The 1,042,809-nt window shown below is 38.1% G+C and overlaps 3 protein-coding genes and 1 long non-coding RNA gene across 8 annotated transcripts; 3 read left to right on the plus strand and 1 right to left on the minus strand.

Annotated features, from left to right (window-relative positions):
- Positions 1–21,039: 21,039 nt before the first annotated feature.
- Positions 21,040–91,989, plus strand: XIRP2 (xin actin binding repeat containing 2). Its single transcript, XM_046659383.1, has 9 exons — positions 21,040–21,177; positions 45,198–45,358; positions 50,496–50,633; positions 72,025–72,135; positions 72,527–72,599; positions 73,539–73,669; positions 74,349–83,730; positions 85,839–85,972; positions 91,854–91,989. The coding sequence occupies exons 2-8, from the start codon at positions 45,302–45,304 to the stop codon at positions 85,931–85,933; spliced, it is 9,987 nt and encodes a 3,328-aa protein (XP_046515339.1). The 5' UTR covers positions 21,040–21,177; positions 45,198–45,301; the 3' UTR covers positions 85,934–85,972; positions 91,854–91,989.
- A 32,131-nt stretch (positions 91,990–124,120) lies between these two features.
- B3GALT1 (beta-1,3-galactosyltransferase 1) lies at positions 124,121–609,122 on the plus strand. Of its 3 annotated transcripts, XM_046659205.1 has the most exons (5): positions 182,514–182,594; positions 222,101–222,161; positions 289,313–289,416; positions 568,550–568,686; positions 604,177–609,122. In XM_046659205.1, exon 5 carries the CDS (start codon positions 604,406–604,408, stop codon positions 605,384–605,386), a length of 981 nt encoding a protein of 326 aa, XP_046515161.1. In that variant the 5' UTR covers positions 182,514–182,594; positions 222,101–222,161; positions 289,313–289,416; positions 568,550–568,686; positions 604,177–604,405; the 3' UTR covers positions 605,387–609,122. The 3 variants fall into 3 exon arrangements, with proteins under 3 accessions (XP_046515162.1, XP_046515163.1, XP_046515161.1); XM_046659206.1 differs by lacking the exons at positions 182,514–182,594; positions 222,101–222,161 and adding an exon at positions 124,121–124,228; XM_046659207.1 differs by lacking the exon at positions 222,101–222,161 and having other exon boundaries at positions 182,497–182,594.
- An 85,326-nt stretch (positions 609,123–694,448) lies between these two features.
- Positions 694,449–972,553, minus strand: STK39 (serine/threonine kinase 39). Of its 3 annotated transcripts, none has more exons than XM_046659105.1 (18): positions 971,864–972,550; positions 916,852–916,964; positions 903,161–903,269; positions 899,900–900,041; positions 898,402–898,457; positions 875,918–876,027; positions 875,554–875,655; positions 873,092–873,225; positions 864,839–864,887; positions 864,670–864,735; positions 812,613–812,735; positions 812,487–812,516; positions 804,846–804,908; positions 803,001–803,068; positions 749,028–749,080; positions 744,729–744,797; positions 705,010–705,074; positions 694,449–695,986 (listed from the first exon to the last, which is right to left on the minus strand). In XM_046659105.1, exons 1-18 carry the CDS (start codon positions 972,060–972,062, stop codon positions 695,912–695,914), a joined length of 1,626 nt encoding a protein of 541 aa, XP_046515061.1. In that variant the 5' UTR covers positions 972,063–972,550; the 3' UTR covers positions 694,449–695,911. The 3 variants fall into 3 exon arrangements, with proteins under 3 accessions (XP_046515061.1, XP_046515064.1, XP_046515062.1); XM_046659108.1 differs by lacking the exon at positions 971,864–972,550 and adding an exon at positions 917,087–917,111; XM_046659106.1 differs by lacking the exon at positions 705,010–705,074 and having other exon boundaries at positions 971,864–972,553.
- Positions 873,830–877,713, plus strand: LOC124238306 (uncharacterized). The gene is made up of 3 exons (XR_006888277.1): positions 873,830–873,921; positions 874,087–874,579; positions 877,513–877,713. It is a non-coding gene; the product is annotated as an uncharacterized LOC124238306 (long non-coding RNA).
- Positions 972,554–1,042,809: the final 70,256 nt, after the last annotated feature.

Below are 1,042,809 nucleotides of genomic sequence, written 5' to 3' on the forward strand. Positions count from 1 at the left end.
CACATGCCACAACTAGAAGGACCCACATCGAAGAATATGCAACTATGGGACGGGGGGGTTTGGGGGAGAAAAGGGGGGGGGAAAAAAAGATTGCTTTCAAGAGCTAGTGACACTCTTCTCTGTAGTATTTCCTAGCGATAAAATTAAGAAAAAATAGTTTCACCTGTGCTCTCTTTTCAATGCATTAAAAAACAATGCTTTTATCATAGGAACAGAAATATCTACTGTGAGGCTGTGCATGTTTCCGTAGCATCTTTTCTAGAGCTTAACTCTCTTGGGAATATAAATCTCCTCAGGTCAGGAAGCAAACCATTCTCTCAATACCTAAGGTCAACAAAGTTAAATGAAATGTAATAACAGGATACTTCAAAATTAATAGAACCATTCCTTTAATAAAAAAAGGACTTTGTTTGGAAATTTATAAATCAATCAGACAATTAGTCACAGAGTAGCTCCAGTGAAGGCCATCAGCACCATTTGTTCTGCTCTGACTGATTCGTTCAGTCTAATGAGATGGGGAGGACAGGCTTTTAGACCTAGTCTCTGGACACGCCAAGGGGGCCCAAGATTTCCAACACCTACTTCTGCTTCCACACTTGCTTCCTTCCTCGTACCTCCTTTATGCCCAAGACAATCTCTCATATATCAGCCTTGTTATTTTAATTCACATAGGGGACATTTTATTAGCAAAAATATTGTCAACGAATCATCATTTCAAATAATCCTAAGGGAACGCCCTTTACGAAGTGAAGAATCCTTTTGTTGTGTCAAAAGGATTTGATGTATTTGATCTGTTTACTCAGTTTTGAGGTATTCTCTTCCTCTCTTTATTAAAATGAGTTTCACCTGCAGTTTTTCAATGACTCTCACATGTTGCTTTTATAGTCAGTGAGTCAAAACAAATTCCAGAGTTAAATCATGGGCTCTCCTGGAAGGGGCAGCTGGGAGTTTGCTATTCTGGGGAAATTGTAATGAAAGGTCTGTTCATGAGGTCTTTCACATGGCAGCTCTAAATCAGCACCTTGGAATGCTGGAAAATTTCCATTGATTAATAATCAAAATCCCAGGAACTCATTTTGAGCTTGTGCATAGTCATACTTAATTTTAAAACATGATGCCATCAAAGAAAGAGAACAACAAATATAAATATCCCTCTTGAAACCCTTTCATTCATTCATTTTACCTCCTTACAATTGAGAACTAAATATTATTTTTAAATATCCTGATAGCAGAATCAGAAATGTATATCTATTCCTAGAGAATATTTTTGATGTACTGTTTTTATTTGTCTATTTATTCATTCATTCAGCAAATATTTATTGAGTGCCTGTATGTGTCAGGCACTATTCTAGATGCTTGGGGATATCCATGAATAAAACAGAGAAAAAAGAAAAACGCTGCTCTTGTGTGGCTTGTAGTCTAACAGGGAGAAACATACCATAAACAATAAAAATACTGAAGTAAATTACATACAGATGGTAATAAGTGCACTAGAAAATATAGACAAGGATAGAGGAGATGGGGCATGATGGAGGTTTGCAGTTTTAATTAGGATGGTCATGATCAGCCACAGCAGCAAGAAGGCATTCAAGCAAAGACTTGAATAAAACATTTTCTCCATGCTTAAAAGCATACAAAGTCATATTTTTGATGTGTTCAAGACAAATATATCCAGGAATATTTGAGACGGAATCCTCCCTGGGTGATCCCAGGCCCCATGATTGGAGTGACTATATGGCTAATTTCTGTGCAGTGCTTGAAGCAGAGGAAAGATATATGTCAGTAAAACTCTTATATCTTCCAGCTGTCATCAGTGCAAAGTGTATGGAACTGCTCCTCCTCTTGTTCCGCAACATGTATCCTGTACGTTTGGGGTATTTATTGCTCTATTCATTCTCCAGAGGACAGGCCCAGAGAGGAGGCAAGAAGTTCAGGCAGAATCACAGGACTGGCCGAAGACTTGGCGCCCATACATGGGGGCCAAACCAGGAATTTGTTATTCTAGGGAAAGGGACATGAGAATTGCATTACCTAATAGGTTTGAAATTAGAACGTCAGTACAAAGGTGAAACATAAGAACTCCACATCTTAAACTGAGTTTACGATTCCATGTGTTTATCCAGGTTGGCACGGCTCATATGACCATCAGCGTTCCAAAATAAAGGTAACGTTAGAGGTTCATGAACGCCGTAGATTCACATGGGATAACTTTGATGACAGGTGTTGGTGATGCAATCCTAGCTGAGTTTAAGGAGAAAAAACCCAGTCACTAGAGATTAGTGCATGACTAAGGATATTCATTACTTTGAGGCAGTGATTTGGAATGAAAGGGAAGAAGGAAAGACGAAAGGAAGGAAGAGAGAGAGGAAGACAGAGGGAGGAAGAGAAATGGACAGAGAGAGGCAGAAACAGGAATGGAGGACAAAAGTCAGGAAGAGAAGGGCAAAAAATAATAAAGCAGTTCTATGAAGTTTTTGAGAAGTAGTTTGAATTCAGTTATTAAAGAACTGTTTTTTGGTATTAGAGACAAAAACAGAGGGTAAGCAGTAGCAACATCCATAAACTCAGCAAACATTTACTGAACACATGCTATGGACCTGCTTGTGTGCTTGGTATTAGGAAGCAGGGTTTTTGAAGACACAGATCCTGCTCCTGAGTAGCTTGCAGTTGAAGAAAGAACGCAGGTTCATGAAGAAGTATCAGCATTAGAAGATGAACAGTGCTACAGCATAAGGACAACAGGAAGCAACACCTGTCCCTGCACCCAGGGATGCTTCGTAGAAGTGTTAATATTCTTTTCTCCTTTTTAAAGCTGATTTTGCAGTACTATTGGGAGTTGACCGAGAAAGAAAGGATGTATGAGAGGGAGGAATAGGAGGAAGGGTGAAAATTCTAGGTAGATCCAGCAAAATCATGAAGCGTTATTGAAAGTAAGGAATTTGGAGGGAATAGGGCTGTGACCATGTGTTTAATGTTTAGCAGTTCATTTCAATAAATGTCCTTATATCCCCATGAGCTGAAGCCAGAGTGGGTTCTAGATTCTAAGCTGGAGGTGAAACAGTTCAGGCTGAGGTTAATTAGACTCAGTGGCCAGGTTAAGAAGGCTGGTTTGAATGAAAAGGGAAGACTTGATTTTTGTGCTTTCAGAGTTGATTACAATTTTCATTGACATATTTTAATTACGTTTACAAGATTGAAGGAGTGGAGTATTTGGCTATTTTTCACCACAATAAGAAACTAACTTTCTAGGGGCAATCTTAAGCTCTAGAAATCCCAGATATGGGGAGAGGAAAAACAGCCACTATGTGTATTATCTAATTAGCAATTTTTGAAAATTCAGCTTTCAAGGTAATATGAAGTTTTAATGTATTTGTATTTTCAGGTTTTGATCTAAATACTTTTATTAAACATGCGTATTTTCTCCATACAATTCATTATTGACGTTTAATATTAGAAATATCTTATTTGAAAACAAAATTAATTATATTTGATTTTTAAATATAATTTCCTATATCTGGCTAATCAGCTTCATATCCCCTTTAAAATATATAGTATCCGTGATGAATTGTAAGAATAATAGCTTAATAATAAATGTGAAAACACAAATAATATTCACACATGAACCTTTTTCTTTGTGAAGTCACATTTACACAGAGCTATGTGCTTCTATATTTGGTTCTTTTGCCACATCTATAAATATGGGAATGGGGCTAAAATAATGTTCTATGAATAAATTCTGCAGGTCACAGTTAGGATTCTTTATTTGCAACTTCCAAACCGGTGAAATAGTAGATGAGGCCTCAATTAGAAGAGTACACAAAGTCCTAGCCAGAGGGTCTCAGGGATTTTTGAAGAATACCACATAACTTTGTATTGCCTAAGACAAAAAGCCAGTTGTTTCATTTTGGAAGATCATCCGTTTATGAAAACAACCAATTCTTGCCAAACACAATCGGAAACTGATTCTGTTTAATAGTTTATTTGGTCTAATATTTCAGCACTTAACATTCTAGACAGCTCTAGATATTTTAGGGGCTATGTAATCATTCTCTAGTGACTTGGTAAGACCAATGCTTTTCATAAACATCAGGGATGAATTTGATACACCACTTCCAAACTTATTTTATATCATCACATCACAATACTTTTGATTCATTGCTTACTTAAATATCTTCCCTCTCCATCCCTAACAATGACATACGGCCTTCTGAGAAGATGGTGTCAGAATATGGAGCCCATCACTTTTGATTATGTTATAGACAGGAAACTATTAAGGAATTTTAATATTAATTTAAAATGGATCCAGGTTGGTAAATAGCTAGTAGAAGCAAAATATAAATCCTCCCTGGAGGATTACACCTTCAACTGGGGCCTCAATAAAGTCCCAGAGATAATGTTCCAAGGAACATGAGTTCATAATAAAAACTCACAATATAGACAAGAAACAAGGCTATATGGAAAGTATATAGACTTTATTATATAAGTAGAATAAAGCAGAGCTTTCCCTACGTGGACATCAGGTATGTATTAGAGATTCTAGAAAGGGAACTCTATACTAGGGAACTTAGTTTGTCACACAGTTAGCATACAAGTTCGTTGGAAATAGATGGATTAGTCAACCTAATATAAAATTGGGCAAAGTATATGAACTAAAGCAAAACTATAAATGGATAATAATCGGATGAAAATGTGAAGAACACTACTATTAATTGGGAAGATAAAATTTAACATCATATATAGGCATAATATTTTCCATCAGAATGAAAAACAGTTGTGTAATAGTTTGTGTTTGTAGGATGGATAAAGAAATAGACCCTCTCATGCACTGTCGGTGATAGTACAGAAATGGCATGATCCCTTAGAGAGACAATTTAACAGTGTTAATTAAAATTCAGACTATTGCTCAAAAAGTTCCATGTCAACTTTTATCTATTTATCTAAAAGAAACACTGCACATGAGTACAATCATCAGTGATGGAGGCTATTTATTGCAGTATTGATTTTATTAGAGAAAAATTAGATACAACTTATATACCTGTCAATAGGAGAATGATTAAATAAATTATGGTTCACCCACACCATGGAATATTACATAGAACAGGTGAAAATGAGATAGTTCAGTTTGTGCTGACATAGAAAGATTTTTAAGATGTATTGTTAGGTTGCTTTTGTGCTGTTTTAATGTTTTACATCAAGAAAGCAGTGTTCATGAATTACTAGTATAACTTAAAAAATGGAAACATCCATAGGAGTATGGCAACTTTTGGATTAAGTAAAGATGTTAAAATTTTTATAGTACAACGAGTGGCATACCTATATGCTTAAGAATTGTAAAACAGTTAAAGTTTAAATTTATAATAGCAATATAAACAAAATTATATTAAAATATGGTCATTTGGGCAGTGAAACTTGTCTTTTTTGGTTTATCTGATTCCACATTTTTTTAGAGACTACTGTTATTTCAATTTTTTTTCAATTTGGCAGAAGCTTTTAGAGATTTGAAAGTTAAAAAAAATGTTAGTGAATAAAGTATTTTAGAAGAGGTTAATATAAAATCATATAAATTGAAATAAAATCTACTTTTGGACATTTCAGTTTATGACATTTCATTATCTGTAGAACAAAGTCTAAATTCTTTTACAGGTTTACAAAGGAGTGAGTTCAATGTTTGGCTCATTTATCACAAAACAATCTGGATTGTCTCCCAGTGGCTATAGGATTTGCCTAAATTGTTTGCATTTCAACTGACTCTTAATAAACAATTCAGATATCGTAAGTGATATTGGAAGTTGTTAGTAGTATAAAGAAGGTTATCGTTAAATACAAACCCATAAGCTGAATTTCTATTGAGGTCAGGCCATAGCAAAGGATAAGAAATAATAGGAAATGAATTCTGGAGCAGAGAAAGGTTAACAAAAGAAGACAGATCATGAGGAAACAGATTCTCTAGGGAGCATAGACATGTACATTTTAAAGAAGGATGTTAACACCAATTAAGTGTCAGGCATGGGCACTGACAATGCAAGGATGCACAAAACATCCTCTTTGAACTCTCAAGTCTTATGATCTGGCCCAGAGTTTCTCAAAGCACCTTCTTAACATTATTATTAAACACAGATTTTTCAATGCAACCTACAGTTTAAAACAAAATGTAGATTAATCTCATTGATTTAGACTGTCTGAATATCAGTGCATTTTAATAAACTTCCCAAGAGATTTCTTTGCATTCTAGTCTGGTAAACTATATTATCTTGGATTTTTGTTTGCTAAGGGAAATATCACTGAATTCTAGCAGCTCGTCTGTACCAAGATCTAACCTGTGTTAGGAGAGAGGCTGGAGTTGGACTGGAGTGGGATCAAAGTTTTGAGTTTTGGGTACAGTTCAGTCAATATGAAAATAACTAACAATATAAGGCACAAGAACACAAACAAAAAGTCCTGTAAAACTTCAGATTAACACAAAATCTCTTTAGACAGAGAGAAATAGGGAAAACTATCCTGAAGTGGATTCTGGGATCCCCTCTCTCCCCATTATAGTCATTCAAGAAAATTATCTGTTGGGACCAGCCTGGTGGCGCAGCAGTTTTCTCACGTTCTGCTTCAGTGGCCTGGGGTTTGCTGGTTCAGATCCTGGGTGCAGACCTGCACACCACTTGTCAAGCCATGCTGTGGCAGGCGTCCCACATATAAAGTAGAGGAAGATGGGCATGGATGTTAGCTCAGGGCCAGTCTTCCTCAGCAAAGAAAGAGGAAGATTGGCAGCAGACGTTAGCTCACGGCTGATATTCCTCAAAAAAAGAAATGAAATTATATGTTGAAGTTGTTTGTGTGAGTGTAGCAATGTTGCAACATCTGGGTTGAATTAATTCATTTAACAAACAATGGTTGAGCACTCTTATAGACAAGGCTCAGAAGACACAAATATGAATGAAGACTGTAATCTTGCTCTCAAGGAGCACACAGTTTAGAGGAGAAGATGGATATGGATACAAAAATACTGAGATAAATACTAATAGAGCTCTAGAAATTACTCTTCATTTATTCAAACAACAAATTCACAGAATGACTACAGGGTACCAGGCACCAGATATACCATGGTGAACAAAAATGTGGTTTTTGCCCATATGGGAGTTTCATTCTTGTAAGGAAGGCAGACAATAAGTAGATAAATTCGTAACAACATAGGCAATTACAAATTGTGAGAGTGAAGGAGGAAAACTGGGTGCATGGAGTTGCTATGGGATTAATAATCACTAGGGATAAAGGAACCATTTAAATGTAATCTTTAAAATTCAATTTCTAACTAGATTTCAAAAGGATTAGCTCTTGAGTTTGGCAAGATATTTTCCGAATTGTTTATGTGCAGTTAGACAGTCAAATGATGATAGAGGTGATATCAACTCTCCTTTCCTGTTGTCATATTTGTAAATCAACTTACAACTCCTGGAGTAAGTTCCAGTGGCTGACTGTTCTTTCTGTGAGAGGAATGTTCCAACCATTTACTATTGTTTCATTCAGCTCAAGCTTACTTTTTTAGGCCAGTTAGGCACTATTGTTTATGTTTTTTACAGTCTTCATATATATATATATATAATTGTTTACTTCCTCACAGCAATAGATTTAATGTCTTCTATGCCCAACATAACTTGGACTTGAATAGCAAGAAAAGTCAAATTATAGTTAATCGGGACTAGAAAAACAATATAACAGAAATGTCAGCTCTAGATATGTGAATAGCCGTTTCAATAAGACAAAGCAGGCCTGTGGAGAATTCTTCACCACTTTGATGCCGCACTATATAATCACTTTGAGAAGTACAAGATTCTACAAAATAGAAAATGCTTAGATGGCTTAGGGGGAAGTTGGTGTTCTGAGCCAGAATAACAGATAAAATGATCCCAGGATGTCTTCAGATTCTCCCTCAAATGCAACCCCATCACCAACTGCACAGGCAACCTCTCTCTATATCGATATGATCATTTTGATGTATTCTACACTGGGTTATGATTGATTTGTATTATTCATAAATACATAGCAATGTGTGCCCTTTGTGGAGTATATTTTCAAAATGCTTCTTGAATGAATAGATGAATTAGTTTTGAAGTATTAAGAATCACTGAACACAGAGGTCATTTGTGAGCATATGAGAGTCTGCTTTTTCATATACAGACTCGTGATAAAATAGTTGAACACGGACTTTGGCGATAGGCAAGCCCAGGTTAAATCCCGGGTTTGCCACTTACAAATTATGCAACCTTGAGAAAGTTACTTAACTACTCTAAACTTTAGTTTCCTACCTTTAAAATAGTAAAGTTAATAACATCTATCTCTTAGGCATGTTATGGGTATTACCTAGACTATTACATGAAAGTAACCTAGTATGCTGCACAGCACTGAAGATGGCACTAGTTTTAATTGAAATTTAAAACAAAGAATTTCTGTGCCAGGTAGGGAAAGTGCATTCTGCAAAAGTTCTATAAGATGTATTTATAATTATGGTGAACTATTTTAGATAATCTCTGTAAGGTGTTTCCAAGTTCTTTGAATAGATAAACTGTAAGTGCATCAAGTACAAGGCAAGTTGTACTTGGCGCCTAGTAGACATTCAAGGAATGTTATTTGTGAGAACACGTGAGTTCTCAGTTTTTGACAAGGTGATCGGTTATGGATTGTACTTCTGAGGCACAAAGTTAAATGATAAGCTCGGAAAAAGCTTTGTGTCGAATAGAGTCTACTATATCCATATTTCTGTGAACTGATAATAGAACTTTTTTAATGACTGAGGCTTGAAGAGTACGAGAAACTGTCCTATCAACCCAAAACGACAATTAAAGCAAAACATGAATGGCTCTTTGGTTAGTCAATGAAAACGGATGAGGAAACAAGACACTTTTCAGCTAAAATTTCAAAGATGATGAAACTGACTGTTCTTGATTTTCCTCTTCCAAGCCCCATAGCATCATTTTTAGATTTTTACTTTCTTCTTGCTTAATTTTTTTCAATTCACAGTCTAAAAATGCCCATTCTAAACCCATTCTTATGCATTTTCCCAATTCCCAGTGTAAACAAATCAAATATTGCCTAGAAATGTTTACTGTGCTTTGCTACCTACAACAACAACACAATGCATTGAGTGCAATGAAGGCATGGAAATGAGCATTCTCAGCAGACACACAAAGCATGACGTTGAAATGACGTTCCTGAAAAAAGTGACAGATTCAGGAGAGAGCCCGATGTTCCTGGTTATGTATTGCTAAATCCGTCCCTCAAATCCTCTCAACATTCATTCATTTGTTTATTTATTCTGTATTTTGTAAAGCAAATATATGCTTTGGGTTTGCTTTTGACCTAATTCATTTTCTTGCTTGGGATAGCATTTGATTCTAGTATGTTCACTGGGATGTTCCCAAATCACAAGTCAGGATCTACTTTACACAGATGTTGTTCTTCATTTATATGAAGCAAAGGGAAGAAACCTACACATACACGTGCTGTATAAATATCTATGTATAATAGCTCAAAGGCTATACTTGGTCTCCATCTTTGTTAGAAACACCAAACAGGCACGCACATGCACACACAAGGAATGAAGTCCACTGAAAATAAGTGATTTTTCATTACTTTTAGAAAAAAGTACTGGGAATCCAGAATCCTTGCCTTTCTTTCCCCCCTACAATCAAAGCAGCTTGTGAAATGTTATTAATTCTAGGCTCTTAAGAAAGAAAATAATGAAATTCCTCAACAAATTATAAAAAACATTGCAACAGGCGAAGTAGTGTATGTGTATACAGCCCATGTACTGATGCAAGAAAGAAAACATTGTACAGCTTTGTCTTGGCCATAGTGACATAATTTAGCTTGATAACTGTCTAGGCTTTTTGGTGAAAATATTGTAGGAGAGCCTATTAAGAGTGAAAAAAACCCTATGAAATCTGTCTCTTTTCTCCATGAAAATAACGAGCATCAAATATGGAGTAATTTATCCACTTGATAAATTCTTTAAAAGTGTTCAAGTTATTCTGTAACATAAACAGTTTGCCATCAGAACCTATAATTTGCACTTAAAGATAACAAAAGAAGCATTGTAGTCAATTATATGAGTCTTATCAGGTTACAAAGAGTAAATATCCTTACAAAATGCAGCAGAAAATAGCTAATTAAACAACACACCGAAGTTTTAGTCTCTGAGACTATGGTTTTCTCCATATTTGCTATCATTGTTTATAACAACAAATGTGTTTGAGGCAAGATTCTAGAAGATTTTGGGGATGCAGTTGAAAGTACTAAGTAAATTTTTTATTGTACAATATTTGCTTTTGCAAAGTTGAAAGAACTATATTTATTTATGCAACATTTCTGAAACTCAATTCAATGGACTTAACAAGCATGAAATGGAGTAATACAGATGTGCTTATTCATCTTTTCCTCAAACCAACATTTATCAAGCACCCACAATGTACCAAGCCCTGTGAAGGGCACTGAGTATCCAGAAGGGCAGAATAGCAATGGGCCCACCCTCACAGAGTTTACTATATTGTAATAAGCACTTAATTTTTATGGTGCTTTCACAATACGTAAAACATTTTCACAAATGTTTGTGTTATCTACTCCTTATCCTCTGATAAAGGTGTTATTATTCCTAGCATATAAGTGAAATTATTGAAACTTGGACATTTTACAACTAGGAGGTTCAGAGATAACTACAAATATATATACAGGATATTCAACCACAAAAATAGCCATTTATATTTTATTACACTTAGTGGTTTTGTCAGTAAGATTTCAATTAGGAGACAAAACATGGTAATTTCAACAGGGAAAGTGTAAAATAAGGAATCATTAACTATGACAGGAGATAGAAGTAAGAAGGTTGGGTACAAAGGGGTAAAGAAAACTCTAAGTAATATATAAAGAATTCATACAACTCAACAACAAAAACAAACAATCTGATCAAAACATGGACAGAGGATATGAACATTTTTCCAAAGAAGATATACAGATGACCAACAGCCACATGAAAACATGTTTAGCATCACTAATTATTAGGGAAATGCAAATCAAAACTACAATGAGATTTCACCTTACACCCATCAGAATGGCTATAATTAACAAGACGAGAAATAACAAATGTTGGAGACGATGTGGAGAAAAACAACTCCTCATACACCGCTAGTGGGAATGCAAACTACTGCAGTCACAATGGAAAACATTATGGAGATCTCTCAAAACATTGAAAACAGAGATACCACAAGATCCATCTATGTTGTTGCAAATGGGACATCTTTCCTCTTTTATGGCTGAGTAGTATCCCATTTTATATATATATCACATCTTCTTTATCCATTCATCAGTTGAAAGGCACTTGGGTTGCCTCCACATCTTGGCTAAGGTGAATAATGTGATGAACATAGGGGTGTATAAATCTCTTTGAATTGTTGATTTCAAGCTCTTCGGATAAATATCCAGTAGTGGGATAGCAGGATTGTATGGTATTTCTCTTTTTAATTTTTTGGTCATCTCATTCTTAATAAATGCAAAGCATTCACTTTTCATCATTAAGTGTGTTGTTAGCTATGGATCTTCTGTACATGTTTATGAAGTTTTAAAAGTTTCCTTTTATTCTTAGTTTGTTGAAAGTTTTTAATCATGAATGGATATTGAATGTTGTCAAGTATGTTTGTTCAGTTATTGGAATGATAAGTAAATTTAAAAATTTTTAATCTATAATTATGGTGAATGACTTTATTTGCTTTGGAGATGGAAATGGATTTGCATCATTGTTCAGTAAAAACAGAAAAAGCAAATATAGAACATTGGGTATATAATCCTCCCATTTGTATGAAAATGAAAAGTATGGTTTCACATATATACATGTATGTATACCTGTGCTTTATGCAAATATAGAACATTGGGTATATAATCCTCCCATTTGTATGAAAATGAAAAGTATGGTTTCACATATATACATGTATGTATACCTGTGCTTTATGCATATGTAAACATATGTGTGTGTTTTCGTATACAGAGAACATTTCAGGATACATGACAAACTTGCCCATATTAAGAAGGACTGGGTATCTGGGCTAGGAGAAATGTTTTATTTTCTGCATACTATCCTGTGCTGTGTGAAGTGTTGACTGTATGTAACTTTTTAAAAAATGCAAACTTCAGGGCTGGCCCCGTGGACGAGTGGTTAAGTTCGCGTGCTCCACTGCAGGTGGCCCAGTGTTTCATTGGTTCAAATCCTGGGTGCAGACATGGCACTGCTCATCAGATCACGCTGAGGCAGCGTTGGGACGCTGTGGGCATGCCACAACTAGAAGGACCCACAACTAAGAATATATGGCTATGTAGTGGGGTCTTTGGGGAGAAAAAGGAAAAAAATAAAATCTTAAAAAAATGCATACTTCAATTTCTTATAGTTATTTATCGAATTTAGACTTGTTTTTTTTATTAGCTTGGAATAGATTTTGAAGTAAAGTATGAGTCCGTGAAATAATTTTTTTCTGATTACTTAGTTGAGTTTCCAGACTCTGAGAAATTTCTTCCATTTTATTGCATTCACTAAACACTGTTGTTTGATTCATAATGGTTATTTTTATTTCACTAAAGGAGTGTTGGTTTCTGTGCCAGTTTCAAAGTATTTGAGTTAATGTAGCTTTGTAAATTATAACTTTTTTGGGGGTGGTGCATTATATTGGTTTATCAAATTTTTTACCCCACTCTTTTTTTTCTTTTTGTCTTTATTCTTCTGATGAAATTTAAAATTTGGTCACCAGCTTAAGGTGCTTACCTTGCTCACTCAAATTAAAGTGTTTGCTTTTCTTTTTCATACCACTTGTTTTCTCCTTCATAAACTTATCCCACTTTATGTATAGCTATTTGTGTATTTACTAGGGCTCATGCATATTTTGTTCATCCTATAAATACTATATCCAGCATAGCACTAGTCATATAGGTTCTCCATAAATATTTGATGACTTACTCAATTAATGAATGTATGAGTGACTGAATAAATTCACCGAACTCAAAAGAAATCCAACTTGATTTTGTTTCCCCCACTTTTCTCCACTCTTGACATTTACTGTCACAGAATTTATTTTAATCTGTGATTAGAGCCCTGAATGATTAGATTGTTAAAGTAAGATAAGATGGGATAAGGCAAATAAAATCAGGTTGTGCATTCTACAAATGCATTCTTTTCCGAATACTTTTTTTGTGTTTACAATCAATTTTTTGTGTGTCTTTACTATCAATTTTATAACTGCATGTACAATATTTGTTTGGTTCTAATTCAAATAATGTCTTTTTACACAGTACATTTTGCCTTTCTTCTATTCTTGATTTTGAGTCATCTTTTGTAAGCTTGCAAATATATTTTAGTTGCTTCCCCAGTGAAGATATATTAATCATTTTCCTTGAGAAATTTTTATATATTAAAATATCTGTCTCTATATCCCTTATACATAAATAATAGAAACTTGTCTGTAAAGAGAGTTCTTCATTCAAATCTATATCTGTCAGAAAAACAAACAAAAGCAAAACATTTTGCACACACTATTCCACTCTATCATTGTATATAATGTGTTAGTGAAGAACTCTGAGATCAGCTTGTCTTTTTCCTTATTCATTTCCCACCTTTAAAATTCAAAAATTTATAAGGGCATAACCCAGGTGTCTTGATGAGCCTTTGGTTTTGTCCTCTCAGATCTTTCTTCAGCTCAAAAACTTTTTCTTTTCTTTCAAATTTAATTATTTATATCCTTGCTATTTTTCTCTTTTTTCCTCTGAAATAGTTATGTTTCTTTGATCAAATCTCTATTCTTCATATCCATCATTATCTAGGTCATCATTTTCATCTCTTTGATTTTGCTCCTGCATTATGGAAAAAATTCTGAAATTTTTCCCCACTTCATTGATTGATTTTGGTTGTTTCATATGTGCTCTTCACTATCTCAAATGCTATTTTCATTTTTCTATTGAATTTTGCATTTTCTTGCAACCTGTTTTAGCCTTCACTTTTTCCATTCATTCGTTTCTTCCTATTCTCTTCTTAATAATACCTAACGGTTTTGTAAAAGCTTCTCCTCCTGAATCTTTTTCAAGCACATCAAGAATATCACTTGCAAATTTTTCAGCAATTTCAGAATTTAAGAGCTATGTTATCAATTTGCCTCATCAAGTCAGTGCCCCATACCATCCTCCAGCAGCACTTCTTTGTGATGTCTTGACTTATTTCCTTTACTTGCTTTCTGTTGAGATTGATTCAGGTTTGGCATTTCCTTCGGATAGAGTGGGTGAATTTTTCTTATTTTACCATCACTGAACACTTGACTCTTATAATTTCTCCCATACTTTTTCCTTTTTCTCTCTGAACTACATCTGAAATCTTTATTTTTTGGTCCTATTCAAATTTGCTGAATACATGTTGAAACTTTTACTCCATACATTACAATATTAATTTAGATTATCAGATACAATATGTAAACTTTCCTTTGTATGGTGCAAAGCATGAAAAATTATACAAAGTTCCAACATGTACCCTCTGAAGTGTTTCCTTAGGAAACTAACAACCCCTCCCCTCTCCTCCCTTCTGTTCTGAGAGATGCAGTGTACCAATAGATATATATACTGAGAGGCGTAGGGCTGGAGATGAGTCAAGACTGTAGCTTGGGTTGGTCCAGATGGTATTTCACATGGTTTTGGGGAGAGACCTCCTGGTTTTGGTCATGGCTACATGTGATTGTGGACTGAATCAAAGTGTTTCTTTGTTATTGGGGAAAACTATGTGTCTCTCGATTCAGAGGGTCTTCTGGGCAATGTGCCATCCAAAGCCGTGATTCATGTTTGTTGCTCTCAATGATAACCACTACTGAAAATTTTGTATAAATCAGCATATTTTCTCCTCCTCCTCTTCCTCCTTCTGTTCTCATCTTCCTTGTCTCTTCCTTATTTTCTTCTTTGTGTTCATCTTCTCTCTCACACAAACATACACACACACACACAGACACACTCTCTCTCATTATTAGCAATTTGTGCTAATTTCTGCTGCTTTTTCTTTTTTCTTTCCTACTACTTTAATTGAAAGTTAATAAGAAACCTATCAGGAACATCTAGTCGTCTGTCATTTTTTAACCAGTTAGGTTCCTAATTATAACTTACTTATTTTTTTCTAGATTGAATTTCTTAGATTCCCTACAGTTCTTTTATTCATTCCAGTCTTTCTTATAAGAGACATGTCTAATCCAGATTATATTTAAAGCATAGGGATGATGCATACACTGAAGTACTTAGCAAAGAACACTTTTTTCCTTTTTTTTTGTATTGGGAGCCAAGTCACTAGAAATTCCCTGAGTGTACACCTCAATGGTGAGTCAAGGGTCCTCATTTGGCTTATTAGTCAGGTGGTTACACATCCCTATTTGTCCTTAACCCTGGACTGTCCCAGATTGTGCTGTTGTGTTAGTATAGTTATTAATAGTGTTTCTTTCACTCTCAAATCACCCTGGTTTTGCATGATAAATTACGTGATCACCCAACATAAGACTATGAAATAAAATTTAAATATGAGTCATATATGCCTGAAGGCCTTATTCATGCTTCCCTAGTATCGTGATGTAATTTTAATAGAATTAAACTTGAACAGGTGAAAATTATAGTTAATTAAATTCAGCTACAATTCAGTTACTAATACCCTAATCCTGCTCTCATGACAACTAAATGGGTCATGCCACCAACAATGTTCGGAGCAGACTGCTAAACCTTAACTGGTGGGCTAGTATTTCATGGATGCTGGGTAACAATGTCGAAGTTGAGTATTTATATAGTCAAGTTATTTAAGTCTAAAAATTCTAGAATTTTGGTTCTTCAATTCTAAAGATCTTAGACAGGCCCCATTGGCCCAGAGATTACCTATCAGATGACTGAAATATAGTTGTCCCAACTTTAAAGTCCTCACTCATCCACTTCCCGTGTCTCTAGAGTGGTCACTGATTGTTCATTTTGCTACCATGCACAAAGCGAGCCTTGCCAGAGCCTGCCTACACTGTGATTCACTAAGCCTCAATATTTATTAGTACGTGAAAGAGGTGATCCTTCACACAGCATATCAGTCAGCACATGTAATAGTGATTGGATGGATGGAACTTTTAGATTAGGATCAGGATAAATAATATTTCTCAAATAATCCAAATGTATAGAGTCAACAGAATTGAGTCCAGTCCTCAGTTTTGCTAATTATTGACTCTTGTCTTTGGAGAAGTTACTTAACTTCACTCATCCTTGGTTTCCTTCTATGAAATTGTGATAACACCAAAATCTCAGAGTTGCTGTGAGAATAAGATAAAATAAATGTGAATCACCTAATGAAATCCCTGGCACAATTTCTTTATAAAGTGTAGATGTTATGATTAAGAGAAAATTAAAGGAAGAAGAAAGATTCACTGCTTTTCTTGGAAACTTTTAATATTAATGAACAAGAAAAAAAAGTGGATCAAATGAATTCCTAGATGTGTCTGTTTTATGTCAAGGAGAATAGGCTTCAGCCAACAAACGGTAGTACCGGCAAAAATAGAAAGGGGAATAAATTCAAGATGACTGATGACCTAGTAAAGAAGCACATAGAATTTTGAAATCCCCTAACCAGATACACTCTATTTCAGGTTATCAAGAACACCTACAAATGCGCATTCATAGGTGGACTCAAATTCATATATGAGTTTCACCTTGGAGGAACGCCTTTAGCAATAGTATGACATTATGTATGTTAGTGTCTCTGTTCTGTTAAATATCCTTTATCATAGATAAGAAGTAGATTACAACTTGTTAAGAGAACAACTATAAGAGATGGCAGAAACAAGCTGGAATAATGGGGTGGTTCTATTGCCATTCACTTAGGCATAAACTGAATATAAGAGAATGTAGATGTGGCTTGTCAGTAGCATATGCAAAAAAGACAGATTTTAATTGACTGTCACTATATGATTCAACAATGTCATATTCCTGCTGAAAATCTAATAAGCACTTTTTGATATTCAATATAAAATATCCAAACCAAAGCTTCCTATTTCTTATCCACCTGTCTTCCAAGTTACTAATTTGTCTTTTTCTGCCTCCAATCTGTGGTTAAAACTTCCATTGAGTTCTTAATTTCTGATGCTGTATTTTTCAATTCTGGAATATCTATTTAATTATTATTATGTAATCTTAATTTTCTTGTGAAATTTTCCATATTTTCGTATACTTTGTTACCTTTTATATTTTCTTAAATATATCAGTCAGGATTATTTTAAAGTCTGTGTCTGCTAATTTAACTATCTACAACGTTTGCTTCTTTTCCCTGTTTTTTCCTCTTGGTTATCAGTGACAATGTTCCGTCTCTTTGCAAGCCAAGTATTTTTTTTAATTGAAAGTCAGGCATTGTGTTTTTAAAAACAAAGGTGAAAAAGCTCAAGATGATATTATTTTCATCAGAAAGGTTCAACCTTTCCTCTGCCAGGCAGACAGAGTGGAGACGGGAGAGAGAATGATCACCTTAATTTAGGGTTTCATGGAGAATCTGTCAGATCCTATTCTCCTCAGCACTGAGACTACAGGAATCTCTACTCTAATTTTCAGAAGTTTTCAGCTTGAAGATTTAGCCTTATACCCTGTTAAGCTTTAGAATTTGGCAAATGTAATGAGGAGGAGACTGATCGTATTTGAGTCTACTGAAGTCACCAATTATATCACCCCAAGGCTGATCAAGTTTTCACTGGTTCACCAAAATTTTCACTGGTTCATCTGTCTCCCATCTGCCAGGGGCCAAGACAGGATCCTTACTCAGTCTCTAACTCACTCCACACTATCCAGCACCTCCAGGGACAAAGCAGTTGTTGCAGATTAGTTTAGAGTCAATTCTCCTTTCCTTTGAGGACTTTTAACTGTTACCTGTCCTCCTCATGGATCTCTGTCTCCTAAGTGTCAGGAGAAAAACATAGGCTATTCCACTTTACTTTTCTGTGTTTGGGTTTATGATTGTAGCCTGCCATCCAGTGAAATTTTGGAACTGAGCAAATATCATGGGGAGAAAATCAAATTTGAGGTCCCACTACTCTCTAATTTTGTCACCTCAGTCCCATGTAACTGCCAAAATTTTGATGTTTTTCTGTCCCCCAGCAGCAGTGCCCTTCCTGGGCTGGGCCCAGAATTTCAGCCTTAGCTGCATCCAGAACTGACAGATCACCTCCAGGGACAGCCTCAACTCCTCAGCTCATGTTCGAAAGGTTCTTGCATTTCCTGAATTATACTCTCTCTAGTAGTTATTGTTTGGTTGATTTCTGATGCCTTACAGATTGTTTTTGTAATTGATCCAGGTTTTCTAATTGTTCTTAGTGGGACCATTGTTCTTCCTCTCACTAAAGCAATAGTCTTATGTAGATTCCAGTTGAGTACAATACAGGTTTTAATAAGTAGAGTCATCTAGGCATTGTGAAAACAATTTAGAGTTGGTTTATGGTTAGAGGGTAAAATTTTCCATTGGAACTTTCTAAGATTTTGATAAAAAGACTCACCTTATGGATCTTTCTACCTGTCTGTCTGTCTATCCATTTATCAATCATCTATCCATCCACCGTCCATCCATCCATCTATCCACCCATCCGTCCATCTTGCATTCATGGTAACCAATTAGATTGCTATAGAATGAAGAATGAAAATCAGTGTCTGAAACAAATGAAATAACAAATGGTAAGAATCCAGGTGCTGACGTTTTCATTGTCTTCATGACTAAAATGAATAAACCAAATTGTATGATAGCTATTTAATTCTACAACTGAAAAATTTTGCTTAATCTTAGGTTAGTTAATTTATGCATACTACTATAGATCTGACATTTATTACTTTTAATCCATTACCAACTATTTTATAACGTTCCCCTAAGATTTCTTTTACAATCCAGTATTTTTTCTTTCAACGATGTATAATTGTTGAGTTTTGGGACTATCATAACAATGGAAAATTTATCATGAGAAAAGTATGAAAAAAATAATTTATGTAGACATATTTAAATCAAACATTTCTTTTTTGAGGAGCAAAAACAGAACGTTTGAAGAAAGGTTATCTCGAATGGAATTTAAAAAACAAGTGAAGAAAACTATCACTGCAATGGGGTGAGAAAGCAGGTAGTTTTGAATAAAGAGAGAAAATGAAGAAGCTACAAGTCAGATCTTTGAGTAATTAACAATATTTTGAAAGAATAAAACCACCATAAGCATTATTAGCATCTATAGGCAAATGCAAGAGTAAAGTTGACCGTGCTTACATTGTAGGATCAATCTCCTCACACTTAAATCAAACTATTGTGAATTTAGATCTAGTGCCCATTTTCTTAAGTATATAGCAAGATAAAGTAATAACAATAATAATTTTAAGTAGATATTTTGTCCTACATTTAGACTGTAATGAGTATTTTATCCATAGTATGCCATTTAATCTTCATAACAATCATTTAAGTAGGTAAACCTAGTCCCGTTTAGTCACAGATGAGTAAAGTAAAGCTTAGACAATGCATTGAGACTTGACAGGTCACAGAGTTTAGTGTCCAAGCTGTGTTGAAAGCCTATGCTCCAAATCAGCATTGTCCAGCAGAACTTTCTGCAATCATGGAAGCGTTCCATATCCGAACAGACTAATACATAGCCACTAGCCACATGTGGAGATTGAGTGCTTGAAACATGGCTGGTGCAACTGAGAAACAGATATTTTAATTTAATTTAATTTTAGTCAATTAAAATTAAAATGGTCACATGTGTCCAGTAAATCCCACACTGGACAGCACAACTCTATATAATTAGACTATCCTGCCTCTGGCACTGAAAGATCTTGTAGAGGATACAAGAACACCATTTTAGGAACTTTTCTTAGAGTTAATCAGCTAGAATATCACTCCTTGACCTACTTTTAATAGAACTCAATAACGTATATGGAAAAAAATGTACATATTTGTCTTTGTTAGTAAATTTTATGGTAAATAGCTTACTCGTAAGCATTTTGTATGAAATTAACAGTGTATGTCAGGTGCTTTCCTTAAGTCAAAGGGCAATTTCCTCTTTCTTTATTTGAGTTTGCTGTGAGGCCATTTGGACACACACTTAACATCGCACTAGGAAAATAACGGAAGGGAGGAAATACAGGGGAAGCTAGTAGTTTTATATTTACTTAGAATGTATTAGAGGTTGGCATTATCGAGCTAAATGCAATTTTAGGAGAGATCTCCTTCTTCCTTCCGGGTCATGTCGGCAGGGTGTGCTGACTAAGCAGGGTGGCAGCAAAGGACGTTTAATATGATTCTCTCAGGAGTGTGTGAGGTGACTCCTTTCCCCTGCCTGCTCGTTCTTGTGCCAAGTGATTTCAAGCTAATGCTAATGTGCAGGAATCATAGGGTAGGTGTGCTCTGTTCTCTCAAGAATGTCTTCTCACCTCTTCTTCCCTCACTTTTTGAACCAATAGGGCACTTCCTTTACTTAGATAAACACTACAATAATGTTTTGCTTTTTATGTGAAGCCTCAAAAAGCAAACTAATGTTTTCCATTCCTAAGAACACTTTGTAGCATAAAAGCAATGTTTCTGTTTCTGAGAAACCAAATTCCACCGGAATAAATTGGGACTTTTCTACATGCTTTATATTCATATTCTTGACTCTTACAGATTAAAATTATTAAAACAAATGCAAGTAATTCACAGGCTTTAATCCCTCCTTTTCCTCATCAGTGCTGTTTACTTTTTTAGGCTTTGTCCAGAAGTTAAGAGTGGGCTTGATGGTCATGTCTGGAGAAGGGAGTTTGATTGACTGCACATGTGTTAGAGCCATGCATACATTACCAAGGACACTACAAGGCAGAGTGCCCTCAGACACTCACTTCTGAAAAGAGTGGTTGACTCAGGCCCCACCTATACAGAGCTCAGTTCCTAAAAATAGGTGCCAAGTTGCATCCTTTAGACGCAGGGCTAAAATAAATTCAGCCATCCCATCTACTTGCTTGATAGACCCTTCAGTGGAGCTGGCCTCCACTCCGATTGCTTTCAGGGGACTGGGAAATTTGCTGTAAGTGAATCAAGGGAGGAAACTAGTCTGTGAAGAACTGCAAAGATAGATGATACTTCCACAAACTTGGGGTTAAGTCTAAATACTACAAAAGGTATGTGTAATGTAATCGTTGATACGTGTCTGCTTTCAGAGTTGTAATATATTCTTGCTGCTTGCTTAAGATCAATGAAGACCATGGGTCAAATCATAATTGCTATAAAAAAATATTCAGTTGGATTTTTTTAAATGACAATACTTAGCATTACTTTATATTATTCAATTTAGGGCTTCCTATATTAATCTCTTTGCAAAATCATTAGCATTTTTCATATTTAGTATGGAAGAATAATGAGCCAAACCTGATAAACAGTCAGGAGTGAAAATTAGACTTCAACTTACAGCTAAAAGGGAAAACTGAAAAAAAATTAGTTTATCTTTTATGAGCGTAAATTGATAATATATACATTGAATACATTAAAAAAATAAACTATATTTCTTAGAATTTGTGAGGGAAAGGAAGAATTTAAAATATTTTCAGCTGTTGCAGCTTGGTCAGAGAAATGTATGAAAATTAATCTTTTTCCAGCCTTAGTTTGATTTTGTACTTCTTGAGCCAGCCACAGTCTCGTCTCCTCTGGGAGTATTGCGGGAGTAAGGATTAAAGAATCGGGTTCTTACATGTTTTGCAGAATTAAGAAAAGCACTGCCAGTTGGATCTGCCAGGCCTAATTATAGTAACTACAAACTTAAAGAGAGAAGACTGAGGTTTTACATTAAAGGTATTATGGCCTATATACTCTTTCAAATGGATTTTTTTCTGTCTTCAATTGCCTGGGAACACCTTAATTTGGTCCTGTTGTGCCTTAAGTGTTTAGATGTTACAGACTGAAGTGATTTGGGAGCGGCATTATACCAGAATCTCTTAAGACACCAACTAAAAGCAAGGACACTTTAAGATTACATAATTCAGGGTTTAAATTTAGCCAGCTGGTGCTGAACTGAAAGATATTTTATTTTTACCAGAGCTCTGTTTGGTCACTGATGAGCTGTAGGTTGTTTGAATTATTTTAAAATTTGATGTGGAGGATGCCAAAGGATGAGTAAAATATTTACCTCAGCTACCTTCACAGCCATGAATTTTAATATGAAAGAGCACCTGTTTTGAGTTTTGGAAGATATTGCTATTGAGTGGCAAAAATACTGGGTGAGAAATGAGAAAGTCTTGAAGTCTATGCTTAAATATTTCTCAACTTCTCTGCCTAATATTTGAATATTTTGCCTTCTTGCCATCAACATATAAATGAACAACTACATCCATTTTTGAAAGTCAGTCAGCATTTCAGATGTCTGCAATATGGCGAAGTGCCAGCAGTTTGGGAAAAATGTAGCCTGGCTTTTGGAGCAAATGTTTCTGCTTTCATCTGGTGTTGGGCATCTTTAAGGTACATCTTCCCTCAATCTCCTGGAAAATAAAAGTAGACATTCTGTCATGATCATGGAGGGTTTTCCTTCAGAAAATGTTCATGTAAAAATGTCAGCCTGGGGCCTCAAGTCCCGGTGATAACAGAGGAAGAGAGGTTTACTTTGGGTAAAAAGCTCACAGAGTTCGTGGATACTATTACCTTTACTATTGATAGCTGTCTGCTATCTAATCAGTTCCAGAATTCTGCCCCTCACTTACATTTACCACAGTTGAACAGCTTCTGAGCATCAGTATTCTTTTTACTTGTTTGGTAAAATATGACTTAGGACGGGGTTGGACTCCCTGGTAACCTCAGCGCTGGCAATTGCTACTTCCTCTGTTCTCTGTCTGTCTCTCTCATGCACAAACACAACTGCAGATATGAAGAGATCATTTTGTAAGGCCTGTTTGATAGCTAAGAGTCGTGACTAGATTCGCTAATTTATAGAGCAGAGCAGACACTGAAGTGGCTGGCAGTGTAATTCCAAGATTGTTGATTGAACAATCTGTGGGGGACAGAACTTAATTGACATGACATTGCCCTTTTTATTGGCTTCCCTTTTATGAAAGCATTTAAGTTACACTTTGAAATTTAAATTGTAATTTATTTTTTCCTGCTTCTGAAACAAACCCTTGCTCCAATTAAAATTACAGCTTCATCTCTCACAGAGTGGTGAGTAGCTTCAGACTTTTCTGATTCAGGAATGTGTCTTATAGAACACTTATTTATTCCATATAGGTGCATGGCCTTTATATGACTGTGTGCTATGTCATACTGTTTTTTTCCTGACATTACTTCTGACACTGAATATGTGGTGTTCTCTGACACCAACAAATTCTCCAATCCTCTAGTACCAACTGAGTGTATAACAATTCAATTCAATTCTCACACTAACTCCCGTAGTTAGAGAAGACCCCACAAGCAGCCCCCACTTCAGCAGCTAACTCAGGGTACAACTCAGGAACAGCCAAATGGAAGAGATACTGAGGGCAAGATGGGGTGGGGGTGAGAAGGAGTGGCACAGAGCTTCTGTGTCCTCTCTGGGCTCACCACCTATCAATGCATTCACCAGCCTGGAAACTCACCAAACCCTGTTACTCAGGGGTTTTTATGGAGGTTTCATTTCCATAGGATGATTTACTAAATCATTGGCTATTGGTGACTGAATTCAATTTCTAGCCCCTCTCCTCTTCTCAGAGGTAGGAAGTGGGGCTGAATGTTCTGACCCTCTAATCATTCAGTTTTTCTGGCTATCAGCCGCCATCCTGAAGCTGTCTCTGCTCCTCCCGACCCCCATCGGAGGCCAGGAGTTCTCATTAGCCTACCAAAGACACTATCACTCAGGAGATTCAGAGATTCCAAGAGTTTCTGTGGCAGGAACTGGGGATAAAGACTAAATATATTTTTTATTATACCACATATGCCCAAAATGTCTCTTTTCCTTTGAAATGCTACCCATGAACTCCAGAGTAAAAACTTCATACCATTTACTTTTCTAACCCCTGAAATCTCTCTCTTGCAAATTTAACTAACCCGAGTATTTTTCCATTTGTAAGATATATCAGTAAAAGCACAAAGAACAATGACAATTAGACAGTTAGGCAATGAAAAGAGCAAAGGTTTTGTTTTCTTAACAGAGTTGAAAATCAGCAAACTCAATGAATTATTTGTATGAGTTTGATGCTACAAATGACGGGGTAGCTATATTTAATGATTCTTGGGACTTTGTGGGTCTTAATGATGGCATAAAAATAATCTGCCAGGGAGCAGCACAATAGCTAATCCAAATTCCTGGTGGGGTAGCTGTACTTCTTAAACTGTCACCAAAGATAAAAGGAATTTATCACATGGACAATGCAAAGAACCTCAGTGACTACTTGTTTTTAACACTTTTAAATTCTAGATAGGAAAACTGGAGGCATGGGAACATTCAGTAGTAGTTCTTATAAGATTTAAGCAGAGAAACTAGAAGCCAACTCTCTTAACTTATATTTCAGTACTATATGTCATTCTGCAAATCTTTGTGCCACAACGTCAAGCCAACCCCACTCCACTCCCATGATTTGGGATACATTTCGAGGTAAACCTTGATAAAACCCTTTTTTTTTCAACAGTAGCTTTTTGCTGCATTTTAATTTGCACTTCGTGTTTTTCTCAAAATTAGAATAAATTGTGGAAAAAGAGACGACGCACATATTCAGTGAAAACCCAAAAAATGATGATTGCTTTATTTTTTAATTGTATTAAGCACTTAAGTTTTCTCATCTGCTGTTCGATGAGCTCTTTCTGCTGCCCCCACTGTCTTGTCATTGGACACATCATTTTTCACTGCTCTTTTTGGCAGACCTTCAAGTAGGTTTTTGTCTTCCACATTGTCCTAATTGTATGCAGGATATGTCCCGTTGCCTGGTGAACTGAATGCTTTAGATGTGTCCGACTGTTCAAAAGTAAATGATGGCCAAATTGCTCCAGGCATACATATGGCTAAAAATAAATGTAATGCTAAAAGAATTTATTTGAGAACTTTCTCTGTTAGTCAAAGATCCAATATCATCTTCCTCCAAAATATAAATATATCAGCATGTGTATTTCTAAATGCGTTAACTTGGTAGTTACCAACACTGAAAAGCTTTAAAAAAAATCACATCACCATTAATTTTAAAAGCAAAGTCCAGCATTATAAATGGTTGCAAAACATGTTTTCACTTAAAGTTCAATAAATGTGAACTGAATATAAAATAACATTTGAATAACAATTATATCATTTTATTTTTAATTCATAGGAACTTAATTGCATTGAAATAAATTGTAGGTAGAACAAACATAAAGTAGCTGGGTTTTTTAAAAAATTATATTAAATTTTGGTAAGTAGCATCACATTTCCCCGTCGAATTGCACTATAACTTCATGGGTCTTTATCAATATCTCTGTTGTTGTCAATTATTTTGTTTTTTAGTAAGCTTTGTCGTAATAAGAATTCAGCTTTACCTTATCTAACCAGTAAGCCTTTTTGTCAAATAATTAGAAGTTTTTAGGTAAGTGTAGTCCATAAGTGCTCCAGGGAAACAGCAAAAAAAATCTTTGTGTAAAACTAAGGATCACCTTTTATTTTTTTTATTTTTTTAAAGATTTTATTTTTTCCGTTTTCTCCCCAAAGCCCCCCAGTACATAGTTGTATATTTCTCGTTGTGGGTTCTTCTAGTTGTGGTATGTGGGACGCTGCCTCAGCGTGGTCTGACGAGCAGTGCCATGTCCGCACCCAGGATTCGAACCAATGAAACACTGGGCCGCCTGCAGCGGAGCGCGCGAACCTAACCACTCGGCCACGGGGCCAGCCCCCTAAGGATCACCTTTTAATTGATCTGTTTTGTATGTTAGAAGTTTTGACAATTGACACAGGGTTTGTATTGTCAAGTTGAAATATTCTGGGAAAGGCACGAGAATAAAGTGAGTTTGTTCAATGTTATTAAAGGAGGGTCAGGTCCAGCTACAAGCTTGATTCAAAATTCACTGCCTCTGCTTCTATTGGATCCCGAGCCATTTTTCTGAGCCGTGTACAGGGTAGAAGACTACTGTTTTCCTACAAGGGGCAAGTCCAGCAGCAGTTTCCAGTTGGAATGCAGAGGACAGAGCTGGGGTGCCAAAGGAAGAGCGACTGGAGTCAGTCAGCAGCTTGATTAGCTCCTTCTATCCTCTGTGCCATTGCAGGGTCCTCCGAGGGGGGACACAGCTCCATAGAGCCCTGACTTCCTTAGTAGAAATTATGCTAGCCCTCGGAGTCCCAGGGGACTCAAAAACAGTTATTTTTAGGACTGTAACTACATTAGTGCATGTCTGCTTCAGTCACTGACTCATTCTGGAATGGGAATAATTTCGGGATTCGTCATTCATCTATCATCCAGAGCGGGCCAACAGATACAACTTTTATTCTGCAAAATTTCAGAGAAATGAAATTTGAAAGGAAGGCATCTGTTTGTATTTAAGTTACAACTTTTTTTTCTTGAAAAGATCTAATCCAGCTATTGCAGTTATCAACTTAAAACTACTATTTATAGTTTCTAATACCCTACTTCAAACTTCAATTTTCATTTCTTTTCATTTATTTCACCATTTCAACCCAAATAGCCCCAGCTTCTTGACTATGTTATTATGTTATGGTATTACCATTTCTTTTAATTATCCACAAGGTGCTCATATATCTATACACATATATGTGTATGTGTATACGTATATATTATTTCTGCAAAGCATGGTATTGCCTGTCCTTCCATATTGCTTTCTATTTCTTTCATATTCTCAAAGTCCATTTAGATGGTCAAAGAAAGATGAGCAGTCCTCAAGCAATAACCAATAATCACAATATCATTCATAATGACACCTCTTTGTACCCTTTGTGTAACATTGTGTAGAGAGCCTGACATGGAATTTTGTAAACATTTGTATTGAGAAAATGTCAAGCTGTATTTTAATAACCATAATAATTTTCTACATGATTATTCTTCCAGGAATAGATCTATAAAAGGAATTCCAGGAGTTGTTACATAAAATTTTATTATTGATATTATCTTTACATTTTGATCAATCTGAATAGTTCTTGAAATTAGAAAGATTTCACAAATGGTGTGCTATGTTCTCTCTTTCCCTTTCTCTTTTCTTCCTTTTTGTCCCATTTCTATTAAAGATATCTGCAAAATATTGCCTAACACTAGATGTTAACTATCTATCCTTAAGATGTATGAATGTCCTCAATTTACCAGAATTAGAAAATCATCATCTCCCAGGGCCAGAAGAGGTTCCAAATGAACCTCACGTAATACTGTACTGGGAAAACAGAAAATACTGTCAGGTAAACCCTAATTGTTTGAACACAGACTTTGGAACCAGACTGGGTTTGAATTCTGGATCTTACGCTTACCTACTGGTTGACTTTGGCTAAATTATTTACTATCTCTGTGTCTATTTCCTCATCTGAAATTGGAGATACTAATAGTATCTATCTAAAAGAGTTGTTTTGAGTATTAGATAGATTCATATTTGTAAAGTGACTAAAGCAATAGTATCTGGTACATAGTAAGTGCTATGCTGTATAAGCTTCTTCTATTGTTTTCATTATTGTTATCATTTAATATATGAGGGTAATGTAACATAATAACCATTATCTTGTCCCAGAGAGCAAGATCTATAAAGTACCAAGTTATCCTAGGTGCTAAACATTCAAAATAACACCACAGTAAAAACTGTTTAAGGGAGAAAACTGTCTCCCTGATTTAATAGGTTGTTCTGTTGATAAAGGCATCCTCAAATTTCAGAGATGCACTCTTGAGCTCAAATTAAATTTCTATCCTCCCTGGAGTTTTAGAAAGCTATTAAGTGCCCTCTTTCTATTATAATCATCCCGACACTTGAAACTAAAAACATTTTGGTTATCCTTGGTCATGTCAACATCACATTACTTCAAGAAGCTAAATTCTTCAGTGACCTCAACCCAAGGACTCCATCTTCTTTCCGATGGAGCTGCTCCCAGCCATGCTTTGGACCTAGTCATTACTTTGACTTAGTTCTTGGACTCTCAAAATATTCTCTTAGATCACAATTTTGTTTCTTTTCAACTAAAACTGATCTTGACCCTCAGCATAGTCTTCCCATTCTCAACACATCCTGCCCATCAACCCCTCTGCCTTTATTTGCCTCCTCTCTCTGTAACTTGGATCCACTCACAATGTCTGAGTAAAGATGGAAAGAGAACTCTGAGGAGGGAGGGAGGCACTGAAAGATAGGGCTGTGGGGACTACGCTGTTTATCAAGGGAACCTAAAGCAGCAAAGGCACGGAAGAATCCAACAGTTGGAGAGAAAGCAAAAGATGATGAGTCCGTGAAATGGTACAATCCATCAGGTTTGAGAGATGAAGCTAAGATATAAACAGTAAAATAAATCACAAGGTCCGAAGTAAGGAGGACTAAAGACAAGATAGGATGGAGCCTGGAATGGACCAGGGCACATTTCAAAACTAAGACCAAGAACAATTCAAGAGTGTTGGAGGCCTGGTATTAAGGGCTCCTGACTCCAGGCTTCAGGGATAGGTCTAAGAGCTTAAAGGAACCATGCCAGACCTAATGCTCACTCAGCCTGGGCCCCAGTGTCATCTGGAACAGTGCAGTTTCCATTGACCCCCGTTTCATTTATCCCCACATTCTTGAGCTAACCACCTCACCAAAAGCCGATTCAGCATTGTCCCCATAACCTGCTATTTTTGCTCCCATTCCAGGCTGTGGAATATACATATATAGTTACAGTTATATATCACTAATATATAGGTATCAGCTTTTATACAGATAAACTATATATAACATTAAATGTATATAGTTAAAAATTCACGCTTTTGCACATATGCTAATATTCAGCAATCCTTTTATTTACTTTTAATTGACTCTTTAGCACATTCTCCATTATTCCTGACAATCCTAGATGTTCTCCATTGTAATATACAGCTGGAAAATTTGAGAATGGGAACAAGTTTATGGGTAATTTTTTTTTTTAAAGGCCATGTTGGGTTTTAAAAGGTTTGGCAACATAAAATTAGGGCTTAACTAGTTACTAGAGCTATACTTTGGGTGTAATACGAATGAAGCTGACATCTGATAGAATGTGTGTGGTAAGACAAATACAGAAGACTGCGGATGGAGCCCAGGATACTATACATGGCTGGGTGTCAGGAGTTGTGTGTGTTTCAGGAGACTGGTCAAGCTAGAGGAGTGGTATTTGTGTCTGGTCTAAGCCACCCACCAAATCCACACTCAAGTTTGAGATTTTATAAAGAGCAGCGCAGAAAGTGCTGCCAAGCACCAGCATTTTTAATTCTTCCTTCTAAGATACTTTCTGAAATGGCAAGTGTCAGGCTTGGTGAGGTTTATGACATTCTCCTCAGGCCGTGCACTGCTGGTGAGAGGGACCTAGGGCTTTCTACCACATCTGCTTTCCTGGGCAGCCTTCCAACTCAGAAGTGCACTGGGGCACCCTGAAAACCTACTGAGGTCTTCCTCCCAGATTTCACAAAAAAATAGCATACTACTTGTATTTAAATGGTCTTTGAAGGAAAAATGTGTGTGCGTGTGTGTGTGTGTTTGCATCTTCTATCTGTACTTCTGTACTTGGTCCCTGGGCTGGGGAGGCTAGTTATTTATTCTGGACAGAACTGTGATGGAGACGTGAATGTATTTGGAATTTTTTAGCTACCACACTTTTCTAATTGCTTTCTGCAAATATGTAATAACAGGAGAATTTCTGGCAGAAATTTAATTTGGCAGAAAGCCCAAAGTTGACTGGTTGCACTTTCCAAGCAAACATTTTTGTGCAGTTCTGATTTTCATCTGCTCCTGTGGTGTCCTGCTGAGCAGTTTTGGTGATGAGCTGGATTTCAATGTGGGAGACTCACAGGTTCACAGGCAAGAAGTTTATTTTTGCTTCCTCCTCGAAGCTCTAATCCCAATTTTCACATAACTTCTCTGTGCTGCTTAAATAACTTCTGTTGCAGAATTTAGAACTTGTTTTCTACTCTTTAAAAGGAGTCATAGAGAGAAGGTAACAAAATCTGTCAACAGGAACCATAAAAAGATGGGCATTGAATTTTATAATATTATTTCAAGGCAAATTCATTCAATAAATGTTTAATGGGCATCCACTGTGTATAAACCGTGATGTCAAATGCTAAATAGCTGTGAAGTTGGCCATGTTAATCTCAACTGTCAGTTTACTTTTTGGCAATCTAGGAATTTTAGTTCCAGGTAATACTAAAAATTTAATAATCAGTTCTGCATAAATGTTAGGAAAGGCTCTGGCACTCATTATTAGGGAAAGCACAAGCCTCTCATTCTTAGAAATGCTTTATATTTCTCCTACCCCCACAAAAGGGCCAATAAGGACCATTTCTGGCTGCTGAGTGACCGTCATCCTTCCACATTCACAATGTATGTGTTGCCATTTTGTAAACTGATGAAGTTAAGAGATTCTTTGACTGAAATCACGGTAGATAGGGTTATGCAGGCTGCTAGAAGACTTCAGAGGTGGAAACTGATGCTGAGTCCTGGCTAGAGGTTGATAACCTGTAGTAGTAGTTAAGTGTGTAAAATTTTTAAAATGATCGTTAAAGACAAACAAGGAAATGCTTAACTTTACAGCCTAAGTTTCCTTGCAGGTGAGTCGTCCTAACACAGTGGGAGGTCATACTAAGTTGAGATGACTTCTCGCTCTGCCCAATGCTTTTGGTGCTCAAAAGGATAGTCTAGGAAAGTGATTCTATTTTAAAATTGTGAAAGCCTAGCTTCGTATGTAATTTTACAAAGAGACCCAATACATAATTTTGTAATTCCTTTTTACATTTCATTCCCCCCACCTTCCCTCCTCTCATCTTCTACTAGATTTTAAATACCGTTGGTTTAGGAAAACTTTTGTTGCCAAGTTTTAATTAAATTCTTTGTTGCTCACAGATGTTACTGTCAATGTGCAAGGAAAAGGGCAACTTTCAATCTGAATAATATTTAAAGGCTGATTTTTACACTTCGCTCTTTAAAAACAGAAGTGAAATAAACAGCATAAATTGAGTTCCTCTACTTACAGGATTAGATTTTGAGTCTGAGGGAAAGGAAACAAACGCCAATGCCAAATTTTTAAAGAAAAATAGCTATAAATAACTTAAGGGACGATGAGACTGGCTAACTATGTACTCTGTGTATCTTAAGCAGGGGAAACTATTAGATTACGTGCACTCTTTGGACTTTTCCTAGTACCAGCATATCATTATGAATCTGACATCATCTCTTTCTTTTGAAATTACAGACTACATTTGTACACCAAGGGCATTTAGGGCATGGTAATGGTGACAGGGGAAATAACACAGCACCTGACTGATTCAAAGTTTTGATACAATAAAATTATTATAGCTTTAATTTATCAACATCACTGTTCTAAATGTAAAAGACTGTTCACATTATCCAGTGTCCTCTACCATGTGGGGGACAGTAATCAGAAAGCAGTGTGAGGATACAAACATTTGAACTAGATGCCAATGACCTTTCATCTTAGAGCACATTAGAAGAACCTGTACTTTGGTAAGAAAAACAGTATCCTACGTGGATTCTTAACATTTCTGCTTAATGTTAGCAGTTTTATCTTCTCACCCAAGATTAAATGAGTAAAGAACACATCGTTTTGAAAGTGCTCATTTCTTGAGGTAGAATCTTTCTTAGTCCATCACTGTTCTGTAGGAGTGAATTTACTTCCAGAGGAGTTGGTTACTCACCAAGCCGATGTGTTGCATTATTTAAACATTCGCACTTTTCTCCTTGATTGCTTAGCTCTCCCAAATAACGTTCTGTGAAGAAAGCATGTGGAATTAGCGTGGTTTCCCTTCTTTGATTGAGTCTATCAGCCACCAAATTCAAAAGAAAACATATCAAAGTAGGCTGCTGTCTGTGGACCTAGGCAGAGAAAGCAATTTAAACAAAGACTTTCTTAGGGTCGTTGAAAAGAACTTGTATAAATTCAGAGACTGAATTTCTCTAAGACTAAAGGTGGGTTGAATTAAATACATTTTAATATTCAAAGGAAAAAGATGATTAGTAGGAGAAAAGCTGCCACAGCATCAATTCTCTGAGTAAGTGACAGTCAGAATTTGATGATTTAGCTTTCTTCTAATCTCCTTTGCCAGAATAAATTTCAGATGCTAACGTTAACAGAGAGGTGAATCTCGGAAACAGGGTGAAGAATCAGTGAATTCTTGAGAAACAGATCCAGAAATCTCTGGCTATTCCAGAACACTAGCACAGAAATGGTTTAAGGTAATGGGAAGAAATTAATTTTCCTACCTCTGCTTTTGCTTGAACAACTTACAGGTGGACATGCCAGGAAGCTATTTTTCAAAGCTGCAGTTATTAAAGCTTCATCTCCATTATGTTCCTGTTGCTTATTTTTGATCTGTTGAGTGCCAACAGCACACTTGGAGCTAAACAAAACAGTTCAGTACACATGAACTAGCTTCATATGGGATTTTACAAAGCCAACGAGAGACAAAAGTGGATCATTTTAGGGAAAGACAGACTCTTACCTGGTTTGCATGAGTCATCTCCATCTACCAGCAAATTGCTTTGACCCCAGAATGAAATCACTTTCTGCATATTCTGAAGGCCCTGATGGACATTTTAACCAGTCTGTTTCTGTAATGCCTTTCAGAGGTGTGTACATTTCCTGCTAATCATGGACTGAGCTTGATAATTGTCTCTCTATAGCTGAAGGAGGGAGTACATTTGCTTGCCATTTCTCAAGTTCCAGCCTAGAAAAACAGGAAGAAGATGACGTTCTGACAAAGTCACTGCCCGCTAGAAACCGAGCCACATGTGACGGAGGATTGAGAGAGCTGGGAACTGCAGGGAAGTTTGGGAAAAGGAAAAGCAGAATTGAAGCAGAAGGAATGAAAAAAGGAGTACGTTAGGAAATAATGGGTGACAGAAAGAAGTTATATCAAAGAGGTAGCAACTCAGGGAGAGGTGGAATAATGTAAAATGATATGAAATTTGAGGATTTTCTAGAACAGAGACTTTAGGAAGAAAGGGATGGAAATCAATTTAAATAGAAGGAATACTCAAATTAAATAGAAAGAATACCTATATTCAAACCAACTCTTTGTCTAGAGGTGTTCCTCACAAGGTAGTTTCGCAGTGCATAAGTACTTAGTGGAGCAACAGAGGAATGAATCATAAATGAGGAATCCAGGATCCTTCTCTTTGTTTTTGGTGGGCAGCAGAGACTTAGGGAACGGCCCAGTCATCACCACGCAGCTGGTCCAGGCCAGGGTTCACTGTGCCAAGTCCACTGCTCAGAGGCACCTTAGGGAAATGAAAAAGGTGAGTAACTTTGAGTGATGGTTTCATGATTTAGCTAAAATATATACAGCAAGGGAAAATGTGAAGAACCATTAGTGGGTGAAAAGGAACAGATCTGTCCCTAAAGTGGGAGATACTAGGGTGACTTTCATGAACTTTACATTTTCAGAGGACTGCCATGTTGCTGGCTGGTGAACAATTGGTGGTTCATCAGCTAGTGTCAAAAACACAGATAAACCAATGCTTTGAATATCATATACATAAAGTTAGTAATTTCTTCTCTTATATTCTTTCTCCATCCCTGTGCCCATATGAGTAGGATGATGCCACCTTTCTTACCCCAATCTCATGGTGTAATCATCCATTCTTTCATGATTTATTGTGTTCTCCTTGTTTCAGGCAACATGGTGGATGCTTGGCTTATAAAGAGGATTCTTGGTTTGATAAGAGTCTCCTTACAGAAGGCTTTAGATTCAGGTGGACCATTTGGAAAAATTTCATAACTTTTCTTATTCTCAGACTTTTAGCATCTCAGATTATCTGGATGATAATACCGAGAGTCTATAATAATGCCTAGGGTGACTGGAAGCTAGTGAGTATTCATTATTTACTACATGCAAGATACTATGTAAAACTTTACTTTTATGAAATCTCCTTCAGTGCTCACAGGCAATCACAGGATATAGGCTACATTATCATTCTCATTATATAGGTAAGAAGGAAGCTTACAGAGGTTAAGCAATTTGCTTAAAGTCAAAAGTAATTATCAGAGATAGAAGCTTCTGGGTCCAAAGTTGATGGTTAATCTCTTTGGGGGTCTTCCTCATCCAGGATAAAGTGCCCAAGCCAGAACCTGGTGCAAAACAGGTTTACAAAATTAGTTTAGCTCTGCCCTGTGGTGGAGGATCTTGCATGTTGGTGGAGGGTGAGAGAAGTGGGGAGGACAGAGGGACTCAATGATATAATAAAAAGTAATAAGAAAAATAGAAGAATAACTTTAAAATTTTGGGAGAGCACAGCAGAGGGAGCTACTCACTGCCTGGGTTAAGTGGGAACAATCTGAAGAGAAATTGAGCTACTATGAGGCTATATGTAAGTGACTCTTCAGCCTCATCAAATCTGATTGGGCTTCATCCATTTTAATCTAATTTTGTCTCAGGATAAATAAACGTAGTTTTGGTGTTGGAGATGTGGTGTGTCTGCCACCAAGCTTCTCAAGACTCCTTACCTAAGGAGGGCTCCATTTGGTGTGTCTTCAGACAAGCCCACTTCCTTAGCGGGCCCAGCCATCTGGGAACTAGTTTTATTCAGAAGTCAGTATGTTGAAATGTTGCCACCTGTTGTGTTTCTGTTTTTAGAGAGAAGGCCAGATCAACACTTCTTAGAATACTGTATTTCTTGAGGATCTCTCTGATGTTTTTCTTTTCTTCTGTTTTCAAGTACGGCAGAACTGAATATAATGGTGATTAATTCATGCCCAGCCCTGAGCACTGTGCTTGGCCAACAGTAGAGGTTTATTGAATGTACAATTAAAGCTTTGAGAGGAAAGTTTATCAAATACCATCATTGTATACCTGGGATGCAGATTTAAACAAGAGGACACTTTGATGGAAGCATGACACCACCTCCCGTGCCCTGGGGCTGAATAGATTAACAGAAAATAAGAGAAATGGTCTTTGCTTTGCATTTTCCTTCCCTTATAGTAAAGTTCATCCCTCTCCCTGTTAGCTTGGATCAATACCTAACCCCATCTCAAGTTTGATCTCTATGGTGACTGAGGAACTATAACTGAATAATTTACTTTGACTTCTAACTATAAACTCAGCCTTATAAGGCAGAAAAAGGAGCCCCTTAGAGTTGCAGAAATTCAGCTTATTGGTTTCCCTTTGATTTATCCCTAAATTCACTGAAATAAATGTCTAGAAAGAATTTGTGTGTAGATATTTAAGAAGCAAAAGGGAAGATACATATCCTTAATTAAAAGTTATAATAAAATGTTATATTTTATGAAAAATATTTACATAAGGGACTGTAGAGAGTTCAATAGCCTTGTATTCAGAAATACCTAAACTCAGTTCCAGGCTCAGCCACTTACTGTATGACTTTATTTTTATTTTTATTTATTTTTAATTTTTTTGAGGAAGATTAGCCCTGAGCTAACATCTGCTACCAATCCTCCTCTTTTTTTTTTTTTTTTTTGCTGAGGAAGACTGGCCCTGAGCTAACTTCCATGCCCATCTTCCTCTACTTTATATGTGGGATGCCTACCACAACATGGCTTGCCAAGCGGTGCCATGTCTGCACCCAGGATCTGAACCAGCGAACCCCGGGTCACCAAAGTGAAACATGCGAACTTAACCACTGCGCCACTGGGCTGGCCCCTGACTTTATTTTTAGAATGTTACTTTCTTCATTAGTAAATGGAAATAATACCACCTATCAGATATGATTGTTGTACGAATTAGTGCGATAATACATGTAAAATGATTAACACATAATTGACATTCATTAACAGTAGTTATCATTCTTATAAAGCAATATAAATCTGTGCTAGGAAAATGTCTAATAAGAGACTTATGTTGTAAAAATACGCATCATCTACAGGCATTTAATGGTTCTAATTTATTTGACCATTTCAAAGAAATTTAAGTCATTTTATTCTATTACTGATTTTTTTAACTGGCCAATTCTTTAACTAAACTAAGTAATTAATTCAAACATTTAACAGCAATATGATTAAATTTCAAATATGCCCAAACTAGCAATATTAATGTACTGGTGATTATCTAATTTCTGACTAAATTCTGTTCATTCATAACTGCTCTAGTACCAGGAGCACTTCATGTGCGATGCTAGGAGCCGCAGAAAATGGAATTCAAGTTTATATTACAATAAGTTATTATAATTAGAAATGGCAATTCTGTTACCCAGAGAGATGACAATCTAAATGGGCATTTAAGCTGAGTCGGATCTATAAGTAGGTGGGCATTTCTTCAATGGCATGAAGAATAACTTCAAAGATGTTTCCATCACAGGGTGATTTGTGTATATAAGTCTTTGAGATTCAGGGGAGCTGGAACTGAAATATGCTTTAAAGAGAATCTACTGTGTAGTGATTCCTTACTCGTACAGGTGTACGTAGGTGTACAGTGGATGCTTGTGTTAGTTTCCTGTCGCTGCTGTAACAAACTACCACAAACAATAGTAGCTTACAATAGCACAAATCTATTACATTACAGTTTTGGAGGTCCAAAGTCCAAAATGAGTTTTACTGAGTCAAAATCAAGATGCTGGTTGGGCCATACTTCTTCCAGAAGCTCTAGGAGGATCTGTTTCTTTGTCCTTCTGAGCTTCTAGAACCACCTGCATTCTTTGACTCATGGACTTTTCCTCCACTTTCAAAGCTAGCAGTGTAGAATCTGCTTCTCTCTCATTCTCTCTCTCCTTCTGCATCTGTTATCACTTCTTTCTCACTCTGGCTCTCCTGCCTCTCTCTTTCACTTATGAGGACCCTTGTGATTACACTGAACCCAGCTGGATCATCCAAGATACTCTGCGCATTTCAAGATTCTCAACTCAATCACATCTGCAAAGTCCCTTGAGCCATGTAAAGTAGCATATTCACAGATTCTGGAGATGAGAATGTGAACATCCTTGTAAGACCAACATTTTTTCTATCACAACACTAAATCTTATCTTCTTCCTCTAACAGGCAACTGGATGTACAGGATCTCTGCCAGTATCTGGTTAACTAGGAGAATACTGGTTAGGGAAGAAGTTGGTAAGGGAGCAAGAACTAATCTTTTTTATTACACTTAGAAATCCATTTTTGTTAATGTATAAAGTATGGTAATCAGAGGAATGAATGGATTTTTGAGACAGTGACAAGTGTACATGCAATAGCAGGATGCGTTTGGAGGGGAAAAGGACTATAGGGAAGTTAGTTTAAAAAGTGGTACATGATTCACTATGTTCATATGCTGCATGAATGCCACAATATAGTATTTGTGCTGTCATGGCATACACTTCCATTCATTTCACTCTTTGCCCTTTTTCTCCGTGTTTTTAAGAACTGTAAATTAATGCAAGATTGTGCTACACACTTGCTCTTTCATTTTATTCTCCATTTATTTCTTGGTTTTATAATATTCAAATGAGGGTAAAGTATATAAAACTCAAATTGATTACAAATTTGACTTGGCAGCAGCATTCTGAATGTTTAAAAGAGATGAATTTTGTTATCAGCTGAGGGATATGCAAATATTAAGAATTATAGAAAATATATTCATGCTAATGGCTCTGAGCCTGTGATACGTCCATCGGCATGGCATCTTGTACACAAATCGGAGCTGGGTTATAGATCATATATTTAGATTTCATAGAATTTAGTTCATCACTCTCCCAATTTACTTTCAAATCAATTTTACAAGGACTAAGGAGTTGACTTCTTTATAATGCATCCAGAATATAAAAGCGAGGCTATGATGTGTCACCAAAAGTATGCTTGCCTTCTTGAAGCTGGTGTCTGTGTTTGTGTCAGCTTTGTGGGCTTCCATGTGACATGCCAGGTCACTCTCTGCCTAGCTCCTAGCTCAGACTAAATAAAGGCTTCTTGAATTGATTTTAGAAAATTTCAAAGAAAGATCACTGAATTCTCGTTTTTCTGCTCAAGGATTCAAATTACTATTAAACTTAGGATTTCTTTTGAGTCATAATCATACACTGGATTAGCTATCTAGGACTATTTTTGTATTTTTTTAAATTGCATATGCAATATGAGTCAGTTCACAACAGAAGAAGGCATGTCTTTGTTGTTTGAATTTTCCTGCATCTGTTTACTGGAGAAGGTGATTGGGTTTGGTTTTTGGTTTTTGGACACTTGTGCTTCATAATCAGTAGCATAGAATTGTAGTTAGTTCACAGAACCTGGAGCCAGACTGCCTGTCTTCCCTTTCCAGCTCCGAAGCTCACCAGCCACCTGACCTTGAGCAAGTTTTATAACCTTTCTGTGTCTCTGTTTCCTTATCTGTAAAATGGAGATAAAAAATAAAAATAGTCTCTACCTCATAGTGTGGTGGAGAGCATTAAATGGATTAATGTCTGACACATAGATAACACTTTATACATATTTACTTTTTTTTTTGCTTGTGAATCATTCTTTTGAGTCCTTTATCCATTTTTCAATAATGTTAGCAGGGTTTTTTTCTGACCTGTCAGCATTCTTCACTGAGAATTAACACTTTAGCCTATTTATTATAATGATCTGCCCCCCAGTTTTCCTTTTGTCTTGTACTTTTTTTTTTAAAGATTTTTTTCTTTGAATTTTTTATGCTTAGAAAGTCCAACTGAAATCATTTTATCAAGGACTTATTTTTCTCTGAATATTTTTCATCATTTTAGAAAACATTTAACTTTTTATTCCATCTATGACTTCATTTGCAACAGGCAGTGATGTTTTTCTCAAAATCATTACCCAAGTTTCCGAACGTGATTTGTTGGCAATGCTGCTGTTTCACCCTCTTTCTGCATCTTTCTCTCTTCCACATACTCACATGGCCAACTCCTTATGTTTCAGTGCAGATGTTCTACTTCTCACGATGCCTTCCCTGACACTGTCTCACTGACACACCCAGGTGGATGATGTCTTCCCCTGGAGGCTCCCAGCTCACCCGGTGCAAACCCATTAACTCCTAGGTTATAATTGCTTGCCTCTCTTTCCAACTAGACTGAAAGCTCAGGAGCGTAGTGAGTGTGTCTTACGCTCATTGTAGATAATCAGTATTTTTTTAATAATGAAAAAATATACTAAAGTAAACCTTATTGAGTATATAATTCAAATCACTAATTTTTGAAATTTCCTATGGCAAAGATGGAGGTAGATATGGTAATATCACCCACAGCAATTATATTCCTGTAGAGGTCTCATTTTTCTTGTTAGTGATGGTCTTTATACATTTCTGTCCTTTCCTAGTCAGCATGTGGAGGTCCACAGTTGTTGCAACTTCCTAGTGGGATGGTATTTTCGATCTATAGACTAGCCCTCTATCTCATTTAATAGACTTTGTCTTCAATGTTCTTTTGCATAAAAGGAGTATAGCCACAATTAATTTTCTTGATTTATATTTGCCTGGTAACTTTTTGCCTGATATTTTCTTTTTAAATTTTGTGTTTTGTTTTAGGCTTTTTTCTTGCAGGTGGCATCTGGTTGGATTTATTTGTCTTTGTCTCCCAAGTGTAAAGATCGACCCGAGCTTATTTTCACAACTCTGACATTTGATTTTATTTCTACTTTCTTGTTTAGGTATATTTTAGATATATATTCAGCAAATATACCTTGCTTAGGTATATACTTGTATCTGACTTTTGTCACATAGACTGTTTAACTTTTTGTTGCCTTCTCACATGAGCACCAACTTGGATTCGTTTGGACTAGTTCACAAAGCTAAAATTTCAGTAACCAGTACCCAATTCTCTAATACCTTTTAATATTCAATGTTATAAAGAAGGTATTTAAGGATGTCTGAATTTTGCTTCTTCATCACAGAAATTCTTCATGTGTCTGAAATTGTAGAATATTTTTTCCTTGAACTTGAAATGTTTTACCAGGATTTGCTGATATATTGGGGTTTTAAAATTAATTTTATTCCTGGATTATCTAGATTATAGTAAATATTTTTAATCTATGCCTAAATTTTATTTTCAGGAAATTTTTCTTGTATTATATCTTATTTATTCCGCCCACTCCCCCATCCTCTCATTGAAATGCTAATTGTCTTGTAGTTTGGATTTTACTCTCTGTTCTCTGTTTCTGTCATCTTTCACACTGTTTTTAATAGGTTAGTGATTTTCTTTTCTGAAGCATACATTATTCTATTTACTGCCTTCAATGTGTATTTTAATTCTTCTAAAAAACTTAATACGCTAGTTATTTTCTCATCTTTGACAACTTTCTTTTTCTGACTTCGCCTCAGCCAGATCTCTGCTGTAAAGCAGACACAACTAATACCAACTTCACAGCCCAGACCCTAGCAGGTGGTCTCTTAATGATATAAAGAGGTCAAAGCATTGACTTGATTCTATAGACTTTCACCTTATCCCTATTGATTAGGGAAAGGGAAAAGAAATAAGGTGACTCACAAAAATTTAAACTACATTTGTGTAAACCAGCTTTAAAGCACCTGGTATTTAATATCTATCTGTCATCCAATGACATCCATTGTATTGCTACACAGTCATCCTTTCCATAAAACTTTATCCACAACTACAGTTTGGGAAGGTGCCTCCAATATTTTGAAAGTAAGAAGAAATATTTACATTTAGAAAATGTGCTGAGATGGAATCTTGCTTAGAAATAAGATCGTGACAAAGCACTTGACTTTGTGAACCCTGCCACATTAGATATCTTCTGAAGAAACGTTTTCCTGACTTTGACGGTATTTTTGAGCAATGCACTGATTCTAGGACTATCTATCAAACCATTGACCTTTATCTCTACATTGTTACTCTATAAAGATCTTGGGATCATATTTATAACTTGTTATTTCAGATTTTTAGACAATTACTTGTTTAATGGAAAATGAGGATAGATTTGTCATTCCTTAGTGTTGTAAGAACATGTCATTTTTATAAACCACTGAATTCCATATTTGAAATTTCCTCAACAACTAGTTAGAAGAATGGTTCATAACAAATTCAGCAATGACACTTTTTAAATATCTCTTGATCCTAATCTTTGCATATTTCTAAAAATTCTTTCACTGATAATAGGATTTGTGAAATTAGGAGAAAATTCTGGGTTGTATTAATTACACTGACGATTCCTCCTTGTCTTCTATATCTGACTTCTTAAAGGTAGAAGGGTGACTATGGCGTGCCCTCTGTACTGACTACAGGCATGTGAATAATTCTTCAAGAATAGAAGAGTATTCTGCCTTTAATCATATTACTTTGCTTATTAGAAATGCTTTGAACATAGACCCTCCAGAGAAAGTAAAATTCAGGGAAGCATAATGAATTTTTTAAACTGGGCAAATTTTATTGATTGATTTAGTTTGTTACTTCATTTTTAAAAACTGCAGAAGGAAAGCACATGTTTGGGGCTGGAGAAAATAGATCTCTAGTCACACAATCTCTCATGATTTAAGAAAATAGAAAGTGGACATAAGTTGGACCTATCTGTAGCATACAACTTTTTATATTACAAAAAAATTATAGTATAAATCTTTTCCCAAAGAGCCTCAGAATTCTCATAAAAGACATTCTTGTCCTTGGTGTATCTAATAGTTTTCATGATAACAGCCTGTACCTTTTAGTGCTTTATTATCTGTCAAAGGGCTTCCCTATATGTTCTTTCTGCTTTACAGGATTTATCCTATTACACAAAGAATTAACGTTTATATGGCTTGGCAATTATTTTCTTATCAGCAAATAAAACATTCAATGTTTAGGGTGCAATGGATTCTAGGCCCAGTTATGCCATGAGTTCTGGAAATTTGAGAGAATTCACCAAACTTCTTTGGCTTTTTGTTTATTCATCAGCACAGTGAATTATAGTCGTCCCTCAGTATCCACAGGGGATTGGTTCCAGGACTCTTCCATGGACGCCAAATCTGTGGATGCTCAAATCCCTTACATAAAATGGCATAGTATTTGCATATAAGCTACACACATCCTCCCATATACTTTGTCTTTTCTAGATTACTTACAATACCTAGCACAATGTAAATGCTATGTAAATAGTTCTTATACTGTATTGTTTCGGGAATAGCGACAAGAAAGAAAAGTCTGTATGTGTTCAATACAGACGCAACCGTCATGGGTCTTTCCATCTGCAGTTGGTTGAATCCGTGCACTCGGAAACAGCTGATAAGGAGGGTCAACAGTACCCCTAAACCCCAGAGACAAGTAACTTCTAGTACAATGATGTTGTAATGTTAATATTTATAATGCTTTCTGACATAAATAGTCATCTGAAAATTTTACTTTTCCCTTCCTCTCTTTCACAGGCCACTTCAGCTTTATAGCATGTTCCTCCGCTGTCTGATTTGCATACTTGCAGGTTCCATCATTTCCTATTTTTCCAGCAGATTTTGTGACAATAGCATCTTTAGCTCTTCTTCTATGTCTCCTTTCTCTTTAAAGATACCCTGAACTCATTTCACACTGTTCTCCAATCTCAGTGGCATCCAGGTCTTTTGAAATAGCACATTACTAGGTCAGGTAACCAATGTTCCTATCTTCTTTCCCATGCCATCCTTAAGAAAGGAGCTGTCTTATCAACCCTAAAAATTTACATCAGGTACCATCAGCATCAAGAAAGGAGCAGATAGATGCACTATATTGTAGTAGACTGGGCAGGAAGCAATGCCTTGTTTGTCAGTTGAAGAAATTGACAGACATTGACTTAGGAAATTAGGAAACAGTATGGACACAGCTTGTCAGCTCAAGGTAAATTTTCTACTCCACAACCCTACCTGAATAGGCAAAGTTACTGATGGGGAAAAGAGAGAAAGAGAGAGAGAGAGAGGGAGATAAAGAAAGATTAAAATGTGGTGTCTTCTCTGTGATCCGAATAAAAGACCACAAGGCAATGGAATCCAAATCTGTTAATACTGAAGCCATTGATTTCCTGACCATTAATTTTGCTCATTTCCCAGTAGGATGAAAAATGATAAAAATCATATATTTGAAAAGTAAACACTATCTGTAAATTTTAGCAAAAATGAACTGCTGACTTTCTGTGAAGATTAATAAAAGAATGATATATTTTATGAATAATATACAAAATAAAATTTATATTTTAATGTGGAAAAACTTTAGGGGGTCATGTTCAATAAAATCTATGTAGTGATCGTTCACAACAAAGTAGGAAGAATACAGTTGAATATAAACTGAATTCATCTGTGCAGATAGATAATCTTCAGGGAAAAATGAAGATATATTTTCTTCAGCATGTGAAAGACTTCCAATGGTTTGTGGGAATTTCTTTGTATCAAAATCAACCGGAGGAGTGTACTTTTGTATGGATATGAGGTTTTGGATGACAGGTGAACTTCAAAAATAACTGACGTTTGTTGTGAACATATCAGTGTTGTACAATCACAGCTTTCATATGATACAACTTCCTATTCCTTTATATATTGTATTTTTTTGATATTTATAATTTTAATTAAATATATTTATAACTTTAATTAAAATATATGAAAATGTTTATTTGAATTAGAAGTCCCTATGGAAAACCAAATACTCAGGAAGTCAAAACACAAATGATTTTTCATTTTTTCTGGGTCCCAGAAGGTTTTCTCAATGGCTGTTGTGTACAAAAGCCTTAAAGAAACTAATAGAAAAAGCAAACAATTCAATAACATAGTTCACTGTGGGGGCTGGGAAAGGAGGTAGGAGGAACAAGGAAGGGAGGGAATGGCTTGGCTATCTGTTACCTGGCGTTGTTTGGGCCTTGCTTCACAGCAATTAAATCAAACCAATCCAAATAACAAGTACATCAAAGAGCCCTACTCTATGAGTCCCAGAAACTAGCAACCAACCCTAAGGTGAAAGGCAGATGGTGCATGAATGAGTGATGAATATACATAAATACGTATGTATATATATATACACACACACATAGATACATATATATAAATATATGTATTCACACACACACATCATATACTGATTGGTCCCAGAAAGAGCCCTTGAAATGATTTTGGAATTACAATTTTTTAAGAGTAAATAGTAAACCATCAAGCAGAGTGACAACAGCAAAGAATACAAGATTAAATAAGAAAGACTAGTTTTGAGGCCAGCTCTGGCACAGATAACTATTACCATGGAGAGTCACATAACCATGGTGGGCCCTTATGTTCCTTTCACATAAGGAAAAATTCAGACATGTTTCCTGATGCCTAAAAGGAGCTGGTTAGACTAGGTGAGCCTATATGATCTCGAAGACCTTTCTGTGTCCGACAGTTGTTATTCTGTGATTGTGCAATCAGTCTTTTGCTCTGTTTCCAAGTATGTAATTCCTACTACCCTGTATTTTTGTCAGGTAGATGGCTTAAATGGGGAAATATCAGACTACTTGGAATGGCCAACGGACAAAGCTTTTTCTAATCATACTATTACTTCTTGAATTCATAATATTATTTATTTCTTATGTAACACATGCCTCTGTGAATAAAAGAAAAAACCCACGGACTATAATTCTCATGGAATTCACATATTTTAGCTATATCTATCTCCTTGAGGTTTGAGGGGTGAGGAGAAAAGAAAAGATTAATTTTTAGACTTGCTAAAGATTTAGTCAAACCATCAAATCTGCCACTGATTAACTGTGTGATCATGGGAAAAATTTTTAACCACCATGACTCTTTGTTTTCTTATGCATAAATTTTAGAAAATAGTAGCACCTACCTCATGAGGTTCTTAGAGAGGTAAATGAGATAATGCTCATATAGCATTCAGCACAAATCCAACACACAGTCAGTGCTTCAGGAATGTTCATTATTAACAATATGTGTCTCTTAATAAGTAACTATTTATCATCAGAATAATTGCAGAAGCAGGGACAATATTATCTTTTGGTGTTTGCATAAGTACATGCTCCTATATAGGCATTTTGTAGCCAGTTTGAAAGCTTGAAAGAAAGAGTGACCATGAAACATCAAAAATACTGTGAAATGTGGCATTCTGTTTAATGAAACCAGACATTTTAAATGCCTTCACTGTTCATGAGGTGATGCTATTTTCTTTTCAAAGCCTGACACATATCTGAGCATGCTACATTTGTTTTCAGTGACTGCTGGCCCTAATAAGCCTGCAAGTGGACTTGCAGAAGACAGTGCTGCGCGGGGCGAGAGTGTGACAGACCTCCAGGAGGTGGTGTCCTTGAAGGAGCGGATGGCGATGTACCAGGCAGCTGTTTCCAGGGGTGACTGCCGCAGCTTCTCTGCCAATGTAAGCTGGTCCTGGTGGTTTTGCATTAGGCAATGTGCTTGTTGTCTGCCCTTCACATGCCCTCCTTACGTTGCTATATGAAAATACTACTGGACAGTGGGATAAGCAGAGAAAGCACAGAAATAGGGTGAATCAAATTCAGAGGCTCTGAATTTAAGCTTCAGCTCTGCTACTTATTAGCTGTGTGAAGTTGGGCTACTATCTTAAGCCCTCTCAGAGCTTCAGTTTCCTTAACTGAAAAACAGGAATAACCATCTACCACAGGGGGTCTTAGTGAGGAATCAAAGACATCATTTACGTGTAAGCCATAAGGCACTGTACAAATGTGTTATTATTGCCATCATTATTATTTAACCTATAGCTACTCTCCTTAGGAAGGCTGGGAATTAATTTCAAATTTTAATAACGTGGGTCTGCACACAGCCCTCCTTGGTCTCATGGATAGTTCATTTAAATTCACTGGCAGTGTAACTTCTTTAACTTTTCTCCTGTCTCTGGATGCACTAAATCCATTAGGAGTAGCTTAATCAACATAGAAATGAGGGAGATTAGCAATGTAGGCATTCTGCTAAACCAATTATGAGTACAGGAAACAGCAGGATTCAGTAAGACCACCAATTTTGAGAGCCAACGCACAATAAAGTCATATTCAAAAGAATTTGTTGGGTTCCATATTCTGTGGCCTTCAATCCACAGGATTTGATGAGTCATTTTATTAGTAGCAGCTTTATAGTTTAATGCAATATAAAGATATTCTTTTATAATTATAACCTCCAAATTAGCAAAGTTGTTCATTTAACCAAAAGAGAAAGAGAGAGAGAGAACAGTTGAAAAGGGTGGAATTCTAAAATAGCTAGTCTTAACATTCTTCTTTATAAATTAGAGATGAGGCTGACTGTGCCAAACTCATTAACAATATTCACTTCTAAATGACATTTAGGTGTTTACATAGTCATTAAAATACATTTTAGGCACAGCATAGATTTTGAATGAATGTACAAAAATGACATAAGTAGCTAGATCATTTTCAAAACAATAGCATCATTCCAGCTCCTTCTGCCAGTCTTCTTAGATAGCACCCCCTGCTGGATCATTAAGGAACTTTACTGAAAAATAGTGTTCTAAATTGGAGAAATGATTCTTGGGGAAACAAGTTGATTTTGAAAATACCTAGTTAAAGACTGGTTATTTAAAGACCTAGTTAAAGACTGGTTGTTTAGTAAACAATTTTTTATTTAGGAAGAAGTTTATTTTTCCAGGCACTGGGAGAGTATGCCATAAAACAAATTTGTATGAGGCATGACTTGTATTTATAACGTGCTAAAAAGAGAATATTTAAATTGGGCTAGTAAGGAAACAAAATTATCCCACTATTTAATGCAAAACTTCAAAAAATGTAATGCTATTCTGAAGATAGTCTACATATAAGAAATTTAATAATCCTTCTCTTTCCTGCTCATATACAGACAAAAAAACACAACCTGAGGGGAAGTGATTTATGGGAGATGCTGTAATTAGATAATGACAAAGCCATGCTAAATTCCTAGTCTCTTGACTCCAGTACTCTTGTAACTATATTCAACTACCTCCTCTCATACAAGAAAGCATCTTTGACCCAACAAATGCCCTACTACCTAGTTTTGCCCTAAGTAAATATTGTGAGAAATAAAAGCAAATATATTATCTCAGAGAAATCCTGGTAAATATCTAAAGAAAAGAAAAATAAATGCCTTATTTGGTCCAATACTTATTTGGTCAGTTGCATCAAACGCTTATTGAATTTTTTAAAAAATCATGGAAACTGCTGTGACTAAATTTCTCTCTACACAAATAAACCAAATATTTTATGTGCAAAATCTAGAAGTCAACGATTCGGCCCCAAACTGAATCTATTATATTTCAGTCACATTGAGACAGCTGACAATGATCAGTTTCTCATTGTCCTAGACTCAGCCAGGTGGCATTTGGTTGAACCTAAATGAAAGTCATGCCCTTGAAAAGGCAGCGGTCTGCAGAAGCTGCCCAGAAGAGAAGGGGGAGGCAACATTTGTTAAGAAATGAATTGAGATGCCAGATTCCGTGCTGTGCAATTTTATTTCCTTTATCTTTCTTAACACTGACAAGAAATCTGTGAGAAATGTACTGTTATTCCCAGTTTATAAGAAATAAAACTGAGGTTCAGGAACTCTAGTCCAAGATTTTAAGTGTCAGAACTGGGATTAGAATCAGTGTCTGTCCAACTCCCCAAATGATGTTATTTCTGTTGTGCACTAGAACTCAAGACCAGTTCTTTGTAAAGGAAATTGATAATTATGTAATGTATTTACTTGGGTTTAAGTGTTAGATATTTAAATTAACTTGCTAAAATAACTTAGTATTAGCGAGGTTCTGTGTTAGATATTTAAATTAATTTGTTAATAAAATTATTTTTGGCATACCTGTTAGACTCCAAATCTTATTTCTGAGTCTGAGAATAAGAAAACCAGAATAAGGATAAACATGAAAAAGTTCAACACAAAGCAATCTAAATTATGTGGTCACTTACAATAACATGAGTTAGCTGAGATGTCCAGTAGACAGTGCTAAACAAGGCAAAGTCATGGGAGCAATCTTCATCTAAGCAAGGAAACATCCCTTCAGCTCATGGCTACAGACTGCTCCTTGAGTAGGTCCTGCCATCTCACAGATCTTAAACCTTCATTTACAAGCTGAGCTGAACAAGGAAACCTATCACTACCACTAAACCACAGCTCAAAGGACTTGCCTCACTTAGAGGGCTGACAGTAGTGTAACTACAGTACCAGGGGTGTTAGGGTAGGGGCAGCACTGCTAGTAAGAATGATCAGTTGGATGCATTTCTGCGTGTGTGACATGGTCTGATTCCAAAGCACAAGGCTAAAGGAAAAGAATGGCGTATCTGTTTCTTAATCCATTCGGTAGATGAGAGGCAACCTGTTCAGTAGAAGAACTGACATTTTTGTGAAAATACACATACTAGGAAAGTATCCATTCATTAGCATAATTACTGAGGCTTACCAGATTAATTTGCACGATTTGGACATTGTTTATAGTGTATAGTTTGGAGATTATATAGAGTAAGGTTCTTCTTAACAATGATTACCAGGGCCAGCCCGGGGGCACAGCAGTTAAGTTTGTGCACTCTGCTTGGGTGGCCTGGGGTTCAACGGTTCGGATTCCAGGTGCGAGGACCTAGCACCACTTATCAAGCAATGCTGTGGCAGGTGTCCCACATATTAAATAGAGGAAGATAGGTACAGATGTTAGCTCAGGGCCAATCTTCCTCAGCAAAAAGAGGAGGACTGGCAGTGGATGTTAGCTCATGGCCAATCTTCCTCAAAAAAACAAAAACAAAAGTAATAATTATCAATTTTTATAATTTAATATTTATAGATTATCTATATATGATCAATTAAGGAAGGCCTTTTGTATAATTTAAATGGCAAAGGGGATAAAAGAAATATTGTAGCCTTAATTCACCCTTTCTCTTCTTTATCTTAAATTTCAAAGCGGCGCCATACTTTGGCATAACTTTCACATGTATCAAATGGCAGTAACTGACCAGGATTTACATTTGAAGTTTGCTGTAGAATCTGATAGAATATATATCTAGTACATATAAGAATACAATCTTATCCCTTCTTCCCAGAAGGCCTATGTGCCTATTCTTAAATATCTGACAGTCCATGTGATTGGGAAAGGCTATAAGTTGTATAAAGCAACCACTTGAGTACTTGCCAGTAATTCAGATAATCTACAGTATTAATTCAGTCTCCAATATTTTGAAATATGGGAAACCTCAAGATAGTAGTTGTGTTTTTAGCATCCATTTGAGAAACTACACGTTTGAGTAAAGATAACAGAGCACCGGGAGTCCACAGTCCATGGTATGAGAACCTCAGCTCGCAGGCATCCAGTTACTTTGAAGTCTCAAGGCTTCCAGGGTTAAGTCAGGACTGGGCTAGACCTCAGGAGACCTCCTGTGGATGAAGTGTCGCCGAGTCTCCTCCCTCCCTGTAGGAGAGCGGGTTGGCATGGGGCCTGTTTGCTTGACAGTTGTTATCCCATCTGGACTCTAGTGCCTGCCGGGCTGGGAGTGTGCTGAATCATCAAAACCAAAGCCCCTGAGTTACGGTGCTTCCCACAGGGGCGTCACATGTGAAAAGACTCCGCAATGTTGTTCAAGTTGCTCCAAGTGATACCAACTCAAATAGACTTGCTCATCTGTAAACTGCCAGTGATAGAATAGACGCTTTCTAAACTTAAATCCCCCCGATTCTCACCCTGAAGCTAAGAGCTGAGTCCTGGGGTATGCCAATCTGGGATTTACTGTTTTTCTGCCTGTTTTTTAAGGCTAGTGATTAAGAAAGACAGCTGTGATTAAGACAGACAGATATCATTCAGATTCCAGCTCTTACACTCACACCCCAGCTGTGAGAACTTAACCACCTGCCTTACTTCCCCAAACCTGGATTTCCTCATTTTAAAATGAGGATAATAGGTGTCCATATTTCACAGGATTCAGAGAAGCATCAAATGACAAAATATATGTAAATACAGAGAAAATCACCCAGCATTTTGTATTAAGTAGTTGTTATTACTACTGATGTTAATAATTTTGTATAAGAGATACTCCAAGGCAATTTTGTTTATCCCTAATGATATAAATACATTTTGGAATGAGTCAAATGTTTGTGATATTCTTAATAATGTGTTGCCTATAGAGGCATTTGGGATTTCAATGATAACCTCATTTTATGTTAAAATTGAATCAATTGTTCTAATTTCCAGTAGTCTTTTTATTATTTGAAAAATATATTCTAATAATAGGTCTAATCTCTATCTCTAGGCATCAAAATCTATCTGAGATAAGGAGAATTAACTCACTATTTTGAAGATCTTTCTGACATTATATCAAAAGATTAATAAATGAGAAAACAACATGGAGTGATTATTTTTATCAAGATTTTCTGTAAGGGTCTACTGAAATAATTGCGTATATTAATATCTTTTTCATATGCCACCGATTGATAATTGTCAACTATTTAAAAAAATAGTTTGAGAATTCCAACCTGAGTAAATGTAAAGCTGAATTTTCCATTTTCTTAAATTGTCTTAGATGATGGAGGAGTCAGAAATGTGCACGGTGCCTGGTGGTTTGGCCAGAGTGAGGAAACAGTTTGAGAAGGACAAAATTGCTTCTTCCTGTAATACCTTTTCTCAGTACCAATACCAGCACCAGAACAGATCTGAGCAGGTAATGCTACTACAGGTAACGGATACGTTGTGTGTAGTTGAAATGCTCATGTATGAGTTGAAATGCCAGTGTAAAACACACACACCTGCCCTCTTTGGTGGTATATTTATTTTCATTACTCATTAACAAAAATCGTAATTTCAAACCTTTTAGAAAATCATGTTTAAAGCATACCAATGTATTGTTTTACTCACTTGGAGCATTTTGCCGCATTTCTAGGGAACCATGCTGGAATAGCTTTCCTCTCAGCTTCTAATGTTTCAAACATAAATGAAAATTAAATAGCCTGGGTTAGTCAACAGGTAAATAGAAACGTTGAGAACAATGTTGATATTGAGCCTCTGCTTCTATGTTATAATTCATGATAAACTATCTGCTGGTTGTTTGCATAGATTAAATTTGAAGCATTATTTGGCTGTTTATTGTGGTATGTTTTCTGTTTTCTTTGAAATCATCAAAAGTTGAGTAGGAGAACCCAGATGTTACACAAAACTGCATAACACAACTTCTAAATCTTTTCTTATATAAAAGATTTTTTTCTCATTTCATTACTCCGTTATCATATATCACCAAGTATTGTCATGGGATATAATGATATTTAAATGCGAGAATCTAAGTAATAAAACTCATCAGACTGAGCCCGGCACTTTAAAAAATAGTAATTGCACTTTAAATGGCTGTACTTAGGCCCAGGTTTTCCATGAGAAAGAAAGTAACTAGAGTATTTCTGAAATTTTGTAGTGGAAGAGAAAAGAGAGATTTTTTTTTTAGAAAAATCCCTAGGATATTTAGAGATGCCTAAGTTTTAAAAAAATAAGGCAATTGGGTGCGTATTGTTGGGGGAGGAGTATATCAGATAGAATAATTAAAAATCTGGTGTGTGAAATAGTATTTGTTTCCTTTTTCTGGCTTTTTGTCTGAAAAGTAAAAAATGTGCAATATAGGTACCTCAATAAATTTATGTTAAAATTTCTTTTAATTTTGCCTAAAGGAAACATAATGTAAACAAGAAATTAAGATTGGATACACTTGTGATCTAATATATCACTGTTGCAACATTGTGTGTTTCCTTGAAATCGGTCAACAACATGAAATACTTACTATTAATAATTTAAATAAAAAATTTCACATAGACGTAGAGGTAACGTATTTGCAGATCCTTTATTTTACAGGAAAGCAGTGTGATGGAGTGTAAGGGGTATGAAAATTGTAGATCTGAGTTCACAGGCCACCTCTGCCACTTACAGAGCTGAGTAACATAGACCCAGGGACACCTTCACGAGTGTATGGCTTGGGCAATTGCACAGGGTTCCATGCTCAGAAGGCCTTGTACTTGGTTTCATGCTCTGTTGTCATCGTCTTGAAATTCTTAATAATTTTGAACAGCGGACCCCACATTTTCATTTTGCATTGGGTCTGGCAAGTTGTTTGGCCAGTATTACATGGACCAAATTCATAACTCCCTGAAGCCTCAGTTTCTAATGTGTTAGAATGGGGAACCTGATGAGTGATTTTTCTATCCCAGGAGGTTATTGTAAAGATCTAATATAACAGAGCAATTTCTGTGAAAATATTTCCTTATCCATGAAACTTGGTATCAGTTATGACTAGTTAATATTGCAAAAGACAAAACCCAGCCAAAAGTGGCTTAAACAAAAAGGAACATTATAAATTCACAAAAATGCATTCTTGCGGAAGGGAGGTTTGATGGAAGTTCCAGTGGTGTACTAGAGCAGCTGCGCTTGTACCAACTCTCCAATTATTAAAGTTTTAGTAATTTTGCAAACTAGATGACATTGTGTTAATAGCTTGAAATCAGCTATAGCAAGAATATTTATGCCAGGGATTTTCTTTCCGTCCTTCCTTCATTTCTCCCTTCCTTCCTTCCTTCTTTCCCTCCTCCCTTCATCCCTTCTTCCCTCCCTTCCTTCCTTCCTCCTTTCCAGTACCCACTGTTAAATATGTATTACTTCATCATTGATACAAGGGCTCAAAGTATGTTTAGGATAGCGGCCAAGAGCACAGAAATTGAAGCCAGATCACTTGGGTCCAAATCCCTGCTCTTTCACTTATCAGCTGTATGATGTTAGGCAAGTTTCTCAACTTCTCTGTGCCTCAGTTTCCTTGGTTATAAAGTCAAGATTAGAATAGCATCCACTTCTTAGATTTGTTAAGAGAATTAAACGAGTTGTTTATGTAAAGTGCTTAAGACTGTGCCTGGCCCATTGTAAGCACTACACAAATGATTGTTAAAAAAATAAAGTATCCCTTTGATCATATTCCTTCTTTTTTACTTCTCAGCCTCCTTTCCTCCAGGCTGGCCCCATTCTCATTCAGATTTGCCCCAGATAGTAGTAAAAAGTTGCAGACAAAGAGTATGAATCTTTTTTCCAGAAGTCCTGGGAAAAAATCCTTATGCACCTAATTGGCTCTAAACGGAACACATATGCTCCTCCTAGAAGTAATTGCTGTGGCCAGAGGATGCTGATCGCCTGAGGCCTGTGGACCTGTTTACCTAAGGGAAGTTCTCAGGATATGGTTATCAACAAAGAATAAATGAATACTTGGTAAAAACAAAAGCAACCAACCAAACCAAGCAAATGAACAAAAAAAGTATCTATCTATAAACTGCTTGCAAGTGTACTTTATTATTATAAGCTTCAGTCTCTGCTCTAAGGACAAAAAATACTAATGTGAGAGTAATCAAAAACCACCCACTAGAAGTCTGAATATCTGCATGACTCTGGGCCTGTAGTGACCTCTCTGAACTTGTTTTATTATCTACCTATAGACATGCTAATAATGCCCCATAATTTCATGCGGAATGACTAAATCTAAGTCATCATGCAATGCGATATAAATAAAATATAAAGGAAACATATGGAAGAATAAACTAGTAAATAAAATTTATACAACTGTATTTAGAAGTCTGTGGGAAAATGAAAGAAGAAATCATCTGCACTTTAGAAAATTAAATGACTAATTTATAATCCTTATTGGAAATTTCAGATACATGTCAAATTTGATTATAGAGAGGAAAATGTGGAAAAGTCACGTCTTAGATATTCATTTAAACTTTCAAAGCTATCTAAATACATTCTAAATATCGCTTCTCTCATCAGCAAGGATTGAGGAGGACAAGACGTTTACAAGTAGAGACGGACAGTTAATTCTCTTACCCAAACTGTTGTCAGCTCTGAGAGTGTTTTCAGTCTCTTTGCTTGTTGAAAGTACTTGAGATTTATGTCTCTGGCCCAAAAATATTTATTTTGTTGACATATGAAAATTAACATTTAAATTAATTAATTTAGGGAAATTAATATCAATTGGGAAATCAAGTTTAGTTAGAGGTAAAAGAAAGAACATTTATTTTGGATCTCTGACAATATTTAATGTCACAATTAGTAATAATTTCATAAGGTGTAATAATTAAGTCCAATCTGCCTCTTTCCTTCGTAATGTATTGAAGTCAGATGTTTTGGGGTAATCAGCTGACTATTTGGTAACAGTTTGTCTGGGAGATCAGCAATGGAGCTAAACAAATTTTGAAAATTAAGCTATCCCTTCTGTTTGCGATTGATCAGACTATTTTATACCTATTGAAATAGAGGTTCTTAAATAGAAGAAAGGAGGTATAAAATACAGGAACATTCATTTATACCAGAAATTTTAAAAGGGATGATGTCCTATTTATATCTTCTACACTTGTCATACTTGATGGTTCTGCCTGTTTAACAGCAGCATCACTGCTAGCCTGTGAATATCCTTATGTAAATTCGAAAAAAGAGTCACTCTGGATAATCAGGGCCCTTGGAGAGGGAAGAGAGGGGCAAGAGTTCGGCTTCTTAGAACAATGTGTTGGGGAAACTTTATTAGGTGGCTCTGGTAGTGCTAACCCTTTTTAGCACTGCCCACTTAGATTCTGTTTTTCAAAACAGCCATGACTGATTCGAGTAGAGATGAATGAAATCGAACCCTCCTTAAGGGATTATAAGCCACTTGACATGCCTCCTGTTGCTATTCAGGGTAGAAATATCACATCAGCATTGCCTCTGATTTTGTTTTAGGATTAAGTTCTCAGCGTTCTATACCAGTGAAAATCAGTAGGTCCTTAATGGGAGAATGGAAAGGACCACTTAAGAGGGACGTTTGCAATCCACTCACTACAACAGGCTCCAGTTGGGAAGAATGGTCTGAATAATCCATCCCCTCATCCTTAGAAGGGTGTCTTGAAGTATGCTGGAGCAGATATTAGAATAAATGGGTCATTGGCGGGGAACTGCCATTGGCTCTTTTCTGAGTTCATTTAAACTTTCCCATTCTGTGGTTTCTGGGTGTTTGTTTGTTTTCTTCTAAGACTTTCTTCCTCTTTTTGTTCCTTTTTCTTTGTTAACAATTATTGAGATATAATTTGCATACCATGAAAGTAGCCCTTCCTAAGTGTACAAGTCAATGGATTTTTAGTATATTTATAAAGATGTGCAGTGTCACCACAACCTCATTTTAGCACATTCTCACCCTCCCCAAACATAAAGCTCGGGCCCATTAGCAGTCTAAGATGTTCCTTCTTTGTGCCATAGTCTCACACTCAAGGTTTGAGTTTCATCTTCTCATATGAATTTCTTCTTCGTTTTCTTTCTCCCATATTTACGCAGTACTGAGTAGCTCTTTTTGTGTTATTGTGAAGTCCTGGAAGCCTCTTCTTTACTGGAGTTGCTTATTTTTTTTCTTTTTGAGTGGCTTAAGTAGGGAAGAGCAGATGCAGCTCTAAAAATTTTGGAAATCATCGGTGCAATACAGCGCTTAGGTAATTGCTTTTATTTGAAAATGGCTGCACTGAATCCATGTCAAGAGTCTCAAGTATTCCCGACCTTCACTCCCTGCTGCCAACTCTGATGTGGACCAGTAGGGAGCTGCAAGACAGTATGTATCTTTCTGCATACATCTGCCATTGCAAAAATCCTAGTGTAAACATTAGCACTCTGTAAGATTGTGTGGATTTGGAACAATCCTCGGACAATTTTTGGTTGATAGAAAACATTTCTGACAGCTTGTGACAGATATAATCTGACATCTGTGTGTTTTAGGCTCTTTAAAGGTGACCCACAATTATTTTCTAGCAAACTAAACATATTTTTATCAGCTAAATGTCCACATTGCAAAGCATTTCTCATATAAGTGCTTTAAACCTACCTTTAGCTTTCTATTACACAATGTTTCAAGGTCACGGCTTGCTGTTAACAGCCCCAACCTAACCTAGATGTCTATCGACACACAAGGTTGTGACCAAAAGTGTGTCTTGAATTGTAGTTTAATTGTGTGTACTATTTTAAAATGATTCTTATAACTTAAGGTAACCCCCCTCAAAATGAGACAGTTTAGAGGTCTGGTTAGGCCTGCCAGCTCCAAAGTCAGACGGCCCAGTTTATAATCCCTTTAGTTAGCCGCCTAATGTCTTCTGTAAAATGAGGATGAAGTAACAGGTGTGCTTTAAGAATAAAATGAGATGATCCATGTAAAACTCTTACTGTAATGCCTAGCATATATTCATTGTTCAATCAACGCCAGACATTACCATTAGTAGTATTGCCACTAAAGCCAAGAGAGCATATAATCAAATGGCAATTATTCTCAATGTGCAATATGATTCATAAACATCTTATGTATGTGTAAACTGACAAAGAAGGATGACATTGTTCTGTGCCTCATACCTTAGCTTTTTTTGGTTCTTTGGCCCTGGGAGAGAGAAGCATCTCCCAGGAGCTCATTAGGTAGGTAAAGATTTGTTTAAAATGAACATCCCTGTACATGCTTTGGGCTCATGTTGCTCTGGAGTACTCAGCAACTTTAGCATATAATTAAAAACTCATAATAGCATATCTTCTTTTGAGGAAAAAGTGCTTAAACCCAATTCAAGGAGGTGACAAGATGAGGGGACCTCTCAGAAGGCTGAGGACAGGAATAGGTACAAAACGTATGTTGGGCGGGTACGTTGCAGCCCTGGGATGCCACTAATGATAAAAGTTTGTTTTGTAAGTGGGAGCAAATGAATAACATAGCATTTGCTTTTGAAGACTGCTTTATTCAGTATTGTGACAAAATGTACTGAGAGGAAAATAATATAATTAATAAATAAATTGAATCAGGCAGGAAAGAAAAAGCTACATTGCCTGAATAAATGAGGAAAACAGGGAAAGTTGAGAGGGTTGATTTTTTTCCCATTTCTACCAGTGCTGTGGTTTCTTAACATGTTTTAGCTGATGTATGAAAGAGAAAGAAAAGTATCTGTAAGAGGTAGAAACAACCTCATGACGTTTTCTGGTTCATGCAATTGAAACAATGAAGATAAATATATTCCTACAATTGGCTTAATAAAATATAGCAAGGGTTTTTTCAACTTACAATGCTCATATGTACAAATACTAAGAAATGAGGGCTCCTATTTGCCAGAGAACTGTTTCTTTTCCTTTGACACAGGCCAGGGAATCAGCCCAACCTTTCTCCAGATAGGCCAGGGAACACACAAGAACATTCCATGGGCCTAGCGATCACTGTAGGGGCTCAGTGCATGCTGGATGCCAGCATGGTCTCAGGGAAACACGGACCAGAAATGATGTGCCATGTCCTCCAGAGGCTCACGAGTGAGGCTAATAGGCAGACTAAACTTAACAGGTGAAGTTCAAACAATGAACTTTCACTGCTTTTCTCTTCCAAATCCAGACCCTTTAAGCTCATTATCCTCTACAACTCTTTCTCAGCATCTGTGGCCAGTGGACTTTGGTGATGTAAAGAGCACAATAAGATTAACTTTTGAATGCTGATTCAGAATCAGAAGATCAAGGGTTTGCTAAATAAATCAAACAATAAAACAATGGCCTCAACCAATTATGGTCTATAATCCACATGCAGCCAGACCTGCACAAACTGGATTATGCAAAATTCAGTTGACTGGAGTTATCTGTTAATGAAAACATCCCAGCTCCTGACCATGCCCTGCAGCAAATTCAGCTTGGCTCTCCGCTGGTAACTCAGTTTTCCTTCCAATTCAGCAAGAGGTGGAAATGCAAGCTCTGATCCACTTGTGGGTTTGTAGATGCATATTTCATGAATTGACTCTTTTTCCTCTACTCTTGCATTCAAAGCTATCTCTGTTATGCTCATGATTGCTCAGTCATTACTGCTTTTCCCACCTGTGTCCTGGCCACAGCTGCTTTGCCACTTTGCAGCTGATGACCTCCTGCAAATCTCTGTCTGCCTGTGTCTCCTCTCTTCCTACCCATGCCTACCTTTCTAGAGCTCTGTGGGTCATGGCAGAATCCCATACGTTTTTCAGTAGAAATCGGATCGAAAAAAATTATATTTTGTGAAAAATTTCTTGCTCAAGTTGTGAAGTAAATTAACTGCATTTAGTACTGTTTGCGTCAGCTATGAGGAAAACAAAAGCAAACACAAACTAAATTCCATGAGAACTTGTATTTCTCAGGATGAAAGAAAGAGAGGCTTTCTCCACAAGCCCCAACAAACCACTAATTCTTCCCCTGCTTCCAAGAAGGGCTGCGTGGGCCTGATCTGTCTAGAAATGCACCCCACACTCCTTATGAAGCCCCTACGATCTGCCTCTACTCAGGCTTCCCTGGTTTGGGGGACAGGAAGGTAGTGGTGGTGGGTTTCAATGAATCCTCTCTCTTCTGGTTTCTACATCACTCTGGACCTGATGCAGGACATCTTTTCAGAGCCCCTGATACATCACTGCCTACCTCTTCTCTGTCTGGATAAAGATTTAGAATCAAATCACTCTCCCTGTTAGGCTGGGACATGGAATCTCCATGGGGGCTCTGGTCACCTCAGTCATCTAGGCTCTCAGTGAGGGGTTCCTCAACTCTGATAGTACACTGGAACTCCCCAGACAGTCCAGGTCATTCTGATCTAATTGTTCTGGCGTGTGATCAGGGATCAGGGAACTTATAGTCTCCAGGTGATCCTTTTTTTTTTTTTTTGAGGAAGATTAGCCCTGAGCTACCATCTGCTACCAATCCTCCTCTTTTTGCTCAGGAAGACTGGCCCTGAGCTATCATCCATGCCCATCTTCCTCTACTTTATATGTGGGACGCCTACCACAGAATGGCTTGCCAAGCAGGGCCATGTCCACACCTGGGATTAGAACCGGCGAACCCAAGGCCACCAAAGGGGAACATGCACATTTAACCGCTGCACCATGGGGCTGGCCCCTCTCCAGGTGATTCTAATGTGCAGCAATGACCAGGACAGTGCAAACCCGAGCCAGGATTTGTTATCCCAGAGGTGACCACTCCCTTCGTAGTTTCTCATCTGAGGCTTCTCCTCTGCCCACCACATTCTTCTTTACTCTGAGAGCAAGGCCCTTCTGTTTATTTGGCATTTCTCTCGAGATGCCTATAGCAGTCAAAGAATAGAACAAGGGACTGTGGAGGAAAGAGAAAGGAAGGGCTTCAACAAATCATCACGAATAAAATGTCAGTCAGCCAAACAACCGAGGTACTAGTTGCCCCAAACCCACTTAATTCCTTTGGTAATGGCGGACAGTATTGAAATAGTGTTATTTTTGCATATACAAAGATAAATTCAAATATTAAAAATAAGCTAAATAATAGAATGATATAAATGAACTAAAGAAAGATACATCAAAATGTTAAGATAAAACCAATTAGAATAAAAAAATTTTTAAACATTAATGAATTTGTTAGCTTAGGTCACACTGATACACCTATAATTAATTAAAACTGAAATTTAACTTATTAATTATTGGAATTTTTCAATAAAAAACTTTAATTTCATTGGACTATCTAATCTGTACACCCAATGTCTCTCGAGCTTGTACCTTTGATATTTCCATACAGATATTATTTTCTGAAAGACACAGGACTTAATTATGTAGTCATAAGTCTTATTAAATAATTCAGCAAACATGCTCATAGTCATTTGGCTCTTTACAAAGTTAAACCAATGTGTGGTCTCCCCCTGGGTTACAGGGTGCCCATAAAGGACAAGAAGACTGCCTTCTATGTTCTACTGACATCAATCACATTACTTTAGAGCCACACACTACAATTTTCAAACTCTGCTGTCCCCAGATGCCTCTACCCCAGATGAAGCTGATGGTAATTGCTGGCTATCTCCTGAGGCGTGCCCATGAAGTCTTAGTCACAGTCCCTTTGCAACTTCCAATTTCAGCTCCTGTCTGCAGAATCTGTTGGTATATGAGTTCTCCTTCTAGTGCGTAGAGGGATTCACTCCTCCCTTCTCTGTGGCAGCACTGCAGGCCATCCCAGTGTATCATTATAAAGGGAAATTCATTCCAACCCCATAGTGAAGACATGGGCAAAATGTTAGCCTTGGTCTCCTGTGGAAACTCTGCCTTCTTGGGGAAACGGTGCAGTGCATCCAGTACATGCGTTCAGCCTGGGTTCCTTTACTGTGCTGAAAATAATGAAATGAACTAATCTGCCCGGTGGCCTGGGGGTTTAGAAATATTACCATATGAACGGTGCCCTGGCACTGTTTCTCAGGCATTTGGGTCTCAGTGGATAGTACAAATACTCATAAGTAAGACTGAGTTACAAGCACAGATTCGACGCTTTCAAAAAATCCTGAATTGGTTGCTTTTTTTTCTACAATTCATCTTACTCATTCTCCAAAATAGAATTTGTAGAAGCAACGTTTACCCCAATTACGGCAGCACCACTACCACATCTTCTCTTCTTCTTAATGGTATTGTGGGTTTTCTGTTTCTGTTTCTATTTGTTCTTATGGAAGCCATTTTCAATTTCATTTACAGGAGACAAGTGCACTTACAGATATACCCTTCACTGCTTTAAAGTAAAATGAATTAGGATTCCAGTAGGAAAGAAGGAGCGGTATTGCTCTTATCACAGGGCCTGGAGTTGTTGAGAGAGTGTCACCTGGACCCTTTCCACAAAGACACAAAATCACAGCACAGTTTCATGTTCTTGGTTCTTGAATAGGTGACCTCAGAAACTGTTTGATGTTGATAAAGATGTAAAACACAGACATGTTGACAAAATGGAATTCTATACCTTCTTTTACGGGAAGGAGTAGACATTTAGGGCAAGTTGGGAAGAAGAAGACATTTGTGTGGCCCCGTTTTCAATCTGAAGTCTGGTATTAGTTTATAAATACAAATGTGCACTTTGTATAATTACTCAACAGAATTCTCAATATGTTATAACGTGTATAATACATACATATATGTATAACATGTGCAACATGTTATAATATACTAATTTAATTTACTTTATTTTTAATTTGTTATAATGTAATGGCAAGCTACAGAATTTTAACTTAGATTTTGCTACTTTGTGAAAAGCAAGGAAAATTATAACAAAAGAAACCATTAACATTACAGAATCATTATGCTTGTAGAACTTAGCAGAAATGGCAAAATGTTTTTTCCATCTAGTTACTTTTATGAAAATGGGTGTTTCTGTAAACACTTGACATAAGAAGATATTATTAGCTCTTTCTGCTTCTTCTGGGTCTGGTATTTCTTAAAATAAACCCATCCTCATGGGTTTTTGAAAATGATTGGATTGAGTCAAGCTTGTCTATTCTTTCAGATATGCGTTTATTTATTGGTTTGCATAATTACAAACGAATTATCATGCTAAAAAAAACTGGAAAAACACAAGGCCTAAGAAAAGGAAGAGACATGAAAATATCCTGTCCTTAGCACCATGCTATTGCAGAGATATGTTTGGGAAATTCTTCATTTTTTCCAGCTTCTATGCAAATCTCAACATCACAGAACATGGGGAAAGATTACATCTTCTTCTAACAGCCTTTTCTTGTGCTTGTTCTTTATCCCTCTCTGTCCTCTGTGTGTTTTCAATTTTGAGACATCTCTAACTTATGACATTGATTTTTATATTTGTTGAATCTTTGCACTTGATGACAATATTATATTGCTAGAAAAGGTGTTTAACTGAATCACCAACGCTGAAAGGAAGAAAGCAAAATGTATAGTTACCTGATATAGTTGTGAAAATGATATTATTTTGAAAGACCCAGTGACTTTTTAAGAATTAATACACAATAAAAATTGCCACACATGACTATTAATTTTGGGGTTCTTGAAAGGCATTTCAGAACTGTGTAGTTCTTCAGCATATTTAGCTGCTTGAGGATAATGGCTCTCTTTCTTTCTTGTCCCTACTTTAAACAGACTCTAAGTACATCATAAATGCATGTCAAATACATCACTTATTGCATTTAGGTGTTAAAAATATGCATTTTGGTTCAAAATAGCTGAGTGATGGAATTCTACTTGATACAATATGTTCACAGTATATGTTTGGTATTTTTAAAATCTTGCATAGCATTTTTCCTTTACCTCCTTTTACTAATTAAGTTCACATATAATCAACATGTAGAATTCAAGGACGGTAGAATTTTAAAGAATTAGATGTTAAAGCAGTGTAAAGGGCCTTGTACATTTCCTACCGCACACAACGCTCGGTCAGTGGTAGCCCCTCCTATGTCTCTCCCTGAGTGATTCCCTGCTCTGTCTCAGCGGATTACAGATGAGGATTCTAAGTGAGACTGATATTAGCTGTGACTTATTCACCTGATTTCTCACTTGAATTGATGACAAACTTCAGCCAAAACCCGACATGCCTGTCTGCTGCTTCAATCTCCTTCCATTCCCCACGTTGCTAGTAGATATATTCACCGGTGAAACTGCAGCTAATTACCCTTTTTTATTTTTCCCCTATTTTATCTTCTTTTGAAGAAACCCCATATGAGCAGAGTAATCCATCTGCAGTCACAATTAATAATTACCATGAAATTCCCTGTTTGCCCAGATAGTCTTGGAATTCTTATATCAGAGCCGAATCTGTTTTACTGTGCCTCTTCCCCTTCTTGTTTGGATTTTATATAAGGAGTTAAAATGTCATTCCTCCCAGTGAACAAGACTGATGGCCATAAAGACCCAGAGGGACAGTGAAAAAAGGAGGCAGGTTTGTATTACAAGAACTCTTCAGGATCCTCTTAGCAGGCAAATTGTAGCCGTCTCAAAGTCTTCCTGCATCTGCTTGTAATGTCACATGGAACAAATATTGCCAAGAAATGAACCCCAATCAGTTTCATTATAAGACATGAATAGTGTTTTCCACTGTTATCTATTGTCAAAAATGAGTGGTACTCATTTTCTTGTGTTTTTAACTGGTTTCCGTTTAGTTAAGAAGAACTTAGTGTTCATGAATACTTTCCGAGCAGGGGTAATGGGCACTTTCATTCTTTTTAAATCTGAACCACCTTCTTAACTTAGGCACTCCACCACCCACTGAGGAAGAACCAGCCTCCACTAGGAGAAGCTGCAAATACCGTACACTCATTCTCCTAGCCTTGCCGGTGTCTAGGATGCAGGCCAGTGAACCAGACTGTGTCAATCAGACACCTCCAACTCAGGCTTGCCTAAAGAAGTAATGAAATGACACGGGAAGCAGGGACTATGCAGAATCAATTTTGGTGATGGCTGGTGGCAGGAGATTAGCTACATTCAATTTCAAGAAGAAACTATTCCGGAAGCCACATCCGTTATATAGTAAGAGAGACTTCGGCAATGAATGTGTCTGGTGTCCAGTGTCAGCTGCAAGGGTGCATTCACCAGACAGTTCTGCGGCATTATCCAGCACTGTTACTGACTGCAAGACCTCCAAGGGTTATTCTCCGGACTCCTGGAGATTCCATGAGATATCCTCCACACCTCTGCCACGCAATGTCTCTTTAACAAATTACCTTTCCTGTTGAAATCAGTCAGACTCTGAGGCTTGAAATTGGAAGCTGTGACTGATAAAAAGATATATAATTTACAAATCTTAATGTTCTCAATTTATGTCTAAGTGAGAGTCATACAAGAGGACCTTTCAGGAAAGACCAAGTGTGGTAAGAACTGTGTAATAGTAGATTAAATCGCTGTGAACTGACTGTTCACTAGGTAACAGTTCATGAAAGAGGAACTGAAGAAAAACTGGATAGGTGATCACAAAGCCACTCTCTGGCAACGCCGCTATGTAAGACTTCCATGTCCTAGCCACCAGAATGATTTGGCAGAGTCATAATGTGCATAGTCACCTATCTCTTTTTCACCTATGTCTCTTTGAATAACCCCCCCCCCCAAATCCACTATTTCTCTGGTGGAAAACAAATGTCCATAGTATTGGAATTTGCTTTTTCTTTAGTTTCTGAGCTTAATTCTATAATGAAAATTTTCTGGCAATATTCAGTGGTGCGATTCATTGACATAGTCACAGACAATCTACTTCATTCAATCCCTTTTTTTTTTTTTTGGCCTTGTTTACTATGCATCCTGAATTACTGGGGGAATAGCTGACACAAAGTAAGTGTGCAATGGATATTTGTGAAGTGAAGATAGGAAACCATAATGTAGTACTTATGAGCCAGGTTTTCGCATACATTAACTTACTTCCTCCTCACAATAACCTTCTGAGATAGGCACTATATTTACCCCCCTCCCTTTTTGTTTTTTGACAAGCAATGGACACATGGAAGGTCTAAGTAACTTGCCCAAAGAAAGTGAGTAAATGTGATCCTAACTCAGGAAGGCTGACTCCAGAGTCTGTGCCTTATTTTTTTTATTCAGTGGATAATCATTAAGCACCCACCATATGTCAGGCACAAAAGAGTCAGTGATGAGTATGATATTATTTTGCCCTCAAGGAGCTCACTCTGTCAGAGAGACAGACACATGAAAAATAAGTACAAGTGCAATACGGTAGATTCTATGACAGAAAATATAAATGAAGTGTGTTGGGACACAAGGAGGAGGTGATAAACCTTACTCTGGATGAAGGATGGTCGAAGAGGAAATCTGAGGGTGGAGAATGCTTCAGCTGAAACCGGAAATAATTTCGTGAATATAGAACTGCATTCTAGGCAAAAGGAACAACTTATGCAAAAGGTAAAATAGCATGATATATTTGTGAATACAGTGAGGTATAATTGAGGCATGAAGCTGGAGATGTAGGCAAAGGCCAGATAATAGAGAAAATTATATACTATGCTAAAGAATTTTTACTTTATTCTAATGCAATCAGGAACCATTGAAAAAACTTAAACAGGGGATTAAAGATGAATAGACATGCATTTAAGAAAGATTTCTCTGGCTGTATATGATTGATATAGAGGGGTCAACGTTAGATGGAAGAAGATAAGTTAGGAGACTACTGAAATAGCGGATTAAATACATGAGGGCTTTATTGGGTCAGAAGTTCTAGGGTAAAGAGGACATTGACTCAAGAGATAGTTAAAGATAGAACTGGCAAGGCTTATAAATCAATTGGACATTGGTGGGGGAGGGGTGGTAATGAAGAGGTAGAATTCTCTGTTTCTTTTAGTTTGCATTCATTAACATAGGATACACGTTACCTCGGTTGTCTTTTTCTTTAGAATATTTTCATTCTTTTTGCAAGCTTTTTGTTTGCAGTTTGACTGCTCCTTGAGATTCTGAGTTTTAGCCTCTTTTATTGTGCTTTTATGTTTATTTATATCCTAGCGACTCTTTGGTTTTAAGATGCTTTATGTCTATGTTAAGATTGAAATATTGTATACATATATACATCTTTACCATACATCTACATAAAACTTCTAGAAAGTGTCTTTTACTGCAAATTGAGTGTTTTTATGGATCCTGCTTTTTTAGTTTGTCAAATAAATATTGTTATTTATATAACTAATACGTTTGATGGCCCAGATAAGAGTCCTTCTTTTATATGTTCTTTTTAGGAATCTTCAGCATTTTTGGACACTGGGATAAGGCTCTCTAAATAATACTTTTTGAAAAGAAGAGGACAGTGAGAGTTCTAGCAGTTAACACTGGCTTTGCTTAATCAGAAACCTTTCTTTTTGAAGTCAAATATTTCTACTTTTAAATTAAATATTTTTATTAAAAAATGATGTTTTGCTCTTTATAGCTAAATATGACCAAAGCATAGTCGTTTTGAGTCAAGAAAGAGTTGAAATTAATTGAATAACACTTCTTTTGGAGATTTATGCAATAAATCTGCATAACTTATGCATCTGTGTAGATAACAAACCTGTTCTCAAGATAATTTCAAACTAACAGCCTTTTTTATTCTGTCAAGTATATGTGTAGATATTTTTATATATTGCACGGATATAGAGATAAATAGATAGATGATTGATAGGCAGGTAGGTAGATAGATAAATAGATGATAGATAGATGAAGATACAATCATAGAAACTTTCATTAAAATAATACTGACAATGCCTAGCACAATGCTATAGAGATACTTGGTCCTCAATAGCTGTTGGTTGAATAAATAAATGCATAGGTGAAGCCTATATAAGATCACTCATGTTTAGCGATGCAGTGATTTCATAGGAAAAATTCGCTGCCTTTATTTTTTTCCAAATGTTTTGCATCATCAGTCTCTTACAATCCAACAATCCAACTAGTACTTGCTCATAGCTTTAGGCAAGACTGCTATGGAAAACCAAGTAGGACTGGAGGCTTCACTTCTGAGCATACTGAGTTATACGAAGAATCAGGACTTGGAATTGCCTTAAGTCTTCTTTCCTCTTGATATTTTCCCCCATTTGTATAAATTAAAATGAGGTAAAGTATTGTCTTTCATTGTCATAAATATCTCAACGCAATTTTTTGATGTCATAGTAATTCTGCCCAATGCATTCTACTGCTGTTTCTACATGATAGTCGAGGACACATCAGATTCATAAACTCAATAAATAATAACCCAGTAAAAAAAGAACATACAAACTAGTTTGTCTAGCACCACGGGGAAGATCTTTTTATGAAAAGGCTATTTGAAAATACATTTTCCTATTTGGAAAGGTTCTTTACCTTTGCGCATGCGTTTGTTGCCTCTGTATAGTTTGGTTTCTTGGTACAGGCTTCTCTTCTGTCTGATGATGCCAACTACTCTTTACAGCATCACAGCACTCCCCGTGTTCTTCCATAGATGTGCTGAGCACTTGCAATGTTATCAAGAGGCCTTTTTCTGAGTACAGTTTGTAAAGTGATTGACATGCTATTGTTAGAAACATCAGCTTCAGTAACTCCACCCACCAATTACGAAATGTTCAGTCTCAAAGACTGTCAGCCAAAATAGCAAAGAATAAAAGAAGATTATGTGGAAAATATTTAGAGTCTCAATTTTTAAACTAGACTTTTATAAAATCATAAAATGTTCACACTCCTAGGGAAAAAATGTGACTGTTTGCCCATGCATTCACTCCTTGATATTTTGGGGGCATCTACTGTCTACCAGGAAGCTAAAGGTTGAGATTTGAGGATGCATGAATTCAGTTGAAGGAAAGTGTCGTATTATCAAATAATGACTGTGAAATGTGATAGGCTGATAATAGAGATGTGCACTGGCAGCATGGCAGTACAAAAAAAGAAGCAAGAATAGGTAACTCTGTATGAAAAGTCGGGAAAACTTTCAAAGAGAACATAATTTCTGAGCCAAGACTTCAAATGTGTAGAGTGACCATGGAAAAGCCTTAACTCGAAGCTCAAACTCTAGGGATGTCAAATTTTATACCACAAATTTTTTAAGTAAATCAAAAAAAAAAATCAAGAGAGAAAACTCAGGGCAAAAGAAAACATGTTTGAATTTGAATATATCCAAATCTAGGCAAACACAATATATCAACCACAATGTTTTTTTTCTGCTTTTTCTCCCCAAATTCCCCCAGTACATAATTGTATATTTTAGCTGTGGGTCCTTCTAGTTGTGGTATGTGGGATGCCGCCTCAACATGGCTTAACTAGCAGTGTCATGTCCATGCCCAGGATCCAAAGTGGCAAAACCCTGGGCCGCCGAAGCAGAGTGCACGAACTTAACCACTTGGCCACGGAGCCGGCCCCTCAACCACAAATTTTTATGTTCATCATTTAAAAGAAAGAACTGATTATTCTATCAAACCTTGAATCCATTGACATTTTTGCTAACATAAATAGCACATTTTTCGTATTGTTTATGTCTGTTTGACAAAGATGCAAATAACATTAACGCATCCTAACCCTTTCTAGTTTTATTAAAAATGAGATTAGTGATGGGTAAAATTGCTGAATTACTGGCGTTGAGCATGAGCTCTTTCCCACTCTAGTGAAGCAGCTGTCATTTACTATTCTGCCAGTCTTTCATCACATTTTTTTCTATTGGGTATACTTCTAAGAGTCACAACAGCAGTGAGTCACCATAAAAAAGTCTGTCCTTTTCTTTCCTTACTCGTGCTAGAATGAGTTTGCATTTTTATTGATAGAAATGTGCAATATCTTTTCCTATAATGATAATAACAATAGCAAGTTGCGTAAGCAGAATGTGAACTGTTTCCTGTGCTGGAGAAATCTCCTTAGAAGTGTATAGCAAGGCTAGATTTTTATAATCTATTTGGCCAATATATGAGCTGTCATCAGATTGGTGTGAGTTATGCAAACATCATGATATTGTTTGCAATTGTGCCACAATTTCATCCTTTAGATTCCAAAATTAGAGCACATAGCATCTGTTTTTCTTGGGGTTTTTTGTTTGTTTGTTTGTTTTGGTGAAGAAGATTTGCTCTGAGATAATATCTGTTGCCAATCTTCCTCATTTTTTTTTTTTTTTAACTTGAGGAAGATTAGCCCTGGGCTAACATATATGCCAATCTTCCTCTACTCCACAGCACGGCTGATGAGTGAAGCAGGTCTGCACCCAGGATCTGGACCCACAAACCAGGGCCTCCCAAGCAGAGTACGCAGAACTTTAACCACTTGGCCACATCCTGGCCCCCTGTGTTTCTTGTTTTAATGGATAAACAAGATGTTTTTTTAAAAAGTTTAAGTGTGATTTAATGACTTAGCCAAGATTACAACATAGCTAGTAGAGGAGGGAATTAGGACTAATCGCCCACTTTTAACTTCTGGTTAATCTACCTGTGAACCAAACCACATTTTGTCTCTTGCAGCCTGATCTATATTGAATTTAATTTTGGAGAACCAATTTCATGAATTTTTTTGTGTGAATTTATGTATGGCGTTCTGGCCAGAATTCTTTGTTACATTTTACTTGTATAATTTGATTTATTCCTGAGCATTATGATGATCCATCTTTTTACCTAACCTTACACTCTATAGACACCAGCAACTGGGAAGAATGAAAGTCAAATTTAAAATCCAAGCTAAACTAGTTGCAAAATATGAAACACAGTAAGTGATGAAAACAAAATCTTGGAATATTTTAAGATAGATTTTATGTAAATTACAGCAACCAAGGGGCAGTAAAATTGATGCATTGACACTAACATACCAAAGTAGTGTAGCAATTACAGCTCTGTTTAGTAATAGCACATAAGTGCTGAAGTAGAAACTCACAACTCTAAACTAAATTTATGTATCCTTGTACTGTTTATGCTGTGTCATCTTCGACAAGTAAATATATTTAGAGATGAAAGGCATGGATTGTTCTTATTCAAGTAGATACACATTAAGTCCAGCGTTTGCCCAGAAAATGATAATTTTTAAAATATGTGTCAAAAATACATTTATTTACTGTTTTTCTACTCCCAATATTTTGCATCTGTCTTTCTCAACACACAGATTCACATCACTAATCCTATTCTTTCAGCCTGATGATTAATAGCAAGTTCCAGAAACTAAAATTTCTATGGGTTCCAGGCAGGTTTTTAAAAAATGTGAACCTGGTGTTAAATATCAGTGAGTGAGGGGAACAATGACCAACTGAAAAGTACATGCCCCAACTAAAAAGGTTGGCCACTACGTTGTTCCAGCAAGGCGCTGCCATGTTGGAATGTGAACTCAGTGTTGACAGATCTTCAAAATTTTCAAAAGCAGGCAGAAGTCTTGATTTTTCTGTGTCAACTAATTCGACACTTTGAAAACACTGAGTGAGCCAAATAAACATGTCTCTGAGCCACAGCTTGTCACATGGCCCTCTAGGTACACATGATTCTACAGTGATGGTCATGGTGCCCTTCAAGAAGGACCCTGGTATTGGTCAGATTCCTGCTGTCCTTTGCTCTTTCACTGTTTAATCAGTACTTCCTATTTCTCAGTTTGTCATAGGAATGCCATAGAATATTCCCATTATGTCCCTATTGATGGGAAGACTTGCACAGTTGTAAACAGCTGTCATGCAAAGAGCGGTTATTTGTGCTTATGCATTGTTTTTCTATCTGCAGTCTTCAGTGATTGTTATTGTTCCCTCCAGATTAATGTTATTGATAACCTTAAATAAAACTTGATTATGCAAATCTTCTTATTATATGGAATCATGAATCTTTAAACTTAAAGAATATGGATTATTTATTTTCGATGTTCCCTCTTGAGAAAGTAAAGTACACATTTTGTTTACTGTTCTATCCCCAGTTTCTAATAAGTTCTCTGGCAACTAAAAGGTTGAATGAAATTAGTTTATTAATCAAAGTTTGCTATTTTAGTTATTCATTCATTAAGCTTTTCCTTAGCACAAACTGTGTGCCAAACATTTTATTAAATATCATTTGATGTATGTGGATCATTAACTCAGGCTAGAAAACCATTGTGCTTGGGGAAAATATTACACTAGTCTTCAATATAATGAGATATAATCTACATTTTTTTCAGCCTTACTTAAATATAATTGACAAAATTATAAAATATTTAAAGTGTATATTGTGATGATTTGATATATATATATATTGTGAAAAGATAACTCCTATCTAGTTAACACATCCAATGAAATAGAATCTACATTTTAAAGTGTAAACTACATTTTGGCTTCAACTCTCTGTAGGACTTTTGGCAGAGTATCAACTAGTTTTCTTAATTTTCCTTTCTAGAAAAGTGTAATAAGGTCAGATCATGCTACAGATATCGAAGTAAATGTCTGACTGCCACTTCGTTAATTAGAGCTTTAACCCTGTACACCAAATGCCCTTGGGGGAAAAGAGCCACACACTACAAATCCACTAGCAAAAAAGAAAATCACACGTCAGGATCTCATGAATGGATTTTAAACTTATTCTTGGTTTAAAGGATTAGAGTTTGATAGTTTAAAACTATTTAACTCCATAAAAAAAAATTTTAGTTTCCTATTTGATTAATAGTAATAATGCACCTTTGCTCACTTGACTATCCTCTACTCACATTTTTAAAAATCAGATCTCAAAAATAATATTTTTCAGTCATGTAGAGATAAAGATAAAAGTGAACTTCCAACTTCAAAGAAATTCAAATACATGTATTCTTAGAGAGTCATCTATCCATATCCTTATTTTTTGATGTTAAGATTTTTAGCAGTATGCCAACCGCCTCATCATATCAATCAATCAATCAATTAATCAATCATTTACTCTGTCAGATCGCATTCTGTAGTAAGAGCAGGGTTGGATCACCAAAGTTAACAGGAGCTTCAAGTTTCCAATTCAGCCAGGTCACCTGTGCTAACTTAACCAAAATCAAAAGTAGCCCTGTGCGTGAAGAGAGAGACACACACCAGCATAATATGGTCTGTTTATACTGGCTATATTTCATGGTTATATTCTTCAACTGAACTCTGGATGCGTCATCAAACTTGATGGCCAGCTTGAAGACTGAAATGTCTTTCTGTAACACACAAATTTAGCTTATAAACAGCAAAAATATATTTCTTGTTCATTAAGAATTTCCATTTTCTTTTTGAAGTTCATCTTTCTCATATTGATTCAAGACGGCATCATTAACATTTGTTGCTTACTACAAGTAGCAGGCAGAATAATGGCTCCTGAAGATGTCTAGGTCCTGATCCCCAGAATGTGTGAATACTTAAGTTACATAGCAAAGCAGAATTAAGATCGCAGGAAATACTACTGCTAATCAGCTGACCTTTAGACAGCGAGATAATCCTAGAGTATCTGGATTGATCCAATCTACACACAAGGGTTTCTAAAAGTGGAAGAGGGGATGGGAAGAGAGAATCAAAGAGATGGCAGTGTGAGAAAATCTCAGCTTGATAGAGGAGGGGAGCCATGAGCCAAGTCAACGAGCAGCCTCTAGAACTGCAAAAAGCAAGGGACTGGATTCTCCCCTAGAGCCTGCAGAAAGGAAGGCATATCTTCTGAAACTGCCAACACTCAGGGAGACCCAGGCAGGGCTTCCAACCTACAGAACAGTAAGATGTTAAGTTTGCGCAGTTTTAAGCCACTAAGTTTGAGGTCATTCGTTATAGCAGCCATGAATGCACTGAGGAAACTTAATTTTTTTTAGAAGCTTCCGTCACTGAAATTGCATTAATAAAAAATGTTAAAATTTCCAGACTTTTCTTAAGGCATTGTCTATTCATTTATTCATTCATTTGTTCATTTTCAGGAGGTAACCCGTAGCAGCCAGGTCGACATTTCAAGAAGCAAGCAGGGAATGGAAAAAAATGAACAAGAAGCTTCCAAAGCACACAAAATTGATGTTCTTGGAACACAAATGGTAACTACTTAGAAAGACAATCCTTTGCAAACAGTTTCCAGAACTGTGTTGTTGTAATTCTGACCTTGTTGTAACCAATTGCTTTTATTGTCATTTATGTATTTAATATCAATACATATCAGTGTCTCTTTCCCCACTTTGGAGTTGACATTCTTTGAAAAATAAAATGAGGATTCTAAAAACATGAGGGCACTTTAGGTGTCAATTCATATAAGTTCTGTTATAGCATGAGCCCAAGCATTAAAATAACTGCTAGAAGTTTAATTCGCATCTCTCAGTGTGCACTGAAGTCTTAGATGAAAATCACTGTGAAACGAAGAATAGATGTGCAATACTGAAAAAACTGACTCCTTAAAAACAATTATTTATTTAAAATGATCTTTAAACACAGGTCTCTCATCTTGAAAAGCATACCGAGGAACTAAACCAAGCTTCTCAGTTCCACCAGTATGTTCAAGAAACAGGTAAGAATCTGGTATTATCTGACCCCAGTAACCTTTCTGCTATTGACGTGTCTATGTTTGAACGGAAGACTTTCAAAGCACAATTGCTCCCACTAAGAAAAGTTAGTAACTATGACTCATGGTCCCAGAGGGGGCAGGGTAGTATTTCTGTATATAATTAGGTTCTGTCTGTGGTAAAAGATGCAATAAGCTTCTAAAAATAGTTCATTGCCCATCAACCCTATGAGGTATTCATCCTAAAAGCCTAGAAGGTGATAAGCCAGCCACCTCTGAATTGCTTTTTGCCTCAGGGACCTAGAATAAAATTTGATATTTATCAAGCTCCCTGAGAAGAGAAATGTTATCTGGATTGTATTACTTTTAATAACAGATTTAAGCACTTTTAAGTCCAGCTCTCCAACCTACAGATATGAGATTAGACTACAGACAAATCTGTGCTAATTTGCATAAGATGCGAACAGACTGTCTTGCCTATAAAAGGGGAATGAGAAGTTTTGCTGTCCTGAAGAGCTAAAAGGGAAGATTTAAGCCAACTGTGACCCAAACGCTACTTGACTACAGCTGTTATTTTGGTTTTGCTTAAGGAAGTAGGTCTTCCTTTTGCTTTTCTTCTGTTCTTTTCTTTTTTTAGTAACTTTTATTATTTTTCCTGAGCATAAAAGTAAGACATACTTGTAGAAAACTTGGAAAATATACACAATTAAAATAAACAAAAGTTCCATCACTTATGACTTCTCATCCAGAGATCACCACCACCATTTTCTTCCTATGTTTCTTGACATATACTAACTTACATAATGAAATAGTGCCGTATGTATACATTTGTGCCTTGAATCTTTTTACTTATATTGTGAGAAGTTTCCCATAGCATTATAATTTCTTCTTAAACATCATGTTTATTAGTTACATAATATCCCTGGTGTTCTTTTCTGACTGTAGTCATTGACACACCTGAGGATGAAGAGATTCCAAAGGTTTCAACTAAGTTTTTAAAAGAGCAATTTGAAAAGTCTGCCCAGGAAAAGGTCCTTTATTCTGACAAAGAGGTGGCCCCAGCCAAGCAGATTAAGGTAAGATGGTATCTCTACACAGAAACATATTAAGAATAAAACCAGATGTAAATGTATAGCATTTTATTATTGACTGTTTGAGGTGGTTTTTCAACAAAGAAATATTCTGATCCAGTGCTCATTCTGTTTCATAAGGAGAATATCATTCTACATAAATAAAGTGGTAGAGTTAAAATTTTTCTCACTAGAGGAAATTAGGGAAGAAAAATTATGTATGCTCTAAAGTTTAATAACTAACATTAGATAAAGTAACACAGTCAATTCTAAATGTCTGATACTCACTCTGTTCTTTTTAAAATTCGAAGGAAAACAAAACAACCCTCAAAAGTACTTTGAGACTTTTATTGTTTCCCTCCAGATTACTCCACATAGCACATTAAATAAAGGAGGAAAAATAATCAAGACTATGTGTAAATGTTAAAATCAAGACTATGTGTAAAATGATAAAACTGAGTTGTTGATGTATGGGATGGGGAATATATCTCTAAAAGTGCAAACAGATTATAGGAAAGATAGTAACAAACATTGAATATGGCTCATAAGTAGGTCTCTAAATGGAATGTATCCCCTGTTGTTCCCAATGGAGATGTCAAAGCAGGTGGATAAGCGAAGGGCAGTGCCTAGGAAGTCTCTACCGTGACACCCATCTTTATAAGATTTGATTTTCTCTCCCTTAAAGATCAAAAATAAATATGAAGAGACTTTAAAGCCATCATCAATTGTGGGGACCTCTTCCACTTCTTGCACTTCAACCAGCCAGAGAAAGGAAACATCAACCACAAGATATAGTGACCACAGTGCCACTTCCTCAACTCTGGCACAAGTTAATGCCACTCCTTTAAGAAAGACAGAAGAATTTCCTCCTCCCCAACCTGATATACTTCAAACTCCAATAGATGTGACAGCATTTTCTCAGTCCCCTGAAGTCCCCAGCCCTCCTAGAATACCACCAGTTCCCAAAGAATTATATTCCAAGCAAAGAAATTTGTATGAATTAAATCGTTTATATAAACACATCCATCCTGAGTTAAGAAAAAACTTAGAAAAAGATTATATCAGTGAGGTTTCTGAGATTGTTTCCAGTCAAGTGAACCCAGGAAGCTCAGTTTCAGCAGATGTGCAACAAGCCCGGTATGTTTTTGAAAATTCAAATGACAGTTCTCAAAAACATCTGAACTCAGAAAGAGAACACTTGGAGTGGGATGAAATTCTGAAGGGGGAGGTGCAGTCCATGAGATGGATCTTTGAGAATCAGCCATTAGATTCCATCAACAATGGCTCTCCAGATGAAGATCACATCTCCAAGGGCATTGCTGATCAAGAAATCATTGCTGGTGGTGATGTGAAATATACCACATGGATGTTTGAAACCAAACCCATAGACACACTAGGGGATCATTCTTTTGCCACTGAAGAAAATGCTGAGAAAATTCCTGAGCTAGCCAGAGGAGATGTCCGCACAGCCCGGTGGATGTTTGAAACAAATCCGTTAGACTCAATGAATAAAATGCATCAAAGTCAAGAAGAATTAGTGGTACCTACCATAAAGGACATAACTGGGGGGGATGTCAAGGCTGTGAGATACATGTTTGAAACTCAACATCTGGATCAGCTTGGACAGCTTCATTCAGTGGATGAGGTTCACCTATTGCAACTCAGGTCTGAGCTCAAAGAAATTAAGGGAAATGTTAAGAGGAGTATAAAATGTTTTGAAACTCAACCATTATATGTTATTAGAGATGGTTTAGGCCAAATGCTAGAAATTAAAACTGTTCACAGGGAAGACATTGAAAAGGGGGATGTGAGAACAGCACGTTGGATGTTTGAAACACAGCCCTTGGACACAATTAACAAGGATATCACAGAAATTAAAGTCGTCCGAGGAATATCTATGGAAGAAAATGTGAAAGGTGGAGTGAGTAGGGCAAAGTGGTTATTTGAAACTCAACCTTTGGAGAAAATCAAAGAAGAGTCAGAAGAAGTCATCACTGAAAAGGAAACAATAATAGGTACAGATGTCTCCAGAAAGTGTTGGATGTTTGAAACGCAGCCATTGGACATTCTAAAAGAAGTTCCTGATGCAGATGCTGTAAGATCTGAAGAGATAATAGGGGGTGATGTACAAACTACTAAGCGTCTATTTGAAACACTTCCAATAGAGGCTTTAAAAGATAGCCCTGCTGTAGGAAAACTTCACAAAATTACTGCCTCTGAAGAAGAAAAGGGGGATGTTAGGCATCAAAAATGGATTTTCGAAACCCAACCTCTAGAAGAGATTAGAGAAGATAAAAAAGAGTACATACGAACAGTGAAACTTGAAGAAGTTGACAGAGGAGATGTAAGGAATTACACACATATCTTTGAATCAAACAATTTAATTAAATTTGATGCATCACATAAAATAGAGGTGGAAGGAGTCACGAGGGGTGCTGTAGAGTTAAATAAATCACTCTTTGAAACAACTCCACTATATGCCATTCAAGATCACCTTGGAAAATATCATCAAGTAAAGACAGTCCAGCAAGAAGAAATCTTAAGAGGTGATGTAAGAAGCTGTAGATGGCTTTTTGAAACAAGGCCCATTGACCAGTTTGATGAAAGCATTCATAAATTTCAGATAATCAGAGGAATATCTGCTCGAGAAATACAGACCGGAAATGTAAAATCTGCTAAATGGCTATTTGAAACCCAACCTCTTGATTCTATTAAGTATTTTAGTAATATGGAAGAAGTAGAAAGTAAAACCGAACAAGCTACAGATATTGTTAAAGGGGATGTCAAAACCTGTAGATGGCTTTTTGAAACCCAGCCAATGGAGTCTCTTTATGAAAAAGTTTCATTAATGACTGGCAGTGAAGAAATTCATAAGGGAGATGTCAAAGCCTGTACTTGGCTCTTTGAAACTCAGCCACTTGATACCATAAAAGATGACTCTGAAGCAACAGTCAAATTGCAAACGGTAAAACAGGAGGAGATCCAAGGAGGGGATGTTCGCACAGCATGTTTTCTTTTCGAGACAGAAAATTTGGACAGCATACAAGGAGAAGAAGGAAAGGAAATCAAGGCTGTGGAAATGGACATCCAAGCTGGGGATGTTTCCAGCATGCGGCATAAATTTGAAAGTCAGCCCTTAGATTCTATAAGTTCTAGTTCAGAGGAAGTTTTGAAGAAGATCAAAACTCTAAAGACTGAAGATATTCAGAAAGGCAATGTTTTAAATTGTAGGTGGCTTTTTGAAAACCAACCAATTGATATGATAAAAGAAAGGCAAGGAGGTGATGAATTAGTTAAGACAGTGACAGACATACAAGGTGGCGATGTAAGAAAGGGGTGCTTTATTTTTGAGACTTTTTCTTTAGATGAGATTAAAGAAGAATCTGACTATATCAGCACCAAGAAAATAACTGCTGAAGAAGTAATAAAGGGTGATGTAAAAAGCTACAGAATGCTCTTTGAAACCCAGCCACTTTATGCAATTCAAGACAGAGAAGGGTGTTACCATGAAGTGACAACAGTTAGAAAGGAAGAGGTAATTCATGGAGATGTACGAGGGACAAGGTGGCTTTTTGAAACAAAACCATTAGACTCAATTAATGAATCAGAGAATGTGTATGTTATTAAATCTGTCACACAAGAAGATATTCAGAAGGGAGATGTTAGTTCTGTCAGATACAGATTTGAAACACAGCCACTGGATCAGATTTCAGAAGAATCACGTGATATTGTGCCCACGGTTGACTATATTCAAGGTGGGAATGTGAAGACTAGTAAACAATTCTTTGAGTCTGAAAATTTTGGTAAGAATACTTATATAAGAACAGTAAGTGTCAATGAAATACAAAAGGGCAATGTTAAAACGTCTACTTGGCTATTTGAAACCCACACTATAGATGAACTGAGAGGAGAAGGGTCAGAATATGAAAATATCAAAACAGTCACCCGGGAAGATATGCAAAAAGGTGATGTTAAGCAGGCAGTATGGCTTTTTGAAAATCAGTCCTTGGATTCTATTAAGGGAGCAGATGAAAGCATCACAAAACTCACCAAGGAAGAAATCCCTCCTTCTGATGTCAAGACAACTACATGGCTCTTTGAAACTACACCCCTTCATGAATTTAATGAAAATAGGGTAGAAAAGGTGGAAATTATTGGCAAGAACATTAAAGAAACATTAGAAGAGCTCTACTCTCAAAAAGTTATTGAGGCTCCTGGAATCATCATTGAAGCTGATGAAGTTGGGGATGTTCGAATGGCAAAGTACAAGCTAATGAATCAGGAATCTCCTCAGATACAGAAAGAAGAAATCATCAGGGTTGATCTCAGAAATATAATTATGAACCTACTTTCCAAAAGAGACTGTACAAAAAGAGAGATTTTGGTTAGTGAAGAGGAGAAGGGAAATGTTAATTTGACCAAAACTCAATTATTAAACAGATCAACAGAATTTCATACTGAAAAAGAAGAGATAGTGAGTGGTGATGTACAACAAGCAATAAAAAGCCTGCTCTCTGAGGAAAGCTCTGTAAAGAAAGGAATTTTAATTCAGGAAGATGAAAGAGGAGACATTAACATGACTATTTATTGTCTTCTTCATGAAAATGCTGGTGACACAATTGAACGTGAAGAAGTAATAGGAGGTGATGTAAAACGTACCATTCATAATTTGCTATCTTCCATATCAAACAATAAAATATCTGCAAGGGCGAAAATTGATGCCTCTGAGAGGGGAAATGTTCAGTTTTTTACAACGTGCATAGAAACTGGAGCTTTAGACTATCTCAAACAACTCCAGACAGGGTCAAATGAAACACTAACAACTAGGAAGCAAGAAAGAGAGGAAGAAATAATTGGCGGTGATGTTGAGGGCACAAAACTGTTACTAAAGAAAAGGGAATCTCAGGTTGAACGTACTGTTAATGAAACTGACATCATCCCAGGTGATGTGCATAATACAGTCAAGGTTTTTATGACAGAGCCTCAGAATACATCTTGTAAGACACCCAAAGAAGAAATTATAAAAGGTGATTTGAAATTAACCCTAAATTCCCTCAGCCAGGCTATAAACCAGAAAATGGTAGCTAAAACGCAAGAAATTGTCAAAGGTGACATGCTGGCCACACTCAAGTCACTTAAGGAATCAAGCCACCAATGGAAAGAACCTAAACAGTCTGATGCCATCCCTGGTGATATTGAGAAAGCTATTGAATGCCTTGAAAAGACTGCAAACACAAGGACAGAAATCCTGAAAAAGGAGCTTATCCGAGATGACCTTGAAGCATCGTTAAAGAATCTGAAAAAAGCAGAAAGAGCTTTCAAAGAGGTAGATAAAAAGGGTATAATCAAAGAAGATGTGCAAGCGGTGATGGTAGGATCCTCAGAAGAGCAGAAAAAGCAGATTCATCAGGTGGCTGTTCAGAGTGACAAAAAAAGTCTTCTTCATCCAAGACCAGGACCATTTGAGCCAGCAGCCAGGTGGCAAGGGGAAACAGACACTCTCAATCAAACTACAGGCAAATCTCGTCACGGGAATTTAACAGAAGAAAGAACTGAGGTTAATCTTCCAAAAGCCCCAAAAGGCACTGTAAAAATTGTCATAGATCGTGAACAAAACAATGATGCTCTTGAGAAAAGCCTTAGAAGACTATCTAACCCACACCACAAAGTTATTAAAAATGTATTGGAATCGGGGGACAGAATGGGTGTCCAGATTGACACCACAACAGAGCAGCATCTTAGAGATAAACATGAGAGCGAACAATTGACTTCAACTGTGTTAGTTAAGAAAAATGTAAAAACTAAGGAATCAGAGACAGTGAGAGAACAAAAGAAGGATGCAGCCTTTAACTCTACCCAATCTATTGACAAAGCAGTTGGAAAGCAACAGACTCAAATTTATGAACTGATGAATGAACACCAGAAGACCGAGGCTTTCCCTGTAAAGAGACCCCAAAATATGAAAAACACTAAAATATCAACAGATACACAAAGCTTTAAGCCCAGTCCAACCCAGGGTCCAATCAACAAGACAGTTGGAGAAACTTGTAAAGTTTCAGGGGACTTTCAGAAGCAAATGTCATTAAAACAAGAAATGCAATATTCTAAGAAAGATATAAAGAAAAAGAATGTGAACCCTCCACCAAGGTGGCAGACTTTGCCTGTAGATCAAGACATATCAAATGTAACAGAAGCGAAAGTCTCCCAAAAAAGCCACAATAAATTTAAGGCAACAGACAAAAAGCAGACTGACGTTCATCTGAAGAGCCAGGACTTTCTAATGAAGACAAACACCTCCACAGACTTAAAAAAGGCAATGGAAATATCCTTTAATCCAATCAACTTTAACCCTGAAAATAATGTAAAAGAAAATGAGTGGCCTCTTCCACTTCCATCGCCACCTCCGCTTCCACCTTCCAATGCATCATCTGAAATAGAATTTCCTCTTCCTCCTCCACCTCCTTTAATGATGTTGCCTGAAAAAAATGGATTTCCTCCCTCACTGTCCACAGAGACAAGAAAGGCTGAATTTGAAAGTTTCCCAGGCTTCCCTCTTCCTCCACCACCGGAAGATGAGAAATCTGAAAGAGAATGTCTATCAATGTTTCCACCACCTCCCCCTCCTCCAACTCCATTACCAAAACCAGCACCTTGCCTTTCCTCCTCTGTTCCAGAAAAGCACAGTGGAGCATTCATGCAATATTCCCAAGAGGAAGCCTCAAGATCTCAGCAAACGCATTCTCAGGCTAAAATCATAACAGGAAAATCAGGAGTAGTTTTGCCACCTCCCACATTGCCCAAACCCAAATTTCCCAAGCAGATAGAAGACAAGAAGAATCATCGTTCCCCGAAAGTTGAATTGGATAATTCCCCATTTGATATGGAATATAAAATTACTCCCTCAAAGGATCAGAGAAGAGTAATGATGGCAACTAGCAGTGGACACACAGAGAGAAAGCAGAATATAGCTAGAAAAAGTCTTGATGAAAGAAAACAATTATCTGTGGACTCTACAAGGTCCCTCTCACAGACAGGTTCAGAAACTTCGCCACCCAAGGAAAAACTGACAGCACCTCTCCTAAAATCTCATTCATTTCCAGAGGGTTCAGGACAACAAAGTCCAAAACCTTATATGAGAAAATTTAAGACACCTTTAATGATTGCTGAAGAAAAATACAGACAACAAAGAGAAGAGCTTGAAAAACAGAAACATGCGAGTTCTTGCTACAACATAGTCAAAACGGAAAGCCAAAAACAAAACATATCAGAGTTGGAAAAGGAAGTGCTGTTGCAAAAAACAAATGAGGAGGTTCCTCTACCTGGAATGGATTCGGGGGTCTCTCTGGCCCACCCCAAGCCAGACTCTCAGAGGAATTCTCAGGTACTAGCAGTGCGTCCTGATAAGCAGCTTTCCACAACACCAGCAGTAACAGTCACTGCCAAGAGTCTCCAACATGTTACAGCAGCCTCAGAAGACAAAGATACTATGCAAAAGGAAGTTTTCCAGAGCTCAAGGGACATGATACAATCTAAATCAGCTTGTGAAATTAAACAGAGTCACCAAGAGTGCAGTACGCAACAAGCACAACAGAAGAAGTATCTGGAGCAGTTGCACTTGCCCCAAAGCAAACCATTTTCCCCAAGTTTCAAAGTTAAAACCATCAAACTTCCAACGCCGGATCATAAATTAAATGAAACAGACCACAGCTATGAAGGCCAGAAAAGGCAGTCCGAAATTGACGTTCAAACCATTACCAAACGACAGTACCAGGAAACCGAGAAAACTGAGGCAAGCACTGAATATAGTCAGAAGCAATCTGTGGCTGAAAAGTATTACCAATTACCTAAGCAGGAGAAAAGAGTAACAGTAACACTGCCTATGGAACCCACAGGGAAAAGTCATGAAAGTAAGCTCAACATAGTGCATGAGAAGCAAAGGGAATTTAGAGCATCTGAGAGTGGCAAACTTCCAGGAAATGAAGAAACAATTCGGGGACCACCAATGATTGGTCTAAAGCAAGACAGACTAAGGGTTGAAAGAAAACAAGAACATTTGAATAAATCAGCACAGAAGGTAGTCAAGCAAGAGGTTACGAATGCACATCTTGATTCACAGGCTCAGAATTTTCAGCAGACACAAATACAGACTTCTGAAAGTCAAGTTGAACATGAAAAATTGCCCCAGCTGTATAATAATCTGCAGGAAGAAAAATGTCTTGGAGTCAAGGGCATACAACAGAAACAAGTCTTCTCTAATACTAAAGATTCAAAGCAAGAGATTACACAGAACAAATCTTTATTTTCCTCTGCGAAAGAATCCCAGCAGGATGATGGAAAATGTGCTGTAAATATATTGGAATTCTTGAGAAAACGTGAAGAACTACAACATATTTTGTCTAGGGTAAAGCAGTTTGAAGCGGAGCCAGATAAAAATGGACTTAAAACATTTCAGACACTGTTAAATATCATTCCAGTATGGCTATTAAGTGAAGAAAAAAGAGAGTATGGAGTTCACATTGCTATGGAGAATAATGTAGAAAAAATCAAAGAAGAAATAACACATATTAAAACTCAAGCAGAGGATCTGCTTGCTGTCTGTGAAAATACAATTCAAACAGCCATGTCATCCTCCAAAGCAGGAAAGCAGAGAAATAAACCTACTAGTCTTAATGAAACATTATCTCAAGCGTCTGTTAGTGTCAGCTGCAATAAAAACACTGAACAGAAAGAAAATACAATTGTAGAAAAAACAGAGCACCACCAAATAGCAACCCATCACGAAGCAACTGCTCAAAATCGTGTGAAAATCCATCAGGAAGTTAAACTAGACGACAGCAAGATTTCTCCTTCCTCTTTAAAAACACGCCCACCATCACCAACTTTTATAACAATCGAGTCTACTGCCCGGCGAACGGAAACCTCTCCTAAGGATGAGCTTTCTCAGTCCCCTAAAAACGACAGTTCTGCCGAACCATCACCAGGAAGGCCCGTGTCGCAAACATCTAAAATTCACAGTGCAAATACCTCCCCTTCTCCACCAAGGAGTCGCTCTGAACAACTTGTCAAACTCAAAGACACCACTGCAAAGTTATCCAAGGGGACCATCCCACGTCCATCAGTCACCCCGGTCCCGATTGTAGAAAAGAGGTCTGAGATCATCACGTCTCCTGCAACACTTAGACGTCAAATTAAGATAGAAGCTCGTGGTAGGGACTCTCCACCCACAATCACAATACCTATCAGTGTCAATCATGTTGACAGTGGTTCCTTCAGAGAATCCATGGAAGCTCAAGAGGAAGTTAGGAAAGTAGAGAAAAAGGCGACTTATGTACACAAAGACGGAGGAAATGCCACCAAGCACATAGTGCCGGATACTGAAAGTTTTGACGCAGTCGAAATCATCCGCAAAGTGGAAGGGCCTCGCCTGTCAGAGCACACGCAGAGGTATGAAGCGGCCAACCGAACTGTTCAAATGGCTGAAAATTTTGTGAGTGACCATGAGAATGAAGTAAACAGATGGTTCAGGGAATTTGAGGATGGCCCAGTTTTTGAAGCCAAGTCAAATAGAAGAGTTTATGCAAATGGAGACTCAAACCATAATATAAAACAAGAAAGTCGTACATTTTGTAAGGAGGAATTTGGATTAACATCTTTAGAGAACACTAGTTTTAGAGACTTTTCTTGCAATCGTCCTGGAGCGCCGCAAGAAAAAAATCCTGTTAAGCAGCACAGCGTGCGCTCTGAAACAAGGTCTCTGAGTGAACATTTCTCAGGTGTGGATGCATTCGAGAGTCAAGTTGTTGGGTCGAAGACGTCAGTCTCTTCATCACGTAGCCCAGAAGCTGGCAAATCTGGCTTTGACTTCAAGCATGCCCCACCAACCTATGAAGATGTCATCGCAGGCCATATTTTAGATATTTCTGATTCGCCTCCAGACGTCAGGAGGAATTTCCAAGAGACGTGGCAGGAGAGTGAAAGAGTTTTTAAAAGCCTGGGCTATGCAACCTCAGATGCTTCCGCAGGTCAGATGAGAACTGCCTTCCAAGAGGAATCTGCTTTTATAAGTGGTAAATGAGCCTGCCAAGTGTGAAGTCAGATTAACCCATTTAAAGGCACGCGTTCCATAGCTAACTAAGATGATTTGCAGATGAAATAGTACGTGGAAATAACCAAATAATATAACCCAAAACTAACAGCTTTCCCTGGTTGTTGATATCCGTCTCTTTACAGTGCTTGCTTTTACTAATTTCTCTTTACAAAAGCATCTGATTCACCTGCACTGTGTGAGAATAACAAATCCTATTATAGAGGTTATTGAGACCTGTGTTTGTCAAGGTAAATAAGGCTTTGGATAAAGCAGCAGCTAAAATAATTGTTATTGCGATAGTATTAATGATTATATGTAACTAATTGTACACCCATAGCATATCATTAGTATTTCTTATTAAAAATTATTTCATCCACTTGATTAGGACAATATTAGATATTATCTGTTGCCCTACTATTGACGTATTTTTAACCACCAGACTTAAGTGGTGTTTGTGTTTGAATTCAATACAGCCTGGTAATAATCCAAGAAACAATTTACGCCCTTCATATGTGCTTTAAGGATTTTTATTGATTGGCATCTCTGACAAAAATATAGATGTAGAAATAGAGCTTTTGTATATTTTATCATTGTTATTGAGTTAGATGGAGTTAGGTTTTTGTAATGCCACTTGTTTTTTCTATAACTGATTTTTTCACCTTTCTTAAACCCCACATGACAGCTCAATTGGTCTCATTCACAGATAAACATGGATAATACATTTAAAAAATTTGATTATATTTCGAAAAAGAAAGATTTAAAATATATGAACTTGCTGCGTATTTTTTTACATTAGAGAACAGCTCATTTCTTTATATTTCCCTACTTTTTATTATTAATGAGGCTTCACAATAAAAGGATTTGACATAATTAATGTTCGTCATTAGTGTAGTCCATTCTTTTAGACAGATTGAAAGAAATAGCAAGCTTAAAAATAAAAACTGCTGAAACAAAAATTATGCCTCTATCATATTTGCAAAATATGTGTGTAGTTTATTGAGTTAATATGATTTCTTAATATGCTTGCTTTGGCATAATTAAGCAAAGCTGTCTAATTTCAAATGCTCTGTTTCTGTTAAAATAGCTAAAAACATAGAAAATACAGAGAAATTTGTGTTAAATATAGAAATTGTCCCCTCCTTGAACCAAATAGATAAAGGAAATCTCTCAGTAGCCCAAACTGAGCATCAAAACAGCCAAGTGTATATATTTATTTGTACAAAGAGCCCTGAGCATATATTCTCTTATGTATAACTAATATGAAAGCTTAGTTATCGTCACAGGATTGTTTGAGGATCAAAACAAGATAAGGGGAAAGTTCTGTGTCAGTTGAACCACGAAGCAAACACTGGTTAGTCATATAACTACTGTTATTCACAGGAGCTAACGTTCACAAGAGACCAGGAGTATTATGGCCATGGGTACTTTAGAGCAAGAGAAGAGATAGGAAAACCATAAAAGGCAGACATGAGTATCCCCAAAGCCCTAAAATCTAAAGCCATTTATGTTGAGGAAAAATGGCCCTGGACATTCAGTGTATCCAGGAGTCTCATTGTATTAAAGTTAAGAATTGGTGTCATAGAGTCAACACTAAGTCGTCAGGAAAATATTTAAACAGATACAATGTCCTCAGCTTAAAAAGATATATACTTATTTTAGAAAAATCTCTCTAGAATGCTTTAAAAAGTAAAAAGTTTGGACCAAGTTAGGTGTAAACCTTTATATATATACGAAAAGTGCAGTTATCTAGAATAAGGGCTCTCGGGGTTTCCCATGGCTGAGTTTGCTGTATGTTCTTTTTAATTAATACATTAAAAGTTAATGAACATATTTACTCATATATATTTTCTTAAATCATAAAAGTCAATTATACAATGTATAAATAGTAGAGACACTAAAGTTGATTGTATCGGAGCATCAAACCTGATGGTGGGATGCCCTATGTCCAGAGAAGCAATGTTAGGAAATCATCTTAACGCTTTCTGCTTTAACCGCACGGCCAGTTAATACTCTTTTGTTGTTTTGTTTTGTTTTTACAATGTGATTGAAGATAGCACTGTATAAACTTTTGTAAATTTTTATTTTTAGAAACTGTTACTCCAAGACAAGGAAATATGTATACTGTGTCAAAAGACAGTTTATCCAATGGAGTGCCTAGTAGCAGACAAGCAGAGTTTTCATAAGTCCTGCTTCCGATGCCACCATTGCAACAGTAAACTGAGGTAAAATGTTTTGTGGTCTGTGGCACAAATATTCAAGGAGGGTGCAGTGTACTTATAACATCATGTCTCTAAAAAGATGCAGATTTTTTCCAGATCTTGCTACCATCAGTTAACACAACCGAAAAAGGGGATATGGTCATATTCTGCTCTTTTTTCCTCCGGATTGCTGTGACCTTTTTCCTTTTGAAATTTTGCATTCTGGATCAAATCCAGAAGGATTCCTTTTGTCTCAACATGGAGATCACATAGATAAGAAAAATCAAGAATTAACTTGCAAATCAGGAATTTTAAGTTATTACTTTAGTCTAAAATCTAGACTCTAGATGAGGAGTCAGCAGACTTTTTCTGTAAAGGGCCAGAGAGTAAATATTTTCTACTTCGTAGGCCATGCTGTTTCTGTTGCTACCCACCTTACAGTGGGTAGCAACATCAGCCGTAGTTAACTAAACAGGTGTGCCTGGAAACTAATGAGCCTGGCTGTATTCCAATAAAACTTTATATACTAAAACAGGTGGTAGGCTGGAGTTTACTTATGTTTGGACATTTGCATCTAAATTAAAAAAAACAGAATTAGCATAATGTCAGTGTCAGGTCAGATAGATACTCTGTTTATTCTCTGATGCAACAGAAGCACCCTATCAATGCAGTTACAAATGCACTCATTTTCCAAAACTCTTGAAGTAAATGCATTTAGATGAATGTGGCATTTGCGTAACTGTAGTCTGAGATGCTGAAATGTAATTATTTTGCTAAATCCAATGTGCGTCTCCCACACTATATCCTTCTTGACTGTAACTGACAATGTCAAACTCCCCTCATTGCAACATTCCTTTCCCTTGGTTTCCATGACACCAGAGTATTAATGTTTTTCTTCCTACCTTCTGGCTGTTCCTTCTCAGACTCCTGGATGGGTGACTCTATCTCTGTCCATTACTGAGATGTTAGAGTACTTAGAATTACGTTATGCTCATTTGTTCTTCTTGCTCTTTGTATTTTTTTTGCTTTATCACATCCACTCTCATGACTTTAATCATCATTTATGTGGCAATGATTCTGAAATCTGTACCACCAGTCCAGCTCTCTCCTCTGTATACTGAACGCTTATATCTCAATGACTAGTATATATCTCCAATTAGATTTCTCATAAGTACAGCAAATTCAATGTGCCCCATTATCTTCTCTCCATCGAAATTCCTTCCTTGACTACATGGTCTGGGTGCTACTCTCTCAGTAAATGACATTAACATTAACTCAATGATTGCAACAAGAAGTTACTTGACTCCTTCCTCTCCTTCATTCCCTCCACCCAAGCATGACCAAGTCTTGTAATTTCTGTTGTATAAAAACCTCTTGAGCCGTACACTTTTCTCCATTCCCACAGCCGAGGTATCCTTCAAGCAAGTATCTATCATCTCTCACCTATACTGATGCAACAGCCGTTCTAGCTTGTTTGTCTCCCTGCCTCCAGTATCTCTCATCACCACTACTGCCCTAGTGCCATGCTCCACAATGTAGTGAGAATGTTCTTTCTAAAATGCAAATCTGATGTCACTTCCCTATTTAAAACATATAATGGCCCCCTTATGAAAAAAATTAACATCTTAATATGCATTAAAAGGCAATTCAGGATCCTGCCCCTGCTCCTCTCTCAATGCCCCTCCTACCTCTACTGCCCATTGCATGTTTCTTTTCATGAAGACTGGATTTCTTCCAGTTTCTCAACATCATTATTTTTCTTTCTCATATCTAGCTGGCCCCAAATGTTATTTCCATTCCTTGTAGGATTTTTCCCGTGCCCCTCCCCCAGCTCTCTACCGACTAATATCCACTCATTCTTCAGACCTCAATTGAGACTTTATGTCTTTGAAGAAACATGCTTTGACCCCCCTATATGGGTCAGGTGTCCTTCTTATGTGCTCTCAAGGCATCCTCCATGCTTGCTCCATTCTTAACACTATCTAATGTAATTGTTCCCAACTGTTGGAAACGTGTTAAGGTTTGTCTTGCCAACACCTAGTAAAGGCTAACATATAATAAGGACTCAAAAATATTCATTCAATGACTGATATTTTTTAAAAAATCATTGTACAAAAGCCCACAAATACAGAAAACCAAACAAAGCAAATGTGTGGCTCAATAATTTATTATATGGTGAACACTTTGTAACTACTACCAAGGTCAAGAAGTACAGCATTACCAGCCATTCCAGAAGCCCCTTCCATCTGCCTCACCCAAACACAATCCATTATCTCTCTTCCTGGAGTAAATAGTATGCTTTTTAATCATTGCTTCCCTGAATTTTTATGTTTTTTTTAATCTAAATATGCTTTCCTAGATGCTATATTTTAGTCTTGTCAATTTTTTTAAACTTTGATATGTCTTTTAAGTTTTTCTTAATGTGTAGGTTTTCCATCCATTCCTTTCATTCTTTATGTTTTATTTGTGAAGAAATCAGGATTTTGAACTATAGAGTTTTCCACAGTCTGGATTTGCTGATTGCATACTCATAGTACAGTTCAACATGCTCTTTTCTCCTCTGTATTTCTGACAAACTATCGGCTGGATCTGGATTTTGGTTTAAACTAAGATTTAATGCCTTTTACAAGAACATTGGAAGTGTTGGCAAGAGTATAGTAAGCACATAATGTCTGCTAGTCTTTCATTCTGTGTTCATAGAAGATAGTGAAGTTTAACACCTATATCCATTCATTGATGTTTGCAAGATATTGATATTCTAATTTTGTTCTTTCTTTTTCATTATTAGTTAGAATACTTTTGTAGGAGATGCTTCCCCTCATCTACTATTTGGTTACATGTGGTACAAGTGGTGGAGGAAAGGGAGAATAAATGTATAATTCTTCCCCTTTATTTACCAGTTCTCCCAATGTATCAATTATTTATTTAACAATATGATTAAATGGTTCCTTATCATCCCCTAGAAGTAACCAATTAAAAAAATTTAATATCTTTATAAATTCATGGATTTACACATATTTAATTGGTTTCAATCATATGCAATTATTATTGTTACTGAAGCTCAAATTATTCTATCCCTGACCAGTGGAAGCCTCCGCAAGTTGTCTCCTGTGTCCTTTTGACAAGACCTTAGCAGTCTTTGATAGTTTCTTCATTCTCTGATGGGACTAGATGTTCCATGCTCATCTTGTACACTTCCTGCCCCAAGCCTGGGATCAGCCACTTCTCTAAGTCCTGATTTCTTTTAGTGAAAAATGACATTCCAAGACTACAACCTCAGTGCTCTTTCTACTGGGTTTGTCACTATTTCTAAGCTTTGCCAGTGTTAAGAGCTGGTAAATATATATATAAAGAAAGTTATATCCTTAATTCGTAGTGATATTTCCAAATTGAATTTAAAACTCTGTTGCTTTTGCTTAGCTTTTTCTCTATTTCATCTTCTCCTTTCTTCCCTTTCAGGACTTCTGGTTCTCAAAGATAAGGGAGATCACAGAATTACAATATCCCCTATTCATTTGGATAACAGTTTAGGAATAAAAACTATCAGCATCACTAATTTTATTATCAAAACCTTAAAAATTGCATTTGCTCCCCATTCACCCATACTCCCTTTAAAAAACTCGTACTATATCTTCCGTGTCAGATCGTACAGCCATTGCATATCACATTATCTCCCTCTTTGCCCCCATTTCATCTTAGTTTACAGGTAACTATATTTAATCCTTACTATCAATCCTCATGTTGATGTTTCTCTACGCATTTTGGTTGTTCAAACTCATTGTCTAGTAAATTCCTCAGAAAAGGCTCGTGGAAACAATATTCCTTGAGTTCTTACAGGCTGATAACACTGTGTCTGTGATCTTTACAGTGGAAAGTCACTTTTGCTGAAAGTAAAATCATTGGCTTACACTTTCTTTCATTGAGTATCTTAAATGTATTATTTCATTTTCTTCTGGCATAAAGTGTTGGAAATATCTGATAACAGTCTAATTTTCTTTCCCTTATAATTCATATGCTCCTTTTTATTCTTTTTAGATACACAAAGGGTTCTTTTCTCTTTATTTGAAGTCCAGTAATTTTACTGGAATAGATTTTGGCATTGGGCATTCTGGGTCAGTAGTGTCAACTACCCAGTGTGCTCTTTCAATGTGTAGTTTCATACTTTTTATTTCAAGAAAGTTTCCTTAAATTATGAGGTTTAGTATTATGAGGTTTAGTATTTAACCTTTTTCATTGCTTGTTTTTCTTCTTCTTCAGGAACTCCTATTATATACATTGAATTTTTTTGCTTATCTTTACTATTTCTCTTTCCCTCAAATCCTTATCTCTTTTTTCATTTCTGATTATTAATTTTCATCTTTTTATTCTTCTATTTCTCTTAAAACACTTTCTATTGTGTTTATTCGCTCTCATTTTTCTTTTAGTTTAGTTTTTATTGCTGGCATGTTTTTCTCTCATTTCTATTTTTTCCTGATTTCTGGCCCCTCTTTTATGACTCTCTCTCATCATGATCTGTGCTATTCTTTCAGGTCTCTTATCATGTTCTTAAATGCCTTTTAGCTCATTTTGAAATGACAGGTTAAAATTTTGATGTTTTCAGAGCATATTTTTCTAGCATGTTGTCCTTGTCTACAGGAATATTGTAATGTTCTTTGCTCTTTTATTTTCTCATAATTACTTTTTATAATATTAGGCCTTGATGCTTTTCTGTGCCTCATTTTTATGTGAAACTAGTCTTCCCAGATCTTAGAAGGAGATGAAATTCAGAATGGCTTTCTAACCTCATGAGCTATTTCTTCTAGTTTTTCATATACTGTTCAAAAAACTCTAACAGCTTCTGGGACTTCCTGCCTAGGTTTCTCTCCCCCGTGTTGGTTGGAAACTTCTTTTTCCTTTCTGTCATCATTATCCTGCTCAATTTTGATCCCACTCCCATATATTTTTTTCTCAGTGTAGGGTCTTGGAAAGGGGACCCTAGTGGGTCAATTTGGACAGCTGGCTTCTCTGGCCTCTTCAGTCTTCCTTACTGCAGCACCCTTGCACTCACTGGCTATTGGAGGGGGCAAAACCCCTCCCAGTTTCATTTGCTGATCTCTGATTGGCATGTGATACTTTCCAGGAAATGTTGCTGGTTATTTTGTGGTCTCATATTTTGAGCCCCATCCAACACCTTCCTTGCTACCTCTGCTATCGCCCACACAGGTGTTGGTCTTATATCATGTTGGTCTTATAGCTGTTGGTGGTTTGTCCTTACCTCCTTGTATTTTGGGCTTGGTGGGATTATCTTGTGACTTGGTTTTGTTGTAAATGTTATCCATGGATTTTAAGTTTTGCTATCTAGCTGATGTATCTGTTTTTATGTGGAGATTCAGAGATAAAAAATGATGCTGCTGCCTTTGACTAAATTTGATTTTAATTTCAACAAACATTCTATTTGTTGATCTCCCCAAAGAGGCCAGATAAACAATTGCATAGTCAATATTTCCAATTTATTCAACATTCAGTTAACAAGGAAATTCAAATAGTTGATTTTTGTGTGTGTGCTATTCAGGATTTATTGAAAATTGCAACCCCTCACATAGATCACTGAGATAGCAAAGATTTAGTACCATCACTTTGCACCATCTATAACTACATATGCATTACACTATAATACCTATTATACCAATAGCTGACATACATCATGAAATTCTAAATGCTGAAAGACATGTATCATGTAGGGTATTGGTGGTAACTATTATCTAACAGGAATGTTCATTTAATAAGCACATTCCTATTGCCAGTAAGTTAATTGTACTGAATCTCTGACTCATTCTTAAAATAATGAATTCCCTAATTCCCTATAAATTTGCAGGGTATATATAGAATGTTAAAAATAAATTTTTCCTTTTTTTCTCTTTGGCAGTTTGGGAAATTATGCATCACTTCATGGACAAATATATTGTAAACCACACTTTAAACAACTTTTCAAATCTAAAGGAAATTATGATGAAGGTTTTGGACACAAACAGCATAAAGATCAATGGAATTGCAAAAATCAGAGCAATTCAGTGGACTTTATTCCTAATGAAGAACCAAATATGTGCAAAATCAGTGCAGAGAATACCCCTGTACTCGGAGATCTTAGACATTTAGCTGCTGGTAACCGTGAAGGTCAAAGGGATGATTTGAGAAAATTCGGAGAGAGGGGAAAATTAAAAATCATTTGGCCCCCTTCCAGGGAGATTCCTAAGAAAATCTTCCCCCTTGAGGAAGAGCTCAAAATGAGTAAACCTAAATGGCCACCTGAAATGACAACCTCGACATCCACTGAATTTAACAGTGAATCACTGATAGAACACATTGAAATTCCGGAAAATAAAGGACAAGAGCAAGATAACATTTCTTTCCTGCAGCCACATCTGCAGTCCATCCATCTGAGTCAGAAAGAGGATGTTATAGGAATCAAAGAATTGCAAATGGGCGAAACGAGAAAAGTCGAGAAGGAAGGAAATAGGAATGTGCAAGATAAGCTGAATGAGGCTGAGGATATAAAGAATAAGAGGAAAAGTGAAATGGATCTTAATGACAACAATAATGTGGTTGTGCAGAGTGCTGAGAAGGAGAAAAATGAAAAAACTAATGAACCTGATGGTGCAGAAGTTTTACAGGTTACTAACACTGATAATGAGGTGGTGCCAGAAAATCAGAAAAAGAATTTGAATAAGAATAATAATAACAATTATGTAGCAGTCTCATATCTGAATAATTGCAGGCAGAAGACATCTATTTTGGAATTTCCTAATCTATTACCACTGTCAAGTGAAGCAAACCCTACTGCAAGTGAATATCAAATTGAAAATTCAGAAAATACGTCTAGAATCTCAGAGTTACTCAATATATTTGAATCTGAAAAGACTCACTCGAGGAATCTTCTAGCTATGGCTCTCGATGAGCAGACTGACAGAGCTACTGCTGGCAGTCCTGTGCAGTCTGCCCCGAAATCAGGCCTCAATGGTGGGTTCATAGTAAAGGGGAAAAGTTCAGTAGTTACTTCTGATACGAATATGTTAAACATTAAAGAAAACCACTCAAATAACAAAAATCTACACTTCTTCTTTTCTAACACTGTGAAAATTGCTGCTTTTTCCAAGAAGAATGAGAACGTTTTTGAGCGTGATTTAATAGATTCCGTAGATCAAATGAAGCATCTACCATGTTTGTATTTAAGAGAATTTGGGAAGCACATCAAGCAATGGCATGATGAAGCAGTGGGAGCAGCCCACATCAATGGAAATGCAGGTGTTGATGCTCTGAGCAGTGAATGTGCAGCCACGCCTTCGTTTCCCAGAGTGGAGGTTCAGTCTGAACAACTCACCGTGGAAGAGCAAATTAAAAGGAATAGATGCTACAGTGACACTGAGTGAAACATCTGTGGCCACTTGCAGTCCACACTCAGGCACTGAGAAATATCGATGTCCTGAAATGAGACTTTAGGGACTTTGAAAACCTTTTGTTCAACTTGTAACGTTCAGAAATCTCATGTCTATGACACCAACATATTCCTTGTATTACACTATATGCTGTTTTTCATAATCGGTTTGAATCTACTTTTATTCTGGATGGAATGAAAAGATGAAACAATATCGCTATGTTTTTCTGTCAAATGACACTTAAATATATTGCTCTGTTTTTCAACATGCCAGATAACATCATTGATGAGATTCTATACTGCTGATATTTGTCACAATTCTTATACTTTCTCTATAATTTATGCTGAAATAAAATTAAATCACCTGGAGTATAAACCGAAATACTTTTGTAACTTTTTTCCATATATATTTTCATTCTAAGTATATATGTTTTCCGTAATTTAGGAAATATTTGTCTTGGGCAAGTATTTAATACACACACACACAAAATCCTGGAAAAAATAAAATGCTAAACCAAAGTCACAGTATTATTAGAAAATGTAAAATTTCATTCTCTCTTTTGCTCTGTAATTTAAAGATAAGAGGATTATTATGGTACTTTAAATAATTACCTATATTAAATATCATGGGATATGTCTAAACATTTAATGGAAAATATCAATTTCCTCCAAAATAATGCAGAGTCCATACTCAGAAATCAACCAAACTAGAAATATTTTAGCAGTTACTTAAATTATGAACATTGCATTTTTTATTACTTACCATATGCAATTGATAAATATACAAATCATATCACTACATTTTGTCAGGTATTTTTTTATCATATTTGATAGATATTAAGCTTTTCTGTTATAAAAATGTAGTCTATGGAAAATTAGTCTTCTGAATTTTCTGCTGACTTTACCTTTCTGCAAATACATTTGAGGATTCTGATAGAAAAAATAACATGAATACAAATGACTGGCTTCACATTAATTTGAAGTATTTATATATGAAAACTTATCCCATATTCTCCTACATGAACACAAACCATTGGCTTTCTGTTAAATATGAAACCAAAATGCAGTGTTGAAAGCTGTTTCTCTTTAGAACGTATGACAAATTCTCTCTTGCTAGCATGTTCTCAACCAACATCTAAGACCTACATTCTTAGTTTGCTGCTAATGAAGGCTACCATCACAAAATACCACAGACTGAGTGGCTTAAAGAACAGAAGTTCATCTTCTCACAGTCCTAGAGGCTGGAAGCGCAAGATCAAAAAATCAAGGTGCAGACAGGATTGGTTTCTCCTGAGGCCTCGCTCCCTGGCTTGTAGACAGCTGCCTTCTCGCTCTGTCCTCCCATGGCTTTTCCTCAGTGTGTGCGCATTCCTGATATCTCTTCCTCTTCTCCTGTGGACATCAGTCCTACTGGATTAGGGTCCCACCAGTATGACCTCATTTAATCTTAATTACCTTTTAAAGGCCCTATCTCCAAATACAGTCAAATTGGGAATAGGGCTTCCACATAGGAATTTTGTGGGGACACAACTCAGTTCATCACATGCATTTTTACCCAATTTAATTGAATGCTGTGAAAGTCTGCCAAGAAAATGGCAAGCTGTGGGGCTACCAAAGCAACTTTTTTACTGAAATTGAATTATTGCACTTTTTCACTTCTCTTCATGTATTCTTAATGAAACAGCATTATTTCTACAAGTATTTATGCTAAGATAACCCAACAGTTTCCATAGAGAAAGAAAGAATTTATGAACAATCATGATATAGTATCTTAATGTATGGTTTCTTAATGTCAGTTGTCCTTTTACAAAAGAGGGTCTTGCTTTACAAAATGTCTCCCTAAGGTCTTTGCCCACTTACTCTTGGTAGCCCAGTCCGCTGCTCAGTTATGTTAAAACTTGGGATCAAAATTAGCTATTATGCACATCAGGGAGAACAATGAAAAAATGTGAATTGTTTTTCTGTTTACCCTTCATTTAATCAACAAAGAACTGTTTTAAAATCTTCTTAATCAGAAATAGTATTGTATAATAATTGTTGGCTGAATCGCCTTCTTTGGATGATGCATAGGAGTTTAAAAAAATTCAAATATGCTTAAGAAATGCAAGTATCATTTTAGTTAGTAATGAGTATTGGTTCACTCTAATTATGACAAAATCTTCCAGCTAAATAAATAGCAAGCTTTAGGGAAAAAAAGTATATCTAAGCACATAAATGAAAAATTCAGTAAGTTTTCTTATTGTTGCAGACAGTGTTTTAGTTTGGTAGGGCTGCCATAACAAAGGACCACAGACTGGGTGGCTTAAACAACTAAAACTTATCTCACAATTCTAAAGGCTACAAGTCTGAGAACAAGATGTCAGCAAGCTGGTTTCTTCTGAGGCCTCTCTACATAGCTTATAGATGGACATCTCCCTGTACATGGTCTTCCTTTTGTACCAGTCTGTGTCCAAATTTTTTCCTCTTATAGTGACACCAGTCATATTGGGTTAAGGACCACTTTGATGACCTCATTTTACCGTAATTACCTCTTTACAGACCCTATCTCCCAATATAGTCACATTCTGAGATATTGGGGGTTAGGACTTCAACATATTAATTTTAGGGGAACACAATTCAGCCCATCACAGCAGGAATCATATTTCACCTTTAGTTTTTTTTAATACATGTCTATCAATATTATGAAAAAACTTCCCAATAATTTTTCAGTTGGGCTGTATATCTCAGAACTATGTCATATATAGCTTTATGCTGTAAAAATTATTTCCAGGAACACAATTCCCTTCCAAAGGAACCACAGTGGGCCCATGATAGACCAAATGATATACCAGAAGATGCTGGGTGATGGCAGAGCTTGGCATGTACGGGGTTTTGCATTATTTATTCAAGACTGGGCTTTCCAATGAATCTTGTAAGAGTGTTCTATTCCCCAGAAAATTGTGCTGAATTGTCTTTTGCAGCTTCCATTCAATCAATCCATATGACAGATTTGGGGCTCTGGGCAGCACGTTCTTTGGATTGGGACCGTGATTTTCCCCAGTGCAGCAAAATTGCAGAATGCAAACCTACCACCCATTTCCTAATGTACAACCAACATATGCATCTGGCATATTTTCCCCCAACTAACAATTTTCTATAAACATCTCTAGAGTAATTTCTAAAGGCACATTAATTTTTCAAGGAACTGGAAGATAGAAAAAGAATATTTTCTCTACTGTGTTTTTATAGCTACTGACTATTGGTTACTATCCAATTGAGGAGGAGAAAAGTTTTCCCATTGCCAAGAAAATGAAGTTATAGAAAGATAATCACAGATGTTGACATGAATGAGAAGTGCAATACATTTTTTCTCTCTGGAAATGTTATCAAGAACCAAGGGTGATTTCAAAATCTAATGTAAAAGTTTTGAAATCTGAAGGTATTAACAGTAATATGAAATCTCATTTTAGAAAAATTGAATTTACATGGAGATCAGAAATAAGCCACGGACATGATACTCAGATTCAAAATAACATCCCTGAGAGCATATAAGAGGTGCGAAGAGTGTAGAGCCTCAATCCCCTGGAAATTAACTCTAACAGAAGACAAGAAATATTTTTGGGTAAATATAATCTAAAAGTAATTTAATCTCAGTATTGCTGCAGTCCTTTAGAAAAGCTAATTGAAACTACCTAACAAGGTCCATTTAGTGTGGATGTTTTCCCCCTAAAATATTATGAGAAACTTTAAAACTTTAGGTATTTGTATGCAAATGAAGTGGTAGAGGAAAATACTAGTAGAATATCTACAGTGCGGTCATTATCTTTTAAAATAATATCTTTTAGTAGAAAGTAAACTGACGGATAAAAAACATGATAAATAAACACTGTGGTGTCACCCAGTCAGCATCCATTCCACAAACAGTATGGAGCCCTTGGCACGTGTTGGCAGAGTAATTTAAAAAAAAAGAAGGATAAATCATGATATCTTCCACCTAAGCTTTCAGACTACAAACAGAGGCATTAAAAAAAAAAAAAACTAATTACATTCGATGCTTATGGATGTAAAGGGAACCAATCCAGGAAAATGTATAACCACAAAGAGTTTTCTTAAATTGGAAGACTTCAGAAGAATAGTAAATAAACAGGTGGAAAAGTTTTTGGATTTGAAAGCTGAACTATCTTCATTTTGCCATAGTCATAATTTACTTACATGTAATTATGCAGTTGTGGATTCCATGATGCACAGCCAAGATCCTCCTTCAGAAATGAAGGATTTACTTCCCCAGATGCTGGAGGTGCTGCCCACAGAAAGTCCTCAACTTTTAGCCCCTATCAGGATTGCTTTAGCTGAAGAGAGCCACTTCCCCCAACATGGACTGTATTCAATAAGTGATCAATGAAAGAACAATTTGCCACAACTCTGAAGGGATGCTCCAGTATCAATTGCCTTGTAGGGTTGGTTGAGGCTACCATTGAGCCTGGATCACAACTCAACTTCTCCTTCTGTCCAATCTTGCTTCTTCCCGATCCCTCTCTTCCCTTGATACCAAGAGTTCACCTGATAAACCTCCTCCACATTAACCTCTGTCTTGGAATCTACTTTGAGAACTCAACCTGGACCAGCTGATCCTAGGAGTGGCCAAGAATGTGGACACTGGCTGATTATTTTGGAGTTGAATTATTTCCTGCCTGACTGACAATGGGCACAAGATGGCAGTGCAATTGTTAAAATTCTCAGCAGTGGTGAACCAGGATGGCTCCACTGGTTGAAGCAAATGCATAGCTGGTACCATGTATGAAGTATGTTAGACATGTAGGAGAAACAGCAATTACAGTGAAAAGGGGATTGAATGGCCATTGCTAAACCCTAACACCCTGAGGAAAAAATTAACAAAAATTTGAAAGTATTAATCAACAAGTAAAGGCTCAATGTAATTTAATTGTAAAAGTAGCTGAGCCCGATTGAAGGCTAAAGTTTTTGCCAAGGTTAGGGACTTGTCTGGAAGAGAATGAGATTCAGAACATGGGTAGAAATAAGGTGGCTGATACAACCAAAAATGTTGAAACCCAGATTCCTCTGAACCCTCTGAGCCTACAGAAGTGGCCCATTTCTCCCTATTAAGTGTTAGCATCTACACTCTTACTCAGCGATGATGCAGATGCCTCTCCCCAACTCAACTGGGTGCTTCTGCTGGTCTTGGCTGGCCTCACTCAATCATCATCAAGTCTACTGAGAACTGTGTTCTAGCCTGTGCTTGGTTGGGGCACCTTAGCTCAGTCAGCTCTGCACTAGGAGATTTTCACTCTCCTTCTGAGACCAGCTATCCTGAGCATGCCCTTCTCATGGCAATGGGAGAAGTAAAAGAGAAGAAGGGGAGACAGTGGCAAACTTCTCTTTCTAATGGCTGAGGCAAGTCTTATATTCAAAGAGTCAGAGTGAGAGCACTGCGAGGATCAAGTGATATAGTGTTTACTTACAGCAAGAGAAGAGAGAGAGTACACTAGATCCACTCACTTGCAATGCGTTGGTCTATCATGGCTGGTGGATCCACTCTATAGCCGACATGAGCAGTGTGGTTGCACATACCTCACTTCAAGCTGCAGTAGAAGAACTCTGACCTTGTGGAGCATGATCTACAGAAAGCTGGGGGCATTCCCAAGAGCTATTGAAGCACCACAAATAAGCAGTTCCAAGAAAAGTTTGTATGTGCCAGACACAGAGGGAACAGGGATGTGCGAACTGGCTGGGCCCTGAGCTCTTTGCATGCACTGCATTTTGTGAGTTTACCAGCAGGTCCTTTATCGAGCACAGGGGTCCTTTTTGAGAACAGAGGAGTGGTGTCTGACTGTGCTTGGACCCATCCCACACATTATCATTTTAACTTAACATCATATCTGATGAGTGAAGATTTAAAAGATTCAAAGAGAGAATAATTGTTAACAACCGCTACTGTATCTTCTCTCTAATTTATTGCATATTTTGTCAGATGGTGGGAGACGTTTATTTATTAATTTTATGGTATTCCTTTCATCTGCATTAAACCATTTCCTTAGGAGGAGGACAGAAAAGTTAAAGGATATTTCTGGTGAACACACCTTTCTACATTGTCTTTATTTCTTTGAGCGAATTAGTTAAAAAGCCAATTCCAAAATAATTCATTATTTCCTGAACTCTATCCAACCTACAATATTTATTGTTCAATAAAAGTTTCAATGATTTTATAACAGAGATGATATATAAAACACAATTAACACTGGCAATATCTAGGAACAAATAATGAAAAAGATTAAGTGTCATGCCCCAGCTCATTATCTGATCTCTTTTAACTCTTAATCCCTGAATTTCATACTGTAAGTATGTATGTTTGTGTGTGTGAATGTGAGTATATGAAGATATGTTTAATAGTTAATGTCCAAATTATGAAAACATCAATATCAGCAGTTTTCAATACTATTTAGGCTGTTTTTAGCAAGCCAACACATTCAATCTTAATGCCATCAAAATCACCAACTCTGAATGTGTTTGTTTTAAATTAATAACATTAGCTGGATAAATATTTATTATCAAATGGATAACATTTATGTTACTAGTTGTAATATTCAGATTATGCATTTTGCTCCTCTCAATTTTGTTAATATCTGCATCAGTTTGTTGTTGTTGATGTAGTTGTAATGCTTATAAACAAATGCATACAATTAGCATAATTTCTTATAATCATATTATGGTTACTTAAAGTGTTTTACTAATTTCTTTTATTTTCTCATCTGTACTATTCCCAGCAATTTTATCCATGCCCAAGGTTTCAAGTATCTCCTTAATACCAGCAACTCCCAAATGTGTGTGACCTTCCCTGAGCTCCCCTCTGAACACTAGAATCACATAGACAACTGCCTACTCGATAGTTTCTCTTGGGTATTTCAATGGCACTTTAAATCCCATGTGTCCAAATCAGAGCATCACACACTCCCCACCTCCAGCCTCAAACTTTGTCCTCTGCCAGTATTTCCCATCTCAGACACCATTATCCCTCCAGCTGCTAAAACCCGAAAACTACCAGTCATATCTTATACCTTTATTTCTTTCATCCATTCCCAATTAAAATCTCTCACCAAATCCAGTTGAATTTTACTACTTAAAAACTCTCATCTTTTCTCCCCAGCACATATCACATTTGTAATTTTACATGTTTTTGTCAATTATTTGATTAGTGCCAGTGACACTCCACCTCCCTGCCCCACAGTGACTGGAAGCTTTGCAAAGACAGAGACTGAGTCTGGTTTTACTGTCTATGTTTCCCCAACTCCCAGCAAAAAGGCTGGCATAAAGTAGGCATTTGATCAATTTTGTTGGGGGAAGAGCTCACCACCATATAAATCTAAAATATGAGCCACTGTACACTGTTTTAGAGTAACATATGGAAGTTGATAAAAATATCTTCTGGAATGATTTTTGGATTACATACTAAATATCAACCACAGACCATGTTGATAACATGTAAAAGCATTACTTCCAAGAGAACTGCACTTCTCCTCCCAGACTGCATATGTGGATGCCAATGGCACTCCTGGGTATATTTCTAGATGAATGGCTGGATGGGTAGATTTCATTACTGTGAATATGGCTAGGCAGATTTTACAAGAAAGCATGTTTATCATCTTAAATATTGTCAAAATTAATCCAGCACCCAAGGGTAGACAAAATCCTTCATATAAATACATAGTGCAGAAATATATATAATCTCTATTAATGTTAAAGCCTTAAAATGTACATTTTCCCATATATTAGAAGTTAACTTTCTCTGCACAATAACTTGTATAGAACATTTAGGTTGGATAGTTAAAGGTTGGATTGATCCTACATTGTTTATAAATCTTTACCTCATTTGATATGTGAGGAAACTGGGGCTCAGAGAGGTTAATTATATATCCCAAGATAACCCAGTGATTTAGAAATGGAGGAGATTTTTGTATCCCCAGTTTATATTTGAGAAAAGCAAGATTTAGAGATATTGAGTTGCCCAAGATCACATATTTAAGTACCATGACACAAAGACATGTAAAAGAGTTATTGTTTAAAGTTCCATATCCTTTCCTCCATGTAAGCAGTCTCTCTGAAGTATTGTCATTTTGCTATCAAGCATTTAATTTTTATTCCCTGGCTTTATTTTTATCCTCTTGCACTTATCATTGTATATAATTGTGCTGTATAGATATCTCACTTATGCTAATATGTACGTTAATGTTCTAGAACCAAGTAAAACATCTATTGCTTAATCAAGGTCCTACTCATGATTTGGCTGAAAAATATCATAATTTATTAGTTTTTATGCATACACACTCATAATTTCAATACATTTAGGAATTTAGCATGTTGATCGTTTTAATGAACTTAGATAACCTGTGGAGTACACTGGTTTGGGAAGATATTTCACAAAAATTGAAAAGAAAAAAAATATGTGGACTAACCACCATTTAACCAGAAATTACAGACGGGCAGGGTACCAAGTGCCATTAGAGAATGGCTATGCATGTCCATACAAAAATAATGTAAACTAGTAACAGATAGCATTCACCATTTTCTGTGCTCTAAGCTCACAGCAAGGGCATGCACTGTGGGCCTTGATCCCATTTAATCCTCACAAATATCCCATGAGTATGATATGAGGTAAAGTTTTCTATTCCTGAAGAAGTCTATGGATTAGGGAGGTTAAGTTACTTGACTGAGTTTGCCAAGTTAACCAGCTCGTAAGTACTGAGACACAGACTGATATTGGTCCTAACTGGCCAAAAAGTTCACTAAGATGTCTTTCATTAACATCCATCTAGCCTCTCAATACTTCAATGTAAGTATAAAAATACATACATGAAATGTTCACATATATACATATAAATACAAGTATGCATCAGTAATGTTCCTATGACTATATAAATTTATATATTATACTGAAGATATATATATATATAAATGTATACACACAATGCATTTTGTCTAAGTGTATCTATGTGCATATGTGTGTTTGTACACTCACGTATGTATATATTATACCATGAGTACAACCAGGCACCTATGCCTGTGCATCCCAGAGTCACATTTATAATGCAAAGTAGAGAATAAAAAAAGAAGATTACTTATTGAAAATGTCATCAACCGCAGGGAATGGAAGTGAAGGAAATACATCAATCCTCCCACCTACCTTAAAGGCAAGCAGAAAGCAGAACTGCTCTTTTTAAATTGACGAAATTAACAAGAGCAATTGAATGTGGCAGAGAGGAGATGTCAGGTAGGAATCAGCACATCTGGGACCTGAAGACTGTGAATAACTTAGAGAAAGACATCAATGTCTCTGCTGCTAGTGATTACCTCACTTTCCGTGTGGCTGTAAAACACGGCAGCATTTGTCCCTGTGCCCGGAAATGTTAGGACATTAAAAGTTCAGCACTGGTTTTGCAAAACAGGGCAGGAACTACTTGCCCTAAATACTAAACCTTTTAATTTTCAAACTTCTCAAATATTTGAGCTAGAAACACTTCCAACACTGGAAGATGTTTAAATGGCTACTTTATAAAGAAGAAAAGAAGAGCATGTGCCTATTTTTTAATTCATAGGAAAATTATTAAATCACTGACATTTCAGAGAGCCCGCTTTCAATTACCCATGAAGAAATCGCCTACAGAAAATATTAAATTTCAGGCTGGCGTCTCCACCTCCCCAGACCACTGTCTCCCTTCCGCCTTCACCTGTGTCCTCGGGGAATAAGAACGAACTTCAATATCAGCAGAAGTAAAACATAATGGCCACATTTACAGAATAATTTCTACCAATATTTTTATTCCAAGGCAGAAGGAAAAGAGTTGTGCGCACAAATGGCATACCCTGGATTTTTGCTGCTTCTACTTTCAATGGGAATCTTTTTACAAGATCCAGCTAAAGACTTTCCTTGGTCTTCCTTTCCATCTTTCTCCCACCCTCAGGGTATGAAGCCACTTGCTCTTCTACCAGCTTTTTAAATTAGTGATGGTACCCTGCCACTGTTTCCCTTAACACCAGTATATGATAAGTACTCAATGAATATCTGATGAATGAATGAATGAATGAATGAATGAATATCATAGGTTCCTGTGGGCTGCAAATGGCAGCAGTTTGCAAAAACATCTTCAGTCCTTTGTCCACAAACGTAGCTAGTCATAGAGGATAACAGGAAAAGGAAGAACGAAGGGAGGGAAGAAACTTATGTGGAATGTCTATATTTTGACAAAGTTCAAGGTTTTTCAAAATGAAGATCTATGAATAGCCACTTGATACTTACTTATATTTTAAAAATAGCCAAATTTTAGTATCAGGATTTTATAATTGGGGAAACTGACGTTCAACTGATGTTCAAATATGACGTTCAACATATTTCTGAGATAAGGTATTATTATCTCTGTGTAAAGAACTTGTGTCTTGAAGAGGTTTAACTACTTCCCCAACGTCACCCATCTAGAAAGTGGCAGATTTCAGCAAGTTGTGAGAGATCATGGGGACACTGGCCAAAAATTAGTGTGCCTAAATTAATCAGTGAGATCTGGGAATTAGAGATGCATGAGAAGTAGTAAGAGAAAATTATCCAGGGAAACGGCTTAAAAGGATGTTTTTGGTTTTGTTTTTCACTTAAATGAAGGTGGTAATGAAGAAATGAACGAAAAGTAATGGGTATCCCAGCGTAACTGGAGCTCCTTCAGTGAGGACGTGTAAGAACAGATTGGTTCAGACTCTAGGAGTAAAACCCCAGAAGCAAAGAAGGCAGTTAAATGTAACTCCAGGTATAACAAATAAATCCTGAAATCTCAGTGGCTTACGACAAGAAAATTTTAATTTTTGCTATATCACAACACACTGTGGGCTGGTGAGAAAGAGACTCTGCTCCACAAGTTTTTCAGGAACTCGATCCTTCCATGTTGTGGCTCTGCCCTCCTCAGTTCGCAGGCAGGGAGGGAGGAGAGAACGGGCTCACCCATGGGATGCTTCCATGGGCCAGGTGTGGAAGTAGGCATGTCACTTTTGTCTATGTTTCATTATCCAGAATTCAGACACATGACCATGTCTACCTTCTTTACAGGTAGGAGATGTAGTCAATCTGGAAAATGTGGTCAATCTCTGGCCCACAAAAAAAATAAAAACATGCATGTAACTGAACCTCTACCACAATGAGATAAAAAGAAGTCCAGACTTTCAGATGCCCAGTTGTCCCACCAGACGCCCAGCTGGGTGAGCAGTGCGGGATAGGTTGCCAAGAGAATGAAGAAAAGAGCTGGAGACAGCAAATGAGACTTATGGGTTTATTGGGGAGTTACTTACAGGGAAGGTACAGTGGCAGCAGGCTAGACAGAAAGGGACACTTCCCCCAAGAGAAGCTTGCTTAAGTAGGCAGTGCAACAAAGGGTGCATGCTTGCCAAGGGGCACTGTCTCTGTATGACCTGCATTCCAAGGACCAGAGCCTACCCCTCTCCCTCCAGAGGGCCTCAGTGTTGCCTCAGACTATGAGGTCTTTGGCTAACTCTTCCACGAGAAAACATCTGGGTTGGCCAAGCCCAGGAGTGTTATCACCATGAGTGCTGGCACGTAGCCCAGACAAGGAGCCTCAAGAACACATGGTTTAAAGTGCATGTAAGCTAGTGCCCCAACACCAATCACGTCTGTTTTTCAATACTTTTGCACTGGATATTATTCTTTAAAATTTGCAATTGTATGGTTTATAGACTTTCATTTACAAAGCCTCCATAGATGTTTTTTACATGTATGAATGAATCAAAGTCAAAGTAGACGTGTAGGCAAAAGCTGGGAGGTTGAGCAATCAACTCAAGGATATCCGAGAAGGGCAGCAGCACTCAGATTCAGGAGTTAGCAACATGGGAACTGGAGACCAGGCAGGCAGGCTCCTTACATCACAGAGCTTAAGGTGGGAATGCAGGCTAGGGGATTTCAATCAAACTTGAGTCTCTGGAAAACCTGAGAGTTCAAAGCAGCCCTCGACTGGAGAAGGGTTGGGAAGCTGCCCAGGTGAAAGACATGTGGCAGGAGAGAGGCTACAATAATGACCCGGCTATGAGAGCCAAGATCCAAAGGAGAGAATTGCTCACTTAGAACAAGCTGAGAGCCCAGGTATGAGCCCAGATGTGAGCCCTATGACTGATTTGGTTACTGTTCTCAGCCTCATTGACAGGAGTTTTTCAAGACCCCCTGCCAGATGCTGGAGAATTGCCGCTAAACCTACAAGAATATGGAAAGCAGAAAAAGGATAAGAACAGAGATTATGAATGGGTTGGCAAAGATATAACTCTAGATTCAAATTCTTTGGGAAATAGGGACAATTTCCAGTCAGTCATTAGTGTTTTTAGATAATGTGCTGGGGGAAAAGCATTCTGAATCTAAACACAAATGAGTCTGGCATTGGTATTATCTACTGCTTTGCATTATCTGTGACCTCTAACTTTTTACTGGAGTAGATTATGGGAAATTCCACATTTTTGGAGGCAGGCAATGGCATATGACACATTCATGGATCACATAACACGTTACTGCAGTTGCCACTCACTGTTACGGCTCTGTCTCCTCCTCCTTCTGCAAGAATACCTCTTGGTATTTGGCCAACTAAGACAATTTAATTTAGCCCTATAGTTTTCTCTCTGTTTTATCCATTCCCTTAGATTTTTGCTTGGCATTGTTCAAATTGGCTGCCTATTTGAGCTTATGGATGCAAAAATCTGGGAATACTTTGGCAGCTATGGTCTTTACTTTCAGTCTAGGTCTTCATGTGTGTCGAAAGAAGATTCATAATCTGTTCTTGTTAAGAGAACAAGAAAGTGGTCTTTTAGAGCCTGGGTGCATGGAGCAGAATATAGATATTGTTAATATATAAATGGATAAATTGGTTTTTTTCTTTCAGGTATTAAAATGCAGTTATATTTATAGAGATACCTGGCTTAGACACTTAATCAGACACACGTGTTTTCTAAAGCCTATTTGAATTCTAATTGTTAAAATACACTTCAAACATACTAACTAACAAGTTAATTCAATTCTATTGGATATAAAATTGCCAGAACCTACTATGAGTAATAGGTTGAAAGAGTTTAGGAAAAACAAAGGAACAAATTCTGCCTGTGAAAGAGGAGTTGTTTATTTTCCCCCGTCAAATAAATAGGTGACTTATGATGCACTAAATAGGAATATAATTAATAGATTCAGGTGTCACCTTATTATAGAATTGACTTTTCAATGCTGATTTTAAAAATAAATTGTTGATCTGTCACACTAAATGAGCTTAGATTTTTGAAAAATGTCTTGCACTGTATCTACAGGTATAAATGTATTGTGCGTAAACTTCTCTAAATGACGCAATTATGCTTTTAAGTTTTACTTAGTTTCATCATTATTATGGACAAAATAAAGGAAATGAAAGTTTCTCTTTCTCTCTTTTTCCCTATATCAAAAATATCAGAAGCTAAATTATGGTTAAACTTTCCTTCCCTCTTCTGGATTTCATCCTCCTACCTCTTCCAGGATCTTGTTTCATCAATTATACTTCCCATCTCTGGGAACTTTTACCTGTCACTTGTCCTAAGTTCCAATCACTTCTATCTTAAATGAAAACAGCACTTTGTAGATTATGCATCCTCCTTTAGCTACAGTGTGTCTCCTCACCTTCACAATGAAGCTGCCTGAAATGTATTTTTTTCAGTTGCAGTTGCTTCTTCCTCATTTTTCATGTTCAGCTCAACCAACCATAAACTGGAATCACCCAACCCTTACTAGTGATATCCTAGTTATGGAACCTAAGGACCACCTTTTAATCTGTTTGACTCTGGCCCTTTAAACTTCAATAGTGCTCTGTTTCCAGGTCCTGCAAATACTTGTTCTTGTCCTCCTGGTTCTATAACTGTATTTTCATACACTCTGTTGAACTCCCTGAGCCTGGTTTTTTTTTTTCATTCTTCTCTTTACATTTGGAAACTTTGTGCTTTTCATGGTCTTTGGCTTTACCTCCTCTTCCGGATTGAAGACCTTTCTTTCATGAAGAGATCACTGACTTGGTCCGTCAAACTGTGGAAATTCTTCCCAAAGCTGGTTACTTGGAAGTAGCCCATGAAATAGGAGGACTGGTTCAATTCACTTCAATTTTCTGCTGTATCTAACACTATTGACTACTCCCTCCTTGAAACCATCTTTTGCCTTAGCTCCTCTGGTATATATCTCTCCTGGTTCTGTTCCAACTCTCTAGTTGTTCATTCTCTGCCTTTTCCATATGCAGTTGCTCCTTTATCTCTTGCTGGAATGTGTATTCCCCAGACTTTTCTTTTCACTGCTGTCTCCTTCTGTCACTATACCTTCTGCCTAGGCAATTTTATCCACCTCCATGTTCACTTTGTATGGATAAATGCCACTGCTACGTCTCAAGCTTGAGGCTGGACCTTCCTTCTGAACTCTGGCTCTTTGTTTCTAACTGTTTGCTCTTCCCCAAAGACCTTAAACACAGCAAGTTGAAATGTTTTCCACAAGTATTGGCCTTTTGTTTATGCGTTTGTGGATCTGCATGTTATGGTGTGTTAACTGAGTGGAATGGCCACAGACTCAGCACTCAATTCAGCAAACTGGTGTTGATCTTTAATTTCCTCCTCTCTCCTTTCTCTCTCTTCCTCTCTCTCTGGCTCTCTATCTCTCTCTCCCTTCTTCATTCTGTCCTTTCTCCCTGAAGGCACTTTCTCTTGCTTTGATTGGTTAACTCATATGTGTCTCTCAAAATCAATTCAAGCATCACTTCATTTCGAAAACATTCTTCTCACCACCCTAGAATGACTTAGGTGCCTATCTTTTCTACTTCCTATTGTGTTTATGCATGGGGATTATGACAAATTGTCAAACATCTTGAGGTGAGAAAAATATGCCTTTACTGTGTCTGTATTTTCGTTACAGGAGTAAAGTAAGTAAAGGCTAGAAGACTAGTGGCATCAACTTGGGATTCATCCACACAAAATGGATATGGATGTGGATGAAACTGCCTAGATAGAATATATAAGGACTGATAAGTGGAAAATATCAGAATTGTGCATAGTATGACAATATGTTTGCAAAATAAATGATTGTACTTTGTATGTAGTACCTATGAGCTTAGGATTTAAGACAAACAACATTTGATCCTGACAAACTTATAAACAACACAGTCAAGTAAAACAAAAGCATGAAAATGCATGCTCAATGAGGACCATAAGTCAAAAAGAATAAGAGCTACCCAAAGGCTTTTAGAGCTTACTACTCTGGTTTCACTCTGACAAAATAAGAAGGACTTAAGGAAGTATTTAGATACCAAGAAGAGGAAAGTTGGATTAGATACTGGAGAGGAGAGATAATGCCAAGAATAGGACACTGATTATGAAAATTGGAGTAGGATAATCAGATAAAGAATAAATGTGCCTAAGGCATGTGGGACCAGGATTAAGACAACAGTAATCAAATTCCCAAATAATACAAGAAAGAAAATATTGTTTGTGACACATTTCCCTTTCATTTTTAATGTTTAGACCCTGAATGTTATGAGGATTTATTAGTTTTCTATTGTAGCTATAACAAATGACCACAAACTTAGTGGCTTAATACAACAAAAATTTATAATCTTACACTTCTGGAGGTCAGAAGTCCCCAAATCAAGATAGCCACAGGACTGTATTTCTTCTAGTGGCTCTAGGAGAGACTCACTTTCCTCGCCTTTTCCAGCTTCTAGGAGCCTCCTGCAATCCTTGACTCATGTGTGCCAACATAGTAGCAATCCAGAATAATCACACAATTTCAGTAGTTTTAACTTAATCCCATCTGCAAAGTCCCTTTAGCCGTGTAAGTAACATATTCGCAGGTTCTGAGGATGAGGATGTGTGCATCTTTGGGGAAGACATTATTCCATCTAACACAGAGTAAAAAAATAAGCAAATATCTGAATTTCACTTCCTCACTAACATTTGATAGTCTATTTTCTACTAAAAAACAATCCCATACATTAATACTTCATACTTTTTAAGGCATTTTCACACTCATAATCATACTTGAGCCTTAAACCAACCCTATGGAAGAGACAAGGGAGATATTATATCCATTTTATAGGTGAGTTTATCACATGTTAATAAGAGTTTAGTGGCTTGCCCAAAGGCACACAGCTAGTGAATACTAGATTTAAAATACAATACCATGTTTTCCAAGTATCAATCTAGCGTTCTTTCCACTATTTGACAACATTTCCTCATGAATAAAAAACAAATTCCTGGACTCATCAGACATTTCATAGCAGAAAGAAAAAAACCAAAATGGTAATTTAGATGTTGATCATCATTATATCTTTCCTAAATATATTTCTCATTTTGAATGAAAGTGAGAAAGTTGAACATATTTCTATCCCTTTCAAATTTTGGATTTAGGACTGAAGCACAGAATGGTCTATGAGGAACAGGACACAGAAACTGGTATAGACTTGGTACACTGCTTGTCTCTCCCCTTCGGGTTTGAAAATGCACAGTCAGGGGTAGCAAACAAATTCTCATGGAGCCATGCAGGGCTTCTAAATATGACAAGCAGGGTGGGTATAGAATAAAGTTCAATTACAAAGAGTAACAAATACCTTCCACGGCAGGAAACAAAGGGGAGTGGTGGAGCCAATGGCAAACTGGAGTGTGCTTAGTTCATCAGAAGGGGCAGCTTCTTTTCAGTACCAGACTATTGCTGCTTTGGAGAATTTGGACCCTGTGTTGATAGATAATCATCTTTAAAAAAGGGATAAGCCATAAACTTGAGTTTTTACATTAAATCTCCAAAATTTTAAGGGTTAGCATTTTGAATCATTTTAAAACACTGACTCATCAGAGAAAAGATGTATGAAGACCAGAAAGAGTCCACAGTGGGTTACCAATTTACGATTTCTAGCATAAGGACATTAATAGCACTAGACTTATCTGTCCAAAAAATGTTTGAAATTAAAGGCTTGAGAAGGCGTTGAGAGGTAGCCAAGGAGAGGCAGAGAATAAAATATTGTCATTCCAAAAAATGACATCCACTCCTTCATATCTCCTTTTTAAAATTTTATTGGTGGAAATCCTGATGGTAGCATTAATAATTATTTCCAAACAAAACAAATAAATAAAAGTAAGAGGATGTAGGTGCAGCAATAAGATAAGTTTTTTCTTGATATTTTTCTAAAACCACACTCAAAAAAACTGACAGAATTCTCAAAAAAGAGATTTTAGTCTTAAAGATGAGATGAACGATTCTGAAGCAACAGATCCCTCAGTACAGTAGGAGCATATTCTAGCATTTGAACCCAAAAATCTGCATGATTTTTAAGAGATAAGAGCAAAATAGAACAAAAACCAAGTGAATCCTATACACTGTAAATGAAGAGGACATTGAGGATCCTATCTGCCAAAAGCTGCCGGGCAGTCAGGACAGATCAGAGCAGGGAAACATGCAGCAACTCAGGTGCCTAGGAAAGCATGGATGACCTTGGCAACAGCTGTTTGTTGCTGTGCAGCAGAAGTAAGCTGGGGGCCTAGTAAGAATTTACTTGGTAGGTAAGGGACAGTGGCCTCAGGTGGCGAGAGTTGGCAACATATAGGAGGAAGACCATTTCCTGATTTGTAATTTTTGAAGATGTGGACAGAAACAAATGAGGTGTGCAGTGGCTCTGATTACGGAAACTCCTTTAGGGTATATTGGGCTTCTTGACGAGGAAGATGTTCATGGTGTTATACTTGAGTGTTCATAACATTGGGAAAAGTCTCCCCAAGCCTGAATTTTGAGTGGTAGAAGTTGTGTAAGCCAGGAAATGCCTCAAGCATGATTTGGAATTTTTATAATGGTGGCCATTCTTCCCATTCTGATATAATTAAAATAATTTTCTTTAAAAAGTTAAGGTTATTTCATAAGCCAGAGATAATCCTTTGCTATTTCTAGGTATGTACTTATATACCTTTCATTCCGAGATCTGCTGACCACTTAAATGATTTCTTTTTAGTTTCATATATTTAAGGTTCACTCATTCTGCTAAAAAGTTCTATGAGTTTTGAGAAATGCATCGTGTCATGTACCCATTACTGTAGTGTCACACAGAATAGTTTCGCCACTCAAAAAATCCCCTGTGTTTCACCTATTCTGCACTCCTCACCTTGAACCCCTGGCAACCACTGATCTGTCTAACATCTCTGTAGTTTTGCCTCTTCTAGAAGTCATACAAATGGAATAATACAGTATGTAACCTTTTCAGACTGACTTCTTTCACTTAGCATTATGCATGTAAGATTCATCCATGTCTTTGATAGCTCACTACTTTTACTTTTTCTCACTGAATAATATTCCATTGTATGGATTACTACCATTTATTTACCCATTCACCCATTGAAGGACATCTTGGTTGCTTTCAGTTTTTGTGATTATGGATAAAGTTACTTTCAACACTTGTGTGTGAGCATAAACGTTTTGTGTGGGAGCAAACCTTCAAATCAGTTGGGTAGATTTCAAGGAATGTAATGGCTTGACGGTATGGCTTACCATACCACATAACAAAGCCTAACAAGGTTTAGCTTTGTAAGAAGCTGCCAAACTGTCTTCCAAAGTGGCTGTACCATTTTGCATCCCACCAGTAACAAATGAGAGTTCCTCTTGTGCCACATCTTCACCAGAAGTTGTTTTTTTTAAATTTTAGTCATTGTAATATGTGTGTAGTGGCATCTCATCATTATTTTGACTTACAATTCCCTAATGACTTATGATTTGAACATGATTTCATATGCTTGTTTGCCATCTGTATATTTTCTTTGGTGAGGTATCTGTTCAGATCTTTTGTCCATTTTTAAATTGGATTGTTTGCTTATTTATTATTGAGTTTTAAGAGCTCTTTATAGATTTTGCATACAAACCCTTTATGTGTTTTACCAACATTTTCTGCCAGGGTATGGCTTTTCTCTTCATTCTCTTTACAGGGTCTGTCACAGAGCAGGGTTTTTAATTTTAATGAAGTCCAACATCAATTTTCTCTTTCATGGATTAAGTTTGTTGTTTTTAACCTGCTGTTTCCACTTAACAATATGTTTTGAACATTCCTTGTTAACAAATATATACTTATAGTGTCAAAAAACAGAAAAAATACTTTCAGACAGAGAAAATAAACAAGTGAGAAAGGACTGTTTTCTAAGTTCATTAAGCATAAAATTAGTGCAAAAAACTGTTTCTGGTCATATGAGTAAATGAGTTATTCAAAACACAACTTCTGTTATGTTCTCTGCATTTTTCTGACTATCTCTTCTTAATTTGATTTCTGTTCTGCTACTAGTACTGTTGCACTGTCAAGGTGGATGCATACAGATAATCAGAATGTCAACATGTCTTCTGTTATGCTATTTAAAATCTAAAATAGTTCTTTGTGATATAAAAAGCTTTAAAATCTAAGAATAGGTCTTCAGAGAGAAAAAAAAACTTAGCTGGAAGTGAACTTGAATCATAGAATCACTGAATTTAAAAATGAAATCTACAAGCAAGATCAAGATTATGGGTCCTTTGAGTCGTCCCTTGGATCACCTTTGATTGATAATAATCAGGACAAGGAGACATTATGAATTAAAGGCTTGCAATTAATATTCTATTCTAAAATTTATACACAAACTGCCTTTCAATTCTGATAATGTTAAACAAGTAAATCAGTATGTAACATGTACCCGGGGAAAAAGATACCTTACCTTATGCCATTATATCCTCTAGTTGTCACAATTTCCCTACAAAGTAGCTATTATTATTCTCATTTTATAAATGAGAAAACTCATGCTCTGGGAAGTACAGAAACCGTTTGGGTTGTAACAGCTAATTTGTGGTGGAGCTGGATTTTGAACTCAGGCCTGACTGATTCAAAAGCCTAAGATTTCTCAACCATCATTTCAGAAATAAGAACCAAGTGTATGCCATACATTGTACATAAACACTTCTCATTTGGATTGGAAATGAGGCAGAGGTGACACAAACATAGCTTCTGATATATGATAAAAAATAATATCCTAAGGTGTCACAATAAGTTTAACGAAAAGTTCAGAAGAACTGAAGTAAATAGGTGAGGAATTAATAAGCTGTTCAACACACACATTTCCCTTTCCGTCTGGACAACTAGCTTACATTTCTCAATCTACTTTACAGTTAGTCTGGCCTTGACTATATATCACTACCAGGCTTGGCCCATAGGAATCACCTACGTAATCTTCCTCTCTTTTTTCTCCTGGGCTTCTATCAGCCTGAATCCTTGAACGGTTGAGTGTAGTCAGTCCTGCTACCCCTGATTTGACTTTATGAGAGCAAGAAATAAACTTCCACTAATTTATGCCAATAATATTTCCAGATACATCTGTCACAGCAAGTAGTGTTACTCTGACTAACACACAGATTGGTACTAGAAGTAGAATGTTATAGAACAAAAACCTACAATATGTGGCACTAGCTTAATAGTCGGGCAGCAGGCTGCAAAAAAAAAAAATAACATTATGAGTTTGAAAGATGTAAAATGACGTCATGTGCAGGCAAAATATTTGGAAAAATTGTTGTCAGCAATAAAGTGAATAATTCCAAATATCCACTGAGCCTTTAGAACTAGGGGAAGAAGTTGGAAAATGCAACTGTAACAGTGAGCATTATTTGTTAATAGCTATATTTAGCTTGCTATTTAAAAAAAGAGAGATGAGGTCGGCCAGGCATTGGTCAGTTTATAAGCAGAAACGAAAGGGAACAGTGAAAGACCAAAAATTTGGAGACAAAGTGTTGACAAATTTGACTGATGCTGGTCCTCTCATATTAGGGAATGTGATTTAAAAATACACTGGGAGCCAGCCCTGATGGCCTGGTGGTTAAAGTTTGGCGTTTTCACAATTTTGGTAGCCTAGATTCCTTTCCCAGTTGCAGAACAACACCACCCATCAGTCACCATGCTGTGTCAGAGACTCACATAGAAGGACTAGAAGGACTTACTCCTGGGATATACAACCATACACTGGGGCTTTGTGGAGAAAAAACCCAAACAAACAAGGAACAAACCTGAGTAACTTGGTCCATTAAGTTGGTCTAAGAGTGTATCCACCCCACCCACTTCTGTTGATATCAAAGAAGCTTCCGTTGGGTTGAAGCTTAAGGGGAGGAAGTGCAAGAATAAAAACAAATAAATAAAGCTTGAGAATTATGTCTAAGAATCAATTTCAAGTGTGAACACTAACATACAGGACTGTCTGGAAACAAATAGGACAGAAGCCTAATAAATTTTTGATAATTGTATTATGAAAGAAATCAGAAGTTCAGGCTTTAAAAACAACTACAGGGGCTGGCCTGGTGGTGTAGTGGTTAAGTTCACGTGTTCTGCTTTGGTGGCCCAGAGTTCATGGGTTCTGATCCCAGGCCCGGACGTACACACTGCTCATCAAGCCATGCTCTGGAGGCATCCCACATACAAAATAGAGGAAGATTGACACAGATGTTAGCTCAGGGCCAATCTTCCTCTCAAAAAAGATAAAATAAAATAAAAATACGACTACATCAACAACAATGAAAATGACAACAAAACTTGAACTCTTTAGAGTTTGAAACAATCTTCAAGTTTCCAAACTTGCACCAGCAAGAAGCAGGCTGCAAAAGGAGAGCACGTCCCCCATCACCAGCTTCATATGGGATCACGGAGAAAAATTTACAAGGGAAAATTCTTCCTGCAGGTGGCAACAGGGCCATAGAGAAATGTGCACAGGAGAGTTCCTCCCAGAAATCAGGGCCTCACTAAGCAGCTTCTCCTCACCAAGACTGGGGGCTTTTACAAGTCCCATAATGAAGTTTTCTTGACTGCTATGGACCAGCGTCTCCTTAGTATCTCCCACTATTCTCATTTCTAAGAAGATAGGTTTTAATTGATACCATGTTTACCATTGTTCATTGGAAATAGGTAGATAACTAATCTTTTAGTTTACAGTTTATGAGAAAGTACATGAGATTCTGATGGAGAAGGATGTGCAGCACACAAACATCTTGGTTTTGAGCCTGATGCAGCAACTGGTTGGGAACCAGTTTATCTTTCTTAACATAGAGAGGGTTGATTGAAATTAAAAAAAGGGCAGCAGCCTGGGGCAGAAACTGATGAGCTGTTCACTAAATGCACTTCTCTTTCCTCTGGGTACACAGAGGGCCATTCCCAGACTCCCTTGCAGTTAATATGGCCATGTCATTGAGTTTTGGCCAATAAAATGTCAGTGGAAATGATGCACACCACACCTGAATAATCCTTCTTTCTCTCATATTCCGCCTTTCATCTGGATGTTGATTTCTGGAATCATTTTGAAAGCTATGTTGAAGATGGAAGAGCCTGAATGACTGTGTGGAGAAAATCCCTTTGTTTCTCCTCACAACACCAATAGAACAAGGAGTGAGAACTCAATTTTTATTGTGGTAAGCTATTGATATATTGGAATTTATCTGTTGCAGGGTAGCTATCCTAACAAACACTTTAGGAAAGATTTCCCAGAAAAAAGAGACAAAGAAATGGCCCCTGAAATTCACTTGCAATGAAGAAACATATCTGCATTAGGGGAAAATGCCTGAGCAAAAACTATAAGACTGGATTGAGCTTTGAAAGAGTGAATGAAAGTTAAAGCAATTCAACTACCTCGACTTTATGATTACTCTTGCTGTAATATATTGATTAATAATAGCGACAGTTACCTACATAGCTAATATATATTGGGCAGCTATCTTCAGATACTGAACTAAGTACTTAGAATATATCATCTCATTTAAATTTCAAAGTCCCTCTAAGAACTGGATAAAATTATCATCCTCATTTTACACAACTGAGGAAATTTAGGCACAGAAATATGAGTAACTTGGCTAGGTCACACATCTCATAAGAGGTAGACCTAGAATTTTAACTCAGGTTAGTCTGTCCCCAGAATCTCCATTCTTAATTACTTCATTCTATTGCTTAGAAAGTAAAATACTTTAAAACATCCCTGTCATTACCCACTTAATATAAATGAAAATGTGCATAGTATGGTTGAGGTTTTGTGGTGTGATCATTTCCAAAATGATGCAAACCATGCTTCTGTTAAACACATTTTCAGTTGATCACCAAAATTAGCACTCATTGTACTGTACCATTATTACTCAATGTCCAGAAAAACCTACCAAATATACGTCTCACTTGTGTTTATGTCATTGTATTCTAGCCACTCCGTTCCAGTGAACATAGACATAATATGTTCATGACTTAGTGGTTAATTTTCCTTAGATTCCCCTTAAATCAAAAAAGGATACTTGAACAATTTTTGGCATTTCTTTTATTTTCTTCTTTTGGCTGATCTGAAATTGGGCTTCATGCAATTATCCTATTACTCTTCCGAAAACTATGATGTTCTTGCCCCTAGACGCTAAAGCCAACAAAAAGGATCTATGTTCCAGTGCCAATACCAGCTGTTGGAAATTATCTTCCAGCTCAAATTCAATCTGCTGCTTTTAGATTCTAGGGTCTCCTGTTGGATTCCCAGAAATAACAATATTTTCAAAGATAAAAGGACACTAATTAGTTACAGTAACCTATCTGATTTGAATGTTCTGTTAAGGGATTTCCAAGTTGCTACAACTTCTTGAGACTTCATATAACACCTAATGTGTGTCCTGTCATGCCTTTGGCATACTTGACTAGCAGAGGTAAGTCTGGTGTGCTGTTAGAAGGGCTTGTGATGGCCTGTGGCTTAGCACTGGATTTATTCAGGGAGATTTACACTAAAGACTTAAAAACTACAGTGCCACGGCCTCATGCCTCCATCCAAGAGGCAGTGGGGGAGATAGTTAAATACAAGCAAAGTAAAAGACATTGTCATCTATCTTTCTTATATATATTAGCATTAATTCTAATATAACATATTTCTAGAATACATGAAGCCTGATAGAGATGCTGCAAATGTAGCACATTGGGACTCTGACTTATCTTACCCTATGCGGCCATGTTTTGCAATGTTCGTTTTATAAATATTTGTAATTAATGTCTCAGTTGAAAAGTGTTTTATAATAATCAGAATTGCCTTTCTAAGAATGAAGTATTTAAGTACTACATAGGTCTAACTTGTGCGTACAATTAAGAAAAATAAACTGAATGCAGTGTCTACACATCAAACCTCAATCAAAATACTGAAGAATCCAAAAATAGAAGCCATTATGATTACAAGTTTTTAAAATTAAATGAAATAATGATTTCTTGATTCAGAGACATTAGCATAAGCTCAAGAATTCACATCTGTTAGAAGAGAAAAGTCATCTATAGAGAAATAGAGTTGTAAGTATCTTAGAAAGGATTGTAAGCCTGGGACATAAAGATCTAGACCATAAGATTTCTAATATCCCAGTTTACATAAGCTAGCTTTTAAGGAAATTCTGAAATGTGAAACCAGATTTTCACTTTATGATTAAATGAATGCTAAAAGGGAAATTAGGTTTTTCTATCACTTTTTAAAAACTTGCTTCCACTACTTTCTTTTTCTAATCACATCCAAAAGTCCCTTCTGCTAGCAGCTAACAGCAAATGGCCATGACTGAGTCTATGTGCAAAGTAACTTACATCCTACAGTACTAAGCTCATAAACACATGCTCTCAACTTTCTGGTTTATTTTGAAGCCTCAAAAATTCTTGACACAGCAAGAGTATAAAATATCTTGTTGGGTAATTTTACTTCAGGCCTTCAACACTGAGATGTGCAAGTCTATTATATTTTTCCCTGTGAATGAGAAAGTGTTCACTAGTACTCACTGAGTCTCTGCGTCATCAGTATGCCACAAAAGAGAAGCGCCAATGGTGTGTATGCTGCACCTACCAACTAAACAACATGGTCCACCTCGTCCTAGCATCACCAGGTCAACAGCCAGTATACTAGCAAACCAAGTGCTGAAATATGCTTGTGACTTGGTGTTATAGACATTCAGAGAAGTGACTTCAAAATAGCAATCCTGTAATGAAATATCAGGCCACTGTTAAATAGGCACCAAGCGTTACTGAATATAGGCTATGCATACAGCCAACCTCCATGGTAACACAACATCAAAGAAAAAGATTGCTAAGGGAAAACTTGATAGGTGTATCTTGCACTATGGGTACAGTGACTGAGGCAGGCTTTCTGAACAGAGAATAATTTTTTTAAGGAAGAAAAAAGCTTTACAAACAATTTCCAGAAAGTAATTATCAAGCCGCATGGTAGCATAAAGCCCTATTGATCCAAATTTCTCTTGCTGTATGAACTGCACAGACTTGCATGACTTGGCATCAGTAAAAGCTAATGATGATTCATGCTATTAGCTTCAGCGATCCCAATCCCCAGGAACTCACTTTTGACCTTTTATTAGCACTTGTCTCCCAGGCAGGTAAGATCATTCTCTAGGCACACTTCCTAATCACCTTAAAACACCTGGAGAATTAGTTAAAAGCCTGACTGGGTGAGGGGCTGCGAAGCAAAGGGAAAATGAAAATTTAGTCTAAGGAGAACGGATCAATTCTGTGCTCTGGCCAACAATCGTGGGGAACCCTGGGAAATAAATTTACACGTTAAGATTTCATTTGTGTAAACAAAAGCATCATAATTACAAGAAGCTTGTTAAATGCTATCAGTCGGTTTCAACTTTTAGCAGCAGCCTTCTCCCTCCCCCACCAAAAAAAGCCCATGCAACATTCACACATTCATTCTTTCTTGATCAAACATTTATTGAGCTCCTAGCACTATGCTAGGCACATAGCATTCTGTTGTGGTAACATGGAAGACATTATTTTTTTAATTAATTTTTTAGTGTCCTCCGCTTTAAGTGACTTTTGAAAGAAGTATCGATTAATGAAGCCATGGAGAACTGCTACACAAATAACTTGAAAGCTCTGCTCGGTCTCGCCTTTTTACTCGCCCATCTCCCATTTCTTCTCCCTCACTCCCCCCTCCAGGTACACACACTCATGTGCATGCCCCTTCTCCATCTTCTAATTCATGCTGTACCAACATAGTATGCAGCTGTTCTTCAGTGATTAAGGCTAAAGGGGAAAAAAAAAACCCTCATTATTAAAAGAGGTTAGATTATCTTATTCAAGCAAAGAACTTAATTCTAAATTATAAAAACTGAAGATGGACTCTATAGAGTAGTTAAAGAAGTATCTTTTCTTTAATTTTGGTAATGGTTTGATTTCTATAACATTCACCCTCATTGAAGGATTGTACATCTTTGCGAATGATTTTGTTTTTATAATAATAACAATAAAGACAGTCAATAATGTAAGACTTTTTGAGACTTTATGTCAATTAAAGTTTTTTATATAGCCTTCTGCATAAATCATGACTCCAACTCTATGTCAAAATATTTAACTTAAAATAACATAACTCTTTTTCTAATACAATAGAAATGTAATCATTTGACTAATCCTTTCCCTATTCCGTGTGGATCAAATGGTTTTCACCCTAATCATCTTACCAAAACTGTCCTTTCAAAAGAAACCAAAGATCTCACTTAATCCATGATCTCTTGACAATACTTATAGCCAAGAGATGATATAATTCACCTTCCAGTCCTGCAACAACCTTCTCTTGCATTGGATTCCACAATACCATGTTACTTTTAATTGTCTTCCTAGATTTCAGATTAAGTTTTGCCTCCTCCCCTCCCCCCAAAACCCTACCATCCTTACTTTCTCTTAATTAAGGTGGCCTCCTAGGCTTGCTGCTCTCTTTAACCTTTGTCTTTGGATATCTTTTACATTCTCTTCATTTTAGAGATTCCCTTTCTATCGAGAACTCACAAATCTCAGGAGAAGAGTATGATGTGGGGCAAGAGAATAAGGCTAGGAGTCTGAACATTTGCTTGGTTTGGAGTCCTGTTTCCTACAAAATTTTGATGATTGACTTTATTCTGTTCACTCGTGTGTGTGTGTGTGTGTGTGTGTGTGTGAGAGAGAGAGAGAGAGAGAGAGAGAGAGAGAGAATACTGGTCTTGGTATAAAGTATATTTTTAAAAAGTACTAGTTAGGATAAACTGAATAGAATCCAATTCCCTTCTGGTGGCTTTCATTTTTATTTTTTTATCTTGATTTTGCTTCAATCTTTTAAAACAAAAGAGGTATATAGTAATCTTTTAACATGAGCATGAGTAATACCCACTGTTACAGGTGCTCTAGAGTTTAAATATGAAAATGAAGCTTTATGCATTTGAAGTTAAATTAATTATATTATTTGGGGAAATAGCTTCAGTCCAGGCACAAGTGACATCCAATATCAAACGAAATGGGTTGCCCTTCATTTAAATTAAGGTGCCAGACTTTAAACTTGCATATTTCAACCATAGTGGAAGTGGCATAGTGAAAGAACCATGGGAAAAATATTCTTGCTGGACAACATCAACAAATAAAGAGTGCCTGAAAGTCAACTTACAAAATTGGAAAAAGAATCTCTTTGGAACTTAAAATTTTCATCTGTAGAAATAGGTATTATGTGTCCATAATGAACAGGGCTACTGTGAGAATAAACTAAGTAGCATTCAAGAGAGAGTAGGAAATATTATCATTAAATTCCAGTGCTCTACCTTTTTGGAAGGGCTTTTCTGCAAAAAACCTATTGTAGCTTGCAGTTCCAATTATACATTAATCCTCACATCTGAGAAAGGCAGCTATAAGTTTGATTTTGTTTTTAATCTCTATTTTACAGATAAGGAATGCTGGGAAGGTTTAAGTGACTGACCTGTGATTACTCACTCAGTCATAACCAGAGCTGGAACGAGACAGATTTCCTTCCTTTTTTATTCAGCTTTCTGCCTGCTAAATGTAGGTTTTATCAGAACTGATGCCAACAAAGGACTCAGTTCTATTCCTAATAAATATAAATTTTTTGCATTGATTAATATGAAATTATTTTACATATTTTCAAGATTAGGCAAGTGGTTATTGATTTAGTAGTGCCTGAGCAAATTTCTTCCTCCACTAACAAGTTGAGTGAGTTCCTTTATTGTATGGGGAGAAAAATGTACATATCTAAGAAGGCAAAAAAAAAGGAAACATCAGTTATTTAATTAAATACAATTAACTCATTAGTCATATAATTAAATAACACTGGACCTTCTGCCCAATACATCCCATGAAGTTCATAGCAATGCATAAAACCTAACATCAGCATGCAATCTTTTCAGTTACTTTAATTTTCCATTTTCACTGATTTTAAATATTTCATGGTTTTCACTGTTAGTACGTTGTTAATTGTGCAGGTTTGTTTTGCTCACAGCTGTTTATGCATAGCACTAGCGATATGAGATGTTACTCTTATATCTGTATGCATGATGTTGATTTTCTTTAGTTTTTTTGCTTCTCTAAGATAGTCATTTGATTACCTTAATCGCTGAGGAATATGCTACACAGGACCCGTGTAGTTTCAGGATTGAGTGTTGCAAAATACCACACAACATGAAAAAACATTCTGAGATACTGAAAAATAGTATATTTGGCAGGGTATGGAGGAGTGGTTAGAATAATTATGTAGAGATTTGTGTGTGTACATGTCTGAAAGCTTCTAAATAGCTTACAATATTCTAAAGTTTGGTAACATTTTCATATCTTACATGCTTTCTTTAATCAAGATGAGTCTTTTGAAGATCATTCTAAATTTATCTTTTATCACAGATATTTCTAAATTGTCATTGCATTGAAATTGTCCAATTTTAAGATTCATTTCAATATGTCTACTTTTTGCAAATATCAACTCCCTTTTTCCTATGAAGTTTAAATAATATACTTATTTTTTTCTTTCTCTCCCAGACTTAAACTCCATTCCTCTATTGATCATCTCATGTAGTAAATGAGGGTATTGATTTTAAGTTACACAATAATAATAAAAAATAAATACTTTTTAAAAACTAAACAAAGAATAACAAAAACTTTCTCTAGATTAAAAATTGAAAGTGATGTGGTACATATCTCCGTTTTTAGCGTAAAAAATAAGTTTATCATCGTCTGTTTTAGCACAGTTGATTCTTTAAGAAGAGATGGTCTAGCTCCCAAAATAGGTCAGTCAAATGACTAAAAGGGGGGAGGGCACAAGAAAAAGGAAGACTGGGGGTGATATGCATACATTTCCTATAGCACTAAAAGATGGCAATTCACAAATCTACTCTGCAATCAAATTTTCCTTATAGTGCTCATAAAATTTAGGCAGGGTTTATTTTGGTGTCACGGGATACATGGAGTTATCATAAAAGTAAAGTAAAGGAAGAAAGGAGTGATTATTGCAAAAATAAAATGATTATTTAAAATGTAATTAGAAACAGCAGCAGCAGCATAGCTAACATATATGGATTTCCAACTATTCGTCAGACAACTATGTAGCTGATTTATGCACTTGGTTTTTGACCCTTGCAACGACCTTGTAAGATACAGATGACTAGCCCCATCAGAGAGAGAAAGTCACTCGAGGAAAGACCCACACATATTAAAACCTTCATGCAGAACTGAGTTTACTTTTCCCTGCAACTTGAGTTATAGACTTATTAGAACTCTGGACCTTTCAGACATATTTGCACAGAAGGGACTTAAAATGCTTCATAAGGAAAGATCATTACAGTGTTTGGGAGAGAGGGGTGCGGCAAGAGTTGGCCACTTTCGTTTTCTTTTGCTTTCCTAGCTAAATAACCTCACTTCTTCGGTGTTTGAGTCACACACACACACACACACACACCCCAACCAACAAAAAACCTATTGTATCGTTCAGCAGCGATTCTCCAAGGAAAAAGAAAAAGAGAAAAAAAGCAAACCAACTAGGTTGTCTGCTGAAACGATCTTTCTCCATCGCTTCTTGTGGTGTTTTGTTTTGTCTTGGGGGGTGTGAAGGTGGGGGAGCTTATTTGGAGGGAAGGAAGGGACGGTCCACTCTATCTACAACTTTGAGAACATTTCTCCATATGCCTCCTTCCTAGCTCGTGCACACTTCTGGGCTGATTACTGTTAGAAGGAGCTGTTCAGAGGTTCAGAAGTACCACTCTTTTCAGCTGCCAAAACTGCCAATGGGAGAAGGACGGGGGCGCTGTCTGGTGACTGTTCGCGTGATTCCTTCAAGGCGGCGACCACCTTCAGGGATTCTCTCTCCAGCAATGCCGTTCGTACTCGGGTCCCACGACCCTTACACAAGGATGCAAAGACGCTGAACCGCCGGGCCGAGGATCTGGGAACAGAGTCACCCCGAGGCGCCCTTTTCTTCCAAGCCGCGGGCTCTCAGCAGTCAGAAAGCGCCCCAGGCCTCCTCGGTGGGCCCGGCTGTGTCGCCGCACCTAAGGCCAAGAGTCCTCCACCCTGCGCCCCTCCCGCGCCTCCCCCATCCCAAACCACAGCAGCATCGCCGCCTCTCCCGGAAACAAGCCTGCTGAGCAAAGGCGGAGGAAAACCTTGGGCCTTCCGCTCTGATTGGTCTCCCCCAGACGCGCGAGGCGAGGCAGCGATTGGCTGCCGGGCGTTGTCAGTCGCGGAGGCCAGAGCCATCGCCGGGGAAGCGCAGCCGGGCTCGGGTGCTCCGGCTGCCGCCGCGGCTGCTCGAGCTGGTGCAGCTGGGCGAGCTCGCGCGGGCGCCGCCGCCGCCTCCGCTGCTGCCCACCCCGCCGCGCCGCCGGCGCTGCCCGTCCTGCAGGCGGCCGCCGGGGAGGGGCAGCCGAGAGAACAGAGCACGAGGAGGCGGAGGTGGTGGAGAAGTGATGCTGGCGCCGGGTATCCGGGCAGCGGCAGCGGAGCAGCAGCATCTCCGGGACCCCGGCTGCAGCGTCCCTGTGGCCCGCGGGCCAGCCGAGCGACGGGAGACCACGCGCCCCGCGGGTAAGGTCCGGCCCGGCAGCGCCCGCGCGGCCCCCGGGACCACCGGTGTGATCTTTGGGGCTTATGAGGCTTGTTATGCGCCGGGGCATCTTGACAAGGGTGTTTGGGACCCAAGAAGCGAGTCCGGACACACTGCTAGGCTGTGCCCGCGCCAGTGCCACTCCTGCTTGTGCGTTCTCCTCTTAGCGCTGACAGACTTTGACAGCACAGGATGGCATTGTGTCTGTGTGTGTGTATGTGTGTGTGTGTGTGTGTTTGTGTGTGTGTGGGCGCGCGGTTTGGGGCACTTTGCAGGGAGCGCGGTGAGTCCCATCTCGCGTGAACCGACGTCCTTCAGGGATCCAGGCTGGGATGGAGTGAATAGGATGCTCTTGGCTTAGTGGGAGGGAGAGCGCACGGACTGCACGGGAAAGTCCACCGTGGCTCATAAAGAACCGGACAAATTGAACTTTATTGCCTTAACGAAAAGAGGCAGCTGTGGATCCAGCGCATGAGGGGACAGGCGCATTCACCGAGGCTCCCCAAAGTCCCACTTTGCGCCGGGGACTTCGGAAGGGAAGGAAGGGGAGGGGAGGAGAAAGTAACGGTTGGTCCGCCTCACTGAAGAAAAGGAGGAAAGAGAAGGGGAGTGGAACGAGGGTTGGAGAGTGGCGACTTTTTTGTGTCTGACGCCCCTTGTAGAGGCTCGCTACACTTTTCGGGAGCACAGATTTGGGGATGAAGAGAGTTTCGCCTTGAAGGGCTGGCCGAGGCTGCTCATGGCCCGCGCGGGCGTGGGGCACGGGTGGCCGCGACCTGACCGCGCGGCCGAAGCGGGGCGGGGCTGGGGTGCGCGTCCAGGTGGAGCCTCTGCCTCCTGGGGCTGCCTTGGCCTGGGTGTCTTCCGGGCTTGGGACCCGGCCTGGCGCGCCCGGGGCAACTGCAGACTGCCTGGCGGCTCTGCCGTCCGAGAAAGTTCCCGCCCGCTGCCGAGTCGCAGACACCCGTGTCCACACGCCCGCGCGGGCCAGGAGCAGCCTCTGCCAGCCGCTCAAAGCGGAGTCTGGGTAATCAGACCTAGAGCACGTTAACCAAGTGTAACCAGTTTTACGTACCCAGCTTCCTCCAGTGCCTACGCTGTTTTTATTTTGTATTAAATTATTTTATTTTGTAAAGCCATTGGGAGTTCCACGGGCGCTGCGAACCGTTCTGCAGAAGGCGGATTTTAGGCACTGCTGCAAATGGATGGTGCTGCCGGGGTAAATCTGTACCTCCGTAGTTCGGTGCAGTGGTTTCTCCATTCCTCTTCAGGACGCGCAAACTTACTCCTGGTGATTGTTTTGTGTGTGGCGCATTGTCTGGGTGGGAGTCTCTGCTTGGGAAAGTTCTTAAAATACCTCGGCGCGAACGTCCTGTCCCCACCCTGACGCAGATGGAGAGGCGCTCTGGTCCTTTTCAGAGGAGGTGGGGTTGCAGCGGGGAAGGGAAGTGGAGAGGGCAGGTCTCTTGTTTTCTTAGGAAAATAAAAATTGGCTCATTAAAGGGAGCCAGATCTTGAACTGAGAACAGCACTTTCCTGTTGTGTAGCTCTATTCCTCTTTCACTGGAGGAATCTTTTGCCCCAAAACACAGCACAATGCAACAAAACTCAAACTCAAACCCAAACTGCAAAAATAACTTTAGTTGGGCTCGTTTCTGATTTGGTAAGGCAGAGAAAATGAAAGTAAGACACAACAGAAATAGTGCAGAAAAATCAGGAGGGAGCTGTCCAAAATGTCAGCAATTTTCGCCATTTTTTTTTTTTAAATTGTAAAGGTTCCATTTTTTCCCAATTTAGTAACGTAAATTATTCTGAAGCAGACGAATAACGTACTGGTAAACTAGCAGTGATGTTAGTTTTGTGTGAAGGATGGTTTCACGTTTTTTCATCACAATCCATGAACTGTAAATGGAATTTTTAGGACGATTTTAGTTCAACACTTACACGTTGCCTTTGAGTTAGCAGAAAATTGGCAGTAAGTATTTTCTCCTTAGTAGTCATCACATCTGGTTTAAAATTCTAGTTTTCTGATATAATTAAGGAGAGTACAGCTTGTGGTTTGTTACATTTCCATACAAAATTTACCTGCTTCCAGGTGATTATTTTAATATTGCAATATTTTAATTGTAACTTTCAGGATTTTATTAAGATTACTAAACACATTAAACAGTTGATTTTTGTTTTGTGTTTTATTTATACAGTGCTGTGAGCTGGTAAACTGGTTCCCCTATGGGTTGATATGGGGGAAATAAGATTAAAATGTGTTATGCATTATTAATTAATAATTTTAAAATAAGCTTAAATTAAAACTAAGTTATGAATAGCAGCCAATACTAAAAGTGGAACTTCTAGGGAAAATTTTAACTACTTGGCTGAGAAAGTGTTTTTTCACATTGCTATCAAGTAACCTCTTGTAACTGCACTGTATTATGTATTGGGGTGAGCCACAAGTCTTTAAACAGAAACAGAGCCTTTGTACTCATTTTAAGGCGTTTTTTTTAAGGCGGGGGGGACTTTTACTTTGGGAGATTGTTTTTTCAGATAATTAAATATATCTTCAAAACCACCAGGACAAAATGTAATCAAGTGCAGAGAAATGTATCAAGGAGCACAAATATTAGGGTAAAGCAGTACGGTCTATGTTTGACTCAAAGCTGAAATGATGCAGGGTATGTGTGCAGGGGGGCACAGGCTTAGGGGAGGTAATGGATAGTGCTAGCTACTCGGTTTATACACGCGATTCAAGTTCTGCTAGTTCTGCAAATTCACTTCGGTTTTGACTTGTTTTGCTCCAGGGCAGCCTGTGAGCTCATACTGCCATATTTTCTAAATGGATTTTACTAACTTAACTAAATGTCAACTTGTCAAGACTCTAGGCCACTAAATTCACTTTTGGACTATACCAGATTTTAATTTCAGTACTGCATAACTTTTCTAAAAAGATCGCATTTAATATGAATAGCAATGTGATAAATACAATGATCTTATGAAATAAAACATATTTAATTTGTCAAATAGTCATTATTAGAGTTTCCACATTGTTATGCAAAGTAGTGAGGTTTATTTTTTCTTACTTAACAGTAATTTGTTTTCATTTAATTAATCATGAAGTCATTTCTTTTTGGAAAGTAACATGTTTAAAGGAATTGAAAACTTCAACCAGTTCAGTAAATCAGAAATTCATTTGTATTCTCTCTATGTCTCTCTGTCTCTGTCTCTCTCTCTTTTTTTTTCTCTCTCTCTCTCTCTCACACACACACGCACACACACATATACATGTCTACTGGAAAGGATCTCAGGAGGCATATAACCACCCTGCATTTGAAACAAATTCACCAACCCATCCTGAATGAGGAATGTACTCCACAAGGCAAAATTCTCATCCTCTTAAGTAACTTATTACCAATTAATTATGGTACTGATTTATTCAAGTAAAATTCAACAAATTGTACTATGTTCCTACCATGTGCAAAACACCGTTCTATTTGCTTTGACTATATCAGAGAATAAATCAAAGACCCTTGCACTCATGAGGCTTGTATTTTATTGGAGTGAAATAGATCACAACAGAAAAGATAATAAGTAAATAACTTATGTAGAATATTTATCTCCTACCAACCTATTTTTTCTAACCTCCCCCATCCCATGGCCCAGTCTCTTTCTATTTCATTTACCCTCCAATTAACATACACATACTCAACCAAATATGTTCAAATATTAATCTAAGAACTGGAAAGTAATCATGGTGTTAATCTAATGCGTGTTACTCCTGAAGCTGTGTGTCCGAACAACAGCAACGCTGCATAGGATGAGGGTTTAAGGCACAAGAGGGATTCAAAGATGATCAAGCAATGAAAAGACCAGATAGCTGGTCTTTACACAATCTTTAAAAATCAAATCATAATATTTTTCAGAGGAACTAAAGTAGGAAACATTTATCAGTAACATGTTTGTTTCAAATTAACAACATTTTAAAAGGCATTTATGACTATCCAAGGTCAAATCTACATAACATAATTTAAAGAGAATGAGAAAATTGGAAGTAGTAAGGAAAGATCCAGAAGCATAATTTTAATGAGAAACATTCTACTTTTTCCACATTGAGGGTGACATATTCATATACCTCTGTGAAAGCTGATCAAAACCCCTATGTTTTGAAGTCAAAGTTTCCCTAAACTTTATGCATTAAAAAAAAACACTCATGCTCTGATTTTCTAATAAGAAAAGCCAAAACACTTCAAAAATTTCAAAATAAGTTTGTCTTTAATTCAAAGTTGATTTGGTTATCCAGTCAGACCAATTACGGGATAAAGTCTTGTGATATTTTCCAGGTTCTATTCTCTTGCATAAAACGATATGCAATTATGATTCCAATTTCTGTGCTTTCCATTTCATTATTTTCTTTAGGGTATTTAGCTTACATATCAAAAGAATTCTTGTGGGTTTCTTTTTCACCCTCCTGTGAAGAATGGAACCTAGCTTGACATTCAAAAATTGTTTTGTGAACAATATTTTCATGCAAGAGGAAAGCTGAAATTGTACTCCCAAGAAGCCATACCACATAATGAATTAATGCCAAGTTATTCACAAGTTCTATCGTGACAAGATATTAGTGCAGGACACACAATGCTAACAATCATTTCTGAATGGATTTCCATCATTCAAGAAAAGTCTTCAAGATTGCTGTTATATAATGCAGTTTTAAGAGATGGTGATAAGTCTTCTGATAATGCTATCTCAATATTTTATTTATCCAGATTCAAGAATGCATATACCATCCAATTAAACCTTTACCTTTTTTGCCCTGGTTTTTCTCCTTTCTGTCCCAAATTCAAAACTGTAGGAAAGCAGTGTCTTTCCTACGCTAAACCAACCAATGGTTACCATACCTAGCACACACAGTCAGCTCTGGCTGATTATGAAACTGTTAGATGAGAACTAAGCAGGAATCAGATATTCAGACCTGGAAAGAACCCAGGTCATTAGCCCAACCTCCCCTATGTATAAAGAACTTACTCCAGGAAGTTGATAATTGCCCAAAGTCACTTGAAAGTAGAGCCAGGTCTAGAAATATAGTTTGTCAACTACTAAATGTATAAATTAACTGCATACCCATTACCTGTTAAACAGCTTTACATTTTGTAAAACAGTAACATAAGAAGAAATGACTATATCTATCAATTTGTGCATCTAAGTATTTTAATATCTGACATAATATTGCATTGTATTGATATTATGTTGAGATCAAGAAAATGTTAAATTGGAATGCATTTAGAGATGTCATCTAAGATTTATAGGACTAGAGGTAAGTTTGCCTGTAAAATATTTGTACTTAATTCAGTCGTTATGTCTATAGAATTACTCTTAAATGTTGACTAATATCTTTAAAGCAGGATTTCTTATTTCCAGAGGTTTACGGGCTTCAAAGTGATTCATAGGTGAGCTTCAGGGACTCCCAGAAATAGCAAATTTGTTTGCAAGCTTTTTCCATTCTCGAATGTTTGAGAGTAAGGGAAAATGGTTAGGAAAAGCTTAAGAGCTGCTGCTCTAAGTTATCTTAAAAAAAGAAAAAAAACAGGCAGAAAGAGAGAAAGAGGGAAACTGACTGCACAGATAGGGAGAGAACGTCAAAGATATAGTACCTCTCTCTTAGCGCTCAGGGACAAGAAAGAAAAGCTGTTGTTGGATTCCATAGGAAAACAACCCCACAATGGTTTGAAGAAACAGTTCATTGTCCTAAAATGCAAATTTGCAATTGAAGTGATGGTTTATAACTGACTACTGCACTTGGTTCTGAGTTATTGTGGTTGGCATTTTATTTGGTCTTTGACTATGAAATATTTTCATAACATATATAGATGACATCAGGACTGAATCAATTTCTCACTGAAGAACAAAATTTGTGAATGACTTCCTCAGAGCCCTAGCACTAAGTCAAAGACAATTGCCAGAGGTAGAGTTTGGTTGTATACAACTAGTTATAAATTTAAAGGCTTCTAGACGAGAAGAATTGCACTAAGTATACGCAGATGCACCATGGTTTCATAAATAGAGCATATGAACTAATAGTTAGGCTTCCTCCATTCTGCATCCGTCTATGCCAGTTAGAGTGCTGGGGAGTTCCCACCATAGTCCATCACTACTTTAGTTCCTATGTCAGTAAAATGATGGTAGAATTACTGATTGCTTGAATTCCAATTTTTGAGAAATTAGATGACTTGAATATGAGTACTACATGTTGATTTCTCTGAGTGGACACAGCCATCTAGTTACAGACTGAAGAGGTGCTATATTTTGTAATAAGCAACAACTGAAAAATAATGGATTGCATCAACAAAGTTATTTTAATGGTTATTTTGGTCTAATTCCCTTTATTCAGAGAAATAAAAGATAATCTTTACATTCTAACCATGATAACTAAAACAAAAAATAGGCCAATCCTGAAATTTCTTGAAGGCAACTTAAAGTTGTTATTCATTCCCTGTTTCTTGGTTCCTTCTTTCTTGCTCTGTCCTTCTGTCTCTACCTCTCTGTCTTTCTCTCCCTCTCTGTCTCTTTATATATATATATACTTTATAGTTTAAATGTTATAAGGAGTTATTTCAATGCTGCCTGAAATTTTCTCCTGACTTTTTGTTGTAGTCAGTCAAGAATCAGAGGATTTCAAACCAAAATCTTAACGAATGGCTATTTATGATAAACATGAAAAAGTAGAGAAATTTCCAAAATAGAAATACTGAATATGTATGTATATGTATATGCATACATATACACATATAGACATATGTATATATATATAGGCAATCCAAATTAAAATCCAAAGATACTGTAAAATTTAGAGATTCTAAGTTTCATATGGAATAGCAAATAGGTTGTAATAGCAAAAAATGTTTAAAAAAAACATTGAGACAAAATTTCACTGTCAATGATTTAAAGATTTTAAAAATGGCAGCAATTAATACAGTGTATTAACATGCAGACAAACATGAAGAAGAAAGTAAAAGAACCTCAGACATGGACTCTAAGATATGTGAAAATAAAGCAGGGTATGCAATAATCACAAATCCGCAGGAAAATAAAAAATGATCAATAGATGGTTCTGGGAAAATGGAGCAATTATTTGTGAAAAGTGTGCACTCCCTCTCTCACATTACATTCCAAAAGAAATGTCAGATGAAGTGGAGACTTCATATAAAGACCCTCGAAATCCAGGTAGAAGAAAATAGTGACTTCACACACAACACAATGGGAAAAATATAAAGATTTGACCTTATAAAATTTGACAGTCTTAAGTCAAAAATAAATCAAGGAAATATTTTTAACACAAATTAGTACTAACGGTTTAATGTTCACTCTCACAAAAACCTTTCAGTGCTTTTTCCTATTGGAACTCTTATCTCAAAATACTGTGACTCCTAGTTTATATCCATCTCCTTCACTAGATTGAAAACTTCTTGGAGAGAGAGACTCATACTCATTATCACTAGTGCCTTGAACATAATTGGCAAGCACTAGGCCTTGTTATTGGCTACTAAAAAAATAAGTAATACCATAGAAAAATGGACAAAGAAATAAATTGATAATACTACAAAACCCAGAAATATGTAAGGCCAATAAGTATCTAAAATTTTAACTTATGATAAAAAGTAAAGGAAAAATTTTTATATTTTGGCATTTTTTAGTTTATCAAAGTAGCAAAGATTGTAAGTGAAGGTTGATTCATTTACAAAAGTTGATGGAGATGATGAAGATGAGATGAACTGCGGCATCTCCTAAACTTCTGGTAAGGGAATTCGTTGGTGTGTAGAGAATTCTTCTGCTGCATGATACAGAAATTAATTATGACTAACTTAAAGAATAAGACCCACAACCAGGGGAAGGTGTTTTGTAGCTTGCAGAATCAAAAGAAAAGGAGAAGAGACAGAACAGCTACAGAGATCATGGTAGAAATGACGAAATCTTTACCAGGTACCATCACTGGGTGAATCAGCATTAGCATCATGGACCTTTTCTGTCCATGTGTCAATTTTCTCCAGACCAAGATTCCTAGAATGAGAAGTAAGACTGACCTAGCTCAGGTTTTGTGCTCAGGCTTTAGTCAGTGGACCACTGGGCACCTTCACTGCCAATCCTATAAAGACCACATTCAAAGGAAAACCAAGGGATTGTTACTAGCAGAAGGGAAAATGAATGCTGGATGGATAAACACAACAGACAGCCACTGTGTGTATCAAAAGCCTTAAAAATGTTGCCGCTGTTTCAGTAATACCACTTCTAGGAACTGATTCCATTAATTAATCAGAAATACACTCAGATTAATTTAAATGCCATTTGTAGTAGTTTAATAGTAAAAACAATCTATTTGTCCAGTAATACGGGAATAATTGAATTATGATATATAGGATTAAATCATGATTTTGAAAGGTTGCTAATAACATTGGGAAATGCTGATGAAATAATAGCAAAAAGAGCAGAATACAAAATTTAATATGAAGGAGGAACTTAACATTCACATATAAGAGAATGCTTAAATACAAGATTAGCACTTGGTTTTGGGGGAAGTGGGATTATGGGGATTTTATTTCAAGTATATAAAAATATTTTTTACCAGGAGGAGGCTCTACCTTAATAATCATAGAAATCTGTACTAAAACAAACAAATAAAAAAATAATTGGAGAACCTATAGTGTCTTTGGGCATACAGACACCTATATTGGAAGCAAAACATTGGACTGCTACACTTAATTTTGGAAAGAAAGAAGCTAATTGAGGAATATTCCTTTTTGTACATTAAGTTAATTATTGTATATCAAGTGATATTTTGCTAATTTCCTACTTGGATAACTTCTCAGGAGTCATTTTGGACTTTGCTTTTCAAATCTTTCCCTCAGTGTAATTGAATTTAAAATACATTTGCATTTTATGGTTCAAATGAAGAATTCTTATTGCAATAGCAAGTTAAAAATATAAATATAATAAGAAGAATTACTTATATTGATATGGGTGTGTATCTCATCATCGCCCTGCTAATTCTTATTAACTCATGCTTAAATTGGGAGAATATGAACTATTATATCGTAAGAAGATAAATTATAGTCTGGCCCAGTTATTTATGAAATACATTGAAAGATTCTGTTAAATTTGATTATAATAAAACAGAAAACCACGCTTCCTTATATAAATCAGAAAGCAAATACTGTATAGCTGAATGTTTTGAATATTTTTTTCCTCTTGGTTCAGACCTACATCTCAGAGATTACGACTTCCGAAGAAGAACAAAGAGGTCTGGATATAGGAATGCGTGGAATTTTCCTAAAAGCATTAATGCATTATTATTGTAAAACATTTTGAGGAGCAGATTATTCTGGCATATTGGCTGAGCTCTGTATGGGATGATTTTGATGATCTCATGAATTATACTTGAACAAATAATGCAATTATTGGGAAAGAACAGAAGAGGAAAAAGAAAATTGATAGATCATTGGTTCCCTCTAATAGCCATTGCCTTCTTGTAGCTCATGAGGATGTGCCATCTGATGGCTAGTTCCAGGGTATAGGATAGGGCCAATTTTGTTGTTATTATTTTCTTTTGTTAAATTAATATACTTAATTTTTGAATGGATGATATATACATGGTTCAAATAATACACAGTAAAAATTCTCCTTCCCAAATTCCTCCCCCATACACCCAATATTCATTCCCTCAAATAGGTAACCACTCATTAGTTTCTTGGTATCTTTTCCGAGATTGCCCGCACATGCAAACACTAAACTTTTAAACTTTTTCTTCTTTTGTCTCTAATTTTTGTACAAATGGTCATTTTATGTGCATGTTTTTTTGTTTCCTCCTTTTTAAACTCAACAGTCTTGGAGGACTGTCAAAATTGGTACATAAAGAGTTTCCTCATTCATTTTTAAACTCCATAGTATTACAGTTGTTGAAAGTGTCATAATTTATTTATTACACACTATCCTCCTAATGAACAATTATATTTTTTCCAACCCCTTGGCTAACACAGCCAATGCTGTCATAATCTTGTACACATTATTTCATGTGTGCAAGAATCTGTAGGACCTGGAAATGGAGTCAATGGATTAAAATGTATGTGTGTTTGTTTACTTGGAAAATGTACTGTGTTTGTTTATTTTCGCATTTGATTATCTTGCTTTCTTTGTCTTCGATTGCATAATTAATAGTGCTGAATTGGACTGGACCAAAGAATTGGATCCATGACATTTCCCCAGAGATCCCTGCCCAGGTTTTCACTTCTCTCTCACCATGCTTTGTGTGTATGCAATTTGTTGTGAACTAATCTGGTTGGAGGCTCTCCCAGCATCGGTTTAATCATCTTCACCACAAAGATAGCCACTAGAATAGGGAGATTTTGTCAAATTGTTTCTTAATTTCAGATATTCTCCTTTCCTATCCTCTGGTATACTAGACTAAATAAATTATGTGAGCAATATGAGGACTTGTTATCCATCTACTAAATGACAATATTAAAAATAATCATGTCCCATGTTGGCAAGGATGCAGTGAATATGGTGCTTTCAGAAACTGTTTGTTGCAATTAAAATTGGCATAGCCCTTTTGAAAAGCAATTTGGCAGTATATAGGGAAAAAAACTATAAAAATTTTCATACTGTCTGATCTATTAATATTCCTTCTGGGAATCTATCCTAAGGAAATAGTACAAAATATGGGAAAGGCCATATATTTGAAGATGTTGATGGATGTGTCATGTAAAATAAAATATCAGAAGCAACTCAAGTGGCCAATAATACACTTTCAGGATAATATGCAACCATTAAAAGTAAATATGAGGATTATGGTCAAATAAAAATACATATGCTATAATGTTTCTTGGGGAAAGTGTGGTACAAAATTATATACAAGTCCTACTGTAGCTAGATAGAACCTACACATGTGAACAATGAAATTATAAATATGTTATAAAATAGTGGGAAAATAGGTGATTCTTTCCTTATTATTTTATCTCCAGTTTTCTAGAATATTTTACATTTTAAATGTAAAAAAATGAAAAGACACTAGATTTTCCCTTTTGTCTTTAATGTTTTGCACTGAATATGTCATAGCTTTTGATGGTTCTGACTTCTTTGCCACTATTCAGTGATGTGAGATTTTTCATCTTCTCTTTTTCATACAGGTGAGTTCCCCCTAGAGCTTGCAATGCAAAGCATGTTGTCTTCAAAAGTGCTCTCTCGGTCCCTTCTGTGTATCAGAAGACGTCTTAATCACTCAACTTCCTTTCAATCTCATTGCTCATGATAGATATTTTTTTCTCTTTGGAAGAACAAATTCAAGTATTTTAAAGTCCTGAACTTGCCTCTGGCCTACTTCTTAGACTTAATTTCCTAACATTCTTCCCTCTGCTCACTAAGCTCTTATCATACTGATTTTTCTCTTTCTCAAACATTCTAAGCCAAATAAGACTGTCTCCTAATTCTTTATTAAGCTCTACATATTTCATTAAAATAGACTCAGGGAAAGTTAGTAACAGAGCAAATATATCAGACATATAAATAGACTTACCACATGGAATAGATGCGAAAAATACCCTTTTTACATATGAGTTAATTTAACTTGAAGAGAAGTAGCAAGGAATAATGTGGAGTATGTTTTTTTCTCCAGTAAGCTCTTTGGAAAATGAATGCAGTAGCATTATCTCTTTATTGAAATGCATTTTATACCATAGACTATCTGGTTATCAATGCCCAGCTGATTATCACATTATCTTCAAAGTATTAAGCTCACAGTTAATTTCAAAAAGAGTGCAACGAGACAAAGAGTGCCATTTCATGTTTGAAGCACTGTGTTTTGCAGTTCTATCTACTCATCTTTCCTGTCAAGCGAACTGATTTTGAATTTCTCCATAGTAAAGATGTTATTTTCTTAGACGGTGCGCCAACGACTAGACACGATCATTTTGAAATCACAGTGGAAGGCAGTGGTGTGGCTGACTAAGGGACTTGCTTTGGACAATGCCCCATCTGTGGTCTGTCAGGACTGTCATCTGAGACTGGATCAAATTTTAAAGGCTCCATGTGTTTTGCTTTTGGAGTGCTTAAATTCCTCTTTCTCCCTCCACTGTACCCTTTAAGGGATATCACTGCCAAGATCATCCCTTCCCTTATCTTTTCCTAGTCAATCTCAGAGATTTCACTCTTGGCTATTCCAATGTCCCCACTAACACCAGTTGATAGTTGAAAAATTGGTGGGTATCTTCATTAAAAAGACCTTCAACAGCTTCTCAAACTCTAAAAACATATTCACTTAAAATTTCATTTATAGTTAAATATTCATACCATGATTAGGAGTAGGGATGACATAATGAAATTATCATTTTAGTGAATGGGACAATAGTTCCTATCTTATTAAGTTGTTTATTGATAATAATATTAATAATAACAGTAAATAACTTTTAGAGTGTTACTATGTGTTAGATATAGAGTTGCTAATCATTTTACAGGAATTATATGATTTAATACTTAGCAAAACATTAGGAGGTAGATGTTATTAATATCTCCATTTTATAGACATTGAAACTGAGAACAAGATATAAGTTAAGAAACATTTCCAAAATTCAAAAACTGAGTTTTTGGTAGAGGCAAGAACCCAACACCAGAGTCCCAAACAAAAAGTTTACTACTTTTGTTTATTGGCTTTTGGTATAGAGTGAGTTTTCAACTGTTCCCCCTCTGCTGAACAAACTCAATAAAGGAGGTGAAATTTCACATATAGATGCATACACACACACAAACAGGTAGGCGTGTGCACATATATGTGTACACGCATATGTATTTCTATCACTGAAAAGAGATTTCAAGTGAACAGGCCCACGGTAGTCAAATGCCTGGAAGAACAGCCCCCTCTTCCTTAGACATTGCCTATAATTTCTATCTGTATTATTCATATCCTCTGTCATATAGTTTACTGTGCTGTTTTATGATTTCACATTTCAATTTAAAGTTGGGAAATGCATGTGATATTTTAAAATAAAATTTGAAAAATCTTCCAATAAGATTCCCTCCATGTAGTCAGTTTAACAATGAAATTAAGAGATTTGCCTGCTAACTAAAGCTTTTTTGAGGGAGTGGAGATGGGAGTGAGGAGTTGAGTGCATTTCTACTATTAGATGTTTTTAAAGACTCGTTTTAAGTTGCTAGTTTATTTTCCTTTTTTAGCTGGTGATGGGAAAATGACATCCCATGCTTAATTTTACCCTAAAACTCAGATAGGATATGAAAACTATATTATGCTATTGGTGGCATGACAAATATTTATAGGTGATCTTTTTCATCTATATAAAGTCCTGAAAAAAGTAACCAAAAATATCTAAAGCAACAATTTTGGTATTCAGAAGCTCAGTGATTAACTCCTGTTTGAACTGGGGACTTAGGCCTCAAGGCTTGTTTCCCAGCTATTTTAATGTCATATTCATTGTCATATTTATATCCGCACCTTTACCAGTTGTAAAAGTAATTTACCCAGCAGTACCTGGCTTAATACCCAAGGGACCATGCATCGCAAACATGAGATTTTTCTTTTAGTAAATATATTAATGTTGTATTTCAAGAAACTGACTTCTTATAGCTTATGATTGAGGAAGACTATTAAAAGTAACTTGGTCTATATTTGATGCTAGGTGCTCCAGAGCAGAAAGGTTAGATTTGGCATTAATCATTTTTACTCGGTTTTTCTTTTCTCATATCCTCCTTTCCGTTACTTTTTATTCATCCAGTGCTAACTCAAAACTAAGTTAATGTGCTGTAAAATCTCAAATAAATGGCAAGATTTCAGAATTTCTGAAAATGAAGAAATGGATAATACGTGAACATAGGAAAGATAGAAACTTAGAGTTTATGTACCTTAAAATTATATACCCGCTTCTATGCTATTACTTTATATTTATGAACCACTTTTTTTTTGCACGGCAGAGTAGTGTATGTTGTGTGCAGAATTACGTGTTCTAGTAGGACTCCATAGCTACATTGACCTGCCTCTTAAAAATTATTTAGGCTGTTTCCTAATCTCAGCTACCAAATGGCTTAGAAAATACTTCACATCTGTATTCTCTAATGCTCGTCAGATCACATTATAACTCCAAGAACCCAATTCGTTAACAATGAAAAGTGAAATAAAAATAATTTGTAAAAAGAGAAACAGAGAGAGAATGGGCAATAGGAAAGGGGGAGGAGGTGGGAGAAGAGAAGGGTGAGAGAGGCAAAAAAACAGATAAACAGTAGAACATACAACTTGTCAGATAGTGTGAGTGCCATGAATGAAAACAAGGCAGAGGAAGGGCATTGAGACTGATGGAAGAGTGGGCAGGATGTTTTAGGTAGATCGTTATGAAAAGTTTGTCAGAAGATGTGATGTTTGAGTAGAGACCTGAATTAAATGAAGGACCATGCCCTGTGATTATCTGGGAAGAATCTTCTGGGCAGAGGTGCTGCAGAAGGAATGAACCTGGTGTATGAAGGACACTTCAAGCAGCCCAGTGCTACTGAAAAGGATGAGTGAGGAATAGGATAAAGGATGAGGTTGGAAAGGCAGGCAGAGCCTACCAATGAGCCCTTTGCAAGCTATAGTAAGGATTATAGAGTTTGTTTGAAGTGTTAAGAGTTGCAGGGTTTTGACTGAGAAAGTAGGGTGATGTGTTTTCTGGCTGCCAGTGTAGCATTGACAATTGGGAAAAAAAGAGAGCCCTCTAGGAAATGAGTTAGAGGTTATTTCAGAGATCGAGATGAAAGATAATATTGGCCTTGGAGGTATGGAATAGAAACTCCTCAGCTATGCTCAGTCACTTCCAAAAATGATTTGTTTGCTAACGTCTCACTTTTGATTCTACACATTATATAAGGATAATGGCAAAAACCAAGGTGCTGTGGACTCATTTGGGAGAAGTATTGTACACTTATCATGAATGTGCATTTTATTTTTCCTAAGGCAACTTATCAGTAATAAAAACACTAAAAGATTTGACTACATGAAAATTAAATGTGCTACTTAGCATTTCCATCTTCTCTCCTCTTTAGATTTAATTCCTACTACACTGTTTATCATTTTATATGCCTTCTCCTCCTCATTTGGTTATTGCTCGCTGACCTGCATGAGAGGAGAGATACTCTATAGTTATACGTGGATTTTATTGGGTACACAGATTTCAAAATTTTTTAATCAGTCTGGACACTGAGTTGTAAGAGACAGAAACCTAATTCAAAATAGCTTAGGAGAATGTATTGGCCTGCATAACTGAGCAATCCAAGGGGTGAACTCAGATACATCAGGATGAAAGATTTCATCCAATGTTGGGGAGATATTCTCTAAGCCAGCATCTTTCTTTTCTGGCTAGCTTCTGCTTGGCTTCGTTCTCAGGCAGTTTTTCTCTCTTCCTCTTTCTCCAGCCTCACCCTTCCTCTTACTTCATGCACCCCCAGCGCCAAACTGGCAATCTCCAAATTAAAGATGCCGGAAAGGAAGGGAGGTTCTTTTCTGATAACTCTGGAAAAGGGCACAGTTTAGGTCATGTGATCTAATCAGTGTGACCAGGAGAGGAGAGTGCCGACACACGTGTTTATACATTTCTTTTCTAGAACTTCAAATAAGGACTGATCATGACCCTAAGGAAAGTTGATGGGGAGACAAAAAGAAATTACGTTCACTTCAATTGACTTACTTCAAATAAGTTTCAGGCTTTCTGGATTTCTTGCAAACTGCCACTCTATATTTTTGGGTTAATTTATGTGAGAAGATGTTTTTGGACTCTGAGGTAACAAAACAAACTTAATTGTCATTTGAGTGAATGGAAAAATTGCCCAGTGGCCATTAGATAACAATGGATGGGTCATTTTCTGTTAAACATTGCTTCCAACAATGATACGCACATTAATTTGACCCACAGCTTCCGCCAAGAACAACAGGAAAAGTTATATGCAATTTAAAAGACAAATAAAACATTCTTAAAGGCAGCAAAGGTCACGTAGAATTATAGTACTAAAGTCTGGGAGAGGACAGAAGCTGTAGAAGTGAGTCCAGCATTCAAGGATATTTTTGTCAGGAAGAAATGTCTGAGAGGCTGAGGTGAACTTCTGGTGGTCTTGTGGATCAGGGTGGAATCGCAAACCTCTATAGGGGGAGTCACTAGCTAACTATCCTCCATTGGGACTGGCCTTCTAAAAAGTTGCATCTTAGAAGTAAGTTTGCTGGAAAAAAAACGTATCTTTGCATAGACTTGCAACCCTCCTCCATGTCACATGGGCCGCCTGGAAAATCATAAGCCTTGAAATCAGATTAAGGTGGTTCAAGGTAGTTAGCACCTCAAGTGCCTGGCAGAAGAAACTGAAAAGACTCTCTGGAAGAAATAGCATCGTCCTAGGCTCAAAATGCTTTAGCAAATAATTTTTCATATATAATATCCAGTATACATTCAAACCACATATACAGTGACCAAGTGATCAAAAGTAGCATTGCCAATGAAGAGCAGATAGTCATTATGTGCCTCCAGCTATGATGCCCTGAGAGGAAGACAATATCATTTATGGTATTATGGTTGAAAATATATAACCTGGAGCCAGCCCGTTGGCACAGTGGTTAAGTTCACACGTTCCTCTTCAGTGGCCCGGGGTTCACCGATTTGGATCCCGGGTGCAGACCTGTGCACTACTTATCAAGCCATGCTGTGGCAGGCATCCTACATATAAAGTAGAGGAAGATGGGCATGGATGTTAGCTCAGGGCCAGTCTTCCTCAGCAAAAAGAGGAGGATTGGTGGCAGATGTTAGCTCAGGGCTAATCTTCCTCAAAAAAAAAAAAAAAATTAGAAATGTGTAACTTGAATCTAATCAATGGTAAACAACAGATAAACCTCAATGAGATGATCCTATTTAAAAGAGGGAGAGCAAGATTATGTTGTTCAAATGTCAGTGTCATAAAAGGCAAAGAAAGGATGTAGAAATTTTCAAATTAAAGGAGACCGAAGAGACATGACAACTAAATTCTATCCATGGTCCTAAATTAGATTCTGTACTGGAGGAAAATACGCTAAAAAAAACGAGATGGCTCAATTCAGAAAATAGGATATTGAATGGAGGACTAGATAAAAGTATTTCTTTTAGTTTGGGCTGCTACAACAAACTACCATAGATTGAGCAGCTTATAGACAACAGAAATTTATTTCCCACAGTTCTGGAGGCTGGGAGTCTGCGATCAGGATGTCAATGTGGTCTGGTTCTGATGAGAGACCTCTTCCAGGTGGCAGACCGCTGACTTCTCCTTGTGTCCTTGTATGATGCAAAGAGCTAGCTAGCTCTCTGGCATCTTCTTATAAGGGCACTAATCTCATTCATGATGGCTCTACTCTCATGACCTACTTACCTCCCAAAGGCCCCATCTCCAAATGTCATCACATCAGGATTAGGGTTTTAACTCATGAATTTTGGGGAGAACACAAACATTCAGTCCATTGCAGTGTTATAACTGTTAAATTAACTGAAGTTGGTAACTGTCTTGTGATTATATAAGGTAATATTTTTATCTTAGAGACTAAACACTAAAGATTTTGTGAGTAAACAGTCATGCATGCAACTTATTCTCAAATGGTTCAGAGAAGAATTACGTATATATTAGATATATAGAAAGAATTATATATATAATATTTATGTGGAGAGAATTGTATATATTATATATATTTATAGATAAAATGATAAAACAATGGGGAAAATGTTAATATTTGAATCAAGAACAGGTTATATGGGTGTTCTATGTACTGCTTTTATTCTTACAAATTTCTTGTAATTTTGAAATTATTTCCAAATGAAAAGTTAAAAAGAAAAATTAAGGCCACCAGGACCTGAGATATTTAAGTTATCAGATGCAACTTGTAATACTACTAAATAATATGTGTGTGTATATATATATATACATATATATATATATATATAATTTTCATTGAGATAAAAAAGCCAAACTTGAAAATCTAAGCAAAGGTGACATAGCAGATTTGAAAAAGAATCATAGTGAAATTATGAATTGAAAATGCAATAATTGAAACTCAGAATTCACTGAATAAGTTTAACAGCAAATTAGACACAAGAGAAGAAGGATTTAGCAAGCTGGAAGATGGGGCAGAAGAAACAATCAGGATTATAATATGAAGATAAAAAAAGAAGAGAATAAGAAAAGAACAGTGGGAGGAACTTACATGCATTTGATTAGAGTTCTAGACGAAAAAAAATGAATGAAGCAGAAGCAATATTTGATGAGATAATTCCTAAAAAATTTCCAGAACTGATTAAAAATTTTAATCCAAAGATTTAAGGAGTCCAAGGAGTCCCTAGTAAGTTAAAAAATAAAAAGTAAACCATCCTTAGACATATCACGATGAAATGATAAAATCAGTAATGAAAGAGGAAAAAGACAGGTTTCCTTCAATAGTTATGTTAGAACAAGATCCAGACACCAGTGGAAGCCAGAAGACAGTGAAATATTATATTCAGTGTATTGAATGAAAATAACTGCTTATCTATAAATTTATACTCAGTGGAAATATGCTTAAAACAAATTAAAAAATGAAATAAAACTAGTTTTCAGACAAAAAAAAAAAAACAGCCAAACGAAAACTGAGTTTATCACCAGCAAACCTGCATTAAAAAGTTACTTTGTATATGAAGAAAATGACCCCACAGGTGCAGGAAACAATAGAGAGCAAAGAGAATGATAATGTGTAAATAAATCTAAGTGAAATTTGGCTTTATAAAATAATAATAAAATTGAATAAATTGAATTGAAAGAAGTAAAATACACAACAAAAATATCATATGAGTCAACGGGGAGTTAAATGAAATTAAATTGGTTCTTTTGGTCCTTGAACTCTGAGCAGGGACATAAGACTTTGATAAATTGAGGATTTATCTAAAGATCTAAGAAACTGAACTCATAAAAAAAGAAAGTGGAATGTTGATTACCAGGGGCTAGGGCTGGGGAAATGGGGGGATGTTGGTCAAAGGGTACAAATTTGTTGTTATAAAATTAATAAATTCTGGGGGATGTTAGTCAAAGGATACAAACTTCCAGTTATAAAATGAATAAGTTCTGGGGAAGCAATTACAGCATAGTGACTATGGTTAACAATACTGTATTACGCACTTGAAAGGTGCAAAGAGAGTAGATCTTAAATGTTCTCACCAGATTCATGTGCACATGCACAAAATGGTAATTATGTGAGCTAATGGAGGAGCTAACTAGACCTATTGTGGTAATCATTTTGCATTGTATACCTGTATCAAGTCATCACGTTGTACACCTTAAATTTACACAGTTAGACGTCAATTATACACCAATAAAGCTGAAAAAATTGCTCATGATAAGACACAAGATTTCATTCAGATAATATAGATAAACTTTAGTTTGAAAGTACTATAAAGAACAGACATAAAAATATACCATTAAACTATTATTACAGTTCTATTGTAGTTTCATTCTATTTGTCTGGGATTTTTTTTCTTTCGCCCTCACTCCCTCAAAGTATACTCAACTCCATTAAGCAATATCCAAATATAATAACCTGGTAGAGTAATTAACTTGCTAAATGTTGCAATATCTTGGATTTATTATGTCCTGATTTTCCTTTTCATTCGTGGAAAAGCCAGTGCACCATCACTTTTGCAGTTTTCTATGGGCATCTTGCTAAACTAACTCTCCCTACAGGATAACTTGCTATACATTTTTGCCTTCCTGTTCTCTACTATGTATAGAGAAAGGCATAGAGCATATTTTGACATCCATATCCCAATCTCTAAACCATCTTTTAGTAAATGACTCAGAATTATTTAAATGACCTTACCTAAAAATTTGACAGACTATTCTTAACCATGATCAATATGTTAAATGATTTAATGTAACAATTTTAATTTAAACATAAATAGATTGCCTGCATATAGAACGATTAAAGGTATTTTTAGGATCTAAATCCACACTGGCTCTCCCAATCCAAGGGGACTCTAAGACTCTGGTTCTTTGATGACCCCAGTGTAAGCGGTCAGATGAAGTTCCTTTCCAATGCAAACCATTCACTTTACTTTGTGAACAGAGTTTGGATGCTGTCACTTGGAATTGCTTGATTTGGGACTGTCTCTCTGTGGAAAGTGATATCTAGTCCTGTTTCTGTCAATCAGTTATGGAGAAAGTAATTGATTTCTTGATAATTATCAGATGCCAATAGAAATATTTATGCATCTTATGGATGCACAGCAAGTGAGTCTAGCTAACAAAATCCTTCTTTTGCAGACTTGTCAAAGCCCAGGTCACTTGTAGCCACTTGCATTGTCTTTTACTGTTCTTTCTTTTTGACCAAAGAAAAGTGTCCTTCTATCTTTTGATTGTATTTCTTAAGTCCTGAAGTATAATAAGTGTATCTCTTCTCATGCTGTACCCACTGAGAGTAACCTGGCTGTGTCATTAGATTAAAATCCTTGGTAAGATCATATCCCATTATGAGCATTGCTGGTTGGGAGATTGGAGGGTCTTAAACCTTCACAAAAAAACTACTATCAACAATATTGGTCTGATGTGCTTTTGAACTGAGCTTAGCAGTGAACATTTAAAAATACTCCCTACTCATATGTATAAATGCTGCTTGGCATTGGTTTTCAGCTTTAAAATGTGGAAGAATAAAAACTTTTTTAAATTTTTTAAATTTGGGGGCAAATTGGCCTAGATGCCAAGGAGTCTAAGAATCCCTTGGGAGAGAAGAGAAAATTGCTCCAACAATGTCTGTGCCCTATAATAATTTAACCTGCTTCCTACCAGCACCAAACTCAGCCTGTCATTGAGACTAGTATATACAATTTTACTTTCACTTGTATGAACTTTATAAGCCAATTGGTGTGTGCCAATGTGTGCTTTCACAAGTGTTCTTCTGGTCATATATGTTCACTAACTCCTCCAATAAAGACATAATTTGTGCCAGGCATTGATGTGTCATTTGTGGCTTTGCCAAATTAGTTGTTTTTGTGGAATCAAACTATAGATTTATTTTGTTGTTTTAAATGCCAAAATATTAAAAACTATGAAGTGTTATTTATTTCTCATTTTCAATTGTCATTTTTATTGAGTGCATGTTATATCTTGGCTTGCATGCAAATAGGACACATTTTTTTCTGAGTGTGATAACCTTGTTAAATTGGGCTGCTGAAATGCTTGGGTACGTTTATATTGACTAAAGTAATGCTTCTGTTTTGTATTTTAAGGCTGTTCAAGATTCTGAAACTCCCATTTCTCACAAATAAAGGTCATAAGAAATATTTTGCATTAATTATATGGATGTATAATCTCATATCCCAATAAAACTCTTAAATTTACATACATGGGTTGTTACATATCGACTATGCATTTCTAATTAGAGAGCTGTTTCATGACTCAGTTCAATGTATCCATTAGATTGCAAAATAACTCCAGAACAGGAATACTTAATAAATTGTATCTCTTAAACATTATTAAAATAAATCATGCATATTTAGTAAGAACTCAAAGTAGTAATAGTCATATACATCCATTGATTCTTGAAACCTACTTGAAATATTAGTTAAACCTTTTAAAAATGAAGAGCTTGTTCTACCTAATAAAATATAAGCCAAAGAGTAATAAACCATACTTTTTGCTCCATGTCAACCCATATTTAAAATCCCTGTTTCATATCATAGTGACTAAGTATCAATCCATCTACTAAAAGAGGCTCCTGAAATAGTTGCCAATCTAGTTACAAAATGAGATGAGAATTTTTTTCATATAAACTTATGTTCTGTTTATATGTCAACAGGAAACTCAGAACTTTTTCCATCTTGCATGGGATTCTTTCAGAATGCATTACCCAGCGGCCTGTGGCATGATATTTTGTTTTCTGTGACAATGGTAGGATGAGCAATAGCGACTACCACCAACTTCATCATCCTCTGCTTTCTAGTTCCTTTTTTTCAGGGCTGGCAGGACAACTTCACTGCTCTTCAAATTTTCTATCTGGAAAACAGAGGCAAGTGGCACCTTAGCTAGCTCAGAAAAGTTTTATGAGGATAAAATGAGATATTTGTACCTTGAAAGCTTAGATTGACATAATACTTTATAATTACTATGAAATTCAAAATATCTTTCCTCCTCCCTCTCATCCTCCCATTGCCAAGCACAATCCCATTTTAGTTCGGTAAGTTGAGCAGAATTAACTCCTCTCTGCTCACCTGACTTCACAGCCTTCCTGTTTACTTCTAAGGAAATAGGTTTATGCTGAGAGAAGATCTTTTGAAACTGTAGTGATAGGTTTGTTTCCTTACAGAGAGGGAAAATGTTCCACTTGGCTTGATATGATAGTATATGTTTTCAAGTGTTTCTATCCATTGTATCATATTTAAAAGTATGTTTTATAGATTTTTACCTATTAATAAAATGCAGATATTTTTCAACACCTGGTCCTTTACATATTTACATAATTCCACGTAGTATGAGAGGAAATGTAAGACAATTGACGAAGATTTTCTTTAACATTTAACCAGGGCGTGGAAATAAAAATAAAAAATCCTCCTGAATTTCCAGCACAGTGGTGCTTTTACCAAGATTGTGAGAACTAATAGAGATGGATGGGAGGGTGGGAGAGCTGGGGTATTTGGTGCAAAAGATGCCATACCAACCTCTTTAGAACATTTTTATGTCTTGGGAGGAAATGGTAAGGAATGTTTTTTGCATAAAATATGAAAATGCATGTATAATAAGAACAAAAACTAAATGAGGATGGGCATTTGATTCACAAAAACCTTTACCATAAGATTCTTGCATAGCAGCTTTCTGGCCCATAGTAGGCAATTGAAAAATAATTATTGCATAAATAGCAGTCTTGCTAATATCATTTAAAGTATGACAAAATATTTTGGCATCACACCTGCTATGTGAAGAAGAGTGGTGTCCACCCTTTATTTTTTTTCTGCTCATTACCTGCTCCTCGTTGGCCATACTGCCATATGTCATTGCTACAAGTCTTGTCATTCTCTAACTGAGGGCTTTCAGACGCCACGCAGGGCAGATTGGACATGCCCAGAGGTTACTTCCTGCAGGAACGTCCTTAGCTAGTAACATATTAAAGTCGGAGGCCAATACCCAGCTCCTCTGCTCCCCAGGTGGGATAAGTCTGAGGTATGTTCTATACTGTTTCCCAGCACTCCCTATCGAGACAGTTGCCTAAAGCAGTAATCTGCTCAGACACACCCTTTATTGGCTTCCACCTTTCTTTATCTCCCTTCTGCATTCTCCTATTGGTACTTCCTGAGATCAGCCCGCAAACAAACTCTTTGCACTCAACCCCTCTTTATAGAGTCCGATTCTTGGGAAATCCAAACTAACATAAGCACTTTCCCCAAAATTCTGAGGACATGAAGAAGGAAAAAATCATAGCACAGATATTGAAGGATAGACTAGTCAAGGTTTTTGTTTGTGCCAATTTTCAGTTTGTGTCAATCCTCTGCAATTTGGTAATACAACTATTCCATTTTCCAAGGCCACTAGGATTGGAGTGGGGTGGATATCTTAGGATGAAAGGAATAAAAAAAGAGAATAGCTCAAATTATTTCAGTGTGAAACACTGTAGGCTTTTAGAGGGCTCCATAAATAATGTGTGTTTGTCAGAAGATGGACTGAAACATGTGGGCCGTTCCAGCATCGATCAAAACGTAAATGAACATTGCAGACGATGTTAGAGTCCTGATAATCAGCTCTGCTACCAGGGCTGGCAGCTGAACAGACAAATGGGTGGACAAATCAAGCATTAATGGGAAGCATGTGCTAATAGGACTCAACCTGCCTCCAGTGCCCTCCAGGTGTGGAGAAGGAAAAGCCAGAATGCTGTAACTCCTCCAGCATAGCACAGCCACGTTGTTGCTGGGGGTGACTCGAAGACACATTTAAAAGCATGTGAAACTCCTGAGCACTCAGACCAAGGTGGTCTGGTGCACTTCTGCCTACCCTCTTATTTGAATTTCCAAAAAAAACTTTTATGTGCTCTGTGAGGAACATCATCACAATTTTGGGTGGATATATATTTTATATTTGAGGTACAGCTTATGTACGAATTTCTTTCAAATCCAGTTAATCAAGGATAACTTTCAGCACAGCAATTATAGTTCAAAAAATCAATACATCATATTATTTTTATGCAAAAGTTTACTACTTCTTGTGCATCACGAGAATAATAGGGTTTTCTTCCCTCAACAAGTTTCAGAATTTCAATCCTGAGATTATTTCATTTAAAAATGGGAAAACTTATCTCTAGAATTCTTGGAAGGTGAGTTTGCACATCGCAAACAGACTCAATTCCAACATAAAAACCTAAAATTCATTATTAGGAGAAGAATAAAACTTGATAAAAGTTTTGTGAGTATACCTAAAATCGGTTGATTAGTTATACCCAATACCAAGATTATTATGCTGTATTCAATTTTTTTTGCAACTTTAATATCCTGATGCTTACTTAAAAAAAAATACTGCTGAAACCAACACAGTAGCAGACATTTATCCAAGTTTCACTCCCCAAGCAAGTCTAGATATAGAATAGGATTTTCTTCTTATTTTTATGAGACAAATGAGTGAGTCAGGTTCCTACTATTGGTTACTCTCTCCAGTTAGGCCCTTATCCTTTTGAGAAATTTGATGTTTAGGAGAGGCAAAAAAATCTCACTTGTGTTTCCGCAGTTATTTTCTATAAAAGTTTGTTACTTAAAAGCAAGTTCATTAAGATTTCCTAATTATTTAAGTTTAACATTTGTTGATTTTCATTATCTAGTTTGGGTTCAGAAATGCAAGCCAACTGTACTCCTTGGCTAAGAGAGGAAAAAAAATTCCATCTCTAGCCTCCTGGAGTCCCTGAGGTGCCCAGGCTTTCAGCCAGCCTCCCTGGGAGACATGCTCAGCTGCTGTGACCCATAGACTCCTGTTTGCACAGAGGCTGAGCAAGTCTCTCTGATAAGCTGAGAATCAGGCAAAGAAAGCCAGCTGCAAAAGCGACAGTGGGGTCCCTGGGCAGCCGGGGGAAGTCTAGCCTTTTGGAGTCTTCAGGGTACCATTTGCTGTCAAGAACACCTTTTTCGTCACCTTTGCTTTCTGAGCCACTTCTATTTATAGCTGTGAAGGATGACTTTCAAAGGGACTTTTGATGGGTCAAACTGGCCTTAGAGAACTCAGCATTAGATGCCATTGCCTTGCTTTCTGATGGGTTTAGGACTCTTTTTTGTTGTTGTTGAGGAAGACTGTTCCTGAGCTTACATCTGTGACAATCTTCCTCAATTTTGTATGTGGGATGACACCACAGCATGGCTCGATGAGTGGTGTGTAGGTCTGTGCCAGAGATCTGAACCCACAAACCCCTGGCCCCTGAAGTGGAGCACGTGAAATTAACCACCACTCCACCGGGCCAGCCCCAGGTTTAGCACTCTTTGTGAGCAATAATTATGGTTAGGGCAAACTGAAGGTTGACCTCTTTTTGCTCATGATGGCTTTTTGGAGCACATTAGGGGCAAAGCTACCATTTATCTTCCTGCCCTTGGTCTCATGTCTACCATAGGCAGGTCTGCATGCAAACATCTGTAAACTTTTAAGAGGGCCCTTCTAAACCTTTCATCATTTCCTCACTTAGTTTACCTTTTGTAATTTTCACTCCTGAGAGCCAAAGTTCCATTCCAGGAAGCCTAGGCTGGTGTCTTCTGACCTAACGGTCTGGAGATGGTGCTTATGCACAAATGCAGCCAAAGTTGGAAGTGGTTTTCAGTCATCAAATACCTGTGAAAAAAAGGCAAGTGATGATAAAATTTCTATAAACTGCGTCCACGCAATTAGACAGAAAATAGAAAAGCATAGAGAATCTCTATAAGTCGCACATTGGACTTTGTAAGAATTCCCTTACGAGAATAACACCATGGGCCTAATTACTTTTTGACATGAAGGACAAAAAAAGAGCACATTCTCCTTAGTTGGAAATCTAATGAAGAAACGTCTTCTTATCATTTAAAAGAGGGGCATAAAAAGTCATAATACACTTGATGTTTGTAATTCCTCAGACATAGCTACTTAATCATACACAAAGAAAAGTCTATTGATGATTAATAATAATGGCTAATGCCAGTACTGAGTGTTTACTGTGTGCTAACACCCTGTGCTAAGCACTTTGTTATGGTTACCCATTGGATCCCGATAGACTAGGATATAGAGGCATTAGCTGCATTTTCAGATGAAAACGCTGTGGCTCAGTAGTTAAGTGACTTGGTTACTTACATACCTTAGGTTGCTTACCTCAGAAGTGATCATGTTGTTATTTGAATCCAGATCTCTTAGAATCCTATGTTGGCATGATTAATCTCTATCTTATATTGCTTGTCTTGTTCTTTTTTTTTTAAGTATATCATATGATGACTTAATATGTATATACATTGTGAAATAATTACCACAATCAAGGTAGTTAACACATCCATCACCTCACATCGATACCATTTTTGTGTGTGTGTGTGGTAAGAACCCTTAAGATGTATTCTTTAGCAAATTTCAAGCATATAATATGGTCTTATTAACTATATTCACCATGCTTTACATTAGAGCCCCAGAACTTATTCATCTTATAACTGAAAGTTTGTACCCTTTGGCTTGTCTTCTTTTCGAAACACAATAAAACTTACCTTTTTTGGTTAGGTTGAAGAATTTCTGCTTTTATGAATTTTTTAAGTGCTTTTCCATTTATGCAATTCCACATCCTGCTATATATATATATATATATGTATGTATGTATATATTTTAAGGAAGATCAGCGCTGAGCTGACATCTGCCACCAATCCTCCTCTTCTTGCCGAGGAAGACTGGTCTTGAGCTACCGTCTGTACCCATCTTCCTCTACTTTATGTGTGGGACACCTACCACAGCATGGCTTGACAAGCAGTCCATAGGTCCCCACCCGGGATCCAAAGCAGCGAGCCCCGGGCCGCTGAAGCAGAACGTGTGAACTTAACTGCTGTGCCAGCAGGCCGGCCCCCTGCACTATTTTTGAAGACTCTGCCTCTGATGCTTTAAGTCTAGGCTTCCAGGTCCATCGTAGAGCTGGAATTGTGATGCTTGTGTTAAACAGTGAAATCCACTATCCACTTTTTCTATTATCTCTTTGTTCTTCCTCTCTTCAAAATGCCCTCACCCCAAATACATATGAGCATAAAAACATTTTCAAGGCAATTTAAGCAATGTTTTCAGTATAGATTATAAATGGATGTTACTTGGCTATGTTTTTAGAAAACAATATGTTTTTAAAAAATCAGTTGAAAACATGTAATGAGTTGAAAACATGATAAATGAGAATCAAGCAGTTCAGGAGTGTGCATTGTAGCTGTATAATGGCTCTCAAAGAAAAAATGTTCGTCTAAGGTCTGCTTTTTAGGTTAAAAGGAAGATTTCCAAGTTTAAATCAATCAATCACCATAGGACAGAACCCCTACCCTCAAATATCCTAGACAACAAAAAGTATAAACTCATGTCTTTTTAATGAATTTTGGTAATTAAGGCAGAAAGGAAATCATTAAAAAGACTGAAAAAAAAAATGAACCTAGATTGAAAATTTGATATTCATTAAAAATAGAGAAAAAGCTAAAATAGAAGAATAAAGTTAAGCCAAGGCCTTTATGTCACTTTTTTTTTAAAGTCTTTAACTTCTTAGAGCATTTTTAGGTTTACAACAAAATTGACAGGATAGTAAAGAGATTTCCTGTAAATCCCCTGCCCCCAGACGTGCATAGCCTTCACCATTATCAACATCACTTGCCAAAATGGTACATTTTTTTTAGCCAGCAATGAACCTACATTGATACATCATAATCATCCAAAGTCCGTAGTTTGCGTAACAGTTCTCTCTTGGTGGTGTACATTCTATGGGTTTGGACAAACGTATGATGATGTATATCAATCATTATAATGTCATCCAGAATATTTTCACTGCCCTAAGAATCCTCTGTGCTCTGCCTGTTCATCTCTTACCACCCCTCCTCCCTCAACCACTGAACTTTTAATTGTCTTCATAGTTTTGCCTTTTCTGGAATGCCATATAGTTGAAATCATACAATCTAGAGCCTTTTCAGATTGGCTTCTTTCACTTAGTCATATGCAGTGAAGATTCCTGTATGTCTTTTCATGGCTTAATACCTCATTTCTTTTTAGTGCTGAAAAATATTCCATTGTATGGATGTACTACAGTTTATCCATTCACCCACTGGAGGACATCTTGATTTGCTTTCAAGTTTTGGCAATTATGAATAAATCTGCTATAAACACCCATGTGCAGGTTTTTGTATGGATGTAAGTTTTCAGCTCCTTTGGGTAAATACCAAGGAGCATGATTGCTGGAGCGTCTGGTAAGAGTATGTTTAGTTTTGTAAGAAACCGTCAAACTATCTTCCAAAGTGGCTGTATCATTTTGCATTTTCACTAGCAATGAGTGAGAGTTCCTGTTGCTCCACATCCTCACCAGCATTTGGTGTCAGTGTTCTTGATTTTGGCCATTTGAATGGGTTGTGTAGTGGGACCTCATTGTTTTAATTTGCATTTTCCTGATGACATATGGTATGGAGCATCTTTTCATATGCTCAGTTGCCATCTGTGTATCATCTTTGGTAAGGTGTCTGTTAAGGTCTTTGGCCCATTTTTTAATCAGGTTGTTTGTTTTCCTATTGTTGAGTTATAAGAGTTCTTTGTATGTTTTGGATAGCTGTCCTTTGTCAGATGTGTCTTTTGCCAACATTTTCTCCTATTTTTTGGCTTGTCTTCTAATTCACTTGGTCATTTTTTTTTTCTTTCCAACTTTATTGAGATATAATTGACATATAACATTGTATAACTTGAAAGTGTTCAATCTGTGATTTGATACACTTACGTATTTCAATATGATTACCATCAGAGTGTTAGCTACCACATCCATCATGTCACATGATTACCACTTCTTTTTTGTGATGAGAACATTTACAGTCTACTCTCTTGGCAACTTTCGTGTGTATAGCACAGTATTGTTATCTATAAGTGCAATGCTGTGCATTAGAGTTCCAGAACTTATTCATCGTGTAACTGAAAGTTTGTACACTTTGACCCACATCCCAGCTCCTGATAACCACTATTCTACTCTCGTTTCTATGAGTTTGGCTTTTTTAGATTTCGTATATAAGTGATCTCAAACAGTATTTGTCTTTTTCTGTCTGAAATTTTGTTTAGTATAATGCCCTCAAGGACCATCCATGTTGTTGCAAATGGCAGAATTTCCTTCATTCTCCTGGGTGAATAAGATTCCATTGTGTGTGTATACCACATCTTCTTTATCTGTTCATCCATTGACAGGCTCTTAGCTTGTTTTCAAATCTTGGCTATTGTTAATAACGCTGCAATAACCATGGGCATGCAGATATCTCTTTGATATCATACAAATATCCCTTGATATCCTCTTTTCATCTCCTTTGGATACATACCCAGAAGTGGGATTGCTGGATCATATGGTAGTTCTATTTTTAATTTGTTGAGGAACCTCCATACCGTGTTCCATAGTGGCTGCACCAATTTACGTTCCCACCAACAATGCACAAGGTTTCCCTTTTCTCCACATCCGTGGCAACACTTGTTATCTCTTATCTTTTTGATGACAGCCATTCTAACAGGTGTGAGGTGATAGCTCATTGTGGTTTTGAATTGCATTTCCCTGATGATTAGTGATGTTGAGCACCTTTTCATGTACCTGTTGGCCATCTGTATGTCTTCTTTGGAAAAACATCTATTCAGTTCCTATGCCCATTTTAAAATCAGATTGTTTGTTTTGTTATTATTGATTTGTATGAGTTTTTATATATTTTGGATATTAAACACCTATCAGATATATGGTTTGCAAATATTTCTCCCATTCCATAGGTTTCTGTTTCACTTTGTTGATTGTTTCTTTTGCTGTGCAGAGATTTGTGGTTTGATAAAATAAAATATTTATTTTTGCCTTTGTTGCTTGTGCTTTTGGTGTCATATCCAAAAAAATTATTGCCAAGACCTATGTCAGGAGCTTTTATCCTATATTTTTGTCTAACAGTTTTATGATATCAGGTCTCTCATTTAAGTCTTTACTCTGTTTTGAGTGGTGTAGGATAGAGATCTAATTTCATTTTTCTGTGTGTGGTTCTTGAGTTTTCCCAACACCATTTATTACAGAGAGTGTTCTTTCCCCATTGAATATTATAGATTCCCTTGTCAAATATTATTTGTCTGTATATGTAGGAGTTTATTTCTGGGTTCTCGATTCTGTCTATATGTCTATTTTTATGCCAGTACTGTACTGCTTTGATTATTATGGCTTTGTAATATATTTCAAAATCAGCAAGTGTGGTGCCTCCAGGATCTTTTGAGGTTCCTTACAAATTTTAAGATTGGGTCTTTCACATCCTTGGCTAAATTTATGCCTAAATATTTTATTATTTTTGATTCTTCCTTCCTTCCTTCCTTGCTCCCTCTTTCTCTCCTTCTCTCTCCCCCCTTCCTCCCTCTCTCTCTCTCTCCTTGTTTCTCCCTCTCTCTCTCTTTCTCTCTTTCTTCTTTCCTTTCTTTCTAGGGAGCAAGATTGTCCCTGAGCTAACATCTGTGCCAGTCTTCCTCTATTTTGTATGTGGGATGGCACCACTGCATGGCTTGATGAGCAAGGTGTAAATCCACTCCTGGGATCCAAACCTATGAACCCCAGGCCACCAAAGTGGAGCATGCAAACTTAACCACTATGCCACTGGCCAGCTCTGATGCATTCTTTCTTTCTTTTTGTTTTTTGGTTAGGAAGATTGGCCCTGAGTAACATCTGTTGCCAATCTTCTTCTTTTTGCTTGATGAAGATTATCGTTGAGCTAACATCTATGGCAATCTTCCTCCATTTTGTATGTGGGATGCCGCCACAGCATGGCTTGATGAGTGGTGTGTAGGTCTGCACCCAGCATCCGAACCTGCAAACCCCAGGCCTCTGAAGTGGAGTGCATGAACTTTACCACTGCGCTACCATGCTGTCCCCTTGATGCGTTCTTTTTTAGTATGAGATTTTCTGTGTTGGTTAGCATATGATAATGTGACCCTCAAAATCTATTGATATATACTTTGCTCATAAAGTTAAAGGGCAAAATCCTAAGAAAAGGTATTTATTGAAGTGAAGTGAATAAATGCTAAAAAACTAGTACTTATAAGCCTATTAGAGAAAATAAGTCTCTGAGCTTTTGCATTTATACAAAAAATAGTCTTCGGAAAAAAATCCCAGTATATATAAAGTTGTTGGTTTTAGCATACCAACTATCAGCTTAATTGTCTTAAACCATGAAGCCAATAATATGTCTTTTTTTCCCTTACATGTCTACCTATACAGCTTTGAATTTCATCTCCCCACCATTCTCAGCTTCTAGCATCTCCCGACAATGCACAGAGAAAATCAAAGTCAGGAACAGAGGATCCCCTTCAATATCCAAACACCAGATCTAGTGAGACAGCTGCATTCCCCCCAGTTCATTGATCCTTTAACGAGATCAAGGTGGCAGAAGCATCCCTCCACTTTGCTGGCAAGATTTTTCTTCATATTTTCTCAAGAATCTTACCTCCCTCTCTGTTGATGCCTCTCAATGTGCATTTAAAGATTTTCTTTCTATTTTGAAAACCAGAACAGAAACAAAGTTTCTGTCTATCCCATATCCCATTTTAACTGCCACCTTTTCTCTCTCCTTCCACTTGTACACTAGTTGAAGTGGTAATCTAAACTTGAGTTTATTTTCCCAATTCCTGTTCACATCTCAACCAATTCTAATCCAATTTCTGTAGTTACCACTCACTTGAAAATCTTTCAGTGAGGTCACCGTTAACATCCAAGGGGCTAAGTATACAGGGTACTTGTTGGTCCATTTCTTGCTTGACATCTCAGCATCATCCAATACCTTTGGCCACTCCTTCCTTGCTCAGAAACTCTTCCTTGGTGTTTAAGACACTGCAATATTCCTGATTTTCTTCCCAGAACGTCGTTGCTCAATCTCAGTCTCTTTTGTAGCTTCTCTTCTACTGTCAATTCTTTAACTGACAGAAATGATATTTTCATTTGTTTATTTATTCTTTCATTCTATTAGTATTTACGTACCTATTGCATAACCAGACACTTTTGCATGGCTGTGTGGTCTGTAAGTATCTCAAAGTATCAGGACAATATCTTCCTTTCTATTTTTTTGCCATGTCTTTCCTAGGTGATCTGACTCAAAATCTGGCATTCAAAGTGATTTCAATGCATCAGTGTGCTGTATTTTCCCTATAACATGATAGATAATTTCACAGCTTTTATATACACATTAACATTGACTAGGTGGCATAAGGTTGAAGAAATAACAGCCCAAAAGTGGGAAAACTAAAATTATATCCTTGTGCTTCTAAGGACATGGTGATTTTTTTTCTCTTTCCATATTTTTATGGCAAGCATTCATATTGTTAAAGGATGATAAAACGCCGTTTGATAAGATTGCATTTTCTGCGAGAGGACTGGCGTGTAAAGCTGTGAAGCTATTTTATTGTAATAGTCTTGGAAACAGTAAAAGAAACACACTGTTAGAATAAAATGTCAAGGAAATTGTTACTTCTATCATTCTTAGTTTCAAAAATTAAATTGAATTGTTTCTAATTAAATTTTTGTTATATGTCCTAAAAAAAATTATCTGTCTAATTATTATCTATCTCTTTCCCCCACCCATGAGCAGAATACACTCTACATGCAGAGATGTTTGCTCTGAAAGAGAGACGGATAAATAAAACAACCCATAAGAATTGGACATGTCTTTCAAAGACATCAATGTAACAAAGGCCTATAGTAAGTTTCATTAGATTGAGCTATCTGGGGATAACTTGATATATTTAACAAGCTCAAAAATAGGTGCTAATAGGGGCTGGCCCCGTGGCCAAGTGGTTAAGTTCGCGCGCTCCGCTGCAGGCGGCCCAGTGTTTCGTTAGTTCGAATCCTGGGCGCAGACATGGCACTGCTCATCAGACCACGCTGAGGCAGCGTCCCACATGCCACAACTAGAAGAACCCACAACGAGGAATACACAACTATGTACCGGGGGGCTTTGGGGAGAAAAAGGAAAAAATAAAATCTTTAAAAAAAAAAAAAATAGGTGCTAATATATGTATGTTTTTTAATAAAAAAGGGAACAATAATATTGAGTGAAAAATTACTAGGATATTTTATTTGAGAAACAAACTATTTCTGATCTAGGGAAGTCCAATTTTTAAAATATTAAAATTTCGAATGGTTTCAAGGATCCAGGCAATGACCTGGTTGTTCTTGGTGAAGAACTAAAGGTCAGATTTTCTCCTCTTGCATGTTACCTATGTGAAATAAAAATATATATTCTTAAAAGTTAGAATCCAGTTATTTTGAATATCTAAATAAATTTAATGGTTAAATTTATTACCTAGTTTCTATGAAGAGAAGTACTTATTAATATTACCAAATTTCTATGAAAAGTTCTTCCCCAACATATTTTTAAAGGGCTTATCTCGATACAAGCTGTTCCCTACCTTCCAATTAAAACATTCCTGGAAATATATTTAATAGTTGAATATCTGAAAGAAAAACAGTAGTATCTTACAAATGAGATTCAACTCCTAGAAAATTAAAAGGAGGTAAAATCCATGATGACTCTATAAGTCCTGAAATTTTATGATGTATAGTTTGTAACATTTTTAAAAATTAAAAACTGGATTAAACACTAAATATAGAGAAATTCACGTCTAAAATAATGGTTTACCTGATCCACTTCTCTAAATGCATGAACGTGCCGTATTTTTCCTATAATGTACTAGATAATTTCAGAGCTTACTTGAATGACATTTAGGAAAACTAAAATAAGTGATTTGGATATAGGGAAGTATTTGGTGATGATTTTGGAGGGGAGAGAGTAAGAGATTCTGCTGCTCACTTTGATGGCTTCTTATCAACTTCCTTGAAGAATTTGTCTAAAGAAACTGAACTCCGAGTTTTCTTTTCTTGGTAAAGGAGCCTGTAGCAACTGTACGGCTACGCTCTACGGGATTGGGAAGCCCTCTCTGAATCCAAATGACTGGCAAGCTTTTGAACCTTGATTTTTAAACTTATAATTTTAAATGTTTATTTATTTTGTGTATGACTAAATGGCGGCTTTCAGACAAAATCTTCAGTGATAGAAATCTGGTAGTTCTTTTTCACAACGTTGGATTGTGTTATTTTTCCTCACAATTGAAAACAGAGCCAATCAGCATAGGATTCATCACTTTTGGCATAACTAACCATTTCCATTTTGTCTCAATTGTATTATCTCCAAAACAATGCCTTCATTTCCTATTTTCTGGCCATTTTTTATGAAATAAAGGCAGAGTGCAATAAAACATTATGATTGCTCAAACAATCACTGCTGCATAGACAAAAGTGTGTTTTATGTGTGAACACAGCCATGCAAAGCAGGCAGACAGGTAGTCCCTCTGTTCAATAGCTTGAAATATTTGTTCACCAGCTGATGTCATAAAGGCCATAATTTATCAAATCAAAGAAAATTTAAGAGTGTGAGTATAGAAGGTGTAAAACTGTATGTGGCATGTGTGTTGGATATGTGAACGATTCATTTTAGATGGTAAAGTATATCCTAAATGCAAGTTGGTTTCTATACTAGAAAATCCTTGGTTAAGTCATCAATATTCTTATTTGTGCATACGACTGCATTTATTCTATCACTTTGAGTAGGTTGGTGTTCAGAAAATGTTTACTTAATGTATGTGTGATTCAATGAATGAATGACTACTTTGCTGAAATGCCAGGTTATTAGGAAACTCAATAACTGAGCAAGATAGAAAGCCACATTCAATTTAGAAAATGCAGAGGGGATGTTAATAGAGAGCCTATTTAGACAGGGGATGGAAGAGTAACAGAGCTTTTTTAGGAGAGCATGTGATGCAGCAGAAAGAGCACATTGCAGCAGTGAACACCCATGTTCAGATTCTGCTTATGACATTTCAAGCAGTGAGAATGTCGACCAATTACTTACACTCTATGTTTTCTCATTCATAAATCTGAGCCTTAGTTTTCTCATTCATAAAATGGGAACAATTATATTTTTCTCATCAGGCTAGTGTATAAAATGCTTACAGTGCTTGACATTTGGTAGGCATTCAAAAATTCTAGGTTTTTTCCTTCATTTGAGAAGTCGTATTTGTCCTTTGCTTATGACATCTGGGACCTAACGCTACAAATTTATACTTTGCGTCCGGAATTTAGCATTGGCCTAGTTGCCTGATTCCTTTTGGAAATACTGCCAATGATGTTGTCTTGCTAGTGGGAGCTTGATAGAAACAATGCAGGCCACCAACAAACCCCATGGTGCCTTATTGCTACATGGCCCACGTGAAACTGTGATTGATGAGTAAGGTTTCAGCAGGTGCAAGATTTGGCTACACTCTTCTGGCCAGAAATGCACTAGTACCTTGCTTCAGAGTGAACACTAACATTGATTCAAAACTCATTCAAGTTGTCACTACGGGTTTTGAAATTCCTACAGGATGTGGGCCAGAATTACCAAACGTATGATTCTCTTTCCTTTTTATTAGCTTAATTTCTGAAGCCGAAAACAGTAATTCTGTAAAAATATCCAGGAGTATAGATGGAAAATCTGTATCTCTGGACTTCTGCTTCAGTTCATGACATTCAATTCACAGTGCAGGGCACATTACTTTATGATAGATGATGGAGTGTCAGGATGATACTCGTGAGTAATCAATTATTTATAGCGTGTCCACATGGCACCAAAAAATGTGCTTAAGTTTGTTGCCTGGTGCTGTCTTGTATTCGTTATTGTTTCTAAAGTTTCTGTTTGTTTTGAGATTAACTAATGGCATGTTTTAATTTACTCATATCTGAGGCTTTTATTTTATTAGGGTCTGAAGCCAACAAGAATGCTTTTTATCTAGTAAATATAACACATTAATTTGTTGTGAAAAAATTACTGAAGCAGTATTATGAAAATGTAAAATTATGATTACCTATTGTGCTCACAGGGACGTTTAAATAGTGTTAGATTGCTGAAGAAGGGTCACAGGATCCAAAATGACAATGAATGCAAACCTGCAATTTATGGAAGGAAAAATGATGAAATATAGCAACAGCATTTAATTAAGGATGTACATCACATCCAAAGGCTGTTTCACAGCGAGGGGTCAGGAAAAGGCAGGTACCAGCTCCAATTGCTCTCCTTTATAAAGACCATACCAGATGAACTTTCTGTCTTATTGGTTTGCCATCTCAGGAGTTCCTTGGGTGAAACCTGAAACTAGCCCCTATACGCGAAGGGTAGGGAGAGACCAAAGAAAGAAGCAGATCACTCCAGATTGGTAGGTGGCAGGTTTAATAAGCAAGGGAACTTACATATGAGGCTTGTCCTTGGGTGGCCACAAGACGAGAAGCTGTAAGCACCTGCCTGCCAGAATCTTAAAGGTTTATATGGAGGCCTTAACTGTTTAGTCACGTATATAGTTCAGATGGTCTCAACAACACACGACTCTCTCATGGATGTGTCCTTGCAACCAGCTCTTAGTGTAGGAACAGTGAGTGGAATTCCAAGGACTGGGGAGGGGGAAAGGAGCCTCAGATTGCCCCAGCCACCTCATGGGACAACTGGCAGTCATGTCCTCTCAATGACCTCCTCCAACATCTCTCAGATCAAGATGCCTTGGGACCAGGGATTCCCAAATGCAGTCTCAGTCCGGATGACTCTGCTCGTCATGTAGGCAGATTTTTGCTACATAACCAGCTCCTACATCAGGCCCTCTCAGGGTCTCATGGAGACCAAATGCAAATCATCAATCTCACTGTTACCCATAAGTAATGCTGACAAGCTGGTACAACCCCCCCCCCCCCAAACTCTTTGGACCTATGGTTATAAAGCAATGCTATTAATCAGTACAGTTCATGCCTTAACCAGGGTCAGTGCTGTGCAGGCACATTTCTTATTTTAGTAACACGCTCAGGCCAATTCTGGGTCTGCCGGAATTAGCTCTCACAGCATACCTTTTCTGAAACAAGTTTAAGAAAACGTAATTCTAAGTAACGATGGCAAATTAGACATGTGCATTTACTTTTACTCTTTTCTGAAATCCTGTTAAAATGATAGTAAAGGTAACTTTTAAGAAGGCATGAACACACAAGGACAAAAACCAGAAGAGGAGAAAACAGCAACACAATTCTAGAAACCAAAAGGTGGATGCATGAGTGGTAGCTAACCTAGCAGCCCTAAAAAAGTTAAATCCTAAGGTAATTGCACAGAAAGGCAAGAAGCTACACAGCTCACCTCATAGATCTCCAGAAGGCTTCAATTGCTGTTAAGAGGGACCTCTGGAAATAAGTGGAAAGCAGGGCTAAAACCAGGAGAATTGGTCAAAATTCTGTTTAATAATAAGTTAAATCCTCAGATCTGCTATGCTTTCTGCCTGGCAAAGTACTGTACAGATGCAGAATTTTACAATCTGAGAGTCAACGTTAGATTGGTATTTGAATCATGAGCCTAAGGTGCCTCCTCAAACTCAGATAGCTAGTTAGTGACTGAAGCTTCATTTGAACTGGGTTCTGAATTTCCTTCTTCCTACACTGAAACCACTTGATAACCCAGAATGACTCTGCAAGGGAATGCTTTGGACCTACAGGTATATCCTATCAGGAACAGGATATGCAATGCAAGATTTGGAGCAGGACAATCTCATGAGATATAATTGGTTGGTTGTTTGTAGAAGGCACTAGATGAGATTTAGATAGTAAGAAGGGAAATCATGTAAGTTATTGCAATATTTCAGGGAGGAAGTGAACTAGGTTAGCCCAAACTATGGTGAAGTTCCTGGGAACAGACGGATAAAGACATATTTAAAAGACTTAGATATAACCTCTCTTCTTGGAGTTGTGTATGTGGCACTAGGAAACCTTCCTATTTAGCTTTAAGGAGGTTTTCTATCTTTGTAGTGTGAGACCATTGCACTTTTAGTCTTATCATTTTCTTACTTTCCAGATAACAGCTTACTGAGACCTTTTCAGGTGATTATCTTAATTTTATTACTTATGTCGATTAGCATCGTTATTATAACTGAAAACAGTTTAGCACATGACCCTATTTATATTGGAGAATAAATATAATACAATGCAGTTCAACAAGTATTTTAGCTACTTCTAGGATTAGTCTAGTAGTGACCCTCAAAAATGACTTATACATTATGCACAAAAGAAACTCAATGATAGTATGGATCATTTGACATTTGACTGCCTTTAATATTAGTATGGATGGACAACTAACCATCTGGTATCTCCTCCTAATCTTCCTCAAAGAGGAATAATAAGTTGGAAAGTAAAGGGACTCTATTCACTTTTAAATAGTCCCTGCAAGGTGATTTAACCATACTTTATAATTCATTACGTTAAAGACAGTTGATGAAGCATGAAGCAGTCATTTCTGAAGTTAGTTTTAAAGGAGGTCATGAGCTAATTCATTTAGATTTGTAATTCCCTCTGAAACCAGCTTTGAACCAAAGATGTTTTGGGCAATGTATATGTGGGCTGACATTGAAACATATTCTCTACTGTTACTTGGATACCTATTGAAGGAAGATGAAGGTGAAATGGGCAATAAAAAAAAGTTTGCCATCTTTAGATGAAAGATGATGATATAGCTTCTGTTCCTTAAGGAAAAGGATAGTATTTTAGGGTGACATTCTTTATGAGGAAATTAAAATTTTATTTACAAAAACAGATAAAATATGGTGAATACAGTGATATTTTAACAATTGAGAATGTTATAACATAACCAAAAGTTTATTTGTATAGACTATCTGGAATCATCTCTTAAGAATTATATGTTACAGTTATAAGATTGCTTTTGTTTGATTGTGGCAAAATAATTTTCCTAGCCTGTTTTCTTTCAAGTTCCAAGTGATTGTGTTCTGTAATTTTATTTTATTTTTTTAGTGTTCGTCCTTAGTTCATATTCTTGCTTAATTTCTCAGATGTTCTGCTGAAGCTCTACTACTGTTGCTGTCTTGCTAGGATGCTCAAGCTTTTTATTTCCTCTCTTATATTTCAACTTTAGGTATAATTCGTAGCTTTGCTTACTTGGCTGTGTCTCCAGGTTAAGCTCCATTCTCTTTAAAAGCCTAAAATACTTCTCTTTACCTCTTAGTTCTTGGTCTGTTTTCTCTAAAATCTTCTCAAAAAGAAAACAAAACAAAATAAAAATAGCAGCACAGCTTATTTGATTCTGAAAAGTGAGCTGCCTTATCTGTCTTTCTAATGACCGCAGGCATATTTTTGACCATCTATTAATTTAATATAGGTCTTATTTGTATACAGATAACCACTTCTTAATATACTACCTACCTTCCTCAGCTCGACATCTGAGAAATAACTATTGATAAACATTCTCTACTTAGGCTATAATTACTTACATTTTTAATAGATAAGCATAATACGAAACATGTAATTCCAGTTTATCTTCAAGAACCATAGAGTTTTAATGCTGCATTGATTTTTAGAAATTATCTAATAATTTAACACCTTCATTTTAGAAATGAGAAAATGAGGACCTAGGGAATTTTGGAATTTTAGCTAGAGTTCCCCAGCTAAATGGTAGCTGTTCTAATTTATTTTTTAGCTTATTGGTGAGTACATTGTTGGGAAAGAATAAAAAGTTTTGATTAAAAAAAAACTAGATAGTTTGCATGCATTAGTGCCTGTTCTTGCCATATCTCAATTCTCTTTGCCAGGCAGTGGACTGTTTGCTAATATATGGTTGGTGGGAATCCCAGAGGACAATCTGATGGAGTTCACACTATTTCCACAAATTTATGATTACAGTGACTCACAGACTGAAGTAGTTTTCTACATGTCAACCTGGATCTTACTGTTTTAGGCCATCTGCGATCGCTATTGAAGTCAGCTTCATGAAGTGGAGTCCTTACAAATCACACACATTTTCCCCGCCCTTTCAGAAGGTGGGCATTGTGATTCATGCTTGGTGAGTCTTTTGGTTTACCCATAAAGACAAATTTACCATCCAGAAGGCACTCACTCTAATGGTCATCAACAAAGATGATGATCAGACTAAATAATTAGCATTCAAATTCATCTCCGAAATATGTTGCTGCTGCGGTAGTGTGAGTACAGTGTCAGGTCAACTAAGCATTCTTACAGAAAAGCATGTTAGATTAGTCTACCAAGGCAGGCTGACTATTGTTCCCCATTCCATTCTTTTCTAGGTGCTTGACAATTGATTGGTGATTATTTTTTCTAGTCCTTTTTACAGATTTGGAAGTTAAATTAGATGTCTCCATCTCTTAGGTTCATCCTTTGTCTCCTTTAAAATATAGATGCTTAATAGTAATTGTTTCTTCTTTTTTGTTTTTAGCTTTTTACCAGTTACCATAAAGTCTCTAAACTGGTAGATGCAGGCTATGTAGGAATTTTAGATTTTCTCACGTCAATAAATGACCTACAATAATTTTGAAAGTTCTAAACCTTTCCCTTAAGGGCTTATATGCTGAAATTTGCCCTTAATTTGGCTTGAAAGGCTGAACCAGTTGTAACCTCAGTGTGTAGTCACAATTGAGCATAGAGTTCTACCTGGAAATCCCTTCCTCATCTGGTAGAGCTGGGTGATAACAACAGAACTTCCCAACTTCCCCTCTAGCTCTCCAAGGTTTACCCTCCCTTCTTACCTCTCTGCCTCTCTTCCGTGAGTAGGATTAAGACATGGAGAAGCCAAGGCTGATTAGATCAGAATCCAAATTAGGTGAGGGCTGGTTCAAACTGTAGTTGGAGGTGAACTTGTCATTTAATTTTAACGGAAAAATATACATCACTACAGGAGAGTCAAAGGATATCATTTTTGTGCTTCCTATAACAAGGTGCTTAGCAGGGGAAATAGGTAATATGCTATAAAGACTGCAGTATATAAAATAATTTCTGGAGAAAGAGTATCCATCTATCATCCATTCCTTTGTTACGTTCCTCAAACCTACACACACATGCACATATACTCACTCACACCATGCACACATATGCACACGTGCACACACACACACCCCCACAGTAAAACTTTTCCCGAAACACAATGCTTTGTGAAGAAATATCTGACCAGCTAGATTTCCTGTATAATTTATTTTCTAGCAATAACTTTAGCATTTGGGGTACATAATTAATTCTTTCAGGCTGCTGAAATAGATTTGAGTATTCATTAACTGTCATCCTAAGAATTTAAAAAATAACAAAGGATGTACCTCCTTTAGTTTCAAATGTCCTCTTTGTGAACAGTTTATTCCTAGAGACAATGTTGGTAGTTGCATAGTTGCTGCATGACATATCTGTAGTTAAATTCTGAACTTTAGGTACTTATGGCCATGTGAAAGTATTATGCCTTTGTATTCGATGGCTTTTCAGAACCTACTATGTAAAAAGCAGTAGTCTGTAAAAGAAGGAATCATTTGTATACATTTGTCTTCTCAAGTTACTACTAATAAAGAATAATCAGTGTTATTGCTCTCATTGAATCAATTCCTAGGATTCCCAGAAACCAGTTAGTGGAGGCTTCTCAAGTATATACTGCCTTCCTTTCACTGCCACATGGGAACAACTCTGAAACCCACGCAGACAATGGGTCTAGCCACTATATTGCTGCAGTCCCCTGTGTGAATAAGGGAAACCTAAATTTTATGGGCTGAAAAGTGATAAAATTGCATATTTCCAAGATATTTTTGAAGGAAGTTACCTAATTTCCCATTTTAAGAAAACTGAATAACACATCAAATGGTTACATACAGCAGACAGTATCTATCATTTCTTAGATCATATGTTAAAGTGTGCAAGAGTTATCACAAGTGTTAAACTAGAGTAAACAGACTTTTAATCATCTTAGTTTTTGGTCTTGGCCCACAGAGCTTGGCAGATACTAGATAGACTATCAAAATTTGTGGAGTGAATGCATAAATGTGCAAAATTAAATCCTCCCACCCTCAATGACTCTGTAGCTCTATAACCAGTTCCATTTCTCTGTAAGTGGGGTTTTTCCAAAGAGAACCTAAATAAATTAGGAGACATGCTGCATTTAAAAGCATAAATATTCAATATTAGAAAGATGTCAATTGTGTCCCCTTTCGCCACTCCTTTTCCATATCATATTGGAAGTTCTAGTTAATGCATTAAGACAAAAAAAAAAAAGAATATAAAAGGTATACAGATTGAGAAGGAAGAAATAAAACTGTTTTCACAGATTACATGATTTTCTGTCTGTAAAATCCAAAAGCATTGACGAAAAACTCCTAGAACTAATAAGCACTTATAGAAAGCTTTCAGGAGACAAGGTTAATACAAAAGTCAATCACTGTCCTATATACCATCAATGAACAAGTGAAGGTTGAAATTAAAAACAAAATATCATCTACATTAATACCCCCAAAAATGAAATACTTAGGTATAAATATAAAAAAATCTGTACAAGAGCTATATGAGGAAAACTACAAAATGCTGATGAATGAAATCAAAGAAGAATTAAATAAATAGAGATATTCCATGTTCATGGATAGGAAGATTCAATATGGTAAAGATGTCGGTTCTCCTAAGCTTGATCTATAGATTCAATGTGACTCCAAACACAATTCCAGCAAGTTATTTTGTGGATATCAACAAACTGACTGAAGTTTAAATGGAGAGACAAAAGATCCAGAACAGTCACTATAATACTGAAGGAGAACAAAGTCGGAGGACTGACACTACCTGACTTCAAGAAATACTACTGAGCTGTAATAATCAAGACAGTGTGGTGTTAGTGAAAGAATAGAAAAGTATATCAATGGAGCAAGATAGAAAGCCCAGAAATAGAACCACATAAATATAGTCACTGCTCTTTGACAAAGGAGTAGAGGCAACAAAATGGAGCTAAGGTAGTATTTTCAACAAATGGTGCTGGAGCAACTAGACATCCATATACAAAAAAATAAATCTAGATTCAGGCTTCTTTAACCTTCACAAAAATTAACTCAAAATGGAATACAGACCTAAATGTAAAACACAAAACTATAAAATTCCCAGAAGTTAACATAGGAGAAAACATAGATGACCTTGGGTATGGTGATGACTTTTTAGATACAATACCAAAGGCATGATTCATGAAAGGAATAATCAATCATCTGGACTTTGTTAAAAACGTCTGCTCTAAGAAAGACAACTTCAAAAGAATGAGAAAACAAGGCACAGACTGGGGGAAAATATTTGCAAAAGACACAACTGATAGAGGACAGTTATCTAAAATATATGAAGAATTCTTAACATTCAACACTAAGAAAATAAAAATCCTGATTAAAAAATGTCCCAAGGCCTTAATAGACACCTCACCAAAGAAAGTTTACAGATGGAAAATAAGCATATGAAAAGATACTCCACATCATATTTCATCAGGGAAATGTAAATTAAAACAACGGTGAGATAGCACTACACATCTATTAGAATGGCCAAAATTGGGAGAGGTTATGCATGTGTGGGGACGGAGGAGTATAAGGTAAATCTCTGTACCTTCCCCTCAGTTTTGCTGTGAACATAAAACTGCTCTAAAAAATTGAAGTCTTAATTAAAAATATTATCTTAAAATTTACCTATGAATTCAATGAAATAGAAATAAAATTACAATGTGTTTTGCATGAGTGTTTATAGGTAGCATAGCAGAAACGGTGCACCTCTACATTTCCCAGCGTCCTGTACAGATAGTTTGGCCAGATGACTAGCACTAGCCAATAGAATACGAGAGGACATGATATGCATCAAGGTGACCTTGAAGACCTGAGATGGCCGTGAGTCCACAAATGAAATAGCTTAGACCCCTGATTCACCACCTGGAAGAAAAGCCATTGTTTTTCAAGCCACTAAAATTGTGTGGGGATTTTTTGCTTAAAGAGCATAGCCTCACCTATTGAGATTAACAAAACTAGCACTCAATATTTATACAAAGCAGCAAAATGCCAAGAATAGGCAGCTAATTTTGAAGACAAATAAATATAAGGTGAGAGAACAAATAGATGAATGGAATTGAATAAGTATTCAAAAAACAGCACATGCATACCTGAAATCTTAGTAGAGGATATAGGAAGCATTACAAATTAGTGAAGGAGTGCTGAATCATTGGCTACACGTATGAAAAAAATAAAATTGGGCACTTACCTCATACTTTATGCAGATGTTAATTATAGATAGATTAAAAACCAAACTGTGTAAAGCAAGCATTTATAACATTGAGAAGAAAATGTAGAGAAAGGATTTCTTTCTTAATTGACAAAAAATATATAAGCCATAAAGAAAAAAAGTGCTAAAAATGAATACATTGAAGTCTTAAATGTCTGTGCATTAAAAGATCCCATAAACAATGTGAAAAGGAAAAATTGCAGACTGAGAAAATGTTTTGCATTAACCATAATCAATAAAGTATTAATATTTGGCATATATAAAAACTCCTTCAATAAATAACAAAATATAAATTTAAAAAATAATAAAATGAGATACCAGTTCATACCATGAGATTGGGAAAATTTTAAAAGCTAAATAATCTAAATATTAGTGAGGATTAGAGGAACAGAAACTCCCGTAAAATTGGGATGGCATTTAAATTAGTATTGTTACCTTGTGTAGCAATTTGCCCAATTTGAAGGCATGCATAACCTTTGACCAAGCAATTCTCCTTCTAGGTATATACTCTAGAGAAATTTTTACACCTGCAAAAGGACAGACTGCATAAGGATATTCAAACAGTGTTGGTTGCAATGGCAAAAGACAGAAAAAATTCAAATGTTCAGTGAAAGTATAAAACAAAAACTACATGTATCAACACAATTAAAATTTCAAAAATAAGAATGTTGAAATTTTGAAAAGCAAGTTGCACAAGGTAATACAATGTATCATACAATTTGTGTAAAGTTTAGAGATGTACAAAAAATACTAAGTAGTGAATTATTAATTTGAATGGGTATGTGTGAAGGCTTAGTGGTGTGTGGATGTCGGTGGGTGTAAATAAATGGCATTAAGATGTTTATAAGAATGATAAATATTGAATTCAAGATATAATAATTTGGGGGGAGCAAATTATACACAGAGACCTTCTATTGAATAATTTGGGGGGAGCAAATTATACACAGAGACCTTCTATTGAACTTGCGGTGGTTTATTTATGAAGTTAGGAAGTGGGTTGATTTGCAAACATTTACTTCTTAAGCTGGGGGGAGGATACACTGGTGTTTGGTGTGTTATTCTCTAGATATCTTTTACTCCTCTTAAAATACTTTATAGCAAATGAGGATTTCAATAGAGTAATGGAAATTCAAAACAATTAAAGCCTTCCATTTTGAAGAAGCATGAAATAGTTCATAGTAGGCCAAGACTTTCAACAAAAACAGAGAAGCCAATTAATCACAAAAATGATATATTTAAAGTCATTAGAAAGCAATGGAAGCAGTAGGAACTAAAAATAGTAAAATTCCAGACAGGGAGAACCTTTCAGAATTGAGCTGAGAATCTGCCGTGGTCCCTGGGGGCAGTTACTGAATCTACACACAGGCTACAAATTGCAAATATGGGCTAGGCTCAGACAGAAGGTCACTGCTAGAATGCTAGAAACAAAGAATCTATCAGAACTTTTTACAACCTCATCAGGCTGGAGTAACAAAAATGAAACTTGAAGAATCTTATATACATGTACAATTTCCAACTCTGACATTTGCTGACTTCTGAAGCTGTACAATCTTCGAGCAAAAATTTTGTGAAAGCAGAGTGAGTTCCTTGCATTCATGTGTGTTTGGAGAATACAGACCTGTCAAGGGTGGAGGCAAGGAGAGGTTCATGAGACCAACAGATGGGAACTGAAAGTACTTAAGGGAGTGGCACATTGGCTTTGATGATCTCCTCAACCTCTTTATTTCTAGAGTCACCTCAAAATCCTGACACAGTTAGAGGCTGATAATCCAGGGTTGACCCTTGAGGGAGGACCACCGCTATGGCACAGAAAAAAAAAACACAAAAAGCCCACAGAGCTTTTGACAATGGAGCAGGGCTGGTGCTGCATAATCAGGGACTTGAGGAACCTCAAAACAACATGCATTCTCCCCCCTAAGACGTTTGTCAAAATCTGAAGCTGTGCAAGCCAGGAGCTGAAAAGCTAGGTCATAAAGGTCTTTTAAAAGGTGGAATTTTTGCAGATTTTCACTGCTGAGGAGACAAAGATTCACAAGGATTTCTAAGGAGATTCGTGAAGGGCTACCTTGTAAGAGCAAAGGAAATACGAGGCAGCTTGAGTCTTACCAAAGCAGCCTCCTCACCTTGACATAATTCCTTCCATGACTGCATTTAGGTTGTTAGCATCACCCCACACCAACTCCACTCTATCTGCTGAGCAGAAGAAAGAAGAAACTTTCTCTGGTTGAAGATATCATCATCTAGGGCCTTTACCATTTTTTTAAAAATATGCAATGTCTAGCATTCAAACAAAAATTACTGGGCAGGGAAAGGAAAGATAGAACCATGAAATTGATCATAAAAAGAAACAGACAATAGATAAGTCAATTATTTGTATTGGCAGGTATTCACCTGAAAATAAGTATGCTTAACATGTGCAAGATAACAGAGGAAAATAGGGAGAAAATAAAAAATTATAATTCAAAACAGAAATTTATAAATAAAATCAAGCAGAAAGTCTACAACTGAAAACTGACATTACTAACTCAATGGATAGATTTAACAACAAACAACAGGAGATAGGCTCACAGAACTTGAAACAGGACATTAGAAAATATGCAAATTGAATAACAGATAAAATAACATGGGTAAATAGAAAAGACAATTCTGGAATATGTAGACAAACAAAAACCACCCAGAACAATTCAACAAGGGCAAAGAAATAGTGGGGTTTTTTTGGTTGAGTGCTTTACTCCATGGCCTCACTGAAATGTGAGGATGTTCTGATCAGACTGATGATTTGAAGACTGATGCACTTGAAATATTTTTCCATCATTTATTTAGAAGAGAGACCAATGTCAGAAAAAGGCAAAAATATAGGATCGCTGCTCAGCCTTTTCTCTCTTGTAGTGAACAATTCAGCTCGGGTTCCAAATATTCGTTCTTCATTCATCCCTATAAATGTCCTTCACCAGACTCACTTTCCTTAGAAGGATGTTCAGCAGACCCTGTTGTTACTTGAGCATGACTTTTATGATCTCCCTGTGTATCCAACGAGCTTCTCAAAATGTTCATTCCAATCACATGGAGTATTCTTCCAGAGAAGAGTTCCGAAAAACTAGAATCTTCTTCACCTTATTAAATTTCTAGTAAATGTGGGAGGTTTTTTAAAATAAATTGGTGACTGTTGCTTGCCTGGCTGGATTATCACCTCTTAGTCCAGTTTCTCTTGCACTTAGTGATATATGGTCAAGCCACATAAAAATGATATTGAACCTTAGAAGAAATAACTAAAATGATCAAAGAAAGTCTTTGAAGGCATCAGAAAGATATTGCTTTAAGCAATAGAGAATTGTAAGGTTTACAAATCCAAGGCTCCAGGTAGAAATAAAGTGAAAAACATTAAATAAGTATTAACAAGAAAGAGACTATCTGGAAAATGTCTAAGAAAAGACAAAAGGTCTTGGAATCAGCATTTCCTAATATGAGATGGAGTTTATCAACAGGAAAAAAACTTCTAAAATACTGCTGGGAAGGAGTGTATGTCACATTCTCTGGCCATTTAGTTTTCTTTTTGTTTTCCTCTCCTTGTAATCCCTTTTTGAGTTTTCTATTCTTTTATCCACAATTCTGATTCCAGTGTACCTAGCCTGGTATGTGTACTGAACAGAAAGGATTTGCTTGATCATGGGGATATCTTTTTCTGTGGCCATTTTCACAGTGTTTAACACCTGCTTTCTTTTTCTTTTTCTTGAAAATTACGCTTCTGGGCTCCTAAGAATTTGCCAAAAAGAGAAAGCATAAAAGCAAATGAACTCTTAAGGTGGTCCAAACACATGTCACCTCAAGGGGGCATTCAGGATTTATTTATTTTTCTTTCTTGAAAGAAGTTTCTTATCTTGCCCACTGGATTGAGTGTCTGTGAATATTATAAAATTGGAAAATCTGTAGTGGTAAGAAATAGCTTTATGTTTTGGTCAATCTTTTCTCTGATAATGGTTGAGTCATAACACTTTAAATGTAAAGCAGGTTGAGTGAAAAATGAAATCAGTATCCAGGGAAGGGGCAAAAGAGCAAGCTTGCATTATGACATTAGACAAGTTTGGGTCTAATATAGTCATGTTTTTGCACACATGCTAAGAATGATTTCCTCTGTTGAAACTCAAAAATTAGGAGGATTTTTATTCTAAAGCAGTAAAATGATACAATTGATGTTAAATAAAAATAAGTCATCAATTTGAATGTCTTTCTCTAAGTTTGGCAATTTGAAACACTTAGGGAATGTCTGCAGCTATAAACATCAGAAAAATAGTCAACAGGGGCTTAAATAAAAGCTCATTTTAAGCAATCCAGGCCTGGCATGATGGATCAACATTAGAAGGAACCAGGCTCCTTCTATCTCCCAATCAGCCATTTTTATGATTATGGGGAAAGAAAATCTTTTCTTTTCTTCTGTTTAGCATGGTACTCTGCTCCTCACCTATGCAGGTTCATGATTAATATACCCAAAGAAAGTTTGTCAATTGTTATCACATTCGTCTCCCCAGAACTCCAACTTTCATTTAATTTCAGGGCGTTTTATTAGTAATGAAAGGAGGGAGAAAAAAATGATGCAGATTATGAATATCTGGTCACCTTTATGGCCTTCATTCTTATGAATGCAAGATGACTTCTGTTTTTCCAGGTTTCAGTTCTCTTTTTCAGACTGTATTAGAAGAGGGAAGATGGAGGAAGCTAAAAGGCAAAAGATAAAAGAGGATATGCTTTTGAAAAAACCTTGCTCAAGTCCTCCTCTCACATACAGCCCATATTTTCTACTGACATAGCTTTGGCCGAAGCTGGATCACATTTCTAAATCTTGCCTCTATAGTAGAGGAGCTTAAGGGAGAAGAGAGTGTTAGCTGGCTTTTGGGTGGTCACTTGATAATGTCCACACAGTTATTTCCATCTCTTTCTTGATTTTTTAAAACTGTTATGAAAATAATACATTAAAATTACAGTTGGTGGGGCCGGCCCCATGGCCAAGTGGTTAAGTTCACGCGCTCGGCTTCAGCAGCCCAGGGTTTCCCCGGTTTGGCTCCGTGGCGGGGACATGGCACCGCTCATTAGGCCATATTGAGGTGGCGTCCCACATGGCACAACTAGAAGGACCCACAACTAAAAATATACAACTATGTACCGGGGGGCTTTGGGGAGAAAGAGGAAAAATAAAATCTTAAAAAAGATAATTACATTGGTGAGTGTGATGAATAAATAAATAAAATAATGTAACACGTAGAGAATGTGATCTGTGAATATAATTGAAATAAAACAAATAAGTATTTAACATATAAAAACAAAACCAGCTGTTGAGCCAGTTTGCTTCTACATCGTCAAAAAAAACATTGATAATCCTTTTGCAATTTATAAATGTCTCAAATCAACATGATGTACACCTTAAACTTACACAGCGCTATGTGTCAATTATATCTCAATAGAGCTGGGAAAAAATATAACCTTGACACACCCCCAAAACAAACTCACTTTCACTTCCAAAAGTGAAGAGACAGGGAAAGCAGCATGATTGAGGTACTATTTTGTGTCATTTAAATTTGTTTATCATCCTATTGTGCTGAGATTTTATTTTGATCACGTGCTTACAATCAACATCTCTTTCTCCCTCCTCATATTAATCAAACACTCTGAAATTCAATTAAACTTGGGGCTCTGGGTAGATGAGTGCCATGACAATTGACAAACTCACCCAGGGGATGTTTATCTAGGTGCAGAGTAACATGCTAAGTAGAAAAAAAAAGAAACATGTTTGATCCTCATGGATATTTTTAAAAATCTAAAAAAATGGGCCCTGATATTAAGTGACAGAAGACTTCTAGGTCAAGGTAAGTGCTTCAGTCCTTATCTGTGGTAGGTGGAATTATTATTTCCTTTTAAGTGGAATCAAATCGTACCAGATTAACTATGAGCTTTATAGTGAAACCTCAGTAAGGGACATAGAGATAGCATTGTCAAAGTTGACTGAAAAAATGCAGGATAAGTTAAAAATTTATTAAGGTACTTTAGAGAATTACCTCAAAAATTATATTTGAATGATAAATATGGGTAGAAAAGGAATAAGAACCTCAATATTTTACTTGGAGCAACTTAAAAAGATTAAGCTATAATATAAAGCTTAGCTTCAGTGAAATATTTACATCGACTTCAATAATAAGATAGTTGTCAATTTTAATAAGAAAGTAGTAATGTAACATAATTAAAATAATACAAAATTCCCATCATGCCTTAGGATTTAACCAAAAGACCTTTCCTGAAACGTTGAGACAGTTTAAAATGAACCTTTTAAGTACCTAAAATAATGTTCTAAATCACTTTCCTCTGTTATAAGAAAATACATTATAAAAAGGAGAATTGTTAACTATGGAATTTTTGCAGCAAAAATGCTGGTTGAGGTCTGTCTTCAATATTTAAACCACAGCCAGGAGTAGGTTGTTAAGTCAAAATTCTTTGGGATCCTCCAGTTGTAATTCAAACAATGTAACCGTTCTGATTGTGGTTTGTCCTATGTCTTGGTTTGTCTGGGCTGCTATAAACAAAAATGCCACAGGCTGAGAGGCTAATACACATCAGAAATTTATTTCTCACAGTTCTGGAGCCTGGAACGTCCAAGATCCAGGTGCCAACAGATTCAGTGTCTGGTGAGAGCCCGCTTCCTGGTTCATGGATAGCTGTTCTCTCTGTGTCCTCACAAGGTCAAAGGGATGAGGGAGCTACCTGGAGTCTCTTCTTCTAGGGGCACTAATCCCGTTTGTGAGAGCTCCACCCTCATAACCTAATCAACTCCCAGAGCCCCCACCTCCGGGTACCATTACTAATAGACTTAAGAACCTAGAGATGAAGAGGTGAAGAGGGTGAACCAGACTGGGTGAAACCAAAGGAAACCTCTTTTACTTTAATGACAATTGGGAATCCGTAAAGCGAATTCGGTTCTGCACGAAATGTCCTTTGCTAATGGGGCTTCTGACTAGTGTAGTCTCTCTGATTATCAGATCCTCTTCCCAACTGGTTCTACATCAGAATTGTATTTGAGGTTCTACATCAGCAGGCTTTTTTTTTTTAATATAGGAAAATTAAATTTTATGTGTACTGTATCACTCTTCAAGCTCTATGTGACTTAGGATTCACAAGAACTGATTATACTTGAAATTGGCTTGACATTTTTCAACATCGGTATCAGTGCCAGTAGAGTTTATATAAAAGTGTGGATAGAATGGGTTCTTATATTACAGATAGGAATTAGATTTCAGATAGGAATCTGTAATTCTGTCTTGTCTTTGCTTTAGTATCCGTGGGCTTGCTGCTTTCTCCTAAAGATATCATTTATTTCTATGACTAGATAAAAGAAGAAAATAGAAAACAATTCACTCATTTTTTCCTGGAAGAGTTGCATTAGTAGCTGGAAAACTCAAATGTATTAATATCTTTGGAAATCAGGTTTAACTACAGACACACTAGTTTGATGTTTAGTGTAGTAAAAAGAAGTGACCCTAGTTTTATAGCTTGGCTCACTTGGGTAATCATCCTATGTTCCAAACTTACTTTACTGTGTGACCTTGGGCATTTCTGAATCTTAATTTTGTCTTCTATAAATTAGTATTAGCAATTCACAAATCACAGAACTGCTGTGACGATCAAAGATAGTGTATGTAAACCCAAATTTTGCATAACACCTGGCATGTAATATGTATTCAGAAAAGGTTAACTGTTATTATTATTAGAAACTAATAGTTTCTTAAGAAAAAAATTTCAGTAAATTTAAAACAGGTTTTAAGTCACATTGGCATGCGCATACATTTAGCCAGTTTTTTTCCTGATGCCTTTTCACTAATTTTTATGTTGTTCCTTGTATATTCTATGAAACGTGAGATTGCATTTGAAACAATGTTTTGGCAATAAATTCATTTCTTTGTATTCTTAATGGACACTACTACCTTTAATTGCATAGAATAGCTTCGTGCTTAGATAGAATTCAGTAAGACAGGTTTTATTGATGAAGATCTTAGGGCTGAAAATTTGCCAGAAAATGGAAGCAATTGATAGAACCTGGTTTGCCTAACCACGTTAATTGACCTAATTCCAAACTGCTTTGTCTGTTGTTCAAAGTCTTCTATGAACTGGTTTCTTCCACTCCAAACTTATCTTCTACTAATCCATTTCTTCTTATGTAGCCTGAATGAACTTTCTGGCATCATAAATTATTTTTATTAGCTCAGGATATAAAGCATTTCCACCCCACTCAATACGTTCACATTTCATTTGTTCTAAAAGACTTTTCTCAGAGTCACCTGTCCCAGGAAGCCTTGCTCTTCCTTTCATTCCCATTGGTACTTTTCTGTAGAGGTTGTAGAGTATCTATCTTTCTGCATTGTAATATAACTCCATTCCCCATGTCACATCTTTCCTATTATATTAAAAGCCCCTTGAAAGTGGGATCCATGCTGGATTAATCTTTGTGCCCCTGCGGTACTGAGCAGAGGGCTTCATACCCGGTCGGCACCCCATATGTATTTGTTGAACTGGTCACAGTTCAGATTTTTCAGTTCTGGATATGGGTGTTGAAATATCACACTAAATGATGTGAGGAGATGGAGAACTATGTACTCAGTATTCTAGAAAGACATGGCCTCTAACTTCTTATATAAATTTTTAATGGAGCATACCCATATCTGTAACAGTTTATCTTTAAAACTAACTCTTCGTTTTCTTCTATGAGTAATAGTGAAGAACTGAAGTTTACAATTAAGCCTCACTTCCAATCAATGTGTTCCATAAATGGAATACAAAAATAGAACTTCATTTATAAAATGCTTTTATAAAATGTCTGATATCAAGGCAAAGAACTTTGAATGTATCTTCATACTCGTAATGGCCAATAAAGACTAATCAGCATTTTCACAGGGACAGCAAAACATTATTATTTGCAATCATTTAAGACTTAAGTAAAACACGGTAGTTGAAAAAGATTTAAATGCTTCTTAAACTGACCAGAACCATAATGCTAAATAATCCCACCTCTCATTTAAGGTGGGCTTCTTGGTAGATTCCTAAATCTCTGAGTTACAGTTCATTTGAAGATGAGGATAAGAGCAAATGGCCTGCCTGCTCTGTGAGTTGTTGAGAGAGAAGATCAACTATTATTAGATAAGTGAAGGAGCTCTTAATCTCTGAATTGCTTATAAAATATAACTACTATATTTGATTATAATACTTCTTTACAGTCTTTAAAAGAAAATGGTTTGTATCACTGTGGGAAGGGTCCAGGCACAGCTGGGCATCTCCTTTGTGTTGCCAAGAAGAACCTGTGCTCTGTAAAGGACATGCTGGCAAGCTCACAAATTGCATTGCATGCAAAGAGCTCAGAGCCCAGCTAGTACACACATCTCTGATCCCTCTGTATCTGGCACAAGCAGACTTTTCTTGAGACTGTTTAGCTCTGTGTGCTTCTGTGGCCCTTGCGTGCTCCACCAGCTTTCTGCATTCCAGACCCTGTGGGGTCAGAGGTGGAGTCCTTCTATGGTAGCACAAGGTGGGGCATGCGCAGCCACACTGCCCACATTGGCTGTGGAGTCAATCCTCCAGCCATGGAGGACCAATGCATTGAAAGGGGCTGGATCTTGTATTCGCTCTCTTTCCTTTTGCTGTAAATAAACATAATAGCGCTTGAGCCTGGTGTGCATATTGTCTGTCCTCATGGACCTCAAATCATGCACTGGTTTCTTCCCTGGGTGGCACTTACCTGCCTTTCAACTTTGGCCGCACTCATGTTATGTTCTATTCGGGGTTACAGCCTGACCACTTAATGAAACACTGTTATTTTAGTTTTATTGTCATACTGGAGGTGTTTTTGTACAATCTGTGTTACAACTTCTCCATGTTGTTGCAAATAAAGATGGTTTTGTAGTTTCTTCGAGAGAAAAATAAAATGAAATGTATCTCATGACAATAAAAATCAGCGTTTGCAGTTTTGCATTAATTCCTCTTTATGGCATGAAAAATAGAAAGCAATTTCACCTCAGAAAGCAGACGTGGCTTTGTGAAAAGAGATTTGTCGTGGCAAATCAAATATAGTACACAAGTCTGTGTGGAGGAATGTTCAAGATGGAAGATTTGTTTAATGTTCAGGAATTATTTTTATATTTCTGAATTTTGCATGTGTAATGAGCAACATACTAGTAAAAGAAAATAAGATGGAGGTCGTGGGGACTGAAAACTTTGAGGAATATGAAATGACCCACTTTGCTTTCTCTCTTCGTTTCCATGCCTCCCTCCACTGTTTAAAAGTGTTATCTGTGTTCACTAGCATGGGTACAAAGACACACACAACCACTACTCTATTTCATTTTCACGTTTGACACAGCTATAAGCTCATGTGAATATGTGTTAATGGCTGCGACTATAGGTGACTGGCAGAATCTTTCAATATTGGGAAATGAGAAGGCTCTTTTTGAATTTTTAAAAGCCCATTGGTATTTGCTTCTCTACATTACCAATTTATTAAGAGATATGTGAGTAATTTGTTTCTCTATTTGGCATAGACATGTCTCTAGAGTTTGTCTATGTAAGTAGATTGAGAGTATGTGAGATAATTCGAGAAATGTAGAAATTGTACCAAGAAGAGGAAGGACTAATGGAATAATAAAACACCAGTGGTCACACTCAATAACCTGCTATAGAAAGTCCAAAAGCATGTCTGAAAGTGATGGATTACCCAACAGTCTCAAAAGGAGAAGTGACTGTTAAGCAGACATCTCACATCTTCTGGGAGAGTGAATCTTAGGATAACGATAATTATAATATTCTTATAATGAGGTATAACACTGTAAATAGTAAACCCAGTGGGATTTGGGGTGCCAAGGGATTATTGATAATGGAGATTTAAAAAGGAAGCCCTGTGGGGAAAAGTTAGGGATGAAAAAGCAGAAATGAAAAGAATGTATCTCTGTATTGTAAATACGTCAGATTTTCACTGGTTTATTCAGTCTTGATCATGCTATGACAATAACTGGGTTTCTTTTAGAGACTGGGGTTTCACTCAATTGGTAGGAAGGTAAAAGTAGTTCTTTCTCCTTTATTTCCTCTCCTGATTGGGAAAAAAGCTGATTGTATATGAGATTACTGGGAAATAATTATTTACTAGAATTTTATTGGGGTCTGGTGATTTGAGGTCTTCAGGTGGTGTATTTTAGGTAAAAGATTATTGGCCAGGGTTCCAAGTATAGGGTCAACAATTTGTTCAATAATGTCCACTAAAACTCAAGCCATTCTGCAAGTTAGGTGACTTGTGGCTTACTGCTTCACAGCTTTCTCAAATATTACTTGAAGTTGAAAGAGTATCTTTTTCAGTGATCACTGTATTTCAGGTGGACAAGTGGCTGCTTTGTGATGTTCAGCTACTTCTATATAAGCATTGCTCAAATATTGCTAGATGGGATATTTTATAAGGTCTTGGGGTGCCTTATCCATTCAACATATGTATACAACTCAGCTAACAGAGCAAATACCAGTATCATGAGGCATAATTTTTTTTTTTTCGTGAGGAAGATTGTCCCTGAGCTAACATCTATGCGAATCTTCCTCTATTTTGTATATAGGCTGCCACCACAGCATGGCTTGATGAGCAGTGTATAGGTCCACACCCGGGATCTGAACTCATGAACCTTGGGCCACTGAAGTGGAGCATGGAAACTTAACTACTACACCACTGGGCCAGCCCTGGGATGATTTTTTTTTTTATTACTGTTGCATATATCATTGCAAAACCCAAGTATATCAGATAAACAATTATCTGAATAAAGTCTATATTAAATTCTGAAATCATATTGAAATATATCATTTTAGGAGCCTTGCATGATTTTTCAATTCCATGTTTTTTTGCTGTATGGTACCTGGCTGAGTCACTTGGAATACCCAATATCTGCCTAATAGGTGCTCTGTTTGTGGTTATCTGGTAATTCCTAGAAGTTTGGGGAGGGAATTTATTGTTGCAATTTTGAATGATGGAATGTCAAGCTTCCTCTTATTTCTTGTGATAACAGAGGATGATGTAATCATAAATATGTCCATCAATGATAATAGTGAAATCTTACACAGCTGATTCAGTTCATAAAAGCATGAAATGTGGACACTAATACAGTTTTCTGGTATTTTTCTTGTTCTGGAAAGATGCTACCATTTTGGCATACTGTCTCAGGATGCAGTAAGTTATGAGGAAGCTTCTACTACCCGTGTGTCGGCTCCTTTGTCTGGTGGGCACATTCTAGAACAGTGCCTTTCCCAAGTTGACAAGTTGTATAAAAGCTCTCAGTTTTGTACACATCTTTTCCTGACTTACCATTAAGCCATACTGCCATGCTCTCTCTAAAATAGCTAAAATCTCTTCTAGCTATTGCCAGCGTTTCTTATGTCCTTCTCTCTCAAAGTAATACATCCTCAAGGATAGTTGTTTTTCCCTTTGTTAAATCTTTTGAGTGTTTTCTTTCTACTTCCTTTGCCACTGCTTAGGCTAAGACCCTTGTAACCTACTACTCAGTTTATCAAGAGCCCATTAACAGGATTTTCTGCTCAGTCTATTACAACATTCCATGCAAGTTGTTCCCTGCATCACGGTCCTTCAGTTGTCTCCCAGTGCCTGTACCACATTTACTGTCTGCCTGCCCAGTCTAATTCTAACTTATTTTTCCATCTTTGTTGTTCATAATGTCGTTACACGAACCATCGATTACCAGTAAATTGGTTCACTAGAACATGCCATGCAGAGTCTAGACTGTCACCATGCTTTTGGTTATTCAATACCTCTTTCTAAAATATCTTAATTCTTCCCATCCTTCATGGCTAACCTCAAGCCTTATCTCCTCCATAAAGTCTTTCTAAATCCATCATTGCTGGCCTAACAAAAGCTGCATTCATAATAGGCTTTAAATAAAATAATGTGGGAGACTAACTGAATTTATAACATAGAAAGTGGTCAATACATTTGAGTTTCCTTACCTCTGCACTTTTCATTATATGTCTCAGGATGATGATGCATTTCTAGTTTAACCTTGTAGGTGACTATCTCAAGGACTTCTGAAGACTCTTAGAGCCCTACACGTAATGTGCGAATTACAGTTAGTCTAAAAGTGGAAACTGGATTGATTAAAATTGCATTACCTGGGTGAGGATGTGAGGGCTGAGTGGACTCAGTGCTCTCATGGAGTGTGGTGATTCTAACTCATAAAGTTGAATTTAATGAGTAACTATCAAACACGTACTTGTGTATTGTACTTAACAACTTTATAGGGTCAATAAATACAGAACATTATCTAGGAGTATCAGTCTTTTGCCTTCAAGCAATCTGAGCTATACATGACATTTAAACATAATATCATTGTATATACTCTCCTAGATTTATTGTTGAGTACTAGTCTACTACCATTTATCTTTCATGAAAAAATATTTATTGAAACTAGTCCCTGTCCTTGTTTTTTATATTTCTGAAATTCAGAATACCTTTTCTTTATAATTATTCTTTTGTCTATTGTGTTTTTTTATACCAAATATGTTTCTCAACCACTAAGTTTAAAATGTATGCAATTTGTTTGAACCTTTGTATTAAATCCCAGATATCAATGATGGATATTTTTAATGTAATAAAACGGAGAAAAATGAACATTCACAGCCTCCCTTTTCTTCAAAAAGGATGATTCCCGTAAATATACTGAGACATGCAGTTGGGGTGGTAAGGGTGGTGTTTTGTTTTCAGTGCGGAAGAAAGAGATCACAGCCTAGCACCGAGGATGATTCATACAGTGCAGTGTTTCCAAGAGCTCCACGGTCATGTTTATAGCAACTGAGTGTATCAAGGTTCTCAAGGAAAATGAGAAACTAAGCACAACTGGTGGAGTGTGAAGCCCAAGATTGGTTAAATCTCCTCCGGCCGGCAAGAGAGTTACTACCCCAGACTCTCTCCCCGGCTCACTGCGGGGATTGTTCTCGATTTGGTGGTAAGGTCGATACCTCATTTATAATATATTATGAGCAGTGGTGTTTGAAATGGAGATATTTGTGCACATGTCTCAGTACTTGTTGTTCCTTTGCTTTTATACTGACTACACCAACTAATGAAAGTGAAATACAGCCTCAATGCACACATATGTCCTTGGCCAAAATTTGCAGAATGAAGGATAGATGAGGATGTAGACTAGAGTGTTATATTTGATTTTTTAAAAGTATTGTTGTCTTGAAACTGTAGCATAAGGTGCACTATTTTTCATAATAGATAAAAATGTATTAATATAATTGTGCTAAATTATGTCTCTTGCTTCTATCATTCTAATTTTAAATTTCTGTGTCTGCAACACTGTGACTAGATAGTGATATATAAACAAACATTGCATACTATCGGGAGTTTTGTATTTAAAGAAAGCTAGTTGTGAATCTTTTTGTAAAGTGAAATTTTGGTAATCTAAAAAATATCATTTTATTAAACATAGTCAGAATTTCAGACCTTTCTGAGAGATTTGCTTAAACCTTGGCTCTAAGATAATCACTAAAGGTTGGTTTTAATAAAATTTATATAGTCATATATATATGCGTATATATTTATTTATTATTAAATATATATGCTTAACAACATATTGCTAATTTCCAAATAATAATTTATATGAATCAAGCATCATTAGGGCAGCATTTCAGTTCACTGATAGTCACACGAGACATAACTCTCAAATAGATTCGTAATTTACATGTAAGTAAGGAAACCATAAAAATATCAAACAAAAAAATAGATACACCATTAACCTTATGTTTAATATAACTGTTGCAAATAAGTTCCACAGTTTAAGTTCTGTGCATGTAAACATATGTATAACTGTAAACATATACCTGAGAATATATGCATACAGTTACTTTTCTAGAACTTTGCCTTGCAGACAAGTTCTATAAAAAGTGTACAATAAATATATACCATATCATATTTAATATCATTTTAAAAATTTCAATATTTATCTTGAGATGTCTTTGTATTTTCCAAGTTTCTTCAATGAACTTGCATTTCTTTTATAATAAAAACAATTTTTTTAAGGAGGATAGATGCAGAATGTTTAATTCACATTTCAAATCCAGAAGAAAATTTTGTGGTTAAGAAAACCCATTAAATTAACTTTTAAAAATATTTTTCTTTTGGAAATTCACTTCAGTATTGTTCTCATTATTATTTTTAAAATGCCAAAATATAATAGTGCTTTTATTTATCTTAGCTTCACTCTAAAATAGAACATTTGGTGTATTTAGTCACATTTGGATGCAATGTAGTTGTTATCAGGTAGTTTGTTAAAAAGGAATTTTCTTCCTTTTTTTTAATCTCTGCCACTACAATTTTGTGTCAAAAAGCCAATCAATTCTGTCAGGGACCAGGATGGTGCTTAAGAAATTGAAAACATTTCTGCTGGCAGCTTTGCTATTCATTTCTGACACTCGGCTGGTACAATATTGAGCACTTTAATTTATTGAAGTTGCTATTCGGAAAATACAAGCTATACGTTCTCCTACATGGAACCTATTTCAACATTTCTTTATACCTGTTTGGACACAGTTCATAGCTTTGTAATAAAACATTGCTCATTAATCCTTTTTAAAGTGCAATATTAATGATAGGTGAAACTATTAACTATTTTGAATCCAAGATTCACTTTTAACATTTGCATAAATCATGGGATACCAAACTAAGAAGATTTTGCATGTGTGAAAAACTGAACTTTTGTTTGATTTGGTTTTGTTACATTTTCAAAATTTGGATATTTTGAATAGAATTTAAAACGTAGATGCCTGCTTTTAAAAAGCCCACTTTACTTATTTGATATCAAAATTACGATCTACTTCTTTTTGCAAGGGATGAGGCAAAACCTATAGATATGCTAATCACTGGGATGAATGCTAAGAATGAGAAGGAAGATGGTCAGAAATTGAATCTGAGCCATTACTGTAGAAAGAGCCAAGGTCAAGGCAGGGGAACCAAGATAAGTCCATAAAGCTAGAGACAGAAGCATGTGGGAAGAGCAAGTACAACTTAAAAAAGGAGTGAAGGCGGCCAGTCCAGTGGTGTAGTGGTTAAGCTCGGGCTCTGCTTTGGCAGCCCGGGTGACCTTGGGCACAGACCTATGCGCTCCTCTTCAAACCATGCTGTGGTGGCATCCGGCATACAAAATAGAGGAAGATTGGCACAGATGTGAGCTCAGGGACAATTTTCCTCAAGCAAAAAGAGGAAGATTGGTAAGGGATGTTAGCTCAGGGCCAATCTTTCTCTCCAAAATAAACAAATAAATAAAAATAAAATAAAAAAGGAGTAGGGGAAGAAGGCTTCTGAGTGATTTTAATGAATGGCATTGAAGTTTAGGACTTACCTTTATGGCTATTCATTAGATATATATGGCAGATTAAGCTGGCATAAGGGCAAATCTTCAGGCATATTCTACTTGGTGGATTCTGGTTTGTTTTGTTGGAGACAGTATAAACAAACATTTTTTTCACTACAGTTTTCTAATTATGAATAAAGCTAAGAAAATCTATCCAATTTTGTAGAGCATGTTGGTGAATTTCTTTTCAGTACTAACTTGATTATTTTGTAAAAGGCTCAATTTGAAATTATAAAATCTTATACTCATTGCATCAGACATTAACAATCCTTTATTTGATGTGATATCTGAATCATTAACACTGTATACCATTATGTGACAGGATTTTATTAAATTTTACCTATGCAGGTTGCTGATTCCAACTAAATTAGACACTACAATTGTTATTCACTATGTAAGATAAAAACGAATTGCTTTAGAAACAATAATTTAATTGTAATCCATAATTTACATGCAGAGATCTGTTAAAAATATCACCCTTGTAAATGAAATAAAGTAGCTCAAAAATTTCTATTGTCGTTGCCATTAGTGTCATCTTTAAATGCAAACTGGGTATACATAGATTTTAGAGTATGTGAAGGCAAAAACTCAATGTGCTGAATCCAAAAATCCAAATTACTATTTTGTACCCATAGTTAATCTCCTCTGTCATTACCTACAACTGTAGTGATTCTGAAATTTTAGGGTGCAGACTTACAGGTACATAAAAATGTCCATTCCTGACACAGTATGCCTTATACATACATGTTGTTTACATACATGCTGGTGCAAGACATCCACAGACGACATTTTGAGAACTTCACAGTACGGACAACAGTCTCCAATTAAACTGTGGGTCATGAACAGTGTCTCCTGGTGGCTGACAAGAGGAAGAATTTAACCTAAGTTTGAACACATAGCACGTTTTTCTTTTTGCCCATTCAGAATGCCATTTGCACACTTCCAAGAGTGTGGCTAAATCCATCTTAAAAATACTTTCATTGCTTTGTACACTTTTGTCTTTCATCTTTTTCTACTGGTTTGCCTAGTTAAATCAGGAAAACATCACATTCTAATTTCACTGGTAAGAAAAGAAGCAACCCTTACCACAACTGAAAGCATAAGTAGTTTTAGTATTAAAATTTTATTAGGAAAAAATACAGCCTTACATTTTGAAATGAATTAAGGTATGATAATCAAGTGCTGCTGTAAAGAAGCACTCAAAATTCTCTTTCAATTTTCCATGAAAGTTTCTAGCTACCTCCTCCACATGTATCTGCTTTTCTTATAATTATAGGTAATAGAAAATGAGTTAAAACATCCAATGATTCATATTTAATTCATAAAATGTTTTTTATTTAAGCCCAAATCAACTGGAATAGTAGAAGGTTATATATGAGGAAATGTATTGGGAAGTGTACAACATTGATTTTTACATACTTTAATGTGCAGAATTTGTAATTTAGGAACTGTTTTATTTTGCCAGATACAAATAGTTATGTAGTAAGCAACTATTTTGCTATTAATGGTGGTGAGGAGTATTTAAAGCTTCTTTGTTTGATTAATGATATGAGCAGAGAACATCGTTGCTAATCAAGGGAACTTGAGATTGCTTGCTGTCATTCTAGATACAGACTAAGTTTTTTGAGAAAAATCTGTTTATTAGAAATGATCTATGTCAGTGGTTCCCAAAATGTGGTCCCCAGACCAGCAGCATCTACTTCATCTTGGAACTTCTTAGAAATGCAAGTTCCTGGGCCTCACTTCAGACCTACTGAATCAGGAACTGCAGGCGAGGCGTAATGATTCCAATGCATATTTAAGACTGAGAACCACTGATCTCCGTAAATGGAGATGTCACTTATGATGGGGAGTGTATGACCAGTTGTACCATAAGAAAGCAAGAAAATTCTCAATGAATCATCTCTCCTAAATGATACAGGGAAAATTCTTCATTAAGGAAAAAATCAAGGATCCAGCAGAAACCGGCAAGGCACAGGAGTGTGGAAACCACATGACGCAAATGGAACAGAGATTAAAGTCAGGTGTTAATCAGTCTTGGCGGTTGCCATGCTTCCGTACACACAGCCGATTGTGATCCATGAACAAAATCCAAAAGGACAAATAGAAAGAAAAAAATCTCTGCTTTCCTTTGTCAGAGTGTCTTACTGCTTAGCATTCTTGGTGACTATTCATCTGTTTCCGTCTTGTCAACATGCTGACAACCAGCACCAATCAACACTTATTCTTGTTTCCTTGCTTTTCTCCCTCCTTTGTTTTTCATTCTAAAACCTTCTTTGTCCCAAATCAGAGTTTTAGATTCTAAGAAAATTACCTGTCACTGTAGCAGAGATTTTTAAAAAATAAATATATATTCCACAATTCAAAGCTTCTAATATATTGTAAATCCTCCAAATAAACTATTATTTTTCCACTTTTGACTTTAAAAAGTCCTTAGACATTGCATGACTGGTGAAGATACAGTGATACATAAGAATATGAATAAAATGCAATTAGTGCCATGAAATGTGTCTATATTTTGCCCTTTTTCTATGCCTGCCTTTCTTTTCTTTTCTCACTTTCTTCATTTCTGCCTACCTACACACATTTACTTCTTGTGACTCTAGGATGTTATCTTTCATTTTCACTTCATTATCTCATATCCTTTGTTCCCCTCTTTTCCAACCTTCTGTTTTAAAATGAAATTTTTTTTCCCAAATGTCAAGTATTCTTGCACAAAATTGGGATTCTTTTGCCTGATATTCATTAGAAAATGCCCAATTATTACAGCATCAGCTTTTGGGAAAAGAAATCAACTTTATTCTGTGAGATCAATCTTCAGGGAGACAGAGGGCATGCACCCTCAGATCTGTCTCCTTCATTCAGGATTTGGGGTGAAATTTAAGTGGTTAGGGAGAATGCGCTGCCACGGGGAAAAGCTGGTGGGACAGGTTTTGATTGGTGGGCTTCAAGCGTTTATGGTGAGGTTTAAACATTTATGATGAGATTTTAAACATTTATGGTGAGTTTCTAAACATTTATGGTAATGTGGGGGAGGAATTTTAACGCCATATCTTCCTGAATGATTGACCCCTCAGTTCTGATGAGAGTCCAACTTCCAAATGATGGTCATCCTGATCCTTTGGTTCCATGGGGAGGAGAATCTTTAGTTCCATGGTCATTTCAGGTCAAGATTTCTTCTTCTGTGCATGCTCTGGCTACATGACTTTGCAAATTTTCTGAAGACAATTTCTTAATCACTCTGTTGATAAGAGATGGGGTCTGTTTGAACTGGCTCTAAATGTGCCTGTGGTTATACAAGTCTAAGATTCTTTTTTGATTCATTGTCTCATTTACTCATCCACACATTCATTTCTTATTTCTTCATGTTCATTCATTTGTGTCCCTGTTCTTTCATCCACATCCTCTTGTCTCTCCCTGCTGTGCTCTAGCCTCCTCTTTCTGCTGGGCCTTCCCTAATTATCTTTTCATCTTACCCTTCTGAGTGCCTTCTATATCTTAACTTTTTTCTCTTTTTTTTACTTTCTTCTCCTTTTCACTCTTTTTCAATAAAATAGTTAATGCTCTGAGCAAAACGCATATGGTATGCAAAGTTCTAAATGTATATTCATCATAGCAAGATGAATAAGGCATAATTCTCGCCCACAAAGAAGGCAATCTTGGCAATGACTTTTGACTCATGCCTCTAAAGTGTATCTTTTCCATTGTCAACTGGACCCTCAATATTTGATGATAATGATTTTACTCATTCTTAAAACACTTTCTCATTTGCCTCATTTTCTTTTCTCTCCTTGAGCCCTGTCTCAGTGTTCTCTACTGTTAGAAGGTGGCCTTACCTCCAGAGTCCCCCAAAATAGATGCCATTGGTCATATATTTTATCAATTTTTCTACTCCTTCCCCTCTCTCTCCTCAAGCCCAACACTTCACCAGGTAAACCTTCCAATATATGTCAAGTTGGATACATTCCTACTCCATTTTCTATTATTTCAGGGAGTGGCCCACTTTATTTCCTGGGTCAAACTTGTTTTGGTATGTCCAGTGCCTGGTTCACAAGAAGAATTTAATAAGTGTTTGTGGACCCACATTAAAGTATATTTTCCTCAAACTGTACTCTCCATACCATTTCCTCCCATCCTCTATGTCCCACGTGCTTATCCTTGCCAAGTTGCAGTTTACTTGACTCTTATTTTCCTTAGTTTTTGAGGGCAGGATTTCCATCTCTGACTCCCAACATCTTAGTATCTAGTACATAGCAGAAGTTCTCAAAAACAGTTTTGCTAAATGAAAGAATAAATATTGAGTGAATACACCATTTTTCCTGCTATAAAAACTGAAGGCATATCTACCTAACTCCACTTCTGGCACTCCTACCATTCTTTACATTTTTACCTGGGTGACTGGGAGTGATGCTGAGCTATAGTTTGTGTAGGCTAAAGACTGGAATCCATTTATAGCTAGGTGTTCTCTTACTGTCTTCATACACACACATACAGTTGGATAGCAGTTGTATTTATATTTTGTGTAAGTATTGATATCAGCTCATCTCTTCATTTTCTTTTCTTTGTCCTTTCCAGTTTTCATACCGTGTACATTGCTAGAATAAGTGGAATCAAAATATGTGTGTGACCCTCCTAAAATCCACTGTTGTTTCTGGGAGCATTGGGTATTATTTTGATGAACAATGTAGATGGCCTTAAAGTATTTTTTAAGAATGCCTCATAGGTGGTGGAAAATTTTCCCTGGAACTTCAAATGTCTGAAATGTAACAATAACAAAATAATGTGAGCTATAGGAATTTGCTTTTCTGATGAGCATTTCACTGTTTCTGATTTTTTATTTTAGCTCAATAACAGACTCCAAAACAGTTTTGGGATCTCTTGACTACAGATAGTTCCTGGGCTTCAGAGAATGAATTACAGTTCAGGAGTTAGAACCAGAGACTTGTATCTAGGATCTTTGCCCACTTCCCTTCCTAGATTAGGAGCTGCAGTCTAAGAACAGTCTTAGAGTGGGAAGAGATCAGAAAGAATTATGTTCTTCCTGCCCTTTCTGTTTGGAGCATTTGGTAAAGCTGCCTGGAAACCTGGCTTCAAAACTAGGCAAAAGATTTCAGTTATGTTTCATTTATTCTCACTAAAATATGAAGAGCTTATTCTACTGTGAAAAGATCAGAGACACTGGCTTTTGCATATCTGTTCTTGTTGTTATGGTCGCTGCTGCTGTAATAATGATGTTTCTCCTAATCACCCCTGGTTTACTAGATGCTAAACAGAAGATATAAGAATATCATATCTCTCAGGGAGCTCATATTCATAATATGAGATAAAAACATACACACACACATAAAATGCCTTTTGCTGAAATCTCAGAGAGAAAAAAATCTGCCTTGTCTTTGCTGTTTTTGAATCTCTTGTTTCTTTTATTTCTTCTCAGTGGGAGTATAAAAACAGATTGCCCAGAAATCTCTAAACCATAAAAATGAAGGCATACCTACTAATATGGCACACAAAAGAAATCAGGGTGATAATAGTGACAATAATTATCAACTACCATTTAGTGAATGACTTTGTGCCTCTAACAACATGTACTTACACAAAACAGCAAGACAGAGATAGTTATCCCTAATTTATATAGCTCAAACTGAATCTCAGAATGATGAAGGGACTGGCCGAAGGCTACACATATGTAAGATTCCTGTGTATCTTTTGTCTAGCAATTTGGAAAACATCAGAAGAAAGCAGAATTGCTTGCAGAGAACAATATTGGGAAATGTCTTATCAAAGACGCATTGTAAAGTTCGAGAAAAATTTTTGAGAGACTAATAATTTTGAAACACTATAATTCCTTCTCTAAAATGAAAATTGGCTCACTCTGTGTACAAGTATAGCAACATCTTATTTATGAAGTGTTCAAGTGCTGGCAGTGGTGGCTCACCAACTTGAGATCACATACAAAATCAAGTATACTGATGCGAAAATTTAAGTCACCTCTTTGGCTCCAAAACTTTACTTTTATACAGGTGACAATAGATAAGAAATTAGAATTGGGAGTTAAAGGTAATATGCTAACAGTGAGTAGATTCAGATGTATAGAGTAGTTTTGAAAGCGCTGTAATGTGTTTTATGTCACTCAATTATGTACAACAATCCTATGGGATAGTCAGGATTTATACATGCAGAAATTGAGAATATGAATAGCTAAGCAACCAGACTATAAATGGTGGACCTGGAACAAGAATCTAGATCTTCTGATGTCTACCGTGGGCTCTTCAAAAAATATATGACCATGAGTCATTAAGAAAAGATCAAGTACAGTGTTTTGGTTGTCTGTTATCCCAAAACATAGTGGTTTAGAAAAACAGCAATCGTTTATTTGCTCCTGTGTCTGTAACTTGGGCATGACTCTAGGGGCTAGCTCATCTCTGCTCCATGGGAGGTCAGCTGGCTCGGCTCAACTGGGACTGGAGGATGCACTTATAAGGTATCTTACTTATATGCCTGGCAAGTTGGTTTTGGCTGTTTACTGGAAGCTCACCAGGGGCTGCCAGCCAGGGATTTCAGACCTCCTCACTGTGGGTTCTCCGTGAAGCTCAGGGTAATTGGACTTCCTATAGAGTATCTGGCTTACTCAAGAGCCTCAAAGCGAAAGCTGACAGGCCTTCTGAATTCTTAGGTGTAGAACTGAGACAGTATCATGTTCGCCACCTTCTACTGGTTAAACTCGGTTACAGGGCTGGTACAGTCTCAAAGGGAAGAGACTACACAAGCGCATAAATAAATGTAGGTGTGGTCCTTTGGGGACCACTGATATAACTGACTATTACATCACATAGAGTTTAGAATATTCTGATTAAGAAGGTTAGGGACATAGCATACATTTTTTGAAAGATTTCCAATGTCAGGTATTTACAAAACTAAATTTTAGTTAATAGGATATAACCTATACTTCCTCCAATGAGCCAGGTAAAAGAATCCACTATAATTTGAAAAGGATTCTAAAATAATATGTCTTAATTATTATTTTTCCCTATTATCAATTTGGTCATCTGACTTCAAGTAGATCTTTTCAGTGGGGCTTTGATGGATTACCCATGGCTTAGTTTTGGATCTTCTTTGGGAGAGTGTCCAATATTTTCCAGCATTCTGTGCTAGATATAGAGCCAGGAGAATAGCCTCTTAGTCATATTACTGTGTTGCTTTGGAGAAATCACTTGTATTTCATCGAGGACACATTTTAGAGAATAAGCTAATAAAATATCTTAGAGATGTAGGTTTATGTGTTATGTATTTGGCTCTATTCAGCAAGAGGAAACTGCAATTCTATTAAGGATTGAAAAATCAACTATTGTCACCAACTTTATATCTGGCAAAGGCAATGAGGTTCTTTCCAGTTAAACATATAGACTGGCTATAGACTGGCCCTGAAGGAGTTTGACCAAGAATTTGAACATTTATTTGCCAACCAAATAAAAAACCACCTTGCTCTCCCCTGAGTAAGACTAGCGTTTTTCGTGGGATATTCATCAAATGCTATGTCTCCCTTGCTAACATTCCCTTACACTATTCTAGTCATTCTTTAAATCATAAATAAGAATCTCTGGAGTGTTGCAAGGCATAGCAAATCAAATATAACAGGACTTCAAAAACAAGAATTTTCCCATTTATTCTTCTACCAATCTTGTGAGCAGGAAAAAGAATTTTCTGTCAGTTAACACTAAACTGGAGTGCTTTGCTGTGAATGCTCCTTCTCTTAGCAGCCAGGCTGAACAGCAAGAGGACCCAATGGCTATAAGGAACACTTTTCTCCAAGAATGAGAAAAGTATGACACCTTCATCTCAAGTAATCTATAGACCAGAAAATGTGATGATTCTGGAAGCAGTTAAATAGGAGCCTGGAAAAAACTAATCTGAGAGAAAACTGTCTTCTGAAGTGTATGACCAGTGTGCTCAAGTTCACACAAGTTTCATCTTTGGGTGCCTTGAAGTTTTGTCCCAATTTTTTTCTTTTATGGCTTTGCTTAACAGTATAAGAGATGTGTAGTTTAAGTCCAGAAGCTATTAAGAAAAATTAAATTCTATCGAGTCATTATTGGTGCTGAAACGTAAATCCTGAGGGTTCTATTTAAATTTCAGAAGCCTTGAATCTGACCGTCTCACCCCGTGATTTCCATGTGCCTTCTCCCTATTCCCTTTACCCGGGTCCCTAGATGGCAGGAGTAGCTAAGGCTGTTATGCTCACATCATGGTCTTACACAAGCTATGTAAGCAAAATAAAATTCTCAGCCAGCATTTGCTGTACAAGGTTCAGACAACCCTCGTTTTCCAGTTCTGTGAGGGTCTGGCGCTTCTGTTGCTCCTATTTGAGTAGTTTGCAGAGAGCATCACGTTCACCTGAAACACCTGATTAGGAAGTGTTAATTAAGACTTTATATGATTTACAATTAAGTCTCTAAACTTAACCTTGTGTATGTCCAAATAAATGTTATCCTTACTGTCTTGCCTTGATAGGCCTGCTCTGAATCCATGCTCCTTTGAATCTTAAAAACCCTGCCTCTCCTCTGCCGCAATGCAAAATGCTGCAGTATTTTCATATGGCCATTACTTATTACTTCTCCCTCCCCCGTCAGTATTCTTAAGAGAGTAAATGGGATGTAGAGCAGCCAGTTTAAAATGAAGAAGCTAAACAATAAATCAATTATTTACAAGGAATTCACTTGACTTTTTTATCACAAAATTTACTTTTTCAACCCGAAGTAATAAGATATTATTGTATTGGATAGATACAACTCATATCTTCTGTGTGTGTGTGTCTGTGTATGTGTGTGTCCTCGGCGCCTTTCAACAGGAGAAAGACCAGTCTATTTTTGAATGAGCCTAGCTTTGCACACAGCGGGGCCTCTGGGTGCTGGTATGTCCATGACAGAATATACTATCTCCACAATCAGAATAGTGGGAAAGAGTGAGGAGTGGGATATTCTATGACTTGGAACCACAGTGTGGAGAAATCAAATCACAAGTTGCTAAGAATGATAGTGTTTGTATTATTTTATATTTACTCATTGTGTTACAGATGGAAGAGGTTTTAGCAGGAAAGGGTTGTAGCATAGGCATTTTATTTTCAATGATAATAAACAAGATTAGAGTTTGAAGTACTGCATGGAGTAAGCTAGAGATTGGAAAATCTTTGACATCAACTCACAACCACATCAACTGAGCTGTGAAATAGTTGAGTAAAAATATATACCTCACAAAGATAGTGATAGTAATACTCAATTTTGTTTTAACCATCCAAGCATAGATTGGAGTACATTAGTAGAGGAAATGAGGCTGGGGGATGTTGTAGATCTGGAACAGGATTGCTTTTAGTTTCAATGCTGTATGTGCAGCAGCCAACAAGAAAAGGACTATGTGATATTAAGTATAGTAGTGATTGTGATTAAATAAAAATCAATTTTTAGAGAGTATCTTAGCAGGATCATATTGGACCAAGGAGCAAAGTGAAATTCAGCATTGTGCAGATAAAAATATTATCCTTTATGGAAGTTTTTAAAATCTATTTATTTATTTTTAGAAGGTGCTAAAGAATTTTTTTATTGCACTAGTTCAATTAACAAAATAAACCAGAAGACTTAGTTCCATTACTGAGACTTGGTAATCCTCTATGGGTTTTTATTTGTTTGTTTTTTGTTTTTTTTTAAATAATGGAAGCAGTGATGGTTGAAATTAACTGTAATTAAATGCAAAGCAGGTTAGTGTTAGATTTTTTTTAAGCCAAAGTTTCTATTACTGTACAAATGTTAATGCATTCCCATTGCTTGTATTATGAGATTTTAATATAGTTTACAATGATTATGTGAACACCTCATTACTGTATATACATAGGAGTTTAGTTTCGATTCCAGTCTCTTAAAAGACCAAAATCGTATCCATTTAACTGCTGAGCCTGTGCACATGATAGTTCATTTTGTTAAGCATATTTCTTGCAGAAATATATTATACCTAATGGCAATGTCTGCAGGGACTGAATGACAGAACCAAGAGTTCCTATAATGCTTTCATTCAACAAACATTAACTAAACGCATACTCTGTACCAGCCCAGTGCTAGGCCCTGTGGGAAGAAAGTAGAGCATACACACACTCAGGCTCTGTTTTGGTGCCTCTAAGATGGGAAGTTTAATCTAACGGAGGAATTATAGAGTTAAAGGATGGCTACTTCTGGTAGAAGGACATTGAGGTGGGGTAAGGGAGTGGAAAACATAGGTAGATATAATGGATAATATTCTAATTATTTGGGTTGGGGATTTTATCTCCATGGCATTATTTTTTAAAATAAAAGAAAATACCTAATTGGTCAATTGCATGAAACAATAATGAAATTGTATCATCAACCCTGAATTACACAATTTCAATTTTATGCATCAAATATTGTCACTAGGAAGTGGGGCAGCAGAGATGTAGTAGAGATGGAAAGAAACAGAAAGCATAGCAATCGATGGAAAGGGTTATTGCAAAATTTCTACTACGAGTCAAGAACGTCCAAACTAATTCACTTGTCTCGTCCTTCTCATTTGCATTCATGAGAATATTCACTCTGTGTGGCCGGGGTTTTGTTGTATATTTTTGTTTACTGCTGTATCTTTGGTGCCTCACACATAGTATTTGCTCAAAAATATTTTTGAATGTTGACATAGTATGTCATAAATTTTTTAATCTTTATAAGTCAAGCATCTTTAATTTTTTTCAAAATTTAATAAATATGTTCCTCTACTAATATTTCTAAAAAGGCAAGACTTAGATCTTAAAGATCTTGTTTGGCTTTTAATAGCAATGCAATTAAGTAGATAATACTGACTCTCCCCTCCCTATATATGTTGATAAAGTCCACAATTGCCTAAGATGTTCTTGTGAAGTACTTTAGAAACTCTCAAAAATAGATTTAATTAAGATTATTGGCAAGCTAAATTTATTCAAACTTTAGGCAAAGCATTTAATACTTTATCTGAAGAATGTAATAGCATAACTTGGAATTAAGAGGCTATTATAGCTGTGTGAATTCTTAGAGATTATCTAATCCAATCCCTTCATTTCAAAAATTAGGAAACTGAAAAGAAGGGTAGAAATTATGAATTGCCAAATTACATGTATTCTTAAGAGGAGAAATAAATTAATGCTTTTCATAAGTTCTTATGGCTTAATTCTGAAGCTCTAATAAGAGAAGAAATATTTAAACAATATTTATGCCATATCAATTCTAAAATTTCTAATCAGAGATGAAATTTTTGGAAAACTAAAGACTTTAATACATTTGGTAACATAAAATAGATTTGATCATCTAACTTTTAGATATAAAGATTTTGCAATAATTTTTTCAAAATTGGTAGTCTACTATAAAAAGAGTTAAAAGATATGATTAAAATTATAAAGTAAAATTCGAAAAATATTGAATGCAACTTTATCTATTAAAGAAGTTAATTTTATAATAAAAAATATTCCCACAGAGTCTGGATAGTTTTATTGGTTAATTCTTTTTGCATTTAAAGAAGAAGTAATACCAGTTTTACACAAACTCTTTCATTCTTTTATGAGGACAGCATAAGTTTCATAACAAAACATGAATAAGTCATTAAAAGAAAGGAAAATTATAAACCAATATCCCTCATGAACATAGATGGAAAAACTCTTAACAAAATGTTAACAAATTGAATCCAGCAATGCATAAAAAGGTAAAACATCATGACCAAATGATATTTATCCCAGAAATGAAAAGCTAATTTAACATTCAAAAATAACTTGCTATAGTTTGCTATAATTTACAGAATAAAAGAGAAAAAAATATATAATCATTTCAATAAATGCAGAAAAAGCATTTGACCAAATTCAATACCCCGTTATGGTTAAAAAAAAGAAAACCTGTCAGAAAACAGAGACTAGATAGAAGTGTCCTCAATCTTTTGAAGGGAATCTATGAAAAACCTGAAACTAATATCATAGTAAATGGTGAAATATTAAACGATTTCTCTAAGATTGGGGACAAAGCAAAGGAGTTCATTCTTACTACTTCTACCTTTTGTGGCAACTCAAGCCAGTAAAATAAGGGAAGGAATAAAAGGCCTACAGATTGGAAACAAAGAAGGAGCAAAAACATGATGGTTTATTTAGAATGTCTTAAAGAGTCTAAAGAATAACTTCTAAAATTAATGCATGAATTTAGTAGGATCAGTTTAACCAGTAAATATACAAAAATCAATTATATTTCTATATATCAAAAGCAATTAGAAAATGAAATTTTAAAAAGTCACATACAATAATATCAAAGCAGAGGCATTCTTAAAAACAATTTAACAAAACGCATGAAAGGCCTATAAACTAGAAACTATAAAACATTGCTGAAAGGAATTATGAACTACCTAAATAAATGAAGAGTTGTATCATATCCATGGATTAGAAGACTCAATATTGTTAAGATGTCAATTCTCCCCAAATTATTTCACAGATTCAACACAATCCCAATTATAATCTCAGCAGACTTGTTGTAAAAATGTATGTCTAAAATTTACAAGGAAGTACAAATAACCTGATCTAAAATAGCCAAAACAATTTTGCAAAAGAAGAAAGTTATAAGACTCATACTACCTGATTTCAAACTTTAAAGTTACAATAATAAAGACAGTGTTGTATTAGCATAAAGATAGACAAATATATCCATGGAATACAATATAGAACCCAGAAATAGACCTACACATATATGGCCAATTGATATTTGAAGAAGGTTCCAAGGTAATTGCATTGAGGAAAGAACATCTTTTCAAGAAATAGTTTTGAAACAATTGGATAAGTTTATGGGAAAAAATGAGTCCCAACTCTGCTACACATCATATTCAAAAATTAACTCAAGATGGATAATACCTAAATTTAGAAGCCAACTAATTTGAAGCTTCTAGAAGAAAATATAGAAGAATATATTTAATCCTTAATATATTTAATCCTATTTATATCCTTTGCGATAGACAAGACACAAAGCACAAACCATACAGGAACATAATTAATAAATTGGATTTCATCTAAATGTAAAACATCCGCTCTTTGAAAGACACCATTAAGAAAAAAAGTGAAAAAGTAAGCCACAGGCTGGAAGAAAATATTCTCAATATATATATCAGGCAAAGAGCTCAATATATACATCCAAGAAAGGACTGTTATCCAGACTATATAAGTAATTCCTATAAATCACTAAGAAAAACAAAGATGAATCAAAGAAAAAAGGAAACAAAGGACTTAACAGACACTTCATAAAAGGAGCTTAATATCATCATGGTTTAAGGAAGCAAAATGAGGATAAAATTAGAATTCAGGTGTTGACTTATAAATGCTTTTGTTTTCATGTATTCTTTTCCAAATTATACTCTGATTTATCAGAAATATCTGAAATGATCTGAAATTTTCAGTGCTGGCTGCATATTGAAATCACTTTGGGAGCCTTTAAAAACACCAGCGCTCAGGCTCCATCCCTGACCAGAATTATTGATGGGAGTGTCCTGGGGACATCACCATTTGAAAGGTTGTTTGTGATTCTAATGGGCAGTAAGAGTTGAGAACCAATGCTCTAACTGATACTTACAGGATGTGTTACACTCTGCCTCTAGGTTTGAGGGAAGTTTACCTAAACCATGCTGAATTGGTACTGTGAAAATCTGATTTACCATTGCCAATTTTATGAAGATATATTAGGCATTATACTACAGGAACCTATGGGGAGCAAGTAACACCAGCTGTTCACCGGAGAGGGACTGTCCTTTTAAGGATCACATTAAAGCCTTTGCGGTGTTGAGGCTGCAAAATTGGCAACCAACGTATCATTTAATGGTTTATTTACCTACAATTTTGATCAATTTGTCTTTCTTACTCTGATGATGTAGACAGCAGGATCCTGTTTAAATTTGGATCAAATATGTTGGGCATAGTCTATTACCCCAGTAACCAGTGCTGCCAACTGTGTTTTATTGGAGGTTGATGGTGTGAGCCAAAGGTGGCCGGTTGTAACAACGGTAACAGGCATAAGTTATTGGGCTTAAATTGAAGCTATTCATTTTACAGTTGCAGGATGTCATTTTCCCATATCTCCATTTACAGACTTGTCAAGTCACCTTTAAGTGCCATTTATACAATGTCAGTGATTCCACCATTAAGTATTTTTTTCTCACATGGCCAAACTTCATTATTGTTGTTAGAGTCAGTGGTCCAATCCCAGTTTTGGCTCTAAAGCACTTCTTATTTCCATTCTACCCTGCTGCATGAGTTGTTTTCTCCCTTCTTTGTTTTCTTCCCTATAAATTTTTAATGAACCCTCTCTTAACCCCTTCACTACCTTTCTATTACTTTTTTCTATAATTAAGGATGTTTCTTTGGGTTAAAAATTGTATTTTAACTGGGTCCCTGCCTCTTTCTCTCTCCCTCTTTTTCTCCCTTCTTTCTTTCTTTCTTTCGTCCTCCCTCTGGCCCCTCATATATTTGTTAAGAGCTCCTTTAGGAAGATCATTCAAGATCTAATTGTGGTTTTATCTTGGAATGGAAATTAGTGGTTTTAAATCAATCAGTTAGAAATAGAATAAGTGGAAGGAACTGCAGTAAACTATATTCCTAGACGTTAAATTTGATGAGTATGGTACATGGAAATCTAGCCAACCTTCCTTGCAGGTGAAGTGAAGGAAGAGTGAGGGTGACAGGTAGAGAGGGGAGCAAGTCATGTCTGAGTTTTCATGTGTGCCAAATATTGCTAATACATCATCAGGGAGGATTGCATCTACCTAAATCTTAGATGCTGTACCCTATACCTATTTATCGCCACCTTCTGGAGTTCCTAGGTTCCTTATGTATACACTGAAAGGTTTGGATTCAATTCCCTTCCAACTCTAGCAATTTATAATCCTATGTGCAGTGCCTTATTTTGACCGGAATTCATTCAGTAACTTCTTTACCAAGCATTGCCACCGGGGGACAGGGGCACCTATGGTTCAATTCCGAGTAATTTCTAATCATAGGAGAAACAGCTGTTCAAGAAAGGAGCTCCAAAGTAAGTCAATATGATGGGTCCAAATCAGAGATCTGTCCAGGAAGTAGGAAGTTTCCAGAGAATGGGAAACAGGCCTTGACAGTTCCCACTGTTTAACAATATGCTTGCCCAGCTTTCATCCTGGTTAACTCCTACACATTTTTCAGAATCAGGTCACCTCCTCTGCAGGCCTCCCTTAGCTCCAGAGCCTAGGTTAGGAACCACTCCTCTGAATTTTCTCCGTCATCATGAGTAACACATGGTATTACAGTAATAATTTCTTGTGTACTTTTATGACTTCTCTGCTGGATTGGGATCAGAGATCATATTTTTCAGCTCTGAAGCACCAACATATAATGAAACACATTGTAAATGTACAATATGTTTTTTAAAACAAATGCATGAGTATCCAGGTATTCAGTCTGTCCACAGTTCCCTTCTTCTGGTGGTCACTTCAGTACTGGTGAGCCAAGCACTTCATAGCTGTTTGGTGTATAAACCTTCAGTCATTGATCATGGCAAAGTTTTTCTCCACAAGTTCCTAATGCAACGCTCTCAGGTTTCAGGTTTTATGATTAACGTTTTACATTGTATGGCTAAAGTTTTTATTGTGTTTTAAAATGTAGTATAACATTACTAAAACACTTTTTAAAGCAGATGTCATACTTCTAAAATGCAAAATATTTATATATGCATGTTCACATATATGCTAAATATGTAGTTATGGTTCGAAACAGTATGCATTAGTGTAAACAGCACCAGCTCCTTTGGTAATCAGCTATTTGGACTCAAGCAAACCTTTCCATTTTAGTTTTGCAATGCAGTCATGCATCACTTAACAACGGGAATACATCTAAGAAATATGTGTCATTAGATGATTTCCTTGTTGTCCGAATATCATAGAGTATACTGAAGGGGAACAAAATTTGCCATCCCAAAATGTACCTCTTTAACGTGGGGATTATTTTCAGCTGATTATTTTTACAAAACAAAACACTGAGAAAATTTGTCTTGTTACTGCCCCTTGAACTGCCTAAAAGAATTCAGATGAAAAAAACCCATCTCAGGAAGTGAGCTATCACCTTAGCATAACATGAACTAGGTGGTGGACAAGGAGGACCCTAGAAAAGCATGTTTGTTGGGCTCCCTTCTGTGTTCTTCTGTTCCAGTGTGGCCAAACACTTATTTTTCAAATGTTTGCCACTTTTACCTACCTGTGAATTGCCTTCCTTCCCTTTGAAGTCCCTGACTCTCCCCACCCCGAACGTCTTTTATCTTTAGTTCATGATGGTATTTAAGATGAGGGCTCTGGCCATTTTGGAAAGTTGCTCAGTTTTCCTGAGTTTCTCCCATGTGTGCATTTTATTAAACTTTCAGGGTTTTTTTTCCTGTTAATCTGTCTCATGTCAATTTAATTCTTAGACCAGCCAGAAGAGCCTAGAAGGGTAGAGGAAAATTTCTTCTTCCCCTACAGTACTTACACAAACCTAGATGGTACAGCCTACTCCACACCTAGGCTATATGGTACTAATCTTATGGGACCACCATTGTGTATGTGGGCTATCACTGACTGAAACATCATCATGCAGCATGTGACCATATTAGTGACAAAATCTGATCCTTTTAATGGATGGAATGTAGCAAAGCTTGGATGAGATAATGAATTTGGAAGAGTTTGAAAACAATGAAGACCACACAGTATTAGTGAAATGGCACTGTCTGATGATCTTTTCTGGATTCTTAAAGATTTGGAACAGTAGCAGAAAGCATCTGCTTCCCTGGATAGTACAAACACTTGCTTGGTAAACCTTGTTTACTGAGACACTACAGTTTCCCTTGAAGAAACTAACATATTATGTGGTGGACATGTGTGCTTTCTCAGGGGATGCTCAGGAGATCCCATAGGAAGCTTGGGCAGTTTAAATTCTAGACTATTATTTTCAAAATCCTCTCTTGAACCCCACCAACTCATTCCCTTGTACACACTCCTATGTTCCCTGATTTCCTTGTCAGAATTCATTATCCCAGTCAGCTTCCCAACCTAGAAACCTCTGATCTGTCTCCCCTCCCTCCTTATACCAGTCACTTGGTTCCTCCATAATGTCTATCTTATTATCTCACTCTCTCCATGTGCACTGCTGCTGCTCTACAGCCAGCTTTCCACATCCTCTTCCTGCACTATTGCCATAGGCCCTGCTCAGTCTTCCTATAAGCAACTGGCCTTTCCTTTCTCTCATCCATGCCATCAGACATACTTCACACCTCTCACCCATGTATAAAATCTCCATCTCACCAGTTTCTGTGAAATAAAATCCCAAACTTCATCTGGCCCAAAAGTTCCCAAAAGGAGGTGGTTGGTCTCCTTTTTAATTTTTCAGCCCCATCTTCCTCCAAATCATCAGCATTGATATTGATATCCTCAATATCATCGACATCATTCCCACCACCACCGCAGTAACAACTTAACCATGTGCCAAGCACTGTGCTCAGAACCAGAGTCATCTCATTTAATCTTTGCCATGGTCAGGTGCAGGGGTGGTGCAAGGAAGGAAACTGAGACTTGAGGAGGCTAAGTAAAATCTGGGAAGCAAGACCCCAGATGGGGACTACTGAGACCCCAGAGCCAGAGATTTAACACTGCTTCCTTGCCATTCTCCAAAAAGAGCAGGCACTCTTAACCCCACTCTGTTCATCCAAGCTGTCCCAAGTACTCTCTCCTCTTCTCTACCTGTCAACTTCCAACTCATCCCTGTAAGATATTGCCAAAATTCTACCTTCCTTGTGACAGGTTGTGGAAATTGCCAAAATCCACAGTGCTAGGAAATAACATTGGAACTGAAAATGAGACAATGTAACTATAGCTTTTTTTCATCAGAATAGTTGCTTTGATGGTTGCCACTAGCACAGGTTTGGAAATCTATCCAAGACAAATTGTGACTACTGTAGAATTCTACTTTGCAGTCTAATCTCAGATTTCTTGGAGGATGACCTTTATAAGAGCCATCTATCAACCCATCTCCCAAATTTTCCATCCTGCAAACACAGTAATGATTGGAAGGAGGGCTGTTTATAAATTTTCATTGACATTCTTGAGGAACATGTTCCAGGTAAAGCAAATGATATCCAGTTTCTTAGGTCTCTTTCCTTTCTTACTTGTCTTGCAGTATGCAGCTGTTAAGTCAAAACAGCTACAAGAGGACTCCAAGCCTTTAGTGGCTTTTGCTAATTGACATAGACTAGAATTGAGGTAGATGCACAGTGGGAAGTCCAGTTACCTTTTATTCAGCATAAAACTAACATTATTGTTCCTTAGAAGATACTAATAAAGTTCAGCTAGGTTTTGAGAGCTCTCTTGGTGCCTGGGCAGGCCATTTTGTGCAGGATTGCACTGCTCATTCTTTATGAAGGAAGTTCTTTAGTGTAAAATGAAAATTCTGCTTCCCAAACCTAGTTGAGTAGATTACTGCAGGTGGTGATATTAATTTAATGATGGGAAGTCAAATAAAAAACTAAGGAGTGAAAACACATACAACAATAATGCAAATAATGCTTCTTAATTGAAGCTGAGCAGCAGAATAATTTGGGAACATGTTTTCAAAATATATACCAACACAGCCATCTCTCCTTTCCTCCAGATTCTGACTCAGTACACCTGGGATGTTGCCAGGAATTGGAAATTTTTTTTCCAAAAGCTTTTAAAGTAATTCTTATATACTTATACTGTCTTATAAATGGGAATGATGGTTCTCAAACCATGTTACTAACCTTATACAGCCATAAGATTTCATCCTGTAATATCAAATTTCAATACAATATCACTGTGTGACATGCAAATTCAAATCTCCAGTCAGAGGTTTAGGACACAGGACCTAGGAGCTTAAATCCTATTGTAGAATGTCTCTCTACTTCGGGAATTGGACGAGACTTTGGTCCATCTTTATTTTAATGCTGTTTCAAATTAGTTAGAAACTGAAAACTTTTTTTTTTCCTAATAAATGCAGTCTTAACCATAAAATAGATGAAAGAGGAGATGAATTTGATGAAGTGGGGGCTGCATAACTACCCCTCCACTTCCTCTGGGCTTTGAGTGACCGTCTTGATTCCATTAGAGCTCCACAGTTTCAACCACTGGCAGGCTAACCATCCCATTTCAGAGGTGAGGAAACTAAGGCCCAGTGAAATGAAATGATTTGCCTTGGAAACCATTGTTAGAACATGAGAGTCCTCACTGCCAGTCTAATGCACTTTCCGTTATTGTATTTATTTACTTCTGCTAAGAGATGACATTAAGAGGTATAATGGGCTGCCTTGGTCCTCATTAACATTTTTGATCAACAATAAGCCATTCCCAAACTTGGGTTTATGATTGCTAAAATAAATGGAAAAATACATGTAAAATTAAATTAGTTTTATTATCCCATTAAAGGAACTATTTGATTTTGTCAGTTGGGAAAAATCTAATAAAATCAGATGTTAGATTAATTAAATAGAGTAATATAATGAAGCTTCAAAATTGTACAATTGGTTCTGGATAGGGCCCTGTAGAGGAGGCAATACGTTATGTCATCATATGAAATCTCGTGGGGGTTTCTCTCATACATATTCTACTGTGTAGAAATTAGTTAAGTCCCTTTCCCTCCAGTCAAAAAAGACTAAAGAAACATTACCAAAGGAAATTATGATGGTGGGGAAAACCAAACCATTTAATTCAGATTATGTCCTTACTTTAACAACTTCCAGGCTTACCTTAAAAACTGCCAGAGAGGCTGATTCAATTTAAGTTGCTACGAACTTGCACATTTCATTTTTAAATACACTTATTTGCTAGTTAAATCATAGAATGTGTCCATTTACATGCATTTAATTAAGATAGAATATGTCAAAACCTTATAATATTGTAGACGTATTTTATTTGGAAAAGGGAAAATGTAAATCTTGACTGCCAACCCTCTCCTAAAAGGCTAATAATGCTTTCTTTTCTGCAGGTGGCAGAATACAGAATATTACATTTCAAAATTCAATTTTCTTTATTTCATGAGAGCATTGAAGCATGCTTGAAAGGAACATATGTAACTTAATGGGATGCCACCTATTACATCACTAGTAGCGTTTCTTAAAGAGCAAAACTTGAATACAAATATGAAACAAATATCAAATATTTTTGAATAGCAGGTGGCATTGGACAGAAAGATACCTTTTCTGTCAGCAGCATTAAATATAATTTTTTAAAGAGAGCATTCTAGATGGAGGAGAGATTGTGAGGCATTAGAATGCTAAATCCTGCATTTATTGGGAGATGCAATATGACGAGATAAATAGATATCACAAAATAAAGGGAGAGTGGACTTGGTGCCATGTAATTCACTGAGGAGGGGAGAATACACTTTACATGGTAGGACTTGAGATTGCCTTGAAACTCACTGAAGGCTTCTTTGAAATCCGAGAGAAGAATCTGGCCTTAAATCATCAAACAAATTAAAAATAGCAAAATGTTTTGTGAAGACAATCCATCTGTTCCAAAGCATCAGAAGGAGAGAGACTGAGGAAATGTCCAGGAAGGCTCCTGGATTTAGGAATAAAATGACGGTCACAGTGCAGCTGATGCTCCTCTGGACCTTGCTCAAGTTCGTCATTGAGCTTAAGCTAGCCAGCCGTAAGGGGAATACCTGGCCATTAGAAGGTGAAAACACTTTAGGTCAATATTCTGTCCCGGTAACCAGGATTCCAGTGCTCAATTACAAAGAAAAACAGACACAAACTGACCCTGTAGCCATGGTTCTCAACCCTGGCTGCACAGTAGAATTGCCTGGGAAGCTTTGAAAAACAACCCACTGCCTGGGTGCCACCCCAGGTCATTTAAATCAAAGCCCCTGGAGGGTGACACATAGGCATTAGAAGCATTAGTTAAAGACTCTGCAGGTGATTTAATGTGCAGCCAGCCTTGAGAACTTCTGTTCTATAATAAGAATACAATAGCAACACATCCTGTAGAAACAGGAGAGCCGTCTCCCTAATAAAAACGTACACTGATATTTAGCAAATTTGACTTCTATAAAAATAAGAGAATGACAAAGAGGCCTTGTCCCTTAAGGGAGAATGCGTCTGTTTCTTTTGTGGACAAAATAATTTCCTAGAGTGTAAATTATCTTTTTTTCTTTTAATTCTGGAAGAGACATTTCCAAGAATATATCAGCTTTTTGGCTGGCAGGAAGAAGTCACAATCTGGTTACAGAGAGAGCCAGTATGTTATATAAGAAGAACATCTTGTTATAGACTTAATTCTGTCATTCTGGTGTGCCCATGAATATTTTTGATGGTAAGGACAAGTCTTAGATTATTTTTTCCCAGCACATAAGCTTTGGCTACAAGGAACTTGAGATTTTTCTGTGTTAAGCTTTCTAGTTCTGTTTGCAAGTCAGAAAATAAATTCAGATGTATAGACCTTAGTAATTTCATTCAGTAGAAAGCAGAGAAAACTGGAAAATGTCAATGAACCAAGCACTGATGAGACTCAGGTGGTTTTCAGTGAATTGGTGCCATTTTATTATAGTCACATGCTGCACAACTGTTTCAATCAAAAACAGACCACATATACGACGGTGGTCCCAAAAGATTAGTACCATATAGCTTAGGTATGTAGTAAGCTATACTATTTAGGTTTGTGTAAATACACTCTATGATGTTTGCACAATGACAAAATCGTCTAATGACACATTTCTAACAACATATCCCCATCATTAAGAAACACATGAGGGGCTGGCCAGTGGCATAATGGTTAAGTTTGTGCACTCCGCTTTGGTGGCCTGGGGTTCACAGGTTCAGATCCTGGGTGTGAACCTGCACACTGCTCATCAAGCCATGCTGTGGCAGCATCCCATATACAAAATAGAGGAAGATTGGCACAGATATTAGCTCAGTGACAATCTTCCTTAAGCAAAAAGAGGAAGATTGGCAATGGATGTTAGCTTAGAGCCAACCTTCCTCACCAAAAACAACAACAACAACAACAACACCTCCAAAAAAGGAAGAAATACATGACTGCATTCCAGTGTTAGTTTGAGTAACTGGCATGCCTGTTAACTACTCTAAGAGTAAGATGAGCCACATTCAAAAGCATCTGCTGAGGATTGTGCAAATTAATCCGCTGGTGATGCTACCTAAAGTGAGGTCAACCAAATAACTCAAGGCATAATAGAAGGCAGCATAGGAATATCCTATGCATGAACAGGACCCAGAAATGGGAAAGTCTGGGTGATTGTATGGTCAACTTCAATTGCATCATTGTTGTAGGAAATTTGCTTATTTGTAAAAGGAACCTAGTCAGAGACCAGTGGCATGAGAAGCAAATTCCTGCCACCTACCGGAAAAGGCAATGGACAGGTGAGTTATCCAGAGAACAACCCCATGAGAAGAGGTTCTGGAAATGGCCCCATTCTAAGAGAGACAGCAGCCATATTAAGGAGAGATCAAAGCAGAATCCCAGACCTATACATGGGACCATTGTGGAGGAAAGGATGAAATATCAATGAAGTAGAGCCCCAGGACTAAGGTTATCAATAGCCTCCAAGCTCCAGTAGAAGGTAAGACTAAGGCTATTCACATGCTTGCTGCTCCACTAGGATTTATCCTGCGGACTGGAACTAGACTTGTGTGCAGCTGGGGCTAAATAGTTGATTCAAGTCTGAGGGGGTATAGAGATACAGAGAAAATGAGGCAAGAGCTAATGGAGTTGCTCCCAGTGTACATGACCCTCATCTTGCCTCTTCCAGAAATTGCCAGCAGTGGTACACCACACTTCTTTGAAGAAAATGAGCTTGTTCTCTCCTGCCAAAATAATTTACTTTTTTCCTCTCCTGCTCTTCTGATTGCCAGTGGAGACGGAACATCAGGTATATTGAGAGAAGAAGGTTCTCTTTAAAGCTCTCAGGCTTTGACCCAGGCTCCAAGCAGAAACCATCATCAACTGGAGTGCACATAGTAGCATCACGTTTGGAGATTGTTCAAACTAAACATCACTACCTTCTCTTTATCACCATGTTTTTCTGGATATTCTGTTCTTATGTCCTTTTCTTCTATCCCTCAGCCCCCCATCCAGGTCCTGGACAAAATGGAAAAATCTTCTCTATTTAAGATCCTTTTTCTATGTAATTCATGGCACTGTAATTATGTATGTATATGTAATATATGTACAAATACATATATGTAATATATAGGTATATGTAATATGAAACTTGCTTTGAGACAAAATTTCTCACCTCTGTCATTGTGAATTACTGAAGGGAGAGGAATGTAAATACTATGTGAAGGAATCTGGTTTGTTGGCTTCCCAAAGATGGAGATTATTGTACTCAATCCTATCATCTACCATCATAGGCATGACTAAGTTCTATTGTATTGTAGAAATTCTGTCCCTCAGAATACAGCAATACTATGCAGATGAGTGAGCGAACTGGATAACAGTATATTTATGTGGCAGTTGTAATTATAGTTCCATGGTTACTGTATCATGATTATTTTTTAACTTTGTGAGCTCCCTGGAGCTTGTTTTTTGTTCCTTTATTACAGTTCACTTATTATTCAGAAACTTTTACATAACAGTTTCACTGCTTTGATAAGACTTAGAATTACCTTATAATACTGGGTTTTAGGCCTAATAAATCAGTTGATGAAGAACACTTGTATGAATCTTGGGAATAACTGATGAAAGAATAATGAATGTCTTACACTCACTGCTGGTTTCTTTAATGATAGCTTTCATTAGGTGGGTGTAATTTTGCTAAAGCTCAGTCTAGATTAACTGGATCTAATAGATTTTTATGGCAAATGTGAGCTTTCACAGTTTCCTGTTTTTATAGGATCAATACTGTAGAGCATTGTCCTCCCAACTACCATTACATTTTTTTGGTTCTTTGTCTATGAGAACTTAATCCCCATTTTTCCAATCCTAGTTGTGGTTTATTTTGCATCCTACTGTAAATGGACTGTAACTTCTATAGGGAGAGTGGGATCTACTTTGTCTCAACTTTTGATCTCTGGCACCTAAAGCAGACCTTGGACAGTGAAAGCATGCAGTAAATGCTTGTTGAATTGTTAAATGATGTAACCTTAACTATCATCCCACTTTGAATAAGGTGAGGGTGAATCTGATTAGCAAGTGTACACATTTTAAAAGTGACTAAATATCGACTCTATCCTACAAACTTATCAGACTTGATTTTTTGGTCTCTGTGGAACTCCATAGTCTTCAGTCTGTGCATGGAACATTCTTCTGTGGCGTTTGCACTGTGCAGCCAGACCACTGTTGTTACTGTGACCTTCTTATTCCTCTCTTCTTCCCCTAGGCCTGCAAGTAACCTAGATGAGAAATACCTTTTCCTCCCTGCTCTGCAATTGACAAAAGGGTCGGGAATATGGAAGAATCTGAAAAAGGCCAAGCAAAGAAAAAAAAAAAATCCCCCAAATATGGTGCTCTGTCACTTCACGGATATATACGTCTTTTCAGCGGGTTGATTTGCTTCTTTCATCTCTCTTGTTTAGAATGAAAGCTCATTGTGCACAAGAATGTCATCCATTATATCTCAAACTGCTCTGGGTAATTTTGATGCTCAACTCATGGTAAAAAAAAAAAAATAGTCTCAGTGGTTGTGGCTTTAATATTATCTATGGGAGGGAAAGGTCAGAGTTAAAAGAATCATTATAGATTTTAATTTTTGAAACATATCTTGAGATGTATTATCGCTGTTCTAAAGTTGAATTATTTTTAAAATCAAATGAGATGTAATTAAAATTGCTTGGTTAATAAATATTTTTAAATAGCTACTCTATCTTAGACAACTTTAGTTTTTTGGAAAACAACATAAAATAGCTCAAAAGAACATTAAAACTTAAAGATAACAGAGATGGTATTTTAATACATTTTTTGACTCAACATATTGCTTTTTATTTTAATTCAACATAAATCAGTCATGCCAAAAGTAATTTATAATCCATATGATATCAATGGATATCTCATAACATACTCTCCTTTAGAATGAACACTTCTAAAAAAGCCATAAATTTCTAGACTGGAAGCGAATCATTAAGAAATATTTCTATTGGTGGTGGTTTTTGTGTTTTGTTTGTTTGTTTGTTTTATAAACACATCTGTGATCTGGCAGAAACCCTCCTAAGCACCAAGGTTCATTAAGAGTGGTTTAGACAACACCAAGATGTTCAAGGGCAGGGAGAGTGTGGATGATTCTGGGTTGGAATTGGACATTGAAGTCAGCATGGATCTCTTTCACATTTTGTTTCTCTCCTGACAGAAACATACCATGAAACAAAGACATAGTAGAAAGCAAAACAACCACAGGTCAGTCTACATAGCCCTTACTTCTTTTCTTTAACATAAATGCCACTGTACAAGCCTTTTTAAAAAGGTAAATGATTATGAAAACAATTTAACTTCCTACATTCCTCCTTTTGAAATTAGGGATTATTCTGTCTCACTCAGTAAAGATGCTCTGCTTTCAACGAGACAAACCCACAGTGTAACCTTTTGGAGATCATCTCAACAAAATCTTCCGACATAATGTGGTATTTTTTTCAGCTGCAGGCCTATGTATAACGCCTGTTAATGCTCATTACATAGGATAGGAGTTTAAGGCAATAAATGGACTGGACATGTTTTAAAGCCCTTAGCCACTTCTTGACTTTGTTCTAATTTATTCTAAATTGGATATGGAGTGAACAATATTGTCCTTTATCATTATATTTAAATATAATAATTTATTTTTTACAACTTATTACTCTGCATATGTCATACGACCAAATTTCCCCTTCTATTACTGGAGCCAGCTTGTTGAATTAGAGGCAGAGATGGCTCCCATTCCACAGACGTCACAACTTTGTTCTAGTTACAATTCTTATCTAAAATAAACAAGCCGTTCTTCTTATTCAATTCTAGCTGTGAAATTAATCCAAAGTAAATAGCAAAATAAATTGCTACCTTAGTGTTTACCTTTGAACAACGAAGGCTCCATCTACCTCTGAATTTAAAAGATTTGCAATGAGGTTGTATCCCACAAATATTTGGGGTCAGAAAAAATTTTTAAACTAACTTCCTTCTCCTTTGATTTAAACATTCATAGTTTTAGGTCAAACATTTTGTTCTCTGTATCTATGCAGAAGAGTTTGGGCAGTTCTAAATTTCGTGTGTCATTACAAAAGCCAGAATCTCCCAATGTAATCATCTCATTTAGTTCAGAAATAAAACTGCCCTAACCAAATTTTTTATTACACGAGGTGTGCTCTGCTGTGTTTCTGAAATAGTATATAATTATAGCGACAGATTTTTAAAAAATGTATTACTCCAGATGTGTGCCTGATATTTTGCTACTGCAGCTCTGATGCAGCCCTATGGAAGCCGGGGTCTTTTTATTCGGGGGATGCTTTGAAGTGGTCTTTTTGCTAGGAGCAATTTGATCTGAGGACATTTTTATACGTTGTACATTTTTTTAAAAACCAAGCATTATTTTCAGCATTTTATTAGTATGTGGTAGGCAGAATAGGCATTTTCCCTTTATCCCTGAGGCACATGCCACCAAATACTCCCTACTCCCCCTCCCACCCTCATGGAAATTGGGAATGAGGTGGTTTAAGGGTGCAGTAAAGACCCAGAGGGCAGAACTGCAAACCACAGAGGATTATTCCCAGCCGCTGAAACCTAATGGAGTTTACCCAGTTGGATTTGACATTGCTTAGGACCAGTGATTCCTTTCTTTCTTCCATTTTCTTTTCTTTGGAATGAGGATGTCTAGAACTGTTATCCTGTGCTCTTCTACCATTGTATTATGGGAGAAGATCCTTTATTCTCTAATTTCACAAGTCCATAGTTAGAGAGGAACTTTGCCCCAGAATAGCTCATACCCAGAGTCTCATCAATACCTGATTTAGACGATTTAGATGATGAGATTTGGGACTTGTGAGCTGATGATATTTAGATGAGAGTTTTTACTTTGAGTTGATGCTGTAATAGTTGAGACTCTGTGGGATATTGGAATAGGAATAGAGGAGGAAGAAATTTTCCTCTACACTTCTAGGTTCTTCTGGCTGGTCTGAGAATTAAATTAACATAAGACAGAATAATAGGAGAAAATCAAACAAAGTTTAATAACATGTATACATGAGAGAAACCCAGGAAAACTGAATAACTTGCCAAAATAGCTGCAGCCCTCACCTTAAATATCATCTTTAGCTAAAGACAAAAGAAGATGTTAGGGGTAGTGATTTGGGCCTTCAAAGGAGAGGAAGGCAATTCACAAGGAGATGGAAAAGCAAATGTTTGGTAAACAAATGCTTGCCATGCCTTGCATGCAGAGACAAAGAGACATGGAGAGGACTTTGATCAAATGGGCCTTGCTAGGTTCCTCCCTGTCTACCACACCCAGTTCATATTATACTATAGTTATCTATGGTGATAGCTCCTTCCTGGAACAGGCCTTCTATTTCAAATTCTTTTAGGCAGTACGGGGAAGGTCAAAGTTTCTTCCTGAGTCTTTTATTCTTAAAAATAAGCCAAAGAGATACTTTTTGGGGTGACAAATTCTGCTGTCCTACAGGAGTGAATGTATTTGCGTGTAAGATGGATGTAAATCTTTGGGAGCCAGAGTGTGGACTATAATTGACTAAATAATGATGGATATATCTATGTCCCAGTCCCTGAAACTTGTGAAGATTACTTTATAAGGCAAAAGGAACTTTTGGAAGTAATCAAGTTAAGGATTTTGAGATTGAGATATTATCCTAGATTATCTGAGTGGGCCTGATATACTCACAAGGATCCATGTAAAAGGGACCTAAGAAGAGTCAGAGTTAGAGGAGAAAGTGATGTGATGATGGAGGCAGAGAGTGGCATAATATGTTTTGAAGATGAAGGAAGAGGCTACAAGCCAAGGAATACAACTGGCCACTAGAAGCTGGAAAACGCAAGGAAGCCAATTCCCCCTGGAGCCTGCAGAAGGAATGCAGCCCTGCGGACAGCTTAAATGCAGCCAGTGAAACTGATTTCAACTTCTGACATCCAGAATTCAAAGATAACAAATTCTTATTGTTTTAAGCCACTAAGTTTGTAGTAATCTGTTACAACAGCGATTGGAAACTAAGAGAGAGGGTCTACCTGAAGCTGCTTTATAATGACGGATTCTGGTAGAAAACTGATGATTCCCCGGATATTAACTTCATACTTCTTGAAAAACTTCAAATACAGAAAATAAAACCCTGTGTAATGGAGGTGGGAGCTGGAGATGAAGTAAAGGTCAGGGATGTCCACTGCATACATTATAGGGTAATAAAGAGGAGGAATTTTGCAACTTGACAAGGCTGATTTGACTAGTGTCCAAAAAATTGCATCAGCAACCATTTTCATCTTGGTTTTCCGGGATATCTTCTGTCCTGAGTCATCCACCCCCACTCCTCCAGAGCATTTCAGTTGGACCCGCAGAGACCCTTTTGAAAGTTAAATGAAGTTCAAGGGCTCAGCTCTTAGTTTCCCTGCTGAGACAAAAGATACACTAATTAGTGGTTTTTATGAAGATTTGGCTTTTACTGGAAATAAAACCAAATAATTCCTCTGAAGAGTTTATAACTAATTGCTATTTAGCATAATTTGATTTGAATTTCTCATAGAAAGCAGTTGAATGGAAACGGAGTTGATTATTATAAATCCAGCATTTTCTTCATCCTAAGATTAGTCATGCTATAAAACCAGTATGTCATTTATAAATTTTATTGCGCAATACATTTCCTGTTTTGCTGTACCCTACATGTGGGACTGCTTATTAAATAGAATGAGTCTTTGGAGGAACAAAGGACTTCCTTCATTAAATAGACTAAAACCTTTACTACCTGGAACTCTCAGAAAAATAAGTTGTTCCGGATTAAAACATTTTCTGGGTAGAATTTTTCCTTTTAATCAAAAGCCCTGTATATATATTTTTGTGTTTGCTTTTTGATTTTAAACATTTTGGAAGGAAACCCTTATAATATATAAATCATAGTTATTTGTGATTTTAGAATAAGATATGGAATATAAATTAACTTTTCTTCACTGATACCATATTAGCAATAAGACATATTTCCTTGGACCAAAGCACAAGAACATAAGAACAAGCCAGGTGAGATGGGTAAAACCTGAGCATACACGAGGTCTGGGACACGTCCAAGGAGAGCCACAGATAGGGCTGTGACCTTTCTAAAGTGTAGTACAAGGAAAAATGATATCATCATTGATATGATGTAGTATGTTTGAAGACAAAGGAGAAACACAACTTGTATTGTTACTACTTGGTGAAGAAATTCCTTCAGATGGGCCTCATAAAAATGTCACGCTCTAATGCAATGAACAAAATCCTCAATAGCATCCTTATGGTTATTATCACAAAGATTTTATAGGACTTTTTCAAATAAAGAGCCTTCATATTGGCTAATGGTTTAAAGCCAAAGTTTAAATAAAACAATCTTTTTTTTTTTAAAGATTTTATTTTTTTCCTTTTTCTCCCCAAAGCCCCCCGGTACATAGTTCTAAATTCTTAGTTGTGGGTCCTTCTAATTGTGGCATGTGGGACACCACCTCAGCGTGGTTTGATGAGCAGTGCCATGTCCGCACCCAGGATTCGAACCAATGAAACACTGGGCCGCCTGCAGCGGAACGCATGAACTTAACCACTCAGCCACAGGGCCAGCCCCCAAATAAAACAAACTTAATCAGCACCTCCCAAGTCTTCAAATCTAAGACTTCCTAAAAGACTTTGAAATTGTATCTTTTTAAAGGTAAAATGATATTTAGAATAAGATTTGTATTTGTTGCAATGAAATCTGAGTTTTGTATCCTTAGTCATCTTTTATTTAGATTGATGGTCCTGCCTTCCTTCATTCATCTCTTCCTCTTCCCTCTCTTCCTTTTTCCCTTTTCCCTCCTTCCCTCCACCCTCCCTTTTTCTTTTCCTCTTTGCCTTTGTCCTTCCCTCTCTTCCTTCCTTCCCTCCTTCCATCCTTTTTTTTCTTCCTTCCATCCCTCCTTCCTTTTACTATCTAACAGGACAAGTCAAAGTTGAATCTAAAATACTTAGCCCATTTTTCTGTGGCAAATATGAAGAAAACTTTTAAAATGATTCTGAAGTCATTGAAGAGGTGAAAAGAAAACCTTATTACTCTCAACTCAGAAAGCATTGTGTCAAAAATCTCATTAATATGGTTTGAAAACCTCTTGGAACGTCTTATTCTCACTGGCTCCCTAATTGCACTGACCAGCCCTCAGTGGAAACAGACTCTTAGACAGTTAAGAAAGGGAAAGGAGGAGAATTAAGGGGGAATGATCATTTTCTACTCAAATGTTTCATATTGCATATGAAATGAAAAAATTATTAAGAAATATATCAGTGTCTTGTCTTTTCTTGATATTATTGATTAATCACCTAAAGAATGAAAACTTGTTTTCCCCCCTGCATGCCTTTGTGTTCTCTGGTTCTGGATTTTTTTGTCCTGTGGGTGGATTGAGTTTACCCTTAATCCACCCAAGAACGTCTTCATCAATTAAAGACAGTAGATCAATGAGCAGAATGTCCTCTCCCCATTTTCCAGGCAGTGTAATCCTAGGTTCTGCCACAACCTAAGAAAGAAGGAAAGAAGCTCTGAGACTGGGCTTTTTATTAAACTAGATAAATAGCTTCAGTTCTAGCTTTGATTTGATTTTTACAAAGGCAAAGTACTGTGACATTTCTTGCACCTCAAGTGTTGTGGAGCAATTAATTCTTTGTTGCCCATACAAAATAATAACAGGGAACATTTTGATATACTCTTTCATTTGTGATCCAATTCACTGGCTTGTAACTATAAATAAATGTATTTTATTCACTAACTTGAGCAAAGTTTATGGTTCAGTCTTTGGGGATATAATCAAGGTCAGTTCTAGCTAATAGTAGTTATGCAATTGAATGGATTAGAGTCCAAGGAATGACCAAAAGTCTTGGCTCTTCACACTCTTAGTCTGGGCCTGGCAGTTACAAATTCCATTAGGTAATGAGAGAAATACTTGATTTGATTTTGCCTCTCTAGTCTCTCTCTTCTCTCTCCCTCTGTTACTAGTGCTATATCTCTCCATCTCTACCTCTATCTTTATTTCTATCTCTATCTCTCTGTTATTCTCAAACTCTTAAAAAATAATAATAAATAGCTAATCTTTATTGAGTGTTTAATGTGTGCCAGGTATAATTCTTACATGAATCTTATTTAAATTTGGAGGAATGGTAAAATGGAGAACAAAGCAATTGTTGTACTTTAAAGTGTTATGAAAAGTCAACGTCAATATATGTTTTAAGTGTTAACCATTCGTAAGAGGAATACCCAGTAAGAATATTGATGAGAGGAATACACACTAAGGTTATAGGTCTGACTAAACTAACTATCTAGAATATCGTTTGCTCAGTCACTCATTTAATTTATCCCTCCACCTCTTCATTCATCAAGCATATCTTAGGTGCCCACTATGTATCAGGAGTTAGACCAATACTTGTAGCTACAAAACAAAAGTAACGTAGTTTTCACCCACTACAATCTATGTCCTGTAGTGGGTGTTGCATTTCTATGCTAGAGCTCTGTCTTCAGAGATCTCTGTTCTGACACCAGTCTATCTAATGCCAAGGTGACATCTGCCAGCACAGACCTTCATGTGCTAAGACTTTAGTGACTGCAATCAATCAACAGGGTTCAGAGCTCCCAGCAGTTTGAGGCCCTCTAGATGTGGCAAACTGCCATAGCCATGTCTGGCAGAAGCATTTTTAACACCGTTACAGGACAGGCTTCTCATTTAATTGAGATGCCTTAGATAGCAAAGGTGCAGGTGGCTTCATTAGGTGTGTTATGGAAGGCAGTCAGCCACAGCCCTCTGAAATTCTAGAAACACGTGGGCCAGCAGGCACAGCCCACACTATTAATTGAGTTGAAAGCCCCCCATCAGGAATTATCTTCAAAACAAGTAACAAGTGTTCCTTAGAGTGAACCAAATATCTTCTGTTTCCTAGAGGTCCAAATAGTTGTTAATTTATAGCATAAATAGAAATGAATTGGATAAAACAAAGCTTAAAAACATTTTTTTCCCTCTAAAGTGTAAAGGAGGCCATGTAAGTCTAATGTAATAACACCTGTGCCACTTGAAAGTACATATTTCTAGCATGAAGGCCAGGAGGCTCATACTCATTCTTTTTCTCTCTCTCCTTCATTCTATTTTTTCTTTTACGTTCAATTGTTTAAAATCGTGATATGTTATAATTATTTCATATTTAAACACATTGCTTTGCTTTCAGTTTTTCCTGAGACTTTTTATTGCCATTGTCTTTTCTGATTCATACAAGCAATATATCCCTTTATTTATTCTTGAAGATTATTCATTTTCAATTCTCTTATGTAAGGAATTCTCGTTCCTCCCAGTGAGATCTCTTCGGTAGTCCTTGATCTCCTGCTCTACCATGATTTATTTGTTTTCTAGGCAAGCTGCACAGTTGTCATTATGAGGTTTCTCTTAGATTTATTTCTGTGTTAGAGGCACTGTTTCTGGGATTTTATACTTTCTTCTATCTTGTTTGGCCCTCATTTTGCTAGAATATATACTCAAGTTGGTTTCTCAGATGCAAGTACTGAGGAGTAAAGAAGTAAAAGTTTGATAGTTGCATGTCAGAAAATGTCCTTATTGTACCTTTATCCTTGACTAATAATTTCATTGGACATAAAATTATAAATCCAAAATCATTTTCCTTGATTCCTATTGATTGGAAATTCCTAATGACTTGGAATCATTTTCCAAATTCCTAAAGTTTGAACATGTAACTCCAATATTATCTAACATTTATTTTTGCTCATCAGAAGTCTGATACCAAAGTGATTCTTATTCTATTACAGGAAATCTGATTCTTAGTCTTTGTAAGTTTCGGGGATTTTCTATTTCTCCTGGGATTTGTGAAATTCATAAATATGTGTTACAATGGGACTGGCCTCATCATTTCCGCTTGGAAGTTGGTGAACCATTTCAGTCGAAGGATTTGCTTTTTTCAGTGCTGTGTAAAATTTTTTTCTCACATCTTTCATAATTTCTTCTCTATTTCTTCTGTCCTTCTTTTCTTGAAGTCTTTTTAGTGAGATCTCTGATCTCTTGAATGAACTCTTTCTTTCTTTTTGTATTTTGTTCACATTTTCTATCTCCTTTGACATTTGATATAAATTTTACCCTTATGTTTTATCCATCAGCACCTCTCTCTCTACTTCCTATCTGCTTTTCCTGCTGATTCTCTCTTAGGCTTTTTCAATTAAGGGTTGGGTGGGGGGCTATGGGTCCCAGTACTCTGACTAGACCCTGGAAATATACCACTTTCAGAAATTTGTTGTAAACTCATTCAGTGAAGATCTCCCTCTTAATTCTATTTTCCTCACTGTTGTAGGTTTATACTCTTCCTTGTGCATCTTTACTGTCAATTCAGTGGGATTTGGAAAGGGCTGGAGGGAAATCTTGTGTAGCAATTTGGCCATCTTGAACCAAATAGGCTGCATAGCTTCAATAGCTTAATTGGATGAAAAGCCTACTAGAAAATCTGGCTTTGTGTAGGAAATCTATCCCAAAAGATTGCCATCACAGACAGGAAATAGAAACTGCAACCTAAACTTTCACAGATCTGAATTAAATAGGAAATTCTCATACTCAATCCAATAGCTAGAACTTCTAGCAGATTTGCCAATGACTGATATAGAGTGAGAATTTTATTTTGCTTCAGTCTGTGTTTTTAGTTCCCCTTTTTTCATGCACACATATGTAATCAGTTTGCGTAGGCAGGTCTCATAGTATATAGTTAGAAATTATCGTTACTTTTGTCTTTCACTGTGTCCTTAAATCTCCTTAGTGAGTGACTATATGTTCCTGACACTGGAAAAGCCCAGGCCAAACCAGGAGTCACTTTAAATTACCAAGAGTCTCGATTAAATAAGTAAAATTACTTGGTCCTGGATAATATGGAAAATCCTAAACTTTATTTAAAATTACTCTTCCATCTTTTCTTGCTCCTCTTCTCTCAGGAGAATAACCTCAGTTTTCAACCGAGTGGGAGTTAGAAGAAAGCAAGGGAAGGATGATCTTGTATTCTCTGAGTTTGGCAGATATTTAAAACTGACTATCTCATGGAAACTCTTGTGATTCTGTGAAGAATCCCTTACTGGTTCTCTTTCCTTGAAACTGCCTTGAGGTGGGCATCGCTCCTCCTTTGCCCAGCTTCTCCTGAGCTCCCAGCTTTGATCCCTACAGGATAATCCACAGGCTCTTGCCATTGGGTCCTCTAGCCATGGCAGGCTGCCTTCTTTAGCCTGATCCTTTTAACAATGACCTTCTCACTAATCCACTGCCTCCACCTCTGCTGGGATGCACATCAGGTACTGTGAGTGATCCCTTAGAATTCTCTGTTACTTTTGCTTAGGGTTAGAAGATAACACCTCCTTGACCTCTGCCTCAGGGGATCAACTCCCAGCCCCTGTTCTCTTCAAATAAATTCTCTCAAATTTCAGCAGTTGTGGTGATTGCTCTCAAAGCTCTCTTTGGCCAGCATTGCCTATGGCCTTCACACCTCAGCCAAAACTGAGGGGAAAGTCACATTTTAACAGCATGTTACACCCCGGTCAATACTTCTTAGGATGCAGTATTGAGGACAAGTTTGAATTACTTTTGGAAAACTCTGTGAACTAAGGAAGATGACTTAGGCTTGAATTCTGTAACTGAAGTGGAATCTCATTAAAAGCAAGGAATTCAATGGAAATGAATGACTTGTTTCCAGTAAATGGTTTGAGATAGCCACTAATTTGGAAATAAAAGGTTCTGCATGAAAGTTGAGAATGGACTGGCTTTTAAGAAATTTAGACAGCAGATATTTGAGTAAGAATTCGCTCTGAGTTAAATTAAATTATAAAAATATAAACAATTTCATTAGGGGAGCTAAATGGAAGGAATTGTTAAAAATATCTACTAATTAACTTTATCATTAATATGATAAAATAATTTTAATTTCTAGAAAAAGTTCATAAAGAACTATGCTTGATTTTGATCTTTATAAATAAAGGAAAGTCATCAACTTAGAAAATTCAGAGCTGTAACAAAAAAATTTCTGTTGGCTTGTGTGCCTGTATATACTACTTAAAAAAAAAGTTAAAAGACCTAACAAATCAGCTGGAACCTGGAAATAGGCATTTGGTCAAGGTGATTCATAAGCATAATAAATTCTGAGAAAGGACGGTCTTACATAATACATAATTGGAGCAGTATTCTGATCTCAATTCTGACAAATTGGTTGCAAGTTAATAGCTAAACAGCTAAGGCTTGCTATGTACTAAATGCTTTCTCAGTAACTAATGTATTTTATTAAATGAATCCTCACAAAAAAACCCTATGAGGCAGATATTACTGTCATTTTCATTGTACAGATAAAGAAACAAGGCATGGAGCGTTTCGTTAAGTTCTCAACATCGTACAACTAACAAGCAGCAGAACTCGAATTAATGATCAGGCTGTCTGGTACCAGAGCTCTGATCTTAATCATTATGCTGATGGAAGTGACCAGACCCTGTGAGAAGTGGAAGTTAACATGACATTTGAGTTGGCCAACACATAGGGGTCATAAGTCAGATTTCTGAAGTTCCAGAGTTAGTCACATTTCCACGGCATGAGATTTTGGAAGATTATTGGAAGGTATTGGGAAGCACTTAGCAATGCAATTCTGAAAGTGCAATTAAAATTCGAAAGTTTCTAATAAGCGCAACATGGAATAGTAGGGAGACCTCCTACCATTGCATTTGCCTGTAAATAATGTGAGATTTGGCCAAATAGAAGCATTAAAAAAAAAAAAAAGACAGCACGTTTAAAAAAAAGCAACTCAAAGATTTGGTTGCAGGAATGTGACTTCAGTTGAGTCTTTGTGAAGCCAGAGAGTTGTGTGATCAATATTACGATGTGGCCAACATAGTCTGGTGATGGCTGTATGAAAGGAGCTAGAACCGGGTGACAGAGGGCCTGCTTGGTCTGCACTGGAATGCACCAGAGTGGAATACCGCACACAATTATGGACAAGCTGGACATAGTCATAAGGGAGACGACTCAATGTGGAAAGAACCTGAAACCACGTTGGTGAGGGATAGTTGACTATTATCTTGGAAAGAGCGGAAGGAAAGAGGAAGACATGATTTTTTGTTTTCATATGTAAAGGTTAAGGTCTGTTTATGAAGAAGGATTGGATTTTTTTTTTTTTTGCTTGATCCCAAGAGGCAAGGACAGATGAATATAAATTAAAAGTTTCCAGGCAATACAGGAGGTACTTTGTCACAGAGTTGACAAAAATAAAAGGGACTGCTTCGAGATTAGTGATTGTTCAAGTATTAAGCTGGAGAAAATTTTGGTTAATTAACAGGTTGTTCTGTTTTGTTGTTTTGTTTCTTCACTGTTCAGTACAACTTGTTTGCCTGGTATTTTTTGGCTGATATGCCCAACTTGACTAATTATTTTGAAATCGTGAAAATGCATCACAGACAATATAAGTATGTTCACTGTAATGTAAGTCCTCTTTTCATACTGAAAATTGATGTTAGGTGGCACAGTCATTCTTCACTCAGTGTAGTTTGCTCAAAGACATCTCCGTTAACGAGTGTCTTACCTGAGCGTAGATTTCAAATGCTTTGGTGATTTGTACTGTGCTTAAATAAAGCACATCCTGGCATGAAAATAAATGAATGCCTCCTGGCACTCTGTTCGTGTATTCCTCAGAGTTTATGATAATTAGGATGCTTGTTTAATTGCTGTCCTTTTATTTGCACTGTGTTGTGGCAGTTAAAGAGCAGCTTTCAAACAATGTGTGTTGCATACACAGGTAATTTATAAACTCGTTTTTGCTGTTATGAACACAGGAAAAAAAAATCCTGAATGTCAATAAGTCAATGTTTTAATCATTTTGTGTTCACTATTACTAATGGTACATTTGTTCTACTCCTTAGACAGGAAGGATGACCCTTTGAGTGACTGCATTTCACGACTGTGTCACTTCAGCCGTGATAAGTAAGCATCGTATTACTGCAATAATTTTTATAGAATAAAAGCTCTTGAGATTTCTTATAGTTGCAACCAGTTTACAAATGCAGTTATTTAAATATCTGTATGTATAAAGTAGCTTTCAATTACATAAGGAACAAATGTTCTGTTCTATATCAGTATTATTAAATAATTATCATCACTTAAAGGGACCATATTTTAATAATGCCTTTAATAATTCTAAATATATCCACTTTATTACATTAGACCAGCTTAAAAGGTACCAAATTTCTGAGTGTTGTTAATGTTAACTATTACAGTGCAATAATTATTTTGCAAATACTATTCTTATTATAGCAATTTTTTTTTATTATAATGAGCTCAGTTTCCTGTGGTGTTATTATTGGATCAGAATGGATTAAAGCTGGCGTGGTGTTGTTCCTTATAAGGAAATCATTTGCAAGTTCATATTAAAGGCAGGATGAGATCAAGATAAAGAGAATCTGACTGTCTTTGTTACATTATCAGACAAAGGGTTTTCATCATGTATATACATTTAGAGCTATAGAATTACTTAATGATTAGATTCCTCATGCCTTCTCTTTTTATGTGAAATATTAAATATATTGTGTCTTTTGATTCAGTGTCATTTTAAACTTTATTTTGCTTTTGGCTGTGATTTAAATTGAGTTTCCCCACAGAGAATCAAGAAATAAACAAAGCAGACTATGGAAAAGCTCAAGAAAGCCGTATTGAATTATACACTTTACAGACTCAAATAGTAGAATTCTATTAAAAATTATGGTTGAATAAATGAAATATGTAAACAAGTATGGATAAGTAAGTTGAAAGAAAGAAAGAAAAAGAGTGAGAGAAACAATGGGAAATGAAGCAGCTGCTGTGTATAGATGGTATTTGGGGAAATATTTTTATGTTAAGTTTTAGCAAAATTGAAATATTTTAAAGTAATCATTTAAAATGAATACTTAGTGCAATGTCTTGCCTTTAAAGAGGGTGGCATCAAAAGCTCAAGGAGGGAAAAGGTTAGAACTGGAAGGAAAGATCTTAGCAGGGACCTGGATCAAAACCCAAAGATGTCATGGCTGAGGACAGTGGTGTCCAGAAACTGATTTGCTTCAATTTTGACAGCTGTGGTAGATGAAGGATCACGTGATTTCAAGTCCAGCACACTATAGCATGTCCTTGTTCAAAGAATACTGAATTTTATGAGATGATTTCTAGGTTTATGCTATTTTTGTTACGGTATTTTATACTGATGGCACCATGCAGTATTTGCTTCAAAACTGAAAGTAATACTTAAAGCTATGCCCCAACTTCACAAAATTGTAAGTTTAAAAAAAAGGGGTATGTTGACTCTACCTTATACCATATACAAAAAGCAACTCCAGATTGTAGAAATAAATGTGAAAGGTAAAACATTAAGGCTTTAAAAAAATCATAAGGGAATCTTTTCATGACATGGTGTTGGCAAAGATTACTTAGTTTATGAAAAGCACTAACCACGTAGAAAAAAATGAACTAAACTGTTACATTTTAACTACAAATTTCTGTTCATCAAATGACAGAATTCAGTAGTGAAAAAAACAAGCCATAGAACTGGAGAATACATTCACAATACCTTTATCTAGAAAGGACTTTTATCTAGACTATGTAAAGAATTTCTACAAATCGATAATCAAAACACAGGCAAACACATAAGTGGGCAAAATCTTAAACAAGCACTTTGCAAAAAAGGATATCCAAATGACCAATAGAAATGTGAAAATGTACTCAACTTCATTATAGAAACAAAAATTGAATTTTTAACATAATACCGTCTATACTCACCAAGTGGCTACTACAGAAACGAAAAACCATACCAAGTGTTGGCAAGGATATGAAGCAACTGAAACTCTCGTACATTGGTAATGAGTGTGTAAACTGGCACAACCACTTTGGAAAACTGTTTAGTATTATTTACTAAAGTTTAACATGTGTATACCTTATAACCCAACAATTGCACACCTATATAAAGCCAAAAGAAATATGTATGTCTCCTTACAAAGTGGCATGTACAAAAATGTTTGTGGAGGCACTGGCACTGCCACTAGCTATAAAGAACTCAAATGTCCATAAATACCTTGTGGTATATTTAAATACCTTACAAAAATGAGAGTAAAATAAAAGGAAAAAAATGAGAAACGTACAAACTGGATGGATCTCACGAACATAATGTTGAACAAAAGACATCAAAAGCAAAAGAATACATATTATATGACTCCATCTATTCTATTAGAAATCAGGATATCCCTTGCAGAGGCATAACATCTAGAAGAGGATAAGAAAGGGGCTTCAGGGGCCAGCCCTGTGGCCGAGTGGTTAAGTTCACAAGCTCCACTTTGGTGGCCCAGGGTTTCTCCAGTTCGGATCCTGGGCGCAGACATGGCACCGCTCATCAGCCATGCTGAGGCGGCGCCCCACATAGCACAACCAGAAGGACTCGCAACTGAAAATACACAACTATGTACTGGGGGGGCTTTGGGGAGAAGAAGAAAAAAAAAATTTTGGCAACAGATGTCAGCTCAGGTGTCAATCTTTAAAAAAATAAGAGGCTTTGTGGATTCTGGTAATATTCTATTTCTTGTTTGGAAGACTGGTTACACTGATTTGTCCATTTTGTGAATACTAATTGAGTGTACAATTTATGATTTGTGTACTTTTCTATGTGTAGCTTGTGCTACAATGAAATTTACAGATAAAGGGAGTGAGGCAGGGAGCAAGGAAGGGAGAGGGAGAGAGACAGAGACAGAGGGACAGAAAGAAAGACAATAGATGGGAATGGAAAAAAATGGAGAACATAGCATTATACTGATCTTTCGTAATTTACTAAGGCTTTCTTTTTGACTTTATAAGTGGCCAATTTTGTAAATTTTTATGTGTGCTTAAACAGATTGTATATTCTGATTTGAAAGACAGAATTTCATATATGTTTAATGGCTCAAACCTAGCAAGAGTCATAAAGTTGTTTTGTTGAGGTTTTCTATATCACTGCATATTTTTTTTTGCACGATCTATGTTTTAGGAGAGGAGTATGATAAAATCTTCATTCCAAATTTTTAATTTGTCACTTCTTTCCTCTTATTTTGTCAGTAAATCCTTTACATGTTTTGAAGATACATTGTTGGAGGCATATGTATTTATGATGAATGTACCATGTTCTCTATTGCTCATTTTTCAAGTATATAACATCTTTCTTTGTACCGTATTTTTTGCCTTAAATTTTATGTTTTCAAATATTACTATTACTAGAGCTTTCTTTAGGTTCATATCTGCCTCATGTATCTTTTTTTCAATTTTATTAATATCAGTAGTTTCTATGTCTTTTTGTTTTATGTCATTTGCGTATATTGTAATCGCTGTTTTATTAGGACTCAGCTTTGCTTTCTTGGCCATATTTTCAACTTTTTTTACTATCATTTTGTTTCATTTTTACTAATTTTTGCTTCTTTAGAATAGCTCAAGTTGTTGGGGTTTTTTTCTGATGGTTTAAAAGTTATGCATTCTAATTTCGTTATAGTTGCCATAAACTTAAGAACCATAATCAGTTTATTTACCCCATTGTTGTATTTAACATGTCAATATCTTACTCCTAACAAGACAAGCACTTTAGTAGTTGAGGGAAAGTATTGTTTGGTGATTTGATATTGATGTGCATTTGTCTTGGATCAAGATGTGAGATCTATTTCTCATTGGGGCTGATGATCAAAAACTTTGAAAGCCACGAATCTCTTATATAGGCCGTTTTTAAAAGGTTGGTATATTTCTTCTGGATCTTTAGTTTATTTCTCTGCCTTGGTGCATTATCAAGATCATTTTTATTCAGATATTTACTGCAGCACACACGCAGCAGGGAGTGGTTCTCAGGATGATTGATGAGCATTCAAGTATAAAACTTACAATAAGAATGTCTCAACAATCAATCTGCTGTATTTCTTTAACAGAGCTCTAGACATTCCAAGTATAATGACAAATTATTCAAAAGAGACAAAGAAAAGCAAAAATTATTAAAAATTAAAATTGTTTTACTTCTTATGTTTCTTTTTAAAAAAAATCTGTATCAATGATCTGAAAGAGTAGGAAAGATATAGCCAACCTCCTTATGCGTAATCAGTAATGGTTAAGGGAAGCAAGATGACATTCAGGTTAGAGGGTGATTTTGATGAAAGAGGAATGAGAAAGACTTACTACTGATACCTAAGCATTATGTTTACATTGATTTCTCATTTTGCAACATCATTTTAAAATCTTATCTTTGTGTAATAAGTTATTGCACTACGTATAATTCAGTGACTTTAAGAATTGGTAACATTAATTAAAAATTGGAACAAGTAAAGTTTTATTTATAAGTAATAAACATGATTGTTATTCACTTACTAGGGAGACTGAAGAAAAAGGGAGAAATTCACATTTTCAAAAACAGTCCTATTTTTCTTATAGATAATACAGACAGTGAAGACAATTTCTTTTTGCCCAATCTTGGGTCAATGAGTTCTAGCAATTCCCATGAAAAGCCTGAATACCACTAGTTTCTTTTTCTACTTCTTAGAAGAACACAGCAAATAGAGTGAATATTAACTTCGAATTAAGAAAACTTGAGCTTAAATCTTGACTTGACAACTGGCTGACCATGTAATTGTGGCAAACCGATGTAACCACTCTGAGATGTAAAAATTTCCTTTTGCTAATTAGCTCTAATTTATAAGGTGCAAGTAACCAATTAGGTTATAACGTTCACTTTAAGAGTCATTTTTGTTCACTGTGTATTACATTTCTCCTAAAGTGGCACATAATTAACTATGTGTCCTCTTGTTGGTTGAGTGCTTTTTATAAGATCCACAATAAATTAAAGATGCCAAATTCTAGATTTCAGTGCAGAAAAGTAAAGTGGGCTTTCTCCCTAGAAGCCATTTATATGAACTGTGGGATCTTAAAAAGATAAGTTATGTTAAAGATTCGTTACATTTGAAATAAATGCGTACTCACTCTTACGAACCTAGGGTAATGCCCATTGTAAACACTGCTGGAAACCATCAATCGACAACTCCTTTGCATGCCACTAAGTTGACAGTGTTATGGGTTCATTCAAATATGCTTTCATCTTTCACCAGACTTTCAAAAATATTGTATAACAGTCTTGGCAGCCATAAGTGTGAGAAATATGAGGTATATTCCCTTAATGCACAGCCCAAATCTCTGTTTTAATTTTTTAACAGACATTTTTCAAAGTAATATACATTTAATGCTTTTCAAATGAGAATAAAATCCACCTTTACTGAGTGTTCATTACATGTCTTACATGCATTATCTCATTTAATTTTGTAGCAAATCAATGAGATAGACATATTTTATCCTACCTTTTGTAGATGAGAAACTGCATCTCAGAGTTATGTCACTTGGCCAGATTTACATGGTCAGTCAATTGCCAAGTCAAGATCTGTGGTCTCTTAAGCAGTAAAGGAAACTAGTATTATTAGAGTTTTCCTGGAAATTTCTAGAACTCATTGGGCCACCATGGGAGGTGGCTTCAGGAATAATGGTTAGTCTACAAGTGAATAGTTTCATAATTTTACTTAACCTGTTAGGCCCAATGAATCAACAAACTATCATAGTCATGGTTACTGAAAGTATTAAATACTCAAACAAATACTAAGTTCTCTGGCAAAACCACAGTTTTCCTGTTGCAGTGGTAACTCAGATGCTATAATTAGCATTGTGCAGATCTTGATCCAGTAATGATACAATATGAGTTTCATGGCATAATCAGTTCTGTGTATGGCAATAGTAATTCCTGATGCTTTTATGATGTTAAGCACTATTTACTCTGTTGCAAAAGTTCCAGTGTGTTCTGCAGTTTAAAAGAGTTTCTTAACTTTTGAAAATGGCAGATTTGGGTCATAGTTTAATATTCACTTAGACAGAGTTTGCATGCGACTTATTTCCATTTTGAACCTCCACCTTGTGGCCACTTGATGCTCCTTTGGTTGAAAGTAACTTCAGGATAATCACTTATATTTGTTTTCATCATGCCACTGATTCCCAAAGTGGCACACAGCTCTTGGTACTCCTGCTTTCCAAGCACCTCTGGAAAGCTCAGATCTCCAGAAATCTGTGAATTAACTCTCTGACTATTCCTACTTTCTTTCACTTTCTCTCGAGTGTGAGTATAAAAGCAGTGACTTACCTAGGGAAAACAGCTTGATGCAAAGTCTAATGTTGTCCTCAGTACATTGGGGGAATCAAAGGGCTATAGGGTATGAGTGTGGAGAAAGGGTGATGAAAAAGGAAAGCTAATGTTTTTTCTATGGTGGTTGAAGGGAACTTACCAGAAGAGAAGCCAATTGCCTCAGTGCCATAGAAAACCAACCTTCCATTATTTTCCAATACCTTAAATGGTATTGCAGAGCTTCCATAGACTCCAATGATCCTAAAAGCAACTGTAGAATGGAGTTTGTACTTAATAGTGCTTCCCCAACCTTCTCTCATACACAGGATTGTTATTTTACCAAAGGCTATAGATGAAGCCCCTTTCCCAATTTCTTCCTCCTCTCTCTTTTCCACCCATCTGAACAAGGAGACACAGGATGCTTGATTGAAGGGTGAAGTTGCTGTGGTGGCTCTCAGTCCATTGGAGAGTATTGTGTGTTTACTTTTGATAAGTGGCACAGATACCTGTTGGACACAGATAGTCCCTGGGTGCCAAGGTTGCCTCCATTAGTGTCCCACTGTAGGAATGGGATGGTTCTATGTGTTAAATAGTTTTCTTACTTTTCCAGAAAAAAAAAAAAAATCATTAGGAAAGTGACCCTGTGCTCTCTGCTTTAGGAATGCTACAATTAAATGAAAAAACAGGTTGACCAGAGCTCAGGAAAGTATCCCTAAATGAAAAGGAGATCCATAGTCTTATCAAATAAAGAACTAGTAAACAAGCCCCAGAATTTAACCTATTGTGAGCTTCTGTGCTTTCAAATATGATCACACAAAAAGACAATTGCAGTTATTTAAAGCAGAGTACCTTACATGAGTAAGTGAGGTGTTAGTGCTTAATCACTGCCCATAAAATACAATGACTTTTAAATCTAAGTTCTCTTTCCGCAAGATGGTTGTCATTATACTTAATACTGATAAAAAAGTATTTATTGGATGCCTTTTATTTGCCTAGCACCATGCTAAGCACTGTGAAAAATGTAGAAAATGTGTGAGGCATGTCCCCTATCCATAAGCAGAGTTCGTGTGTGAGCGGTGATAATAGAAGACATCATTAAATTGCCAAATTGTATAATAGCGACAAGTACCACAGGAATTTAGAAAATGTAGAAGGCTAATACAAGATGAAGCAGCTGGGACGGTCTTTCAGAAAAGCTGGGACAGAATGCCTTTATTCATATCATCATTCATACTCAAAGAATGAAAAATTTTAAATTATACCTGAGTTAATGTGCTATAATGCCCCAAGATGTGTCTGATACCTTCTTCAACTCTGAAAATACTCAGTGAGAATTGTGCTTGCTATCTTCAGTGGCTGTTGGCTTTTTCACCACCTTTAGTCTGAAACAGTCCTGTGGGCCTGATTGTGTCAAAAGCAGTGAGTCTGATAATAATGTTATTTCCCAGCAGATTCCACCAATACTGCATCATATAAGTTATCAGAATAGACTAACACTACTGCTATAATGAGAATACTCGGTGTTAAGAGAAACATTTTTTTTTCCCCTTTGGAACTTGTTCTGAGGATTTAAAAGACTATTAAATATCAACTTGATGGGATACCTCCTATAAGATTAGTCCCAGAAAATTGATATCTGGTTTCCCTCCATCCCTTACAGCATAACTCAAAAGTGAAGTTCTAGAACAAATTGAAGGTTTTTTTGCAGCAGTCTAAAGGGCTGTAAATATTGGAGATTTAGAAATGATTCAAAATTTGTATATGACTTCTGTGCATTGTCATCAGTATTACTTGTGTGTCATCCCTTCTTTCAAATGACAGAATTAGTAACCAACGAAATCCTGCAGAAAGCTTATAGCATATCCACTGAAGCTCATTGTCAATGACATTGTACTTAGACTGATGAATAATGAATAGAAGCTGGATGGTTTGGCAAACTAACAAACGGTAACTACAAAAAATAACAAGAAGCAGAAATACTGTACATTTGCTAGATGAGCTGAAAGTAATGTGAGGGGCTCCTAGTAAGCTTCAGGAGTAGCTAGTTCAACATAAAGTAGAGTTATCCGAAGTAGGACAGTTTTGTTTGTATGAAGATTAGGGAGCACTGTATGACTTAAGCATGTCCTTTGCATTTCTAGAGCGTTTTGAAATAGATATAAATTACTTCGTGCCCAACATGGCCATTGCAATCCATATCTGCCAATGGTGATTGGCCTTGGAAATCATATGAGCCGTTGTATCCTGGTCCATTCTACCAGTTGCACATACACTCCATCTCAAAATATATATAGTCATTCCTCGAAAGCTTCTTCTTTGAAAAATAAATGATGCACACTGTGTTAAGTCTTACCTTCCAAAATTACTTTATTGCATGACGTAGAAGAAAGACAGAGGCATAGTTAGGTAACAAAATAGAAAGGGACATCATTTGGTAGTGGAATATTATCAAAAGTAAGTGGCTTGTACTACTGTCATCAGCTATACATGTTTAAGTACTAATCTTTGCTAATGTGAAAATGATGAAATAATAGTCATTGAGTATTTACTGAGTAGAATAATATAATGCACTCTAAGGAGGACATCATTCTGGGTATTGCTGTACAAGGGAAAAGAATTAGAGATCAAGATCCCAGTCATTTGGTACTGCACTATCTGATATGGTAAATACTAAATATATGTGGCTATTTAAATTTAAAGTTAACTTCCTAATTTTATTTAATTTTAATTAATTTTAACTTAAATTTAATAAAAATTTAAATTAAATAAAAATAGAAATTCAGGTCTTTAATTGCACCAGCCACATTGCAAGTGCTTACTAGTCAAAAATGGATATTGGCTACCATGTTGGACAGGGGAGAACTTTCCATAATCACAAAAAGTTCTATTGGACAGATTGTTTACTCCAGAGCTAAATGATTTCTATATACATGAAAAAGACAGGGAACACAAAACAATAAAGCAAATGCAAACAGTTAATATCACATATAAAAATATTTAGGAAACTCTTAGCCTTTGCTAAGCTTATTGTGGTTGCTCTGTGTGTGGATTTTGTCTTGAAAGACTTCATAAAGGTGGAGATGGATATTGATATCTAAAAGAAAAGACAAAACTCTACAAATGTAAGGAGGTTAGTTTTTCAAATAGTCATACGTTTAAAAGGATGTTGAAATGTTATTCTTGTCTCAGCGTGTCAGAGGAATCCACAAAGCTGAGAAAAATGAATCTAAATACCTTCAACAAAAAGGGAGTTCCTAAAATGTACACGCCGTTTGAAGAACAAGCAGTTCTTCAAAAGCAGTGATCAAAAGATGGTTTTATGAGTGTTAGCACATCACCCTCTGCTACGGAATGAATTATGTTCCCCTAAAATTCACATGCTGAAGCCCTAACCCCCAGTCTGATGGTATTTGGAGATGGAGTCTTTGGAAGGTATTTAGGTCATGAAGGTGGAGCCCTCATGATGGGATTAGTGCCCTGAAAAGAAGAAACACAAGAGCTCTCTCTCTCTCTCTCTCTTTCTGTCTCTCTTCCATATGAGGACACAGCAAGAGGGCCACCATCTGCAAGCCAGGAAAATGCTCACCAAGAACCAAGTCTGCTGGCACCTTGATCTTGGACTTCCTAGCCTTTAGAACTGTGAGAAATGAATGTCTGTTTTTTAAGCCACTCAGTCGCTGGTATTTTGTTATGGCAGCCCGAGCTGACTAAGAATGCCTCCTTCTGGCTTGCAGGTTGGTGAAGCATGGTAAATAGTCAGAATTTCTTCTGAAACAAGCTAGATGTAATGCTGTGGCATTTCCCATCTTCAGTGTAGGGGAAAGGGTTCTTTCCTCTTTACTTCATGCCAAATGACGGAGAATCCCAAAGAAACCTTGGGCGTGCTTCACTTGAATCTCCTGGAGATTGGGGGATGAGGTTGTGGATATGTGATTCATGCCTACAAAAGTGTAAAGGTCAGTGGCTGGCAGCTGGCAGGGCAGCTCTGCTTTGACAGCAGAACCAAGAGCACCGCTTTGGGAATGGCCTCCCCTTTCAGAGATTGGCAGGGCAAAGGTGCATTTTTCCCATCAGCCTGATGTGGACTTCACAGAAGGGAGCCAAGCTGAGGCCACGTTGAGGTGGACACCAGCCCAAAATCATGGGGTGGGATCACCTATGAGGGTGAGGTGTTATACTGAGGAAGACATGTAGGGTAAACTACTGCAAAATATGGCCGAGGAAAGACACAGAAGCATTAGTCAGAGGAGACCCTTCCATGTCAGAGAATTGGAGCTAGAAGACCTCTAGAATATAAGTCTGAAAATCCCTCAAAAGCATCCAAGAAGAGAAAAAGCAGCATTTGGACATCAAAATCCATAGGACACCTGTACCAGTCAAGTGAGACCTATCGGCTTTTTGCTTCTCGTTTGTCTCCCCATACTAACCTGAGAGATTAAGAGGCAGCATTGTAAATGAGGGAAAAGCCTAGAAGGGCCAGAGGTGGGAATCAAGAAGTTAACTGCACCTCCTATCCATACGGGGGTGTTGAGTCCAGGCTTCACATGGGAGAGGGGAGAAATTTTCAATCGAATGGGCAATTACATTAAACTGGACTGATCTTTGAAATACCAGAGAGCTACTTAAAGAAGCAGAAGAAAGGAAGAAAGATGTTATAGAGGTTGTTGTAAGGGGACTTAGAAAGAATCTATTTGCTTTCTGCTCACAACCTACCAGGACCAGGTTATGCAATAAACCAGATACATATACCAAAAGCATTTCTCCCCAATACAATAAATACTTCTAGATTCTTTAGTGTAAAGAGCATTTAAAAATGCAATGACATATTGTCAAGCACATGCTGGGGGTTTCCATTCAAATTAGCAATACTGAATATTTCTTCTCAGAGTTTGTCATGATCATTCTCCGCAGCAATTAGCACCAATCCAAGACCGGTTGTGAGTAACCTGGGAACCAAGAGCAGGACCCAGAAGACCTGATAACTAGTCGTGTCGCTGCAACTGCTTACTAGGGGCCAACGTTTAATTCTCGGTGCTTCTGTTTCCACATTTGCAGATTGGCGATGGTAACCTCTAGAATATAATCCCCCTTTCTTAAAACAGGGAAGTTTCGTTTATGCATCTCTCTATTCCTAGTGCCAAGAACAGTGCCTGGCACCAAGGAGATACTCCATAAATATTGAATGAACGCCTTTCCTGCCTAGCTCACAAGAATACTGTGAAGATCAGATTAGGTAGTAGACATGACAACTTGTTTTCAGCAATATAGCAAAGCCAAAGGTATACACAAAGTATCGTTTCGCAGGATGGAAATGCTTTGAAATGTCCAGATGCCATCTTTCCCAGACACATTTGGCATCTCTAACCATTCAACTACAATTTATTGAATGCCTAACATGTTAAGTTTTTTGCTTTGATGTGTCTATTCCAGTCTTTCTTGAGTACTAAATGTGCCATAAGTGAAAGGGTCTTTAAAGGAACCAAAGAGGAAAAGAAAAAGAGATTTTGGAACAAAAAACGTCTCCCTAAGAATAAAATATGAGGGAACTTCAGATAATCCTCATGCTACAAAATGACGAAAGGTGCCAGAAGACCTGGTTTTTATAGGCATCTAAAAATGATGGTGACAATAATGTAATTCTAGATCAGTGGACTGGCAGACTAGCAAAATATACAAGGAAGCGCAGATGCCAGAGCTTCATTGATCACTGAAATGCCACCTGCTAAAATGCCAGAAGGAATACATAATGAAAATTATGTAATCTGAGGAAGAGCCTTTTTTTTTTTTCAACTTGAAACTTTCAGAGGCGTTCTCAAGAGTAATGTGTGTGTATGTGTGTGTCTGTGTGTAGTGATTTCCAAAATGATGAAGCAAAAATAGTTTGCAAGCCATATTTAGTTTGAGGCAAGTCTGTAAGTCTTAGGGCTCTCTCATCCCCTGCTCGTTTTTCTATAGTTGACAATGAGAATATACACTTTTGTAGCAGCCATTCCCTTTTATAGCCAGGGGGTTGTTATGAAGCGTTGTGGACTTACAGCAATAACAGAAGACTTCCGTATACTACATCTGATTTCTCACAGCAGACAGACGATGAAATTTGAAACTATCCTGTTTAGATTCTGTGCCTTGGGGTGGCATAGGAGAAGGAAGAGAATTCTTTTCCCATCATTTTGAAGTCAACATTGCATTTTAACCAAATGCACACACATATGCCTGCACTTCTTTCCCCAGCTGCTCCTTCTGGTTGATTTGTTTACTTCTACAAGCTACATCTTGCCAGTGGTTTTATCAGCTTCTCCTGCTGCAATAAATCTATCCTATTACTTAACATGCTGCAGTAAATAATTTGTATTTGTGACTGTGAACAGTGCTGCCAACATTTCTGAATGAGAAGCACTTGACGGAGCCTGCAGAGTCTTTATTTGTCCGTAGCAGACAGAACCCTGCTGTTTGTGCCCTGTATTGAGTGCAAATCCACAGATGTGAGGTTTATACATTTACCTTTCTAAACTAATTTTGAAGGCCACAACTGCTTTGGTTGTTATTTTGTATGCAACTCGTATTTTTTTCACATTTTTTGGAGTAATGCAGTGACAAGTTGCATGGAATAACCAAGAGATTGCATACAGGTTTAAATGTCCACCATGGAATATTAAAGAACAAATCTCACCAAAGGAAAGAAAACCCACCTATTTAAAAGAAGCATTTATCTCAAATAATATGTTTTAAACGATTAAGAACAGTGTGGCAATATAGTTAAGAAAAATCACTTTTTCGACCATCTCCAGATGATATATAATTCTCCAACTGCATGCTGTGCGGTCCACTGCCAGACTTGGGTTATTGGAATTAACTCCTCTGGCAAATTAGTATGGGAATAGGAGAATTGCTATGCTGCACAGTCTTTTACTTGATATTCAGTGCCAGATTTTCTCAGGTTCTTTTTTTTTCCTTTTCATTCTGCATTTAGACACACAAATGTATATTTGTATCTGAGTACCAAAGCTATAATGATCCAGTGCCTTTGTACGTGATTTATATGCACTAATTTTGCAATTATGAGCACAGTAGATGCATGCGCAAAAACACAGGCACTCAGAAAAGTGTGCCTATTGAATTTAAATGAAATCAGAATTCCTATTTAAAAGATGAAAGGATTAAATATTATTCTGACATGAAGCATAATATCCCATTCGTTGCTGCTTTGAGGCACCTTTTCTTCATTCCATCAGTAATTTGTCAAGCTAAGACATGTAACCTATAACCTCCAAAGCAATAATCCAGGAATTGTTTCCTGTGACATGAAAGAAAAATATTCCCCATATTAGATGCACATCTCAAGCAAATGGAAGTGAAGCTGCTGGAACTGCTGTTGATATGATCTCTAATCATTATCAGGACGACGCGTTAGACTCCTTACCTCCGCAGTAGGACTCTTTCCTGGAAAATCGTCTTCAAAGTTTATTGGCCCATTTGAGTGCGGGTAGAAATTTGAATCCTAAGGGGCATTCAGGATTTATCATTATTTCAGTTTATAATGGACACAGTAAAACAGTGTCTGTTGTACTCACCTTTTTTTTTTTTAAGATTTTTTTATTTTTTCCTTTTTTCTCCCCAAAGCCCCCCAGTACATAGCTGTACATTCTTCGTTGTGGGTCCCTCTAGCTGTGGCATGTGGGACGCCGCCCCAGCGTGGCACGATGAGCAGCGCCATGTCCACGCCCAGGACTCGAACCAACAAAACACTGGGCCGCCTGCAGCAGAGCGTGCGAACTCAACCACTCGGCCACGGGGCCAGCCCCTGTTGTACTCACCTTTTGTTCCCAGTGCCTAGCACACTGGCTGGGACATAGAAAGCCTTAAAAATTATTGAATGAATGGACAGATGGATGAGTGATTGAGTATAATAGCCTACGTAATCTGACAAATTTACACATCTAAGTAGTGACAGATTTTCAAGGATGTTCATGCACTGCTGATAAGTATATAAATTGGCAAAACCACTTTACAAAAGGGTGTAGCATTGTCTGGTTACCTTGATGATATGTATCTCCTGTGACCATGCATTCCACTCCTAGATATATTCCAAGAGCAATGCATGCTTACGTGCTGCAGAATACAAGGAAAAATATGTTCATGGCCGCATTGTTTAATATATCCCCAAGCTAGTTTCAACCTAAATGTTCCCCAGTACTGGAATGGATAAGTAATTGTGGTATAGGCACATAGTAAATTATTGTACAGCAATTAAAATGAAAGCTCTGCTATGGCCCAATTTTCCAAAAAAACCAAAATTCGGTTTTATGTTGAATAAAACTAAAAAACACAAAGGAACACAAAATACAATTACATTTATACAAAACTAAAAAATAAGCAAACTATATCATCTAGTTAAAGTATATGGGGGCAACACAAGCTAACGTGGATATTGAGCATCTTTTCATGTATCTATTGGCCACCTGAATATCTTCTTTGGAAATGTCTATTCAGATCTTCTGCCTGTTTTTTACTCGGATTATTTGTCTTTTTGCTATTGAGTTGTATGTGTGGAAGCCTCCCAAGGAGAATAAAAGCACCAAGACTTGAGTTGTACTTTCTTCATCTATGAAGAAGATAAATTAAAAAAAAATAAGAAAGTACTGTAAAGTCATGGTAGTGACTATCCCTACGGGAAAGAAAGAACTGCGATTGGAAAAGGATCCATGGGTTGAGGTGGGGATCTGAGTGTCAATGATGTTCTGTTTCTTGACCTGATTGGTTGTTACACTAGTGATCACTTTATAATTATTGACTAAACTCTCTATGAAGGTTTTATGTACTCTGTTATAAATATAACATATTTCACAGTAAAATATTCAATCCAACTTATATTTACCAAAATCTATTTAAAGCAATTGGAAAGTTATTGGTCATGAACTCCCCTGCAAGGAGTTGTTGGCAAAAAGCAGCAGTTTTTCATGGCTTTATTGAGTTGTGATTGATATATAACCTTGTATAAGTTTAAGGTATACAACACAATGATTAGATGTATGGGTATATTGCAAAATGATTACCCCAATAAGTTTAGTTAACACGTCCATCACCTCACGTGGTTATAGGTTTTTTGTGTGTGATGAGAACTTTTAAAATCTTATCTTAGCAACTTTCAAATATACAATACAGTATTGTTAACTATAGTAAATGACAGCAACAGATCACTAATAATTTTCTCTCAACTAACATTATACTAAAGTCATCGTGACCACTTTTAATGTTGGGACCGTAAAATAGTAATGTCAACAGTCAAATAATCCAATCCTTTATACCACTACTCAGATGAAGCCATTGAGACCAAAAGGAATTGGCTAAGTTTAGAAAAATCTGAGAAACAAGCCGCAGTCTTGTTTCTCTCTAACACTGTGGCATGTTATTCCTAAATTTCTCTCATCTCAATAAAGTTAAGTGAAAAATACTCATCCTTCCTTCCCAATCTGACTCCAAGTGTCTTCTCTTTGAGGCCATGTGGCTATTCATCTCATAATATTTCTTATTTTTCCAACATTTTTCCCTCTGTTGTCTATCTGCAGTAGGATAAATAGGATGAGGCCATGGTTTAATACTATTTACTGTTTCCGCTATAAGCTAAATTGTGTGCAAAATAAATCATTAGTGTTTTGGGGTAGAGAGGGGTTCAGGTGGAGATTTTGATAAAGATTGAGATTGGTGCAGAAGTTCTTGACCATCAAGAAGCCCATTAGACTAGGAACCTAAGGTTGGAATTAATAGTTTGAGAATTGACCCTATAATCCTCCTTCTTAACAAATGTCCACAGGATTCTGATGCTGTGGTCCAAGATAAACACAGATTGGGTTTAGTTGGCATGGAACACAGTGGGTTGAAGAACTCACCATCAACAAAAAGTTTCTTAGTCTCTGAGTTAGGGAAAATTTCTCTAGAAACTTTTATGAAGTTACAGATTGACCTTAACCTGAAGAGTTTAGCTTTTTAATTTTTAGTGTGAATTTCTACTTATTTTTGAATCTCAAAAAATATATAACATGACATTATAAATTTTAACATTTATAAAAGGCACAAACCATGGAAATGACAAATAAAAATGCCATTTTCTACTACAATAGCTCCTCTAGAGTTTCTATAAATAAATAAGAGAGTTTAGACCTAAAACTATAACCACTTTGAATGTTTTTAGAAAGTCTTTATGTAACATTAATTAATTTTTTAGCTTAGCTGTTTCATTAAAGAAAACTAAACTTTAAAATGACTCAATAAACTGCCTGAAAGCCAATTTATTCTGAGACTTTTTTAAACCGGAAATCAATATAGGATATTTTGGCAGCGCTGTACAAGACAATGGATCTCAATTTTCCTTGAAAAGAATTGTGGGCACAGGTAAGAGGACAGTACTGTGGTAACTACATTTTCCAGCCCCACATCCCTAAGAGAGATCAAGAAGCAAAGGCAGATTGTCCTAATAAAACCGGTGAGAAAAGCAGATTTTATCTGTGACCCTGCATTCAGGGAATGTGCTCTTCCTGCTTAACGGAAGTGATCTAGCTTTCAGACGTAACATTCCAGAATGATACTGAAAGTGGAGTTAGAAAGGTACTCAAAGGGCTATAATGAGCTTGCAAAGGTGTCTGTTCTACGCATACAGGAGACCAATGTTTATGTGACTGCTGTAATAGTAAAATGCATGTTAACATGGGATATCATGTGATCAATTAACCTAGGACATGATGTCATCGTTATTATTCAGTTCCTCATGTGCTGCAACCAGTCTGAAAATACATAATTAATAATAGTAACAACTATCTACCAAGGATTTAGATTAATAAAGTGGTTCACATTAAATTATTTGTTGTTCCTCACAACTGCATTAAGATGTATAATATATCTTGCAGGAAAGAGAAATTTGATAGAAGAGAGTTTAATTCAGCCTTCAGGGTACTCAATAGAATGTCATTTAGAGACTATACTTCAAACCTTCAAAATAAAATCCCTCTAACTCCAAATTTTTTATCTTCCACTTACATTGCTTTGTTTTCATGTTTTTTCGTGGTTTATGTGTTTATTTGTCATCGGGTTGATTGGTTGGTTTGGACTGTGCCTGGTTTCAAAAAGAACTTGTAGCAACTTACATATATGTAGGTCCACAAACACAGTTGTGCAAAAATGTGACTTTTTAAAAGATTATTTTCTCTGACTCAACTCAGTTTCTGAGCCTGAACCCCTAGGACCTGGTAGAACAATTAACCTCAGTGCTTCCCACATTCTCACTCATCCCTGGGATGATGGCACAGCTCCAGTGTCTTTCAGAGTGCCATAGCGGTTCTTGGCAGGTCATCTGAACAGTTGGCTGCAGGGAAGCTCCACTGCCCCTGCTGCGTACTCGCTCAAGTCCCCACTGCTTCTGGGTTTACCAGGGACCCTAGAGATTTTGGTGATGCTGCGTGATCTAGCCTGCCTCAAGCTCTCTGGGGTCTGGCTACCTTCCAGTGGGGCCACCAGAGGCAGGGCCCATTTCCGCTGTTCTGGGGCTCATTGGCTATTCTGCAGTTTCCCTCATTCCCCTCTTTTCATCCACAAAAGCCTCTCCTTTCCTTTTCTCTCTTCTACAAACCCGTCTGTGTTCTTTTGAGGATATAGACATCTGGAAAGAAAACAAAAGCAATACTTGCATACTATTTCTCTTTTCTGTTCTGCATGAAGTACAGAGTGTGCTACCTGCTAGGATGATGAAAGGGACACAAGAACACCTTGGGAGAAAAAAGTGAGGTTTTGGCTCTCACCTGGTTTACCCAGCCATAGCTAAATATGGATAATACTGTGGGATAAAAAAGAAAGTGAATGAAAGATCAAATTTATGGGAAAATAAGGATAGGCAAGCAATATGGAATTAGAAATAAAGTTAACGCTTTTAACAAGATCTTACATAACTGTTAGAGGTGAACAGGAAATTTAGCTTTGAATAAAGAGCAAAGCATACAGCTGTGACAGCCTGTGAGAGTAAAGTGTACCACTTACTTGGGAGGCTCTGCAACACATAAGAAATTTACCCTGGCACTCTTCATTCAACAGAATACTGGAATTAAGTGGACAAGGTGCTGTACGACATTTCCTGCATAAATCGAACATACACAAAGGTGCAGTTTACTACTTCTGTTGCTGTTGTTTGTTTATTTTTGTTTCATGGCTGCTCCTTCTAGTATCTCAGCCACAACAAAGCCAAGAAATAACACTAAAGGACAATCGAGGAATAAGCAGTTTCATAAGAGGTCAAAGCAATTTCATGCAAGAACACAACTGATTTCATTTATAAATAAATGTATTTCTTTCCATGTCATCTCATCCCAAAGGGGATTTGAGGAGTTTACACAAATACTGCACACTACAGAAGATAAAATACATAGTAAAGGAAATTGGAGTGTTTGTGAAAATGGGAGTTTTTAGAAGGTGTTATAAAGCCAAGGTTAAGATTGGCACCCAATATTACATGCTAAACCTTAGTGCAAAATTTCTCTCTGGGTTTCTTAGTGAAGAACCCAGATGGGAACACAAACATTTAGATACTTCAGAGGATCCAAAAGATAAAAATGAGCCAAGTATATAGAGAAACATAGCTTGTCTGTTCTTGAGACCTAAGAGAAATCTCTTCCATGGATCTACATGAAGGAGAGACTCTCAAATGGTGAACGATGTCCTCTACTTAAAACACACACACACACACACACGTCAGGTGTTGTATGAGTTTCTGATAAAATCAAGGACAATGCTGTGATTAAGAAAGTGGAGGCTGGGGCCAGCCCGGTGGTGCAGCAGTTAAGTGCACACGTTCCACTTTGGTGGCCCAGGGTTCCCTGGTTTGGATCCTGGGTGCAGACCTACGCACTGCTTGTCAAGCCATGCTGGGCAGGTGTCCCACATATAAAGTAGAGGAAGATGGGCACAGATGTTAGCTCAGGGCCAGTCTTCCTCAGCAAAAAGAGGAGGATTGGTGGCAGATGTTAGCTCAGGGCTAATCTTCCTCAAAAAAAAAAAAAAAAAGAAAGTGGAGACATGGGAGACAAAGAGACTACTTATGGATTTCATCTATGCCACTGCCACCTGGGTGACCTCAGTTAAGTTTTTCCTATGGAGAGCCTCATTTTGCTCCCAAGGAGACTAAATGTAGCACCTTTATAGGTTTGTGAGTGTAAATAATTCCTGTAAGAAATGATGTTTGGCCAATAGAAAAAGGCAACTTATATTAGCCTTTAATATTGTCAGTTTTTCATAGTCATTTATTCAACATATATTTATTGAATGCTTGCTATATGCAAGTCACCATAAGACACAGGGAATGTAACAGTGAACAAAACCGATCAAAATCTCTGCTTGTAGAAAGCTGAAATTAAACTAGGAGGAGGTAGACAACATTCAAAATATAGAAGTAGAATGCATAGTATGGTAGGGGATCCATAAAAGCATGGGGGGAAAAAGTAAGAATGAGGATAAGCAGTGCCAAGAGTGAGTGTGCGTGGTCTCAATTTTAAATAAGGTAGCTGGGGAGGACTCTCCTGAAAGGTTAGAGAGAAGGCATGAAGATATCTAGGGGGAGGCATGCTAGGCAGAGGGAGCAGGATGGCTGTTCATGAGTGTTTGAGGAATGACAAGGGGACCAGTTTCGCTGAAGCAATGGAATGAGAAGGAGAGTTACAGGAGATGAGCCAACAAGGGGCCAGACCCAGTAGGACCTTGGAAACCCCTGCTGCTTTCTGAATGCGATGGGGGCTACTGGAGAATTTGAGCAGAGGAGCAATATGATCTGATTTTAATGACTCATCTGATTCCTCTGTCAGGAGGCTCTTGATTTATGCAGGTGAGTAGCAATAGAAGTCTGCATCGTGATGGTGGCAGGGCAGGTGGTGAAAATTAGTCAGCATTTGTATTTTTTTTCTGAGGTTGGAGGCAACAAAATGTGATGAAGGATTACATGTGGGATATCAGAGGAAAAGAGGAGGCAATGATGGCTCCAAAATTTTTGGTCTGAGCAAATAGAAGGATGGAGTTGATACCAACTGGATAAAATCAGAGAGGTACTAGGGGAAGATTGTGGGAGTAGCCAATTTCAGGGACGATAATATCAGCATCAACATTATCGTTGTTATTGTTAATACTTTTACTATTTTTCTCAGAGCAAAGTGATGATGTATTTCCAAAATGTAATTCAGAAAAAGCGCTTCAGCGAGGATCTGAGAGAATGCAGTATAAGTGTGCAGCTTTTTGATGGTCTAACTAAAGTGAGGATAAAGTTTAGGATATTAGTTGGAATTTAACGAACTGCTTATCCTTCAGGCAGCCTTCCATGTTATTTCTTGCAACTGCGATGTTGATAATATTTGGACAACAGGGAATTCTTTGGAATGAAACTGTCTTGTTCTTTATGCTACTGCTAGGGAAAATCCATGTGCTTTGATAGTCAGTTGAGTGGACTGTGTAATTAATTATCTACAATGAAAATGAAAAAAGAGTTGCGGTTGAAGAGATAGTCATTCTACCTTCACATAGAGGAAAGTGAGGGAATGAGTGGTCAGGGTAAATATTTTCCTCATAAAACAACACTTAGATAAATGGAAAAATAAAGTCCCCCAAATTCTTTTCCATGGAACGTTGCTTTAATGACTTTGGCCTGGCAAAATTTCAAAGCAGTATTACCAACCCACCATAGAAGAATTTCATTAATGGACCCATGAGAATTTTAATTTTAAAGTAATGTAACTTCTTGATGAATTCTCTGGGACTAATTAAGTTGCAAAAATGCATCTCCGAGTAGCTAAGTGGCTTAACCTTCTATAAGATGTTATGTTTACAAGACAATTTAGTGTTGAAGGACATCTCTTTCAATAGAGATATTTTGCTTTGGAATATTAGTCCTTAAGTCATTTTTTTTGACAATAATTGGATATCATGTTCAGTTGTCTATTGGGATTTCTCTTACTTTGAGATAATAAAAATGCATCATTAGCCACTTTTTATTTACTGTAGTAGCAGGTCTGGGATTCAAATCAGCCAAAAATAGTTTCAAGTCATTAGGATACCTGTTAAGAAAAGATGGGCAAAGTGCATTGCTCTTTTAGACTACTTAAAATTATTATCTGATATTTGGTCAGTCTTTCTGGAAAAAATGATTGCTCGAGAATTTTTTGGGAGGAGTGTTTCCTTCTATTCTTAGAATAATATGTAGAAAATATAAAATTAGAGTGAAATCTACAGCAACCCTAAAAACTAGGGAATAAAACCATAAAACCGCCACTAACTTAAAGTGCTTTCTGCTAGAATCAGTGTAGATGGGGCATGAATAAAAAGAACCTACTTGTAAATCACTGGGCCCGAAAAGAAGGATTGTCTTGTAGGAAGTTTGCAATTGACATCCTGGAGGACATAAGCCTTCCTGGGCTTGGAAGAATGAACTGAGAGACTGACCAGGCAAACCCCAGGAGGGCCCTGTTGAATCACATGGGTCAACAGAAGTCCTTTACGTTATAGTGGCACTGGAGCTGAGAACTCAGAAAAGTAAAAAGAACAGAAAAGCTGCAGTAATGATGACTGCAGTGAGTTGGTTCAACATTCCAGTGGCTTCCAGATAAAATTGAATTGTCTCTCCAGAACCTCTTGATCTGGAATAGTGGTTTCCTGATACTGAGTGGGAGATTTTGTTAACTGGAAAGTTAGTAAGATTGGTCCAAAGAAGTAAGACTATTTGTGCACCTCAAAAAAAGCTAGATCTCGCCACATCTGGCTACTGACCCAGAGGCTTCTGCAAAGACAGAGGAGAAAGCATACAGAGATGAAGTTGGCCTGCTGGGATCGTTCATAGCCTTAGAGGCCCTACTCTTATGTACTATGTCAACACATTAGCAGCAAGCTCCCCCATCTGAGCTTTAAAAGAATTTCTCTAACGGCAGGCAAGTGGAAAATAAGGAAGCCTAGGAAGAATCCCCTTGCCCTGTTTTTTTGGGGAAATACCAGGCATAGATAGCCTTGCCATCTTTGAAAAATAAAAAAGTTCAAGGAGGGGCCTATAAAAAGATTTTATAGTAAAACGGAGCATAAAGCATTCAAAAGGCAGAAGAAAAACATTTTTTAAGAAGTAGACTTTATTTTTTAGAGCAGCAAAATTGAGCAGGATGTACAAACATTTCCCATATACCCCTGGTTCCCACTCATGCACAGCATCCCCCATTAACAACAACCCCCACCAGAGTGATACATTTGTCACACTTGATGAACCTACATTGACACATCATAGTCACCCAGTGTCCATAGTTTATATTATGATTCATTCTTGGTTTTATACATTCTGTGGGTTTGGAGAAATGTATAATGACGTATATCCATCATTATGGTATCATACAGAGTATTTCCACTGCCCTAAAAATCCTTTGAGCTCCGCCTACTCATCCCTCCCCGTACCTCCTACATCCTCTGGCAACCATTGATCTTTTCCACTGTCTCCATAATTTTTTCTTTTCCAGAATGTCATAAAGTTGGAATCAAATAGTATGTAAGCTCTTCAGATTGACTTCTTTCACTTGGTAATATGCATTTAAATTTTCCCCATGTATTTTTGTGACTTGATAGCTCATTTATTTTTAGCACTGCATAATATTCCATTATCTGGATGTACCACAGTTTATTTATCCATTCACCTACTGAAAGACATTCTTGGTTGATTCCAAGTTTTGGAATTATGAATAAAGCTGCTATAAGCATCCAAAAACATATTCTTGAAAAAGATTTCATACATGAGGAAGAAATTTCAGATTCCATTTGCTTTGTCATTTGACAAAGGAGGAAAACATAGACTGTAAGGCAAGAGATAAAAGCTAAAAGAAGAGAGACTGTTAAAATGGAGCTGTTTGCGAGGCAAATAAGTGTGAAGAAAGATCAGTAATATAGAGGAATAAGGTCATGATATTATGAAAAATTTTAAAACGTTTTAAAACTAAGAGCAGAAACTATACCACAGAAGATTGAATGTGTTATACATCTTAGAATGCAGATAATAGCAGCAAACATTTAACTGAGCAGAAATAAGCTAAGCCATGTGGAAAACAACATAGAATTGCCAAAGAAATCAGAACATATTAAAAATAATATTAAAATATAATAGAAGAAAACATTTCATAGCTGAAGGTATAATTTGATAATTAACAAAATTTATAGAATTAATTTTAAGAGACTAAGACATGGATGTAGTAGAGATATTGAAATTTAAGCAAAAGAAATCCAACAAGCATTACAGTATCAAGTCGTGAATACATAACTTCTTTCTTGCCAAGGCAGCTGTATTCTTAGATCTCTCTTCCATGATTGTAGAAAAGAATAAACAATAGCTAGCCTTTTTTTCTCTTCTTATGCCATTATGGAAATTTTCAAATATATACAAAAGTAGGAAAATTTGTATAATAAACCCATATGTACCCGTTCCTCAGTTCAAAATTTATCAATTCATGCCAACCTTGTTTCATCTGTATCTCCACTCACTCTCTCCCCAACCCCCAATATTGAAAGAAATTCCAAGACATTGTATTACTTCTTTCATAAATATGGCAATACATATCTCTAAAATAAAAGGACTCTTTTTAAAAATGTAACTAAAAACCATTGCCGTAAAAAAAAACCCTCTGTAATATCATTCTATAGCCAATCAATGTATAAATCTTCCACAATTTTGTATATTTACTTTTGGTATGTTCAAATCAGGATCCCAAATATATTCACAAATTGTTTGGTTGATTAAGTCTTTAAAGTGTAATTAAATCCATAAATGTCGCCTACCATTCTTTTTTCCTTAGAATTTATTTGTTGAGGAAATAGTTAGTTATTCATTCCACAGAGCTTGAGGGAAAACACTGTGATTTAAAAATTCTTAATTTAGTCAATTAGTCATTTATTTGTCCATGAGATTAGAAAATGTATCATCCATGTATCTTTCCTGAAGTGCAAGCAAACAGCAAAATCTTTGAAAATAAAGAATCTCAAGTTGGAAACATTGTGATATAGAACTGGCAATGGAAATAAGATTAAGTCTTAAAATTACAAGTGTACCTTACCAAATAAAATGAAAATATCACGACTGGTTCTTAAAAGCAAAGATACATAATGTATGAGTCTGCAATCCTAGATGATTTCAATAAAACCACATTAAACTGATTTTTTTCTTTCATAGTAGATAGTCAACACACTTCTTCGTGCTTGAAGTGGATAATTAGAAAAGCGAAGTTTAAGGAACTGAAAGCAGATTTTAGGAAATATATACTTTTTTTTAGTTTTTTCAATGACGTTTGCTTAACACAAGTACAAACATACTGAAAAGGATTTATCTAGTTGTTTATTACTAGTTTCCAAATTCTGGACTCAAGGTGTCTAAGAGTACCACATCTTTATCCTACATTTTTTTCAATACTAGGTCATTCAGCAAAAGTCAGAATTTTCTTCACACTTGAGTGATAAAGGTTTTTTTTTTTGAAATACTCGTTGGTAAGGAAGATTGGCCCTGAGCTAACATCTGTTGCCAATCTTCCTCTTTTTTTTCCCTCCCCAAAGCCCTAGTACATAGTTGTATATCCTAGTTGTACGCCATTCTAGTTCTTCTGTGTGGGATTTTGCCTCAGCATGGCTTGATTGTGTGTAGGTCCTTGCCCAGGATCTGAACCGGTGAATCACAGGCTGCTGAAGTGGAGTGCACGAACTTAACCACTATGCCACCAGGCTGGCCTCTAAAGGGTTTTTTAATTGAGTGTATTCCCAGTATAAATATTCTTATGTGAACTCCAAATGCACTTTTTCCCCTTGACTTTAGAATTGATATATCCTCAGTGTGAGATCTTTAGTGTTGACTAAGGAATGAGTGATCATCCAACCCATCCTTTCATTTATGACACAGAGAGCGTTTTGTAATGTGTGGATCCTCACATGCTCTACAAGTGATGCTCTGGGAGTAGTGAATTCCCAACGTTTACATCACTGAATTGCTTCTCCAGCATGAATTATATGGTGTTCCCCAAGACAATTCCCTCTCCTGATAAATAGAACTCACATAGGAGAGAGAGCCTATGTCTGTAAGAAATGTGGTAAAGCCTTCAGTAATCATTGATCCTTCAAGTGACATAAGTGAACTCATACTGAAGAGAAACCATACAAGTCTCTATGTAGGAAAGCATTTAAGGTGTGCTCTGTCCTTAGACAACATGAGAAACTTCACACTGGACAGAAACCTTATAAATGAATGTGGAAGAGCCTTCTTCCAGCATGAGCACCTACATAGACACCAGAGAATTCACATGGGGAAAAGTTATATAAATACCATGAATGTGCAGAAGATGTCAGCCAGACAGCTAATCTGTTTTCACACCAAGAACACATGGTAGAAAAACTATATCTGTAATCATTGTGGAAAGGCTTTCATTGATAATTTGTCTTTTAAAAGACATGAGCAGATTTGCACTGGAGAGCAGCCCCAGCCTGTCATCACTGTGGATAGGTCTTCAGTGGAGCTCAGACTTGGTGTGCATAAGAGAACTCTGAATCGGAATAACATGGAAAGTAGGAAAGAAGGAAGGGAAGTCTTTACCAAGAGATAGACACTTTAAAAATATATACTTACCAAAAAAAGAGATGTATACTTTTAAAAATACTCAGAGATAGAGTGTGGGGATAAATCACAAGAAGTCCTGGACTTGGGGGAAAAAATTGTACTGAGACACACACCTGAGAAATGTACGCCTCCCAGTTCTGCAGTCTTACTTGACACCTGGTGAACAAGAGGACTGGCCACATGGATCCTAGTTTAATAAGGACTGTCAGTCAAGTAATAACCTAAAACTTATACAGATGACTTATAAAAATTTTCCAGTGGGTTAGATTTGTCATCTAGTCTATCACTGTTAATACTGAATTTAGTTTCATTGTGATTGAAGAATGTTGCCTATTTTTATTCTATTTTTTAGAATTGATTTTTAATTGATATCCTAGTACATGGCTAATTTTTATTAATGTCTCCTAATTGCTTCAAAAAGGATGTGTAGTCTCTGCTTGATGAGTATGAATTGCTCCATCTTGGTCTCTGTCTTTCTCCATCTCTACCCTACACAGACACTCACACACATACACATGTGTGCTTGCACACGTGTGCATGGCTTAGTCCAGGTTACCATTGCATACCATCTTGACTACTGCAATAGCATTTAACCAATCTCCCTGCCTTATACTTGACCCCTGTAATATACAAGATCAGAATAATCCTTTTCAAAGTGGCTCATGTCATGTCACTTCTCTGCTCAAAACCTTCATCTCAAAATAAAATTCAAAGTGCTTACCAAGATCTAGAATGACATACACTATCTGGCGCCCGATGACCCCTTTGACCTCTCCTATTACTTTTCTCCTTTTGCTAGCTGCTCCACTCACACCCGCCTCCTTACCCTTCCTTCAGCCTGCCAACCTTCTCACCTCACTTATTTTGAATGTACCACTCCCTCTCTGCTACGCTCTTCCCAAGACATGTGTATGACTTGCTCTCTGATTGCTTTCAGGTCCCCACTAATGTGTGACCTTACTCAGGGGTCCTTTGACCAACCAAATAAGAATAACATCTATCCATTTCCTTACTCTGATTTAATTTTCTTCATTACTCTTAATCACCACTCGGAACACTGCATATTTATTTATTATCTTCATATTTTTTATTTAACATATTTGCTTATTTTCTGTCTCCTTCCACTGGAATATAAACTACATTGCTATATCACAGGTCCTATAACAATCATTTACTCAATAAATATTTGGTTATTGAATGTGACCCCTCTCATCTCTCACTTAGCATGCAGGTAAAATCTGCACCACCCTAATTGAGACATGCTGTGGGCTTCTAGTTGTCATTCATTTTGCTTTTACACTATAGTCCCCAATTCAGGAGCATTCACTCTAGTTTGATACCATGGTCAAGTAGCCCAACTTCTACATTGATACTTAGAGGTGTTATTTCTGAAATTTGCCCCTGAGGTTTCTTGTATCTAATTTCCATCACTCATACTGTACAGATAAATGGCAGCTGAGGTATGTTCTCCAAAATGAAAAACAGAGGTAAAACCAATGGCATAGTTCTGGTGGCATTATGGAGGAACACTCTGTATTGTATCCCCGAGATATTTAGTAGATTTTCATTAAATCTCTTTGGGGATGGAAGGTTCCAGATTTCTGAACTCCCACTAGGTGGAACACTTTCCACAGCAAGGGATTCTGGAACTCTTCCTCTATGAGTCAGAAGCTCATACAGTCTCCTAGGATAAATGAGCATCTGTTTGTGCCTTCTGATCTTTGGTGGGATAAATTGGCTCTAAAAGGTGAAGTGTTCAGCCACTGTAAATGTATTCCCTGGTTAAGCACAAGGGTCTATGCACACTAATTCCAAAGCTTCCTGTTTGAATGGTTTTCAAGTTAAGCTGCCTGTGTGGGTAGAGCATTCTGCTAGAAGCAGCAGGCGCAAGTTTTCCATTTGGATCTGATAACTTCTGTAATTGGGGAGTGGGGGGAATCACCGTGTAGATTATTTTTAAAATTTTTGTCCGCATTCAGATATCTAAAACCGTCATGTAATATTCTCAAAATCAGGGAGATACTTATGGAGTAAGGCCAACTCTATCCTCTGACCTTGAACTGAGAAAGGCACAGCTTATTTATGAATTCACTACTCAAGTAACATTTTAAGTTGTCCTGATCTATTTGTTCAAATAGTTTTTCTCTTCTGTTTATCACCTGACATGATGGAGGCAATGGAGATTTTCCCAGTGTCACATATTTCTCTGTCATAGTCAAATCTCCAAATGCTCAGCTATTCCTTCTTTAAGATTATCACATGCTACCATTGAGTCCTCGATTGCCTTGATTCTCATGGGAAACAACTTCCATGACCTGAGCTGGAGAAATTCACATTGTCATTGCTGCTGTCTGATCTACAGTAGACGCTGGAAAATTATAGTCTGCAGGAGTAGACCTGTTGCCGCCAGTACCTACTCATTCTTTAACAGGATGTTAAATGGAATGCTAGTCTTAGTTTCTAGTGAGGCCAAAATGACAGAGTAGAAAACTATAGGTGACAGTTTCTCCCATGGTCTAAAGTAAGGTGTTAGACCACTTAACCTTGCACTTGTCTTGCAAAGGAAGGTTTCAACTTCTAGCTAATTGACCACTTATAAAAGAGGATAGAAAGGATGAAAGGGGGTTGGAGATTGGAGAGAGAATTTCTTTGTAAAAAGTCATTGGAATGCTGTGGCATGTCCCCACATATAACATGATAGGAGTAGGGAGGCGCTCCTCCTCTAACCTCAAGTAGATTGTGGGAGGTTTAGAAACCGTTCAGGAAACATCATATTTCTCTGGAGGCTTGAGCAACACTGTTGACTGGTGCCTGACTTGCCTGAAGGAACCAAAGAGCAAGAAATGGAAGTCTCTTGATTTCCCATAGAAGGCTATGATTTGGAGAATGCTTTCTCAAAGATTGATTAAAAATGTATGTTTCTTATGAATATGCGCCCAGAGAGATTTGCCTGGGGTTCTCTTATTGGTATTATTTCCAAAAGGGCAACCTGGAGATTTGGTGGAATTCAGAAGGAGAGCCTTTTGAGTGAACTTAGACTATTGAGAACCAAAATATCTCAAGCTGGGGCAGTGGGTGGTGGGGGAGCGAGGTCAGCATAAGCAGCCAGCTGGAAAGTGCATCAAAGAATTTCAGTGAGAGATTCCAAAAAATGAATATTCTTCATGGAATCCACAAAGCACACTGAGGAGTGAAATTCAGTATTTAACAGATACCAAGCTAAGAGAGTACTGACTCTAGCTTACAACTCTTTCATTTTAGGAAACTATTCTCTGCTCTTTGCTTCTCCCCACCACCTTTCAAACTTCAAAGAGCATTGACAGTCTAGCAAGTTGATATAGGGGAGAGAGACAGTAGCTTCAGGTGGAGTCAATAGAGAAGTAACTATGCCCCCCTTTCCTTTTGAAGTGTTTATAGCACCCGGAAGGACTTTGTATTGTCAAAAAATGAACAAATGAGAGATGAAGTCTGCCTGAGATTTTATCCAAGGACAAGGAAAGACCTAGCCCCAACAAGTGAGTTTTCAGAGGTGAAAATTAAGTTGCTTTATTTTGCCCCTTTCTTCTGCCCTTTGAATATATCACATACATTATATATAATATATATATTATATATATATGGAATATACATATACACTATATATTATATATACATTATATGTTGTATATTAAACATTGTATATATACACTTTATGTATATATATACAGAGATAAATGGCAGCTGAGGTATGTTCTCATATATATATGTATCTCAACATTGTTCATTTTGTTATTCAAATACTTTATATCCTAAATAGGTTTTTGCCTTCATATTCTGATACCTGAGATAATGGTGTTAAGTTCAGTATAATTGTTGCTTTGTCAACTTTCTTCTACACTAACAGGTTTTGCTTTCTATACTTTAAAGCTATGTTGTTTGATTTATAAAGCTTGTAGTCATTAGATCTTCTTAGGCCACTTTAATTCCTTTGAATCCTAATTTTTATATCAATGTTATCAACTTCTTTTTTTCTATTAAGATTTTCCTAGTATATTATTTTGCGTTTACTCATTTTCAAATTTATATGTTATTTTGTTTTAGATTGCTGGATTTGGGTGTAAATGTATATACTTTCTCCAATCTGAGAATGAATATTTAAAATTGCAGATGTGTTTTGGTCTTATTTTTGCCATCTTATACGAGCTTATTTCTCTACTAGTAAAAATTACCCTTAATATTTTAATAGACACATTTAAACATACTTTTGGTTATCAATACCTATAACTTTGCCTATGAATGAGAGAAGATGTTTAGCAAAATTTTTACCTGTCTTTTTCTCCCTCTTTATTTACCTTTCAGATTTTGTAAGAATTGTTTACAATTTTAGTTCCAAAATTTGAATAGTTATACTGTGGTTTTCCATTATGCCTCTTTCATGAATTCTTATGTAATAAAAGCAGTATATTTCACAGATACAATGCAAATAATTATTTGGGATTAAATAAACATTTTCCTGAGCTCTTGGCTTACCTTTCTTTTGCCTCATATATTCTTGTATCTTGGATTTTTATTTTGTTATTTTTCTCAGAAATATTTTTCATCAACAAGAAAAAAACTTAAAGCCCCATAAATCATAACATTTTGAGGTGTTAAATGCATTATGAATATGAATATGAGTTCAGAATACTAACTTAACTAGGCACAATAGTTGAGGTTTAATTTTTTAGTTCTTGTGCCTAATAAACATTGTACTATGTTTTTCCTTAAATTTCAGGTTTTAGTTTACCTCTGGAAATAATATGTTTTTTAAATTTATATGGTTTTATGATGTTTTACTTTATTTTTTTGGTTCATAATTTAACTTAATTATGTTCAAGTGTTTTCTTTTTTTACTGTGGGCCTTTATTTTTTCTTTGATTATTTCTTCCTCTCTATTAGCTCTATCTCCTTCTGGGATGACCATTTTGCTAGTTATAAGATTTCTTCAATTGATCCTCCATACCTCATGGGTTTTCTTTCATAATTTTCTTTTTTTCTTTCCCTTTGCATTGTGTTCTGACAGAACTTCCTATTTAAGCTTTCCAGATCCCTAACTTGATTTTTTTTAACTTTAACTTTTTTTCTCTATTTATTTCTTTCCGACCATAGCCATTAGTTTATTCAACCTTCTTATTGGGTCTTTAAAAACAATAACCGTGATTAATTTTTGAGAATTCTAATTAAACATGATTGTCATTGATATTATAAAGGGTAGAGTCTAGATTGCTAGACTGGGTTTATTTATCACCAGTGGCCTAAGGGCAGTGGATCTAGACTCTGATTACAGGATCCCTGTCTGTCATGGGTTGGACTGGGCATATGTTTGGTCAGGTGGACTCTAGTATTATATGCTCTGAGAATAGAATTTCAAGGTTCATGAAGAGATCCAGAAGTTGCCTGGACCATGACTCCGCTTCTAGCTTTGGTCCTAACACCCACAGTCTGAATCTCTGGTGGCAGATGATTGTTTACTTTTGAGGCTGTTTCATCTTTATTTGGATCAAACTCTAGAGCAAGTAATTCTGACAGCAGGGGTATTAAACAGGTTTGTGTAGCCTTTTTATTAATGGGTCCACTGATTGCTCCCAGTTCTTGCTGCCCCATCTTGTGTTTGTTACGAGGGTCTTCTGAGAAAGCTCACTTTTTGGCAGTTTTGTTTTTACAGCATTGTGAGTTCTTAAATTTTGCATGGTTTTCCACCAATCTTTTATCACATATATGTTATCTTCCAGAAATTCTTCAAGATTTGATTTGATGGCACCCTTCTTTGTTAACCATTAGTATACTGGACTTATTCTTACTTTTATTTATATGTTAACATTTCAGTGGGGTTTGGGAAGAGCAAATATAATCAGATGCTCTTCTTGTTTTGATCATCCAGATTATTGGATTTAGACATCTGATTATTAAAAAGCAGATACATCTTTTGTTTAGTGTTAAGGAGTCTTGTATTATTTACAAAATAATCATTTGGAACAATTGTGATTCTGATATCTAGTTCATTAAACTATTTTACTTGTATTTAGTTGAAATAGGATGTTTTGCTATTTATGGCTTCTTTTTCTCACATTTGTTAACTTTTACTGGGGAATTACATTGAAAATCTGCCAGGATAACATATTCAGAAGCAGAGATACTCAGGAAGAATATCAGCTGTGTTGCCTTTGCTTCCTGAATTCAGATCAAAATAGTCAGTCAGATGCTTCCATCCTACTCAAACAACAGAGGTTGCCAGGGTATATAGAGTGGAGAGAATCATCCTTCTGTTGATTCTACTGGCAAATAACGGCAGTGACCCCTCCTCATAGCTGCATCTTATAATTCATTAAAACAACCAAACATTAAAGTTATGACAAGGTGGGAACTCTACAGGAAAATGGTCATGGCATGGCATCCTAAAGATAATTATTCTGTTATCAAGCAGTTGTGTTTCGGGGCATCATATCCACAAAGCTTGTTTTCAAATCATTCTCCAATGTAGCTCTTTCTTTCTGAGTCACTTCATGGGTCAAGTTCATGGACTCCTACTGATGACCAGGTGTTCCACCTTTAACTGTTCTCTTAAATGATGGGAGGATCTTTTATTCCCTTGCTCTACAAAAACATGAGCATTTAGGGACTTGTTATCTACTGCAGAAGAAAGAAAATGCATGAGCCCTGTGTAATTTCTGAAGTATATCATCCTTTTCCTGGGAGAAACTCCCAGCCATGCAACTTCCAGAATGTAAACAAAAATGAATGAATGATTTAGCAGTAATATTGTTTTCAATTTTGATGTGAGTTAAAAAGTGAAAGTTATTTAGAATATTCTTTCATTCAAATTAATCTTCCCTGGATCCCTCATACATTATTCAGAATGCTGTGGTAGAATGACCAATTCCATATGAATGCTGAATGGTTTATTTTCTTCTGAATAGAGCCTTTACCAGCTGCATGAATAACCATAACTCAATGACAAATTTTTTTTTATGTAAAATATATTTTTAAAAATATTTTTCCTATTCCTTTTTAGTAACTACTTTTATGGCCATGCTGGTTTCTAACTTGGTGAATAACAGCATGGATTCATCAAAGAGAGAATTACCACTCTTTCAGCATTTTTTAACTAGATGATTAATTTTAAAGTAGTTCATATTTTGTAAACAATTCATGATCATGATTATCTGTGTCTCTCAGGAGTATTTGAAATATTTATTGATGATGAAAGAGAAAGAGGTGACAAAGTAATCACAGTGGAAAGCTGCCTGGCTGCAGAGTCAAGGAGCTTATTGTGTTCAGTCTGGGTGGGGCTCAGGAATGTATATTTGTAGCATTATTCAGATATACAGGTGTAAGAATTGTACTTTGAGAAATATTAAAGCAGAGTGCTTTTCAAACTTAATGAGAAAACCAATCAATTAAATATCTTGTTAAAATACAGTTTCTGATTCAGTATGTCTTTTGTCTGCCCTGAGATTCTGAATTCTAAAAAGCTCCCAAATAATGCCAACACTGCTCATTCAGAAAACCACACTTTGAGTAGCAAAAGGTCTAGAGACTAATCTTCAACTCTGCAAATCCAAAATCTCAGTTTTACCAATTCATATAGAATTTGGTTATGAAAAGACAACACGCAACAACCAAAGAGACAAGAGGCTGATGTATAAGCCAAATGACCAGTTTAATTACGGCACTGGTGCTTAGCCATGAGTGCCATGAGAATCATGTATGGAATGTCAATGCTTAGACCCGGTTCCAGAGAATTCTGATTTAATTGGTCTGGAATGGTCCTGACATCCATATTTAAACATCCAGGTAATTCTAATATGCAGCCACATTGAGGATCACTGATTTACATTGAGAATTGTAACGTCAAGTAGATAAAATACCAATGTTAGTTGATCAGTACATTCTCTTTCCTGAGAAGACGTCTATATACGAAGCCAATATGAAGTTGGTGGCTTGCTTGAGGAATACAGAATCACAAGGGAAGGGGTTAAATAACCTGAGCAACAGCCTCATCAAGCCCAATAGGTACATCTTCACGAGAGGACACACTTCCCAGGGAGGCAGGTGTGCAGGGAGACCCTTCAGTGCCGGTCTCTAGCTGATAGATTCTTGCATCCTGAGCTCCCATTTTCTACACTAAGGCAGCCTATCCCACCCATGTTATTTTTCTCCATTCTTTAAAACATATTTTCAACATTTTACACACTTTCACTTTATTTACTTATTCCTGTTTACATAAATCATCTCTTTCCAGCTCCCTAAAATTCTTAGTCCCATTGATTTGAAAGTGGATGCTTTAGCATTTCCTCCATGGTTTGTTTCATAGTTCCTGACTTAGAGTGAATTTTCTTTATATATGTCTAGTATTTCCTGTTATATTTCCTACTTTTTAAGTTTTTTCCCTAGAGAGTGAGCCTTATTTCCAAATTGTTGGACAGCCCTGCTGACTTTATATTTCTTAAATCATTTCTTCACTGTCAGGTAGATGAGTGTATGAAAGGCAATATATATTCTGTTAATTTTCACAAAGTTAATGCAAGAGCTATAATATCTGAAGACAAAGCTGAAATGAGGTTGAGTAGAAGATTTTTTGGTTTAGGGTCATAGAACACTCCTACATTTCTCGGTCATTTAGGAAAAAGTGTTTAACATAAAATTGAAATTATATGTACAAAGGCACTTTCTTACAAAGGGACTTCAACCTGAAAACTGGATAATTGTCAGTGGAATGTTTAACTGACTTTCTATTTTAAGTGGGGTAATGTTTGACCAAGAATTATTCTCTTTTGAGGGGCAAACTTTTATTATCATTACACTCAATGGAAATTTTAACAACAGATCATTTTGGAAACATGTAAAAGGAAGGAGGTAGTAATCAGGATATCTTTGTGCAGTTCTGTCAGACTAATTGAATTTTCCTCTCTGTCAGAATGATAGGACTGATAGATCAGTTCAAGTAACAGCTGTAATTTACCTTGACTTTAAATGAACTTCAGCTTCTACTTGTTTGGCATACAAATTTTTAAAGAGTAGTCTAGACTAGAATCTTTCATGGTTAGAGTTTTATTTATCCACACCAGAGATTTATCCAAAATTATGTTAGATTTTTGTATCTGTGCACTGAATTTTGTTAATATCATAACCCTGCCTATGTTATATTTGTATATTCTTGACACATAAACTGGAAATGAACCACAGTTATCAGATACAGTAATAACAGAATATTGTGTGTGTGTGCGTATTTGTGTAAACCACAAAGCCAATGGTCTGTAAGTGAAATGTTAGCTTAGCTTGGGGTATCAGGACTGACCTTATGGAGAATACATAACATATGGTAATACAATAATATAGCCCATAATATAGCTCATAATGGACATATGTGTGTGTGTGTGTGTGTGTGTGTGTGTGTGTGTGTTAATCAGGTTTCTCTAGAGAACAGAGCCAATAGGATAGATATATGATGGAGCAATGGCATTGTTATTTTGCTTTCCTATCTTGAAGCCCACTCAAATCAACAAAGCTAAAATATATGGATGCTTGGGGGTGAGTGAAGCCTAAATATTGCCTGGAAAGTGGCAGGCATTCAATATATGGACGTTAAATTGATTAGTTTTAGTAGAGTAAAGATATATAAAGGAATTAGCTCATGCAATGATTATGGACGCTGAAAAGTCCCGCAATCTGCCATCTGCAAGCTGGAGATCCAGGACAGACAGTGGTGTACTTCAATCCAAGTTCAAAGACCTGAGAACCAGAGGCGCAGACGGCATAAGTCCCAGTCAGAGGGCAGGAGAAGACTGATGGCAAGGCTCAAGCAGTCAGGCTGAGAGCGAATTCTCCCTCCTCCACTTTTTGTTCTCTTCAGGCTCTCAGTGGATTGGATGATGCCCTCCCACATCAGGGAGGGCAATCTGCTTTACTCACTCCACGGATTCAAATGCTCATCTCATCTGAAATACACACATAGACACATCTAAAAATAATGTTTAGCCAAATATCTGGGCATCCCATGACCCAGTCAACTTGACACATAAAATTAACCGTTACAGATAGTTACTTCCCTCCCGGCTCTCCCCAATGTCCTTCCACTTCATTACCTGCTGGCCCTGGAAGACCTAAAATCAACCTCATCATTTCAGAAAAGAAAAAAGAACCTGGGGAGCTATATGGAAGGGAAAATGCTTTAAAAGTTCAGAGACCAATTTCTCAAATATCACTGACACAGCAGGAGAGATGTGGTTTGGACTTATGCCTCATGTAAATATCATCTGCTTATTTAAGTGTCAACCTTGTTCTCCTGGAAAATTGAATATGCTAAGAGAGGAAAGCAATGTTAGAAATAATAACCCCTTTAAATAGGATTTTATAGTAATAAACAAAACAAAACTCCCATCTGTTATCTCATTTGCTACTCAGAACATCCCTCTGAAGTGAGATGGCAGTTGTTACTGTGATACCAGGTTTTCATATGAGAAAATCAGGGTCAATAAATGTTAGTCTTTACCGTGCTAAAAACAATCAATTTAACGTGCATATACTGAATGCCTGCCTCTTTCCAAGCAATGTTCAAGCCTCATCTACCTCCAAGGATTGAGAGGCACATGCAGGTTGTGCATTCCTGTACCTAAGACCAAATAAAGAGCAGCAAAAGTCAGGGGAATCTCCCTGTGGAGAACATGTTTCAAGATGCCAAACCTTTATTTCAACTACTCTGTTTGCAAGAATTTCATGTACCTAAGTTCAACATTTCCAAAGTGAAACTTAGCCACACATGATGACATTTACTTTTAGGGAGAATTGTAACTGGATCACAGTTAGCTTTTAGTGTTTTCCCCGATTTAAATCCAAGTTTCACCAGATTTGGAAAAATATACCTAATATCATTTGCAGGATAAGGTGAGTGCCTTATTTCATTAAATATATATATATGTATATATATATAATATTATATGTAGGCTTTTTTAGTTTTGTTGATTTTGGTAGGCTTCAAGATAGGGGAGCAAAATAAAATTGCCATTGCTCCATCACCTTGAAGCAGAATTCAGTCCTTTACTCTTAATGAGTCACTCTAAATGCTGTACTCTTAGTAAATGTCTGTAGAATCATTGAGTACAGCATATCACATTCCCTTAAAAATGAGGTCCAACCAATATATGATATATGATCACCTGATTTATGGCAAAGAGACCACATAGTACAGTGGAGAAAAGATCATCTTTTCAATAAATAGTCAATTGGATATAGTAGTTCCCCCTTATCTGTGGTCTTGCTTTCTGCAGTTTTGGTTACCCATGGTCAACTGCCATCCAAAAATATTAAATGGAAAATTCCAGAAATAAACAATTCATAAGTTTTAAATTGCACACTGTTTGAGTAGTGTGATAAAATCCTGTGCTGTCCCACTCCATCCCGCCCACGACGTGAATCATCCCTTTGTTCAGCATATCCCTGCTGTATATGCTACCCACCCATTAGGCACTTTGTAGCCCTCTCAGTTATCAGATCAATTGCCACTGTATCACAGTGCTTGTGTTTAAGTAACCCTTATTTTACTTAATAACGGCCCCAAAGTACAAGAGTAGTGTTGCTGGCAATTTGCTTATGCCAAAGAGAAGCTGTAAAATGCTTCATTTAAGTGAAAAGGTAAAAGTTCTTTACTTAATAAAAAAAGAAAAAAATCATATGCTGAGTTTCCTAAGATCTACAGTAACTTTTATCACAGTATATTGTTATAATTGTTCTATTTTATTATTAAATTGTTAATCTCTTACTGTGCCTAATATATACATTAAACTTTATCATAGGTATGTATGTATAGGAAGAACATAATATATATATAGGGTTGGTACTATTTATGGTTTCAGGCATCCACTGGGGATCTTGGCTCATATGCCCTGCACAGAAGGGGGGACTACTGTATAAGATAAATAAATCTGACCCTTAACTCAAACCATACATGTAAATCAACTACAAATGATTTCAGATCTATATACGATAAGTAAAACAATGAAACTCTTAGAAGAAAACATACAAAACATCTTCCTGACCATGGAATAGGCAAGGATTTCTTAAATAGGAAACAAAAAGTGCTAATAATAGAGGAATTTTAAAAAGGTAAATGGGGAGTCTGTGTGGTGGTGCAGTGATTAAGTTCACACGTTCTGCTTCTGTGGCCCAGAGTTCACTGGTTCAGATCCCAGTCATGGACCTATGCACCACTTGTCAAGCCATGCTGTGGCAGGTGCCCCACATATAAAGTAGAGGAACATGGGCACAGATGTTAGCTCAGGGCCAGTCTTCCTCAGCAAAAATTGAGGAGTATTGGCAGCTGATGTTAGCTCAGGGCTAATCTTCCTCAAAAAAAATAAATAAATAAAGTAAATGGGACCATACTAAGGTTAAGAACTTTGGTTCATCAAAGTTCTTAAGTTCACTAAGAGAGTGAAAAGGCAAGGCACAGACAGAGAGAAGACTGTATATATAGTTGGCTTGTAGACTATGGTTTGCTGACCGTTGGTTTAGAAAATGGAAGGAAAGGAAAGGAAGACAGAGAGATAAAAGCATTTTGTCAAAGAAAGAAGATATTTCCTTCCTAAGCCGTTGGAAGAGAAAAAACTTGAGAAGGACTGGCTCTTCAAATATAAGCCCATCATGTGTCTCAATGGAGATAAAAAAAAACCCACAAAATTTCCAAGGTTACCAAATTTATAATCAGTCTGTTTATGGTGGAAGAGTAGCATTTTTTTTCCCTCAAATGAATATTATACCCACAAAGATCAAGACATATCTTCAGAAATCCACTTTACAAAAGTCAAGGGTTAAGTTCTTTTGTTAGAGTGTGTAATCCTTAAGTTTTCATTTATTTGGGCGACTTCTATTATTCAAAGTGATCTTGTTTTTTTTGTTTTTTCTTAGAATGCAAAATGTAGATTCACAGTTGGATTGTGATGTGCACACTTTTCCTTATTGGCAGCAAGACAGAATGTTAGTTTTGCATCCACTTATGAAGTATGAAAGGCCCCCACAGTAATATCTCAGTTTATAAAGATTATTGCAAAGAGCATAATGGTTTTAGATATATTTCAAGGGATTTTTAAATACTTTCCTTCATCAAGGATATAGGTATACAAGTTAAGATGGTTTTCACTATAAGGAAAAGAAAAGTCAACTCAAACCAGTTTAAACAATATTGAGAATGCTGGGGGTCTCTACTAACTGAATAAAGTCAGAAGCGGTTCAGGGAACAAGTTCATTTCTCTGTTCTACTATGGCTCTGCCTCTTCTGTGTGTCAGTTTCATCATCAGACTCTTTACAATGGCCACTGTACTCATCTTTCACATTTATAGTAGATCAAATGCAGAGAGAGTGACTTTCAAAATTTGGCCCATAGTTGAAGCTGCTTTCCCAGGAGCCATCATCAAACCTGCCCTTATATGTCTTTGTTCTGAAGTCTATCATACATCCTTTTCTTGAGCAAATCCTTGTTACCAGGGAACGGCGCTGGCTTAAGCTGTCCATCTTGAATGAATCCCTGGAGCAAGTGGCCTGGAGTTAACCTGAGTAACTTAGCCCAAGACTTCTCAAAGTGTGTGCTCCCTGAAGCAGCAGCGTCAGTAGCACCTGAGACTTTATTAGAAATGTAATTTCCTGGACCTCATTCTAGATCAACTGAATTAGAAACTCTGATGGAGGACCTGGGCAATCTGTATTTTGTCAAGCCTTCCAGGAGATTCTGTGTACACTAAAACTTGAGAACCACTGTTTTTGATTCATCAGAGGCTACATCTAGAGCTGGAATCCAACCCTCACACTACACAGCTACTGATTAATTGGGAAGGTGTGAAATGCATTATAGTAATAGCCATAGAGTCAACCGCACAGGAAGTATTTATGGTATATTTATTTGATAGTAAAAAATTTCTAAAAGCATTATGTTTAATCAATTAAAGTTGTAAAATATCATTTCTTGGAGGAGATTTTAAATGGGATAAATTCTTATCTATTTGGATTAGTTTATTTTTCATACTTTGGATTATGACCCATTTAGATGATTGTAGAAGTTACTTTATAATCGTGACCAGATATTTTCATTTATTAGATTCAGTATAGAGAATAGAATAGAAAATAGAGTGCAGCAATGTGAAATTTTGATTCAAATGTATATCTACATTTATAAATATGTATGTGCTAGTAGGTTGCAATATAAAATCCTTAACAACTAGCTGTCTGGGGGCCAAACGCTCTAGTTTATAGTTTGCCAACTTCTATGATGTAAATCCTACCCCCACCCCATAGCAGACGTCAAGCTACCAATGTGACACCATTGAAGGTGGAGTTGGGAAAGATGTACAATACACACCATTATATAGTATTTTAACCATGAAGGTATAATATATGTAAATAAATTCAAAATAAATTAGAAAATGGTACGTTTGGAGTGTTTATTACCTTTATTTTTAATATATTGTATTTTATTTAAAATCATATAATTTAATGTTTAATGATGGCCATCTTCAACAACGGTCTCACAACATTCCTGAAAATTTAACAATCATCTTTAATGAGCTGATGTGAGCCAGCTCAAATACACAATTAGACTGTGCCAGAAAGTTTGAAAGCTGCTGGTTTAGGCCACTCCCCATGCTTACTGCTGACTCAAAATGTGTGAGAAAAAGTGGCAAATGTAATAAGCCATTTCAAGACCTTTATCCTTTCTCTGGACTACCTAAGCATCTCTATTAAAAGAGGAAAATCTGATGTCTATCTACTCCTCTTTTCTATAATCAAATTATTTTCTCCCTAAAAATTGACAACTGTATCTGCCTTTATCCTAATATACCTGATGGATTGGATTTGGGTACCACAAGGAAGAGAGGAGTTGAAAACCATCTGATATGTAAAGGTTGGTGTAATTTGTCATTAACTTCAGTGAGGAATACTAATAATTTAAATGCAGTTAGCTTCTGTTGGCTGGATCGTGTTCACCATGCTGAGAATTCTTTCAATATAAACTTTATTCACAGTAATATTTAATTCATGATAGTATATTATAAAAAAATAAATACTAATTAAACCCATTCTGTCTACATATTGTCTCTAATATTTCATGTAAAGGATATCAAAGGAAGTTACCTTATTCAGGGAACAAAATTTCAACTATGACAACAGGAAATTGCCATATAAGTTTATTTTTTAGCACTTCTCCTTAGAATTTTTTAAGCATGTTAATTATGAGACAAATGCAAATTTATTTGTGAGTGAAATTCAGTTTCTACTTAAGCTTCTGGAAAATATCATAAGCCTTTCTCTCAGGACACAACTTAAGTCCTATCTTCTTTGCAAAATCTTTCCTAATGACTTGCGCTAGTTTATTTACTTTTTTCATTTTCTGACATCTAGTACACTTATTTTCTTTGTGGCAAAATTAGAACTCCATTGTTCTCTCATTACCATCTTACCTTCATTAAATTTTAAGATCCATAAGAGCAGAATCTTTTACTTTACTTTTGTCCCTCATAACCCCTAGCAGCATCAGGAACACAGCTTTACCCAATGCCTTTTAAAGTTTATTAGAAATAAGTGTAAGGTTCTGCACATGGGTCTCTATAGAAATCTCCCCAAATCATCTTAATAATGTATTAGTAGTATTATTTAGTGCTTATTAATGCTAAGCACTATTCTAAGTATTTTACATGGATTATTCACATAATTCTCACCACAAATTCTAGGTAGTAGGAAAAAAAATTATTCTTTGTTTGCATAGTTTAAGGACTGGCATCCAGGAAGTTTGACTCTAAAATATTCACCAATAATCGTTTACTATACCACTTCACATACAGATATGATTAATCAGTAGCAGCATGTTTCAAATGTCTGCCAACAAAAACTCCAACATTGATGGATTTCAATGCTTTTAAAATTATCTAAAAATGGAAAAAGGGAACTTGGAACTTTGGAAGTTCTCTAAGATAACCCAGTAAAAGATATGAAAATGGCAAGTATAAGACCAAATATAAGTGTAGATGTGAGAATAAACTATGAATAATACAGACATTTGATTTGAGCTCTTTAGAAAGTGAGAAATAAGAGATGTAGGGTACTTCATTGAAAATTTACTATAAAGACTGGAAGCATTTGTAAGATCAGACCTGACATTTTAAGAACTATAGTTTGTGTCTTTGGCAAGGCCTGTCTAACCCAGAGGATGTAAGCAAGCTGAGCTTTGGGCTGGGCTATCCTTTCAAAGCTCTGCCTTATTCAGGCCTGAGAAACTTAATTATTCCGTCTTTAATCTTTAATATGATTTCTAAAAAAAGTCAAACTGAAAGAGAGGGGCTTTCTGAAACATAATTAATTTAAGTGATTTATATGAGGATTTCATTACTAGAAACCAGGAGTCCTATGTGTTTTTTTTTTTTAAAAAGATCTCTTTTTATTTAAAATAAGGGCTTGGAAAACCCAAAACATCAAGAGAATAATCATATAATGCCCTTATTACACTGCTTCAGCTGTTACTTAAAGGAAATAACTTGAAAATAAAGACAATAGAAATGCAAGTTTTGTCCTCCAGAAAGTAATCATTCTTCTTTTCAGACAAGGATAGAATTTATAATGTTTAGAATGGGCTATTTTCTCCTTGTAAGAAGTTAAAATTGTGGTTTCATGCAGCAGATTTTATTTGGCCATCTGAAAGTTCTATGACTTTCCAAGTAAGAAGAAAAATGTAATCCAACCTCTTTCTAAAAAAACAGAAAACTTTGAGTGCTAATAGTGACCTGTCTTTATCTATTTTGTAGCAGGTGGGGGTAGGGGGTCAGTTGAAGTCAGATAATCTTAAATTAGAAATTCTGCGTTTCTAATTATTAGTTGAGTGACCTTAGGTAATTTTCTCTAACCTTCGCTTCTAAATCTTTGACTTGGATGTGAATGGAAATATTGACTCAAAGGATCATTGCGGGAAATAGATGATCTCATAGATATGAGGTGCTGAGTGCAATAAATGGAAGTTACAATGTTATAATATAAACTCAACACTCTACTTTTCATTCATGTATTATTCACAGCATAATTGATTACAAGAACATTTTTCAAATTTGTATTGGCATTGTAGTCCATTCTCAATTCTTTATGTGTTGACATAAATAGCATACTAAAGTGTTCAAATGGTTCTTGAGAGGGAAGTTCTTTTAAGCACAGATAGATAGATAGATATCTTGGTTTTCCATATAAAGCATTTCCTCAGTTTAGAGGTACCTACTAACTGCTCTATTTTAGTCCTTTGTATGAATCCAAGCTTTTCTTTCCATTCTGGAATGTGAAGAGGAAAATGTTTAAAAATATTTAAGTATTAAGAAAGAGGAAGGTATGTAAGAGAAAAACATCAGTCCATTCAACTTATTTGAATGTGTGTTTTTAATATGGCTTAAAGTGTTCATAACAGGATCAAAGATGTGTGTATTCAAATGTATTTCAAACAGAACTCCAAAAAGCAAATATACATTATTTTTAATTATCTAAAACATTGTCCAGTAATTGAGATTAAACTGTAAAACAGAATAGTGCCAAGTGATAAAACAAAAATAACTTCCTATCACCTAAAGGGACAGTGGACAACTTAATGAAGATGTCACTAGATTTTTTTTTTTCTCCCTCCTTTCAATAAGGTTATTTCTTTTCATCTCCAAGGGCCTTTCTCACAATGACCTTTGTGAAAGAGCTCAATGACATTGCCTGCAGAAAGCATCTGCTGTTTCTAAGTCAGTCACAGGTTTTGCTTCAAGGCAAGACAGCACCTTGCTCCCAGTCACTCCTCAGCATGCTGTCTTCAGAGAGCCTCACCCTCCTAAAAATGCAAGCCCATCACTCCCAGTCAGACTGAAATATTTCAGTGAATTCCTCAAAGGGAGTGTGACTTATGGCCTCGTTTCATTTGTATGTCTAGGGAGTTGTGGGGTTTTTTTTAAGAAAAGAAATAAGACACTAAAATATCAAAAAAGAAAACACTAAATTTGATAATCAAATATGGAGATATTCAGCATATATTAAGAAATATGTATGTTATTTATTAATATTTTAAGCAGGATGGTCTTGAAAGTTTTAAAAAGCTGCTAACTTGGTCTCAGTCAGCTTTGTACCTTATTTGTATAATTATTAACTACTATCATGTTCTTTTATATTACAAAACTGGTGCCATTATGCAGTAGCAGTAGGCCTTTGGTTGGATGCAAATTCATCTCCACTTCCCTTTAGTCAATCTAGTGACCAACATGAAGAGGACACATTCACATTCTGGAGATGAGAAGGCAGATTTGAAGGGAAGGGAGGCATGCTTAGCAAGGAAAAGGGCAAAGCTGCCTCACCCACTCAGGGCCTCATTAGTATCAAGCATCTTCATCTAAGCTAATCTATAACTATTCTTCGTTCTCCTAGGAAAAAGTAAAAAGAAAAGTACAGAAACCCAGGTATTCCCTTGGCTTATTACTTAATGTAGGGCCTCCCTCAGGCCTTGCTTTTGATAACTCATAAATAGTCCTCAGCAACCAAGTTGAGTTAATGTATTCCTTAGGAGAGCAAACAGTAAAGAACAAATATGTCACGTTAAGATTCTCAAAAGAAGATTGCCTTATTTCTTTGAATTATTATTCCCACCTGTTTGTAAACTCAATGTTATAAACTGTCGGCTGGTGGTCCTTTGCTTTGTCCTGTCAGCCAGTGCTCTGACATGATGACATATGCCAGGCAGAGTTGTGTTCCTTGTAGAGGATGAAAGCAGGCCATTCCATGGTAAACATAATGAAGAGATTAATAAATTGGTTTTTACCTCGAAATGCCATTTGTGTAGCGTTTGTATTTTGTTTGTCAGAAATATTTGTTTTCCACAACTGGAAAAAAGCAATCAAGTAAACAGATAATAACCACACACTTTATAAACTTGGTACAACATACGTGCATATATACAATCTAGAGGATACAGTATGAGATTAATGTATTTATTCAAAAAATATATATTAAGTGTCTAGTATGCCCCAGATGTATAAGGCATTGGGGTAAACCAAAGGCCCTACTTCATGTACCTTCTATTCCAGTGGAGGAAAATAGACAATAATCATCCAAACAAATACACATATAATATGTTAGTTGGTGATAAGTGCTTGGAAAAAGTATAAAGCATAGTCAGAGGGTAGAAAGGGACAGATTATTATTGTTCCCTGGGAGACTCCAGGGCCATGAAATTGTGGAAGCGTAAATCTTTCTGGAATAATGCCAATCTTGGGAAAATTCTATGGACTCCTGATTTTCACTATCTGAAGGACAGTAATATTATAGAAAAAAATTTTATCCCTTTAGGTCTATGATAAACAATTTTCAATATAAATTACTTTTGAGAATGGATTATAAAATGGTTTTTTAATCATATCTAATCAAAATCTGACAAGGACTTACAAGAAAAGATAATTACATACTACTCTTTCTCATAACATAAAAGCAAAAATCTTACCCAAAATATTAGCAAATCAAATTCCATGATATGCAAAAAGGATAATGCATAGTGATCAAGTTGGGTTTATTCCAATGATGCAAGATTCAAAAATTAACCTTTACAAGATTTACAAAATAAAATTTACACATTTATAAAATAAACAAGAAATGAGATGTTCATCTCAATAAATAGAGAAAAAGAATTTGATAAAATTCAACATTTCTGTTTAATAAAAAAACTGTTAAACTAGTAATAGAAAAGATTTTCTCAATCTGACAAAGTATTTCTGACATTATGCTTAATGACAAAATTGGTAGTGTTTACCCCATAAGATCAGGAACACGGCAAGGATACCACTACAGTCATGCATCACTTAATGACAGGGATATGTTCTGAGAAATGTGTCATGAGGCGATTTCGTCAGTGTGCAAGCATCATAAAGTATACTACAGGGGGAAAAAATTTGCCATCTTAAAATGGGTCTCTTTAACATGAGGATTATATTAGGATGATTATTTTTAAGCAACAAAAGACAGAAAGTTTGTCTTCATTACCTCCATCTTAACTGCCTACAAGAATTCAGATAAAAACATCTGTCTCAGGAAGTGAGCTATCACCTTAGCACAACATGAACTAGGTAGTAGTTAGGGAGGAACTTAGAAAAGCCTGTTTGTTGGACTCCCCTGTGTGTTCTTCTGTTTCTTTAAGATGTTTAAACATTTCAGATACAACAAATAATGTTGATGTGAATTGCATTAGTTTCCTGGGGCTACTTTAACAAAGTAACAAAAAGTAGGGGGCTTAAAACAGAAATTTGTTTATCACACAGTTCTGAAGGCTATGGTAGAGCCATGCTCCCTCTGAAAACTATAAGGGAATCTTTCCTTGCCTTTTCCTACCTCCTGGTGGTTTGTGGGCAATCGTTTGTGTTCTTTGGCTTGTGGATGCACCACTCCAGTCACATGGTCATCTTCTCCCTGTGTATATTCACATCATCTTCCTTCTGTGCATGTCTGTCTCTGTGTCCAAATTTCTCTTGTTTTTTTTCCTTTATTCTTCTCCCCAAAGCCCCCCAGTACATAGTTGTATATTCTAGTTGGGAGTGCCTCTAGTTGTGCCATGTGGGACGTCACCTCAGTATGGCCTGGTGAGCAGTGCCATGTCCATGCCCAGGATCCGAACCTGCGAAACCTGGGCCCCTGAAGCGGAGCACATGAACTTAACCTCTTTGCCATGGGGCTGGCCCCCAAATTTCTCCTTTTTATAAGAACACCAGTCATCTTGGATCAGGCCAACCCTAATGATCTCACTTTAACTTGATTACCTGTGTAAAGACCCTATTTCCAAATAAAATCACATTCTGAAGTGTTAAGGGTTATTGTTACTGGAACATTGGGTTCTTATTGTCCCCCATGGTGGAAATCAAGACAGACAACAACTGGGAGTAGAAAAGTAAAAGTTTATTAGCTTGTGCACAAGGGAGGCACAAGGGAGCTGGTGCAGAAAGGAAAGGGGCAGGTGACTGGCTCATTAGGGACCGGGATTGTGGAGCTTTTATTAGGCAAAGGTTGGAGAGGAGTGCCTTGTCATGGCAGGTAGAGGTGGGGTTGTGCTTGCACCTGCACTGTTGTTCAACATGCCACCACATGCATTGCATATATCATTAGCATGCTAGCTCTCCACCCCTGGGTGTGATTTTTACTATGCCAGTGGGGCTAGGGTCACCTGGTCAGTAGACTCCTGGGTACTAGGGTCCATGCATAAGCACAAGAAAGTCCAGAGGCTGTGGAATGTGTATCTTGGTGGCCTCTATCTGATTCTCCTAGCTTGTCGATTGATTAGGGGCCTTATCTTCTTGGGTCAGCAGCTTGTTCCTGTCTCATCAGAAGTTCAACATTTCTTTTTTATGGGACATAATTCAACCCATAACAAAATTCTTGTACATGTCACATATACGTCACACACACACACACATACACACATATATAGTTGGTGACCATCTTTTCAAATTCATTGCAATGTTATATAGAAATATAAACTTTTTTAGATGTTGACTTCAGGTCCAGAGATCCTGCTAAATTCACTTATTAATCTAATAATTTTTCTATCGATTCCTTTGTCTTGTCTTCTTATACAACCATGCCATCTTTTTTTTTTTCTAACCCCTTGACATTAGTTTCTTTTCATTTTATTCACTAGATACGTCCTCCAGTACAATGTTGGATATAAGTGGCTATACAGTCATGTACTGCATAACAACATTTCAATCAATGACAGATCACATATATGACAGTGGTCCCATAAGATTAATACCATATAGGGGCTGGCCCTATGGCCGAGAGGTTAAGTTCGCATGCTCTGCTTCACTGGCTCAGGATTTTGCCAGTTTGGATGCTGGGCGCAGACCTGGCACCACTCATCAAGCCACGCTGAGGCAGGTGTCCCACATACCATAACCAGAAGGATCTACAACTAGGATATACAACTACGTACTTGGGGCTTTGGGGAGAGGAAGAAAGAAAGAAAGAAAAAGGTTGGCAACAGATGTTAGCTCAGGGCCAATCTTTTTTTAAAAAAAGAAAACATTAATACTATATAGCCTAAGTGTGTAGTAGCCTGTACCATCTAGGTTTGTGTAAGTAATGTAGGGGAGGAAGACATTTTCTTCTACGCTTCTAGGCTCTTCTGGCTGGTCTAAGAATTAAATTGACATGAGACAGATTAACAGGAGAAAAACAAACGAAAGTTTAATAACAAGTATACAGGGGAGAAACCCAGGAAAACCAGGTAACTTGCCAAAATGGCTGAAACCCTCACCTTAAATATCATCCTCAGCTAAAGACAAAAGAAGATGGTGGTGGAGAAAGTCAGGGACTCCAAAGGGATGGAAGGCAATTCACAGGTAGGTGAAAAGGAGCAAACATTGGGAAACAAGAGTTTGTTTGGCCACATAGAAACAGAAGAACACAGAGGGGAGCCCAATAAACAGGCTTTTCTTGGTTCCTCTCTAACTACCACCTCATTCATGTTATGCTAAGGTGATAGCTTGCTTCCTGAGACAGGTTGTTTTTTTTTTAACCTGAGATTTTCTGGGCAGTTAAGTGGCAGGTAACAAGACAAACTTTCTGAGTCTTTTGTTTCTTAAAAATAATCAGCCTAAAACAATCTTCATGTTAAAGAAACACATTTTGGAGTGGCAAAATTTGTTCCCCTTCAGTACACTCCATGACATTAGCACAATGATGAAATCGTCTAACGAGGCATTTCTCAGAACATGTCCCAATTGTTAAATGACACATAATGACATATACTGCCTAAATATTTATTTAGTATATATTTATTAAACTAACATTTAATATGTATTTATGTCTAGTATATATTTATTATACATTTATTGTGTATTTGTTAAATAAATAATATCTTGGAAAAACAAAATTTCAACTATGAAATTTTGAGATTTTACATTTAGAATTAAATTGGTTTTCTCCATTTATCCAAAGTCTTTACCAACTAGTAAGCAGTACAGGGGTACACTTAAGCACTAAGCAGTACACATGAATAAATATGTCTATGATAAGAACACATTCTAAATCTTAATAAAATGTATCTTAAATCACTATTAATAATACTGAAAATGTGTTTTAACAGTTACTGGCAATTATTGTAAAATAAAACAGTTAAAAATATTATCTATATAGAGTAAAGAGTCTGATAACATGCTGTCAAATTATACTTGTCTTTCTAGAAACATGAAACTATACTGGAGTGCAGTTTCTAATTATCATTCATATTTTTAGATATCAACACTTGATTTTTTTAATTAATATGTGTGATCATTAAAAATTCATGGCAAGTAAGAAAAAACTATTGCTAGCATTAAAAAGTGACTAGCCTTTTATATCTCCAAAACCTACACAAATTGTCAAGTATTCTCTATTTCCTTATTAGTAACAAATTGTGTAAAATTATTTCTGTAGGATTTGCAACAGAAGACTGTCTTCCCACAGTGTAGATTCTCAAGAATAGAATTATTATTTTTTTCTGAGCACTCATTTTGTCCACTTTCAAAAATAAGCTCCCATCACAGTAGCTTTCCTCTGAACCATAATCCTGATATATATTCATGAGTTCCAGGACCAAGGGCTCAGCAGTACATCTCATCAACTTCAAACCCAATGTCTCTCTACTTGATTCCTGCTCTATCTCAAAGGGAGTTTATTTGGTGCCATTAATTTTATAGTGGCAAGAAGGTCCACTAAGTTCACTGGTATAATCATGTCCAGGAATGGGCCCATTAATCATTTTCTGCTGTCAGATCAATCCATGAAAAACTAAAAATCAGTTAACTCATTTTTATGGGTTCTAGCAATTACAAATTAAATAGAAATAGTAGTGTGAACATGTTTTGTCTTCCTTTTCTCTCATTAAGAAATAGATTTTGGTCTCAACATCATAACTTTAAATTGTAAATAATATATAGATATAGCTGTAATCTAATGAAATTTATTGGAATGTTGTAAAGATTTGGATTTTAGATAATACTTTATAGAGTGATATGAGATTGTTTTAATAACTACAATAGTTATTAAGTATTCTGGGTTTTTTTCTTTTTTAACGTTGATTTCTAAATTGCAGTTGGAAACATAAGGAGCTGGAGAGGGATTGGAACTCATCTTTATGAGTTGAGGTTGCCCCTACCCCCATAACCTCTACAGCCCACCCCCACTCTACGGACTGCACAGTATCACAATTCATTCAACTCATGTTGAAGATTTTACAGTGTTACTTAAGATTATATTCACTAGTATTTTAGTTTTACTTTGTGAGATATAGTAGACTGGTTTCTGGGAGCTTATTTCTATTTACTGAACTTTGAAAAGCATTGAGGAAATGTAAAATTAAAAATAAAATATGTACCTACTTTACCAACTAGCTTAATTAGTTTCGTTTAGCTATTGAAGGGAACATTCAGAGCCTCTGTCCCAAGGATTCATTATTCTACATAGAAAATAGGCTTCGTGGCTCTTGGCAGCTTGATATTTTGTTATCCTTTATGCAGGTAAGAAAGAGCGGGCTGATTGAAGAGATTCATTATAATGTAGTTTCAGCTCCTTGATCCCGTCCATTGGGGAAAAGTAAAGAGGAATCTGCTAAAAATAGATAAGCAGAATACTGGATAAACAAGATGAAGAAACTCTTTCTTGTTTAGGTTTTTCTCCTGAAAAAGCCTGTGGGAACTATTACGTCTGAATAGGACCTGCTAATTAATTAGAACACATTAAATACATGTGCATTTTGTAAATAAAAATCAACACTTGGTTCATTTATGTCACATAAATAGAACTAAGACTTAGTGGAAAGACACATTCTTATATACAAACTATCCTTTTATAGATAGAATAGTTTTATCCCTTCACAGTTAGCTGAGAAGGAAAAAAAAAATAATATACTAAATCCCATCTTCCAAATTACTCCCATTGAAAATGAAAGATGGGTTTTGGAGTTGAAGATTTAACAGAGCAGATGTAGAAACTGAGATTTTGGCAGCCTTTGTCAGAAACTAATGAGCATTGGGGAAATCCAGCTGATACGGAGTTTGGGTAGATTGCTATCAAAGCTATAGGGTGTCTAACACCTACAGTGAATTGGTTTCAAGGTGGCACATGGAAACTGACCAGAGGTAGCCTTTCCAAATAACTTATAGGATTATTGAACATTACAAAAAACTACCCAGTGTAGTATTATTCAATATATCTAGAATTAACATTCCTGTTAATATATACACCACACATACTCCTCTTGAAGCAGGAGTACAAGTTCCTAGTACTTTAAACTCTTGGTAAGTGCCCAAATGATCCATTAGTCACTGTAAAACTATGGATGACCTTTCATTCATGGTGGCTATCCAATTCCAGGGCTCTCAGTGAGAGGCCCAGAGTCTTCAGCCAGGGGTTAGAAGAGCAGAGGCATAGTATGAACCGCTGTAGTAGGAGAAAGTGCTAGCAGACCATGAAAGCTCAGGGTTCCTATACTCTATAGTAAGGAACTCCCTTTCTGTAATCGGCTCTTCTAGTGGTTTTGCTGTTCACTTTCTTGCTATGATTGGCTATATACTAACCAGCTAGTTTCAGCGTTTCAGTGTCTATTTCAATATGTTTTCACTGTGTAAATATAATTAGTGCATATTTAACTCTGCTATTCCTACGCATCTGGGTGTAGGTTTTACAGGATTTACAAATTAGCCAATCTTTATATGCTGATGCTGATAAGATGCTGTCATAGGACTTCAAGTCAGAATTCATACATATACATTTTTCAGTTACTCCTATCTCAGTGCATATGTTTGGAAGGCTGCAGAATAAAAGTGGAGTAGGAAATGTTTACAAGAATGAACCGGAATCTCTTTGCCAAAGGCTTAGCCTCTGAGTATATTGGACCTTTCCAAACCATCTCAGCACCCTCCCACTCATGAACTCCCAATTCATGAGTTTAATCCAGTCTTCCCCACAAAATCTAATCCTCCTACTTCTTGGGTCTGGTGGATCCAGCTTGGTGACTCACACCCTGCTGAAGGTTCAATGACTTCCCACGAAATTTTAGGATAAAGTTGAAATCCTGATCATAGCCTAAAAGATCCTACACAGATTAACCCATCCAGCAAACCCTCACTATTGTCTGGGAAACACTCAATTATCCTTTCTCTTCTCTGACCTTTCCAAGCTCCTCCTGTTTCAAAGCCTTCCCCTTGTTTTTCCCTCTGCTTGCTATGCTCTTCCTCACTCTTCATTTTTGTGACTGAAGTATAGTCTTTATTTGGCAGCATCAAAGGAACAGAGCTGCCATATACGTGTGGTCTAATTGTCCTTCCTATTTTTTGTGTGAAAAAAATGAAGGAATGTTAACTCATTTTCTGTGTGAAACATTAAAATTGCCAAAAGCAAATTTTGCCTGAATTTGACTACTTAATTATATCATTAATTAAGAAATCAGTATTGGGTACATTCTGTATTCAGAAATCTGCAATGAGTTCTACTTAGGGCCTTAAAGTCTATTTGCAGAGGTTAATTATCTGCAAGCTCAAATAGTATAAATTCATTCTTTCAATCAATAAATATTTATTGAGCAACTACTATATGCCTGCCTCTCTAAAAGTTAGCATAACACATTTCCAATTATCATATATATTCTAAAGAAACAAGACTCAAAGGAACTGACACATTGGGAATAAGCTGTGGAGATAACACTTTCTTACAAACAGTACCTGAGAAGGTATTGTGTGCCCATCACTATACTAGGCACTAAGAATATAGAGTCCCTGATTTCAAGAAGTTCACATACTTTGGCAGAAACAGACTTAAAAAAAATAAATTTCAATATATTATCAGCAGTGCAATAACATAAACATGTTAAAGGTACAGAGGTAGTAAAAAAAAAAAAAGGAAGGGAGAGTGATCAGTTAATGATGAGAGAGGCAGCAGTGGGTCATTAAGGAGGTTTTCCTGGAGTGTCTGAGAGTATTTGGGTTCTGCAAAGAGACGAAGCATGTATTATCAACATAGAGTGTCCCCAGCCTTTCCCTTCCACCTGGAGCTAAAGGGGGTGTTGTTAGTTTCTTTCCCTCCGCTGCCCTCCTCGAAAGGTTCTGCCTTTGGCTGATCAGTTCTTTGATTACGCAAATCAAGTGAAGGAGGAAGGGGAACGTATGAGAGAACCAAAGCTGGGGGAGGAGTTTGAGGATAATTTAGAAGGAAGATGACTAGGGATTGCTGCTGCATGTGAGGAGAATAAACAGGAAAGAAAGGTGGAGACTTTAAAGTGTCTCTTCTTAGACAATGTATCACATTTTATGGGTTCAAGAACATAACTATCCTGGAGTAATGTAGAGTAATGTAAAGAAATGGAAGCTCAACCCATTATTTTAAGGTCTGGGACTGAACCATATGGGAAAGGTAAGCAGACATTTACTGGGAAGACAAAGAGGAATGATAACCAAAAAGAGAAACTAGAAAGGACAGAGGCGTAAGCACATGAAATAGCACAGGTTGTTTAGCTGACCTTAAAAAGGCTCGGTACTGAATATTCTACAGAGGGAAAAGGACAGAATGGAGATGTTAGTATATGAACCTGTGTCCATGAGATACCCAACTGGAATATGGAGAATTTCTAATCAATCAGTTGTTTCATATTTCAATAGCTGTTTTGACTTACTGTTTGCTCTAAATTGCCAAACTGGACCACTAATTGATTTGGCTTCTCATCAACACAGTCTTACTCATTGTCTATAGAGCACAATTGCTTGTTGAGAAATGATGACGTGAGATTAGGCTGGATTGATCTGTCTAGAACTTTTGCAGTATCTTTTGGCATCATTGTCTGTCTTTTCCCTTGTGTTTCCACTTTTGTTTATTTCACAGTTATAGTCTAGCAAAATTGTCTTACATTACTGCATCCCTGTGAAACTGGTTGTGTGTCTCTGGACCGTGTTGTCACTGTCTTATCTCCAGAGATTGATTTAAGGTGAAGTTAATCAAGACTAAGCTTCAAGGACTATCACTACACGTGTCCATTCCATATGAATCTAACTTTTGACTTATAATCTTGTCTTTTTTTCTTAAGTAGAGATCCCAAAGTTGTATAAGATTCAGACCCCATAAAACCTGGATCCACTGCAGTTAGCTCAGATGCAAATGATGTGGCACAAATTGAACTAGCTGTCAATAATACTTTAATCGGTTCTTGAAGCTATCTTGTAGTTTCTTTCTATCACTATTTGGTAGACTCTTAAAATTTGATGGGATTTTGACCCAGATGTTAAAATGTAAATTATTCATGGTGTAATTTGTTCTCGAAAGGAAGTACATAAATGTGATTCTAAAAATTTTGGATTGCCAATTCAGTATAATTACTGGATGATTGAAGATTTTATTTCCTTGTAATAACAAATAAATATACATGCTATGCATTGTAACTATCACATCAGATTTTATATATCTTCTTACTAAATAACTATTAGCTTGCTAGGGCTGCCGTAACAAAGTACCACAAACTGGGTGGCTCGAACAACAGTAATTTATTGTCTCACAGTTCTTGGGTCTAGAAGTCTGAGATCAAAGTGTGGGCAGGGTTGGTTTTTTTGAAGGCTGTGAAGAAGAATCTGTTCCATGCCTGTCTCCTAGCTTTCGGGGGTTTGCTGGCAATCTCCATTGTTCCTTGGCTTCTGCTGCATCACCCCGATCCCTGCCTTCATCTTCACATGGCGTTCTCCCTGTGTATCTGTCTGTGTCCAGATTTCCTCATTTCACAAGAGCACAGTCATATTGGATTAGGGGCCCACCCTACTCCAGGATGACCTCATCTTAACTAATTACATGGGCAACAACCCTCTTTACAAGTAAGATCACATCCTACTGTACTGGGAATTAGGACTTCCACATATGAATTTTGGGGGAAAGCAATTCAAACCATAACAACTCATGATAATAAATGGATCAGAAAGAACACTATGGCATTCATGCAGTTGGCTTACTTCTATTGTGGACAGTGCTTAGAATTCAAATTAGCAGCTCTAGGTATTTATCTTGGATAAGCACAGCCAGAGTCAGGACAGCTAGAAGTATTGAGAATTTTTCTAATGTCAGTGGATGTGGTTATAAGTATTTATTATTTTTATGATCTGAAGTTCAGAAAATATTATATCTTGACCACATGGTTGTGGCCTCAAGTCACATTTCCCTTTTGGAGTCTGCAGCTTTACAAAAGCAACTGATGTTGAAAGATACAACACATGATTCTTTTTGTCCTGTTAAGCCTTGACAGCTTCTTGGGCTTTTCCTTTAAGCCAGGAATACTGTTGACAGATTTGAAATTCTATCAACTGTTTTAGGGTCTTAATATCTTAATAAAACATTCTATGAAAAAGTCTATTCCTTCATTTAAAAATATAGGTACTTATTAAAAATAAAATTTTGAAATTCCATCCTCTACATGTCTCACTGAGATAATAACTTCCTTAACTTTTTGAGCAAAGTTGAGCAACTTATTTTATCACTTACAATTCATATTTAATTTTAATTGATGAAATGGAATCATTAGCAAGAAGGAAATTAAAGAAGAGGAGGCAAAGAAGAAAAGAAAAAAGAGAAAGGGAGGGTGACCAAATATGAAGAAAAGCAGAGAAAAAAGTTTCTTCTGAATATTCAGAAAGCCTCTCTTCAGTAAGTATTGTAGTTTTGTAAATAATTCTGTCTGCAGAAGATAAAAGGAACAGATTGGCCAATTACTTTAAAACTGTTTGATCATATCCATGTTTTCATTAATTCTTCAAGCTTTAGGAGTCATCAAAGGATCTTAATGCTCAACTCAAAAGGAGGAGCAAAAGCTAAGACCTTGGCAAATGCTTTTCATGTTTAAGATTTCTCCACTTAGGAGTATATGTGCTTTTGAATGTTGGGCTGATTTAAACCCTGTACGTGGGAAGGAGGGTGACATGTTAGCCTTTCAGAAAAAGTGGAAGAAGGACATAAATTAAAAGTGCTTAAAAAGACATGTCGGCAAGTAGAACTAGAGGGCAGGATGAAATGACATCCTTGGTGTTATGTGACCCACTCTCAGATTGGCCGCACTGTGTTCACATCCTTGACTCGGCTGCACATTTGTTGCTCCAGGCTAAGCAGTGATTGACCATAAAAAATAACAGCACCGAAGTATTTAAACAAAAACTAGCTGCATGAACAGTTTAAGGATGATAAGAAGAATGAAATGAGATTAGACAGAAGAGGAAGGATGATACAGTGAAATCCTAAAATACTGTGAAAGTGAGTTCCAAAGAAACATTTTTACGAAGTCTGTAATATATTACTTTAGTTTTTTTTCCCAATTGTAAGTTATCAGACCATTTTATGGGCACTATAATGTCACTAGAAGTGCGTGTCTAACAAAATAATACAGTGCATTACCAATTCTTCAGTGATGACCACTGCAAAGAAACTATTAGACCCATTTGTCAATGTACCTTGGTGTCTAATAGTTTTAAAGAAAGGATGGTTGTAAAAACTATTCAACATTTTAGAGATATCATTTCTCCTCATACACATTTGGTTGAATCATCAGTTTTGAATACATCTATTTGTTCACCCTGCTTTTTGAGTAAGCTGATTGAAAATAAACAACAAAAACACATTTTGAATGACAGAATAGAAAACACCAACATGTGAGTGGCATGTGGAAGATCTATTTATTATTTCAAGCAGAATTGATCTTTTATTATATTTTAGGTATTGTGCAAGTTGACCCAGAACGTTAAAATAGAATATAAACAAAATAGATCTTCAAAATAGGAAAATCTGCTTTGCAATAAAATAGCCCAGAGGTCCAAGATAATAGTATTCCTGCTATATGAAGAATTCCTTTACGATGGATAGATTTGACAAGCTCTTTAAAAGCATAGCTTAAGATACTATTTTTAGTACTATATTTATGCAAAGGAGTTTGCTTTGCCAATTCTAACTTCAACCTTCATCGACTGATCTCTTGTTCTCAATCCTTCGCAATCCTAAACACCACTACTCTTCACCACTCCAACTCTTTTAACAATTAAAATGGGCAAGGAAAAAAGAGAAAATATTGAAGGAAAATAGATTAGCAAGAGGGTTTTTCCCTAAAGGAAGAACAATTAGTTTGTTCTGTGCCCTTGAGTGGGTCAATTCTATCAGTTGTTAACTAGGAGACTAAACCAGGTGATTTATATCTAGAGTCCCTCCCAGATCTGCCATGCTGTGATACTAACCGAGGGCACTAAAATAAAAACTGTGAAGACAAAAAAAAGCAAATGATAATGTGGTACCAACTTTCCAAAATTGCTTCAAATATTCAAAAACAACTTTTTTTTTTTTTTATCAAGAGTCACCTCTGTAGTATTTCAGATTGTGCACTCTTACATCCCACATATGCTACTTACTAGCTCTGGGATCTTGGGCAGGTCATTTAACCCCTATAAACCATATTTTCCTACTCTGTTAAATAACAATAACAATATTACTTACTATATAAGTAGGTGAGGATTAAATGAGGTGGTACAGACAAAAGTTTAGTACAACTAAGTGATCACTAATATTAGCATTTATTATTATTATCCAGATGTGTATTGGCAATGATTAATTTATTCTTCAATTACTTATTCAAAAATATTCATGTGTATTTTATGTCAAGCATTATGCTAAATACTGAGGATCCAGTAATTGCAGAACAATCTCTTCTGCTCTCTGTTAGTTACTATTTGATTATTTAAATGTGGATTATTATGTGTTTGTGGGAGAGCATATATTTTGTATGTATTAGCTTTTGTGTTAAAAAATATGTGTGACTGAGAAGGAAATGTAACAAGTCACAGATTCAAGTGTGTAACAAAACAACTTTCGTTTGTCTATTAGTAAGTGTAAATCAACTCTCTGGTCCTTTTTTGATTGGCAGGAGAAAATTTAATCTTGCCAGTTGAAAGTAACTTGGTCATCTCTTATTTCAAGCTTACTCACTTTTGATTTAATTCACAATTTTCCATCACCACTTTTTCCTACCCCTTCCTTCTTTTTCCTACTGAGTTTTTATATATTATCCTAGAATCAGGATGTCTGATCTGTGGTTGCATCTCTGTCATCTGTGGTTTTGGTTGTCATTTGACTTCTGTCGTATAGGCGTTGATAACATGGAAGATGTTCTGTGGGACCATGGAATTCTGCCCCTGCAGACCTAGGCTCTTGTTTGGCTTTTACTGGCTTTGTGGTACTCTGGGACTTAGCAGCACCTTCCGTCTGACCCCTAGCTAGAGCTACCCATCCTGCAAACTTTCTTCAGCTCTGGAATCCCCCCGCATCCAGTAAAGTAACACTTTAGGCTTAGTGATTCTCAACTCTTAACTATCTTTTGTTCCTCAGTCATGATCTTGAGAAATCTGTTGTTTTCTTCATACGTCTTGACAGCTGAAGGAAACTTGGGTAAGATAGGGGTCCTTCTCAGTTGCTCTCCTTCCCTAGATCTGCCTAGCTGGCATTTCTACCCTCTGCAGCTAACTAGTTCGATGAAGGGTAACTGGTAAGATTATTTTCTTCTCAAATTCCAGAGTAGATATGGGATGAGTCACCAGTGCAAAAGTTATTAAATATTTTGTGGAGTTTCTGTCACCGAACTCTCCAGAGTTTCAACCCAAAAGTAGATTCAGAGAATATGGCCATTCATACTATTATAGGAGGTCAGAATTGGTCATCCCAAAATGTGTCTCTGTGGCTTGAGGATTATTTTGGGCTGGTGACTTTTAAAAACTGCAGATGTGGAAGAAGCTCTGAAAATCAGAATTTGCCTTTTGTAAGAGATATTTACATTTGTAAGGGAAATCTCCATCTGTAAAGGTATCTTTCTCTAGGTATCAGGAAGAAGGCCACATGACCTTATCTCTAGAAACTCTCATCAATGCAGAAGGCAAGGACTTAAATCTGCATAATAACTTTACTTTTGCTTACTGTGCTTTTCTGGTAATCTCCCATAACTGACTTCCCCACCTCCAACATCCTCCTTTGTCTTTAGCTGAAGATGGTATTTAATATGAGAACCTCTGCCGTTTTGGTGAGTTGCTCAGTTTTCCTGAGTGTCTCCCATGTATATGTGTTATAAAGCTTTGTTTGATTTTCTTCTGGTATTCTGTCTCATGTCAATTTAATTTGTAGTGCATCCAGAAGGACCCAGAGAGTAGAGGATTTGTCTTCCTCCCCTACACTATCTATACTCATTTTGTTCTCCTTTCCCTATCTCTCTCTCTTTTCTAGTCCAGAAAGATTTTTATTTTTATCACCTCTCTGTTTTGTAGGAAAACTGTTCCTATGGCATCACTGATTTTTTTCCACCCTCTCTGTGGCCTAAACCCTTTGCTCCAAGTCCTCCAGGATTTGGCTCTTGACATTTAAGTCCAGGCTTTGGAATGTTTTTCCTCTCAAGCTGCTGGTGCTTGCAACTCAAAACCGTGGTCTTAAAGACTATTGTCTACATTTTTGACTTAAAAAGGTCAAATTAATTGCTCAATGACCAAAACTGTGATTCTTTTTTCTCTCTGAGGCAACCATACCCTGAAGCATAGAGAAAGTCCTCTCCGCTACTTAAATATAGTGGGAAAATAGAACTAAAAGAAACGGAAAAAATCAGCATTTAGTTTAATAGCAAAATACCCCACTACAGAAAGAAATACACAATTGAATAAAATGATAGGTGTGACTGTATATTTATCTATGTTTGCCTATCTTCACGCTAAAACAAAAACAAAACAATAAATGTGCCAGTTATATATCTTTATATTCTAACTTAAATAATGTTCTTCAATTAAAACACAATTAATGCTAAAATATTTTTGTTATAATAGAGCTGCACATGCTATCACTAAGTTTGTTTTTAAAAATCTTCTAACATGAGCATGCTGTCTTGGTCGAACCCTCCTAGTTGTAAACTGCATTGATTCATTTATTGAATGCCTACAATGTGCCAGGAACTAGGGATAACTAAGTACAAAAGAAAAATGGACATGTCTCTAATTAGCTAAATGCTGGGGATTCCTCAGTCACTGGGTAGATATCAAAAATCCTCAAGCTTACATTCCACATGGTATTATCTCCCAAACTCTACCTTTCCAAGAAGTTGAAAGCTACACCTGGAATCTTTACTTGTTCTGTCTGGTGTAAGATTTAACTAGGTATTTGGTATTTCCTTCTTCACCACTAGAGAGAACACTCTTTTAGATCCCCAAAAGAGTCAACTCAAGATATACAATTTTAAGACTGAGTTCTGTAAAAGCCTCTGTTAAGTGAAAAGTAGAAAGAAATGTATTTTTTAAATAACTAAAACATACTTCTCACCTAGTAGCTATCATTTCCCAAGAGGCAATTGGTTTTTAGAAGAGTAGAAACTGACTGTATTGGTTTAAACAACACAGATTGGTATGCAGTCATGTGCCACACAATGACGTTTTGGTCACTGAAGGACTGCATATACAATGGTGGTCCTATAAGATTAGTATTGTATAGCTTAAGTGTGTAGTAGGCTGTACCATCTAGGTTTGTACAAGTACTGTAGGGGAGGAAGAAATTTTCTTCTACCCTTCTAGGTTCTTCTGGCTAGTCTAAGAATTAAATTGACATGAGACAGATTAACAGGAGAAAAACAATCAAAAGTTTAATAGCATGCGTACATGGAAGAAAGCCAGGAAAACTGACTTGGAAAACAAATGTTGTTTGGCCACACAGAAACAGAAGAACAGAGGGGAGCCCAACAAACAGGCTTTTCTAGGTTCCTCCCTGTCTGGCACCTAGTTCATATTATGCTAAGGTGATAGCTTTGTTCCTGAGACAGAATTTTTTAACTAAATTGTGGTAGGCAGTTAAGGGGGAGGTAGCAAGAAAAACTTTCTGAGTCTTTTGTTTCTTAAAAATAATCAACTAAAAATAATCCTCGTGTTAAAGAGACACATTTTGGAGTGGCAAATTTTGTTCCCTTAAGTACACTCTGTGATGTTTTCACAATGACAAAATCGGCTAATGATGCATTTCTCAGGACGTATCTCTGTCGTTAAGATATGCATGATTATATTTCCTTTCTTCTTGGGTTTAAAATGGATACCACATCAGTCCATCTCTCCTTGCAGTTCTTTGCTAATAAAATAATCTCATACTCTAATTCTAATATTACTAAACTCAAATTAATAATATATCAAAATCTGAAGAGATGAATGATATTTTACAGCTACACAGGAGAGCTTTCAAAGCTCCATTATGACTAGATTTTTTAAAAATAGTGACATTTATTTTGGGCCTTCTTTGTTCTTATACTACATGATCTGATGGGTACTCAGGAAGAATCAAAAATGATCATGAGATTGAAATAAATTAACTCTTTCAGGACACCAGAGCTTAATCTCTTAGATGCTAAATTTCTGCAAATGTGAAATTTGGAATATACATTTTCCACAACCTTTCAAGCCAGTGTTTCCTAGACTTGTATAATATGTAGAGTCTTTTTAAGGGGGAAAAAAAAAACAAGGGCAAAAATCTTCTCTTCGAACTCCTGTATAAAATCACTTTTATTGTAATATTACTTAATAATATGCAAACATAAAACCAGGCATAAATGCCTTATGCTTCTGCCTCTTACAAAACATAATTACAAATAAAATACAAATAGATCTACAAATCTGAGCAATTCAATTTCACAATATTGGTTTTTAATGTAACAGGAGAAGTTGTACGGAAATGAAATATCTGTACAGCATGTGAATATGGCATTGTCTTTCTATGTACAGATTCTTGTATCCAGCATGGCAGTAGTGTACTGCATGGCGACAATTCTCCTAAAATTTTGTTTGTGGAAGTGCTCTTTGTACGGGGTTATCATTGACATTTTCCTATCTCTATTCTTATCAATACGTCTTGGTGCCAAAATGATTGTATCTACAAACATGAACACTGGGTTCATATGGCAGTACTTGGTTATAAGGTAGTAGTCTAGAAGACCCAGAAATCACTTAGAGATTTTTTTTTAATTATTAGGGGAAATCAAAACATGAATATAAAAAAATATGATTAAATGATAATTTTTTAAAAGCACCCTACCCTCAAGATCGTTACACAAATATGAAACAACTGTCAAAAATTTTATTTAACTCGGTTATTAATGAGGAAACTAATAAGATGTTGACTTGTACATACATAGTTGAGCCAGGAATGTTGAAATGAATCTACAAATAGATGCAAAAGTAGCTTTTCCCCCTAGGGTTGGAGCTGGGAGAGAAATCAACTTTCTTTTTACCAGAAGGAATTTGTGTGTCTTTGGATAAGTATCCTTTTAACTGCTATCAGTTATCTATAATGTACAGCTTTGCAAAACAGCTCAAATTGCCCTCCATAGAATCAAATAACTCAGAAGTGTGTGCTAGATAATGCTTCCTTTTCACTGAAGAATCCAGTCTTCTTTTGGTCCATTTCAAAGCCTTTCACAATTTGTCTATCCATTATATTTAAGAGGAATATACAGACCCCATAGAACCTATCCATGGATATCTGGAAACCTTGAAGACCTCCTCGGCTCAGCTATCTCCCCTGAGAACTGATCTCTAGCCACAAATGGCTCCATATGAGACTTTAGTGTTAGAGGAATATGTAGCTCTCCCCTCAGATATAGACACCAAACAACTTATTTGGACAAGTTGAATGTCTTCTGAGGAAAGAACTGTGATAACAAATCCCATATCTTTTACGCATGAAAATTTTGCCCAAGGGCAGACAGCTAGATTGACAAGCCAAATCTTCAATAAGTATGGCAATTACTACATATCAGGTATTGCACTAAATATTTTACAAATATTATTTCATTAAATATCACAATAACCCTATAGGTACTTACATTTTCTGGGTGAGAAAATTCTGCCTGAAGTAGCCACATGGTAAATATTAACGAAAATATTAAAGAAAAGATTATTGATTGAAAAACAGGGCAAAACCAAGTGTGTATGTGTCTAATGAGATATGCAGCTAATAATCAGGACAGTATCTTAAGGACTGGTTTAGGTGACACGTTATTGTCCCTAAGTTAGACACTCAATCAATATTTGTGGAACCCATCCTAGTGCTTCCCACCTCATCTGGGAAATTGAGTGTCCAACCTACATTTTTTTCTTAGTCCAGTGTCACACATTTGTCACAGCACTTGCCAAATGGCATTAAATTATCTTTTTATGTGTTTTTTTCTCCTTACCTTCATTGTCTTAGCTATGAGTTAGTTTAGAGGGAGGGCTATGTTTTATTCATGTGTCTGTAGTGCCTTGCACAGTGACTGGCACATGCTAGAAGCTAGATATATACTTTGAACTTATCTAACGTGTGCATATGCAGTAAAGCTCATTCCTAAAATTAAACCTGTGGAAAAATTCAGTCCTAAGTCACTAGTTCCAAAGATTTTAGTTCCACTTTCAAACTGTTTCAGTGATGTTAGATAGATTTTAGTGTTTAATAGATTTAACAAGTTTGGAGCTGCTTAAAATTTGCTCTAAGGACCAATGGAGAGAGCTTATCTTATTATTGGATGCAAGCCTTCAGACTAAATGTCATGATGTGACATCTTTGAGAGTTAGTGGGGAAGAAAGCTGTAACAATGTAAAAACCATTAAAAATCTTCTAGAATTTTGCACCAAAATAATGTATCCAGTGGATTGACATTGAGGAAGTCTTATGTGCCAGTACTTATGTGCCAGGGTTCTTCAAATCTCACAAATTCAATACCACATATTTCCTTAAAGTATTCCTTAAAATACCAGTAAATATCAAAAGATGACTAAGAAACTAAAAGCACAGGGAGCTGATATTCACATTGGCAGAAGGAAAGAATTGAAACCAAAACTATCTAAAATGGGGTTGGAAGAGTAAAAATTGGAGAAGTGGAAGGAAAGATTATATTAAAATGCTAGGAAATTGTTCCATTGTGTTAACCATTCTAATCATCAACTATTTGGTTAAAATAAAAATAAAACATGGGATTTTAAAAAGTGTATTACTTGGTCAAAATATAAACATTTCTTAAATATTAAATATGTTAAACCTACACAAACAGGAACCATAATTCCTAAACAGCAATAGAGGATTTCTTCTGAATTTATCACTGACCAGAGTAGGAAAGTAATTAGAGTGTCATTCTACAGTTTGGATTGCAATCTGACAATGTTTTCTGTGGGTATATAGAATGGTTCTCATATTAACTCTCTAGAGAGAGTTATTTAGAGTCCCAGTTACTTTAGGGTTTAGTGGCCATTTTCTGTCCTGCCAGTTGAATGCAGCCCACACCCTAAGTTGTCTGGTCAGAGACTGGGAAGGTCAGTAGAGAACAGTAAGAGGTAATGTTGTGGATGTTTGGTTAATTAAATACAAGGCATTCAATATCCGTTATGGTCTTGGTTTAAAGTAAGCGGCTCATTCCAAAGCTAATTTTTTAACTACTCACTGTTTCTAGCATGTTTCCTCTTAGAGCGATCTTTAACAGATCATGTTGGTTTTCTTCTAGACAGTTTTACAAAATAAATAGTAGCCTAGTCTTCCTTAGAAGGCTTGGAAATTCAATCATTTGATTATATGGTTCGTGTTTTATTTTTTTGCTTTTTAATTATGATCTTTCATTTATTTAATCTTATAAATTTCTCCTCCCATTTTGGAAAGAATTTTGGACTAGAAAGCCATAAAAAGGAACAAAATGATTTTTGATACCAGTTAGGCCAAGGAAAATGTTCATGTGCTTTAAAAATTGGATTTCCCACAGAAGGACTTTATTTAAAAGTGTGTTTGAGGGGTTGATGGTGAGGAAGATATATTTACCTGAAAGCATTTTATAGAGGAATGCTGCTCTGTTCATGGTTATGCTTTGTTTGTATATCAAATACTGCACCTGTCACAAGCTTGGATTTATCATGAGTACGCAAAATGCTTGTTGTTGGGAGAGGCAGCAAATCCTTCACTGGCAGCGGAGTCACCAGAAGTAAATGCACCTGTCTTCCCAGCTGGGATCTGCTCATGGGAAAGAGGGTCATTTAACACCATGTTATCCTTGTGGACAGCTGTGTATATAAGCTGCCTTAGGGTGTAGAAGACCTAAATTTTGTTTAAAAAAACTTCAATGTCCAAATGAAATTTGACATGAAAAGTATTGTGATGTTTTGATTCAGTAGATTTAGAGAATATGTAGGCTTGATTTAATAGAAAAAACATTATCTGGTTTGCTTTGGTCTGATCACTCTAACAGATTTTAAAGACTCAGTGAATACCAACGTTTTCAGCTCAGACTGGCATGGGGTTTAGGATAAAATAGTTCATTCTGTTTTGATGCAAGCCCTTGGTTAAAACATGGGCCTTCTCTCAATGCTGCAGCCATAACTCGTTGTCCAGTTTAATTGTCTATTTTCCCCAACAGATTCCAAGCTCCATAATAGGGGTGGTTTTTGTTTTGCCAACTATTGTTTTCTCTAGCACATTGCCACTGTGTTAACTCTGGATATATTTGTGCTTAATGAAGCTTTGTTAAGTGGATGCATGAATAAAAGAATGAAGAATTGTTTTTCACTGTCCAGGAAGAAGGTAAAGATGCCATCTTAAAAACTTCCTGATTCAAAATAATTCCAAAACTGACAGGTCTCTTTGAGTCCCATTGTTTGTTTTTATTGAGGTATAATATACTTATAATAAAAGGTACATTTTGAAGGCATAGTTCCATAGAGTTTTTTTCAAGTGTATGTACCCAGGTAACTACTATCCCCATCAAGATATAGAATTTTTCCATATTCCAGAAAGTTCCCTCTTGCCACTCTCCAGTTAATCCCTTGCAACACTGTTCTAATTATCACCATAGCCTTTTCTATGTTTTTGCTTTTCTAGAACTTATATAAATGTAACCATAAAATATGTACTTTGTTGTGTCTGGATAATTTCACACTACTTTATGGTTTTTAGATTTATTCATATTGTTCTCATTGGCATTTAATTGGGTTAATGGGAGTCAAAAAATTACCCAGGTTAAAAATAATAAGATTAATAAGGAAGGACTGCATATTTAAAAAACTACTGAATGCCTCTGCTGGGAGGATTTGTTGGTCCCACTTTCTCCAATCTCCAACTATTTGCTCTTAAGAATTCCAAATATATATAGAATATGATTCTTAGAAATAGAGTTCAGAAACACTGTCCGACCAGTATCATGAGCCTCCATAGGCAGATTATTTGACAAACCAAACCCATAAAGAGGGGCACATTTTAGTGACACAGCCCAGACTTCCCGACTTCTCTGGGCCTTACACAGCAATACACCACTGGTTTCCCTTAACCTTGAGACAGTTTTGTCGGTAAACACCATGTGCATAATAGGTTTCAGAGGTTAAGATGGATTTATCATGAGTACACAAGCTTGTGTACACAAGATCCAAAATTAGGTATTTCCACTAAAAGTCTTCTTTAAAATATATTTTCAATAGCGTATAACTCTAGGATGTAGAGGGAAGTGTTTGGGTAGGATTGCAAAGGAGGTTTGCAAAGAATCATAGTCAGTTCACAGGCAGTGGAAAGAGGCTTGCCAAGCAAAGCCTGTAGAAAACGGATTCATCGAATTAGAGTGGTCCGTGATCGACTGCCAAAGACAGCTTATTTTCTTTAGTAGTTCCAAAAAAGAATGCCTGAAACTTTGTGGTGAGGGAAGGCAATCCTATTGAACATGCAGGCAGAGCACCCTTTCTCACTGGCTCAGGTCAGTGTTATTATAGACTTGATGGGGTACTTAGAGTTCTGGGAGGGATTTTTAGGTCAGAAAAAAATTAGGCATAGGAGATTAGAGACCAAAATGTGTTCGTTTATTTTGTAGCAGAGTAAAGCAATAACACAGTTTTAGCGAAACCACTGACAGGACTGTTTAAGCCTACCAATTTTTGACTTCTCTTGCAAAATATTTGCTATTATTCAGACCAAAGAGTAAAATTGTAATTTAGGGAAAAGTAAGTAAATTGTGCAAAATAGTTAATATGACATTATAACAGGTAAAGAGTCCATTCATTCAAAGATGGATAAGGGGGGGTTCTAAGTGATTTAAAGAAAGAAAATTTCCTCTTCAAATTGTGTTCTTTAAATGCTGATTATTTTGTATGAAACAATTTGATGCGAGATATGTGGAAATTTCATGAAATGGCAAAAACAGAATCTGAACAACTTGAAACCGAGTGTTAATGTTAGCTGAAGCGTCTCAAGAGGGTTATTTATATATTTTTCTTTTTCCTTAGACCCAGTAGAGACGCTTCAAGAACTGCTCAGTCCTGGAGTGGAGGAATTGTGTGAAGACGCAGACGCTTTACCCTGAGACGAGGGCAGAAGTTTTCGTTACAGGGTAAGAGCTGATTCCTGCTTTTGGTTTTGTAATCTTTGAAAATTAAGGAAACTGTGAAGTAAAAATAGGCAGTATTATCAAAAGCATTAAGGGTGCTCTATATTTATTTATAGTTTCGTGGTAGTTCACGCTTTTTATCTTTCATGTGAAGATGTTTGGAAATAGTTCCTTGGCAAATATTCTTATGTTTGAAGTAGAATGATAGGTAGAAACAATGAGAATCGCAAAGCACCAATCTGGCCATTTTGGATTAAAATATCCTTAAGCACAGATACTCTCTGAAGATGGTTCTCCGCCCTTTTCTTCTTCAGCGCACATGGAAAGCACGGTATTCCCACAGTACACAGCAGAGGCTGAGCACAGCCAGAGACTCCTGGCACGGCTGCGCAGCTCCAGAGCAGCTCCGGGGCCGAAAGGATCAAATCTCACTACATCTGTTTGGGGGAGCTCTGCGGGGAGCAATAGAAGCTTTCCTTTTTGAAAATCCTAAAATGTTCCCTGCTTTTTATGCATCTCCGTGATTGGAGTCTGGGTTTAGAGGAGCTTTTCTTAGGGAAAAAAAAAAAAATGATACTTTGGGTCTTAAATTTTCATGTGAAGTTGATTTTACCTCAAGATTGAACAGTGTCCCTGATTTTATATCAAGAAACTTGAACTTAGACTGTTTTCCTCCTTCCCATCCATTAGCACAGTGACAAAGAAGCCCTCTGCTAGAGGATTCACGGAGGCATCTCAGTTCTGGCAGGACTCCTTGTTGTCCTTGGGCTCTGGGGAAGTTTCCATAAGACAAAATCTGCCACAAAGGTCACCAGGAGTCCCCATGGTCTGGGGTAATTGTATAGTTTAGGCCTTACCTCAATATTTGGTCTAGTCTAGGTAAGTCCTGTTTTTGTTATTATCTTAGTAATTATGCAAAAAATGATTGAAATTTTCACAGATTCGAGGCCTACCTAAAACTCAGACTTCATATTACAAAATCATAGGTTTCAGGCTAATGGGACCTGAATACTCTCTAGTGTTTCCTCTGTGCCTTATTCCAAATTTGTTTCAGGTACCACCACAGTGACCACCCAAGAAGGCGAGATAACAGCTGAGCTGCCCAGCAGCATCACCATGAAAGACTAGCATAAAATACCCTTTGGCCACAATTCTAGAAGCAGTTTTAGCTTGCCAGGATTTTTTTCTTTTGTTTTGATTTGGTTTGATTTATAACCTCTGTGTCTTAGGTTTTTCTTTTGTTTTGTTTTTCATCAACAGACATTCTTTAGAGAATTTTAGAATAACTGAAAAATTAATTGCAAGCTGCAAGTTCCTACATACTTCCCTCCCTCAAATGCACACAATTTCCCCCATTATTAACATCTTGTATTAGTGTCACGTGTTTGTTGTAATTGATGAACTAATATTGATACATTTTTATTAACTAAAGTCCATTATATAAAGGTTCACTCTTTGTATTGTACATTCTATGAGTTTTGAAAAATGTATAATGACATATTTCCATCCTTACTGTGTCGTGCAGAATAGTTTCACTGCCATGGAAATCCCATGTGCTCCTCTTTGTTTGCCCTTCGCTCTCTCGCTGAAACCCTGGTAACCTCTGATCTTTTTACTGCCTCCAGAGTTTTGCATTTTCAAGAATGTCATATAATTGAAATTGTATAGTATATAGTCTTTTCAGATTGGCTTCTTTCACTTAGCAATATGCTTTTAAACTTCCTCCATATCTTTTTGTGCCTGGACAGCTCATTTCTTTTTATTGCTAAATAATATTCCATTGTACAGATGTACCACAGTTTGTTTATTCATTTGCCTATTGAAGGACATCATGGTTGCTTCCAAGTGTGATAGTTATGAAAACAGTTCTCTGCATACTGTTGTGGAACATAGTCCTGAACTCATTTTGGTATATTCCAAGGAATGTAATTACTAGATCATGTGGTAAGAATATGTTTAGTTTTATAAGAAACTGCCAAATTGTATTTTGAAGTGGCTGTACCACTTTTGCATTTCCACCAGTAATGAGTGAGCGCTCCTGTTGCTCCATAGCCTCTCCAGCATTTGCTGTTGTCAGTGTTTTGGATTTTAGCATTCCAACAGGTTTTCTCATTATCTTAGGGTTTTTTTTTTTTTTTTTTGAGGAAGGTTAGCCCTGAGCTAACATCTGCTGCCAATCCTCCTCTTTTTGCTAAGGAAGACTGGCCTGAGCTCACATCTGTGCCCATCTTTGTCTACTTTATATGTGGGACGCCTGCCACAGCATAGCTTACCAAGCAGAGTGTAGGTCCACACTCGGATCTGAACCAGTGAACCCCAGGCTGCCAAAGCAGAACGTGCCAACTTAACCACTGCACCACTGGGCTAGCCCCAATCTTAGGTTTTTAATAAAATTAATTACAAAAGAGGTTGTTACTGCCCAGAAGACTCTAGAAATACTCTAGAACGTAGCCACTAGAAATTTCTTTAGTATTTACTTGGTAATGACATTGATTAAGAATCTGAGGGCCAGCTGTGGTGGCCTAGTAGTTGCATTCGGTGCACTCTGCTTCGGCAACACAGATTTGGTTCCTGAGTGTGGACCTACACCACTTGTCTTTCAGTGGTCATGCTGTGGCGGCACTCACATACAGAGAAAGGAATATTGGCAGTGGATGTTAGCTCAGGGCAAATCTTCCTCAGCAAAACAAAAAGAAGAGGAAGAAGAAGAATCTGAGCTTTCCCCTGGCAACATCCACTGTGGTAAGGCAAGTTTATGAGATAAGTGTGTGTGTGTACATAAGTGTGTATGTATGTATGTCTGTGTATACCTATTATTCTCTATTATAGGAAGAGGTTATAATAGGCAAAGGCTTTTCTAATAATACACCATTAAAGTGAAAACATGCAGAGTATATCAAAGATACTTTTGTTTGTTTCAAAAAAATGAAATATGCATGTTTTATAGATTCTGATATTAAAACAGGCCATGCTTGGTGTTATTTAAAGCTAGCTTTCAGCATGAACAACAGTGTTATATATAAGCCACATCAAATTAGGCATTTCTAATTTTTGTATTCAGTTAAATTCAGCCATGCAGATATAGTCATAGGAAGAGATTCTTCACAATCCTTTCAAGTTATAGTAATTTTTCTGTATGCTTGGTCTATGTTTCTGCTTTGGATTTGATTGTATTATTTTGTAAATGTTTCTGATAAGATAAACTTTCATACTAGAGAGTTATTCTTCAGGATAAGGACTGCTCCTTTTATCTTTCTATCTTCAAAATATAGCATAATGTCCGTGTTAAAGAAAAGATTTTCATGGCAGTTGTTAAAGGCAGAAATGAAGACTTTATTCAAGAGGGACTAGTGAAATGGAGTTTTCCAGTAGGGAAGAGAGATTGGGCTCACCTCCAAATACAACAAGGATGAGTGGAGATTTACAGCCAAGGAGCTGAGTGGGGATCAGTGCATGGAAAATTACTGAGAGACTAGGGGATCCTTGCTAGACTGACTAAACAAGATTCTTGCCGAAGGCAGACCAGGTGATAAGATATGGAGGGTGGGAATGGGGAATGTGATCAGATGTCAAGGGAAGAGAATTTTTGATAAATTGACTCAGCAGGATTCCTTGTTAACACTAAATTAGGCAGGCCAGAGAGAACCCAAGGTCAAGGCCTGGTCAAGAAGAGAATTCAGAGGCTGACCCAGATAAAATAGACATGTTCTCAACTTTCTAAAAAACATGCATTGTAGTGGAGGGGAGTTGAGAGAGAGAGGAAAAGGAATTGTGTTGTATTAGTAGTCACATTAAATACGTATACGTATACAGATTTTTATAGAGAAGTAGAATGGTAAGAGGTGTGTTGGCATTGGATGTACCTTAAATCTAGGTTCCTAATTCATTGCTATCATGGTATATGGAAGACTGGTTTTTCAAACAGCAATGTGCATAAAAATTACCTTGAGTCTTTGTTTAATTTTCATTCTCTTAGACCCCACACCTAGATGTCTGAGTAATTGGAAGTGTCCATGATTGTTCACTTTTAACAAGCACCTAGATTATTCTATTACAAGTGACCTGTAGGCTGCACTTTAAAAAACATTGATCTGTACCATTTACAATTCTCCCTACAGTGTGGTTGATGTTAGAAAGTACCCCTGAGAACTGGGTGAGAGGGAGATCAGGCCCAAATATAGGAGCCAAGAGAATGTGCTAACAAGATTGAGTAACTTCATGGCCCCTTACAGTGGAGTGGTTGATGGAGGACTGCCTTAAGAGTCTGAAAATGAAAAAACAAGCTAATTGGAGAAATCAGCACAAAAATTGTGTCCAAGATTACAAAGTTTAAAAAAAGAATGAAATGCATATTTTGTAAAGAGAATATCTTCTAAAAAGAAAAAATATAATAAATCATATTAATATTCAATGAAATGTTTATTTCATAGGTATCAATTATGATATTTACAATTACAGGGAAATGATAAATATCCAAAAATTCCAAAAGTGGAGAAATGATTAAGTTAATCATCCCAAAAGACTATTATTTTCACTGTTTTGAAGAATGATGACATTTAGAAAGTGTCTAACGTGATGTTACATCACAAGAAAAGTGAGAATCCACAACTATATGTTTGATAGGCTGTTTCCACATAAAATATGTATGTACATGTGATGAAATTTCAGATATTTTGAATTCTAAAATTTTAGAAATAAATTTCTAAAATTCATGCATCACTTAACAATGGGGATATGTTCTTAGAAATGCGTCATTAGGCGATTTCATTGTGTGAACATCATAGAATGTACTGAAGGGGAACAAAATTTGCCATCCAAAAGTGTGTCTCTTTAACATAAGGATTATTTTGGGTTGATTACTTTTAAGAAACAATAGACTCAGGAAGTTTGTCTTGTTACCTCCCCCTTAACTGCCTAAAAGAATTCAGATAAAAAAAAAAAAACCTGTCTCAGGAAGTGAGCGATCTCCTTAGCATGGCATGAACTAGGTAGTAGACAGGGAGGATCCTAAAAAAGCCTGTTTGTTGGGCTCCCTTCTGTGTTCTTCTGTTTCTATGTTGCCAAACACTTGTTTTCCAAACATTTGCTCCCTTTCACCTACCTGTGAATTGCTTTCCTTCCCTTTGAGTCCATGACTCTCCCCACTCCCAAAATCTCCTCTTGTATTTAGCTGAGGATGGTATTTAAGATGGTATTTAAGATGAAATGGCTTTGGCCATTTTGGTGATTTACTCAGTTTTCCTGTGTTTCTCCCATGTATACATGTTATTAAACTTTTGTTTATTTTTCTCCTGTTAGTCTGTCTCATGTCAATTTAATTCTTAGACAAGCCAGAAGAACCTAGAAGGATAGAGGAAAATTTCTTCCTCCCCTACACTACTTACACAAACCCAGATGGTGTAGCCTACCACACACCTAGGCTATATGGTGCTAATCTTATAGGACCACCGTCGTATATGCAGTCCGTCATTGACCAAAATGTTGTTATGTGGTGCTTGGCTGTATTATATGGTACTTACAAAATCAAATACTAGAATCTGAAACCTAGATGAGATGAATCAATAATATCCAGAATCACAAGCTTTGGTCATGAATTTTTAATAGTTAAAAGTAAATAATTTTTAAGTCAAAAGATGTTTTGAGATTACTCTACTATTGAGCCCCAGGTAAATTATCTAAAGCAATAATACCCACATCTGGCTGATGATCAGAATCATTTGGGGGCTTTTTGAAAATATGGATTCCATAGAAACTAGATAAGTGATCCAATTCGTGCAGGTCTGAGTATAGGGTCCCTCAAATCTGAATTTTTCAAATGCTCTACTGGTAGCTTTATTGATTACCAAGGGTTTGCAGCCATTGCTGTGGGGAAAAAAATTTACGTCTCTAAGAATTTCTGCAATGATCAACATGTGACAAAATAAAAAGATACGACAAAATAATGTGAAATTCTAGAGTGTTTAATGTATATAACATAGTAAATAAAGTTGAAGTTCAGAGGAAGGGAAGAGTAGCATGAAGAGGATTATTTGTGAAGGCCTTCTAGAAGAAGAACATTTTAAGCATTAGTGGCAGAGGTAGGGTAATGCTGCAGAAACCCAAAGCTTCATATCGTCTTAACAACGTCATGTTAAGACAAGAAGTGGTGAGAAAATGAGACCTTGAGACACTTAGAGATGGCAGTGAAAGAGTGGTACAATTAAGGGATGCCAGTTTTCTCACCAGTCCGAAGTGTAAGCCCTACATTCCTTCCCTAGAGGCCCAGGTCCCTTCTCAGCCTTTTCTTCCCAAGTGTGATGCTGGCTTTGGGCAAAAGATGCCTTCTGGGAGAAGAGGCTTCTTGGCATTTTTGGATGGAAAGGCATGTGTATTCTATAAATCAGTGTTTTTTAAGATGAAGGGAAGGAAACTAAGGAAAGGCACATTTGAATATTTGTGGGAGGACGAAACATTTATTATTTATGTTTATTAAAAGGAATTAACACTTTTGAAAGGCAGAGACTCAATCACGGAATAAGTTGAACTTGAACCTTTACAAATAGGTTTGGTTTGCTTTCCAAGAACTTGAAAGGTGGAGGGGAGAGGCATTTCAGTGATGGGGACCACAGGTAACTGAATAAGTCAGCCAAGTGTCTTTCTTCTCTGGGCTCAATTTCTTCTTTAATATAAATGCTGTTATTTAAACCTGCATTCCTCTAGATCATGTTGCCTAAACTGTCAGTAAATTAGTTTTATGCCACATATGACCTAGGAATAGGAGGTCAACAAATATTTCTTAAATGAAAAAAGCCAATGCTAGCTTGACTAGAGTTAATTGAGGAGTGGGTGTAGATGAGGTTGGATGTGATTGGTAGTCATACTGAGCTCGGCCTCAAGCCCCAGAATAAGGAATTTTGACTTGGCCTTATAGTGAAAGTCTCTGAGAAGGATGATGAGAAGATAAATGTAGGTTTTGGAGAAAATCAGCCAACAGTGAAGGAGATGGATTAAAGAGAGGGGGAACAGGAAATGAGATTAGCATGGTAATTAGCTAATTATCATGAGAGGAAACCTGGACTTGGCTGTTGGCAGTCAAAAGAAAAAGAAGGTAGTGGATAATAAAGGGAAGTTTTTTAGCTTAATTACAGTAATATTGATTAATCACCTGCTAAGTACCAGTCACTGTTCTAGGCCAGTGGGACGTGAGTGAACAAACTAGAGCATATATTCTATCAAGGGAAAAAAAAACATAAGGAGCAATAGCTAGTAAATAAAATAAATAATTTGTATAACATGTTGGAAGTTGAATATGTTGTAGAAAAATGCAAGTTTGAACAGAGTGTGGGGACTGGAATTGGCCACCCCAAGATATGGCTCTTTGGCATGATGATTATTTGAGGCTAGTTACTTTGCAGATGGGAAAGCAACTGAAAAGTAGAATTTACTTACCCTTTGTAAGAGACATTTACATTGTAAAGGAACTCTCCATCTATAAAGATATCTCCCTCTGTACAAGGAAGAAGGGCAGATGACCTTGTCTCTAGAAACTCTTAATCAATGCCAAAGGCAAGGACTTAAATCTGCATTTTGTTTACTGTACTTGTGTGGTAATCACCCATGATAGACTCCCCTTCCACCCCCAACATCCTCCTTTGTCTTTAGATATTTAAGTGGTGGTTTCGGCCATTTTGGCCAGTTGCTCAGCTTGCCTGACCTCTCCCATGTATACATGTTATAAAGCTTCGCTTAATTTTCTCTTAATTTGCTATTCTGTCTCATGTGAATTTAATTCATTCTCTGGCCAGACGAACACACATTAGGTAGAGGAAAAGTCTTCCTCCCCTACAAGAGTAAAGCAAATCAAGGAGAAAAAGGGCAGCAGTTTGCAGTATTACATAGGATGGTCCAGGCGGGGGGTGGTGGAGGGGAAGTGCTCATTGAGAAGGAGCAAAGATTTGAGGAATGTGTAAGAGGGAGTCAGTAACCTGAAGGAAGAGCATTCCAGGGATCAGGAAAAGGAAGCGCAAAGACCCTAAAGTGGGAGTGTGCTTAGAGTATTCCAAGAACAGCCACATTTTGAATTTAAAATCTATCTCAAGCCAAAATGCTGGATTATACAAATCACCAACTACTGAAATGGAGGATTTTGCTACTGGAAAGAGTCTTCCTCTGCAGTTCTGCTTCAGGCCAGATGGGATTAAATTTCTAAAGGACAAAATAGATGGAAAGAAGAGTGAATTAAAGAGTCAGACTTGGGCCATGCCATGGTTAAAGTCAGTTAGAGAAAGTGAAGGAGATTGGAGAAGTCAGAGAAAAACCAGGATCCTGTCTGTCCTTAAAGCTGTAGAAAGAGGGTTTGGCTAAGAAAAAGAGGCTCCCAGGTGCCAAATGCAGCAAAACAATTAAGGAGAATAAAGATAGCAGAAACACAAAACCAGTGGGGTTGAGAGAAGAGGCAGTGGGGTCACAAAAGCCAGTGACGACCCTAGAGAGAACAGTTTCAGTTGACTGAGAGCATGGGATTACTAAGTACCCAACTGGTCATGTTCCCTATACAGACACAATGAAAAATCTGTACTGTTAGGAATTAGTAGTCTCCTAGACAAGGAGTCTATTAGTTTTCCACTATGCATTAAAGATATTTTAGTAACATTTTGAAATCTGTCTTTGCTAAAAAGTGTTGACAAGTTTGAAAGACGAAAATTAAATGTGTTGGGCTTCAAACTGAAGTAGTATGCACGCGATTTCTCATCCCCTTTGCTCTCCTCGTCTGCTCTGATTTCATAACAAGGCGTAGAATTGACATGTTGAAGAACTGAGGTCCCCACATGCGTTGGTGGGGTGATGTTGCAGTACTGCTCAATTTGCAGAAAGCCTCGGGCCTGAAGAGTGGTTTTTTTCAGGTCATCACCAAAGCTTGTATTTTATTAATGCCTCGAGCATTTTTTTGTTAGGACACGTTGATGTTCTGGTTTCAAAAAGTTAGCAGAAATACATGGTTATCATAGCATTAAGAGTGGAGCCTGCCAATATTTGATAGTCTCTTCAATTGCTCCCCTACTGGATATTTTTAACAAGTTTGTAAGAATTAAAACATAGCAATAAGTAATAACTCAATATACTTCTGTCAGAATGTTAATAAAAAGGTATAGAGAAGTCAAGAATTTATAAAATTGGTACAGTCAGCTGTGGTGTCTGCTCTCTCTGCTATGACCTAGAATTCATTTTTTGAAATATCTTTTTATGTTATGTAGCGAGCCTGCTAGAAAAAGTGCTTTGAAAGCAGTGGGAGATTGGACATTTAAAGAACGGAAAAAATCTTAATATAAGAAAAGCGATGGGCTTGTTCCTCTGAGAAACCAATTGGGAGAGTGTGTTAAAGTTGATGTGATAGATGGCGGAAGTTATTTGGAATTTCAGGACCCGTTGTGAGGAACTTTCTGAAGGAGATCAGATTCACATTTAAGGCCAAGACTTTGCCCCTTATTCTCTTTTTTCCTCTTCCTTCCAGATTCCCATCATCCTGCCCCTATTAAAACTTGCCCCCAGGAAAGGATTCATTGTCCCTCTTTTAACTTCACATGAATTTAAATCACTATGATACTTCTCCCAAGTGTATTCACATCTTAAACAGGAAAGGAAGGTTGTGTCTCCATTTAAAATAATTACAAAACAACCTGCTCAGTTTGTTTGTAAGACCTGGGGAATTTATGGGTGGTTTTCTGACTTGGTGGTTACACTTTTACAGTAGTCCCCCCTTATCCATGGGAGATATGTTCCAAGACCCCCAGTGGATGCCTGAAGCCACAGATAGTACCAAACCCTATATATACTATGTTTTTTTCTATACGTACACACCTATGATAAACTTTAATTTTGAAATTAGGCACAGTAAGAGATTAACAACAATAACTAATAATAAAATAGAATAATTATAACAGTATACTGTAATAAAAGTCACCATAGATCTTAGCAACCTCAGCACACAGTTTTTTTCCTTTACTTATTAAGTGAAGAACTTTCACCTTTTCACTTTAAGGAAGCACTTTACCACTTCTCTTTGGCATATCTGAATTGCCAGCATTGCTACTCTTGTGCTTTGGGGCCATTATTAAGTAAAATAAAGGTTACTTGAACACAAACACTGCAATAGCTGTATGGTCAATCTGATAACCGAGACGGCTACTAAGTCACTAATGGGTGGGTAGTGTACACAGTGAGGATATGCTGGACATAGGGATGATACATGGACATAGGCAGGATGAAGCAGGACTGCACAAGATTTCATCACGCTACTCAGAACAATGTGCAGTGTAAAACATGAATTGTTTATTTCTGGAATTTTCCATTTAATATTTTTGTACTATGGTTGACCACGGGTAGGTGAAACTATGGAAAATAAAACCATGGATAATGGGGGACTACTTTATATTTATTTTTGGCATCCGTTTTATATTAAAGGAAATGGTAGTTCCCATAATAGTAACGTGATGATATTTTTGTTGCTTTTCATTTACCTGCCTTTTTCTTTCTCAACTCCACAATTAATCTGGTTAAATTTGTTAACAAAGGAAAAATTCTAACTGTATTAATTGTGTGTGCTTTTACTAGTTACTATTTGATACTTCATCATTATATTTCAAATGAGAAAAATTTTAAAATAAAATCTAGACTTTATATTCTGTGATAAAAATCGCCACTTTTTCCTTGAAGACATTGTCTCAGAATTTTTTTTTTCCTGAGGAAGATTCACCCTGAGCTAACATCTGTTGCCAATCTTCTTCTACTTTGTATGTGAGTCACCACCACAACACATCTGCTAATGAGTGGTGTAGGTCTGTACCTGGGAACTGAACCCAAGGTGCTGCCAAAGTGGAGCATGCCAGTCTTAACCACTAGGCCACAGGGCCAGCTCCAAGAAATGGTTTTTTAAAAGGTAGTGCTATTGGTTTCATTTTTTGGAAGGGGAAAGCATCAGTTAGAGTAGTAAGATAGTAATCTAGTATATTTGGCATTATGGAACTCAAGGATTTAGCAGTAAAAAGAAGCCTTTGCTAAAGAAAAAATTGACATATTTTGTTAAGAGGAAGAGAGTTGAATTGCTATATTTGACTGGAAATCTGCAACACTAGAAGTAGTTACTTAGAAATAAAAGCTTTTCTAAAACTTTTTATTTGAATTAGTCATTGTAATTGCATAAATAACAGAATTTTTTATTTTTATAAGCACAGAAGTATGCAGGTTTTTCTAAATCTTCAATATCCAAAAATGCCTAAGACATATGCTTTATAGAAACAGAATAAGAAAGAAAATAACATTTTATCAAAGTATCTCAAAGTTCTACATTAAAGAATGAAGGAAATTATGTTTTCCCTTCCCCAGCAAAGAGCAGCAAATGAACAATTTAGATGAAAGAAATAAGCAAACCAAGTAAGAATGTGTGGCTGGGCTGGAACCTGGAAATCCTATAATTAAATTAAATTGATTGTTCTGGTATTTCAGTAGTTTAAGTAAAATCTTGGGGATGAGGGATAGGGGTTAAGGAGTCTATGTGTGTGTGTGACAGAGAGAGAGAGGGAGAGAGAGAAACAGTCCAAGAGACGGACACTGAGAACAAGCTCAGAAGGAAGACTTCAAGTTCCAAGCAGAGGGAGATTTTTGATTATCTTTCAAGTTTACGATTTGACACTAGCGATGGCCTTTGTTGCTTTGGAAACATCATTTCACCTTCCTGCATCTGAATTTTTCTGAGAAAAACATCTCCTTAATGTCACAATAGCCTCACAGAAACAATTTAATAGTTCCTGCTAAAAGCCTATAAGAACTCTCAGGATAGGAGATGCAGTTTTGCAAAGGCATTCTCAGCCTCTGTCGATCTTAATTTAGCAGATTGAGAACATGATGGGTTTATTTACCAAACCATCAGTGGTAGAGAATAAGAGGCAAGAATAATTCTTTCAAAATTGTTAAAATGCTAGTTAAATAATGACCAGAAAATTACAAGTTGACCTTCTTCAGTGTGGCACTTCTAAAATATGGCTTCTAAACGCCCAGTTTTATTTTACCACTTTAAATGATAACTAATCAGGAAAAAACCCCATGGGGTGCCATTGATATGATCTTCGGAGAAAATTTTCTTCCCTATATATTTGTTTTATGAGTCTGGGGTCCTCTCTCGATTTGACCATATCTGGATGATCTGGCTATATCTGTCACTTATAAGAACTGCAAGCAACTAAGAAACTCTGTGCCACACTAGGACCCCAGGCAGAACTTCACTTAGGCGGGAAAAAAAATGCCCATATTGTGCTTGTTATAAAGATAAGAGTGTTTTCCCATAGCTACATTTTTTGTGAGCATCAGTCATTCTTGAACACATTGCTATTACATAAATCTAAAGATGGATAAGCTGACCATCTCTTGGCTAATGTTATTGGAATTTTTAATTCACTTGCTGATTCTACCATATTCCTGGGGTGAAGGTAGAAAACTCTTTTGAAGAATGATTTATAGGAAGATATTGATCCCAATGAGATATTTATAGGCTCTTTAATAATAGTTGATTGTTTGAACCACAATCATTTACTGATAGGTCTGTCATACAATCTAAGATGGTGAAACTATTAACTATCAATTGAATAATTAGATTATTTCATTGGTTTGCTGCTAAATTCCTAAACTAGAATAATAAGATACCCTTTGAAAATTGACATGTAAGGAACCACTGAGGTAAACAACTTCATGCTATTTTAATGAATTAAAGTGCAGCAACCATAAAATTATTGCCCTTTTAACTAACTTTATAAGATATTGTGTAGTGGAAGCAAACGAAAATGAGCCTTGAATTTACAAAACTGAAAAACTCAGGGCCAGCCCCATGGCTGAGTGGTGAAGTTTGCACGTTCTGTTTGATCGGCCCAGGGTTTTGACAGTTCGGATCCTGGGCACAGACTTAGCACTGCTCATGAAGCCATGCTGAGGTGGTGTCCCACGTAGCACAACCAGAAGGACCTCCAGCTAGAATATACAACTATGTACTGGGGGGCTTTGGGAGAAAAGAAAAAAAAAATGAAGATTGGCAACAGATGTTAGCTCAGGTTCCAATCTTAAAAAAAAAAGACAACTCCTTAAAGTGGATTTTTTGAACTAATTTGTTTTTCCCTTTTGACAATGTATCTGTTAAATGGTAAATAAAAGCAAATAGAAAAAGTTTATTAACTCAAAATTCAAAAATATTTATATTACTATCACTTTATAATTGTAATAAGATTGTAATGTTTTCGTCATACTAATATATAAGATATGCAATAACTATATCTAGTTTTCAAATCTCAACCTTTCAGGTTTTTACACTTACACTTTTAAATATGTTTTAAAGTTTTTTCTGATTTTAACTTCAAGTTCAAACTTCAAAGAGCAATCAACCAAAATGAAAAACACCAATACGTTTTAGTTACAAAACAAAACCAATGTTTTAAATGTTATGCAACAGTTTATAATTGCCTCTTAGTTGTAATGTAAATATGAAATCAATTAGATCTCTTCCAAGTTTGGAAACCTTTTTGCCCGTAAAGACAGCTCTCAGAAATATTTATTCACTCATCTGTAGCAGCAAAAAGAATATCAATGAGGTTGAGCCACCACTGGGCTGCTTTTGCAGTAATTAAATATCTTGGACTTTACCTTGAAGTGCCTGCTTATTTATTGGCATTTAGCCTTCAAAGTAGTGTTGAGTTTGAGACAAGTACGTGAATAAATTATGTGTAACATTTATGGTAAGGCTCTAGAGTCTCATTTCCGCTCTAAAATCTTCAAGTATTAATTCCTTTGAAGTTTTAAGCATCCTAGTGAAATAAACTTGTCTTGCATCACCTCTACATGCCATTTTTCTCTGTTACAATAGAAGGAAAAGACAAAGGACCACGAGTGCTTCATTCATTCATTCAAGGAACATTTACTAAAAGTCTCCTTTGTGTTAGGCGGTGAACAAGGTGGTGAAGGCTTATATTTTCATAGTGAAGATAGACTAAATGCAACATTTCACCTATCTTTGCATAGATACAATTATAAGAAATAATTATAAAGCAAAGAACAGGGTGAGAGAACATATAACAGAATGCCTTAACATAGTAAGAGGGGTCAGGAATCTCCGGGAGAAAGGTGAAGGTAAGGGGAACATCCCAGGAAAAGCAACAGAATGTTCCAAGGGTGTATTCATTAGGACGTTTCCTGGACAAAACTATAGGGCCACAAATATAATATTATAGGTTTTAATAAGTACTTTATAACATACAGATTGTTTCATGATACTTTTAGAGTTAAGGTTATTGACATACTGCCCACTAAAACTTCTTAAATTTCTCTTCATAATCTCTCTTCCTATCCAATCTCATGAATTGACTCAACTCTTAAGAAAGTGTTTACAAGCAGTGAATAGACCTGACGGGTGTTCACGTGTGATTATTTGTGAAAAATCCAGGGGATCCCTATACTTCAAATCGAGATCTGTAGAGTATCTGGCTGCCTCAACGCTTCCCTTCACTTTACTATCACCCAGGCTACTGCAGGATCCTGAACACTTGCAAAAAGTGAAAAAGCTTATTGTTAAGTTTTTATTATGTTAGACTCTTTAAAGCTTCCAATAGCTGATGCATTTTATGTGATAATGTCAAAATATAGTAGCTTGGTGCTAAAAACTCTCAACAGTCAATGTGATCTCCAACCTCCATTTCTAGCATCATCATCCACTACTTCCTGACACAAATTCTGTGCTTCAGCCAAAATAGTTCATTTACTTTCCTCCTAATGTACCTTAAGTTATCTTGCTTCTAAGAAGTTCACCCCATCTTAAATGCTTACCCAGTTTCTCTTCTTCAAAAATTTATTGTCTTCATAATAACGTCACTGACCACCTTACTCTAGAGTGCTTTTTTATCTGAATTTGAATTTTAGAAATCACATAAGCTCTCGAATACTGTTCCATATTCCTGGCTGCCCATCTGCTTGGTAACACTTATGAAATTGTCATTACTTTCCTTGTGTTAAAATTTCAAGTGCACTTTGTTATCTTTCTTTTATGCATAGGTTCCATTTACATAACAGATCTATATTGTCCTATATTCTAGGTATCGTTTTTATATTTCAAATCCATCTTTATTTTGTGCTTAGGTTCCATTTACGTAACAGATCTATATTTTGTTCTATATTCTAGATATACATTTTATGTTTCAAATCCATCTTTCTAGTTTATCTTTAAATCTTTAAAGTCAGGGTGCTTTTCCCATATTCAGTGTTTAATAAATGCATGTTTTTGGTTGACGAAAAAGAGCAAACTCTTAAGAATAATCACCAAGCAGAGGAACTGCTGTATCATCACCCAGAATTTTCTGGCTCCCTGAATTAATATGCAGTGGGTTCAATTCTATAACAGGTTAATTGCTACCAATCATGAGGAAGTTAAAATACTCTCAGAATTTAGAAGCCAAACTTGAATCATAATGAAGCTTCTTAATTCTGTGCCAAGCCCACAGATTGAATGTCTACTATTATTTAGCTGGCCTTATTTATTTAGTTGTAATCATTTCCTGAGACTGTGCAGAACATTGAATTGGAATGGATACAATTCTAGCCTAGAATCCATATTCTCGTATTAGTTATAAGTAGTTCACAATTGGATATTGTATGCAATTATATGTCAACCATGAAAAGAAGCACTAGCTAGTTTTCAGGATCTCAAAATAAATCATCTCAAATTTAAGGTATTGCTTTTTTCTGTTTTCATTGTGATTGGTTTTCATGGCAAGGCAGGTTATAAGACTATTTCCTACATAAAGATGCCTCTTTTCTCTTAAACTAGTGATAAAGAAACAACAGAAATAAAATGGCTCATCAGAAAGGAGTATCTTCCTTCAATTTCCATTGATAGCTGGCCGATTAATTAAATTATGATACATCTATGCAGCATACTATATACAGCCATAAAAAAGAATGAATATGTAATTCTCTATATACTGATATAGAGAAATCTCCAATATACATGAAGTGAACAAAGCAAGGTGCAGATCAGTGTGAAAAATATGCTACCATCTGTATAAATATAAATAAAAAAGAATATGGGTGGATCTACATGCATGAGCAAAGGATGTATCAGGAAGACGATACAATGAGATGATTATGCCACTGACTCTGGAGGAGAGAGGAGATGATTAAAATGAAGAAGTGAGAAGGAAACTTTTCACTGAATACACTTTGTATTTTCTAAATTTTGGACCATGTGAATGTATTAACTATTGAAAAATAAATAATATTTAAATTTTTAAAATAGAAATACAAGAAGAGAAACAAAGGAAAGGAATAATTTTCTTAAGTGTGAGGTAGCCAGTGAAAGTTTTCTGAAAACAGTAGGCTTATATCAAGCCTATAAGAATCTGAAAAACATCTTCAAAGCTCCTCTTTTTGATATTGTTAATACTCACAAATGCTTCAATGTCAGGTTCAAGAAATGTGATCAGAGATTCCTAGGAGAAGGGAAATGGAGCAGAATCTCATCACTCCCTATGGAAGAGCGTGGAAGTAGTCATCTATAAAGCCAGCATATTTGGTCATGAGATGTTCAGTCAGCTTGGAGTTTGACCATGTATTCAAGTCTGATGGAGAGCTACCCAGAACTCATCAACCCCTTCTCCCTTCATAAGAATGTACGTTAGATCCAAGTATATTGAGCACCTTCTATGTATCAACCGCTTCTCTGGAATCTGAAAATAACATTAAATGATATAGCAAACAACAAATAACAAAAACCTGCTTTCAAGAAGTTTACATTGTAGTGGGAGAGACAGATAATAAATATGATGTATAAGGAAATATATGGTATATTAAAGAGTGATGATTGCTAAGGAAAAATACGAAGCAGGGAAGGTGGATAGGAAATGTTGAAGGTACAATTGCAGTTTTATTAAGGTAGCCAGAGAAGACCTTTCTGAGAAGGAGACATTTAATTAAAGTCCTGAAGAAAATGAGACATTAAGCAAGCCATGCAGAAATCCAGCTAAGAGCATTAGCAAGTGCAAAGACCTTGACATGAGAGAATACCTGCTATGGTCAATGAACAGTAAATCCAGTGCAGCTGGAGCAGTGAGTTTGGGGAAGAGCAATAGAAAATGAGGTCAGAAAAGTGAAGGTGCAAGAGATTGGAAATCACATAGGCCTTTGTAGTTCTTTGAAAGGAACTTGGCTTTTACTCTGAGAGAGATGGGAAGCATTTGGGAAGTTTAGAGCAAAGGATTGACGTGATCCATTTACATTTTTTAAGGATTATGACTCTGCTGTGTAGAGAATGGAATGAAAGAGTTTGAGAGCAGAAGTAAGGATGCCACTTAGAAAACTACTAAAATAGTCCAGGAGACAGATGATGGATGGTCTGCTGGGAAGTGGAGAGAATTAAGAGAATAGCAGATACATTTTTAAGGTGGACCCAGTAGGAGGTACTGACTATCCGATGTGGAGAATGAGATAAAATTAGTGTCAGATTGTCAAAGCAGTCTCAAGATAAATTGTAGACCTTACCCCGTATCAAGTTTACTCATAATTCATGGATACAGACAGTAGCTAAACACAAGCCAAGCATTCTTCCTGTGGAAAGGTGTGGAACCATCAGTGCAGCTCTCCATAAAATGTCCTTTTCATGCATGGGGACATGCTCTGGTTCATATTTAACGTGAGAGGTTTAAATAATGTATGGGATGTATTGCTTGCACAGGAGTCACTTCAGTTGTGCAGCATCTTCATTTTATATCTCTTTAATTACGTAATGTAATCTTTTTCATGAAGCCATGCCTTACAGAGCGTGGAAACTCATAAATTCCAAGATGTTTTGTTCTGTTGTTGTGATAGTTTTCTCAACATAAACAATCCTAGACAGGCCAGATGCATCCTACTAAAATCATTCCATAAGTGAGGACTCTGCTACTAGTAAATACTATTTGTATATTTGCTATGATTGTCATTGGTGTGTTTACAAAGGTCAACTGGGCCATCTCTTTCTTTCCCAGATTGGTTAAAGGGGCAAACAGATTGCAAGCCTGATGCTACCTCTTGCCTTCCTAGAGAGTCAAAGATGATTTCCAGGGGTTTTCACATCAAAAGAAAGAAGGATGGAGTTGTCATTTACTGTGATGGGGAAGAGAGAAGAGCAGTCCCTGTGGAGTAAAACTGAAGAGCTCAATTTTGCACATTCTAAGATGTGAAGTAGGCATTCATGTAGAAATGTCAATGAGTCAGCTAGCTATATGAATCTGGAATTCAGAGAAAAATCTGGAATGTAGATACAATTTGGGAATCACTAGCTTATAGACAGTATTTAAAGCCATGAGATAATATGTGATCACCAGAAGAATGAAAATAGATAGAAAAGTAAAAATTAAAATAACAACATTATAATCTATAAAAAAGGGAAGGGTAAAATATTAATTAAGAGCCTTAAAAATAAGCATACCATTTCTTTCAGAACTTTCAGATAAGTACTTTAGCCTGTGGGATAATCATAGAAGTGCAGAGGGATGTTTATTGTAGAGTTATTTTAAAAAGAAGATATTGAGGGGGCCAACCCCATGGCTGAGTGGTTGAGTTCACATGCTCCACTTCAGGGGCCCGGGGTTTCACCAGTTCGGATCCTGGGGGCAGACATGGCACCGCTCATCAGGCCGTGCTGAGGCGGTATCCCACATAGCAGAACCAGAGGGACCTACAACTAGAATATACAGCTATGTACTGGGGGGCTTTGGGGAGAAGAAGGAAAAAAAAGAGATTGGCAACAGATGTTAGCTCAGGTGCCAATCTTAAAAAAAAAAAGAAAAGAAGACATTGAAAACCACAAGTGATGAATGATGGTTTCATGCATTAAAAATAATGGACACATGGAAAATGAAAAAAGTAAAATAGATAGGAATCTATATGACTTTAAATAGACCAAAAATATAGTTTTTCACCTAATTTTTTTTAGTCAGGAAATTCTTCCAAATGTTAGCAAACAATTATCACTGAATGGTATGTTTTCCTTTTGCTACTTTTCTGTATCTCCCAGATTTTCTACATAAATTACATATTCAGAAAAAAAGTCATCTGACAAGAAGGGAACAGTGAAAAACATAAGGACAACTAATCAGGTGGACTTGAATTTTGGTAAAAAGAGCATTTTTGATCTTAGTACCTTCACTCACTCAAAATGCATTTATTATTGAGCACCCACCATGGTCCAGCATGGGGAGTACAGCAGTAAACATAAAAGAAGATGTCCCTTTCCTCACGGAGCTCACAGTCTGAAAGTAGACAGAGAAATAAAGGTAAGATCTATTGGGAAATGATAGGTACTATGAAGAGAGCAAAGCAGGATAGAGGGCAAGTCGTCAGACTGATGATACACTTTGAATTAAAAGTACAATTTGAAATAGAAGCTGTGACAGCAAGCATCCTTTTCTCATTCCCCATATTAGGTGAAAAGATTTCAATATTTCACCATTAAATATGATGTTTGCTATAGATATTATTGTAGAAATTTTTGTTGATTATAGAGTATTCCTTATATTCCTAGTGTTTTGTGAATTATCATGAATGAATTTTGAATTTTATCAAATTCTCATGTATTTGTTGTAATAATCATATTTTTCTTCTTTATTCTGTCAATGTGATAAAATATATTACATAATTTTCAAATATTAAACCAACAATGCATTCCTGGAATAAAGCCACTTTGGTTTACATTTGTTATATAAATTTATATAATATGTATATGTATATTTATAATATAAATGCTAATTTATATTATATATATGTTATTTATTAAAATATATGTACTTATATTTTAATTTTTAAATATATTCATATTCAGTGGGAAAAGATTGAGTACAATTGCTGTTATTTCTTCCTTAAATATTTGGAAGAATTCACAGCACCATCTATGAAGTACTCTTGCCAAAACCCAGAAAAGTTAAGTGAAACCTCTTAAATCTCTAGATCTAACTACCAGTTAACAGAAAATTTAGGAGAGTCAGGAACAAGTTAAATGACACATGAAAAAGTAATCAGCTATTTATAAAATAGAAATATTGCAAGATAAATGAGCTGGTTTCTTCATCATATTTAATGTTGAAATATTAAAATTTTGCTATCACAGCTTCTATTTCAAATTGTACTTTCTACCCCCAAATACAAAGAGAAGGAAAGGCAAGGAGGAACAGCTACAAATGCAAGTGTAGACTACATATGGGATTTAATTTGAGCAAATCAACAGCCGAAGACATCTTGAGACAATGTAGAAACTTGAACATCAACTGGCTATTAGAAGACATTAAGAAATTATGATTAATTTTATTATGTATATTAAAGGTACTATAGTTTTTTAAAATGATTATCTTTTAGAGATACATATTGAAGGATTTCAAGTGAAATTATATAATTTCTGGAATAAGAAAACTTTAAAAAAAGTAAATAAAATAGAAGTGGAATAGATGAGCCAAAGTTAGCATCACACTATTCTTTTCTATTTTTGTGCATACTGAAAATGTTTATCATAAAAGGTAATTTTTTTATAAAAATGAATAAAAAGTCATTGTTAGCTTACAAATGTACAGTCTTTGCTTCAGTCTTATTTCTACTGCTGCTATAAACTAATACACCTTCTTCTTTCCTGTTATACATGGTTTATTCTAAACTTTGAGAAAATTTTCAAAATTGGTACATATTTTATTAGCTACTTTTTAAAGACATTTTAAACATATTTTACAGAGGATATCAGTCATCCCATTTTGTAAAAGAAAAACATAAATGTTTAGAACAAATGAGTAAAATCATGGCAGTTTTAAAAATATTTCTTTTTGAACGTTGGATGTCTGTCAACGAGCAATCCTCCCCTGCAGACACAGGAAGAAGGATTGTCCTTTCTCTCTTCTTTCTGCCCTCCAATCTTTCTTCAATGTCCCTATTGAAAGACTCTAATTGGAAGCCATGAGACAAAGGAGAAATAAAGTTCACAGAGCCCCAGTCCCAGCATCGCAGAGCCGAGGACAAAGGGGTGAATTTGCGATTGAGACTTAACAAGAACTGGCAAGCAGGGTACCTATTATTTTATGCACTAAAGTTTAGTCTAGTATTATTTTTTTGTTGTAGTCAAATGATGTAAACTATATAGAATAATGAATATTAATGTAGCCTTTTTCTCAAGCAGCTAAATCCTGGCTCCTATCTGTGGAAGTATAAGTGAATTGCTGAAACTCTCCAAGCCACAGTCTTTTCATCCATAACATGGGAATAATCAGCACACCTACTTCACACAGTTGTGAAGGAAAGGGGAAATATAAAATGAGTGGCCTGGTCGCATAGTACCTGGTTAATAAATGTAAACTGCTATAATTTTTTAATAATCATCATTTTGCTGTCATTATCATCATTGTGATTTGTATTTTTAAGTTAAAAATACACAGAAAGCTTAGAAAAAAATAAATGGGCACGAATATGTTGATAATTTAGTAACTAATTTGACTATTTTTAATATTGTCACTCACACATTCAATTTACAAGTTATTGCTTTGAATGATATTGTATTTAATAATCAAAATAGTACTGAGGACACAAAAATAATTGATATCTTCAGCTTGAACTAACCTAATATTGAGCTTGGAAAACCCAGAGATTCATGAGATTTTCCTCTGGAGGTAAGGGGATATGTAGATTTCAGCTAGGTATATCTAGATTTGATGTACGTATCTACTTCAAATGTTATTATTTCATTCAGGACGTTTAAGGTCAATCAAGCATCCTTCAAGAAACAAACTTGAGATAGAGAAGATGTTCACTTCAAATTGTACTCATATTTATGTTGGAGTTTACAAAACAATTCTTAGTGATGTGTGTTAATTAACATAGCCTTACTGATTAAGCATCAGCTGAGAAACCATAAAATTATAGTGAAGCATAAATCGAAATGCTGAAAAGTACCTCTGTGAACAGATTACTGTCTCAAGGATGATGCACAGCTATTCATTGCTCTGCCTTTATGCTGAGCGTAAAGCTACCTCCATTACTGTTTATTAGGATGGAATATTTGTGTTGTCTTTGTTTTTGATCTTACTACCTTCAGTTACTTTATTTTCCTAGGGTAGTTAACCTCATCATAAAGCAAGTTCATCTAAAAATTTTATTCTACAATGCATGATGTCAGGACTTAAAATTCACAACATATTTATATAGTGAATCTCCTTGTCCTTACTGGGCAATCAAGATATTTTTATTATAAAGTAAATTTTATGTTATATAGTTGAAGAATATTCTAGTCAAACAAGCGACTTTTAAAAACCAACTTTATTTGGTCACAAGACAAACTATATAAATTTTCCAGGCCTAGCTAGGTATAAACATATTGTCACAAGACCTATTCTGAAGCAAAGATTTGGCAGAATGGACTTTATCTTCTATTTGCCATTAATTTTGTGTTTTTTTTTAAGATTGGCACCTGAGCTAACATCTATTGGCAATCTTCTCTTTTTTTTTTTTTCTTTTTCTTCTCCCCAAAGCCCTCCAGCACATAGTTGTATATTCTAGTTGTAGGGCCTTCGAGTTCTGCTATGTGGGATGCTGCCTCTGCATGGCTTGATGAGCAGTGCTAAGTCCGTGCCCAGGATCCAAACTGGCAAAACCCCCGGCCACCACAAGCCCAACCACTCAGCCACAGGGCCGGGTCCTATTTACTCTTAATTTTAATCATATTTTCCCACTTATGGTTTTGTCTTTTGCCCCACTATGTCCTTTCTAGACACCCCTATTTAACTGCTGCGATACTATACATAGCTAGAAGATTCTGTTCAATATGCTGAAAAATTAAACGGAATTTTTTTTTCTGCCAAGGGACGTTTGTCATCTGCCATCAGGCCCTTATTATTTCTTATTTGGACTGATGCAAGAATGCCTTTAATAATTGCCCTGCCAGTGTCTTGCTTCCTTCCAAGCCATCCTCAACACTTCTGAGAGAGTTCTCTCAAGTATAAATCTGAATTCTTTCTTTTTTTTGCTTAAAATTTTTTAGTGGTGCCATATGACCCTCGGAATTAATTTCAAACTTTACTGTGATATATAAGGCCATGCTTCCCCTCTAATCTTGAACTCCGACCAAAGTGTCAAAGGGAGCTTAAATTACACTTCAGTAATTAGTTAGCAGAGTCACCTTTGGCAAATCATTCAATCTCTATGGACCTCTATTTCCTCATTTGTAAAATGTTGGAAATAATAGTACTGTTATTGACAAGGTGTTGTTGAAAAGAGTGAATGAGTTAATATATGTAAAATGCTTAGAACAGTGCCTGGTGTGAAATAGAAACTATATAACTTCAGCTATTGTTATTTTGTTGTTGCTGTTGTTGTTACTTTCTAAAATGTTTCCTGTCACGGCCCTATCAAGCCCTTGTACAAACACACATTACACTGCAGCCACGGTGATCTGACACACCCACTGAGCACTCTTTGTCTATCTCTATAACGTGACTTGCTCCTCAAGATTTGCCTGATTTTTCAATCCTGTGACCACTCCCCATGGAGTTACCTCCCTGTTCCAGATGCCATCTAAATATTTATTTTAAAAGATAAAATTTAATCTTCTTGATTATCTATACTACAAGATTGTAAATACTTTAAAGACAGAAATTGGTTGTTTTGGATTTTTAAAATCTCTGTATCTCTAATAGAACAGACACCAGCATATATTGGGTGCTTTATAAATATTTGAGGAATTGATTTTGGAAATGGAGGCAGATTCTCCTCGAAAGGATTTTCTTCTTTCTGTAATATAAAGGAAGTTATCACTTCCTACAGTGGGATGTTATTACTGATGGTTTTTTTTCTGTGCATTTAGAAAGAATAAAAGAACTTCATATACAGAAGCTGCCTTTCTCTTTAAGGCTGACAGATTAGTAGCAGGAAGCCTAGGTCATGCACAAAGCAAGCTTTTGTAGTTTTCTAATGGCGACATTATTTGTTTCTAGGAGTTATAAGAAAATCTTCTCAAAGCAAAATAGTTTTCAGTCTGAAAGAGTTAAAAATATAGCAAATATTATGCTGAAGTAATTTCTACTGTTAACCAATTCTAGCCAATTAGTAGTATACTGCCCAGATAATCAAAAATTGCTTTCCTGAAATTTTATATGCTCTTTTTGTTTCCTATTTCACAAGTAAGCCTCTTGCTTTTTCATTGATTTCCAATATAGTGAGAAGAGCAATGGTCCAGAAACAACCCGTGAATTACAATATCTAATTTAATTAAGGTGAACTAGATATTTCTCTAAAGATTGAACAGTCACCAGATAACTAAAAATGAAACTTTAAATTAGTCTTGTAGTGGACATAAGCTTGTTCCATTTACCATCATTGTCTACTCTTACATTCCTTGACAGGATTTTGTGAATAATTCCACAGACACCGCAATGCTGGATTTACATAAGCAAAGCAGATGTTTCCAAATGTTAGTCTACTGCTTGGTCCCAAACGATCCTAGGAAAAAATTGTTATCTCTAACTTTATGAACCATACCTCTGATTGTGTGGCGCTCAAGTCTGTAGAAACTATTTTATTATACCAATATAATTTCATTTGATCCGAGTATCTGTGAACTATCCTTGCCATAGGGTTTCCTGGTCAGAGGATGCAATGTGATTCCATCAATAGAACTTTGATCATAAGTGACTTTCTGGGAAAAGATAAGTTCCTGGGGCAAGGAGAAAGGTTAAGGCTGTAAGAAGAGAAAAGCTCAGCGTTAACTATTTTCTTTCAAGTGCATTCATTGTAGCAAGTTGGCACACCTGGGAAATCCTAACAAATGGAAAGTCAGAAGTTGACTGATCGACTGCAAATCATGAGATTTTGCTCTAGATTTTCATCTGAATATAACAGACACCCATCTTTCAGAGATAAAATATTGCAAAAACAGTTCCTAAATTGATGTTTATATTACCTACAGAATGCTGAATTCTTACCAATAATTTGCTTTCTGTTCCCTAGACAGAGCAAATATTCAATATCTAGTGTTTATTTGTTTTACCTCTCTCACATTTTACCCTAATATCCCAAGATTTTTCTTTTTTATTCAGTTATTCTTTAAATCAATTTTTACATTTATTTCTTGTAAGACTCCAAACTGCATGTGAAAGGGTCTAGTAAGTTCAATATCTTTCATTGTTGTAAGCCTTTTGCTGGAAAGAATAAAATGAGTAGTGTGAATTTATATTAAGCTTGAGAAAATAATTTTCCATTTGCTGGATTTTGAATAAGTAGACTAAAGTCAGCTAAGTTGGTTAATATATGGTGCTAATGAGATTAAAATTGCAGGTTTGATTCCTATATAGGGTAATTAATCTTATGTGGAAGAAAGCTATTCAGAGGCCATAATTTTGGTTCCCAATGGAATTCTTATGAAAGGAGGACCAAGATATGAGTTGTAAAGGGCTCGTAGCAAAGCAGGCTTTCCTCCTTGGGTAAAAAAAGACAGATACAAAAATTTAAAATAATTTAGAGCATGTAGCTTGTCACCTGGCCAATAGCATCATCATTTTATATGAGGCTAGATATCATGATTTAATTGAACACTTAGATGCAGCGTGGACTCAGCTCATTTCTCCTTTATCTCCACACCATTGGAAATAACTTAGAATCAGTAGGAAGACCAAGCACAGATCAGAGCTGCAGAATGCAAGGAATAATTAAGAAATGGCCCCCTGGTAGAAGAATTGTTAAGAATTATTCTTTAATTGCTGCCAATGTTCCATAGAACTGAGTAATACCAACTTGAAAAATGTATTTATATTGTCATTAGATACATATACTAAGATAAGAATTATATTAAATGTAATTTTACCTTGTTTGTTTCTGATACGGCAAATCTTAGCTAATCAACATGGATATTGTGAGTATAGTCTCTGTTTACCATATGTTTTCTGCATATTAGCCAGCTGTTGTGGTACTAAAAGTAAAATTGACAAACCCAACCTCATTTTAGGCTTGTTGAATATATTAAGTTACTTTTCAATTATTTGATAATTTAAATTAAAAACTCTATAGTTTTATTTTAAAAGAAATATGTGATCATTGTAAGGAATTTGGAAAATATATAAAAGTTCAAATAAAATGAACATATGAAATATTTATAATCCAAGCCAATAAACATAATCATGTCATTGTATTTCTGTTTGTTTCTTTTACTTTTAGAGGAAAAATGTATTAATGTGAAAAATGGAATCAAATATACATGCAAAATTGTAATCTGTTTTTTTCCCACTTTCCTATCAGTTGTTCTTCAAAAACACTACTTTAATGACTGTATATATTTCCTCTTAGGTATATACTATAATTTGTTTACTGTTATCCAAATCTTAGAATTTATGGTTGCTTATGTTTTTTCATCATTAGAAATAATGCTGCAGCAAACATCTTTGTCTACAAATCTGCCCAATTTGTATATAACATAGTCTGCATTGGTTTTTAGATAGTTTTAGGGCTGAGGTTGTTGGGTAAAAAGGTTTGAATGTTTTAAAGTCTTTTGTCACAAATTGGAAAATTTCTTCCCTCCCCCTCAGATTGTCCCAATTTGTTGTGCCACCATCAGAATACAACGAGACAGTTCTTCACAGTCTCACACATCTGCTATTATCATTTTTAAATTATAACTGCTACGATTTTATATAATTCCTAGAATTTGCTTTCCATAACCCGCTTTATTTCTAGGCCAATTTATGTTTTAAAAGACATATAATTTATGTATATTTATTTCATTGTACTAAAACCCTACAGGTATTATTTAAAAAGATCTAGCCACAAAGCAATATTGGTTTTTTGTAAATTGATGAACATAGACAAATTATCAACAGAAGATGTATATGTATCTACACGTTTTAAAAGGTAAGATTGTTTAAATGTTGGCCAAGATATAGGAATTATTAACATAGCCATTGTACCACAAAAATGACAGCTTGTAATGTGACTTCTGCCATAAGATTTCTAGAAAGCAAACGGCAATCTAACTTTTATGAGATAAGCTTTTGGTATTTGAGTAGAGTCATTAAAGACACAGCCTCTTGAAGAACAGGTCTGAGAAATCTACTAGGATTCTTTGAGGGGACAAACTAAATGTAAAATTCTTCTCCAAAGTTGGCCAATCACATATTCCTCAGTTTTGCCTCTTCCAGTTTTCTTCACTTGTGATTAAAAAGCATAGCTCATTATAAATGCTTCATTAGCAACAGATTGGCACATTTTCCAGATTTCTCTAGAATTTTTCACAGCTGCACCCCATGATGTTCACAAAAGTTTCAATGTTGGGCTAATTTTTTGATATCCAAAGATATATTTGATCAGAAGGAAGAAAGAATACCCAATAATGTTTTCCAGTGTTTCTTGTGTATTGAATTCACAAATTAAATTACCTTGCTAATTAGCAAGTTTTAAAATTTATTTCAAATGAAACGTAAACAATTTTTTAGAATCTGAAGTAGAAAAACATAGCATATGTTAAAAAGAACAGACCAAGTCCTTACATGATCTTCCTGAGTTGAAAATGGAATGTATTTCCATCAATTGTTATTAATGTGAGATTTTAAGCGGTTTCCAATGTTTTTCAAATTAAAGAATGAGTTTCCTTTCCCAAGAATAGGTTCACTGGAGTCCTTCAGGTGTGCCAATACATTCCTACTGGATGTAAAGTAAAAATACTGTAAAGCAGAACAGTAATATGTTTAAGTAGGAAGAACTCTGTAAGTGCTTTAAAGAGGATTTCGGTCTAGGATTAGCCCAGAGCATAATGGTAAACCAGGGTTGTTCACGTTGGTCATGTCTTGTCCCTTTTCCCTTTAAATGCCCTTGAATACCTGCAGCTCCCTGTCAGATGCGCCAGCTGTCCCATGGGCACCCATACACCACACTTCTTTTATTCCCCGTCTTAATCCTATCCCAATTTAATCTCATTCATAATTCCATACTGTTAAAACTGAGATATCTAAGATTTTTAGAATGAACATCTTAACCCCAAAAGAATGACTTCTATGATGGCAATTGTAATCTCATAGTCAAAGATATATTTTGGACCAGTGCTTCAAATCACACCAATTACAAAAGAGTATACAGGTGAAAAGTAATTCTCTCTCCCACTCTTGTCCCCTAATCATTCAGTCCCCCACCTCAAGAACAACCACTGTTAGAAGTCTCTTGTGTATCCTTCCAGAGACATCTCGTTCATTTGCAAGCATTTTTGTGAATTCCTTATAATTTTTACACAAAGGAGGCCAGTATATACATAGTATCCTATACTTTACTATTTAAAAATGTAACAATATCACGAATGTTTTTTATTTTATTACATATAGAGCTGCCTCATTCTTTTTAATGGCTTCATAGTCTATTGGATAGATTCAACATCATTTATTTAATCTATCATTATTAATGGCTTTTATAAACAATACTGCAATGACTGCTCTTGTATAAAGGTAGGATTTTCTTGATCATAAAATGTGAATATTTTTCAAACTTTTACTATATAATGTCAAATTGCCCTCCACTGAGATTGTTTCAATAGATCACCAATCAAAATTTGTCTTTACCCTCAACAACTCAGCACATCAAACATTTTGATGTTTGGCAATGAGAAGCAAAAATTACATGTTATATTTAAAGTATGAATTTCTTTTTGTGAGAGGTTGGACAAATTTTTGTCATTTTTTTCCCCTTCAAATCATACCTATTTTAAAACTGACCTTCTCCATGCACCCTTAAGGAGAAAATTTCATGATGTTTTTTGGAATTGAGGCAACCATTAACCACCATAGAAAGAATGCAGATCTATTGTGCATAACAGGGGAACCAACCACTGTTTAGTGACTTCTTTATAACATGAAAATACGTCTCAACATTTTCTTCTCCAGGATAAATAATTCCTTTCCTAGTGGTTGTAAGCTGCTACATTAATTCAGTTCATGGCTAATTAATTAGTTAAAGCTGTTAAAACATGTGACTGATATGTAAAAATGTGTACTCAATTATCTAACTTGTCAGAATACTAATCAAAACTTTATTCACTTTATTAAATAAATTGTGTGTTTTGAAGAGATTGTGTTGAGATTTTCAGTTTTTAAAATAGTTAATCCATGCACATTTTTCAAAATTCAAGTATGAAATAGTGTACAGTGAAAGGAACTCACCTATCCTTCTCAATGCCCCATTGGTCAGTTCTTCCAGAAGAGGAATACATTTAACCAGTTTCTTATAGAAGTGTGTGTGTGTATACTGTTATCAAGCCAGACAGACACACTATTAGCACCTTGCGTTTGTTCCTCTAGAAAATGTATTTTGGAGAAATTTTCTTTTCAGTATATATAAAATCATATCATTCTTTTTAACAGCTATGTAGTAGTATTCTATTGGTTTTATATACTCTAGTCCATAATCATGGGCATCAGGTTATTTGCAAACGTTGGATATTACCAAGATGCTGCCGTGAATTTTCATGTGCACATGCCATTTCCACATGTTATAAGGATCTCTCTAGGATAAATTATTAGAAGAATTCCTAGGTAAAATAGTAGGGGCATTTTCAGTTGATATATATTGCTGCATGTCCCTCCATAACACTTTATGCCAATTATACTTCACCCTCCCCATGTTTCTGTGAGAATTCCTGTTTCTTCATACCCTAAACAACTCAGGATTATCAATATTTTGACATTTGTCAGTCTTGGAAAAAGGAAATTGTGTTTTGTTGTAGTTTTTGTGTTTGTTTTGGCATATTTTCCTTGTCATTTTTTAAATTGGTATCGTATTGTTTATTCAGTTTTTCAGTCTACTTTCATTCATTTAACAAAGTATCCAGAGCATTTCTCATTTATTAAATATTCTTTATAAACATTGTTTTCATAAACATTACTTTGAAATAATTTTAAGTTTACAGAAACATTGCAAAGAAACATTTATCTTTTGTCTCTCTATTTATTCAGTCATTTATGTGTATCAGTATAGACAATTATATTTTATACTTTGGGGTATAATCCAATACTACATTATCTTTTTACTCAAATTCTTCCAGATTTAGCCATTGGGAGCTCTTTCAGGTTGCCCCTTTGTCCCTTTGACATAGCCCTCAACCTTTTGTTAGTTGACCACATCCTTATTCTCTGGTATAAGATGCTCCAAGCTCATCTTGCATTTTTCTTGCCCAGGCCTAGAATCAGCCATTTCTCCAAGGACTCTCAGTTCTTTCAGTGGAGAGCAGTATCTAGAAATGAAGATTGAGGTACTGAGTATGTTTGTTGCTACTGGAGTGTCAATGCTTCAAGGCCCTCTCAGTGGACAGAATTGGGTAATATATGTATATACATATATTTATAATTATTTCTCTATCTAGCCCTCCGTGTTTATATTAAGGTAAACATGAGTTTGTGTTTATGTCTCCAACTCTAATCCAGTGGAGAAGGGTTCACTCAAGTCTTCTTTTCTTGTTTATCTGTGGCTTCTCTCTCTGACGGTGTGAATAACCGGGCTCTCACCACCCGCCATCCATTTACTTATTTGTTCAACCCCAGAGTATACAGAAAGCAGTTTCAGAATTATTAACCTATATCCAGATGAGAAGCAAATTTACCAACTACAATTTTTGTTGTAGTTCTGATTTGCATTTTTCATATTATCCATGAGACTGAATATCTTTTCATATAAGAAACATTTGATTTTGCTTTTCTTTTGTTATACTTAGTGCATTTGAAAATTTTGAGATATTAACCTATTATTATTCATTTGTAAGTACTTTTACGTTAAAGTAGTTAACCGTTGATCAATGATGTGAGTTGCAAATGTTTTTGTAGTTTATCATTTGACGGTATTTATGTATATATTTTATTGATGTAAATACTTTTATTTTACAAAGTTAAATATAGCAATCTTTTCTTTTATGCCTCTGGATGAAACATTTTTTTCAACTTGACCTTTTTTTTCCATTTGGAGGATATGTTTATACACAATCTTCTGAATGATTGAGCAAAACAACTACATATACTATATTTTTTCAAGCCAAATTATATAAAGGGATGATTTCACCTCTTTTATATCCTCAAATCTTATACTTTCATGTATGTGTCCAAAAATCCCACTTATATAAGTGAAAACTGGTGTTTTCTTGATTTATACGTTTGTGCTTATTGACTCTGTTCCTAGCAGAATATATCCTAGTAAGAGCATAAATTATTGGAAAACTTTTTTGTTGAAACATTGAACCAACATTATAACTGATCCAACTCAAAGCATGAGATAGCTTCGTTTCTAGGGGGAGACACTGACAGTCTTCATTTGTAAGGTTTCCTTCTATGCATGATTACTTAATTCTCAGGGCCACCCACAGCATCTTCTGCAAATTAGTTGCTCCTCAATCACGTACTGCAGTTACTGTATTTTGCAGCACAGGTTCGACGCCTGTTATGGCTCTGAATTTTTATTACAACAGGACTAAGCAGTGGTTAACTATTAGGAGATTTCTTGTTTGACAGGCATCTTACTATCATGGATATATCTTCTATGTTAGCACTCCCATACCTTCAAGAGATTTTTAAGCTTAGCTTATATAAAATAAGGAAATCCCTACTCCTATACGTGAAGTATATAGGCTTTTTTACCTTAGGCAACGAAGCTATGCTCCTGTCAAGTGTTCATTTAAGGCCTAAATACTGAACTATGGGTTGTAGACAAATAATTAAAAAGTTAATTGCTGATCGTAAGTTATCTATTATCTTTCTTCCCCTTGGCTTCTTTTAAACATGAACTTATGCAGCATACAGTCCTTAAAGGGCTCCAGTACAGACGCTTCATTTAAATTTCCCTATTTCCCCTCAAGAATAAAACCTGTTAATAAACTAGCTAGCATGAAATCATTTAATTCTCTAAGCTAATTATTTAACATTCAGCTATTTCATTTTTCAGTCTATTCTTTAATTTCTAAAAATGAACTTTGCTTTTTAAATTTATGGGTATGCTACAAAATGGATCTTCTTGATGTTATATCTTGAATTTTATTTTTATAATGAATTTATTTAACATTTTCTCTATTGTGAAAGCTAAAGATATTCCTTACGACATATTTGAGAAAAATAACCTGAATTTGGAAAAAAAAAAAAAGAGAGAGGGACATCACTCATATTCCTACCTCTCAAAAATTAGCACTTAATATTTTGATGTATCTTATTTCAGTCTTTTTTTATTCATAGGATTATTATCTTTTGATTCAGTTATGTATACAATTTTATGTTAGCTTTTTAAACTTAATATTATCCTATAAATATTTCTCATGTTATTATAACTATTCATAACTTTATTTTAATACATATACAATAGAAATCATGTGAAAATATCTTTTTCAGCTAATTTAATATCATTAATTTTTACTTAGGGGGATATATTATAGATCAGGTATACTGTTAGACCAGGAGTTAAAATATACTTTTTGTAGGGGGCTGGCCCTGTGGCCAAAAGGTTAAGTTCCCGTGCTCCACTTCAGAGGCCCAGGGTTTCACTGGTTAGGATCCTTGGCGTGGACAGGGCACTGCTCATCAAGCCATGCTGAGGCAGCGTCCCACATAGCGGAACTAGAAGGACCTGCAACTAAAATATACAACTGTGTACTGGGGGGCCTTGGGGAGAAGAAAGAAAAGATTGGCAACAGTTGTTAGCTCAGGGCCAATCTTTAAAAATATATGTATATGTTTTTCATAAATGACCAGATAGTAAATATTTCGAGTATTGCAGACTATGAAGTTCTTTGTCACAACTGCTCACTCTGCTGTTCTAGTGCAAAAGCAAATATAGATAATGTATAAACAAGCCATTGGCCAGATTTAGCCCATGGGCCATCGTTTACCAACCCCCCTTATTTTCAAGCTATTAGAGAAACTTTACAGTAAACGGAAGTTGAGATATGCATGTCTATAAAAAATAGTTAAGCCTATTTTATGATTTAAATGCTATAAATATGTACTTATATTTATATAAATATATAAATATACACAAATATATATTTATACAAAAAATACAATATCTATATAAATACTACATATATAAATACTATATATAAAAATATACAAATATATTGACATGTGTGTGCACATACAAACATAATTTGCATTTCTATTTTTAGGGCTCCTTCAATGAAAGAATTCAATGTAGCCAGTTTCAGTCTTGAAACTGAGAATTTTGGCTACTTTACTTTAATAATTTGTAATCATACACCATTTTTTCCTACTGTTTAAAAAATAATTCATGGTCTTTGTTAATGTTTTAGAAAATAAAATAAAGATAATACAAATTACCAATATTTCTACCACCTACAGATAGTCATTAACATTTTATTGTATTTCCTTCTAAAACTTTTTCTGTGAATATACATTTTTAATGGATTTTACTGTAAAATCTGCCTCCAACTGTATATACAGCTTGTAAATACTATTTCTAATTGATGGTGAATACAAAACATTTCTCTATTTTCTTCAAATATATTTCTTTAATATTTGGATTTTACATCCTTTGAATTTATCAGAATTTATACAATCATTCCTATGATACAATGTTTACATTGCTTCCACTTTTTTTTCCATTTCTGATTTCTTTGGGGGAAATTCCTAAATGTGAAATTACTATGGTCAATTGTATGAAAGATTTATGTCCTTTGATATAGATTACAAGATTTTATTGCAAAAAAAATGTTTCATTTTGCAACATACCAATGGTTTTTAGGGTTGCCCATTTCACACGACCCTCTCAATATTGTAAACTTGGAAGAATCTATTATATCTTGTGCCTATCTTTTTCTACTAGGGCTTCAGTATTTGGTTGATTTGAATCCTTTTCCTTCTTATTAAGGATATTAAATCTCCATCCATTGTTTTTGTTTGTTTGTTTTTGGTTTTTTAAAGGATTGGCACCTGAGCTAACAACTGTTGCCAATCTTTTTTTCCTTTTTCTGCCTTTTCTCCCCAAATTCCCCCAGTACATAGTTGTGTATTTTAGTTGTGGGTCCTTCTAGTTGTGGCATGTAGGACACTGCCTCATTGTGGCCTGACGAGCGGTGCCATGTCTGTGCCCAGGATCTGGACCAGCGAAACCCTGAGAGGCAGACGCAGAGCACGTGAACTTAACCACTTGGCCATGGGCCGTTCCCCATCCATTGTTTTTGAATGAGTAAGTTTCCCCTTTTCGTGATTTACACCTTCATTTTATGGGAATGGAAAAAGGCTAATGAATTTATGATTACTTTTTCAGACTAAAATTGAAGATCATATTTTGTCATTTAGTTATAAAAGATTGATTTATTCAGATGACTTTGAATAGTAAATTAATTGACCTCCTTTTCACAAGATAACAAATAATAGAGCTTTATTTCCAACCACAAGTATACTCACCCAGGAAAATGTATTTGAATCCATATTACAGGATGCTTTATAGCACAATAATAATTATAATAGTGTACTTTTGTACATAATTTAAAAAACATTTTTCATTCATAATCTTATCCTACCTCCCTACAACCTTGTGCTTTTGATTCCTAAGAATTGAAGAAATGAAGGCACCATAAATTTAAGTAGCTTTCCAGATTAGCTGCTGATGTAGCGGCAATAGCAAATTTAGAAACCAGTCTGCCAACTCGATCCAGAAAAAGAATTTTTTAAAGATACCTGTTTGTAAGTTTTTCTCAGAATTGCTTTAAAAAAGGAGGCAATTCAAGGGTCTGGCCTAGTGGCATAGTCAAGTTTGTGCACTTGGTTTCAGCCCCCAGGGTTCGGATCCCAGGCACACACTTAGCACTGCTTATCAAGCCATGCTGTGATGGCATCCTACATGAAAAAGAGGAAGATTGGCACAGATGTTAGCTCAGGGACAATCTGCCTCAAGCAAAAAGAGGAAGATTGGCAACAGATGTTAGCTCAAGGCCAATCTTTCTCACCAAAAAAAAAAAGAAGGAAAACAATTCAAGAAATTGTTCTTTTTGGATTTTAAGTTAAGGAGAAAACTGGATGAGTATGAAAGATAAGATTAAATCTGATGTGAGGTTAGAAAAGAAAAAGCATGTTGCAAAATACTATATACCACAGAGAGATGGGCCGTCCTTTGTGTTTCCAGCTTTGTAGCAGCCAGCACAAAGAAGTAAACATGACCTTCCACCTGCGCTTAGAATAGAAGCCACTCTGCTTACTGTGGTCCATAGGGCAGATGTAGTCTAGCACCCCTCCATCTCTCTAAGCCCATTTGTTCCACTTTCTCACTGCACTTTCATTGTTCTTCAAGCTCCCTGAGCTGGCCTCTGCTCTTTTTCAAGAAAATGTCAGCTTTTTTCCTGTATTAGGGACTTTGCATTTGCAATTCTTCTATCTGGAGAACTCCACCCTCAAGCCCCTGCATATCTGGCCTCTTTCTATCCTTAGGTCTATTTTGTGCCTCTGGAGTCCCTCGCCCTCTATAAGGGAGCCTCTCCTCCACTTATTCACTATCACATTGCTTTGCTCATTTCCTTCACAAGGCTTTCCATGATCAGTTGGGGAAGGACCACATTCACTCCTTCAGGGAGACACTATTGATTAGTGTGAAGAGTGTATACTCTATAGGCAGGCAACCTGGATTTTAAATTCTACTCTGCTGCTTATGGTTGTAGGACATGAGGCAAGTCACTTTCTCTGTGCCTGAGTTTTCTCACATAAACTGTCCTGTCCTTTACTAAACACTCTTACATGAAAAAGAACTACATACTTGTATATGGTTCTTTTTGTTGTTGTTAATTCTTCTTTCATCAGTGCAGGTCTGTGAAATAACGGGAAAGTACAAAGGAGAAACTGTGTTCCATTTGACATCAAATAAGGCAGTAATTGTTGCAATAGCTTTTGTTTTGTTTTGTTTTGTTTTCTAAGCATGAAAATCCTAGGATTCCTAGGACCCTTGTTTTCTAGCTTTGTGCTCTTGTCTCTCAATCTGCTTCTCTCTTCTCTGACCCCTTTTCCAGTAAAACTCTTCCAAAGGGTTGTCTGTCCTCCCTAACATTTCCCTTTATGTCTTGATCCCATTTCAATTGGATTTTCTTTCCTACCACTCCATTAGAACTGCTTTAGTCAATGTCTCCAGCCATTTTAAGTACTTTAGGGTTTTTGTGATGAGACTTGTTTTTATTTATTTAATTATTTTTGTTGTTCAGCTTTATATATTCTCTGTTTCATTCTCCTACCAAAACAGAAACACCAAAATTCACATTGGCAAACGACCAACATTACCTTTAAGGTACCAATTGCAAGATCTCGCATATCAAAATAATAGTTCATTTCAATGTCATGTTATAATCTTAAATACTAGGTCTTCTGTTTGGCTCATGGAGGTGCTCAACATAAATCTGTTTGGGGAGGGGCTGGGGTGGAGATAGCAAGGGAAAGGAAAGGGAAGCAGAGCAGAAGAAAAGATAAGATGCATGTTTTGGTCTCATGAATTCCTCACAATTTTATTTTAAATTGCTAATTTGAATATATGAATTGATAATTGTCGGTCCCTTTCTATGTTTGTTACCTTGAAAAAAATTAAGGGGAGGGTAAGACCTCTTTATAATTCAGTCTTTTTTTTTTCATAATGTGTTAGACTAACCCAAATAGATGATCGGCCATCAGATAGGAAGATTTAAGCTGACAGTGTGAGTAGAGCTACCCTTTGGGGACTGCGTCACTAGAGCCAGTCGCAAAAGCATATTTCAAGGATAAGAAAGTCTAAGGCAATTATTTTTCATTTAAATAGTGCATGGCTTACTTCTGATAAATAAACACACTAAAATAAAAATAATACATGTTACAAAAAATTAAAGACAATTTTTTATTGAAGTAACGTTTGTTTATAACATTACATAATATATAATATTATATATATTATATAGTAGAATATATAAGTTTCAGGTATACAACATTATAATTCGGCGTCTGTATATACTACAGCATGCTCACCACCAAAAGTCTAGTTTCCATCCTTCACCATATAATTGACCCCCTTTACCCATTTCACCCACCCAGTAAACCCCTTCTGCTCTGGTAACCACCAATCTATTGTTTGTATCTATGAGTTTGTTTTTGTTTTGAAAAACATAAATTTTTGAAAAGAAAGTAAAACACTATGGTGTCACCACCTAGATAGAATCAATATTAATATTTTTGCACTTCCTTCCTGTCTTTCTCCTATGCATATTTTAACGTGTTAATGAGAGTACAGCACTAACTATACTCTATAATTATGTATCAGGACTTTTAATTAATATTGCAATACATGCCTTTTTCTTAAAAACCCCTAATTTTAATGGTCACTTAATAATATCATAATTTATCAAGGTATGTTAATTTACTTAGCCATTTACTTGTGAATATTTTGATTACTTCTAACATTTAATGTGATACCTTTTTGCACAAAATTTTAAAATTTTTTTTTGAGATAAGTTTCTTTAAAAAAAACAATGTGAGACAAACGTTCTGAAAACTTACCTTCATACTAGTAGTGGATGTTTTGCTCTCACGCATTTCTCACAATTTCATTTTAAACTGCTAATTTGAATATATAAGTTGCTAATTGAATCTGATGGTTACTTTAATTTGTATAGTTTTGCTTACTGCTGGAATTGAACATTTTCTCATGTTTGTTAGCCATTAGTCTTTCTTCTTTGAGGACTTTCTCATGTAATATCTCAATTTATCTATCTGTGTCCTAGTATTCACATTCTTCAGTAAATAGTTTCTGTAATCAGGACAAAACTATCTAGTCCACCATCTATTTCTTTTTTTTTTTTTTTGCTAATCAGTTTAACTTAGTATTATAGAATGGTAAAGAAATATTCAAGGCCATGTAGCACTTAATAGCTTAGAAAATATTCTTTTTTAAGGCCCTATTCAAACATTTTCTAAATAAAATATCAAGAATCATTTTATTTATAGGCAATACTGTTCTACCTAGATTTATTTTATAAGATAAATCTTTTTTTGTTTGTTGTTTCAGATTAAGTAAAATAATATGGTTCTCTGTCCACATTTTCATATATTTTCTTAATCCACTCTGTTCTCACCCACAGGCGCACATACAAATTATGCATTTATTTACTTCTCTTACTTTTAGGAAAAGAGGAAAAATAAAAATAACATTTATACTCACATATATATTGTGTTCATATATAAAATGTATATGTTTAGTGCTCTTTTTTGAATGAAGATATATGATGTTTGGGGAGGAAAAAGGGAATAAAGGATAAGATATTGAAATTTTGGAAGATTAGAGGATAGAAAGGAATTTGTTCAGAATCTGCCTTGTTTTTAGATGTTAAATATATTAGTTAGAAATATTTATGTGGGTGAGTATTTTTTTTTGTTTTGTTGAGGAAGATTAGCCCTGAGCTAACATCCACTGCCAATCCTCCTCTTTTTGCTAAGGAAGATAGGCCTTGAGCTAACATCTATGCCCATCTTCCTCTATTTTATATGTGGGATGCCTGCCACAGCATGGCTTGATAAGCAGTGCCTAGGTTCCAGGTCAGGGATTCAAACTGGCGAATCCCGGGCCGCTGAAGCAGAGCGTGCGAATTAACCGCTGCACTACTGGGCTGGCCCCTGTGGGTGAGTATTTTTAATGGAAGAACCTTTATAAGCCATGGTAAAATGAAAAATCTTTTCCAAATTGAGACAATAAATATGAGTATCATAGGGAATGGATCAAAGAGAGACCCCAAGATAGTAATCAAGCTGATTCATAAGCTACACTAGGACCTTCAATATCTCTGTCAGGCAATCTATGAACACAAACACACACACAATATATGTGTGTGTAGGTATGCATATTTGAGGATACAACTGCAGTTAAATTGGGTGGTCCTGGGGAAGTTTGTGAATTGTTATTAATATTTGTTTTCCTACAATTTTATTAATCCAATCTGGACTGGCAAATATGACAGAAAATGAAATCAATATTCATTAAGCATTTATGATGTCCTGCATTTGACACTATATAGATTTAACCTTTACAATGGTCCTGAGAAGATTCCGTTATCCTCATTTTACAGAAGAAGAAACTCAGCTTAGAGGACTATAGACACTGATGATTACAAAGCTAGCAATTGGCAGAACCAGATTCAAACCTAAGTCTGACTTTCACACAACCATAATGTTTTATCATTGGTTCTATTCCCGAAGTCATCAAGGAAACCAAAGAAAGAAAAAAAAAAGATTATCCTAGAAAAGTTAGCTGGAGAGTGTAAAGAATCAGAACAGTAAATCACGGAAATACAGATTTTTTTGTATTGGAAGAGACTTCCATTTATGGTAGAGATGAATTGGCAATAGGCCACAGACCACGGCTGCACAGGTAGAACTCTGTACTTATCTAGGGATGTGGTGAAAATGGTACTCCCTTGAGTGCTCCAGTCTACAACCGACACAGGGCAGCCGCCCATCATGGGAAAATCGTGACCATCTGGTCTGCCTAGCTCTGAGGTGCAACTTGCAATGTAATTTCAGGAGTGCACTAGAGGTGGGGATGCTGAGTCTCAGGGAAAACCAAGTTTGGTCCTCTGAGAGAGTTAATTTAGTGCTTCAGTGTTTTACTGTCTGGGCCTTACAGAAAGAGATAGCTTAATTCTTTGAATTTGTTCAGTCTGGGAAGAAGGCAAAAAGCACAGCAATATGAAGGAGAGGTATATCTCATCATCCCCCCAAATTTAACCAGGGCTGTGTTAATTCTCAGCAATAAATGGCTGCTATAAATGGTGTTTTCAAAGCAATTAGATTAGAGAACTTTTCTTCTATATTAAAAAAAAAGATGTTGTTTATATAATTTCTACTAGACAATTCTTATTATATAGAATACAATAATGAGAGCCATTATGAGTTAAAGTACATTTTGCATTTAAATAGTATGCAAGGTCAAAAAGTTCCAGTTTTAAAAGTGTCTTGCTCAACAAATTTTTCGATGTAGCAGCATTACAATTTTATACTGCAATTTGTCCTCGATATGCACTTTTTAAAATGTTAGGAAGGAAGGGAGAGAGGGAGGGAGAGAGGAAGGGAAGAAAGGAAAGAAGGAAGGAAGGAAGGAAAGCAAAAGGAAAAGAGGGGGAAAAAGAAAGAGTACAAGAGAGAGAACAGGAAAGATAGAGATTTGGGGAGAGGGAAGGAAGAAGGGAGGGAAAGAGAGATTAAGAGAAAAAGAAAGAGAGTGACATGATAAAGAATTCTTAAATGGCGTCAAATCAACTGAGGTATTTGTCGTTTAAAAAAATATAATTTCTTTTGTAAAGCAGACTGCAAAATATTTTATTTGCCCTAAAATGGTAAATGTGCAAAAAGAAAGATAAATATACCATCTCATCCATCATTGTTCTCTAAAGTCTTCCAACCTATGTTTGAATTGGCCTCAGGGTCACTTCCTGCCTCTCTGTCTCTTCAGCCCTTAAGGAAAGCAATTCTTGTGTTAGAGACAAAGATGTACTTGTGTATTGAGAGGAGGGTGAAGAGAATGGAGAATGTGGCAGAAAAACAAAGCATTTCTGGTCCCTTCTATAAAGGATATGTCCTCTGAAGACTCCAGGAGAGTCCTGTAGAAACCAGTACACCCAGGCCCTTTCTCCCCGTTATCCTAACCGTGTAGACTAAGGAACTGGAAACTGACCCAGGAAAGTTGCAGAAAAAATGAAAGTTTTAGCTACACTTTTACCTCAACATTATAACATCCTCTTTTGGAAGGCAGACTTCATTTGCCTACTTCTTGCCAAACTTGGGTGTGTAAAAGCCTGCAAAAAGTCCCAGATACCTGATGCAAGTAACTGGAGGCTGACACAGTGACCAAGAAGTCAGGGGAAAAAATCACAATACCTATATAGACAGTACATCTCCGAGAGAACGGAATGAAGATAGAGTGGGAAGGGGTACAATCAAGAAAAGGACTTAAATCTAGAGATGGTAGTTAACTATATATGTCCTTCCTTCAATTTCTCCATCCACTATTTCTGTAAATGGAACAAAGATCCACCGAGGGGCTGAAGCCAAAACATCAGTCATTCTCATCCTTCTCCTTCCCTGTCTTCAAGCCCCTCCCCCACCCCATTACCAAGCATTGGCAAATTCCCTCAATTCGACCTCAAAACCTTTCTGACCTCTTCTCACCACGTATCTAAACTGTTTCCCTGCTTCTTCTCCCATTGGCAGTCCAAAGTAATCCAAAATCTGTGATCTCTAGGATTCAGAAGCCTTTTCCAAACATTTTTTTTTTAATTCCTTGATGCTTGTTCTGAAGTCAGCTCTGCTCCCAGCTTCTTGCCTTTGTGAATGCGTCCTCTAATCCACATGATATTAACTCAGACATATTAAGACTTATGCTATATCTGGATAATAGAGAGCTAACAAACAAAAGATTTAAAAAACTGTACATAAAAAACTTGGTATAGCTGAGTAAACCACTACATGTATGCATACATATATGTACATATGTGTCTGTGTATGTTTTTAAGATGTGCATATCCATATACGTGTGTATATACGTATATATGTATATGCATAACATATATTTGCAAGACTTCAAAAACATATGGCAACATATATATGTGTGTGGATATAGATACATATGTTTTTAAAGTCTTGTGAATACTAAGTGATTGAGGATATAAAACCTGCAGTAATGGTGAGAACCTATTAAGGGTGTCATTGTTGTCTTCAACTGCTTAAGGCTTTAACACATTTGTGAGCATCTTTGCCTTGAGTCACCCTGCAGGGGGCAGCAATCTTCTCACACTGTTCACAGAAGACATCTTTGCATATTCTCCAAACTGAGTTTACTTTGCTCACCAAATAAAAAATTAAAAAAGAAAATAACTTCAGTTCATCCTGGTATAACCCGAATGGTATTTGAGAACATTGTGTAAAATAGAAACCGCTGAGTTAAATATGAAACTAAAGAGATTTTTAGCAGGAACTTCTTAAAAATACTTAACTGAGGCTTCTTCATTTTCATGAAAAAAATCTATACCTGCTTCCAGAGCACTGATAGATATTATAATTGATGTCAGACTAAATAATGTGGAAAAAAAGTAATTTATCCATTGGACCTAATTGTACCTCAAACTCTATGTGACAAATATTTTTTGTACTCCAAATTATTGCCTTATTACTGGTAAAAAGAATCCAAAGGCAACAGATCTGATTATACTTAATTTATAGCAGTTAATGTAAAAATGGTAAAAAAATAAATATACTTTTCTTTTAATTGTTTAAGACACTGTGCTAAAATTAATGAGAAATGAAAGCAGTCCAATAAAAGTAATGAAAGTAGGTTAAGCTCATATGAATTATGTCAGCCTCTATTCTTTCCACAATGGTATAAACATGATTAGGAATTCTCAAAAAGAGCTTAAGCAAAATATAGTCATTTCTTTTTCTATTTAAAAAAGATTTGGACCAGACCAGAGTTAGCTTTATCAATGAAAAAATCTTTGTGATTCAACACAAAGCAGACAAATGAGACCTCCAAGGACAAAAAAGAAATCCAAATATGCAAATATTTGCAATTTCCCAGAGTGGTACAGGTCTACACTTCAAGCAAAGGTTATACAAAAATTATTTATTATCCCAAATAAACCAGAACAATACATTACTTTGCAAAGACAAGTTGCCCTCTTTAAAAAAAGTGATGTATTTTGAACCTCAGCCTGATATGATTTATGGTACTGATATATTTTGTGAAAAGAGAGGATAGTTCTGATTATTCCTTGACATTAGAGAATAAACTGTAGGTCATATAAACATGTGGAAATTTAATTATAGTAAAATCACTTATAGAACTATACCCATTTTCTTCTCATATAACTCTGTTCATAGTTAACCCCCAAATAGCCTTCATTCTATTTTTACAGCTTTATTTTTGAGATGGTCAGAAGATAAGATGAAACAAAGATAATATAACTCTGTTTACACAAATATGAATGAAAATAGAATATCATCAGATATAATTTTAAATTGAATTTAAGTCAAACAATTTTTTGGGAAGCCTTTAATTATTTTCTGTTTTCCAAACCTTAGCTAATAATCAAATCAATAAAGAATTTCTCTTTCTCCAACTGTTAAAAAATAACTTTATTCCTTAAAGGAGAAAGGGCATATTGTATATGATTCAGATTTTTATTTATTAGGAACAAGTAGAACCCATTAAAACAGATTAGTCTAAAGCAATTACAAAATGGTCATTTCCCCACCCTTGTGGTTGGTAGAACACCAGTCATCTTTTCTCTTTCCAAAAGAACCCTGCTAACTCTAACCTTCTTTCCCCTCTGGACACTTAGTCACCCTAGGGCGATGCCAGTAAGAAAACCATTTAGGCCAGAAGTTGCCCAGATTGCCTCAATCCCAGGTTAGCTCATTCAAACCATGGACCAAAACAGCACCTGCACCTGTTCCTACTCCATGTCATAGCGCCCTGCTTCTCAAAAAGTGGTTTCCAGAGCAGCAGCATCCTTCTCTGGTGGAAGCTTGTTGGAGATACAAAAATCTCAGATCCCGCACCACCTATTGAATGCAAATATACGTTTTAACAAAATCCCTAGGTGATGAATATGCTCATTAATGTTTGAGAGGTGCTGCTCTAGGCTATTTATTTGGTACCTTATCACTCTTCCTGGTAATAACCCTAATGCTCATTGGTTTTCTTTTGAGCATTGAAGCAATGGATTATGCTTTTTAGATCCAAATTATGGCCAAAACTAGAGAATTACTTTCTGTTACATCTTAGAGATGCCAACTGGTGTTAAACTAGCCTATCTGGTTCTTGTGGTTGTTTTGTTATCCTAATACCATTGGCTATAAATGGTGGGCAAGTGTGTTTCACCTCACATATGTCTATTTCTAAAGTCACATTAAATCTACTTTTATATTTTATCTCATTCCCAATTAAATCTAGTTCTGAAGAATTAAATTATTTTCTGTATCACACCTTGAGAAAGAGGTTGCAGAGATATTGTGAATATGAAGCGACCTCATTCAAACAAGGCCACCAACCAAATGGCAACAATTGGTATTAATATACAATCATTGAAATGATCACTTTTCAATCTTGGCACATATAAATTAATCATTATAACAACCCAATATAAAAGCATGCTTTTATTTGGGTGAAATTCTGAAATTCCTTTGAAACAGAATTATTTGTTATTGCCAAGCAGTGGCATTTTTATAATTAATGGCTGGTTCTCTTTTTTTAATAGTCTCTTCATACATATGATTTTTTTACTGAAGAGTAAGTTCTGAGGCCTTAGTTTTCAAATATTCTATTTATTTTGCTTTCTTATCCTGCATCTTCCCTTTAAGGTAGAAAAAAAATTTATTCCCCTTTCTGATTTTATTCTGAATATATGATCAAGAGGATAGACTATTAGTTTTAGCTTTTCTGACTTATTTTGATTAAAGATGCTGCTTCTTACCCAAGCTATGTTTCTTTTATTTCTATTCTTCTCATCTTTAAGTACTAGTTTATTTTATAGCAGCCAACTTATATATAAACAATAGCAGATAAGAATTAAAAACTCTTTTTGGGTGACTTGACATTGTACAAGTTTTGTGGGTGGCCTTTTCCCTGTTTCACCTCTTTCTTGTAGATATTTAAAGTTGTCTTACAGGATTTAAACCATCTGCACGCAGTGAAGTAGATGAAGTAATTCAGGTTTTTCTAGAGTAATCTATATTTCAGTTTTCACTTTTGGAAAAGCCTGAAATATTTAAAAATCACTTCAATTCACTACTTCCTTTTTATCCCTACAGACAGGTTTTTTTTTTTTTTTTTTTCAAGCTCTGCAGTAGTCCTGCAGAACATTTATTGAAGTTCTATTAGATTTTTACATGTGATGATTATATCATCCTCCATGAATGTCTCCCAGTTGACCACACTTCTAGTTGTGGAGTTACACAATTACATCAGGCTGTAATTATTTAACTCATTATTCCTAATTAACCTATGCTTTGAATTTCCATAGTGGTTAATCTCTTTAATATGACCCATTTCCTTAAAAGACAAATCATCTAGTGGAAATACAATTGGGTTCAGAGGTCACAACACCAGGCTTTTGGTCCTAAATCTGCTATTTGCTGACTGATGTCCTAGAAGGAGCTACCTGAGCTCCCTTTTTTTATGGCAATGTGAACTGACGGTGAAATTAGAGGGATATTTTGAAAAGACATTAAGTGCATTTTTATAAGTTCTTCTGAACGAATGTTTAAATTAATCCAAGTTCTTAGCTGTTTTCTACTGCTTTTATTGATTCTCTACATTTCTCTCAGTATCCTTTTAAAATGTGAGACAAACATGTTTCACTTGCTATCTTGTATAAATGATGTAAAATGATTTTTCTACTCTGATAAAAGAGAAGAGGAAGGATCTACCCTTTCATAATTTATCTATAGTCTCTTCGTGTTAGCAACAATTTCGCTCAGTTGTATTCAATTTTCTTTTCTAAGTTTGAAGATTTAAAACAAGGCTTAAGGAGTGATTCTGCTGTGAGGTATCCTGTAAACCATGTAACTCTTTGTGCTGGGGAACCCAGATGGTGGTTTTGCTGTGTGCTTGTTCTGTTAGAATGTGGGCAAGTCAGGGTCTATCTTTTCCACCTGAAAATTTCCATATTTGGAAGAAGGAAAAAGCACTGGCACAGTTTCTTCCTTATGGACAAAACTATATATAGCGATTTAGAAGCTTTTACTTGTTTTTATGCCAATAAAATGAGATATAAATTCAGCAGAATGCTTTTACAAAGGAATGCAAGAGTATTTGGAAAGACTCTAGTGATCAGTGACTGGTCTACTTGTATAAACGTACTTTATTCTCAAAGATATAACCATGATGTTGATGGAAAATCAAGTCCACAAAGTGGAATTCTGCTTTCCCTGTCTTGTTTTTCAAATGCATGAGTTACATAGGTTAGGTGGAATCTTTTCAGTGCTGTAATGTTCTAGAGATCTGTGTATGATCTGGCATTAAGACCTTTTCTTTTGTAAGATGAAAAGAAAAAGTCAAGGAGATTCTAAAATTGACCGTGACATTTTTTACATGCATACAGTCTCTTAATTTTTACACTGCACGTTTAAAAAATACTCCAGAGTAGAACATTTTGAAGTGTGAATTTAAAGTTCTCGGTGTGGAAACATAGCTGTAAATAGTCTCATAGGAGGTTTCCTCATTAAACATTAATATTAAGAGATTAGAAAGACTGAAAACTGATTGATTTATTAGTTGTTATTTAGTTCAGACATTTTGGAAGAAAAATATATACTAATTATGCTCTCAGCTGGGTCAATCACAGAGAGAAATTTTAATTTATGGGATGTATTCTCTAGAAAAGGCGTGCCTGTTTTTGTAAATGAATAGAACATGGTCGAGGGAATCTATTTAGTAATTACTTAGAAATGCAGTGAATTTAATATTTATTTTAAATCAAATAAGAAACAAATTCATTTTGAGCAATGCTTTTAGGCTGCTGAGATCAGAATAATAAACTTTTTAAACTTCTTTGAAAGGGTTGATACTTTGGCGGATGGGATAAGATTTTAATACAAATGAATATAATGTGATTATACACATATGCCACATGTGAATCCATAAGGTATGATGGGATGAGAGCTGGTAAAAGTCAAGAGAAAAAGATGTATTAAAAAATTAAGAAAATAAAAATTACGAAAAAAGCAAATCGATCATTCAATTTAAATTGCTATTTTGAGGGTCTGGTAATGGAACATTGAGCTGTATATAATTTCAAATGTTTCGATAACTGGAAGGTTATTTCATTTACCATACAAAATAGTATGTAGAATATTAAGCTCGTTATGATCCGTAAGATAAGGGACAAAAGAAAAGAAGGAGCATTGGGAAAGGCATTGGGGTGGGAGTCAGGAAAACAGGGCCAAGTCTTGGTGCAACCTATGACTTCGAACTTGTTGCTTCACCGCGTTCTTCCTTCTGTGGCGATTTGTACCTGTTATATGTACATTTGGCTACAAATAATAGAAAACCAGATATACCAGCTACAAACAAATGCAAGTTTCTTCCTCTGGATTGCCCCAGGCTCAATCCAGCTCTCCTTAGCTTGTTGGCTTGTAGCCTTATGGTCTGCCCTCCAGGCATTATGTCACATTCAAGGCAGACAAACTAGCAACAGGAAAAAAACTGTGTACACCCTCTTATCAGGAAGGCAAAAACTTCCCCAAAATACGTGCACTCCCAGCAGAAATCTGGTTAGGGCTCAATGGCCAGAACTGGGTCTCATGGAGACACATAGGTTAAAGAGAGAGCAGGAAACAGAGTTGTTATGACTGACTTTGACCAAAGTTGATCCAACACCTGCCCACATAGGTATATTGGCTGCCCTTAAAAGTGTCAAGAATAGGACAATGAATTTTGAATGGGCAAATAACAGTGTCAACCACAATGATCCAGTGGACCCTAAAGAGAAAGGAGATTAGATGAGAGGTACCCAGAGTTATTCAAACTGAGTTAAGGGCACAGGCCTCCAGACTGCCCCATCGGCAGAAGACATCTGACACCAACTACAATGAGTTTGCAAAACAGCAACAGGGTACAATCCTCCGCAAAACTGCTCTCACTTCAGAAGCTGTCACAAGTTTGGAGGTCTCCAGGGCTACCCTCACTTCATACCAGCTGGCTACAAATTTGGGGTCCCCACAGACTCCCTTGGGTTAAATAATTCACTAGAATGACTCAACTAAAAGAAAGTGCTATAGTTAAAATTACAGTTTTATTATAGTGAAAGGATACAAATGAGAACCAGCCAAAGGAAGAGACAGGTAGGGCAAAGTCAGGGAGGAGTCCAAACACAGAGCTTCCACTCATCGTCTTCTCCCCATGGAGTACTGGATGGCATTACCTCCTCCCAGCTACTTGAGAGACTCAAGACTCAACTCAATGACTCAGAATACTGGCAACCAGGGAAGCTCACTTTAGCCATTGGCGCCCAGAATTTTTACTGAGGCTTAATCACACTCTACCCACTTGGCTGACTTTTAGTCTACAACCCCTCCTGGAGATTCTGGATACACCTTTAGTTTGTAGTTCCTCCAGAGGTCAAAACTGATATGTTACGTCTCCATCATATATCACACTGCTAGACTGTCTGGTGACCCCAGGCAAACAAAGACACTCCTAACAGGCAAGGACATTCCAGGGGCATAAAGATCACTTCCCAGTAGCCTAGGGCAAAGGCCAGACCTCTCTGTAGTAAAGGTAATCCTTCACTACACCTAGGAAATTGAAATGAAGGTCTGATGCAGCTCTCATACAATTCTGACATCTAAATGTACCACCAATTTACAGTGTTAAATTCCTGCTTAATTTAGAATGCCTGTCTCCACATCACTGCTATAATTATTTTGACCTTGAACTTTCTCTACCACTCACATTTCCCCTGTGGTGCAATCAAGCATCTTCCAACAACACTAGCCTGGAGGAGTATGAAGCATTCTTAGCACCAGAAAACAACTGTCATTTTACTAGAGTGTTTCTGCGTTGAGCCCAGCCTACTCAAGGTCAAGATGAATCTTCATCCATCACATTCCTTTGCCCCACCATGCCCCCTGTCAAGTCCCCAGCATTCAGCATCACATCCTGGACTCTGCTACTCAGCCTCCTGTGAGCTAGGCACACAGGCTGCTGGAAATGATTACTCACTAGCTCAGAAAGCTGAGCTCTTAGTTGTGCTGGCTCAGTTCCACCACTGCAGTGCATCCCTGGTCTTCTCAATGCCATACAGAGTTGCTCTGCCTCAGATGCCATCCTGCTATTGCTGCCACTGCTGTTACTACTACTGGAAGCTTCTACCTAAGGAGCAGCCACATGGTTCGCCAGATCATTCAGTAGTCATTTTGTTTCCCCATGGCCAGCCTGTCTGGTACATCTACACATTAAAATCTTTGTCAAATCCCTGAGTAGGAGGGAGCGAGACCTCTGGTTCTCTACACTATTTTGTTGGGATAACTACAAAAAATTTGCATTTAGTTAATCTGAGACCCAAAGAAGTTAAATGATTGAGTGAAAGTCCTGGAAGTGGTGAGTGGCCAAGCCAGGACAGGAATCAAGGTTCTCTGACTTCTTTCCCTGCTTTTCCTAGGCTGCCTGCCAAAGAGAATTAGATCCAGCACACTTTGCTGCATGAAATTTTCTGCTTGCCTAGGCTCATGAAGCATCAAATCAACAACCTCTTGATTGTTGTTGTCACTGCGGACAACAATTTCCACTGGCTGCATGTAATAGGACCAAGATCACTGAGGAAGGAGAACCACTTCCTTCATGACTCTGGGACTGTAAATGTTTCTCTAGAGCAATGGCCTAATCCAATCTTTTAAGTGTGAAACCTTTGAGCCTTTTCCCTTTTATAAAGTCCCTGGGTCCATCAGTGTGCTTTTCCCCATGATGGAATTATAGCGTTTCAGGTCAGTTAAACTATCTAGCTCTTGTTTTACAGCTGAGAAAAGGAAGTGGAGAGAGATGCAACAACCTTACATACTTAGCGAGAGAATGAGAATGGAAGCCCATGCCTTCTTTCTCTCTGCCCACTGTCTTCTAGGGGCATGTTTTAGTTTTCTGCCTCAAGAAGGAAAAACAAGATAGAAATCAAGCTTACCAGGAACTCACTATCCCTACTACCTCCTACTCTCCCACCCAATATCCATTCTTTTTTGCTCTCATAAATGCTTAAAGACTCCAGTTCCCAGAGGCTTTGCATCTCGATATTGGTCACAGGACTAAGTTCTGAAAATGAGAAGTAGATGGAAACATAGTTTATTTCTAGAATGTCTTCTTTAAAGAGGTAGTGTGGGCCCTTCTTCATCCTTTCCTCTTTCCTGCTGTCTGTACTGCAGATGTACAGCGGGAGCTCTAGCAGCCTTCAGGGCCGCAGAAGTGGAAGCATCAATATAGAAAGAACTTGGGGTCTGACAATGAGTAGAAGCCATACTAGCCCTGGATTGCCGATCCAGATGTGTGTGTGTGTGTGTGTGTGTCTGTGTGTGTCTGTGTGTGTGTGAAAGAGAGAGAGAAAAAAATTTTTGTCTTAAAGCAGAAATTAAATTACTCTTATTTGGGTCTTCTGTCACATGCAGCCATACCTATCCATCTAAATTTCTAGGATTGAGGTAAATCTAAAAGGACTTAACGTGAATGGGCTCCTTTTAAAATTTGTCTCTTGCTTCTTAATTAATATTTAATATCTCTTGTTCAGGAATATATTTCACCCAGTTCAAATCCTGCCTCTCATTTTGTGTTATTCGTGATCTACATCCCACATTCACTCTTGATAACATACGATATTCTATTAATACTTATTGCTTCCTGAGTATATCATGACTCCTCAAATAGTTGTCCTCTCCTTGAGACCAAGGCCCGCCTGCTTCTTAGAATCACTTATAGTTTCTAACTCGATACTGAGAACACATAAGCCTCTCAGTAAATACTGAGAGAATTGTGTTTAATCACTAACGTTTGCTGTCAGTGTAAGTTATTTGTACTAGTTAAAACCAGCAATGTGTGTGTGTGCGTAGTTCACAAAGTTATGAGGCAGATATTAGTATCCCTATTTTGCATAGAGGGAAACAGAATCAAAGAAGTACATAAGCTGTGTAATAAGCTTCCTCAGAAGCTCTTCTTAGAAGACAGAGAACTGGAACCAAACCCTGGCCTTCAGAACACGCATGGACTTTCCACTGCCCCCTGCTGCCTTCACTTCACAAATGACTGTTTATGTCCTTCACTTGGTGCAGCATACCTTGGATGGGGTCCCCGCCATCCAGGAGCTAACCATTAAAATCATTAATATGATAATTCCTTCATGTTATCAAATAACTATCCCTTTCCCTTGTCGTGTTCCACTCTCAGCCACATCCCTGGGGACAGCAGCAGAAGTGGCTTAGCCATAAACAGCAAGCATGCTTCCATGTCCCAGGTGTGGAGCTGTCACTGGAAGTTGGTAACCAGCTTCTCTCCTTGCTTGTGATGCCATCCAGTCACTAGGCTGCCATTTTTGAGCACCGAGTGGTCTGGGGTCCAAACGGTTTCCTGAACCTCACATAGACATAAGCGTCAATCAGTGAGTATTTTATATAATCAGAGACAATGAATCTATTGATTTAAAAACCTTACAGAAACTTGCTGCCTTCTCTCAACTTAATTTTAGTCTCAAGTATTATTACCTCTAAAAGTTTGTAATTTCATTTTCTCTTTTAGTGTTTGTATTAGGTTATTCCAAAACAGAAATAATTCCAAGGAAAAAATACTTCAAAAGCACTCTAAACTCTTAGTATTTGCTCTGATGAACAGCTGTGCCAGACCTACCTTGCAATTTGATATATTCTCCATAATATTTTTAAAGGTTTTTGGTTTTTAGGTCTCAATTTTCAACTCTAGTCTTTGATTATCTACAGTAGAATTTCCTTCCACTTTCTACTTTGTTGTGAACCTACTTATCTTATCACTAGCTCAAAATTAATCATAACAGGTGGTTCTAATCTCAAAAGTAAACAACCTTCCCATTTCTTTGCATCACTATCTACTAAAAAAGTGTGAGAAAGCAGATAGAATATGCAACTTAATCTCAGATAATGAGGTAATTCTGTGTGGTGTGTACAATTTCAAAAAAAAAAATCATTAACTACATTTATTATCCTTGAGATGAAAGTCTGACTTCTTGGTGGAGAAGTTGTAGGATTTAAAGCATACTTACTGGATTTTATGATCTAAAATTCAGACAGTCTCTGGAAACTTACTTTTCTTTCAAGAATAGCCTGTGGCAGTAAGACTGAGAACAGAAAACAAACTCCATGTGTTCTTTGACAGTTGTAGGGAGGTACCTCAAATCCAGAAAGCTGAGTCAATTCTATGATGTCAACAAGGAAGGGTAGAAATTGCTTGATGATCTCCCAAATGTTCATTACCTTTTAGCCTCAATGTCTTTGGGGGTAGAATGAGAAGGCATCATATCATTGACTTTCCTGTACCACTTAAATAGGCGCCACTAATGGTTGTCTGACTCCTCACTGGAGCCTAGTAAGTGTAAGAAAGTGATGCATTTTGCAGGGGAGTTTTGGTGGCCTACTGTAACAAATAACTGCAAAATTTCAGTGATTTAACCCCAAAATCTTTTTCACTTCTATTACAGTCCGGTGAGGGTTGGCATGGGTGGTCAGCTCTACAGCTCTTCAGGGACCCAGATTTCTTTGATCTAGTGACCCTAGCACCCCAGCGCCCACAGACCTCTACTGTGTCTTCTGCTCCCAAGAAAAGATGAAGAACATAGTGGATTGTGCAGGAAGTTTTATAGGCTAGACCACATGTAGCTTAGATGTTTCTGTCCACCTGCCCATTTGTCAAATCATAATCATAAGGCACATCTGACTGTAAGGGAGGCTGGAAAATGTGGTTTACATGTGAGCCTAGGAGGAGAGGGGAAGAGTGTTGGTGAACAGCTAGCCAGAATAATTATAAACAGGAAAGGAGTCAGAATACAGGAAAATGTGAAGATAAATAAACAAAAACAGACTGTTTGATTAAATTGGGAGGAGATGAGATAAAAGGCATTGGTGGAGATGTTGCCTTTGAACAAGGGGTAGAAAAACACATTCTCTGAGCCTAGAGAGAAGACAATGTAATGTTAGTAGGTACTCAATAGAGGACTCTAAAACCACAATATTTTATTCTAATCATCCAAGGGAACTCATGAGGCAGACAACAGATCCAAAAGCAAGATCACTGCAAAGAGTTGTGCAGTTTGTATATTGCATAAAAGTGCCCTGCCAAGAAAGCAAGAAGGGATGAAAAAGAGCTGTTGGTCGACTCTCTAAATAGTGTGCTCTGAGAGCATCTGCATCCTCCTGGAAGAGGGGTACATTTTCTTGGCACAAAATCGTCTTATGTCTGAGGGGCTACAAATCGCCCACATGAGGTGCCTTTTTCTAATTTAACCACCCAGAGGGGCCACCTTTTCCTGAATTTACACAAGGCACCATATGGGCTAAGAGTAGGAGTGGCTCCACTCAGGAGTAGGAGTGACTTGGACCAGACTGAAGCAGATATGTAAGCAGTGTTGCTGTGCCTCCCCTATGTGGGGGTGGAGAAGGGTTCTCATGTCCCCAGAGCTGGGTCCTTACATGAACTTTATGATGTTATTTGAAATTACTCTTTTTTTCCAGTATTTTAGACAGACTAAGGAACATTTCTGTAATGACCTAAGGTTTTAAAGATTTATGGTAAGGAGGCTGTTTGTTCTTCTTAGAATCTTACCTTCGTTGCTAGTTCCTACTAAGAGCTTGCAGCTACATGGATTTTGCTTGTACTGGAAAATTCTTAGTGCTGGAAGTGAAGAGAAATAGATCTAACTTTGTTCCTAACTAATTAGATGACCTTGAGAGTCTTTTCACATCTTCCACTCTGCATTGTCTCAGCTGTAAAATACTTTCATTTTGTTAATACTATCGATGACTTGAGTACATGATTACCAATTTCCCCTTCAGTTCTGACATTTCTAGATTCTAGAGTACATAGTAAGCATGATAGTTTAGACAAAGATATTTTCATATAAAAATTTAAGAAACCTAGAAATGTACAACCTTGCATTTATCAGGTTTAATGAAAATAAGCAAATCTACTTGTTTAGAATACAAAAGTAAAATATCTGTGTAAAACCTTTGTAAACTACTTAATAGCACTACTATAAGGCAGGTAGATAGTAGAATAAATTTATAGCATGAAACTTAATCTCTGTTTCTATATATATATATATATATTAGAATAGTACTTATCACATAGTAAACACCACATCGGTGTATATTATTGTTATTATCATTATCATTATTACTATTATACCTTTTTCTCATTGAACCCAATATTATAGTGTAAATAGTTCAATTGTAATAAAAATATTTCTTCAAAAGCGAAGTTGCATTTTAGTGAAGTTTGGAATGTGTTTCTAGGTCTCTTCATTCTGATGCAACTTTGGCCTTCTACAAGGATACTAGTGAACTTTTACTGAAATATTTTCCTTTGGGAAAACCAGTTGAAATGACAAAAAAATATTAAAATGGCATGGAGTTCCAGGGAAGATACTCTCTTCATGTTTTTAGTTGTATAGTGTATCTTATTTTGTTGTTCTTTTAAATGTGCTTTGAGTCTCTGAATTTCTCCAGTGGTCACCTTTCTCTCTCATTTCTTATTCCTTAATAGCAGTCTTAACCAAGCCTTCACTACTTGAATATGTTTTTCAACATCTTCAGGGGGGTACTATTTTATCCCTGATTGTGTGACGAAAACATATCATCAAATATTTATGATATCATCCTTATTAAGATTTTTAATCTCTATACCAAGGAGAATTTTTAAGCTACCCCAGTAGATTTTTTAGAAGGCTTCAAGAATAGCCAAATCCAAAACAAAACTCAGATCTTAGCATAAAAGCTATTTGTATCAAAAAAGCAAATGAGGGCAATATTTGCATTATGAATCAGAATGGTGGTAGGCTGAAACTTGAGTGAATAATAGTGATAGACACCATTATTGTACGGTATCATACATATTGTGTGGTATCAGACTTAACCAAATTGTGATGAAATTCAAGATTAAAAAGCGTTAGAGTTAGAAGCAAACTAAGAGAGCAAATAGTAAGAAAGCTTTCTTTTCATACTAGGAAACTGAGACCCACAGATCGTAAATGACTACCTGAAGAGAGCCGAGCTGTTAAGGGGCAGAACATGAACTTAGGGGACCCTTGACTACTGGTCAGGCTTTCTTTCTATTTTATGCGCCTCCAAGAAAACATGCAGAATCCTGTGGCTGCATTCTACTCCCAGCTCCACCTAACACTGGGACCTGGGCACAGTCAAGGAATGCTTCTGGCCTTCCGTCCTCGTCTGTAAAATGATAAGGCTGGACCAGACAGGGACTTAGATCTGTTTTAGCGCCAAATTGCTCTGATTCCCTGCCGTGGTTCATTTTTCTTAGTAATGTAAACCAGATATTTTTCTTATGCACAATTTAAACTTACAATTTTGGAACTATAACTATGAATATGAGGCTTTTAATCATCAAGGCATTTTTTTCCAAACACTTAAGCTGATGCAATTTTCAGAAATTCAGAAAACAAATTTTGCAATCACTTTCCCTAGTGATTGAAAAGAAGGTAAAAAGACAGATATGAGAGGCATAATTATATGGTACATTTAGTCAACAACTGTGCAGGCAAAATGTCAAAAAATAAGGGCATCCATCAGGCATTTGAACTGTACCATGACTCACTATACAGTGGATTTTCCTGGATGGGATCTATGTTGATTGGGAGCATGACCTCTGGTCACTGTCCTGGATTCTAATTCCAGCCCTTCTACCTGCAAATGATATGACTTTGAGCAAGTGATGTCTCTAAACCTCAGTTTTCTCATGTGCAAAATAGGACCAAGAGTAGTATTTACTTCATGGCGGTTAAGGGAATAAATGACGATAATGTATGTAAACATTTAGTATGCTTAACATGTAGTAAACACGTGAGAAACATCTTTTCTGAATAGTTCCAATGCTGTAGAAGTTGTTAAATAATTTGAACATCACCCTCTGTCTATAATGAAGAGTACTGGGAAGAAAGACAACATCACCAAGCAGAGAAGCTCCTGAGCCGGTGACAGCTCACTGGGAGAGTGCTCAGTAAGTAGTGACTGGATGAACCGAGGGTTAGATGGCCAGCTAATGGACCGAAATAACACTAAGGATTGCTTCAAAACCAATTCTCTTTTAGGAACAAGTATTAAGCAGATAATCTGCCTATTGTTTTCCTCCTTCGTATACATACTCTTAGTTTTCTTCTCTTCCTTCCTCTTCAGTTACAGAGCTGGTGTGAAGAAAAATGAGTGTATGAAATGAGAATATATAATATTTTATAAATTTATATTTTACACTTGATTTTCATTGCTAATCCATAAAACTCCTAGCAAATCTTCCGTAAGAGATTTTTAGCTTAGTTGCCTGAAAATTAATTTAAACTTATCATTTATGTCATCCTTACCAGAGAATAAAACTATATTGCTAGTCAAATTATCTTTTGAATTACTTGGAAGGTACTTAGTACCTTTAGTCAACCGAGCTAAACTCTTCTGTTCTTTCATAGTGTTTCTTTACATGTCTTGCTTTGCAGTTGCCATTCAAAAGATCATGCAATTCATCATAGAACTTTTATTAAATAATTACACACATGCAATTGGGCAATGAAACACAAGCCAAGAAGCATGTGCCTACCTTCTGAGTCTTCTACCTTAAAATAGATGACACAGAGATGGCATAATGTGTTGAGTGGTATACAAATCCAGATTTATATGGTAGACGTATTTCAACTAACTGGACTATGCCAAGACAATGCACAAGAGATTTCTATCTGTGTAAGCTTTGGTTTTGAAAGTCACAGTTTCTATCCAATGTATCCGGGAAATCCCAGCGAAGCATTAGAGTGTGGAGAAGGCACGGGAACAGACAGCTATTAAATGTATTGCCCTCGAATCTTGTGCCATGGCACTATGCTCTGGGAATTTTGTACACAATATCTTACATAAATTTCACCACAGTCTCATAAAGTGAGTGTTCTTATCTCTTAAGTTCGGAAATAACTTTCCCCCAGGTCACGCAACGAGTCATAAGCTGAGAAAGAACTGCAAAGTCCCTGTTGTTTCCACTATATCACGTTTCTAGGATAAAGTAAAATTCCATCTTTTATGGGCATTTTCTTCTTACCAGTGTATAGCTCAACTGCTTGTCACTGAATTACCACATCTGGAGCTATTTCATCTTTTTGCTTACATTTTACTTTTATACACTGTTATAAAAAAGCTGCATTCCAGGAAGAAACACAGGCTTTTATTCAGACATAAAAATAGGCTAATAGCAATGACAGGGATGACTGTGAAAGGCGAAGGAAAGCAAGCGATATTGCCAAATCTATATTAGGAGTTACAGTGTTCATCAGAAAAGAACTTGAGCATGTCATATTGTGAAATAGCACATGATAGAAGATACAGTGTGGGGCTATGATTGATTCCATTTACCATATGGTGTATGGCTATATCCTATTTCCTTGGGGAATGCACTAAGGATGAAAGGAGAAAGGAATCCTTCGAAAGTGTATTGAATAATCATCTGAGTCTGAATGGATTTTGATTATACCACCACGCACAATGACTCCATGAGAATAATGAAATACCAGACTCTTTGAATGCATTTTGAGGCATTCTCCAGCTATTGACATCAGTAAAATATGAATTATTTCAACAAGATGGAATCTCCAAGGATTATTCTCTGGATCCCGAGGACAATGTGGAAGGGATCAAGGCCAAATGATACTTATTTGTAAATTGCTGTTTTTATAATTATAACACAATAAAGCTTCACATTTTCATTGGTAATCTGAGGAACAAGTAATGAAAGGAAAAATTCCCTCCATATGGAAAGATTCAGCAACATTGTATAGAACATATTCCAAATCATAATTATGGAACATTCACCTACTCAGAAGTTAGATAAAAAGAATACTGATTTAATCGTGATGCTTAAAATTTAACACAAATGAGGCATTGGAATAGAAGAGGCTAAACATTCCTATAAGAACTAAACAAAGCTCTTAAAATTTGTTTAATGGGAAGAAGCTCTACTTATCTATTTATCTGTCTGTAGTACACAATGGTGGGAAGCTATGATTTTTTGGGAAACAATTGTTGTCAAGCATGCAAGCTGAAGTATTAAAAATGTAATATAAGGACACCATGGGGAGATTAACATAAGGAGGTCTTTTTAGAATCTTTCATAAATTCTACTTTTTAACAGATTCTCTTTATTTCAATAAAAAATGTTTTATTTTGACCAAGATATTTCAACTCAAGAATCTCACTGCTTTATTAAAGTCTGGAGCTAAGACAATGAAGGAGTATTCACCAAAGCATTCTAGAAACAGACATAGTGAGTAGACTATTCGTCTTTCATCTCCACTAGTCAATGATGCCCTTAGTTGGGAAGTTTTCCTTTGCTGCAGCTTCAATGAGGTATGCACATTCTAGGTACGCCTCTCTTCAGGATGCGATTTAGGAATAATTGTTCTCCTGTGGAAAAACTGATTTACTCCTTACTACGTAAAGTTCCTATAGGTAATATTGTGCCTGTTTTACAGTTGAAGCTTAGGGAAGTGGAAAGACTTGGAGAAATGAGGAAATGTGCCCTTGGGTCAGGCCAGGGTTCAGTTCTGGATCTCTGCAATTCCTGAGCCCATCCATTAAAATAAGCCATTTGGTTACACATTGTAGATCACTCTTCATTGTAGAATAATAATCTATACCTACTGCCAGAATTATTGACGGTACAAGCTAGCTAGCTATATAACACACACAACTCTTTTTTTTTTTTTTAATTCTGTTAGTATACCACTAAATGAATTGTCAAGTGAGTTTGGAGATGAATTATGTAAGCCAAGACATTTTAACTTAAACACCTTATTTCGTGTATTTTTATGAATTACAAACAGTGACCAACAAGTAGTCTTTGTTGCCAAGAATTTCACCTTTCTTAATAAAACGTTATGGATATTTTTACCTTCTGAACTAAAACCATATCATCTTAATGCAAAGTAATAAAATACTTGGCTACAGAATGGAAGTTACTTTACCTGATTGAAATTTTATGTTGGTTATATATTATTTAATATCCAAATTGTTTGGCTCTAAAAGTTTCAGTAAAGCAGAGAAACATTGTATCTTGATTTCAGAACAAACCAATATTTGGAAGAACACAGGGCAGCCCCTGTTTTTTCTTTCTTCTCTTTAGAGGGCAGGATACAAGAACGGAGAACCCTGTGTTCTAGCCCGCGTTCTGCCGCCGAGTATCAAGGTGACCATGGACAAGGCTCCATCACACAGCCCACAGATGCTTGTTGTGTTTCCTTGGTAGCTGGTGTAGGAGACAAAGGGCATGTGTTGGTTTCTTTAGCTCACCAAAACAAATGAACATTATGTACTTCTCTGTTCCACATAAACAGACATCACTGGCTTGACTAAAGACCAAGAAGAATGTCCATTGAAATTTTATCCTTGGAAAGGAAAAATCAAACCTATTTGCTGGTGTCACTTTCACAGTAGTTTTAAATTCAGTCTAAATCTTTTGCAAACTACGACGTTGCACCTACTTTCAATTGCTTTGCCTGTGTAAGAAAAAGAGGGGAAAAATCCCTTAATGCATTCAATCACTTTTTTTACATTTGTTGTTTCCTGCTTCAGGATACAAACTTTTTTTCTGGCCCAGTGGACTTACCTAGTCATTCATGAATCCAAGTGAGGACAAGAGGAGTAATACCGAGTTCTGATTAAAGTCACCATGCTCTCTAATTTTCTAAATTTTTTTGCATCTTATTTCTGAAAAAGAATGGAGACAATGTGTGGGACTGTGAAAAAAGACAAGTCTGGGGCTGGCCCGTGGCCAAGTGGTTAATTTCGCATGCTCCACATCAGCAGCCGAGAGTTTCACCGGTTCAGATCGTGGGTGCAGACCTAGCACTGCTCATCAAACCATGCTGACACAGTGCCCTACATAGCAGAACTAGAAGGACCCACAACTAAAACATACGACTATATACTTTTGGGAGAAGAAGAAGCAAAAGAATAAGATTGGCAACAGATGTTTTAAGATTGGCTCAGGGTCAATCTTAAAAAAAAAAAAAAAGACAAGTCTTAAGTTATCAGTAAAACTGCCTTTAAAGCTCATTTTGAAAACATATGCTTAGATAAAATAAGAGAGAAAATGAAACGAAATATCAAGGTTTGCAAATGATTCACAGAATTTTGAAGCTGATTGTGATTTTGGGAATAATGTAATCCAGTCTACTATTTGAATAACATGAGGTTTAGTGACACTATGGAGTTTGATAATTGGGCCATATAACTAGTTAACAACAAGGCTGGGCTGGAACCTGCATTTCCAGGTAGAACAAAGTGTGCTTGAGTATAGATGGAATGGGAATTAGAAGGCTTTATGAAATAAAGAAGGGTGGGCATTTCTATGCTGAAGTCCTGAGTGACCTGTAAGTCCTTTCCCAAGCACTGCTGGTGGCTGTGGCCTCTTGGAGTGGGAGGGAAATTCAATTTAAACGCAATTAAAATTGGTCTCTCCTGGCAGCATGCTTTTCAAAGCAATTTTTGAGTATTGGACCGTGGTTCATCATCTGAATCGCTTGGGGGACTCAATAAAGATGGGGATTTCTGAACCTCATGCAGGCTTACTGAATCAGAAGCTCTGGGAAATGTAGAGAATCTACATTTTTAACAAGCCTGTTGGTGATTTAGTTGGACAAAGGTTTGAGAAAGTACTTGTGAAGAAGCTGAGTTAAAGGAGTATGATGTTCCCCTCCCTGCATGGGATCTGAATATATATATATACATTTTTTTTGCGGGTGGAGGGGAAACTGAAGAGAGTGTGGCTATATTAAATTTATATTAGAACAGTGGCCTTGGTGATTAGGAAACTGTATTTTAAAACTTAAAAAAATAGGAAATAGAATTAATCTGCAAGACTGTAGTTAATAATACCTGATTATTTTTCAAATAGTGTTCCAATGAATGTAATCCTTTGATTTAAATATAAGAGTTGTCTTTTGTTATGCATGGAATTTTTATTTGGTTTGGATAATCCAAGGCCATCTCAAGGATGTAGTAAGCTCTCTGTATTATTTGAACAAAGGGGTCATTCTTGAAGTTTTGTGTTTTAAATAAAATGAAATGATAGTGACAGTGATGAGTAAATTCATTTTTGAAAAAAAGCTGCTGTCACTATGCATATATTTTGTAGCATTTTCAATAATGTTATAAATGTTTTTAAAGTTGCATGCATTTGTACCTTATTTTTGCTTTCAAGATATTGTGGTGGATAATGACAAGAAGATTATAATTTTTAATGTTATGGAGGAATCATATTAACTAGAGAGGTATTTTGATACTCTGATTGAGTGATATATTTAGCTTTGGGCTTCTTAGCAGTTAAGGGAAAAAGGGAACGCAAACAAGTTACATGCTAGCATTCAAAATCATGCTTTTTATATTTTTCTTTAGTTTTTTAATTATTTGGAGAGATTTTAATGGTGTTCGGAAAACAAGGGTTATATCTTCTAGTGAGCTTGGGAAATGAGGCTATTAAATCTCCTTCTAGGAAACTCACAGTACACATTAGAAAATCAACATCTTGAGAACATCCTACAGTTAAAAAGAAACCTGTTCAATTTTTGAATCTTGGTTCAATTGTTAAACAAATGTAGTTTCACAGGCATAGACTTTTTCACTTTGCACACATAATAACATCCTCCATAATAATTTTCTTTTAAGACTATTTTGGAAACTGTTAAGTTACATAACTCTCTGTCTAGTGAAAGGAAGCATTCTATTTCTTCAAGAGATACATGTCTCCCAGGTATCACACTGTCAAAGAAATTTACCATAGAGGGGAAAGGAGATTAAACAACACAGCAGATAGGAACTTCAACAGAAAACACAGAAGAATTTTGCACCTTTCCAATCACGAAACTTGACATAAGACTGGAGCTCGGACCACCTAGGAACAGGATTTTCCCTAACTTTCTTTATTAAGTATCACTTCTGGTAGCCAGACGTTTGATAGGCCTGGAGCGAGCAAATAGACTACAGTCTCTGAGTGTTCTGTGTTTCTGACTGAAGGGCAACAAGCAGACAAAGGCAGGATTCATACTGAATTAGGAAAGAAGAGAAATCTCCCTGGGATCTTACCCAGAGCACCTGTCACAGTGGGGTGCTGCAAAGTTTCCTCAGAAGCACGTGGATTCTGATCAGGTACCTGGATTAGGGTTCAGTTAAGACCCCAAAGTTCCAAGCTGTGGAACAGGATTTTTTAACCTGGAATTTTCAAAGATCAAGAGTAACTGGGAGTTCTAATCAACCATAACAATGTCAGTACTACTTCTGCGACACTTCTGAATGTAAGCAAGTTTTTTTTGTAGTATTACTGCCAGCATGAGTTGGCCAAAACATATAACTCCAGACAACTGAAAACAATTGACCTGCTAATTGAATAATTTTGACACTTGAAATTTTATAAAATTACAATTATGAACACTGTAGGAGAGAAGAAAGAAGAGAAAAAGAAGAATCCAAAATCAGAGTAGAACTTAAGTTTTGAAAGAAATAAACCAAAAGATACCATAAACTACTTGTGTCGGAACCATAAATAACAAGAAAGAAAAGGTCATATTATATTGATGCAACTTGAAAACAGTGTGGAATCTAAGTCTTGACCATTACCTCATTACGTTATTATAAGTCAATCATGAACACAAACACCATTAGCAGAAATGAAAGTAAAGGGGAAAACAATAATTAAAATGAAGGTCATCCCATTTACATTATCAATAATAAAGGCAATTAATATAATGTTCTTTCCTTCTCTAATTGTCTGCTTGCAGTAAGCCCCTTCACTTTGATAACACTCCATGAAAAATATAAAAATGCTATGCATTTAGAAATATTTCTAAATAAGTAACTTTGCTATGTCTATTCAAGTTTTTAATTATAGGGCATAGATCCTTTTTTTATTCTTAAGTTGTTGACATTTTCAGCTTTATGGAAGACTCTTCCAGAAAACATTTTCCAGATTTGGAGTTTAGTGTGAACAGGTGCTTTACTTCCTTTCTTAGTTTATTGAAGATTAACTATCCTAGTACATTAAACTTGCCACAAACTCTAAGCATATAAAATGAAATAAGACTTTAGAGTCAAGTCTCACCAAGCAACCAAGGATTGGGATTCATGAATGTTTAAGTAAAGACTGTGTGTCTGCTTAAGTATCTGGTACACATGCGCCTATTGAGGTCACAATCTCTGCTTTGCACAGTGTTTATTTATTTGGAATTGGATCTTTTGTTGTTAATGCTGCCTTTCATGTGATCCTCTGCTAGGTGGCATAGCTCAGTTTACAACAAACACATTCATTTGTTTCAGTCTTAAGGTCACAGTCTTGGTGCCAAAAGGAGCCCTCCAATGACTTTTGAACAGACTTGGTTGGTTGGTGAGTAATGCTGCTGTATGCATGCCTTAAGTTAGAGGGAAGGAACATGGCTAGTTGCCCCATTAATTAGCAATAATGAGGGAAAGGAAATTAAATCCTGCTGCCTCCTTGCCCCGATTCAAAGAGACATTGATCAATTGAAGCTTCTGAAAATTCCTTCTCAAATTATCTCAAGTCCTTAATGATGCTTACTCAAGTTCCTGCTCCCAAGATTTTCTTCCGCATGTATAATATTTGCTGTGTCCAAAGGTGATCTATGAGTCAAAAACATGTGCTGAGATAAGGCAAGTGGGAGGTGAGATGAGGAGCTTTTCCTTGTCTTCAAAGAGACAGATTTATCCTGAAAATAATTTCAGAAGAAAAAGAAAAGCTTTTTAAACCAAAAAGATGCAATATTCATATTTTACATAAATACACTTTGGGTGTTACTTGATTATCCCAGGAAACTGCTTTTGGTTTACATTAAGTGAATTGAAACATAAAAGGTATAAACTTTTAAAAACTATTTAGAATATTATTGAATTTTGTTTGACACTAGAGATGACAGCAAATGTGATTAATTGCCACTCATAATTGCAGTTTCATTCCAGTGGTTATTGCTTGTCAGTATCAATTAATAGCTCAACCAAAACCTCATTCATTCCAGAATATTAAAGAATGATGGCTTGTGGGAATTATGCTAAACTAGCACTTTCAATTAGATTTTGATTTTTATAGGGTACTGAATAATAGTTTATGAGTTTATAATAGTAAGTACCAGCGAGTTATTGTTGAATTGTAATTACTATAATTATGTGTGTTTATCTAGAGAATTGTAATTAGTATTGTCTTCATATTTAAAAATAGACTATTGTACTTAATTTTTCACTTAACGTATAGTTTCTGAAGTTCATTATATAAGGGAATGGGCTTCAAAAATAATGAGTTCCAATAACCTGGAAGAATTGTATTGATCATGACTATTGGCTTATCAGGGGGAAAGAAGATTGAAGGGAAGCAACTCGATGAGGTGCAATTCGAATGAGGCTTCTGTGTATCTTATGAGTAGGCTGAACTCTGTGTTCAAGTTTTCTTTTTCTATTGTATAAGTAATTTGCCATATGACTTTATAAAAACAAGGATGTATTAAAAAAGTAGCAAAATGGAATGCAGTACAACTTCTTAGTTGAATGGATTGAACCTTGAATTTCATTTTACTTCCAGAATCTTTTTTAATTTGCTTCCAAAACTATTTTGTTTACAGAATTCAGATCTTCAGAATATTATAGAAGGTATATAAATTTCAAGTTTGATGCCACAAAATGTAAGATTTGCACTTACTAATACTGTGTAAACAGCCTCATGAGTGTTTAGCATTTAAATATCTTCAAAAAGTAGATTGCAGAGAATTCAACAATCCAGTCATGAATTTAAAATTCGAAACTAAAATCTGATAAAATTGTTAATTTGGAATATTCAGAATAGATTGAAGCCAACTAAATGTAGATCCAGTTCCTTTTTTCTTAGCATAATCGAATCACCAGCATTCAACTATAAAAAAAGAAAAATTAGGTACTATATGATCAAATGAAGTGAATGTTGAAAGAAGGTCTGCTTATTTGGGAAACAAGAAGATTGTCTCAGTTCACCCAGTTGATCCAAATGACTGTAGTGATTGTAGGTTAATGTGATTGAAAAAGAAATGAATGGACTAAGTCACAGGCTTCAGTTTCACTTTATCTAGATTGCTGCCTTCATCAACTTGCTTTTTTGAATAATTGCTCAAACTGTTTCAGAATTTTGTGTACTGAGCTCAACTATGCTATATTTTATTTTATGTTATTATTCTTCATTAATGAGTTAAGTACCTTTATCAGTGTCAATATAAATGCAGGAAGTGTGGAGAGCATGAAATTAGATTATGAATGAATTTGAAACAAGATGACACCATATGGAAGAACAGGAATATTATCCCTCTTGTTCTAGATAAATTTCTTCCACAAATGCTGCTAGAGATACCATTAACCATTCTGGCAACACTGACACTTCATGTTGAACTCTCTGTCAAGGAAAACTTTCACTTACAGGCTGTTAAACGATATCTCCCCGTGCAACTTGGGCTATGTATTCATTTTTTGAAACCTAAGTGTGAAATTTATGACATAGTGCTCCTTGAATTAGATGGCCTGTGCTCTATTCTCACCTCCTCTCTACTTACTGGTTCTATGACTTACAGAAAGTAGCTTTACTTCTCTTTGCCTTGGTTTTCTCATCTGTAAAATGGGAATGACAATAACAATCTCATAGCTCCGTTTCGAGAATTAAATGTACAGGTAAACATGTGGAAGAGTACCTGCACACAGTAAGGGTGAAAATAAAAGTTGTCATTATTATTACTGCCTTTTCCTGTTATATTAGGGATTGGATTGTCAAAAGCTGACTGTACAATCTTGGCTTAAACCTGGATATGGTCTCTCTCAGAACCTGATACACTCCTGTTAATTTCAGCCTGTTATTCCAGCCTGTCAATTTGCTTTAGGACTCCGATGCTGTTTTACAGTTTTTAGCTCTGTGAGATCTGCAGAAATGACAAGATTGCCTTTACATCTTCATACAAGTCATTCGTAATAAGGTTCAGCAAGACATGGCTGAGTACAGAGCTCTTTGGCACACCAAGAGGGGTGTCCTTGCCAGGGTGAAACTGATCCACTCATCTCACACTCTTTACACAGTGGTTCAACCAGCTTTGCATCTGTTTAAACAGATTATCATTCTGCTCACACATCTATCTTGCATATCAGAATATCATGACAGATATTGTGGTATGGCTTTCTGAAATACATTTTTATAAAACTAACAATGCCTTTCTCCAAATCACCTCTTAACTGAAGTTTAATATAGGCAGTTTGTAGGTTTACTCAATTATCTCACTCATTGCAGAATATCTCTATCCATATGCCCCACATTAAAAGAACAAAAGAAGCTGAACCAATGGAATTGTTATTATCATTATTATAACTTGACTTTCATGGATTCCCAAATGTTTCAAAAACAGGAGCTTAGAAGTTTTTAAAAAGTTTTTAATTTCTAGGATACACATGAAATACATGTGTATATCTCTTTGTTTTGCAGTGCCTATTCAACCATGTATAATTATCTCTAAATAATCCTATACTTTTAATAAACCCCTTAAATGAAAATTTCCTCACTACCCTTGTATGATGGTACTATTCTCAACCTCCAAATCACACAGCATGTCAGGGGAAAGTGCTGGAGAAAAAAATTTCTCCCTCTGATTCTTGCATCTACCAGTACTCAAGGTCCCCAGGAGCACCAATCTTAGTGTACTAAAGGACTTTCATCATGTCATTGTCCCTTGTCTCCCTTCTTCCTCCTCTCCTCGTACACGAAGTACTCTCTTCTTGAACAGGCTACCACTTGGTCACATAAACAACTTGTGAAACTGATGGCTCTTTGCTATCAGTAAATATGAAAGCTTAATAACGTCAAAGGACAATAATGAAATCTTCTCTGTCTTCGTATGATATATAATACTTTCACCACCTTCTCCACCAAACTCATCCCCCCACAATACTTAATAAATGCCTGGTATAGAGAAGGCCTTGTATGATCGGAAGACAATTAAATTGAAACCAAGAGATGAGAATTCTAATACTGATACTAACAGTATCTGAATTACGTTGAAAAAGTTCCTTCTTTGTGTCTCAGGACACATTTATAAAATGGAAAAATGAGACTAGATCAATGACAGTATATCAATCAATTAAAAATGAACACTTTTATTTTGATTTTGATCATCAGCATCTGTATAAAGTGAGACAACAATATGCTGAAGCTTGAGAACAATAAGAGCAATAAGGCATTGCTTTCAATTAATTAATCCATATGCGTAAATTGATCACTTAATCTGTACTTCATAATGCGTTTCATGATGAATATATTTCTTTTCCTGACTCACTTGTGCCTTGTTAAGCTCAATCATATTTCTGATTTGTATATGATGTAGCAATATTCTTTCATATGGAATATGGCTTCAGGGATTACAAACATTGAAATGAATTTCCTACAGGTCCCAAAATGTTTTGGAAGGAACGTCAAGCAGCATGCTAAGTTTGCTTCATTTAAGAGCATTCTTAATCAGTGAAATTAACTTACAGTCCCCATAGTAATTTAATAAAAAATGTTGAGAGAGGTCAAGCAAGATGTTTCCTAGTGAACAACAACAACAACAGAATCTGCCCCTATAACCCTATCAGACACTTAACTTTCAAATTTTTCTTTGAAAATAAGTATATAAAAATCCTGCATAAATGAAGCAATCAAATATGTCCCCTCTCATGCACAATTCTATTCAGAGATTTATTATCTACCATAAACTTTAAGCATCGGAATTGTTAGTGAATACATTTCATTCCTTTTTTTTTTTTTTTTTTTGGTGAGAAAGATTGGCCCTGAGCTAACATCCATTGCTAGTCTTCCTCCTTTTGCTTGAGAGAGATTGTCCCTGAGCTAACATCTCTGCCAATCTTCCTCTATTTTGTATGTGGGATGCTGCCACAGCCTGGCATGATGAGCAGTGTGTAGGTCAATGCCCGGGATCCGAAACTGCAAACCCTGGGGTGCTGAAGTGAGGCAGGTGAACTTAGTTGCTATGCCACCAGGCCAGCCCCTATTTTTTTCTTTTTGTGAGTGCTCAGAATTATATTGGCATGTGAAGAATCACTATTGTATGCTTTAGCACAGCATTAAGTTAATGGAAGGGACCATTCCAAAATTACCTAGCCTTGTTTCCTGGCAAGAACTGGCCCAAATCATCTCAATGGAATAAGAGGAAAAATTGCCCAATTACAGATGTGAAAACTTGGTGAAGGAAAAGTTCTAAGTCTTTCCAACAACAAATGAAAATGCGTTGGTGGCAATAGGTTGTGTCCGTGCTGTGTGTTCTGCAGACCCACATTCTGTACATTGGCATTACTTCTCTGATGAGAAATAGAATTTTAAAATGCCACCGGAATGATGTCTAAACAAACATTAGGCCAGGATTTTTTCCTATTTGCATCAATACAGTTGTACAAAATTTTCCTTGCAGTTTTTCGGGGGAGAAAAATCTTCCCTTTGAAAATCAAGCAATTATCTTCAGCTTCCATAATAAATGTATTTGCTGCAGAGAACAGAGCAACTGAAATCAGATGCCGTAATACAACTTCTCTTAAATTCATAACAGGTGTCCTGACAGAGGTGAAGAAACAAAAATAGCCTGGGTTGGAAGGTAGGTATGCTCATGAGCTTTAACATAATCTTTTTTCTCATTTCTACGTGTTTTGGGAAAATCCCAGAAGTTGAAAATCAGTGATGCTATGGAAGTTAAAGAGTACTGAGAGCTGTGGGGACATTTGGAGGGCAAATATGCTGCCTTTTACTTGAAAAACTCTGATATTCAGACCACGAGATGGGATGTATATAACAGGAAAACTAATAATATGGTGGGAAGCATTTCCTTTCAGCAGAAAGAGAAGAACATACAAAAGGAGCAGATGGTGATAAGTTTGTGGTAATAGGGCGAAGCGCTAAATAGTCTTTGCCGGAGCTTGCCCCAGACAGAATGGCAGTGGCAGGGCTTCAATCATTTTTCACATTGCTCATCAACTTTCTTTGCCTACTAATAAGTCTTCAGAGAATAAATTTAGTTTGCGGCATGACTTTGCCTTTCTCTGTTCCTGTTACATGTCCTATGCTGAATTTGTTTAACCCTATGACCCCAATTTTGGTTTCAAGACCCTCTTTTCAATCCTTTCCTCTCTTAAAATGAAATTTTATAGAAAGCAACTATTTCCGTCAACTATTCGCTTTTAAAATTTTATATAATATCCAGAAAAACCTGGAGAAAGAAGTGGTTCTCGGCCTTAACTGCACAGCAGAAACAATTGGGGAATTTTTTTCCCTTTAAATGTTGATGCTCTGTCTCCAGTCAAGAACAATGAAATCTCTAGAAAGCTGTAGATTTCTCTCTAGACTGAGCAGTCTGGACAAAAGGTATGTTTTCAAACTGTCCTCAAGGGATGCTAAAGTTCAATAAGCGCTGATAACCTTTGGCTTCAAGACCTCAAAAATGGGAAGCTGTTTACACAGATTATAGTAACTGGCCATTTGATGCACTGCTGGGAAAAGAAGGAATTTTGCTGAATTGGAAGCCATTCTTCCCTGATGTTACAGTAGCTTGGAGCTTATTCTATCATAGTGCTTAGCCTGTTTTATTGCAATTGTTGCTTTCTTTGTCTCGCTCTCACACTGCAGAGGGCAGGGATTAGATTTTAATATCTCTGTCTTTCAAGTTCCTAGTCTTTACAAAACATTGTTGAAAACCAACTCCCAAAAGGCAGGGGCTAGGGTTTTTTTTTTAATATATATTTTTTCTTTCAATTTTCTAGCCTTTATATAGGTGATTGATGCTAAGTAATCGAAAAATAGCAGAGTTCAATTTTTTTAACTGAATTTAAGCTGTTGCAAATGACAAATTAGATCAATGCTTCACAAAAATCAATCATGTTTGCATCCTCTTTACAATTTTCTGAAACACAGTGCTGAATAAAATAAAGATAGTTTGACGTAGTTCCTCAGTATTGTATTGCATCTTCTTCTGTAGCCTGGCGAGTCCTATGGTCAGCCACAAATGGACTCATGAAAGGACAACTTTTGAAATATGTTTCTGCTTTTACTTAAATTAAGTAGGACAGTAAAATTTGTAATCTTTTTAGATGATGAAATTGAAACAAAAATGCTTTTGGAAACATCTTTTTCTTTATTTCCTCTCAAATAAAACCTGATCATTAAAGCAGACGTAGCCTGTGGATCTGACACCGTCTCCTTCCCCACTCTTTTCTTGTCTAACTGGACATTGAACTGCTCCCTTCTTTCCTTCTCTCAGCCTTAGGGACAAAGACCAAGCTCCACACCTCCCTTTTCTTATACTGTTCCCCAGCCTTGAGACTCTAAGGAGAAAGTCGTTTTAGCCCCGGTGATAAATTGTATCTGACTTCACAAGGAGAGAGAAGCCCCTACATCCTCCCCACTCAACCACAGTGTAGAAATGCAAACTACTTGTCACTGGGTCTGTCCTCATATCACCATATTCATAAGCTTTTGCAAATTTCATTGCTTTTCAATTCTGTTAGCTTCATTTCAACTGATAAAAAATTTACTTCCTGGCGCCAGCCCCATGGCCTAGTGGTTAAGTTCACCGTGCTCTGCTTCAGCCTGGTTTTGGTTCCCAAGCACAGCCCTATACCACTTATCAGCAGCCATGTTGTGGCAGCAACCCACGTACAAAATAGAGGAAAACTGGCACAGTTGTTAGCTCTGGGAGAATCTTCCTCAAGCATAACAAGGAAGATTGGCAGCAGATGTTAGCTCAGGGCAAATCTTCCTCAGCAAAAAAAAAAAAAAAAAAAAAAAATTAATTAATTAAAAAAGTGTACTTCCTAACATTCAGGGTGAGGGTGAGGAGAGATTGGATTTTGTTCATCAGATCTCTGTAGTCTTGTTTGAAGGATACACTCATGGTCCCAGATGAGAATAGAGTAGGGGTCCTTCTAGGAGACTTCTAGCCTTGCAATGATGCAGCAATACGATGGAGAAGGCTTCAAGGGACTAAAGAGGGAGGTCTGTAGAGACTCTGAGAAATGTTCACTGCAGTTTCTATTTTTATATATATCTGATTTAAAAACTGAGGGGGATCAGAATGGCCTCTTAAATCTTGTTATAAAATGTGCTCTCCTCTTCCATTCACTCCCTTCTGGGCTCAATATAAGAAATACTATATTCCTTTTATCCAAAAACATTTCATCTTAATAAGCTTTTAAAATTATTCAACAGTATTCCAATTTGATTCATCTCAAAGGTTTTCCATTCCTACAGAGCAAAGGAAAATGTGTTATCATTCAATAGCATTGATTGAAGGCCAGCATCATAAGATTTAAAAAACTGTCCTTGTCCAAAACATGCCTACGTTTACCTATGGAAACCAGGATGTAAATAAGTAGCTTCAATACAATATCTTATGTACTGTAGTAGAAGTGCATACAAAATGTTTAAGGGTGTTATGCCTTAGAAATGCTAGGATAAATTGCTAATCATCATTAGAATCATACTTCTCCTACTGACTGCTCTATTATTAATTTAGTCAACAATTTATAATCTTTCCCTTATTCTTCCTCTGAGATTTTTAATCCACTAGAAAATATACTTGCCTTGAATACAACTGAAACGAACTAAATACCTCCGCTGGATTAGCTGTTGCTTTAAAACATGTCTTAAGCAGATATGTTTGGGCATCATTAGATCTCATAGTTCTTGTGAAGCAAGTGTTTTCTGATTCCAGCCCTGCCAAGCTTCCTGCACCATTCATGCAATTATATCAAGTGAAAATCATGAACATCAAGGTAATGACAGAGAACGGTCAAATTCTCTATTGCAAGACCGACATAATGTCCATTAAATTAGAACATTAATTTCAGAAACACAGAGGCTTCTGAAAAACCATAAAGGGGTTTGCAAATTGCTTGAGGAGCCACACTCCAAATATTTCCAGAAGGTAGCTACCCTTCCTATTTGTGTATTTGTCTGTTGGGAGTCACATGGGTCCTGCAAATTAAAGCACTCAGAAATAATTTCGGAGGTCTGCATTATGTTTGGGTTTGTTAATAACTATCAAACTCACTGTGCTTTCTCCTCTGTGCATCTGTGTCGTGGTGATACGGCAGGGCTCCCTCTCTGCCACAGGTTATCGGCAGCTTGCAGAGTGACAGTACTAAGATAGAAGGATAGCTCTTCTCCAGTGAACTGATTTAAAATGAGACTAAAACCAAGCCCATGTTTTTGGTCCATCTCCCAGATTATAGAAACTGACTATCTCATTAGTTATTAAAACAGCAGCTGTTAATGTCTTGGAGCTGGTTGGCCAGTTTAATTATCTTGGAATCTGGCTAGATTCCTCTCCCTTTAGCCAACATGAGAATTTCATTCTCTCTAAACTCACCCCAAAGCAAAAAAATTTCAAATGGTCCTGAAAAGTGAGTGTTGTTGTCTGCCGTGGGATTACAGACTTGGTGTGCTATTGTTTTAGCAGTGGTAATAAGTGTTGTGCAACTGGCTTTGTGGTTAATACTGCAGTGGCATCATAAATTTACTCACACTATACTCAGACGTGCCAAGAAAATATAGTGTTGTTATTCTGTAAAAAGGCTCTTATCTCTTTCACTAGCCGCTACTCACTAAGTAGTAGAAAATAGAGACACACTAAAGTCAGTCCAAACATAGCCTGAGCCAATAATTTAGTTTTTCTAGATTTAGCGGTTTCTTTTGAAAAATTATTTAGTCCCACCATTTTCTCTCTTTTTTATTTTGATGCTTTGTAAGATGGTGTTTGGGCTACGGGAGGGTTGGGTGATCTAGCACAGTGTCCAGGAGGGCTCCTCCAGGCCCCTGCTGATCCTTGGGTTTCTGCTGACAGGAGTCCACAAACAAATGACCCATCCAGGCCTGTCTCTGGGCATCATCCAGAGACGTGCTGCTGAATTTAGAGAATGGTACATCCATGGTCTAACCTCTCATGTCTAGATCAAGGCACAGGGGTGATCCCTCTGTCTCATATTCATGTTGAGCTTTGGCCATATTCTCCAAAGTGGCTCACTGGTTCTCAATCGGCATTCCTGCCGTGTGGACACTGAAAGAGCCATGAGACTAGACAGAACTCTGTGGCTGGCCATTCCATCCCACCCTAGTGACCTGGTTGTGGCAGCTCCCTGTTGGAAAGAGTTTACCTCAGGGTACATTTTTTTCCCAGGGCACCTTCAGGGAGAGAGACAAGAATTCCTCTACTCTCAGTCTTCCCTTAAACTTCTCTAACACACCTGCAGCTTCAGCTGAAGAAGCAAGATTAGGGTTCAGGAGTCTGCCATTCTACCACCTTTATCACTGTTTTTTCCTTTTTTTTTTCATCGTCCCTTAAATGGCAAGGGGCAGGCTTTTCTTTTATTTCTGCATGTCATTTCTTCCTTCTACCACATAACTGCAAACTTCATGGTATAGTTACAAAAGGAGCATCTTCTCTACATTAAGGGAGAAATTCTATGATCTATCACTTTCATGATGAGATATTCCAGTTCATATGTTAAAAAAATTTAAGAAATTCATTCTCTTTCTCTCTCCCTACATCTTCCCTCTCTCTCTCTGCTTGTCAAGGTCATTTTTTTTTTGTTAAAAGCATTAAATACTTGCCCCTTCTCTGGGATGTCAGAAGATGGAGGGAATGTTTTTTAAAGGATAAATTATAATGCACTAGAATATATTTACAAATATTATATCTGTTACCTTATTCTACTTTCAGTATCATCTTAATATATCAAAACTTAAAACTACTATGAATTTCTCCAGATGGTATGAACAGCATCTGAGATATTTGATATTTCCAGACTTGGTATCACTATACTTAAGAAATTGTGTTTGTTATTGTAGGGGAGGAAAAAATGTCCCCCTCTACCCTGCTATATTCTCCAACTGAGTCTCTGGAAATGAGACTGACAAAAACAGATTAATAAGAGGAAAACAGAGTCTTAGTAACATGTGCAGCATGCATACCTGTGGAAGAACTCAGTGATGAATAACTCTAAGGTGTGGTTAGAAGTTGGGGTTTATATAACATCTGAACAAAGAATAATAAATTTTTGGAGGAGTGACAAGACGAAAGAAAAGGGTTTAGCCTCTTAGGGGTGGCAAAACATGTAAAGATTAATATATAAGGAAACTAATAGAAGGTAAGAGTTGTTTTATTAAGGTTTCTTATTTAGATTCCTCTCAGTGCTGTCTCTGGGCTGATAAAAGTCTAGAGTTCTCTGCTGTGGTTAAGAATCACCTTCCCATCCTGGTAGAAAGAGAACACAGAGGTTCTTTTGTGTGTCTGCTTCTTTTCAATTGCCTTTAGCTCAAAATAATCCTTATGTCAGAGTGTCATATTTTGGGGTGGCGTACTCTGAAACCCTTCACTCCCACATCTGAAATTTTAACAGGTTTCATATGTTAAAAATCATCTTGGTAGCTAGGGAGAGAGATCTGAGTTAGAAGTTGTAACATAAGAGGTCTATAAAGGAGGAGAAAAACATAGATTTGAAAAAGCAGAAAAGAACAAATCTAAGTACATTTCTCCTCATCTTATTGAATCAGCCTCTCAGTCCTGGGAATAGGTCAGTCCAGATAAGCAGTTGTGTCTCGTTTCTGGAGGCAGTGGTGCAGTTGGGAATAGGACACCCACTTAAGTTAGACTTCTATAGGGTGTGAGCATTCAGGCATTTAATGAGGGGCATTTCTGTGAAAACGGAAGAAAAGCAAAGTTAATGGTTAGAACAAACTGTAAACCTAGTTTTTTAATCCAGAGGGAAATTAATCAAGATTTCTAGATGTTGGCCTTGAGACATCCTTAGATGGTATAGTCAGAACAAGTAGTGACAATCTGAAAAATTTCCTGTTTTGTAGTTGAAATGTCTCTGATGTCACATCAGTGTCACAGTCATTTTTTTTTTTTTTTTTCAGATCACAGCATGGAAGCACCCAGGTTCAATTTACAGGGATTTTTTTAGATAGTCGCAATAAGGATCCAGGCAGTCAGATTTTAGTTCCCAGTGACACCAAGTTAAGAGGATGAGAGAAAAATTTGAAACCTTAATTACTGATAAAATGCACAAAGATGCAAGATTCAGTTTACAAAGAGATGAAAACAGCTCAAAGATGTGAACATACATAAGGATAGATTATAATTTTTCACTGAAACATAGAATTCCTCCCTACAGTCACCCCCCATTTCATTCAAAGATAGTCAAAATAAGACTAATTTGTTTACAAATAAGTCTATTCTGATTAAACTTGGCCTTATTATTTACATAAGTGCAGTAAACATGGGGATTGGCCATATAGACTCTCCTTACTTTTTTTAAGTATGCTTTTCTGGAACTTGTAATAAGGAATATCAGACTAGATTTTTAAAAGCCTCTTGAGGGTGGAAAGTCAAGCCAAGAGCTTGCCCTCAGACTTTTCCTTCAGTACGTGTAGATTTGGTGAATTTCTCTCTTCTCGAGGTCTCCAAAATATTTTAAGATTCTTGAGCCAGGAAGTGACCTTTCTTACTCACTTGTAAGTCCAGGAACCCTGTAAGCCAGTACAAAAAAGCTCAAAGATATGAGCTTTTTTTCCAGGAGCTTTGTAAACATTGGCACCATAAATTAATGTTACTTCCTTAAATCTGTCTGCTCATGTCTGATTCTGTGTACATCATTCTCAAAGATGACATTCTGGTCAAAGCCTTGGTAATACAAGCAATGTTTTCAATTGTGTCCTGTTACAAGGAGAACAGATTCTTATTGAACTTATGCAAATAACTATATTACCATAAAGCCAAGAATATTTAATAAGAGTTTTCTGAATTTTGGAGGGATCAGGCAGGGAGAAAAATGAATGCTTCATTTTTGTTTATAAAACAATAATCCACCAGTTTTTCTAAGCCATAGATAGCCTAAGAGAAAAGAGCAAAAGGGTCCCTTAAATCTGGACAACAAAACATTAAAGAGCCAGTAATGTTTTAAACAAAAAATCATAAAAATTATAATCATCTTCATTAGTCATTCAATCTCATGTAATTAATTTTTGTTCTGCTTGATCTTGAGTTAGCAGTTTTATGAATCCATCAGTTTCTTCACTAGAGTTCTGGAAATTCTTACCAGTTCAGTGGCATGATCATAAATGTTATCAGAAATCTGTTCTCTAGAGTACTTGTCAGGGTTTTTTCATGAATCTCTTTGAAGACAAAGCACTTTTGGACTATAGCTAATTGCAAATTCTTTCAGAGAGAATTATTATTTTTGTGATACATATCACTTTAAGATAATAACTGGAATTATGACTGACAGCATTATATCAGGACATACGGGCAGGAATGACAGTGACAAATTTCTAGGAATTTCGCAAGATTTTTTAAACACTTGTATTAATAACATATATTCATGCAAATATAACCTAAAGAAAGTTAAACATCATTTATTTGGCAATGCTTCCCACATAATTTAATATATCAAATAAACCTAATTAGTTTAACATCTCTCTTTTTACAAGGTGAGAGAACAAATCCTTAGAGATTTTCCAAGGGCCTTCAGGGAAATCTCAAAATCAGTTCAAAGTCAAAAAGACTGTTTAAAATTTGATTTTATCAAACTTTAGAATTAGAAGTTTGTTTAAAATGTCAAAAGTTTTGAACACTTGATTAAATAGGATCACAGATCACTATGAGACAATACTTGGTTATCTATTTAACAAAAGTGACAATTAAAGAGTTCAAATGCTAAGATAGTAAGTAACATATTTGAAAAGAAAAACAAAACCTTAGCTCCTTCAATAATAAGACTTCGTAATCAAAGACCTGATAATGACAACGTAAAGCACAGAGAATTATCCTGATAAGACACAGAATTTTGTTTTCTAGGCAGATTATTCAACAGGTAAAGAAAAAAACAAATTATGTTTCTGGCAGATGAAACAAGTTAAGCTGTTAAGAAGTCAGCTGTTCAGTGAGGGATAAAACTTTTTACCAATGTTTGTGGAGAAGACTTTTAAGATTTCCATCTACCCTGATATGTAATCTTATGAAGACTGGACTAAATTTTGGGCTAAGGTCCCTTTGGAAATACCAAGTAGCAGCGTGTTTTCAAAACCTCTTCTTTCCTTTTCTTTTTTTTCCTTTGGTATCAGGCAGTTGTAGGTGGTTGCTTTGCCAGGTATTGTCTTCTTGATGTTTACATTTTAAAGACATGCTAAGATTTACATCTTAAAGGACAGAGAAAGGCTCTAGGTGTTTTCTGAGGAGTTCAGGGCATATTTCCTTATTATCAGAAATCTAGGGCAGTTGCAATTTTCCTTTTCCTTAAGTGTAGTGAATTCTTTGCATGGGAGATGATTCAAAATACCTTCGCAAAGACCTTTTTATGGGAAGGACTGAAGCTGTTGGGGTCTGATTATAGAGTAAGGGACAATAAAACTAGGTTTGCTGTGTGTTCCCAGGACCTTAGCTAAAGCTATTTCTTGGCTATCAGGATGTACTCACAACTGCCTGAGTGCTTTTTGCAATTCTTAACTTTTCTCCTAAGGCTGATCTCCACTTCCTAAACTTGTTAAGGGCCAGGAAAAGGACTCCCCTGTGTCTTCCTTTCCTTTGTTTTTTCCCTTCATTTAATCTGATCTTCCCATAGGTACCAATAGGACACTTGTTTAGATTGAGAGCTCTCTAAAAGTTCTTCTAGATGGTTCTAGATATCTCTTTCCAAATCGAAGATCCATCATCAGACCTTCAGTGAGTAGGATCTTCAAATGTATACCCATTCCAAATGCAGCACAAACCAGAAAGCCTTTTTATGGGAAGACCCAGAGGTAATTTCCAGGCTTAGAGTAAATTTTTACCATGGATGCAAGAGGCATCCTGGAATGGGTGCAGATAAGGTAGCCCCATGATCGAAAAATGTCACTCCCAATGATAGTAAAAGAAAGACTTCATCATCGCAGGCAGTGAGAAAACTCCGATCTCCCACAAAAATGAGATTCTTCAACCACAGACCCTTTAATCTATGATACCTGGTAGGCTATACAGGGGTGAGGTTTTCCCAGCACTGACAAGGCAATGAAAGGAAAAGATGACAAGGGCCCCTTATGAGATGAGACCCCTTCTTCAGACAAATTCCCCTGTGGGCTCTCACAGACAGTAGGGACATGTCCTGGGTCCCCAGCTTGACAAATGGCTACCTGTAGATGCAAACCCAACAACCTGTACCTCCAAGCAAGCAGAAAAATCAGGAAGAGTACACTTTCACTGGATCTAAGCCAAGCTCTCAAGACACAAAACAAGACAGAAGGAGAATCGCATCTTTTTTTTTTAATTGGTGACCCACAGAAAAGTTTGCGCAACAGACCCCGGTCTGGGAGAACCATAAACTCACCAGTCTGTGAGCCTGGCTCAAGCAACAGGCTTGTGGGATTTATGCCAGTGTGTTATCCTACGATTCTCCCCCTTATGAAAAAGTGACACAAAAGACAGAGACAAAGAGACCTTGTGGCTATCCAAGAGAGAAATGGATCAATAACGAATGGCCAAAGCCATATACACAAAAGAAAGTAGCTCACACAAATATTTTCTCCCGTTAATCTCAATTTGGAAGGGAGAAATTTTTACCGCCCTTTTTCAGCTGGACCCTACAGACAGAAATCTGGGAGGCTAGTTTTGGTAAGAATTCTTCCCTTTTGCCAGCTTGATCAGTTGTCCTCAGATTTAGCTGTAGCCTCTCGGGTAAGTGGAATGCCCCAGGCATCCCATCAAGGTCACCAAAACTGTAGGGGAGGAAAAATTTCTCTACTGTCTTAGGTTCAGTGGCTGAGCCTTCAAAATAAACTGATGAAAGCTAGATCTACAAGAGAAACACAAACAGTTTATTAACGCATGTGTTACACATCAAGGGGCAGGTAGAACTTGGGGCTTATATAGTATCTGAACAAAGAACAATAAATTTTTAGAGAAGTGACAACACAAAAGAAATGGGGTTTAGGCTTTTGTGGGTAGTAAACTGTGAGAAGGTAAATAAAAGAGGAAACTAATGGAGTTAGTTAAGAGCTAGCTAGTAATGTTTGTTATGTAGAGTATTCTAGTACGTTCTTCAGGCTGATAAGAGTCTGAAAGTATCTGCTGATTAAGAATCATCTTGTTCTTTCTGGTAGAGAGAGGGAGGGCAGAGAAGTTGTGTGTATGTGTGTCTCCTTCTTTTCAATTGCCTTTAGCTCAAAATAATCCACATGTCAGAGTGGCATATTTTGGGGTGGCATACTCTGAACCCCTTCGGTGTTGAGCATATACATTCAGTTTATGAGATTTTAATGTCACTTTTTAAATATCCACAATAGTAATTCTTAATTATTTTTTGTGTCATAGTGTTTTCAAGAATTAATTAAAAATTATGGATTTTCTGACCCCCACAATATTTTCACACTCACAAAATTCTGCTTAAATTCCAGAAATAAAACCCAGATTATGCGTTCTACACTGAGTGTCAGCTCCCAATCATGACAGAATAGCTTATATTAAACTACCCATCCCTCTAAAAAGAGCTACAGTAGCAAAATAATAATAATAATAATAATAATAATAGAATACCCAGCTGTCTGAAGGCATTGGAGAACAACCAAGACAGCCAAGAACAGGGGTATGAAGATCCTGTGGAGAAGGGAAATGCATTTAACTGAACTTGGAATTTTTTCCCTCTTTCCATCCCAAGATAGTTGCCATTCCTTAAGTGTCATGAGCTGAGAGGTGGAGCAGAATGTGATAAACTGGACCTTTCAGCAGCTTCATAGGACTAGGGACATGAAAATTAGAATTCAGAGCAACAGTGATACCAGGATTTATGGGGCCAATAGTTCCTGGAAAAAGGAAACACAGAGACATGAGCCGTTTTCCCACTGAGGCATTTGCTAATAACTAAGCTGAAAGGCTGAGCAGAGCTCTTCGTGGTGTCATGGTTCTGAGCAACTGAAACTGGAGTTCAGGGCTCATATTCAGGATGGCCAGAGAATTCATGTCCAAAATATGTTAGTAGGTCCCGCAAATCAATTAAACATAAACAATAGAAAACCCTTTTAAACATTAGACAAGTAATTTGACCAGGCACTTCACGCAAGAGGCTGTCTAAATGGTTAATAAACTCAAGGGACAATACTCATCTCATTACCTCGTTGGTCATTGGGAAATTGCAAATTAAGTCCAAATTAGATAAAACTATGCACCCACCAGAATGGCTACAATTTTTTCTAAAAAGACAGTTCTGAGGATTTGGAGCAAGTTGAACACTTACACACTACCAGTGGTTGGTTAAGCAAACACATAAGAATTCATACTGTATATTTATATGTATGAACTCAAAAACAGACAAAACTGATCTACAGTGAGAGGTCAAAATCGTTAGTTCCACTTGGGGGGAGTAAATCTCAGGACAGCACAGGGAAGTATCTGGGTTGTGGACTGTTTCTTGAAGTGGGCAGTAGTTATACAGGCGTGTTCACTTGGTATATTCACTAATAAAGCTATATACTTTTGATTTACTCATTTTTCTTTCTTTATATTATTATTCTAATTTTAAAAAGTTTTTTAAAAAGAGTTTTCAATTTACAGGAGACTATTTGTTTTGAACAAATTCCTTTAATCCTTCTTTATTCCAGGAAGCAATGAGCAAAGTCCAGAAGGCCCTTTTGGGGCACCCTGTACAATGATGAAAAAAGCCATATTTTCATAGATGCCTCTGAACTATACATTTAAAGTTGGTCAGGGTCCAGGCCCAGTGGCTCAGCAGTTAAGTTTGTACCTTCTGCTTCGGTGACCTGGGGTTTGCCAGTTTGGATCCTGGGTGTGGGCCTATGCTCCACTTGTCAAACCATGCTGGGGCAGGCATCCCAAATATAAAGTATGGGAGGGTGGGCACAGATGTTAGCTCAGGGCTGATCTTCCTCAGCAAAAAAGAGGAGGCTTGGTGGCAGATTTTAGCTCAGGGCTAATCTTCCTCAAAAAAGTAAAAATAAAAAAAAAAATAAAGTTGGTCATAACAAAGAGCCCATTGTTGAATGTTATGTGTTAATCAGTACGTTACATGGAACAAGTCTGTCAGAATATCAATAATCAGTTTGAAGCTGAGTTAAGGAACATTATATTATTTTTCTACTTGTGTGTGTTTGAAACTTTTCCTAAATTCTTTTTAAGGAAGGAAAACACAAACATCTGCCTATTCAATAACAAAAAACAAATCATACCACAAATGGATTCCCGTAGAGGAGAAGAAAGAAGAGTCAGAAAGAGAAATAATATGCAGTATTAGATGATAAAATTTGGTTTGCTTCAGCTACAAATTTCAATTAAACATCTTATACTCCTACTCTCTTTCTAGTAAATTAAGTCCTATTCCTATTTGTAGGGCTTGTTTTAACGTCGCTTTCTCAAAGAAGCCTTAATTACTACTCTTACCTCTGAACTCCAATTGCTCAATTATTACTTATCATTAATCGATCCTCATTTTATTATACACTGTGCTGCCCTAGTTATGTTTTTATGCGTGTTATTTTTGTTTGAAATATTTTAGTGCATGCCTGGGAACCTTGTCGTGACTGGGAATATTAAATATTCAATATATTTTTATTTGTAATTTATCAAACTTACATTATCATTTTATTGATTATTTATTGAGTACTTATTTGTCAGCACCTTTTTAAACGTGGCTTGTTTTTCTTAGATGGCGCATATTAAATATCTTCATTAACTTACCCCTTGTAAAACCTAAATGAACTTGCTATTATTATCCTTACTTTATGAATCAGATAACTGAGACTTAGAAATTAGGTTATAGGATGTCACACAGTAAAGTATAGGACCTTCAGACCTAAATTCTTAAATCTACCTGATGCTGCCTCTTAATTGTTTATTGGGCCCAGTACAGCGCGGTAGGAAAAGAAACCTTCCAAAGTGCTTCAAGAATCCAAAGATTTTCTTTAGAGTGTTGATTTTTTCTTAATTAAGGCAAAATTTCCTTTACTTCAGAAACTATGAGGCGTAGTGTCTGTTCTCATTGAATACTGAGTTTGTATTTTTTTCACAAGACTATTTGAATTATATTATTAAAAGTTAGGCCTGAATTTCTGAAACTGATATTGAACTCCTCATCACTAATTATTCTATTTGCAAATTCTCTAGTCTTGTACTTCAACATATTTATGTTACCTCAGAAAAAAAATTCTACAACCTTGTGAGTGTAAGTGAAGAGGAGTCTTAACTAATTCTTCTACTGTCCTTCAGAAAGAGAATTCAGATCCCGTTGTGGAGTTAAAGAAAAGCTGCTATGTTGTATCACAAATGGTCCTTTGATGGAAATTTAGTGCACTGTTAAATATTTGAGGACCAGAAATTGACTGGCACTGATGAGAATTTGCTCAGTGATCCTGATGAAGTCATTGCTCCTCTTTAAGCATGCTTTGCTCCTCCTAGCTGCCACATACTAAATGTGCTCAGGAAATCCATCAGGCTTCTGAATTTAGCCATCTCAGGACTATACCCGGAGGGGTATGCCTCTTGTTTCAAAATAAGGCTTCTAGTCCAAACATAAGGGCACACAAATAGAAAACTAATTTAAGTCACCTGAGATCTCAAAAACCCATAATTACCATGATAACATTTTGGCATATACTTCCTATCTCCTTTTCCTACACAAATATGAACCTTTATGTTAATTAAACCAAAAGAAAAAAAAAGATTATCATAGATTTCATAGATTCCACATAATAGCTGCATGATTGACAAATTATTATGTGTATTAAATGCTAAAAGACTTATTAGAACCAATGCAATTTTAGGCTTTATGTAGACACTGTTAAATTGTTTTCCTGAAATTTTGAACGAGTTTACACTCCCCACAATAACATAAGAGCACCAGTTTCCAGTATGCATACCAGCAATGGTTATTATTATTCAATATTTATCATATTCGATGGCATCTCAATATTTTACTTTGCCTTTATTTGATTACTATGGTAGTTGAATGTTTCCATGTGTTTATTGACACTGTAATTTCTTTGGGGAAGAATTATTTATGTCATTTTTATTTCCTGCTATGCTATTTAGATTTTTGGTATTAATTTGCAAGCTCTATTTCACTTGTTCTATCTCTCTCTCTCTCTTTCCCTCCCTCTGTGTGTGTGTGTGTGTATATATATATATATCCATATGTCCATTTATAGATGTATATATATGTATATAGTTATCTATATATGTATCCATATATACATATATCCATTTCCTAAGTATGTCAGCCATTTCTTTGTTATGCTTCTGATATACAGAAGTTTTAAATTTGTAAGTGATTAGACCTGTCACTCTTTTTGTTATGGCTCTGGCCTTCATTGTTATGCCTCGGAGACCTTTCCCTACCCCAAGTTTTAATAAAAGTACACATTACTTGTAATTGTTTTATGATTTTCGAACTCGACTAAAATTTATTTTGTTACAAAGTGTAAGGTAGAGATCAAGTAATTTTTGTTTTTTAAAATAACTATTTAACTATTCTAATGCCGTTTATTAAATAATCCATACTTTGCCCACAAATTTAATATCCCAATTTTATCGCACACTTTTGATATAATTGAATCTCTTTCTAAACTTTTATTTCATTCCATTAATCTGTCTTCCTGTCCTGACACTAGTACCACTCGTTGGGATTTTTATTAGATTGCATTAAAATTATATATTATTTTGAGAAAAAATCACCATAACCTACTTTAAATTTTTATTGCAGATACAATAAAACACTGGCAGATCTCAAATAGCACAAAATAGAGAATTCTGTTCTTATTTCATTGGTATTGAAGGCAATAATACTCTGAATACTAAGAAGCTTAGCAAGAGAACTTGGGTCCATCTCCATTGACTGTGCAGAGCTTTAAGGAACACAATCCGTAACTTCATCATTTTTCCCATCTTTATTTCTTCTCTGTCTCCATTACCTAATTTGATTATTTTTAAGAACCTTTTGTATTGTGTTTACATCTGCTAACCACCTTACTCCTGTTTTGAAATGAATTGCAAGTACAAGTAAAAGCTTTCAATAGATTCTCAAAGGAATTCATGACCATAAAGATTAAGAACCATTGTTCGAGACCATTTAAAGTGATTCAGTGGCCAAATGAATACAATTTTACTAATTTCCTGACACAAAATTATTTTAAAAATCCACATGACCCATATGGCACTGACTTTCTTTGAAGAAATATATGTGAAATTAAAATGTCTGTGTCTAGAAGGCTGATGCTGAAATAAAATACCACCCCCAAAGTCCATAGCATAATGCTTATGTTTCAGGATAACTACAATGAAAACACTCAACTGGAAAAAAAAAATAGAATATAAAACAAGAGAGAGTGGTATATGGGCTGTATCACATACCATAACCTGGCTGACAGGGCATCATTCATTCATTCATTCATTCATGCACACATAAAGCTTATGGAGCTCTTCATCTGCCTCACACTACAATAGGCACTGGATTTATGGCAATGAATGAAACAGACGAAAGTCTCTGCCTCCTTGGAGCCTACATTCTTATGGGGGGACAAACAATAAAAAGATAAGTAGGTAGGATAAGTAAGTTAGATGTTGCTAAGTACCTTTGAAAACTGGGAAGTTGATAGGAAGTGTGTAAGAGATGGCAGAAGTTTTAGACAGGGTGGCCTGGAAAGTCTCACTGTGAAATAATTTTTAAAAGTCTGAAAGTATATCCATAAAACTCATAATAGTGAAGGGAATGAGGATTGGGATAGTAGTCAAATTATTTCAGCTTTGCTGATATATTTGAAATTTTTTAAAAAACAATAAATTCATATGTATTTGTGTGATTAAAAATTGATCAGAAATAAAATTACTGAGGTAAATTGATGATAGTAGAAAAGAAGAAATAGGTACAAGAAGCAGTGGAAATCAGAATCCACTAGCATGTGGTGATGTGGGTGAAGAAGGGGATAAATCAAGGGCAGTGCCAAGGTCCTGTGGTCCAAACACAGTGAGTGTGGGAGGAGGAGCCAATTGTGCAAGTGAGTTTCAGGAATGATAGATTTAAAGTAACGCAGAAAAACTGAAGTAGAGTGAAGTTGAGGGAGGAAAGTACCTGAGATATAAATTATCGGGAGGAGATGGGCTGAAGCCATAAGAATGGATAAACCACCCAAGGGATAGAATTGAAATGAAACAAACAAAACAGTCAAATTCTCCACTTACTCCTCTTTGACCATAACTATGCATTTATAACATGAAAATGAACACTTCACATGTTCCTGGCTCACCAAAAAAGATCCATTTCTTTAAACATGTATAACACAAGAAGAAGAGTAAGACTAGAAAGATAGAACACAATATGTTAATAGTGGTTATCTTGGATGGAGATAATTTTTGCTTTGAGAGGCTATATAGTGCAGATGTCAAAATCATAGACTGCTACCTCCTACTTGAGTGGCATTAGACAAATAGATGCAAAGCAAGTCCTTAGTATATAGTGCTCAATTAATTGCATATTGTTTGCTAGTTTTACTGGATATATATTGTATATTTCCATAAGTTTCTTTTTCAATGAGGACAGTATCATTATAAATACTATTCTGGATTAATTGATTGACTAAAATACTATGACAGTATAGTAAAATAATGCATCTGTTTCCTGATATGTGGTATGGCCAAACTATGATTTGATGTATATCGTAGAACCTGATTTGTCATCATATCAAGACAGTTTTTCCCAGAGTGATTTTTAAACTTTCTGAAATCAAGTAGCCACTTAATCTCTTATGCCTTCACAGCTTTACATTACAAATGTGTATGAAAAACCTAGATAATGAACAAAGGTGTAGGCTGCTACTCGCTCTGAACTTTAATGGTGGAGCTGGAAGCCAGGCATACAGGAGAGGATGCAGCAGGTTGAGTCAGAGGCAAAGCAGGGGAACTAGGACAGGGTGCCCATGTTGTGGGGGCGAGGAAAAAATTGTGATGGAGGTAACAATGAAAGATCAACACCATGGGGCTAAAACCGGTTGTAAAGCTCTCTAGGGGATATAGAGAAAAAATATACAAAGAATAAGTCATTGTAGCTGTCTGCTGTAAACCACTCACCCACATCATGTCTTGTCTCATTAATCCATTTTTCTATTTTAATTCTTCTTGGAATTTAACATAATTAAAGCAAAGACGGTCCTGTTAAATCATAGGTAATTAAAGCCCTCAGGTTGCCCAAGAATATTTTGAAATATTATGCCTTCATCCGTGTGTGTATATAGATATATATATATGTTTGGCCAATGTCTTTCGCTGATGCAGAGAAGGAAGAAGGTTAAATTAATCACTTTAGAAATATAATTTCCAGCATTAATCCCACCAAAATGGGACTAACACACCATTCAATACTTATGTGAATTGAAGAAGTATAAGCTTATGTATTTGGGTAGAATAAAAATGAAAATTGTTCTATGTTTTAAAATATCAAAGACCCATGCAAGAGAGATAAGAGGGCTGTTTTGTCTCTTTCTGTGTTGGTATATGCATGTAATGGTTATTCTCATTCATTCCAGGGGGATTTAAGCTTTTCAGTTCTTCTGACTCTGTCTTTGTACCTTCTAATACTGCTGTTTTGTAAGAGGAAGAAAAGCTCTTAGGATCTTTCCAAGAGAAGATAATTGGGCAGGACTCCACAGTCTCCTTCTTCAGTAGTGTAATGTACATCAGTTGGTAATGGTTAATTAGTTTGTACACTTGCAGTTTGGTCTCCTGAGGAGGGAAATTGAATTTCTTTCTTATAACCTAGAAAAGCATAGATACTTTGTGAATGTGTTTATCTTTTTTAGACTTTAGGGCAATGCCTTGAACATCCATTGAGGGGAATGAAATGAGACCAACCTAAGCTCAGAGAATGATGGGTCGTTTACTGAACACACCAGTTGTAACAGGAAATACCCAAGATGTTAGGTGCCTTATTTAACTGTGTCTGTTGGATTTACCATTGGACTCCATATATAATCACATTTTCACATATTTGTTCATATGATTAAAAAAGAGAGTAGTGTGCCATTGTTGAGAGAACACCAGCTTCCGAGTGATTTTTATCCAAGTTCCAAACATGGCTCCACCACTTACTAGTTGCACAGTCTTTGAAAAGGTACTTACATTCCAAGTCTCATTTTTCTAATCTGCAAAACAAGGATAATGTTATTACACATTTGAAGAATATTTGAATTAGAGAGAATCTATATATAACATTCAGTATAGTATATGCCACAGTAAATTTTCAATAAATTATTGAATTTTTATTGTTATTGTTAATTGTGATCCACCTAATTTCTCTTTTCCTTATCTTTTCCCTCTAGTATAAAAATTAACAGAAAAGATTCTAGAAAACCCTAAGACATTTAAATAATAAAATATGGATTAAGATGACCACATTAGTGCCCAAAGCAGTTGAATCATTTTAAAGGAAACTTGGATGACACGTTTATTACAAGGTTTTCTTGGAGGAGGCCTCGATGTAGTTATTTATAAAATAGGAATGGCATAAATTCCAAAGAGTTGTATGAGTTAAATGGCATGAGATTTGTAGAAATATTTTGCAAGCTAAAAAAGATTATGTGAAAGTCAAATTGGTCCTGGAAAGCACTCCAGAGTTCATCCAAATCCCCGTTTTTTTTTTTCTTTTGAGGAAGATTAGCTCTGAGCTAACATCAGCTGCCAATCCTCCTCTTTTTGCTGAGGAAGACTGGCCCAGAGCTAATATCTGTGCCCATCTTCCTCTGTTTTATGTAGGATGGCTGCCACAGCATGGCTTGACAGGCAGTGCATAGGTCTGCACGGGGGATCTGAACCGGCGAACCCCAGGCCACCCAAGCGGAATGTGTGAACTTAACTGCTGCGCCACCAAGCTAGGCCCCCAACTGCCACATTTTAAGGATGATAAAAGTGAGAGAGAGAGAATGTATGACTTATCCAAGGGCCCACAATTAATGAGCGGCAGAGCAGAACTCTAGATTTACTGACTACTCTTCCAGAGCATCATCCACTATTGTTGATAATGTGTGTCCATTGTCATGTTTTAATGGGCCATTCAGTATCCTTCTAGTTCTCTAGTACTCCATTGCTATAGCTACATTCAGGGGCAGAATGTGTAAAATGTGTAAAATCAGAATGAAATAGTGCTGTCAACTGATGTTAAAGAGGATCTGGTTTTGTCTCAGAGAAATGAGGGAGCTGGGGATTTCCATATCTTTCCACATCACCTGTCTTCCCTGAATTAGCTCCAGTTTGCAAAGCTATTACCACTTGTTGTCTGGTACGGTTTTAGAATGAGGTGTTATTGAAGCTAAAGCCCTAGGGTTCCGTAGTTTCATTCAGGAGAAAAATTTAATTCCAAATCTATGCAACCATTTTGTGGCTATATGCTGAGGTCACTCTTTCTGCTACTGGGGAAAAAAAACACATAAAAATGAAAGTCCAATAATGCCATCTTTGAATATTAAGAACAGCTTTGCTTCTCCCAAAGCAATTAGCATTTCCAAGCTATGTTCAGAAACTTAAATCTCATTAGATGTCTTGATATTTGTATGAAGGTGTGAGTAGCGGGAAGAAGGTGGGATATAAGATAGGACTGCTTACTGAAAGCTGCCTGTACGAACTAGACCATTCTAACAGATATCAAATGGACAGACTGACAGATGGGGAATTACATTTATTCCATTATTGGAAAATTGAGGCAAAACTGAAATAGATAGCCAGATAAATCAACAGTGTAAGCCACCTCTATGTTTAAACACTCAGTGCTGGTTTTGCCCGTCTTTGCTCTCTCTCTCTTTCCATTGTAAATGTACATGAATACATTATGTACGTAAGTATACAATCCATATCTAATATACATGTCATTTTATGTGCATAAAAGTTAGGGAGACACAGCCAATGTGATTGGCAAAAAGAGTCAATGTAAATTGCCTCAGATATCAGATGCTATGCAGAATTTAGATTTTATCCCTAATAAAAAACAATACTTAGGAAATGGAGAGAGAAAACTATTACCAAAGAAAAGAACCTCAAAAGCAATATTTGGAAAATGTTTGTATCCTAGACCCAGATACAGACTCAAGTGTAATCAGCTTAGTCTGCTCAGAAGAGCTAAAGCCAACTGGTTTCCTCTAACAAATTTTCAGGTGGTGTGTCCGGTGTCAGTGTCTTGTGAAATAGGATTTCCTTTATTAGCTTTAGGTGTTTATTGCATGTATAATAATCCTCTTTGCAAAAATACCTGAACTGGCTGCAGTTATTCCATTTGTATTGACTTAAAATCATAATTGCTTAAAATTCTTAGCAGATAAACTCTATATATTATAAAGGTGGCTTAATTAAATGTGGTAGAAAAGAGCGTGGAATCTATTTTCTCTGTTAATCTTTTGGGCTCTCCAGTGCCACATCAGAGAATCACCTACTGCCAAAGCTCAAAATAAGCGTTATGTTGATAGAGGCCATCTGGTCCAAATGGGCTTATCTTTACAAATGGGGAGAATGAGCTCAGAGAGGGATGAGTTGCTCAAGGTGAGCAACACAGTAAGTAAAATTAGGGCTCCTCAGTTCACAATTCTCACTATTGCCCAAGTTGCCTGTATCTGCATGTGTTTTCGACTGGTTATTGGCTGCAAAGTATTCAGTTCTATCTGATTCAGAAATTACTATAACTAATAATATTTTATGATGAATAGGATTTAATTCTTTTTCATTATGTTTTGGGTGACTTTTGGAGTTCTTAGTATAACTCATAATAGCAGATAAAATAATCAAAGAAGTGAAAAATAATGAGATTCCATTTTATAAAGATAAATCCAAAAACAGATCGCATTTCTGCATTTGGTTTTCAATGATATTATCAAAATCTCCATCTGTACAGCACATTTAGGAGCCCATTACAAGCTTTGTTATGAATTAGACTTCACATTGTATAGGTAGCAAAAGATGGGCAATTTTTCATGAGGCATGTGTTGGAGAAAGCTGTGATTTTTGTGTTTTTTTCCTAAATGTCATAAGAATATCCCCAAATTAAATATTTTTGTTGTGTGTCACCAAACTATGTGTCAGTTTGTAGTAGAACATTTCATTTTACATCTTATATATTCCTAATTTTAGATAAACATAAACTAAAATCAGATTTTTTGTCAGAATGTATGCTGCTTTACTGCTAAAATTGCTATTGCCACAGAATTCAACAGTTCTGGTGCTCTACCAACTGCACTCGTGTTTTTTCCCATTTTTGACAGGTTATTTCTGTAGGAAAGTTAGTTGTACCCAGGGTATTAAACACTTGGTTGTAGATCATTAATTATAGATATGGAAAAAGACAGCAATAAGCAGAAATGGGACATTTATCACATTTTTATCTGTATGTACCAGAGATGTGTCTCCATATGATGCATGCCTTTGTAAACATTTGATTTGTTATATATTTGTTATACACTACCAATCTGCTTTTGTGTTACTTGATGCATTATTTATTTCTCTTCTGCATGGAGAGAACCAATTCGGGATAATAGTAAGGATAATATCCTTAAAGGGGGATAATTCTATAAGTATGGTCAAGAGTGAAATGATCTACAAAACCAAAGTAGGATAAAATTCACCCAAATACCCACAAGAAATACTCACAAAGGCAACAGCCCAGAATCAGTCATCACCCCTCTTTTACAATTTCAAGGCTGCCGTGTTGTTGAGAGGGGCCAGCCCTATAAAGTATTAAGGTTTCATAGCTTTTGTAGCCTTTCCCAATGTTTAGCCACTATTTTTTATAACAATTTAATTGAAATATAATTCACGTATCATGTAATTCACCCATTTAAAGGGTACAATTCAATGGTTTATAATATATTCACGGAGTTGTGCAACCACCACTACAATCAATTTTCAACCACTCTCATCACTTCAAAAAGATACCTGTACCCTTTCACTATTACATCCGAATGCCCCCATTTCCCCAGCTCTAAGCAACCACTAATCTATTTTCTATCTCTACATATTTGCCTATTCTGGACATTTCACATAAAGGGAATCATATAATACACGGTCTTTTGTGACTGACTTCTTTCACTTAGCGTAGTGTTTTCAAGGTTCATCCAGATTTGTTAATAGTATATATCAGTATATATCAGTATTTCATTCCTTTTTATTGCCAAATAATATTCTTTTATATGCATATACCACATTTTGTTTATCCAATCCATTGTTTATCCATTTAAGAAGTGTTTTTACCTTTTGTCTATTATAAATAATGCTGCTAGAAACACTCATATACAAGTTTTTGTGTGAACGTGTTCCCATTTCTCTTGCATACATATATATATACCTAAGAGTTGAAGTGCCAGGTTGTGTAGCCACTTTTAAATTTTTTAATAAAATTTAATTCTTATATCTAACTAAATTCTTTTCCTGTCAGATAATGTTGCTTTGAGGAGGGGGGTCGCAAATGACAGTTGCCACAAAAATAGGGCAGATAAGGGAAGTAGTACCTCTTATATAATATTCCTTTAGCAAGAATTATTCTTGTTTGGCTGTGCACGACATCCATGAGCGAGGTCACTGCCTTACTCAATGATCACTCATGATCAGATAAAATGGCACTCTTGCCAGATCTCCTGTTTGGAGGGCTTCCTCAGCTTTCCTCCTGACAGCAAACATGGATTGCACACAGGTGTAGTTTTCAGGGCACATGTCATCAAGATTTTAACAAAGAAGTGTTTACAAAATATACCTCCTTTTAAGGTAACCAATTCTTGTAAAATGTGATCTTTCATGTGATTTCTAAACTTTATCCACCTCCACTCACAACTTTCTATATCCCAAAGTTTGAGCCATGGAATGATGTGGTAAAAGGAATCTGAGCTCAGAAGTCAGAAGACACAGATCAGTGCCAGTTCTGTCTTATTAGCTATGCTTGAATTGCCTCCTAATGAAAGTAATAGTATTACGAAAGTCAACAATCTCTCTGGAACCTCAGTTTCCTCATAAAGCAAAAGGGAAAGCATAACTATCCCAGTCTCCATCATCAGACTTTTGTAAGAACTGAATGAGGGGCTGGCCCGGTGGCCGAGCGGTTAAGTTTGCACGCTCCGCTGCAGGCGGCCCAGTGTTTCGTTGGTTCGAATCCTGGGCGCGGACATGGCACTGCTCATCAAACCACGCTGAGGCAGCGTCCCACATGCCACAACTAGAAGGACCCACACGAAGAATATACAACTGTGCACCAGCGGGACTTTGGGGAGAAAAAGGAAAAAAATAAAAATCTTTAAAAAAAAAAAACTGAATGAGATAAAGGAGGTGGAAGTTCTTTGTAATTTGAACATTTCTACACAAATGTAAGGTGAAAGGAACCTCATTAGGCAGCCCCTTCCTTCCCAGTTGTGATCCTTACAAGCTACTCAACTAAATATTTCTGCCCATGATACTAACAAGTTGTTAGAACTGCTTTCTTTGCCTCCCTGTTCAAGACCATATTGACAGCCAGTTGCCTCTAAATGTGAGCCTTACCTCTTTGGTTCCCTGGATCTCAGCTCGAATCCCCTATCCTTAGAGTTTGAATTGTCCTCATTGGGTGATGTGCTATTGTCAAATGCAAAAGACTGCCACCATGTAGATCGAGGCAACCGAGACACGCATAACTGAAGAGCAAATGTGTAAAACATTTCTTCAAACTGAAGTCTTTAAAAGACAAAGAAAAAGTTCAAATCTACAGAGAACAAAAACTGCTGCAATTTTGAACAATTTAAAATTTCTATGGCTTAATTGAGTTATCTCAATTAAAACAACACAATGAGAAAATTTCAATAGAAACATTGCCAGAAAAGAAATAATTAAAATAATTACTATGTTTAAGAGGAAATTTCCTGAACTGAATGTATTGTTCATACTAAAAATCTTAAATCATTATAATCTACAGTAATCATTTTCTTCACTTTGCAAATATACAGTAAGTACTCTGTTCCTAAATTGGTTGTGGCCTCTTTGTTAAAGGAAAGGTAGTTCTCCAAAATAGGGCAATTTTAAAGGACCGATGCCAGGCATACCATGATAATTGCTCACCTGCCCCCAAGTTATTAAATTTGATTACAAACTCACGAAAGATGGCAAGTATTTGCTCCCCTGGAAGTAGGAACTTTCAAAGGATTCAGGAGGTTGGCTCTATATCAAAAACAGAGTATGATTGGTTACTGAATATGCAGTTGTATATTTTCATACTATTGCCTCTGTTAGGAAATTTACCTAGAATCATATAATCATTTTGTTTTGTAGATTACTGTAATTATGATTCATGTCCTGGGGAAGGAAGACATTGTGCATTTATACACCTGCAATTAAGATAACACCATATCTAGTGCCACACTGGGCAGTGCAACAATGATTCTGCGTAGGGCAAGAAAGGCCAATACTGGAAATCTAAAAGTAGTGTCGATTAGTTGTAGTAGATCTAAGGAGATAACCAGTCAAGGTCAAGGAGCAGGGAGGGAAAGAGACAGTAAGCATATGGAGAAGTTTAAAAAATACTATAAGGAAGATAGAGGAGGTCTACAAATGTGGGAAATGGGGGCAGATGGGCAAGTTTGGTGCTCATTCTATGATGTCCACAAAGATATATGGGATGAGGATCAGGGAGGCAAAGAGAATATAAACCTGGGAAGGACATAGGCAAGGAAGAGCAAGTGAGTCTTTGAGAGCTGCACCCTTTGAACAGGTTGTGATATCTGATTTTAGGACATATTCTCTTTTCCACAATTTATAGTCATGTAAGAGTTCACAGATATGTGTGATATAATGAGAGGATATGCACTACAGTGAGGATTACAATAGAAAGAAAGCACTAATCCTTCTAGAGGTCTTTTATATAAGTAAAATTTTCCTTCTTCTTCTTCTTTTTATTTTTAATTTTTGCAAAGCATCTACTTTTTATTTCCCCAATGCTTTGGCTTCAAGTAGCAGTACAGGATGTATGGACCCTAAAGTCTAAGTAGAGCAAAGAAGCACCAGTGTATGCTATTTTCCCTCATCACTGGGGAAAAAAATGATAATTTCTCCATTTATTCAGTGCTGTTTGGGCTATCTATTGCTATGTAACAAACTTAAAAACTTAGTGGCTTAACTTAGAATTTTGTTCCTTAAGAAAACAAAACTATCATCCCTTGAGTCTGTGGGTTGACAAGGCACAGCTTGATGGTTCTCCTTTTCCAACTGCCTAGGGCTGCAGTTATCTAGAGGTTTGACTGGCCTGGAGTGTCCAAGATGGCTCATTCACATGGTTGGGGCTTGATACTGACTACAAGCTGAAATGGGGTTGTCAGCCCAAGTACCCTGAGTCTCCTTCACATGGCCTTTGTATGCCGCTTGGTGGGTGGGTTCAAAGAAGGTGCCTTCCTAGGATAAGAGTGAAAGCTGCATATCTCTCAAGGCTCAGCCTTTGAAATTATGCAGCAACATTGTTGCTGAATTGTTTTGGTAAAAGCAAGTCTCAAAACAGGCCCAGATTCAAGGTGGGGAGAAATAGACTCTGTTGTTAGATGAGAGGAGTGGCAAACAATGTGCAGCCATATTTTTTTTCACCACAATGATCTACTATGTTCCAGGCACCCTGGTAAATGCTTTATCCATTTTATCCTGTGCAAATCTCAGAACCACAGAGTGGGTTAAATATCCTTATCATCAGTTTGTCATTAAGAAATTTGATGATCAGAGAGATTAAACTACAGAGTTAATAAATGGATGAGATTGGATTTGGATCCAGGTCTGTCTGTTTCCACAGTCCCAACAAGTCAAAGAGAAAGAGTATGGGGATGACAACTCTTATGCATTTGTTAGGTAAGTTGTATGGCTCTATTAGTGGATCCCAAACTGTTGGTTGAGTTCCTTTCCCACTCCTATTATCTTAAGATTATTAAGACATTTTTTTAAGCCTATAAGGCTAAGTTGGTTAAATTGTCTAAAAATTTCCATGGTACAATTTTCTGTACTAGCTCACTTTTCTTCTCAATAAATGAGTGTGTTCAGTTCTTACCACTCAGACAATTATGAAGATAGATTAGAGCAAATATGCCTCTAAGTTTTTCAATCATGTCCATTTCTGGTGTGATCAAATATGCTTAATTGATGGACACCTAAGGGGAATGTGCCAAGCTGAATTGAAAGTAACTGTTATTACAACTAAATTAAATCCAAACAAATTGTACTGTAAACTATGAATAGACACCTAACACTTTAAACCCATAAAAAATTATTCCCTTAAACTCATTCATTACAGTTTTCCTTGAGTATTCTGTCTGTTTCAGATTCTATTCTTTAAGGCTGTAAAAACTATTTGAAAAATAAGCAGCATTCAATCAAAAGTAGTTTCATCTATATAAACAGTTGGTTAGATGGCTTTCTTTTCTGCTTCAGTTTACTTTTCCACCAAATAGATCAATTACGTGACTATGGCTTATGAGAAAGAGAAATAGAAATTTGGAACTGTTTGAAGTTTTGAGACTCATTTGTAAGGAAAGATTAAAAGACTGGTGTGATTTAGTTTAGCTCAGAGAAGAAAAGATTGGGGAAAACAAAGTATTCTTTCTGATAGAAAGAACTATGCCCTCTTGAAAGTAAGACAAATCAGAATGTGTTGAAATGACAGTTATGGAGTGGTTAGACTCTTTACAGGTAAATTTCACCAAGAACAGTATTGTAAATACTGTATTAAACTCTGAAATAAGGATCCAGACTCTTTTACCATAAGCTTCTTTAAAAACAGTAAAGATTCTCATATAGTTTGTAGCCCTGAGGGGATGGAGTCTACAGGAATGTATGGAGATGGAGTCATCTGCCTGCAAAGTCCTGTGAGTCATGGTTTTGTGAAAGGCTTGAATATGTATCCTTGAGTTAATGATTGGGAATATGAAGCCCAACAAAGTTAAGTAGCTTAATCAAGGTCATTGACTGAATCAATGATAACAAAACCTAGAGTATTAGGAGATGATTTTCTTCCTTCTTACTTCAGTAGGTAGAGTCTACCCTTTGTGGAAAGATGAAAGAAAAAAAGGAAGGAAGGAAGGAAGCAAGAAGGAAAGTCAGGATTATCTAAGTGCATTGCAATTAGTTCTACATTCACAGAAATTTAGCGGGATAATTTTTCTTTTTTGCTAAGAATGCAGTATGGGTATTCAGCAAGCAATAAGCTTTGGAGTCTTCTTCTGGGTCTTCTGTTTCATGCAGAAAGAATATGAACAGAACCTGTACAATTGTGGAGCAGCTTATTATGGGTCATGACTTCTGCCCACATTCATTAGTCAGAACTCAGTCATGTGACCCTACTTTACTGCAAGGGAGGCTAGCACATGTCACTTAGCTGTGTGCCCAGGAGTGCGTGTATGTGAGCATGCAAGCAGGAGGAAGAATAACAAAGCTAAGATCTGATCCAAACAGCATTTCTTTCGAAGCACTTGTTAAGCTTGAACTATGGCACTGCCCGTGTAATACCAAAATGCATTAGTGCTTCAATCACAAGACCATTTTTAATCCTTTTAAAAATATACTTTAAGAACAAATGTTGAATTTTTTAGTGTGGACTCCTATTATAATTTCTCTTGAAAATCAAACTTGCTGTGAATTCCACTAGAAATTCTTAGGGCTGAGCAATGAAATAGTGTAATTTTTAGCAAGTGCCAACAATTTCCATGTGAATGGGGCCTTTATTAAACATATTTTAACACTCCTGTGGATTAATAATGTGTTAGCAGAAAAAGACATGTTGAGCTTAGTGCAATTATCCTTCCATCCCAATTATACTGTGACATTAAATCTTGTGACATTTAATAAGAAAGGCCATTTCACCCGTGGCTACCTCTAGCGCAGACGATTTATGCAACAGTGTTCCCACAGACAAAATTATGAAAAGAAGGCATTCCAACATGCTGATATGTCTAACTACCCATGTAAACTAAATAAGGTGTAGCAAAATATATAAATTGATAATATTATGATTACCTGGTACCTGAGACAAAAGAAAGGGAAATTAACAACACTGGCTTTTAATAGATCAAAATTAAACAAATGTAAATGGATAACGAATAGGAGAGGAAGCTGCTTAGTAAGTAAGGATCAAGAAGGTAATTTTCCCCGTGGGAGTCTTTTAAAGCTTTTTTCATAATGTATATCCATCTGGCATATTTGACCTATAACATAGCTTATTATTTGTTGAGATAAATTAATTTGACATTAGAGTTGTAAGACACCTTGATTATCTTAGAGAACTGAAACTCTTGTATTTAAGATTGAATTCTTGATCTTTTAAGTTAGGGTGTTTTGATATCTTAAATGTCTAAATTTTATATTTTTGTGTATGTGTTTATGTGTGTGCTTAATCTGCCAGTGATGGTATAACATATTCCCTTCCAAATTGTTGGTATGTCTAATACTGATTCTGAATTTACTGTGAGTCTTACTATTAAACTATTCCTATAGGATTAAACAATAAAGAAGAGGAAAATATAAGAAGTGCTGATAAAATATTTATTAAGGTACATATTTACTCTTATTTCTGATCTTAACACTATTGACATGATGGAAAACATCAAATGTGATAGAAAGCAAATCATCAAATCAGACATTTAGAGGACTGCATTAAATCTTGAATGACCAGAATGAATTTTTTATTTACATAAATAAATTTCCCAATTGTTTTCAGTTTGAAATGCAGAAACAAAGTTTTCAAGAAAAACTACTAGATTTACAAAGAGCTGTATTTTTGTTAAACTAAAAGATATAAGGGAAGAAGGTTTTTCTCCTCTACCCTCTTAGGTTCTGTGACTGGGCTTGAGAATTAGACTGACAAAAGACAGATTAACAGAGAAAAGCATACAAATTTTATTTGTTGTTGATATTTTTTTTTTTTAAGATTTTATTTTTTCCTTTTTCTCCCCAAAGCCCCCCGGTGCATAGTTGTGTATTCTTCGTTGTGGGTCCTTCTAGTTGTGGCACGTGGGACGCTGCCTCAGCGTGGCTTGATGAGCAGTGCCATGTCTGCGCCCAGGATTTGAACCAACGAAACACTGGGCCGCCTGCAGCAGAGCGAGCGAACTTAACCACTCGGCCACGGGGCCAGCCCCTGTTGTTGTTGATATTTTTACATATACACTTCATATATAAGAAATGAAGACCCAATGGAGCAGGTGGGTCTAAGAGCTTATATACCATTTTAACAAAGAACAGTAAATTGTGGAACTGTGATGGGACAAAGGAAAAAGGGGTTTGGGCTAGGGGCAGTAAATTGTGGGAAAGTGTCTAGGAACTATATGGGGGAAATATTGGAAAATAAGAGTTATTTTAGTGGGTTTGTTTGTACAGATTCCTCTTGGTGTCCACTCCCCATCTCTGTGATAAGCATGTTCACCTCTTCCTGGTACAAGGAGGGCATCTTTTTCATGGGAAATTTGCGCCCTGCTTTTAAGTATAAAGGCAGAGGTCAGAAAGCCCTTCCTGCATCTGCTCTTTCTCAATTGCCTTCAGCTCAAAATAATCAATATGCCAATGTGGCATATTTTGGGATGGCATGTTCTGATCCCCTTTAGAGTTTTGCATTATTTAGTTAGTTAGTTTGTATGTGTGTAATTATACATACATATAAATAGATAGATAAGAAAGATAACCAGTTGAATAAGGGCAAGTCTTAATCAAATGGTCTGGAAATTACTATCTTCAAATTTAAAACCTTTATGAATTTTAGACAGTGCTCAGATTCAAAGACAAGAAATGGTCTTAATCACAGAATCTTGGAATTGAAATAGTCCTGGTAGCCCCAAGTATGTTAACTATTCTGATAGCAGCCCATATCTATGATAGAAGTACAGGACCATAATCTTAAAATTAAGAACTGTCCTCTACTATCAATCCCATTATCCCAGTATCTCTCTCTCATTCACAAATATAAGTAATACTATGCCCTCTAGTTGGATTTGGTCTCACCTGGCAGATGAAAGTCTCTCACTGACTCAGTGATGGGATTGGCTTCTAAGGATCTTAGAGTAGTTCATCATAAGAGGAGCAGATTATTTATTGACATATCTCTTGCCGATTTTCATCCTAAATGCTGCTTCTTAAGAATAGGACCCATGGTTTACTTATCTTTCTAACCTCATAGCTACTGTCTGGTTTACTATTGTTGACCTAACCACAGACTGACCAATTGTCATGATCATGTAAATATTTTTGAATATTCAAGCTGTTTAGACATAGAGACTAATAATAATCTATTTTCTTCTGTGTTTTCATGACTTAGGTTTAAAGGGAAACTATAAAGAAGTAAAACGCTAGCTTCCACTGAAGACTGTCCTTATCACTGTGACATTTTTTTGTTGTTCCAACTAGTAGTAGGTGGAGCAAAGTGTGTCAGTTTGGGTCCTTTGGACTACAAATAGCAGAAAAGCCAATTCAAGTTGACTTAAGCAATAAGGAAGCAGAACATAAGATAGGTTGGGTCCAGTAGCTCCATAATGTCCTCAGGTCCTCAAGGTTTTCTGTCTCTGCTCTGCCATCCAGTGTTGTCTTTATCCTGGGGCTCCTTTCCCTTTGATTTAGAATGATTTCCAGTGGCGTTTCCATACTCCCTGTGCAAGTCAAGAGGGAAAAAGAGAGCTTAGCTTCAACTGTTCTCTAGTAAGAGATAGGGAGAATGTTCTCAGAGGTTACCAGCACACATCCCCTTAGATCTCATTGTCCATCATCGTGTCGTGTACTGCTCATGAACTCGTCACTGGTGAAGAGAATAGATGCCCAAAGGCCAATCACAGTAAAATTAATTCCCCCAGTTGCTCTTTTGCTTCTCCAGGGAAAGGAATGGAACAAATGTTGTGACCAACCACACACAGTATTTACCACGATGAGATAAGCGCAAGGAAAATGAGAAGGGGGACAATGGAGAAGCAGATGTGGAATGAAGGCATTGGAGGCCAAATGGGACCACCCATCTGCCAGAGACAAATAGAAATAACACAAACCAAGCAAAATAGTGAAGTTAAAAGAGGAGGTGAAATAACAGATCAAAGATAGATAAGAACTATTTCATTAAAAAAAAAGTGGAGTGCTAAACTTTTGCAAAAAATTTGTTAATAGAGATATTTTATTTTTCTGAGAGGAAGATGAGGATATACTTAAAGAGGATGAGAGAAAAATAAGGAGAGAGTGCTGTCTTTTAGTTAATGTTAATTCACGATTTGGGATAAGGCTTACATATGAGAAGGACTAACCTATTGATCCTCTTTCTTTGGATGTATTTTGTTTGTATGGAAAGATTTAACCACACAAGTGTTGACATATTGGATGGTTTGTTACGTGTAGGCAGAGCATAGATAATGGGAAATTCAACTGTACTTAAAATCAGTGGGCTTGTCTTTTTAATGGGCTGTAATGCCTTCTCCTACATTGGAAAACGCACGTTCTTTATAGAAAGCCTACCTCCACGTCCTTTGCTAGATTCCTGTTCCCAGAGAGAGATTTACCATTTCATAATCAAAGTGACGTGCAGCTACCAGCACCAAAATGTACACTATCACTATCCAAAAGTGGCAAAACATAACCCTAGAAGACTGACAAATTCTCCTGACCCAAGGAAGAACTGTCACGAAGGCCGGCTGTAGTGAAATACAGATAACCACAGTTTCCTCTAACAGCATTGCTAGTGGGAAATAAGAACCCACCTGTAGTGGTAATCATTCCAAAATGTCTGCCTATTTAGCAAGTTTAATCCTGAACCAACTCAGACCTCAAAAGCTAGGGACAGGGACAGATCCTTGTGTTTGGAACAAGTGTCTGTGTCTATTGATAGGACCAAAGAGGAAACCACATCTGCCTCCAAGACAGAATCTGGGACCAAAATCTGTGTCACAAGCCAAGCAAAGTAAGATGCCAAGGGTCCCAGAGCCAATCCTAGGGCAAAAGTTATTTTTAGGAAATTCTCTTCCTGGTTTATTTGGACAAAAAAGGAAAGCTTACTACTGAGACTCAATAGTCTGGTTAATTTTTATATTGATTGAGTTTGCTATTATAAGTGCTTCCCCTATCATTTTGCCTGTGTAGAATAATCTTAGGCATATATACAGTTTCACAAAACATATTTATTTTAGAAACTGGGCCTTTTATGATATAAGATTTTATACCTGTTAAATTATAGCAAGCTGTCCTTTCTGGAGGTTACCTGGAGGCCTTCATCATTTCTTTCATTTTCTTAAAATTCTCCTTCTGGCCAAATCCAGGCTGCATGTTGGACTTTCACTTATGAAAGTGTTGAAAAGTCACATAAAATCATTTTTGCATTAAGGCCCTAGCAAGATAGCTGGTTTCTGTAGAAATATATATATATAAAGATTATTTATGGTGTAAATAGCAATTGCCAGGGAGTTGTAGTTAAGAAATGGTGTGGCCTGCAGTGCTCCATAAGAGGGATATCTGTGAGAATTTCCATGTACCAAGCAAATTTTCAGGTAGAAAGGCGCCCTAGGGTTACACAGTTCCATCTTGGCCAAACAAGCTGAAGCTTTGTGGAAATGAATTAACGACAGTATCACAGACCTGCAATTCACCAGAAGGCAATTTTCGTTACCTAGTAAAACCTAATCTTTTAATGTTAGAAACTCATGGTTTCTAATCTGAGCATCTAATATCCACCTCTTAGTTCTCTCATATTCCATTGCTGTTGTGGAAAATTGGGCGTGTGCACCTGCAGCACATCTACTTTAACCTAAAGGATGACTTTGCCTTATGAAAGTTATTTTTTTTCCCCTTGTCAAGTTTAAGCAGAAACATTTCAGACGTGGAGACTCAAAAATCATTTATGGTCTGGGAAATAGAATCCATCATATTTCTTCTCTGATGGAAAAGAACATCCAACAGATTGTTTAATTTGAAAAAGGGAACAAGTCACCTGTTGATGAATTGCTTTAGTTCCTAATGTTACTTGGAGAAGGCTGATAAAAATGGCTTTATATATAATCATTAACAGTGGGACTTTTTTAGGGGGTTGAGGATAGCCTGTGAATAAACAAAAGAATTAACTTTATTTCATTCTAAGGCTGAGTGCAAATCCATCTTTCATTGTTAAAGGGCAGTTAGGAAAATTACCAATTTCTTTGAATGATCTAGTTTGTAGCCTTTATCACCAGATAGTTAATTTATGAATAGTGGACCTAAAAAATTCAATATTTTCTTCCCTGTGGTAATATGTTTGCAATAAATGAGACACTAACCTTTTAGAATCTTTGCCTGAAACCAGGATTCAAATGGTTTTAACAGACATTATTGGGACCTTTTTCTTTTCTTTTTTTCTTTTCCTGTAGTGGCAAAGTATGCTTCCTACTACAGCTGGATCACTGTGCTTTTGCATTATGAATCAGTATAGAATTCCATAACGCAAGCTAACCGGTTCTCTGATAATCCTCTATGATGTAATTCTCAGTTAAACATTGCATCCACTCGGCTCTATGCTTGCTTTGCACAGGATGAGTGATCCAGGTTTCTTTATGTCTTGAAGTCTGATATTCGAAATTCCAACATCTTTTTCATTTGTTTTTCAAAAATATCAAATAATTTGTGCTGTTTTTCAGATATTCTGTAATACTTATGTGTAAGTCTTACAAAGGGAAATTTTTTAATATCCTTTTTGCCTTGAAGAATAACATGTTAGTATTGATGACAATGTCAGACCCAGACAGTAGGTGGGAGAATTCAGGAAGATTTACCAATTTGAATGTCTAAACCTTATTTTTGCATTTTCTACCATAACTCTTACTTTTTTATCCTGTTTAGAAAGCAGGATATAAAATATATAATTCTATTATAGCATATTTTATACACATATATTAGAAAGAGGAAAGAAAATATATGAAAAACAAACACAAAATATTAACTAGTAATTACCTTTTTTAAGAGAATATGAGTTTTTGCTTTTCTTTTGTTTATATTTGTAATAAATAATGGACACATGTTATTCTGTAGGGAAAAATAATGTTTTAAAATTATTCTTAAGCCATTTTCCTCTGGGGATGTCTGTCCTGATATGTTGGATGGGACACCCAGATTTGACAGACCTGGTAAGTGGAAATTAACTGATTTCTTTCAGTGTTTTATCTTTTGGGAGGCACAATAAAAATAGATTAAGATTGGGGCCAGCCTGGTGGCATAGTGGTTAAGTTCACACGCTCCACTTCAGTGGCCCAGGGTTCATGGGTTCAGATGTTGGGCACAGACCTAAACACCACTCATCAAGCCATGCTGTGGCAACATCCACATACAAAATAGAGGACGGTTGGCACAGATGTTAGCTCAGCAGCAATCTTCCTCAAGTAAAAAGAAGATTGGCAAAAGATATTAGCTCAGAACCAATCTTCCTCACCAAAAAAATAAAAAAAAAGGTTAAAATATTGCAAAAATTCTCTATACTTTTTATTTTATGAAATATTTACAATATAATAAAGATCTTCCAAGAATTTAAGATAAACATCAAGATATTTTTAATTAATTATAAAAACATCAACATCTATTTCCATGAATTTCTTAGTAAACCATGAATAAGGTAATTTTTCTTGAAATTATAATCTACCAGAAACCAAGAAAGAAAGAAATATTAAAGCCATGTTCATAAAAGGTGAGGATAAGACCAAGCTCCCATTAACACTATTATCATTCAATATTTTTCTGGAAGTTTTAGCAAATGAAATAAAATAATAACAGTAAATAAATGTATAAGTATTGGAAAAGAAGTGGCAAAATTATAAAAATTATTATTATAGATGATGTAAATGTTCACTGAGGAAAACCTAAGTAGATCAGCTTATAAATACTTTATAAAATAATTGAATAAGTTGGCTTTACTTGATTACACAAAAATTCAGTATTTGCCCATATGTTTTGTTCATTATGTTAATAAGAGAATGAAAAAAAAAGCTCTCCTAAACATGTGAAAAATCTAGGAAGAGACTTAAAAGAAAAGAGGCAAAGACTCTGTGAGGAAAATGGCAAAATCTTGAGGGCAGACATTAAAAAACAAAACTGGGAAGTTTAAATATTTAAAAGCTATCAATTCTCCCTGAATCCATTTGTAAATGAAGAGAAATCTTCATGGACATCTAGTAGGATTGTGGGGAACTGCACAGTTCTTAGAAAAAATGAATCTAAAATTCATCCAGCAAAATAAATATTAAAATAGTTAAAAATTCTAAAAATAAGATTAACACATGTGGTTAAAATGTATTCTAGAATCTAAAATTCATCCAGCAAAATAAATATTAAAATAGTTAAAAATTCTAAAAATAAGATTAACACACGTGGGCTTGTTAAAATGTATTCTAGAGTTCTAATAATTAAAAACAATGTGGAACTGATAGATATTCAAGAAATTCATATAGTTCATTGGGACATAATGCAGTATCCAAGAGTTGACTGAAGTTCAAATGCAAATTGACAATGTGATAAACATAGTTTAAATATAGTAGGAAAAGATGAAATATTTAATATATCAGACTGAGACAATTGACCAACAGTGGATAGATAGGTAGATAGATAGATCAATAAAGAGAGAGAGAGAGAGAGACAGTTATAGTTGTACCCATAGGTTACTCCTAAATAACTTCCAGATTGATCTGAATGTGAAAAATAAAAAGATAAAAATAGTAAAAGAAAAATATAGGAGTTTAAAAATAAATGTTGGACTGAGAATGAACTTTCGAAGGCAGTACTTCCATAGTACCAAAACCAGAGATGATAAATGAAGATTGTTGATCTAACCAGAGGAAAACGCAAAATTTTGTGTGTCACATATGACACCATTTAAAGAGTTGAAAAAACAAGTAATACACATTAACAAGATTTATGACAGAATACTAATATCTTCGATAAGAGTAGTAATAATAATACCTAGCACTTAGGTAGTGCTGATCACATGTCAGGCAGTATTCAAAGTACTTTACATGTTGTAACTAACTTAATCCTCCTAGGAGCTCTGAGTGGAAGGTGAATTTGAACTCGGGTAGACTGCATATAGAGACTGCGCTCTTCCCACTCTGATGTATGCCGCTTAACACTGAAGAGTTGTTAGCGATCAGTAAGATAAAGATAAGTGTCTAAATAGAATAATGGGCAAAAAAGGGCATTTACCAGAAAAGAAATACTATAGTCAATAAACACTTAGAAAATGTTAAACAGTAATGGCAATCAAAGAAGGAAGACTAAAAGGGGATCAAATATTTGATTTTCAGACTAGTAATGATTAAAATGTTGATTAAATCTCCCGAGGAGTTAGGTGTGAGGAAACAGGGACTCTTATGTTGTGTTGATAGATGAGTACATTTCTGGAGGGCAATTTTGCAGACTGTATCAAAAATAATTTTTAATCACATACTTTGACCCAGTAATTATTGCCCTAAGGAAACTATTAAGCAAAGTTTTGCTTATGTGTGTGTATGCATCATGAAATAAACGTCAATTATATATCTACTGATACAGAGGTATGGCCATATTATATTAACTGAAAAGGCAGTTTACAAAGCAGTATGCGTGCTTTTGTGAATATATATACACATGTGTGAGTGTGTGTAAATATATATGTATGTATATAAATTTTGTTGTATATTCTGGATTATTTGCAATGAGTGTAATTCTTATATAATCAGAAAAATATAGCTACTTTAAACATATTTTTATTAGTATTTTGAATTAATTCAAATCTCCTCTGTCTAGAAATATTATTTATTAATTAAAGCTTTGAAGCAGAGAACCGTATCAGTTAGGAATGCTTTTGGCTAAAGGAAACAGAATAACCAAACAATGGTGACTTACAAAATAAAAGTATTTACTTAACGTCACATAATTTGACCTTTGGAATTAGGCATTTCCATGTGTGGTCCCGTGGCTAGCAATGTCGTTAACTTCCCAGGTGTCTTAGTTCGGGCTGCTACAACAAAGTATTACAGGAGGCTTATAAACAAAAGAAATTTATTTCTCATGGTTGTTGAGGCTGGGAAGTCCAAGATCAAAGCACTAGCAGATTCAGTGTCTTGAAAGAGCTGGCTTCCTGGTTCATAGATGCCATCTTATTGCTCTCAAGGGTTCCCTTTTGTAAAGGCACTAATTCCACTCACGGGAGCTCCACCCTCATAACCTGATTACCTCCTAATATCACCATGTTGAGGGTTAGGATTTCAATAAATGAAGTTGTGGGGGCACAAAAATTCAATCCATAACACCAGACATTTTCTGTTTCTCTTTCTCTCACCTTCAGCATGTTGACTTGTCTACTTTAACTTAAAGCCTCATGGTCGTAAGATGGTTGCCTCAGTTACAACCATCACATTCACCATGCAACCACATTAAAGGCAGAAAAAATAATGGAGAGGGGGGATGAATGCTTCCAGCTTGTGTGTTTCCCTCTTTTTATCTGAAAAGAAAATCATTCTCAGAGTCACTGTCTCAGCAAACTTCCCTTATGGTCTTGGGAAAACTGGCATGTCCACCATTAGACCTATTGCTGGCACAGAGGCATGAGATTCCCACTGTTTGCTTAGAACAATCATGAGTCAACCCTTGCAGCTGGAAGAGGATCCACTTTCACTGAAATTAAGGGATAGCCCATTACTCCACCCTCACCTATACAAAATTACGATTCTGTTAGCAGTGAAAAATGGGTGGAGGCTGTTAGGTAGGCTACTAGTAGTGTCTGCTATAAGACCTGAATCTTCTTGTTAACACAGTAAAACAAAACATAACAAAACCTTTGTAAGACTTTTATTGGAGAAATAGGCTAGCCCACATTTCCAATTAACGACGTTCTTTTCTCATTTGTAATTTGGGAGATACAGAATTACAGAAATTTAGAACTAGAAAGCAACTTAAAAATTACCCAGACTAATTTACTTAATTAATTGATGAGGAGAGTGGGGTCCATCAAGGTTAATCTACTCCACATCACTTGGCTTTATAATTAAAGAGCCAGGCCCAGCCTCCTCATTTCCTCTTCAACACACTGCCTCCCATGTTTTTGCTGCTGGCATGCTGGAATCTAGATAATTAAAAGCAATGTTTTAATGGACTTCTCTTCATTTATCCTGTTTTGTCAGATTTTTTGCTATTGGGTTAACATTTTTTATTTACCATTTCATAGCTTTCTCTTACTATGTCTTTATTAATTCCAAATGAAAACTTGTTACATTTTACCATGGCAAAAAACAAATAAACAGAAGCAAAGGTATAAACACTTTGGAACTTCCTTTTCCTTCTTGTTACCTGTCCCAGTATGAAAATCTCTTCTTTGAGTCTCTATTCCACCTCTTTGCTTGAGATTTTTCCTGAGTTTCAGATACTTAATAGTTATTTCCATAATTTCCTCTAACAAAATTTCCAAAAACATATTGGACCACAGAATATGTTTTTAACTTTTTATTAAATTGAAACTTACAGAAAGATTGCAAAAGTAGCGCAAAGGATTCCCATGTATACTTCATCCGTATTACCCAAATGTTAACATTTTAGCACGTTTGCTTTATGTATGTATGTATGTGTGTGTGTGTATAAATTTTTCTGAATCTTTTGAGAATGTTAGAGACATGATATCCCTTTACTCCAGAATACTTCAGTATGTATTTCCTAAAACAAGGACATGGTCTTACATAAACCCACACAAAAATAATCAAAATCAGAAAAGTAACACAGATACAGTTCTACTATCTAATGTACAGATCTTTTTCAAATTTTACCAATTACTCCACTAATATTCTTCATAATAAAAGAAAAGAAATTGTTCTACTCTAGACCAATCCAGGCTCACATGTTGCATTTTGTTGTCATATCTTTTTAATCGTCTTTTATCCAGAGCAATTCCTTAGTCTCTCTCTCTTGTTTTTGAAGCATATGGATCCTTTGTTTTGTAAGATAGCTCTCAAATTTGGTTTGCCTATATTAATCATGATTGGATTCCAGTTAAGCACTTTTGGTAGAAATACCAGAGAAGTGAAGTTGCATCCTTCTCAGTGCATGAGGAAACAAATGATGTCAACTCTTTCCTTTATGGATGATATAAATATTGATCATTTAATTAAGGAGATGTCTTGCCAGGTTTCTCCACCCTAAAGTTACTTTTTCTTCTTTGTAATTAATAAATATTTTATGGGGAGATACTTTGATACATAAATATTCTGTTTCTTATCTACCAAACCCACTACTTTTGCCTAAAACAATTATTGTTATGGTGCTTGTCAAGTCATTTTCTAACTCTGTTATTCCTAGTACATTTATTAGTTGGCCTTCACTATAAGAAAGAGCTTTCCCTTCTCTCTCATTTATTTATTTATTTGTTTGATCAGTATGGATTCCTGGATTTTTGTTTTTGTTTTACAGTTTATAGTATCATTATTTAATTTGACGCTCAAATCGTCCCAGGTTTCGCCGGTTGAAACCCCTTCAGACTGGCTTCTGTGTCCTTTCCATGTGTCTTAATCATTCTTTGAGCACTTTGCCTCCCACCCCTCAGCTCTGAAATCAACCATTTTTTAAGGGTCCTTATTCCTTTTAATAGAAAACAGTGTTTAGAAACTAATATCTGATTGGTAGGTGTGTTCATTGTTACTTCAGTGTTGCTGCTCATGGCAGTTTTAAAGTATAATATACCAATGGAAAACCAACTGGAGTTCTTAAAATAGTACGCATGCTTGAATTAAAGTACACAGGGAAATCTCCTTAACGAATTAATTGGTGAAAGAAATGTTCAAAATTTTGTTCATGCAAATTTCTATGGCATTACAATTCCACAAATTCCATAGAATCAAATCATGGAATAGAAGATGGAAGGATAAGTGGATGGATGGATGAAGAGAAGGATGGATGATCAGGCATGTTTTATAGAATATTGTTTGGAAATTAATCACCAATTCAATCCCAAGCTCTAAACCAGTAAAATGCTTTCCAGTTCTTCCCCTTTCCTTCGTCAGCATGTGAGGGTCGAGCTGACAGCATGTTCCGTCCTAATGTCCCTCCTTCTTTTCTACTTCCCCAGTGTTAGTTTAGAATTGTCATTGCCTCTCTTCACCACTAAAAGCTGGATAAATAAAATTGTTTTTAAAGCTTTAATATTAAAATGCATCAGTGCTTCTTTTCTCAAGCTTTACTTTATGGTAAATGATCCAGCAATGATTTCAAATATAGTAGGCTTTAAATTCCAAGCTAGTAGAAATGCACCTGTATGTTAATTAGGTGTTTATTGTTTAAGGTCAGGAAAAATAATATTTCATGGATAGTTGAGACACTTGTATACGTATCAGAAAAAAAATGCTATGTAGATGTCCTTGTTCTAAAGATTATTTTACAATAATATCTTTTAGAACTAATTTTTGGATTCTCAATGTTGCAATTTTGTTTAAACCCTTTACCCTACAGCTACTTAACTAGATCTTAAAAAGTATGATTCCTTCATAATGCCTTTTACTAAAATCTCAATTTTATAATACTTGGTAACATGTTGACAGCTGTAATTCAGCACACATGTGCGCGCACACACACACCTCAATAAGAAAATGGCAGAAAAATCTCCGTTTTCAGATGACCAATGATTTATTGCAATTACTGAAGACTGTGGATTGTGGCATCTGTAGGAGATAGGTTCCCATCCCAGCTCTACCCTTTACTGGCTGTATGACCTGGGCCTAAGTTAATTAACTCCTCTACACTTCAGAGTCCTCATCCAAACGGTAAAGTGATTCAATGTGTGTAGCACTTAACAGTATCTCAAAATATCATAGCAAAATAGCATGACATAATGCATATAAACAGTTGGCTCTAAACCTGGCTCATTGCAAATCTTCAACAATCTTCATTATTAGTATTTACTAAGGATATTTCTGTAGAAATAGGGCTGGGATTAATGAAAATTCAGCTTAAAGGTGAGCAGGCTGATTTTTTTCTTCCACTCCATGTCCTGTACATTTTCAGAGTTTTAGAACAAGATGCTATTGGAATACTATAATACAGTTGCTAGAGGCCTAGCAATGTCCTCCCTTGGGTACTTGTGGAAATTTTTGCCTTAGTTCTATTCTGTCCTACACATGCTTATTAAGAACTTACCCTCACCCATGGCTTTAAAACTAACCACCTGGATATTGATGATTCTCATAAGCACCACCCCAACTCAGAAATATCGTTGGTTTCCTCTGCTCCCTCCACATTGAATGCCCTCTTAGCACTTTTACTTCACTCTCTAGCACTTATCACAATTTGCAATTATATATTTATATATAATCATTTGTCTAATAACTGCCCCCACCATCACTGTAGATGCTAAGCTGCATGAGGTCAGGGACCAGATCTATCTCAATTACCCAACATCTAGCGGAGTGCCTGATCATTGCAGTTGCTTTTTGGAAGAACCCTTCTGTGTTTGAAAATATTTTAAGGATGTAAATTCACATGTTCATTGTTCTGTGCCTTTTCTTCCTGTTATTATTATTGAGATAATATGGCTTGAAGTGTAAAGAAACAAATTAAGAGGTAATATTAACTGGTTCCATCTATGTGATAAGGTGGAATCTGCCAGATATTTTGTAGTAGTTCAACCAAGTGTTTTTATGTGTGGAAATCCCAAGCTATAGAAATAACAACACTGTTTCTTGCTATAGTGCAACATGATATTGGTGAATTGTTTGTGTTATGTTCTATCCTCAAGGCCTAGCACAGTGTCTTGAGAAGGATGGTGCTCAGTAAATATTTGTTGAATGACTAAGTTTGCACATGAAGCTCAAGAACTTTTTGGATAAATGGCAAGGGCAGGCATATATGTGTGTCTTCCCTTAAAACAGCCATTTGGTTTCAGATAATTTTACTCCATCGTGTTCTGACTGTATACCTTATTCTCCAGCTCTTAGCAGTAATGATCTTTACTTGTTGTAACAGAAGCACAGTGCAAAGCAGGTGCCTGTGTGATGGCATCCTTCTTCCAACAGTATTAGTGTCCCACTATTACATGTTGCAGATAAATGTTACCAGCTCAAACTTCTGGGCTGTGTGTAGGACTGATGAATGGTTTAAGTCTTACAAAGATGAGTTTCTCCCGGCTATTAGTTGTCAATTGCCAGATTTTCGTGTGGTGAAATAATTAATCCTTTAAAGCACTATTCTGTTATCCAGTCAGTCAGTTGGTCAGCTAATATTTATTGAGGGAGTACAATGTCTAGACACAATGTTAGGGATAGGCATACACCAGTCATCCAATAGGCTATGTTCATGGAGTTTGCAGTCCAGTAAGCGTGCTAGGCATTAAACAAATAAATACCTAAGTACTAATTATGTTAAGCTGTTAAAAAATCTCAAAAAGAATATTATGAGAGATAGTAACAGTAGGAACCTACGTTAAATTGTATGGTTAGGAAAATCCTTTCTGAAGAGAGGATATGTTAGCTGAGTTTTCACGTAGGGCATCTCATGATTCAAAATACAGTCAGTCTTCATTGTTCACAGATTCTGTATTAGCGAATTTGCTTGCTTGCTAACATTTATTCGTGACCACAAAATCAATACAAGATGCCTTGACAGTCATTGTGGGCATGTGCAGAGTGGTGAAAACTTCAAGTCACCCAACACACAAGTTCTCAGCTGAGATCAAACAAGGCAATACCCGTTCTTCAGCTCTCATTCTGTAAACAAGCGTCTTTTTCACAGCGTGATCAGTGCCACATTTTGCTCATTTGGGGGCTTTTTATTGGTGATTTTGCTGTTGAAAGTGGCTCCTAAACACAGTGCTGAAGTGCTGCCTAGTGTTCCAAAGTGCAAGAAGGCTGTGATGTGCCTTATGGAGAAAATATGTGTGTTAAATAAGCTTCATTCAGGCATGAGTTATAATGCTATAATCATGAGTTCAGCGTTAATGAATCAATAATATACATTAAATAAGGAGTCTTTAAACAAACACACATAAAACAAGATTATGTATTGATCAGTTGACAAAAATGTGACCAGAGGCTCCCAGAAACCTAACCGTGTACGTACTCTAGGAGCAATGATTCAATGTTTGCTAATTCAGTGTTTGCAGTGACTTTATAGACCTTAACTACTATGAATACCATGAGTTGCCTATATCTGTTTAAAAGATTACCTTGGCTGCAGTATGGAGTGTGGGGTATGGACAAGAGTGGAGGTAGGAAGCCTTATTTAGAAATATTTCAATGGCCAATGTGGGAGATGAAAGTGACTTGTACAGGGATTATGGTGGATATAGATAAAAGAAGATAAATTTGAGAGACTAGGATTACCTGAAGGTAAAGTTCATCATAAGGTTTCTTTGAGCCCCTTTCTGACCTTGTCACTTTCTCTGCTTCAAGTACCCCGAGTGCTCATGATTCTACCAGCCCATTCTCTCAAGGAAGTTCTCCATTATATAATAGCAGTTATGTTATAAGCTAGTCAGATTCATGCCTGTAATTTAACTGAATACTTAACTTCATATGTAAATATGATTCTTTAAAAAAATCCTTCAAAGAATGATGCTGATATTGACCATTTCAGATAGACTATGTTTGATTTTATTTTTTAATTAGTGGGGGCTCAATTAATTTATTCTTTTGATATATATTTAATAGGTTTTTTAATGGCTTACAAATCATTCTCTATGAGGGAATGTCTTCTTCACTAACTTGTAATACTGACACCAACAAGCCTATAAAAGCATGTTTTTTACCATACCTTCATCTAGAGAGCCTCAAAAAGGTACTCTTCCTCTCGCCATCAAGTTGAAGGATGCTCTTCTTTCCATAGTGGAGGATTGGCATATTAAAAAAAATAGTTAACGCTAGGTACAATTGTGACACTTATGAAGTGTCCATCTGTTATATTTTTATGAGTTATCAATCATTTTCATTAATTTTTAATTTTAATTTATTTGATCAGAGGGATTTCTAAGAAGAAAGTACTTGTTGATGAGTCTTTCTACTATAAATCATAAAACTTCCTTTTTTGCTTCAAATAAAATCCAAGAGCTTCCAGGTATAAAGATTAAGCAACCCATGCAATCATATTACTGTAGCAAACAACTGACTTTACAAGTATATAGAGAGAGCAGAGACATAAATAAACAGACTGCAGCAGACACTTGAGTACGTACTCAAATAGATATCCCCTATATTCTTGTTAGTAGCACCTCAATATTATGCACATGGTTTTCTCTTCACATCCATGTTCTCGGGAAAGATGATCTTATCACCAGCCCTAGAGGTTTGGAACTTGAACGGCTTTAGCTGATGATGATCATTTCATTCCCTTTGCCAGGGATTGACTTGGGAAAAATCGTGTAATTCAACTCTGCCCAAAGTACTATGAGGAGAAGTCTGCAGGGGTAGCTTCTGACAAAAGTTTTCCACTGTTAAAAACAGACATCTGAAAAAAAACATGTCTCCGACTGTGGGGCTGAGTGAAGCAGTTGTGCCAGAAGATATGTAAGCCATCTTGCAGCCATAGCACCTCAAGCACAAGGACAAAAGCTAATGCCCTGAGGAAATATGTTAAAAACCTGGGTGTGTGATGTCACTGCTGACCCATTTAATTAACTAAACCTATCAGAGAAATTTTGTCATCCGAAGTTTATTGTTATTAGCGTTTAAGTCATTTTCAATTAAATCTTCTGTAACTTGCAATCAAATCATCCTCATATGGACCACCATGAAAGAATTTATTGTTTCATACTTCATCAATTATAAGAAGTGCATATTTGCACATTGTAATATCTCTGAAAAGAGATGCACCTTATAATTGATAGCATCTTAAATTCAATGAACTAAACAAATTTTTTTCCTTGCCAAGTTTAATATTCAACATTAAAGTATACAAGAGTACTATGTTAAACAAGGAGGCCCTGGTGACATTCTGAATTTTATCTAGTCATTGGTAGAATTTGAGGCAGTCAATATTAACCTGATTCAAAATGAGATAATTCATCATCCATTGCGTTAGTTACAAAACATGACTATAGAGAGTGAAATATAACAGTGAACTCAAGATAAAGCAATCAAGATTATAATATCTTTTCATTCTTCCCAAATATATTTTTATATTTAAGTAACATTTCTCTTACTGATAGCTATTTGCTTTGAAAATACAAAGTCATTTCAGATTAAGTGAATATAAATTATCAAATGCCAACTGTGATTACTATGTAGCAGGAGATTTTCACTGGGCATAGGGGATGAAATCGAATAACTCAACATTTTAGGGAAGCTAAGACATGCGGACAGGTAGCTACAATACACAGCAGCATTTCAATCACAGTATTAATTGCTACCAGAACACCAATAAAGTAAAAACAGATACTCTGCAAGGTTATTGGGAAATATTCACAGAGAAGAATCATTTGAGCTCAGTTCTGGAGTAGGCACATAATTTAGACAGGTCAAGATGCAGCAGGATAAGGATATTCCAAACAAAGAGACCTGTCCAAACAAAATCATAGAACCTGCAATGGCTGGAGTGTTTTCCAGGAAGAGAGAGGCCTAAAACTAAGATGTTAAAATGGATAGAATAATGGGAGATAGGGTTGACAGGTAGGCTGAGGATAGATGTATGCTCACCACCAAGTTCTTTCTTCCAGGTCTTCTACAAAGACTTAGTAATGAAATTCTAATCTTTGACCCCTGGCTACCTTTCCACTCTCATTTACGTTGGAATCCTTCAAAAGGAAGAACTGGGCCTTCAACTTTCTTTAATATGTTTCCTTAAAATTTTCCCGAGAAAGTTAGGACAGCACAGTGCAAAACTGGAAAGGAAACTACACTTAAACACTCACAGTAATTATAGTTAAAATGAAAATCAGACAGTTCATGGGGCCAGCCCAGTGGCATAGTGGTTAAGATCATGTACTCCACTTCTGAGGCCCAGGTTTTTCAGGCTCAAATCCTGGGCGTGGACCTACACAACACTCATAAAGCCACACTGTGGCAGCATCCCATACAGAAAGTAGAGGAAGATTTAAATTTACATTCACTGTATCCGTGTGTTACACTGTCTTCCAATCTCTTTTCAAGCATGGCTTTAGGTAGGCGGGATTAGCTCTTGGGTTTGCCATGTTGGAAAAAGGATTTGGAGGAATTTTTCTCTTTCAGTTAGGCATTTGGAGGCGTTTTTCTATTTCTTTGTTCTTCTTGCAAAATCTTATTTGCTTTAGCTTGCTATTTGCGTTAAATTATATGAAGAATGTTCATGAGAGACATCTAGTATTTCTTACTAGGAAATAACCTATAATTACCTATTTCATTAAAAAAATTACTGAATAGCTGTCTAAAGATTGGTCAATGCCAACTGATCAACCAGCCAGTGATTTTCTATCAAGTTAAAATATTTACCATTCCCTTGGGCCAAATTTCACTCCGTAAGGAACAGAGGGCAGAGCCTAATTGGAGAATAAATCTCAGGCATGCATCATGAGGAATATAGATTTTATTTTATTTTCTACAAGTAAATTGTCATGGAGATGCCTTGAACTTCAGAAGAGTGTTGGAGTTTTGCAGACTAAAGTGCGAGTAACACCGAAAAGTCTGAACCCTTCCATCCTTTTCTTTCAAACAATTGAAAATCCAAGTCGTGTACTTTTTTTTTTTTAAGTATAGACCAGTCTGCAACTCCAAAGGCCACAAAATGCCATAGAAATAAAAATGGATGGCTAACCTTTGAGGCAGTGCCAACCTGGCCACTATCATTCTGACCTTCACCAGTTTAATCCTTTTATAACAGCTTTGTTATTCTTTATTTGAAGTGCTTTTAAATATTATATAGTACACTAAAACATTTGTTTTAACCAAACAGAAGTATTTAATGCAGCAATACAAAGCAGATATCTGTGCTCACATAATATTATTTGATCAGTAAAATAAAAATAAAAAAGGCTAAATATCAGAGGAAGAAGTTGGATATTAAACATTAAACCAAATCAACCCACACACTGATTTGTACTTTCACATTCAGGAGGAAAAATCTACTAACACTCATATATTTTTCATGTCAAATGAGAGCTTTATGCTAGTGTTATAATCAAATGGATGGCTTGATTCATTCCAAACTATAGTTTCTCTGCACTTTGCTTGTAATTAATTTTCTTCTTTTTAATCTTTGGAAACTAACTTTGTTTTCTTTCCCCATTTAATTTCTCCACCTTATGTAATGACTGCCTATTGACTTCAAAATTATCTCTGGGTGTGATAAATTAAGGTGAGGCTGTAGAAATCAATGAGTATAGAGATATTTGTAATGTTTGCTTTCTGCTTGAACCAGGTTATATAAATCAGAAACCACCAAGGTGACAGAAAACTCAACATCTAAGCTCCTTTATATGTATATATAGACGTATATGTATATATATATATTTTGTTGTTGTTGTTGTTTTCACATCAGGAATTTCAAAGTCTAAGCCGTGGCAATGGTTGCTGAAAACTCTAAAACAATTTCATTTGAAGGGAATAATTTTCAGCTCAACCAAAACTGCAGCAATGGGGTTAGAAAAAAGAAAAAGAGAAGGTGATTTGAAAAGAAACATAAAGTTGGTTATGAGTCGAATCAAAAATATATTACTAAATACCATATTTTTCTTTACTTTTTCAAGTGAAAGTGACCCCCAGCCATATCAATAATTTTTTAAATTATAAATTTATAATGATAGCTTTAATATTAACCCAACCCTGCATGGATCTTCTCTTCCTTCCCCCATTAAGTATTTGTCTCTTCTTTATCCCACAGTAAGAAGCTCTGCACTCAATAATATTGGTATATTAACTTATTTCTTCCATCCTGCAATATACCACAACAACAAACCTATTAAGTTAGAGTCAAGATCTCTTAATGGTTCTATATCAAGAAGTTTAGGGGCCGGCCCAGTGGTGCAGTGGTTAAGTGCACACGTTCCGCTTCAACAGCCGTGGGTTCACCGGGTTCAGATCCTGGGTGCAGACATGGCACTTCTTGGCAAGCTATGCTGTGGCAGGTGTCCCACATATAGAGGAAGATGGGCACGGATGTTAGCTCAGGGCCAGTCTTCCTCAGCAAAAAGAGGAGGATTGGCAGCAGATGTTAGCTCAGGGCTGATCTTCTTCTTCAAAAAAAAAAAGTTTGGCATCTGGGTATTATATCTTGAAGCTGAAAATGTTGCCGAACAGGCAGGTTTCATCAGAAATTGATCTGGAGAAAGTACACAGGTTTTTTTAGTTCCTGATTCATTCCCTTATTCAAAGACCAAAAAACAGAGAAATATTGAACAAAGGTATACTTTTTCCTCCTTAGTGGTTTTGGCTTGCCTTCTATTTTTTCATTAACATCAATTTAGTGAAGAAAATTACAATAATTAAAAGATATGATATGATTATTTATTCCTGTGTTTCTTTACATATGGTATTCTGTGAGATGCTAATAGACAAACAGCCAAATACATTTGGTAAATATTCCATTAATGTATTTGTAGTCACTGTAGAGAGTCTTGGGCTTCTTAATAGGTTGATATGTTAATAAGGGGAGAATAAAAAGGTGTGCATGTGGCGTACAGGGTCCCTCAGACTTAGTTGACCGTAGAACCCTTTCCTCACGCAATTTTCTTCAAAACACAAAGCAATTATTACAGTGCGTGGTTTCACATTTATACAGTTATTTAATTAATATCTCTCCTCTGCTAGATGAATGCTCCAGGAGGGCAAGCACCGTGTCTGCTGTTCCTTGTCATTTTATCTCCAGTGCCAGCATAGTGCAGGGAACATGTCCTTTTGATGACTTCATGATAGAGCTTTACAATACCCTCCACCTCCATGCCACTGGCTGTCCTACCCCTGGCTCTGCTTTTTCTGTTGTCTCCATTGCACTTAAGACCATCTGACATAAAATGGATATCATCTAGGTCATTGTTTGTTTCGAGAGCAGAGGTTTTTGTCTGCTGTATTCACTCTGCCAACTAGCATTAAAACAGAGCCTGCCATGTAGTAGGTCCTCAATAAATATTTGTTTAGTTAATAGTATATCCTCAATTTTCATCCTTTTGGCCAGAAAAGGAACCTTAAAAATTAGTAATATTTTCTCAGTTCCTTTCTTAACATTAAACAATAGCTCTCCCATTGGTCAGAAAACATTCCAATCTCAAGCAAAAAATGACATAGATACTGTTGGTCTGCTGTTATTGGGGGTCAATAAGGCTCACACCTCAATAATGCAAGTATATCCATCTGTGATGGCGTGTATGTGTGTGTGAGTGTATTTGCATTTGTGTTCGTGTTTGTCAGATTTTTAGGTATAATTTACATATAATATTGTTTTGCCTTTTTAATATATAGTTCTGTGGGTTTTGACAAACCTATACAGTTTGTAGTCATCACCACAATCAAGATATAGAATATTTTCATCATCCCCAAAAGTTTCCTTATACTCCTTTATCATCAATCTCCTCCTCTCCTCCATTGTTACTCCATTATTCTAGATAAACAACCACTAATTCATTTCTGTCTGTATCATTTTGCCTTTTTTCAGAATGACCATATAAATGGAATTGTACAGTACATAGCCTTTGGAGTCTGGCTTCTTTCTTCTAGCATAATACACCTGAGATTTATCCGTGTTGTGACGTGTACCAGCAGCTTATCCTTTTTATTGCTGAGTAGTATACCACTGTATGAGTATATATAATTTGTTTGTCCCTTCACCAATCAATGACATTTGAATTGTTTTCACTTCGTGAAAATTATGAGTAAAGCTACTATAAACATTTGTGTACAGGTTTCTTGTGGACATATATTTTCATTTCTCTTGGATAAGTACCTAGGAGAAGAATGGCCAGGTCATATGATAAATGTATGCTTAACTTTTTAAATAAACTACCAAACCGTCTTCCTATGCGGCTGTACCCTTTTCCATTCCCACCACTAGCAATGTATGCAAGTTCTAGTTGCTCTTCATCCTTATCAGCATTTGGTATTCTCAAAATTTTTAATTTGAGGCATTCTAATAGGTGTGTGGTGATATCTTGTGATTTGAATTTGCATTCCTGTAATGACTGATAATTTTGAATAACTTTTTATGTGTTTATTTTCCATCTGCATCTATTCTTTGATGAAGTGTTTTCTGTTTAATTTATTTGCCATTTTTTAAAAACTGGGATGGTTGTTTTCTTCTTATTGAGATTTGAGACTTCTTTACATATTCTGGTGAGCAGTCCTTTATCATATATATGATTTCCAAATATTTCCAGCCTGTGTCTTGTCTTTTCATTCTCTTAACAGTATGTATTGTGTTTTTGACCTCACGTGATTTTTCTAACATAGTATCCTGTTGTGAATCGGAGATAATAAACTAAAACTCTTTTACTGAGGGGCCCTTTATATGTCAATATACATATTGATTCCACTTCCACTCCATTTAAGTCTATGAGAGCAAACTTTTGGGGGCAGAGCTGGGATAGTTGCTTCTACAATCAGTCCACTTAGTTGGAAATTTGGCTTACTATTCCATTCAATCAAAAACTCAGATTGTATCTCTAGCCTCTGCCCTAAACATAAGTCGATATGTGGCCAACATTTGAAGATGGACATACCTGGCCTCTAGGTTTCATCTGGATCCACAGCCACCAGCCACATTTATCTCAAATGGTAAAAATAAAAGACAAACTGGCTGGTCGATTTAACAATCTTCCATTTTAAATCTTTCGAATGAGTATAAAGAGTTAGAAGAATTCCCTTAAACTCCTTTTGTAATATCTATTACTGAACTAGGTAAATGTAACAAAAAAGTGGGAGAGGGAACAATAGCGGGGGACAAATTATTTAAACTTTGTGGGACTACGGTAGCAAATTACCATGCTTCCCTCTTTATTGTATTAACTATAAGCAGCAAGGGGCTATATTTTACTTTTTATATATTTACTTATTATAAGTGTGTTCAAAGGAATGAGGGAGTAATCTGTCATATCAGGGATTTTATAAGTTTTAGATCCCTGAGTGTGGGAAATTTTGTTTGTTCTGAGAAAATTACTTGGATAGTGCTAAGTGGTGTAGAAGAAAATGCAGTGGGTGAGGAGCCAAGAAGCCAACGATCTTGGCCAAGATCAATAATAATGATTGTTCGTGTTTGGAGCCTACAATGAATTAGATATAAGAGAAGTAAAAATAATCTCTCTGAATTTTACCGTATATCCAACAGATGATGGATTGGAGAAGATATATGTAATGATTTCTTCCTAAACATGACTTTCCAGTAGCCACATTGAATATGAGCATATATAATCAACCTGAGCAAAGAATTGGTCATCTAGCAATGTCTAAGAGATAGGAAATTTTGGACAGTGGATCTTCTGTGTAAGGGTACCATTGGCAAGGCCAGTACTGTTCTGAAGATGGGTGAACTGGGCATATTTGACCTGAAGTTATTAAACTAAGAGTCATTTACCCTCAAGGTCCATCCATGTTGTCACAAATGTCTGGATTTCGTCATTTCTTATGGCTGAGTAGTAGTCCATCGTGTATAAATACCACATCTTCTTTATCCATTCGTCCCTTGATGGACACCTAGGTTGCTTCCAAGTCTTGGCTATTGTGTATAATGCTGCAATGAACATAGGGGTGCAAGTATCTTTATGCCTTTGTGTTTTCAAGGTCTTTGGATAAATACCCAGCAGTGGAATAGCTGGATCATATGGTGGATCTATCCTTAATTTTCTGAGGATACTCCAAACTGCTTTCCATAGTGGCTGCACCAGTTTACACTGCCACCAGCAGTGAACAAGTGTTCCCTTCTCTCCACACCCTCTCCAACATTTGTTGTTTCCTGTCTTGTTAATTATAGCCATTCTGACCGGAGTGAGGTGATACCTCATTGTAGTTTTGATTTGCATTTCCCTGATAGCTAATGGTGTTGAGCATCTCTTCATATGCCTGTTGGCCATCTGTATATCTTCTCTGGAGAAATCTCTGTTCAGATCTTTTGCCCATTTTCTACTTGGATTGTTGGTTTTTTTGTTGTTGAGCTGTATGAGTTCTTTGTATATTTTGGATATTAACCACTTATCTGATATGTGGTTTGCAAATATCTTCTCCCAATTGTTAGGTTGTCTATGCTGAGTGAAATAAGTCAGAGGGAGAAAGTCAAATACCATACGATCTCACTCATAAGTAGAAGATAGAAACGACAAAAAAAAAAAAACACATAGCATTGGAGATTGGACTGGTGGTTACCATTGGGGAGGGGCGGAGGGCAAAAGGGGTGATTAGGGTCACATGTGAGGGGATGCACTATAATTAGTGTTTGGGTGGTGAACATGATGTAATGTATCTAGAATTTGAAATATGATGTACATCCGAAAAAAATAAAAATTAAAAAGAAAAAAAAAAGAGTCATTTAAATAATTTTCCTTGTTTTAATTTTGAGGTCTACCTACAGGCAGATAATTTACCTGTACATAGAGGAGAGTTCCAATGGACAAAACAGTTTTATTTCTCATCGGAATTAATAAATGTACACTGTCATTTCATACATGATTAGGTTAGCATACTCACCCTGAAAGACAGAGCTCCTCTATGGAGTCATTTCTCTCCATCATCCTGATTTTTTTGCCCTAACTATATGCCCTCTGTACCATTATTTTTTTTTAACATTTTTCTTTAAAGTGACTTGAAATTAACTCACTTTCTTTTCAACTGAGACTCAGGCTAAAGAATGATATCTGAGGTTAGTGGATCAGTTATATCATTTCTCTAACTGCGAAAATAAAAATTGTGCCTGGACCTAAAATTGCCTTGGATATCACACTTTGTAAATACTGCTCTGCACCTTGGCAGGTTTACAAACGTAATACCACCCTGTGAGAAGCCAGCTGACTTTCCCCAGTGACACCAGCTTATTAAGTGCTTTTTACATTTGAAAATTATGTACTAAATAATTACATGACTACGCTATCACACAACTAGTCTCCCCAGGCCTCTTTTTCTTCTGTGTAAAATTAAGGCTTTTCCAAGTCTAAATGTTACAGTACTGGACAAAACTATGTGAGACACATAAAGAACAGAGCAGAAAACACAGACAATATGTGACCGTAGAGATTTGAGTTTATCTATCTCACTAACCTCCATTTTCTCATCAGTAAAATAGATGTACCGGTATTGCTAGTGTCTTAAAGCTGTTGTAAGGATTAAATGAAATTAAATGCATAAAGTATACTTAGTGTAGCCCATGAAATGTAGGCACATTGGTTAGTTATGAAGAAGATGAGTGAGTAGAGGGACAAGTTAAACAACACTCTGAGGAAATAACCAAACAGTGTTCCAGATTATAAGAGATTTAAAAGACTTGACATTCAAATTCAAAGTGTGATTCTTAATTAAATACAAATTCTCAAAAAAGCTTATTAATGACATTTGGGAAACAACTGGAGACATTTTAGTAGTCACTGAATATTAGATTATATTTGAGAATTACTATTAATTTTGTTAAGTACAAAAATGGCTGTACAGGGTAATGTTCTTATTCTGAAAGTATTCAGAAAGGAGTTATTATGATATCTGCAGTTTACTTTGAAATGATTCAGCAAAAATATAGAGGTAGATAGGTAATTGAAAGATGGAATAAAGAAATTTGGCAGAATGTTAACAATCTTAATCAAGATGGGAATATTGGGAGCTTATTGTACCAAACTTTATACTTTTCTGTATATTTGAAAATTCTCATACTAAAAACTTTGAAAAAAATGATCTAAATAGGGGAAAAGTTCCAAGATATATTATACAACAAATAAAGCCAAATACCAAGGAGTGTGCAGAATAATCCCATTGTATACATCTTTTTCTTTTTGCTGGGAAAAATTTGCCCTGAGATAATGTCTGTTGCCAATCTTACATTTTTTGTCCCTCCTCAAAGCCCCAGCACATAGTTGTGTATTCTAGTTGTAAGCCCATCTAGTTCTTCTATGTGAGCCACCCCAACAGCACGGCTACTGACAGACAAATTGTGTGGTTCTGCGACTAGGAAATGAATCCAGGCCACCGAAGTGGAGAGGGCTGAACTTTAACCACTGAACCATCAGGGCTGGCTCTACACATCTTTTTTATTCCTTCCTTCCTTCCTTCCTCCTTTCCCTCCTTTCTTCTTTCTATTTTTCTCTTCCTTACTCTGGAAGAATAAACAAGAAACTTTAAAGTCACCGTATATTTTTCAGGAGAGAATTAGAATTGGGGAAAGAAGATTTTACTTTTCATTTTATTTTTTTCAATATTGTTTGAATTTTTATCATATTCATATGTAGATTTAACTTAATTTTTTAATATTTAAGTAAAATAAAGTCACAGCCAGAAATTTTTAGGTTTATTATTACTATTAGCTATTTAACCAAAATTATTAGTGTTTCTCTGAACTGGAATGTCGGGGCACCAAATTCTGAAACCAAAGCTTTTGTACAAAGTACTGACTGAAGATGCTGATTTGACCCTAAAGAAAATGAGAGTTTAATTAAAATGCAAACAGCTGAGGAAGGGAAACTATTGGCACTACAACACTTGCCATTTATCTGAATACAAGAAATATCCATATTCTTGCTCTTTATTTTCTATAATTTTCCTTAAAATATAGATTATTTGAATGGTCGTTTTTCACTGTTTCATTGTAATTTTGACATTTCTCTTGTGATATAGTTTCTTGGCATCTAAGTTGAACAGCAGTTCGTTTAGAGTGTGTGTAGCACAAGTATCTTAAGCCTCTTTTCTCTCTCTCTCTCTTTCCTACCTCTCCTTTTCTGAAGAGATTAAAAAAGAAATTGAACTGAACTATGTGGTAATGGGCAGACTAAGAGCAGCTTTGTCAGCAGCTGAAGAGATTGAGACTCTCAAGGCAATATTAGCTCTCCATTGCTGGTTCTTATCCTGCCTGCTCTAAGTGTGGGAGGGCAGGAGCAGGCACCTTCTGGGAGCAGTGGAATAAAGAGGTTCAGTCCAGCCCCACTGAAAAAGCAGAGAGGACTCTGACTATACCCAACTGAAAACATCCTCTGAGGCAAGGTGGATATTCAGCAGTAAGTCTCTATGGCTGTTCCCACCCACTCTGATTGGTTAGGACGCAGCCTATTCCAACATGTTAGATATTTTGACTAGTCCCCGTGTCTGCAGGAATGTATCTGGGGAACAAAATCAGATACCCACTCACATATCAAGACGGATTTCTCTTGCTTCCATTTCTTCTAGTTTGGGGTGCATATGGTGCTTGAATGGCATAGAAGGGCCTGAAATTACTCTGTCACATTTTAGGAGACTAAAACATTATAGGAATTCTTCTGTCACCAATATCCTGATAGCCCCACCCACGAACAGCACCATACTGGTGCTCAGAATGCTCAGATGCTTCCACCTTTGATTCGTTCCTGGTTTGTATGCCTACTCTGTACCATCCTCTCTAAAATCTCTGCCCAAAGTCACTAGGTGGATAACGGAAGTAAATTAGAAGATAAATCAGTAATAGTGCCAATGGTGACCAAGGCAGGAAGTCAGAATCAGGCAAGCTGCTTCCTTTATTAACCTGTGACAAGTATTTGTCATGCACAGGACACTATGTAATACTTCTTTGGATACCGAATAAGAGCAATAAATGGTATATCTGTAAAGTCCAGACCTGTAGCTGTGCTATCGAAGTGTATCCATGGATAGAGCAACCTGTAGGATTTTATTTAATCAATTTCAAAATTAAGCTTGGGGATCTATAATTTCATGGATATTTCCACAAAATGTAAGTAAAATGTGTTTTGTGCTATTGTATTTTAAAGAGACATTTTTATATCTTCACTGCTAAGATAAAGTAGCATTGGCATGGCAGTCATATTTCATAAATGAAAACACAGTTTAATGAAATGACATTTTATGAACTTAAAGCAAACTGACTTTTAAATGATCTTATTTAAAGCAAGCTGCTGTGCTCTTTGGCTTTCCATGGTCAACAACTGTCCTGTTTCGTGTTTCACTGCACCATGCAATGAGATTCATGTTTGAGGCCTCGTAAGTCAAAGAGAGAGGAAAAGAAAAGACAGGACACATTCTTGAATAGCTCAGAGACCTGATATGGTTGAGCTCAATGTAGAATAATTTAGCCATCTTCCAAAATGATAGTGATGTAACATGCTAAACTTTTGCTTTTTTGATCTATAATTTTGAAATCACACTAGATTCAAGTTTTATGATTTTAATGTATATTTTTGTGCCTTCATCAAGGAGAACAGTTGGGCTAATATCCATAGCAAATAAAAAAATTAAATTAGAATTTTATTTCTAGTTTTCAAGTCTTTCTTAAATATCATGTTTTTACTTATAAAAGAGTCAGTTAACACAGTAAAAGGAATACCAATCCAGGATTCTAGTTGCAACCCTGCCGTTGATTACCTGCAGAAACTTGGGCAAGTTACTTTTCTGTCTCTCGATTTCCTGGTCAAATGATTCTGTTCTAACAATCTATAGTTATATTCTTTAATTCCATTGGCCTGCCTATGGTAAGAGCATATGCTTGGCTAATAGTCTCACAAGTTTAAACTTCTAATTGACACCTAAATTTTATATATGCTTAAAAATGATTAGAGTTAAGAACTATCCGCAGGAACCCAAGCAAGTAGTTTGTATGTATTCTTTCCTTCCAGGGCATATGTTATCGCTGGGAGACACAAAGATAGAAAGTTACACATTGTATGTATTGTAAACCTTTGATGGGTCATTGTATATAACATTAGACCTGAGAAATGTCATGTTACAAGTTTGACTATTTTCACAGTACTGTGCTAGGTGTCTAGCACCTGGTTTATGTATGATTTCAGAATTAATCTACATTTTAGTAATCAGTTTGCATTCTTAATTTGAACTTTGAGGCTTATTGAAATTATTTATTTTTAAATATCAAGTAACAAATCTATAAAGATTATTCAGTCAAAATGGAAACACGTTAAAGAAATAAAGCCATTTCTTTTGGATAACTTCTTCACATTGTTCATTCATAATCAATTTGTGAGTAAATTGAAATTCCATGTTTATTTGTTCATATATTGTTATTGGCTTCATTTAATCTAGAAATTATATATTAAGCAATTACTGTAACTTAGACAGACAGGCAGAGGGATAGATAGGCAATCTTTCTTTGGTCTGTCTGTGTGTAAATGATATATCATTCTACGGATCCAGACAACAAAGCACACTGCTGCCTTGTTGATCAAAAGAAATAATTTAGTTGACATCCAAATTGTTAAAGAATTAGCTGGTCCCTGCATATAACACTTCAGTTCCACTCTCCCTTGATGTCAAACCCCAAAGATCCCTCCAGGAGAAAAGGTGCGATGTGTGAAAGTGGATGAAAGAAAACCTCTTTTGAGGTTACCTGGGAGACCCTGTAATTTGAGATGCTAAAAAAAAAGTCATTTTAAGACTAAGTGATGGATTAGAATGTTATTTGTCAGCATTGCAACTCGCAATAGTTTTGTATAATATGATGTTCTAAATTATTTTTCTGTAGGTATATTCTTTTGATCTAAGCAGTATGCTATGAGATGTGCCAAGCAGTTATAAAATATTTACCTGACGATAGAAGGTACTTTTTCCCTTAGAAAAAGTTGACCTCACACCCTCCACTTCTGTGAATGCTGCCTCAGGCTGTCACCTCAACTGGGCGAGAACAATAATACATTGTATGCCATACAATGGTCCTCAGAGCCATCCCCACTCATTGAGGTTTTCTTTGGATCACAGTTTTTCAGGCAGATCTGCTTCAAATACTAATTATGACAGGTTACCTATGCTTTTCTTTTCTACTCTCATTGAAGTCCTTGAAATATAGATTTTCCTCCTATAGCTTTTGTTTTAAACTATCAGCTGTCCTACTATCTAAAATTCTGATACACTGTGTCAGAAAGTTCTTTAATTCATGTTTTACTAATCTTTCCCTAGAATCAACTCTCTTGATTAGCTGGGTTGACAGTGTGCAGACCAGAAATCATAAATTAGTGCCCTTTAGACTGGGTGTATCCCACAGACATATTCTTTTTACACTGAACAGTATTATCAAAAAATTGAATAAGATGCCAGCTTTAAAAGATGGGGAAGATTTCATATAAAAATTCATGATTTCTGACTTCTCTCTGGTATGTTCTTATTCTGAAGCTTACAACTGGCTCATTTTATTCCTTTGCAACCTGATCTCTGTAGATTTTGGAGCTTTGGACCTCAGGTCTAGACAGATAGACCTATCATCTTATAAATGAACATTTTGGAAAAATTGTTGACTTAACATTTCATAAAATTTTATATATTGAGCTCAGCAATAGTCTGAGCATGTTTAGTGATATTATATGACCTTCCTATCTGTTCAAACTCTACCTGTCTATAAAGCCATTCCAAAATGAATTTCTTCCATTAACCTCTTCCTTACCCTAACCCTAATCAACACTAACTTAACACTTAACAGATGAGAGAAATTGGGGTAAGGGCTGAAATACAGAGGTAAAAAATACAAAATGTGCCTTCAGAGTCCTCACAGTTCAGCAGAAAAGACAGTTATCTGAAAGAATATTGTTAGCATGATTTTAAGAATAGCATCAATTATTGAAGATTCTAAGCAGTAGGCATAGTAACAGTGGGTGTCTCTACATCCACTGTCTTCACTTTCTCATTTCCATTTGCTCTGCAAACCACTCCAGCCAGTCAGGTTCTATGCTGCTCTGTTGAAATATCTCTAAGTCCATCAACTGTCTCCATCATCCTGAATGCAGTAGTTGGACTGCATGCCCGGGGCAAGTTATTAGTATTCTGTTCCACAGTCTCCTCATCTGTAAAATTATGACAATATCAGTACCCACCATGTACAGTTGTGTGGGATAATCCATGTGCGGATGGAGTGTATGGGATATTGTGAGGATTGTATGGGATAATCCATGTAAACCCTTAAAATAATGTATGGCAGTTAATAAGGGTACAACATGTTAGCTGTTATCATTAACCATTACATTATTACTATTGCTAGTTTTAGCAGCAGTGTTTGACACAAATGGGCATTCCCTTCTTCTTGAAACACATTGTGTCCTTGGTTTGTCTTTCCCGACATCACATTCTCCTGGTTTCCCTGGAATGTGACTGGTCTCAGTTTTCTTTCCTGGCTCCTTTTTGTCAGACCTGCAAATATTAGAGTGTTCCGGAGCCTGGTTTGGGGCCTCCTTCTCTTTTCTATCTACTCTCTCTCCATAGTAATCATGTCCAGTGCATGCCTTTAGATGCCATCTATGATCTCATAACTATAAAATTTATATCTTCATCCCTGATTTTTTCCCTAAATCCCAGGTTTACATATCCAAGTGCCTTCTCAACATCTATCAGGCATCTCCAACTTGAATTCCTGATTCCCTTCATACATCTGTTTCTTTCAGTTTGACTCTTCCTCCATAGGGTCCATTCTCTATAAAGCGGCAGAATGGTTTTTTTAAAGTTTCAAATTACTCGGTGCATCTCTGTTGGTTGACATTGCTGTGAGCACCATCTAGTTTGCTGACATCTCTGCTGGTGTGTGACAGCTACTGACTCTTACCGCAGACTTGGGGAGACAGAATTCAACAGCAATCACTGTTTCCAACTACTCTCTGGGCTTATCACTTCCTGCTGGAATTCTAGAATAGAAAACAGTGATAATCACCAAAGATGATTCACTTTCAGGAGCTCCAGCCATGGATTTTTTTTTTTCCCCTGGGAGCCAGTGAATCTAAGGCTATATTTTACTTTGTATTCACATACCATAAAAACAGCTGGTGTAAAGAGTGAAAATTTTAGATGACCAATCACTTGTTTTGTCTCTGTTTATTAGACCAAGTAGTTGATTTACTTTTATTTTCTGATCATCTTGTTGGATTAGTGTTGTGTAAATACAACCTGGCAGAAGATAAACCTTCTTTCAGTGAATCTCAAACTTATCCTTCCTGAGAACGTCATTCAAGTCTCTACTTCAATATCACCGTATTAGGGAAGCTGTCCCCGTGACCTCACCTGAAACCACACCCATCAGTGTGCTCGCTCTCCCTGTTTTATTTGCCTTCTAATATATTATATGTTTATTTGTTGATCTGTTTGTCACTGCAGTTGTTGTTGTTACCTGTCTCTTTCCTCAAGAATAGAAGCTCCACAAGAAGAGGGCTTCATATTTTGTGCTCCTATTGTTCCTACCACCTCAAACATTGGCTTATAATAGGCTTACAATAAATGAGTGCTCTCAGAGGGCTCATCCTGCATCATTTTCTCCACGTAAGAATCAAAGCCTATAGGGACCAGCCCCGTGGCCAAGTGGTTAAGTTCGCGCGCTCCGCATCTGCGGCGCAGGGTTTTGCTGGTTCGGATCCTGGGCGTGGACATGGCACTGCTCATCAGGCCACATTGAGGCAGCATCCCACATGCCATAACTAGAAGGACCCACAACTAAAATATACAACTATGTACTAGGGGGATTCGGGGAGAAAAATCAGGAAAAAAAAAACCAGAAGATTGGCAACAGTGGTTAGCTCAGGTGCCAATCTTTAAAGGAAAAAAAAAGAATCAAAGGCAATAGTTACGTGTAAGGACGTAAGTAACCTACCCATTATAGCGTTGGTTGGAGCTGCAGTTTACTTTACAGTATTTTTTAAACATACCTTATAATCATGGAATGGGATAGGTTGTATGAAAATAATTCTTCATATAGAAAGCTTTGTGCACATACCATCTCTAAAATTCTCAGTTGAAAAGGAAATATAAAACTAACTTACATTAAGTCTGTCTTGAAGATTTATGGGAAAATGGCTCATCTGCATTTAGAATGAGAAATTCACAGCCTGTCCTTTATGTTGATGACTCAAATATTATTAGTATATTATCTCTTTTTATCTCTGCTGCCACTAATCACATTTGGAAGTGGCATGGAATACAGATTTGGATTGGATCAAAATCTGTGACATCCATTGTTTACAACATTCCCCATCTATTGCACTGGCACAATTTGTCCTTCTCTTGTGACGTGGTAGATGCAAGAAAAGAAAAGCATTAAATTAAAGTTGTCTATGGAGAACTGGAGTGATCATACTGAAGCTTGAATTTGGAATGCTGACCCAGGCAACTAACAACAGAAAAAGACAGGAGAAGAAAAATGCAATAATACCAACTTGCTAGAGACTTATACAAACATGTCATAACTCCTTCTCCCACAGTTGTGATGCTAAATCAGACAGATTCCCACACCTACCTAACTCTTCCAAATATAACACACTCTCTCTTTCATCAGGTTCATCTGAGTTGAACTTGTCTTTTTACAAATGTATAAGGTGCGGGTAACTAAGAACATGATTTACAGAGGTCTGAGAACCTCAGGTGCCATGTACAGACTGGTTTGTATTATCATAGAAGTTTTTATGGTTAAAGTTCTTTGTGCAAAGTGGACTAGAAGACTGAAGCAGTTGTTTTGAATTGGCTTGTCATTACCTTCACCTCTCTTTCATGTATAGACCCGGTCAATGTCTATAAATTGGGTGAGATCATCTTCACAGGAAGAAGAGAGGAGAGGAGGAAAATTCAACCTAAAACCAAAGTGTAAAGTAAGATAAAAGAGCACAAAATAACCACTAGAGTCCAGGGTTCACAGCTCTGAATGTGGTCTTTAGAATTGTTAGCAATAATTGTTTTTTATATTGTTGATTATTTGTTTTGATGTTGGCAGAAGTGGGCAGTCATTGGAATGCCAATTTTAGAGTGAATGGCCAAAAGTCCAAAAGTCAGATCTAAAGCAAGAATGTGGAATGTGTATGAATGAGCTTAATTGAGATGTTTCGGATAAGAGAGAACTAGTTCTTACTGGTAGAAAAGAAACAAAAAACCCTTATTATTTGGCTAGAGGGTTTGAAAAGAGTGCCACCATTGATTTGTCTTACATCGTTCTCCAGTAAAAAGCCCTGAAGACCCCGTACACAGAGTAACTAAAAGAAACATCTTTCAAGATCACCTATTGAGCTGATCTTAAAACATTTTACTGGCTTTTCTTCTGACTAAAATATTCCTAATAGATTTTCTTTTGCACTTCCAAACAGGAGTCTTCTTTCCAGAATTTACCATATTGATTTTGTTATCTAAGCTTTATCACCATTCAGACTCAGAGCCGTGTTCACCTAAAGTGCTTAATTGCAACTGAATATTTACTGGAGACAGTTTGAAACTTCACTTTCATCATATTTTCCAATGTATTTCCCATTTATTCTGAGTACAGTACTCCAGAGAATACTAGGCCAAGAGCTTTCTTTATCTTCCACCATAATCCGCTCCTCCTGTTATCTTTAAGCAAAACTCCTGTTGAAGTAGGCAAGGCTTAAGGGGCTGACTTGAATTGGACCCAGCCATCCACTGCTGTTTAGGAAAGGCTGCCTGCAAATTGACCACCACATGCTCATCACCATGATTTAGTCTTCATCGCCCTTCTGGACCTTTTCTAGCAATACTTAAAAATAAATAGAGTTACTATAATGAAACATAAATGTTGAAAATTTGTGGTAATATTTTGCATAAATTCTTCCCTAAAAAACCACTAACAGCTTTTTGCAGAAGCAGAGTGATGCAGACAAGATATAATATTTAACTGTGAAATTATGAACTCAGAAGGTGAAAGCTGTGGACATTATCAGACATAAAAGGCACTGCTGCACTGAGAACTAAGCTGTTAACAAGTATCATACAGTTTCAATGGTTTTAGGAGTCTTTGCTCATGTTCTACCATCAGCCACTACTGATAAAAATTTATAATTGGGGACTTGTGGCACTTGTGAAATATCTGTGGGAGTTTACTATCAGGAGATGGTCTGAATGAAAATGCAAAATTCACTTCTGAGTAAATTATATCTGCCTGAATTCCCTTTCCTAGTGAACAGTTTTCTGTACCTTTTTTGAAATCATGGAAGGTTAAAATTGAAAGAAAGCTTAGAGATTCTTTCTTCTGACCCTTTCATTTTACAGAAAAGCACCCGAGGCTTGGTGAAAAAAGAATGGTTGGGTACAAAGAGTAGATTCAGTTTCCCAAAGATAAATTTTGAAAGGCTACCATAAGTTCAGTAAGAGCCACCACAGGCCTAGTAAAGATCTGAGAGCAGTTCTGCGTGGACCAGGCAGGTTGGGGTAAAGAAATAGAAGGCCTCGTTGCGTAGACTCTTCGGTCTCTCATGGCCAGGACCTGAGATTTTCTGCCAACTTTGCCTCAGTCTGTCTTCCTGAACAGAAAGGAGCTGTTCCCTGAGGTGAAGGGAGCAAGAGGGAACTGTTTTATTATTGCCCTGTTCCTCTCCCTTCTCCCGCCTTCTCCTGGTCCCTGTCCACTTCACTTTCTGTTGACTACCCCCGTCCCCCACCCGCCAGTTATAATACAGGTGATGCTACCTTTTTGTGAGTTTCTGATTGCTGTTTTTGTTTGTTTCCCACCTCGACCGCATCCACCATCACGTGATCCAATTAAAGCCGTAGCACAGCAGTGGAAAATCAGATTTGCAAAGATGCATTCAGCAAACAAATCTGAATTGGCCCAATTCTAAAGCCATCCATTCACTTAGGGTGAATGACGACCCACTCAGGCTCGTGAGAAAAAAATAAATAAAAACGGCAAGGGAAGAAAGAAATAGCATTAGGCTGGTCAGTGATCATTCGTTTGCTAAAAGTGCCATTTTTGTAACAATGACTTTTGAAAGCTGATGAATTTTATTAACAGATTTGCATGGGATTTTTTGCATCATTTATAAGATCTTACTCTAAAAGTTTGATTTTCCGTCTTCTGTTGACTCATTCAATAGACATTGTTGTGCCACTGGGTCTTCAGAAGTGTTGTAGAGATCCCTTCTTTGAAAGCCTAAGTGTAAAGTCATTTGTCTTAGTTTAGTTTGTCTTACTGTGTTTGCTTTTGACACTCAGTGTCCTCATCTCACCTTCTATACTGGAAAACTGCCTTGATTAGAATAGACTTCTCTCAAGACCCCTGCCAGATAAGCCAGCTTACAATTGGACATGAACCTTCTCAACTGCATTCAATGTACATCTCAAAGAGGAAATAGTTGGGGCCGGCCCAGTGGTGCAGTGGTTGTGTTCGCCTGCGCTTGGCTTTGGCCCGGAATTCACTGGCCCTGATCCTGAGTGTGGATCTCACAGCACTTATCAAGCCATGCTGTGACAGGCGTCCCACATATAAAATAGAGGAATATGGGCACAGATGTTAGCTCAGGGCCTGTCTTCCTCAGCATAAAAAGAGGAGGATTGGCAGTGGATGTTAGCTCAGGGCTAATCTTCCCTCACTCCTACCCCCAAAAAGAGAGGAGGTGGCAATGTTCCCCATGAAGTCACCCCACATCTTGCATGATGGGGCAAGTAGGGACTCCAAATGCACTTATAAATTTTCCTGAAAATCCAACTAGATTGTATACATTTGAGTTTATATTTCCTATGTAGATTTTCTTTCTTACTGTATCAAACACCGTCTTACACAAAAGGCTTCTCCCTGGTCTTCAGAACTGAAGGGAGCCTGAAAAGGAAAGCAGGGAAGCCCAGGAAAGGAATCCTTTAGGAGAAGAAGCAGCTTACCTGTTGGGTGGTACTCCGTGGCCCCACTGCTTTCCATCTCATAACAAGTCTCTTTTTCTTTATCATTTTAGTTAGAATACACAAATGGAAGAGTAAAGGCAAAGAGTCCCTCCGTTAAATAATGCTGGAATACACTTAAATCACTTATGACACTATCACTAAAATTTGAAACCCCTTGAGAGTACTACAAGCAGCCAGACAATGGCTTTCAAATCCATATCTCCTGACCTGAATTCTCTCTTTACTTCCTCTCTAGGATGTTTGCCCTACAGAAAATCTCTACTCTGATAGGCTCCTGTGATCTCAATTTCTGAATGTCCAATTGGACTCATTGTTCACGCCTCAAATCTAGTTCTTCTTCCCAATCATGCCATTTTTTTTTTTTTTTTTTTTGAGGATGATTAGCCTTGAGCTAACATCTGCTGCCAATCCTCCTCTTTTTCTTGAGGAAGACTGGCGCTGAGCTAACATCTGTGCCCATCTTCCTCTACTTTATATGTCGGACACCTACCACAGCATGGGTTGCGAAGCAATGCCATGTCTGCACCTGGGATCCGAACCGGCGAACCCCAAGCTGCCAAAGCGGAACGTGCCAACTTCTCCTCTGTGCTACCGGGCCGACCCCTAATCACGCCTTTTTTTAATAGTGTTTCCACTGTCCTTCTAGTTTTCGTCTTATAAACCTTGGAATCATGTAAGAATTTTTCAATCTAACTCATCCCTTAGTTATTGGTCACTAAGTTTCACATCCATATAATCCTTCCTTTCAATCTCAGTATAATCATCCTAGCCCCATGATGATCTTGCCTGGATTACTATCAAAACCTCCTAACCAGTCGTCTCCTTATTATGATTTCCCATGTTTTTAATTCATCCTGAATACAATTAAATTTATCTTTTTAAATTCTGCTTTTATAATTTCATAGCCTTGCTCAAAATTCTCTAATGGATCCCATCTACATGTAGGATAATATCCAAACTCTTCACACCAGCATTTAATGATGTCATTTGTCTGGTCCTAAAATGGATATCTAACCTTAATTTCTTACCCTGTATAGCATAAACGACTACACTTAACGTCCTCACTGTCTCATCTATCTTCCCTGCGACGTCCATCTCATCCTGCTCCTTACTTGCAAGTAATGTCTCTACTCATGCCATTTGTGACCAATTCCTAGCCATTCCTTAGGATACAATATAAATGCCATTTACCATATGTATTATTCTCACCCATCTTTACCCCACACTAATCTATACATTCCTCTTGTATTCACCAGTGAAGATATCTGGTTCTGAGCTTTTCTTTCTTGGGAGGTTTTTGATTACTGATTCAATCTCTTTACCTGTTATAGATCTGTTCAGATTTTCTATTTCTCCTTAAGCCTATTTACTAATTTCCATGATTTTTGGATCTTTTGCTTTCCTTAAGTAAAGTTTATTTTTTATTTTTCCTTCTTATTTTCTACATTTTATTTTTCCTTCCATCTTCAGAGGTTAAATAAAGCTGAGAGTCAGAGGAAAGATGCTCCCCCTTTGAAATTAAATCTAAATGGAAATACGTTAACTAGAGTTAAGCCAGTTTCCTCACCAAAACCAACTAAATGAGACAAGAAAATGTCTCCACCTGTCATGTAATAAATGCCCTTCATTATATGTTCCTTATGTTTTGAAACAAAATTCCTAAGGAAAACAGGTGTTAGGCTTGACCTCTCAAAGCCTTTTCTGGATCCATTGTTTTCTATAAAGGTGAAGTGTCCTTAGATTCTAAGTGAGAAAAGTACTCTTAGTATCTTACGCAGTGAACTTTTGCCAGGGAACTCACACCACAGTTGCTCCAGAGCTTTTCTTGTCATGTTACTTCTGCCGGAGCTTGTATATCAGCTTTATATGCACGTGCGAACGTTCCTGGAAGAGCAAAAATGGTCTGTGTGTGTGTGTGTGTGTGTGTGTGTGTATGAGAGAGAAAGAGAGAAAAAGAATGACTTTATTTGTGATTATTAGTCACCCTGAAAAGAGATAGACTTTAGTCAGGATAGTATTACCCACACCCTAAAATGTCTTCTGATCTAACCTAGGTCTTCATTATTTTCACTATACCTCCATTACTTCTTATAGTCTGAGGCACCTAAATTATCTTTTAGTCTGTGCAATCAGCATAGATAATTATGTTTCTCCATTCACGGGGAAAAGAAGATACGTATCTGCTGAAACATACACACACATATGCACACACACACACACAGCAGCTGCTTCTCCAACTTCATTTATTCAACATACATTTATTGAATACTTACTGTGTCATGCATGTACTATGTCAGACTTCGAGTACACAGTGTGAACAAAACAGACATGTTTTGTCAAAGATTCAGGTCATGATTCCTTTCATCAAAGATCCAGTTCATGAGAATCTTACTTTTATCATGTGCAGAGTTCAATAGTGCAGTTGAACAAAACAGTTGAGGGCTCACATACCAATGTAAGTTAAATGGTAATTCAGCAATGACCCCAGAGCTTCTGCTGCCCGGGAAACATTTAATGGTGGTACCCAGGGAGTATCATGACACCATACAAAGGGGCATCTGTTTGCAACTCTAACCTCGACAAAGAAGCAATTCTTCTTGCCAAAGGGAGTAGAATAAATCCCTTCCCTTTGCCCCAGCGTGCCCCACACCGCTGATCCAGCGGAGAATGCTGAATGCTCACAATAGACAGAAGGCTGCAGGGTCAACCAAACCAACAAGAGCCACACCAGGGGTTAACAAGGAAAGCAGGAAGCCAACACTTTGCTGAGCATATTGAGGGGAAGCAAAACCTCGAAGCCATTGGTAGAGGCTGTACCCAGCACAGTCACAACAGCCAAGAGTGAGATAATCTACTAGCAGCTCAGAGTGCAGAAATGAGGAAGCCCCCAATCTCAGAACAGACAGCCTGGGAAAAGAGTGGCCCTTGCTGCAGAAAAGGGGATCAGCAGCGCCAAGGAGGGTTAAGCTTGTTCTTGCTTTAGTGATGTGGAATTGTGGCTAGATGTAGGATTGAATTTCAGCTCTGCCACTGACCTGCTGTGACATTGTGTAATTCACTGAACCTTTCTGAAGCTTAGATTTCTTTGCCTGTAAAACTAGCTTAGAAGATCATGAGAATTAGAGAAAATGAATTTAAGTAGGCATTCAATAAATGACAGCTACTTTTATTTTGAAGTGCATATTCAATCATCACAAATGAATCCCTTGATATCCAACATGTCTTTGGCTGTTAAGAGTCTGCTGTCAAATGAGGATGCGTGCCTTACAGTTGCATTTTAAATGGCTTATCTGTGCCTAAATGTGGTACACCTGATGATGCCGTTATTATATATTAGTTATACATTTATCTGTCTCCCTCACGTCTCCTACCTTCTGTCCCCTTCCTACTAGAAGCTCTTTGGGATCGGACCCATGCCTCATTCATCTTTGTCCCCAGTGATTGTCATAGGTTATATGCATAGTAGGTACTCAATAAAATTTAATACTATGTATGCCTCTTTCATCACTTTGTGTGACATTTTCATATATTTTTGACTCAAAAAGTAAGATCATAAGAAAAGTATTTTATGTGTATATGTGTGTATGAGCATGTGTATGTATGTGTTTCAAAAATAAAATGCAGTCATTTAATGTGTTACTATTTGTGTATTTATATCTTAAAAAGAATTTAATACAAGAAAGTCTAAAAAGATTAGGATTCAAACCAGCAGGCAGTTACTCAACTGTGGCCAATGTGGACATTAACCATTGTGCCTCATTTTCAATTCATTGTTCCTAATTTTAGTCTTCAGGCTCACATATAGCAGTTTTAAAACCCTGAAAATTCCATGAACTCTTTTGTTAAAACCCAGCCTTGCCTGTGATGATGTCACTGTTAATTATTTTTTAATAAGTAGCTTCACTGCAGCATTCCAGAACCTGTTTGAGCTGCCAAAATTAAAAGATAAAAACTGCAGAAATATCTCCCTAGAATCAGAGAATTGTCGAGCTTCTGAAATGCAGGAACTTTAGAAGACAGAAGGCTCAGTTTTTCTCCCCACACTCCAACATCCTCTACCAGGTTATTTATAAGAGATGTGGCAGACCCAGGCTCCTAATAGGTGTTCTCATTTGCTGAGCAGTGCCTGCATCCAGCATTGAGGGTCCATGCTTGAATCTCCTTGAAACCACAAGAATTAAAGTATCAAAACTATTGTAGTAGCCAAAATTTGTGTGTGCCACTACAGCCCTTGCTCTGGTAGGAGTTCATCAGTTGGCTCCATCTAATCCTTACTTGCCCAATTCATCACCACTGCCAGCTATCCAATGTCCCATCCTGCATCCTTGGAGGTTTATGAATGATTATCCTGGGCCACTGGAATGAGAGCTATCCACACACAGTAGACCTGTGGGATTGGTGGGCAAGTCTTGGGTGTCACTCCTACTGGATGAAAAACAGACAACACATGGGCTGGTTACTTGAATGGACCATCCTGAAGGGGTGGTAGAGTGGTGGTTAAGAGCGTGACCTCTGGAGTTAGGTTGGCTGATTGACAGCCTGGCTTCAGTGCTTATTAGTTGTGTGATCTTAGACATGTCACTTTTTGTGCCTCCGTTTCCCCTGTCATAAAATGGAAATAATAATAGTACCGGTTATAGGATTCTTGTGAGGATCAAATGAACTAATGCTCATAACACACTTAGACTTCATGGCATTTAGGCTATACTTAATAATAATATTAGCTATACTGATCTCATCAAATGGAACTGAAAAGAACAAACCATATAGCTGCTTATTATCAACTTCTGCTCTGTTGGCAAGCTGTGGTGCTGGCTGTATAGGCTGAGCTCTGAAGTCTCAGCCTGTGAAATCTTTTCCAGTCTTTGTGCTTACCACCTCTCCTAGCCCAGGGATGAGATAGAAGTGGGAGTTAAAAACTTACTCTCCAAATCTCCATCAGAATTTTTTCTCTTCTACCTAAACCAACTTCTTTTTTTTTTTTTTAACTTAAGACTTTATCATTTTTGACTGGGAAGTTCTGTAATGACACCTTTCATATTCCTCCTACCTTTAATAATTGGTGCGTCTTTCTAATTGTCTGTGGAAGAAGAAAGCGCCTCTGTAGGGAAATTAATGAACAAATTCCATGAGTAAAGGGAGACAAAGGGAATTGATTAATATTCTTGGAAGCATTATTCTGTCATATAAATCTGGAACTATATTTCTTACTCAGAGATTTATGTTTCATAGTCAAATCTACTTAATCCTAAAAATTTTTTACTGTACTCAAGGAGATACACAAATCCCATTTGAATACTGGGACGGACTACACATGTTTTTAAGTTGTAGCTTAAAACAATCAAGAAGATCAACAACAAGACCACTTAGCTCTGTAATCTGGAATCTCACCGTAAACAACATTCAAGCCTGAGGCAGGCTGGCATGTGTTACATTCCATAATATAACTCAGGATAGTAGACATTAGAAACCCAATGGAGAAAGGTGAGCATCCAAGAATTCAGAAAATAAGTAAAACTGAAGAAATAGCCCCTGCATTTGACCTGACTAAATCACTGCCTTTTGTTTCTCAGCCACAAACAACACTGACTAAATTTGATTATGCAGTCTTGAAAAATAATTTGAGTCCTGAAAACTGGCATATTGTGATACATTTATAGAAATTATAGAACCACATGGAAATAACATACCACCTCTGCAAGGGAGCTCAGAAAATATATTTGGGTCATTAGAAATTTTATTTTGAAGTGAGAGCATGAGAATACATTTAAAATTGTTTATTGACAGTTGGTAAATCATTTTTTTCCCCATTTTTTCTCTGTGTGGTACAGATGGGAGGCTAACATCTTCCAAATTCCTTTCTCACTTATACATATGTGTAAATTACTCTGTGAAAATTACAAGTTTTCTTTGTGTCCCTTATTAAATTCTGTCAAAGCTGTTATTAAGACTGATTTATATTGTCTGGTACTTGTGAAAATTGACAATGTAGGTTTGTGAATTAGTCACACCCGAAGAGTTTTAAGTATCTGATCAAATGTCAGCAAACTAATGAAAATGCTTGAGTCTATAAATATCCATGCTCTCACACCACTAACATTTTCATTCATATAAATACAGTACTCAACTTCGAAAGAGTCAAAGTATTTCATCCATTGGGCCAGCCGCTCTGTTTCTCCTCTCCCGCTGTCGACACAGACAGTGAGTCTCTCTGTCAGTTTAAATATTAGACAGTCTAACGGACTCAGATAACCCTGTTGTTGTCTATTCCCATCCCTTACATACCTTCTAGATTTATGTGAGGGAAAAGTGTTAGGCTTTCTAAGACAGTAGAGGTCTACAGACTGAAAATCGCTTAGTACTCGTTCTCCTGCTCATAATTTCGCTATTCGGATAGTGTTCTCCCACCAGCCCCAGGTTATCGCAGAGCCCAGTTTCAATTTGAGAAGTTAATCATTCATGGATCTTCCCCATGGCTCAACATTTGGGTCTAATCACACAGTGGAGACTTTACAACAAAGAGCAAAAACAATCAGAATACCGCAACAAATTTAAAATATAAAACCCATTGTTGAATAGAGAAATTTTTAGAGTCTGACTTTTTTAGAATTGTGCTTAGCAGAATTGAATTTTCCTATGAAGTATTAACAACTTTTTCAATCCTCTTCTGTATGCATTTCCCTAATTCTAAAGAATCTAAATTTAAACCACCGTGACATTAAGGAAGAAGAATTGTACTTCAGTATGTTGTGTTCAAGCATGTAATTGGAAATAAAAAGGCATCAAAAATGAGAATAATGACAAGGCTTTCAGGCATTGAATTGGCATATTTGAAAGTTGTGACTTATACTGGATTAGCCATCCTAAAGCTTATTGTTAGAGAGGCCAAGGGAAAACTGATTATAGTGTATAATCAATACAGAATTTGACCACATTCCCTTAATAAATTCTCAATTTTGGCACTTCCTTAATAGATGCAGTGTCTGGATTTTGGAGAGAGATGGAAACCTAAAAGGATCCATAGATCTTTTCTCTAATACCTTAGGGAAAAATGGGTTTCAATGAATACTTACTGAGAACCTATATTTGTTAAGTACAGTGCAGGGTGCTGGAGATATCACAGTGAAGAAGATAAAGCTCAACACTCTAGTGAGGAGATAATAAGGAAAGAGGCAACCCACAAAGAGTGTGATAAAGTTCCATAATAGGGGGGAAAATGTTTTTTCAGCTGGATAGAGGGTGGTACCATTCCCTGAGATAGACAAAGGTGGGAAATAGAAGTATGCTTAGTGGGAAGTGGGGGGAGATGTGTTCAGTTTGGTATCTGTTCCTTTGAAATACACATGGGATATTCAAATGGAGATGTCTGGTAAACAGTTGAGTTAACAAATTTTGAAACTCAAGAGAGATATTTGGGCTAGAGATTAAGATCTAGGGAGTTGTCAGGTTTATCATGGAAACCTCAAGACTGGCTGAGATCAACAGGGGAGAGTGTGCACAGAGCAAAAAGCAGAGAGCTCAGGAAGAAACCTTAAGGGTCACTAATACTTAAGGAATGGGATGGGGCAGGAAAGCTCACACAACAGCCTGAGAGGGGGCAATAACAATGCTGAAAGATCCAGGCAGCATGTATCCACAGCAAGAAGGGAGCAGGGATCATCTTAATGAGTTGTTATGTAGTCATCTGTTACCAAAATGTTTAAGAAAAACTGTCTGCTTGGAATTCATATAAAATTTTATCAGTTAAATTTAGTTTCTAGTGTGAAAACATACAACATTAAATTTGGACAAATATCTCATAATTCATTTGTCAAGAGTTATTACCAAGGAACAAGTAATAAGTCTTTCCGAAAACTTTCTTCAATTAATGGTAGGACATTTACCAATAAACATCAATTAAATTAATGTGGTATATTTTATAAGAATGTATAATATAAGAATAGGTAAGCATGTATTTTATTACTTTCAAAGTGATATGATTCCCTCAAGTAATTGCTTAAAGTATTTTGATGATCCGTCCATACACTGTCTTTTCCCTACTCTTCAGAGAACATTCATCAAACTGTATTCATTTGTCTTGATAGTCAGGGCATATATGATGCCAGCATGTAAAATTAAGAGATAACTCATCCCTAGCAACGTAAAGAAGAAATTTCTCACAATAAGTGCTATCAAAAACAAGACACTCCCCTGAAGTTTTCTATAGTTTCCGTAAATCTGAAACTATTTGTTGAGTATGTACTATGTGCCTAGAATAGAACTATTGTAGGTTCTAGAGATAAAGCTGTGACTAAGACAAAAGGGGCCCCTGAACTTGTAAGGCTTTCATTCTAATTAAGAGAGACTGAATATAAATACAATTAAAATTTTAAACACACAAGAAAAACAATCAAGCAGTAATGAGGGTTATTGAAAGAATAGAAGATGGTGCTCTGATCATACATATCATGTTAGATGCTGGTAGCAAAATTCCTCCAGAGATGGACAAATTGATGATTTAGGAGAGAGGAACTTTAACTGTGAGTGAAGTTTTGAGAAAATAAGAGGGGATTGGATCCAGAACTTGAGAGATTGGCTTTTAACAGAACAGCCTCATCAATGTAACAAAAGGGAAGGACTGTTTGCTCAAGAGAACAGATTCTGAGCATCTCTTCCCAACTCCACTGTCAGGGTACCTGACTTCAGTATTTATACCATGGGAATCAGCAGATGTTACAAATCCAGACTTTTATTTTTCACAGACTACTGTTTGTTAAACATTTACCAGCACATCACAGGCAATGTGTATGAATAGGTTGATATATTTTATTACAAGAAGATAAGGCATTTCCTGCCTAATGATATCTGTTTACTTCTATGAAGTATGAAAGGTTGTCAACAGAGTGGTATATGGGAGATTTGAGACATTTAAATAAAATCTAACGGCTGCTGTCCTTAGTTGCTATATAGATTCAGGGATCTGGTAAGAGTTTGAACGAGATGATCCTCAAAGTCTTACCCAACTCTAAAGATAGATGATAATATTACAAAAGTGATTGCTAAAGGGCAAAAAAATTCTAATTCACTTTGTATTTTTAAACTAGTTTTCCAAATTTTCTCCCGGAGTCATAGATACAAATATAAGTATCATTTGTCATTTTTCTTATTTTAGTTATTTTTTATCACTACTATTCAATTGCTTATTAAGCTTCATTTTGAGAGGTCTTTAATTCTATGATTCAAAACTTGATTACAATTTGGAAAAACAAAAGAACCAAATCAGAGGCGGAAACAAGAGGTGATATGAATGGTCAAAATTTGTGGAACTGGAATAAAAGCTTTAATTAGAAAAGCATCCTGGACTAGTTCCATATATTTTTTGTTTTTAACTTATTTCTTGTCTGTATTTTAATTTTTGGCCATTGTCAACAGTCGCTTTGTTATGCTTCTTTGGCTCAAAGTTGCAATGCAATTCTACAGGGTAGTTCAACATGTGTAAGTACACAGTAGTCTTTTGCCAAATGACCAGCCAGGTGAAAACTTTAATATTGAAATCTTACTAGATAGAAGCATTGAAATTTTATCAAAATAAACTGTAAGGGAAGCTTTGAAAATTGAGACTATGCATATTAGAAATTTTCTTCTAACACGTTGTAGAATGTTTATTTTATTTACTATTTCTTCGACACTGTCTAGATGACCTTCATTCCTCAGATATTTTGCATAAATTGTAAAGACTCAGGAGAAAAATAGTAAAGCAACATAATGTTTTCAGTGGGTTGTAGGGGGTGATGCAAATGCTGAAAATTCCACCTGTGTTAGGTTTGCTTGTCTTGCTCCATTAGCAGCATATGGTGAGTTCAGAGAACTATTTCCAAATAGACCATTTTAACCATTCCAGTGGTAAAATATTTTTGTAGTATAATGTAGATTACTTATGTGAGGGGTCTTTTGCAAAAAGACACTTATAAATTGATATCCCTCCCAAGTCACCAATAGTTAAGCCCTATTAGGACATTTCAGAGAGAGAGAATCTCCTCCCTTCTTCCTACAGTGGAGAAAAAAATTGCTCCTACCCTAGAACCAGAGCTGCAGCTGTTCCTGCTGGTGAATGATGATTAGTAATGATGGTTCCCCAATTCCAGAAGTGAGTGGTACCCAATTCCAATTTTTATGCCAGTTTCAGGAAGTCTGTTTTGTCTTGCTCTGAGTCTGGTCTTCTCCAAGAAAGTTATTTCCTGGGAAGAGCCCTTACTTTCCTCCATATAATTGGTCCAACTCCAGAAAGAAGGTCTTCCTGTTTGTGAACTAAGTGACATTTCATAAACGTGGCAATGCTTTTTGCAAGGAAATTTGAAGTTTATGTAGCATGTTTGGGAAGTGGATTTTGTCAATTGAGCATTTAGAGCTGTGTCTTCTTATGGCTGTTCCTAAGTCAGAACAGAGATGCAGACCTTGGAAGTTACTACAGGAAACTGCCTTGAGTGGTGTTCCCTCTCTCCTACTTGTGTGGTTCTCTACATTATGGAAATGAGAATAATGATGGGTACTGTGGGATGTACCTGGCCTGTGTTTTATGGGACCAGAAACAGTCCAGTAGGTCAGGGAAGAATGGTAGTGCAGTTCAGATAAGTTCAAGTGAGATTCAGCAGAAGGAGCAAGTTTGCTATTCTCTATTCTTGCAAAGGTATCTTGAGGGAAGATTCTATTATTGTGATCTGGCTTTTCAGGTCTCAGAGGCCTGAGTACTTTCCATATTCTAATTGCTTGCCTACTATTTCTAGAATAATTCATGAAGGGACTGTGTGAGTTAATAATCTATGAAGAAACTTTCAAAATACAATTTGTGAGGGTCTGAATCCTCCTTTCGTTGTGCATGTGAGTCTGACTGTGGCCAGAAGGTGTTGGCTATTCCTCTTAGCAGACTTCTAGGGAACCACCCTTACTTTATCGAATGAAAGATACACTGATTTTCTTTATCTCATCTGAAGATTTTCGCATAACAGCAGCATGACTGCTACCTGGCTGACAGGATTGCACGATGCATTACATTGTAAGATAAATCTTGTTTCAGAAGGTTAAAAAGTGACAATATGCGCAGCTGAGAATCGATGAAATAAAGTGATGAGGGAGAATTTCCTGGACTGCCCCATCACATTTACAAATTTGATAAACAGCCTTTGAAGAATTGTTCCTGATAGTTTGTCATTGTTAATGCAATTTGTAGTCTTCAGATGTGTGTTTGATCAACTGGAATGAAAAGAAAGAAGGATACACTATAATCTCTGGATTTTCTTCGTCATGCGATGGAGCTTAAATCTGCCATGCAGGATGGACATTTACCATCATCACTTGGGCTACAAAAGAAATTAATTGAATAAGTGGGAAAATATTCCTTTAAATCTGGGAAGCAATGTTGTCACCCTCTTATCCCTCAATTACAATGTGCGAAATCTCGTTAGCATTTTATTGAAGATGCTTTTATGGCTCCTTGTGTTTCATTAAACCCCAAAGCAATTTCTGTAATCTACCATGGCAGGTGCTGAACTGCTACTTGAGTTACTCTGTGGAAAAGCCCATTGTGAAGAGCATTAACTCACTGTAGCCCCAGGAGGACCAGTCTGTACAGTTTGATTTCTTCACACTGATGAAAAGTTCTGTCTGCTTGGAATGCCACCCACCCCATTCAAGTGCTTCAAAGCTGTTGTTCTAGAGCATGGTTTCTCAATCTCACTACTGACATTTTTTGCCTTTGTTAGTTCCTTTGAATTAATTCCAACTCTTAGCACTACTGTGTACAGCAGAGCAGAACCCTGACCGGTCTTTTTGCACCATCCTCTCATCTTCCAGCGTGATATCAGACAATTCTCCAAGGCTATAATGATGGCATAGCTTTCAGGCTCGCAGCAACACACAGCCACCAGAGAAAGCCAAACGACAGATGGGTGGTGTGGTTCTCTGTCCAGGAAAGGAACCTGGCCTAGGTGGTGAGAGCACCGTATCTTAACCATTGGATCACCAGGGCTGGCTATTGACATTTGGGGCTAGACAATTCTATGTCAATGTGAGCTGTCCAGCGCCCAGTACGATATTTGGTAGAATTCCTAGCTACTAGGTACCAGAAGCACTCTCCCCAAAAGTAACAATCAAAAGTGTCTCCAGAGGGGCTGGCCTATGACACAGCGGTTAGGTTTGCCTGCCCGGCTTCAGCAGCCCGGGGTTCGCTGGTTCGGATCCTGGTGTGAACCTACGCACCGCTCATCAAGCCATGCTGTGGCAGGCATCCCACATATAAAGTAAAGGAAGATGGGCATGGACATTAGCTCAGGGGTAATCTTCCTCAAAAAAAAAAAGTCTCCAGACATTGTCAAATGTCCCCTGAGGCACAAAATTGCCCTGGTTGAGACCATTGTTCTAGAGTGCTTTTTTCCAAGCTAGAGATGCCCTGAAAGGACAAGGATCAAATGCTTCAAGAATTAGTTCTCAACCATGTTAGGATGATTATCAAATGTGGGGACAAAGGAAGAATTAGGCAGGAGTTACAGAAAAGCAGTAAAACAGATGTTTTCAGCTTATGGACTTGATATTGCAACATGCGGCTACACTATGAGATCATCTAGTGTCAGGGGTGGGTTTGAAGACATGAAGGATGACATATACTTCTCTCCTTCTAACACAATTTCTGTAAAGGAAAAAGGGAAACTTTAATAAGTGTGAGAAAATTGCCAGAGGCACACAAAATCAGTGTTATTCATTGTAGACTGTTTCTATCCCACATATATTTTTAAGAGATAGTACAAAACTATAAATTTTCATGAACATAAAGAATGAAAACAAGGAAAAATAATGAACTCTGTGGCATAATTCAAATGAAAATGTCATGGTAATAGCATTACTCCTCCCCCATTAGTGCTTTTCTCATCCACATGAAAATATTTGTCACCTAGATGCTTGCCCAGAAGTACAGCTTTTTGTATATAAATGACCTATATATGTGATGAATATTTATATTTATAAAGAGATTTATTATAAGGAGTTGGCTTATGCAATTATGGACACTGAGAAGTCCCAAGATCTGCAGTCAGCAATGTGGAAGCCCAGGACAGCTGATAGTGTAAGTTCCAGTTAGGAAGCCAGCAGGCTCAGGCCATAAGAAGAGTCCATGTTTCAGTTCAAATCCAAAAGTAAGAAAAGGTCAATGTCCCAGCTCAAGCCATCAGGCAGGAAGGGTTCCCTCTTACTTGAGGGAGGGTGGTCTTTTTGTTCTAGTCACAGGCCTTCAACTGATTGGATGAGGCCCACCACATTAGGGTGGGCAGTCTGTTTTACCCAGTCTACAGATTCAAAGGTTATTCTCACCCAAAAATACCCTCACAGACACACCAGAATAATGTTTGGCCAAATCCCTGTGCACACCGTGGTCTAGTCAAGTTGACACATAAAATGTACCATCACATGGGGTTCCAAATTTCTTTACAATTTCCTAAATACTAAAGATTTTTTTAATAGTGACTCTAGAATAAAACTGCATACATCTTCATTGTCTTCAAAAGTAAAAGCAATATGTTGTCTATTATGGGAGAGATGATATTTCAAAAACTCATTGATATAATGTCAAAAAATTATCTTTTTAAAGATCTCTAAAGGTTTTTCTATTGAAAACCCTTCATTTAAAGAAGAATGCAAATTCTGAATGGAAGGATTATGACAATTTTAAGATTGTAATTATGTTTCATTGTAAAATCAGTAGAAATGTAATACTTCTTTTCAAAGGAGGGGCTTGTATATTATTAAATTTTATTTTCGTTTTTTATACAATACTTGAAAGAAAATTAAATTTCACAACTATTTTTTAAAGGAGTGACAGTCAAATATGTGAAAGAATTCAGTGTCCCCAAAACAAATACATTCCCACAAAATTGGATTTTCTCAGAACTACACAAACTTCAACTTCTATAAGCACGTTCTTTTCAGTGCTCATTCTATTTCTTCAACTGATAGTTGTGTTTTTGTTTGTTTGTTTGTTTTTCATGAAATCCCTTAGTCTTAGAATCACTGTAAGCTGCTTCGGTTCAGTTAACCCTACAGAGAAACTGGGTCTCCTTTTACCCCCCGTGTTGCTCAATAACATACCCAAACATCACAGCAGGGAAGAAGGACCCTGTGACTTGACTCTGAAGCAAGAACGGATCTGTATGGGGCAGTGTTCAAATCTTTAACAACTGGTAAGCCATAGATACCAACCACTCAGAACACATGTCACTAAGTGGACGTGCCTGGAGTTCTCAGTGGAATCTTGGAAGCTATTGTCACATAAGAAATTAATCATGTTTACTAATTTAATCTTGCCTATACAAATATTATACTTTCTTTGGTACGTCATCACATTTTTGCATTTCAAACTCTAATTTATAGGTCCTAAAGCTTTCTGAGGATATAACAGTTTGAACATGATGTTTGCATTGTTGCTGAATTTATAATGGAAATTGATGTTTTATGAAAATACTCCAAACTCAATGCATCTGAAAAATTAAAGCTAAAATTACTCAGAAAGCTTTGTTAAAGCACAAATAGGTTCTGTTGAGAATAGGCCAGGAGTGTGTGTGTGTGTGTATTGAGGTGTTTGGTTGGAGGGGTGAGGGTTCTAATAAGGGTACATAATAAAAACAGCCCAGCCCTCAGAAAAATAACATTAGGAGTTGGGAAATATACATACATAAAGAATTAGAAAAACAGATCAAATGTGATGATTCTTGTGAAGAGATATGGAGAATGTAGGGCATATCAAGAGGAGAAAGATCCCTTTCTACGAGCAGACCTCAGAAAAGTCTTCATGGAGAAGGTGATGGCATGCAGTATGAAAGGAGAAGAGGAAAACGAATGAAAAAGCAGGTTTGGGATCATGTTATTGTGAACCATAAATGGTAAAAAGGCACTGTACTTGTTTATGTGGAGTATAAAGAAAATTGAAAGAGTGTTATCCCAGGCAGAAAATAAGCTAGATTTTTAACAAGAAAAACTGATACTAAGTCTTATAAGAGATCGAGGTGATACTTATTAGATCCTGTGATCCTTGGAAAGAGTAATTGCTGTTAATTAGATTAAACTCCCTAGTTCCTTCCATTTATTCCCAATGAGCCCCTTACTTAGGTATAAACTTGAATGAGATTAGCACTTTGCACACTGCCTTGCTCTTAGTGAATGAATATTTTAAAAATATGTATTTATAAAATTAAGGCCTAAATCCTTATATTGGAGAGCCCAAAAAACTGTCTAAGAAATATTTTTTCAAGATACCAAATTGTCTAATTAGAATTCTTGAGTCACAAGAATTATCTACTTCAGAATTCTCTAGTTAGATATTTAGAATATAATTAGAATACAGTTAGATATTATTATCTAGTTAGTTATCTAGGAAAGCCTTTTTCCTTTTGGGGTGAACTATTTCTAAGCACCTCTGAATAATCAGAAAATGTGTTCCCCTCGTTACATGGCTGAACAAAGATTAAAAAATAATGACTGAGTTTTGTAACATTTGCTTTGCATGATTAATCCTAATAGATAAATTGGAAGTTAGATATTAACTAGTTCTAATTAAGCTTTGCTGTTCTATTTATCCATGGAAATTATTGTTTTAATTAAAGATACAACCACAGTAAATAGCGATAAGTGGTCTCAGGATCTACACAAACTACCAATTACCAGGATTGCATATATATTAGACACAACTAATACTGGTATTAAAAGGGGAAGAAAATTTACATCCACATTCAGGATCTCTAGGACTGTGAATCAAGTATTTTTACTTGTTATTAAGATAGTGCCTGCCAGCAAGCTGTTCAGAAATACCCATTAGAGTTATAAAGCCAGAATTTATCCTACTTTATTAAGAGAAAGTTAATGAGTAGAAAACATGGTCTCTATCTCTGCCTCTGCCAGCTTCCTATCCCATTAGAGATGCACATCTTTTCTTCATTTTCTGTTAGAAAAAAAGTTAATAAATGTTCCAATTTATTTTATGTAAGCAAAAGATTAACACTTAGAAATGTCCTTGCATAAGATGACCAGTTAGTGAGCATGAGGCCGCATCTGGACTGAAAAACATTTTGACGCAGTCTCCGGAGAAGCTTTTGTCAAAGAAGAACAAGCATATGAAATAACCAAATGGTCCAGGCTGAGTTCAATTTGTTCAGAGGTGTATAGACACAAGTTAAATCAAAAGAGTCGACGGCATCCTGCTTTGATGTATGGGAATGACATGTGGGTAAATGCATTATTGATAAATTGGCACAATTTGATGAAAATATTAGGCCAAAGAGATGAAGAACTGGAGAAGTAAAACCAAGATTGATCTGTTTTTTAAGAAATGGTAATTTTTTAAAAGAATTTGTATTTTGACTATTTTTAAATGCTGGGCAATTTGGCCTTAAATTTAATGAATAGTTGCAAATTTGTGATTATATGGATACAAAATATATTAACAAATTATTAAAAGCAATTTGCCTCCAATACAAAAAGGCAAAGTTGTAATATATCACTTCCTGAAATTACTTTTGACTGGGTGTCAAGACAAGCAGCCGGCCTGGGACCTGATGCTGGAAATGTGTTTTCCCAAATTACAGACGTACAATAACTTCAAGCATCTTGCCCAGGACTGTGGTCTGGACCCCTCTGCACCTTGATATTGGATCCTTGTGTGGCATACATGAGGGGTCTTCTTGCTTTTGGCGTGCTCTATCATCTTCCATTTTCTGCAGCATTTGAATCAAAATGGGCTCTGCTTGGAAAAGTAAAAGTCAGATCAAGAAATGAACTTGATTCCCAATCCACTGTAAGAGAAACTGAGTCGTTTGAAAATGCCTTTGTGTTCCTTTGACACATGGGCTCTCAACCCTGACGTACTCTAAGCCTCATTTTTTATAGCGCATATTTTATGAGACATCTTTATTCACCTGAAAGAAATTCCGAGATACGCTACTTGCACAGACTATTCCAAAGAAGCAAATGCAATGGCCTACATGTAATATAAAGGAAAAATATGTAAGTGCCCTGGAGCTCAACTAAAGTAGTGACATAATGAAGTAGCCAGACACTTACATCTCTTCAGAGGCAGACTCGCCATAGGCTCATGGCAAATGTGACAGCTACAAAGGCTGACGGATACAGGTGAGAGTGTTGGGACTCAAATGCCATGAGCAGTGTTACTACCTCATGATATTGTTTTCAAAAACAGGAAACAACTCCTGGCTAAAAAACAAACAAAAATAGCTGAACAAAATACAGTGTTTCCTCCATTTCCACAGTAACTCCGTTTCTGATAAATTTGGTATATGTTCAAACTATGCCGAAAATACTTTGTAGGTTAAAAAGTTTGGCCTCTAAAAAGTTTGTCATTACAGGCTTCTGTAATTACACCAGGTATGATTCATTCATGCAGGATGGGGAGCTACTTTATGCATTGCAAGGTGTCTAGCATCTCTGGCCTCCCCACTCACTCAATAGCAGTAGCACCCTCTCAATTTGTTTCACAACCTAAAGCATCTGCAGAGATTTCCAAAACACCCCCAAGGGGTGGTACCCATGCTGTTGAGAGCCACACCTGGCTCTCAGCATGGCAGGCGACCACCCATCTCTTCAGCCCCGCCCCAGTCCTGGTAAAGTCTAAACTCCGCCCAGACTGACCTCCTGTCTGTCGGAATACCTCCTACCGAGTCCAACACGCAAAATAGTGAAAAATGGTGTTATCCCCCAATTTTTTATAAGTGTGCTCTCACAAATACGTGAGGAAAAATGTGAGGTTTGGAAGAAGCAGACAGTACCGATAGTAAAGCGCTTGTTTTTTAAGCGAATATGTAAGGGCTCTCAGTGCTAAAGGCGCTGAGATTTGGGGGAAGTCCTTTGTCTTATTTTTTTGCCTCTTCCTATCCAACTTCTATTAATTAATATTCATAAAATGTTTAAAACAGTCTCTGGCACATTGTCAATGCTATATAACCTTTGCTAAATAACTAAATAAGCATTCCCAAAGTTACCATTCTAAGATTCGAAACTTATCATATTTCTTCCTTGATCAAAAGCTTCGGTAGATCTTTATTTTAAATTCAAATTCTTTGAAAGAGCAGATCCTTTTCTTCAAATAAAAATCTTATGAAGAAGCACAATATGTGAAAGAGATAAAAGCAGTCCCGCTTGGATGTGACCTAGGGAGGGGGCCCAGCATCATGCCCACCCAGGCCGTTCCTTAGCAGTGTCTGAGGCAATCCCACGACCCGTCCACCACAGGGCTCTAAGGAACACTGTTTGGAAAACACTGACCCACAGGATTCACAACCAGCTGTTATTATGGCTCTGTAAGGCCTTGAGGCTCTGGCCTCAGAACCCCTCCCTTGCTGTAGACACGCTTGCACTATAGGATCCAACCGTACTCTGCCGAAGACAGGTCACTAAATGCCTCCAAATATCTCTGTCTTTTACCTTCGGTTTCACTGCTCCTTTCCCCCTGGACCCCTCTTGTCACCAATCGCTCAGGTAGAGGCCTACCCATCTTCTATCAGCTCTCAGCTCTCTGGGATGCTTTCCTTCAAACAGCTAGACAATCAGCCTCTCCACCCTTTGTATTCCCATCCCACTCTGTTCTGCCAAACATCACAGGTTTAGTAACAGCAGTTGACATTGATTGATTGCTTGCAGTGTACTAGGGACTATTTTAACCCTTTTCCTGTTTTAACACAGTCTTCCTCTTAATAACCCTACGAGAGAGGTATTAATAGTGTTCCCATTTTACAGATGAGGAAACTGAGGCCAAGAAAAGCTAAACAACTTGTCCAAGGTTGTTCATGACTAGGAAGTGGGGGCACTACAACTGAATTTACATAGTCTGCTTGATCAGATTATCATGTGTGTGTGTGTGTGTGTGTGTGTGTGTGTATTTTTAACATGGCTATCTTCCTCCACACTGGGAACTCCTTGAAGCATCAGTCACATTACTTATCTTCCTGTACCCAGCACTCAACTAGCCTCAAAAATGCTGTTGGAAGATTCAAAAGGAATGGGCTCAACCTGGTGAGAGACTTTAACTCAAAAATCCGTTAAATGTTTATTGGCTTTCCTATAACGGTTTCTTCTTTTCCCACTTTCACATAGAAAGCGATAAAATTAACAATGCTTGATCACAGTGCAGCAGCATGCAGCTCAAATGGTAATAGAAATTGAAAATATTTAAAAGCAAATTCAATTAACAGATTTATAATTGTATTCTGAACAAACTTAATGTTAATATATTAAACATGCTTATTCAATAGGGAATCTGTTTCGTGTAATATATATTTTTCATGTTGTTATATTAAATAAGCTTTTTCCTATAAAATATCCTAAAATAAGGAATGAATATATTTCTATTTTCGTTTCTCCAGAGATTCATTTTTTATCTTTATTGTGTGTAGCTTCAACTTTTCCAACCTTTTATACCTATTCTTTTGCTCACCCACTTATAGCAATTATGTTCCTTTTTTCCAGAATATCTTCTTAATTCAGGCCTTTGTAGTGCTAAGAATTTTCCAGATCTTGAGATTGCAGAGCTTCCAGTAGTTAAGACTGTGGGTCTCAGAATCTGTCAGTCTCTGGCTCTGCCTTTTACTGGCTGGCTGACACCAACAAAGTTACTCAGCATCTCTGAGCATCAGTTTTCTCATCTGTAGAATTGGATAATAATTGTCCCTATCTCAATGTCTTTAAAAATGCTCAACTCAAGAGTGGCTCATACTAGATGCTCAATAAATGTTAGTTATTTTTAATTTTCGTGTTTATCTTCGGAGGAGAGGGTGCTTTTTAAAGAAGTGTCTCAACTTTCTATTAGACCGACCATCCTTTAATAATTTCGCTTGTGGCGAGTGGCATATATTTCTTTCTCAGTTTCCCCTTATTGATAGAATGTGTTATCTGATATTGGTCTTGCTAACTCATAAGCAGATAAGTTCTTTCTACTTAATAAACCATATCAATGTCTAAATTACCTTTTTTTTTCACTGCTCTTTGGTGAAAACTTGGAGTCTGGCATTTTCTAAATGCTAATTGCTTTCTGTTCTCATCCTGCTAATTTATTCCAAACACACACTTTTGATGAAGAATTAGATCTACATAAATATTTTGTGAATGAAAAATATCACGTAAAAAGTTAAACCTTTGTTTTGGATGTAGGGAACAGATTTATAAATATGCATCAATGATTTAGCATTGAGTATTGTCAAAAACCGAGAAAGAGGGCATTTCTCTTCCTGCAGTTTAGGAGGCCGATATGTAAAAAGTTATTCGCAACAAGTCAGTCTGTTAAGATGTTCTGTGTTAACATCCAGAAATAAAATAGAACTTTCAAAACACACACACAGAAGATAGTTCTTTGCATGCCCTCATAAGCACACAGCAAAATCTACTAGCGGTTTGCCTGACCCATAGGGGCAGGTGAGAAGGTACACTTCCTAATGGCTGAATGACTAAATAACCACCTCTCCACAGCATTCAGCTCACCGGATGAAGATTTTTTTTAATGGGGAAAGGGTATTGGAAGCCTGTTCCTTCCATTTTTCTCTTATGTTTCTGTGTATTAAAATACTTTTCCAATATTCTCTAAGTTCACAGATTCTGAAAGAGCTAGGTATTTATGATTCATGTGGTTTTTAGTGAGTAAAATGGATATCTCAAGAGGTTAAGGGATTTGTCTAAGCCAAGGCAGCAGAAAATGTCAGGGCCAGATCTGGAAGGCAGACTTGGAGACATTTCTCATAACTTCCCTGATTATTGGTGCAGAATTTACTTCTTTCAAAGAACGGAAAGCATTAGGAAATTTTTCTCATTAAACTTCTGGTAAAATAAAATATATAAAATATAATGAAATATAATATGAAGTAAGTTGTGTGTATTTGCAGAAATCTGATCTAATATATAGAATTAAAGTAGTTTTTTGAGTTTTCAAGAATGTTTTCAGTCATTTAAAAAATTCTGAAGCTAAATAATTAAATTTTTATGTTTATAATTGCAAAGTTGTTGATGTGTAGTTTAACCTGAGGGCGTAAAATATGACAGCAAAGGCTGTGACAAGGAGCCCTGCCTGACCAGAAATGGGGTTATGAAGGGGATGGAATGAAAGTGAGAAGAGGTCGAGTCAACTGCACTGTGGCAAGCACAAAGCTTGCGAAAGGGCCGTGTGATGTGAAAGTGTTAACCTGGATATAACGTTTTGCTTTCAAGGAGTAAAGCTGCAGCCACAAGATACAATATTTTTCCATCCATCTCAAAAATTTGTTTTACATCGGCATTTTCTGTGGATAAAGCGGAGAGTTTGAGTAGAACTATTTTTCCCTATCTCTGTTTTAATGATCCACATAGTCTATGAAACCATGTCCATTGTGAAATATCTCCCAACTTTCTCACTCTCTGTGAATCTTGTTGACCCTCTGAGAGAGGATCCACATGACAGCAATGGGCTTCTCAGGAGTTTCCATAATGGGTAAGGGTGGGGACTGTGAGGTCACGAAGACTCGGGTTCTGAACCGTCAAACAAGCTCCGTCACTTTTAATGGTATGACCTTGACAAGTTATTTAATATTTCTGGGCCTCAGTTTATTAGTGTGTAAAGTGAGAATAATCTTACTTACCTTGTATGCTCACCATAGGATTAAATGTGAAGATATACATGAAAGACTTAGTACAATACTAACATTTAAACAAACGGTAGCTACAAATGCTTTTCACTGACTTGAAATTAGACCCACTGAGTCATTTTCACTGGACCATGAAAGTTTCTTTCTCACTTTCACTATGTACCCTGGATACAATTGGTTTACATAGAAATGGACTTGGTGTTCACCAAATAACCAATAATGATATTTTCTAATTTATAGGGAAGTCACTCCATTTTATTGAACTTTATTAAGCCCAAATCATGGAGAAAATAGAGATGAGCACTAAAGAAAGGATTTTAAGAAGAAATGGGCGATTGGAATAAGTGAGAAAGTAAAATAAGCGCTTACCCAAAATAAACCTAAAGCAGAAACCTTATCCATTGGACAAACTAACATAGGAACTGGGTTCTGAACCTCTGCACTAATGAGCCACAGACCTTACACATCTCACCCAGCTTGTGTGGATCCGAGTTTCCTCATTTGTAAGATAGGGACTGGACTAAATCACCTTCCAGATCCCATTCAGCTCTAATATTCTAGAATTGCCTTAAATTGAAGAATGTTAGCAACTAAAGACTTGAAAGCAAAGGCGAACTTTAGAAATTCTTATATTTTTAAATTCTATTAAGCAAATATAACTGTAACATTTACACATAGCAATACTTTTGCTTTTTTATGTAAAAGCTTTGCAAAATTCCATCTGAAAGACCATAGGCAAACCCAGGTCAGTTCTCCAAAGTCAAACTAATGGCAGCTGTTAACCAGGAAAAAACATCTGGAAAGCCATCTGCTGTAGTTCATGCGGAGGCTCTCAGACTCACACAATTCCCTGATAGGACATACACTATCCTAACTTACTGTGTGACCGGCTAGAGCACCTTTCATTTGGATTTTCCAGGATAAGAATACTGCCAGGATAAGAATGCAGTGTGTTTAGGGATGGCCTTGATGGTAAGCAGAGGTAACCACTAAGGGTTCTCTGGAAGCTATTTTAAGCCATAAAGTACTACTTCCAATCAGCACAACAATTAATTAATCAGTTTATGTGTTCTAAAACCAAATATGGAGGGCCTCCTAAGTGCGCGTCACTGTAGTGATAGAAGAGCATGGATGCTACCACTGAAGTGCTCATAGCACAGTGTAAGAGGCAGGCACATAAGCACACACCTGCAGCACAGCGTGGTGAGGCCCAGAGCAGAGGAGCAGGGCTTAAATCCAAAGTTGATGTCCAGACTCTATCATCAGTGCAGTCCGTTTTCAGAACAGTGAAGGATGATGCCGAACTATACTTTCTTTTGGCCTGCCTTCCAATGAACCACTTCTATAAAGTATTCTCATTAAGGAAATCATATTGAGTCAGTTACATATTCCAATAATCACAAAATAATGAATTTTTATGTTTTTAAAAAAGGCACAGCCAGCTGGTTTTGCTCCTTGTCTTTTCCGTCCAATTGGAGAACAAGTCCTTTCATTCTTCCCTTATGGTTGTATGATTTCCTTCTCCTCATCCTGTTCTTATTGCCATAGTTGTCATCCTCTTTAGCTCTTGCTTAGACTATTACACCTGCCCTGTCTCTATGCTTGCCTAGCTCCAATTCATTGCTGCCTTCCTTACCTGATATTTTAACTAATACATTTTGATCCAATTGAATAAGCTTTTACAAAAAGACAAATAAAATATTAAGCTTTCAACTATTTAAAATTATTAAATAAGATGTGAAACTAATTCTTCATCTGAGTCCTAAATGTTGGTTCATCTCTGTGCATCTCCCCATCCTTCATCCCATAATTGATGCCATGTGATCAAAATGGTCCAGTTTGCATTGCAAGATTAAAATGTCCTACTTCCCTCCACAGGGCTAGCAGGGCACTCGTCTTAAAACACTTAACCTCTCACCCTACTCTTCCTTAAAACTCTTCAATGACCTTCCATTGCCAAAGCAAAGGTTCTCAAACTTGAACATGTGTGGGAATAAGCTGAGGAGTTCTTTAAAATGTAAGTTCTCAAGGCCAAACTCTCCTGAGATTCTGATTCGTAGTTCTGGGGTGCAGAGCCTAAAGGAGCCAGCCCACCACAGCACGGGGCCCCTCTTTTCTGGCAGCTTCTCTACTTCTTCCCTCCCCTCCCTCCAGTCTCTCCCTCTTGCTGTAAATTCCTTGCCTGTAGGAACCTGACTAAGCTCCCAGTACCTAGCAGAGTTCTTAGGAAATGGATGGCTCTCCATAATTACTTTTAAATGAAGGAAAGAAGCAATATGTATACTCAAAATTATTCTGCCTGGTTTGATAACACTAGAAACGTGAGATTTTGACAAATATCTGAAATGAGTGCATCAATTGATCAAAGATTGAAAGAAAACATACAGAGCATTCAGCTTTGGTTTTAACATCTATTTCTGATTATCCTTAGGTAACAATTCTTGGGAGAAAATTCTAATTTATGATTATTATGATTATTGTGAAGATGGTTCATAAACATGTAGATTTTTAGAAAAACAATTCACGTGCTTTTAATTTTCAGTGTTGTTAATTTACAAAGACACAGATTCCCTAAATGCTTTAAGGCAGTTAGAGCAAGAATAAAATTGCATTGCTCATTTTTGACAGTGTATTAATAGTGTCAGACACAGTGCCTCCTTAATGTGTTTATTTTTAATTATATAGTGGTAGCAGGCACCAAAGACTTTCTGAGGGTGGTGTGGGGTGATCTTGAGGAATGCGGATCTTCTTCAAAGTTCATCAAGGCCTGTCTCTCTGCAGTTCCAGCCAGTGGAGTCTCGCTATAGCCCTCTTTGCCAGGGTGTTGAATCTGTGATAAAGTGATAGTCCAGACAAAAACATGACCAAAGCGATCGAGGTACTGAGGAACTGTGGTTCACAAGATTACAGAAGAATAAGAATAATGGTATTTTATTTTTGTGTTTTGGTCATGGTAGATGGGAAGATGCACTGATGCATCCACATTGATGTACATGCTCTTCTCTCTACCAGGAACGTTTTCCCTCTCCACACAACTGTTTCTTGTCATCCTTCAGATCTCAGCTTTGAAGCAATGTTCTCCAGGAACCCTTCCTGGCTGCCACCACTTGGATTGGCTGCCACTTCTCTGTTTTCCCCAGTGCTTTTCTCTATCATAGTACCTAACACAGTGCATTGAAATTACGCATTTACTGATACTCTCCCCATTTGACCATGAAAGAGAAATGCTATTATATTCCCCATGGTACCCCCCAGTGTCTAGAATAGAGCCTACAATAAAATAGTCATGGAATAAACATTTGTCAAGTAAATCAATGATTTGTGTATATTTATTCAATACAAGTCACTGGGTATTATCACAGCCAACAAATTACTTAAATTTTTATCTTGTTCTCCTTGTTTTCATACCTCATGGCCTTAAAAAAATTACCTGGAGTCTGAGTTAATTTCAAAAGAGGCATGAATTGCGTAGCCTGAAAGGACTAGGGGGGCTGGCCCCACGGCTTAGTGATTAAGTTCACCAGTTGGGATCTTGGGTGTGGACCTATGCACCGCTCATCAAGCCATGCTGTGGCAGCATCCCGCATAGAAAAACTAGAAGGGCCTGCAACTAGGATATACAACTATGTACTGGGGCTTTAGGGAGAAAAAAAAAAGATGAAGCTTGGCAAGAGATATTAGCTCAGGGCCAATCTTCCTCACCAAAAAGTATACTTTAAAAAAAAAAGGACTGCAAGGGCACAATCTGTGTTCAATCCTGGCTCTTCCACTAACTAGAAAGTGATTTTTAAAAAACAAAAAAAGAAACTGCTTTTTTACAGATCACTATGCCTTTCTGTTTCTTATTTTCCTCACCCAGAAGAGCTAATTTCTAGCCCAATGGTGCTGTGAGTCCCCAAAGAAAATCTTTACATTTCAGGAAAGTACCTACTTCAAATGATAAGTATAAACTTTGGTTGTTCTCCTAGGGTGTGATAGAAGTTTTCACGATGATGTTTCGTAACACTAATAAAGATCCAATGGCTTTGAAGCACATAGCATTTTTTTTCTTTTATTGTAAGCAGAATTAATATAAAAGGAGGAAATGGTGACTTTGTGCCCAATGGTGGTGGCAATGGCTTGGTGGTCAGATCAGGTAATGCTGATGCCATATGCGGGTGGATTAGTTAGTAGAGTCTACACAGTCATCTGTGGTACACGTGTTGCTGTCATCAGTTAATCATAGCCATCTGAGACTCTCAAAAAATGGCCAAAGGACAGTGAAGGCCATGAAATTACCATCAACCACACCACTTAAATCTAGATAGGAGTCACAACATGGCCAATTCCTACTCGAAACTGTAGAAATTAGTATAATATCACCTTACCTTAATTTCCTCTGAGATTGTATAAAGTTCTAACAATATAAAAAGATATTGTACATGGAAATCTTGGCAAGTTATAAAATGATTATGCAAATGGTAGTTGTTAGACAAAATTAGACTGTCACAGAATCTTTGAAATAACCTGAGGATCAGTCAGTCTATAAATATTCATTGAGTACGTAATGGGTCGGACACAGTTCTAGGCATGATTCTAAAAGAAGCTTATCCAGTTTTCTAAAGTAAACAGAAAACAAACACATAGGAAAACAATCAATAAACAAACAAGTTATCAAAATAACTTTCTGAGCTTCTGAGAGAGCTGCTTTAGCAGTGAAACTCAGGAAAAACTTAAAAGGTATCACTTGATTTGAGAGCTGTGAAGATGTGAGGAAGAGCATTCTACACAGATGCAAAGGCCCTGAGGCAGGAATGAGCTTGGTGTGTTTCAGGAATGGAAATAGGCTGCTAAGTCTAGAAAATAGAGAATGATGCACAGGAGGTGGAATATGAGTCAGAGAGAGAGGCGGGGGCCACGGGCAAGAGTTTGGGATTTATTTCATGCAGTAGAAGATCATTGGAAAATGCTAAGGCAGTGTAGTCGTATGCTCAGTATTCCCAGACTGCTGCTCTTTAAGCTACTTTTCCACTTTGGGGGAAAGGGCCAGGCAGACCGGGAGGCTCTCAGGCAAATTCAAACCAACTAAGGACACATACTATTCTGTTTGCTTCCATCAACCTCTTAAATATTTTACTTCACCTGCTTCACTCAAATGAAAAGGTCACTTTTAATTTATATATTATTCGTTTGCTTTATGGAAGACAAGAATAAGATCAGGAGTCATTTGCAATAAGTAGTGACCATCAGGCTGTGATCCTGGAATTCAAAGTGAAGGATTATTAGAATTCTTTTTGTCTTTGATTTTTTCATTATTTTTAGTATTCTGTTTTGAGAGAAACTGAAGGTAGGAAGATTAGACAGTACATTAGGATTTATGAGCAGCTCATTTTAATAAAAACTTTTAATATTTGACTTTATGCAAAATTAGCTTTCCTAATAAAAAACATATGCTGCATGTCATCTCAATACACGTGGACATTTATCTGCAGTTATTTATGGGGACTTACAGTTTCATAGCTATTTAGAATTTGATCTTGTAGTTTTCATCTAGGCAAAAAACTCATCTCTTTCAATTAAGATTTCTTAGTAGAGAATGAAACAATATTAGAAAATTTAGCAATGCTTATTAATTTGTGTATATTTCTCTCTGAGTAGCCATTAGAAGAATCTGGAGATATTTATTGTGTTTTAAATGCATAAAACTTAAAGAAATATGTTAAAGATCAAATCTAAGAATTATCAACATCAATTTTTTCTTCTTGTTATACTGTTACTTATTTAAAGGTTTTGTTTTGGTTTTCAGTTGGAAAGAATAATATTTGAACAAGATTAAACTCCTCCTCAAAGCCAGTCAAGTTTTTAAAAAATAGTATTTAAGCAATTTGAAGTATGCAAAATCACCGTGTAGGTCCTATACCAAGCTCATTCCAATGTGCCTGCACACACACACACACACGTACACACACACAGGCACACACCACACAGAGTAAATTCATATCTTCATTCTCTACAAGTGCGGTTCCCAGAAAAGAAGTGACCAAGTATAAACTCTTGGGTGCTGACTGTTCATCATTTGGGGCCACTGCTTTCTCTCTCTGCAAAGCTCACCCCTGGCCAGCAAGTTAGTGTGGGCTCCCTGCAGTGTGCAACAATCACACCTTCACACAGAGAGGGGATGAATGGGGGCCATGTCCAGACAAACATTTCTAAATCAGCCAGGAAGAGACCTTTGTTGTCATCTCAGGTTTTTCAATATTCTGGTGTGGGTGTGGGGGTGTGTTTAAGAAACCTCAATATCAACCCAGCCATCTTGGAATGTAGGAAAAGCTTTCCAATTTATTTCACGGCATTCATAAATTTTGCCGTGTACCTGAGTGACAAATTCCTATATAAAGTTTGAAAAGCTCTCTTAGACAAGGGTTGGCCTTTTTTAAAAAAACTGCCTTCGGAGGAATTATGAAACAGAATAGATGTTTTATAGCCAGAAACTCTCTGGCATTATTCTCATTAAAAGCGTAAACTTGAGACTTATCATATAACCAATATTTAAAACAAAAATTCTAAAGTATCTCAAATTGCTTAAGCTACATCTCTAATTTAAGTGAACATATTTAAATGAAGATGAGCTAAGGGGTTTGGTAGTCATAGCAACATGATGTGAAAATATATCATGTCATTCAAGTCTATTAGAAAAAAATATATTATCATTCCAAAGGTTTTGTTGCTACTTTAAATACTGACTGTAGAGGAGGAAAGAAAAAAGATGGGAGAAGACAGGGGCCATGGAATATAGTTAAATTTTTTGGTCATAAAAATGATAGTTTGAAAATAATGTGATCTAACTTCTAAATAAATTTGACTGCAAATTGATATTAAAACTAAAGAATATGAGAAAATAAACATAAATCAAATTTGCTACCTTACAAAAATATGTTATATCTACTTCCTGCAAGTAAGAGTCTAAAAGTCAAGACTAATTTCATTTTTTTAACGTTTAAATGAGTTACTTTTAGAGCACAGAATTTGTGACTATTCATATGAGAAACAAATCCTCAAAAACACAACTTCAAATGAATTTAAACAAACATGCAAGATATTCAGAGCTTTATTCAAAATCATAATATGGACAGGTGATTAAATTGAGATTATTATAGACAATTTAAGGCACAGAAAGACAAAAGTGGAAATCATCCAAATATTATATTCATTAAAAATTCCAGCTAAAATTTTGAGGTTTATTCTTAAATTTTTTTTCTCTACTAGAACTTCATTTCTAGCTGTACAGTTTTTCTTGTAAAAATAGAATCACATAATACATATTTGTCTATAATTTGAGAGCTTAGGAGCATGTCTTTGATGTCAGATACACCTGGATTCTAGTTTCAGCTCTCAATTCCATTCCCAAAGATGTGTTTTAGGACCCATCTGAGCCTCCACTCCCTTATGTGAAAAAAAGCCATAATAGAAGCACCTCTAGCAAAGGACCATTGTCAGACCAGGAGATATCAAACTGAATGAAAAAGAAAATCAATAGATATCAAAACAGATATGACAGAATCTTAGGACTTTCTGCCAAAGATTTTAACACAGCCATCATAAAAATGCTTCAACAAGCACTTATGAGCACACTTAAAATAAATGGAAAAAATAGATTCTCAACAAGGAAATCGAAAATGTAAAGAAGAACCAAATGGAAATTTTAGAACTGAAAAATGGAATAACTGAAATTTTTAAACCTCAAATGGTGGACTCAATAATAGGATGGAGGGGGCAGAGGAGAAAAAAAATCAGTGAACTGAAAGATAGAGCAATAGAAATTACTCATTCTGAACAAAAGAGGGGAAATTGGGGGACCTGTATGACTAATACAAAGATTTAACACTCATATCATCAGATTTCTGGAAAAGAAGGCAGTACTGAAAAAGTATTACAAGAAACAATGGCTGAAAATGTCTCAAAATTGACCAAAAGAAAACCCCCCAAAACAGGGGCCAGCTTGGTGCCATAGTGGTTAAGTTCGCATGTTCTGCTTTGGCTGCCCAGGTTTTGTGGGTGCAATTCCTGGGTGCAGATGTACACACCACTCATCAAGCCATTCTTTGGCAGCATCCAACATACAAAACATAGGAAGATGGGCACAGACGTTAGCTCAGTGACAATCTTCCTCAAACAAAAAGAAGATTGGCAACAGATGTTAACTCAGGCCAATCTTCCTCACTGAAAAACAAACAAATAAACACAGGCATAAACCTATAGATTCAAGAAGCTAAACAAACTCCAAACAGGATAAACCTAAAGAAATCCACACCAAAAAAAATCATAGCCAAACTTCCAAAACATAAAATCATAAAATAATCTTGAGAGCAGCAAGAGAGAAAAACCTTACTTATGGGGGAAAACAATTTGAATGACAGTGAACTTCTCATCAGAAACCATAGAGGTCAGAAGTAAGTGGTACAACATTTTTAAAGTGCTGAAAGAAAAGAATTATCAACCCAGAATCCTATAACAAGTAAAAATATCCTTCAGGAATGAAAGGAAAATCAAGACATTCTCAGATGAAGGAAAACTAAGAAAACTTGTCAACAACAGATCTACCTTAAAAGAATGGCTACAGTAAGTTCTCTAAACAGAAAGGAAACAATAAAAGGAGGAATCTTGGGGCATCAGGAGAGAAGAAAGAAGATGGTAAGCAAAAATATGGGTAAATACAATAGACTTTCCTTTTCCTCTCAAGTCTTCAGCAAGGGGTGAGGGCTAATCTCCTTGTAAGGATTTCTGGAGTCCAAAAGATATGGAGAGCTGCTGGAAGGTCTAATGCAGAGGAGTGATGGGATCTGACCTGGCATTTAGGAGGATCTTCCTGGCTGCTGTAGGGACACCAGGGTGAAAGCCAGAGTGAAATGATGAAACCTAGACCAGGGACTATGCAGAGAAGTAATACGAGGTGGTCTGTTTCTGGATATATTTTAAAGGCACAGTCAGCAGGATTTGCTATTGATGACTGTACAGCAAGAGAGAAGGAAGAGCTTCATCAAGGACGATGCCAGGATTTTTGTTCTCAACAACTGAAAGCATAAGGTTGCTATCAACTGATGGAAATGGCTACTAGTGGAGCAGATGTGGAGGAAGATCATGAGTTTAATAATAAGCCAATGAGAATTACAATCTGAGAACACTTAAATTCCCTGATTATCTTCTCATACAAACATCCAAAAGCTACATTTATTGGTGCACCTTAAAATTTAGAGATTTGAAGATATCAGGACCATTAACTATGATTTGAGTGATATATGCACAATGGTGCAATACAAGAGAAAAATGACAAAACTTGAATTTTTAAAGATTATTTTATTGAGGTCATATTGGCTTATAACATTGTGTAAATTTCAGGTGTACATTATTATATATCAGTTTCCGTATAGACGGCATTGTGTTTACCACCAATGGTCTAGTTTTTATCAGTCACCATATATATGTGCCCCTTTACCCCTTTCACCCTCCCCATCCCTCCTCTCCCTCTGGTAACCACTAGTCTATTCTCCTTATCCATGTGTTTATCTATCTTCCACATATGAGTGAAATTATACAGTGTTTGTCTTTCTCTGTCTGGCTTATTTCGCTTAGCATAATACCCTCAAAGTCTGTTCATCTTGTCGCAAACAGCATGATTTTGTCTATTTATGGCTGAGTAGTATTCCATTGTATATATATATACCACATCTTTATGCATTCATCCATTGATGGGCACTTGGGTTGCTTCCATGTCTTGGCTATTGTGAATAATGTTGCGATGACCATGGGGATGCATAAATCTCTTTGAATTGTTGATTTCATGTTCTTTGGATTATACCCAGCAGTGGGATGGCTGGGTCACATAATATTTCTATTTTTAATTTTTTGAGAAATCTCCATACTGTTTTCCATAGCAGCTGCACCAGTTTGCATCCCACCAGCAGTGTATGAGGGTTCCCTTTTCTCCACATTGTCTACAACATTTCTTATTCTTTGTCTTGTGAAAACTATAATTTAAAAGTATTTAGAATCCACAATTTTAAAAAGCAGTGAAAATAAGTATTTAATACTGTTAAAATATGAAAACATAAACATTATAAAACATCAAATAAAAACTAACTATAAATATGAATGATAGGCATACCTTAAGATTCTAATGAAAATAATTATTAGGTTAAAGTAATTACAGTAAAACGTTCAAAAATAACAAACTATTTACAGTGTAAAAATGAAAAAAATTCAACCAATAATTTTTAAAAAGTGAGATAATATTTATTTTTCCAAAAGCAAAATCCTTAAAAAACAAAGGGAATTAATGGTGTAATTTTTGAGCTTCAAGTATATCTTTGGCGAACATTTTCTAGCTCTTGCAAAAAAGTCTTTCTGAGTCTAAAAGGGTTTGGGAAGAGTGAGGACACAGTTATAAACCACCTCCAAATATTTTCCTTTGACTTTTCCAAACAGTTTTGTGCCTTTTTTGATACCTTTGAAGACTGCTTTTTAACAACCTTTTGCTATTTGCGAGAGCCCAAATGTTTTTCTTGAGTGAAGGTTGCAATTTGTGTTTCAAAGAATATATTACAATTTATCTCCTTTAGTTTCATCACTTACAGATGGATATTCTACCTTTCAGAAAGCCTTTGAACTAAAGTAAGAATTGTTTGTGCAATAGAAGCTTTGCTCTGTCACTTTTCATTCTTCTCTTCCTTTCGGAAATTATTTACATCTGGAAGAATGCTTTAGCAGGTGCACTTTTGTTTATGTAAAATTTTAATCATTTTAAAACTGCTGAACTGTAAGATGAAAATGATTCAAATTTCAGCTCTTTTAAAAGAGCTGAAATAACAGTAAGAATACCAACAAGAACATCAGTATTTCAATTCGTTAAAATAGCACAAAATATCAGAACACTTGATTATAGAAAATTGATATTTAAGTTCACTAATAAATAACTTTCTCTTCTAGTGTCTTTTTGAGTAATTACAGTTAAGTTCTAAAAAACTAAATTCCTCAGTAGTAAGATAGTGTAATACACTCAGTAGTGTAAGATAGTGTTCGTTTCTTTTTTTTCCTCTTCAGGGCTAATAAGAGCTCACCTTTATAGTTTGCATCAGTATCACTTTTGTTCCAAAGCGTATTGAATTTCAACGGGCGTTAGCTGGCCCATTTAATCCCTCCCACGTGGAATGGGGGCTCTTTTTCTAATGACAGCTAAACATCCCATCTGTAAATGTTACATTTACCTGTATTGAAAAGTTACGTTTTACTTTAACTGTGTAATCACTTTGTTTTCACCATGAAAAAACACTTAAAATGTAATTTTAGGCTCACTTGTATTTCTTCACAGCTAGTAAAGATTAATACAAACAAAATAAAGATGATTATGAGAAAATCTTTTAAAAAATATATTGTCCCATCACCGTGAATAAAAAGTTTTGACCACTCAAAATTTATTAGAAGTCTTTGTCTCTTCGCTCTCCACTGAATAAGCCAAACTTTTTGTCTGTTTTGTTCTCTGCTCTATCACCAGCACTTGAATTTTGCCTAGTACATAGTAGATGTTCAGTACACACTTGCTAAATAAAGTGTGCGATGTCCGTTTGCTGTATTTGAGAATATTTAATTCTGCTATGGAAGACAAGAAAATGGAATGGATATGTTAAACATAGATAAGGAATAACTTAGTATCTTATAAGGCATAGGCAAAATTCATAAGCTGTGCTAGGTAAAAATAATAAATAATAAGCAAGTAGCTTGTGAAACAGGCAGAACATAGATCTAACTATGGACATCGATATAGACGTAGACATAGATACAGATATTAGTTGCCTATGAAACAAATTAGTTATGGATAAAGTAAGTAAAGCATGTGAGTACTCAACACCTGATATGCATCATATGCTAAATATATGTGAGACATATAGGGTGCTCAATATTCAGATGTCTTAAGTTGGCCACCTCTAATGACATACAGTCTAGTAGATAAAACCTATTGCTGCTCGTCAGGCTAATTGGCCAACCTCACAGGCTAACCTTTAGCTGTGGCTGGGCATACTTGCCTCTGTTATAAATTGTGCATGTGTGTGTTGGTCTAGGCACCTTCCACCTGCCAAGCCCCTTTGCTCAAACAGCATCCTTTTTTGAGTGGGCCTCATAACCACATCAGCAGCAGCAAGAGAGATATAAGAGATGTGATGTTGCATAATCCAGAATTCAGGTAGAAGACTCCTGCTCTGCCCTCACTTTTCCTATCTCATCTTTTGCCTCTTTCTTCGTGCTATGTGTTTAAATTGATTTAATGAACCAAGTGATTCAAGAATCTTAATTTGGTCTATGAGCCTTTCTGTTCCGTGGCCTTTAGGGTAATTTACTTAATCATGTACGTAGAGTCTACCTTGCATCATATTCATCTGGCATAATTTTCATAATATTAGTGTATATGGGAGTATGTTTTACTTTATAATAAAAAGAGCATGCATACTCATTTTTAAAAATTTTAGAGCCCAACACAATTCCCTCTTTTTCTTCCCAGTGAGCTGGTTTGAGAACCAAAGTGTGCTTATTATTAATGTATTGGTACAAGTTTTATAAGTGCCCCATGGTTTAAATTTTATGTCTTTCTTTGCACTTAGATCTTTTCACTTTAATGAGTTTGGATATATTTCTGACTAAAAATAACTTTAAAATAATAGAATTTTTCAAGAGTTTTTAAGTTACCCCAAATCATAAAAATCAAATGCCAAGTGTCATCTAGTTGATAACTATAAATAAATGATCCTAAATGAAAACAATATCTTAATTTTTTTTGTATCGTTGGGCCCTGCTATTTTAACTCACTGAAGACATCATAGCCTGTGGTAATCCAGTAGAAAACTGATGAGATGGGCTCTTTTTTCGAGTTCCCTAGATATGCAATTCAGGCCAATTTCCAACAAGTTTGATGAGCCAAGAAAAGGCAGGAAGTCTGCAAGAGCGAGACTGACAGCATGATAAGTAAAATTATGGCCCTTAAGGAAGCAAGAGCAACAGAAAGGGTTGCTGAACTTGTGATTGAATTGTCTGGGGCTCTCAATGGGAGCATTGAGATGTTGGTAAGCCAAATGAGAATTCACAGCACAAGAGTGCCCAAGGTCCTGGTGAAAAACCCTGTAAAGAGTATGGGTAAATGGTTATCTAATCCCAGTCATTTGAGAGGATTTTTTTTTAAAGAGCCAACCTCACAATTGAATACCAACTTGAATATCAGCAGGAGATAGAAATAAAGAAAGAGAGATTAGTAGATGCTGCACCAGATGCTAATGAGCATGGTAGTCTCTCTGAGCTTAGAAAGCAGAAACCTGATATTTAAAAGGTACAGACCCTTGGGCTCATCCCTTGTTTAAGCCCCTTAGTGGAAGACTGTGAGTGAACTTGAAGAGATAAGGCAGTCAATAGAACTTCAGGCTTCATCCAGTTTTATGAAGAGTTGTGGGGGTGGGAGAGGACTGTCTGCTAGCGGGTGCCCTATCTACAAATGCTCTCTTTTGAAAACAGTAATTCGAGGGAAAGGAATTGTCACAGTAATGCTTCATTCAGTAGGTGAAAAAAAGAAAATGCCCCTTTTACAAACTGCATACACTAATGACAAGTTTAGGTATTGCACTTTGCTAATTGGTAGCACAGATAATGCCTATGCTTCCTAAATGTGAGATGCTGTCTGATTTCTTTACAATGTTTGATACTGTAGGTTGTCCCCTACTTGAAATGGTTTCTTTCCTCTGTTCGCATGACACTACATGATTCTGATCTACCTCCAGTCCTCCTAGATTTCTGTGTCTTCCACTATATTAGTTAGGTATTGCTGCATAACAAAGCACCCCAAAACGTAGAGGCTTAAAACAACAATGTATTCTTTCTCATAATGCTATTGTTTAGCTGCTCTAAGCTGAGTGGTTCTTCTTTTCCATGTGGTGTCAGTTGGGGTACCTTACTCAGTTATATTCACTAAGAGCTCAGGTGGAACTGGAACATGCAAGTTGGCCTCACTCACATCTTTGGAGCCTCATCTTTGGTGACTGGGATTGGTTAAGTTGGCTGGGCCTTTCTATCCATCAGTGTATCAAGCATAGTGGTACAGGCTTCTAAGATGTCAAGAATGGAAACTGCAAGACCTTCCAAGGTCTAGGTCTGAAAATCCTCCAGTGTCATTTCTACCACATTCTATTGGTAAAAGGAAGTGACCAGATTCAAGGGACAGCCAAGATTCAAGGTAAGGGGCCATAGTCTGTACCTTTTAATGAGAAGGGCAAAGAACTTGCAGCCCTCTTTAAGACAGCACATCCATCTGTTCCTCTTTGTCTTCCCATCCAATAAGTATTTCTATTGTTGAAGAGTTGGACCCTAGCTCTCTACTTCTCTTTCTAAATTTCTTCATTTGGAGAACTTCATCTGAAAGCTCAGGTACCCCCAATACTTTCTATGCTCTGACCCTACTGGATTGCTTTTGTTCCCAGATGAGCCGTGCTGTCTGACGTGACCTCTGCTCCAAAAATTCTCTACCATATCACTCTTTTCTCCTCCTGTGACTCACTCCTAATCACACTGTAGGTCTCAAATTAAGCATCTCTTCTTCTAGAATGCATTCTCTGATCATCCAAGTCAGAATTAAGTTTTATCTTGCACACTCTGATAACTTTCCATCTTCTCTCTAACTCTTAAATTCAGTTCATTCTGGTGAACTTTCTAATCTATATATCAGCACTCCCTAGTAGAGATCATTTGTATCAAGATTATTGAATAATCTTCTAACTTTCATTTCCATTTCCTGGCCATTTCTTACTATTCATTCCCCAAATGATTAATTGTTAGTTATCTTTAATTAATGATTCATCTTTAAGAACAGTTTTTGTTATATCACACAGAATAGATAATTAACACATATTTGCTAAATGAGAGAGTTAATGAATTAATAAATATACAAACCCTTGCTCAAAACCCTTCAATTGCTCTTGTGTACTAAAATGTACCTCCTCAGCCCAACCAAGGAAATCCTTTCACTACTTGACCCTGCTATTTATCTCACAAGATTTCCCGCTGTTTATCAAATGCACCCGTGGCCTTAACTCTTTTCTCAAACACGATTATGTTTATTGCTGCTTCTGCCTCTTATCCTTACTTACCCTACTTGATGAATACTTTCAGATTCAGGTTCCTGCAGTATTAAAGTCTGAAATGACAGCAACTTAAACGAGTTAAAAGCTATTTGTTTTTTACATAGTAACAAAACTTAATGATTCCACGGCTGATATTGCAACCCTGTGATGCTGGAAACCTCTCTTCCTCTCACCATTCTCAACATGCAGCTTTCATCTCACAACCTGAGGTGGCTTCCCTAGATGCCACCAGCATGTCCACAATCCAGCCAGAGGGAAAAGAGGCAGGGGAAGTGAAGGTTGTATACTTTCTCTTTTAAGAAGTTGCACACACCTCTTAGCTCATGTCCCACTGGCTAAAAAACAGGCACATGGCCATATCTTGCTGCAAGGCATAGTGTACCTGTCATAGGTGTACCTGTTAAGGCTAGTGAGAGGAATGTGCATATAAAGCACCTAGCAGAGCATCTGACATGTAGTAGGTGCTCAATCAATGATAGTTACTATGGTGACTATGTTGTACTGCTTCCTTCGTTAAAATTTGCTGAACGCTTCAGCCCTCAGGGAATCTCTTGTCCTTACATCCAGTTTCCCACATGAAGCAGTTAGTTCCATGACACCAAACAGATTTGCCCTTGTGTTCTATGTAGTATTTGTCTCTCCAACTAAGAACAGAAACTATGTCATATTTTTGTTCTATAGACTTTCTCCACATTGCCAACTCCACACATAATAAAATAATTAGTCAAACAATTTCATATTCAAGGTCAATGTAACAACCTGAAGCTGGGATCAAGAGACAAGAATATCAGCCACATTATAGGTTTTCCACATTATACTGAGAAACATGTCAAAGTCATGATATAAATAGGAACATAAGTAAGAGCAGTGTTGTATATCAGGTTTTTATAGATATTAATACTTTGAAGAAGACTTGTCTATCTCTTTTATCAAGAGATAAGAAATCTTGGCAATAATGACCTTTGATTTACTTAACTCGAGTTAAAACAGTTAGTATGTACAACCACAGAGATTTAGTTACTATCTCTGGGCCTCTGTTTTATGATCTACAAAATCAAGTATAATGATTCCTAATACATTGGGTAATTGTGAGGATTAAATGAAATAATGCACACAAATTGCTTTGCACAGTGCCTTGAACACAGTAAGAGCTTAATAATATTGAGCAGTTGTTACTGCTGCTGGTGGTGTTCATGCATTGCTCTCATGATGGATACTGACTTAATTGAGTGATCCAGGTGTGGTAATTTCCAAAAAGCTGAGAATTGCCCTGGATCAAATAAAATTTAACATGTTACACGGAAATGAGTATATTATAAAATTAAATGATCGTAACAATTATATGCCCATTTCCAAAGTTAAAATATGATAATTGCAGTCACTCATTGGAGGGTTAATAGAGATGAGTAAATAAGGAGTCAATCAGATAGGAGAAGAAAACCATGCCTTGAACAGCCACTCAGTAGTGAAGCACTGACCCTTCCATCCTAGCACCAGAGATTTTTTCTTCTTCTTCTTCTTCGATTCTACTTTATTTAGTAAAACTTAGAAACTAACAACAAATTCACACATGCATGCCCCCCACTTCTCTCTGGAGAAGGCAGTTCCCCAGAGACAAAAAAGCTATGGCTTGGGATCATCTACCATCTGCAGGTTTTGAACCCAGGCAGCCACCACCTGGTGGTCAGGCCTCCAGACCCAAAGCTCTCAGAGGCAGTAGAAGAAAGTAAAGAAAGCTCTCATTTCAAAAACAATGAAACCCTCCCACCCCTTTTCTCCACTACCCACAACCTCTCCACACCTACTAATAAAAATATAATAGAAGACATTGCATGCATGTGAGACATGCACACACACAGAGCTTCCTTTCAGCCAAGCAGCCACAAACCCCCCCCACCCCCCCCCACCCCGCCGGAAGAAGGACAATTGGCTACACCAATCAAGGCTTGGAGGTCCAAGGTGATGGTTGGAATCATCCATCCATGGGCTGTGATAGTTATTTGTACTTCAATGTGATGGCTGAGCTGGCCAGTTTGTGATCCTGCTCAATGAGGTAACCCACTGTCACTGGTTTCCTATGTCAGAAATGCATTGAGTCCCCTACAGTGACAGATTTCTTCCAAACAACTTGCTGTCTCTTAAAGCAGGTTTCTCAGTGAGTCCTACTTGATCCGCCTGTGTAGGTAACAAAGCTTCTATTTGTCATTAAAGTTAAAGCTTAATTCCTGCCCCCAAGGAGTTTACAGATGGTGAGAGAGTTAGCCAAGTAATCAAGCATTATGATACAGTGATGTAAGAGTAATAATAAAGGTAGGTACTTGTTCAGGGAATAAAAAGAGTACCAGGGGTGAGGTGCCCTACGTTTTTCCCAGGAGAGCCTAGTTCAAGAAGGATATAAGTGAGGGCATTAATTAGGTTGCTACTGGAAAACAAAAGAAGTGCCCCCATCCCCCCACCCCTCACCAACCCCCACTCCCCCCCAAAATAGGGGAAGTTAGCTCGGCAGTCATCAGGAAGACACAGTTTTACCACTTGATTTGATATTTCACTTATCAATATCAATATGTTTACTTCAGAAACACTTCAGTTGTGCAATTTCAGTCTTGCTTCATCTGCTAAGGAAAAGCTTTTAAAATTTAAATTATATAGCATTGAAAATATATTTACTTGCTGGGAACTATCGTGATTGCACTTCATAACTGAATTTTTAAGATACTACGTTTATGCCTGCTCTGTGCTTCCTGGGCTGGCCTTCAAAAGTTTCACTTTTTACAGGGAGTTAGTTACATAACTTAAACATGTGGGTTTGTAAATTAGTAGTTCTTATGGAAATAAGGAAAATATTTTGAATTCTCTTGGTCATTGTGAATATTTTGTTTATAAGCAACTCAAAGGTTTGTGGTCGGAATTTTGTTTATGGCTCATTAAGCCATACTTTCAGGTTCAACAATGCTCAGAGAAATAAACTTAGTGAGGACAAAATAGAAAACGATTTTTAAAGCACTTATTTTAAGGTCATCTGCTTCCTATTCTGCAATCCATTAGTGTATAAATGGATTTAGATTTAAGAAGATATAAAAAATGGGGCATTAGAGATTATGTCCATCTAAATCCCTCATTTTACAAATTATCTCAGGAATTCAAAGTCAAGGGACCTCCCCCCAGTCCAGGCAGAGGCAGAAGCTGAATCAGTGAGACCATCACCTCCCGGTCTCCTCGGCTTTTCTCCACATCAACTCATCATTCCTGATCAAGGAGAAAAGAAGAGTAAAATGGACTCAGTGGCTCTTATGAAAGCTGTATGAAGGACAGGACCTTGACAAGTTCATTCAAGGGTAAAGCACTCCAAGGAAATTTTGTTAAAACAGATATGTTAGAGAATGATTATTCACAATTAAAAAAAAACTAACAAACACTGCTGTTCAATAAATCTTTGGATTTTGGAAGTTTAGCATTTGTGTTTTTAACCCTGTAGACTCATAAGATGGTATAAGGCAGGAATTTGGGTCCATTCAGTATGGCTGTATTTTTCTTCACCTATCTTTGAATACATAGTAAATCTTCTGTGGATGAAGATGTTATTTGTGGAATTTCCAACCCAAAAGGGAATCCATCTTTAATATTCGGAATGAAAAAGGAGAGAGTAAAGAAATCTAAAAGAAAGACTCTTCTTAGTTTTAAAATAATTTTTAAATTATTTTATTCTGAATTTAAAGAATCACCGGGACCCAAAGGGAATCTCGAATATTTTCAGTTAAGGGGAAAATAATATGCGCTAGAGTTATTGTCATTTGCAAAGATCTGGGTTTTTTTCCCTGTTAAGATATAATCATTCATTGTGTTTATAATGGTATTAAGATAATAATTTATTTTTTTGTTTTTCACACAGTTAAAAAAATACCTGCTTAATAAGGGCATATCTGTATAAGGATAAATATCATCATTTTTATAACATTGCCTTACTAAAGTTGCCAAGACATACACAATACATAAGTACTTTGTTGTTGATATTTTTTTTTTGGCCATTATTTCTAAATTTTTTTTAAAAAACTATTAACTAGGGCCGGCCCAGTGGTGCATCAGTTAAGTTCCCAAGTTCCGCTTTGGTGGCCCAGGGTTCGCTGGTTCAGATCCTGGGTGTGGGCATGGCACCAATTGGCAAGCCATGCTGTGGTAGGCATCCCACATATAAAGTTGAGGAAGATGGGCACAGATGTTAGCTCAGGGTCAGTCTTCCTCAGCAAAAAAAAAAAGAGGAGGATTAGCAGCAGATGTCAGCTCAGGGCTAATCTTCCTCAAAAAAAAAATATCTATTAACTAAAACTGCAATTATCCAGAATATGATATACTCTGCTTTTAGGTGAAAGGGTAAGTGACCTAAAAAGGTGAATATGAAACTTTTGCAAAAATTCAGGAAAATTTCTCATACCACCGTACCAAAATTTCTTATACCACCATAAGGACACATTTAATCTGCTATAATTTCTATGTCTAAATCTTTAAAAATAAGATTGAATTTCATGAAATTACTTTTAGTCACTGTAGCATCTTGATTATTAATGAAATATTAGGGAATATTTTAGTACACTTAACCTAGAAAGGCAAGATTATAAACCAAAGTAATTAAAAATTTAGACAAATTTTTCATTTGAGTTTAATATAGAGTTATTGCTATATAATATTTTATCAAATATAACATTAGTATAAAAATCAATATGAGAAAGGTTAGTTTTTCTTGATCACTTAGATTTTTTTTGTTTGTTTTCCTAGTTTGTCATCACTATAGAAATAATTTAGAGAAAATAAGTCCTCCTCATTCAAAAGGAAAAGTATATCTTTATGATTGCCCATATAAAAGATGTGATCTCCTTTGGAAATAACAACTTCAGGGATAGATATGCCTAGAAAAAAATGTGCATTTTTCTGTGATTTAACATATAATTCTCAATGGATAAGCTTCTAAAATTTATTTGGGACATAAAAATTTATTCAAAGAGAAACACAGGGAGTAAATTAATGGAACACTTGTTTACTCTCACAATGCATGTGGGTTCAAAAAGCATGTTGGATTCTCAGTAGAGAGTCAGAAAGGTCAGTGACCCACAGGCTAAGTCAGGAGCCACACCTGGTCCAGCTTGGCAGTGATACTCCAGGGGTCACCTAAGGGTCACGGTAGGAGTGAAGAGGGGTTCAGAGGACGGTATCTCCAAGAAAGTGTAGCATTGGTATTCCCATAGGGCGTGTTTGTTTTTCAGTGAAAACATTCTTTATTGGTAAACAGACACTTAAAACTTTTTGATTACATATATCATGCAAGACAATTGACCTCACATATGGTTATCTAACTGCTCATTGTGACATAATCTTTTTTGAGATGATTATAAATTTTAAAAGTTACAGTGACTGCAGTAGTGAAACAGGATGAGCCAGCCCAGTGGTGTAGCTAAGTTTGCACACTCCGCTTCAGCAGCCCAGGGTTTGCAGGTTCAGATCCTGGGCACAGACCTACACACCACTTATCGAGCCATGCTGTGACAGCGTCCCACATATAAAATAGAGGAAGACTGGCACAAATGTTAGCTCAGGGACTATCTTCCTCAAACAAAAAAAAGCATAAAAGAATTCAGGAAAATGGCTCTAAATGAAACAAAACATTATGTAGCACCATAATTCAACAGGTTGTACTTTCTCAGAATCAAGATCTTAGCACCTGCCGTCATAATAATAATAATTTCTTGAATTTTACCATTTACTGTGGATTGTGCCTGGCACTTATATGAACATTCACAACAACATTACGAGACAGGCAGTCTTGTTGTTTTTATTTTATCAATGACAAAAAACAAACAAACACAAAAGATAAAGAACCACCATTAGGGAGCGGAGTATGCAAGGATCACACAGCTTGGCAAGGTTCCACTAGTGCAATGAGTTCTAATGGGACGGGGGCTAGATGGAAATTCAGAAGTGTCTGGAGCCTGGAGGGGCATGAAGAAAGCTAATGCTGACCACTTCATCCTCATCCTTGCTCATGGGAGGATGAGGGGTATGGCTGTCAGAAATGATGAGTGGGAGGAGGTTCGTGAAGAATAGCCTTGGTGCTGGGGGTGGTGGAGTAACTAACTGAATGTTTCCAGTGCAGCAGCCCGTGGGCAAAAAGACTACAGACACGGATGCTTGTAGTACGCAAAGCCATCAACATTTTCTTTAAGAAAATTACCAGCTTCCTATGAAGATACATATGATGGTCATAAAGTTTCCTTTCTAAGTGCATCGACAGAGGAATGAATGCTGGGTTCCATAACGATAAAAATAAATTATTTCATGAACCTGATTTTTTTCTTTAGGGTTGTTAAATTGAAAAAAGTTTTAAGATCGTACAACTTCTTTATGTTCCTTTGTTTTTACTGAAGCAGATGCCCTTGATCAAAAATTAATTAGTTCCAATATAAATCTTTTGGTTTTGATGACTGCAAATAATATGCAGCATGCAAGGTTATCTCCTTCTTTGACTAAAATTCAGTTTTGTGTTTAATTTAGCATAAACTTTTCCAGCCGGGCGTTTTGAGGACAGATACTATTTGACAGACATCAACACACCACTTCCAGCCTCTTTCAAGTCCTTTGTGAGAGCTTGGGTGCTTTACTACTGCATTGCATTTGGACCTGTTAACATCTGTGATAATTTCTCATCCTTTTCAAATGGTGCCCACTAAAATCTGGCATGTCCGCTACCAGTGGAGTTATGATTGAGTTTACAAAGAGTTGAGGCTTTTGGGAATCTTTGCAGAATAAACGTTATACATTCGTAACATTAGGACCCACAATTCTTTCAACTAAACTCCGTAGCAGTGGCTTAGAAGAAGCTCTATGTGATGCAGTCCTCTCTTTAATGGAAGTTCCCCCTTAGTGGCTTCCTGAGGCGCTCTTAGCCCAGTTACTTTCCTAACATGCCAAAACCCAGAATCTTCCCTGGTCACTTACCAGCAACTCTGTGAAAAAGCAACCAGGGCAGAAGAGAAAAGATTTCATTTGTCAAGTCTAAGTCAGATCCATTCCTGTATCCACCAAATATTGTACACTATCTCTGCATTATATTATTCTTTCTGAGAAATGTTCTACTCAATGAAGCAATATACTCTCATCTTCAATTTCGGGGAGAGCGTGATTAAAATAATGTGCATATATGTGGAAGGGTAGAGGAAGGTATTGTGCAATATAGATGAAATAGTCATCGGTTTGTTTTACATTCTATGCATTTTTAATAAGCAAATTCCCATTTACAGGAATTAAATGTTCCAGATATTGATTTCAGAGGAATAATATATAATAAGGAAATAAAATTTGGTAACATTATGTGATGATGTGTAATTCAATATAGCTAGAACCCTGGAAAGTGAAAAATGACACTATTCTTCTTGAAATAGTTCAGAAAATCAAATTCATTCCCTGAAGTACATTGTAATAAAATTGAAACAATATTACATGATTTATAGTCTTCTAATTCTGATTTTTAAAGTGATTTTCATGTCAAAAACAAGACCCCTTTTAATCAATCATGCATAGATTCTATTATGACATAAAATCTACAAAAGAAGCAGATGTATAAAGCAGATGTGCCCCAAAGTTTGCTCCTGCTTAAACTTCAGTTTTAGGTATCCTGTGGATGTGAAATAGTCATGTAAATGGCATAAGTGGATCTAGTTTAGATCCCAGCCACTCCTGGGTTTTCTCACAAAGTGAAATACTGGACTGGAGCCTATCCATTTTTAGAGAGGAAGGATTCACTTGATGGATTTTGTACTAATCCTTTCAGGCCACGAGGGGGACAGTTAATCAGTAGAGAAGCATTAGAAGGATGAAGGGTTATTGGATGTCCCTACCATCCAGGCATTGTCCTGGATGCTTTCACATGCCCTCTTATTTCACCCTCATAGGACCTGATGAAGTAAGTGTCATTTTTACCCCCACTTTGCAAGAGGCAAAAATGAGGCTCAATAAGGTTTTAGTTACTTGCCAGGGGTTACACAACCTAGTAATGGGGAGAGACAGGTTTCAAACTCAGGAATCAAAAGGCCTGCTCTGACCACTCTCCTCACCATTAAGATGCCCAGAAAGAATGCAAATTGCCAGAGTAGGGGGACTGACTCCCATGAATGGTCAGGAATTTGATTTATGAAACCTTGACACAGGCTAAAGTGACCAGTGAGGAGCCCGGTCCTGGGAAATTTGTGTTTTGTAACTTTTCTTTTTGAGAATTGGTACTGAAGGATTGAGATTATTTTAAGCTAAAATCAGGAATGTTTGAGCAATGCAAAAAGAAGCTTTTACTGTTAGAAGAGATGACATTTGTTGCCTGGCTACAATTCATTTTAAGATGACACAAAATGATGGTACAGAGACCATAGAGCTTTCATAAAGAAACAGAAACTCTTGGTCATTTTTCCTCTAAGTGACTTCCCTTTTGTGGGAAGCTGAGCTCAGTCTGGAATGCTTAGAAATGGTTGCAAGGATGGATCATTTTAGAGTAAGAGATATTTAGAAATCAGGGACTAAAGAAAAACTCAATTGAAACTGGAGAAATACAAAATAAAATCTCCTACTGAGTCCTAAAAGACTCCCATTGACAGCTCAAAAGCACTCACACCTCTTTCTATCCTCCTCTGAAAAGGCAACTCAAAATTAGAAACTTGTGGAGCCAGCCCCGTGGCATAGTGGTTAAGTTCGCACACTCTGCTTCAGCTGCCTAGAGTTTGCCAGTTCAGATCCTTGGTGTAGACCTACACACCACTCAATAAGCCATGCTGAGGCAGCATCCCACATACAAAAAGTAGAGAAAGATTGTTACAGATGTTAGCTCAGGACAATCTTCCTCATGCAAGAAGAAACAAAAAAACCAGAGGAAGGTTGGCAACACATGTTAGCTCAAGACAATCTTCCTCACCAAAAAAAAGAAAGAAAGAAACTTGTAAATAATGGAAATATGAAGTTTCTTTCTATTCTACCAACCATGAGAGCCTGTCAAAATATCTGAAGTATGATGATATGGTTTTCACTTTTAACAACTTTTTGTCATAAAAATAATACTTGCTTACTGAATAATAATCTAAGAATATGATAGTATGTAAAGGATAAAGTGAAAATGAGATATCACCGCCTCTCCCCAGAGGTAACCAAGACTTCCCGATCTCTCTTAAGCACAGGGAAACACAAATATTATTTATATAAATAGTGTCATTCTATTTATCTATCTATCTTTTTCTCTAACCTACTTTTAAAAATAACAGTACCATTAATATTAAAAATTTGTCTTCTAAAAATTTTGAATGGTTCAGACCAAGCTGGAATTATGTTAGGCAGATGCCATAGAGCTCCAGGTGGGGCAGCTCCAGAGAGACTGACTGTTGAGTTATTTTGTTTGTTTCTAACTAAATGGACATCACAGGCTTTAAGAAAAAAAGAAGACATAATAAAATTGATACGTTAAGATTCATTCTTCTGTCAGATCACATTTAGAATATCAAATAAGTTATTAAAGTTCACAATTACTAAACAAGTTTCCAGATAACTAAATTTCTGATGCATTTGTCATAAAAAAAATGTGACAAAAAAAATTTCCCAAAGATGGAAGTAAAAAAGAGGGGAGTCAAAGCATTGTCTTTCCAGATATAGAAAGAGTTTTTAAAAAGCACTGAATTTTTTACCGCTACCAGAAAAGTGTGTGTGTGTGTGAGAGAGAGAGAGAGAAAGAAAGAACAATTGAGTCTGAAGTAAGTGTGGTAAATAGAATTAGTCGTCTTAATTCTTCCCTTTTTGTAGTAATGTTCTACATCCATACCTTCTCCATGACTTCACAGTGGGACCAGAGTACCTCTCCACCCTTTGAGTCTTGACTTGGCTATGTGACTTGCTTTGGCCAATGAGATATTAATCTATGTGACTTGAGCAAAGACTTGAAATGTCCTTGCAAGCCTGGGCTTTCTCTCTCAAGCTTCCAATGTTTTTCTGAGAACATGTCCTCAAATATGCAGAGCAGACCTGAACCTATCCTGTAGCTTAGAGGCCAACTCAGCTGTACTCAGTCTAGAGCAGCTGAACGCAGCCAACCTATACTTGTTTGTGTTGTAAGCCAGTGAGTTTGGGGGTGCTCATTTGTTACACAGCATTATTGTTGCCATAGCTGACTTATTGGTAGTTATAATTGACCTAGAATAAAAACTTGTCTCAGCTTGAAGCCCTGAAGAACTCTTCTTTGGACTCTGCTGAGATGGTCATCATGTTAGAAAAATTGAGAGAAAGATGATGCAGGCCTGAGGCAGATTTTGCCAATATCAAAGCAAGATTTGGGGAGCCTTATGAGAGGAATCTGGATGCTCTTTCTAGTAAAAGCAGCCATGAGATCTATGATCACAAGATAATCAGCATAGCCATATCTTTCGTTAATGAAGCTAACCTTACAAAATAAAACTGGTCAGAGATAAAGCCAGAGTCCAGCTCAACTTCTCATACCTTTAAATTCAGCGGCACAACTAGAATCAGAATCATATATAAAAGGCTTACTTGCTTCCAAATCTTCTTAGGGATCTAATTGCTTTAAACCTCGTACCTTGGCTGTGAGGGAGCTTTCACACTAGAAGTCACACTAGGATTCCATCATTTAGAGTCATACTATCCAATATGGTAGCTAGTAAATACATGTGACTATTTACCTTCAAATTAAATTAAATTAAAATTTTAATTGCTCAGTCACACTAGCCACATTTCAAATGCCTAATAGCCACATGTGGCTCGTGGCCACCATATTGGACAGTTCAGATATAGGTGACTTTCATCATGGCAAAAATTTCTACTGGAGCATTGACTACAGGCGAGGACCCTTTCATTAGTCATCATCTACAGTCAGGAGGCTGAAGCCATTTGGAATTGTGGCCAAAATTTTGTAGGCCTGTGTTTGAAAAGGACAAAGCCCAAAAGAAAAGGGTGGTTATAAAGTGTGAGATCTCCATGTGGAAGCTACTTTAATTGACATAAAAAAGCACAGGATATAAAAAATTTAATATCTTCCATTTTACCTATTTTATCTAGCTGAGTCCCCCAGCAAGGAAAGTCAAAGATAAAGATATTGTGTCAAAGATGGCAGAGGAGACCTTAACCCCTGTAATTGCCAATCAGCTAAGAGTAGGTGGGATCATGCACTTTGAGTAATTAAATTTTCCAAAGGCTATCTAAATCTTAATTCTGTTATTGTGAGCCTGAGCCTAATATATATACTTCAGAGTTCAACTAGGTCTTGACTTGTTAGATTCCATTTGCATAAGAGACTGAGGAGCTTCTTGAGAAAATAGTGTGCTATTGGGTATTCCTTAACGTAACAGCAAAAACAGAGAGATCGAAAGCTGCCGTTCCTCTTTTGTTATAGCCTAACGTATGCATTTGGCTCCTCAAGAGTGATAATGCAGTGGGAATAACAACAAACCTTCCATTATCCAGAAGACACAGCCGTACTCAGAAACAAAGCTTGGAAGCATGAGAAGAGGAATAAAACTTCATGTATCAGACGGCACATACAAGGCTTATTTTTAAACACACATGGGAAATACCCTTCAGTCTTCCAGAGATTATTTGGGGAGATAGCTCACAAAGGGCTGAGATTTCACATAAATGAGAGTGTATCTTTCGAAGATGGCCTCACTAATATCTCCCATCTCACAAACTAGAAACTTGACACTCCCTGTCAAGAGTTGAGTCTGGGTCCTCTCCCCTTAATCCTGAGCTGGTCAATCGAGTATGGCAGAAGTGAAATTATGTTACTTCCCAACCTAAGTCATGAAAATGTCATGCACTTCTGCCTTGTTTTTCTCCCTTGTTCTCTTGGGCTGCTTGGTCTTGCAATCATCTCACATCATGCCATGAGGAAACCCAAGTGGCCTGTGGAGAGACATATGTGGGAAGGGAATGAGTTCCCAAGCTCACAGTCCCAGCTGAGCTCCCAGCCAAGCTCCCAGCTAATACAACTTACTCTGCCACAGGAGTGAGCCATCTTGAAAGTAAACTCTCCATCCCCTAAAAGAAGCACCAAGCTGACAGTGTGTAAATCTAAGATAAAGTGCCCTGTTCAGCCCTGCCCAAATTGCAGGTTCACAAGCAAAATAAATGCTTATTGTTATGTCACTGCATTTTCAGGTGGCTCATTATGTGGCAATAGATAACTGACACATATATATTTTTGCTGTCATAACAAACTTACGGCTTAAAACAACACAAATTTATTATCCTGTTTTTCTGTAGGTTAGAAGTTCAAGATGGGTCTCATTGGGCTAAAATCAAGATGTTGGCAGGGCTGAGTTCCTTTCTGCCCACATTCCTTGGCTCGTGCCTTCCTTCCTCCATCTTGAAAACTAGAAATGGTGTGGAGTCCTTCTCTCACTGCATCTTTCTGACCCTTGCTTCTGCCTTCCTCTTCCACTTTGAAGAACCCTTGTGATGACATTGGGCCCACCCAGCTAATCTGGGATAATCTCCCTATTTTAAAGCCAGCTCATTAGCAACCTTAATTCCATCTGCAAACTTAAATCTCCTTTGTCATGTAACCAACATATCCATAGGTTCCAGGGATTAGAATGTGGGCACGTTTTGGGGGCCATTACTGTGCTACCACAACAAGTAAGGACAGGAATCAATGAAATCTGTATCATAATTTTAAAATAGCAGTTACATTAGTTAATGGCCTCTAGATATTAGCTGAGGCACCCCATCCATTGAGATTGAGGTGAAATCAGTTCAAACATCATGTACGGTGAGAGCTTCACATTCTTTACAATCATGCCAGCAATTCTGGTGGAGGAGAGGATGGCTTACATTGTTCCTTGTCACCTTTCTTTTTACACTCCCACATCTCCTAAATTGGTTAAGTTTATGAATTTTCTCACTATCCCACACATAATGTCCCTGCTCTGTAGTGTACCTCACTTAGATATAACAGCCCTCCTTTCCTGGGTTGCCACCAAAGAGCAAATCAAATCAAACCAAATAAAATTTAAAAAAAATAAAGGACACAGATTTTACGAAAAGTTTGAGGAGATAGAAGGAACACACATTCCAAGAGAAATTTAAAGTTATACTTTAGACATTCTGATCAAATGTCAGTTCTACCAACTCAGGTCATCCTCCCCACATGGCATAGCTCTCCCTTCTGGAGCAAAACAAAAGAAAATGGCATCATCTTATTACTTCATGCAGAACAAGGCAACTCCCTCCAGCTTCTGAGCCCAAGCTTCGCTCCAGCCCCTCCATATATACACAAAGTTCATCCATGTGCCCCATTTCTCATTTCTCTTTCCATCATCAGTGTCTGTGAGAGGATGGGAGAGAGAGACTTATTTCCAGAGTAATGTAAACAATACCATTACTTCCCTCTACCCCCTTAGAAAGCAGGAAAGCTTATTGTCTGTTTTGCTTTAAAATGTATTTTCCCCTCCATTCAGTTATATGAACATAAAGAAAATATTTATGTAACACTGATATTTAGGAAATCCTGTGAACTCAGAGATCTGGAGACCTCGGGATAAATGTTTTTCTGACATTTTTGCTCCTGACCACCTCGTGCCCTGCAGTCACCCAGAGACCAAAAAGCAGATAAAGCAAGCCAACAAGGAGGCTGCTAATAAGCACAACAAAGTACCTGGTAATGTGTGCTTGAGAAACAAAAGGAGATGCTCCTGCCAGGAGCTGGCCTCTGCCCAGAGCAGTGTGGTGCCAAAGGCAGGAGGCCTGACAAGCCCAGATGTAACCCAGAGTCTGCAGGAGCACTTCAGACTTCCCCAGGAAAATGAAAAACTAATAACCAGATAATACATTCTGAGCTCTGTGCCCTGTGGACTTCTGCAGAATTTCGGATAAGGTTAAGGAAGAGGAAAAGAAACAAACCTTTCACAAAGGCCAAGGGTGGAGCATAAACCCTCTTCTAAGTGGTGCCCAAGGGCTCAAGAGGTCACTGGGGTTTTCTGTATGCTAAAATTGTGTTAATATTTGTTTGGGAAGATGTGCTCAGCTTTGATAGAAAATTTCAGCGGGGCAGAGTTATGAATAATTTGAAAAATTTAGAAAGACTGCAGCCTCACAGAGCATAAAAGGCATAGTGATGGCTGCGCAGGAGGATGCTACTTAGAACAGCTCGAGAATCTACCTGGGAGGGAATGAGCTTGGCCACGGTGTCAGGCAGAACTGGCCTGAAATCCTAGCTCACCTGCACGCTGAGGTTCCCTTACCCCAGCTGTGAAGTGAGATAAATATGCCAACCACTTCTCGCCGTGAGGATTAAATAAGTTCCTATGTGAAAATCACTTATCACAATGCAATGTGTGACCCACAGCACATGCTTAGTAATGGCAAATATATGTTACACGATATGTGTGTAAGTAAAGATAATATGTATTTTCCACTCGGGAGTTGATCCTGCAAGAAAAAAAAAGTGCTTATTACAATGAAGGGAAACCTTCCAAATAGGGTTTATGTACCTCTGAAGAAAATAGTTTTGTCCCAGGTGCAAAGACAGTCTTAATATTCAAGCAAAAAGGACTTTACTTGATATCACTTCAGAAGAACTATAAATGCTAAACCAAAACAAACATATTTTTAAAAATCCAGAATTAAGTGTAGGAATGAAACAATAAAAGACACCTGAAGTATCTTTATTACTGTAACTTACTTATTATATATGCCTTGTACACCCAAGATCCTGGAACAGACCCAGCAGGGTTTCAAAACACAGGATTTTAAAATTGGAAGTAACCTAAGAGAACACCTAATTTAAAACTTCTTGCTTTACAAAGCAGCTGTGGCTCTTCGACAGTGAAACTCCTAGCTGTGTTTCAAAGCTACCCAGTGGGTGGTAAAACCGCTGGAAAAGTTTCTGTTCGGAGCTTGGCCTGGCTGCCTTTTAGAATTGGGTGTGCTGCTCAAAGTGCTGTGTATGGGCCCTCCTCAGCAGAAGGCAGACCAACCTCCTGGGGCATTAATGTCTACAATAAAATGCATCTGCCTGATGCAATACAGACATTGCCTCATTGGAATTTCATTAAGTGCAGCTCCCTATTTCCCATTAGTTTTAGAAAGTTGGGAATATTTTTCCTGATTTTTTAAGTATATTTAACAGGATCATCCTTGATTTTTCTCTTTCTTTTACCCTTCACCACATCAAATCAACCAGCAGGCCCCGTAGAATCTGTCTTTAAAACACTTGGCAAACCCATCCACTCCTTTCCCACTTCCTGAGGGGTTAGCTGCCCAAGTTGAAGACACTATCATCTCACACTTGGGTTCAAACGATAGCCTCCCAGCTGCTTTCCTTACTTCCATCTCATTTCCCACGATGACAGCGATCTTCTAAATGTAGATCACATTGTAGTGGCTTGAGTAGTGGCACTGCGTACCCCTATGGTTTCCCACTGTCTTTAAAATAATATCCAAATGCTTCCCACTGCCTACAAGACCCTATGTGATCTGGCCTCTGTCTCCCTCATCAAACTCATCTCCCACCCATCTTCCACTCAATCCTAAGCTCCAGCCATTCTTGCCTTTATTCTAGTCCTTGAACATCCCCAGTTCATTCCCACCTTATGGCCCTGGTACTACGTTGCTTCTACTTGGAATGCTGTTCCACCCAAGTCTCCCATATCTAATTACTTGTTAACCACATCTCCACTTATATGTTTTATTTATCTGTTTGGTTTATCATTGTAATTCCAGCAGCTTCATCAATGTCTGACAATAGCAGATGTTCAGTAACTTCTTGCAATGAGAGAATGAATGAATGAATGGCAGTACAGATAAAAAAGGTGGTACATGAAACTTCTCTTGGTCACTGAAGGGGTTCACAGACTGACAAGAATGTGTGAGAAAGAGACTTGAAGCACAAATGGAATTCTGATTTAAGGGACAAAATAAAATTACTAGGTACTTTTTCCTAAGCCTAAACCTGCTAAAACAATTTTCAAGTGGTAAGAAATTTCATCACCTTCAGTTCTAGATAGGAAGCCTAAATCTTGTTAATAAAAATAATAATTTAAAAAATTTTCAACATTTCCTTGGAAATAGAATGTAAAATTTATTAGCTCTTCTATATAGAATTTTTTCCCAAAGTTCAGTTTATTTTTATGTTTTTGGCTTTCATCTCTTACTTGTTTTAAGCCTTTCAGAAGCATTCCTTTCTGAATGTTTATAGCTTTCAAATGTGGGTCAATTTTCAACTTTTAATCCAAACTTTTAATAATGGACAGTGGGAAAACAGAAAGAGATCAAGGAAATAGGACCCAAACCTGGATTCGCCTCCTTGATTTGACCTACTATTTGCATTTTAAAGAAAGCTTCTAAATATACTGCAGAATGAAATAGCATGATGGCTGCCAGATGGTTTCCAAAGTACAAACCAACACATGTGATTAAGAAGTGAGATGAAGACATGAGAATAAAAATAATGTGGAATCCGCAGAGTTCACCTGCCTGCAAATAGAGCCTCACATACAGAGTTTCACAACAGCCAGCCCTACCATAGACTGCAGCCTGCCATCAGCCTTGAAGAAAGCAAAACCGAGCACTTCCTCTGACAAGCCTGAACCTCAGCTTGGCCCATGCTTGAAAGAAGACTTCCTTAGTCTTAAGTTTTGTGAGTTTTATTTTTGTGCTTTTAAAAAAATTGGCTCTTTTTTTTAGAGCACTTTTAGGTTCACAGCAAAATTGAGGGGAAGTACAGAGATTTCCCATGTATTTCCCACCCCAATACATGCATAGCCTTGCCTATCATCAACATACCCCACCAGAGTGGTACATTTGTTACAATTGATGAACCTACACTGACACATCATAATTACACAAAGTCCATAGTTTACATTATGGTTCTCTCTTGGTGTTGTACATTCTATGGTTTTGGACAAATGTATAATATGTATCCACTATTACAGTGCCATATAGAGTAGTTTCACTGCCCTAAAAATCCTCTGTGCTCTGCTTATCCATCCTTCTCCCTACCCCAACTCCTGGCTGCCACTGATCTTTTCATTGTTTCCATAGTTTTGCCTTTCCAGAATGTCATATAGTTAGAATCATGCAACACGTAGCTTCTTCAGACTGGCTTCTTTCACTTAGTAATATGCACTTAAGTTTCCTCTATGTCTTTTCATGGCTTGATAGCTCATTTCTTTTTAGCACCGATTAGCATTCCATTGTCTAGATGTACCACAGTTTATTGATCCATTCACCTACTGAAAGACATCTTGGTTGCTTCCAAGTTTTGGTAATTATGAATAAAGCTGCTATAAACATCCATGTACAATTTTTATGTAGACATAAGTTTTCAGCTCCTTTGGATAAATAGCAAGGAGCACAATTGCTGGACCATACAGTAAGAGTATGTTTAGTTTTGTATGAAACTACCCTAGTGACTGGACAATTTTGCATTTCCATCAGCAATTAATGAGAATTCCTATTGATCCAAATCCTCACCACATTTTGCATTGTCAGTGTTCTGGATTTTGATCGTTCTAATAGATATGCAGTAGTATCTCACTGTTGTTTTAACTTGTATTTCCCTGATGACATACGATGTGGAGCATCTTATCATATGCTTATTTGACATCTGTATATATTCTTTTGGGAGGTGTCTGTTAAGGTCTTTGGCCCATTTTTTAATCAGGTTGTTTGTTCTTATTTTTGAGTTTTAAGATTTCTTGGTAGATTTTTGATAAGATTCCTTTGTCAGATGTGTTTTTTTGCAAATATTTTCCCAAGTCTATGGCCTTTCTTCTCAGTCTCCTGAGAGTGTCTTTTTCAGAGCAGAAGTTTTTAATTTTCATGAAGTCCAGCTTATCAATTCTTTCTTTCATAGATCATGCCTTTGGTGTTGTATATAAAAGTCATCACCTTACCCAAGGTCATCTAGTTTCTGTCTTGTATTAACTTCTAGAAATTCTATAGTTTTGCATTTTACATTTAGATCTATGATCCATTTTAAGTTAATTTTTGTGAAGTATGTAAGGTCTGTATCTAGATTCTTTTTCTTTTTCTTTCTTTTTTATATGCGGATGTCCAGTTGTTAAGCATGCTTTGTTGAAGAGACCATCTTTTCTGCATAGTACTGCCTTTGCTGCTTTGTCAAGGATCAGTTGACTATATTTATCTGGGTTTACTTTTGGACTCTCTCTTGCTCCATTGATCTGTTTGTCTGTTCTTTTGCTATCACCAACTGTCTTGATTATTGCAGCTTTATAGTAAGTCTTGAATTTTGGTAGTGTCAGCCCTCCAACTTTGTTCTACCCTTCAACATTGTGTTGGCTATTCTAGGTTTTTTGCCTCTTCATGTAAACTTTAGAATCAGTTCATCAATACCCACAGAATAGCTTACTGGCATTTTGATTAGGATTGCATTGAATCTATAGATCAATTGGCTTGACAGTATTGAGTCTTCCTATCCATGAACATGGAATGTCTCTCCATTTATTTATTTCTTCTTTGATTTTGTTAGAGTTTTGTAGTTTTTCTCATATAGATCTCGTATATATTTTGTTAAATTTGCACCTAAGTATTTCATTTTTGTGGTGCTAATGTAAATAGTATTGTGTTTTAATTTCAAGTTCTACTTGTTCATTATCAGTATGTATGAAAGCAATTGACTTTCGTATATTAACTTTGTACCCTGTAACCCTGCTGTAATCAGTAATTAATTCTAGGAGTTTTTTTTTTCAGTTCTTTTGGATTTTCTGTATAAGTGATCATGTTATCTGTGAACAAAGTCAATTTTATTTCTTCCTTTCAACAATATATATGTTTTATTTCCTTTATTTGTCATATTGCATTAGCTAGAACTTCCAGTACACTGTTGAAAATGAGTAGAAAGAGGGGACACCTTTGTCTTGCACCTGATCTTAGCAGGAAAGCTTCAAGTTTCTTACCATTAAGTAGGATGTTAGCTGTAGTTTTTTGGGAGATATTCTATGTCAAGTTGAAGAAGTTCCCCTCTATTCCTAGTTTCCTGAGAGTTTTTATCATGAATAAGTGTTGTGTTTTATCAAATGCTTTTTCTGCATCTATTGATATAATCATGTGATGTTTCTTTTTTAAGCTGTTGATGTGGATTAGTTGATTTTCAAATGTTAAACAAGACTTGAACACTTGGTATAACTCTTACTTGGTCATTGTGCATAATTCTTTTTAATCTGAAGGTGGCTTGATCACTAGCTATGACAGACTAAATCTCTAGCAGATTAGATTACTCTGTGCCTTCTTGAGAGAACCTGAACTTGAAACAAGGCCCTTTCACTTTTGTTCTTTTTCCAGAACCTCTTGTAGATTCTACTGCATACGTGTTTCCTTGGGCCATGAAGAGTGCATGGGTCAAGGGGTGGGGTTGTCTCCATTGCAAACTCTAGGGAAAAGTGTTGCTTCCTGTTGGGAGTGACCCCATCTATAGTAGCAGAGATTTAGGGAAATACTGTGTTCAAAGTTAAATTTGTTTAAATAACTGCAGTGAATAGTGAATAATTTCTCTGCTTTCAATAGAAAAAATGCTGTATTAAGGGGTGAAATTAGTGACGATTTTGAATAGAAAATGTCCATGTGAAAATGATTAGATAACTAGTTATTGGAGAACGAGGCTCTGTGAATTTTGCAGGTGTATACATGGCAATTATTATCCTTTCTGAGCAGAATAGAAAAATGATATATGCATCCTCAAATTTTAGTCACAATACTTACTATTAATGAAATCCAGGATCCATTTACAAACTCTTGTACTCATTTCCAAAATCTAGGACTAAATTAATGCACAATTTATTAACTTATTACAAGTAAACTGATAACTATAATGGAAGAACATATATAAATTGCGAAAATTAGATGTAAATAGGTATTATGAAAATTTTCTTGGAAGTGGAGCTATTTGAACTGGGAACTGAAAAACAAATTCCAATTATTATAATTAATTATTATCATAAAATGACGTGAAAATATTATAGTGTTTGGAAAATATGCGTAATTCCATCATCCAACAAAACTATTATCTGTGTTCTATATCTTTCCAGCATGTTTTCACGTGTATACATATTTTATACAGTGATAATCACACTGTATACATACTTTTTTAACTTTTTAACTTAATTATCAAAAGTATTTTGTTTGTTGCCACACCTTTCCTCATAATCATCATTTTTTGGTTGCAAATAATATTCTATCAGGTAGCTTTACCATAATTTAATTAATATTTCCACTATTATTTGCCATTTAAGTTTCTTTCAATATCAAGAATGATATTGAAAGTGGACACCTTTACAGGTAAGAATTTTTCTCCTCCTTTGGTTTCTTTCCTTAGTATAAATTTACAAAGTGAGATTATCAGGTCTATGCTTCTGAATATTTTTTACAACTTTTAGTATATTATGTCAATTTATTTTGCAAAGGCAAAAAAATCTTTTCTCCAGCCATGTAAGAGGGTTCCAGATTCACCTCAACCTCTCCAGCAAAGGGATGTCTATCCACCTGTTTCTCTGAAATTTAATAGAAAAAAAATGCCATTTAATTCATGCTTCCATTTCCATTTCTTTGATTACCAATGAGACTATTTTGACATGTTAAGTAATAATTATATTTTCTCTTCTTTGTATGATCTATTAGAGTTTTTAAATAAGTTTTTCCAATTGTGAGGAAGTCTTTTAAACAGAAAATCAAGACTGGTGAAGGCACAGGGGCATAAATGCACAGTGCACTGATTTGTTTGGATTCCAGCGTGCACAAGCAGGGAGAACAGAAAACAAAGATATGCATCAAGCTGTGACCAAATCACAGAGGTCAGAGAAGGGAGAACAATTTCCTCCACAAGACTTAAGGCTTCTTTTCTTGCAAGAGTTGTGTCAGATATGAATTAACAGTTCTGAAGATTTATCCACGTTGGTTCATAAACAAAAAAAGGTAATAAATCCCCAGTTTCCTTTCTGCTTCATGACTCATGAAACAATTAAATATGTTCTTTGTTCTCCAGGACAAAGGTGTTATAAAAGTATGTTCACATCTTTCTGCATATGGTGAATGTATTATTAATAAGTATGGTTTTAGAATGTCAGTGTTAGTTTTTGAAATCACTGAAATTTAAGTGTAGGTTAAGCAGACAAGAATTCTAGCTTCTAGCTGACAACATAAACTGAATTATGTAACACATGTGAGTAATGCAATATCATCCCGGTAGTAGATTAATTATCAATATATGAAACAACTTTAAAAATAGCATTAGTTAGAGCAATCAAGGTCAAGTAAAATAGTACCATTTCAGTATGGCTACCAAAGCACCCCTACTCAGAGAGAGTTTGAAATTCTCTCAGGCTCCATGACTATAATTTAACTTGATGTTACTCATTTTCTATGTTTTTTTGTCCAATGTGTGTGTGTGTGTGTGTGTGTCTGTGTTGGTTTTGAGATGTTTTTAAAATGACATATAAATAGGTTTTGCTACCTTAGGTATTAATTTTATCAAGTAATATAATGTTTGATGTACAGGCAGATTCGGTGAATTTGTTCTTGATGTGTTGTAAGAGCAATAATAAACACTAAATGATTACAAGTCCTCTTTTTGCACTTTAGTTCACATAATATAATTTAACATAAGCTTATCAAATCTATATAGAGGATTCATTTCTATGATTGCCATCTGTTATAACAGAATCCCAGTCCCTACCTCATACCTCAGAGGAAACATTTGTTGATCATTAAACACAACTCCTTTTTTGAGAAGCTTGGTTATTTATCAGAGCAGTGGGTGATAAAGGTGGAAAGAAAGTGTAAGAAGTCAGGCTTGGTGACAGTTTCCTTGGTAAAGGAGAGGAAACAGCCTCTGCTCTGGAGCAAAGTGAGTAGTACTTCTGCTCTTGATTTGCCCAAAGATGTAACTATCAGTACAATTGCATTATTGAAACTCATGAGTGAAAAACAGCAGTGTTATCCCATGTCTTAAATTCTAGCACCCTAATTCCCTTTTCTCTTCAACTGGTGGTTAAAATGTAATTTTTTAAATGGATTTTCTTGGTAATGCAATTCTGGAGATACAGTGGGACAGACCATTTTGATAAAAATAGTACTTGCTTTATCTCAACATTTGCCACTTAGGAATTGGCTTTTATGGTAGAATTGTTTTTCGTTCACTTGTTTATTTTCGTGGTTTTATATTGGCTATTTATTAATTTAGTCACTTATTTGGTCTTTGCTGGTAGAGGGTATATTCTGGAGATATCTGCTAAATCATCTGGAAGGAAATTGAACATTCAGTTATCTGAATGCTTCACCTACATCATGCCAAATATCTGGGCACTGGAAGTCATTCTCAATTTCTATTCAGATGATTATAAATGGTACCAAACTCAATCACTGTCAATAAATATTGTTTGGATTAAAATGCTGGGGTCATTCAACTTGTAAGGCACCTATGAAGTGGATCCCATTTGGGGAGTTCAAGAAAAAGAAGGCTGCTAAACAGCTGCGGAGTCACCAAGAATTCTAGGCACAGGACATGGAATTCTTAGGACTTCTTGGCCCTCATTTGATTCACTCATTCGCTCGTCCAGTAAGGATCTGCAATACTGTTGACACCAGAGTTTGGTTTTGGAAATGATGCATTGGAGTGTGACATTATTTAAATTTCCTCCTAAAGAATATTTCTTTGCTATACATTTACCCTCCTTATTACCATTCTTGAACTTTTAGTTTGGTTAGTTTTTGACTGAATATATTATTCAGGCTTTCTGACTGGCAGGTTCCTATTCTTTATGCACTGAGAATAAACACATTATTCTAACAATTACGTTAGAGAAAAGGAGCAAAGGATGTGCTGAGGATCTCAAATGAGTCATCTTGTAGGATCAACTTTCTGTTGTGTTTCATTGTTGTTGTTATTGTTGGGCGTTCTCTTGCTTCTTCTCTCTCTCTCTCTTACATCTCAACCAGAAAATGCTGTGCAGGTGTTATACATCATTGAAAATACATTCTGTTACAGACAATTTAGTTTATGTGCTAGTGCAAATACACACAGTTACAGACAATTTATTTAATGCAACCAGGAAGTTTTGGTATCTTATCCCAGCTCCTAGTTGGAGCAAGAAGAGCTAAGGACAACAGGGAAAAAAAATAACAGGTTTATATGCAGTTAAAGCAAAGGAGAGGGAAACAGTCTGTGAGCAGCTGAAACAATGTAATGTCCATACTGCCTTTGATCATTCTCTGTTGTAGAAATTCTTTTTGTGGACAGACAAGGGCAGAAGAAGAAAATAACAGCATACAGTAGATTTTTTTTCCTTGTTAAAGAACAACAGCCATGTCTTAAGAGAAGTATACAATAGTGTCTGTTTTCTGGATGAGCAGCCTATGGGAACAAGAATTCAGGCAGCAGCTAAGAATTGGTAGGACTAGAATCAGACCTTAAAATGGGGAAGGAAGGAAAAAATTGGAGAAAGCTTTGTAGAGTACCAGGGCCCAAGCCAAGTTTTCAGAACAGGAAAGATCCTACTCAGGACGAAAGAGGAAATCAGGGTACAATCTCAAGGGTCCACCTGTGACTGACACATCTCAAGACTCATAGCTGCCCAGGGCTCCCCAAACACACTGGCCATCAAGCAGAGCAGGGTGGTCCTGGAGGCAGATAAAATCCGGTCCTGTAGTAAAGTGGAGGTTGAGAGCAGGCAGGGACTAGCATGAGTCATACTAGTGGCATGATTTTTTTCAATTTCAGATCTCTTTTGGGGTAGCCTTATGTGCCCCTAATCTTCTTCTTATGACAAATCCTATCTTTTTCACTCATTTTGATTGTCTTCCTCAGGAATATTACCCTTGGCTGCAGTATTCTCTCTATTTTGCTTTTGTGGAAAAAGAACTCTGTTTTGTGTAAAGAGGATAAAGGAGTTGACTAATTACTCTTCTCAAATGTTAATTGTAGTACCAGTACATGTTTACTTGGGATCTTTGTATAATAATCATAGGCTTTGATGTAGGCTACAGTATTTATGTACTGTCATGTCGATATAAATTCCGTTTGTATTAGAGAATTCCCTGCACAGCTACTCTAAAGTTAATGAATCTGTACATTACGGACTGAGTATTCCTTCATCCTTTTGATATTATATGAGCGGATTATAAGTTATATAAACAATTGATGCCCTCTTCTCAAAGTCAGGAAGCTGACATTATCCCACGAAAAAGACTTTAATGTCTTTTACCTGACATTGACCACAGTTTCCAACTTTCCAGATGTACTGACTAAGTAGAGAATATCAGATATTCAAAAATCCTCATTCCTTTTAATTAGCTTTTAATTAACTTTCTATGTTCTTTAATGAAGACTTGAGTTTCTTGTAATCATACAGAGTTCATGACTTCTGCATATCCCTAATGCCACTGAACTCAAACTTTTACATAATAATCAGTTACTTAAAATGCAATCGCATAGTGAACAAGCTTTAAGCTGATGATTTTGAATTAGCATGGTCTGATAAGATTTTTATTCTACTGCCTTGAGAATCATGTACTTTAGGAAAGGGTTGTTTGGAATCGGATAACACCCAGAAGTAGTGAAAACTGAAATTCCTAAATCAAGTGACAGAAATTTTTGTGAACCAGAGAAATAAAAATTGAATTGGCCCAAGAATTACTCCTTCCCCTCACCTCTACCTCAACTCTACTCCCACCATCCCCAAGATAGCCCAGCAAACTATGTAAAGGAAAAAGAATACTCAATGATCAAGTGAGTCCAAAATTATTTTATTGAAAAATCTAAATTCTTTAAGGATAAAAATTCTACTCTTACCTGAAATATAATTTTCTGTGAAGATAGTCTTGAAGCCTTCTACAAAATGTCACTGAACTGTTCACCGTTCTCTATTTTGTGATGATTGATCTAAGGTTGTGATGAATTTTCCCTTTGAACTTTATGGTAAAAATAGTTAATAGGGTAAACAAAAAGAATTATAAGATTCTTTTTCTGTCAGCAGGTGACATTTTTACTACCTGAGAGAACAAAATGTACTTAGGAAAACTACTTGATTTATGGCCTACTGTGAATGAATGATTACTCATGCATTCTCCACATTTAGTAGATGGAAAAACTGAGAGACTCAATGACTTGCTCAAAATCACAAAGCAAGAGTTTTGCTTTCATTAAAGTAAGTCCAGGGGCCGGCCCCGTGGCTGAATGATTACGTTCCCGTGCTCCGCTGCAGGTGGCCCAGTGTTTCATCGGTTCGAATCCTGGGCCATTTGATACATCTAAGGGATAAAGCTTCAACCAGTTACCTAGACATAATATTTTAAAATGTAATATTTCTCACCAACATCAATAGATTTTTCCTTCATTTATCCGAAATTTTTTTCATTCAATTCAATCATGCCTGGTTGCAGGACACTTTCTTTCATTAGTGGGTTCGTCTAGAGGCTGAAATGTAGGTGAATAGTGTGATGCCCATTAGTTTTACCTGTCAAAACTTACTCCAAAGCTCAAAGTCAGCTCAAGACGGACAGACTCAAAGCCCTGAAAGGGAGACCTCACATGCTTGATGGGTCAGCCCACATCAAACCAACAAAAGAACTCAGTATCCTGAGAGCAGCCCCTACATCTCCCAGACGACTTAACATCTTGTATAAACTCAGAGATGACGAATCTTTGCTCAGTTTTACTCTGTTATTAAAAATGATTACCTATTCAGAAAAACTTGAATTCTAATGTCTCTGCAACAGTGGCTGTCATACATTTTAATCTCTTTACCCTATTAAAAAATCATCCAAGACTTATGAAGGACTTTGTATTCTGTGGGTTATATTTATCCATATTTAGCATATTAGAAATTAAAACTGGCGTTTATGACATTTTGTTTAATTAATTTTAAGAAGCAATAAAGTTGTTACATATTAAAAAGAGGTAACATCTTTTTTTTAAAAAAAACTACATTTTCCAAAACAAATTAGTGAGAAGATGGCACTGTTTTGTATTTTTGCAAATCTCATTATTATCTGGCCCAAAACAACTGGATTCTCATATCTGCTTTTGCAGTCAATCCGTCGTGATCCATTATTTTGGTTGAAGTATAAGAAGAAAATCAGGCCTCATAGAGATATGTAGTTGGAAAAGGGAGGATATTATAGACCTCCTAAAATGATATAAGAGACAGACAGGGGTCCCAGGACCACACTTTGAGAATCGCTGCTCCAGTAAATACAAGGCCTTATTCCATCCAGTGCTTGGAGAACATGACAACTGAGGAGCCCAAATTTCATTATTCAGAAGTGACAATAAAACTTTTTTCAAAAAAACATGAAACCTCATCCATCAGCCAAACATTGCTTTGTCAGAGGGGTTCCTGTAATTCAAAGCTTGTGTGTCCCACCAGGGTCATTTTAGCCCGCAGCTCTCTCCTGTATTCTGGTACACTGTGGTTCAGACATTTTGGGCTTTATAAGACTCTATGTTCTGTTACCTAGAAGCCTTGAAACTTGGAGGACAGTTTTCAATTTAAAGAAATAATGTAAAGAATGTATTTCTACCAATTCCTCATGTAGAAGATCCGAGGGGCTACTCCAGTTCTAAGATGCCATAGTACTTTGCAACCAAATGCCTCATGGTTCTTTCATCCCCTTGCCAATGATACCTTGATTTTTTTGTGGTCCTAGAAGTGCTTGGTTGAGTTCTCGTTCTGTATATCTTTGCAGCTGTTCTCTTTTTCTTCAGGGATATATTTTGTATCTCTGGAGTCTCTGAACTAATAACTTTAAACCAAACACTCCAAATTACTTCATTTTTTATAATAAAATGGAAGATAAGGTAAGAAATCTTCCCCTCAGCTATTATAGTTCAATGCCTTTATCTTTGAGATTAAGAAAACAAACACCAAGAAGGACCAAATCACTTTCCCAAGGGTACATAGAAAGTAAAGCAGAATATTTATCCACTCCTTTATGGACCCTTAGCAGCAGTGTGGCTGGACTATCTAATGGGCTAGAATAAATATGGCCCTAGAAATACACACCTGGGAGCTGTCTCCCACACTCATGACCTCACATAGTTGAAACATTTTACAGTTGACCCGCCAGTAACCCTAAATTCCAACATTGTACTAGTCTTAAGGGGGTGGGGACCTTCCTGATGGAACCATGAATTGGTTCAGGATCTCCATGAATGAAGAGCCATCCTAAATTAAACCAATTAAGGTCACGGTAGATTCTCCTTCTCAGTTCTGAACAGGTCTATCCAGAAATTATGCTATTGCTGACCTATATTTAGAAATACTGAATGGATAAAAATTTCCTCTGGTGTTAGGGATGAAATATACCTTAATAGATCTTGGTCCTTTAAGGCAAAGAGATATTGGCTTCTCCATAAAATTGATTTGCATAATCCTGAGTTGCCTCCTTTTCAGAGAGGAAGAAATGGCTTCCCTTGGAACTATCCACGGTGCTCATCTCAGGGCATCATTTTTCAGCCTGCTTTGCCAGCTTAGGTCTACCCTGCTGCCAAGTATTTCTAGAACACCAAGCTTCTTTGTGATTCTTGCTATGATTATGTCTTAACACGGTACCTGTGTTTTTCATACTCAGAGAGCTTACACTTCAAGTTAATATTAGCAGTCCTACCTCCTACCTGTTTCTCTTCTTCTCTGTGGAAGCTTTATCTTTCTCAGGAATCTGCGTACCTTCTTCCGCTCCTGGCTTGGACACCACTGGTCCTGGCACATTGCCCTGCCTGAGACAGAGCAGCAGCCAAGAGTCACCTTAAGAGCAAGCAGTAAGCATGATTTAAGGATGACAGAAAAACCTGCCTTGCCCTAAAGCATCTCTCCCTTGTATACGTGAAATGTGGCAAAACTCACATTTGATGATATAGCATCAGAGAACGAAAGTGACTAGATTTACATAGGGCACTGGATTAAATACTGTAGATAGGTATTTTGTCTAATTAACATTCACAACATCCCCATGAAATACATACCATTATCCCTCAATTTGCAGTCAAGAGAACCAAGATTCGAAGTAGTTAATAACATGTTGAATTTAGCACAACTAGTATGTGGCAGAGGCAGTTTCATCCTTAGGTCAATCTGACTCTATACCCAATGCATGCTGCCTTGCAGAATGGAGTCTAAAAGAACCTCAGGATCCTTAAATTCATTGCTATTTACATGTAAGCAACATTTGGCATTTGGCCTTTAGGATCTCTATGATTTAGGCACTTTATTGTTTCTACGTCATGTGTTCATTCACCCTTGACTGAGGGTAGGAAAGGTATATGTTCTTTACAAACCAACTGATTGAGTGCAGGTCCAAAGCTATGTCATCACAAACATCTAACCTATTTCTCTGTACTGGGTAACAGGTAATTAAATGAGAGTGATTTGCTCAAGACCAGAAGCTCATTGACCAGCACAAGGCATCTGTACTTTTTTTGAGCTTAGAGATACCACTAATACCACAAAGCCCCATAACCAGAGTGAAAGAAAGTTTTGCAAGTGACGGATTTAAGCTTTGTCCGATGGGAGCTGCATGTGATTATCTCCATCAGCTTTCTTCACGCTTCTAGAGATCATCTTCTAGTTTCACTTGATCTTCAGCCTCTTCTAATTTCAAAGTCCAAGGGCTCAGAGAACTAACTCTGGCTAAGCACTTACTTGACCAGCCAGCCTGTATTTTAACCGGCGATATAATGCCATTGATGAAGAGTCTTCCTCATTCTTCTTTAAAAATATTCAACAAATGGCCTTTGGTAGATATACAGAATCCTCTCTCACCTCATTTTATAGGGCTTTTATTTTCTTTCTTGTACTGTTTTTCTTAAGTATTACATATCCACTGTAAAAATAAAAAAATGTGAAAGATGGCATCCATTCTCCTCTGTCTCAAGCTGAGGACTTCATTTTAACCGCCAAGTACGGCAGTCAGAGGTTATCCTCACCACTCCCACAACTCCGGTACAAAGGTTCTCCCTACTCTGAAAGTACCGCAGGATGTCCTAACGTCTCTGGATGGTGGCAGAACAGGGACTTTTGGTATCTGCCAGACATGGCTCCCATTCCTGTGGTATAATACTCACCCAAAAACCTTGTAGCCTGCTGTCCCAGATCTGATCCAAAAATGTCTCTAGGACTCTAAAACAGTGCCCCTCTGTAAGCAGTGGTCACACTTTCCGCACACTGGTTCAGCATTGTTCCCTATTATACTACTCACCCTGCTGGGATTCCCTCTCCCCTCACCCTTCTTCCGCAGCCTCCCTTTCTATTCATACTTTCATTGCTTTAATCCCTATTCTCTTATGATTAGTGACGGTTGGGTTATCTGGAAATATCTGAAAAATCTATTAAAACCAGAGAGGACATCATTAACAACACAGAAAAATTTTTCCCCTTCTCAAGGACAATGAAGCCTTTTCTTCAGAACATAACCTTTTTTCTCTGTAAAGTAAGAGAATTGCCTCTTTTCTTTCCTGGAGAGTATTGTATTCCCCCTGAATAAGTCAGACATCACTTCAAAGGAAAGAGTTATTTTTACATCAATAATGGGTTAAATATTCATATCCCACTATGTATATACATATAAAAGAAAATGATTAAATATCACCTAAACTCTCAGTTTCCGGAAATATCATGTAATATGGTATTATGGACTGAATGTTTGTGTCTGCCCAAAATTCTTATGTTGAAGATGTAACCCCCAAAGTAATGGTATTAAGAGGTGGGAGATTTGGGAGATAATTAGGGTTAGATGAGGTCTTGAGTGTGGGGCCCTCAGAATGGGATAAGTGTCTTTGTAAGAAGAGGAAGAGAGATCAGAGCTCTCTTTCTCTCCTCCATGTGAGGACAAAGTAAGAAGACTGCAAGCCAGGAAGACGGCTCTCACCAGAACCAAACCATGCTGGCACTCTAATCTTGAACTTCCAGTCTCCAGAATTGTGAGAAAAAATTTCTATTGTTTAATGCCCATTTCATAGTACTTTAATATGGTAGCTCGAGTAGACTAAGACATATTTTCGTCCAGATGTATCCCTTTATTTTTTATCCATTTATTTATTTCTGTTACTTTTAAATTAAAATAGCATTATACTACAGTGTCTTTTTAACCTTTTTTACTTAGCAAGTCCTAATAATGCCATACCATGCTATTATATACCCCTATCTTCTGCGTTAGTTTCCTGGGGCTGCTGAAACAAATCACCACAAACTTGATAGTCTAAAACAACAGAAATTTATTACCTCACAGTTCTGGAGCATGGAAGGCTGAAATCAAGGGGGGACCACACTCTCTTCTGAGGTTTCAGGCAGAAACTGTTGCTTGCCTCTTCTAGCTTGTGGTGGCTACAGGTATCCCTTGGCTTGTGGCTAGGTCACTTCAACCTCTGCCTCCATTTTCGTAATGCCTTCTCCACCGTATGTGTGTGTCTATCTCAAAAGCCCCTCTGCCTCTCTCTTAGAAACATGCTTGTGAAATGCTTTAGGGCGCACTCAGATAAACCAGGCTAAACACCTGTTCTCAAGATCCTTCATTTAATCACATAGTTTGCCATATAAGGTAATACTCACTCTTTTGCCATGTAAGGTAATATTCACATGCTCTGAGGATTAGGATGAAAATACACCTTTGGCAGGGAGTGGCATGTTTTTCAACCTACCAAAGTCAGTCCTCTGATCCCCAAAGACTCACTTCTATCCCACGTGCAAAATACATTGCAACCCGTCATCCTGCCAAATTTCAACCAATAGCATCATCTTAAATCCCAAATCTCACCTAAATATTATTGTCTTGGAAGTGCTGAATCTCATCATATAAATCACCTAAATTGAGTATGTGTGAGGCTAGAAGTGTTCCATCATGGGGCAAACTTCCTCTCCATCTATGGACCGGTGAAACTGGAAAAAAATTTTCTACTTCCAAAATACAGTGATGAGACAGGCATAGGATAACAGATAATAGAAACTTCCATTCCAAAAGGGAAAAAAAATGAAAGAATTATGGTTCAAGCCATTCATAGTCATAAGCTTTTGCTTGCCATGCTGGCCACCAATTGTTCTGTGTTGCTTCCCAGTGTGACGCTGATTCTCATAACACAGGTATTGACATCTTTCCACCTTCAGGATGGATATTACAATTTTAAGGCAAATCAAAGGCCCCCAAAATCCTCATAGGCTGTGTTTTTTTTGGGGGGGCAGGGGTTGCTTACTTTAGTTTTGTTTTCCACTTAATTGTATTATAAACGGATGAAAGTTGAACAGCTTCTCTTGAAAGTCAGCCAGAAGCTTTGATATGTTGGCGTGCAAGTGACAGTCCTCCATGATGTATGAATCAATCACACTAGCTTTTCCTGGCTTTGAAAATTCTGTAGTCTGTTCTTGGGGATTTGGCTATTTCTAGTGCCTTTAATTGCATTGTCTGGCATGCAGCAGACACAAGCTTCTGCGTACAATATTTTTCATGTCAAAGCTATATCAAAGTGTATTTTAGAACAATTAAAATGACAGCCAAAATGACGATTAGAAGTACAAACTTAAGTTAAAATTCAACATATATGATTGTACCATTACAAATAACTCAACCAAAGTGACACACAGATAAACAGAAACCTTTCTCTTTAGATATAGCTGCATTTACACAAGCAGGTGACATATTAAGTCACAGCTTACTCATCTGCTTAGTAACTTGAATTGTTTCAAGATTGTGAGATACTTCCCAGTTTCGGAAATGTCAAAAAGCAAGCCATGTCTATCTTAGACTTAAGGTAATATAGTATTTCCATATAATTAAATATTCTTTTATAGTATCATTTTTAATGGCTGTATATTATTTTGTTGTATACAACCAGTCTTTTCTTATTGAACATGTAGTTTGTTTCCAATAAACCTTCTCTAATTAAGGTTTGCAATAAATATCCTGGTACTTAATTTCAATGTACTAGAAAGCCCCAAGGAATGGGGCTTGGCCATGGTGACTGTGGGAGACGAGGGATTAAAAAGAAGAGCCTGGGCCATGAGGGAGTGTCAGTGAAAGTTAGTCCTGCCCACTCAGAGGGCCACCTAAGGATCATTAGGGGATGAGCTTGTTGAACGGACAGGTGGTACCAATGAGAATGATGGAGGATGGTGGAAAGCAAACTTTGCCTACTTGTTATACGCTATGGATTCAGCTGATCAGCATGCATAACACACTCAGCACTACCCTTTCTCTACTGTAAAATGGCAGGTGCAAATAGTGAACACAAGGATGATGTCAAGGAGTTAGGGAAGAGCTGTGGAAAAGTGGAGGAAGCGTCTAGGTCCCTGAAGCACCAGCTTGGTGAGTGTATTCATAAGTACAGGAGGAAAGTGACAACCTGGGATTATGTACAGGGACACACCTCACCAGGGACAGCCATGGATCTTCCTGCTGAGGGTAAACGTTGTCTGATCCATATATTTTTCCCTCTCCCCGTTATTTAAGGCTTTTCTTTAAATCTTAAATAAATAAAGTCTGTGTTTATTCTTCAACATAGTGCCTCACCAAATGTTAGTATTCATTTTTATCAATCATTATATCCCTCCAACCTTAATAATGTCTTCTCAATGGTCTCCTCTTTCTTACTCTCTTTCTGTACACTTAGATCAGATTCAAGCACATCCAAAAGAATCGTGTACAGAGGTGACGTAGGCAAAATCCCTTTCAGAAAAGCACAAAAAGAGCTAAGTGGCATTCCATTGACCTGCAGAGCTGCAGGAAGAGGCCAAGCCCTCCCCAGGTCTTCCTCCTCCAATTAGACCCATTTCTTGTTCATAGACTGAATCCCAGGTTGTGTGTGTGTGTGTGGTGGATGAGGTATCCACACACTGGCCTTATGGCTGACTTGCAGTGCCCAGAAGGGTGCTCGGCCAGCATTCTCCTGTCCAAAAGGAAGAGAGGAGCCCATCGTCTCTTGATAAAAGCCTAAAACAGAACTGCCCTTTTAAATGGTGCATGACATTGTAAAAGCTCAGATCTATTTTCTGACTTACTATAACCGCTGTGTCGCTCATCCACAATGTTGTTCTCTAGATTACTCTGAATCTGTTTGAGTCCTTTCTTCATGTATACCATGTTACATGTTTTTGAGGTTGAATCACATTTTTTTTTTGTTTGTTTTAAACTAAATTTAGTATAGTGTGTCTCAGTTCCTAACGGTGCCTGTAACAATTCCCAAATTAGAAGGCTCTTCAAACTTCACTAGCGATGTGTTGTTTTCTTGCTTTTTCCAAACCATCTCACTGTGTTAATATAATGACTAATATTTGTACAGTGCTTTACAGTTTACCAAATATTTTCAAACCCATCATCTCCTCAGAGGGGGTGTTATGAAGATCTCTTTTACCAAGGCAGAGACTGAGGCTCAAAGATATAACTGGGTTGTCAAAGCCTACTCAGCTACCAACAGAGTTGAGATTGAAGCTGGTCTTCTGGCTTCAACACTAATGCTCTTTATACTACACAGTGCTGCCTCCCTAGTGCCTGTCTATGTGTTTCCACACAAGAAATTATAGATAGCAAATATAAGTATTATTAAACAATATTTCCAGTGTCTAGAAAGATGTTCCAACCATAGGTTTTGGTCCAAACTATGTATTTTTGTTCCTGTTAATATGAAAGCAATACACACAAAAGCAGTAGCTAGTGCTTTTAAAGATAGTAATAGCTATCATTTATTAAGTACTTACAATGCCCCATAGTCCAGACTTAGTGCTTTGCAAATACTATCTCAATCCTTATAACAAACCTAAGAAGAAAGTACTAATGTCTTACTCAGTTTGGGCTTTTATTACAGAATACTGAAGACTGGGTGGTTTAAATTATTTATATATATATATATATACATATATATATATTTTTTTTTTTTTTTTGGAGGAAGACTAGCCCTGAACTAACATCTACCAATCCTCCTCTTTTTGCTGAGGAAGACTCGCCCTGAGCTAACATTCGTGCCCATCCTCCTCTACTTTATATGTGGGATGCCTATCACAGCATGGCGTGCCAAGCCGTGCCATGTCCACACCCGGGATCCGAACCGGCCGCACACTGGGCTGCCAAATCGGAACGTGTGCACTTAATCACTGCGCCACCAGGTCAACCCCTTGTTTAAATTAACTATTTCTCACAGTTCTGGAGGCTGGAATTTGGAGGTCAGAATGCCAGTACGACTGGGCTCTTAGTGACAACCCTCTCCCTAGTTCACAGACAGCTGCCTTCTCACTGTATCCACACATGGCAGAGAGAGTGCACACTCTGGCCCCTTCTTCTTCTTATAAGGACAGTAATCCTATCATGAGGGCTCCGCCTTTTTGACTCATCTAAACCGAATTACCTCCAAAGTCCCCTCATCCAAATACCATACTATTGGGGCGTAAGGCTTCAACACTGCAACATACGAATTTGGGGAGTGGAGGGAGACACAATGTAGTCCATAGCAACTGGTATCATCTGCATTTTGTAGATGAGGAAACAGAGGTGTAAGGGATTATGTAAGTCACTCAAGCTTGTAAGTAGTGGGGTCAGGGGCTAGATCCCAGGAAAAATGGCTCCTGTGAGCGCATTCCTAACCACTAAACCCTGGGGATTAAGATGTCTGGTTCTATAAGCAACCTTAGGTTACAATTTCAGCTGCACCAGTGAATAGTCACGTTACCTTGGGCAAATATTTAGTCTCTCTGAAGCTTAGTTTTTCCATATGTAAAACAATTAAATAAGTTAACAAAAATTAGCACCTAATTAGTAGTCAATGAATATTAACTAGTATTGTTCTACTGATGCTACCTACAGCTTCATTTATTTATTTCTCAAATATATATTGAACCCCTGCTATGCGTGACTCTATATTTCTCTGCACACTCAGTTTTTGGAAGCTCCATCTCCTCTGTACTCCCAGGATCAACTACATCCAAGGCTAACCAGGCACCTTCCCTTCTTTCTTGTGTTTGAGCAATTCTTTCACCATATGGGGTCAGGATTACTCACTTTTAGCCTTGTGTTGTTTCAAATGATTCTGTAGCTCCAGCATCTTTTGTTTTGCAGCATTACTACTACTCTGTCTTCTGCCAATATCGCCTTCTTCAAAATGCCCGAATTCCTTTGACTATTTTCTAGGGCTGAGTATACCCTCTCTTGTACATGAAGCCGGTCTGTTTCACTGGAGACCTCTCCCATTTACACAACGTGATTTAAAATCAAAGGCTTCCATCTCAAGGCCCCTTTTTTTTCTGTTCCACTTTCTTTTCTGCTATTAGACTGGATCATGGACTATTACGTCAGAGGCAGAACGGTGGTACTTGATGATTCTCTATACTTAGTGGATTTGTTTCCAGGCCCCTTTGCCCTGACTGTGAAGTGTCTTTTCCCAAAATTCTGTTTTTCCCATTCCTCAGCCCTTAGAACTTACCTGACAAAATTTTGCTTTGCTTTTGTCCTAAGACAATTTGGTGAAACACTTCTGTTAAGCCTTGCTGTACTCACTCAGAAAGGCCATGTTTTATACACAAGATTGCAACTTATTTAATGCTTTTCTATATAAGTATGGCCAATAACAAAAACTCTAAGCTCAATGTCAAACCTGATGCCATGGTGATAAAACAAATACAAAATGCCTCTAATTGGAACAGACGTTTTATGTTCTGAATATTTCTGTAAATTCAGTCCGCACAGCCAACGAAGCCAGAAGCAGAATACATTAAGAGACATAAAATTGTAAAGTGGACATGTGGATAAGCTTTATTGATACTCTAAAATATTGTGATAAAACTTTCTCTCAGGTCTGCTCATTTTGGGGCACCACATAAAACAACACACACACAATAAGAGTTGTGAGTAGTACTGACACCATTAGAAGTTCAACCTCTTTGGACCCACAGCACTCACTCTAGACAAGTGCAGTTTTAAACTTTCAGCAGATGGCCAGAATTAAGTCCTGGTGATCCTTTTCCACAGCAGTGAAGCCGACATGCAGTAAGAACTACAATGGCGAGGATTTAACTTCACCAGGAAATAAACTAGTGGGACGGAAATGGCAGGATCTGATAGTGATGTGGCTGTAACTTCAGCAGAACAGCTGCTTCCACTATAAGTGCCTAGTGTTTCTGCATAGGACTAAAACGATGGTCAATTTGGTGGGAAAACTATAATTGAATAGACTAAGGGAAAGAGATAGAAAACAGAGGTAAATGAATCGGTTGAATTGGTTATTTACTTTGGGTAAGCAAAATAAAATGTTCTTTAATAGAAGGTATTGCACTTATATACATGTAGCATTGGTACTCTGTTGACATAACAATAATCTATGATGACCCTGCATTGAGGATAATTAAATGAAAGGAAAAAGAGGGAGCAAAGAATATTCTCTTGGAAATTCATGAAAATTATGCTGTGGTGACAGTCAATACTGTTTGAGTATTTACTGTACGCTGAGGATAGTAAAAGCTCTTTAGATATATTAGCTTTTTTAATCCTCATAACACCCTGTGAGATAGATACTGTCCTTTTTTTAATAAATTTTATTTTTTAGAGCAGTTTTAGATTCACAGCAATATTGAGCAGAAAGTACAGAGATTTCCCATATGCCCACTGCCCCCATGTGTGCACAGCCTCCGTGTTATCAGCATTCCCCTCCAGAGTGGTACACTTGTCACAATTGATGTACCTACATTGACACATCATTATCACCTAAAATCTATAGTTTACTTTAGAGTTCACTCTTGATATTGTGCATTCTATGGGTTTGGACAAATGTATTAATGGTATGTATTCACCATTATTAGAAACTATTTTTATTCCCATTTTAGACCTGAAGCAATTAAGGCAAAGGGAGGTCACACAGCTGGTAAGTGGCAGAGCTGGACTGAAAAGGATCTGCTGGATCTTGCCTAAGGAGGTTTACCTGAGACCCGTGGAGTTTTAGGAGAGTTGGGTGGGGGTGGGAGGAGAACCTGATTTTCTTATTAGCAGGAACTCTGGAGGAGGCACCCGAGGGGAGTCAATGAGCGCCTACGTATTTACATACAGGGATGACAACCTGGATGTTTCTCATCCAGGGCGTTTGGCTCCAGTGTGCTCTTAACCATTATAGCAACCTACCTCTTGGAGCATTATTTGTTTAAATAGTTCCTAACTTTCTAAAACCATTTCAATCAAATACAATTTGATTGCCACAACAATCCTGTAAGACATACTATCTCCATTTTACAGACTAGTAGCAAAGGTACAGAGAGATTTCAAATGACTTGCCAAGAGTGTAAAGCTGGTTGCTGGGGAAGTCAATATGAGAACTCAGGAACAGAATTATGCGATTGAACTTAACCTGCTTCAAAGCCATTAATCTTTGTCTCAGGTTTCCACAAACAAGGCTGATGGGGATGCCTCATGTCTCTCATGGTCTTGAGGAGAGCTTCCGTGGTGACTGACAGGATCCATGAGACTCTGTCGTTAGCCCCACCTCCCACCCTCAGTGTGCTAGGCAAAGGCTATTTACATGGTGACGTTATTGAACTAAATTCACTTGAAAGCACCAGGAATTTTAACGTTTCCTGGTTTAACCTAAGTAATATTACCCAGTTTACTAGGCCAGGAAAGTGAGAAGAAGGTGGTATAAGTTCAAGGTCATAGAGTGAGTCAAAGAGAAGAGCCCAGGCTGCTCAAGTCCTTAAGAAACATGTCACTCCTTCTTGTACACAGGCAGACCATTTAACTCATTGGTTTATTGGCATCTGAGAGTCATATTTATGGATCTATAAAAATTATCCATTGCTACAAAAATTCAGGAACGTAAGTCCAGGGAATGTTAAGTGGAAGAAACTTGCCAGTGATATTTTCTAGAGCCAATCGGTAAAGAAGTAAACCTATATTGATCAAGTCATTATTCACCCAAGCCAGGATGAAGAAAAGTGGCAGTGGTCTTTGATCTCATTTCCTACCAGTTTACAAGTTTGTTAGCTTATGGCTGCTACTGTAACATCCAGTTAAAGCAATTTCCAGGCCATTATTGCTCTAAGGCAACAGCAACTTTTCAGTTGATGTTGACGTGGCCTGAATGTGTGGGAAAACTTCAGAGATTACTCAGACATAAGAAAAAATGAATTATATGAGTGAGACTCCCACGCACCACACCAGTCCTCAGCTAGGAAACCAGCGGCATGATCCAGTTGTTCCTAAGGGCACCAAAAGTTGTGCAGGCAGTCCCCACAGCCTCAATGGTCGCTCTTAAAAAGTACTCAGATGTGGATCTCAGAAAACTGAGAATGAATTATGAAATGTTCTCTTTTAAAATTTCCTTCTCTTTAACAATCTAGTACCTCAAATATCGTTCCTACTCCTCTTTTCTATTAAATCAAGTAAATAATGTAAAGAGGGGATGGAAAGATGTACTCATCTTTCAAAGTCAGTTGACTTCTTTGTATCACATTATTTCTGCATCTTTGATTCTCCCAATTTTTCTCTTTCATTTTTGTTTTTCCATCCATCTTTCTTTGCTCGATTTTCAAAGACCTCATTAATACTTGCCATTTTTCTGCTCCTTCTCGTTTTTAATATGTTCAGTATTTTATTTCTCTTCCCTTTCTGCTCATGCTGCCATCATCTTCTTACTCTTTGTCCAAGTAACTGAGTTTGCACATGGTTTTATATTTTTAAACAGTCGCTCTGACAATATTCCAACTGTCTCTGGAGAAAGGAATACCATCTTAAATATAAATCAGCCTGAGCCAAATGAAAGCATACTCAAGCAAGGCATCAAATCCCTACTCTGATTTCCAAAACCATACTGAGAAATAGCTTAGGTCAGCTGGAGAGGATGTGGCAAAGGTGAAAAATGATAGTGTGAAGAGCCCCTGGTTATGTCAAATTTTGCTTTTTTATTACTTTAGACTCACCAATAAATTCTGGGAGCCATGCCTTTTTAATATATTGCCTTGGTCTCTGCTAACTCCAGCATTTGTCAGATAAAATTCCAGTAGACTTTCTAGAGACCTCTTGCCCCTACAGCAGCTAAACTTCTCAATGCACCAACCATGGAGCAAGAGCAATGAGAGTGTGAATTCCAATCTATTTCTACCCTTGCCTTGCTGTCTTAGCAGGGACTGCTTCTATTTGATAACATGTAGCATAATATTTGAGAAACGTTTTCACTGGCTCAAAGCTAGTTGTCCAAAAATAGGGGGAAAAAAAGCACATCTCTCGTACATATATTCCTACAGATATAGACAGATGATGATATGTAGATATAGATGATATAGATACAAATATAGATATAGTTATAGATATAGATAAGTGAGGAATGAAAAATGGATTGAGGACAGGGAGGGAAAGAAATGTATGATGATTCACTGAGCCTCTACTCTGTCCCCAGTGCTTTAGATATATTACCTCATTTAATCTTACAATTATCTTATGAAGTACTTATAACTATGCCTTTTAAAAAGATAAGAAAATGGAGGCATAGGATGGTTAAGTAACTTGCCAATGGTCAGCTAGTAAGTGGTGGAGTTATCTATGAATCCAAGTGATGATGGTGATGATGATGATGTTGAAGAAGGAGGAGGAAGGGAAAGAGGAGGGGAAGAATTTTATTGAGCCAGACTCTGTACTAAGCATTTCATACATGTTGTTTCATTTGTAGCAACTTTCTGAAGTAGATAATATTATTACTTCCATTTTATAGATGAAAGACTAAACGGTAGCATAGATAAAATAATTGGTCCAAGTCACAGAGCTAGGGGGTGGAGGCTCCAGGATTTGGACCAAAACCATAGCCAACTGACTTTATATCCCATACTGCCAACTCCAAATCCTCCTGCTTTTCAGTATGTAACCATGTCTCTTGAGACATTTGAAATGGAAATTTAACACTAAAAATATATTTTAGTGCCATATTTAAGAAAAGTAAAAATTCTGTTTCATTCGAGATATGACTAACGTGCCAATGTGCCCAAGTATTGAAAGGGTTATGTCAAAAGATAATTCAGCCTGCCTGGGAAGTGTTCACGACATCTTGTCATCACTGCAGTACATGTAGGACTTCTTCAGCATGCCTTGGGGGTTCAAGGTAGTATCGGTGGGAGAAGGAGAGAGCAGTCTTACAATTGCAGGGTTAATGCATCCAGTTAACTCTATCACTCATATAGAATTAGATTGCTGTTGAACTGGATTATTAAATTCAAAGGACTGCATGAACTCAGCTAGAATTAATTTCACATTAGGACTCCAAACTGAATAAAACCAATTAATTCATTTTAATAAATCCCTTTTACATGGTTAAAGCAATTAATGATGGTCTCCCTTTCCTTTGATAAAACTATCCTTATAAGTAATGCAGATAAAAATATATGTTATTCCAATAATTATTTTCCCCTTTAATTCTTTAGATCTCCTTGTCTTTCACAATGTCAATTTTGAATAGGTGGGAAAGTATGGACTTACAGGAAGTTACATTAATTATTTAGGATGTGCCAGGCCTTGTGCTAAGTACTTTACTTGCATTCTGTTATGTGAGGTAGGTACTACATAATCTCTAGTCAATGGATGAGGAAACAATGGCTTGATGAGATTAGTTAATTTTCCTGTGTTACATAACTAAAAAGAGCTTGGGTTCAAACCCAAGTCTTTCTGACTACAGAGCTGAGCTCTTAATCAATATTCATTGAATTTGGGGCCACCCCGGTGGCGCAGTTGTTAATTTCGCACATTCCACTTAGGTGGCTCAGGTTCGCCAGTTCGGATCCCAGGGGCGGACATGGCATGGATTGGCAAGCCGTGCTGTGGCAGGTGTCCCAGATATAAAGTAGAGGAAGATGGGCACAGATGTTAGCTCAGGGCCAGTCTTCCTCAGCAAAAAGAGGAGGATTGGCAGCAGATGTTAGCTCAGGACTAATCTTCCTCAAAGAAAATAAACATATATTCATTGAATTCATAGCTAGTCAAATGATCATATCCAAAGGTGTAGACTAATAGGTGATTGTCAGCATGGGAGGGCTGTGTATTGTTCAGTTCTAGGTCTTACAGTTTAAAAGAAATATAGATCAATTGGAGTGTGTTCAGAAAAAAGCAACTTGAAGACCAAGGGTCCACAAACACTTCCTTTCAAGGGGGATCTTAGAAGCGAGCAATGGTTAGCCAGGAGAAGAGAAGACTCAACATAGTCTTCTCTTCAGAGATTTGAAGAGCTGAACTAAAGGAAGTGAAATGATCCTGTGAATACAGGGGCCTAGAAAAGACTGTTTCCAAGGTTCTTTAACATTCAGTGATTCTATGATATGTTCCTCATTAATTAAAGGAGTATGTCTTAATCAGTTCAGGCAGCTATAACAAGATACCATAGACTAGGTGGCTTAAAGAACAAATATTTATTACTCATGGTTCTGGAGGCTGGAATGTCCAAGATCATGGCACCAACAGAAACATATTTGGTGAGGACATTCTTCTTGGTTTGCTGTTGGCCATCTTCTCTGTGTATCCTCGCTTGGCAGAGAGCAGGGAGGGCTAGCCCTCTTCCTCTTTTAATAAGGACACTACTTCCTTAGGCCCCGACTCCCAATACCATCTCATTAGAATTTCAACATATGAAGTTTGGAGGAGACACAAACATTCAGTCCATAGCAGAGTAGAGCCAGTGGAAGCTGCTGGTCAGTTCAGCTTGAGGAGGAATTCTCTACTAGAGCAATCTAATTGTGGCAGTTGTGCCTCATCATTGTGATTCCTAGCCTAGGTCAGAAAAACGCTTGGCAGGAATTTTGTTAAGGAAATTTAAATGTAGGGTGATTGAATAAATTAGCTGCCTTTCCCAGACTGGCGAGTCCATGAATTGACACATAGACGTTCAGTTTTGCAAGATGAAAAGTTCTGGAGATCTGTTGCACAACAGTACAAACATACTTAACACTACCTGACTGTTCCCTTAAAGTTAGTTAAGATGGTAAATTTTATGTTATGTGGGTTTTTTTTACCACAATAAAAAGTAAAAGAAAATCTATGCAAGAACTAATGAGATAAATCATAAGAAAATGTTTTGAAAAGAGCAAAACTCCACTCAAGTTTGAGGGAATGTAAATAATATCAACAAATTAGAGGGGCAACATTCCTAATTGATAGGAAATCTTTCTTGGTTAAATGCAATTATATATGGATGTGGGTTAATGAGTGAAAAGTTCAAATTAATTGATAAGATCAAATTTATTTTTAAATTGCAGTAAACAATCTTAATAAACACAATGAGAATGATAGGACCCACTTAGCAAATATCCTAAAGCTGGGGTCAATTTAATCACTAGCTTTACTCAAGTGATATTTTCCTAAAGAAGAAGTCTCTACAGTGGTGTTCTTTTTATAGTTTTTCTTCTTTCAATCTCAAATACCCCTAATATCTTCTACGTGAAACAAAGTCACATGGATACGCAAACACGAAAAATAGTTTAGAATCCCTCTCCAGAAAGAGAGGGTTATAATTCAAACCTGTGAAAAGAGAGATTTCAAATAACACTTTGAGGTTTCTTAGCCTTTCAGAATAGCTAGAAGTTTCAGAGAAAAGTCAAACTCTCTTTTCTGATTATCTTGTTGTTTGTGTTCTTTCCATTGTGGAACCAACTCTTGCCTATATTTGAAACCAAGAAACAATTGCCTTTGAATTCTGTGTATCCTTGACATCTTCCATTTTCTGACATTCACTTTCTTTCTAGGTTTCCCTTGATAGCTCTTGGACTGAAGACAGTATTAGAGGCAGTCATTCCTTTATAGTTAGGCATGAAATACTCTGTCTCCCTAAGCTCAACCTACTCTGCTTTTCAGTTTCATAAGGGTTAATTCGAGTCCAAATTCCATTCCTTTGCCCTTCTTTCTCTAGGTTGCGTTGATTTATTTTCAGCTGCCTAAGCTATAACAATTGGGGGTGTGCAATGAAGGATAAATTAGCTGTGATTCTAAATTGCACCCGATCAAATGGGGATATTTTTAAATTAAATCGTTGTTCCCAATTTTTTTTCTAAGCAACTATAATTTCTAAATTTATGACTCACATATAGCTCTGGTGTAACTTACAGGAAAGTTTGATGCAGTGATGAAAAGTTTAAATCATCTCTAAGATAAAAGATCAGAGAGCTATCCGTAAGGTATGGTAGCTTCCTTAGTCCAAAGCAGGAAAACATGGGGGAAGACAGTGGAAATGGGAATCAGGAAACATTAGTCCGTAGTGCCAAGGCTAAGGACTTTTCCTGAAGGCTATTGTCAAAAGGATTGTGGTCCAAATGGCTTTATTTACCATATTTAGAAAAGCAGGGGAAAATGATTTGTGTACCCTTCAACAACATATTTTCTAGATATTTAGCATTTTTCTCCCTTCTTTCTGATTCTAGCCTACCTTATTTTCTCCATAGCGCTTTTATCCACCTAACATATGATATGTTTATTATATCTTTATTATCTGCCTCCATATCACTAGACTGTAAACTCCCCATCATTCCAAAGATTCACCCCATAGTTGGAGTTCAATAAATATTTGTCAAATGAAGGAATGAATGAATGATGAGACAGCCTTTTTAAATTATAATCCACATTGCATTAAAAGTGATTCTATTGGGGAAATTTATAAACAAATGTGTTTGGTACTACTCAGAATAGGGTAAATGGAACACACTTAATAGTTTCTCTGATGTGTTCAATTTTTCCAACAGTGAAGATGGATGATACCTACAGTCTCTCTAACTTCATGCCAGAAAATGAAGCATGTATTTTAACATATAAATCCAGAAATTTTAGAGTTCTTTGGCCTATTTATTTCCAGGGATATTTGTACATGCTACTCTTGAACACCAGTGAAAACTCGTAGAGTGAGATGTCTTTGGCCTATCTGGTATTATTGGCTTGGATCCAAAACAATACTGAATAAAAGTCTTTTGTGGACTTTCTTTCAGCCAAAGTCAAATATGGCAATTAAAACAATATTCTTACAGTATGATAATGAATAACTTTATTGTTTTTAAGATACCTCACAAATGCATTCCAGGAATAGCCCATATAGTAAATTGGAATAAAAAGGGTACAGAGTGGAAATATCTTTCCTGGTTACCCCTCTGGATGACAACAAGGAACAGATACTATCATCTTTATGCAAATACTCTGAAAAGTAAAATATTACCACTATAAATAACAAATATATAAATAATAAAAAATTTCCTAGGAATGGTTCATATGCTTTTGATAATTTTTTGGTTTTGCCCAGTATCATAAACTCTGTTCCAAGCCAAAACCTGCCTTCCAACCTGACTGTACAACCAACCACACTTCATTCCTTTGGTGGGCACTGTGGTAGCCTCTCAACTTCCATCATACTTCACCTGGTAAGTAGTCCAGTTCTCCTTCCCGTCTCTAGGAGGAGTTCCCTTCTTCGCCGGCTTTAGGTGTCGTTGATTCAGGCTTGAGCACATGATGCAGGCCAGAGCAATGAGAACGGAGAACAAGATTTAGAAAAGAAGCTTCCTCGCTCTCCTGAGGGTGCTTCTGGAATTGCTTTCTTTATTTCTCTCTGTCATGAACAAGGACTTGTACCCAAATTTGTTGGCAGCCGGTTTGGCTCTATATGGGTGATCTGACACCCCAGAATGTAGAGTAGAGAGGCAACAAAAAAGTAGGTGGTTGATAATATTGCTTGGACTGAACCAAGTTCTCTCCAGGGTCAATGTATTTTTGCTTCATTGTTAATATCAATGTAAATCAGTTGTTTGGTTCCTAGTCACCAAGAACATCCTAAGAAAGGAAATTCCTTTCTTCAATAAACACCTACTAAGAAACTACTAAATGTAATGCTTTGCTGTCCAAAGGTAATCAAGATCTTTTTCACGCCCTCAAAGAACTCACAATCTGGCAGGAGAAACAGAAAGTAACACCAAGCTGAGGTGGTGATGCAGTGAGAGTGGGCCATCACAGATGCAGGCAGTAGGTGGGTGCGTTGTTTAAAGAGAATTTTGAAAATAATAAAATCAACTAAAAGTTAAATTTCTTTTTATTATCGCCGTGTACTGCCAATTCTAAGTAATGTCAGCACAGGGATAAAATACTTCTCCCAGCCAGGGGAGATAATTCCCACTGCCTTCAGGCCTCCAAACCTTGTCTGTTAAATGACTACCTATGAATCACACTAAATCATCTTCGTAGCTTGGAGTTCACCCTTACATAAATAAGCCTTCTAAAGGATGCTGCTCTTGGATCGTGTGGGAACCAAAATCTTGATTGCATTAATGGGCTAGAGCTATCTGATTATAACCGTGTCAGCAACAGGGAGTGTTTAATTCAGTACTGTATGAAGGCAACTTAGGAACTTATTGAAACTATATGAAGGTACATCATGGGATAAGGAAAATTACATGACAGAGAACATTAATGTGATGAAATGGAGAGCTGATATATACTTCTAATTTGTTCTTACTGAGGAACTGATGACATCTCTCAGCCAGATGTGGCTAAGAGAACAGACTCAGTAGTGACTCCAAATGACTCCAGAAGTTTCTACTAAGGTAGTTTAATCCATTGCTAGTCTTCTGTGCACCTCTCCTTCAGGCTGCAATCTAACCCTTGTTGGGAGGTCACTTTATCTGTGCTTTTTCTCTCACTTTCTGAGGAAAAATGGTTCCAAGATTGCTTTAAGTAAAGTCTTTATCCATTGTGGTATGAAAGACAGCTGTTTTACCATTACTGCTTGGCTATTTCCTACCTGATTACACTGCAATGTAGGTACAAGCAATGTGGAGCGGGATAACTAGGGCTGGGGAAGTCAGTCCTCACTTGGGAGGTGAGGAAGAGCTGGGTCCTGACAGATGAGAAAGCTCTGTGTAAGCAGGGGGAGAAAGTGAAGGCATTGAAAGCCGAAGAAATAGTTTAAGAAAAGATACAAGAGTATAAAAATGTATTGTATATTATGTATTCATTAAAGGACAATAAAGCAGCAAGACTTTTTTCATGGCTGAGTAGTATTCCACTGTGTATATATACCACATCATCTTTACCCAATCATCCGTTGATGGGCACTTGGGTTGCTTCCAACTCTTGCTATTGTGAATAATGCTGCTATGAACATAGGGGTGCATATGTCTTTTCAAATTAGGGTTTTCATGTTCTTTGGATAAATATCCAGTAGTAGAATAGCTGGATCATATGGCATTTCTATTTTTAATTTTTTGAGAAATCTTCATACTGTTTTCCATAGTTGCTGCACCAGTTTGCATTCCCACCAACAGTGTATAAAGGTTCCCTTTGCTCCACATCCTCTCCAACACTTGTTATATCTTGTCTTTTTAATAATAACCATTCTGATGAGTGTGAGGTGATATCTCATTGTAGTTTTGACTTGCATTTCTCTAATAATTAGTGATATTGAATACCTTTTCATATGCCTATTGGCCATTGTATATCTTCTTTGGAAAAATGTCTGTTCATATCCTCTGCCCATTTTTTGATTGAGTTGTTCATTTTGTTGTTGTGTTGTATGAGTTCTTGGCTTAGTCACAAGCATGTAAGGTTACAAAGTTTCATTGAGTACTATTTCTGTATAACATTAACATTCCGTTTAAATAGTTTAATTTCCATTAAAAATGTTTTGACATAAGTTATTCAGAAGTGTGTCTGCATTTAATTTTCCAACTACATGGAGATTTTTATTAATCTTTTGGTTATTATCTTCTAATTTATTTGACTTGTGGTTAGAATAAGTGGTCCGTACTGAATTTTCAACATTGAAATTTGCTTAATAGCATGTGAATTTTTTTTAAATGTCCCAGGTTTTTTACTAAGAATGCAATATCTCTAGTTGTATGCAGGATTCAATAAATCAAGTTTGTTAATTATATTGATCAAATCTTTTACATTCTCACTATCTTTATCAGCTTGATCTATTAATAATTTAAAGGTTTGTATTGAAATCTTTTATTATAGTGAGAGATTTCTCCTTGTAGTTCCAACACTGTAGCACTATCTAACACTTACTAAACTGTAGCTCTACTTTTATCTTTATATATTATTTTGTTGTTTTATTAGATACATACAAGTTTACAGCTATTATTATAGCCCTCTAGTGAATTGATCCTTTTTATCTCTAGGTACTAACACTTCTGATTTCCCAAAGCTTTTCTTCTTTAAGAATACTTTATATTCTCCAATCTTTTCTTGGTTAACATTTACCAAGTATGCCTTTCCCATCCTTTTATTTTCAATTTTTCTGTTTCCTTACAGGCGTGACTTTATACACAGTACATAGCTGGTTTTAGTTTCATCTTCATTCTAATAATCTCTCCTTCTAGTTGGAAATTTAAGATTATTTACATTTGTTGTGATGATTAACATATTTGGACTTATTTTTATCATTTTACTTTACTCTTTTTCTATGCCTCTTTTGTTTCCTCCTCTTTTTGGACCGTTATGTTTTGGATTGGCAGAGGGTATTTTTTTCTTATTTCTTTGTTTTCTGTCTACTAGTTTGGATATTATCTTATTTATATTATTTTAGTGGTTGCCCTAGAAATTTTATCATGCGTACTTAATAAAGTCCAATGCTAATCAGTATAATAATCCTATCCTAAAACTATACAAGGATCTTGGAATATTTAATGTTGATTATTGCTTATTCTGTCTCCTAAGTTTCACATTATGGTCTATCCTTTTTTAATTATTATTCCCTACATTAGACATGACTACTGTTATTTATAAAGACAGTGTTTGTTTAGATTTATCTGCTTATTAAGCAGTTTCTTCTCACCATTGCTTCTTGCATTTCAGACAGTCTTTTTGAGATAATTTTCCTTCTTCTACAATGTATATAAGCAAGCCCTGGTGGTCTAGCAGTTAAGATTTGGTGTTCTCAATACCAGAGCCAGGGTACATTTTCTGATCAGGGAACCACACCACATGTCTGTCAGTTGTCATACTGTGGTGGCTGCATGTTTCTGTGATGCTGAAAGCTATGCCACTGCTATTTCAAATACCAGCAGGGTCACCCATGGTGGACAGGTTTCAGCAGAACTTCCAACTAAGACAGACTAGGAATAAGGACCTGGCTATCCACTTCTGAAAAAATTGGCCATGAAAACCCTATGAATGTCAGCAGAGCATTGTCTGATACAGCGCCAGAAGGTGAGCAGATAGAGCAAAAAGACTGGGCAGGGTTCTGCTTTGCTGTACACAGGGTCACTAGGAGTTGGAAGAACTCCACGGCACTAGCAACAAAAAAGTATATAGCATCAATATTAGCTCCAATATAGCTTCTCATATTAGAAACTCTATTTTGTTGTTTGTTTTGTTTTTTAATGAAAATGCCTCTATTTTTATCCTCATTCTTAAAAGGTAGTTTTGATATTTACGTTGAGAATTATTTTCCCTCAGCACTTAGAAGACATTATTTTATTGGTCTATGGGTACCATTGTTATTGGGAATCTTACCATTAAATTTTTATCCTGCATAGCTGTTCTGTCTTCTCCCTCTGGCTATGTGGAGGACCTTCTCTATCTTTGGTGTTCTGCAGTTTCTCTGGATATGTCTAGGTGTGGATTTCTAAATGTTTACTCGTTTGGCATATGGCATGCTTTCATTATTTGTGGAGTCATGTTTTTCATCAGTTCTGAAAAATTTTGATGCAAATATTCAATTTAAATATTGCATCTCCTCCATTATCTTTAGTTTCTCTAACTGCACTGCAGTTGTATATATATGATTAATATTCTCATATTATTCTCCATACCTCTTAACTTCTAATAATTTCCATGTCCTTGTGTCTACATAACTGTATCAAATCTAAGTCTTCTTCTGCATCTAATCTGCTTAGTCTCGTTAATTTGTTGTGGATGGAAATGGAGAAGTAGAGTAAAGGATGATTTAGTAAGTGCTGGAGTCATTTCAAAGATAGAGAAGATAGATTAATTCCTAAGTAACTTACATTAATAACCATTATCCTTACTGTTCTGTTTGTTTTAGAATATCTATCAAATGCATGCTGTACAATTAACTAAAGTTTTCACTTTAAAAGAAATTTTAACTCTTATATTTCCAATTGTTCCATTAATTTTCCTTTTTAAAAAACAAATAAATTGGGATCTTTAATAAGTTTCAAAGTTCAGTTAAGAAACTTAAGAGTCAGTGCAGTAACACGCATTTGCAAACTCACTGCATTGATTTCTTTGATGCGGGATCCTCTCCCAAGCCCTCTCAAGCCTTTTACCCACATCTCTAAGAGGGTATGCATGACCTAACCAAAGACCAGCACCATGTTCTCTGAGTGCACTACTTATTGTTTTCCAAAAAATCAAAAAAGCCGTGAGTTCAACAATAGCAGCTGAATTCTCCTGTTATTGAGCAAATTCATTTTTTATTGACTCTCTTCAAAAATATGTGACTGTAGAACTGCTGTCCCACTATTCTTAGCAAGGACAAATTGATCATACACTTCAATTAATAATCATTTGATGCAAAGCCCTGAGACTCCTGTTTGTCAAAGTTAGTTTCCCTTGTTCTACACTAACTTAAGATGCAGAGCCACAAGTGTGAAATTAGTTTTTAAATTTTAACACATCACATTTAATAGCCCTTAAATTTGTTGGGTCTTTTAAGTCCCCTTTCCCCACAGATTGAGAGTTGATTTTTTTTATTTTATAAAAGATTAGATTAATACATACAATTTGATCTCAGAAGTGATATTAAATATACGTACATTCTATATATCTGGTAATATATCGTGATCACATTCAGAATAAAGATACACTTCCTTCATTCCCTATGTTGATAGTCCTTCTCCTTTCCTGCCTTTCTCCCTCCCTTCCTGCTTTCCTTTCTTCCTCCTCCTGCTCCCACCAAATCCAGAAATTATTTGAAGCCACTGTGTTGACATTTTTCCCTTTTATAATGAGTTCAGCATTTGCCAGTATGAGCATTTGAACTTATATAGAAAATAACTTCTTGATTATTCATAATGATAAAGGGGGACAGCATGTGGGAGCAGAAGTCCTCTGCACTGTTAGAGCTGACAACCGGTATGATGGGGTTGGAAGGCTTTCTGACCCTTGATGCGATCCCTGAAGACTTAAATTCTACTACTAGCAATTTGATCCTTTGGGTTAGGGCATGGCCCCTTATCAAAATGCAAATCCCTCTGGACCAGAAAATGCCTTAAGCTGCTATCATTCATTAACATCAGATGACTAATTCATATATTGGAATCTTTCCAGCAGAACTATGCTGGAAGCTGATTTTGTAAGGAGAACTAGACACATTCAGTGTGAAAGCGATTCAGGACTAGATGAGGTCACGTAACATCCAAAGCAGTTGGAGCAGTGGGAGACCATTGCAGGCAGAAAGAAAGAACAACTAGAGATTGAGGAGACTCAAAAAAACTGATCTAATTCCCATTTTTGCCCATCCTTATTCTTAAGTATAATTTTTTATTTTTTAATGAAGAAAAAGATCCTATGAACCTAGACCAGGGGACATAGTTTCCTGCATAATTTCATCTGAGATCACATTAGGCAAAAATCATGGAGAGTGGGAAGCATCAATAGAAATTAACTTGTAGGTGATCAAAAATATGAAGGAGTGTGGGTGTGGGAGGTAGAGGTTATTTATTGCATTTACAGGATTTTAGAACACATTTGTATTTCTGATAAGTGACTGCTAAAACTAGGCACAAAAACTGGTCAAACATCTCATTTCAATCCAATATTTAAATATTCATTTCACCAAACTAGAGTTGGATATGTTTGCACATGCTCTCTTTTTCTCTTCTTACATTTAGTAAGCAGTTCTAGTTTCCTTATTCATACAAGTTTCATTGCTAATGTTCTGGGGAACACATTGAATGAGGAAAAATAAAAGAGCTGTCCCCAAGTAGCTACCAAAGGGCTGCAAGAAGGAAATAAAGCAATAAGTATAACGCAAGCTAGATTATGATGTGAGCTCTCTGGGAAGTACAGGTGAAACACAATGTGGTATGCAAAGAGTGTTAAACAACCTTCGACGCTTTAGTTATAAATAACCTGTTTGGCCGTTGCTATCAAGATTGGCAGTTGGGGTGACAGTTACTTCCATGCAGATCACCTAAGGCAAGCCATCAGTTATCCACTGAGGTGAGAGTTAACCAGAAAATCCTGGGAACTCATCATTGATGAAAAGAGTCTCTGCTCCCAGCTTTGCTCTTGAAGATTTCTCTGAGACTATTCCTTCTGAGTCAGGATCCTTTCTTATCATAAGAGTAGGGTTGGGGGTTGGAAGATGCCAAAATGCTAGAAGTTAGAGGGACTTTTTGAGCTGAGGTGGCAGAAGGCACCAAGGCTAAGGACAGGTTCAAACTGGACAACTATGTGGAATTGTGTGATCCAACATTTCAGAAGGAGAAACTTAATGGACCGCAAATTAGAAGGAGCCAGAGGTGGGTATTGAAGCCAGGGTATGAAGCCAGAATTCTGTGAGTTAGTCACGTTGGATCTCACAATAAATGTTAGTGTTTGTGACTGACTTTTACTTTTACAGAGTATATGGGAGAAAGGTCTAAGGTCAAACTTATTGGGCCAGGAGTTGTGTGGACATTGCTAGATATTGCCGGAGCCAATCTTCTCTGGACAAGTCAGACTCTCTATCTTTGCATGCTCACACTGCTTAATAATAAGTGATGAGAATCATTCTTGCCTCATCTATGCCACATGCATTTATTAAGCAACTACTGTGTTCCAGATTCCATGATGAGTGTGCATGGAGAGTCAAATGGAAGTAGTTGGTGCTCTAGAACCTAGAATCCAAAGGGCACATACAAAACACTGGCAAGCCAGACAGAGCTAAATTACATGTATTTTTGTGAGGTTGGCCAAGGGATGGCTTTAGAAGACTAGCTTCAACTTTTAAATAGTCATAATTAAGCTTCCCACAGAACTCACATGATAAATCATGAAAGTCCTTTGGTCCACAGCCTTCTCATAGACTGATGTATTGTAACAAGTTGACCTTGAGAGCACATGCCTTTAAAGTACTGATAAGCAGAAAGTAAGTGGGCTCTTTTCAGTTAACACTCAGGAACCTTTTGGATTTTCCTATCTGTTCTCCTGCACCTACATATGCCATCCTCCTGCCCATCTGTTCCTTTCACTCAAGGTCCTGGAACCCTACACTGTGGGCAGGATTTTCACTTCTCAATATAGAACCTTGGACCTTACTTCATGGTCCAACTGACTTCCTGAGAATAAATCATTGTCCTTGTATTTTGTAAGAGACAACAAACATTGATTTTGTTGTTAACGTATGTGAGCCTCTGTTCATTCAACAGACTATATATTTTAATCACCAATAAGTGTCCTAAAATTACAGATTATTATGCCCCGAAAGATCAACTTTTAATCAGTTATTGGTTACAATCTGAGGGGCCCTGTGTCCGGATTAAATGCAGTGTGACTTAACCCTATGGTAAGTAACTCCTCTTCATTTGAAGTCTTGAAGTTGTTTAAATGCTTTAAACCAAGTTTCTCCAACAGCAGTGTCAGGATTGTGACATGTTATGCTAGTTTTACAGCGAAAAGGATTCTTTAGCAATGTGTTGAAAGGCAATGTGAGTTCACTCTGAGTCTTTGATTATGTTTAATAGCTTCGCTGTCAGATGGTGAGTCATGATCTTTTTCTTCTTCTTTATAGTTTGTATTTACACCTCCTTGCATTTGGTAAAAGCAATGTAACAGGCTCTGCCCATTGACAATTATGACTCCTTTATTTTAATCAGTGTGAAGGAAAAAAATAACACTTGGTACAATAGGTTGTAAAACCTTTTCTTTCAGCCATTTTAAATTTTAGTAGTTAGATGTGTAACCTTGGAGAAAGACTGCTTTTGAAACAAAATGTCAGCATATCCAGTCATCTGATTTACATGAAAAATTTTGCTTTCTTTCTATTGGGTTCAATTTGGCAAGTGAGGCAAAGACTTTTTTTTATGTTGTCTATTTACAAGCCTTGGTGATATAACCATTTATAAGCACGCCTTTGTAATATTTTATTTAATGGAAGAAAATCAATGCTAATTATCTCTCTAATCCAGTGAGGCTGAATTTGTCTGGCAGCAAGCTGTGGTCAAAGTAAATGACCAGAAAGAGGGCATCCACTAAGGCGTGGGATTGGTATTTCTGAATCCCTATTGGACTACAATAGTTGCTAATAATTTGTCTCAAGTTTGCCTCTCTAGGCTGCATTTTTTTAAAGTAATTTCTTCTAGAGCTCTTTGAGCTTAGTTTTGCAGGAGTTTTTTCCACCTATGCTAATGTCATTAGTCAGATGTCACTAATTTGAAAATAGGTTTCATCTCTTTGGGTGAAAATAATTTGGAGTTCAACCGAGTTGGTACCCGACTACCTGGGTTCTTGCCCCTCAGATAGGACTCTATATAGGATCCAAACAGAGAGATGAAGTAATGGGTGAGTATAAGGTGAGCATTGGCAAATTTTTTTCTATAAAAGGTCAGGCAGTAAATATTTTTGGCTTTGTGAGCCATACAATCTCTGTCACAACTACTCACCTCTGCTGCTATAGCACAAAAACAGGCATAAACAACGCGTGAATGAATGAGCAATGATTGTGGCTGTGTTCAAATAAGACTTTATTTACAAAAACAGTGAGCAGGAGAGATTTGGCTTATGCACCATAGTTTACTAATCTTTGGTATAAGATAACAGCCCTCTTGGGGTCATATTTGGACACGATATTAAAGAAATAGTGACTGCATAAATTTTCTTTACGTGTCCATACAGAGAAAGTGTTGGGGTTGCTTTGGATGCTGAAGTTATTTAATTTTGCCCTAACACCAGCAAGCCCTTGCTCAAGGCTTACAGGGTCCTAGGCAACAGGTATTTGAGTAACAGGCAGAAGACAGAAAAGACCTGGGCAGAGGTATCAGACAGTCATACCCACCCGATATGTTTTCCCAGGTATTAATAATGTGAGGTGGAATGCATTGAAGTGAGAACAGAAGAGGGAACCTGGCTGTGGAAGAAGTTCAGACCAGACACTATTCTTGCCAATATGTCCATTCCAAATAAGAATCCATCCAAAAGCTTAGGGAAGTAGGAGTTATCAAGATAATGGGCTCCTAGCCTACTAGACAGTTCAGAGATGAGTGTCAATCCCAGTAGGGACATTGAATTGCTTGGTAGGCATCACTGTGGACTGATAGAAGGTATCTGTGTTGGAGGAGAATGTTGGGGGAGCTGATGGAGGAGAAGGCATGGAAGGAAGCAAGGAGTGGTTGATGAGACATTCAGAAAAGTAGAAACATGTTATTCAGCAGCTATATCAGACACCCAAGTTTTTCCCAGATAATTTACACCTGGGGTATTGCAAAATTTAATTAAGGCACCTCTGGAGTGTGTGACCACATTTGTGACGTACAGATCAGGTATGTGTCTGCAGATAGCAGTGCAGAGGCTGGGGTAGGGGGTCATCAAGACCTAGAAACTAGGCAGCAGCTGACCGAATTAAGGTTGTAGGCATAATGCTCACATAGGTCAAAAACTATGAGGGCCAGAAATGAACTCTTTCTTTATAAAGTCTCGATTATACCTCTGCAGGAAAATCAGACACTTTCCCTAACACTGCATTGTTCCCTGAGAGTCTTAGCTCCTGAAAGCCATGTTGTCTACCTTTGTTTTTTTGACACATAAAGAACTTTTACATTGTAAAAAGACTTTAAAATATGCAGTAAGAAGAACTTGAAAATGGAAGTATTTTCAAGATGAAAAGTGGAAACAAAGATCAGCATAATAGATATTATGTTCACCAGACATTTCAAGTTAGGATGAGTTATTGTATTGCAGAAAATTTTTAAAAATAAAGAGAACAGTACTTTTAACCTTTATGTGTATATTTAAACAATCATAAAACATTTCTACTTTTATGACAAGAATTTCAATATGCTTACAAAGGAAAGTAAAGAAGAATACTTGATATTAATTGTATAAAGGCAATGTAAATGTAAAACATATTGCGTTTACAGTCTCGAGGAGACCCATGTGACTTTGTATACCATTTGTGTAGGTTTATTGTAAATTTTTCTGAAAGAGGTGCTTTATTTGTTCTTTAATAAAGTACAGGCTTGGCCACTGGTGGAGAATAATAGCGACTCTTTAACTTCACAATTGGTGGCTTCTCTCGATAAGATTTGCCTGAGAGGAAAAGTGCATTCCAAGTCTAAGAAATTAACATCTCCTGGGTGAACAAAGCTCTAAAAAGAAAAAAAAAAATCTTAGCTCAGAGCGTCACAATAGCTGGAAACAACAGGAGTGATGCCTAAGTCACATGGCTCTTTGGCAACTACATTTGGGGAGCTGCTGTTTGACTGACAGAAGCAGAGGAGCTGAATTTGAGATAAACAGAACTGAGGTGCTTCCTAAGTGAGCCAGGAGAGATGAGACAGCTAAATGCAAGCAGCGCTGATTGTACTCAGGACCCTAGACTCCCAGGATAAATCTACATGTGAAAAGTGGGGTCTGGGTAGGAGCCATGTTAGAAGGTATACCTACCTACCTGTCCAAGGCTGATTCTGGAAAATAACCATCTGCCAGGCAGCCCACCAGCATTGATGAAGGTCCTACCGCATGCAGAGCATTGGAGAGAGGGGCCATTTCATGGAAACTGAGAACCCAAATCCAAATTGACACCTGAATTTGAAATTTAGGAATGTGCACTCACTTTATGTAAAGAAGAAAATTGAAAAACTAAGGTAATAGCAAAGGCCACTCACACTTGTCCAGATTAGAGGAATACCCAGAGTCAGGCCCCTCTGCAGAAACTGCTAGGGAGCCCAGAGTCTGTCAATGTGTGCCAGCTATTGATCTAAAGTCATGCTAGCCTAAGAGTCACTGACCAGCAGGTGAAACGCAACCACATAACCTGCTGAGTGAAAACTTGGGTCCACCTCTGAGGTTCCCAGTCCTCAAGCCACTTGTTTAACTTCCCATTTTCCACGCAGAGGGTTGAGTTCAGGCACTGAGAACACCCTCGTGAAGTGTTTACATTTCCAGGAGCATTGGTGTCTCTACTCAGCCAGCATCCTGTAGAGGTTCTGAAATGCACTCTACCTCCACAGTCTCCATATTCCTCCCTCTGCCCTTCCCATGAAAATGTGGAAAAATTCACTTATTCAGCAGGTGGCAAACAACTCACTTGGTAATTGGTTTAATTGCAATAAATTAGCTTATCAATGATTTTGGAAGAGTTATAGCTCGGTATTGCAGACTTCTTCACTCAAACTGCTACCCCACAGACCCATTTGAGGGCCCTTAGAGAAGACGAACTCTTCTGATTGCTAATCTGAGGGGGAAACGTGCTAGATCGCGTTCACTTAGCCTCTCTGTTCAATTCCCACTGTGATGAACTGGGGTTTGCTAGTTTTCTGCCTGCTTTATACAATAGGGATAATGGACATAAAATGAGTACTTCAGAACAAAAGGCAGTAAAGTATTATTACAGCTAATGAAGGAATGATTTGTTTTGAATGCCGATTGCTTAGAGGCAAGGATTTTGCAAAAATCAAATAACAAATGGTTACCATATTGGCAATGTAAATATTCCCTTATTGATCTTCTATGGAAATCAGATTTCAAATAGAAAAATGCCCGACATACTGGAGAACAGTATTCATCTCTGATGAATTGTTACCAAGCTCCTAACTTGCTTACATTGCATTTTCAGAAGCCACCTGATGCTTAGATTTATAATTTTTCCTATGTTATTTTAATTTCTAGATTCCAAAGGTTAGTAAAATTGAAAAGGGAAAGTTTCATGAGTTGCAACAATCAGAACGAGGCTATCAAGCACAGCACTAGACTCACCTGGAGAGTTTATTTAAAAGACAGATTCCCAATAGGTGTCCTCCAGAGACTTTGAGTCAGAAGAGCTAGGAGGGCCTAGGAATCAGCATTCACACTACATATCCAACGTGTTTCTATGCTTGTGGCCCTTGATCGTTTTTTCAGAAAAACTGCAATAGAGTACGTTCTGCTTTTGAATCAGGCTTCACAGGACACATATAAGGAAGAGGACAGAAAGTTAAGAGGCTTAAAATAGCTGAAATCAGAGCTGAGATCAAGCCTCTGATTCCGAGTAGACTGCCAAAAGGAAGGAAAGGGATAAAAAGGAATATATATAGCCAGGCCATCACCTTACTCCCCTTTCCTGATCCACACCAAGTCCACAACTAACAAGGGAACACAGAGCTAATCCCCCACAGTCTCCAATGCATCCACTGAATTCAACACACTCTATTTGTCGGGAATAAAAGCAGCTTTTAGTTAGCAACACTGCAGTTACAGAGACTAGGGCTACCCAATATCAAAAAAAGAAGAAAAAGGTAAAAACGTCAATTGCACAAATGCATTGTCTGTCCTACTAATGATTTTAAAACATCTGGATAGCATACTTAGGCTATAGTTCATCCAGATGTTTCAGCTTTAGCTACAGAGCCATGCAGTGCATTCAAGCCTTCTGTTTTCGTGTGTGTTTGTTCCCATTATTTCAACAGGCAGTGTCTGATGAGCATGTTGTGGGGTAGAGGGTAAAGACACAGCCTGAGGACACTCCCCAATTTCAAACAGATTCTGTCCCAAAGCTTGGTTTCTAACTTAGATGTTCAACATTCAGAGCATAGCTTCCTCTGGAAATCATGTTACATGCAGTGGTTAACTGCTCAAGCCAGTCCACAGAAGGCTCTTTAATCCATAATACAGCTAAAGTTGGATGTGGATTAAATTACCCTGCTGAGTTATGGAAGCAGGGTGCCCCATGAAGCTCTCTAGAAGAGGAGGAGGAAAGGAAGAATTTTTTCTCTTTCCTGCACTCAAGAATGACCTTGGGCTACAAAATTCATTGCCTTCCTCCCCCATTCTCTGTTAAAACTCATGTTCTTAAATTCAATTTGTCTGAACCAAATGTAACGGCAAGAAATTTGGTCAAATTTGATTATTAGACAAATAACCCCAATAACTCCTTACTTTCCAGGAGACATTTCCCTTTTAAAAGAGGTTGTTTATTTTTGTTGTATTAATTTCTAATTGTTGAAATGGCAGATTATTAGAACTACATGAACATAAGAGAAATATTCAGATTCTTTTGGAGAAAGGGAGATTATAAGCAGGCTGGACTTGCCCAGGAATCCCCTCGAGTCTATGCCCCAGACATTTATACCAACAATTTCTATTTCTCCACTTCCAAATATTCACATTTTCCAAAGGTTATACATTATGTTTTCAAGAGGCCAAATAAAGACAATTAGACCACCGATGTGCACATGGTGGGAAGGGATTGGGTAGAGGCCAAAAGGACAAGCATTTGATCACATGGATCATTTCTGAAGTGAATTCTGCCACTACTGGAAAGTGTATTGGTCTACATAGACAAATGCCCATGCTGATTGTATGTAAATATACTGAGCGTTGATGGTGAATCATGTTAATTAACACAGACCAACACTTCTTAGTGATAGGCTACGATCATTGCTGTTCTATTATGATATTCATCTCTAATTAATTTTGGCTCAGTAGGCTAACACTGCAGACTGTGGCTACTCAGGGAATGGAATTTGAAATATGCATTGCTTTTACTTGTGGACTAAACTAGTGAATGACTAAGCTTTGGAAGCTAGAAGAAATTATTTCACATCAGTGCTCTCTGTTGATGAGTTTCAACCAGAGAACAGCCACAGAGACAATAAAACAAAATCACTACAGGATTACTACAGAGGTAGAAAGAGAAAGAAATGACGTATATTTCCAAGAAAATCTTGAGGTTTGATTAGAAATCAGCCAGAAGGACTGGCCAATTTACTGGCATTTACTGCAGAAGCTGGACACTCATTGGTTTCACTCCATTCTCTGTGTAAGAGAGTAAAACACGTCTTTCTAACGTCGGAAAGCAGTGTATTAGAAGCAGTGTATTACCCTGCCAATAAATAGAGGGGCTTCCCAAGTCCAAATGAGTGGATTTAAATCCCATCTCTTCACTACTAACCAGCCATGTTGTTTGGGACAAGTTATTTATTTTCTCAAGTATCTTTTTCCTCACCTGTAATATGGGGCTAAAAATAGTTATCATCATCCACTACTTCAGAAGAAGTGGTAAAGAAGAAGACATGCCTTCAAGGGGCCTGGCACTCCATGAGCATTCATAAAGTGTAACCTGTTATTAGTTTGAGGGACATAATTTGCTTTCGTGGCCATTCAGTTCAGTGTAATAATGGGCTTTGTGTAATAGCTTCCTAGTCTACCCATCCCAACAAAACCATTACACTATAGTCCAACTCTGACCCCCGTGACTCTGGGATTCTAGAGTGGCAAGATACACTATTTCTCAAAGCTGCCCTTCAGTGACTACAGGTTTCTGACTGTATAGGTAGCTTGGTCATAGCCTGGGAAAGAATGACTAGTTAAGTTTCTGGAAGAATGTGGCCTTGTCCACCATAATTTTAGGACTGGACTGATCACAATCTGAAAAAGGAAAAGGCCTCTTTCTTACCCAGGCCTTCTATATACAAAGGTCAGCCTGTGGTTGATTTGATTTGATTTCCTATTTACTTCATAACCGTGAGTCAGGTCCAGCATTGGGACATCCAGGGAGCACATTTTAAAGCCAAAGTAATTCAGGGTGTGATTTCAGTCCCCCAGATGCAGGAGGGGAGCAAATTCCCCAGCTCAGGATTGAGGAGTCATCACAGATTCCCTCTTCATTATGCAGTGCTATAACTCATTTGCTATTTGTCCCTCACTCTAATGAGCTCTGAACTCCCTCAAAATATACTAAGAGAGAGTTTTTATTAAACATGATATTAAGAAAAAGGTTAGGTTTTCTTTTAGCACTGCAGGCAATTACTGAAATATATGAATTCAAATGGGATCTGAATTATAATAGGTTTTCGCTGTTTTAGTTTCCTAGATTCCACCCTTTCACTTCCTTTCCTTTCCCTCCATCCCCAGCTCTGTCAAATAAGCCTGAAATCAGAACATGTAACAATGTCCCAGGAGCCCTTTGATAGATAGTCCAGCCCATCCAAGCGTATTTAGCCATGGATTATAATCACCTGAGAACATCTCCGTCTGCCTCATTAGGTCATAGCTCCTTAAAGACTGGCATCATGTGTTTTCATTATTTCCTTACCCCTGGCCCCTCACCCCTTCCTGCCTTGGCAACTGGCTCTGAGACATTCTGAATGATCACAGTGATGGGGATATGAAGGAAGGAAGGAAGCTCAGGAGGCAGCTCAGCGCCTGCAGCCTGGAGCTTCCTGGAGAATGGGCTCGTCAGTGGGGACACTCCAGCCACTCTGTGGGGCCAAACAGCGACCCCGCCTCCTTGTTGACTTTGCTGTCTCTCCTTCTGCTCTCTACCTCTACGCTGCCCAAACTCCCGCTCCCTCATGTCTTCTGTTGTCTCCTAACCTCTGTTTAGTGCATTTTTTTCTGTATATCTCTTGGTATTAGTTCCTTCTCTGTGTGTCTCACATTCAAACTCTCCAGGAGAGGATTTGATGAATGTCGTTATTACACAAGGCTCTCACATCAAGTTCTCTCATAAGCCACACGCTGGTCTACACGTGGTGGGGCTCAGATCCCTAACCCAGTCAGCTGTGGTTCAGGGTCACTGTGTGACCTGTGACAAAACATGTCTACCTGGGCACAGTGCACTCGTGGCTACTCTGTACGGACAGAAGCTTTCGGTGTGATAGGTCCTCAGCCTTGCGGCACCTTTCCTCCAGCAAAGAAGAATAAGCCTTCCAAAAATGTTTCCCAAATGGCCAACTGGCTCTGGGGGCTTGGCCTTTGTTTTGGCCATAGCCAATAATAGATTTTTTGCAAAGATGAGCATAGCCTGAATGTAAATGCTAAATTTCAACACTATGTAAGACACAAAGGAGAGCGATTGACTAAAACGCTGTCTCCATTCTCAGTGTGCCCACAGACTAGTAGCAAAAGACGGAGAAGACAAAAGCCACTCAGAGCGGCAGTATAGAACAGCAGTTAAGAGTACGGGCTTTGGATTCCAGTTCAAGCCATAGGGTTTCTATTTGCTGGAAATAGAATAGGGCTCCACGGCCACACAGCCTGGAGCTTTGTGGAGAATTGGAATATGGGGATAGTAATTCTTTACTTGAATGATGTTATGGTACATAAATTTGTATGTAAATCACTTATACAGTGCTGGCACACAGAGAGATTTTACTAAAAGATAGAATATATTTTCTAATGTTTGCAATAGAAATATAACCTAAATGTTAAAGTGGAAGTATCCATAAAGTATCATGGAAAGGAAAAAAGGAGAAAGTGGAGCTTAGAGAAGCCCCGACTGAGAGCTAGTTATTTGGAGCAAGCCAGTAGCTGGCAGGGCCAAGGCTGAAACCCGGGAGCACAGCAGTGGTTTTTTTCCACGGTGCCATCCTGAGCTACTGCAGCTTTTCTCTCCATCCTGACAGGAAGCAGGAGGCAGTCATACAGGGAAACACTGAGGCATGCCAGTGTGCTAAGGGACAACTGCAGCCGTGTCTGTAACAAGTTACTCTGTTATCTTGCAAAATACATAAGCTGTTATAATGGGAAAGCTCAGAATTTCTGTAGATTTACATTGATTTGTGTTCATTTAGGCCCATTAGGGTGTTATAGCTGAGACACCATTTTGAGGGTTTGTTTCCCTAAGTGTAACTGCTCCTGGGGAAAGCATAGTACAAAAAATACATGGCTGTGCTCTTGGATTTATTTAGCTCTTTTTCTATCATCCTTGGAGTCTAAACACCAGGTAGTAGTTTGAAAGCCTAATTAACAGTCAAGGTCATCAGAAAAGGACTTGAGAGTTCATTAAAGATACAGACATACTTAATTCACTTCACGTGAAAAATTGAACACAAAAGTAATAGAAAGATTTGTTTTTCCTACATGATTGTTTTAGACCAGAGTGGGGACTAATACTTGTTTAAGCTTCTGATTAAAGTAAGAGATCCGCTTTCATAATAAATGAAGAGAACTATTTTTTGACTAGAGGTCACAATTTACAGTATTAATGTTCCTGGATTTGTGGTAGCAGGGACGCTTTTGTGAATCACTAAGGGTATAAAGACCCCAGATATGGGGGACGCAGACTGTTCTGAGAAGTGAAGAAAGCTGGATATCACAGCAGCAGTTGTCCTCTGTAATAATCAGGCCAACCTACTACCCGCAACATGCTGAGCAAGTGGGTAATCAGGGACAGTGCCATGCATTAAAATGACAAGTAGGACCTGCTGAAAATCATGCCCGCAATATCACAGTCACCCTTTTTTCTGAGATAAAATGAAATGCTGAACTTTTTTCAGCTCTTATCATCTTCCTTTTAGACATTAGGAACTTATCTTCTATTACCAGATTAATTTTCCCTTATAAATTTATTAAGACATAGGCTGATGTAAAGAATAGAGGTGGACAATTTGGCCTTTGGCTTCTCCAGTAGTTTCTTAAGCTACCTGATAAGTACAACTCATTCTTATCATCTTTGTAATGATGAAAACAAATTCATCTTTGAATTTAAGCAGCAGTTTTTTCTTCTTCAGCAAAAATTAGATTTTCAAATGATGATGCTGGGTTGATAAAATGCACCATTTCCCTCAGGACATTGCTGCTACTGGCTTATCAGATCCTCCCTCCTTAGGGACATGGCATATGTGAAAAAAGAGTACATTTATAAGTTCAAAATACAATTACAGTTTGAACACGTGTTCCTAGGAAGAATGCATTTCAAGTCAGTGGATTCACAGAATTTTGTTTCTCTATATATGTATTTATTTAATTTCACCATTGTTATGGTGTTTTTGATGATAGTATAAATCTAAGTATTTTTTCCATTTTGTCCACTGGATGTTTAAGGGGAAGCAGAAGCATGAGATTGTTTGAAAGAGGTCTTCTATGGTACCCCAAGGCTGTGAACCAGTACTTCACAGATTGGTAACTAGCCAGGGCAAGCAAAGCCCCTTCTATTTCATAAGCATCCTTCTGGTTCTTTGTTCAGAAGTTCAAATCTTTCCAAAACAATGAAGTTCAGCATCTGGAAATAAAGATAAGAAATTGATTCTCTCTGCCGCCAGCATTTTCACAGGTTAAAAAGTCTCTGACTCCTACAAATACATTCAACAAAAACATTTAATCTACACATATTTAAGAATGAGGTCAGATCTCATGAGTTCTTGTGTCTGTTAGATATTCAAGTTCTAAACAATCTGCCTCTTGTTCATGGATGACCCTGCACCACAATGCCTAGCACATAGTAGGCACACAATCAATGTTAGTTGAATCAGCTTGGAAATTCGAGAGGGTGAGTAAGCCCAGATTTGAAAGGGAAATTATCAGATTCCAACTTCTCTTTTTTCCTTTACTAATTAAAAATAATATATGTGGATAGGGAAAGGTACATAAAATATATATGCATGGTTTAACAAGTAGCTCAAAAGCAACCACCCTTGTAACTACCACCCACTAGTTTTCAACCTCTTTGTTTTAGATTCAGAATCATTTAGTTTTATTCCCTACAGTTCTTAGTGCAATGACATGTCACTTGATATTTAATCGAAATGAAAATAAGATTTTAAAATATTTTCATGATAATCCATTAAGCCAATATCAATACTTATCAATACATAAAATTCAGATTACTAGACAAAGAATATGGCATTTCAAAATAGAACTAGCCCTTCTTCTACTCTGATTCCTTTGCAACTACAATCATCTTTTGAGGAAAAATGTACCATCCCCATGACAATGCTGAGATTATAACTCAGAAATTTCCAAAAGAGTGAAAATATGTCTCCGTCCTTTGGAGCAGGCCACCACTCCTGCCACTCAGATCAACCAATTGCCCTAGGAGTCTTAAGACATTTTTAAAGAAAAAAATTGCCTTGTGAATACAAAAGAAGTCTGGACTGAAATAACCTAATAAACTGAAAAGGTAAAATTTAAGAAGACAGCTGTTTCTTGCTTAATGTTTTGTTTATGTGCTGATTGAGCTGGTGCCCTTTCACATTTACAGTTTGGGATGTGTCCAGGCTCCTTTGTGAAGAAAGAACTCCACCAAATTTTCCCTGAGAGGCTAGAGAGGAATTCAGGTTGAACATTTTCTGTGAAGGGTTTCATAAGTAGCTCAATTTAGCTATCTTAAGGTTGAAATACTGAGAAAACCAATAAGGCCCCAAAGGCAAAATTCTTTTTCTGTAAAAACTAATCTTTTGCCCAAAATGCTTGCTTTAGAGCACAAAAAGAACTCTGTTAGAGTTGTGATTTTAAAACAGTTGTTATGATTCTTGCCCAGAAGGTGAATAAACCTAAAACCCATCCGCCATGTAGTAAAATTAATCTGTTAATAAAATGCATTTTTTATTCATAGAAAATACTAATATATACTTTATAAAGGATCTCTAGTTTTGGTGATAATTAAGCTGCATTTCTGTTTAAAGCAGTGAACACTTATCAAGTACCTAGGTTGTATGCAGAAGGATACTAGGTATTCTGAAAGTGCTGTCAGTGGATAACCATGCAAACTCTGTCTTGAAATATAAAATAAATGCTGAAAATATTCATGAAAGTAAAGACTGGGGAAACTAATACTTCTTTCAAGTTTTAGTTGACATTTCTACTATTAGCGATTGGAAGGGCATAAAGGGACAACTTTGGTTTAATAAGTTTATCAATAGAAAAGTAAATAAATACTTTGGAATGTACATAACAGCTGCATGTTTTAAACTAAGCATTGACTGGACAGCATCTGTGGAAACAAAAGAGGGAAATTATGGTTTGTTTTCCTTCTCAATGACCTCCTCTATGTCCAACAGAGTCATTTGGAGAACTCTAGTAAACTACTCAGGTGTGAAATAGAAGCTAGTGTATTTGTGTTAAAAAAAATAAAAGACTTTTGATCGCTAGATTCATGTCTAGTCCCTAAAGAAACATACTAAATAGTCTTAAGAGGAACAAAAGAAAACATGAGCTGCAAGCATCTCCTTGAAGACAAAGGACCCTAGTCCTGAGGAGTTCTCATACAGAACCAAAGGTTTGGGACAAAATGTGGCCAAGAGTTATTTGTGTGGAAGTACAGGAGATGCTTTGGAAAATGAAAGCACTCTATGCTTAAAAGTTATGGAATATAAAGGACTCAATTTTTAAGTGCTATGGGAAGCAATACCCTGCATTTATATATGTAATTACCTCAATTTTCAACAGTAAGGTTTGTTGCAATGGAAAAATTCCCCTTTTTTAGGTTTAAGAGCTCCAAACAACACTGTAGTCTCCATTAAACATCAAGTGCCCATTTTCTTCACAAAACTCCTCTGATCTATTCAAATAGTTGAGTTCCAAACAAACCTCTTTAGGGTACCAGCATTAGTCCTCATTATCATATTCACAAATTAATCCTAAATAGATTACAATTCTTCAAAGTTGGCTTCTCATTTTTCCCTTTTAATTATATGGTATAGTCCACATTTTTCACTAAATAGAGTTGTTAATAATATAAAAATATTGGGTAACAGTTGTCTGCACGGTTGAGGAGGAGATGCATCCCCAGGTGGTGTAATATGCAGATGCATCCTGAAGCACAATGCCATGATTGGGTTAGTCTCAGAAATAGTCCTACCTTGTTATTGTTTTATAAATGTCTAATTAGGTTGGGATAAATACAAAAAGCTCTCATTTTTATTTATGCATCTTGAATACACTTTTATAAATATGTAAAATGAACACATTTTCAGTTATTTAATGAGTTTAAAAATGCTATTCCTAAACACACTTTTTGAGGGAAAGAAAGAAAAATAATTTCCTGATTTATTTCAAATTAGCTAAAGGGCCCAAAACATAACAGAGCAAATAATGAATGCAAATACGGAAAGATGCCACATCTTGCTTTCCTTCAGCCCCAGATTATTAGAACATGAGGTTATGAAAATAAGTAACGGCTTTCTATACTGGTTCTTGAGTCGTGCTGGTAGGCTGACTTCTTGGGTGTGAACTAAGGAAGCCTTGGCAGTCCGAGCTTTACAAAGGCCAGGGAAAGCAAGTCGGGGATACAGTTGTATGGGCTGTACCCCCTACCTTTGAGTGAGCCATCACCAGATAATGTGAAGGCAGGGGCATTGACCCACCTCAGAAAACACTTCCCACTGGCATTTTGAAAGGAGCAGGGACTCCATCCAGTTCTGAGGTCAGTAGACTTGGTTTGATCATTGTGACTGTGTGAAGTGGCTTAACTAAAAATGCAGCCTGGGGACCCAATGTGCGGTGTGAGGGCCATTGCTGCCTGTGATTGGCCTGCCCCATGATTCATGATTCATTATGGATCATGATGTGGCTGAGTGTAGTCATTCTTGTTTGAGTGTGTGTATGGAAGATGAATCATTACACTGAAAGGAAACAGAAGCCCAGGTAGCAAGTTTAATGAGAACCCCCTCCCCTCTCGTTCCACTTGGAGCTATGACAAATTCATGAGTCCAAAAGAAAGTGGGAGCCCCTCAGGAGTAAGCTCTGTCAAGGTTGGTTGGAACAAATGACGTGTTGCTAGTGGGAAAATAGAAATGGTCAATAAATCTCTTCTTCTTGATCCAAGGTAATTCAGGATAGATTTATTTCTAAACAATTGGGTTTATAACCAGAATTTGCCTATTGGCCAAATGAACATTATTCTTTTCTTATTTGGCTTGCCTCTATTGTATCACATAAAATATGTCATTTGTATAAGGAACAAATACATTATCACAACAATGTTACAGGATACCAAATTTGACTAGACAGTACGTACACTTAACAGTGCTTTAAATCCTAAGTTTAAACTCAGATAACACATCTTAGAAAATGCCTTTTCTTCATTGAATGAAGACAGAACTAACAACTTGTAGACATTGACTCTCTAGTCGAAACTGTATTTTTTACTCTCAAACCTTATAGCACCATAATAAGTTAACACCTCCTTGATACCAAGCAGATAATCTGGCTAAGGATCTTCCAGAAATATTCAAACTCTGTTGCCATCTATAAGCACATTATTTTGAGAAGTGAATGACACCTTTGTGACCAAGTGAAAGTGCACTTCCTTTACCAGTCTGCCAGCTAGTTTGCTAACCTCCTCTGCCCAAGAATAGGAAATGAGGTGGAGAGGGCTTATTGAATAGGATTCTCCTAAACATTAGATGGATTGTTTTTTAAGGAAGATTGGCCCTGAGCTAACGTCTGTGCCAATCTTCCTCTATTTTATGTGGGATGCTGCCACAGCATGGCTTGACGAGCAGTGTTAGGTCCATGCCAGGGATCCGAACCCACGAGCCCCAGGTGGCTGAAGTGGAGCACACAAACCTAACCACTATGCCACTGGGCTGGGCTTGATTTCACAGTATTTTAAATGACTCCCACTACACACATAGGCTGGATGCAAAGTGGTCTGACTCCCATAGGTTACTGACGTGCTAAAGATCTTTGTACCTACTTGGTTCTGTATCCAAAGAAGGAAGGTGCACATGACTCAGTCTACAAGCCTATCAATGGGAAATAACATTGGAACTAGTGTCAAAGAAGGGGGTTGATTTGGCAGGAGGATCACTCAAAATTCAGTGATGTGAATGCACTACTGGTACAGGAGTCTCCTAGTGTTACTTCTATTCATTACTCCCAGGAAATGAGATCTGACTCAGAGAAGTAAACCTTTCTATAGAAACTTCAGCCATGTAGCAAAATCACATGTGTCTGTTAACTTGCCAGGTTGAGGAGAAAATCAAGTAATTTAGTTAAATTTAGCCTTAATTAAGTAAATATCATTATAAAGTATCTTCTCAAAAGAAGAATTGTATGAAAAAAGTTTAGAAATGTTTACAGTTCTAACTAGGAAGGCCATTTTTTAAATAAATGAAGAAACTTCTAAACACCGTAGTATTATTCCGCTCCGTGCTTCCCAGCAACAAAAATCTTTCCCTACTCTGACTAGTAGGACTTGTTGCATCTGGCTGAAGTTCCTTTTTTTGTTTTCTAAAAGAAAATAAAGTCATCATGGTCTGAAAAATGGTGGGCGGAAGGAGTTCCCCACTCAGTATTTATGACCTTATCTTCTGATGAAAGCCTGTTAGCTTGTATGGCATATGCACCCTACATTGCAGAATATGAATGATGGTGCAGTTGCAAACTCCACTCATAGTAGACGCAATTATTTTGATGACAGGAGCACATTTATTCTCAAAGATATCAAAATATAAATTAAAACCTTAGATATTCAAACTGACATCTGAAAGAACAAAGGTTATTCCCAGTGTGTAAAGTAGATATTTGTGTCTGACAAGTTCATAAAATGCATCTTTTTCTTGGTGTTCTCACCAGCAACTCACTCAGAGACCTAAAATTTCCCTAACTTCAAAATGTACTCAAGTGGCCTGAAGTATACGAGAGACGTTTGGAAATCGCAAAGTTCGACTGTGTTTGATAGTGATTATGGGAAGATTCTAACAACAGCCAAGGTGCCTTTGGATCCTGTGCGCTTTAACTAATGCCTTGGTCGTAAATTAGAATCTTGTTACCTTTGCTATTGCATTTAGGAAATTATTGCTTCATAGGATCCTAGTCATCTTAGAAAGGTAATATACTTCCAGAACTGCCTAATTGCTGTTAGTACTAAACCTAAGAAATCTTTGCCTAACCCAAGGTCACAAAGATTTTTCTCTTATGTTTTCCTCTAAAAGCCTTATAGTTTTTTGTATCTGGGCCCTCTTTTAATAAGGCCATTAAGTACTTTGTAAATTCTGAGTATTGTAAATGGACATCGAAAACTTAAGATGTCAGAGAAGTTTTTAAATGCCCATTCTATTTTGAGCTCCTTGAAGTCAAACCCTGCATCTCACAGTGACGTCACTGTGCCTCACCCTGGCTCCATCCTTGTCAGCAGCTAGATGCTCGATAAACACTTATGATCATATCCTCTCAGAGAGGGTAACTTATTACTTCAGCATTGTGCAGTATAAGAAGGCTAGGCTTTGCAGTCAGCTCTGTATTCAAATTCCAGCTCCACATCATGCTGGCTCCCTGAGCTTGGGCAGACATTTTACTTCAGATCTTTGGGCAGGGCTTTTTGTTTGTTTGTTTGTTTCCCAAATCCCTAGTACATAGTTGTACATTCTAGCTGTAAGTCCTTCTAGTTCTACTGCATGAGCCATTGCCACAGCATGGCTACTGACAGACGAGTGCTGTGATTCCGCACCCAGGAACTGAACCCAGGCTGCCGAAGTGGAGTGCAACCAACTAACCAATAGGCCATCAGGGCTGGCTCAGGGCAGGGTTTCTTGATTTAAAAATATGACTAATAATGCATTCTAAGATTTTTTATAAGGATTAAGTGTGGTAACATATGAAAGTGCCTTCCCAGTGCCTGATACATATAGGGAACTCTGAGAAGAGTTATTGTCTCCTTTTTTTCTTTTTCCATCCAATCCTAAATATGTGTGTTTAGCAGTCAAGTACCTCTGGTCCAGAATAACTGAAATCTCTATCATGATTTGATCAATACATTTTGTATCTGCTATTTGAATATATTCTTTCATGTATGCATTAATCTCTAACAAAGATGGCTAAAATAGTTCCATGTGGCCATATTCAACAGGTTCTCTTCTTAGAATTACTCTTCTACTGTACACAGTAGAGGGAATGTAAAGGGCCAGGTTGGGATGGGGAGCAGGCAGAGGAGAGTCCCCTCTCACACATATTGTAATTCGGCAAGGCAGTCTTAATCAGGACCTGGTGATCAATAAGCTGACTAATGATTAAACACAAACTGGAAAAAAATGGTTCTCCTCATGCTTTGTTTGCCAGATCATTACCAATAACTTACCAAATGAAAGTTATGCTACATTTTATTTATCTCTCTAATTTTTATTAAACTGTAAGGATTTTTCTATTTGAAATAGCTCGTTAATGACTGAGAGAACCAAAAAGGCTGGCATAGTTTCTAGTCCCAGACATTAGATCGATAAACTGGATAATCATAATCATGTTGCTTGATTGACAAGCTACAAAGTAAGCTCCCAGATTAGTTAGTTTAGAAGCTCAGACCAATGCAATATCTTGAAGTGCTCTTAAAACTGGTTATTTTGAGAAATGACCTAAAAAAAAAGTCACGATGATATGTTTTCTAACAATAGTGCTATTTATTAAGCACTTGCTCAATGCCAGACAGTGCCATTGAGGCTTTTTGTACAATATCTAATCTAATTCTCATAACAACCCTGTGAAGTGGGTATCATTATTCTCCTTATTTTATGAACAGAGAACTTACAAGCTTAGGTTAAACATCTGTCCCCAGGTCATCCTACCAATAAATGACTAACTCAGAACTGGAACTCAAGTCTGTGAAACTGGGAAGCCCTGTGTTTAACTGCTATATTATCACCTTGCCCTGCCTGGTTTTCAACTTGTAGAAATGCTCTCTAAAATGTTCACTCTCCACGTTGGAGGCCCAATGAATCAGTAATGTTCCTAACTTTTAGATATGCAGCACAAGGCCTTTTGATTAGGTGCATATGTATTTCAACTTGTAATTACAAGATTAAAGGTCATTCCAGTTTTGAGTTTCCTTATTAATCTGCTAAACATTTTAGCACTTTCAAATGCACAACATACCAAGTATGTTACTCTTCTCAAGCTCATCTAAACATATGCAGTAATACTGATTAAACTTTATTGATACCTGTCAAGAGGTAATTACCATTAATAGAGCTGTCCAAATGTTTCCTAATTTTCTGAATGCAGAATTTCCCCAGTCAAAAGAAAACATTCCCTTAACCCCTTAAAGAAGATCTGGAGCCACTAATATCACTTTTATCAAAAATTTCTATGAGCCTCTTAGGGAAAGAACAATATCCTATTTACCACGGCACAATGCATTACTTGAAGAGGGAATCAATAAATGTTTTTTGTGTTGATGAATGAATGAATGAATGGGTCTGTCAGCAAATTTTAACTCAGTAAATGTTTTTAAGATGGATGAATTAATTAATGAATTAACCTATTTACAAATAGTTTTGCCCGTTTAGAATGAATTTTAGAACTAGATAATTTAGAAGCAACTTTTTTTTTTTAAAGATTTTATTTTTTTCCTTTTTCTCCCCAAAGTCCCCCGGTACATAGTTGTATATTCTTCGTTGTGGGTCCTTCTAGTTGTGGCATGTGGGACGCTGCCTCAGCGTGGTTTGATGCGCAGTGCCGTGTCAGCGCCCAGGATTCGAACCAACGAAACACTGGGCCGCCTGCAGCGGAGCGCGCGAACTTAACCGCTCGGCCACGGGGCCAGCCCCTAGAAGCAACTTTTGATATTATATACATATTTGAAGGTATAAACACAAAATTTATATGTATTATGTATGTATGTATGTGTACATATATACATGTTTTTAGGGAAAACAGTAGTATCAAGTTTACTTTGCCCTGATTTGCTATACATTTTCATGATACTAAATTTGTAGTTCATGGATATGTCTCCCAGACAGGCACTTTTAACTATTAAGTGGTTTAAATGATTTTCAACTAGATTGCCTCTACAAAGAACTGCATAAAAAGCGCATGGAATAATAGAAGTCACAAGCAACAGATGTATGTCAGGTCTGGGGCATCGTATAGGCCTAATGATAAGTAAAAAATAAGAGGAAGAAATTAACCGCAGAAGAGCAAGACTTTGCCTGTAAGGTAATGGTCAGACCCTTCAATTCTACGTGACCCTCCCCATTCTAAAGTGACAAAAATCAGTGAGCGCATAATTCTAGGCTCCTTTGGCAGATTTTTCACTCCTCATAGGCTGCTCAACTACTATACTTCTGTGTTTCTGGAAAGAATTCCAAAGGCAGTGGGAGTCACATCCAATCACATGTATATTGATCTCTCATCCCTCTTTTGCGTACTTGTTAGCTGGTTCCAAAGTAAAAGAATGTGGGAGCAACCGAGCCACCGCAACCAAGTCTAAGAGGTCATTCATGCTTGCCGATTTACTAATCCAGAGGAGATTTCTTCTTCTGCCATACAGGAGGCCCAGCCCCAAGCCTGCATGTATTGTTAATGAACTAATTGAAAAGTTAAACAGACAGCTAGCTATTCTGAGTGCTCAATTTAAAGACCCATGCTTCAGATACTCCAACTGAAATGGCGTCCCATTTTTTAAAGTATTTGAAAGACTACCATTTATGCCTAAACTTGTAGTGCCTTTTTTCATAACCTAATGTTCACTTGTTGATTTGTTGAACCATCCTGTGGCTGTTAAGCAGGTGATAATGCAATCACTGAGAAAGTAATTTCTATCTGGCTCAAGAATCCCGTATTACAATAAACAAACTATGCGTCTCAGTATGTTCAAATTCTGTAATAATCATCGTTTGAATACTTGCCGTTAGTCAGTGTTAGAAGAAATATAGATTGAACAGCCAAAGTCCTCTACCTTTGTTATAACTTCACACTGGCAAGCACCTATAACCATTATCAAAATGAGAATATTATTGAAAATATAGTAAGATCAAAGAACCATTTTCCTTGCGATTGTCATTTTAAGAGTTTTATCTTCCTGTGTGAACCTGGAGAAACCACTGTCCTTTGGATATTTGTTTCTGTAGCATACCTGTGTCTATTCTTGAAACATGAACTTAAGCTAATGAACTGAGTTTTCTTAATTACATTAATAAACGTATTAAAAAGCAAACTTAACTAACAATCAAAGGAATGCAAATTAAAGTAGCAATAGGATATTATCATTTGCCTCTCAGAGTACAAGCACTAATTTTTAAATGATAATGTTTACTGTTGATGAGGTTACTTTAGATAACCCTTCCCATGTGTAACTTGTAGTAGTAAATTTAACCTTCCTGGAAAGCCTTTGAAATGTTTCTACTTTTTCACCCCATAATCTGAGTTCCAGAATTCTATAAGAAGAAAGATAAATATAGATGCAGATGAAGATTTGGGAATAAGGAAATTTGTTATACTGTTGTATTGTTATTTGAGATAAAAATTTTAATCTAGCTAAATGTTTACAATATGAAATTAGTTAAATTATAGTATATACAAATGATGGCATATTTTTTATCTAGTAGAAGATGTGTTTGCAAAAATAATGGAATGCTCATAATATAATGGGTTTATAAAAATATAAGCTGTAAAGAGAATAATTCCAATTTATTTTTGAATGTATACACACCCACACGATAGTGACAGAGACAGAGACAGAGAGAGAAAGAGCTAGAGAGACAGACTGTGTACGTGCATGCATATGAACATGGAAATCAGACTCCAGGGCACACCATCAGGAAAAGCGATAGTGGTTACCTCTGGATTATAAATGATGCTCTTCTTTCTTACGATTTTCTGTAATTTCTGGATTTCCTACAATAGACTTCTAGCACATGCTAATTAGAAAATGATTGTTTTTAATTAGCTAGTGAAACCTCAGGTTTATATAAATGAGTGGCATGGAGTCTAAGATCATCAAAACACAAAAGTAGGAAGATACCAAATTCAAAGGGAGACTGCGAGATATACTTTTAAGCAGAATTATTTTATAATTTCTAAGAAGGCCTCTTCTCCCAGTGCAGGATTTTTTACTCTGATAATAGCAATGTTTTAATGACAAGAATTTTAAAATAGCATATTTTGAGCATTTCCCAAGTTTCCTGCTATCTATACTGCAGATAAGATCGTGCAACATTGGGTGTTTTTTTCATTTAATAGAATTCACAGGGATCTTTTGAAACACAGGGATCGTGTACATGGGCATGAAGAAATACTATTACGTGTATTACCAATTTCTACACCACTGATTATTTGCATGACCAGCAATGTCTTTATATAAATCAGAGAATAATAGGAAATGTGTTTCACCACATACAGAGCTCTGCTCTAGGCACTGTTAAAAGACCCGAGAAAGACAATCAATAGTCTTTACCTTTCAGGGGTCCATAATCAAAGGAAAGAAACCAGAATACAAAAAGAACACCAGAAAATTTATTAGGTGACTATATAAATAGATAATTATGTAACTATGCACAGACACACACACAGAGAGTTACAGGAATCTAGGATGTTCTCCAACTTTCACAGAGACTTTTCTGACCCCTGTGCTCACCCTCAGCACCTCCAAACCCGGATCTTCTCCCTCCCATCTTTGAGCGTTTATGTCGTTCACGTGACTTGACCACAGATGTGAATGATGAGGGATTCTGGAGATGTAAACCATGTGAGGGAGTATTTTGTCGGGAAAATACCACACCATTTTTCCCCAATCATCCCCCCATAGGAGTTAACATGGTACAGAGGAAAAACCCGGACCTTAGAATTATAAGACCCCTGTCTACATCCTAGTTCTGCCTCTTACTGAGTTCTTTGAACATGGGAAAATTACTTTACCTTACTAAACCTGTCCTCTTCCCTAAAGTATGAATGACAGAACTGATGATACAAGGTTTTCGGAGCAGTGAATTAGAGAACACAGGTGAATAAGCGGGGTGCAATGCTGACCCTGCACGCGATAAGTTTGGTAAAAATTGGATTCACAGCCGGGATGTGAATTAACCAGCAGGGTAGCAGGCCAAGAACTCCACTCTCATTGCTTCTCTCCATCTGATGTACTTCTTGATGAACATGTCACAAGAGTTTGTTTTCATCGGCCCGTGGCCTTGATTTCCTGGTCTGTGAAATGGGAACATTACATAACTTCAATTTCTGCTTTTTAAATATCTGGGGGACTATAGTGGAAATACAATTTAGATCATAAAAGAAGTGAGAGTGGTTGAGTAGTATTCCGTTGTATATATATACCACATCTTTATCCATTCATCTGTAGAAGGACACTTGGGTTGCTTCCAGATCTTGGCTATTGTGAATAATGCTGCCGTGAACATAAATATTTAAATTATTTGAGAAATCTCCATACTGTTTCCCATAGTGGCTGCACCAGTTTGCATTCCCACCAGCAGAGTATGAACATTCCCTTTTCTCCACATCCTCTCCAACATTTGTTGTTTTTTGTCTTGGTAATTATAGCCATTCTGATCCATGTAAGATGATATCTCATTGTAGTTTTGATTTGCATTTCCCTAATAATTAGTGATTTTGAGCATCATTTCATGTGTCTGTGGGCCATCTGTTAAGTCTTCCTTGGAAAAATGTCTGTTCATGTCCTCTGCTCATTTTTTGATCGAGTTGTTTGGGTTTTCTTTGTTGAGTTTATGAGTTCTTTATATATTTTGGTGATGAACCCCTTGTCTGACAAATGATTTGCAAATGTTTTCTCCCAGTTGGTGGGTTGTCTTTCCATTTTGTTCATGGTTGCCTTTACTTTGCAGAAGATTTTTAGTCTGATGTAGTCCCATTTGCTAACTTTTTCTTTTGCTTCCCTTGCCCAAGCAGACATGATATTCGGAAAGATGTTGCTAAGACCAATGTCAAAGAGTGTACTGTCTAAATTTTCTTCTAGAGGTTTTATGGTTTCAGGTCTTACATTCAAATCTTTAATCCATTTTGACTTAATTTTCATGTATGATGTAAGATAATAGTCTACTTTCATTTTTTTGCATGTGGCTGTCCAGTTTTCCCAACACCATTTAGTGAAGAGATTTTCCTTTCTCTTCATTCCTTTCCATTGTATGTTCTTGGTTCCTTTGTCAAAGATTAACTGTCCCTAGATGTGTAGTTTTACTTCTGTGCTTTCAATTCTAATCCATTGATCTGTTTCTCTATTTTTTTTAGCAGTACCATCCTGTTTTGATTACTATAGCTTTGTAGTATGTTTTGAAGTCAGGGATTGTGATGCCTCCAGCTTTGTTCTTTTATCTCAGGATTGTTTTGCTATTCGAGGTCTTTTGTTATTCCACTTACATTTTTGGATTCTTTGTTCTATTTCTGTGAAGAATGTCATTGGAATTCTGATTGGGATTGCATTGAATCTGTAGATTGCTTTGGGTAATGTGGACATTTTAACTATGTTTATTTTTCCAACCCATGAGCGTGGAATATCTTTCCACTTCTTTATGTCTTCTTCTATTTCTTTCAATAATGTCTTATAGTTTTCAGTGTACAGGTCTTTTACCTCTTTGGCTAAGTTTATTCCTAGGTATTTTATTATTTGTTGTTGTTGTAAATGGGATTGTATTCTTGATTTCTCTTTCTTCTAGTTCACTGTTAGTGTATAGGAATGCTACTGATTTTTTTAGATTGATATTGTACCCTAAAACTTTGCTGTAGTTGTTGATTGTTTCTAATAGTTTTCTGGTGGACTCTTTAGGGTTTTATATAGAGAGAATAATTGTTCAATTTGCAACAACATGGATGGAACTTGAGGGCATGAAGTTAAGTGAAATAAGCCAGATGGAGAAAGACAAATACTGCCTGATTTCACTCATATGTGGAAAAACAAATACATAGATAAAGAGAACAGATTAGTGGTTACCAGAGGAGAAAGGGGTTGGGGCGGATGGCCAAAAGGGATAAAGGGGCACACATGTAAGGTGATGGATAAAAATTATACTACTAGGGGTGAGCACGATGAAGTGTATTCAGGAACTGATAAACAATAATGTACACCCGAAATTACACAGTGTTATAAACCATTATAGTCCCAATAAAATTATCTAAAAAAACAAAGAAATGGGAGTAACATTTAGAAAAAAAATTCTGAATCGTTTTACCTTTGTACACCTTGCATTTGGTGTTATTTGGCTTTGTTTTGTCTTTGGAAAAAAACATCCCCTTAAAATCCTGTCTTTGGGTTTTGGTCTCCACTTATGTGTGGTACTTCTCTGTATACTCACTGACTAAGGTTTTTGTTTTGTTTTGTTTTTTATCTGTTTTTTTTTTTTTAAGGTCACGTAATGATCTACAAACATGAAGTGAAAGTAGATCACAGGAACTTCCCAATGACTATTTGAGAGAAGAAGAGTAAGAGACAGTTGAAATCACATTTAATTTTTCTGAGTATCAAACACATACCAGATTTAACTTGAAACTAAAAATATACAGTCCCACTGTTTAATAAAGCTTAGGGAAAACAGTTTATAATAGAGTTTTTGTAATAACAGAAATGTAAAATGAACAAGTAAGCAAACCACATAGATAATATGGCCATGACACTTGATAGCATTTATTAGTATACCGACTACGAATGATCATTATGAATCATCATGGCTACTAACTAAATAATAATCTTTAGAAAAACAAAAACCTCCGATGATATTGTTACAGCATTCCTTCAAAGGAGGACATTGATAATCCCCTTAGAATAATTAAATGCCACAATTTCTTAGCTGCAAAATGACTTATTTTTATCTTGGTGTCTATACAGTTTATTTATTTATTGTCGTTAATTATCAAGTACGTTTCAGAGCACTGAGTAGGTATATTTCAGTGCACCTGTATGCTGAGAACAATGGTTCTCATCCAAGGCCAATTTTGCCCTCAGGGGACATTTGGCAATGACAGGAGACATTTCTGTTTGTCACAACTGACAGGGAACATGATGCTACTGGTATCTAGTGAGTAGAGGCCAGAGATGCTGCTAAACATCCTACAATGCACAAGTTGGCACCACAAAAAAGAATTATCTGGCCCAAAATGTCAATAAGATGAAAAATACTAGCCTAGAGCAAGAATGAATTTAGGGATGATCTGTGACGTATCCATTCATTCGATCCACATGTGTTGGATACTAATGCAAGGTACCAGAAATAGGACATTTGGTGGATGGACATCTGCAGTTGAATAATAAAATTGTAAAGAGCTTTTTCTCCTTCTCTCTGAATCAGTTCACCACTTGCTTTACCTTCTGATGTTCTACTTTACTTCGCTCTACTGTTTCCTCTGTATTTTGTTTTCTCCTTTTCCTCCCCTACTTCTCCCTCTGTCAACTCCTCCATGTTCATTCTCCTTTGTTTCCCTACTACCCGCTCTACACCAATTCCTCTTGTATACTTTTCACCTTCTTGTCTTTTTTTCCCTCTAAGATTGAAACGTTTGAACGTTCTTCCCTATCAATGCATAAATGCTGCAGAAACACGGGACTAAGTTTTATTTGTAGTAGACACAGGGAGAAGGGACTGCATGCTTCTTCCAGCAGCACATAAAATAGACACCCCCAGCTATTTCCATATTTTGCCTATTCTCTTCTTGTGTTAGGATTTTGAGAAAACTTTGGATTTATAAGCAACTTATGTCCTTTCAATATGCAGAATCTTGTGTTTTCTTTTTGACCACATCTTCACAAGGAAAAGACAACTTATAAAGGAATATCAACGTGCACAAACGTGCATGGGTGGCAAATCCCTTAGTGTGAAATTCTGTGGGGATTGATTAAAATGTTAAAGCAAGTCATTTTCTCTAACTCATCCCATTCTGCTAGACTGGGCAGTCCTGGTCAGAGAAACTTTACAGTACCTACTTGGAAAAGTCGGGGTCCATGCGCTGATTGTTACACTCATCTTCTATTTCCTTCCCGATGAGAATGTGGCAAGGTTTTTCTGAGACACATATCAATTAACAACGACATTGAGTGTGAAGATTTTGATTACAGAATTGAGAGAAGGCTAGATCTATGCAGGTGTTCTGTCACCTGAAAGTCTAGGAAGGCAATAAGAGGTGTTTACCAAGCAAAAATATATCTGTTTTTTCATTTGTTCACTTTTTTTCATTCATTCGTTCCAGACATAAGTGAAGTATTTGGATATCATGTCCAGGTTATCTCTCTCTCTCTCCACGCACATTTTTCCAGGCTTTTTAAACAAGCCATGTAGCAGAAGAAAGACATTTGGAGCCACTTGGAATTGCTCACCATGTGTAGATAATCTGAATTTAATGATCTGCATGATGAGAAAGGAATGGCAGACTTATCAGGAAGGTAGTAGAAATGTTTCATGCTGGTAAATATTTTAAAACCAACAGGTTTTTTAAAGTTACCTCCTATGATAGGTGCGTTTTATTTCTATTATGGAAAGGCTCTGACTTTCATAAAATACATCCATTGTCATTTCCTCTCTTTCTGATGCAGTTAGCGCAATCGACAACCTTTCTTTTTTGTTGTTTGGTATTTATTGATCATAGCCACTACACTGAGAATGACTGTTGAAATACCTCTTGGTTTGCATGCTCTGAGGGGCCACTAGTGCCTCTCATTAATTTGTAGGTACTGGCCATTTCATGCATCCAGGGCCTCTGTGGCTCAGTGCCTCACAGGCAGGGCCACATCTGAATGTCTGTTTATGAAAACAACAAAAAGAACAGTAAGAACTGGAGCATCACATATTGTATTGTTCTCACAGTGCCACTCAAACTCATTACTGTTATTAATTTCAGAGTAATCACTGGATGATAGACTTCTATTCATCTGTTCAGAGAATTCAGGAAAACTATTAAAAGATTTACCACAAATGTAGTCCCTTCCACTTAATATCACATATCCTAAAAACATTCAACATTTTAAAATTTATATCAAAATGTCGATAATGTTAGGAAAATTATTTGATTGCTAACTGCCAAGGTATATCTCACGGCATGGATCAAAAATCTCAGTCAAACTTTCAAAGAGATGCAAGAAAACATAATACAAGAGTTTATTTTTTATCTTTGCTATGTTACCTCCACCACATTCAAGACGGTGAATCAAGATTCCAAAGCAGTTTATGCAAACATAGACTGTCTGTGACTAAGAGAATTTGGAATGACAAATACTTATGGACTATATTGCATTGCACACAACATTTTAGATCAAAGCCTCCATGCTGGTGTCCTGAGATATTGAACTCTGGGCAGCTCTTAGGGCCCAGGGTGGCCAGAACCCCTGCTCCAGTCATCTCCAAGCATGGTCAGCCTTGACCATTGACTCCAATATGCCACTCTAATAACATTCTCTGTGTCTATTGGCATAGAAAAGGTTGAGAGCACTGCTTTCAACAACTTCAGTAATCATGCTCTAGAGAAGGCATTTTGTACTTTGCAAGGTCCACTAAAATTGTAAGAACTCACTAACAAAGAGAAGACAGCTATTATGATGACATCTATACATAGCTGTCTGTTGCCAGGCACTTTCAAATAGGCAGTCAATTCCAACAACTATATTCTGCCCCTAAAGCTTCTAGGGACTCTTTCACATCTTTTTGTCAGTACATCATGACATACTCTTACAGATGCACACTTTGTTGATAAAGCCCTACTTATTGATGAGATTGCTCTATTTTGGAACCACAGTTGTCCCCTGGAATTGTTTTCTGACACTACCAAAATGTCACTTTTCTGAAACTCGAGAAGTGATCCGTGCTGAAGTTTCAGTGATGGACTTCAACTTGATTTCAGCTCTGCAGGTGTTAATTGTACCTGACAGGCAGCTGATTTAGTGTGGGAGGTGTCACTCTATGGTCACTGACAGAATACACCAACAGGGACCAGGAAAAGGCTTTTCAGAGTTACCTACAAGAGTGACTGTGTTCTTGTATGTAAATCAGAGGGCTGAAGACCATGGAAGAAAGCTCTTTTAAACAAAAGAAGAATTTCAAAGTTGAAGATCTCCAAAGGGTATAGGTTATTCATTTGTTTCAGTAACACCAGGAATGGATGGCCCAATAAATGGGGATGCTATATGATGGAAGGAAGCATCCTGCAGCTCTTGAGTAAACCTATATGTTCCACAGTACTTTGGTTTTCTAGAAGTTTTGAATATGAACTATGACCCCATGGACTTGTTATGTTTTCATTTCTTTTTCAATGCAAATTCTTTTCATATCTGAAAAGAATTAGAGTCTTATGCTTATTAAAAACACACGCGGGAGTGAAGTACTGATGCGTGTTATAACATGGATGAACATCAAAACACCATGCTAAGTGAAAGAAGCCAGACAAAAAAGGTCACATATTTATGATTCCACTCATATGTAATATCTAGAATAGGTCAATCTATAGAAACAGAGAGCCAATTGGTAATTGCCAGGAGCTGGAGGGAGGAGAGAATGGAGAGTGACTGCTTAATGGGTACAGGGTTTCCTTTTGGGGTAATGAAAATATTTTGGAAGTCAATAGAGGTGGTAGTGCACAACATTGTGAATGCACTAAATGTCATTGATTTGTTCACTTCAAAATGGTTAATTTTATGTTATATGAATGTCACTTCAATTTAAAAAATTAAAATTAAAAAAAAAACACACACACACATTTGGAATCAGAGAAATGCAACATTAGAGAGAAATCAGAAGCCACCTAGTCCAGCATATAGTTGATGAAGAAAACCCCTCAGATTACTAAAGTTGTACACAACTATTTTTTTTAAATAGTTGACAAATAAGAATAAGAAAGTTTATTAGTCATCTGTAAGAAATGAATGGCTGTAAATAAGTCCTACTAAAGATTTGTTAGTATTTTTAGTACCTAGGGCTCTATAAGATTATTAAGTTTAGAGGTGAAGAAAGAGGATGATTGTGTGACCATTTTTTGGATCAAGCAAAGAATATATTTTTCAAAATATTTTAGACAGTTTGCCCTCCTAGAAGATATGGTGCATTCTCTCTTCTCTGGCCAAATCAAATTGATTTTTTACAAACTCTTTCCAGAGCTAGGAGTTTGTCTCCTGTTTCTCTCTGAAGTTAAAGACTACCCAGATGGGTACAACACACCATTTAATAAAGCACATTGCTATTCTTCTGAAAGTTATGTCTATATATAAAGTTTCTGGAACCAAAGAGGAAGAGGAAGATACAAAGCATCTGAAAAATCAAAAGGATTTTGGCTCAAACTCCAGTGTTAATTTATCTCCATTTGATGTTTGCAGCTTATTTCTGAGTGTCTGTCCCCTTCCCTCCTCAGGTAGGGAATGAGCTGTCATTGATTTCTCCCGGTCTGGACCCCCTGGGCTGTGGGGGATGTTGACTGCCTCTTGCCCACGGCTATGATGGGGGAAGGCAGAGATAAGAGACTAGAAGCTACTAAGGCTACAGAATGCTGAAGGCTAAAACTAAAATAGCCAGTCTCATACTAGCTCCAGGATGCAGGGTCTGGATGGAGTATATGAACCCAGATTCCAGGGTTGAGGAAGAAGCTGAGAAGATGCGAGCAAAAGTGGAGCAGGCAAATGAACATGGCTGAGGAATATGCTGAAGAGGAATGACAATGCCCCTGGTGGCTTTATTTAACATCCCTGCATGGGTCTGGATGGGTGTGCAGGGCTTGTTTAAACGGGCCCAGGATAGACATGGGGAACTCTGAGACCTAGCAAAGAGGCCAGGAGGCAAGACATGGCATCTTCTATGTCAAGAAATGTCAGCATCCGTCTGATAAGATGGGGTACCACTCTTGATATTCTAGGCAAATAGTTCACGTGTTTTCATAATATGAATCCCACCTTACAAATTTCCTTTCCAAACAAAATCAACTCTAGACTTTTAAATACAACAACACGACAAAAGGATCTGCTCATCCAAATGAGTGTGGTATATCTTGATTGTCCCATAAACAAAATAAGTAATTATGTACCCTTTCCAACCCCTGGAGGGGAAGTTATTTTAACAGAGCAAGCACTTTAAGATTCTCAGTAAAAAGTATGCAAGTATTTTTCTAAAGATAATCTCTAAAATCCTGAAATTGTGAAAACTTCCTAAATATGTGAGTAAAATTATATTTTCTAAGTTCCCTTGAAAGCTATCTTTATAAGGCCATGAAATTATCTTAATAGTAAGAATAAAGAGAGAGCAATAAGAATACATTAAAGAAATCAACATTTTCGATTAAATACCAGACACAGCTTCTGACTGTATGATTCATTTGATTACTAGAGAGCTCTCCCAAATGCATGGGTATAGAGTCCGGTGGGATGTGTAATTTATGGTGGTCTGGCAGAGACCAAGAAAGCATGCTGGCTGCTGCAATTCTGCAGTCATGGGGGACGATTTTAAGGTAGACAATTTTAAATTTACCATTTCTGCCTTCTGTTATGCCCCTGATCTCATGCCAAACAAGTGAAGTTTGAAAGAAAAGGACAAGTGATTAGAAAGAATAAAGAGAGTACAAAAAATGCAATACCTCTTTCAGTGAGGTTTAATCATTGAACTCAACAGGAATATACAGAGGAAAAAAATGCCAAATGTTTGTGGCCCACCAGGGGACATTTTTCTATTTACTTTCGTGTCAACTACAACTGATGATGGTGAGGGAGAAGATGGTAAAAGCTGAGAGTCCATGCAATTATTATTTCCTCGAGCCAAGTGAGGTGCAAGATCCATTCTATTCCCTTCCCACTTCTACCTAACGCCTGACTCTGAGTCACTATGTGGTGATTCCACCAGTAGAGTGGGAGTTATTTTTCTGGGATCTGAAAGAAAAAAAAGTATAGTCATTTTCCACACATTTTCTTACTGTGAAGCTAGCTGGGAATTTATTTTCTTATTCCCAGCAGAGCTGATACCTTTGAAAGCAAATAATAAGGAAGGGCGAGGAGACTAATTAACATGGGGTGGATGAGAGGAGGAAGAAACTCATGATCCTGTCCTTATGGCTCTCCAGCGACTCGGGAGGGCAGGAATAGAGGTCAAAGAGATGATGTGCCCTTCTAGCTAATCTTGGTTTCAAATGCCAAGTCTTGCAGTCAGGTGAAATGGAATTCAGCAAAGCTGCTGTGGTCATTAACTTCCTCTGTCTTGAGGACAACACCCACCTCATTAGATTTAAAAGCAGTTTTTCCAAGCCAGTAACTGCTGGCAGAGACCAGGGCTGATAACTGCATAGAGCAGAAATAAGCATGGCCATTTGCAATGGCAACAGTGGGAGAGTCGGTCTGGGGAGGAACCAACAGTGGTAGCTGTAAATGGATATGAGATAGATGGCACGAGGAATCTGAAGCTGAGAGCACTGGGAGAATTCCAAGTCACCTTATCTAGCTTGTTTCCTTCTCAAACTCCAAACCATTGCTCTGTGATTCTGTTCCCCAAGCTGTCCCCAGAGTACTGAATTCCAGCAGGCCAGCTAAAACACACTCAGGCCATGAAGCTGAGTGATCAGTATACACCGTGTCCCCTGTCACTGGGCCTCCAGATTGGTGACCAACCACAGGGGGACGTAAGCACCTCTGAGGAGTCCTGTGGGCACACTTGGCTGCAGAAAATGTTGTTCACAGCCTATGGATTTTGTAGCAATCTGAAGCTATGTCATTTATTTCATGACAACATTAGCATTCATGGAGATAAAAAATGACAGAGATGCCCAGGTGCCCTCTTTCATTGACAGTGGCACTGCTAATTAGTTATTTTTAGAGAACATGCTGGCACTGCAAGAGCTAAATAAAATGATCATGCCCTTTGAGATAGTATCCCCACCTTGGGGAATTATCTAAAGAAAATAGCTTTTAAACCTACTTGTACTAAGATTTTTATAGCCACCTTATTTGTAAGAGCAGTTACCTGGAAACAACCCAAATGCTCAACAATTAGGGAGCGATTAAACAAACTTTGGAACTTTAATATGGTGAGAAATTCTGTGGCAATGAAAATGATGATATCTGGATTATGTAAATATTTAGAAAGCCTATGTAAAACAGTGCTATGTTCAAAAGGAGAGCACAGAGTATTCTAAGCACAATATGACAAAATGCCATATGACAACGTGAAAACTACACTTGAGCAATGATAGGAACAGAAGAGACCACCCTCTCATATATGATTAATGCTCGGAGTGAATAAGGACTTTGTATTTTTATGGTAGTCTAAAGTGGGGATTTTTTTTTTGACATAAAACTGTAAAGCTGTTTTAAAACACAATATTCAAAGACAGTATTTATTACTGTGGTATAAAAAGCATTGAAATTGTCCACAGGCATTAGTCTGCCCATTCATTTGATGTGTACTTCTGATTCATACAACAAGATCAACACAAATTGGTGGCCCTGGAGAAGTCAGTGCATTAAAATAATATATATTTGTTCTTACCAAAAAGGAAGTGCTAACTGTGCTTTCAGGAATGGTCAGCATTTGACATAAGTCAAGGTCAAGAATTCCATAGCAGAATAATAAAACAAAGGGAGAATCAGAGCCAGAAGACCAGATCTAAGTTAGCAGCACAGGTGAGGGATCTGTGGGAGGATGGTGAGGATGACGGGAGTGCAGAACTGAGACACACAGACTGGTGCAGAGAATTGACCCAGGAGCAGATCCCAAAAGGGCTTTATGTACCAGGTTGTCCCCCCAGGGCCAGCTTTTATAATCGTTAGTCCTTGTTTTCAGATTTCACATGATAGTGACACAGCTACCCCTTGGACAGGACCTGTCTTAGGTTTTCTAGAAAGAGTTCACGTATCGTTCCAATGAGGTTGTGTTGCAGTTAAGAAGTCATGTAAATGCTGAGTTTCAAATAAACGGTATAATTTTCAGTGATGGACACCCACAATACAGTGGTCTATGTCATATCATTAGAAATATTTTAGTTCCTATTGTTGGAATAAATCAAGTAGCTAATTGGAGCAAAATGCATAAAATCCTTGAATGTCATGCTTCGCTGAGCATTTAACAGGAGTGCTTGGATCTAGAATTATTCATGTAAGGGTTTCCTTATGAATTTAGCAGCCAAGGCCAGATTCCTTCTGACTATGGGATTCTCCTTTAGGAAGTGGCATCTGTTTTCACTCTGCTCACTGTTCATGAAGTCAAATGAGAAGTCAAAGCCCTCAGCGAAGACTGACAAAGCACCCTTCACCCTTAGGGCTTTCCTACCACTGCTTTTCTGATTGTGTATCAGTAAAATTTTCTAACTGTTCAAATCAGCAAGAATCATCGATTCATGGGTGCTACTTTGAAAGCAGTTTCCCCACAGATGCAATGGCAGGTCAGCTTCCTCCTCTGAATTTGCATCCACTTTGACATCATGAAAGATCTGTTGAATCTGGATCATCCCTGTTAGTGCAAAGTAGTGGAAAGAGAACAATTTTCAGGCAGGGAACCTGGGTTTTAGTTCCACCTTGGGTGAGTTGCTCACACACACAGTCTCAGGATCCTCACCTATTACACAAGAGTAATAGCATCACTTGCCTTTCAAAGATGTTGTGAGGATCAAATGAAATGTAATTAACGGGGAAATGTTAATTAAGCTCTACAGCAGTATTTGATTCTCTTTAAAGAAATGTTGCTTTGGTAGTTGATGTGTTCATTTCCTATGTTGGCTGCATTCTTACTACCCTTGTCCAGGGCTTATTTTATAGTGTGACCTCAGGTTATTGCCAGAAAAATCTTACTTCTGTTTTTGGTCTTCTCTCTATGTTATAAGTATTTTTTTAAGTTAAATGGTAACTTGAAGCAAGTTAAGTGGCAGGCACTAAGAAATATAATCTTCATTCCTTTATCACATCCATTAGCACAGAGTAGCATTTAGGAACATGGACTATTTATAACTGAGCTATCGAGGATGCGCTATTTTCTAACTTTCCTTTTGATTATATAGAAGTATCTCCTAATATTTCTTTTTCAAACTTCCTGTTTGCTTTCTCAGAGACCGTGATTCTGACCTACAGCCTAGGCAACTACTTAAGGTAAACGTTATCTCTTTGTTCAAATGAGTGGTTCTCAGGCCTCCCTGCAACTGCAAACACCTGGAGATTCAAATGTGCAGTCAAAGCTGAGAATCACTGCTTTACATTTCAGTTCACTAGAAGTAAGAAATTCTTGGGCCACGATTATGGCCTGGCCAGTCCATATTTTGGCTAGCTAGGAGACCATCGTAGCCACGGTACCTAAACTCAGCCATGAATGTGGGATGTGAAATACCAGGCAAAGCACAGGCTTTGGAACCAGTGTGGGGCGAAATCTGGTTTTGCCGCATTCGAACTGTTACCATGGGTGAGTGATCTGACCTCAATGTCCTCGCATGTCACATAGAGATATGAACACCTATCTTCTAGGGCTGTGTGAGGTTTATATCACAAAGCATATGTTATAGCAGGTACTCAAAAAGGACAGTTCTATTGATAATTAATGCATTAAACAAGGTCCCTGTTTCCTCATCAGAAGTGAACACGTTGAATTAATAAGGTCAGAAAACTTACCCTGATGCTAAAACTGGGAATGAGGGTCTGCCTCCTAAATCAAGTGAAAACATTCTGGTTTTATATATTTGATCACATTTCACTTAAAATAACAAGAGATTAAATGGGACTTTTCTCATTGTCTTAGGTCTCTGCTGTGCCCTCAAAGTTGAGCCATTAGGAATCATCTATGATCACATTTCAAAGAGAGGTGCTTCCCCATCTGTGTGAGACATGCCAAGGTGTAGCGAACTTGGTTCTGTAACCCCTTATTCCATCACCTGTTCCAGAACAGGGCACGTGGCTAAGTCCAGTTTGCCTAGAGCCATCTCTAAATGATCTTTCCAAGAGGTTCCCTTGAAGGCAAGGCAGCCTTAACTCAAAGATCAGGAGCTGAAAGGAAGTCACCTGGAGAGTGCATCACCTCTGTCAGTGATGAATGCTGTGACAGGGGGTTCTGGTGATGAGGAAAGGGTGGCAGGCAGAGACCTGAAGAAATCGTGAACCTGCCCCATGAGTCAAAGAGCCAGCATTTGGGCATCTACCATTACAAATAATATTGCTGCCAGATTACAGTAGCCCCATTCTGGTAAGACCTCGCTGTCTTCCTCTCATCCCTCCCCTCCTTGCTGACCGTGATGGAGCCAAGGGCAGCACAGTGAGTGGGATGCAGAGGAGGGGAGAGTGATAGGAGATTAAAGTGGACTAGTGAAGCAAAAACGGTGTCCCCCACCCCTGTCTGACTGCCTGCTGGGTCTGAGCTGGGAAATAGTTTCCTTAAATTGGATGAGAGATTAAATTGGAAGTTCTGAATTAGATGACACTGACTTTTCAGTAACTTGAAAATGAAACTCTCCTAATGCCCCAAAGTGACCAGAAAATCTATGGGATGAACCCAAGATAACGATCAAGGGAGGGGAAGGGAGAACCAATAGAACAGATCTGGGGAAATAGTGTGAGAAAAATTAATGATATTTCATAACTGCCTCCTACCCATTCCAGCCCATATCATATTCCTGTGTATGTTTCCTCCCAGGTGGAGGGGCCAATGCTCCCTTGCCAGTGCTGGAGTCTAAGTGCACAGACAACTTCAAATGGCATCAGGGCCCTTCTGACACAGATCGTTCTAGTCCTGTAACAGCTCCCTCAATTTCTTTCAAATTAAAGAGTTTTCTGGCATTTTTCAAATTGGTGCCAGTTATTAGCTCACATGTTATGTAACTTGTTCAATTCTTATGATGCATCAGGAGACAGGTCATTGGATCACTTCTAGCTCTTCTTGCAGCCTCAGCAGGAAGATATCACTATGTCTTTGTTGTATAACCCATTTCTCCTGATGGTCTTGACCCCCTAATATACACAGGAATGTAGAGAACATGAGGAACACGGACTTGGGAGTTAGACTGTTCTAGGTTTAGTACTGTCTCTGTCACTAAATACGCAACACTGGTATGTTTCTTAACTTCTATGGCCCTAGTTTTCTCACCAACAAAATTGGCATAATAGCCGCTTTATAGGATTAATTGAAGGATTAAATGAAAGAGTGTAAGTAAAGTCTTTGGCACAGTGCCTGGCACTCAAGTGCTCAATAATGGTAGATTCCAATAGAATAATAATTATGGTGATGATTGCAATAATAACCATTATCATTGCAAGGATCTTTTCAAAGAAAAATGTTATGTTTATTATGTTATATTTATTATTACCCCAACACCAAAAAGACACTTTCCTCTAGCATTTATTGGGGAAGAAGAATGTTGGTCATAGATCCATCCAGAATTTTCCATCCCTTTCCTCTTCTTCTCTACACTCCCTGCTCCTCCCAAGGCTCCCAGCTCCACCATGGACCAACAATCTCTCTGTGCCCCGTGGTTACAGTGTGGAAATTATAGACAGGAACAATATTACCAAATCTGCACAAATGCCAACAGAAGAATGAATGTGGGGCAGACCCATGTCCCTTTAGCCTTATTACTTTATTTTCTACACAACCACCACCAGGTGAGCATTGACAATCACTTCAGACTTCTCTGGGATTTAACAATAACTAAAGAGAATTATGAAAGAGGCCGGAATTTTTTTTTTAACTGTATGCTTCATCAAGCTATCCCCTCCTCTAAGAAAAGCTCCAGAAGAATCAATCCTTTCCCTGCCATCCGCTTGAAGCTACACTCAAGTTCCCAGTCCTGCTCCCCTGAACTCAAGTTTGCCCACCACTCCTTGTGCACATCTACTAAGAACATTCAACTCACCATTTGTTTGGGAAATCAAATTCTACCCAGTAAGTTTGTCTCCACTGAGGTTTTAGCACCCTTTTCGGAAGTGTTATTCCCCCAAGGCTGAGTTGCCCCCTCCAGACTAATATTCCACTGGGGCCTAACTAAGGCAGTCAGAGTAGATGGATATTCTATGCCCCCTGCCCTACTGAGCCAGGATGAGTACTGTAAGTCTGGTTCCATTTGAGATCGCTCCATCTGGACAAGCTGTGGCCAAGCTTTCCTATTCTTCTGGGTCTCTAAGAGATAACTGTTGAACCTCCCATTCCCACCACCATCCCCACCCTACCCCACCCATACCACCACACACTTCCCAAGTGCAAACTCAGATGCAGGGCTTTGAAATTGATACAGAGGAATGAAAGCTTTCTTTGCTGAAAGACTCCATCTCTCTCACCCTCCTGCCCAGAATAGGGTCGGTGCCCACGTTCCTGTGCAAAGCCTGGCTAGCTCCTCCCACCAACACTCTGTTCCTCCTTTTCCTGTCTAATCGTGCCAACCCTTGTTCTATCAGAAATTGCTAAAAATAGCGATTTTTCTACCTTTTAATGGCTGTTTCCTTAACTACAGAAATACCCAGCCAAGGCTTTGAAATTACCATTTGTATTGACCTAATTAAGTTCTTAAACAAGATGCCTCCCTTTTCTCCTAGTTACATTATTACATTATTTTCTTCTAGTTGCCCTTTTATGTAGTCGTGGCATAAATGCAAAGATCTCCACTTTAGATTTTTATTTTCCAGAACTGTGTCAGGAGATGAATACAAATTGCTCTTTATCCACCAAACACTTACATAGCACTTCCTATGTGCCAGGCAGTGTTCTAAGTGTTTTGCAAACATTAGCACATTTAATCCTCATTATAACCTTATATTATAGGCATTATTATCACCCCACTTACAAATTGGGAAACAAAAGCACAGAAAAGGTAAGCAACTCAACCAACAGCACACAACTACTGAGTGGTAGGATTCATACCCAGGCAAGCTTGCTCTGGGGACGTTTTAACCAGTAGGCCATCCTGCCTGGGTGTGTCAAACAAGTCATTTTCTCATTCTTTATGTCACTGAAAAAAATTCCTGATATAGGTGATTTTATCATCATTTTTAGATGTGCAAGGAAACTGGGCTCTAAATGGCTGAGTGGCTTTTGCTAGTCACAATTAGGCAGATCTCAAATTCAGAGAAGTCTTGTAAATCCAAAATCTGGTTTCAATATATTGCCTTCTGCTTGTCTGGATCTCCTCAGGTAGTCTCTGAGGGATGGACATGAAGAATTTTTGCTGTAGGGCCAGCCCGGTGGTGCAGCGGTTTAAGTTGGCACATTCTGCTTTTTGGTGGCCCAGGGTTCGCCTGTTCGGATCTGGGGTGCAGACATGGCACCGCTTGGCAAAAGTGATGCTGTGGTAGGCATCCCACGTATAAAGTAGAAGAAGATGGGCATGGATGTTAGCTCAGGGCCAGTCTTCCTCAGCAAAAAGGGGAGGATTGGCAGTAGTTAGCTCAGGGCTAATTTTCCTCAAAAAAAAAGAAAGAATTTTTGCTGTAGAATTTTCTTTCTTCACTGACTTTGCTGTCAATATAATCATTTGATCAGGCCTCTAATGCAGAGCACACGTACCCAGAGGGCCCCATAGTGAACCCATTTTGTAAATTACAGAGAAAGCCATAAATTATCTCCACTTAAAGCAACACGGATCAAGGCTGTCGTATTTCTATGAACATTATGGTACACTCTTAACCAAAATTGTATTTTCTCCTTGTAAACAAGGATAGAAGGTACATTGTTTTGACTATGGATCATTGGATCTTGTATTTATTTTATATATTTTTCAAAAGAACTCACAAAGATTGATGGTCATTTAATCTGCTCCTAGGAAAAAAAACATGAAAAAGGAAAAATATTTGACACAGAGCAGACATGCAGTAACTAATTCTTTGTGGATTGAACTATTGAACAATTCATACTTTGACCATTATTTAGTGCATTTTATGACCTCTGAAAGGCCATTTATCAATAGGACCTGAATGATTTTTCCAAACAAATGCAAATTTAAAAAAGAATAATTTATTCTAATCTCTTCGATGGGATCCTGGTTATTGTAGCATTGATCACCCCCATATTATGACATAGGCATTTTTAGCTCAACATAGAGAGAGCATAAATACTATATACGTGTCTCACACTGAAACTTAAGCACTCTTGAGTTAAGATTTCCCACTTTTGTATTGTAGACCTCACAATCAATCACAATATACTTATTAAACACCCAGTATGAGCAAATCACTAGACTGAGCATTAGAGATTTAGAAACAAATAAGGCATGGCCCCTGGATTCAAGTTTGTGGTTTATAGAAGACAAACTTACAAACAAATACAAAGAATACTGATATAAGTATTGGTAAAGTGACCTACAAGATATTGAGATGGCACAAAGAGAGGGCGATTGTTTGACCAGAAGGGGTCAGCAATAGCTCAGAGGGGACTTCTTCCTTTTTAGCTAAGTCTTGAAGGTTGAGTAGAAGCCAGGTGAACAATGTCTTAAAAAGAGCATTTCAGGGTACAGAACTTAGCAAGAATCAGATTATAGAACACACCTTGTAAACATGAAAATAGTTTGGACTTCTCGTCACTATTCCCTACAGTGAGACACTGTTAATGATTGACGTGGAAGAATAATGTGACTTAATTTCCCTTCTAGAAAAGTCAGGATGGTTGCAGTCTGCTGAATATATCCAGAGACCAAGGCTGCACACAGGGAGGTCAATTAGAAATTATTGTAAGAGCCCAAAAGAAAGACATTCAGAAATAAAACCAAGAAAGGAGGACACAATGATGTAAATAGATAGATGATACATAGATAGATAGATAGATAGATAGATAGATAGATAGATAGATAGATAGATAGATATGATTGGGGGATGAGGAAGGGAAAGAAATGGAAGCTGACCACCCACCTGTGAAGTTCAGGGGAATAGAAATGTATCAATTAAGGTGCTTTAAGGGAACTTATTACCTCAGAGAACCACAAGTGTGGAAGTCAGGTAAATGCAGGATTGGTTAATTCAATCATGTCCATCAGAACCAGGTTTCCTTTCCTTCCATCTTTCCACTCTCCCCACCACTCACAAGGACAATGAGGTGCTCACTCACAGTTGCAAGCATTACATGTGGACACATCATATGGCAGCATAAAAGGGAGGATGTAGACCTGAATGCCTCTTTTTCAGAGTGAGGGAAGCCATTCCCAGAAGCCTTCAGCAGATCTCCCCTCAAGTCTCAAGGCTAGAATTGAGTCAATGCCCCTGCCTGACCCAATCACTAACAGAGGAAATAAGGCCACCGTGGAGCCTTTCGTGGAGTACAGGAAGGGTACAGATGGGAACAAAGCCCTGTTACTAAAGAAGAGTCGGAAAAGAATGAGGACCAGGTAGGAGCTAACTTTATCAACTGCCAAGAAGATGATTGGTTTGGCTTCCTTTCTTCCACAGTCTAGTTGTGAAAGCAAAGTAGGTGGGGAAAGACAAACTATAAAAGTAAGGTGCTAAGCAAAATTTCCCAAATATAAATAGCCCGACAATCCATGTTTTGGTGACTGCCAGGGTAAAGAAGACACCTTCCATTATTTTTATTTTTGGAAATGAAAAATTCAGCCACCAACCTGATGTTTGACCTGCATGGCATCCAAAAAAAATACTTAGCGAACATCTGAATGATAGATATTCATTCACCTTTTCTCAAACGTTAGGATTTCACAGGCTACAAACTGTCTCTCTCTATAAATTCCCTGAACTCTCTTCCTCTTTTAACCACAGTTCCTTCACGGCCTCCCCCCAGGCAACAGATGAAGAAATCAGACCTGAGATTTTAACTTTCAGCTGATTCACTTTTTACTTCAAAACTAGCTGGTTTTTCAAATGAAATTTTCTGAAAAGGAGGAATTTTAAAGATTCTCCACTGCGAGATGGTTTAGTAGGAAGAAGGAGGATCCGCAGGCATCTTAAGCACTTTTTGCTGCTTAAGGCCCAGTCCTCTGAGTCCTTCTTGTATTCTGGAGGTCTGCGTCTAACCGCTTAGAAATATGTCTAATGTTTCTTGAGACATAAATTTGTTCTCCTGTGTTTAACACTAGTCCAACTCAATTATTTTTCAGCTTTATTGTCACTGAATAAACTAAAAGCTTACAGCGAGCCTAATGAATGTATGTCTTGTTCAAATAAGTCTGGTTGAATTTGATGTTTTTAATAAAGAAACACGCACTCTGGAACATGTGGCCTTGGTTCATAAAGTAAAAGAAGAAAATTCTTTCTGCTGATTCACCATTGCATAAAAAACCATAGGAGTGCCAGCTCTTTTGTTTTACGTTGCATAATATTAACCAGGGCATTTAATAAAGAAGCTATATGTTGAAGATTCTCTCATTAAGCAGGCACCCAATTTAATTGATAGTTTAAGATTTTGACTCTTCTCTAGATGAGCCAACAGACTGAGAAACCAGAAAGCTTTGCTGTATATCGGGTTTTTTCCTCAGCCTTGAAATTTATCCACAAGGCTCTTAGTAAAGCCCTTTTGATGTAACAGAAAGGTCAACTTCATTGTCACTGTTTTTCTAACATGCTATTTGTTGAACAAATCCTTTTTATTTCCCCCTTTTAAAAAGTTTAAGATGGAATGCACTAATGTGATAAACTGTTGACTTTCATGCTGGTCACCCACTTCCACAAAGTCAAATGATCAAAGACTACACTCTTTCTCACCTTGCTTTAATCTCACTGCCTCCCTGAAAGACGATGGGTAAACAGCCACACAGAGCTCCAATTACCAATATCAAGATTTAAAAAAAATGGCTTTCCTTTTTCCAACTTTGAAATTATGTGTGGACTGATGTAAAATAAATTTCAGAGCCTGGAGTACTGCTTGCTTTCTGATTGCAAACAATGGGTTCTGAACAAGAACAAATAACCAAGTAAAGGAGGAGAGGTAACCTGGTGACTAGGCAGTCTCAGTGAGTACCACACGGGCAGGCTTCCACTATCAAATTCAGCCTTCCTTTGCTTTTTGATTGCTTAGATTAAAATTCTGCTGGCAAACCATAATTTCTATTTTCCCAAAAATCTAGGTAGCAGATACATGGTTAAGAGAATTAAAAGATTACCAAAAAAAAGGGCTGGCCCAGTGGCGCAGTGGTTCAGTTCACGTGCTCCGCTTTGGCAGCACAAGGTTCACAGATTCACAGGTTCAGATGCCAGGTACAGACCTACACACCGTTCATCAAGCCATGCTGTGGCGGCATCCCACATACAAAATCGAGGAAGACTGGCACAGATGTTACCTCAAGGACAATCTCCTTCACCGAAAAAAAAGACTGTTAAAAGAGATACAAAATTATATGGAAAGGAAGAAGCAATTTGATATTACATTGATCTAGAACAAAAACTTAAGGGGAAGAGTATTCTGGGGCCCTATGAGAACAATGCTCTCTTTTGAAAATTTTAATTAGAAAAAAAAGCCTTTGAACAACTCTCTTTTGCATGTGGGTTGCTTTATTTTTGTCCTGGTTAGAGTTATTATTACTTTTTTTGGCAGCATTCCCCCTTTATTTGCCTGAATTAACTAAAATAATTGGTTATTTTCTATCTGTCTTAAAAATAACTCCCCCCATAAAATCATTTTTTTCTCTGTTCTCTAGTAATATTTGACATATTTATTCAAGTCTTAGAATCAATCCAACACTGTATCTGAAGAGAATCCTGATTCCTTTAGCTCATTTCTGTGCTAGGATGGAGTACCCCCGCATCCTGTACAAGCAGAGATCAATGCTGGTTTGTTTTCTCGTCTTTCACAGTAAACTGACAATCCTACCACCCATTAATTTAAGTTCCAAAGCTTATAGACCATCCATCCACCATCAAACAGCATTATAGAAAACCAGCCCTCCAAGGTTTTTTCCACATAATTAACCTTGAATTGTCAGCGATGCAGATTTTTCTAATACCAGATAAAGAGTGATTTGAGGGAAAAATGGAAGGCAATTGATCTATCCATGTATTCATATCCTGGGCCATGTGTTCATGTCATAATCATCCAGTTGCTTCTGGAACTGCCTTCACCAAATTGTTCTTCAACATTTGTCCTTAGCTTTTAGTGGACTTGATTTAATAACTGGTTCTATGAAATATGCTTCAACATTTGGATTGATGCCACTATATAATTTAATCTCCCCTCTCCTTGTAAAAATTATTCTAGATGTTAATGTCAAAATAACTTGATCTCTCCTGAGAAATTAACATGTTTATTCCTTTCATATTTTAAAAATATTATGTAATTAATTTGTCATGTTTCTCATTTTTGCACTGGCTACCAGGAAGCTCAGATGGAAATCTAAGAAAGGCATCTAGCTGTTAGTAGCAATAAATCTTATGGCTAACATCTAATTGTTTTATAACTTGGATCTATTTTTCCGTTCTTTTTTATTTGCCTTATGATTATATCTTATGCTTTATGCCCCTGAAATCTTTGTTGGAAAGAGATGGTGTATAAGTAAATTCAACAATTAAAATATTGATATTTTGGTATGACAATTTTCTGATTTTAAAACATATGAAGGGTTTTATAAAGAAATTGTAATCAGATATTCTATCTTTTTCTCTAAGAACAGGGTAAAACAGAAATGAACATGATGGATTGCTCTAGACATTAAGCAGTAATTAATAAAATAAAGGTTGTTCTCTAATTTACTAACTTTTGCTGCAAATGATTGTTCAGCAAATGTAAAGAGAGAGTTTGAACAATTGTTTCAAACCAAATCATTAAAGCTGATTTTAAGTTTGGTGAAGTCACCCTTTCTAGAACACTCTAAAAGGCTCTTCATGGTTTTTTATTCCTTGTGCCCAGTGCCTGCTCTTGTCAAGCTGTGAAAATATTGTAAACTCATTAAGAAATGAGGGGGAAAGTTTAAAGCAAATGTTAAAGGGCAATCTAATTACTTTATGAAATCTGAAATGTGTACAAGACCCACAGACAAAGGTTTTTAGTTTAACAAAATTTCTGTCTGACTTCAACGGAAGTTCTCTTAATGCATTGTGTATATGCACAAGGTATGTAGACGTATAGTTTCTTCCTCTAGAACGTAAGCTTCACCAGAGCAGGGCTTTTTATGTTTTGTGCACTGATGTATTTCCAAATGGCTAGAATAGTGCCTGACACAAATTCTCATTAGGCATTTGTTGAATGAATATAAAAAGTTCATGCTGAGTGAATGACGGTATTTCATTAGTAGCTCTATTTCGGTCCAATTAAATTTTCTCCTATCTTTTTATTTCTTAGACATAAAATCATTGAAAGACAGGAAGCACAGGAGGAAAAACATGGGACACACAAGTAGCTCCCAGAACAGTCAGTGTCGAGCATCCTTGTGTGATGCCTTCTAAAATTTAGAAACTCAAGGTTATTTATTCCCATGATCAAACAACCTCTGGAGTCTTAATACCATTAAATCAAATGTTTAGGAAGGGAAAACTGCCACCTGTACCATCCTCCCCAACAAGCCGTTATCACCCCATCCTATCCACGGCCCTCCCCCTAAATCCTCTTTCTCAACAGAGCAAAATCAAAACAAAACATAAAGATGGACAAATACAAGTCTCAACCTAAAATGAAAGCAGTAAATACACTGAAAGTATTATCCACAGCTCAGCTTGTCTACCTAACCACATAGTTTTGAGACTTTGGAATTATTCCTTAGTATTGAAAAGCCCTCAGGAAACAACCTGGCCTCACTCTCTGTTTAAACTCATCTTTTCACCTCCATGAAAGAGAGGTTTCCACTGAGGAAGCAGAAGGAGTCTATTGCTCCTCGTTTCTGTCTGTGCCTGGGGATGGGCAATTGTCTGAATGGGATCTGTCCTTGGTGAGTCCTTGCAGAGCACCAAGAGCTCAGATGCACAGCTTTTATGCCCTGACCGCAGGGTCCTTTGCTCCCTTAGCTTTGAGAGGTGGAGTCTAGAGAAAGCATTTGCAGAAAGGAGACACCATCTGGACCTGAATTTAGAAACCATACCTGAAAAACAATTTCAAAAGAGCCACTTCTGAATATATCCTCTGAGGGTTGTTTCTATGTGACAAAAATTCATCATGAAGAAAGGTGAAATAGCCAAACATATGAATAATGAGTTGATGCACTGGCTACTTGACAATACACGCTCTTGGCTAGATTACATAATCATACTGTGGGGGGGGGGGGGTATATATATATATATGCACGTTATATATGTGTAAAGTCTTTAGTACTTTATTGCAAACATCAGGGCCTGAGGCTCTGATTAGGTCCTTAAGGACAATAGTGAAAACAAAGCCAGTTGGTGTATATTGGTCCTAAATCAAAGAACCCATCAATCAGGAAATTTACCCCATTGTGTTTGTCCTCCCTTTGAATGAATAAGGAAAATCATTGTAGACATGGGAGACTGAAGAGAAAATGTGAACATTAGATTTAAATAATTCACTTCCCCAGACTATACTTAAAATTTAAAGCTCTGGTTTATGTATAAAATAGAAAACTAGAGTCTTATGTTTGTGATGTTTTATCCACTTCACATATGCATCACTAAAATTGGACTAAATGTCTTAGAAAAAAATAACAGTGCATCTGCTTTCCATGAAACATCCCTAAAGGATATAAATTTTTTGCTTATTACAATGATCTACCTGAATATCATGCCATAATACAACATGACAATGCTTAACCTGGGGTAATTCAGCATGGCAGCATTTTTTTTTGGGCAGAACTTAAAGTATTTTAGGTTAACTTACTGCATTACCAAGTGTTGCATGAATTTGCTACAGCTTTTTGAGTCTAAACACATTAACTATCACATGATCCCTGTGAATCCCTAACGCCACATACCAGTTCCCTAAAACCAGTCTCATAGAGTTATCCAGGGAAGAAGACCCCATGGCCCAGTCAGCTGTAATCTCCTCCTACAGGAGGACAGAGGGGGATTTAATAAATACTCCCCAGGTTGTCCCAACACGTTTGGTGGCAGGAGGCAATAATCATCCTTTTCTCTGCACCCATAGGCAGCTGTACCGCAAGACCCAGTTGGGTGGGAATATCCTGTAGTCTCGTAGCCCCCATCTAGACATGTTGATATGGCAGTTTCCACTGCAGTCCTCCTGGTGAGCTCAGACTTCCTGTGAAGTGTGCAGCCCAGTGCACAGCATACAGTGAATAGGATTGTCGAGTTGGGAGCAGCCTCCAGAGTTAAGAGGAATGAGAAGTAATTCTCAGCCTCCTAATTCAGGCCTGGTGGAAGAGAATGGATGTGCAAGAGGCACCCAGGAGCCAGCACCTCACTGGGCTCCCAAGAGACTGTTGATCTCATTTTGTGTGGTAATTTTTATTTTAATCATTTTTTAAAATATAAAAGTGATATTTGAATTCACGATTGTTGTAAACAATTCAAGCAATATCAAGGTATAAAGAACAGAAAAAAATGCCTTCGCACTGGCTGCTCACACAATTCCACTCCTACCCCCAAAGGTAATGGCTAATTGTTTGCTAAGTGTCTTATTTTGAGGCTAGGTCTAAACCTTTAAACTTAATATAACCAAATGGTTTAATGATTCTTATAATGGTACTCATTCATAATTGAAAATCCCATTATATCTATCATATCCCCACTATATTATATATCTCTAGTAAATCCCTGTTATAACTGTTTTATCGGAACTCTTAAAATACATTACCACAGTGCATCTAATCCATGAAGGAGAACTTTTTCATAACATTTAAAATATCCAGGTTGCCCATAGGTAACTGCTGATTTATAATCCACGGATTGAAAAGCAGTAATAATAAAAATCTACAATGAAGTTGACAACGCTTCAGAATGAATTAGTGTTTTTCATATCACAAGGGTGCATATACACATTTGAAAAAATAATAGTACCTACATGTACAAGACATTATTTATTTAGGTTGCAAATAGTGATTGGTGCCCAGATGGACTGTCGGATCAGAACCCTTGAGGAAATTAATTCATCACTGCATCACTGCTGACCACATCCTCTCCCCCCAACCCTCTCAAAACACACACACACCCCAGGTTGGGAAATCTCAGTATCAGACTATAGAAACTTTCCATCGAGCAAGAAAGTTCACTTAAAGTAAACCCTTAAAAAAATTGCACTGAAGCAATACTGTTCTAAATGGGTCACCGTTTTTTAGATATTTACATGTTTTGAAGAGCAAATAGACTTTCTATTCCAAAATAGCTCAATTATGTTTTGATTGCAACATCAGATTTTTCCAAGGATCTTGGATCTCAAATACTGTAATCATTTATACATAAATTAATAATTGCTTTACAAAAATAAAAACTGTTCCTGTGGTGTGGTGTACTGTGGGCATTTGTGGTGTTTTCTGCCATCCTAGAGATTTCACGACATGCTCAGCCGTATTGATTTTGAAAAGTACATCGTTTGGTTCTGCGTGATCTCAGGTATCTGCAGTCCTCCAGGTAAGGAGAGGAGAGAATGGGCTGGTGCCTGTGCCTCCGGCAGGGCCGCATCCTGCAGGAGACCTACAGCAGCTCACCCATCTCTTTGACCTTTAGCAGATGGTTTTGCTCTGAGTACTTGGCTTCATCGGCTTCCTGAGCAAAGGCTTCCGAAGTGAAAGAACATTCAGTCCATTTATCCAAAACTCTCCCAAGGAATACTTTTATTTTTAGTAAAGTACACTCTGAGCAACCCATTTACACTCTCATTTCATTACATGTATCGCGATCCCAGTGAGTAGTGAGCAGTTCCGGGTCTGCATTTAGCCCCATGAAAGAGTTGTATTTTACTTTAATGGAGGAATATTTCACAGGTCATTTTGTATTTATTACCATTTTTTCCAGGGAAAAAATGTATTACGAGGAGTACACACAGTTGCCCTGATTTGCGTCTTATCTCAAAATTTCTTTTTCAATTTTCACTGAAAGAGTGACTGGTTTTTAGATGCTGGACCAAGAAGGTTTTAACAGAGGGAACAGATGGACTGCTTAAGGTACCGTATCACTGGGGCTACCATTGCACTATGTTTAGTGAACATAGGTAGAATAAGGTGATTCATAATGCAACTTTCAACTCTAAAATTGATCATTCCAGCCATCTGTGCACTACAGAGCACATCTTTGTTTACTGCCTAAAGTTTAAGTAACATCCCAGCTAAGCTTGCTAAGCTTAGTAGGTCTGACTTCTTGCCCCACACAAAGAAAACAACACACAGACCCAAAGGTGGCTTATCAGATGATTTTTTAATAGGATTCCAAAAAACTCTGCACATATTGCCCAAGGTAGTCGATTGTTATCTTGGGAGAAAAATAGTTTCTTTTCCTCATATCTCTCTGGTTAAAATTTACAGATTCCTTCTGGGAAGAAGAAATCAGGCAAAAATAATAACGTAAGAAAACATGAGGATGTAGCTTGCTCCGCCTGTTTTCAGTGCCAGAGTGGGCTGCCTAAACATCAGAGAAGTTCAAGGCAACAAAGAATGGTAAGCAGCCCAGGTGATATTGCTCTCAAGGGAGTGAGGTTTAAGTGGCTTCCAGGACCCACAGTGAGCAGGGGATTCTAGATCTCAAAACTTGAAAATAAAATAGCCTTAATTGAAGTACTAGAATGACAGGCATAAAATTGCATTCATGTAGCATAATTATAGTGAAAATTGCAAGCTTTTTGAACCTATTTCTTGAGTGTCTGACATTCAGATTTAGTTCTTCTATGAGATCTCTAGTGTACAGGCTTCACTTATCTTTGTTTTCCAAATAAAAAGACTTGTGTGTTTTAAAGTGAGTTCTAATCATTCCTCTGTTTACTTATGACATCTCCTAACTGGTTTTTCTCACAGCTTAGCCAAGGCATGGAAAACACTTTCATGGCAGCAGGTTTAGCTCCCTTCCTTTGGGAGTTCTACTGAGGAAAATGTGCCCAATCTGGAAATGTGCATTTTCTTTTCTTATCTAAAGTGCCCAAAAACTTAGGGTTAGAGATGAGCTTTATGTTTCAGAGGAAAAGATGCACTGCTCCCACACTGGACCTAATGTTTTCCATGCCACAACTTCATCAAGTCTCATTGATCTTGGAATACAGAAATCCCCATTCAGTCTGATCCGTTAAGGGCAAAGGGTACCTCTCTGCAAGTCCCCACCTCCCACCCTCTGCAGGAGCTGCTGCAGGTTCTCTGTCATGTCTCTCTCTGGTCAATATGGCTGCAGGCACCTGCACCAAATGCGCCTGGGTATGGTGGGGAACCTCTTAAGTCAGGAGCAGGATCATTTCCCAGGTACATGTCAGGTCAAGATGCTACCATTTGAATTAAGAGATGCTGTTGCTGCTTCAACTGTCTGTAGTGCACGCACTTTAGGCTGTTGGTTTTGTTTTATTGTTTTCTAATGGTGGTGATGTATTTGTACAGACACTGCTCTATTCTCTCACCCATTGTCTTTAGTGACAGATGTCATATCTATTTCTAAAAAGACTGGCCTAGAATAAAATGTCTATTAAAAAAAAAACAACAACAAAGCAACTGCCCACAGATGGGTCACATTCAATTCTCACTGGAGCTAACAGGCTGCAGACAGTCTATGTCAAAATCAGAAGTCACGTTCAAATTCCATGAGTTGACATGGCATGATTTACTGTAACGGTATTTGCAAGATTTGCTGAGCATGACCTGAAAAATCCAGCAAGGCAGTAGTTGATTCGGTCAGTATGCAAGCTTTGCAAAATTCCTTTGCACAGAAGCCCTGGTATGGTCTTAATTTTCAGAACCAGCTTCTGCCATCTATCAAGGCAGACACCTAAGGCTATAGCTAAAAAGTCTGACAGCCAAACACAAACAAGGATCTATTCCATTGTTCTGTGTTTGCTTGTTATAAAGGTAAATCCACATTCTACTGAAATCATTTGTAAAACAATTCATTCATACAGGCTAAAATTTTGTAAGTAGACATAAATTAGAACATATGTATTCCTGAAAAGTAACATGAAATTATATCAAACTTTTAAAGGCTGATAGCATATCAAATATTTGGAATTTCTCGCTTAGTAAGACTTTGAAAGAAACTTGGATTTTCTTCGTTCTTCTTTAAATCCCCAGGACCTAGTATGTGAATTGCACATAAAAGGAAAATAGAAATATTGCTGAACTGTTGAAAGACTAGCTCAGATGTCTTTCAGCTTAAAATCAGGAAAAATAGACCAGATTATTTTTAGGGCTTCAAGCTGCACTACTTCATCCTCACAATATCCCCCATTTGATTAACAGAAAGCTTAGCCGCATTCATTTTTTCAGTCAGAACAAGTGAAGCTGTTACTCTTAATTATCAATATTCTGAACACCTCATTTGTGAGAAAAAAAGCATTTGATCATGCACCAAGACACACACACACACACACACACACACGCACGCACGCACGCGGTTTGAGGTCTCTCTGTGCTTCAATATCTCCATTATTAGACTTTATTATCTGAACTTCATCTGTCTCAAGAAGGATATGAAATCCTCCATACTTTTAGCTCCTAGTAGAATACCACAATATAGAAAATACTCAACATAGTTTTGTTGAATGAAACAATGGGTATTATAGAGAGGAACTAAGAAGCTGATTACAGACCCCAAATGTGGCCCTAGCTCTATTTCATCAATTCATCTCAGAACAAGCTATTGAGAGGGACTGAGGGCCCACCATGTGCAAAGCCCTGTGCTAAGTTGTGATTTAGAAGACAGAGTTTGTGTCCAATGATTTTATGTCATGAAAGAACATTAGTTGGAAACCTCACTTCCTGTCTGCTTTGATGCCTGTTGCAGAAATATGATAGATAATAGAATAGATATAATCAGTATCGAGTCACTTTTAAATCACTGAATTTCAGAATCATACACACTTTTCTTTCTGAGTTTCCTAATTCTAGCCTCATGTACTAAGATCATGGCAAGTTCTCCTCCATTTGGCGCCTATTGGATGTGTGGGTGTAGGATGTAAGGTGCAAGTCTGAGAAGAACTTTAGTAGAATCTGTCTCCATTCCTCAAATCTTGGTTCTTTCCTCTTGTCTTTTTTCTATGGAGTAAAGGACTTAGAAGAAGAAAGAACTTTGAGAGACATGCAGCTTTGTTCAGAATGGTCCCCCTAAAAGTTTCTGCTACCCCAGCTAGTGGTGAACTCTCTCACACAAACTCTCTGAGTTTCCTAAAGACAACTGGTATTTGCAAATAGAAATTGGCTTAGTTCATCTTCTTAGGAATTAACTTTTTAAAAAGTTAGAATGATTTTGATCCAAATTCTTCGTGTGGCTTGGCTAATATATTTAAAATACTCTCCCACCTTATGGTATACATCCTAAACTGGATCCAGAAATATTTTATAACTTCATTAAACAAAGATGTGCTGCAGTTATTATCATTCTACTTTATTGGTATGAGTAACCATGTTTACGAGTAAAGAAATGGCACTAAATCATATCAGCTGGCTTTTTTCTAAGTATTTTCTCCAGGAACTTGTCTGATCATGGGTGGTACTTACTCCTTTGATAACTGTCACTTAGACTTAGGCGGTCATATCACTAAGTTGTGTCTAAGTTGTATCTCCAAGGGAGCTCAATTGCCTCTTTCAGGAAGGCAACAATAGGGGTTGGCCCTGTGGCGCAGGGGTTAACTTTGCATGTTCCGCTTCTCAGCAGCCTGGGGTTTGCCGGTTCGGATCCCAGGTGCCGACAGGGCACCGCTTGGTGAAGAGCCATGCTGTGGTAGGCATCCCACAGATAAAGTAGAGGAAGATGGGCATGGATATTAGCTCAGGGCCGGTCTTCCTCAGCAAAAAAGGAGGCAGATTGGCGGTGGTAACACAACATGGCTAGAAATCTGCTATTAGAATAATACTCTGTGTAGAACAGAGGAGACCTATGCTGGAGAAGTTACAGCAATGTAAGACCTGGGAGTGTAGTCTGTCGTTCCCTCTGTGTATCACTATGTGCAGTTAAGAACTTATCACATGGATCTGGGGACAGAGATGTGCAATCAGTCCTTCTTAACTGGGGGTTTGCTGGTAAACTGTCTCTCCAGGGGTTGAGGACTTGGGAGAGGCGAGTGATAGAAACCTGATTTCTAGCATTTGCCAATTACTGTATTGTAAATGCCCCAAACACCTGCCTCCAATTTCAAGTTATCAACACGATGTCACTGACCGTGGAGTTGGGAAGAGATGTGCACTGTCAGCTCTGCCCAAGCCCAGGAGAGCTGGCTGTAGCACACACTGGACCTCTGCAGGCCCATCCCAGCTCCAGAGCTCCCTAGAGGCTTGGCTCATTCAACCTCTCCCTTCTCTCATCTCAGAACAGTGTTGCTCCTGAGAACGTGCTCTGATAAACTTCCTGCATGGGTATCTCAGCGTCTCAAATCTGTTTCCCGGGGACCCGACCTATGACAAAGAGAAATGGAAAGTGGAGTTCATTATCATCGAAACTTACAGAGTGAAAACTCCCTGTTCTCTCGCCTAAATTCATTAACTAATTAGATCAACTGTTACCTCTACCTGATTTCCTAATGAATCAGAATTTATCTTGATAAGTGAATAAATAAGCAGCTCAGCAGAGCTTTCTGTTTTGTTCTGTTGGTTTTTATTCAAGTCCTTGGCTGCAGACAGACCACACACAAACCAGGATCAAATGTGGCCGGATGCTGACATGAGAGATTCACAAGGCAAATTCTTTTGTTGCCACAAAGAGGGCAAACCTGAGGAGACGAAATCCAATATCCAAATATTATAACTATCTTATTTGTCTTATTCTGTCCCTAAAACACTTCATAGCTAACTCTGGTGTGGAGGCACAACAAACAAGTGGATTCCGTAGACATAAATGGCACTGGCAAAATTCCTTTCTGCTACATGGAGCTAAAAAGCAGGGAAGATATTAATGAGATGTAATAGAATAATGTACTAGAGTAGCTGATAAAACTGTAACTTAGATTAAAATGTGGGTGACAAATTTTGAGTCTAGATTATTTTCCCAGAAAAACACAACAATTTATATAGTCAGTTTTCAAGTATCTGCTCAAGGAGAAATAGCAATAATGGCAATTATTCAAAGAGTAGTGAACAAATTCATTTCTACTTGACTTTGAAATATTGTTTTGTATTCTAAAACCAACATTTGAATATGGGTGCACTTATTCTGGGAAGTTGAAATACCTCTAACTTAAATACTGAAATTACACTTTAAAAATCAGACTGAAGAAAGTGGCTTATATTTTTTATCTTGTATAATACATTCCTGTTTTCTATATTATTACTGAGAATAGATATCATTATCTCTTAGCATAATATTAAGTTCCTCCTAAAGCAGAGAAAATTTGCATCTCTGTGTTTCCTACTTTATACTTTCCCAGAACTGATTTTGGTTGAAAGGACACTCTCCTTCTTTGCCCTTGTTTGGCTAAAGTTAATTAGAAAAATACTTTCTGTCAAAAAAATTAAACAGGGGGCCAGCCCTGTGGCATAGTAGTTAAGTTCACGTACTCCACTTCGGCAGCCCAGATTCATGGGCTTGGATCCCAGGCGCAGACCTACACCACTCATCAGCCACACTGTGGTGGTGACCCACATATAAAATAGAAGAAGATTAGCACAGATGCTAGCTTAGGGACAATCTTCCACAAGCAAAAAAAGTGGATGATTAGCAGCAGATATTAGCTCAGGGCAAATCTTCCTCAGCCAAAAAAAAAAGGTAAACAGAATGGGCAGTCAAGGTAAGTAAGGAGTGTAATGTCTAAGTAAGATTTGAGATTTCAACTGAAATATCTTCCCACAGAAAATTGACTTTTCTATACATACATTTTCCATATGTATTTTGGTCCTGGTGTGGAGACTTTTCATTCACTAAATGCTAGGAGGTATATAAGAGTACCTGGCATAGCATCTGGCTTATGTTAGCAGTCAGGAACTGCTCATTTCCTTCCTTCCTTCCTTTTCTTCACTCAATAATGTTTTATATAAAATGCTTTGTATTAATACTTTATACACTTTAATAAATGCTTATGTTTTATTCCACTCTTTCTTTGTATAGAAAATTCTATAAAAGTGAGGACTTTTATAAAAAATATGCTAGAGTAAAACCTTCCAGGTGTTATTTTCCCAACGTTAACATTCAATATGCATTTCGGTTCCTAAACGCTACCTCCATGGAAATAGATTTATCAATATTAAGCAAATAATCTATTAAAAGCCATAGCATTTTAAAAGCTAAGAACAGGGGCTTGCCCCGTGGCCGAGTGGTTAAGTTTGCGTGCTCCGCTGCAGGCAGCCCTGTGTTTCGTTGGTTTGAATCCTGGGCACGGACGTGGCACTGCTCATCAAACCACGCTGAGGCAGTGTCCCACATACCACAACTAGAAGGACCGACAACAAAGAATATACAGCTATGTACCGGGGGGGCTTTGGGGAGAAAAAGGAAGAAAACAAAAATCTTTAAAAAAAAAGAAGCTAAGAACAAGGATTGATATAGACTGAAAATTGCCCACACACTCTGCTGTCTTACTCTTAGTCCTGTGGCACCCTCCCATTCCAGAACAACACATTTTGACATAAGGCAGAAGGTTACCAAGTGTTGCAGTGCTTTTGATTGTTCCAGAACTCCTTTGCTTTCCTATTTGACTTGATAAGTGTTCGGCGTTTAACCAAAGTTGATTTTCTCTCCCTTTAAAGATCTGAATCGTATCTTCCATTGAACACTGACAAGGCACAGGAGAGGTGGGTTAAGCTAATATCTCGGCTGAGTAGGCCTATGTTCAAACGCTTGGCTCCACTGTATACCAGGGTGACATTAGATAAGAGGCTTGATCTCCCAAGGTCATGGTTTTCTCATCAATAAAGTGAAGTTAATAATATTATTATTATTGCAGAGGACTGCAGTGATGATTACAAATAATAAGTGCAAGTAATTAGTGTATAGTAGGCATTCAATAAATGCTGGTATTTGTTACAAATACTAGCAAACATTTACTGAGTGCCTACCTTGTGCACATACCATGCTAAGCACTTCATATATTGATTCATTTAAACTTCACTACAACTCTATGATTCAGGTACTGTTATTGTCACTATTTTAGACATGAGACAGAGCAAGTTTAAGTCACAGTAAGTGGCTGAGCCAGTATTTAGACCCATCTCATGCACTTAGGCCAGCCCTGGTGGTCTAGTGGTTAAGATTTGGCACTCTCGCCACCATGGCCCGGGTTCCTTTCCCAGTCAGGGAACCTCCCTACCCTTCTGTTGGTTCTCATACTGTGGTGGCTGCCTGTTGCTGTGATGCTGAAAGCTATGCCACCACTATTTCAAATACCAGCAAGGTCTCCCATGGAATCGACTCACTAACAATAACAACATGCACTTCATCATCACACAACACCGCCTCTCACGTAAACAAGAGCAGCCTTTTAGCAGAAACTCGAACCAGCAGATGGATCCAGTGGGACCCACTCATGCCCCCGCCCATACCTCCCTCTGCCCTTACCCCTCGCTGCCATTCTTCACATGTGGCCACATTGCCTAACACCATCCCAAACGAATGCCTGTAATCAGAATATTATTTCATATGAGGGACCATCGTATTTCAGTCACTGAGCTTTACCCAGATCTTCTTCCATAATATGAATGGTGAGAAAACAAAATTATAGCTTTCATGAAGTTTTATATAAATACAGCTTGAGACCCAAGGATCAAATCAACCAAAGGCGGCTTCTGGTTGGCTTCCAATCTGTTATTGAAACAGGTCTGATGAGGTTCAGCCAGTCTTAGAGTGGCCACAAGAGAAAGTGAAAGGTCATAAGTGAAAGGGAAGATCCTCACGCCTAGAAGGCCCAGCTCTGCCTCAGCTGAGTGTCTTTGCCCGCGCAGCTTCAGTCGTCTGGATCCTTTTTCGTCATTTGGAAATTGATGATGTTGCACCAGATCTTAGATCTCATGGCCACCCAGGAGCTAATCCTCACCCTCAGATAGACTTTGCCTTTAGCTTTGTTTGGCCTGCACAAAGTTTTGTTTTGTTTAATTGAATTCTAAAATATAAATTCAAGAGATTTCATGTAAAAATCCATCTTTCTGTCTTCCCTTGAAAACTTGAAGTTATGGTATAATTGAGTCCATTTTTCCTTACAGCATCGATGAAAACCATGAGCTGGACCTGAGCAGTGGCTGCCCCCTTCAGAAAGGACACGGGCTCTCCCCTTCCCGGATGTCTCATACCAGTCTGCTCCCTCATTTACCTGACTTGCCTGGTCTTGGAGGCTTATGGGTTCACAATACTAGGACCAGCTCTGACTTTCAGTTGTTCATTTATTCACTCTCTTTTTCATTCGATCAACCTCTATTCGGTGCTGGCCCACATGCCATTCTATGTATTGTACTTAGAGATTAAATACAAGTCTTTTTTTCTGAAGGACCAGAATGCTGTCTTCATTTCTCAGAACCTGATGGATTTCCATTGTTTCTAAACTTGTCTCTCTGTTGTTATCTATGTAGGATCCTGTAGTTTGCTAAGCAGCAGTTTCTCCCGACATGAGCCACCACAAATCTCCTCATCGGACAGATTGAGCCCATGCTTTGCGCCCTGCAACTGTATTAAGAAGAAGGCGAACACAGAAAGCTTGGTCCCACAGGTAGGAGAACACACTGCTGAGTTACGCAGCCCAGCCCTGTGGAAAAATAGCCACAATCCTACACAATCAGAAACCAATGTCCAAGGACTGATAGGCTAGAGAGAATAGTTTAGGTTTTTTTTCTTTTATTAGTGTTTACCTGCTATAGTCTGTAAAATATCCTTTCCAGGAAAGCCTTGTTGCTGAGTGATACAGGAGAAAAGAAAAAATGATAGCTGAAAAAAAGCGTCCTTCTTTTTAAACAGATTTTTTAATTTATTTATTTATTTATTTATTTTGAGGAAGATTAGCCCTGAGCTAACATCTGCTGCCAATCCTCCTCTTTTTCCTGATTAAACTGGCCCTGAGCTAACATCCATGCCCATCTTCCTCTATTTTATGTGGGACGCCTGCCACAGAATAGCTTGCTAAGTGGGGCATGTGTCCGCACCTGGGATCCGAACCGGTGAACCCTGGTCACTCGAAGTGGAACATGTGAACTTAACCATGCACCACTGGGCCAGCCCCCAAAAGATTGTCCTTTTTTAAAAAATTCATATTTACAATTTTCTGTGAAACCTTTGATTTTAGTGGTGGCCTCTTTTAAGATGAAATATTAGGGAACTAAAGATATGCCTTAGGTGAGCTGAGACAATGCCTATTTAAAAATCCATTTCTCCAAGGCCATAGCTAATTGATTCTTGAAATTTCTTTGCTGAAATAACCTTGTCCCATAGGCCATTGTACGTCAATTATTTCTTATTTCACTTGAAAATAATAGTATTTTGGGGCCGGCTCCATGGCCGAGTGGTTGAGTTCGCGTGCTCCGCTGCGGTGGCCCAGGGTTCGGATCCTGGGTGCGGACATGGCAACGCTGGTCAGGCCACTTTGAGGCCTCGTCACACATCCCACAACTAGAGGGACCTGCAGCTAAGATATACAACTATGTACAGGGGGGGTTTGGGGAGATAAAGCAGAAAAAAAAAAGATTGGCAACAGTTGTTAGCCCAGGTGCCAATCTTTTAAAAAAAAAAGGAAGATTGGCAACAGTTGTTTGTTAGCCCAGGTGCCAATCTTTAAAAAAAAAACAAAAAAGAAAGAAAATAATAGTATTTTATATAGAAAATGATGGTATAGTTATAAAAAGTGTCTAAAATAAATAATCATTAAAATGTTTTTATTTAAAGTGATAAAAAGTGAGACAAATCCTTAGAATATTTCTTTAAACATTGCCTTTTTGCCCTAAATAGCATACTAAGTTTATAAAAATGTTTGCATCCTGGCTGGAGTGTGACTCAGGGAACAAAGCACCATCCTGACCAGAGGAGTCTTGATTCATACTTTTCTCTTTCCCACCATCACTTCTGTGATTTGGGCCAATAATTTAATCTCTCTAAACTACAGTTTCTTTGCCCATGAAATGGACAGTTATCTCAGAGTGGCTTCTAAACAGCAGGCTCAGTGCGGTGCTGAAGCACAGCTCTGAGCGGCGGCTGAGGGGGTGGCCCTGAGTTAATTCCCAGCAGGCTAATTTGCCAAAAGTAAATTCAACAAAATGCCAATTCACCAAATTCCTTTCTTCTCTTCATTATTTACAAAGTTTATGGCAATTTTCACTGGATACGTTGGTTTTCCTTGCCTCTAGAGATTTCTTTTGGGTGTAGTTGATAGTTTTCCAATTTGCTTCATAACAGCATTTGAAGTCGTGCCCAGTTTGTCTTTGCTTTAGCCCTGCCATTGTGTAGAGAGTGGATCCTCTGATAAGGAGGGATGGAGAGGTGTCAACACACAGCCAAAAACGACTTAGACCAAGAGACATAACATTATCACCATGCGGATTCTCCAAATTCAAGACAAATCTATCCAACATTTAAACATATTAGGAAGAGTGACCATTTTGAGAACCGTTTCAAGGAATTAGCCTGCTCACATGGTCCTTTCTCTTAAGGATCTTGTAGTTCAATGATGGAAACAGACTAAGAACAAAACAGGAAATAAATAAATAATACCATTTCAAATTGTGATAAGCCCTATGAAAAAACAAAATGGGTGCTAAGGCAATGAAGAGCTAGAATCTGCATCTTAAAGGGTAGTCAGGGGAGGTCTAAGAGTCAAGAAAGCTCTTCCCATTCCCTTCCTTTTCCAGCCATATGGCAGGACTGCATTGCCTTGGTCTCCCTGAGGTTCCATGGGCTATGGGATTTGGTCTGGCCAATGGGTTGTGTGTAGAAACGACATGTGTCACTTCCATGCTGGAGCATCTAATTGTAGTTTCCTCCAGCTCCCTTTCCCTGGGGCGTTCTGACAGGTGATGTGGTTCAGGACATGGTTGCTCCCTTAGCCCAGAACTTGTGTGATTTCAGAGAACAGAGCCCCCTCAGCCAACACACCCTGGACATGTAGCATGAGCAGACAACTTTTATTGTCTGAAGCCACTGAGATATGGAAGCTATTTGTTAATGCGGCTTACCTGAGACAATCCTGACTATTACAAGATGCATCTCTGAAGACACAGAAGGATGATTTATAGAGGCTTTAAGAGAAGAGGCTTTGAGCTTGGCTTGTTCACAGAACTGAAAGAAGGCCAACATGGCTGGATTATAGTGAATCAAGAAGAAGCAGCAAATAATCTTTAGAATTCCTTCAACTCTCTCAACTCTTGCCTATTCCAGCTCTGAGGCTGTTCTGATGTTTATATTCCTGGCAATGCTTTAAAATAGATTAAGTAGCTTGACTCTAAATGCCTTTGATTTGTTTACACAAATCAAACTCTCATATTTTATCTCTTGCCTCTGGATTATGATCATTTTTATCAAGAACTTTACATGTGGGCTATTGATATGATAATGCAATCCTAATGCTTTCTCAGGGGCTGAAGTACTCTATCCTTTCAGTCAATACTGAGATGCGCTTGGGTGTATGGGCCAATCACAGCTGAGCTGAGGCTTGGGATGGGCAGCTCACAGCATTTTGCAATCGAATAATATGTGAATATTGTGCAGTTTTTAAGCTCTCAGCTTCTCATATCAATTTCTAAAATTCTGGCAACAAAATCTAGGGAAAAGTCCAAACTTTTATGGGACTCATAGCCCCTTTAACGTCTGTGTAGGAGAGATTGTCTTTTGCACTGAAGACCTTGCTTGAAACCAAAACAAGAACCCATAGCAAGAAGCAAATTGCATGAGATGCAGTTTATCTTCTTTGGAAGAAAAGAAGAGCTGAGTCAGCCCTCCGGGGATTTGACAGCTAAGGTATTTCTTTTTCCTTGACACTGCTCAGATAGAGCCACTGATATTATAACTGCCTTTATTGAAGTTTGGTGGACTTAGAGGAAGTACATCCTCGTGATATTACAGTCATTCTTGTATAGCTCTTAAAGTCTTAAGGATTTTTATTGAAGTGAATGAAATCCTGCCTAAGAAAAAGAAAGTAGGAGAAGGGAAGGAAAATGGAGCTAAAAATAAAAACTGGGTCCTTAATATAGCCCAGGCCTAGTGTTAGGTGCTTCCATATGTGTTAATATCCCCATATAGCGGAGGAAGGAGCCCACAGAAGTATGATCATCCAGCCATTGAGTGGCAGACTAAGGAAGGGACAGATGTCTTCTCCCTGTAAAGACTCTGCTCTTTCCTCTCTACCATTTAGACTAGAGTGTAAACATCTCCCTATACCATCACTACAATCAAATCCAAAATGGCCTGGTTCTGCATTTCTAAAATCTCCAGAGTTGTCCTCTAAAACACTAGGTCACTCTTGATTTATTACATATCTAGGTTCAGAAGAGCCTCTAAACAGAGCTGGTTATAATAAGCTGTGCTCTGCTAATTGTACATCTTCCCTTTGTTCAGCCTTATCCTGTATAATTAACACAGTCTTGAAAATAGAAGTTTTCCATGACATTAAAATTCTTACACAGCACATCCTCTAATTATTTCATATCTTCACATTAGGGACTAACATACTCATAGTACAGGGGGTAATTCTGTTTGTTATTTAATTACTTATAGAAGGGGTTCAGGAAAACCAGAAAAAAGATATTATTAAAATAATTTCTACTTGACTCTGAGATATGTGCACATAGACCAAGGCACAAGCATACATTTTCTCTCACACCCTCACTCCCTCCTGGCTTCAGACCTCACCATTTTGGCATTGGTCTCAGTTATGCTTGTTAGGACCTCTTTCTATCAAAGACTTACCTATCCTTCAAGACCCACTCAAAATCCCCTCCTCCACAAGCCTTTCCAGATGCCCACCATTAGAATTAAGCTCCATCTGCCCATACCCCAGGGCACTTTGTACTAATCTTATAGCATCTCTCTGCTTTGTATTATAGGGATGGGAGGTGAGGCAGAGATATGCTCAAATATGTTTTCTCTCTTTTCTTCCTGCGTGTATAACTAGACAGTATTCCTTGCCTTCCTTAGAGTTGGGTGTGACCACATGATGAGCTTCTAGCTATGGAATATGAGTGGAAGTGACGTGCTTCATTTTGGGTCAAGATTTTGAGGAAGTTGGTGTGCCTTCTTCGTGCTGGTTCTCCCCTGCTGTCGGCTAGGTCAGAGAACTCTGAGGCCTCCAGGCATGGGGGCACCATGGATGGAGCCCAGGTTCCTGGATCTCCCTATGTGGAAAGCTGTCTGGCCGAGCAGGAACATCCCCATTAGGTTGTTACACAAATAAGAAATAGCCATCTATTGTGTTAAGCTGGGAAATTTAGGGTTTATTTGTTACAGCTGCTAGTGTGGACTTACTGCAGCATACACGCGTTTTTAAGTGTGTCTGTACATGTGTGACTCTATTTTAGAAGCCCTGGAAGGACTGGGACAAAAAAAAATCATCCTTCACTGTGAGCAAAATTAAACTAAATTGCTGCCTCATTTGGAAACGGAGCAGATGGTCATCAAAATGAAGAGTGGAGGGTACTGTAAAACATCTCTAGTATTGGGAATGCTATTTTCTCATTTGCAAGCAACTGTCTAAAATTTTGTAAATAATCTCATAGGCAACTAATCTAGGGTGGAGAATGAAAGGAATACCCAGTTAGTTTCCATATTAAAATATGTCCTAGTTCATTACTTATGCAAATATTCATCATTATTTCAATCAACAAGTAGGTATTGAACACATTCTACATGACAGGCAGTCTTCTAACTGTGCTGATCAATAACAGGCATGACCCCAGCTCACTCCAAGTACACAGTCCAATGGGAGAGCCAAATATCCACCAAGTCATCACATCACTGAATATGCACATAGCTTCCCACCCAGGTTCTCAGGTTCCTTGTCTTAAAATAAAATAATAATAAGACCTACTTCTCAGAGTTTTTGGGTTTTTTTGAGGAAGATTAGCCCTGAGCTAACATCTGCTGCCAATCCTCCTCTTTTTGCCGAGGAGAACTGGCCCATAGCTAACTTCCATGCCCATCTTCCTCTACTTTATACGTGGGACGCCTACCACGGCATGGCGTGCCAAGCAGTGCCATGTCCACACCTAGGATCCGAACCAGCGAACCCCGGTCCACCGAAGTGGAATGTGTGAATTTAACTGCTGCACCACTGGGCTGGCCCCTGTATTTTTCAATTAGATAATATTTAAATATAATGATTATAAAGTATTTAGCACTGTGCTTGACTTGAACTTAATAAGCACTCAATAAATCTTAGCCATTATTATTTGCCTTAATTTAGATAAATACTATGAGATTGTATAACAAAAGAATCTGAGTAGACTGAGGGAGGGGTGTGTGGAATACAACATCTTTACCTTCAAAGTCACTCCTGATATGAGAGTTGAGAGGTTCGAAATGTGCCCCGCATTTTAAAAAATAGAAACAGGATGTGCAAAGGACCAGTACTGTGAGGAAGCATTTTTGAGGAACTGGAAAAAGGTAAGAGCAGCTGGAGTGTAGAGAACAAGGAGAACACTGCTGCAGACATGCACAGTCATGCAGAGCCTTGGGAACCACCATGTCATCATGCCAAGAATTTAGCCTTCATCCTAAGCACAATAGAAAGTCAGTGACTGGTTTCACACAGGGAGTGGCACAAAATGATATGATTGGCTTTATTTTTTAGAAAGATCACTGTGGCTGAAGTGTGAAGAAAAATGATTAGAGGGGAAACAAAGAATATGCGTGTAGACCACTTGAAAAGTTACCATAGGAGTCAAGATAAGATATACCCATAGGTTGGGTAAGGTGGTGGTAGTGGAGATAGAGAGAAGTAAAAAGATATGAGAAATTTCTGAAGTGACATTGGCAGGACATGGTGATGGGTTAAGCACGGAAATAAGGGAGAGAGCTGCTATGAATGGCTCCTGGTCTCTCAGATAGATATGGGTACATTTCATAGAGATAGGGAATGCTGAAAGAGGATCAGGATTGTAAGGTCCTGAATTTACCTTTGTACCTGCTGCATTCAGGTGCCCCTCAGCTATCCAAGAACACATGCCAAGTACGTAGGTGCATATGAGTCTGGACCTCCGTAGATACATCTGAGCTAGAAGTATACATTTAGAGTTATTGGCATATGGGTAGCAACGAAGGCCTTGGGCAGGAAAAAATTGCTTAGAAAATAGACAAAACTTAGGCTGAGAAGAAAAGAAGGCCTAGGACTTAATCTTGAGGAACTTATTAGAAAAGGAGACTGTATAAGTCACAATTCTCAAGAAAAACAGAACCAATAGGATGTGTATATATACTTTTTTTATATATTAAGGAATTCGTTTTTATTTTAAGGAAGTTTTATTTTAAGGAATTGGCTTACACGATTGTGGAGGCTTGGTGAGCTCAAAATCTGATTGGGGAGGCTGGCAGCATAGAGACACAGCAAAGAGTTGCAGTTCAAGTCCAAAGGCAGTCTGCTGGAAAATCAGGAACAGCAGACATTGCAGGTGAAGTCTGAAAGCAGTCTGCTGGAGAATTCCCTCTTGCTCAGGGAAGATCAGCATTTTGTTCCATCCAAGACTTCATCTGATTGGATAAGTCTCCTGCCCCACCCCTCAACATTATCAATAGCAATGTGCTCTACTCAAAGTCCATTGATTTAAATGGAAATCTCATCCAGAAACACCCTCACAGAGAGATCCATAATAATGTTTGACCAAATATCTGGGAACCATGGCCCAGCCAAGTTGACCCATAAAATTAACCATCACAGAGATATAAAAGGAAAACCAGAAGTAGTGACTGCTTCCCACACACTGTACTAGGTGCCAGGAAGACAACCTGTATCGTGGTTTACCACGTGAGCCTGGGAGTCAGACACCTGGGTTTGAATCCTAACTTTGCCATTTACCTGCCCTATGACCTTACACATAATATTCAACAACTCACGCCTCATCTTTAGAATGGGCATAGAATTCCCTACCTCTGATGGTTCAAAACTAAATCAGTTAATAAACTTAAAGGGCTTAGAAAACTGACAAGATAGTAAGTGTTCAGTAAATGTTCTCTCTTCTGTTTAAGACAGAGACAGTCTTTGTCATCATGGAGTTACAGTCCGCAGGAAAGTGTCACAAGAAGACAACAATGTCAAGGGAAGCAAATGTGGCAGAGGTGCCTGGCCGCATCTCAGATGAGGTTGGATGTATAGACAGAGCGGGCAGCTGTCCACCTGCAGGGATTTAGGGAATTCTGGAACTTGCCCGTCCTTTTCCTCCATTCAAAGATACTTACCATGTGAATGGCTTGTGACACTTGGGAAATAAAGTCTTCTTCACTGTTTTCTGATAAAGCCCAAAAGGACTCCCTGTTAAAATACACATGTTACCTAAGAGACTACCAGTATCAGCCTCTACCAGCTTTATGTGAATTTCTTTTCAGATAAACTGCTCAGTTCTGATGGAACAAGGCCTTCATCTGGTTGAAACATAAACCAGGACTGAGGAAGCTCCCCGTAGCTAGGAAGTAGTTGGGGGAGAGAGAAGAAGGCGGATGGGAAGGAAAGGGGAGGGAGGGTCAAGGAGGGTGTTAGGAGAAAGCCAGAGGACAGCAGGGCCTTCCTGCTCCCCATACCTGGGGTTTCCCCCTTGTTCACTCTCCTCTTTGCCTCACGCCCACTCACGCCTGGCACCCTTGGAAAGTATTTTTCCAAATCCTTTATCTCTTTGTTTCAAATAACTATTAATTTTAAGGTTGGTTTTTTAATTTTTCCCTACTATGGGCCAAAGTAGTTTGTCCAGAAATAGGCTGCCAATAGAAGTCAATTCTCTTGCTAATTCCACTTTATCATATGCAGAGTACACCATAAATAATCTTTCCCCTTAGGACATCCTTTTCATTTTCACTTCTGAGAGGGCATTTACCCCTTTTCTCTGCCCCACACAGGACAGTTGCTTAGAAAGCCTACCGCGCTTTCCTCCAGCCCCTGTAGCAACTGGAGAAATGGTGACTGTACATCTTTGTCCTGGGCCTGGGCAGGGGGTCTGTGCAATGGCGCTTGGATTCGCTCTCTAATCTCTTTAGACTTTGCTAACGCGTTTAACTAACTATGCATCTTGTAATCAACATCCACTGTGAGGTTGGCACATTGTTTTATTTTTCTTTTTAAATTACATGCTGATAAAGATCTTGGACCATGACGAATTCATAACTAATTTTTCAAATGTTTGCCCTCTGATTCCTTCTCTTTCAGTACTTCAAGCTAAGGCTTTAATTTAGGCATTATTTCTTTTTATTTATATGGAGATTGGGGCTGTACAGTTTCTCTCAAGATGGGCTTTTCTTGACTTTCTTCAGCTGGGCAGAGTGGCAGGTGCCATTTGCATTTGGTTCCTACATTTCTTAGACACATTCCTCAAGTGGCCTGTGGGTAGGCCTCAGTCACACAGCTGGGCATGAGTCTTCACTTGACTGGGCTCTGCCCCCTGTCCGAAAATCACCGGCTCCTGGCAAGGTTTCCCTTCCAGCCCTGGGAAGAGGAACTGACAGGAAGAGCACCAGTGTCCTTTGGTCTCTGATGGACCTCTCCCAGGGCAACTTTCCAAGCAGCTGAGCCAAAGCTGAGGAAGAGGAGACACAGGAAAATCTGGGGTAGACTCAAGCCTCTACACTCTAGTTCAGTGGCTTATTGCCTTTCTCTGCCCCTGAGGAGATCTCTGAGTCCCAAACCCTCAAAGAAACTCAAAGAAACTGATTATGACATGCCCTGTCAGGAATGGGGTGAAGGTAAGGGATGAGGTGCTGGTCTGATACTGAATGAGACTCAGAGAAGGGACGAAGGTCAGGGATGGGGTGAAAGTCAGGGATGCATGGAGCACACATGAACATTGGTCAATATAACACACAGTCTTACACTGCAGTCTCCCAAATGACCTCCATACCGAAACAATCATGCTTCATGTTCAGAGACAGAACTCCAGGCGCCAACAAGACCCATGCGACAAAATGTACACCATCACAAATTATGCATCCTCCCCATGTCAGGTGCCTCACAGGTCATCTTATTTATTACTCAAAACAGCCCTGCCACCTGACATTTGAGGAAACGGGGCTCCGCACAGTGAGGTACAAAGAACAAGACAGGTGCCAGTTACAGTAAGCAGGATACAAGATGGCTCAGTTTGTCACAAAGAACGAAACAAAATGTAGTTGGTTCTAGTCCTAAAGGCTGAGCACGTGGTCAGTTGGAGATTTGACAAGATTCTCAGCCACTGTGTCACTGGCCTCACGTCCCCTAAGTTCTCCTGACTAGGGAATGGGATTGGCCTAGGCTAGCACCTGGCTGAGACTGAATGAGCACATTGAAACTAAGCATCTCCAGCTGTGGGCAGTGGATGGCTGAGGAGCAGGGAGCCAGGCACAGTCTCTGAAAATGACACTGCCCCTGTCACCTCTGTGGCCACAGACATGGCAATTCCCCTTCCTTGTATGGCTGCTGCCCAGGAGTTTGCTTTTCTATGCTGGATTTGTTTATGGCCTTGGATGCACTATGACCAAAGTCCTTCCCAAGCTGTGCTTAGCCACTGAACAGGCTGGAATGGAAACCAGAACAGTACACGATTCCCAGCTTCAAAAAAGGACAACAGAGAAATCCCCAAGGGCAAGAGTTGGGATTAGGGTTGGCCACATCACAGTGCTCTGTGCTGGGACTTTGTGGCAGATATTCTCAGCGGATTTCACTAAGCCCTGGAGAGACAGCACAGAGGGATCTTTAAGCACGGTAAGGACTTCTCCAGGAAGCAAACCTCTCACAACCCAGAGTAGTTGCTCCCTCCCTGCCCCTCCTAGAGTAGCTTGTTCTTAGCTCGCTACCAGACGGCATTTATGATTCAGTAAGGGCTGATTTCCCAGTCGCCTCAACAAATATTTATTCAGCTGTGTGCAAGGCCCTGTGCTTTCTCGCCAGGCCGTGACATGTCTAATGCACCTTTGACTCCCTGGCACCCAGCCCAGAAGCAGAAGGTAGTCGATGCCCTATAGATATTGGTCAAATGAATTAGCATAAACCATATAGTTCAGGACTTTGAAAATGCCCTATAATATGAAATGGTCAACAAATCCTCCTTCATCAATAAAGTCTAACTGCCAGCCTGCAAATGGCTTCTCATATCTTTCCTAATAGCACAAAATATCCCTCAAACCCTAGTGAAATAAGTCTAGCATATGATGAACTGCCTTATAAACTAACGAACACCATTCTGTTGAAAAATGGTCCATGGGCATTTGAAATAGCCAGAAACATGAGAGTCAGAGGTCATACAGTTGATGAGAAACCTACCGCGGTGCTTCCTGATATTTTTCCTGCCACAGTCCACATAAGAGATGAATTTCTCATGGGTCACACTCTCCCAACAGGTTAGCTAATCCAAACCCGTTTCTTTGTCTCTCAGGAAAGTAAGTGAGAAGGCAAGTGAGCAAAACTGATGTTTTGATAAGGATAAACTTGAATCTGCTCTGATTTTAAAAAATGCAACCCAATAAGGAGCAGTCTTTATTGAATGCTTACTATGTGCTAAGCACTGTGCTATGAGCTTTGCATATCTGATCCCATGTCAACTAGGAACAACCCTGTGTGGTTGGTTCCATAGGATCTTCATTTCTCAGATGAGGAACAAATGCTTGCAGAGGTTGAAGAACGTTTCCAAGATTAATACATGTCTAAGACCGGAGTCCAGCTTTTCACATGTACACTCTCCTGTCTCCAAAATCATCAGACTCAACTTTCAGTACTTGATGACTATTATTATAAATTTCCTGGCATCTCTCACAACTGACTGCCACAATCTATATATTATAACATAGAGAACCTTTTACCAAGAATACAGTACTGCCTCTATCAAAACTAGATTTTGCTCCACAGTTTGAACTCAATTCTCCTATATTTATTCGAGTCACTTTGAGTCTTAAAAAGCAATAAGGTAATAACTATCTTTTATTGAGTGTCTATTATGTTGCACTCACTATGTGCATATTACAGAAATTGTTTCTATTACATTAATTAATAATATTAATTATTTCTCATATATTATATTATGCTCATTCATGTATTTTTTATATCACAGATATACAAACTGTTATATATAAAGTTGGAGCAGGACAGAAAAGCCAAGTCTTGCCCCATTTGTTACTTTCAACTTCAAGCTCCAGGGGCTTCTAATTTCCCCTTTCCCCATTTCTTTGCAAGTCTTTTCTGAGGCCTTTCCTCCTCCTTTGTCGGTTTCCTTCTCCACCGGCCTCATCTCCACCCCTCCCCCTTGCTGAGACTCAGGCCTTGGCTCACTGACGGCCCATGAGCTGAGGTGTTCTCGGAGAACCGTCCTCAGATGTGCAAGAGGAAGGGGAGAGGACAGGAGAGGAAGTGTTAGAGAAAGCAGTGTAGGAGGGTAAGTGTTCCAAAGAGAGGAGTACAAGTCCCAAGTAGGATAAATAAAGGAGAAAGGAGAGTGGGTGAGAGGTGAGCAAGGAGAGAGCACAGTCGGGCAGCCAGCTTTCTCTGATGAGAAAATGGAAAAGGCAAGAGAAGGGACTACAGCCTACCACAGAATCTTCGGGGAGGAGAGGAAAGGGAAAGAAATCTCTAGAGAGCGCTGGTGATTTTTTTATGAAGAAGGAGAGCCACACAGAAAGAAAAAAAGCAGCTTTTCCCAGCCAAGCTCTGACATTTGTGTGGGAGTCCTACTGACAGACAACCAGATCATTTCTCTCTGTGGTTCTCACCAATCACCACCGGTGTCTGGAAGGTGTGCCCCAGGGAAATGCCTTGAAGGACTAAGCAAAAATGAATTCTCTGGAGCCTTTGCCACTTGAACAGCCTCCTGAATGACAAGGCTCACTGAGACCAGGCCTTTTTCACAGACCAGGGAATAGGGGTCAGGAGTGGGCAGGCTGTTGGGCAAACACACTATCCTCCAGATTTGGATGAGAAAAGACATTAAGCTGAAAAGGGATGGAGTAGGGATCAATTCATGCTAAAAAAAGATAAAAGTGTTGGTCAGAAAGGAAAAGCAAGGACATATGCAAGTTTTTCCCAGCCTTCAGCGAAATGCTGTCAAGATTTCAACTGACTTTGTACATCCTTTTATTTCAAACTTGCCGACAATTTTAAACCATCAATATCAGTATGGGCACGTTGTTCTATGTATTTGAGGATGATGCTACCAGTGGCGATTATCCTGGACGTATATGGATTTAGTTGAAAAGACTGGCACATGTCTGGCAGTCTCCGATGTTGCACAAAGAATTGATTTCAAACTGTAGTTATTTGAAAATATATACCACCAAAACCAAGAGTTTGATGTAAAAATAAACAAATACTTCCTCACCTATATTTACACAGATAACTGATTCAATCACTTTGATTTTAAATTAGCAGACCAAAATTTCAGTCAATTTGATTAAAAACACAGTCTAATTGATTTGTTGATTGCGCTATTTGCTTGAAGAAGCAGTGTGAGGTGACGGTAAGAGAAGCTTGAGAGTCAGGCAGCCTAAGCTCTGTTTCGGGCTCCACTACACACCCCTTGTAAGAACCTGGGTGACCTCTGAGCCTCAGGACACTCTACCTGCATCCTGGATTCCAGTGAGAATCAAATGGGATAATGTAGGTAGAAATAATTTTGTACACTGGAAAGTTCTCTGCAAAATTCAGTTACTACCATCAATAACTGTCATATAACCCCAAAGCCAAGAATTCATCAATCCTTTGAGATGCTGACACCGTATTTGATATGCTTACTTATGGGAATCTTCCCGTTTGACACTTTCTGTCCCTCTCCTGTCTGAATCATACTTTCTCATAGTTTTCAACACTGCCTTCTGTTACCAATTTAATTCAGCACCACTGAAGATAATAAGCCCAACTACTGCTGTAGTTAATAGAAATTCTCCTTTAAATGAGGTGCATCTGCTGTGACATCTGTTTAAAACCCATGGAGAGGATTCAATGTTCACAAGCAAATTGAGTAATTACTATGTAATTACACCATAAATTGTGCAGTCTTTGATTTGCTTTCAAAATTCATATCTTTTGGACATACTCAATATTAAAACCACCTGGGTTCTTCCAAAATGTGCAAGTCTGTTCTTAAAAAGGCCAGTATGAGAACTTGAGCTAAAAACACCTGTGGCCAAAAAATTAGAGTATTATCTCTAGAAGAGAGAAAGTGTTGGAAAGGGAATAAATGCAAGTGTGGAAAGGAAATGTGAATAGAGTGAGAAGGAAAGGGGAGGGATATTTTGAGGGCAGATTATCTAAGTGCTTTCTCAGTCATCTCACAAAACCTGTGAAATTGCTGAGCCTCGCTGGCAGAAGAGAGAACACGGGAGTAAGACATTCAAGATGCAGGATTTCACCTGTTCCCAAAAAAGCCCATCCCAAGAGGTAGCTATTTGGATGTTGGGAAATTGTACCGTACGTACAGAGTAGAGGAATTAATGACTCGAGAGATAGTATCTAATAGCCCTTTATAACCACCCAGATTTACAGTGGTAAAAACTGAGACCTCATACTTTGCTAAATGGTTACAAAACATAGCTCTAGGTGCTTCCCCTAAATCCATTTTTAAAAAGCCAATCAACAAATATTCATTAACCACATATTATATTGAGTACGTAATGCATACAAAGTGAGGTTCTTGAAACAACACAGAATATAAATAAATAAGACAGCAGCATGGCATAGCGGAAGGAAGGCTGACAATGCCTAGCTGACTTGAATTTGAATCCTAGCTCTCCTGAATAGCTGCTGGGTTGAGCCATATAAATCTGCTGATATCCAACCATTTTTTAAGCTACATAAACAGCAATTTTGTGTGGTTCAACCAAAAGGAATTGGAAAAGTCTCTTAAATACTCTGGGCCTCAGTTTCTTTGTTGCTAAAAAGGAAGATGATTATTTAAGAATTAGAGAAAATGCTCATAAAATAGTTAAATAAATGTTTAGAAAATGTTTATGGTAGGAGGGATATAGAAACCTCCTACCCTTGGTCCCCAAAAAATGTGCTAAACAACACCATTACTGTACAGTGGGAATGGGGACAAAGTTAAGACAGTGATGCAAAAGTCAAAGTTGAGAGAGTCTTTCTTTTGACCACTGTCTGTTTAAAAGTACAAGTTTCACTAAATATCTAATGTTAGGAATGTTTTTAAAATGAGAGGACTCTTTTGTTAAAACAAAGGCATTTGCTACTGCACAAACATGCAAACAGATATATGTTCAGTTTCTAAAACCAAAATTCTATGCCAAACACCCACTTTCAAAAAACAGCCAATTAAAATCAGTTAACTCTGCAATTACATTAAAATCAAATGGTTCAATTTTAACAGCACAGTACTTTCTGAACATATTTGTTCTTCCACAGTCTTCACAAGGTAAGTCTTATTTAGGGGTGGGATGCAATTTGACAAAAACAAAGTAAAAATACTGCCCCCCCCCCCCCCAAATCAGCCAGTTCCATTTACGTTGGTTCCTTTCCTTTGGGGGAGGAGCAGCTTGCTCTCAGCAGCATCAGAGGCGGCAGCAGGGAAAGAGCCAGTGCTGGTAGTCAGTTTGCTAAGTAGAGACAAGAAGCAAGTTTAATGGAGCAGAAAGCTCCCTGCCTCTGTGGCGTTGATGGAGAGAAGGAATGTGATTGGTTTCTTAAGGGGCAGGCAGGGGGGCAATGTGCAATTTCGTCTCCCCTCACTAAACATGCCTGTCCATCAGAGATGAATCAACACCTTAGATTACACATTATGCAAATGACAGTGGCAGTTTGGCACCTAATGCAAGCTCCTGTCACAGTTTAGATTCACTCCTACTGTGGTCTGTGAAAAGTGAAAATAAACGTGTCCCCTGCCCCTCCTTGGCTTCCTTGTCTCTGAAATATAGCTTCCTCCAAGCCCACAGCTCAGAGGCTAAACTATATGGCAGATGGCTGTGTCTCTTTTCAGAGATTATGAGCTCAAAACTCCCCGACTAGGAAATTTATTTAACAAAAACAAAAATAGAGGCACCAATGACTCTTGCAGTCCACACAGTGAGGATCTCAAGGAAATTCAGTTCCTTAAACAAAACTCAGAAAAGATCTTGAAGATGTTTTAATGCAATGAGTCAAATGAAAATCACTACACAAAGGTAGCTATTTCCTGATTGCTCATTGAAAAGTGACACTGGGTAATAATGGAGCAACTAGATGTAGTATAAACTCTTCTTTTCTCCCACCATTGAAATGGGCATGTCTTAATCTGGGGAAAGGAAAGTTGAAAATTACTGATCTATCTTCACATAGGTACTATAGAAGAGAATTGATTTGACTACCTCCACCAAGTCCCAGGGTAAAACGAGGTGATATGCGCCGAAATTATAGGACTAACTAGTCTGTACATGAAAAATAACATCTTTAAGTGACTGTGATCAGATCCAAGTACAAATTCCCAAGGGAAATTCTCGAAACTCTCTTCCTGTATTTCCTAAGACACATTCATATCTAAGATGTTGTGATTATCCCTGGGGTAGATGATTGACTTAAATCATCTCCTAAGACTACTTCCAACATTGAAATTTAGACTGTAAGCATGAAATCAGAGTTTTTAACAGGCTCAGTGTTGGACTTCTATATTAATGAAGAGTTGAACTCTATTGTAGAGTGAATTATTATCTAAAAAGAGAAATTTGCTGGACAAAATAGGGTGTGTTGGTTTCCATTTCGAAAACAGTCTCTAACACAAGTCAGAACTCAAAAATAAAGAAAATCAGGCCAGGGCAATAGGGTTCTTATGGGTCACAGGATCTTTATATCTATTCAGATTAGACCATTGTATAACAGGGAGACTTAGTGCATGTAGCTGTTATCTGTGTAAACACTTGTGCTCACAGTAGGAAACTTAAGCTTGAAGTCAATAAATAGATGGCACCCAAATGGAGCCTAGATTTTTCCTCACAAAAAGTCAGCCCTGTATGAATAATGGTCTTCTTAGTGTGCATCCTTTGTAAGGACATAATGTAGGAAGGTGGAGAAAGACCAGCTTACCCTGCCTTGTCTGTCCTTGAAAAGTACAGGGCGGTCTCTTCCAGAAGATAGCAAGTCTCTTCCCGCTCAGAGACCCGAGTTCTAGCTTTAGATTCTATTGCTTCTTTTACTTTTGTCACAAATGGTTAATCTCTCAACAGGCTTTCTCCCTATAAAATGTAGTAATGAAGTTTCTAAACTAACCACGCTTATAGACACACTGAAATCCCTCTTATGTAAGCTAAGAAACTCTGCCACTGCCTTACATGCTGTCATTCATTTCACTGAGAATGACAACTTGAAAAACATACCTATATGATACTCAGAACCTCCTTGAACAGCTTTTTTTAAAAGAAAAAAGCTATTCTAGAGCAATCTCCTCCATCCAGCGTTAGAACCCTGTATGGATCAGCTCAAGGTCTTCACCCTTAAGACAAGAAGTGTGGCTTTTGCGGTTCATTCACATCAGACGTTGGATCATCAGGAGACGTTTGTGTCTTTCTATGCCTAAACTTTGAGACAGTGCCTTTCTTTGCCTTCAGGATAAGAAAGACAATGGGATTAAACCTCCAACTGGGCAAATCCCCCAGAGACACTGAGATTATATGGATACTCTTTCACATTCTCCAATTAGCAAACCTGGCCCCAGTGGCATTGCTACGCTTGCCTGAGCAGCATCTTCAAAATGTACAAATGAGACTTATCAGCCATCTAATGAGGACCAAAGGCCCATTCCAGCCTCCTCCTCTTCCTAACGAGCTGAGAAGCAATACCAGGTTGTTTTGTAGCCAGCAGCCACTGAAGCCGTGTTCCTAATTAGGAAAGTAAAATGCCGCAGACAAAGATATACAAGAAATCCCAGTGGCTACAGTGAGTACAGATTTTGAGATTCTGTATTTGTCGCAAGAGAATATCTCAGGGAGAAGGAAAAATATGGTATACCAGAGGAAATAAGGACGGAAGGCTAATATATTTAAGTAATTTTCCCTACTGTAACGTGTTTCCTTTAAAATATAGTCTCTTTTTTTTTTGCTTGTTTTTGCTTAATTTAACACCAGAAACTATTAACTTGACTTGGTCTAGGTTTTTAAACACTTGAATAGAATGTGGTTTGGTGTGAATGTTAAAGAAGCTGAAAAAAACCCAAATGAATTAAAATTTATTCCATGAACTAGGCTATACAAAGATACACATTATTACAAAAGTTACTTTGTACAGAGAATAGTAGGGACTTGTTTTATCACATTTTCTGTAAGACAACAAAAGCCAATGGTCAAAACAAAACACAACAAAAACACTTGAGGTCTCTCCAGTTCTTTCGATTTAAGCCCGAGGTGAAAGCGCTGGAGGGGAGCGGTGACCACACGGGTTCAGTAACCCATGCTGATGCCCAGCATGTAAGATGCCCAGGAAGTAAAACTCTACCATCCATGCCATGTGACCCAAGCAAGCCTTCCCAACATCTTTCTACACTGAGTGATGCATTCTCACAACATCTCATACATACTTTATGTCATTTATTCCATCGCTTACAATGCTACATTGAAATAAACTACAAATGAACTCTCTAGACTTCAACTCCTTAGAGGACAGTGTATTGTTCAACTTTCTCCCCCCAGGAACTAGCACAGCACCTGCACATAGTAGAGACAATTAATAACAGCATCCTTATTGATGATAAATTATGTTAAAATATTTAAATATATTTATAATTTTTTAAATATTAAAATTAATAATAATATTAATTAAGCACTCATGTGTGCTGACACTGATATTGAGTGCTTTCCTGATATTTATTTCATGTCATTTTTATGAATCTGATGTAGGCACACTTTTCCTGTCTTCCAGCTGAGGAAATGATTGCAGAACGATGATACAGCTGATAAATGGCAGAATTTGAACTTGAGTCGCCTGACTACACAATCTATAGTTTTAACAATTTACTATGCTGCCTCCCAATACAAGTTCCTTGAAAAGTGCTTTTCAAAATTACTGACAAAATCCAAATTCCTGAGAATCAAAAAATAAAAGTTTATAGCTGCAAATTTTTACAACCATTTGACATGTAGAGATAGACAAGGTATATCTGGTCCAATTCGACTTCCTTTATGTGAAGTAGTACTTCAAGGTGCTTTACAGTTAGGGCAACTAGGATGAAAGGCAATCAAGTTCTTATTCTGACAAGATAGCACGCCTGGAGTAGAGCTCCGTTTAGACCAGGGAAATTCAGCTCACCAGGCTCTCTCATGTCACGCCTGACCAGATGCCTGGAAGAACTTCCATGGTGAATCTCCAGATAGGAATCCTCAGTACTTGGGAGTCAGCTCCAATCATTACTGGCGTTGGCTCATCAAACAGACTACCAGGAGGTGCTGATTTCAGCCTCTCCATAATTGCGCCTCTGGTGCTGAAGATAATCTCTGTAGTTTAAATGATGTGGGCATTCATTCCAGAACAAGCTCTGAGATGAACAACCTGGAAGACTTCAAACAAAACAGGGAACAGTCTCATGCTGCCATCCTAAAGGCCCCCAGATCTCATACTATTCTCATCCCGAGAGCCGAAAGGGTTGACTTCGTGCTGTTCTGTGGATTTGACCCATAAATTGTAGGTTTTGATTGCTTGTATGGTTCCTCTGGAATACTAGTGGCCAGGGAATAAGTTGTAGTTGCAGACTGATGAGCCGGGTTGGGAAGTTACAACTGTCGATAGCACCATGAGTGTGATTTCCGGGACCCCAGGCAGCAGATCATTGTTGGTGTGTTTGTTCTCTGACACTGCGGTTGAGACATGAAGTTTCTAGGACAACGCTTTATAAAACTGAAAATGCTGTCAACTGTTCTAATAGTCACATCCCTGAAGTCTCTAAGAATGCTAACAGAGTAAACCTGGGAAGATCAGGAAGCTTGTTAGACTAAATATCCAACAGTGGAAGGATGGTTACAAAAGTGCAATATGGCAGGCATTGGAAATAAAGTGGCGTGAGAGTAGGTAATAGCATGCGAAGGTGTTGCTGATGCTCACTAAGTGGGAAAAAAGCACACGAAGATGTCTATACAACATGATCCTGTATTTACCAACAAAAACACATAAAACGCAAATTGAGAGAAGATCTACATCTGCTTGTCAACAGAGTTATATCTGCTTGATAGGATTATGAGTGATTTTTATTTCCTTCTTTTTGTTTACTTTGATCCTCTAAATTTTCTGTCTTGAAGATGCATCATTTTTGTATTAATAAAACAAAAGCTTTCTCGAAAGTAATAAAGCCCTAAAATACATTGTTAGAAAAAGAAAAGTTGAGAAACTTAAGAGTAATAAGGTACTAGGCTAACAAGCATATTTAAAAAAATAGATGCTCTAATATTATTATGTTCACCCCATAAAGTAACCATGAGCCTGTGACCAGTCTGCCTTTTTTGAGACTTTTTTTTTTGGTGAGGAAGATTGGCCCTGAGCTAACATCTGCTGCCAATCCTCCCCTTTTTGCTTGAGGAAGACTGTTCCTGAGCTAACATCCATGCCAACCTTCCTCTATTTTGTATGTGGGGTGCCTCCACAACATGGCTTGATGAGCAGTGTGTAGGTCTCCGCTCAGGATTCGAACTGGTGAACACCAGGCCGCCAAAGTGGAGCATGTGAACTTAACCACTACACCACCAGGATGGTCCCTAGACCTCATTTTTAAGAAACAAAAAATGCAATAACAAAAATGTGGTGATAGTTATTTACAATTCCAAAAAGGAAATCATGGAGCATCTTAACTGTCTGATAGGGCACAGCATCCCAAGCTGTGTTCCCATGAAGCTCTCAGTAATAACAAAATTCAGTGAGCCATGTTATATCCCTGTCTTAAGATTCTCAAAGGAATAGATCACATCAAAGGCTCTGAGCAGTCCTGCAGTACATAAATCTGAAGAAATTCATTTAACCCAGTATTCCTACCCATTAGTGTCTCACAACCCAAAGTAATAAGCATTGGCATATACTCTGGCTGTAAGGCAGCACTTTGAAAAGCTTCTTCTTTCAGACCACGAGAATACATTACTCCTATTGTGCATTTACATATTTTCTTAGCTCTCTGACACAAGTGGAAGATAAATAATAATCCTGATTTCTGACAATTCTCTAGAGTTCCCCAGGAACCTAGAAGCATTGACGTTTCTCTATTAGTCTTCTGGGAATGTCCTATTAGTCTCTGAGACTGAGTCTTCTGGGTCTTCCCATAGAGCCCATTATTGCTGTTGCACTTCATGCCTTGAAAACTTCCCAGTTACAAAAGGGTTATTCTTCACCCCATTCCTATTACCCAAAAATGCAAATTATCCTCTTGAATCTGACAACACATGGTCTCTATAAAGAATTTCCAAGCGTATGAAAATCAACCTAACAATAGCTCTGAAGATAATTTCCTGGAAGGGTAGTTTTGGCAGTGAAGTTATGTCAGCTCCAATCTTTTCAATATGTATACTCTTCTTAGTAGCTTGGATGTGACATGAGGCGAAGCATCTTGTTAGGAGATTTCATAGAAGAACACAGCACAGTAGCTATTGCAAATAATGACTGTGGCTATGGTAACCTGAGGTGAAAAGCACTATTTGCATCACTTTATCACTTCTTAGAGATCCAATTTACACATGTTACTGCTGTAACTGGACAAGATAAATGTAATCACAAATGACCCACCACAACGGCAAGCCAGATAATTTATAAAAAGTCAGTTCAGAAAGACATTCAGGAAAGAGTAATTCACGGGTTTGACAGCTGGCAACTTGTGAAAAACCCTGAAAAATATTCACCCCAGAAAAGGTTTAGATTCTGTACTATTTCCTGAATTTCTCTTTTATTAATGTTGGGTTATTGTGTGTGTGTGTATGTATGTGTATGAATATGTACACGTGTGTGTGTGTTTATTGTCATCCATAGAAACTATCTTTTTTCCAGAAAATTTATTTTTAATCTAGAATCATTATAACCAAGTCATGAGTTCAGGAATTAAATCAGAGGTAGAAATTTGCCTTGAATGGCATGCGAGAAGATATCATACTCTTTTAGTGTATCTTTCCAGCACATCACATAGATACTTGCTCTGGGATACAGTTCACGTACCTATGATATCTCAGCAAAGGACTGTTGTTAATGCTACTATTGGATGACAGATTACTGTTTATGGCTACCTGGAAGCCATTTACTCAACAATTATTTATTCGTCAACTACAGTATTTCTTGCACTCTGCTGTTATGCTTAGGCATAGTGATAAAGATAGACATAATAATGAGAGTAATAAAAATAGTGATAAAGCCAGATAAAATCTTTGCCCTTACAGAGGTTACAGTTTATCAAAGAGACACAGTTAAAAGCAGCTGAGGAAATTGGCCTATTGATTGAGTTGTCTTTCCATATGGCATAAAGAAAGAAGCAACCTAAAATACAATCAATGGTAAAGTTATGAAAGTATATTGAAGACGAAAAAATGATGAAGATATGGTGGAGAAAAAATACACTCATGAACAATGACTTCCTTTGCATTCTCAGTTTTAACTACAGCCTGTCATGAATCCAACAGTTTGCCATACTGAACAGCTCTCTATTCTGAAAATAAATCAAATAATTTACGCTTTTGTCTCTTTGAAAATGCTTTCATTTTACCATTGACTGTCTCTTCTTTCCTGCTACCAATTTTTGTCCTATTGAAATTTCTCTATTCATTTTTTAAAATTTGAGATCTAAGTCAAAATAGTCTCTTCCATGAATTTGACCCAATCATCCTCATCAAAAATTAACTATTTCAGTTACAGTAATTTCAGTTGCAGCATAACTGTAATTACTCCTTATTTCTGCCCACATAGATTATAGTTAATATAACTATAAGCTCCTGGAAGGTAGGGAATTTACATTTTAGTTTGTATATTTAATATAACATTTCTAAATTTTAATCGTAGGATTGTCAAATATAGTGAATGAATAAATGCAAACAAAAGCACAGTGGTCTTTTTTCAGTACCAAAAATAAAGGACAGAGAATAACAAGTTGTAGGCATGTCTTCAGACTCAAGAGTAGGCACATGTATGATGCCATGTGTAATTATATAAGTAAAATTAACACTTAAAAAAACAGAACCAATTGAATTTTCAGCAATTTCTGAGAGCGTATTTATGGTGGCCTATTTTTAAATGAAAGCTGTGCAGTTTTCAGTAATTCACCTAGGAGAAAGGGGCACAAGAGTTCCCTGAAAGAGATAATAAGTTGTCATCCAGGGCATCTTTCCCTAAGTAAGATCACAATAATAAGGCCACGTGACACCCAGTCAAAAGACACATGACATACATTTTTAGAAAGCATGGAGTGAGAAAATAGGGTTTTCAAATGTAATCCTCAAATCAAAAGGCTGCTCCTCACTTGGGCAATGCTGTGTAGCATTTTCCAAGATGAATACAGCAGGGACTTATTTATTTATTTTGTGGTGGTTGGTAGTTCTCTCAAGCAATGCTTAAGTGGCCAGCAATTAGCAATAACAAAAATTAAACTTTATTTGCCATTTTAAAATTTACCGTGTACCTCACAGCCAGCCTGAAAATTATATTATCATCAACTCATTTTATACCTAAAGAAGTAGGGAGAATGGTGTATGGTTTGGGGATCTTATTACAAACAACAGAATCCACTCTACCAGGTTAACAAGAAAGGGACTTGTCAAAGGGCATTAGATAGCTCATGGAGTCTCTGAGAGGGCAAGACCCAGGTTTGGTTACTAACCAGCCAGAACAGCATGACCGTGAACAACGAAGTCCAAACAGTGCCTGACAATTCTTTGGAGCTGTTTCAGAGGACACGTCATTGCTTCCACTGCCTCTACTCACACCTATGCTGTTCACATTTGGAGCCTGGAAATTCCATCAGGTGGTTCCAGAAGAACCAGATACCTTTATCACTCCATGTGCTTTCCAGTCAATCCAAATCACTGGCGAGCAACTGCCATCCTGTGCTGCTTACTGCCGCATCTATGTCTTACCCAAAGACATCTGATTGGTGGAAACTAAGTCATATGCCTTTATCCTAGTTGTAAAGGGACCTGGGAAATTTAGTTTTGGACTTCAGCTGCTTTCACAGCTTGCCCATTTCCTGGAAGAAAAGCAAAATGGAGATTGGAATAGGAAATCAGTTAGCTAAGCTACCAAATCTGCCATAAGTGGAGAATTCCCTTGACTACAATCGCATAGCTAGGAAGTGGCAGAGCCTCAGACCCCAAGTCTTACACTCTCTCCAAGATAAAATGATTATGACAGAGCTAAGCATTCATCTGGCCTTCAGAGCTTAATGAAAATATCCCTTAAGAGCAAACTTTTCCTTTTGACCTAAAATTTCGTGAGCTCCAAGCATCATTATTGGTTTGGTTTTCCAGATATCTTAGTATTGTGAAGGGAGTAGCCTTGTGAACGGAGAGGGTCCTTCATTCTTTCTCTTGTTCTCATTAAAAAATTATGACTACACCTCTACATTATGAAACTGAGGGTCTCAGGACCAGGGAGATCCTTGAGCTATGGTGGGATGCAGAGAGGCTGTGAGTCCATTTTCCCCACCTCTCACATTGCCCCAGGGATAATTAAAGAAAATAAGAAAAACAAAAATTTTTCACCTGACTATCATGTAAAATGTGAAATGCAGAATATAGTGTATGGATCCACACCTCACAGGTTAACAGACTTGTGCTCAAAGCCAGGTTTAATCACTCACTAGCTATGTGACAGTGGAGCAAGTTGCTTAGTCGCTTTGGGTCTCAGTTTCTTCTTCTTTAAATGGGAACAAGAATGTCTATTTCTTATCATTGTTAGTAAGATTATATGTAAGTTATAGAGAACATCATAGGGGTGAGCAGAGGCAGTAGAAGCAATGGTGTGTTCTTTAAATAGGTAAATTATATGTACAAATAGTTATTTATAAAGTACTTTATATAGTCCTAGCAAATTATAAGTATTGATTAAATAGAAACTATTGTTCAAAAATGTCATTTAAAAATAATTAATTACATAATGTCATAATCTGCATTTAACAAATCTTAATAATGATGTGCCATGATAATCTACCCAGTCATGAAAATGGTTATACTTTTGACTGAGGAGAGATGGTAGAGAATGGCAAGTTAGATTTTTTTCCTCCAGTATCTGGTGGTTTTACATTTGTACAGTTCCATTTGTTTAAAAAAAAAAAAAAGACTATTCCTTTCACAACTGACCTGTTTCCAATTATACTTAGAGACCGTCCCTTAACTCTACTTTTACAAAACTTTCAAATTGTCTGATAGGTTTTCAAATTATGTAATAAGGGAAAGAGAAAGAAAATAGCTTGAAATCTCTTAGAAAAGTCACCTGTACCAACTGTCTAGGAATTACTGAAAAAAATGACTATTAAAATGCAGTCTTTAAGCAAAAAAATAGCCTCAGAATTTCATGGAAAGTCATCTCTAATGGGCCAAGTAAAAACACACTTTGAATGGGACTTTACAACATTTTAACAGTTTCAGAAACAGCCTGACGTCTCAAATATAAAGAAAAGTAAAACTGTCATAGATGCAGGTGAACAAAAAGCACAAAATCATTTTTTACCTTTTGTTGTCATTACTAAAACCTGTCCTATATGCCTGTTAAATTTGTCTGACACAAACTTCTCAGTTTAAGGAATTTGACTCACACACATGTTCTGAAATACATTTTCTACAAGGAAAAAAAAAAGCAAAAAGCAGAAGGAAGGCAAATGTCCCCCACTTTGGTATAAACTTACATTTATACCCTGTCTGAAAGAGAGAACAGTGCTGAAAACGGGAAGGGATGTCAAGTTCATTGGTCTCTGACCCACCTTTCTGGTGAACACTGTTGGAAAGTTGATAGCAGAAGCCTTTTCTCGAGGGAATGAGCTCCTCAGGCCGATGAGACTGGAGGGAAGGCTGCGGACTGATTTGGACAATGTGAGCAGCAGGCGCAGGAGGGGTGCAGAGAAGAAAATGCAAAGGACCACCAGAAACGTGAGCAGAGAAACATGAGAGCACAGTTCAAGGAATCCTAGGCAAGAGCCGAAAGAAGAGAGTGACTAAGTGGGTCAAGGAAGGTGCCATGCTGATAGATTGCAAGAGTTAAATGGGTGAGGAAATGGAGAAAAACAGGAGACAGCACTTATTTAGGGGTTCTGAATGTGAAATAACCTATGACAATAATTGAAAGTGATACCAGGGTCAAGAGAAGGTTTTGTTATTAATCTTGTCATTTTCCAACCAAAGGCGGACAAACACTTCTAGAAACAAAGAGGAGCCAATGAGAATGAGAGACTGAAAACGCCAAATGCTATAGAAGAGTCGTTCATCACCTGGGTTGAGAAAACAAGGACTAGTGGAAGAATTTCTGATCAGTGAGGATTAATGCAATTTTAAAACTAAGAGAGATTTTTAGAGGGGAAAAAATGTTTCCAAAGAGATCTCAATGGCAGAGCTACAACTTGAATGTTTTTCTGTTGACTGTCAATCTTGGGCTTTGTCCAGATAACAGATCTCAGTCTCTTTGATAATGAGACCTTACTCCACAATATTTAAAGGTGCAGGAGTAAGAATAAAGAGATGGACAAAAATGGGGAATTTATGCAGTGGGTAGGAGAGAAGGGAGTAGTGACCCAGGAATGAGAATTGAACTGCAACGTCCTTGGGAGACATTAATATTGAAATCCTTGCCTGTGGAATCCAAGTTAGAGGAGTCCAGTGTAGTCTCAAATGGATTCAAGAGCTGTGTAAGGTGGATTGTAGTAAAGAGTTCAAGGCACAGTAGGATGAAAACTGGCAGGCTAGGTCTCTAACCATTGGGAAAATAAGAATCTTTAGCAGAAAGGAAGTTGTATAAAGAAGGCACTGTGTAGAAATAGAAATCTCTAGCATAATATAGTGTCTGGTGAGGGTGAAGTCAAGCAAGTGTTTGATGAATAATGGTGCTGGGGACTGGCAGAAGTAAGGACTGTGAAGAACCAACGTAGATGACTGAGGATGAGAATGAAACAAAGAGCAGCATTTTCATCTGCTTGGCTAGTAGGTGCTGACTTAAGAAAATTATACACAAAACCACAGACTTCAGAAACTAAAGGACATGGTTGAAAAGCTACTCTACAAATAAAACTGTCATTGACACCCAGACTTCCTTTTGGGTGCCTTTCTAGAACAAGTCAGAAAGCCGATTCTAACGCTGAAAATTGATAAGTCCTTTAGCTAAATGATGAAACAATGATAGACTGGATAATACTACATTTCAGGTAGGTTCTATTACAACCTTGACAAGCCTAGGAAGAAAAAATTGATGAATATTATATTGGCTTTGTCTTAAACATCTGCAAAATGAGCATGTTGTAGCCATCGCGGGCTATCTTAGTGTACCCAGAAAGTTAAAAGTTATATTTGAAAAAACTCTAATTCTACATCACATTAGTGTTAATAACAGTCATGATGACATTTCCTCTAACTTATGCACCCTCTTTTTTTATGGAAGTGCAGGACCTTTTCATATAGGCATTATAAAATGAAATTAAAACTTCTTATGAAGCCAGTCAACTGGAAATGCCAAGCTTTTTCTTTTCCTTTTGAGTAACAGCCAAGTAAGAAAACTCCTTTAGCACCAATTAATCAAGATGCATTGACTGATCATTGCTCATGACACATTTTATAGGCACTTCTCTCTGGATTTGTCTTTATTTATCATGTTTATATTAATAATAATAATACTTTTCATTCATGTAGCACTATTCAGCTTACAAAGTATTTTCAAATACAGTATCTTATTTGATCTTCACAATGACCCTACAAACTACGTCCAGATGTTATCACTCTCACTTTAGAGAGGGAGAAACAAAAGCAGAGAGGTGGCCAGTGTTCAGAGCTGATGACTTAAAATCTGAAAGTTGAATCCAGGTCCTCCAAGGCCATAAGATTGACTGCCTACAAAATACTTTCCACTGACAGCAGCTACACAAAATTATTTTTGGCTATTTTGTATTCCAATAAATTGATGTTGCATCAAGGGGCATTTGAGTTAGAAAAGCAAAATAAAATTGCAAATTGTTTTCCATATGTTATCAGTCGTCTCATGGTAGACTAATATCATTCTTTGAAATATCGCCTAGAATAATATTACTTCTCTGTGATGGGCTGTCTAAGAAATATCTCCTTAGACTTTGTAAATTTTAGACAGTAAATATTATAACATCTTTCTGGTTTCTAAAAATATCCATTTATATCAGCTTCCCCCCAAAATAATGGGCTAAATGAATACTCTTTTTGATATCACATGGCTCATCATTTTTAAATTCTCCCAGCTGCTGTTTATATTAGTAGGATACCATTCCTCTCATCCTCTTCCACATCTGTAATAAAACATCCTGGTGTTTCCTTTCCCAGTGGAGAAGCCTTACCCAAGGCCCACCGTATAGCCAGGCTCCCAGGCTCCCAGGCTCCTATGATTAAATAAGTAATGGCTTTAAAAACGGGTCTCATATAAGGCAGTCAAGTCACAATATCCATCACTGCAAAGGAAGCATTTATTTAAAATAATGAGATATTCTCATTTTCATTTTTCCCTGAGAGGACTGTAGCGATGTTTAAAAATTCTCTGAATTCTGGAACTAGGGCAACACATTGGTTTGAAGAAAGCGATAATCTTCCCTTCTAATTTGAAGTGCGCTTCTTCTGCAGTGAAATAGAGTCTAGCTTTCAGAAGAGCGAGAGCCCTAAGCCCGCACAAAGGCATCCTCATCCCGACCCCTGCTCTTCCACATTGGCCCCATTCTTCTGAACGCAAGGATTTATAAAGTCCTTTTCAATAGATTTCAAGCTATATTGAACTAAAAAGAAAAAGGCTTAAATAATTTTTTCCAGATTTGGGAGGGAAATGATTTCAACTGCCGTGTCATGATGAATATTACCTTTTGCTTTCCACCACTTCCTCGTTGCAAGTGATCTGTTCAGTGAGCTCAGTTATGGGGTCTCTTTGAAAAGATTCATAATTAAATTTTTAAAGGAACAAATTAGCTCTTTGTCTTTCTGAGGCAGAGAAGTCAGAACACTTACTGCTATGAGCATTTAGGGATTTCGACTTCTGTGCGATGGTGCCTTCCATGGCCAATGAGGCTCACCTCAAGGAAAGGCTAGGAGAAAAAGCCAGCCCTCTGTGATTTGAAGAGATAATAAGTTAACAAGCTGTATAACATAATGACTTATGAAATTCTTCCTTCAAGGACCATTATCTAGTGTTAACAGCACTGTATTTCTTCCTCTCCTGTGCTTATTTAGAGCATAATTACAAAAGTGAGAGGAAGGAACAGTTGGACATAAGGGTAACCACTCACCAAATTAATACACCCGAGTAGAATCTCTGGCCTTTGGGGCTTGTTTATCAATTAGTTCTGTTGTGGTCTGAGTTCCTGTATTCCCCCACAGAATGAGGATTCTTTGATTTCACCGATACACCAGCTCTGAGGAAAGTTACTTGAGATCACAACATTTTTCAGGCAGGATCTCTTTTCCCCTACTCAATATCCTGATGGACTATACAGCTAGCTGCTCATCCATTTCAAGAGCCATTCATAAGCACCACTAGTTAGCCCTTTATTTCTCTCTGTCTTTTCCGAATCTCTGTCTTCTTTACATTCCTCTCTTTTAACTGGTTAAAATCAGACATTTTTTCAACTGGTTTCTCCTTCTGCACCATGTTTTTAAAGTTACTATGTGGATTTTAACGTTAAAACCACTTCTGTAGTGCCATATGATCTCTGAATATTCAAAACTGGCTCCGAATAATGGAAATGCTGGCAATTTGAGGTGACACAGGAGAATTACCCTTATTTTCCAGAAATGGAGGAGTCAGTATCTCAAGAACTGTCGGCCCCAACTTTTGGAAAATGTGCCGCAGTCCTGACTTATCTTTCTCAACTAATTAGAGCTTTTAAGGGGGTCAAAGGAAAGAGAAAGTGGCGGGTGCAGAGTACTGCTTACAACTATACATATTCTTCACCTAGTCTTAAAAAATAATCTGAACTAGTTCTTTTTTTAATCTAAAAATAAACCAAACTTTGTGTCCCTTTTCACTTTCATTTTCTTTCTTCTTTGAATGCTAGTTACAAACTAAAAGTTGATTTACCAAAACCCAAGAATTTACCTACTCAAATCAGGAAAATAAAATGTGAAGGAGTGAAGTCTTGTAGAGCAAAATATTTCATCTTGTTGCTACCCAGGAAAGTAGGTATTATGGGTGGAATTGTGTCCCCAAAATATGTTGAAGTCCTAACCCCAATACATCAGAATGTGACCTTATTTGGAAAAAGGGTGTTCACAGAGGTAATCAAGTTAAAATGAAGTCGTTAGGGTAGGCCTTAATCTGATATGACTGATGTCCTTATAAAATGGAGAAATTTGGACATAGAGACACACACAGGGGGAACGCCAAGTGAAGATGAAGGCAGAGATCTGGGTGATGCATCTACAAACCAGGAGCACCAAAGATTGCCAGCAAACCACCAGAAGCTGGGGGAGAAGCATGAGATAGAGTCTCCCTCACAGCCCTGCCAACTTCTTCTCAGACATCTAGACTTCAGAACTGTGAGACAATAAGTTTATGTTGTTTAAGCTACCCAGTTTGTGGTACTCTGTTACAGCAGCCCTCTGAAACTAGTACAGCAGATAACCTATGTCTCTAGAAGCTGAGGGCATTTGCAAGAGTGGGCGGAATGGCCACAGTGGGAAACACGAAGCCAAGAAGATCCAAAAGACCAGGGAGGAGCAGGGGTCAAAAGCTAAAATGATGCTCCTAATGAAGCATTAATCCCAAAAAGCCAAGCAAAGAAACAAAAACTTAGTAAAAGAGTCAAAGACTGAACCGGAAATCACAAGGCATTCTGTTCTCAGCTCAAATGTCCCCCCATTGAGAGTGGCCAATTTATCTAAATATCCCCCTGCCCCTTCCCACCTCTGTTCACTCTCTATCCCATTGCCCCACTTTATTTACATAACAGCAGTTAGCACTACCTGAAATTATTTTTGCGTTCATTTATCATATGTTTATCTTCTGCCCCCCTCTCCCAGAAAGTAAGCTCCCCATCTGTCTGATCTGCTTGCAACAGGTGGTAAGACTGGCCCAGCATCTAACAGGTGTTCAGTGCCTCTTTGATGAACAAATGAAGTAGATTTGAAAATCCAAGGGAAATCAGAACTTGGAGATATATTCCTTGAGACACTAGGGAGTGGAAGCTGGCCATTTGCTGGGGCCCCTTGCAGCCTTGCCCATAGGGTTTAGGGAAGTTGGAATGATTGCCAAGGCAACTAGGTGGCAAGCAAGGTGTAGGGAATCAGTGTTGACTTGTACCTGCTTGAACCATGATGGAGAAGGACATGCACTTGGCACCCTCAATTATGCACAGTTCACCCAAGAGGCACTACCCACTTGCTCCTAGGACTTACCTCTGGCGATACAACAGAAGAACTTTAGCAAATTTAGGGGCTTTTTTTAAAAAATAAATTACTCATAATAACAGACTATCTGCCATGCAGTTTCTAGGAGAAACATGTTCTTCTTAAATTGAAAATTCTGCCCCGTTAACTTCCTGAAGGTGAAGGTGGCGGTGGCTAGTTATGGAAGGAGGCTGCGAATAAGGTAATCTGTGACACAGCAAGGCCTCCGGGGGAAGAATCTTTCAAGAGTTCTAGTTGAATGTTTCTATTTGGAGGGATTTGTATTTAATGGATGACAATTTAATGTGTCATCAGTGTCTGTGGTTGTGGTAGGGCTGCTAAAAGGAATGACAAATGTTATAAGTGCAACTTTCTATTTTACTGATACATTAATGTCTGTTAAGCAGGATTTTTTTTTTCATCTTGTAAAACTGAAAGAACCCTCCAGAGAATTCTGCTTTGTGACACTCAGCTCCTTCCCCAGGACTTTGAGCTGACTTATTTTCTTTGCTTTTCTGCGGGCTTTTGGCTTTGAGTTTTCCAGAAACAAAACAGAATTCTCTACCAGGAAAATTTGTACAGTGTAGTCACTAAACCAAAAACTGACAACAAACCTGTATATTTAGAACTGATGGACATATGTGCTCTGGATCCCGAATCATGAACTCATGAACTGATAGAATCTCCTCGTCCCCATTAGAACTGGCTCTTTGTATCAAAATACCACCTACCTGTTTAGCATCCTTCCCCAGAAACTCAAACAGTTGGTGATGACCACTAATACCCATAATGTATTTAGAGATAAAGCAAATGTTGTTTTTAACCCTTATTTTATACTTAAGCTTACTGAGGCACAGATGGCTGCATAGCAAGTTAGGACTACTCAAGGAGTAAAACATGGACATCTGGCCCATTATCAACTACTTCATCCAAAATATTTGAAATTACTCTTTAGGGCTAACTGCACCATGCTGCTCTCTCTTGCCTTTACTTACATTAGAATTTCTGGTCCAGAGGCGTAATTTTGTGCTTGTTTGGTTGTAAACAAAAAGGATGTTTTTGCTTTAGCTCTGCCTTATCTTCGGCCACTCTTCAGATTCTAGCCTGATTCTTTTTGCCTGTTTCAAATCCTCTGTTTTTGTTGGTGATAATTTTACTAGTGACCAAAATGTAATACTGTGCCTACTTTTGTTCTCAATTCTGAAAAAAAAAAGTCAATAGAGTCATTTTTTTCAGCATATGAGTGTGAGTGTGTATGTGTGAGTGTGAATGTGTGTATGAGTGTACGAGTGCATGAGTGTGTGAGTGTGTGTGTGTGTTTCAGGACTTTAGAGAAAGGGAACTGCAAAGTGTTTCTGAACCTCAACAGTTGCAGCTCTCCCCTCTCTGCCCCCAGCATCTTCAAACTTCAATATGCTCTTTGCAAATCATTTTTTCATGATCAATGATCCCCACAGAATTCATGTAGTGCGATGTGTAGCAAACTAGAATGAACTTGAAAACAATTCAAGTAGTGGTTACACATCTAAGAAAATAAACATCTGGGTCCCTGGGAGAATAGCAGCCTGAGACGCTCCCTGCCTCCCTGGGCTTTCCCATGCAAGACTTTGCCTGTTGTCCTAAAAGGCCTTGGGAAGCTTGGGACGACTACTTACCTAGTCACTCACTAGCTGTGTGATGTTGAGCAACCTACTTAATATCTCTGAGTTTCCATTCTCTCATCTGTAAAATAGAGAAAATGCCTCTCATAACACTGTAAGGAATGAGTTCTATAAAACACATGGCATAGAATACTGCACGCAGCACAGTGCCTGGTGCACTATACACATTTTAAAATGAGCCCTATAGTAACAATGGTGAGAAGCATCATGTTTGTTAGCTGTCTAGGAAAGAATGCTCATTCTTCCAAGAAAAGTGTTTATAAATATGTACTTTACTCATGCTCTCCCCTATTTCTCTTATATTTCTTCCTCTTTTAGCTCTTTCTAAATCTCCCAGGTACCTGTGTTTATGAAGTCCCTTCCCCCAGAAAATCATACTGAAAATCATCAGATAAAACAAATTTTCACTTACTCTTTTGGGGCATAGAGCCGTTAGAGAAAGAAATCCTTGATACAGAAGAGTGAATTGCTATTGAAATCAGTGGACAGGACTCCAGGAAGGAAAATCCTCACTTACACTCTTTAGCTTGCAAAGATGGGTAACCAGCTACTCAGCTCCAAACAGTTTCTGAGAGCCATCCACCATCTGATCTCTGCCTATCTCGATAGCCCCAAACCTCACCAACACCACCGTCCTCCGCATCACCCTGTCCTCTTCCTTTGCTCCACTATTTGCAGTCCTAGCACACACCATGCTCTCTCATTTTATGCCTTTGCATATGCTGTTGCCTCTGCTGGAGTGCCCAACCCTCATCCAGATAATTCCTAGTTGTCCTTGATGACTCAACGTAGATAACTTTTCTACACTTTCCACGGCATCCTCCCCAAGGCAACCTCATTGTTTTACTGTGAGATGACATGGAGGAGTGGGATCCACATTGCAGTGTGTGGAATTGTGCCCTTTGGAGCTGTACTGTGCACAGTCTGCGAGACTATACCTGCTTCTCCTCTACCCTGTCTACCAGCCCACCTCTCCTAGGTACTCCAACAGCCTCATGATGAAAATTTTATCCCACTGTTTTAATCATTTACTTGAAGTCTTTACTTCTAGACTGAGTTCCTTGAGGAGGAATACAGGTTCTATTTCTGTTTTTCCAATACTTTGCATACACCATTAATCCTCTATTAATAGCCTGATTAGTGGATCCAGAAGAGAACTTGACAGGTGCCTCTTCCAGGTGACACATTTTGGGAGTCCCTTAACAGCTTAGTAATAGGTGGCTCACAATTTAGCAGGAAAGTATGAAAAGAGAGAAGGGCTATCTGATGATAAAGGTAGGCTTATAAGAATCAGATGCTAGGCTAGGACAATAGTGGAGAAAGTTTGGTTTCCAGTACCGTCTTGAGACTCACTCACATCCCTTTGGAATTCAAACAGAGTCAATGTCTGTATATCCCAAGTTGGGAAGCCCTTTTCTGAACTCTCTGTTGCTCATTTCTCTCACTTCCTTTTGCCTACTGTTTGAAGTTTCAAAGCTTGCTGCACATCACAGCCTCCGTTTTGTCAACTTTGGTGCACCTTAGAGCACCAAATTTCCTCCAGGAGGCCAAGGATACTGGAGCCTATATTTCAAGAGTATTTATTCTGGGTTGGACAAAGCCCAGCTATGCCTAGAGTCATGCTGCTTGAAGCCATTCTAATATTCCTTTAGTTAGAACCGTAACCACACTGAGTTATTGCTGGTGTCATATAGATCATATATTCACAGTCCACTCCTGGTTTAGACAAGAGGATGTGTATTATCTCTGCTGTTGCCCATGATGTCTTTTCATTTCATTATGACCATTGTGCTTAGGAGCATGACTTTCAATCTATAATCTCAGTTAAATTCTTTAAACACAGTTTGTACATTTAAGCACATAGTTTTCTTTGAAGTAGGCTTTGTCACGATTGATATCCATTATCTGCTATCTCTGTCTTCCGGGACTACCACATTTTGCTGTAAGTAGAAAGGAAGAGACCATTTTTTCTATGAATGGACTTCATAACCTGGCATATATTTTTAACTGGCATGATAGCAGCTGAAGCTCTAGAGAGGATTAGGGTTCCAAAGGACAACTTTTTAACTTGAACACCAGTTCAAGTGCTCTGTCACATCTTCATTGAATTTGTGGCCCCCAAGCTCTCTTTTTATACTCCTGCTATGTTTATAGGCAAATGTAACTAAGTAAAAAGAATTAAAAGGGGGTAGTATAATTTCATCAAGGGACTATAAGGGTGAATTGTTGAAAACCACAAACAGCAATACCATTTAGATTAATTCCAAAATGAATGTTGGCAGCTGTCTGAAAAGATGCTCAGGGATGGTCTCCATACCTGAAGGGTAAGAATATTTTCCATATGAAGCCTCATAGAGAACTGAGAATCAGGAACCAACCTTTGTAAGAGCCAAAGTAAGGAAAATGTGAGGAAAAGTTGGGAATTACTTCTAAGTCAGAGCCAAGAGAGACAATTTTAGCAGAGATTTTCCAGTGGGGATCGACCCTTTTTCAAATACAGTGCTAGAGACAGCAAAGAGCTGTTGAGAAGTGGTTTCTTCCCCAGTCAAGCAAACAAAAACCTAGACTTGGAAAAATGGAAAAGAGAGATGAGGCCACACGTGAGACTTTTCTGCTTAAAAGAAAACTTCAGTGTCAGAAAGAATTTAATTGCAAAGAAGGCCTCTTGTAGAGACGGGGAAACGTTTTAAAATTCCTAATGCTCAGTTTACTTCATATTCACCTAGAGTGTATAATCTAAATACTTGTTAATTGGGTATAAATATACATAAACAACTTCTATTAAGGGCAGAAAAGAGAGGCTGGTTATGTCAGGAAGTTTTCAATACTGATGGAAATGAATGATTATGTTTATTTTAGTCATGGCGGGTAATTCTTATACCCTTGTTTATTTGAGGATGTAAAATTACTAAATAAATCTGAACGACAACTGTACTTCATTGATTTTGCAGAATTAAGAGGAAGACTTATGAGGCATGGAATCTTCCATTGGGTTTGGAAGAAAGTAGAGTGAATGCAGAGATGCCAGACTGCCACTAAAACCCACGGACAATTCTGCACTCACATTTCTCTATCGAACTTTAAGATTTGTTAGTAATATGCTGCCTTTGCAAGATGAAAAGAAACTAATGCCAAGCAGGCATATTCTTCAATATCTGGAATAGATGTGCTTTCAAGATCATGGCTTCAAAGGTCTCCTGTTTGTATGTTTTGACAGTTGTGTGCTGGGCCAGCGCTCTCTGGTACTTGAGTGTAACTCGTCCGACTTCCTCCTACACTGGCACCAAGCCATTCAGCCACCTAACAGTTGCCAGGAAAAACTTCACGTTTGGCAATATAAGAACTCGACCTATAAACCCACATTCTTTTGAATTTCTCATAAATGAACCCAACAAGTGTGAGAAAAATGTTCCTTTTCTTGTTATCCTCATCAGCACCACCCACAAAGAATTCGATGCCCGCCAGGCAATCCGAGAGACCTGGGGGGATGAGAACAACTTCAAAGGGATCAAGATAGCCACCCTCTTCCTCCTGGGCAAGAATGCTGATCCTGTCCTCAATCAGATGGTGGAGCAAGAGAGCCAAATCTTCCACGATATTATCGTGGAGGACTTCATTGACTCCTACCATAACCTTACCCTCAAAACATTAATGGGGATGAGATGGGTGGCCACTTTTTGTTCAAAAGCCAAATATGTCATGAAAACAGACAGTGACATTTTTGTAAACATGGACAACCTTATTTATAAACTACTAAAACCCTCCACCAAGCCAAGAAGAAGGTATTTTACTGGCTATGTCATCAATGGAGGGCCAATCCGGGACGTCCGCAGTAAATGGTATATGCCCAGGGATTTGTACCCTGACAGTAACTACCCACCATTCTGTTCAGGGACTGGCTATATCTTTTCAGCTGATGTGGCTGAACTCATTTACAAGACCTCACTCCACACAAGGCTGCTTCACCTTGAAGATGTGTATGTGGGACTGTGTCTTCGAAAACTGGGCATACACCCTTTCCAGAACAGTGGCTTCAATCACTGGAAAATGGCCTACAGTTTGTGTAGGTATCGCCGAGTTATCACCGTGCATCAGATCTCTCCAGAAGAAATGCACAGAATCTGGAATGACATGTCAAGCAAGAAACATCTCAGATGTTAGAATTTTTACTGATGTAAATATGTTTGTTTTCTTTTTTAAGAAATGGGGCCTAGGGTGTTGGTATTTTACAAGCGTCACCAGTGGATATGAACTGGTGAAGGGGTTTTGTAAAAAGTTTTCTTCTTTCCCCTCCTAGTTCCTTTCTTGGATTATCAATTTGCAAACATTAGGCTCTGGTCAGAGAAACAATACCTGAGTTAGAAGGGCCAGATTTCATTCTCAGGTCCTAAGGAATTGCATTTATCCCAAAAAACAACTTCCTAACAACTGCTAGGATTTCCATACTGTGCATCTGAGATAAAAATGTGGTTCTGGGAAACTGAAACTCACGGTAATGTCTGCACATCGTCTCTGCAAAAATAAATAAATAAGTAAATAACGCTTTTTCAAAAACAATTCAGAAATAATGCACTGTCAGGAAGACACACTGGATGTGATTATTAATACTGCGTGTGCTGTTACATTGAATTTTTCCATATATTGCCATGTAATGTGTACAGTATTTGCAATTCCACCAAGAAATGAACTTAGTACTGGTAGGGAGGCTGCAGTTAAATAAATGGAAATTTAAACTTGAGTATCAAATATTCAGTATGTTTGGAAGAAAACTCTGCTTGCTCATCCAAGGATTAAACCTGGTCAGTGGGTGGAATGTATATAAAATGCTACTTAACAAAATAAAAGAGAATGTTTTTTTTCTTTTTTGCTCTTTCAGAACAAACAGTACATGGTGCCTCCAAGGAGACTTTGCCAAATATAATCTCACCTGCTCCCTCCATACAATGCCGCTAAGTGCATTTTACATTTTCTGGCTCAGGCGAGCACATGTGTAGAACTAAGTTGGTAGCAGGCCAGAAGAAGAATAAATCACACAGAGAAAATACAAATTTAAATATGCATTATAATTACCATAAGCTTAGCAATAGTATAAGATGCCCCTCCCACACATTTGCAAAGCACGTGAGAAACTCTTTTAAGGGGTACCAATGTTATCAAATGGATTTAGCCCTACAGCTGATAGATGCAATTCTCTGTAACATCCGAAACATCTAAGTATGTCTAGCAGCTATGCTGTTAGGAGTGTTTTACAGGCCTTGTAATTGAGGTTCATGGGAAGGAAGGGTGGGGAAGCCTGGGTTCAGGTTCTGTTGATGCCAACATACTTATTGGGTCGTGAACAGACATCTTAACCTTGCTCTGTTTCAACATACTCATTTATAAAATGGCTGGAAAAAACACCTACCTCACAGGTGCTGTGAGAGAATTGCATTTGCTAAGTATTTCAAGATCCTTAGTTCGAAAGGTGCTACGTAATGCAATGTATCATGCATTATGCTAAATGCTAAAATAATTACATAATTAACAACGATGGTGATCAGTAGTAGTAACATCATCTTAATATAAAATCTGCCAAAATAAAGATCAAATATGAACTATTAGTGCACCTGATTCTCCTAAGACTGATTTTTCCTTGGATATAAGTTAGATGTTTGGGAAGCTTCCATTTCTCTGTCATTTCTTCCAGTTTCAATGAAGAAGTTATCACTTTAGTGCAATGCCTTGATATCCCAGGATGCTAGAAGTGAAGGCAGCTGCCTTCCTTTGGGGAGGAGCCTCTGTCTGGGGTTATAGCACAGTAGTTGAAGCACATGCTTTGCAAATGTATCACATCAACTTAGATCTCAAGAAACATTTGATCTGAATTCTCAGTAGAACGTTAAGGACAGGTAGAGCTCGTCCACCGCGATCAGAAGAAGACTAGGCACTCAGCAAACCCACACACTGCACCTCGTCTACCATTCAATTCATTAGAAAACTTGTTTGTTTTCATTCAAAGAAAGCCCCACAACTGAAAGAGTAGACCTTTTCTTTTTTAACCCGACCCTTGGAAGCTCCCCTAGATGTTGATAGCAAACAGGTAGACAAAATGAAGAAGTGGAAGTCATGGCCTATTCTTGAAAACACTGGATCTCTCATCCCCAGCCCCAAGAACCCAATATGAGACAGGCCTTCTCGTCCCTTAATATAGCTTTGTCTTACACTCAGCAAGACTGCTGAATTTGATTAGAAAATAGCATTAGGTAGCCTGGGGAGCAGCACAAGGTGAGCCACTCTCCAATCCCCAACCCTCAACTGCTCTGCATTCTGATCACTGGGAAAGTCTCATGACTTTGTATTTGGTTCGCCTTTCATTCGTGCAGCCAAATCCAGCCTCTGTTTCATACCACCATCTTGCATCTACTTTATGCTCAGCCAAGCCACCTTCAGTGTCAAGGAATTGCACAGTATAAACATCATACCTGTACATTTACAAATTGTTTTATATGTGTGTGTGTGTGTGTGTGTGTACATTATGAATAGAGCCCTAATCTTAAAAAGGAGCAAAAATCAGAGAATCGTATATCTTAAAGAACTATTTCCTAACTTTTTTTATGCTAGGTAGTGCCCATGTGACAAACATGTAAATATACACCAAAAACTATATGTATATATTTTGAAGGCATTTTTTTTTCTTCTCCTCAACTGTTCGTATAGCTAGAATCTGCTTGCTCTGTAAGATTTTCATCTGCATGGAGCTTGGTGAGGCAAGGCCATTCGTCCAGTGTTTCAATAGACTAAAGCATGTGTGACCTTTGTTTTTTGAACGTTCAAAAAATGTTTAAGTCAAATGATAAGAAAAAGCTCTAATTTTCTACTTTTGTTAACTTTATGATACTGGCAAAATTATGGTTTCAACTATTTGTTGTCATTTTTTTAAAATGTATTATCATTTCTCCGACATAAAATAATGGTTCAGACAATATTGTACCAGGAGTCATTCACACAATTTTTACAAAACCTTCTGACGGTGCCTGCACCTCTTTTGTTCATTGTGCATTGAATAACAAAAGGTATCAACAATCAGTCTCTATATTCTTAACATTTCTTTTTTAAATTTATTTTTGGAAAAAAAAGTTTTATCTTTGGTGGCTAGTTTGTGTGGCTTTGTGTCTTCTTATATTGGAGCAAATGCCAGTTTCAATATATAATATTGTATTTTTAAGTAGCCAGAATCAAAAAATGAAGATCATTTCGATTTGGATTAAATTCAGAAGAACAAAACCCCTTTGCGTGATATGGGGAAAACAAACTCTTTACAGAGAAGCCAAGGAAGGAGTTTTTCAATCAAATCTCTTCTATCAAAAGACAATGGAATATTTACATAAAACACCTGGGACTCATTTTCTACCTTTCCTAATATGTAGGTTTAGTGGGGGAATTGATTATGTCATTTCTTCTGTAAAGGTGTTGATAGTTTTTATAAGCAACAAGGTAACTTGTGAATGAAAGAAGAAGTAATTGACTAGAAACGCTTGTTGATGATTATTGACCTTTAGGTATATCGTTATATATGAATGATTGTATTTATGTATTTATTTGTCAAAATTGTACATATTATTTCGCCAAATGTAATTGTCTGTAAAAGTGCATTCTCCAGGTTTGTAGTACGATTTAGGGTTACATGGGTTGCCAATCAAGCTGCTAATCAGAACACTATTTTTTGTATCAATGTTATAAAACTGAAAAATGACAAATAGCTGCTGAAGATGTCAGTTTCTTCACCTTCCTCCTGAAATGTAAACTGTTGATTGAAAGCACTATGCTAATGTATAAGCCCATCTGTCATGAGGAAGATTATGGTTCCATAAAGCTGATTTTTTAAACCATTGGGACAAATAAACAGAAGGAGAACACATTTTCCACCTTGCTTCTTTTCTGAAAGAATCTCTTTGGTGAGTTGTGATCATTAAAATTAGTCGATTTCCTGTCGTTTGTCATTGACCTTCTCCACAACCTCAATATAGGTAATAATGCAAACCATTCAGAGCTCATCTGCAGGAGCCCAATGTGACTTAACAGTCAACTTAGAGATTATTTGACCTAACACACTATGGGGTACTCCAGGATTTAGGAAACAGGTATCTTGCTTGCCCCTTGGCAGCTCCAGGAAAGTCTCTGTGTTAAATTCTATGGGTTAAACATGCCAACAAATTCCAATCCGGAGGGCGTTATATTGATAACATGCGTGGTGAATTAGGACATGCTAAATCTAAGGCAAAACTGTCATTCTTAGGTTTCACCCACATACATCCTTAGCAGTATTGCATACTATTTTAAAGTTTGATAAGATTAGAAAAATGCTAGTCAGCCATTCTTTACAGCAGACTAGTAGATGCTGACTGCTGATGCCTGACTTTCTAAGCAAGAAACTAATAGCTATTTAACAAACAAAAGTTCCTTTTCTTACCATTCCTGATCTAGCTAAATAGGTCTTCACTTTTTAGTGGAGATTTGACTTTGGATTTACTACCCTTTTATCTAGGAATTCCGAAAGGCAAAGTGTGTCAGGTAAGCTGAATATGTGAGTAAACGATGAAAATATGCAATATATGGATTTGTATTCAATGTGACTTCTTAAAAGGACCAACATCAAGAGCAGAGTTCTAAAAATATGTGCCAAGACCAGGAGCATCAGCATCATGTGGGAACTTGCTAGAAATGCAAATTCTTGGGCCCCATCAGAAGCTTGGAGGTGAGGTTCAACAACCTATTTTAATCAACCTTTTGGGTGCTTCTGATGCACACTAAAGAGGTCACTGATTAAAGCAGGAGTTGGCAAACTACACTCTGTGAACCACATCTAGCCTGCTGCCCATCAGCTAAGAATGATTTCACGATGAACATTTGCAACGACTCAGTGATGGGGCATGCTAACATTGAACCCCAACTAAGCAAAACATTATCCTAACAGTAAGAATTCCACTTTCTCAGTAGTAGATGTGTATTGCAAAAAAGAAAAAATTGGTCTCAATTATTATTTTGTTAAATTTTTAATTTTGTCAATACAGAAACTGTGGAAATTTGTTGCTTGTTATACAAGTACTTTCATATATCTTCAATTTTGCCTCTTGACCTGCAAAGCTTAAAATATTTATTATCCGGTCCTCTACGGGAAAAGTTTGCCAACCTCTGACTTAGAAAAACAGAGAAACATCTGAAAAAAGGAGCTACCTGCAAAATTTCTCCAGCTGTAAATGAGAAGTCACATCAACAAAGAGTACTGGAATTGTCTCCATGCAGCCAGGGAAATGACAATGTAGTCGTGATAATGAATTGCATTAAAAACCAACAGCTGCATATATTTTTAAAACATTTCCTTTTCCTCAGAGTGATTTTTAAAATTTTTGGAAGCTTATTTCTAATTGTAACAATTACCCAAAGCTTAATTAATATATTGCTTAAAGATGGGTGGGTATTAGACCAAAGAGGGTGGGTTTCATATACAGTAGCTTGATTATCATAATTACAAGCATTCTATTTTCTCATTTACTTAATTGTCATAGCTTTCTGGATGAATTCATGCTGCTGGAAGAGAATTGAATACATTTCTGAGAGGGGAAAAAAACCCACAGAAATGGGGTTCTTTAGAAGAGTGATGTATCCCAGAATATAATCCATGTGAGCATGAAAAATCGCCCTCGAGAATATCTCCTTACTTCTTTGCTGGCTAAAATAGGCATTTTTGTGAAATGAAAAAGAAAAGAATGAAAAAGTATTATTGATTTAACTACATCTATAATAACACTGGCTCCACTGTCTCTTCAGCCAGAGATGCCTAGTGCTCAAGAAAAATTTTCCTTTTAGTTTTCCTTATAGAATCTATTAGTTTGGTACATTATGTCAACTATTTGTTATGCCTCTTGCAATGACCTCAGTCCTCACCTGGAGGGAGCATGGCATGAGAGGTGATTTATTCGCTCTCTGAGGTTTATTCCAGAGCGTTTACTCAGCAGTGGCTGCCCGATATGGCAAGCCGGGCAGAGTTACAAGGAGGGGTTTTGTGATGACGAATATTTTTCAGCAGAGACAAGGATGACCTCACCCAATGAGAGGTGAGGGAAAAAAAAAATCAAAGACTTTCTCCCATTGCAAAGCCTTACATTTTCAGTGTCCATTCTTCTCTTTTGTCATTGTCATTGTTGTTTAATCATAACAATAGCCCCTTGAGGTAGACACTGCTCTTATCTCAATTGACAGATTAGGAAACTGAGGCAACAGAGAATTTTGTAATTCACAGGGTGAACTCAGGCCCTCTGGCTCTAATGACTATGTTCTTAACCGCTACAGCACGTTGCCTCTAAAAAGTAAGAACACATACCACACTACCACCACCCCTACACCCACCTCTGTTCCTATGGAACTCAGTGTAACTATTTTAATTTGTTTTCAGATTGGAACTTCCCCCTTTTCCTCCCTTTCTTACTGAGTCATAATTTACATACTTTGAAATCACCCTTTTTAAGTGTTCAGGTCTATGAGTTTTGACAAATGCATACATTCAAGTAGGTACCACCATAATCAAGATATAGAACAGTTCTGTCACCTCCCCCTGACACAATTCTCTCATGCCCTTTTGTAATCAGCCCTCTCCTCCACTCTCTGGCAATCGCTGATCTCTTTGTAAATTTCTATCTTACATGAGATTTCATTTTATTCAGCTGTTATCATATACAATGTTTAATGTTTAGAAAAATACTCTTTGGATAACTTATTATGACAACTTAATACAAAGAAAAGGAAAAACTTGAAAAGGAAGAGAATAGAAAAAGACAAAAAATCCTAGGAAAATAGTTAAACAACATGAAAGTACAGGTAAAAGATTCAGGAATTTAAAAATAGACCACTATGGATTTGATAATATCCGAATCTAATGAATATTAATAAGAAGTACAAGCCAATAATCTATAACCCCCCTCACTCAGAGGCTGGCCCAACTCACTAGGAACTTTAATAGAGCTTCTATCCATTAGAGCTCACACACACATTTCTATAGAGTAGAAAGAACAATCTATAAGTTCAATTATACTTTTTTCCCTCTTGGAAGCAAAGGATCCTCTGGAGAGGCATCCATTACTCGCTAGCTCATTAAAAAGCCGAGCCCTCTCTGCACTCGGGGATTTGTCTCTGCACCTGTCTCAAACCACACTCAGATGAGCTTGACTTCTGTATCTGCCTGTGCTTCCTTTCTATTGGTTTCTTCAACATATGCTAGTTCACATCTCCTTTAGGAAAAGATAACTTCACAACTACAAACTTCTCTCCAAACTTTATCAGCAGAAGTATCTGAGTCAACTTGAAAGCACACCATTTGTAACAATATGCTCCCCAGTCCTAGAGGCAATCCAAGCTCTAGGCAGGATGGCTGTGAGACTGAAGCAGGAAGCTGGAACAGGAAGGGCAGCATAAGCTGCATGTATATTCTACAGCAATGCTTCTCAGATTGTAATGTGCCTAGTAATTACCTGGGAATCTTGTTAAAATGAAGATTAGTAGTTTGGGGTACCACCCAAGGTTCTGATTTTCTTATAAACTCTCAGGCAAGCCTGATGCTGCTGGTAGATAGACTGCCCTTAGTAGCAAGACCCTGATATTCAAGGCTGGATTCTAGACAGGGATACTAGCATTGCTTAAGCATCTATTATGGACCATGCCAAGGGCTTTTGCATACATTGCTTCTTTAAATCTTCACAAAAACTTGTTGGAAGTTATTAAGGATTAAGGTGAGGTTTGAGTCTCTAGTACAGTCTTAGGTTAGAAACTCATTCTTTTTACTTCTTGTATCTAGCTGTCTTGAAGACCTTATGGGAAAACGTTGAGGTCCTAGAAGAAGCAATAAACCCAAGAAACAAAAACAATGGGAACCACAGGATTATTTTGCTGATACAGTGCCCAGTAGCCCAGTACAAGATTCTATCTTAAAACCAGGTGGGAACTTACAATTTAGGTCCAGGTCAAAGATGGCTTCATCTTCCCACCAACTACCAAACTCTTGCCAAGCCTAAAGTTAGGAATACTATACAACACGTAGAGGAGAAAGACAAGATAAGCATGTATGCCCAGGCTATGGGGCTCCTGGTACTAGAGCATGGAGACAACAGGAACAGAAGGAAAGCAGCAGAAAATAAACATACATGTGTTATCTGTTGACAAATAGTGACTCTGCACAGGCGTAAGTGTGGCCTAATCATTGTCACAGAATATGACCATTCACACAAGTAAATAGACCTCCTGAGAAGAAGCAATGATTAGGGTGGGAGAAAGGAAGCTTTATTGCCATGAAATCAGAAGCTGGGTGGCCCCTCTCAAGTAAGGAACACAGCATTTATTATTGGCACTATTTTGAGGTTGTGGAATCCAAGAGTTAGAGAATTAAGTGATTCTTCCAGTGTCAAAAATTGATAACCAGAAAGATAGTATTCAAACCCCAAACTGTAGTCCAAATGCTATTTTCTATTATATCAAACTGTTTTCAATTCCATTCACAATTTTGGAAACAAAGTAGGGGGAAACCCTGGTTTTGATATTAGAATTAGCAATATATCCAAGAGCAAATGGGCAGTCACTTCTTGAAGTAACAAACAAGTCTGGAAAGTCAGCATAAAAAAGAGATCCAGGGGAAGTGATGTCAGCACCATGGCAGAGTGAGCTCTTCCCTTAGACTCTTCCCCCAAGATATAATGAAAAGGACATTCATAAACCAACAGAAGACATTCACACAATACAAAAGACACCTGAGAGACCCATGAGGTCATACATCTGAAGGTGGAGGTGCTGGGTTCCCCAGGAGGAAGTGGAAGGAGGTAAGGGGATCTCCTCTCCCTCCTGCAATGGCAGTGACCCAGGGTGAAGGACTGCACATAGCTCTGAGAAAAGAGCGTGGAGGGGCTGCTCACCACAGGAACAACTTTGCTCTCCAAATTTCCTCACAGCCCATGGGAAAGCCCCACACAGAGGTGGCTAAGCTATTTCAAGGATGTCTTCATCAAGCCAGTACCCCAGGAGAGCAGATAGCGAGGGCACAGTGAGAACACCCCAGGGATTATGCATGAAAGATAGCGCCCCTCCCCTTCCAGGCACTCCAGCTCAGCCAGTATGCCAGAGCACCTGTACATACATTAGAAAAGCAACAGCTGTGAGTGAGCTCGTTGGCAATTACAGAGGGCACAGTCAGCATAGATTCTAAGGACAGGCACAGATGCCAGGGATCATGTTGGGCTCAGAATACACAGCTCCTGACTTGCCCCCACAGTGGCAGCAGGTGGAATCTGTGACCAGATACTATGACTATGCAAAGGCACAAATACATGCCATCAAACAGTATGAAGAAATGTTTTAACACTCCAGACCAGAAGGAAAATGACAGGCACCCAGAAATCAACTCTGAAGGCACATAAATTTACAATCTAAATAACAGAAAATTCAAAAGAGTTATCATTAAAAAAACGCTTGCCAAATTACAAAAAAATACAGAGAGTTCAATGAAATCAAGAACAAAATTAATGAACAGGGGAAATTCTTCACAAAAGAGATTGAAACTATAAAGAAAAACCAATTAGAAATGTTGGAGATGAAAAATACAACAAATGAGATAAGGAAAAATCCAGACTATGAATAACAGAGTTGATGTTATGGAGGACAAAAATATAGAAATGCTTCAGATGCAGGAGGAGGAAGAACCAGGATTAAAAAGAAATGAAGAAATTCTCTGCGAAATATCCAACTCAATTAAGAAATGCAATATAAGATTATAGATATTCCAGAGGGAGAATAGAGGGAGAATGGAGCAGATAGCTTGTTCAAAGAGATAATAGCTGAGATCTTCCCAAACCTGGGGAAGGAGCTGGAAATAAAACTAAAAGAAGCTAATAAAACTCTTAATTATATCAATGTAACAAAACCTTCTCCAAGGCATATAGTACTAAAACTGGCAAGAGTCAATGACAAAGAAAAAATATTAAGGGCAGCAAGGCAGAAGAAAGTAACTTACAAAGGAATCCCTACTAGGCTTTCAGTGGATTTCTCAGCAGAAACTTCACAGGCTCAGAAAGCGTGGAATGATATATTCAAAATTCTGAAGACAAAAACTTTCAGCCAAGAATATTCTATCCAGCAAAACAATCCTTTAGATATGATGGAGAAATAAATACTTTCCCAGATAAACAAAAGCTAAAAGAGTTCATCACCACAAGACCCCTGCTGCAAGAAACGATCAAGGCCCTCATACCTGAAAAACAAAAAAGAAAGGGCTTACAAAGCCTTGAACAAGGAGATAAGTAGGCATATAAAGTCATAAAACTGCAGGTCTCTATCAGAACAGGTTAGCAAACACTTAATTCTAACATTAAAGACAAAGGGAAGGAAAAATATCAAAAATAACTATAATCATCATTTTAACCACAAACTCACAACACAGGATGGAATAAGTTGTGACAAAAATAACTTAGAAGGGGAAGAGACAGGAGAGGGAATTGGCTTAGACTAAGGAAATAAGAGGCTATCAGAAAATGGACTACCTCATCTACAAGATTTTTTTATACAGACCTCATGGTAACCACTAAACAAATAATCAGAACAGAGATGCAAATGATAAGTAAAAAGAAAATTAAGAAAACCATCATACAGAACTGCCAAACTGACTTGGTAGTCCAAAATACATGGGAGGAGAAACAAGGGGAAAACAGAATAACCAGAAAATGAGTGATAAAATGGCAGCATTAAGCACTCTTATATAAATAATCACCTGAAATGTAAATGGATTGAATTTTTCAATCGAAAGACACAGAGGGCTGGATGGATTAAAAAACAAGGCACAACAAATGCTGCCTCCAGGAAATACATCTCAGCTCTAAAGACAAACACAGGTTCAGTGTGAAGGGATAGAAGACGATACTCCAAGCTAATGGCAACCAGAAGAAAGCAGGTGTTGCCCTACTTATATCAGACAAAGTAGACTTCAAGATAAAACATGCAATGAGAGACAAAGAGGGGCAGTATATAATGATAAAAGGGACACTCCACCAGGAATACATACCACTTATAAATATCTATGCACCCAACAAAGGAGCACCAAAGTACACAAAGCAACTACTGACAAACCTAAAAGGAGATATTAACAACAATACAATAATAGTAGGGGACCATAACACCCCACCCACATCAATGGCTAGATCATCCAGACAGAAATTCAGTAAGGAAAGATTGGCTTTCAATGAAACATTAGACCAGATGGACTTAATAGATATATATAGAACATTTCATCCAAAAGCAAAGGAATACAATTTCTTCTCAAGTGCACATGGAACATTGCCAAATATAGATCATATGTTGTGAAACAAGGCAAAACCTCAATAAATCTAAGAAGATTGAAATCATATTAAGCTTCTTCTCCAAATGTAATGCTATGAAACTAGAAATCAACTACAAGAAAAAAGCCAGGAAATTGACAAATATGTGGAGACTAAACAACATGCCACTGAACAACAAGTGGATCATTGAAGAAAATACAAGAAAAATTTAAAAATATCTGGAGACAAATGAAAATGAGAATATACCATACCAATGCATATTGGATGCAGCAAAAGCAGTCCTAAGAGGGAAATTCATAGCAATACAAGACCACCTTAACCAACAAGAAAAATCTCAAATAAGCAATCTTAAACTACACCTAACAGAGTGAGAAAAAGAAGAAAAGAATCCATTGGAAAACTATTAGAAATAATCAACAACTACAGGGGCTGACCCAGTGTCACAGTGGTTAAGTTAGCACATTCCGCTTCAGCAGCCCAGAGTTCACAGGTTCTGTTCCCAGGTGCAGACATATGCACCACTTGTCAAGTCATGCTGTGGCAGGTGTCCCACATATCAAGTGGAGGAAGATGGGCACAGATGTTAGCTCAGGGCCAGTCTTCCTCAGCAAAAAAAAAGAGGAGGATTGGTGGGGTGGATGTTAGCTCAGGGCTAATCTTCAAAAACAAATAAATAAATAAATAATCAACAACTACAGCAAAGTTGCAGGGTACAAAATCAACTTACCAAGATCAGTTTATTCTCTATACTCTATTGGCGAACTAACAGAAAGAGAACTCAAGAATACAATCCCATTTACAATTGCAACAAAAAGAATAAAATATCAGGGAATAAATTTAACCAACGAGGTGAAAGACCTATACAATTATTGTTATTGAAGGAAATCAATAATGACATAAAGGAATGGCAAGATATTCTATGCTTATAGATTGGAAGAATAAATATAGTTAAAAATGTCCATACTACCTAAAGCAATCTACAGATTCAATGCAATCGCAATCAGAATCCCAATGACATTCCTCACAGAAATAGAACAAAGAATTCTGAAATTCATATGGGGCAACAAAAGACCCTGAATAGCTAAAGAAATCCTGAGGAAGAAAGAACAAAGCTGGAAGCATCACAATCCCTGACTTCAAAATATATTACAAAGCTACAGTAATCAAAACAGCATGGTACTGGTACAAAAACAGACAAAAAGATCAATGGAACAGAACTGAAAGCCCAGAAATAAAATCACACATCTATGGACAAATAATCTTCAACAAAGGAGCTGAGAACATACAATGGAGAAAGGAAAGTCTCTTCAATAAATGGTGTTGGGAAAACTGCACAGCCACATGCAAAAGAATGAAAGTAGACCATTATCCTTCACCATACACAAAAATTAACTCAAAATGGATCAAAGACTTGAAGGCAAGATGTGAAACCGTAAAACTCCTAGAAGAAAATATAGGCAGTACACTCTTTGACACCAGTCTTAGAAGGATCTTTTTCAATACCATGTCTACTCAGAGAAAGGAAACAAAAGAAAAAATAAACAAGTGAGAGTTCATCAGACTACAGAGCTTCTGCAAGGCAAAGGAAACCAGAACCAAAACAAAAAGACAACCCACCAACTAGGAGAAAATATTTTCAAATCATATATCAGACAATGGTTAATCTCCAAAATATATAAAGAACTCACACAACTCAACAAAAAAACAAAACAAGCAGTCCAATCAAAAAGTGGACAGAGGACATGAACAGATATTTTTCCAAAGAGGATACACAGATGGCCAACAGGCACATGAAAAGGTGTTCAACATCATTAATCATCAAGGAAATGCAAATCAAAACTACACTAAGAAATCACCTTATACCCATTAGAATGGCTATAACGACCAAGATAAAAAACAACAAATGTTGCAGAGAATGTGGAGAAAAGGGAACCCTCATACACTACTTGTAGAAATGCCAACCGACACAGCCAGTATGGAAAACAGTACAGAGATTTCTCAAAAACTTAAAAATAGAAATATCATACAACCCAGCTACCCCACTACTGGGTACCTATGCAAAGAACTTGAAATCAACAATTCAAAGAGACTAAGGCACCCCTATATTCATTGCAGCATTATTCACAATAGCCAAGAAGTGGAAGCAACCCAAGAGCCCATCAACTGATGAACGGATAAAGAAGATGTGGTATATATATATGCAATGGAATACTACTTAGCCATAAAAAAGACAAAATCATCACATTTGAAACAACATGGATGGACCTTGAGGGTATTATGTTAAGTGAAATAAGCCAGACAGAGAAAGACAAATACCATATGATTTCACTCATATGTGGAGGATAAACTAACACATGGACAAAGAGAACAGTCTAGAGGTTACTAGAGGGGAAAGAGGTTGGGGTGGTGAGCATAAGGGGTAAAGGGGGACACTCATATGGTGACTGAAAATTAATAATGTACAAATGAAATTTCACGATGTTATAAACTATTATAGCCTCAATAATTTTTTTTTTAAAGAGAGATCCAGAATCCAGATATGCAGCCAAAATCATGTGCAAATAAACTGGTGCAGCCACTATGGAAAACAGTACGGAGATTCCTCAAAAAGTTAAGAATAGAAATACCTTATGACCCAGCCATCCCACTACTGGGTATCTATCACAAGAACCTGAAATCAGCAATTCCAGAAGTTCCATGCACCCCTATCTTCATTGCAGCATTATTCACAATAGCCAAGTCAGCAAACCAACCTAAGTGCCCAGCAACTGATGATTGGATAAAGAAGTTGTGGTATATATATATATATACAATGAAATACTACTCAGCCATAAAAAAGGACAAAGTCATCCCATTCACAACAACATGGATAGACCCTGAGAGTATTATGTTGAGTGAAATAAGCCTGACAGAGAAAGACAAACTCTGTATGACTCCACTCGTAGGTGGTAGTTCACATATGGACAAAGAGAACTGATCGGTGGTTACCAGGGGAAAAGGGGGTGGGGGTAGGGCACTAGGGGTGAAGTGGTGTACCTACAACATGACTAATAATGATGTACAACTGTAATTTCACAAGGATGTTCCCTTTTATAACCTTAATAATAATAAAAAAAAAAAAAGCATGTGCAAATAGCTGGGACAACAGCCTCAGAATCTAGGCAAGAGGCAGAGGAACAAGTTCAGAACATCCATCAGGATTATTTAATATTAAGTGACAAAACACAGAGAACCAGATTTTTTCAGGCAGAAACTCTCACCCAGGAGTACTTTTAACTGCCGTAAGCTAGATTGGCTATGAGTCCTCAGAGGGAAAGCTGTACCTCTGCTTTGAATCTAGGAGTAACCTAAATCAGATGTAGCCACAAATAAAATAAATGTATTTCAACAAGAACACAAAAAAATACTTTGCAAAGGTTTTGCACGCTCTTTTTTACTTCCAAGGTAAAGGGAGGGAGGAGGAAAAGACTCCAAAGTAACAAAGGAGAAGAATCAGCAATAGAGACAATAAGAACTTTAAAAAGAGACAATAAGCAAGGAACAGGAAGAAAGGGAAATAAGAGAACAGAAAGTAGTAATTCAAGGTGAGGTGCAAGATGAGGGAAGAGTCACACCTGTTTTCAAATTATGTTGACCAATGTTTCTTTGCTTTGGCCATTGTAAAAAGTATCTTCATATGATGGCTCTCAAACCACTTTCCATCAAATTCTCTCTAGCTAGACAAGTGAAAAGAAGGGGAATGGGTTCCTCAGAGTCAGTTGTCAATCCATGCTTTTTTCTAAGGCTACATGTTTGTCAATGGTTACATTTTCTTGTGCATCAGCTTGATTTTTTGCTTGTTTGTTTGCTCATTTTGCTTTGTAATCATTTTCAGTCAGTTCTGATGCCCGTACCAGAAACACTACATTCTTCCTGATTAAATTTAGCAGGAGTGCTATAGAGTGGACCTTAGAGCATGGATTTCCACAGGCATGGATTATGTAACAAACGAAATCCCTAACACTTTAAGTGGAGAAAGAGATTGTTGCATATTTCTCTCTCCGCATTAGAAGGCAGGTACAAGCTAAAGCAACCTAGCTCTAAAGTCTAGCTTTAAAGTTAAAATAAAGAGATTCACATTAGGTTTCCGATAAACTATAAAATCAATTTCAATTGAGAAAGACGTCATTTTGCTTTATTACCCTTGGGTAGATGGCAGAATGCTGATGGAAGTCCATAGAGGCATATTCATTCATTCAACCATTCACTCAATAAGTATTCTTTGAAGGATACCTAGGAATAAGACACAGTGTTAGCACCAAGTGTTATACATTTTAGGAGTGGTTTGTCCAATATTCTTTTCAAAGCTCAAGCTTCTTTGTCATTTAAAATCAGAATATGCTTCGTGGAATTCCTAATCCAGAATTCCTTAGTTGGAGATCCTTCACTCTAAAAGGACTTGTGATTCCACCACCAAGCCAGAATTGTTTATAACTTGGTCCACGGAATCAGCAGTTTTATTCTTTCACGAGTAAACCTAATGGATTCGAATAATGGCTAGATTAGGGTCTGTTAACTAGAGAAGAAACATAGTAATGCAGAGGTAGTCCTGTATGTTTGAGTCTCTCAAATGCTAAATCCACTCTCATTGCAACATAAATTGTGTTTGAGCCCCAGTCCCAACTAAGAATTGGTAGGTTTAATTTACATTATGTGCTGATATTTTTGTTTCTTCAAACAAATGGAATATTACACAGAACTCCAAACAAGTTTAATGACTTAAATCAAAATGTACTTCTGTGAAACTAAGAGAAGCAGATTGTACGACAGGCAATAGAACTTGCTGAAAAGCTTTGGGAAAGCAGATCTGCCCCAGCCCCCTGTCCTGAGTCAGCAGCCATGTCCAATCTGTATTCACAACTATGTATGTGCAACTGGACATGGTTTGAAACCTCCAAACCATTCAGTACTTGCCCCACTAGGGCCGAGGAATCTCTCACTTAGCCTTACTGAACTCCACATAAATGTTCCATAAGGGCTTGTTTAAAGTCTTCTCTCCTACAGCAACGTAGTTACTCCATGGTCTGGGATGATCTCCCCCCAAACCCACAGCTCCATTTTACCCAACTTCAACACTCAAGTCAAATGCTACTCACTGATGTTCTTTATTGCCCTTCCGTAACTCAAAGAAAGAATGTGGGTATGGGCAATCATATATTAGGAGAGTTGTAGGGCTTCTAAAAATACAAAATCCTTCAGAGATGCATTTGACGATGCTATGTAATCTCTCCAAATATGAGGTTCTCCAAATATGATGCTGAAATCTCAACTACCCCCTAGTATCAATTCACTGGCATAAAGGGAAGATTTCCCAGATCATTACCCATCATGTTTAAAGAGCTGATGAGCTCCTTTGGAATGGATCAAAACAATGCTTACCAGCCTTGGACTTTGCAGATATTACTTATCTTCTTCCAAAATCTGCTCCTTCACCAATTTTCCCATCTTAGTAATTGGGCCCTCTAACCCCAGTTGCTCAAGTTAGAAATCTGGGAACCACCCCTGACATCTGCTTCTTTCTCATCCATAGCTTGAATCTCTCACCAGGTCCTCTAATTTTATCACTACGATATGTTTTATTAAATACAATATGTTTATTGTTTTAACTATGCTAGTAGCTTGCTTGCTCATCTCTCCAATCCCGCTCTCTCTTCTCTAATCCCTTATCCACACAGCAGAGAGGTCTTTTTAAAACAAAAATCAGATCATATTGTCCCCCTACTTAAAGCACTTCATTGGTTTTCCAATGTACCTTGAATAAAATATAAAATCCTTACTGTGGCCTACAAGGTTTTGCATGATGAAGTCTCTGCCCATGTCCGAGACTTTGTCTTATATCCTCACACCCTCCTCGTGTTCCAACCACATTGACCTTCTTTCATTTCTATGAACCTGCTCAGCCCTCTCCTTTTTCAGAACCTACTCTCTGCTCTGCTTTCTTCATCTTCTTTCTCACTGTTCTCGCTGGACTTCAATAATTCTTATTTGCCATTCAGAACTCGGTGTGGGTATCATTCCTCAGAAAGACCTCCCTGGACTCTTCCATGTGAAATTAGTTCTTCTCTCACTCACTCACATATTCTTTCATTGCACAGGCCTTGGATTGGGAAGGTGCTTAGACATTCAAGGAAATGAAAGACAGACCATGCATGTGGAGCATAGTGAACTGAAGGTGGAATTAGAGATGATGCTGGATTAGGAGGGAGGACCAAGGCATACAAAACCCTGTATGCAAAATTGGTGACTTACAGATTAAAATCTAACTCAGTGGTTCTTAAATTTTATCATGTGTAAGAACTGAGAGAGGAGAGTTTTGAAAAATAAAGATTCTAACAAAGAGATTAAAATCTTCTATCAATCTGTATTTTTAACAAGGAATTTGTTTGGGAATGTACAATGTTAATAACAATCTCAGTGGGCCACAGACTGCACTTAGAGAGCCTTTAAAGAGTTTCAAGATGGGGGATGACATGACTTGAGTTGAGTTTTAACCATGTCAAATGCTGTATAGAAAATAGACTAGAGAGAGCAAATTTAAAGCCCTTGGGTTTTTTGAGGGGTGTGGGAGTTGGGGAAAGACGGATGGGGCTATCATTTTCTCCATTAGTTTTCTATTATAACCATGTGAATTTTTTCTTTATTGACATAATTCACATACAATAAAGTTGGCCCCTTTAAAGGGGTTTCAGGGTTTTTAATATATCCCCAAAGTTGTGTGTCAAAAGTTACTATCTAATTTCAGAACATTTCTTCACCCCCATATAAAATTTCCATGTCCATCAGCAGTCACTCCCCATTCTCCCCTCCCTTCAGCACCTGGAAATCACTAATCTGTTTTCTATTTCTATGGATTTATCTATTCTGGACATTTCATATGAGTGTAATCAAGAAATATGTGGTCTTTGGTGTTTGGCTTCTTTCACTTAGCACAATGTTTTTAAGGTTCTTCCATGCTATAGCACATAAAACAATTTCATTCTTTTGTGGTTGAGTAGTTTTCCATTGTACGGATATACCACATTTAGCATAAATTTTTCATATTCTTTTCTACAATCCTTTTTAATTTTTACAGTTTTGGTAGTGATGTGCGCTCTTTTATTCTTAATTTTGGTAGTTTGTGTCCTCTCCCTCTTTTTCCTTGCTCAGTCTAGATAAAGATTTATCAATTTTGTTGATCTTTACCAAGAATGAAGTTTTGGCTTCATTGACTTTTCTCTATTGCTTTTACTTCCCTATTTTGTTGATTTCCATCCTGATCTGTATCATTTCCATCCTTCTGCTTAATTTTGGTTTAATTTTTTGTTTGTTTCATTTTGTGTTTTTAATTTCTTTTGGTAAACATTAGCTTATTTATTTTAGACCTTCCATCTTTTCTAATGTAGGCTGCTTGGGCTATATATTTTCCTTAAATCACTGCATTAGCTGCATCCTATAAATTCTGACATGTTTGTTTTTTGTTTCCATCCAGTTCAAAATATTTTCTAATATCCTTTGTAGTTTTTTCTTTGACTCATATATTATTTAGAAGTATATTGTTTAATATTCAAATAGTTAAAGATTTTCCAATATTCTTTCTGTTGCTGGATTCTGATTAAATTGCATGGCAATTGGCAAGCACACTTGGAATAATTTCTTTTATTTTTTTATTTTTTTCTTAAAGATTGGCACCTGGGCTAACAACTGTTGTCAATCTTTTTTTTTTTTTCTGCTTTATCTCCCCAAACCCCACCTGTACACGGTTGTATATCTTAGTTCCACGTTCTTCTAGTTGTGTGATGTGGGACGCCACCTCAACGTGCCCTGACGTGCAGTGCCATGTCCACACCCAGGATCCGAACCCTGGGCCGCCACAGCAGAGCGCACAAACTTAACCACTCGGCCATGGAGCCAGCCCCTAATTTCTTTTATTTAATTGTTTTGTAATTTGTTGTTTTACTGCCAATGATATAGTTTATCCTGGAAAATGTTTCATGCATACTTGAAAATAGTTTCTATGTGGTTCTTTTTATAATTCCTCTCTATTGGTTTTCTTTACCTGGTGAAGCATTGTTCTCATATTTTCTTTTACTTCTTTAGAATTTCCTTTAGTTCTTTGCACATATTCATAAGAGCTGATTTGAAGTCTTTACCTAGGAAGACCAATAGCTGGGCTTCCTTGGGGACAGTTTCTATTTGACTGTTTTATTCCAGTAAATGGGCAATATTTTTGTTTCTTTGCATGTCTCACAATTTATTGTTGAAAGCTGGATATTTTGAACCACATAATGTGCCAATTCTGGAAATTAGATTGCTCTCCCCTCCCCAGGGTTTGTTGTCATCGCTTTTTGTAGTGGTGGTTGTTAACTATTTGTTTAGTAACTTTCCTGGACTAACTTTGTAAAGTCTATGTTCTTTGTTGTGTGTGGTCACTGAAGTCTCTAATCAGTAAGGTTAGTGGCCAGCTGGTGATTCACAGAGATTTCTTTAAATACTTTGAATCAGTGGTTTCCAGTCTTTCCCAAGGGGCTCTATGTGTGTGTGTTGGAGCACACTTTCAAAGCTCTGACAGGCAGTTTACAACTCTGGCTTTGCCTCCATTTCTTGCTTGCACAGATCTTCCAAATTAGGCTGAGTTATGACCTTCAGGTTTATCAGGTCTTTCTTGGGCATGTGTACAGCCTAGTACATGCATGTTTCCATTCAGATTCTCAGGAATATGCCAGGATTTTTCAAAGCCCTCTATAGACATCTTATTCTCCAGGTTTCCATTTTAAAATGTGTTAGTCCTACCTGGTAACACTGCCTCAGGAAGCTGTGATGTTAAACAATTGCCACTGATTGTATTTGAAAAATGCTCTGTGGGTAGGGCATTTGCACAGTGAAATCTGTGTCAAGTTCAGTAAAGACAAGCCCTGAGAATGGAGCCCATCAGCGAGTTGCCAGACAGGTCAAATACTGACAATTCTCTGATGATGGGGTATTTGGAGAATTCTAAACCCAGTGGCTTTTAGGCTGCTGGTTTCCACAGCTACCATCGCTGTGAGGGTGTTGGTTTTTAAGATTACTGCAGAGATAGGGAGAGGTGGACGGTACTGGCAAATTAAAACTCCACAAATCTCACTGCTCTTATCAATATTCAGCAATATTTCTTAAACACTCCTCAGATTGTTGCAAGCCTTAAGTTAACTTACAGAGTTCTGAAAAAGTTTATTTTAATAGCTGACAGTTTTTTCCAGTGTTCTCATTGCTTTTATGGAGAAGCAGATTTCCAGAGGTCCTTATTCCACTATTCTGGAAAATGATTGTTGATAGTTCACTCATGTTGATTCATTCACATAGTAATTGATAAGTGAATGCTTTTTCATTCAACAAATATTTAGTGTTATTTATTGTACCAAAATTGTAACAAAATCAAAAATTGATTACTGTGCTGGATATACAAAGATTAATAAGGCGGGGTCCCTTCCTTAGATGGGTTGAGTGTGTGGGGACAGACGAAACAAGCATTGTAAGTAAATCCTGATGATACAACATGATTGTATCTGATGCAACAAAGGTATGAAAAGGGTATAATGGAAGAGCAGATGAGAACGCACATTGCTCTGGAGAGGCTTTGGGTGAATGCTGTAGAACAGGTTACTTCCAAGTTAAATAAAGTAAGATGAGTAAAGCTAATCAAGGAAGAAGGAAGACATGCCATATAGAGAGAACAGTATGAGGAAAGACAGAGGAGATGAAAATGTCATGGAAGTTCATTTGGCTGACACACAGTGTTGGAAGGTGGCTGCTGTAGAATATAGGGAGTAACTGAAAGATTTTAAAGAAGAGTAGGCAGTGATAGTGGGGTAGCAAAGTGGTGGCAGTGGAGATTGGATTAAACTAAAGAGCCATATTTGGACTCAAATACAATAGGTATAGATGATCATTTAGGCGCAAGACTGAAGGAGCAGGCAGAGCAACATTTTCAGCACTCATGTGTCAGAGTCCCTCCTTGTCATCACAATTAGTCAATATCCTTTGTAATATAGATGTTCCCAAACTTCATACAATAGTATAGGTGTGCTCAGTGGTCCATCATGCTTAAATCACCTAAGTTGGGACAGCCAGCCTCATATTAAGCCTGCAATCAACTCAAACCCCCAACTCTTTTTCCCATATGTGAACACTTGCCCACTTCCTTTGTTACTCTTTGACTGAAGGAACGTGTAGGGAAAGGGAAGAGAGGGAGGTAGACATGGCTGCTCAGACCATTAGATGATTTTCACCCAATTAGCATCCATTCTTAATTAACCATGGTGATATTTTAATATTTTTAAGACCACTTTACAGAAAGTATGAAAAATTTTAAAATCAGTTATTAACCCATCATTCTAATGCAATTATTATTGTTCTATGCGTTTGCTTCAAATAATTTTCCTATGTCTATTTTTACTTATTAGTAATATTTTCCACACTATCTTGAATCCTATCTTTATTACTTAAGGTTATAAACATTTTACGTGTTGTTCCACTCACATATCATAACAATCAAAATGTCTACTATGGTCAGATTTTTTTGTCAAACAAAGTCGTTTATCATTCCAAGAAGACTAAGAATCACTGGGTTAGGAAATTATATATTAAAATTATTTATTATATTCTTTTTTCAAAATAGAATTGCTACCTACTAAAAAAGCATCAAGTTCACTAGGATCCATGGAGAGGGAAACTCAGTTCTACTTGGAGAGCAGAGCACATCTCTGGTGCTTTGGGAGCAGCCATTGTGCCATGCACTGGGCTTGCCTGGTGAAAGCCTAATTCAGAAAATATTGGTTTTGGCATCTAGAGGAAGCATTCTCCTCTAGCAACACAGAGAGCACTAGCAGCTTCAGACCATAACATTGATCTCAGTTTCATTCTCAGAGACCCAGGTGGGTCTCTTTCTCTCAGACAAAAAAGAATCAAATGCCTGTGTATCAGCATGAATGTTTACATGGCCTAGGCAGCTATCTGCCACACTTTCCTCAAAGTTTATTTCATTGTATTCCCAGGAGAACAGACTGTGGAATTGGTTAAGAAGAGTCCTGTTCACAGTACCCAGTGAACTCTCTTTGCACGCAAAGTCTTATTCAATTTATTTTAAAATAAGCTCATGCTGGGAAAGGTGGCTTTTCTAAAGGTTGGAAAATGAAAGAGACAGTAGCAGACACTCACTTCAGAAAGAATAAAGTGATCAAATACACTGCCAGCCTCATTTATTAGATAATTAGCAGTTCTCTACCTATATCAACTGTCAGTCAGTCAAAAGAAGATTTAAGTTTCCTTTACCCATTTTCATTTCTCATTACATTCATCACCCTGGGGGGGGCGGGTAGGTGTGAGACCTAAGTTTTGTATGACTCCACAAAAACAAGCAGAAGAAGCTATCTTTTCTTTTGCCTGAATAAACTACATCTTCAAAGACTTACCTTCCCCACACAGAGATTTGGGGTGACCCTGGGTACATAACCCAATGAAAGTTACACTTTTGCTGAGAAGAGCAGAAGAGAATAGGTTTAGGACTGAAAGGGGCCTTTGTGATCATCTAGTCCAGTGAATCACAAATGCCATCCAGTCCAACTGACTACAAAAAACAACTCACCATTGGAGCTTTTAAAAGTATAGGTTGCCACACCTCAAACCCTGGGGATTCTAACAATGGGACAGTGTTCATAGGTGATTCTCCTGCTCAGCCATGTTTGAAAACCAATAAAATAGTCCCACTTTCTCATTTTAAATGAGAAAATGAAAGCCCAGACAGAATGACATTCAACCAGTTATTGGCAGAGGTGAATCAGAATCCCCAGTCCCAGCTTCCCCATTCTACTACACTGTCTTCCTGAAACGACACCTACATGCCAAGTGCCTTCAACAACAAACTGAAGATTCACAAAATAAAATGCTAATGAGCTAAATGATCACTCATTTTGAGAGCAAAGCAGTACTTTCCTAAACAAGGAAGACCCTAGTGACTAATTATTTAGTGGTAGAATTCTAGTTAAAAATGCCTTCTCCATTTCCTAGGTTCTTCTCTATTACCTCAACACAGCCTCACCTACATGACAGAAGGAACGGGATAGGGGAAATTTACCTGTTTACTTAGCAAATATTTAAAAATGAGTCTAAGCACCTCAATATATCAGATTGCGCTAGGTCCTAGGAATATAGCTGATAACAAGAGAGACATCGTCCCTATCATAAGGGAGCTTACAGGTTAGTGAAGGTTAAGGATAATTAAACAGACAATTTGCTACTTAGTATGGAAAGTGTTATGATAAGTGCATTATAGGGAGTTACCAAGCTTTTAAAGCCTTTACACAATTCAAAGGAAGGATTTTGGCCAACAGTCACTTCCTGTTGACTCAAAATGTTCAAAGAAAATAGAAGATAAGAATATATCATAAGTGGATATAATAATAGCAGTTTAAATCACCCAACCAGTGCCTATGGTACAGTGACTTGGTTGGCAAATCCTCTTCCCCCAAAACAGCTATAAAACCTGATCGAATTCTCATAAACACTCATTTCAGGGCTCTGGAAATTGGCTACAGGCAAACAACAAATTGAGGAATGTTTATTCATAAAGACCTGCTAGAACTCTACAAGAACAGAGAGAGTCTGTGGCTTTCTTGCCTGAGGTGGTTCCCATTCCCTCCTCCATTTTCCCCAACTCAGTCAGTGTGGTAATTTCACTAGGGTGAGGCTAGCCATGAAAACCACGAGCTTTATTGCTGGAGGTGGCTGACTTAATTTGGAGAAAGTGAAAACCCATGCTTTGCTATGCTATCAGTAAAGTATCAGTATTGGTAATCAGCAACTCTGCTGGGGCAAAATCGGTAGTTTTGTTTGCCTGAAGTTGCAGATCCAGTTAGAGAGAATAGGATGACCAGAGATAATCCAGAACTTTAACAGGGAGTTTTTGGAACAACAGTATTATTAATGGCTGACTTTTCACACAAAACAGTGGGGATCAGAAGGCAATGCAATGACATTCAAAATTCTTTTTTCAAAAATTGTCAATGAATAAATCTATATCCAGCAAAACTATCCTTCAAAAATGAAGATGAAATAAAAACATGCCTAGATAAACAGAGACTGAAATACTTTGCTAGCAGTCCTACCTAACAAGAATACTGAAGTCCTTCTGGATGACAGGAAGTGACATCAGATGTTAAAGAGATTCTACAGATAGAAATGAAAATTACTAACAGCTTGTATAAATAGTTTTTCTTCTCTTGACAACTTTAAAAGATATAAATTTGGAACAATTCAAAAGTGGAGTTAAAAAGATAATTCATTTATAGTAACATCAAAATAATGAAATACTTAGGAATAAATTTAATAAAAGAAGTGCAAGATCTGTACACTGAGAACTACAATGAGTTTCTGAGATTAAAAAAAAAAGGATCTAAATAAATGGAGAGATATTCCATGTACATAGACTGGAAGATTCAATATTCAAAACTCCAGCAGGGTTTTTTTTATAGAGAACTTGATCCTAAGATTTGTATAGAAATGCAAAGAACCAAGAATAGCCAAGATAATTTTGAAGGAAAAAAAAAGGGAAAACCTGGAGGATTTACTTACTACAAAGTAAAAATGGTGTGGTACTAGTGTAAGGATAGAAATATAGATCAATGGAAGAGAGTTGAGTTTAGAAATAAAGCCTTACATTTATGGTCCATTGATTTTCAACAAAGGTGCCAAGGCAATTCAATAGGGAAAGAATAGTCTTTTAAACAAATGATCTGCAATAGTAGGATATCCTCATGCAATAAAAATGATTTTAGACCATTACCTCACACCATACACAAAAATTAACTCAAAATGGATTATAGACCTCAATGTAAGAGCTAAAATTCTGGTCTGAAAATATAGATCTAAGAATTATCAAATTGGGATGAAATTTTGATTGTGTCAATAAGATATTGTCACCAGGGAATCCAGAAACAGTGAAACCTTGTCCGATTAACACTATCCTGGGGAAACTAAAAACACAAGGAACAATAGCTGAAGAAGTTGCAGCACCATTTTATGATGAACTGGTTATGGACCCCAAATCTGAATGATGAAAATTCTGGTAAACTGAATTGGAGAGCCTGGAATCAAATCCCCCTTCTTTTATTGGCATTTTCCCCATTTTAAGTGACAGATGATCTCATCCAAACCAGCTTAAGAGGAGAGAATTTATTGGGTTGGAATGGAACAGTTGAAGGGTGGGGCTGGCTTCAGGACTACTTTGTGCTGCAGCTCAATCTCCAGGGATCTTTCCACTCATATCTTTACATATCCCTGTGTATTGGCTCCATTCTCAGTCAGCCCGTCCCCTTGTGATTGAAGTTCCAGTATCACATCTTCCCATCTCTAGTCTGGTGGAAAAGAGCATTTTCATAACAGTCCCAGAAAAAGTCTCATTGGTTCCTGATCCCTAAAAGAAGCACTGTGGCCAGTACAATGCTCTGATTGCCCAGGCCTGAGCCACATGCCCCATGGGATAGGAGCTCCACCTGAAGAACATGAATTGAGGGTGGGGAAGAGGATAGCTTCCCAGTGATAAACTGGTCAACTATTTCCAGGAGAAGAGTGAATGTGTGCTAGGAAGTAAAAGCAACAGAGGTTCAGGACAACCTTATTCTTCTAAGCTAATAAATCTCAATTTGCTTTATGCAAAATACAATTAGAAAACACCCATCAGATCAAGAGGGAGAGAGAAAAAGACAGCAGTAAAAAGTATATTTGAAAATCAAACTAAAAAACTAATAAATAAAGGAAAAAAAGAAAAAAAATGTAAAGGACATTTGTTCCCAAGTCCTTCCTGTTGCATAACCAGACAAGGCCCCAACTACAGCAGCTGCCATAGCTCAGCGGCTGTGTGGGGGAAAGAGAAAAAGGAGAGGGAGAGAGAAGTTGAGAGAGAAAGAAGTGAAGGGTTGAATCTCTACTCCATGCAAAGTGGACCCTGGCCCTAATCATCCCAATCATAGTAAAGAAAAAGAAGGAAGTCCAGGAAAAATCAACAGCAGCAGATGTTGGCCAGGTCTACTTGGAATCAGCAGGCAGTGGAGCAGCCAACCAGGGCAGCTGCTCCAAGAAGAGAGAGAGAAGGTGGCTGAGCCTCCTCTCATGAATGATTGAGAATTGGTCTTTAATACTCAAGCCCAGAGAAAAGAAGAAACAAATGAAAGAGATACACCCATGAACTGAGCTTTCAATATGCAGTGATTCTGCCTAACTTTGATAAGGGGCCAGTCATCAGATGAGCATTCCTCTGCCTTGTAGAGGATTAAGGAAAGGGTAGAGACTATCCCTCTCCCAGGTACCTATTTAGAGATGGTGTTTAAGCAATGGATGTGAATGCAATTCTTAGGAGTATGTAAAGTGAGGAAAGGGGAGGAGAGGAAAGAGAAATGGAGGGAGACAGAGATGGGCCCTGGTGATCTAGTCGTTAAGATTCAGTGCTCTCACAGCCACAACCAAGGTTCACTTCCAGTCAGGGAACCACACCTGTCAGTTGTCATACTGTGGCGGCTGAGCATTGCTGTGATGCTGAAAGCTGTGCCACCAGTATTTCAAATACCAGCAGGGTCACCCATGGTGGACAGGTTTCAGCAGAGCTTCCAGACTAAGATAGACTAGGAAAAAGGACCTGGCCACTCCCTTCTGAAAAAACTGGCCACAAAACCCCTATGAACAGCGGTGGAGCATTGTCTGACACAGCACTGGAAGGTGAGAGGATGGTGCAAAAAAGCCAGGCAGGGTTCAACTCTGCTGTTCACAGGGCCGCAAGGAGATGGAATCCACACTATGGCACTAACAATGAAGAGATGGGCTGAGGACAGCTCCTGGAGGAGCCGCAATCTTTGAGAAGGGGTAGGCTTTCTTTTCTTTCACAGGTTTTTTTGGCTCTGGTTTTCAGAGTCTTTGAAGGTTAGTAGCAGCTGGACACAGGCTTGTCTCTTTGTTCCTGATTAGCAAACCACAGGAGACTTGAGCTTGCCCTGGAAGCACACGAGGGAGGTTTGGCAAATGACTGAATGGCTTCATTTATCCAAGACTGATGACACAGTAGACCATACAGCTAATGTAGAACACTAGTCCTATTTTCTGGGTTGGACAGGAAGTATTTTCCTATTTGAAATCTGGTTTGGCCATTAAAAACCTCTTGTTAATATAAAACTTTGAGAAATTTACCAATTAAATTCTTGCCAGAATCCTTGACACAGATTTCCTGAGTTAGCAGGTACGGTGAGGTGCTAGGGGAAGGAGCAGCTGTAGAAAGAGAAGGGTGCTCACTCTCCCATGGGACAGAAGTGTCGGAGTCTAAGGATTTAATGCCACAGAAAGAGGGAACCTACCAGACCCGAGCCATCTGAGCTGACTACTTTTCCTAAGGGGATACATTGTCTGATCAGGGAGAACAGATTGGGAATGAAAACTGCTTTTCAAACGTGGAGTCAATTACATGTAGACAGACTGTACAAGCCTTTGGGAATATTTTGTTTGAAATCCTGGGGCAAATTATATTGAGCATAGGAAGGCATGGTAAAAAGAAAGTTGGTGAAGAAATCATTCCTTAAAACCCCAAATCACCCATGCCCTTTGCCAGGCATCGTTATACTACTTTACGTATATTACCTCACTTAGATTCTATTAAAATCCTACCAAGAAGGGGCTATTATTATCATTGCTTCTTTACAGAAAGCCAGGCGGTCCTGGTTTCGGACTCAAAACCTGAAACCAATGTGTTAACGAAGCCTGAGGTTGTCTTAGGGGCTTAGGATGGAGCAGATACCTGTCCACACCCAGCAAAGATCTCTTGGCTAGATACAGAGTTTGAGTGCCTTGGAGAAGCTTGCCTAAGACTGACAGACTGTTGGAGAAGGAGCTTTGTGGGGTGGGAGGAGGTGGGGAGAGGAAGGAAGAGAATGATCCTCGCTTTGAAGAATAGGATGCGTTTCAGCCACAGCACCAGGAACCAGACCCACGTGATCCTTTCAAGATCCGTTTTCCCTCACTGTACACACTTAAAGAGCAGAAAATGAATTCTGCCCATTGAGAAAGGGCAGACTGTAATGAAAAACAACTTTAAAGACACTTCAGCACATAAAGTCTTTGAGCTACATCACTGACAATGGTTTACAAGTTTATTTTCAATTTGCGGTTATGCTGAGCAGACGTTTCAGGCGGTGCAGCCGTAATTCAGGCGGCATGCTGCAGCCTCATCTGCTGAGCGTCCATCTGTACAGGAGCGCATTGTCACGGGCGATCAGATGCTGATTTATCCAGACACATCATCCGCAAAATGGCCGGCCAGGAGAGTTTTCAAAATTATTTTCCTCACCATTTTTGCTAAGTATCCAATTCTAATAAAACAGATTTCTTGGCAAAGACTTTTTTTCCCCTGAAGAAAAAACTTTACTTTGAACAGAGCAAAGAAAGCACGGGCTTTGGGTCCATGTTTGAAGCCCGTCCTGGCACTTGCTAACTGGCAACCTTGAGCAAGTTATGTAACCTTCTGAACTTGACTTCCTTATTTATAACGTGGGGAAAAGACTTCACTGATAAAACGGGGCTGTGGGGGGAAATTAAAGGAGATAATAGTCATTATCTTCTTATGCTACAGTAAAAACAGGCTATTTTTTGGTTCACTGTTGTGTCCCCTCACTTAGTATAGCAATGGTGCATAATAGGTGCTTAATAAATAAGTGCTAAGTGAATGAATGTGTGAATAACACCATCCACTGAAACTGACATTTAGGGGCATATCAGAGCTAATTCCTTCTTAATTATTTCTCTCAAAGGTAAAAAAATAAGCTCTCCTTCTCAGTCTCTGCTCCTTCCTAAGGTGATCACCTCCCAAGACTGTTTGCATGTCTGTTATCCTAGGGATTTCTTCAAATCTTTTCTTGGTTTGGGTTTTTTGTTTCCTACGTCCTGTGTCTTCTGCTTCATTGGCTTTTCCCCTTGTTTGTAATAAATCATTTTCACTGAGCTTCCCACAAAGGACAAACTGAAGCTAAATTTTTTAGTACTTTCATGTCTAACACGTCTTATTCTTGCCTGCTATTGATAATTAATTGGATGGGAATAGAATTCTAGGCTGAGCATTTTTCCCCTTGGAATTTTAAAGGCAATTCTCTAGTGTTTCCTATAATCTGGTTTCCTTATTAAAGAAAATTTGGAAAATGCTGGTAAGTATAAGAAAGAAGATTAAAAGCATGAGTCATCCAACCACCTGGAGACAATCCTGTTAACAGGACACATACACACACACACCCCCTCACACAACACACACATACACACACACACACACAAGGCCATATTATATAAATATAGTTTCACATCATGACTTTGTTTAATTTATATCATGCAATCCTCATGTCACTATATACAACTAAATTACTTTTAAGGCCCTTTTCAACCCTCAGGATCAATGATTCTATGACTTGTTAAGGAGAGATTGTGACATATGGTTGCTTTCAATAAAAGTAGCAAACAGTTTAGGAGTTGGTTTCATTGATATAAGCATGAAAGAGAACTGTGGCAAAGGAAGATAAGGTTAACTACCTGCCAAGTGCTTTTCATTTAGGGACACAGAAGGTTCTCAGTGAGTATAAGGGAATCAAAGACATATTAGAGATGAGGCTCAATAAATCATCTGAGTATAACCTACCATCAGGAAAAGCATGTTAGGATGGAGAAAAGGGCACAGCAGGACCTCCTGGGAGAGGAACATCCTGTGCAGCCTTTAGGATGAAAGGGGGCCACATATAAGCCAAATGCTCAAGGTGCTGAATTGGAGTCAGGCAACCAGTGCCAGTTTCAAAGACCGGCAATTAAAGATGACAAACAATAGTAGAACACAATTGCCTAGCTTAACACAGAAAGCCTTGGTGCTGTAGGAGCTCACAGCCTAGGTGGTGGGCTTCAGACAGAAGCACAAAGAAGTAGAGAAGAGGAAGGTAAAGGAAAATAGAGCAAGTAGCTAGGGATGGAAAAGTGGTATGCAGAGATGTTGGGTCCAGCTGAGGATGAAAACAAGAAGCACTTAAGCAGCAGAGATATCTTTGCGGCGCTGACTTCTGGGTTATAGTAGTGGTACCACTTCACCCTCCCCATCTTCTCCATTGCATTAACAATTAAAGGTTACGGTGAGTTACAAAGCTGTGGCAGCACTGCAAATGAGAAACAAATATCAACAATTTGACACTCTGAAAGGAATTTCTGCTAGACAAAGCTCAGATGAGGTCAGGTGGTAAAAATAACAGTGGCAAGGAAATGCATTACCATGTGAGACAGAACAGTAGTCCATACAGGAGAGAGGAGTGGGAGGGGGAGAGAAAGAGACTCCTACCTATGCCCTTTGTTCTATAAGAATCCTAACCTCAGAGATGTAAGTCCTGAGACAGAGATTAAAGCATGCGCGCACACACGCACACATTTATAGAAATTTCATCACTACCTGTTTTCCCATGTACTGAAAGATGTCCTATTGTGCAAGGAGGCAATGATAAAAGCACACAGGTGGTGGACGACATTGTAACATGTGAAGTAGGCTTCAAGAAGGAATATAAACAGGAAGCTTCAGGGATTAATGCATTCTGGAGATTGTAGTTTTCACACTTTTGCTAGAAATTTCAGAGAAAATTCCAGAGAAAAATTTCAGACAACTTCTATTCTGAAAGGACAAATTGCTCTCTACTGAATCAGAAGAGCAGGAAGCAGTAGACAATCCTTCCTTAGTTCAAGAGAGCTGCAGTAGATCGCGTTTGTCAGAATCAGCACCGGGTGGTCCCTCCAAGTCAAGATCTGCCTGCGAGATGCCGCCAGTCTCCATGCGGAAGGTGAGGGAACCATTAGTTCCTAACATTTTATACTGATGAAGGCATCTTCTATAGAATGTAAAACCCAAGAGAAATGAAAAGGTGCCATGGATTTGAAGGGGGGAGGAGGGAATCTGTCGTAGAAAACAGAAGAAAAAATTAGAAAGCATTTACTTTATGTTTTCCTATTTGTTTCTATGCATCAAGAGATGAAAGAGAAAAATAAGCTGAAATATAGAATTATTTGAAATGATCAGCCTGAGGGAAAAAAAGGCCAAAATAAACACACACACACACACACACACACACACGCACACACACGGACACTAAAAGCACAATAGTGTGTTAAAATCTACATTGAAAGTGGTAAAGAGCAGAGATGATACTAGAAAAATAGGGCTCAATGATTTGAAAGACAATGTGAGGGAAAAAGATAATGTGATGAAGTCTGAGGATAGGAAATACTTCACAGGGAGAGGCCGGGGGCTGTGGAAGCAACGCATGAAGAGCAATGCTCTGAAGACTAGCCGGGGGAGAGGAAGAGGAACGCAGAGCAGGGAACGTCGGTGGTTAGGGATGTGGGCCCTTGAGTTAACAAACATGGACTCAAAACTGTTTAGCTCAGAAAAATTACTCAACTGTTTTAAGCTTTGGGTTTGACTCTGTAAAATGGGGATACGAATCATTCCTGCTTGATATGGTTGTTTTCAGAAATTAAAGCATTGTGCCTGACACCAAGGAAGAACTCCACAATAGCTGAATTTGTGAAAAAAGATCCCTGCGTGGACATGTCCTGATTTGTGTTTGATTTCAAGAGTGATTCTTGCTCTTTTGTATTTTCTATTTTCTGATTGGGCAACGATAGAATTTTTTTTTTAATTTCAAGGATGAAGGGAGAGGGAAAATCACACCATTAGGAAAGTAGAAAAAATGTTACTTTCAAAGGAAGAGAATCACTCTGATCTCAGTCTTTTTTCCTATATTGAAGAATAGATGGTGATGTGCCAATATCCATGGAGGTTTACTTTTTTCTTTTCTCATCTTTATCTGAATTTAATTCAGAAAATAAATAAACACTTGGGTTTTTAGAGAGACTAGTTGGAGTTTATTCTGTTCCCACTCATCTGCTCAGCCTAGTCCACAGTCACTGTATCCTTCCAGTGCTGTAACAAATGACCATACACTCAGCAGCTTAAAACCATACAAATTTATTATCTTACAGTTCTGTAGGTCAGAAGTCCTAGCCAGATCTCAATGGGCTAAAATCAAGGTATTGGCAGGTCTGTGTTCCTTCTGAAGACGCTAAAGAAGAATCAGTTTCCTTGTCTTTTCCAGCTTCTAGAGGCATCCTACATTTCTTGGATTAGGGCTCCTTCCTTCCTCTTCAAAGCCGGTGGCAGCAGGTAGAGTCTTTCTTACATCACATCACTCTGACTTCCTCTCCCATCTCTCTCATTCCCATTTAAGAGCCCAGTGATGACACTGAGCCCACCAGATAATCCAGAATAACCTCCCTATCTTAAAGTCAGCTGACTAGTAACCTTGCTTCCAAGTGCAACGTTAATTTCCCCTTGACATGTAAAGTAACGTATTCACAGGTTCCAGGTATTAAGAGGAGGACATCTTTGAGGGGCCGTTATTTGGCCTACCACAGCCACTAAACAGGTTTTATCAGTAAAAAGAAACATTCTGAACCCTGGGAATGGAGCCTTCAAGAAGCATTCCCTCCCCATCAGATACAAAGCCTCCCTTACTGGGAAGTAGGAGAGGGATTTTGGGGAGCGTAAACACCAACACCATCGACTCACTGGGTTTGTTCATTTTGTTAATGAATTAGTAATACGTTCTCATGGCTGAAAATTAGACCATAAAGACAAGTATCCAGTGAAAAATTTCCCTCCCAATGCTGATTCTCACATCTACGTGTTCCACACTTCTACTCTCTTATAACTACTATTGATATATTCCTGTGTATACTATACTGTTTGTCCATTTTCAAGTAATTACAAATACAACTATATTTTTCAACCCATTTTTTTACCTTGAAGTTTTTGTAGTCTGTACCATGATTTTTTTATTGTAATAAAAAACACATGACATAACATTTACCATCTTAATCATTTCTAAGGTACAGTTTGGTAGTGTTATATACATTCACATTATTGTGCAACCAATCTCCAGAATTTTTTCATCTTGCAAAGCTGAACTCTGTATCCGTTAAACAACTCTTCATCCCCCGCCCCCAGTCCCAGGCAACTACTATTCTATTTTCTGTTACTATGAATTTGACTACTCTAGATACTTCATATAAGTAGAATCATCAATTATTTGTCTTTTTATAACTAGCTTATTTCATTTAGCATAATGTCCTCAAGATTCAACTATGCTGTAGCATGTGTCAGAGTTTCTTCCTTTTAAGGCTGGATAATATTCCATTGTATGCATATACCACATTTTGTTTATCTATTCCTTCATGGATGGATACTTGGGTTGCATCTCTTCCTCTTAGCTATTGTGAATGGTGCTGCTATGAACATGGACGTGCAATGTACCAGGATGGTTTCATTTCATCAGAGTTATAATTTGGAGATATTTCCATATTATATATGGAGAGATTTTTTGCTCTTTTTATTTTATCTTATTTTTGCTGAGGAAGATTCACTATGAGCTAACATCATTGCCATTCTTCCTGTATATTGTATGTGAGCCACTGTCACAGCATGGCCACTGATAGACGAGTGGTGTAGTCCACACCAGGAACCAATCCCAGGCCGCTGAAGTGGAGTGTGCCAAACTTAACCACTAGGCCACCAGGGCTGGCCCTGCTTCTCTCTTTTTAAAAAATAGTGTCATAGTATTTTGTTATATTGATGGACTACTATATAGTTGACCAACCCCATGTTGATGAACATCTGTGCTCTCCCCATTTGGTAGAGTTTTCAAGGTGAAAAATTTCCATCCCCAAAAATCTTTTCATATCCAAGTCTTGCTTAGGAGTCAACAGTAAGAGATTCCCAGGTATTTTAACTAAATTTCTCTGATAAAATTAAAGATATATTTGAGTTGATCTAGAGATGGATAAAAACATTGAACTCAAGATTGGAAAAGTCTTGATGGTTAGCAATGAGAGTGTTTAAAGAAAGGATTAAATGAAATGATTGTTATAATATAGCTATATAACTAAACATATTTCGAAAATAGAAATTAAGAGAAAACACATAAGACTAATAATGATTTGAAAACAATACGAATTGAAAGAGTTCAGATATAAAAAGTACTAGAATGTATCAAAAAAAGAGATGAGAGTAAATAAAAATTTTCTAAATTCCTTAGCCTGTGTAAACAAAGGTCAAAGATCTTTATGTTTTTGATTTTTTTTAAAGATTTTATTTTTTCCTTTTTCTCCCCAAAGACCCCCAGTACATAGTTGTATATTCTTCGTTGTGGGTCCTTCTAGTTGTGGCATGTGGGATGCTGCCTCAGCATGGTTTGATGAGCAGTGCCATGTCCACGCCCAGGATTCAAACCAACGAAACACTGGGCCGCCTGCAGCGGAGCTTGTGAACTTAACCACTCGGCCACGGGGCCAGCCCCTGTTTTTGGTATTTTTAACAATTTAAGAAATATAAACCAAAACATGTTCAACATAAAGATTACCAGTAATCAATTTTAAAATTATATGAATGCATGACAAGTTATCAGAGACTAATGATGCATCTCTGCTCAAAATCCTTAGGGAAGGAAGAAAAGGGAAAAGCATTAAGAAAAATATCAAAGAAAATAAAAATAATAAGGCAGGCTATAAAAGAAATATAAACACATGAGAAGAGAATAACACAGAGCCTTCAGTAAGGCAGTTAGAACTCAAGGAGTCAAAATAAAAGAGTGAGGTCAAAGGAAGTCTTAGCCAAATAAATAAAAAAGCACCTATGCTGGACAAATAATGCAAACAGGGTAAGGAAGCTCAAAACCGCCAATGCTCTTAGACCGTGAGAAAACCAAGTGGAAAATGTCATATTTGAGAAAGGAGAAAGAAAAATTTACTGGATACAAGAAGACTAGGGACTGAGATTTGCACCTCCTCCAAATGTGTTTTAGGAAAAGAGGAACCTGGGGAGCTTATTTCTGGTGAAGTTTTGGATTATCAGTCAGATAATGGAAGGTCCATGACATCTGCATTGGAAAGAGAGTGCTTGGATGTGAATTGGGAAGGGCACAAGATCAGATTTGTAAAATGCCTGTAGTCCCAAAAGAAAGAAGAAGAACATTATTAAAGCTCTGTTGTGCTTTATGCATACAAGAAAGATAGCATAAGAATTCCACTGCCTTGAGAAAAATCTGGATGGGAACAAAAATAACCTCCAAAGTTAAATATTTAAAATCAGTGGTAAGATACACTTTTAGGAAAGGATATATTTTAAGGTATCCACTTTAACAGTCCAGAATAAAATCACATAAAAAGAAGTTGGCTAGTAGCATTGAGGCAATTGATTTGCAAAATAGGAGAGAAGTTGTAAAATGTAAAGTGAAAGGCATTGGTTTTTTTGATGATGCTAAGAAAATAACCAAAATTAATTTATTAAAATCCCTGAATTCATTCAAAATTTATATGGAAGAGGAGCAAATTCCCTATAATCATGATATTTCAGACTAAAGGCGACCCTAAAGAGCATTCTATACGTCTGCTATATTCAAAAATGAAGACATTAGACAATCTATGAAAAATAACAAAAGGGCAGAAAACAAATCAGCCTTAAAAAGAGCCAACAGTGGTTGGCAATGTCAAAAAATCCCATTTTCTCGAAGGAAAGAGTAAAAACAAAGGCTTGGAGATCTGAATTAGATATTCTTATTTGCAAATAAATTTTATGTGTATAAATAGAAAATACAGATTAAGAAATTTGGGAAGAAATATAGAAAAAATATTTTTTAAATTGGAGGTATTCTTGTTTACAGATTGTGGCACAAAGAGAAGAGGAAAGACAGAAGGCAAACAAAAATAAAAGCGTTTCCATTTAGACATCTGAGAATAAGAAGAAAGAGCTGTGAGCCAAAGAAATAAAAATAAATGTTTTCAGATGGCACAGAAGGAGAATCCACAGCTGACGTGGGAGGTCACCTGCCGCAGGTGAGGAGAGAATGAGACCGGAGATGTGAGGGGAGCTGTGGCATGGACAGCTTATGTGATGACAAATAAAAGGACTGATGAGCCAGGGCAGAGGCACAGGTGAACTGAGCCTGAAATTTTAATGATCTGATCTTGCAGTTTGGTATCTTTTTTTTTCTAGTAATGCTCAGAGACCCAGAAACTGGAATAGAGAAAAATGGGGATGAGTTGCCAACATGCCACTGGAATTTCCCCCAGAACAGGAGGATTTCAAAATAACTTTTGTCACTTCTGCCTTATGCAGCCCACTTCATTAGGACTGATGGAGGAGATCCCTAGGACCGATGGTTCCTTCTCTCCTGGCTTCCTACCCTGTGATTCTGGAAACAATCAGCCTCAGAAGTCATCAGGATAGGCACCTGGCTCCTTGGAATGACAACTGGGAAGTATCCCAATCTGAAATATCTCCCAGTCTCTGAAATCCCCATCAGAGATTCCTCACTTAGATCCAGGACGCTGCTCTGCCTAGCTTCACACATGTTCTTCCTACGACCTAGGAAGCTCTCCTCTCCTCCTGAATCTGACGGAGTCCTACTTATTCTCCATAAATTAGCTTAATGTCATTTCTCAAGGAGGCCATACTGAAAACTCTCCACAGCACTGTCACCGCTGTAATTATATATCTGTGTACAAATTGAATAAGATTTTAAAATTTTGCCTTATTATCAAGACAAGAACCATATATATTTGATCACTAATGAATCTTCAATATAAAGCAAAGTACTTTGTAATAAATATTGCATATATGACTGAATGAATGAAAATATAGATATCCCTCAGAGGAGCAATACCTTAGAGCAGTGGTTCTCAAAGTGTGGTTCCTGGAACAGCAGTATCTGCATCACCTAAGAATTGGTTAGAATGCAGATTCTCAGGCCCTGCCTCAGACCTACTGAATGGAGGTGGGGCTCAGCCATCGATGCTTTAACACACTCTCCAGATGATTTTGATATGTGCCAAAGTTAAAGAGCCACAACCGTAAAGTTAAGTCTTAATCAGTTTCTGCTTTGGGGGAGGGAACACCAGCTCAAATGCCTACAGGAGTAATGAAAGTTGCATAAATGGGTGACATAAAGGGAACAAGTGTAAAACAACAAGGAGGGGCGGGGACTGTAGCAAAATAGAGAGCAAGAGCATATGCCCAGCCTGAAGAGGTGAGCTGCGAGTGACATCACCAAGATGGCAGAATAGGAGACCCCACCCTTGTCCTCCCAAAAAGAACAGCAATTAGCTATCCATGAATGAAGATAGCCCTGGGAGAGCTCAGGAGTCCACTTAACAAGCTTCCACAACACAGTGGAGTAAAAAACCTGAGAATAAACCCACAAAAGGGATGCGAAGTACAGTTTATTTTGCCTGCTTCATCCCATCCCTCCAGGCTGGCACAGCTCAGTACCAAGAGGGAACTCCTCCTGCCAGGAAAAGGAAAGCAAGGTGAGCAGCCAGCTTCCCCAGCCTTTTTGGGCACTGAACAAAGGACCCACTTCAGTTTCAACCCACCCAGAGACCACAATAGCTGAGACCTCTAGAGATGGCCAGGAACAAACAAGAAGGGCAGGGCTACCAGTATCAGCCACTGGGAAGCGACCACAGTTTTCAGGGGCCTGCTCTTCAGAGGATCCCAGCAGCCTTCACCACTGAGAATCTCAGCAGCCCTTGTGGATGCAGTGCACTCCACAGCTTTCATTACTGGGGAGCCCATCACGGACCCCAGCAGACTGCTCCACAGAGGATACTGACAGACTTGCTGCTGAGGAAACCAACAGCCAGCACAGCTGCTGCAGACCCCCCTGCAGCTCCCACAGCTGAAGGCCTCACAGGTTTTTGCATTCGCAGACTCCAGCTGCCTGAGTTCCTCTCTGCCCCTTACCAGAGCCACCTCAGCCAATGCTGCCATGACAGTCCAGGCCTCAGACCCCACACAGCCACCCCGCCCACAGCTAGACCAAGCTTCTGTAGCTGTATGTGTGCACAATGCCACCCCAGGACCACACACCTACTCCAGTGCCCAGAGCCAGCCCTGAGTCCTGTCACTGGCCTGCACTGCCATGTGTGTCCTCAGCTAAACCCTGAAGCCACCCGCCCACATGCCACCAACCCCAAATTCTGTCACTGGCCCCCACTGCCATGTATGCACCTGCAGCTAGCAGGAGCAGCCAGCAGGTGCGGCCACATGAGTACACAACGACAGCCAGGGCCCCCATTACATTGATGGTTAGCCACAGCCCTTGCCACTGTGTGTGTACCTGCTGCAGACCCTGCCACTACACAGGTATACCTGCAGCTCAGCATATGCACACCACCAGCTCTGGCCACCACTGCAGCTTGCCCTGGTCCAACAGCACAGAACCTAGAGGAACTTCTAAGAACCCCAACAGCACTTGCAGCCACTGAGAATCCCTTGCAGCTCTCTCTGACAAGGATCAAGCAGTTATTGATGTTGTGGACCCCAGCTGCCTGAGCCAACAAGACACCACACCCTCCTGGACCCAGAGTCATCACTTGCCCTTATATTTGGCACCATAAACAACTAGACCCAAGGCCACAGCATGCTCTAGCATGCCCCATCCACAAGTGAAGGTTTTTCTTTACCAGAGTCAGTCTATAAAGTCTAGAAGGGGTAAATGCTTCTTCAAATGTGCAAAAACCTACATAAGACTACACAGATCACAAAGAATCAGGGAACCATGACACCACCAAAGGATAAAAATAAATTTCCAGTAACTGATCACAGAAAATGGAGATCCATGAATTGCCCAACAAAGAATTCAAAATAATTGTTCTAAAGAAGCTCAGAGAGCTACAAGAGAACATAAATAAACAATCTAACAAAAGTAGGAGAACAATATAGAACAAATGAAAAGTTCAACAAAGAAATAGAAAATATAAAAAGGAACCAAACAGAAATTTTGGAGCTGAAGAATATGATCACTGAACTAAAATATGCAGAAGAGAGCTTTGACAGGAGATTCAATCAAGCAGAAGAAAGAATCAGGAAACTTGAAAACAGGTAATTTGAGATTATACAGTCAGAGGACTAAAAAGAACAAGAATGAAAAGAAATGAAGAAAGCCTCCAGGACTTATGAGACACAATCAAGCAAAATAATATTTGCATTATGGAAGTCCCAGAAGGTGAAAAGAGAGAGAAAGTGTTAGAAAGCTTCTTTAAGAAATAATGGCTGAAAACTTCCCAAATCTGGGGAAAGATATTGATATCCAAATACATGAAGCTCAAAAGTCTCCAATCAGGTTCAACCTAAAGAAGACTTCACGGAGAAACATTGTAATAAAACTGTCAAAAATCAAAGACAGAGAGATTCTTGAAAACAGTGACAGAAAAGCTCATCACATACAACAGAACCTCCCACAAGGCTATCAGTGGATTTCTTAGCACACACCTTACAGGCAGCAGCAGAATATACATTCTTCATAAGTGCCCATGGAAAATTCTCCAGGATAGATCATATGTTAGGCCACAAAACAAGTCTTAACAAATTTAAGAAAATTGATTGAAATCGTATCATATATCTTTCCCCCCACAATGGAATGAAACTAGAAATCAATAACAGGAGGAAACATGGAAAATTCACAAATTTGTGGAGATTTAACAACATGCTCCTGAACAATCAATGAGTCAAAGAAGATATCAAAAGGGAAATTTAAAAATATCTTAAGACAAACAAAGATAGAAATACAATATACCACAACTTATGAGATGCAGCAAAAGCAGTTCTAGGAGGGACATTATAGTGATAAATCTTACATTAAGAAAAAAGAAAAATCTCAAATAAGCAACCTAACTTTACACCTTAAGGAACTATAAAAATGAAGAACAATCTAAGCCCACAGTTAGAAGAAGGAAGGAAATAACAAAGATCAGAGCAGAAATAAGTGAAATCAAGACTAGAAAGACAATAAGAAAAAAACAATGAAACCAAGAGTTGGTTTTTTGAAAAGATAAACAAAATTGGTAAACCTTCAGCTATACTAATTATGAAAAAAAGAGAGAAGACTCAAATAAATAAAATCAGAAATGAAACAGGAGACATTACCACTTAGAAATACTAAGGATTGTAAGACACTACTATGAACAATTATACACCAACATATTGGATAACCTAGAAGAAATGGATAAATTCTTAGAAGTGTACACCCCACCAGGACTGAATCATGAAGAAATACAAAGTTTGAACAGTAAACCATTAACAAGTAAAGACATTGATTAAATAATCAAAAATCTCCCAAAAAAGAAAAGTCTAGGACCAGATGGCTTCACAGGTGACTTCTACCAAACATTTAAAGAAGAATTAATACCAATCCTTCATAAACTCTTTCAAAAAACGGAAAGGAGGGAACTCTTCCAACTTCATTTTACAAGGCCAGGCTTACCCTGATTCCAAAGCCAGAAACAGACACTACAAGCAAAGAAAATTATAGGCCATTATCTCTGATGAACGTAGATGTAAAAATCCTCAATAAAATACTAGCAAATTGAATTCAACGGCACATTGAAAGGATTACATACCATGGTCAAGTGGGATTTGTCCCTGGGATGTAAGATGGTTCAACATACACAAATCAGTAAATATGATATACCACGTTAATAGAATAAAAGATAAAAAATCATGTAATCATCTCAATAGGTGCAGAAAAAGCATTTGACAAAATGTAATATCCTTTCATGATAAAAACTCTCAACAAAGTGAGTATAGAGGAACATATCTGAACATGAATAAAGGCCATATGTAACAAGCCAACAACTAACATCATACGCAATGGTGAAATATTGAAAGCTTTTCCTCTAAGATCAGGAAGAAGACGAGTGTGCCCACCCTCATCACTCCTATTTAACATAGTATTGGAAGTCCTAGTCAGAGCAATTAGGCAAGACAAAGAAATAAAAGGCATCCGAATCAGAAAGGAAGAACTAAATTGTCTATTTTTGCAGATGACGTGATCTTATATATAGAATACTCTGAAGACTCTAGCGAAAAACTGTTAAAACTAATAAATTAATTCAATAAAGTTGTGGGATACAAAATCAACATTCAAAACTCAATTGCGTTTCTCTACACTAGCAACAAACTATCCAAAAAATACATCAAGAAAACAATCCCATTTACAACAGTATCAAAAAAGAATAAAATACTTAGCAATAAATTTAGCCAAGGAGGTGAAAGATCTGTACACTGAAAACTATAAAACATTGATGAAAGAAATCAAGGAAAACACAAATAAATGAAAAGATTTATTTGTTCATGGACTGAAAGAATTGTATTGTTAAAATGTCCATTCTACCTAAAGTAATCTATATATTCAGTGCAATCCATATCAAAATTTCAACAGCATTTTTTTACAGAAATAGAATAAACAATCCTGAAATTCATATGGAACCACAAAAGACCTTGAACAGCTAAAGCAATCTTGAGAAAGAAGAACAAAACTGGAGGCATTACACTTCCTCACTTCAAATTATATTACAAAGCTGGAGTAAGAGAAATAATATGGTTCTGGCATAAAAACAGACATATAGACCAACAGAAAAAAATAGAGAGCCTAGAAGTAAACCCAAGCATATACAGTCAACTAATTTTCAACAAAGGTGCTAAGAAAATACAATGGGGAAAGGATAATGCCTTCAATAAATAGTGTTGGTAAAACTGGACAGCCACATGCAAAAGCATGAAGTTGGACCCTTATCTTACACCATATACAAAAATCAACTCAAAATTGATTAAAGACTTAAACATAACATCTGATACTGTAAAACTCCTAGAAGAAAACATGGAGGAAAACTCCTTGACATTGGTCTTGGCAACAATTTTGTGGAATTGACACCAAAAGCACAAGCAACAACAGTAAACATAAACAAGTGGAATTATATCAAACTAAAAAGTTTCTGCACAGCAAAGGAAACAGTCAACAAAATGAAAAGGAAACCTATGGAACAGGAGAAAAGATTTCCAAGTCATGTATCTGATAAGGGGTTAATATCCAAAATATATAAGTAACTTATACAACTCAATAGCACACAAACAAACAAGCAGATAAAAAATAGACAAAGGATTTAAATAGATATTTTTCCAAAGACGACCTACAAATGGTCAACAGGTTTATAAGAAAGTTGCTCAACATCACTAATCATCAAGGAAATGCGAATCAAAACGACAATGAGGTATCACCTCAGACATGTTAGGATGGCTATTATCAAAAAGTCGAAAGACAACAAATGTTGGTGAGAATGTAGAGAAAAGGGAACCCTTGTGTACTGTTGGTGGGAATCTAAATTGACACAGCCATTATGGAAAACAGTCTTGAGGTTCCTCAAAAAACTAAAACTTGAACTACGATATGATCCAGCAATCCCACTTCTGGGTAAATATCTGAAGGAAATTAAATTACTATCTTGAAGAGATAGCTGCACTCCCGTGTTCATTACAGCGTTACTGCCAGTAACTAAGATGTGGAAACAACCTAACTGTTCCTCAACAGACACATAGATAAAGAAAATATACAATGGGATATTATTCCGCCTTAAAAAAGAAGGAAATTCTACCATATGCAACAACATGGATGAAATGGGGGACAGGTTCTAAGTGAAATCAGCCAGACACAGAAAGACAAATATCATATGATCTCACTTACATGTGGAATCTAAAACAAAAAATTGAACTCAGAGTAAGAGAGTAGAATGGGGAAAGGAGTGATAGTGATCAAAGGATATAAGCTTAGAGCTTTCACCTATAAGAGGCATAAGTTCTGGAGATCTAATGTACAGCTTGGTGTCCCTAGTTAATCATAATGTGTGGTATACTTGAAATTTGCTGAGAGCAGATCTCAAGAGTTCTCACCACACACACAAAAAGGTAACTGTGGGACATGATGGATATCTTATTAGTTTCACTGTGGTAATCATTTACAATGTATACATGTATTAAAGCATCACATAGTATACCTAAAATATACACAATTTTTATTTGTCAGTACTAAATAAAAATCAAAAAAAAATCAAAAAGAAGAGGTTAACTGCTATTCTGCAGGACTCTAAGTTCTATTAGCCTAATTTTTCAGTTTTCCAAGAGATTCTGATACTTGAATTTCGATGTGACTTTTACCAATTGTTAACTGTGTACAGGTCTCACAAAATACATCTGCTGGGTAAATGCAACCTGTGGGCAGTGTTTGGTTTAGGAGGTCTTTCAAGGCAACACAGATCCTTAGGGTTTCTTGCTGGGGACGCCAAGCAAGGACCAAAATAGGAGGAGAGAGAGTAACACTCTGTGCTCCTTGATATTTTGTTCTAGGATTGGCTCTGGGTCTGAGACAAAAAGAGAGAAGTATTTGGTTATATCAGCTAGGTCAGTTTCATCTCAGTCTAGCAGTAGATTTGATATAAAAACTTAATCAATACAGCACTTGCTTTAAGAACTCACTTGGGAATTGGATATGGAAATTTAACAGAAGGAAGGAGTATCATACACTTACAACCAAATTATAGGGTTTTACTCTAAATAGCACCTCAACCCCAAATTATAACGAGAGAAGTTGAAATTAATGGTTTGTGAGACTGCATTTTGTTTTGTCTAGTTTTGTTTTGAGACAGTTCTTTTCCTTTACTGGTTATGTAATTGCCAAAACCTTTATGGAAATAGCCACATCTTTAAAAACAACAACAAAACAAAGGTAAAAATCAAACCAAAAAACAAAATCACACACTGCAAGTGCTTTCATGACACCCCTCCCAAAATTAGAAAGACAACTGAAGTGCCAACAAACTTCATTTGAGCCGTAGAAGCTGACAAATGAAGAATTTAATCCAAGAGAAGTCCTGCCTGAGATGTAAAACACAAATCTCGGGAGTTCTTTATGAAGACTGCTTCAGAGAAATGGTTTAATTTCTTAAGAGGCTTTATAATGATAGCTTGTGTCTCCACATCAACTGGTAAAAGGACAACAAAAACTCAAAGGAACTCTAGTAAAATCCACACATAAAAACACTAATGAGACAGTTAAATTACCCATTGAAGGAGCTGAAAAGCAGAATTGACAGGTTTTTAGTCAAAGGAATGCTCATGTGTTCCAAGTAAACAAAGACTAGCGAGCAAATAAAAGGAAGGAAAAGAACATCCTGTTCTTTTGGGAACTATTCTGTGAGGAATTCTTGGAAACAAGCAGCTACAGAAATCTGTAGGTAAAATGAGGCTACAGGCACTGGGCCTGAAGGCAAAAACAGGGACTCTAGGAAAGGAGTAAGCCCCCCGCCGACCCCGTTCCAGGCAGTCAGAAGGAAGCCTCTAGGAGAAAGGAGGAAGAGTGATGGAGTTTCCTTCAGGTGCCAACGTCTTGAGGACTCTACTCAGGGAAAACCATACAGCTCTAGAGCTCTGCCAAAATGCTGGGGGAGTACGGCAGGTAATAAAGAGTCCTATCGCTAACTGATGCCAGGACTTTAGTGTCAAATAATTAGACAATGAGTTTTTTATTTTTCTTTTCATTTTTAGAAAAAAATCACAATTTTTAGAGTTTATAAAAATAATATATGTAAATATTAAAACCAGAAAATATAGAAAAGCACAAAGAAGAAAATTAAAACCATCTCCAACACTACCACTTAGATATAACAACTGTTAATATTTTATACATGCCTTCCAGTCATTATATAGCTATATTATATAGATTTATATGTTTGGTTAAAGATATGCAAATGGGTATTTATGTTGGAATCGAACTATACAATCTATTTGGTAACCGGCTTTATCAGAATATATTTTATACAGAAAATAAAATATCTTTATATTTGAAACATTTTGTTAAGCCATTAAGTATTTTTATTCAATCTGATTTTAATGTTTATATGTTATTACATATTTTGACTATAGCATAATTTATTTAATAGACCTCCTATTTTAATGATTATTCTTGCACGTGAATCTTTGTAAATACGTCTGATATTTTTTATTGGAATTTCTAAACCAAATTCTATGTTAAAGATTTGAAAGATATTTCTTTCTTAAAAAAAATAATTCAGACAGATTGAAAATGAAAGAAGAGTTTAAGACACCAGAGGCATGAAAACAAAAAGAAACAGGGGTCACAATCTTAGTATCAGAAAAGATATCATTCAGGACCAAAAGCAATAAATAGGGCATAGATGGGTACTTTATAATATTAAAGGTGCATAATAAAGTTGTAAGAAGTGCGAATATCTATGAAGCAAATAACTTGGCAGAAATATTCATAAATCATAAGCTTCAGAAATTAAAGGAGATAAAGGCAGAAATACATTGATAAGAGAAAACTTTAATTCATTTCTCTCAGACAATGACTGAGAAGTGGATAAAACAATAAGTGGATATGAAACACTGTATCCTGGAAACAGAGAACATTTCTACTTTCAACAATCTATAGAATGGTCACAAAAACTGATAAGTCAAAAAGAAAAACTCTTCATGTTCTAAAGGCAGAAATAGTATAAGCACTGACCATAATGTGTTAAAACTTGAAATTAATAACAAACTCAGAAATATACATGGAAATTTAAACATTTTCTCTTAACTAACTCCTGGGAAAAGAGAAACTCCAAAATAAATTTTAGACTGTCTTGAAAAAAAAGAATAAAAATACTCCATGTCAGAATCTGTGCGATTAGGTAGAACAGCACTCAGAAGAAAATGCAGTGAATTCAATACTTATATTAATAAAAAAGAATAAAAACAAATCCACTAAATATCCAACATGAGAATTTAGAAAAGGAGGAACAAATGAGCCAAAGAAAACCAGAACAAAACAACCAATAAAGAAAAATGCAGGAAGTAATAAATTAACAAACAGACAAAAAATAGAACTAATAAATACAAAAGCCAGTTATTTGGAAAAATGAAATAGGTAAGTCCATAACAAATGTAATCAAGAAAATAGGAGGAAGCACAAATACCCAAACTAAGAAATAATAAGGGGGAAGTAATTATGTTTATAGGAACAATTAAAGGAATCATAAAACATAATTTTACTTAATTTCGGACAACTAAATTTGAAAATCCAGATAAATTAAATAATTTTCTAGGTAACTACAATGTTTTATAACAAAATAGATTCAAATACAGATAAAATATCTAAACATTAATTAAATAGGAGAAATAGAGACCATTTTCAAAGAGCTATCCCCAGTTCACTCCCAAAAAACACAAAGATCAAACGGTTTTGTGGTGAGTTTCTTACAAATCTTCCAAGAATAAATAATTCTGTAGTATAGAAAAAGGAGAAAAACTTCAATGTTTCCTCTTATGAAGCAAGAATTAATACCAACATTCAACAAAAATTTCCCCCCAAAATCTTTAAAGGTCAATCTCCTTATGATTATCAATGCAAAATAATTCTAAATAAAATACTAGCAGACTTCAGCACTGCATTAAAAGAAAACTACATGCTAGCCAAGTAAGATTTGCCCAGTCATGTAAGAATTTTCAGTATTAGGAAAACTATTTCTGTAACTCACTACAGGAATAGATCGAAGAAGGGAAAAATCATGTGAACATCTCCAGATTTTCTGGAAATGCACTTGGTAAGTTTCAAAGTCCATTTGTGATATTAAAGAATTTTAATCAACTAGAAATAGATAAATATTTCCTTAACTAGTTAAAATACATGTATCATTAGGCGAATAAAAAAATGCTAAAATCATCCCCTCATATTTGGGAATAAAACAAATGTTTTCACTGTCATCACTATTATTTAACATTTTTTACAGGTATTAGACAACGAAATTAGAGATGAAAAATAAGTTAGATGTATAAAAACTAGACAGTAAGAGATAAAACTAAATATAGATGGTATAATTTATGGGTACCAGAAAATAAACCTAAAATTGGGTACAAACACTGAGAGGATTCAGTAAGATGTCTGACCATAAAGTTAACAAACAGAAATTAACAGCCTTTAGACAATAAATAAGAACTAGGTAGTATAAAATATAGTGAAAGTAAAGACCTCATTTATAATTTCAAGTTTGAAAATTAAAATTAAAGACAAAAAATAAAGTTAAACACCAAATAATTAGAAGTGAAATTAACAATAAATATGTAAAATCTCTATGTATAAAACTTGAAAATTCTCTGAAGAGAAACCAGTAAAAAATTTTTGAACTAGTAGAAAAGTCTAACTTGTCCTTGGATAGAAGAGTCAACACCACAAATAAAGAGATCTCTGCTCCCTAGATTAATTAATAAATTTAATGTGATCTCACTATAATTTGATGGAGAACAAAATAGGGGAAAAAATTAATTTTTATGAATTTCAAATTTTAAAATGGACATGCAGAATATAAAGCAAGTTTCTGGGGGAAACAAAAACAACAAAGAGTTAGTGAGATAGGATTAGTTCTACCAGACATGTAATCCCAAAAACTGCAATAACAAAAAATTATGGTGTGTCTGTGCAATCAGATCAAAATAATGGAAGTCCAGGAAAAGAATATACCATGTAGAGAGATTTCATCTATTATAAAGATGGTATCTCAAATCAATGGAGAAGAAACTTTCTATTAAAAGTTTTTATTAAAAGTTATTTGAATAGCTGGTAAACCATCTGAAAAGCAAGACATGAAATCATACCTCTTACTTTACTAGGATAAATTCAAAATCACCAAAGATTTAAATGTTTTTTAAAAATAAAGTTACAAAATCACTACAAGAAACTATGGGATTTTTAGAAGAAATAATTTCAGAGCAGGAAGACCTCTTTAATTAAACAAAACTCAGAAGTCAAAAAATATTGATAAATTTGTCTATATAAAAATCAGAATTGTCTATATGGAAAATGAAGTATCATAAAAAAAGGCAAAAGGCAAAGACAAACTTGGAACACCAGGCAGAAGTGTTTTCACTGATAAATAAAAAGCTCACAAATCTATTATTTAAAAGCCCCAAAAAGGATATAAGATAACTCACAGGAAAAAAGTCTAAATTAAGCATAGGAAAAGATGCTCAACCTCACTCATAACAAGAGCATGGACTCTGGAGCCAAACTTTCTAATCCTAGTTCTACCTCTTACTAGTTGTATTACCGTGTGCAGGTTACTTAACTTCAGTGTGTCTCAGTTTTCATGTCAATAAATTGAAGACCATGGTAGAACCTACTTTTTAGAGTAATTACACATATTGAATGAGTTGATATTTATACAGTGCTTATAACAGTGCCTGGCACATACTAAGAACCAAGTAATTGTTATAGAAATTAAATAAATAAAGGCAAATTAAAAGTAGCTTGATCTGCCATTGTTTTGTCTATCAGATATGGAAAGGTTAAAGCATTGATAATGCATTGTGTTGATGAGGGTATGGGGAAACAGACATTCTCATACATCACTAAACTTCATGGGAGGCAATTTGGCCATACACATTAAAATTACTGGTATGCATATCTTGTGAACTAACAATTTCACTTCTAGGAATTTATTGTACGTATATACTCACATGTGAATGAAATGAGGCAAGTTCAGGATATTCATTATGGCAGCGTTTGTAATAGCAAGTGCTTGGAAGCAAGCTAAATATTTACCAATCAGGAATGGGTTCAATAAATCATTATACATCCACATAAAATGCTGCCCTAAAAAATTGAAGAAGCTTCTTTAAAAAATTGATATGAACAAAAATCAATGTATTTTAAGTGAAAAGAGCAAGATCAGAACAATGTGTATAGTATGCTACCATTTGTGTAAAAAGGAGGAAAATAGCATCTATTTGTGTTTGCTTAAATATCATGAAACATCTCCGGAAAGATATAAAAGAAAGTGATTAACATTGATGGCTCTGGAGAAGGTAACTTCTGGTGCCTGAGGGACATGGGTTAGAAGGAGACTATTCCTTCTGTAATTGCACTGGATGCTGTGATGTACCACCAGCTTCCTCTTCAGATCAGAGGCACTCATTTCCCCAGCTGCTGGAAGTATCTGGTTCTCAGTTGAGACCCTCTCTGGGAAATGCACTCAGCTGGCCAGGGCAGCCTGCCTTAATGAAGATGATGGAGAGAAGAAGTCACAGAAGATGGCTTCCTTACCTCAAGGCAGGACAAATCTGAAGCAACATCTCAGCTCCTGGACTCCCCATGGGTCATGGGATTGTGTTATCAGCTGAAGCCTTTGTTTTTTATTTTTTTTTTTATTTTTTCCTTTTTCTCCCCAAAGCCCCCCGGTACATAGTTGTGTATTCTTCGTTGTGGGTTCTTCTAGTTGTGGCATGTGGGACGCTGCCTCAGCGTGGTCTGATGAGCAGTGCCATGTCCGCGCCCAGGATTCGAACCAACGAAACACTGGGCCGCCTGCAGCAGAGCACGCAAACTTAACCACTCGGCCACGGGGCCAGCCCGTGAAGCCTCTGTTTTTAACTGCATCACTGTTCAGCTTTTTCCTTTGCCCAATCCCATTTCCTTCACTCCCCCACTGATGGAGACACCCAGTCTTGCCCCAACAAACTTCCTACACACAAATCTCCACCTAAGAGTCTGTTTCCCCACAGAACCCAACCTAGATGACACTTTTCTGAAGCTTTTGAATTTTAAATTTTTTCTTTTTTTGATCATTTATATAAATGAACTAATGAACAAATTTTAAATTTAAAAGATTTTTATGTTTCCCCCTTTATTACTGATGTTAATTCTTGCTCTTTTCAATATGACAATAAAGCTTCCATTTTATAATTTGTCTTCTAATTTTATTCATGGCTTTTTATGTTAGGAAATTTTTATTTTTGGGTAGCACATATTTCAAACAGCCATATTTTTGAGCACTAATTATCTTCAAAAGCTATACTGGGTACCGTGGAGTATACAGAGAGAGATAAAACTGGATCATTGCCCTCAAGGCAATAGAAGGGACATAATGTGGGTACAACAGAAAGAGAATGGGCCCTAGAGTCACTTTCCCGGGGTAATATCTCTGTTCAGATTCATGTTAGCAGCATCCTTAGCCAATTTACTTAACCTCTCAGAGACTCAATTGCCTTATCTGTAAAATACAGATAAAATACCTACTTCTCAATCTTATCGTTAAAATATGGTGACTTTAAAACACCTAATGTAGTCCCCAGACTCTAGCAACTGCTTGATGTGTTTTTAAAAAAAATAGTTGGGGAGGAAATACACATCACATGAAAATATAGGCAGGAAAGGCTTAGCGCTAAATTGATAGCATAGATGATCATTACTGCAGAATTCAGAGGAAGGAGATCATCTCTAGGGGAATGTGGTCGTAACATATTGATTGAAGAAATGAGAACTGAAGCTAAATCCTGAAAGGTAAGTAGTCTGTGGAGAAGAGCGGGGGCATCATCCCAGGGAGGGAGAGCAATGGTGTGGACACCAGAGTGAGCTGAAAATGTTTGGATACAGGCAAGAGGCCACCTGGAGTGGAGGAGGGAGAGTTGGAAAGATAAATTGTGGTCAGATTAGAGAGGGCATTAAATGCCAGGCTAATGAGCTTGGGTTTTGCTCATAGGAAGCCTCTTTAGATTTATGAGCAGGGTAATAGTGTGATGGAAGTAGTGTTTTAGATTGATGACATTTTGGCAGCTAGCCATATAGATTGGGGTCAGCAAGAGAGGCAAGAAGGTCAGAGACTGGCTTTAGCTGTAGGCCAAGCATTAGCTAATAAGGGCATCTTCTAGGGTGCTGGCAGTGGACAAAGAATGGAATGGGGGAAAAAGCTGTGAGAATCATGAAGAAAGAACTGAAAAGACAATTGATTAGATAATGCTAAATGGTGACGACAAGGGAGTCTTGAGAGATGATGTCTACATTTTAAGCCATGATTGGATGAGTAATAGTACCATTGAACAAAAGTAGAAATGGAGAACAGAGGAGAAGAATGCTCTAGCAATTTGGGGAAAATATGATTCACGTATATTGACTCATACTGAATTTGAAGTGAAGATGAGGTAATCCAGTGGCAAAGTCCACCATGCAGTTAGAAATCCAGACCAGACGTCAGGAGGGAAAATGAGGCTGGAGCTATAGAACTAAGATTCACTGGCAGATGACACAAGTGAGGGGTAAAGTGAGAGACTTTATATCAACGGTTGCAAAGTCTCAATGACTAAAATTTGGGCCATGCTTACATTTATTAAGAGAGGAAAATGGAGCCAGTGATGAAGACAGAAAGAAAGGTCAGAGAGAATGGATAAGAACCACAATAGTATGCTGCTATGAGAGCCAAAGGAGAATAAAGGGTCAAAAAGAAGATGGGGACAGAAGACCAACCCTATGAGATACTGCAGAAAGGTCGATGAGAATTAGAAATGCATAATGTCAATGGGTTCAGCTCGTACAAGGTCAGCGCACCTCCTGCTTATGGATTCCGAACGCTGGAAGGGCTGATTGCAGAACAAGAGTGAAAAGTAGTACAAGATAGTGATGTAAACTGTGGGCCCTGAGATCAGACTACCTGGTTTTCAATCCTATCTCCGCTACAAGCTTGCTGTGTGATCTTGTGCAAGTTGCTTAACTCCTTTATGCCTCCATTTCCCCATCTTTAAAATGGAGATAATATTGGTAATAATAGTCTCTGCCTCACAGGGGTATTGAGAAGCTAAAGGACGATGTATGTAAACTGCTCAATACAGCATAGACACAGAGTAGGTACTCAAATGATATTTATAATCTCTTGTTATTAGCATTGCTATTACTGGAAGTGGATACTGGGTGGAATTTGGGCAAGGGGCTTGATAGAAAAAAGCAAAAGGAAACTAACAGGATAGCTTGGGAAATTTTCCCAGGCACAGGTGTGTGCATATCTGCAGGCAACTGGGAAGGGGAGCCAAGGCAGGAGTAGAAATTGAAGGTGCCAGGGGAGAGGAAACGTAAAGAAGCAACGTCACTGAAGGGAAGAAGAGAGGAGTGGGGCTTTAAGAATTCACGTTGACTAGTTAGCCTTGGAAAGAAGGGCCAGACACCAACTGAGATTGAAAAAAAGAAAAGGATTTACAAGGAGATGGAATTTTGAAGAGGCTAGAGGGAGAACAAGAAAACACACACCTGAGGACTTTTTTCCTCCCAGTAAAGGAAGGAAGGAGGCCATTCGCCAAAAGTGAGAAGAGGAGAGTGGGACAGAGGTCTCTATAAGTGTATGCAATGTGTCATAACCAATTCTACTTTCTTCAAGTTTAAACTTCCTTCAGACTTTTTTTTACCCTGTAATGGCTCCAAGTTGAAAGTAAAGAACAAAGAAGAGTTAAAAACAATTAGGAAATGTTGTAGGATTAGCCTAGTGCCACCCAGCAGCATTGATACAGGAGCCGGCAGGGGAAACAAACTTCAACCTAAATCAGCTTGCCTTCCTTTAGGAGGCAAACCAAGGAGAGCTGACTACAGCAGAGGCCACAGCTCAATCAAAGACCTAAGTGAACCACGCCAATACCTTTCATTGAATGGTTTGAACAATAAGCCAACAGCCTGGCAACTCTGACTTCTCCAGGTCTCTTCAAGGTCCTTTTAGATCTGTTGTTTTAGAAAGCTGTCCGTTTGCACCTAGAATAACCTTTGGTACTGGGTGGTCTTCAAGGTTTAATTTCTTTATAGAACCACAAATCATCAAAAGTAAGTGGCCCTCCAGTAAAAAATCATTTTCACCAAAGTGCGTATCTAGTATGAATAGGCCAACTATACCTAGTGGTCTGGTCCGTTGTTTCCCAGATGGATCCTGGACAATTGGAAGGCAGCATACGGTAATTCTCAGGAATGGTGCTGGTAGAGCCAAAATGTCATCCATATACGCCTTCCTGTGCCTTCTGTGTTCTCTCTATGCAACGATTTCTCCTGGTGCAATAGCTTCAAATACTAACCCAGTGTGGAGGGAAGACTTTGCCCTGCAGGGCTACAAGCCTGTTTGATCCCAAGGGAATAGGGACGTTTCAGATGCTTTAAACAAGCAGAGGGAAAAATCTGATGAAGATTAAGTGCTGTGTGCCATAGTTCGTTACTCAGAGCAGCTTTGAGGCTGCCAGGCCATTAGACTTGCTTCTGTTTTTGCCATCAATATCACTCTTGAGATGGCTTATTTGTAAAAGGAGCAGGATCTAGGATATGCATTCATTTGTAAAAGATGCCACCATACACATTCCGCAGTTAATACCGTGTTCATGAACTTTACCTGTGACTAAATACATTTCATTTCTTACAGCTGAGCTTCAGTAATTGGTTTTTGCAGGCACAAACACATCCAGCAAGGAAAATATGTGAAGCCCAGCTCTCTCCCAGTTTTTTGAAATGGCTTTTGCTGCAGGTGGAAAAAGCCGTCCCAGCTCTGAGTTGGCAGTTCCCGAGGTCAAATCTTAGAGAGCTAGCACCTGGGAACTCAAAGGCGAGGAGGAGCAGGTGGCTTTGGAAGAGTAAATGACCTGAAGGTAGGCAGCAGGGGAGGGAGAAGCAAATGACAGCGGAAGGAAGGTGGTGGTTAGGAAGTGGGAAGACCGGAGTCTCTGCAGAAATGAGCCTCACATCCATGGTTCACAGCAGCTCAGTGTGGTTTTTTTTCCTAGGTCTAATGCCATCATGGAGGTCTCTCAAGTGATTAATAAGCCACCAAATCATATAGTGCAACCAGTTCCAGACTAAACTACCATTGGGGGCTGGAGAATCATTATCGTGTTACGTGGGATTTGGCTGTGAAAATGAAATGTGGGTTCATCCAGTGGATTGATTAGTTAATTTATTCAGAAACAAAAAGGCTAAATATGCAGCATTTGTTTTGGCCCTGAAAACACTGAATTATACACTTCAGCACTGGTTCATTGGATCCCACATTGCCAAGAGAATTAGACTAGTTGGTATAACTCTGATATCTACACATAAACTTGATACTAAAATAAGTACCAGATTCCAAAAATGCCTCAATGGGATATGCAGAATCATATTTTTCCCTTCTAGGCTAGTTCTAGAGACAATTATGATGTAAGGAAATTCATCTGAGATCCACCCATCCCCTTCATTAACCCTTCTCTGCTTTACCTTCCCAGACACTCAATGTCTCTGGCTTTTTCCCTTCTGCCTGAGATAACCCATTGTGGGCACCATCGCATCCCAATCTTTCCCAGTCTCTTTCTTCCCTGAAACTTGCCTTTTTTTAATCATTTCATCCTAAACTGATAGCTATGGGCTGATGAGGAATTAATTGTTTTCCCAATGCCATTTGCATTCTCACAAGTCCTTGATTATGGGAGAATGCCAAATTCTTCCCCATCTATTGATAAAACTTAGAGATTCTAAGACCCTGGCTATCGGGCAGCTCCCTGATAAAGAGAGAGCAGACTTTGCCAGCTTCCTCAGAGCACATGGGTAAGACTGTGAATGCATCAAGATGTTGAGCGTGGTGACAGATTCAGGTCACATTCAGAAGCAGGGCCAGGAAGGACATTTAGGGAGACAGGAGCATTATTCTCAGGACCTCTTGAATCATATCATAAAGGTGTTAATGGCATTATCTGCCTCTCATTCTCACTTTCCACTCTTGTTTTTTCTTCATCAACCATAGGACCTACTATGTGTAAGGCCACTATACTCAGTGCAGAGGCCCAGAGATGGATGAGGCACAGTCCTTGTCTTGGAAAGGCTCATAATCTGGCAGAAGAACAAGTAGATAGACAATCAATTACAATGCAATTTAGTAAGTGCTAAAGTAACCTATGGTCAAGGTGCTGTGAAAACCCAGGAAGGGGATTCTGTCTATTGCAGGAGAAAAAGGTATCACAGAGTTGGTATTTTAAAAATAAGTAGAAAATTGACCCGGTTGTAAAGGGCGGAAACATGGATCCAGCAAATAAGAACTCACAACCGTTCTAGAAGAAAAACACATTGATGGCCTTTGACCATCTGTGCCAAATTCTTCCCCATATATTGATAAAACTTAGAGATTCTAAGACCCTGGCTATTGGGCAGCTCCCTGATAAAGAGAGAGCAGACTTTGCCAGCTTCCTCAGAGCACATGGGTAAGACTGTGAATGCATCAAGATGTTGAGCGTGGTGACAGATTCTTCTTTGAGTGATATGTAATTAGAAATCCAGTACCAACCTAGACAGGAACACTTCTCCCTGTTGTTCCGTAGGTTATAAATGTAAGCTCCTGATTGAATTCAAAACCAATAGTCCAGCACACCAGAGTCATCTCTTTAGATTTGTACTTGATTCCATTCTGTCTCTGGAACATGAGATCCTGACAAATTTGGGCATGTGGCGTAAAGGCACAGACAGAGAATTGAATTGATTTTTCTCCAGTTCTGTTTGCTTGGGTATCGGGTGCTGTGAATAGATACATAATGTCAAGCTCTCCCTGCCTTCTCTCTGCTCACATTCTTGGGAACACCTATCCTCCAGAACCCGGACTCGAGCCCTTGGCACCGTATTTGAGGTGCTAGAATAGTTAAGAATGCAGGCCTCTGGAGACAGATGACCTGGTTTGAATCCAGACTGCTCCAGTTACCAGACATATGACCTTGACAAGTTATTTAACATCCTGTGCCTAAGTTCCCTCATCTGTAACATGGGGATGATATTAGTACCTGCCTTAAGTGGTTGTTATGAGGATTAAACATCTTATATAAAGTGTATATAAAGCACATAAAGGTGTACCTGGCACATTATAAACTATCTATGCCTGTTAGCTATTATTATTCTTCCTCCTGCTGGGCACATATTCTTTCTCATGTTTCATTCCAGCTTTCAGGAAGAAGGCAGCAACGATACTTTCCAAGAACCATCAAGGATGTCCTGGGCAAAGGTAGGGGCCACCACCGAGGGCAATGACCCCCTTGTGCCCTGCCCAGGACTGGAAGGCAGGACCTTTGGGTAGGTTTGTAATGCAGACAGTCTGGAGGGGACAACTCTTTTTCCTCTGCTGCCTACTAAGAGGTGAAAGGTGGCCAAGTGTACCCTCTTTTTCAGATCCCTCAGCATGGGGGGTGGGTTACGGGTGGGGGGTTATTGGCCTCTTGGGAAAGAAACATGGGGTCTAGCTTTAGGCAGTCTTGTAAAATACTTAAAGGGATCCTTAATGTTCCTACATGGTTTAGAACAGTAGGCAGGATGCTGAAAACAAGCCATAATAAGAAATAGTCTGTGCAGAGTTGTGCTGTGCTCTGCACCATGGTTTTCTGTAACTATTATAGTGTAGGTAATGAGATTCAGGCATTAATATTTTTAATCCTCTCTGCTCCCCCTACCCTCCTTCACCGACCTAATCCAGACTCTTCATCAATTCTCCTAGAATCTTAGTAGCCTTATAGCTGCCCGGCTCTCCCATTGCTAGCCTCTCTCCTTTCCAGTCCACTTTCCCCAGGGCTGTCAGATTGATCTTCCTGAAGTATTGCTCTGATCACTTCACTTTCTGGCCAAAAAATTTCCATTGGCTCTCCACTGGCTCATTTACCTACTGGGGCCATCAACTATCATAAATGACCAAAGTAGGCTGACAAAGTGGAAGGGCACACTTTGGATCTGAACACTTGGGAACTATTGTAACTTCCATAAGGAGATGTACTTCTTCCCATTTATCTTGAAAATGGAGGCTTCTAAATCTACAATTTGTTTCCCACTTTTAGTTCACACTTGGTGTAAGAAATATCACTTCACTCCTAGCTCTTTTTTAAGAAAAATAACCCTGCCCATCAAATGATTGTCTTTGTTAGAATGCTGGTTTGATTGCTTAAACAGAGAACAAAGTGCAGTGGCTGACTTGAGATAGAAGATTTATCATTCATATGAAGGTTTATGTTGTAGGTCACCCAGGTGTAGCTTAGAGGGTTCTCTTCCATGTAGTCACATTAGGACCGCAGCCTCTATTTTGTCCTCTGCAATGGTTCTCAATGTCTGGTCCAGGAACTCCTGGGGAGTCCTTGAGACCCTTTCAAGGGTTTACAAGATCAAAATTATTTTCATAAGAATATTAAGACAGTTTTGCCTTTTTCATTTTCACTTTCTCAGTAGCATACAGCAAAGTTTTCCACAGGTTACATGACATGTGATATCACGATAAACTAAATGCAAAAGCAGACATGAAATCTAGCTGTCTTCTATTGTCAGACTTTAAACAGATTTAGAAAAATCTAAAAATATTTTCACAGAATTGATTTTTAATGTATTAAATTCACTAAAAATATGTTATTTAAATTAACACGTGAGTTCACTGTTATTTTAAAATAAATAAATATTTTTAAATGTTCTCCCTTTTCATTTCCAATATGATAAATATCAATACACATAACTCACATAAGTCAACACTCTTTGGGGTCCTCAGTAATTCTTAAGAGTGTAAAGGAGTCCAGAAAGCATGAAGTTTGAGAATCACTGCCCTGGGATGTTGCCCTCATCTATAAGGTTGAAGCTGGCTCATACCACGTCCATGTTCCAGCTGGAGGGAAGGTGGACAGAGGAAGTGGAGAGCAAGCAGCTTTCACAAGGATGTTGCCCAGACCTGCCCTCATTGCTTCTGCTTACGTCTCTGGCCAGACTATCATCACACAGCCATGGCTTGCATGGAAGAAGATCGAGTGTTGCAGCAGCAGCCAAGGAACAGAAACAATTGCCAGCAAGCCTCCAGAAGCTAGGAGAGAGGCCTGGAACAGAGTCTCCGTGACAGCCCTCAGAAGGATCCATCCCTGCTGACACCTTGATCTTGGACTTCTAGCCTCCAGACTGTGGGGAAAATGAATTTCTGTTGTTTAAGCCCAGTACCCAGTTTGGGGTACTTTATGGCAGCCCTAGCAAACTAATGCAGAAGGGAAAGCAGCTTAAGAAAACTGCCCACTAAACTAATGAAAGTGACCCTATGTGGCCGAAATGCATTGGAGGAAAAAGATACCTTCCATGTTAAAAAAAAGTTCTGTGTAGGGGCCAGCCCCATGGCATAGTGAGTATGTTGGGTGTGCTCTGATTCAGGTGCCCAGGTTCAAGGGTTCAGATCCCAGGCACGGACATACACCACTCATCAGCCATGCTGCGGGGGCGATCCACATACAAAATAGAGGAAGATTGGCACAGATATTAGCTCAGGGCAAATCTTCCACAGGGGAAAAAAAAAAAGTTGTGTGTAATACCTACGTGTATTCAACTGGTTTTGTTGATACCAAAAAGGCAGCTGAATGTCACTCCACTACCAGTTATGTGTATTTATACCTATATGCATTTGCTTTGCCTTTTCTTTGGCTCCCGGACTAAGTATAAATGCAGGAATTAGAAGTCTCCTTAAAGTCTCATTTATCTGGGCTCAATTCCCTGTCAAGAATTTAACGGCTGACACATGCTAATATATTAACTGCTATCTCACTATAAACTTGTTATGCTAAACAAGCATAACTGAGCTTCCAAAGGAAAAAAATCAACTCTTTCTCCACATCAAAATATGCCTGGTAAAATGTTTCTTCCTTTTGCTACTTTAGCACTGTCATTTTGGAATCAATATTACTCCTTAACAAGATATTTTCTTTCAGGTTGAACCTGTTGACATTATAAACCACCATAAAAATGTTTACCATATTGATTATCACACAATATATATGTATATCAAAATATCAGGTTGCACACCTTAAATATATACAACTTTTAATTGTCAGTTATACCCCAAAAAACTGGAAAAGTAAAAGAAAAAAATGTTTACTATGCATTCAGCTACAGAAACAAGTCAAAGGTGAACAGATCTGGTACCAGTGTTCAACTTGATGGGTCCATTCAACAGCCTGTCCAACATTCAGGACTGACTCTGGAAGAATCACAGGTAATGTGATGCATAACTATAAGTTGCCTCAACTTACACAGTCGTATAGTTGAGGTGCTCACTTCACCAATACGTCAGATGACTTAGCATTTATAGAAAGTCATCGGAGTAACATGGGAGGGATAATGTAGTTAAGGCTACCATACTGGTCACAGTAAAGAGGGGGCAGCATGGCCCAGTTGGAAGAGTGTGATCCTGGGGATAAAGTTATCTGAGTTCTAATCTTGGCTCTACCACTCCCAAGCTGTGTGGGCTGTGGGCAATGAGCCTCATCTCTCTGGGCCCAGCTTTCTTCATATGTGAAGAGAAATAACTAGGGTATAGAGTTTCTCAAATTCGTGACTTCTGTGGGAATGTTATCCTAAGTCTAAGCTCTCAGCTATTATGTGTTCATTATTTTCAAGAGCCAAGAAATGGGAAAAAACACCTTTTTTAAAGAGCTTAGTATGACTGTATAACTATGTTTGTCTATGCCTTCTTTTATTCATAAATATTTGTTGGGTGTCTACTTACTTAGGTTAGCCCACACTTATCTTGGGAAAACTTGATTTCTACATGAAGAATCTATTTTGTCTCCAAAGTTTACTCCAGTTCCATGTTCGTGATTGAGATTGTGGATGAGAAAGCAGATGTCTAGCTTCAGTTCCATCTTTGTGGGATTCCAGCAAGACGCCTTGAACAGATAAGCAGGTTTGTGGTGGAGTATGTCCAGTTTAGAATTTTTTCTTTCCATACTCTTTCAGTCAAAACTGAAAATCTTGACCTTTTATGTTCCTTTTTGTGAAAAGGAGAGCTTCACTGGCAAGGTATTTTGTATTTCCTACAGTTCTATATATATGTTTCTTTTTATGAATCAAAGATTCCTGGCACTCAGTTTGGGTGCTATTATTAAAAATAATTCTTGGCTACACACTTTGTAATATAAGCAAAAAGAAAGTATATATCCACCAATATACATAGACCTGGTTCCACACAAGGATTACAGAAATAGGAAAGGAGTGAATGAAGGTCCTCATTTAGGATCATCACAGAGACAAAGGGCTTAATGCCCTCACTAGGGAACAACGTTTCACTAGCACCTAGTTAGTTTGACCGTTTGATGGAGTTTAGAAATGTGCTATTTATGTGTTGAATTTTCAGAAAAATTAATATACTTGGAAATATATGTTTCATTTCTGAGTTGTGGGCTTTTCTGGTTTTCATTATGGATTGTTTTTTATGACTAGTTTTTAGCAGTAAAAAAGCATCCTGTGCAGCTATACCATGTAAATAGCACCAAGAGAAAAATATGGAGTAAAGAAATTCTTCAAAGAACCATTCAAATGGATCCAGGGCATTTTATGGTCAAGAAAAAAATTAAGAGAAAACTTTTACTCTATTTTTTCTTTTGCTCGTGTGTTCTTTTCTAGGCATTCTAACTCTACTTCCCTCCTGTGATACCCAATGGCATAAGTGCTTACTAAGTTTACCGTAAAAGACAAACATATACTTAATTTTTAAAGACATGGCTCTTCTCCAGAAGCACTTCCAAATTACAGCACACTAGGGCTCTTACATCCTGTCCCCATTCAATCAAAGACAAGCATTTATCTGAGATGTTTTCCAAATTTTTACCCAAATTATTCATTTTCACTTCCCTGAAGGCATTTGGTGACAGAGAAATGTAATGTTCATTCACATCAACCATTTTAAAAACATTTAAGGAGACAACGTGAAGTCCTCTATTTCCCATATCAGTGCTACCAACTAATGACAACTCTCCGGATTCTCACTTCAGAAGAGAAAACATTTGGTTCATTTTGTGAAGGAAACAAACCGAGACCTTGCCACATCTGTTTCGTCTTTTATTCCTTAAAGCTTGCAGGGCCCAAGGGTGAGGGTGCTTTGGTAAATGAGACAACTCTGGGGGTGCTCAAAAAAATTTCATTTCTTGATGGGGAAGCCAGACAAACCTTCCTGATCATGAACAGCCTACTTTAGACCAAGAATAAACGCTTTTTATTTAAAAAAAAAAAAAAAAAGCTCTTCTTACTCTTCCTATATTAGTGAAATATACAACCCAGTGAATTCAATTATTTTTAATATGAACGCCTTTATCCTCCACCAAACACACACCACTTTCTTTTTGTTCACTCAACTCTTTTTTTCCAGTTTTACTGAGCAATAATTGAAAGACATCACTGTATAAGGGTTAAGGTGTACAGCATGATGGTTTGATTTACATAGATTGTGAAATGATTACCACAGTAGATTCAGCTAACATCATCTTCCCATATAGATACAATAAAAAGAAAAGAAAAAAAATTCTCCTTGTGATGAGCGCTCTTAGGATTTAGTCTCTTAACTACTTTCCTGTATATCAGAAAGCAGTGTTAACTACAGTCCTCAAGTTGTACATTACATCCCAAGTGCTTATTTTTCTTATAACCGGAAGTTTGTACCTTTCGACCACCTTCCTCTAATTCCTCCTCCCCTCATTCCTTACCTCTGGTAACCGCAAATCCAACCTCTTATCTCTTTTTCTACGAGTTTGGTGTTTTTGTTTTTGTTTTAGATTCCACATAAAAGTGAGGCCGTACAGTATTTATCTTTTCTGTCTGACTTATTTCACTTAGCGTAATGTCTTCAAGGTCCATCCATGTTGTCACTAATGGTAGGATTTCCATTTTTTATGGTTGAATAATATTTCAGTATATATATAGCACAACTTCCTTATCCATTCATCCATCGATGGACACTTAGGTTGTTTCCCTGTCTTGGCTATTGTAAATAATGCTGCTATAAACGTGAGAGTGCAGATATCTTTTTTAGTTAGTGTTTTCATTTCAGTTGGATATACTCCCAGAAGTGGAATTGCTGGATCAGCTCTATTTTCAATTTTTTGAGGAACCTCCCTACTATTTTCCACAGTGGCTGTACCAATTTACAATCCTACCAAGAATGCACAAGTATTCTATTTTCTCCACATCCATGCCAGCATTTGTTATTGCTTGTCTTTTGGTGATGGCCGTTCTAACAGGCATGAGGTGATATCTCTTTGTGGTTTTAATTTGCATTTTCCTAATGACTAGTGATGTTGAACATTTCTTCATGTACCTTTTGGCCGTTTGTATATCTTCTTTGGAAAAATGTCTATTCAGGTCCTTCGTCCTTTTATTTTTCCTTAAGATTTTATTTTTCCTTTTTCTCCCAAAGCCCCCCAGTACATAGCTGTGTATTTTCAGTTGTGTCCTTCTAGTTGTGGCATGTGGGATGACACCTCAGCAATGGCTTGATGAGCAGTGCCATGTCCGCGCCCAGGATTTGAACCGGCAAAACCCTGGGCCACTCAAGCTGAACACACGAACTTAACCATTCAACCACGGGGCCAGCCCCTGCTTCGCTCATTTTTTAATTGAATTATTTGTTTTTGCTCTGGAGTTGTATGAGTTCTTTATATATTTTGGATATTAACCTCTTATCAGATATATGACTTGCAAATATTTTTTCCCATTCTGTAGGTTGTCTTTTCACTTTGTTCATGGTTTCTTTTACTGTGCAGAAACTTTTTAGTTTGACGTAGTCCAACTTGTTTATTTTTTGTTTTGTTACTTATGATCTAGGTGTGATTTCCAAAAATCATTACCAAGACCTATGTCAAAGAGCTTTTTTCCTATTCTCTTCTAGAAGTTTCATGTCTTATATTTAAATATTTAATCTATTTTGAGTTAATTTTTGTGAGTGGTGTAAGATAGGGGTCAAGTTTCATACTTTTACATGTAAATATCCAATTTTCCCAGCACCATTTATTGAAGAGACTGTCTTTTCTCCATTGAGTATTCTTGGCTCCCTTATCAAATATTAGAAGACCATATATGACGTATCATGTTAGCTGTGGGCTTGTCATATATGGCCCTTATTATGTTGTGATATTGTTCCTTCTATGCCTAATTTATTAAGTGTTTTTATTGTAAATGGACATTGAATTTTGTCAAATGCTTTTTCTGCATCTATTGAGATGATCACATGATTCTTTCATTCTGTTAATGTGATGTATCACATTGATTTATTTGCTTATGTTGAACTATCCTTGCATCCCATGACAAATCCCATTTGATCACGGTAAATGATCCTTTTAATATGCTGCTGAATTCAGTTTGCTACTATTTTGTTGAGAATTTCTGCATCTATGTTTATCAGGGATATTGGTCTGTAGTTTTCTTTTGTAGAGTCCTTATCTGGCCTTGGTATCAGGATAATTCTGGCCTCATAAAATGAGTTGGAGTATTCCTTTCTCCTTGATTTTTTGGAAGAGTTTGAGAAGGATTGGTGTTGATTCTTCTTTAAATGTTTGGTAAAATTCACCAGAGAAGCCATGTGGTTCTGGGCTTTACTTCATTGGGAGATTTTTGATTACTGATTTAATTTCCTTACTAATAATTGGTCTATTCAGATTTTCTAGTTCTTCCTGATCTGGTCTTGGTAAGTTTTATGTTTCTAAGAATTTTTCCATTTCTTCTATATTGTCCAGTTTGTTAGTATATGGTTGTTCCTAGTAGTCTCTTATGATCCTTTGCATTTCTGTGGTGTCAGTTGCAATCTATCCATTTTCATTTATAATTTTGTTGATTTGGGTCTTCTCTCCTTTTTCCTTGGTTAAGCTAGCTAAGAGTTTGTCAATTTTGTTTACCTTTTCGTAGTTTGGTTAATCTTTTCTACTGTTTTTCTGTTCTCTATTTCATTTATTTCTGCTATAATCTTTATTATTTTCTTCTTCTGCTAACTTTGGGCACAGTTTGTTCTTTTTCTAGTTCCTTAACGCACAGAATTAGGTTGTTTATTTGGGGTCTTTCTTGCTTCTTGATGTAAGTGTTTATTGCTATGAACTTCTCTCTTCAAACTGCTTTTGCTGTATCCCATAAGTTCCGTGTATTGAGTTTCCATTTTCATTTGTCTCAAGAAACTATTTTATTTCCCCTTTAATTTCTTCTTTGATCCATTGGTTGTTCAGGAGAGTGTTGTTTAATTTCCATGTATTCATGAATTTTCCAGTTCTAGTTTCATCCCATTGTGGTCAAAGAATATATCTGGTATGATTTCAATATTCTTGAATTTGCTAAGACTTGTTTTATGGCCTAACACATGATCTATCTAGAAAATGTTCCAAGTGCATTTGAGAAGAATGTGTATTCTGCTGTTATTGGATAGAATGTTCTGTATTTATCTATTAGGTCAATTTGGTCTATTGTGTTGTTCAAATCGGCTGTTTCCTTATTGATTCTCTGTCCGGATGATATACACGTTGTTGAGAGTGGGATTTTAAAGTCCCAACTACTACTGTGTTTCTGTTTATTTCTCCTTTTAGCTCTGTTAGTTTTTGCTTTATATATTCAGCTGCTCCAATGTTGGGCACATAAATATTTGCAACTGTTATATCTGCTTGATGGATTGACCCCTTTATCATTGTATAATGACCTTCTTTGTTTCTTTTTACCATTTTTAAAGTCTATTTTTTCTAAGTATAGCTACCTGTGCTTTTTTGTTTGTTTTGTTTTCAGTTATCATTTGCTTGAAATGACTTTTTCCATCCCTTCACTCTCGGTCTGTGTCTTTAAGGCTAAAGTGAATCTCTTATAGGCAGCATATTATTGGATCTTGTTTTTTTATCCATTCAGCCATTTTATGTCTTTCAATTGGAGAATTTGGTTCATTTACATTTAAAGTAATTGTTGATAGATAAAGACTTACTGTTTCCATTTTGTTAATTGTTTTTTTTTGCCTGTCTCATAGGTCCATTGTTCCTTGTTTCTTATCCTACTGTCTTTTTTCATGTTTTAGTGTCTTTTGGTATCAGTATGCTTTGACTTCTTTATTATGTTCTTTTGTGTAATTATTACAGGTTTTTCCATTGTGGTTACCATGAGGCTGACATAAAATATCTTAAAATTATAAGACCCTATTTTAAGTTAATAACTTCAATAGAATTCCTAAACTTTACACTTTTACTTCTCCTCCTCTTCACATTTTAGGTTATTACTGTTACAATTTACATCTTTCAAATATTGTATTACTAATAGATTGTTGTAGTTATGGTTATTTTTACTACATTCATTTTTTTAACTTTTAAACTAGAGTTGTAAGTGAATTATGTTCCACCATTACCATATTACAGAATCTAACTTTGACTATATATTTACCATTACCAGTGAGTTTTACACTATCTTTTTATGTTTTTATGATGTTATTTAGCGTCCTTTTACTTCTACCCAAGGAATTCACTTTAACATTTTTTTGTGAGGCGTGTCTGGTGGTAATGAATTCCCTCAGCTTTTGTTTTTTTAGGACAGTCTTTATCCATCCTTCATTTCTGAAGGATAGCTTTCCTGGGAATAGAATTCTTGGTTGACAGCTTTTTTCTTTCAATATGTTGAAGATGTCATCCCATTCTCTCTTGGCCTAAAAAGTTTCTGTTGAGAAATCTATTGATAGTCTTATGGGCGTTCCCTTGTATGCAACTTCTCTCTTTTCTCTTGCTGCTATTAAAATTTTCTTTGTCTTTGACTTTTGACATTTTAATTATAATGTGTTTCAGTGTAGCCCTATTCAGGTTCACCTGTTTGGAGTCCTTGGGACCTTATGGATCTGGATGTTAATTTCTCTCCTCAGGTTTGGGAAGTTTTCAGCCATTATTGCTTTTAATATATTTTCTGTCTCTTTCTTTTTCTCTTCCCCTTCTGGAATTCCCATAATGTGAATATTGTTTCTTTTCATTGTGTCCCGTAAATCTCTTCGGCTTTCTTTACTCTTTTTTATTCTTTTCTGCCCCTCTGACTGGATAATATCAACTATCTTAAGCTCCAGGTTGATGATTCTTCTGCATGGTCATGTCTGCTTTTGAAATACTCTATTGACTTCTTCAGTCCAACTATTGTATTTTCAACTCTAAGATTTCTGTTTGATTTTTTTTGATGGTTTCTATTACTTTGTCAAACTTCTTGTTTTGTTCATGCATTATTTTCCTAATTTCATTCGGTCATCTGTCTATGTGTTCTTGTAGTTCAATAAACTTCCTTAAGAGGATTATTTTGAATTCTTTGACAGTTAATAAATGTCCATTTCTTTAGGGTCAGTTTTTGGAGCTTTATCAGTTTCCTTTGGTGGTATCATATTCACCTGATTTTTTTATGATCCTTGATTCCCTACATTGATATCTGCACGTTTCAGTAATCAGGCTCCTCTTCCAGACTTTACAGATTTGCTTTGGCAGAGTTAGATCTTCACTAGTCAGCTCAGTTTGGGTTTCTGGGCATATCTGCTGGTAATATCCGTGGTCAGGTGGAGCCTACTATTAAGGTCTATTTTTAGGTGAGGCAACTGTTCAACCTCTTTGGTCAGGGATGAGGGGATGTCTCACTGGCTTACAGCAGTTAGATAGGACTACCAGCTTGGTTCTCCACCCAAGTGAGGCTGTGGGATGGGCTCTACGGTTGCCTAGACACTCTAGTCAGGCTTACTAGATGGTCAGGACTAGGTACTACATTCAGTAGTAGATGGGGCTTTGAATTAGCTTCTCTGCCCTTACAGGGCAGCAGAACAGGACACAGGACCTGCAGGGCTCATTGTTTGGGGACCTGGATCAGGCAAGAGTATGCACTGAATTCCCTGGTCAAGCAAGGTCACCAGTTTTGCTCTGCAAATGGGAAATCCACAAGCTGTACTCTCTGATTAAGTGTCACTGTAAGCAGGGCTGTTGGGTTGGATACACAGCTTCCCATGTGCTCTGTTTAGGTTCCCTGGTCAGGCAGGTTGAAGGCTGTACTCAGTAATAAGCAGGGCTTTGAATTAACATCCCTGCCCAGGCACAGCAGGAGAAGGCCATCAATCTCTTTGTTTGTTGTTTTAACTCGAGCCACCCACATTCCAAGTTTCCTGGCCAAACAGAGCCACTGGCTTTGCTGTGCAGACTATTGGCTATGCCTGCCCTTCTCTTGGCTCAAATGTTGCTGGCTTACACAGTTCCCAGGTGTTCTCAGCAGCCCTTCTGGTCAGATGGCACCAGTAGACACTCCATAGTAGGTGCAGCTATGTCTTACTTCACTTGTCTGGGTGGAGTGGGGAGGGGCCACTTCAGGAAACTCCCAATTTTTTCCAAGCAGGCTCTCTGGTTGGGAGTAGTCAGAAGCTACCATCAGCCTTGGTTATGAATTAATCCCTCAGCCTGAACATAGCAGGGAAACCCTCCATGCCTGGTACTGGCCTTGCACTGGGGGCAATCCACTCTGCCTACCCACCCCCCAGCTAAAGTGATGTTGGACTGCACAGCTTCCAGGTGCTCTCCCCAGCCCCTCTGGCCAAATGGGGCTGGGAGACACTCTTCTCAGAGTATGGGGCTATCACTCAGCTGTTTGCCTGGGCAAGGGAAAATCAGGCTCTAAGCCTGGAAAAACTTCTAATTTGAGGACCTGAATCAGGCAGATCTGTACTCCAACAAGTTCCCTGGTCAGAGTGTGTCACCGACTTGGTTCTGCAGATGAGCAAAGCCCCTGGTTGGGATTACTACTTGGGCACTGCTGGTATAAACTTGGTCTGCCAAGATCTGTAAGCCCCTCCCCTTCTCTGTCACAATCAGATTCCCAGCAGTTGAACCCCACAGATTCCCCTGCAATCCCCGTGGGGCAAACCAGAGTAGAGGCTCCCAGGAAGTGACCCACAATGCTGGGGGGGGGGGGGGGTGGTTGCTGGTTGTCCCCCTGGGCTCTCTTTTCCCACTGGAGGAACTAGAGGATCAGGGGAGACCTCTTGACATGGTGCTGTGCTTGCCTAGCAGAGGGACAATGTGGTCAATATGTAGTCACTTCTCTTACCCTTCTAAATGCAGTATCTCGGTCTCTGTGGTGCAAGGCAGTGCTTCAGCCTCACTCCCATGTTCTAGGATTCTCTCAGTGGTGTCTTGTTCATGAATAGTTGTTAATTATTCTTCTTATGAGGGGGAGCAACGTCAGGAAGGACCTATGTCACCATCTTGGTGATGTCACTCTCTAGATATAATCCATAAACCTCGCCATGTTGAAGCTTTGCTCTGAGCCGCAAAGAAGAATGTGTGCTTTCCATGGGCAGCTGGCTGCCCAGGTAGGAGCAAGAGGCTGAGTCCACACTACACTTTTAGTCACAGGGCTTGATGAGAAGACTAGGATGGATGGAATTCTCATTCTAAAACCTAACCCCAAGCTCTAATGGAGGAAATTTCTGGTGTAATGTGAGTATTTGAAACATTCTCTCCACAGACAGAGCCAAGAGACCCAGATACCCCTTCATGGATCCTGTGTGGAGACAGTATAGTAAAGAAGGGCATGGGTATTAGCTCAGCCACTGGCTTGGGCCCTGATTCTGCCCCTCTTTTACTTTGGGAACCTGGGCAGACATCCAATGAGCTGGACCTTAGTTTTTTCATCTGTAGAACAGGGATAACACCCCTCTCCGGGGGCTATTAGGATTAAATGCAATCTTGTGTATACAGAGCTTGGCAAGGAGTGAGCATTCAGTAAATGGTAGCTATTATTATTATCTATTGTAGAAGATTTTCAATCTGTAAGAGTTTATAGAAGAATTTTCAGCTTTTCTGTAAAGATACCCTCTCATTTGGCTCACAGGGGCACAGAGGGTCAATACGTTTCTCATTTTATTCTTTCTTCCTTGTTTTCTCAAAAACCTCAAAGCATGCTACAAATAGTCATTTGGTTTTCAGGAAAGATGGGAGGAAAATGATTCAATTAAGTTTATATAGCCCTATAGAGTGTGAATAACTTTAATGGCCACAAACTTTTAAGCCTGAGCTCTTCAATGCACCACTGCTTATGCCAACACCACACAGCCCCTCACCATTATCCCAAAGTTGTTTGGTTCAGGTCTTTGATTGGATCTGAAATCTCTGGACCCTAAGGGAGGATGGGTTGAGTATGAAAACAGCTTGACCATCAACAATGTAACAATCATAAAACAGCCATAAAATGATGTTTGTGTGGGCTGTAATATTGGCACTATTCATGGTGGCCAAATAAATTATGGAAGCGCCACAATGTTGGGCAGTGAAATCTCCATAGCTAATCAGCTAGACCAGCCTGTGGAGAGCTGCAAGGGAAACATAGAACCATTCTTTCTAGATGAAGCAAATCTGATAAGCATTGTTAGTCTCCTGGCAAGAGACACATTGAGAGATCCAGGAAACCAAATGTTCATCCTTGTTCCTATTTACTCCTTTAAACAAGTTCCTGCTGGGCACATTTTGGGATGCCGGCTCTGCTTGGCCAACAGATGTTATCAATTTAAGGGAGGAGGTCATTGATCTAAACAAGCTTTTCGGGGGGGGGGGTGAGATTTTGAAAAGATATCATAGAAGCTAAAAATTAATATATAAATGTGGCTTTACCATTCCTCTCTCTTCACATCAAGCCCTATCATGCTGCCTTTAGCCTCCCCACTCTGGCTCCCATCCAGGATTTCCACACTCCCTAAAATGATCCGTGTTCCAAAATGTCCTAGCTTCCTCCACCATTCTTGTTCTCATCAGGAAGCTGGTCTCCATTAGAGACTGGGAGAGAGTGACGAGCTCAAATCAATTCATAATAATGTGTTAGTAACTGACAGTCCCAGCACCACTACCATAGTATTTGCATTTTAAAAGACAACATCACTTAAGTCAAATAAATCCATAACTAGTAAAATTTCAGGGTACGTGTAAAGGGAAAATAAAATGTTCCAGAAGGAAGCTCTCTTGGATAGCTTCTCTGAGCTTTTGCAGTTGTTTCACAGTTTTTCTCATGATTTTCCTCAAGAATTCATTCATTTATTCATCAATAAATATTTACTGAGAGCCTAAAATATCCTTGTTACTGTTCTTGGAGTTTAAATACATCAGTAAACAAAACAAAGACCTCTAACCTTGGGGAGCAGAATGAGAGACTATATACTAGACATAATAAGTACATTTTAGAGACTTTTAGATGATGATCAGCGCTTTGGAAAAAGAAAAAAGTAGCAGAGTAAGAGGGTATGAGAGTGCTAGGTAGGTGGGTTGAAGGTTGTAATTTTAAATGTGGAGTTCAGAGAGGCTTCATTGAGGAAGTAACATTTATACAAAGACTTGGGGGAGACGGAATTAGCCAGGGAGATCTGGGAGAAGCTGGTCTCTGAAGAAGTAGCTAAAGCAGTGCTGGAGTCTTAAAGGAACAGCAAGGAGGCCAGGTAGCTGAAGGCGCGAGAGCACAGAGGGGTATAGTAGGAGATGAGATCATGGAGGTTACGGGGAGCCAGACAACTTAAAGATCCTTAGCTCTCCACCTGTACTCCCAGACAGCCAGGAGGTCTCTGGTAGAGGACAAGATGGGGAAAGGGAGGCAGAGGATTCAACTTGTACCTAAGAATTTTTTTGTAGACCAGGGACTGGTTGTATTTTCTCAACATCAATACAAGTTAATACAAAGCTTCATATTCAAATAAGAAAAGGAAGTTGAAGAAAATTATCAAACCCTACCCTCCCATCCTCATGTGTTTTGAGCGAGGTGGTCAAAATGCTGCTCTTCGAGGAATGTGTTTGAAAAAAAATCATCATATTTAAGAGCTTGGTTCTCCTTTCTCATTTTGGATGCGCTTTGGTCAAAGGGGTCCTTTGAAATTGACTTTCCAACATCAATTGCAAATTCAAGGACAAGGAATGAATACAGAACCTCAACAGTCCTTAGCAGAGAACATAAGAGTAGACAAATTTCCCTGGCTCAGTCATTGTTGAAAGACTAATCATTTCTCTGCAGCTAAGGGCTTTAAGATGATTTGGTTAATATCAAATTTATATTAAATTTATATTGTAAATTTATCAAATTTATATTATAAATTTGATTATAAATTATAAATATTTATAAATTATAAATATTATATTATAAATTTGATTTATATATCAAATTTTTTTTGTGTACTCATATGTTTATTCCAAATCAGGTGTCTTTGGGGATGGCAGTTTGGGGATTATCCTACATTTAGTATATTCTCTCTGTGATTGAAAGCTTCAGAAACACAAACCCTATTCCCACCCTGAAAACTCATGTCTCATATTTGCATGATATTTCTTCTTTAAAAATAATAGAATTCCTTTCTATGAAGAGTATAAGAAATATAAGGCTGAGAGTTAGAAAGCTTGGGCTCCAAGAAAGATTGCCAAAAGATGAGATCAGATCTGAATCCTGTGATCTTTTAAAAAAAAATATATTCAATGAGCCTAAATTTGAGGGAATTGGTACAAATCAATCATGACATTCATTCATTCGTTTATTCAACAATTATTGCATAATTACCCTAAGTCCTACGCATATAGTTGTTAATAAAATAGACATGAGGCTCTTGTTTTCATGGCTTAGCTCTCTTCATAATTGACTAATTGGTTGGGGTTGTCTGGATTGCCGTGTTGAAAAATACTCTGAGGCTCAATGAGGATATTGCCTGTGATTGATTAGCCATGTCTACCAGGAGCAAAAGCAAAGTCTCCTTGCACAAATGGAGCATCGACATTGATGATGCTATTTTTAAGAGGCAAGACAGAACTATTTCCTGAAATTTACAGGGCTCTACCACCTATAGCCCAGCAATATATCATTGTTGAAAAACAAGTCTCCTATCTTCCTGATGGAGGGCAAAACGCTATACAAAATGAGGGTCAGAAAGGATTTAGACTCAAAGGTGAACTTTTTATGGTGTTGAGCATTGTCCAAGAGATACTTCAAGGAGAAATCTGACCTTATTCTATACCATGCTGACACTGAGAAGTTCAAGAAATACTTGACTGATCCCCAAGGTGCCTGTAGTAATGGACAAGTCAACCCTTTCTCTTTTAACCCACACTAAAGTATCATTCTATGTTTCACAGTTCCGAGCTGATATTTTTACAATTTGCTACTTCAAGTCTACTTATCTGTCAATCACTCTTAAATTCATTTTGTGAAGCTGACTGTGGTGTTATCATGGTCTTCCTTATACTAATCCATTTAATAGTTGTGTGGCTTTGAAAGGCTGCCAACACAGAGGAACAGCTGAAAATGCTACTACCCAGCCTGACAGTCTTTTTCTTGATTGGCTTGCAACTGCCATTGGCAATGCTTATAGTCTAGATTCTTTGCTAGTCTGACTGCAGTCATTGCTTTTCAACAATATACTTCTCCTAATGGATTTTTTCTTTTTTTGCCAGTTATATTATTGGATTTTCCAACACATGTTGAGTAATGGTCTATACCAGACAATTTAACATTACCAAGCTTCATTTCAAAGAGCTCCTGTGAGATGCTTATATGCTATTGGTGAGTTGAGAAGAAGTCAAATAACATTATAATAAATATAGGGAAAATGAAGATTTAACTGGGAGGCAATATGATATGGTTGGAAGACACATGTGAGTTCAAATTCCAGTAGTGCCATTTACTAGCTGTTGACCTTGGATGTTACTTCCTTGAACTTCATTTCCTTTATCCGCAAATTGGACAAAGGCATACCTACTTGGCATAGTTACAATAAGATTAAGAGATATAATACATATGAAAGGCACCCAGAATATGGTTAATCACTCTGTGATTACTATTTTTAGTAATGTTAACTATTTTTTAATAATTTTAATTAGTTATTATTAACTATTCACAAAACAAAAATGCCAGAAATATTAGGCATATATCATTTTCAAGATTTTTGTTTGACTTAGATCCTAGGAGTCAATAAGGACACTGTGGCTGCTTTTATCCACGTGTGGCAGGGTGACATTTGTCACAGTCTCCTTCCTCACCTCTCCCTCAACACACTTCCTGTAAGGGGAGCTCTGTGGAGAAAGAAAGAGCTTGGAGGAATGGCCCCTGAGGAGTGCTGTGTGTTTAGGGTACGTCGACACAAATAATCCATAACCAACCTATAAATCAAAATTGAGATGAGTTTATTATGAGCCAGAGTGAGGATTATAACCTGAGAAGGCCTTAGAAGGTAGTTCCAGAGAAGCATGGGCTTCAGTACAGTCTTATATCTTTTTAGAACAAAAAACATGCATTTAAACACACCCAGGATACATTTTCATCAAAATTTCCAAGAGATATTCAGTTGCAAATTAGCAGGTCAACATGACTGTGATGTCAGGAAAGGAACTAATCTGGGCATTACCAATAGGGTGTAGGAGGGGAAGTATACATTCTTATCCTATGAGAGTGCATTCTTTACTTAAGCAGATGTTCAATGTATGTTTGATAAGCCATAAGTCAGACTTTTTAGTTCAAGCCAAATCAGTTTTGAACCCGAATAGTTACCCCATATACCTCAATATGTGAAAATCTCTTGTCAGGTATAACCCCAGAAATAGAAATATTTTAAATATTTTAAGACCACATCCACAGGCTAATATAGTATCCAGAGAAATTCCTGTGAAAATAAGAAAGAAGCCTAGAGCTGTCTGATGCTTCCTGAAGCCTGGAAGACTGCGTTGTCTCCTTCCTGCCCCTTCTCCTCCTACCCATCAGCTCTCTTCAGGAGGCCCAAGGGAAGAAGCAGAGAGCAATAAAGCTGCCTTATAGAGTTATGACCCTCCACCTTTTTTTCTAGCTCTATTGAGGCCTAATTAACAAAAATTGTATACATTTGAGGTGTACAACTTGATGCTTTGATATATGTATACATGGTGAAATGATCACCACAATGATGCTAATTAACATAAACATCCTTTTAACTTCCAGTAGGTGGGTCCTGACTCCCTGTACAACTCTTTGCTATAACAAAAGATCCTAATTAGCTGATTGGAATTTCTAAAATCCAATTCACCAACAGCTCAACTGTTACAGCTGAATGGAAGGACCAGTTCAGTCAAGCAGCAACTGGTTTATTCATTCCTCTGCTCAATTAGGCCAACAGAATGTTCATGTTGGAAAGGAAGTTAATGATCAACTAATTAATCCCCCTCAATCTAAAAATGAGTACACTGAGGCTTAGTGAAGTGAAATCAGATTTGGGTGAGGTCACACTGACAGCAAGAAAGCCTAAGCAGAAGCCGCTTAATTTTACAATTTATTACTGAAGAATGTAATTTGTTTTTTTATTTAAATTCTTCTAGGTTTTTTTAAAAAAAGGCATTTAAGATAAAGAATCAGATTGAAACTGTCCCTTCTCAAACAACTATTTCTGGTTCTTTGATCTTAGAAAAATTACTTACCTCCCCGGATTTGGAAGCCACATCACAAAAGGCTCTGATGAACATAGAAGTTAGTTATCATACCAATCGTGAATGAAAAGCAAGTGCATTATCTATAGCTCAGAGGCAGAGTTACCAGGAATAATCTTCAGAGCCCTTTGCAAGACTCAGTACCTAGTTTTCTACAAATTTTATACTCCAATCTTAAACAGTTCCTACCCCAAATTGTATAAACTTTAGGCCCCACAAAATCTGGATTTGCCCTTTGAGAGAGGCAGCTCTCTAGTATAGTGGAAATGCTTTGGAGTCAGACAGACTTGGATTCAGTTCCCCTCTGCCATCTACTAGGTAGCTGACCTTGGAGAAGTTAGTTAAGATCTCTGTACATCTATCTCCTCTCTATAAAGGGCAGATAATGAAACTGATTTCCTAGAGTTGTGTGGCTTAGCAAGATAGGAAAAGTCTTTGGTTTAGTGCATTGTAATAAAGTGTATCTTGTATTATGTAGGGAGGTTGTCTGGCATAATGATTGACAGCATGGTCTTTAAAACCAGATACACCTAGACTCAAATTCCCGCATCCTATTCTGATACTTATTGTGTTATCTTGCACAACTTAGACTTTCCAAGCTCTAGTTTTCTCGTCTTTAAGATGGAGTAAGAAAACCTAATCAACAGAGTTGTTTAAGATTAAATGAGATGATATAAAGTGCTTAGCAAAGTGACTGCTTTTGGCTGCAAGTAACAACAACAAAAAACATTCAAAATGGCTTAAAGCAGTGGCTTTCAAACTTTTTGACTACGACTCACAATAAGAAATCAATCTTACATTGTTACTAGTATTCATATACACATTATCGCAGGACAATTACATGAATAAAATTTGATAATGCAGATGACCAAGCTTCATACAATGTTCTAGAGTGGGAAAATAAAGAGTGTTGGGTCTGAACTCAGGCTTTCTCAATAATGTGCATGAACATTCTTGGCGTTTCAGTACACCACACACTTGCTTCTACTTTTCCACACTCCTCTATTTCATTTTGATTGACTTACTTCCTTTTCCGGAACCCCATAGAGTTTGGAGAAAAGAGAAAGAAAGACTTAAGTATGTGAAAAATCCACCTGAAAGTACTCAACCTCACTTTGATCACCTGTTCATTTTGAACTTAATGTTACTTAACACATCTAAGTGCTGCTGTCAGAATTGTTCAATACCAAATTGTCTGGTGAAGGGTGGACCAGAGTATTGTCTACAACATTTTTTTAAGTGAATGTTTGCTTTTACTTATTTATTTTTTTATTATTTTGTGTGTGTGTGAGGAAGACAGATTGTTGCTGAGCTAACATCTGTGCCAATCTTCCTCTATTTTATTTGGGATGCCACCACAGCATGGCTTGACGAGTGATGCTAGATGCAAAACTGAGAACCCTGAGCCACTGAAGAGCAGTGAGCTGAGCTAACCACTATGCCGCCACAGGGTCAGCCCCCACACCATTTTTTAAAGAGGCACACTATCCTACTTCTCTCAGACCATGGACCCATTAGTTTACTGAACATTCTACCTGAACAATAAGCTAGTTTCCTCTGTGATACGTTTCAAGTCTTAGTTTCTCAAGCAAGTATTCTACATGAGGAATAAATCCACTATAAGAATAATCACTCTATTACTGGCCTTGCATCATTCTGTAGCAAATTCAAATAAGAATACATAAGATTGCAACTTTTAATAACATTCCTTGCCCTTTGATGAGTTATGAGCTAAATTATATCATATTAGCCTCTTCAGCTAATGATGCTTGTTTTGTTTGCCACAACTCACGTAGGGGGAAGTTTTATGTATCTTTCTTAGCTTGTTCACCTGGGGATGCTTGAATAGAAACAGCATCCATTGCTTTGGCTCAAGATGCATAGTAGCCAATAACCTACTTGTGCGAATTTTTCTGCACTGCTCATAGATCCCCACACTAGCCCTGGCTAGGTTTGGTGAGCAAGGCACAAGAAGGCAGGAAATGGACATCTCTGTTATTTGATGGTGCATTTTCTCTGTAGCAAAAATAGCATCTGGGCAACCACCGGGACATGGTGCAAACAGGTACTTTTGACTATTTTTTATGGTTTGTTAATTCCAGTAGAGGGCCAGCCCTTTTTTTGGATGTTAATTTATAGATATGGTTATCTAGGGCCCCTGAGGGGGTCAATCACTTTATTATCTTTTGAACATAGCCTCTTACAGTCCACACACTTCATATGGATTACATATTTTAATCATTCCTGGTAGTGCACATCCCAAGCAGCACACTGCAGGAAGTATTGCATCAGTTTAGAGGAAATACTCTCTTTTTTTTTTACCCTCCCCCCCCAGTTTTATTGAGAAATAATTGACGTACATCACTGTATAAGTTTAAGGTGTACAGCATGATGGTTTAATTTACATATATTGTGAAATGATTACCACAATAGGTTCAGCTAATATCCATCTTCTCATATAGATACAATAAAAAAAAAGATAAAATTTTTTTCTTGTGGTGAGAACTCTAAGGATCTACTCTCTTAACTTTCATATACCTCGTACAGCAGTGTTAGCTATAGTCATCATGTTGTATATTACATCCCTAGTACTTATTTATCTTATAACTGGAAGTTTGTACCTTTTGACCACCTTCCTCCAATTCCCCCTCCCTCTGCCTTCTGTCTCTGGTAACCATAAATCTGATCTCTCTTTCTATGAGCTTGTTTTGTTTTGTCTTTTTAGATTTCACATATTTGTTTTTTTAGATTCACATATAAGTGAGATCATACAATGTTTGTCTTTCTCTGTCTGACTTATTTCACTTAGTATAGTACTTTCAAGGTCCATTTATGTTGTCACAAATAGGACCTCTTTGGTTTTTATGGCTGAATAATATTCCATTATCTATATACTATAACTTCTTTATTCATTCATCCATCAGTGGACACTTAGATTGTTTCAATGTCTTGGCTATTGTGAATAATACTTCTATGAACATGGGGGTGTGGATATCTTTTTCAGTTAGTATTTTTGTTTCCTTTGGATGTATTCCCAGAAGTGGAATTGCTGGATCATATGGTAGTTCTATTTTTCATTTTTTGAGGATCCACCTTAGTGTTTTCCGTAGGGGCTGCACCAATTTACAATCCCACCAACAGTGCACAAGCGTTCCCTTTTCTCCACATCCACACCAGCATTTCTTATGCCTTATCTTTTTAATAATGGCCATTATAACAGGCATGAGGTGATATCTCTTTGTGGTTTTAATATACCTTTAATATACATTTCCCTAATGACTAGAGATGTTGAGCACCTTTTCACGTACCCGTTGGCCTTTTTTATAACTTTTTTGCAGAAATGTCTGTTGAGGTCTTTTTCCCATTTTTTTAAGTGAGGTATTTGGTTTTTTCTGCTATTGAGTTGTATGAGTTCTTGATATATTATAGATATTAACCCTGTATCAGATATATGGTTTGCAAATATTTTTTTCCATCCTGTAGATTTTCTTTTCACTTTGTTGATGGTTTCTTTTGCTGTGCAGAAGCCTTTTAGTTTGATGTAGTCCCATGTGTTTATTTTTTATTTTGTTGCTTGTGCTTTAGGTGTCATATCCAAAAATTTATAACCAAGACTCATATCAAGGAACTATATTCCTCTCTTTTCTCCTAGGAGTTTCATGGTTTCAGGTCTTATATTTAAGTCTTTAATCAATTTTGAGTTAATTTTTGTGAATGCTGTGAGATTTGGGTCCAGTTTCATTCTTCTACACGTGAATATTCAATTATCCCAGCACCATTTATTGAAAAGACTGTCTTTTCTCCATAGAGTATTCTTGGCTCCCTTGACAAATATTAGTTGGCTGTATATGCTTGGGTTTATTTCTGAGCTCTTGATTCTGTTCCATTTGTCTATTTGTAGGTTTTTATGCCCGTACTGTACTCTTTTGATGGCTTTGAGGAATAACTTGAAATCAGGAAGTGTGATGCTTCTTGCTTTGTTCTTCTTTCTCAAGATTTCTTTGGCTATCCAGTGTCTTTTGTGGTTCCATATAAATTTTAGGTGTGTTTTTCCTACTTCTGTAAAAAATACCATTGGAATCTTCATAGGGATTGCACTAGATCTATAGATGGCTTTTAGTGGTATTGACATTTTAACATATAAACATATAAATTCTTCTAATGCATGAACACAGAATACCTTTCCATGTATTTGTGTCTTCTATTTTTCAGCAGTGTCTTGTAGTTTTGAGATTAGAGATCTTTCATCTCATTGGTTAAATTTATTCCTAAGTATTTTATTGTTTTTTATGCTGTTATAAATGGGATTGACTTCTTTATTTCGTTTTCAGAAAATTTGTTGTTAGTGTATAGAAATGCTACTGATTTTTTTAAGGTATAGTTGATACACAATATTGTGTTAGTTTCAGGTATACAACATAGTGATTTGACATTTGTTTACATTAAAAAATGATCAGCATAATAAGACTAGTTACCATTTGTCATCATACAAACTTATTACAATATTGTTGGCTGTATTCCCTATGCTATATATTACATTCTATGACATTTATTTTGTGTCTGGAAGTTTGTACCTCTTATCCCCTTCACCTATTTCACTCTTCCCTTCACCCTGTCCCCTCTGGCAAGCACCAATTTTTTCTCTGTATCTATAAGTCTATTTCTATTTTGCTTTGTTTCTTCATTTGTTTTGTATTGTTTAGATTCCCCGTATAAGTGAAATCATACAGTATCCATTTTTCTCTGTCTGGCTTATTTCACTTAGTGTAATACCTTCTAGATCCACCCATGTTGTCACAAATGAGCAGATTTTATTCTTTTTTATGGCAGAGTAATATTCCATTCTAGATATATGCCACATCTTCTTTATCCATTTCATCTACCAATGGACACTAAGGTTGCTTCCGTATCTTTGCTATTGTAAATAATGCTACAATGAACATAGAGTTACATATATCTTTTCAAATTACTGTTTTCATTTTCTTCAGATAAATACCCAGAAATGGTACTGCTGGATCATATGGTAGTTCTGTTTTTAATTTTTTGAGGAGCCTCCATACTGTTTGCCATAATAGTTGCACTAATTTACAATCGCACTAACAGTGCACTAGAGTACTCTTTCTCTGCATCCTCACCAATATTTGTTATTTGTTGTCTTTTTCTGTGGTAGCTATTCTCACAGGTGTGATGTGCTATCTCATTGTGGTTTTGACTTACATTTCCCTAATAATTAGTGATGTTGAGCACCTTTTCCTGTACCTGTTGGCCATCCGTATGTCTTCTTTGGAAAAATATCTGTTCAGGTCCTTTGTCTATTTTTTAATCAGATTATTAATTTTTTTGATATTAAGTTGTATGAGTTCTTTATATATTTTGAATATTAACCACTTATCAGATATATCATTTGCAAGTATTTTCTCCCATTCACTAAGTTGTCCTTCTGTTTTGTTGATGGTTTCCTTTGCTGTGCATAAGCTTTTTAGTTTGATGTAGTATCATTTGTTTTTGCTTTTGTTGCCCTTGCCTAAGGAGACATATCCAAAAAAATATTGCTAAGACTGATGTCAGAGTTTACTACCTACGTTTTCTTCTAGGAGTTTTGTGGTTTCAGGTCTCATGTTTCAGTCTTTAATCTCTTTTGAGTTTATTTTTGTACATAGTGTAAGAAAGTGGTCCAGTTTTCCCAACATCATTTATTGAAGAGACTGTCTTTTCGCCATTGTATAGTCTTCCCTCCTTTGTCGTAGATTAATTGACCATATAGGTGTGGATTTATTTCTATGCCTCTATTCTGTTGCATTGATCTATGTGTGTTTTTGTGCCAGTACCACGCTATTTTGATTACTATAGCTTTGGAGTAAATATTAAAATCAGGAAGTGTGATACCTCCAGCTTTGTTCTTTCTCAAGGTTGCCTTGGCTATTTGGGGTCTTCTGTGATTCATACAAATTTTGGTATTATTTGTTCTAGTTCTGTGAAAAATGCCATTGGTATTTTAATAGGGATTGCATTGAATCTGAAAATTGCTTTGGGTAGTATGGTCATTCTAACAATATCAATTCTTCAAATCCATAAGCATGGTATATCTTTCCATTTACTTGTGTTGTCTTCAATTTCTTTCATCAGTATCTTATAGTTTTCAGTGTACAGGTTTTTCACCTCCTTTGTTAAATATATTCCTTTGTATTTTATTTTACTTATTTATTTTTTTGCTGAGGAAGACTCACCCTAAGCTAACATCCACTGCCAATCTTCCTCTTTTTTGTGTGTGAGCCAGCACCACAGCATGGCTACTGACAGACAAGTGCTGTAGGTCTGCACCTGGGAACTGAACCCAGGCCACTGGAGCGGAGCATGCCAAATTTAACCACAAGGCAACTGAGGCTGGCTCAGTATTTTATTCTTTTTGATGTAATTATAAATGGGATTATTTTCTTAATTTCTCTTTCTGATAGTTTGTTGTTAGTGTATAGAAACACAATTTCTGTCTATCTATTTTGTATCTTGCAACTTTGCCGAATTCGTTATTAGTTCTAATAGTTTTTTGGTGGAGTCTTTAGTTTTCTATATATAGTTATCATGTTGTCTGCAAATAATGACAATTCTACTTCTTCCTTTTCAATTTGGATGCTTTTTATTTCTTTTTTCTTGTCTGATTGCTGTAGCTAGGACTTCCAACACTATGTTGAATAAAAGTGGCATGAGTGGGCATCTTTGTCTTGTTCCTGGTCTTAGAGGAAAAGCTTTCAGCTCTTCACAATTGAGTATGATGTTAGCTGTGCATTTGTGGCTTTACCATGTTGAGATGGAACATACATAGGCCTGTATCACCTTATACTTTGTTGAGGATTTTCATCATAAATTGATGTTGAATTTTGTCAAGTGCTTTTTCTGCATCTATTCTGATAATTGTATGATTTTTATCCTTTGTTTTGTTAATGTGGTGTATCACATTGATTGATTTGTGGACAGCAAGCCATACTTGCATCCCTGGAATAAATCCCACTTGATGATGGTATATAATCCTTTCGATGTGTTGTTGAATTTGGTTTGCTAATATTTTGAGGATTTTTTCATCTATGTTCATCAGGGATATTGATCTATAGTTTCCTTTTTTGTGATGTCTTTGTCTTGTTTTGGAATCAGGGTAATGCTGGCCTTGTAAAATGAGTTTGAGAGCGATCCTTCCTTTTCAGTTTTTTGGAATAGCTTGAGAAGGATGGGTATTAACTCTTCCTTAAATGTTTGATAGAATTCACTTGTGAAGTTGTCTGGTCCTCGACTTTAGTTTGTGGGGAGTTTTTTGATTAATGACTTAATTTCATTACTAGTAATTGGTCTGTTCACATTTTCTATTTCTTCTTAATTCAGTTTTAGAAGATCGTGGTATTCTAGGAATTTATCCATTTCTTCTACATTGTCTAATTTGTTGGTGTATAGTTGTTCATAGTAATCTCTTATGATTCTTTGTATTTCCATGGTGTTGGTAGTAACTTCTCTTTCATTTATGATTTTACTTATTTGAGTCCCCTGTCTTTTTTAAATGAGTTTGGTTAATGGTTTGCCATTTTTGTTTATCTTTTCAAAGAATCAGTTCTTAATTTCATTGACCTTTTCTATTTTCTTTTTTTAGTTTCTACTTCATTTATTTTTACTCAGCTTTTTAGTGTTTCCTTCCTTCTGTTAACTTTTGGCTTTGTTTTTCTCTTTCTAGCTCCTTTAGGTGTAAAGTTAGATTGTTTATTTGAGATTTTTCTTGTTTCTTGAGATAGGCCTTTATCACCCTAAACTTCGCTCTTAACAACTGCTTTTGCTATGTCCCATAGACATTGCACCATTATGTTTCTGTTTTCATTTGTCTCAAGGTGTGTTTTTATTTGTTCTTTGATATCTTGGTTGACCCACTGGTTTTTTAGTAGCGTGCTGTTTAGCCTTCATGTGTTTGTGTTTTTTCCAGTTTTCTTCTTGTAGTTGATTTCTAGTTTATACTGTTATTCTTGGTAAAGATGCTTGCTATTATTTCAATCTTCTTAAATTTATAATTTTGTTGATTTGGGTCCTTTCTGGTTTTTTGGTGGTTAGTCTAGTAACTGTTTGCCAATTTTGTTTATCTTTTCAAAGAACCAACTCTTAGTTTGGTTAATCTTTTCTATTGTTTTCCTGTTCTCTATTTCATTTATTTCTGCTATAATCTTTTTTGTTTTCTTCCTTCTGCTAACTTTGGGCTCAGTTTGTTCTTTTTCTCACTCCTTAAGGCATACAATTAGGTTGTTTATGTGGGGTCTTTCTTGCTTCTCAGTGTAGGTGTTTATTGCTATGAACTTCTCTCTTAGAATTGCTTTTGCTGTATCCTATAAGTTCTAGTATGTTGTGTTTCTATTTTCATTTGTCTCAAGAAACTTATTTCTCCTTTAATTTCTTCTTTGATCCATTGGTTGTTCAGGAGAGTGTTGTTTAATTTCCATGTATTCATGAATTTTCCAGTTTTCCTCGTTATTGCTTCCTAGTTTCATGCCATTGTGGTCAGAGAAGATACTTGGTATGTTTTCAATCTTCTTGAATTTGCTAAGACTTGTTTTGTGGCCTAACATATGGTCTATCTTAGAAAATGTTCCATGTGTGCTTAAGAATGTATATTCTGCTATTATTGGATAGAATGTTCTATATATCTCTGTTAGGTCCATTTGGTCTATAGTGTTGCTCAAATCCACTATTTTCTTATTGATTCTCTGTCTGGATGACATATCCATTGTTGAGAGTGGGATTTTAAAGTCCCAACTACTATTGTGTTTCTGTTTATTTCTCCTTTTAGCTCTGTTAGTTTTTGCTTTATATATTTAGATGCTCCAATGTTGGGTATAAATATATTTAAATTGTTATACCTTTTTGATGGTTTGACCCCTTTATCTTTGTATAATGACCTTCTTTGTCTATTTTTACCATTTTTAGTTTAAAGTCTATTTTGTCTAATATAAGTATAGCTACCTCTGCTTTTTTTGGTTATCATTTGCTAGAAATAGCTTTTTCTGTCCCCTTCCTCTCAGTCTGTGTGTCTTTAAGACTAAGGTTAGTCTCTTATAGTCAGCATATTGTTAGATCTTGTTTTTATTTTTTTTTAATCCATTTATGCATTGTATGTCTTTTGATTAGAGAATTTGATATGCTTATGTTTAAACTAATTACTAATAGGTAAGGACTATTTCCATTTTGTTAATTGTTTTCTGGTTGCTTTATATATCTGTTTTTTTTGTTTCTTATCTTGCTTTTTTTTTGTGTTTTGATGTCTTTTAATATCAGTAAGCTTTGACTTCTTTATTGTGCTCTTTTGCATAATTACTACAGGTTTTGTCCTTGTGGTTACCATGAGGTTTACATAAAATATCTTACATTTATAACATCCTGTTTTAAACTGATAACAACTTAACCTCATTAGAACTTATAAACTTTACACTTTTACTTCTTCTCTCCCTCACATTTTAGGTTATTGCTGCTATAATTTATATGTTTCTATATTTTATATAATTGTGTAACTAATAACAGATTATTGTAGTTATGGTTATGTTTACTATATTTGCTTTTTTTAACTTTTGATCTAGAATTGTAGATGAATTATGCACCACTATTACCATATTGCAGAATCTAACTATGACTATATATTTACCATTGTCAGTGAGTTTTATGCTACCTTTTTGTTTTTATGATGATGATTAGCATTCTCTTACTTCCATTCAAAGAACTCCCTTCAGCATTTCTTTTAAGGCAGGTCTGGTGGCAATGAACTCCCACAGCTTTAGTTTGCTCAGCAAAGTCTTTATCCCTTCTTTGTTTCTGAAGGACAGCTTTTCTGGGTATAGAAGTCTTGGTTGACAGATATTTTCTTTCAGTATTTTGAATGTGTCATTCCATTCTCTCCTGACCTGAAGTTTCTGTTGAGAAATCCATCAGTAGTCTTATGAGGGTTCTCTTGTATGTAACTTCTCACTATTGAGGTTCAACTTATTTGGGGTCCTTTGTGCCTCATGGATCTGGATGTCCATCTCTCCCTAGGTTTGGGAAGTTTTCAGCCATTATTGCTTTAAATATATTTTATGTCCCTTTCTCTTCCTCTTTTCCTTCTGGAATTCTCATAATGCAAATATTGTTTCTTTTCATTCACTCATTTTTTATTTTTTTCTTTTTGCTCCTCTGACTGGGTAATTTCCAATGCCTTATCCTCCAGGTTGCTGATCCTTTCTTCTGCAGGGTCGTCTACTTTTGAAACTCTCTATTGAATTCTTCAGTTCAGTTATTGTATTTTTTAAATCTAGAGTTTCTGTGGAGGTTTTTTTTTTTTTTCTGATGGTTGCTATTTCCTTGTTGAGTTACTCATTTGTTCATGCATTATTTTTCTGATTTTACTCAGTTGTCTGAGCAAATCTGAGTTGTCTGAGTGTAGTTTGTTAAACTTCCTTAAGAGGATTATTCTGAATTCTTTGTGACAAGACATAGGTCGCCATTTCTTTGGGGTCTATTATTGGAGCTTTATTAGTTTCTTTTGGTGGTGTCAAATTTACCTGATTTTCTGTGATCCTTAATTTCTTACATATCTGCATTTTGAGTAATTGGGCTCCCTCTCCAGACTTTACAGGTTAGCTTTGGCAGACACAGTTCTTCGCCAGTCAGATCAGTTTGTGTTTCTAGATGTCTCCTAGTAATGTCCCTGGGGGGTAGGCGACGTGTGATATCATGGTGTGTTTTTGGGTGAGGCAACTGTTTGAGCTCTTTGGTCAGAGATTGTGGGGTATGCCACTGGCTGAGCACAATTGGATGGGACTGCAGGCTTGGCCTCCTACCCAAGTGAGGCTAGAGGATGAGCTGTGCAGTTGCCTGGATTCTCTGGTCTGGCTTACTAGATGGTTGGGACTGGGTACTATGTTCAGTACTAGATGGGCTATTAAATACCTTTTATGCCCTTGCGGGGCAACAGGACAGGACCTGGGCCTGTATAGCTCATTTTGGGGGGATCCAAATCAGGGCAGAGCATGCACTGAAGTCCTTAGTCAGGTGAGGCTAACGGTTTGGCTCTGCAGATGGGGGAAGCTACTGGATGCGCTATCTGGTCAAGTGCCACTTTAAGTAGGGCTGTTGAAGGGGCTATGCAGCTTCCTATGAGCTCTGGTTAGGTTCTTTGATGGACAGTCTGAAGGATGTATTCAACGATGGGCAGGGCTATGAATTAGATTCCCTCCCTGGGCACAGAGGGAGAAGCAGCTCTAAGGCTAGTAGAGCTCTTTCTTGTCTTAACTCAAGCTGACCTGCACCCCAAGTTCCCTGACCAAAGAGGGCCACTGGCTTTGCACTGCAAACTGTTGGCTCTGCCCACCCACCTCTCAGCTTGAGTGCCACTGGGCCACACAGCTTCTGGAAGTTGCCACCAGCCCTTGTGGTCAGATGGAACCAAAAACACTTGCGACATTGGGTAGGGCTATGTCACTGCTCCTTGGCCTGGGTGCAAAGGGGTGAGGCTCCTCCAGGCTACTCTCAATTCCCCAAACAAGTTCCCCAGTTGGGAGGGGCCAGGAGCTACCCTCAGCCTTGGCTATGAATTAATTCCCCTGTCTGTGCTACCACAGGAATGTTCCATGCCCAGTACTGGCTTTGTTCTGGGGGTGATCAGCTCTGCCACCTGCCTCTCAGTTTGAGCCCCACAGGGCTGCATTGCTTCCAGGAGGTGTTCCCTACCTTTCTGGTTAGATGGGTCTGGAAGATACTCTCCACAGCGGGTGGGGCTATCACTCAGTTCCTTGCCTGGGAGTGGGAAAACCGGGCTCTAGGGCCAGTAAAACTCCTCCTTTGAGGATCTGAATCAGGCATATCTGCATGCCGCCCAGTTTCCTGGTCAGAGCACTCCCCTAATTTGGTTCTGCAGATGAGCAAAGCCACTAGTTGGGATCACTACTTGGGTGCTGCAGATATGAACTCAGTCAGCCAAGATCCATGTACTGGTCATTCCAAGTCCTTTCCCCCTTCTCTGTCACAGTCAGATTCCCAGTGGTTGAGCCACACAGATTCCCCTACAATCCCTATGGTGTGAAATCAGAGTACGGACTTCCCCAAAGGGACCCACAATGCTCGGGGGGGAGGTGTTGTATCCCCCCGGGTTCTTTCCCCGCTGGAGTAACTGGAGGCTCAGGGGAGACCTCGTCACATGGTACTGCCGTGGCCTGGGGTAGGAGTAAGGCAATTAGCACGTAGCCACTTTTCTTACCCTTCTAAAGCAGTATCTTGGCCTCTGTGGTGCAGGAGGTGCTTCAGCCTCACCCTGTGTTCTAAGGATTCTCTCAGTAGTGTCTTATTCTTGAATAGTTGTTAGGTTGTTCTGACTTTGCTCCCCCTCACAAGAACTATGCTGCTATCTTGGTGACGTCACTCCCCAGAACTGCTCTCCTACAATCAAACTTATTACATTTGAATATTTACTTCGTGCCAGTACATAATGGAAATTATCACTTGAAAGCCATTGATAGCTATTCGGCCTGGTAATAGAGCTCTTGAAACTTAGAACCCTAAAAAGCATTACATAATTCTAGGTTGGGACATTCTTGCCCTGAGGGAATTTTCTAGTACCATTCACCGCGGCACATCACTTAAACTTATACACAACCTGCACCTTTAATATGCTGGTAAGAGAGTTTTTAGGTAGGATTTCGTATTTAACAATAAATGTGTGCCTCAGAAAAACAGGGTTTTTCCACTTTTGAGCTCCATTTAAACTGAATCATTATTATATCAAGTCACTCTTGAATGAGGTAGAAGCATGCTTTCAGCTATAAGGAATGGGTAAACATTTTATTTTAAACTGATGATATACTTTTACTATCACAAACTAAATGGGCCTCACTCAGCAACCGCTTCTCTTATTATATATACTTCCAAGAAAAAAGAAGACCTAAAATTATTTACTATCAAATGCATATCCTAATTTTTGGCAGTAGTCCTCCAATGTTAATTGGCTCATATTCACTATCTCTGTAATTTAATTACTTAATGGTAGATTCTGCTTACTAACTGAACTTGGAGGGTTCACTAAGAAAGTATATTGCTTAACACTAAACAGACCATAGGTGCATTACTGAAATGAGTGATTGAAAATCCTGGTATGAAATTTTTCCATGCTAAGATCAATATATATATAAGGCTAGATATGCTTTTTGAGAGAATTCTTGGCTCTTCCCCTAAAGACTAGTGCTTCACCCTACTCAGACATGAAGATGAGGTGGCCATCCACCATATTTATCAGCACATAAGATATATAATACATAGTGAACTTTACAACTTTACGATGACAATTTTTTCGGAAAAAGAAATTAAGAAATTTTCATCATACGTGATTTATAGGCATCTCTAAAAGTTGTTTTAAATACAGAAAACCATTTTTGTTTACATAAGAATATATCGGAGTTAAAACGAGATAATGAGAACTTCCTTCTATCTTGCAAACTTGTGAGTTGGTCACAGTAGAGGCACTGGATGCAGAACAGTTTTTGTGTGTGTTTAGGTATGAGACCTGGGTGCCTTGATTTTACAAAAAGGTTGTGAACCCTCCCGTTTGTCAGAGTATATGAAGCTGTCCAAATACATAATACCAAATACTGGTGTTTAGCAACATTTCGGTTCTTGCCAGTGAACAGAATCACAATGCTGCATTGCTGCATGTCATCTTTAGTCAAAAGTTTGATTAAGAGAAATAGTCACAGAGGATTGCCTAAAGGATATGTTGTCTACTCATTCCTTTCAACTTTAACTTTGATTATTATATCTTTCTAGACCACAAGTGAGAATAACTGCTTGGACCATGCTCTCAGCTCCTTGGTAACCAGCATTTCCTATCGTATAACCTACCTCTGGGCCCCCAGTGAAAGTACTTGAGCAGGAAAGTGTTCAAAACTTGCTATATTTGTATAGCCTGAATGTTTTGAGAGTTTTTAAGTTTCTGAATACATAACTCCAACTTCCTAGAAGAATTTCATCTCAGGCTTTAGTACTAGGAATAATCGTGTTTCTCCCAATTTTTTCAAAAGAAAGAAAGAAAAATGTTGTGGAGTAGGCTGTATCTGAGGAGATATTCCTCTTTGCTATTGGTAGGTTGGAAGCGGTAATCCAGATCTGGGCACTCCTCTAGCAAGTAGGCAGGACCTCATGGTGCATTTCTGTGTCCTAGCTTTAGCTCTGCATTCATCTTGTTAACAAATTCTTACTGTTCCTTCATGCTAATTGCTTTATGTATTTTTAAATCTTTATCGTATTATATGAATGTATGTAAGTGCCCTCAAACACGATTGGAAAAGACATGAGAATATGGGCGTAAAGTAAATATAGGTATTAAATGATATTTATTACTATGTTGCAAATTAAGGGTTCTCTGTTTATTCACGTACGCTTTACTCTCTGAGTAGAAGATGACGGTCTTGTCTTATAGTGTTTTTGCCCACAAGCTGTACAGAAGGGAGTTAAGGACATGCTCTGGATGTCAGGAAGCCAGGGCCCTGGGAGTCCAGCTCTGCAAGGAGCTCTATGAAGGGCCCCGACAAGTCACTTCACCACTCCAGCCTCGGCGCCCACAGGGTGGTTGGCAGGAATTATTCTGTGTTGTCCCCTGCAGCCCTCCGGTTTTAATTCAAAGACAGTCTGTCTATGTGAAGTGTGAATGTTTGTCTTTCATTCTCTCCTCAAGCTAATTCTAGTTATTCGTCAAACCTGATTCTCTGTGACTGGATAGATGCCTTATTCTTCCTCTGGAGCACTTTCACTAGTTAATTCTCACTAGGCATTTTATGACAGTGCTAAATATCACAGCAGCAATGCAGATAATACCTAAAGGAGGAACAAAGCAATGTGACACGATCTCTTTGTGCAATACACTTTTATTTTCCTTTTACCTTTGCAGTCATCTTTGAGTAATCGTTGTGTAAACAATAGAATGGAATGAAATTACATTAAATTGTATGCAAATGGCTCTAGAACACCTTAACAATTATGACAAGGCAATTATAAATAACTTTTTTTTCCTTAGTAATATATATTTGCTTTTTAAAGTACATTAAAGAGCTGCCATATCTAGGGTTAGCTAGGAAAGAGCAAATGGTACCATCCCGGGAGCCCACCTCCCTGAAAGTTTAGACCCCAATTTTGAAATCCTAAGGTTTACTATTCCATAATATATAGTCAAGCAGAGGGCTACTTGGGTTGAAAGTATTTATTCTTGAAACTTAACAGCGTTTTACCTTTTAGTCATTGCACAAAACCCTTTCTATTATTTTTTTACTCCATCTGGGTATTCTGCAGAATTTCAAGTAAAACTCAGATTCTGGTATTTTCAAGTTTATCACCTTTGGAACAACAAATCCTATCACTTAAGGAGAAGTCAAATCAGAGATGGGTACATAATCAGCAATCTAAAGAATGGCAACATTTTATATAGCATTCTAAACGTTCCAATGAAGCAAAACTTACATATGCCACTTTAAGTAGAGGAAATTTTAGATCTGAGACTATTCCAGAGTAAAGCAGCCTCAGGCACATTCTTAATATGAAAGTTTGCAAGGCACCTCCCTCTCCCAAGAGACAATCAGATTGTGGATTGGTTTTTAGGCAAACAAACCCAAAGAATAAGCATCCTAGTTCCTAATTCAGTCATTTCAAAAATCAGAAGTTATAAATACTCCAAAGATAGACCTGAAACTTTTCGTTTAAATAACAAGAGATTAACTGCAAGAAGCATATAATCAAAAACGTTTTTTTCCTCATAGCTAAGGTGTGTAATGCATAAATATATGAAAAATAAAATTCACAGTTTTAAAACTAGAATTCAAGTTTGGCTAATAAATCTTAATTTTATAAGTATATTAATTTCTAAATACAACATAAGAGGCAGTATTGTCAGATGTACAATTAAAGAATTATAACAGAAAGAACAATGAAAGAAGAAATAGGCTTCTGATAGAAAAAATTCCTTTTGTTGCCAATAAATAGGACCACCTGAGTGTATTTCAGATTCTTTTCACTTAAGGGATATCCGAATTGATTGCTAGGAATATTAAACAGCTTTTGGAAAAATTAGCAACAGTCGTGCAGCTGTGGCATTTGCTTGTTCTCATACTGTGGATTGCTAGAGAATAAAGCAGAACTCGGAGTGTTGTAAGTTTTAAAAAAATTCATTTTTATCCCATTTTGTCGAAGTCGGCCTCTTCACAATCTTCTGATTTTGCTGGGAACTGGGAGTGAGGGGGTGGGAGGAAGTGGAGAGGGAAGGGTTGAGGGGAGTGTGGTGAGGGAGGCATGACAGATCAGGGCGAGGTCAAGGGACATACATCAGCTGACACTCAACTGAGCAAACCCGATCAGCTTCACTTCATCGGGAATCTCTGCTCCATCACAGCCAGAGGCCTGAGAAAGGAAAAAGAAACCTTCAGTGCTGGTTTGTCGCTGCCGGTTTTTACAGATGTGTCCACGTGATGGCTGATCCAAGCAAGGGCACAGTCTGTATAAGGCCATGTGTCCCATCTCTCCCAGGAGAGATCCCAAGATCCTCTCTTGAATAACTTCTAGGTGCTAAATGCTCTAGGAACTCTGGTCACCATGCCGCCAAGTACAGAAAATAAGGGAGACAGGATTTGTCACCCATTAAAACACCACCGTGCCCAGGCTCGCAGCTTTGGAACTGCCAATGAACCCCATGACTGGCAGGATACCACATACAAATTTTCAACAACTAAAGTGATTTTAAATATACTGTATAATTAGAGCTCCTTAATAATAATTTTTACAAGAATATTATGAAAATGAGCAGAAGAGATCAAACAGGTCACTCAGGGGTAATTCTGTTTTTACCAAAATCATCTCCTCTGTAAAACTGGCCAGAAAAAAAAGTGGTCCCAAGTAGTGGCATGGCTCATGTAGACAACTTATTTAAATACCTGTGAGTAATTTTTACAGGGAAAGGTACCATAATAGATTTTTTTTCATAGCAGAATTTTGCTGGTAATAATTTGACATTTATTGCCTAAAACTGGCCCAAATTATAGTATGCCAAATACTTTATTATTTTTAAATCAAAAGGAACTGGAAATAAGCCACTGCCCATCAAACCTCTCACTGGTCCTAATTCATAAGTTATTTTTATTTTCTTTCTCACTTTTCTCCCTTTCCTGCACACACACACACACACACACACACACATGCACACACACACATTACTCAGATCTAAGCTGTCTCTTCTCTCTATAGCACAAAAGTCAGAATTGGACATTATGTAAGTGCCACAAATGGGGAGAAAAGTTTGATGAACAGGAAGAGGCAATTAATTACCAAAAGGCCACACAAACCTTTTCTTGGCCTAATTCCTGCTAAAATATTGTCAAAACAATTAGTTTCCCAGGGAAAAAGCTCTTTGCAATCATCACAATGAACCTGCTTAGCATGCTTCAAAAACACAGTCCATAAACTCGGCCCTTTGTCCACCCCAGAAAGCTCATTTAAAGTAAGAAGCTAATTAGAGCATAACTTGAATATTTTTAAATAATTATCTTTAACATAACACTTAGTGTGAGTAGTTATGCTTATATAAGAAAATCTGCAGCCTAAAAGAGCAGAAATATTAGTTAACATTTAAAGAATTTACTTTGTGCCTGTCTAAAGATTTCTTAGTTTTACTTGACAGATAAGATATTCAGTAAAGTAAAATTTTCCTTGTTTGCACTGCTAGGGGCAGTAAGATCAGAAATGCTCCTTTCTTTATCACTTTTATCAAAGTACTACAGGCATAGAAGGCTTTTCAGCTGAGATTTTTTTTTCGTGTTTGTCATAGTGATACTGTAATGTTCACCTCCCCTACCAATTTTCTCGTTCTCCTACCACTGTTTCTTTATCTATCTGCCTAAACCTTCCCATCTTCTCTCCTTGTAGCTATTGCTAACGTCATTTACTCACCCACTGAATGCGGGCAGAGTCAATTTGTGTAATTAACAGACAACTGACAAATATCTGAGGACAAACTATTGCTGCTGGTGGTGACAAAAAGGTCAGACTGGCAAGTGTGAAGCACATCGATGCATTTGAAAGCTACAGCAGAAATTCGCAATGTGAAAACAGCAGGAAGTTAAAATGACTAGGAATAAAATATCCAATCATCGTTAAACAGACTAGAAACAAAATGAAAATATTAAATCCTTCTTTGAAGAGTAATGGAAGTGAGAGTTTACAATGAGACTGGGCGATCAAGCCCGTGGTTATTGTGAGTACATCACACAGGGAGGCTTCAGGGAGACCACTCTATGGCCCCACTGCCTCATGCTGCTACACTGGAATGTCTTGTTTCCTGGGAAAGAGGCACAGGCCAGGGTGTCTGGCTTTCCTTCAAGGCACTCAGCCCTCCCTTCCCCACTACCTCACTAGCTCTCTTTTAACCAAGGCTGAGTCCTTGGTCTCTCTCATTGTAGCCTGCAAAACACTGAGGGCAATATGCAAATGATCCTGAAATCTAGAGAAAGGGACCACGGACCATTAAAGCAGCAGTTCTCAAACTTTTTGGTCTCAGGATCCCTTTACGCTCTTGATCAAGGACTCCAGAAGCTTATGTTCAGTGTACTGATTGTCTCAGAAATTAAAACTGAGAAATTTAAAAACTATTTTAAACGTCATTTTTAATGTTAAAGTATTATTACAGTAATACAGTAAATATTGTATTTAAAAATGTTAAACATGTTTATGTAGGCTATATTGACTGTCTTAGAAATTAAAACAGAAATTTCTAAAATATTCACTTACTAATTCATTAAACATAACAATAAACCCATTATATAACATAAATAAAATATTCGTGAAAAATACCCATAGTTTCCCAAAACAAAATAAAAATTTGAGAAGACTGGCATTGCTTTACATTTTTGCAAATATCTTTACTGTCTCGCTTAATGGAAGATGGCTGGATTCTCAGACCTGCTTCTGCACTGTCTATTGCTTTATGTTGTTCTCCTTGAAGAACAGAAAGAAAATCCAGCCTCTCCCAAACATGTACAGTCATGCATTGCTTAATGATGGGGATAAGCTCTGAGAAACGCGTTCTCAGGTGATTTCATCGTGTGGACATCATAGAGTGTACTTACACAAACCTAGACGGTATAGCCTACTACACACCTAGACTATATGGTGCTAATCTTATGGAGCCACCATTGTATACATGGTCCATCATTGACTGAAACGTTGTTATGCGGTGCATGACTAGCTGGAAAGGGGAAGAGTATTTTAATAGCCTTTTAGATAACTGTGGATATCATTTGTTACTATGCCAAAACTTGCCAAGTGGTAGTTTCTTGAAGCTTAGTTGCAATGTGGAATATGAAACCATAGCATTGAACTTTTCATACTCTGTTAAATAAAAACCCATTGGTCTCTATCTTGTACTTTGAATGGATCTTTTACCCATGTATGATGTTTCAGTATCACTGAATTATGCAGATCTTTCAAACACTGACATATTTCATTACACAATATCAATGTTTCATTACAAAATGTCAGCAAATCATATTTATTAATATTACCTATCACCAATCTCATCAGAAAAGTCTTTAAGTTTGAGGATCTGTCAAGCTTACAGTGGCAGATATGGAATTTTGGAAAACTTATTTTTGCTTGAAAGTTGAAATTTATTATTGACAACAAATATTGTCAGTTGTTTTCCTTGAAGTTTCAGGCTCACTTGGTTCATTTTGAAAAAAATGCCTGCCAAATCCCTACCCTGAATAACTATAGTTTATTGGTTATTCTTTCATGTGAAAATGGTATTCCACGAAAAGAAAGAAAATGGCTAGTTCAGTATACAATTGAAACAGTCTCACAATGCTTTTCTAGGAGACAACCACTGTACTCCAGTCTAGTGCAGGAGTGCTTCCCATTTCATCATACGGAGTATTACAAAGATGTGTCATCAAGTGGAGATTTAATAAACGATTCTTGCCTTATCAGGAAAATTCTTGAGTGAAACTGGCTTTTTCTTATTTTAATTTTTTACAGTGACTGGGTGAGGGCTTTGCAGAACATCATGGCTACTAGTACAGTGTGATGGTCCTGCCGTGATTTGTGCCCACACAGGCAGTTTTCACCACCATGGCTTTTACACCAATGTCAACACAATGGAAAAGGTCAAGTAATATCTCTGTATTATAATGAAAAGAGTTTTGGCATCCAGGACCCCCTAAAAGGGTCTCAAGGAATCCCAGAAATCCAAGACCCATACTTTGTGAACCTTGGCTTCAAAGGAAAATATACACATTATCAGGAACTTCGCATGACAGTGTAACACCAGGGCTGCTCTCACTCAAGTGTCGGTACTCTGATTCCTGGAAACCCCCATCTCCCACCCCTCCTGCCAGACCAGCAGACGTGGCCTGCACCCTGTGGAGGAGCTGAAGATGTGGTTGTCCAGCATCAATCACCAGGATTCTCCACCACAAACCTGGGTGCACTTTGGAACTACCCAGAAAGTTTGAAAACATACCGATGCCCGTGTCCACCCCAGAGGTTGTGACTGAATTGTTCTGGGGTATGGCCTGGGCACAGGGATTTTTTGAGCCTCCCAGGTGATATAAAGCCTAGTGCTTCTTCCCAAAGTGTGAACCTCCAAGTTTCTTTTAGAGCAATGATTCTCAGACTTTAGCCTCATCAGAATCACCTGGAGAGCTTGTAAAAACACAGATTCCTGTGTGCTCCCCTCCCCAGAGGCTAATTCCCTAGGCTTGGGATGGGGCCCCAGAATTTACATTTTTATACAGTTTCTAGCTTCCAGGTGAAGATGACACTGTAGGTGTGGGGACCACACCTGGAGAACCACTGTTTCAGACTGGAGCAGGAGGCTCAGAACTGCTACCTGGACCTTGAACTGACAGTTTCCTTTAAGATCTTTGTCTCATCTTTCTCTCCTGTCAACAGGGGAAGAAAGTTATACTGTTGGGGAGTTTTTATCTCATTTCAGTGCTCTCTTTACCTGAACTTTGGGAAATGTCGCATTAGTCATGCAGCCTCCAACTATGCCTAAGCTGAAATCTTCTAAAACAAAGGCTCTTTCGTCATTAATCGCCGAAATGCTTATGAAATTGCTATCTGCAATGCATGTTATTAAACTTCCGTAACTAAAATCTATAATGCTCATGTAAATGTGTACCAAGTGGATGTTAATTACATGTACTTACAATTCTATCTTCAAGGGCAAATTAAATATCTTATTTCATATTTTCACTAAGGCAATTTCAAAAATTCTACGTTGAAAGCAGCAAAACTCACTTACTTTACAAAACTGCAAGGCAGCAAATTAAAAACTGACTTAAAGAACATTTATGAAGACTTGCCTCAAGGCTTACAACAACGACACAATAATACAGTACTGATATACCTAACCCAAGGCACATAATACTTGAGCTGAAATGCCCTCTATGCCTAAACCACTTTGTTAAAAAGTAATAAGAAAGAAGGTTTCTGATCTCGCCGCCCCTGGCCGTGCCAACCACAGAAATCATACTTCACTTATTATCTTACCGTCAAATGAAGCTAAAGATCTCATTGCACAGAGAAAAAAGTAAATGCACTTCTTTATACAACCAATATCCTTGCTCCTTGGGCCATTGTTTTTCTTATATTAGCAGATACACAAGATAAAAAGAGACACCTTTCAAACCTGAGCCAAATATTTCTAACGGTGGTGGGAGCAGGGAGAGGAAAGAGATTGGAAAATGAGTCAGCTTCCCAGCCTTGGTTAAACCCTGGAATTACCAGCGGGTGCTTTCAAGATCCCCAAAGCCCAGGCTGCACCAACAGAAATTAAATTAGGATATTTGGTGTGAGACCTAGGCATTAGTAATTTTCTAAAGAGTCTCCACCATTCCTTGAGTAAAACTATTGTGCAGTAAGGTGAAAAACCACAGTATCAAGATTTCTCATTTACATAATTTTCAGGCACATGACAGTCTCCTCTGGAAAGCAAAGAAAGCTCTGAGATTAAAATGATAAAAGCTGAGGGGCCAGCCTGGTGGCAGAGACCTGGGGTTTGCTGGGTTGGATCTCAGGCCTGGACTTACACACTGCTCATGAAGCCATGCTGTGACGGTGTCCCACATACAAAATAGACAAAGTTTGCCACAGATGTTAGCTCAGTCACAATCTTCCTCAAGCAAAAAGGGGAAGATTGGCAACAGATGTTAGCTCAGGGCCAATCTTCCTCAAACACACACACACACACACACAAGATAAAAGCTCAGAAATAAAAGGACCATGAGCACCAGTAGCTTATGAGGAAAAATGCTTCTGAAATACTTTGATCTTTTATTCTTCAATAAAATAACCAAACTGATGAATGAAGGCAAACTTATTTGAATCTCTGTGGTTTCCCCAGGTTGTTGGTGTGCTACAAAAGACGAGGCCAAAATTCAGTTCAAGTTAGCTCTGTCAAGTGGACCTCAAACTGGCTGGCAACTGATAACAAATAAACCCTCTCAGGTTTTAACTAGGGCTGGACAGAGAGTTAAGTGACAGAAATAGAAGGTTACTCCTGAGTTTGGCTTTATTTAACACCTTTAACTATCTTTTAGGAAAAAGCCATCAATTTCTATTTACTTAACACCCCATTACTACATTCTCAAGCTGTAAGGGGAAGGGAAAACGTGTGTGGCTTCTCCTGTGAGACAGGCCAATATTACTCAATCTGCTTGAGCTACAAAGGAGATTTGGTCTTAACTAGAGTAAATGTATCCAGTCATCCAAAAGGTTGAATCCACAAAGAAACCGAAAATTGTAAAACTATAAGGCTGCAGGGTCCTGCCTCTAAGAATAAGTAGTTGTTGAGAGTATGGGCTGAGGTGCTAGACCAGAGTTGAAATCGCAGCTTTTGCACCCTAGGATCCTGGGCAAGTTAACCCCACAGAGCCTCTGATTCCAAAGATGTAAAATGGACCTAATGATATCATCATCTCGTGGGATCAGGAGGACTAAACGAACTGAGATGAAGATTGTACAACACCTCGTGCGCTGTCTGGCAAACAGTGGATGCACGACAAAGACTGATTCTTGTTATTTCTGCAGGCAAGGCCAAGGAATTTTAAGAGATTCTGTAAACAGAGGGCATGAAGCAGAAGTCACAATCCTAATTATTTTACAGAGATTTTTAAATGTAAAGGAAAAATAAATAATGATGGCTGAAGTTTTTCTAAATGACTTTTGTGTTATTCTGATATCTATTAGTTATGATCAAGTCCCTGTGGCAGCCACTGTGCCAGGCACTGGGCGATCCAAGACAGAAGTCTCTGCCCACTTAGAGCCTCTAGACTTATTTGAGATATGAGTAAGATTCCACACAATTTCAATATACTACAACCCTGGTGGGGGAGGATACAGGAGGAGCACCTGAGTCAGGATTGTATGTCAGAGAAAGCTTCTTGGAGAAAGTAAAATTTAAGCAGAAAATTGGAATATGTGTAGGTAGGTGTTGGTGAGACAGAGAGGAGGCCTGGAGAAGCTGGGAGAGAAGGATATTTTAGAAAGTACATACAAAGGGTCGGCACGTGAAAACAGGAGGAGACAGAGAACCAGAGAGAGAGAGAGAGAGAGAGAATGAATGTGAGGGGAGATAGAGGTAAGGCAGGAGACCGAAAGGGAGGTCTGATCAGGAAGGGCTTCCTTAGCTATGCACAGGGGCTTGAGTTTAAAGGAGAACAGTGGAGAACTATTCGAGTATTGGAGCATTTTGGAATTAAGGAAGAATTACTCCTGCTCTAGCTTCAGTGTGGTAAACAGAACTGGAGGCTGGAAAATTGTAGCCAGGAAGATCAGTTTCAGAAGATACAAGAGGATCTCACTAGTGTGCTGGAAATGGGGATGAAGAGAAGAGGACAGAATCAAGAAAGAGAATCCAGGGAACTAACAAATTGCTCAAGGCAGGAGATGAGGGGGAGTTCCACATCATTCCTACTGTCTCTCTGGAGACAGTATGGTAGGTGCTTTTACAAAACCTTCTGAGGAGTAGGAAAGGGCCAGGGCTGCTGTTCCTGTTTCCTAAGCAAGCAAGTTTAGAACTGGGAATAAGCCAGTATGAAAGTTTTAATCTCTTATCTTTCTTTTTGCATATTCAAAATTAGGAAGATGCTCTGGAGGTGATATGTTGTAACTTCTTTTTTATGGTATAAAAAAAATGAATAGAGAAACATTAACATTGGCTTGAAATACTGACACAGGGTGCCATTTTCTCATCAATATATTCTCATATAAATGGAATATATTTATAAAGATGTAGGTTAATTAGAAACATAACAGAGATGACAGAAGAGTCCCAAGCCAGAAGATGAATTTTCCAATTTGTTAATTTATCACTCTATGTCTGAATAAAACGTTCTGTTATCAAAACAAAATGAATGTCTTCAGATAAATTGTTTTTGTGAAAATCTCTGTGTTTTTCTTTTATCATACGGCCTAGCCATCTGAAATTGAATGAGAAGCAAAACCCAGAAAGTTAATTAGCACGAGGCTAACATTTACTGTAACTAATCATTTAGCGTTTTTGGCCATACACATTTTCCATTAAATTTTTACAAGAAATAAAAAAGACAGATCATCAATATATGTTGTGCACAGCAAAGTTTTGGTCACCTTGATTGTAAATTGCTTGCAGCATTCTGACTTGCATTTGCAAAGATTAATTTATAATTTTAAAATGAGTCACTTAATGTACTGTTTGCTAAAACTTTCAAGAAAATAGTCACTTTCAACTGTCTGGACTTCTCTCCATTTCCGGCCATGATCACCATCTCTTGGTTTCACAATGACCTCAAAATGCTCAGTATTCTGTATATCTGTGGCCACCCTAGTTCTTAAATTTAAAATCCACTAGTGCAGAAGAACTGCTGGAATATCTCCTCTCCACAAGAATCTGTTACTGTGATTTGAAATGCGGAGTTAAAATGTTACGTCTTTGTTCACCAGCCTTCAGTGAGTAGTTCTACAATTGCTTCCAATTACCTAAACCATTTCTGCAACAATCAGCCTCAATTTTTAAAAGTTAGAGCCACTTGGCTTTCGCTTCAGGAAAGCTTTATTAAGAGTGTTGCTTGGAAGTCAGGTTAATTTTGTCTATATGGTCGAGTTGCCATACAAACTAGAAACAAAATGGTACAGGCTTCAAGATTTCTCAAATGGCCACTCTTAGTTAAAGACGTGATGGTAAAAGAACAAGTTATGTTCATGGAAGAGGAAATTTCCGTTTGCGATCAGAAAACGTTCCCAAATGTTGAAGCGGCAAATGATGAACGCAAAAATGGATCCCAAAAGAAAATAACAACAAAATTACAGAGTAGCTTATTAAAACTATATTATTATTCCTTGCTGGCACAGCATGCAAAATATGTACCTTCTTTCTATAACTTTTCACTTACCAACTTAAATGTCAATGTTTTTAAAGCTTTGGGATCATCTACAATCTTCTGTAAATTAGCAGCCACTGTAAAATACAAACATGGAGAAAAAGTATCCAAATTATTTCCAATAACACTGGATTTTCACATCAATGATTTAGAAAATTTGACTAATGATGCTATAAGCTGCAAAATCATTTCTTTCACGGATATTACAATGTCCATATAAATGACCAAATTACTCTCATACCAACAATTTCTACAACAACTTATGTCTTAAGCACATCTGAATTAATCACTACGTGTTGAATCCCACATTTCAGAAAATATAACGAGAAGTTACTTTCTCATGGAAAGTAGAAATGATAGCAGCCCCCAGTGTTTCTACCACTTGGTTTCTCTCAACACTCATTACTAAGAAATTTATTAGCCAGGAGAGGGCAGTACAAAACAAAGAGGAGAGGTATTGCAAAAAACGGTTTCTCTGGCAAAAAGAGGTCAGCACATTTGAACTCCTGTCCTATAAATTCACTCAATTCTCTGCACCCATTTTTATCACAGCAACAAAATACAGTGGATAACCTCTACAACTCGGGCATATGTTCTATGCTTTCAGAGCCCAATGATCTGTCAAACCAGTGAAGTGCCACAGTGAGCAATACCCAAGTCAGCTGAACAGGGTCGAGGACTAGAGGCTGTCACTTTGGAGCTCAATTGTGAAGACATGTTTTCTGTATTAGCCAGATTCATCAGGGACTGAAGGATCATCTCCTTGGTGCCATGACATATTTGATGCTCTAGTAGAGAAGTCGGCTCTCCCTGCTTACTGCTTTGGCTTAGGGTACTGTTTATGAACAGAATTATCAAAAGGTGATGATGGAAGTTTAAAACCTTGCTCTTTCCATCCCCAAACCTAAAGTACAAAGTACTGAAAGTCAAGTAAGTGCTCTCGATCAGGGAAGGAGAAGTTATCACTATTGAAGAAATTAGGGGAGACAGTCCATTCATCATTTTTATTTTTCATGAGGAAAACTGCTGCTTCAGTAATTAGGTATCTGAAAAGTTATCTGAATATTTTAAGATTAAAAAAAACTAAGATAAAATAGTAAATATAAGTCTTCGGAGAAAAGTGTTTCAAGTGGAAAGTTTGTGAGTAGAGAGTAGAAAGAAATCTGTGCCAATTTTATATTTCCCTAAGGTTGACTGAAAACAACCTAGATACATGGATTTTCTGCAGATTACTTTATTTCATTGAATCCATCAGCTGCAGAGGAGAAAAAAAGTGAAAATTATATACTCAGTATGGCCTATTTCTCTTTATAAACCATAATTACAGGCATCATTTTATCTTCATCTGTTGCCCTCTTAATACTTCCATTCTGAGCAAACTGCAAAGTTGCATTTATGGTAACACCCTTCTCTCCCTTCATCTTTTTCTGCTCTTTCTTTTGCACATAGAAGCAAACTTACACATCCATCACTTACATCCTGGGCCACGAACTCAGCCTGGTTATCACTGCCAACTGCTTTTGGCCTCCGTAACAGTTTCCTGAACATATTTCAGATATTAAAATCATCTAGTAATCTGTGCAGGAAACATTGGCTCATGGAGTAAAAAGCTCTGTTAGAATATTCTGTCCACCAAAGCCAGTATTTACTGTCAGGGCATTCTGACTACATGCAAATTGCTGCAAGTGAACACAGCCACCATTTTCTTAAAACATAGAAGTGTTCTGATAGTTCCTCTGATTTGGGTTTATTTCATGAGTGGCCATAAAGTCTGCCCACAAATTTCAGTCCTTTCATTAGAGACTCTCAGTTCATGCGGATGATTTATTGCCTTGTTCTGGGTCATCTATTTCCAGGCTGCTCTCTAATGCTCAGCCAAAAGCAGAGCTCTGTCCTACACTAATTCACAGCCCTCTCTCTGGAGTACACACATATGTGCTAGGGCCAATTTCCAAGGAACACGGCTAAGCAAGTTGTAGACTGAAGGGCAAGACTGAGCTGCTAGCATCTTAAACAATCATCCCAGAAATCTCGCTCCCCAATTGTGAATCCTACACCTCAGGGACATTAGAAATTCAAATTCTGTCTTCAGCTCAAAGCAAAAATAGCAAAACTGGCCACTTACCTGATTACTTATCCCAGCTGCTAGGCTTATTTTCAATTTAGTTGATTCTAATTTGTTGTAAAGTGGTATAAAATACCATCATTTAACTGACATCACACAAAATTCAGGGTGATGCTAATTTCTCTTCCAGTATCAATGCTCATTAAAAAGATGGGTGTCACTGTTTTCTCCCTTCTCCTGACTGTGCACCTGGATTTCAAAAATAAAAATGCTCCTTACCTGGAACGTGAGCTGAGAAGGAAGGGCTGGGTAGGGCTGCTTGTTACCATAGAACTTCTCAAGTATGTGCTGTTAACAGCGAACTTCATGTTTTAAGGTACTCTAGTTTCCAAAAGCTATGGGGTTTCCGAAGCCTGCTTAGTCAGTGGCCATCAACTCATTTCCAATCCCTCCCGCTTTCCCAAATAAAATTCATTTGCCTGATTTCTCATTTCTGATGCAGATTCTAGTAAAGTTATCTTCCTTGAGCTCGCCCCTACTCTCCTTCCCAGCCCACTATCTTCAGTCATGTGTGCTTTCTTTCTCTCTTGGCCGCACAGGACACATAATATACTCCCTGAGGCCCCCAAGATGGTGGCCCCCTTGCCCTACTTCCGGGGCTACACGATACCTTTGTGTGAGCAATCTATTTCTTGCTATTTTTGTGTCCCTGTGTCACACTTTTCAGCTTAAATCCCTGTCAGGGCTAAAAGTTTCTATTGGTTCTTGTGGATAACATTCAGCCTAAGGTACGGTAAGTGCTTTATGAAGACATAATAATGTCATTAACAACCATGTGAAAAAGATGCCAAGCTCAATGCCACCCTGAATCTAAACAGAGAAGGAAAGAAGATTGTCCTGGGGGTAATCTGTCAGAGGCAAGGCAGCAGAGCCAACATTTCTTTGGCAATCTAAGTTGGGCAGTCTCCAGACACGGTTTTCTCTATAAACTCCTTGCACTACTCAAATTCTCCACGTTTTGACAGTTAAAAGAGTAACCGTTATATAACGACTATTTACAGTCTGTGTTTATATTCCGAGTGATTAGTTGAAAGATATACTTTTCTCCCCGGATACCAGCATATTTCACAACAATCTCACATGGTACCGATGTTCTGCTGGCGGTGAGTTAATTTATTTAATTCGAGCTATTCCCAACAAAAGCTGTGGAGAAAAGCACACGCAGTCTGAAAGAGACTGCAGAGACTGTGGCTTTCTTTCCCCTAGTAAGAAATTCTGAGATAGGACAGAAGCATAGACTTGGGTTACCCAACAAGATGATGATGGTACAATATTGTTTCCTCCACAGACACGCCCTGAGCAGCTGCTCCGTACACTGCATTGATGCACACAGGCAGCATGAGATTGCAAAGAAAGAGAGGGATGGGTGCCAAAAGAGAATCCAAGCTCTAAATAAGGAGAAGAGGAGATGATACGAGGGAGGGTTTCTTACGGATACTGCTATAACACTAATGCAAAATTATGGCTCATTAACAATTCAGTTTGGGACAAAATAGAAGCGATTTGCCCTATTATTTTCCCTAAATCTCTGGGCTCCCATCTTCATGAGATGAGCATCGCATAGTGTGGAAGAGCCTGAGGCAGAGTTCCTGGGTTCAAATTCTGCCTCCTGCTTAGAGCTGTGTGGCCCATGAACTCGAGCAAGTTTACTTAGACTCTTTGTGTTTGAGTCTACGCATCTATAAAATGCGGACACTAATAGTGCCTACCTGATAGGGCTGTTTTGAGGACTGAGTTAATACACATAAAGTGCTTAGACTAGCACTTGATTATACCAAGTGCATAACAAACATTAGCTGATTATCTCTACCCTGGACAACTGCATATCTTACGGGGTTTCCTTGCCTTCAGTCTTAACTGCTCATGTGTTCTCTTTCTCACACTCACCAGACTTACTTGGAGAATCTAAGTCATAAATTGGAATGTACTGCCTCCTTAGGTGACACCGTTTAACTGTTCACATCAACGTCGGGAAAAAGCCCAAGTTTCCATTGTGTTCCATGAGACCCTCCATGGTCATGTCTAACTGACCTCTCCAGTTTATTTCGTGCCGTTTCCTAGCCTGGAGTTTCCCAGGAAGAGCTCCAAAACCACCCCCCTCCTCTAGATCTCTACCACTACTCTTACCATTGTGTGTTGTATAATCCATTACAGATCTGACTTCCCCACTAGATTCAAACTCTTTGATAACCCAGAGAAAATCTTATTCATCACTGCAAAAGGTTCGTCTTTGAAAATATATCCATATATACAGAGACTGACAACTTCTCACCACCTCCACTGCTACTACCCAAGTATGGCTGCCATCACCTCCCCTCTAGACTTGTATAATAGCCTGTTGTCTCCCTGTTTCCATCCTAGTTCCTTAGTGGCCTAGCCTCCACCCAGCAGTCAGACGATCCTTCTCTGTTACTTCTCTATCCAAAGCTTCTGATAGCTTTCCAGCTCAGAGTAAAAGCCACAGTCTCTACACTGGTCTACAAAACCCACTTGATCAAGCCTCCTGCTCCGTCTCTGACTCATCCCTCATCATTTTTTCTTGCTGCCCCTGCTCTGCCCACAACAGCCTTCATGCTGATCCTTGAGCATTGAAAGCAGGCAGCCCCTTGAGACCCTCTGTACCTGCCATTCCCACTGCCGGAAACACTCCTCCTCCCTGACTGCCTCCCTCCCTTCCTTCCAGTTACTGCTCAAATGTCCCTGGCTACTCTATTAACACCCCTACTTTACTGCCTCACTCAATTTCTTTATCCAGGACTTTTCTTTTTCATAGCACTTATGAGCACCAGGCATACTATATATTCATGAACTATTTTCGGGTGTGGCCCTTCACTTACTCCCACACACCCAGAACACAAGCTCCAGCGAGCGCAGGAACTATGTCTGTCTTGTTCACTGCTATGCTGTTCCTAGTGCCACCATATGGTGAGTGTCATTTCAGAGGGTTCCAAGACTCTAAAAACCCCAGGTTAAGACCCTCTTAGAGAAGAATTATTCATATCTTAGAAGAATTTATATAAATGTCTCCTAAGCAATAATTTCATTTGTTTTCCAAAAATAAATAAACTCTTGGCTCATCTCAAATGAAGACTGTAGGTATCTTTGGCAACCATGGCTTTAAAGATTAGCCATTTTTCTCTTTCTTTTAATTGAGATATAACTGACACATAACACACTATGTTAGTTTCAGGTGTAACATATTGATTCGATATACATATATATTATGAAATGATCACCACAGTAAGTCTAGTTAATATCCATTACCAGATGCTGGGCCCTGGCGTGTAGCCATACTGAGTCCACAGAAGCCCTTTAAGAATTGTTTCTTAGTTTGCTATAGCCTTGTGGATGCAAGCCCTGTAGGCTTTCAAAGCTAGATGTTTTGGGGGCTCGCCTCTCTGGTGCAAGTCTTTAAAGTTGGAGTGCCAGATGTGAGGTTCAAATCCTTCGCTCTTCAGGAAGAGCTCGGAGTTGTGAGTTCCCTCCCAACGGGGGTCACTGTGCCAGGCATGGGGATTATGGTGAGATTATGTGTCAGCCTCTTCTACCTGTTTTGTTGTGCGTTTTTCTCTCGTTCACCTCATGTGTAAGAATTGCTCAGCTAGTTTTTGGGTATCTTCCAGAGGAAACTATTCCATATGTAGCTGTAGACTTGGTGTGTCTGTGGGAGGAGGTGAGTTCAGGATCCTCCTACGTTGCCATCTTGAATGGAACCCAGGATTTATCTTGACAATTTATTACTCTCATCAGTCAGTTATATATCTAATCCATCAGTAATTTCCAACAGTTTTGCCTTTACTTTATATTTGAAATTGTTTACATTTCTTCATCTCTACTACCTCCACCCCATTTCATCTACAAAGAATCAGCAAGATTGGCCATTTTTCATCCAGTTTTTTCAGAGATAAGTGTCTAGGTTACTCCCCAGGTAACTACCCAGTCTAGTAGAGGTGGGAGCACAGACAAGGGGAATCTACAGTGCATAGTAGAGGATGGAGACGATGAACAACAGTGTGGGCTAAAAGTCATACTACTAACCTTCCCTCTTATAGCTCTCTCCCAGGAAAAGAGACTAAGCACTCCTGGAGAAACTATGCTCAGGTGGATCCAAGCAGTGCAAGGGGTGGACTGTAGTGGATACTGTGGGGTACAGCCCAGATCTTCTCCTTCAGGAATGAGAAAACTGTCCTCCCATCTGCTGGGGTTATTGGTGGCTGATGACTCTCAGCTTCATCCCTCTTTGGGAACTCCCCTTGGCCAAAGAAAGCTGTCTCACCTAAGGTCAGATCCACTCTCCAAAGGCAGCCGGCAGCCTGCAGCCAATGACCAGCCATGAGAGTAGAAAGGCTCCATTGCCTCAGAGTAGGACAATACTAAGGGTTATTTTGGATCTGAAGCTCCCTGTGTGATTAGCTGAAGCCTTTGCTATGGTTGAGTGGCAATTTAACTCCTCCATCTGCCAAGTTCTACTTCCTTTACTCCCTCACGATTGTTGGTGTGTCCCTAAAAAACTACCTGCAAGCAAATCTATGACTCTGAGTCGTTTTCCTGTGAAACCTTAAGACTATCCATGGATGGACATGGTATAATCAGCTTAGAAGGCATTTCCATGATCAAATTTATAAGACAGTGTAAATGATAAATAAAATATTAGAGGAAAAGGGGAAATGAGCATATTATTTATAATTTTTCTTTGCATTTCACTCAGAATTAGAATTCTGGATGGTGAGAAAAGGCAGTAGTTAGAAGAGATTTTAGGAATGTTACAGGTACTATAACCAAGCAGCCTTTGAGACCAAAATGCCAAACAGACTTGAGTATTAGCATTATTTACATATAGCAAAAAAGGATTATGGGAAATAAAAGAAATAGAAATACACTTGCCATTCTCAAGGTTTGGGTAAGTTCCAGTTTATTAGTATTATCTTGGTGTAATGGGGAAGTCTGAAGCAGTTTGGAATAGCTAAACTGGCAGGTATCGAATCTGCCCTTTAAAGTATAATCATAAAACTGATATTTTGATCCTGAATTTCCTTTACTGTGTTTAAGGTAGAGTTTTATGAACTGGACCGCAGTGTGGTAATGGAAGTGTCCAATAATCATTATGTTATTATTGCTCATTTTGAAAACAATGAAATGGTATAATCAATGAAACTGTAGCCTCATTTACTGGTGGAGATAACATACCAGTACATTTATAGTTTAATGCCTCTTTAGAATGAGGATGAAAAAAGTAAAAAAATAAAAATACTATATGAAGAATGGCTACACTTTGAAGTCATGCTGGTTAAGAATATCCAACGTTCATCTGAGATGAAGGTAAGAATTAATTTATTTGCTTTGGAAAAACAAAGAGGATTACTGCTTGGGAGACATAGCTGTTGAAAAGTGCTTTGGTTCCTCAAAAAATATAAAGAATTTGGGGGCTGTCCCCGTGGCTGAGCAGTTAAGTTTGCGCACTCCACTGCGACGGCCCAGGGTTTCACCAATTTGGATCCTGGGCGTGGACATGGCACCGCTCATCAGGCCACGTTGAGAAGGCATCCCACATGCCACAACTAGAAGGATCTGCAACTAAGATTTACAACTATGTACCGGGGGGATTTGGGGAGATAAAGCAGAAAAAAAAAAAAGATTGGCAACAATTGTTAGCTCAGGTGCCAATCTTAAAAAAGAAAGAAAGAAAGAAAGAAAAATATATAAAGAATTCTATAGGTGTCTTAACCAGGGATTTTAGTCTTGGAACCCTCTAAATTGTAGGCAAAACTTGTGCGCACATTTCTAGGAAGAGGGTGTGTATTTTTTACCAGATTCTCAATGGGGACATATCCTTTATAATCTTAATAATCACTCCCAATGCTTACTAACATCTCCTCTTACACTAATATAAGCAGCTTACAGGTGGGACCTTTTGTTTACTTTTATAACAGCCTTACTTAAGAATAACTAACATAAAATAAACTGTATATATTTAGAGTGTACAACTTGATGAGTTTTGACATATGTATACACCAGTGAAATCATCACCACAAGTGAGACAATGAACATGTGCATCACATCCATAAATGTCCTCACACCCTTTGTAATTCCCCCCTTCCCCTCCCTGCTCCTCTTTCTATTCTCTTCAGAAAACCACTGATCTGTTTTCTGTCACTATAGATTAGTTTCCATTTTCTAAAATCTTATACAAGTGGAATCATATAGGATGTGCTCATTTTGTCTGGCTTTTCTCACACATTGTAATTATTTTGAAATCCGTCCATGTTGTAGCATGCCTCAATAATTCATTCCTTTTTATTGCTAAGTAGTATACCATTGTATGGATATACCACAGTTTGTTTATATAGTCACCTCTCACTGGACATTTGGGTTGTTTCCAGGTTTTGCTGTTACAAATAAAGCTGTTATCAACATTTATGCACAAGTCTCTGTATAGATATACATTTTCCTTTCACTTGGATAGATACCCAGGAGTAGAATGGCTGGATCATATGGTAGATGTCTGTTTAACTTTTAAAGAAATTGCCAAGATGTTTTCTAGGGTGATTGTACCACTTTTATATTCCCACCAGCAGTGTATGAGAGTTCCAGTTTCTTATACACTTGCCAACACTTAGTATGATCAGTTGTTTTAATTTTAGCCTTTCTAATTAATGTGTAGTGGTATCTCGTTGCAGTTTTAATTTGCATTTCCCTAAAAGAGCATCTTTCCATGTGCATATTTAGTGGAGTCTTTTTACCACCATTTTTTGACAATGAAAATATTAAGGGTTTCTACAAACGCAAGTGCAGTTTTTCTGGGTTAAGTAAGCTGTTAAGGAACCACAGGTATTTTTTATCCAAGAGGTAAGGTGTTCAGAGAGCACCTATCAGATCTTCCTCTCCTTCATCCAGTAAATGAATAAAACATATACATATATATAGCAGACAGAGCTCAAGTAGCATTAGCCCACATCTTGGAAAATCTCCTAGAGCTTCCTGCATAGTTCAGAAACCTTAACTCTCTTCCACTGGCAATTTTTAAATGTGTAGGTCATAAGTTTGAGTAGAATTAAATAAAGAAGAGAAGAAAATGATCATATCATAGAATGCAGAAGCGAACAGACATAGGAAATCCATCCAACTTTGATTTCTAGAGGCACAAAGAAAAGTCTTTCCAGGTCTTTGCTGTCTACAGCAATAAGGTCTCATTTAATTGTGCTAGATTTCAAGAGAAGAGTCTTACACCCAGGAGCACATTCTGGAAATAGTAAAAAGAGTATATGTATGTAAGGCATCAAGGCAAAACATACTCTGCGATTCTGATGACAATCTCACAACCATTGTTGAGGGAAGACATATGCAGCAAGTACTACAAATTAAGGCAACAGAGCAACTGCTCTCCAAATACTCTACGTCTAAGTCTAAAAACAATTGTGTCTCCTTCAATGTGTATAATCACTGGATTAAAAACAAAACACTTACAGAAATAATCTTTAAGCTGTCTTTACAAACTTGCCAAATCATATGAATTTTAAAAATGTTCTAATTAGTCAGAGGAAATATGCCAAAGGGAAATGAAACACTTAACTTCACAGGATCAACTTTTTCTTATTGTCACTCTTGCTTTACCTTGATCTGTTTTATAAAGAGGTTTTTTTTACTAGTCACATATTAATAGGACACACACAGCTTGAGATTTAACCTAGTGGCTTCTGGACTAGGAAAAGCTTTGGAAAAGTTAAAATTAATGAGACAGTGAACACGCTGATATGAGGAATACTACTTAAATCACGGGCCAATGCAGCCAACTGAGGCAGAGCCACCTGGCATAAGCAGTGGAGGAAACTGAAGGACTCTGAATCTGGCACGTGGTGGCAGTCTTCCAGACAGAAGCATTTCTCACACACGTGGCCAGACCACGTGGATGGGGAGAGAGCTGGGCTTTTGTTAATATTATATGGGCCTGCCCCAGAGAATGACATCTATTTTATCTCCATTTCTGGAGTTATTTCTTTTCTTAATTTGTGGATATTCCAAAGCATTTAAAGGAAGGATTTACCAGTCAGTGAAAGGTATAGAACAAGGTTGAATAATTCACTTCCTTAAGAAATCAAATCAATTTAAGGGTTGACTGGAACTTCACTCTAGGTTAGCCCACAGCCTAAAAAATAAGGGACTTGAAATCTAATCCTGCTCACAATATTTAATGTGAGACTTTGGAAAATCACCTTCCCCAGTGCCTTAGACCAGTGAAACTCAAAGTAGCCAGTTGCCAACAAGTTTACCGGTCCACACGAGGTATGGAGTGCTCACCAGAATGTAACTCAACCATTGCTTCAGTGAGAAAGTCTTCCTAAGAAAAAAAAAGTCAGTTGAACTAGACAATGTGGTTAATAATGTAGCTGGCTGCCACTGCAGCACAAGCCAGTGTGTAGGTCACTCTTCAAGTAGCACTACTTTGACTGTTCCCCAAATAATATTAACCTGTCCCTCCTTCTTCCACCATCCTGATGGATTGGTTTGGACCAGGGACAGGAAAACTGGTTGAGTGGGTTATATAGTACCTCTAACAATAAGGTAAAATATTTAAATGGGACTTTTTGCAGAAACTTCACAATCAGTGGCAGAAGAAGAGACGAAGAGAGAAACTACCAAAGGAATGTGAAAAAGCGCTTATGGAACACAAAAACTAAACACTTCATAAAGAAGCTGCTTGTCTCATTCCATTTAACATTTGTCCCGTATTTTCGATTTTTTTAACAAATCATTGTTGACTGTTCCATGAAAATAAGCTGAGTTTGGCCGGACTTTTACTTTGTACCTGCAGATTTGATCTTATCTAGTAAAGCTTGGGATATAATCACACAGAACAAAGGTCTCACTTGAACACATGGTTAAATCTGAAAGGCCATCTCCATAACCTTCTCCCCTACCCCCTCTCCCATTCCCATTTCCTGATGCAAAGTAACTCCACTTCCTCTTTAAAGGGCAGCATGGGAAACTTGCTGATAACATAAAGGGAGCCAGCCAGGGACAGCTAACTGCTCTGGTTAGGGTGGTGGTGGGAGAGAGATTCAATGCCGATGCCATTGCCAGAAACTGAGGTACCAGCTGGTTGAGCTGAGGTCCGTTGGGCAGCCCGCAAAACACAGAAGTCTGTCAAACCACCAGTTGGTAGAGCCACTGGGCAATCAGAGGTTGGTGCACATAAAATATGCGCAGAAATTAAAGGCTGACTGGTCCTGCCACAGAGCACAGAGATGATAGTTTAAACGTTCTTGTTAGAGTGGTTCTGAGATTTGTTGTTTGAAATCAGACTATAACTATTTATTTTCTCATTTAGTAATCCTCTTCTATTTGCATGAAACCCTTTGGATACTAATAAGTTTTTAAAAAGCACATGTTTAATAAAAAGTTAAGTACTAAATTTGTTTCTGCAGAAATCCATGTAAACCACAAAATGTCCATATTTACTATCTGCCCTGGGGTCTGTAGGTATATCCCTGACTCCCAAGAACACCGGGAGACACAAGTTGGCTGAAGAACCATCAGGATCTCCTCTAAGAGGCGCAGTTACTTTCAAAAGGTTGTTCCCGAAGAAAATGACTTAAGAGGCGCAGCTGCAGAAGGCATGTTTACTTATCACCTTGGAGGGACGCCCTTTCAGCCTTTATGTCAGAACTGTGCTGGATTGCACGACAGACTGATATGGTCACCCTACTTAGAAGGCAGCCAGCCTGGGGATCCCTGAAAGGAGACTCCGTCTGTCACCTCTAGTTCCCCAGTCAGTACCCAACTATGAGCCTGGCACCCATTAGGTACTAAATTAATTAACAAATGAAGGATCTGCGAGTAGCACCTGGTTGCCAAGAATAGGAAGTACTTTTTCAGAAGCTGATCTTTTCCCCCAACAAAAACGAAGATAAGTATAGCTGATCAGGGCGAAGTTATAAAAGCTTGTTTTTTCAGCTCTCCAGCTTCCACTTTACATTGCCCAACCCATCCCACAGAAGTGGGACCACTTATTAGATGCTTAAAAACCTCTTCCTCCTCTCCAACTAGCAAAGGCCAAAGCAGCATGAAGACAGAGACAAGGTCTGTTTAGCTGATTACGTACACCAATACCCAGGACAGGGTCTGGCTCACAGAAGTGCACATAAAAAATTATGCAATGAATGAATGCATAAATGAAAACAATCTAGCAGTATGTTTTCTCAAAGATAATATGTTAATTTTTCGAGGCATGTGCAATTAAATTTGAACCTTGATTTCTCACTATGGATAGAAGGATGGATTTCATGGAAAAGAAATTTAAGGCAATTACAAACTAGTAGAGATGGAATTATTCTCGTTTATTGTGGAGCAAAGGAGTAAAGCCTCTCTTTGTCCCTAAAATTTGACTAAACCTATAGGAATTCAGGCATTCAGGTGTCCTTCTGATAACAGTACAGTGACCTTGAGACAGCCTCACCCCTCACTTCTGCACTAGGTCTCCCAGATACTGGAAGCTGGGGATGTGGCACTTACTCTTATAAGATTATCTCTTCTACTCTGACAACATGCCCTGTGTCTTCTGTCCCTAAATTATAATGTGTGATTTGGGCTATGTTCCCTACCTTCTTGCGCCTGCTCCCATCCCAACTTGAAAATCCAAAGCTTCCTGGATCCTAAGTTTTGCTGTTTCCAACCCTGCAGAGTCTCAAGGAGAGTGGGCAGTAGTACTTATTCAAAGATGCTTCAGATGTGTATTTTATTATGAGAAAGTAGCTCTTGAGCAGACCACAGAGCACTCAGCCCCTCTGGGTTGTGCGCCAAAGGTTGGGGATGGAGTGTTGAGAAGTTATGTACAAGACAATTCAAGCTGTTGCCTAGGAAGATCCATGACTTTTTATTTTTTTAAAGAAGATGTGGTGTTCCCATATGTGTACTAAGATCATCCAGTTATTAAACAAATTCTTACAAAGTATGTACCATAAGCTGGTGTTCCTGCCACATGTCGGGGAGATACAAACATAAGTACCACAAACTTTGCCTCATGTGGTGTGTGGGCAGCTTCATAAACAAATGATTACAACATAATCCCGTGAGTGCTGGTGGTGGGGCAGGAATAAAGCGCAAGGACAGCACAGAGGCAAATCGCCTGGAGGGTTCTGGGTAGGAGTCCAGGAAGAAGTGATACTTAATCTACGTCTTGAAAAAAGAGTAAGAGTTTGCCAGGTGAATGGGAGCATTCCAGGTGGTGGAAGAGCAAGTCTGAGAGCTGTAATGAAGGGGGTCAGCACACTGGAGCGAGACTGGAGCTGAGGGATTATGGGAGAGAGACAGGGGAGGAAGCTGGCAGAGGCCAGTCATCTAGGCATCGTCCACCAAGGAGCATGGACTTTATCCTGTAGGAAAAGGGTTTAAATACCACATCAGTTAATAAAGATGTAAACTATACATACTGAAAAATATTATCATTGCTTACGAACATTTGGAGAAAGAAATCTCAAATTTTGGTTTGGCTTTGTAAAAGTAAAACTATTTTAACAGTCATGTGATGTGCTCATTATAATTGAACATATCACTAAATATGTCAACTTTTTTATATGTTTTAAAACGAAAAGCCTTATAAATGTACAGCCAGTGTTCATATTTGCTGTCCATGTAAAATGACGTTCTCACATAGAACGTGAAAAAACACTAATAAAGTACATTGCCTGGATTAAGATAACTTAACTTAAAGTAGGCATTAAAATACCTGAATACCTTTAGTATTCTCATGTAGGCAGGTCTCCCTCATATATTCTAAGATGCCTGCGTGCATGGGGTATGTGTTTCAATGCAACTAACCTTATGTAGAGGAGCTTTTTTCCCAGGATGATTCATTAATTGAGAAATCACTGTCTCTCACTATATTAGTTGCCCTAATTAAACAGATAAGAAACCCCCTATCAGGGAATTCATTTCTCTTTCCTGATATTGTTCTCTTACCACCAGGGTAATGGAGAAGGAAGAGCTATTATTGCAAAAAAGACAAAACAACACTGGGGGAAAAAACCATCTTTAGTGGAAGAACTTCTGAATTGATTTTTTGTTTGTACATTTGTTTCACCATATGCTGTATGCATAAAGTTAGCAGGGGAAAAGCAGCTTATGGTATGTCCTGATGTTAGAAGGGACATCCAGGGGTTGCTGACTCCAGCATGTTTTCTCTAGGCAGGACTGTCTGTACATCACTTAAAATCAAGAGGATGTTGTTTATCCTACATTTGAGATTGTCTAGAGAAGGAAGTTACAATCTCCTTCATTAACCCATTTCCACAGCACACGGGTTATATCTTTATTACCAGGTAGTGCATCTTAATGAAACTACCAGCCTTATCGAACTCTTGGTGGATACGTGACGTTAATTTAGGGGGAAAAGAAGTTATCTAAATAGCAAAAATAGCCTCAAAGACTCCACATATGCATTACTAGTATTATTAATAATAAATATTAACTTACATGCTTCAGAGTTTTAAGACATTCATTCAGCACCTACTACAAATCATAACAAGGTATTTTCAGGAAATAAATATCCTAAAAACTCAATAGATTCAAAACAACCTTGTTTTTGAACCTTACAGCAATCTAAGACTCACTGTTGTAATGAGCTTGCACTTGTATCTTACTCATTAAATAAAACGCAGTATTTGGGGAACGAAGGAAATACCGAGGATGCCAAATACTTAGATCACAGAGTCCATAGTCACAGCCTTTTTTATCCCCCTAATATTTTTCTAGATTGGAAATCACTAGTTATAGGTGTTTGGCCAGCACGGTCAGCTTGAACAATAAACTGATTTATTAGAAATTCCAATCTCGTTTGGGGTGGGGAAAGCAGAGACAGTCTTGAATGTATGCTTCAGGAATACTGCCCTTAATGCCAAACACAGTCAAGATAATGATCAGAAAGATATTTTTGTTGCCATTATCAGAAATTATTTGAAAAAATGGCAGGGGAAATAAGAGCTAGCAGTGAGGATGTGCTGGATCTCGAAAGATTGGTGGGAAACTCAGTCTTATGCTTAAAAATAGCAACCCAAAGCAATCTGGGGAACAACAACTGTAATTTTTACTTTGGTCCTTGCAATGATATTGGAATTTATGAACTAGAAGATTACCAAACTTTCAAAAATGTTATGTATTTAGAAAGGGGTCAGTTATCACAAGTTCCTCGCAAGTACATGGAACATAATAAAACTATTTGAATTTCAGATTTCCATTCCCTCCCTAATAGATAAAGAGAGAGGATACAATTTGCTGTCTTTCAGCCTTTGATACCTCAGCACAACAAATGGATTTAGACTTTTTACGACAGGTAGCAGGTAAAAAATAAGTGGAATAGATGTCACATTGATTTGGGGAATTAAAAAACAGAAGGAGACAAACAAAACACCTCTGGCAAGGGAATAGACAAGAAAGGAACACTGTGAGGTCCTTCTGAGGCACAGATAGTTTGCTATCCATGTAAATAAAGCTGTTGATTATCTCAGGGAACAGAGCCATTTGTAGGAGGATGTGGAGAAAGGATTCACACCGTGTGCAGTAATGAGGTCGAGGACTAAGAAGAGTCACAAGCAATCAAAATACAGAAGAAGAGCCAGAAAAGAGATGCTGACTCCGGGATGATCATCAATAATGCACTAAGGAATAAAAATCAGAAGAATGTTTGACAGCAGTGAAAAGGGCAAACAAGACTATGGGCTGTATGTGTAGCCTCAGAGAGAACAAGTCAGTCCTGCTTATTCTGTTGCTATTTAAGGCAGCAAGATCTCATTAACTCCGGGCAGATCTGGCTTTTTCTACCCATTGGAAGAAATCGAATGAACAGCTGTGAGTTGCAACTAAAGTCAATTCCTGGTTCAAAAGACGGGGCACAAGTGAAGACAAAGCAGTTCCCAGCCCCATGGTAGTTCCGCTAAAAACTTACACCCTCCCTTCCCTTTCCCCTTCCCCAGGCTTATCATAATCCTATACTTTTAGGGTGTTAAGAAGAGGATTAACAGATAGATTAGCCAACTGTGAGAAGAACAAGGAGGTACAGACTGCAGTCTTTTTCAACTCTGTGATAATATCACTCCTGTTCACAGAAACCTTGATGGCAGCAGAGGTAACTATGGCCAGGCTACAGAGTATTTATGAGAAAAATAAAAATATGTTAATCCGTAGAAAAAAATAAATAATATTCCTCTTTTTTATTGAAGTATTTTGTTCATGGCTGTCCAGTCATTTAATAAAACAGATCATTAAGGAGATGATCCCTCAAATTCTAATCAGACCCTAGGACTGGCACGGGAGAGGGGGGACCCCAGCTGCCTGAGAGCCTGATGTTTTCACAATCAAAGACCATTCTGTACTAAGCCACCCAGGGACTAGTGAAACCTCCAAAAAACCCCAAATAATCATGTCTCTCTGTGTTGCTTTTAGTGAGATTTTAATTGCATTGACTGGTAATGACCACTGGTTGAGCAAGTCCCTGAGTTGACAGTCTCTCATTTTGCCTTTGAGGAATTCTGCAAACTGGAATAATTAAACAGTTAGTTCTGAATAAATAAGATGATTATTAATGATTAATGATAACATAATTACTGAGACTTACCATGCTTATCAGAGCACGATACATACATGCTCTGTATGTATCAACTTGTGATCCTTACAGCTACCATATGAGGTTGGAACTAGCATTTGCCCCATTTTACAGAGGAAAGTGAGGTATACAGACGAAGCCCCTTCCCAAGGTCACACAGCTAGGGAGGATCTGAACGCAGGCAGGCTTTGCTCTCCAGAGCCTTTATAGATAACACACTGCATGTGGCCTCTCAGAGATCTACCTTCTCAAAACAGATTGTTACTGTTTTAAGGCAGGTACTCAAAATAAAAATCAGGACTTAAGAGGGATCATTGGTGCCCCTCATGTATGGGGTCCTCTCCCCTACATCAAAGAGCAGGCGCCAAGGTGGCTTCCATCTTATCTAAAAGCTAACTTTGCCCCTGGAAGGCAGTCACGAGGCTTATATGAAGGTCCCCTTGGGGACCTGAAGAGTGAACCAAGGGAGGACATGAAACACACATCAAAAGGCCCTCCATGTTCTCCAGCATGACCATTTTAGAAAGAATTGGGGATAATACTTCCCAACATAAAATACCATCATCTTTTTGATCTTAGTGCCTTTCAGCCAAGATTTTTCAAACACCTCAATACTCAAAAACTTGACAGCTGGCCCCAGTTAAAGCTGTAGAAAAGCAAAGCTACTTTGAGGATTATTTTGTTGTTCATGGTTCTACGTCTTTTCTCCTGTTTTAAGAAAACAAACAAACAAACATTTTTTCCGTTGGTGAAGTCTTCATATTGTTAATAGAAGGAAACAGAAGTGTTGCTGGAATAGAAGATGGTGACAGCTGATTTATTTTACAATTAAATGACAATTTTAGAAATTTGTACATAAAATTCCTAAGAGATGATGAGCATGTTTAAAACCACCTAAAAAACTATGGTATATGGGTGTATTTAGAAAAATGCCTCTTGCAGGCAAAAGGGGGTAAGAAGACGGGCAGCTTAACTGCTTGCTGATGGTTTTATGCTTCGTGTGAAGGCCAGCCACAGTGATAAATAGGGAGCAATCAATGACCTATGGCCTAACCAAGAGCAGTACTGAAGACACCATCGTCAGACAAGTGCTCTGTCTCCACAGACCCAGGGGGAGCAGCACTCCCAGCTGTTACTTTTCTTCCTCAAAACTGACATCTGTTAGTTGGTACAGCTGAGACTGGGCTACGGCAGGGCTGAGGAGTGTGATCAACCTTCCATCATTCATCAGCTGCTTCAGGGCGTTAAACCCACTCCCAGTCATGATAAGGAACCACCAACTTAGATCATCCTCTAAGCAATAAAGCTAGTCAGTCCCCAAAGCAAGCAATAATAAAACTGTGGTGAACGTGAGATCATACATGTGGTTTTAAAAGTCCAATGCTTCGTAATGACATCAGGGAATTGATCCTTTGGGTGAATAGTCATGTAAATTGTCTTCACTAAATAGCTGTTCTCAGGTGGAATTCCCTCTGCTACCCCATACATTCCTACCCATTGTCCCCAAAGAACCAACGTACCTGGTTCAGGGTATTCATTTGACTTTTATGCAGGAACAGGAAATACAAAATCAAGACGCTAAATATTCAACCAATGCTGGAAGAGAGGCGGTAAATCTGACACCTAAGAGGTCCCTGTTGAGGACGGGCAGACAGCAGTGGGCAATGGAGTAAATGGGACGGAGTTGAAGATTTGGATTCTAAGTACAAAATAATTATTTGAGAAATTTAAAAAGAATATTGTTTGGAAATTTTCATCTCTATTTTCTATATCCAGAAACAGGGATGTTTTTCTAGAAAAGTGAAAATGAAATAGTCACTTAGGCCAATTAAGTGTTATTTACAACATATACATTATTGACAGGGAATTTTTTAAATTGCAGGAGATTCTGAACTACAAAAAGAAAACACATCAATCACCCATTAGAAGCATAGCTAAATAAATAGGGTGTTAAGCAATAGCAAAATCATGATCAAAGTTGTCCACCCAGGTTCAAAGAGAACTTATTTTTAATGTAGTGATGGTAGACTAAAATTCCCAGCTGCTATTAGAATAGAACTTAACATGAGATATAATACCAGGGCCAAGTGAAAAGAAGCAATAGGTTGAAAGCTTAAGAACAAATTAGAAACACGGTTAAACATCAACTAAATGGTTATTAAAAACTAAACTAAAAAAAATCCTCATCTGACAGACATTTCAATAAGGTGAGAATGCAGCTAATAACAAAATAAAGGATGACAATTATATTTCTTCACCAATCCAACTTATCAAAGATGCAGCTGCCTGCGAGAACAAAAGAAAAGCAGAAAAGGCTGCAGTGGCCTGGCTCCCGATATGCTGGCTCTCATAAGACAAATGAGGGGCCCTGCTCACAACCAAATGACATTTTGGCAAGCTTATGCAGAGGATTTATTTCTGACGGGCTGGAGGTCAGTCAAATATATATATTTTCCATTTCCAAAGAGTTAATCTGCCATAGGCCCACAGTGTGCTGTTCAAACATACATTCAATTCTTAGTTCAGCAGAATCCAAAATTTGGCACTGTTCTGGACGAGATATTGGCATTAGGCTTTTAATGAGAAATAGTGAGATAAAAATGATGAATTCATTCTTGCTTGGGTAATGTAGTAAAAAACGATTGCATTCCAGCTTCTGGTTTCTGAGCCATAATTCTGGAAGATAGAAACCTCTGGAATGCCTATCATGCTTAGTCTATAAATCTGAACAGTGCAAATGTGGACCCCCAATTTTTGCTGCTAACATGTGCCAGTGATTTGATTAAGACCAACAAAACCCAATAGCAGGACGAATCTCATACATTTTTATATGTACAACAGTATGTTTTAACTTGGTAATTCATTCATTCAACAAATATTTATTGAGTGCCTACTAAGTGCCAGTCATTATTATAGTGTTCTAGAATATACCAGTCAACAAAGCAGACAAAAGACCCTGTGTGCATGGAGCTTAATGCAGTAATTAGTAAATCCTCTCTCAAAAAAGCCAATGAATGACCAGTATTTCCAGAAATTACATTTTACCAGGCACTACTAACCACAGTGCTCAAGAGAGTCCAAAGTGGCAACCTATTAGGAACAGGGACCACGAGCGGAAACCATGGTGAGATGGTGCAGAGCAACTAGCTTTAATTTTAAGGCTAATCCAGATTACCTGGTTGGGTAAAGTAACAAATGCTTGCTATATGGGAATACTTACCAGATGTTATACTTTTCAAAACTTGCTAGTGTGCAAAATCCTATTAATCATAAAAATGCTATAATGGCCAACTAAATCACTACAGAGAGAACGTGTTTCTTCCAACTTAACACTTCCCCAACGATGGGACTTCCCATGATTAACATCTAAATCAGACTAGAAAAACTAAGCCAAGAACAGAACATTCATTGAGTGCCTGGTCTGTGATTGTCATTAGTGTTGGAATCTTCAGCCCTGAGCAGCACCCTAGTGTTTGAAGGGGCCGGGGGTACCCTCATGAGTGACAGTCTACCTGAAAAAAAAGGTAAAGGGTTGTGAGTTAGAGTTTTAAAATGAGTTTGTTTGATGGGGTGGAAGTGGTCTTAGAGTTAGGTCAAAATGATAATCTGCAAGAGCAATAGGGGATGTTAGATAGATACTATCATCATCTTTGGGCCAGAACATCATGGGGTGCTGCTGCTGCTTTATTACGTAGTCATACGAATACAGCACGTGTGTTAATGCTGCAGTTCTACATGTTAGGCAGGGAGCACATACTGATTCAGTTTCGTATAATGACTGCTATCAATAAAGTATTAACAAATGACCAGGGAATCTGTATAGGAGACAGAATATCAGCAAGAGTGACCGTCACAGTGGGTGTTCTTAAAGGGATGGTCCTGCGGGCACCCAAGGCTTGACTAAAGGCCTGGCTCCCTGAGATTCATGTGTCTCTTTAGCTTCCTATAATACATCCTCATGGATACATATAACTCCTCCTCCCTTATGGGAAGCAGGTTAGGACTTTATATTCTGCTCATCTGGTATTAAACCTTTTCCGAAACTGGACAATTAGGCGCAGACTTAATCCTTCTGGTCCAACATTTGTCTAAGGATGCTGGTGATTTCCAATGAGTTATAAGGGAGATGGAAGTCTTTTAAAAGCTTACATCTATAGACTGATCAAAGAGGAACAATCAAACTTGTGTTTTGCTTAGAAAAACATTATTAAACTAACTTTATCTAGGTTTGCAGAGATGACATGCTGCGTATGTAGGAAGAAAATAGGATGGCACCAGTTAGCACTAATGCACTCTACAGGGGTCAGAAACCCAAATGTCTTGGGGGGCCAGGGAGATAATGTAAATCAATCAGAGAGAAGGGGGCAAAATTTTTGCCATTCAAGATTTTATGCTTATTGTTTTCAGATACTCCAGTTTTTCTAAGACAAGCCAGAACTGAATTCTTCTGTCAACTCTTTTGTGTCTTAAATGTTGGCAACTAATTCCAAAATTTAAAAAAATTGTCCAACTCAAACAAAATACATTTGTAGGCAAGATCCAAGCCTTGGCCACTAGGTTGCAACCTCTGCACTATAGCAAAAACCTGAAGAAACTGTCAGGAACTGGAGTCAGAGCAGAAAAAAGGATGTGGGATGGATTATTGACTAAAATGTGGTTCAGAGGCTTTGCGGTAAAAACTTGAAGCTCAACAGATTTCAATTTTGGTGTGCCAACAGAGGAAGAGAATTCCACAGGCACAGAGGCACTCAATTAAGACTGCCTGCATTCATTTCCTCAAGAACCGTGATTAAATAAAGACTGGAGATAGAAAACGTGGGCTGAAGTAATTTAAAAAATCAGTTTCTCACAGTTTGGGATTTATTTTTTCGCATATTCAAACAAAAGGAGTCATGGCTTAACGTCAGGGGAAAGTCTATTATACATAATTAATGTTCAATTTTTGCATACCAAATGTAGTTGAGAAAATGGAACAAAACAACACAATCAGCAATGAAGCGCCAAGTATACACCGACTTTAAGAGGGTTTGTCTATTAAAAACAAACCTATACAGCATGCAACATCCACAAAAAGGTGCATAAACAAACGACACTTTGCTCTCCTGTCAAGTATGAGACACTCACCAATGAAATATGAGCACCAGTGAAGGCACATTTTGGTTTTTCTTCCTCTTTAATATTCCTCACTTTTGAAAATGGGCTGCAAATAGCACATCTCAATATCACATTTGAAAGATATGTTATACTATCATGGCATAATCTAAAAACAACACCATAAATATTCTGAAGAACCGTCTGTAACGTAGACAACTTTAAAAGAAGACAATTTAAAATGAAGATCTAAGACTAGTCAACAAAAAGATATTACGGGGCCAGCAGTGGATATTGTGGCTGACACACCACAATCAGTTCATGGGGATCTCAACCTCCCCACCCACACTGGGCCTACCCAGGGTGGGTGGTAAGCCAATACGGACCAATGATAGAGGAGGAAAGGCTTTTAGGGGGCTTCTAAGAGAGAAATTTTCTTGCTACTTAGTAAAAATCATGAAAAGCCAAATGTGAATTAGGAAACATGTAGCACTGTCTGTCACAGGCAGCCTCTTAGGATCACGAAGGGAATGAGGCTTGATATCAAGTCAGGGCTGTGGAAGAGCTGCACTAATGGAGGAAAGACCCCAGGTCCTGACTCATGTCGCTGAGATGCTAACAACCTTGAAACCTTCCCTTCCTCTGGATTTCCAGTTAGGTAAGCTAAAGTCTTTGTTCAAACCACTTATAATAGAATTTTCTGTTAGTTGCAGCTTAAATTACTCTGACTTTGCACTTTCTCCTGGAGAATCATTCACATTCTTCAAAATGTTAAGGGTCAGTTTTTACCCAATGCGGTTTTCCAACAGGCATTTATTTTGTTCAAACAAAAACACGTAGAGCTAGAAGAAAAGATTCGCTTTGTCTTGTCTTCTCATCAGTTTCTTAAAACACCATAATCTGCTAGGAATGATTTATTTTATTTGGAAATGAATGTTAATAGGCTAAATGCAAATACGGTCATGTGCCGTGTAATGACATTTTGGTCAACATACCCCATATACAATGGTGGTCCTATAAGATCAGTACCGTATAGCCTAGGTGGGTAGCAGGGGTATAGTATACCATGTAGGTTTGTGTAAGCATGCTCTGCGATCTTTGCACAATGACGAAATCTCCTAACGACGCATTTCTCAGAATGTATCCCTGTCACCAAGCGATGCACAACTGTACCGTAATTTTTACAACTTTGTCCAAGACATATTCCTTTGGAGTCTTCTCAAAGGGAAACTTTCTGGGTTTGACCTAACCACTTTCATTTGCCATTCTGTAATACAGACTTCTACCAATCAATCAACAGCTTCAGTGAATGGCAAGAGAGTACATACCAGTATCCAAAACATCACTAAAAAGTTACAAAACTTTCCATTGCTGTGAGCAAAAGGAAACCACAGTCTCAAATACTACATGAACTTAATTTGTTCTTAAAACACTATTTATCTGCAAGGATTGTTACACTGTCAATAACCATCTTCCCATCTACTAAGAAAAAGTAGTACTTCAGGCTGGGTATGTGGTAAATAATACTTGTGATACAGTTACTAGCAAAGCAATATCAACATTAATGATTTCAATATTCATATACAATGCTAAATTACAAATATTCAAATATTTCATAGAATTTTTTATTGAGATGAAATTCACATAAAATTAACTCTTTTAAAGTGGACAACTCAATGGCATCTAGTACATTCACAATGTTGTGTAACCATCACTTCTATCTAGTTCCAAAACATTTTCATCACTCCAAGGAAACCCCATACCCATCATTAAGCAGCCACTCTCCATTCCTGCCTCCCCTCAGCTGCCAGCAACCACTAATCTGTTTCCTGTCTCTATGGAGTTATCCACTCTGAATATTTGATATAACTGGAATCAGACAATATGTGACCTTTTGTGTCTAGCTGCCTTCCCTTAGCATAATGCTTTCAAGGTTCATTTCATAGAATTTTAATAAACTTAAAAATTATGCCAGAAAGAGTGTTGGTTTTAGAACTCCCTGGAGAGAAGTCTCCAGTAAAGCTAGAGACTCTGTATGGGCCCAAACAGAGAAAACGAATGTTATACAAACAAAGCTAAGGGCTTCAGGTCACAAAAATCAACTATACAAATACAGAATAAGAGTACATTGGGTAAGCAGCAGCCAGTCGGAAAAAGATTTTTAAAGGTGATGGAATGGGGAAGGAGAAAGTGATTATAGCAAATATGCAAATAAGAATTAAATCCCAATGCTAAGTGTATAAGTCTACAGTACTTTATATACTTTTCCGTATATTTGAAATACTTCATAATAAAAACATTAAAAAATTTTATAAATAGAGTATGTGGTTTTCTCTGCTGATAAGTTCAGTCTAAAACAATGATATTTATTTGGTCTAAACTGCTAACATAGTACTTGATGCCATTAGCAGAAATGTAGCATTCCTGACAAGAATGAGAAGTCCCCAAGCTCTGCAACCCCCACATCACATTACGAATTTGGGATTTGTATATGATAATGATGGGCACTGCCCTTAAGAAGGGTAAAGAAAAATGAGAAAGCATCGAGAGCCATGAGATGGAGGAGGTTTTAAAAACTATGCATGTTGCTACCCAAGAAAGTACATTAAAAAAGAAAAGGAGAAGCTTTGGCAGTTTTCAAATATTTGAACGCATATTTGAAAAAGGGATCAGATATGTTCCGCATTGTTTTGGAGGGCAGGATTAAAGGAGAGGAGCTTTGGCTCAGTGTAAAGACCTTTCAAACAGCAATTCACCAGTGCGCAGGTGTCTCTCGTGACAGGAAGCTCCTTGGTACTAGAAGCAGTCAGAGAGCTAGGAGACACTCCCAAACACCTCTCCTCCCCAGCCCCTCACCTGTTGGCAGGGCCGGCTTCTTATCGTACTTTGGCCTCTGCAGACACAGAGGCCCAGGATGAGAAGGGCTCTGTGCTTGCATTAATACTCTGCTGTCACCATTTTGAATTTCTCATTACTTTTAGAACAAGGGACCCTGCATTTTCATCTTGTGCTGGGCCCCACAAATTATGTAACCAGTCCTGTGTGTAGGTATAGAAGAAATATTCTTATCTGGGTGAAGCTGACAGTGGTATTTGGTTGGTTAATGTAAAAAGTCAATTTAGGCAGGGAAACACAAAGCTGGGATACAAATAAACTTCAAATGTAATGTTTTAACTTAAATCACATTAACGTACATTCATTTACCACTAGATGTAGGGTCAAAGCTATTTTTTAAAACCCTAGATTTTAAAAAATCTATTTTTTACAGTGATCTTTTCCATACCTACTTTAACAACAGTTTATTTTAACAATTTTCCTTTATCAATAGATTTCCCAAAGCATCCCACTTGTTTTTCGAAGAAACAACTCACTTTTTGAATTTATATTTTATCAAAGATTTAAATGACATAATTTTAATAAGAAGAAAACCTGTATAAATGAGTTTGGGAACAAACTCTTGTTAAACACAGAATTTACCTGGTGGGAGCAGGTGGGGGGGGGGGTGAGAGGAAAGCTAGAGTGTCATCTCCCAGCGGTAAACATCCAGCATTCCCTGGGTACCACTAGCACATTTTACAGAGAGAACTGAGAGCATCACTTAATTCAGCAGGTGAACTTCACGGAGGCTGGCTACTCCTCTATAGAAATATTACGCTTATTGCATTGTCTTCTGTCTGGGTTGTTTGGGTTATCTTGTTGAGGCCGATGGGCCCGGCCACACTTCCTTGGGGAAGTGTGAGCTTCCTTGAGATAGGGGTGTAAACTGCCCCTGAAGCCGGTGGACATTCCTGTTGCCAAGTTATCAGAGATTGAGGGAGATCTTTGGTGAAGGAACTAGAACTCAAAAGGTAAGAGAGAAAGATGTAGATCACTGGCTATGGAACTAGGGCTCAAAAGGCAAGTTTCAGAGGACAAGGGAATTCACACTTCTCTCCAGACCTTTCTTCTTAGGTCAAGCAGTACACACAGGCTTGATGTCCTCCCAGGCAGTAGGAAAGGGCAACTTCAGTGACAGGGAGGCAGGAAGAAAACTAAACAAGGAGGTACCCCTAGAGTCACTTCCAGGGTGACTACAAGTCCTTGGTAGGACCAATGATCTAGGTGCCTATTCCTGAGTGTCCATTTTCATTTTGTGGTTTTTACACCACTTTCCAGCACTGCTTGGGACAGAGCAGCAACAGGAGAAAGTAACTCCCTCTGCCAGTACAGAGGTATCAGAGATAAATACGGTGAATCTCATGGACTCTAAGTAGACTATAGTGCTCCATGTGGAGTTTTTATCTCCGATCCTCACCAAGGACTTGAGTCTCATTTTATTCAGGGAAACTGCAGAGCTGTCTAACATTCTCTGGCTGGTATTTCATAAAAGAAGTATTATATTGGATAGGAGACCAGATGAATTGACTCCAAAATAGAAAGAGGAAAGAACTACCACTTACTGAGTGCCTCTTACGGGCCCATTATCACACTACCTTTCCATGTAATCAAATAAGACTCATAACAACTCCAAGAGTTAAGTGGGTCACTTTATGGGTAAAGAAGAAATCGAGGACTAGAGAGATGAAGGTACTTCCCAGAGTCACATCTAACAACTGACACAGCTAGGATCTGAACCCACATCTGTCTGAATCGAAAGCCGGCGTGCCTTCCCTACACATGGTCTCTACGTTTCAGATTTTGAGAGTATAAGAAATAAGATGGAGGATGTTTTATCAGTTTAATCACAAAAAGCAGTAAATAATGTGGAAAGCCATGCAACCACTCAAGAGACATGTAAAATTTGATTTTACTATAACTTACCAATAACCAATCTGAAATCAGTTATTTAAATAACTACAAGGGATGTCAGCTAAAGGAGCCTAGACTGCTGTATAGTAATTTCTATGCCATTCGATGTTTCTATTATTTTACTCCTCAGAAGTTTGGAAGGCTTTTAGATAGAGAATAAAGGGAAGGCAAAAAAGGAATGACCAACACTATCACACAGCTTTACCAGTTTATCAACACTCTAGAAATCACCACTGTGAGAAAACACTGTCCCAGCTCTATGTCCAGTTCACCAGGATGAAGGTTTGCTAAACAAGAATTATGTTACTTGTCCTGCGTTCTGAACATGAGGCTATTTGAATGCCTACTTTAACGTACGTAATTAGAGTATCAGTCCCTGAAAGAAAATTCACTAAATTCGACTAATTCAGCAACTAACGGACTTGAAATGGCATGTTTGCTTTAATCCAATGAACACGAATATTTGATGTCTTCTGTGCTCTGTTGTAATGATCATAGTTCTACTGTATGTCCAGTGATACCTTGGCCCACCCCATAATTTGTGTAAGACTAAGGCAATATTATAAAAGGGGAAGTATACTTCATGCTCTTGGGCAATATACATGAAGGCCCTTTGGTTACCAATTAATAAAGAAAATGCCTGTGATTAATGTCCAAGTTTTGTCTTTTCTGGGAATCTTAATTTCCATTTGACAGAATAACTGGATTCCGAATTACCGGAAGGTATCTCTGAAATTCTCCTTGGTCCCCAAACATTAAATTACAAGTCACCTTTCAATGCCCTCAAACTTAAATGAACCTAGAATGTTGAAACATCATTTCAGCTTTTATTTCTCAAGTCTTCTCGGGCTACTGTCCTGTCCTTCTGTGGCTCCTCCTCACCTCAGTCGAATGGGCATCAATCCAGGCAGTGAAGGGATCTAAGCCTGTGTAAACTGTATATTTAGACTCTCTGAAGAATAAATGAGGCTAAAGGAAAGCACTTATTTGCCCTATTTGATAGGGAAAAGGCAGGAAAGGCACAAGATTTATAGTTAACCTACACAGAGACTCAATCTAAGTTGAACAACTAGGATTTAGTTTTTGCAAGGCATTGTGGCAAATGGCTATTTACAAGGTTCTGCACTGTCTGGCCCCTGCCTCCTGCCTCGCCTTCTTTCATATCACCCTCTCCTCATTCACCTCTTCTGGCCACACTGGTCATTGTTCACAAAGTTCATTATCTTTGCACAGGCTGTGCATCTGTTCAGCTTGGCCAGGCTAAATCTAAGCCTCCATTCAGATGCTCCTCCCTCAGAGGGGCTTACCCTGCTCTTGAATCTAAATGAGGACCCCTCTGTTTATTATGGTCTTTTTTGTGTGTGTGTGAGGAAGATCTTCCCTGAGCTAACACCTGTGCCAATCTTCCTCTATTTTGTATGTGGGATGCCGCCACAGCATGGCTTGATGAGTGGTGTATAAGTCCATGCCCAGGGTCCGAACTTGCGAAACCCGGGCCACTGAAGCGGAGTGCATGAACCCAACCACTACACCACCAGGCCAGCCCCATTATTGTCTTTCTTTATGGCACGTGGTTTTTCCTTCAGAGTACTTCTCACAATTTGTAATTTCACTTGTACTTGTGTGTTGACTTATCTAATGTCTGCCTCTCCTGCTTCATGGGGGCAAGAGCCCTGTCTGTGTTGTTCACCTAGTATAGCTAGCACAGAGTAGAATAGATGCTTTATTTATTGAATAAATTAACTAGGGTAGCTTCAGGGCCTGAATGACAAAGTGTGGCAGAAGGCCCTTCTCCCCATTTCTGCATGGAAGCGAGTACACTCTGGCCCAATAACAGGAAGTGCCCTGGGACCTTCTGGAAGCAGTAACCCTGATTTGGGCAGCAGGGCCCTCACGCTGGCTGGAGATACTGGTGAGGCTTCTTCAAGCAGTCTCTTGGGCAGGGAACAAGTGGGAGCCAATGTGCCCACCACATGGTAACCAGCACTGACAAAATGATTTAAGGACCCCTGGGACACATCTCTTTGGGGACTCCCAGTAATATCCCAGGGGGAGTATCTGCTCTTATTGGTTAAAAACTATTTAGTCTGCAGACATTTGAATTGCATGGATATTTCAGATTATGCCAAGAGGCCTGAGCTGTTTAATTATTGCTAATTAAGCATATAAAGCCACTGTTCAGAGTTATTTTAAGTGCAAAGTTCTGTATTTTTGACATTTAAAAAATCCATCCTGAAAAAATATCAAGCATTAATTTCTCATATCCATTCCTTACCTAATAACAATTTTCATGAGCACTAAATAAAAAAGCCAACTTTTTTTTTTTTTAAAGATATCCTTAGAGTTCCAGCCTACTGTGCCAGGGGCTGAGAAACCCATTAGTCAGAGTAATTTACAGCATTTTTATGCTTCCCAAGAGTAGTACTGTCCAAATCGTGTCCTCCAACCTGTATTCTACTTCTATTAGAATCAAATTTCCAGTGTATCTGATTCTTCCCTTATCATTCAGTTCCACTGACAACTACAAGAATTAGAACAAAGGGTGAGAAGGATATGTGAAGAATAAATAGTCAGCTTACAGGGAAGGGAAGCAAGGCTAGTGTCTAAGCAATTTGGAAGTCCTTTCCTGTGCTTCTGACCATGCAGATCACAGACAGATGGGCAAGGGCAGAGATCTGGCGGTAGAATTCTGACCCAAGATCCATTCATCCAATGAAGAGATGAGTCATAACCACATCGAGTTTCTAAAGACCCAGCTAACGATCACAAGCTGGTAAGATGTCTCAAGATCTACTATAAATTAGGCCCCCTGGGGGACTATTACTGAAAAGACACTTTGAATCAGATGTCCTCATTTCAAGTCACAAACTTCTCACAGCTCACCAAGCTCCCTAAGGGAGATTAAGGCATTTTGCTATTTAAAAAAAATAGGCAAAAAATAAATAAATCTGCCTGCTAAGTCTAATAGACAGCTCCTTCTTCACTTTCTGCCACAGTGTATTCTGGCTAAAAGCGGTGTATAGCCAGGCCCGTGAGTCTGTACCCAAGGCTATTTCAATGCTTTCCTGACTACAAATTTCTGCTGGACGTTTCTATGGTTCATCAGATATGAAATTCTCCAGGAAAACGTGCATTTATGGAATGCTTGCCACAGGTTAGACAGTATAGCGGATACTTCAGAAAAACATTAGCTCAAGAACAAAACTGGGGACAAATGTTGATAATACAATGGAGACAGCGTAAACCTGACGACAAGGGCTTGTTTCTCAATCTATTAGAATGTGATCAGTCAAGGTCTGTCCTTGTCTTGACAATGAGCCCGGGGTGAAAGCATTCTTACACATCTTTTGGATGCTGAACTTAAGCAGCGCAAGATTAAGAACTAGGTTTTCTTAGAGTTGGCAAGAAGGCCCTCTTTGTTTTTTAAAAAAAACGGTAACCAAATGAAGCCATATGATCAAATTTAGCATTATAAAATTTAGATAGGAAGCCAAAAATAGTGATAACAAGCTCATATTTTGTCAAAAATGTTGACCTAATTTTCTTTATTGGCTTTAAAATGTTTTTGACAGGGTAAAAAAGGAGTTCTATTTTCTGTTATATAAGAAATTAGGAGGTAGTGACTTCTCTTTCATCTCAACTAATGGAGTAAAAAACCTAGCAGAGAGATTTGGTTTGGGATTAAGCGATCAGCCTGGGAATCTATTAATAAGCACAACTGGGCATCTACCTATATCTACAACATTGTACTCTTGATGGAATAGTTAAAATTCAGGTAGGCCAGAGATTTCTAAACTGGGTAACCACACATACACACACACAACACAATGACTACAGTCAAAAACCAATCAGTCTACGAATGGAGTAGACTGTTCAGCAAAAGATCTACTTAATTTAAATCCTATACACTTGGTAGTGTTAGAAAAATATATCAGAAAGACTGGATTTCCTGCACCAGAGTAAACTTACTTTACTTCTACCAGAAAGACATTCTCATGACAAATAGGGACTGGTATTTGGGGCTTATTGTAATTCTATAGTAAGAAACTTTGGCTGGATTGAGTGTAAATCTTCAAGCACATCTGATTCTAGAGTTAAAAGACAGATTACCATTAATTAAAACAGAAAAATTTAAAGGAGTTGAAAAAAGCAAGACTCTACTGAGTTACTGAACCTACGACAAATCCACTAGCAAGCTCTTGTTTCACTTAAGGGAAAGTAAATACAGGTCTTAACTGGAGTCTATCCATAATAGAGGCTTTAAAGAGGATACACAACTCCTAACTAAATAAAAAGTGACATTCATCTAGAAAGTCAGAGTTTACAGTGTGGTTTACTGCCGCACTGATTCATAATCACATAAGACAGAAACTGAGAACACATTTGGGGAAATTCCAGATATTATTTTAGGCTTTTTTAGAACTTCTGGAAATAACATTTGCCCACATTTTGAAAGGTAATTTTGAATTGCTCCTTGCCCCCCTCCAAATCAGAATGTCTTTATAAACAAGTCTGCCAACCCTTATCTGGATAGTCAATCATTTTCCTCTTAGAATTTGCAGATAAGTAAGCACAGAGGGTGGCTGGGGCTGGCAGTGGATTCGATCATAGGAGTGGGCAGCTTATTTTAGCTTCTGACTCGCTTTGCTAGGAAAATTTTTCTTCAATTTAATTCCTTTGTATTTTTTTGGACAGAGGAATATGGTCACCAGATTATAAAGATGGGACTCTGTTCAAACAAAAATTATGTTTGACTTCAGTCTGCCTGTTTTTCTGTTGCAATTGAATAAACTTACACTTATATCAACCCTTAAGTCTGAGTCCAAATTGAGGCCAGGAGAGTGCGTATGGGTATGTGTGCGCTCTCCACACACTGATTCAGGCCTGGCTCCCAGCACTCCGCAGGAGACCAGCTCTTTGGATATTTAGACAGCAGCACTGTGAGTACACCACCTCTCCAAAGATTTCAATTGTTGAGTATTTTATTTCCTCTAGAAATGATAGTCATTCATCTGCATGCACGGTACTTTTATATTAGATAGTCCAGTCTGTCACTTGTAAATATTTAAAAATAATTCTTGCGTACTAATTTTTAACATTAAAATTAATAATAAATTTTCCTATAGAGGAAATATACCTCAGTATAGATATTTTTTTTTTTTTTAAAGAAAAACGGTATTTGGGAAACCAGGAGCAATGAGCTACAATCGAATTGGCAGTGGTAACCCTACGCCGTATTAAACGCCTTAACATTGATTTCTGGTAAAAATATACAAGGAAAGTAATCAGCACAGTTTTCCCAAGCCACTTCTAGTCCCTAATTCCCTAGACTATTAAACTTAACATACAGACAACTTTTAATCAAGAATCACTCAAGTGGATTTATTGACATCATTCAACTAACCTCAAGCCTGTTTAAATCCAGAAAGGGCTTAAGGAGTTTCCTTATTTTTTTTTATAATCTGTCACCATTTTAAAATCATAGCACAGTTGTGTGATAGAGGCACTATTTGGTTACTGAAAGTTTTCCTTCACTGAATTTCAACATCAGGAAACATTACAGCATAATCACTGAACTGGATATGAGAGAGAATATGTTCACTCTTTTTCCAAACTTTTGTTTTAAAACTGCACTGCTGTTCAGTAAATCCTGGCTCACTCACAACAGACTTAAACATCCCTGGTGATAGCTGGAGGAACAAAGCACTTCACACATCCAGCCATATGCTCCTGAATGAGCAAAGACTCTGTTGCTTGCATACTTTGGAGCCTAAAGATACTTTGTCGTAATATTAAAATATAAAATGCCAAAGGCCTCCTGGAGGATCTACCGCACCCTGAGCGGCAATAATAGTTTTAATAAAAGCTGAAATGACTCATTATGGTAAAAATTTATGCCAATGAGGCTCTTCCACACATCTATACCACGGATACACATACATACACACACTATTTTAGAAAGTTAACTGGTACAGTTTTAAAATAGACTTCTAAAGGGAGAAGAGAATCAAGTAAGGCAGGGAAGCAAAGGAAATTAGTGAGATCGGAAAGAAGATACAGATGATAAAAGGAGCAAAAAGTCTCTAAAGGTTACCGCCAGCAAAAACTAAAGTGGCCACAAAATTCGACCATGTATAAGAATCACCTGGGATGCTTGTTAAAAATGCAGATTCCCACACTTTATGCCCAAGACTCCAGCTCTAGGCTGGAACCCAGAAATGTGCGTTTTTAATAAGCACCCAAGATAAGATTCTGATGCAGGCATCTCACAGTCCACACTTTGAGACAAACACTGTAACCTCAGCAAGCGCTAGAGGACAGAGGCCTTCTAGACAAACCACATTTCCTTCCCAAGAGGCGAGGCTCAAAAGTCACGTGAAAAGTCAACTCTTAAGAAAGAGAGAAAGAAGAGGAGGGGGGCAGAGAGACAGAGAGAGAAAAAATCAGTCTTGCTGAATGACTCTTCAGTTTTGAGGGTGCAACAATATTTGTATTGTCCAAATCATCAATTCATGACCTCTTCAGGTATAAAATTTGCCAAATGGAATTAAATGTATTCATTGATCCATAGGTATTTTTATTAAGTGCCTTATGTGTGGCAAGGATGGCAGAGATTCAATAAAATAGAAGGCAGGCTTGCCCTAAAGGCGCCCTCAACCTCCACACAAAGGGAAAGCGGGCACCAGGAAGTACAGCAGGATGAAAGCCACATGTCACTACAGGTGGTAAAATACTGTCCTCTGGCATCCACTACAAGGAAAAGCTGTCCTCTGGATTCTGCTAGGGAGGGGGCGAGCAGGCTTCTCAGAGAAGGCATTTACAGTGAATCTTTGAACAGGATTCTCCATGTGCAGGAAAAGAGCACCCAGAGCCATGAACGGTACGTCCAACAGTCACAGTCCATTGAGAGCTCAGGAGAATATACACATAGCTAATATCAGCTTCCAGGGCAGTGATAATCAGTCAGCTAGGCTCCAGATCCGTCAAAGGAAAACTGTACAAATGAATGCAGAAACACACCTCCCTTCTCAGGAAACAGAAATTCCAACATCTGGTTCTAAACTCCACTTAAAGGAAAAAAAAAATAGATATATGTTGTTACAAAGCCAGGAAATGGTGGTGTAAAAACCCAGCAAAGAGCAGTCAGTAGGCACTTCTCCAGAAGGCAGCTGCCAAGCAGCTTCCTCTCCCAGGGTAACTCATTGTCATACCCTGGCCCTGGGATAGAGCCTTGCAGGTCGAGGGCAGCAGCTCTGTAGCGGCTGCTGAGCAGGACAGGCACCTGGCTAGCTTACCACACCCATCGGTGTTCCTTCTTCTATTGCTGAGGTTCTAAAACTCATTCAACAGATACTCAAAAATCTCATGTATCGCAAGGCCTGAACAGAATCCAGGTCTTCTGTTTTCCTTTGTACATTTGAGGTGGTTTTTTTTCCTTCTCTGTCTTCTATTGCAGAAAAAACTTCTGATTGGCTGTTTTTTAACTAGCAGACAAAGGAAACTGGTTTCTCTGCTGCCTCGGTCATCCTCAGGACCCCTCCTTGAAACAACGGAAATGGGGGCTCAGATCTAGTTTATTTCCATTTGTCAGCCATCCCAGCCAGGCAAGATAAGCAAATTTATACATGCATATACTGAGTTTTGCATCTTGCAAAGTTAACTTATATTTTTAAACCAACACCCACCTAGGAGGCCTTGCCGATCTTATCAATTTCCATTTACAAGAGGCAAAAAAAATACTTCCTGTTTCTTGCCTAAGGTAGTACTGCGTTTAAGCACAACTGAAGTGGGTTTATGATGTCAGTCTACAAACACTGCATTTAATTTCTGCACTGCTCTGCTTCAGCACAAAAGCAATTACTCCATGTCACTACGCCGGTCCTTCTTCAATCCAAACTCTGTTTTGTAAAGGTTCGCACACTCCGGGCAGATAACCCTGAAGCTAGGTACTGAATATTTGTTGTAAAACATTTGCCACATTATAGTAAAAGTCAGAACATTCACTGCTCCGTGACATACATACTATTGCTTCTTTCAGGTTTTTCATGTTGCCCTAAGCATTTGCTCCAATTCAAGAGAAAAGTCTGATGGGGAAAAGAAAGATTTTTAATCTATTTAAATGTTAGCTGTTTTATATTACAGAAACTAAATAAAATACACAGGTAAGAAATCATTCAAACCTCTATATGCCAATGTTCTAAGTTGAACTGGACTATTTTTTTGCACAGCCTTTGTCAGGTGAATCTATTTCATATTTTTAAAATGCTACTTGAATTCTGCAATCCTGGAAGTAAGATTCTTAAAAAACTGGAATCCTATACTCAAAATAGCCTTTGTTTCTAAAGTAAATGTTACAAGATACCTGCATATTTCAAAATGGATTTTTTTTCTCTAACAAACGTTTATTGAGTGTCTACTATGTAAAATGCAAGTTTGGGGCATGGGGAAGAGAGCAGTTAATAAAACATAAAAATCCTGGCCTTCAAAAAACTTATGCTCAATGGAAAATCCTATATAGTTAAAACAAATAAATGAGACATATAGCCTACTAGATGGGGAAAGACTAGGTAAAATAATAAAGTCAAGAAGGAGGTAGAGAGCTGGGAGGTGGGAGGTGGGTTGCAATTTTAAGTAGGCTGGTCAAGGAAGGCCCCTTTGAGGGGCAGCATTTAAGCACCAGGAGATACACAGGTGTACCTGGGGAAGGGACACGCTGGCAGAAAGAATACAAATACAAAAGCCAGTGTGGCTGGGGTAGTATGAGCAAAGGGGAGAGTGGAAGAGAGGGACAAGGTCCGAAAAGTGACAGGGGACAGATCAGTAGGGGATTGTAGGCCGCTGAGATGTGGGATGAAAAGCCATTAGAGAGCTTTATTTAAAGCATTCATGTGATCTGGCTTACTTTTTTTATTGCAATATAATTCACATATTATAAAATTCACCTTTTTAAAGTACACAATTCAGTGGTATTTAGTATGGCCACAAGGTTGTGCAATCATTACCACTTCTGATTCCAGAATATTTTCATCACCCCCAAAAGAAACTCCACACCCATTAGCAGTCACTACCCTTTCCCTCGCTCTTCAGGCCCTGGCGACCACTAAGGGACTTTCTGACTCTACGGATTTGCATATTTTGCTCATTTCACATAAATGGAATCACACAATATGTGGCCTTTTGTATCTAACTTACTTTTTAGTTGGATCTCTCTGGCTGCTGAGATGAGAATAGGCTGAAGAGAGGCAAGGACAGAAGCAGAGAGACCAGCAAAGAGATGAATGTAATAGTTCAACTGAGAGATGAAATGGGCTTGAAATAGGATGGGAAGTGAAACAGTGAGTAACAGCCTGGGAACATTTAGATAGACTGGATGTAAGGTAAGAGAGGAAGGAAACTCAAGGACAACTCTTAGGTTTTTGTCTCGAGCACCTGAAGAAATGCAGTTGACATCAACTTAGAGCAAAGGCTATGAGGGGCAGGTTGGGAGGAAACACCAGGGCCTGGACTTTGGAGATGTTAATTAAATCTGGGATGCCTCTTAGTCTTCCATGTGAAGACGTCAAAATAGGAGGTTGATATGAGTCTGGAATTCAAAGGAGAGGCTGGAGACATAAATTTGGGAGTTAGAGGATGCAAGGTGTTCCTACCATAAAAATTGATGAGATCACCAAAGGAGTGAGTGATTCAAGAGAAGAGATCCAAGGCTCCTTGGACATGTCAATATTTACAGGTCAGAGAGACAAGGAGGAACCAACAAAAAATAATGAGAAGGAAACACCAATAAAGTGGGAGAACCAATAGAGAAAGAAATCTTAAAAACCAAATGAAAAACTTATCACGGAGAAGGGCATTGTCAGCTATGCCCAGTGCTGCTGATGGAGCAATAATGTGGGACTGAGAATTAACCACTGGATTTAGGAACACAGAAGGCAGTCATTGATGGACCACATATCTCCTCCCTGCCTTCTTGCTCACTCTACTCCAGCCACATCCACCTTTGCATTTGCCATTTCATCTCTAGGCGTGTGTCTTCCCAAGATATGGTTTTGAAAAGAACAGTTTGAGTGGAGCAGGAAGGGCAAAAGCCTGACTGGAGTGTGTTCAGGAGACAGTGGTAGGAAAGGAACTGAAGTCAGCGACAATTCTTTGGAGGAGTCTGGTTTTAAGGAGGTGGAGAGAAATAGCTGTAATGAAGGTGGCCCAAAGAGAGAGCTTTTTTAAGATGGGAGAAATAAAAACATATTCATATATTGGTGGGACATATCTGGTACAGAGGGAAACACGATGAGGGAGGGAGCAGAGAATCACTGAGATAGGTTAGAGAGGACAGAATTAAACAAATTTTATCTGTTTGTCAGATAATCAGTAATTATAATATAAAACATCTCCTGATCCAGGAAAATCAAGTAAGGACAAGCTATTTTTTTCCAGAAGACAGAAAAACTACCATCATTTAAAATGACCTGGATCCACTTTTCAAGGCTGAAGATATCAGATTAATTGTACACAGTATACACACATGGTCAGAGTTAAGCACTGGGCTTAGAGTCATAAGATACCAAGTTCAAGGACCATGACAAGTTGCAATACCCCAGAAACTTCTTTTGACTTCTGTTTTTATCCATAAAACACTGACCAAAACAACCTGTCCTCTCTACCTTACAGAATTGATGGGATGATTCAACGAAATATGCAAACATTGTAACTCTTAGGCATCGTGTCCCTGTAAGGCATTTTTAGTGCTACTAGATAAGGCAGGATTGCACATGCTTGGTCTTACTCCAACACTCTACACTTTAGCTCCCCTTTTTCCAGAAGGGGAAAAAAGGCAAAATGAAAAACTTTTGGAAGAATAATTAAATCATGGAAAAATAGAAGCTTTCTGGGTATGTATTGTATTTAAAAGACACTTAACAAGTTGTACATGAACTATGCCTTAATTTCAACCTTTAAAAAACTCCACAACTAAGACACCCCCTAGTTTAGATTCAGCTAAGCCCAGGGCAAAAAAACCAGTACACTAAATTTGACTATAGGCCTGAAGTAAGATCATACTTTAAAAAAGATATGACTTAATATCTGCTCATCAATCTATTTTATTCATGTTCCCTACCACCTGCCAGGATCAACTCAAATCAAAAGATCATTTATTTGATCCTTCTTGCCCAATAGAGACATTAGTAAGTGTTTAAAAGAATTTTTTTGGTTATTATTATCTATTAATTAATTTTTAATTCTGGCTGCCTTAGTGTATGGACCAAAGCTCTCTTTAAGGAAAATATATCTTACAGGGTATCTTGATGTAGCCATTAACTTTTCTCCTATTTCTTCAGGTAAACTAAGACACAAAGGTGGGTGCTCATTTTTTCTATAAAACCAGAATGAGCCTTTATCAAGAAACCATTAAGTTAACATAAAGAATTCTGAGATGGAATTTACAGTAGACATCCAAGTTGAATTGACCTTATTCCTCAGCTCGCCCTCACAATTGACCAGAAAACTTAGGTAAGAACTCAGCTGGCCATTGGATCTCATAAGATTTTAAAGGAAAGTGTGAAAGACAGAATATACAAGGAAATACACACACACACACAAACACCTATATATACGTGTATGTGTATATCACTTTCCTTTAAAATATGTCTACATCTCTTTATATATGCACCACTTGGCAGAGCAATCAGAGCTTCCTTGCGAAATCAATGTGTACACTTCATGAATAATTAATCGGAAAAAAGCTTAATTTTTCTAATTATAAAGATACCTTTGTGTACACTTCATGTATAATTAATAGGAAAAAGAGCTTCATTTTTCTAATTATAAAGATATCTCTGTATCTTTACATTTATGACATTATTTATATATCAATAAAAGATACTGATTCTTTAGTCAGAATTCTAATCTCCCACTAAAACTCCCGTTACTCTTATTTAAGTAAAATAATTCATTTTGTAGTAATCTATATTATTGAGTTTCTAGGAACAAATTATTCTGATGGGTAAGTATATCTACCTCAAGTTCCCTCTTAGTCACACACTCCAGCATTATTGGGGAAGGACTTATTTTGAGTAAGTGATTAGTTTTTTAAAGGTAAAATATCATTTAAAGGGCTCAAGTCATTTCAAGCATGAGTTTTGATTTGAGTATTTTTGAAGAAAGTTTTATCATAACACATATTCCCCTAATATAATGTAATTATAATAGTTAACAACATAATCAATATAATGTCATGAGTAACATTAATACAATGTTAACTATTTTGGATTACTTAGGGTCATTCTTACGAATATCCAGGAATAGACTATGTTATAAAATCTTTATAAACTCAGAATTTGCTGAGGAGTGTGGAGCTATTCACCCTCATCCAAGGTAGAAAGAGCCCACACATTTTCTCAGATGACAGTGTTTGTCTGCCTCTTTTAACTTTTCTGCCTCCTTTGCCTCGTCAGGAGGCCACCAGTCATTTCTTGCTCCTATCAGCTTGCCTGTATCTAGCAGGCTCCCCCATCTCCATGCAGCAATCTTTTGATTCTAAAAGTGGTAGAAAGAGCCACAGTCTCAAAGTGAAGTGGCTCTGCCACAACCCAGCTGCATGGCCCTGGACAAACCACTGAATTGCTTTAGGAATTTGTTACCTTGTCTACACAATGAAAGAACTGGCCTGAATGACCTTTAAGTCTATCCAACCTTTAGACTTTATGACGAATCTTGCTAAGGGCTGGGAAAACTAACATCTAAGTTTACTAGAACTCTGTCCAAAGAAAGACTAGAGAAACTCCGAGAAAGGATCTTGGAGGTTCCCATACTTGGTACATGGAATTTATAGAATCCTATTTTTTCTAATGTCATGGACTTTTAGGTCTTCTGGGTTCTCTGTTATATTTCCAGTAAGTGAGGTCCTGCTTTGGATAAACTGTGTCCAGGTAAATGAGACAGAATTACACTAAGAGCTTCTTAAAAAAGAAATTAAATATGACTCCTAAACAAACTTCTTTCACATAAAAGATGAGACTTCAAGAAGAAATTTTCAAAAATCCACAGAGTAAATTATTCCTTTATGAAAATTTTTGTTTCTAAATGCATTTTCATTTGATATACCAACAAAATGACACTACATACTAAAAAATGATTTACCTATAACCACATCATGACCATCAACCAAGCCGGCAGAGAAGAGCTCCTGAGAAACGCCATCCGCCGTGTCTGTCCAAATGGGAAATGAATATGTATTAGTAACCATAAAATAAAAATCAACAGTCCAGTGCAATGTAAAATATATATTTTTCATTTACGAAAATCATCCACATGTGTTTTAATTCAACAATTCAGATTCTATCAGAAGCAATGTAAAATACATTTTGCCATGTACTTTTTGCATCTTGCTACTTATTCAAAAGCAGTTACACAAAATTATTGTTTCATTTGTGGTGAACCAAGAAACTTTTGCCCTTTGGCTACTGTCTGAATTAATCCTCAAATGCACCTCTAGAAGTTATCTCGTAACTGGTCCCTATGATCCTACCTTTCTTTCTTGCCAAGGTTAATTCCAGCCATCATCAATCCTTTTCTACCATTAATAGCTACTGAGTCAGAATTTATGGCAAAGGTTGAATAGGAGCATTTGATACAACCTAATAGAAAACCTAATATTTGGTACAAACAGCCTAAGAGCTTGTTGGACTATTAAGATGAGCTATTTAAATTTATGCTATTAAGAAACTCCTTTAACATGACATTGATCATTTGATAGCAACAGATTCATTCTCTTTGAAAATGTAGTTGAATAAAAGAATGCAGTTTCTCAATGATAAGTGACAGGAATTAGCAATCTCATAAAGATGGGACTGAACAGGCCATAGCAAGTGAATATAGCTGAAATTACTTAATTGAAAAGTTATGAATGAACATGATAATAATGTGAAGTCTGTTTGAAGACTTTGTAAAGAGAAATTGATAAACTGCAATGTGATCAAAAGAACCATTATGAACCCCTAGGTTTTCACAAGGAACATGACATGGTCCCCATGGCCTTCTGATATTCTCAAAACCATTCAGAACTGTAGCTAGATAAGAAGAAACTGGCTCAGCAGATGGAGGTTTGACTTAAGTTTTCTTCCAAAGTCAGGGAGCACCTGCAAGTATAGCTGCTGAATCAAACAAGCCTCTAAACTGAACTGCAGTTTGCTCTGCCAAAGGCCGCCCCTCAACACAATCTGAGTTTCCTTGCTTAATCTATGTTTCAGATGTGGTGACTCTGTAAGTGAGCTCGAGTGTGTGTGTGCATGTGGGCATGTAGCTGGAGGGACAATTACCTTTCAATATTCTTTGGCTTTAAAGAGCTTAGCCTGGCGTTTGATATAGTAATTACTAAATAAATGGTAGCTGTGGTAATGATACAGCAGATCATTTGAAATGCATCTTACATTCTTGTGTACTCGCTTTCTCCCTTTCATACATGGCCCAGTTTCCCAAATCTCCAATAAAAATTTGAGAGCCATGTATATTCTTTGTACTTCCAGAGAAATTGTGGTATTCTATCATTTTACTCATTCCATTCCATAATGAATGAGATAGAATAAAATGAAGAAAATGGAAAAGAAATACATAGGAATCGTACTACACTATGAAATTCCATATAAGGTGGGCTTATCTTGGGCCTTGTCCTTACTGCTAGAAGTAGAAGTAAAAACAACACCTTACAAAATTCTCTTAGAGATAAAATGATCCCCTAGCATGGAATGTAGGGTAACGTAATGAAAGGCTTTCCTGTGAATGTGATTTGGCTTTATGAAGTCAGCTAGAGCTTTCAGTCTCACAATCTCCATCTTCCTGGAGGCCAGCAGAAACTTCAGGAAATGATACTTATTGAATTAAAGTGTCTACTAGGGCACACAGTAGGCAGTCATTACATTTGTATTGATTGATCATCTGTTAAAGCATGTGAATATGTTTCCAGCATCTCTAAAGTATCAATACTTGAGTAAGGAGCTACGATCACAGAATGTAGTTGAAAACGGAATAATCAAACAAAGCCACATTGAGGGCTAGCACGAAAACAGAAGCAAAACAAATGACATCCCCAAACAGTCAAAGTGTACAGCATCTCCTACTATTTTCAGGACTCGGAGGTGCCAGATGAGTCATATTAAAACAGCAAACAGTCATGCTGGCTCACCAAAAATGGAAATATTCCATGTTTGTGTGTGTGTGTCATTAAGCAGTTATTTTGTATGCACATAAGTAATATATCAGTGATAGTTCAGAACAGAAATGTGAAGGTAATTGGTAGTTTATTTTTCGTTAAGTTGCTTAACATTCCTGATGTGTAAACAGTTAAATAATCAATATACTCAGGTCTCCAGAGAATACAGCAACATAATAAGCACAAAGGGCTTGCCCTCCAATGAGGACAGAGAATATTTGATATGTTTATGTTATATACTCTAGCCATATATACATATTTACGTGTAAATACAGCACAGACATAGTACACATGTTGTGTGCATGCACAGTGTAGTGCAGACAAGGTCTGAAATGCAGGTAGCATCTGTAATCTCAGAGGTACAGCGATAAATCCATGGTGTTTCTGTTATGGACCTGTGCTTGCTGTCCAGGAAGGCCAGCTATCATCAGGCAGCACCATGGTTTCTGTCTGGGCAACAAAAGCAGAGATTCTTAATCTAACCATAGAAAACGAGCCTGCCACAGCCAGCACAAAGGACCAGGTAATGCTAATAGGGCTGTCTAATACCCCCAAAGCCTTCAACTCAGAAATTCATTTCTTTCGTTATCTCTTGAAATTAAAATTGATTTTTATTGCCATTGTCAATTTTAAATAATCAGATGAAAAGAAACAACCTTAAAATAAGAATCTGTTCTTTTACTTACTGCACTTGAAACATTTATTATATAATTACCAGGTTTCATCACAGTATTGGTCGGTCAATATTTTTGTATTATGAAAAAATAGATAGCTTTTTGATGACAGTAACTAACTGGCGCTGTACAGGTTCACAGACCAACTCTAAATTGTCAAAGATGGATGTTCCCAGAAAGAAAAATCAGTTAGCAAATTCATTAGGGGCTCTATTTACATTTATTTTGTAAAAGGTACTTCATATGTTAGTTTAATTCAAATATGCTGGCAATCATTAAATCTTTGTGCTTACAGGGGACTAGAGATCAGGGCCAGTGAATCTATGACCACATATGGCCCAGGAACATGCTTTGTTTGGTTGGCAATGTTTTTTTAAAAACTGAACCTGAATGTTTTTAGACAGAACTTTCTAGTTTCCTGAGGTCCCCACCATTCACTTTGGCTCCTGTAAGCATTTGAGTTTGTGGCTTCTTACAGATGATAACATCCGGGAGGTCAAAGCAGTTAAGTGAACAGATATCAAGCTAGAACTTTTCGGATTTTCAAAATTTTAACAAAAACTATTTAATCAAATTAAAATTTATGTGGAGCTCCAATACATAAAATAATGACAGTGTCATTAGCTTACATATGTTAATATATCCAAATGTATGAGACTGATGTATTTTAGAAAGATACTCAATATAGACATCGAGGCTGTCGTCATGTACATAAGAATCTGAAACCAGAGGTCAGGGAAAAGAGTCAGTCTTACCATTAGCATCTGATTTTCACTGCTCTAGGTTGTTCTGGTTATAAACTAAATAGTGGAAATAACTTTTGTTTAATAACCAGTCTTGTGCTTTCCAAAGCCTATTTATATATGTTATTTATCCATTAACTAACCAAAATTACTCAAGATTCTCCTGCATACCAGACACTTGTCAGGTGCTAGAGATACCCAGAAGTAAGCCATGGTTCTATGGCTTCCAGGCATCCAGGAGCTGAAAGAAAAACCAATCTTGCCTTTAAGCTGTTGTAATAGCAATTATTTAAAATACTAAAATTTTATTCAGCTGCAAGACTGGCATTGTGCCGACCAAGCTTACCAGTGGTGCCTGCAGCAAACAGAGGCCACAGATACTCCTAAACACAGGCTTCATGTAACCTGAACTGAGGACACAGAGGTGAAGCATGCTACCATTTGTATATCACTGTTTATTGCTCAGCCCTCATTAGCACTGCTGTATGCTTCTCAGTACGCTCATCAGAAGGTCCTTCAGGCCCTGCATCACCATGCCAGTACCTCTTCTCATAGTTGAGCTGATATATTTCATGTCTATGTGCATATTATATATTGTGCAGCACGTGTCACTGGGATTCACGTAGTCAGCAGTGATTCAGTTTAGATACCCACAATTACTGCAAATCCTTCCTTTCTTCCTTCCTCCCCTCCCTCCCTCCTTCCTTTGTTTTTAGAGAAAGCACTTTGAATAGCAAATTATAACCACATGCTTGTGATCAATTTCTGAAATGCTCTTTGTAGCAATAAAATAATAATTTCAATTAAAACTTACCTCTTCCTGGAGTAAACTCAAATCGTATGTCATTAAGCTCCTTTCTGGAGTTTCTGAAACACATAACATATAGCACATTAAAATCTAATGAAGTAGAGTTTAATCAAACTAAATGTATTCCAATTTTTATAAGATGCTACTAACATGTAGATAACATTTTACAGCTTCAGGTTACGTCCAAATACTTCCTCAACTGGAAGAGAGAGTTAGGACAATAATAAAGGGAGATATTTGTTTAATTAATTGAATTTACCTTATCTAAACATGCTCATATCATAAAATTCCAAAAATAAAATGTTCATTTTTCTAAAATCTACACTAAATCAGTAACCTTAAATATAACTTCCAAATTAAAATTTTCAGAAGCTTTTAGTCTAGAATAAATAATACTCAACATATTTTTCACATTTTTCCTGGGAAAACAGTATTTTATCAAATTAGTTTTAAATGTGAAACAGGGAAGATAGTTTTAGCGATGAAGTTCCTGACAGCACCATACATTAAATCATGCAACAAAACGCCAGCATAAGGTGTACGTATTGTAGTTAAAAGTTTTACCTAAATACAGAGGGACCTCTAAATGTCATTAAATTACCCATTGGATATATAGAACTTTATTTACATAAATATAAAATGCTTACATAAAACTGTAATACATACATATACTATGTATATTTCAATCAAAAAGTTAAACAACACTGGGGAAACATGGAACAAATAAATATCTAAGATACGAGTTTTCCATTTATATTAACTTCAAGAAATGACAATAAGAGCAATGAACTATAATTAGAATAGTTTTAAATTCTCATAAGAACGTTAAAATCTTATGAGTAACTCTCAACAGATGCTAAACTAAAGTTAGTAAAAACACCTTAAGAAACTGCAGTAGGAAATATGAAATAGCAATTTCTGTAAGCACTCAACTATTTGCTCAGCCACTGAGGGTGTCCTAGACAGAGACAGAGATGGCCTTAATACCTTTCCCTGAACATCCTCCTTCTAGAGCCAGGAGAGTCTGATCAAATCCCATTCGCTACTCCAGTTTGGTACTCTAAAACTCCAAGTAATATCTCCTGGTCTCTATGGACAGTGTCCAAATCATGCATACACCAGTCTCTGGGCCCTTTTTTGTCTGTAGCCTGATCTTGGTTCTTTATGTCCTACCACACTAAGTGCAAGGAGGCCCAGCAAGATGACAAAGGCATGATACTGACAGCAAGCCCTTCTCCCCAGTGCCTAGAGAAGCTGGCACAAGTCTAACACCTTTCCACAAGCAGAGAAGTAAAAGGTCAAGAACTCAGGAGACGCCCAAGCCCAGGTCACAGACCTAATAAGAGCCTTGAACCACTATGCATCTCACTTCAGGTGTCCCCACCTTGACTTTATCACTATTCCTCTCAGAGTTAGAATGTGAGTAGGGAACATCAGCCATTCCTACAGCTGTTTTTCTTTTAGGCCCTTCTGAGACTCTGAAAATTATAAACTCTCATTCTAAAAAAGTACACATATGACCAACACATGAAATTGCAGACAACTGGAGAGGGCTCAGAGATCATCATGGTCCCCAGACTAAGCACGATCAATGTGTGCAGTGGAAAGACTGTTTGCATGTTGGATTGTTTAAACAGTCTAAACTTTCTTAATGAACTACCAAAGTCACCACACATTTACATAGTGCCTTCATATGTATCAACAGTTATCAAACTTTTTGGTCTTAGGACCCCTTTACATTCTCTTTTTTTGAGGAAGATTAGCCCTGAGCTAACTGCCGCCAATCCTCCTCTTTCTGCTGAAGAAGGCTGGCCCTGAGCTAACATCTGTGCCCATCTTCCTCTCCTTTATACATGGGACGCCTACAACAGCATGGCTTGCCAAGCGGTGCCATGTCTGCACCCGGGATCCGAATCGGCGAACCCTGGGCCACCGAAGTGGAACATGTGCACTTAACCACTGCACCACCAGGCCGGCTCCCCCTTTACATTATTAAAAAGTATTAAGGACCCCTAAGGAACTTTTGTTTATGTTATTTATTAAATATCTGTCAATATTTACTGTAGTGGAAATTAAAACTGATAAATTTAAAAATATTTATTAACTTATTTGAAAATGATAATAATTAACCCATTACATTAATGTAAAAAAAATTTTTTAATGAAAAATTACTTTCCAAAAGGAAAATCAGTGAAAAGAGCGCATTGTTTTCTATTTTTGTACACCTCTGTGATGTCTGGCTTAAGATATCTGAATTTTTATATTTGCTTCTGTCTTCAGTCTGTTGCAACATCATACATCATGTAGCCAGTTGTTGGAAAATTCCACCATACATATGTGAAAGAATGAGAGTAAAAAAGGCAAATAATTTCTTAATATTATTATCAAAATAGTTTTGACCTCATAGGCTTCCTGAAAAGGTCTCAAGGACCCCCAGGGGTAACAGGACCACACTTTGAGAAACACTGACATCAAATCTCATTTGAGGGGCCGGTCCCGTCCATGGCCAAGTGGTTAAGTTCGCACACTCCGCTTCGGTGGCCCAGGGTTTCGCTGGTTCGGATCCTAGGCACATACACGGCACCATTCATCAGGCCACGCTGAGGTGGCGTCCCACATGCCATAACTAGAAGGACTCACAACTAAAATATACAACCGTGTCCTGGGGGGATTTGGGGATAAAAAGCAGAAAAAAAAAATCTCATTTGACCCGAAAAACAACCTTTGAGATATACAAAGTAGGTACTACTTGTTTTCCATTTTTCATGTGAGTACATTCAAGGCTTTTCCAAGTTTATAAATTTAATGAGTGGCAGAGTGAGGACTGAGAATTGTACGTTGGAAATACCTAAAACAAATAGAAATGCTCAATTCCTTTCACTTTCGAGAGAAAACATTTCCCAAGATTTTGCATGTTACCATAAAAAGATCAGCAAGCATTCATTTATTTAATAGCCTTGGTTTTGTGTGCTGTATATCAGTAAAGGATGAATTAGAACTAAAACAATCCAATGAGAAAAAGCGATCACTAGGAAAGCAAGTGTTTATAATGTATTTAATAATGAAATGAGAGGAGGGGGGAATTTGATTTGATGCTAATTCATCAGTCCTCTTCCTTTCTTTCCTTTGATCAGTCTTGTCTAAATCAGTTTGTTCTACAAAGGCCATGAGAAGAGAGATATGAGAACCGTACCCAAAATATCATCATGCACATCCTGATTCTTTTCACATTAATGCCACAAAAGTAATACCCAAAAGCCACAATCTCTATCTACATCAGCTGGGGCTCAAGTTATGCAGGTTCCCTAGTCAAGTCATTCTTTTATGACTCTGAACCTATAACACCCACCTTTGAAAAGATCACAGTGATTGATTATGAATAGTAGACCTGTCCCATCAGGATGAAATATAGTTGGAAAAATGCCTAATTGGATCTAACTACTGAAGGTCATCCTTTTATAAAGAATTAATCTTTTCAGACTCATACTTAACACCTTTAATTGAAAGTACATTTACTTTAATTGATACGGCACAGGATACTCTTAATTTCAGGGAAGCTGAAAATAGGGATGATTTAAGGCCAGAAACTAAGTCTGTGCAACTTTACAGAGGAAACATTTAAAACTTGAGAGTTAACAGCTTCAAGACGAAGGCTACCTTTGATAACTCTTATTAAAAACCCTTTTTTAATCCATTAAAAAAAAAAACCTCTTAAATTTGGTAAGGCATAACACCTTATTTCTCATTGTATGTGTATATTGCATAAAAAATGCAAATGCCTACGGGACTCAGGCAGGAAATTTATTTTTTAAAAGAGATGATAAAATCACATGGTTTAAAAATCAAAAGGTAAGACAGGGTACTGTATTCTCTAAAAACCAGCCCTCGCACTCCTGTCACTCAACTACCTGATTCGTCTCACAGTGGCGATCGTTGCTATAGGCTATTTGTGCCTCCTTCTGAGATGTTTTATGCATATTCTAGCAAACAGACATATAGAGTTTCTTCCAGCCTGTTTAATACAAATGGTAGCATACTACCCATTGTTCAGCACCTCCCTTTTTTTTATTATTTTTTTTAACAAAATACACCTTGAAATTTCTCCATATTGGCTCAAAGAGAGCTTTCTCATTCTTTTTTTATGGCTACATAGTATTCTGTTGTATGCTCTTTCCTCTTTTTAGCCAGTTGCCATTCTGTAAACAGATTGTTTCCAGTCTTGCACTATTATAAACAATGCTTCAATGAATAACCTTATTCTCATGTCCTATTGCAAGTATATGAGTATAAAAATAAATTTCTAGAAGGAAATTGCTTGGGCAAAGTACATATATGCATTTGCAATTTGATAAATATTGTCAAATTCTCCTTCATTTAAGTTGTACCAATTTATGCTCTCACAAGCAATTTGTAAGCATCACGGCAGGAACTTTAAATGAGTAAAGCAGGAAGTGTATTAAAAAAAACCAGGGAGATGGGGTGACTTTGCCAGCTGGAAAGCTTCCCATTTAAAGGGGGAAACCACTACTCAGCACCAGCTGGTTAGGCCAGGCAGGAATTCAGGCTCAATGTTGCTAAATATTCAGATTTTTCAGAGAAGCTGGAAATTTGAAATTTTCAGTACCAACAAACATTTTCTTTTTGCTACGTCCATTCAAAGTGAGAAGTTCGGAATACAGATTGGCATGCGTAAGGTTTTTCTTCTTACTCTTTTAATTCATCTGCAGGGGACAATAGTGAACACTCAAATGAGGCAGCTGGCTAAGAGGGTGGTGACGACAAACACATGAGTGAACACGTAACTCTTCCTGATGGCAGAGATACAGAAGGCCCAAGCAGCTGAAATATATATTCTACAGGATGTAGCATCTTTCTGAATCTCTTAATATACCATGTCAGGACAATCTGACAGAGTTATTGCTCCTGGAGCGCTTCAAAGCCAAAATGCCGGCTCAGGACTACTCATATTTTTCAGCTTCACCTCAATGGCTCTTAGCGCACGCCAACAAATGCATGGAGGCACAGGCACGCTAAGAACAGATGTTGTTAAAAGGCTTAGAAATCCAAAGAGCACTCATTGTCAAAGGACATCATAAACTGTAAGCGTCACTGGCACTGCATACCCTCCACCACAGCAATGCTCTGGAGTGAGGGTGAAAGTCAACCATTTTCCAAAGCTCTGAGGTTGAAGGATGCAGTCAGGGTAATGCCACCCAGGGTCCCTGTGAGGGCAGCAGGTTTCCCAGGGATCCAGTGGCAGCCCCTCCCTCCTAAGCAGCAGAGGATTTCTTAGCCAACAGCCTTCTTCTTCTTTTGAGATTCCAGGTCAGGATGAAGCTGTGGGTATTGAAGGAAGTCCAGAAAGATCCCCACACACCCCTGGACTCCTGGAATGTCTCCCCCTACTGGGAGCAGGATGGGAACCTTTCAAATAGGATGGGCCAGGAATCAGTGAGGACATCATTTTTAGTTCAGCTTGCTCCTTTTCTACTCTTGGCACTGAACTGAAGTCCTTTCCTTCAGGTTTAAGAGGAGAAATGGACTACAGCTCCCCCTGAGCTAGCTGGGCATTTCCCGCCACACCCAGAGGCAGCCTGGTGCAGAATGAGGAGATACTGTGAGCTGCGGAGAGAGAGGACTACATTCAAATCCACTCACTACTTGTTTGGCCTCTGTAATCTGTTTCCTCAACTGTGATACAGGGAAAATAATAATTAACAGCATTAACTATCTGCCAGTATGTGCCTGGTGCTTCACATATGTTATCTCATTCCACCCTCAAAACAACCCTTGAAGAACGGACAACTATTACTACTCATTTTACAGAGGAGTAAAGCTGAGGCTTAGAAAGGGTAAAAGATATAGCCAAAATTGTGTGCCTGAATAGGAGGCCTGAGCTAAATCTAGAACCTAATAAATGCCACCCATTTTCTTCCCCAGTACACACTCTACCTGAGGCACTCTGGGCCCTGCCCTGAGTCTTACATGCTCCTAACCCGTCTTCTCCACGTTCAAGCTCACAGTCCACACAGGAGCCAGTCAACTTGTCACCTGCAAACCTGATCATGCCACCCCCTTGCTGAAAAACTCCATTTTCTTCCCTTTATTCTTAATAAAAAAAAATTCAAAATCCTTAGCATGACCCCTCCAAGACCTGCTCTGGTTATCTCCCCACCCTTGTCTCTCCTGCTCTTTCCCTGCCCACTGACAAGAGATTTTCACATATTGAGGTATATGGGCTACTATTCAGGTTCAAAACTTATTTGGCTTGAACTCAAAAGCCTACCTTATGGCCTATCAAACATACATTGTACATCTGCTTAACCACTGAAGTAAAGAATGCACTCTCTTAAGAATGCACACTTCCCCTCCTATGCCATATTGGTAACACCCAGATTAGTCCCTTTCCTGACATCAGGGTCATGTTGACCTGCTAATTTGCAACTGAATACCTCCTGGAAATTTTGATGAAAATGTATCCTGGGTGTGTTTAATGTATGTTCTTGTTCTAAAAAGATATAAGACTCTACCAACCCATGCTTCTCTGGAACGCCTTCTAAGGCCTTCCTGGGTTATAATCCTCACTCTGGCTCATAACAAACTCACACCAATTTTGATTTATAGGTTGGTTACAGATTATTTGCATTGGCATTTCTTGGCATAGTTGTAGCAGGATTTCATAGAAACCCACTGGAGACCACCTGGAATCTACAGTGAACTGACATTCGGTACCAATAGGGGCCCATTGAGCCCCCCTGGATCACTGAATTCTTCAAGTGACCCCGGTGAGTTCTCCTGAAATCCAGACCTCCTTATTTTAAGTCAATGGTCCAGAGTTTATATGAGCTGTTTCAAACCTTAAGACTAGGTGTCTTAAAGGGGTACTGGCACATACCCTAGGGAAGAGGAGCCTAGGAGGGGATTCCCAGGAAAGAGAAACCTAGGGGGAATTTCCTAGACCAGGGGGGCCTAGAGGGAACTTTGGAGGGAAAGGGGCAGGCTGACCTTTTTAATTTGGCTTTAAATTAGAAAGAATTGTGCTTATAAACTCTGAACAAACTGCTTGATAGAGAAACGAGAGACTGAATGCGTTCAGCTCTGAAGAAGAGGGACATTGCTCCTCCTGGACGAAAGGCATTCTCAGGTGACTGAGAACCTCAGCAGGAGCGTTGGAAGATCAAATGCCTCACGATGTGTAGCGGTCCCATAGGGAACTCCAGTATCATTCATGTTAATTAATTGAAGGCTCGTTCCGGGAAGTTCATATGAGGGTTGGTCACCCCAGCTCCAAGTCCCTGTAGTAGTTTTAGGCTGCTGGCAGGAGAAACCAAGGCACATTAAGAGAGTGTTTATGACTTTTCTTTAGGGAGTAACACACACAAGCAGTGCCCTTCTGACCCACTACAATGTCCTTAGGAATTGTTCAGACTTTATAGCAAAAGAAAACTAAAAGAAGTGGGAAATTGAGCTCCTAAAAGCCTGACCAGTTCCTGAATTGGCGCCTCCCCTCTGAACTCTGGCTGGCTTCATGTTGAAACTTGCAAGTGCTTAACAAAATAAGGATAGCTGTAAATGGCTGGCAAGATAACCCAGGATAATTTGAAATTTGAGTGGCCACTGTAGGGCTCTTTTTTTAAGAGCCAGGTAACAGAAATTTTTAAAGAGTCGAGCTTGCCAACTTCCAACACAATTGCTGAAACTAAAGGTTCTGGAAGCTGTAAATATTCATAAAGAACAGCAAAAAAAAAAAAAAAAAAAAAATTTCCCCAAGCTTGTTTCATGTCCTGAGGGGCTTGGCTTAATAATCATCACGTTGGAGGTCCCAAGATATGGTAAGACAAAATGCAGCTGCACCCCCTTTTGCGGTCAGAGATAGTCAGACATAAATGTGGGTTGCAACCCATTCGCTGCTAAGGGTCCTTAACCAAACTGCTGCCAGCCTCAGAGGAATTACATTGGCCATTAGAAGGAATGTTCTGATGAGATAAAATCATTTAAAATCTGCACTTAAAAAGCAAAAACTTTAACATTCCAAAATAATCTTATTGAAAGTTTAAGCTAATAGAAAATTCAGTTATAAATAGTACTTGAAAGAATATATTAGGCCATTAGACACTCCCGCAATCTACCCTCTGTGTCAATGAAACTCTGAGAGATTTTCTGGGAAACTGCTATGCTAAAGATTACTGGAACTGTTCAATACCACCAGGTAGTTACTGTTGTCCTGGCCAAAACCTGACAAGGTATTCAAAAGGATTTAGCAACTTAGATCAGAAATTTGGCCAAAGTGGAAGCTGATATTCAGAGCCTAATAGGAATTTTCTTTTCAGGTCTTTTTCCCTAGGTTAAAATAAAACTAAGCACCCAGGGACTGGCCCAGCGGCGCAGCAGTTAAGTTCGCACGTTCCGCTTCTGTGGCCCAGGGTTCACAGGTTTGGATCCCAAGTATGGACATGGCACCGATTGGCAAGCCACCTGTGGTAGGTGTCCCACATATAAAAGTAGAGAAAAGTGGGCACAGATGTTAGCTCAGGGCCAGGCTTCCTCAACAAAAAGAGGAGGATTGGTGGCAGATGTTAGCTTAGAGCTAATCTTCCCAGAAAAAAAAAAAAATCAAAAGCAAAACAAAACTAAGCACCCAGAGGGAAAAAAGGAAGTTAGGGTGATGCAGTTGGACAGTTAGAACAACTGTCTTCAACTTAAAAACCCCTGTAAGACTGGGAAAACAGTTCTAGAGGCAGTTCAGATTTCACACAGTTCCTTTATCTCAAAAAGGATTATGGCCTCACCTCTTTGGGAACTGTTATCTAGCTCATCACCAATTCCTAAAACTGAAGGGGAAAAAAGGGAAAAGGGCAGAAAAATGGCCATACGAGCAACCTTGCCAAAAATCTAGCATCTTGAGTAACTTCTCCACAAATATTGGTAAAAAAGCTTAAAACAAAATTTGGATTCATAACTACAGAGCTTTGTATTACTGTACTGATTCATGGCAGTAATTTTAAAAACAATAGCTGTGGAGACTCTGTGTATGTGTGTCTATACGTATGTTATATACGTGTGATATTTTACTTCCAGGTGGTATGGCCAAAATTAAGACCTTGTTTAATTGGCTTAAAGTCAGTGCTTTCATAAATTCTAAATGTAATAGAAATTAACCCAAATATCGTTCAAGTTAACATGAAATAAATTAATCTTTGGTAAATGAAAGCCTGTTTAAGTTTGTTGGTTTGACTGAAATAGGCATGTCCTTAGAGTTGTCAGTATTTGGATATGATGCAGACATGTAGCCCGGGTTTACTAGTCAAATAAGCTCTTGTTATCCCTGTTACAAATTCGTCAGCAAAATAATAGCTTTAAATGATAGCTAATTTTGTCTAATGCCCCATGAAGTTTTCGTGGGTAATCTGAACATAATTGCTGGAAACAATTTAGATAGATGAAAATGGGTAAGAGTTTGTGGCTACAATAATTATGTTTTCTGGTCTGTATGCTTGAAAAAAACAGCTTCCAAATTCTTTTTGGTAACTTAAAATTTTAGAGTTTTGGTAAATTAAGTTAAATGATAAAAATTTGTTGAGTATATAGATCATTTTCAAGTAAGATAACATAGTGAAACATTATTGCTAAACATATCTAAGTTTATCTACTTCTAGCTTATTACAGTGAAACTAAAAGGTCTTTGGGTCTATGAGTAAACATGCCTTATGTTTTATTATTGTGAAGTAGCATGTTTCTAGAAATTATGAAAAGAGTTTAGAATGCTGATATAAAACACAGTTCATAATTGCTTACCTTTTTAGTTTTTTCTAGAGTCCGTAAGGGTTAAAAATTCCAACTAGCATATGTAATTAAAGCTACTAGAGAGGCTGGCCCCATGGCCAAGTGGTGAGGTTTGCTGCTCCGCTCCGGTGGCCCAGGGTTTCGCCAGTTCAGATCCTGGGTGTGGACATGGCACCACTCATCAGGCCATGCTGAGGTGGCATCCCACATGCCACAACTAGAAGGACCCACAACTAAAAGTATACAACTATCTACTGGGGGGATTTTGGGAGAAAAAGTAAAAACCAAAAAAAACAGATTGGCAAGTTGTTAGCTCAGGTACCAATCTTTAAAAACAAAAAAAGCCACTAGAAATCAAGGAAGAAAACAACTTTGTATTCAAGGGAAGTAAAATATATGCTTTCAGAAAAGGTATAAAGAATGGAAGTACTTTTGTTTGTTGGGTTAAGAAAGATAAGTTTGTCCTAAAATACTAGAAGGAAAGAAAGCAAGCATGGGACAAATTCTGAATGTAAAAAGAAAGCTATAGAAGGTTTGTGAAAGAGAGATTTTGAAAGGAGCTTCATGCCTGGTCAAGTTACTAAGATTAAAGTAAATCCAATTAAGTAAATGAGTCTTAATGTCAAAAATGAGCTGACGCAAAAACTAGAATTTGGTCTTCTCTCTCAAAAGGATAATTTTCTTGAACTTTTGGTCTGCTCTTGATAAAGAAGTTATAAAGGATTTTTCTTACCTTTGAGTAAGTCTACCTAAAAGACAGAAAATCTATGTTTTGTTAAAATAATTTTCTATCTTCAGAAAGACTGAGGTCTCGCTATTAAGAATTTTTGACTGTTTTAACTCCCTGTTTGCCCTTGACTGTTTCTGTTGTCATTCTGAATATATACACCTGAGCATTGTTTCACAGTGAGAGTTGTTTCCTATTTGAACAAGTGTTTTAAAACCTTTTGATATTTGACAAGCTTCCCCAGCCAAAAAAAATTCAAATCCTGAATAAAGGCTTTCTTTTGACCTAGAAGAAGGAAGAGAATTTCTCTGAGGACTTTCAGAGGGCCCCTGAGTCTTCTCAAAGAAATTTGTTCTCTCTTCCTACAAAGGGGGGGATACTAATTAGGCTTGTTTGATATGCTAAATTGCATAGGAAGCATTGTCAAGTAAATGATGATAAACCTTAGGTTATATTGTGTAGGTAAATATTATTTACTGTTTTAACCCTGCTACCTAGCTTCCAACATCACAAGAGGAAAAGACCATGACTCATTCTATTATTTAATTGGTTTACAGATGGGTCTTACTTAAACGATAAACAAGGATGTTATCAAGTTGGATAAGCTGTCCAGTCTCAAGAATGCCTGCTACTTTCAATTAACTCTGCTACCCCAGAACAAGATTTCCTTCCAAAGGCTCAAGAAATCACCATGGAAGAAAAGAAATATAGGTGGCAACAAAAGGGTGGGGAAACAATATTTTTGGAAACTTTCTCCCACAGCGCTCATAAAGCCTATACTCATTGTGCTCTATACCCAAAATATAATCTAGGGAAACCATTTCATAAATCACAAGGCCACTTTCCCCTTCCTAAGGGACCCTTTGAGGTATGGCAATTGGACTTTGTCCAAATGCCACCATCTCAAGGATAAATATATCTTGTAATGATCTGTTATGTTCTCATGTTGGGTTGAGGCCTTTCCTTCAGAAGAGTGATGGCTTTAGGTAAATTATTGTTGAAAAGGATAATTCCTGTTTACTCCTGAGCTACACGGTGACCAGGGAACCCATTTCACCAGACAAATAATTAAATCTATTTGTAACATTTGGCCAATAATTCAGCATTTCCACTGTGCTTACCATCCCCAATCCTCAGGATTGGTGGAAAGAACTAATGGCACAACCAAACTCAATTGGCAAAGCTTTCAGAAGCATTTACTCTCTCATGGCCAAAAGCTCTTCTGCTAGTGCTCCTTAATCTTAGATCTCCACCCTTTTGGTAAACATCACCTGTCTCCCTTGGAGATAATAATAGGATGGCCTATGCAATTAGATGGGGAAATATATGAACAAACTTTGCTTAAGGGAGATATTACATTATTGTCAGCATCTCATTGAGATGCTTAAAAGAAATCAAAGGTTGATAGCTGATTCTTCTCACAGAGAGCTTCCAGACCTTAAGGATCATGGACTATAACCTGGAGAATTTATTTATCAGAAGAGGCATCAAATAAAAGACTCTTTGCAACCCTGTTGGAAAGGACCATACCAGGTACTTTTAACTAATTTATGTGCTGCAGAATCAAAAGGCACAGACTCATGGATTCACATTTCTCATTTTAAACAAGGCCTCTCCACTTGAGTCAGTTTCAGTTCCTATTTCTGATACCTGACTTCAACTGACCAAGACAAATATCTCCAAACCAGGGTGAGAAGAAGACAGCATCTGTTGTAGACAGCTCTCCCAAGAGTCTGGACCAGGCCTGTATTTCTAACCTTGTATCACCTCATTTAAACCTTTGCAATGCTTAAACTGTATACCTGTTTTATAATTGTTCCATTTAAGGTTTCAAAATACTATCATACTTAAAGAAAATGACTGATTTGGAACAGACTGCTCTTGAAGGCCAGGCATTTATCAGGTGACTCCTAATGGAACTTAATGGTTATGTGGAACAAATCTCTGGCTTTGGGTACTGCCTGGATGCTAAAATACTGCACCCTGAATTTCCCTTGGACGCAGGGAAGGATTCACACTGAGCTAACACCTGTTGCCAATCTCCCTCTCTTTAACACCAGATGGGCTCATTCAGTGTTCCACTGGTGTGACCACTGAGCAGCTAGCTATAGTTGTCCCTTTGGAGCTAGAGGACGTTACATCACATACAGAAGCCCTTAACCATAGTCAAGCAGGAATAGCCTTATTAGATACTGAAATGTCTTTCATGAGAAAGGCTGTCCTTCAAAATAAAATGGCTTTAGATATTCTTACAGCATCCCAAGGCGGTATGTATATCTCATTCAAACTGAATGATGTGTTTTTATATCTTATGAGTCTTCCAATGTATCATCTCTGCTAAAGCACATGGAAAAAAAAACAGGTGAATGGCTTAAGTGATCCTATACCTGGTCTTGATTTGTTTAGTTGGCTCCCTTCCAGCATTGGCTTCCATTTGCTACCTGGATTGCAATTCCTATTTCTGATACTCCTTGGAGTTCTTGTTATTAGTCATAACATTCAAACTAATTACCATTTCTCAGTGTTGTACGACTGGCACGCAAGCTAGGGTAATGATTGTTCAGCAACTTGAGACAGCCGATTGATCTTACAACCCTGGATGAGTCCCTTTTTCTTATTAAGGCTATGCCTAAGAGTTCATTTTTAAGCTAATCATTTCAAGTAGTGGATTACCTGTTCTATAATTGCTATAAACAACGTAACTATAGGAAGTCATGTAAAAGCACACGTGCAACGTTTGTGTGATCATCTAAAAATAACTGACAAATTACATAACCTATAAAATGCTTCCCCTGTTAATATATACCTCTATGCTTGTCCACTATATCTAAGTATTTCCCTTCAAAATGGATAAGTGGGAAAATCAATGAAATAGAAGCCAAGCACTGAGGGACATGATGGACCCAGGGCAGGGAGCAACAACCCTGACATTGAGGGACAATATTTTGATGAGCAATGCTTTCTAGCAAAAGATTATTGATCAAAAGGGGAAAATGATCAGAGATTTTCACATATTGAGGTATATGGAATAACTATTCGGGCTCAAAACTTATTTGGCTTGACCTAAAAAGCTTGATTTATAGCCTATCAAATATACATGGTACATCTGCTTAACCATTAAAATAAAGAATGCACTCTCTTAAGAATGCACACTTCCCCTCCTACATCCTATTGGTAATGCCCAGATTAGTCCCTTTCCTGACATCAGGGTCATGTTGACCTGCTAATTTGCAACTGAATACCTCCTGGAAATTTTGATGAAAATGTATTCTGGGTGTGTTTAATCTATGTTCTTGTTCGAAAAAGATATAAGACTGTACAGAAACCCATGCTTCTCTGGAATGCCTCCTAAGGTCTTCCTGGGTTATAATCCTCACTCTGGCTCATAATAAACTCACCCCAATTTTGATTTATAGGTTGGTTATGGATTATTTGCATCAACACGACCATGTTGCATCTCCTGGCCTGCCCTCATTTCCCAGATGTGGCTTTGCAACGAACAGTGTGAGTGGAGTGGGAAGGTTGAAAAAAAAAATCCACTGAATGGAGTGAGTTCAAGAGACAGTAGCAGGAAAGGAATTAAAGTCAGAGGTGATTCTTTTGAGGAGTCTGGTTATAAGGGGATGGAGAGAAACAGCTCTAATGGGAGGCAGGATAAAGAGAGGGCTTTTTTAAAATGGGAGAAAAGAAACATTTGTGTGCTGGTGGGGCATTTCCAGTAAAGAGGGAGATAGATGATGAGGAAGGAAGCAGAGAATTGCTTCTGGCAGCTGCAGCATCTTGGGGTAGCCAGCTTCTCCCCCTGCTTGGAAATTTCCTGTCTCTCACTCTCCCTTCACCTGACTGACTCCAAACATGCTCTGGAGCCTGGTTGTGTCTTTTTGGGGAGACCAGGAAAGAAGAGCGAGGGTGGCCAGACGAGGGTTAACTCTTTTCCAATTTGCTCTCCTCGCCTCCAGTTCTGTGTTTGGTACTTCACATTTTGCATAAATGTGTTCATATGGTTATTACTTTAATGTCTGTCTCATCCACTTCAGACAATAAGTTCCAAAAGAGCAAAGACCCTTATGGCGCCTTGTTTACTGTTCTCCCCTCAGCAGCCAGCACAGTGCCCAGGGAGCACATAGATAGTGTTTGCTGAATGAATGAATACATGAATACATGAATGAGTGAAGAGTTTACAAGCCTGGCTTCTGTGAAGTGCCTCTCCCTTGGCCTCTGTGACACTACCAGCCCAGTTCCCTAGCTGCCCATCTCTGTGTGCCCCAAACACTCCTCTATCTCTGTCTGCCTGTGCCTTCACTGTTAATGTTCTATCTCTGACCATCTTCTCATTCTCTCCCTGGATGATTAATTCCAAATGCTTACCTTAAACCCAGGTACTGCTCCAGAGCTGCAAACCCATCATCCAATTGCCTATTCCATGCAATGCACAAACAGACAGCAGGAAATGCAGCATATCCAAAACGGAATGCATCACTTTTCCTCTCAAATTCACTTGTCTTTCTATGCTCCCTATGGTAGCAAATGGTGGTGACAGCCTCCTACCACAAGCTTTGGGGCTATACCTCCTTAAGATCTCTCAAATCATCCATTTGTCGAAAACTCCACTACTACTGACGAAGAGCAGGTCACCATCATCTGCCATAGATGAGAATAAATGAGTTACCAAATGAAGGCTATTTTACCCACACTCATGGACACGATGCATATACACACAGAGAATGCTGTTGCTAAAGATGTACAGCCAAAGGAAAAAGGGCCACACAAGGTTGAGGGAGCTATTTACTCAGGTGCAATCCTTGGCAGATGAATGCGTAGCCCAGGAAGAAAATTGCTGTACTTAATGAGACGTGAAAAATGATGCCAACGTAACGATAAGTTGAAACACACCTACAACAGAAGGCCAGAAACAAAAGAACCAGAAAGAGAAAAAAGCAGCTGCCTGTGGCCAGCCCAATGGCTGCTCCGACGGAATGTTTACGTTCATCCCAGGCTTCCCCAGAGGAGAGTCTTTAAGTGAGCTGGCCAGGCTGCCTTTCTTAAGAACTGGTGACTCTCACTTGGAGACTGTTCATCTGAGCTCAACTGCAGTGCAGCCACTCAACAGCAAGGACATTCAGCAAGCACTTCACCTGTGTAACCTTCAGTTTCTTCTGCAGGAAAAGGGGAATAATGCTTCCCGTGAAACGAGCTGTGTGAAAACACGGTGGGGACTCCCTCATATTGCTATCAGGCATTGTGATGTCTTGTCTTTTGAGGCGCACAGAAGAAGGAGGGGGAAAGTCATGGTTCCAGTCCTTAATGAGTTTATAGTCTTCCCAGAGAATGACAGCTGACATATGTAAAACTACCGAGAGAACCTCTAGGTAAATAAGTGCTTAAAAGATAGTAGTAGAGAAGGAAATAGTAGGCTCATTCAGAGAAAGGAGCATTTTCCCTCTCATGGCTCTCACTCTATCCATCCTTAAGACTCCTGTCAAATTAATCTTCCTCTGAGGCAAAGGTCCAATCACAGAATCATATAATTTTACAATTGCAAGGGGCCCTAGAGGTCACCTAAGCTATTTCTCTCACTCCTTCGGTGAAGAAACGGAAGCCAAAGAGATTAAGCGGCTTGCTTAAGATTACACAGCTGCTTAATTCACTCAACACTCAATAAATACTTATTGATCACCTACTCAGTGCCAGACCTATCCTAGGAGCCAGTAATGGTAGAAATGACACCCAACAAATCTGGGACTGAGACTTCTGGATGGCTGCTTTTTATTCTTGATTGGGGGTTCTCAAACTGCAGGCAGGGTGAGCAGAGGTGCAAGCTCTAAAGAAAGAATTTTCCCCCCAGTTACACCCCTACCGCTAGTTAAGAATTACTGAGCGCAATGAGAGATGTTACAGATGAAATGTGTTTCACATATGATTGATGTGGTGGCAGAAGTAAAGGTGGAGAGCCACTGCTGCACCCATCAGCACTGTACCCGTAAGCCGTGCCTGGAATCAAAGCTCTCCTAAATGTGTGTATCTCCATATACCAGGAGCCACACACTCCAGGAGTGTGAGAATAATCACTGAGTCATATACCTCCCCCTCCCCCCAAGCCTTGGCCTTGCATTTGACTTGTCTCAAAAGAGCCTTTTGGATCAGTGAGTCCCCTAAAAAGTGAAAATGAAAATCCCTTTCAGCATTATACCTCCAGACGCCCAGAAATGTGCCTGTGGCCTATAAAGTGTATGTTGGTAGCATCCAGAATTCTAGTCTACACCAAGCCATGCAGCATCACACAGCCCATAGTCAATGTCAAATAGATCAGGAAGTCATACCATTCCCTTTAACAAAAAAACACAAGCAGTGACTGACATACATACACGTGAGTACGCACTTGCGCACACACACAGCAACATGGCAAATAAGGTATCTTGCTTCAAATAAGGTATCCTGACATATTTTAAAGAATTTGACCTTACAAACTGGTTGTCTGCAGGTTTTTCTGCAACGAGAACCTGAGGCTAAGGACTCTGACATATTCCACTGGCTATGGAGCAGCCTGAAAGACCCTTTTAGATTTGCAGCCTGTAGGGAGCAAACAGCCCGATGCTTATGACTTCACAGAGCTGACACCTAAACTTGAGGTGCCTGTGCAGAGCCTTGCATACAGAAATTCCTTATGCTCCATACAATGCTGACACCTACGAATAAATCACATGCAAAAATATTATCATAAATAACTGCCTTTACCATCTACCAAAAATAGTTTTCATCTGGAAATAACCCAAACTGAGTTGTTCTTTAACAGAAACCTCTTGAAAATCTCCACGCCTGCAAAGCAGAGGGCGCAGCTGTTTCCTCTCCTAGACCCTACCCATTCTCCCATCTAAACAAACATGTCTGATTCTGTTTTCTCCAGTACATACTTTAGAAAATCATGAAAAACATTGCAACATACAGGAAAGTACAAAGAGAAATAAAACCAGTACACATGTATCTACTATCCAGAACTTCTAAAATGGTAACATTTTGTCATATTTATTTCAGCACCTAATACATAAAATTTTAATAATATTTTACCTACACAGAATAAAATAGATTGTGTTACATTCCAGCTGTGGTAAATCAGGAGTGAATAGATTATTGTGTAAGGGCTCTGCTTCCTGTCAAGATTATGGCACTATATTTTCATGGGTAGCAGTCCTTTTCAGCATTCAGAACGTCCGGTGAATATATTTATTGAACCGATTTTTACCTACAGGGCAAAAGGGAAATGGAGTGACAACATAAAAACTCGGATCATGTGTACAGCTGGTAGGCGCAGAAACATAGCCTAGGCAAAGCCCACGTGTTTTACTAGCAGGAAAAAATATTACACACACTTATTAGTTAGGGTTTTTTGTGTGTGGCTCTTGACTAAAATCTGCTGATGTAAGTTAGAAGCAGCCTTTATTAACATTTATGCCCGAAAGTTTGCAGTGTGGAGGTTTCTGCAGAAAACCCAAACTCCTCAATGTTTCCGTGATGGATACCTCTCTTCAACGCATCAGTCTCCGAATTAACATGAGTCCACTATACTAAAAACGTAAAGGCACCTCTAAGACGTGGCTTCAGTAAGTGTCCTTTTGGGCTCTAGACATCACATCACGGTAGGCGTATTTATGCAGCTCAATACAGTATCCAGGGAGGTTGGTGGTGTTACACATATTTGCAGCATTCCAGGATGCATAAATTTTCAAGATAATGGAAATCTAGGTAGATTTCAAGGCGCAAACCATTACAAACTCTAATTATTATGGGCAATTATAATCTTCCTTGCCAGCTATTTATTTGGTTTGTTTAATTCTTGCAAAAAGGATGGTAAGTAGTTTCAAAATTAAACCTGAACATAACTGAACATTTGATTATTAAAAATAACAGAAATTAGTTAAAAGGAACAGAGAAAGAGATATTACACGTATTTGAGATGCCAGTTACTCCAACTGAGCACTAAATTTAGCTTTATTTGCTAGCAGCTGAGGCAAAAAGGGGAAAATACTGCATGATACAGTTCTTTCTTTATCAAAAAAAGAAACTTGCAAGGTAGATTTTTTTCCTTGGCATTAATACCAAGGAGGAAATTTTTATGGAAGCCCTTTTGTAAGGGACACTGAGTAATGCCTTCACCTCTATGTTGTAAAAGAAACTTTTTTTCATATAAATGTCTTCAACTATGCAGTGCGGAAGATGGGAATTTTTTTCTCCCATGTGCTGAAGGCACAATATTAAATTTTACCTGAGTGATGGCATTTCTGCTGGGAGCTGAAATAATACAGCCGAGGTACATTGTTTCCTGATGATTTACCTCAAGAGAGGGAGCTCAGGGAACCTGGAGAAACGAATGGCCTATACAGACTGCTTCTTGATGCCCCAAAAGTGTCTTTGCCCAGCGCTGCACCAGCAATTTCATGACTGAACTCTCTGACAAGTTTTCGTAGCAGTCTCATGGTCTGCGTGTTGATTAAACATGGATCTTCCACTTTGGCTAAGATATATGTGGGAAGGAGGTAACATTCCATTGTGAACGTGCAGGAGACTGACTGACATTATGTCCTCCCCAGGAAAGCAGGCTCATGAACTGCTAAGGGAGGCGGCTGCAGGGTGTCTGGACATCAGAAGGAAGCTGTGTCTGGCCAAGAACTCGGACACATGCTCAGCTGAACTCGAAACGTTGTTGCTTTAGAACGAGAAAGGATAAATTTTTGCCTGAAAGTTTGAAAGAACATACGCTGCTCATCAAGGAGGTGAGCCCAAGGAGCATTTTGGTGCAGCTGCAATAATCTAAGGTGAGCAGATAACAACAAAATTCTTTAAACTTTCACTAGGTGATCGCAAAGGTAGCAAGAACCATGCTTTAACTTTCCTATTCTTGTAATTTTCCTATTAATTTATTTGTGTAATCAAGTCCAGGGAAAGCTATACTAAAGATTAGCAAACTTAAAGGGAAAATGATCACTTTCAACTAGGTTTATTTTATTTTATTTTTTTAAAGATTGGCACTTGGGCTAACAACTGTTGCCAATCTTTTCTTTTTTTTCTGCTTTATCTCCCCAAACACCCCCTGTACACAGTTGTATATCTTAGTTGCACGTCCTTCCAGCTGTGGGATGTGGGACGCCACCTCAACGTGGCCCGACAAGCGATGCCATGTCCGCGCCCAGGATCCAAACCCTGGGCCGCCACAGTGGAGCGCGCGAACTTAACCACTCGGCCACGGAGCTGGCCCCTCAACTAGGTTTAAAATACCCACCCAACAAAGAAGAAAAACTATGAAGGACTAATGAATAAGTGTTAATAGCAGTGTCCTCTAGGTTAGAAATGTAAGCAGAATCCTTCCCTGGCTTTTCCACAGGTGGTGTCTTAAGACAACTAAATTTAATGATAAATGAGACTAAGTATTTTCCCTTTTCTCCATTTCAGAGAAACGGCCTAGAAGTAAATGTATTTACAGTCTAGTACGGATGACCCTTTGGCAAAGACATCATAAATCCTCAAGGTGGCCTTTTCTGAAATTACTTCAGCAAATGGCTACTTACAAAATACACAGTTGCACAGAAAATAACCTTGTTACTAGGCATTTGATAGGTTGTTGATGGGCATCAGAAGGAATGTGCATATATTAGAGCACCTGAGGCCACACTTGTCAGGAGGCTGGATTACGGCAAGACTTTTATTTACAATAATGTAAAAACAACAAAAATTTTAAAATCCCCAATCTCTCTCCAGCCCCTCCCACAAACCCCTCCCAAAAAGCTTCCACTTGTTTTTGAGCTTGGAGTTACGTGATTCTCCAATTACTGACACTAACTGGGTTGAAAAGGCACGAAGAGCAGGACAGGCACCTGCGAGCAGAGTGTGGCAGCTTCCTTTGGGTTAACATATCCCAGAAAGGCAGCAGGATGCGAAGGAGTTCATTATTTGCATGATATGATTTAAAGTGAGGGCTAACACCTGAAAATGTTTCTGGGTATTTTTACAGAATTGATTTTCTTTTTAAATCTGAAGACTGTCACAAGTGAGAGAAGAAATCTGAAGTTCAGTCTTATCTGCTTCCCATAGAACCCCACCACTGATCTGAATGCACAACTCTCCCTATTACTGTAAAGTGGCCCTTAAAATGCAACCACTGTATGATGCCCTCCTCCTTCTCATCTGATCCCAGCAAATCTCTAAAAGTCAGCATTTATACCCTTAGCAAACACCGAATTTGTTCTTGGGCTCTGGAGCACTAAATTATGCCACTCATTATGACAATGTTTTGGGAAGAAACCATCCCTTCCAACAGTCCCAGATAATGTAAATAAAACAGCATGGATCAGTTGGCCTAGAAATCAAACCATCCTAAGTTGGAAAATTCCAAGTATCTGCAGTTTGCCAAAATTGGAAAGATGCTTGGCTTAATCATGAAGCTTACTCTGCAATGGTGCACTTCCATCATGAAGGGCACACGTGAGGACAAGACTCAAAAGCAGACTAGTGTAACCTATCATCTTATTCCAAATGCTCAAAACAATTGTTGGCCTGTGTTCAAATACATGCTGTATGACTGTCAAATAAGGAAGTTGAGTTTCATGTGTGAGTCATGGAATCCATATTTTAAAGCCATAACTCAAATTTTGATGATTTTGAAAAACATGCTTGAGAATATTTAATAAGTAACTCCCACGTTCGTAACTGCACCAGAAAGGACTTACCAAGACTGCACAGACTGCGCATTTTTCGTATCTAGGAATCACTAATTAAAAAGATATACCCAACAATTTCCTTCATGATGGGTCTTTCAGTGACTGACCTTTATACTCAGTCTGCTGATCTCTGACAAATTTTTAAGACTAACTTAGCTTTCTAGATCTCTTGACTTAAGTAAAAATTCAATAAAGGAGGTCATACTGGATAAATAAGAGTTCTCACTCTACAGAAATATTGAATCAGTGCATCTCGCAAACTACTTGCTATTTGCTTCTTTAGTGTAAATTGATAGATGTGCTTTTCATAAAAGAAGTACAAAAAACAGTGCTGCCAGACTAGGGAGGGGGAAGAGGTTCAGAAGGAAAAGTCAGGGAGCTCTTTCCAAAATGGTTAACTGTAGAGCATTTCTCTGTTGGTTTGAAGCAAAATAAAATAACCATTGATTATTTATCAAATTTAACTTAAGAGAATTAGTTGATTAAAACACAAGCAAGCCACTAACTATCCATAAGAAAGATAACAAGATGGTAAATGTGAACAATTACAAGTATTTTAAGTAAATACATAGAATTTGAAAGATGGGCCAGAGAGCTATGATGCTGTTGTGTCTCTCCCCAGAGTGCCTAGCACAGGGTCTGGGACATAAGGAAGCTCTCAATAAATATTCAAGAAATCAAATTGAATCAAGCTCTGTGCTATTCCTCCTTACTTGCTGCATGACATTATATTAAATGTACGCACCCTTGACAAAACTCCTAGGTATACAGGTAACCAACCCTCAAATAACCCCCAAAAAAGAGTTTCTGGGCTGAGGGCATTGAAGTTGCTACACGGGCCAGGGCAGATATCACAGTAGGAATGAATCTGGGAAGGTAAATGGGATCTGTTACAATGAAGAGCTTCCTGGCCATGAAACTATTCCTCACGAGCAGTGAGCCAACAGTCGACATCTGGGGTAGCGGGCTCAACCTGGACAAGACTCACATTAAATATAAGCTGCAGACTAGCCTGCCTGACACCAAGCTCTGGGTGGCTGAAAAAACTTTACATCCACTGTTAGGAAATGCTGCTGCTGGGCCACCTGTGCACTGAGCTCCAGGCTGTTCTAACATCTACAACACTTGTTTTTATAGAAGGCAAAGGAGCATGTCTCCTCATAACAGGCTTCTTCACTACCTCTTCTCCTCTCCTCCCCTCTACTTGAAATCTTTGAGTTGGTTTTTGGGGAGTCAAAAGAGAACAAAACATGTTTTGCTAGGTCCACTCAGCCTGTCATAGCTTGGTTTCTGAAGACCACATTCTTGAGTTTAAATACCACCTGTATCATTGACTAGCTATGAGACCTTCTGACAATTTACTTCACTTTCTAAGTCTTAATATCTCTGTAAAAATAAGGTAGTAACAGTAATTACTTCATAGGTAGCTAAAAAGATTAGGTGAGAGAAGGCATGGATAGTGTCCGGCACACAGCAAGCATTCAGTCAGTATGAGTTAAATAACAACAGTAATGATAAATATAATCTTTAGCTGTTGAGTACTCCATGCCAGATGTTGGCCTCTGCCCTGAGATCTGTTCTTTCTCCTCCCTTCACCTAACCCGAGCAGGAGTATAGGCATCCAATACTCCACTGAATTCTGTAGTAGCTTCTAACCATAAATCCCAACATATACAACAAGATTTCAGGGGAGTACAGGTCTCTGTATCTCCTTAAGAATCCCAACCATGCTTGAATAAATAGGTCCTACTCATTTGGAGGCAGAGGATGGCACCCTCCAGCTGAGAGTCTGAAGGAAACAAAGAGATTAGTCATGGGGCTGCTTTGGAATCCTGGATAATCCTCAGAATATGCAATAAACACCTGAGGACCTGAGAATCTCCTGATGATCCATCCCACACCTCTTTCCCTTCTGAATAATATAAATTCCCCACTTAGTTTGGTCAAATCAAAGATCATAGTTCATGTGAAGGAAGAAAGGTACAGCAGAAGATTGAAACATGCTTCATGTGTGCCAGCCCATCTGCCAGATGAGGGAATTCCCAGAGAAAAGAGACACAAGAGAAGCACTCATTTTGTCAGTTGTTCGGCCAGCACTTCTGGCAACTTTCCTCCTTTGCACCAGAAGACAGCACACACATGTCACACATATTATATACTCTCCACCATCCAGGGCCCCCCTGGACTCAGGAGGCCTGAAGGAACAGTGCTCCAAGCTCACAGTGCTACTTAATTGTCACTCTCATCATCACTGTTATTACGGATCTGTCATTCAGAAATGCTCTCGGCTATTAGTGACAGCATGGAGCATTATGAAGATGACATTTCCATGTTTTGTACTCTGAACATTAAAAACCAGTTTAGCTCACCAAATGAGCAGTGGGTGCCATGCTAATTATATAACTTTTTAGAGCACTAATAGGATCTCCCACTGAGCCAACTGAGAGGAAAAAAAATACTCATTTTTATCTGCGCCTCAGCATACTGACCTCCTTCAGCCTGTTTATGTGGCCATTAATAAAACATTTTAAAATGACCTGAAAAGGCTTTTTACGGATGACAGCCTGGATCTGGCTGCCAAACAGCTGCGTATTTGAAAGACTTGGAGCTGTTATCAAAGTCGGCCATTGCTTATTCAATCTTGCTCTGGGCACCTCCTGTCTCCAGAATGTTGCTCACACTTTTGATTGGTTACAAATAAAAAAAGATTTCCCCTCTTGAGGAGTTGTAAAAGCCAGAAATAAGGATGCCTGAGATGATGGTCTTGCTTTGCTTGGGACACACAAAGACTTGACTTAATTTCACTTCAGTACCTGACGTGTGATCACCAACATGCTTTCTTACAAGCTCTTTTTGATTTTAGAATAACAACTTAAACTGAAAATATTACTAATCTTGCAATTCTAAAATATCCTAATGGGTAGTTCTTGAAAGCAAATCAGAGAGAAGAGTTCTTACTTTGCTTTCCCTTTCTTCTGACCGAAAAAACAAATAAAAATATTGACTAAAATATAAACTTCAAACAAAATATATAACAGGGCATTTAGTTGAGTAGATGTGATCAAATCTATCTGGGAACTAAGACAGATGTTACATTGATGGGTGAGTTAAAAATGAGGTAAGCAGAGAAACTCACTCATTCAGCTCAGATATATACAGGATAAATAGAGCCAACGTATGAGACTTGGGAAGAGAGTGCATCTAGAGAGAAAATAATGTGCTCAATGAGCTCACGACCACTCACAGCATTCAAAGATGGAAAGAAACTCTAGAAGCAAGCAAGCTGAGGTGCATCAAAGGAGTTTGGTGTGCTGTCCTTGAGAGAATTCTCATTTCAGATGGTGAGACCATGAATGCTTCTTTCTTTACCTTCAAAATGTCTACCTATCACATTCTGCTACTCCCCACCTTCTGCTTAAACACACACTTAAAGAGCAAGGGAACTGCTCATACTACAAAGGAAGCAGTAACAGTACCAAGGTCATTCCCAGACTTCACATTTCCTAAAATGAACTGGCAAATAAATGCTTAGCATAGAGAAAATTCAAGTCTATCAAGCTGGATAAAAATGACGGAGGAATTTCAATGTGACCTTGCAGGTATCTTACATTAAGACAGATGAGGACTAGTTTACCAAGGAACAATGCACAACTCAGAACACTTTTCTGTGGGATTAGCCCAGATCCGTGTGGCTACTCTGCCAATATCAAAGCTGCAGTACTGGGAGGCTGTACAGGAAAAGGACTTGCTGTCTTGGTCGAAAGATGACAAAGCTGGCGAAGAAGGCTCACGGAGTGGGTTCCCCATCCTCATTCACTGTAGCAATTTTAACTCATTAGCATGTTACACCATAGGACTCCATCAAAGTCCTCTGGGGGAAAATAGCTGCCATATTCTTGTTTCTTCCTGGCCTGAGTTGAGAAAAGAATATTGACCTAATAGCTCTGCTAAGCTCTCTCTAAAACTGGGCTTACTGTTCTTGAGTGCAGTAGAAATGTTTACCCATATAATTAGACAACAGGAGCAAAGATTTTAAGGGGAGAAGGTTACATATATTTCCAGACTTATCTGAGTATCTCTGGCTGGTTGAGCTCTCAGCAGAGCAGTACCTACTGAATACTCATAAGTCAAGGGCTTCCCTCAGACGTCCTGCTTCTGCTTTCTACAAGCCAGTTGGAAACCTAGCAACAGGATTCTTACTGCCCACTGGTAGGGCAAGGGCAAGAGCGTACACAAAGTCCTTTTAGGGAAAAGTTAGGAAAGGAGATGAAACAAAGAGTCTGCTACAAGGAGGCTGCTCCTCAACATCGTATTATCAAAGGGATAATTTGAGAGCACTCAAAAGAGGAAATAATGATCATCGGACTTCAGCAGGTAATCACTAAGAACAAACAAGTTCAGAATAACCTAATTTATTTCTTTGCTTTTATAATAAACTTTTCAATTTCAAGGGAAAGCCTCAGGCTTGCTTTAAGACTAAGGCACATTTTGGGACGTGGTGTGAATTCTATTAGAGGAGTAACAGAAATTTCAATGTCTTCTCATATAGGGGTAAATTATTTTACCGGGTTTGGAAATCCTATAAGAATCAGAGGGTCTTTTCATGCCCTCTCGGGCTTTGTCCACCTGGGGATTTTGAGATTTGGCTCAGCAGAAATGCAAACTACAAAACCCAATCACTGCTTTTTAATCTATCAAATTAAATTAACAAAGATTACAAAATGGTAACAGGCAATGTGAAATGCTCACAAGGACGCAGTCTAATACACCTCCTTCCACTGCTATCGGGAGTATAAACTGACACTACCTTTTGAGAGCGTTGTTTGGCAATATGTTTCCACAATTTTAAAAGAGTGATACCCCTTGATCTACCAATTCTACATCTATGAAGCTGACATACAACACAAACTAGAAATTTGACAGTTTTCTGTGTAAGACCAGTCCTTAGAGCATTTCTTTTGTAGTGAAAATCTAGAACCAAATTAAATCTCCAACGATAGGGAGATAGTTAAGTAAACTGCAGTGGAAAAACCACAGGACGCGATATTATGCAGCTATTAAAATGGTGTTTATAAAGGATTTTTAATGACATGAGAAAATGGTTATAACGTAATACTAAGTGTCAAGAGCAGGGTACAAAATTGCATATGCAATATAATTGGAACAATAAAAAAAATACATGCAGAGTAAAAGAAAGAGAAGGAAATATACCAAAATGTTAATCGTGCATATCCCTGATTGGTGGTTCAATGGGTAATCATTATCTTCTTTATAACTGTCTGTATTTTTCAAATTTCCTTTAATGAACATGTATTACTTTTATAACACAGGGGAGAATAAAAACTTCCTTTAAAAAGATGCACTAAAGTTTGAAAGAGAAGCTGAGCTATGATGACTCATCGTCATTTGGGTAATAAAGACTTAAAAGAAAAGGCCGAGGAGAAATGAGCTAAAACTTAAAAAATAAAATCAACACTAGTAAGTGTTTTTGGTCACCAAAGGAAAAAAAAAAACCAGTGAAATAGGGGATCCCAGGGTGAGGTTTAGATGATAATCTGAAACATTCATAGAAATGTTCCCTGGCCTCGTTGATGGTATAATTACAAATACACACACCGCATGGAGGACGTGCTTGGAAGAAAGACAGCAAACTATTAGCAGCTGTGTTGCTTAGGTGGGAGACTCCCTGTGAGTTTATTCTTTTGAACTCCCTCGTCTAAAAAGAACATATTATTTTTATTACGACAAACTTATTACAAATGTTCAGCTCATTGAACAAATAAGGCGAGAACAACTGAATATCTGTAAGGAAAAAAATGGACATCAACCTTTACCTTACACCACACACAAAAATTAACTTAAATATCCACAGACCTAAATATAAAAGCTATAATGATAAAACTTCTAAAAAACACAGGAAAAGAAAAACAGAAGGAAATTCGTGCAACCATGAGGTAGGTAAAAATTTCTTAAATGGTAAATAAAAAGTACAAACCATAAAAAATTGTTAAACTTTTTATCAAGATTTGAAATTTTTGTTTTTCAAAGGACACCATTGAGAAACTAAAATGCAAGCTACCGCATGAGAGAAATTAATCACAACACATATATCTGACAAAGGATTTACGTTCAGAATATATGAAGATTTCTTACAACTCAGTAAGAAGAAGACAGACAATTCAGTAAGCTATTGATGCAAGATTTGAATGGCTATTAAACACATGAGAAAATGCTCGATGTCATTAGTCAGAGAAGTGAAAATTAAAACCACAATGAGATACCACTACACATCTATTAGAATGGCTAAAATTAAAAAGTACTTGACTATACCAAGTACCGGCAGGGATGTGTTGTAACTAGAACACTCATACACTGCTGATGGGAGCATAGAATGGAAAATCCACTTCTGAAAACTGTTTGGCAGTTTCTTAAAAAGTTAAACACAACCCTACCATCGGACCCAGCTGTTTCACAATTATGGCTCTTCCCAAGAGAAATCAAAATATAGTCCACATAAAGACTTGTACATGAATGTCCATAGCAGCATTATTCATAATAGCAAAAAACTGGAAATAAAAAAAAATGTCCATCAACAGGTAAATGAATCAACAAAATGTACAAAATCTATATAATGAAATAGTACTCAGCAATAAAACAGAATGAACTATTTATACATGCAACAGCATGGATGAATCTCAATTAAGTTGAGTGAGAAGAGTTCTTTCTTTCAGAACGTGAAAACTGTTAACTGATAAAGTTGCACAGGTCCCATGCACATGCCCTCTTAGATTTTAGGCATTATGGGAACTAAAGGCATACATATCTTCTAATATTTCCTGCCATATCAATTCCACTTTCAAAAGGGCTTCTTTCCAATTTCTCTTTCATTAATACATCTAAATAATGCCTTGGTTTTTAAATGACTTGGTCTTATACCTATTCAATACAGCAACTAGAAAGGTAAGAGTCTGCTTCATTTATTTTTTAACAAGTGTTTAATAAGCTCTTCTGCGGTAGGAACTGTGCCAGGCACAGAACACAGAGCTGAACAAAACAGGCTGCTCCTTGCCCGCTGGGAGCAGACGCCTACTGAGAGGCTCACAGGCTGCATCTCACTGGCGGCTCCCGGAGCAGTGGATCCTTTTGACTTTGTTTTTAACTAGTTCAATATTAGCATGCTAAAACCAACATTAGTGCTTGTGATAAACGTTTGCTAACACTAAAATGACAAATATCCAATCCTTCCAACTCTGGAAGCCAAACTCTTGGAGACGTATTTAAAATGCAGCATTTAATATAATCAAAGTTCCAAACGATATGCCTTAGGCTTATGGAAGAGGAAGCCATTGATCATACCCACTTGAAAAGTGATTTGCCCAAGCTAAACACACTTTTCCTATATTGTATGGTTTAGAATTATGAGGTGACTACTTGGGGGAAAATATTAGAGGCTCATTTCTTTTTAAAAATTGCATGATCCATTCCCATAGTTCTTCTGTCTGGGTGACATACAAATCAGCTTCCTGAATGTTCCTATGAGAATGGCAACATTGCTAGATGCTCGTCTAATATCTACATCTAAGAATTCCCTTGGAGGGGGCTGGCCTGGTGGCACAGTGGTTAAGTTCACATGCTCTGCTTTGGTGGCCAGCGTTTGCTGATTTGGATCCTGGGCCCAGCCTATACACTCCTTATCAAGCCACGCTGTGAAAGGTGTCTCACATATAAAGTAGAGGAAGATGGGCACAGATGTTAGCTCAGGGCCAGTCTTCCTCAGCAAAAAGAAGAGGATTGGTAGCAGATGTTAGCTCAGGGCTAATCTTCCTAAATAAACAAAAAGAATTCCCTTTGATCAACACACCGCAAAGCGGCACTTGGTTGTCAGAACACTTAACTTGGACCAACTGCTATCCTCTCCTTGCCAAAAGCATTTCCTTAACTTCTCAAAGCTCGGCCCTCTCTCAGAGTTGATCAGCAGACAGAAAACAGATCTGAATCTGGTTTAGCCCCTGAAGAAATAACTTTACGCTGTAATTCAATAAGGACAAGCCCTTGACTTCTAAGGAGGGTCAATCTAAGAAAAAACAATTTGAGAACATTTTTGCACTTTTTGCAAAAATACAGTAGGTCAAGTTTTGTTTTATGCTATCCAAGACTCTTTTTAGAAAGAACCATGAGATAAATTTCCCTTGAATTTAGTTTCAAGCAAAAGCTTGCCTCTCTATATAATCTTTTTTTTTAAATACCTCTCCCCAAAGCCCCCCAGTACATAGTTGTATATTCTAGTTGCAGGTCCTTCTGGGTGTACTATGTGCGATGCCGCGTGGCCTGATGAGCAGTGCCATGTCCATGTCCAGGATCAGAACCGGCGAAACCCCGGGCCGTTGAAGCAGAGCACACGAACTTATCCACTCAGCCATGGGACCGGCCCCTATGTAATCTTTTAATCATACAGGTTTACTTTTATCAGGAGAGGGGTACTATATAGACAACTATAATTTCCTGGTTGCTAAGAAGCTGAGAGCTAAATTTACTTCTCAGTGATTGTAATTATATCACTTCAGGTCCCTGGTCCAATTCTCTTTGCACTCTCAAAACAGTTTTAAAATCTCAGTTTGGCTTCATTTTATTTCTCCTACTTTATGTTTTCATATTGTAACATATCTCAAATCTTCTCTGGAAAAAGGCAAGGTAGAAATAAGAAATCATTCATTTATATCATGTGGTTAAAGCAATGCTTACTTAAGTCTGGCTTCTCTAAATATCTCTATGGTATGTCACACCAATCTCCATTTTCCAAGTCATTATTCAACATGATGTTTTCCATGCACATCAAAAGCTCCTCTAGTTAAATAATTCTTGCTTTGTTTAAAACAACATAATTTTAAAATAAATATTTTCTCACAATGTTACTCTCCATTTCCAACAGGTGGCATACCCTCAAAACACATACTATGTGGAGCATATGGGCCTTGCCATAATTTTACACAAATTACACATCCAAGTCCACCAGCCCCCCTTCATAAAGAGCCGGGGAACTGGCCCACGTGGGATGTTCCTAGTCTCTGACAAAGGACGATACAGACCCAGAGCAAAAAGTAGAGCTGAGAATTATGCAGGAACTAAAAGGAACTCAGGAAGGAAATTCAAGGGGTTCACCAAACCAGATCAGTCAAAAATAATTTGAGAAGCCAGAGTATGACCTAGGACTCTGGAAATGGAGACACGGGAGCAAGCAGGAGGCGAATCAGATCCATCCAACCAGGGTGGATCCTGGGCAAAGGCCTACAATGAGACGGCCGATTAAAGCTTGTGGGGCTTCAGTGGGCGCCTGGATTCTGTGTTTAAATGCAGAGGTTTTACTGGAAGTTTTTCATCCCTCTCCTGTCCGCTGGGTTGAATCGGTGCTTACCTTCTCTTTACTCTGTGCCTCACAAATATCTAATTGTTGCAATAAGCAATAAGCAGGAGATGAAACTGCAAAGGGGTCAAATGCACAGAAATTATTTTCTGAACATTTATGGCAGTTTCCATTCTTCTGCTCTGCCATTTGATTAGTATCACCCTATCTATCCATCTATCTATGGAAGAATTTCCTTTAGAAATAAATCACCTTCACCTACGCTGTCCTGTAGAAGCGAGCAATCTTCCTTTCGTACATTTGAAATAACACAAAATATGTTATGACACAATCCATATTTCAAGTCAAGGTAGTACAGTTCATAGGTAGGGTTTATGATGGAGTCTAGGCATCCCTGGAAAAACAATAACAACAGGATAAAGGGTCTTAATTCTTCCCTTCTTTCTAATCTAAGAGATCTATGGAGTACCAATGGGCCATAGCTTTAATCTGAGTTTTTAAATCAGTTTTAACTATTCCCCACAATGGTTAAGAACAATTATCATTTCCATCCATCTGTCCCCACTGCCCAACTCCACTCGATCAATCTTCGCTATCAGAATCTTGACCACAAATACAAAACACAGTTCAAAGGTCACCTTTTACTCAGAAACCAGAGTATATTTCCTTGATCTTTTAACTTATTTTATTCCTGTTTTGTACCCCCAAGCATGGTGCTTGACATATGGTGGGCACTAAAAAAAAGTGCTTGTTGAACAAATAGAATGAATTAATCTGAGGCATTCTATTTATTAGTCATTGATACCAAAAAAACCACTCACCAATAACTAATAGAGACAGGTCTAATCTGGAGACTAATCATTTCTAATTTTTTAATTAAAAATAAATACAAACTGCAGTAATAGGAGCAATGAAGTGTGTATGTACAGAAAAAAAGGCAAACAAACAACCCTCCCTATATAGCTAAACAATATTTCCTTGCTTGATTAAATCATGTTGCAGCTGCTTCTAAATCTCAAAACACGGAAGCAATGCAAATATGAATTTTCTCTGCAAATTCTCCCTGCAGGAGTGAAGCCTGGGAAGGGGTACAACAGCTTACAGAGAAGCCAGCAGCACAATGAAGGCACGACTTCTGACCACGGTCCAAGATGCAGGCTGCTGCTAACACAACTATAGTGTTCTGTCAATCCTTCGCCTGGTTTCTCCCCTGAATTTTGTCATAAACGAATATTGCTTTGTGAAGATTTTTATCTTCTCACAATTTCTGACCTTGTATTTTCAGCAGCATTATTGTGTATACTTGAAAGCTAGAGGGTTCTAATTTCCATTTTTTGTTTGAGTCCAGGAGGCTGCAGATTATCCACTACAGAAATCCCTAGAGTGAGGATCTCTTTATATAAAATGATTCTTCGCGCTCACAATTCTTTATGTGAGAACCATAATAGACATGAGCATTATTATTGAGGATTTAACTGGTGGAAAGCAACCTCTCAAATCGGGGAGGGGACAGACATTTTATAAAAGTAATTATTATTCCTTTCTCTGGGGAGGTTGTTTTAAAGCCCTCGGTTCATATCTGCAACATGTTAAAATGTATCATTCTTATGTGGCTCCTTTTTTCTGAGTTATGCAAGGACAGAAGTAAATAACAATAGCTGACTTTTGAGGGACAGGGACAAGGTTCCCACAATACAGTTGAGAACATCACGGGTACTGTCAGTTTAGCAGCACAGAGAGCCGCCCTTTCAGGTAACCTTAGACATAATGGACCCTTCCACAGTTTCAATACTAATAATATAGCAGAGAACAAAACAGAAAAAAATACACGTCTTTTCCTTATCACCCAATATGCACTTGTAGTCCAAGGCCACAATGATAAATTTGGAGTCCTTAAACATGGTGACTCAACGAATGTCATAAACTCAATCCTAGCCTTAGAGAGTTTACTGAGCATCAGCTTGATTTGTCATTAAAGTCACCTTGATAAAATACTGGAGTATGACCCAAAGGTTGTTTATACAAAAGAGGAAAACATGGAAAAGAGTAGCCTCCAATAATTCTCTAAGAAACACAAAGCAAAGTATAGGAAGACTAGGAGTCTAGAAAAAGAGATGAAAGTATAAGATTAAAATGTACACTCTACCAAATCTATCAACACCCAAATTCACACACTTGCTCTTATACTGTGGTGGAGCAGACCCCGTGAAACCAATGGCAGTGTTTTGGGAAGGTGAGTACAGACTGTCTGTCTGGAGTGAAAGGAGAAGTAGGAAGCATGTTGGACACAGGTCAAAGGAGACAAATAGGACTGGGAGAAGGAGGCTAGAAGGCAGCGCACCGCGAACCTGGGGCGAACCAACCAACCACATCTAAAAGCCCAAACAGCTAACACGTCTAACAAAACCATCACCAAATACAGACGTTATTTTAAATTCTCCTTTCAAGTAAATATAGGAAAAATAAATGAGTACACTGAAGAGGAATAAACCCGATGACAGAGACAAGAAAAAAAAGCAGGTAGTAAACAGCAAGCTCCTTACAACTTCTATTCAAAACTTGAAAGGTAAAGGCACCATTCTCAAATACACATTGCTCATTGACAGCTTGGAAACTGAGGCCCCTCAAAAAAGTGATACAGAAAAATATAATGATGTTATTTCTAAATTCAGTCGGGGTAAAAAAAAAAAAAATCAAATGAGTCCCACACTGTATGTTCACATCACACTCCTTCTTCCATTCCTTTCGTTCCTTTTAATCCGCAGGGCAAGGCTGAGAGGTGCCTAGCACAGCTGGAAGACATCACCTACAGCAGAAAGGCCACACTGTCTCCTGACCCAGCCCCTCCCACAGCCCCTCCCACAGCCCCTCCCACAGCCCCTGACAGCAGGGCAGGGAGGCAGCCCTGGTGGGCTACTCCACTTACCACTGATATTTGAAAAACCACACCATTTATCTTCATTATATTTATCTGAGGAATTCATCACATGCTGCCTGATATGCTGCCTGTTATTTAATATTTCCTAAGTTTATATCTTTATTTCCTTAAACTACAATATAATATGATCCTTAAAGGTCAAGGGTTATGTTTCATGATATTCTTCACAGTAACCTGCCCAGAATGAGTTCAGTCTACATGAGGATGAATGACTACATCAGCAGATGGTGAGTGGATCTTTTCCTGTTACCCCAGAATTGGTTGCCAGGATGCTTGGCTAAAGATAAACAGGCATCAGGTATCCTGTATTCTAAAGAGCGCTGCAAAAATTAGAGGTCAGCCACTCCTTCAAGGCTTACTAATAACTGGCCAAAATGGCTAGGCTAACCGCAACCATGACTACTGAGTCCCCCAAATCCCATTTATATAAACAAAATTTGGGGGTGGGGGTGCAGAATGACAGAGAATCTCCAGTCATGGAATATCAGTCCAGGCAGTATGCTGGGACTCCCCACTACCAAGCCCACTGCAGGAGTCTCCTAGAGAGTCACTCTACAGATCAGAGGTCCCTGCAGGAGGGAAAGTTCGCAACTCACTCACGAGATGGATATCTGCTTAAAGGACATACTTATCAATTGGACCTACCCCTAACGACCTGAATGAGGACAAGAACACTGGCAAGACATAGCAGAGTGGAGAAAAGGAGTAGCTGTAGCACCTGCATATACATACTCACGGCTTAGTGGGCCAAAGGAGTCAACTAGAAGGTAGCCAAGATGAGGCATCTCACCATTATCCCACTCCTGAGGAATGCCTGCCCACCTGCCCAGGTGAAAGGAAGAAGTGGAGCTGGCCCAGAACTCTTCAGAGGGTCCCCCTAGGGCCCCCACTAAAAAGCCAGCCTTTGCCTCAGAGGACACCGGCAGCCAGTTGTCAGTTAGAGAAACAGTGACAACTAAGAGGAGAAAATAGAGCAGAAAGAAGGGGCATGAAAGACCTGACTGTGTCCCCTACTCAGGCAGAGGGGACAGCCAGGGGAGGAGAGGGGAGAAAAGCTAAATTGAATAGAAAATTGAAGTTTAAACTAGACTCAACGTTTTTTATATCCTAACTGACTGGAAAATCATGGCCTAATGCCCAAGATGCCATTAAAAGATGGGGAAGGAAGATTCAACAAAGCTTTTTGAAGACAGTGACTACAGAAAAGTAAAACTTTCATTTTTTATCCCAGAAAGTACATATTATTCAATAAACTGGTTACAAAAGGTTGAAGGAAGGATTATTAAATATCTTCCAGCCCTGATTTTTTCAGTTTCCCATTTTCTTTCAGATCTTCTGGGCTGGGGTGTGGGGGGAGGAGAGGAGGGTGAAGGAGACGGAATATTTGGAGAAACAAAAAAGATTCATCTTTGCTACTTGGATATTGCTAAAAATACTCTAAGCAAACACCACACTGCCCTGCAGCAGAGCAGACAGCCTAACGCAGCCAAAGGCCAACCTGCCCAGGATCCTTGGCGTGATTTACAAGGTAAGAGTTTAAAATTGTGTAGCCCATGCTGTGGTAAAAAAACATTCATTTTAAGCCTTTTAAAGGACTAATACTTCAACTGAACATTCTCAGAGAAAGCTCTCTCCTTGGGGGAAGGAGCAAAATGGTGCAATCAAGTCATAAAAAGAGAATGGATCAAAGTACAAAAATCCCCACAGCTTTTTCAATGAGCTGACCTCGCATCCCTTCCCCTGAAGGAAATCTAGAACCAAGTCCGGACAAACATGCCGAGTTTGACATTACTGGATCCCCAGAATTTCTCCATTAAGATGACACAGGCAATCACCTGGCACGTTGGCAAATTCTCCACGCAGAGAATTGAAAAGCCATCTTAAATACCCACTGCAGCATGCTCTGACTGATCAGTGTGGACGCAGGGCCCCCAGCTGATGGGTGTGGGAAAGCAAGGGCTCCCTGTGTCAGGGAAAGAGGTTTGCTTTCTTACCCAGGCCAGAAGCCCTCTAGCACTTTCCTGAAAAGAGATATACCTCTGCAAATAAAAATGAGCCAAAGGTTTTTGAAGAAGACTTAGATAAATATTTTGTGGCCAGGTACGCTTTACAGCATCTCCAGTATCCAAATTCATTAAAAACTCCATCAAAACTCAGATTTTCTTTTGGAGCTTAGAGTTACTTAACCACATACCTCACCAGGAAACACCCTGAGATAAGTAGGTTACCGGAGAGGAGTGTAAAGTTTTACTTTCTGAAAAATTTTTTAAAAAGTAGTTCTCATATTTGTGTGATAGCCTGATTTCCACGTGGCCCAGAGGCTGAGAGCTCAGAAGATATCTCCAGTTACTCTATGCAGCCAAATTCCGATTAAATTAAGATCCTTATCAAGTGATGGATTTTTATTTTGCCATGGTTCCCTAAAATATAGTGGATATTTTCTACCTCTTTCTTTTTAAGTTCAGGTAAATTTATGTTTTCCATTATCTTTCATAAACATTGGGCCAAGCTCAGCCATTTGTAAGAGGCCATCTCTAGCCCCTAAGCACAGACCAGAGCTTTCTTTACCCATGGCAATACCCTCAACAGCAGCCCCCAGGCTAAATGTGGTCAACTCTAGCAACAATCTAAGGCACTACACTATTGAGAAGATGGCTTTCACTGCCATTTGTGCAAAAGGAATGACCAGTGACAGTCCTGATAACCAGTGGTCATTAAGTACCTTATTAAACCATTAGGCCCTTTTGCCCAAATGCTCTTTGAACGGTCAACTGATGCATAAAGAGAAACAGGGTGAAGAGTACACTACAGAAGATTCAAGTGAAGACTCCCTGAGTTAACCAATTCCCTGCCAGCTACCACTTAACATCTAGAAAACATAGCTAATGTTGGATAATGACATGAATGAAGACAGCAAGAAAAACAAACTCCAATTTCTGAGTTAAGTGAAAGTCCTGATAATTCTCTTCCTATGTTGCCTCTTATCACCCCAAAAATATTTTACTTACCTTCCATTACCTACAGAATAAAATTCAAATTCCACGGCATAAAATTCATAACCTGATCTCTACCAATGTATCTTTCTGGCTTTTTCTTTCATTGCAAGTTGTACAGAGCAGTATTTAAATGAGTGCCCACCAGGATCTGATAACAGAAGTTGGAATTCCTGTTTAGGTACTTAACAGGAGTGTGACTCTAGGCAAGTAAATCAACCTCTGAGCCTTGTTTTCTTTTCATTTGTAAATGAGAATAAGATTGGTATCTATTTCACAGGGTTGTTAGGAGAAGCAAAGGAAATAAGGCAATGGGCATTCCATACACTGCCTTGCATATGGTTAACAGGCAGTAGACGTTATCCATAATAGTAATGATCACTCTAGCCAGACTGTGAACTTGCAGTTCCTTGACTATGTCCCATGCTTTCCTGAGCTAAGTCTGTGTTCACACTCTTCCTTGGGAAATAATCAGATGTGTGTAGGGTGGCATTGTTTATAATAGAAGAGTTGGGAAAACTCTACATGTACAACAACAGAGAACTGGATGTTAGATTCTAAAAGAAGGGCCTATATGGGGAACATGGATCAGACCGCTATCTCAGGGATATCACAGGAAGGCTTTTCACAAATTACTTCGTATGTTCAAACAATCCCTTCTAACAGCTAAAGGAGGAAACATGCAACTGCGTATTTCTATGATTGTCTCTGATACTTAAGAAGATAGAAAAAATAAGATTCACATGCACGTACATCTTCTTTGTAGGATTTGCTATATATTACGCACTGAACAAGTGTTCCATAATAATAATACAAGGTCATGAAAGTTCTCTGCCCAACTTCTGGGGAGTCTGAATGTTAGGAATGTGGCAGGCACTGAATTAGGCCTGGTAATACTAAAAAATGTGGGACCAAGAGGAAAGAATAACAAAAGTGAGAGCAGAAATGATACACCATGAACAAAAGAGAGACACTTAAAATCTTTCTCTACTATCACCACCATTCAAGAATGTAGTAGACAGAACAATGTCTCCCTAAAGATGTCCACAGCCTAATCTCAGGAACCTGTGAATATGTTACCTTACACAGCAAAAAGGACCTTGCAGATATGATTAAATTAAGGACCCTGAAATGACAGATTATCCTGGATTATCCAGATGGGCCTATTCTAATCACATGTGTACAAAACAGTAGAGAACATTTCCTCACTGTGGTCAGAGAAAGAGATGTGATGACAGAAGGAAGGTCAAAGAGATATATAGTTGTTGACTTTGCACATGGCCGAGGCCAGGAGCTGAGGAATGTGTCTAGCCTCAAGAATCTGGATACAGGCAAAGGAACATTCCCCGTTTCTGGTTCCACATGCAAAGATCAAAGTCACCACTCCATCATAACAACAAGTAAAAAGTTAAAGACTGAAAGTCAACAACTCCTTTTGGATCCATAAGAGAGGGGAAGACAAAGGGCAAACCATTGTCCCCAAGATTAGAGAAAAAGGCATATACCAGGAGTCATGGCTTATCAAAGCAGAGACTCACAAGCAGAAACCACCATGGGAACCAGTGCTGGGATAGGAAAATCATAACTATAACTGACGAATTGCTGGAGGCTCAGTGTAGACCAGTTTGAAAGTTAAAACGGGCCGGCCTAGTGGCCGAGTGGTCAAGTTCGCGCACTCTGCTTTGGTGGCCCAGGGTTTCACGCGGACATGGCACCACTCATCAAGCCACACAGAGGCAGCATCCCACATGCCACAACTAGAAGGACCCAGAACTAAAATATACAACTATGTACTGGAGGGATCTGGGCAGATAAAGCAGGAAAAAAGAAAAAAAAAAAATTGGCAACAGTTGTTAGCTCAGGTGCCAATCTTTAAAAAAAAAAAAAAACACCAGGGGGACCCAGTCATGGCGGGGGTGACCGACGATATTGAGGTATACATGAGACTAACCTCCAGGAGCTTGACTAGATTCTCACAGTAAATGTCAGAGAAAAGTCCCCTCATGCCTCCGACGGGGAGAAAAAAGGAACCATTTTTAAATGTACCAGAGCACTTGTTTCTTCCTAACATGGTTGGCTCTCAGCAGAAACTAGTTAACCAGAGCCTACTCCTCTAGGGTATTATCAGAGCCTAGCTGACCTGGGAGAAAGGAAATACTGAACTCCAGCCCACTCTAGCCATCCCATCCCATCTAAGGGAGAGAAAAACACTGAGAAACTCTTGTGAAGTTCACACTCCAGAGGCATAGGCTCACTAAAAGACTGAGACCTAATCAGAGGACCATGGAATGCTTCCCCTCCCCCCACCTCACCACTATACTACTAAAGGGCTATTTACAGCAACTCGTTTTACCCAGCACACCATGCCTGGCAAACAAGAAAAAAATTACAAGGCATACCAAAAGGCAAATCAATAGAGGAATAGGAAATCAATAAAGGAACAGGAAATCAATAGAGAAAATCAACAATACCAAAAGCTGGTTGTTCGAAAGGATCAAAAAAATTGATGAGACTCTAACCAGGCTAACTAAAGAAAAGAGAGGATATAAACTACTAATATCAGAAAAGAAAGAAGGGACACCACCACAGAGCCATTAGACATTAAAAAGATAATATGGGAATACTATGAAAACTCTATATCCACAAATTTGGTAACCTAGATGAAATGAACCAATTCCTTGAAAGACACAATCTTCCAAAATTTACACAAGAATAGGCAATCTGAATATATATATCTATTAAAGGAATTGAATAAATAATTAATGACCTTCCAGAACAGAAAGCACCAGGCCTGGAGGTTCACTGACGAATTCTACCAAATATTTAAGGAAGAAATTATACCAATTCTCTACAACCTCTTTCAGGGGATAGAAGCTGAAAGATGATCTCCTAACCCATTCTATAAGGCCAGCATTACCTTAACACCAAAACCAAAGCTATTACAAGAAAACTACAGACCAATATCTCTGATCAACACAAATGCAAAAGTCCTCAACAAAATCATAGGAAATCAAATCCAACAACGTATAAAAAGAATTATACACCACAACCAAGTGGGATTTATCCCAGGTATGCAATACTGGTTTAACATCCAAAAATCAATAAATATATCTATCACATCAAAAAAATCATTTCACAAAATCCAACACCCACTCATGATAAAAACTCTCAGTAAACTGGGAATAGAGGGGAACTTCCAGAACTTGATAGAGAATATCTAAGAAAAACCTCCAGCCAATATCATACTTAATGGTGAGAAACACAAAGCTTTCTCAATAAGATCAGGTACAAGGCAAGGATGTCCCCTCTCATCACTTCTTTTCAACATCATTTGGAAGTACTGGTAATGCAATAAGAAAAGGAAATAAAAGGTAGACGGATTGGGAAAGAATAAATAAGACTGTGTTTCTTCACAGATGACATGATCATCTATGTACAAAATCCAAAAGAACAGACAAAAAAAATTCCTGTGACTAGTAAGTAATTATAGTAAGATTGCAGGATACAAAGTAAATATATAAAAGCCAATCGCTTCCCTACATACCAGCAATGAACAAGTAGAACTGGAAATTAAAAACACAATAGCATTTACATTAGCACCCCCTAAAAATGGAATACTTAGATATAAATCTAATAAAATATGTACAAGGTTTATATGAGGGAGACTACAAAACTCCAAAGAAAGAAATCAAAGAACTAAATAAATGGAGATAGATTCCATGTTCAGGGATTGGAAGACGCAGTATTGACAAGATGTTAGTTCTTCCCAAATCAACCTATAGATTCAATGCATCCCAGTGAAAATCCCTGTAAGTTATTTTGTGGATATCAACAAACTATTCTAAAGTTTATATGGAGAGGCAAAAGATCCAAGATAGCCAACACATTACTGAGGAGAAGAATAAAGCTGGAGGACTGACACTACCCAATTTTAAGACTTATTATAAAGCTACAGTAACGAAGATAGTATAGTAATGGTGAAAGAACAGAAAAATATATCACTGGAACAGAATAAAGAGCCCAGAAATATACTCTATAAATATAATCGATTGATCTTTGACAAAGGAGCAAAGACAATAGAATGGAGGAAAGATAGTCTTTTCAACAAATGGTGCTTAAACTGCTGGACATCTACATACAAAAGAATGAATCTAGACACAGCTAACAACTTTCACAAAAGCTGACTCAAAATGGATTATAGACCTAAATGTAAAGTGCAATACTATAAAACTCCTAGGAGAAAATATAGATGACCTTGGGTATGGAGATGCCTTTTTAGATACAACACCAAAGGCACAATCCATGAATGAAAATAATTGATAATCTGGACTTCATTAAACTTAAAAACTTATGCGCTGTGAAAGACAAGAGAATGTCAAGAGAATGAGAAGACAAGTCACAGACTGGGAGGAAACGTTTGCACAAGACATATCTGATAAAGGACTGCTGTCCAAAATACACAAACAACTACTGAAACCGAAAAATAAGAAAACAAATTTTAAAAAAAGAAAAATGGGCCATAGACTTTAACAGACACCTCACCAAAGAATATAGACAGAGGGCAAATAAGCACATGAAAAGATGTTCACCTCATATGTCATCAGGGAAATGCAAATTAAAACAACAATGAGACCCCACTACACCCCTGTTAGAATGGCCAAAAGCTGAAACACTGCCAAAAACACCACCAAACGCAGGTGAAGACGTAGAGGAAGGGGAAATCTCACTCAGTGCTGGGGAGGACGCAAAATGGGACGGTTTGGCAATTTCTTACAAAACTAAACATACTCTTACCGTACAATCCAGCAATCGCCCTCCCTAGTATTTACCCCCAGGAAATGAAAATTTATGTCTACTCAAAAACCTGCACATGGATATTTATAACAGCTTTATTCATAATTGCCAAAATTTGGAAGCAATCAAGCTGTCCTTCAGTAGGTAAATGGATAAACAAACTGTGGAACATACAGACAACGTATATAATTCATAGCTAAAAAGAAATGAGCTATCAAGCCATGAAAAGACATAGAGGAAACTTAAATGCATATTACTAAGTGAAAGAAGCCAATCTGAAAAGCCTACGCACTGTGTGATTCCAACCAGATGACATTCTGGGAAAAGCAAAACTATGGAGACAGTAAAAAGATCCACAGATCTAAAACATCCTGGTTGCCAGGGGTGTGGGAGGGGGTTAACAGGTGAAGCACAGAGGATTCTTAGGGCAGTGAAAAGACTCTGTATGACACTATTATGGTGGGTATGTGTCATTATACATTTGTCCAAATCCACAGAATGTACAATACCAAGAGTAAACCGAAATGCAAACTATGAACTTTGGGTGATAATGATGTGTCAATATAGGTTCACAGATTGTAACAAATGTACCACTCTGTAGGGTAACACTGATAATAGAGGAGGCTATGCATAGGTGGGGTCAGGGGGTAAATGGGAAATCTCTGTATCTTCCTCTTAATTTTGCTCTGAACCTAAAACTGCTTTAAAAAAATTAAGTCTTAAAAAAAGTCAAGGAAACAGATTCTCCTCTAGTGCCTCCAGAAAGGGACACAGACCTGCTGACACCTTGCTTTTAGCCCATTGAGACCTGTGTTAGACTTCTGACTTACAGAACTGTAAGATAATAAATCTGTACTGTTTTAAGCCACTAGGTTTGTGGTAATTTGTTATGGCAGCAAAAGAAAGCTAATACAAAGACCAACCAATGCAACTCACTGGGCAGCAGACATTTCCCACTACACGACCAGGTAACAGCTGTATGAACTTTACCAATGAGGAGAACAAAGTTTTCTAGCACTCTGGGAACTGCAAAATAAAGTTGAAAGTATATACAGGGAGTCTAGTTTCAATAGGGAAAGAAAAGTTAATGCGAAGAAACCCCCAAACTGAAATATGCTTCTTACCTTTCCAAGACTCAACATTTTGAGGAGGAAATCTTACCACTCATTATCTCCAGGGATGTGGTACCCGAGAATGGAAATAACTTTGCAAACAATCCTCAGAATTATTCAGCTCTGATCAAGAGGACAAGGCCTAAGAGACAACCTTGCCTGATAAAACTGGAGCGGAGAATTTTTAGAATGCTGAGAGCAGCAGGTTACCTCACCAGCAGCTTAGGAAAGGTGGGATGTAAAAAAGGATAAAGGAGGCAGCCTCTGCATAGTGACAGGAAGGAAAACTTAAAATCCTAAGGTGTCTGTTAAAATCTCAGGCTATTACCAGCCAAGGTATCAGGTAATTAACATTGACTTAAATGCCACCAAAGCTTTTTAAGGTACTCACTATTATTTAAGACTTTTCTCTTCATGCCTATCTGCGTAATGATATTAAAAAGTTCATGAGAAAGAAGCAAGAATTCAGGAAAGATGTGAAAGCCCCAGAAATGTGACCAAACAACTGGTCCAGGAAATAAGATTGACTGCTGGCCAGAAAACCGCGGAACTTATGATGAGACAGAGGAGAGCAAGGAGGCCGCCCCTCTGCAGGTTGATATCGGGGTTCTCCTGGCACTGCACATGACATTGCACACTTCACCCCATGTCTCTGAGGTTACATGCGGGCTCCCCTGAAAACATTCTGCTTCAGAGCTACAGTGATGGGTACGCTCCACGAGGCACGCCAATTGCACCTTCGGACTGCCTACAGAACTCAGGAAGGCTTTCTTTTTTTCTTCACTAGGGAAACTTCCTCCAGAGAGGGGTCTGGAGGAAGAAGTATATCACACCGACACTTTGAAACTTGCACCTTGAGACTTAGCCCTGAGACCCAGAAGTAGGGACAGCCAATGGAAACTGGTGACACGCCTAGAAGTAATCCAAGCTGGGTATATACACAGCAAGGGCAGAGAATGCCCATGTAAGAACCTTCGTTCAGCATGACTTCTTTTACATCTCTGCCACAGAAATTGTGTCTCACACTTCTTATAGCACGGAGTCCATAAGTATTTTAAAAAATAAAATATAAAAATTATATCCAAAGTATTACCTTGCTTGGGAATTTTTGTAGAGGAAATCTAGTAGTCATATTTTTTGTACCCATTTCCACTATAACATCAAAAATAAAGAGCTACAAAAAAGAAAAAATTCCTGAGAGGCATCTTGATATTAAAAGTTTGTGAAACATGCCCTTGGTTAAGAATCATTCAGTTGGCACTTGTGTAATACACATTTATTAAGGATCTACCACATGCTAGGCATTGTGTAAGGCTCTAAGAGCATAAAGGCAATCTCTCAGCTTCTCCAACTGTTATGTCCCACACACATCACTTCCTCTAACCCCAGGGTACTCACAGTAAGCAAAGGAGCCAAGGGAGAATTTCTGAAAGAATATGCACTAGAAGGAAGAACCCAAAAGAACGGCTACAAAATGGAACCCTATCTTTGTGTTCTAAGGTTGATGAGCAGGTAACACTTTGGAAACGTTCATTTTTGTGGCTTCTCAGTTCACTGCCTTAGTTAAAACCTGGCTCTAAGAACTTAGCTGTAACACAGAGCGAGGAAGCAGCACCAGGTGCGACGTGGATGACGACATCCTCTGCCAACCCAAGAGCCACAAACAGCCCCTGTAATCCCCAGGCGCTTTGATACTGGGCTTACTCTGTTATATATCTCCAGGTTTCTCGAAGTGTGAGAGCATTTCACCAAAGTCAAAATTCAAAGCTAAAGGGGATTTTTCTACTGGGCAGTTTTCAAACATCATTTTTGTACATATAAGCTTTTATACGCTGTCATACTGAAAAACTAGGAACTCTATAAATATCAAATAACACTTTTTAAGTAATGTTTTGACACATTCAGTCAAAATATAAGGCAGCCACTTTAAAGGATTGTGTAGATTTATCTTCATGGGTATCAAAAGACATCAAAGATATTACCAAACAAAACATTATAAAACACTATGTGTTATGTGAAATAAAATGTCATACAATAACATTTAAAAAATTTAAAGTATACATTAACATAAGTGTATAAAAAAGACTAGAAAAATATTTATCAAGAGGCTAATAAACATGTATCTCTGGGTAGTGAGATTATGGATGATTTTATTTCTTGTTCTTTTTTAAAATTTATTTTGACTTTTGAAATTTCTAAGATGACCATTTATCACCTGAAAATAAAGAACTCTATGCCTTCCACATTGCTGCAAGTATTTGTACTCACAAACATCTTGTGGCTCCATTGTCAGAAAAAAAATGATACCTCATAATGAATGGTTTTTAATTCTTCTACTTTGCTTCCCTTTCATTACCAAATTTTTGTGAATATAAATCTTCCTTTCTTTAGCATGTTTATCAACCCAAGGATTTTACATATGCAAAAAGCTTACACCCTACACTATCCTGGCACCATCTACACTGTACTATCTCACTGTACCATCCCATCAATAAGACAGGATTAACATCAGAAAACCCAGTCCGCAGCCTGGGTGTACAAGTTCTGTGACTGTAGGAAAGTCACTTAACATCTCCGATCTTTCTTTTTTGGCTGTGGGCAGCAAACATAGGACGAAAGGAACAATTAAATCAGGCAAGTGATGTGACAGTGCTTTTAAAATTCTAAAGCACTACAAATGCTGGCTGCTATTTGCATCATCATCTTTAGCATCTCCCCCAAAATATTTTCAGGTATTCTTGTCACAATATTTAATGATGAGTTCATCAGGAAACATTGTTGAAAGAATATTTACATGAAATGTTAATGAGAAGACAGGTAAATGTAACAATCCTAAAACTACACCAGTTTGCTACTGCACTCAAAATGGGACTGAACGGAGCATGGGCACAGGGCCAAATGGAGAAGAGCAAGGACTAGCGTGTGAAATGGACCTAGGTTCAAGACCCATTTCTGCTTCTTCTCAGCAGCACAGTACCAGACAATTACCTCCATGACTTTACACCTTAATCCCCTCACCTGTGAAATGTCAGTAATAACAGTATTGATGTTGTGGAGGTTTTATGATGATTGAACAAGACAAAGCACACACAGTGCTTATCACTTGCCTGGTCCATAGTAGGAACTTTGTCTTTTTGAAGGACCTCACTGACAATAAGCCAAGACGTGCAAAAATGACTCCAATTCTCAGAGCAAAGGAAATTACCAAAAGAGAACATTCAAAAAAATTAAGTCAAATGCCAAATATTTTTCATCTTAAAGAACTGTATTTCTACTAACTCGGTGCCCACATAATAACATGTACCACTCTACTGAAAAACAAACAAAATGTCAAACAAAATGAAAATCTAACAAAAATGTCAGAAATAATTTAAGTCTGATAAGGCCCTTACCAAAGACCATGGCCTGCCACTACCCCTGGATTCAACCTAACCATTACTCTTCTCAAAATTTGGATGCTGAGCGAAATAAACACTGGTTACTATGGGAACAAGTAACCCAAAGATAACATTCAGACAAAAGGGCCCTCACCTTCCTTTAACTACCATAGGTCTTCTTTTCATCTGTCTTCTCACTGCATTTATCACTTTCTACCTTGCGCTTGAATCATCTGTGCAGGGTCTGATCTCTCCGCCTACACAGTAAGCTCTTTGAGTGCAGAAACCCTGTCTTATTCATCTCTGGATTTTGAACAAAGCCTTGCACAAAAGAAGCCATAAATAAGTAGTTTGTTGGTGGAAAAAAGAAAAAAGAACATGCACTGAAAAGCATTGCCACAATTGAACACTATACCTACACGATTTAACCTTTTGGGAGAAAATTAAGCCTCCCAACCACTTGACTAGTAAGAATTATGCAATTAACCTGATTTTACAGGCTAGAGAACCTTTTAAGAATTCTAATCCCTCCTGAATGATGATAATGTGGAATCAGAATTCAGGTATACTGATGCTAAAACAGGGATCAATATAATTTTTATCAGCTTCAGTTTCTTAATGAAATCATAATTTACTGTCTATACTTTACCAATAGTTAAGCTTATATTTTAATACAGGAACTAAAATGAGAACTCAAATTAGGCAATACTGTCCTGCTAAAGGATTTTTGTTAAAAGAAATATCCTATTCATTTTTCCCTACAAGCAGGAACACCACTTTATTGACGTGGTGTCTTTCACTGGTCCATCAAGGTCTAATACCACTACATAATAACATGGTAAATTCATTATGAGCAAATTTATGGGATATACCATAGCAAAACATCTACGTATGACAACTGTCACAGTTGCTTTCAACCAAACTGTAACTGGGATCCATAGGGCTGAGCTGTCACAGTATGAACAGCATTGGATACAAAGGAATTAACAATTTAACTGATAAGTTTATCATTTTTCCAAATCACTGAGCCTGATTCTAAAAAACGTATGTTTTATGTCAAATACATGACTATTCTATTTTATGAAAAATATAAATGGCAAAATATTTGTACAATGTTTAACTCAAATCAGAAACTGCATTACCATCTACTGACAGTATATAAATTATGACGTGGCCCACTTGGTATTTTTCTCCTGAGATGTGTTTAAGAGGATTTGCTATCTTGTACCCAACTTTATGATACTCAATTTTTTGATAACATAGACTTAGACAACATTCAATTTTTTGATAACGTAGACAACATTACCATATACACAATAGACAAGAGAACATTTGCAGAAAAGTACATAAAAGGAAAACCTGCATTTTGACTATCTCCAGCTTTAACATTGAGACTTAAGGTCTAATCCTTTTTCTCCAACCTTACATATAACAGGTCAGTTTTAAAAGCAAGTCAAAAGCAACATTCTATTTTTTCAAGGCAGGAATTAGCCTTTGGTTCCTCAGCCTTTTGCTTATGATCACCAGAAATGAATAATGGAAAAATAAATATCTTGTAGCCATAATGCATTTGTCTTTTCTTGTAGAATGTGACGTTTAAAAAGTAAAGTATTTCCCAGCTTCCTACATACAGAATGAAGGTAAGATTTATCTGGCACCTTGGCAAGGGGGTGGGGGACATGGCGGGCGGTGAAGCCATATTCGTAGCAGGTAAGTCTGTAAAATGCTACATCAAAATGAAAGTCAGTGACCTTTCCAAGAGGTGGACAGGGCAGCCACCCACATAGCATTAGTTAAGGACTGATGAAAGGCTGGTTTGAAGAGAAGTTTCTGCCCACTGGCCTGTGGAGCACCATACACATAAATGTCATGCCCAGATGGCCTCAGGGGATAAGAAAGAAAAGCATACTGTTTCCTTATACCCAATAGCCACACATCGACTAGACCGGTGATTCGCAAAGACAGAGTGAGCGTATGTTTGTGTGTGTGTGTGTATTTACATACATGTAATACATATACACACATCAGAATCTTGATGTGGAGATGGAAAGGAACGAGAAGAGTGCAAAAGAGGGCATGGATTTTCTAAAATCTGATAAACACTGGCCAGAACAACCTTCCAGCTTCCTCTTACACGGGCTGGTTTAGGAGAGAGCTTGTCTGGGCCCAAAGATGGTACAAATGATCCAGAGTAAATTTCAAAAGGGGAATGGGATATGAAGAAATTGTGTGGCTGGGGCCAACACTGGATGGCAGGTTTTTGGTACTCACCAAGCATGCAACTTTGGAGGTTCTAAGAGAAGGAAGTTAGACCTATGACCGAGTGCTGGTGGTAAGAGAAGAGGGCAGGAGACTGCAATCCTGCACACAAGAGATCACTGAGGGCACTTCTAGGATCCTTTTATTGATGATTTAAACAGTGATTCTAAACCTGGGGCCCACGGATGTGCTCTGTGAATGTTTTCAAATGTCATATTTCCATTCCAATTATAATTACACACACACGCAATTTATATTCTGGGATATCAGGATAATGACCATTTTAGGAAACATGCTACTGGCCTCACTGTAAATTCACAACCACTAACCTCACGTGATCGCTGGTGCGGCCTGTTCATCCTGCCACATTTCCCTGGTAAATTTACTCTCCAGTTCTCCTACACAATTATTTCTCCTCTCTTCTCAAACCTCCTCAAACATCTTCTTTTTCTTCCTCACTCTCAATTGATGACACTCCTTATTTTACTGAGAAAATGGAAATAACAGAGAAGAACTTCCACACACCTGCACCCAAATCCACTAATCTCCTTGCACCTCTACCTGACTTCTCTGCCTGTCCCCTCCGCCCCACCCCTAGTTGTGGAGGCTGCATTGTCCAACATATGACCTCTCCATTCTGTTGTCTAGGGCTGACACCTACATGGTTCCCTGAGTATCATCCCTTCCCACTCATCTGATGACATCAGTCTTGAAAAGTCCCCTCTCTCATTTCATTTTTCCTTTTCTATTGCATCATCCCCATTAACCCATAAACAATGCTTTAAGAAAAAAAGACAACAAAAAAATCCCTCCCTTCACACCACATTCTCATTGAGCTATTGCCCCATTTTTTTTTTCTCCCCCGTATAGCAAATTTGTAGCACGAGTTATCTGTACTAACAAGTATCTATCCTTGTGACCTCATGTTTTCTCTTGCTACTCTGTCCTGAACCCAGGTCAATAGGACCTTTGACCTCATCACTCCACTGAAACAACTCTTGCCAAAGTCAGAAATGTGCTTCTTTTTGCCAAATAGAAGGGTGAATTTTTAGTTCCCATTGTACTTATCTATGAATAGCAACTGACGCAGCTTTTCACTCCTCCTTTCTTAAGATACTTCCTCTGTTTGGTTTACATAACCACCATTCTCTCCTCTACCTCACCAGCCTCTCGTTATCAATCAGTTGATTCCTCCTAACCCATGCACCACCTGGGAATGCACCTGACCACTTCTTTACCTTCACTCATTCCCTAAGTGATTTCATCTAACTTCATAGCTTTAAATACCATACGTGCCAGCAGTTCTCAAATTTATATCTCTAGCCTGGAAATATTTCTCCTTTAAATCCAGACTCACACGCCCAAATGCCTAACTTGACACTGTCACACAGATGTCCAATAAACAACTCCAACTTAACTTGTCTTAAACTGAATTCTTCATTCCACTCCAACCTGCAATTCCAACTCTCTTCCCCAACTCAGGAAATGGCAACTCCATTCATCCATATTTTCAGGCCCAAACCTTGGGTAATCTTTGAGTTCTCTCTCTTCTACTCAGAATCGCTTGCCACCTCTACTACTCCCCACCCTAGTCCAGGTTCACATCACGGTTCACTACATCACTGCAATAGCCTGCCAATGGGCTCTCTGCTTGCACCCTGTATGGTCTATTCTCCATAAGGCAATCCCTGTGCTCATTTTAATATTTAACTCAGATCATATCATTCTTCTGCTCCCAAAGCTCCCATGGTTTCCCACCCATGAACACTGAAATCTAAAGTCTTCTCTCCAGGCTACACGGCCCTACATGATTCAGCCCCTGCTAACTCTCTGATGTTATCCCCTACCACTCTGGTCACACTGGTTCCCTGGCTGTTTTCATAACTGCTTATAACATGCTTCCTGCTCAGAATCTTTGCAATCACTATTTGCTTGGCCTGGAACTCTCTTTCTCCAAACAACCTCATGGCTTGATTCTTCGCTTCCATCAGGATCTGCTCAGATATCAGTTTATTTAGAGAGGCCTTCTGTGGTAGACAGAATTCTACGATGGCCTCCAATATTCCTGTCCCCTGGTGTACATGCCCTGCATAATCCTCTCCCCTGAGTATGAATGGGACCTTTAAACATGATGGGCTGCCACTCCTATGATTATGTTATGTTATATAGGAAAGGTTAAGGGATCTTGCTGATATAATTAAAGTTCCAAATCAGTTGATTTGGACTTAATTAAAATGGAAATTATCCTAGATGGGACTGGTCTAATCAGGTGAAAAATGTTTAAAAGAAGGACCCAGCCCTCAGAGGGGAGAGGAGACGGACTCCTGCTGCCCTTAAAAAAAGCAAAGTCATGCTGTGAACTGTCTATGGAGTGGAGTGGCCTGTGGAAGCTGAAGGCCTCAGCCCACAACTGCAAGGAACTGAATTCTGCCAACACTCAAATGAACTTGGAAGAAGACTTCAAGCTCCAGATGAACAGGCCTTAATTGCATCCTTGTGAGGCACAGCAGAGAACCCATCCAAGCTGTGCCCAGACTTCTGACCTACAGAAACTGTGAGATAATAAGTGGTGTTGTTTTAAGACACCAATTTTGTGGTAACTTGTTACAAAGCATAGAAAACTAACATTCCTTCCTTAATATAGATCAGCACCGCCTATACTTTGCATCCTCCTGGCACAGGTTTTCCTTCAGAGAACTTGCCATATCATATAAGCAACAGGAATTGAATTGTTCTTCTCCCTGCCTCTAGAATGGAAGCCCCAGGAAGGCAAGAAATTTGCCCTTTTTTTCCCTCTGTTGCATCACAGCACCTAGCACAGTGCTGTGCACACAGCAGGTGCTCCATAAATATTTAGAGAATGAATCAATGTATTTGCTGTTGACATTTACATCAGCACAGAGTGATCACAAAAATTTAATTAAAGCATTTAAGTTTTAACTTTCAAAGGCAATTACTCAAATTAAAGTTACAAGGATCACCTTTCGGGGAGCCCAACAATATATTCTGAGAGATTTAAGAATTCTTAAATATGAAAAACACTAGTTTAAACAAGTACCTTGTAAACATTTAGGAAAAAAACGTATACAAACAACTAGGCATCAACATATGTTCACTAAAAATAAGTTATACTAAAATTCATTTCCATTTTTGGAGAGTGTTTCTAGGTGGCTAGATTCTGGGAAAGACAATATATGTCTTAATTTCAGCACTCTTTTAATGGATCCTTTTACAATAGCCCTCTGAATAGTTAGTTAAACGTCCATTAAAAGGCAGTAAAGTCAATAGGATTTGTTTCTGGTTGAGCAACTATACCAAAATATACTAGTTAATGATCAAAAGCATTCAGAAAGTGAGCAGTTTCTAACAGATGCCAGAAGGCTCTGTCCTACTTGAACTGTTGAACATGTTAATCAAGGTTTTGGACAAAGAGAGAGATTCATCAGATTGGCAAGAGACGTATATGCAAACATTGTGACTAATAAGACACATTGACGATCATGACTGAAATGTATAGTGGGCAAGCAATGAGTCAAAACCAACAGGTTCATTATTATAGCGGTAAATGCTAAGACATAGAGAGTTTTAAAACACAAGTTGCAGTTCAGAATTAGGCTTGGTAGCCCTACAAATGGAAAAAACAAAATCAGAGGTTTTATTTGACTGTTGGGTCATGCCAATTTCATCACCAAGGTACATGGATATGTCAAAAGGCAGTGAAAACTTGGGCTGATGTAGGAAAAATATAGAGGATGAACTACAAAAATCACACGATCTTACTACTGTACTCCAGCCTGTTCAGACCACAGCTGAAGTTCTACATTTAAATACGGATGCTACACTTAAAAGGGGCAATATTAAACTAGAAAATAATTCCAGGAAAAGAGTTCTGAGGTCAAATAGGTTTTACCATAAACAAAGTTAAACAAATTCCTTTCCTGCAGAACTTCTTAGAACCTTTAATGTGACTTCCAAAAAAGGTGAGAGTGTGTGTGTGTGTATACACAAAAGATGATGAAATAGATGAATACTATGAATGGTTTAACTTATTTGACCATGGAACTCTTTCTTCATGGAGCATCCTGTGGGACTAATGATCTAAGCCACAAACTGAGGAAAACAACCACCTAGACTGTGAGGAAAAAGGTAAGAAGAGCAGGCTAAATGTCAATAAAGTGAACAACCAGGATCGTGAGGGGGAGATAGAATTATATTATGAGAAATAAGGCTAAAGTTACTTGCACTGTTTTGCCTAGCAAAAGAGAAGAACAAGCCTTGTAAATATACAAATGGCCTTTGGAAAATGAGGGGATGCATATGTTCTACATTGTTCTATTACCTTGAGCAAAACAACATTTGTCAGTAAGGCTCAGAAATACGCATTTTAACACATTCTTCAGGAGACTTCTCCAGAAAGCCTGATATTTGCTGTAGGAGCCAGAACTTGAGCCCACAGGAGCTCCGAACAGGAAGATCAGTTGAATCTTCAGGAGAAGATGAACCATAACAATTCAAGCGTTTCAGTATCATACGGGTGGATCATGGAAAAAGCACGGGCTGAAGTATGCGCGGAGGCTGAGTAAATGTCCAGCAGGGACACTAGAAAGACTCATACATATACAAAGCAGGAGATTGGATGACTGGATCCTAAAGGTCACTTCCAACTCTGCAGGCTCAGTGGGTTAGACTGCAGCCTCTGTAGGGCCCCTCACCCTGCATCTCAGTGACAAAGGCTGGGCCCGGCACAGAGGGGGTTTCTCATAAATATTGGTGGAATGAATGAATACATGAACAAGGGAAAAATAAATGAAAGGAGTACCTGGTTCCAAAGTTAAACAAAAAGGGAATGGGTTATTTCATTCTTTGGAGATTGCCAAATACACGAATTATGAATCATAATCAAGGCTACTTTCAAATATAAGGAATTATAATAATTTCACTTCCTGACTGGGAAATCAACTCTGTATTAAATCAGACCCAGGGTCGTTGTGAGGTTCCCCTGGTAAGTATGTGAAAATGCAGGCAGATTGTAAATGCCCATCAGACGTAGGGGGTGATTACGACGACGATAATCGACCCTGACAGACTATGATAACTCAGAGGGCTGGAAACTAACCTTGAAAATGAATCCTCTTTTAATAGCCACAGCTCTGAAAATGGCCCATTAGCCATGTGTTTTATTGGTTCAATTGTCAAAAGAGAACATATATATAACTTATTCTAAAACACTTTCAAAAACGTGATGGTATTCTGATTGACCTAGTAAATTCAGCTATCTACAATTAAGTTTCAGCAAATTTCTTTTGTCTTGAGATACCAAATTCTTAACACAGCATACATTAAGATGGACCTTAAAATTAAAAAATACTTGAAGCTGAAAGAGCTTTCATTCACTAGATACAAAGACAATACTGCCAGGCACCATATTTGTATCCATTTCCTCGAAGATTGAGGGTTCTTTCAAAATAAATCTGTCATTTTCCCACAGTGGCTGATCAAACCTGCTGCTGAAAAATGTTCTGAACAGGCAACTTCTAGTACAAGCATGGTTTATTTCTGTCAGAGACTGACTGCTGAAGTGTGAAAGGAACTCATTAAAAATCTCTTACTGTGATCTTACATTGTAAAAAAAGAAAAAAACAAACAAAAGAAAAGAAAAACCCAAGAAAGAAAAGGCAAGGGAAAAAAAAACTTAATAAGGGTGCACTGAGCATGCAGACACCCTCACATGCTGCTTTTCTTTCTTATTCCTTAGAAAGCAATTAGAAGAGAGCAATTAGTCCTGGGAATACAGCATACACTGGCTGTTTGGGGAAATCAGATAAGTTAACAATTTTATTTTATGCTAATGTTATGAAAAGTTAATGAAGGACATCAGAATATTGTACTAGGGGAAAAACGATGCAAAATAAACAAGATTATTTACCTTAATCTTAAAACGAGGTTCACAGCGCAAGAAGCTTCTCTATAGTCTTCACTAGCATTGGGTAGGCCCTTTAAAAACAAAACAGCCAACAGGGTTATAAACTCAGGAAACAAATGAATAAAATCATATCCTTGATTCATGCAGCCTTTTCTTTCTGGAAATTTCAAAACAAGGTCTTCACACGTGCAGGTCTTATTTGGCCGCATAACACCTCTGCATGAAGGTTGGAACGATGCCTGATTCCCGTCACAACTGTGGATATGAATGTTTCCTATAGAAAGCCTCAGTCGTAGGGTGGGCTCCATGAACAACTGGTACAAGCTGTAGTAGGTCCAAAGAAGAAGGGTCAGTCAGCTAACGGGGCACCTTGCAACCTGAGCTGTGGACTGTGCCCCCTGGGCCTGGGTGACGCACAAATGTTGGACACCTGAGACCTCAGGATGCAGAGGAAGGTGAAACCCAGTAGATTAGGCCACTTGTTATCTTTCCTGCCTTTCTCACCTAGAACCCACTTCCTTGAATACAGATCATTAACCACTAACGCCTCTACTCCAGCCCCTCCCTACTCCTACGAATCCCTAAATATGAGTAGACCTTCCTGTGCAAGGAGAAAAATAAAGGATTTCAGGTCAAGACTTGGCTCTGCCACTGATCAGCTATGCAACCATGGACAAGTTATTCTCTGAACCTACTTTCCCATTTACAAAAATGGGGATAATACCTCCCCCAAAAGGTTGCTGGGAGAACAAAATAATATACACGAAAATGAGCCATTAATCACAACATGTTATTCAATACTATTTATCCTAATCCCTTTTCCTCTTTCCTTTACTCTCTTTGCCCTCTGACCCATTATTACTCCTAACTTGACCTTTATCATTTAACCAATCCCTACAGTTTATCTCAAGGCGTTTTACTGAAGTGCCTGATCCAGCATGAAGACCTAAACTGACCCCTGCCTCTGCCTCTAACCACTTGTGCCAGCCACTCAACCTCGCCAAACCTTTGCTTCCTCAGCTGTAAAATACAGGCCAAGGACTAAATATCTGACCTCAAACAGTCTTCCTGCAACCATGAAACCCCATCACTCTATCTCCTCGGTATACAGCTGTTTCATAAAACACAGATCAGGCAGGATAAAAAATGAACTTAAATAGATTATGCAGATTTTAGGGAAAAAAATTGTGATCCCAAGGTTGGTGACACTTAATAGAAATAAGGACCTTGAGAGCAGAGGGCCTGCCTATTAATTATACAGCAAAACCAGAAAGGGGGCCTGTACTCAGCTCTACGTCTCCGGTCCCTCCCCTGGGTCGCTCATCACCCTTCATCAGCACCCAACACGACTCATGGCACAAGTCTTCTGTCATATAACTTTTAATATAAATGCATTTCACAGTCACTGAACTATTATTTCTACAAGGCAAGTTGTAGAGATAAATGGGCCCATAAAATTCAATGGGAAAAGAATTATGAAAACAGTTTAGAGAAATCCAATCAGAAGCGAAAAAGAAAAGTATCAATTAACTACAACGCTTTGTGGCTGGAATCTAATAGAATGGTGAGTGAGTTTCCTTGCTTTTCTTATTTCACACAGTACCAGCAGTTTCAGAAGCAGTACGGTGATCAATTCTCACTCTTAAACCCATCATTTAAAGCTGGGGGTCTTGAAAATCACAGTCAATAATAACATTACTCATTTCTCCATACCCATTAAAAAAGAGAGCTTAAAAACTCTGATCTGGGGGCACTACCCTGAAAGTGTCTCTCTTTCTGAAATGTTGGATTTTCTAAAATTCTGTCTACAAGGCATCTCAAATGTAAATGACTGGCAGAGAAACATACCTGAGAGTCCTGCACGGAAAGGGACTGTATTTGCTCTGGTATACTGCTGGCATTCACCGCAATCTGTTAAGAGAGCCACCGTTACAGCACTTAAGGAACTAAAATGAGACAGCCAGGTCAGTGTGGTTACAGTAAGTCCCAATTACCAGAGAAAAAAATTCCAAATAATTTATTTTAAAGCAGTATTTCCAAAAGTGTGGTCCTTTGACTACCTGCATCAGAAGCACCTTAGACACATGTTAAAGATTCCTGGGTCCCTCCCAGCCCATAATGCAGAATTTCACGGAGACAGGAGAGAATCTGTATCTTTCATAAGTGCCCCGGGTGATCCTTATGCTTTTAGAGAACCACTGAGCTAAAGTGAAAAGGCATGGGTTATTTGATATTTTAAATCTGATAACAGAAAGATGCCTGAGGACCAGTTTTTCTTGTCACATGATTTCACCTAAAGTTAAGGGCTCCTTAATGAAAGGATGCTAGGGTTAAGTAAGACCTTCCCATTTAATCATTACTTTGAACAATTTATTCACTGGATTTCAAAAATATATAAGGGTAGTGGATTTTTAAAACACATTTTCCCCAAAAGAAAAGCCAGAGTGATGGGTTAGATTTTTTCTCTCAAAGTTGGAAACTCGACCGTAATATGATACCCAACATATTTTTGCTTCAAGCCCTACTTTTGTGAACTCTGTCCTGGAACAAAACTTGAAAGACAAAAAAAGTCCAAGAGAAACAGCAATGAAACAGAACAAAAAGGAGTTCCCATTTCTAAACATACTATTATTAATTCTAATATAATCAGAAATCATCAGAAATTCTTTGTGGCAAGCGTTTCTAAAAAGAGAGCTTAAAAAAGAGAGCTTAAAAACTCTGATCTGGGGGCACTACCCTGAAAGTGTCTCTCTTTCTGAAATGTTGGATTTTCTAAAATTCTGTCTACAAGGCATCTCAAATGTAAATGACTGGCAGAGAAACATACCTGAATTTTAAGAGCATAAAATTCTTACTCTCTGTGATTCCTCAAAAATAACTATCTTAGTAATGAAGTAAAAGGGGGAAGTGTACAGATGTCTATAATTTACTGAAATCCATCAAAAAATGAAGATGGATTGACAGATGAATAGATGCATGAGCATGTGGTAAAGCAAGTACAGCAATGACAAGATCTAATGATAGGTATGTAGGTGTTCACTATAAAATGCTTTTAATGTTGTTATGTTTCTGAAAATTTTCATAATAAAATGTTGGGGGGAAAATGACTATGTTAGAAGAACAAACAACCTATATTCATTAACAAGCAGGAAAGCCTGGGCCTACCCAAATGATCTCTTGTAAAGAATCTTTCAGGCTGATCTCACAATCTTAAGGTTTGAGATACAACCAAAAGCCACATCAGCACTTACAGAATATCCTACCTTTAGTCAAAGAACCATTGTAATCTGAAAAACCTTAAAGACATTTACAAGAGGTGACAAGTTCTCTTTCCCCTGGGGAGGTGATCATCATGATGGAAGAGCTAGTGAACCGGACTGGAGGCTGGAACCCCATGCAAACCATGCAGCCTCCTGTGTAGGTAGAAGCCTGCATGTAACAAAGGGACCAGCTTCCGCCCTCACGTGAGTTCCAATTTTTCATAGAGCTCTGCCTAATCTTTTCATTTTTTTTTAATGAGTTTGAGGAACATGCAACACGATGTGGATCACAGTCATCAGGGAAGTTCCTTTTATTTATTTAGTTTTTTAAGATTGGCCCTGAGCTAACATATGTGGCCAATCATTTTTTTTTTTAACTGTTTTTTTTCTTCTTCTTCTCCTCAAAGCCCTCCAGTACACAGCTGTATATTCTAACTGTAGGCCCTTCTAGTTTTGCTATGTAGGACACCACCTCAGCATGGCTTGAGGAGCGGTGCTTGGTCCATGCCCAGGATCCAAACCAGTGAAAACTCTGGGCCGCCAAAGCAGAGTGTGCAAATTTTACCACTCGGCCACAGGACCAGCCCCTCATTTTCTATTTTTAAAACTACTGCGGCTAAATATAATATGTTGTCCCGTATTGGATCCTGGAATAGAAAAAGGATGTTAGTGGACAAACTAGTGAAATATGAATAAAGTCTGAGGTTTAGTTGATAGTAATGTAGCATCATTGGTTTCTTAGTTGTGACAAACATACCAGGGCTACATAAGAAATGTGGAGCAACCGGGTGAGGGGCGGATGGGAACTCTGCACTGTCTTTGCCACTCTTTTATAAATCTAAGATTATTCCAAAATAAAAGGTTTATTTTCAGAAATATGGAAGATTTCCGATCCCAAATCTAACTTTTATCACAACTAGTCAGAAAGCTAATCACCTGCAATGAGAACACCTCTTAGAAAGTGGTATCTTAAAAGTATCGTTAAAGCCGTCTGTGATGACTAAGGCTAAGTTTAATAAATTTGGAGGGAGACATCAAAGCTTTCCCTCCATCTATGAACATGTCTTTGGAAAACAAGATGTCATCAGAAATAATTTTTAAAAGCTAAAGGCAGTTTTAACAATCATCAGGCAACAGCAACGAGAAACATAAGCAATAAATTTAACTTTCACACTGTGTCTAATCTCTGGTAAAAGTAACTCAACCTAAATCCACACTAAACTTATTTTCTCCTCAGAACAAAATATCAGTTTGGAAACATTTGCACAATTAACCTAGCCTAGACTCTACAACAAAATTCTTCAGCATTCCTCTTGTGGGGCCTATGGGACTTCAGTCAATAAACCTTCCTTCCTGGCTTCGTTATACTTGATTAAATAAGGACAACTTTTCCAAGGGATTTCTGAAAGATCTTTCTTAGTTGTCTTCTTCTTCTTTTGAGATTTCTAATGTAGATATTTAAAACCAATCTTCAGGAATTTCGAGCACCCACTCTTCCTGGATTCCAATCTGGACTTTTGGATTCAGAATGATCGGTGTGGTTTTTCTAGTCAATGGTCCTTGATCCTAGCGACGTTATCAGAATCGTGTGAGCAGCTTTTTGAAAATCAAGAGTTGTCTGGACAACACCTCAAACTACCACATCATAATTTAAGGGCTGGGTCTGGGCATCTGCATTTTTAAAGTTTTTGGGTTTTCTCACATGGAGCCAGGGCTGCAAATCGTTTGTTTTCAGGCACCTAATGGAGGGGCTGCCACACAAAGAGTGCTTCTTTAACAGAAGCCTTAGCAAATGTCCTCCTCGGTTAAATGGAACCAAAAGAAAATGTAAATTTAAAGATAAAATCAATTTTACTTTCATATAAAAAATTAGGGTATAAAGCAAAATTGACAAAACAAATTATAAAATATATACTGATTATTCCAGAGCCTGACAAAAAGAGATTCCAAAATCACCAGTCAAAAAGATCAATAATGGGGGACCAGCCCGGTGGCATAGCAATTAAGCTCCTGTGCTCTGTTTCGGCCCCCCGGGGTTCATCAGTTTGGATCCCAGGCGCAGACCTACGCAGCAATTATCAAACCATGCTGTGGCAGATGTCCCACATATGAAAAAAATAGACGAAGATGGGCACAGATGTTAGCTCAGGGCCAATCTTCCTCAGCAAAGAGAGGAGGATTGGTGGTAGATGTTAGCTCAGGGCTAATCTTCCTCAACCAAAAGACAAAACAGATGAATAATGGCATAATAGTTTAAAGGTTTTATATAAACTAGGGTACTATATAAGCTGAGAAATCCCACCTAAGGAAGCCAGTTCTTACAAATACCACCCCCAATCCCTATTCCTAAAGAGATGAGAAGCTTCTAGAGAGCAGCCTCTCTTCTTTGCTTTTGTATAATTCCAACAATGCCACAATGCCTAACACAGATCCATATAGAAATCAGGCCCAGATTAAATATTTGTTCACTTAACTAACTACTTTATTAATATTACTGTTATATTATTAACCTTTAGTCCCACTGGCTTCTACCATCCAAGCAGAATAAGATAATAAATAAAATGAGCTTGAATTATCTACTTATTTATAAACTATTAATTACTAGTAAGTGACCAATACTTTGCAAGGCTATTTCCAAAAATTTAGATTAAGAATACAGGAGGACCAATTTTTCAATGAGTTTGGCTATGAATCTCAAGATAAGTGGTGCAACTCCGGAACTCTACAGTTTACATTGGAAATTCTCTTGGACTTTGAAGGATCTGCAAGTACGGCCCAGTACCAAGCACATGGACCCAAGGTCGCTCTGAGAAACACCACACCCCTGGCGGTCTCGATCTTCTCTAACTAATGCTGTAATTACTGGATCTTCTGCCTTACACTTCCCAGGAAGCCAAACAGCCTCTCACGAATTAAGCATTTCTAAAATAACCCTCCTTTATTGAGGCATCTTACTCTGTCTAAACGTGGAACTACTAAGGCTACTTTTTCTGAACTTCAACTCAATTATATAACGTCTTCTGATCTTTTCCCCAACTCTGATACGTTCATAAATACGATATGTCTATTCAGGCACTTGTTTAATGTCAGCATTTCAGTGTGTGGGTATTCACGTCACCAACAACCGTGTACTACAGAGTGTCTATTCGATGCAACAGGAATACAAACATGAATAAAATACTATCCCAGTCTGCTAGCGGCTTATAGTCAAGTAAATAACTAAACTGCAATTTAAATGACAAGCATTATTGAAAAGCTTATTAAAATGTAAACACTCTAGCATTTAAATGTGCCATTTGGCACAGATAAGCATTTTTTTCCATCAAGGATGTTTAAAGGAGTAAGGCAGACTGTCAGAGGCTGTATAGATTGGCACAGCTTTTTTTTTCCAGTTTTATTGAGGTATAACTGACAAAATTGTAACTTACTTAAAGTGCAACTATTTTTATATTTGATAGCAACTATAAAAAATTCAAAATCAGCAGATGCTGCAAACAAAGCAACCACAATACTATGTACCTATTCTTTACTTGCATATGTGCCTCTCAAAATACGTACACTAAAATGTTAATGGAGCGCAGTTTGTAATCGCAACTTAAACGATCACCAAGAAGAAAATGGTTAAATAAACCATTTCAATTCATCCATCACACTATGCAGCAGCTACAAACAAAGAGGCAGATCTACAGCAACTAACATGGAAAGATTTCCAAGACATTACGCGAGTTGCAAAAAAATTTTTTTATAGTTTTTATAATCCCATTCATGTTTTTAGAATAACATGCTAGATTTCTTTGTGTACATATTTGTATGTAAACAAGCAGAAAAAACTCTGGAAGAAAACACTTTAAACTGATAACCTTTGTGGAAAGAAGTGACAGTCACAGGGGTGAGAGGAGTAACAAGATAAAGTAAACTTTCAGTTTTTATTCTACTTAATTCTTCCATAACTTTTACAAGTCTTTCCTCTATGTCCCTTCTCAATAAGGCCAACCCTGACCAATCCACTTAAAATTACAGCCCCTACCACACTACCATACCCTTCATCCCAATCTATTTTTTTCCATTACTCCTATATTCCATTGTAACCTCCACATAGACAGGAATTTCACTCTTTTTCCTCACTGATGTATCCCCAATACCTAAATAGTGCACATAGTAGGAATATATATATATATAAAAATATATATGAATATAAATATACATATATTTGCTGAATATTTACATATTCAACCATTTTAATTCCCTTTATAATAGGTAAATAAAATACTTTCTGCTTCGCTTACAAAAAGTGATTTGGGGTGTTTTGCAAATCGGGGGCTACCCTTAAAAGCTGAAAGGACACAGGAACCATCATTGTAGCAGCTCCTAACACAGCTCAGGATACTGGAACGCCAACCTTGCAAAACAACTCACCTAAGAAACTGTGTAATAGCTGGTGGGGCTGGTTATTCCTAAAATTTGGTGGAAGTATTCACATTCAAACACACGCATCTTTTCATGACAATAAGAACTCTATACGCTTCCTTAGTTACAAACCAGCATGGAAATAGACATATACCAATGGGAAATCAAATGAGTCTAGATACAGTGAAATGCCTAAGACTTTCAAACCCCACTCAGGAGGATCAATAGTGATACTTGATAATCAACTGACAGCGTGCTACACATTACTCTCTTTCACATCTAAATAGAAAATACTCCTGACAAAAACATAGTGCTATTATCCAAATAACACATCAGTTAGAGCAATTTCAACTAGCACATAGTAAGATATTGTCACAATAAATTTAACAAATCCTCATGAGGAAAGACCTACACCTGTCAGTGTGTTCTAGCAGGGCAGGATTCAGTGAATATCATCCAATGAAGATGTCCTGTAGTGAACCAATAACGAATGCTTTTTGAGTCAATAATGCTACTTGAACCATGTTATTTTGTTCTAAGTAGAACTGATGCTTTTAGTTAGGGACACTCTTAGAAAGAGATGAGAAACCTTGACTTTGTACTTCTAGATAAAATAGGAAAGTGGGCAAGAAGAGGGCAGAGTTCATGATACCTGGTTAAGATCATTCTAAAAACCCAGTACCATAGGTGTATAGCCAATATGTCCTACTGTGGAGCTCATCACCATGATTTCTCACAGAGGGGAATAATTTCCTTGCCAAGGCTTATATTTTATGTGTGAAAGGGAAAGATTAATTCATCTAATAAACATAGGAGGAAACACGAACTGAAGGAGAGTAACCAATGAGAGGCAAGCAGACTGAAAAATCCCTAGGAAAGGCCTACCAGTGTGGCATGAAGGATGAAAAGGAGACCAGAGGGCAGGAGGAATAACAGGGAAAGGAGTGGCTTGTAGCTCTGATGCTCTCTTCTTAGACAGTCCAGCTGGCTATTGCCACTTAAAACAGAATGATAAGATTTCCTCCATTTAATCAAAAGGAAATGTCTGCCAATTAAAAGAAAAGTTGGGATGGATATCATCTGTAACCCAAAGTCTTCTGTCTTCTTAATGAGAATTTATCTGGGTACACATTAATTACTAGGTCTGTAAAATACTGGGAGCTATTTAAATATGCTCAAATTTCCTCTAGGAGAATTAGCAAATCCTTTCAACTATAGTCATTATTAGTCATTAGGCATTAGGATAATTAACCAGATGGAGGAAGTAAAGTTAATCAAAAGATGACCAGTTCTCAAGGGGAAACTGATAAAAGAGTATCCCTTGCCTACTAAGTTACCCAGGAAGTTTAAAAATCAAGACCAACAGATTCAACCAAGAGCTGCTAACCATTTTAACGTCTGGCTTTACTGTAAACTAAAAATCTAGAAGAAACGTTCCCTATACCTACTGTTTTCTAAATGACAGTAATACGAGGAGTTAAGATTGAGTAGCTAGTCTGTGCGAAGGGCTCCACTGAGCGCCTTAGTACATGATTTCATCAATCCTCAGGGCAACTTTATAAATATTGTGATCATCCCCATTTGACAGAGGAGGAAACTGAGGCTCAAAGAGCAAAGTAATCTGCCCCAATTTATACAGCCCAAAAGTAACTCAGACAGAACAAGGACTTGTAAAGTCAATGTGCTATTTCTTTTTTTTTTGACCGTACAAGAACAAAAGCTTGAAGTTTCTTCCCCAAATGGATCAATGAGACACTGATAGCAAGGGAGGGGATGAAGTGGCAAAAAAAACCTTAAAAATAAATAAATAACCACCACTCACCTCTGGATTTTCTTCTTTTACTCTTCGTGACTGTAAAACAATTACGTAACCATTAATACACATATAAAAAAATACTACAAAAGTAAAATTTACACGACTTAGCTAATCATTGTCAATGTCATTTACCTTTTCTTGAGAAAAAGCTGCTTTCCCTTCTTCACTTTTTTCATCCATCTCGTCGTCACTCCACTCCCAGTCACCGTCTTCGGTTTTATGAAGGTGACCGCTTGACCCAGGAACTCTTCTTACCTGAATCAAAACAAATCCATCCAATTCTTCACTAGCTGACTGTGAACAGCGTGTGCTGGTGCTGCTGCCTGGATTACACAGCACACATCTACCCTGAAAATAACCTAAGTGGTTATGAATTCAGCAGTTAGTACTCCGAAAGACTATACAGCCTCCGGACTCCCACATTCATCCTCTTTCCAAAGACACTGTGTTCTTGAAACGTATTACTATACACATGTAGAACAAAATATTTTGGAAGAATACCACACACATCAGCCATTAAGGATCAAGCCCATTTTTCACTTTTGTTTCAGTTAACACTATTAATTACTAGACATAAAAGCCCACGCGGTAGGTTTCAAAATTGCCTAAAGAAATACATGCAAGCAACAGACTGCTGACGGAGGGAAGGCAGGGGACTCGGGCAGCCTAATGAAGCATACTATACTAGGGCTATCAGTGACCTAAAACTTAAGTCAGAAAAGCAAACACCCTTCTGTTGCCACCTTACTCTTTTTCAGAACCTGACATCATGCTTGTTTTCCCAGGATTCTGCTCAACCTACTTGAGCAAAATAAAGGAGCATCAGCCTGTTCTTAACACACCTTGTAGCACTTTTGAGGCTTGCTAGATTGCTAGGAACACAGCAAGATAATCAGCAGCAATGCCAGATAATCTAAACATTATAATCAGTCGTCTGCAATTATTTCAAAAATTTTTTGAACTAGAGTAGAGATGCAATCCGTGGAGCATGCTTTTTAAACGTCTTTGTGGTTGAAAAGCAAAACTTTTAAAAGGATAGGATGACTGAGAACGATGAGCCTTTGACCAAAGTAATTTGCCTGAAAAAAATCTACTGAGATGTAATTAAACAAAGCAATGTAGCACATGAACATAACAGCCAGTTTCCCACCGAATCAGAGAAACTTCGAGTTGAAAGGGAACTTGGAGACTATTTAGTCCAAACCTTTCATTTTACAGATGAGACGTAGGCCAGGAAAGTGACCCAAGGTCACATAGCTATAAAGACAAAATTAAGGCAAGAAAAAAAGCCTTCAGACACCCATTCAAATGTGAGTCTTCTTTTGCCATTGAATAATAGCTGTGAAAAAGTTGTCTAAAAATGTCCTGTGGGGCTGGCACAGTGGCACAGTAGTTAAGTGTGCACATTCTGCTTCTGGGGCCTGGGGTTCGCAGGTTCGGATCCAGGGTATGGACATGGCACCGCTTGGCAAGCCATGCTGTGGTAGGCGTCCCATATATAAAATGGAGGAAGATGGGCACAGATGTGAGCTCAGGGCCAGGCTTCCTTAGCAAAAAGAGGAGGATTGGCAGCAGATGTTAGCTCAGGGCTAATCTTCCGCAAACAAACAAACAAACAAACAAACAAAATGGCCTGTGAAGACTGAAAGACTATGACATGAAGAAAGACTATTTTCCATAATGGAAACTATTGAGTTATATTACAGGAGCTTCACTGATCCCAAGACAAATACCACAGCCCTTAAATGTAAAGTGCGCATTTACACATCAGATCAATGTGACGTCACAAACAAGGCAGGGTCATGCTTGGATTTCTTTTAAAGGCATACCATTTGGAACCTGTAAAAGGAGGCCTGACCACTTGTCTAGAATCTCTGAGCTCCAACATGGAAAGTTAAAGCAAGAAAGAAGTTCTTATTCATAATTGCAAACAGTTATGCTCAATTAAAAAAAAAAAAGCTTTTGTTCTCTACACCAAAAACATTTTTTAACTAATTCACCTTCAAAACACTTAGCACTTAGTAAAACCCCTTCAGCACTTGGCAGAAGATATTTTTTCCGCTTGCATTTTGAGTCATTGGAAAGACCCATTCTAATGATAGTGATTTTAATCATGCTTATAGATGCTGGCAAAGCACTGTAGAAAAAAATGCTGAAATGCACTTCGAGATTTTCAGAACAGATTGCTCATTTTAAAGCTACAAAAGAAATGGAGAGAGGAGGAGACAATTTTCTGTTGACATATACAATAAAATTAATTATTTTCTTAGCAACACTAATCATGATGATAACAACAGAGAGGAAAATCTGTTAATGACTACATTTAAAATAAAGAATTTAAAGCCACATCTATTACAAAACATACCATTAACTACGAAGGGAGGAAACAAGTAAAATTGTGTATCAGAAGCAGAACAAAACTCTACCTTTACTGAAATTGTACAAACTCATCATGGTTGATGAGTTGGTATTCTTCAAGTACTCATCCAAGAGATTACACTAAAGAAACCTCTCTTTCCAAAAATAGAGAGTGCCGCTTCACACCCTAAAATTTAGTTTATGCTTTTTCCTCTCACTTTATGTTTACAAAACCTGTCAGTTTCGTTTCTACAAGCAGGATCCAACTACCGATAATAAAATAGCCATCTTCTTCTATTTCTACTTTATTTTAGAACCCTGGCTGTCTCCCTCTTAGTACTGTTTGCAGGAAGAGAGAAGACAAGCACAATGTCTAGGATCATAGCCTTGGACATTAAAAGAAATGGTGGGACGGGCCTTTAAGTAATAAATAGTGGTTGAACAAATAAATGTAGGAATTAAGACATTAAAAAAATCTATGTAGCGTAAAATACTGGTATAAGAGTATCGAGAATAAGAATACAAATTTGTTCATTAAGAACATCCTTTCAGTTGACTGGAAGAGAAAAAATTTGCAGCATAATTTGAAACCCAGGTTTCATGGTGTATTTGTGTGACACTGAAGAGACCAGAAAGCAATTTTACAAAGTTACACCTTTGCAGGGAGTTTGCAGGAAGAACAAGAAACAACTTCTACCTTTTAGAGCCAAGGCAACTAAGTTTCACAGAGTTTACCAAATGGGGTTCTTATCCAGGAACTGAAGAATATTCTATAAAATAAAGACTTCAAAAAAGGATGTGTAAAAGTTTCTATTCTCCCCCCTCCCCTACGATGGCGAGCATGGAGGTGATTCACCCTCAGAACTCTGACTGCAGCCCCGTTACATTGCTTTTATTCTCCTAAATGATTTACTCACTTAGTAAAGCCAAGAGGTGGTAGTAGGAAATTTTTTCTGTCGATGGTTTAAAAAAATAACCCAATGCTTCTCAGAGAAATGAGTTCAATTTAAGTGATAGCTAGGGGTATTCATAAGCCCACAAATTCCTCAGGTCAGAGCCGGCATAGTGAGGTTACATAAAGCACACTATTTATTCCCAAGGCTGGGAATAAAAATACAATTGAGCAATTCTATTTATACCATACCTTTGAAAAGGAAAGTAATATTTTCCTGCCTTTCTTGAAAAAGCATCCTTATGAAGGTCCATTAAAGAAATGAACTGAAGTTCTGATTCCCACAAGAAAAGAAGTCAGGTGCAGCCAGACTCACAGAGGAACAGTGTGGTTCGCTGGCTGGTTCTGGTGGCCACGGGGTCCGAGGTCAGAGGCAGAACTAAGATGGAGCAGCCAGGGAGAGGGAAACAGCTGACTAACCTTCCCAGTGATGCCCCTCTGAACAGGAGCGTTCCATAAATATCAGCACCGAGGATCTCTGCACATCTCAGGTTGCCACCTGGCCCTCGACAGCAGAACAGGAAGAAGGAGAGCATGAGAGCCCACAGATGCCTTTTCTATACAGGGTGTTAAATATGTTAGAAATTGAAGTGTGTTTCTCTAACACACTCCTAAAGAAAGGACGAATGTGACCCAAAGAAATACTGACCAAAATTTAGTACCATTTGTCCAACCAAATCTTGCATGCCCCCTCTCTTCAAGGCACTGGCCAGGTGCTTCCACTCCCACATTAACTTCTCCCTGGAGATGGGATTTTGGAATCTCCGTGGAATGATTTTCCCCATCACTGGGAATCCCACACTCCACTTCTCCACCTGCTGAACATACGACATGCCTGACTCCAGCCTGAACCCGAGTGGTCCAGGGAACCCCTCATCTCATGTCTGCCACTGAGCACGTACTGGACATGGCAGAAAGCAGCACTCAGTAAGTTTTCTCTTATCAGGCATTCTAGTAACCAGAAGTATAAAAAAATGTTTCTAATCAATTGCTGTTTATACTGTCCTTGAGGCACTGCCAAGCAAACAAAAAGCCTTCTAAATCATCAAAAATTAACAAATAAAATTAGATTGAGTAAGGTTTCAGCAGCAAATATTTTACTGTCCCCTTGTCTTACACTCTGACATGGGCCCCTGTAACCACCACCTCTCTCAGCACCTCTGTCCCACTTCTACTGCCTTTGGTCCTTTCCTGCCTCTTTCATCAGCCCCTCCTGGCTTCACCCCCATTATATAAGGCCTGGAGCCCACAGCTGCCGCTCTTGATGCTGCTGCACTTACCAGTAACCCAAGCCACCATGCCCCCTCCAGTCCAATCCACACCTGAGAGGAAAGCAGCAGCCTGAGCCCAAACATCCATTCTCCATTCCTGAGGCAGTGGAGAATAGCCATGTTGCCTGGTGCCACTACACGTGATCACTGACCACTCCGAGTTGGGCATCAGTACTGCTACAACCCTAACACTCAAAGTGTGGTCCCTGGACCAGCAGCAACTGCATCACCTGGAAGCTTGTTGGAACACCTCAGACCAACTAAATCAGAATCTCTGTTTCAGCAAGATCCCTAGGTGATGCATACTCTCGCTCAGGTTTGAGAAGCGCTGTGCTAGACAACACTGTCACTCATTGCTAGCCTATTTCCTCTCCCCAGCCCATGATATCCAGCTGTTATTTATATAACAAGAGAGACTGCGCTCTGAGCACTTTAAATACATTAACTAATTTAATATTCATGGTAGCCCCGTGAGCTGAGAATTATTTTATTCCACCATTTTTCAGAGGGAAACCTGAGGCGCAGGGAAGTTAAACAACTGGCTCAAGCTCGTACAGCTGGGAGAGACAGTGCTCAGAGGAGACCAGAAGTCTGCCTCCAAGTCTCCACTGCCAACCCCTGCCACTCCTGCTCACAGGAGTGCCCCTTCTCACCTAGCCCCAATCACTTCAAATTGCTTCACCTGCTACCTGAGAGCACCAAGTCCATCCCACTTACACTCAACCCTTCTATTCCTAACAATCTTCTTCACACTCTTCAACCTCTTTCTCTCCTATGTGTAAGGAAAATGGGCTTCCTTTTCCTTGAAACACCAACACCTCCTGCTGTGCTCCTCTTTTATCTACTCACTTATTCATTCCCTTAAGACATTTACAGCCAGGCCCTGGCTCCTCTGCATCCATCATAAACATGTTTAATTCTCTCCTATACTTACTTCTACCCCCAAAAAAGGGGGTGAGGGGCTCGGATTCTGCTTCTCCCTTAAGCAGTCACTCTGTCACTCTTCCTTTTCACTGCCAATATTTTCCTAAAGATTGTCTCTAATTGCTGCCCTCACTTCCTCAGCCCATCCTCACTCTTTAATCTCATACAAATGTTATTTGTTCCCACCAGGCCACCAAAACTGTTCTCTCCCAAGATTTAATGACTTCACAATTATGTAATTCAGCACTGCTCTCTGTTGCCATAACGCTATCTTGTAGACACAGCTGAATCCCATTCTTTTATGTCATGCTCTCTCCAAACTTGTTCCTTCTTCTACCTCTCTCTTGTGCTTCTCTATCTCCTACTGTCCTTTGTTCTTTATCTTTACTATAAACATGGCTGCTGTTAGCCCACTATACTCTCTTAGCTCACTAGACACTATCTCCCCGAGTGAACACACATTCTCCATGGCCTACCCTTCTCATCTAAGCTGACGACCTTGGAAACTTCACCTCTTAGGCTTGTTTTCCAAATGTTCTGTTGGATATGAACATCTGATCAATTTCTAGTTACCATCTCCAACCCATTTGTTAGTGATCCACCCCCAGCCTCATTCTGATATTTCTCCAATGTTGTGAATCTTAGTTAACACCCCTGTGCTGGAGCTGGCTCATACTGGCCCAGCAGAGCCCATTGTTAAAATTTCAGAAAGCGTGCAAGACAGCTGACTTCTCAGTGGTCGCTTAAAATCAGCCAGATAGGAGTATTTACACAATGGAAACTGGAAAACAGCACAAATAGGATTTGTGCTCCCTCTCATTGACAGAGTGCCAGTTTGCAATGTTTACCAGCACACCACTGATGCGAAGACTCAGCTCATGGAAATATGATAAAATTAAACAAAGACATTTAACATGAATTTAGTAGTTATTCCTGGAAATAGCAACTTTACTTTTACAGTGGCAAATGTCTCAATTTTATCTTACAATTTCACCTCAAATTTTATTTCTCAAATTTCACCTCTAAAAGCACACACTAATTGATTTTTATGTACCAAACATACCAATATAAGTACTGGGGGGAAAAACTATCTTACTATTATGCAAATTGATATATGTGCCTTGGGATAACATTTCTTAAGAAAGCATCACAAGGAAATACAGTGCTATATATTTTTTTAAATGTAGGTGAAAGTGAAAAGGGTTTCCTCTGAAAAGTTGTGTCAATATAAAAATTGTTCCATGATGATAGATGTGAATACTGCAAGTTAAGAGTCTAAATAATATTCCTTAATACAAGGTAAGAAAGGAAAATGGAATATTTCTAAATAAAAATGTTTTGCATAATGTTATTTAAAATGGTTATATAAAATTATATTAATAAATTATTATCACTAGATATTTTCTGATTTCATCTATGTCCCTAAGTGTTCATATGTTCAAATTGATCAGAAAACTTTCTTTTAATCTTTAGATTTGGAAAATAAAGTATCACATCACTTTCAACTTTCCTTTATAATTAGGATTGCATGATAAATTTTGCAAACAGGATCAAGAATTTTACACCTGATAATTTTTATGCAAAATGCAAATATAGATCCTTGCCAGTTAAAGCATGAAGTTAGGTTCTCAAATTCCCTGTAAATATTAATATGACAATAGACTGATGATAAACATAAATGTCAGTGCAAAACGGTTCCTTTTGTTTATAACAATTTGGCGCCTTGATTATTTGGGAGCATATTTGGGAGAAGCAAAATGGGAAAGATGGAGAACCACTAGTCTAGCTGACATTTCTGTCTGTACCTTCTAATCCCAGAAGAACAGAAATACAGAAACACACTACTTCTACTAAGCATGTCACTATATATATATATATATATATACACACATATATATGGTTGTGGAAATTTTCTGCATGTAGCATTCACTGGATATTGGCTTAACAAGGCACATATTTTCTGTAAATTGTTTCAATCATGATGCATTTAAAATAAAATTCCATTTTGGATTTTTTTTTTAAAAAGCCACCTCCAAACCTCCCCCACCCCCATCACGTTGACCAAAGGGTACAGTCATACAAAGCTCCTAACATGATGCCTGGACCATAATAAACACTCAAGACATGGCAGGTGCCATTATTGTTAATACATTTCATCTTTCTCACAACCAAAATCTATCAAACGTTATATTCTGCAAATTTTACCTCCTCAGCTGCCACTGTGCTAGGTCAGGTCCCCTTCTCTTGTCTCTCCTATTAAAACAAACTGCTAATCAATCTCCTGGCCTCTAATCTCTTGCCTATTTTATCTGTCATATCGCCACTAGTCAGACACAGCACTTTCTCAAAAAAACCGACGAGTTCACTGCTGCCTACAGTATGAGTCCAGATTCCTTAATATTCACGTTTCTCCATACCCAAGCTCCAAATTACCTTTTCAAGACTTATTTCTCACTATGTCCCTTTAGACACAGCACCATCCAGTTGTGTACAAATTATGCACTTTCACAACCCTACTTTTTACATATGTGCTACATACAGACCTTGGCCTGATCTGCCCTTCCACATTGTCTACTTATCTCTCTCCTTCTAATCTTAGCAGCTTTTGCCAATCCTCCCAATTGAAATCTGCCTGCACCTTTACATCATTCTACTCTGTGTTACATTTAATGGATGACATACCGAAGTGTATACTCCTTCACAGCAGAGAGCTTGCCTTAGCCTTTTTTAAGAATCACTTATTTATTCATTCAGTCAACAAAGTTTTATTTAAAACCTACCTTTGTGGCAAGTTCTAGACAAAAGATGAATAAAATAAAAGGCCACACCTGGAAGGAGTTCACAATCCAGAAAGTTAGACAGATATTTAAGCTAATAATTTCAATAGGATGTGAATGCTACAACAAAGATACAAATGCTGTGACATCGCAGAAGAAAGAAGGACCATCTGTCAAGGGACAGCATGGAAGGCTGGTTGTGGAGGGTCAGTAAGAGTTCACCAGGCAGAGAGAGTGAAGACGGTACTCCACCCAGAGAGCAGGTAAGAATTTACTGAGTTCTGCTGACTCATGTAATGTGGCTGGATGACAAGGTACTGGGGTCTACGGGTTGGGTTTAAGGAACCAGCTAAGAAAAAGACTGGAAAAGCTGTGTGAAGAGCCTGTACAATAAGAATGGCAAATTCAAAGGCCTATAGGAGCCAGGCAGGAAACGGAGAGCAGACCGAGTGAGGACACGGGCAGTCCTAACAGCAGTGCCCAGCACTAGGCGACTGCTGCCCCAGGAAGGCAGCCCCAGTGTTGCCAGATCTTCTGATTCTTCTAGAGAAGTGGATAATTTGGATTTTTATGTGAATGCTCTTAATTTCTTTAATGTTAACAAATATGTCAAGTTAAAAAAAAAATTCCTCTGCACAGCCTAAAAAATGGTGTGTCTATGGGACAAATTTGGCCTGTGAGTTCATACCCTCTGTTCACAAGTCAGAGGGTTTAGAGTTCAGACAATGGAAAAACACAGAAGGCTTTGGAGTGGGCATGGAGGAAGGGGAAATGATCAAGTTTGGATTCTTGGAAGCAGGGCAGAGGATGTACTGGGAATTGAGGGTGACAAGACCAGAAAGAAAACAGTATTGTTAATTGTTCCAGGTCCTATTGATGTAACTAATCACCCCAAAACTGAGTGACTTAAAGTAACAACAATCCCAGAAGCCCCGTGGCGGGCAGACTTGCTCAGTTCCGTGGTGGCTCGGGGCCTAGCACAAGTGCTGCAGCTCCACCCTGATAGCGAATGCATGAGGACCCCGAGGCAGGACAAGCCCTTCTCAAATTCCTAACACACAAAAACAGCACAAGTAACACAAGGACTATTGTTTTAAGAAGACTGTCAGTGAAGGCTTACAAGAAAGTGAAGAAAATGTTATTGGAAGCTAGAGGACAGGAGGATGCCGCCATGCATGGACAGAGTTTGGCCACGCTGACATCTATAGCAAAGTGGGAAATAGAAATGTACCTGATGAACTCAATGATCTAGCTAACGAGATTTCCAGGCAGAATACTTAAAGTGACACCTGGGTTCTACTCACTGCCTATGATGAAATGTGAGCAGAGAGATAGGAGCTGAAGAACATACTGTTAAATATAAAACTGTTTTTCATTCCCAGCCTCTCCCGATGTCAAATCAAGAAATGGCTTGAGAGCAAGGATCAAATCCCTGTGTGCCTGTATGACCCTTTGTTAAGACTTCAGAACAATCTAAGGCAGTACCTCCTAGACACTTTCAAGCTGACCTAAGGCCTTCTAAGGACCTTAAGAGCACTCCTTGCAGAAACTCTGCATTGAATAATAAGGCTTCTAAGAGTCTAAAGGGCATTGTCCCTCAGAAGTCTCACAGGGAGCCCAAGGTAGACAAACACCTTGGGGTCATGGCTCTTCCTAATGGAGTGAACCCAATAAGATTCACAGAAAGTTTTTAGATATTTGTACTACGAAATTCTTGCCTACCATTCTCCCCGCTCTGGGCCAGCCTTTAAGATGCTTATCCTCCTGTAGTGTTTTGGGTATGTGTTGGGCAGATAATTGACAAGAGTACTCAAGAAGCTATACCCAAGGAACTGGTCCCAAGGAGCCTCGTTTGTACCCAAACCCAATTTAGATGGCAGGGTCCTTGACTTTGAGCCTGTGCCTGATGCCGTAATGCGATAAGACTTCTAGAAGGCCTTGGACATGTCAGAGTACATTTTGCATGGGGGAGAGATATGAATTATTGTGGCCAGAGGATAGACCGTGGCAGATTACTTTTCCAAAGATGCCCATAACAGTATCTCCTGTCCCACGTGTTCTTTCAGAATCTTGCCACTCCACTATCAACAGTCAGAATCTAGCATCTTCTCCTTAAATCTGGGTGGGTTTGTGCCTCACCTATAACCAACAGAACTAAGTGATATGGCTTCCAGGAAGAAGTCAGAAAAGGTGACGCAACATCCACCTCGCTCACTGGAATACTAGCAGTTGACACTTTCAGCCATCACATTGTCCGCAGTCTGACCGCCCGGAGGCCTCCAGGCTGTTGGGCAGCCCAAACCAGTCCCCATAAAGAGAGGGCCTGATCATTTGATTGCAGCTGCAGGAGATCAGAAACCAGCCTGCCACAGCTTCGCCAGTCCCCAACCACAGAACTTCATAAAATGACTACTGTTGTCTTAAGCTGCTAAATTTAGGAGGATTTATGACACAGCAATAGATAATTAGAATATGGATGGTGATAAGGTGATTTACTGAATTTAATTTTCATTTTCACATACCTACTAATTCTTTGGAAATGAGTAGGTCACATTTAATCATACTTATAACAGACTTACCATACTTTGCGTCTTGGTCAGTGTTTTCTGACTGTGGACATTCTGGGCCTCCAAACACTCAGATTTTAATTTATACTTACAAACTTTTTGCATGTGTGTTATTACTCATTAAAATGCCAAGAAGAAAAAATTCCATTTCTATTAATCATAGTTAAGTGGCTATAGCTAAGTCTTGGGCCTTTTTGCCCGTAATTTGCATTAACAGGTTTTTTTTTTTTGACCTCTTGGAATTCAGTGCTTATCTGTAATTCTGCTAAAATTTGGCATTCCCTTTTTCTAGAATGTAAAGGGACAGAATAAAGGAATGTGGATATTACAATGTTCTGTAGGCAATAAGAAAAAAATTCTAGAGAAACAAAGACTTTCATAATTCAATAACAACAATTCAAAACACTGGGCTAGTTCAGTGAAGGACACACTTGTAGCAACCTCCTTGTAATGCTTTAACATTTTCTAACGTGAAAAAAATCAAATTTGATAAATGTTGCTCTTCAGATAATGATAATGGACTTTTGTAACTTTGGAAATCCAACATCAAAGGGCAATGCCTTGAAAGAGAATGTTCTGGAAGCTGGAAGGGAGCTATTCTGAAGAAGCAGCACAAAACACAGAGAGGCAATTAGATTTCTTATTCTGTTTCAGTCCTATCAAACCTCCAATATGGCATTTCCCCAAGTTAGGGTGACAAAGAACAATGACAACAGCTCGGAGCCAAGGAAGCAGCATCCAATTTTGCAACTATTGTCTTTGAGAACTAAAGCTCCTGCTGGAATGAGTGCCAAACAGATCTGTAACTTTAGCTAATAAAGGAAACAATGGGAATGTTCTGTCCTGGTAAGACCAATAACACAGATGAGAAAACACACTTTATGTAAAACCAAAGGAAAAAAAGAGAAAATAAATGTTTGGCAGAGTTAAAGCTGCTCTGGATACAGCAATGAGTTACCAAGTTAACTTAATTGCAGAAGAAGGAGGCGCAGGGAAGAGCAAGAAGAGCATACAGCCAAGTGAATAGAGCTCCAGGGAGGCAGCCTGATGACAACTAGAACCAAAAGAATTCTAACAAGGAACAGAGAAACACATGGTGACCATCAGTTTTTTAAATGTCGACTTGGCTATGCTACACTCTACAGCTATTCAATCAAACACTAATCTAGGGGTTGCAGTGAAAGCATTTAATAGAGAGGATTAAAGTCCATAATTGACTTTCAACAAGAGAAACTATCCTTGATAACCTGGGTGGGCCTGATTCAATCAGTGGACAGGCCTTAACAGCTGAGCTGGAGCTAATCTAAAGAAGAAGAAACTCTACCTGTGGACAGCTTCAGCCATGCACTCGAGTTCTGGCCTGCCCTTCCTGATGGCCTGCCCTAGGAATTGCAGACTTGCCTAGCCTGCCCCCATAATCACGGAAGCCAATTCCTTGCAATAAATCTCTTTTTCTATACCTCCTACTGGTTCTGTTTCTCTGGTTGAAACCTGACTGGTACACACAATAAATCAAGCAGCCTCACTACGGGTAATGAAAAACAAAAGGCAAATTAGCTATCAGAAGAGCAATACCAATAACAGCATCCACTGGTTTTGGGTAATGGAATATGTTAATATCTCTGAGAGTTGAACAGAAAGGACAATAAAATGAAAAATAACTAAGATGATATGAACTACCACAACGTACTACAGACTGGATTCTTACCTTGTAAAGACACCCAACATAAAGATTGGGGTTAGTTCCTGGTTAAAACCATTTATGTTAACTCTGAGTAATATAATCAACACCATCACCTTGGAAAACCTTCTGGCAAGAACTAAATCTGCTTGGGGAATAATGACCCATGAAAAACAACTGGAAAGATATCCAAATGCATTGATTTTTGTGATATGGAAAGTGCATCCAGACTCAGCACTTCTTACACAGAATATAGTACAGACAATATTTATAATATTATAATTTCACTAACATATCTGATTTTTAAAATATATGCATTCATACACACATTTTAGATGTAAGTATTAGAGTTCCTTTATAGAAATTACTACTAACTGCCCTCAAGACAAATTTTAGCATTGCTCAGCTTCCAGTTCCCAGTTAAATGTCAGCAATAGGTTCTCTGAAAAAGTAGGTCCCTATGTAGTAAATTTCCAGTGTGCTCTCCATTACCAAGGACCAAATCTTATCACCTTGAGATGCATTTTATGTCTATTCCGTATGAAAAGATACATAATATGCCTCTTACATATGAAAAAAAAAAAGCATGGAAAGCAGCTCCTATCCCTGTCAGCCAGCAGCAGAGCTTTACAGTTTCTCAGTGTTTATCAGGGTGTGAGGCTCAAATGGAAGCATGTTTATTCTTTCCGGTTGTAAAATCAATACAACATCCATATTACGGAATAGCATGCAGCCAATAACAAGTATCAAATAGATCAGTCAATTCATGAAGTAGAAAAAGCTAGTAAAAAACAGAGTCCATCACTGTATAATATAAAAGGAAGGGGGGTCCACGTCACATTTCTAGACACATTTGTACATGCACAGAGCATTTCAGGAAGGATTTATAGGACTTGGTGATGGCGGCTTCTGGGTTGAGAGGGGGACTTCTTTTTCACTATGTTGTGTACTTTAAGGAGCCCAGATAAATAACACCTCTCTCCCCTCCTCTGGTTCTGAACTCTGTTAGAAATAAGATCAATAAGTATACAGGGGTGAAAGCTTCACCTTTACTCCCTACAAAGGTGGTATCTGAGAACGAGACTTAACTGTTGAGCCAGCAGCCTTCCTTGATGAACTGACCCCTGGATTTAGCCAAGACTTACCTATGGGTACTGGCCAAGATTGGCCAGCACATTCCTCCCTTACACGGGCAGGGCCACGGTGACCAGAGTACCTCACTCTGTGAGCAGGCCAGCTCCAGGAGAAAGGGAGGGAAGGGGCTGGGCTACATGTTCGGTTGGCTGGTTCCTCCCTCCAAACTCACCAATCAGATAAGACCCTGGGCGGAGAATGTTTTGCTAAAGGAACATCAAGAGTGGAGAAGAAATATTCCCTCTGCCTTCCTAACCTAGTACATCCTTTTGCATCATTTGAACCTTCATCATGAAAATGTATGATGCTGTTAGTCAAAAAACAAGTATTTAAAAATCAAAGATACACATGCCTCTAAAAAGATGCAAACAACATGGCAGTATATAAAACAGAAAGTAAAAGTAACCACTTCCTCCTACTTCTAAACAATGGACACAGATGATGGCTTTTCCAGGAGGGGAGGTGGTGATCTTCATCTTTCCATCTTTCGATATTTCAAGAACCAAAAATGAAAAATACTTCTAAAATGTTGACATGACAATGGGGTCAAAACAAGAACATCAATTTATGTTCACTTGCATTTATTACAATAAATGTTAACAATTTAGGATTTCTGACATTTTTCATATTTTATTTTTATGCAATGAATTCTGGACTGAAGACTCACCATTACAATAAACTATTGGTCCAGTCAGTGCAACTATCATCAAATTTTTGAACACATAGGAAATGTAATGATAGTAGTTCATGCTTATTAATACTCTGCCTTTCCATTTCTCTTAGCCTGGTAGATGAGTTTGTGCTCCTTTATATTATGTCCACAGAATAATGGATTCTGTTGTTTTTGTTTATCTGGTATTTGCTATAAAATTCCAAAGATACTGAGAAAATGTTCCAGCATATGAGAAAATTTGGAGCTGGGACAGTACACATCCAGGGAGTATGATGCAGCTAAATCTATTCTAAGACCTTATATTCAGAGTATCTTGCATTAAGTAGGTACCAAATACGTCTTTGTTAACTGAATGCATAACATTCCTCTGCTGCCTTGCCAAAGCGGAAACCTTGCACCAGGAGGGAACTTCTCCCCATCCTTCCCCCACCATTCCCCTTAGAGAGGGACATCAGGGGCTGGTGACATAGCAGCATACAGTTGCTGAAAGGATATGAGGGAAAGGCCAAGTTAAGGCCCCATTAGTCCCTGAAACCCTTTTAGCTCCTTATATGTATAATCCAGAACATAAGTGAAATTTGCTGCAGTGAACAGAAGCTCTTGCTCTGTGAGAGGCTGTTCCCCACTGTGAACCAGCACCCAACGCAGACATTACTAGTGTATAATAACTACCTAAGAAATGTTAGTTGGACAAGTGAATGAATAAGTAATCCAAAGGTAAAACATAAAGACACAGGAAAGTTCTGGGCCCAGATATCTCAACCTGCAACTCAAAAGCATTTTATCATGTCCTTAGAAAACCACTGCCCTTTGCCATCATGGACCCTGGCACTGTGGTGACATGATTAGCAGAGGTGAGCACAGGAAGGCTGAAGGGCTTAATTTATTCCACCTGTTTAAGCAAAGCAGCAGCTGGTGTCAAGAAAACTCTGAGCCTTCCTCTAAGCATCTGAAGATCCTGCGAGGAAAGGCACAGCTCTAAATGCCAAATAACAACAAAGCCGACCATCAAAATGGACGGGCCCATCTGCCTCTGAGACGACATATTAACATCCTACCACACAGGGAATATTTCAAAGCAGCAAACAAGTCCATGTTGGTTCATTACAATCACGTTCCCTTTGTAACTAACTCATTCCACTATCCTGCTATCTGCAAAGAGCAGAGACTTCAGGTGGGAGTTTAGTGAGAAAAGACACACAGCACTGATTACACTTTGGTTTCAAAGAGTGAAGGGTCTGGTTCCAGCACAAGTTTTGAACTGATAAGAAAGAAGAGTCAATGATGACATCACAAGGTCTGTATGCAGAAACATACCTCATATTTAAATGCCTACTTTCTCCCATTCTGTCTCTTTACAAGTTATCATCCCCTGTCTCATTCATTCAAAAGTCTCCAAAATGTAAGGACACAAGGAAGCCCCTGCATGGTCATTTCCACTGGAGGTGAAAGACTGAGGAGGACAAGACAGGAGCTGCCCGGAACACTGCCCAAGTCCTGGGGGGTACAGCATTATCACGGAAACACAGTCTAGCTGTGGGGCCATAACCCTCAACTCATGGGTTGGAAAGGCAGAAGGATTATCATCCTAAATACAGAAAGAGTGACATGTATGCCATACAAGTGTCAAAAATAGGCAAGAAACAGACCTTCAACTCCCTCCTATTCTAGGCTACTACATTTTACTACATTCATTTTCATTAAAGCTTTTTTTTAATGGAACTGTTCAGCCATGCATACAGGGTGAAATAGTATAATGAACCTTATTTACCCACCTTCAACAATTATCAACTTTCTGCCACTGAGATTTCATCTTTACACCCAAACTCTTCTTGCTTCAGTATTTTTAAAGCAAATTTTAGACACCTTTTCATTTTACCTGGAAATACTTCAGCATATATCTCTAATAGATAAGGCCTTTTTTTTTTTGAGGAAGATTTGCCCTGAGCTAACATCTACCGCCAATCCTCCTCTTTTTGCTGAGGAAGACTGGCCCTGAGCTATCATCTGTGCCAATCTTCCTCTGTTTTATATATGGGATGCTTGTCACAGCATGGCTTGATAAGTGATGCAAAGGTGCAGGCCCAGGAGCCGAACCGGTAGATCCTGGGCCGCTGAAGCAGAGTGCGTGACCTTAACCGCTATGCCACTGGGCCAGCCCCAATAAGGCCATTTTTAAACATGATCAAGATATCATTTTCACAAACAACAAAATCACCAATAATTCTTTAGTAGAATTGAACATTAGTCTATGCTCAGTTTTGTCCCACTGTCTCAAAAATGTCTTTTTCAGTTTATTTGTTCAGAACAGGATCTAAACAAGATCCACATGTGGTTCACACTCTTAAATCTATAACAGTTCTTCTAAGAGTCTCTCTGAAGAAGACCGTGCATACCCACATAAGCAAGTTCTGATTTAGATGCCACTTTTTCAGCTAAAAGGAGAGTGTAAGAGCCTCATTGTTCTCCTATTGCTAACAGGAAACACAGCCTCCACAAGGATAACACTCATGTCCTTTACACTGGGAAAATTAATTCTCGGTAATAAATGAAAGCTATGACGAAGGCTTCAATGTAAAATTCTCCAGCAGGAGTTTTATTTCTGGGGCAATGTCTCCACTGTGCTTCAATTCAATACGGAAAAGGGCCATAAATTCTATTTTTGTTAGTTCATTTAGTACTAAAAAAGACTGGCAGAGCAGCAAAATAAGCAACATAGATTTCCCTGTAAAAGATTCTGAAAAGCTATATATTCTAATTCATGTGTTTTCCAAACAAAGACACTATCTGTCCAACCGCTGATTTTAAAAAGAAACCAAGAAATAATATAGTTGTATATTCTCATGGCGTTGATTCTTTCTAAGAAAAACTCAGAGCTTCAGAGTCCTTGATAATGGATGGTAGACAGCAAACACGTAAATGAGTTTCCCAAGTGATCCAAGTCTCACTGTGGGATCTGATCCTCTTCTTCTAAGGATCTAACTCTCTCATCACATCTGCTAACCAGTAGTAAAACTAAGTATATTTGGGTACCATCACTTTTTTCTTTTTCTGGCGAATCCCAATAAGATCCAATGGCTAACTTGCAGATAGCTAAGAATGGAAAGGCAGAAGGTACCAAGAAAATTCAGATAATGGATCATTCATTCTTGAGTCAAGAGGCTGTGTGTGTGAGTGTGAAATACACACTCCCAGGATACCTTTTGCACACACTGGCCTCAGCTATCACTCTTGTGCTGAGGACATCTGTGTTTCTCTTTCCAGGCCACAACCTCCCATGATTTGTAGACATGTCCATTGGTCTACTCTACATCTCCATTTGAGATGAGATGTCCCACAAGCACGTCGAGCTCAACATTCAAAACATTCAGCATCTTCCCCAGTAAATGTTTCTTCCTACCTTCCAAACAGTCTCTGGGTTAGAAAGCACGAACCTCAGCTTTTCCCCAAATCTCTCCCATCCCTCCTCATCCTCTCACCTCCCATCTCCATGAAGACCTTTCAAAACCTGTCATGTCAACTCTGCTCCATAAATCTCTCTTCTATCGGTTCTCTGCCTGCTCTACCTCAAGTCCCGACCAATCTTCCCCTGGACTGAACACCAGCCTACCAACCTGGCTGCTGCCGCCAGTCTTGTCCCTCTAAACCATCCTCCACACTCCTGCCAGGGTGGTCTTTCTAAGGGCAAACTAGATCATTGCACATCTCTGCTTAAATTCTGATCACAGTTCTCCAGGGCTTTCAGGATAAAACAAAAACTAAAACTAAGAAATCCTAACTCTTCACCAAGACACGTAAGATATTTTTCGTTCTGACTGCTACCCACCCCCCCCAGCCCCACCGCTGAATATCTTCCCTCTACTTCAATCATACAAACAATTGCTCCTCAAAGACATTTCTAAGTATTTGCCCATGCTGGTCCTCCCACTTGAGATAAGCTTCCTTGCCTTCTGGAGAAGAAAGAGTGCCATATATCCTACACAGGACAACTAAAGCAGTGTGTCCCCAGTGAAGTCCTTGTCCACCTCACCCTCTGCCCTCCTCTACACACCCCAGCACTCTGTGCATCATCTTATTTATCCTGAGGCTCGATTGTTGTTTCCTCACCAAGTCCTCCCCTAGTCTGTGGCCCCACCCCCGAGTCATCCAGTCTCAAATCCACACTGTCCACTTTAACTCTTCTCTTAGATTACTTACAGAATAAGACTAAGTCTTATCTCTGGATCCCAGTGCAGTCCTGGCACTTTGATACATGAAAAGTAAGTGTGCACAAAATGAGTAATGGCCTTTGTGAAACACTGCCTTTTAGAATCCTCCATGACTCATACCCTACCGCACTCATCTTTCTCCTCCTCCACACTGAACTTCTGAATATACACAAGCCTCCACTGACCTCACAAACCCTCTCACCTCCCAAGCTATCAAGGTCTCTCTTCCTGCTCTTTACCACCAAACTTTGAAAAATTACCCACTTGCACTTCCTCAATCGTCTCTTTACTCATTAACTCTGACTGTCCAACTTCTCCCCCTACTACTAAAACTGAGCTAAATCCCACGTCCTTTTCTAAGACCTCATTTTCCTTACCCTCACCGTGAAATTCAGAACTGCTGACCACCTCCACCTTCTCAGTTCCTGTGACGGCACTTTCTTTTTCTCCTCTAATAGCTCTTGCCATCCTCCACCTGTCCCATAACTATTCCCCCAGGACTTCTCCATCCTCTCTGTAATGTCCTCCTTGGCAATTTTATCTAATCACATGGTTCCTACAATCACCTCTATGGAAAAAAATGCTAAATATAGCTCTCTTCAGTCACGGTCTCTCCTGAACTACACATTTCCACGCACCTACAGGACACCTTCAAAAGGAAGTCCCAGTGGAACTTCAAACCCAAATAGACAAACTTGGCATCTATCTTCCCTCCTAAAGGCCTCCCCTACTACCATCCTCCTATCCATATAGTCTTAAACTCTTTCTCTTGTCGTTCTCCCTCCTGTGATTTTTGTGTGTGTGTGAGGAATACTGGCCCTGAGCTAACATCTGTGCCAATCTTCCTCTACTTAATGTGCGATGCTGCCACAGCGTGTTTGACGAGTGGTGCTAGATCTGCACCCAGGATGTGAACCCCAGGCCACTGAATCAGAGTGCGCAAACTTAACCACTACGTCACCAGGCTGGCCTCTCTCCCTCCTTCCACATCCAATCATTTACCAGGCTCTTTCAAGTCTAGCATTTCAACAGCACTTACTCATCTTCCTTCCTGCCTACACCCCTGCCACAGGTCTAGTTCAGACCCTCATTATCTCATGCCTAGATGTCTTTAACAGCTTCTGCCAGCCCATATCTCCTCCTTCCAACTGCACCCTATTTTCTACTCCTTCCAATCCAACTTCTACAGTTGCTTCCCTGCTTACAGGGTGCCCATCATGGGCTCCCCACACCTTTAGCACCACATCTCAAACCCATGACTAATGATCTAAGGCTCTTCACATTCTGGACCCGATCCAGCTTTAAGATCTCATTTCCTACTGCTTCTCTTCATGCAGGCTTTATGTAGCCCAAGAGTTCTCAAATACGCCTGATCATAAAACTCACCTAGGTCATTTGTTAAAACTGCAGATTTCTGGGTCCTATGCAAGACCCGCCAAGGCACAACCTCCAAAGGATCTTTGGGACTAGCTCGATGCCAAAAAGGACGAGCTTTCAGGAATAGGTGTGTGAGGTGAGGTGGGGAGGAGGCGAGAACTAAAGAAACAGCGAACATTAGCTGATTTAATTATCTAAATGAATTTGTCTCCCACACTCCCATAGTACTAAGAGCTGCTTTTGAAATCAAACCATGGCAGTACAGGGAGAAAAACGAATAGGGGAAAAAAGGCTCAAATCCCCACTATCACCAGAAACCTTTACTGAGTCGTCTAACCACTCATGCATCTCGCTCTTTCTTTAATCGCCAAACTTCTTCAAAAATCACCCATAACCTTTCTGTATACACAAATGCCTACAAAGATGAAGGTAAGCTTTTCTTTTCCTTATCAAAAGACAATTCCCTAATCATGTTGAGAATGAAATAAGAAAATCATTTTAGAATCTGGGACTAAAAATCTTAAATTGATAGGTGTTATTTTCCCAAGAAAAATAACTGAAGCAGAAACCTTAACATTTACTTATCTATCGCATTTTACTTTAAGCATTAATTATAATATCTATATAACACAGAGTTATAGTGTTCAGCCTCATATAGTTTTACATTTTTCACACCACGTTCACAAAAATATGTTCTAACTGCATTACAACATATGTTCTAAATTACACTGGTTGAGCTTTCTGGAGTATAAAACTGATCCACATTTATTACATAAAATTTAGGGAATAAAGAAAAGAATAAGGATGAAACTAGCATCCTGCCACGAGGTCACAGTACAACATAGTGGTTACCAACAAAAGGGCATTTGCTTCAGGCAGATCTGATGCTAAGTTTCAACTTGACCACTCACTGGACATCATTTCTTATCCTAAATTTTGGTTTCTTCACCTGCAAAACTGAGTGATAATTCCTACCTCATCAGATTATTACAAGGAAAAATGAATTAACATGTGTACAACATTTAGTTCAGTGCCTAAAACTTAATATCTGCTCAAAAAATGCTGCTTTGAATTGAATTCTACTCTAGAAATAACAAAAACTGGATATGTCCTCAGCTTCAAGAACTCTCAGAGAATGAATCACTGTGGACTACATCCAAATACATGGAGTTTAAAAACGTGCTGTAGACTCATCTCTTTTCTTGGGAATATGCAGTCTAATATAACTATTTTTGGATATTTGAGATCATCATTATGAACACTGATAATAAATGAATGGATGAAGATGGCATCAGGCCACAATTTTTCTCTAAGGTCTCCATACAGGAAGAAAGATGTGGCACTCAGATTATAATGTTATAATGAGATTTAAAGTATTAATGATATAATGTCTGAGTTAAAGAGAAACTTCCTTATGAGACCTTTTCCATATTTATATTCTGAACTACATTCTTATAAATATACATGTCAAATCAGTGAGCATAGGAAAAAAAATCTTGCAATGGATGTAATTTTGCCCAAAATACTACAGGGGAGAGAAGAACAAGCTATTAATTTATTATCCTAGAACCCTTTCTTAACGCATGCTACTATATATCCTTGTCCTACTAAATTTTATTTCTTAAGGCCAGCTTGGGTTAAAGTTGATAAGTACCACCAAGTAGGCCATTTTCCCCAGCACTCTGAAACTATTCAGGCAATACTTTGTACTCAGAGATGATTTCTTTGAAAATGCCAGAATTCTACAGCATCATTGCTGACTGCTTTGTAGCCACTCAAAACTCTCTCCTACACATCTATCTGAAATATTGAAGTACCCCTTCTGAAAATGCACACAGCTGACTATATTTGCTCATGTATCTACTTCACCTTTTCACTAAGTCTTAGGCATTTTCAGATCTTTTCACAGAGGAACCCTCCTCATGTAGGTTCCAGAGAATGGAGACTTTGTCCAGCTTGTTCACCCCTGAATCCCAGGACGTAGTACACTAACTGGCACATTCCAGGTGTTGATCCAAGATTAGTGGAATGAATGAACGCACACAACCATTAAATACTTGAATTTATGTGTGTTACACGATTCTGCTTTAGAATGTTTGATTGAATCACAGTCTATAAAGGTATTGAAGGTAAAAATAATATTTAGCATTAATTAAGCACTTCCTGTGTGCTTTTCATTTAACAACCATGTCTCTAACACCTACAAGACCCACACAAATGGGTATTATAGACGGAGTCTGAAAAATGGAGTCTCATAGAAGCTACATAATTTACTGGAGGCCTCAGAGCAAGCTAACACTAATCCTTCTCAAAATTCATGTAGGGTAAATGCAAGAATTACGTAAAATACTACATAACCTCTAGATTCACTAGTAACAGATTCTTGACTCTTCTTTAGTCAAATATCCCAAGCTAGAGTAGTGCCTAGCATACCGTAAGCAACGAATAAATATCTGACTTTTTACCAAGTGCATATATTTTAATAATCAAAATAGATATTTGTTGCAAGGGAAGAAGAGAGGGAGAAAGGACAACCCTAAGTGTCCATTTTCTCATTCAAGTTCTGCACAATCATTGTATACTAGTATCTTTTACTTCCCCTTATAGGAAGACTAGAAATCCCTATCAGTCTTAAGGTGATTTTGATACCGTACCTATTGTACTTTAGCATATGCTATCCTGGCCAGCTTATTCCAGCAACTAGAGTGGGTCTGCTGCCTCCCAGATGCTGAACGTGATTGGTTAATGTGCCTTGTACTCCGGACCACAAACTGACAAGGGCACACCCTCAGGTATAGTTCCTGTGACTGTGGGCCCAAGAAGTATTGGGGACACCCTCTTCACCAAGGGCTGTTTGTCCTGCCTCCCCTTCACCTCCATCTGAACTATTTTATCTCCTGCCTTTGTCTCTGCCTCTCATTTTTGCTGCCTGCAGCTCACTGCTGCTACTCTACTACCAACTCCTGGGGTTCTTTTCCTCCTTATTGCTTTCCTTGTCTCCTCCTCCTATTATTGCCTTTTACTCAAATGTGTTTGCACAAATTGTGTTTTCCAATATGATCACAAGATCTTCCATCTCATATGTTCTTTTTACAATGTGTCATTGACACTTAACCCATCCATGGGTAGAGCCTATGTTCTCTCCTCTTGAATCTGGATAAGGCTGTAACTACAGAAGTGATGCTGCATGGATCCCAAGGCTAGGTCATAAAAGGCCATAGACCTTCTGCCTAGCCCACTCTGGAAGCTCACTCTTGGAACCCAGTCATTATGCTGTTGAGGAAGAGAGACCACACGGAGAGGCCATGTGAAAGTGTCTAGCTAACTGTCCCAGTAGAGGTTCTGGACAACAGCCATCTTTAACTGCCTCCAGTTGTGTGAGTGGGCCAGCCTCAAGATGCCACTAGTCACTCATGGCTACAGCTAGATGAGATAGCCCAAGTAAGATCCACCTAACTGAGCCAAACCATGCCCCAGAACCATGAGAGATAATAATAAAATGGCTGCTGCTGAGTTCAGTCACTAAGTTTTGGGGCGATCTATTACACAGCAATAGATAACCAATAGACAATCAATAGTGACCTAACACATCAGAGCATGCTTTAACATCTACAGAGTGAAATTACCAGTCCAAACACAAGTGGGGTCGTTAACATGACAAGTTAAGCTCTTTGTTAAATTTTTATCAATGTTTATCACTTGGTGGCTACTTTTATGCTCCAAAGAGGAGTCCTATTGCTTTATTCTCTAACTACTTCTAAAGAGAGAGCTATGCTGGAAACCTGAGTATTCCTGAAATCTAAATTTTCAGAAAACTTCCATTTTACTGAAATATTTGTCAAATTCTCAGCTACACCGTTTAAGGCACTAAGTTCTAAACAAAGTTAAACACACACATCGTTCAGATTGTTGATAATTTATATGTTTAACACTAACTGATAGCAAACTAACATAATTCCAATTATCTAGAACCCTGTCAATTTTACTGGATTGAGAATATGAGGTTCATACTGACCTTCATAATTTCTTCACATCACAATGACTTGGCAATGCCCAGATGCAACACCAAAGGATGCTTTTTTTTAACACCATAACATAAACATTAAAAAAATTGTAATAGGAAACTCAAATTTCACTTCACACCAACACTACAACTTCGAAAGTTATGCCAGATTTACTACTGAGAAAACTCAAGAGACGAGGGTCTCCATTGCTCTTGATTCCCAGCCTATTTCAAGTAGAGAAGTTTGAAAAGTGAAATGGCCAAAGACAGGCCACATGAAGAAAAAGGAAAAAAGCCAAGTGCCTGGGTAATTCTTAGACGGGGTAATCAGTCTCTGAAAAGTCAATAGCAGGCAGGGCCGTGAATCAATTTTTCAAACAGTTTATCATGGCTAATTGGAAATTTTGCTGACTATTTCAAGGTTTACACTGCATCCACGATTGGGAAACTTGAAAATCATTACAGCAGAAAGGTTCAAGACCAAACGAAGGTCAAGTGAAGTCAAAACAATCAAGAACCACGACAGAGGGCAAGCAGGTACCATGCCGGCCTCGCAGCTGCTCTCCTGCAAAGGAAGAACACACTGACTTATTCTTCAGGAGAACTGGGGTCCATGTTGTCTAGGTCAAGGGAGCCACATGATCAGGAAGAAGCATTTCACCTCTCGGGGCCTCAGTTTCATCATTTGTTTCAAAAAGGGAAAGCCTACACTGATTGAGTGCTTACTTAGTATTCTGCTTACTGCACTACACTAAGAATCATGCTATGCATTATCATTTTTTATATATATAGCTTTATTTAAACATAGTTCACCCACTATACAATTCACCTTTTTATAAAGTGTACAAGTGTACAGTTTTTAGTATATTCACAGAATTGTGCAACCATCACCACAACCAAATTTAGAAAAAAATTTTATTACACCAAAAAGAAAGACCCTGCCTCCCTTAGCAATTACTCTCCATTTCCCCCTAGCCTCCAGTCCTAGGCAGCCACTAATCTACTTTTTGTCTCAATATGGATTTGTCTATTCTAGACACTTCACGTAAATGGAATCATGCAATATATCATCTTTTTTTCCATTCATTCATTGTTGACATTTGGCTCTTATGAATAATGCTACTATGAAGAATCATGTACAAGTTCTGGTATTTTCTCTTCAGTATGTACCTAGGAATGAAATTTTTGGGTCATATGTTAACCTTTTGAGGAACTGCCAGACTGTTTTCCAAAGCACCTGCCACATTTTACATTCCCACCTGCAGTGTAGGAGGATTCCAGTTTCTCCACATCCTCACCAACACTTGTGATTGTCTGTCTTTTTGATTATGGCCATCCTAGTGGGGATGAAGTGCCATCTCACTACGGTTTTGATTTCCATTCCTTCCTTGCGTTATCTTAGTTAATCCTCATGACAATCTTATGAGGTAAGAACCAATCCAATCCTATTCCATAAGAACATACAGAAATTGTGGATTTGGGAGGTTAAATAACTGACTCAAGGTCAGAGTCATAGGCAGATTCTGCCCCCTCCAGAGCCCCATCTAATTACTGCAGAACTACAAGGCCTCACACAGTCATAAGAAGGTTCAACAGGCTGGCCTCTGGAGGCCTTTCCAGCTGTGACATTCTGGGATCATGAATCTACACTATTCCAAAATCTCTCTCTAGGTGAATTTCCCTTTGGCTTCAATATCAGGAATATCCAGACATCTTCCAAGTGGGAGGTTTATGTTCTAATCATAACGATGATGAGGCTACAACCTCACCATGGTGGCTCCGGGCCAGATCCGAGGTCGACCTCAAGCAAGTACACAGAACTTTGTATTGTGGTTCAACCATACACAATTGCCTGTATCCAACCACTCTGGAATTCCAAAGATGGCAACTTCACGTTTCATGTGCATTTTGTGAACTAACCTCACGCCTGGCTCTCTACTTACTTTCCTATCCTTACTTTCCCTTTACCTCCTTTTTCTCATCTATCAAATAAATTTTATCCAGTCCATTGTTGGCATCTCTGTAAACCATCTCGAATCTTTTCTGAAATAAAGTGGAGTAGTAAAGAAATAAGCACATCAAAATGTTTTCAAGTAGGCTTCAAAATAGCCCACAGCTGCGGGCCCTTTCATTAGATTGTGTACTTTCCTAAGCAAACTATTCTCCAAGAAACAGAAAACACTGCTCTTTCCTGTACCTCAGCAGGAGGGAAAACACTTTTATAATATTCTAAATGAGACAAGCTTTCCAAGAGAGTTTGGGGAAGGAGAAAGACCAGGTAGTCACTGCCCAGCAGGAAAAAAGGAAGAAAGCAATGATTCATTTGTACACTCATGAATACATGCAAAGGTTATTTCTCCTAGAGTATCTCTGAGATTTTTTTTTCCTTTTATATATGTATAAAATTTCTCGATGCTTTTTGATGATTGAAAGGCTACTACTGAAGGCTACAGCTAACTATTAGATTTGACAGCTGCCTAGGAAAAAGTACTCAACATTTCCGTAAACTTCCTTCTCTTTGATTAGAACTTATTTAGATCCCACAATGTGCCCCATGCTTTAACACAGCTCTTTCACTTCTAAGATTTTACCTCACCTAAGGAGATAATTGCACTGGTACTGACAGATGCAATGACTCACATAGAAAACTATCAACCAAAAATGTCAATCAGTTCGGCACCGGTTAAATAAAGTACTGTGTGTGTAAGAAACAACTACTATGTAGCCACTAAAAATTATATAGAACCACACCAGCTGACATAGGGAATGGTCTACATCTTTTATTAAAGAAAAAAGCAAAGTACGCCACAGTTGGAATAGTGTGAGGTCACGGGTAAAGCTGTTAATGTCTATTTGTATACAGTCATGTGCCACATAAGGATGTTTCCGTCAATGACCAATGACATACATAACAGTGGTCCTATAAGATTAGTACCATAAAGATACTTGCACCCCTATGTTCATTGCGGCATTATACACCATAGCCACGACTTGGAAGCAACCTAGGTGCCCATCAAGGGACGAACGGATAAAGAAGATGTGATATTTATACACAATGGAATACTACTCAGCCATAAGAAATGACGAAATCCGGCCATTTGTGACAACATGGATGGACCTTGAGGGTATTATGCTGAGTGAAATAAGTCAGAGGGAGAAAGTCAAATACCATATGATCTCACTCATAAGTAGAAGATAAAAACGACAAAAAAAAAAAAAAAAACCACATAGCATTGGAGATTGGACTGGCGGTTACCACTGGGGAAGGGGGTGGGGGAAGGTCAAAAGGGGTGATGAGGGTGACATGTGAGGGGATGCACTATAATTAGTGTTCAGGTGGTGAACATGATGTAATGTATACACAATTTGAAATATGATGTACATCCGAAAAAAATAAAAATTAAAAAAAAAAAAGATTAGTGCCATAGAGCCCAGATGTGTAGTAGGCTATACCATCTAGTTTTGTGTACATACACTCTACGATGTTTGCACAATGACAAAATTGCCTAACAACACATTTCTCAGACTGTATCCCATCATTAAATGATGCACAACCATATAGCCATATCTATTCAAAAAGAGATGACTGGAAGGATCTGTAGCAAAATGCCAATAGTGGTTATCTCTGCATATGGGTATTTCAGGGAGTTTTTTCTGTATCATTCTTTTCTCATAATGAGCATGTATTATTTTTTACCAAACAAGAAATTTATTTTCCTCAGAAGATTATAAAAGAATCCCACAACATACAAAGCATTGTCCTAGGCATTAAGAAGGAATATAAAATGAGAAAAGAAAGCCAAGAGCTCTCACACAGCTGATAATCCTGCTGGGAAGGCCAGACATTGCCAAAGAAACAATTAAGTTGTAAGTAGTATGAAATGGAGCTTCAAAATGCGTACAGCGTGTACACACCATAAAAATCCAGAAAAGGAAAGCAACATGAACTGTGAAGCTGTGAGCCCATAACAGAGAGGGGTTTTGTGTGTGTTTGGGTAGGATTTGTGAAGGTCAAGAATGGAATAGAAGGAAGTAATGTTTTCAGAAATTCAGAAAACAGGTGTGATGGTGAAAATCTATATCATATTTTTCAAGGCCACTAATTAGGGCTCCTAATTAGTTTAGCTGAAGCTTAGCATTCTAATTGAAGAGTAGTGGGAGATGAGGGTTCTAAAAACTGACTTTTTTTTTTTTTTTTTCCCAAGGACAATTTCCCCTGGCCAAAATCTGCTGCCAATCTTCCTTTTTTTTTTTTTTCGTATGTGAGCCACCACCACAGCATGGCCACTGTCAGACGAGTGGTATAGGTCCACACCTGGGAACAGAACCTAAGCTGCCAAAGTAACCACCAGGCCACTGTGGCTGGCCCAAAACTATGACATTTTGGAAGACAACTTGGTAATATGTACCCAAATTACATACGCATACACCCTTTGATTCTGTGTTTCTTTTCTTTTTTTCTCTTTCTTTTAAAAAAAAAATGTTTTTATTGGAACCTGAGCTAATTTCTGCACCAATCTTCTTTTTTTTTTCCTCCTTCTTCTCCCCAAAGCCCCCTCAGTACAAAGTTGAATATTCGAGCTGTCCTTCTGGTTGTGCTATGTGGGATACCACCTCAGCATGGCCTGATGAGTGGTGCCAGGTCCACACTCAGGATCTGAACTGGCAAAACCCTGGGCCACCAAAGCAGAGCATGTGAACTTAACCACTTGGCCATGGGACCAGCCCCTGATCTTACTATCCTACAGAAAAACTTAAACACATGCAAAATGATACATATACAAGAATAATTAATGAAGCATGTCCAACAACAGGGCAATGGTCAAATAAATTCTGTCTTACCCTAGAATATTAGGTAGCAATAAAAAAGAATGAGGAAGTTGTGTACAGACATGTAAATATATTCATGAAAAAAGGCAAGGCAAAGAATTGTACAATATGTCACCTTTGGTGGTCAAAATGAGTAAAAACTAAAGCTGTATGTTCATATTGGGCAGATAAACATGTGAAAAACATATTCAAAAAGGCAATTCTGGCAGTGGTAGGCAGGTTGGATTTTCAAAGTGCTTCTTCATTATAATGTCTAGTTAACTGCCAGAACATTCCTTAACATGAAAATGAAAGAGAACTCAGTCCACCCTACTCATTCTGATGAACTTCACAGCTTCCCCATGCTCGCCTCCAACCTGATAGTCACTGGGAACAAAACAAAGCACTAGGAATGACATAACTCAACAATTCAGCAAACTGCAAACCAGCTCTGGCCCATGCAGGTACCTTGAAGTCATTCTATAAAACAAGGAAGTCAGCAGATCAGGCCTCCCAAGGTGGACTACTCCCTTGTTTCACTGGGCATCCTGAAAATCCCACAATGTGACATTATCTAATGGGCATAGAAATAAAGGTTTTGGGAAAGGGAGTCTGGGCTTGTAAATCAATTTCAAATGCAAGCTTGGGCTGACATGATGCAGCTGTAAAACCTGGAAAATTGAAGGGAAAATTTTAAATTAGCAAACACCATACTTTAGGGGAGCTTACATCCACAGGAAATACCAATCGTGTCCTTTAGAAGGATTGTGTGGAGCTGTACACATTTAATTGAGATTTTTAAAGCCAGGGTTTGCAGGATTCATAACCAAAAGGCCAAGACCTTGTGTGAGTAATGACTCCAATTCTGGGAGAAATGAAATCGGCTGTGTCCTACTGAAGGGCTATATTTATTCTGGAACCTTACTATAGCACTAAAATTCAAGATAAGAATTCTATCTTCCTTTAAAGAACAGTAAGGGTTTCATTTAAGGCAGTCCTGCCTTGCAAGCCTAATGTACAGACCTTGAGAACAGTAACACATCAAGACTCCAATATATTTTTAAAATAATGATACTCAATGTGGACGTGGGACTCCATATTGTAAAGCATTAGCTTTAGAGTCAGACTGCCTCTGTAGCAGTCCCCACTGTAACACTTAGCAACTATGAGACTCCAGATAAATTACTTATATTCTACGAACTTCAGTTTCCTCATCTGCAATATGGAGATATAACAGCACCTGCGTTTTAAGGATTTCATGATGATTCAATGAGGAAATGTCAGTCAAGCACTCAGCACAATATTTGGCCTAGTTTAAGACCAATAAAGATTAGCTATTGTTGTTATTATTCGTGTTACTGTTACTGTTGTTATCAATACTTCCTCCCCTACTGACCATCCATATATTACAATATATGGATATATATATGGATATGGATAGAAAAATTTAAAAAAACAAATTATATCTCAGATTAAACTGCACCTGGGTTAAAGCTTAAACTATAATCCAGAATTACATGGAATACACGATAATACAAAACTCACTCAAAAGAACTCAAGGAATCATTTTGATGATCTATTTTTATAACAGATGAGTCACCTGGACAATGGCGGTTGTTTCATATGACATAGCTTTAAATTTAAAAAATTATCTCAGTTGGTTATTTTACTATACACATCTATTTAGCATTAATGGCACTGCTTACAAAATACTTTAAAAATAATCATTAGTTAACTTCATGGCTATTACAGTGAAAATCAGAAGGTGACTGCCATTTTATGCTCAGGTCTTACTCTCAAATATTCTAAACTTTGCTTTTTTTCTGATTCTAATTCCCATATGAATAACTTCACAACATGATGAACGGTCTTTTCAAAACGCTTAGGTCCCTGGGGCTCTTCTGTAATACCGCTTGCTATAGGGAAATCTTTTGAAAGGTTTTGGAATCTGGAGCTTTCCAGAATGACATCTCACCTCACTTACCACAAGCTTACTTAAAAAGAAGAAAGCATCTGTCCTAAAAGACATTAGGATAATTATCCTTAGTGCAGGGCACCCACCATCTCTGACTGTGAGCCTCTGTAAAGCACTCAAATGTGGAATTAGCTCAAACATTTCTTATCATGGAGTTGCCATAAAAGAAAGGAAATCTGGACTCAGTGACTTGCTTTTTGACCTTAAAAAAAATCACATCTATGTACCTATATTCAACTTTGTAACACATAGACTGCCTCATGAAATATTTGGCCTTTTCTTTGCCTCACAGTTATACTAAACAGTAAAATGAAAATACGTGTGAATATAACTCAAACTCTGGGACATAATTGGAAATTTTACTCATTTTCACAGTCCTTATTAATCCACCAAGCGGTAATAGCTACTCTAACACTGTTCATAGTGACTATGTCCTGTGACCACACATAATAAAAATGTTTACACTTTCCTAAGCCTCGGGAAAAGGGCCCAGAATCACTCACTCTGTGGCGACTCCTGCTTTTGCACCAATAATGCCATTATTGGCTAATCCAGTATAGTGTTTCCCAATGTGTGCAGTCAAAACATTTTCAAGCCAACGCAATTTTACATGTTCTCTTCCTAATCCCAACACAACTGTTTTAGCAACACTGGCAAAATCCTACTTACTCCAGAATATACACACCATTTTAAATTGTCCATTGGAATTGCACATTTTCTAAAAAGTCTTCTCGTGTCACTGAGCCACATTCGTAACTGCTAGACTTAAATGTGATTACCTCTACGTCAACAGCAGAAGCAGTTTGGGGATGTCTTAACACCATGGTGTAGCAACCTGTGACCCACTTTTGGGAAAACTGCCTTTCTCCAGTGTTCTCTTGCTGTAGTCAAGAAACAATGGAGCAATTATGCTAATAATCCGGAATTAAAAGACTTCGGGGGACAAAGAGGTTGCTCCTCCCTCCAGAAGCCCTCTTCTTTGCTCTGTCAGAGGCAAGGAATCTCTACCAAACTCATTAACCCTTCTGAATAAATCAAGATGTACTATTTATGCATATTTAAATGCATATTGTGAACATCTCATTTCTATCATACAATCAGAACAGAAGTGCATTCTGTGCAGGGGCACTATCTCCTTTAATTCTAGGAGAAGTATATAGCATGACACATCATGTTTTAAGAAAAAGATAATGAAATAACAAGAGCTAAATTTACCACACACTTACTCTGTATTAGGCACTAACTTCAGTCTTGTAGAGCGTCCAATTTAATGATCACAACTCAATGATGTAGGTACTATTGCTATCACCCTATTTTTCAGATAAGGAAACTGAGCTTTGAAGAGGTTAGATAACTTGTCCACAGTTGAACCTTTAGGGAACAAGGGTGCCATGACTGGAACCTAGACAGTCTGACTCTTCATGCTGCTGTTATATGACATTTGATACACACAAATGAATCTACGTACCATATATGTAAGGTATGAAGCATAAGAATAACATCTAACATAATACACTGCTCCAAGGACACATGTGCTCCTCCCCTGTCCCAGTCCTGGTCACTACCATCAATTTTCTGCTTGTCACTTAACCTCTTTTTACACATATCCCTAAATAGTATATCATTTAGTTTTGCTTGTTTTTGAGCCTTACAAAAATGGTATCATTTTGACTATAGTCTTCTGCAGTTTGCTTATTTCCACTCAATATTACATTTATGAGACTCATCTATGCTGTTCATTTTCACGGCTATATGATATTCAAATGTGTGGATACACAATATTTAATCATTCTCCTGTGTAAGAATATCTGGGTTATTTGTTTGTATTTACAACTACAAGCACTGTTGTTCTGAATACTCTTGTAAATGTTTCCTGGCATGGTGTGCGAAAGTTTCCCTAAGCATAGAACTACTGGGCTATGGGACAAAGAAATATCTTTTATAAGAAGGTACCATATGCTCTTCCAAAATGGTAGTACTACTTTTCACTCCCACTAGCTATTTACAAGAGAAGCAGTAGGTCTACAACATAAACAAAATAGAGTATGACCAGGATTCTTAATTTTTGCTGACATAATAGGGGAAAAATTGTATCTTGCTGTTTTTCTGGCTTACATTTTGTTTAATTCTAATGACATTAAGCACCTTTTGATATGTTTCTGGGTCATTTGTATTTCTTCATCTGGGAAATGCCTGTTTGTGTATTTATGTTCATTTTTCTATTGATCTGAAAAAGTTCTTCGTATATTTTAGATACCAATCACTTGTCTGTTGTATGTCTTAAAAGCATCTTGTCTATTACATTAATAGTGTCCTCTGATGTACAGGTTGTCCCTAACTTTAAAGCAGGAGACTGTAACAGTCTTTTCTTTTACAGATAGACCTTTGCAAACTGTGTAAGAAAACCTGCCCTGCTCCAAAGTAATATGTTGTCTCTTCCTAAAAGTTTTAAAGTTTTGCCTTTACGTTAAATTTTTAAGTTGTCAGGAAGGAAGTTATATATAAGGCGGAGGATAAGAATTTTTTTCCACACGGATGCATATGCTGTGCCAGAACTATTTACTTAAAGCAATAGTCCCTCTTTCCACACAGAACTGCAACATATCTCTGTCATATATTGAGGGTCTGTTTCTGGGGTTTTTTATTATTCCATTGATCATTTGTCTATCCCCAATATCACATTGTCTTATTGAGCTGCGTTGTATATTCTTAAGCCTTTGTTCTTCAAATAAATTTTGGAATTAGCTTGTCAAACTTCTCAAAACTTTTTGTAGAAAATCCAATTTGGAACAGTATTGAGTCTATCAATCAATTTGAGAATAACTGACTTCCTTCTTATACTGACTCTTCTTATCGATATGCATAGCTGTTCTGTCCATTTATTAGGTTTTCTTCAATATTTTCCAATAAGTTTTATATTTTTTCTACCTAAAATTCTTATACACCTTTTGTCAGAATTATTTAATAAGGTACTAGAAATAATAAATAATACCCTGTTTTGTCTGTTAACCTATAGGATTACTTGGTTTTTCTTTTTTTTTCTTCACTCAGCTTTGGCAAGTCACATTTTTCTCAGAATTTATCCACCTCCTCTAGATATATGGCATACAGTAATTCACAGCATTATTATAATCTTTTTAAATCTCTGAGGAAACTGTAATTTACTTGTGATATTTTTGCTATTTCAAATTTCACTAACCTTCGCTCATACTTTATCAACTCCTTCCTTCCATTTTCTTCAGATTAACATTGTTCTTTTTCTAATTCAAGTTAGATGCTTAGCTGGTTAATTTTCACTCTCCTTCTTCCTGAAGGTTACCTTCATGTAGGTCCATTAAGTGTAAATTTCTTCAGTTTTCGTTAATCTTAAAATGTCTTTATTTCATCCTCAGTCTTGAAAATTTTAATTTCCTCAATAGTTGGACGATATTAAGTTATTCCTCTGTCTTCAGGCTTTGATTGTTGGTCCGGGATGTCTGCTGTCAGTCTGGTTATCCTTCCCTTAACGGTGATCTGTTCCAGCTCTCCCGCTGGACTTGAAGATCTTCCTTTTATCTCTGGAGTTCTACGGTTTTACTTCAAAATACCAAAGCATAAATTTCTTTTTATTTATCCTGATTGTTCACAGTATTTTCCTGTTTCTGTGGACTGCTATCTTTCATAACTTCTGGAAAATTATTCAAATATTACCCCTCCTGCATTTTCTTTCCTGTGTTCCTTCTGAGACTATGATAAGACTTACGTGACAACTTCTCATTCTGTCTTCGATGTCTATTAACCACTCTCTTATAATTTTCATCTTCCTTTCTCTCTGTATGCTGCATTCTTGGTGATTTCTTCAATTTTCCAATTCTCTTTTCATCTGTATCTAATCTGTCTAATCACCAATTATTTTTACACCCAAGTCCTTCCATTGAGGTTTGGGTTTTGGTGTTTTGTTTTGTTTGTTTGAGGAAGATTAGCCCTGCACTAACATCTGCTGCCAATCCTCCTCTTTTTGCTGAGGAAGACTGGCCCTGAGCTAACATATGTGCCCATCTTTGTCTACTTTATATGTGAGACGCCTGCCACAGCATGGCTTGACAAGCGGTGCATAGGTCCACACCTGGGATCCAAACCAGTGAACCCCAGGCTGCCAAAGCGGAACGTGCAAACTTAACCGTTACACCACCAGGCTGGCCCCTGGTTATTGGTTTTCTAACAGTTACAAGATTCATTTATAAAAACTCTTTTTCTTTCAAATCTGCCTGGTCAATTTTTATACTTTGTTGCTTATTCATTTTTTGATTCTCTATTTCTTTAAACATTTCATACATGATTGTTCAAATAGAATGCATAATATAGATAATTCCAATATCTAAATTTCTTGAAGGGGGGACTTAAATTAGTTGTTTATTTCTAATGTTTTATCTACCTTTGGAGGAAAGTATTCCTTCAAAAAATATATTTGTGTTTGCTTCTGCCAGGAGCCAAGAGGCACTATCCACTTAGGGAGATTTTAGCCATCTTTCAAGTCTCAGGATTATCAGCTTAATTTAGGATTCTCAGGCTCAACTTTTAATGGTCAAATTTAAAAATAAATAAATAAAACATCAATGTATGGGCTAAACACCAGTTTAGACACAGCTCTCTTTCCTTGCTGCCTGCAGAGCTAATATGGGCATTTATCTACACACACAACACGCCACTCACATTTCAGCTTCCAGCTTTTTCTCTTTTCTTGGATCCTTACATATTGTATCCAATTTCTGTGAACCCAGAAATGCAATACAATCTATGTTTAAGGCAGGGTCTACTTAATTTCTCACATGCGCACAGTGAAGGGAAAAAATACTCTAAAATAAGTAAAATTCATTCGAAAAAATGAGAAATTTTCTCTTTATAAATTCAAAGAGAAGTTTTCAATATCTCTTTGAATTTCACTTTCAAATTCTTCTGTACTTTCTAAGGTTCTTGGAAGTTTAAGTCTGACAATGTAAGAGTTTTTGCTACCCTGAATTCCAACAGGAAAAAACCTGCCCTTCTTCTCTCCAAATACTGATAAGAAATAAGAACTTGGGGCCAGCCCTGTGGCCGAGTAGCTAAGTTCGCGCGCTCTGCTTCGGTGGCCCAAGGTTTCGCTGGTTCAGATCCCAGACGCGGACATGGCACTGCTCATCAAGCCATGCTGAGGTGGCATCCCACACAGCACAACCAGAGGCACTCACAACTAGAATATACAACCATGTACTAGGGGGGCTTTGGGGAAAAGAAGAAAAGAAATAAGAACTTCATTGAATCTTTATTGAGGAAGAGTTGAAAGACATCTGGCTCAACTTTCCAGTAGAGACAAAAATAAATCCCATCACATTCACCCATCTGACCAACATCTACCAAACACCTATTTTGTCAGGAACATGGTAAGCACTAAAGATAACCAAATAGAATGGTCCCTGCTCTTCAAAGAAATTAAAGTCCATTAATTCTTCGTATTTTTGTCATCTAGCTTCAGTTTAAGCAATATAAAAAACCAACACTGAACCAGAAGCCAAAAACAATAATTTAGGTCTTGGTCACTGATTAAAAAATCCATTCATAGAACTCAGTACCTGCTCTCTACACCAGGAAGACAAGTTCAGACCAATCATCTTCAAACCGAACTCTTTGAATTCCTAAGCTTTCTCAAAATTTCCTATATTCAAGTTTTTGGAATTATAGATGAGATTTTTTTTGATGGTTTACAGAATTTTAATACCAGTGGTTTCGATGAGTATTTCACAAAAACTTGTGCACCTCATGGCACACAGAGAAAATGATAATATTTATTTAGCATCCTAGGATAGTCTGCTAAAGTGATTCACAGCAACTGGCCCCAGAACTCCAGCCATCCAAAGCCCTTCTCAATGGCCCTAAGGGATGAAGGATTCAATATGGTGGCTCATCTGTAACCCAGTCACAGTCCACCTATGTGCTCTGGCCACTGGTTGGGAAGCTCTGGTTGAGATGACAGCTAGGGTCTCTTCTAGTCCCAAGGGTCCTTCATGATTTTAATTCCAGTCTATTTAATCTTGGGACAGTTTCCATTATTAGAAACTCTCCTATAATATGAACCCAAAGCTGTTTCCCAACCCTCCCTTCATTGTCCAAAAACAAACTCTTCACGTTACTTTATCTCCCCCTCTGCACCAGGGTGTGCCAAAGGCTCATTCACCCATCTTGCCTCCTCAACATGTTACACTGCCACACACCTCCCTATATTATGCATCAAAAAAACTAGCATTATGAGGATGGCAAAAACAAGTGCCGATATTAATAAAGCTAGCAAAGTCAGAGCACTCTAAGACAGATGTACCCATTTTAATAACGAATATAAGATCTATTAGGCAATACCAAAAGAAAGCATGGTTTAAGAAGATATTGCAGCTCTGCTTCACCTGGTATAGCTCAGCCAGCAACTGGTGGAACGCAGATAAGACAGATCTTACATGCGACAACTAGGAGGGACCACTGCAGTGAGTTCAGAGTGTCAATGACAGAGAGGTGGGAACAGCACTGCCCAAAGGCAAAAAGAAAAAAGCAGCAGATGCAATATAGGCATTTTAGTTGTATCTATATAATTATAAGTCAGGACTATTAAATAATTTTTTGTAAAGTGAACTTCAGCAATACGGTTTCCTTCCAAACCAGAAGGTCTATCTCAATCGCTTGCACCACTACCAACTGATCTGCTAATAAAAATGCAGAGTCCTGTGTCACGGCCCCAGATCCACTGAATGTGAATCTTTGGATAAGGGATCTGAGTATCTGCACCATAAGTTCCAGAACAACTACGCATTAAGCTTCCAAAAAGAAAGAGGACTGGGGCGTATCTCTCAAGGTGGAAAATAAGAGAAAAGCAGGTGAGAGTCCATAGAAATAACATCATATTACAGAAAACATCAGTGGGGGAGGAGCTGGTTTAGATGTCATTCAGAAAACTTTTACTGTGTTCTAATAGATAAATTTATTATAACTTAAAAAATATACTAAATAGGGAAACTTTCTAATTGTAACTTAAAAATTCATAAATGAAGAAATCAGAAATTTTACAATAAGACAGAAATAAATAATAGAGTTCTAAATAAACTACAGTAATTTGAAGTCCTTAAGGAAACCAGTAAGACTGTGTGTTGGCAGAAGAGAGAGAACAAATAGTTTTATTTAAAGAACACGAGTTAGCTGCTGGGGCTCTCTACAGAGACAGGAAGAAAGAAAAAAAGAGCAGGGTGAAATTCACCAACCTTAGACATTAATTTCCTTAAGAAAATAAAAGACAATCCTCATATGACATTTAAATACTCCCTAAGCTCACTTGTATAACATACAACTCCTTCCTTACAAAACGCACAATGAGGGAAGGAGAAGAAGGCAAATGCATTTATGGAATCCCTCTTATGTTACAGACGCTGCATAAGCATTTGATATAAACCGTCACACTGAAACCTCACAAAACCCCTTGGAGGTGGAGAAGGTGAGGAAATTGAGGTTCAGAGAAGCTGGGTGACTCACCCAACGTTCAAAAGCAGCCAAGGGGCAGTGAGGATGTAATCTAAAGGTTATACTTTTTTAAAACATCCTATGCAATGATTCAGAAAAACAAAATAGAGTTTCCAATTCTAAAAGCTATAATTGATTAAGATCATAAGAAATTTGAATCAGAACACTAGTCTACAACAAAAGCAAATAAAAGAGGACAAGCTCAGCATCCAAACTGTGCGGTGCTGTCCTCCGACTGCAGATGCTGGGCCTGACCAACACCTGGTACAGCACAAATGGCTGACATCAGACCTCCATAATGAGTGCTCTAAAACCATAAACCAGAGGATGATGAAAATGGTTTGATCATTACTCTCAGGCTGGCAGCTGGTTTATCATTTGTTTGTTCTGGACAGAAGAGATTGCAGTGACAGAATAATGGGCAAAAACACATCATAACACTGCATACTCCGCCCAGTCGCCACACTGAAAATAATTCCTTATCCAAGAACGGGCTGCAGAACAATAGGGCTCCCAGTACTTTTCACTGCCAAGGGCTCTCTCCTAACTACCTTTAATGGCCCCAGGAGTTCAGGGCCTCAAGCTGGGACCTCCATAATAGGCTCTGTATTGATCAACTTTTAGTACATGGTGCATTCTAATGTCTTCTACAGTTACTGAAAGTCGCAAGGTTGCAAAACTGTCAGAAAACCTTGAATGTTCTCTACAAAATAGCTAATTGCAGATCTAGGGGAAAAAAATGAAATAACTGTACATCAGTAACATTTCAATACCAAAAATAAATAATAATATTAAATACCATATGCCAGACACTGAGCTAACAATATGTATTTGTGTGTGTGGGGGGGGGGGGATGGGTATGTATAAGTAATATATTATGCTACAGATCAAAAACCTGAGTCTCAGACTGGGATTTTAAATACAAAGTCTCCCATCTTAAACATTAGTAAGCCAATATGTGTCAATAATTATAAGGCCTATACTCTTTGACCAAACAATTCCATTCCTAGGAACATATCCTAACAAAATAAGTAACATTGTTTACAACAATGCATGTATAATGATGCTCATCCCAGTGTGGTGCACAATTAAAAAAATGGAAATAATCTAAATGTCCATCAAAAAAGAACTGATTATTGTAGTCATTCTTGCAGAAGAATATTATGCAGCCATTAAAAATGATTAAGTAGGGGCTGGTCCAGTGGCACAGTGGTTAAGTGCACACGTTCCACTTTGGTGGCCCAGTGTTTGCTGGTTTGGATCCTGGGTGGAGACATGGCACTGCTTGGCAAGCCATGCTGTGGTAGGTGTCCCACATATAAAGTGAAAGAAGATGGGCATGGATGTTAGCTCAGGGTCAGCCGTCCTCAGCAAAAAGAGCAGGATTGGCAGCAGTTAGCTCAGGGCTAATCTTCCTCAAAAAAAAAAACAAATGATTAAGTAAATCTATGTTTCTTGACACAAAAAGACATGTACTGTATCTTAAATGAAAATGCAGATAGATCACAGGGCAACGAATACAGCATGATTCTGATTTTGTTTTCTGAAGAAATGACACTTTGAGCTGAAATTGAGGTCTGCTGAGGATGGAGGGGCTGACATTTCCAAACAGAGGGGAAAGCAGCATGTGCAAGAGACTTGGGCAAATGGACACACGGAGAACTAGGGGTGGAGAGTATGAGAGCAGTCTTAAGGATGAGGAAGGGACTAGGCCATGCCAAGCACTGGAGGCCCAATTAAAGATTCAATTTTCACCACAGAGGATCAATGAGAAGCCACTGAACAGTCTGCATTTCACAGATGAGGCACTGGGGAGTTCAGCTGATACTCAAGGTTACCCCATAAGCAAGTGGTAAGACCAAGATCTGCCTGGGGCCTGCCTGAAGAGCTTAGTCTTACCTTTGAGCACAGACCTTTCTGGATACCAGCTTACTGACCAACAGCTACTCCTGGGCCTTTTCCACCTCTTTCCAGGCTGGGTTTCTCACTTTCCACTTCCATTCTCTCCTTCCTACCTCCTACGCTTTTCACAAAGTCACAGAGAAAGTCCAGCTCTCAGTACTCTGTCCTTATCATCTAAGGGACCCCCACCCAGTCTCCATACAACAGATCTTCCCAATTCCTCCCCAAGGGAATTATATCAGCTAACAAACTGGTTGCATAACAACCAAAACAATTTCAAATGTACTTTTAAATTTGGGTTAAAGGCTGTTGTTTGAATAGACTAGCTCTATTATTGCTTTGTGAGTTGTACAAGGGTTCCATTGCTTTCTATATGTGAGAAAAATTAAAAGTAATTATATATTCTTCTAAATCAGTATTTGAATTTGTGACAAGCAATTTAATAGGAAGCTTAGAAAAACCTATTATCAAATTGCAACCTTAACTGGGCCTCCTGAATGTTAATTTGTTTTACAACTACTCAATTTCAAAGTAAAAATAAATTGCAAAAGAAAAAAACATATATTTCTGGCCTTTTTTAAAAAACAATAGAGCCATGTATCTCTATTATATCAATCAAATTTGATGAACATAAGACAAGCGGAGCCCTGACTCCCACACACAGGATGATTTTTTAAGCATGTGTACCACGCCCTCTGCTGGCCTCACCGTATTTCCTGAATGACCACCAGGCAAGGGAGGAAGCAGGGCAAAATGTCTGGATTCCTTCCATGGGCACGGACGTCTTCCTTTCCCCAACTATGCACAGAAGTTCCATTACTTTCTATCTCCTTCACCTTCCCTTTTCCAAAATGTCATACTCATTTTAAAGATTTACCAGATCATGATATAAAGAGGTAATTTTAAATTATTTCCCTAAATGAAAGGATAAGTACCAGGTCATCCAAAATTAGAGAGTACTAAAAACTAATTTGACTCTAGTTTTAAAATAATCTTCCTAATTAGATGTGGCTTCAGGTAACAGGCAAACGTAAGTGCATCCTGGCTGGGAGAAGAAAATCACCATATAGAATATGCTGAGTGCTAGGAACTAAATTTTTGCTGTCAAGTAATCCAAAGTAGATAATGCACAACTGTTAGACAATAAAATCTAACCATTCTACTTTATGATAAAGGTGAACCAAGTTAATTGGCTCACCCAGGACTCTTAGCAAGTTGGAGATAACAAAGGATTATAAGCCTAAGATCACAGAAACTTTCAGTCATAAATAGAAGAATAGAGCACTGACTGGAAAACATCTTAACTATTCTCCTTGAAAAGGAAAAGCAGATCGGCTTTGTCTCGCGCATGCTCTCCCATCAATTCTCATAAAGGCTATCATCGTGACTCTGCAATTCTGCTTGCTGAACTTCAATTCCAGAAACACTTATTCATTGGCCAAGACACTGTGCTGGGTATGGGGCACAGAGCACAATCTCACACCATTCCTGCAGCCAACAAGCTGACAGTCTGGAACAGAAGGCAAAAGGGTGAGGAAATAAACTACAAATGACGCTAAGTGCAACAAGGGAATTATGCCCAAGGTACAGAAGTAGTGCGGATGAGAGACTCATGAACTGTCTGGGGTGCAGAGAGGATGGTATGAGGAAGCTTCACAGAAGAGGCACTAGACTTGGAAAGATACAAGTTCAGGGAGGAGCCTTCTAAACAGAGGGACTGGTAAACACGCCTTCATGGAAAACACACGTGGGGTTTCAGGAATATATTGGTAAGAAAGAAGAATCAGTAATTCTGTAAGGGTATGTCAAAGCGAGGTGGCAAATGGCCTAAGGAAAGGCTGGAGACGGTGAGGTAGCCCAAACATAGATCATGGGAGCCTTTTGTGGTCCTTACCCTCCAAGTAATATGGACCTCATCCTATCAGTGGCAGGAACTTGGAATTTATCCTGTAATTAACAAGAAGCCATTGAAGGGTTTTAAACCAGGGAGAAAATACAATCATATTATTAGAGTTTTGACAAGATCAAAGAGGCATCTAACTTTTTATACTAGCTTTTATGCAACTAGCCAAATTTTCCTTTCTATTCTTTGTGGTTTATCTACTTTTAAAAGAAATGGTATGCTGGTATAAGAGTGATCTGGAAAGGTGAATGAAAGCAAACCACCTTAATGGGGTCAGTTCCTCATCCGGAGTCAGTGTTGCTCAGTGAATAGTGCACCAGCAGGCAGGCGGGGACTTCTCTCACACATGGATGCCTACTGAGTTTCAGAAAAGTTAGCTGATGCACATAAGCTTTGGAAAAGGTTAGCAAATTTCCCAAAGGCAAAAAATGAAGCACATGATACATTTCAACCCAAAGATCTCAAAAATTTAACTGGATGTGAAATAAGGCCATTGATTCTGACTTTTCATTTCCAGTAAAATAATCCATTCTCTACAGACTAAAGCTGTACAAACAGCATCTCTCACAATATTTTCAGAATGTACGTCATTATTTTTAAATTTCAAAAAATGGACCTGCAAGATCTTTAAAAGTTTAAAAAGCTCTCTTAAGCAACTGGTGTCTTTAAAAGACACCTCTATTTGAAAATACAGATATTCTCCCTGAATGGGGCTACCAGGATTAGCATATCACAATTTCCAGAGTGGATCCCTTTGGCTCCAAATCAAATGCCACCAGAAAGAGGCCATTTACCCAGAATATATGTATCTTTTACTCAATTTGCCAATTGAATTGAGAGTAATTTATGGTGCTTTTTTCCCTTGTTCTTTCCTCTATCCTCGCCTCTGCCTAAGTTCACCCCCAGCACAGACACCAGTCAAGCTCCTTACAGCAGGAGCAAGGTGCAAAAGGAAAAAATCTGCGACTGCAAGGGTTTTTATAGACTAGTAAGCAATTCCTTAGAAGAGTCTTAGAGTAAATGAACTATTCTGATAGCACCCTCTAGTGACCAAAATCCCTTTCCTGACCAAATGAATTCTAAACTGACTAAAATAATGCGTTTAAAGTAAAAATGAATGAAATGAGCTTATGCTCTGTGAACATCTGCCCCAGTTAAAGACCCAGTTAAACCAATAACTTTAACCTCTCCAGCCAACTGTCCTCTCAGCTCTAAAACAGGAGAAGGAACACCCCCAACCACCACAGTCCTCCTCCTTTTGAGCACGTGAGTTCCCCAATAAGATATATTACCAATACATGTGGTTGTTTTTAAACAAGAGGATGGGGAAGAGAAACACAAAGCAAGAAGAGAACCTGTACCCTCAGGCCTACTGGAATAATCAGGAGTATTTTATATTAAAGCCAAAATACATGTGGTGATGGTTAGAGGTCGGTTCACTTCTCCTTGAGAGGTACATACACTTTGACTCCTTCCTTTTTCTATTTTTCTGGCCCTGAGCAGAACTGCAGGAACCAAAGAACTTTCTGGAAATAGCCTACCACCACTCAGAATTGTTTTAATTTGACCACAAAATACTAGAAGTTCTCCAATCTCATCTTCACAACTGAGATTTTGGGTTTTGACATGAATTATGTAAAACACAAATGTTAGATTACTTTGATTTGTAATTTAAAGTGAAAGTGGTGATAGTAGAAAGTACTTAAACCATCACCCTTCAACCTCCTGCCCAGTAAAGAAAAAAAAAAAAACACCTCCAGTGACTAAGGTGTCAAGTCCTCATGGCTCAGTAGGGACCTAACATACTTTTGATCCTTCTACTCCAAATCTGAGACCTTCAACAAAGCCAAAAACTTTTACTCAGTTTGCATTGCACAACCACACAGAATTAAAACCCATTGTTGCCCTCTACTGGGCAGACTTGGAACAAAACTAAAATCCATTCATCAAACATCTGAAATCACCTTATTTCTTCTCTGATTTCTTCATAGTGTATAAACCTTCAATATCTTATAAATTAATCATAAGATTCCAGGAGGGGAAAAAAAAGGCAATTTTTCAGAATTCAGAGGGATTTTTTCCCCTCTTTATCAACTAAAAGATAAGACTAAATGGTAGTAAACTGCAAAACTGGCTTCAGACTCTGCCACTACATGACTATGTGGCCTTGGTCAAGGCCCAACCTCCCTAGGTTTCAATTGTCAGGTCTGTAAATTGAAGGCTCAAGAACCAAGGGACATTTATGATCCTGGTTCCTCTTTCTGACTCATATTTCAAAACACTTACAGCATTTTTTTAATCAGTCTTAATAATCTCTCTTATCCTCTGTCCTGTTACTCAGGTCTTCACTAATTGTTATAAGGCTGCAGTAATTGAGATAACTGTAAACCGAGTATGTAGCACAGTGCAGGAAGGTGCACAGTAAGTATGAGTTTTTCTCTCTCCACCCGCCACGTTCCCCCATCTGCCAGCTCCATGATCTTCCCCATTCCTGTAGTACATATTCTGTGCCCATATCCTAAAGCATTTGTTCTCTGCTACTCTTTGAGTTTTGCATGTCTTGTGATGCTTACACAGCACCATGTTCCCCACTGACAGGTGAGTTTCACCGCCTGGACTGTGTCCTTTGTCTGTCTGAAGCTCAGTGCCCATTACTGGTAGCAGTGGTTGTAATGGTAGCAGCTGGTATAGCGGCAGCAGAAATGGGAACAGCAGCAGCAGTGCCCACAGCAGCAGCAATGAGAAATGTTACAAAAAGAATAATGACATTATAATAACAAAATTGTAATAATAAAGCAATATATGTGATTATAAAAAAATGATAAAATGTACAGGGGCCAGCCCGTGGTGTAGTGGCTAAGTTCGTGTGCTCCGCTTTGGTGGCCCAAGGTTCACAGGTTCAGATTCTGGGCACAGACCTACACACTGCTCATCAAGCCATGCTGTGGCGGTGTCCCACATACAAAGTAGAGGAAGACTGGCACAGATGTTAGCTAAGTGACAATCTCCTCAAGCAAAAGGAAGATTGGCAACAGATGTTAGCTCACAGCCAATCTTCCCCACCAAAAAAAATTAATAATAATAAAATTTACTATGATTATAACCAGTGCCATCTGTTATTTTGTGCCAACCACTATGGTATCCATCTCCTATGTTTTACCTAATTTAGCCTTCAAAAACATACATAGGTATTATTACCTTTCCCATTCTATGAATGAGAAGCTGAGCTTCTGGCAGGTTTTAACAACTGCTGATCCACCAAACTCTCACTGGCCCTCTCTCTTCCCTTCAGAACTTCCAAAGCCCTTTCATCACCTTATTCCCTGAACATCTGCTAGAACCCCGGCAAACTTCCCAGGTTCCTACGATGATGCTTACATCATCTCCTAGCGCCCACAAATGGCATGGGAGCCCCCTTGATGTGTGTTTAAATAGCAGATTACTTGCTCTGAGAATGACAAAGGTACCCCCTCTCCTTTCCCTGCTTACACCATTTAACTCTGCCTACCCTCTCCATCTATATTTCCTTCCTATCCTCCCCTTTCTCCTCTTCTTATATCTAAGGTACAACTTAGTGGAAAGAACATGGAACCAGAAATAAGAATTGCTTCTTATTACAATGTGGCTTTACGCAAATCATTTCAGCCCACGCTTTCATCTGTAATGTGTGATAATAATACCTGCCCTACCTGCCTTCAAGCATAATTGTTGAGAACAAATAAGGAAGCATGCAGGAAAGTGACCTACTAGCCGTAAAAGAATATCAGCTGTGCATGCATTTAATTCTTATAATTCTAAGGCTCTTCACAAACACACCCCGCACTTCCCCTGGTAGAGAGGATCCGCCCCAGTGGGGAAGCCCTGGCTCTTGCCCACTGCCAGCACCTTGCAGGGCAGAAGAGAAAACATGAAGACAGGTGACTAAGCAATGGCAATGAAATAATGATTGTCATTCTTTTCTTTCTCTTTGTAGGTTTCAATGGGCTTTTTCTCCATTTCATCCAAAGCAGCAGCAATAGAGAAACGACCTTCATTCCCACCCCCACCCACCCCGCTACCAGGACTCTTTCCTCATTCCCTATTTCTCTACGTACTTCTAAAATGTCTGTCTTCTGAACCACAATAATCATTCTCCTTAGTTACATGATAGCCATGGCAGCTACTGTTGGATTGAGCACTCTCTTTGTGTCAAACGCAGTGCCAGGCATCCCATGTGGACCATCTCTCATCCTCATGGCAACACAGTCTAAGTATCCTTGGCTCCATTTGACAGATTAGGCTCAGAAAGATTAGGCAGCTCACCCAAGGAAGGAGACAGATCCAGCCATTGCTGCTTCCGGACCAGATACAGAGGCTGGAGCAGCACCTTTCCTACTTCCACCTTAAATCTGAACATCACACCCCAGCAAAGTGTTCCTTGTCCACAAAACTGGTTAGAAATCATAGAGAAATCCTATCATTAATATGCTATGAATGTGCACCCATAATGACATAAAGCATAAGTGTTTCCTTAAAAGTCTAAATGACCCTGTACAGTAAGTACATTCACTTTACCTTTTAATGTTTGATATAATGAAAGAATTTTTATTATGGGAGGGATTTATTAATGAATTCCTCCTATTAAGAAGTAATTGCGTTTACAATGAGGAAGCTGGTAGGTACCATCTTAAGCATGTGCTCAAAGTCAGTATCAACAGCAAAGGAATAAATCAAGACCAGGTGCCTCTTAACACGATACACTGAGAAGAACACAGCACCACTTCTGAGGTGTTCCTGTCAAAACACGCAAAAACTGAATCTGATCGTGAAGAAACATCAGACAAACCCAAACTGAGGATCATTCAACAAAATAACCAATCTGGACTCATCAAAAGTGTCACAATTGTGAAAGAAAAAGAAAGAATATTCCAGCTTAAAGGAGACCAATGAAGACATAACAACTAAATGATTCTAGGTTGGATCCTGGACCAGATAAATGAGTAGTGGCAAAATTTGCATAAGATTTGAAAATTAAATAATAGTATTGTGTCAATGTTAATTTCCTGATTTTGATAATTACACTGTTATGTAAGAGAATGTTGTTTTTAGGAAATATGCTGAAGTATATTTAAAGATGAAGGGCATCATGTCTACAATTTTGAAATACTTTAAAAGAAAGAGTGAGAAAGAGAATATCTACAGAAATTTTTTGTACTATTTTTGCAACTTTATTGTAAGTCTGAAGTTATTTCAAAATAAAAAGCAAAAACAGAAAGGACAAATTATGAACACATATTAAGTAAATGTGAATTGCAATATTCCTACCTATTTATTCTTAAGCACACAGAAGGATCAAATGAAGCCAACACCTTGGGTCCTTAATAAGAAACCAGTCTGACAGCCTGATATAAGAAATTCCGGGATCCACAAATATTGTCCTAGTCTTTCCAATTCACAGTGGTTCCACGCAAAGGTAGCAGTGATACAATAACCCTTTCCTCCTTCTGATAATGAATACCATTTCTAACTTCTCAATTTCATGATTAAGAACATTTAACCAAATATCCTCTTGTGAGTCTACTTCCCATGAAAACACAGGCAACCACAATAAAAAGAACTGTGTCTTACATTTCCCCACCTCATCCCTTCTCTAGCCAATACGCTTTTTGGCTAAGCAGTTGGTGTTCAGACATCTATGTACCTACTAACCCTTTGCCCTGTCCTGCCACAGGTGGGTTTTAGCCACAGACGGTATATGACTACCAGCATGGATGTGGTGACTCAAGTTCATATCACTAACACAAAGTGGAGACATCAGCCAACTCTGATGCCTAGATGCTCCCACAGAAAATGCACACGGCCCCAAGCATCGGCATTCAATTTTATTCCAATGATTTACACTCCTCCGCACCCAGTAACTCCAGTAGAGTAAATGGTGGAACACTACGTGGTCAAGCTTTCAAATCCCAAAAGATGGCTGGAGACAGGCCCCTAGAAAGTCACATGGGAAGGAATAATGGCTATGAAGGCTTTTCTTCTCATGCACAAGGATAAGTGAAAAGTTGAAAAGAAGGTACACAGCTGCACTTAACTCTCTTGTTGTGGGTCATTATTAGCATGTTTTCATTTACAGTTTACAGAGCATCTTGCGGTCCAGGAACATCAAATCACCCTTCACCACATAGCTGGGGTCAGACAGAACTTCCATTTCACAGACAGAAAAATTAGAGCAAAAGAAAATCAAGATGATCCCTAAACAACACTGTCTGCCGGAAAAGAACCGAGAACAGACCAAATACTCTGTCTCCAGGAAGAAAACAAATATCCCTAGTTTCTGCAATTACCACACACACAAAAAAATCATTTTACATCACTAAACTACCAGGGAAGCCACATTGGCCTGTTTCTAATTTTTTATATTTTTTTCCTGATTTAGAGGAGTCAGTCTGGAGAAAAACAAGACCACCTACCCACATGGAATTGTGTGGCTCCCAACTAACACTTCACATTCCACCCAAACATGAACATGATAGGCCCCTGGCTCTCATGCCAAAGGAGAGCGTGGTGGGCTCCATGGGACTTCCTGAGAGCAGCTACAATACCAGCCCCTCTCTATTTTAAATATGAGAATTATTCACAAAAAAGAAAAATACATATTGAAAAATCTCTCTTAATTTTGGTTACCATAAGGGAGAAAGAAGCAGAGACTATTGTTTATGACACCACAATTCAAACCAACACGCTTGCATAAATGTCCAGAGCTTGGTCAATAGGCCTAGTTGTCATGTAAACACTGGTATATCAACAGACTGTCTGTTTCTATTTTAGAAACAACAAACCGAGGAGACACAAATCAAAGGACCAGCATCAACAAGCAGCATCTGAGGAACAAATCTACACCAGGAAACTAGAGCACGATCAACTCAGAGGCACCACAGCAAACAGGAAAGGAAGGAGCTGAGCAGATGTCAATAAAGAGAGGTCCAAAAACGAATAACACAAATAACACCAGAGACTCCCCTGTACCAACTTTTACACTAAATGTACTTAAACACCCTGGGAACCTAAGACAAGCAAAGACATCCTACAATAAAGGCTTTCAAAGCAGGGTTATTAAAATAATATTTACTTTCTGGTGCCCAAGGCTGCATGAGAAGTTTCAAATAAGGAACAGCATGGTTGCTTACCCATATCACGAGCCCCAGAGAGGGAGGGAGGGAGGCTCATCCACCACTAACAGGAATCCCAGGAACAAGCGTTTTGGTGGTACAAGTGAGGGAACAACAGAGTCTCAGATGGCCCTTCCTTGGTACACTCAAGCATATGTGTCCACTGAGTCAGCAAACATGTGTGGGCACTTACTGTAAACAAGACAAGCACTGTGATGGATGTCGTTCTGGTCAGCGCACCTGCCACAGAACCCGCAGGCAAGAAGGGAGTATAGCTGATGACCAAAGTGTACTTTAAAATGAGAATTGTCACAGGAGAACAGCCACCTGAATGAAGCTAGAGAGGCAGAATAACGATACCATGGCCACTCCCTTTTCTACAAGATGTTTAAAGAACTAATTTACAGTCTCCTTTTACTCCTCTGTGTGACTCTGAGATCTGGGGCCATTCTCCATTTGAAGGGATAGATGACAAAACAAGCTCTGAGTTTCAAGTCTAAAATCTAAGAGCAAGTAAACGGCAGAAGACATGGTTTATAATCACATCTCCCAAAACTCTAGCTGCTTCTTGTTTAAGATACATGCAAAATGGGATCTGGAATGCACAGCACACTAATATGTAATAAATAACTTTTTTTTTTAAAGGAAGAAAATAAAGTCAGAGTGTGAACAGATTCTTCATTTTCTCAGATTGATGGAAGTCTCAAAGGAAAGTGTGGGTTACGTAGTGAGAACTACACGTGGAGTTTAGAACATAAGACTGGAAGTTGCAATGGTGCCATGAGTTCAAGGCTAAGGAGCTTGGCCTTATTTGATAGGAAGTTTTTTCTTTCATTTATTTGCTCTTGTTTTTGTTTAACTTTGGGAACCACTTTTGAGCAATTAAGTGACATGATCAGAAAGTTAATCTTGTAGTAGTGTCTAAAAAAAAAGAGATAGGAAGAATGAGGGAGAACAATTAGAAATTTACTGCAATTGTTCAGTTAAAAGCAGGAGGAAAACGCTCCAAGCAATGTTGCAGAGGGAAGTATGGGGAGGACTCAGAGAGGGATTAGCGGGGGATAGAGGGGGAAGGAGGTCTCAAATATAAAAATAATCCCAGTGTCCTGAGGTCGGGGAAACTCACGAAGAAACACAGAGCACAGGAAGATGAGGTTGGGAGGGAAGTCGAACCATCTGGAACACTGCTCTTGAGAGGCTGCTGGGCCACCGGACAAGGAGCTGGAGGTGTGAAGCTTAAGCTCTGGAGATAAAGGAGGCCTGGGAAAACCCCCTTCTGGGAATAGCTACGGGATGAGATCAGATGAAACTTCTAACAAAAGAAGCAGAGACAAAAACATATATATTCTTTGGGGACACATACTGTACAAGCCAATGGCTTTCTAACAGCTTTCTTCAACTCTGGCTGACATTTTAGATATCTGATCAAAAGACTCCATGCTAGGGGCCGGCCCATTGGCGCAGCAGTTAAGTGCGCACATTCCACTTCTCAGCGGCGAGGGGTTCCGCGGTTCGGATCCCGGGTGCGGACATGGCACCGCTTGGCAAAAGCCATGCTGTGGTAGGCATCCCACGTATAAAGTAGAGGAAGATGGGCATGGATGTTAGCTCAGGGCCAGTCTTCCTCAGCAAAAAGAGGAGGATTGGCAATAATTAGCTCAGGGCTAATCTTCTTCAAAAAAACAAAAACAACAACAACAAAAAAACCCATGCTAGACTCCAACACCCCAGGGAATCTTTCCAGGCTCCTCCTTCAGCCTCCTGCATGGAGCTCTCAAACTCTTGTCGGGCGCTTCTGCTTCCTGTTGCTTCAAACTGAAGCTTTAGTTTCTCTGTGCTGTCCCTTGAGATGTGCCACTGATGGACCATCTGCCAAACTTCACTTTTCCGTCAGAGATGTCCCACAGACCCACCTTGGCTCAGGTAGGTCTCTGAAGTCAACACAGCATGCCCCATCCCTAGCCGAGGCCCACAGCCCAGACCCCAGCCCACCCCAACGAATTCTGCTGGTCCAGGAGAGGTGCTCAGATACCTGTACACAGTGGGTCATTTCTCAAAGTCTTACTTTAAAATGTTTCAAACAATTCTAAAGCATCAGCTAAATGTATTTCATACAGAATGTTTTAGAAAAGGTAATGTCTGGAAGTTAACATTCAAAGTTACTCATGCCTCAGCATGAGGAGATGCAATCTCTCAGGCATATTTCTTTGCCAATTTTATTTACAGAGCAGACAACTCAGATTCGTATCAGCTTTCCCTATAACTATTAACTATAAAAAAGAAGAAAAAAGGACCTCCCTTTGTAAATCTGTGACGACATAAATATATTTAATTATAAATATCTAATGTAATCTTAAAACCAAATTAAACCAAACAAGAGGTTAAATTTTGTTAGGTTTCATACCATAAGGAAATAAGTAATTACAAATAAATAAAACTCTGGATAAATACATAAATAAACACACTCATACATATACCATTTTAAAAATTCAAAACCTAGAATGGAACGTTTGTCAGGTAATCAGTAACACAGTTTAGTTAACATAAGGTAGACTACAAAAGGGAAGTCTTTAATAAGGAAAGAACCTATATCACATAGATATTCAAAACAACCATTAAAAACAAGTTTTGTTTTTCATTGTATTATTTCAAATTGCTTAAAAATGACTGTTCCTCTTCTGCAAAATCCAAAGGAGAGACATTCCAAGGATATTTCCTCTCTCCCGTGTTTAACCCTCATCACAATCCCCTCCCCTCTGACTTTCTTTAAGCAAAGCTGATAAATGGCAAAGTGAAATCAGTGGAGTTTCACATTGTTTCCACACGCAAACACATCACAGCAAGCTGAGATAACCAAATGGCAAAATGCAGTTATCTGAGTAATCGCTAATCAGATAACCTCTAAATAACACATCCTGAGCGTGTGGAAATCTTTTTCCTATTTTTCCATGGGCTTCATTTCCCTGGGTGGGGAGTGGCTCCTGCTGGGTCCCCAGGGCTGCTGGCACTTACCTTTTTGGCTCTTTGGGCTATGTCTGGTGTTCTCGTAAGCAGCTTCTCAATCAGGTACTCTCTGTTCTGCAAAACAAATATTCCCAACAGTTGAACATCAAACATGATACACAGAATTTCAAAGCGATTTCAAAAATAGCAGGTTTACTTGGGTTTTTAAGCATGTTACCTTGGCTTTCTGGAAGAATTTGCATTTTAAAAGTTCTGCGGCTGTGGGCCTGAAAGAGCAATAATAAATTAGAGTTGAAACAATGACCACTCAATAAATACACTGCCTTGATGAAACAAATTAATCCTAGAGTATATCTGGAAGACCAGTTATGGGAATAGCAAAACCAGAAACTAAATTAATCATAAGCCGGCACCAAATAAAAGAGTGCCAATTCTCCAGTTCTTTCCAAACACCTCCACTGCAAAACATATAAACTCCTGTTAAGTTAAATATTTAGGGGCATGATCAATTTTCCATCCCTTACACTTCACTAAGTGAATTCAGTGTTTCTAAAAGGTGGCAGACTGACACATCTGTGAGCTAAATTCCTATATTTATTAAGAAACCATATAAGCTGCAATACCACCCTGTCAAAGGAACCACAGTCCACAGTGTTCCACGATTTCCTAAGAGCGGCAGTTACCGCCAAGGGGGTTCATACAGCACGTGTGCAAGCTCTGTGTGCCCACTGAGTAACCCTGTCTCAAGTGGACATGGACTACTGGTTTTCAGGGGAGGGTAAATGTGACGGTGATTAATAAAATGCAAATTCATTTACAAGCATTACCAGATTGGTCCTTTTCTTTTTCTCATGGGGTCAATTAACTTATATCTCTATCCTAGATTTCCTAGAAACTGAAAGTTAGACCTGACAGCCTGACCAGGCTGAATCAAGCATCTGGGGGAAGAATACTTCATAGATGACGCCAGGCACTTGTTGCTACAGCACATCAGAGGAACACAATGTTCGGTTATTTCACTGGGAGTGATGCTCAGTTTAACCGCTTGGCCCCCATGCCCAAGATCTCTCCATTGCAAAGGTATGTTGTCCCCCCTGCACCTGGCAAGTACTCTGTTGGGTAATACTTTGGAATTGCATAAGTACCACGTTCCCAAAACCTTTCACCTAATGGTTTTAGCATCTTTTTTCTTTTTTTTTAAAGATTTTATTTTTCCTTTTTCTCCCAAAGCCCCCCCGGTACATAGTTGTGTATTTTTACTTGTGGGTCCTTCTAGTTGTGGCATGTGGGATGCTGCCTCAGCATGGCCTGACGAGCAGTGCCATGTCCACGCCCAGGATCTGAACCGGCCAAACCCTGGGCTGCCGAAGCAGAGCGCAAGAACTTAACCACTAGGCCACGGGGCTGGCCCCTGGTTTTCGCATCTTTGCCTTAAATAATTACTTCATAGGAGGTGGCAGAATACTGATTTCCTACTTCTATCACTCCTTCTATGTTTATTAAGTGGTGTTTCCCCATAAAGAAGAGCTTCCTTCATCAATAGTTCCTTCTGAAAAAAGCAATTATGTGGAAAGAATCTGACAAATCTAGAGTATAGGACAGTCAGCAAGACAACTGACCTGATCTCATCAAGAAGCCAGTGTCATGGAGGAAAAGGGGAGATGTGAGGCGACTATTCTGGATTAAAACGGAACTAAAGAAACGTAAAACCAAATGTAACACGTGACCCTTGGCTGAATCCTGTGTTGAAAGGGAAGGGGGAGAAGCTACGAAACACATTTGGAAATCTTTACAGATATGTGAATATGCTGGGTATTAGACCATTTCAGGAAGTTACTGTTCATTTCCTTAGGTGTGGAAAAGTATCGTGGTTATGTAGGAACAGGTCTCTACTTGTGGGGAATGCAAGTTGAAGTCTTAAGTCTATTACTTTCAAACTGTTCAGCAAATAAAATGCAGGTAGACAGACACACTTAAACTTCTGATAATAAAAGAATTGGGAGGGAGGAGCCCATTACTGAATATCATTAGGAATTCTCTCGGGCAATGATTACCAAAGGGACAAATAGTATAATGTTGATGGGGGTGCACGTTTAAAAGGAGTCCTCACGCTTGAAAAGATTGGAAACCACTGCTTTAGAAGCAGGAAGCTCCACTAAAATGTTTCCAGGGACCAAACCCAAGCCCGTAAAGGAATTCGGAAACGATAAGCACACCGGCGTACAAACAGTGCAAGTCTACAGGGGCCATAAACTGTATTCCTGGGCAAAGAAATTTTCGACTTAAATGGTTATTGCTCTTTTTCTCAATTTCAAGTAGAACACTGCTTAACAGGTTTCTAACAAAGAACCCCGACTCGCCATATCCACCTCAAAAAACAGCCACTAAGTGCTAATTGCTTTAAGTAAAGGTCTAAACTACAGGTGGGCCGCGTTTCCCATTTTGTCTGCAATAGTCCTTGGTAAACTGGTTCAAAATCATGAACTTGTACCTTGTTAACCAGACACTAGAACTAAAAATGATACTATTCTTTTATGTGATTTAACTTTGGCTGTTATTTCAATATACACTCTTACTGATCATCGGCAATGCTTCCGGCCTCCACAGACTCCAAATTCATCCTTTTATTCTCTCGGTAAATATTTTTTGAGCATCTACTATTTGTCAGGCATTACACTAGGTGCTAGGCACACCATGGTAAATACAACAGACATAAATACTACCCTCGGCAACTTACAATCTAGCAGATAAGAGTTAGAATGTGCTGTTAGACTGTCAGAGGGATGTCAGAACATTCGAACACTTGAATTGTGTTTGGGTAGAAGTGGTGGGCTGTAGAGAGAGCATATTACACGATGGACTGAGCATGTCTGGTACCTCACATCATGAAACAAAATTTTAAAAACCAAGAGGCAAACAAAATAACTTGGATTTAGTTTTTAAAAAGTGAAAAGAAAATTAAGATGATTAAGGAACTTAAGGCCACTGTTTTGGTTGAAACCCCTGTCACCTCTGGCCAATAGAGTTATACAGCCTCCCTGCTAATCTCTCTGCCACTTCTCTCTTCCTCATTCCAACCCATCATCCACACTGCTCTCGTGTTAGCTTCTAAAAAAACACAATTTCTTATCCATCCTCATGGATTTCAGTGGCCTGAATCCTGACTCCTTCAGCTCATTTCCCATAACACCCTACGTGAACTGTATCCTCCAGCTACAATGATGTTCTCACTCATCTCTTGCTCTTTCATGACAAAGCACACACCGGTTTTCTTGCTTCAGAATTTTTTGTAACCAACTGGCACATCCTTGCTCATCAGTCGAGAACCTATTTAAATGTCATCCGTCTTCAGAGATGCTTCTCCTAGCTCTTCCAAGTAGAATTCATTGCTCCCTACTCGGTGCTCACACACCAATCTACCCATGCTCCCATTCTGTAATGATCATTCCTATGTTTCCCCACCTTCACCCCACTGGGTTATAAGCCCTTCCAAGACAGGGTCCTCACGGTATTCATTGTTTATATCCCCAATGCCTAACACAGACCAGAAAACTGCTATAGCTCTATTTCATAGTAATATCAAATACGGGGTAAAAGTGATGCTACTAGACATTTGGACACAGAACCACAACTCCTGGAGCTAGATTTAGTCAGCACCAAATTCTAAGCATCTGTTCAATATAGTAGGGAATAGGTGAATAACGTAATGAAAATAAGACCATGCTAACAGAAAACAAGAAAGAGGTACACAGTGGAGATACTGAGGTGGAAAGCCAAAATTCTTCCCTCTCTCCTCTGCACCCCCCATTCTTCTTCTGCACACTAAGGGTCACATGAAGGACCAATGTAGAGAGAAGGGTGAGAAATGCCAGACATGCCTTGAGATACAGGGCTAGGAAAATACTTTCCCTTCCCCAGTAAGGTCATTTCTACAGTAACCAAAACTGCAAAGAGGAAAAGCATGCTGCAGAGAAAACTCCTTTCTCTGCACTCTACTCTTAGTCTTCATCAGTAAATACAAAAACACAATGGTGCAAGAAATGAGAAATGGTTTAAAGAAGCCACATTCCTTTTTTTAATAGGCTTAATATTTATGTTAAATAGTAAGTAATTTCTACTCTATGCAGAGAAGAACTAAATAGCAGATTCTTTTTGTGCTTTGGAGTAGAATCCTACACGTGTCAAACCATCTCCATAAGAAAGTATGGAAGGGGAGAGCCTAGTGGCATAGTGGTTAGGTTCACACGTTCCCCGATGGTGGCCAGGGGTTCACGGGTTTGGATCCCAGGCACGGACCTACATGCCACTCATCAAGCCACGCCATGGTGGCATCCCAAAAGTAGTGGAAGAGTGGCACAGATGTTAGCTCAGGGACAATCTTTCCCATCAAAAAATCAGAAAGTATGGAAAAATGGAACTGGAAACAACAGGGAGAATGAGGGAGGGAAGAACGTGATAGAAGGTATGAGAAAAGCTGACATGCATGCTGCCCATCTGATGTTAATTTTTTGTGTGTTTTGTTTGTTTCAGTTTTATGCTATAGCAACTACCAGGGTAGGGTTAATGTGGCATCGTCAGTGGCACCTGCCACTTAGCTGAGCACTACAGGAGAAAGAATTCTGCAAGCACTTATGTCTTCCACGGCCACTAACAAGCACCAAGCAATACAAGGTAATATAAAGACAAACACTGCCTTACGAGAAATGCTAAAATGCTATACTGGCAACTAAAATGATGGTCCAGATTTTGAACGATGATTCAATTTTAAATCCTTAAAAACAACGAAGCAGTCTGCAAGCACCAACATTCTCAGAAGAAAACCTCTTAAAGGATTCAGTTAATACATATGGATGAACCAAAGTCCACTGAGACTTAAAATAATTTTCAAAGGATTCAGGATGAATATGATACAGTTTAAGTAGTTCTAACAATTTGCATTATAATTTCTAACAGCTCACTGACCTCAGGCAGAGTGGCTTTTTTTACCCCACCCCTCCCACCAAAAGAAATATTCAAATTTTATGCATTTCTAATGGATTTACCTATGAAACATCCACCCCCTTGTTGCTCAAAGAAAACGCTGGTTCCTGTTATAGCTGCCATCCCTATGAAGCATGTAATCTACAAGATTAAGGCTCATTTTTTTAAGAAATAGCAAAATGTTCTGCTATGCAAATATAAGCAACTCTTTGTCTATGCCAAGGCAGAGCACAGACTTAGATGAGGCAAACAGCCCAAACACCCCAGCTTTCTTGTATTAGGAAAATTCCATGAGCTCTCAAGATTGAAAGAAAACACGGCCCCTTCTCAGCTAGCCTGAGAGCTCCTGCATAGAACTGAATCTATCCTGGTCACTGTCCCCCTATGGTAATTTTTTCATTCATTGCTAAAAAGGTACTCTGCAATACCAGGTTGATACCAGTCAACTGCTTTCAGATTATAAGTAGATGATCTCTATGTAGGCAACAGAAATAAATATAAATTATTAAAAATCTTGCATTCACTCCTCAACCCTCTCAAATCTGGTTTGTTTTTTAAACTCTTTTCAATGGGTCCAAATCATCCCCAAATTGCAAGCTCCCAACCATCTCCAGTTGTTCAAGAAATACTACTGAGTATGTAATACAGACCACACACTGTGAATATAAACATATGTGGCACACGTTCCCTTTCTAAAAAACAAACTCATGAGGAAATTGAATGTGTAAGTCAATAAATGTACACAGTGTGATAAGTGCTACAGAAGACATATCCTCAACATGCTGTAGGAAAACTAATAGTTGGGATAACTCCACTGGGTCAGGGGACAAAAAGGAAGACAAGGAATGCAATCTCAATTTCCTGAGTAGTTAGGAACCCTTAGGCACTGTGCTATCTGGTTTAAGGGCATTATCTCACTCCATCCCATGAAGCAGGTGTTATTAGACCCATTTTACAGACAATGAAACTAAATCATGCAGATGATGATAAGGTAGACTAGCAATCTCACCCAGATGTATCTAACTTCTAAGAAGATAGGGCCTTTGAACTAAGTGTTGAAAGACAGGTGGGAGGGAGAGGCAGGAAAAGGAAACGCCCTTTGACAGCAGAAGCAAAGGCAGAGAGGACAGGAAATATTTATGGTTTCTCTCAGAATTGTGCTGCAATCAAATGTTTACTTATTATTTCAGCAATGAATATATATTTTAAAATTGCCTCCTATATAATAAATAATTCAACAATATTGCTGTTTTTCCATTCTCATGTCTCATAAATCTTTTTTTCCCCAAACTCCCCACATTCACGTCTTTTCATTAAGAGATAGGAGTCACCTGGGAAGTCTGCGCACCGCTATCTGTTATAGAGGACAACTGCACAGTAGTGAGAATAGATTATTTTATAGAGAAAATATCTAAAAGAAGTCCTTAAACTAGTAATACTTTGTGGATCAATAATGTTACTAAGAGAGTACTCTGAGGGAAAGACTTTGTAAAAATTCAAATATATGGCGTATGGCTCTTTTCTAACAGATTTTTTATTTTTTTAGTGGGGTGGTGGGAAGCTGCTATTTGAGCTCATATAATAAATAAGACTTTCAGGATTAAGAAACAAGGATGGTTTGTTAAATATAATGTATGACGATCTAATCTATTTTGACCAAATTACAAATCACCTAAAGGAACATATTGTGATATCAGTAAGTAACTAACAATTCTACCCTTCAGAATCATTTTCTTAAAAGCTGAAATTGGGGTTGGTCTGGTGGCACAGTAGTTGGGTTCGCACACCCTGCTTTGGCAACGCGGGGTTCATATGTTCGGATCCTGGGCAAGGACCTACACACTGCTCATCAAGCCATACTGTGGCAGCGTTCCACATACAAAAGAGAGGAATATTGGCACAGACGTTAGCTGAGGGCCAATTTTCCTCTCCAAAAAAAAAAAAAAAAAACTGAAATTGTGTGATATTACACATCATCACTGTTAGGTGGGATCTCAACTAGTTTCAGAATCACAAAGACCATCAGTACCAACCCAGTGCAAACTGAGAAGACAAGTACTTCTCTCACTGGGCTTTGAAGGATCAGATTCTGTTTCCTTGATGACACCACAACTGTTTGGAGATGACTCCAAATACAAGAGGAAGGCAACCAAGAGTTAAAGAAGAAAATTAGAATCTAAGAGCATTTTTACCCAAAAGGAGAGTGGAAAAATAACCTCAACGAAAGATTCCTACTTTGGAGGAAAAACAAGCACTGCAAATCAAATATAAAGGGCCACTGAGATGTTTAAGCACAAATAGTCCATAAGTGTGATAAAATAATCACCCCTTTTACAATAAATAATTCCAAGATGCTCAACAGCAAACATCTATTTAGACCTGACTCCATAAGAAAGGCGACTGACGGAGAGAAGATTCAAGGCAGATTCAGTAAGATGTAAGGGAAAGAGGAGAGTGGCTACAAAGAACAGGTAAAATGATAAAAATTGTTTAATCTAGACAAGGGTAGCCTACTCAAAGAGTAGATGACCATGTAAAGGTAAAAGGCTTAGGTTTCACAAAGAATTTAAGATAAGAACAAAGGAATCATTCTAAAAGCAGAATCCTTCTCTGAAAAAGAAAGTTTCAAAAGAGAAGGCAGTTTTTGGACCATTGGGTGGATGAGGGTAGCTGGTAACTTCTCAGCGGCCTCTCCACATCTGGAATCTCCGTTCACTGCATGTTGGGATGGTGCCACACGCAACCAAGCCCTACAAAGGCAAGGCCTCTGTCTAGTTCACATCATTAACCTTCTCCTTTAAGTGACAGAGGACACTGGGCCCTATTATCTCTACCCAGGATATTTCAAAGTCACAGAAACTAAGAAGGAAGAAACAAACTCAGAAAACAGACACACTTCGGTGCAGGGCAATAACCCAAGAATAAAGAGGAAAGACTAAAGTTAATTTAAAGCTATTTGCTTCTGTTTATATGATTAATCTTTCTAATGTAAAAATCTTAAATCTTCTTTATTGATAATCTTTTAAACAGCACAAACAACTTGTTCTGCAACTAAAAGGAAGCTCATGCAAAATTCAATAGCTCTGCCTGGTTCAGACTGGAACTAGCAGGATATTCAAATCCTGGGAGGTCAGCTCAACCTACACAGTGCAGAATATTAGCTCAGCTTCTGAATGCACCACTGCCAATTTCTTTTGATTTCTGTTTTACTTCATTTCCTTTGATGACAGAGCCCCACACCTAACAAGCACAGTGAATCTCATTAACACTGAAAATTTTCCTCTGCCTCTCCCCCATCCTGGCTCACTTCTCTCCCTTTTGGAACCATGCCGTCTTGCACTAACAGGTTGGAGATCTGGGGGCCAGAACAGGATTTCCCTTGAACTAGAAGTACCTGTCAGGTGTCCTCACACAGCCCTTCCCCATCCACAAACAAAGCTTTGTCGTGATTCAAACCAGGTCATTAACCCATCCACTAAGTTTGACATACCTTTTGGAAGGATCTTTCTGAAGACACAGTGAAAGCAATTTTCTAAAGGACTTGCCGTACTTTTTCATCATTTCCTTATCCTCGACTCCTGTTTCTAAGGTGGGTGGATCATTTTGCAAAGTCAACATTAACACCTGCAGCAGAAAGAAATATGAAGACACAACTTTACTATAGCAATTGCTACAATTGAGTTCTTAATTTTTCACAAAAGCATCAAAGACCATTCTTGATTAGGTACAAATGTGCTTTCCCACGATTTTAACTTTCCAGAATGTGTGTATTGAAAGTATTCATTTTCTTTACAAATCTGTCCACATGCCCTTTGACCTTTTTGTTATTCCATTGACAGAATTTACAAAATCTGCTCTATGTGTTAAGAAAGGGCTCCCAAGGCGACCAGGACAGGGCTTCCTGGGAGGGAACTGGCTCTCACACAGCCTTGAGGAGCACGTAGCTCCAGCAAGGGCTTAGTGAAGTCTGGGGCTCCGGCTGGGAAAGAGGGTGGTGGAGGGGAAAGACAGAGAGGCCCAGAGCAGCAGTGAACATTCATAAGTAAGGAACCGCCTGTACTCAAGGCTTCTGTAACACACTGCCAACCCTAAAAATAAATCCACAACATCCCAGGAGGTAACACATGATTTCCTTTTTTTTTTTTTTAAGATGAGAAAACATACAGAAAATTGCGTAAGGCTTGGCAAAATTGAGAACGTAAGACACTGAAAGATAGCCAGAATACAACTGAGTTACTAAAAACCATAACCAGAGCAAAAGGCTGTGCTGCTTTTGGAGGGGGACAAAAGAAAACCCAAATTCAGCTTCAAATCAAAAAGGTAAAAATTCCACTTTCACATTAACTTCGAAATTATTTGCTTTAACAAAGAGTAGAATTCATAGTAAATATTGATCTACAAAATAAATTAACTTCATTAATGTATAAATCAGCCTTAATTTATGCAAATGCTCTACACGTCAAGACTCTTTTCTAACACTTTCAGATGTGTGAAGAAATGAAGATGGCACGCCATGCTGTGGTAGGCATCCCACACATAAAGTAGAAGAAGATGGGCACGGATGTTAGCTCAGGGCCAGGCTTCCTCAGCAAAAAAGAAGAGGACTGGCAATAGTTAGCTCAGGGCTAATCTTCCTCAAAAAAAGAAAAGAAAAGAAAAGAAAAGAAGGATTACAGTGACAGTGGATTGTCCGTGGAGGAAAACAGCAAATGGAAGAAAGTGAGAGAACCGTGAAGTCTGAAGAAAAATCTGACAGGACCTCAGGATGGGATTAGCAATGTGACTTTGGATCCAGGAATTAAGGTATTAAATTAAATACCAATTTAAGAATTGGGTAAAGAAGGAAAACAAGAAGTAAGGAAAAATAATGCAGAAAAATTGGACGGAAGAAAAAGTCTGAGGGGCTGTAGTGTTTTTTCTCAAAAGGTCACTTCATTTGTTTACACCTCAACTTTAAATTTTCTGCTAAGAAAATCAGGTATGTATACACACCTCTCCCCACAAATTTTAACTATGCTAAAAATATGTATATAAACATAGAGAACAATGTAACGAACTACACTAAAACCTTAATAGGGATTGTCTGTGGTTGATGAGATTACGGATAATTATTTTCTTATTTATTTCTTAATTATTTCTTATTCTTATTTGTACTTTCAAATTTTTAAGAATGTATTAACTTTTCAACTAGTGAAATTATTTAACATTTTTTTATCCTCAGGGTGTTTTTTCTGAGTCGTCCTAAATTTTTCCAATATTTTCCTAGGAAAAAGTTGAAAAAAACATAGACTGTATTGTCTGTAAAATATCTTCATAATTTCCACTGAACTATTTCAGCCTCAAAACAAAATCCAGTTGGGTAAATTAGCACTGATACTATCAGAATTAAGAGAAATAATGATGTAGCCAGTTAAAAGAATACCAACAAAAATCTGAAAAAAGTATCCAAACATATCATTTCCTAAAAAACATTAAGCTCACTTATTTCAGATGAGTCACCAACTTATTTCAGATGAGTCAATGAGAACAGGGGAGAAATGTTATAGATTGTTAAAACAAAAAAAAAAGGTTGAAAATTTAGGAAATCTGTCTGTCTGCAAGGATGGTATCACTATAATCCATTTTTAGATTTTCCCTGGTGGGGCTGGGGGTATTCTGCCATCAAGAGTAATGACCAGCATTTGTCACAGCTATCAACCTCCAACGACCGATCTGATCACATTCGTTAGTCAGCTCTGTGCTGAGAATGTACAGTAAGCGTCAAAGCTAGGAATTGTACTACTTTTGTCCTGTTCTGTCCACTGAGAACATCACACAACATTTAACTTGGCTGCGTTCCTCCATTAACTCCCCTCAGGTCTACGAGAAAAATGACTATGTTTAAGAGAATTACAGAACAGATTCCATTAAATCATATTTCAAACCCAACATATTATTGCCAAGAGTAATTACTTTCATAGGAGGATATTTGTGGTAAGGCGCTGCTCCTGTTGCTAATTCAATGGCAGTTATTCCAAAACTCCACATGTCAGCCTTAAAGTCATAGCCTCTCACCTAAGAAAGGAACCAGGGAAAAACACAATTATACAGCAGGCATGTTATACATCGTGAAGTCCATATAATGTCGCAAGTCCACAGCTGTGTATGCACAACTTGGATATTACTTTGCTAAGGTCCAGCAATTGGGAATTAAATCTTAGTTACATGATGCATTCTAGTATAATGATTGATTTGAATGAAATGTTAGTGTATCGATGGTATGTACTACTGAACTATGTCAATCAAAACATCACTTTTTTTTTTTTTTTTTTTTTACCTGTTCCATGACTTCAGGGGCCATCCAACATGGGGTGCCAACAAATGTTTTTCTTACTTTATTCCGAGTAACATCACCCCCTGTTGCTAAGAATGCACTTACCCCAAAATCTGAAAGGAAAAAAAAAATCACCCTTATTTTATGTAAGACATTTATTGCTTACAAATTCTGACCTTATGAACATCTCTCTTCCTGGTGAGTTTTACATTGGTGATGAATTGTTCCAAACACTGTGAGCTCTCTCACACATACACCAGGGCAGTCCTGCCATCTGCTATCCTCTACACTTTACAGAACACCATCTCGGGTAATGGGTCAGCAAGCCCACCAGCCCCAAAAGCTCAGCATATTCAATTATATTTTCTACCAAAAAGGTATCAAAAGTCATACCTAACCATAAAGGATTACATCAATAAAAATACAAACACATTCCCAAAGCCCTAAATATACGAGATCTCAGATGTACTAACATTTATTTTAGAAAGTCATTTATTAGCATAGGAGGCAGTAAAACTGGTATGTGATGCAGTGTCTTTTTATGTTTTTCTCTTATTACGATTATTTTCTAGCTTCTTTAATTCCACATCATCAACGTTTGGGGAATAGACTTTTTTTAAATAAAGGATGAATAACATTCATCTTTTACATTCCAATGCCCTTGCTCAAACAGTGCTAACACCTTAGCCAAAATCCTAATGGCAAATCCAGAAACCCAGGTACACAAAGCCAGCATGTCCCGGTCTGTCCACATGTAGCAATCAACACAAAGGAAAAGCTCAGTCAGCAAAGACTGCTTTTTGTTTTTCAACGTTTGCTTTCTGGATAATTTTCATAGGTATAGATGGAATGGTTTGTAGAATGAAATAATGCTCTTCTTAGCATCCATTATATACAAGAAGTTCTTTTTGTGAAAGGATGAATTAATTGGGCTTACTGTATATATGTACATGCATATATGCAAAAATGATATTTATATGTGACAGTAGAGAAAGGATACCCAGCGATTATTAAAGCATGCATTTCTGCTTAGATTTTTACTAAAGGCTAAAATTAGATAATAGTTAAAGTACCAAGCACTTAGGGCTAGTCCAGACCTACCAGTAAGAGCCAACTCAAGGACAGCTTGATAGTAAGCTAGCAAATAGTAATTAAAAGGTAGTCGACATCTCAAAATGGTACAGCAGACTATGCAGTGAGAGCCCCTTCCAACTGCTCTCATAGAATTCTCCTTTGCTGGATCCCTTTGTTGACTGCCAGGATGAAGGCAATTACCAAAGAACAAGGTCAATGCAAACCAAGGTCAAAAACGTATTAGCATTTGCTTTAGATTTACAAAATTAAGTTATGCAGTAACACTGTAACCAGTTCCCTGAGTTGAAATATGTTGCCTGTTTCATTTTATTTACATTTAAATTTACTCAACTCCCAACAGGATTTCAACTACAAGTAAAAGGAATAAAAAAATGACAAATGGAGACTTTGTTCCAACTGCTACTCTCATGTTAATATTGAGCAAAAGTATATTTTGAAAATGCAGTATAATTTCATTTGCACATATGTGCCAAGCTCTAAAACTCTGAATTCTTACATTGCAGTCAGAAAAATAAAGCCTTGTGAAAAGAAGTCTCTGGAACCAGTAAACCAGTCTCCTGCAGGAAGGAGGAGACAAAACCCATTCTCTTAACAGAAGAGCTAAGTGAATTGAAATCATTTGTAAGCACCTACCATGTTCAGCTAGAGGAAAAGACACTATGATAATGCTTTTAAAAATATTAATTTCAACTTAATTTCTATTTCTGAAAAGTAGTTCAACAATAATTCCAACATTCTATTTTTATTAAAGTAATTTTGTAACATGATAATGTTAAATAAATACATATCATCTGTAACTAATTAAGGATACGGGTTAAAGTTGCTTTAAGGAAAAACAGATTCTTTTTAAGTGCAATTGAAGAAACTCTACACCCCAAAGTCTCTTTCTAAAAGACATAATCCAGATAAAAATCCATAGTTGTCATTAGGCTTTTTAATTCCTTAAAAATACCATCTGATTATATTAGACCCTTTTAAAGCTGCAAAAACAGCTGAGAACAATGTATAGTAGCAATTCATTATTGATAATGCCCCTTTAATATATCTTTCATGATTCACATATTTATTCATAGCCTCCACTTAGATCACTCACTTTAAAGTCATAAACAGATGGTTAAACGTCTTTAAAGCTCAGAACAAAAATTCCAGAAGCAGAAAACACCAGTCCCAACATCTACTCACCCTTATGACTACAGAATAAATACACAATTTGCTCCTATGTATGGCTAATGTGTATACAGAAAGATTTATACATACTGAGAAACAGAACACTTTGAACAAAGTACATGGTGTGCTTGTATAAACAGGAAAACTGGTGTATTCTTTCAAGACAGCTTACATATGACAGTGAGAATGACGTGGCGGGGCAATAACAGTGAAAAGCGTCCTTGTTTCCTACGGGTACATCTATACAGCCAAAGGGAGTGGAGCCAGACACACTTTGGTCAGAAACCATGAATATTTCTCTGGAAACATGGAATCAAAGGCTACACATAACGTTAGCCAGCCCATCTTCCCGCCTCCGGGAATAAATGCATCTCAAACCAGAAAGAATGCTGTCATCCTAGTAACTAAAAGGCGCTCACATCTTCTGAATCCATCTACTTCTCTCCTTCCCCACTACCACGGCCTGGGTTTCAGCCAAAATTCCTGGGGCAGCTCCTAAGTCATCACCCTCCTCTTTCTCCAGGTCCGCGCTCCAGCAACCGGGCCTTGCTATGTCACAGGTCTGACTCTTCTACAAGTCTTCAAAGGTTCCCTGCTCCCCCAGGATAAAGTCAAAGTCCCTCAGCATAACCTACACATCTGACTCCCCTCCTTCTCCCCCTTCATTTATCACTACTCCCAAATTCAGACCTTGAGCTCCAGCCCCGCTAAATTACTTACTTTTTCTCCCTGAATCCATCACCATCCTTGCCCTCACCAGTGTTGCCTTGGTACCCCATGCTGTGTCGTTGTCCAGGGACATCATTCCCTCCACTGAGGGAAGGACCATCAGCAGAGGACCTTCTGCTTGTCCTTATTAAGGACGCAAGCATCCTTGGCATCCTGACTCTTGGTGCCTTGGGGCTTTTTCACAGCTGCCTTTGTGTTAGGGTGTGGTTAACTTCATATGCATCCATCACCTTTGCCTAATCTGTGGTGTATGATCTACGTAACTTCGGGAATTGTCTTATTTTGATAAGTGAATACTAAGCCTTGAGGAAGATCTACAGGATTCTAGAGTGTAGATACCTGATGTGGAAAGTGGTAAATACTCCAGGAAACAGCACAGCCCTAACAGGCAAGGGACGGGTGGTCCAGTGGTTAGGCCAAAGACAAGGCTACTCCCCAACCATGGGACTCCAGCAAGGCATTTAACCTTTCTGTGCCTCAGTTTCCTCAACAGGCTTCCTGGTTACACCTATTTTTGTATTACTTTCATATTGATAAAACTCTCCTACTTCTTCTCACCATGTATAGATATGCTTTACAGTAATTGTTAGGTAGATCAATAAACTACTTTTCTCTGCCTTTAAAAAGCAAGGCAACTGGGCTAAGCATTAACATTCTTACAATGGTAAATAAAAAACATGAGAAAGGGGGCCGGCCCAGTGGCGTAGTGTTTTAAGTTTACACACTCTGCTTCAGCAGCCCGGGGTTTGTGGGTTCAGATCCCGGGCAGAGACCTACATACCACTTATCAAGCCATGCTGTGGCAGCAACCCACACACAAAATAGAGGAAGATTGGCACAGATGTTAGCTCAGAGACAATCTTCCTCAGCAAAAAGAGGAGGATTGGCAATGGATGTTAACTCAGGGCCAATCTTCCTCCCCCCCCAACAAAAAAAAAAAGATACATGAGAAAGATGTTTCCTGACCTTAAGAATATGACCATCTAGGAGTGAGTGAGAGGACATGAAATGATAAACACCAGAACAATGTGTGACATCAAAGGCTGTGCTATGCTGTCTGTAGGGAAGCAGAAGAGCTAGGAGCGTAACAGCCCTGGAAGACTCTGCATCCAAGTGGGCCCTGAAGTTGAGGTTAAGATGTGGACACGCAAGACTAACAGGAAACAACGGTCCAGACAAAGAAACAGCAAGAACAAAGTACAAGTGTTGAGCGAAGAAGAAAAACTGTCTGACAGCTGCCAGGGTCAAACATTCAGACACCTACCGGGGCCAGGCAGGAAAATAAAGGAGGGAAGAGGCCCTGAAAACTAACAGCACCACCTCAGTGATTAAGAGCCCCTGATACTTAGTCTCAGCCTCAGGAGACATTAGGAGGCACGGCCCCCTTCCCAGGAGCCCATCCTCAGTGCCCTCCCCAGCCAGGTCTAAAGCAGGCCTCTGCTATTCAGTTGGAAACGAAAGCTGCCACAGAGGAATATGGACCTGGTTCTGTAGATGTCCCAGTTTTCCCAGAGAAAGCCAAACATCAAGATGTTTATGCAAAACCTCTCTTTTTTGTTGTTGTTGGCAACAAATTCATTTTTTAAAAAAAGTGAAAACGCAAAATAAAGCAATTCCGCCTGCCCGATTTAGCCTGCAAAACTAGTCTGCCAACTATGTTGTTATGGTGTCTAAAATCTACCTAAAATACTCCATCATACACCATGCAATATTATATTTGTGATCCTGCAACCCAAGAGGTCAAGTAGCATGCTGACCCAGAACACCCAGGGCTGGGAGGTTCCAGCAGCATCTGATTCAGGATGCCAGAGGCAGCTGCTGGAAGTATTTCTGTTATCTGTTTCTAAGTATAGATAAGTATGAGCCAGGTGAATGCCCAAAAGGGGTCATTACTGGGGAAAACAGTGACCTGTTGACAGGCATGATGCGTGTTACAAACGGGCTTTCACTGGTGAAAGTAAAGGCAGTCAGCACACGGAGAGTGGCTAAGATATTTTAGATCTACTCCCCACTCTTGCATGAATAGAATGAAAGAACCCAGCCAGGCTCACGTGTAAGCTAAATCTCTAACCAGTTCCATGTCTAGCTGGATTCTGGATGCCAGGAATAAGGGTAAACGAAAAGAGTATCTGGAATCCTGGCATGTTGGCTTCGAGTGAATTTTTCATCCACCCGGAAGGATAGAGAGCAAGGATTTTTCTTGCACTTACAGAACAAATCGTGTTCTTCAGGGGCTTGCTTGGTAATGAATGACAAAATTTGGTCTAAAACTTGATTTCCTTAAAACCTTGGAAGTGATGTTGTGGGTGAGTAGCCAGCCTTAACCTCCCTCAAACATCTACGTCATCTATTAATATTCCTGAAAAGGAACCTGTGTTGTGCAAGAAAAAAATGGGCTTAGGTCAATTCAACACTTGGCCAGAGAATAATGGAATCAACATTTGATAGTTTAGAGCTTCCTAAAATGAACTCAAAATGGGTTACAGGAGATCCTGATCCCTCAGACCTCCTAGAGGCGGGCTGAGAGTCTGAGACAGTGGAGATTCCCCCATAGCAGCCTCTCTTCCCCAGAGGCCATGATCTAGAAAAGCGAGGAAGCACTGAGATTGTTGAGGAGCACAACCAGAGTCTAAGTACCATGTAAGGGAAGTGGTACCTGATCCAATCAGCACCTGCACCACTGGAAAAGTAATTATGCAGGGGTATTCAGGAAAGGAGAAAGTCTAGAAGCAGGGAAGACCCCGGCCACAGCCCAGGAGTAAAATCAGCAGGGCCTGTATTTGAACAGACACCCTGAAAATGAAAAGGATTACAGAGATTCTTAAGAAAACATGATGATTTAGTGCATATTGAAATTGAAAAAGAGGAAGGAATAAAAAAGATTAAATGACTTGCCAAAGACCACATAGCAAGTCACTGAGGGTCGGAATAAAGTCCACAGTCCTTCACAGAGGACTTGGCCACTTAGCCTTGGTCTCCACTTTGGGAAAATTCGGTGTATTTTTCTGTACTGAAAAGGAAATGCAAAATGGAATAATGGGGTTAATACTCCACAACTCCTAAGCTTTCTCCTGAGTAAAGATCAAGATGTGATTACCCAACACAGAAAAACTAGTTTGAGGTTCTCTGGCTAATCCTAAATGTCATTTTTATATCATAAAAACAATCCCTTCATAATTTGGCTTGATTCCCAGGTTTTTTTTCTCATGAGAGACTCTCAGGACTTTACTGGCAAATTTGAAATGCACTTCTAAACACCAGGAACATTCCCAGGGCTGCCAGCATCCCGCCTTCCTGAGTCCCACAGGTTTCCTTAAAACGTTGTACCACCAATGTTGGATGAACGAAGAAGCATATAAAGAAGTGTATTATGGGGGCTGGCCCTGTGGCCTGGTGGTGAAGTTCGGCATGCTCCACTTCAGCGGCCTGGGTTCTCGGGTTCCTGGGCATGGACCTACACCACTCATCAGCCATGCTGTGGCAGCGACCCACATATAAAATAGAGGAAGATTGGCAACAGATGTTAGCTCAGAGCTAATCTTCCTCAGCAAAAAAAAAAAGAAGAAGAAGAAGAAGTATATTATGATTTAAATTATGCAAACTATGTAATAATGGGTATAAAAGAGAAGCAAATATTTTCTTAATTCTGTTAGGAACAGACTATGGAAAGTTGCTTTGTTTTAAACAGTGTATTTCATTCTTTCCATGTTGTTTTTATAATAGAACGTGTGTCAGTGGTGCAGCAGCACCCAACTGATCTCCAGTAAGCACGGAGTGTGCCCAACAGTGCCTAAACACTGTGAGTTTAGACACCAAGGGGCTTACAGAGCTTTAATTCAGACACAACCCTGGCCTTCCAGTGAGAGCTAACATGTGAAAATATGATATTCACTTAAATAAAGTGATGATTACATGCCCTAAACAACACAAATACAAGAAATATGCTAATATGCCCAATATACTACACTTGGCACTAAAGGTGTCCTCTTCTGCTTGCTGGCAATTCCTGGATGCCCTTTCCCCCTGATTCTCTTGGAGAGAGAAGGAAAAGACAGACCAGGGAAAATGACAGCTTTAGCATTTAGAGAATCAGAGGCATGCCTCTTCCAACGGCAATCCAGGCCCCTCCTTCCATCCAGATTAATCTTCCTGAAGGGCAGTTCTGATCACAGCACTCTCTAGTCAAAATCTCCCTCCCCACAAGGCATTTGAAGAATAAGGCAGCCCATCCCCGGCCATAATTTGTCATGTATGTGGAAGCCAACAGGCTTCCAGTATTGCGTCGTTCTGATTGCAATGCTTATCCAGTTATCACACAATTTAGCACAGGGCTTTTAGCTTCTCTAACTGACCAAATCACTGTTTCTCAACTTTATTTTTTTTATTGTATAGTTAAACCCAGCCTTTTCTACCAGTTTTTCTATTTGTGTTTTTAAATTAAATAGGAACACCTTTTCACTCTCCTGGAGTCTTGCCATCTTCAGCGTGTCTTCAGACCTCTGGGCACTAAGAGCCAAGCCTGAGTGAAAACAGGGGGAGGGCAGTCCCTCATGCCTGCTGGGAATTCCTGTAAACCAAGGCAGGAGAAAGCACGGGGCAACACTGACCTGGAGGTGGCACAGGGGACACTTAAGTCCTCCAGGTGGATGCCAGGTGGATACCTGCGCTGTGCTCAACAGAATTCAGCAAACCCAGAACAAGAAGCAGAGCCCAGAGCCCAGGGGCCCAAGTCAGGATATGGCGACATCTAGGACAGCAGCCACCAACACTCACTGGGCTTGTTTCCTCTTGAAGTAATGCCATTTTGCTCACAGTAATAGCTTTCTGACTATTCTAACAGTGATATTTCATTGCGCCATGAATGTGTGCATAACTACCAAGCAGCCATATAGTGACACTCTTGGTGTGGAATGTGTGGCCCCTGTTCAGAGGCATACCATGGGGTCCTGACCGTTACTAGTGAGTTTCTCACCAACGATCCCAGAAACTAAAGGGAAGAGGAGAGATGCCAAGGGGAGGACACAGTGAGTACGAAGGAGCCGCATTTCCACTCCAAGGAAGCACTTTGCAATGGAACAGGCCTGCATGTGATCCCAATTACACTCCCTGCTGATTTACTTAACTTCTTTGCGCAACAGTTTCACAAGCTATAAGAGGGGGAGCTGAGAATATATATAGCAGATTCTCAATCTCGGTTCCTGGAGCACACACTGTTGGCTGCCTACCCAACACCCATACCCTGTCTTCTCTACCAGAATCCAGATTTTGTTTGCCAGGGCTCAGGGGACTAAGTGAACTGATCTAAGCCAATCATGATGCTTGGTTCCTCCCACCAGTGAACAGTCTGAGGGTCTGTCCTAGTCCTGGCCCATGAGACCCATCGGGAATATGGTGCAGAATTTTGTAGGGAAACTTTCCACCTGAATACAAGAACCACCCTACAAGGCCTCTTTGCCCCCGGCTCCCCTGCCTGTCTGGGACCCTGCCATGTGAGCATGTGATGCTGGGAGCAAGAGCAAGCCCATGGGGACAGGTGCTGCCTGACATTACTGAGGTGCAGAATAGAGAGTAGGAGAGACCTCATGCCCTCTGTGATATCCCTGGGCTTCTGCACCAACCCTGGAACTGAATGCCCTAGACTTCTGTTATATGAGAAAATTAAATGTCTGTTTTGCTTAATCTCCCACCAGTCAGGCACTCTGCTATTTGTACCCAAAGCCTTCTTAACTCTTACAGTCCCCTGCCACTCCCCAGTCCAGCCAGGTTTCTTCATACTTCCTGACTGCTAAGGGTTAACCACTGTGTCAGAGGCCAAAGTCGCTGCATTCCCCAAAAGGACTTAGTAAAAATCAGCAAGAAAACAATTTAGCACACAGTGCAATTTTGGGTTTTTAAACAGCTCCAGTATTAAGTGTGGCTTTTAATGCCAGGGGCACAAATCAAAACAAATAAATGCACAGGGAAAGAAAACATATACAAGAAGAGTCTAATTCACTTTGTTGCCAGTAGTTTCCATTGCATCTACACTTACATAAACCTTCTAGAAACAGAACAATACACTTCTAGGAAAATAGGAGAGAGAAGTCTCTTCAACATTCTAGTCTAGACCCTTGCTACTCAAAGAGTGGTGTAAAGACCAGAATAACCAGCATCACCTGGGAGCCTGTGAGAAATGCAGGATCCTGGGTCCCACCCGAGACCTACGGAATCAGAATCCGCATTGCAGCAAGAGCCCCAGCTGACTTGACGCGCAGTGAGGCCGGAGAAGCACTGCTCGAGAGCACTGTCTTCCCATCGGTGCTGTGGCACGATTCAGGACGACTCGAAGACCTCAAAGAACGGCCAACTCCACGGCTTCCCTCTTTCACCTCTTAGATGCAGAGAACCACAGGAGTGGAGAGAGAGTACCAGGAAGAAGGTTCAGAGCACATTCACGTGATTTGTGATACAGCAAGGACAAAGGCCAAACTAAAAACAGAACTCAAGTCCTACGCAGAACTTCTCACCCAGTGATTCTAACGTGCCAAGAGGACAAACACATTCACACACATGGCATACCTCTATGGGAACACTCAGATGTGCACAAAAGGTTTTTTTCATACATGAAAATAATTTACAATCATGATACTTATTAACAGTTTACCAGTAACAGTTGCTCCCTGGAGGCCCCAGGGCACAGAGGAGACAGAGACAGAGGCTGTAGGCAAGCACCACTCTCAGCACAGAGGTTTGTAACACTACTCCTTTCTCTCCCACTCAGGAGAACCCCAGACATGCAACTGTGTGGGGGTGATATCATTCTATTATTGAAGTGATAATCTGAATCCGCTCATCTTTTAAGCAAGTCAATAATAAGTAGGTTATCACCTTATCAGTAATCAATTACTCACACACCACTTCACTACAGATTGGGACACATCACTTGACCTGCTCAGGAGTAGGGGACCCCAAAATGGACCAGACAGAACCAAAGAATTTTCTGAAACCTCACTCTCCATCAATTCTCCTTTCCCTCCATCAGACTCCTGGTTTTCAATTCTATTTATTCCTTCTTGCAAGCAAATGGTGCTCAGTGGCCTGGTTTGGTGCTACAGGCTGCAGCCCCCACTCACTGACAGCATGATGTCCAAGGCATTCACCGTCAGAAAACATGATGTGCCTTAATTCAGGAATCACTTCTCGGCTGCTCTGGACAGATCCGTGTTTCCCATCTATTAACGAGGGACAGGCAGTCCTGACCTTTTTTGAAACATCAGAGAATGACAATTTCACAGGCTTTTCCGACAGCAAAAGAAGGACAGAAATCACAGGACATCATCTTTTTATTCCCTAAATGTAGAACTTCACCTTTCAAAATAAAAAAAAAAAAAAGCAAAACTTCCCATGATTGGCATCTCATGCAGGCAGACTCTCGAAACTGCCATCGACAGATTTCATTCAAGTGTGCCATATTTTTACTTATAAGAAAGAAGTTCATAGCAGTTGTTTGTTCTTTATACATTGAATCAACATCAATTAACAACGACATAGACAAATTACAAGAAAAATTCAAGAATCAGCAGGATTCTTGGTAAAAAGTCAAGGCTACATAAGCTGCCACGCCCTCCCCAATTCCTCAACTATTCTCACCCTCAAGACAACACAGGCTTAAATGGGACGAAAAGAAAAGTAAGTGGTGGTTGTTGTCAATTCACGTTTGGCTCACGGTTCAGTTGACTAATCCAGCCAATTAACCACAGTGTGAAGGAGAGCGCTAGTTTAAGATAATAGCAAACCGCAGATAATCTGCCCATCTATGTCAGAGCCACAGAACACTTCCCGAAAGCAGGCGAATTTCCCACAAGAAGTGGAGCCAGAGGCCACACCTGGTGGGGCAGTAGCAGAAGGGAAGGGGCGTAAGGAAGGCTGGTGCAGTAATCCCAGGCCAGCTGTGCTGAAGGTACAAGGCAAGAGCCAGCCTTCTCAAGTCCAACGACAGACATAATCAAGAACTCACTAGTGGTCACCTTTCTCTCAAAGATGATAATTACAGTGAACAAAGGAAAACCACAGATAATCCCCAAATCACAAATCCCATTCTTCCCTGGCTCCCAGGTGGGGGGGTGGGAGGGATATTTTTAAAGATACTCTGGCAAAAGCAGCCACAGGACAGACACTTGGCTTACTCTCCCCTCCACGCCCAAGACCATCTCTGACTTGAATGCTTTCAATAAGATGGAGAATGTAGTGAATCAGGCTAACAAAGGATCACTCAAACATTTTGATGCAAGATAGGTCCTTGGAGAGCATCTTGTCAACCTTCTTTATTTTACAGCTGAAAAACCTGAGCCCAGGGCAGCCCAACTGTCAGAAGGCATAGAGTCAAAAGGCAAACCAGCTCCCCACCACGGAGCCTAATGGCTAGGAAGTGAGCCAAGGACTGAAAGTGAAGTCGGGAGATCCGACGTTGATGGTTTTTATGACCTCCAGGATGACCTTAACCAAGTCCACAATCGCTCCGCAGCCTTCAGTCCCCTCATCTCTAACACCTACTCTGCTGCACCTGACAGAGCTGTTGTAAGGAGAGCAGAGTGGGTAAGCATATTTACAGGTATTATCATTTCCTATGCCAAAGGCATACTCCACAATCAATGGGGGCTCCCGCTGGCCATACCCGCACAGACCGGCACAAGCAACTTAGATCAAATATTAATAAGTCTAAATTTCCAATGCAATATTCATATACCTGCAGGTGGTCTTTTTCATACAAATCTCCACTCAACCAACTCTGCTATCAGAAGCCTCCATTAAACCAGAATGACCCATCTGTACACTTCTAAAGAGATGGTCCCTATGGGAGATGATTAAAACAGCACAATTCTAGTTGCCACAGGTATTTAAAGCAACAATTTACATCGCTTCCACAAAGTCTGGGGAAGGATTAGTTGGGGCTAACCCAATCTTCAAAGAATGTGCAGATTTTTTTAATCTGCAATAAAGAAAACCTCACATTTAAAACTCAACACTGAAGAGTCACTAAAATATGAGGCTCATACATTAAACTCTGCTGCTCAGTGTTCTGTTAATCTCAATTTACTACACAGCTATATGTTCATTAATTCATTCAACAACTACTTACTGAGCTCTTACTAAGTGCCACGCCCAGTTCTTAGCACTGGGACTATGAAGCAGAAAGTCCTGACATCACAGAGCTGACCTTCCAGTTGGGGCAGGGGTGGGGAGGTGAGGTAAATACAGATGACAAACAAAATTACGAAGTACAACATACAGCAGTGGTTCTCAGACTTTAGCGTGCATCAGCAGCACTAGCGGACTTCTTAAAATATGGATTGCTGGGCCCCACAACAGAGTTTCTGAGGCAGCAGGTCGGGGGTGGAAGAGCACAAGAATTTGCATTTTTATCAGGTTCTCAAGGTGATGGTGATGCTGCTGGTCTAGGAACACACACCTTGAGAACCCCTAACATAGAGCTCATTGATGGCTACAACAAGAGAAGCAGATCAGGGGAGATGGAGTATGGGGCGGGGGGCTGCAATTTACCATAGGATAGGATAGGGAGTAGGCAGTTTACAACAGGATGGCCTTGGAAGCCTCACTGATGTGACACTGGAGCCAAGACCTGAAGGAGGTACTGCAAAGAGTGTTCCACATAGAGGGAGTGGCCAATGCAAAGGTCCTGAGGCAGGAGCATGCATGGCAAGGAGGCCAGTTTGACTGGACTGGAGTGAGGGACAGGAAGAAGTAGTAGATGAGGTCAAGAAAACAATAAGAAGCCAGATTTTCTAAGGCCCAGTGGGTCAGCACAATGATTGTGACTTCACTCTGAGATGGGGAGGAATTGGAGGGTTTTAAATAAAGGCATGACACAAGCCAACTTTGTTTAAAGGCATCACTCTGGGTGCCGTGTGGAGAACTGAGCACAGAGTGGCAAGGGCAGAAGAAGAGGACCTCTTAGGAGGCTGCCATAATCAAGCAAGAGCTGATGGTGGCTGGGACCAGGATGACCACAGGGGTGGTGAGACATGGTGAACAATAGGATTTGCTGACAAACTGGACAGGACATAGGATATGAGAGAAAGAGAAGGCTCAAGGAACATCAGATTTCTGGCCCATTCAATAGAAGGATGGAGCTGCCATTAAAAGAAGCGGGGAAGGGGCTGGCCCCATGGCATAGCAGTTAAGTTTGGCACGCTTTGCTTTGGCAGCCTGGGTTCCCAGGTTCAGATCCCGGGTGCAGACCTACACCACTTGTCAAGCCATGTTGTGGCAGCAGCCCACATACAAAATAGAGGAAGACTGGCACAGACGTTAGCTCAGGGCTAATCTTCCTGAAGCAAAAAAAAAAGAGGATGATTGGCAACAGACATTAGCTCAGAGTGAATCTTCCTCACCAAAAAATTATACAATTTTTAGAGTTGAAAGGAAACTTGACAGCCCAAGAACCTCATTTTATAGGTGAGAGAAACTACGGCCAGCAAAGAACTTGACAGAGGGCATGGGGTAAATTAGCGACCCAGGGAGTGGGTAAAGCTTGGTTACTGTGTCATCAAGTGGACTCTGTGAAATTAAGCATTAAACTATATCCCATAGAGTATAAATACATGTTAACTCTATTTAAATTTCCTAAAAATCTCTAATCCATATATATATATGCAGTAAGTTACATTATTGATCAAAAACGCCTATTCCCAAATCATTCATATTTATAATACATATTTAAGATTTATCCCTAGGACAACCTACTAAACTAGACCTAATGTGGCTAACTTAGATTCCTCAGGTATATGCATTTCTTTCTACTTAGGAACTTTTTAAATTAAATTTTATAGCTAACTGTTTAATGTCCATTTCACCTGAGCTGTAAGCTCCCTGACAGCAGACACAATGTCTCAGTTGCTTACCCCCACACCAGCTCAGAGGACTGTGCCTAGGACACAGTAGATGCTCACTAAATATCTGTCAACAAAGCACTTCAGATGCATTGAACCCAAACAATGAATGTTCACCTTTTCACCAGAGAAGGACCATTTTTTGTTATAACAAACAGAGGTTCCAGGAAACAGAAAAATAAATCAAAAAAAGATCCAGCAAAAACTGAGTAGAACTGCTCTGCTCTCAGTGTAAGAACTCTTGTTTTCCCCAGACCTCAGCAGCTTGTGGTAATATATAAAATGTAATTTAATAATGATGCTGCTGGCCCTTAAAGGCAGGAAGGAAGAAATGAAGGGGGGGAGGGAGGGAGGGAGGGAGGGAGGGAAGAATGGAGGGAGAGGAGGGAAGGAGGGAGGGAGAGAGAAGAAAGACGGAGGCCCATCTGCCTCATGTCCTCCTAGACACTCTTCCTTGATGCTCGAGCCAGTTCCCAGTGCAGCTAAACTTGCACAGCTGAGGAAAAATTCCAGCAGGAGAGCAGAGCAAAGCGATTCTCCCCCATTGGGCTGACCCAGTAAGACTTCCTTGAGTTGTTGCTCAAACAACTGCTAGCAGCTGTTCAAGGATGGGAAGCTGCTTAAAATCTCCCCAAGTATTTCTCACCGATGGTGTACAGATGGAACGGAAAACTAAGTTTCCAGAATTGATTGCATTCTTGGTTCATGCTAGAGGTTTCACCAAATGTTCCCATTTGTCAAGATCCCAAAATTCAGGGAGTCACATTAATTTGCTGTCCCTATTTACTTAAACCAAAAAAAAAATATGAACATATGAGGATTTTGGCATAATTTGTTAAACCATAATTCACATAATCATAAACTTTCTGAAACTCAAAACGCATACTTTGGTTCACTATAAAGCCCTTTACACTCCCCAGTGATTTCAACGTGCACTCACACTATGTTTTCTGAGTGTGCCCAATGTCTCTTAATTCCTGTGCTCTGCTCCATTCTCCCTTACCAATCGTTTCATTGCTAGCCGGCTAAGGTAGAGCTTGCCTAAAATCAAAGCTGAAAAACGTTTGTTAAAAAAGTATTTTCAGCCTTAAAAATAGGGACTAGTATATGCACCTAAATATTTTAAATATTTTCATCTCCCTCTCTGTCAAGCTGATATATTCTTACTTGCTTGGACTTTCAGCTTTGCCTTACAGATGCACCCTCTACCAGCGACAAGCGCGTGCCCATGCAGAGTCTGGTGAGACAGCTCAGATCACGCCGGCCAAAAGTTCGTGAACACCTGCCATGTGTCAGGCACTACTGGGGGTGTTGAGATGAAAAGCGTTTTCTACCGCTGATAAGAATAAGGTCTGGAGGGAAGAGAGGCACGTAGAGACCTAATTTCAGTACCGTGCCATACACTACCTGGTTGGAGTGAGGGTAGGGCACTTTCAAACCACCAGAGTAGGGTGCCCTGAGGGTGGGGGGTACAGGAAAGGATGAGAAAAGGTTCCTCAGGGAAAGAATGCCCTGAACTGAGTCATGAAAAAGAAGTGAACCAGGTAAAAAGGGGGATCGCGAAGAAGTGAAGCAGAAAAGCACTGGTGGATGAGACTGGAGAAACAGGCAGGACTGCACATGCCATACCAGGGAGCTGGGGCTTTACCCCATCAGCAACAGTCTTAAATTTTATGTAACAGAAGTATATGGTCAGATTTACATGGCAGATTTTTCACCTAGTGATATTGGGGAAATTAACGGGATAAAGAAAGAGGGAAAATGATATGGCAGGAGGTCAGATGTGGGGGCCTACAGCATTGCCTCCTCAACCACCTGCTAATAATGACACCCTAAATAATGAAAGGCCACCACCCCATTTCAATACAAAAGCAATACGAGCTAACTAATTCTAAAAAGGAATGTGTGTTAACCCCTTTAACCCTCTTGTATTTTCCAGTAGCATAGATGTGGAAACTGAGGGGCAGAGAGGTTAAATAAGTCGGCTACAGGGCTAGGAGCAGCGCCAGGATTCGACCCACAGCAGTGTGGTGTCAGAGCGCAAGCTCGAGGCCATGGCACTCATAAATCGATGACATCATCATTTCCTGATTCAGACACCTCAGGGGCTTTCCAGGCTTTCTGATTCTAATCAGAGGCTGCCCTGGGCGCACACAGGGAGCCCATATTACTTTGCTCGCAGCAGCAGCCTCTCTTTCCTACAAGAAAGAAATACTCCTTTTCCCCCCACGAAAGTGCACTTTACCAAAACCAAAGAACACGGAAGGACAAGGAAAGAACCTAGTAGCTACGGCTATAAAAACCACCTTGCACACCTTCCTCTGGCTCTTTGAAAATACTATCTGAGCAAGTCAAGTCTAGTTAAGTCTAGTTGCATGTTTTAGTCCAGAGTTTTCAGTATTCAAGATGCAGACTGAAGCTGCAAATGTATTCAAAGGCTAAGGATAAAATCTCCCTCTCAGAAGACAGAGATGCTACCCAGCGTCATACCAGTATGCCTTAGACAGTGAAAAGTCTAGGGCACTAGCTTAATTTGGATGGGTTCACATACACTGAGATAATGTGATGATAACTTCCTAGAGTTCTGGGCTGCCTTAGCTCAATACCAGATTTGATTTCTGTTATGAAACACTAGGGATGGGAAATTCACGTTCACACACATACACACACACCTAAAAAGCAAAAGTAAGTGAAAATGGGCATGAAAGCTGCCTTATATAATGCAGTAGCATGCTTCTAGAAAGTTCTTCAGAAACCAAATGTTTTTAAGTCAAGTTTTTCAAGTACATTAAGGCCAGTCACTATTTAAAAGAATACTAAGATAAATGTACTTGTAGTGACCACCCCAAAGGGACCAGTTTTATATGAATTTCTGTCTGCTTAGAATAGTGTCTCTCATTAATTCCGGACAAACAGGCTTAGTCACTTGCCAGACAAAGCACTAAGCTCTTCCTGACAATATGACAGAGCATCAAATTGGAAAATAAAATGCTAGGCCGTGGGAAGAGTATGACTTTCAAATAGCCACTCCCTCTACCACATATTGCAGCAAAAACTATTGTACTCACCAAGGCATCCTATCCAAGTTTATTATCAGGAAGTCACACACACAAGTTCACTGAGCACAGAAGATACAATAAGAAGTAAAGCATTTTCTTTTCTTTTTTTAAAGACGGGCACCTGAGCTAACATCTGTTGCCGATCTTCTTCTTTTTTTTCCCTCCTTCTCTCCAAAGCCCCCCATACACAGTTGCATATTCTAGTTGTAGATCCTTCTGGTTGTGCTATGTGGGACTCCGCCTCAGCATGGCCTAATGAGTGGTGCCATGTCTGCGCTCAGGATCAGAACCAGTGAAACCCTGGGCCGCCAAAGCGGAGTACGCGAACCTAACCACTTGGCCATGGGGCCGGCCCCACAGCATTTTCTTTTAAACCCGAGTAGGCAGTCCTCAGGTTTTAATTCACTACATCAAATCTGAGGCTTCCCAATCGGAAAAGAATGTGGTTTCACTACTGTGCTTAATCCTGCACCAAATGAAGCCTACGATGATTGCTTCTCCTGTCCCCTAAAACTGGGCCAGTGATGCTGTCTCAACTTGAAGGAGCAAGAAGGAAAAAGGTGCTGAATACGTTCCCTGGCCCAAAATGGAATCCGCTTAGGCAGGGATGTCAGAGAGCTGGTGACTGCTGTTGGTCTTCCATCAGAAACAGATCATTTAAATCCAGATTTAGGATGCTCTCCCTGGAAATCCCATAGACGTGGAGTCACAGGCTCTGGAGCCAGACTGCCCAAATCTGAAGCCTGACTCCACCGCTTAGCCTATATGTGATCCGGGCCACTTACTTCCTCTCTCTGCACCTTAGTTTCTCATTTGTAAAATGGACATAAAATGGCACCTTCCCCATGGGGCTGTGGTGAGGACTGAATGGGTCACAATGCGCTCAGCATGTGGAAACCAGCCTGGCCCATAGGAAGCACTCAATTCATATTAGTTACTGATTTTATATCCACAGTCAAGAGAAACGTATATAATCCCCGCAGAATTTGCACTGTTGGAAACAGAACCAAACATCTTAGCTGTATTCACCGCACTTGTTGGCTGCATAATAAGGCGAGAGTTTCTCGTGGTCTGAACAAGGCCCCTAAATTTTCCCCTTTGCTAATAAGTTCTGAGAAAGAAAATATATATTTATGGGGTAGAGTGAGTTTTTTAAGAAAAATAAAGTTTTCTATTAGAATAGCAATTCTATTTTTAAAAACAATGTTCATAATACTCTCAAGGTAAACAAATAAACATTGCATTCAAAGAAATATAAACTTCTCCCCTGCTTAACTTTTATTTCAAAAAACAGGGCCTAAAAAGCATAAAGAAGTAAAAGGGAAGAGGGCACAGACTGTCTGAGCAAAGCAATGTATTATTTGTCCAAATATAATAGGTAGCAACAAAAAGAGATTGTCTGGCTCTGCTGTTGCTAAGACGGATTTCGATTCTCTCACCGTCCTCCCCTACTTCACCCACCAGACAAAGATGCCAGCAAAAGACCCAAGACTCCTGGTCCTAGTTTTTGTTCAGGCAGTGACCAATCAACTGCCTGACCAAGAAAGTCAAACTCCTAAAATAAGGATAGAAGCAGCATCTACCTGTTCCAAGGAAATATCAATGTTTTTTAAGGCAACAATCTTATTTCATAGTTAAAACCAAAAAAAAAAAATTTAATTTTAAATATTGTATGAATTCAATGTTGTGCTCAGGTCAGAGAATGTAGAGAAAATTAAATGTGAAGTCTAGCAAGCTAACCAGAGATGTAGAAAGTGCACATTTAAATGCCTGTTCACCCCACCCCCCATTATACATCCGGGGAATGGCATTCCAGTTTGTGTTATCACACAAGCATGAAGTCACACACACAGAAAGGATATCAAGGAAAACCCAGAACGGCTGCACACAGAGTCCTCACTACGTGCCAGGCAGTGTTCTAAGTGCTTTACACACTGACTCATTTAATCCCCACAGCAACCAGGTGGTGGCTTTCTGCGTGTGCCCTTCTGAACCCAGCAGCCCCACATGCAAGTGTGTGCTGGGTTACACTCAACACCACCACCCACAGAGAGGAAAAAACCCAAAGGCCTCTGAGAAAGAGAAAAAGTCAGGAAATCTTACCTCAGGGGATCCCAACTAAGAAAAAAAACAAAAAGGACAATGTGCTCCAGAAGGCCCAGAGGAGCAGCTCGGATCATTAATCTGACAAGAATGACTGGACGAAGTGACTGGCAGAGAAACAAGAGGCAGAATGAGGCAGGGGCTGAGCTGCCTTCGCATTTCAAAGGCAGATCACTGATGTTTTGACCCTTTCAGTGAGAAATATCATTCCGTCACAAAACAGAGAAAATTAGCTGCACTTCCTCATCAGCGTAGAGCACGATTAATGACATGTTAACTTCCAAGTTCCATAATTAATAACCATTACCTTTTTCTAACTCATAAAGCCCCTCAGACCGGACGCTCTTGCAAGACAAATCCAAGGTACATGTGCTCTCCAGGTAGTGCAAGGAGGAGTCAGTGTGACCCTGGTTGTAGTAACAGCAGCAACAGTAGTAATAGTCATGATGGTCGGATGAGAAGGAGCAGCAGCTGTAGATATTTACCGCATGACTGTTATGTGCTACCCACTGTTAAGATCACTAAAGACGAAGAGTTTCATTTGATTTCACAAAAAAAGATGAGGTGGATTATATTCCCCTTAAGGAAATTGAGTCTTAAAGAGGGTGAGAAACTTAACCAAGGTCACAGAGCTTGAGTGGTGACCTGGGAATTTCAACCAAGCCAGTGGATCCCAGACCCTGTACTCTTAACAACTAGACTACGCTGGTGCTGGACGGTTTGAAGCTTTTGTCTATGAATTGTTTCTGTTGTCACTTGCTTAGTTGAAGTATGTTCTTCAGAATGCCCCTAGCCTAGGGTATAAAGACCACTCTCTAGAGTAAGGACAAGAGATGCACACATAAGGAGCTAACTTAGATGGCTCAAGAGCAAAATTCAGCATTAATAATGATAAAAGCCACCAAAGTAGGGAGTGGGAAGATAGATGAACCAAGAATGGCCAAGAATGATAATTACCGAAGCCAGGTGACAGGTACAAGAGGGTTCTTCCTACTCTTCTGTACTTTGGGCTATGTTTGAAAATTTTCATAATAAAAGGTTTAAAAATGGCTTTGACTTATTGAGACTTTATTAAGGTTGTTGAGTCATTTCCTTTCACTTGTTCTAATAGGTCACACCTCTACACGGTTCGAAATTCAAAATGTTATAAGAGGTACACACTAAGCAGTCCCCACTGCCCATTATGCTTCTAGTGTTTCTTTGTAAAAATATAGAGAGATATTCTTATTTATCCCCATTTCTTCCACAAAAGGTGGCATATTATATACATTGCATTTCACTTTGTTGTATTCACTTAACCACGTAGCATGGGGAATTTTTTTCAGGTCAGTGCATAGAGAGCTCTCCGTTCTCCCTTACAGCTGGTGAGTGTTCCATAATGCCGATATAACATATACCATATACCATATTTAACCGGGATAGTCTTTTGCTATCACAAAGAATGCTCCAATAAATAAGCTTATACATACTATCTGTTCCTATCTATTGCCCTTTATTTTTTTTGGTTGAACTAAGTATCTCTGACATTTGTTTACTTATTGCAAAAACCTTATAAGCAGGGGTGGAGCGGGTTTCACAGATCATGAACCTTGCACAATTTGGAAGATCCTCTTTAAAAAATAAAATACAGGGGGGGCTGGCCCCGTGGCCGAGTGGTTAAGTTCGAATACAGAATTATGCATATAAAATTAAGTATGTGTGTATTTCTTTAAAATTAAAAATTCATTTCAATTCACTGGAGTCTTAAAGATTAAGGTCCTTTCTTCTAGGATCTTTTCAGACAATTTAACAAAAATGCCTACATAGAAATACCTCCTGATTGCAAACTGGCTTCTCTCCACGTGCAACACTCTGCTCCTCCTGGAGACACACTGCTCTTACAGGGGCCTGCATCTTCAGTTTCAGCAGCTGCACAGGAAATCTGCGTCTTCCTGAATGACAGGCATTATCATCACCATCTCACAGGTGGGGAAATTGAGGCTTAGAGAGGCAATAACTTGCCCCAAGTTGCACAGTGGGTATTAAATCAGGCCTGTTTGATTCCAAAGCCTTTGTGCTTAACTGAGACACAGAGTGCCTCTCCAGGGGTCTTAAACCAAGGACTGTATTTGACTAAATTTATCTTTTCAAAGGGGAGAGCTAAGAAAAGATGACACTTTCATTACTAGTTCTCCAGGGAAGAAACATTTGCTTTGAAACAAATTCTCAGTTTCCCTTTTGTATTTTCAAAACATCTTTTCTCTCTTTTAAAAATAAATAAGTAAAAGCCCCCGATGTGGACCTAACTGAACACAGAGCCTAAGGTCAGCACTGTGCCCGTCATACAGGCCAGGGCCTTCCCTGACAGGTTCTCTGGCACCTAGAAAGGGGCAAACGATGAATCAAAGAGATGACTCAAGGCTTATCCTTTGTGTTGGGGGTGTGTTTGGTTTCTGCTGAACTCCCGCATTTCTAATAATAACCCTAGGTCCTCCGATTTGTCTAGAAACAAGACTGGGAGCAAGGACTTTGATAACTTTGGTCTAATAACTAGATATGCAAAAACCTTAGAATTATGCTAGAAGAGAAGACTCTTCCACTCCAACTCAAAAAAGCAGCAGACGTGGCTAATTAAACATTTGGGGCAAACTTCAACACGCCTCAACAACAGAAGCAAGACCAGAGATTCTCACCAAGGATGTTGCTAGGACATGCTGCTATTTATATTTAATGCCTGGAAGCCAGAAGCCTACACGCCCTGCAATGACAGGAACAGTCCAGGACAGGGAAGGACTGTCCAGCCAAAAATGTCAAAAGCAGTGATGGCTGAGCATTGCTGAGACAGACCTTCACGGACATGGGTTAAAACAAGAGTTCACGTGGACATGGCTACGTTTTATCCCAGGCCTTTCAGGAACTCTAGAAGCAAGAACAGAATGAGAGGTTCTGCACATAGAAGGATGCATTCACTCAGCAACCATCCTGCATCGGCACGCCCACCATCTGTCAAGAAACAGCCACGTAGGGTCAGATTGAAGAGCAAAATAAGCCCTAGCTTCTAAGAGTCCACTATCCTTTCAGCCACCTCTTCAGAGATAAAGGTTTTGAATTAATGTGTACAATGCTTTAAACTTTCAAACTCATCCAAAAACTCGCAAAAGTGCTTTTCTTGCAGTTATATAAATATCGCCATTATTCAATGTGAAAGGTGGAAAATATAATAAAATTAAAAGTAAAATTGCTCTTCATCAAAAGGCTATGTACTAAAATAGCATTATTTATAGGATGATCTAACAAAGACCTATCAAAACAAGAGGAAAAATGTTCTGCCTCAGACCCAAATATTCTCTAACGGGGCAGCCCAGATGCATTCTTAAAACAGATTACACGCATTTATTCATTTCTTAGGAACGATTCTGCAACACTTCCGTAAACAAGCAAAGAATTTTATCTTTATCAGCTTTACCTGCTATTTGTACCGAACCATCCTCGCCCAGAAGGATATTACCAGCTTTCAAATCTCTATGAGAAAAAAAATGGAGAATGAATTGTGGCGTATAGACACTATATTACATTAATTCACCCAGGAAGATTTTAAAACACATCATATAATGCAGCTGGTTTGACATAATTACTATTTTATAAAATTAAAGTTTCATCACAGGTTTTGAAAGTTACAAGGGTCCACTGTGACTTTATAGTTTGCTCCTAGGGGGTGGTTAGGATTTAGGTAACAAATATTTTATGTGAAATCATCATCCAGCTTTACTTAAATCACTAGTGAGTAGATTCTTTAGTTTATCTTACAGAGTTAGAGATTATCCATCAACTCGCAACATCATCACTTTATTAAGAGTTAAAGCCCACTCCATGTAAAGCTGTTCTACTTCCACTTAAATTTGCCTGCGGTGCGATTCCAAATTAGTTCTATCAGCCTCGTAAACAATGGATTTGCTCAGTCTCTGCTCTGGGGAGATACTAATTATAAACACTAATTATGATATTCTATAGCACATTTCTTCACTCTATAGAAGTCTTACTATTTAAAAGAGAAAAATGATGGAGCTGACCCAGTGGCCTAGTGGTTGAGTTCGGTGCGCTCTGCTTCAGGAGCCCAGGTTCCATTCCCAGGAATGGACCTACACCACTTGGTAGCTGCCATGCTACGGCAGTGACCCACATACAAAATAGAGGAAGATTGGCAACAGATGTTAACTTAGGGCAAATCTTTCTCAAGCAAAAAGAGGAAGATTGGCAACAGATATTAGCTCAGGGCCAATCTTCCTCAGTAAAAAAAAAAGAAAGAAAGAAAAAAAGAAAAATGACAATTTATAAGTTTGATTTCTAAAGGAATATTTTTTCTAATTATTGAAATATATAGTAGATATCATTTAGTATATACCTCACTTATACAATATTAGTTTTACTAGTAAATGGTTATTTATTTGCAACTATTCCTAAAAGCCCAAGTAGTACTAACCCATTTGAAACATCAAGCACTCATATTCTATGCTGTTTGGCTATTTAAGGAAGTAGCATTTTATGTCATAAAAGAAGATGAACTTAGTGCCTCCTCCTTCCCTCTCACCTCATGTCAAAAATCATTAACCTATTACGATGTTTGGAACAGTTCTGCCTGTACTAGACGTTTAGAGATGCTATCCAGTTCGACTGAGCACACTTCAAGAGTAGTATGTTCACTGACTTCTTTAATGAGCCCACTCAGTACTTTTATATTCTGTTCTTATTTCAATGAAAGCAGATAAACCAATCCTGAGGATACCAATATAATTCATCAAAATTTATTGTCTTGTTTCTTCCTTAAGTACTTTTTCCCCATCTATTCGGCCTAAGTTAGAAATAATGTTGATACCTACCTGCGATATGTATTTCCTTAATATACTTTACAAACTAGGACTAAAGATACAAACAGCTGAATTTAAACATCTCTGCAGAAATCATACCTGTGAATCTGACCATTTCTGTGCAGATAGTCTAAGCCTTCCAAAACCTCTTTAAGAATTGTTGCTATTATCGCCTCTTCCAGAACCCCGTTCTTGTGTTCTCCTCGGTTGACGATGTATTTTATGATATCCAACATTGAACCTAAGGGGACGGACAGAAGAATTGAAAAGTTTGTGTAGACACCTTCACTACCTTTCCAGATAGGGCTCCACTACTGAGGAAATTAAACAGGAACAGCAAAACATGCTTTTTGTTCATTTAACACAAATATTCCCAAGACATACAAACAATTGCATGGCACAGGATGACCAGAAACACTACGTCCAAGTTTATAACAGCACTTTCAGTGTGAACTTAAGGAGAGGATTCTGGCTCAGGAACCAGAAGACTAGTCAGGGCCATTTCAGGATTGGTCCCTTTTCCCTAGACATACAATTGGTTACAGACTCGAAAGACGGTTCCAGATGTCTGAACTGAAAAAGAGGAACAGGAGGCCAGGAGAAAAGACAGCAGTGAACTGCTGAACACCGTCATTAACGTCTAGAGCACAGGCAGGAGCCGAGAAAAAAAGCATGCGCCTCTAGATCCTTGCTTATAACCAGACGTCCTTCCTGTGACTTTAGGCCATCTTTATTTTCATTTACTTGATGCGTCATGTACTCACTTTTATAACAATGAAATAAATACACAGCCCGTTGTTACTATAAACAGATTAGTATCCTTGGCGCTGTGAATTCATGTTTCAACACATATTAATTAATATTCCAAATCTCTGGGTCATTTTAAAAGCTGTAATTACCTGAGGGTTCAACATTTCTGAGAAGTTAACAAATGGCTTACCTCAGGACCTGCATTTGGCTCGAGGCCCTCTGTGAGTAACTAAGAGGATTGAGTTTCCCCATGCAGTATTACTGCACCAGACCAGGCACCCACCCCTCCTGAAAAGACTGGATATGACTAAATATTAAAGAAAACAAATGCAAATCTTTTCCCCCTCAGAGAAAAACGAAACACCTCCTTACTCATTGACTCTTGGATTTTTGGATCATTTAGAAAACGAAACTCCCAAAAACATTTTATCTTTATCTTCTAAGGCTATACCATACAGGCATGTATGCATTTCTGGCCTGCTGAAAGAAAACTGAGCGAGAGTCCACATTTGCCCACATTCTCCTCACCTGTGGAAACCTGTTTAAAACCTGTTCCTCTTACCTAAAGCCCAGGGAGACTAAATTAGATTCTTTTAAAAAGACAATGAAATTTTCTATCAAGTTCTCAGGAAAGGAGATGGGATAGTCTCAAGCTTATAAAAGGCTCAGATAAAAATAAAGAGAGGAAATAAAGTCCTCAGCTTGAACAGAATATTTGGGGCTATCCAGGGCCCCAGCTCACCAAGATTTCTCGTTTCCTCAGAGTTGGTGGAACCCCACAGGAAGAGATTATGTTAAGGTCTTCTTATTGACACAGCACCAGCCACTGCAGAACCAAGCAGCAGTCCCCACATTCAACACTGCAGGCTGGCTCCAGCTAGGCTTCTTTTCTCTTTTTCTTTTTCTCCTTTTTTTCCTTCTCCTTTTTAATTAAAAATTAAAGTAGCCACTCAAGGAAACAATGACTAATAGGATTGACAAGACTGGGAACAGAAATGAACTAAGCTCTCCCAGGCTCCCCATCGAGACCTACACAAGCAGACCCAAGGCAATTACAACACATTCATCATCTCATTTCTGGGCCTCTGCTTGATCGAAGACAGCTTCTTTAAAAAAAAAGTTAAAATGCCTCCCTGATTCAGCCTTAGCTGGAACTAGGTCTGCAGATGAAAATGGGCTCGACAACAGAAATTCTGCTATGTCACTTTTGGCTCCGTCCAGGCACCATGAAATGTTCTCCTCTGTTCCTACACCATACTTCATATCAGAAAGATATACAAAGAGTGAGAGACATGGGTATGCTGAGTGGTACAAAGGAAATCACTTGGGCTTCCTAAGCTTCAATTTTCGGGGCTGTATAATGAAGGTGATAATATTTGCAGCATAGCATAGCTTTTAAGGCAACAGGTCCTACAGTCACAAATTCCCACACTAACAGTTACCATGTGTGTGGCCCTGAGCAAGCTGCTTAACTCTCTGGAGCTTTGGTGTACTTCCTGAAAAACAGGGATGGTGGCGTCAACCTGCCATTCAGAGTGTTGTCCAGATTAAATGAAATAAGGTAAGTAAATTGCATTGAACAGGACCTAGTCAGAGAGCAAGTGTCCAGTAAAGTTAACGGTTATCATTAGCATTCCTTCTCAACTAGTGATGTTAAAAGATTAAAAGAAATAAAATACAAGAATGTGAAGTTGCCTTATAAACCAAACTGTTCATGGCTTTTATAACTTCAGTGATCTGAGACTAGAGTGGGAAAGCTACTTCCCTTCCCATGTGCTAACCTAAGATGAAAATAGTGTCACTTCTGATCAACATGGCAAGCAAATAATTTAGCATGCAGAAAGTTTCTCCCCATTTCATGTGAAACAACATTTATTGAGCACCCCCAGGGTGCCAGGTTCAATGAGTTAGAAGTTCATTACACCATGCTTTCCTCATGAAGTCCACAATCTAAATCTGCGCTGTCCAATACCATAGCCGCTAGCCACTTGAGGTTATTTAAATATAAGCTAATTAAAATTGAATAGAAATTCAGTCCCTTAGTAACATTAGCCACCGGTCAAGTGTTCAAGAGCCACAGTAACTAGGAGAAAGTGGAAAGCACAGCTAAAGAACATTTCCATCATCACAGAACTTTTAATAAACAGCAATGAAATAATTCATTATATTGCAATATGTTAAGGACTTGAATAATATTAAAAACAAAGAGTTTAAAGAGGAAAGACTGATTAAATCTTTTGAAGAGAGGAAGGGGTGGCTGTAGAGAGGATGTAGCCTTTTAGGACTTAAGCACATGGAGAAGCAAGGATAGACATCTAGGGCAGAGGAACAGCGCAGGGAGGGCACGGAGCCATCAGATGCAGAAGGTATTCGGCGAGCCTCCCCTACACCAGGAAGGCCAGGACAGTCTAGGAAGTTCAGCCGAACTGTGAAAGGCTTTGAGTAGCCATGTGAAGGTTCCTGGACTTTGTTCTCGAAGCAAATAATAAACCAAGCAAAGCTTTTAAATACAGGAGTAAGAAGATCAAATCTAGTTTTATGCAATATGCTTGGTCACACAAAAAGGAAAAAAAAAAAACAAGCAAACAAACAATAACAAAACCCACTTACCTCCACTTAGTAATTTCATGACCAGCCAAAGTTCATCTTTAACCACAAAAGAGGTATAATAGGTCACTACGTTGGGATGGCTGCACTGACTCATGGCTTGAATTTCTTTCTATAAAAAGAGAAAAACATGATATAACATGATGGAGTGAAAATCGGGGAGCAAAACACAAGTGAACCACAGTTGAGTATCTGGGCACCTTTCATGCTTAAAAGCATACCTCAAGGGCTGCCTAAACCATGAGTGCAAAGAAGCTACATGAGAACTAACTCTCTCACCCTCATCATCAACTCGTCAGAATTAGAAAGGCCTCTACAGGTGACCATGGACCAACCACAGAACAGAGGAACCTCAAATCGGCATCATCACCCAGATACTGTCCGACTCTGCCAGCACAGGGCCCTGCCACGACTAAGTGCCTCCCAACGGAACTGAAGGCCATGACAGAGAGAGAAAAGCCTGAGTGAGTGATTAGGAGACCTGGGTCCTGGTGCCAGCCTGAACTCTGGTGGGTCTTAGCTCCTCCCTCATCCAAAGGGCGCCAAAAAAAAAAAAATGTTTCTGTTTCTCAGGACTGCTGTGATAGTAAATGAGAAAATACATATGAAAATGCTACAGCATCATTTCCCAAACTATATTTCATGGTAGATATTCCATCAATGAAAAAAAAAGGCAGGGGAGTTGGCAGGTAATGTGAAATAAGCTTAGAAAATATCAGATACTGTATCCCACTCTAAGAGTCATAGGGAATATTAGTACTGTCAAGGGCTCTGAGAAGTCCTGCAGTAGATAAAGTGTCACCATTGAATCCATATTAACAATGCAGGAAGATAATGCTTTGTATGCCAAGTTTAGGAAACTGCTGTGGAGAAAAACGTTTTCTATAAAGACATAAAACAACAAAGGTTTGAAATCAAACAAATGGGCAACTTCAATAAACCACATTTTTCTGCAATAGTCAAGTTCATATCGGTTTTGGATGGTTGTTTTAACTTATTGCCAGATGACTCCTATAAAACTTCAGTCAAATACTAACCCTCAATCAAAGTTACCAGAACCACACTACTCACTCCCAAGGTGTTGTCCAAGAGCCACAAGAATAACTTAAGTCATCAAAGAAACCTCCTTTATGTTGTTATGCATTTATGATGAAAAAAAGTATATTTATGCATCCTGTAAGTATTTTCAGTAATAATAAATATCTAGTTAACTCTGAGTTTACTTAATGTTGCCCGACGAGAATATTCCAATTTGGGCTGAAATCTTTGCAGACCCAGTATTACTTAATTCTCAAATTAACAAGACCCCAGTCAGATAACTTGGCCAAAATACCATGACACGTAACATATATACATACCTTGCTTTTGACCAAGGATAAACTAAGAAAATCACTAATTTTTCTAATTTCTCTTTATTATGTAACAACACTTAACCTTCCGCATTTCCCTCATCCATTAACTGATTACAGGTTTTCTAAATCTGACACTTTTCAATTCGGCAACTCCTGTCCTTTGAACAAGATCTGAAACCTGAGGTCCAGTTTCCATCTGTTTCTGGTGTTAGGTTTTGATAGCCTAAGACACTTCTGAAGGGGAAATGGAACACTGTCCAGGCCACTCCTATTTCAAGTCACCAGCGTTTGCTCATTGTGTGGATGGCCCACTTTGAGGGCCAGCAGCATTAGGTAGGGTCCAGTTTAAGCTGATGTCCCTGTTGTTCACAGAAATCAGAATAACGCTTTTTGAAAGTATGTGTGCTCCACATGCTCACCATTTTATAGTCAACGTAAACAAATGCCTTCCTACTTTCTAACTCCAAACTTTTAAATCATTAATCGAAATGCAAATAAACAATCAATGCTCATAGGAAAGGAAAATTTTCTTCATTGAAGCAAAGTTGGAACAGAGTCTGGAAAAACATGTTTTTTAGCCCTTTGCATTTAGATGGCTGGAATCACTTCCTATCTAGAGCATCAGGTTCTCAGACATCGTAGTGAGCAAACTGGTGTGTGTGTGTGTGTGTGTGTGTATGTGTGCATGATAGAGAGAGAGAGAGAAACTCTTTTAGAAAATCTATGGATATAACTTACCAAATTCTATCCCTCTGAAGTTTTGGGTCTTAGAGGTACCAGTTGGACATTTAAAGGTCCTGAGGATTTAAAGAAAAAAAAGGGGGACACAGATACCATCCCTACTAATACAACTCCAGGTGCAGTGTGAGGGTACATCAAAGAGGAGGTGGGGGACCTAGGAGTGGACTGGCGTCAGTCTGACCACTCAGCCCCATTCAGCTTCCAAGTAGCATCATTGCTCTCTTCACCACTTGGCAAGGGGGCCCCCATCCCCACTCCTACGCCATCCATTTTACTGCCCGGCCTTTCCACACAGCAGAGCCTCTAATGCTTAAAGACACAATGAAACCTGCCTTAGGAAAAAACACCAGTCACTCCGCCTTGGGATATGACCTGTGCTATTATTGAACCCCCATAATAAGTAATATTTCCACAAACAGGGTAGAAATACACTTAAAGAAAGAAGAACTAGGTGTTCTACCTACCTATCCAACACTTATTTTAGTTTATATATAGACTTTTTATTTAGTTGCCTTCTAGAGAGGTACAAAATTTATTCATTTTGTACCTGTTAGCATAGTTTGGCTATGGTCTGAATGTTTGTGCCTCCCCAAAATGCATGTGTTGAAACCCTAACCTATAAGTGGATGGTATTAGGAGGCAGGTCTTTGGGAGGTGATTAGGTTACGAGGGTGGAACCCTCATGAATGAGATTAGTGCCCCTATGAAAGAGATCCCAGAGGGCTAGCTCGCCCCTTCTGCTACGCGAAGTAGTGAGGAGTGTGCAGTCTGGAAGACCGCCACCAGCTGACCACGCCGGCACCCTGATCTCAGACTTCCATCCTCCAGAACTATAAGGAATAAATTTCTGTTGTTTGTAAGCCACCTAGACTATGGTATTTTGTTACAGTAGCCCAAACATATATTTTTTATATTTTATATTTTGAAAACTATAAATATTTCTTGAATCAAACAGCATTTCCACAGAACTACCCCTTCCATTTCTTTTCAAAAGAGTGATGATGGTTGCTACTTGAATCCTTCCTTGGTAAGTCTATCAACAAATTATCCTAACTTTTCCCAATGCCCTAACTTCACTCATACGGGTAGGCAAAGCCATTTATTCTTTTTTTCTTTTTTTCCTTTTTCTCCCCAAAGCCCCCCGGTACATAGTTATATATTCTTCGTTGTGGGTCCTTCTAGTTGTGGCATGTGGGACGCCACCTCAGCGTGGTTTTATGAGCAGTGCCATGTCCACGCCCAGAATTCGAACTGACGAAACACTGAGCCGCCTGCAGCGGAGCACGCGAACTTAACCACTCAACCACGGGGCCAGCCCCAAAGCCATTTATTCTTAAACATATTCATTTGTTCCTGTCCCTAAACATGACAAAAGGATTGCCCAAAGATGAATAAATGGACATGATAAAAAAACCTCTTTATCCAATTCTTCTTAGAGAATGAATAGGTTCTAATACTCTATTCCCCGTAATTAGGACATAATCCATGTAAGAAGTGGGATCTAGAGCAGTGCTTCTCAAACTTGAATGTGCACAGAGATCAACTGCGGACCTTGTGAAAATGCATATTCTGATCTGGAAGCCTGGGGTGAGGCCTGAGATTCTGCACTTCCAACTGATACCGATGCTTCAAGTCAGGAACCCAGACTTTGAGTGGCAATGCAGTAGAAGGCAGACAGAGAGGCACTCAGGAGGAGAGACTGTGAAAGGAAAGAGCACAGAGGGCCGCAATGAAGGGGATGAGGTTAGAAGGCCTGAGCAGGAGAGCAGGCCCAGCGGCACCACCTAGCTGAGTCTGACCTTAAGAAAGGGGTAGGAAGCAAAGTTGGAAATACGGGAGACTGTAGTGTTTGTGTTCTGAATTTCACAACTATGGGAAACGGTAAAAAAAAAAAAAAAAAAAAAAAAAACCCAAGGGGAGAAAAAAACATGAGGTCAAAGTTGGAAGAACTCACAGAACTCTGAAATCCAGGCAACACATTTGCCAAAACTATAGTCAAGGAATATAACACAGTGGCTCCCTTGGAAGTCTAGTGAAATAAGACCCAGACATGTCATCCAGTGCCAAACCAGGCTATGGCACAGTAGTTAATCTTCCCTGTGGCTTAAAGAGCTGGATCTCCTCATGCAGCTTCATCTGAAACACATCACAAGTGAAATTTCACAAGAGTGGGAAAACCAACCCAAACGGGGGAGCAAGTAAAAAGCCTTTCCATCTGCTAAGACTGAAGTGGCAGCCACAGCAGCATCCCTCTGCTGGGAGCAACGCAGGCGGAAGACAGATCAGAGGGACTCCCACACACCGCTGCTGCACCAGCCCAGCCAAATTCACCAAACAAGGGCATGATCTAGGCCTCTCATATGGGACAAATGAGGTTTGGTGGGGGATATGAAAAACACAGAATACCCTACCCTGAAAATATGATGGGTTGGGTGGAAAACAACAAAAACCTGGGAAAATGCAAAAAAAAAAAACTGTTTAAATATTCATGAGGGATTTTCTAGTACTACTATGTAGCATTTGTGGCCCCCCCCCCCAAAAAAATCATTACTCCTATAAATAGTACTGAGGACAAGCAGGCACTCTGATTAACAGGGATGTGACCCACAACGAGCCACAGAGAGAAGGGCTATACTGTAAGACACAGCTGGCTTTGCAGCTTGGCTATGCCACTGACCAGCTGGATCACCTGGGCAGGTTATCCACTGTCTTCGAGCCTCAGTCTCTCTAAAAGGAGCTTAATAATGCCATCTACAGAGGATTGTCATGAAATATGTGAAATGAGATCTATAAAACTCCTAGCTGAACGCCCAGCACATAACACAAATGTTAAAAGTCTCAGTTCCTCCTTTGCATGTAAGCATACCCACATTGATCACTGATCTCAAGGGTCCCAAGTTCCTAACTAAGCCTCAAAGGTAAAGACAGACCCTGGCAGCAGCACCCACCTTCTCCTACAGAAACATTACCTACCGTGCTCTGCCTGCTCTGCTGCCTCAGGGAGTGTCCCAGAACGCATGTATAGGTCACCGGGCTATGAATTTTCAGCTTCATTCCTGAATCTACATTGTCCCTACCTGTGTTTTTCCTAATTCTGTCACCCTGTGTTTAATTTATCACCTTGCCATACTTCAGGCACCCTGGTAAGCTGCCTCAAAGCCTTCTGGAATAAGGAGCCTAAACATATACTTATGCAAGGGGTTCAGAACAAAGAGAAATAAAAAAGAGTTTGAAGATATAAGAATGAGGAAAAGGCTAAAGCCTAGTTTTTCTTGTCCCAAAGACCCCGAGATTCACAAAGCACTAAAAGGAAAGATTTCCTTACTGAAAGGGAACAGTTTAAATGGATTCTGAATTCGAAATATGAAACTATACTTAAACAAATTAGCATATTTTCACAACTTATGTAAATCCTAAATAAATCCTTCTTTATCTGGTATTGGTGGCAAAATATCCAACTCAGGCTTAGTTAAGAAATCAAACCTACTCAAGCTCCAACATCATGTGCAGCTAAATCAGAGGAGACGCTGTTTCTAACTTTATTCCAAAGCAACAGTTCTCAACCTTGGCTGTGCACTCAAATCGCCTGGGGAGCTTTAAAAAATACCAATGCCTGGATCCCAGCCCCAGGGACGCTGATTTAGATTGGTTTAGGATACAGCCTGGGAAGGAAAATTTTCAAAAGCTCCCAGGTGATTCTAATGTGCAGCCAAGGTTGAGAACCACTGCTTTCAAGCCAAGCATGGAGAGGCATTATTCTTTCAGAGAAATGCTGAGAGAAACATCTAGCTCCCAGACACATTTCCACACTGCAACTTAATCTAAGAAGGAAAAAGTATAAATGATCTACAAATACTATCAAATGAAAGATACACTTCCAAATGCAAGATATAACCAAATACGTCTTTCAAATGCATGCAACACCCTCCAAGCATTTAAAGAATTCCTTAAAGGACATGACGGTAACTGGTAAATAAAAACTCTTTTCAGAAAGTCGTTCTCCAGCTCTCACTTCTATAACATCGGCATCATTAGGAAGGCTAACCTAACCAATCTTCATAAATAACCCAATACTTTAAGTAGCATAATATTTTTAAAAAGAAAAAAAAAAAATTAATGATTTCAAAAGTCAGACAAGAAATGGAAGAAAAAGATTGACAAAGCTCTTATAAGAGCAGTGAATTTTCCTAGACTCTCATTTTCAATCATGAAAAATGTCACTGTGAGATTCTTTTTAATTATAAAAAGTTACATACCACATATGCAGCAAACTCTTGCCTCTTTTAGAATAAGAGTATCAATAGGAAAATCCTACTCAAGGAAGAGTAAGTCAAATATTCTGACTTGTACCACCTACAAAAGAATCAACGAATGTCCCTTGCCAATTGGTTTTGTAGTTATTTTCATAGGATTTCATATCTGTGTTTATCCAAGTACAGTCCAATTAAAGGCAGGATTAGAACTGGGAAAAGTCTAGATATTTTGAAGACAGGGAACCATTTTTTAAAAATTAGGAAAAGGGAAGCATGAATTCTGTGATAGCCTTAATCAGTGTTTGTTCAGAAGTATTTAAAACTAGAGAGAGCAGCTATAAAAGGTAAAGTGTCCTGGGAGTCGGTGGTCTGGAAAATCCCTCAAAATCGGCAGGGAAATCACAATGGGTAAATGTCTACTTGCTGAGAGAAGAGAATGTACATCCCAGGGCCTACTCGCTTGGTTATGATGTCACAAAGTTGGGTACTCTGCAAAAACTGTCTAAAAAAAATAAAGAATTTTGCATGGAAATGTAGAAGCCACTAGTATAGGTATTTTCTTCAAAAGAAACAAGGAGAGGGAAGAAAGCAAAGAATAAAAGAGTGATGTTGAAATACTATAGGAAAATTCAATGGGGAAGCGCCATTTTCTTTCAGAATTGGCTAAAAAAGTTCTTCAGCAAATGGTAATAAGAATGCCTTATGGGTTCTGAAGGCACTTAGGTTGGCCATTATGAACTCTGAATAAGGCTCAGCTATCAACAAGTGTGGTTTGATCATTTAATTGTCTATGATTGAAAGTACTGAAAAAAGTAACATCGAGAACTGCATTAAAAACAAAACATGAAGAATTTTTGTGTCAGCCAATTTATGCTGCTGGAAACCTCCAGGCCAACCTTCAGCACTGCTGCTGTATTTGGCTTCATCACCAAAAGATGAGAATGTGAGGTGAAATGTGTCTTGTTCTTTTTTGTGGTGTCCCGTGTCCCACGCCTGGGAACATTCTGCAGTCTAGGGTTCTGCCAGGAACAATCCTCTTGCAAAAGTGGCAGAAACCTTGCCTAACACTCTCCAAACTTCTCCCTGAGTACTTCAGAGTCTTTCTTTTTCAGCAGCAGCCTAATTAATTGTGTAAATAACCAAACCGAAATAAGAAAGAAGATAACGTAGGAAAGAACAAAAGTATGTGTCTCAACCCAAGCAACGACCTTCTCCAGAAGTCTGTGAGGGTGGCAAAAGTGAGATGAAAAAAAAAAAAAAATAATAAGACGTAACTGAAGTTGTACTGAATTTGGGAATGTTTTACTCATTTTTTCCTACTGTGAAAATGAGTATGTGCTGGGTCTCTTTGTTACTGAGCCCATGCAAGTCCAGAAATATAAGTGTCCTTGCAACATTAATTTCTGCTTACTTTTTGAAAAAAGAAAATGAGATGTTAAACATTTTAGCAAGCCATTTCTAGCAAATATGTAAGAACACTTAAAAATAAATTCAATTAGTATATTTAATTATCTGAATCAACTATGAGATAACTCTTAAATTTGGTGTTCCAGAAACGAAAATTTTCTCCAACCAAATCATACATATTCCTAAGCTAATGTAACTTTGGAGCTGTAAAAATAAATTAGTTTTGCATAGATATGGTATTTATTCTCTAATTTGTTAAAAATATATGTCCTCAAAATATCCAAAAATTTCCCATTTCTAATCCTGCCCTCAATTGGACTATACTTGGGCAAATACAAACACCAAGTCATATGAATATAATTACAAAGCTAAGTGGCAAGGGACAAATGAGAGTACAAAATTTAATGTGTGAGACCTGAAATGCTCAAAATAGTACCACATTCAGTGAAGTAGGCTTGCATTTTAATGCCATCCCCTACAAGAAACAGCCAAATGCAATTTGTTACCACATATGATGAGGAATGAGCTGGGATATGAATAATTAATTCACTAATTAGAAAATTCTTCAGTTCAAAAAGAATGGAAAAATACTTTCATACGATAAAAAAAACCACACATTACAGCTTCCAGCTTTTTAAGCTGATGTCCTCAAACAAGAATAATTTTTTTCTACAATAAACAAGATTTGCAAAACTATCAACATAATTACAGAGATTAGGTAAAACAGTGCAAAAAGGGGTTTTTAAATTTTTTTAAATCTCAATTAAAAGGAAAAGAAACACTTCTGCCTAGAGGAACTGCTCAGAGGTCCGCAAACGTCTAATCTAATTTTAAAAAGATGAAAGAAGCCTGTGTCAGATAATGCTTAGGGGATAACTAAAGTCTTCTCTCAAATGACCATTAGGCAAAGTGAATATCTGGAGCTCTGTCCTCCAAAATAATCTACAAATCATAGCTAATTCATGCCTCTGAAGAGAAGGAAGGGAGAGAGGGAGAGAGGGGAGAGGCAGGTAAAATCTATGAATTTACAGTGGATTTTTATTGTTACGCCACAATACCGGAGTGACTTGACTCTAAATTATAAAGCATAATTTGCTAGTAATTAGTGTTTTTGTTCAAGTGATTTTTCAAAAGCAATTTCATTAAAGGAATTAATTTTTAAATACAAAGAATCATAGAACTCTGGTCATGATAATAAATCTTTGCCATCAAGTATGACTCCTTATTGAACCAACAGGGAGACTGAGGATCAGAGGTGAAACCAATTGGGCCAAAGTCGCTAATCCTAGTGAAGCGCGCAGGCCCTGTGAGCCAGGGAGCTCTTTTCCCTCCACCACAAGTTTCAGCACTCATCACTTTTGTGTAGCCACTGCTTTTTGAAATGACTTTGCTCACATTTGTCAGTCATCGCAAGCTAAAATATTTTAACGATCATTATACATTATTTCATAATCTAATCGCTTAACTAGATAGTCTCTTTCTTTCATTTCTTTCTCTTTAAAGAAATAAGCACTTTGCCTGGCCCCAGGGCCATGATTTCTCCTTTACACACAGTTCTCCCACCGCTAGGAATTCAACTGTAAGCTAGGACGGCACTGATGAATGGGAAGGAATAAGAAAATGCTACTCAGTTTTCTGTGACCAGCTACCAAAAACAGACTGAAAATAGGAGAACGCAAGTCTAGAGGAAAAAATTGAGAAGGATACAGATTACAGTCTAAAAATCAGAAAGTCAAGTACGGTGATGAACCACAATGTTCATCAAGCCTTGCATAAAAAGAAGGGAGAGTAGCCTGAAGCGTGGAAAAAGTGGGTTTTAGGATAAATAAAAGGAAGGACCATTCACATTTATGAAATCCATTGTTACCTGGTGATGGAGACTAAAAAGACAGATGACTTCAGAAGAAGCAGATTAATTCTTCAGTCATGTAACAGATTTTAAGGGAAGCCAAGTGTGCCCTCAAGTAGCATCCCTAACCTTTGAGGTTGACCACAAACCGGAGAACCAAGCTCTCTCACAAAACCTCAAGGCCATCTTCACATAGAATATATTAGTCTGCAGGACAGTGGGTCAGACTCATTTGGCAAGTCTTAAATTCCTATTGGAAAGCAAGAACTGCCTCAATGGACTACACATCAGAGAACCTAGCAATCTGCTAAACCATTTCTAGACAAACAGAGGAAAAGGTGCAGAAAGATACCCCTAGCTCAAAAAACCTCATCAATCCAACACAAAAATGAAGAGACTCCTTTACTAGTTCAAGCGCTCCCCATGGAACATGAACTCTCTTTGTTTTCCCATCACCTAAGTCAGTGCCTAGCATCTAGTGGGTTTAATAATTATGGAGTTAACAAGTTCTGCTCCAAAACTACAAATATCTCCAAGAGGGTGTTAAACTAATTATAATCAGTCATTCACATCTCTGTAGAATTAACAAATACGGGGTTAACAACTAATACAGGATTAACAAATCTCAGAAATTATCAAAGCATTTAAGTTGGGATGGTCAGGAAGAGAGAACAGACCAGTAACACCCCCTTAGCTCCTCAAAAATTAACCACCAACATTATCATACCTAGAGAGATTAAGATATAGTTAAAGGCCAAAGTCTAAAACATACGTGCAAATTTAACAGCATGCATAGAAAATAATTAGTTAAGATGAATTAAATGCCATTCATGTGATGCCAAGGAAGATATTTATTCTAGGGTATTCTAATCTAATTGCTATCAAAATAAAATGAATTTTCAGTAAGCACCTACCTTTGTTCTCCCATATATACACCCAAAACTCATCCTTTTTATGGGCCTAAACACAATGTAGGAACCCATTAAGTATTCACCAAGCTAATTAATGTATATTAGACATGAAACCAAATTATCTTTGAGGAATATGACAATGCCCATTTTAACAGTATGAATTTTATTTAAATTACCAATTATTTAGCACCAATGAGCTCATCTAACATTTTTTTTCTTCTCTTCATTCTCAGAGAAGCTGGCACTGGAATTAACACTTTGCTCGAGAAATCATGAAATCACTTGAATCTTTCTTCAGCAAAACCTGGAACAAACTCATGATCGGAGGAAAATCTACTAATAGCCTCCAACACACAAAGAAGCACAGTCCACGGCCAGTTGTCCAAAGCTGTTCTGTGCCATCAGATCTGACCTCTGTGTGTAAATGCCACCTTACTATGGGAGTCGGGGTATAGCGGGTAGAGACAGGGCAAAAAGTAGGGGGTGGGAAGTGACACAGTTTCAGCAGGGGAGGCCAATGTTCCAACAGCCAGCAAATAGTTGATAATTGTGACTTCTATGACATAACACTCTCACAAGATAAGGATTCCAGTAACCATTGTTTCTTGTAAGAACAATGGCTTCCAGTTAACACATGGCGCAGTTTGTGAAACGATGCAGAGCACTGACCTGTATATAACACACACACACATGGAATTAAAGGATTATTAGGATACCGGATGTCCAAACACTGCCAAACTGTGAACCCACAGAGATAATAAAAGTGTGAGCAACAGCAGTATTAGAAATGGAAAGGATTACAGCAACTTTGCTCCACACAATCTCACGTACCAAAAGCTAGGCCAAAAGACCAGGCAACACTGGGTGGCCTATACTGTGAGTTCCATTTCTTTTTGTTTGTAAAGGACCTGAGAGTAGGACATCCTAAAGAACCACAGCCATTCCCATCTCTAGGCATACCAAGACATCAAAAATTCGATGGTTCAAGATTAAGGAAAGATCAAAGCAATAAATCAATATACATTTTAAATGAAAAATAGATAACTATGCATATATTCTATAGTCCATTAATACAACATGGGCATTAAGGAGGAAAAGAAGAATGAGAGAAATAAATTAACTGCTAATAAGCAATCTCATAAATCCCAAGACCTCAGATTGACAGAGCCAAGCACAAAGTCATAAAGCACATGTCCTTGCACCGACAGTTCTGCCTAAATTACAGCACCTCCAAATGACACTGCTGTGCTTCCTGGTCCCAGGGAAACAGAAGAAAGAGCCTAGAAAAACAGTCTCCCTGCTGACCTCCACTTGGGCCCTTACACAGCTACCATCACTGGCAGCAGAGTGCTGATAAAAAGCCAGCAGAGGGAAAACATAGAGGCTTTGGGCAACTGCAGGCTTGGTAAAGACCAGAGACCACAGCATGGGCCCAGAAAGCTGGTTCCAGAACTGTCAGACTCAAGTACACACAAGCTTTATACATATTCTGTACATATAAATATTCTCCTAGTGGCGAAATGATGGCTGTGAGACCTCCAACAAAGCACCACAATCAAATACAACTATCATGGGGAAATTCTTCAGTGATATTTCCAAACACTACAAAAGTTTAAATCTATACTCCAAATCTTAAAAAAAAAAAAAATTAATGTATTCTTAGTATAGCCACAGAATTCGAGGTCTCCTAAAGGGATCTCAGAGATCTTCCAATTCAACTCTCTTTTAAATAGGGCAGAGCTGTTAGGTAATTTGATTAGAGTTAAAAAAACAAGCTAGTGGCAGAAGCAGGACCCAACTCTCCCCACAGTTTGTTCAGTGCCTTTTCCACTCAGGGAAAGTGACCTTGAAAACTGGTCAGATGACAAAGGCATGATTTTATTGGTCACCACGATAGCAAGCAACAGAAGTGTGCAATCATAATATCAGTAAGAACAAAGCACAGCAGAGATTTTGAAGAGGGTAAAAGCCTTAAATTTATGCAAATTTTGGGGGGGGGGGGAAATTAACATTAACTTGAGGAAGCCCTTACTTTCATCTGAGTTTTAGAAGGCAGTCTGTTATTTCATTCCCCGTGAAATCTACGCCCTGTGTAGCCTAATTTAAAACGTAAGGCCAAACAGATCTGGAAAAGTACAGCTTTACCCTTGTACTTAATTTATACTATAGCGTACTGTAATTAAGCCTGAAATAAAAGCTATATTCTGAGTAAAGACAAAAAGCCCTTGTTAATGGCATTCCATTCCCAATGTAGAACGTAACAAAGCCTTCTTCATCTGGAGCCAACTGTCATTATACTTTGTAGCTTGTATGGAGCTATCGGACTAATATTTGCACTGGGATTAGAGTTGGGATAACCAATCAGTTAACTCCTCCACTGCAGTTTTCTATTATCCTCAAATAAATGGCCAAAAGGAAAAAAAGAAAATTGGCAAGCAGAACGACAACTATATTTATGAGATTAAACTCTGAAACCCTTCACAGTTTGCTGGGCAACTAATAACCATTTGCCAAGCAGTTTATTTAATAATGAGTCAGTTAAGCCAAAAGCAAATGTTCCTTCAACCGTCCAACGCTACCTCAGTCATATCCACACTGACAAGCTCCAATTATTTTGCAATGTACTTCATTTAGAATAAGAGGCACAAGTTGCCATGAACGAAAAACTATTCTTATTAGCCAAATACAAGTTACCCTGAAATATTTTGAATAACTGAAATTTGTAGGTGATTTTGCAATTTATGAAAACCAAAATGACCAACAAATTGTTTGGGGAATAATTCCTCTCTGTGTCATGATTCTAGACTGAGGGCCGGAAGCTCGCCATCCAACGCTGCGCGCAGTGTCACAGGATCTTAGGTCATTTGAGTCTGTTCCCTTGTTTTATAAAATAGAGTTTCAACACTGCGACCATGCCCATCGGGGGCTTATGAGGACCGAACAAAATACTGTTTGTCGAAACAAAGTGAGCTGGATTCTATACAACACAATTAGAAGCTACAGTATAATCAATCAGGGGAGGAAAAAGCCGTGTGGGCTGCTTTCCAAGAAATTCGTGCATCAAAATAGGAGATAACACCAAGTTGCCTTTGCTCTCTCCTCTCCCCGCCTCTCCCACCCATTTCCACACACGCTTAAGTTAAGAAAAGCAACCAGCTGGTATCCCCTTCGCTTTACTTACTAATAGTTCATCCATACTGGTCTGGCATTTTTCCAAGTTGATCCGCTTTATTGCTACACGTTCTTGCCTGGGTTTGCAGAGAGCAGCCTGAACCACAGCAGTAGCTCCACTGCCTGAAACGAAATAAAAACATTAGCTCTCAAATGGTGAAGTCTGGTTGCTATTTGTGACCCCCTTCACAAATAAATATCCACTTTTTTTTAAAGTCTTCTATTCAAGGTATTCAAAACATTACCATTTGACATCTTTTTAAAGAGTTTAAGTCCGAAAATAATTATCTGGAGGAGAAAAAGGAAAAACTGGTCTTTTCTAGAAGATACAAAGACAGAATCTGCACTCCAGAGGCTTACAGTCCAGGAAGGTGGCCCACGTCAAAAGAGCCTGTTGGAATTCAGTGTGTTTACTACCAACCAGAACAAGGCTGAAAAAGTGACTGGTCTGAGGTCACAGGGGCGAGGGACACGGGCTTCTAAGCAGAGCCCTGCATGGAAGCCATTAGCCTCCTCAGATCCTGATATTTTCTAACTTCAGTGCCTTTAAAACATCTCAAGCTCTTCTTCCACTTCAGCCCAAACCAAACCACTTCAGCCTGAGCCACTTCAGGGCCTCCACACGATGCTGCGACAACTTATCTGCTCTGAGCACTCTCTGAGCTTATTTCTTCAGAGTTGGCTCTACAATTAGAAGGACAGGAATCAAGCCGAGTATTCTCATGTTGAAAGCACGACTTTCAAGGATGCCAAGCGAAATGATGCAAATGTGTAATTACAAAAGCTCTCAGCGTTCATATGAATTTCCTATTTCTAAGGTTTCATGATCATTAGCTAATGCACTCAAACTCCTAGGAGACAGTCGTGTCATTATCCATATTTTATAAGAGCAAAATGTAGACACGGAATGATTTGTGGTAGAGCACAAAGAGCTCCTAATCGTATTTATATTCCATAGGGGCAAAAAGACCTCTAGGTTAAGGCATCTCAATTCTGCAAAGAATACCAAAATCTCATTCTAATCACATAAATCCTCTACCACTGAAAGACTGCCAATGAGAGAAACAGCCTGTGCTCGGGACTGTGCAAAAGGGGGCCAGATGTGATAGTGACCTTTCTCCTTAAAGTTTTCTTTGGGTACTGCTTCCCAAATGAGTCACCAAATATCGTGGGGGGTGGGGGAGGGGCATCTTTTGGCAATAAAGAAGAGAGAACAGTATTAGCTTTCCTTATATATGTCATAGAAAGACATGACATTTCTACTGCAAATCAAGGCTGACCCACCCCAAGGAAGTACCCAAATGGGTGTCTTTCCAGCTAAAGTTCTGTTCTTTCTTCTTCCCTGTGGCCTCATCATCAGCCTAGCCCCCTGACCTGGTGACCCGAGCAGATCACCCTAATGCTCCAAACACAGGTCTCCAACTTCAAGACTCAAGTTCCAGGGAAGTCCCACTGTGTTCACTGGGGAAGAATATCCACATACTGACCACCCACTGAATTGTAGGCACTTTACTCATATAATTCGCATTATAAGCCTGTTTCTTTTTTTTATTATTGGCCTCGACTTATATGTGAGAAAACTGCGACTCGGAAAACTTGCCCACACAGCTAAGTACCTGAGCTGAGATCCGAGTCAGGTCTGCCAGACTCTAAGGTCTGTGCTTTTTTCTATTTCTCACAAGCCAGAGCACACTCGTCCCTTCCTCACTTGTTTTGGTCTTGCTACGAAAATACTTTCTTCTGTCCTACGTGGTTAAAGAAAGAAGAAACAACCTACAGGGAAGGTTCAAGTGAGCCTCACTCTAGAGTTCAGTTCGAGGAGAGGGTATTGTCAGAGGTTGTTTAAAAGGGCCTTCCTCTCCCTAATCTCACTGCTTGCTCCGTCAGCTGCTACTCTAAATCCCATGGGTTGGCCTCCCTGCCCCTGCAGATCACAGCATATTGGGTTCAATCCAGAATGCTCCAGATACCAGAGCCAAACACTACAAAGAGTCCCGCTGATAGCAAAGTGTATTTTCCAGTCAAGGTCTCCAGAACAAGAGACTACCACTGAAGGGAGGTGCAGAGAAAAGTGATAAGTAGCTAGTTAGCACTGGGCCTGGCACCCAACAGAGAAATCAACAAACATCATTAGCTACCTGCCGATGGGAAGTCACTCTCAGCCCCATGTGCAGTAAATCTCCCTCCAATCCCAACCCACCCCCAGCCTTAATCCGCATCCCAGAACATTCTCAAATCAGGGGAACTGAAACAGGAAAGATGAAAACAAATTCTCAGGAAGGATAAGACAAGCGCATGTAACACGGGGCTCCCTCTCATAGTCAGATAAGTCCCTGACTATAAAAATCTCCTGACTTCCACAGACACATGAAAGAATATGGACACAAATGAGAATTCTGAAAAGGGGGAGAGAATGGTGGGGAAAGTGTTTTATTAGAGCTATACAACCAGAGAATTGTTATTGCTTTACAACTACAGCTGACTAAAGAACAACTGGCAGCTTCTCATCTCTAGAGAGAATAAATTTGAAGCTTCTTGACATGAGATTACTGCCAGAGCATGAATGAAGTTAACCACTCACTGGACAGTTTGGGAAACTCCACTTCGAATCCAAAGATTTCCTTCAACTATAACAAAGATCAAGAACAACATTAAAGTTACAGGGAGGCTTAAAGACCATCCAGTTCAACCCCTGCTTTATGGATGAGGAAGGGCAGGGAAGAGAGCTCTCACCAGAAACCAAATTGGCCAGCACCTTGATCTGGACTTCCCAGCCTCCAAAACTTTGAGAAACAAATCTCTGTGGTTTAAGGCACCACTCTATGGTATTTTGTTATGGCGGCCTGAGCTGACTAAGACAAAAGGCTTTCATTGTCTGTTCTAAGTCATTCTCCCACTGTTACCTATGGTCAATTATGCCATACAAATTAAAAGTTCTCAAAAACTTCCTAATTAATTCAACAGCAACAAGAGTCAACATTCAACTGAAGGGCCTCTGCTAGGCCACTGTAGTTCCCAAGTGTTAGGTTAGTAAGACACTTGAAAAGGAGATGAGACAGGGATTCTATCCAACCCTGCAACTGAGTCCCTCTGTGACACTGGGCCTAGTTTCTCTCTAAACCTCCATTTCCTTAACGGGCATAATAAAATCTACCGGGAAGGCTTAATAACATAACATACTTCACATGCTTGAAAAACATCAACTTAAGAAATGTTAGGCTTTCTCTCTGGGACTCATTTCTCCACCTGTAACATGAAGGAGGTAGACGATATCTGTAGTTTATGTAGCACCAAAAGGAGAAGAGAGAGGGCAAAGTAGCTCCAGGTCAGGGTTGTTTTATTTTGCTTACCAGGAAGATCCAGTTGGTTTATAAGGGGGAAGAGGATGGCTAAGTGGAAAACCAGAAGACTAAATGATTTTTAAGGTCTGATACACCCTGATAAGTCTAAAATATAAGATTAACCCAGAGAATTCAGGAACAGTATGAACTATATTCTATAGCTAAACTTCTCATTGATAATGTACTTTGATATCTAACCTAAAGAAATGATTTTAAAAGATCTTTGTCCATCCAGATTGTATGAGTTCATATCCCAGCCCTGCCACACACTAACTGCTTGTCCTTGGAGAACTTCCATGACTTCTCCATGCCTCAATTTCTTCATTTGTAAGATGGAGATCATACCACCGAGCTCAAACGGTGGCTGTGAGGATCAAATGAGCTAATACATGGAAAGCCCTTGGAACCGTGCCTAGCATATAGGAAGCACTAATTAAATCTTAGCTAGTATTACTCCTCAGGGAAATCCCTCTAGGTCAACTGGTGTCCTGCCAATTTGTCATTTTAGTGCTACGTAATATTTCATGATGTTAATGTACCATTATTTATTCAGCCCATCCTCTACAGATGAGTATTCTCTTTATTTCCAGTTTTCCCCCAAGACAAATAAGGGAGCAACAAACATCTGGTACTTTTAAAAAATACATACTAATCCATAAGAACTTTTCTTTATGTTAAAATTAGGATTTGGTCAATCACCCAGTAATTCCTTTCCATAAATGTCAGAATTTTAAAAAGGTATTACGTTAGCCTCTGACGTGAATGGTGGCCAGCGGAAGGAAATTCTGTCATCACATCCTACTTAAATGAGCACCAAGCCAAAATTTTAACAAGAGTTTGCCCATCTCTTAGCATATAAAAGGGCTCCTTAATTATGCTTACCTATCCTTTCTCAGTGAACAGAGTCCAGAGTTGTATCAGGAGCTCTTTTGAGATGCGCTGACTGATGGTGTGTAATAAAGAAACAAATGGCTTTGGTCCAGCTGATGATTTCCTCCAGTTCTCTTTACCCAATGTACTCTGTTGTGCTCTACGTACATCGTGTGTCCAACCTCAAAGCTCATAAGGCCAATCAGGTCACGTGAGGACCGGAAGCTGGCCAGGGTATGAATGGACACACACGTGAGCTCTGCAGGGGCACAGCTGCCACCCGCCTCTGTCCACTGTCACCCTGTGAGATCACTGACCTAGTATGGCAAGATTGTGATTTCTGCAGAAAAACTGAAAATTCAGAATTTGGTGCAAGATCTCCTAATATCATAAGGTTGCAATTTTTTTAAATACAAAAGCATTGTGAGCCACATAAAAGCTTGTCGTAGGCTGTACTTTGGCTCCCTGCGTTACTACTATTTGGCTTCCAAGGTGTACCCTTCCTTACCTGATGGTCCAAATTCAAAATTATTTATTAGATTACACATCTGAAGATGACTTGTCTCTACATCAAAAATGGTCACATTTCCTATGGTTCAATATAATATGAGAATGTACTCAGGACACTGGCCCAAATTGATTTACAACATGTCACCATGTTGCCATCCACCTCATCCTACTATTTGCACAAAGAGAAAGCTATCAGGGCCCTTCGCCTGTCATTTGGTGCATTCTAGGTGAAAGGAACAGGCGCACGGTAAACTTGCAAGTCAAACACAAAGAACAGAAACAATGAGACAGGTGTTACGTGCAATTTGCTATACGGATTTCTTTACAAAACAGATGCTACCACTGGCCTGTCTGGATAAATGGTACACAGACGGTGTGTATACACCAGGCCGGGCACAGCACGGTCATGTTTCTTAAGGCAGCCACAAACACATGACCCTCCTCAGCGACCTGGTTTGTGTAACAGCCAAGCTGACTGAGTTATGTCCTTCTGCTTCTGTCAAAAGAACCAGAGAGCAGAGCCTCCATCTGGGGTTGTCAGAGCAGGTTTAGAGTTTACTATAAAAGATAATAAAGACCAGGGTGGGGTAGAGAAACGGCCGCTCAGCGAACGTACTGACATTTCACCACCGAACTGGATACACTACCTTACCTGGGAAAGCCTGGCTTGTTAAAACCTTTAGAGGTCACGGACCTCACCAAAGAAAAGCAGCGCTTGTGTGTAACTCAGCGAGCACCATCTGATAATACCACAGAAAAATAAAAAGTAGCCTGAGGGTCTGATCATAAGAGAGATAGAGGGAAACTGGTGTATGGAATCAAATTGGAATGAATGTCAGCAAACTCATCTTGGACCTCAAGCTACATCTAAAGCAACAATTAAAAAAAAACAACTCTATAGCACACTTACTAAACTCAGAAGGTCTGTGGACTGGGATTATCTAACATAAAGAAAATCAATAATCAAAATTACTATGAGGGGAGACAGGTAAATTATAGGCACCTGGTTAAAGACGAGTGGTATATATAGGATAAGGAGCTGTTAAGTATCGGACTCTGTTTCCATCTAATTCAATTCAACTCCTAGACATTGTTTTCTTAATGATACACACTAGATTAAAAAAATCACTCTGTAAATATGATTACTTGCCAGTTAAAAAGAAGTTCACAATTAGTCCAAAGAGCACTCAGAGGTTAGACCCCCTAAAGCTGAAACTGTATTCTAGGATTCCAGTTCTAATGTTGACACTGACCAACACAAAACTTAGAGTAAAACATATAACCTCTCTGTCAGTGAATGTGCACTTATTTTTTAAGAAAAACACCATCCCATATTGAAGGGGGGGGGGGTGGTGACAACCTAGCCCCAAGGATTGGCTATGAACCACTCGAGATGCTGCCTTCTTGAACAACCCCAAACAGGGTTAGTCACTTCCTCTCTGCTCCCAAGGACTCAGGACAGCCTCATCCTAGCACTCACAGGCTTACTGGGGGGTGTCCCTCAGCCTTATTACTCCTAGAATCAGCCCTTCACCTGAGGCCCTTGCCTGGAACGCAGGAGGCTCTCACTAAGTGTTTGCTAAGTGAATGAAACTCTCGTCAACCCATCCCTGGGGAGGCCACCTGTAGACAGAGGAGGTGAAGCTGTGTTCGAAGCTGGGTCTACACTTAGAGAAGACTACGCCCTGGTAAGCTATAGAACCTAGAAGCAGGGAGAAGAGCACTTTTCCTCAACATGCTATCTCTGGACAGCTCATTGCGTGTGTTCTAAGCGGGTAGTTGTTGGTGGATGTGGCAGTTAACTTCAAGGAATGAGCCTGGGGAGGCTGTCTGCCTGAAGGCATTTCTGATTTACAGAACATCCGTTTCAATTCTGGCGTCAAGTGTCACAGGAAAGCTTTTACGGAAGAGAAATGTTCCACCAGAACAGGTTGGGAACATCAATTTTTAAAATTGAATCCCCTGGCCACTGCTCAGCATGTAGGAGCCACACAAAATGAGGCAGGCTAAAATAAAGCAGGGCCTTCAATGATTCCACTTGAGTATAAAGAGGTGATAGAAAACATCTAACAACATGAGGAGGTGACAGACAGGAGCCGATGACAACCCTCCAAATCCATCTCAGCGGACACTGCATCACGCCCTGGACTGCAGGAGGGACACATTCCTACAGAGCAAATCTGATTTTTATATTCAGTAAAAGGTCACTTTCAAGTCCTTGCCCCCTGCAAACTCAAAGCCCCGTGATTTGGCAGGATTGAAAAACTTCCTGTTCTGCTCTGAGGGGGTAGTCCAACCCCTCCCAGCAAAACCCACTCATTTTACTGATTAAATCAACCAAAAAGAAGCCAACATTCCACAAAGAAACATCCACTGCTATTCACAGAGATAAAAAGATACGCCCACTGGCAAAGGCCAAAAGACACAAGTGTTTGGTTCCAGGACAATATTCTAACCTGGTGTGGTGTTGGTCTCCGATTCCTTAATGCTCCAACCTTAAGCCACCTGGAAATGGGAAGGGCTCTAAAAGCAAAAAGAAGAGCCAGAATCTCCTTTGAGGTCAGTCCCATTGATCCCATTTCAGCTATACATGTGTTGCCATTGTACACACAAGACTGGTTTCAGGATATAGAAAGAAGCTGGAGACCAGAACCAACTGCTGCTAGCAGAGTGAAAGACCCTTTCTGGAATGAAGCTGACGAGAACAGCAAACAAAGAGGATGAAGCACGTCCCTTCTCCCTCCTCCAGCCCCAGAACCCCCTTAACAGAGCCTAACAGGGAAACAGCAGGAGGAGGAAGAACACGGTTTGCCGTACCAGCCCAATACACAAGCAAAGACCAGAAAGGCCTATCGGTAGTTTAGAGACAATCACTTAAGGAGCCAACAGAGTATGATGTCCATTAGCTCCAACAAGAGGTTGGTGTCTATTCCACGCTCCACCTAACAAAGGCCAGGCTTTTTTTTTAATTCTCATTTCACTCTATTTTCAAACACAATTCCTTAAATGACCCTTTTTAATGGCAAACACTCCCAAAATGTTCACTCTGTACTTCCAAATCCAGCCCAGCCCCATTCCACTTCTTGTTCATTGTAGTAGTTACAAGTAGGAGTCTGGAGCCAGACAGCCTTACCAGCTACATGAATTTGGACAAGTTGCTTGTGCATTTGTGCCTCAGTTTCCTCAATTATAAAAAGGGAATGACAACTGTAGCTAACTCACAGGATGGCTATAAATATTAAATGAGATAATGTATGCAAATGTAACAACATAAATAGACATGTCTGGCACATAAGTGTTGAATTATGTTTTGACTGTTAGTATTATCATTATCAACAATATGATTATCCCAGACACCTGGATGGATACTAGGGACTAGGTCTACTACAAGTTTCTAAAAAAAATTGCTTTTTATCCCCCTTCCCTGGGATCACCTCCACTCCCATGCAGCCTCAATTCCCGCAGCTTCCCGTTAACTCCACCTCTTCCAACTCTACTCCTGGTAACCAGCACTGACAACTAACTTTTATACCACAATGATTGGGTGTACAGAAAATTATGCCGGCAAATGATTCATTGCTCAAGATCCACTTCTGCAGTAATTAAAGATCTCTGGCTATCACATCCATGAAGCAGCAAGTCACTAAAAAATTTCTCCTAGCTCAAGGACAGAGGGAAAAAGTCCACTCCCATTAATGGCACCCATCCCTCCCTACCACTCCATCTGATTTGATTTTACTCATAATTGCACTTGTTTATCTTGTCTCCCCTGCCAACCTGAGGTTCTCCCCCAAATTACAACCACACAACAAGAAAGGCAACCCCTGTAGGGTCGGGGTCTTCCCTCTCCCTCTCTCTTCACACACTCTCATACAGAAGTCTGAAATGAGAGCAGGAAAGAAGAGGCACGGGGGAAGAGGAGTGCTCATCGCAGGAACGCAAATGTGCACTGTGGAGGGAAGCAGTGCCCTGGCAACCCCAGTGGGCCCTGAGAGCACAGCTGAGTGAGAAGAAAGATAAAGAAGTGCCTCGTGAGGAGCCTCAACAACCCCTCTCAGTCTCTGCCTCCACCAGCCCCACCCCTTGGATCCTCCTAATGGAAGTCACCTGCAAGATCCTACAGTGCCTTCAGTGGAAGCCTGGCAGGACATTGGAAGGACTCTCCCCCTCCCGTAGTCTTGGGGCTGGGGCCACAGTGTTAGGACATGTAGGAAGTGGGAGATGTGCCTATAGCATAAAGGGTCACCTGGGTATCCTGTGAAAATGAAGATGCTGATTTAGCAGATCTGGGCTGGGGTCTGAGATTGGGTCTGAGATTCTATGTTTCTGCAAGCTCCTGGGTGATATGATGCGGCTAGTCCATGGACCACACTTGGAATTGCTAGAGCATAGGGACTATAGCTTCCCCAAATTACCCCCAAAAGTTCCACCTACTGAGTTCCTAACAAGGGAGAAGAAAGTTTAGAAACTTCCTGACCCACTTTCTAGTCCCCTAAGGCTGACTAGGGGAAGGAGGCATGAGCTATGGGGAAGAGATGCCTGGCGAGTCTGGGATAAGAGGCACCAGCCAGGGGAAGGGGCTCCCGGCTTGCGAGGGTCCAGAAGGAGGAATTCCCTCTCCAAGGAACCACACTTAGCATTTCATGTGTACTTAGCTCTTCAGAAATGAAGATTCAATACTCCATCTCCTCAACAGGTAAGTTTATTATTTGAGTTTTCAGGTACATTTTCAGAAATTTACTATAAATGAAAGATGAGGACAACTCTACTCTCCTGCATCAGTATACAAAGTGTAATTAAACTTCAGAATTATTTCTAGCAACTATAGTTGAAATTAAGTTGGGCTTCAGTGATCTGGAAATTTATTTTATTAAGAAAACAGCTGTATTCCTCAAATAATCCTGGAATCCAGAAAACATGACTTCTCAAATAATATGGGTAATTAAGAATACAGTCAACAAAGTTGAACAGCCAGATCATTGTAAATGCTTTTATTCCACACATTTGGGGCCCCCGTCACACTCAAACTAAGCAATTAAACTTTATAATAGCAATACTATGTCTAAATTCAATATATACAGATTGCCTGGTATGATATTCCAGGAAAAAGAATCAGTACAAACATTGTTTTGAATTGAGACTACATTCTTAAGCACGAGGCCCAGGTCCCCATATCCGTGACCATAGCTGTAACTGGAAGTAGACGTGTGGTCTACAGAGGGCAGCTGAGGATGGCGAGAGTTGCGATATGACTTGCAGTCACTCATTTATTACCTTTTTTTTAATAGCAGGCTGATTAGATTAATAAGTGCTTGTTAAATTGATCTTTTAACAGATAAACTTCTTTATTTCCTTTTTGTTTCATTTACTCTACAAATGAGTATTTAGCTTTACGCCATGGCTGTCAAGTTTTTGGTTAACTAATGGTTCTACCTTGAACTCTAAGCTCTCAGAAAGCAGTTACCGACACCCTTGATTTCCCTGGTTCACTGCCCAGAGGACCCCTCCTGCACATAACTGCATAAAAACCTGTTGGTGATAACGGCCAGGCCCTCAGTCTAGGCTCCAGGCTGTGAACTACTAGCTACAGTGTGTGAACCAAAATCCTGAAAAAGTCCAACATTCAGATTCAATCTCCTCACGTGTCAGTGAGCTTCACTGTGTCACGTCAGTCCATCCAGTCCCAGCGAGGAGAACAAAATAGATAGATTATGGCATAACAACTCCACCACCATTCATGGAGATGGGGGGAGGGGCAACCAAAAGCACATGATCTAACAACTATGTATGATAATTGTAATAATGCCTTCAATGTACAAAGAATAATAGCATCCTGGAGTTGGAAAGAACTTCAATTTACAGCTCATACAATCATATAATGACAGAGACTATGTACTTGTTTATTCATTCAGCAGATTTTATTGAACTTCCAGTGAGTTCCAGGCACTGTTTAAACGAGGGGGAGATCAATTTTTTTAAAAGTCATGAGTAAGATAATTTCATCTTGTGATAAGTGCTATGACAGAAACAAAACAGACATGATATCCATTGGCAGGGACAGCAATTGGAGGTATGATGGTCAGAGAACATCTCTGAGGTGGCAATATTTGGGCTGATGACAAGAAGCCACCATGCAAAGATCCATGGGCAGAGGATTCCAAGAAGAGGAGCAGCACATGCAAAGGGCCTGGAGCAGGAATGAGTTTGGAGAGCACACGGGGCATCGACAAGGATGGTGTGGCTGGAGCTTGTTGACTGAGAGGGCAGGTGGAAAAAGACACGGTCAGACAGGTAGGAAGGGGACTGAACACATAGACAGAGCCCTGTAGACCAAAATAAGTGCTTTGGAGAATTCTGAAAAGAATTATGTGATATGGTCCACATTTTACAAAGCTCACTCAGGCTGCTCCGTGGAGATATGGTTGTATGTGGGGCAAGAGTAGATGCAGCGTGATTGGTTAGGGAGCTGCCATAGATTCACAGGCACAGATCAATGTTGGCTGGTGACTGACGTGGAGAGGGAGAAAAATGGCTGGATTTAGAGACAGGGCCAGAAGATTTGCTGATGGACTGGAAATTACCCGGGGGGAAAAGCCTTTAGGTACTAAAACTAAATACGTAACCACCTCTACTATAATCATCACTGCATTTTATAATGAATAGACTTGAATCTCTCTTCACTCCTTCTGAAAACTCTGCCACCAGAGCTGGTCCATTCACCAGAATATATTCTGCTTGCTCCAGATGACAACTTAAAAGGCTTAGGCCACGAAGCATTGTTTAATCAACCTCCAGCACCAAGAACAAGGAAGGGTAAAGATGCAGGGAAAGGAGATCTGAAAACCAAGCTGCTGCCATCCCCCATTAGCAAATGAGAAGGGGCAAGCAACAGGCGGGGTGTGTTTCCACAGACTCAGGAGATATTCTGGGAGAGAAGAAGTGTTCAGTCCTCTCTTACAAATGAGTATTTGTGTGCACTGCCTCCTGTGAAGAAACGTTTTATAAAACCAAAAGGATAAATATAAATATTTGGCATTTAAAGGTATTTTTTTTCCATCCCACTCTTTTTCTTTTGGAGGCTTTTAAGAAATAATTAACCAGTCAAAAGAAAGCTTTTTACCTCCCTTCCTTAAAATTCAACCATACTAAACAACAATGACCAAGAGTGTTTCAAATAAATTTTTTTAAATCCCATTACCCAAACACAAGTATTTTCACGGTTGCATACTACGTTCTAATTCATACACACACACACACACACACACACACACTTATACCCACTCACATGTAGAGTCACAATAATTATGACTCTGTATTCTATTTGCATTGTGAATTGGATCATAAACATTTTTCATGTTTCTAAAACATGTTTATCATTATACTAGTTGCAACACAACATTCCAACATGTTATTGGACCATAAACTATTGCCTTTAACCCTAAGATTGGGCATTTGAATCCTGCTTTCTCTCAGTTGTGTATAATAATTTCAAACAAATAATCCACCTCTGGTGCAAATAAAAGCTAAAACAATGCCAAATGCATAAGCTTTGACGTGCTTGTAAAGTCGCTGTATTTGGTAACTCACTAAATTGCTTACAAAATCATTTCTCTGTCAATGATTTACCAAACCAAGTAAGTAAAAAGAAACACATCAATTTCATTCGGGGATTATTTACCTAGGATACGAGAATAAATCAAAAAGCACAACAGGAAATCAGCTGAACCTGTACCGGAGAGTGGGGACTTTTTTTTTTTAATGAGCGAATGGAATATGGGATTAAAGGGAACATCACATTCTCTGCCCTGTAATTTCCCCGAAGTCCTAGCCTTCGCAAGGCGGCTAAGTACTCATAGGTAAAAGTCCACAGATGAAATGCTCTAAGGGATAACTCTTTGAATGTTTTAAGAATAGTACTCCATGAAAATAGATTACTGTATTTACATATGTGTGGATAATTTAGAACAATACGTATCGTACAGATAAATGTTATATAAAGAGAGAATACTATACCATGTTCTAAAGGTGTCTTTCCCGTAAGGCTTCCTAACTCCTCGATGCATGTCCAAAAAAGCGTCACATGCTCATGCAATTGCCAGTTTCCCAGCTGTCCTCCAGATTCCTCTCTATGGCATCATATTTTAGGCAATACTAAAAGTAGCAGATGGGTGTCTCTGGAGCTTCAGGAGCTTTTGCTTCAGGAAATGTTTAAAAGAAAAATCCCATGTCCCTTGATACCCTGATACTTAAGGGGTTATCCCATTCAGCAGACATGAGGCCGACTCCACTGAAGTCTGTGCTCAGCTGCAAAAGGAGGCCAGCAGCAGCCTCTCTGTGGAGATTCTTATCAGCCTTGGAGACCAGAATAGGTCACCTCTTCCATGTTTTTATTCACTATCCTGAACTTGTGAGTCTAACCATTTCAGGAGAATGTCGGAAGGAGAGAAAGAGATGGCTAGGTACAGATCAGATCCCATCACGGGAGAACCTGAACTCCATCCCGGAGAACTGAGGAAGGTGTTCGGTTTCTCAAACTGTATCATGTTTCAAAGTCACTGGTGGAGAGGAGCCATGACGATTCCCTTCGCAAAGGGAAATGGTAGCCTTGCCTTTTACCATTAAGTCAACGCAGACTTTCCCATCTTCAGCCAGGGCTTCCACTGGACAAAGACTCCAAAAGGATGTCCAAATTCTTTGGACAACTGGTATTCAGCCATATCAAATATTGCTTGAAATAATTAAGCTGTCAGCAGGGCCTTGGAAATGTTTGGGCTCTAAGAGTATCGGATGCCATATTATGTTTCACAATAATATCTGACCTGGATTACAGTTCCTCACGTTCTCCAGCCAGAACCAAAATGACCAAACAGGGCCAAGAAAATAATGTTTACTCACCTTCATTTCTCTCTTGACCTTGAAGGTAACATTTCCAAGCTTTTTTTTAATCCATGTATCAAAAACTATATACCAAAATATTTATGAAGTGGGAAGGCCATGACTGATTAGACCAAAAAAAAAAGTCCATGGAAATACTAAATGCCATGCCCTTAGTCTTAGAGATCAGCACAATTTAAGTCCACAAGAAATGTGCATACCCACCCACCATCTTACCTCACCCTCAACGCTAAAACAAATGTATTTCAAGGACACCACTAGTTAAAATTGGAATTAAAAAACTATTCAGTTAAGCAAATTCTGCGTCATTTTTCACTACCATTTAACCATTACACAGCCACCTTTTATTTTTGTATCAGTTTATAAATAATTATACGTCCTCTACTTGCTTTTATTATGACAAAATCCACAGAAATGTCTACCTGCCACAGACTCAGAGGCACAATCCCTTATCAGACAGAACAACCTCCTATAAACTCAGGTAGCCTAAGACTCATTCAACAAACATCTGATATGCGGGACTGAAAAACAGAGACCAAGAACAACCTTTGGTTTATATAATTTTCATGTAAGACCGCATTCACAGCTTCAAACTCGTTAAGTTCAACGGACAGGACTTTAAAGGGAGTCCTTTGGGGAGCGGGGAGGACCAACAAGGAGTTAAAACATTAAAGGCATGTCTCACATGGTTTACATTTTCCAACTACACTCTCCAGTTGACTTTTGATTTCTACCACACACTCATTTATTTAATAAATGATGGAAATTCTTTCCAAGATTTTCTCTTTAAATATTTTGGATTTACAGCCCACACTGCAGAGGCCAAACCTTAGCTGGCAGTGAGACGCCATGCCTGACAGAAAGTGTGGGTAAAACATACCCCACAGAAAGAGATCTCTCTGAGAACACACGCAGCCCCAGAATTGCGGCACAGGGGCAGCACTGGAAGATCTTTCTGGGCAAGCCTGGGATGTTTATTTTGTCTTTATGTCAGGAAATTATAAACATTCATTTCAGGAGTTAGTAAGCTCTGGTCATCACAGGTCCACTCAGCCAGCCTCCCACCCCCCCATCCTCGACTCCAAAATGAAGCAAACTCTTTAAAATACTAATGCAGTCGGTATTCTAGATTGCCAGGCATAATTCAACAAAAGAAGAGAAAACTAGACACAAATAACTTGCAAGTGGAGGAAATATGGTCATTTTCATCCCATTCCTAAAGAAATGCAATTTGGAGCTCGGAGAAATCTTGCCCATGTTTCCCTTCTTTTTCAGCAAAGGTTTCCAAAACCCCCATTGAGAATAAACACCACCTCCGTCCAACCTCCCCCTTCCCCACCCCCAATCAGAATTCCATCAGCCAATGAACAGAGGGATATTCCCAGCCTGGGATTTTGAGCTGGTTCCCAAAAGACTTAGGACTCTGGGCCAAAGTAATGTTCAAGGAGACCATCCAATAAAAAGATCTCTCTAGTTGTCATTAAAAGCAAGAACAAAGAACAGTTTTGTTGTGCTTGAAACAGCTCTGAAAGATTACTCTCTGTCAATGGCCCCAGAGAAACAGAAAACAACTAGCCGGAGATGAGGCTTCCGAGAGGCTGAGGCCCCTCCTTGATGCTCACCTGGTAGCCATAAAGCCAGGATTTCTCCAGGTGTTACCTGTGGACCACGTGCAGCAGGACCACGTGCAGCAGATCCACCTGGATAACTGTGACAAAGAGAAATGCCCAGACCCGGTCAAATTTCCCAAAGAGGATCTCTGGGGCTGTAGCCTGAGGACCTGCATTCTCTAACAAGCTCCCTGGGAATCCTGCTGCAGAATAAAGTTTGAAAACCACCATCAAACTCAAACTACCCCTGTAGATTTCCCAAAGTTTTGCCTATCTTCTCCAACAGAAATCATGGACACAGTAAATTAAAACACCAAGTCCATACTTACCCACAAGAGCTAACGATCATTAGTACAGACACAGTGCCGTTCACTTTCTACTCCCAACAAGCCTATGAAATATTTTATCCCCATTTTATGCCTGAGAAAACTGAGGCCCAAGGTCACAATTCTGGTAAGGGTAAAGACTTATCCAGATGTCTCTGACGTGGAAGTTTTCCTTCCACATAACTCCCTCTAACAAGCAGGAGCCGTAACTAACTGTCTTCTTGCTCTCCTACTTGGTCATTTACATGGCGGTCATGATGCCCCTCCCAAAGGCAACCACTTCCATCCTATGTGGCAGTGGCCAAGCTGCTAGAATGCTGCCTCTGGATTGGGTCACTGCAATTTAAGAGACATAATACATAAAAAATTGGGAAAACATCTCAAGAGACTGAAAACGAGAGAGAGAAAAGAGGCTCTAAGACAATAAATTTGAAAAGTTAACTGAGAGCAGGTTGGGAGCGTATGATTACACACAGAAGACAGAGAGCACACATTTTCATCTCCGCTTCACAGGGACTGAGTGAAGCCTAAGGGACTTAGGTTAGATGTGCAGGTGAACTTTCAGATAGAAAATACTGGCATGGAGGTCATCTAATGCCATTGACAGGAAGATTTTTCAGAAAAAGCACCTTTATATCTAGGGCAGGGTTTTTCTACCTTGGCACTATTGACATTTTGGGCCAGATAATTCTTTGTTTTGGGGGCCTGTCCTGTGTATTGTAGGATGTTTAGCAGCGTCCCTGGCCTCCTTCCATTAGAAGTCATTAGAATCCCCTCACCTCTCCCCAGTTGCGAGCACCAAGATGTCTCCAGACATTGACCAATGTCCCAGAAAGGTGGGGGAGAGGACGTCAATCTCCTTTGTAACCACAGCCCTAAGTGTTGGAGGGGGTTCTGCCTGAAAGAGGGAAGAGAAGGGAGGTGGGGTAAGAGACAAACTGGATGTCCTTTCCAAGTATCAAGGTCCTAGCCAACTCAGTCATTGAGAACTGAAATTGCCTGAGGGAAAAATGGAGGAACCTGGATAATCCAGAAACTGGATGATCCGCCTGAGATGGCCAAGATTCAACTGCCCTCAGGAAAACGACAGAAAGGAAGAGATGGAGACAAAAGAAGGGAAGGGGAACCACTCTGCCTCATGGGACCCGGTTACGCAAAGTCAGGGCTCCACAGACCTCAGGTCCTAGGAAGGCGTTTTAGCCGAGGTTGAGTTTACGAGAAAGAATACGTCAGAGGTGTCACCAATGTCAGAGTTGAGGCTTCTTATCATTTTAAAGGGCGCTGACGTGTCACCGAGATTGAACACCCTGGAATGTGAAACCTGGGAAAAGAAGGCAGGAGAAACACAGAGCCTGCTCTCTTCAGGGCTGCAGCCACTTGAAAACACAAGAAAAGGTTATGAGGTTTGGAGAATTGATATGTGTTCTTGAAAGGCTCGTGAAAGGCACCATGTGCTTGCAGAGCAGAACAACCACAGGGATTCCAGAGGGTTTAACAGGGACAGGCTCCTTGTCAATCAGCATTTACCAAGTGTGTTGGGCCCAGGGCAGGCCACCCTAAAACATCCCACAATAGCACATTGATTATTTTGAATTAGGGTCACTTGAGAAGCAAAGAGGGCATTCTGACCCTCCTGTCTCTGTTCCCCTGAAGGCAGGAAGTAAGTCTCACCTGTGAAAGGAGCTCTCCCAGCATCCTTCTCCCCGGTGCTGGGGATTCAGGGCCGAGAAGCCCCCACAGACAAACCTTGCTAACTGACTACTTCCAGCCCAAACTCTGCTTAAATTCCTCACTATGTACATACCCCAAGCCTAAGTGTCTTTGTCCTGTCAATTCTTCACAAATCCATTGTTTGTGTTAAAGATAAATACACTGCCTGCTTTTTCACTCTCCAAGCATCATTTCTCTATGATCTCCAATACGTACTATTACACTGGGATTTTCTCCTGTTAGTCTGGTCTTGTGTCAATTTCACTATTAGTCCAGCCATGAGAACACAGGAAGGGTAGAAAAGGGATTTTCTCTACCCCAACAAGCGCCTAAACACACAGGTGCTATGATGGGAACTGTACTCAAAGCCAGGTTCCCACACCTGGCCCTGCCCCTTGGGATATACAGGGTAAGGCAACTTTGAAAATGGGCATTGGAGAGATACAAACAAGAGGGGTTTTCTGTGCCCACCAAGGTTGTCCCACACCAGCCCCTCAACATTGCACCACCATGGCCAAAAGAACCTGTCACTCAAATAGGAAGGCCAGGTAAACTGGCAGGAAATCTGTGAACAGCAGGAACAAGAGTGAAGTTACAGAGCACAACAATCTCAGTGCTGCAATCTCCTGCCTAGGGAAACCAAGGCGAAAGAAAGCAGAGCAAGCATATTCCCGGGTCCACAGGGCAGCTGGGAGTCAATCACCCACCTGAAGGCTGTGGAAACCACAGTGAAGTGCTTTTGCTACCAACAAGTCAATCCCCATCCTCACCATTTACTAAGCGTCAAGGTCTCCAACAGCGTTGAGAATGACAAGGAAGAAAAGTATTAGCCCCTCTAAAGATTTTCCTTGCTTGCCTGCTCGAGACTGAATTAGGCATAAGAGCGGGTGAGTGAGAAGGAGATCGTTCTTCCTGGTTCTTTATTTGCCACCTCAGAAGCTAATGATACATATTCTGCTCCAAGGCAAATTTTAAATCCTGGATGTGGCTTCACACTACACCCAACAAAATTCTCTTGGCAAGTTTTCTGGGCTCTCCTTTGTGTGTGTGGGCTCAAAGAATACAAATTCCCTTGAATATTGGTGTAAAGCAAACACAATTATGAAGGTAAACAAGCTTGGTTAAAAGAAATAATGCTGCACTGAAATTTACTTTCAAATGCAGGGAAAAACCAATAAGATGGATTGATGGATGGAGAGAGGGGGTAGGTAGATGGATAAGTGATAAAGCAAGTATGCCAAAATATTAATGGTAGGATACTGATGATAGACACAAGTATTCACTGTAATTTCTCCCAACTTTGCTGCATGTTTGAAAATTTTTCATAAGAAAATGTTGAAAGCAATTTTTAAATAGCATTGCATTTATCTTAGGATAATATGTAATGACAAGGGGAAAATTAGTAATATAGTTAATAGAAATAACAGGTTATAAAACATTATATACAGGGCCGGCCCAGTGGCGTAGTGGTTAAGTTCACACGCTCTGCTTCAGGGCCCGAAGTCCACCGGTTCAGATTCCGGATGCAGACCTACACACCACATATCAAACCATGCTGTGGGAGGTGTCCCACATAAAACGTGGAGGAAGATGGGCACAGATGTCAGCTCAGGGCCAATCTTCCTCAGCACAAAGAGGAGGATTGGCAGTGGATGTTAGCTCAGGGCTAATCTTCCTAAAAGAAAAATAATAATTATATACAAAACAATCCCACTTTTGTGAATATACAGTAAACAGCAAACATCATTTTCTCTCTTGGAGATGGTATTATGGGTGACTTTTATTTTCTTCTTTGTGCTTTTCTACATTTTCCAATTTTTCTTCAATGAGCATGTATTGTTTTACAATAAAAAATTTCCTTTATAACATTCAAGTTTAAAAACAAATCTCTAAAGCCAAATCCAAATGATTTACTATTGAGAATTATATGGACTATAATAAGTCTTATCATAGTGGGTTTCTTATATATCGATTCAACTCCCTACTTAGCAGCAGATTTTTGAAAAAGCAACTCAGTAGAAGACAATCCTATAAGCCCTACTCTTGACAATAAAGGCAAGAAAACAAGGAAATGTGTTTTAGGAGTAGGTTCCTTTCAAGCTGATTTTCAAGTCAAAGCCTCAAATTCATATAATTCTACCAGCTTCATAACATCCATCTGGTTTACCACCAACACAGCACTATCCCTGACAGTCTCCTTTGGGTCTCCCTTGGTCTCCAGGAAAGCCCACAGCTGGCATGTCTACCCATGTTTCTCTGTCCAGTATGTACAGCACAGCACCTACTTCCTGGGGCAAGCACAAACATACACTTGACGAGTCAAGTGTTGTAGAAGAAAGGAGGAGAGCAAGACTCTTGATTCCCTGGGTGACTTTGAGCAAATCACATGACCCCTAACTGTAAAATGAGAGTCCCTGTCTCAGTGTACTAAGGTCTCTCTACATTCTTTAACATTTTATAGTGTTATAGGTCTAGGAGATAGACACCCAGGATTCCACTCCCTTCTAGAAGAGAATAAAGGAATGACAAAACAAGAGTTTTCTCAAGGATATCTTTGAGGATCCAGTGTTCAAAGATGGGATCGATCTGAGGTAGGTAAGGAGGGGAGAGAGAAGTCACACACATCTCCAAGCTTCTTGTGATGCCCTGGGGGCAAAGGCAGGAAGACCAATGATGCCCTTCCAGAGGAAAGGAAACCCATTCCATTAACACAAGTTGGGTCCACAGTACGAGCATAACTCCAGGCAAACCCACTCACTTTCTGAGACTGCAACTTTGGGAGAGGGTCATTTAATACCCCTCTTTTGCCTTACCAGGTACAACTTCCCACACGCAGAACCAGTCAGAAAGTTGTGAGCCTTGCAAGCAGCTGAGCACAGAGAAATGAAAGCCACAACTCAGCTATATAAATGACCAGGGTTGTATTAAATTCTCCTGAGTTCTCTTAAGCTGCTACTTTATGATAGTGATAACTTTTAAGCCATTTGAACTGATTTCATTATTTCTTTAATTTTCTTTTTGTTGCATTATAGTGTCAATTACATAAACAGTGAGAATCATATATATATATATATATATACACAAAGTAGGAAAGTAACTGAGTACTATTTCAAGAGTAGTTGTATTTTACAACTTGTGAGAATTCACCCAAATAGAAGGACTATTCTCTAAATATATTAGAGCCCTCTCTCCCATATCTCATTTTGACTCAACTTAACCTTTAATTGAGCACCTATTACTTGCACCATGCAGTGAAGGCAATGTAGTAGATACAGCAATGAGTAAAGGATACCCACTGTCCTGAGGGATATTAAGTCTCAGTACACAAGTATATGTATACAAAAAGAATACAAAATGTCAGCAGAGTTCTAAATTGCTTTGGCAGCTCAATGGAATAAATCATATCTACTGCCTGGTGAAATAATGAAGGAAAAGTTTTCATGATAGAATTATTTAAGATGAGCCTTGAAATATGAGAAATGACAATAAGACTAATCATAGTTAATGTTTACTGAGCAATTAAAATATACCAGGTACTGGAGTATTTTGCATACGTTACTAAATACTAAGAATCCCATGAGGTAGCTATTTAGCCACATGTTACAGATAAGGACAGTGAGGCTTGGAGAGTGATCTGCCCCACATCAAAGAGCTGTTCAAAGGAAGAAGCTCCAAATCCAGGGCTCCCTGCTTCCGAAGACCATGGGGGAAAGAGGAAACAGGAAGAGTTGCTGAGAAGGAAGAATAGGGGTGGACAAGGGAGGATCAGAGACCAAGAACCAGGGCAGTAAACACCCACAAAAACTGGTTGTCTGACCCAGTAAGTCCCTTCTCTGTGGATGTTCTGGGTGTAGTAGCAGTAGAAGTATACTCATACGTTCCAATGTCAAGGTCAAGTAATGAACACTCTTGGGAAAAAAGATAACAGAAAGCCAGTGTCCTCAAAATGCTTAATATGCATAACAGTACATACAGACTCTCTCCCAATCCCAATGAGACAAAAAATAATAATAATAAGCATTCTTACCAGCTTACTACCTAGGCCCTGGCCAAGACAACCTGCTGTCATCAAGGTTTAAGGATCTGCTAACATACAAGATCACACCACCCTAAAATGATCAATGGACCAAGTGCAAGCGCACTTTTGGAGGCAGACAATGTCCATATCGCATGTAAATCAACAAGTATAGCTACCCTTATACTTTTCTAGGGCAGCATACTGCCTGGGTTGTGAAGACACCTACATGCAGAGAAATCGTCATGGAAAACTAAATCCTCTTTAAGTGTACACTTCCCCTTATAAATTCGCTCCACCATTTCCTTTTCTGTAAATGACTTCTCTCAAATTCTCATCTCTAGTTCCAGTCCCTTCTCTGAGATCCCAATCCTCAATTAGACACGCGTGATAGACATTAGCAGGGCTCGCCAATATCGCCTTCCTAAGCACAAAAGCACTGCTTTCCCTCGCAATAGACAGGGCCATGTGAATGGCTGGGCCAATGAAATGTGAGTAGTGACAAACGACTCTTCATTACTAAGGCAGAGGAAAGCTATCAAAACCCTCCCCTCTTGGGGCAATCAGACGACAGAGACACAAGACTGAAGCAGCCTGGATCACTGAGTTGCTGCAGGAAGGACAGCTGACCTGGAGCATCTCCCAGACTCTGAGAGCAAGAAATACACTTTTGTTTCAAATCTTGGGATTTGGGGGTTGTTTGTTACCACACCATAGCCCAGCCTCACCTAACTGAGCGGACGAGCTTTGAAGACATCCCAAGAGCACCACATAATCCATCTACAATCAAATTCTCTGCATTCTTCCATCTAAATCCAGAGACGCCTACCTAACTTCTATTTTGGTCAATCCCCAGAACTGCAGGTTCTACCCCTCTCCTTTGCATCCCCAGGCCTGGGTGAAGAAATTGCACAGAAGCAGTTTGATCAATTTTTATTGATGGTGATGAAAGTCTTAAGCAAAAGTCAAATGAATTTTAATAAATTAGACTTTCAAAGGAATGCTGGAGATTATCAAGAGATCACCAGAAAAACATTTATTTTGGAGAAAAAAATAAGGCTCAATCGTGAAGCTGAATGTGTACTTAGACAAATAACTTTGAAACTTTGATCAGAAGAAACTAAAATAATTGAAAAGCTATCTCCATTCCCACCCATGCGGCAAGGGCATGCCAACTCTGAAGACATCAGGGCAGGTAAAATAAGCATATAAACGTGCTTGTATTTCTTTAAGGGTCATATCACCACTACTTAGAACAGACTGGAAACTGATACTCTTCCAAAAGCTCAAACCAGCAGAATTGTAATGCAAATATCAAAAGTTCACTTCAAGGTCATTTATCACCATTTTTTCCCACCTCTTCCTGAAAGGGGCCCACACATGCAGCCTCAGAGAATGGCTACGAAAGAAAATATATGCTGTGGTTTCGTAAAAATTTCTAGCTTAGAGGTGTTGCAAATTTCATTACCAGTTCCCAGATCATACAAGCTACACACCAAAACATCCAGACACACACTCCCATTCGTTTCTCTACTAGTTAAGCAAACTGTCATCCTTTGAATAATGGATCTAAAATCTGCACCGGGAAAAGTCTCAATCTCCTTTTTGTTTTCTGTGGGAACACCAGGGAAGGTTTTCATTTTATGTCAAAGATAATCTACACAAAATGATATACAAGCTAATTATTATTCCACTTGTCTTTCTCTGAAATAAAGCAAAAACGTGCTCACCAAAATTTCAATTGTGTAGAGACATTATATAGTTAAAAAACGAAGGGTAATTAATTACCCCATTTGTCTATGGTCATCTAATCACGTTGAACAAATTGAAACTTCAGTTCTTCTCAACTCAACGTAAAAAATCTTGCACCTTCAATATTCTAGGGAAGAAGATTATCAAGCAGCTATAAATCTAGACAATAAAAAGGTTTTAACTCAGATTCACCCAAAAGGCGAAGCATGATTGTTATCTCTCCCACCCCACCTATTTCATCTCAAGAGTGTTACTAAATATGGCAGGATTGCTCAACTTCCCTGCTCAACACAAGTACACACTGCAATTAGAATGACTATCCTTCATTTCAACCACATGAGTCAAGAGGAAGTAGTATTAATTATTTATTGGTTAGCACACATCCATCAGGTACTTACCACACATGTGCACCTGTTTATAAGGGTCATTTCTGTTCCAGTGTTTACAAAGAGTTCACTAACCCTGGGAACAAAAGATAAGCCGAAAGTTCTGCCTTCTCAACCATGCTTTGCACCTTTAACCTCTAAACCAGTGAGTTCCGGGTAATATTTGGTGGTAAGAAACATTCCTGTCTTCAAGGTGTGACTTTATATCTGCATCTGCCTTCCAATTTATTCTTATTTTTTAATTTTACTTAGTTGTAAGTAGCAAACACATGTCTACTTCATAAAGCATCATCAACATCCTGTCTTCCGTCTCTGAGTAGCTCATCAGAGGAAACCTGTATTATCATGGGCGAGAGTGGAAAAGAACCTATCAGTGTAGCTGTATACAAACACCTCCTCTTTCAGCACAGTGCATTTGTGAACATATTCCTAGTCCTGGTTCTGAAATCAAAATTCAGACATAAACACGCACTGGTTCTGTTATAAACCAAGTTATGCACCATTATCAGGGTGTGGGTCAAGGTGATGGGACCAGAGACTGGACATGTCCGTGCAGATAACTGCCCCGACATACCAGTTTTTTAAAAAGTGACTTATTGAATGTTATTCATCTGGGCTCCATAGAAAGAATGAGGCATGTCAGTTGAAACTACCATCCAAGAGGAACCTGAATGGTACCTTCAAAGAGTAACTCTTCAGTCATCCAGAACCTTTATTTCTCTACTTTAGAAGAGGTGAAAAGACGGAAGCTTGAGTCCTAACTTCAAGATCACATACCTTCATTTGACAGAGAGAGCAGCTTATAAAGCAAAGATTATTTTATTACCTTGCTTATTAAACAGACGAAACTACTACATGCATTCAGTTAAGTGTTTGCACAAGGAAGTTACTGAAAGTCACTGTTCTTAAGAATGTTTCCTCCCTGCCCCACCTGCAGGAAAATAACACCCACTTCCTTCCCAATCTTGACTTCCAATCAGTAAGCTCTCCAGAAAGAAGTCTCCTACGCAGCCCACCTCTCCAGCACCTGCTCTCCGCTTCAACTTGGCCAACTCTCCCAACCCCATGCACAGCCTTGGGAAAATCATTTAACGTCTCTGAGCCACCTGAGATGTGAGGGACTTGAATGAAATGTCTAAAGAGGGTTTACAGGTATTACTAGGATAACTATTTAGAGCATGCCTCAAAAAGCACCAAGCTGCCAAAGAACTCATCCCACGTGCCATGACTGATCTTAACCCATGCATTCACAACTCCAAATGCGTTCACAGCATAAAATAGCAAACTTTAGGTAACGGTCACATTTTTCAGACTTTTTTTTTTAAACAGTAAATTATAATAAGTTACACATGAAGACCTTCTCCTTATATCAAATCATGATCAATAAGGCTCAGGTATCCTCTGTCCATCAGCTCCTTTCTGATCCTCTTATATATGTTCCCAGTGTTGCCAGTTTGGTGTGCATCCTTCTGGTCCTTTCTCTAAGCATTTATACACATATCTTTGAAACCACAGAAAACATACAGCATAGGACTGTAGACTCCAGCACAGCCCTTCCAGAGAAGAATCTGGCTCTGTCAACACTTCGTCGTAAGTACATATATTCCCCCATGATCCATTTATCCTGTTCCTAGACATAGACCCCAGCGATTGCATGGACAAGGATGTTCCCTGCAGTCCTGTGCAATGGAGATGGAGACAAAGATAGGGAAACCCATGGCGGGAACAAATATCTAGGTAAACACAGCAAGGTAAATAGATTAATCATAAGAACGTAATGCTGAATAAAAAAACTAAGAAATAGGAAGAGCCAGAGCACAAAACCATGTATGTAAATTTAAACCATACATGGGTCTCCTCATCTGCCAAATAACCGCGTACATCTCATGATTCCTGTGAAATGGAATAAAACATTTAAAATAGTCCCTGTTGCATTTTAAGCACTTAGTAAATATTCATTATGGTTAATTTGATAAAAAGTTGTTCACGTTATATTGTAAATCTTCTATTACAAAACTTCATTTACAGTACCATACTTTCTCTGAAAGGGTTTTCTTTTCCCCCATTAAAAAAGTATATAAAAGAGATTGAAAAGCTGCTAAAAAATCTTTAAAGTGGTTCCCTCTGGGGGATCATACATGTGTCTTACCTTATTCTTGTTTGAGCATATTTCTACAATGAATATATGTTACTTTAGAATTTTCTTTGGTCCTTAACGTTCCTTTCAATATGATTCATGACCAAAAAAAACAGAAACTTCCCAAAAATCCATCAGGGAGGAAACAGTTCAATTATGGTACATGCAAATAGCAGAATATTCTACAGCCACTTTTTGTCAATGTGAGAGAAAAGCACACTGTTATGTGGGATAAATCAGGCTCTGGAACTGCACACATAAGAGACCTGAGAGGGCGTAGGCAATAGTGGTCAGCAGCCTAGACTCTGGAGACAGCCCACCCATGTTCACATCCTGCCTACCACTCAGAAGCTGTGTAACCTGAGGCAAATTACTCAGTCTCCCTGAGCCTCAGTCTTTATCTGAAAAACAGGGGTGATGATAGGATCTGCCTCATGGAGTTACTGTAAATAAATGCAAAAGATGCAATACAAAAAGAAAAACAAAGACCCTATGCATAAGGTCCACTAAAAAATGTGTGCAGGGGCCTACCCACTGGCAGAGTGATAAAGTTCATTTGCTCTGCTTCAGGGGCCCAGGGTTCGAAGGTTTGGATCCTAGGCATGGACCTACACATTGCTCATCAAGTCATGCTGTGCTGGAGTCCCACATACAAAATGAAAGAAGATTGGCACAGAAGTTAGCTCAGTAACAATCTTCCTCAAGCGAAAAGAGGAAGATTGGTGACGGATGTTAGTTCAGGGCCAATCTTCCTCACACACACACAAAAAAAGTGTGCCTTTTTTAATTAATTAAACCTCAATAAAGTTGATTGAAAATGCATGCATGCATATAGAAGGTCACATATAGTATACTTCCATTTATATGAAATATCCAAAATAGGTATATCCTTAGAAACAGAAAGCAGATGGGCAGTTGCCAGGGGCTGAGGAGCAGGGAGAATGGAGAGTAACTGCTGAATAGGTCTGGGGTTTCATTTTGGAGTGAGGAAGTTCTGGAACTAGACAGAGGTGGTGGTTACATAATACTGTAGTGTACTGAAGGCAACTGAATCATTCGCTTTAAAAGGGTTAATTTTATATTATGTGAATTCCACCTCTGGAAAAAAAAAAACCATGCATGCAAAACATGTTTTACAAGAACATACACAAAGTAAAGAATAAACATAAACATTCAAAAAGGTCGAAAGGGGAAAAGGAATGAATAAAGGAATAGGCAATAAGGAAAGCCAAAAAAATAATGTGACCCCACATAATTCTAAGAGGAGCCCTGCGGGGCCCAGTGATGACAGTGTGCCAGGAAGTGAGGCAGGACTGCTAAAGCCCCCTGCACCTGAGAGCCAAACACTGTCTCGGCTTCCTGCCTTTTGTTTGTTTGCTTGTTTTTAAAGAAAGGGTATTCACCTTTATTGTCCACTTTGCCATTTACTGTTTCTACCCACTGGTACATATGTTGGAGCTCTCCTCACATCAGTACATACTACCCTTTATCATTGTTTTTAAGTCCTAGGGATGTACCATGATCTACACACTTTCAACTTGCTTTAACTGTCATACATAATATTTTGCCCTTGATCGTCCATAATATGCCAATTAATGAAAGTTTCATAATGGAGGATCAAACCTGGGATGCAACTGCCCATACCAAAATAAAAGCCTATGCTAAAATAAGTTTAATTTTTAGAGCTATTTTATATGCATCCTTCATAGCCTAACCCCTCCCACAAACCACCACGGCCACCACCAAACAGCCAACAGAGGGCAAAGACACCCCTTCCATTTCAACACCTTCCAAACCGAGGTTGATTTAATTTGATTTTACAGGAAAGAAAAAAAAATATGTTAGCTGGATAAGAGTTCATTGTATGATTCTTTGCTCCAAGATGGCCCTTCTCTAAGCTCAGTGACCACCTGGCCCAGCTGTTTGGTATTAAGTTTAAAGGGCTGGATTTAGTTCAGAGGATACACACAGTGTCAGTAATAAGTCCATGAAATTCGCCTTGGAGCTTCTGGTTCTTCCAACTACCGTGCCCAAAACTCTACTTTTTCTGGATCTATTTTCCAAGCCCCAAACAACAACATGTCACCTGCTCAATTACAGTGTATCTAAGAGTTCTCTGGGATTTTGTTTTCATCAAAATAAACTAAAAGGCTGCCCTTTTCAATAATTAGTCACGAATGTTCAGTTGCCTCGAGGTGACACGGGAGAGACAAACTTGACATTTGTGAAGAAACAGCAGCTGGAAAGAATCACACGGAGAAAACAGACACATAGGGAAACCTTTCCTTCAGGGCTAAGGAAAGACAAGCATTTTAGAAATCTAAAATAAGCCTTTTATCAGAGCCGGGGTAAAGGTCACCCCCGTGGTGCTAGGGTGGAGGACAGGGCCACCTCTCCAATGCCCTGCGCCTTGCTCTCAGAAGACCTGCCAGGAAGGTGGGTCTGTTCTGGTGCCAAGGGCGATCTGACATCTCTAAGGACTAGGCAGTTATGCAATACAATTATTTTTTTTGCATAGCACTCCTCCCACAGGGCATTCCAATAAGCTTGACAAAGGGAGTCATTCATAGACTTGATAAGCAGAGTAAGGAGAAACTTTGTAACAGAGAGGAAAGATGAAATAAACAGCTGAGCTATGGAGAGGGTTCCCTGCACTTCCCGCCTAGGCTTTCATCTCCCCACACTATTAATACACAGGGCAGAGGCAGAAAAGGACAAGGTGACCAAAGAAAGACGCAAGGGGAAGAGTGAACAAAATCAGAGGGTGACAGAGGAAAGGCTTCCGGTCTCCCAGAAAAGGTACATCCTCACTGTTGGCAAACAATAAAATGACTTTCTGTCAACTGACCTGGCATTGGTTTGGATTTTTGTTTTTGCTTGGTTTTTTGAAGCCGGCTATTTATTCTACTTGTTAAATAATAAACACAAATCACAAAATATTTACCTAATTTATGACTTTCCAGCCTAATTTATTCTGACAGAAACAGAGGTGTGCCTGGCTGTTTAAAGATCTTGGAATTCCTGCAAGAAATTCCTGGGTAGGGGCAGTCCAGGAGAAGGGGCTAAAGTTTTTTTTTCAGCGAGGTGAGTCATCTGATGAAGTGGTGGATCATCATTCTTAGCTTGAGCAGACCTTACAGAAATATGAGTCTCTAGGCAGAGAAAAGTTGTAAGCTGCCTTCAAAAGAAGCATTATCCGTGTGCTTTCAAGCTTCTAAAGGCAAAGCTCATTCCACCACTGGCACCTCTTATCTATGGGTGATCTCATGAAGGGGAGGACTTTGATCTCCCAAGGAGGTCTCGGTCATGCCTGCATCAGGCGCTCCCCAGCTTGGTGACTACCTGCAGAGCCTGCCCAATACCATCTCAGACGAAGCTCTTTAAAAAGTCAGCCCAGGGGACTGGCCTGGTGGCACAGCGGTTAAGTCTGCACATTCTGCATCTGCAGCCAGGGTTCGCTGGTTTGGATTCCAGGTGCAGACCTATGCACCGTTTGTCAAGCCACACTGTGGCAGGTGTCCTACATATAAAGCAGAGGAAGATGAGCACAGATGTTAGCTCATGGCCAGTCTTCCTCAGCAAAAAGAGGAGGACTGGCAGAAGATGTTAGCTCAGGGCTAATATTCCTCAAAAAAAAAAAACAAAAAAGTCAGCCCAGGTGCCCCAGGAGCTGGCTGGCGTAAAGTCAGCTCCAGCCCTGGCAGATGTGCTGTGTCAGGTAAAGGAGTCTTCTCTTAGGCCTGCTAGGGCTCTATCCCACCTTATGAATCTGAACACCGAACAAACTCCCCAAAACCCAAATAGGTGATTATGTGTTTCACCACAGCTCTACTGGTATCTTCAAAAGGGTCCCGCTCTCTCAAGTCATCTATGAAGAACATTCCACAAAGAGTACCTGGAAAGCAAGGCACACAGGGGAGGCAATCCATTATAAATCTACCTTGTTCAACTTCCTTTCAATCCTCATTATCAGAAAAGATTCAGCACAAGTTAGAAACCCCCACAGTCAGAGAAAGGCCAGTCTCAGGATGCAGGAAGGGGACAAATTCATTGTTCCAATGTTTTATTTATAGCAACCTCTAGACCTTCCAATACAGCAGAAATATAGATCTGGAAAAATCAAAGAATCACATAACCTCACATTTCAGAATTGTTTACTATGTGAGAAGCATAGATTATCCTATCTCTTGTTCTCCTTCCCACAAAAGAAATTTTATATATATATAATATATACATATATAATATTTATATATTCCAGCCCTGGAAACTAATGTATTCTACAAAAAAAAGACTAAATACTGATTTCAAGGTCATGTTCATGTTAGCATCATGATTTAAACTGAAATAGCTTACTAGCAGCAAATGACTTAAATTCCCTCTACTTTGAAAATACTAGGCTATACAGGGATCACACGAACATCTTCTAACACCGTGTCATCACTGAGGGGGCAATAAATGGAAGTTACTGGTATGACTCTTGCTGACGGGAATCCTCTCGGAGAGAGGGTTTAAACACCACCAGACGACATCAACTGGAAGGGGGGCCACTGACTAGGCCTGTGGGCTACCCAGCAAAGCCTTTCCCTTCTGAGTCATCAGCACTGCTGCTGTCACCCCTTAAAGGCCCACAGGACAGCAAAGGTTTCTGTTTCATTTTTATAGGGGGTTCAGCAGCCTGCCCTGGATGTCCAAAGGAGGCTGGTAACTTATACAGAACCACAAAAGCTGAGAGAATTCCCAGAAGAATGTCTTGGGAAAGTTCACTGTGACATATCTACATGTATCATCTTTTCAAGGAAGCTGACTAGACAAAGTCCTATCATCAAAAGCAGTGTCCACGGGGTACAGAAGCACCACACCTCCCAAGCTAAGGGCAGAGGTGCCCGCATCCTCTGACTCTCCCAGTTCTCCAAGGCAAATGCTCAGCCAAGGTGGGGTTCGCAAGAGCATGGGCTGAGTCTCCTAAAGAACATGACCATCCTGAGGGAAACTCTTGAGCGTTAGGCTGGAAACACTGAGAGACAAAATCAAAAAGGTGTCATGTTTCTCCAAAGGCAATTCCAGGCACAAAGGGCAAAGGCAAGAGCACAGAAAAGACTTCTCAAGAAATAAAATAAAATAAATAAAAGCAGATTCCAAAAGGTCTAAAAGGGAGTTGGGAAAGCCTGAACTGAACCCAGGGAAACTAGCAGGACAGTCAAAAAATTGATGTTCATGCAGCCACTCAACAAATAACGAACAGCTCTCAGCAAGTGGCAAGAACCATGTTAAATGTTACTCAAGATATAACCCCCGGGGCCGACATGTCTCCTATTCTCAAGGAACTTAAAAGCTACCAGAACAAATGAGCTTTATGCGCAAACAGCTGCATTATCCAGATATGGGTGATTTTCCCTAAGAACTGCCTGAATCAGGAATTTGGGATGGGCCTTTGACTTGAATCTTGAAAGATTTACATAACTTATATACTAGGGGAAAAAAACAAAAACAAGAGATGCTAGCACTTTAGAAAGTTGCCAAAGAGCAACAAAAGCAAAAAGGAGGGTCTATCCATCTATTTTCAGGAAGCAGCAAATAGTACTGATGAGGAGTAATGAAAGATTACTAGAAAAAGCAGACTGGGACCAGATCATGGAGGGGTTAAATAACACGCAAGAAAAAAAGGTGAGATCCTCAAACAGCAGACTAGCAGGGCCGGGAGCAGGAGGAACAGGGACACCTCAGGCCAGCCAGCATCGCCTGCCATGATCCCAACTGCCCTGTCCTCACAATGAAATCCAATAGACCAGTGTGAAAGGTAGGGTGACTGGTGCTTTTCTGTTTCTCTTCCATCGAGTACTACCTGCTTAGGAGAGAAGAGATATCCAATCAGTCTCACAGATAAGCAAGGATCCTGGTTACCCAGGGAGGCCACACCAGTCCTTGCGGGGCACTGTTATCTCAGCCAGGCAAAATCTCAATTCTCTTACCCGTCCTATGTGGTACCGAAAGGATGTTGGTTGCCCAAACATGTCTCTTTATGTCAAATGAAAAAGAAAAGGAAAAATTTCAGATATTTGGGGTGTGTTCAAACACCTTCCATATACATTTAACTCTCAATTTGTTGGTCAGCTGTTTGCAGAGTGCAAGTAAGTCATGACTAGAAGGACTTCCTCCCACCCCATGCTGGGGAGGTCTTGTAGCCCAGTTCCCTCCTGTCCCCTTCCTCAGGGAGAAGAAGGCTTTTCCTTCGGCTTCGTTTACTTCCCTCCGACTAGACCACAGAGGGTCGTTTGTAGGTCTCCTCTGTCCTTCCACCGTCCAAACCCAATGCCAGTCAGACGGACGCCCTATGCCAAAGAAGAAAACTTCTAACCCATCCCTAATCTTCCCTCCAAGTGGTCTGTAGCAAGCTAGCACTCCTCTCTCGAGGCAATAAAACCTCGGGTCTCTCCACTGCTTTCCCAGCAATCTCCATGTTGTCTAAGGATCTAGGCTTAGGAACAAAAGAAACCATTTCTTGGAATCAACCTTTAAAAGATGAGACTGTGTTCACAACTTTACATATACCATCCAGGCCCTCGCTTGATGTTAGGATGCAGGACAAGTCAAGTTTCTTTAACCCGTTTTTCTTGCTTTCATCTAGTTTTATATATATATATATATATATTCATTCTAATTCTGATTCACAAGCTTGCTTTAAACTTGATCATGTAAGCATTCTTTGCTTATCTTACTGTGGAATGCACCTCAAAACATAATGGCACGCTATGGAGCATTCACGCAGAAAACAGATGAAGAGATGGACAGTCATTTCCTTGTGCACCTGAATAATGACAATCAATGTTGCTCTTTGTTAACAAATCACAATGTGAGAAAAAGTAATGAAACTAAACAGCTCAATTAGCAACAGCAATAAATGCCAAACAAAGCATTTTGATGGTGATGCAGTGAATTTGCTGTGGGTTTACCTGGTGAGAGTTCTCCTGGGACAGAGAGAAAACCACTCTCTAAGCCACACCGCACTGACAGTTAAGAGTAAGGACTCTGAAGAGAGAGAAACTAAATCTGACCCTGGCCAATTTTTTTAATCTTCGGGCTCTGGTTTCCTCATCGGCTTGATATGAGTATTAAATGAGATGTGCATGTGAAGTACTTGGCAGAGTAGCTACTAATATAGCACTGATAACCACAACAGATGACGAACAACATGGATACAGAGCTTTTCTCTCAGAGAGATGATGTGTACAGGCAATGTCCAAAGGGATGTCAAAATGAAAGGCAAGACATTTCAACTGGATCAAGAAAAGTAGTCCATAAAATGAAAGCCAATATTTTTGGGAAAGCTCTGGTTCTAAACAGTTCTCCACTAATGCTTTAGTTTCTTCTGGATGAAAAAAAAAACTGTTTATTTAAATTGTCAAAGATAACATAATTGTACATGTGCACAATCTAGAAGATTAAGATTATACACCCTGCCTTACTGTCAATCAAACAGCACTTCCAACTAAATCTAGGCTACACTGAAGGGGTTCTATTTTAAAGTGGGCTACCTTACATAGAAAAATACTTTTCCAGTAAAAGGTAAAAATCCTTGACTTCAAATGCTGATCTAGAAGACAGAGTCAGAAATAATAGTTTCTTTTGCTGCCCAAGACCATTTCTTTTGTATTGAAATTACTACTTGTTAACGTGGTTAGCTCATAGTGAATTCCTGCAGATTTCAGCACACAGAGGCATGTGAACAGGATGATGGGAAGTAAAAAACTCCACTACAACCATGATACCTTTGTTCAAAGGCACAATTTGACTAAATTCACATCCTGTGGTCATTTGTTGAGTTCTCAGAACAATGGTAAATTTAGTTCCTGGGAAAACAAAAAACCATTGTTCCTTTTCATTATTTCTCTTCCTTTGTTGAAAGTTTAAATGCTGATTGTCTCAGAGCCCACAGTTTACATACAAGATAAAAGCATGATGTTAATACACGCACATCAAAAAGCCAGACATATATACATATACACATACTTACATATATATTCAACTAATGTTAGCATTTAACCCATGTTTGTATAAACACGACTAAACTTGAGGAATTCTTTTTATGACAAGAATTACCAAGTTGGATCAAAACATTAGTCTTTTCTATCTCTTGCTACAACTCTGCGTTGGAACAAACTTTACAACACTGTGGGTGCTGGGAATTTCACAAATTGGATTGAAATCCCTTCCTTTATGATTCTGACAACAACTCTATGACATGCTGCTGATGCAAGACAGAAGGATGTTGGAGATGGGGCCATTAGCTCTAAATTTTAGTAACGTACCTCCACTAGAGAATTTCTTCCCTGAGGTGTAATCGCCTCCCTGTGGCCTTTCTCCTGTAGACTTTCTAAGTTCCTCAAGGTCAGACCCCAAAGGGAGCCTCCCCTTATATCACCAAGACATAGCAGTGCCTGGCACACAGTGGAGCTCAGCAAACACCAAATAAATAGCTGGAGGATAGTCAACGCACGCTCTAATCAAGTAGAACCAGCGAGGTATAAATTCTGACCTGAGTCAGCTCACAATTGCAGACTCACGACTCTCCCCACTCGTTTTTGTGTTCTGAGAAGCGTGGTTTTACTTCCTCCAACGAGGAAGAACATTCTTAACCAACACAAGGCCTTGTACTACCTGCCAGAAGAGTCCAGGATACCACAGGAGCGTTCAGAGAGTGATGTGTTCGCATGGCTTTGGTTTTTTTCCTTTTAAATGTTTACTAAGCTACTGTTTCAGCTGAATTTTTTAGTCTGGTTTCAATGTTTGGAAGTCCGTGAGCAATGCCCTATGATTTCCTCTCTCTTCTATAATAAAATATATTGGAGTCCACTGCCAGAATTCTGTGTTGTTTACAGTTGTCAACACTTCAGCATTAATGTTAATAACTTTGTTAAACCTCCCAATGTCCCCATCTTTGATTTAGGTAGATGACAGGCCATGGGGATTGCTGCTTAAGGCAACTTAGTGATTGACTGAATTTTTAGGTACTTTGTATGACAGAGGAGAAAGGATGAGAGGATGGATAGTAGAAGTCACGTTTAAAAGATTCCTCATCCTCTCCTATTATCTCCAGAGCCCTTTCTACCAACGTAGTAGCATAGTTTATTTTGAGGACACACAAAAATCGGTTTGGAATGTCGGCACTTCTGTCCATGATTTTCCTGTTTGTGAAATGTTTAAGTGCTTGAGTTCTCATAAAATTAATCCTTTTTAACAGCACAAAAGAAACCGGTTAAAATACTATAAAAAGTTATTAAAATAAAAGGCTTGGAAGGAGAAACTTTATCTGAATGACCAGATACCATATAGCAGGTGTTCAGTGAAGTTTATTGAATGACAATGACTACTCAATTATCCACACCAATGGGAGGGTACACTGGTGTGGAAAATATAAAAATAAAAACAGCCTTCACATACTGAGGGCGTTCTATGTAAAACAAGGATAACTGAACCTGGCTCACTGGGCTGTTATGAGGACTGAAAGAACTAACTATGAAAAGCTTTCAGCCCTGGGGTCGACACACACAAGCTCCTCATTGCTAACTGCTATTATTATAATCATCATCATCATCATTATTTATGATGCATTATATTATCCTGCAAGACTGAAATGATGCTCCTAATTTTGATGATGAAACACCATGGAGTACAATGAGGCCAAGGACCTGGCTCACAGTCACAAAGCTAGTAAATGATGCCAGTGGATCCAAGCCCAGGTGGGCCTGATGTGCAAGTTTCAGCTCTAACCACCAGATGATGGTGCTGCTTTAAAAATAGGGACCTTTCTTCTAGAAATTAACTCCTTGTCCTGATAGCTTGAGAATCCTAAAGGCAGATGAGGAGGCAAAAGCAGAGGAGACAAAGGGAACCCTGGAAAGGGCAGGGGCTTTGCAACCAGATGTCACTGGGCTCAGATCCAGCTGTGTGACTTTCAAAAGATTATGTGATAGCTCAGGTCTCTGCTTCCTCATTTGTAAAAGTGGGATAATCATCCCAGTCGTGGTAGGAATGAGTTAAGGATGAGACACAGAGTATGTAAAATACTTGGTCCAGTCCTGGGCACACAGCATACATAAATTTGTGTCACAGCCATCCTGTTGGTTTGAATGGTATTGATGAGTCCTCAAGTATTCACAGTACAGAGAAAAAGAAAACCTCTCAGAAATTTAATTCTTATCATTTCTTCAAAGATTACTATCTCTCAAGAGATACAATAAAATTCTCCCCCAAGAGTCAAATAACTTTTATTACCCATAATTTTTCTTTGTCATACATAATTTTACACACCTAGATCTTTCACCTCTATACACATAAAGAAAAAAATGGGAGCCGGCCCAGAGGCATAGTGGTTAAGTTCATGCACTCTGCTTTGGCAGCCCAGGGTTTGCAGGTTCAGATCCCCGGTGCGGATCTACACAATGCTTATCAAGCCATGCCGTGGCAGCGTCCCATATACAAAGTAGAGGAAGACTGACACAGATGTTAGCTCAGGGACAATCATCTTCAAGCAAAAAGAGGAAGATTCACAACAGATGTTAGCTCAGGGCCAATCTTCCTCACCAAAGAAAGAAAGAAAGAAAAAGAAAAAAAAATTATACAGTCATTTATTCTATATGTAATCGTATTTACACATACTTTGGCACTTCCAAAAGGAGAAAGAAAAGTGTAATGAAAATTGAACCAAAATAGAAAAGAATGGGAAATTCTGAAAAAACGAAATAATTCACTTTCCCAGAGCACTGTCATGCTACAAAGTAACTGATGAAAGGGCCACTACGCACACACACACACCCCCCCAGCATAAAGAAAAAAATGATAAACAAAGGTACATATGGCAAAAAGGGAAAATGGTTAAACTTTTTATTTAAATCTGGTAACCAGATAAACAGTCAAATCTATAATAAAACAACACATAGGAAAATTCACTTTATTATTTCATGAAATGAAAACCAAAACAAAAAGTACATTATAAATGCAGTCTAAACCAGGCACTAGGTGATTTTCAGCTTCCCACCAAAGCAATCAGAGATTAACATGCCTATCAGCTAAGACTAGGCTGTCAAAATGAAAGCTTTAATTTACACATGCCCTTACCAAAAAGTATTTAAAAGATTTTTCTCCTAAGTAATAAAGAGCATTGCCCAGACTTTAATAAAATAATTTTTAATTTTGCTAATATGCTAAAAGGCATTGTTAAGCAGATTAAAACACAGAATTCAAGACCACCAGAAGGAACTTTCCAAAATGAAATAAGACCATTTGGCTGTCCTTTCTAAAGGCAAATATGTTGTTCATCTTTCTTTTTACCCAAGAAAAATTCCTACAAAATGATAATCAAAACCTTGTGGTAAAGAGGAGCTTAAACGCTGCCTTTCACATCAGATTACATTTCAAGTGATCTGAAACCAAACTAAGACAGCATTTGATGAGCACAGTTCTCGTTTTAAAAAGTTAACAGGGAAATTGCCCTTTGAGATGCTGAGACACACAGGCATCAAAGTCAAGGACTCAGGAATTCAAGAGTCACTGAAACGTTCATCCCGCTAGCCACTACTATGAAAGAGAAGCAGACTGAGGTTGAGGAGGGAGAATACGACAAAAAAAGGGGGGGGGGGGGTTCCTTTTTTTGTACTTGATTATGACCCTCAGGAAGAAAACAAAGCAGCTTAGAGAAATTTTCCAGAGAAATATTAACAACTTTCTGTCTCTGAAACACTGAATGCCAAACACATCATAAAACTAGGGAGTACCAGATACTCTTCCCAATATACACAGAGAAGACAGAGCTGAGGTAAAACTATTCACATAGGAAAATGAACTGTTCTAACAATACTAGGTTCCAGGTATATTTTTCAGAACTTCACTGTAGCTTCTATAAACAGGATGAACTATTTCATAGCACTTTCAAGTCCAGCAGAAAAGGCAAGACTGTATCTCATGATCCAGACATTGCTATTTCAGAATTGAAGACAACTGACAAGTGAGACAGGGCGCACGTTTTCCCAATTCACACTCCATATGGAAAAAGGGAGGCTGCTTCCCAGGGAAGTAATTACTGACTTAAAAGAATAAACTGCTTTTTAAGTATGTCATAAGTAAACATTTTTTAACAAAAATAGTACATTAATCAGGACTACATTTTGGACAGGTCACTTACCTAAGAGTAACGTTACATAAACAGTAACTTGTGGTGCCTGCCACACCCCAGTTCCCTTCCCAGGCAGGGCTTCCGCGGTTATGCCCTGATCCAATGAGGGCACCTAAGCTTAGCACAGCAGTTATAGGCGGGCAGGTGTCCTATGCAGAGTCTCTGGTAAAAACTGGACTCCCAATCTTCGGGATTAAAATTGGGAAATAAGGAGAGACTCCAGCAATTAGCAGCCATAGCTATGGCCAAAAGAGAAAAGAGGAAGAGAAAAGTTGGAATGGCCGTAAGGGCTATGAATGAGCCAAAATTCTGACTCAGCAGAAACTACAGGCTAGAGAAGAGATGAGCAGGTAGATGGGAACAAAAACTGGTGCACACTGGTTGGCTAAGAATACCAAGGTTACAGGATCCAGAAGTAAGGATGCAAAAGTTCTTGCTGCTGAGGTCTTGTCTACTACCAGGGTTCATGAGAACACATTTGACTGCAATTCCTAAGACCTAGATGCTCCATTTTTCCTGGGCTGCCGCAAAACCCGGGATTATGGATGAGATTCCTATCTCCCTATTCCTGTATCTATCTCTATAAAGAACGTCCTATTACTTGGGGGTAATTTTGGTGAGTGTCTGGTCCTTGTAACCAAATGGGTATATTAATCAATTATGTTATCTCCTGTAATCCAGACTTCTTTCCATAAATTTATTCATAGTAATAAACTTTATGACATTTCATTTTTTTAGTCAATAAAATGATGCAACTTGCATTTCCTAAACTCAGATGATAGTTTTTCTCTTTTCCAATCCAACACCACCACCCCCCTCCACCATTTTCTCCTCCTGGTCTTAGATATTTTAGGTCTGGGTCAAGTAGGGGATAAGGCAAGATGTCTTCTCAGTTTAACTCCCTTCTAACTTTAAGGCCAGAAATGGGAGCAACTAAGAGGGCAATTAATTAACATAACAATTGGAGGAAATTTTCACAGTATCTATCAAAAGTAAAAATGCAATACCAATTCTTCTTGCACTTCCACTTCTGGATATCCATCTCACAGAAATACGGAAACCTGGAGACAACCAATAAGTTAATCAATAAATGACTGGGTGAATAAAGTACATCCACAGACTAGAAATGGACTTGGAATAGAAATAAACTGGCATATTTTTAAATGGGGTGTATCTATGAGGAATGACCTACCATGATAGCTGTGAATATCTGTAATGTGTATATTTTACTACAAATATATACAGAAAATACACAGAAGTAAAATATACATGTAATATATATTACTTTATAGAAGTAAAATTCATAAGTTGTAGAATAATATGCATAGTTACCACATTACATGTATAATAATTACATTTTGGAAAAACCTATGTGCATACGTACTCTCAGAAAAATGTCTGGAAAGATACAAACCAAACAGACCAGAGAGGGTTCTCTGAATGAAAACTGATGGTGATTATTTTCATCTACTTGATACAAAGTGTTTATTATATCTTTGTAATTTAAAAACTGTTTTAAATAAAATAAAGATTAGTCATGCCAACAGCTATTTCATCCTTTTGTTCAAAATGCTATGAAATCCCTGAATTGTAAAAGACCAAAACATTCAACACTCAGATGATCAAATTAAATTCCTAAAGATTCCTTTCTCCCACATGCCCATGAAATCAATAGCTAGTTCTACAAAAAGATATCATATATTTATCCAATCTAGAAAATTCTCACACTGCCAGGTTTGATATGCAAAGTCAATGTGAAATCTAAAAGTCATTACTGTCTTCAAATGTACCCACAATGAGAAAGTTACTCCTAACTTCCCTCTACCCGAGAACTTTCCGTAAAATCAGGAAAGTACCAAATATCAGAATAAGCACCCAGAGGACAAAAGGCAAAGTATAACAGATATTTCTAAGAAATATTAAATTGTAAGACAGATGTATGTTTAGATTGTAAATGTATTCTGTGATTCCGAAAACATTTCAGTCTAAGAAAAATACACATCTATACTCTGTCCAGTAATCATAAAGTATGTTTGACTCTCAGTGTGTACAAAATTTTCGAGAAAAAAAATCACTTTTGCCAAGCAAATATTAATCTAAGACAGGTTTATTTTTCTTGCTCTAAACAAATTAAATGTGAAAGTACAGGGAATGCTAAAAAGTATCAATTTCCAAAAATATCAATTTACACTTTTTTTTTTAAAGATTTTATTTTTTCCTGTTTCTCCCCAAAGCCCCCCAGTACATAGTTGTATATTCTTCGTTGTGGGTCCTTCTAGTTGTGGCATGTGGGACGCTGCCTCAGCGTGGTTTGATGAGCAGTGCCATGTCCGCGCCCAGGATTCGAACCAACGAAACACTGGGTCGCCTGCAGCGGAGCGCGCGAACTTAACCACTCGGCCACGGGGCCAGCCCCTCAATTTACACTTTTTTAAAAGTCCTATCCTACTTAAACTTACACTCCTACACCAAACTTCAAACAACATCCAGCCCTGGTGATGAGGTAACTGGTAATTTTTCCGCCTTTTTACTCATCTATTATACAAATTTTCTGTAATAACCATCTATTATTACTTGTATAATATTTGGGAAGTTTAAAATAAATAAGCTTGGAGTTTTCTTATAGCTCAGAGGTCTAGGTAACATCCACTTCTCAGTCATTGATCCTTAGGTGAGAAAGGGGCGTGGGCCAACCACAGGAAGGACACTCCACAATTCTAATCCATGTACACATCTGTCTCCCTTTGGAATAAACAGCAAGTCACTTAGCACTTAAATCTGTAAATTTATAAAGATAACATTCCGCTGTCTTGCCACAGCTAAAAGCATATATTTTATGATAAGAGCTTTTACCAGAAACTTTGCAATTAATAAATGGTATACTTGCACATCTCCTCATCCTTCTACTATTTCTGCCTTTAGGATAAGATAAACTAAACAAAATGGGCAAATTCTGTCAATAACTATTACTAAGTTTCTCATCTTTTTATCCTAACAGGGTGGCAATTCTTTTTTGAAAACTGCCTAGAAAACTGGCAGTAAAATATTGCTGGCCTGACTTCAAAGTAAAGAAACGTTCATAATTGTCTAAGCAACCATCTACCCTTAAACTGAGTGAGGCATAGACGTGTTATTTTTAGGGCTGTGACAGATTTAGTTCGCTGACTTGTAGGTGGCAGGAGAAATAATTACATATGCATGCAAACAATCTATATTTTTAATGTGGTGTTGAGTTTTAAGAAGGTCAGTCTGGAATAAAACACCTCAAGGCTAAAAAGAAGATCAGCATTACATGTACATACACACACACAAAGACACACACACACCCCTTCACCCTTCGAATGTCACATTAGAATCGACATCTTTAGATTTTTTACCAAGTTATACATTTCTAAAGTGACTTTTCCAGCAAAAATCACTCTGATGGACAGGTCACACAGCAAGTTAGTTTATGAAACCTCTAATCCACCACACTGTAACAACCAGGGTAAAGGTAGCTGGGTAATTAGTTCCCCCACCACAAGTTAAAAACAAAAGTTAAATGAATGAAAAACATTGTGTATTCATCAGCATTGCGCCAAATAAAGCTGCTGTGGTAGAGAGTATGCAAAGAGGGCAATAAGAATTCCTCCCATCCCTCTACACACATCCCCTTGCCATGGGATTACACCACTCCTCCCAGTAAGTGGGGAAATCCACTTCCCTTCCCCTGGAATCTGAGCCGCCTTTGTGATGTGATCTGACCAACTGAAGGAGGTGGAGTGGTGCTTCAAGCCTCGGCCTCAAGAGTCCTTGCAGCTCCCCGCCAGCTATGTTGGAACGCTGCTGCAGCCAAGACACAAAGTAAGGCGAGCCTCCTTGAGAAAGAGGAATCAGTGGAAAGAGAGGGCCAGCCAACAGCCAGCAACAACCAGCATGCATGCGAGCGAGATTGTCTTAAAATAGGTAGCCCCAGCCCAGCTGGCCACGGGACTGGCCCTAAGCGAGACCAGAACTGCCCAGCCGAGCCAAACTCAAATGGCCAACCCACAGAATTGTAAGCAAATAGAATGGTTGTTATTTTAAGCTGCTAAGTTTGGGGGTGGTTTGTTACACACCTATACATAGCTGATACAGATGCCATCACAATCCACCCTCAGGGAACTGAGCCTCTCCGTCTGTCAGAGGCACCCTCGAAGCTTCAAATGAGGTGCTCACCTCCACAAGATGGGGCGGCTGAACCTTTCTTAGAAACATTACATTGTCCCTACTTGCCTTGACCCCTTGTAAACCACTGCAAATTTTAACTTGGATATACCCCCGAGTTCTTACTCTCTCCTCACCACTCCTGCTCAGGTCTGAGGTCTTTTGCTGCCTGGTGCTGGTCTCTGCCTTTTGACAATCCCAAGATTGTCAAAGCCCTTGTCTCTGGCTTTACAGATCTGATTTTGGAATCCTACCCCCTACTCCGCCACGCATCTTCCCAGTCCACCATCAGCTTTTGCTTTGCTGTCCCTACCTCCAGACAAACGGCTTACTGTAATCTCAAACCACAGACCTGGACAATCTCACTACTTAGAGGAAGCAGTGATGTAGAATCTATTAAAAGTAAGAGTAAACAAAACTCACTTTAAACAAGTTACAGCACTGTGCAGGCTAGAGTCATTTTATAAGATTAAATAATTATGCCAATAAAGCTACAATTGCTTAAAACATGGTTGGGAATATCTTAAGAGCAAAATTAGTGTCACATTAGGAAATCAGTCTCATTTCTTCATAGGAGGGCTGATGGAAATGGGGAATCTTTTAAATTTAAAATAAAATGTAGTTATAAAGCATAAGTGGACACCCTCCCATGAAGTCCCCTTGAAGGAAACAATACTTCTTGTGTATATACATTCTGATATGATAAATTTTAAAGTCAGTCATACCTCATAAAGACCACCTTTCATATTTTTGTCACTTCCTTTCTTCCAAGTAGCTCCAAGAGACAAGGGAATATTTAGTTTTTAAACAACTGCATACAGCTGAAAACAATTCACTCTTAATATGTAGACTAAACAGACCAGAACCTGTACATGCAAGCAAAACAAGTATTGACCGGAACTCTAACAGAGCCCGGTCACTGCACATCAGTGCCGCCCCGCCTTTAAAGCCATGTAAGCAAATACATAAGCTACAGACCTGCCTATATCATCTATTTCTAATGGGTTTTACAGAACAGGACATGAAATTATAGCCCTTAAAAAGTCTTGCTGCTCCTATAGAAACAAGTGGGAAGATGGCTATAGACGAATGGAGAGGCTCACCCTCTCTTAGCCCTGGAGATTACGACTTTTTAAACAACTGATGAGTATTTATTTTAGTAAAGATAAACAACCTAGCCCTGATCTCGACTTTCGCCGAAAACATTACTGTTTAAGTCGGCCCTAATGATCACAGTTTGAAACGACACTGAAACACATCTCTGAGCCTTATTTCAGCCCCCTCAAGTGCCCAGGAAAGGTGCCGTATTAAAAATATTCCTACCACGACCCCTGCTGAAGGTCAGGCACTGGATTTAGGACTCTAGAAACTTGAAAGGGCCTCTACGAGGAAACATAAAAAAGGATTACATCGTCAAACATTCCCTGTTACGGCCCTGGTCACCCAAGGGACGCGAAACGTGAGAAAGTACAGACTGTTCCTGAATTGCCCAAAATTAAACCCAGTTAATCTCCCTACACAGATTTTTTTTTTTTTCAGCCATCAGTCATTAATTCCTTCTCCTAACAAAGCAGGTATCCTACCTAAAACGGTTGTTAGTGAGTTAGGATTTCTACTAAGGTGCTGACTTAAAAACTGGCTGTTTTATTTGCTTTGTGATACCTAACTTAGGCTAAACCATTAATCCTTTCATTACTCAAATACAAAAACGTTTTAAACTCAAGGGAAAGGAAGGGACCATGATTCAAACTCACCATTTAAGTAACTAAAACTGACATAGGTATTATTCTCATAAGTAGAGTTAAATTCACACAACTTCTCTGTAATTTCATCAAAAAAACCTATTTAGTCAGTTCCTTCTTCATAACATAAAAAAACATAAACTGAAGTGATTCTGTCTACCACATCCAACCCCAAGAGTCTGAGTGATTTCTTCAGGAAATGTAACATTTTGATACTTCTGAAAATACTGGATTTCATCTGGGAGGATTCTATGTTCACAGGAATCCCAAGAACATCCCAGAATGAGTTAAAGTGGTAAAGATAAAACCTCATACTTCAAAACTATCTGCCAGCATCAACAGGAGTATCTGTTTCACAACACACACAGAAGAATAACCGTTCTTCTGAAAATATGAATCGATTAGTTTTCAACTAGAGCACAGAGTGAAAACAAAAGATTTTTTTTCATCAGGTTAGCACCGCCTGTCTCCCTTTTGTACTTCTGCATCAGGGCACTGCTTTAGCATGTCATCAGGAGGTGGCATCATGCTATTTACAGCCAGCATAACAGTAGTTAGCGAGTTTTTGAACGTTTCTGAGAAATTACCATCCAGCACCGTCCAATAGGACTTTCTGCAGTGATGGAAACGGTCTAGATCTACACTAAACAATAAAGTACCTGATAGACGTAAAACGAAATACACAAAACACAGCCCCGCAGCTGCACCAGCCACAACTGGCAGGTGAAATGTGCCTAGTGCAACTGCGGAACTCTATTTTATTTAATTTTTTACAAAGACTTTATTCTTTCAGAGCAGTTTTAGGTTCACAGAAAAACTGAAAGGCAGGTAGAGATTTCCCAGATACCTCTTGCCCCCACACATGTATAGCCTCCCCCATTAACAACATCCCCCACCAGAGTGGTACATCTGTCACAACTGATGAACCTACGGTGACACATCATCATTACCCAAAGTCCCTAGTTTACATTAGGGTTCACTCTTGGTGTCGGACATTCTATGGGTTTGGACAAATGTATAATGACATGTTTCCATCATTATGGTACCACACACAATAGTTTCACTGCCCGAAACATCCTCTGTGCTCTGCTTATTCATCCCTTTCCCCCAAAAAAATTTACTTAGGGGTCGGCCCAGTGGTGCAGTGGTTAAGTGTGCATGTTCTGCTTCTCGGCAGCCCAGGGTTCACCGGTTCGGATCCTGGGTGTGGACATGGCACCGCTTGGCACGCCATGCTGTGGTAGGAGTCCCATATATAAAGTAGAGGAAGATGGGCACGGATGTTAGCTTAGGGCCAGTCTTCCTCAGCAAAAAGAGGAGGATTAGCAGCAGTTAGTTCAGGGCTAATCTTCCTCAAGAAAAAAAAATTTAATTTTAATTAATTTAAATTTAAATAGCTACATGTGGCTGTGGCTAGCATACAGGACAGCGAGAGCTAGACATTCTGCTGGGAATGCTGCTCCTACTCTGTTTAAGTATCAGCCTGGCAGAAGGGGCCTGGCTCTAGTATAGAAACTTTGCTCCAGCTAACGATGAGCCGTGAAGCACATCTAATTCATAGGCTTTCTCCACCTAATCAGCTTGCTGCCCCTCAACTTTTTACTTTCCAACACACATTCACACCCCCAACTCCACCTCACTGACAGGTTACAACCAAAGATTAAAAATACAGTCTACTGTAACAGACCAGGCAAAAGACGATGGTCAAAATGAAGCTATTTTATGTTTATATATCGCCTGCTAAATAAACATGCCCTGATGAAGAAAGAAATATATATAACGATCATTTTAACACCTCTAAAGAAATAAGACTTTTACTATCATATCTACATGGTAAATATATTCCTAGATAGATACATATTTACTTTATTAAAATGGTAGTTTTATAAAATTCATTGAGTCAATAATATTTCTAACTTCTTCCTTCTCACCAATGATGAATCAATGTGATGTAAGCAGAAGAAAATGCTGAACTAGGTAGAAATCATGGGCTTTAGATTCTAAGCACTTTTGGACCATAGGCAAATTACTTCAACTTAGGCCATCAGAGTCTTCAATTGTAAAAGGAAGAAGCAGGAAGAGATCTTCTCTTTGGTCTCTTCCAAAATCAAATTTCCTTATTCGCCCTATATTCTTCTGCCATTCTTCACTTAGAAACTGAATTATAAAAGCCAGCCCTGACCTATCATTCCTTCCCCTGACCATCCTCTTCCTCTGCTTTCCTGAGTGACCCCATAATTAAGCAAAGGGGATGGTGAAATTGTCAATGCAAAAGGAAGAACTAGATAATTCGAATTAAAATGTAAGCAACACAAGATAGGCCAATAGGCACCAATCCAGAAATATAACCTGTTTTCAATCCCCAAACTAAACAGGGCAGGAGAGAAAGAAATTGGAACGCCCCTTGTTACAAATCCTGGTGCAAACTGATGCTACTGGGTCAAAACAAGGTCACAAATTCTTCTAAGACCTCAAACATCAATAGACTGATTGTGAGAAGTCTCAGAATTGCCACAGGTCACTGACTTCCTAAATACTCCCCAAAAGCAGATCTATCATTCATTCGGAAGAAAGTCATCAATCTCTCCTTACCATACCAGCTGTTCTAGTACATAGCTCCAGTAGTGACTAATGGTTGGAAACTTAAACCCCATAAATGTCACCAAAATGTATACTTTCCCCTAAGGAAATAATTGAATGAGTATCCCCAATACTAGGCCTCTGAGAGTTATACCAAATGCCATTTACTTGGAAGAAGTTTGAAAATAAAGCTGTCTTAAAATGTTTTCCCATATATCAAAACATACAATCAGTTTAAAAAGTCAGTTCAGCTAATTCCTCAACATCCAAGACGTTTCTTAAAGCTAAGCCAGAGTTTATTCTCAAACAACTGGCAAGTGAGCAGACACTTGAAATATATCAGAATTTACTCACATCAGATTCCAGTGTTTATCTAAATCAACTCAAGAACCAAAGCACTGCCGATCCATTCTCTAAAGGACGGTTGTTTCTCCTCTGCTTCCTAGTTAAGCCAAGTCTAAAATTCATTTTTAATTAATAATATTGAATTCTTCTCTGGTATCAAAAACTTGACCAATGAATGGCAGATTTGGAAAAAGAAACACTTGAAACATTTGAATCACTTCAACCATCTTAGAGTTGTTTTGGCATAATTTAAACCAAACTATCCTAGAGGAAAATGTAAAACCTCACATGACTACATGGAGAATTCTATCTCAATAGGAAAAAAAAAACTTTTGCAAAAAATACACCATAAAGGAATTGTAACACCTATTAGATTGGTTTTGACTTAAAAAGTAAGACCCAGTTCTACGGTCTTAGCACGTACCACACCAATCCTATCACCCTCAGTCCCGTGTCATTTATAAAAATACAACTCCTGCCATCATAACAACCTGAAAACCACCTGTCCTGAGATCCTGCTCCTGTGTTTCATCTGCATCCCTGATCTTCTCCAACAGTCTTGATATCTACACAGCAAGAGGTCCCAGAGAGCTTCAAGGCTGGGTTATACATAAATGCAAACACAGCAAGAGATCATGGGTATACTCAAGAAAGGAAAGCTCTAGAGAAGAGCAGGAGTACAGAGCCAGACTTCTCCATCCTGCTCTACAATACTGAAGTAAAAGGTCACCACAATTGTGGCAGGGAGCTCTGGGTCCTTTAACCTGGAGCGGTCACCTCGCAGTCCGATGACCTCAAGAAGGCCAGGCCTCTGCCTGCCTGCCTACCTGCACAACACAGGCAGGTGGAAGCACTCAAAGTGCTTACTCTTGATCTGGGAGGATTAATGAGCTAATTTCTACAGAGCCCTTAAAGCTGACTGGCCCAAAAGCAAATAAATAAGCACCATCATTACCCACAGGCAAGATCAAATCTTCAGGATCCAAGGAGGAAAATTTTTAGAAGTCAGGCAATGCGTTTCCTCCACAAAGAGAGAGGGAATATTTGCCCCAGAATTCAGACTTTCATCCAGAAAACATTTACCAAATACTTAACACTAGGTGTAGGGTATGGAGACAAGAGAGAGGAGTTAACATCTAGCACCAGGATGCACAAGCAGACAATACACTGCATACAGTGTGAGGACTGCCGGGGATGAAACACCCAACAGAGCAGCGGGCAAAGGGGAAGGAGGCTCAGGGGCAAAGACTGTTTCTGTGAAGAGAAACTATTTATTCTGAGCCTTAAAAGGGAGCCCAGATGAGGGTGTGTTCAATTTATAAACATGATCAAGCCATACATTTATGATATGTACACTTTCCCACTTGCATATTATACTTCAATAAAGGTAAAACTTAACAGGAGAGACAGAGCTCTCCGTTGAACAGATGAAAACAGAAGCGAAGGATGGTGGAATGGTGTTCCAAGCAGAAGGAAAACTTGCCTATCAGAGGCTATGAAAACATGAAGCATTCAGCAACTGAAAAAGATTCCCACTGGGGGTCGGCCCCGTGGCCAAGTGGTCAAGTTCACGCACTCCACTTTGGAGACCCAGGGTTTCACCGGTTCGGATCCTGGGTACGAACATGGCACCGCTCATCAGGCCATGCTGAGGCAGCGGTCCCACACAGCATCAACAACCAGAAGGACCCACAAATAGAATATACAACTATGTACTGGGGGGCTTTGGGGAGAAGAAGAAGAAAAAAAAAAGAAGATTGGCAACAGATGTTAGTTCAGGTGCCAATCTTAAAAAAAAAGGTTCCCACTGGCTAGGATTCTGTACCAGGAATGGAAATAACAAGGTATGGTTGGAAAGGCAAGACACAATTCCCAAAGGCCTTAAACACCATGCTTAGACTTAATCCTGAGGATGACAGGAGAGCCACTATAGGTGTTTAAGCCTGGGGGTAACTGACAAAAATTTTAGTGTAGCACTATCACTTTGGTAACAATGCACACTAGAACTGGAAGCAGGATTGGAGACAAGGAACCTGGTTAAGAAGTTATTACAATAATCCAGATAAGAACTGATAAGGGCCGGAACTAAACTGGTGGTGGTGGCCAAGAGGAAGAGTGAGAGACAGATCAAAGCAGAACATTTAGGACTGAGGACCAATTCGCTGTGGGAGATGGAGGAAGATGGGAAAGTGTAGGCTGACCAGTTGTTTTGCACTCCAGGGTCTTAAGGAAGATGGAGAATGTTGAAGGAGCAGGATTAGTATTGAAGCAAAGGTGGAGAGACAATGAGTTCAATTGTGAGTATGCAGCTCCGTGAAACATCTAAACAAAGACATAAAAAAGGTGGCCCACACACCAGTTTAAAGATCGGGGAGACTCTTGGCATTTTAGGCGGTGGTTGAAGCCTCAAACACATGGAGACATGGATCTTGGAGCAGAGGCAAGCAGGGAAGGAGAAGGAGGAATGAGAGACGGTGCCAAATCCTGCAGAGAGAGGAAGAGAGAGAGGACTGCAGTGTCCACTGGCACTGGCCACACAAGAGTCACCGTGATTGTGGAGATTGCAACTTTGGTTTCTTAGCAAGAAAGTAGAAGCCAGACTGCAGTGGGCTGAGTAGTGGGAGGTCCTCTCAAACAGCTTAGCTGTGAAAGGAAGGAAAGAGATAAGGTGGTATCTAGAGAAGGAAGGAATAGTGAGAGTGTCTTGTTTTGTTCTCTTTTGTTATTAAAGATAAGAGAGAGACTTGAGAATATTTATAAACTGAGGGAATATTTATAAAGCAGAGAGGGAAGGAAGTCGAAAGGGGAGCAGGTAGTGATGACTTTATCTGAAAACAAATGCCCCTGTCCTCTTACTCGCTGGGACACACAGCGAATATTTCTTTTAGTCAGCAGCATTTCCTGCCAGCATGGCAACCTCCGCAGGGCAAACTCAGAGGTGGAAGAAAAGTGCAGTCTTAGCAGGTTGTTCTCAGAGCCCTTTCATAATGGGCTGTTCCTCCCAGCAACCTTCCTGCAGGATGCTCTCACTACTTGTCAGAGGGCCATTTGGCACCTAAACCTCTGAGCTGTCCAAATCGCCAGGAGCTCCACAGGTCTCTTCAGCTTCCTCCCTGCAGTAGAGGTGCGAGGGGAAGCCAGCCCCACGTGGGCCTCTGGCTCCTCCTGCAAGTCACCTTCCAGCCACCCACCGGAAGAAGGAGACTGGCAGGCAACCTCTCCCGCCTGCTTCCTCCCTGGTAGAAACCAAGCGGAGAAACTCTTCAAGCCACTCCAAAACCCTGCCAAAGACAGGACTGCATCTCTCCTGATTGCCTGAATCTGATTAGCAAATGCAGTTTATAGTAGTTTCGGCTAAGGCTAACTGAGAGCCTGCCCTGTGCCAGGTGCTATTCTGAGGGCTTTACATTCTCTCAATCCTCACAACCCCGTTTTTATCACCTCCATGTTACAAATGAGGAAACTGAGTGCAGACACATCTAAGTAATTTGCTCAAGGTCACAAGGCCGGGGACTGCCATTGCCAGGATATGAAATGCACCAGGCCATCTGACTCCAGAGCCCAAAACATTTTAATTTATTCTCAAACACCATGAAAAATGTAGTATACAACAGACTATAAGAGTCAGGGAAAAATTCCAGATATTATCGGTCGCAAATCAAATGTATAAATCAAGCAAGTACTGCAGTAATTCTACCGTGAGTTTCTTTTCGCCTAGAGATTTTTCCCACACGGTAGTTTGAACAGCACATTTAAAGATTTTATTTTTTCCTTTTTCTCCCCAAATCCCCCCGGTACACAGTTGTATATTCTTAGTTGTGGGTCCTTCTAGTTGTGGCATGTGGGACGCTGCCTCAGCGTGGTTTGATGAGCAGTGCCATGTCCGCGCCCAGGATTCAAACCAACGAAACACTGGGCCGCCTGCAGCAGAGCGTATGAACTTAACCACTCGGCCACGGGGCCAGCCCCTGAACAGCACATTTAAAAGAGCATTTCTGTTGTGAATGTAATTAACGCCAATGAATTGTACACTTAAAAAAATGGTTAAAACAATAAACCTTGTTATGTATATTCGTATATTTCACCACAAAAAATACAAAAAGAACATTTCTATATATATTTTTCTCTTTACGAAAAAAAAAGGTGAAACGATATTAAAATCCAAAGCCCTGTCTTAGGCCAAGCATCTCAGGCCTCTTTTAACTTACAAAACAAAGCTAAACTAACAGCAGCAGCAAAGCAGCCCAGTTTAAAGGTCTGGGAGATCACCACACACACTCAGTGCTCCAGCTCTCTGAGGTCCTACAGAAATGACCGTGCGACACTGTAGCTCCCACCATTCTCAAGATTCCTAGAACGTGAATCAAACATCAAACTGGAGAAACTCTTAAGAGCACAGAGCAAAGCAGGAATGCTCTGGGCTGCTTGCTGTTCTCATTTTAGAAAAGGCTGTTGCCCCTTAAGTCCTGGCCACATGCCCTATTACCTGGGCCTGGGAAAAATGCACCTGAACCATTAACGAAGACTCACAGGAGAGAAATAAACAGTCCTCGGAGAACCCTCAGTCAAACTATGGCTAGGAGTCTGGGAACCAAATCCTTTATGTTGACTAGGACCAAAAATTAAACGCATTACTGTCAGATTTATTCAAAAGGACCATACTGAGAGAACAAGTGCAAAACTAAAGGCTCATCCTGCAAAAAAATCTAAGAAAATCAAACATACTCTGAGGCACAAGTCTGTTTAGTGTTTCTCTGAGGAATCTCAGCAAAGATAACAGCCAGTGCTAGAATTACCCGATTCAAATACAAAAACTGATCATGGCAATGACTAAAACTCTTTGACAGAAAAGTCCTTTAAGTTTGTTCAATTCTATTCTGGACGCCCAAGTCAACATTTATATGCTTCACCTTTTATTCTTTGTTCAGTGAATCAAGGTGATACTGTTACTATCATCAACAAATAAACTGATTTTTCAACTGGCGTATCTCTGGGTGCCCCTTACACTTCTAAAGAAGGGCTCTGAGGGTGAGATGCGGGGGTGAGGGTGTGAGCAACGAAGATCAATGAGGCTGAAGAGTATAAACAGGCTAGAACATCTTGGAAGAACAGTTACTTCTTTAGCAGACAGAAATATCTGAATTCTACTCGACAAGAATATTGATGGTTCAAAGAAGGAATTTGATAATTTCACAACACTGTGCACCCCGTTCTAAGTACAAAGCTCCCTCCAACAGATTTTACACCATTTCCAGGTCCTGCATCAACTTCTGAACCAGATTATCCCTAAGAGCATTACAAATTCTCCACACAAGATCTTTTAAACACAAGAACAACAATACAACAAAGAGAAAACTTTATTTTTAGACTTGCAAAATCCTGTGTTTATTTTTCTAAAACAGAAGTCAAACAACAGAACCTGCTTTGTTTCGACTTTAGTAAACCTATTCTCTCCTAATCTTGAGGCCCCAACTTCTGCCCAGAAGGAAACGAAGAAAAAGTGCTCCGTGCCACGTTGGAAAGTTAAAACACCCTGCATCCCTTGGCCTTCCGATCAGGTACATCCGAGCCTCCTGCTGGCCATGGTTCACACTGCCGGAGCCCTATCATATGACACCTGCCGTATGGCGGGGAGAGGCAAGGCTGTCCACCTGCATTCATGTCAAAACTGGTTCAGTGTTTGAACTACTAACTTCTGCGTGTAATGTTTAAGCAAAAGTGCTTACCCACAGCTTCACTCTTAATTACTCAACTAGCTTTAAACACTAAATGGAAATGGATTTGTAATTCCCTACAAACATTAAGCCCTTGCAAAACCCTATTTGAGCAATTTGATTTTTCAATAACAGCCTCCACACAAGCCATCTCTTTTGGTTGGAAAAATGTGAGCTCAATTTAAAATGCAGAAAAGTCCTTCCTACAATGTGAATGTGCAAAAATCGAGATAGAAGTAATAAGCAGGTGTTTCTGTTCTCCAATTCCTCAGGTAAGTTTCTTTCTTTGTTTTTTATTAAGCTGACCAACCATAATTAACAATACTGTTACTGTAAGCAGAAACAAGCCCTACCATTAGTCCCATCACTCAAACTAAACTAAAAATAACATTTTATTCATTAGTTCACAAAACTCATCAACTCAAAATTCTATGTTTTCATGCAGCAAAGCATGCATTTTAACCCTAATAATTAACAAAAAAAGCATATAAACTGATTTATAAGTAAATTTCGATACCGGCCCTATGGAAAACTATGTGGCAGATACCATCATTCAACTTCTATGGACCATTTCTACATGTTGGAGACAGGCGACACTAAGACCCTGGAGGAGTTCACCGCTAGTGAGGGAAGGCAGCAATGGAAATAATTAAGCACCTCACAAACTCTAACTCGGACTGCAAAATTCAGCTCCACTATACCTTCTTCTGTGGAAAACCCTGCTTCCTTATTTCTCCCAGCAGTCAGTCACTCCCTCCTTCGAGCTCTCCCAGGGCTCACTCACCACATCCTATAGAATCATTTACATAAACTCATTAAGTCCTTGAGGGCAGGAACCTTTTTTATTAATTTCTATACTGTTAGCACTTCACACAATGCTTGGGACATTGCAGGCCCTCAGATTTTGTTGTACAAATAAAAACTATGGGGTTGCCCGCTAAGAAGTAAGTAAAAAGAGAGGCACGGGAAGCCAACACACTTTGCCCCAGGAGAAGCAGAAAGCTTCTCAAGGAACATTCACCCTGGAAGCCAAGTGAGAGTCATGACAAGGATGGGTACCTCCAGGAGAGAAGAGCCTGTGCAAAGGCAGCAAGGAACGGAAGACCAGGTGTGTCCTAGGACAGCTGACTATTCACGGTACAACCAACATAAGCAGAGCAGGGAGGGGGCAAGCAGGTTGAGGGCAGGTGGCAAAACTGGAAAGATGAAGGGGGTTACATGGCAGGTTAAAGGGGTTTATTGAATACTCCAGGCTGTGAGAAGCCCCTGAAGTTACCTAATCCACACAGTGACACGAAGGCTCTCCCCTTGAGTCTTTGGCCAAAAGTTATGATATGTCTGGGTTTTCAAAGAATTTCATGTAAAGATGCCTATTTTAGATAATTTGAAGCTTTTATATCCTAGGTTACTGTTCTGCCCATCATTTCCTCATATATACGTGTCATTTCTTCCTTTATATGAAATATCTATACATTTCCATCTATGCTATGTTTCATTCACATAGTAACAGGTGATAAAGCCTCATTTGAATACCTAATGAAACCCCTATATGTTTTAATTTTTTAAAAGGAAGGGGTGGAGAATTTTTTTTAAATGAAAAGCAAAGAAATAAGATAGTCTGAATTCCTTTTGCATCACCTTATTTAAACATCAAGCTATAGGAAGGCAGCATCCATCGAAGTGCCAGCACGGTTAGGAACTGAGGGCCCACTTTACCTGGAGGCTTCCCTAACTGGGTTTAAAAAGACTCTCAAAGAGCTTGATCCAAAAGGGAAGGTTCTAAGTGAGGGGTCAACACAAACCTGGCCCTTCACGTTCGTGGCCCAAGGAAATGGAACGCGGGCTTCTTGCCTTTCGACTTTGCCAGGTTTTTAAAAATGTAAGATAAGGTGCTATTTGCGAGCCGACTAGAAGGCACCTAAAAGCTGAGAGCAGATCACCGACAGCCTCAGGTTTCACTCTTGCAGCTCGGCCCTGGACCAGACGGAAGCATCGGCCCGATGCAGGGCAGGAGGCCAGGGCGCCTGTTCCCCCGGGCGGCCAGGCTGGGCGGCAGGCGGCGCGCCCCGGCACCAAGAGAGGCGGGTACCCGGGCGCGCCGGGCTGCAAGGCGGGCGTGGAGCAGCGGCTGTCAGGGAGGGAGACCAGCATCCTCCCCGGCCTCGGAAAAGAACCTGGGCCTCGGCGACTCCTACGTGGCCCCGTTACCCACCGCGAGAGGCAGCTGACGGGAGGCAGGGACGGGGAGCTCAGAGAGCAGAGGCGCGGCTGCGCCGGCAGAGTCCCCCAGGACACCGCCCCCGGGGCGCGGCGCGGGGGCGCTGGAAGCCCAGGGCGGCGCCCCCGCAACCCCACCCCAGCCGCAGCTGCCTGCCCGCGTGGCCAGCGGCCACGGGCTGCGGCCCCGGTTCGCGGGTGGAGGAAGATGCGGCAGCGTCGCCGGGTCCCCGGCTCCGCCGCCCCGGCGATCCGGGAGATAAAAGTTTGCAGCATGCGGCTCGTCTGCACTGCGAGTCACATCCGCCGCGCCACCTCTTGCAGCATCAGCGCTCACAGAACGAACAAATACATTTAAAAAAAAAAAAAAAAAACTGTTGAAGCCAGTAGGCCCCGAATCTGGCCGCTCTGCCTCCCGGCCGTGCATACAGGCGAGCCCAGCATCCCGCGCCCCCTCCCGCGCACGGCCGCGCCTCCCGCCCGGCCTCAACCGGCCCCGCCGCGCCCGCCGCACTGACCGATAACCTCCTGCAGCTCGTACGCGTCCCTGCAGATGGGCCAGCCGACGGCCTGCGCCGCCTGGGCTGGGGCCGGGGCCGCGGGCGGCGCCGGAGCCGGCGCTGCTGTCGCGGCCGCCGGGGCCGCCGCCGCCGCTGTCACCGGGGCCGCCTGCTGGGGCTGCTGGACGTGCACAGGCGAGCCGCTCGGCTCCGCCATGATGCTGCCGGAGGAGAGCGGGAGGACGCGCCGGCCGGCGGACGACCTTCCACTTGAAACTTCCTTTCCCTCGCAGCCGACACCTCTCGGCCGGCGCACGCCCTCCCCGCCCGCCGCCGCCGCGGGAGCCAGCCACGAGGGGAGGGAGCGAGGGAGGCCGGGCCGGGCGGAGGGAGGAGGCAGCGCCGGCGGAGGCGGGGAGGGGAGGAGGCGGCGGCCGCCGCGCTCGCCGCGCGCCCCGAGCCTCGCGCGCGCAGCCCTCTGCCTCGGCGAGGGGAACGGCCGCCCCGCCGCTCCCTCCCGCTCTGCTCGCGGCCCGGCAAGTTTCCACCCCAGGGGAGCAAGGCCGGTGCGTGCGGGCTTTCGGGGCCCGCGTCCCTGCCCGCTCGCTTCCTGCTTTCCCTGCGCCTTCTCCTCAGACACTCAGGCTCTCCAGAAGATGCCCCCTAGGGACCCCGAGGGCGGGGTCGTTGAACCGCCGCCCGGTTCTCAGATTCAGGAGTTCCCCCCCAACTAAAGAGAACTTGACGTTCATTTACAAGTTAGAGAGTGAGACACCCACACGCCGGCCGTTTGTAGGACGCCAGTTAAAAAATAACCCAACTTGTAACTTTCCGGCGCTTTACCTGCCAGTATCCCTTTCCCACCTTGCCTAATCTAATCGTAACCCTGCTATTTTTTTCTTAGTGAAACATGATTCCTTAGGTCCCTGGCTGTTCACAGACTTTCTTCATTTGTTCCAAGCCGCTTGGATCCCAGGGAGGTGATGTAAGGGCCTGTGAGGTTAGAAGAAGTAATGTAAGAGAGACTTGGACTCTTTATTTCAAATTCTATACCCTTAGTAGCATGCCACATTAACCCGTTAGGACAAGAGACAGCAGGAGTTTCTTTTACAGAGCATACTGGGTGTCAGAGAATACTGTACTGAGGTGTAAATAAACTGCGTTGAAAACTTTTAATTAATTGCTGCTTTTTCAACACTCCCAAAATTACCTCATCCTTAAAACTGCTATGGTATAACCATAGGTCTTCCTAATTATAGGTGTCGCATTTAACACTGAATGTTCTGTGTTCCCTCTGTAGAGATGACCAAGGTTAAACCGTTCTTGTCTTAAGTGAAACAGTGCAGTGGATCAGAGGTTGTCTTGGTCATTTGGCCAAGATTATCTTGTGTACTTTTCATGATGACGACGACGACTGAATAATGAGCAAGAATAATGAGCATATAATAAAAACTCTAAGAAAGATTGTGTTTATATTCAAAGATCTCCTTAAATTTTTTTAAAGATACTTCAGAGGAAACCCAGAAATTCGTTAGGAGAAACATTATATGTCTAATCAAAACATTGATGTTCACTGAGGATGTGTGCTTAATCTCTTACAGCTTTATAGAACATTTGTAGTGAATCAACTATGGTGCTCCAGTCGTTGAGCAAAAATTTAGGCTGAGCTAAGAAAGTGTACGTTCTTTTATGCACGGGTGTTCAAAAACTGTGTATTGATTTTAATGATTGTCAAGAAACAGACAACTTCATGAAGAAATAAATTTCAGACCTGTGATGTTTTAAAGGGGGGAAGAATAGGGAACAGGGTGCTGTCTACCCGAAGCCATACCTGCTCACCTCGTCAAGTGCTGCTCCCCACCCAGAAGAACTTCAAGGACTACGTCTAAGGGAAAAGAAAAATGATTAAATGAATGTGACTTCCATTTTGTCATATGAATTGATGCTCTGGCTGTCACACCATGAAGCGGGACTGTGGAGGCCAGGAAAGTTCTTGGAATAGGAAAACATGATGCTGTCAAGACCAATAGCACAGATTTGAATCAAACACTGATCACTTAGTTTCCCACAAAGAACGACTGTTCCGTAGTCACAGACCAGATATCTGTACCCGGCTGACCACTTTCCAAATGGCTTCCAGGATGACGACTTGCAAGTATGAATGACTCAGTGCAGACCCATTACTATTACCAGTAAATCAGTTTAAAGAGGAATGGCTACTATCAGTGGCCTTTGGTATCATTTTTATATGTGAAGAACAGAACATGAATTATATTTTTAAATTATATAAAAGCATTAGATTAGATTTTTAAGTTAGTGTTTCCATAAACAATTGAGTAAAGTGGTACTTACAACTTGGAAATATATGTATTTAAAAAGTATCCAAGTGATAGACAATTTTCCCTGAAAACCCATTACTAAATTTGAATGGAAAGATGGCAGGGGAGGAGGCCTTTAAAATATAAACAAGATTTATTTCAATACATAAAGAATACATTCAGTCAGAGACTTTAAAACACAGAAAGGAAAAATAAGGGTCTAAATTTTTTTTAAGTGTTTACAAATGCCTCATTATGTGTCAGGGTTTCTCGACTTCAGCACTTTTTATATTTTGTGCCAGCTAATTCTCTGGGTTGTAGAGGTCTGTTCCCCTGGCCTCTACTCACTAGATGTCACTAGCACCCCCATTGCCAGTTGTGACTATCAAAAATGTCTCCAGCATTGCCAAATGTCCTCTGGAGAGCAAACCATTGCTGCTTTAGGTAAGCTAAATATACAAAAATGGTCATTTTATAAACAGATTATTGCAGTGGTTATTTGCTTTACAGAGAGCTTAAATAGGGTTTAGTTATTCATAAATCCTGAAGAGGAACAAAATATGCTACCCTAAAATATGCCACTTTAGTATAGGATGATTTTGAACTGAAGGCAATTAAGAAACAGACACAGGCAGAGCTCTCTGTCTTCCCCCATCAGCCTAAAAGTAGGGCATAAGTTTCCCTTTTGTAAATGGAATTTCCATTTGGAAGGAAATTTCCCTTTGTAAAGGTGCTTCCCTCTCCCATACCAGAACGAGGAGAGTGACTCTTCTCACTAGAGATGGCACTGAGATGAGTCTGTGTAAACAACCCTTATCTACCATTGGTTTCCCTCATGCATTTCCTAGTCACCTTCCCACAATTTACCTCACCACAGAAGCCCGAACCCCTTTTCCTTTCTTTAGTCACTTCTCCACAATTTATCACCCTTTGTTAAAATGGTATAGAAACTTCCAGTTATAACCACTCCTTGAGTTATTCATCACTGAGTACTCCCATGTATGTGCACATTGCACCCGCAAATAAACTTTGTTTTCTCTTCTAGCTAATCTGTCTTTTGTTAGTTTAATTAGCAGACCTCTAGTTAAGAAACTTTAATGGTTAGAGGTAGTCTTTCCCTTCTCTGCAACCTTTTGAACAGCTGAAAGAAGACGTGTAGTGTAGTGTAGTGTCCAAGGCCTTGAAAGAAGAAAGTACCAGATTCAAATCTTGCCTCCAACAATTTTTTTATCTCTGACTTTGAACTTACTTAAACGCTCTGAGTCTCAATTTCCTCATTTACAAAATCAGCATCATAATAACTTCCACAGCGGTTGTTACAACATAATTTGTATGTAAACACTTAGCATAATGGTTGACACAAAGTAAATGTTCAATAAAATGAAAACCCTCATCAATGTCACTGTCATCATCATCATCATCATTATTCTTATCTGCTAAGATTTGTAACAAAATATATAGGAGAAAGATATATAATAATGGCAATCATGAACTGTATAGACTATAAGCTCCCTGAGGGCAGGAATTTTTGTTCCTTTGGTTCCCTGCTGTATCCCAGTGCCAAGTAACATCTGGCACAGAATACACTCAGTAAGTGTTTGTTGACTGAATATAAAACTTTTTAAGTGTATAAAGACATGCTTTGAAGCATCAGAATGAGACAGCAAAGTCAAGGGTGGATTAGATGGGAGGAAACTGGAGGTGGAGAGACCTATTTGGAAGCCACGCAATAGGCAAGTTAGAGAATGTGGATGTGAATAAAGTCATGATATTGAGCATAATGATGAGGGGGTAGGCTTCAGAATTATTTAAAGAGCAGAGAAATGGAAATCAATGACAGATGAGATTCCTTTAAAAGTCAAATTGCCCCAATGCATTAAAAAAGTAGATGAACACAAGTACAATTTATAAAATGGTTTAGAAATGTATCTATTGAAGGAATGGGACACTTTCTTGATTGACAGATGGTCTTTCTCCTGTGGCTAACCTGTAATCTACTGCAAAGTCACTGCCATTGCATGGTGGGAACAGGCCAGATGTTCTTGGGTCTGTAGAAAATCTATCACCATATTTTCCATCTCCAACTCTGTCATACTTACTGTTCTAGCAACTAAGTTTGAGTGGAAAGTTGTGAAAGAGCTGGATTTTTATTTAAACAATTGTTTCCAATGATAAGGATCCAACATTTCTTGAGTTAGGGTGATGGCAGGTCATAGTAGAAAAGATATGGGTTTAAATCAGTAATAGCTGGATTTAAATATTTGCTCTGCACTTACTAGCTGGCAGCTTAAATACTCTGAGCCTCTGTTTTCTTAAAATAGGGACAATCATCCCAGGATGACTGGGTTGCTGTAAAGATGAAAGGAGCTGGTATGTCCAACACACCTGACCCATAGCACAGACTGTAGCAGTAAACGAGTGGCTCCAGAATTTCTAACTGGGAGGGACTCAGGGGTGGTGGTCTCAGGGGAAGGTGGGTATTATAGGTTGAATTGTTTCCCTCTCCCCCCCCTCCCCCCCAGAAGATATGTTGAAGACCTAAACCCTGATGCTTGTGAATGTGGCCTTATTTGCAAATGTAATCAAGTTAAGATTAGGTCATACTGGATTAGGCTGGGCCCTATTCCAAAGGCTGATATCCTTATAAGAGGAAATTTGGACTCAGAGACACAGATACACACAGGGAGAATGCCATGTGAGAAAGGAGGCAGAGATTGGAGTGATGTGTTTACAAGTCAGGGAATTCCAAAGATTGCTGGCGACAACCAGAAGCAAAGAGAGAGGCATGGAACAGACGCTCCCTCAGAACTTCCAGTAGGAACCAATCCTGCCAACACTTGATTTTGGACTTCTAGCCTCCAGACTGTGAAAAAATAAATTCCTGTTGTTTTAAGCCACTCAGTCTGTGGTACTTTGTTACAGCTGCCCTAAGGAGCTGATGCAGTGGGATTACGGGACTAGTTCTTTAGCCAACTGCATTTTATTTGGACCAACTTTAGCAATAAGCACTAATGGAAATTAGCCACTGCTTTGGAGCCACCACTCTATCAAAGCCCCGGACTTTACACTACACCTTATTTTTAATATTATTTTAAATGAAAAAAACTGCAGAGTAAATATCTGAATGAATTCTCGGCAGAGATGTCAAACGTCCATCTGAAAAATGCATTTGAGACTACATGAACCTTTCCAACTCTGAAGACCAAGCCATCTTACACTTAGTGTACTGACAGAGATGTCATATGCTTTCCACTGACATAGCTGATGCTATCTTTTATCCAAAGTCCAGAGCTGGTGTGATTTGATTTTATTAGGTTTAACACAATTTAGTGTTAAGGTGTCATTCGTGCCTATTTCCCAACCATAAATGGAAACAGAGGCTTACATCTATTTTAAGCTAAATTATTGCAAAGACACGCTTTTTAAATCATCACATGTGATTTAAGGAATTAAATTTATATGAATTATAACTTCCGGACGTGTGTTTTCATTTATTTCCCAACCAGCTCTTGAAATGGACTTTCTATTGCATTTTATATTATAGACAAATTGCTCTGGTGACAGTTAAGGCCTCTTCATTAATCTCCCAGGTTTCTGACCATGATTAGGGTCCTAATAGAAAGAAGTCTCGCCAGAAGCCCTGCTCTCTGCACCCATAGGGGAAGACCTCTGTACTTAGCAAGGCTCTCCCTTTGCTAAAACATCCAAAGGCACTACAGTAAATCTGTGCAGCATACATATTTCTTTTATGATGTAATCTGTCTAAAACCTGATAGTCCTGTCCCCGGCAGAATGGTGTGTGGAAAAAATAAACACAAGTTACATAAAAATGTAATTAAAAGCAATTTGATTCTTTAGTGCTGTCTCCATTGAAGAATCACAAATAGAAATCCCATTCATTAAACAAAACAGCACTTTCTGAAAATATTTTGTTCATCCCTCTCACCTTCAGATTTTTCCAAATACCAAAGTTGTCTCAAAGCCTCTCGCCTCCTCGTTATTAAAAAATCCTGCCACCAAAACTACTCACAAACCCTAAGCACTCTTCCATCTCTGCCTCTCAGCCTCCCTGCCAGCTCAGATCTTTATCAGGGGAGGCACCTTGGGTTACATGTGTTCTGAAACACAAAGGTGGGCCAGGAGCTGCCCTGACTTGTCAAAAGAGGTATGTAATAAAACACTTATAATTTAACTTATTAATATTCTATCATTCAATAAATACATTTTTAGGGACTATAATTTCCATAGCGCTTTGCCATGTGCGACAGGAAATAAAAGACAAAACTGTCTCAGCCCTAAAGAATTGTATAACCCATAAAACCCCACTTTATCCAACCTTCCGTCACCCCAGGTGCCCCAAAAATTACCAAATCATGTAAACAACACTTAAAATAGGAAGAATAGCCAAAATGAGGTCACAGAGATGTAATATGACGGATCAGTTTGCCGATCAAAATAAATAACTTCTTTTACTATTCACTGGCAACGTCTACAAAAAAGCAGACCCCGTGCTTTTTTGGTGCTAAAGTCAAAAATCCTAAGAGCAATGGTGGGAAATGGCAAGAAAATTAAAATGCGTACCAGACAAAAGAGAGGAGAGAGCAGGAGAAGTGGAAATTAGAGGCGGCTAGAGCTACATTGAGAGAGGTAGATACTTTCGATTTTAAGCAGTTAAGAGAGAACAACAGAAATGGCCTTGAAGAAAGAAAAGAATTATAACGGGAGGAAGCTGAGTATCAGGGGCCAGACCCGCCATCAAAGGAGACATAGTCCAGGTGCAAGCGCATATGTCTCCCCAGTGTGAGCATTGGGACCATGTCACACAGAACGGTGCTGGCCCAGCGTGGCAGCCTGTCATGCCAGAAAGCCAGCCCAATGCTGCCAGATCTTCTGGTTGTTTCAAGAGAAGCCAACAAATCTGATTTTATGTGAAATTTTTCAGTTTTTTAAATATTGTCCCAACTTTATAAAATACTGCACAGAATCTGATACCGTATACACAATGTTTAAAAACAAGAAAACACTAAACATAGTCTTTGAATAAATACATATTTAGTGAAACATGAGCTGGAATGATAAACTCCAAATTCAGGGTAGTCGTTACCCTTGGAGATTACAGGCAGGGGAAAGGCACGCACAGGCCTTCTATGGCATCTGTAATGTTTTATTACTTTAATAAAAATCTGTAATAAATATAGCAAAATAAGATTTGTTAGACTGGATGTTAGGTCCATGAGTTTTTATTACGTTATTGTCCCCACTCTTCTGTATGTTTGAAATATATCACAATTGTAAAACAATAATACTGTGCAGGCCAAACATTTTTAGTCCACATCAGAGCAGTAGAGCACCATTTTGCAGGCTTTGCATAGCGGGTTCCAAAAGGCATAGAGCCCACGCTCATGTGAGACCAGGGAGAAGAGCACGGGGGGCGCCCCAGAGGACGGCAGGCTGATGCAGGTGGTTTTCAGCCTGGTTGGGCATCTGAATCACCTGCGCAGCTTATTAAAACTCCTCATGCCTGGGTGTCACCTATATTCTACTAAACCACAGCCTGCATGTAGAAACTGGGCATCTGGGTGATTCTGACATGCAGCCAGAGTTAAAAATAACTGCAACAGCTCTGAGAACATCACTATGACACAGGGAAGCCACAACAACCAGAAAAGCACTCGAGTCAGGGGGCTCCCAGCAAGGTGACAACTTTAAAAGGCTCTGTGGTCACTGGTGGCTTTCCTGAATGAGAGATAACAAATGACAATTAGAGCAAAATGCCAATGAAAAAGGACTAAGTCTTTCTGAAATAAGAACTATTGAAATAGTAACTTTTTAAAAATATTTTCATCGAAATGGTTAGAATAATATAATATTCAGTACATTACTTTAAAGGAATAAATTATGAACCTACCACGTGCAAGCTTTCTGTTTGGGACTGTGGAATGATGAAAAGATGAATGAGACACGTCCCTCCTCTCAGAGGAGCTTAACATCTAATGGGGGAGACAGACACGTAAACAAATAATTTGTCCCTTGGGGATAGGGAGGTTGGTCATGTGAGTAAGATTGTAGTTTGCCTCAAAGACTCCAGAACTAGAACATTCAAGTTATTAGGCTGCAGGGTCCTATCTTAACTGTTCTCTGACGGCCTGGGTTTGGTGGAAGGACCCCTGAAGCTGGGAGAGAAGAGCAGATTGGAGAGGAAGGGACATTTAAGACAATTTAGACCAGACAGTATTAAAATGTGAAGGGTTCAATAAAGGTAAGTCTTGAAAGAATGTTATTACCATAAATGAATCAGGTTTTTCCATAAAAATTAAGCTTGTTTCTTGATTTAAAGATATTTTTTCCCTTTGATATGAAGGAGATATCAGTGTGGCTATCTCTTTCAGAACCCCACATGTGAATGAATCACTGAGTGAATGAATGAAATTTTAACCCTCATAACAAAAATAATGTTTGATCATAACATACGGCTTTAGGATAATTTTTAGGAATATCTATAATTCAAAGCATTTTCTTTTACAAAAATAACAATAACTACAGTTTATGGGGACTTTGTACTAACTGTCTTAGATACGTTGTCTCAATTGATCTTCACCTAAAACCTGATGATTTAGATCACATTATCTGAATTTTTATAGGTGGGGAAACTGCAGGTCACAGTGGGTAAGTCACTTAAACTGATCCCTAATCTCAGTTTATCTGTAGCAGAGCCAGGGTTCAAATCTGCTCTGTTCAGCTCGAAATCTGAAACTTAAACTCTGCACTACATCCCTCTATCTCTTGACAAAGGCATATTTGCTATTATTGCATTAAAACTTTTAAATAAAATTTTATTGTTAAATTACAATTTAATTTTAATTAAAAATTACAACTGATGTGCTGTGCAGTTTAATGCCATTTAAAGCCAGAAGGTATAGCTGTAGAAAGCCAGGAAACAATCACCAAAAATGCAGTATTCCTTCTTAACGCAATAATTTTTGGCAATTTTGAGTTTGGAGACAATTATTCCATATGTGCCTCTATTCTTCCATCCAAATATTATAAATATTAGTTCCAAAACTACTTTTATGCACCCTCAATAATACTCTGTGAACAATGACCATTGTTAATCCGTGTTTTAAAAATGCTAAAGTAAATGTTAGTTTGAATAATCAATGTAAATAATTTATTAGTTTGGTCTCCAAATCAAGTAAAAGCTATATGATAGTATTTCATGATTCATTAACTAAATGGAGCAGTTAATTCAGTCAAGTGGTGAATAATCTTCAAATCAATTGTTCCTCAAATACGGAGGATAGTTGTATATACAAGCAATTCAAGAGATCAGAAAAGGCTAAGTAATACTATAGAAATCTGATACATATTTCAATAGATAACTCAATAATTTTTTTCATTTTTATTAGTTTAAATCTTTAAAAATTTCACTAAAACATAAAAGTTTGAAAAAAATGACAATTTTTTTGTGTTATGTTCAAGTCACAATGCACACATTATTTGAATCTTGAGAATCATAACACACTTACTGTTTTGTGTTCCGGTGGCTGAGCTGTAAAAGCAGGTGGGTCACTGCCTTAACTAGCTGTGTGCATAAAGAAAGGGCATTCTTTTTTCCTTTCTCATGAAAATGCATGGCCCATTTTGTGTTTCCCACAGATATTGTATGGATTTAATTCACCAAGTGAGATACTCACCGTTCTAAAAGGAAGAGTTTATGGAGGTAACATCATGTCAATAAAGTATTTTTTCTTGGCACAAACATTTTTAAAGAGATAGCAAGAATGTTTATTGTGAGCCAAGACTTGGAAGCAACCTAGGTGCCCATCAAGGGACGAATAGATAGAGAAGATGTGGTATTTTATACATAATGGAATATTACTCAGCCATAAGAAATGATGAAATCTGGCCATTTGTGACAACATGGATGGTCCTTGAGGGTATTATGCTGAGTGAAATGAGTCAGAGGGAGAAAGTCAAATACCGTATGATCTCACTCATAAGTAGAAGATAAAAACAACGACAAACAAACACATAGCATTGGAGATTGGATTGGTGGTTACCATAGGGGAAGGGGAGGGGAGGGCAAAAGGGGTGATTAGGCTCACATGTGAGGGGATGGACTATAATTAGTTTTTGGATGGTGAACATGATGTAATCTACACAGAATTCAAAATATATTATGATGTACGTCTGAAAGTTATATAAGGTTATAATCCAATGTTACTGCAATTAAAAAAATAAAATAAATTTTAAAAACCAAATGTTTATTGTGAGGTGAAGAGCAGCAGCCCGTAACCCAAAGGGTTCATATATCTATGGACAGAATTAGAGATTTGTTCTTTCAAATAAGCAAGTAACCATAGGAATAGTGGCTGATGACATAAAATTTAGGTTATGAAAGAGCTTCATTCTTAAAAAATTGCTTTTCTTTTGAATACATATTACATGTACAAGTTATAAAAATATACAGGTAAAAGGGGTATAGTCTGAAAACTACCCCTCCCTCCTGCCCTTATCTTCTATCCACGTGGTTGTCTTTCCTAGAAGCAACGATCGTTACCTAGTTCGTGCATCCTCCCAGAGATGCTCTATGCATATGCAACTACAGACAGTCCCCAACTTACAATGGTTCAACTTACGGTTTCTTGAATTTACAATGGTGTGAAAACAATATGCATTCAATAGAAATCGTACTTCCAATTTTGGATTTTGATCTTTTCCCGGGCTAGTGATGTGCAGTACAACGCTGTCTCCTGATGCTGGGCGGCGGCAGCCAACCACAGCCCTCAGTCAGCCATGTGATCGGGAGGGTGACAAGCCATACACTGACAACCATTCTGTGCCCATACAACCATTCTGTTTTTCACTTTCAGCACAGTATTCAACAAATTAATGAGATATTCAACATTTTATTATAAAATAGGCTTTGGATTAGATGATTTTGCCCAACTGTTGGCTAACGTAAGTGTTCTGAGCACATTTAAGGTAGGCTAGGCTAAGCTATGATGTTCAGTACATCCAGCGTATTAAATGCCTTTTCAACTGACAATATTTTCAACTTATGATGGGTTTATCAGGGTGTAACCCCATTGTAAGTGGAGGAACATCTGTATATTCATATATAGTTTTCTATCCTAATGGTACTACCCATACTGATCCATAGCCCCATTTTTTTCACTTAACCAACCTTAGAAAAGTTGTCATGGAATCCTATTTTTTTTAAACCCAGTTCTATGCTGTTCATGTTTCTTTTTTTACTGAGGTATAATTTGCACTCACTAAGATGCATAGATTCAATTTGATACATTTTGAGAATTGAATACACAGGTATAGCCACCTCCAAAAGCAAGATATAGACTATTCCGTAATTACTATTCTTAAGAGTTAATTAATATTCCGTTGCATGGATGTGCCACACGACTGATTTAACCAGACCTCTATGGATGGACTCTTTCACTGTTATAAACACAGTTTCAGTGAATAATATGTACATGTATGATATTGCATGTGGCCAAGTATACCCATCGAAAAACTCCTAGAAGTAGGTTTGCTCGATCAAAGGGTATGTGCATCTTCAATTTAGAAGGATATTGACAAATTAGTTACCTTTGAGGCTGTACTAATTTACACTCCTACTAACAATTTATGAAGGCTCTTTTTGGAGTATACTATGGTTATCAAACTTCTTGATCTTTGCCCATCTGGTAGGTGAAAAAAGTGTGACTATAGCTTTAATTTTGCTTCTCTCATTTGCACGGATGCTGAGCATCTTTTCCTGTGTTTAAAAGCCATGAAACAACTTCATCCCAAAAAAAAATTTGAGCAAAAGCAAAGGTGCTGTAAAGACTGTGCCAGGCTTTGGGAATGAAGGACTGAAACACAGAAGACTTGACATTTATTCTGACCTTTCAAAAGAAGCTGGACAAAGTAATGTGTTTTTGAGGACAATAGAAACTCAAGGAAACTTGATATTTCCCGTATGACCTGCAAAAAGATGCCAAAATCTTGAATGGAAAACTCCAAGAAACCAAAGATCTAAGAAAAGGACGCCTGCCCGACTCACACATGAAGACAATGTTAATTATTTCCTCAACATAAATGGTATTGTCCATGCTGAATTAATCTACAAGGTCAAACAGTCAGGCAGGCTTATTATGCACAAATTCTAAAACATTTGTGGGATTGTGTGCTGCACAAATCATTCTTTGATCCTCCATTTTATTCACTACACTTTGCTCTGAACAACTTTTGGCTGGTCTTTAAAATCAGTCACTCTAAAAGGATAAAAAGCAACCCAAAAAGAAAAGAAAACTCACCATTGAGGGTATTCAAGAGTGTGACTCCAGTTCTAATGGCAATTCCAACAGAAAAGATTCAAAATACTTGGGGCAATACTTGAAATCACTACATAGCTCCCAATGTGACTTATTTGAAGGGAACAATACTCTCTTAGATTTAGAAGCTCTTATTTTAAATTGGTTCCATTGCTGGATAATTACATCATTTATACCATGTTAATCTATCAATCAGGATACTTAAAATCCTTCAACTATCCTCTTCCCCTCCAATGAAGTACTTCAAGGAACAACAGAGAAATAGAAAGAACATGATTGTTTAATTTATTAGACTCTCACTTATTAGCTGCAAAATATTGTTAAAGATATTTCTCTTTTCTGGGCCTCAGTTTCTTTTTCTGTTAAATTCAGATAACAAATTGTACTGTGTAATTAACTGATAAAGTCTCTGGCATATAGTAGTCTCTCAATAAATGCTGGTTCTCTTTCTCTCATCTGTATCTAATTAGGGCTTTATTGATAGACCCAGAAATAGCAATTAAAAATGAAACTCTTGGGGCAGGCCCGGTGGCCGACTGATTAAGTGCGCGCGCTCTGCTTTGGCGGCCCAGGCTTTCGCTGGTTTGGATCCTGTGCGCGGACTTGGTGCCACCCATCAAGCCATGCTGAAGTGATTTCCCACATGCCACAACTAGAGGGACCCACAACTAGAATATGCAACTATGTACTGTGGGGATTTGGGGAGAAAAAGCAGGAAAAAAAACCCTAAAAAGAAAAAAAAATGAGGGGCCGGCCCAGTGGTGCAGCAGTTAAGTGCCCACGTTCTGCTTTGGCAGCCCACAGTTCACAGGTTCGGATCCTGGGTGTGGACATGGCACTGCTTGGCAAGCCATGCTGTAGTAGGCGTCCCACATGTAAAGTAGAGGAAGATGGGCACAGATGTTAGCTCAGGGCCAGTCTTCCTCGGCAAAAAGAGGAGCATTGGCAGCAGATGTTAGTTCAGGGCTAATCTTCCTAAAAAAAAAAAAGAAAGAAAGAAAGAAACTCTTGAGATTTCAAAAGTACTAGCCGTGAAAGTTTAGGTTTCAAATTAGGAAGCATTTTCTTTTGCCAACACCTGTGGTAAAAAGGAAAATCGTAAGTTGAACACTTAAGGAAAAAACGTGTAAAGACGTATTGTCAGAGTTCACTTGCAAAGAATAGAATCCATTCTAGCTAGTTAAAATGGAAAGTATTTATTACAGGATATTTAGAAACTTTCAGATTTTGGGGGAGGGATAAAGAGACAGAGTCTGGGTTGAATTTTGAGAGAAGATTCCCAGAACTGCATTGCAGCCTTGGGACATTGCACTGGGTTGAATAGCATCCCCCCTCCAATTCATGTCTACCTGAAACCTGCAAATGGGATCTTATTTGGAAACGGGATCTTGCAGATGTAATCCATTTAAGATGAGGTACTACCGGACTACCGTGGGACTTGATCCAATGACTGGTGTCCTCAAAAGAAGAAAAAACCGAAAACACACGAAAGATGGAAATGTGAAGTTGGGAGGCAGAGACTGGAATGATGTATCTACAAGCCAGGAAATGCCAAGAATTGCTGGCAACCAACAGAAACTACAAGAAGCAAGAAGGATTGCCTCTCGAGCCTTCAGAGAGGGCATGGCTCCACTGATAACTTCATTTCAGACCTCTAACCTCCAGAATTGTGAAAGGATAAATTTTTGTTGTTTTAAGCTACCTTGGTTTGTGACACTTGGTTAGGGAGCCTAGCAGGCTAATACAGGCACTAAAGGAGCTGCTGAATCTTCCATAGTCAGGGCTCCTCCAGTCCCAGAACCACACTTCTGCCTCCATAGTTAATAAGACTTCAAGATCAGGAAACTTCTACAATCAGGAAACCAAGAGGGTTGGGCAACCTGTCATGGACAGGAAGTGTCATTACTGCTGCAGGCTCCAGAACTGTGCCACATCTGCTACAAACAGTCCTCACCTTGTCTTAAGACATCTTGGAGCGGGCTTTGGGCAGTAGGACCCTAGCTAATACTCCCACAGTAAAAACAAATGCCTCTACCATTGTCTTTTCAGCAGTGGAGGAAAACAAAACTGCAGCAGAAGCACAGCCTAGGCCTCACAGTGGCAAGAGCATCGGATTGGTTGACGCTAAAGCACATCCAGGACCCTGGCTCCGAGGGAGTCTGGGAAGTATAGTCATTAGTTTTCCAGTCTCCACAGTTCAGGGAGAGGACAGATGTTAAACACCAATCCACCACATCTACTACAGGTAGTTCAAGAAATTCTTCCTTGAATTCAGAAGTTGCCAGCATGAGATTTACTAAATCACTTAATTTCCTGGACCTCAGTATTCTCATCTATATAAAACTAAGATCAGAGGTGATCTCCAAGATATACTCTACATTTTAAAGTTCTGAATTTTTAACCGTGTATAAATCTGTACATACAAACATACTTTCTACATGTGTATATCCACTTAGTTTTCTACACTTTCTTGAGAAAAGATACTGGATAGAAATTCTACAGTACTTCCATGCTAAAACTATGTAAACTTTCAATTGGCTGGAGTTCAAAGAGGTGCAGAGAGTAGATTTACTCTTCTGAGGGGGAGAATTTGTGTAGGGATGTGTGTGTGTGTCTGTGTATGTGTGTGCAAGCATTGTGCATGTAAACTCAAGTCAAGTAAATTTTCCCATGAATAAAATTTTTCATGACTAGGTAAAAGCAAACTGGCAGAAATTTGATATAAATGGTAGAGATTTACAGTGAAGTGGACTCTGCTTGATGTTTTTCTCCGGTGTTGAATTCTTATATTTGCTTTCTTTTCTTCCAAAATGAATCAGGTCATTAAACTTTGCATGACTAAGGTTTTCCAGGTCTAAAAAAGAATAGCAAGTTGTGGACATGCCTTACCATGTTGAATAACTATTATAAAAGTAGAATTTTTATTAACTTTATAATTAATTAAATATGATTTGGTTGGTCACTTATAATTTTATCACTAAAGATCTTTAGCTAGCTATGGTGGTCTGGTGGTTAAGATTCAGTGCTCTCCCACCATGCCCCAGGCTCCTTTCCCCATCAAGGAACCACATCACCATCTGTTGGCTGTCCTACTGTGGTGGCTGCCTGTTGCTGGGGTGCTGAAAGCTATGCCACCAGTATTTCAAATACCAGCAGGGTCACCCATGGTGGACAGGTTTCAGTGGAGCTTCCAGACTAGGACAGACTAGGAAGAAGGACCTGGCTGCCCACTTTCAAAGAAATTGGTCATGGAAACTCTGTGAATAGTAGCATGGGAGCTGAGAAGATGGTGCAAAAAGGCCAGGCAGGGTTCTGCTGTGCTATACACAGGGTCTCCCCGAGTCGGAATCTATTCGATGGTACTAACAACAAAAAAGATCTTTACATACTACTCATGTCCTTAACAGTCAGTATATTATCTGTTTACAAAATAAGAACTAGTGTTCAGTATAATAGATTTGCAAATGGCCACAAATTATTCCTCTCCCTGTATGCAAACCCCTACAGGATGTGACTTTTCAGCTCCTTTCATTAACAGGTGGAGTCTCTTCCTAACTCTGGTATCTGGGCTGGGCTTGTGACTTGCATTGGCCAACCAGATGATACAGAAGCAATGTGTGCCAGTTTTACCAGGACTTCAAGAGTCCTTGCACACTTCCACTAGCTCTGTTGGAAGCTTGCTGAGTGACTGTGAAAAAGCCTGGGTTAGCATGCTAGATAGAGGATGAACAACATGGAAGAGTACAAGGACCCCAGCCAACAACCCGCCACACTGTCAATCTGGCAGCTGATCAGTCATATCAGTTAGCCCAGCCAAGCCCAGAAAAACCACTTGGTTTAGCCCAAACCACACTGCTGACCCAAAGAATCATGAATTAAATGGTTATTATTATTAAAGACTAAGTTTTTTGGGGTCATTTGTTATGCAGCAAAGCTAACTACTGTTTTCAGTTAACCTTGTTTAAATTTCCTGACTGCCTCAAATATTTGGATTACTTCCTTCCAATAATAGCATATACTCTTTTTTTCTATTCAAAATTAGTATATTAACTGTAGAAAATTTTAAAAATGCTGAAATGCAGGAAAAGGAAAACAACAGTATATGATAACACCTGATAAAATTTTAGTGTTATCTTCCCAGTCCACTTTGTAAATATTGACACAAAAATTTATATAATTTGAGTTATTCTCTCTCTCTCTTTTTTTTTTTTTGCTGAGGAAGATTCACCCTGAGCTAACACCTGTTCCAATCTTCCTCTTTTTGTTTGTGAGCCACCACCACAGCATGGCCACTGACAGATGAGTGGTATAGGTCCTGGCCTGGGAACTGAACCTGGGCCACCAAACCAGAGTGTGCCAAACTTAACCACTAGGCCACTGGGGCTGGCTCTTGAGTTATTCTCTCTTAAATAAAATTTTCATTTTCAAACATTTCATGATAGTGTCTCCATACAATTGATATTCTACAATTTTTTAAATGTTTTCTTAGTATTTCACCTTATATGTGTATAATAATTAACTTTATAATATTGTCAATTTAAAAAATCAATTCCAATTAATTAGATTTATGAATAATAACATAAACATTATTTACACAATAACATTCCCATCAATCATGTGTAACACGAACCATAGGCAATACTGTATATTTACACAAACCTTCCTATCTCCATAAGTGAAAATATATTTACTATTTATTATATTTAATATATATTTACTATACCTTAACTATGCATGCATATCATTAACTAGAGTTCAATATTTGTTTAAGATTATTTTTTAAAGTAAAATTTATATACAGCGAAATACCCAAATCTTAAGTGTACCGTTCTATAAGCTTTGACCGGTGTAACCCAAACTCCTATCAAGATATAAAACATTGCCATCAACCCCAGAAAGTTCCTTCATTCTTTTTTCAGTCAGTACTCACTCTTACCCTTCAGAGGCAACCACTGTTCTAGTTTTTTCCACCATAGATTAGTGTTGCCTTTTCTAGAACTTTAGACAAGTGGAATGATATCACATGTAGTGTTTGGTTTAAAACTTTTTTCAATCAGCATAACATCCTTTAAATTTATCCATACTGTCACATCTCTAAGCAGTGTCTTAGTCTGTTTGGGCTTCTATAACAAAAATACCATACACTTGGTGGCTTATAGACAACAGAAGTTTATTTCTCACAGTTCTGGAGGATGGAAAGTCTAAGATCAAGGCACTGGCAGATTTGGTGTCTGGTGAGAGCCCACTTCCTGGCTCATAGATGGCCCTCTTCTTGCTGTGTCCTCACATGGTGGAAGGGGAGAGGGAGCTCTCTGAGGTCTCTTTTATGAGGGCACTAATCCCACTCATGAGGACTCTGTTTTCATAACCTAATCATATCTCAAAGGTCCCACCTCCAAATACCATCACATTGGGAGATATATTCCAACATGTGAACTTTGAGGGGACACAAACATTCTGTCTACAGCAAGCAGTTTCTTCCATTTTCTTACTGAGCAGTATTCCATTGTATGAATTTATCGTGGTAGATTTAGCCATTCTTTTGTTGATGAACATCTGGGCTGTTTCCAGTTTTCAGCTATTGAGAACAAAGCTGTTATGAACGCTGTACATTGTCTTTTTTTGTAGACATATACTATCATTTCTCTTAGGTGAACACCTAGGCACGAAATTATTAGACTATTGGGCAGGTATAGATTTAGTTTTATAAGAAACCACCAGAACTTTTTCCAAGGTGGTTTTCCATTTCACAGTCCCACCAACAGTGTGGGAGAATTATGGCCACTCCACATCTTCGTTAGCATTTGGTGCTATTAGTCTTTTAAATTTTAGCCATTCTGGGGATATATAACCAGTTTGCTTTTCAACTATTTAATTTTTGGAATGATTAACATAGTAATGTAGTTCAAAATTTGAAAGGTGCTGAAGATTATACTAGAAAAGCTAAGTCTCTGGCTAGCCTTTCTCCTACTATGCAGTTTCTCGTCTATTCTTCCAGAGAAAGTCTACGCAAACTATGGCACGTATGAGTATGAATTCTTTTTAAACATATTTTCACACAAAATGGCATCTTGTTTTCTAAACCTAACAATATTTCAGATATTTCATCTCAGTATTTATAATATTTAACCAGTTCTCTGTTTCTGTACATTTAGCTTGTTCTTAGTCTTCTCTGATTATAAAAAATGATGCGATGGGGCTGGCCTGGTAGCATAGTGGTTAAGTTCACATGCTCCGCTTTAGCAGCCCAGGGTTCACAAGTTCTGTGGCAGTGTCCCATATACAAAGTAGAGGAAAACTGGGGAGGATGTCATCTCAGGGACCATCTTCCTCAAGCAAAAAAAGGGAGATTGGCAACAGATGTTAGCTCAGGGCCAATCCTCCTCACACACACACACACACACAAAAATGCTGCAGTGGTTTTCCATATATATGTGTGTATATGTACAATTTTACATGTGCAAGTATATCTTTATTTTTTTATTTTTTTTAAAGATTTTATTTTTTCCCTTTTTCTTCCCCAAACCCCCCAGTACATAGTTGTATATTCTTCGTTGTGGGTCCTTCTAGTTGTGGCATGTGGGACGCTGCCTCAGCGTGGTTTGATGAGCAGTGCCATGTCCACGCCCAGGATTCAAACCAACGAAACACTGGGCAGCCTGCAGTGGAGCGCGCGAACTTAACTACTCGGCCACTGGGCCAGCCCCACAAGTATATCTTTAGAGCAAACTCTTAGAAGTGAGATCGGTGAGTATGATGGTTAGCTTTATGTATCACCTGGCTAGGCTACAGTACCCAGTTATTTGATCAAACACTAATCTAGATGTTGCTGTGAAGATATTTTGTTGATGTGGTTAATACCTACAATCAGTTGACTTTAAGTAAATATTACCTTTGATAATGTTGACAGGCCTCATCCAATCAGTTGAAGGCCTTAAGAGAAAAAACTGAAGCTTTCCAGAAAAGGAGGAATTCTGCCTCAACACTGCAGCATTAACTTCTGCCTGAGTTTCTACCCTACTGGCGTGTTCTACATATTTTGGACTTGTCAGAGCCCACAATCATGTGCACCAATTCCTTGAAATAAAACTTTACGCATATGTTCTATTGGGTCTGTCTCTCTGGAGAACATTGCCTGATACAGTGAGTCAAAGAGAATGAATATTTTTAATCTTCGTGGATATTGCCAAGCAGTCCTCTACAGGGCTTTTGCCAGTTTAGAGACCCACAAGTGATTTAAGAGTGCTTGTTTCCCTACACCTTCACCAACGCAGTGTGATTTCAAACGGTCTATCCGATAAATTTAAGAAAGTATCTTGTTTTAATTTGATTTCCATCCATTAGGCATTTTAATGTTCTAATCTTTCTAGAATATACTATTTTGTTTGATAGGAGGTAGGAATATAATTTTATTTTTCCCATATAATCAATCATCCCAGTGCCATTAATTCAGTAAATTATACCTTTTCTCACTATAAATTGCCACCATTGTCATGTACTAAAAACATATATATGTAAATATTTGGGATACCCATTCAAACACATATCTCTGGGTCAAAGCATATGAATAATTTCAGGAGTATGACACTCATTTATTGACTAGGTCCTTCATTGTCCGGTAGCTTGAAGTTCTCCTTTTACCATATACTAAGTTATTTTATATGTATAATTCCATATTTTCCATTTTGTTCTTTGTTTCACCCTCCTATTCTAGTGTGACTACTGCAATATTTTCATTTCTTTCTCTTCTTTGTGCAAATAATATGCAGTAAACCAACATCCCAATTTTGTTTTTCAGAATTTTCATAGCTATTTTTGCTCATAGTTGAACGTTAGGATAGTTTTATTTTATTTTTTCTAAAAATTGTTTTGAGGTGTTAGTTTAATATCATTAATTAACTAAATTAGGCTATGGAAAACTGGTATATTTATAGTGCTAGGTTTTCACACGACACTTTCAAGTAAGTTTATTTCTCTAAAAAGACAATCATATCTATAAATAATGATAAATTTGTACCATCCTTTCCAAAATTTATCATATTTATTTTCATTTGGGGATCAATTGCCTTGGTTAACTCTGACAAGACAATATTAAATAATGGTAACAACTAATTGCATTGAATGTGTCTAATTTTTCCACATCAAGCATAATACCAGTTAATAGTCATATATATATTCATATTTAAAATACTACTATACATGGAAGTGTGGAGAGGATTTATTCTCATTTTCTCTAATATATAAATACTCCATTTTTATTTTACTAATGCTAATGTCTATGTCCAGCTCCATCTAATGTTTTCTTTCATGTAAAGATAGTGACAAGATCACGGAAGCAAGCTGGATTAAAAAACACTTGGTTTAGTTCCATTGTTCAAGTCCATCTACTAATATAACACTTCTTTTAGCACTTAAAAATCATCTGGAGTGCTTATTGGAACATAGATTCCTGTGCCCACTCTTCCCCTCCCCACCCCCTCCAGAAATTCTGATTCTTTAGATCTGGGGTGGGGCCTAAAATGTGCATTTCTGACAAACTTTCAGGTGACCCTGCTGCTACTGCACTTTGAATAGCACTGCACTGATTAACAGGCAGGTAACTTGCCCAGGATGCTCTTGAGCAAGCTGACCCAAAATGTCCCTATTACTTGAAGTCTAGCCCTCCCCATCTCATCTGACCTGCTCCCACGTTTCACTAAAATCCTCTGTCGCAGTGAGTCTCAAAACATCACATATTGCTCTGCCATTAATTAGCACTTATATGATTCATATATGCCTTTTTTCATTTTCGTGTGTAACATGGGAAGGGCCCCTTAATCAGCTGTAGTAGATTTTCCAAAGGCAGCGTTCGTCAGTACCCCAGGTGTCCCTCAGTATGCCCTCTCTCCTTCCACAATAATAAAATATTTGGCTGAGTCCATGGCACTCAGGAACAAATAGAATATTTCTGAGCCTCAGTTTCTGCTAAGTTTAGTCATGTGGTCAATAGGATTTAGGAAGAAATATAGAAATATAGTATGGTACCTTCCAGGAACCTTCCTTAAGAGACAGCTCCTAAACATGCTTTGTCTCCCTTTACTTCTTCCTCTATTTGATAGCTTGGAACGAGTTACTACCACTTGGGGCCACAAACTAAGGCCACACACAGAGGAGGAAGCAGCTGGAGCTCAGGTCTCTGTCACGATGGAATGCCTGGCCCTGGACCACTGTCCAGAGCTCTACAAGAAAGAAGTACTTGTTTCTACCTTAAGTGACTGTTAGTTTGGGTTTTCAGTTGAACCTAATCTTAACTAAATTGTTAGGACAACTAGAAATGGTGTCTAAATAGTTATAAGTCTTAGCTGTACCCTTTGTTCCAATTTGATGAACTCAAACTGTGTCTCATTTTTGTGGTTGCGGGATTATAAACAAGCAGCTGCCTCCTCCTTATCCTGCCAGTATCTTCATACATCTAATTGACCAAGACATGTTCTCATAAATCCAGTAATTTAGTACATTCTGTTTCTATTACCACATAATATATAATATGCCCAAGCATACATAAGTACATAATTATGTGCTTATGAACTCTAAGAAAATACATTTATATACTTATCATTAACTAAAAACATTTTTTTCTCTGATCAGTAGTACCCATCATTTTCCCATCTGTTACATGAGTCTAAATTTCTTCTCTTCCCAGAAAAGTCATCCACTTCTGTCCTTCTCTTCTTCCCCTGGATCGATACTACCCCACCACAAAACTAATAAGCAATAGTTTATATATTTATAGTTATGTCTCTATATATTTTAAGTTCAATCTCATCACGTCCTCTCTCAATTTTTTTACCATTTGTGATTGTTAAATTGCATATTGACCAAAAATTAATATTCAAAGGAAATGTATACTGAGGAGGGTTTAAATCTTTACGTGTCTATGTGTGTGTGTAAACAAAAAATGATGGGCTTTAGGTTATAATTTTGTCTGAGGAGAAACTTTGAAAAGAGAATAATCTGTAGAGATAAGTGCTTAAGTGCTAGATGAAATTATTCTTTTTACATTTATTTATATTCTAGTGGCCACAAACACAACAAATAAGAAACACCATTGGAGATTAGCCCGGGGGAGCAGTAAGTTTAAATCTATATATGCTCTGTTTCTTGTTAGCATTATCAGTTCTTGTTTAAATGTTTAATGATAAGGGCAAGTGAATTTTTTGATACTCAACTGTTTACCTATAAAGTTTTAGTTATGTCTCCCAAGAAGGCACTGTTTATCCATGAGGCATGAGTGACCAGAAAGCTCATTAACTTGTTCATTAAAAGAAAATGTGCTTGTTAATCTAAGACATTAAATGCATCCGTCACATGCTACAGCCAATTCATACGGGCTTGTCAGAGCCCATTGGGTACATGTCGTCCCAACCTTGCCTTCAAGGACTTCACATTATTCGCTTGAAATCTGGCATGGTGGGAGTATTTACAGCACAGAAATGGGCAAATACTGCAAATTAGAGCTCTTTTCTTCCTTTGGAGAGCTGGTTGCACAACATTTACCAGAACACCAGTGAAGATATTTATCGTAAGAAATTGAATTTGCTCACTTAAGCTGTAAATAATTCATCAGATGTGTGTTAATTAGTCCACCATTCTATCTGCTGTTTTCTTATTAGACATAGACCATTTTGATTTGCTCTTTCTTATACGTGTAGAAAAATTGAAATGTCCTCTGGCAGAGATAATTAAAAAATTTTTCTGCATATCTTTGTAATTATACTTGCTTTTTCAATTTCTCCATTTCCTTGATTAATTTTTGTCTAATTCATCCATAAAAACAGATGGAGGGGCCAGACCCAGTGGCCTACTGGTTAAGTTCAGTGTGCTCCACTTCAGCAGCCTGGGTTCTGTTCCTGGGTGTGCACCTACTCCACTCATCCATTAGTGGCCGTGCTGTGATGGCGGTTCACATACAAAAAGAGGAAGATAGGCAACAGGTGTTAGCTTAGGGCAAATCTTCTTCAGCTAAAAAAAAAAAAAAACCGACAAATGGAGGTGTGTTGGATATTCTCCCAAGTGGTTCACTTTGTATCTGACAATCATTTATATATTTTAAAGGTATGTAATTTGGCATACAGATGTTATTAAATATATTTTTGTGGTGAATTTTACCTTTAATCAATATAAAATGATTTTTTGTTCCATTTAATGATTTTTGTCTAGAATTCTACTTTGATACAGATAATACCACCTTTTCTTTCTTTGTTTTATCTTTACCCATAAGTTTATTTTTAACTTCTTTTTACTATTTTGTTTTAATTGGGCCTTTCATTAATAGCTTATACTTGGAGGTGGTTTTTTGATCCATTCTGAGGATCTTTTTCATTTTATAGTAGAATTCAAGCTATTTTTATTTACGGTAAAAATGGATACACTATTTGGTTTTCCTTAACTTTTTATTTATTTCATGCTTTCTTGCTGTTTAAAAAGAGTCATTTACTATGTTGGGTTAGTATCCTTGCCTTTTTTTCTCCCTCTGGTGATTTGAAACTTCTATTTTGTTAATAGTTACAGTTGTAGGCAAAAGAATGCCTCTCCCCCCACAAAAAATATCAGGCCCCAATCCCTGGAAGCTGGAGAAGCTGTAAATGTTACCCTACAAGGGAAAAGGGTCTTTGCACATGTGTTATGTTAAGCATCTTGAGACAGAGAGATTATCCTGTAGTATCTGGGTGATCCTAAATACAATCACAAGAGTCCTCACAAAAGAAAGATTACATACAGACACACACACACAGAGAGAGAAAAAGAGAAGGCAATGTAACCACTGAGGCAGAAATTGGGATGATGTGGCCACAACTCAAGGAATGCTGGCAGCCACCACAAGCTGGAAGGGGCAAGAAATAGCTTCTCTCCTAGAGCTTCTGGAGGGCACGCAGCCCAGCCAACACCTTGATATCAGCCCTGTGATACTGGCCTCCAAAACTGGAAGAGAATAGATTCAGTTGTGTTGAGCCACCAAATTTGTGGTAATTTGTTACAGCAGTCATGGGAAACTAGTACAGTTACTTTTACATTTTTGGAAAACCAATTTGAACATACATTTTCCTACCAATGTCAACATATATCCATATAACTTTTGTGATTTTGTATACATTTTATTCTTTCTTCCCATCTCCATTGGCATTTTTTTTTTTTTTTTTTTTTTTTTGGTGAGGAAGATTAGCTCTGAGCTAACATTTGTGCCCGTCTTCCTCTATTTTATGCATGGGATGCCTGCCACAGCATGGCTTGATAAGCGATATGTATGTCCATGCCCAGGACCCAAACCTCAGAAGCCTGGGCTGCTGAAGAGGAGCATGCAAACTTAACCACTTTGCCAATGGGCTGGCCCTGCCTTTTTTTTTTCTTTGGTGGGATTATTTGGGCCTTTAAATTTCAAGTGCTAATATTAATTTCTTTTTTATATGTGTATTCTTATTAAATAATTATTTTCAAAATGTGTATTAATTTTTATAACCATACTTCCATATGAATAATTATTTAGATATTAACTGTAGGTTTTATCAATTACTACTAATTATTTGAACTATACTTCCTGTATTTTAATTTCTTTGCACTTTGGGCTGATTTTTCATTGCCTGGAATAATTTTAAGAAGTGTATGTAATAAACTCGAAAAAATATTTGCTGCTAAAACTACAAAGTGTGCTTATCTCTCCAATATATAAAGAGCTCCTACAATTAAGAAACAAAACACTCACAGCCCAATTAACAAATAGGCATAGGATATAAACAGTTAGTAAAAGAAATACATACGCAGAGATGCTTTACTTTTCTCATGATAAAAGAAATGCAAATTAAAACTAGACTGAGATGTAGTTTATTACATCTGTCAGATAAACCTGTCAGATTTGCAAAATTGTAAATCTTTTAGAATTCTTGGTTGAAAATCAGTTTCTTTTGAAATATCAGAATTGTCTTCTTGCATTTGATATTGTAGAAATAGCTGATACAAGACTTATTTTTGTTTTCTAATTGACAATCTTCCTCCAACCTGACTCAGTGTTCTTTTAGAGCTTTTTCCCTTTAATTTTTACATATAAGTTTCTTCATGATTTATCTAAGCATCTGTGGCCTTTAATAATTTTTGAATGGCACTTGCTGAGTCCTTTCTATTTGAAGACTTACACCTTTTTTTCCCAAGTAACAAACATTTTCCTCTATTACATTTTTGTTGCTTTTCTTCCACCTGCTCTCTTTTCCTTCTGGAATTCCTATCAGACAGACATTGAATCTTTGGGTTCTGTCTCTAATCTTTTCTTTCATCATTTTGAATTTCTTTATCTTTTTCCTTTTAAGATTTGAGAAATTTTCTTGAACATGTTTTCTAATTCCCTGAATCAATATTTGAGCATATTAAATTTGCTTTTTATTGCTTTTTATTGTTTATAATTTGGCAGCTGTGACTTGCATTTCCAAGAGCACTTTCCTACTCTCAATCGTTTTCCTTTTCATGATTACCTGGTACAGTCTCATCATGTATTGTCTTTATGAATCTTGTTGCAAGCATACATTGCAACTTCTCGAACTTTCTGCTTATTTCCTAAGGAACAGATGAATGTGATGATTCAGATTGGCTCCAGCTTTTCAAAATGTTATATAGTTTGCTATAGTGGATGATTTTCTTTATTTGATCGTTCTAACAGAATGAGTTCTAATCATACTACTAATAATAGTGAGTAGTGTTTATTGTGCGCTTATTATGAGGCAGGATTTGTGCAAAATGATGTAAACATACCGTTTTGTTTTATCTTCACAACAATGGGGAACTAAATATTGTCATCCTCATCACCCATGGCCACTGCAAGTTCTCTATCCTTCCACATGGATAAAGCTGCTTCACACAGATTCTGCTCGCATCTCAATCTACCCACCTGCAAGAAATGAACATTTAACCAAACGGAGACTAGATTTCCCCCACCTGTGTACGAGATTGAGTTTCCCATCCACTGCCTCTGAGCCAAAAGTTTTGTCATCCACAGCTGTGTTGCAGTTTGCTTTAGCTTCTCCGATGATTAGCTGAGCAGTTCTGCTTTGATATTCCAGCCAATCCCAGCCATAGCATGTAACTTTCTCTATATGTCCTTTGGAGTCTTAGGCAAAAAGGCAATACTACATGTTTACCAAACTTATAAGGTCTTTACAAACAATTCATATCACTGAAGCATTGGAACCAATTCCGGCTCACCTCTCCGTGTAGGTTCCTGTTGCAAAGTCTCAGTCTTAGAACAAGCAGTATTACAGTACTTTTGCTACCCAGTCAGCTTAGAAATCCAGCCTTCTGTGGGATTATAGAGTGATACAGGGGAAGCTATAGCAGGATGCTAACATTCCAGGTCATCTGTAGCCACATGTAGACACCTGGGGTGTCTATCCCATTTTGTTGCCTCACACAGTTGTTGCCACTATTAGTAAGCCATAGTCAGATCCCTGCTCTTTTCCTGACACTGCCATCCTTGCCACATGAAGCCCAAATCCACGCCAGATTAATGGGTGACCCAGTTGGGCAGGTGTTTGGGTGGCCAATATAGAGGAGAGCTGTTTTGGTCAGCTTCTGCTGCATAACAAACAACCTCAAAACTTAGTGGCCAGAAATGACAACTATTTACTTTCACTTATGTGTCTGCAGGCTGGTTGGGGATTGGCTAATCTATGCTGGGTTAGTTTAATGATTCCATTAATCTTGGCTGGGTTTGCTCTTACGTCTGTGGATCAGCTGGTGGTGCAGCTCTGCTCTACTTGTTTCTCTCTATGGGTCTGTGGGCCAGTGGGGTGAAGAGGGAGAAGCAAGAGGAAATGCAGGAAGATTCATGGTGTCCTATGGCCTAGGCTTAGAACAAGCACACTATGGCTTCTGCCCAAATATCACCGGCCATAACAAGTCACCCAGTGAGTTCAAAGTGAAGGGCAGGGGAGACAGTCCACTGACACTGAGGCCATGGGAAAGGTGTAGTTGCAGGAGAGGGTAAAGAATTGGGATCAATAGTGGAATCTAGCTCAGGGGCCAAATCATCACTGCAAATACAATGATACAGAGGAAACGCATATACCTAGACCTCCTTTGAAGGACAGTACTGTATGTGTTTGGAAGGAATACTTTGTTAAGAAACTGCAGAGGAGGAAAAAAAGTTTTTTACTCTACTCATCTTGGGTTCTCTGGCTGGGGCCCTGTAAATTAGACTAACAACAGACAGATTAACAAGAGAAAAAACAAACAGAAGTTTATTAACACCTACATCACTCCTACATATGGGAGCACTTAGCAATGAGGAACTCAAATGGGTGATTACAACTTGGGCTTATATAGCATCTTAACAAAAGAACAATGAATTTTTAGAGAAGTGACAGAACAAAAGAAAAAGACTTTGAGTTTCTAGGTCTGCAAATTGTGGGAAGTCAAATACACGGGAGAACTAATGGAAGACAAGGGTTAGTTAGTAAAGTTTACGTTGTTTCCTCTGGCGCCATAATCTCTGGGCTGATGACGGTCTATAATTGTCTCTGGTGATGATCTCCTGTCCTTCCTGTTAGAGAGGGAAGGGGGAACACCGTTACAAATTTATGTCCTGATTTTAAGCAAATAGCAAGAGGGTAGAGAGTTTTTCTTACTTCTAATTCTTCTCTATTGCCTTCAGCTCAAAATAATCCTTACGCCAAAGTGGTATATTTTGTAGTGGCATGTTCTACTACGCTTCAGAACTTAAGATTTGAGATGACACCCACAAATGACATAACTAGTTGATTACTAACCTACTTTCCAAGGAAGGATGTCAGGTTAACTACAGGTATTTTGTTTTACAGAGTGGGCTATGTGACTCAGGACCAGAGCCAAACACTTGAGAGGAGAGAAAAGAGACTCAATGCTGCTATTGTTCTCTGTCTTTTATTCATGGGATGTTTTACTCCACCAATAACTAGAGGCTGAACAACAGAAATTCAGTTTGATGAGGGAAAATATTTCAGAACAGCCATGGGTCCCCGCATATTCTCTTCCAGCCCTAGCTAGAGGAAGCCTTGATGTAGCTTCGTCACCCCAGGTGCCCATTGTATTTCCCAGAGGAGTTGCTGGGCTGGGGTGTGCTCCCACAGCCCTGTGGCATCTGCAGTCTATTGTGTGGAAAGTCCTTACAGTCTTAAAACAGACAGCATTTTTTGTTTTGGTATGTAATCCACATGGTGTTTCAGCCAAGGTCTAACCTAGAAATAGAAACCATCTGAATATTTAGATAGAGAATCTTTAATGCAGAGAGTTGGTTATCCACAGAAATAAAACACTGAGAAGCCAAGATGGGGACAATAGAGCCCCCTAGAGATTAGCAACAGCAGGAAGCCTGTACCACGTGCAGACTTGAGGGACAGCAGGAGGAGGTGGCGTTACAAGGATAGGGTGCACCTAAGAGAAACTGGAATCGCACTGGGCCTGACTGCCTAGGATCCCTGCCACTGCCCAATGCAGGTGCTAGAAGAAAGCTGCCCAAGGCAGAGGGTTAAGGGGAGAAAGAGCCTGGCCTCTCCTTCCTTCAGTCCTCCAAGCTTCTCCAGCGCCGCGCATCAGCTGAACCAGCTGTCAACAGCTGCCACAAGGAGCCTGTAAGGCGGAGTTTACAGCCAGCATTCCTCTGCACACAGAGAGCAGGCCATTGTCTACAAGCAACGGGCCCAGGGCTGGTGGCCTCCTTCTCCCCATTCCACGCACTCTACAGTCCCAGTGCCCTCCCCAACAAACCTCTGAATTCCCAGGAGACTTGCTTGGCTCTGAACTCCCCTTCCATTGAATTTGGTAGGTTTAGGGATCATCTCAGCCTTCTAAATGTGCCCTTCTTGTTGACCCAGATAAAAACTTTTCCAAATGAAAAAGAAAATTTACATGCAAGGCGTTTGTGAGTGCATCTGATTCTATGACGATTTACAGGAACAAAGAGAGTTACTTAAGAGTAATATAAACAATTTAAAAGTGAATATTCGAAAATCTTTTGTTTCAAAAAAGTCCCACTGTTGTCTCTGTAGATTGGGCTCCTACTTCCTCCATCGTAGCCAACCTTCCCCTCTCTATTCTCTTTCTGTTCATCTTCACTTTGTCCCATTCTTCACAGGGTCAAAAACGAAGATAAAATCTACCGCCCTGCTTCCTCCAACTCTCATGTGGGTGGGGGTGGATGGGCTGGGGGTGGGGGAGCGGTCGTTTCAGCTCTCTTCAATCTCTCCGCCGAACTGAGCCCCAGGCCTACTTCTGCACATCCAAGGCCTGGGGTTGAAGTTTTGAAAATGATATTGGAAGGCTGTCACAAGAGCAAAATAGTTAGGGAGATCCTCTGTCCCCATTTCCCTGGAAAGCCACATCCTGACCAGCTTCACATCCATCTCTGATTATTCATTTTCAATGAAGCATTCCTATTAAAACTGCATGACAACAAGCCGGGATACGTTTGGTAGACATCCACCATACACATCTGGCTTCTACATGAGAGACACAGGTACAGCAAGCAGAATTCTCACCTCACCGTGCAATTAAGTCTGAAAGATGACCAGTGATAACCTTCTAGACCCTTCCCTGAGGCAATGTAACAACCATCCCCTTTAATAACATTTTGGGTGCTTGCTCATACAATGAGGCTTAACCTGACATAGGTGGCTAGAACAAGCTGACTGCTTCTTGTCTCTAGTGGGGACAGGAGAACTATCCTCGTCAGTCACCCGGTGTTCTGGCCAGTTGTTCTGTGTCTGTAGCCTCACAGATACTCAAAGCCACCAGGAGATCAGCTGGTGGGAACGGTAGGAAATGTGGGAAATTATAGTTGAGGTGTACATGTAATATACGTGGGAAATTGAGACTGAGCATTCTCCTGTAGAATGTAGCAGATAATCTGAACAGTCTTTCTTAGTATAAATCTATGACTCATTTTCTTTTATTGTTTCATAAGCTTTTTATTTTTCAATAAAACTTTTCAATAGCAATGACATTAAAACATGAATGTGCATGTTTTGGATCATTTTACTGAACATTCACCCCTTTTATCACAAATTATCTCCAAAAATAATTCTCGATTTAAAAAAAAGTCTGGTCTCATTATATTTTGGCCTTATTGTTTTCCTAGGGGCAGCAAGGGTGTTAATGAACCAAAAGAGCCTCCTTCCTTGAGTTTGCTCCACAAATCTAGAGCTATACACTCCTAACCAACAACTGAAACCATAGAACTTCTTTTTTTTTTTAAGGATTGGCACCTGGGCTAACAACTGTTGCCAATCTTCCTTTTTTTTTTTCTGCTTTACCTCCCCAAACTCCCCCTGTACACAGTTGTATATCTTAGTTGCACGTCCTTCTAGTTGTGGTGAAACCATAGAATTTCTGTCAGAAATTTTTAAAAGGAATTGTGGATGTGTAAAGGCCTCTATTACTTGCTTTTCTACTCCAACGCTAGGAAACCAAACCCATGAAACTCTCTCCAACTTACGCTACCTCGAGTTTGGGTGAATTCTTCTTTGTTCAAGGCCCCTCAAATTTGCCAAGGTTCCTGGCCAGCTGAGAAGTGACCTTGCTACCACCTGTGAGGCTGGGATCCTGACAGCCATAGAAAAAGACCAAGCCAGTTTTCCTGGATCAGCTTGGTGGGCATTGATTCCACCTAGAAAGTACAACCTTGTTCCTTCATGAGGATCGATTTACACCTGACTACCCAAGAACGAATCTCGGGTAAGACATTCCATGGATAGCCTTAGTTGCACAAGTGATTTGTCCAATTTTATCTGGTAAAAGGAAGAAAGATTCTTACTGAACTTATGCAAATAACTATATTATCACGAAAAATAAGAATACTCAGTAAAAATATTTCAATCTTTCAAATATGCTTTCTGATTCAGCTAAACAAAGAGTTAGGGATAAAATAAGAAGAAAGAAAAAGGGCTTCCATAAATATATATAAACACAAAATTGAAAAAAATAATACCAATAATATTTTTTAAAGCACACACACACAGTACAATTAAATGCCCCTCATCAGTTCATTCAGTTCTATGTAATTAATTTTTGTACCACTGGATTTGAACCACCGGTCTGCTTTCACCAAGTTACCTGCTTCTGAACTAAAAAGACTCTCGGAAATCTCAACCCAGTCCTCAGGTACAGTCTGAAAGTAGTCTAAGTGTTATGAGCTCAGAAGCCAGTACCCAGAGACTTATCTTGGAATGGTACAGTCCTTCCCACAAAGCTGAGACTGTGCTTTGTGGAAGACTCAATTTCCATCTTACAGCCGACAGCAGAGCTTCAGGCAAGCATTAGAGGAAACAGGAACCACCTTGTAGTGACACAACTGATTGGCTCTCGTGAATGTATTACAGCAACTAATAAAGTCAGAATGGAGGATTAACACCCTCTATTGGCGTATAATACATTCCCGTTTCATAAGAATGGATCGATATTTCTTGTGAGGCTAAAAACATCTTGGACAGTGAGGACACTGATTCATCTTCAAGGGCTTTCTCTCTCATTTTGGAAAGTGTAGAATCGCTGAAATATTTACAATAAACACATTTGACCAAAACGAAATATTCTTTGATTTGACAGCTCTTCTATGCAGTTCCTACATTATTTTGAGCCAATTAAGAAATATGGAGCATAAAACAAGCCTAAATATTGATACTATCCCTCTTTTTATAAGATGAAAGAACAAATCTTTGTGATTTTTCCAGGGTCTTTGGAAATCTCAAAGATAGTTTTAGGTGAAATATAATCCTAATAAAATGTTTTTGTTTTTGACTTCTGAGTTTAGGGTCTGCTCTTGGGACGGCAAAGTCAAGAGTATCCGAGTACATTGATCACCGACGAAGCTAAGATCACGGGTGCCTGCGAACAGTAGCTTGGAACTGCAGTCCATGCCAAGGGCTCCTTTCATAGTTTAAAAGATAAAAGTAGAGTTTTCATCATCAATTCGCAAAATATAGCTTTTTAAAAAAATTTATCAGCACACTTAACATGAGTGTGAGGATCTCAAATGGAAGCTGAAAAGAATGGAGAGAAAGTTGATGGATAGTGGAAAACAGTGCAAAGGGATGCCACTGGAATTGAGTAGGTGCTAGGAGGGGCATTAAAAAACGTGAGGAAGCAGAAATGTGAGGCACTGGATGATGAGCATCCATGACGTTTATCTGGCACGCTCCCCTCCACTCCCCTCCCCCTGAACAATGGCAAGCCTCCAGTCAAGTGACTGTTTTCTTATTTCTGCAATTAATTAATTTTTAAAACAGAGTGATGTTCTTATAGGATACTACCTTCCTGGTCAATTCGGGTCTAGAGAAGGCACCTGAAACCCAGAGTTTTAAGATGGTATCTCCGACATGGAAGACACAAGATAAAATGTATGGGAACCTGCAAGGCACACTCTTCCTCCCGTGTAGAAAAAGTCAGTCCTTGGTGTCAGAGAATAAAATCAACACTCAGAGGGAAGCAGAGATGGAAGATGAAGTGTCTTGCTGAGGAGAATCCCCGGTCATTTGTTCCTGAGTCCCAGCCACATCGACAAATATCACACATTTGTGTTGATTCAAACCTCCCTTAAGTTCTATGAGCCAGTAATTTCCCCTTTGAGCTTAAACAAGGTTTCTGACACTTGCAAGAAACTCCAAAGGCACACTACCTGTTTCCCAGTTTAATGGGGATCACCTTGTTTAGGAATGGATGTATTCTGAGTTTCAATTCATTTTGTAATTTTGGTATCTCAGCTCTCTTTAAGACATTCATGTTTCTAAAAGTCATATCTGTAAATTAGAATGTTATTTCTGTTAAACAAAGGCTATAGTGACTGTGAATAAAACTCAAAAAATATTTATTGGAAACTTAAAAATCAAATGGTGAAATGGCTTATGACATTCCACTTTCCTTTCCTACCCTAAGAGATTCAGAGATTGTGCAGCATCACACATCTACCATATAAAAATGGCTAAGACGGTCTATGAAAAAATATTGCCAACATTTTATGTCAGGCTTTCATGTCAGAATGTCTGTCAGTTAAAAATCTTATAAATATTTTTTCATAGATAATTAGGTCTAAGGACATCTATGTTGGAATATTTCTTTTCCTGTACACTTGATTTTCTTTAACATTATGATTTTTAGTTTTAGGTTAGATAATAGGACTTTGTGAAGACTTCTTAGCAGGATATTCCCTTGGTATATAGGGAAGTGTACATGAAATTCGGAGTGGGGATGTCTTGAAGAATTGTAATGTTAGAATTTGGTTTATAGAGTTAGGGAGACAAACTCCTTTGTATTAAACAAACTTGGATTTCTATATACTAACTCCTCTGTCTTGGGTCTAGGAAGCTAATTCATATGAATGATGGATGGTGTCCCCTTTCCAGGTGTCCTCTTCTCTGCAGTGACCAGAAGAAACCATCAGTGGCCAGAGAGTGCTGCTAAAAAGAGATTTCAGTGAAAAAGGGCAATTCCTCAGGCTGGCTCTGAATCAACCCCAGCTGGGAATAGGGAAGATTCTTAGGGGTTCCTGCGTAGTCCCAGGCCAGTCAGCTTTTACCAGGACTTTCCTAAAGATGCTGTTAGGATCCAGATTTTTGACACTGAGTAAAGAACAAAAATCAAAGAAATAACTTAAAAATACTTAAACTTATTTAAATAAAAAATAATTGCTGGGCCCAGCCTCATGGCCAAGTGGTTAAAGTTCTATGTGCTCCACTTTAGTGGCCCGGGTTTGCGGGTTCGGATCCTGGGCGCAGACCTACTCTACTTATCAGCCATGCTGTGGAGGCATCCCACATACAAAATAGAGGAAGATTGGCACAGATGTTAGCTCAGAGCTAATCTTCCTCAAGCAAAAAAGAATAATTGCTAGGTAAGCTTTTGTACTAATGTTAAATCAGAATTGGAGAAAACCATGTTGACAACAGAAAATTTAAAATTCTGTTCTTCTTTGTCCTAACTAAGGATTTACAGAATTCCTGAGAGACTATGGCTATATAAGGCTTCTCTCCTCGCCTTCTAATACTTGTTTTCATGAAAAAACAGGTGGCCCTGGGATGTTTGAAATGGGTGGAATGTCACCTTATTGCCAGGACTATGCATTAGTATATTCCAGAAAGATGCTTAGAGTCCCTGGAAAATCAGTCATCACAAGCCTTCCCCTCCCTCCATTATTCATTATGGGATTTAGAGTGATAAGCTGACTGGTTTTGGAAGGAGTCTGAAGAAGAACTATTTGGTAGACACTCAACTTTAACATTGTTATGGAAGCTTCCTTCTTTGAGTCAGGCTTGGTGAGCTCCTTGGGTCAACAATGTTTCATAACAACGTTCTATGAGCCCAAGAAATCTCCAACATCTCTTCTGTTTGCCAGGCCTCTGAAAGATCTCGCACATTCTGTGAAATATCTTATCATTATGAAGAAATATTGGTCATGTCCATCCTGAATAGCCTCAATCTAAACGAAAAATGTAATAGGCATTAGCTTCCTTCACTAACTTTCTATCAGTAAAATTTACTATTGTTTTGGAGATGAGAATTATAGTGTTGGCATATTGGTCAATTTTTAATCAGGATTTTAGTGCATGTAACTATTAATTTTAATCAACTCAATGCTACAAATATTTACTGCATCCCTTCTACATGTAAGGCAGTTTGTTTTATAATGGAATTGTTTTGATCCAGTGTTATGTTCAACCAAAACGTAAGTGAATTCTCTGTGCTCTGTTGTTTTCAATTTTCTTATTAACAAAAAAATACAAGTAATATCTCTTGGCTTGTTCTTCTATGCACTCACGTGTTTAGTTAACTTGTTATGCGTTCCTTGCAGGACATTAGAGAGTTTTACGTGTGCGTTTATGAAAGCATTGCATTTCACAGTGAGAAGCCAAGTTCAACAAATAAAAATTATGTTTCAGTGGATTCCGCATGATATTTGAATTGGAAAATAAACAAAAGGATAGTCTGTGAGAAATGAGTAACTAAAGTTCAAAGAATTAGAAAAAGTGTGTTCTGTGTTAACATAATTCTGGAGATTATTCTAATTATCTTTCTTGATTCCTTTTGACCCCTGAACCTTACAGATCTTCAGGGACATAAACGTCTCTTGCCAACGTGCAGTACTATGGAGGTAGAAGATATAGGTATATTTTTAGGTTTTCATTGTTTTTCCAATTATTTCTAAGTAAGTTTCTGGTGTCTTTTACCTAAAATAAGAATTCTAAAATGCTGTGTCACAGTGATAAGGCCTGATATTGCTTGCTTTTTTCAATAAAATGATAATATCAGCTTATTTACTGTTACTTGCCCCTTTTTCATAAAAAGGAAAAGAAGCAAGATACAGACAACTCACTATCTGCTGTTTGAGACTTTTGCTTGCTTGGGTTTTGGATGTATGAAAGTTTCATTTAATTGTGTGTAATATTAAGAAATTCTACTGTATTCTCCTCTTATCTCTTACAAATTACTCTTTTTATAGGTTAAAGATGTTTCTTAGATAGGACCTCAAACATCCTGAAAGCAAAGAAAAAACACACTCAGTATCAGTTTATTGCTATACTATTTTGCTGGATCATTTGTCCTTAATCGTTATTAAGAAATATCAGTTATGTTTCACTTTTAAAGGAAAGTAATTATATTATTGACTCTAAGATGGCTTCCCCTTTGTTCTTTTTTTTTAAAGACTTTATCTTTTCCTTTTTCTCCCCAAAGCCCCCCAGTACATAGTTGTGTATATTTTTAGTTGTGGGTCCTTCTAGTTGTGGCGTGTGGGATGCCGTCTCAGCGTGGCCTGATGAGCAGTGCCATGTGTGCGCCCAGGATTCGAACTGGCAAAACCCTGGGCCGCAGAAGCAGAGCATGCGAACCCAACCACTCGGCCACAGGGCCGGGCCCCCACCCCCTTTGCTCTTTTGTTAGCATAACAACATACCCCAAAATTTTGTGGCTTAAAACAAACACTGTTTTATTATATATCATGGTTTTGTGGGTCAGAAATTGGGCAGGGTTTGTCTGGGTAATCCGTCTGTTTCAGGTGGCACCAATGGAGGTCACTCAGCGGTCTGGAGGCCCAAGACAGCTTCACTGCTATAACTAGCGCCTTGGTGGGGACAGCTGGATGGCTGGGTTCAGCTGGGACTGCTTATTGGAGTACCTACAATTGGCCTCGCCAACGTAGTGGTCTCAGTGTGGTTGGTCTTCTGTCATGGCTGCTCTGAGATCTAGTGTTCCAGTGATGAAGGCAGAAGCTCCAGCGCTCTTTTGATCTGGCCTTGGAAGTCACACTTGCTGTCTCCTATTGGTTGAAGCAGTCACAGACTTACTCAAATTCAAGCAGAGGGAACACAGACCCCATGGCTCCACATCACTCCACGGGAGCAGTGTTCAAGAATTTGCATTCAGGTTTCGAAACCACCAAATCTTATTATAGGAGGCTTTCCCCCATTCCTTCCTCTAACATCTAAAATTTCTTCGCTGTTTTTTTATCCTAGAAATGGTGCAGTTCTATGAAATCATTTGATTTTAAATTCATTGATGGTGGAGTTTACAATTTCATGATCTATATTTTTTCTCTAGTACTTCTTGCCTGAAATAATGGTGCCATTATCTGTGTTTGCTATACGTAAAGCTGGTAATACTAAGACCTCTCTTCCATGGGAAGTAACTCACTTAGTGATGGGCTTTATATTTCCATGATAAAAAACCAGATTTTCTTTAAAAGCCAAGAATATAATTCTAGTTTGTTAAATGTAATGTCCTTTATATTTCCGTAGAAATATAGAGGTAGAATATTCTCAAAGTCCTGGTTTTTAATTTTGTTGCAAATACAAATATATTTTTCTACTTGAAAACCTTTCCTCTAGCATTTCTCTACAAATAATCAAGTGAGCACTGATTGACAGATTAGGCTTACTAATATTGCCTTCCCCTTTCCTAAGTGAGCTGTTCTACTTACATTTTTGACAGCTGAAAATGACTGCTTGCCAACATTGTCAATGATATGTTGAGTAAGAAATTGTGTTCTTCTGTATAGTTTTCCAATCTCCCATTTTTCTTACTTTTTCTTCTCCTTTTTCTCTTCATATTCATTGTTCTTATTGAGACGAAACAATTAAAAATGACTAGGAATTGTCCATCTTCCCTCTTTAAAGTTCACTTATGCTTTGCTTAGTTTGTAAATTCGACTTTTAGAAAATGGTGTAAAAGATGCTACTACTCTGCTTGCTAGTCCTCACAACAATGACACTATCTCATCTAATCACCTCTGCCACTGGTCCATTCCACAGGGCCTGAGCCCCACACCCTGACTCTATTTGGAAGGAGAGCCGTAGGACATATTCATCACATTCTGGCGACAGAGGACCAGATGGCCTTCTGGGATATTATGCATTGTCCCAAGTGCTGATTTGTAGTATTGTGGTATAATGAATGCTGGACTAAAATCCAGGATGCTTGGCTTATCAAACTGTAGTGGACACCTGTATCCTGAGAAAGTACCCGGGGATACTTTTACTCCTTACTATCAGTCCATGTGGGTCATGTGGGGCTGGAGGCATCTCCTAGATCTTGAGGTAGGCAGTTGGCCCTGCCTTGGCTAAGCTGCATATTTTATATCCCTGACCACAGCTCAGACTCCGCACTTTTGCTACAATTACATAGATTACATAGAATGAAGGATGTATTCTCTTTCCACTGAGGTTGTTAAACAGAACGTAGTACTTGAGCTTCTGGTGGCCATATTTGCTACCATTGGAAAATCTGCTGTGAATAAAGTCAATTAGAAGGTGGAGCCAAGAAAAAGATTAATTCCTGATTAAATAATTTGAACACTGCCTGAATTCAGAACTACTCCCTTGACTTTTCAGTTATAAAATCTGTATGCTTTGATTCCATTTGTAAGTAGTTCTAAAACAGGCAAATCAGTATAGGTCACCACATTAACAGAATAAAGGAGAAAAATCATATATCAATGGATACAGTAAAAGGACTTGATAAAATTCAGCACCCGTTTATGATAAAACAAAACAAAACAAAACAAACATGATAAAACAACAAAAAAATCCCAAAACTTTTGACAAACCAGGATAAAAGGAAACTTCTTCCTCGATCTGATAAAAGCTATCTAGGAAAACTGTACAGTTAACATCATATTTAATGGTGAAATACGAAACACTTTCTCCCTAGGATCCAGAACAAGGCAAAGACACCTGCCCTCACCTTTTTATTCAGTATTGTACTGGAGGCAAGAGGAAAATAAAGAACACACAGATTAATAGAAAGAAGTAAGACTGTCTTTATCACTGACAACATGATCATGTGTACAGAAAATCCTAAATAATCTACCAATAAATTACTAGAGCTAATAAATGAGTTTAACATTGTTGCAGGACAAAGATCAGTATATAAAAATCAACTATATTGGCTTCCATGTAGACTGCATTGTGTTCACTACCAAAAGTCTAGTTGCCATCCATCATTGCACACATGTGCCCCTTTACCCCTTTTGCCCTCTCCCTCACTTTCCCTCTAGTAACCACCAATCTCTTCTCCCTATCTATGTGTTTGTTTATCTTCCACATATGAGTGAAATCATGCTGTGTTTGTCTTTCTCTGTCTGACTTCTTTTGTGTAGGATAATACCCTCAAGGTCCATCCATGTTGTTGCAAATGGAAAGATTTCATCTTTTTTATGGCTGAATAGTATTCCATTGTGTGTATGTGTGTGTTTATGTATATACATATATATATATATATATATATATATGCCACATCTTCTTTATCCATTCACCTGTTGATGGGCACTTGGGTTGCTTCCAAGTCTTGGCTGTTGTGAATGATGCAGGAATGAACATATGGGTGCAAATATCTTTTTGAATTAGTGTTTTCATGTTCTTTGGATAAATACTCAGAAGTGGAATAGCTGGATCATATGGTACTTCTATTCTTAATTTTTTGAGGAATCTCCATGCTATTTTCCATAGTGACTGTACCAGTTTGCATTCCCACCAACAGTGTATGAGGACTTCCTTTTCTCCAGTCTTTCTTTTTCTTTTCTGTTGACATTGAAGCGTATTGGTGAGTTATTTTAAAAAATATCGATGTCCCTCAACTAGAGTTTATCTGATGTTTCCCCATGATTTGATCAAGTTATGAATTTGTGGCAGAATGCTAAAGAAGCGATATTATGCCATCCTGGTCAGCATTTCAGGAGGAACATGACGTTAATTTTTCCTATTACTGGTGATGTTAACTAATGACCGCTAGGTTTCTCCACTGTAAAGTTACTATTTTCTCCTTTGTAATTAATTTGTATCTTGTAGGAGAGATACTTTGAGACTTTGTAAATAACCTGTTTCTCACCATACTTTTGCCCACTAATTTTATCACCCATTGATGATACTTGCCTGAAACATGGTGATGGTTGCCAAATAGTAATTTTCTAATTCCATTATTCCTTCTACATTTATTACAGTGTCTGGAATTCTATCATAAGAGTTTCCCCTTGTTCTCCATTTATTTACTTATTTGTATACACGTGTGTGTGTGTGTGTGTGTGTATAAATATTGCGATATATAGGGGCCGGCCTGGTGGCACAGCAGTTAAGTTCTCATGTTCCTCTTTGGCGGCCCGGAGTTCGCCTGTTCGGATCCCTAGTGCGCACATGGCAACACTTGGCAAGCCATGCTGTGGCAGGTGTCCCACATATAAAGTAGAGGAAGATGGGCACAGATGTGAGCTCAGGGCCAGTCTTTCTTAGCAAAAAGAGGAGGATTGGCAGCAGATGTTAGCTCAGAGCTAATCTTCCTCAAAAAAAAAAAAATAGGACTATATATACAGCAGTGTATGTAATATATATGATATAGCAAATCAATACAGATTCATGTATTTTTATTTTATTTTATGTCCATTACTCTCATTATTTATTTATTTTGCTCGAGTTGATCAAGACAAGAAGAGTAGAAGCCTCTTCAAGATGGGGGAATCTATGCATGTGACATAATTTTTTTGAGTACTTCCTTATTTATTTATATTTTTCTATTGTAGCTCTCTGCAGAGGCTGTCCTACTGGCTTTGAAGAAGAGAGCTAACATGCAGTCAGAGGGCCTTAAAGGGGCTGAGTGTGGCTTCTAGGAGCTGAGATCAACCTCCACTGGCAGCCAGCAAGAAAAAGGGGTTTCAATCCTCAATCCCAAGGAACTGAATTCTGCCAACAACCTGGATGAGCCTGGAAGAGGACTCTGAGCTCCAGAAGAGAATGTGGCCTGGCTGGCCTCTTGATTTCAGCCTAGTGAAATGCTGGGCAAAGATCCGTTTGAGCTATGTGTGGACTTTGATCTAAAGAAATGGTGAGATAATAAATGGGTGTTATTTTAAGCTGCTAAGTTTGGGGTGATTTGTTATGGAGCAATAACAAACTAATACAAGGTTCTAGGCTCCCTTTGTGCTTTCTCTGCCCAAGTCCTGGAATCAGTTATTTTTCAAGGAATCTTCCAACAATGAGAAACTTGGCTATAATTATACATAAATTATAACAAGCCTGGCTAAAATTATATATGTATCTCTCCCCACATACACATGCACAGACACACACATACACATATATACTCTCTATATATTAGAACAAAAATACAAACCCATCTCTCTTTCTCTATCCATCTGCATATGCCTTTAATCCTCTTTTCCTCTTGTTTAATCTTTAATTCTTTTGTTTGTCCATTTTTAAGAGTATACTTTAATTCATATCTATTTCTTATACAACAATTAATAAACTTATTCAACTTTCCTCTTTCTCTTTTCAAAGAACTATCTTTTAATTTCATTGATTTTCTCTATTGTTTGCTCTGTTTGTATTTCATAGATTTCTTCTTTGTTATTTATTTCCTCTATTTTTGGCTTAATTTGTTTTTACTTTGTAGCTTCTTAAGGTAGAATTTTGGGATAGAAATAACAGATCTTTCTTTTTTTCTATACAAGCATTCAAAGCTATAACTTTCCCTGTAGACATTGATAATCCCACAAATTTTGGTATGTTGTGTTGTCATTATCATTTGGTTTAAATATTTTCTGATTTCCCTTGTGAATTTTTGACTGATGATTATTTAGAACGTGTTTTTTCATTTCCAATTATTTAGGAAATTTTTGATATTTTAATTAGCAATTATTTTCTAATTCCATTGTTACTGAAAAACACACTCTGCTTGATTTCAATCCTTTTAAATTTATTGAAATGTGTTCTATGTCCCAGCATATGACTAGTTTTGATATATGTTTCATGTGCTTTTCATGTATTTGTTTTGTTAGGTGGAGTGTTCTATAAATATCAGTTGGGTAAAATTATTTGATAGTGTGGTAAAGTTCTTTCTATTCTCTACAATTCTCTGTCTACTTGTTTATCAATTACTGAGACAGAAAAGTGGAAATCACAAATTATAATTTAAATTTGTCTATTTTTCATTTCTGTTCTATCATTTAGTTTTATGTATTATAGAGTTCTGTTATCAGGTACATATGTATTTAAGATTATGTCTTTTAGAGAAATTGATCTTTTTTTATGTAAAATACCTCTATATTTTAGCAATACTTCTTGTACTGAAGATTACTTTGATAGTAAAATAGCTACTTCAGCTTTCCCATGATTAGAGTTTTCAGAGTATTTTTTTCATTCTTTTTTAAAGTAGCTTTATTGAGCTATAATTCTGTAAAATTAACCTCTTTAAAGTGTACAAGTGGTTTTTAATATATTCAGAGTTGTGCAAGTAGCACCACTATTCAACATTAGAACATTTTTGCCACCCCAAAAAGAAACCCTGCACCCATTAGCAATCGCTCCCTCTTCTGCCTAGCACTTGGCAACTGCTAATTTACTTTGTGTTCTTATAGATTTGTCTGTTCTAGGCATTTCACATAAATGGAATCGTACAATATGCGGCCTAGTGTGACTGTTTCTGTTACTTAGCATGTTTTCAAGGTTCATTGATGTTGTAACATGTATCAATACTGTATTCCTCTTTATGGCTGGATAATATTAGGTCTAGAATCCATTTCAAGTTATTTTTTGTGGATGGTATGAGGGAAGAGCCTAACTTCATTGTTTTACAGCTGAATATCTGTTTGTCCCAGCACCTCTTGTTGAAAAGATGATTTTTTTCCCCAATAAATCATTTTGCTATCCTCGTCAAAAGCAATCGACTACAAATGTAAAGTTTTATTCCTGGATTCCCAGTTCAATTCCAATGACCTGTCCATACTTATGCTAGTACCACACTGTCTTAATTACTGTTGGTTTGTCCTAAGTTTTGAAATCAGAAAATGAGTCCTCTAACTTTGCTCTTTAAAAAGTTGGTTTTGTCTAATCTGGATCCCTGCATTTCCATATGAATTTTAGGATGTTTGTCAATTTCTGCAAAAAAAAGACAACTGGGATTTTTAGTAGAAATTGTATTGAATCTGTACATGAAGTTGGGAAGTATCAGAATCTTAACAATATTAAATCTTCTGATCTACGAACATGAGGTATCTTTCCATTTATTTATTTAGGTCTTTAATTTCTTTTAACAATATTTTGTAGTTTTCAGTGTGCACATCTTACAGTTCCCTTGTTAAAATATTCTTAAGTATTTTTATTCTTTTTGATGCTAGTATAAATAGAACTGTTTTCTTAATATGATTTTTGGATTGTTCATTGCAAGTGTATAGAAATAAGCAATAGAAATAAATTTTGTATATTGATTTTGCATCCTCCAGTCTTGCTGAACTAACTAGTTCTAATAGTGTTTTCATGGATTTCTTAGGTTTTCTATATATAAGACTATGTCTTCTGTGATTAGAGGTGGTTTTAACTCTTGCTTTTCAATTTGGATGTCTTTTTTTATTTTTTTATTTTTTGCTGAGGAAGATTTGCCATGAGCTAGCATCTGTGCCAGTCTTCCACTATTTTGTATGTGGGTAGCTGCCACAGCATGGAGTGGAGTAGGTCTGTGTCCAGGATCTGAACTTGCGAACTCAGGCCACAAAAACGGAGTGTGCTGAACTTAACCACTATAGCACAGGGCTGGCCCTGGATGCCTTTTATTTCTTTGTCTAGCTAATTTTAAGAATTTTTCTTTATAATCACAGTTTTTTATTTTAGCAATTTGATGATGATGTGCCTTTGTCTTGGTTTTTCTGCTTGGAGTATGTTGAACTCTTTAGATCTCTGGGTTAATATTTGTAATTAAATCTGTAAAAATTCAACTGTTTAAGAAATTTTTTTTCCCTTGGAAGTGATGGATATTTTTATGGCACAGATTATGGTGATGGTTTCATGGATGTAAATTATCTCCAAACTTACTAAGTTGAATACATTAAATATAGGGTTTTTTGTAAGTCAATCATACCTCAATAAGACATTCAAAAGTTTTTTTATTCTGACTCTTCTCTTTTCTGAGACTCTAATCACACATATATTGGACCATTTGATATTGTTCCTTAGATAATGTATGCTTCATTGTTGATTTTTTGAAAACAACCTGAGTTATAATTTACATACCATAAAATTCACTCATTTTAATTTAATCATGATTTTGCAGATTTACAGAGATGTGCTCCCTTACCACAATTTTAGGACTTTCCAACATCCCATAAAGGAAGCTTGTGCCTATTTACAGTCACTTCCCATTCCTACGCCTAGCCCTAAGCAACCATTAATCTACTTTCTATCTTTATAATTTGCCTTTTCTTGACATTTTATATAAATGGGATCACACAATATGTTTTCTTTTGTGTTTGGCTTCTTTCACTGAGATTTTTGATGTTTGTTTATTTTTTTAATCCCTTTTTCTATCTCTACTTCAGTTTAGACAGTTAGCATTGCATGTCTTCAAGTTCACTTATTCTTTTTTTATCAGGGTCTAATATATTAAATCCACTGAATTTTTCATTTCAGATATTTTAATTTTCAAATCTGGAAGTTTGACTTCACTCTTTTTTATAGTGTCCATTTTTTTCCTTATTGTATACATATTTTCTTTAAATACTTAATTATATTCATTATAGCTGATTTACAGTCCTTATCAGTTAATTTCATTGTCTCTGTCATTTCTGGGTCTACTTCCATTAAATGACTTTCTCTTGGTTACAGGTCACATTTTCCTGCTTTCTTGAAGTTGCACTAAATTTTTATTAGATGCGTGTATAAATTTTGTTATCTTTCTTTGAAGAAAGTTGAGTTTTATTCTTGTGAACAGTTAATCTATTGCAGTTCCCCTTGATCTTTTTTGAGGCTTTTTTGGAAGTAAAAAGTAAGACAAAAAGAGTTAAAAAGTAATGTAAGCTATTTGTTGCGGTTAGTGCCCTTGCGTGATTCCAGCTCCTGCGCGCAGCAGAGCTGAACCCTGTTTTTATCAGGCCACGCTCCACTGCTACTGCTAGCCACAGGGTTTTCAGGGCCAATTTTTTCAGAAGTAGGTGGCCAGGTCCTTCTTCCTAGTCTGTCTTAGTCTGGAAGTTCTGCTGAAACCCAGCTGACCCTGCTGGTATTAGAAATACTGGTGGCATAGCTTTCAGCATCACAGCAACACACAGCCACTACAGTATGACAACTGACAGATGGACGGTGTGGTTCCCTAACCAGGAAATGAACCGAGCCTGCAGCGATGAGAATGTCAAATCCTAACCACTAGACCACAAGGGCTGGCTAGCATAACCCATACTGTGTGGTAATTTAGTTCTAGTCTTAAAGCCGAGCCCTTCTGGAGCCTTTACTGAATGCCCAGTTGTTCAAGGATGTCTCTGCATTCTGGCTCAAGCATAGAACTTGAACGTCTTTGGTTCTGTGGAGGTTCTAGTGGTTTTTCAGTTTATAGTTCCCTGGTGGTTGTCTCCGCCCGGCCTGAGTGTCACCCTATGCACACACAGATTAATATTTAGCCCAAAACTCAAAGGGACCCTGATGAAGATTTTTGGAGCTCTGTTCTGTGTAGTTCCCATTCTCTTGTTTTCCATGCCACAAATTCTAGCTATCTCAACCCCCCTAATCTCTGATCTCTGTTTTCCTAGCTCAGTGGGACTACTGTGCTTTGCTTGGGTTTTCCCTGTCTGCCCCATGGCCTGGAAGGAACGTCTGTGCAGTCAGTCTGGGTAACTGTAGGGTTTACCGTGCATATTTTCCTTCTCTCAGCGATAATAGTCCTGTCCTGCCTACAGTCCAATATCTGAAGATAGCTGTTTCAAATATTTCACCCAGTTTTCTAGTGTTTTACCACGGGCCAGCTAGTTCAGTACTAACACTCCATCACGGCAAAAACCTAAAGTTCCAAGACTGTAAATTTTTAAACCAGATATATTTTTTCGCAAGAGGTATCTTATAACTTTAAAAAGTATTTTTAAATGATTTTTAAATTACCAAAGGGATATTAAAGTTAAAAAACTTTTTTAAATATGAGAAATCTCCAAGGTGTTTAACTGTGGTTCCCTTTATGCAGGTCAATGAAAAACAAAACTTTAAAACCCAAGTAGTAATTATGAGCTCATGTCAAGATTTGTCATCATTATGTCACTCTAAGTTTTATCTCTACCTTCATCCTCCAAAGATAAGCCATTCATATGCCAAATATTTTTCTTCTAAAAATTGTTTCCAGAAGGGGTTTATATTTGATTTAAGATGTTATTTAGAAAATGTTTAAATATACAAAATATGTCTTCAAATATGCTCTAAGTGGAAATTGTATTGGCCAGATAATTATATGGGTTCAAAATAAATATAATGTCTTTCCAGTTTCCCTCTATCAATCTAACATTAATAGTAATAATAATAACAGCTAATACTTATATAGATTTATTATGTGCCAGGTAATCCAAGTGTTTTTAATATGTTAACGTGTTCAATAAGCTATGAGGTAGAAGTTTTAATTTACTGACTATGAAGAACAGAGCTCCAGAGAGATTAAGTAATTTTTCCAAGGTCACACAGTTAGCACGATTCAAATGTATTTTGAATAAATTATGGAGAAGGTGCCTCTGTCCTGGCCAAAAAGGAGACTTCACTAGATGATGTAATCATTTAAATTTATAATCTCTTTGGATCGCTGGCTCCAGGCCCAAACTCATACTCATACCTAAGGAAAATTTTGCCAGATTAAGTCAACCGGAGTGCTGCCCACATTCGTTGTATAACTCACATCATCATAAATATAACTGGAGGCCAGAAGTTAGGAGAAAAGTGGTCGTTTACATAGACAGTGATGGTTTTTTGCTAGCATCACAATAGTTTTATTCAAGACATTGTTCATGTCCATTTGAATGAAAACAACATTCTGGGTTGGTTCACTCAAAGAAATGTTATCTTTTCTTACAGGATTGCGGGTTGAGAGATTTGGAAAGTAGCTGAACTTTTTGAACACCTGGCGGGAAACACATCTTTCTTTCAGCACATCAAATCTTAATCACTGAATTTTGTGTGTGTTCAAAGCCCCCAGAAGAGAGTTGCTTGTCTTATTTGGTAGAGAATCTACTGATAGAGGCAGACAGAGTGGCTAAAGGAAGGTGCCCTTGGGGATTTAAGCTGGGAAAGTGGTGGCCTGGTGATATTCACACCTCCCTGGGGCCCTGGGCCACCTAGTGCTTGCTGGGTTCCATTAAGAACCAAACCAGAAAGAAGTGCCACTTTGGTGGGTGAAATCTCCCAAGAGCCAAGTTACAGTAGATTTGAAAAAACTATGCCTTCTTCTAGCAACAGCAGAGATACATAGACCTCCATCTGTCAGAAATATCTAAAGCGCCCCTACAGGGACCTGAAACCCAGGGGTATGTGCAGGGTGGTTAGCACCACCTCCTCAGGGATGTCCTTCTGTCTGAGTCCCTGGCTGGCATGACTGAGGGTATGTATTGATTATGCACCACTGCCTGACCAAGATGGCCTGAAATGCCCCACTGCCTGACCAAGATGGCCTGACTTGATGTGCAAACCCATCTCCTCTGCAAACTATGACACCTACTAAAGTTGTCCCTTTTGAAGCCTCTAAGTGTTAGAGGGAAAAAAAACTGGTGCCCCTTTTCCAACATATACGGCTAAACATAAAAACAATATTATGCCAGGATATGCACAATTTACATTAAAGAGAAATTAAAATAGTTTCTGTCTGGATTTTCAGATTGCAATATTCTGGATAAATTCATTGAAGCTGAACTTAGCTATCTTTCCTCTCTCTTACTCATTTTTTTTAATGCCCCAAGCATGTTTACTGTGCCCATTCAGTAATCCGGCATAGCCCACTAGCCAGCAGAAATGTGAACTTTTTTTTCACGTCTCATCTTCGTTTTAGTTTTGAACCTCCTTCCAGTCATTCTCAACAGTACACAAAACTGAATTGTTGTATGAGTAAGTCACTATAGCTGAGACAATAATGCTTATTTCTGTAAACTTTGGGGGGAAAGCTCAGAATTACTATAGCTCTTTTGCCTTTTAGCATCATAGATATCCTGTAACTGACAGTGGGATTTCGGAGCGGGAGCAGCAGACTTTGGGAATAGGGTGGAGTTGTGTGAGGCTTAGCACACACGATCTGAAAGTACATTTTAATAAACATTTCTTCTGGGAAACAAGGGAACTTAACAATTAAAAACTTTCATATGGTACTGGGCAGGGGACCAGTCTAACAGCTACAGACAATAAATAGTTTACAGAGAATTGGAGAACATAGAGGAAGAGAGGGAAAGCATTGAGCCATTATGCATGTTAATGCCAAAATGATGCATTTGTAAATTTGTGACATTAGCAATCTATGTACAAAAATGAACACAATTTTATAATTATAAAATCAAGGAGTTAAATTTCTAAGAAAAGCATGTGAATTGAAATGAGTCGAATATTTCAGATCACTATCATTTAAAAAGTCACTTTTATGACAATCATGGAAATATTTTAAATTAAAAGAACTATTTTCCATTATCTAATTCAATTAAAAATTCCCATTGCAATTTTGAATTAACTCATCTGAAAGTAGGGCAATTTTTGCCATGAATTTTAACACCCATACGAAGGCTGTTATGTACGGAAACCAATTATTTGCCTGCAGATCAAACCTGCCTAAATGAACTGAAAAACTTCATTTAGAACTTCGTAAACAAAAAAGTCAATATTTGGAAATATGCTATTTGTTGAGATATTATGGGTTTAATAATTGTTAATAAAAATAATAACACTGGAATTTAGATATATCTTTAAAATTTTTATTATTTAGTCAAAAAGTGTTTTAAAATTAACTTTTCTATTTTAATCTCTGAATTACGTTTTCCCGGCAGGTGGGCATGCCCCAGTTGCTAAATTACCAGTTATTAGGGTCTCTTGCCAATTAGATATTTCTAAATGTGGGATATTTTTACAAACCACTAAGGGGTGAGCCGTTAGACCAGAGCTGCCCATGTCTTCATGAAATGAGTATCACTGGCTCCACCACACTGAGAGCACAAGCAACATCAAGTCTATTTCCTTTTTCCCAATAGAAATTAAAATTGCTGAAATCCCCCCATGTCTGATCAGAAGAAAATCCTACGATACTCTCTTGGAGCTCCTTCAATCCCTTTGCTCATCCCCAAACTGTGGTGGCTTCTCATCCAACAAAGAAGTCCATCCACTTTCACTTCTACCCGGGGGAGAACTTTATGTGTCTTAAGGCCTGCTGTTGTCTGGTGGTCACTGTTCCTTGTTGCCACACCCTGTCCCTCTTGTGTGTCCAACTGACTGTCCAGAGCTGCAGGGAAGTCACTCTCAACCAATGGCTGCCACAGGTCATCCTGAGCTTTCAAAGGAGGTCACATCTGTGGGTGGCTCCACTTGACCCAGGGTGCCTTCTCAGGGTTCCCTGGACATCACTCAGTGCCCAAGCAGCTAAGTTCTCCTGTCCAGAGATGCTGTGCTTGATCTGATTAGAAGGTCAGCCCATCAAAGAATATGCAACTACTGTCACTCTTTCCAGTCTAAGAAATTCAAGAAGGCTGGGGGAGGCGTTGGCCAGCCTCCTTTCTTTCCCAACTGTCAAGACACGGCGTGCTCATCCCACAGCCTTCATCAGAAAACAGAGCTTGCTTGCCTTTGAGAAGGGCCCACATTATTTTTAATGGGAAATACTTTCTCTGCTTCCATGATCAGTCATCTTAAGAGCCTAGGATAATCCAAGGAAATCTCTGGCATCTATCTTGCTAAAGCAACAAATAAATAACCACCACTACTACCACCAACAACACAATTCAAAACAGAGTTAAATCTCAGTGGGTCACCCCCCACCTTTATACCATTATGTAGCATAAGAACCTTCTGGTACCTTTCTATTTTTCAAAATCTCAACTGTTTCCAATGAACTATCTATGTCTTCTCCTAGGTACTGAATTTAGGTGACAGTTTCAGTTGGGACCCATTGTTGTCTATCCTCCAGGCAGAATATAGAGCAGTGCTGTCCAGTAGAACTTCCTGTGATGAAAGAAATATTCGATATCTGTGAGGTTTAATAGGGTACCACTAGCCATTGAGCATCTGAAATGTGGCACATGCAACTGAGAAACGGAATTTTAATTTTATTTCATTTTAAATTATTTAAATTTAAATAGTACATGTGGTTAACAGCTAAAGCATTGGACAGATAGAAGAGGATTTGCCTTAATTACTCTTTCTGAAAGAAATTAATCAAAATTCATTTCCAGAGTAAGTTGTTTTCTTAAACTCTGAATTTAAATGTGAATTTAATAAACTCCTCTTTAAACAAAACAAAACAAAACACTTCATCGGGTCTTTTAAAAAACCACGCACAGGCCGAAAATATGTATTTTTATTCTTTTATCAAAACAAGAGCTTATTATAAACTTTGGAACCAGATATTTTTGCTGGATAAGCCTTATCCATCAGCCTTTCTCCTTTCCACAGCATGGCTTTTATAAGTTAAACATTTGCAGGGGTAACATAAATAATTTCTCTCCAAAATTAACACACACTGAATTTCAAGTGCAGAGGGACATTCTCCGCCCCTCCTCAACCCATCTTTCTGTCAACATAACCTGTCTCATGGAGCTGTTCTGTGAATTGCTTCATTTATAAAGTGTGCTTTTTTGCCGCAAGAATAAGACCCTACTGTGTAGAGAAATTGAAAATTAAAAATAGATGTGAACTCATGTTATTCCTTTGGACTTACTATCTCTTTGACAGCTTTCCTTCAACCAAAACAGAACTGAGTTTGATTAACAGTCTCATCCAGCAGACTTGGGTTAAGTCCCACCAAAAAAGCTAACTATATATGAAACTTGATTGTCTTTAATAGGAGGTATTTTAATTTACCACAAAGCCACAGTTTGCCCATAGCTATTTTTAGAATCATGTTCATATTGGAAAATTGTATCCTCTACCACAAGGGCTAACGTTGGTTGCCAAAGACCCATTTATCTTCTCTCACACTCACTGGGCCCCCAGTCTCTAAAATTATTTTTAAAAAAAGGTCTGACCACTCAGGAATAATTCTAGTGCTCAAATATTATATTTTTGGGTAACTGAAAATTAAATCTGCAAAGAAAGATGATTCGCTTTTGCTTCTGTGACAAAAAGACTAATGAATTTCGCTTGGAAGAGATATCTATATTTAGGAAGTCTAATTTGTGTAACTTGCGGTCAATAGTTCTTTTAATAAACAATCAGCATACCTGAGTCTTCAGCAAACACGCCTTAAAAGCTGGCTCTGGAAGAACCTGTTTGAATGGAATTACAATTCAAATTTAGTCACTGGTTTGCACAAGAAATTAATTTCTACTGGAATGAAAAGTTACAGCTGATTTAAAGAATATATTTTCCTCTTGACTGTCTAATAGCATGGCCTGAGAGATGCACCATGACTATAATAATAATTTATTCAAGAATCAAAGCCACTGTACAGGCCATACAAGTATCCTGTAAAATCATGCTTAATTTAAGATGCCTGCTACTGAAAGAGAGAGCGTGCACTGGAAATGTACCAAGGGGGCTATGTGAGTAAACAAATGCCAGGAAATTCAGGCTGATGTCTTAGCAGTTTTCTCCAGCAGGTCTGAACATTAAAAAGAATCACACGCTGAAGGAAGTGTACTTGCACCAAAAAGTAATAACACGGCATCACTGGATTGGTCTCTGAGCCCAAATTGGGATTGATTAAATCTCTCGTTCACACAATACGACTGGGGACAAGCACAGCAGAAACACATAGGTATACAGTATTTATTTCTGTTGTACTTAGCACAGGGGGATCTGTGACCTTTAAAAATTAACTGCTTAGATGCTGAGATGGGTAATTCGTGTTCCCTGCCTTCACCAAAAAAAGGGAAAGGAAGAAAGGAACTCAAATCATAGCAAGAACTGTGCCTAGGGGAGAAGCAAACTTTCTAAATGAAGTAATGAGATGTGAAAACAACTCTCAGAAAATTGGTACTCTCACTGTCTCTAAAATATTTCAAAAAATAGGGCACTCCCCCTTTGTCTAGTAGGCGTGCCTTAAATTCAGCTTCTTTGGAAATAGGGGCTGTTTAGCAACTAAGGCTGAGAGTTACCTTACCCATGTGTGGCCCCCAGTCTGGGTTGCAGCTGTTTCCTTCTATCCATGGTTGCTTGTACTGTGTACCCTGTCACAGACTGCTTTGCAACAGAGCTCCATAATTATTTGTTGGAGCAAATGAATAAATGTAGGAACAAATGAAGAAGTGAGTTACCTATGCTACATAACAAACGTACCCTTAAAACACAAGTCTTTATTGTCTCACAGTTTGTGTGGATCAGGAATTCAAGAGTGGCATAGCTAGGTGGTTCTAGCTCAGGGTTTCTCATGAGGCTGCTGTCAAGATGCTGGCTGGGCTGTGGAAGCAGGGACTAAGGGCTCTCTATTGTAGGAGTTTGGAAGCCAAAAGGATAATTGTTAAAGAGCAGGAGGCAAGCACAATGAAGCAATGGGCAGAGAGCCCAAATTTAGGGGTACCCAGAATTTGATCACAGGAAATGGAACTATTTAAGGAAGAAGTAGGAGAAGTTAGAATGTCAAAGTAGAATGAAGAGGAGCAAGGGGCGAGCCAAGAAGGAAAGGGATAATATATGATTTGGAACAGAGCGGGCAGGAGGGCAGATCATGTGGTAAGAAAAGAAACTAGGCTGGGAAGCACCTGCCAGAGCATCCTGATTTGGGCCCTCTGCTGCTCCAAGACCCTGTGCTTGCTCCACCCAGGTCAGAGGGAGGGGCTAACAGATGGGATAGGTGGAGAAAGAGTTTTAGGAAAAAGTTTAGAAGAGAAGGATTGTGCACTCTGAAAGAATCCCTCTGTAGGCAGTTGCCTACTCTCCCTGGGGTGGTTTCAGCCCCGCTTTTCCTTTGCATCTCCATTAACACTACCTCCATCCAACTCCTGACCTGGCTGGAGTCTCTGATATGACATCATGCTACTGCTTCTGTCACCATGGGATTCTGAAAATATTTATTCACAACCCCCACAGATAGAATACAAAATCAATAAACATTAGGCTCCATCACAGTCTTTGAAAATATGTCACTGTAAGAAATGTGTAAAGAATTTTCCTTTTATTATTTTAAAAACAATTGAGAAAAGTAAAAAATGGACCGGGCACATTAAGTAATTATTGTTCCTCTTTTTTGTGTGTGACAATGGTATTGTATTACCTAGTCATTGGTGCTTAAAGTTCTAGAGCCCTAGACTAGTATCTGGATGCAATCTCATTAGAAGGTCACTATTTTTTAATGATCTTCGTCTGCAAATTCTTTCCCATGTTGCTGACACCACGTGTTTGACAGCCTCATACCAGGCACAGGCTTCATCCAGACCCCTCTCTTTGCCCTGCCTCATGCTCTGAATCTGGAGCTGTGGCCAGTCTTCTAACTTCTGACGTGGTACTTGTTATTGAATGATGGCCTTGCTTCACTCCTTAGTCTTGAAATTGGGCACTCTATTTCTGGCTTCATTATTTTGCTTCTTTCCTCAACTGTAATACAAGCTCTCCTTCTGGCTATTTAACCTGAGTTTCCTAATCTATGTCTTTGGACTTCACACCTTAGTTCAGTGTGTGTTGTGTCCTTCCTGGACTTTTTATGAGATGAGATCTTTACACTGATGACCATGTTGCCTTCTCTAAAACTTGTCTGAAACATATCAGCTCTTCTTTTCATATTTCAAAGTCCATGTCCCCCCCGGACCACCCACTATATTTGTTTCCTCACTGAAGGAGCTTCCTATACTTAACTTATTGGTTGAGCAAAAATGACTGACACACACTGAATCCAATGGATGAACAAACTTATCCTGGCTTGGAAGATCAGCCCACTGATGTCTCTTCAAGAACTTACCAGTCATCTTATCTCAGATACCCACTTCTCTATTCTGTCCGTGTATATTAGCAAATATGCCATAACTTCTACCAAAAGTTTGCAGTATAGAGAGTGCCTCAGGGACGACCTGGCTTGGAAAATTTTTGATCCTCACAGATCCAGAACTTAAACTTGCCAATTCCAGTGGAAAAATTCATAGAAGAAATGATCGAAATCAATTACACTGAGGTAGCAAATTTGTCACCTAGCTATTAAATAGTAAACTCAGAAAACACGAGAGCATTCTGGAATAAACAGTGACACATCTTTAAGAGTTGCTATAATCCATACTGGCAACTTGCCTTTGTTCTTCACTTGGCCAGAGAGAATTTCCAGCAGCCCCTCTGGGTTCACTTAATTCCAGGCTCGTCCTTACATTGTATTGCGGGACCCACACTCTAGTGAATACTGCCTCTTGGAGCCGCAAAAATTGAGGTCCAAGCGGGGCTGGCCCCGTGGCCGAGTGGTTAAGTTCGCGCGCTCCGCAGCAGGCGGCCCAGTGTTTCGTTGGTTCGAATCCTGGGCGCGGACATGACACTGCTCATCGGACCACGCTGAGGCAGCGTCCCACATGCCACAACTAGAAGAACCCACAACGAAGAATACACAACTATGTACCGGGGGGCTTTGGGGTGAAAAAGGAAAAAATAAAATCTTTAAAAAAAAAAAAAAACAAAAAACTGAGGTCCAAGCAAAAAGGAAACCTCTCATCCATTTTTAGGAACCCAGGAAATGGCTTATATTTATTTGACCCTAATTGAATTCAATTACAAATATTTACAAAGTTTATTTTGTCTACAACTCATTTTACTAGATGCCCGAACGCTGGAAGGAATTTGTAAAAATGAAAAAAAAAAAAGGTAAGAAATAGTCTCTGTCCTCAAGGTGCTTTAAGCTGAATAAAAATTTACACCTGTGGTTATTGTATAACAGAAAAGTGAGAGCCCAGGAAGGCCCTGAGGGGGTTTAGAGAAAGGAGACATTTGGGCAGGAAGCCGGTGGTGTGAGGCTGCATTTAGCACAGGCCTGCAGTGACAAATGTGATTTTAATGGCAGCAGTAAGACAACGAAGTGTGTTCTCCAGGCCATGGGTTGGCAAATTTTTTCTGTAAAGGGCCAGATGATAAATATTTTAAGGTTTGTGGGTCTCATCCTGTGTCTGTTGCATATTCTTACCCTCTTCCTCCTCTACCTTTTAAACATGTAAAAACCGTTCTTAGCTTATGGGTTGTACAAAAACAGGCTACAGACCAAATCCCACAGGGCATAGTTTGCCAACCCCTGCTGTAGGCAGTGTGAGCAAAGATACGGATGTGGGAAGCTACGGTGTGTTTCTTTTGGCTGAAGGTTATGAAAGTTTGGGGGAGAGTGGGAGATAGGGCTGGAAAAGTTGATTAAAGCTCTAGATTTAGAGCTTAAGCATAGTCTTGGCTGCCCGTTTAAGTTCATCTGGCAACAGAGAAAAGTTGAAGGTTTCCAAGCAAGGAAAATGATATGACGAAGTTTTGATTTTGGAAGGTTAATTTGACCAGAGTATGTAGGGTGGAATAGTGTGGGGAGAGGAGGGGTGTGTACACAGGGGAAAACAGAGGAGGTCTGAATTAGGATGATAGTTAGAGAGATTGAAGGGTGGAGACAGACAGGAGGGCCCGGGTGCATTTTGATGAAGGAAAGAGATAAGCATAGTGTTATGGAAAGTATATTTGCATCAATAAAGCATGGCCTTATGAACGCAAGGCTTGGTGGAACCAAATGATTATGGGTACAGTCATTAGTAACACAAGATTTCACAACGTCACTGTCAAGTTTTCCTCCCCAAACTGGAATTTTGATTCTCAGGCTGCTGAATGCAGCAAAGTAATTTCCCATCAAATGGACACGTAGCCTGGTGAGATTCTTTTGGAGCTCTCCTATCTGATGATCGACTGAGGATTTACTAAAGGCTATTTGTCACTGAAGATGGCCATGTCTCAGGAGAAAAGCAGGCAAGAGCCATGTATGAAAAAACGTTTGGGGGAGAAGAGAAATTCAAATGCATCTCGTAAATGTGAAGAAGAAAATAACTCAAGTAACATTATTGGAATTAATTCACGAAGCTAGCAAACTTAAGTTCTCTTTTGCAAAACTGTGCAGAAAGAATGAATAAAAATGGAGATCTCACAAGGTCTATGTCCAGAGGACAATCTAGCAATCCCATCATTTCTCATAGGCATCAAGGAGCTTTCCCCTCTAGAAGGAAACTATGTGCCGGCGCTGTTCTTCATCACCTGCAATGAATGCCCACAGACACTCCTTTGTGCCTGAATCAGACAGCTCCACAAGCAGAAGGCTCTCCATCAATAGCAGAAAGAACACCAAGGGAATTTGGGAGGCAAGTGAAGGGGAGCCCTAAAGCTATATAAATGTAATAGTGAAAATAGTTATATGGAAAAGGTAAATGGAAACCAGTTAAGTGCTCCAAAAACCCCCATGTGTATTTGACCTTTCCTAGGACCTAGAAATTATTGAATCTTCAGAGACATAAACCAGAGTCATTTCCTAGAAGGTTCTAAATGGCTATTGGCTGTTGTGATCACACTCTGTAAATATTGAGAGTTTATTTCCTTTATGAGCTACTTGGGCAGAGGATTTAAAGAAATATTCTTAGACAGACCAAGCAACTACCTGCCCCCTGTTTGCACTGAGTAGTTTTTGAATTTCATTTAGTGAAAATGGCTTCCTTTCGTATATTGGGAAATTGCAGCATGATTTTAAACACGATTGCTTTGTCATTTAGTCTGTATAGCTAAAAATGGCCAACTTAAACCAACAAACATGTTTTTCCTGTCGCTGTAAGCAGCTTGTGAATTTGAAGCAACGCTACAAACTCATTCCAAATGCAGAACTCTCAAAAAATTACGCCTTTTTAAAGAAATAATAACACCATCTTCAATGGTCAAAATACTGAAAATTATAGGTAATGATTGATGGAGATCTGTGCTTGTAGCCCAAAGGGTAAAATTCTCCAGAATCTTCCTAATTCTATTTTTTTCTTTTCAAAGAAATTCATTGCAAACTAGTACATTCATTATTCTCTGTTGAGTACACTTAGCCACCAATTACATGAAAATGTATTATAAAAATAATTGCCTTTCATCCTCATTAACCAACTATTAGGAAAAAAATGATGGAAAAATCACTCAACATTTGATTAATTCTACAACAGTATTTCTAATGAATCCTCTTATCAAGTTATGTGTAGAAAAGCATTTCTCTCCCCATTTTCTAGTGAATTAGGCAGCACTTGCACAAAAAGATAGATTCTCCCATTCTGAACACATTGCAGCATTCCCCGTGGCTTATGAAGACTCTTCAACAACTGGGGGAAAAATTAAATCTCGCCTTCCCACTGTTCTTTCTCACAGGCTTTGCAAAAGATTTGATTGAACCCGGCACACCCTCCTAGATTTTCTACACAAAATTCAGTATTTATTCCTTTCTGAGTAATTGCAAGGAAGCTAATGCATCCTTTAGACGTGTGCCATAAAGCTTGAAAGAAAAGGGAAGAGCTCTCGGATCTCGCCATAAAGCCACAGAGAGCCGGCTGGGAACAAAAACCCTTTCCCTCTGGCGGATGCAGGCGGGATCCCCTAGCCCCACGGCGCATCTGCTGTACAGCTGAGCCCCACTCACTTCCCGAAAGAGATGCTTATCAGGGTGCCGCCTGACTGACGTCACGCCAGTTCACACTACCCACCTTCGGCTCAGGGCAGATAAGTCATGGTTGGATTTCTGTCGAAGTGTCTGATTATCTTCATCGGTGAGTTAGGACTAACCGCATGGCTCTCTAGCTGGTCTGCAGAGACCAGGGCTAAAGTCTGAGAATTCCTCAGCTGCCTTTTAAATTCACTAGCGGTAAAGCAAATCTACTTGAATCACTTAAACTAAGTCATTGCCTGCCGTGTACAAGACACAGAGGACAGAGCCAGTAGAGGATGAACTGCCAAATGGCTCAGAGATAAGGGCCCATCCGAGTGCAGAGCCGGAAGAGGGATTTCCCTCCCACAGGGGATTCAATGGAAGCTGCGTGAAGAAGGTGGCAAATGGCTCTGGGCTTGAAGGCCACGCAGGAGTCGAACAGGCAGAAAGAAAGAGCCATTTCTGGCAGATGGGATAGTCCGCGTGAGGGCGAATTCACAGTGGCATAAGAGAAGTCTTTCGGGGAGACTATCACAGCAGAGGCGGCCTGGCTAGAGCAGTGGTTCTCCCACTCAGAGTCGCCTGGAGGGTCGTGGGAACACGGGTTGCTGGGTTCCACACCTGCCTGCCTTCCTGATTAAATAGGGCTGAAGCCGACTGGGAATTTGCATTTCTAACAAGTTCCCAGGTAATGCTGATGCTGGGGGTCCAGGGATCTTGCTCTGAGAACCCCTAGGCAAGAATGTAGCATTGCCAGGGGGAGATGAGGCTGAAAAGATGAATGGGGGCCCAACTGTGAACGGCTCTGAAAGTCAGGCTGAAGAGTTTGGATTTTATTGTTTATGCCGTGAAAGCTGCTGTAGGGTTTGGAAGAAGTTGGGATGGATTTGAGAAATGAGGAAAGCTTTTTAGGAAGAGTGCTTTGACCACCGCACTGAGAATACCTTGGAAAAGATTCATCACAGGAGATTCTCATTGCAGGTAAGGCCCCAGGTTTTAGGGCCTTATCATGGACGTGGAAGAGGGAATGGCAAAAGAAAAGGGCTGGTGCAAAAACCCGCTCATTCATTCTCCTTCAAACTAAACTAACTTTCAAGATACATTTGCACAAGGTTTGACAAAACAGTTTACTCATAAGTCCTCTAAGCGAGTGGCTATCAACATTTAGGCAAGAGGCTCACTAGAGGAGCTCGTTAAAAATGCAAATGGTTTCTAACTATATACTCAAAAGAAATGAAAGAGACTCTGGCAGATGTTTGTCCACTTGTGTTCATAGCAGCATTATCCACAATAGCCAAAAGATAGAGATAACCCAGATGTCTCCTGATGGATGAATGGATAATCAAAATGGGGTATATACATATAATTGAATATTATTCAGCTTGAAAAAGGAATGAAATTTTGACACATGCTACAACGTGGATGAACCTTAAAAACATTGTGCTAAGTGAGATAAGCCAGACACAAAAGGACAAGTATTGTATGACTCTCCTTATATGTGAGGTACCCAGAATCGGCAAATTCACAGAGACAGAAAGTAGAATAGAGTTGACTAGGGGCTTAGGATGGGAGGAATGGGGAGACACTGCTTAACGGGCATGGAGTTTTACTTTGAGATGATGAAAAAGTTCTGGAGATGAATGGTAGTGATGGTTGCACGTCAATATGTATGTATTTAATGTCACTGAACTGAACACTTAAAATTGTTAAAATGGTAAGTTTTATGTTATATGTATACATATACGCACATACATACACATAAATATATATACACAGACATATTTTACTACACACTCGTACACACACACAACTCAAGTGACTGAGGCAGCTCTCCAGCTAGAGATTGCGATTCCATTGATCCGGGTGGGGCCCAGGAACGCGCTTGAACATCTAGCCGAGGGTACTCCAAAGCAGGTGTGGAAAGAAAACAACCTGCATCTCAGCTCTAGGGAAAAATAGCTTCTTCGAAGTAAAGTCTTTTGTGAGTGAGGGGATAGGGTTTTGCGTCATGGGAGAATTTTCCAGGTACTATTTAGAACAGAAGATTCTTTTTCCTGCCTAAGGCCATAGATGTCCATAACATTACTCTGACGACAAGAAATCTGAATAGAAGCCTTCATCCGGGGCTCTGCTTCCCGTTTGAAGGCAGCCACGTGGGAGAGTCACCCCTCCTGCAACTCTTGCATTGCATGTTTTCTGTAATAGCTACTAAAGCCAGAAATAGAATGAGCAACACAAACAGATGATGAACTTTGTGTAGTTGCAGCAGAATGCCTGAATTTTATGGCTTGAACTTTGTACAATTATTGACTGGCTGAGAGCTCTCTACGATGAGTATTAATTAAAGTGAGGCAGGAAACAGTCCAGCAGGAAACAGAATGGAATACGGATGAAGATAATGGGGGTTAGAGACACGGAAGCAGGATAACAAATGAGAACTGGGATCCTCATTAGGACCAAAATGGAGCTACCGCCTCCCTTGCTCTCTAATGACTTAAACTGGGAGACCACAGAGGTTATTGCTCCCCAGCTGGAACTTGTGCATTAGGTAATTCTAGTACGAAGGGGATTTACTTCTGTGAGTATCTTTAGGAACCGAGAATTGTAGGATCAAATATATGGACTTACTGTCACTCTAAATAGTAATTTAGGGAGAACGACTCTGAACTCTGATGAAACCAGAAAGGCAGAAAACAAAAAGGAAGGGCACTTGGTATGCAAATTATCTGGCAATGAAATAAAAGGAATTTTAAAGTATTTTTAAAAACTGAGAATGTGATATAGAGGTGATGTGATGATTAATTTTGTGTAAACTTAAATTGGTCCCAGAGTCCCCAGGTATGTGATCATACATTATTCTGGATGTTTCTGTGAGGGTGTTTTAGATGAGATTAATACTTAAATCAGTGGACTTTGAATAAAGCAGATGGCCCTCCATAATGTAGGTAGGCCTCTTCCAATCAGGTGAAGGCCTGAATAGAACAAAAAGATGGGCGTTCCTCAAGCAAGAGAGAGTTCTCTCATAGGCTGCATTTGGACTTCCTCTACAACATCAGCTCTTCTTGACTCTGGAGCGGTCTGCCGGTCTTCACACTACAACTGCATTATCAGCTCTCCTGGGTCTCCAGCCTGCTGGCCTACCCGGCAGCTTTTGGAACTGTTAGCCTCCATAATCACGTGAGCCGATTCCTTACAATTAGTTTTTTATATATATAAAATAACAGTCTTTTATATATATAAAATAATATAAAAATAAAATAATATATAATATAATATATAAAAATACATATTATAGTACATAATATATAATAAAATCAAAGGTCTACATTTAACATATATACACACACCCACACACATGCTATTGGTCTGTTTCTCTGGAGAACCCTGACTAATACAGGTGGTAGATGACATCCGTAAATGTTTCTAATAAGTTAGGAGAGGTAAAATGTAGGCTTGTGATGGTTTTTAAACAGTCACAAAATCTTTGGCATTTTTCTCATCAAGAGGTGAGGCATACGTCCCCAACCCTCGAATCTGGGTGGCTTTGTGACTGTTTGACCAAAAAGTATAGCTGAAGTGTACTATGTGACATCTGAGGTTATATCATAAAAGCCACGCAGCTGCCGCCTTGTTCATTGCACACATGCTCTTGGAGCCCCAAGGGGCCATGTAAGAATTCTGAACATCCAGAGGCTCCGGGCTACAGGAAGACCCAGCCATGACAGAGGCCCTGTGCAGCCTCTCTGGTGACAGTCTCAACTCAGCCCAGCCTTCAAGTCCTCCTGGCCCAGGTACCAGTCATGAGACTGAGGAAGCTTCCAGATGAGTCCATCTCCCACTTGTTAAGGTCTTTTTGGTTAAGGCTCCAGACACTGCAATGAGAGACAAGCCATCCTTGCTGAACCCGCTCTGAATTCTTGATCTGCAGAATCCATGAATTTAATAAAACAGTTTATGCCTTGTTAAGTTTTAGGGTGGCTTTTTATGTAGCAAAAGATCATTGGAACAATGACACCTTTTCTTTGTTCTGTATTTATAAAACATGGAATTTTAAAAATTCATGCAATTACTACCCAGGTGAGCTAGCTGATCTGGTGTGGACCTTACGTGCATTTGCAAGTACCATCCTGTTGCCTGTTTATCTGATTGGATGGAAGAGGGGAGCATAGATTTCTAGTGGGGTTTTATAAATCCCAATGATTTCAGTACTTTCAGCTACAAAGACAGATCATTAGTATCGTTCAATGCAAGAAATATTAAGCCCTGTGATATTCAAGTTCAGGGCTCAAAATAATTAAGAGAAAAATTACTCTTTAAAAGCACACATTAACTACTGTGGTAAGGTAAATACTTTATCTTAAAAGTGTAGTTACATCACAGTCATCAGTAGTTTGTAGGAGTTCCTTGAAATTAAGTTAATTGAATCGTATTCATAAAGTTTTCATAGTGTGTCTGTGACTCTACTGGTCACGTGATGAACATTTAAGTTAATATACAGAACTTGACCTTGTGAATTTCCTAGTCCAGTGAACACAGTAAGATTTACTCACTTGAAACAACTAGTCAGCAGTGCCTGGTGGGAAAGGCACGTTCACATAAGAATCCAGGAGAATTACCTCTGAGGCCAGGGAGTGGTTACGTCAGACATGAAGGAAATAATTCCCTAAGTGATGGGAAATGGATGCTTTCATTTCTTTTTCTAAGACGTTCTAATAGTTTAAAGTCGGCAAGTTCCCTTCTGTATTTTCAGCTTGGTCAGTCACAGAACAAGGAAAAGCAGTAGAAAACAAAAAAACAAACGCCCCACAGAACTGGCACACACCGGATCTGGATTCTTGGATTGGATAATTTTGCGTTGTTTTAAAATGTTATTAAACTTGTCTCGCTGTAATTAAAATTTTTTATGAAAATGACCGCAGTAGATTAGTAAGCAAAAGAATCCAGGCTACACAAAAGCTTCTTTTGTTTTTTTTCTTGATTCTGTTTAATACTGCGAATTAAACTAGCCTTTCTTCCTGCCTACTCCTCACATAAATAACTTGGTCCTGGGGATTCCAGCTCCCTTGGGATCTCAGTAGTCTGCGGTTCTCTGTTTCGTGTCTCCCTCCTATGATTTCCAAAAGCAGGAGGGTGCTCGAAAAAAGCAAAAGTAAATTGGATTTTGGTAGCAACATCACAGTAACCCTTATGACACATGTACTGTACATCGTGAAGGAAATAAAGGAAAAAAGATAGCAGAAACAGTTGTTGCCGTCAGTAAGCTTGTAATATGAAAGATAAGTAGTAGTAGTGATAATAATATATAAACACTCCAAGCCTTATAAAGATGAACAATTTCTTTTAATAAACTTACTGGAACTCAGAAACTGGCTGGAACTCAGCTCTTAACACTGTTTCACCTGATTGTTCCTCTGTACAACTCCCCTTGTTTCTCTGTCTCTCTCCTCCAGGCATCGCGATTGGTCCTACCTTCAGTCTCTCATCCAGTCACTTGCATGTCAGGGAAGTGTGGCAACTGGCTTAGCCTTGCCTTCTAGTGGGCTTATGTTAACCGTGTCCAGTGTCTAGGGACATGCTGAGTGCCAGGTAACCTTGAGCCATCTCCCTAATCTTCTCCTCAGGACTCAGCCCCGTGAGTCACCTGACAGCCCACTCTCCCTTTAGGCCTGCAGCGCTTCCCTAACCCTCACCTGCCTTGATGGGGCTTGGAGTCTGTCTCTTGCCACTAGGTCCCCTTTCAGTTATCTACCGTTCATAATCAACTTCCTCAAAATGCAGTGGTTTCAAATAACCATGATTTCTCCAAGGCATGGTGCCTCAGTGCTCCTTAGCCTCTTTCTTTTCTCTCTTTCCTTGATCTCTCTCTCTCCACCGAGGCTCATCCTTCAGGGCCTTGCCACATGTGGTGGCCTGGGCTTCTCATGCATGACGGTTTCAGATGAGTTGGATTTCTTACAGGGCCACTGGCTTCCTTAGAGGGAGTGTTCCAAGAGATAAGATTTGGAAGCTGCCAGTCTTATAACAAGGCCTGGACTCAGAAACTGGCACAGCATCACTTCTGGCAAGCTCTGTTGGCCAAAGCAGTCATAGAGTCCACCCAGATTCAAGGAGAGAGAACATAGACTCCACATCTCAGTGGCAGGATCATCAAAGAGTTTGAGGCCATTTCTAATCTGCCATGACCCCCGTCCCCCAAAGACCCTGCTTTTAACCACTGGTAAGAGTCCTGCTGTGGTTGACTGGAACATTCAGAGCAGTTTGATAAAGCTGTGCTTGACTCCGTCTAAGTCCACGCTGCATCCACAGATCATGTACCAGTACTGATGATGCCTAAACATTCCTCAGGAGCTTGCTGCACCCTTTTGGGCACAGTGCTTGGGCTCTCCAGATGCTCTTGCTGGGAGCAGGCACCATAGATGGCTCAGTTTCCCCAGTCCTGTTGTCTCAACACTGTCTCCCCTTGCCTCACTCTCTCTGTGACAAAGCCTGCTCCATAATAACAAGAGCCTCTGTGTCTGAGTTGTAAGAGAGCCATTTCCTTAAAACACACCACTTCTTACACTAATGGTGCCATTGTTATTTGGCTTATGATTTGTTTATGAGGACAATTACTTAAAAGTCAAACCAGGTACATATCAGGTTACAGAAGCACAGTTGTCTCTGTGTGTACATATGAGTTAGCTGGCTGTGCGGGCCATTACTGAGGGGTTTGCGAGGAAGAACCTCAGGGACACCAAAGATCACAAAATGCTAATATTTGTCTAGTGCTTTATGATTTCCAAACAACTTTTATATACCTTACCTCATGTAGTTCTTGTGATCCTGATGGTTGGTGTTATTATTATAAAACCTGCTTTGGGAAAGATATTAATAATAACAAAACTGTGGTAAGTGATTGACATGCGTGGTCTCCTTTATTTTCATGACTGTTATTCGTTCATTCATATTCATTCCTTTATTCTACAAATATTTATTGAGTTTTGGGTGCTGGAGATAAAATAGTAAGAGAAAACTGATGTGTCTGTTCTTAGGGAGCATGCAGTCTATTAGAGGAGACTGAGTTAAGGAAATAATCTCACAAATCAAAATAAATTTAGAAGTGTGGTGAGTGTCCTGAAGATGAGGTACATGGTGGTATAAGAGGGACATTTGGTCTAGTCCCTGAGGACGTGACGGCTGAACTGATGGCTGAAGAAAGTGAAGGCATTCACCAGCATAAGCAGTGGGGAGCGGTACTGTGTCTCAGGTGGGGGGAATAGGGAATTTTTGCAAAAGACTTTTGGTAGGAGGGGGACATGGTTCCTTCTAAGAACTAAAAGAAAGCCCGTGTGCCTGGCGAACAAACCCTACAGGGAAGGATTAATACTAATCCTATTTTATAGATTAGGAAAATGAAGCCCAGATTACTGGTCTTCATCTGTCTGGTAATACAGCTAGGAAGCAGCGAAGTCAAACCTTGAACAGAGTTCTCATTCTCCAGTTCCTGTTCCTCTCTGTATGGCATGCTATTTGAGACAGGTCAATTTTAGCAGTATTTTCAAAAAGGGTAAAATGTAGTACATCCCAGGCAAAGAGCATGGCTGTTAAAGAAAGCCTGGAGGAGTTGCAGAAACAGGAGCTGAGAATTTTAAGGGAGCTGGGCCTCCTGTGGAGAGCTTGGAGAAGGAGTGACTAAGATCAAAGTAGTGAAAAAATAAAAAAATAAAAAAAGAGGGGGGCTTGTTCTGTGATTAGGATTCTGGATTTGAAACAATTTTAGGTCAATCAGTCAATTAATCCAATTACAACAGAAGATAATTCTAGCGTTTGAGAGGTCTAGTCTGTCACACTTTTCCTCTCTAGTGGTCTTTAGAACCAGGGTCAATGTTCCTCTGAATAAAGCGGTTTCACTCTTGTCCTCTCTGGGGAGTAAGGGTGAAAGGACTCAATGACTTCTCTAATTCCTGATGATTCATACAGCGGTGGGTCTTTGAAGGGTATGGTGAAATACAGAGTTGGGTAAAGCAAGATGTACTTGGTCTACAGAAGACTGATTATTAGGTAATTAGGGACTTAGGAAATGGGAAGAACTAACAAGAGGAATAAAGCTCCTAAAACAGTGCTATTAAAGTGCAAATCTCTAGACTCTGTTCCAGTCCTACTGAACCAGTCCCTGGAAACAGAGTCTGGGAAATTGAATTCTTAACGTACTTCATAAGCGCCAGTAAAGGAGCTAGGCAGTGAATGAATTGATAATTAAAAGAAAGATGCCCACTTCTGATTTTAATCATATGAGACACCCCAAGTGACAACCACCCGGCTAAGCCCAGTAAATCCACAAAAGTGACAGAGATTATAATAAAGTATTGTTTCAATCCACTAGGTTTTGGAGTGGTTTGATATGCAGCAATAGATAACCGAAACACAACCTCGAAGTCCATAAAAGGGTGTTTCTGATTGGCAGGCAATTCTCTTAAATTTCCAAGGACCCAGATGTCTTCCATAGGCGGCCCCCATTTTCAATTCATGGTTTCCAGGATCGTTGTGAAAAGGGAAAGAGCATGGAGAATAACGTGGGGGAGATCTTTATGGCCTGGAAATGGGGCTATATCATTTCTACCCACATTTTTTTGGCCTGAACTCATTCCTAACTGCAAAGAAGGCTGGGAAATACAGTCCATGAGGAAGGGAAATGGGTTTAATGAACAGCTAGTCAGTCTCTATGTTCCTCCTAAGTTTCTTTCCCATTGGGTGCAAGGATAGAAAGAACTAAATTAGACAAATAGCAATATATTAGTCTCTTCTGTTTCAAACAGTTCTTTTATCTTGTATTTCTTCTCCCTTCTCCTGCTCCTCACCAAAATGGTCTCTGGGTGTTTGGGGCTGGGGACAGGTAACCTTGTGGCTTGGGAATAAGGAGGCCTCAGATCAGCCCATGGTGGGTTCTAGTGAGAATTTCTGTTTTGCATCTAGAACCTGATCTCCTGTACAGAGTCTAGACCTGTTTGGCATTTATGGATGCAATGCTCTCAATTTCATAGCTCAAGTTGATGGTTTAGCCTATCTCTGCCTTTGGCAACCTCTTAGTAGTTGCTGGCAGTTCACTGGCCCTCAAGACTTCCGTGTCCCCTCATTGGAACTTCTGCCTTCCCCCAGCCTCTAGCCCTTCATGCTTCTCATAGGCTTTGGAAAATATGGAGCCCTTTGGTTTGGGTCCGTTAGCTTGGACATGATCTACGAAGAACCGTGGAAGCCCAGTATGACCTACAAGGAAACTAAAAAGAAATAATAACATAATCCATGGGACCTCAATGCTTCCCCCTTTCAGTTGCCAGCACGGCTAAGTCACAGAAGACAATACCTCCTTCTCTGTGGATCCTATCATACTACTTGGCACTACAGTGTATAAAATTTACGTAATCAGAGTACTTTATATTTTTATTGAGATGGTGCTTTAAATTTTGTGAAACCTCTAACAAAGCATAGAAGATATATTTAGAAAAAAGCATAAACGTAATTAACCTGAATAACTTAAAAATAGTAATATAGCTAACAATTAAAAGAGGGAGGCAGAGATAGCCAAAGTATGTTAAAGTCAGCTATCATTGAGGCAAGACACAGTATGTTCTAAAACAGAGGAATCAAGAGCTGTAAGTATCTGTATTAAATTCAGTTGTAACTTTAGGTATCAGAAGAACAGAAACAAAAGCAACAACGACAAAACTCTGGGGAGTGGGAATTGGAATGGAGGGCGAAAGAAAAAGAGCCTTCAGCTTTCATTTTGGAATTCCTCTGCGTGGTTTAAATCTGAAAACTCACATGCAGATAATACTTTAATGAGAAAACTGATTCTGAATTTCCAAATAAAACAAAACTGGGGCATCCTCATCAATAAGGAAATGCTTAAATAAGATATATTATATTCGTTAAATTGAATACACATCTTAGAGGTAAAAATGAAGCAAATGTATAGATTCTGACGAGGATGGATAGCTATCCATGATGTAATGTTAAGTGACAGAAGCGGGTTATAGAACAATATAATTAGAATGTCCATATGTAAATTTTATACATGTTCATATATACAGTTATATGTCATGTGTCTAAATACACATTTGCGTAATACAAGGAAAAAAGTCTATAGGGATATACCCCAAATAATTTGGAATATAGAGAAGGGAAGACTTTTAGTCTTTATATTTCACGCTTCTCTATTTTTTTAACTTTTTTAAAAGCAGCACATATGTCTTAGTTATAATTTTAAAATGTGAGTTTGCATTGTGGCACTGCCTCACACAAATGTGTAATACAGAGAAGCCACGCAACCTTGTGCACCTTGGTTTCCCCATATTTTTTTTTTTTTGAGGATGATTAGCCCTGAGCTAACTGCTGCCAATCCTCCTCTTTTTGCTGAGGAAGACTGGCCGTGAGCTAACATCATGCCCATCTTCCTCTCCTTTATATGTGGGACACCTGCCACAGCATGGCGTACCAAGCAGTGCCATGTCCGCACCCGGCATCTGAACCTGCGAACCCTGGGCCACCGAAGTGGAACGTGCGCACTTAACCTCTACGCCACTGGGCTGGCCCCAGTTTCCCCATCTTTACACAGAACTTCCACCCGTTGCACAGCGGTGTGTGCAGATAAAATGCACCGATGTATCCCAGCAGCTTGTCAGGATTCTACATAAATTGCATGCTTTCCTTTTTCTCCTTTCCGAGTGAGAAATGGCAATCTAGTGACTCAGGAAGAGAGGTGAGCTGGAGGGTGGAAAGTGGAGGCTGGAGGGTGGAGGGATGATTCAGACAGACAGTGTTTAAAAACAGCCCTCAGATGCACATGTACGCAGTCATCTCCAGCTCTGAGATAACAACCCTCCCCTTTCCTACAATTTTCTTCCCACTCCCACCCCCCTCCTTTCTCTCCTAGACTCCTCTGAACATTTATTTTAACCCAACTTTATCTGTATAAAATGTTCGAGGTTATTAAAATGTTCCAAATAGGAATAGCCTCTTTTTTTTTATGCTCTGCTAAGTCATCACCCTCATTAATGGCGAGGGCCTGACCTTTTTAATTAATTAAGCTCCTGAAGAGTACAGACCTTATTCTGTAATTTTTTCTCTAGTGCTTAACACCATGCCATACACAATAATGTATACTGAATGACTCCCAGGAAAATTTCCTTGATCTTTTCCATAATTTTCCCATTGTTCCCACGCCAGGATCATAGCTAATTATGACAAAAAAACATTTTCAAGGAAGTAGTACATCTAAAACACCTAAGATGGATTTGTTTATTAATACGATTACACCTCCAATTTGTCAAAGTTCAGACTGGGGTATTAGTTTAGCCATGTGTGGAAGGAGGAAAATGGACTATTTCCGAGTCATTGAATTTTCCTTCCTGTAAGTACTGGCTACTTTAAGTCAAACCAGCCCCAGGATTCTTGGATTCTGGCTTTTGGTAACTGTTCTGAGTGTTCTTTGTTAGCCTTCTCTCAATGAAAAAGAGATTGAGAGGATGGTATTTGGTTGGGACCTAGCAATCTCAACAACCAAAATTCAATCCTACCTCAACCATGTGTCATGCTCTCAACCCCCAGTTGCCCAAGGAAGATACGTAGCTGCACAGAAAGCAAAGTCAGACAACTCATAGTTTTCATTACCATTAAAATGGAGGATAAGGATTCACCCCCATCCTCAATTCAGACCCCAGGTGAGCTAGACTGGACCACATTGATGACACCTTGTGCCAATGGCAGACATAAACATAGGGAGCAGTATACCATGGGAAGTAGGCTGGCAACTTCTTCCTAGCACCAGTTTCAAATCTCTCTGTTCTCTATCTTACCAATCCAACGCTGAGGGAAGGAGAGACTGCCAAGCAGATGCAGCCCTTCCCACACAACCCATCAGTCTCAGTGTTCTTCTCCTTGGAGATGCAGCGAAGGAAGAGGTGGGCCAGGGAGAGGAGCGAGGGGCTCCTGGGACAACTTGGACTATCCTTGCTAGAGAAGCGTGGGCAAGGGAAGGACCTGAGCTCTTGGTTTTTCAATCCAGGGTCCTTCAGAGCAACTGCAGAACAACTGCTTTCTCTAAATTTCCTTCCCTACAGCTGACTCTAGAATCGCTTGGTTTGGCTTTGTTGACATGACAATAATTACAGTCATTTTCATTAATTGCTCCCTATTTGAGCCTAATTGCCATGGAGCACAATGAAAATTATGCACATCATTCAATGTGCCATATTAACTTCGGATTTTATTTCATTATAATGCTAGATTTAGTTCACTTTTACATGTTATTGCTCATGTGACTTGGTTATATGCACATTTTTTTAAATAGAGAAAAAGACATATTTCAATAAGCCAAATCAATGAAACCAGCAAGGGTGCCTCATGAGGGGTTGGAACCAGGAACAGTAAAGTTGTCCTCTTTGCTTTTCTCCGTGCACCGCCTTTATTCTTTTCCCTTTCTCCAGACCACCTTCTGCTTCTCCATGCACGTGGTGGAAGATGCTCTCCCACAGGGGGCTCCTGAGTTTATTTGACCTCCATCAAAGTAACCAGCCTACACTGATGGCGCTCTATTTTTTTTTTTTTAAAGATTTTATTTTTTCCTTTTTCTCCCCAAAGTCCCCCGGTACATAGTTGTGTATTCTTCGTTGTGGGTCCTTCTAGTTGTGGCATGTGGGACGCTGCCTCAGCGTGGTCTGATGAGCAGTGCCACGTCCGCGCCCAGGATTCGAACTAACGAAACACTGGGCCGCCTGCAGCGGAGCGCGCGAACTTAACCACTCGGCCACGGGGCCAGCCCCACTGATGGCTCTCTTTGAAGTCCAATTCCAAATTCCCAGGAGAAAGGGTCTGAGTAACCCAGCTTGGTTGACTATTTCTGGTTCCATCAACTGTGACCAATTAACGGGGTAAAGTAGTTCAGAAAAGAGTTTCAGAGGCTCCGCGTCTGTGGCTGAGTAGCTGAGAGTGGAGGTGGAGAAGCTTTCAACTCCCCTAAGACTTTCTGTAAACTGGGATTGTGGGGTGAAAATGCACAGAACCTCTCTTAGGGTGTTGTCAGTGTTGAGAGAGGCGATGTTCACAGAGGACTTTGCACATTCGTGGTACATAGAAAAACTGAATATAATGTTTACCATTATTCTTGTTGTTATTATCTCTTTGGGTCCTTAAACCACTTACTCCGAGGTTTTTGGACAGATATGATTTGAAAACCCACAACTCCAAATAATCCAGGAAGCTCAGAGAAATCATCTCAAAAAGCTGTATCATCTCCCAC

This window comes from Equus quagga, chromosome 4, assembly GCF_021613505.1.
Source record: "Equus quagga isolate Etosha38 chromosome 4, UCLA_HA_Equagga_1.0, whole genome shotgun sequence".
Lineage (NCBI taxonomy): Eukaryota > Metazoa > Chordata > Mammalia > Perissodactyla > Equidae > Equus > Equus quagga.

Excerpts from the sequence above, each read along its gene's own strand:
- XIRP2 (XM_046659383.1), top strand. The coding sequence starts at position 45,302 with ATGGCGATGTACCAGGCAGCTGTTTCCAGGGGTGACTGCCGCAGCTTC. Across the intron at positions 72,136-72,526 it reads ATGTTCTTGGAACACAAATG|GTCTCTCATCTTGAAAAGCA; the intron begins GTAACTACTTAG and ends CTTTAAACACAG. Across the intron at positions 83,731-85,838 it reads GGAATCTGCTTTTATAAGTG|AAACTGTTACTCCAAGACAA; the intron begins GTAAATGAGCCT and ends TTTTATTTTTAG.
- B3GALT1 (XM_046659206.1), top strand. The coding sequence starts at position 604,406 with ATGGCTTCAAAGGTCTCCTGTTTGTATGTTTTGACAGTTGTGTGCTGG.
- STK39 (XM_046659105.1), bottom strand. The coding sequence starts at position 972,062 with ATGGCGGAGCCGAGCGGCTCGCCTGTGCACGTCCAGCAGCCCCAGCAG. Across the intron at positions 864,736-864,838 it reads AATTCTTCCAGAAAGCCAAG|AACAGAGAGTACCTGATTGA; the intron begins GTAACATGCTTA and ends TTTGTTTTGCAG. Across the intron at positions 705,075-744,728 it reads TGGTCATGATGTGGTTATAG|TGGCTGCTAATTTACAGAAG; the intron begins GTAAATCATTTT and ends TGTATTTTACAG.